The following is a 1,153,433-nucleotide window of genomic DNA, read 5'->3' as shown; positions in this document are numbered from 1 at the left end:
ACGTGTTTGTTCCCTATACCAGGGAATTGGCTTTGCCGTTTGTAGATCAGCTTTAAAGGTTCAAATATCTCGTCGGAGCTGGTAGTACATACATGCTATTTGATATGTAGAGATAACTAAATCTACAAAAAAAAAACAATTAAAAATAGATGTGCAAAGAATTCGCAATGGTTTTTTATTTCGACTAATAGAGAATACTTGCGACTATAACATATGTAAAATTAAGCCCGGACGTCCGCGGATGTATGTAACTTTTTTATCCCTAAATTTAAAAATATAGGGAAAAAATACCTTTTCTTCTTAATAACGGAATGTTAAATATATTGAAAATACTCTAATGTGAAAGAATTACTACTAAAAAATTTTACTTACCTTCGAGCTTAGAATCCATCAAAAAAATTATGTAAAAGTGTTCACTTAAAAGAAATATGAATCTTAATATTCAACAAGAATTTTGAAAATGAATCAATGCATTTTACGGCCACTCCTGCCTTCTTACTTCAACTACTCAATATATATGAGCAAAAATATCAAAAAAAAGCAAAAGTCCCATTGTTTTGTTTGTTTTCTTTCATTTCTCATTACACTTTTCTTGGAATAAGAACTTTGTTTTTGTCCAGCTAGCTTGTTCTACACGAAACACTGTACGTCGGTGTAACTCAGGAACACAACATCTAAACCCAGAAGAATTAAATTTAAACCCATTTAATTTATTGCGAATAAAGCTCATGTTGCTTTGTTTAACCCTTTCGAACCGGCATTCAGCCTGTTAAGTATGTAAATATAATTTAATTAGTGTCAAGTAATTAAGATACATATAATTAGATTATTTGCATTCAAAAATTTCAAATTTTTATGTAAGGGGGGGGGGGGGGGGGGCGCTGGGGGGTCAGGTACAACATTTGTACCAGCAGTTCTCAACGTACAATAATAATAAAAAAAAATTTCATATTGATGGATAATCATTTATTGGAAAAAATAAAATTTTTACAAAAAAGTATATTCCTTCCAAGAAAAATTCTTAAATTTCGAAAATTATGTATGAATACAATCTATTTTTAACTCAGATGAGCAGAGCTCACAGAGTATATTAACTTTTTTCGCATAACGGTAATCCGTAAAGGCATAAACAAATCGAGATAGGTATAGACTTCTATATATCAAAATGATCTGGGCGAAAAAAAAATTCATTTAGCCATGTCCGTCCGTCCGTCCGTTCGTCCGTCCGTAAACACGATACCTTGAGTAAATTTTGAGGTATCTTTATGAAATTTGGTATGTGGGTTCCTAGGTGCTCATCTCAGATCGCTATTAAAAATGAACGAAATCGGACCACAACCACGCCCACTTTTTCGATATCGAAAATTTCGAAAAACCGAAAAAGTGTGATAATTCATTACCAAAGACGGATAAAGCGATGAAACTTGGTAGGTGCGTTGAACTTATGACGCAAAATAGAAAATTAGTGAAACCTTTGACAATGGGCGTGGCACCGCTCACTTTTAAAAGAAGATAATTTAAAAGATTTGCAAGCTGTAATTTGGCAGCCGTTGAAGATATCATGATGAAATTTTCCAGGAACGTTACTACTATTACTGTATATGCGCTAAATAAAACTTAGCTAAATCGGATAAAGAACACGCCCACTTTTAAAACAAAAAATGTAAAAGTCAAATTTTAACAAAAAATTTATTATCTTTAGAGTATATAAATAAATTATGTCAGCATTCAACTCCAGTAATGATATGGTGCAACAAAATACAAAAATAAAAAAAGTTGCAAAATGGGCGTGGCTCCTCGCTTTTTCATTCAATTCGTCTAGAATACTTTTAAGGCCATAAGTTGAAAAAAAATTTACCAATCCTTGTGAAATTTTGTACAGGCATATACTCTATTCTGGCGGCCACCGTGGTGTGATGGTAGCGTGCTCCGCCCATCACGCCGTATGCCCTGGGTTCAACTCCCGGGCAAAGCAACATCAAAATTTTAGAAATAAGATTTTTCAATTAGAAGAAAAATTTTTCTAAGCGGGGTCGCCCCTCGGCAGTGTCTGGCAAGCGCTCCGATTGTATTTCTGCCATGAAAAGCTCTCAGTGAAAACTCATCTGCCTTGCAGATGCCGTTCGGAGTCGGCATAAAACATGTAGGTCCCGTCCGGCCAATTTGTAGGGAAAAATCAAGAGGAGCACGACGCAAATTGGAAGAGAAGCTCGGCCTTAGATCTCTTCGGAGGTTATCGCGCCTTACATTTTTTTTTTTTTTTTTTTTATATATTCTATGACGATAACTATTTTCTGTGAAAATAGGCGAAATCGGTTGAAGCCACGCCCTGTTTTTTTACACAGTCGACCGTCTGTCCTTCCGCTCGGCCGTTAACACGATAACTTGAACAAAAATCGATATATCTTTACTAAACTCAGTTCACGTACTTATCTGAACTCACTTTATCTTGGTGTAAAAATGACCACGCCCACTTTTTCGATATCGAAAATTACGAAAAATGAAAAAAATGCCATAATTTTGTAAAATGGGTGTGACACCTACCATATTAAGTAGAAGAAAATGAAAAGGTACTGCAGGGCGAAATCAAAAGCTCTTGGAATCTTGGCAGGAATACTGTTCGTGGTATGACATATATAAATAAATTAGCGGTACCTGACAGATGATGTTCTAGGTCACCCTGGTCCACATTTTGGTCGATATCTCGAAAAGGCCTTCACATATACAACTAAGGGTCACTCCCTTTAAAACCCTCATTAATACCTTTAATTTGATACCCATATCGTACAAACACATTCTAGATTCACCCCTGGTCCACCCTTATTGCGATATCTCGACAAGGCGTCCACCTATAGATCTAAGGCCCACTACGTTTTAAATAATCATTAACACCTTTCATTTGGTACCCATATCGTACAACACACATTCTAGAGTCACCCCTGGTCCACCTTTATGGCGATATCCTGAAATTGCGTCCACCAGTAGAACTATGGCGCACTCGCTTTTAAAATACTTTTAGTACCTTCCGTTACTTAGCCTTCATTACTTGTTGAGTATGATATTTTGCGAAGCACATCTTGCAAAATGATATATCACATTGCTGTGAAATTTGTTTTGTTCTGGTTTGTGTTTTGCCCTGCGCACACTTTGCGCAACGTCTTCGAGTCTCAATATGAATTGGTAAATGCAAGGATATGTTGCCCAACTCCCTTTTTTCGTTGAGATAAACGACTTGGTGATTGGTATTCGCATACGGCTGCAATTTTAATACCTTTAATACCTGATATTAATGACCAGATGTGCTGACCCTGAACGAGGACTCCTTTCTTTCCCATTTTTCGTTTGTTGATAGTAAACTTATTCTATTTTTCTTTAGTTGTACTAACTAAAGCTTTAACCACAAGTTCGCCTAAAGTTCCATCGTATTGATTTTGTCCTCTTCCGTTGCATATATTGAAATCATATATGTATCCCGTCTCAGAGTTACATCGGAGCCACATTTTTATTCCACGTTTTACCGATTTCAGTGGCGTATATTGTTTTAAGGATGATTAAAGGAAGTTTAAACTTTGCCATTGACTCATCTTTTCTCTGCCTAACCTTATCCTGCCGGTATTTTTGAAATGTACTTTTCAAATACTCCACAAGATCGTCGATGTAATAAGTTTTACTGCAATCAGTTGGTTTCTGAGAAAATGCAAAATATAATTTTGATGCCAAAAATGTATAGCGGTCACGAGATATTGCAGTCTTGATAATAGCATTACTTATTGAAGGATGTTTTGACCAATAATGTTTTAAAGTGGGATGCTTGTTATAAGACGTAACAAATATAGAGCCCAGCATAATTTGTATCAGTCTTTACTATATTTGAACTTTTTTAGCAGTTTGAAACTCAGAAATGCGGTCATTTGTACATTGTGCGATATACATGCACAGGCTTAGAGGAAACACCTTTTGAAAAATTTTGAAAGGGCAAAGAATTGAGAGGAATTTCCGGCCTTATATTACGTCCACGGTAATCACTTATAATATTTAATAACATGTCTCAAAGAGAAGACCATAACTTAAAGTTTGTTGAGATGTAATTCTCATTATCGTCTTGTGCTAAATTGGATCCCACAAATTCGTACGGTGCTATAATACTTTCAAAATCTGATAGCTCACTATTGGACGATGAAGGGGAACCAGATTCTTCACCGTGCGAACCAATTTTTGCAAATAATTATCATCATTTCCGTTTAAAAAATCAGTGCCTGTATCATCGTCATCAGAATCAAGTATTTAATCAATCAGCAGCTCGGTAATTTTGCTTTTGAAGAGAGGCACTGTTGGTACGTATATGTACCAGTATAAAATACTACTGGTACATATAAGTACCATCTCACTGAAACTCCACAAACTCAAGCAAATCCATATAAATGTTTCACTAAATATGCTAAAGCTTGTAAATAAAATAAATATATTGCATAAAAATAATTCGTTTGGCAGTTACAACTTTTTTTTTAAGATTATTATTCAAAAACCAAACACGTGTCCAAATCTTTCACTATTTAACTCAAAACTGAGCGTACTGCACAGGAGAAAATGATTTCGTTTTTATACTCAGTTGAGCAGAGCTCACAGAGTATATTAACTTTGATTGGATAACGGTTGGTTGTACAGGTATAAAGGAATCGAGATAGATATAGACTTCAATATATCAAAATCATCAGTATCGAAAAAAAATTTGATTGAGCCATGTCCGTCCGTCCGTCCGTATGCCCGTTAACACGATAACTTGAGTAAATTTTGAGGTATCTTGATGAAATTTGGTACGTAGATTCCTGGGCACTCATCTCATTTCGCTATTTAAAATGAACGATATCGGACAATAACCACGCACATTTTTTCGATATCGAAAATTTCGAAAAACCGAAAAAATGCGATAGTTCATTGCCAAAGGCGGATAAAGCGATGAAGCTTGGTAGATGAATTGACGTTATGACGCAGAATAGAAAATTAGTAAGATTTTGGACAACGGGCGTGGCACCGCCCACTTTTACAAGAAGGTAATTTAAAAGTTTTGCAAGCTGTAATTTGGCAGTCGTTGAAGGTGTCATGATGAAATTTGGCAGGAACGTTACTACTATTACTCTATATGTGCTAAACAAAAATTAGCAAAATTAGATGAAGAACACGCCCACTTTTTAAAAAAAAAATTTTTTCATTCAAATTTTAACAAAATTTTTAATATCTTTACTGTATATAAGTAAATTAAGTCAAAATTTAACTCCAGTAATGATATGATGCAACTAAATACAAAAATAAAAGAAAATTTCAAAATGGGCGTGGCTCCGCCCATTTTCATTTAGTTTGTCTAGAATACTTTTAATGCCATAAGTCGAACAAAAATTTACCAATCCTTCTTAAATTTGGTAGGGGCATAGATTCTATGACGGTAACTGTTTTCTGTGAAAATGGGCGAAATCGGTGGAAGCCACGCCCAGTTTTTATACACAGTCCACCGTCTGGCCTTCTGCTCGGCCGTTAACATAATAACTTGAGCAAAAACCGATATATCTTTACTAAATTTAGTCCACGTACTTATCTGAACTCACTTTATCTTGGTAAAAAAATGGCCGAAATCCGACCATAACCACGCCCACTTTATCGATATCGAAAATTACGAAAAATGAAAAAAATGCCATAATTCTATACCAAATACGCAAAAAGGGATGAAACATGGTAATTGGATTGGTTTATTGACGCAAAATATAACTTTGGAAAAAACTTTGTAAAATGGGTTGACACCTACCATATTAAGTAGAAGAAAATGAAAAAGTTCTACAAGGCGAAATCAACAGCGCTTGGAATCTTGGCGGGAATACTGTTAGTGGTATTGCAATATAAATAAATTAGCAGTACCCGACAGATGATTTTCTGGATCACCTGGTCCACATTTTGGTCGATATCGCGAAAACGCCTTCACATATACATCTAAGGGCCACTCGCTTTTAAAACCCTCATTAATGCCTTTAATTTGATATCCATATCGTACAAACACATTCTAGAGTCACTCCTGGGCCACCCTAATGGCCATATCTCGAAAAGGCGTCCACCTATAGACCTAATGCCCACTCCCTCTTAAAATTCTCAGTAACACCTTTCGTTATTTACCCATATCGTACAAACATTCTAGAGTCACACCTGGCCCACCCTAATGGCGATATCTCAAAAAGGCGTCCACCTATGGACCTAATGCCCACTCCCTCTTAAAATGCTCAGTAACACCTTTCGTTTGATACCCATATCGTACAAACATTCTAGAGTCACCCCTGGCCCACCCTAATGGCGATATCTCGAAAAGGCGTCCACCTATAGACCTAATGCCCACTCCCTCCTAAAATGCTCAGTAACACCTTTCGTTTGATACCCATATCGTACAAACATTCTAGAGTCACCCCTGGCCCACCCTAATGGCGATATCTCGAAAAGGTGTCCACCTATAGACCTAATGCCCACTCCCTCTTAAAATGCTCAGTAACACCTTTCGTTTGATACCCATATCGTACAAACATTCTAGAGTCACCCTTGGTCCACCTTTATGGCGATATCTCGAAAAGGCGTCCACCTATAGAACTAAGGATTACTCCCTTTTAAAATACTCATTACCACCTTTCATTTGATACCCATATCGTACAAACACATTCTAGAGTCACCCTGGCCCACCCTAATGGCGATATCTCGAAAAGGCGTCCACCTATAGGCCTAATGCCCACTCCCTCTTAAAATGCTCAGTAACACCTTTCGTTTGATACCCATATCGTACAAATATTCCAGAGTCACCCCTTGCCCACCCTAATGGCGACATCTCGAAAAGGCGTCCACCTATAGACCTAATGCCCACTCCCTCTTAAAATGCTCAGTAACACCTTTCATTTGATACCCATATCGTACAAACACATTCTAGAGTCACCCCTGGTCCACCTTTATGGCGATATCTCGAAACGGCGTCCACCTATGGAACTAAGGATCACTCCCTTTGAAAATACTCATTAACACCTTTCATTTGATACCCATATCGTACAAACATATTCTAGAGTCACCACTGGTCCACCTTTATGGCGATTTCTCGAAAAGGCGTTCACCTATAGAACTAAAGCCCATTCCCTTTTAAAACACTCATTACCACCTTTGATTTGATACCCATATCGTACAAACACATTCTAGAGTCAGCCCTGGTCCACCTTTATGGCGATATCCCTAAATGGCGTCCATTCATAGAACTATGGCCTACTCTCTCTTAAAATACTCTTTAATACCTTCCATTTGATACACATGTCATACAACCACATTCCAGGGTTACCCTAGGTTCATTTTCCTACATGGTGATTTTCCTTATTTTGTCTCCATAGCTCTCAACTGAGTATGTAATGTTCGTTACACCCGAACTTAGCCTTCCTTACTTGTTATATGTACCTTTAGACAAACCAAAAAGCCTGCCTTGGTACATTTTTTATCCAGTTTGAGTGTGATTTTGAGGATTTAGTCCAATATACACATTTAGTGGTACATACGGTGTACCAACAGGTTCGAAAGAGTTAAGCATCATTGAATATCTTCACTAGTATGTTTATATGTAGGTTACTCGTATATTAAAAATAATAATGTTACGTATACGCACCGGTATCCGTATTTTCAAGTGGTACGGATATGTTTGCGTGTAATTTGTTTTTTTTTTTTTAATAAAACAATCACGTCTATATAATTATGCAAAGTGAAGTGCATCGCCTTCAAAAGCTGATTAGTAAATTTAACAAAGGAGGGACCTCTGCCTGCATTTATTCCCTTTTACATAACCCTTAATTGATTTAATTACCGATTGTGGTGTCAAAAAATAAGCGCTAAAAACCACAATCAGCAGGAAGTATAAACAACAAAACTTATAAATTCCGTTTTGTTATCTAAAACAAAAGAGAAACTAACGCCCCGATTCTAGTGTGGTAATAACATTCTTCACCACGGTAACGAAATCATGCGGCAAATTTTATACTCTTTTGATATTCTACCCGCGAAAATAGCCAGATAATTTTTTACCCACAAAAGTAGGTGGTTACATCGAAATAACCACACAACAGATGTTGTTTAGAAAAAGGCAAAACTGAAAAATAAAGAATTGTAAGCTCAAATAAGTAAAGATAATAGAAAAAAGTGTTGCCTCTTGCTATACATATGTATTTGTTTACATTATGTACTTTCACGGAATAAATTACAATATACCTTTGTAGAAACTTATCATGCATAATATGCATATACACATCGTCGCGTTTATTCGTTAACCTCGTATCTGCAATGAGACATTTTCGGTTAGGCGAACACGGTTGCCACACCATGTTTTCATTTGGGACCAAAATTCATCGAAAAAAGGACGAAATATTTTATTTTTATTTTAGTAGTATAAAATACAAAATTTTAGGATGTTTCCATATAAAATTTTACTAAACATGGTGAAGACTTTCCTTTAATTCAAGCTGAACAAACAAATATATGTACATGTAACCAAAAATTGTACTATATTTTGTCATAGGATAAGTATATGTCTTCCACCAACCAAACGTTGTGAACCTAGTTTTGGTCACAAAGCTCTTGGTTCTAGCATTATGTTGTTGGTTGCAATGAAATACAATATATTGTGCAGTTAGGTTTTAGTAAGAAACGGTTCAAAATTTGCATTCTGGTGTTGCCGAACTACATATGTATGTGGAAAACTCAGTAAATCAGAAATGAAACTAGGCAATTTTGTTAGTGCTATTTTTATAGATGCTTACTTTTTCTCTTAACGTTTACACTTCATATCACAGCCTAGATTCAATAAGTGAGAGTTTTTATCCCAGGCCTCAGGGGTTCTTCTAGCAGCTACGGGAATAATTTTATACAAAACATTTCTTCCGAAATCAAATCTCTTTAGCATTTGCTTCCTTCTGTCTTCGAGTTAAAATATTTCTTGTGCTACTTCTTTAAGATACTAAGTTTTCAATTACCTTGCGTGGCTTAACACCACAATAGTCCTGGAATTCCTTGAACTCATTGAGCTGGGTGAGAAAGATTTAAATATCAACGTGCCAAATTTCTTTGTATAAGTTTTGAAAGTGTTGGGCTCACGGCAGACTGCTCGCTATAAGCTATGCTAGGCGATAAGCAATTTTTATTTTCATATATTTTACATAGTGTTGTATAATTTATCTTAGGTGAAGTATTATTTTTCTGGTACATATTATTGATTGAGCAATTTTTTATGGTGAGAGTTGAAGTAAACTCAAAATTATATGGGGACTAACTAAAGTGAGTCGAATTTTTGTGCAATATGGACCAAAGTGGCAACCGTGAAAGCGAAGAAAACTACCCATCAAATTTCTCCAAAGACACTGGTGAGTTTTTCGGTGATGACAGCGTTACCACTTGGGCCAGAATCGCGGATAAAAGAACTGGTAACGATATTCGGTTACATAATGTTCTGGGTACTATTTTACCGGTAACGCTCAGAATCGGGGCGTTAAACATCATTTTCATAAGAATATGCTAAGTGACAAAAAGTGAAGTGCATCACCAATACAAATTGAGATAAGTAAGTAATCACCATAAAGCTTGTAACACAAACAAAACAAGTAAGGACGGGACTGTCTTCGGCTGTTCCGAAGACTTCATACCTTTCATGAATGAGGCTGACCAATAATCTTATCCCATTCGTAATCTTCAAATAACGCGCTGTATAAGATAAGAAATATATAGTGAACAGATGTACATACCTAAACGATGTTAAGATAAATATAAAAAAATGGCAACAAACCCCCTTATCTGAACGATCGGTTGTATGGTATATATATTATATATAGCTCCGATCGAAATGATTTTTTCATGAAATCTTCTATGATATATTAGAATAAATATCACCAAGTTCAACGTTTTTATATTGGAAATTAAGGGAGAAATTGCGAAAAAACATTTCTATCTGAACGATCGGTTGTATGGGATATATACTATATATAGCTCCAATCAAAGTGATTTTTTCAGAAAATCTTCTATGATATATTAAAATATATATCACTGAGTTTCACGTTTATACTTTCTAAATTGCGGCAGGAATGACCAAAATCGTCTTATCTGAACGATCGGTTGTATGGTAGATATATGTTATAGTGGTCCGATCCTACCGGATGCGACAAATGTCTAATATAATACAAAAATACATCCTTGTGCCAAATTTCATTGAGATATCTTAAAATTTGAGGGACTAGTTTGCGTTCAAACAGACAGACGGACGGACCGACGAGCATCGCTATATCAACTCAGTTCGTCGCCCTGATCAATTCGGTATACTTAATGGCGAGTCTATCTTCTATATTTCTCAACGTTACGAACATCGTACCAAAGTTAATATACCATTTCATGTTCATGAAAGGTATAAAAAGAAACAAATTAGCATGAAAATAGCAACATCGCATGCGCCTATTATTTCGCCACCTTTTATTAACACTTAAACAGTTATAACTTTAATAAGCAAGTTGGGATTATGCATATAATGCAGTAATTATATTATTTTAATTGAGTATTCGTAAAACATAAAAGTTATGTACACATGCAATTTTTATTTCTTACTTAAAATTTTATTGCCTATTTTTGCTTGTTCTTATTAGCTGCATATCCAATATACAACTTGTATAATAGCATTTTGCATGTATAAAGTTTTTTTTTTTTTTTGTTGCATTTGCTTAGAATAATTGAAGAAAAACATAATGCTTAGTGCAAATATCAAAGCAAAAAGTCAACCTAACAAAGCAAAAAATATAATGAATAAATTTTCAAGGTCATAGTAGTTACAAAATCAATAGCCGTGGCGACGATATGACTGTAACGATATTCTTGGCTACTGCTATTGCGTACTACCGTACTTTGGGGTACTTGCATGTGTATACTTAATGTGTACCCTGCAAACAAACATATTTAAAAATAAAAATAAATAAATGTAAGGCGCGATAACCTCCGAAGAGATTTTAGGCCGAGCTTCTCTTTCAATTTGCGTCGTGCTCCTTTCAATTTTTCCTACAAATTGGCGTGACAAGACCTACTTGTTTTATGCCGACTCTGAACGGCATCTGCAAGGCAGATGAGTTTTCTCTGAGAGCTTTTCATGGCAGAAATACACTCGGAGTGCTTGCCAAACAATGCCGAAGGGCGGCTCCGCTTACAAAAATTTTCTTCTAATTGAAAAAACTTGTTTCTAAAATTTTGATGTTGCTTTTCCAGGGGCTTGAACCCAGGATCTTCGGTGTGGATGGTGGAGCATGCTACCATCATACCACGGCGGCCACATATATAAACATATTTAGCTGCATTAATAATCATATATCTATCTATGCATATAACACTTTTCTAAGGTTCAATTAAATAACGGTAGCCTGTCAGCCATACGCCGGCAAAATGTCTTTTAACTTCACCTGCTCGTATACTCAGTTAGGGTACTAGGTTAGGTTAGGTTAGGTAATAGCTGCTCTGATAAGGATAGCTCAATTGAACAACACGAAGGTTCGTTGTGATTCCACATACGCCAACAATAACGGTGACTTAGATCTAGCTACTTAGAGAATCGTTGGGTAGCAACGAGTACACAACGGTGACGAACTGTATTGTTAGGGATTTTTATTTTGACTCTGTTTTGGACCTAATGACTTTGTGCTGGTAGGTACGGTATTCTGCCACCTTAGTAGGTCGGGGATAAACCTTACCGAAATGGCTGGTAGGCTAATGCTGCACCTGCCCACGTCCCGTTAAAATCGTGGCGGGCCTTAAGGTACGTTCCAGTTACGTCGCCGTTAAGTTGGTGGTGTAGGTGCGGGTGAAAATTTTACCGCTTTGCGTCCGGTCTGGCTCTGAGCGTATTACCTCCGTGCGTAGCATAGATAACCACGAGACCGTTGAAGGGCGACTACACAAGCGGCTCCGGATGGCGGCCTTGAGGGAAGACTTTTTAGAATGGACAAGACTAACACGAATCCGCCAAGTGTGGGGTGCGGAAGAAGAGCGGTTTTGATGGAAATGCGTCAAATCAATCTTCAGCACTCTAAGGCGGCTTCCGCAAATTTGTTGCTCTGCCTTGAAAAAGGCGGAGTGGATATAGTCGGCAGAAATATTTCTGGATTAAGGACTGGAAAATGCAACACCTTGGTGCATGGGGAGACAGGTAGGCCTAGATCCTTTGGGCTTGTTAAAAAGGGATTAAAGCTTTTATTTTCTCTAATTTCAGCAATGCTGACGAAACCACGGTGTGCCTCGAGCGAGGCAGTAATGAAATGTGGGTGGTCTCAGCGTACACGCCCCATGGGGACGTAGCGGGACCACCACCTGCGATACTGGGCGAAACATCGCTGAAGCAAGGTGGAGCGGTGCCATGATAGCATCTGGGGAAGCTCGGATACCAACACTAGAGGTGAGTCTTCATTTACTTTTATTTTAGATGAGGTAATAGGGGGAATGACCCGAATTTTGTTCCTGCGGTAAGGGAGGAGGTCCTGGATATAACCCTGGTTAGTAGTGAACCGGAAGGTCGGATATCTAGCTGGAGGGTTCTCAACGAGCACTCCTTCTCTGATCACCGATATATTCAGTTCTCGGTGAACGAAAACGCCCCGGTTAAATATCTTTTAGGAAGCCTAAAAGTACTAACTGGGACTTGTATTGTAGGAAGCTGTGAGAGTTGTTGCCTGCGGCGCCTACCGTTGGCTCGGACCTGTCCGAATCTGAGATAGACGCTCTGGTGGAAAACTTCACCTCGGCGAGCAAAAGCGCCTTTCAACTGTCCTGTCCATTGAAAACTAACAGAGGGAAGGGCATCCACCCTGACGGTCCGATTCTCTTGACGACCTAAGAGCATCCAGTCGGCGGCTCCTCAACAGAGCCAGGAGGAGTAAATTACCCTCGGACTGGGAGCTCTATAGGGTGAGTCTGGGGATTTATAAATATGAAATAAGGATAGCCAAGCGAGATTCATGGCGAAGCTTCTGCGAAAACGTAGAAGGCTGCAATGAATCCGCGAGATTAGAAAAATACTCTCTAGGAATCCCGCTCCTCTGGGGTATCTGAGAGAAGATGATGGGGACTGGTCCGTGAGTAGCGAGGAGTCCCTAAAGCTTTTACTGGACAATCATTTTCCCGATGTCCCAATTGCGCAGGGATCTTCGCCTGCATGGCCGGCGGTCGTTTTTTCAAGAACTAAATGTAAGCCGCAAGTTTAGGTTGGCTGATCACTGCAGTGTATTCCAAGCGGAAGTTGCTGCGATTAAGGATGCGGTGGATGGAATGCTATCCGGTGGTCTTGAGCTCAACTACAGTACGATAGAGGGTGGTCTGGAAATGCTTGACCTCGCTTGCGATTGCATCGAATTATTTTACAATTAAGATTATCTGGGTCCCGGGCCATAGTGATATCCCGGGTAACCGCCAAGCGGATATCTTAGCCCGCATCGGTGCAACTGAACCGGATAGATATGGCTGTAGAGATTTCGGGATTCCGCTGGCCACCTGTGGATTGCTCCTCCATAGCTGGCTCTCGAGTCAACTCAGGAAACGTTGGGCGGACACCACGTCTTGCAGTGTAGCAAGATCTTTCTGGTCGAAGGTGGATGACAGGAGGTCTGCTGAAATAATTGGGATCACTAAGGCTCACCTATAAATGGTCATTGGGGTTTTGACAGGGCACTGTCCCATGGGTATCCATGCGGTACGTCTCATAATGGAAACCCCATCCTGCTGCAGCTGTATGGAGGATGATGAGGTGGAATCACCAAATCGCTTTATGCTTGATTGTCCAGCTTTTGTCAGAACTAGGCGACTAGCTTTTGTCGGTCGCGACTCACACTATTTTATTTATGCAAAGTTGAGATCGATATCATTCGGAGCTTTATCGTTGCTAAACAACGATTCTCTAAGTAGCTAGATCTAAGTCACAGTTATTTTTGGTGTATATGGTATCACAACGGCCCTTCGTGTTGTCCAAGTGAGCTATCCTTCTCAGGGCAGCTACCACCTAACATAACCTAACCTAACCTACTTGTTTCGCCTAATTCTAAGGAAATTTGATTCTGTGGTTGTCTAAAGCATTTATGAAGTTAAGTGTTCATCTTATCACTCTTGGTCGGACCCAGCCTAAGAAAAACAAAACTGTACTTATATAAACAACTCTAGCTGGGACCATCCTTAAAACGCATTAACACACTGTTAATGGCCTTGTTATGCTTTTCTAGGTAGGGTTATAGCGTCAAAAGCTAAAGGCTAGTCAGAAACTTAACAAAACAGAGTCAAATTTTCTTTCCGTGGATTTATTTTCAAGACTGCGTAAAAGGGTTATATATTTCTTAACTTAGTTTTTAAAAAAATGATCCCCATATAGTGTGTAAACATTTTTATTGACGGCTTGGGGGAAATAAGAATGGAAGCGTAAGGTAAGTGTAAGCGTAATCGTAGGGTTTGCAAGTGGTAGGCTATTTGGGGGAGCAAATGATGTAAGCGTAAAGGTAGTCACTGCACTTTAGCGTAATGTGGGCACAATGTACATACGCGACTGAGTTCATATGAGCCAAATTAGACACCAAATTAAGGCAAGGCAAGGCAAAGAGACAACTAAAGTAAAGCAAAGGAAAGGAAACACAAAAAAGCAAGGGAGAGGAGAGTTTAGATTACAAGTCACCACCGAAAATATACCGCTTGTAATCAAAGTTGTTTTTGAGGTGGTAAGGTTTCTTATCGATGAGTTATAGGTTTGTTATGGACGGGATGTGAGCGTTTTATCCATTTCTTATCGACGAGTTATCGGTATGTTATAAGCGTGTTAAGTATAAAGTAGATACGATCTATCGATAAGGCATCAGTATATTATCGAAAACTTATGGATTTACTATCCAAAATTGATCGATTATTTTTCGAAAATGTATAGATATTTGTCGGAGTGTTAACAATTTATTATATTAATCGATTTGCTGCCCGAAAGTTATAGAACTCTTATAAGAAGTTTAGCAATTTTTTATCGGCGTATTATGGACGACTCACCGGTTTGTTATGAAACAGATACAGACAGACAAGACTAAGCAGCCAATAAGAAGCCTATAATAAACAGATACCTCCGATAATAGATAGCTATATATCGATAATAAGCCGATAATAAAACAATAACTTACCGGTACCGGTTATTACAGATAAGAAGCCGTTTAAGCTCTTCTAAAAAAGCGCGTAATTTTTATTTTTATTCAGAAAAGTTACCTCTGTTGTGTTTTAACTTTAAAAACTGGCGCAGCTCTAGTTAATTTAAAAATATTTTGAGTACTTCCAGCGCAAGCCTTTTTTCTTTAGGGATGACCACGGTAAGTAACCTATAGAGATTTTTATTTACGTTTGCCGAAAAGACTTTACCTCACGCTTGCCTACTCAATTCAAGGAAAAATTATTTCTGTAGTTATAATATGTAGAATTGAATTGTTTGATGTAATGCACTGCGATCTCTAGGTTTATTGTACCCTCCCTCAAGCACCCCTTGAAAATCAAGAGTGGCACTGTTTTTAGCTGTTTGAGCCGATTGTTTTTATACTTTTCATGAAAATGAAATGGTATATTAATTTCGTCACGAAACCGAAAATTGTAAGTCCTTAAAGAAAAATAGATAGACCCACCATTAAATATACCGAAATAATCAGGTTGAAGAGCTGAGTTGATTTAGCCATGTCCGTCTGTCCGTCTGTCTGTTGCTATGCAAACTAGTCCCTCAATTTTTGAGATATCTTGATAAAATTTGGTGAGCGGATGTATTTGGGTGTCCGATTAGACATTTGTCGGAACCGACCGGATCGGACTACTATAGCATATATCCTCCATACAACCGATTTTTCAGAGAAGATTTTTGTAATATCTTACCCAATTTAACAGATTGAAGCTTCAAACTTCACCATGTACTTTCGTATATTGCACATATTGCTGCCTGAAAAAATTGATGAGATCGGTCGTATATATAGTATATATCCCCCACAACCGATTTTTCAGATAAGGAACTTTTCGTAATTACTGCCCTATTTTAAGAGCTAGAGGCTTCAAATTTCAACGAATGCTTACGTATATAGCATATATTGTTGTCTGAAAAAATCATAAATATTGGTGGTATATATAGTATATCTATGGTGGTATATATAGTATATATATATAGTATATATATATATTTTTTCGCAAATTTTAGCCCAATTTTAACAGCTTGAAGCTTCAAATTTCACCGAATACTTACGTATATAGCATATATTGTTGTCTGAAAAAATCATAGAGATCGGTTGTATATACAGTATATATCTCATACAACCGATTGTTCAGATAAGAAACTTTTCGCAATTTCTACCCCATTTTAACAGCTATAAGCTTCAAATTTCACCGATTGCTTACGTATATAGCATATATTGTTGTCTGAAAAAATCATAGAGATCGGTTGTATATATAGTATATATCTCATACAACCAATTGTTCAGATAAGAAACTTTTCGCAATTTCTACCCCATTTTAACAGCTATAAGCTTCAAATTTCACCGATTGCTTACGTATATAGCATATATTGTTGTCTGAAAAAATCATAGAGATCGGTTGTATATATAGTATATATCTCATACAACCGATTGTTCAGGTAAGAAACTTTTCGCAATTTCTACCCCATTTTAACAGCTATAAGCTTCAAATTTCACCGATTGCTTACGTATATAGCATATATTGTTGTCTGAAAAAATCATAGAGATCGGTTGTATATATAGTATATATCTCATACAACCGATTGTTCAGATAAGAAACTTTGCGCAATTTCTTCCCCATTTTAACAGCTAGAAGCTTCAAATTTCACCAAATGCTTACGTGTATAGTACATATTGTTGTCTGAAAAAATCATTGAGATCGGTGGTACATATATTATATATATAGTATATAGTAGTATAGTATATATATAGTATATAAATAGTTACGTTTACGTCATATAGTGTTGATATACGTGATCCGTAGTCATAGTTTTTACACGCAGACCACAAAAAACCTGAAACTTTGCATCCGCACACAAAGTACCTACCTATTTTTTATTTTATATTTATCTTAAAAATCGTTTAGGTATGTAGATCTGTTCACTAGATATTTCATATCTTATACATCCGATTATTCGGAGCTTACGAACGGGATAAGTTTATTGTTCAGCCCCATTCCTGAAAGGTATGAAGTCTTCGTTTTTTTTTTTTTTTTATAGTACTACGTTTTCGTTTATAGTACTACTATAATAGTAGCTATGTGACGCTTGCTTTTGTATCCCCCTTGAAATATCTTTTCTATCGCATTCCTATAGTTTGGTTTCACTGTTGCCTCCTCAGGAATGCCTTTTTCTTCCCGAGCTCGTTGTTTATTATATTAGTTCCTATTGCTATAAAGGGTTTAAGTCCTATGGGCCTTGCAGTACTTGCTACAAATGTATATTTCCAGTGGAGACCCTTAGCTTTACAGTTATCCCATGTAACCCTATCCTCAAAGTTTATTTTAAAGTACATTTTAATATCTGAATATTCGATGAGTGTGAATTTCTCCGTCAGTCTATCCATGTTGCAAGATTAAGATTAAAAATCCCTTCGTGTAATATTTGTCTGTTCAGTGAGCATATAATTTGCGAGCATCTGTGAGCAACTTCAGCATACACATTCTCGTAGTCGAAAGAAACTTTATGATTTTCTAACTGATTTAGGCTTAAAAGTGGTGCTATGTAGAGAATAGGGCACGATAGACCTTATGGGAAGTCCCCAAATCTAACTCTGCTCTTACACGAGTATATTGGTATGGTATCGTATTCCATTCACTTTCGCATTCTTAATTATATTCAAACTGTACACATAAAAGGTGCGCTTAATTTTCGCGAACCGATTGCAAAAGATTGCAACTTATGTTCTAAGTGGTTCTCGGTGTGAATTGTAATTTATTTCAAAATGTTTGTTACAACTATGTAAGTATAATGACCATCGATTGTGACTAACATCGCCCCCTTTCCAACTCCTATCTCAATTTTATAAAATTTTCTGACACGTAACCATTAATTGTAGTTGTTGATGTAGAACCGCAAACCAACAGACTTTCATGCCCTTGCTCTTGAACTTTATGGACGCTTGATTGAATTACCTTATACTCGTAAAGTGCGAAATAATTGTAAATTTATTGGCAAAAAATAGAAAAGAAAATAACACAAGAAAAAGAATATCATGAAAAAAGAGACGCTTTGTTTTATTGCATACAATGTTTTATTTGGTTTGCAAACTTCCTTAAGCGCATGCGCAGAGGTTTGTTATATGTTAAAAAAAAACATAAAAAAGAACAGAAATTCTTTATTAATCCACAATTTTTCACTACAGATCATACAGAATGAAATTTATGGCATATGATATATGTAAATTTTTTCTTAGTGATTATTCGCTAATTATACTTATAATTTCGAAAGTCTTTTGCGCTTCCGCTACATCCGCGCTTTTGCAAATTTTTAATGTTCTTACATCAGATAATTCGACAATTGTCTATCTATGTTGCTATTTTTATACTCAGCGTGCTTTGCACACAGAGTATATTAACTCTGATTGGATAACGGTTGGTTGTACAGGTATAAAGGATTAGAGATAGCTATAGACTTCCATATATCAAAATCATCAGTATCGAAAAAAAATTCGATTGAGCCATGTCCGTCCGTCCGTCCGTTAGCACAATAACTTGAGTAAATATTGAGATATTTTCGCCAAATTTGGTACACTAGCTTATCTGGACCCAGAGTACATTGGTGTTGAAAATGAGTGAAATCGGATGATAACCACACCCACTTTTTATATATATAAAATTTTGGAAAACACAAAAAACCTGATAATTTAGTAAATAATACACCTAGAATGTTGAAATTTGACATGTAGACTGATATTGAGACTCTTGATAAAATTTGGAAAATTTTTTCAAAATGGGAGTGGGACCGCCCACTTATGATAAAATCAATTTTACAAATATTATTAATCATAACTCAAAAATCGTTAAACCTATCGTAACAAAATTCGGCAGAGAGGTTTCCCTTACCATAAGGAATGATCTGAAGAAAAATTTACGAAATCGGTTAAGGACCACGCCCAATTTTATATAAAAGATTTTAAAAAGGGTGGTGGACGAATAAAATAAGCTATATCTTTGCAAAAAAGAGCTTTATATCAATGGTATTTCTTTTCCCAAGTGGTTTTATAACAGTAAATAGGAAAAACTTAAAATTTTAAAAAATGGGCGTGGTACCGCCCCTTTTATGACTAAGAAATTTTCTATGTTTCGGGAACCATAACTCGAAGAAAAACTAACGGATCGTAATAAAATTAGGTACACAAATTTTCCCTATAGCAGGACATCTTTCGAGGGAAAATGTACGAGATCGGTTAAAGACCACGCCCACTTTTATATAAAAGATTTTTGACAGGGTCGTAGACGAAAATAATAAGCTATATCTTAGCGAAAAAGAGCTTTGTGTCAATAGGATTTTACTTTCTAAATTGAATTATAACATTAAATTGGAAAAACTAAAATTTTTGAAAATGTGGCACCGCCCCTTTTATGACTAAGAAATTTTCTAAGTTTCGGGAGCCACAACTCGAAGAAAATTTAATGGATCGTAATGCAATTGTGTACACATATTTTCCTTATAGCAGAAAATATTTCTAGTAAAAATGGATGGGATCGGTTAAAGACCACGGCAACTTAAATATAAAACAAGTTAAAAGGTCGTAGACTAGAATAAAAAGCTATAACTTAGCAAAAAATAGTTTTTAATTAATGATATTTCACTTACCAAGTTTTATTGTAAGAGGAAATGGGGAGACATATTTGTTATGTAGAAAAGTAATATATCTGAAATGCAATGTACAATTGAAGATCACGCTGAGTATATAATGTTCGGTTACACCCGAACTTAGATACCTTTACTTTTTAGTTTTTGTTTGGGATTGTTTCTGCAATTAGATCCATGCGATTAATCATCGATAAACTACGTCAAGTGTGAGTTCAATTTGTATGCCTTTCGAAAAGGTCTCTTGTACAATTCGTTCCATATTAAATTTTACGAATTAGAACATTTTCTATTCAACATACATATTTACATACATACATATGTACATATGCACTTGTGTATATATGAAACTTGACCAAAGCGTGGTTTTGGCCAATTAGTTCTTTCCAATTGGATAACTAAAGTTATATTCTACGCATTGTCTATATGAAAAAAGTAATAATAATTTGTAGAATAATATGTAATGCTTTTTTAAATGATTGTTATGAATTAGTACAATTTTAATGAGCAAATAAACGAGATTAGTTCCCTAAACTGGATAGCTTTTAGAACAAAGAATAAATAATAGAAATCATATAATATTATGGCTTACAACAGTCACTACCAAATTTTCATGATTTCGTTAAGGACCCTGACGTAATAACGTGTGGTTTAAGGGGTTGATAAGCGCGATTTATAAATCAATTTTCAACCTACCTACGCGAGCGGAATTCTGTTACAAATATGCATGTATCATACCCGTATTTAGCAGGCGATCCCAAGTTCCTCCTGAGGGATGTCCTGGAGGGTTCAATGTGGTCATATTAATCGTCCTCGAGTTAGTCGGGCTAGTACTTTAATGGTGATTGTTGCCAGAACGTACCGGCTCTATATCCGGCAAAGGACCATCAACATCGATAACACTCCCCAAAACCTTTTGGGAGTGTGCTTATCGCTAAACAATAACAACGTAATAACGACAAGGTTGTCTATGTATTTGTCATTTTGACAACTCTCTAGCAAAAGGAAACCGAGAGAAAGGCGAAGAATAAAATATACCGTTTTTAAAAATATCTTTAAATATAATACTATTTTGTATCAGTATACTAAATCCAAAATGGTGACAAACTTGAGTTTTTTTTTAATTTTTTAAAATAAAATATTTCTTAAAAAAATATGTATACGCTAGTCAAGAAGGAGCAAACAAGATGCTCTATATAGAGATATCGTGTTGGTTTTTCTTATTAACAGTGCATAATTCAAAACCTGGGAATCCTATCATCGCAATAGTTTTGAAAAAGTTCAAAAAGTATTTTTTTTCAACAAAGTTGCTTCTCGAAAATAGTTCTAACAATCCCTTCGAGTATATTTCTGTCATGAAATAGTTCTCAGAAAAGTCCATCATTCTAAGCATATACTCGTATATATATAGCGGGGTAGTAAGTAATAGGCTTGATAGCTTGAAGGGTAGCCGACGCTTATGGGAATATGGCAGTGAGACCATCGAATAGTGTGACTACTACATGGCTAAAATTACTGCGTGGCTAAAATTACAGGAGGTTCAAGCTCTTTCTACGGGTAGACATGTAGTGATATGCGTAAGACGAAAACTAGGCAAAGTCACTTCGTCCTGAAATATTTGAAGGTTTTCTGATGGACAACCGCTTAACAATGTGTAATCTAACACTATCTATTCCTCGCAAACCGCTATGAGAGCTGGGATTGACTCCTGCCACGTAAAACAACATCCAATAAAAACAATATAACAACCAAAACATACGATGTTAATATGGTCAAATATAGAAAATAGTAGATTTAGTTTCGGATTTATGGTATCTTATTCTTTGACATATGAAACTTGTTTCTGCACATCACCGACGAAGAATATTGCACTGGTGCTTGACGACTTTAACGCCAGGATAAAATTAGTATAACTGACCTCAGTGAAGATATTGCTTCTGGATGACCCTATATATTGGGCTAATCGACTTTTTTAACACCCGATCCAACCACATTGACTATGTTCCGAGACGTAGAGGAAGACGTCTCGGAATGACAAAATCAAGAAAGAAATGCACTTTAAAAATGAAAGGAAATGACCGAAATCAGGAAAACCATTTAAATATGTATTATAATTATTATTTTAAACATATTACCTTCTTTTTATGTCGAAAACATTAGAATTTCTATAATTTTATTAAATAAACCAAATAATTTTATCAAATTTGTTACAAATTTTAGTTCTCAATTTAGTTTTGGTTGTTGTTTCAAAATTTTTTGGAACATTTACGAATTTCAAACTTTTATACTTTCCAATGTGTAAACATCTATGCTCACGATATGGGGATTAAGTTCGGTTGAAGTGTTACCAGATTTTTTTCAAAGACCAAACGAAAGAACCCCAATAACGTGCTCGGACTTATGTTATAGAATAACTCCGTACTCTTGCCAAATAATATAAATTTTTAGGACCTAGCTTAACTGTTGCCTCAAAATCTGGCAACTCTGTCGCCCTTAATAGCTGGAGCCTTGACCTGGTGAGTGCAGGACATAAACACTGAGCTTGCTCACCCGTTCCTTTATGCAGCTCGCACTTCCTACATCTGCTCTTACTGACGATGCCTTACTTATTAGCTTGTGGCGCCAGAAGGCAGTCTCTATTTAGTATGCCTTATGTCTTCTCTCTTCAGAGATATGAGCCACTTTGTGAGTTTTATATCGTAGGATTTGCACATGATCATAGAAATTCCGAGCTGTGGTCGCTGCACGCTTTCTCCGGAATTTCTGCTGCTTTCTTAGTGTTTGTTTAGTAGAAAGAACAAACTGTCTGCCAAATGTCAACATGGTATCTTTAATGGTTTTAATTTACGACTTGTAAAACTTTTTCTGAATTTTCATCTTTCAAAATTTTCAAACTTTTTCAAAATGTATATTATGCATCAAAACACACTATTATATAAATTAGGCGTGGTTATCTCTTGATTTTGACGGTTTTCAATACAGATCTATTCTGATTCCATATAAGAGAGTATACTAAATTTAGTAATGAAACCTTCATTTTTGTTTAAGTTATTAAGTTTACGGACATGGCTCAATCAAAATTTTGTTCGATGCTGATAATTTTGAGATATATATCTATCTCGATTCCTCTATGACATTACAAGCAGCCGTCATCCCACCAAAGTTTTATTGGTAAACCAAATCTCATTAGAAACAGTTTAGAGGAAATACCTTTCCACTACCATTGCCCGCGTTGTTTCCAAAACAGAATGTGTTTTTATAATTTTGTCTAAAATTTTCTTTGATGACAGCAAATCTGTCGTCAGGTTCTTGTCTACTGTCGATTTATGCTGGAGTAGACAAAACTGTTGGAGGTATGCAATTCCTTAAGTCTTCAAAGCCAACCTTAAAAAGCTGGGCGGATAATTCATCATTCACAGCGCTTATCCTTGAGGAAGAGTATTGTCATTCCTTGTAAATTCTTGGCTTCCTATCAGCCAGCACCACAAAGTAAGCGGGGGTTTCGTTCGCATGGTTTAGATATTTTGCATCAGTGCTTTATAGCGTTGAAAAGGCATAAAAGTAAGCTAGCTTATCCTCCGTTGGAAAGACGAGGTGTAAAATTATTTAAGTTTCCTTGGTGCTTCCGATATCCCCAGATAGCTCATCAAAGAAAGGCCTGGCTCACTCTGTTGGACGGCAAAAACCAGCTTAAGCGGTTAAAAGTAAATTATGTAAGTAATGATTCATAGCTTTTCCAATGTGATTGCTCTATTTGGGATTTTAATGAATTCTAAAGTTCAGTTTATATATGCATGTAGAGTATTTGCATATAAACATAATATTTTGTTGAAAATAAAAACAAAACCCAAAAATGTGTCATCAACCTACATCATATTTCAACGTAACGGTTTAGCGTGTGATTTAAACTTAAAACCCTCAACCAGCCACAATATAACAAAATCGCGGACATTTATATGCATACTATTAACATACATATTAATACAGAAGTAAGCACGTGATGCTGAAAGTCACTGGGCAGATATATATTTTGACATTCAAATTACCTGATTCACAGATAATTTATTAAAAATTCAGATTTTATAGCAAATTGTGTATATGTATATTGTATATTCGTTCTTCGTATTTCATTCAAGCACCTTGCTGTTAGGAGTCGATATAAAACTGTGTAGAATTGATGAGAAAAAGTTAGAAGCAGCGCGCTACAAATTGGTGGGGAAAAGTATTTGAACAAGTCCCCTCTTTTAATGCGATTTTTTTGCCCTGATTCGGAACTAGTGCGATTTGCTGCATGGTATATTTGCACTTATACCGTTTACCGCCTAGACGATTTGGCCGGCCTCTTAGAAAAATACGCCAGAAATCCGGACATATTTCGGGATTATTGTCGGAACAATTTAGGATTGTGCTTGGAATCACTTCAGGAATATAAAGGGACTACCTTCTAACCCGTTTGGGAATATTGCGAAACAATTTCGGGGGACTACCACATTACGACATTGTGTTCGAGGTCATATCTGGATTCAATGAGTGTAAGAGAAAGGAAGGAGATGAAAACACTAGGGGAGGCTGTGTATAGAAAGTGGTAATATAGGAGAAAAAATGAAGAAAGTGAAAAAGAAAAAAATGCGAAGGAAAGACGGGGATCAAACAAGCAGAGGCGAAGGTAGATGAAAGGAGATACAAACTTTACTTTTTTGCAACGGCATCAATGTGATAAATGGCCCTGTTTACTAGCAGATTAGATACCTAGCAGTTAGGAATATTATCATGAGAACGTCTTAATTATCTGTCTATCTCTTATATACAAAAATGATTGCGATTTTAACAGTTTTACCTGCCTCAGTTGTTTCGCATTGTTTCGTAGTGGTTTATAAAAACAAATTGAAATCGGTTAGACAGCTGAAGTCAGTATTAAATATTTTGTATAGAGATTTCATATATGAGGAGACTGCAGTGAGAGAGTGAGTTGCTTGGGACCACAGAATTCAACTTTTAATTACTCCTTACACGTTTTGTTAATTTGTCATACTTAAGGTATTATCTCATACGTTCATATAGAAATGCTTTTTAGAAATGATCTAGGTAATATCACTAAAAATATGTATTAATAATAAATAATAATTTGTAGGAATTTTGAAACTAATAAGGTAAGTGTAGAAAGATTTCATTCATTAGCATCATTCTAATTACAACTCAATTAATAAAATATTTGCTTGCAATTTTATTTTATAATGGAAATTTTTTTACTTATCTATTCACCTAGTACAATAGAAAACACTTTCATTAAAAATATTATTGTTATACTTTTGTACTTGCAAAATAATTCAATTTCAATGTAAAAATAATTATTTTCCATTATTTCAAACTTTTTATTCCAAACTCACGTGTTAAATGGCAAAACATGGGAATTTATTGATTCTGATGAATTGTACAGGTGCACGTTGTTATATGGATGGGTACATACATATCAGAGATCTGCTTTCAGTACTAGTAAAATTAGTGCACTTAGTAATGAGCCAAAAAATTGTGTCTAAATGTGTACTTAGTCAAGTATGAGTGGTTAGCACATAAAATAGAAAATACATACGAGTGCCCCGTAACACATATGTCTCATACATATATGACATTGCTGAGTATAAACTGATGTCATAGTCGCTTTAACTCAGTAGCACTTTGATTTCGTGTGTAATACACTGTATACTTCGTTTATAATCGGTTTTACTTTGGCACTAGTTTCGTGTACATCGTTGTGTCGCCAGCGTCAGAAGACTGATATGACTTTATTCATTTTACTGCACTATTAGTCTTACTTATTCCAATTAGTGTTTTCGTATAACACAGTTGACTTTCTTGCTCAATAAGTCAATTGAGTACTGAACTGCTTCGTGGCTTATGAGCGGTTATTCATTTTACGAAGCATGACTATGTAAATGTGTGTTAGTGGATATAAGTGCTTGATATTCTTAGTTTGCATACGTACTAATACTCATTTTTTGGCTAGTCCACTAATAACCTTAAAAGGTGAATAATTGCAACTCACTGATACATATATACGCTAACTGAAGTGATTAATATATACATTTACTAGAAGATCCGGCAGACGTTGTCCTGCCCTAAATTTGGCCTATCTGCATACATTTTAATAAGCTTTTTCCGTCTTGCTCTGCTCTCCCCGCCTCATCACTTTTTCCTAATCCTTTAATTCACTCGTCCTTCCGTCTTTTTCATTCTATCTCTTTCTCAATCTCCTTCTCTCTTTTCTCTTCTCTCAATTCCTTCCCATTCTTCTGCATCCCTTGTTGCCTATCCCAGAGGGTGGTATGTATTTTATTCCAGTCCCAGTCCCACTCCGAGTCTCAGTCCCAGTCCTAGTCCTAATCCGAGTCCCAGTCCGTCTCTGTATAATATATAACTCTGTTCTAAAGCACTCATCAACAGCTTTCATTTGATATCCATATTCTATAAACACATTCTAGCGGTACTCGGGTCCACTTTTCGGCCTATATCTCGAGACCCTGTACGTCGATCGCAACCAAACCTATGTAGTAACCACCGCGTGAGGTTTGCGGAACTTGTGTGAAAGTTTGAACAAAATCGACCAACGCATCTCTTCAAACACCGGCGACCAACTAACACACATTTTAGCCTCTCTTTTTATATATGTATATAGATTTTTATTTTTCACACTTCACTATAATATTAAAACGAAATGCAGATTTTCGCTGCTTTTAAAATTCGGCTTAAAAATTGCACATGGAACAACTAAAGAGTCTCTTGAATTATAAATAAAATGTCATAGTACCTCTAAATCGCGGGCCCCCTCAGAAACCCCCACCCTCTCGGCGGGCCTGGTAATGTGCTATACTTGATATCATACGCTATAATATTTTTTATTGATAAGCACGTTGTTTAATTAAACACCAACCAATTACACGGAAGTATATCCACCTGAAATGTGAGTGACGTTGCGTATACATAACATTTTATTATTACATCTAAACAAATAAAAAAAATTGCAATAAAATAATATTGCGACTATAAACTGAGATATAACCTATCCTATATTTCAAGATATATCAAACTACATACAGTGTGCAAAACAAATTCAAAATCGGTTCAGTAGTTTAGGAGTCCATTGGCCTCAAACATAGTTACACGTGGTTTTTATATATTAAGATTTATATGCATTCCCTGCAGCGAATATAGGAGACAGTCACGCAAATGAACAGTTTCGATCTATAGGATTAATTACTGCCTCCGAAGTGGTGCTAATTGGATACAGCATGCGGTACAGTTTGTAGCCACACTTGTACCATCAGCGCTAAGTCTGGGCTATATATTTATGTATTTCAGTTAATCAGTCAAAGGCATCGACTATCACAGAACCACGTACAATTAAATCAGTAGGACATCACAATTTTAAAAGTGTGGGTGCCCAAATGGCGGACGAGGCGATAAATGTGTACACAGATGGTTCCAAAGTAGTGGAAAGAATAGGGTCTGCGGTATACTGTGCTGATCCGGAAATAAACAAATCCTTTAAGCTGCCAGATCACTGTAGCGTTTCTCAGGCGATAGTATTAGCCGTAACCAAAGCAGTAGGAACACTGGCAGAAAATAGCTTAAACTGCAGCTTCAAGTCTACTTCTATATTGATAGTTAAGCAGCAATTAGGGCAATAATCTCGCATAGCGCTGTATCCAAAAGTGTGTTAGAGTGTAAGCAATGTCTGAAAAGAATTGGGACAGGGAGACGTCCCAATAAGATTGGGCGAGATTTGAAGAAGGTGAGAGGTGCATATGATCGACCAAGCGGGAAGGGCGTGGGATCAAGCGCGGGGCTGTAAAATGTCGAAGACGAACAAAATTGCTCCTATCATTAAAAAGCGAGGACTTTAGACTAATGACGGTTATTCTGACTATACACTGCTTTCTGGCGTCACATGCCTTTAAATTGGGCTTGGTCAGTGCCTTGCGCTTTTAAGCTGTCAAGTTGCATAGGTCCTAGAAATCTTATTGTATTTGCCAAGAGGACGGAGTTATTTTGTAGCATAGGTTCTGGTTTTTGATAGGGGTTTTCAGTTTGGTCATTACACAAACTTCTGGTAACACTAAGGACTCATTGAGTCTATGTGAGGTCCTAAAAGGACCGGCTAGTTCAACATAACCTAACCTAAGTGGGCTATGCCCAATCCACAAAATAATCCCACAAACTGTTTAAGCTATCGCCGTATGAGCCTATTTATTATCGCATATAAAGTTTTATCTAGCAATACCACCAACGTAGTAGGAATGGTGCGCCTTCCTCATCCTAATGCTGGAGCAGATAATCCTTATAGCAGATCTAAGTCGTCAATCTTTTATAAGACCGTAGAATAGCTGATATATACTGATGATATTGATTTCATATGCCTTAACAAACACACCTTAAATTCTGCGTTTTCTGGGTTGGTTATATAGTGAAAAAAAATTGGGTATTGTGGTCAATGAGGACATTATTGTCAAAATTTACTTGTTGGCATCTAAGAAAGAGTCGGCAATTCGCGCCTTGGCAGAAAGGTCATTGTTAGTGGATATAAATTTGGTACTACGAAGGTCTTCTTTTATCTGGGCACCAGCATCAAGCGCGACAACATTGTCAGCTAAAAAACCAAACAAACAATAACTTTTAAAAACAAGTGCCATTTCAGTGGGGAATTGAATATGAAAGTCCTCTTTCGACAAACAAACATTATTATCCACAAGTCCCTCATGAAACCCGTCCTGATTTATGGCTCGTGGCTAAACCATGGACTGTGTCGAGAGAAGATACGATTACTCTGTATATTCGCGAGTAAAGTTCTCCGGCGGATTTATGGTCATTTTATGTAAATGGACGAGTACAATCCGACCAAGAAAATATTTATATCGACACCCATATTTAAAAGCAGAAGAAGGATGAGACATCCATTGCGTTAGAAGGGACAGGTTAGAAAGACTTCATCTCCCTTGGTATACCGATTGGCATTGGTTGGCGAAATAGGGCTGGCTAGCGTGACTTTTTATGGAAAAAGGTGGCGGTACACCAATTAATGACGATGATAATTGTTATTAAAGAAAATATACCGCTGGGTAAAAAAGGTTATGGACGCCAATTGTGGTAATATTCACGAATAGAGTCAAGTCATCATCAGGACAGCCGAAATACTTATTACTTACTTACTTAATTGACGCTTAACCGTTTAAATGGTTATGGCCATCCAACAAGGCGCGCCAGTCGCCTAATCTCTCTACCAACTGGCGCCAATTGGTCACACCGAAGGAGTTTAAATCGTTTTCCACCTGATCCTTCCGGCGGAGTGGGGGCCGCCTTCTTCCTCTGCTTCCATAGGCGGGTTCCGATATAAACACTTTCTTAGCCGGAGCGTCATCTTTCATTCGCATAACATGGCTTAACCAGTACAGCCGCTGCATTTTAATTCGCTGAACTATGTTGATGTCTGAGTAAAGCTCGTACAGCTCATCGTGCGTAGAGGTCCATACATTTTTCCAAGAACTTTTCTCTCGAATACTCCCAGACGAAGTATTTGTTGCTTGAAGTATTTTAATAATTTCACCTTTTTACTCCTTTTATCGACCGTTAAGTTTTCTTAGTAAATTATAAATATATTTTTTTTTTTTTTTTTTTTTGACCACATAAGTACATATGTGTGTGTAACAAAAGGGAGTCAATAGTTTATATTATTAATTTAATTATCTTTGTGCATGAAATACATAAATATCTGATATTTTCATTTTATAAACACATTCACACATTCTGTAAAGAGTTTTGCCAGTGTTTGTGGCAGTTTAAATTGGCACCTGCTTAAGTGTCGCCCATTGCCTTCATACAAATGTTCCTCTCTCCTTCACAAGCATACTTGACCCAGACTCAATGACAATCTTGTTGTTGTTACTGATTTTTTCAACAACCAATATGTTGGTTGTATTTAGGTACTTAGCTGTATGTTCTCTGAAATGTGCCCAAATTTAAATTTCTCCAACACCCAAAGTGCTTAAAACACACATATAAATACAAAATTGAATCTGCAGACGACAAGGCTTTCATTGTCTCGCATTTTAATGCTCAACTCGATAGACATCCGAGCAGTGCCTATGTTTGTTCATGGATATGTATATGAAAACACATGTGTATAGGTATAAGCCTTTATATTTCACATATCCCTTTATTAACAGACGCTTCTTTGCATATCTATTCAAACAGTACTCCTTTCCAGTTAGAGACTACTCCTTTTCGATATTTTGCGAGACAGGCTTTACACAATTTTTTGTCTTGTTATTAATATAAGAGAAAAATTAGAAAATTTGCACACGGCTATCGTTACTATGACATGTTTCCGAATTTCAATTCTTAATCAGGTAGCTTTTCGGGTGCTGAACTTTGAATTCGAATACACTTGCCTTTATATTGGTCATTTGAATGCCACCCAATTTTGTAATTTTTCTCTAAAGTAAATAGAAACTAGTAAGGGCGTCTAAGTTCGAGTGTAACCGAACATTGTATAGTCAGCGTGAGTACAGTTCATTTCAGATAAATTACTTTTCTACATAACACGTTCACCGTCCATTTAAAAAAAAAGTCTCCCAATTTCCTCTTACAATAAAACTTGGTAAGTGAAATATTATTGATACAAAATTATTTTTCGCTACGATATAGCTTATTATTCTAGTCTACGATCCTTTTAAACAACTTTTATATATAAAAGTGAACGTGGTAGGTCACTAGGGTCTAGACCCCAAAATATGTACCAGGGTACCCTAAAATGTATTTGCACAATATGGATATCAAATAAAAGCTCCTGACGGAGACTTAAAAACAGTGTATATCTGATTTCTATATATCAATCCCTTTCTGAGATATAGACGAAAAAGTGGATCAGGGGTACCCCCGGATGTATTTTCACCAAATAGGTATCAAAAAAGGTATTGAAGGTTGTATTAACTTATGCTATATTATATATCAATATCTAAATTTCTTCAAAAAATATGCATCTAAATGTGGGCCAGAGGTAACCCAGAAAGTGTTTTCACAATTTGGGCATCAGACAAAAGGCATGAAGAAGTACAAATAAATAAAAGCGATGGAAGCGTGAAATTTCTAAAAATGTGAGGCATTGCATAACCTGGTTAAGGTTCAGTTGGTCTTAGTTATGACTATCAATAAAAATTTGACGCGTCCAACGCTTTTATTTATTTGTCTGATCAACGCCCTAGATTGATGTGGAGTGTGATGACCAGTACCTAGGGCCCACCTAATTATTTTCTGGCTTTTAGTATTATTATTACTTAATGTAAGTATTGTTTTCAATAAAACCGTTTCACTTAAACATTTTCTTAAAATTTTTTTTTTTTCAAGTTTTTAGTCTTTATTTAATTGCCTATTATTTCTCATTATATTTAGTTGATTTAGTGACTCATTATTACAAGGACTCTTTCCTGACAATTTGTTACAATCTGAGTCCTCAATACATAATCCTTCCAAAGACTTACTCGACCCGGCGCCACGTATGCTTGTCCCTCCTCGAACTCCAAAGTATTTTGATGCCACTTCTACCGGACTGTATGTAATATGTGTTCCAAAAAAACCCTAATCGGAGCACAAATACGATTTTTTAAATATGTAATGTACTTGATACCACTGTAGTCACGTTAGATTATACGTTTATTGATCCAACGTAAATTTATTACATAAATAATACTCTTACAACTAATGAATGAAATTTAGTTAAAAATTTAGATGTTCTTTCTGAAACGTGTTGCGCGTCATTCGTTGCGTTTAAGAATCTTTCATTAGCCCAAAACAGGTTGCCGTCATGCTGAAAAGTGAGCATGTTGCCACAGTATCCCCCAGGAGTGACTTCGATGCACCTGAGAAGTCACGGATTGTTGCACTGCCGACTTCTGGAGTATGTTCGAGGTATATTTGGACTCCTGGAGTTGCCCGTTGATGGCACTACGGTTGGGTTACTTTTGCGTTTCTGATTTTCTGCTTCAATAAATGCAGGCTTAAGCCTTTCTGTTGATACTGTGGTTGCCTTACCCTCAACGTCAATCTTGAATACATAATCCGATATGCGCTCGAGCACTTCATATGGACCTCGATACGGTTGTTCAAGTGGTTTTTTTACTTCGTCTACTCGTACGAACACATGAGTACAACTATGAAGACTAGAATGTTTGAATGCTCGAGATCTATTGTGATGCGGTCACGGTAGGTGACGAGCGGACTATACGTATGAAGTTTCAACAAAATATTGTGGCTCAGGCCCCATTTCAACGTCGCACAGTGTTTCGTGTAGAACAAGCTAGCTGGACAAAAACAAAGTTCTTATTCCAAGAAAAGTGTAATGAAAAATGAAAGAAAACAAACAAAATACCGGGATTTTTGCTTTTTTTTGATATTTTTGCTCATATATATTGAGTAATTGAAGTAAGAAGGCAGGAGTGGCCGTAAAATGCATTGATTAATTTGCAAAATTCTTGTTGAATATTAAGCTTCATATTTCTTTTAAGTGAACACTTTTATATAATTTTTTGATGGATTCTAAGCTCGAAGGTAAGTAAAATTTTTTAATAGTAATTCTTTCGCAATTGGAGTATTTTCAATACATTTAACATTCCGTTATTAAGAAGAAAAGATATTTTTTCTCTATATTTTTAATTTTGGGGACAAAAAAGTTACATACATCCGGTAACATCCGGGCTAAATTTTACATATGTTATAGTCGCAAGTATTCTCTAATAGTCGAAAAACCATTGCGAATTCTTTGCACATCTATTTTTTTATTTTTTTTTTTTTTTTTTGTAGATTTAGTTATCTCTACATATAAAATAGGATGTATGTACGTACCAGCACCGACGAGATATTTGGGCCTTTAAGGCTGATCTACAAACGGCAAAACCAATTCCCAGGTACAGGGAACAAACACGTAGCCATAAAACACACAAAAATAAACGCGCAAGGTCAACAAGAGCACACCAAAAGCAAAAAGGCGAAGATTACTGAATTCAACCTGCCACAACCTACCACACCAGTCACCAAGGAAACCAGGTACATACAAAGCAATCCTAATGCAGGTATAACCACACAGGAACGCTACACAAAACAACCCCGTTTGGTAGCATCTACGCCAATACCTGAATGTAATATAAATACTGCACAACTGATAACATATCAGAACGATCAACGACACTTAAGATGGCAGCACAACAATCATCAACTATTCACCCTGTCGGAAAACCAACAACACAAAGCAGTTTAGTTATAACCGTACCAAGAACGGAGTTTTTTGACATTTGGTTTCAACATTCGAAGAAAACCAGATATAAAGAATTATTGAGTTTTGTTGTACTTAAGTACGATTTAAGCGAAGCAGACGAGTCTTCGATAAAAAGTTTAAGCTTACAAATATCGGCATATTCGTCTAAGCTGGATCAAAAGTGGAACTCTTCTGGAAGACATAAGGAGCGATTTTTGAATAAAAACTCAAAGTGGCTTTCGGGTCCACACTTCACATTTACAATACCGGTGGATTCAAAGTTGCCATCAGACCAACCAACCACTTCTTCAGGTAACCCCGGCCCCGGAAGACGAAAGAAAGACTTTGTTAGCTGCAGTGAAAAAATCAAACGGCGTCGAGTGGATGACCTCTTGCAATCTAGAAGTCCTGGTGAGTTACTTTATGCGGCAGAAGTATCAGCGCGTATGTCCGGCAACAAAAATATTGCTAACATTATAAAAAAATCACAGGAAACCACTCAAATATCCGGCAAAAAGATGACATGTGAGCCATATGCAAGATGCTTGAGCAATGTAGAAGCTTTAGCATACTACGTAGATAGCAAGTCGACGACTCATGGGTACAAAACGACTCGGAAGTGTAGCATCAAGGCAGGTCATAAGGTTTGTCCATCATTTTATAGTCTAAGAAAAGCTAAGGCAGAATGCTATCCTAATGAAATTGATGTGGGTGAAACACGTGCGGAAATTAAAGTCCAGTCCGTATTAGATAAAACTGTTGAGCGTTTAGTTTTAGCAAATCAAGAAGTTTTTGTTAGTTTATTACCTACAAACTTGACGTATACTTTAATCAGCAAGTGGGGTTGCGATGGAAGCTCTGGCCATAGCACATATAAGCAAAAGTTTACATACAGTTCTGACACTGATGAGTTTTTGTTTATATTTTCTTTCGTTCCTCTTCAATTACAAGATGAAAAAGGTAACATTGTTTGGCAGAATCCTCGACCTTCTTCTACCATGTATTGTCGTCCAATTAAATTTATTTTTTCTAAAGAAACAAAAGATTTTGTTGTTTTTGAAACGAACAAAATTTTAGAGGAGATAAATGCGTTGTTGCCAACAAAGTACATGCTCGAAAAATACGAAGTTTCCGTAAATCACAATATGCTTCTAACAATGATTGACGGAAAAGTTTGCAATGATTTGAATGAAACTTCTTCCGCACAAAAGTGTTATATTTGTGGTGCCACTCCAAGAGATATGAATAATGAGTTACGGGACTTTACACCTAACCGAGATAATCTTGGTTTTGGATTGTCTACTCTCCATGCATGGATAAGATGTTTTGAATGCTTGCTTCACATAAGTTATCGCCTCGAAGTAAAAAAATGGCAGCTTAGGAATGAGGCAGATAAAGAGGGTATAAAGCTACGTTGCAACGAAATCCAGAATAAATTTAAAAGTGTACTTGGATAGATAGTAGATTAACCAAAACCAGATTTCGCCAATACCAATGACGGCAACACTGCTCGTAGGTTTTTCGAAAATTCTGAGACTAATGCTGAGATTACGGCATTGGATGTAACGCTCATCAAAAGATTCGACACTCTCCTTCGCGCATTAGCATCTGGGTACAATATAAATATCCAAATATTTAAAAAAATTGCTGTCGAGATTAAAAAACTATACATAGATCTATATCCATGGTTTAATATGCCTGTTACAGTTCATAAAATCTTAGTGCATAGTACTGGTATTATAAAATCAGCAATTTTACCTATTGATCAACTTTCTGTGGAAGCACAGGAAGCCCTTAACAAATATTTGAGACGATTCAGGGATGATAACACACAAAAGCAGTCGCGTGAAGCCACGAATAGAGATCTTATGAATATGTTGCTTATAACATCGGATCCTTTAGTTAACAGTTTTAGGGAGATACCTAAGAAAAAATTTAAAAGTCTGACTTCAGAAGTCTTAAATTTACTGTCCCCCGTTAATGTTGAGGAGTCAATAAATACCCCAGTTGTTTTAGGCTTTCACAATAGTGTTGCTGATGCTCATGACTATTCCACAAGTGACTCATCGAATGGAAGTGGTGATAGCGAATAATAACATAATTATAAAAGATAACCTACCCTATAACTTTTTTTTGGAGCAGATTTTATGTAATTTAAATTTATTGTCTTTTCTACTTTGTATGATACTTTACTTTTAAATTTTTGTATTACTTAATTTTCACATAATTAATTTAATTATTTACATTGTTATTATTATTATTGTAATTCACTTTTACATTCCTGACTGGTCCTATAAAATAATTTTGTAAAAATTGTAGTGCCAGGATAAATACTCAAATAAATTCAAAATATGTATGTACATATGTACAGTCACTCACGTAAATAAGTGGACATCCCTTTTTGGACAATTCTTACAATTTTCGCTTTCGCAAATTTATTTTAACTAATTTCCCATAAGAAAATTTGTCACGATCTATAACAAAAACAAAATTATATTTAAAAAATATTTGAAAAATTCGACGAATTTTCATAAGAAATTTTAATTTTTTTTTTCCGAATTTTTTAGAGTATTGAGTTTTGTAGTCCCTTCAATTTAAGTACAATAAAGTAATATTCTTAAATCCTTTAAATTTTTTTTTGATCTATGTCACTTATTCACATGAGTTACTGTATATGAAATAAGCAAATGTATGCATATGAAGTAAAATTTTGGGAAAAAATAAAAAAAAGAACATATGGCTGAAAAAAATGACGTAGTTGTAATAACTGACTGCATATGAAACGGAAAATCTCATAAAATAATTTTGTCCAGCTAGCTTGTTCTACACGAAATACTGTGCGTCGATGAAGAATACCCCTGGTAATCGGAGTGTTGTTCCGTAAAGCATTTCTGCTGTGCTGGCTTTAGTGTCGTCTTTGAAACTTGTGCGAAGACTGAGTAACACCACTGGCAGTATATTTACCCAGTTTGATCAGGCGTGGCACCGTATTGCCGCTTTGAGGGACCTATGCCAATTCTCGACCATACCATTCGATGCTGGGTGAAAAGCAGTCGTTCGAGTTCGGTTGCATCCTATGAGTTGCGTGAATGCGTTGAAGAATTTTGACTCGAATTGAGATCCTCGATCACTGGTAACAGTAGCTGGTGCTCCGAAGCGGCTTTCCCGCCCGTCAAAACATGCTTTTGCTACTGTATCGGTATAGATATTAGCGGTATTGCTTCGGGACAACGTGTGAAGAGATCGATTATCGTCAGGCAGTATCTGTATCCGTCGCAAAACGGCATGATTATGATGTCGACATGAACGTGTTTGAAACGCTCACTCGGTACCTCGATGTGTTGCGAAATGTTTCTTTCATGACGGTGTACCTTGCTACGTTGGCATGACAAATATGTACGGACCCACCGGAGCCTGTCACGATTCATATGTGGCTACGCGTATCATTGACATACAAGATTTTTCGTCCATAGGGGTGCGAGAAGTTGTGAATTAGGTCGTCGTAGTGGCGAGGGTATGTATGTCCTTACCTTGCCCGTAGATACGTCACACTACAGCTCGGCATATGAATCATCAATTTTGAGTTTGCGTAGTTTCAGAGATGTTGAACTTGAACGTAGCAGATGATGTAGTTCCTGACCGTTATGTTGTTCGTCTTCAATCTCTCTAGCTGATATGCTCACAGGGAGGTTTATGGTATTAATCCGCGACAGCGTATCGACTAACGTATTTTTATGTCCCGGTGTATGTACTATCGTGCTGGTAAACTGACTGATATACTGAAGTTGATGTTGTTGGGGCAAAGCCTTATCAGAGTTTTGATCTAACGCAAATGAGAGTGGGCGATGGTCGGTAATAACTGTGACGTTTCGGCCCTCCAACAGATGTTTAAAGAATCGTACGTCTTTGAAGACAGCTAATAGTTCACGGTCGTAGGCGTTATAGTTTCGTTCGGTCTTACTGAGTTTAGCCGTATAGAACCCTAAAGGTTGTATCTTACCGTTGATAGATTGGTCCAGTGCCGCCCCTATTGCCTCGTCAGATACATCGCAGCGAAGAATTAAAGCAGCCTCCATTGCTGGGTATGCCAGCTGAACGGCATCTATCAATGCCATTTTGCAGTCATCAAAGCCTTTTGATGTTGTTTCATTCCATCCCACCGGACGTTTGTCATTCTTTTTCGCTCGCGCGGTGCGGGCGATTAGTGGAGCCTAAATTTCCGAAGCTCGAGGAATGTTTAGTCTATAAAAGTTCCATGAGCCTAAAAAAACTTTGAAGCTCAGCAATTGTTTGTGGTTTCGGATAGTTTCGCATTGCTTCTATGCGCTGAGTGGTTAGCTCAAGTCCTGCTTTTTCGATTGTATGTCCGAGGTAGACAGCCTCTTGTTGTGCGAACGAACATTTGTTGACATTAATTGAAAGGCCATGCTGTCTGAGGCGGTCGAACACCATTCTTAGATGTTTTTTGTGTTCCTCCATGGACTTAGATGATATCAATATATCGTCGATGTAAATATGATGAAACTGCAAGTCTCGAAATATGGAATCCATTAATCTTTCAACTGACTGTGCAGCGTTATATAAGCCGAATGTCATTACGTTAAATTCGAAGAGGCCGAAGGGTGTTAGTACCGCTGTTTTCGGTCGGTCTTCAGGTGCTACTGGAATCTGGTAGTATGCTCGCATCAGATCCAGTATTGTGAACACACTGCAGCCATGCATTAAGTATGTGATTTCTCGGAGATGCGGAATAGGTTACCTGTTGGGTACTGTGACTCTGTTTAGTCGTCGGTAGTCACGACAAGCGCGCCAATTTCCATCTTTTTTTCGCACGAGATGTAGTAGGCTGGGCCATTCGCTCTTGGCGGAACGCAAATACCTTGTTTTAATATACTGTCGAGTTCTTTTTTTGCTGCTGCTAATTTTTCTCCAGCGAGCCGACGCGCTCTCTCTGCGACGGGTGTACCCTGCGTAGTTATGTGGTGCTTTATGCTATGCTTAGGAGTGAGGGGATCCTTGAGGAGGCGTTCCACATAACTGTTATAAGTGGCGGATGTAACATGTGCGGTCGTCATTTCTTGCATTGATGCTTGAGGGCGTGGAGAATGTGTCCTAGTAACGTTTGAGTTAGAGTGCACCAGCCTCCGATTGCGTAGATTGACGAGCAGGTTGTTATTTTTGATGAAGTCAGCACCTAATATGGGATGCGCAACATCTGCGACTGTGAATTTCCACTTGAAAGTTTGGCCCATACCAATGTCGAGCGTTAGTTGATATAAGCCGTAAGTTCTTATTATAGAGCCATTTGCTGCAAAGAGAGTGAAATCAGTTTTCTTTAAATTCGTTGGAATATTATTGAGAACTTCTCTGTGTAGTACCGAAATGTTGGCTCCGTTGTCGATCAAGAATTTGAGACGATCTTTTAAATCGGTTATTTCTAGACGCGAATTGAACGGGCCGTCAGCTGTGCGGTCGTCAGCTGTGCCTGCGAGGATGACCGACGGTCTTGTTAGTTTAAATTGCTTTTGCGGAAATTACAGGATTGTCGGCACTTCTTTGCTTGAGCACCGAATCCTGTGTGCTAATAGCACATATTCTTTCCCATCTCTCTCGCTTTTTCATCTTTTGTTGTTTTTACCGCCGTCATGAGCTCCTGTACCTGGGCAGTTAATTTTTCGATTTTATGTGCAAACAATTTTTGTGGTTCGTTGTATGCTACTGCCCCGTCAGCTGTTGGTGCCCCACTTTGGTAGTCACTGACATAATGCTATTTTCCACCTCATAAATTTTGTATGCTTGTAAGGTGAGGCTGCCGATATCGTTAGTGGCGCTGACGGCCAAAATCCGACGGACGTTCTGTGGCATTTGTTCGAGAAAAATTGTACGTAGAATGTTCTCGGTCACTGTTATGTTCGAGTAGAACTCGTGCACTCAAACTATAAATTTGACTCATTCTCTCACTGCTTACATTATTTAGGTATTGCTATTGAACTGTTTAGTATGTAAAACATATGTATGCATAAGTATGTATTGCATTTAACCGAAGGTAGAATTGAGCTGTACAAGAAATAATCAGTCGCGCAGTGAGCAGCAAAGAATAACATTGTAAGCATAGATTTAATAATTAATATTGAATAAAGTTGTTGTTGTATACTAAACTGGCGCAGTCGGTAGGATACCGAAAATCATTAGTATACACACAACGTTGCTTAACATTTTTTGTTGCTCACTGTTTCGTTCGCGCTATGTAAGACTTGTAAAAGCCCATGCAAAAGGGCAAATAAAAGTCACATTGCAAAAAATCATACCATTTCATCAACGCATGTCGCCAAAGGGAGATAAAACAAGGGAATCTAAGGAATCACCAGAAGCAACGGCGCAATTAACGCAGCAGAACGCACAAAATATTCAGGGGATAAATTGCGGTAGAATATCGACCCTTGGGAATTTGGAACCGTTCACTCTGGAACATCCAGAAAACTGGACTTCATACATCGCTAGGTTCGATCTATATTTATTATTCCACATATTTCAAATTCCACAAACGCGACCAACACACAAATGAGAAATTTTCCGAATACGTTGCGGCGTTGCGCAAATTGGCTGTTGATTGCAACTTCGGAGTGTGCTTAGACCGCATGCTTCGTGATCGCTTAGTATGTGGACTACGTAATGAGGTATTACAACGCAGCCTTTTAGCGGAAACTGACCTAAAACTACAAAAAGTTATTGATCGAGCTACTGTAGCAGAATCCGCATTTAAACATGCATCTGAGATGCGCAATCTTGAACCAGTTCACCAAGTAGGGGTTAGCAACAATACTCGCCAAGATCGTATGAAATTCCGTAACAAACCTTATTTGAAAACGAAACCATGCAATGGATGTGGTGGCTCCCATTCCCGCTGCCAATGTCCACATCGAGAAACAATCTGCTCATTTTGTGGCACTAAAGGTCACCTTCAACGCGTATGTCGCTCATCGGTATCTAATTCTGGCCATCAGCAAAAACCAACGCGTTCATCAGGTCGCTCGAAGAAGCAAAAGCCACCACAATCCATTAATCAAATTTTACCGCTGACCGATTTAAAGAAATCAACTACTGTCAGTATCAATAAACATAATTGCACATTCGAAATCGATTCGGGTTCAAACTGCACCATAATGTCGTCAAATACATTTGAGCGTGTGTGGCCAGTAAGCAAGCCAATCGTGCATGCCTGTGTTATTCGACTTGTTGATTTTCAACGGAACGAAATTCCTATATTAGGAGTGTTTGATACGGACGTCAAGTCAACTGTTTACCCATCGTTGTTGTAGAGCGCAACCGTTCCAACGTACTAGGGTGTAATTGGTTCGCGCCTTTAGGCATCAGCATTCATGGCGTCAATGCTATTCAGGAATCCGCATCGTCGGTTAAAGGTATCTTAAACCAATTTGATCACCTCTTTACAGAGGAGCTTGGCTGTTTCAAAGGGAGCCCAGTTTCTCTTCACATCGATGCAGCTGTTCAACCTATACGATATCCACCTCGTCACATTCCATTATCCACCAAGAGTCATGTCGAAGCTGAAATAGACCGCCTGTGTGCGCAAGGGATATTGATGCCAGTTGAGTACTCGGACTGGGCTACACCTATTGTGCCGGTTCCTAAAAGTGATGGAACTATTCGCATTGCAAGAGGTTTTCAACCGGTTGGACAAAGCAGGCCTTAGATTACGAAAAGACAAGTGTTCTTTTGGGGTTTCAACAATCGAATTTCTGGGATTCAGGCTGGATTCATTGGGAATTAGGCCATCACAGAACAAAGTCAAAGCTATTCAAAACGCTCCTTCTACCAAGGACAAAGAACAGCTGCAGGCGTTCTTAGGCCTCCTAAATTTTTATCATTCATTCTTGCTAAACAAAGCAACAATCGCCGAGCCATTGCATCGACTGCTTGATAAAAATTGCCATTGGAGTTGGAAAACAGAGCATCAACGAGCGTTCGAAAACCTGAAACAGCTCCTAGTATCTGAACGTTGTTTAGTGCACTACAACCCGAAATTGCCTCTTATAGTAGTGTGTGATGCATCGCCATACGGGATTGGCGCTGTTCTAAGCCACCGCATGGATGACCGCTCGGAGAAGCCAATTGCATTTTACTCAAGGACTTTAACGAAAGAAGAACGAAATTACGCCCAAATCGATTGGGAAGCTGTGGCTTTGATAGCAGGGGTAAAAAAATTTCACGATTACTTATATGGTCGTAAGTTTATCTTGGTCACCGATCATCGGCACCTTTTGGGTATTTTCAATACAACCAAACCCGTACCTAACGTAATATTAGTGCAAATGCTCCGCTGGCGTATTTTTCTAAATGCATACGATTTTGAAATTGTACACCGTTCCGGTAGTAAGTTGGCAAATGCTGATTTTTTGAGTCGGTTACCACTAGCCGAAGAAAACCAAAAAACTAAAGAGGATGTACTGATGATAGAAAAGCTCAACGAACCTATAATAGACGCAAAGCAAATTGCTGCACAAACTGCTAAAAACTCGGATTTGGCGAGGGTTCTCAGCTGGGCGTTAAGGGGGTGGCCGCCAAGTATGAGGCGATCAGACAAGCTTTAGGCGTATTATGTTCGGCGCCAAGAAATATCATCTTTGAAAGGGTGCCTACTATGGGGAAATAGAACCATCATACCTCCGGAAAGCAGACAGGTTGTCCTCAGCGCATTGCATACTGGTCATTCAGGCATTGTACGTATGAAAGCTTTAGCAAGGAGCTATGTTTGGTGGCCCAATATGGAAAAGGAAATCGAAAATATTGTAAAGTCGTGTGCACCATGTCAAGTGAATCGAAACGAGACTGCACACGCTCCCATTCATTGGTGGGAAACAATGAAAAATCCGTGGTCACGGATTCACATCGATTTTGCTGGAGTTTTCCATGGCAAGTTGTTCCTCATAGTTGTGGATTCGTTCTCCAAGTGGCTTGAAGTTTTCCTGGTCAAGTCAACCTCATCGCAATCGGCTATCAAACCACTCAGATCACTATTCACAGCTTTCACATCTGAAGAATTTAAAAAATTCATGCAAGACAATTTAATACGGCACATTCGTTGTGCTCCGTTCCACCCATCTTCAAATGGACAAGCGGAAAGAATGGTTCAGACAACTAAAGACTTTCTGAAGAAAACACCAGAATGGCAGGACATCGATTTAAAACTGGCAAGATTTTTGTTCAACCAACATATTACACCACATACGTCTACTGGTCATTCACCTGCCGAGCTTATGTTCAAAAGACAACTCAAAACATATTTCGATAAAATACATCCGCATGAGCTGTCAAATAATGCAAACCAAAAACCAGTAAGCGAGAAGTCTTTCGAGGATGGAGACCTAGTTTGGGTGCGGAACTATTCGTCAGGTCCTAAGTGGAGTCCAGCGAAAATAACTGCCAGAAATGGACCCATATCGTATAATGTGATGCTCAACGACTCGCGTATCATAAAACGGCACATTGATCAAATACGGTCCCGACAGATTGCCGAAGCATCGGAAGATTTAGGTTTGCCTAACAAAGACCTAGAAGCTGACACTTCATCAGAGTCTATTACGTCAGAGGCAAACAATCCGTCTGTCACACCACCATCGCCATTCCTTTCGGAGAGTTTCCCGCAACAAAGTTCCTCTCCCTCTACCTTAGCACATCAAGCGGACCATCGGGATGCAGATGACACATCTGATGTTTCTACTCCACGACGATCCAAAAGAGCTCGAAGACCGCCGGAGTATTATACTGTTCCTGGGCGTTAAGGGGTGTTATGTTCGAGTAGAACTCATGCACTCAAACTATAAATTTGACTCATTCTCTCACTGCTTACATTATTAAGCTATTGCTGTTGAACTGTTTAGTATGTAAAACATATGTATGCATAAGTATGTATTGCATTTAACCGAAGGTAGAATTGAGCTGTACAAGAAATAGTCAGTCGCGCAGTGAGCAGCAAATAATAACGTTGTAAGCATAGATTTAATAATTAATATTGAATAAAGTTGTTGTTGTATACTAAAGTCACCATACCAGCTGCTAAACTTTTTAAACACAGTAAATAGTGTGATGTTTTCCATCATTGAACTCAGTGTTATGAAGCAGACGTCGTAATTTGCTTTCCCTGTTTTCTTCGAATATGTCAAGCAGTCGTGCCTTCAAAGCCTGGAATTTACCATCAGCTGGTGGATCCTTAATAATGTCGGCCACAAATGGTAGGGTAGTATTGTCCAAGTGCACCAAAATATACCAGTACTGTGATATGTCGCTGCGAATTTGTGCTATTTCGAGTGCGACCTCGACTTGTATAAACCATATTACACAATTGTCTTTCGAATGGTCTTAACTGCACGAGTGGCTGAGATATTACCACCGGGGCTTTCGCTGAATGCTGAACCAAATTCTGAAACACTTGAAGGTGTGGTTGCCGTCTTTTCGGTGCTCGAGTTTTGCATTTGCGTGCTCATTTTGAGTTTGGGGTCACCAATGTAGTGTACTTGATTATATTGATACCACTGTAGTCACGTTAGATTATACGTTTATTGATCCAACGTAAATTTATTACATAAATAATATTCTTACAATTAATAAATGAAATTTAGTTAAAAATTTAGATGTTCTTGCTGAAACTTGTTTCGCGTCGTTCGTTGCGTTTAAGGATCTGTCATTAGCCCAAAACGAGTTGCCGTCATGCAGAAAAGTAAGCATGTTGCCACAAATAATTTGATCCTTACGCCATCTAGCGGAGATTTTTTTTATAGGTCGCTTCCTATTCATATATGTATTATGTGTTCCAAATATGGGCCCAATCGGACGACAAATACTATTTTTTTGAATATCTCGATCCATGAGCCACCTATCGGCGATTTTTTCTTATTATTGCATTGTCATTGTGTTCTGAACTATATTCCAAGTTTCAAGCTTGTAGCTTATCTGGAAGTTACTTAAATTTCAATGAGAAAATTCTTTTCGCCCTGTCAACTCAGGCTAAATAAAACCATTAAAAACGGCCTTAATAAGAAAATTATTTGTTTAAAAAAATTGTTAAAAATAAGTAGTTGACTGGGAAGTGCTGAGTATAGGAGGAAAGGATTAGGGCTGCAGCTGTTAGGAAAGGCACACATTTCTGATGTCGAAGAAGGAAGTGGGGTAGGAGTTAAACAATCCTTGATTTCCTGATAACGCTATGGCCGTAAACTAGGGCTGTGAACTGCATCCAGATTTTTCAACTATCAGGGTAAACCGAAAATTCTAATAACCGGATAGCTAAGCAAAAAATCCGGCTATCCGAATATCCGGATACGTAAACGGAAAATCCCGACATCCGTATGTCCGGATACTGGAATATAAAAGTTGAATATCTGCATATCAGAATTGAACGGAGCAAACATCGAAAAATTATTCACAAAATATGTTTGTAGATTATTATATTAACGTCAAAAATTAAAAGGCTACAATTTTAGAAACATCAACAATTTTTCTTTTTTTTTTTTTTGTTATTAATAATACATAAACATATGTATGTATATGGTACATCAATTTATCAAAAATACCGGATCTTCATAAATCCGGATATCCGGATAGTTTCACAAACGAATATTAACCGGATATCCATGCCGTCCGGATTTTATCCGTGTCAACGGATATCCGTACTGACATCCGGATATTCGAATATGCGGATAGTCCCAGCCCTACCGTAAACAGTCTACGAATGGTCTTAATCAGAGTACCGGACAACCTATCATGAGTCCTTTTTTTGTTCATACTGGTACCATAACGGAAAAAGTCTCGAATACTCTGAAGATCATCCTATCTCTGGCGTCTATGTCCACCAAAGTGATCTTTATTAATCATATCCCCTTCTTTTCTCCTATTTCACAACCTCTCCCTTTACCTTTCCTTTTTCGTTACGACTCCCCACCCACTTATTGCCTTCTCATTTCATTCCTCTTTCCTGTATTTTTGGCGTCCGATTTACCTCTATTTCTTCCATTCTCCTTTTTTTCTTGTAGCGATAAAACGCTACCCGAAGGTTTTAGGTAGGTTTAAGGTATGTTTTAGATATCGATACTAATGGTCATTTACCGCATATTTATCCTGCACATTGTGGAAACTAGCACCAGTAATGAGCTAGCCTGACGATCTTGGGAACAACGTAAAATGACCATGACGAGACTCTTTACTCTGCGAATTTATGTTGCTTCTTACGACAAGCATGCCTACCGCAGTATTCTACGTCCCTTAACCGCCTTGGAGGTTTTCACCCTTCCTCTCCCTTTCCACAACTTCTCAATTTCCTTTTTCACTTTTTTTCACTCCTCCATATTTTTTCCCTTCACCTCCCTTTTTCTGTCTTCCCGCTTTCTTTTTGTTATTCTTATAGCAATAAGGGGACCCTCCGAAGGTTTTGGAAGTTGTATCGGTGTTGATAGCTCTTTACGGGATATTTACCCGGTAAGTTTGGCAAAGCAGCACCATAAAAGTACTAGCCCGATTATCTGGGTAACTATTTGATAGGATTACATAGAACTTTCTTGGTCATCTAACCTACGTCCTAGCGCTCCTTCTGCCTTTCTTTGCTTCCAACCATCCCGGTATCTATCTCTCTTTTTTCCTATGCAGCTTCCTTCCTTCCTTTTCGTTTTCAATTTTTTCAACCACCCCCCCCCCCCTTCTTCCCCCTCCTTCACCATTGTTCTATCTTCCTTTGTTGCTATCTCTTTCACCTACTCTCTTCCAATCCTTTCATCCTTTGATTTCCTCTCCATCCGTCAAATTAGTTGCAGTAATATATGTATTTCGAATTCGGGTTTTCGCTAGAAAGGGTGTGGCATTGCCCATTTTTCCAAAGCGGAAAATATTTTATTTATAAGACACCTATGCCTAATCCTGTCCAGATTTCGCTCATGTTCTATTTTAAAACGTTTTCTCTCTCCTTACGGTATTTTTTCTCAACCTCGCCTCATCATTCTTTTCATATTTGTTTACCTCTCCCTCCCCCTTCCCATTCATATCACTCTTATAAGGGGTCGCTATACGAATTTTTTTTTTTTCAGAAGGGGCGCATCACTGCCCCATTTTTCAAATAGTATACAACTTTATCTTTATCAGTAGAAAAGGAATAAGAATTTCCATAGAAAAGAGTTTTTTTCATCAAAAGATTGCGAATAACAATCGATTCTAGTTGAACGGTGTTGTTTTCATTTACAATGCAAACATCAAATATTTTCGGAAAAAATTAAGGTGCTATATTTATATCTGCGCGTGTAATTAGCATACAAAATCGATTTAAAAAATCCCTCGAAATCGAATCAGCAACTGGTTCTTCCCATAAACTGCCAAAGCTAAAAAAAAGCCAAGCCCACTTATTTGGTTAGCACACCTTAAGACAATAAGAATGCAGTTGAACAATAAGGCAACTGTTCAGAAACAAAAAAAGCAGTATGTTAAATTAAATATTTGTGGAATAAGAACTTTTATTGATGCAAATTAGAGGCAGATCTTTATGCATATAACATACGCCGGAAGTATGCGCTTTGACACAATTAGTACGTGGATTTGCTATATATATGAATCTAGACCAATTTTTAGGGTTAGTAGGGTCTACGATTTTCTTCAAAATCTCTAGCTAACTAGAACACATGATTTTTCAGCTTAACGCTTTTAGACAGACACATCGTTTGGGACATCTGATTTCATAACATGTGTAGTTTCTTCAGTTACAAAATAAAAAGAAATTTTGTTACATAGTGTAATGGGTTTATTATAATTCCAAACACTTAAATCTTAAGTGAAAACAAATAAGAACTGCATTTTGTTACATACTTACGTAAATACATACTAATTAGCATATAAAATCGATTTAAAAAATCCCCTCAAATCGAGTCAGCAGAGGGCTCGTACGATAAACTACAGAATCCAGTGTTTCAAAGGCCAAGCCTACTAAATCTGCCTGCAGACTTTTAAGACAATGCTGATGCACTCAAATAAAAAATTAAATGATTAAGACAACAATAAGCGAATGAGTATAACAAAAACAAAACAAGAAAATCAAAGAAAGCAACTACAGGAAGCAGAGCATATTAAAGTTTTAACAAATGTAATTGGCTCAAATTGGAGGTAAGTCCCCTACCAAAAAGCATGCGACGAATGCATGCAACGCCTTCTTACCTAACGCGTGGAGCTGCTAATATGCAGATAACAAACGATGAACCCGTTGCTTCCACAAATATGGTGGAAAAGATATTAAAAATAATGAACTAATACGCAGAAATGGCATAAACTGGAAATCCGGGGATTTCCAATACTTTGCGGTTTGTCGGTTGATATCGAACATTATATTAAGTGTGCTAAGGGTATGTTCACACGAAAACATAAACAGTAGCATATTGAGTTTCACTTTGATACATTTATATTAAGCTGCTTGAATATTTAGTTTCGCAATAAGCTTGAGACTTGAAATTTCGAAAAAAGTTTGTGTCCTGAGAGTATTTTCATTGGCTGTGCATGGATAAAATTAAAGGAATATTATTTCTGTGAAATTACAGATGTATTGGCATATTTCCTTTTGCCAACTGCCTTCATTCTAAACAAACAATTTTAAGCTGGGCTAAGTTCACAAGTCTTAAAATATTTTTAGGCTTAGACAAATTCATTCTTAGATAGCAACAGTGATTTATTGGTTAGTTGGCTGTCACACTGTTAAAGCGGGCACTCAGGCGTAGGGAAGGAGTGTTTAACGATGTATTGATAGTGGGTGTGAAACTCTACAGTCGTCCCTCGCTAGCCGTATATGTAAAGACTGTTTGCACCAAAGTACATGGCTGCACTTGGCTCCCCAGTTGAAAAAACCATAATTTGACAGTCACTCAATGAAGTGCCGGTAAAGCACTTCAGCGATGTTTAATTTGCTGTGAGTGCTTACTTAAAAGCTAATTAAAAAACTTACAATTTATTTTTTTTCTGACTTTAAAAAGTATCCTCCCTGGCTACGTGATCGTGTGGCTTGCTGATGTTAATCAAACTTCTTAGTAATTAAATAAAATATTAGGCTTATGCCCGGTTTTTCAGTGCGAGTTTAAACTACAGCTTAAGTTGATAATCGTACAATATACAAGCAAATCACATATTTTAACACTTAAAGCAGTACACATTTAATTGTCAAAACTATACTTCAAGTTTTGTTCAAAAGAAGTTTCTGTCTTATCCATATTGTGACGAATATTAGCAACACTAAGGGATACTATCATCTCTAAGCCGATAATGAGCAGTGACTTTTATGCACATAAATAAATCAATCATTATTTCCATACAAGCAGCGGAGAGAAACGCACAAACACATGCATATATCTGAGATACTCCCAAAAGTAGGCAATCATCGATGGAGGTATCACTCAAATATACACGCGCATATGGCTATGCGAGAAGCTATAAGAGTGCATCTGTAGTTATAGCTGGTGAGTTTACAGCTGGTAAGCAAATAGTAAATTCTCGAAATGCCTATAAATATGCAAACGAGTAAACCGAAGAGTATAAAAGCAGCGCCAGCTGAGGCATGGCAATCAGTTTGATTTAAGCACGCTATCTGTTGAGAAGTAGAAGTGTTATTGTGAACGTAGTCTAATAAAGACCATTTTGCATTATTGAATATTGGAGTTATTTATTCAACAGTTTAGTGATTCGAACGTTAGCAGAAGGTTGCAAATAAGCGGAAGTGCACTAAATTCGTTACAATTGGTGTCAGAAGAGGTATTGTTGAATAAATTCCGAAGATTTTGAAAACAACTTGGGCATGGCAAATTTGAGTGAATTAAAGATCCAGCAACTGAAAAAGGAGTTGGAGAACCGTGGTTTGAATACAACCGGCAATAAGATCGAACTTCAGGCACGGCTACGAGAGGTAATGGAGTCGCAAGGAATTGATGTGGACGAGTATGTCTTTTATCCTTATGTGGAAGAATCAACAACAAAAATTGAAGAGAAAAACGAAACATCACAGACAGTTACGAGCGCAGACTTGAACACGATTTTGGCTGCAATATCTGCTCAAACATCGACAGTGTCATCTCAACTGGCAGAACAGAAGACGTATATGGTATCCCATCTGGAATCCCAGGAGACATGTATAACATCCAAGATTGAAGCACAAGATACGCGTATTTCAGAAATTTCGTCGCAAATAGCATCCCAACTCGAATCACAGGAGACACGTATCTCAGAGATGTCGTCAGAAATAACATCTAAAATTGCAGCACAAGAGGCACGCATATCAGAAATGTCGGCACAAATTTCAGCACTGGTATCATCGCAGATCTCTGTACAACTGGAAGCCCATATGGATGAAAAAATAATGCAGTTTGAGAACAAAATCGAGGCTGAGGTAGATGCTTTAAAAGGTCGTATACAGGAGCTGCAACTAAATCGCTCAGTTGTTTCAGCAAGCAATGCGAAGGTAAAAACTCCATCTTTTGACGAATCTGTTCCTTTCCAGGTGTTTAAGATTCAATTTGAGAAGATCGCAGCAGTGAACAACTGGAGTGCTGAGGATAAAGTTGCTGCACTATTCGTGGCATTGAAAGGATCTGTTGCTGAAATACTACAGACTATTCCCAAGGGAGAGCGGAACAACTACGAAACATTGATGAGCGCTCTAGAGAGGCGATACGGAAGCGAACACAGGAAGCATATACCAAATAGAGTTGCAAAACCGCTACCAAAGAGCTAATGAGACTTTGCAAGAGTTTGCGTCAGATGTCGAAATGCTTGCACATTTGACGAATGCCGACGCACCCGTGGAATACACCGAAAGGGTAAAAATTCAAAGCTTTATAAATGACATAAGGGACGTCGAAACAAAGAGAGCCACATACGCAAACCCAAAGCCAACATTTGCAAAAACTGTATCACATGCATTGACTCAGGAAACTTCCTCACTATTGAGTAAACCAGCATACAAAACTCATCGTGTGTAAGTGGAAAGACCAGATTGGGCAGACACAATTTTGGAAGCACTGAAGGGATCACATCAGAAAAATGCCGGAGTTATGAAATATTTCGACTTCGGCAACCCAGGTCACATTGCACGACATTGCAGCACCGGTCCTAATAGTTCCAACAATGTGGGTGGCCGTAAACGCAGAGCTGAAGGAGATGAGCAAATCTCCAAGTCCACTCAATCGTTAAACTAAAGCGAGTCAGCTGCGCGACAGCTGGCTCCCTCAATTGAATGCCCCATAATCGCTATCTCGAAAATTTCATATTTCATATTGAAGTAATTTATTAACTGTGAACAGCTCCAGGAACACGTTTCAACTAGCAAGACTGATCTTTCAAATGACATCACGGCATGGACGGAGGGGCTAGATCAAGATTATCAGAGTAAGGCAAAGCAACTGCTCCTAAAATACACAAACATATTTGAACAGGATGGTTCCAAACCAGGCCACACCAATGTTGTGTAAATTGACACTGGAGACGCGGGGCCGATACGTCAAGCTCTTCGTAGTATTCCATGGGCGAAGCGCGAAGTTGTGACTAAAATCGTACAAGAAATAAGCGACAGCGGCATCATCGAACCATCAGCTAGTCCATGGAGCTCACCGGTGGTACTTTTGAAGAAGAAGGATGGCAAAATGAGGTTTTGCGTGGACTACGGCAAGTTGAACGACGTCACGAAAAAGGATAGCTACCCATTGCCAAGAATTGAATGTTTTTCCACACTGGACTTGAAAAGCGGCTACTGGCAAGTTGAGGTGAAGGAAGAAGATAAAGAGAAAACAGCCTTCAGTGTTTGTAATGCACCAGCTACTTTTGAGAGGCTCATGGACGAGATACTGAAAGGACTACATTGGAAAACATGCTTGGTGTACCTGGCCGACATCATCGTATTAGGCAAAAACTTTGATGAACATCTTAAAAACTTAGAGGTAGTTTTCCAGAGAGTAGCTGGCTCTGGTCTAAAACTAAGTCCAAAAAAGTGTTGGCTGTGTAAAAAGGAAGTCAATTATTTGGGTAACAAGGTAACGACAGAAGACATCTGTACAGCGAATGAAAAGATAGAGGCAGTAAAGGATTGGCCAAGACCACAAAACTTGCATGAATTAAGAAGTTTCCTTGGGCTGTGTACATATTACCGCCGATTTGTACCAAACTTTTCCAGCGTAGCCCATAGCCGCCATGAGCTTACAAGGAAAAATAAAGCCTTTGAATGGAAGAAGGAGCAAGAAGTGGCTTTCCAAACATTGAAGGAGCGTTTGTGCACTACCCCAATGTTGGCATATCCGATTCCAGGAGCAACATTTATTCTAGATATAGATGCGAGGAGGCGTTTCATCACAACTGGTCGATGGACAGGAGAAGGTAGTTGCATATTACAGCCGTTCGATTGGAAAACCAGAGAGGAACTATTGCGTTACACGGAGAGAGCTGTTAGCATTGTTAGAGTGCATTAAACATTTTCACAAATACCTCTACGGCCGCGTCAGAACAGATCACGCAGCGTTGAAATGGCTTCTGCAGTTCCGTAATTCGGAAGGACAATTGGCACGGTGGATCGAGCGACTACAAAGCTATGACTTTTCCATTGAGCATGGAAAAGGTAGTACCCATGGAAATGCTGATGCAATGTCACGAAGACCATGTAGTTTGGAGTGCAAGCACTGTTCAAAGGTCGAGGCTAACGAAGACATTATAGATGTCCGGCTAATGACTATAACGTGTATGGATGAATGGGACAAGGAACAACTAAGGAAGTGTCAGCTAGAAGATACAGATCTGTCACATGTTATTCAAAGGCTCGAACGAAACGAAAGACCAAACAGAGAGGAGATGTCAGCAGAGAGTCCCATTGTGAAGCCATATTGGGCACAGTGGAACAGCTTAGAATTGATATCAGGTTGCTTGCATCGAGTATGGGAGAGTGAGGATGGTCGATGCAAGAAGAAGCTGATAGTTGTTCCCAGAAAGAAGATTCCTGACGTGCTTAGCGAGCTGCATAATGGTTCAAGTGGAGGTCATCTGGGAATCACAAAGACGCTCGAGAAGATTAAACAGAGATTCTATTGGGTTGGTTGCCGTCAGTCGGTCACTGAGTGGATTGCGAACTGCGAGGTTTGCAGCAGAGCGAAAGGGCCCAAAACCCGAAGTCATGGCCAGATGAAGCAATATAACTCAGGTGCGCCATTTGAAAGGATCGCTATGGATGTCGCAAGTCCATTTCCTACTAGCAACTGCGGAAACAAACATGTACTGGTGGTTATGGATTATTTCAGCAATTGGACAGAGGTATACCCAATCCCAAATCAAGAAGCGGAAACAGTAGCAGAAGTGTTTATAAACAATTGGGTTGCAAGGTATCGTGTACCAATAGAGTTACATTCTGACCAAGGCAGGAATTTAGAATCAGCTGTGTTCCAGGAAATGTTTAAATCATTGGGCATTCGAAAAACACGGACAACTGCATTGCATCCTCAGTCTGATGGTATGGTGGAACGATTCGATAGAACATTGGAGGAGCACTTAAGGAAAGTAGTGGACAAGTTCCATAAAGAGTGGGATACCCGCATACCATTATTCTTGTTGTCTTACCGATCAGCAGTGCATGAGACAACGGACCAAACCCCTGCAAAAGTAATTTTTGGCAATGAACTTCGACTGCCAGCTGATTTGAAGTTTGGGATAGATGCCGATGCGGAGAGGAGTGGCAAAAAATCCAATGGTGTTTTAGAAGAAGAGCTGAGAGAAATACACGATCTGATAAGGCAACGAACAAAGGTTATGATTGACAATATGAAAGCCAGATACGATAAAGCAATTCATTCGGAAGGTTTTCAGGAAGGAGATTTGGTGCTGTTATACAACCCACAACGAAAAAAAGGTTTGTCCCCGAAATTGCAGTGTAACTGGGAAGGCCCATACAAAGTTGTAAAACGGATCATCGATGTAGTTTACCGCATACAAACCATTGGTAAACCACGAACCAAAATGAAAGTGGTTCATCTGAAAACGCTGGCGGCGTTTAGGTCGGGAAATTTGTGTGATCGGGACGATCGGTCTTAGGTGGAGGGAAGTGTGACGAATATTAGCAACACTAAGGAATACTATCATCTTTAAGCCGATACTGAGCAGTGACTTGTATGCACATAAACAAATCAATAATTATGTCCATACAAGCAGCGGAGAGAAACGCACAAACACATGCATATATCTGATATATTCCCAAAAGTAGGCAATCATCGGTGGAAGTATCACTCACATATACACTCGCACATGGCTATTCGAGAAGCTATAATAGTGCATCTGTAGTTATAACTGATAAACAAATAGTAAATTATAGAAACGCCTAGAAATGTGCAAACGAGGAAACCGAAGAGCATAAAAGCAGCGCCATCTAAGGCATGGCAATCAGTTTGATTCAGGCACGCTATCTGTTGAGAAATAGAAGTGTTATTGTGAAAGTAGTCTAATAAAGACCATTTTGCATTATTGAATATTGGAGTTATTTATTCAACAGTTTAATGATTGGAACCTTAGCAGAAGGTTGCAAATAAGCGGAATTGCACTAAATTCGTTACAATATAATAGGTCAATAACAAGGTTCATTTTATGATATTAAAGAAATTTGCCAAATAAGGTGTTGTTATTTTTAGAAAAAGGCAATTGTCACGATTTTAAGTAAGATAGCTTTTCATATGGATTCATATTTGATAAATGTATTTTATAAGTATTTCATCACGTCCCTTTTACACATCTATCTCTAATTAAAGATCTCATTGAATACTCGTAAGCAAATATATTTTGTTAACCACAAAGGAATATTTCCATTGGAATTTTCCACTGAGTTTGAGCAGGCTAATTTATTGAAGGTTAAGGTGCAGTAAACAACTTCACCGTTTAGAAAGTGATTCATAAAATTTGTATCACTAAGCAATTAAAAAGTCGACCGCAAATGTATTGTTATAATATTAAGTAATATAAAAAAAAACAGTAAATAAATATAAGGCGCGATAACCTCCGAAAGGTTTAAGGCCGAACTTTTCTTCCAATTTGCGTCGTGCTCCTTTTTTAATTTTTCATACTTGTTGGCGGGACGGGACCCACTTGTTTTATTCCGACTCCTAAAATGTTGATGTTGCTTTGCCCGGGGCGTGAGCCCAGGATCTTCGGTGTGGTATGCAGAGCACGCTACCATCACACCACGGTGGCCGCCAATTTAGTAATATACTTACTTACATACACATTTTTAGTATAAGTCTCATCATATTTCATTTCGTTAAGACGAAATACCAAAATAGCTCTGGGATCCCCCTGGAATGTATGTAAGTTAGTCTGGTATCAGATACGACTGTTGAGTGAAATATTATTTGCGCAGAAGTGTCCTCATCCATTCTTTTAACAAGCACTAACCAGCGAAGCCTTTGGGCTTTTTTCACTGTCTTCATATCTACGGGAAACCCATACTTACTTACTTAATTGGCGCTTAACCGTCTAAACGGTTATGGCCGTCCAACAAGGCGCGCCAGTCGCTCCTTCGCTTCCACAGGTGGGTTCCGATAGAAACACTTTCTTGGCCGGAGCACCATCTTTCATTCGCATAACATGGCCTAGCCAGCGCAGCCGCTGCGTTTTAATTCGCTGGACTATGTTGATGTCTGCGTATAGCTCGTACAGCTCATCATTAAATCTTCTTCGGTACTCGCCATCGCCAACGCGTAGAGGTCCATAAATCTTTCGAAGAACTTTTCTCTCGAACACTCCCAAAGCCACTTCATCTGCTGTTGTCATGGTCCATGCTTCTGCCCCATATAGCAGGACGGGTACGATAAGTGACTTGTAGAGTATGATTTTCGTTCGCCGAGAGACGACTTTACTTTTCAATTGCCTACCTAGTCCAAAGTAGCATTTATTAGCAAGATTGATTCTTCGCTGGATTTCGGTGCTGATGTTGTTGCTAGTGTTGATGCTGGTTCCCAAATAAACGAAGTCTTTTACTGTTTCAAAATTATGGCTGCCAACAGTAGCGTGGTTGCCAAGGCGCATATGCGCTGACTGTTTGCTGGATGACAGCAGGTACTTCGTTTTGTCCTCATTCACCATCAAACCCATCTTTACCGCTTCTTTTTCCAGCTTGGAGTAAGCAGAACTAACAGCGCGGGTGTTTAGGCCGATGATGTCAATGTCATCAGCATATGCCAGTAATTGCACGCTTTTATAGTATATTGTTCCAGTGCGGTTAAGTTCTGCAGCTAGTATAATTTTCTCCAGCATCAAATTAAAGAAATCGCACGATAGGGGGTCACCCTGTCTGAAACGTTGTTTAGTTTCGAACGGCTCGGAGAGGTCCTTCCCAATTCTGACTGAGCTGATAGTGTTGCTCAACGTCATTTTGCACAGCCGTATAAGTTTTGCGGGGAAACCAAATTCAGACATAGCGGCATATAGGCAGCTCCTTTTCGTGCTATCGAAGGCGGCTTTAAAGTCGACGAAGAGGTAATGTGTGTCGATTCTCTTTTCACGGTTTTTTTTCCAAGATTTGGCGCATTGTGAAAATCTGGTCGATGGTAGATTTACCAGGTCTGAAGCCGCACTGATAAGGTCCAATCATCCGGTTCACGATGGGCTTCAATCTTTCGCACAATACACTTGAAAGGACCTTATATGCGATACTAAGAAGGCTGATTCCACGATAGTTGGTGCATTTTGTATCCCCCTTCTTGTGGACTGGGCAAATAACACTTAGATTCCAACCGTCGGGCATGCACTCGTCCGCCCATATTTTGCTAAGAAGCTGCTGCATGCGCCTTACCAACTCCTCGCCGCCGTACTTGAATAGCTCCGCAGGCAATCCATCAGCGCCCACGGCCTTGTTGTTTTTCAATCTGGTTATTGTTATTCTAACTTCGTCATAATCGGGCGGGGGGACATATATTCCATCATCATCGATTGCGGGATCGGGTTCTTCATCTCTGCGCGTTGAATTTCTGCCTCCATTTAGGAGAGCAGAGAAGTATTCCCTCCATAATCTAAGCACTCTCTGGACATCAGTTACAAGGTCGCCGTTTTCATTCCTACAGGAGTTTGCCCCGGTCTTAAAACATTCCGTCTGTCGCCGTATTTTTTGGTAGAATTTTCGGGCGTTATTCCTGGTGGCTAGCATCTCAAGCTCCTCGCACTCACGCCTTTCTGCTTCTGCTTTTTTCTTCCTGAAAAGGCGTCTCCCTTCCCTTTTCAACTCACGATAGCGTTCACACACTCCTCTTGTCGCGCTCGCTTTTAACGTAGTCCTGTAGGCAGCGTCTTTTCTTTCGGTTGCAACGCGGCATCTTCATGGGAAACCCATACAATCTATCATTAAACCGGCTTCGATTTATGCCGTTGAATTCAAGTGAAGGAGCCAAAATCTTTTGTAGACCATTTCTCTCGAATACTTCACGTGCACTATTGGTACCGTGGATGATTCTAAGCTATTTACCAGGACAGGTGTATTAAAAAACTTATAGAGCGTGAACTTAATCTGTCGAGAGATAAGATCACGGTAGCTCGCAAGCTTTGGGCACGTACCAGTTTTTAGAACTACATGCTAATACAACTTTATGTACTATATTAAGGGGGCTGATCGCCTGGCAGTTAGCGCGGTTTGTAGGATAGGCTTTCTTGTGAATTGGGCAGAGCATACTTACATTCCAGTTTAAGGGCATGTGCTCGTCCGTCCATATTTCGCATATGAGTTGACGCATGCATGCCTGGCACGTTTTTGATCTTTAACCGGAATATTGTAATACTCACTTTGTCGGGTGACGGTGCGTATATACTGTAATCATGAATGGAAAAATCAGTTTATTCACCGCTATCTGGCAATGAAGAGAAGGGCTCCCATCGCAACTTAAGCTCACGATGTAAAAATATTTGTTGCTAGGTAGCCATTATCATTCCTGAAAAAAATCTGTCCCAGTATTGAAAATTTCCGTCATCCGCCGGACATACTGGTAGGATTTTTGGACATTATTCTATCAACCAACATCTAAAGCTCCTCGCACCCAAGCCGTATCTCTCTTACCGCTTTGCTTCACAATAACTCCCCCATACACCGTGCGCTGGGACAACTTGGTGTCCGCAATGCTTAGATAGTGAGAAATGTCTTCTCACTTATAGTTACATGGTCAAAACTAAGATTGCTCTCAGCGAGAGCCGAGTGGAATACCATCAAGTGTTTGTTTCATGAGCAGCCTCTCAAAGGCAAACTTTCGTTTTGTCACTGCTTGCAGTTTTGCTTTGTAGAGAACTTCATATATACAGTGCAGATCTCCCAGACCATGTCACAATATCGGAAAAAGGTCAACAAGAGGCTGCAGGGGTCAAAATAACTAGAGAATTCAGACCTGAAACAAAACTATTAAGGTAGATCACAATTTAAAGATGTTCAATATCTTCTTTACTTCGAACTTTACAATCTAGATGGACTTTAAGCAACCTTAAAGAAATATATATCTGGAGTTGATATCCCACATCTTTCTCTAATAATTCTTAAACCTGATGGTTCTCAAGTTCACATCCAATATCATTCTCCAATCACTATTCAACTGTTGATAAAGTCGATTTAGTCGCCACTACTTCGAGTGCGCTTTTCTCTGCGCTCCTTTTCAATATTCATTAATTGCGTCATAACTATAAAGGCCATCTTGCTCACAGCAGTCCAACAATCTATTTGTCTGCACTCCAGAAACTCTGCGTAGAGTCTTTCGCCGTGAAAACGAGGGCAGTGAAACGTTACGTGTTCTGTGCTTTCCAATTCGGACGGACAGTATGGGCAGAAAAAATCATCCTCTATCCCACGCTAATATATATATTCCCTGAACCCGCTCAATACCAATGTGAGGTGGTAATTTAGTTCGCCGTGTTTTCGCTCGTACTATTCCGCTGTATTACAAACTTGCATGAAGGTCAATCTCCTTTTTCTCGATTCTTCCCACCGTTCTTGCCACCTAACTACTGTCCATGACCTTGCGCTTTTCTTAGCATCTTCAGATGGTCGGCTGATTCCAATGTCATACAGATCAGTAATTTTAACTGGGAGTAGATATACTGGTATTTTTCTGGCTAAAACATAGATAGCGTCGTCGGAGAACGTCCGATAAGCACATGCTATTCGTATAGCAGTAATACGGTAGGCTGATAGTATATCTTTTTGATGGACCATTTTAGATCCGTGCCTTACCGGTGCTGCATATAATATTATCGAGCTGGTTTCGTTGGATAATGGCTGACGGATAGCTTCGCCTGGGTCGCCGATGTTTGGCTCCACTAACTCAAGAAACTTTCTACCCCACTGCCCTGGAGTGATCCTTAAAAGTTAGTTTTGAGTCAATGTTTACTCCTAGATATTTCAAGAAAGGCTATGAATTTATTTGATAATCTCCTATTGTTAGGACTAGCTCATCCACTGTCCGATTTGAATGCACCAAAACGACTTCTGCCTTATTTTTAGCCATCTCCAGCCCCATGTTCGTCAGCCAGTTCTTTATTCTTCCAACGGCGTCATTGCATAATGCCTGAAGCGGATCAAGTTCTTGGCCACTCCTACTACGACAATATCATCTGCATAGCCGACAATTTTAGTGCCTTCGGAACGGTCGATTTGTAGCACACCTTCATGCATCGCATTCCATAGCGTTGGTCCTAGAACAGATCCTGAGAGACACCGCCCGTGATGTTGAGCTTTCTTGGACCCTCATCTGTACCAATTATTCAGATCAGGTAAGCAGATGTGTTCAACGCATAAAATGAACGCAGCTAACTTTTAAGTTAGCTAGAGTTCAAGCCTGCCAGATCGGCCGATTAAGCTCAGCTTAAACTTCAGTTAAGGAAGACTGAAAAGCTGCAGAATAAATTTAAGCATAGTTTAACTGACAAACTGAGTTGAACTTGTACTGAAAATCTGGGTCTTAGCTACTTTGATAAAAAGATAAAGCATTTACTGTCACTGCATGGGACATGGAATGCATTATACTCTTCCGCTTGCCAATACCTTCTAAAAGACAATATAGATTTATATTCATTTACATCTTTATATATAAAAATCACGTGTCACTATGTTTGTCCGCGATGGACTCGTAAACTACTGAACCGATTTTGAATTTGTTTTGCACCCCGTGTGTAGTTTGGGCTAACTTGAAATATACGAAAGGTTATATCTCAGTTTATATTCGCAATATTATTTTATTGCAATTTTTTTAAAGTACCACCGGACCCGGGGTTTCTGAGGGCGCCCGCGATTTAGAAGTACTAAGACATTTTTTTTATAATTCAGGAGAGTCTTTAATTGTTCCATGTGCAATTTTTAAGCCGAATTTCAAAATCAATGTATATCTGCATTTCGTTTTAATATTATAGTGAAATGTGAAAAATAAAAATCTATATATATAAAAGGAAAGGCTAAAATGTGTGTTAGTTGGTCGCGTGTGTTTGAAGAGATGCGTCAGTCGATTTTGTTCAAACGTGGACGAGGGTACCCCTAGAATGTGTTTATAGAATATGGATAATAAATGAAATATGTTGATGAGTGCTTTAGTAGGGGTAATTTGTATACCCCTGGGTGACTAGGGTCTCGAGATATAGGCCAAAACGTGGGCCCGTGAATGCCTAGACAGTGTTTATACAATATGGATATCAAATGAAAGCTGTTGATGAGTGCTTTAGTACAGATATAATATATTACATATGTATAATATATTACACCGCTGGGTGACTAGGGTCTCGAGATATAGGCCAAAACGTGGGCCCGTGAATGCCTAGACAGTGTATATACAATATGGATATCAAATGAAAGCTGTTGATGAGTGCTTTAGTACAGATATAATATATTACATATGTATAATATATTACACCGCTGGGTGACTAGGGTCTCGAGATATAGGCCAAAACGTGGGCCCGTGAATGCCTAGACAGTGTTTATACAATATGGATATCAAATGAAAGCTGTTGATGAGTGCTTTAGTACAGATATAATATATTACATATGTATAATATATTACACCGCTGGGTGACTAGCGTCTCGAGATATAGGCCAAAACGTGGGCCCGTGAATGCCTAGACAGTGTTTATACAATATGGATATCAAATGAAAGCTGTTGATGAGTGCTTTAGAACAGATATAATATATTACATATGTATAATATATTACACCGCTGGGTGACTAGGGTCTCGAAATATAGGCCAAAACGTGGGCCCGTGAATGCCTAGACAGTGTTTATACAATATGGATATCAAATGAAAGCTGTTGATGAGTGCTTTAGTACAGATATAATATATTACATATGTATAATATATTACACCGCTGGGTGACTAGGGTCTCGAGATATAGGCCAAAACGTGGACCCCGATACCACTAGAATGTGAGAGTAATATAAATATCAAATGAAAGCTGTTGCTGAGAGCTCTAAAGTAATTTTCATTGCGATATTCGATTTAGTCGCACCAACCTGGCAATAATGATAAATATGCATGCGAAGCCGAAATAGAGACATGAATTAATAGTACCCACATACCTATTTACATACGTCCTATTCCGTTTGCCAGAAATTTGTTATATAAATTTGCCTATATTAGTGTTTACGATCCTTTTTTCCGACCAGAGACGTGCTGGGACTGGGATTAGGACTAGGACTGGGACTGAGACTCGGAGTGGGACTGGGACTGGGACTGGAGCAAAAGAGACAGACTGAGAGAGAGAGATAGAATTCGACGAAGATGGAGATAGATGAATCGAAAAAGACGGAGTGAGGAGTGAATAAAAGAATTAGAAAAAGTGAAGAAGGGAGGGCAGAGTTAAACGAAAAAGCTTTTTAAAATGTACGCAGGTAGGCCAAATTTAGGACAAAACAACGTCTGCGGGTCTGCTAGTATATAATAATAGTAATCTAAGTCACGGTAATGACCTAACTAATATTCACACTTTGCACATGAGTCATATGGCTTAGGTAGTACAGACATAACTATGAGTGTATAAAATGTATTGCATTTAAATAATTGCAAACAATAATACGCTACTTGTTGGTTATTTAATATTAATTAATTTCTTGAAAAGGGAATGTTTACGCAATTAATTTCAGAACAAAATTTCTAACTACATACATATAAGTATTTATTTCATATATACCTGTTAATTGCATCTAGATACATGCAATACATACATACATATAGCTCGTAGGCTTTAGAAAAGTAGTAGGAATTATATATTTAAAAACGGATTACAATATAAAAATTCAGAACTTTCGAATTGTATGTTAAGCGCAATAATTAGCTAAGAACACAAGCATGGGTATACATGCAATCTCAAAGTTAGAATCAACTGCACAATTAAACTAAGCCGGTATTAGAATCCGCCACAAAGTATTAAGCTCCGAAAAATACTAATATCCACATAATTACGCGATTTTATCGTTGTCAACTGAAGGTCAACTTATTTTAAATTTCATTCATTTTTCCATTGCAGTATTAAAAGTATTTGTAGAACTTTGAATTGAGCTCTACAGCCACCTCCATCAAAAATTCATATAGTTTCACAATAGTTCCTTCTCAAAGTAACATGACTTCATTCTTAAACTTGATGCAATATAATATGAGATATGTCCCCTCGAACATCATATGACTCATATTTCCACTCATTTGATGTATGCAACTAGACTCACATGGGACAACCATCACATTTCGGACCCCTAAAATATCACATCGACGGCCGCTGTGGTGTGATGGCAGCGTGCTCTGCCTACCACATCCAAGGGCAAAGCAACATCAAAATTTTAGAAACTAGTTTTTTTCAATTAGATGAAAATTTGTTTAAGCGGAGTCGCCCCTCGCCATTGTTTGGCAAGCAATTCTAGTGTATTTCTGCCATGGAAAGCTTCTCAGTGAAAACTCATATGCCTTACAGATACCGTTCGAAGTCGGCATAAAACAAGTAGGTCCCGTCCCGCCAATTTGAAGGAAAAATTAATGGGAGCACGACACAAATTGGAAGAGAAGCTCGGCCTAAAATATCTGCGGAAGTTATCGCGCTTTACATTTTTTTAAATATCACAAAATGTGCATGTATGCTCCGAATATATGTGGCTTTATGTAAGACTGTAATTAGAAGTCACCATCTATGGTAAGTACATACTTATATTTGGAAACAATATTTTTTTTTTTTCTTTTTTCTTCCAAACAGGCGCAATATTTTGGCATGGAATGAAAAATGAAGTACTTGACTTTCGTCTTTTTCGAGTTTTCCTTAGAACGGTATAAGAAAAATAACTTCATCTTTACAAGAAATACTTTCAATAAAAACCAAAGCCCGGATGCCTTGGATGAGACTACTTTTTCTACATGACAGCTACTGCAAACTCTTTAAGGACTATGGTTTAAGTGCGTATATTTTCAATGTACGAATCCTTTAGGGGGAATAATCGATGTCCAGCTGGTTGATGTCGGTGCGATTGGAAAGGCTGACATCTCGCGCTGTGCCTACAACTTGTAGGCTACAAGTATTGATATTCCAGCATTCGCAGCGATTCACATCAAATCGTGATAAACTGAGCCTGAGCATCGAATGAAAGGAAGAGCGTCGCCGATAAGTGCTCGGGCTTGATAAACTAGCTTGGCCTTAATTATGCTTGGGTGGGTTTGATCCTTGACCGAAATTGTTGACTCCACAACATAATATCATAATAATAGGTTAGGCTGAACTGGTCGGTCAATAAAGACCTCAAATACCCTGAATGTGTCCATGGTGTTACCAGAATTTGTTTTGCGGACCCAATCTGGTACCAGGACTTATGTTATATAAAAATTCCGTCTTCTTGGAAAATAATAAAAGTTTTCTGAGGCCTATCTTAATTGCTGCATCGATACCTGGCAACTCTACCGCCCTTAATAGCTGGAGCCTTGACCTAATGAGCGCAGGACACGAACAGAACGTGCTCAACCATTCTTCCTGCAGCTCTCACTTAAACCATTTGCTGTTACTGACGAGGCTTAGCTTATAAGCATGTGACACCAGAAAATATTTAGTATGCCCATTCTTCCTTAAGTCTTCTGTCTTTCGAGATATTAGCCCCTTAGTGAGTCTAATAGCATTTGGTTTGCACATGATATTAGAAAATTTGAAGCGCTGCGCTTCTCTCCACGCCTTTCCCGCTTGATGGATCACATACAACTCCTGTCTCCTTTTGAATCTTCTAAACGCATTGGGACGTTTACCGCCGATGAAGCGAGTGCTGCAACGTTCTTTGCCAACTCATCGGTACTTTTGGTACTTTCTATCCCTTTATGTCGAGGAACCCAGTATAGATGTATGATCCGGCCTGAGCGATATTTGTCAATGCTTATTTGCATTTCAGGACCCTTCTTAGTGAAGTATTATGTGAGATTATTGCATCAATCGTTGTCTGAATACCAATATACACATTGACCCAACTGCAGCTTAATCACGCTGCAGTAATCTGGCGGCCTGTAGAATCTACTTATTTCAGGATCGACACAGTAACCCGACCACTTCCACAAATTTGTAACCATCGGTATACAAGTGCAGAGTATGTTCTGCCATTTCTGCACCCTTACGCCAGCCCTCCGGCTCAATTGTGACTCCCAGATCTCTTTCGAAGCACATGGACATACGGCCTGCACTCAAGCTGACACGATAATTTTGACTATTAGGTCTGCAGCCGGGATGTGTATAATGACATACAAGGCAGCTGCCGGGATAGTATTTAGGGCTCCCATTATGCTTATCATTGATAACCTGCATACCCCCTATAGTTTTCTGGTATACGTAATTTTTTGTGTAGCTGTCAACCAAAGAAGGACCCCATAGTAAAGTATAAAATAAACAAGTAAGGAAGGTTAAGTTCGGGTGTAACCGAACATTACATACTCAGTTGAGAGCTATGGTGACAACATAAGGGAAAATAACCATGTAGGAAAATGAACCGAAGGAAACCCTGGAATGTGTTTGTATGACATGTGTATCAAATGAAAGGCATTAAAGAGTATTTTATGAGGGAGTGGGCCATAGTTCTATAGGTGGTCGCCATTTAGCGATATAGCCATAAAGGTGGATCAGGGTTGACTCTAGAATGCGTTTGTACGATATGGGTATCAAATGAAAGGTATTAATGAGCATTTTAAAAGGGAGTAATCCTTAGTTCCATAGGTGGACGCCGTTTCGAGATATCGCCATAAAGGTGGACCAGGGGTGACCTAGAATTTGTTTGCACAATATGGGCATCAAACGAAAGGTGTTAATGAGTATTTTAAAAGGGAGTGGGCCTTAGTTCTATAGGTGGACGCCGTTTCGAGATATCGCCATAAAGGTGGGCCAGGGGTGACTCTAGAATTCGTTTGTGCAATATGGGTATCAAACGAAAGGAGCTAATGAGTATTTTAAGAGGGAGTGGGCCTTAGTTCTATAGGTGGACGCCGTTTCGAGATATCGCCATAAAGGTGGACCAGGGGTGACCCTAGAATTTGTTTGCACAATATGGGCATCAAACGAAAGGTGTTAATGAGTATTTTAAAAGGGAGTGGGCCTTAGTTCTATAGGTGGACGCCGTTTCGAGATATCGCCATAAAGGTGGGCCAGGGGTGACTCTAGAATTCGTTTGTGCAATATGGGTATCAAACGAAAGGAGCTAATGAGTATTTTAAGAGGGAGTGGGCCTTAGTTCTATAGGTGGACGCATTGTCGAGGTATCGCAATAAAGGTGGACCAGGGGTGACTCTAGACTTTGTTTGTACGATATGGGTATCAAATGAAAGGTGTTAATGATTATTTTAAAAGGGCGTGGGGCTTAGTTCTATAGGTGGACCCCTTTTCGAGATATCGCCATAAAGGTGGACCAGGGGTGACTCTAGAATTCGTTTGTGCAATATGGGTATCAAACGAAAGGAGTTAATGAGTATTTTAAGAGGGAGTGGGCCTTAGTTCTATAGGTGGACGCCTTTTCGAGATATCGCCATAAAGATGGACCAGGTGTGACTCTAGAATGCGTTTGTACGATATGGGTATCAAATGAAAGGTGTTAATGAGTATTTTAAAAGGGAGTAATCCTTAGTTCCATAGGTGGACGCCGTTTCGAGATATCGCCATAAGGGTGGACCAGGGGTGACCCTAGAATTCGTTTGTGCAATATGGGTATCAAACGAAAGGAGTTAATGAGTATTTTAAGAGGGAGTGGGCCTTTCTGGACCAGGGGTGACTCTAGACTTTGTTTGTACGATATGGGTATCAAATGAAAGGTGATAATGAGTATTTTTAAAAGGGAGTGGGCCTTCGTTCTATAGGTGTTCGCCTTTTCGAAACATCGCCATAAAGGTGGACCAGGGGTGACTCTAGAATTAGTTTGTACGATATGGGTATCAAATTAAAGGTATTAATGAGAGTTTTAAAAGGGAGTGGTGGTAGTTGTATATGTGAAGGCGTTTTCCAGATATCGACCAAAATGTGGAACAGGGTGACCCAGAACATCATCTGTTGGATACCGCTAATTTATTTATATATGTAATACCTGCCAAGATTTTAAGGGTTTTTTATTTCGCCCTGCAGAACTTTTTCATTTTCTTCTACTTATGGTAGGTGTCACAATTATTTTATAAAGTTTTTTCTAAAGTTACATTTCGCGTCAATAAAACAATCCAATTACCTTACCATATTTCATCCCTTTTTTCGTATTTGGTATAGAATTATGGCATTTTTTTCATTTTTCGTAATTTTCGATATGGAAAAAGTGGGCGTGGTCCTAGTTGGATTTCGTTCATTTTACATACCAAGATAAAGTGAGTTCAGATAACTACGTGAACTGAGTTTAGTAAAGATATATCGATTTTTGCTCAAGTTATCATGTTAACGGCCATGCGGAAGGACAGACGGACGACTGTGTATAAAAACTGGGCGTGGCATCAACCGATTTCGCCCATTTTCACAGAAAACAGTTAACGCCATAAAATCTATGCCCCTACCAAATTTCAAAAGGATTGGTTAATTTTTGTTCGACTTATGGCGTTAAAAGTATCCTAGACAAATTAAATGAAAAAGGGCGGAGCCACGCCCATTTTTAAATTTTCTTTTATTTTTGTATTTTGTTGCACCATATCATTACTGGAGTTGAATCTTGACATAATTTACTTATATACTGTAAAGATATTAAATTTTTTGTTAAAATTTTACTTTTAAAAAAATTTTTTTTTAAAAGTGGGCGTGGTCCTTCTCCGATTTTGCTAATTTTTATTAAGCGTACATATAGTAATAAGGGTAACGTTCCTGCCAAATTTCATCATCATATCTTCAACGACTGCCAAATTACAGCTTGCAAAATTTTAAATTACCTTCTTTTAAAAGTGGGCGGTGTCACGCCCATTGTCCAAAATTTTACTAATTTTCTATTTTGCGTCATAAGTCCAACTCATCTACCAAGTTTCGTCGCTTTACCGGTCTTTTGTAATGAATTATCGCACTTTTTCGGTTTTTCGAAATTTTCGATATCGAAAAAGTGGGCGTGGTTATAGTCCGATATCGTTCATTTTAAATAGCGATCTGAGATGAGTGCTCAGGAACCTACATACCAAATTTCATCAAGATACCTCAAAATTTACTCAAGTTATCGTGTTAACGGAAGGACGGACGGACGGACGGACGGACATGGCTCAATCAAATTTTTTTTCGATCCTGATTATTTTGATATATGGAAGTCTATATCTATCTCGATTCCTTTATATATGTACAACCAACCGTTATCCAATCAAACTTAATATACTCTGTGAGCTCTGCTCAACTGAGTATAAAAATTAAATGCGCCATAACCTCCGAAGGGATTTAAGGCGGAGCTTCTCTTCCAATTTGCGTCGTGCTCCTTTTTCCTACTTCTTTTATGCCGACTCTGAACGGAATCTACAAGGCAGATGAATTTTCACTAAGAGCTTTCCATGGCAGAAATACACTCGGAGCGCTTGCCAAACACTGCCATAGTAAAGAATGGGTTTGACAATTGCCCCAAATACCCAATGAAAGAGTTTGGGTAATAAACCCCAATGCCAAGGAGGCTTTCATCGCTCCCTCCTAGATGTTTGGTACTACATTTTTATTGTCGAGCTACCCCTACAAGCTTAAGCTTTATCCAAATAGGGACCTAGTAAATAATACTAAATTGGTTAACACGATAACAAACAACGAGGGAAGTCTCCTTGACTTTGCCGTTAGTAATCTATAGTAACACCTTCCACCAAGCTACCTGTACGTCATTCAAAACTAAGCGACAGCTAATCGATCAAATCGTGAGAGTCGCAAATAGAGGCTCTCTATGAGGACCCAATGTCAACTTGGATCATCATTTTATAGGCGTCGTATTCACATGTCTCGGTGTAGCGAGAGTGAATGCCTTCACTCGGTATCCGCACCTGTTCGCTGGAAAAAATTTTGCCCCTAAGGAAAACTTCTAGTTCAACGAATGGTGAAATTTGATAAAAAGCACAACTGGGTATAAACATTCCATTTCACTACTATTTACAAATTTTTTTTTACCTGCTATAAGGAGTAAAAGACATTGCCAATGAGACATTGCAAATGAGTTGGTATTAGGTTGAAATCTATGTATCCCATTTTACTTACTTACTTAATTGGCGCTTAACCGTCTAAACGGTTATGGCCGTCCAGCAAGGTGCGCCAGTCGCTCATTCGCTCCGCTAACCGGTGCCAATTGGTCACACCAAGGGAGTTTAAATCGTTTTCCACCTGGTCCATCCAACGAAGTGGGGGCCGCCCACTACCTCTGCTTCCATAGGCGGGTTCCGATAGAAACACTTTCTTGGCCGGAGAATAATCTTTCATTCGCATAACATGGCCTAGCCAGCGCATCCGCTGCGTTTTAATTCGCTGGACTATGTTGATGTCTGCGTATAGCTCGTACAGCTCATCATTAAATCTTCTTCGGTACTCGCCAACGCGTAGAGGTCCATAAATCTTTCGAAGAATTTTTCTCTCGAACACTCTCAAATCCGCCTCATCTGCTGTTGTCATGGTCCATGCTTCTGCCCCATATAGCAGGACGGGTACAATAAATGACTTATAGAGTACGATTTTCCGAGAGAGGACTTTGCTTTTAAATTGCCTACCTAGTCCAAAGTAGCATTTATTGGCAAGATTAATTCTTCGCTGGATTTCAGTGCTGACGTTGTTGCTAGTGTTGATGCTGGTTCCCAAATAAACGAAGTCTTTTACTATTTCGAAATTATGGCTGCCAACAGTAGCGTGGTTGCCAAGGCGGCTATGCGCTGACTCTTTGCTCGATGACAGCAGGTACTTCGTTTTGTCCTAATTCACCATCAAACCCATCTTTACCGCTTCTTTTTCCAGTTTGAAGTAAGCAGAACTAACGATGATATCAATGTCATCAGCATATGCCAGTAATTGCACGCTTTGCGGTTAAGTTCTGCAGCAAGTATAATTTTCTCCAGCAAGCCCATTTTGGGAAACATAAAAAAGTGGCAACGAAGTGAGTTAAATAAAAAAGATGAAGGGTGATTGATTCGAATTATTTAAGAAAAATGCGCAGCCCGAACCTAAATGACTTGGACCATATGTTCCATTATCGTCGGACCATACCTCTTGGAAAGAGTTGGCGACTTAATAAGTTTTTTACATAGATGTATCTAACAAATTTTTGCAAGTACAACACGAAAACTAACACTTTTTGATGAGAAAATATATTAGCCTTCTTCGCCCTAGATATTTGTCCCATATGGGTACAAAGGGGATTGGTCCTATCGTTCCCGTTCGGGTATAAATGGGTACAATTTGTTTCTTCATAGGACATGCTCAAACAAAAGGGGCCAGTTCAACGCATACAAAGAAATCAAAACTACCATTAGTCGCATACTCCTTTGCAACTCATTCTGGACTGACCCTAGACTAATCGCATTTTTCAGGGAAGTCATAGCATTCACCAGCATTGAAATTACACACCTATTCACTATATTGCCTGCTAACGACATGTGCCGCCAGTCCGTCTTGCTGTCCATAACTACTACTCACTCGGTGTAATTGGTTTGCAGTACATACGCTAAGACACCTGTCTACGTCAATCCCCTTTGTGAATAATATTGTAATTATGTAGATAAAAAAGTATTTATAACTAAAACCTGGTCGAGGAAACACACAAAGGAAGGTATAGTTCTAAATTCCATTACAAGTGTAGAACGCAGTGATTGCCATAAATAAGAATAATTTAAAAGAGTTTTACACCTTAATCACAATTGCGTTGTTAAGGCTGCAATCTAAATTAAATTAGAAACTAAATATATATTATTTAGGAATGCAAAATTCAGCTTTCAATCAAGCAAAAATTATTTATGTATAGTCTGCAATACACATACCTATGGCTGTTTACACTAACCTTAGTTAAGTTAGAACTTAACTTAAAAGCAACTAGAAGAAGGAACACACATAATGTAAAGTAAAGCAAAAATGAATTGAAAAGCACAGTAAGCTGGTGAACCGAGACAATCATTTGTTTTTTTTTTTTTTCCTTTACGTCACTGTCATCATTTTCACTGGTTGTCATCCCAAAACATGATTCAATTACTAGAGGTTTGTTCTCCAATGATGGCAGAGCTTTGACACTCCCAAATAAGGAAAACGCTAGAATTTTATTCAGAAATACACTATCTCAAAATTTGTTTCAAAAACTCCCTATCTGAGCATAAGCTCAATGCATTTTGACATAAGAGGGAGTTAAAGAAAAGCATTCTAAAATAAAATGTTCTTCAATCTACTTCTAATATAGGGAGTTTTTGAGCGGTCCTGCTACACAGGGAGTATTTACCTTTTTGTTGTGAAATTTCGAAAAGCTCTTTTCCATCAAGTAAAGATGGCAGTGTTTTGGATAAACTATTAATTTAGAATATTCGGAACACGTTCGTTTGATACTACCTCGCGAGGTCCGAATATATTGTGACGAATATTACCATCTCTAAGCTGTTACTAAGTAAATGCACAACAACAGGAACATTAAAGCAAGCTACATAAACACATTAATCATCATTTACCTACATACAATGAAGAGATAACTCACATACAGATGTAGTCATCAGCCGAAGTAGTACTCACATATACACATGCATATGCCTATGCGAGAGGCTATAAACTACAAATACACACGCTTATAGCTGGTAACCAAGTAGAAAATTCTAGAAGAAGAAACGCCTAGACATTTGGGGCAGAGAGTATAAAAGCAGCACAAGCTGAGTAGTCAATAATCAGTTTGATTTAAGCACGCTATTGGTTGTAAAGTTAAGTGTTATTGTGAAGTACTTTCAAAGTAGTCTAATAAAGACCATTTTGCATTATTAAATATTGGAGTTATTTTTTCAACAGTTTAGCGATTCGAACGTTAACAGAAGATTTGTAATAAGCGGATTTTCACTAAAATCGTTACAGTATCAAATAAGTATATACATAATATTCCAAATATAAACCGATTCCCCAAATTCTTAAATGGAGACGAATGTTCCGAACATACGGAATGAATATGTTAACATGCTCAATGAGTACATTTCGTTATGGCGACCCCAATATTTACTAATGACATTTTTACGTGAATTTTCAATTGGTTTAAGTTTCGAATGTTCATAGCTTTAAGTGCGCGATTCCTTGGTGTCCGTACTTTTCATGAAATTTATGTTCAGCCACCCTAATAGATCATGGCATAGTTAATAAATTCATCATAAAATTAAAAAAAATTGTTCTAAGGAATTATGAAGTTCAGTAAGTATCAGGTATTTGTAAACTGATTGCTTCCTATTTCTACTACTAATATTTTTCGAAAAATCGCAAAGAAACAACACAGTTCACGGATGCCAATGCGACTTGGGAACAAAATGGCTGAAATTGTCAAAAAAATTGTCAGCCGGGCAAACCTCGTGTGATTGAATCATTTTTTACTAATTTACTGTATTACTTAATGAAATAATTACAGCAGTTTAAGCTTTTTACTTCCCCTTTTATAAGTCGCTTTCAAGATTTTAATGATTTTAAATCAACTAGAGCTCGCTCAGAAGTTGAAGTTGAACCACAACCGAGGTAACTATACGATATGCCAATAATTTCGGCATATTTGAGAAGACTTTCGTTTAACTAGTTTTATTATCGGGTTATTGTACACATCTGGCATATGCTGATGACATTGATATCATCGGCCTAAACAACCGCGCTGTTAGCTCTGCTTACTCCAAACGGAAAAAGAAGCGGTAAAGATGGGTTTGATGGTGAATGAGGACAAAACGAAGTATCTGCTGTCATCGAGCAAATAGTCAGCTCATATGCGCCTTGGCAACCACGCTACTGTTGGCAGCCATAATTTCGAAATAGTAAAAGACTTCGTTTATTTGGGAACCAACATCAACACTAGCAACAACATCAGCACTAAAATCCAGCGAAGAATCAATCTTGCCAATAAATGCTACTTTGGACTAGGTAGGCAATTGAAAAGTAAAGTCCTCTCTCGGCGAACGAAAATCATACTCTACAAGTCACTTATCGTACCCGTCCTGCTATATGGGGCAGAAGCATGGACCATGACAACAGCAGATGAAGCGGCTTTGGGAGTGTTCGAGAGAAAAGTTCTTCGAAAGATTTATGGACCTCTACGCGTCGGCGATGACGAGTACCGAAGAAGATTTAATGATAAGCTGTACGAGCTATACGCAGACATCAACATAGTCCAGCGAATTAAAACGCAGCGGCTGCGCTGGCTAGGCCATGTTATGCGAATGAAAGATGATGCTCCGGCCAAGAAAGTCTTTCTATCGGAACACGCCTATGGAAGCAGAGGTAGAGGGCGGCCCCCACTCCGTTGGAAGGACCAGGTGGAAAACGATTTAAACTCCTTTGGTGTGACCAATTGACGCCGGTTGGCGGAGCGAAGGAGCGACTGGCGCGCCTTGTTGGACGGCCATAACGGTTTAGACGGTTAAGCGCCAATTAAGTAAGTAAGTAGGTATTGTTCACAACGAAATTATCATTGAGTCATCGGCTTCTTTTCTTATCGGCTTGTTGTCAACGTGCTACAGATGTGACATCAATTATATTCGTTTTTTCGGTCGCAAATTTATATCTTTAGGCTATCAAATCGATGTCTTTTTGATATAAAATCTTTAACTTTTCTATAATATACCTACAGAACTACTGATTACTTTCGGCAACAAATCGATTCATTTCCGTTAAAAAATTGATAACCCTTCAATAACAAATCAATAACTTTGTGATAGTAAATCAATAACTAACGATCGATATATCGATATATAATGATCATCGATATATTGATAACACTTTAATAGTAAAACGATAACAACTGGACTGTTTTTCTATAACAAATCGATACATTTCTGATAACAAATCGATAAATCACCGATTAAAATCCAATAGCGCACCGATAACCTTTGCTAACGAAATCTTTCCCTTACTTTCCTTTCTTTTTATACCCACCGTAGTTGTACACAAGGTATTATAACTTTGATTGGATAACGGTTAGTTGTACAGGTATAAAGAAATCGAGATAGATATAGAATTCCATATATCGAAATAATCAGTATCGAAAAAAACTTTGATTAAGCCATGTCCGTCCGTCTGTCCGTTCGTTAACACGATAGCTTGAGCAAATATTGAGATATCTTCACCAAATTTGGTACACGAGCTTATCTGGACCCAAAATAGGTTGGTATTGAAATTGATGATAACCATGCCCACTTTTTATATATATAACATTGAAAATACAAAAAACCTGATTACTTAGTAAATAATACACCTAGAGTATTGAAATTTGACGTGTGGACTGATATTGAGACTCTTGATAAAAATTTGAAAAAAAAATTTTAAAACTGGCGTGGCACAGCCCGCTTGTGATAAAATCAATTTTACAAATATTATTAATCATAAATCAAAAATCGTTAAACTTTTCGTAACAAAATTAGGCTGAGAGGTTGCCTTTACTTTAAGGAATGCTTTGAAGAAAAATTAACGAAATCGGTTAAGGACCACGCCCATAAAATATTTTTAAAAGGGTCGTGGACGAATAAAATAAGCTATATCTTTGCAAAAAAGAGCTTTATATCAATGGCATTTCATTTCCCAAGTGGGTTTATAACAATAAATAGGAAAAACTTCAAATTTAAAAAAATTACTAAGCAATTTTCTATGTTTCCGGAGCCATAACTCGAAGAAAAATTAACGGATCGTAATAAAATTGGGTACAAAAATTTTTCCTATAGCACGAAATATTTCTAGAAAAAATGGATGAGAGCGGTTAAGGACCACGCCCACTTTTATATATAAGATTTTTTAAAGTATCGTAGACGGAAATAATAAGCTATATCTTAGCGAAAAAGAGCTTTGTATCTATAAAATTTTAATTTCTAAATTGAATTATAACATTAAATTTGAAAACTCTAAGATTTTTGAAAATAGGTGTGGCACCGCCCCTTTTTTGTCTAAGCAATGTTCTATGTTTTAGTAGCCATAACTCGACGAAAAATTTGGTGTTTAACAGGAAATATTTTCAGTAAAAATGGACTAAATCGGTTAAATCGCCTTCTTTTATATAAAAGAGTTTGTAAAAGTGTGCAGATGCAGGTAATAATTTTTTTTTTTTTTTTTGTAATAACGCTTTTTAGTACAATGGCACATGTGTGTTTATGCTTATTGTTCTGTTATATCTTTATTTTAAGATATTTAGTAGGGAAATCTGCATTCGTGTTAGCCTCTGTAGCCTTTTTGCTTCCTTTAAAAGAAAAGTAGTTCAGAATATAACCATATGTAAAAATATATACAGCCTTGTAACACTATTAAGCACACAAAACAAACAACAACAGCATTTCAAGTGTACAGATGGGTATGTAATGTTCGGTTTCACCCTTAGAATTCCTTACTTGTTTTCCTTAATTCCCTTTCCTTTTCCTTCCCTTTTCCTCTCCTTGGCTTCCGCAACCGTTACGATAACTATAAGCATCGTTATTATCATACACCTTTTTATATGTGCTAATTTTCCGTTTATATAAACGATTTATTTTTCTGTCTTAGCTAATTTCCCCTAACTGTGTTCGTTCCTATCAACTGTCCCACGGACATGGTTCTAACGATGCTGGGCACAAATTAGTATAGAGACATAATATCTTACATTTGTGTTGCGAAATGGCAAATACAAGTGGCCTCACTTAGGGGTTAAGTGGTACAGATTTCGCTGAGCTTTCCTTGGTTCTCATCTCGACGACTTGTACTCTCAAGGATCATATATATCTACTATTTAAAGAAATATAAAAGTATGTTCATAAATACTCTTAATTAATAAGCAAAATTACTGCTTAACAACAAAGCCGTATATTAAAATTAATTAAAATTATAATAAATTTGCAAGCATTTGAATATTTCTTAATTTTCAAACATGCGTATACACCTGTCGGTTTTTTGAAGGTAATATAAGTTCCCATTTAGGCATTTGTTTTCTTATTGTGAATTTGCCTTTATAGCTACTCTACTTGACAAATTTAGAACAAGTATGGATGGAACTGCCTTCGGCTACGAAACAATTAGACGTATGGGATATAACTTAAATATAGGAGCAATTTTGACGACTTTTTCAGACAACAATGTATGTATATAAGCATCAAGCTATTAGCTATAAGAATGAGAAACAAATGACGTAAAACTTCTTATCTGAATAATCAGTTGTGTGGGATATATAATAGATATATGAGCGATCTTGAAAAATTTTTCAGACAAATATGTATGCCATGTATGTAATCATCTTTTGAAATTTCAAGCTTCTAGCTGTTAAAATGAGAAAGAAAGTACGTACAACGTCTTTCTTATCTGGACTATCGGTTGTATGGAATATATATTATATAACTGACCGATCTTAACAAAATCCTTTTAAGTTTCAAGGAAGAAATGACGAAAATGCTCTTGTACGAAAAATCGGTTATATGGGCGATATATGCTATATTGGTGCCGACAAATGATCAATGGAACACCCAAAGAAAACTGCTCACCGAATTTCATCCAGATATCTCAAAAATTGCGGGACTACTTTGCATTCAAACAGACAGATGGACAGACGTTATTCTGATAATTTCAGTATACTTCTTGGTAGGTCTATCTGTACCCTTAACATAACTTTTCCCTTTTCATAAAAGGTATAAAAAGTAAATTTTTATAAAAAATAGACTTACGCTACTTTCAAACTTTACCCACTCATTTGTTAACAACCTTATTAGCAGGCAGCAATTAACTTCATTAAATCATACACATTAAGCTAATGCTCATTGTGTATTTTTATACTCAGCTGAGCAGAGCTCACAGAGTATAGTTATTAACTTTGTTCGCATAACGGCAATCCGTAACGGCATAAACTAATCGAGATAAATATAGACTTCTATATAACAAAATGATCTGGGCGAAAAAAGAAATTCATTTAGCCATGTCCGTCCGTCCGTTCGTCCGTAAACACGATAACTTGAGTAAATTTTGAGGTATCTTGATGAAATTTGGTATGTGGGTTTCTGGGCGCTCATTTCAGATCGCTATTTAAAATGAACGAAATCGGACTGCAACCACGCCCACTTTTTCGATATCGAAAATTTCGAAAAACAGAAAAAGTGCAATAATTCATTACCAAAGACGGATAAAGCGATGAAACTTGGTAGGTAGGTTGATCTTATGACGCAGAATAGAAAGTAAGTAAAATTTCGGGCGTGGCACCCCCACTTTTAAAATAAGGAAATTTAAAGGTTTTGCAAACTGTAATTTGGCAGTCGTTGAAGATATCATGATGAAATTAGGCAGGAACGTTACTCATATTACTATATGTCTGCTTAATAAAAATTAGCAAAATCGGAGAACGACCACGCCCACTTTTTAAAAATTTTTTTTTTAAATTCAAATTTAAAAAAAAAGTTAATATCTTTACAGTATATAAGTAAATTATGTCAACATTCAACTCCAGTAATGATATGTTGCAACAAAATACAAAAATAAAAGAAAATTTCAAAATGCTCGTGGCTCCGCCCTTTTTCATTTAATTCGCCTAGAATACTTTTAATGCCATAAGTCGAACACAAATTTTCCAATCTTTGTGAAATTTGGTAGGGGCATAGATTCTATGACGGTAATTGTTTTACGTGAAAATGGGCGAAATCGGTTGAAGCCACGCCTAGTTTTTATACACAGTCGACCGCCTGTCTTTCCGCTTGGCCGTTAACACGATAACTAGAGCAAAAATCGATATATCTTTACTAAACTTAGTTCACTTACTTATCTGAACTCACTTTATCTTGGTATTAAAAATGGGCGAAATCCGACTATGACCACGCCCACTTTTTCGATATCGAAAAATTCGAAAAATGAAAAAAAATGCCATAATTCTATACCAAATACGAAAAAAAAGACGAAACATGATGACTGGATTGGTTCATTGAAAAAACTTTGTAAAATGGGTGGCACACATACCCTATTAAGTAGAAGAAAATGAAAAAGTTCTGCAGGGCGAAATCAAAAGCCCTTGGCGACATGGCAGGAATAGTGTTGGTGTACATATATAATGAAATTAGCGGTACCCGACAGATGATGTTTTGGGTCACCCTGGTCCACATTTTGGTTGATATCTCAAAAGCGCCTTCACATATCCAAATAAGGGTCACTCCCTTTTACAACCCTCATTAACACTTTTAATTTGATAACCAAATCGTACAAGCACATTATAGAGTCACCCCTGGTCCACCTTTGTGGCGATATCTCGAAAAGGCGTCCACCTATAGAACTCTGGGCCACTCCCTTTTAAAATACACTTTAATACCTTCGATTTGATACCCATATCATACAAACACATTCCAGGGTTACCCTAGGTTCATTTTCCTACATGGTGATTTTCCCATATTTTGTCTCCAAAGCTGAGTATATAATGTTCGGTTACACCCGAACTTAGCCTTCCTTACTTGTTGTTATTGAAAACTTCTAAAATGGTATGTCAGCTAATATTTGTTATTAAACGCATACGCTTTTCAACTTTCAAATTTACAGCATTATTTTTTTCGCAATGCATCTGATTAATTTAAACGTTAGCTGGAATATAATGAGATTTGATTATACTAACTTAGTATATATATATACTTACGTATATATCATTTGAATGTCAATTTAAACATCATTTAAGCAATAATTGATAGGCTAACTAACTTTTCTATTTTACTTGCATGATATAGTTCTGAATAAATTTTTATCGTAATAGCAAGTTTGCATTAGTTCACGTTTTTAATATAAACACCTTTCCAACTGCCAGATGTGCCGTCAACTAAGTAGTCGGTCTGCCTCCACCCCATTCTCACCTTAGTTGTAAGCTGACAAAGCAGCTAGTAAGACAGCTAAGGAAGTGGCTAGTTGAGATTTGCTTGTTATGGAACAGCGTTCTGTGCAAACAACTGAATGTTGTTACAAATATTAGAACAATCCTCAACGTTCACATTTGCATAGAAATAAGGCCGATATCGTTAAAAGTTGCTTGGATGTGAAGAAAGAGATGGAGATGTTGCGTTCATATTTTCTTCGTATTGGTAATATTCAAGATTAAGCGCATAGTTAAAATATAGTCGATAGTAGATTTACACCAGACATTCGCACCGTCAAGATCCAAACAGTTCTTTGTCTCTGACTTTCAGTCTTTTCAGTCACAATAGGCCGATTTCATGAGAGAGGGTATTTTGTACAATATGTCAATTCTTCGTTGAGCTATAGCTCCTGAAACTATGGACAATACTTAGTAAAAATGGGCTTTGCCACGATTAATTGATCGGTATACAATTTTCTTTCGTATAGATCTAAGATTTTTTATTCATTTGCAATCATTTTAAAAATCTTTTATATGAAAAAGGCGTTGCCCTCAACCGATTTCCTCGGTTTTTATTTATGACCAATACAATTTGTAAAATTAATTTCCTTTTCAGTCGAATATGCATACACAACCCCAAAACAATCCCAAGATTGCACTGAAATGCTTTCGATATGATAGAAATCATACTGAAAATTCATACCCAAAATTGACCCAAAAATAATTTTGAAACTCCTTAGACTTCAATGACACACATTTTCTTACCCATATGCCTAACTTGAAAGATCTATGTAGATCTATATATCTAGACTCGTCTTTACCATTATCAAACAATTTCTGTCAAATACTTAAATTGACAGTAAGCGTTAACTGAGGATGGTGAAAACGACCCTTAGATTTGTAATGCATACAAATACCCAATAGACCCTTGTTGTTGTGTTTTAATCCCACAAAAATAGCTCCCTAAAGTTACGTGAGTGTTAGGGGATTTCTCTTTTTCAGAGAAGAAAACAGCGAAACACTCAAAGTCAGTGCAGGACCTTAACCTAGATTTTCTCCCGCTACTATCGTCAAATAGGCTGAGCTATCTACGTTGCAAGCATTCGGCTTGTTTTGTGACAGATTTTGTTTCATAAAGGGAATTCGAGTTGTCAACTTATCCCGTCTCAGCTACTGGTTCTCCTACTGCTAGCTCATGCATCGGGGCGTGTAGTTTTGTTCTTAGAAATCTTTGAATGTTGCGGGTGTTGCCAGCCCTTTGCCGGATATGATCCCGTTACTAACACCTTCTGGCAACAGCCCGACTATCTTAGGTTTGTAGATGTAAGTTATCTCTTTCGACAGGCATGCCTACCGCTGAAAATTTCGAATCCCTTTAACCCTCTGGGGATCGCAATATACAGTGTGATATTAAACTGGAGCGTTAATTTGAAAAAATTAGTACACTTAACTTGTTTTGCGAAGCGCAAATTTGTGCAAACATATGAGTATGCCGTGGATAAGCTTACATAGGTCAGTTTCGTGTTAATTATTGGTAAATTTTCTAATTTGCAGAAGTCATCACATTTTTCGGTATTATGCAGAAATTGTATAATATCTTTAGCGCAAGCCCTCAGAGATGGGAAATTCTCAAGGAAAAAACTAATTGCTCCTTGCAGAGCATGTCACAAACACGATGGTCTGCTGGTGTGGATAGTGTGAACCTTTCGCAACTCACATTCCCCAAATATTGAAAGCTTTTGATGAAGTCAAGCTTTTGAATCTGAGTTCAGAAACAGTAACGGATTTTAAATGTATTGAAGCATATATGGGGAAATTTGAGTGTATCATCTTAGCCTCCACACTCAGAGAAAAACGCTATTCTAAAATCCAGCACCACCGGAATCAATTCAAGCTTTTCATGTTCTTACTTTTTTGTTCTTGAAAAACGAACGACCTGTTTTCAAAACAATAACCTTGTTCTTGAACTGACAACCATTTTCTTGAAAAGAGAACGGCTGGTCTTAAAATATGAACAACTTTTCTATTAATAAGAACAATGTTCTTAAATTAAGTTAAAGAAAAAAGAAACGGTATAATGCGTGTGCACTAAAATGTTAAATACAACATTTGACACAAGTTATTAAGCAGTTGTTGTGGCCCAGCGGCTACGATGTTGCGGTTGCGATCGTGTGGCGCGAGTTCGATCACCGTCAAACTCTAAGGTTTTTTTATTCTATTTTTTTAACTCTTATTTTTCGTTCAGTTCCACTCATATATGCACAGCTAATTCTCAAACTTGTTATGAAATGTTTTAAGTATATATTCAGATTGCATCAATAAAAACAAAAATTTCTCAATAAGAGAAAGACATAAAAAAATGCATGTTAAGTGTTTTTTTCATCTTTTGGTCTTTAATAATAACTTTTTTGTTATTAATATTTTTTATTAATACAAAAAAATTATTATTAATAAAAATAAATAAATAAATGGGTACTAATTAGAAAAATCACCTTCCCAAACAACATCCGCTCCCGGCCACCAAAGATTAAGAACAAACCGTTCTTGAATTGAGACCGAAAATGTTAAATCGACCACAAATCGTTCTCGAAGCGTGAGAACGAAAATTCTTAAATCAAGCCCAAGTAGTGCTTGAAATGAGCACTGAAAGTTCACACATCAATACCAAAGTGGTCATAAAATACGAACGCTCTGCTTGGAATTAATCGTTCCCGATATGGTCGCGGTAATACCTAATGGTGCTTGTTACCGGAACGTACCGGATCTATATCCGTCAAAGTACCATGAACATCGATAACACCCCCCAAAACCTTATTGCATGGCATTTTATACATGATTGTTAAAGTACTTTTCATCCTAATTTCAAATGCAATACCTAATAAAGTTTCTAGTTAAAATATTTTTTTTTTATTTACTTTATTATTATCAATTACAGTGAGCTTGATTCATGAGCACTACTCTGATTGCTTAAGCAGCAATCAGCTAACATATGCGCGATCCAGCTTCCTTCATATCGCTCTTCCATAGTTCGAAAGTCCTTTGGAAACGCTCGCCCTGATCTTCACTGAGATCGCCTAAATTTCCAGGAATACGGTACAGATGGCTTTGAAAGTGCATCTTGATACTCATGTTTACAGCCAGATGTTGAAAGTGTAGCATCAGTTGCTTCTGTTTCCTCATAACTTTTTTACAACCCAAACGTACTCGTCCCATGCAGATTATTCAGGTGCTTTCATGCGACTAATGTACTCTGAATAACAGACTACTTTTGAAATCTGTGAGCCATCGAAAACCCCAGCTTTCACCTTTTCAGAACTCAGTTTCGGAAATGATTTAAAAATGTATTTGAAATCTTATGTATGATGCCGGGATGTACTAAGTTCAGGTTCTGATGAATGTCTAGCACTAAGGACTGGTCGAACAGCAGTAAATGGGTTGGGATAAATCCATTTAGAGTGATTTCTGAGGTTTATTCCTGATATGTTTACCATACAGAAATAACAGTCACTGTGATGGTCCGACGGTTCACGCCATATTACAGGAGTTTGGTACTTGAAATTAAGACTTTTTTTACTTGTCCATAAGCGTAATGACTCAACACAACTTTTACATACAAAATTCTGAACAAACTAAATCAGTCTTATAAAAGATGAATTTTTTTGTGGGAATTATATATGTATGTACATTTATATATGAATATCTTTATGATATAACACGGGTTTTCCACGAGCTTACATATTTAAATACTATTTATATTTTTTTTTTTGTACATTGGTAATGGCATTAAGAGTTGTTGTAAATATTTATATACACAAATAACTAAGTATAGTAATTAGAACAAAAGTATGAGTAATCGACTGCAGGTATTAATTTTCTTGATTTATTTTTTCTATGCTCTTGTTGTGAGTTCCGTTTCTAATTCTTGCATATAACTTATCTACGTTTGGCCGTTTGATACCAATTTGTTCGGAACTTGGAATTGGATTACCGTGATCAAGCTTTGTATCAAGTTGGCATACTATGTGCATTAAGGTGGTCCTTATACGGGAGCAAAATTTTTTTTTTTTTGGCAGAGCACCATCTCAATTCGTCTCTATTCTATTTTTAAAGAATATTTAGAGGTCGCTACCAAGGATTGAATTTTGTATGGTGTATGGTCCTTTTACGATACTATTTTACCTTTGTATATTTGTAAATATAAACGTTGATTTTGTACCAAATAACTAAGATCATCTTTAAGGTTAGAAGAAGGCTTTTTCGGGAAACCTACATTTAAATTTAGTTTCCGTTTTTTTTCCTATTTTATCATTATTTCATTACAATTATTTTTCTAAAAACTTGACCTTCGTAAGCGACCTCTAAAAATCTAACAAACAGTATTTTTGAGTAAATAATGATTTTACGGGGTGCCCCGTAATTTTTTTTAAAAGTCGAAAAATAAGCACCACCCCAATGTATATTTATTATAGTGCATTACCAAACTCCTTGCAGCAAATTACACCTGGATTCGTTAAAAATGTCTCAAGGAAATTTATTTTCATAAAAAACAATAACAAAAACGCCACTAATGTATATCCAGACGAACCTATTCGACTTAAGATTTGTTGAAATTTGTGAAAAAAAAACAACTTTGATACAGTATAAATAAAACAAGTTAAGGTGCCTAAGTTCGCGTGTTATACTCAGAGTGAACTTTAATTGTACATTTCACACGTGGCACTGTCCGTTTAAAAAAAAAAGTCTCCCCATTTCCTCTTACAATAAAACTTCATAAGTGAAATATTATTGATTCAAAACTATTTTTTGCTTAGTTATAGCTTATTATTCTAATCTACGACCCTTTTAAACTTGTTTTATATTTAAGTTGCCTCATCTTTAATCGATCCCATTTTTTCTAGAAATATTTCCTGCTATAGGGAAAATTTGTGTACCCAATTTTATTACGATCCGTTAATTTTTCTTCGAGTTATGGCTCCCGAAACATCGAAAATTGCTTAGTCAAAAAAGGGGCGGTGCCACACCCATTTTCAAAAATTTTAGAAAGTAAAATTCTATTGATACAAAGCTCCTTTTCGCTAAGATATAGCTAATTATTTTTTCTACGACCCTTTTACATATTTTTTATATAAAAGTGGGCGTGGTCTTTAACCGATCTCATCGATTTTTTTCTAGAAATATTTCCTGCTATAGAGAAAATTTGTGTACCCAATTTTATTACGATCCGTTAATTTTTGTTCGAGTTATGGCTCCCGAAACATAGAAAATAGCTTAGTCATAAAAGGGGCGGTGCCACTCCCATTTTTTATAATTTGAATGTTTTCCTATTTATTGTTATAAATCAACTTGGGAAATGAAATACCATTGATATAAAGCTCCTTTTTGCAAAGATATAGCTCATGTTATTCGTCCACGACTCTTTTAAAAATCTTTTGTGTAAAAGTGGGCGTGGTCGTTAATCGATTTCGTTAATTTTTCTTCAAAGCATTCCTTATAGTAAAGGCAACCTCACTGCCGAATTTTGTTACGATAGGTTTAACGATTTTTCATTTATGATTAATAATATTTGTAAAATTGATTTTATCACAAGTGGGCGGTGCCACGCCCATTTTAAAATTTCTTTTTCAAATTTTTATCAAGAGTCTCAATATCAGTCCACACGTCAAACTTCAACATTCTAGGTGTATTATTTAATAAATAATCAGTTTTTTTGTGTTTTCCAAAATGTTTTATATATATAAAGTGGCCGTGGTTATCATCCGACTTCGCTCATTTTCCATACCAATGTATTATGTGTCCAGATAAGCTCGTGTACCAAATTTGGTGAAGATATATCAATATTTACTCAAGTTATCGTGTTAACGGACAGACGGACGGATGACTTTGATATATGGAATTCTATATCTAACTCGATTACTTTACACATTTACAACCAACCGTTATCCAATCAAGGGTAATATACTCTGTGTGCAAAGCACGCTGATTATAAAAAGAGGAAATGTATGCTACCTCTCCAAATATGAAGTTCTTGTAATTCACCATAACGCGAAATCAAAACATTTCATAAAGCAACAGAACAAGATTACGGTATTTTAGTTATGTATATTGGAACGATTTTCCGTCATCCCTTGTCAAATTTGGTTTTGAACAAACCGGTTTCGGCGTTGTGCCATCATCAGTGTCGATTTACGTTTTGCCCCTTGTTGTCGTTTGTCCTGTATTTATAGTTCGTAGGTACATGAGCAGGTATTGTCAGAATTGATGCTTGTGTATATTTAGTTATGCGTATGTGCTGTGTGTTCATTCAGAACTGAGGGTGGTTTCTACTGATCGATTTGTGTGGCTGACTGAGGCAGGTAAAAATCCGTAATTTTAGTCGTTTGACCTTCTTAGTGAGTTTGTTGTTTTGGGGCGTTAATTGTTTTGGTTTTATTTGTTGTTGTGTGTTTGTCTGTTGTACCTATGTGATTGCTTTGTTTCTTGTAATTAAAGGCTCGAATATTATGCCAGAAATTGTGTTTATCTGTTCGTTTATTATTCTACCGTCGAATGTTTTCTGTTTTCGAGTACCTTTTGCTTGTATGTGAAGAACCCTAACTGTTTTATTGATGTTTGCTTGGGAACATTCATTCTCGACCATGTGATTCGCGAAGTTAGACTCTGGTATAATGTTTGGATTCCGTATTTTTTTGTTGTAATCTGTTATATGTTCTCTGAACCTCGTTCTTATTTGTCGTCCTGTTTGTCCTATGTAAATATGTTGGCATCCGCAGGTAAGCTTGTATATGCCGTGGCTGCTAAACGGATCCTCTGAGTCAGTTCTTGATTTTCGCCCTAGATTGTTCGATATTTTGAGTGCTGTGTTAATGTTGTATTTTTCAAAGAAGTTTGCCAATTTATATGTTGCTTTTCCAGTATATGTCATAATCGTCCAGCTATTATTTTCCTATTCATTATTTCTTTTTGGTTCTCCATTTGTCCTTCTGAGCCTATCTACTATGTTCTCTCTTATATTCCACTTCTGTAAGAGGTGTTCTTTCAAGTCTATGTACTAAATGCCTTAATGCTGCATTTTTATGCTGTTGGGGGTGATTTGAGGTATTATGTGTTATTGTGTCGGTGACCGCTGGCTTTCTATATATGTCATAGTTAAATCTTTTGGAAAATCGTTCCAATATACATCTTTTGTCCACCCTGTCGGAATATCAACAAAACAAAATAAGTATTTAAGTTAGTTCACAACACAAATTTAGAACCACATAATCAACGCATAGTAGGGCTTATGCGTTGAACACTAATCCGGAACTAACTGTTTAGTTTGGAAACAACATGAGGCAGTTTTCACTTATTTACCAGGCTTTAAAGTGAAAAATTAAAGTAAAAATGTCGATGGCAACACTGATAAAAATATTGATTTTTAGTTATGTGTATTGGAAAAGGAGAGCAAATAAAGAGGTGGTCTGCAAATTTTCTGAATGGTGTCTGTGGGGTTTATATAATAAAAATTTGAATTTAGATGTAAATATGAGGTGCGGCGGTTTGCTCTCGAGTAATTTGATAATCATCGACCAAATTGACGGCCGCCCTGTAAGCAGATGACACAGCAATTGAATATTCTCTTCCATGATATTTCCCTAACTTGTCAGCTACCAAAAAATCCTTGGGCAATGGTGTTTCAAATATGCTTCTTTGGTATCCACAATTGCTTTCGAGCTACAGGTTAAATTTGACTGGTTGAAGATATCATTTGGACAGAGTTTAAAAAGTAAGTAATCAAGCCTCAAACTAATTCAACTTCATCCTGGAAATTGTAACAGTTTCAAGTCCTACTTATAGAAACTTATCCCATATTATGCGAACCATCTTTACATTTGTACTAGCCCGAACATCTTGGGAATGATTAATATAAACACATTAAACCTTCTAGGCCATCTGGCCCTCCCCACCCCCTAATTCCATGAAGAACTTGGGGTCGCCAGAGTCTCGCGTGCTAAATATGTGTATGATACATTCATATCTGTATCAGGATTCCCTTTGCGTCTTTGGCAAATGTGGACTATATAATCGTCTTGCTATTTGGACCACCAAGGTAAAGGACTTACACGGCGAAAAGTTCGAGATAAACACGACCAGCGGCCGCCGTGCAGTGGTTGTAGCGCGCTCCGCTTACGACTCCGAAGCTGCTCCTGAGTCCACGTGTAGTCCGAGTATGTTGCTGTCATGAAAAGCTCATAGGAAAAATGCACGGCCTGAAGGTTTAACGTGGCCATATAAATCGTTCCGGAGATGGTCGGGCTAGCACCTTAATGGTGCTGTGTTATCGGAGCGTACCGGATCTGTATCTGGCAAAGGACCATCACATCGATAACACTCCACAAAGCCTTCGGGGAGCAATCTTATCGCTACAACAACAACAACAACAACAACAGTAGAAATGCAGCTGCTGAGTGGGCTTAAAACCTGAAGGTCCCATCCCCCTAATTATTAGGGAAAACTGAAAGGAGCATCACGCAAATTAGAAGAGAAGCTCCGCCCAAATCTCCTCAGAAATAAATCGCACCAAGTGTTTGTTTTATTTTTTCATTATTTTCTATGCTAGATTTCTTTTCATTTAAATCCAAGATTTCAGTATAGTGAGTCAGCACACCAAAGCCCGCCTCTTCCCTTAATAGTACTAATAAATATTAATGTCTTCTCAAGTTAAATCTTTTCGAAATCGACATCCAAATATTAAGCTACAATTCAATTTGTTCTGACTAAAAGTTCAATATATGTATATGTACTAGATATGTTTCGGAACTGTAATCGAAGCTCCGTAACATACCTAATATGGACAAATATAAGGTAATACTTAAATTGTTGGCCCATAGCGATCAAACTATTTAGCGTAATTCGCATGCTTCCAAGCTCTTGAGTATCATATCCCAAGTGCCCACACTTAAAGCTTGAAAGCTAAAAAAAAGTTAAAGAAACAACAAAAGAACGAACAAACAGGTTAAGTGCTAATATAAGAATCAATGCAAATATCAAAACACAATTGCTTTTGACCCTGTTCGTTGCTTAAGTCTTTTGTTTCGTGGGGCGGGAATTAATTGTAACAATAATACGTAAGTATGAATATATATATGAAATTAATAACAATTTAAATAGTTTGCGCATAATTGACTTTTTAGCACATGCATAAACATTAACTGATATACCTACATACATCACTACTATTTACGTATTGCAGCTGGATTTAAGTATACAAATAAAATAAAAAAATGTTAAGCACATCCTTTATATAACTGGTCAAAAATTAGCGAAAAAGGTCTCCTTATATAAAGACATATTCTTACTAAACTTTGATTTTTAAATTTTGACATAGAAATTGCAAAAATATTTATGAGAAGTAAAAATATAAAAGTGGAGCGCACATTACTTGGATTGGAAAGTTGGTAATAAAGGAGATATTATTAGTCAATCAATTGCGCTCCACCTTTGTATTTTTACTTCTCATAAATATTTTTGCAATTACTATGTCAAAATTTAAAAATCAAAGTTAAGCAAGAATACGTGTTCATATAAGGAGACATTTTTTGCTGATTTTTGTCCATTTATATAAAGGAAGTGGTTAAAATTTTTTTATTTTATTTTTATTTTCACCTTTTCTTACATTTTCTCGTTGTCTTAAGCTATCTGTTAAGTTTTACGCTTGTAGCTCAATGAGAACTTACATGAAAAGCAATCCCAAAATTCCCTCCGTTCCGTTTGATTTTTCTAAATATCTCATCCCGCGCGCCCCCTATTGAAACTTTTTGTATTATGTCATCGACCTCTGAATTAAGTTTGAAATTTCAAGTATCTAGCTCATCGAGAAGTTACTTAAAAGCTGGTTTGAAAATTTTCAAATTCTTATCCAATTACTTCGATCCGTGCGCCCCCTAACGGATGTTTTTCCTTTTCTTGCATTGTCACGGTATTCTAGCCTATGTGTAAAGTTTCATGTTTGTAGCTAAATAAGAAGTTACTTAAAAATCGATTGCAAGATTTGTATGACAAACGGACAAACATTCAACCGACCTAATATAAAGGAAGTAAAAAAAAACTGGTGTGTCATATATGTAGTAATCAAAATGAAACAAAACAATTTTTTATTGATTTCTTGTACAGGTTCACATTTCAATTTAGAACTTCCGTTTCGGCTGACAATCACTTAACTTTTTTAAATTCAAAATCACTGCCCGCTCCGCCTTCCCTAGCCACTCAGTGATTTCGTTGCGTACTTACATATATACTTATATGCGTTAACTTTATTTAGTTATTTACAAAAACAAAATAGAAGTTGAACGAACTCGAATAATTGGTATTGTAACGATATTTCAAACAAGAGCGAGTTAATATAAACATATATACAAACATACATAAGTGTATATTTAAATAACGTTAATATTATACAATATCGCACACGCATGTCACACTGATAGCAAACTCATCTCATCTCATTCATGGCATTTATCAACTGAACAGTAAAACAAATGTCGTGTGTTTCAAAAATGAAATATTGTCGATTATTAATCTTTCTTAAATTAAACATAACGGATATAGCCCAAAGTCATTTTACGTATGCGTAAGTACATTGAACTTTTATTATTGTTGGCAACATTACACGTTTTATTAAAATAGCTTTTTCGGAACAATCAAACGCTTGACGCTCAATTAAATTACAAAAGTTTTAAATCCGCAAAAGGACAGCTCGTCAAAGTGTGTAAATACGTATAACTGTTTTTTGAAACTATAACCAACTTTTCACATAACAAAACAAATGTTTACGAAGAGAACGGCTACAAAGATAATAAATATAACGAGGATTTCATATTTTTCGGTGCTATGCCTCGAAAAATTATCAATTTACTATCGAAAAATTATCGATGTGTTATCAGAAAATAATCGATTTGTCATCGTGTTATAAATTTGTTACAAATAACATAAGGTTGTCGCTTCGTTATCGATAAGTTATCGATTTATTCTCTAAAATTATTGGTATGTTATCGACAAATTATCGATTTTGAGCAAATTTATAACACAAAGACATTTGTCGATTTGTTATCGATAAATTATTGGTTTATGCTCAAAAGGTTATCGATATGTTATCAAAAAGTTATCGTCTTATAAATTTTTAAAAAATAAGTTATGGCTTTTTCATAGAAAAGTCAACGTGTTATCAAACAGTTTTTTTTATGTTATCGAAAGGTTATTGATTTCTTTTTGGAGTGCTACCAAATGTATCGAAGTGTTATCGGATATAAAATAAATAAGTAAATTCAAGGCGCCTTCAAAGAGATTTCAAGCCGAGCTACTCTTCCACTTTTCGTCGTGCTTCTTTTTAATTTTTCCTACAAATTGGCGGGATAGGACCAACATGTTTTACGCTGACTTCGAACGGTATCTACAAGGCAGGTGAGTTTTCACTGAGAAACTTTTCATGGCAGAAATTCACTCGGGGACGACGCCGCTTGGCAAAATTAGTTTCGCCTTTTGGAAAAATGTGAATTGGGGGCGTAAATTTGTTTTCTCCTTTTCAGGAACTCCAGAACTTTTTAAAAGTTACTCAGAACACCAGAACTTTTCAAAAGCCACTCAGAACACTAATTTCTTTTTTATTTTAAATTTTTTTGATTCAAAGTTCGATTCGAGCTCAAGGCCAGAACAATAATTTTTTTCTAATGATAATTATTGTTATTTTTTAATTTTTCTAAATTTGAAAAATTGTATTTTGTTTTTGGAACAGTAAGTAGAAAATTTTTCAGACAACATGCCATAGCTGCGCATGTGGTTCTGAAATAGTCGCTGCCTTTGATTAATTCATTTAAATTCATATAGCACAAACTTAAGCGCTACATCTAATTAGTACCAGTTTGGAGATAGTCATTAAACATGTAGTGCGAAACTGGTGCTTTGCGTGGCTATCTCCACATTCGCTGCAGGGCACTGTGATATAAAAAGTCATACGAGCAATTATATTAAGTTTAATTGTTTTATGATATATTTGTTAATTTTTCGTCATGTCTTGATAGATGACTGTGATAGGTTAACCTTGATGCTACCGGCACTTGAACTCTTTCAAACAATTATATGTACAGCTTCCAGCGCGGATAAAGGAAATAATAAAAATAGCTAAGCATGCGCTCATGTGCATGATTTAATTTTTATGTCGCACTATTTATATAATCCAGTTTTTTTTTGCTTATTTGCTAACCTTGAACTTGGCCCTTCTAGAGCTGGAGTAGTTGAAAGATATTGTAAAATTAAGAGAACGTATTTAGTTTCTAATTTATATTAAATTCAAATTGCAAAAACTAAGTGCAACAATTGCAATGGCGTACAGCTCAATTACTTAATATAAATTTTACGATGCTAATTATTTTTCTCACACTTCCTGTCAATTTTAAAATGTATATCCAGTTGCTGTATGTTACTTGGTTTAATTGATAAATTATGTCTTTTTTTGTATTTAGTAATAAACTAGTTTGAGTATTTTAACTACCCAATAAGTCGAATGCGGTTCGAGAATGAAAGGGGTATTTTAATCAAGTGCGCTGCTCATGAAGGAGTATCTACGCTTTGTCTCACTTAATTGTCACTTAACCGAAAAAAGGAGTTTACCCAGTTCTGCATAGTTCGCCAGTTAAGGATATAAAATAAATCTAAGAGCTTTCCCCTTCAGTCTGACGCACAACATGGTGAATAGAACGACTTGCCCTCAGCTGGTTAGGGGCTAAGAATATACCCGCGGTAGGTATGTCTGTCGTAAGAGGCGAACAAAATACCAAATTGATTCAAGGGGTTGTGTAGAGCAACCCTTTCAAGGGATTGCCAGCGCATTACATAGCTTCTCCAACCCAATTGTCACATCATATACCCGTGGCCAATCCTGTTTCTTTAATAGCCGAGGCTCTGGCGACAACAAGTTCCTTATGGATCTAAGGCGTGGGAGGGCAGTATGGCGTAGAAAGTTTCATGTGGTCATACCAAATCATTTCGAGATGATCGCGCTAGTACTTTAGTGGTGCTTGTTACCGGAACGCACCGGACCTACATTCGGCAAAGGACCATCAATATCGATAACACTCCTCAAGGCTTTCGGGAGTGTCCTTATCGATACAACAACAACAACAACAACAATATAACTACTTATCTGAATTATATGACTCCCAATCCGCTGTAAACTGCAAGGAGATCTCTTGTGGAACAGCCTGCATCTAGAGCTTTTTGCACTTAGGCATCTTCTTAGAAGGCATCTCTTATACCTATCTACAGCCAACGCAATTTTTCTCATTTTTAAAGTGGTTTTTCGGGCCTGGTAGATTACGATAGTATCGCATAGACTGACTGAGGAATATGTTCCCAATCCTCAGTTGCATCAATTACTCTAAGAAAGCAAATATCAGCACTGCGTGACAAATCTGTCAGCTTTGTATTATGCGAGTAGATTATAGGCGGTAAACTTCCGATGTGATCGTTATAAAAAATTACAATCGTTTTGCTACTAATTTGATTGCAATCAAATTTTATTAAACAGACTGTAATTATTTTATATCTAAAAATGTTTATGTAATATTTGTAATATTCTATTGAAATCAAACTTGACTGGATTTTCGTAATTGTAAAAAGTGCAATCCACAATTAATTAGCAGCTATTGTTTGTAATTATGATTGAATCACAAAAGATGCAATCACTTCCTCCGACCTTTCAGACCTACGTCTGTACTGTACGCTATTCTTGTACTTTACATAATGAAAAAAGTTTCACAAAATCTAAATCATCATCTTGGTAACTTGATTGCAATCAAATTTTTTTTTTACAATCAACGATTGCAACCGCAACGCTCTTGCAATCACTTACTTATAAATGATAGTGTATTCTAATTTGTATACAATCAGTGATTAAATAATTAAAAATTAAAAATTAAAAATTAATTTAAAATTAATGATTATAATCAGTGCATCCAAGCAAAACCTTGATTGTTATCATTTCCGCTGAAATGAATGCAGATTGCACTTACGGCTGATTGCAATCTGTAACAGCTCTGTCGCGTGCGCACACTCTTCGCTGCACAATTGCAAGTTTGCCCCTTAGCTGCTACGAATTGGTGCGCGAATCGATGTTGGTTGTTCGTATAGTATACAGATTCAGTACTTTGAATCTCTGGGTACCGTCAGCCAATGTATATGACATCGATTTGATTTCGCAAGTGTGGTGTCTACCTTTCCGTACACGTAGACTTGAAGCATACGGTCAGCGATAACTACCCCATACAGGAATCATACCCCTACAGCGAAGCGCACTAGAGTCAAGGTAGCGCAGAACCATATCGCGTTAAGAGACGATACTAGCTCTAATTCTGTTCATTCGCAGTGCTTTCATCTGACACCTTTAACAATGTGATGTCCTATGAAAGGGCAATTGCCCGCCTTTGCAGATCTTTTGAAAGCTTTTTCAGCTGGTTCAGTTGTATATGGTTCTGAAATACTGGCCTCCTATTTCTTTATACATATAGTCTACGTAGTACTTTTGCCACCATTTTTTTTTATGCTCAGCGTGCTTTGCACACAGAGTATATTTACTGCGATTGGATAACGGTTGGTTGTACAGGTATAAAGGAATCGAGATAGATATAGACTTCCATATATCAAAATCATCAGTATTGAAAAAAAATTTAATTGAGCCATGTCCGTCCGTCTGTCCGTTAACACGATAACTTGAGTAAATATTGAGATATCTTCACCAAATTTGGTACACGAGCTTATCTGGACCCAGAACAGATTGGTATTGAAAAGGAGAGAAATCGGATGATAACCACGCCCACTTTTTATATATATAACATTTTGGAAAACACAAAAGACCTGATTATTTAGTAAATAATACACCTAGAATGCTTAAATTTGACATGCGGACTGATATTGAGACTCTTGATAAAAATTTGAAAAAGAAATTTTAAAATGGGCGTGGCACCGCTCACTTGTGATAAAATCAATTTTACAAATATTATTAATCATAAATCAAAAATCGTTAAACCTATCGTAACAAATTTCGGCAGAGAAGTTGCCTTTACTATAAGGAATGCTTTGGAGAAAAATTAACGAAATCGGTTAAGGACCACGCCCACTTTTATATAAAAGATTTTCAAAAGGGTCGTGGACGAATAAAATAAGCTATATCTTTGCAAAAAAGATCTTTATAACAATGGTATTTCATTTTCCAAGTGGATTTATAACAATAAATAGGAATAACTTGAAATTTTAAAAAATGGGCGTGGCACCGCCTCTTTTATGACTAAGCAATTATCTATGTTTCGGGAGCCATAACTCGAAGAAAAATTAACGGATCTTAATAAAATTGGGTTCACATATTTTCCTTATAGCAGAAAATATTTGTAGTAAAAGACCACGGCAACTTAGATATAAAATAAGTTTAAAGGTCTAAAAGGTTCGTAGACTAGAATAATAAGCTATAAGTTAGCAAAAAATAGTTTTGAATTAATGATATTTCACTTATCAAGTTTTATTGTAAGAGGAAATGGGGAGACATTTTTTTTAAACGGGTGGTGCCACGTGTTATGTAGAAAAGTAAATTATTTGAAATGAAATGTGCAATTGAAGCTCACGTTGAGTATATAATGTTCGGTTACACCCGAACTTAGACACCTTTACTTGTTTTTTTTTTTTTTTGAAACTGTGTTTTGGTTCATTTTTAGGTTATCAAGAGTACACGAAGCATTCAATGACAGTTCCGCAGTTCTGGCTATCACTGATTTGATCACGTTCCTAGGTATGTATATAACAAAATCATATTTAGTTGTCACACCAAAATACAAACGAACGAAACTTTTATGGTCTACTTAACGTGAGTTGTTGTTTTACTTTATTCGTAACGATGGCACATTGATTTAGTTTTAGCTAAATAGAAAACTTTTAAAATTCTGCAGTTAAAAAATTTACCGCCTCTATTCATCCGGAAATTTTGACTGTGGCAGAGTTTTTTGTGACTACTCTGCAGCTAGTCGCCCTAATTCCGAACTAGCGAGCTATCGCATTAAAGAGGCAGTACTACTTCTAACTCTGCCTACTAGTAGTGCTTTTAACTGAAACGTTTGTGATGCTTTACGAAATGGTAATTGGCCGCCTTTGCAGATCTTTTGAACGGGCTGTTAACTGGTTTAGCAATAGGTGGTTCTGAAATGGGTGTAGTCTTTGAGTAATTAATTCAAAAACATATTGCTCAGACCTCAGTGCTGTTGATACAATTGTGGCTACCAAATGTCCTGCTCTGCATCCGATTAGCACCAGTCCGTAGGAAGTTATTAATACTGTGGTGCGAAATTGTCGCCTTGCCTTACTTTCCCATTTTTCTGCCAGGGTAGTGACAAACTGCTATACCCTAATGTTGCTCCTAATATTATATTTTATAGATTTTGTTGCTTCATAAACGGATTGCGGTACATATAGACATTCATATATAGAAATTTACTGCTTCGGCTGCCCATCTTGTTCCATTTCCGATTGCATTCCAAAGTCGATATCGGCTCCGCTCTCGGATTCGATTGCGGCTTCGGTCCGGTCCCGGTCTCAGTTCGCTTTTCCATTCCACTTTCGGACCAGTTTGGAGCCGAATTCGATTCCGTACGAGTCTCGATCAGGTTTCGATTTCGGTTTCGGCCCTGTTTCGCTTCCGTTTTCTGGTTCGGTTCCTATTTCGGGTTCATTTCAGGTTTCAGTCCAGTTTTGGTCAGGTTCCGGTGCCGGTTCGGTTTTTGCCTTCGGCTACGTGTCGGGCTGGGTTCCGTCTTTGGATTCGGTTCCGGTTATGGTCCTGTTCTGGTATCGGTCCGATTTTCCATACTCATATAAAATAATTGATTGACCTCTTATTATTCAAAATTTGTATGGAAATATCATTTTAAAATGCTTTTTAAACCTCTAATTGTTTTCACAATAACTAAAGGTCCTGATCTAGTGAAGCTGCCCCATACAATCGCATGGTTATTCTGGAGTTTTCGCATACATATGGACGGCTGAGTAGAATATCACACCATCTTGGATTCTAGCTCAAAACGCCCTACATATGATTATCTTGAAACAACTGCTGAGGTAAACGTTCGTCAACCGATTTATGAGATAGATTTTTTATAGATTTACAGATAGATTGAAAGAAATGCAGAAATATTGAGTTTTTGAAACGGCAACCGGAATGGCATTCCACACAGGAAGTGATATACGAAGATTCGTAAGATTTGTCCAGTGCCAACTGTGGATTGCACCATTTCATATGTATGTTGGTGTTGTAGCGATAATGAGACGTCCCGAAAGTTTTGGGCAGTGTTATTGATGTTGATGGTCCTTTGCCGCATATATATCCGATATGTTCCGGTAACAAGCAGTATTAAGGTACTAGCCCGACCATCTCGGGAACGATTTAGTATGACCACATGGGACCTTTTAAGCCATACCGACCCACACCCCCTAGGTGCATGAAGAACTTGAAGACACCAGATTCTGGGCTGCTAAAGAAACAGGATTCGCCACGGCTAGCTGAAGTTGACAATTGTGTTGGAGAAGTTACACAACCCCTTGAATCAATTCGGTATTTTAGCCGCAAGCATACCTGCCGCGGGTATATTCCAAGCCACCTAAACCGTTGATTGGTATGTATGTATGTATATATGTATGTATGTATATTTCTAGTAGCGAGTTGCCATATCTATAACTATTTTCATCCATTAAAATGATTAATTTAATGCTAACTCAAAGCTGCCAAATTATTTGGCAGCTTTGACAGTTCGAGCTAATCGCTTATATCATAATTAAGTTATCTTAATAGCTTCTTAACCTCTTTCACGTGTCATTACTTATTTCTTATTTTAGCAAGTTTCTCATAACGGATAAATTTTTCAGGAATTTTGAATAGTATATGTCTATAAGACACAAGATAAATTGGCTATAAAAACGGAAAATCAAAACAAAACAAAAAACAAAATAAATCTAATCTTTTAAAAAATATTTTTTATGGGGATATAAAGTCACGTATGACAATGCTCACCTGTGGGATGTATGATGTGTGCTAATTTTAGAAATCTTAGCTACTGTTTTTTTTTTCAAGCGGTAGAGTTTAAAGATGTAAGTAGTTTGTGTTATTGTTTACCTAAGTAATTGTGATCTCCGGTTGAAACACATTCCAAGCTAGGCCACGCAGAACAATAAATAGTAGCGTACTTACACGCTATTTAAAAGTAAGTGGGCTGTATGGTGGTAGAATATCTGACACTAGTCAATATACTTTCCCAAGTAATTGTACAGGGAATTCGAAATTCTTGGTTAAGTCCTCTAATTGGCTATTAGCTGGTGCAAAGTGGCACTTGAATGCACTGCGAGGGGACAGACTTAGGATTAGTATCTGTTCATGTGCCAGTTCTTGGTTAAGTCCTCTAACTGGCCATTACCTGGTGCAAAGTGGCAATTGAATGCACTGCGGGGAGACAGAATTAGGATTATTATCTCTTCATGCGGCAGTTCTGCGCTAGTTCGGAGCTAGTGCGGTTCGTTACACGGTATACACTATGTGATCTCTGTGAAGTCCCGCTCACCAGCATCACTAAGAAACGGGGTCGAAATACTTCTCACTGTGTATTTGTTGTTGTTGTATTAGCGATAACAACACTCCCCGGTACGTTACGGTAACAAAACACCATTAAGGTACTAGCCCGACCTTTTCGGTATCGAAGTATGACCACATTAAATCTTCTAGGCCATCCCGCCCCTACCCCATAGTTCCATGAGGAACTTATGGTCGCCAGAGCCACGCCTGCTAAATATGTGTATGATACATTCATACTTGTAACAGAATTCCCCTCGCGTAGGTGAGGTTGACACTCGGGTTGCGGAAGCTTTGAAGCTATAAAGCTTTGTATTGCGCTTATTGTTATTGTAAAAGCAATACTTGTCAAATTTTAATGAGCTCTAACAGAATTGTCGTTAAATTGGTCCACCGAAAGTTTTAAGAGTTTCAACAACATGGAATCATAGAGAGCTTGCTATGCATGGTGTTAGGTTAGGTTGAATAAAGACTTTACATAGCCGGACACAGCGGGACTAATGTTATAAAATAACTCGGTCCTCTTGGCAAATGCTAGAAATTTTCTAGAACTTAACTTAATTGCTGCCTTGAGATCTGACAACTCTGCCACCCCTAGTTGCTGGAGCCTTGACTTCGAGAGCTCAGGAAACGAACACAAAAACTACCCAGACTTATCCTTTTGCAGCACACACCTCCTACATCTGCTGCTACTGACGATGCCCAATTTATAAAGCTATGACGCCAGAACGCAGTGTCCTTTCAAGATCGTTAAGTTTCTTCCCTTTCCATAAATTAGTGCATATAATATAGTCAAATTTGCACATGATCTTAGAAATTTTGCAGCCCCTCGTATCGCTTACGCCTTTCCTGCTTGATTGATCATATACAGATCCTGTCTCTTTCAATTCCTCTTTAGCATAAAGGGACATACACCGTATATTCATCAAATGTCAAACACTCCTTTGCCTTTTCAAACTCTCTTCGAGCTGTTGATATCACGTTTATAGATCCTCAACAGATCTCTATACTTTTTCATCACTACTCGCTTCCCGCAACATTTACTACCTTAAAAATATACATATTAGTAGACTTGGCTCCTTAATCTACCTTGAATTTTCTTAGGGTACAAGCTCTGTTATGTGCAGTTGTAAGCGTGTTTGGTAAAAGCTTGTTGGATTCCTCCAGATCTGCTGACTTTCCACTTATGACAATTGCAACGTCATCTGCGTAAGCCGTAACTTTTACGGGTCCCTCATCGAATCGCCTGAGCAGTTGGTTGATGACCAGCGTCCACAGCAGAAGTGATAACACCCCTCCCTGCGGCGTGCCCCTGTCCACTGATTTCGTGGCCTCGTACAATCCACATTGTGATGTAATCTTCCTGCAATTTAACATGCAGCCGATCCATCTGATTAAGGCGGGATGTTCTTTAATGTAATTAAGACCATACATAATCGCCCATTTAGAAACATTATTGAAAGCACCGGCAATGTCCAAGAAGACTCTTAGAGCATACTCCTTATGTTCCAGGGATTTCTCTATGTTAATTACCACCCTATGCAATGCGGTGTCTACCGACTTGCTTTGGTGTACGCATACTGTGTTGTGGAGAGCAACCTTTCATACACGTTGGACTTGATGTACACATCTATCAGCCTCTCAAAGGTTTTGAGCAGAAATGTTGTTAAGCTAATGAGTCTATAGTCTTTGGGATACATGTGACCGATCTTCCCGCCTTTGGTATGAAAGCTACACGAGCAGTTATCCAAGAGTGCGGTTCATGATTCAGCCTTATGCACCCATCGAATATTATTTTAAGCCATTCCACGACTTGAAATTTGTAGCATGGCCGGGGATATACCGTCTGGGCCCGGCAATTTAAACTTAGAAAACGTTTTCACTGCCAATTCTTTGGGTTGCTCAAGCTTTCTTTCTAAATATTTCTGGAGTTTTTTCTGGTCCGCTGTCCTGGGATTTCTAAAGGCTTACCTCTTTCCGATCCTCTTTAGGGCGAGGGTGAAGCTAATATATGCTTACACGTTATATACCATGCCGTAGGATACCAATATAAGGGACAGTTCTTTATTCCGCTCCTCTATCATCGCTGGGTCTTCAGTGCTGCAGTTATATAATATACACCAGTATATTTGTTTACCATGGCTGTAGCTCTAGCCCTGCTTTCTGTCTTTGCGTAGTAAATAAATCTACACGCACTGAGTCCACAAAACGTTCCTCCAAATAAGAGCCATAGCTCCCCCACATCAAACGAACTCTTCTCTAAAGTCTTGACACTACTTTACTATGTTGGAGGTTAACGTGGCAGACTCTCGACGCCATTGAGCTTTTTGTCTTTCTCCAACTTCTCCGCCACTGCGCCCACACTGATAAGCTGGTTTCCGGCACTGCGCCTACTTTATCCTTTTTTCCTACTAGTTCCGGGTTCTGGATGTCCTTTTCTACCACCCCTGCTTTAATCGTACGGTGTTTATTTCTAAAAATGTTTTTGCACTGCAAACACCTCCACCACTGCGTTTACGCAGGAGTTGGTTTGACAGAAAAACTAAAAGAAAATTGTGGGTCATGTGGGGACACTAGCTCTATCAGGTTTTACACCTAGGAGTTTGTTCAGCTACCGTAACCAGATCGAATTTGAGCCAGAGTTGTAGGTGCTTTCCATGGCAATGTGTACATACGTCCTTTTACCCCTATACGCCTCACTTATTACTTGTTACCGATCCTATCATCAGTACTAACTGATATATTTTCAATGATATCCGGGGTTTTTTTTTGCATCTCCCCATCTCTTATCAAACATCGGACCCCACTAATGCAATTGAATGTAATTTATTAATTGAATAATGGAAATAGAGCCAAGTTCAACATCTGTTGCACGCCATGGTTACCGTTGTACATTTTACATGTTTTTTTTTTTACTTGCTGACGTAGTGCAACCCAGACCTACAATAACCAGACGTTCGAATAAAAAATTGATATTTACATATAGATATACACATATACACATATATTAAAACATATGTACATGAGAGAAAACTAATACTAAATTGTCTGCTAATTTTTTTTTCCATACAAGTATTTATCGAGATTACACAATAGTCGCACGAGATTTTGCCAACGTGCGCTAATATATGCAACGCGTGATTTTGATAAGTTTCAGAACGGCACGATCCAACAACTAGCTGAATGTAATTACTACAATATATAATAAATAAATTGCATTGTAATAAATAAATATTATTAGAAATTAGTTGGTTGCCTAATGTCAATGAAATAAAATCAAATAATATAGATGAGATCGCAAAGTTGTTTGCTATATCGAAAGACTTAAGCAACGAACTTGATGTAATACATTTTGTACTAAGTAGTGTTGGGAACTATCAAATGAAAACTATCGAGTTATTCGATAGTTCACTCATTTTCATTCATTCGATAGTCATTTGAAATTCGTTCATTAGATACTAGTTTTTGGAATTACTAGTTTTTGGTCCGAATGATTCGTTCATTACTATTTTTTCGAATCGTTCGTTCTATTTAAATTTTTACTGTGCATATATCAGTGATCCCAATTAAAAAAGTATTAAAATAAATTTCAAAGCTTAGGATACTGCAACGTAATCCACAAACGTGTTAAGCGTGGTAATTATTTCAAATTTTTATCTGCGGAGTGCTTTTAACTATTTAAATTGTGTAGAGATATTTATAATGCGGCTTGGATTGAAGATATCTTCCGTTTGGGAGTTTTTCGCCAAAAATGGCAATGAAAAATTTTCTGTAAACACATCAAATTTAAATGACCATCCACACCGTAAGCATCTGTCTTCCTCAGAACAAGTGAATGTAACTTCAGGAGAAATAGCTAATGTAATTTCTGAAGAGGCACGTAGTTCGACTTCTCTTTCGTCAACTACTGCAGTAAGTACAGCGAGCAGTTCCTTAACAGTACCTTTCGAAGACATTTCCAATAGTGAACGTTTGAGAAGGACTGTTCAAACCAAATTATGTTGTTGAACAATACAGATACAAATTCATTTTCTCTAATCTTCTGGCTGTTGTTATTGTTGTTGTTGTAGCGGCATAAAATCTCACCAAAGCTTTCGGGGAGTACTGACATATTGACCAAATGAATCGGTAAGACCAAAAAACTCAGTGGGTTGCGAACCAAAACCTTTTGCATATCATGCATGCGCTTTGCATAATATGTAACAAAGGCGTTTGAATTGAATATTTGCATTATTTACCTTTATTTATTTTATTTGTTTATTTATTTATTAGTCTACAAATTTAACAATTAATCAGACTAAATAAAGTATAGTATAAAAAACAAACACAAAGACTTGGCAACTTAAATATATAATAATTTCAGAAATATACTGTATACTTATGTGTTAAATCATTCAAATGCAAAGACACACAGAGGTATAGGAGTTACACCTTACATATTTAAGGTAGTAAGTGGTAGTACTTTTTAATTCTGAAAATCGGATCAGATGTATCTAAATTTTTGCAGTGATTATTGAAATCATGACAAATCCCACGAAATGGGTCATACATTTCAAAGTTCGATCTGCATGTAATTATATGCAGTTGTTGAAAATATCTAGACGGTCTGACTGGCACATTGCACTTAATTTCGCCAAGCAGAAATGGGCTAGCTATCATCCCTCTTAAGAGTTTTACTCTAACGGCCCGATTCTTAGCGTTACCGGTAAAATAGTACCCAGAACATTATGTAACCGAAAATCGTTACCAGTTCTTTTATTCGCGATTCTGGCCAAAGTGGTAACGCTGTCATCACCCAAAAACTCACCAGTGTCTGTGGTTAAATTTAAAAGTTAGTTTTCTTCGCTTTACCCATGGCGGAACGATACAAGGTGGCAGCATGGGACAGCTGAATATAAACTTTTTTATTTAATTTGATACATCAACTTCCGGCGCAGTACGATTTTGACATTTGTCCATCGAATTTACAAAAACAAAGTACATGGAATTTTTATTTATGTTAGTAGGTATGTCACCATGCTGCCACCGTGTATGGTTCCGCCATGGCTTTACCGAAAATGTGTCACTCGTAGATACGATGTTAACGAATAAACGGGACGATGTGTATATACATATGTGCATACATGCATACGTTTTTACATAGCTATATTGTAATATATACTGTGAAAGTAAATGGAAACAAATATGTATAGGAAGAGGCAACACTTTTTTACTATTATATTTACTTATTTGCGCTCACAATTCTTTATTTTTCAGTATTGCCTTTTTCCAAACAACAGCTTTTGTGTGGTTACATCGATGTTACCACCTATTTTAGTGGGTAAACAATTATCCGGCTACTTTCGTGGGCAGAATACCAAAAGGGTACAAAAGTTACCACATGAAGAAAGTTGCCGTGGTGAAGAAAGTTGTTACCACATTAGAATCAGGCTGTAAATAAGACATTAAGCATCTCCCTGCGGCTCTGTAATGTAGGCAACTGTAATAGTTTTAACCGGCTGCAGTACGGTGGAAGATTCCTTGACGTGTCCCAAGTCAAGTGTTTCAAAGCAAAATGCAAAAACTGTTTTTGGACCTATTCCAATGTATCGCAGTGAATTTGATAACGTGGGCTCCTGATTATCGAAGCATATTCCAATATTGGCCTCACCAATGATGTAAACAGAGTTTTAGTAACGTACGGATCATTAAATTCCTTAGACCACCTTTTCACGAACGCCAAAGTACATTTAGCTCTATTAGCGCAAGTTTCTATATGTAACCTAAAGTCAAGCTTAGGGTCCATTGTAACACCTAGGTCAGTGAAGTTGGTGACTTGCTGAATAACATAATATCCAATCACATACTCATGGGAATTAAAGGTTTTCCGTGTAAAACACATCAACTTACACTTCGGAAGGTTTAGTGACATGAGCTTAGCATTACACCATACAATTAGGCTGTTTAGATCCAACTGTAGAAGTACTCTATCCTCTGGTGAGCGGATAGGCATAATAAGTTTCACGTCATCCGCATACATCAACGGCTTACAGAGCTTCAAAACACTTGGTAGGTCGTTAATGAATAGTAGGAATAACACTGGCACAAGATGGCTACCTTGTGGAACATCAGCAGTTACATTGATGAATTTGGACCAACAGTTGTTAAAAATAACTGTTTGTTTACGTTTATTCAAATAAGAAGAAACCCAAGAGAGAAGTAAAGGAGGAAAGCCTAACAGGTCGAGTTTGTGTAAGAGCAGAGAATGGGATACTTTCATCAGACGCCTTACTAAAATCTGTGTAAATAACAGTTAGATTTAAAGCTATTGTATACAAGGGTCGTGAACACTAGAAGGTTAGACACTGTTGACTTTGCCTTATAAAATCCGTGCTGAGATAAGTCAATAACCGAAGATAGACTGAACGCCAGTTGCTTTGTGACAATGGCTTCGAACAGCTTGAGAATGGCATTGAGTGTAGCTATTCCTCTGTAATTTGTGACACAAGATCTGCTGCCACTCTTACTTGAAGCAAAATTTACCCCATTTTAGTCACATTCACATTTTGTCTTATAGAGGTTTGTTCCTTATCTACCCCGTGAGGTAACCAAAACAATCCAGAAATTGTTATTTTACATAGTAAATGTACTACAAAAAATATCGGTACTGGCCTCGGGCTAGCTGAAGAACAGATCAAATGAATGAATGAAAAAATGCATTCGATAGGTAAAATCATACAGTAACTAACTATCGATAGTTTAATTCATTCGATAGTTCCCAACAATATCTGTTTATATCATAAATTGCAGTTATAAACAACATGGTTGTATTCAAATTTGAATTTCGACTTTGCAACAGAAGGTGGCTAATTGTCAAACATTGCAACTGTACTTATGACATACTAATCGTGTATTATTAAGTGATATTATTTATATTGTAAATGAAGGAATTACATATAAACAATTCAGCAATAAAAACCAGGAAGGTACTAAAACGCGAATGCTTTGTTTAATAAAAGTGGTTGGGCAAAGATGAATTCATACGTAGGGTCGGAAGCTAGTAAATATCTGAAACTACACCTTTTGCAGTCGTAAATGAGAAAGCGTATATGAAAATGAAAGTAATTTTTTGTTAATGAGAAATTTGGAATACTTGGACTCAATATTTGTCAGTTGTAAATAAGATTAATCAACTGTACTCGACTACTCTCAAATTGAAGTGATGTTTTCGCATTTACAAGTGACTATTCTCATTTACAACTGACTTTTATCAATTACATTTTTCTAATATGAAATTGATGTGACGCTTTCCCATTTATGTATAATTGACTATTCGCCTTTACATTTGACTATTGTCATTTAAAACTGACTATTCTCAATGACAATTGACGATTTCGAATTTTCATTTGATGGTTTCTCATTAACAATTGACTCTTCTGACATTGAAATGACGCTTTCTCGTTTAAAATTACTGTTCTTATATCGAAGTGACACTTTCCCATTTATGTATACTTGACTATTCGCCTTTACATTTGACTATTCCCATATAAAACTAACTACTCAATTACAAATAACGCTTTCTAATTTTCATTTGATGGTTTCTCATTTACCATTGACTGTCACATTAAAGTGACGCATTCTCATATAGCATTTACATCTCACGCTTTCTCATTTACAGCTGGAAATGGTGCAGGAAAAATAACAATAAATGTTAATAGGTACATATAGTGCCCGCAAAAGTTGCTAAAACTGACTTAAGGCCCACCTATGCAGGGTTAGACCACAAGTGAGCTCTCTGTCCTAGGCACTAGATTCGGCAAGTGTAAGTTTTGGAATTTATACTTTTCTTTCTTACAAGAATTTAATTATGGCCAAACTTCCACATAGGAGATTTTTTCAGTTTTGGGACTTTGACCGTACTAAACCTCCTACCATCTAAGTGCAGGTATCAGTTGTGGGCTTAGAATAGTATGTACTGTTTGGAGTAAAGTTGACGTTGGTCACAATGCTGTAAAGCTCAAAGTCCGAAATACAGAGCTGATATCACGAAACAGCATCAACCACCCAGCCGCAGTTGCCTTGCCTGCAATATACACCAAATGTATATTCCACATAACATGCAGTGGCAAGGTCTCTGTTGTTCAAGAAGAGAGACCCTCTTCTTTGCCTCTTTATCCAGTCAAAACTTATAGTGCGCGTTTGTTAAGGCAAAAGAAATCAATACCAGAATTGCCAGTAGTTGTACGCTCTTATAAAAGATTGTAGATCTGCTGCTAGAATTATCTTCTTCAGCATTAGGTTGAAGAAGTTACACGTTATGGACTGGACTTGTCATCTCAGATCATATAAAATGTCTTTGATGGAAAAATTCAAATTTGGAGACTTTACAAAACGCAGAAATTTGGAATTTAACAGCTTGCTTGTTTTGCTAAGTGCTATTTGCCTCTTGCATCGGAGTTCTTCACACTTGGTTTGCTGGGTGATATAGCTTTGCACAAATTATGACAAAATAAAGCATACTTTTAGACGCTCATCGCACTTTGTCAATGTGGCGGTATGCCAAAGAGGATTGATATAATAACAGACGTCAGTTCAATTTTCATTTGTAATGTACCTAATTGGCGGGTATTAGAAAACTACCTTCTATACATTTTTAAGAAGTTTATATTCAGCCCAATCACGCAATCCATCGTAGACTGTTTTGTCGGGAAAGTGGCTAATTGTCAAACATTGCAACTGTAATTATGACATACTAATCGTGTATTATTAAATGATATTATTTATATTGTAAATGAAGGAATTACATCTACACAATTCAGCAATAAAAACCAGGAAGGTACTAACACGCGAATGCTTTGTTTAAAAAAAGTGGTTGGGACAAAGATGAATTCATACGTGGGGTCGGAAGCTAGTAAAGTTGTAAAAATACACCATTTCCAGTTGTAAATGAGAAAGCGTATATGAAAATGAAAATAATTTTTTGTTAATGAGAAATTTGGAATACTTGGACTCAATATTTGTCAGTTGTAAATAAGATTAATCAACTGTAGTCGACTACTCTCAAATTGAAGTGATGTTTTCGCATTTACAAGTGGCTGTTCTCATTTACAACTGACTTTTATCAATTATATTTTTCTAATCTGAAATTGATGTGACACTTTCCCATTTATGTATACTTGACTATTCGCCTTTACATTTGACTATTCCCATATAAAACTGACTACTCAATTACAAATAACGCTTTCTAATTTTCATTTGATGGTTTCTCATTTACCTTTGGATCTCCCATTAAAGTGACGCTTTCTCTTTTAAAATGACTGTTCTCATATAGCATTTAGATCTCACGCTTTCTCATTTACAGCTGGAAATGGCGCAGGAAAAATAACAATAAATGTTAATAAGTACATATAGTGCCCGCAAGAGTTGGTAAAACTGACTTAAGGCCCACCTATACAGGGTTAGACCACAAGTGAGCTCTCTCCTAGGCACTAGATTCGGCAAGTGTAAGTTTTGGAATTTATACTTTTCTTTCTTACAAGAGTTTAATTATGGTCAAACTTCCACATAGGAGATTTTTTCAGTTTGGGACTTTGACCGTACTAAACCTCCTACCATCTAAGTGCAGGTATCAGTTGTGGGCTTAGAATAGTATGTACTGTTTGGAGTAAAGTTGACGTTGGTCACAATGCTGTAACATCATCAACCACCCAGCCGCAGTTGCCTTGCCTGCAATATACACCAAATGTATATTCCACATAACATGCAGTGGCAAGGTCTCTGTTATTCAAGAAGAGAGACCCACTTTTTTGCATATTTATCCAGTCAAAACTTATAGTGCGCGTTTGTTAAGGCCAAAGAAATCAATACCAGAATTCGCCAGCAGTTGTACGCTCTTATAAAAGATTGTAGATCTGCTGCTAGAATTATCTTCTCCAGCATTAGGTTGAAGAAGTTACACGTTATGGACTGGACTTGTTATCTCAGATCATATAAACTGTCTTTAATGGAAAAATTCAAATTTGGAGACTTTACAAAACGCAGAAATTTGGAATTTAACAGCTTGCTTATTTTGTTAAGTGCTATTTGCCTCTTACATCGGAGTTCTTCACATTTGGTTTGCTGGGTGATATAGCTTTGCACAAATTATGACAAAATAAAGCATACTTTTAGACGCTCATCGCACTTTGTCAATGTGGCGGTATGCCAAAGAGGATTGATATAATAAGAGACGTCAGTTCAATTTTCATTTGTAATGTACCTAATTGGCGGGTATTAGAAAATTACTTTCTACACATTTTTAAGAAGTTTATATTAATATATATTGTGATTGTTGGAAAGAGGATGAATTACTTAATTAATACGATCCCTTAAAATAATCAAAAATACCTCAGGAAAATGTGTAGAAGAATTTAAAATTAACCCTCAAATGAGACATTACAAATAAATTTGACAAAAAGTATGAACTGACGTCTCTTATTATATCAATCCTCTTTGGTTATGCGTTATCATGATTCATTTACTAGAGGTTTGTTCTCCAATGATAACAGATCTTTGACACTCCCAAAGTGAAAAATCTGGACGGGTTACTTTTACGAAGTAAGGAAAACGGGGAATAATTCAATCCCCTTCAGCGAAAATTGTAGTAGAAAGGTATCTTTGGTAGTATATTAGTAAAAAAAAAAGAAATAAATGTAAGGCGCGATAACCTCCAAAGAGATCTAAGGCCGAGCTTCTCTTCCAATTTGCGTCGTGCTCCTCTTTGATTTTCCCTACAAATTGGCCGGACGGGACCTATGTTTTATGCCGACTCCGAACGGCATCTGCAAGGCAGATGAGTTTTCACTGAGAGCTTTTCGTGGCAGAAATACACTCGAAGTGCTTGCCAAACACTGCCGAGGGCGACCCCGCTTAGAAAAATTTTCTTCTAATTGAAAAACCTTATTTCTAAAATTTTGATGTTGCTTTGCCCGGGGTGCGAACCCAGGGCATACGGTGTGGTAGGCGGAGCACGCTACCATCACACCACGGTGGCCGCCAGTAGTATATTAGTAGTGATAGTAAATTTGTAAACGCCAAAAGTTTTTAGGGAAATAATTCATTTTCTACTAAATATTTCGTGAACTGATAAAGTTATGTTGGTTTTGTCATTCTTTCAGAATTTGTTTGAAGAATGCTTTGCGTTAGAATTTTATTCAAAAATGCACTATCTCAAAATTTGTTTCAAAACTGCCTATATAAGCATAGGTTCAATGCATTTTGACATAAAAGGGAGTTAATGAAAAGCATTGTGAGGAAAAGCGTTCTTCGATCTAGCTCTAATATATGGCGGTTTTGTGACAAATCCTGAAATGGGAAATTTTTGAAAAATATTTTTAGATAGCACGATTTTGAACAGGCAGCCGACATGGGATGATACTTTACTCAGCAGCCGTAATGAACTGACAAAAACAAAAATAAAATAAAATGGCTTAATGTCTTAAAACTTTATACTTCGACCTTGACTTTGAAAGAAGAGTTAAGCTTGTGTGCGGTCCTGTTACACAGGGAGTATTCGCCTTTTTATTCTGAAATTTCGGAAAGCTCTTTGCCGTTAACTATCCATGAAAGTGTTCCGGATGAACCGAAGGTCGACTTCAAATACGCGCGCAAAAATATCGACAGAGGCGTATTGACCTCGATAACAATAATTCGAAGGCTGAAATAAAAATTGTATTTCGTTCAAAGGATATTAACGAAAAACCGAAAAGTTAGACCGGGTTTCGTTGGCGGCCTTCAGTCGAGCTTATAAAAAATTACCCTGGCCGGTGGGATCAATGAGGTGGAAAGGATGACGAAGGGTAAGTGAAAAGGAGTCAGACGGAGCATAAAGAAAAGGGGACCGCTGATAGCCGAAATAATCGAGCGGTCCAAGGTAGGGTGGGCTTCCTACGAGGTGTGTGCATCTCTACAGGAAGAGGAGATGGTTGTAACATCCGCCCCGCATCATGGTGGACAAGGGTTGAGGACCCCGGCCCTTCACACTGAGCTAGCTGGGGGAAATCCACCTTGATTGCGCAAAGAGGCGGATTCATACTAGGTGTACGTTACAATAATTAATAATAACATATTAATTAATAATTGTCACGTACACCTGTTAGAGGTGAATCCGCCCCTTTGCGCAGTCAAGGTGGAATGTCCCCCAGCTAGCTCAGGACGAGAGGCCGGGGCCCTTAACCCTTGTCCACCTTGATGCGGAGCGGATGTGACAATCGTCATTATATTACCTTCAATACACACCCCTCGCAAGAAGCCCACCCTACCTTGGACCGCTCGAGTAATTCGGTTTCAGCAGGTCCCCTTTTCCTCTGCTCCAAATGACTCCTCCTACCTACGCTAATGTCATCTTTCCCCTCCCCAACCGGTTAAATTTAGCAAAGCATTTTAAAATCTTCTTTCAGTTCAATTTACTTCTAACATATTTATTTAAATTTCTTAAAACTATCCAAGGCTGTAAAAAGGACTTTGGTTCCTAACTAACCACGTATCTTAAATGTACATTGAGTTATTTAAAATGGAATATGTATACCGAGATTTTTACATTACTTACACTATTTATGAGGTGGGATCAAAATTAAAAGCGTGCAAAATGCCTTTGTACACAAAATCCTTTTCAGTGCACAACAACATTACTACAACCACACGAAAATTGTCAACTTCATCTGCAAATATCTCCGGACAGAGATACAATTTTTCTTTTCCGCCTTCGGATTATAATTGTCCACCTCTCTCGATATTTTTGGACGCGTATTAACAGTCGACTTCTGTTCTAGAGTACATTTCGTTATGGCATCTCCATTATTTACTAATGACATTTTCACGTGAATCGTGACTAGTCCGGTTTTTGACGTTGAACGATGGATTTTGAATTGGTTCAGGTTTCGTATGTTCATAGGTTTACGAAAGTGAACAATTTCTTGGTGTCCGTACTTTTCATAAAACCTATGTTCGGCCACACTAATAGATCGTGGTATAGTTAATAAATTCACAATAAAATTTAAAAAAATGTTCTAAGGAATTATGCAGTTTGGTATTTATCGGGTATTTGTAAACTGATTGCTTCCTATTTCTACTACTAATATTTTTCGAAAAATCGCAAAGAAACAACACAGTTAACGGATGTCAATTCGATTTGGGAGCAAAATGGCTGCAATTGTCAAAAAATGTATCAGTCGAGCAAACCTTTTGTGATTGAATCAAGATGCGTTATCAAACAACCCCGCGTCCCAATGGAATGTGATCCAGATCTCGATAGAAATTTAACATGCAAAGGCGACAGCAATAGCTATCATCCGGTGACAAAATCCTGAGCCAGATAAATAATTTTGCATGTAAATACAACAACGATTTGAGCCAGATAAATCCAGATAGAAGTCTGGTACAATTTGTGAGCCAGATAATTTGTTAATTACTTCTTTTTAGGTTGGCAACGCGGCCTTTAATATACCTCCTTTTTCAACGGTTTTTTTTTGAGTTATGCCTTTAGCTTTCACAAAAAATTATTAATTGCAGAAATTCATCATACCATCAATAGCAGAGCTGTAAAATAGTACATATAAATTTGATTGCAATCATAAAGTACACCAATAGATTTTAATCATTTCTCTCCGCAATCATTGAATGCACAAAAATTATTATTGAAATCAATCTCAAATAACTCTTCTCTTTTTTTTATACTCAGTTGAGCAGAGCTCACAGAGTATATTAACTTTGATTGGATAACGGTTGGTTGTACAGGTATAAAGGAATCGAGATAGATATAGACTTCCATATATCAAAATAATCAGTATCGAAAAAAAATTCGATTGAGCCATGTCCGTCCGTCCGTCCGTCTGTCCGTTAACACGATAACTTGAGTAAATTTTGAGTCATCTTGATGAAATTTGGTATGTAGGTTCCTGGGCACTCATCTCAGATCGCTATTTAAAATGAACGATATCGGACAATAACCACGCCCACTTTTTCGATATCGAAAATTTCGAAAAATCGAAAAAGTGCGATAATTCATTACCAAATACGGATTAAGCGATGAAACTTGGTAGGTGAGTTGAACTTATGACGCAGAATAGAAAACTAGTAAAATTTTGGACAATGGGCGTGGCACCGCCCACTTTTAAAAGAAGGTAATTTAGAAGTTTTGCAAGCTGTAATTTGGCAGTCGTTGAAGATATCATGATGAAATTTGGCAGGAACGTTACTCTTATTACTATATGTCTGCTTAATAAAAATTTGCAAAATCGGAGAACGACCACGCCCACTTTTTAAAAAAAAATTTTTTTAATTCAAATTTAAAAAAAGTTAATATCTTTACAGTATATAAGTAAATTATGTCAACATTCAACTCCAGTAATTATATGTTGCAACAAAATACAAAAATAAAAGAAAATTTCAAAATGGGCGTGGGTCCGCCCTTTTTCATTTAATTTATCTAGGATACTTTTAATGCCATAAGTCGAACAAAAATTTACCAATCCTTGTGAAATTTGGTAGAGGCTTAGATTCTAGGACGATAACTGTTTTCTGTGAAAAAGGGCGAAATCGGTTCAAGCCACGCCCAGTTTTTATACACAGTCCACCGTCTGTCCTTCCGCTCGGCCGTTAACACGATAACTTGAGCAAAAATCGATATATCTTTACTAAACTCAGTTCACGTACTTCTCTGAACTCACTTTGTATTGGTGTAAAAAATGGTCGAAATCCGACTATGACCACGCCCACTTTTTCGATATCGAAAATTACGAAAAATTAAAAAAATGCCATAATTATATACCAAATGCGAAAAAAGGGATGAAACATGGTAATTGTACTGGTCTATTGACGCAAAATATAACTTTAGAAAAAAACTTGGTAAAATGGGTGTGACACCTACCATATTAAGTAGAAGAAAATGAAAAAGTTTTGCAGGGCGAAATCAAAAGCCCTTGGAATCTTGGAAGGAATACTGTTCGTGGTGCTACATATATAATTAAATTACCGGTACCCGACAGATGATGTTCTGGATCACCCTGTTCCACATTTTGGTCGATATCTCGAAAACGCCTTCACATATACAACTAAGGGCCACTCCCTTTTAAAACCCTCCTTAATACCTTTAATTTGATACCAATATCGTACAAGCACATTCTAGAGTCACCCCTGGTCCACGTTTATTGCGATATCTCGAAAAGGCGTCCACATATAGAACTAAGGCCCGCTCCTTTTTAAAATACTCATTAACACTTTTCATTTGATACCCATATCGTACAAACAAATTCTAGAGTCACCCCTGGCCCACCTTTATGGCGATAACTCGAAAAGGCATCCACCTATAGAACTAAGGCCCACCCCCTTTTAAAATACTCATTAACACCTTTCATTTGATACTCATATCGTACAAACAAATTCTAGAGTCACCCCTGGTCCATCCTTAACGCGATATCTCGAAAAGGCGTCCATCTATAGAACTTAGGCCCACGCCCTTTTAAAATACTCATTAATACCTTTCATTTGATACCCATATCGTACAAAATAAATTCTAGAGTCACCCCTGGTCCACCTTTATGGCGATATCTCGAAAAGGCGTCCACCTATAGAACTTAGGCCCACTCCATTTAAAATTATCATTAGCACATTTCATTTGATACCCATATCGTACAAACGCATTCTAGAGTCACCCCTGGTCCACGTTTATGGCGATATCCCGAAAAGGCGTCCACCCATAGAACTAAGCCCCACTTCCTTTTAAAACACTTATTAACACCTTTCGTTTGATACCCATATTGTACAAACGCATTCTAGAGTCAACCCTGGTCCACTTTTATAACGATATTCCGAAAAGGCGTCCACCTATAGAACTAAGGCCCACTCCCTTTTAAAATACTCATTAACACCTTTCATTTGATACCCATATCGTACAAACAAATTCTAGAGTCAGGCCTGGTCCACCTTTATGGCGATATCCCTAAATGGCGTCCAACTATAGAACTATGGCCCACTTCCTCTTAAAATACTCTTTAATACCTTCCTTTTGATACACATGTCATACAAACATATTCTAGAGTCACCCCTGTTCCACCTTTATGGCGATATCTCGAAAAGGCGTCCACCTATAGAACTAAGGTCCACGCCCTTTTAAAATACTCATTAACACCTTTCATTTGATACCCATATTGTACAAACGCATTCTAGAGTCACCCCTGGTCCACGTTTATGGCGATATCCCGAAAAGGCGTCCACCCATAGAACTAAGGCCCACTCCCTTTTAAAATTATCATTGACACATTTCATTTGATACCCATATCGTACAAACAAATTCTAGAGTCAGGTCTGGTCCACATTTATTGCTATATCCCTAAATGGCGTCCAACTATAGAACTATGGCCCACTTCCTCTTAAAATACTCTTTAATACCTTCCATTTGATACACATGTCATACAAACACATTCCAGGGTTACCCTAAGTTATTTTTACAACATGGTGATGTTCCCTTACTTTGTCTCCACAGCTCTCAACTGAGTATGTAATGTTCGGTTACACCCGAACTTAGCCTTCCTTACTTGTTTGTAATTTTTTTTAAGCTTCAGTTAAAGGATGAAAAACTACAGAATAAGTTTTAGCGTTAGTTGACTGACAGAGTGAGTTGAATTTGTAGTGAAAAACCGGGCCTAACTAATAAAGTATTGACTATTGCATAAAACATTAATTACTACATTTTTGCAAGATTCCAGAAATATTTTTTTGCAAATATCGTCGATTAGAAAGTTGAAAAGCATAAAATTATATACAAGTCTTATCTGACATATTGAGGTTTATTTTTTTATAGATTTAATCATGGTTCAACTATATGGTTGGCTCATCTGTACAGTAACAAATTATGTCTGTTCAAATTGTCAAAATCTGTGTATTGGTATTAGGCGAATGGAATGAAATGAAAACATAAAACATGGCAGTTTTTGTGTGTGATAAGAAAATGTTGTTAATGTGTTGGTTTCATTTTGAGTTTGCCATCTTCTTTTGACAATCCCATCGACCATGCAATGATAAAAATAAAATCAGCTGATGAGATGAGCCAACCATATAATTGAGCCATGGATTTCATATATAAAAATGAGATTCAGAGGCATCTATAATCTTTTTGAGTATTTTATGAATCTCAGTGTCAAAAAATCTAAAAAAATCAAAATTTTGAGTTGAATCAGCTACAATTCAACGTACGATATAAGCGTTACATTGAGTGACTTTTCTTCTAATGAATATTACAGAGACTAAAATATGTGATTCGTTAGCACCACGGAACGACCAGTACCGGGTTCATTAAGCGGTCATTCGCAATGGCGTTGAATATACCCAACAAACATATGGGCTTGAGTACCATTAGTGCTCATATTGATACCAAGGCATACTTCTAAAGAGTGGTTTCGAAACAATGGCTCAACTTGAGAATCATAGCGTTACCAGCAAAAAAGGACTTTTTTTATGGAACAAGAAATTATGTTGCTTGAGATGAAACAAATATAGTTCTCAAGTTGTATTCAAGTATAGTTCTCTAATTGGACTCAAACATATGAGTTCCAAAACTACAGTATTTTCACGAAAATAAAATAAAACATGTATAATTTATTTTTAATTTATAACTCTTCATTACTGCTACCAACCAGGTGTTTATTTCTCACAGCTGTTGGCTTTTGTGGTACCACCTTGGAAAAGATTTCGTTTCTACTCCGCGTCAATTCGATATCCAATTTAGAATATCAACTGGAGAAATGTACTCAAAATTTCTCAAAATAATAATTATAATTTGAGAATGACGTCGAGAGCTATACATTTTACAAAATTTCTCAAAGTTTGGATAGTGATTAAAGAATGTTTGATATCAACTAGTTGTCAGGTTTAAGAATAATTAGAGAATGATGTTGGATATCCAGAACTAGATATCAATTTCCCTAAAGCTGGAGAAATATTTGTTCCATATTTGTTGGGAAACAAAATCCAGGGGTTACCGTATGTACACCTTATCTAGATCATAAAAAAACAATGTTGCCCTACACAAAGGCCTACCGGAAAGGCGGTCTTAAACTGTGAATGAAAAACTGTTCTGGAGTTTAAATTTCACTAGAGTTTAAGCAAACTTAATTTAAATATAGCCTAACCAACTACTGAAAAATCGGGCCTTATTATTAATATCAATATTCTTCATATCAGAGACATATTTTAAAGTGCAGAAAAACTACACCCATTTTATGTAAATGTTATCTCTACATTATATTATGCTTTTACAGTTTGTTATATTTATTCCCAACTGTACTTGTATACAGGGTATTATAACTTTGATTGGTTAGAGGTTGGTTGTACAGGTATAAAGGAATCGAAATAGATATAGACTTTCATATATCGAAAGCATCAGTATGGAAAAAAATTTGATTAAGCCATGTCCGTCCGTACGTCCGTTAACACGATAACTTGAGCAAATATTGAGATATATTCATCAAGTTCGTTATATGGACTTATCTGGATCCAGAAAAGATTGGTATTGAAAATGAGCGCAATCAGACGATAACCACGCATACATAAAATTTAGAAAAATGGAAAAAATAAGATAATTCAAAAAAGAACACCGCTAAGCTAATGAAATTTGGTATGTGGATTGGTTTTATGACGCAGTACATAAATTCCAAAAAAAATGTGGAATATGGGAATATCACCCACATTTACAAGAATAACAAGCCGTAAATCAAAAGCGGTTGAAGATATTACATTGAAATTTGGCAGAGACACTATCCTTGCCAAATTATATATACTGAGTGAAGATAATCAATATCGGGTAAAGACCACGCCCACTTTTCCTAAAGGCCGAACCTTAAAAAGGTTGCAATAACTCTATGGTATTTATGGTATGGTTGAGCTAAGAACAAATCTTAAACAAATTTTGAAAATGGGCGTGACCCGTTCCTTTTTTTGTTACTCTTTCCAAAATACTTTTAATGCCAGAATAGAACCATATGTGTATTATTGTGCAGCCTTATAACACTATTAACCACACAAAGCAAACAACAACAGCGTTTCAAGTGCACAGCTGGGTATATAATGTTCGGTTTCACCTGAACTTAGACTTTCTTAGTTGTTTTAAGATGTGGACTTTGTGATTCTTTTGCTCTCGATATGATCTTGATGATGTATATTGGAACGATTTTCCGTCATCCCTTGTCAAATTTGGTTTTGAGACTAACCAAATTTGACAAGGGATGACGGAAAATCGTTCCAGTATACATCAACAAAACATGATAAATCTTGATGAAGGTAAGAGGGGAAACATTTTTTCCGAAAATTGCTTAAAACGCATTTAAATATATATTTATTTTGGTAGAAAATAATTCGAAAACCAAAAACGCAGTTTTCGAAAACGAAGACCCCCACTGCGTTGGAAGAACCAAGTATAAAAAGCACAGCTACAACAACATCAACTACAACCAAATAGAAAACTATTCTAGTATCACCAATTAGGGCTAGATAGCGCAACGAAAACGAGACTGATGAGATCTGTTGGACGGCCAAAACAGTTTAAAGGTGAGCCTTCAGTTAAGTAAACATTTTTGATAATTCAATTATAAAAATAAATATATAACATATATCATACCCAGATCGGAAAAGAGATTAACTCAAAAAAACAATTATTAATTCCATCAATGCCAAATGTTCTATATAGCACGGCGCACTTAATACCCGCCGTTTCGTATATTTTCAAGAATTACGACTTTTAAGTTAGCTCATTTTAGATCTAGGTATGCGAAATGTTCGTAGTATATTGTTTTGTTTAAACTAATACATTAATTTATTTCAAAGCTTTTGACTACTAAAAGCTTAACAAACTAACTTTCATGGGAAAGAAATTAATATTAGCGTTTAGTATTACATAATGAAGGAATCATAAATTGTAGTGAGTTATTGTGTTTATTTTTAATCCTTAATCTCCTGATAGTTGCATATACATAAATATGTATATATATGCGTTTGGATATTATTAAATAACTTAAAGTTAATAAATTATATTTATACATTATAATATATGTATGTATATACAAACAATAAGCTTAAAATTAGGTTACGAGTTAAGTGGAGTTGCTATAAAAACCCATTGATATTGGACACGAAATTGAAAATAAAAAAATTTTTGAAATGAGTTGGAGAATTCCTGATTGGATGTTCTAATCAGATTTTTGAACATAGAATACGCGTCTGCTTTAGTTGCCTGCTATTTGAAGTTACTACTCTTGGCCCAATCCAGCGTCTTCTCTATCACACGGAAATTCAAACGCCATCTTGAACACGCTAAGTGAGGACTGAATTGAACATATCAATTATAAGTGTATTCCTAACGGCCGATTTCGAAGTTGTTGTGTTCGACTAGTTACCTTTTTTCGAAATCGGTTTGTGAGTTATTCTACGAATTATAAATCTCTCAAAATGTGAATTGAGTTTTATCAATTTTTTTCCGAATAACGAATATCGTGTTATTCTTCTACATGTAGAGTGAAACGTGAAAGTCTTCCACGGGACTGACGATACAAAGGCTGTTAAGATTTTCCTGCTCACCTTTGCCTCTCCCAAATATGAAAACAGACAAGAGTAGACTCCTAAAAAAGCCGGGGAAGCTAAACCAAGAGAGTAATATCGAAGCCGAAACGTGTTATGACGTGCAGCTTGATGGCTGGTCTACGGATATGGCACATTTCTTTTCTCACTAACAGTTTCTTGCTTTCCTTCGCGTAAAGTCGAAAATAGATAAACAACGTGAGACGAACGCAAAGATGAAACAAAATGCTCCGCCGAAAATCAAAAAGATCCGATAAAACAATCTACAAACCATACCTTGACATCCCGTTTAGCACGTCCACATACGTACCACCTGAAAAGATTATGTGAAAATATTAATTCGACATAGGACTTTGCCGCCTCTTTGGGGATAACTCTGAGGGCCTTTTCACGCTGTTTTGTTTCAAAGGCTGAGTTCTTGCGTGCCAAATTTCTTCATAGAGCTTGCAATGTGGAACCAATTCCCCTAATACCCATGTCTCTTTGGTCAAACCCTGTTGAAACTGCCAGTTTAGAGGATATCGATGACAATTTTTGAGTGATCACACCTATAGGACTGGGTGAAGTACTGCTACAAGAAGTAGTGTACTGCTTACACGCGAAACTGGCTTAACTCGTAAACTTAGGGAGATACAACGAAAGGTAATACAACGAAAATAGTAATCAAGGTATTTTGCTACACTCGCCAGTGTTGCAGACACCTAGGCGAAGTACATACTGTCATGCACGAAGGAATCGGCGCATTTGCCCTTTGACAGCAAAGTTACTGTTGCCCGCTACTTGGACTGACTAGGCAATTGAAAAACGTCCTCTCTCGATGAAAAAAATCACGTTCAGAGCGTTTTAGCCGCTCATCATACATGTCTTGATGTAAGGCTCGGAGTCATGTAACGGTGTGTGGAGAGAAGATAGGATGGCCTTTGGAGTGTTCGAGAGAAAAATCTTGAAACAGGGACAAGCCGCTTAGGTGGTCAAGTACCAATTAATGATGATAAGGGGCTTGGAGTATAACCGCGGTTAGGCAAGCCTTTTGGAAGATCGTAAGAGGCGCCTAAAATCCATACATTCGAGGGTTGTTAGTGGCTGATTTGTATACAGTAAAGGACTGCCCATATCAGTCAAAATCCCATGAAACTTAGGGAGTAATTTTGTGTCTAGTAAAGTTATGAGGAACCAAGTGAAAGATGGTAACTAAATACAATCTGTGAGCAAACATGGACAATAAATAGTTCAATAATGCAAATAAATAGACTCATGTTACGTATTCTAGATTCAATCATAATAATTACTGCGTCTATTACACAGCCAAGAAGTTAAGAGCCAAAAGCGCTGAGCTTTTAGTTTTTACATAGTGCTGATTTGAACATCGAATTAGAAATTTTATAATTCATTAAAAACATTTTTTTTTTTTTTTCATTTTCCTCAACGATATGGAAAGGATTCTGCTAGCAACCCTATAAAATTTTTATTATGTAGATTACTGTGTTTGTATGATGTCTTGTATATCAATTATTATAAATGTATTTATGTATTTGTATATATATTTTATATCTAGGTATGTATGTATCTGTAATGCTTAAGTGCTAAATGTTTTCTAATGCACATTCATGTCTACTATGTATTTAATTTCAACCTTGAATACATACAATAAAAAAAAAACGAATTTCTATTTAATTTTGAATTTAAGCAACATTTTACATAATAATTAATAAACTTAACTACGTTTATATATTTCATCAACTCATTTTAGATCGCAAATGGAACTTAGTAGTTTTAACAATTTATTGTTTAAATTTTTTTTTGTTTTGCTGTTGAATAATTAACAACATTTTTAATAGCTAAAACATAAATACAAATTGTGCTTAATTACAAAAATTTAGGTATGTAATTATGAACTTATGAAATAGACATTTGTTTTTTGCTTTTCAGTGTAAAACGCCACTTCACTTTTTGAAATGTATTTTTTTATGAAATATATTTGAAATATGTTAGACATAAAATAATAATTTTATATAATTTTTTTTTTTTTATATTTTAACAATTTTTTGTTTTATTCTTCATTTTTGTCATGTTTTTTTTTTTTCACTTATGTTAGTTTTATGTATAATATTCTGTATTTTAGTAAAATTGTATTTATTTTGTTTCTACTTTTTTTTTTTTTTTTTTTTTGTTTTTTTTTTTTTTTTTGTATAACTTATTTCTACTTAAATTTTACACTCTTTGCACTTAAATTCTTAATTTTTCTTAGCATGTATTTATGTATGTTTATAGATCTACTAAAGCTGAACATAAGTAAATGATAGTTGTCATTGTTTGCAAAGCATTTCCGGTGTGCATATGCATACATACATACATATACTGTACAGCGTTGTGCATGAAAATAGCAACCAGAAATATTATTGAGTCTTGCTTACTTATTTTCGTAAATTAAATTCAATTCTTTTCAATAAGACCAAATTTTCGTAATGTTTTATAGATAAAAATTAATAAAAAAGGCTTCGAAAAATATTTGAAAGCTTAAAAATCGGAAATTTTAAAATCTTCGATTGGAGTTTTTTTTGTCTGGCCTTTTTGATATTCTTGAAATATTGTTCAAAAGCTTTATTATGAGGGAAATATTTTCCTAAAAAATGTTAAGGTAAGAAAAAATAATAGATATTGAAAAAAAAAAATGTATGAAAAAAAAACATTTATGTACATATATACATATGTTCAATTTTTCTTACAAGTTAGTATACCAACAACAACGTTAGCACCAGAAAAAAAATTTTATAAAAAGAAAAAAAAACTATATCAAAAGTCAAAGAAAATTTTTGGCATGCTAGGAAATGCTAATAATTAAAAAAAATTAATTACACTTCAAAAATTAATAGTTCAACTTAAAATAAGGAAATTTAGTACAACTTGATTTTAAGAAACTTAATTTCGAAATACTAAATGATAAAATTTTTAAAGAAAACATATTTTGAAATAAAAGAAAACGGCTTTGGAAAAAAAATATTATGAAAAAAATTTATTTTCGAAAAAATGGGCAAGCAAAAGAAGTTTACTCATTTATACATTTTGGAAAAAATCAATTTTGAGAAAGAATCATTTTGAATAAAAAAACTATATTGAAAGTATTAAATATGCGAACCAAATCTAACAACTGAAAGAAATAAAAAAAACTCAATTTTGAAAAAAAATTATTGCGGAAAAAATTTATTAAAAAAAAAAAAAAATTTGGAAAAGATTCATTATCCAACGGTTCCATTTCAAAAAATCAATTTTGGAAAAGTTATAATTTCCGACCAAAACTGAAAAAAATTATATTTTGAAAAAACAATCTATTTTAAGAATCAATTTACTTTGTAAAACAACTTATTTAAAAAAAAGATTATCCAAAAAAAAATTAAATTCCATTTTGGAAAAAATTTGTTATATGAAACATTTGATTCCAAAAAAAACATATTATACGTTTTAAAAATAAGCTTATACAAATAATTTTTTTCAATTGAGAAAAAAATGGTATCAAAATATCAGCGACAAGGGCTAATTGCTCAACATATGCCAATTAATATATCACAACTTACTTCCTTCTTAATATAAAATATGCAACAAAAACTTGACTTTCAACAAACAAAAATGTTTGCTATTTAAAAGAAATACGTGTTCGGACAATAAAAAATAAAAATGAAAATGTATAACAAAAATTTATAAAAAATTTGTATAAAAAAAAAAAATAATAATACTTAAGTTGAAACATTTTCAAAATTTTCCAAGTTTTTTAAAAGCTTGCCCAATTATACGATTATGTATTCAAAACATGTACACATTTGAAAAAAAAATCATTTTAATAAAGAAAATAGTTATGATAAGAAAATTCAAATAATTTAAATCTTATCAAAGTATGCGCTTTGAAAAAAAAAAATTATAATTTTGTATAACTTAAAAAGTTATCGTGAAAATAAATTCTTATTCAAAACACACATGTGCATCTTCAGAAATTTGTTTAAAATTTTTCAAAATCATATCAGCGAGCTCTTGTTTATAGACTTTTCTTCATAGCATACGATATTAAGTTAAATTTAACTTCAAAAACTAAAATATTTTAAACTCTGTAATATTTAAGGTTGCTATTGTCTTATGCAACACTATAGGTACATATTTATGTGTTTGTAGTTTAGAGACTTCGTGCAGTATTCTCATTGCGTAATGCATTTGTGAGGCGGAATGCAGCAATAAACCCAAAAGCAATAAAATTATTCACAGCTGATGCTGATGCAACTGCTGATGTGGTTGTTGTTGATGCTGTTGTTGATGGTGTTGTTGCTGTTGTTGGTGGACATGTTGTTGCAACTGCTGTTGACCACATAGCAAGCTATTATCGGCCTCAACACCTGTGCCCGCTACTGAACCCGTCGCAACCGACTGTTGAACGCCTCCTATTTCATCATTGGTGGCGCTGTTGGCGCACTGCTAAAACCATGAACGATTTATATCATAAGGCTTCGGTATTCCCAGAGATGATGGCCGATAAGCTGTGGGTGGCGGTGGTTGCCCATAACCAGCTGCTCCAGCACCGCGCCCCAAAAGTCCTTGATTGAACATAAGGAAATCCTCACGTCGCAAGTAGGATGAATATAATTGTGAATTGGGATCGGTTAACTGAGCAGCTCCAGTATTATGCATAAATGAATATGGTGTACCATGCGCCGCTGTGTGCGAAGCCAAAAATGGATATGCGCTAGCTGCGGAGGCGCCTGCCGTATTTAAAGCCGCTTGAGCTTTCTCTGCGGCGCTTGTATCACTCGCCGAATTACGATGAGCGGGGGCTGGAGTGGGTGCTGGCATATAATATGGATTTGATGCATCTCTAAACTGATCTAAATAGCTGCTGGCTGCAGCAGCTGCTTGATCGCCATATAAACCAAGACCACCTGGGGTAGGGCCGAAATTGAAAGCGCTACCCGCTACCATACCCGCTGCTTCAGCAGCAGCAGCAGATGTCTTAAGGGAAATTGCTGTAGCTACATCAACGCCACTGGCTGCACTCGCTGCACTTGTTGCTGCTGCTGAGTTATTTCCGTGTGCTGTAACATTGCTGGCAGCCGCCGCCGCTGCAGCTACAACTGCTGCAGAGCTAGAATTGGAAGCTCCCGCTAGTGAGGAACCAACTCCACCAGTTTTGAGCCCAGCATAGAGCTGAAAACCTTGTTGTAACGCTTGCGCATGCGCTTGTAGATGGGCAGGCACGCCACTGGAGCTTTGATGCGCGGGTTGAGCGGTTGCCCCGGAGGCGGCAGCATTTGTTAGCTGTGCAATATGCGCGGCCGCTGTATTATATTGTGAGGTATGGAGATGATTTTGACTCAACTGCTGCTGTTGCTGCTGCTGCTGCTGCTGCTGTTGCTGTTGTTGTTGCTGTTGCATCTGCTGCTGTTGTTGCTGGCGTTGTTGTAGGTGCTGCTGCTGTTGTTGTTGTTGTTGCTGATGTTGTTGTTGTTGCTGATGTTGTTGCTGTTGCTGTTGTTGTAATTTAGCTGCCGCTGCTGCCGCTTCCGCCGCAATCGTTGATGCTTTCTTTTTGCGCCCACGTTTTGCAGGCACATGCACAGCCGGCTTTGCAACTTCCGTAACCACACCCACTCCAGTGGCATTTTGCTGTTGCTGATTAGCCCCATTATTACTATCGCAATTTCCGGCACTGGAATTCGTGACGCCGAATGCATTGCTTGCCGCCGCTGATGAAACAAGCTGCTGAGTATTGCCATACATTCCAGAGCCAGCGCTCATTGCGGCGATTGATGCTGCGGGATTCGAGTACAGCTGAGATGTGCTGAGGTTCTTCGCTGCTCCCATTGCATTATACATATGCGCTGCAGGCGGCATGTTCTTGTCATAGAAATTTGCAGCACTAGCCGCCGAGGACAATCCAAACAGACTCTCAGCCAAGGGATGTAAAAGGGACGCAGCTGGATTGTTGTAGGTCTGCGCTGGCGGCGGCGGTGGTGTCGGCTTGTTGTAAGCGGAGAGATGGTGCGTCAAATGATGAGCAGTGGACATGTTGAGCATATTGCTAGCCTCTAGTGCTGATACAGAAGAGGCTGCTATTGAGGCTGTAGCTGATTTTGAGGTTAATTGCTGTTGTTGCTGCTGCTGAGCATTTTGTTGTTGTTCCTGCGCTTGTGATTGTTGCTGTTGTTGCTGCTGCGGTTGTGACTGAGCAGTATAATTCTGACTCATCTGCTGTGAATGGGGTAGTTGCTGCTGCTGTTGTTGCTGCTGCTGTTGTTGCTGCTGCTGTTGTTGCTGCTGCTGCAAGCTATTAGCACCATAATTCAACGGCTTATTCAGCAAGCTGGCGGTTATGCTCTCCATGTTGGAATTTGATAAATGTTGCGAAGCTTGCTGCTGCTGCTTATGTTGGCCCTGCTGCAATTGTTGAAGAAGCTGACTGTGTTGTTGTTGTCGTTGTTGTACATGCTGCGTAGACGCCTGTTGTTGATTATGTGGTTGCTGATGTTGTTGTTGTTGGTGTTGTTGTTGCAATTGCTGTGCCTGTTTTTGCAGCTGTTGCTGTTGTTGTTGACTTGCAACATTAGCTTGCTGTTGTTGTTGCGGTGACTGCTGTTGCTGGCAGCTCCCATCCTTTGCATAATCTTTTGGGAAGCCCATCGCCGCTGCGCGATTGTACATTTCAAATGCCTTATCTGGTGTTATGCCGCCGCCCAAATGCTTACCGAAAGGCATCGCACCCAAAAAGCTATCAAACATTTGTTGTTGTTTACTGCTTTGTGCCGACAACTGCTGTGACGTTTGCTGGTGATGCTGCTGCGAGCCGCTATTGCTTTCGCACTTTTGGAGTTTGCTAGCTGTGCTATCAGTGTCCCTTTCGCTTGTTGCTTCTGCACCTCCACTACTATAATCCATGCCCAACATGTCTTCGGATGTACGCTTGGGCGCGTTCGCCGTAGTATTTGCAGCCGATGTGTTGGATGCGCTTGAGGCTGCCACATTCGGCGACACCGCAGTTGAAATTGCTGCAGCCATAGAATTTTTATGCGCCTGCGCCTGTTGATGCATGTGCTGCATAAATGCCACCATATCATTTCCAGAATTGTCTGTGTAATTAGCTGCGACACTGTCTGTTTTATCAGTGCCGGCCATTTCAGTGGTAGCGGAGGAGATAGACGCGGTGGCAACTGCGGCTGCCTTCGACTGGTATTGAGCGTAAGTTGGATATTGTGATTTCTGCTGTTGTAGCTGACTTTGTTGTTGTTGTAGTTGATGATTTTGTTGTTGACTCTGCTGTTGTTGATTTTGTTGTTGTTGTTGATTTTGTTGTTGTTGTTGATTTTTTTGTTGCTGTTGCTGCTGTTTCGTTTGTTGATGCTGCAGCTGCTGTTGTTGAACATTTTGTTGATTTTGCTGCTGTTGAAGCATAAGCTGCTGTTGGTTGCTTGATTGCTGTGCCGGCGTATGCAATTGTTGTTGTTGTTGCTGAATGGAGTTCTGCATCTGCTGAATGCCCGCTGCATTCCAATCAGTATTTTTCATACCCTCTAGAATAGATGCAGCCGCAGAGCTGAGAGCTGAACCATAAAGAGCTCGTAAGTTATCTGTTTGCTGTTGTTGCTGTAGTTGTGCTTGTTGCTGCTGTTGTTGTTGCTGTTGTTGTGTTTGACTTTGATGTTGCTCCTGCTGTTGTTGTGTTTGTTGTTTTTGCTGTATTAGCGCCTGCGTCTGAGCCTGGGATGTTGAAATCGCTGCTGCATTGAAAAGGTCCTGAGGAGAGGGCGCGTAGTTCGAATCCGCAGTTAATCTAGTGTTGATTTTGCTAGAACTAGTATTTGTAACGTTTTGTCCACCAAATACTTGATCCGCCTGTTTAGTTGCAGCTACATGTGCCAACTTACCCGTCTCGGCATTCTGTGTCAGCTGATTGAGGCTCACAGTGTCAGGGGTTCTTACTGGGGGCTGATATGGGGAAGGACTCATGCTACTTTGACTGTAAGGCGAAAGAGCATTTAAATTGAGGTGTTGTTGCTGCTGTTGCTGTCCCTGCGTCTGCTGCACTTGCGCCGATTGCCCTTGCGCCTGCGCCTGATGCGGTTGTGAATTATAAGGCGAACTCATGGGCTGTTGATGAGGCGAACTTATAGGCTGTTGATGAGGTGAATTCGCAGACTGTGGAAGCGGCGAATGCAGGGACTGTTGATGAGGCGAATGCACGGACTGTTGATGAGGCGAATTCATGGACTGTTGGTGAGGAGAATTCACGGACTGTTGATGAGGCGAATTCACGGGTTGCTGATACGGCGAATTTTCAGGTTGCTGATACGGCGAATGTGCTTGATCGGTTAGTGGTGAATGTGCCAACGGCGTTGGCGGTTGCGTTGCAGCGGATGATGCTGGCGAATCTACACTACTAGGCATTGGACTATGTTGTTGCTGATGCAAAGGGGAATGGACTGAGATAGCGCCTGCGGGTAGAGCTGCTGCAGCTGCGGCCAACGTATGAGCCGGACTGGTGTGTGATGCTGCCGCCGTTGCAGCCTGTTGATGGTACGGTGAATGCTGTTGCTGATGATATGGGGAATTGGGATGATGGTACGGTGATTGATGTGATTGTGCGGTGTAGGGCGAACTCTGAGGTTGCTGATATGGTGAGTTCGGATTTGGTGTGCTTGGACTCATCGATGAATTATAATCAGACTCCTGTGAATGTGGTTGCTTATATTGATCATAGACATTCGGCAGTGGTGATGTTGATGAGTAAACGGGAGTTTTTGAAGCTTCTGAACCAGAAGGATTATAGCTATTAGCACCACCATAGGGTGAAGTGCCACTCAACTCTGGAGTTGAAACATTTGGAGATGAAGCGGAGGAGTAAATATGTTGTGAGTATTGTGGATATGGTGAAGGCATTTCGCGTGGACTACAACTTTTGTCGGGACTGCTTTTGGTGGTGGTATCTTGATAGAAACCCACTTTTATGGCGCCATTCAGCGGATAAGGTGAGGTAGGTTTGCTAATTTCATCTGGTTTTGGTGATACCATTATTGGTGATGCGCCTATGGGCGATGCACCAATGGGTGAAGTGTAATTTGCACCCGCATACGAACCATAACGTTCATCGATGGCTATACGTGGCGAATCAGGATCTTGACTAAATGAAGAGCGTTCTGAAATAGTGCTGCCAGTGCTGGCTTTACGTTGGCGCGGCGCTGAAGGTAGCGAAAAGTCCGCACCTCCCGTCATTGATGCAGAAGTTGGTGACCGACTGGCAACTGTAGCGCCAGTGGATGAAATGGATGTCGACGTCGTCCCCAACCCATCATTTGATTTTGTCGAGCTACTTGAAACAATACCTGCGATTGATGCTGACTCATTTGCATCTGCTTGCTGCTGTTGTTGTTGCTGCTGCTTTTCTTCTTCTTCGGACTTTTTGGCTTTCTTTGGCGCACCAAATGCCTTAAACCATGCGCTCAAGTTTGGTTTTTCTTTGGCTGCAGCACCGCTGCTACTTTCCACATTACCGCCAGACTTCTTTTCAAATAATTTTTCAAACGGTTTGGCATAATCAACAATTGGCACTTTAGCAGCAGCAGTTTTCTTATCACTTTCTATACATGTTGCAGCCGCCAATGTGCTAGTTGTTAGGGACGTAACTTTTGTCGAGAAAGGCGAAATTATTTCAAGCGAAGTAGGCTTTTCGTCACCTTCCTTTTCACTGCCGGTACCACTGCCACTTCCTGACTTCGGCCCTTCAGTTTTACTGGCCAACTCATCAATAAAATTATGTGATTGCCCCATTCCAAAATCATCCGTTTTAATAACTGTACCCAAACTTAGTTTGGGTGCATTTTCGCCGGTCTCTACAATCAATGCATTCTTCACTTCTTTCGTTTTAGCCGCAACAGGGCCGAGGGGGAAGAGTTCATCTGGCTTATTTATATTTTGTATCAGATTACCCTTCGCTTTACCTGGTTGCAAACGTTCAATAGTGCGTAGTAAGTCTTTGCGTCGTGGATTTGCCCCTGCTTGCAATTTCTCTTTCAGCGTTTTGCGCTTAGCTTCCTTGGCAAGTTGATTTTTAATATGAGGTGGTGGTGGTGGATGCAATAACAACTGCGTAGTGCTCGGCTCTTTCGGTTTCGGTGGTGGCGCTATTGTACTCATAGATGGTGCCACTGTGGCCGGTGGCGGAGGTATGAGTAGCGTTGGTTGATTAGCCGCCGAAGCTGAGGCAATCGATGAGATCGATGGTGCATTAACAACTGAATTGTTAGATGAAGCATTCGCTGAGGTGCTGCCAACAGATGCGGCAGATGTTACCGAATGTGGTGGTGTACCACAACTCGAGCTAACGCTGCTCGCTGTACCGCCGCCACTGATGCTAGTGCTAATCAAAGCACCGCCTACACTGTCAGTTATTAGCTCTGAGATCACTTCTTTTTTAAGGCTACTAGCGGCAACCACTACCGGATCTGGCACATCACTGACCAAATCTACCAAAACTTCAGCAAGTTTTGTGGGTACTAAATCGATTTTTGGCGGCGCTATTGGCACTGGACGCCTAAAATCAGACGGCTCCAATTTTGCTGGTATTGCCGCATCGAACTCATCAAGATTGTAGCGTGAGGGAGAATTACTGGCTGAGCTGAATTCTGAGAAGCGTGGTGTATGCTCTAACCAACGATTTATATCTTTTAACGTTTGCTCAGTCTCTACATCAAGCGCTTCAATGTTTGTGGTTGAAGTTCTTGCTGGTGCGATGCTAACGCTAATGGCATTGGATTTATTGTTTGCCTTTTTATTCGCAGCAGCGCTTGCAGCTGCCTTCTTTTGTAATGCCTTTTTTGGTGGTACCGGTGCTGCAGCTTTCTCTGTTACTTTCTTTGGAATATCTGCGTCCACCAATGCAGCTGGTGGTGTCGATTCTTGTTTTTGTTTTTCTTTCCTCTTTGTTGTCTGCTTATCTGGGGATGAAGAGCCAGTCTTCTTTTCAACATTTTTGCCGCTTTTGGTCGTGCTTATGTTGGATATTGTTGTGGCGGCTGTAGTTGCTGTTGGTGGCTTGCTATCAACCATTCCATTATCAACCTCCTCCACCTTCGTAGGCGTCGTACCGCCTTTAGCTGTTATTTTCTCTTCCACGTTTACCGGTTTTACGGAAACCTCCTCAGTTGGCGGCGATTTAGCTAATATCTCCTTATCCTCAATTACAATAGCTTCTTTGGCGCGTGCCTCTTTCTTTCCCCTTTTACTCGTCTTACGCGCCTTTGTGCCAATTTCACCATTTGACTTATCTCCCACTTTTACCTTTTCAACAACTTTCGTTGTATCTTTTTTCTTGCTCCCAGTTTCCTTCGAACGACTTCTGCTACCCTTCTGTGTTTCTTCATTTGAAGAGCGCGCTGTTTGTGGTGTTTGAGTTTGCTGCAAAGCGCGACTACGCCGATATTTTATTAACTCATATTTATCGAGAAAAGGGAGCAGCATTTCTAGCTCGGCTTGTTTGGCTGCCTCTTCTGCCGCAGCAGCATCCAGTTCGGGTTTCTTTTTATTACTTGTTGTAGCTAAAGTTGAGCTGGATTTTTTAGTGCTAGTCGACGCATCATCCTTTTTTGTATTGCGCGAATTTTTCGTAGGTGTGCGCTTCGATTTACCACGCTCCTCACTGGATGCACGCGCTGGGCTTGAGTTACGACTGGATAGAGATTTAAAATCATCTTCATCAGCATCATCATCTCCGTCATCACTCGATGCGGCACGTTTTTGATTAGCGCTTGGTGTTTTAATAGTTGTTGCGATTACTGAAGTTGTGCTGATGGGTGCTTTTTTCACTGTCGTCAACAATTCACAGAGATCATCGTTAAGTGCACTTTTGGAATATTTTTTATGTAGATCTACTTTGAAGGGTGACATGCTGCGCGATCTTGAATCATCATCGTCATCGATTATTTCCTCCTCTAACTCGGATGCGTTAGCAGCAAGCGCGTCCACGGCGGGTGGTGGCATATCTTTATTTAAATTCGGTTTATTTTTTACTGCTAACTTTTCCTCTTCACTATTGTCGCTGTCCTGCTCACTTTCGTCTGGCGCGGTTTTAGACCTTTGTTTTGTCTTAGCCGATCTGCCTTTACGCTTTTGCTGTTTGGCAGGTGGAGTCTGTTTGCTTGTGGATTTTGTAGACGAATTTTTCTTCTTTTCACCAGCACTTGATTTGGTTTGTATTTTGCTATCTTTATTAGCTTTAAGTCGCCTTTTTTTGGCAGCTGGTTTTTCGAAATTCTCATCTTCCTCATCATCGCTACCCACATCCATTTCGCTTTCCGGTTCGATGTCCATATCCGATTGCCTCCGCTCGGCCTCCGGCTCGGGAGCCAGTTCTGGTTGCAGTTCCAATTTCACATTAGCTTCCTCATCCTCGGACAATGTAGACTCATCGGTATTTTCATTCTTCGACTTTTTGTTTTTCTTGCTCTGTTTTTTCCCTTTGCTACTCTCACCTTTACTTTTCGTTAATTTGCTTGATGATTTTGTAGATTTTTCACCTTTACTTTTCTTACTCTTCTTCGTGGAGTTATCTTTACTTCCTTTACTCTTACCCTTTTTCGTACTTTGCTCTTGTTCCACTTCATGTTCTTCAGTTATATCTTGGTCGTTTTCTTGATTTTCATTAGTCCCTTCCATTACTTCATCTTCATCATCTGTGTGCTTCTCTATCGCTACAGCTTTACTTTTCGATTTCTTTTTACGCCGTTTGTCCTTCTCCTTGCGTTTACGCTTTATACCACGCTGCTCACCGGCATCATCAGCGCCAGTTACATCTTCCATATCTTCATCTGCACTATCGGCGTGCTTTCCCTTACTCAGCGTTTTAACTGCTTCATGTGTATGCTTTTTACCACTTTTCTTTTTCTCGGTTTTGTTTACGACGACATTCTTTTCCACTTCCGCAGCGACACTTTGACTATCGCTACTAGCATCCTTTGAACTTGATTTCTTATTGAAATATTTTTCACGGAAGACGTTCATTTTTGAATCTGCTGCAGGATAGCCCAAACATGGATCGTCATCATCATCGTCCGACAAATTATCAAAATATTTTTTGGTTGCCTTATAGAAGGCTTCTTGTAAATTATTGACCATTTCGGTGTATTCTGAAAGTAGTAGATTTTTGGATGTTTTATTAGTAAAGGAAGGTTCTTCGAAACTCAAGAAATAAAAACTTACCATTGTTGTGTCCGTTATAAAGGCGACAATTGTTCACAATTAATTTGAAATCATTGCGAAAGTCACTAAATTTATTGTATTCACCATTATCCAGTTTGTCTTCCATCTTTAAGAGATCCATTGGTCTGTAAAAAAAAATTAATTCACAGTTCATGGGTCAAAACGAGCTCTAATTGGTTGGCATTCGCTATGCATGTCTAGGTCGGGCTGTACATGGTGGTATGTCGGTTATTTTATTTCTAATGCATTGGGTATGTAAGGTCTGGAGTGTCAGTAGGACAAATGTCTCCAAAATATATCCTCTATTTAAATTTCAATAAAGCTTGACCTCCGACACCGAAGCTTTGCTTAAGCCAATGAGGTAGCCAACGACATTGAGAAAGCGGAAGATATTTATGACAGATCACAGCTATTTTTTGTTGTTGTTGCAGCGATAAGGATACTCTCTCAAGATTTTAGAAGTGTTATCGATGTTGATGGTCATTTGCCGGATATACTAGAGCCGGTACTTTCCGGTAACAAGTACCATTACGTTACGAGCCCGGTAATCTCGATAACGATTTAATATGGCAGCATTCAACCCTCTAGGCAATATCGCCCACCCACCCCTTGTTGCATTAGGAACTTAGGGTTGCCAGAGCCGCCTCGCCTGCTAAATTTGTATATGGTACATGCATATATGTAGCATAGGTGAGGTTGACAGTTGGGTTGCGGAACCTATGAATGGCGCTTATCAACCTGTTGAGTTCCCTGTTTTCCTGGGCATTCTAAACGTTAGGTTCTATAAGTTTCCAATCAAAATAAGCAGAATGGTGAGATCTGAGAATACATAAAACAGCCGTGGGTACCGTACCGAGAGGTCATCAATGATGTGCACAAAGTGGGAACTCGGGCTGCTTTCACTCAACTTCAATCTGGATACTGTAATACTCTTAAATACACTCTTACTTATTAGGAATGCATTCTGAAAGGCCCACATGTGCACAATGTAGTCCACGTTTTCAAATGCTCCGCCACGAATCCCGTTTAACTGCAATTACACTGTGGTACGACATAATTAAAATTAAATCGTGACGTTGACGACTCTTTATTAGAGGATCTTGTGGAAAAACTGAAAATCATTCGGTCACTATTAACAACGCAATGGGCACATTTTCTTGGAACTGGAAAGCACTTCGGAGCCTGCACAATCGGCGGTCTCTTCCCGGGAAGTGGAAGCCCATACCGTTTCAATGCACAATACAGCACCTTTCTACGATGAAAACTACGCTTGCAATTATTCTAGATGAGTGACAATCGGCTGATTTGGGAGCTTTGGGCGAAAAGTTGTATGAAACACCAAAAAGATGATCTAATATTTCCTTTTCGTCTTGGTTCCATGAACACGTGGCGAAGTATTTAAACGCTAATTGGGATCAAACTGGCAGTTGGGGAATTCACCGACCCCTGGCCGTACGTACAGTGGTTAAAAGAGTAATAACGAGACACTGAAACTCTGAGTCGAAGTGTCTTTATCGATTCGCATAACATAGTTAGCTAAGTCGTTAAACTGAACTATTTTCATATATGCGTAAAGCTCTTTCAGTTCATCAATAAATTTTCTTCGGTTCAAGGCGTTGGTAGCATATAAAGGCCAATAACAAATAAACTTCTTTCGATACCGTTTATGACCCCTACCCATGTGACTGGTCTGCATGGGAAGGGATAGGAAGAAAATTCTTCTTGTGCTCGTACACCTAAAGAGGTCATAGTTGCATAAGTTTTCCAAGGAACTAAAGTTCAGGCTAAGTAGCTTCTTTTTCCGCTGTCAAAAGCTGCGAGGTCGAGCGTGTTGGCAGTCGGGAAATCGGGAAATCGGGAAAATTTTGGAATTAAACGTTTCATTGATTTTACTTTTACTCAGGAATTATCAGCGGGTTAGAGGGCTTATAATATACTCGCGGCAGGTATGCCTGTCGTAAGAACCGACTAAAATACCAAATTGATTCAAGGGTTGTGTAATGCAACCCTTTCAAGGGATTGCCAGCGAATATATAGCTTCTCCAACCCAATTGTCAACCTCAACTACCAGTGGCGAATCCTTTCTTTAGCAGCCGAGGCTCTTGCAAAGGACCTTCAACATTGATAACACTTCCCAGGGCCTTCGGGGAGTGTCCCTATCGCTACAACAACAATAACATAGGAAACTTAGGCTGCAGTAAAAGCAACCGAACGACTCTTTTTTGTGCTCTTGTCAGGCGCTCGTCAAGCTAAAACTCCAGTCATTAGGAGTGACACAGAAATTACATCTAGGAGCAGAAACTAAGATAGGTCCTAGAAAGCTTCTAGTGTTTGCCAAAAGGACGAAGCTATTTTATAACATAGATGTTGATTTTTGATAGGGATTTTCAGTTTGGTCGTTCAAAAAGCTTATAGTAACACTATGGAAAATTTAGTTTAGATGAGGTCCTCATGCAGCAGCTACGCTGGCTAGGCCATGTCATGCGATTGAAAGATGACGATTCGGCTAAGAAAATATTTTTATCGGAATCCGCCTATGGAAGCAGAGAAAGAGGGCGGCTCCCACACCGCTGGAAGAAACAGGTGGATGCCATTTAAACTCCCTTTGTGTACCACTTGGCGCCAGTTGGTAGAGCGAAAAAGCAACTGGCGTGCTTTGTTGGACGGCCATAACCGTTTAAACGGTTAAACGACAATTAAGTAAGTAAGTAAAAGGTCCTCACGGATCGGCCAGAACAACCTAACCTAGCATTGCATCGACTATTTCTATAACCTTAATTAATCAAACTTTAATAACACAAATAATAAATATATATACTCACCTCCGTATAATGGAATAATAACGTGGTGCTATATCCTCCTCAACGGGATCCATAAACGGCCAGGCATCACGGTGGTTCTTTACATAGACGAGCACTTTGTGCATACCAATTTGTAGAACTTCTTCCGTTTCCGTAAAACTGAGAAAATTCATATTCGTGGAATTTTTGGAAGCATAATTAAAGGCGTTCAACGATTTTGATGTTAATTGATGATGATTGGGGGTCATGGCGGCGGAGGAATATATGGAATATGGGGAATTGTGCGTTTGGTGCATATTTTGGTTATGATTATGATTATTATGATAGTTGACAGATGCATTAGTGGAAGAATTTGTGGAGTAGGTTGAGAAGGAGGTAGAGGAGGTTTGAGTATGATGTTGTTGGTTAGTTGATTTATGAGAATTTTGATTTTGATTGTTAGCATGTTTTAAATAGCATTTAGTAACTGCTCTCGCCGCTGATAAATACGTTTTTGCTGCTGTTGCTGTTGTAGTCGTTGTCGTTGCGGATGATGATTCTGCACCATGCGACACATTTCTAAATACAGTCGAGGCGGTATGATTTGAACAAGTGATTTTGGTTGTTGTGGTGGTGGTGGTATTGGTATTGGTGGTGTTGGTGCAGGTGGTGGTGATGATTGTTGAGGTGTTATTATTTTTGGTATTTGAGGTGATGGTACGATTTTTACTAAATACATTTCTACAATTTACATTTTATTAAAATTTTTTTATTTACAAAAACCCAAATTTTTGATATTTAATAATTATAGTAATGCGATAATGAAAAACCAATAGAGATGATAATCAAGTTGTTTTGTCAATATTTACAAGTCACGCAATGGGAGTAGAGTTGCATGTGTGTGTTTGTGTGTGTGAAAGGATAATGATATGAAAGATCACAAATGATATGAAATTTAAGCAAAAGAAGAAGGGAAATGAATTGTTTTATATTTACAATATTTACAGACATTTATGTATATGGGTTTATTTTTCTTTAGAAAACTATCAAGTAAATACGAAACTATGTATCTAACAAACTACACAAACAATAGTAGCGGGCGAAAAATAGATTTATACAAGGCGTAATCAGTACAAGATGATGGCATAACTCCAGTTGATTGCGAATTGCATTTTTTGGCTTCACCTTGCATAGATTCGCCTTGGGTTCATAACCAGTCTAAATGGATCAGGGCATTTACAGCAGCGAACACGAAAATAGCAGTGACTACGTTTACTAAATTTCGTCAATAAAAAGTTATGATGTTCGATAATTTAAGAAAGAGCGAATTGAAATGAATTTTGTTACTGAAACTATGATATGATACAAATATAGAGAGGTTACACTTCCTCTTCTTGTCAGCCCCTCTTTTGACATAAATTGTGTTTTGGCATTCCCTTTTGAAACAGCGCAACCATAAAAGTTCCAAAGCTATATTTTTAATGCAATTCCTCTTGCTGTTTTTTATTTGCCACGAAGCGGAGAATATCTGAAAAATTTGTTTCTTGTGTGAAGCACAGGAAAAGTTACTAGGTAAGACCTAAGGTCTCTCTACACGAGTCGTTTTTTTTTTGTTGGTACTCTTTTTTTGACGTTTATTACTGTTCCGGGCAGGTATTGAACTCAACCGGTATTCCAAGAACATAAATCTACTGCATCCCAGACTGGATACCATCATAGACAGCATAGTTTCTTTTCCACTATTGGGTCTAAAAGCCTTCCGCGATTTACAACCAGATTGACTGAATTTTTGTATGTGTGCGTGTCGGATATTTGACGCTTGCTCCGCGACTATCAAATAAAAAGCCATCAATCAACATTTGCATTGAGAAACCGTAGCGTTCGGACGTGAATATGCCGTCATCGGATGATGATTTTTCTTACTTGCAACTACAGCAGTTTTATTAAATAATAAAAAAATTAATAAAAATTTTATTAAGTAATAATAAAAGCTTTACATTCCATAAAGCTGCTAAACATTGATAATTTTCAATAAATTTTAATATGAATTGCTGTTCTTCCGCGCACTTGTTCATTTTGAATGTCGACACAAACTAAATACAACACTGCGTTTTGTCAATTACACCCCGCGACTATCAAATAAGCTAGCGTCAAATGAAAAAATCAAAAATTTTTGATTTTCATCAACGTGTAGCCGACAAAAAATACGTGTGTCACGAAGCCACCCGACTGCACGAACACATACAAAATTCAGTCAATCTGGTTGTAAATCGCGGAAGGCTCTAAAGCCTTTGCTAGGACAGGCAACTTGTCACTGGTGAGCGGTCCTAACGCTACTACGTAGCTGAGTGACTTAGACGATTGTTCGCCTAAATCGCGTTTGAACAGATCCTTCCCTTAATTGGGCCGCCTTGTGAAATACCGGTGCCGCTTTCACTGCTAAGGGCGCTGCTGCCACGATTGATAAGCTAATGTGAGGTAACACAGACACTTTGGTTTTGCTCTGCGATTCTGAAAGACGCAAAACGTTGCGGTTTCAGTTATCTATAAGATTAACAGGTCGACGAAGTAGTTCCTGATTGGGACGCTAATAGATCGCAGAAATTCCTATGGGATGGTGTCTATCGAAAATGGGAGATCTGAAGAAGAGAGGACGCTCAATGTCATGATCAGAATAATAATAATATTTTGAAGTAGTTAAGGGGAGTTTTTCAAAACTTCCAAAGGCAGGGCATGAATCCCATGTGTGGTGGGAGTCTAAGGACATGCCAAAGCTGGTAGAAAACCTTTATACACCGACAGGGTGGTTTTGCCAAGCAAGTGGTCAGCGTTTAACAAGAAGTACTCTCCTGAAAGGAGTATACTGATTTTGGTTAACTTTTTGGATGCGGCATTTTAGTTGTATTTTAATCAATTCACACTTTTGAACAGCTATCCTTCAAATGTTGATAGCTGAATGCAAATAGCTAATAAAAAATTAAAAATTACCAAAACATTGTTTTGTTGAGACGGCAGTTACCTTTCAGTATTTTGACAACTTACAAAGTTTATGTCAAATACCTCAAACTGGAATTCCTTTGTTTTCTTGTATCATGACTGAAACTATGCAAACCAATTTAAAAAACGTTTTCGAAAATTCGAAAACTTTTACGACAGCTTCGACCATTTGATTTAGTTTTCTGATCCTTTTTTTTTTTTTTTTTTTTGTTGGAATAAGCAATCCCTTTTAGTTCATAAAGTTATAGGTTTCTCACAAAATTCGAGTTGTTTTCTAACAATTTTTTTACGTATTATGTTTCAAATTTTCTTCTGTTTAAAAAATTAAGTTACGCGAATTTTGCATGGAAGAAAATCTGCAACACCCCCACCCCATAAACGAAAATTATCTAAGGACTAAAATTGTTTAAGCTACAAAATTGCATGCTCAAAAGAGTTCCGAAAACACTGAATAATACGTTCGAAAATTTCCAAAAATTTTCTCGAATTTTCGAATATTTTCGAAAACGTTTTTGGAATTGGTTGATACAGTTCCAGTAACAAAATTCATAGCAGTTTTTTCTAACATTATCGAAAATAAAAAAATAAAATCTGATGAAAATTTCCACTGCTATTTTATTATTTGCTGCTGTATGTAATACTTCTACTCAACTTCGATAAAATGTTAATGGAGAGGGGAAAAGTGAAGAAAACCAAACCCTTCAATACTGAAAAGGATTCGATATTCAAAAACTACTAATGCGAGTGAACAGTTTTTGTTGTGTTTATATCCTTGATAGTCCTATTGTCGTAGCCGCGACCAAACTCCTTGAGAACGATTTAACAATAGATCGAAAAATCGCAGTCTAATGTAAGATTGTCCCTATTTGAACAAATATTTCCGTTCGCAAATTTGGACATTTTTTTTTCTCATTTCGTTGTTGATATAAGAGAGAAAACTACAAACTGCGATGACATTGATGAATGGATTTGCGACTCTTTGTTTCGAGAGAGCGCTGTCAAAATGCACATTTTTATAACATTTGCCAAAGATGCCACTCCAAACAAAAATTAATATATCTGAATATTGGGATTTTTGACATACATGATAAAATGATAGTCGAAAATATTTATTTCTTTAAACTTATTTTACAATAATACGACTAGGTAGAGTTAAATATAAATAAATCTAAGTAAAATTTACATTTTGATTAAATTAATTAGTCAAATATTGTAACGCATTTAACTCACAGTGAAAACCAAATATTCTTTTCAAATTTGAGTAAATCGGACCTAGGATGTAATAGTTAACATCATTAGTGGATAGGGCTTACCCTACATGTCTGACGTTCCAGGTTCTGTGATCAAAATGGACTGCTTGCATCAGGACTTCATATTTACAAAACCTGTTTTTAGTGATAACTTTGAATGGGAAATAACATTTACCCTCCGCCTTCGAACTAACAATATTTACACTAAAACAAGTATTTTTATCTTTTTCCCCATAATTTTAGACCGCATTTCTACAGTTGTAGGTCAAACTAAAGTTTACCGAAATGTTTGGCCCGTTTTTCGTTTTAGCTGGCACATTTTTGTTCTGGCACCCGCTTCAACTGGCGCGAGGGATTTATCTGTAATTGTTGTCAGCACAAATTTGAGATAAATCCCTCGTGAGAGTGAAAAAAATGAGAGCGTAAACAAATGTTTCGTATCAAGTCATCTTTGGCGATGGTTTCTAGAATGTATTTCTAAATCACGAATTCTTTATTAGCTAACTTTTCGAGTACTGGGATGCGAACCTCAGTACCTATATTCATACTAGTTTGACTATTCACTCAGCCATATGACTGTCCCGTTGCTCGTTAAAGCCCCGTCACATTAGCAGTTTTTCATTTAGATGCGTTTAACACAATCTTATGCATGATGAGTAGATTGCACGTATTTTTATGGAGAACGGCAAATCGAGCGACACTGGCACCATCTAGCATGAAGTTCTTTAATATTTACAAACCCAACATCTTGCGTTATTGTGGCGATGTTACTGGAATGGAAAAACTTCATTGTGTCATGGCCGAGATTGCTTTTCCCTTTGAACACACCATTTATACTTTGTGTGAATAACTTTGTTTAAGACTTTCCAATAAATACATATATTTTATATGCGAAACACCTTTTACAGAACTGTTTTGGTGACACTGTTATTATCCCAACCTGGTTTTGAGACTTCGCAAAAACATTTTCTTCAGCTGTGCCGCAATAGGCCTGATTACATTCACGACGGCGGCTACGAGCGACATCTGTCAAATTATTTTTATACTCGCATAACGGTAATCCGTAACGGCATAAACTAATCGAGATAGATATTACTTACTAACTAAATTGGCGCTTAACCGTCTAAACGGTTATGGCCGTCCAACAAGGCGCACCAGTCGCTCCTTCGCTCCGCCAACCGGCGCCAATTGGTCACACCAAGGGAGTTTAAATCGTTTTCCACCTGGTCCTTCCAACGGAGTGGGGGCCGCCCTCTACCTCTGCTTCCATAGGCGGGTTCCGATAGAAACACTTTCTTGGCAGGAGCATCATCTTTCATTCGCATAACATGGCCTAGCCAGCGCAGCCGCTGCGTTTTAATTCGCTGAACTATGTTGATGTCTGCGTATAGCTCGCACAGCTCATCATTAAATCTTCTTCGGTACTCGCCAACGCGTAGGGGTCCATAAATCTTTCGAAGAACTTTTCTCTCGAACACTTCCAAAGCCGCTTCATCTGCTGTTGTCATGGTCCATGCTTCTGCCCAATATAGCAGGGCGGGTACGATAAGTGACTTGTAGAGTATGATTTTCGTTCGCCGAGATAGGACTTTACTTTTCAATTGCCTACCTAGTCCAAAGTAGCATTTATTGTCAAGATTAATTCTTCGCTGGATCTCAGTGCTGACGTTGTTGCTAGTGTTGATGATGTTCCCAAATAAACGAAGTCTTTTACTATTTCGAAATTATGGCTGCCAACAGTAGCGTGGTTGCCAAGGCGCATATGCGCTGGCTCTTTGCTCGATGACAGCAGGTACTTCGTTTTGTCCTCATTCACCATCAAACCCATCTTTACCGCTTCTTTTTCCAGTTTGGAGTAAGCAGAACTAACAGCGCGGGTGTTTAGGCCGATGATGTCAATGTTATCAGCATATGCCAGTAATTGCACGATTTTATAGTATATTGTTCCAGTGCGGTTAAGTTCTGCAGCTAGTATAATTTTCTCCAGCATCAAATTAAAGAAATCGCACGATAGGGGGTCACCCTGTCTGAAACCTCGTTTAGTTTCAAACGGCTCGGAAAGGTCCTTCCCAATTCTGACTGAACTGATGGTGTTGCTCACCGTCATTTTGCACAGCCGTATAAGTTTTGCGGGGAAACTAAATTCAGACATAGCGGCATACAGGCAGCTCCTTTTCGTGCTGTCGAAGGCGGCTTTAAAGTCGACGAAGAGGTGATGTGTGTCGATTCTTTTTTCTCGGTTTTTTTTCCAAGATTTGGCGCATTGTGAAAATCTGGGCGATGGTAGATTTACCAGGTCTGAAGCCGCACTGATAAGGTCCAATCAGCCGGTTCACGGTGGGCTTCAATCTTTCGCACAATACACTTGAAGGACTTTATATATATATAAGTTGGTGCATTTTGCAGTATCCCCCTTCTTGTGGACTGGGCAAAGAACACTTAGATTCCAACCGTCGGGCATGCACTCTTCCTTCCGGCAATCCATCAGCGCCCACGGTCTTGTTGTTTTTCAATCTGGTTATTGCTATTCTAACTTCGTCATAATCGGGCGGGGGGATATATATTTCATCATCATCGATTACGGGATCGGGTTCTTCTCTGCGCGGTGAACTGCTGCCTCCATTTAGGATAACAGAGAAGTTTCCCCTCCATAATCTAAGCACTCTCTGGACATCAGTTACAAGGTCGCCGTTTTCGTTCCTACAGGAGTTGGCCCCGGTCTTAAAACCTTCCGTCTGTCGCCGTATTTTTTGGTAAAATTTTCGGGCGTTATTCCTGGTGGCTAGCAGCTCAAGCTCCTCGCACCCATGCCTTTCTGCTTCTGCTTTTTTCTTCCTGAAAAGGAAGTAGAGGTTTCGCTTCCTTTTTCAACTCACGATAGCGTTCACACACTCCTCTGGTCGCGCTCGCTTTTAACGTAGCCCTGTAGGCAGCGTCTTTTCTTTCAGTTGCAACGCGGCATTCTTCATCGTACCAGTTGTTTTTTCGTGGTCGCCGGTAACCAATTTTTTCCTCGGCGGCAGTACGAAGTGCTTTGGAAATATGCTCACACTGCTCCTGTATTCCTTCAGGATGAGTTGTGCTCTCAGGTGTGAGAGTCGAGTTGCGAAAACATTGGCAGTCTGTTGTGATTGTTCCCTGGTTTTAGCTGCGTTAGGGCGGGTGCGTATTTTGGCTGCAACGAGATAATGGTCCGAGTCGATGTTAGGTCCTCGGATCGTGCGCACATCTAAAACACTGGAGACATGCCGTCCGCCTATCACAACGTGATCGATCTGATTGCGAGTATTTCGATCAGGAAACAGCCATATAGCTTGATGTATCTTTCTTTGCATGAACCTCGTGCTGGATATGACCATGTTTCGAGCACCGGCAAAGTCAATCAGCCTCAGTCCGTTAGGGGAAGTTTCAGTGTGTAAGCTGAACCTTCCGACTGTAGGGCCAAAAGCACCTTCTTTCCCCACCCTGGCGTTAAAGTCACTAAGCACGACTTTTATATCGTGACGGGGGCAGCGCTCGTATGTGCGTTCTAATTGTTCATAAAAAGTTTCTTTCACCTCATCGTCTTTCTCCTCTGTCGGCGCATGGGAGCAGATGAATGATATATTAAAAAATTTTGCTTTTATTCGGATAGCCGCGAGACGTTCGTCCACAGGTGTGAACGCCAGAACTTGGCGACAAAGTCTCTCTACCACCACGAGTCCGACGCCGAAACTGCGCTAGATGTCACAATTTGCGATCTTCTTCCTTGCTTCGTCCAACGCATTTCTTGGATGGCGGTGATGTCAGATTTTGCTCTGACGAGGACATCAACCAGCCGGGCATATGCACCAATCCCATTCAGGGAGCGGACGTTCCAGATGCATGCCCTCAATTCAAACGTTTGCCATGATCGTCATCAATAGAGTGTATTCATCCGAGGCATGTTGTTATATTTCATTGGAGTATGGTTTTACGTGGCGGGTCCCAAGCCCAGCGCACAACCCGCTCAGCGGGGGTGAAAATATTACTTGGCACGTTTATATAGCGAGCCGCTTGCTTCAAGACAGACGCCCGCTTGCAGCCGCACCTAGAGGTGTACAAACACTGCCGATGAGATCCCCCCGGCTAGCCCTTAAACCGATTTTGCCAGAGTGGCCTAGCCAGGTTGTCGCCTTCTCACATTAGCTCACCCAGAGGATACTTGGCCGCAAGCGACCTGCAGTAGTGAGCTGCTTGAACCGCATGCAAAAGAATCGCTCTGGCCATTCCCAGGTGAATGGCGGTCAGAAGCTTTCCCCACTTTCGTGGACTTCTACACACGGCTCCACCCTCTCTCGAGATAGATATAGACTTCTATATATCAAAATTATCTGGGCGAAAAAAGAAATTCATTTAGCCATGTCCGTCCTTCTGTCCGTTAACACGATAACTTGAGTAAATTTTGAGGTATCTTAATGAAATTTGGTATGTAAGTTCCTGGGCACTCATCTCAGATCGCTAAATGAACGAAATCGGACTATAACCACGACCACTTTTTCGATATCGAAAATTTCGAATCCCCGAAAAAGTGCGATAATTCATTACCAAAGACGGATAAAGTGATGAAACTTGGTAGGTAGGTTGACCTTATGATGCAGAATAGACAATTTTTTAAATTTTGGACAATGGGCGTGACACCGCCCACTTTTAAAAGAAGGTAATTCAAAAGTTTTGCAAGGCGTAATTTGGCAGTCGTTGAAGATATCATGATGAAATTTGGCAGGAATGTTACTCCTATTACTATATGTGTGCTAAATAAAAATTAGCAAAATCGGATGATAAACACGCCCACTTAAAAAGAAAAATTTTTAAGTCAAATTTTAACAAAAAATTTAATATCTTGCAACTCCAGTAATGATATGGTGCAACAAAATAAAAAAAATAAAAGAAAATTTCAAAATAGGCGTGGTCCGCCCTTTTTCATTTAATTTAATGCCATAAGTCGAACAAAATATTACCAATCCTTGTGAAATTGGGTAAGGGCATAGCTTCTAAGCCGATAACTGTTTTCTGTGAAAATGGGCAAAATCGGTTGAAGCCATGCCTACTTTTTAAACACAGTCGACCGTTAACACGATACCTTGAGCAAAAATCGATATATCTTTACTAAACTTAGTTCGGGTACTTATCTGGACTCACTTTATCTTGGTATTAAAAATGGGCGAAATCCGACTATCGAAAATTTCGAAAAATGAAAAAATGCCATAATTCTATACCAAATATGAAAAAAGGGATGAAATATGGTGATTCTGGGTCACCCTTGTCCACGTTTTGGTCTATATCTCGAAAACGCCTTCACATATACTACTAAGGGCCACTCCATTTAAAAGCCCTCATTAATACCTTTAATTTGATACCCATATCGTACAAACACATTATAGTCACCCTGGTCCACCTTTATGGCGATATCTCGAAAAGGTGTCCACCTACAGAACTAAGGTCCACTCCCGTTTAAAATGCTCCTTACCACCTTTCATTTGATACCCATATCGTACAAACAAATTCTAGAGGCAACCCTGGTCCACCTTTATCGGAATATCTCGAAAAGCCGTCCACCTATAGAACTAAGGCCCACTCCCTTTTAAAATACTCAATAACACCTTTCATTTGATACCCATATCGTACAAACACATTCTATAGTCATCCCTAGTCCACCCTTTCGGGGATATCTCGAAAAGGCTTCCACCTATAGAACTAAGGATCACTCCCTTTTAAAATACTCATTACCACCTTTGATTTGATATCCATATCGTACAAAGTCATTCTAAAGTCACCCCTGGTCCACCTTTATGGCGATATCTCGAAAAGGCATCCACCTATAGAACTACGGCCCACCCCCTTCTAAAATACTTTTTAATACCTTCCATTTGATACCCATGTCATACAAACACATTCCAGGGTTTCCCTCGGTTCATTTTCCTACATGGTTATTTTCCCTTATGTTGTCACCATAGCTTTCAACTGAGTATGCAATGCTCGGTTACACCCTAACTTAGCCTTCCTTACTTGTTACATACATATGTTCTTATGGGGAGTCGTTATTTTCGGTGCGACAGAGCAGCACGACAATCAATCACGAGTGCCGTTGTCGCCAGATTAAACCTAAGTCTATTTTTGGCAAACAACAGAAAGTGACGTCCTTTTTCTCTCGCCAATTAAAACTAAAATTGAAGTAAATAACAAATAATATACATAAGTTAAAATCATTAACTTAAGGTATTTTTTAGCATAATTAATATTTTTTTCTAAATTTAAGCCACTGTTTGATTTAATTTATATTTATGGCTGCCACATTTAAAGAAATCACGTAGCCAATTCTTTGCTACGGTTATCGTCAATCCTTGCTTTACTGTGGCTGTGGTCCGTAGCTGCCTTGTTCAATGTAATCAGGCCTACTCAGTTGAAAACAACAGGTGGATAAAGACTTGCCACTCTCACGAAGTTTCCAATTGACATCAGTTTTTTTTTTTCTTAAGTTTTAACACAACAAAAATTCTCACTTGCGTTTAAGATATATAAAATAAAGCAAAATTAAAGAAAACATATGGAATCACACAAACAAGCAACAGCAAGAAAACGCGTAAAGAATTTTGTTAATTAACAAAAACAAAATTCTATTTAGCTATATATGAATAAAACTAGAATGAGAAGCAGATTAGAAAATTTTTGCTCATAAAAAACACAAAGATACATACTCTTCTGCGCTTTTATCTGACGGTAACGACGCTGACTTCGAATTACTAACAGCAGCTGTGACTAGCACTGCAGGTTTGGTTTCTGAAGGTGCTGACGCTGCCGCCACCGCCGCTGCTGCTGCGGCTACTGCTGCCATTTTCTTTTTATGCCCACCACCATGACTCTTTTCCGTAGCAGTAGCACTTACTTCTGTGGAGGTAGTAGAGGTAGTTGCCGCTGTTGTGCTATGCTTCGAATGCTTTTTGTGACCAGCGCTACCACCTGTTGATGTTAATGACTTTGTTTTACCCTCAGCAGCACGTTCAGGCAGTGTAGTCGTCGTTGTTGACGTAGTCGTCGTAACAGCAGAAGCATCCTCACGCAATAATGGTGGTATAAAAATATTTCCAGTGAGTGAAGAGAGCGAATTGTTGGTTTGTCTACCGGGCAACTTCATATTGCTAGTTGGTGCCATATCATGCGTTGATATACCCACAACCACTTCCTTTTTAATAGCAGCACTACTGATAACGTACTGCGAAGCGGTGCCAACCGCTGTACTTGTGGTATCGGTTAAGGCTTCGACAACACCTACAGCAGCAGTTAATTCATGCAAATCTGTGGTTGTCACAGCATCAACGCCACCACTAACTTGGCGACAGAAATTTTCTTTGTCCTCGGGACTCAGTGAAGGTGTATGCGTCGTCAGCACCACGTGATGACTTCCATGTGAGTTATTCTGGCCGTGGCTAATGGTGTGACTGTGCACATGCGCTCGTGATTGATGGCCTTTATTGCTGCTGCTGTTAGTGCTACTTTTTTTAACTTTGCTGTTGCTGCTTTTGCTGCTGCTGCGCGTTTTGTTTGCTTTGGTAGTTTTGCTTTTTTGGCTATTCGTGTTACTGTTGCTATTGCTGCGGCTGTTGCTGCTGCTGGTGCTGGCACTCGAATTTTGTGTTTTAATTAAGGTGTCCTCCTCTTTCACCGCGATCGGTAGTATTGCTGCTAATTGAACGATGTTCGTCGAAGCCGGTATCCTGTTGCTGTCGTTACCGCTAGCAACGCCTACACCACCAACAGTCGTATGCCGATGACGTCGCCTATGTTCGCGTGATTTTTTCTTTTGCTTCTTTTGTGATTTCTTCTTTTTATGTGATTTTTTTGATTTCACTGGTCTTGCTTTTATTGCTACAGCCTCCTGCGCAGTTTCCTCTAACTCTTCTAGCTTTGTTGGTTCAAAACATAACGGAAAGTAGAGTTCTGTTGCCGCGCCTGTTTGGGCATATGCTGATGAAGCGATCTTATAAGCTGACTCACTATTTTGATTCAAAACTGCATATGATTCTTCTTCACCGAACTCATCTCGCGGTTCCGCTTTGATATTTTGCAAGAGTATATGCTGTTGTATTGGCAAAAAATCTCTGGTATTAGAGTCTGGTTCAGTGGCAAGTAGCTGTGTGTCTAAACCCGTTGATATGCAATCAATTGGTGTGGTGCAAGGGGACTGTGCAAGTTGTTGAGCTCTATAGTAATACTCCACTTGTTGCTCCGCAGTTTTGTGCCCGTTATGCTCACTGTTTACGTTATCCTCGTTTTCTTCGCCCTCCTCTTCGTCTTCGCCTTCGGGTGTCAAACAAAATGTTTCACGATGACAAAGAAATTCACTGGAATTGGTAGTTGCTGTGCGCCGCAAAGAGCTAGCATAAGTAGAGATGCCGCTTGCAGTGGAAGTGGATTGAGAACTGCAAATATAAAAAGGAATCTTTTAGTCTCTTGCTTACTTACAAAGAAATTACTTTGAAAACTAGAAGTAAATACTTTATAAACACACAATATTAATGCGCGTGACGACGATGAGATTTTGTGATTTTTGCGAATTTTCGAGTGTTAGAGATGTGAATGAGTTTCCTTGATTTGCAAACAATCAAATCAAAGTAAGAAGATTAAAACATAAGAAAAAAAGCAAATTTAAGAAGCAACTGTTAATGATATCACATTAAAGACAAAATGAAACCCTGTAAACTAGGGGCTTTAAAGCACATTTTCTTAAGCTTTGGACGCGTTGCCGCTTTCTTCGTTTTGAAATGAGCAAAGCGGGGGTGTACGTAAATTTAATTGTGGAAAACGCATGGCTGACCGAACTTTGCCTCATAAATTCAATACAACTTGGCAACTCTAACCAAACAAATATTGGAAAATAACAACATAAACTCGTTTGATATCCGTAACCTGAAATAATAACGAAAACAAAGTCGAAACTATAACCAAATTAAATAAAATTATTCCTGGACACAACCCTCCCCCCCCCCCCCCCCCCCCCCCCCATAACCCAGCAATGATCCCAAACAGTACAATAATCGGTAAAAAAATTTCGGGATTGTCCCGAACTGATTCCGAGCACAATCGCTAAATAATCTGGAAAACAATATTTTTATGATCAAAAGTCGCGCCCAAATAGTACAGAAATGAACAATTCCTAATTAATTTCGCAATCATCTCCGAAACGAGTCCCGAAGAAAATCACGAAGTAGTCTCAAAATTATTCTAAAATGGTTCGAAAATATACCTAAAATGATACCGAAAACGATAGATTATTTTTAAAAAAATACGGAAGTAGTTCCGAATTGATCCTGCAACGCCGGATATGATCCCAAACACAACCTCGAACTGCTCCCAAAATAGTCTGAAATTGACCCTGAAAACAATCCCGATTTCCAATTAGTTCGGAAATTATTATGAAAACAATCAAGAAATTATTCTGAAAGCTCTTCGGTAACTGCCTCGTTTTTAAGTTTAGGTGGCAATTCTGTATAGTAACCCCAATTGAATTCTTTATATTGAGATACTATATAAAATACCTTTCGTTTGATACACGTATCGGCACATCATACAATTCTTGTATTTAAAATTTCGTGTACGATCTACGCATCGAATCTTATCCAAATCGGTTAAACCGTTTCCGACATTATAGTGGATATACAAACACACAATAATAGCTCATCATAAAACAGTCAATCGCTTCTAATTTGAAAGCTCTGCTTTTTTTGGTATAATCTATTATCCAGCGACTCAAAGCCTGTTTCGAGTGTGGATCAATGGATTTAAGTGTACCTAAGTGGGGAGCGGTTAGAATGCTAAATGGCGGAATTCTTTGGCAGGATCTGATGGCCTCTAGTTGCGGCAGCAAGTATATCAAGCGACTCGGTATGTAAACGCATTTTCGTGTTTTAATTGAAAACGGCGATTGTGAGAGCTGTCCCCCAGCGGGATAAGGGGTCATAATATACCCGCGGTAGGTATGCCTGTCGTAAGAGGCGACTAAAATACCAGATTCAAGGGGCTGTGTAGCGCAACCCTTCAGGTTGCCAGCGCAATATACAGCTTCTCCAAACCCAATTGTCAACCTCACCTATCCACGGCGAATCCTGTTTCACTAACAGACGAGGCTCTGGCGACCCTAAGCTCCTAATGTAACTTGGGGGTGGGGAGGGAGGGATGGCCTGAAGGTTTAATGTAGCCATATAAATCGTTCCCGAGATGGTCGGGCTACCACCTTAATGGTGCTGTATTACCGGAGCGTACCGGATATGTATCCGGCAAAGGACCATCACATCGATAACACTCCCCAAATCTTTCGGGGAGAAACCTTATCGCTACAACAACAACAACATTGTGAGAGCTGTTATTTGCGATATCTGTTTTTTATTTGAAAGGAGCCCTCCAATCTTTCGCCTTTCCTTCTTAAAAAATTGGTACGATACGATGTCAGGACTTGGATAACAAAAACTTCGATAACACTCCCCAAAGCCTTCGGGGAGCAACCTTATCGCTACAACAACAACAACATTGTGAGAGCTGTTATTTGCGATATCTGTTTTTTATTTGAAAGGAGCCCTCCAATCTTTGGCCTTTCCTTTTTAAAAAATTGGTACGATACGATAGGGTCACATGCTAATAACTTAGGACTCGTCAGTAACAGCAGATATATGAAGTACGAGCTGCAAGAGAAAAAAGTTGAATACCTTCTGTGTTCGTGCCCTGCGCTCGCGAGACCGAGCCTCCAGCTACTACAGGCGGCAGTTTCCAGATCTCAAGGCAGCTATTAAGCTAGGTGCTAGAAAACTGATTGTATTTGCCAAGAGGACGGAGTTATTCTATAAGATAAGTCCTAGTGCCTATCTTGGGGCTTTTGTGTTTGGTCGTCAAACAAATTCTGGTATCACTATCAACACATTCAGTCTATAAATAAATAAATGTAAGGCGCGATAACCTACGAAGAGATTTTAGCCCGAGCTGCTCTTCCAATTTGCGTCGTGCTCCTTTTTTAATTTTTCGTACAAATTGACCTACTTGTTTTATGCCGACTCCGAACGGCATCTGCGAGCCAGATGAGTTTTCACTGAGAGCTTTTCATGGCATAAAAACACTCGGAGTGCTTGCCAAACACTGCCGAGGGTCGACCCCGCTTAGGAAAAATGTCTTCTTATTCACATTCAGTCTATGTGAGGTCTTTATTGCTCGGCCAGTCCAACCTAACCTGAGATATAAACTGAAACGTTCAAAGTTCCATGTTGTGTTTTTCGAATCCAGAATTATTGATAGCTCAGGAACAAGCATGACAAAGAGTTGTATAATAAAATAAATGGAAACACATTTTAGCGAAAAATCGTATAACTAGTTCAATTTAACCTCAAAAACTTATACGAGCTTAACTAAAATATGAAATGAACGACTTCAAATTAATTTAGAACTAAGTATAAAAATATATGAAATTAAATGCAATAAATTTATAAGTAAAAAAGCATGCTTACATAGTTTATTTTTATTATTTTTATTTAACAATTTTTGAGTTGAGTAACGGAACCAAACATGTGATATAACCACAATATAACGGAAATAAACGTAAATTAATGGCTGTCGCTGTAGAGTCGTTACAATTTTGGACTGCAGAAATTGTTTTTAATAGTTGATTTTTTTCGACCAAATTCTCAACGCTGTTCGTTTTGTTTTTTCTCTCACAGCACGGTATTACTTTTCAGAGTTTTAAGAAAACTTGCGTTTTTGTATGATTATTTTTGTAATGCTTAAGTCAGTTGCTGTCTTATGAAGTGCTGAAGTTAGTTTAACTGAGTTAGATTTCTATTCTCATTATTTGAATTGAGACTATTATGAGTATTTGTTCTTTTTTTTATTGCCTACATAATGACTTATTGTAATTATGAATCAAATTGTCTTATATTTCATAATTAAAATTAAAACAGTAAAAAAGGGTGTATATGATCAAGTTCGAAACACAAGAATCAAGGGCGAATTTCAAATGAGCGAGAGCAATTGAGTATGTAGAGATTTTCTTTTTTTTTTTTGTTAATTTTGTGAGTCTGATTTGGTATATCTTTTAAAAATTATTATGATCTTGAGGTAGATGGACTAAGTTCTTCATGAACAAAAACCGATTTCCAGTTTTTATGTTTATATAATGTGTTTTTGAATTATGTGTGTGTGCTATTTTGAAAATTATGTTTTATAAAGTATGCGCATGCGTAAAAGTTCATTTACTATACTGCGTTTGTCTTCTCGTTTTTTGTGTTCTTCTCTTGTTTTTTTTTTTATTCTTTGTACTGTGATGCTGTTCTGTGTGTCGTAATTATTTGTATGATTTATGTTGATGAATGAGAATGAGAGCAACTGATATGCATTTATGCATTCATTATCATTTTATGATTACAATTTTTCTCAAAGTGTTATGGTGTTTTCTTTGATAATTTTTTGTTTTGTAATTCTGTTAGATTTTTGGTATTTCTGGAAGGTTTTTTGTCGTCGTTTTCGTTTTTTTTTTCTTTCAGTTATTAAGTAGTATTTGCAGGTTCTCTTGCTAACCGTCTACTTGCTCTGGCCTGTACGGAGGACAACTGCTGATGTTTCAAATTTGGTGGCGGCTCAAACTGATAGCGTTGACGTTCGCGCAGCAAACGTTCCTGTTCTTGACGCGCTTTTAGCTCGACAATATTACGTATGCGTGACGAATTGCGCACTTGAAGTAGTCTGAAATGAAAAAGAATGGAAAAGTGTTGCGAAATGAAACAAGTAGTGGTTTATTAGTTAATAGCATAAGGTAAATATACTGCTGACTAAGACTATCAGTAACATCCCCCCAGTGGGTTAGGGGGTCAGAATATACCCGCGGTAGGTATGCCTGTCGTAAGAGGCGACTAAAATACCAGATTCAAGGGGCTGTGTAGCGCAACCCTTCAGGTTGCCCTATCCACGGCGAATCCTGTTTCACTAACAGACGTGCCTCTGGCGACCTCAAGCTCCTCATGGAACTTGGGGGTGGGGAGGGAGGGAAGGCCTGAAGGTTTAATGTGGGCACATAAATCGGTCCCGAGATTGTCGGGCTAGCACCTTAATGGTGCTGTGTTACCGGAGCGTACCGGATCTGTATCCGGCAAAGAACCATCACATCGATAACACTCCCCAAAGCCTTCGGGGAGCAACCTTATCGCTACAACAACAACAACAACTATCAGTAACATAGGACAACTCCTTGGATGCTATTAGATGCTATGTACGTAGAAGCTGTAAACAAAAACTCCTGGAACCATTTCATTGTACGAGACCAAATTTGAACAAAGATACTCAACGGAGGAGTCCTTAAACACCTATTTCCTTGTTTCCTCCGTGTACTATAAAGTCGAGCTCTTTAGAGGTAAGCACGGCTCTCAGAGGGGTTATTTTTTGTCGTAATTAAACAACAACAAATAACAATTGGCGTTTTATTGTTTTTGTTGTTGTATTAACGATAAAGACACTCCCAAAAGTTTTGGGGAGTAGTATCGATGTTAATGGGCCTTTGCCGGCTACAGATCCGGTACGTTACGGTAACAAGCACCATTAAGGTATTAGTTCGTCAATCTCGGGAATAATTAATATGATTACATTAGACCTTCTAGGCTGCCCCCCTCCCCAGAGCCTCGCCTGCTAAATATATGTATGATACATTAATATTTGTAACAGGACTGCCCTCGCGTAGGTGAGGTTGACAATTGGGTTGCGGAAGCTCTGAAGCTATAAAGCTTTGTATTACGGTTATCAACCACTTGAATCCCGGTATACTGGTTTGCTCTGCCGCATAATTTATTTCGATTCGATTAACTAATAAATTAAAACAGATATTCTACTGAAGCAAACTGACACGTTTGACACACTCATCTTGATGTTGCAGATAAGTAGTAGATACGACCACGTCGTACCCTTCCTTTCAGCTCAGGATTCACCACTCGTTGATGAAGTTAATAAAAAGCTTTGACCTTAAATAACTCAAATGCCTCATAACTGATTGAAGCGAAAGCGGATCGCGCACCTAGATCAATAGCCAGCTAGCTCAAAAATCTGAATGAAAGGTGAGAGATAGTTTTGCTCGTTTTCTGGGCATTGCTATTTATTGAGTTTTGATTAAATCAAGAGGATATCAACAAATATGAGACATAGAGGAATGAGCGAAACCTAGAAGACCGAAGATTCGAGAATTAATGATCCAGAACACTGTAGAGACGTTCAAGTGTGGCAATGTAAGACTGCGTTCCGCAACACATGTGATCAGTTTAATTTTAATACGCTGTAAGTGAACTACTTGAAGAGCACTCAAGTTTGAAATTTTACTGTTTTTGCTACGCCACCCTGCGTGTAGTTAAAATATGCTCGCGATAGGTATAGCGATCGTAAAAGGCGAGTAAAATACCAAGGCTATCTAATCCTGAGTGATGACAACTCGAAAGGGAGCAATGCGGGCAGGTGTATCGATTGCACGATCGCATCATGGTTGATAAAAGCTACCTGATATGATGTATCGCTTGATACTTGTATACAGGTCTCATCTCCTGTCCTTGGAATCGGTCCCCTCGTGTTAGATTCGCGGTGCGCTGTGCTTTCATCTCGCATGTATGGTTTTTTTTTTCTTAAAAAGTAAAGAAACAGGATTCGCCGCGGTTGGGAGGGGTTAACAATTGGGTTTCAGAAACTATAAATTGCGCTTGCAACTCCTTGAAAGGGTTGCGCTACACAGCCTCTTTAATTATTTGGGTATTTTAGTCGTCCCTTGCGAGAGGCATAGCTGCCGAGGGTATATTCTAAGCCTCCTAACCCGCTGCGGGTTTCACAATATTGTATGTTGCCCTAGTACACATTTTGGTTAACATCTTTAGAGCCTTTGTTTTAACCAGACACACAAGACTTCAAATATATCGAGTTTTATGTGCTAGAAAAATCAGTTTCAATATGCAATATTGTTTACATCAGTTAAACAAGCACATTTTTACTATAAAACTTATCTCTTAGTAGATATGTATGTATCAAGTCTAACCAATAAATATTAAATTAAAATAAAAACAAATAAAAAATAATTGATTATACTCACTTTCTTCGACGCAAACGTTCACGTTCACGAAATAGTTGCGGTAATTTGGGTAAAAAATTCTCATCCAATATTTGATATAATTCACGTTCTTTAGCATTCGTTGATGATTTAAATTTACTAGCCAAATTTTGCCAATCCTCTTCGGTAAAACAAATTACTTGCCATACAGTTTTATCGCCAGAGTTACCATTTACTAATGAATTTGCGGATTTACTACCGGCACCACCTCCAACACCACCACCGCTACCATTCAATGATGTTGATTTTGGTTTGTCTTCACGATATAATCGCGTGCCATAGAAATACCAATAGCTAGAATTTTTTGAATCGTAACCGAGCGGTTCAACACGCAAGCTATCCGCTTCCAAATTGCTCAATATAACTTGTACATCGCATGAATCAAGACGAAAATGGCATAAATCATGAAGAATTTGTAAACGTTTGCGCACTGGCAACGATTGAAAGTCAATGTCCGTATCAAAATGATTTTCGGTATTGTGTATGCGACACTGTTGGCGTAGAAAACGCCTCAAGAACATTTGATAATTGCTATGGGTTATTTCTTTAGCTACCGATTTGAGTGCATCGCAACCCTTGAGTAAGCGTACAATTAACTCTGGTACAAGAGCGATTTGATCTTCATCAGTGCCATCCGATAGAAGCGCCGACTCAAGATCCTGTAAGATAAAATAGATAATGAAACGAGATTTAAGTATCTTGGTACAAATATACAATTTTCACAAGATATGCAATTTTAGTTGGTATTAACAAATATTTCTAGTTATACTTAGTGACCGTCCTGTGAATTCCTTGGGTTGTTGAGAGCTTGAGGAGCACGATCGGTGAATTTATTGCAAGGTTTTTCATATTTTCTAGCAGAAACGTCTTTAGGCTTTTTTGTTTATGAAATGAGATTTGCAAACAGGCAAATTAGGAAATCTCGGCTTAATTATGTAAAGAATCGAGAAAATTTCGACCTATGATCTCGAACAAGATTGCTGATGACAAGATTGCCTTGGCTTGGATTAAACGATTGCAATGTTCACGTCAGTATGATTATCGCACTCTCGACACCTTTTACGACTTTCACGAAATATATAGAAGCTATGTCCTTCAGGAAAAGTGTAAATCCTAGGTCACCAACAAAAATGTTAGTGGGATAAAAAAGAAAGCACAATTAAAAAAATCCCACAACGAGATTACTCTATGTCCGAAATCCGGTAACATTTACAAAAAGCTAATTCTTATGTGTATTTCTATGGGTATCAGCTTCCAAATCCCATGACACTCCAAGCAAGCTAATATTACTCTCCAAAGAGATGGTGGAATTCCTTACGGTAAATATTTCTTTGTGCCTCACGAATATTATATAAACCTGTTTACTCTCCCAAAAGCCTAGGTTAGGTTATGTTAGGTAGAAGAGACTGGCCCAAAAAATTATATCTCGCATTACTTCGTGGAGTCAATAAAGATAGTTATCGCTCTTAATTCGAATTTGGATACTTCCATATCATTGAACACGGTTGACCGAGAATAGCAAACTGCTTTCTACCTAGTACTGACTAATGACGTAGCAGAAGCTGCAAGTTTTCCTCCTTCTCAATGCATCTTTATCTGCGACAGCAATCGTAGGAGCAAAAAAATCTAACTCAACTAAATTCCCCGGTTGATCCATCCACGGGGGTTTAAATGTCAATGAAAAAGCAGTTCCTGAGTTGCAATAAGTTCTTGGTAGTTTGCCGTATTTAATGTAGGATATTCAAAGAATGTCTCTGCATTCTAATATCGAAAGAATTCCAATCGAAGAATAATGCAGGATATCGTAAATCGGTTCCATGTTCAAAACTCATCAGAAACGTCTGTACAAGGGAGCCATATTTGACAAACAATGTGATTTGCGGCTGTGAATTCTCATTCGAAGTGACTTTTATTCGTGACGGAAGGATGATAGAAGAGAAATATGATCTAAGGGACAGATTTTGTATACCGCGGTGACACTTTATAGCGCAGTCACTCACATTTGAAATTTCGCGAAGGCAATGAAGTTTGTTGTCAACCACTGAAGTGGGTGAACGCTCTCATATCTACGAATTTTGGTACACACGAGAAAAATTACTCGTTGCCTTATACATAACTTGCCCTGAAATCTTAGTTTACAATCACATCCATGAATATTTTTGAAACCATTGCAGCTTGTGGACAAATGCAAACTTGTTTATGCCTCCTGGAAGCGAAACTTAGTGCAGCTTCCTGAAACTCGGGATTGGTTCAGAATCTCAAGTTGAAAAGACAAACTAAATTATTCCGTAATCCATGTTGTGCATATGGAGAGTCCATTACATGACAGCAGCCGCATATTTGCATGCCCACTTCAGTAAACTAATCTAACATCACTGGCGGTTCAAAAGCTTTCACTATTGACGAGGTACGTCATGTTAGATTGTACTGGCCGGTCTGTGAGAACCTCATATAAACTGAATGAGTCTTTAGTATAATCAGATATTTGCTTACCGACCAAACAAAAAAACGCCTTCCTATAAACAGGTCCTACGTTATAAAATAACTCTGTCGTCTTGACAAATACAAGAAGCTTTTTATAATCTATCCTGCTTTCTGTCATTAGCTGATTACTCCAAATAGCTGGATAATTCTTACAACCTGAACTTCCACCATCTACTATCACTGACGAGTCCTAATTGAAAAGCATACGACTCCAGAAAGCAGTTCATCGTGAACCTACAGTCACCCTTTTTAGTGATGAGACCCCTTTTTGGTATAACTTTGTTACGACACTTTGCAGACTCGCGGTTGGTCAACGCTTTTCCTGCTTGGTTGATCATGTCCAAATCATGCATTCATTTTCCTGATTGGAGCGTCTACGGTGCAAGCTGCGAGGGTACTTTGGTTTAAGGTTAAACAACTTCAAAAAAATACTAACAACATTTTACTATAGAGCAGGGGTCGTCATTTCGTTCATTGACTGTGTTAGTCGTGGACAAACAATCGGAGTAGAAACCACGGAGAAAACTACTATTGTTGTTGTAGCGTTAAAGACACACCCCGAAGAGACAAGCACTGTTAACTAAGGTACGAGTATTTGAAAATAACTTATTTGACAAACAAAAGCTAAAGCGCGTAATTTTGAGCTTTTAAATATTAGCATTATATGTTATTGAAGTTCTTGGAATTCATATTTAAAAGAAAAATACAAGGCGCGATAACCTCCGAAGAGATTTTAGGCCGAGCTTCTGTTCCAATTCGCGTCGTGCTCCTTTTTAATTGGTGGAACATATAGGTTCCATGTTTAAAGCCGACTCCGAACTGCATCTGCAAGACATATGAGTTTTCACTGAGAAGCTTTTTATAACAGAGATACACTCGGATGTGTTTGCGAAATTAATAGAAGGTTCAATGTGGTCATATTAAATCGTTACCGATATGGTCGGGCTAGTACCTTAATGATGCTTCTTACCGGAACGTACCGGATCTACATCCGGCAAAGGACCATCAACATCGGTAACACCATCCAAAACCTTCGGGGAGTGTCTTCATCGTTTATAGAACAACAACAACATCAACGACTGAATATACATAATACATCTTACTATGTGTTAGTTTCAATTTAGAAGAGCCCTGCTATAGAGACAACGAAGTACTTCAACCTAACCTAACACGCTTACTTACCTCAATATCAATATCGGGCAAATCAAACGCTGAACTAAACAATGAACAAAAATGAGATATACACGGTATCTCCCACCATGATTGAATGTCTACAAAATATAAATAAGATTTATAATTGATTTTGTTTTGTCTCTAAAAACAGCTACAAGAAATAAACTCACCCAATAGCCCGATAAAAGTAGAAACCATTTATAAATGTACTTGCACGCTTTTTATTTAACACCAAATTAATTTGCTTTAATAACAAATCCTCGAGAGTTTTGTTCCGTTGTTGCTACGAATTTTGTTTTGCTTATTTGTTTGTTTATTTGTTTACATATTCTTGGGTTCTTTGCTTGCTTGCTTTATTCATTTATCAAACTGTTGTAACAATAACAGCGCTTACAGCTTACTTATGTATGTATGTGTATACGTATGTTAACTGCATTCGTATGTTAATTTAATAATTTATCCGTAAATCAAAATAGTCAAAGGCATTTTGTTTGATCACCAGAAAAACGTTTGGCAAACAAACTCTGAAACACCTGCAAGTAATAAATGGGTAATCACTTCCAAAATTCAGTTTTCTTTTAAATCCAGAAAATAACGTAAAAAAGTATGGTGCTATATAAGAATGTACATACAGCAGTGAACAAGAAAATAGCAGTGGCCATTTTTATGCAATTACGGCAATTAAATTTTTGAATTTTTTTGGGTTTTCGATAATTTCAGAAAAAAAAACCTATATAAATTTTTAACTGAGCAAACCAATTACAAAATCGTTTTCGAAAAAACTCGAAAAATCGATCAAATTTATAAAAAACAGGTAAAGGTGTCTAAGTTCGGATGTAACCGAAAATTATATACTTAGCGTGAGCCTCAATTGTACATTTCATTTCATATAAATTACTTCTCTACATAACACGTGGAACCGACCGTTTAAAAAAAATGTCTCCCCATTTCCTCTTACAATAAAACTTGATAAGTTATAGTTTTTTGCTAAGTTATAGTTTAAACTTGTTTTATATCTAAGTTGCCATGGCCTTTAACCGATCCCGTCCATTTTTACTAGAAATATTTTCTGCTATAAGGAAAATATGTGTATACAATTTCATTACGATATGTTAATTTTTCTTCGAGCTATGGCTCCCGAAACATAGAAAATTGCTTAGTCATAAAAAGAGCGGTGCCACACCCATTTTCAAAAATTTTAGTGTTTTCCATTTTAGTGTTATAATTCAATTTAAAAAGTAAAATTCTATTCATACAAAGCTCTTTTTCGCTAAGATATAGCTTATTATTTTCGTCTACCACCCTTTTAAAAATCTTTTATATAAAAGTGGGCGTGGTCTTCAACCGATCTCGTAAATTTTTTATAGAAATATTCCTGCTATAGGGAAAAGCTGTGTACCCAATTTTATTACGATCCGTTAATTTTTCTTCGAGTTGTGGCTCCCGAAGTCAAAAAAGGGGCGCTGCCACGCCCATTTTTGAAAATTTGAAGTTTTTCCTATTTATTGTTATACATCCACTTGGGAAATGAAATACCATTGATATAAAGCTCTTTTTGCAAAGATATAGCTTATTTTATTCGTCCACGGCCATTTTAAAAATCTTTTATACAAAAGTGGGCGTGGTCCTTAACCGATTTCGTTACTTTTTCTTCAAAGCATTCCTTATAGTAAAGGTAACCTCTCTGCCTAATTTTGTTACGATAGATTTAACGATTTTTGATTTATGATTAATAATATTTGTAAAATTGATTTTATCACAAGTGAGCGGCGCCACGCCCATTTTAAAAAAAATTTTCATGTTTTTATCAAGAGTCTCAATACCCCGCAAAATCGTTGGATCATGTGGTCCACTGGAGTACATACCATTATACTCCACTGTAATGCAGCAATGCACCAACTCATGTTTCTACACGAACATATTGTAAGCCGATCATAGCTCCTTTTTAAAGATTGTAATCACTACACGATGTTTATTGGACTGTGGGTACACCAGGGATTACTCTGATGTAATGCTGAACTGGAGTATATGATCCAGTCCTAGGACATCGCAATGTTAATTGGACCATATTTTTTGTATGAATTGTGGTTAATTTTGGAGCACTAGCTTGGTCCATAGCGAGTACTCCATACATGCATACTCGCGATTTTTGCAGGGTCTCAGTCCACACGTCAAATTTCAACATTCTAGGTGTATTATTTACTAAATAATCAGTTTTTTTTGTGTTTTCTAAAATGTTATATATATAAAAAGTGGGCGTGGTTATGATCCGATTTCGCTACCGATTTCAATACCAATCTATTCTGGGTCCAGATAAGCTCGTGTACAAAATTTGGTGAAGATATCTCAATATTTACTCAAGTTATCGTTTTAAAGGACAGACGGACGGACATGGCTCAATCAAATTTTTTTTCGACACTGATGATTTTGATATATGGAAGTCTATATCTATCTCGATTCCTTCATACCTGTACAACCAACCGTTATCCAATCAAAGTTAATATACTCTGTGTGCAAAGCACGCTGAGTATAAAAAATCGAAACTTTTACTTATGAGTTTTCTCAATTTTTGAGTATGTAGCCTAGCGAAGTACAAGTAACAGGTCACTCAAAATTTGAATCGATTTTTGACAATTTTTTTTTTTTTGAATGATGCTTTAAATTTGTTTCCATATAAAAAATAAAGCTATGCTATGAATAAAATATGAAACAATCTTCGGAGGAGAAATTTTCAAAAATCAATACGAATTCTGAGACCTACTTAAACTTTTATAGACTAAAACTGATTGGGCTAAAAAAGTGCGTGCTCAAGAACATTCAGCAAACTTTAAATAAAAATTTCGAAATTTTCGTAAATTTTTCTCAAATTTTTTTCGAAAACGTTTTTTGAGATTTCTGTGCATAGCTTCGGTTACAAAATTTATTGAAATTCTTTTCATATTTTATGGAAAATAAGAATTTGATTACCGAAATTTGATAAAAAATTGCCACTGCTATTTTCGTGATCGCTGCTGTAAGTACTATACGAAGAGATAAAACTTAAATATAATAGCATGCAAAAACTTTAAAGCTTTGAAGAAAGCAAAAATGCATATATCAACTAAATGGCATAAAGTGTAGGGCAAAACCAAGCTGTAACAACATCGCATTTCTAGTTTTCTCAAATCATTCGCTAATCGAGTTCTAAACTAGTTCTCCATCTCAGTTTGCGATTAAATATACATTAGACAACTACATTAGAATTGTTTTTTAAATCACCATAATTATCTAAGGTTAGAAACTGTATTTGCCGGGCAGTACACTTGTGAACAAAAAAATAGCAGCAAGAACTATTAAAACTTTTTATCAGTTAATGTCAGTGGATTATTTTAGCTTAAGTATTTAAAAATAATGTATATTGGAACGATTTTCCGTCATCCCTTGTCAAATTTGGTTTCGAGACAAACCGGTTTCGGCGTTGTGCCATCATCAGTGTCGATTTTCGTTCTGATCTGCTGTTGTCGTTTGTCCTGTATTTATAGTTCGTAGGTACATAAGAAATGTCAAAATTGATGCTTGTGTATATATAGTTATGTGTATGTGCTGTGTGCTCATTCAGAACCGAGGGTGGTTTTTACTGATCGATTTGTGTGGCTGACTGAGGCAGGTAAAAGTTCGTAATTTTATTCGTTTGACCTTACTTGTGGGTTTGTTGTTTTGGTGCGTTAATTGTTTTGTGTTTATTTGTTGTTGTGTGTTTGGCTGTTGTACCTATGTGATTACTTTGTTTCTTGTAAAAAATTTTTAAAGACTCGAATATTGTGTCAGAAATTGTGTTTAAATGTTCGTTTATTATTATTATTATTTTTTTTGCGAGAAACAGCTGTTTTTTTTAGTCATAAGCCACCTTTTCATAGGCCGGGTCAAATATGTCATATTTAAAAATTTTGGCAACTTTATCTATATTTATCGTGAGGTCTAGATAGTTGATTCCTCCGTCTTTGAAAATTTTATATTTCCGTGCTGCTTGTTGAGGTACTCCAGTACAAGCTCTTCGTTATTAGTAGTTAAAACGCATATTATGTCATCCACGTATCTAGCATAAAATGACACGCCTAATTTGGACTTCAGCTCTTGTATGTACTTTTCTTCCAGATTTTGCATGAACATTTCCATAAGAACTGCTGATGTGGGGCTTCCCATTCCAAAACCGTTTGTCTATATATTTTATTGTTGAATTGAAAATAGTTTTGACGTAAAGCGGTTCTTAGCGTACTTGTGATATGCATACTTTTCACTTTGTTTTTTGTATTATGAACTATTGTTGAGCTAACTATGTCCAAAGTCTCTGATAGCGGTATCGTTGGGTATAAATCTTTTATGTCAAAAGATACCAATTTGCTGTTCTTTGATAGTTCAGTTTCTCTATTAGTTCTGTTGTATTAGATATTGCATATACGTTCCTTAGCTCCAGAGTATCTTTCAATATCGTTTTTAAATATCTGGATAGTTTGTAGCAGCCGATTTAAAATTAATGATGGCCCTCATTGACGTGTCCGGCTTGTGGATTTTTGGTAGCGCAATCAGTGGAGGAGCCGAAGGGTTCATTTGGACCAATATATGTGCCATGTTAGAATCTACTATATTTGACTATATTTGTTGCATTTTTTATGCCAACTTTGATTTCTTTTTGGTATTCCTCCGTGGGATCATCTGTTATTCTACGACATTTCATTTCCTCTATGAGTTCTTCAGTTTTGGCTATATATTCCTCTTTTCCGATTAGCACAGTGGTGTTTCCTTTGTCCGCTTTCGTTGTGACAATATTGTTTTTCCTTAGTTTATGCCGTATGGAAATCGACACCGATGATGGCACAACGCCGAAACCGGTTTGTTTCAAAACCACATTTGACAAGGGATGGCGGAAAATCGTTCCAATATATGTACATCGTTTCCATATGTCTTTCTCTATGTCTGCTAGATTCCATACCGCATGCCACGGTATCGCAGGTAGTCCATTGGCCTCGGTCAGCGATTTTGTTGATTTCGGAGTTGTATTTGATATACTTTTTGATTTGTTAATCACATCTGTTACGTACTTCCGAAAGTATACAGCACCCTTGCATTCCTTTTAAAGATGCATTCAAGTCCAGACTTGAACTATATTTTTAATAAAATTATTCTACTCCTAATAAAATGTCTACCTTGTTAAATGTATATAACTTAACTGTAGTCTGATTTTACGTCGTTAGTTTTAATATCGTTGTATCTAGTCTGTAAAATGTTTTGATCATAGACGGAATAAACAAATAAAAAAATTTACATATTATGCATTGACATCTAGTTTTTCCCGAAACCCTCTCACAAAATATTTTTGTATGAGGACCGACCCGGGCTAGTGTATATGAAACGATAAATGAAATTATCCCTAAGTAAATAACCCCAAAATCGTCCTCTAACTACACCGAAAGCTATATCACACTTATACTGAAATGTTCCCTCTACAATAATCCATAAATAGAATCGAAACAGTACCTTAAAAACCATTCCGTAACTTTACCGAAATAGCACAGCTGAGTATATCATATACGAGGTCGCCCAAACACTGGGCCGGTATGTGTCATGCGATCCGTGATCGAAATCAATATTTTAAAACCCAGTAGCTCTGAGACAGTGGATCGGATAACAAAATGTGTGATATGGTAGCTAGGAGTACTCATTAGATACATAATTTATTATTATTTTCTGAATGGCTTGTCAGATTCATACCTATCGTTGTGAAATTCCAATACGTGATCATATATGACGATACCGGCCCTGATTTCTTTACTTTTTTTAGTTTTTCATATTTGCCGATTATTTTATAAATGTTGACTCGGCCTAGTGCATATAAAAAATAAAAGTTAATGGCAAAAGCATTAATAAAGCATAGAAAACAATTCAAAATTTTACACATTTAATACATAATGGATAGAAGCTTTTAGAAGCATTTGCTAAGCATATTTTACTAAATCAATTAAAAAATTCGTTACTTAAGCTCTCTAGGTAGATAGTAATAGTAATGCGTAACAAGAGTACCCTACATACATCAATACCACCTATATTAATTGAACGCATACTTTTGACGCAATCAAATTTTAATTTGTCAACTATTAACACGAGGTTATTGGCCCTATAAAAAAAATACCCACAGCCAATTGAACAGATACAGTGTGAGGAATGAAGTGGAATGAGTGGGGTAAAAATTGCGCCAAAATTAGGCATGAAGCTCCACAACTGACAATCAAGCACATGCGGGCATAATTTGATTGTATGTGTGCGTGCGCGTATTCACACATGTTTGTGTGTGTGTGGTGTGTGTATAGAAGGACGAAAGAAATTAGCATCAAATTACCAAGATGGTAGAGGGTTTGATGCTAGCTGGTGACTCTAGCTTTTTGTTTGAAAAAACGATATATCTACACTTCTGTTCACAAACATAGCACCACCTTCTTTAAAGAGTAATTAAATGGCTGCGCCTGAAATTCATAAAAATTGCGAAATTTCTGTTAAATAAAATAGCAATAATAGTGAAATTTGCAAACACTGATTTTAAACAATAATTTCGTTTATATTTTTTGGTAAGTCCATTATTTCCATCAAAGGTGGTACAATGGCGCAGCACGGAGTCCAGTAATCGTATGCGTTGTAGCAATGCTACATGTTTACATGCCAATCACCCTATTTTAGCTTACAACATTTCCATTGATTGAGTTTTCCTTTTACCAAAACAATGAACTAGTTTGGCCAAAAACCGCTGAGAGTACCTTTGATTTGCTTCTTTGAAATGGTTGCATGGATGTTGAGAAGCAGCGACCGTTTCTTTCAAAACCGGATGCATAAATGCATCGACATCCCCTAGCAAAGCGTGAACCAATACTACGTTTTCACCAAGCCGAAGCTCCGTGTTTGCAAGTTTCAACCGGTTGCTAAAACTCGTCTAAAAATATTGAGAGAGTTATAGTTTTAACCAATAATCAATAATCCGAAAGCGAATATCATAAATTTACAAAAAACCGTTGGCAAACCCGGAATTTGGGGTTGGTACCACTTCGTTTCGTTTTGACACGTAACGGCACCATAAAACAAAAACGGCCTGATGAAATTCTTCGCTTTGACGCGACCAAAGCCTTAAGTTTATCAGTCTTAACCGTTTTTCGCGGTTTGAAGCAAAAAAATGTTCAATTCTTATAAATAGGAATTTTTGTTCATTTGTAAATTATTTTTCAATTTGGGGTAAGACATCGATGCATCCTGGCAAATTATCATCCTCTAACGTAGGATTGCAGTTTCAATAGGGTTGGACCAAAGAGGCATGGGTAGTAGAGGCGTCTGTTCCACATTTCATTTGAAATGAAGATCGTTGGTGTCACGCGGGGTTCATTCTCGATAAGCGTTTAACTTATTGCAGGTCCAGATCAAAGTTGTGCCAAAGTGTGACGCGTCCCCCTGGGAAATATCCTTTTCTCAACTGTGCGATTCGAGGAGGCCATAAATTCGCCGGCCAGTTATCGGCATAAGACTTTATCGACTTATCGTGAATGAGCCTGAAGGCCTGTTCATGCTCATCAGGTACCAACGGCTGAGTTCGGCAACTTAGGATTTCTTATTCCTCTTATGCATTGGGAGGCGGGTCCTCTTCAATCAGATGTCTGTTGGGATGCCCACGTTTTCGAGTATTAGGCAGAAACCTTTTGTTTAGCATATTATTTCTTTTTTGGGGAGAATCCCCTTGGCAGTTCTGAGCGCGATGTAAAAATTAAGGAAAAGTCGAGATATGAAACAACACTGGGACATCTCTTCTTCACCTTCTGAGACTAGGTGGGAGGGTACAGCTTTTTTCTTACGGTAACGCGCTGTGATTGACTGTGCCAAAAGCATTCGATAAGTCTAGCGCTTTTCTTGTGTGGGGTTTGGTTCAATCCGCATTTTATCTATGCGTTGATGGCCCTCCACGCGGTGCGAGTTCTGGGTGATTTTCGGAAGCCATGTTGGTGATAGGCAAATGTCGGTGCTCTTCTTACTGGTAAAACCGCACCATTTTAGGCAATTTGCATTCCAACCTGCAAGCTGACAGGAAAGGTGAGATGTTCGCGTGTCAAATAGACGAAGCGACGTTCTACACGGTAAACTGCGTTCACTGACAGCCGATGCTAACTTTAGTGTCCGACGGTTTACCGATACTCCTCTCGCTGGGGCAATCAGCCGATTTCATCACATCAGAGCGCCGCACTTTCATCAACTTGAAAAAATCAAGTGGGCTGGCTATCAAGTATATACAGATAATCTTGATGCTGCCCTCCCAATCCCAACTAATAACCATCAAGGGAAAATGCAGACAGCTTTAGGATAAACACAAGCGGGCGCAATAGAACGAACATCTAAAATACTGTAACCGCTGTTCCGGTGTTTGTAAGTGATGCACAGCCGTAAAGTCAGTCTCAAATCCTCCAAAGCACAATGACCAAATATCCATCGCCAATGAGCAACCACTTTCTACAGGCAATAAGTAATGCATTGCTCGATTGACAAACCTAGCAGTGCATCTCCCATCACCATCATCAGATGGTACCATCTAAAGCAGTAGATGCGGAAGGGATTGCCATGCTGTTGCGTAAAAGCATTGGTTTCTTCACGGCAATAATGGGCCTGTTGCATAAAAAGCGAGTATTTCCGCCTACTCGAGTTTCTGAGTAAATGCTGGATATATTGTAGAAATAAAAACCGGCTATATTGTTACGAATATTAGCAAAACTAAGGGGTGCTGCCATCTCTGAGCCGATGCTAAGCAGCGCCTTGCATGCACATCCATAAATCAACCATTATGTATCTACATAAACGAATCAATCATTATGTCTACACATATGTAGGTACACGCAGCTGAGAGCAACGCACAAGCACATGCAGATATCTTATCTCAAATGCTCCTAAAGGTATGCAATTGTGATTGTGGAAGTGCCGCTCACACATACAAGCGCATGAGGTATGAGAGAAGCTATAAAAATTATACATCTGTAGTTGTAGGTGAGAAATTTATAACTAACTAGTAAGTTCTGGAATTAGAAAAGCCTAGGAATATGCAACGAGGAGGTCGGACAGGATTAAAGGGTGACAACAGTGGAGGCGAGAGATTAGTTTCATTTGAGCTATCAATCAGCTTGGTTATTAAGCAAGCTAGTTACAAAGTATAAGTGTAATTGTGAAGTACTTTAATAAAGGCCATTTTTCCATTATTCAATATTGGAGTTATTTATTCAACAGTTAGCGATACGAACGTTAGCAGAAGATTGCAAATAAGGGCAATTACAGTAAATTCGTTACAATATGATTACTTACAAGTACTTGTCTTAAATGCAGAATATAATTGCACAATAGTTCTAAAAACTGTTTCGATCACTTCAAGGCTGGTGCTGCTATTTTTGTGAGCATAACTGTATAGTTATGTGTAGTAAAATACGAAGATCAGAATATATGTATAAAATAAAGTTATGTGTTAACAAATAAACAAACAAAACTATAAAGACAAAAAAACGTTTTTGTTTCAATTTCACTGCACAATAAAAAGACAAATAATGAATGTTTGTAGCAAAATGTTCGCTCAGAGTTTTGCATACAAAAAATACTTAATTTTTAATACTATTAACTTGGTTTAGATATTCCCGAAAAGGTCATCTTCTCAAAGTTCTTCAAAAGTAGACCTTAAACACTTTAAGTGAGTAAACAATCGTTGAAAAACAAAGCAAAGATTATCGCGCAGGTACGTATTTGCCTACCAACACTAAAGACAATAAAACAATAAACAAAGGATAAGAGGCAGCGATTGGATTAGGCGAGTTGATTTTGTAAGCAATTGCATAAGGGATCGGTACAGTTTTACGAGTCATCTACGTCAAAGTGTCAAATTTTACTTTATGGTCGTAGGGCTGTTAGCAAAAATTTGCAAAAATTTTGTAGTTAAGTATCTATAATTTATGATATTATTAGTCATGGTTTTAAGTGTATATAGACTAAAATATTAGGCCATTTGACTTTATGTATATGAGCATCAACTTCAATAATATAGAAAAATTACTAATCGGTCAACATGTGTTCCTTGATTAGCTGGATTATCAGATACGAGAAGCACTTCTTTAGATACATGTTTCTGATGACCACTTTCTTTGTTTTGCTTACGGTCTATACCTAAGATCCTCACGGAATAAGAGGGCGGAATGGCCTAGACAATTCAACGTGGTCATATCAAAACACAGCCAATGCTTTAGAGCCGAAGTGCTCGCCCCGAATAAATACATAAACGGTAAAGCAGCGGGGTTTTCCACGCCAAATGATGTGGCTCAACACGCAGTTAATACCTCAGAGCCCAAGTGCTCGCTCCAATAAGTACATAGAAAGATGTGACATGTGCTTAGCAACTTCTGTTCTTTTACGAGAACAAACATATAAAACAAACATATGACAGTCCACCAATAACAAATAATAAAACTATAAGTAAACTAATCGTCCACCGAATCACCAAAAATTAGATAGTCGCGGTAGTACCATTAAAGGCTAGCTTCCGGAGCCTGCCGTATCAATTTCCGGCAAGGGACAACGACAATAAAACTCTTTATCACTACAAGGTGGAGATGCAGGTATTATTATTTAAATTTCACCAGTTTGTGCTGTGCTACCTGTCGATGATTTTGCGAAACCCTCGTTCCTCGTGTCGGCCATAAGTGGATTAGGGAAGGTAACGACGTTAAGTTAATAAAACCGTTGTAGTTAACCTTGCTGCAGCTGGCAAACATTCGGCATTCTATGATAATTCTCAGTTGGGATGAAGAGATTATTCGTTGATAGAGTTAGTTCTCACTAAGGATGATTCTATGTTCTGGAATGGATTGGATTGACGCCTTGCTATAGAGATGGTGTGTTGGTCTACCATATGAAAGGTTCCATATTCAAGTTATGGGACAATGAAAATCATGAAATCAATGTGAACTGCTTCTTGGTTCCAAAGTAATGGAAGAATAGAGTCTGCGACGCTTCCCAAGGCAGTCGGTTCTATGTGCCGGAGCGACTCGGGATTTTTCCCGACCAAGGACTGTCATTTCAGTGTAACCCCATTTAATTTGTTTCGTCCCTCCCACAAATTGTCATCCTCCCAGCAGCTCCTTGCAGCAGGACTGCTCCATATTCTCTTGCTCCGGGAAGGTATCGAATCCAATCCGGGTCCGTCTCCTGACCCCGGTCCTGAGAAATGGTTTTGCTGCATCTGCCGGAAAAGAATATTTTTAGGACGGTCATACTCTGTTCAGTGTGTCTCGTGTAAGGGATGGTCGCATCGGACAGGTTGTTCTGGGCTTGATCCCAAAACCCGACGTCCACGTAACTTTTATAAATCTTTTGTGGCTCCTTGCTGTTCACGCCTAAGGGCGCCCGTAGTCTACGTCTAAGCGCCACCCCCCCCCCCCCCCCCCCCCCCCCCCATTACCTTCCAGCAGCCCTGCTGCTCAGCAAGCCACAACAAGTACCCGCTGCTGCTCGCGCCTTACGGCGCCAACAACTCAAACAGCTGCCACCACTCATAACTACAATCTTCGTAGTAGTCGGAAGCAATGCTGAGCAACAGCCCCTGCCCCCGTCTTCTCCCCCCTCTTTTCCGGCAGCAATCGTGTAGGTCAGGGAACCAGACTCTTAGTCCCTACCTCCGTTTGCACCGTTTGCCAGCACAGAATATATATGTTTGCGACATCCGCCCAATGCAGCTCCTGCCTTGGGTGGTGCCACTATCCTAGATGTTCTGGTCTCCGCGACGGCAACCCCTCGACGGGTTTCATCGCGCCATGTTGCCAGGTCGTAAACCCAAATCATCCGGGTACCCCAATGCTTGCCAAAGGACGCCCAGTCCCAGGGCCACAACAGCAATTGCGTCCTGGCCTTCCTCAACCCAGGCGTAGTCACCCGTCACTTACCCCCAGAGTGGCGACGTCTCCCCTCATGCACTTCAGAATTCTGCAGTTAAACTGTAATGGACTAACTGGGAAGATTACGGAGATAGTCAATTTCATGAAGCAGCACAACATCCGCATTGCTGCGATTCAAGAGACTAAACTCACAGCACGATCTGCATTGCAGATCTGCTCTGGGTATAATGTCCACAGAAAAGATCGCGAGAGCGGAAATGGAGGCGGCCTCGCGTTTATAATACACAACTCTGTGCAATATCACATATTTGATCCTGGCATCGACCGCAGGGACAACGTCTTAGAACGTCAAGGCCTATCTGTCCGGTCAGGCGATGCAAACCTAGAAATCATCAACATCTACATCCCCCCTGCCACCTGTTGCCCCGGTGGATACCGCCCTAATATCAGAGCCTTACTCACTGGAAACAATCGCATTATTTTAGGCGACTTCAATGCCCATCATGATCTATGGCATTCAAATTTGCGGGCGGACAGTAGGGGCGAGATGTTGGCGGATCAAATAGAAGAAACGACGTTCTGCACAATAAACGGAGACGCCCCCACACGTATGGTAGGAAGCTGTCACAGTTCGCCAGATATCTCAATCGTGAGCGCAGAACTCGTAAACTGCGTCAACTGGCAGCCGATGGTATCATTAGCATCCGACCACCTGCCTATACTTGTTTCGCTCGAGTGTACCGCCGACTTCATCGTCACCGAAAAACGCACTTTCATAAACTTTAAAAAAGGAAAGTGGGAAGAATATAAATCCTTTACAGACAACCTCTTTGCTGCCCTCCCTATCCCGACTGATGCCCGCCAAGGGGAGCGTGCCTTCCGCAAGGTCATTGAATCCGCCTCGGCACGTTTCATTCCCGCCGGGAGAATTCCCGAAATCCGCCCCCACTTCCCGGCGGAGGCCGCAAACTTAGCGAGAGAACGTGACCTTATAAGGCAGCTTGATCCAGGCGACCCCCAAATAAGGGATATAAACCAACGCATCAGATTGCTTGTGGATGAATACAAGCGGGCGAAATGGGAGGAGCACCTAAGAGGTTGTAACCTCTCTACCGGTGTGGGTAAACTTTGGTCCACCGTAAAGTCCCTATCGAATCCGACTAAGCACAAAGACAAAGTTTCCATCGCCTTTGGCGACAAAGTGCTGTCGGATGCGAAAAAATGCGCGAGCGCTTTCTGCCGACAATATATAATGCATTCTACGGTCGATGAAGTTAGACGGAGGGCCAACAGACACACACATAAACACAAATTCAGCGCGTCACCAATCACCATCACCGCTAAAGAGGTTGAGGACGCCATTGGTCGCGCTAAACCATCCAAAGCAGTGGGCCCAGACGGCATAGCCATGCCGATGCTTAAAAGCCTAGGGAAAGAGGGTTTCAAATATTTAGCGCAGGTCTTCAACCTGTCTCTTTCCACCTTTGTCATACCCGAGAAATGGAGAATGGCCAAGGTGGTCCCGCTACTAAAGCCTGGTAAACCAGCTAACATAGGAGAGTCGTATCGTCCGATATCTCTCCTATCGCCAGTAGCAAAGACGCTCGAAGCCATTTTGTTCCCTTATTTCCAAGCAAATTTGCAACTAGCCTCCCATCAGCATGGCTTCAGAAAACTCCATAGCACTACCTCCGCGCTAAATGCCATTAGCACCCAGATAAATTGCGGTTTAAATCAAAACCCCCACCATAGAACAGTACTCGTAGCGCTAGATCTATCAAAAGCTTTTGATACGGTCAACCATGGCTCGTTACTGCAAGACCTGGAAGGGTCTACCCTTCCCCCATGTCTTAAAAGGTGGACCGCAAATTATCTGGGTGGTCGGCAGGCATCGGTGCTATTTAGAAACGAAACATCAAAGCCAAGGAGAATTAAACAAGGGGTGCCACAGGGTGGTGTCCTATCCCCACTTTTGTTTAATTTCTACATATCTAAGCTACCTTCACCACCGGAAGGAGTCACAATCGTTTCCTACGCCGATGACTGCACAGTAATGGCCACAGGCCCAGGCCCACAGATCGATGAGCTATGCAATAAAATAAACGGCTACCTCCCTGATCTCTCCAGTTTTTTCGCCTCGCGAAACCTGGCATTATCACCGACTAAATCTTCCGCGACCTTATTTACAACATGGACGTCCCCAAATGTCGACCATTTTGAACATCCACGTCGATGGCTCTACGCTACCGACTGTCCTACACCCCAAAATCTTGGGTGTGACGTTTGATCAGGATCTACATTTTGGTGAGCACGCAGCCGCAATTGTTCCGAGAATTGAGATCCGTAACAAAATCCTCAAATCCCTTGCTGGCGTACCTGGGGAAAAGATAAAGAAACGCTCATGACTACATACAAAGCAATTAGCCAGCCGATTACGTGCTACGCGTCACCCATATGGTCGCCAAGCCTAAAAATCACCCACTGGAAGAAGCTACAGGCCTGCCAAAATACTGCTCTCAGAATTGCCACGGGCTGTCTTCTTATGTCCCCACAACACCATCTACATAATGAGGCGAGAATACTCCCCATCAGGGAAAGAAACGAGATGCTGACCAAACAGTTCCTGTTGAATACCCAGAAACCTGGGCATCCCAACAGACATCTGATTGACGAGCCAGCACCGCCTAGGGGCTTAAGGAGTCATCTCCGTAAGCATTTTGAGGAAATACGGCATCTGAGAACACAGCCGTATGAAGCGAAAAAACACAAGCAGGTCCTTGGTGAACTCCACAAACAGGCGTCGGACCTTTATGCCGGGAATTGCCCGGTGAACCCAGTACTCAAAGTAAAGTATCCAAAACTTGCGGAAGAGGAACGCATACTCCCAGGGAAACGCGTGTCACTCTGGCTCAACTTCGTTCTGGATACTGTAACAGGTTAAACTCTTACCTATCCAGAATCAACCCCGACATACAAAATGTATGCCCCGCTTGCAATGTGTCCCCACATGACACCAACCATCTCTTTAATTGTAATGTGGAACCAACGCCTCTAACACGCCTTTCCCTATGGTCCACCCCTGTTGAAACAGCAAGTTTCCTTGGACTCCCGTTAGAGGATATTGATGACAGTTTGTGATCGGTCGCGTCTGTTAGGTGGGGCGAAGCACTGCTACAACAACAACAACAACAACAATAGAGTCTGCGATTACTGTGCAATTCCGGAAATAAACAGATATTTCAAGCTGACAGATTACTTGAGTGTTTCTCAGGCGGCAGTTGTAGCCGCGACAATGTTTACATTGACAGCCTAGCAGCAATTAAGGCTTTGTGAGGTCCTCACGGGCCCGCCAGTTCCACTTAACCTCAATTTTTTAGGTTTAACGTGTCTATATCCTACAAAGGCCCATCAACATGATTAATACTCTCCAATACCTTCCGGGAGTGTCTTTATCGCTACAGGAAGATGTTGACAAGGTCGAGGAAGTCTTGATACATATTTTGTGATCATCTAAGCTTAAAAAATTTATCAAAATGATATTAAAAGCAATTTCTTTTTCTTTTTTTTCATTGTACATATCTGCAATTTTTTTTTATAAAGCGGGTGCACCAAATATTCCCGAGTGTTTTAGTGTATCAAATTAATTCCATGCCTCTATAAAAAATCTGCATAATGCTGAAACGAATTTGACGGAATTGGGACGCTTCCAATCAAGCGTGCATTTTATAAATTAGTTTTGATATGTTTTAACAAAAACTTATGCATGCTCTTTGTTTATATGCAAACACGTCGGTCGGTGGTGGTAAACAAATAAGTGCCAAGGTGCGTCGGTTTGTTTTTATATTAGCCACTTTCTCCTCATAATTAGCATGCAAACATACAAACACACATTTATATATAGCAAGTATGCACGCTACTTGCATTTCGCACGTAAATAAGGGCGGACAAAATGCAGAATGAAGAAAAACACAACAATACGAAAACAAAACAAAATACGATTAGTAAAAGAAAAACCTCCATTTAATCTTCTTTCCTTCACTAGCGCCATTCCTTCCGCTCTTTCATTATTTTACGCAACCAAATCTCTGCTGCTGTTGACGTTGACCGCGCAATAAAGTTTCAAAAAGTTTTGGATTGTTTTGATTTTGAAAACCCACATGCAAGAACAAAATAAAACAGAAAATTTTGTTATTGTTATTTTTTAAGCAGCCGTTAAACAGAGTACACTAATGGCAGAGCAATAACAAAACCAGGGCGAGCGCAGCATCAGCTGTTCTCTTCTTACATAAGAGAAATGCGTAACAAAATAACAAAAACCTGTCAGTATGTATGTGTTGTATTTTGTGAGACAAACCGCTATGAAAGTAGCCTGTATGCAGCATTCTGCTCGCTCTAGCAAAGCGAAATGTGGTGTGAAGAAAATGAACAGCTCTTTTTGCGTCAATTCGATTCTTCCGTTTCTCCAGTTGACAGTTGCATTGAGATTAGGGATATCGATTTGAAAGTATCGATTCGATACTAGTTTCGCAAATGTCTTTAGTCGATTATTAGAATAAATATGCTTGATTAAATTATCGATATATGTATCACAAGTTTGATTGTAATGTGAAGACACGCGTTAATTGCTGAAATCAGAAAATCCAAGCCATTCATACATAAATAAATAAATATAAGGCACCGTGCTCCTCTTGATTTTCCCTACAAATTGGCCGGACGGGACCTTGTTTTATGACGACTCCGAACGGCATCTGCAAGGCAGATGAGTTTTCACTGAGAGCTTTTCATGGCAGAAATACACCCGGAGCGCTTGCCAAACACTGCCGAGGGGCGACCCCGCTTGGAAAATTTTCTTCTAATTGAAAAACCTGATTTCTAAAATTTTGATGTTGCTTTGCCCGGGTGTGAACCCAGGGCATACGGTGTGGTAGGCGGAGCACGCTACCATCACACCACGGAGCCAAGGAGCACGACGCAAATTGGAAGAGAAGTTCGGCCTTAGATCTCTTCGGAGATTATCGCGCCTTACATTTATTTATTTTTTTTATGTATGAAGTGTCTACGGAGATGTTACTATCTTGCCCCGGGATTTGATTTTGGTATTTTTTTTACAAACTTGTTCTTTACCTGATTATACTTTTCAAGATACTGAAATGGAATATAAAATTATCATATAAATCTCAAATTTTTAAGCCCTTGAAGGAGACGATAAAGACCAACTATTAAACATACCGAAACAATAAGGATGACGATCTGAGTTGATTTAGCCATGCCCGTCTCTATGTTTGCACGAAAATTATACCCTCAATTTTCCAGAAATCTTGTTGGAATTTGGAGAAAGATTATTTTGGTGTCGGGTATATTTGAATCTTATATCCTCCATGTCACCAATTTTTTTTTCAGTTTTTTTTCATATCTTCCTCAGCTTATCAAATAAAAGCTTATGTACATGACATGGATTTTTGTATAAAATAATTATACAGATCGGTCTTACATACAAATCCCATAAAACCAATTGCTGCCATAAGACGGGTTTCGTCATTTGAGCATCGTTTTTAGAACTAGAAATTTTAGCTTTCAACAGAAGCTCACGAAAGCTAACGATGTTTTTCTGAAAAAAAAATTTTTCAAAATCCATTATATTTATATGTATGTATCTCATACAAAACTTCTATTGTCATTGCAAAGCAAATATAAAATGTTGAAAATGGGCGTGGCGCTGCATTTTACGACCAAGCTTGTTGCGAGGGATGTTGGGAACCACAAATGAAAGTGGTAAAAATATATGTCTGAAAAAAAATTATTGGCACTATTGGAACGGACAGGCAAGTAAATAAAATAACAGTTTGAATCTATCTTATTCAAAGTATCGATATCGATTGGCAAAGTATAAATATGATAACGATAGGAGGTCATATCTCTATATAACTTGTCAAACTTTTTCATTTCTAAAGGGTCTATTCCCATTATAAACGCACTGCTAGTGCCATTATAAAAGCACAACTACTGCTGATATTCCCGATTATATAGGGGAAATACACGCAGGAAAAAAATCAGTTTGAAAGCAGTTATCCGCATGGATCTGCCAAGGCGCGTTATCAGAATTTATTCGTCCAAAACACGCATATCTACATTGTTCATAAGTAAATAGACATTCATAAATGTATTTAGGTAAATACATCCCCATGCGAACATACATTACATGGATAAGTAACCAACAAAAAATGTTGTAAGATATTATAGGCGCTGCTTATCGCATTAACCGATAAACCCAGCTTTACTTTAGTTAGCAATGAAGTAAAGAATGGTAATTCTATATGACAGCATGACACTCTTAATACATGCCCAAATATATCAAGAGGGGTATCAAAAGACGCGTTTTGGATACATGATCGCGAATCCGAAAGCGGAGGTTAAATATTTTGGGTCTGTTAAGAGATATGTATTTTGAAAAGAAATTGAAAATCTTCATGTGGTTTTTGTTATATTGATAAATTTGTTGTACCCAAAAAAAAAAAAATTGTGTACGTAAGTGTTTTTTGCAGATATAGTTTTGGTCTCCAAACCGGTGTTGGACCCACCACGAATAATTTTTTTCTAAGCGGAAAGGTGTTCTGCGCAAAAATACTATGGATCCCACATCCGGTTTCCGGTTTTTCTTTTGAACGAGCTATAACTCCCCCCCCCCCCCTCTCTCGGTTTACTGTTGTCTAGGTCAATAAGAGTCTTTTTACACCTGTCTTGATATTTTTGGACGCGTATTAGCATTGTCACGCTGTCGTATAAATAACCAAAAGGATGCTAGTATGTACTCGAAAAAAATGTAAACACAACAATTGATCGCAGACTGTACAGTGGTGAATACGAAGCAGCAAAATTCTGCCATATTTTATCAGTGATTTTCTTCGTTTTTATAATTAAAATTGAAAACCATTAGAATATGGAAAGGTTGTTTAGTGCCTTTAAGAGGCAACTTTTTGGTGGGTATTTTAACGAAGTCCATATGCATAAAAAACTTATACCAACGTACAGCGGAGTGCATATAATTGGCTACACTTAAAAATAGATAAATGAGACGCGGTTTTTTTTTTCATTTCAAATGTTACCTTACATGCACATGGAGACATGATTCCAACTGGCATTCAGCTTGTAGATACATCGGCAAATATGGGGTAAACGCCCATCTCACCAAACTATTAAGGAACGCTCACACTTACTGAATCTAGCCGTAGGTTAATTTAGGAATGTGGGTACAGAGCGTCCTTTAACCGAGTTTCGAAATTTTTTTTTTTTTTTTTTTTTTGAAAAAGATTCTGCGATAGTTTTCTCAAACATTTTTATAGATGGACGTCTTCAAACTGACAGCCGAGACATGGTGATATTGCGACTCAGGGGGTTAGTAAGGGCAATACAAATATTTATAGCTTCAAAGGTACTGCACCTCATTAGAAGGTTTAATGTGGTTATGCTGAATTCCCGAGATGGTCGTGGTAGTACCTTAAGGTTACTTGTTACCGAAAATTACTGAATCTATATTCGGCAAAGGATCATCAACATCGACCAAAAACATCGGGGAGTGTCTTCATAGCTAAAACAACAACAGGGCGTTTTTCCACACAGGCTTAGCTATGCAGTCCACAAAATAAATAAACCAAATGTAGATACAAAGCAGTTATTCTAACTATTCAACCGCAAGGACACTAATTTTTGAGATTGAAATACCGACCCTTAAAAGTACTTGTTATCAATAAACAAAATAAAAATAAAATAAACAAATTTAAAGCACTTCCTTTATATAAATGCACAAAAATTAGCGAAAAAGTCTCCTTATATAAAGACATATTCTTGCTAAACTTTGATTTTTAAATTTTGACATAGAAATTGCAAAAATATTTATGAGAAGTAAAAATATATGTTTGTAGCTCAATGAGAGGTTACTTTAAAATCGATCTCAAAAAAACCAATTTCCAAATTCTTATCTAAATATTTCGATCCGTGCGCCACCTAATGGAATTTTGTTCTCCTTTTCTTAAATTTTCTCGGCGTCTTATCCTATCTGTGAAGTTTAACAGTTGTAGCTCAATGAGAGCTTACATAAAAATCAATCCTAAAATTTCCTCCGTTTCGTACGATTTTTCTAAATCTCATCCCGCGCGCCCCCTAGCCAATCTTTTGGTATCGTGTTATCGGCTGTCGTCGACCTCTGAGTTAAGTTTGAAATTTCAAGTCTCTAGCTCATCGAGAAGTTACCTAAAAGCTGGTTTGAAAAATTTTAAATTCTTATCTAAGTATTTCGATCCGTGCGCCACCTATCGGATTTTTTTCCTTTTGTTGCATTGTCACGGTGTTCTAATCTATGTGTAAAGTTTCACGGTTGTAGCTCAATCAGAAGTTACTTAAAAATCGATTGCAAGATTTGTATGAAAAGCGGACAAACATTCAACCGACCTAATATAAAGGAAGTCAAAATCTCATTTTTGTTTCGTTTTTCAATAAAATTAACGTTAAATGGCAAAGGAGAAAATAAAATAGCGAAATACGAAACTACGAAAATAAATTTCATTTGGTTACTTCCAACACAGCATTTAGATGATAAATTTTTGAACTTTCCTTCATATCAATACAATTTGACTACTCCTTGCGAATAAATACTGAGTTTTCATACAGTTGAACAAAATAAATAATAAAATAAGCATACTTTTAATGATCAAAAACTGAAAATCATTTTTCGATCACTTTTTGAAATAATTTTTTAATAACTTTGATGAATAAATTTTAAGATTTTATAAAAATGAACATAGAGAATAATAAAACTGGTTTGCTTTTGATGATCAATAACTGAGAACAATTTTTCAATCACAATTTGGAATCATTTTTGAATTTAATTTCTTTAACTTCGGTGATCAAAATTCTAAATCATTTTTCAATCAACTCTCTTAATATTTGCAGACTACTTTTCTTGAATAAATGATGAATTTTTTACTTGTTAAAACAATACTTCTCATTGAAAATTTGATTTTTCTTCATTAGCTCACAATTTTTCAATCATAAAATCCAAAAAAATTACAAATATACAACACATATTCAAGACTAAAAGTAATATCAGTGCTGCTGCTAACCTAAGATGTCTTCTAGGATTTCTCTAGATGCGGCTTCCCAGAAAAGACATACTAGATGGAACCGATGTACGGAAGTTGTAAGCTGTTTAACCGCTGGTAAGTTAAGCTTGATCGACACGCCTGGACCCGGCTTCAACATCCTCCATGAGCTATGATTGTCGAAAACATCTTGTTATATTTAAAGAATGATATGAGACAAAGTAAAATCGTGACTTTTAACCCTTAAATGCATAGCGTACCATATAAGGTACGCCCTTTTACTTCATCATATCTCCTTCAAATTAATATGTACTACATTTTTATTTAGCCTTGATTGGAACTAAAAAATCTAACTTTTTTGTAAATATTATCACAGCCTTCAGAAATTTATAATTAGTTGTCGGGGAGCAGAGGTGCAAAGGGACGTGAATTTTGCAACAAAATCAAAGTGGGAATTTTATACCTCAATAAAATATATTTTGTGTTATTTTGTGTTAAATAAATATACCAGGTTAGAACATTAGTGTCTATTTTAGCGAATTAAAATGAAATGTAATCAAATTTAACGGTATTTATAGTTTATTGGCTTATTTGCATATGTACCATATATGGTACTTCATGCATATAAGCCAAATAAAAAATTACACTTTGTAAGTACTTTTATTTCAGTCAAGAATGAACATATAATTGGAGGAAAGAGGTATAATGCCGATGAAGTGGCAAATATGCTATGTGATGATTTCGAAGATCAGGTAGGATCAGATATACCCAAAAACGGAAACGTGTCTTTTGATGAAGATGAGCCCGAAGATGCATTCGATGATCTAATGGATGAAACACCAGGACCAAAGCGAATTAGAAAACAAGCGGAAACCGACTATGAATTGTTGGATGAAGATTCGATTAGTGATTCATTAAAAAAAATGAACGATGACGATGTCAACGTCATTTTATGAAGCAATATCTCCACAACAAACCCAAGAAATGGGGGTTCAAGCTCCTTGCCCTTTGTGACGTATCTGGTTTTATATACAAATTTGAAATTTATACTGGCGAAACTCATTGTTTACTATCTGGAGAACCAGATTTGAAGGGCTCGGCTAATATTGTTGTACGCATGACTTGTGGGGTTCCCCGTTTCCAAAATTATATCGTTTACTAGGTAATTATTATACCTCAATACCGTTATTGATTTATTTACCAACCCAAGGTATACACAGTATTGGGACCATCAACCGAAATAGGATCAAAAATTGCAAATTTTCAGAGACAAAGAATATGATGAAAATGAATCGAGGAGTATCAGCAGAGTTCTTAAACACAATACATGGTATACCAATAATATATATATCAGGGAAGGATAATCGGGTAGTTAACCTTGTTTCCATTTTCGTTGGGATGAAACCGGTGTTAAATCCACATACTGTTAATGTTCTAGGTCAGAATATATAGTGGTGGGATAAGAAAGAGAAGAAAGTGATTAATATCTCTTGCCCCCAAATAATTAAAGAGTACGATATGCATATGGGAGGTGTGAGTCTTATGGATTCCCACCTTGGTCGCTTAAAAATTGTGTTGAAAGCCGAAAAGGGTATCTTAGAATATTTTATCACCTATTGGATATATGCATGGCAAATGCTTGCCTAATTTTTAAAAGACCAAATCCTAGTACTCCAATGACTCAAAAGGCGTTCCGTCTGGAAATATCTTACATGCTGACGAATATGGGAACAAACCAAAGCCTCTCGTGCGCAAGATGAACGGAGACCCCCAAAAAATTTACGTTTCGACGGCATCCATCATTATCCCGTAGTTGAAGATGCACAAACGAGACGTGTAATATTGGTGATAAGAACGTGAATAATAGATCAATATTCAAATGTGAAAAGTGTAACGTACATCTCTGACTGAATGATAAACGTAAATGTTTTGTTGCTTATCATAAAAAATAAAAATAATAATAATTATACGAATCATATATTTAAAAGTAGTTTCAATAATTGACTTTATTTATGTAAATATGTACACGTATTTCCTTTGATTTGAATACACTGAAATATAATTTGCCTATAAAAAGTATTCACCATTTTTCACTCACAATGCATAGCGTACCATATAAGGTACAAATAAAAAAAGCACATATTCCACTTTTTTCGGAAAACGGCTCTTTTTTTTTTTAATGGTGATCCATTTCGTGTTCAGCGGGTTGTTTTACATGGGTGAAACTGGGTCTCCATATTTGGGGATGACCTCATGCATTTAAGGGTTAAAGTGACATCGGTACCATGATCTAAGATGATCATAGATGATGTTGGATGTTGTAGTCGTGTGTGTGTACAACGGTCAAGTTAATTACTACCTGTGGTTCAAAAAGCTTACTTCCGAGCTTCCAGATGCTTTCACCCCCTGATGAAATATGATCTTTATATAGTATTTAGTTGTGTATTAAATATGATGCTAAAATGAATCACAATCTTATTCACAAATGATTCCAAGCCATCATATAATATGATTGAAAATTGTTCTTAAATGTGATCAAAAAATGACTGTGAAAAGTAATCAAATGTTATTCCAAAAGAAGTAAAGTACAATACCGCTGATGTACGCTGACGATGTCAAAGTGTTATGCCCATTCGCTCACCTGAAGATAGGGCACTTCTTCAATTGGATCTGAATAATCTGGTTGAGTGGTGTGACGTGAACGTCATGTCACTAAATTTACCGAAGTGCAAGTTTATCAGCCCAATTCTAAACGAAAATTCCGTGCGAGTTTTCTCCCTTCTCCCATTCCTCGTATTCTAAATAAAAATTCCTTGTGAGTTTTTTCACTTCTCCCTTTCCTCCTATTCTGAACAATGTTCGAAAAAGCGGAAACCGGTTATGGGAGAAAAGTAGGTATTATGAATGTGAGGGAGAGGGAGATTTCTCTGCCATTTCATAGGAGTTTTTTCACTTGTTAAATTAAAGGGAATGAATCAAAATAGTTAAAGGAAATTGGTTATTTTAAGAAAGAACACTTATTTGTACAAATTTGTGCTAAAAGATGTATTTATATTCTACCACAATATTCTCACTGTTAATACAACAACAACTACAACCACAATATTCTTTATTTTAAGCCGAAAAATATATCATCAGCAACGGAAGAGCTCTTTATATATTTGATGCAGCCATCCAGAAATTGCGCAAGGACTTTTTAAGAAGGCTTAAATAGATTTTGGCATATGGCGAAAGGCGAACTCAACTCGACTTGGCCGCCAGAAAATTGCTTTGCAGAATGAATGCAGGCAACTCCGGCGGATTTGTGTTATCCCGCCGGTCTTCTTATGTTCCGCTGTTGATGTTGCTGTGGCACCAATTCATTACTCATTTCAGTGAATACCACATGAAATGCAATAAATACTGTGCATTGTTTATATTTTATTTCTTAATTTCCAACAAATTTGCAACAATAATTAAACTTTTCAATTTTGTAAACAAAATAAGAAATGTGCAACGAAATTTCAATTGACAAAACAGCTGACTTCGAAAATTCGAAATTCCTATTCCCCAATTATTGTTCTCCCTAGAACAGAATTGGAGGAATTTTTCCGCGGGAATAAAAAAATCCGCGAGAACAAAATTCCGCGAGAATATTTAGAATTGGTCTGTATGTGTTTTACGAGGAAATCTTTTGTTGTTGTTGTTGTTGTAGCAATGCTCGCCCCACCTAATAGCCGCGACCGATCACAAATTGTCATCAATATCCTCTAACGGGAGTCCAAGGAAACTTGCTGTTTCAACAGGGGTGGACCATAAGGAAAGGGGTGTTAGAGGCGTTGGTTCCACATTACAATTAAAGAGATGGTTGGTGTCATGTGGGGACACATTGCAAGCAGGGCATACATTTTGTATGTCGGGGTTGATTCTGGATAGGTAAGAGTTTAACCTGTTACAGTATCCAGAACGAAGTTGAGCAAGAGTGACACGCGTTTCCCTGGGGAGTATGCGTTCCTCTTCTGCGAGTTCTGGATATTTTTCTTCAAGTACTGGATTCACCGGGCAATTCCCGACATAAAGGTCCGACGCCTGTCTATGGAGTTCACCAAGGACCTGCTTGTGTTTTTCCGCTTCATACGGCTGGGTTCTCAGGTGCCGTATTTCCTCAAAATGCTTACGGAGATGACTCCTTAGGCCCCTAGGCGGTGCTGGTTCGTCAATCAGATGTCTGTTGGGATGCCCAGGTTTCTGGGTATTCAACAGAAACTGTTTGGTCAGCATCTCATTTCTCTCCCTGATGGGGAGTATTTTCGCCTCATTATGCAGATGGTGTTCTGGGGACATAAGAAGACAGCCCGTGGCGATTCTGAGAGCAGTATTTTGGCAGGCCTGTAGTTTCTTCCAGTGGGTGGTTTTTAGGCTTGGCGACCATATGGGTGACGCGTAGCACGTAATCGGCTGGCTGATTGCTTTGTATGTGGTCAAGAGCGTTTCTTTATCTTTTCCCCAGGTACTGCCAACAAGGGATTTGAGGATTTTATTACGGCTCTGAATTCTTGGAACAATTGCAGTTGCGTGCGCACCAAAATGTAGATCCTGATCAAACGTCACACCCAAGATTTTGGGGCGTAGGACAGTCGGTAGCGTAGTGCCATCGACGTGGATGTTCAATATGGTCGACATTTGGGGCGTCCATGTTGTAAACAAGGTCGCGGAAGATTTAGTCGGTGACAATGCCAGGTTTCGCGAGGCGAAAAAACTGGAGAGATCAGGGAGATAGCCGTTTATTTTATTGCATAGCTCATCGATCTTTGGGCCTGGGCCTGTGGCCATTATTGTGCAGTCATCGGCGTAGGAAACGATTGTGACTCCTTCCGGTGGTGAAGGTAGCTTAGATATGTAGAAATTAAACAAAAGCGGGGATAGGACACCACCCTGTGGCACCCCTTGTTTAATTCTCCTTTGTTTTGATGTTTCGTTTCTGAATTGCACCGATGCCTGCCGACCACCCAGATAATTTGCGGTCCACCTTTTAAGACATGGGGGAAGGGTGGACCCTTCCAGGTCTTGCAGTAACGAGCCATGGTTGACCGTATCAAAAGCTTTTCATAGGTCTAACGCTACGAGTACTGTTCTATGGTGGGGATATTGATTCAAATCGCAATTTATCTGGGTGCTAATGACATTTAGCGCGGAGGTAGTGCTATGGAGTTTTCTGAAGCCATGCTGATGAAGGGCTAGCTGCAAATGTGCTTGGAAATAAGGGAGCAAAATGGCTTCAAGCGTCTTTGCCACTGGCGATAGGAGAGATATCGGACGATATGACTCACCTACGTTAGCTGGTTTCCCAGGCTTTAGTAGCGGGACCACCTTGGCCATTTTCCATTTCTCGGGTATGACAAAGGTGGAAAGAGACAGGTTGAAGACATGCGCTAAATATTTGAAACCCTCTTTCCCTAGGTTTTTAAGCATCGGCGTGGCTATGCCGTCTGGGCCCACTGCTTTGGATGGTTTAGCGCGACCAGTGGCGTCCTCAACCTCTCTAGCGGTGATGGTAATTGGTGACGCGCTGAGTTTGTGTTTATGTGCGTGTCTATTGGCTCTCCGTCTATCTTTGTCGACCGTAGGATGCATTATATATTGTCGGCAGAAAGCGCTCGCGCATTTTTTCGCATCCGACAGCACCTTATCGCCAAAGGCGATGGAAACTTTGTCTTTGTGCTTAGTCGGATTCGATAGGGACTTTACGGTGGACCAAAGTTTACCTACACCGGTAGAGAGGTTACAACCTCTTAGGTGCTCTTCCCATTTCGCCCGCTTGTGTTCGTCCACAAGCAATCTGATGCGTTGGTTTATATCCCTTATTTGGGGGTCGCCTGGATCAAGCTGTCTTATAAGGTCGCGTTCCCTCGCTAAGCTCGCGGCCTCCGCCGGGAAGTGGGGCCGGATTTCGGGAATTCTCCCGGCGGGAATGAAATGTGCCGAGGCGGATTCAATGACCTTACGGAAGGCACGCTCCCCTTGGCGGGCATCAGTCGGGATAGGGAGGACAGCAAAGCTGCTGTCTGTTGCAGATTTACATTCTTCCCACTTTCCTTTTTTGAAGTTTATGAAAGTGCGTTTTTCGGTGACGATGAAGTCGACGGTACGCTCGAACGAAATAAGTATGGGCAGGTGGTCGGATGCCAATGTTACCATCGGCTGCCAGTTGACGCAGTTTACGAGTTCTGCGCTTACGATTGAGATATCTGGCGAGCTATGACAGCTTACTACCATACGTGTGGGGGCGTCTCCGTTTATTGTGCAGAACGTCGTTTCGTCTATTTGATCCGCCAACAGCTCACCCCTACTGTCCGCCCGCAAGTTTGAATGCCATAGGTCGTGATGAGCATTGAAATCGCCTAAGATAATGCGATTGTTGCCAGTGAGTAAGGCCTCGATATTAGGGCGGTATCCACTGGGGCAACAGGTGACAGGAGGGATGTAGATGTTGATGATTTCTAGATTTGCATCGCCTGACCGGACAGATAGGCCTTGACGTTCTAAGACATTGTCACTGCGGTCGATGCCAGGATCAAATATATGATATTGCACAGAGTGGTGTATGATAAACGCGAGGCCGCCTCCATTTCCGCTCTCGCGGTCTTTCCTGTGGACATTATAACCAGAGCAGGTCTGCAATGCAGATCTTGCTGTGAGTTTAGTCTCTTGAATCGCAGCAATGCGGATGTTGTGCCGCTTCATGAAATCGACTATCTCCGTAATCTTCCCAGTTAGTCCATTACAGTTGAACTGCAGAATTCTGAAGTGCATGAGGGGTGACGCCGCCACTCTAGGGGTATGTGAGGGGTGACTACGCCTAGGTTGTGGAAGGCCAGGACGCAATTGCTGTTGTGGCCTTGGGACTGGGCGCCCTTGGGCAAGCATTGGGGTACCCGGATGATTTGGGTTTGCGACCTGGCAACATGGCGCGATGAAACCCGTCGAGGGGTTGCCGTCGCGGAGACCAGAACATCTAGGAAAGTGGCACCACCCAAAGCAGGAGCTGCATTGAGCGGATGTCGCAAACCTATATATTCTGTGCTGGCAGACGGTGCAAACGGAGGCAGGGACTAAGAGTCTGTTTCCCTGACCTGCACGATTGCTGCCAGAAAAGAGGGGGGGAGAAGAAGACGGGGGCAGGGGCTGATGCTCAGCATTGCTACCAGCTCTACTACGAAGGTAGTAGTTATGAGTGGTATCAGCTGTTTGAGTTGTTGGCGCCGTGGGGCGCGAGCAGCAGCGGGTACTAGTTGTGGCTTGCTGAGCAGCGAAGCTGCTGGAAGGTAGTGGGGATACGCTTAGGCGTAGACTACGGGACGCCCTTGGGCGTGAGCAGCAAGGAGCCACAAAAGATTTATAAAAGTTACGTGGACGTCGGGTTTTGGGATCAAGCCCAGAACAACCTATCCGATGCAACCATCCCTTGCACGAGACACACTGAACAGAGTATGACCGTCCTGAAAAGATTCTTTTCTGGCAGATGCAGCAAAACCATTTCTCATGACCGGGGTCAGGAGACGGACCCGGATTGGGTTCGATACCTTCCCGGAGTAAGAGAATATGTAGCAGTCCTGCTGCAAGGAGCTGCTGGGAGGATGACAATTTGTGGGAGGGACGAAACAAATTAAATGGGGTCACACTGAAATGACAGTCCTTGGTCGGGAAAAATCCCGAGTCGCTCCGGTACATAGAACCGACTGCCTTGGGAAGCGAAGGAAATCTTTTAAAACCTATCGGTACATGATAGGCGATTATATCATTAAGCAAGTCACAAACTTTACTGATCTTGGCGTTATAATGGACCCTAAACTGGACTTCAAATTACATATCGAATCGTGTGTGAATAGGGCTAGAGGCACTTTGGCTTTCGTAAAAAGGTGGTCAAAGGAATTCAATGACCCCTATGTCACTAAAACTCTTTTTTTATCGTGAGTAAGACCTATATTGGAATATGCTTCCATTATCTGGAACCCGCGTTATCAGGTTCATAGCGACAAATTGGAATCGGTCCAGAAGCAATTTTTGCTCTTTGCTTTAAATCATTTGCCCTGGGATCCATCAAGGAACCTACCGCCCTATTGCAGCCGGTTAAAACTTTTACAGCTGCCTTCACTACAGAGCCGTAGGGAGATGCTTGGCGTTTTATTTATGGTAAAACTATTAAGTAAAACTATACAGTCCATCCCGACAACTGATTCAATAATATATGTATATACATATTTTATAATATAATTTTGCTCACTATGTATGCTTGTTAATTTTACACTGTAATCCGCATTTATGTTCATTCATTAATTCATATTTAGTCTGATTGATTGTAAAATTTGTAGACTAACAAATAAATAAATAAATAAATAAATAAATATTCCAGTAATATCAAGTATGATAAAAAGATGAATAAAAAGTGTTTCGAAATATGAATCATAAATGATTATTCAAGAATAATCACATTTATGGTACATTTTTCTCCCGACGATACGTTAATTTTCGAACAGAAAATGCTTTTAAATTTGAACGTTTTTAATCATCTTGGGTTATGATATTTGAATAGTTTTTATCAAAATTTTCAAAAAATGCTGGCTGGGTTATAAAAAAAATTATCAATACATTTTCGAAATAGAATATTGTGTAAAGTGGGTAGAAAAAAATGACCGTTACCGAAATTAAACTTTTCTTGTATCATTATACAACACCCTGTATATGATTCGATAAATGCGAGTTTTAAAATGTACACTTTTGCTTCATATAATTTGTATGAAAGAAAAATGTACACTTTAAAACTTATACTTACTAAATACAACCCCGGGTAAAATCGTGAAAATACAAAAATAAAAGATCTTGGACTTTTGTTTTATTTATTATTGTTGTGAGGTTCATGTCGTTTGACACTTCCCCAGACGTTTTTGACTCCTGTTGTAAATTATTACATCTGATACGATTTAACGTCATATATTACAAGTTATATAATACAAAATTTAATTTTAAAAAACGCAGAAGATATCATTAAAATGGTATTCTTTATTTTAGCTAACAGCTGCTTATTAAGCAAAAGAAATTTAAAACTTTCATTTGGTTGTTATTTTGATGATTTTGGTGCACCCAAAAAAAAGAGTTTGGAAGAAAATTGGGTAGACCCTACATTAAGGGTCCAGGCGATCCGTTTTCATTCATTGGTACTATTTAAAACATCTGGTAGTACCAAGCAAGCTGCGAATTAGATAGAATTGCGGAATGTAAATAAATTATTAAATTGTTATTACGTAAATTTAAGCAAAAGAAAACAGTGGCTTGTGGTTTTATAAACATTAAAGAGTGTAGTAATGTACAAAATTCTTGTGAAAGTGCTCGTGTGTAGATAAAAAATGATAGTTATACCTTAGTACTTTAACAACAAATTACTAATAAACTGTTAATAACAATTGAAAATTACTGATTAATCCTCACCGGGAAACTCCCTGAGAACATAAATACACTCATGGACAAAATAATAGGTGTACACAGCTTTGGTTCTCTATCATTCTAAGATTTATAAATGAAAACAAATTTTGTGTGGTAGTTTTTATAACTTTAGTTACTTATACTAAATATATGAAAATGATTACAATTCATCCATTTACAAGACAATTGTATCATAATAAAATATTGGTTGGTCAAAATAATAGGTGTATGAAACTTTTCTTAGAAATCAAAGAACACCATTGAATTATAAATCCTTACTCCACAGTTTTCTTAATCGCCAGTATCTCCTTCATGTTTAATATAACTATGCCTATTCTATTGGACATGGTTTAAAATAATTTTTGGCATGCTTCCAATGGAGTGCTATCCCATCCCAATCCCTTGTCTTCTGCCAAATAAACTCGCTTGTTATGAGATGAAAAGGACGCCAATCTTCTCTTAAGGTCACTCCACAAGTTCTCAATCGCGTTGAGGTCAGACTATTAACCTGGCCATTGCATACATGGGTCAATTCCATTTCTGAACCACTCAGATACCAACCGAAAAGTATGTTTTATATCGTTATATTGGTAATAACTTAACCTGAGTGCGGTGGTTTCCTCCGCATAAGGCAGCTTAACATTTCGCAAAATATCCCTGTATTAGGTATGCCTAAAATCGGAGACACAAACCTCTGGTGGCCAAAATGTATAACATATAGCTGAATCGGTTGCGCTGAATAGTGGATACACACAATTTTTAGAGGTGAAACATAGAAGGTAATTTTCTAGTTGAGGGGTCGACTGCTAATAAGCTTCCAAAAATATCGAGTGAGGTGTCAAAAGACGCGTATTAATCTCGAGAACAATAATCCGAATGCGGAAAAGAAAGATTTTATCTCTGTCCGGAGATATTTGCAGTTGAAGTTGGCGATTTCCATCTGGTTGTTGTTGTGTTGGTACAAAAAAAAATTGTGCATCACCGTGGCGGTTGCGTATTAGCAGTCGACCCCTTAACTAGACTATTACCACATAGAATTAGTGTTGAGGTGAAACATACACATATTTCAGTTGCATCTGAGTATAATGCGTATTGAAATTTAGCATGACAAATTTTATGCACAGCAATTTCAGAAGTGTATTTAAAGTTTGACGCTTAGCAGTCCATATAAAGTTTAAGCGTAAACGTCTATAAATGTAAAAAAAAAAAAAACACAGCTAATGTGTGGACGTGTCTAATAAGTTGCACTCAGTTGTACGTACATACATCCATTCTCAAAGTAAAACGAATTATGTAGCTAACGCACGATGGGGGTCGACAAACAAATGGAGGAGCAGAGCAAAGAGCAAAATGTACAATTACTTGATGGCGCGCATCTACAACCATACATAAAAAGTTTCTTGTGCCGCGAACTCTCAAAAAATCAAAACGAAAAAAATCGACGAACAAGCATACGTACGTACATACGCACACCTCCCGCCCATTTTCTTTGACATTTCGTATTTATATTTTTTTCCTCTTATTTATATAGATATGTAAATATGTAACTCAAAGCATAATTTCAAAAACATGCAATTAGAACTACAAAATACTTGACAAAACACCAATAACAAAGAGAGGAAGAAAACTTATTTATAATAGAATTTCGGTGCATACCTTCAGCGCCACTTGAAGCAAATGTTTCTTTGCTTAAGCGGTTACTTCAATTTATTTTTTATTCTGTATTTTTTTATTTAATTATATTTTTTATATTCACATTTAAAAAACACATTTATTTATTTTTTGCCTTCTCTCTTTCTTCCTACATTCACTTTACATCAATTTGTCGCGCATCTTTTCCGCTTCAACATTTTAGTTCGCTATTATTTTATTTTCTATTTCTTTTCTTTTGCTCTTCAATAGATCAAGTAGAAAAGATTGTGAAAATTTTTTAGTTCCATCTTCACATAAGTTCGTGCGTATATGGTGCCGTCGGTAGATACGTGTTCGTTTGTATGTTGGCGTGCGCTATACACTCCTTCGTTCCCGATTTAATTTTTTCTGCTTTAACTTTCATATAAAATTTTCTATGCACATAAGAATGACTTTTGTTCTAATTTAGCGCTATTTCTACGTAAATCAACGCTATAATTAAGCGTATTTCAAAGCATTAGCTTGTTTTATATTTTCACTTAATACCTTTTTCTAAATTTTCAATCGACAAAATTTTCTATTTTTTCACAAAACACATACACACGGCAAAGCACTTTTTCATATTTTTTTATCTTTTTCACTAACTAGCACTACCGAATCCGTTAAGCGCACGAAATTAACTGAACAAAATTTTATTCAACATTTCTTTACGAATTGTCAATCAGCGAGAACGGCCCAGCCAGTTCTCTGCGTACAATAGCTGTCACCGTCGACAATGCGCGAGAGAGATGGTGTTATGGCACATCCGCTGTAATGTTTAGTGCGGAAGTGGGCTAGTATGTTTATACTGACAGGAAATGAAAAGTTCAGTATTGGGTAACGTCATAAATATATTTGGAAGAAAATTCGGACATTTTATTACTACACCATCTCGATTATGTCGAACTATATTAAAATGAAGACAATCTGCAAATGAACTGGATGTAGGTGATGGCTATGTAGATGCAATAGCCGCACGAGATCCTTCTGTCTGGAATCGCAACGCAGGCGCTCCGCCGGAATTATTGGGCTCACCAAGACTCTATCAATAGCTGTTTTTTAACATCTATATACATATACGCTTAAACTTTATATGGACTGCTAAGCGTTAAACTTTATCTAAACTTCTGAAATTGCTGCGCAGAAAATTAGGTCTCCTAAATTTCAATACGATTTAAACTCGCATGGTGTGAAATTGGCGTCGGTTGGCAGAGAGAGAGCATATATGACACTACTTTATTTATGCTTGGATTCCAAGCTAAAAAAACTGACGAAACTTTATCGGAACTTCAAAACACAAAAACAATTTCTATCATGAAAAAGCGAGACACTTTTCCCCCTAATGGTTCACTTTTTTCACAAGAAAGTTGATTTTAATTGTGTTTTTATGCACCAAATTTTCAAACTAAAAACAAAATTTGCATGTGTCAGAAAAAAATAAAGAAAAAACTGCCGAATGTCAAAAAACTATCGAAATACAAACTGGCTGGTTTGTTTTTAATGAACTAGATTGTATTTTCCTTGCATTTCGTTAGTTTTTTGAAATATAGTTTACACACTTACACCGGTACCGAAGCCGTACTATGAGGAGTGCGACAAAAATTGACGATAAAATACAAGAAAAAATACACAAAAATAAAGTAGTGGCATATAGTTAGAAGTAGCGACTGGTGCGCCTTGTTGGACAGCCATAACCGTTTAAACGTTTAAGTGCAATTGAAGTAAGTAAGTAAATTTCAATACGCATTATACTCAGATGCAACTGAAATGTGTGTCTATGTTTTACCTCTACATTATCTCTATGTATTACTTCTACAAATAGTGTGTGTCCACCGCAACCGATTCAGATATAGGTTATACACTAGTAGCTAGTTATTTAACCACTGCTGCTAGATGGGTCTCCCAAACATTATCTAAGTGAGGATAAGCATTTTTCTTTTACCCGCAAACGTAGACGTATATACGTGTAAAAAAAACACGTCTGATCATAATTTAGTTTCGACGCGTCACTTCCCAACTTCAGTACGTTTGGTATGCTTTAGAATACTGTAAACCTCTCCCTATTGTAGCTTCATGCAAAATAATGCGATTGAATCTTCGGGTCACTTCGAAATTATATTATTGCTACGCAACGATTTTCTAAGTATATTAGGTACAACGAACCTTCATGCAGCTATTACTACTGGTATGACTATCACTAAACCTTACAAAAGTTCACACAGTTCGTCCCGTATCGCTCAAAAATCGTCATGTTAGCAGCAGAACTGCACATTAATTTCTTACTCGGGGAATGTGTTGAACCCAAATCCCTGACTGGTTGGTTGGTTGCCGTGCTTTGCTGCTCACGAGACCGGGCCCAGGTAGCGCTCTAGGCGCCATTTTGATACACGTTCTCCTGGAACCAATCAATTATGTATATTAACCATCTGTACCAATGTTTTTTTACTCTAGCCATTTTGTTAGCTCAATAAACATGTTCCTGTTATTTATGGAGCATTTCGATATCTCTCTTATATAGGACAGCACGATACCACCCAGATTTCCGTACCTGCCATTTGCCAGGGCTGGATGTTCGTAGATGCATCTATTTCACCGTTTCCTTACAACCTTCTTGGTTGCACCTCCTGCAAATGTCGTTGAAGGGGATTTACATTGATTCTACGGACGAGCCAAATGGCCAGTGTCCTGTAATTGTGGCTGTCAGCGTAAACATTTCTTTCCAAGAAAATGTTAGTAAATCCTGTTTTGTTTGAGTCTGTAGATCACCAAAAGTGAACTGGGGTTTTCTTGGTACGAATGTTTCTTTTTATTGACATGAGCGGTCGATGTACCGTGACTGCCTCAGTGATGTCTAACAATGCCCCAGCCTTCTTCAGTCCATCCACTGTTTCATTGCAGTCTATATTCCTGTGACCTTATACCCATGCGAAAGTAGTGGTCGCTGAGTTTGCTGCCTTGCGCACCAACTTCTTACAGTTATATACTGCCTCGGAGGACATATGCTAGTGATAAATCCAACGCCATTATCGCTGTTTGGCTGTCTTGGAATATACCTAGCTCTCAACCGTTTACATAGTACTGCATCATGAATCAAGAGACCATCTCAATTCCTAGTAGCTCTGCTTGAATGATACTAGCTAAGTTTGGAAGACAGATTGAGAGTAAAACTTCTAGCTGTTCGTAAATACGGCACTTTTGTGATCTGCCCAAATATTTTTAAATTAACTAGAGCTCACCCAGGGGTTGAAGTAAAAGCACAACGGATGTTTCTTTACCAGAAACACATAGTTTCAGGCTTTTTGATAAGAATTTCGTCGGCTTCTTATCGTGAATAACCGATACCGACAAGCTATTGATAGCGAAATATTTGCCGTCTTTCAGTGAATTTTACAGCTCCGGCTCACGCTCAATTCTCACGGGAATGCTCTGGATCATTTAGAGACTTGAGAAGCAGATGTCGTGAAATTTTCGCACACGTGAAATGTGATAGGCAGATGTCGCTGCTGTTTTTCATTTAACTCATACGGCGAAAGGCTAAGCAGCGACATCTATTTTTGAAAAGTAGGTATATTAAAGGCCGCATTGCCAACCTAAAAAGAAGCAATTAACAAATTATCTGGATCACAAATTGAACCAGACTTCTGTCTGGATTTAACTGGCTCAAATCGTTGTTGTTGCATTTACATGCAAAATTATTTATCTGGCTCAGGATTTTGCCACCGGATAATAGGTATTGTCTCCGAGATTTCGATTTGCTATAGATTTGTTATTCGCAGACAATGGGGATCTTCTTACTAGTTATCTAAAGGTTTGCTATCGAAGGGTTATATGTGTGTCATCGATTTTATATTGAAGTATATCAGGCATGCTTAACGAACGAAACGATATCATTTCGTTACGATAATCAACGCTAATAAACGAAACGAAGTCACTTCACTTCGTTTCGTTTATTAACGTTAAGAACGTCAAATTAACGTTAATTTTACGATCTTAACGTTAATAAACGAAACGAAGTGACTTCGTTTCGTTTATTAGCGTTGATTATCGTAACGAAATGATATCGTTTCGTTCGTTAAGCATGCCTGAAGTATATTTTCATAACAAACCGATTAATCGACGTTACCAAATCGATAACATACCTATAACAAATTTTTAACACTCCCATAGGAAATCGATAACTTTTTGATAACAAATCGATATATTTTTGATAACAAAATCTTGAACTTTTCGATAACTTATACCGTAAGATGTTTATACATCTATAACCACAAATCATCTACCCTGATTGCGCATTCACGAGTTCAAAATTGCTTCGTTCTGCGAAACTACGCCATAGTTGACTCTTGAGCGAATAAAAAATGAGCGAGAAAAAAAAGAGCTAAAGGAAAAAAGTCAACTCATACGACATAAAAAACAGCTGATCTAATGTTTACATGCGCAATGCGCAATCTTCTTGTGTGATTTGTGATCTATAACCACCTCTGACTAGTTTGGGCCAGTCTTACAGATTTTTCAAATAAAATAAAGAGATAATAGTGGTCTTTTGGTTTATTGGGAACTTTCTTAAAATTAACTCGAGTTAGCTTCTTTGAGATACGGAAATATATCTATTTATTTGCAGTTCGCTAAAAAGTTTATTATCAAATCGCATTGCAACCCTAAATTCATATCTGCCAGCTACACATTTGTACTTCATTGTTGACATTTGTGAACGCATTCAGCGTACTGTCAGATAAGTTTCAATACACAATCATTCCAAACAAAACAAGTGCGAATGTCAAATACATAAAACGGGGAATGATACGGAAAAACATCGGCGATTTTCGTAAAATATTCCACTGTCGGCCGATGACCAATGTTTCATATATCAATTCATTCGCAACTGTCGCGGCGTACGGACGTTTGTAAACATAAGGACACGGAAACGGATACGCGGACGAATACATACACAAATTTTTTCTTTCTCATTGGATTAAAGAAAATATTTTAGATACAATTTTTAGATTGAGTGATTTTTTCATTTCATTTTTGTGTAATAAAGACGGACGTTAAGTGAAAATTTCAATTTGAAAAACCATTGAATTTTTCATATAAGAAAAGTGAATTTTTTCGTTTGCAAATATACCTGTTAGGTATGTGTTTGTGGGTGTGTATGTATGGGAATAAAAATAATGTATTGTGATTCACAGAAATAGCAGACTTTGCAAGTGCAAATTGGGAGCAATACAACAACAACAAATAAATAAGTCGGTAGAAGTCGCGCTGCATTGGTAGAAGAAGTTTGCAGAAAAAGTTAAGCAAAAAAAAAAAAACAATTAATAATCGAATTTTGGCGAAACGAAACGAACGCAGTAGTGTTTAAAAGAAAAGTAAAAAGCACATACAAATTTGCTTGGAAGTGTTTGTTGTGTGTTGCAAAAAAAAAACTTAAAAGGCAAACGAGCAAACTTGTTTTATAAATATGGACTTATTACCAAGTTTAGCTTGAATTAAAAAAAAATAATTATACAAAAACAAAATCAAGCCAACTAGCAACCTGCCGACCAACCAACTCTACCTGATCGGTGCTCTGCTGCAGTTTATTCAATTTTAAAAGGTAAATGAAAGTGTAATTCTAGCGAAGTGAAATTCGTGTAACTGAAAACGAAAGAAGTTAATTGGAACTGAAAAATCATTTTATTAGTAATTATAGTATTTTATTATAACATGTTTTTTTCTTTCAATTAATACATGTTTATTTTAATTACTTACCTTGAAAATACGATTTCGGGATGCAAGCAAATTTCTCATAATCATTTGTGTAATTTTAATACGGTACCTGCTATAGTATACATATGTAAGTAGGTATATGTATGTACATATGCATGTAGGCAGGAGTCTCCTCATTGTGTTTATGGAGCAAATGTTAATATTTTATGTAAATGTTAAAACAACAACTCTTCTTAGCAAAAAAAACCGTTCACAAAGTATTTTGCATAATTCTCAAGCTTAATATTTTGTTGCTGCTGCGGCGAATGAGAGTATACACAAATTCGACTTTGCTATCAAAATGGGGGGATGTTCTGAGAGGGTGGTGCTTGTGGAGTTGATTGTTGCTGATGTAATTGGGGTGAATTGTTTGTTTCATTTTGATTAACATGGTGGAGGTAGAATTATAAGTTTTATTTTTAAACTCCATTTTGCTCATGATAGTGTATGGTATTAGTATGGGTACGTAGTAATAGAGAATGTGTAAGCGTAGGCGTAGTATGTGGTATTGGTAGTAGAGCCCGGAAGCGTAAGTGTATTCACTAGCGTAATTTGTGAACAATGATATGAGCGAAATCAAACTACAAATCAAGGCAAAAATACGCTACCTACATATGCATTAGAGATATACGCCGCCGATAAACGCCACCACCGCCAATTTTAGTCGTTTTTCGCACGCCGCCACCGAATGTCGAAAATATCGGCGCGGCGGCGTCCGGCGCGTTACTATATATTCTACTGTTGTTCTTGTTGTTGTAGCAGTGCTTCGCCCCACCTAATAGTTGCGACCGATCACAAATTCATCAATATCCTCTGCCGGGATTCCAAGGAAACTTGCTGTTTCAACAGGGGTGGACCATAATGAAAGGGGTGTTAGAGGCGTTGGTTCTACATTACAATTAAAGAGATGGTTAGTGTCATGTGGGGACACATTGCAAGCGGGCATATATTTTTTATGTCGGGGTTGATTCTGGATAGGTAAGAGTTTACACTGTTACAGTATCCAGAACGAAGTTGAGCTAGAGTGACTCGCGTTTCCCTGGGGAATTCCTGGCATAATGGTCCGACGCCTGTTTGTGGAGTTCACCAAGGACCTGCTTGTGTTTTTTTGCTTCTTACGGCTGAGTTCTCCTTAAGTCCCTAGGCGGTGTTGGCTCATCAATCAGATCTCTGTTGGGATGCCCAGGTTTCTGGGTATTTAACAGGAACAGTCGTTTAAGACTGTTTAAGCCATTTATTGTTCATGTCGAAAATTGGTCGGATATGGTCAAAAGGGGTATCAACGGATGCGCATCACTGCCAGTTATAAGAAACTAATTGCGAAATTTAACTCTTTCTAACTGTTCATAAGTTATTAAAAAAAGAGGCGCTTTCGATGTCAGCTTACCAGGGACTTTGCATCACACAATTCACCAAGTTATTAAAACAAATAACTAAAAGAAAAGTTTTATAATAAAGTTGTTAAAAAAGCAAATTATCCAAAAAAGGTACCGATTTAAAAAAAAAATTACATTGCGATTGGCTGAAGGAATAAGCGAAATTAGTGATGCAAAGTCCTTTAGTAGGTTCTATAGGCATAAACACTCCTTTGAAATGATTCTTACCTCATACTTAAGTTGAGGATATATGTACGTATGAGAAGGGTTTGAAAAATCACTTGGGCTTACATTTAAACACCTGTCGTTTATTTGCGAAACTATACAATAGCGTCTGAAATGTTAATTTTGAATTTCACACTTCATCCTTCAACACCCAAGTATCCCGGTTTGACATTTTCTAAAGTTGGCGACCCTATCCAAAACTAGTCCCTTGGAGTGAATCACATTGTTTATAGCCTACCAACTAAGTTTAAATATAACCTACGCGTCACGGCTCCTTTTACAAATGTGAATACGTAGGCACATACATATATTGACCAGCTGAGGCTTTGTCCTTCGCAAGAACGCTCAAAGTGGTGAAGCAAAAGCTTTCCCAAGACAGTCGGAACTAATGACCGTGTGTGCTACTACCCCAATGTAGTGGACAGTTGAACTAGTCTGAAAACTGAAGCTACGCGGTCATGCATTCTAAAATATCGTTTTGATTTAACGAAGACTATTGAAATCAATGTTGTGAAAACAAACGTCTGAAAACTTTGGTCTACATTTTAAAAAATGTAGATGCGCCGAGGATTATACGAATTTCACCCATGAGTTACGCAATGATATCCTCTTAGACTGCTTATGATTTCGAGGGCGGCATCCTTGGCCGAATAGTCACTCCCTAACGTTTCAAGGTGTTTCTCTGGGGTAGCTCGGCAGCATAGCGCAACAAAAACATCTACTAGAAAGTGTTCGGAACTACACCTAGAGCTTCTAGGAAAGTGACGTCGACGAAGGTACATATGATTTCGAAGTTGCAGTCCTATAGCTTCTGTGCTGACATAAGGTGTGAGGGGCAGGAGGCGTTGTAGCGACTGGTGGTCGGGATTGCTACTGTTCGCACATCGGGAATTGTAGCACTTAATCATCGGAAATTGTTGCCCGAAAAAACTGGATGCGCCCTGTGCCAAGAGAGTCATGAGTATTAATAGACCATTAATAGCAACCGTAAGTTGCCTTGTGCGTGACCGCCAAGGAGTCACAAATGATTTAAAGAAATTGTGTTCGCGACGATTATTAGGAGTTAACCCCAGGTGAAACTACGCTTTGCACGAGATATACAGACAAAAGTGTGACCATTTTATGTATCTCTATTTCTTTTCAGCAGACGCATCAGTACCAATTCCAAAGATGGGGGTTAGGCCAGAAGGTACCCCAGCGGGTTAGGGGGTTAGAATATACCCGCGGTAGGTATGCCTGTCGTAAGAGGCGACTAAAATTCCAGATTCAAGGGGTTGTGTAGTGCAACCTATTCAGGTTGCAAGCGCAATATGTAGCTTCTCCAAACCCATTTGTCAACCTCACCCTCGAGCGGCGAATCCCGTTTCACTAACAGACGAGGCTCTGGCGACCCCAAGCTTCTAATGGAACTTTAGGTGGGGAGGGAGGGATGGCCTGAACGTTTAATGTGGCCATATAAATCGTTCCCGGGATGGTCGGGCTAGCACCTTAATGGAGCTGTGTTACTGGAGTGTACCGGATCGGTATCCGGCAAAGGACCATCACATCGATAACACTCCCCAAAGCTTTCGGGGAGCAACCTTATCGCTACAACAACAACAACAACAACCGGGGTTAGGTTCAAAGCCTCCCTGGAGTAAGTGAACGAGGGACAATCCCTCCGCAAAGAGCTACTCCTGAAAATTTTTGAACGATCTTCGAGTTTTTGAGGCACGCCGCCGCCGCCGGTGTTCTTACTTTAAAAAGCTTGATTTTTCTATTTAAAAAACTAATATTTAGGAATGGTTTTATTTGTATGTATTTAAGGAAATCGACGTTTTGGCCATTTCGGAAAGATCCGCTGTTTGATAAAGTGATCGGCGTAAACCTCTAATATGCATTCAATTATCTCATCAATACGCAATTTTTATGCATGCAAGGGCATGAAGAGATGAACATATACACTGCTGTTTTGTTGGAAACTAACAGCCAGAGTCTAATGGCAACCATAAGCAAATGCGTTATTTTTATGACTGATGCACAAAGTGTTTACAAAAATAAGGCAATGGTAAGGTATTCAGGTTTCAGTTAAAACTTCTTTCTCTTTAAGGTTTTGCTGGTAGTGACATCTTTATGCAATGTATAAAAATAAAAGATCATACATAATCTTATTGTGCTAATATATATTTCTTTTAATAAATGAAATGAAAGGAAATTTGGTTAGATTTATATGTAATAATAAAATGCTTCGAGCCAGCTAAAGTTCAACATATTTACATATAAAAAGGTCGCTAAAAACATTCAGTTTACAAAGACGGAAGGCACGCCGTAAGCATAGACACAGCAAAAATGGGTTATGCAGATATAAAGAACAACAACAACAACTCCAAATGGATAATAAACAAGTTTCAAGTTACATCGAAGAAAGTGGTAAAGCTTAAGTCTAGTATAAAATTTTTGTTAAAATGCAGAAAATCTAAACTTATACCTAATTTTATTAAAAATTGTACAAAATCTTATAAACTATTTGTATATGAACGAGACATGCATCAAAACATAGACAGAACGTTAGACAAATATACACACCATTATCATACAAAAGTATTAAACCTACTTCTTAAACACAAACACAACATACTAAAGAGACAAAATAAGCGATTGGATGACATAACAAAAAAACTAAAGAAAGCTTTGAGTGCAGATGATCTACGAGAATTTATGGAAAATGAAGAAAACGTCACAAATAAACTAACAACATTGGTAAAAAAAAGGCAAGTGGCAAAACATGAGAAATTAAGAAACAAACAAAATAGCATACTTACTAACAACAACCACGAAGATTGGTTTGTAAACAAAACGACAATCGACTTCCCACAAGATATCAAAGCGCTTCTCGCAAAGGGACCGAATTTCGCGTTACCGGTAAAAAATTAACGTTTCCCACTCTTCCAGTATATTGCTGACGGAGAGGAACTTATACAGAGCAATAAAGAAAAAGAGACACAAGAAGAAGCCCGCACTAAGCTCACGCTTTTAATAAAAAATCATACAACAACTAATAAGGAAAGTGCAATAGACCGTGCAATATTAGACACAGTGGAACAGACGCAGAAATTTCTAAGCAAAAATGACAATATTAGAATTTTAACATCGGACAAGGGAAACAAAACCGTAGCTATGGACATAAATGACTATAACAGCAAAATGGGTGATATTTTAAATGACTTGACTACTTATCGTATTCAAAGACAGGATCCTACATCAAGGTTGCAAAATAAAAATAACAGTCTCGTAGAGAAACTTTTCAAAATCGGGTGTATCTCAAAAGCTGAAAAATACAAATTAACTACGACCACCGCGCTAGCACCCAGGATTTATGGACTTCCCAAGATACAAAAAGAAGGAACGCCACTTCGACCTATTTGTTCTGCCACTGGTTCACCATCATACGGTTTGTGCAAATATATCGTGAATATTTTAAAAAATGTAACGGCGAACTCCACTTACAACATAAAGAACACATACGAATTTAAAGAAAGAATTAATAACACATTTATTTATGATGATGAAAAACTCATCTCATTTGACGTGGTGTCATTGTTCCCCAGCATACCAACAAATTTAGCATTAGACATAATTCGAGAAAAATGGGCGGTTATAAAAGAACACACTAATATACCCAAACAAATTTTCATGGAAATACTTAAATTTTGCATTGAAGAAACTAGATACTTCAAATTTAATGACACGGTATATACACAATTGAAAGGAATGCCAATGGGATCCCCGGCATCCCCAGTCATAGCGGATATCATAATGGAAGAATTGCTCAACAAAACGATGGAAAAGCTAAGCCGTAAACCAAGAATATTAACCAAATATGTCGATGATTTATTTGCGATCATACGGGAGGATGAAGTACAAAATACGCTAAACATATTAAATTCGTTTGACAGAAATATTAAATTCACGATAGAACTTGAAGAAGAAAACTCACTGCCGTACCTTGACTCTATTATAATCCGCAGAGGAAATCAGCTAAAACTAAAGTGGTATAGAAAAGCAACAGCATCCAGACGAATCATCAACTTTCATTCGAAACATCCCAAAACGATGATAATAAATACAGCAATGGGCTGTATACGACGTATGTTGCAGATAACAGACGAAGTTTACCACAATGAGATTAAAAAAGAAGCAAAATTACTGTTAAAAGACAACGAATTTCCGGAAAACATGATAAAAACACTATTAAAAAGAGCCAAATTTACAAAAAATCAACAAGACCGTGAAACCCCTAAAAAAATTTTCAAATTCGTCACTTATGTACCTCATTTATCAGAACGACTAGCGAAGTCAGATTGTTATGATAAAGAAAAAGTAAGAATAGCCCATAAGCCAACCAACACTCTGAAAACCATGTTCAACAAAACTAAGTCAAAAATACCTCAATTAGAAAAAAGTAATGTAATTTATAAAATTCCATGTAACGGCAATAACCAAGAACCTTGCAAAAGTATGTATATTGGCACAACGAAATCAAAGTTAAAAACCAGACTAGCACAACACAAATGCGACGTTAAACAGTGCCATCATTCAAATACACAAAAAACTGCACTTATGGCACACTGTGCAAGTAGCGGCCACTCCCCCAACTTCGAAAAAGTAACAATATTACAACAAGAACAACACTACAACAAACGATTTACACTAGAAATGTTACATATAATTAACACTCCACCAGACATTCGGCTAAACTACAAAACGGATACCGATGGCGTTGCTCACTTGTTTCGTCATTTACTAACGATCAAATAGACAGTGTTAAGCTCCGCGTCAAGTTATAAAGACGTGAAAAGAAATGTATGTACATATATACAAATATTGTTTATGTTTTGACTGTTTTTGGTAATAAGAAAATTGTTTATATCACATTTATACACAGATCCTTGAGAACGGTTATCGCGGAATAACCGAAATATATTGGAATAAATTAGTTAAAAAACCTGTGGTTTTATTCAACGTATTTTTATTGACCTCGAGCCAGCTAAAGTTCAACATATTTACATATAAAAAGGTCGCTAAAAACATTCAGTTTAAAATATAATAAATTAAAATAAAATAAAATAAGATAAATAATAAAATAATATTAAATAAAATAAAAAACAAAATGAAATTAGATAAAATAAAATTAAATTGAATTATATGAAAGAAATAAAATTCAATATAATAAAATGAAAGAAAAAAGAATCGATTTTTAATCTATGAGTTACGTGTTTTTTTTTTGGAAAATTTTTCGACTTATCATCACAATATTATCAATATGTTATCGGATTGTTAAAAATTTACCATCGGAGTGGTATCCATTTACTATCAAAAAGTTATCGATATGTTATCAAAAGGATATCAATTTAGTTTATGAAACTTATAGATTTGTTACTGGAAAGTTACCAATTAGTTAACGGCATGTTATAAAAAATATCGATTTTGTTATAAAATATATATCGATTTGCTATCCAAACTCTTCTCAAATAGCCTGAAACTATTTGTTTCTGGAAAATTTTACATGATTACGACACTCTTGTGGATTGCCCGAGTGCTCCAAAGTAATATAAAATATTAAGAAAAAAGTTTTTTCAATTAGAAACAAATTTTTCAAGTCAAGGGCGCCCCACGGAAGTGATTTGGTAAACACTCGGAGTGTGAAAAGCTTCTCAGTGAAAACTCATCTGCCTTGCAGATGACTTTCGAAGTCAGCATAATACAGCAACATGTACATGTAGCACGTCACAAATCGGAAGTGAAGCTTGGCCTAAAATCTCCCTTGAATATCCTAAAAATGAAAGAAATTGATCATTAGAGCCCAGTCTTCATCCCGAAAAATTTTTGAAATCAACATCCGAAACCATTAAGCTTAAAACGTTGAGCATAGAGACATCTTTTGGCTGTATGGCTGTATGTGAGTTGAGGCTGCTGTTCACTGTTGTTTGGCAATATGTGTATCAAATGAAAGGTGTTGATAAGGCCTTCCATACAGGGTGGATTATTAACTCTTTATTCAAACCTCTGCTCTTTCTCTTTACTAAGTTTATGTTTGATGTTAAAGAAGTACTGGTATAGTGGCAGAGACAGAGAAATGAGGAAAAAGAGAAAAGTATGTGAACATAATTTATATGTAGATATGTTTAACTTTCTCATACTCCACTTGGAACCGCGCTTAAAAACATAGCATATGCTAAGCACCTGCTCTGTCATGATGTGTACTTGAACTTTTATCACAATTTCTGAATATTGTAATTTGTTTTTGCTACAGTCCGCCTAAGGCAATTAAGGTATATCTAATTAACCACAAAAGTGTTTATTATATATTGAAATTATCAAATGTATTTCACGTTAACTGAGACTTCATCTACTATATACAATACCTTTCTTACTTACTTTTTCCCTAAGCAAATGCAATCGCGTAATAACGCCAAAACTACAAATGACATAACCGGCAAAAGTGGGCGAAAAGAAAAATGAAAATCGTGCCCACAAAACTAACATCAATAGCAAGATTTAGCTGTCACTTGTTTTTGTAATAAAAATGAAAAAATCACGACTTATTGCACATACAAAATACAATTAATGTGTATGTGCGTTGTAAGTATGTATGAGGTTGCTTTTGTGGTCTGGGTCATGGAGGCCACTCCTCAATTTTCAGTGTAAATTTTTTTTACTGCTTTGCCGTGAAAAGCTAAACTTATTCAACCGCCTGTTTTTTGGAATTTGCTTCCGCTATCCGTTCTTTACTACCTTTATATTAAGTCCCTTTCATGTTTGTCCCCTCATTTCCATACGAATTTTTGACCCACGGAAAAGTCTTTTCGGTAACTTCCCGTTGAGCTAGACACTTGATACTTAGAACATAGTTCAGATCTGGGGAACATTACAAAGCAAGTGAAAAAAAAATCCGCTATGTGGCGCTAGGATCGAGATATACAGAAAATAAATTTTAAAATGGAAATTTTGCGATCGACATTTAACTAACTTCTCGGTAATCCAGAGACTTGGAACTTAGTTTGCGAAAGACCCCAGGGAATCTTGGGATCGATTTTAAAGTAACTTCTCGGTGAGCTAGAGACTTGAAACTTGGGCCGTGAGTCAGAACCCGGTGACAATGCAACATTTGATCAAAAAAATTTCGCTAGGTGGCGCATGGATCGAGATATTAAGAAAATTAATTTTGATTTGGGAATCTTTCAATCCATTTTTAACTAACTTCCCGGTTACCTAGTGCAAGACCCGGTGACAATACAATTTACAGAAAACAAAATTCCGCTAGATGGCGTACTAATTGAGATAACTATAAATCCCTGAAAAACGAGGGGAATCTTGCAGTCGATATTTGAGTAACTTCGCGGTGAGCTGGAGGTATGAAACTTCAGCCGTAAGACAGTACCCGGTGACAATGCAATATTTTATCAAAAAAATTCCGCTAGGTGGTGCATGGATCGAGATATTAGGAAAATTAATTTTAATTTGGGAATCTTTCAATCCATTTTTAAATAACTTCCCGGTTATCTAGAGACTTGTAACTTAGCACATAGTTCGAGACCCGGTGACAATACAATTTATAGAAAACAAAGTTCCGCTAGATGGCGTACTAATTGAGATAACTACAAATCCCTGAAAAACGAATGGAATCTTGCGATCGATTTTTGAGTAACTTGCCGGTGAGCTAGAGACTTGAAACTTGGGCCGTGGGTCAGAACCCGGTGACAATGCAGCATTTGATTTAAAAAAATTCGCTAGGTGTAATGCGGATCGAGATAGTAAGAAAACAAATTTTAATTTGGAAATCTTTCAATCCATTTTTAACTAACGTCCCGGTGACCTAGAGACTTGAAACTTGGCACTTAGTTAGAGGCCTGGTGACAATACAACTTATAGAAAACAAACTTCCGCTAGGTGGCGCGCTAAGCGAGATAACTATAAATCCTTGAAAAACGGGGGGAATCTTTCGATCGATTTTCGAGTAATCTTGCAATCGATTTTTAACTAACTTCCTGGATATCTAGAGACTTGAAAATTTAAATATAGTTTAAAACTCGGTGACAGTGCAATGTTTGATCAAAAAATTTGAGCCACGTAACGCACAAGTCGAACTATTTAGAAGATTAGGCCATACCTTCTTGGCTAGCCTCCTGAGTGTTGCAGGCGTTGTAGAATTCCACGTCGTTGAAGGCCCAACTCAATGCACGTCCTTGCATACTTTTAGGCGTACGCGACTTTCACCACGATTCTTTTAGACTTTCAGGCGTATGCGAATTTCACCACGATTTTCAGCTGTGCAAATTAAGTAGCTGACAAACGTGTTGGAATTCTCTTGTTATGATGCGAGGTGGAATTCTCTTAAATCTTGGGAATTAACTAGGAGGATATCTTCAAGTTAATTCCGATCAAGGCAGTTAATTTCGGACTTTTGTTCGTCTATCAGCCGCTTAACCCACTATTCTTTATCATGAAGCTTCTTATACTTTGATTTTTTTTGGTGAATTTTTGGGAGTAATGACCTAACAAGTGGTGAATTACGGGTTCTGGTAAATGAACTGTTAGTGGTGGTGATGCACCACAGGTAAGAGGTAATTCTCTAAACAAATTATGGTGTTACTAGACTTTAAAATTTTCTAAAATCTGCGGCACAAAATTGTTATGCTTATTGAGTTAAGCCAGTACTCCATGGATAGCCTCGTGGGCGTTACAGGCGTTCTAGAATTCCAACTCGTTTGTTAGCTATTCAATGTACACAGCTAAAAATCGTGGTGAAAGTCGCATACGCCTGAAAGTTTGAAAGGACGCGCATGGAGTTGGGCCTTAAAAGTTTTTACGACACAAGTCCTTTCAGGCGTTCGCAACTTTCACCCCACGGAGGGAAATCTATGGCTCGATCACCCATAACTATTGATACTACATTAAATAAAAATTGCTAATCCTGTCCCATCAATAAATATGGATATGTTATCACTGTACGATGATGAATCAGTATTGAACTGGTATCCAAACAAAGTATGCGTAAGAAATCAATTAACTATTGATAAATTCGGTATTTAAAAAAAAATTTGATATTTGGCTTCAGCATGATTCGAACCCTTTTCGTCCGGGCTTCGTCCATAAATATTTTTCTTATATGTGCAAATACAAAAAGTAAAGTCCCATCAAAAAAAAATTTTAAATTACGATATGACTTTGCATGATGATGAGATGCAAGATCCACTCCAAACAGATATCGCACGAAATACGTCGCTATCAATAGCAAAAATGATATAGCAGCCCAAGCATTTCCCTCAGTGCACAATTTTTAGATGTGTAAATTGCTGCAAGCTGTGAAACTAACCATAGCAATACACCATGCAAACACGAGACATAAACCCTTCTGGTTAAATGCCATTATATCCAACAGATGGCGCTGGGTGATGCACAACAGCCGAGAGAATTACGGCGACATCTGCTGGATATAATGTCATACACATATAACCAGAAGGGTTTGTGTCTTGTATTTGCAGATTTAGCTATTTTGAACATATAAATAAAGATAAGAATTTTCACTTAGGAATTACTTAAATTACTAATCAAAGTTGCAATTGCCTTTTTGAAGGCAGTACTAAAAAATTGAAAATAAAAAGATGAATAAAAAATTTTAAGGACTACCTTTATATAAATGTACCAAAAAATAGAAGGCAATTTTTCCTTTAATACAGACATAGTCTTATTGAATTTTGACTAAAAAACTCTAACAATAGCTCTTGTAAGAATTTTAGGATTTAAAATTTTAAAGGTGGAGCGCAATCTTTCAATTTAAGGCAAACCATGTACTTGGAATTAATTAATTGATTATTAAAAATTTAAACACACGCTCTACCTTTATAATTTTAAATCCCAAAATTCTTTTACAACCGCTATTAATAAAGGAAAAATTTTCTTCTATTTTTTGGTCCATTTATATAAAGGAAGTCCTTACAATTTTTTTATCATCTTTTTATTTGTTTATTTTATTTTCGAATATCTCTTGAAACTTAAATATTTGTTTTTTCTTTGCGTAATCACACTCTGTCCTTAAAATTACGTAAATGAAGGTAGAACAGGTACTATCTGCATACGCCGCTGAACCCGTTGTGCAAAATTTAATTTACTTATTCTCAAATTTCATCTAGTTAGACTTTCAATTCTTTTATTATTTCCCCCTTTTTTGGCTTTTTTAGATACGTACCTGCGCTTGTGGTTATTGTTGCCGTCTGCTTTTGAAACAAATTTTGCCATTTTTTTTGAACCACTAACCTGGTTTAGGTATAAGAAAAATTGTACATCTCTTATTTCATTTGTTGGCAGGCGTAGGATAAATATGCCAATGACTGGTTCTTTAACATTTCAACTTCAAACTCGTTGGCATTGTAATATGTATGTAAATACATATAAAGAACAAGTAAAGGTGTTCAAGTTCGGGCGTAACCGAACATTATATACTCAGCGTGAGCTTCAATTGCACATTTCATATCAGATAAATTACTTTCCTACATAGCACGTCGCACAGCCCGTTTAAAAAACATATCTCCCCATTTCCTTTTACAATAAAACTTGATAAGTGAAATATCATTGTTTCAAAACAATTTTTTGCTACATTATAGCTTATTATTTTCGTCTACGACCCTTAAAATACATTTATAAAAAAGTGGGCGTGGTCTTTAACCGATCTCGTCCATTCTCTCTAGAAATATTTCCTGCCATAGGGAAAATCTGCGTACCCAATTTTATTACGATCCGTTAATTTTTCTTCGAGTTATGGCTCCCGAAACATAGAAAATTGCCTAGTCATAAAAGAGGCGGTGCCGCGCCCATTTTTTTAAATTTGAAGTTTTTCCTATTTATTGTTATAAATCCACTTCGGAAATAAAATACCATTGATATAAATCGCCTTTTTGCAAAGATGTAGCTTATTTTATTCGTCGACGACCCTTTTTTTAAACATCTTTTATATAAAAGTGGGCGTGGTTCTTAACCGAATTCGTTAATTTTTCTTCAAAACATTCCTTATAGTAAAGGCAATCTCTCTGCCGAATTTTGTTACGATAGGTTTAACGATTTTTCATTTATGATTAATAATATTTGTAAAATTGATTTTATCATAAGTGGGCGGTGCAACGCTCATTTTAAACAAGTTTTTTAAATTTTTATCAAGAGTCTCAATATCAGTCCACGCGTCAAATTTCAACATTCTAGGTGTATTATTCACTAAATAATCAGGTTTTTTGTGTTTTCCAAAATGTTATATATGTAAAAAGTGGGCGTGGTTATCATCCGATTTCGCCCATTTTCAATACCAATCTATTCTGATAAGCTAGTGTACCAAAGTTGGTGAAGATATCTCAATATTTACTCAAGTTATCGTGTTAACGGACAGACGGATGGACGGACGGACGTGGCTCAATTAAATTTTTTTTCGACACTGATGATTTTGATATACGGAAATCTATATCTATCTCGATTCCTTCATACCTGTACAACCAACCGTTATCCAACCAAAGTTAATATACTCTGTGCGCAAAGCACGCTGGGTATAAAAATTGAAAGAATGGGAAGAAGGGATATACTCTCAATAAGAGCACCGAATTGATCAGGATCATGTTATGTGAGGGTATTTTCATGTTCCACTACTTGTTAGTATGAACGAATAGGCTGTTTTAGTATGAATGTGCTAGCGAGTTCGAAATAGCAAAAGACTTTGTTTATTTGATAACCATCATTAACACAAAACACAACGCCAAATCTAGCGAAGAACAGATAGGAAATTAACAACCAAAGTCCTCTCTCGGCAAACTAATCGTCCCGTCCTGCTATATGGTGCAGAAACATTGACAGTGTCAACATCAGGTGAGGCGATTGTGGGATTTTTCCAGCGTTGGCGAATACCAAAGGAAAATACTTAACGAAGGAACTTTATGCTGACATAAACATAGTCCAGCGAACTTTAACACAGCGGCTACCCTTGCTAGGCAATATTATACGAATGAAAGATAATGCTCCGGCCAAGAAAGTTTTCTTATCGGAGCCCGCCTACGAAAGCAGAGTAAGAGGAAGCACCAGGTGGAAAACGATTTAAACTGCCCTGGTTTTACCAATTAGCGCCAGTTAGCCCAACGAGGCGAGACTGGGGCAACCTTTTGGACATCCAACGCCGTTTAAACGGTTAAGCGTCAATTAAGTTAGTAAGCAAGCGAGCCCAGTAGGCGTTATTTTGCCCAAAAATGTGGCTTTCATATATTTCCTATTTTACCTTCACTCGCCGTCGCCTTCTTTGCGTCCCTCTACCTGATCATTTTCCCTCATCTTTCTCTCGCTATCCTCTTCCTCTCGCTATCAGTTTTGGTTATTTTTACTTTAAAAGTATCCTCTCTTGGTCTCTCTCTCGTTTTCACTCTTTCTAAGCCTTTTATCCCTCTCACTCTCGTCCCCCCTTCCCAAATTCTTTTCTCCTTCTTTGTATTTCGATTCGTCAGCCTCTTTTTTACCCTCTACCGCTCAAACTTCTACTCAATCATATTTATTCAGAGGATTACTATACAAAATATAAAACATCTACATGGGGCATCTCAACACAAAATAGTAATATCTGCCTCGGGGGTGAGAAAATGCAGAAATGTTCAATTTTTTCTATGAGAAGGCGTGGTAGGCCCGTTTCACATCAATAGCGATATCATGTCATATAATTGTTGGTGCCGGCAATTTCGACAAAATCGAGAAACTGGGTGTATTATATGCATGTTATTACAATAGGTCTTCTTATTTTTCTTGTAGCAGCGAAGGATTTGTGGAGTTTTTTCAATGTTTATGGTCCTTCGTCGCATATTGATCCGGTAGGATACGGAAACAGCAGGGTACTATTCCGACCATCTCGTAATCGATTTGATGTGACCACGTTGAACCTCCTTGCTCACCCAACCCTCTCCTTCCGTGAAGAACATGCGGTCGCTTAATAATAGGTGAGATTGATATTTGGTTTGGAGAAGGTAAAAATTGCGCTGCAAATCCCTTCAAAGGGTTGCGATACACAACTCTTGAATAGCATCGCGATTGGCGGAGTCGATGCGCTCACATCTTTCAGCTATGGTGAGAAGAGCACAACCGTTGATTGCTATGAATTAGTTATGACGGCGAATGTGCTCATACAGTGTGAAGGCGGTAGGTAAAACGCAATCAATGAATCATAGTTATTGGTGAGAACGTAAAAATCTATGAAATAGTGTCGCTGACTAATTTGTTAGTGATTGCGAGTACGATACAAAAGATGAATGAGGTGAATTAGGGGCGGTGGTAGAAGTGTCTGGTGAGCCTACACGAAGAATATTTAGCTCTTTTCGATTACCGAAGCTATATGATGAACTGGTGAGGGCCATCTGTCTGATTTCATGTGTTTTACTTATGGTACCGTTTCAGATTAATACATCCAATTAGTACCAAACTTGTGTTAACAATCTCTTGAAGCGATTTACCTACGGGGAGATTTAGGTCGAGTTTCTCTTCTAATTTGCGTTGTTTTCCTACAAGATGGCAAGACGGCCCCTACATGCTTTATATCGACTGCGAACGGCAGCTGTGAGACAGATATATTTTCACTGAGAAGCTTTACATGGCAGAAATACAGTCGAAGTATTTGTTGAACCACTGCCAAAGGGGACCCCGCTTAGAAAAAACTTGTTGCTTATTGACACTGAACTAAACGAACGGAACTTGAACCCAGGAACTTCGGTATGATTGGCTCGACCTGTTTGAGTTTCAACCACAAACCACGCTTATAAACCAAAAATACCCAACATAGCCTTCTGGTTTCATTACTTGAGAGTTACTTGAGTTCCCTAGCTTCCGAAATGAGGTTTCTTATATTATTATTGCGAACTTTAGCAGTTCGATACATCACTATGCTGCCAGTAAATAAATGCACAACAACAGCAAAGTAAGCAATCTCACATGTGTCATGTAAACAACAAAGCAAACCGCCACACATACATAAAACACGTAGTCAACAGCTAAGAGCGGAAGTTATTGCTTACACATATACACGCATACAGGTAGAAGAAAACCGTGAATATCAGATGCAGAACGAGAAATAAATAAGCAGCTGTTGTTGTTATTAGTTACCGCGGGTATATTTTGACCCCCTAACCCGCTGGGGCAGGCATGCTTAACCAACGAACCGATATCATTTCGTTACGATAATCAACGCTAAGAACGTCAAATTAACGTTTCGTTTATTAACGTTAATTATCCTAACGAAATGATATCGGTTCGTTGGTTAAGCATGCCTGCGCTGGGGGATAAGCAGTTGTTCGAGAAGGCTGTTCGTAAAAAGTCTAGATCCTTGGAAAAATATTCGAACTAGGCAACAGAGAGTATAAAAACATCACAAGCTGAGGAATAATGAATCAGTTTAATTTTAGCACGCATTAAGTGAAATACGCGAGTTGTGTTGTAAATAAAGAACATTGCGATTCGAACTTTAACAGAAGGTGCAGAATAACCAAGGATTCCCAAAACTCGTTACACTATGATCATTCTCTTATTATGCTTCTTTATCGTATTTTACAAGTTAATGGGGACATGTCAGTGACAATTTCGGTATTGGTTGCTGCAAATGAAATTGAAAGCAAATCTACATAAACTTCCTATATAAACACATGCTGATATTTTTGTGGCCTTCAAAAGTTTGAGCTCTGGCAGCTCCTAAATCACACTTGAATTGCCAAGCAAACTTCAGAAGTTTATTTCAATATCTTTAAGTATTATTACCTCTACTCGTTTTACGTTTTTCCCCCAATCGCACACTTTACTTTCCTCTAGTAATTTTCCATCACTGCCGAAGCCCTTAAAAAAGCTGTAGGTTAGCGCTATTTAATTGGCCACTTACTGATTTCGCTTAGCATCAATATTTCAATGTTTGGCCAAATGCCAAATAAGCGTTAGTAAATAAGTTGACCTCTTTAAATTGTTACACAAATTTCAAGCTACTGCAATTTGACGAAAATTGAAAGTTTACTTAGTAAATGTGGAAATTTTATGTTATGTTGTATATGATTATGATTTTATAGGGAAAAAGGTCACTGAAAGCATAAACACTTTTATTGGATTCGGCGTAATTGCTTAGTTTTGCTTAATGCGGTCTTTTGTTAAATCATAAATGAAAGCGAAATGCTAAATTTTCAATTTTCACATCAGTTAAGCGAAGCTTTTCAGTTTTCCAACTATTTTCGCTCCAGTAAGTCTAAGGTCTATTGTAAGGTATTTCAATTAAAAAACAAACTGGCAAAAACATACACTAAACTCTGCTATGTAAGTCGGAGCTCTCTTCCGTCTATTCAAGCCGATAATGTTGCCGTGAAGTTACTCCGGCTACCCGAAGTATTTTAGAATACCAGTAACTATTTCAACAACGTAACTATTTCAGTAACTATTTCTAACATCAATTGATCTCGCCACCCGAGCTTGAAAAAGCTTAAAAGCAGTTAACACAAATTCAGAATATACTTTGTTCCTGATATTATTACTAGCGGGTCGGGCAGGCGTTGTACTACCCTTAAATTTGGTCTATCTGCAAATCTTTTAAGAAATGTTTACCTCTTACCCTATCTTCCCCTCTCACCACCTTTCGGTATCCTTTTATTCACTCCTCACTCTGACTTTCTCTTTCTCTGCGTCTCTTTCTCCCTCTCTTATCTTCCGCTCCATCTATCCCTATCTCTCATCTTCACCTAACTCTATCTCTTTCTCAGTATCTTTTTCCTTTCCTCTTTTCTCTTCTCTCTAGTTCTCCCTATTCTTCTCTGTCCTTTATTCCCAGTCCCAATTCGCCTAACTCTATCTCTTTCTCCTTCCCTTTTTGTCTTCTCTCTATTTCTTATTATTCGTCGCCATCCCTTATTTCCCCTAAAATAATCCCGAAGTAATCTTGAAATTGTTCCAATTGAAATAATTTCGAAAATGATCTAAATTTCGAAATAATCCTTAATAAAATCCTGAAGTGTTCCTGAAATCATCCCAAAATGTTCCAAAAAATATGCGATACAATTCCATCCCTTTAAAAATTTAATCGAAGTCCGTCAGTTCGTTTCGACTACGGGATTCTTCTCCTACTCGACCCTGCGTTAAGTCAGAGTCCTCCCGGGATGATTTGAGGGCCATTTGGAAATCACTTCGGGTACATTTGGGGGTAATTTCGGGATGATTTTGGGGACCCCTCAGCGTGTGAGTTTTGAAATGTACATTTTTCTTTCGTACAAATTATATGAAGAAAATATGTACATTTTAAAACTCACACTTTCTACCCCTAGGGGTCCTCCCAGGGTAGTTTGGTGGTCATTTCGGAATGATTTTGATGACTTCCTCAGGGTCCTCCTGGCGTAAACTTCGGAATGATTTTGGAAAGTCCTTCGAAATCTTCGCGAGATCATTTCGGAATGATTTTGGTACTCCCTTGAGATTCTTCTGGGGTCATTAAGGCGTACTTTCGGTATGATTTTTGGGACTCTCTCGCGGTCCTCCCCTGGCCATTTTGGGAAATCACTCGGAGCCCTCCTGGGGCCCATTTGGGGATCACTTCTGGGTCGTTTGAAGGTTATTTCGGGGGTGGGGGGGTTTCTAGGGGTCCTCCCGCGTACCTTTGGGGCCATTTCGGAATGATTTTGGGGACTCTCCAGATCCTCCCGGGGTCATTTGGGATCACTTCGTCATATTTTATTTTATCATTATGCCATATTTAGTTCCTATCGCAATCTGTTCTTTTCTGCGTCCCGTGACGGCTTACATATTTTTTTCTTAACCGCACTTTTACCGATAAGTTATAGGTTTTGCTTCTATTCACTCTTAATATACATCTCCCCTTTACCCGCGACCGTTCAATACTTAAGTTGTTAAATGTACATATGCTTACCTATTAAATATTAATTAATTTAAATATACATATGTACATAAATGTGTATGTATGGACATAAGCAACAATATCAATGGTGATTAAAAAATCTAATATAAGAAACTGAAAGCAGATGTTTAGAATAACACAACAGAGAAAATAATAAACAAAAGTAAGAGAAAACAGAAAAGAAAAGAGAGGGCATTAAAGGGGGAAGACATTTCACTAGCTTATGCATATGGATTCTAAAAGCATAGATATTTACATTCATATGTGTATTAGACCGGCCTATTTCAAAATGACTTTTTCTTTGCACTCTGGTTAGAAGCGTTTATTAGCTTACCGTTTTTATTAACCCAACGCAACTTTCCAACCAATTCGGAAGAAACAAATATAAATTATTTACCGGTCTAATATGCAAGCATACTATATATAGATGTGACGACTGCAAGGTGAAATGAAAATATAATCATGCGGATTTGTAGAGATTTTCTTGCGTGCAAATAAAAAAATGCCTAATAAGTAAATATAAAAAAAAAAGAAAAAGTAAGCAAAAACAACAACAAATTAAAATATAACGTAAAAAGAAAAACAATTTAGTTGGGTGGTGGTGCGACCTGGAAAAAGTGTAATAAAACAAGCAAATGTTGTGTGTGGTAACTTCCTTACAAAACTTTTGGAAAAATCGATATCAGCTGTCACTTTTGCGTTGTTACTGATTTTTGCGTTACAATTACTACAAAAAAAAAAAAAAAATATATATATATATGTATGCGCATATAAATTAAATATGTATTCGTGTTACGTGCGTGGTATGCCAAAATGTAATGCAGAGCAATCATAAAATCAGTTATATATAAGACTTGCAAGCACAGTGTTACTAGATACCCATATTGTTCCTATTTAGATAAAACAAAAGTGAATAAATTTGTATTGTTGGCTAACAATAAAGCTGTGTAAATGTCTGTTAAACTGAAATTATTGATGGGAGCTGATGCTAGCAGCAGCTAACGGAAAATAGTACACGAACTTAGTAAATATTGCACACCAAAACGAATATAAGCTTACTTACATAGGTACACATATAACTAATTACCAGAAAGCCTATATATGGCCAGATCCAGCGTCACCTACGTTTCACTGATCGCCACAAAATTGTAAATTTTTCTGCTAATTTTCAACAACTTCCAAAATCCTGTGTTAGGTTATAAAATTTATCGAAGTGCGTAAATCCGTTTCAACTGTGCGATTCTCTTCCCACTCGATCGTGCGTTGAGTCAGGTCCTCCCGGATTTTTTGAGGGCCTGTTACGTGGCTGACTGTTTGGGGTGGTGAGGAGCGGCGGCAAGCAAGTATGCTTGCATCCCAGGCTAGCTCGTCGTCTTGGGCGGGGTATTACACCACCGTTCTTACCCGCAGCCACATGAACAAAAAACGGTTCATATCTGCATATGTGTCGGAAAGAAAGAAGCTGAAAAAGATGTAAACATACGTGGGTGGCAAAGTTAGAAAGAAGGAGAAAAACGTGAAGACCTTTCCTTTCAGGTGGAGTCTTCCCACCCTCTGCAGCGCAACTTGCGCTGAACCGTGGGCGCTGTGCTGACTCCCATTTCCTATTTGGGGATCATTTCGGCTTCATTTGGGGGTCATTTCGGGCTGAATTTGGGGACTCCTCAGCGGCTGTATTCAGTACGTGTGAGTTTTGAAGTGTTCATTTTTCTTTCATACAAATTAGAATTATGCATCTACCTCCGGGGGTTCTCCCAGCATCGTTTGGAGGTCATTTCAGAATGATTTTGATGACTTTCTCAGGGTTCTTCCGCGTTAATTTGGGGCTAACTTCGGAATTATTTTGGGAACTCTCTCGGAATCATTTCGGGAATCTCTAGGAATCCTCCCGGGGTTAATTGGGGGGACACTCTTAGGGTCCTCCCGGGATCATTTGGGCGTAATTTCGGAATGATTTTGGGGATTCTCCCGAGCCGTTTCGGTATAATTTTGGGGAGTTATTCGGAGTCCTTAGTAGACTGGTTAGTAGAGTCTTATGTTGGAATTTTTTAATTAAGTTAAACATATTTGCAAAGAATTATAAAACACTTGGCGTTGGCTAGGCAATAGTGTTTGGTGGTTTAGTTGATATCAAAGAGATATCCTTGGCTGAATCTTTACACACTATTTGTTGCTTAGGTAGATTAAGTTCTTTAAGTATTAAACTAAAACTGTAAAAATACTCGAACAAAGTCTGCTTGTTGCCTGGAACTTGTTTCTGAGTTTTATCTAATTAATTCTCCTTGCCAGATTTTTGCAATCGCATTCTATGCTACTATTTCTTTCGGACAGTTTCTTAAATGTGGAGCTTTTTACTCATAATTTATTGCCTTCTGGTATAGAGAACAGATTCTTTGAATTAATATATTTTCTAATTCTTCTATAGATGGCACTGTATGCTAGTCTTTTGGAGCTTTCAAAGATTTTCCTATTTTCATTTTTAAATACATAAGCTAGTGAGGGGTTTTCATAATCATTTAAGCCTTCAATTTCAAATTTTAAGAGTTTTTAGTTACTTAAAATTGGTTTCTGATAGTTTTTTTTTCATAATATATACCATGAATGATACTGTTATCCATTGGCGGAGAGAGAGGTTCCATGAGAAAGTGAACCTTGGTGCGCGGATAATTCTTCCTACATAACTGTAGACTGTGTGGAAAATATGTTGTAAAAACCTTCCATCAACCGAAAAATGTTGAATATATTCTTTAAGAGCATTTTAAACACCTTTTTTTCCTCTTAAAGTAAAGCGCTGTTTGAACCATTCCAATTAGGTACAAAAAGCTTGTTTTGAAAAAGCTGTCAAAAAATTAGTGATTTAACGCCCGAGTGATTAATAAGAAAAATAACTGCATTACCTCATTACTGTTTAATGGAGCTGATTGAAAAAACCAATTTTATAAGCGCTATATTCTTATTATAGCATCTATCGAATAGTGTTAGCTTTGTTCCACTCGTGACAAAAAGTCAAAAGTTGTTATTCCAAATTTTGCAAGTCGTTCTGTTTTTTTTAGAGATTTGTTATACAATGTTAGCAACTCGTTTTAAATATATCCAATAGTTCAGCTTTGATTACTTTATAGTTGTTAAGGAATTATTCAACAATAAAGTTTGTTCCAGCCGTGGCAAGTATGAAGAAACTGTTGTTAGAAATAAGTGGGCATTGCTAATGTGTCTTATTATCCCAAAATAGATATCAACTGATTACGCTCAATAGAAATTTTAATCAAATTACGACAACTATTAAAGAGGTTTTTTCATGGTCTTTGAGTCTTTGAGTCTTAGTCAAAACTTTATTATTCTTAAAATTTTCCGTAACTCAAATTTGTTTAGCCCATGAAATGATTCCATGACGTGAACGATGTTTTGAACCTTTGGAATACTTAAAAAAACAAAAAAAAAAAATGTAAGGCGCGATAAACTCCGAAGAGATCTAAGGCCGAGCTTCTCTTCCAATTTGCGTCGTGCTCCTCTTGGTTTTCCCTACAAATTGGCCGGACGGGACCTACATGTTTTATGCCGACTCCGAACGGCATCTGCAAGGCAGACGAGTTTTCACTGAGCTTTTCATGGCAGAAATACACTCGGAGCGCTTGCCAAACACTGCCGAGGGGCGACCCCGCTTAAAAAAATTTTCTTCTAATTGAAAAACCTTATTTCTAAAATTTTGATGTTGCTTCGCCCGGGGTGCGAACCCAGGGCATACGGTGTGGTAGGTGGAGCACGCTACCATCACACCACGGTGGCCGCCACTTTATACTTTATTTACTATTACTATTTAACGTTTTTCATTCGAACATGTCCCACCCGTCACAAATGCTGTACCATCCGTGACACTTATAGTTCACTAAAAGTACTGAAACATAACAAGCTGCTTCCATATATTTGTGGCGTTTTTATAATTTATAAATTCACTAATATGTAGCGTTTTTTTTTTTTGTCCCACACGTGAAAATTACAGTACTTATAATAATTTGCATATATACTAAGATATGGTGAAATTTTTTTACATAACAGTACTCATTAAGTTTTAAGTGTCCCAACCTATATATTAGAACCTGAAATCTTCAACTGTATTTATGAAAATGCATCAACAAAAATGAAATATTGCGAACAAATGTCCCCCACGAGACGATGGAACATCCCTAGACTTGTTTAAGAAAGTAATAGGCAAGTTTTTTATTTGCGTCACTTACGTTTTTTCCAATCTCAAAATCCTAGTTGATTTGCCTTTATTTATCATCATTTTTCCGGGACTTGCCCATAAGTAATCGAATAAATAGTATAGCAAATGAACCATATTAGGGTGCGTCAAATTATTACTTTGTTTTTAACTCATGGTCTTCTAAAACCCATAAACTTGTTTATTTGTCCTCTTCGCGATAGAATCTTTTCAGAATGTTGTCTGGACCCTGAAGTAATAAATACAGTAAGTAATAAATAATCTTTACTTAAGTGTCGATAGTGTTGTTATCGAAAAAAAGATAACACATCGATTATAAATCGATAATATGTCGATAGCTCTTTCGTATATTGTTCCTTTGATTATATAACTTTTTGATATAGTTTAAATAAAAAATCGATAGATTTTCGATAAAAAACCGATAATCCGTCTACAAAATCTGTAACAAATTCATCACACTTCGAGAACAAATCGATAACTAATCTATTACTTTTCAATAAATGTCGGTAGCAGATAACTCGTCGAAAAGAAATATACATATATACCACCATCACGCGTCGATAACTCGCCGATAGTTAGCATTTCGATAGCTTTCCATGCGGTTTCGGTTTTAGTTTCACATCTTTCTGCACTTATGCCACACTGCACAGCATACCACTTTCAAACATTACACTTACACTTATACGTATCCTAAAAATAGTATATGTGCAAACATCTTTCTTCTTGGTATATGGGATCCACTGTAAGTGTAGGTGTAAGCGCCACACTTGGAATAGGTATGCTATATAGGGGAATACAGAATGTATGTATGTGTAGGAGTTATGTATGGGAGCGCTGTGTTGTATGGAAGAATACAGAATCTAGGTTAAGCGCAGACATAATATTTAGAGGCAGTGGGAGGGAAGGACGGTAAAGGAAAAAAGAAAAAGATGGGAGAGAAAATGAAAGTTGGGAAACCAGAGCTGAAATCGGGACGTCGTGTTATCGAATCTTATCGATAACAAGCGTTCGCCGTGTCGGTTTTTTGGTGTTGTTCGGTAGTTTTTTTGTTTTTTTTTTTTTTGTGAGACTTTCACTTTGTGAACACTTCAGTCGTCCTTTCACTTCTTCTTGTATTTCGCAATTTAAGTGTTAAGACCATTTGATGTGTATGAAATTTAAAAATTTAATTGGCACACCCTAATAATTGTATGTTATATGAAATCACATTTATTGCATATAGGCAGATGTGTTTCTTTTATACAAATGCCTCTTAAAGAAACACAAATTTGATGCATTCGCGCAGAATGCCGAAAAAGCAAAAACAATCAAACTGTGCAAAAATTAAATAAACTGCATTTGTTTTATTTATTTCACATATTATTTGCACATTGTGCTAAAATTTTTTACTTACGTACATACATACATACATATATACATAGTTATATACATGTGTACGTGTATATAGTAAATATGTACATTTAAAAATAAATAAAATTAGCTTAAACAAACAAAATATACTTAGCATTGTCTGGTTTTAGTCGCAATAACACAAAAAATTTGTGCCATTAAAAATAACAATAAAAATGTTTAAAGCGTACATACATACATAAATATACTGCTGTTTGACTGTCAGCGAAAGAGATAGGTAATTACAGATGGAGTGATAATCGAGCATAGTTTTAGTAGAGAATACCGTAAAATGATACTCGCAAAAGTGAATTTTATATTAATAATAGAAATAATAGAATAAGTCTCCGAAGCGATTTTAGGCCAAGCTTCACTTCCAATTTTCGTCGAACTTCTTTACACTTTTCCTACGAATTGGCGGAACGGGATCTACGTGTTTTACGCCGACACAGAAGAGCATCTGCAAGGAAGCTGAGTTTTCACTGAGAAGCTTTTCATGGCAGAAATACACTCGGAGTGTATGCCAAATCACTGCCGATTGGCGACACCGCTTATAAAAACTTTTTATAATTGGAAAAAAATTGTTTCTAAATTTTTGATGTTGCTTTCCCCGTATCTAGAACCCAGGATGTTCGGTGTGGTTAACGGAGCACGCTACCACGGCACATTACGGCGGCTGCCAACAATAAAACAGTTACACGTTTTTATATTGCACTAACAGGTACAATAAAACGAGAACATCACAATAGCAACACCACAAAACCGTTTACTTAAATACATCTAAAACAAGTAAGGAAGGCTAAGTTCGGTTGTAACCGAACATTATATACTCAGCTGCCAAATTCCAGCTTGCAAAACTTTTAAATTACCTTCTCTTAAAAGTGGGCGGTGCCACGGTCATTGTCCAAAATTTTACTTATTTTCTATTCTGCGTCATAAGGTCAACCCACCTACCAAGTTTCATCGCTTTATCCGTCTTTGGTAATGAATTAGCGCACTTTTGCGGTTTTTCGAAACTTTCGATATCGAAAAAGGTTATAGTCCGATTTCGTTCATTTTAAACAGCGATCTGAGATGAGTGCCCAGGAACTTCATATCAAATTTCATTAAAATACCTCAAAATTTACTCAAGTTATCGTGTTTACGGACGGACGGACGGACATGGCTAAATGAATTTCTTTTTTCGCCCAGATCATTTTGATATATGGAAGTCTATATCAATCTCGATTAAGCTGCAGACATTGGTGCTTTATCGGTTACCGTATCGGTAACCTTATAACAGCTGATTCGACCAACCTTATGGGAATCAATACAATCTATTATTGGTGCCGCTAAGGTCGTAACCGTATCGTAGCCAACCAATTAGTTTTTGGTTTACCGTCGTAACGATAAACAGCTGATTACGTTAGGGATACGACTACAGCGATACGACAAACGGCACCAATGACTGCAGCTTTAGTTTATGCCGTTACGGGGTACCGTTATGCGAACAAAATTAATATACTTTGCGAGCTCTGCTCAGCTGATTATAATGAAACTTAGGCAGAAGTAAAAGTGATGTTTACTTAATTTGTTGAATAAATGAAATACATATATATATGTATGTATGTACGCGTTGTTATATTCTTACCCTGCAAAAAATGCGATTAGGCTAGAATGAGTCCGGAATGAGCAGCAAAGCAGTATGCGACTAATGCAAGTTTTGATATCTTTGTATGCGTTGAACTGTATGCCCTATGAAGAGACTAATTGTAGCCATTTATACCCGAATGGGAACGATATGACCAATCCCCTTTGTACCCATATAGCACAAATGAAGACTAATCTCTTTTCTCATCAAAAAGTATTAGTTTTCGTATGGTACGAGGCTATGTACATTTTAAATGCAATATAAAAACTTGCAAAAAATTGTTAGATACATTTAAGTAAAAAAATTATTAAGTCGCCAACTCATTCCAAGGCATATGGGTCGACGATAATGGAACATATGGTCCAAGTCATTTAGGTTCAGCATAGGTCTCCGCATTTAAATTCTTCTAATCAATTACCTATACTCTTTTTTATTCAACTCACTTTGTTGCCGTTTTTTTATGTTTTCTAAAATGGGCTACATAGATTCAACGTGACTAATCCCAAATGTACCCAAAAGCGACTAGAGGGGATAAATTATGCCCGAATGTAGGCAAAAGAGATCAATCGGAGACCGCTCTCTTTAGGTATTAGCCGCTCTATTTTGTGCAGGGTACATTCTCTCTCAATTCCGACGATAATCAAGTCTTTCAGTTCCGGTAATTCTTTCTATTTCTTCTATAAATTTCTTCTCCAAAATGCTTGAAGCCATTAACAAACATCAATTGAATTCAGTGCTTCGTCTTCCTGAAGCGATAAAGACATTTCCCGATTTCTTTGGCGAGAGCATTATCGATGTTGATGGTCCATTATCCAGATCCAGATATTTATCCTATTCGGTCACAAAACTAGTACCTATCGAGACCATTTCTGTTCTAGGTTACATCGCGGAAACTGCGAAGGAGATAAAGTAAAAAGAGTAAAAACGAAAATCGAGAAACAAATAGAAGACCTGTAGGTAGGTAGGTTGAACTGGCCTGTCCTTGAGGACCTCACATAGACTGATTGAGTCCGTAGTGTTACCAGAAGTTTGTTTTAACTACCAAACTGAAAAACCCTATCAAAAACCAGGACCTATTTTATAAAATAACTCCGTCCTCTTGGCAAATACTAGAAGCTTCCTAGGACTTAAGCCACTTGCTGCTTCTAGATCTGACAGCTGTATCACTCCTAATAACTGGAGTCTTAGCCTGGCAAGTGCAGGGCACGAGCACAGAACGTGCTCGATCGTTTCCTCCTCCAACCCGCACTTCCTACATCTGCTATCACTGACCAAGCCTAGTTTAAAGGCATGTGACGCCAGAAGGCAGTGTCCAGTCAGAATACCTGTCATGAGTCTACAGTCCTCTCTTTTTAATGATAGGAGCAACTGTGTTAGTCTAAGGTTGTAAGACCTACACATAATCTTCGACACTTTACAGCCCCGCGCTTGAACCCACGCCTTTCCCGCTTGGTCGATCATGTGCATCTCTCGCCTTCGCTTAATCTCGCCCAATCTAATTGGGACATCTACGGAGAAAGCTTCAACGGATGCGCCCTTTTTAGCTAGTTCGTCCGCTTTTTCATTCCCATCTATTCCCATATGCCCTGGGACCCAATATAGATGTATGCTTCTCCCTGTCCCGATTCTCTCCAGAGACTGCTTACACTCTAACACGCATTTAGATGCTGTGCTATGCGAGATTATTGCCTTAATTGCTGCTTGACTGTCAATATAAAAGTTAACACGGTTGCAGCTTAAGCTATTCTCTTCCAGGGTTCTAGAAGACCTGTACTTAGACAAAATTCGGTATATGTTCCACAAAGATAAAGTAGTAGTATGCAATTTTGCCAAAATGAGTGATGTTGCTGTTGTTGTTGTAGCGATAACAGGATTCGCCGCGGATAGGTGAGGTTGACAATTCGGTTTGGAGAAGCTATATATTGCGCTGGCAACCTGAAGGGTTGCGCTACACAGCCCCTTGAATCTGGTACTTTAGTTGCCTCTTACGACAGGCATACCTACCGCGGGTATATTCTGATCCCCTGACCCGCTGGGGGGCAAAATGTGTGATACCAAAATGAGTGATAACATGCCCGTTTTAAAACAAGGGCCATTCTCTATATATGTGAAAATATTGATGATGAGTCGAAGAAAACAAAGGGGAAAAGTATAGGAAAAGGACAGAGATGAAGTAGGGGAGAAAGCCGGACACCGAGAGAAAGAGGGAGGAGAAGCACAAAAAAGTCGAAAACACATAGGTGAAGAAAGAAAAGGGTGAAAGAGACGAACCAAAAAAGATCGAAGCAGGTGGCTAGAGAAAGATGGAGAATAAACAATTAAGGAAGTTCAAGTTTGGGCGAAATCGAATATAATATACCCAGCTGTGTTCGCTCACGTATATATGAGAAATAAATTTAAAGGGAAATGTCAAATACTAGTAAAAACTAAGTCGAAAAGAAAGTAGCTTCTTATAGCCTGTTTTTCAGTGCGAGTTAAACTTCAGTTAAAATTCAGCCACTTTGTTCGATAACATAACATTTTGTTGCTCATCTCAGCTCAAGCGGCCAAAGTGCCAGGGTTAAACTCTAGTTGTTGTTGTAGCGATAAAGACACTCCCCGAGGGTTTAGGGGAATGTTATCGATGTTGATGGGCCTTTTCCGGATATAGATCCGGTGCGTTCCGGTAACAAGCACCTTAAGGTACAAACCCGACCATTTCGGGAACGATTTAATACGACAACATTGTACCTTTTAGGCCACCCCCACCCCCTAGTTCCATGGAACTTCGAGGCGTCAGAGTATCGGCTGCCAAAGAAACAGGATTCGCAAATCAGGTTGGAGAACCTATAAATTGCGTTGGCCTCTTACGACAGTCATACCTGCCGCCAGTATATTCTAAGCCCCTAACCCGTTGGGGTTTAAGCTCGCACTGAAAAACCGAGCGTTAAACAGATGACGGATTGATTATTATATTAAACAGCCGCAAATACCATTTGCGAAAACATATGTTTGGCTTCCAATACCAACATTTAAGAGAGAAATAAAAACACTTTTCCGTAAAATTTGCCTTTTTGTGTTCACGATAAAATCGAAAAGCTGGCTCGATATATTCATGTTAAAAATATATTTTTCTTCATTCCCCACATGTATGTTCATATATTGAATGTTTACCAGCAAGCACCTGTGTACTCGTGTGATATATAATATACATACACATAAAGGCGTATTAGTGGCTAAAATTCTGAATAACAAAGATAGATGATCGAGTATATACCCGTTAAAACATATGTACGTTTCTATATGCATTCGTAAAAACCCCTAAACCAAGGGCACTGAAAAAACTCTAGCTCCAAATGGAATAGATATCCAGCTCAACCTGGTAGAGAACAGCGGATGTACTGCTTATAAAAACAATGTAAAACCAATGTTACTGAGCTCTTAGGGCGCGCCTATAATTATTCCACACAATTAGGATTAAAAGCGTATAGAATTTGTATGTACCTAAATGGTGACTAAAGGATAGCAACAAAAAGGCAACACTTCGTGACCAATTGCAAAGCGAGCAGCGGGGCATTCATATGGCTGAGTGTCAGCTGACACGACCTATCTTATGAGTGTGCAATGTAAACGAAAACTCACCGACGTGCAACGCCCGTACGTACGTAGCCCGGAACGTAGAAATCAAAACAATTTTGATTTTTTCCGTATGAACGTGTCAGCTGATCGCTCTCTCACTAGACAGAGTTGCCTAGTAATCTTTTGTGCGCTAATTTTTGACCGTTTGCAGTTTTATGCAAAAACACCTATTTAAAGTTTGAAAAATTGTGAAAATAATTCGAAATAATTATGTAAAAGTGCAGATTATATATATGTAATCTATTTATTTTTATTTAATATTAATTCCAGCCTTTTGCACCATCAAAAATTAAATTGGAAAAAGTTGATGTTTCCATAAGCATGCATGCAAAATGGTCAATGGCAACAGTGCTAATCTGTAAACAATACACACACAAATATCTTGTGTACATGTACATAGACGCACACATTGATTCCTACGGGCTTGAGGGTTCGGTCAAACGTGTTTCGTACGACCAACGTCCGTACGTACGGCACACGTCGGTGGGTAATTGCCGCATGAGTGAACATACAGTAGTGTAAAGTATGAATATTGGGGATTTCGTGTGCAATATTCAGCTCGCGAGAAGCCAGCTGATGAAAAAGTGAAATTGAGAAACATGTCCTAGTAACCATCGCTGTTTGTAAACTTTGTAATCTTGCTCTAATATCAATGATAAAGACTTAATTTAAAGAAAGTAAAAACCTCAAATGAAAATAGTGATTTTTTCCGGCTCAAGGTCCAATGTAATAAAACACTTTTTTAAATATCTCCCAATATATTTCAATCTCCTTCGGAGATCGTCTTCAGGGGATACATTAATTATCTTGTCCGATACACGACACTTGTTAGTTCGATAATTAATGTAACCCCTGAAGACGATCTCCGAAGGAGATTGAAATATATTGGGAAATATTTAAAAAAGTGTTTTATTACATTGGACCTTGAGCCGGCAAAAATCACACTTTGATAAAGTCAAAGTAAAAAGGTCGCTACAATCATATTTTAGTCAAATGAAAATACATATACAAAAATCACACTTTACTGCTTCGTTGCACTCCTGGGCTAACCAACCAATTTTGCAATGTGTGTGTAAGGCGCGATAACCTCCGAAGAGATCTAAGGCCGAGCTTCTCTTCCAATTTGCGTCGTGCTCCTCTTGATTTTCCCTACAAATTGGCAGGACGGGACCTACATGTTTTTATGCCGACTCCGAACGGCATCTGCAAGGCATATGAGTTTTCACTGAGAGCTTTTCATGGCAGAAATACACCCGGAGCGCTTGCCAAACACTGCCGAGGGGCGACCCCGCTTAGAAAAATTGTCTTCTAATTTAAAAACCTTATTTCTAAAATTTTGATGTTGCTTTGCCCGGGGTGCGAACCCAGGCCTTACGGTGTGGTAGGCGGAGCACGCTGCCATCACACCACGGTGGCCGCCACCAATTTTGCAATGCCGGTAAAAAATTGATGTGTAAATACTTTTTTTATGTTCAAATGTTTGTAATACAAATTTTGTGTAAAAGTATTACATACACAAAAATAAGCAAATGCATATACATATATGTACATACATACATAAATATATTGGCAACTAAGCAGGTAGATATACTTGCACTTTGTATTTTACCAGAAACGATGGCGTGATCACTTCAAAATTTCGCAAATAATTTTGCAAGAATATTTCAATTTTCCAAAGAAATAGTATGTACCCTGTAGGGAGAAGTTGTTGTTAAAAACTTTGTTGAATCTACGACGAAAAAATTTCCTTGGTGGAACCCTTTTTCTGCCCATTTGCTTACCTTCATACAGATATGCAGAGTTTACGTAAGGACAAGGCCTGAAAGTGTAGAGACAGAAGACATACTCATAGCCGAAGCTCCCTAAAACTAACAGCAGTTTTGTTTTGTAAATAGCATAGTACCTGGGCGACCGAGCTTTGCTTGGCAATTTTCGAGTATGCCGCATAACTTACTTTGTTCTACATGTCATCATTAATCAAACTCTACTTTTTTTATATGCACATATATTATATATTTTTACTTACCAATATTTGATTTCCTTAAAAATAGATTTCAAAAACATATCCAACACTAACCGCAAAATGAACTGGAATGAAAAACTTTGAAATGGGTAATTCCAGCCTATAGTATAAGGGATTCTTATGACAATTAGTGAAATCGATAACCAAGTTATTTAGGTAGAGTCTCTTCATGCGAATTATTAATGTCAAACATTTTTTAGTTATCCACTATGAAAGTTTCACAATTTTAATACATTCCAAAAACTTGTAAATTTCACGAATGACAACTATCAGTTAGTTTAATTAAATGTCTACTAATTTCCGTAAGCGCCATCTGTTGGTAAGTAGTTAAATGGTTAGATGTCGTTTTCAAATTGAACATATGCCTCTAGTATTCACCGGTAGAAAATTACCTTGGTGAGATATTTTTTTCCTACGGTGAGAAATCTTTCTAATAGTAATCTGTGAGAAATTACAATTATTCATTTCATATTTGCCAAAAATATGCATTTAAATATATTTGACTACAATTTGCCACGTTGCCTTGATATTGCATTTCAATTTTATTACGTGTATCAAATTTAGAAAATTAAGTCGAATCATGTGTAAGATTTTTTTACGAAGATTTTTAACTTTAATGTTCTCCTTTAAAGCTTTAATAGAATATGAGTATGTAGAGTACTATTTCGTCTAACTACCCTAACCCTAAATGGCAACCCTACTCAAACATTTCCCTATTGTAATGCGGAGGTCAAATACCTTTCGTTTGATACCCATATCGGCATATCTCATGCAATTTTTTTTAATTTCGAATAGGTGGCAACCCGAATTGTTTAACCAATTCAAAAATTTCCCTATTGTAATGCGGAGTGAAATACCTTTCGTTTGATACCCATATCGGCATATCTCATGCAATTGTTTTTTAATTTCGAATAGGTGGCAACCCTAATTGGTAACCCTACTCAAAAATGTCCCTATTGTAATGCGGAGTGAAATACCTTTCGTTTGATACCCCTATCGGCATATCTCATGAAATTTTTTTTTAATTTCGAATAGTGGCAACCCTAAATGGCAACCCTACTCAAAAATGACCCTATTGTAATGCGGACTGAAGTATCTTTCGTTTGATACCCATATCGGCATATCTCATGCAATTTTTTTTAATTTCGAATAGGTGGCAACCCTAAAAGGTAACCCTACTCAAAAATTTCCCTATTGTAATGCGGAGTGAAATTCCTTTCGTTTGATACCCATATCGGCATATCTCATGCAATTTTTTTTTAATTTCGAATAGGTGGCAACCTTCTGAAACATTCTGAGTCTTAGAAGGTGATACATTATCTCTGTGCCAAATTTCATTTAAATCGGTTGAGCCGTTCCCGAGATCGTTCGGCTATACAAACAAACAAGAATTGCTCGTTTAAAGTTATAAGATATGTCGGATATGTATAAGGTAAATAAGATTTCTGAACTAGAGAAAATCTAGTTACTATCGAACTGCATCAGAAGTATGTAACACTAGTTACTGACTTCCCTTCGGGGTATGTACAATAAAAGGTACAAAAAAATAAATAAAAGCGAAAAACATTAGTTGAAACCTAGCAAAAATTGCCAAAATTTCACATAATTTATTAACCCCTTTTAACCGCTAATTTATTACTAACGTCAATATCAATTAATATTTTTATTATTCACAACTCCAACAGAATTTAAGCCAAACGAATCATCTGCAGGTATTTGAAATTAGCACGAATGACTTTGCAATCAACAATTATGATGAGTCGAATTGCTAAATATTTGGCAATGAAAAAAAGCAAAATAGTACGCACATGATTTGGAAAGCCAAGAGGCAAAATATATCAAAGCAAATTTACCAGAAAAAAACTAAAAGAAATAAAACAAATAAAATCAAGTCATAAATATGTGCAGAAGTATAAAATTTGCATGTTAACACTCAAAAATCTTGTTTTAATTAATAATCATTTAACTAAGAAAACGCCACTTGATATGGCATATTAGCCCAGCTAGAATAACTTTGCGAAAAGTAACAGTGAGAGTAGATATGTTAGTTTTGTGCCCAGTATAAAGCAGTGGCGTAACAAGAGGGTGACAGGACTGGCAAAATGCCACGGGCCCCCGAACCAAGAGGGCCGCGAGCTCAAAAATATTTTTTTATATTGTACCTGAGTATTTTATTTTATTTGAAAAGTATATTTTTATAAGTTCTGATTAAAATCCAAAGTGATACAACTAAAGACCGTAATACAATTTCAAGTTAATCAAATGCCTTGAAACGTTTGAAAATTTGTCTAGAAGAATTGGAAAGGTATCGACATTTGAAAATTAAAAAATGGAAGAAAAAAAAAATGGTCCACCACCCCTGAATTTTCTAAAACTCGTAAGAGGAAGTTGAAACGCCATTTTAATGAACTTTGCGAAGATGAGCGCCTCAGAGATCTTTAAAGTTTGTTCAAAGTTAACATATTTTATCGATTATTGGACATCATCAACTGAGATCGCGTTTCATTTCAATGAATGAAATTGTTTAAAATTTTAGTGTTTTGCAGCCTTACACTTTAAATGTTTTAAATGACACTGATCTATTAAAAATTTAGTTTTGCGTCCACTTGCAGAGACGAAATAGAAAAATCGTCGTGTTTTAGAGAAAATCTCTATTTATTAATAATAAAAAAATCATTTTATGTCGTGCAGCTTTTCTGAAGTATACACTGCATTAATGCTATTTCTTACAATTGCTGTGACTACAGCCAGTGCTGGACGATCATTTTCAATACTAAAATTGATAAAAAAAACCTATTTAAGAAACCTTATGCGACTTATTTAACTTCGCTATTCTGTCTATTGAAAATTCTACGGCCCAATCTTCAATGAAACAATCACTATACTCAGTGATAGTCAGGCCGCACTCAAGGCAATGCTGGCGTTTAAAATAAAGTCAACACTGGTCATTGAGTGCGGAGAAAAGCTGAACAAACTAGGAGCACACAATGTAGTACTGTTGGCCTGGTTCCCAGGCCACAGGGCAGTCGAGGGTAATGAGCAGGCGGACAGCCTGGCTAGGGAGGCAGCACCGGCGCGACCCATCGGTCCCGTGCCGTTCCTGACAGTTGGCCCACAGGGAATTAGGGGGCATTTATTAGTAGAAGAGAGAGAAAAGAGAGAAGAATACTGGCGCAATATGTTCGAGATAATCTAAGTTACCGTTCAGAATTATAGCATAACTTGTTAAACGGAAATAATAGGCCTCCCGAAAGGTAACCTAAGAATCCTAACAGCTATTCTTACAGAACATTGTAGACTGAACAGCTGCATGCAGAAACTGGGCATACTACCGAATAACACATGCCGATTTTGTGATCGATCAGAGAAGACGGCGGACCACATCCTCCTGGAACGACACGCAATCTCAAGAAGCAGATCTAGGTTTATGGGCTCACCATGGCCAGAGCAATGCCACATTAAATCCCTCAAGTCAAGAGAACTGCGAGGGTTCATCAAGGAAGTCGGCATGAATGAGGTACTGTGAAGAAGGTGGGGGCACAATAGGCCAATGACCGCAGTGCAATCCTCAATTAATTATCTATCTATCTATCTATGGCCCGACCTTTAAACATTGATGATGTTATAGGCACTTTTGCGGAACAGAAATCTCGTAAAAAGACTTTTTAATAATAATCTTATTTAATAATCTTATTGAAGTTAAATTGTTATTTTTATGTCATTGTTAATGTGTGCAGGTTTCTTCACGATGTTGTTCCTTCAACGAAAAGATAGCGAATAGATGATTAATGCATTGAGATATTATGTTCTATGGATGAATGTGCAGTATTCAATACACTTGCCTAAGAGAGGAGGCCTATGATCCAGGGTTGAGTCATTTTGAAATGAAACAAATAAAAATAAAAAATAATTCATCATTTTAAATTTTCTTATTGATGAATAAAAAGTTATTTTTTATTAAAGCATTTCTTGAATAATGAATAACATTTTCTCGTTATTCAAAATATTCTAATTGATGATAACTGCCCATTCTTATTTTTGCAAATTTTTAATAAAGAGTTGAGTTATTATTCATTATTTACAAAATATGGAATAACAATAAAATTTTAGTTTTTATTCAGTTATTCAAAAATAAAAAATAAACCATCGAGATGCCCTGAAAATATACCCATATGCGTAACCAGTTCGCATGTAGTTCTGAAGCGCCTTAGGGTAATATTGAGATGATTTTGGGGAGTATTCGCGGGGTTTTTGGGGGCCGTTTGGGGGTAATTTCTGGGAAACCCTGAGGATCCTCCTGGGGTCTATTGGGGTCCATTCCAGGGGCTCCCACGCGATCCTCCTAGGGTTTTGGGTCATTTCGTGATGGCTTTTGCGACTCCCTCGGGGTCTTTCGGGAGGTCATTTTGACATGGTTTAGGGGAGTACCTCGGGGTTTTCCCGGGGTCATTCCGTGACCCTTTTGGGACTCCCTCGGCGTCATTCCGGGATCTTTTTGGGGACTCCCTCGGGGTCATTTCGGGGTTATTTCGGGATTGTTTTGGGGACTCTCTCGGGGTCCTCCCAGGTCATCCCGGATTGACCCCCAAATGACCCCGATGGAGTCCCCAAAACCATCCCGAAATGACCCCGAGGGAGTCCCCAAAAATATCCCGGAATGACCCTGAAATGACCCCGAGGGAGTCCCCAAAATGATCCCGGGATGACCTACGAATGCCCCCGGGAGGACCCCGAGGGAGTCCCCAAAACCATCCCGAAATGACCCCCAAATGACCCCGATGGAGTCCCCAAAACCATCCCGAAATGACCCCCAATGACCCCGATGGTATCCACAAAACCATCCCGAAATGACTCCGATGGAGTCCCCAAAACCATCCCGAAATGACCCCCAAATGACCCCGATTGAGTCCCCAAAACCATCCCGAAATGACTCCCAAATGAACCCGATGGAGTCCCCAAAACCATCCCGAAATGGCCCCCAAATGACCCCGAGAGAGTCCTCAAAATCATCCCGGAATGACCCCGAAATGACCCCGAGGGAGTCCCCAAAATCATCCCGAAATGACCCCCAAATTACCCCGAGGGAGTCCCAAAAAGGTCACGGAATGACCCGGGAGGACCCCTAGGTACTCCCCTAAACCATGCTAAAATAACCTCCAAAAGACCCCGAGGGAGTCGCAAAAGCCATCCCGAAATGACCCCAAAACCCTAGGAGGATCGCGAGGAGGATAGACCCCGGGAGGATCCTCAGGATGGCCCAGAAATTACCCCCAAACGGCCCCCAAAAAACCCCGCTAATACTCCCAAAATCATCTCAATATTACCCTAAGAAGCTTCAGAAATACACGCGAACTGGTTACGCTTATGGGTATATTTTCAGAGCATCTCGATGGTTTATTTTTTTATTTTTGAATAACTGAATAAAAACTAAAATTTTATTGTTATTCCATATTTTGTAAATAATGAATAATAACTCAACTCTTTATAGGGCCCCAGATGGGTTACGCTACTGGTATAAAGGTCAGTACAATGGCGAGCTAGTTAATGATGAGCTGTACGAGCTTTATGCAGACAGCGAATTGAAAAGGCGGCTACGCTGGCTAGGCCATGCTATGCGAATATAAGATGATGCTCCGGCTAAGAAAGTATTTTTATCGGAACCCGCCCTTGGTAGCAGAGGATATGGACAGCCCCTACTCCGCTGGAAGGACCAGGTGGAAAACGATTTGAATTCCCTTAGTGTGGCCAATTAGCGCCAGTTAACCCAGAAAAGAAACAACTGGTGCGCCTTGTTGGACGAGCACAACCGTTTAAACGTCAAAGTAAGTAAATAAAGGTTAGTTTAGGTTGAAGTGGTTGCTCGAGGGGATAGGTCAGTGGCGATTAGATCCGTTGTGATACCACGAAGACACTATTACTTTATTTTACCCTCTTCGATGTCCTTGATATCCTTCACAACTTGGCGCAAATTATCTTAAAAGGGAGCTTTCAGCAATCGCTGTCTTGCGCCACTAAGCGCCGGGCAGTTGCAGATGAGGTAAACCACGGGTTTCTCCTCTTCATCCTCCTTACAACTCCTGCAGCAACGACGAGAAGGTGCTCGTAATCATTATACATACCTACCTATAAGGCAGTGCCCGTTTAATACTCGTACAAGTGTAGAGATTGCAACTCTACTTGGGGTGTAAATGCAACGGTATCTTTTAACATTTCATTTTGGCCTAGATTTTACCTAGATTCCCGACACCACGGTGCTAGTAGCCATCTTTTAAATGTAGATGTGTTCATGATGAGAGCAAGTACTTCGCCTTGTCCTCATCTCCCATCTACATGTATGTATGTATTTCTACATACAAACGTATTACCCATAGTGCAAAGTTTGCTACCAACAACAAATATTCCCACTAGCAATCGACAAACGCTAAATCAAATGTCTAAATCAAGTGGGCAATTTGTAGCTAGCCATGATTGACAGAACTTACTAATGTTCCAATCTATGTATACCTACTCGTATTGCTATCGATTGATGACGATTCAGCTTAAATGCGATATTCATCTACAAAAACGTCCATAGCCACTTCACAACTTGTCTTTGATTGCAGTTGTGTGCAAAACATTATACATTACCTATTTATACTAGCAACAACTGGACAGGTACAAGGTGGAAGACGGCTTATGCTTTCGGTTGTTCGGTTCGAACCTCTTCTTAAGCACCTGTCTGCTCTAGCTATTCTCCAAAACGTTTCCTATGATCGTGAATAACTTTGCTAGAAAAACGAGGCCCAATTCCTCAAGATAATAGTTGAATCAAAAAAGAGAAAAAGTTGTTAACGAGTGCTTGGCTTAGTCAATTTTCTGAACTTAACACTGGAAAAAACCGTTAGTATTAATTGCGAATAAGTATGTAGTGATGTTGGAACATTTAGAACATATCTTCTACTAACTGTTCCCTCCAACTGCAGTTAATACTCGGGTTGATAAACGTGATCCCTTATATTACGGTTATAAACCTATCCACTCGAAAATAACGGTATCTGGTGGTAACTGTATCATACTAATCATAACATAGGAACATACATAAACTCGCATACAAGATACTGGCTTTGTAAGTTTCGGAAATTGTTGCAACTTGTGTTTTTTGCGTTAGTGTTGATTTAATATCTTTTTGTTATAGACTACTAGTTTTGTTGTTTTTGTTTTGTAAGCACTTGTATTTAAATTGTTTATTACTTTATTGCCACTGTTGTGGATGTTTCAAGTGTGCTTGCTCTGCGTGCTTCTTGGTCTTGGATCATTTGATTCATTTATGTCTGCGCAATTTATCGACGTTGATGTGTGGAAGTGAGACCGTCAATGAGTACTAGAAAATCCTTACATAAATTTATTGATTGTAATTTTTGAATGACTTTAAAAAACTAGTGAAGCAACCAAATAAAGTTAAATTTGTGTTAGGCTTTTTAACCAATGACAATGATACCATAAAAGAATGGTACTAACAATATTTTTTAGAATAATTTAGTATTTTAAAGCAATATAAATATATGTCCCCTGAAGAAGCTGGAGAGACTAGCCAAACGTCGGGCTGAAAAATGAAATAAAGTTTTTATTTTTGCATCTAATATACATTGGTCAAAAAGCCTAACCAAAATTTAATTATATAAATAAATTGACCGGAAAAATGCATTATCAAATAAAATTTAAATTGACTGAGAATACTTAATAGTTTACTTGTTTCGGGCCTAAGACTAATATCCGCTATGTAATCTTCAAATTAGTAAAATTAAGTTTTAGCTCTTATAAATTTTATAAGTAATAATTTCTTCTCTCTTTATGCCTGCATAAAGTCGGTATAATTGAAATAATACAAACTTGATTTAAGCGAAAAAACTGCAGAGTCATTCAACAGACGAGAACTTGGTTGTAGAGGCGGCTTCTTTGAAAATTAAGTAGTTTGTATGTAACTTGATAAAACCATGATTCAATTTCTTCGTATATTGCTATATGCAATTTTGAATATATTTTCTTGTCAGCAAACAGCTATTAATTGATTGGCATTTAAAACGATCGAGGGCACTACATACCAGACTTCCGGAACTCAGATAAGGCATAATCCAAAAAATTTACAAAAATCTTCAAAAGACACAATCAAGAAAGGCCAAAAACAGTGCAGGCTTACGAAATCCCGACAATACAAAAATATTGAACAGCCGGCTTTAAAAATGGGGTTTAAATTAATAGTGCATAAAAATAAATATAATACAATAAACAATATAATTATAACCGTAAAAAAACGATCAAAGAAAAAAGGCAGTACAAAAAATGGCAGGTACATTAATACATACCAGGGGGATGCACTAGCATATCTTTTAACAGTAGATGTTTTTATATGTTCAAGGCCCGGGTTTTCAGTAGTTGGTTAAGCTAAGCTTAAGCTAAGTTTGCTTAAACTCCAGTTAAACCACTCAGCATTTTTTCGGTCACAGTTTAAGGCCGCCTTTGAGGTTGGCTTTTTGTGCGGCAACATTGGTTCTTTTATTATCTAGATAATTTGTAGCTACGGCAACAGCTGGATTTTGACATGGAAAAAAATGTCTCCAGCAAAATATATATCTAGTTCCGGAGGTGATATCCAACATCATTATTTAATTATTTCTAAGCCAGATAGTTTTCGAGTTGATATCCAACGCCAACTTTCGAGAGATTTTGGAAAAAAAAAGATTTTCAGTTAGAAAAAATTTTTCTCAACGGGGTCGCCCCTCGGCAGTGGTTTCGTAGCACTCCGAGTGTATTTCTCCCATGATAAACTACGCAGTGAAAATTCATCTGCCTTACAGATGCCGTAGATTTAGTAGTACTAATTTTATGCGCAGCAATTTCAGAAAAGTAGATAAAGTTTGACGCTTAGCAGTCCATATAAAGTTTAAGCGTAAACGTAGATAGATGTAAAAAAAAACACACAGCTATTGTTGACCTTAAACATGTAGAAAATTGCCACTTGGTAAAGCATTGGAGAAAAGTATCGAGGTAAAGTATCGATACTTTACACAGTACTTCGAAAAAAGCATCGAGTACGAAATACTCGAGTATTTTTTGGAAAAGTGTCGATACTACCCACTCAGTACTCGTATCGTTCTATGACTAGGTACGATATATTTTCTCTCAATTAAAAAAACAAATTTAATAAGAACAGAAGAAAGAAAACTGCCATAGCTGGTTGCATAGATCCTTTTCGAGGCCTGCGAAAGCCAAGAGCTTATCAGCCCCACTGTTCAATCAATCGGTTATCACAGCATGATTTCTTGTCTTCTTAGGCAAAAAAAAAAAAAATTGATAAGGTCAGCTAGAAAATCTTTTTAAATCATGTATTGCTGTTGCAACCTTTGACCGATATAATAACAATTTTCTATTTTTCATTATAGGTAAGAATACTACTCGAACGACCAGACAGTGTTGTCTCAGAAAATCAATATTTCCTATGAATGTGACGTATGTAAGTATGTTTTCAGTCCTAAAGCTCAACCTTGTTTTACTTCCTTTATATTAGTTTCGCCAATTTCCAAAGAAAATTGAATTGAAATTTCCATAGAGATAGAGTCTTGAAACTTAGAACACACATCGGAACACGATGACAATTTAGCGTGAGAGCAAAAAAACTTTGGTGAGTTCTAAAAAACATCCAAACTTGGAAATTTTGCTTTCAAGTTTTAAGTATAGCTTCGGGCTTTATTACGTTGTAATAATTAGTATAAAAAAGCTGTCTCTATAGGATACGGATCGAGATATTTAGAAGGTCCGTTTACAACATATGGAGTCTTGCGACCGCTAGGAAAACTAGGAGATTACTTCAGAACCCTACAACAATGTTTTAGATCTGCCTAAAACCAATAGTTACCAAAAAAATGTTACCCTCATAAAGCAACCAGCCGAAAAATAAATTAATTAAATCATTTGAATTCAAAGCGTAAATAAAAATATATCAAAATATGCATAAATTAAGAGGTGCTGTTTATGTACTTTTTTTATTGTACTTGTATATTTTATACATACTTTAACACAAGCATGTGTTTAAAAGGCAAATAAACAAATTTTATTAGTTGAACTATTTATTCTTCAACACATAAATTTTTATTGTTTATGTATTAAAACAAGTACCCCAGAAAAAAGAAATATGTGCAGGGTGGGGCAATAACAACTCAACCAATTTTTTTTTTGCTGTATTATTATTTTTTTAAACGGTTTTATTTAGCTTGACTTGACAGGCAGGCCGCATGCACGGCCGTTGTGAACGAATTTTGCAATTGAAATTTAAGTAACTTCCCGATAAGCTACAAGCTTGAAACTTGGAATATAGTTCAGAACCCGATGACAATGCAATAATAGGAAAAAAATCATCGCTAGGTGGCGCAAGGATCGAGATATTCACAAAAATCGTATTTGTGGTCCGATTTGGCTCATATTTGGAAGACATAATAGATACAAGAATAGAAAGCGACCTATGAATAAAATCTCCGCTAGGTGGCGCAAGGATCGAGATATTCACAAAAATCGTATTTGTGGTCCGATTTGGCTCATATTTGGAAAACATAATAGGTACAAGAATAGAAAGCGACCTATGAAAAAAGTCGCCGCTAGGTGGCACAAAGATCGAGATATTCACAAAAATCGTATTTGTGGTCCGATTTGGCTCATATTTGGAACACATAATACATACAAGAATAGAAAGCGACCTATGATAAAAAATCGCCGCTAGGTGGCACAAAGATCGAGATATTCAAAAAAATCGTATTTGTGGTCCGATTTGGCCCATATTTAGAACACATAATAATACATGAATAGAAAGCGACCTATGATGTTTTGTTTCATATTTCGAACAAATATTACATACAGTCCGGTAGAAGTGACATCAAAATATTTTGGAGTTGGAGGGGGGACAAGCATAAGTGGCTCAGAGTCGATTAAAATCTTTGGAAGGATTATGTATTGAGGACTTAGATTGTAACAAATTATCAGAAAAGAGTCCTTGTAATAACGAGTCACTAAATGAACTAAATAGAATGAGAAGTAATAGGCAATTAAATAAAGACTAAAAACTTATAATAAAATATTAAGAAAAAAAAAATTTTAAATTAAACGATTTTATTGAAAACAATACTTATATGAAGTAATAATAATAGTAAAAGCTAGCAAATAATTAGGTAGTTCCTAGGTACTAGTCATCACACTCCTCATCAATCTAGGACGTTGATCAAACAATTAAATAAAAGCGTTGGACGCGTCAAATTTCTATTTATAGTCATATATAAGACCAACTGAAACTTAATAAGGTTATGATACGCCTCACATTTTTAGAAATTTTACGCGCCCAACGCTTTTATTTAATTGTCTGCTCAACGCCCTAGAGTGATGAGGAGTGTGATGACTAGTACCTAGGACCTACCTAATTATTTTACTGCTTTTAGTATTATTATTACTTCATGTAAATATTGTTTTCAATAAAACCGTTTAACTTAAAAATTTTTTTTAAATTATTTTTTTAAATTCAGATTGTGAAATCTACTTATGTATTTCATCCATTAGAATTTATGCCACCATGTCGGAATAATCAAATCCCTCAAGTGGCCGTTGCCAGAATTGATGACACATTTAATGACATAAATGGAAGTCTGGATCGATTGAATCGAGTGACTTGGCTGGTCAGTGGAAATCACCAAAATGAAAGATTAGATAAGTGAGAATGCTTCCTTTGGAATATTCAACGTTCTCTAGGAATAAACCGATTCATGGATGCAAACTCTAACTCCTCTTAAATGATTCTGAGTTACAATAAGAATATCTACTGAACCAAAGTGTCTTCATCTATTTATTTATTTATTTTGCAAAACATAGGAATATTCCAAGAGCAGTTTCAGTAGATGTTGTACGACAAGCGACGAAACAGACATATGCGTACATGGCCTAGCGATAAACCTGTGATATTAAGTATTTTATTTTTTATACAACTAAAAATAAAATTCTACAAACAAAAATTGGCTTTTATTAACACGCCTATATATGTATATAAGTTTCACTTGTAATTGTGTATATATGTAACTAATGTACTCTAATTTGAACTAAGAGCTAGTGGCTTATTACTCATAGTATATCTCCCCACTTTAAAGTCCCCCGGTTTAAAAAGTACACGGTTTTTAAAGAGTACCTGGATCTGAAAAAAACCTGGCACTGAAAAAGTAGGTGCTTTTAAAAAAGTACTGAGGTTCGCAAAATGAACCTGTTTTGTTAAAGTATCCGGATCAGGAAAAGTACCCAGTTCTAAAATATTAGCCGGATCTGAAAAAAGCCCGTACTTAAACAGTAATACAAAAACACGATTTTTGAGCGAATAAAAAATAAACTGAACTTGTGGACATTGTGAATTTAAGTAGGTAAAGATTATATCGAAAGTTTATTTATATTTTGGTTCCTCATACAAAATTTTACATTCATTTAATATAAAGGAAGTTATTAAAAATGTATAATCTTTTTATTTCCTCTTTTTGTTGCACTGGTAAAATGACCTCAACTATGTGTAAGGTTTCACATTTCTAGCTTAATGATTAGCTACTTAAAAATCGATCGCAGGATTTCACAGTCACATCGAGAAAAAATTTTTTTCTTAAATATTACAACGTAATTAGGACCGAAGCTATGTTCAAACTTGCAGGTCACTGGGTTGTAGAAAAGTTCCTTAAAACTTGAGGGCAAAATTTCGAAGCTCGGAAGATTTTTTGAATTTTCATGATCCTTGGACCAACTAGCGACAACTTTTTTCCCTCATGTTGCATTGTCAAGGGATTCTGAAGTATGTTCTTAGTTTCACTAATCTAGCTCTACGGCAAATAACCCAAGCACCGGTCGCAAAATTCCACATCTTGTAAATGGACTTTCTGAATATCTCTAAATATTTCGATCCCTGTCTCATCTAGAAAACTCGTTTATCCTAAATATTACAATAGAGTCCAAATCTTCGTTCAAAGTTTCAGATCTCTGAGTTATTGGGAAGCTCCAAGTTCGAACCACTTAGCAGTTTTTTCCCTAATTTTAAATTGTTATCGGGTTCTGATATGTGTTCCAAGTTTCAAGACACTAGCTTTCCGGGAAGTTACTCAAAAATGGATTGCAAGATTCTTCAATTTTGTTGGGGAATTGCCGGAAAAACATCAAACGAAACTAGTACATATAAAGGAAATAATTAAAATTTTTCCTTCATTATTGTTTAAAGTTTATTTTAAAAAATATTTAAAATCTTTACGTAGATGTACTTTAAAAGTTTTTTTAACAAAAATTTATTTTTAAAGTAAAGTTTAAAAGTTCACGGCGTTCGCCTACCACATGGAAGACCCTGAGTATAAGTCCTGAGCAAAACCACGTCAAAAACTTAGAAACAAGTTTTTTCAATTCCACCTTCGGGAGTAATGTGGTAAACACTGCGATTGTATTCCAGACATGATAAGCTTTCGGTGAAAACTCATCTGCCTTGCAGATGGTTGAGGGTCGGCGTTAAACATGTAGATTCCGTATTTTAAAAGTTTGAATCTGAATATTGTTATTACAGTCGGCTTTAAAATAATTTTCATTCAATCATCTTTTACACATAGGTGAAATTGAATAAACGAACTCTGCATTTTTGAATTGAAACTAAGAAAATGACAATCGTATTCAGTCCTTTATCAGATCATTACGGCCGACTTGATATGGATACAGTGCGCTGGCCAAATTCTAGGTACAAGTCCCAGAAAAAGTAAAAACAAAATAATATTGCATAAAGATGGTTTTCTCAACGGGCTCATCTCTTGGCTGCATAAAACACCCTAAGCCCCGTCAATTTGTATGTAAAAATTAAAAATTTTATCATTCTAAAAACTTTAAGCCCAAATCTTCTCGTAAGTATTTCGGCCAAGTTATTATTTTTATTACTTTTGTTTGCGTTAGAAATTGAAAGAAATCTTTTTAAATGCATTTTTATTTATATGTTTTTTTTAAGCAACAAAATAAATGGATTTGAATTAAAATATCTATTAAAAACTTAGGAGCGGTGAATAAATTAAATTTACTTATGCAATGTACAGAGCCCACGCATTTTTCGCTGGCTTACACTTAAGACAATAATATTTTACATATAAATTTTGATTTAATACATTTATGTAAATATACTATCTACATTTATGTCTAATTAACTTACATCTCATTTACATTGATATTTGATTTGTTTATTTATTAAAATTTCCATATTTCGAATCGTACCGATGCTCATGACTAATTCTGTAAAGACCTTCGCCCAACATTAAATCAGTATGTAAGTAGATGTTGTTTTTGTTTATTATTAAAATATACACTTTTATTGCTTTATATTTGGAATCACCATTCACGCATAGACATTGTAATTTAAAATTGGAAAAACATTGACCATTCACAGTTTACGATACGAGCTATATTTTGTTTTGACATCTATTAAAGGTGATTATTGATGAGGTGCTGAAGTGTTGGGGAGACAAAAGTTGCTTTGGATTTGGAAAATGATATTCAGTTCAGGTAGTAATCAAAATAATCAAAAGCAGATATAGAAAGGCTCTCTCTGCCTGTAAAGCAGCCCTTAATAAAAGGTGAGACCCAAAGACGCGCACAAAACACTGGTGTACATCAGACGAAAGATAACTTCTGAAAGTTATGCTTAAACTGTTTCAAGTATGAAATGTATGTTACAAACGGACATATTGTAACGAATTTGCTTGCAAATCCTTTTATTTGCAATCCTCTGCTAAGTTCGAATCACTAAACTGTTGAATAAATAACTCCAATTTGTAATAATGCAAAATGGCCTTTATTAAAGTACTTCACAATAACAAACTGTGCAACGAATAGCTTGCTTAATAACCACACTGATTGATAGCTCAATGAAACTCTACTATTCAAAATAACACTGCTATTGCTCGCTAGATATCGTCTTAATCAAACTGCTTGACAACTCAAATCAAACTGAATTACTTCTTACTCGCCTGCCCCGCTTTTATAGTTTACGCTGCATACTTCTAGGCTCTTCCATTTCCAGAACTTACCAACTATATTCGTGTGTGTATAGTTCTCATATAGTTCCTACTTGTTTACAATTGTCTACTTTTTAGCGCTTCTCAGATGTACATATGTGAGTTTGTAGTTTACAGTCTCCCGCACACACATAAGCGTATAAGTAAATTCATCTGTGTGTGACATCCCATCTCTCGCTGCCTTGTATGTAAATGTTGCTCGTCGGAATGTGTACATATGTGTAGACGCAATTATTAATTCGTTTATGTAGATACATACTGATTGAATTATTGATGTGAATTCACGTCACTGCTTAGCATCGGCCTGGAGATGGCAGCACTCCTTAGTTTTGCTAATATTCGTAACACTGCCCTCCACTTAAGTCTGATCGTCCCGATCAGACAAATCTTCCAATCTAAACGCCGCTAGCATCTCCAAATGTACCACCCTTCTAATCCGTGGTTTCCCAGTGGTTTGTATGCGGTAGATGGTATCACTGATCTTCTTCACAACTTTGTACGGGCCTTCCCAACTGCACCGAAATTGGGCTGGAACACCTTTCCGCCGGTGAGCGTTGTTTAACAGTACCAAATCTCCATTCCGGAAACCTTCCGAATTATTTTCCCTGTCGTACCTGTGTTCCATCTTACTACTCATTATTCTGGATCGTTCTCTCGCACTCTGTTGCTTGGTCAATGAAGAACTACTTTGTAGAGATTGTTCTTGACGGATTGGCTTCACATACTCAGTATCGTTCCGACGTTTCCCAACAAAAGTGCGCGCTGGCTTGAAACCATCCTTGCATTCTTTCTGAAAAATTCTTTCAGTCATTTTAGTGCGTCCATTATGGTTTGTTGATGCCGGTCTTTTCCTCGCAGGTACTTTTAATTTCGCTTTATTTGGCACATTCGATCCATCAAACTTTGCTCGATATACTTTCCTTGACTTTCGTGGTCTCTGTCGAATCTCCTCCACCAGCACTCGCTTACTGATGAACCCTTTTTCCAAACTGAAGTTAAGTGGCACATCTTGGTTCTCATAATGTATCACCCTTCTCTGCATATCGATCTTGATGTCATGGTCAACCAAGAAATCCACTCCCAATATAACTTCATCAACGATCTCCGCCACAACGAATTTGTGTAGAACCATGACCTTCCCAATTAGGACTTCACATATTACTTCTCCCTGGACTTGGTTATATTCGCCTGTGACCGTACGCAACCTCGCTCCAGGTAATGACTTTACTCTCTTGTAGACCAAATCAGATCGAATCAAGGAATGAGATGCGCCCGTATCTACAGTCAGTACACGCTCCTTGCCATCCACATTCCCTCTGACGGTAAGACTGCTTGATTTCCTTCCAATTTGCGACACAGATATCACAGGACATTCAATAGCCGCGGCAAGTTTTCGTTCTTTATCTCTTACTCGCTCTTGCTCATCTCCTCCAGCTTTGCCTTTACGGCCACCCACATTGTTGGAACTATTAGGACCAAGATCGCAATGACGTGCAATGTGACCGGACTCCCGCATTTGAAGCATTTGATAACTTTTTCACTCCGCTTTGCGACCCTTTCAGCACCTCCAATATTGCGTCTACCCACTCTGGCCTTTCTACTTCCACACGGCGTGCTTTGAAAACTGGCTTACACAGAAGCGACGCTGTTTCCTGAATCAGAGCTTGTGACACCGTTTCTGCGAATGTTGGCTTTGGGTTTGCGTATGTAGCTCGCTTCGTTTCGACGTCCCGTATGCCATTTATAAAGCTCTGAATCTTCACTCTTTCCGTGTATTCCAAGGGTGCATCCGCATTTGCAAGATGAGCCAATCTTTCAATGTCCGAAGCAAACTCCTGCAAAGTCTCGTTAGCTTTTTGGTAGCGGTTTTGCAATTCTATTTGAAATATCTGTTTCCTGTGTTCGCATCCGTATCGCCGTTCTACAGCAGCCATCAATGCGTCATAACTGTTCCGTTCGTACTCTGGAATAGTCTGTAAGATTTCCGCGGCAGGCCCTTTCAGTGCCACGAACAGAGCTGCAACTTTATCTTCAGCATTCCATTGGTTCACTGCTGCGGTCTTCTCAAACTGTAGCTTAAAGACCTGAAAAGGAACAGAACCGTCAAAGGATGGTGTCTTTACCTTTGGATTACTAGTGGAAACTGCTGGGCGATTTAGTTGCAACTGCTCGATACGTCCTCTCAAAGCATCCACCTCGGCCTCGATTTTTTCTTTAAACTGTAAAATTTTTGTATCTTGCGCCTCCAACTTCGAGGAAATACGTCCTTCTTGCTCTTCCAGTTGAGCAGAGATCTGCGATGATATCTGTGCTGAAATTTGAGCCGACATTTCGGATATCCGTGCCTCTTGTGCTTCCATCTTCGATGTAATCTGTGTCGACATTTCTGACATACGCGTTTCTTGTGCTTCAATCTTCGATGTTATTCGTGTCTCTTGGGATTCCATCTGTGATGACATATAAGTTTTCTGTTCTTCTAGTTGAGATGACATATACGTTTTCTGTTCTTCTAGTTGTGATAACATGTTGGTGGATATTTGTGATGACATTTCTGTTATACGTGCCTCTTGCGCTTCCATCTTGGATGTTACTGTCGATGTTTGAGCAGTTATTGCAGCCAATATCATGTTCAAGTCTGTGCTGGTAATTGTCTGCGATGTTTCGTTTTTCTCTTCAATTTTTGTTGTTGTCTCGTCCCCATCAGGATAAAAGACATACTCGTCCACATCAATTCCTTCTGCTTCCATTGCCTCTCGTAGCCGTGCCTGAAGTTCAAGTTTAACGCCGCTTGTATTCAATCCACGGCACTCCAACTCCTTCTTTAGTTGCTGGATCTTCAATTCACTGAACTTTGCCATGTCCTTGTTTTCCTCTGGAATTTATTCAACAATTCCTCTTCTGACACCAATTGTAACGAACTTGCTTGCAAATCCTCTTATTTGCAATCCTCTGCTAAGTTCGAATCACTAAACTGTTGAATAAATAACTCCAATATTTAATAATGCAAAATGGCCTTTATTAAAGTACTTCACAATAACACTCAAACTTTGCAACGAATAGCTTGCTTAATAACCAAACTGATTGATAGCTCAATGAAACTCTACTATTCAAAATAACACTGCTATTGCTCGCTAGATATCGTCTTAATCAAACTGCTTGACAACTCAAATCAAACTGAATTACTTCTTACTCGCCTGCCCCGCTTTTATAGTTTACGCTGCATACTTCTGGGCTCTTCCATTTCCAGAACTTACGAACTATATTCGTGTGTGTATAGTTCTCATATAGTTCCTACTTGTTTACAATTGTCTACTTTTTAGCGCTTCTCAGATGTACATATGTGAGTTTGTAGCATAGCGGAATGATACAAGGTGGCAGCATGGTGACATACCTACAAACATAAATACAAATTCCATGTACTTTGTTTTTGTAAATTCGATGGACAATTGTCAAAATCGTACGGCACCGGAAGTTGATGTATCAAATCAAATAAAAAAAGGGTATAATCAGCTGTTCCATGCTGCCACCTCGTATCGTTGCGCCATGGTTTGTAGTTTACAGTCTCCCGCACACACATAAGCGTATAAGTAAATTCATCTGTGTGTGACATCCCATCTCTCGCTGCCTTGTATGTAAATGTTGCTCGTCGGAATGTGTACATATGTGTAGACGCAATTATTAATTCGTTTATGTAGATACATAATGATTGAATTATTGATGTAAATTCACGTCACTGCTTAGCATCGGCCTGGAGATGGCAGCACTCCTTAGTTTTGCTAATATTCGTAACAATATACTTGAGTTATGAAGAAATTCCGAGAATTTGACTTCACTATCCAGAACGTCTGCCTAAAAATTAAATTTCAATAAGAAGCCCGCATTCCACAGTCGTCTTCATGAGTGGCTTCAGCCTGATGGTCAGGTTGGGAGACGGTATCTACTTTAAGTAAAATCATACCAAGAATTTAGAAAATTAGTCAATTAGCTAAATATTTTGAAAAAAAGAAACAACGCGATATCAGGACGGACAAGCCGAGAGCTGTTTCATTATACCTTGTTAAGCTCTTCAAAACCTTTTCTCCCGCTGGTAGGATTCAAATCCGCAATTCAGCCAAAAAAAAGTCATATGTGGCCAGTTTAATGAGAAAATGGAATGCCCTTTTTCTCTTGCCACACTTTTACGGGTACGTTTATAAGTTTCGCTTTTATTTACACCTTATACAATAAATATCGTTTTTACCGTCGACCGTTCAAATGATACAATCTTTTTTGTCGCGGAATTTGACCTCAGAATAAAAGTCCAATTTAAAGTATGCTTAGGCTATGTGAAGTCCAGCAATCAGCGCGTGAGGTTCCTCAAATTGTATGGCTGCAAATATCAGCAAGCTGAACAAAGGCTGCCCACCATTCATTGACTTCATCATTTATTGGCGCATAGCTGACCAAGCGATTATGACCGTTGTGTAACAAGTTGCTTCAGCTATTTCTTTTCAACGAAAATTGACGCCAATTGGGAGCACCAAGATATCTCAAGTCTTCCTACACATGCCTCCACCAACTCAGCAGAGGTCTTTCCCTTCCCCTGCTACTAAACTGCGTTGTCGATTGCAACATTTCTTGGGTAAATCGTCTTCGTCCATTCGTATAACATTACCGAGCAAGGGAAGCCTTTGGGCTTTTATTCATTGCACTATCTTCATAGCCGCGTAAAGCTCATACAGCTCATCATTATAACTCCTTCGATAGTTGCCATCGGCATCACGGAAAGCTTCATAAATCTTCTTGAGAACTTTTCACTCGAACTCTCCAAGAGCCATATCATCTTCACTCGATACTGTCCATGATTCCGAGCCACACCAGGAAAAATATGATGAGCCACTTGTAGAGAGTGTTTTTATACGTCGAGAGAGGACTTTAATTTTTAATTACCTAATAGGGCTGATCACATTCAACACGGCATCTACAGACCACAACCACAATAAAGCAAGCACTGGCTTATTGATTACTTTGAAAGCGGTAGCCCCCAATATAAATTACAGCAAACAGTAGCGGAAAATTTAGAAACAAATATTAATTTGTTTTAAAAACGCCCAAAAGAATGATTTTAGCTTTTATTATCTGCTATTTGCTTTTATTTTAGTTTTTATTGACAAAATAAAAAGGACGCCACTAACTGTCGCTTCCCAAAAATAGAATTAGGTTTAATCTGGCTACAACAGCTGTCGTGATTGATTGTCGTGCTGCTCTGTTGCGCCGAAAATATCGATGCTCATAAGAACATGTGTAAAAATAATATCACAGATGTGGCGGCTACACCGCCGTCGTGAATGTAGTCAGCCCTAATCTGTCCAAAGTAGCACTTGCTGGCAAGAGTTATTTGATTTCTAAGCTGACATTGTTTTAGCTCTTAATTTTGGTCCTCAGATAGACGAAGTCCTTCACAGTCTCAAGTTTATACCCCTCAACAGTGACGTGGCTTCCAAGGCGCGAATATCATTGACTACAAAGAAATCTGAAAGGAGATTAGGCGTGGAAAAATTTGTTTTTCAATAAGTAGATATCTTAAAGCTCCAAACTATGATATAGTTACATATAACATAGTTTACCGGTTTGGGCCCATAACGAACTGAGGAAAGGAATTAGAGGTTCATATCTGATTGGTAAAAATTTCAGTTATAAGCTTTTAAAGTGGATTTCTTATACGACAGATTGTTGAAGTTTATTTTATTTGGAAAGGTCGATTGAGTAGGTATTTCGTTGATGATCGTTAGCAAACATGTGCATATGGGTGTTTTGAGACAACTTTTCATAGCGGAACCGTAGAACGATTTTGAATTTTTTTTTTTTTTTTTGATAGGGGGTTTCAGTTTGTCCGTTAAAAGAAATTTCTGGTAACACTACGCACTCATTCAGTCTATGTGAGGTCCTCATGGACGGCCAGTTTAACCTTAACCTAACCTTGACATTAGTCAAGCGAATTACAAAAACAAAGTACTTAGAATTTTCAAGGGGTTGATAAGCGCAATTCAGAGCTTCCGCAACACAATTGTCAGCCCCATCTAAGCGAGACGAGTCCGGTTACAAATATGCATCTATCATACGCAAATTAACAAGCGAGGCTCTGGCGACCCCAAGTTCCTCATGGAACTAGTGGGAGTGGGGCGGGATGGCCTAAAGGGTTCAATGGGATCATATTAAATCGTTTCCGCGATGATTGGGCTAGTACATTAATGGTGCTTGTTACCGGAACGTACCGGATCTATGTATATTCGGCAAAGGACCGCTAACATCGATAACACTACTCAAAACCTTCAGAGAGTGTCCGTATCACTACAACAGCAACAACAACATGGAATTATTATTTATGTTTGTATGTACATATGTATGCCGACCATATATGTAATACTTCTATATCATAACTACTGAATTGTGCAGCCTGTAAAACATTACAGTACAGATATACAACGATAGAAGGAGACAAAACCTCAAGGCTGTCGTTAAATTTTTGTAAAAAAGGCGTTTAAATATATGTATATTTCAACAAGCCGTCTTGCTTCTATAAATATTGTACATTAGGCTATTTCGTTCAAAAAAGGAAAATGAAGGCACAAAAGAAAATAAAATGTTCCATACATCAAAGGCAATTGATGTGGTGAGGTGAGGTGAAGAAATGCCTTTACTTTCAGCGCACAAAAATAAAGGTCTGTTTGTCGCACCATCCGTGGGCGTATGTAATATTTGTATAGTGTCAGAGAAAGCTTTAAGACAAGTTCTCAAGGCATGCCCAATTGGAAATGCAAAATTAAGTTTAATAAATAAAATTTTTCAAAATGCAAGTGATGCATTCTCCAATAGCCACCGAAAGTTTATTGAGCAATGACATCTTTAATAATCACCGGACACAGCTGTGTAAGGAAGTAATAAGTTTTTATTTGGATATTCGTTTGTTTTTTGAAACGAAAAAAGCACGAACGAAAAAGAGTATGTTAGAAAAAAATTTACAAAATTGATATTATTTCAACACCAATAGCAGTCAGTGAGTACTGGACTCATATTTTGTTTACTTAAATAAAAATTTACATCATTAAAAAACTCAAAACGTTTAAAGAAATGCTTTTTGGGATGTATGTATAAGTATATTTTTATACATGTATATTTAAATTTTTTCATTTTAAAAATATGAATTCCTCGCCTTGTTTTTTTTTACTATTTATGTAAATAATGTACTTTGTATGGCTGCAGTCCATGTTTAAATAATAAATACATCAAGCCTTGTATTGTATTTGTTGGCCTTTTCATTGTTTAATCGACTAAACTGAGATTTTATAACAATTAGTATGCAGAAGTTGAGTAAAGGGGATAGTGACCCGTTGGTACCCCTTTAATAGTTTTTTTACACACGCTACTACAATTCACTAACACTAACAAAGCCCGCGCATGCGCAGAACATACATTTGCACAGTTTCAGCAAATAATGATTGACAGAAAATTTGCACATTAGGAAGATAGGAAGGTATAGATATAGAAGTATTATATATATTGTAACGAATTTACTGCAAATCCTCTTATTTGCAACCTTCTGCTAAGTTCGAATCACTAAACTGTTGAATAAATAACTCCAATATTTAATAATGCAAAATGGTCTTTATTAGACTACTTTCAATAACTCTGCTATTGCTCGACGGATAGCGTGCTTAATCAAAACTGATTCTCGCGCCTCTACTGGTGTCGCCTTTTATACTATTTGGTTTACTCGTTGGCATTTCTAGGCGGTTCTGTTCTAAAATCTACTAGTTGGTTATCTGCTATAAGTTTCTCAGCTATAACTACAGATGCACAATTTTTATAGCTTCTCTCACAGCTCATGCGCGTGTGTTTGTGAGCGACACTTCCACAATTATATACCTCAGATAAGATATCTGCATGTGTTTGTGCGTTGCTTCTCTCTGCGTGTACGTACATATGTATAGACATAATGATTGAATTATTAATGTGCATCAAGTCACTGCTTAGCATCGGCTTAGAGATGGCAGTACCCCTTAGTGTTGCTAATATTCGTAACAATATGATGCCGACTTGCTGCCACTTTTTATGGTTCCGTAATGCAATTTTTTAGCTGCGCACAGTTTCCCAGACTCAGTAAATAACCCTTATATGTTCCACCCGCGCTTTTCTAAGTTCTTCTGATTTAATCACCATAACTTCTCTGCTGTGTCAAAATTTAATTGATTCTTATACTCCGCACAAGTATTTATTTATTTCAAATTTACGCACCAAAAGCGCTTTGAATTTTAAAAGTGGCTCCACATATATAAATATATACCCACACATTTATAATTAGGTGTATTTACTTATGTACATTTGTAAACAAGGCATTCCTTAATTTTTATTTATTTGCCTTTGCCTGACGAGCAGTCATGCTCCAGAAGCTAAGCCCCTCTAACAATACTAAACATACATATGTACACATAACATAAAAGCTATGGAATTACAACAATTAGAAAAACAAATATTAGCACCGAACAATAAAAGCAATTGACTGCTGTGGGCATTCATTACATTCGGCTGACAAATGGGCCACACACAGTTCCAAGATTAGGTAAAGAAAACACATTTTTCAATTTGTTGAACAAATTAACATGAATAAAATTTAAATTTTATTTATGTTTTTCACTGGAATAGAAAATTTCAATTTCATTGACGAGGCTATAAAAAAAATTAAAAATAGTACGTTGATATCGGGGTGATGTCGTTTTGTTATCACCCCTCCCATTATCGCTGACTATGAATCTTTTTTCTTTGCTACCGCTCATGTTTTTGTTGTCATAACGAGAAAATGATGATTATTGTATTGGCATGCACTTAAGTAAATGTATATATACAGAGAAACCTCTCCTAACGGATACCGCTATTGGGTGTACACTTTCTTTGACCGGACAGTTTTTCATGCACCAAGTTTTAGGTACAATTTTTAGCACAAATTACCCTCCGTCAGGCACACACTCTCTTGGTGGGGATCGAACAGTTATATCCTAGAAAATGAGATAAAAATCCTCTACTGAGCGGACACGGTGGATACTCAAATTTATTTTCATAGCAAACCAATCGAAAAATACTCCTCTTGAACGGACGCAAACTCCTCGTAAGCGGGCAAAGTGTGAGAATGACGCATCCAAAGCTCTTATTTAATTGTCTGATCAACGCCCTAGATTTATGAGTAGTGTGATGACTAGTACCTAGGACCTACCTAATTATTTTCTAGCTTTTAGTATTATTATTATTTCATGTAAGTATTGTTTTCAATAAAACCGTTTAACTTAAACTTTTTTTAAATTATTTAATTAATTGCCTTTATTTAATTGCCTATTATTTCTCATTCTATTTAGTTCATAGTGACTCATTATTACAAGGACTCTTTCCTGACAATTTGTTACAATCCTCCTCCAACTCCAAAATATTTGTATGTCACTTCTACCGGACTTTATGTAATATTTGTTTCAAACATGAGCCAAATCGGTCATCATAGTTCGCTTTCAATCCTTGTATGTATTATGTGTTCCAGATATGAGCCAAATCGGACCACAAATACGATTTTTGTGAATATCTCGATCCTTGCGCCACCTAGCGGCGATTTTTTCTTATTATTGCATTGTCATCGGATTCTGAACTATATTCCAAGTTTGAAGCTTGTAGCTTATCGGGAAGTTACTTAAATTTCAATTACAAAATTCGTTCACAACGGCCGTGTAGCCTGTCAAGTCAACCTAAATAAAACCGTTTAAAAAACATGGTATTGGTTGCCAAATGAAAAAGAGGGGGCCCGAATAATACCAGTTTTGCTTAAGTATGTACTCAAGTTTAAGAAGTGTCATAGTTATGTAGTATTACTTTTATGTAAAAAAGTAAGGCTTCCAGTTTGCTTGAAGTTAGGTCAGGCGAAACTGCTCGGTCTTTAAGGACTTCACATAAACCGAATGTGTCAAAAATAGTTTTCCAGAAGCTTATTCGACGTCCCAACTGAAAAACCTTCTCAAGAGTCATGACCTGTGTTACGAAATAACTACGGCTCACCACACTAGCGGCCCACCACACTACGCTTGGTCTCACAACTTTCTTAGTTGGTTGGTCAAGTGCAGCTATTGTCTCATTTCCACCTTCACATGACCGGCCCATATAATGATTGTAAGTATCTCCCTGTTCCAATTCTTCAAAGTGCTTATTTGTATCCTACCACTACTATTTCTAGTTGTTGTGCTGTTGCTGTTGTAGGGATAAAAACACTCCCCGAAGCTTTTGGTGGGTAAGCACTACGTTCTAGTAACAAGCACCATTAAGCTATATCCCCGAAAATCTCGAGCACGATTTAATACGATCACATTGAGCCTTCTAAGCCATCCCGCCCCACCCTCTACTTCCATGAGGAACTTGAGTCGGCTAGATCCTCGGCTGCTAAAGAAACAGAATTCGCCAACAAGACGCATACCTGCCACGGATATATTCTAAGCCCCCTAGCTCGTTGTTGTGCTATACGAGACTATAGCCCCAATGACCGCCTGGTTGTCAGAAGTTACCGCTACTGTAGTTTTTTCAGTATCTCAGCCAGCTTGTACGGACCGATTCCATTTTCGTATCGTATCAATATCTTGCCCCAACCTTCCGCCTCTGTTGAGGCTCTAATATCTCAACCGGAGCACGGGCTTACATGATCTTTAGAAAAGAATCATAAAATACAAGGTGCGATAGCCTTCTATGAGATTTTAGGCCGAGCTTCTCTTCCAATTTGCGTCGTGTTCCTTTCAATTTTTCCAACAAATTGGCCGACTCTGAACGGCATCTGCATGGCCGAAATACACGGAGTGTTTGACAAATCACTACCGAGGGGCGCTCCCGCTTAGGAAAACTTTTTTTCAATTAAAAAAAGCTTTTTTCAAAGTTTTCGATGTTGCTTTTCCTGGCGCTGGAGACCAGGATCTTTCATGTGGCAAGCAGAGCATCACCAAACCACGGCGGCCGTGGAACGAAATAATATTTGGCTTTAAAATAGAAGGTTATGAGTATTAAATCTATTAGCTCTGTTCAGCAAACATCTCTCTTGGGCGGACAAGAGTTGGCTGAGGGTGAGTGTCCACCTGAGGGAGGTTTTACTGTATATATGTACGTAAAAATTAATATTTATTTCTAAATTAAAAAACTACAGACTGATAGTGAACTAATTGAAAGCTTTAGAGCTCTGGACAATTTCTTTTAAATAAAAAAAAATATAGAGGTTTGTAAAAAACCATAAAAATGAAAACAAAGCTGATAGGGATATGCAGGGTGTGTCTGTCTGTCATACAAAGTCGTAAATCCGTCTGACTTACATTACATTTTATATCAACTTCGACTCAGATTAGGAATTACAAAAGAACAGAAAAGGAAAAGTCTGCTGATAAAAACTTCGAAGCAATTAAATTTATTAAATATACGCACTTCTGGGTCTAGAGGTCTTTCTAATCTGGTATTTAATGCTACATTCGGTAAAAGGGTAGAAAAACGAAAAAAGCGAATTCCGATCGACGATGCACTCAATTTGATCCTAATTCGACACTGCTGTGCCCAGCTTAACCAAACTGGAGTCAAAATGCGAATTTTTAAAATATTTCAATGTTGGTTAAAACTGGCTCCAACGTTGCCAACTCGCTTGCCTGTTTGACTTGATTCGCTCACCTCAGCTTAAAACTCATTCCGTCCCAGTGTCTGTTTCATGTTCTCTATAGTTTTCGTGGCATAAGATGACTTCTAATTGGACCATTATTCTAAATTGAGACCTAAGTACCTCGCACTCTCACTCTCTCAATATTTCATGCAAACAATTAGAAATTAATTATTTTTGATTCTCTTAAGACATGTCCCCTTAATATCCCGATCAATGGGATTGAGAGAGGCACGGCTCCTCGTTCGGCTCTCATTATGTGAGGCCATTTTTATGGGGACACTCATGCAGACATACGAAATTGGCTGCACGTTGCAAGAGAAGGAGCGGTGTATCTTAAATAGATTACCTCAGTCTGGATGGTGGCCTTCTCCCCTAGCTCATCAGCAACAAAGTCCCAAGAAACACCACTTGCGGTGCACACAGAGGCTAGTGCCTTTAGTGATTGCCTGCAATCCATTTACATTTTTGATGAAGGGATCTTACATTGAAGAGCTTTGATGGCTGTTTGAACTCCGGAGTGGATTGCAATGGACATGAGATTCCTTACTAGGAGCCATCAGGCAGCCTCCTTTATGACTGTTGTTTATGCCTGAAAGATGCTGCAATATCCCGGTAGCTTAATACCTAAGGAGAGCAAAAGGTATTTTGAGTAGTTACCACTGCCCACACTGTTATTAAGTACAGAGCCATCCGTGAAGACTTCTGTAGATTCTGGGTATAGATCGAAGATATCATCTCATTCTCGTCGCTCCGGAATTCTGATATTTTGAGTAGTTACCACTGCACACTCTGTTATTAAGTACAGAGCCATCCGTGAAGACTTCTGTAGATTGTGGATATAGATCGAAGATATCATCTCATTCTTGTCGCTCTGGAATTCTGATAGAGGGTTTGTTGTCTAGTTGACGAGAGTTTTCCGGTAAGGTTCCCACAATAGTGGTATTTCCAAATCTGATGCCTGTTTTCAGTCTAACCGCATGACGACTCACCTGGGGCTTACCATGTAGGTCTATTGGAAGCAGGTTGGGCATAACTTTTAGAGCCCTTGTGGATGTGGAGGGCAGTGTCTCTGATATAAGCATTGCGGATGACCGCTGTACTCTAATCAACCTGCAGACTGTGTGTGGATATATTTCCTTCGAGTGCTGGCTACCAAACTGTAATGGCATATAATGAGATGGCGGAGAGAGAGTAGTTATGGCCTTTCTGGATCTGTCCTCGACACGCCTTTTACAGTTCAATTTACCATCTAAAATAAATCCGAGGTATTTAACCTCTTGTGAGAGTTCAAGCCTTACCCCGTTTAGTTTCAGTGGTTTGAAAAGTGGCGTCTAGTGACTATAACCATTTCAGTCTTCGCAGGATTCACTTTGAGGCCGCTTGCACGGGACCAGTTCTCTAGGAGGATTAATGCTGTCTGCAGTAGCTCGTCTAGAGTCTAAAGATGTTTCCTGATTGCTGTTGTTGTGGTATATAAAGACACTCCCCGAAGGTTTGAGGGAGTGTTATTGTTATTGATCTTCCGTATATAGATCCGGTACGTTCCGGAAACAAGCATCATTGAGGTTCAAGCCCTATCTGTCACCTAGGCAACGATTCAATGTGACCACATTGAACCTTAAGCCTGCTAAAGAAATATGATTCGTCTCAGAGAGGCGAGGTTGACAATTGTATTGAAGAAGCAACAAATTGCGCTGGCAACCCCTTGAAAAGGTTGCGCTACACAGTGCTTTGATTCATGGGGTATTTTAGTCGCCTCTTATGGCCGGAATATTTGCCGCGGGTATATTCTAAGCCCCCGAAGCGGTAACTTGGTAACCGATTCTTTCTACCTTCAATAATAAGGTGTTCAGCGTTAGGTTACACAGTAGAGGGGATAATAAATACAACTCCTTGGGGAGTAACCTGAACACCTCCCTTATGGAGGATTGTCCCAGATATGATAGCATTTTTCTACTCGTTGCTCGACGATTTTCACGGTCCATTGTCCAACCCCGTGTGACATAAGAAATCGACTACGGCTTGCGGATAGACTTTGGTAAACGCTCCCTCTTGTTGTTGTTGTAGCAGTGCTTCGCCCCATCCATTTTCAGTCATATGTCTGTGGGAATACACAGGTTTATGTGTATTCAAGAGTAACATTTAACTTGTTGAGATACTGTTCTCTTTCTTGATAGTTATAGCGTGGCAAGCTGTCTCGACGGATTTGCTTCTGGAGAACGCGTGTTGAGAAGGGGACAGTTTTTTTATGTATATGTTATTCGTAATATTTGTGAAGCCCGCTATCCTTTGGGTATGAATACTATCCTTGCTTCGGTTCATCTTATTGAAATATGACAGGGCCTTAGACAGACATTACAGATTTTCGAGGGATCGAGGGGGGGTTAAGTGCCCAATGTATTGCTAGCTGACCCTTTTTAAAAAAAAATTTTAAGAAACGATATCTTATCTTGCTTTAACCAAACCATGAAGACGATTTAGAATTCATTTGCGATTTATAATTTATTTTAGTCAAATATTGGAAGACCTTCAATTTGAACCACACTTGCCGAAGAGCTTATCTTGCAAATTGAAGTAACCGCAGGTGGCAGGAGGTGCCACTGATTATTTTCTTAACTATGATAACACAAAGTCGTTATGTACATTTGTATGTACGTTTGTATAAAGATACTGAACACTCCAGGGTGTGGTTGTACAGCTTACCGCGCAGGTTTTAAGGTCGATGATATGAATGTCGTCAACATATGACAATTATTACACGCTATAAATTAGTTATACCCGCGATGATGGGAGCAGCCATTAAATAAAGTCGAGGACACTCTATGCTCGTTCTCTATGTTCTATATCAGAAAAGGTATCCATTCCTATATAAACACAGTTAATAAACGTTTTAAAATACTGTCAAATTTTGAAAATTTTATCTTTATTTACGTTACCAATATTTATAGGCGCATGTCATATAATTTAGTAAAAAGTATTTAAATCTTGAAGGTGTGCCCACTTTATGAATTAATAAAAATGAAGATCAGCTGCAAAAGGCAGCTCCTTAAAAAATAGGAGACATGAGCCAACACGAATTGTCTTTTTGCGTTATCGTCTTGAAATGAAGTCTTGAGATCCCTTTTAGTCAACACACAACAGAATATTAACGAAAACTTTGGAGACTTATGAAACCAAAAGCAATGACATCCAAACGAATTGAGTTAAATTATAAATAAAATATATGAATATAAAGTGATGTGTTGAAAATGTTAAACCTAAACATTACATCTTTCTTTTTATTTATATAGTAAATTTTTTATTTCGTTTATTTCACCACATATGGCGTAAACGTGCTGTGCAAGCATTTCGCATGCGCGCCACACCCAAAACGCGCTTAAGTTGTGACTTTTAAAGCGCAATTGTGACAAATAGAAAAATTATATTTGCACACAGGCGAAGTATGTGTGTTGTAAAGTAAAAAAATAATAATCGTTGTGAAAAATTATGCATAAAAAATAATATGAGTAGGTAACTACCATAAACTGGGCACACAAGTCATAGACGCCGCACAGTGGGTAATTTTGAATAATTAAATATAAACAAATATAGCGTCAAGGAATAAGGCTTGAGTAGTGTTTAAAGTAAGCGGTATGTTTTTTTTTTTTAAATCAGCCAATTACTCGCAAACAAATCAGTACAATTTACCGATAAAGTTACCGATGCGTAAGCGTAACATTTTTTTAATATTCGTTATAAAAGAGTAACACATATACAAATATAAATAGGGTTACACCGAAGAAGAAGAAAAGCGCAAAGGGGTCTTCAGTGATATCCACAATAAGGCGTCGTAACTCTATGCCATGAATTGCCCTGCGAACGACGTTCTTAAGGTCAAATTCCCGGAACTCGCAGTAGAGGAAAATAACCTGTTAAATGAGACGCGCGTCACTCTAGCTCAACTTCGATCTGGATTCTGTAATAGGTTTAAACTCTTACCTATCTAGAATCAACCCCGACATTCAAAATGTATTCATGCCCTTCTTGTAACGTGCCCCCACATGATACCAACAATCTTTTCAATTACAGTGTGGAACCAACATCTCTAACACCCCTTTCACTCTGGTTGACACCTGTTGAAGCTTTGAGTTTCTTCGGACTTCCGTTAGAGGATATTTATAACGATTTGGTAGTGGTCACACCTTTTGGATGAGGCAAAGCACTGGTACAACAACCACAACAACATACAAATTTACAGGTTAGGCTTATATGAGCGTGTTATTTGCGCTTATATTGGAAAACCCGTCAAACATTTGAACTAAACAATGTTTCTGATATTTGCTATTTATCGTGTTTTATTTAAAAAAGTACACCAAACAATTTTACTTCAAAATTTACCATTGTTGTTGAATGTGTGTACTTTCAAAATAAATTAAAATCTTGACTTCCGAGTCGAATATGTCAGAAAGCTTTCAAAACCGCCATTTTTCAGAATTTTATTCAAAAACGCCCTATCTGAGTATAAATTGAATACATTTCGATGTTAGATATGGCATAATTCAAATGAATGTGATATAGAGATTTTTTGAAACATGTCCCTAAAAAAAGGCAAAAACATTTTTTTTCGAACAGAGATGAGATAGGGTGCTATTCCACTCAGCCGTTGATATAAAAATATTTCCAAAAATATATAGGAAAAGTTAAAAGGTTTTCAAATATGCAATATTAAAAAAAAATGGATTTCAAAAAAGGTTTCCTAATGAAACAGCTTATTAGGTTATAAGCGGTGTAAACGAAACATTTCAAATCTCGTATGACCTACCAGTATTATTTTCGTCTAACGCTGCATTGTCTCAACCTTCTGATTTATTTGTCGGGTTTCAAGTTTGTAGCTCAATGAGAAGTATTTTGAAACTTCATCGGAAGGTTCCCCAGTTTTTAAATGTGCTCGACCCAGGAGCCATTTATTTAACACATTGTTATCGGGTTACCAATTACGTATGAAGTATGAAGTTTGAAGCTCAATGGAAATCTCTCTGACGATACTTAGCAATACTTTATGTAATATGTGAGAAACTGTCATTGAGCTTGGAAACATATTTTAAATTTTAGGTCTCTAGCTCACCGAGAAGTTAGTTAAAAACCGAAATTCCAAATCTCATATGAATTTTCCAAATATTTCGATTCGTGCGCTACCTAGCGGCATTTTTACTTCTTTTGATAAAGTGTTTTGGTGCCCTGAACCATGTAAAAGGTTTCAATTTTCTAGCTTAATAAGAATTTACATAATACAAAATTTCCAAATCGGGAAGATTTTTTTTTAATTTTGCGAAAAAATTTCCCTCACGTGTATTTCAATTAGTTCTGAAGTATGCTCCATGCTTCAATACTCTATTTATACGGAGAGTTACTCATAAATCGATTATAGGATTTCCCAACTTCGTATCGAAATTTCGCGAATCTACAAGAAACCCACCTTTCATAAAGGGAGTAATGCTCGAATCACTGAACTGTCGAATAAAATGCTCTTTATTAATGGCAGTATTTTACAAATGAAATTATTCACGCTCTTCACTTATAATGTTTCAAAAAAAAAAACAGTTAGGGTCCTTCACATACAAGCAAAAGGCCGACGTCTCAACGTACTCGAAAACGTTGAAATCTACAAACAGAAAACATTCGACGGTAGAATAATAAACGAACAGATAAACATAATTTCTGACCCAATATTCGAGCCTTTAAAACTTGTTTACAAGAAACAAAGTAATCACACAGGTACAACAGACAAACACACAACAACAAATAAACACAAACGATTAACGCACCAAAACAACAAACCCACAAATAAGGTCAAACGACTAAAATTACGGACCTTTACCTGCCTCAGTCAGCCACACAAATCGATCAGTAAAAAACACGCTCGGTTCTGAATGAACACACAGCACATACACATATCTAAATATACACAAGCATCAATACCTGCTCATGTACCTACGAACTATAAATACAGGACAAACGACAACAACAGATCAGAACGAAAATCGACACTGATGATGGCACAACGCCGAAACTGATTTGTCTCGAAACCAAACTTGACAAGGGATGACGGAAAATCGTTCCAATATAAATCGTTTTAAAATAACACAGAGTGAATATTCTTTTGATTATGTTGCTTTTATACTCTATTATTTTCTCCCAGGGTATGAACTTTTCACGAACAACCTTCTGGAATAGTTTCTTATTCATTTCTCTTTTTGGTATCGCAAATTGTCTATATATACATAAATATGTGTAGTTTATGTAATGTGATATGCATTGTTTGGCAGCTTTGATTCAGGTTATGTAGCGAATTGAGTGGAAGGCAGACGAATGGAGTGGACTGAAGAACAACAGGAAGAGCACAGTTGCATTGCAGGGATATGCCTTCAAACATTGTAACAATATTACATATAAATGTAGAAAAAATTATTTATTACTTGAATATAAGCAAACACGTTCTCTTAATTACTGCAAATAAGGTGTCCTAAATGCTACATATTCTAAAATTATCAGAGTTTATATCTCTTAAAAATTCATATTCAATTTCTCTAAACATTTTTGTAATATGGATGTTAATAATATTTGGGTGTGTGTGCTAATTTGTGATCAGCTGTGAGTTGCGCTACTTGTTAAGATTCACAATCAGGGTTGCCGCTAATTTAAATTTTTAGTAACCAGAATTTTCCCAAAAAGTAACGAAAAGTGGAAAATGGTAGCCAACCCGAAAAAGCTTGCGTTTTTGCTGGCAGCATTGATATTTATTTTACTTTAGCGTACATATAACGTAAACACTAGGCCGGGTCGATTTGTGGGGAGGCAAAAAAATCGCCCATTGCTCTGCGAAAATCATATTTTAGGCATCAAAATAAGAAACCTTGCCGAAGGAACCATACCTCTAAAACGAATTCTGATGTCCCCCAATTTGGGTCGAACTTTTCGGTAGGGGCAAATTTTGAAAAATCCCACTTTGACCCATTTAGAGTGCTCCAATTGAGTCCAAATGTATGACCGACCCCCACTAACTTTGGAGGCCCGACCCACCGATACCAGTGGCACATCCCCTGGAACCCCCCTGGGGGTTCACCATACAAACATTTCAAAAAATCGCCGGTTTTGCACTTTACATGAAAAAATCAGCTAAATGGCTATGTTTTTTCTTTATTTATTTATAATAATATTTATTATTTATTTATAATAATATCTATTTTTTCTCTTAAGAAATTTATTTAGTCAGAACATATGTAAATGAAAAAATTAATTTAAGTGGGTTATAGAAAAGAAACTAAAAAAAATTATTGTTTGAAATCTTTTTTACTTTCAAGTCTGGGCAATTTCGCACGGCTCTCTAATATCTTCGCCATAACAGCCTCTACATTTTCCGGTATGGCCCGTTTGGAAACGCTAGCTAGCAATTGAACATGTCGTTCCATTCCTTGTATGTGTGATGGAATTTTTGGATCATTAAACGGTGGATCATCTTGACTTAAATATTCTTTCAATGTATCGTACGGAATGCTTCGCGTGAATGGTGGTTCAAATACGATATTTATATCATTCAAATTGATCATTTCCGTATAACTTGTGCAATTAAAGTTTATATCTGGTTTTTTATAAACTCTTTGGCTCGTCAACATCGGTTCGATAGCGTAGAATTTTCTTGATGACACAGTCGCGCTTTTCTTTGCTATCATCAAACAACATTGATAACAAGATATTTTCCGAATGCGCATAATATGAATTATCTTTAATTACTTGATTGACAATTTTGCCTAAACGAGGTTCTAGAAATCGTAACCAACCAATGAACTTGAAAAATAATGCACTGCCGTACACGACAGAGCTGTAATACTTGATATTGAAGTACATTGGCACATAACATTTAATTATAAATTCAACCAGAATTCTTAAATTTGCATCTGGATTTTCCGTTGTCACATATAATCGCAATAATCTAGCGGCCTTGGTGAGCCACCGAGAATGTACAATTTTCCCTGGTTTGATGTTAGCCAGATCCACCGGAACCACGCCGCTAGAAATTGCATGGGCCATGTCGTATAAGTACTTCAAATCGGTGGAAAATTCAATTTTTTCTGGAGCATATTTTGCAACTCAATTTTCTGGAAGCCGTCCACCACCTGAAAATATATAATAATAAAATAATTAAAAATGGTTGACAATTATAATAAATGAGTGATATCAATATCATACCGGAAGAGTTTCACAAGTTTCGATTTGACGGCTCAGTTTTCCGGTTGCCGATCTTGGTCCAGTGCTGGTTGATTTATCCAAAGCTTCAAACAAAGCCGAAACGGAAGTTCGTTGAAGTGTAGAAGGCAAACGAACCAACGAAATGGTCTTTTTAACAGCAATTCGAATCGTCGTATAATTCCAGTGTTTGTTGGCTCACCGTCAGTGCATATTCCAATTAATGCAACCAGTGATATATTTTTATCGTTGAAAAAACCATTTAATTTGGTTGTTTTGTATTCAGCGGTTTCATGTTCCAGTCTTACGTAACCAATCAATTCAGAATTGGGTTCTCTCAAAATAACAAGGTGAGGTTCTTTTACCATCCTAGTATGATACTTCTCATCAATTTTATCTATCGTTAAAGTATCATCTTTCCTGCCATCGAATGAAAACGCTAACAAATTGGTATCATCTAAGCGTTTGCGAAGCACTTCTTGTCTGCATTTCTCTTTTTCTCTGCGAACTTTCGATTTATCCATGATGAGAGGTTTCCCATGCTTATCTTTAATTTTAAAATCTTGCAAAAGAGCGGTTCCCAATGCTGATGCTACTCTGTCAGGCACACCAAATCTGTCACATACCAAGGCAAAGTTAAAACAATCGTATCTCTCTGTGTATTGTGAACTATCTATCCATATCTTCTTGAACCGGTGGAGGTGCGTATGTTGAATCATCGGGATGTATGGTATGTTGGCATTGATGACATAGACGTTGCTCCTTGCCCTTTAGTTTCCATCATAAATGCATCCATTGTTAGTCTTCTCTGAATATGTTGATCGTGCATGAACTCTTTGAGGGGTTCGGGAACCCAGCCGCACGCACATGGATCTGCCTTCAAATTGCATTTACATGTTCCAATGTAAAAAATTGTTTCAAGAGATTTTACATACTCTGTAAATTGTTGGGTGTTGTTTCTTCTCTTGATTTGCTCTTGATACTTGTTAAGCAATTTATTCAATTTATTAAACACACTTTTTTTAGCATTATTTCCATACCAAGTTTTTCCCAAATTCCAATCAACTTGTCTTGTACTTGAATAGTGAATGATTTATGGGAAAATTTTTTTTGTTCTATTTTAGCACGTTCGCTTAAGTAAAAATAATATCTCAAGATATCCAGATGGGTTGGTAAATTAAGATCAGTTAAATCAGTAGACACACCAAAAACAGTAACATCATGCTTGGGTATATGACTCATTGGGTTATCGATAGTTGTTGATGTAGTTGCTTCATCTTGCGGTGTAGAGGATGGTGGGTTCATTGTAAACTTTTTGATTTGGAATGGTCACTTCACTTATTATTTTTTTTGAAATATTTTTTTATCTGAAATTAGCTCTTCACACTTTGAGTTCTTCACAACGACTTAATGCATTCACAAAAACTGTTGCGTTATATATGGTCTACGAGACGAGGTAATAAGAATGAAATGGTAATTTCAATTCTACCTGCTGTGTCTTGTGCTGGCTTAAAAAAAACAACACAAGCAATTTTACGATCTGCAATTGTCACAGTGATACCTCCATTTTTTAAAACGGTTGAATAAAAAACCCACACAACTATGTTTACGACATGCAAATGCATCACAGTGATGCCTTGGTTTTAAAAGAGGGTTGTAAAAACGCTAATTTCTAATAATTTTTTTTTAATTTCTTTTCTATTACTAAGTTAAATTCATTTTTTCCGGCGATTTTTTGAAATGTTTGTATGGTGAGCCCCCATGTTGGGTTCCAGGGGTGTGCCACTGGCATCGGTGGGTCGGGCCTCCAAAGTTAGTGGGGGTCGGCCATATATTTGGACTCGATTGGAGCACTCTAAATGGGTCAAAGTGGGATTTTTCAAAATTTGCCCCTACCCAAAAGTTCGACCCAAATTGGGGGACATCAGAATTCGTTTTAGAGGTATGGTTCCTTCGCAAAGTTTCTTATTTTGATCCCTAGAATACGATTTTCACAGAGCAATGAGCGATTTTTAAATCGACCCGCCCTAGTAAACACAGTTAGAAAAAAATTAAGAATTCATTTTTTTTACATAAAATTTGATAAAACAAAAACATAAAATCAAGTTATTGCACATGCTGTGTGTATGAGTTTAAAAAATTATTTTTTTAACATTTGAAGTAATTACATACATACCTAAATGTGTAATGAGATCAAAAGTTAATGCAATTACAAATAATAATAAATACATTCGATTAAAAATAATTTTTAGCCGACCATACGTAATTCTTTTCATTTCCTTTTGGAAACAGCTTTATTGATGGCATTATGCTGTTTATAGTTTTAAAATATAGATTGTTTCTTAGCTTCGTTTTAATTAAGGCCAGCGATGACAAGAAGCCAGCGATGACAAGAACTTGGCAAAGATCGATACTTAGATTTGCGATAACGAATATCTATAGATGGCAGTGTCGCCGCTTTACATAGAGGCTACACCATCGAATTTTATATCAAATTTCCTTTAATATATCATAATCACTCTAGGTACATGTTACTTGTTGCAAAATAAAGCTCGCAAATATAATTTATAGGTATCAAAGTGGACAGTTTAAACGGTAACCAAAATAGACAACCAAACGAAATTTCGGTAATTTGGTTACAAGTAACCAAAAACGGCAACACTGTTCACAATGGTGATATGCGCTCTTTATTGCTGTGTGCATGTGTGTGAAATGTTGTCTGCGCTCTTTGTTACTGTGAAGATGTGTTCGGAGCAGGGTTGGGAAATGACATTTCATGAATTGTACTAAATCCACTCAAAAATCGTACTTTTTTCGTTCAAATTGTATTGAATTTTTTTGCGTATGGATTTACATATATTGCACTATTACTTATTCACTTTTTTTTACTTTTTAGTACCAAAATAAAAATACGTGCTTAACCGTCCTGTTCATGAAAAATTTTTCTTCTTAGTTCGTATGGCTGGGTACACGGGTACCACAACGTGAGAACTACTAGTGGTACGTGGGTATCCCAGCCATGACAACTAGTAATAAAAAACTAATTTTAGTAATAAAAAACTAATTTATTAAAAAACCATCTTTATGGAAGTATATTTGAAAAAAGTGTCTCTCCTTTTTGTAGACAACTTATTCCTATAGGTTGCCACAAAATTTTGACTCGTTTCTATATGTAGATTATGTAAAAATGGTTTTTGAATATGCAAAAGGTACCCGCGTAGCCATCTATGAACAGGACGGTTAATGTATGTATTCATTTGAAATAAATTTTTCTTTTTATTTAGAAGGAAACATATTTTTTAGTTCAATAAGAGTTTTTGAAAAACATAAATATTCTTTTCTCATACATAAAACATACTGTTACGAATATTAGCAAAACTAAGGGGTGCTGCTATCTCTAAGCCGATGCTAAACAATGATATCATGCACATCCATAGATCAATCATTATGTATCTACATAAACGAAACAATAATTGCGTCTACACATATGTACCATGTACGTATACGAGCAGCGGAGAATCAATGCACAAACACATGCATATATCTGAGATACTCCTGAAAGTATGCAATGACAGAAGCTATAAAATCGTGCAATTGTAATTACAGCTGAGAAATTTGAGAGCTGATGGCAACTAGTACATTCTGGAAATGGAAACGCCTAGAAGATGCGAACGTTGAAATCAGAGAGTATAAAAGGCAGCAAATGTAGAGACGCTGGGATTCAGTTTAATTTGAGCTATCAAGCAGTTATTGATTAAGCACGCAATCTGTCGGGCAATAGTAGAGTTTTATTTGAGCTATCAATCAGCTTGGTTGTTATTGTGAAGTACTTTAATAAAGGCCATTTTTCCATTATTCAATAGTGGAGTTATTTATTCAACAGTTTAGTGATTTGAACTTAGCAGAAGGGCAAATAAGAGGATTTGCAAGTAAAATCGTTACAATACTATTATTACATAGGTATATTTTAAATATTTGCATATATGTATGTATGTTTGTTAATCCAAAAACTTTTCAGCCTCGTCAACGATTAAACTTTGTTCACAACTAACTCTCTTATCAATTTGAATATTATAACAACATTGCCCCATGGTCTTAATAAAATCCTTTGTTTTTATCAAAGAAGAAACTCATTCAACAAGTAAACGATTTCTACACTTGGTTTTAATTATATTCTGTATCGAAAATATTCTTTAAACATTCGCTTAAGAATGTGAAATTGATAAAACCCCCTGTGCAATTCTGTATATATTTGCAAAAACGGCTAGTTCAGTTCATTTTTCAATAATCGCACCTTTGCCCAAAACTCAGAAATGGAATGATTTTTAAGAACACGCAATTCTTCGTGATCTGACAGGGCTCGATATTCCGAATTAATTTCCTCGATTTTATCAATTTAACATGTAGGAAATAATTTAGCAACCAGTGGAACAATGCTAGTTACTTTTTCTGATAAAACAGTTTCAGGAGCAAGCTTTGTGACCCAATTCAAAATTTCATTAACAAAGTCAATTTTCGTCTGTAGGTTTTACAAAACTCCATGTAAAATAGTTTGACGTTTAGTTTAAAATTTTGAATATCTTGTTTTTCCAATAAATTTTTACAAATGAATAGATCTACTTCAGCGCCGTAATATATACTATCACTAGCAGACCCGGCAGACGTTATTCTGCCCTAAATTTGGCTTATCTGCATACATTTTAATAAGCTTTTTCCATCTAACTCTGCCCTACCCCTCTACACTTTTTCCTAATCTCTTTATTCACTCCTACCTCCGTCTTTTTCGCTTCATCTCCATCTTCGTCTAATTCTATCTCTTTCTCAGTCTCCTTCTCTCTTTTCTCTTCTCTCAAGTTTTTCTCCTTCTTCTTCATCTCTTATTGCCAGTCCCAGTGGGTGGTATGTATTTTATTCCAGTCCCATTCCGAGTCTCAGTCCCAGTCCCACTCCGAGTCCCAGTCTCAGTCCCAGTCCTAGTCCTAATCCCAGTCCCAGTCCGTCTCTGGTATACTTCCCGGAAAACAGCATCGTAAATATTAATATATGCAAATTTATATACGAAATTTCAGGCAAATCGAATAGGACGTATGCAAATAAGTATGTGGGTATTATTAATTCTTGTCTTTATTTCGGCTTCGCATGCATATTTATCAGTTTTGCCAGGTTGATGCGACTAAATCGAATATCACAATGAACTTCAGAGCTCTCAGCAACAGCTTTCATTTGATATCCATAATACACACACATTCTAGCGGTATCCGGTCCATGTTTTGGCCTATATTTCGAGACCCTAGTCACTCAGCGGTGTAAAACTTACTACTTACTCTGTATTATAGCACACATCAATAGCATCAATTTGATACCCATAATATAAAAACACATTCTAGGCGTATCCGGGTCCATGTGTTGGCATATATCTCGAGACCGTAGTCACCCAGCGGTGTAAAGCTTACTCTGTTCTAAAGCACACATCAACAGCATCAATTTGATACCCATAATGTAAAAACACGTTCTAGGTGTATCCGGGTCCACGTTTTGGGCTATATCTCGAGACCCTATCCTGCCAGTTGTATGAAAATTATCCTGTACTATAGCACTCATCAACAGCTTTCATTTGATATCCATATTGTATAAACACATTCTAGGGGTACCCGGGTCCATGTTTTGGGCTATATCTCGAGACCCTAGCCTCCCAGTTGTATGAAAATTTTCCTGTACTATAGCACTCATCAACAGCTTTCACTTGATATCCATATTGTATAAGCACATTCTAGGGGTACCCGGGACCACGTTTTGGGCTATATCTCGAGACCCTGGCCTCCCAGTTGTATGAAAATTATCCTGTACTATAGCACTCATCAACAGCTTTCATTTGACATCCATATTGTATAAACACATTCTAGGGGTATCCGGGTCCACGTTTTGGCCTATATCTCGAGACCCTAGTCACCCAGGGGTATGAAAATTATCCTGTACTATAGCACTCATCCACAGCTTTCATTTGATATCCATATTGTATAAACACATTCTAGGGGTACCCGGGTCCACGTTTTGATCTCAAGACCCTAGACACGTAGCGAAAAAAAGGTAGACGTTGGCCGATTCTCAGACCTACGCAATATGCTCACAAAATTTCATGAGAATCGGTTCAGCCGTTTCGGAGGAGTTCAGCCTCTAAAACCGTGACAGAAGAATTTTATATATTACATTATCCATATGATTTTTGTTTACATGTATTTTAGAAATAGAAATATTCTTTTTGATCTCAGTGAAAACAGGTGGGTTTCATACATATGTATGTAGGTACATATATTTCAAACTTAATTATGGCTTGAAAAATCGTATGTGATAAAGACAGTGCTAATCGAACTACTAGTGCAAGTACACAGATGAAAGGAACGTTGTCGTTTGTTTCAAAGACGGTTGCCATAGCGTCAAAATACATTACTTAAATTAGAATCTTACTTGTAGGCAAAATTGTACCAAAAATGGCAGCGTAGTACTTCAGTACTTTCTTGAGTGAAATTGTATCAAAAAAGTACAATTGTATCGAAAAACCCAACCCTGGTTCGTAGCTATTTGTTTGCTGTTTCATCTGCCTTCATTGCTGTTTTCCACTTATTTACAAGCGGCGTAGTGAAGAATTAGAATCTGAATATTAGATGAAACTGCTATATTCTGTGCAAATGGAATTTTTGCTGGAAAAGTCAATTGTTGAATAGTTTTGAACTCTTTGTTTTTGCGGCAAATTCATATAAAATATCCCATTGTGCGGCGCTAAAAACTCAACACTGCGAATGCTACTTAATAATTATTGTGCGCCTGAAATTTGTTCTCGTCTCTAATTAGTAATTTTCAGCCACGCTAGAAACATGTAAGAATGCAGCTGGAATAGAAATTTAATAATCGTTGATTTAATATATGCACAAGAGTACAAATGTGCATATATATTGACAAGTTATATTTATGGCTGATTCTGACAACAGCTCTAACAGTAATTGCTGAAACGTTGATAAAGCGAGGAAAGTTCAAATCGTGTCTATGACTTATCAATTATTGGAAAATACATGGAAAAAAATATAAATAAATAACAAATAAATGGTAATTGATTGAAACACAAGTACAAACCTACATTAATATTAGGTATGCATGCAGAAATTAGGGTGCTGTTCTCTTTAAGCAATACAAATTAAAAGCAGGGATTGGAAATCAAAGTTGTTTTAGAAAATTTTGAGTCTTAAAATCGGGTAGAAGGAATCTGAGTATTTAAATATAAAAGAAAGAATTTTCGCTCTCGCAGCAATTTCACTGTTAACAGCTAAAAGTTTGGAATTTTGACGGGCTTCTTCTATCTAAAAATCAGTCTAGTGCTCTTTCGAAGTGAGTAGGCAAGATAAACTTTAAGTTCTCCTCACGAACAAATAATGTGTTACGTAAATCCCTCGTCGTTTTGACCTTACGTATAGCTCGGAATCATGGACGGTATCGAATGATAGTATGACCCTTGGTGAGAAAAGTTCCCTGGAAGACACACAGAAACCAACTACAGAAACTAATTACATTTTTGAAACTGTTTTATCCGCTACGATCCCTGCTTAAAAGTAATTCTATACTCGTCCTATTGATACCATTTATTGGCTTCATTTTGAGTAATCGAATGGAATCAAAAATGGGGTGGTAGAGCAAAGGACAAACAAATTCTCAAGTAGGACTCTTAATTGAAGAAAGCCATACAAATAGCGCGAATTTTCTTGCCCATGCGGCTCAATTCTTCTGGCTTGCTCATCAAATACCAATATGAGACAGTGCTGGGTAAATTTATAAACTGTAATTCGTTTTTTTCTTCTGATTCTTTGTTGTTTGGCAAGCACTCCGAGTGTACTTTTGCTATGAAAAGCTCTCAGTAAAAATTCATCTGCCTTGCAGATGCCCTTCTTAGTGGGGCATAAAACAAGTAGGTCCCGTCCCGCCAATTTGTAGGAAAAATTATAAAAGACGCAAATTGGAAGAGAAGCTCGTCCTAAAATCTCTTGGGATGATATCGCGCCTTACAGTTTTTTTTTTTTTTTTGTTAAATCAAATTTTGACTAAATTATTTTATGGTCTTTGTCACTTAATTGTGTCAGAACGTGTTGGGCCTCATGAGAACAGTTAGTAAATAGTAAATAGATATAGTGAGCATTGGCGTGCTTAGTTCTCTGTTACTTAGGATAATTTAGGGACTATTCCAGGTCCATTTTCAGACTATTTTGAGGCTATTTGTGGATCGTTTTTACGGCATTCTCGGAGGTTTTTCGGGGTCGTTTTGAAGATATTTCTGGATCACTACGAAATCGTGTGGGATTATTTCGGAATAATTTTAGGATTGTTTTTGGTATCATACGGGGCCATTTAGCGATCATTTCGGGAAAAATTCGAGACTATTTGTGCCAGTTTGGGACTGTGTTCGAAAGCCTTTGCGGACTATTTCTAGATTATTTCGGAATTCTGTTCGGAACGTATTCCTTTCTTCAAGTATTTGCAAGTTTACTTAGCGACCATCTCGGGATTATTTTAGGAACCCTTTCGTCGCTATATCGAGGTTTCTTAGGACTATTTAGGGATTGTGAATGAGATCTTCTCGCCATTGTTTCTGATCCGTCTCTTCTCTGTCTTCGCCGGAACGATTTCGTGACTATTTCGGCATTGCTCCATAAAGTTTCGTGATGGTTTTCGAAAGTATGAAAGAAGTAAGAAAGAATTTTTCAGAACTACTTCGAGGCTGCTCGAGAATCATATCGGAGTGATTGCTATGGAGTATTTTTCAACACCATTTAGGGATCATTTTATAAAGCGTATTTCAGGAAGTGTTGGGCCCCACCTATTTGAAAAATCCGGGTTATTTCCCTAATTGTGCGCTATAATGCTGAAATCTTTTGAGTTTTTGCACCAAACTGTTTTCGAGCTATAATTATACCTTTCTTCAAAATGAAATGGTATATTAAGTTTGGTCGGAATATAGAAAATTGGAGAAGTGATAGACCCACAAATAAGTATACCGAAATGATCATGATCTGTCTGTCCGTTTCTCGGTTTGAACGCAAACTGGTCCCTCAATTTACAAAATTCAGTGAGCGAGTTTATTAGGGTGTCCGAATAATTATTTGTCGGAACTGACCGAACTGGACCCCTATAACATATATCTCCCATACAACTAATTTTGATAATAGTGTTTTGTCTCATTGTTGTTTTGTTCTCATTTTAGCATTTTTAAAATTCACCACACGCTTTTATATCCAGCTGATATTATCGCCTAAAGAAATCGTCAATATCGGAAATATATATAATATACATCGCATACAACCGATTGTTCCGGAAAGAGAGTTTTCGTAGTTTTTGACTCAAATTTCACCAAATGCTTACGTAAATAGTTTATGTTGTTGTCTACAGAACTGTCAAAATAGGTAGTATATATAATTTGTGTCCCATACAACCAATTGTTCAGATGAGAGGGTTTTCATCACCTCCACCTCGTGTTAATACCCATAAGCTTCAAATTTGACCTGATGGCATACCCAGGAACATACATAATATATTCAACCGATTGTTCAGTTAAGTTTATCGTCATAGTTATCTCATGTAGCCAGCGAGAACTGTAATACTTTGTGTAAGGATCAGCAGTAAGCAATTTGTTTGGGACTTATAAACAATAAATCATTTCAATATTGAAATTTTTCAAAATTCCAAAGTTGTCCAAAGAGTTTAAGAAGTGATGAATGTGTGCAATTGGCTACTTGTAACATTTAAATATTTGTCTCTTTCATTATTTTCAAAATCATTAAAATAGAAATATGTAAAGAAAAACACAATTCCCACAACACTTCGCTTTCTTTGTTTTTGCTACAAAGCCTTGCCTCAATTACTTTGGTTCCTTATGAAGCAACACATAAAGTCATTATTCAACTTGAACTAAGTAAACCGCTAAATCTTTCTACGACCACCATCTACAACATTAACAACATCTTTGGTCTGCCCACATTTGTTGTGCACGATCATTTGTCATATTTCAAATTATAATAGCGACTACTTGTGAGCTTTTGTGACGATGTTTGGCCACTTGTTGAAGTGATTGATCTGACATTTAATATTTCTCACCCTAGCAGCTGATTTTTTAGATTTTTTTTTCCAAATATTTTATGTTAATTTATATTCGAGGTCAATGTGTAAGTACTCTGCTTAATAAATTGACTTCATGTATGTATGTAAGCTACGACTAATTGCCCCCTTTGAGGCATGAAATTTGCAATGCGCGCCTGACAGTAAAACAAAAAATGCATTACAAAAGGGCGGCAAAATGTGGAATTCACACTTGACAAGCACTAATTGACATTTATGGTTTACTTTTATAAAAGTCAATTGTAAAAGTATCAATTAACACTTTTAATATACATAATGTCAAAGGCAAAAGTAAATACTCGCAATGACGTTCAATGAACATTGGATTGCAATATGAGATAATAAATATTTGGTAATAGTAAATATTATTTTGGGAACCAGCATCAACACTAGCAACAACATCAGCACTGAAATCCAGCGAAGAATCAATCTTGCCAATAACTGCTACTTTGGAATAGGTAGGCAATTGAAAAGTAAATTCCTCTCTCGGCGAACGAAAATCATACTCTACAAGTCACTTATCGTACCCGTACTGCTATATGGGGCAGAAGCATGGACCATGACAACAGCAGATGGAGCGGCTTTGGGAGTGTTCGAGAGAAAAGTTCTTCGAAAGATTTATGGACCTCTACGCGTTGGCGATGGCGAGTACCGAAGAAGATTTAATGATGAGCTGTACGAGCTATACGCAGACATCAACATAGTCCAGCGAATTAAAACGCAGCGGCTGCGCTGGCTAGGCCATGTTATGCGAATGAAAGATGATGATCCGGCCAAGAAAGTGTTTCTATCGGAACACGCCTATGGAAGCAGAGGTAGACGGCGGCCCCCACTCCGTTGGAAGGACCAGGTGGAAAACGATTTAAACTCCCTTGGTGTGACCAATTGGCGCCGGTTGGCGGAGCGAAGGAGCGACTGGCGCGCCTTGTTGGACGGCCATAACCGTTTAGACGGTTAAGCGCCAATTAAGTAAGTAAGTAAATATGATTTTCTTTAAAGCAAGCGCCGTATATTTTTAAATTTTGTGTGATTTTTCTCACTTCGATTATATCTACGCGCAACAACAAAATAAACGCAAAAAATTATATGCAATCCGTGAAATTTATGGTATGCTCAAACCAGTGTATATTTTCGTGCAATAAATAGTAGGAAATAAAAATCAACCCTGCTTCAACGGTACTTCTCTCCAACCTCTACTTTCGCTCACAAAAAATTGAGGATCTTCTTAATTTTGCACTGACTCATACTATAACTTCGCATAGCGATGCCCCTCGTAGTCTTGCACATTTCGTCGTAGGTTATAAACAATACATGCAAATCGTGCACCTTGCAAGCCAAAGCGAGTCGCCCTAATATGTTATGGCAAATAATTTTCGACGGTTTAAGAAGATAGAGCGACCCGAGTCGGTAAATATTCATTTATCTGCGATTTTGTCATTGTAAATCGCTTTGACTGCTTCGGAAAATTGCCATGACGGGCCTATTGTGACGTTTGCGTATCGTTCGCAATCATGGCTTACAAAAAATGGCAACCACAGACACAATCACATCAAAACAAATAACTACGATAACATGAAATAACGTATGGGGTATTCCATCCCATTTCGACCAATTTTGAACCCGACCCCTTTAGAATTGGCTGCAAGTTTTTCTTCTTTTTCTAGCTTACGAAAGACGTTTTTCAGAAGTTTTTCAAATTTTTTCATCTAACTCAAAAAAAGTTATGAATTTTTAAAAAAACACCGTTTTTGTTTTCAAAATGCTATAACTTTTTCAAAATTGACCGTTTGGGATCATTTATTTTTTTTTAAATATGTTTTTAAATGTACTTTTCGGAAAAAAAAACAAAAAAAATGTTAAAGTTTTTTTTCAATTAAATAAAAAAAAAAAATTCTCAGCCCACTCCGGGATTAGTGGGGATGTCTGCAGAATTGATTGAAGTTTTTTATGAGAAAAAAAAAGAACGAAATTCGAAAAATCTCGAAAAACTGAAAAATTACAAAAAAAAAACTTTAAATATTTTTTTGAACTTTTTCCGAAAAGTACATTTAAAAACAAATTTAAAAAAAAAAAGATCCCAAACGGTAAATTTTTGAAAAATTATAGCATTTTGAAAACAAAAACGGTGTTTTTTTTTTTAAATTCATAACTTTTTTTGAGTTGGATGAAAAAATTTGAAAAACTTCTTAAAAACGTCTTTCGTAAGCTAGAAAAAGGAGAAAAACTTTCAGCCAATTCTAAAGGGGTCGGGTTCAAAATTGGTCGAAATGGGATGGAATACCCCGTATGCATCAACTCTTTTTAAGCTCAAGAAGTGACAAAAATCAGTCACGACAAGTGTTTAATAACCCATCGAAATATCTAGCCACCAAAACAAGATTTTCTGATTGGCCGCTTGTTTCATCAACTTTCATCAACAATTAACGAAAATTGGTTTTCTTCAAGATCCAACACTTATCTAAACTATCTGGTATGTGAATTACCATTGTTCTACTCCATTTTAATGACAGCATTTTTTTCGTAAAAAAACCATTGAGGTAAATTGAAAATTATATGATGGTTAATGAAGGTGTGGAAAATTTTGTGGCAGTGTTGAACATTTTTACTTCAGTGAAAAAAAAAAACAAAAGTACCAAAATCTTGACTAAACCCTAAAAAGGACCAAAATTGAAAAGAATGGACCAGCGGGGTTGGACAGGGCCATTTTTGGTCCAAACGGACGAAAGTAGCAACCGTGGTTATAACTACTTACATACATTGTTGTTCTCTTTCTTCTAAAAAAATCACAAATATTAAAGTAAAATGTCAAAGCATATAGTATTGATGCATTTAAAAAAAAAAAAGAATGTGTATGGGAAATAAGTTGATTTATTTGAACTAAAGAATGGACAACATAGTTAAATACCTAATATATTTTCTAAATTTATTTAATGCACGTGAATGTAAAAAAATTGGGGGTTGCGAAATTAATTGCCTAAAAAACTAGTAACCATGGCGGAACCAGCATCAGGTGATAGCCGGAAATCAGCTGATTGGTTCTGTTTATAATATGATTTGACACTTCAACTTCCGGCGCAGTGCAATTTTGACATTAGTCCTTCGATTTACAAAAACAAAGTACATGCGATTTTTTTTGTGCTTGTATCTATGTCACCGGGCTGCCATTTTGTACACTTAAAGAAAAAGACTGGTAAAATCAACCGAAATACGGGTCAATTCAACCGAAATTTCTGTCAATTTTTATCCATCGCAACAAGATGTTGAATCAACTGCGCACAAATCGTTGATTCGTAATTGACCTTTTTAGTAGTCAAATGAACAAAAAAAGTTGTTGCGACAGCTTTGTACGAAAGTACCTATGTTGCGGCATTTGCAAGGCAGATGAGTTTTCACTGATATCTTTTCATGGCAGAAATACACTCGGAGTGCTTGCCGAACAGTGCCGAGGGGCGACCCCGCTTAGAGAAATGTTCTTCTAAGTGAAAAACCTTATTTCTAAAATTTTTATGTTGCTTTGCCCAGGGTCTTCGGTGTGGTAGGCGGAGCACGCTACCATCACACCACGGCGGCCGCCATATAAAAATATACATATGTACATATGTAAATATATGCATACATATAGTACACAGCATACATAAGTACAAAGTAGAGAGCGCAGTGAGCGTAAAATTCTCTTTGAAATTTGCTCATGTATTGACTGTTGATCGCTGTTGAAATGACCAGTGAGATAAGTTGTGTTAACAAAAAAATCAGATTGATTAGGAATCTGTCAATTTTACAGAATTTTGTTAACTTAAGAGCGACAATTTCTCTTCTGTTGAAATTACTAAACTTATTTGTTCGCTTGACAAAGAACTTGGTCGAATTAACCATAATTCGATCAATTTCACCGAATCTCCGTTAAGTCAAGAACAATAGAACCGATTTGTTGATTTTACTAGCACCATTTATTATCGTTCCGGCATGCTAATAACTTAACATTTTTCGACATATGAAAATGATTGAATAATTAGATATAGAATAATTGATTACTTAAAAAAATTAATATAATCTGAGTAACTTTTTCTCAAAATTGCTGAAATATTTAAAGATCCTCGTTCTAAGTGACATATTTATTTTGCTTAACTTTAATTGATAGATTCCAGTAATACACGTTATATATATAAGGAGTAACCATTAAGTTTATTCATTAATTAGATTATGATTACTCGGTTCTGTGTACAATCAAATTATTTCGAATCTGATTAATCGAAATATGAGTAAACGCATAATAAATCCTTTTCATTAATTGAAAATAAATATTCTCTTATTCATTAGCTAATCAAGTCTTAATAATTGATTAATCGTACATTCCTAGTGAAATTCGTTACCATATAAGAACATCAAAGCGTGACTTTATGGATACATCTTAATAAATTCCTACATACATTGATCACCTACGCGCAAACACAAGGGGCGCGCATATTTAATCAGTAAGTAACAATATGACAAAATGTTAATATACAAAACAACAAAATGTAAACAATAAACAATAACAAGGAAAAAGGCGGAAAACTACTCGCAGCCGTATTTACGTGCAAAACTATTTTAATAGAGACGTACAGTTGCGGTCAAAATCTTAGTAGTGCTTATGGCTCACTTCATTTCAGTGGTCCAGTTTTTCTATTAAAACCATTAAATGTTTTTGAGTATGTCCACTACTAAGTAATGTAAGTACCTACAGTGGCTCACATAGACGCCGTACAACATTTTCCAGCAACAAGCAAAATATTTCTGTATCTCCGTTTTGTAGAACACCCTGTTCATAATAGACACCTCGAAATTCCGTAGGATTATAACCATAGACGCTTTTCCATCACGTTGTTGCAATAAAGGATAGTATGGGAGATTATTTACATTTTTCGGCGTGAAGTGGTGCTAGGAATAGCGACTTTACAGCAAGATGAGATGCGGAGGCTACTCCGTAAGTAACTTGGAGAAGGCGGTAGTGCAATATAGGCGATGTTGATTGTTCGCGCAAAAATATACGTTGGTAATCGGCGTCCTGTGGTGAAACGTACGTTTTCGCGATATCAGCAATGATACCGTAGTGATGCGCTGAGAAATGCACTAACATCGAAAAAAGGTCATGTTGTAGCTGTGAACCGACTATAATTACGTCGTTTAGAGATTTTCCAGAAGATGTTTTCATGTATGCGTTGAACACCGCCCTAAGTTTGGTTGTGGAACTCGTATCTCTTATCACTGCTTAGTGGGGCATATAAAAAGTGTATATTGCAGCTGAACCAATCAGTTACTTATGACCCAAATCGATGAGTTCTTGCATGAAATTGCTCATGTGGTTAACCTCGTGGCTCGTTTAACCTATAACCGTTTCTCCATGCGTAGTATTGCGCACACTGTGGTATCACTGGACTCTCCAATGGAAACCTCATTCTTTATAGCCAATGAGGCCTTGGGTAGGAGAGCACACTGTTCCCACGAGGGCACTAAGTGCACCAGCACCTACTATGCTGACACAAAGCAGTAATGTTATTATTGAAGTTATTTGCGTGCTCCACGGGTATAAGGCCAAGGAAAGCAATATAGGCTTATCTGATTGTATTTACAACTACTTAAGAAGTATTCCATGAAAATATTATTTCCAGAGTAACTAAAAGGAGACCTGGTAGCAAAGAACAAAGCGTTAACGACCGCAACCAGGTTCGGTGCTTCCGGGCAGCTTGAGCGCCGACCATATGGCCATAGTAGTATAGCGTCATCAATCACAAGACGAACAGACTACACGATTCCCTATTTGCGCTTCGAGGGAAATCTTAAGGCCACAATAGAGGTGGACGGTTGGCGCAAGGGTGCGCAAATGGCGGACGAGGCGATACATGTGTACACCGATGGTTCCAAAGTAGTGAAAGGAGTAGGGTCTGCGGTATACTGCGCTGACCCGGAAATAAGCAGATCCTACAGGCTGCCGGATTACTGTAGCGTTTTCCAAGCGGAAATATTAACCGTAACCAAAGAAGTAGAAACCCTGGAAGAGAACAGCTTAAGCTGCAACCGTGTTAACTTTTATATTGACAGTCAAACAGCAATTAAGGCAATAATCTCGCAAAGCACAGCATCTAAATTCGTGTTAGAGTGTAAGCAGTCTCTGAAGAGAATCGGGACAGGGAGAAGCATACATTTATATTGGGTCCCAGGGCATATGGGAATAGATGGCAATGAAAAGCGGACGAACTAGCTAAAAAGGGCGCATCCCTTGAAGCTTGCTCCGTAGACGTCCCAATTAGATTGGGCGAAATTAAGCGAAGGCGAGAGAGCGGGGCTGTAAAGTGTCGAAGATTATGTGTAGGTCTTACAACCTTAGACTAATACAGTTGCTTCTATCATTAAAAAAGAGAGGACTGTAGACTCATGACGGGTATTCTGACTGGACACTGCCTTCTGGCGTCACATGCCTTTAAATTAGGCTTGGTCAGTGATATCAGATGTAGGAAGTGTGGGTTGGAAGAGGAAACGATCGAGCACGTTCTGTGCTCGTGCCCTGCACTTGTCAGGCTAAGACTCCAGCTATTAGGAGTGATACAGCTGTCAGATCTAGAAGCAGCAAGTGGCTTAAGTCCTAGGACGCTTCTAGTATTTGCCAAGACGACGGAGTTGTTTTATAACATAGGTCCTGGTTTTTGATAGGGTTTTTAAGTTTGGTCGTTAACACAAACTTCTGGTAACACTACGGACTCAACCAGTCTATGTGAGGTCCTCATGGACCAGCCAGTTCAACCTAACCTAACTAAAAGGCACTTGGGTTCGTTTGAACATCTGATTAGGACTCTGCCCAAATATGATTCATCTCTTTCCAAAAATCAGACAAAAGTTTCATTAGGGCCGATGGATGATACCTTGGTATCACACCATCTTTCTTTGAAGCGTGAGGCATGCAGCAGGCAATTGCATATTTCATCACAGTCATCCTTATGATGCATATTACTAAGTCATCTGTATATCCAGGCGCATCATAGGTTTTTAGTAGGCGAAGTAGGTTATCTATGGCTAAAGAACACAATAGAGGTGAGAGTACACCTACATTAGGGTATTCGCTACTTATAGAATGTTTTTTTCCTCTAAGCAAGGGTGCTCACGCAATGGCTTTTTTGGTTCCGTATGGCTCCCAACAAGAACGAAACCGATTTCGTTAGAGTAACTCAGAAAATCACAGCGTGTTTTAAAATAAAAATGAAATTAAAATTCTGAATTGCGTTGGTTCCGGCATGCCACACAATAAAACGAACGAAAAGGCAATCGATCGACATGCATTCACTTTGGCTCCGGCTGGCTCCCAACAACAAACAAAAATAATAGAATAACAAGCAAAATGATAAAAGAAATTTGTTGTGTCTTAGTTCAGTATGGACCAATTTTGTTCGAATTCCTTGTTGTCATAACAAAAAGGAAGTTGTTGTAATTTTTATTAATATTGGTGTCGTTTTTCTCCGTAAGTAAAATGGCACCACTCAGCGAAAGCTTAGCGGTGGTGATGCTAGGATGCTGCTTTAGAGAACTCGGGTTATATAGTTTATTCCATCTAAAATTTATTTTAACTGTCGTAAAGTACATAACATTATTTGCGGGGAAATGCGTTATTCATTAATAACACCGCCCACTGTACAAAGTGGTTAGACACATTTGAAAATGCGCTTGCGTTTATCTTTGATGAGTCAATAAGATTGAAATCCTCTACTTATGTACCCCCGTACGTATCAAAGTATGCATACATATGTATATAACCCAATAAACTGCATGAATAAAATTTTCAGATGTTTAGAAAATGCTTCTAAGTATTTATATATAACTTGAGTACAAGTTTAGGACCATTTAAAAAGGGCTTTTTGATTAAATTACATTTCATTCTGTTATGTTTTCGAGGGGTTCGAGAATAGAAAATTTTTCAGTTTTAGAACTAACGAGTATTCCTCATTGAAACAGGTATATGCACCTTTTGTATTGAGAGCGTTATCATCCATTCGGTGAGATACCTTTGAGTGTTAAATATCGTTTAAAATTAAATATTAAATAAAGTTTTAAAATGCTTCTTTAATCGAGATTGAACAAAAATGTTTATTGGGAAGTACAATATTCTTAATTTGAATATTTGTAAGTAATTTTTATACACAGCACAAATTTATCGTAAAATCCGTTCGAATCTCTTCACTGTCGAATAAATAACTCAAAAATTCAGTATAACAGAACGCTCTTTATTTAGACTACTTTGGGAGTAGTACTCCACAATACTCGCGTGCTTCACTAAAGCGTGTTAAAATCAAACTGATTGATTCTCGCTTGTACCGCGCTTTTATACTATTTATCCTAAGGTCCAGACTTTTCACGAACATGCCTTCTGGAAACAGTTGTATCTCATACTTGGTTATTTAGCTATATTCATGTATATATTTAGTTTATATTTTTCTTCTAGCTATATGCATGTGTATGTCTGAGTAACAATTTCTGCTCTTAGCTGATTATAACGTGATGTGTGATTGTTTCTCTTTCTTTTCGCTCTTATATGCTGACTACATACTCGTATGTGTATGTGAAATAATCTCTTTGCTTCAAGCTGCTGGTTATGTGTGTGAAATATTTTTCGTTGCCTTCTATGTATGTTTGTAAATGGTTTACTGTCGTTGTGTTTATTTACTAACAGCACAGTGATGTTAGAAATGCTAATATTCTATATTAATTTGAAGCTACCCTGCTGTGTAACACTAAACAAGTCAAGGAAATTACGAATTTGCTACTAACACTTTTTTACTGAAACCGAGCTAGTTGAAAAACATAGAACATACACAAAAAATTTGCAGAGCGCCGAAGGGCTCTAACTATCTCTTTTATAACTATCTCTGATAACAAATTGATATCTTTTTGGCAAAAAGCCAATAACTTTTCAATAATAAATCACCAACTGTTCCATAAAAACCATCTAATACGCCGATAAATCGGTAACTCTTTAATAACATATCGATAATTTTTTAAAAATAACAACTCTTCGATAATAAATAGATTACAAACCGATACCAAACCTATAACTCGTTAAAAAAAAATCGATAAATCATCTTTAATCCTTGCTATTCATAGGCAGTTTATAGCACAACAAATCAATAACTCGTCAAAAAATTACTGATAGCTCGACAATAAATCAAACGCCGCTATCCCGTCGGTAACAAACCGAGAACGTATCGATAGCAAATCGGTAATTTTTCAATAGCAAATTTATAATACGACGTCCTGTTTCGGTTCCTGCTTGGATTCTAATCTTTTCTTTCCTCTCGCTAACTTTTAAATTTCCCGTTCCTTTTCCTTCTGCTCCTTTCCTTGCCTGTTTTGCCTTGCCTTATCTTTGAAATCGTGACGATAATCGTAGTTATCATCCCCATTATTATAGATATATTTTTATACTGCTCTTTTCCACTCCCTCTTCTTCTGTTTCATCCTCTTTATATTTGCTCCTTTTTCTTTGTTGTTAGGCTTTTTGTTTAATATATCATCGATTTGTTTTTCTTCCTTAGTTGATTTCGGTGATTCCCATTTCCTGTCTAATGTCGCTCATATAAATTCTACTACGTACATACATTGTTCCTACTTTACATTTTGTATTCCCTCATATAGCAAATTCCAAACACTTTGTTTATGCTTATACTTACCCGCTGATTTCCACCATGCCGTGAGCGAAGTTTTCTGGTAGGAGGAGAGCTACCCGAACACTGCAGTGTCTTCCAGGTGCGGTAAGGATGCAGTGGATGGGATGCTATCTACACCTTTAATTGTTAAGGGATCAAAGTACTGACCTCTGCCATTGTGAGGTCGAGGCCTGTCAATTAAGCACGCAAAAGGTCATTCTGACCCCTTATTGAATCCATGCGCTCGACGGAACTTAAAGGGACATTGCAGTGTAAACATGGCACTGACCAATGGAAATACATGGGGTAAGCTTCAATATTCTGAACAGCGGATCACCATACACCATTCAGTCACTTCATACTCAGCTGGTTAGCTTTTTCTAGTGCGTGGCGCAAATATCTCGGACCGGACATTTTAGACTCTATGGAGGAAGTATTCAAGATTTGTGTCTGCCTTATCATAAACTTTTTTCCAGCGATTCTCTAAATAATTGGAAGCCAGAATGACTGTTAGTTTTCACAATGAACCAATAAATTCTCCAAGTAAGCTTTAAACTTTTTCAGATGTCGTTTCTATTACTTTGTTTGGCTATAAGGTGTTTGTAAAATGATGTGTATGTGGGTGTGTTCTGATTTTGCTAATATAAAAAATCAAGTACAAGTACTTGTCAGATAACACACATTGCCATTAGCGAAATGACGACATTCTATATTGAGGCAGATGACATAAGAAAGCCAAGAGAAAATTCCAAACAAAACAATAATGGAAATGCTTGAGGTTTATTTGGTCACATACCCCTTAAAAGTTAGTACATGTAGGTAGGTATGTACATATGTATGTAGATAAGCAGCAAACATCATAGAACCCAGTAGCAAATATCAACCAAGCTTCATTATTTAGCTCTTCAGCAAAAAACGTGAGCTTACTTAAATTAATACAAGAAAGTAGCGGTTTTCCAGTTGAGCCTTACCTATGTTATATCTACATATCTGAGTCTAAAGCTTGGGCTTCTGCAATTCTATGCGTCATCATGTCTCCCACAGCTCAGCAGCCACTTCAATCACCTCATGCAATGAAGTAGCTGCCGTTGATTCTTTTAATTTACGCTTTTACGAAAAAAATATAGATATAATATGTATGTGTATATACATATATTCATAATTACAAACAATAAGCCTCCGTTTTTATTCACATTTTGGTTATTTTAAAATTTTTACATCCAGCAACAACTTTGCAAAAAAAAAGTCCGAAATTTGGAGCAGCGAAGTTGTGAGGTGAAGTGCTCATGCATAGTTATCTAAATAATTGCACCAAAAAAAACTATCTGCATACATACATACCTGCATAAGCTCAATGAGCTAGCGGGCATATTATTAGATAGTTGGAGATATTAAACTAAAATTTTGTTGTGATATACTTTATTATGCATGGGAAAGTATTTAATACCGGAAGTAGTTTTTCCCATTCAAATTTAACGAGATTTGTTTTACTACTATTAGTGTTCTTCTCCTTCAATTTTGGTCGTCTTGTCGTGGAGAAGGAGCTTAAGTATCATGTTGGAATCTGCTCTGCGGAGGGGTCCCAACACGAGATGAACTAAGAGGAATGCCTCATATGTGCTACAGCGTCAACGGCGTGTTAAGAAGAACGCATCACTTTTCGCTGCAGGAGATGTGAGGATTGCCGCACCAACAACACTCAAGCCAAGGTGTTGAGGTACCCGTGCCGATGGCTGTGTGGTCAGCGGGTGTATATTGAAAGGCTGATCGCGAACGGTCCCCTCTGATGCCCGGGCAAGGTCGGTTGTATAAGTGCCTTACCCCCGGTATGCTGGCTCTGCTGGGGGTTGACTAACCATTCCATGCACACTCGTGGGTACTTTATGTCAAATATTAACAAAAACAATAGAAAGGAGGGGGAGAAAGGTAGCGTTCTGGGAACGCTCTCTAAAGATGATCTTCTGGATAGTAGCCAGGAGAGCGTCAAAGAGGTCGGCCAGGGTACCAGCCATAGTACCGCTGTCGCTCCCAGCCAAATCAATAACCAAATACAAAATAAAAAGGGGAGCATACCAGCCAAAGTGGCTCCCAAAAGGTCGAAGAAGTCCTCAGGCACTCTGCTGAAAGCTAGGTATATGAGGACTCTCTTCATCCTCAAGAAGATAGACAAGAATGAGGAAAAAGGTGAGGCTCACGAGCGGGACGCCGAAGATAAGGTGTGGTGCGAGGCAGTGGTCAAGGAGTATGAGACCGCCCTCGCGCACAAGCCAGCAGTGAAGCCCCAAACAAGCAAACAACAACCAGCTCAAAAACAGTCGGCGAAGCGCAACCGGTCACAAGAGGTGAACGAGCGCGACGTCAAGAAATGGAAGTACTCCAGGCAGACTGACGGCGCTTCTACCAGTGCTGCGGCATCGGACAGACCCACCTACAGAGAGGTGGTCAGGGACCACCTCCAAGTGGCTTTGGTCGATGCTGAGAGCAATGGCGGGAGGGAAGTTCTGGCGGTTTGGAGCTCCATCGAGGGACGGCTGTCGGAGATGGTCGTCGAGCACCTGATGGAGGTACAAACCACAATTCCCGCCTTCAACTGCGAGGAGGTATGCCGCGGCTGCAGGGTAATCAAATACGCGAATGGGTACTCAAGGGAGTTTCTAGAGAGATGCGTTGCTAAGATTAGCAATGCATTTGATGGCCTTACGTTAAAGGTCATCCCAGCTTCGGAGATTCCCAGGAGGCTCCGGGCGCGCATTTGGCTACCCAAAATGCCAAACCTGGAACTGGATGCACAGAAGCTAATACACTGCCTAAAGCTCCAGAACTCGGACGTCCCGATGGACGACTGGGCTCTGATCAAGGTAGAGCAACAACAGAAAAGTAGCCAGCCCGTGATGCTGCTGATCAGCAGCCAGTCCCTGGGGCACTCGAGCGAAGGGGGAACCGCCTGAAGTTTGGCCTGAGGGAGGCCAAAGTGAAGGTTTTCCCGGCAGCAGTGGCACCAGACAATAATCTGGAGGAGATTGACGATACCAACAAAATCCTGGGGGAGCTCAACCTGGCGGATGGGTCGTCAATCCTCGGAAGTGCAGGCGAGTCTCAACCCAATGAATAGGGTGGCTCAAGTTAACCTGCAGCACTCAAAAGTCGCCTCGGATAACCTGCTGGTCCTCCTTAAGGAGGAGGACATTGATGTCTGCCTAGTGCAGGAACCATGGGTCTGGCGGTCACAGGTTATGGGCCTAAATACCCGAAACTATAACCTCTTTTACACACATGCAGAAGGTAAACCGAGGGCTTGTATCCTCGTTAGGAATGCTATTAATGCTTTCTTTTTACCTAATTTCAGTAGTTACGACGTTGCTGTGGTCAAGGTCGATTGAAGAAGCGGCCGAAGCATGACGGTCGCCTCAGATTATATGGCCCACGATCGGCCCGCTCCTCCAGAGGAGGTCGCGCAAATGATAGCACAAACAACCAAGAAGGAGACGGTCATGATGGATTGTGACGCCAACGCAAGGCACACGGTATGGGGGAGCAGCGAGATAAACGAACGGGGTGAGTCTCCTTTTAAATTTATATTAGCTAACAACCTTTACTTATGTAACAAGGGCAGCTCTCCCACCTTTAGTTTTCAGAGTAGTCCTTGATATAACACTAATATCTGACCGTAAGGGTAAGAAACTGGGAGGTGTCGAAAAAACTTCGCCTGTCGGATCGCCGGTTAATCCTTTTCAACATAGACTGGGAAGAAGAAATAAGTCAGTCGTACCGAAACCCTAAACGGATCTCCTGGAGCCTATTTGACAAGATAGTCAGTGATAGGCTCCATAGAAGTAGGACGCCTATTCAATCAACAGGCAGTCTTGACGACCGAGTTCGGTCTCTGGAGAAAAGTTTTCAGGTGGCCTTTAAAGTCGCCTGTTCAATTTCGAGGAGCAAAAAGACCTTCCCACCGTGGTGGGACTAAAATCTCAGCGACCTGAGGTCAAAGCTGAGGAGGGTCTTTAACGACTGTCACTTCAGGAACGATTTCCAGGAGTACAGGACCCCTCTGAGGGAGTATAAGAAAGCCATATGGACAGCAAAAGCAAGCTTCTGGTGAGAACACTGCGAGCCGATTGAGTCCACGAAGGACTCAGCCATGCTGGGAAAGATTCTTGCCAAGAGTCATTCATACAAGACATTTGTCAAGCGCGCCGATGGAACATGGGCAGGATCGGCGGCTGAGACTTTAAACATGCTTATAGATGCTCACTTCCCGGATGGATCGGTGGAGGGAGCACGCGATACAGAGACGGCACATCAGGAAGTACCTGCTGGCCTCATATACAACCTTTTAGCGGAGAAGAAAATTGCCTGGGCAATAGCTACTTTAGACCCCATTTTGCACCTGCTTCCGATCGACTTGCATATACTTTGTACATCGTCATAAACCGCACCGAGACTCAGTGAGTCTGGGTGTTGGAAGGATACTCAGCAAGGGCTTAGTAGTATCCTAAAGAAACTTCCGGATGATACATGTAGTACCGAGACATATTACTACCCTCGCAAACTGAAGTTTGAATACGGTTGTAATACCGAGGAACGAGTGGAGGAGAAACCCGGGCATAAGGGTCGACGACATCCAAATCTACACTGATGGCTCCAAGATGGAATCGGAAGTGGGGGCCGGAGTCCCATCGCACTGCAGCGTGTTTCAAGCAGAAATTCCCTCGATTTGGCAAGCCTGCAAATCCCTGGAGCGCTTGAACGTAACTGGAAAAGTTTGCATTCTGTCGGATAGCCAAGGAGCGATAAAAGCGCTTTCCTCGCCACACATTAACTCAAAATTAGTGTGGGCCTGTAAGCGACTCATATCCCAGTTAACCAGCAATCTAGACCTATGCGTTATCTGGGTCTCGGGTCATAGGGGGATAGAGGGTAACGAGAAGGCCGACGAGCTGGCACGCAGGGGCTCATCGGAGATGAGCGAGGAAATAATCAGTGTCGAAGTAGGCATACCCTTAGCAGTAGCCAAAGGGAATATCCAGAGCTCCTACTTGACGAAAGCACAAACAAAGTGGAATAACATCACCACCTGTGTAATATCAAAATCGATTTGGCCAAACTATGATGGAAAGAGGACGAGAAGTCTTCTGAACAAATCCAGGGCCAACACACGCAAACTGATAGCAGTCTGTACCGGTCATTGGGCGGTAGGTACGCATGCGGAAAAGATGGGCATTCCGTATAACGACTACTGCAGAAGCTGCAAAGATGCAAATGCCAGGGAGACAGTAGACCACTTTATGTGTAAATGCCCGGCTATAGCTAGAGCCCGACTAAGGTTCCTTGGAACCCCGTTTCTAGAAGACCTCAGAGGTTTATCTGTGATAGCAATCCCGAATATCCTTAATTTTATCAACAACTGTGGCTGGTTGTAGTACATTGACCGTAACATTGCGTAGGTTTTAGACGAGTTACATGGCACCAAAACGGCTTTATATATGTAGCTACTACAGGGTCGCAGCCATTTCACCTACCTACCTATTAGTATTCTTGCCAGCTCGGCTTGCCTATTTTTGAAAAATGGTACTCGCTGCCTTTACTTGTACCCATCTTCCTCTTCCTTATTCTATTCCTTTCCATCTCCAACTTATTATCTCTCTCCTTCTCTTTCTCCTTTTTTTATACTCAGCTGAGTAGAGCTCACAGAGTATATTAATTTGGTTCGCATAACGGTACCCCCTAACGGCATGAACTAATCGAGATAGATATAGACTTCTATATATCAAAATGATCTGGGCGAAAAAGGAAAGGCATTTAGTCCGTCTGTCCGTAAGCGCGATAACTTGAGTAAATTTTGAGGTATCTTAATGAAATTTAAATTTAAAATGAACGAAATCGGACTGTAACCACGCCCACTTTTTCGATATCGAAAATTTCGAAAAACCGAAAAAGTGCGATAATTCATTACCAAAGATGGATAAAGCGATGAAACTGGGTAGGTGGGTTGACCTTATGACGCAGAATAGAAATTTAGTACAATTTTGGACAGTGGGCGTGGGACCAGCCACTTTTTAAAGTTATGCAAGCTGTAATTTGGCAGCTGAGTATGTAATGTTCTGCTTATTCTTATTCTTATCTTAATCTTCTCCTCCTCCTCCTCCTTCACCGTCACCTTCTTCCCATTCTCATCACCCTTCTCATTTGCTCTCTCCCTCTCCTTCTCTTTGACTTTCACCTCACATTCTCCTTCCCCTCACTCTCTTTCTCCTATTTATACGTATTATCCTTCTGTTTCCTTTCTCCTTCTTCTCCCTCGTTTTCTCTCTTCCCTTATCCGCCTTCTCCTCCTTCTTCCCCTTACCCGTCTTCCTTTCACATTCCTACATACTCTACCTTCTCACGCAATGTCCTTGTCCTTCTCGCTGGTTCTTTCCCTCTGCCTCATACCTTTCCTCTCCTTGTCCCTGTCTCTCTCAATCCTCCCCTACTCTCTCCATCCTCCTACACCTTTCCCATTTCCTCCTTATCTCGCACGAGTTTCTATACCAGAAGGTGGACCAAGAGGAATTGGCTCATTCGTGCTTTGGCAGAACCAGCATTAACAACAAAATCAATGGCAGCTTAGAAGTCAAGCGGAGAATAACTCTTGAAAACAAGTGCTACTATGGACTAAGCAGGCAATTCAAAAGTAAAATCATCTCTCGACGAACAAAAACCACGCTATATAAGTCGCTCATCATAAGTGCAACGAATTAAAGCTCAAAGGCTTTCCTGGCTAGGTTATGTTATGCGAATATGCGAAGACGCTCCTGCCAAGAAAGTACTTCAATCGAAGCCGCCGTTTAGAAGCAGCGGAAGGGGAAGACCTCCACTAAGTTGCGGTAGGCAGATGAAGGAAAAAATAACCTCCCTTGGTGATCCCAATTGGAGTCAGCTATCGAGAAATAGTGATAGTTAGCGTGACTTATTGTGAAACGGCCTAATTCGCTTACGCAGTAGGTTGCTTGCATAGTGCTGTGCTGGCCGAACGGCGCCAATTAATAATGATAACGATGGGCGCCAAATCTTATGGATGCTATATTATTCAATAATTGGAGATGAGTACGAAGCGCATCTTAAGAAGGTGTTTAAATTATCATAAAATTTGTTCCGCCTACCCCTAGTTTTTTTTATATGTTTCAGGGTCCCGTGGCAACGCCTTTTCTCTAAAGAGACATACCAGGGTGAAAAACCAACGAATTCTTAGTTATGACTAGAACTATTGAGGAACGAGTTTCCGTCGTCCCTTGGCATTTTTGGTACTTTTTCAGTATTAGAACATTGAAGAACAACGCTTCAAAAAGAAAATATTAAAATTTGTTGCCCGGTACTAGCTTCATACTAACTACTGGAAATCGTAATCTTATGTTTCAATGTTTTTAAAATCAACAAGTAAGGAAGGCTAAGTTAGGGCGTAACCGAACATTATATACTCAGTTGGGAGCTATGGAGACAAAATAAGGGGAAATCACCAATAAGAAAAATGAACCTTGGGTAACCCTGGAATGTGTTTGTATGACATGTGTATCAAATGGAAGGTGTTAAAGAGTATTTTAAGAGGGAGTGGGCCATAGTTCTATAGGTGCACGCCATTTAGGGATATCGCCATAAAGGTGGACCAGGGCTGAGTCTAGAATTTGTTTGTACAATATGGGTATCAAATTAAAGGTATTACTGAGGGTTTTAAAAGGGAGTGGTTGTAGTTGTATATGTGAAGGCGTTTTCGAGATATCGACCAAAATGTGGACCAGGGTGACCCACACCATCATCTGCCGGGTACCGCTAATTTATTTATATATGTAATACCACGAACAGTTTTCCTGCTAAGATTCCAAGGGCTTTTGATTTCGCCCTGCAGAACTTTTTCATTTTCTTCTACTTAATATGGTAGGTGTCACACCCATTTTACATAGTTTTTTTCTAAGGTTATATTTTGCGTCAATAAACCAATCCAATTACCATGTTTCATCTCTTTTTTCATATTTGGTACAGAATTATGGCATTTTTTTTTATTTCTCGTAATTTTCGATATCGAAAAAGTGGGCGTGGTCATAGTCGGATTCCGGCCATTTTTTATACCAATACAAATTGAGTTCCGATAATTACGTGAACTGAGTTTAGTAAGTATGTATTTAATTAGCGAGCTTTGCTCATATTGCTTTATACAATGGTTTTTGATCAAAAGGAATATAAACAAAAAGGCAACTCTTAGAGATCAATTGTACAGCGAACAACGGGACATTCATATGGCTAAGCAGCTAAAGGCTTGCACTGATATGAATGTTGGAGATTCGAGTTCAACGCTCAGCTCCCGAAAAGCTAGCTGATGAAGAAGTGAAATTCAGAAACATGTCCTAGTAACCATCGCCGTTTGTAAACTTAAAATTTTTCTCTAATATCAATTACAAAAAGTTTAGTAAGGATATATCGATTTTTGCTCAAGTTATCGTGTTAACGGCCGAGCGGAAGGCCAGACGGTCGACTGTGTATAAAAACTGGGCGTGGCTTCAACCGATTTCGCTCTTTTTCACAGGAAACAATTATCGTCATACAGTCTGTGTCCCTACCAAATTTCACAAGGATTGGTAAATTTTTGTTCGACTTATGGCATTAAAAGTATCCTACACAAATTAAATGAAAAAGGGCGGAGCCACACCCATTTTGAAATTTTTTTATAGTTTTGTATTTTGTTGCACCATATCATTACTGGAGTTGAATGTTGACATAATTTTCTTATATACTGTAAATATATAAACTTTTTTTTTTAAATTTGACTTTAAAAAAAATTTTTTTTAAAAGTGAGCGTGGTCGTTCTCCGATTTTGCTAATTTTTATGAGGCATACATATAGTAATAGAAGCAACGTTCCTGCCAAATTTCATCATGATATCTTCAACGACTCCCAAATTACAGCTTGCAAAACTTCTAAATTACCTTCTTTTAAAAGTGGGCGGTGCCACTAATTTTCTATTCTGCGTTATAAGTTCAACTCACATGCCAAGTTTCATCGCTTTATCAGTCTTTGGTTATGAATAATCACACTTTTTCGATTTTTCGAAATTTTCGATATCGAAAAAGCGGGAGTGGTTATAGTCCGATATCGTTCATTTTAAATACCGATCTGAGATGAGTGCCCAGGAACCTACATACCAAATTTCATCAAGATACCTCAAAATTTGCTCAAGTTATCGTGTTAACGGACGGACGGACATGGCTCAATCAATTTTTTTTTCGATACTGATGATTTTGATATATGGAAGTCTATATCTATCTCGATCCCTTTGTACCTGTACAACCAACCGTTATCCAATCAAAGTTAATATACTCTGTGAGCTCTGCTCAACTGAGTATAAAAAGAGGTCTAGAAAGTTACTAATAGATAACAATGTGAAAGGTACTACATCAAGTGCTTTGAAAAGTATAAGGTATAAGTTGACGCATCAAAATTCAAAAATTTATGATTGACAAGCTTCGCTGAAATCAGTCAATCAGTCAAAATTGCCCCGCTGTCAATTGATTACAAAGTATTAAATAGCAACAGTAAACTGCTGAGAGTTGGCACGTAATATTATAATACTCAGATTATTAACACAATCTCTTTAGCGTGACAGATGGGACATACTTCATGCATTTTTTTATTTATGGTTTCATTAAACAAATTTAATTAATTGACTCTTAACAAGTAATAGTGTAAAATTACAGAAACACAGAAAAGAGATAAATGAAGCAAATATTGAAAGATTAGTAAGAGGAAGAGAAAGGTGGTAGATTGTGCAATTTTTTATACTCAGCTGAGCAGAGCTCACAGAGTATATTAACTTTGTTCGCATAACGGTAATCCGTAACGGCACAAACTAATCGAGATAGATATAGACTTCTATATATCAAAATGATCTGGGCGAAAAAAGAAATTCATTTAGCCATGTCCGTCCGTTCGTAAACACGATAACTTGAGTAAATTTGGAGGTATCTTGATGAAATTTGGTATGTAGGTTCCTGGGCATTCATCTCAGATCGCTATTCAAAATGAACGAAATCGGTCTACAACCACGCCCACTTTTTCGATATCGAATATTTCGAAAAACCGAAAAAGTGCGATAATTCATTACCAAAGATGGATAAAGCAATGAAACTTGGTAGGTGCGTTGACCTTATGACGCAAAATAGAAAATTAGTAAAATTTTGGACAAGGGGCGAGGCACCGCCCACTTTCAAAAGAAAGTAGTTTCAAAGTTTTGCAAGCTGTAACTTCGCAGTCGTTGAAGATATCATGATGAAATTTGGCAGGCACGTTACTCCTATTACTGTACGTGTGATAAATAAAAATTAGTAAAATCGGAGGACGAACGTCCATTGCGTCCACTTAAAAAAAAAAAATTTAAAGTAAATTTTAACAAAAAATTTAATATCTTTACAGTATATAAGTAAATTATGTCAACATTCAACTCCAGTAATGATATGGTGCAACAAAGTACAAGTGGCTCCGCCCTTTTTCATTTTATTCGTTTAGAATACTTTTAAGGCCATAAGTCGGGTAGGAGCATAGATTATAGGACAATAACTGTTTTCTGTGAAAATAGGCGAAATCGGTTGAAGCCACGCCCAGTTTTTATACATAGTCGACCGTCTGTCCTTCCGCTCGGCCGTTAACACGATAACTTGAGCAAAAATCGATATATCTTTACTAAACTTGGTTCACGTACTTATCTGAACTCACTTTATCTTGGTATAAAAAATGGCCGAAATCCGACTATGACCACGCCCACTTTTTCGATATCGAAAATTACGAGAAATAAAAAAAAATGCCATAATTCTGTACCAAATATGAAAAAAGAGATGAAACATGGTAATTGGATTGGTTTATTGACGCAAAATATAACTTTAGAAAAAACTTTGTTAAATGGGTGTGACACCTACCATATTAAGTAGAAGAAAATGAAAAAGTTCTGCAGGGCGAAATCAAAAGCCCTTGGAATCTTAGCAGGAAAACTGCTCGTGGTATGACATATATAAATAAATTAGCGGTACCCGACAGATGATGTTCTGGGTCAACCTGGTCCACATTTTGGTTGATATCTCGAAAACTCTTTCACATATACAACTAAGGGCCACTCTCTTTTAAAACCCTCATTAGTACCTTTCATTTGATACCTATATCGTACAACACACATTCCAGAGTCACCCCTGGTTAACCTTTATATCGATATCCTGAAATTGCGTCCACCTATAGAACTATGGCGCACTCCCTTTTAAAATACTCTTTAATACCTTCCATTTGAAACCCATGTCATACAAACACATTCCAGGGTTACCCTAGGTTCATTTTGCTAAATGGTGATTTTCCCTTATTTTGTCTCCAAAGCTTTCAGCTGAGTATGTAATGTTCGGTTACACCCGAACTTAACCTTCCTTACTTGTTTAAATTTGTTTTGTTGGTTTATGATGATGAGGGTCCATTGTTTGTTCATAGAAGAGAAATTCTCAATTTAACCGTTTGTTCAAAAAATATTTCTAAAGACCAATCCGGTAACCTAAAAATATTTGATCTGAAAGACTTTTATCATTTAACAACCCCTAAAATGTGATCAAATTACCAATGGATGTGTCCCCCCATACCTCTTTGCAAAAAATGCGATTAGTCTAGCATGAGTCCGAGATTAGTCGCAAATAATTATGAGACTAGAGCCAGCTTTGATCTCTATATATAGGTTGGAGTGATCTCTTTTTGTTTGAGCATATCCTATTGTGACGAATATTATCAACACTAAGGCATACTATCATCTCTAAGCCGATACTAAAAAGTCACTTTTATTTACATAAACAAATCAATCATTATGTTTACACATATCTACATACAAGAAGCGGAGAGATATGCACAAACACATGCATATATCTGATATACTCACAAAAGTATGCAATCATCGGTGGAAGTATTACTCACATATACATGCGCATATTGCTATGCGAGAGGCTATAAACATGCATCTGTAGTTTATAGCTAGTAAGTATATAGCTGGTAACTAAGTAGTAAATTCTAGAAGAAGAAACGCCTAGAAGTATGCGAACCAGACAGCAGAGAGTATAAGAGGAGCGAAAGCTGAGTAAGCAGGAATCAGTTTGTTTTGAACACGCTATCAGTTGCGAAGTGAAGTTTAATTGTAAAGTACTTTCAAAGCAGTCTAATAAAGACCATTTTGTCATACAGAATATTGGAGTGTTTTATTCAACAGTTTAGCGATACGAGCGTTAGTAGAAGGTGTAAAATAAGCGGAGTTCCCTAAATTCGTTACACTATGAAGAGACCAATTGTATCTGTTTATGCATGGAGGGGTAGTGTCGGACTAGCCCTCTTTAACTTCCAAAACGGGTACTGTAGAGCAGATTTTCTACTCACCTTTGTAGTCTTACAATTACCGTCTGACAGGTCCTATTTGTACCCCTATGGCAAGTGTCAGGCGGGTCCTCTTTCTCCCCTAACGGAAACTCTTACCGATTTAAACAGTTTTTTTACTTAATTTTTTGTTTTCGTATTGATGTTTGTTTTTCTAAGAAGATTATACATATATTTTATATCAATTCTCCATTAAAATTTTCAGAGAAGCTTTCAGCTTACTTCATATTACTTACCGAGAGTGTTACTGTAGGCCAGAGTTTAGTTTTTGAAGGATTCAAAACTCGAAGCTTGTTAATATCACACCTATATAGTAAATTTTTGTTAGGTTAGATTGGCTGGCCACTGCCGAGTTAAGGAACAGCCTTCTGACAAACTTTAATGGTCCATTGTATTACCATTGTATTACCATTGTATTACCATATTATTCGGTAGTGTCATAACTCAAAAAACAAGCCTTTTGAGTTAATAACATATAAACGTACCCAATATCATGATCCATGTCGTATAAAAAAATCTTTGTGATCAGTTAAAAATTTACTACGTGCTATAAAAATGAAAATATGCCTTTATATGCGCAACATAATATGGCAGTTAAAATCTTGGAATGGCTCTCCTGGAAAATTGTGCGATACGAGCGATGTGAATCTTTTAAAAAAGAGTGTTTTGCGAATTGCTGGTACCATGAACACTTTTAATCAAGCTATAATACTATTTAGCGGTGATACTCGTTTAATTCGCCAAGCGCTGCGTGGCAACGATGAAGTTATGGATAAGGTACTAAATTGTGTCGAGTAGCTCCCGGTGGAGATATTTCTAATCGTTTTCATACCAGCTGAGCATCAAGTGAGTGGATGATTCTTGTATGATGATTCTTCATATGGAATCGTTCCAAAATTAAGACGCATCGATGGTACTCCAGGGTAAGCACACCAACTCTTATGGATAGATGAAATAGTATAGTAAACCCCAAAAATACTTGGAAACAACAAATGACCAGACATACCTCGACAACTGGCATGATGTGATGTCAGCCCAGCACCTTTTTCCAAAAGGTGACAGAAAAAGGCTAATGACTTCAAGCCTCTCGGTGAACAACATGACAGTTTTTTTTTTATAAAAATGTAGTTCCATGCCACTGCGTGTAATGTTCGTAATAACCGTTTGACTCACCGAGTAAATATTGAATTCCCTAACAGTTAAAGCCGCAGTTGGTACCCCATCCACCACATCCTGACAAGCAACAGTCTCAGCCTGTAAGGCGTTGCAGCTCACGCGGAGCTGCTGGTATAATAAAACAATACAAGTTGAAAACCCCATTATATAAATTGCGCATCTTTAGTGGCTGCAAAGAAAGCATGAGTATGCGTCTACAGAAGAGATTATGAAGAAACTTTCAACCTCACTCAGTTTTTTACTACTTTCGCTTGAAATTATTTAAATGTTAATGACTTTGTTGTTGCTTTTACATATTAAGTTTTTGGAAGCTTTCATTTTGAGGTAAGCAACGCATTTGCGAAATTGTCGGCGGTTCAGTTTTACCCAAAATAAATCAATCACATTCACTCAACATTGATTGATTGCAATTACATCTTTATTGTGAATTATGCAGCTCATTTTCAGTTGCGTAAACTTTTGAATATTTTAAAAGCCTATGCATGGTGTGTAGTTTTGTGGAGATTCAGATAGAACAATTGGTTAATACTTAAATTAATACAAGTACATAAAGCTTACTCTCGAACTAATCAAAACAGAAAACAATGTAGAATGCGCAAAGGCAGGGTCAATGTTTACAGGTAAAATGATGGGCTTTGCTTGGAATTAATAAATTATAAACCAAAAAACCGATTTCTAAAGATTTCCTCTCAAAATGTTGACACTGGCTTTGCGTTCGACATAGGACCGAATGAGTATATTACTCTAAACAACAAAACAAATACATTAATTACTTCTTGCTTGATTGGCGCTTAACCGTTTAAACGGCTATGGCCATTCAAAACGACGTTCCAGTCGCTTCTCCGCTGTGCTAACTGGCTCCAATTAGTAACACCAAGGGAACTTAAATCGTTTTACACCTGTTCCTTCCAGCGAAGTGGAAGCTGCCCTCTTCCTCTGCTTTCGTAGGCGGGTTCTGATAGAAACCCTTTCTTAGCCGGAGTATCATCTCTCATTCTCACAACATGGATTAGCCCAAGTAGCCGTTGTGCTTTAATTCGCTGGATTATGTAGATGTCTGCGTAAATCTCATACTGCTCAATATTAAATCTTCCTCGGTACTCGCTGTCACCAACGCATAGAAGTCCGTAAATATTTCAAAGAACTTTTCTCTCGAACACTCCCAGAGCCGCTTCATCTGATGTTGTCATGGTCCATGCTTCTGCACCATATACCAGGACGGCTCCGTTAAGTGACTTGTAGAGCATCATTTTCTTTTGCCGAGCAAAGGCTTTGCTTTTCAATTGCCTATTTAGTACAAAGTAGCATTTGTGGGCCAGAGTGATGCCTTACTGGATTTCAATGCTGATGTTGTTGTTTGTGTTAATGCTGATTCCCAAATAAACAAAGTCGTTTACTATTTCGAAACTATAGCTGCCAACAGTGGCATAGTTGCCAAGGCGCACATGCGCTGACTCTTTACTTGATGACAGCAGGTACTTCGTTTTGTCCTCATCCATCATCTTTTCAGCTTTTTATTCCAGTTCGGAGTAAAGAGAAACTTACGGCATGGGTATTTAGGCTGATGACGTCAAAGTCGTCAGCATACGGTGGACAACGTGGACAGAAAGGATCCTCCACTATTCTATGACTATGTAATTTCTTCCTAAAACCGCCGTGACTACTCTATCTGTGTAAGGTACCATTCCGATATATTTCGAACTAATGTGAAGATCCAGCGCTCTGTCCTCTATTCTTTCCTATCGTTCTTGTCACCTAACTATTGTTCACGAGCTTGCGTTTTTCTTGGCATCTTTAGATGGTTGCTCGTTTCCAATGTCATTCTAATCGGCCATTTCACTTTACATCAGGTCTACTAGGATATTCCGAGATAAAGAAAAGTTCGTGTCGTCGAACACCATCTGATAAACACTTGCAGTTTGCAGTAATTCGGTAAGCTGCTAGTATATCTGTTTTGGTGGGTCGTTTTAGATCCGCACCACACTGATGAATCGTATAATATTATTGAGCTGGTCACGTTAGACAATAGCTGACGGCAAGCTTCGCCAGAGCCGTCAATGTTTGGCATTATTTGTATCTAGAAACTTTCTCTCCCACCGCCCTGAAAATGTCCTTGAAATTTTTTTGTAACGGTTTCAGCTAAGTTTCGGTTTCGATTCCATACCTTGATAAAAGCCAAAAAATAGTCAACCACAAAAGGGCAAAGTTAGCATATAAACAAAGTCAAGGTAAATGAAATCGAAACTAAATAGTGGTAAACTTAAAATTAAAGAGTCTATTTCACCAAAAAAATACCTTAAGCGAATACATAGATGGTGTCGAAGGCCGCTTACCAGAATGGTCAGCGTGGTATTGTGATCAATTACCTGAGCTTCTTAGTTCGTGTGTTCTGCCATGAGACAGCTTCTCGTTCAATATCATCTATGTCGCCGTATTGTAGTTTAAATAATTTATGCTTATGAATGATACAACTTTTATTTACCAATTTTTTTTTCTTTCTAGTTGCATGACTCACGATTCAAATAATTACAACGTAATAAAACAGGTCCAGTGAGGGTGTTCCACACGCATCATTTCGATTATTGTTCTAATAACATTGTCAGAAGGTATGTGTTTTGTTATATTTGTGACGTATGCAATAAATTATTATTATATAAGGAGAAATGTTCTTATTGTAGTACTTAAAATATTTACATCCTAAAAAGGTTCGCAGCTAACAGATGTTTTACCGGATAGCCGGAATATGCAAAATGCAGATTCCCTTTGAGGGTGTAGTTGTCGTACAAAATAATGTGTGCGGCTTCAAATTTTCTCCGGATTTCCGATATTCGACCACCGGGTATATAGCGAGAAAAACAATTTTTGTACTCAGCGTGATTTGCACACAGAGTATATTACTTTGGCAACATAACGGGTGATCGTAATGGCATAAACGGATCGATATAAGTATAGATTTCCATATATCAAAATGCTCAGGATGAAAAAAGCAGTTGATTTAACCATGTCCGATCGTCAGTCTGTTCATCCGTCTGTCTGCGGCCACGATAAAAAATATGCAAGGCGCGATAACCTGTGTTCCTTTTAAATTTTTCCTACAAATTGGCGGGTGAGACCTACTTGCTTTATGTCGATTCCGAACGGCATCTGTAAGGCAGATGATTTTTCACTGAGAAGCTTTTCATGGCAGAAATACACTCGGAGTGCTTGCCAAACACTGCCGAGAGGCGACCCGCTTAGAAAAATTGTCTTCTAATTGAAAGAATTATTTCTAAAATTTTTGATGGTGCTTTGACCGGGGCGTGAACACAGGATCTTCGGTGTGGTAGGCGGAGCACACCAGAAGGCAACGATAACTTGAGTAAATGCTGAGATATCTAATTGAAATTTGGTATATGGGTTCTCGGCACTCATCTCCCATAGCTATTTAAAATGAGCGAAATCGGATGATAACCATGCCTACATTTTAATACGTATATAACATTTTGGAAACCACAAAAAATCTGATTATTTAGTAAAAACTACCCCTAGAATGTTGGACTTTGATTTGTGGACTGATATTAAGACTTGATAGAAATTTGAAAAAAATTTTGAAATTTTTTAAGTTGATCTGCAAAATTTCATTCCCTTTCATCATGTGAAGGACAGATTCGCCAGCTTTCCGTATTGAGAGTGTTAGGAGCAATACTGCAGGAGCTGCGCCAAGGACGATCGATTTCGAGCTACACCCTACAAATTAAGCCGGCTTTAATTGAAATGATATCCCTTGTTTGACTAAAAAACCCCAGTCACTCCGGTAAAGAGAACCGGCTGCATTTGAGGCGGAATCTGCTTAAAACATACTTCAGTTATCGGTCAACTTAAATTTTCCGCCGCTGAGTTGTCTCCTAGGGAGAATCAACGATTATGAGAACAGGGCAACGGACTTGCTATGGACCAATAGGGTTGACTGCGAAGCCTCAAGGTCCTTATGGCCATGCTTGGATAGGAGGGGCACCAGCTTCTTTCTCAAACTGAACAAATCTGCGGTGAGGGTAGTTACGGGTGTCATGACAGGTCATTGTGCTATCGCACCAATGCTCCGACGCGACGGTGGCGAATACCAACAAGCTGCCTCTACAGAAGCTGTCAGGATGAGGAAGAAGAGGAGTCGATCTACCACTTTCTCTGCTGATGCCCGGCGCTTCAAAGAAGTAGGCTCATATTTCTGGTCTCACGCTTCTTCGACAGCCTGGCAGAGGTTGGGAAGGTGGACGTCTCGCTTCTTCTTTGGTTCATCAGGGAAAGCAAGTGGTTCGTTGAGGACCGCTAGGAAGTAATGGGGCTAAACGAATTTGCCGCCACCCTGTACTTACTTAGGGCACTCACAATGGGCAAAAATGTCTCCAAGTGGAAGTGTGGGTCTCACGCGCGCACGCGCTCTTAACCTAACCTAACCTCTAAAATTTCCGTACTGCTGAGATCAACTAGTAAACAAGTTCAACAATACAATGGGCCACAGAAGTTACTCGCCTCATCCTCTTTCGAGAGCATAAAATATCAAATAGCTGTGGTCTCACATAATTCTGTCTTGCCCGGAATATAGCTTGATTTAAGAGAGAAAAGATAAAAATATAGGGATATTAGGTATACGAACAAGTTTCACCGAACATATTGCCTTTATCGCTCAACGCAAATATTGTTGTAATTTTTTTAAGTACAAAGATCATTCTTAAAATACTAAATATCATTTCTGTTATATAGTTAACACTTCTCAATAGCGACAACAATTTAAACGCATATAATGTCACACTCTACAATTTGCCTATGTATTTGTCATCAATGTAAAAATAGAAAGTTCACAGTTTGTAAGAATTTCGCCAAGTGACTATAAATGTTCAATTTAAGTTTTTTTGTATTATTTACAGTTATACATTTTCCTAATTTTGTATAGCATTGAATTTCATACGCTTTCCAGTTGGCATTCATGCATACATTGTAAAGGCAAATGTTAATTGCAGCAACAAAGGGGGGGAAAAGCTCACACTAATATTTTACGCCACAAGAAGATCATAAACTGTGAGTGTGGCTGGGTGATTGTGGGATCTTTGAGGCCTCTGAATTTGTAACTTTTTCGCAATAGCGCTATATCAAAACTGTTATAAACATAGCTAATATACTACATACAGGTTTAAGAGGTGCGGTAGTGCCTATTTGAAAATTTAAGCTCCATTGCGTAGTAAGAAATGTGCCTGCATTATAACAAAGATCTAGGGACATTTTTTTTTTTTTTTTCATTTTGAATTAGACGGCAGCTGACAGCCTTAAAAAGCTTCCCAGCAAAAATTAATGATGTAATTAGGAGGCTGCAAACAAACTGGAAGTTTCTAAATTTTTTAAAAGAAATGGGGCCCGTGCACATCAAATAATATAGAGCTAAATGCCACCATGCAAGTATAGGGAATTTAGGGACTATATCGTATATTCTTTGACAATTTTGGGACTTCTTCGGCACCGTTTTGAGAACATTTCGAGACTCCAGAATCTTTTCGAGACTAGTTCTGAACCAATTCGGTACAATCTCCGCATCAATTTGGGACTATTTTAGGTATCTTTTCGGGAAAGCTTCAGAATCATTTCGAGACTGCTCCGGGAGAACTTTGGGATAATTAAAGCATTTCTTCGGTACTGTTACTCTTTCAAAACCAATTTGGAACAGTGTCAGGTCTATTTTGGGATTGTTCTTGGAATAATTTCGACATAGTTCATGAATTGTTTTTGGATACATCCTTTTGGTGACAACATTAGGGAAAATAACCATGTAGGGAAATGAACCGAGGGAAACCCTGGAATGTGTTTGTATGACATGTGTATCAAATGAAAGGCATTAAAGAGTATTTTATGAGGGAGTGGGACATAGTTCTATAGGTGGACGCCATTTAGGGATATCGCCATAAAGGTGGATCAGGGTTGACTCTAGAATTTGTTTGTACGATATGGGTATCAAATGAAAGGTGTTAATGAGTATTTTAAAAGGGCGTGGGCCTTAGTTCTATAGGTGGACGCCTTTTCGAGATATCGCCATAAAGGTGGACCAAGGGTGACTCTAGAATGCGTTTGTACGATATGGGTATCAAATGAAAGGTGTTAATGAGTATTTTAAAAGGGAGTAATCCTTAGTTCCGTAGGTGGACGCCGTTTCGAGATATCGCCATAAAGGTGGGCCAGGGGTGATTCTAGAATTCGTTTGTGCAATATGGGTATCAAAAGAAAGGTGTTAATGAGTATTTTAAAAGGGAGTAATCCTTAGTTCCATAGATGGACGCCGTTTCGAGATATCGCCATAAAGGTGGAGTAGGGGTGACCTTAGATTTTGTTGGTACAATATGGGTATCAAAAGAAAGGTGTTAATGAGTATTTTAAAAGGGAGTAATCCTTAGTTTCATAGGTGGACGCCGTTTCGAGATATCGCCACAAAGGTGGGCCAGGGGTGATTCTAGAATTCGTTATGGGTATCAAACAAAAGGAGTTAATGAGTATTTTAAAAGGGAGTGGGCCTTAGTTCTATAGGTGGACGCCTTTTCAAGGTATCGCAATAAAGGTGGACCAGGGGTGACTCTAGACTTTGCTTGTACGATATGGGTATCAAATGAAAGGTGTTAATGAGTATTTTAAAAGGGCGTGGGTTTAGTTCTATAGGTGGACGCCTTTTCAAGATATCGCCATAAAGGTGGACCAGGGGTGACTCTAGAATGAGTTTGTACGATATGGGTATCAAATTTAAGGTATTAATGAGAGTTTTAAAAAGGAGTGGTGGTAGTTGTATATGTGAAGGTGTTTTCCAGATATCGACCAAAATGTGGACCAGGGAGACCCAGAACATCATCTGTTGGATACCGCTAATTTATTTATATATGTAATACCTGCCAAGATTTTAAGGGTTTTTTATTTCGCCCTGCAGAACTTTTTCATTTTCTTCTACTTAATATGGTAGGTGTCACAACCATTTTATAAAATTTTTTCTAAAGTTATATTTCGCGTCAATAAAAAAATCCAATTACCTTACCATGTTTCATCCCTTTTTTCGTATTTGGTATAGAATTATGGCATTTTTTTTCATTTTTCGTAATTATCGATATCGAAAAAGTGGGCGTGGTCATAGTCGGTTTTCGTTCATTTTTCATACCAAGATAAAGTGAGTTCAAGTAAGCACGTGAACTAAGTTCATTAAAGATATGTCGATTTTTGCTCAAGTTATCGTTTTAACGGCCATGCGGAAGGACAGACGGACGACTTTGTATAAAAACTGGGCGTGGCATCAACCGATTCCATTTTCACAGAAAACAGTTAACGTCATAAAATCTATGCCCCTACCAAATTTCAAAAGGATTGGTTAATTTTTGTTCGACTTAAGGCGTTAAAAGTATCCTAAACAAATTAAATGAAAAAGGGCGGAGCCACGCCCATTTTGAAATTTTCTTTTATTTTTGTATTTTGTTGCACCATATCATTACTGGAGTTGAATGTTGACATAATTTACTTACATACTGTAAAGATATTAAATTTTTTGTTAAAATTTTACTTCAAAAAGTTTTTTTTTTTAAAGTGGGCGTGGTCCTTCTCCGATTTTGCCAATTTTTATTAAACTTACATATAGTAATAGGAGTAACGTTCCTGCCAAATTTCATCATGATATCTTCAACGACTGCCAAATTACAGCTTGCAAAATTTTAAATTACCTTCTTTTAAAAGTAGGCGGTGCCACGCCCATTGTCCAAAATTTTACCAATTTTTTATTCTGCGTCATAAGTTCAACTCATCTACCAAGTTTCGTCGCTTTATCTGTCTTTTGTAAAGAATTATCGCACTTTTACGGATTTTCGAAATTTTCGATATCGAAAAAGTGGGCGGGGTTATAGTCCGATAACGTTCATTTTAAATAGCGATCTGAGATGAGTGCTCAGCAACCTACATACCAAATTTCATCAAGATACCTCAAAATTTACTCAAGTTATCGTGTTAACGGACGGACGGGCGGACGGACGGACGTGGCTCAATCAAATTTTTTTTTCGATCCTGATTATTTTGATATATGGAAGTCTATATCTATCTCGATTCCTTTATATATGTACAACCAACCGTTATCCAATCAAACTTAATATACTCTGTGAGCTCTGCTCAACTGAGTATAAAAATATAAGTTTGCGCCTCTGGTGTAAAAAACTGATTTTCCCCTTTGTCTGTGCAGTTTGGAATATAATAAAATGCTGTGTCTATCAGCACATTTGGGTATAAAAAATTGTACTGTAGCACGTTTTTTTCTTTATATCTCAAATACATTGTTTAGATGCTAAGACAATATGCAAAAAAAACCGTTTAAAAACGATTAAAAAACTAAAAAATTTTACAGGCTTTTATTCTTTTAATTGCAGAAAATAGGCACATGCTACCAATACAAAAATTGGGCAATTGCTTTTATGCACATTTTCTTTTTTTTACATTTTTATTTGTTTTTGCTGCTTTGTTTTGATCCATCGCCAGTTCGCTTGTCTAATGGCAATGGCAATTTGTGTGTTAATGGCCATTAAATCTACCAACTTGGGGGCAACTGATGACATTATTGCCACTACTAAACGACAATAAAAACGACAGTTAAGTACGTGAAATACAAAAAAAAAAAAACAAAATATGGTGACAGCATTAATTTATGTCACACACGCCCGTTATATGAAAGCATTCATGTGATATTTAGATTTTTCTAATGGAGAGATTTTGTAGCACCTAATTATGTCATTGCAGTTTAAATCCGAAGGTTGGATATCTGATGTCTACTTATGGAAAATGTTATATAAACCATGAGAAGAAATGTGCTGTCTAGTTTTTCCCCCCGTTGTTTTATTGAAAACCAACCATTTACACCCAAACTTATATGCACCCGTGAAAGGATGGGTACCACTGCGTATACGTAATATTATTTTTTATCTAATATATAAAATTCTTCTGTCACGGTTTTAGAGGCTGAACTCCTCCGAAACGCCTGACCCGATTCTCATGACATTTTGTGAGCATATTGGGTAGGTCTGAGAATCGGCCAACGTCTACCTTTTTTGCTACGTACCTAGGGTCTTGAGATCAAAACGTGGACCCGGGTACCCCTAGAATGTGTTTATACAATATGGATATCAAATGAAAGCTGTTGATGAGTGCTATAGTACAGGATAATTTTCATACAACTGGTAGGCTAGCGTCTCGAGATATAGCCCAAAACGTGGACCCGGGTACCCCTAGAATGTGCTTATACAATATGGATATCAAATGAAAGCTGTTGATGAGTGCTATAGTACAGGATAATTTTCATACAACTGGGAGGCTAGGGTCTCGAGATATAGCCCAAAACGTGGACCGGGTACACCTAGAATGTGTTTATACAATATGGATATCAAATGAAAGCTGTTGATGAGTGCTATAGTACAGGATAATTTTCATACAACTGGTAGGCTAGCGTCTCGAGATATAGCCCAAAACGTGGACCCGGGTACCCCTAGAATGTGCTTATACAATATGGATATCAAATGAAAGCTGTTGATGAGTGCTATAGTACAGGATAATTTTCATACAACTGGGAGACTAGGGTCTCGAGATATAGCCCAAAACGTGGACCCGAGTACCCCTAGAATGTGTTTATACAATATGGATATCAAATTAAAAGTGTCGAGTGCTATAGTACAGGATAATTTTCATACAACTGGGAGGCTAGGGTCTCGAGATATAGCCCAAAACATGGACCCGGGTACCCCTAGAATGTGTTTATACAATATGGGTGTCAAATTGAAGCTGTTGATGTATGCTTTAGTACAGAGTAAGTTTTACACCGCTGGGTGACTACGGTTTCGAGATATAGGCCATAACATGGACCCGGATACACCTAGAATGTGTTTTTATATTATGGGTATCAAATTGATGCTGTTGATGTGTGCTATAATACAGAGTAAGTTTTACACCGCTGAGTGACTAGGGTCTCGAAATATAGGCCAAAACATGGACCCGGATACCGCTAGAATGTGTGTGTATAATGGATATCAAATGAGAGCTCTTGCTGAGAGCTCTGAAGTTCATTGTGATATTCGATTTAGTCGCATCAACCTGGCAAAACTTATAAGCATGGGAAGCCGATAGAAAGACATGAATTAATAATACCCACATATTTATTTGCATACGTCCTATTCGATTTGCCTGACATTTCATATATAAATTTGCCTATATTAGTATTTACGATGCTTTTTTCCGGGAAGTATAATAGAGACGGACTGGGATTAGGACTAGGACTGGGACTGAGACTGAGACTCGGAATGGGACTGTAACAAAACACATACCACCCTCTGGGACTGGCAATGAGAGATGAAGAAGAAGGAGAAAAACTTGAGAGAAGAGAAAAGAGAGAAGGAGACTGAGAAAGAGATAGAATGTGATGAAGATTGAGATGAAGCGAAAAAGACGGAGGGAGGAGTGAAGAAAGAGATTAGGAAAAAGTGTAGGGGGGTAGGGCAGAGTTAGACGGAAAAAGCTTATTAAAATGTAAACAGATAGGCCAAATTTAGGGCAGAACAACGTCTGCCGGGTCTGCTAGTTTAATATAAAAGAACCTAACCATTTGGTTTCATATACAATATATGTACATCAAAAAGGAGCTTCACACATGCAAACATAAAAGTGAGGCTAATATGAGCGTGTTGGGAAAAAATTATTCCATGAATTTCGTAACAGAAACTATGCGAACCAAAAAAAAAAAGAAAATTCAGCAAAACTTTACCAAAATTTTAACTTCATTCCGCATTACAATAGGAACATTTTTGGGTAGGGTTGTAATTTGGGGTTGCCACCTATTCGAAATTTAAAAAAAATTGCATGAGATATACCGATATGGGTATCAAACGAAAGGTATTTCACTCCGCATTACAATAGGGACATTTTTGAGTAGGGCTCCATTTAGGGTTGGGGTAGTTAGACGAAATGGTACTCTACTTACTTACTTCTGTTAAAGCTTTAAACGAGAACATTAAAGTTAAAAAATTTCGTAAAAAAATCTTACACATGATTCGACTTAATAAAATTGAAATGAAATATCAAGGCACCGTGACAAATTCTAACAAAATATATTTAAATGCGTATTTTTGGCAAATATGAAATGAATAATTTCAATTTCTCACAGATTACTATTAGAAAGATTTCACACCATAGCAAAAATATATCTCACCATGGTAATTTGCTACCGTTGAACACTACAGGCATATGTTCAATTTGAAAACGACATCTAACTATTTAACTACTTACCAACAGATGGTACTTAGGGAAGTAAGTTGACATTTAATTAAACTAACTGATAGTTGTCATTCGTGAAATTTACAAGTTTTTATAATGTGAGACTTTCATAGTGTATAACTAAAAAAATGTTTGAAACTAATAATTCAGCGCATGAAGATACTCGACCTAAATAGCTTAGTTGTCGATTTCACTAATTGTCATAGCAATCCCCTATACTATAGGCTAGAATTACCCCTTTAAAATTTTTCATTCCAGTTCATTTTGTGGTTAATGTGTGTTTGATATGTTTTTGAAATCTATTTTTAAGGAAATCAAATTTTCGTAAGTAAAAATATATAATACTAGCTTATGCCCGTGGGTTTTACCCCACGTTTCTATAAAAATATGCAAGCTACGCGTAACTGGCCATGGGTAAAACATGAGTTGGTAAGATTGACTTCTGCTGCAGCTAATGACTGTTGTTGTATGATATAATCATATTAGTAACAGGATTCTCCTCGCGTAGGTGAGCTTGACAATTGAGTTGCAGACGCTCCGAAGCTATAAAGGTTTGTATGGCGCTCATCAATCCCTTGTTTCGCATCTAATGATTGCACGTGAGCTTCATTGATACGGATAGGAAATTTGAGGCATTTAAAGTTGAACAGACAAATCTATCGGTGTCAATGGAATCCTTGGTTTTAAACTTTTTGTTTTCGAAATTTTCCGATAAAATGAATTGCTTCAATGGCATCCGTAAACGTTTTGTGATGAAAAGCCTTGTCCCACCACATAAGCGTGGAGAATCAAAATAACGAAGCATAAATATTATGATATTATGGGCCCTTTTTTAAGGATCAATCGATGAGGAGACATTTCTGATGGCTCAAAAGAGCTAATAAACTCGAACGGATATGCACAGCTTAGGACTCTTACACGACTGTGTTAATAGAGTGATAAGTTGTACCCCAGCGGGTTAGGGGATCAGAATATACCCACGGTAGGTATGCTTGTCGTAAGAGGCGACTAAAATACCAGATTCAAGGGGCTGTGTAGCGCAACCTTTCAGGTTTCCAGCGCAATATACAGCTTCTCCAAACCCAATTGTCAACCTCACCTATCCGCGGTGAATCCTGTTTCACTAACAGACGAGGCTCTGGCGACCCCAAGCTCCTCATGGAACTTAGGGGTAGGGAGGGAGGGAATGGCCTGAAGGTTTAATGTGGCCACATAAATCGTTCCCGAGATGGTCGGGCTAGCACCTTAATGGTGCTATGGTACCGGAGCGTACCGGATTTGTATCCGGCAAAGGACCATCACATCGATAACACTCCCCAAAGCCTTCGGGGAGCAACCTTATCGCTACAACAACAAAAACAACAAGTGATAAGTTGTCTTGGTTCTAGTGATGTTAACATCCTCATTTTAAGGTGCCTAAAATGCCTTTTCTCAATGCAATTTATAGTTTGTAAAGATAGATTCAATATTTGGAAGAAACATTAGATATTAAAGCTTCAGATGATGTCATAATTTCTCATAAATTTGCAGGAAAAGAAATCAAATCTGTTAGTAAAGAAATGGGAATTTTGCCATAATTAATTTCAAGAAGTTGTTTAGCCAAAGCTGCTGCTGAAGTGTTTCCGCCAAAATACTCTCTCATATTTCTAAAGAGAGTAAATTTTTGTACATAAAGCCGTCTATAGACGAAAAAGCATGCATTTACTTCAACTGCGGCTGTTCCAGCAAGCAATAGGAAAGCACCACATTTGGGATGATCATTACACCTTAAAATTACATCAATTAATACAAATTAAACATAAATGTTTTTGCGGTTCCTCCATGTGTGTCGTAAAATATCAACCCTGCAGATTACATAAAAGAATACTAACCCTTATTTTCTTAGTGGTGTTAGGGATTGAATCAATTTAACTCTTTACTGGATTTCAATAATCTTACATGAATACTTCCATAGTTTTGCTGTATCAAACATTCCGTTTGTATGGTAGGTGCCACCATCTTTTAATACCTTTCAAGAACATGAAATGGTATATTAACTTTGGTCCGATGTTTGTAACGTTGAGAAATATCGAAGATAGACTCACCATTAAGTATACCGAATTGATCAGGGCGACGAACTGAGTTGATATTGCCATGTCCGTCTGTCTGTTTGAACGCAAACTTGTCCTTCAAATTTTGAGATATCTCAATGAAATTTGGCACAAGGATGTATTTTTGTATTATATTAGATATTTGTCGGATCCGGTAGGATCGGACCACTATAACATATATCTCCCATACAACACATCGTTCAGATAAGATGATTTTGGTCATTCCTGCTGCAATTTAGAAAGTATAAACGTGAAACTCGGTGATATATATTCTAATATATCTTAGAAGATATCCTGCAAAAACCACTTTGATCTGAGCTATATATAGTATATATCCCATACAACTGATGGTTCAGATAGAGAGATTTTTGGCAATTTCTCCCTTAGTTTCGAATATAAAAACGTGAAACTTGGTGATATTTATTCTAATATATCTTAGAAAATTTCCTGAAAAAATCACTTTGATCGGAGCTATATGTATATAGTATATACCTATCCCATACAACCGATCGTTCAGATAGAAAGATTTTTGGCCATTTCTCCCTTAGTTTCGAATATAAAAACGTGAAACTTGGTGACATATTCTAATATATCATAGAAGATTTCCTGTAAAAATCATTTCGATCGGAACTATATATAATATATATCCCATAGCGATCGTTCAGATAAGGGGTTTTTTGCCATTTTTTATTTTATATTTATCTTAAAAATCGTTTAGGTATGTAGATCTTTTCACTATATATTTCTTATCTTATACATCCGATTATTAGGAGATTACGGACGGGATAAGATTATTGCTCAGCCCCATTCATGAAAGGTATGAAGTCTTCGGCACACCCGAAGACAGTCCCGTCCTTACTTGTATATTGAAGTTATGTCTAGCCTATGACCATCTTTGGAAGGTTTCTAGTGGGTGATTCAAAATAATTGTAATCCGCCGATCCGTTTAGGACGCAACCCGAAACAATCATAATTTTTACTTTATATATATATAGATAGAAGATGCGGATAGACTGAAGTTAACAAAAAATTTTAACGGCGGAAGATTACTAAACATCCAAAAGGAATAACAGCCAAACAACTCTATAGTCAAACTTTACCTGTTATAATAACCTATGTTTGTACGGTAGCCATAGTTCTGAAAAATCCCATTTGTAGGGAAGGTGCCACCCCACTTTTCCCCAATTCCTCATTTTACTGGGGGTGTTAGGACTTCACCTCATATAGCTCCTTACCAATTTTCATTATCCTTTCATTACTACATCCAGAGATATGCAGAATGAAAAATTTCATTTATATGGGAGGTGCCACGCCCCCTTCTCCCCCACCCCACATTTTCTTGGGGGTGTTAGGGATTGACCTCATATAACTCCTGGCTAAATTTCAATGTGCTAGCATGAATACCTTCAGAGTTATGTAGTACCAAATATTAATTTTGCTTGGGAGGGGCCACGCCCCTTTTATATATCAGATATTATTTTTAGCGTATGACCATCCTTGGAATGTTTCTAGTGGGTTGTGCAAATTTGGATGTGATCGGTCGATCCGTTTAGGACGCAACTCGATCTATACATATATACTAGGGCGGGTCGATTTGTGGGGAGGCAAAAAAATCGCCCATTGCTCTGTGAAAATCATATTCTAGGGATCAAAATAAGAAACTTTGCCGAAGTAAACATACCTCTAAAACGAATTCTGATGTAACCCCCCCCCCCAGGTAGGGGTAAATTTTGAAAAATCCCACTTTGACCCATTTAGAGTGCTCCAATCGAGTCCAAATATGTATGACCGACCCCCACTAACATTGGAGGCCTCACCCACCGATGCCAGTGGCACACCCCCTGGAACCCCCTGGGGGTTCACCATACAAACATTTCAAAAAATCGCCGGTTTTGCACTTTACATGCAAACATCAGAATTCGTTTTAGAGGTATGGTTCCTTCGGCAAAGTTTCTTATTTTGATCCCTAGAATATGATTCTCACAGAGCAATGAGCGATTTTTAAATCGGGCCGCCCTAATATATACATACATACATAATTTGAATTTTATATACATATATAGATATGTACATATAAAAAAGTAGAGTTTGATTAATGATGACATATACAACACAGTATTTTATGCGGCATACTCGAAGATTGCCGAGCAAAGCTCAGTCGCCCAGGTATTATTTTATATGAAAGAAAATCTGAAACATCCTTCGAAAAAAAATTGCAAAAAGTCAATGCGAAACTCTAAATAAAAATTCGAAGTTTTCGAATGATTTCCGAAACGTTTTTGAGATCGGTTGTTAGTAGCTTAATATAATTACAAATTGTCATCAAAATCCTCTTACGGGAGTCCAAGGAAACTGGAAGTTTCAACAGGGGCGGACCATAGGGAGATTGGTGTCAGAGGCGTAGGTTCCACATTACAATTGAAAAGATGGATGTCGCATACAGAACATACATTACTGAGCAAGTTTAACTTGTTACATTATCTAGAACGAAGTTGAGTCAGGGTGACGAGTGTGCTTTCTTCTTCTGCAAGGGTAGGATAGGGTGCGTCCTGGCAAAACCGCGTACCGATTTTGTGTGGATTTGGATTAAGGCCTGCTTATGCTCCTCTGATCAAACGTCTTTGGGTGAACGTCCAATATTTGCGTCATCTGTTTCTTCCACTTCGTCAAAAGAGTGGCCGTGGATTTTGTTGGTGATAATGCCAGGTTGCGCAAGTTGAAGAAACTAGAAAGATAGTGGCGATAGCTGTTTATTTTAGAAACTAATTCATCTATTTAAGGGTCAGGTCCCGTTTCCATAATCGTAAATTCCTCGGCATAAGATTCTAACTCCTTCTGGTAGGGAAGTGAGTTTTGATATGTAGATAATTAACAGATTAAACAGCGGGGATAAGACACCACCCTGTGGTACCCAAGTTAAATTTTCCTTGGCTTTGACATTTTGTTCCTAAATTGAACCCACGCCTGCCGACCATTCAGATAATTTGCGGTCCATCTTTTTAGACAAGGGGGAAGGTGTGAACTTTCTATATCTTGGAGTAGCGTGCCGTTATTGACAGTGTGAAAAGCTTTGGACAGGTCAAGTGCACGAGCACCGTTGATGGTCCTTTGACGGATATAGATCCCTTTTTTGCTAAATAATTACTAATTTTAAAAATCGTTGTTTGTAAATTGCTTCGATTTGGGCATCAACGGGTTAAGAAAAACATTCCTAAAACCTGCTGTTCAAAAATTCACTTAAATGAGTTACTCACCGAGTAAAATTTTATGATCCATTATGTAAACTCGAGGTTAATTAACCAATGCGTTGCTGGAAAATTCAAATTTCATGCGAAAAAGTCATGAAAATTTCTTGCATATTTAAAAAAAAAACAAATGTAAACATGTATGTCGTATATTTATATATTTACATATGTAGTTCGGTGATTCATATATGAGCGCACTCTGTTTTTAGTTCATTTGTGGTATAAATTATGAGGCATGACGCAAAGCGCCAAAAGCCACAACAAAGCCGCAGGGAGCAGTGCAAATATCATCAATCATACACTAGAACAAACGTTTATCTATGCAAAACAGTTAACAGCAAACATTGTCTTATTACATATCTATCAGACATGATTTATTTTGTTGGAAACCAATTAAAATTTTACGTTGACTCAATTGGTAATGAATAAAATTTTGAAAGTATTTGAACCAAAAATCGTCCACTATAGAGGTTAGGTTGAATTGGCCGGTCCGTGAGGACCTCACATTTATTTATTTAGACTACAGACTCATTTAGTTTGTGTCCACTATATATAGTGTGATGCAAAAGTGCATTTCAGGATAAAATTTTTTGAGTTTCAATCAACTGTTGTGCTCTAGGCTCTCATATCAGCCGTTTGTCAATCATCACGATTGTGAGCATATTTTTCACCATGAAAGGATCAGAATATTAAAACTGTGTGACGTAATGTCCCCAAGCTCAGCATCTCACGGAACTTTGAAGCGTCCATTGTGGACAGAACCCACTGGGAAACAGCGAGTCCTTACAATGATCCTGACTCAGAGGTCTGGTTCACGGATGGATCGAATTCGATGACGGAACTTCAATAAATCGATACCAATGGGATGCTACACCACCATATTTCAGACAGAAATCCATGCAATTGAAGTTTGCGGTAGAGAATGTCTACGGAGAGGCTCATCCTCGAAGAGCATCTTCATTATGTGGGACAGCCAAGCGGCCCTGCGTGCTTTGCAATCCTACACAGTTACATCTAAGCTATTGGATAACTGCATAGAAATTCTTATTGACCTGGGAGCCAAAAACAAGGTTTTATTAGGATGGGTTCCCAGACATCAGGGACATGAAGGTAATGAAAATGCAGATTACCTAGGAAAGCAGGTTGCTAGTGTAGCATTTTATGATCCAGAGCCCTTTTGTGGACTCACAAAAGCCCACACCAGGGAAACCATAAGTAAGTGGGAAACAAACCAATTTTGACATCACTAGATTGACTGCCCAGGGCAAAGACAGGCCAAATTGTTTTTACTTGCGGCAACAAAATTATCAGCCAAACTCATTAATCTAAGCAGGGAACTCTCACTGGGTACTATACGGGAAACTGTGGTCTACGATATCACCTAAGTAAGTTAAATATATCCCATACTCAAATTTGTCGTTTCTGTAAGCTGGAGGATGAAAGGCCGGTTCACATTCTCTGCGAATGCGTCGTTCTGGCAAGGCAGAGACTCTCCCATCTAGGTGGTGTGACGTGACTCTTAATCCCTTTGTGATATGAAGTAAAAAGCCCGAAGAGGTACTTAGATACATTAAAAACCTCCATATAAAAATTAGCTGAAAGGTCATGCACAACAGATCTACATAAAGGTCGCAGTGCTTCCAGGTCTGATAATAATAATCAGATAAGGCACTTTAGAAAGGTTTGAACCTCCCCGTGATTTTTGTAGCGGAAGGGTACGGAAATGCAAACCATATGTTACATATGTATACCGGCGGTTCTAAACTAAACCGATGGAGACGGATCCGCTGCTCCCTGTTTGGATACAGGAAATAAGTAGATGCTTTGGGCTGCCAGATCACTGCAGTGTCTTTCAGGCGGGTATTGTAGCCTTGAAGAAGCATTAACTCTGGAGACAGCTTGCGTAAGTTGTAGTCACCTCAATATATACATATATTCATAGTCACGCGGTGACTAAGAAAATAATCTCACACATTACTTCATGAAGAAGTGTCCTGTAATGCAGACAGGTATTAAGAAGCTTCATGCAGGCCTGACCATACAGAAGGTAACGAAAAGGCCAGTAGGTTCGCAAAGGAGGATGCAGCACATCAAGAAGCAACGGTAAACATCCAAACCCACCTTCGAGACCCAAATAAAGGTAGGAGTTACATATGATCTATCAAGGAGAGGCGTGGACAAAAGAGCGGGATTGCAAAAATTTCTAAAATCATGTGCAAATTCATGGGACTGAAAAAGTTGCTCTTATCCCTAAAGATAGCATAGTTAAGGTTCATGATGGGCATACTAACTGGACACTTCCTTCTACCATCACATGCTTAGATGTTAGGTCTCGTCAGAAACGGTTGAACACGTTCTGTGTTCGTAGTCTGCGTTTGCGAGCTCAAGGCTCCAGCTACTTGGGGCGGCAGTGTTGCCAGGCAAATTTCAAGAGAGGTCTTAGAAAATTTCTAGTATTTGCTAAGAGCACGGAGTTATTTTATAACATAACTCCTGGTTCCTAAATGCGAGTTTTCCGTTTGATCGTCAAATAAACTCTGGTAACACTATGGACTCATTCAGTCTATGTGAGATCTTTATTAACAGGTCAGTTCACTTAGCCGTTTATTCCATTTTATTATTTCTTACTCTATTTTGATTGATTTTATTAATTTTATTCCTCTGTTCTCTAATCTATTATCTGCCAATGGGTGTAATTTCCTTTTCACTTGGTTTTTGATGCAGCCGCACAGTCGTCTATCACAATTCAATTATTGTTTTTTTTTTTTCTTATTTTCTTTCAACTCAAAGTCTATGAAATTGTTTATTTCTCCTTGACTTTGCTCTCGCACAAGTACCCTGACATTGTACCTTCCTCAATTGAAATATAATACAGAAATAGATTTATGTATGCATTTGACAAAATTGAATTTTCCTTTTTACAATTTTATTGCAATTTGCGCGACATTTGCCTCGCGTTGGCCGTACTTTGAGAAGAATTTCATGTTCCGATCAAATGGAAATGTCGCGATGCCTACGCTCTAAGTGCGTATTTATGTTTTGCACAGGCATATGCACCTCATGCAGTCTGATATGCAATGCTTTCAAACTTGGGGAAATATACGGAAAACAAATTTGCATACTTGAGTCTTATGGTTGCCATAATTTTTTGTTTTTTGTTGCCAAATTGGTGCATACAGCCAAATAAATGTTTCTTCTATTATTTTCAAAATTTTTAGAAAAAAAAAACTTGCATGAATTTTGTATCTCAAACAACCAAAACAAACTCAACGTTTTCGAACGCACTTTCCACTTATGCCGTAAGTTTGAAGGATCCTACATCGAACTCTCTGAACAGTTGGTTGATGACCACCTTCAACAGCAGATGTGATAATTCCACGCCCTGTGGTGTTCCCTTGTCTACCGATGTTGTGACCTCATATAGACACCACTGAGAAGAAATCTGCCTGCTATTAAGCATGCAACCGATCTATCTGGTTAGGGCTGGATGTACTTCAATGTACTATCCATGATCTCTTGTTAAGATACATTGTTGAAAGCCCTGGAAATGTCTCAGAAGAATCCTAAGGCGTACTCCTCATGTTCCTTATGTCCCATGTCTATCGCCTTGCCTTTGGTGTACATATGTTGTGTTGTGGAGAACAGCCTTTCATCCATGTTGTACTTTATATACAGAGCAGAAAAGATGTTGAGCTAATGGCGTTTAGATTTTTGGGATACATATGACCGATCTTCCACACAAGTCTTCTCGGCGCATTCAATCTTTATCGGTTACCAGGCCCAGCATTACCCGCTCCGTGATTGAAGTGCAAGTGCTGTCTGCAGGCTTTTTTCAATCATCGCCCGATGGTCTGTCGAATAGCGCCTCAAGGGACTGCTTACTATCATGTGACCATTCCCAGTTATCTTTCTCTATAATTCCCTGGACTTGGTTCCCCCGGCTTTCCTTAAGCGCGCTGTTTCGGTATACACGTGCCTCGTTTGTCATTTGCGCGCCCCCTGCGACAACCTTCAACCTCTATCGTGGCTCTAAGAGTGCACAAAAACGCCCAGGTGGTCTGTCCTTCCGAAATTGGATAACGCTTTATTACTATGGCGTCTGATGTTTTAAGAAAAATTCCAATACACTTTGTGACTTAAACAATAAAAGCCTTTCTCAAACACGTTGTGGCGAAAATTTGAAAATTTGAGAAAATTGTAATAGACTAGAGAAAATTTACGAAAGTTTCGAGTTTTTTTTTTGGAAATATGTCTTTGCGGACATTGAGTGCTCCAGCGAAACAGCGCGCTTAAGGAAAGCCGGGGGAACCAAGTCCAGGGAATTATAGAGAAAGATAACTGGGAATGGTCACATGATAGTAAGCAGTCCCTTGAGGCGCTTTTCGACACACCATCGGGCGATGATTGAAAAAAGCCAGCAGACAGCACTTGCACTTCAATCACGGAGCGGGTAATTCTGGGCCTGGTGACCGATAAAGATTGAATGCGCCGAGAAGACTTGTGTGGAAGATCGGTCATATGTATCCCAAAATCTAAACGCCATTAGCTCAACATCTTTTCTGCTCTGTATATAAAGTACAACATGGATGAAAGGCTGTTCTACACAACCAACATGTGTACAACAAAGGCAAGGCGATAGGCATGGGACATAAGGAACATAAGGAGTACGCCTTAGGAGTCTTCTGAGACATCAATTAACTATAACCTTATTATCCGCTGGGTTTGATGATGAATGAGGACAAAACGAAGTACCTGCTGTCAGCGAGCAAAGAAAAGTAAAGTCCTTTCTCAGCAAACGAAAATCGTGCTCTACAAGTCACTTATCGTACCCCTCCTGCTATATGGTGCAGAAGCATGGACCATGACAACATCAGATGTAGCGGCTTTGGAAGTGTTCGAGAGAAAAGTTCAACGGAAGATTTTTGGACCTCTACGCGTTGTCGATGGTGAGTACCGAAGAAGATTTAATGATGAGTTGTACGAGCTTTACCCAAACATCAACATAGTCCAGCGAATTAAAGTGCAGCGAGTACGCTGTCTAGGCCATGTTATGCGAATGAAAGATGACACTCCGGCTAAGAAAGTGTTTCTATCGGAACCCGCCTTTGGAAGCAGAGGAAGGGGGCGGCCCTCATTCGACTGAATGGACCAGGTGGACAACTACTGGTGACATTCGGACCAATCAGCATTTATTCATTTCATTAACTACCCACCAGTCAACGGTTCACTCTTAATCGATCGTTCGGCACAGCAGCCATCCGATTCATCTTTTATCTATTACGACGGGGCATCAGTCACCTGTTTACTGGTTTCACTGGTAGTGTTGGCACAATTCAACCACTTCTATTCTTATCTTGAACTAGCAAGTTAGTGGTCTACCGCTCATCTCCCTAATATCGCGACTTGTTATATATGACTTGTTGATATGGTTAAGATGTGTGTATACGACTTAAAATAACCTATAATCAAAACGCTTTCATTAGTGAAGGCAGTATCTACGTCACCCAGAATTTGCCTCCCAGAGTTTGACGAAACCCATCTTACAACTAAGGTATTCACAGATGCATATCTGAAAATTGCTCTACTCATAGAGGCGTTAGGTTAGGTGAGGTTGAACTGGCCGGTCAATAAAGACCACACATAGGCTGAAAGTGTCCATAGGAAAATAGAAAAAACTGCAGCCGCCGCAATTTTTACATTGACATCCAAGCAGCAATTAAGGCAATGATCTCGCATAGCACAACATCTAAAATTGTGTTAGAGTGTAAGGAATCCCTAGAAGAATCGGCATAGGAGATATACATCTATATTGGGTAACTGGCCCGCTAAACAGGGCGCATCACTCGAAGCTTGTAACAAGACTTTCCAAAGGTAAGAGCTGCAAATGTTCAACCAAGTAGAAAGGCATGAAACCCAGCGCTAGGCTGCAAAGTGTCGAAGATTATGAGCAGGTCCTACAACCTTAAATTAAGGAAATTACTCCTATCATTGCAAAGATGGGACTGTAAGCTCATGATGGGTATTCTGAAATGACACTGCCTTCTGGCATCAAATGCTCTTAAATTAGGCCTTTTCAGTGATAGCAGATGTAGGAGTGGCATAGCTATCAGATATAGAAGCAGCAAGTAACATAGGTACCAAAAATCTTCTAGTATTTGCCAAGATAACGAAGATATTTTATAGCATCGTTCTGATGTCTGAAAGGGGTTTTCATCTTGTTAACTGAGCAAACTTCTGTTAGCACTAACACTGGACTAATTCAGTCTATGTCAGGTCCTCACGCACCAGCCAGTTCAACCTTACTCAACAGACAATGTAGAAGTTGCAAGGAGCCCCTGAGAAGGAAGTTTCTGTTATTTTTTGTTATCCACGTAATAAGCCGAAACGTGTCGGTCTTCCACGAGAAAAGCTGAAACGTGTTAGTCTTCCATGAGGCCGACGATATGCTTCCGTTGGTCAAATTTCTTGAGCGCCCTTTCCGTAAAGCATTGATAATGTCAGTTACTTTCCGCAGTACGTTTCACATATTTTTAGTTCATTCAACTAACCTAAAAAGTGCTTTAGAGATAGAAATCTCCTGTTTCGCAATTGCTTTCCGTATCGCAAAATTGGCAAAAAATCGCTAAACAAATACTAAACTGAGCGTAAATTTGCACAGTTAAATAAATTATCGACACAACAGTTTTACGTTAAGATAACTTATTCTTATCAATTTGTTGTTGCCGTAGACAAGGTGTGAGTGTGAGTTCTGTAAATAAAAGTCGTATACAAGGTTTCATATCCCCTGCTTGTGGTATCAAAGCAAAACATGTGGTATTGTCAATTGTCTAAAATTTAAATTAAAAAAATTGTACGTGCTCTGATTGTAATTATATTTACATATGTAAATGAGTATACGAAAGCTTTAATGAGTCCGATTATACTCGTACAAGTGCAAGTAGTTTTAATGATTTAGATATTCATTCATTGTGTAATAGTGCAAAATTAAAAACGATAAAAACAAATATGCATAGTTACACATGTCCATCACGCAGCTCAGTTTAACTGTCTGGCCTGTCCGTCTATCCATCCATCCAAACATCGAGGGTTAGTGATTATAATTATAATGATGTACGTACGGACTTTTGGATTATGGCGATGATGTCATGCGTGCAAAACGTAAACTTATATATTAAGAGTTGCACATTACATTCATACTTAGGACGTTGTTATACAAACAGTCTCCATGCACTGTGGATGGCCATGCAGCCATCGTTAAGAATCTGAATTCGCATTCGTTGGACTATTGCGCTCCGACTCTCTTTTTCGATACGAAGTACGAGGTTGTTATCCCGGACAGGAATTATTGGTTGAAGGAACCGCTGGACCTGAGCGATAGGCTGCAGATATATACTGACGGCTCCAAACCGGATAATAAGGTGGGTAGCGGTGTCTTTGCACCGCAACAAGGGTGGCATCTATCCTTTAGCCTACCCAATCATTGCAGCGTCTTTCAGGCGGAGGTGGCTGTTATTAACGAGGCCGTTGAGCACCTGAGAAAGGCTCTTCACGTCTATAACAAAATTTGTATTTACTCTGACAGCCAGGCTGCACTAAAAGCGCTTGGATCGGTCTCATGTAAGTCCGGGACAGTAGAGAAGTGCCGCAAATCTCTCAACGAGATCGCTGAGCAAACTTCCCTTAGTCTGGTATGGGTGCCTGGACACTCGGATATACCGGGCAATGAGATAGCTTATGAACTTCTACTTTCGTCGTCCTGGAAGGGATTAAGTATGCCGGTCGCTTCCTGTAATCTTACTTTGAAAGGGATTTCCCTTAGGGAAGCGGGTGGGAGATGGAGCAATCTTGATACCTACTACCACACTAAGCTCGTGTGGCCTGAATGGGACGCGAGTCCCACGAGAAGTCTCTTTCTTCTTTGATGAGGGGGGACATATCTCTGGTGGTTGGACTTATAACCGGCCACATATGTAGCGTGCACAAGGTTGCTTACTATAATCATTACTGAAAGAGCTGCAAAGACAAAGAGGAGATAGAAACAGTCAAACATTTTCTGTGCGATTATCCTGCGCTTTGTCATAAGAGGAAGAAATCTCTGGGATCCCCTTCTTTGACGATCTTTATGATCTGGTTAAGTTGGAACCTAATAAATGCCTGACGTTTGCTAAATCGACCTCTTGGTTTGAGTAGGGGAGAGGTCCTCGTGGTATCACAGCAGGGCCTTTATGGGCCTAAGTGCACTGGTGCTCGCACCGTTGGCCACTCTAACCTAACCACCTAACCTAAGCCAGAAAACTTAATAGCACAAATATATCCTCACGAAAAATGAAGTACGCCTAACAAAACAGAAAATGACCACCGCATCGAGCAAATATGGTGAAGTTCCCAGATTCATCTCTCAATCCAGAGAATAGAAAGGGTGAGCCCGTAAAATATTTTTGAAAACTAACTTTGCAGTATATAGTTCTCTGTGGTCCAAAGGAAAGATAAGATGACATCTACGCCCAATGCGCTCAAGCATATGCAGATGTGCTGGCTAGTTTACTTACAGCAGTCGCGACTGCGTTTTAGTATTGCCACGACACGATCTTATCGATCTACGTCTTTACGTCTTCGTTCGTGTCTTGCGCTCGCCAGGTCAAGGTTCCAGTTATCAGGGGCGGCAGAGTTGCCGAACCTCGAGGCAGCACTTAAGCTAGGTCCTAGAAAACTTCTATTATTTGCCAAGGGGACGAAGTTATTCTGTTACATAAGTCCTGGTATCTGATTAAGGTTATTCCCTTTAGTCGTCAAACAAATTCTGGTAACACTATGAACTCTTACAGCCTATGTGAAGTCTTTATTGACCGACCAGTTCAACCTCACCTAACCTAACGCCTCTATGAGCAGACCAATTTTCAGATATGCATCTGTGATATAATTTTAAGATGGGTTTCGTCGAACTCTAGAAGGCAAATCCTGAGTGATGTAGATACCCCACTGCCTTCACTAATGAAAACGTATCAAATATAGATTATATGTAAGTCGTACACACACACATGGTGTCGAAGAGTTATATATGTATAACAAGTCGTGATATTAGGGAGATGAGTGGTAGACGACTAACTTGCCAGTTCAAGTTAAGAGTAGAATTGGTTTGACTGTACCAACACTACCAGTGAAACTGATAAACGGGTGACTGATGCCAAAACCAACCGGTAAAATAGATAAAAGTTGAATCGGATGGCTGCTGTCCCGAACGATCGATTAAGAGGGAACCGTTGTCTGGTGGGAAGTTAATGAAATGAATAAATGCTGATTGGTCCGAATGTTACCAGTGGATGTATAGCGGCGGAACTGGTGAACGATAAATCGGGTGACGGCGGGTATTTGATAACTAACTGTGGGTAGTTTACGGTCAGCCGATGAATGGGGAATCTTACATACTTACTTAATTGGCGCTTAACCGTTTAAATGGTTATGGCTGTCCAACAAAGCGCGCCAGTCGCTTCTTCGCTCTGGTCACACCAAGGTAGTTTAAATCATTTTCCACCTGATCCTTCCAGCGGAATGGAGCCCGCCCTCTTCCTCTGCTTCCATAGGCGGGTTCCGATAGAAACATTTTCTTAGCCGTGGCGAATCCGGTTTCTTAAGCAGCCGAGGCTCTGGCGACCACAAGTTGCCCATGGAAATGAGGTCATATTAAATCGTTCCGAAGATGGTGGGGCTTATACCTTAATAATGGTGCTTGTTACCGGGACGTACCGTATCTATATCCGGCAAAGGACATCGATAACCCTCCCCAAAATCCCCGGAGAATTTTCTATGCAGCTGGTTCGCTTTAGCTAGAATGAGATATGAAGCTTTTAGGATAGATGTAAGAGCTCCCATTGAATGTCAGAAATCTTCTTTTATTTATTTTAATTTTGGTATATTGAAATAATAAATTAGAACATGACAATAGTACAATGCATGAGGCGTAGTTTCACTGTTATTTTTACACCCTGCTGTACTTGTAAAGAGCTGGGTATATAATTTTCGGTTTCACTGGAACCTAGAATCTAGAGTTTCGTACTTGTTTTTTAATATTCTTCACTGGAAACTAAACCTTCTTACTTGTTTTTTAATATTCTTCTGTATTTTCGACAATAAAATAAACCATGCCGACTGCTGACCAACGGTACTAAAACCCAAAAAGGTGGTATTACTTAGGATGTTATTTCCAGGGAGTTACAAAGCTTCAGTTCCGATTCCGATACGTCGATACTTCCGAATAAAGTAAGCGATTTTGACAGCGACTGTTTGAACTCGAAGTTTTAACTGAAGTCGATCAGTTGAAAGCGCCTTCCTCAAACTGATCCAAGTACTTTGAATTAGGAATGGGCAGTTATGAGGTGAATATAATTAGATGCCCTTGCAAATTAGTTTTACTTCTCTCTCATTACCTTCTGCGTAATTGTTTTTTTCCAAATTGGAATGATTTGTTTATGAAATTTCCAAATACCAAAATCGGTATCTAAAATTTGATTTAATACGGTTCAGCAATATTTGTACTCAGATTACGCTAGGTGACGTCAATGACTTTATGCCCAACGTCAAGTGTGTAGGTATAAAAATGAAAAACTGAACACAAAGCTAAGATAAATAAATAAATTTATGAATAAAACAAAAAGTCACATTACTAAGCTATATTTTATATATATTTGGCTTTTGTGATGATTCACGTTACGCTTCGTTTCCAAATCGTCCGAGCGTATATTTAAAATAACGTTCTTTTTCAATTTCTTTCAGTATTTTATGGATTTTAGTAAAGTTTCATTATTCTGTTATTGTTTTCTATAAACTATTAAGGATGCTTCTATACATATGTATTTACTATTATAAACAATTGTCTTTTGTGATAGCCGTTTTAAGTCAACGTCCAGTAAATTTAGATACTTTATTGGTAAAACTTAAGAAAATAGGGAAAGATTTATAAGCTTGAAAATGGCTTTTAAACTTGTCCTGCCCATATCCCCGATACACAATCATTTCAACAAACGACATAAATATCTGAACCCCTCAGTAACTAACTTTATTAGCGCTTAATCGTTTAAACGGGTTTTGTGGTCCAAGCTAGCGCCATTCACTACTTCGCTGAGCGCCAATTGGTAAAGTTCTTGGAAAGTGGCGAAGTGGGGCTGCCCTCTTTCACTGCTTCTGTAAGCGGTTTCGGATAAGAATACCTTCTCGGTTGAAGCATCATATTTCATTTGCATAAAATAGCCTAGCCACCGCTGCGGCTGTGTTTTTATATGCTATGTTGATGTCTACATAAAGCTCGTACAGACACCCAAAAAAACTTCTTCGATACTCGCAATCGTCTAGGTGTAGAGGTCCATAAATCCTTCGAAGAAATTTGTCTCGAATACTTCACGAGCCGCCTCATCTGATATGGTCGGCATCCACGCTTCTCATTAGATCTGCTTAATTTCTCAGAACGGCTGATTAAGAATGTTGATTCTATGCTACCTTTATGAATAAGCTAAAACATTAACAATAGGGACAAATTCCAGCTAAGTCAACGCATCATTTCGTTCGAGATATTGAGCTCTGAAAAGGAAGTTACAAGACGACAAAGCCACTAAATGGTTGTAGTTCGAGAAAAAAAACTCGATACCATCTTGGCTAGTAAAGCTCCATATAATTGCAACGAGAGGATGTCGACTTTGAACTTATGAATGTGTAACTATCTTTGTTGTTGTAGTAACGGCAAAAATATTCCCCAAGGGTAGGGGAGAGCCAATGATGTGGACGTCTTTCTTGGAGTTAACAGTATACTATAGTTAGTGAAAGGCGTCAGGAAATAGCACCTCAATACTTAATGGTAATGAGAGAGCATGATCATACCCCCCTAGGTTTGTGGGAAAACCGCACAAATTCGTCGAACAATGGCATGAGTTTATTAAATATGTAACAGGCTAAGTGAAAAGGCTTTTTGGAGTTTATAAGAAGCCATTTTGCCACTTTTCAGCACTTAACAAACTTTCTTGGTGCTGGAAATTGGTAATAAACCTCACATGTAAAGCAAAATAGTTTCGCAAAGAATATATGATAGCCTGATGCTCCCTTCATTCTGCCAGGGAGTTTATGAAAAATTGGAGACGTGAACATGAAAATTCTTTTAATGTAGATCTACATAAGTCAGCTATGTCTGCCTAATAGCCTTAAACATCTCAATATAGAATGGACCACTCTAAGAACTTTGCCAAATCTAGTGAAGCGCTCTTAAATGGTAATCAGCGCATTTGTAGACTTTGTTCGGTTAGATACAAAGAAATATTCGAGCTTATTCCGCCTGAAACTGGTTTTGCAACTCATGGCAGGCAGAGTCAAATGGCGGATGTTTAAATGGCAAAACAATTTTCACAAGAGTTCACGACACATTGAAGTTTGAGTACGGTTGTAATACCGTCCTTCCAAGCAGGAACGAGTGGAAGAGAAACCCGGGCATAAGGGTCGACGACATCCAAATCTACACTGACGGCTTCAAGATGGAATCGGGAGTGGGGGCCGGAGTCAACTCTGAGTCCCTAAATTTGTCTGCATCATTCAGACTCCCATCGCACTGCAGCGTGTTTCAAGCAGAAATCCTCGCGATTTGGCAAGCCTGCAAATCATTGGAGGGCTTGAATGTAGCTGGTAAAGTTTGCATCCTGTCGGATAGCCAAGCATTAACTCAAAATTGGTGTGGGCTTGTAAGCGACTCATATCCCAGTTATCCACCAATCTAGAACTATGCGTTATCTGGGTCCCGGGTCGTAGGGGGATAGATGGTAACGAGAAGGCCGGCGAGCTGGCACGCAGGGGCTCATCGGAGATGAACGAGGAAATAACCAGTGTCGAAGTAGGCATACCCTTAGCAGTAGCCAAGGGGAATATCCAAAGCTTCTACTTAAAGAAAGCACAAACAAAGTAGAATAACATCACCACCTGTGCAATATCAAAATCTATTTGGCCAAAATATGATGGAAAGAGAACGAGAAGTCTTCTGAACAAATCCAGGGCCAACACACGCAAACTGATAGCAGTCTGCACCGGTCATTGGGCAGTAGGTATGCATGCGGAAAAAGATGGGCATTCCGTATAACGACTACTGCAGAAGCTGCAAAGATGCAAATGCCAGTGAGACAGTAGAACACTTTATGTGTAAATGCCCGGCTCTAGCTAGAGCCCGACTAAGGTTCCTTGGAACCCCGTTTCTAGAAGACCTCAGAGGTTTATCTGCGATAGCAATCCCGAATATTCTTAATTTTATCAACAACTATGGCTGGTTGTAATACATTGACCGTAACATTCCGTAGGTTTTTAGACGAGTTACATGGCATCAAAACAGCTTTAAATAGCTACTAGCTAGGGCAACCAGGGTCGCAACCATTTCACCTACCTACCTACACTGAAGATGGCACACCGACAGAACTGTTTAATCCGGGAAGCGAACTACTGAAATGATTTCCTCGTGCCCCTTTCGAAACAAACAAGATAATTGTATCTGAGTAAAATACTTTTTGAAGCATTCCGTAGTGACGTGAGGAGCATTTTGACTCGACTTTGACTGAAATCTTAAGTAATTCCTCTTTTGGAAGTAACTATAGAAATTTTTAAATTTTATCACTCAAAGGCGAATACTCGATTGATACGAAGCTAATGAAATATGTAACTTAGGTGTGTAATTTAAACGAAAAATTATTATTTTCTAAGAGTGGCCGGTGGGACTATCTTCTATTATCATACAAACTATGAAAATCTATACGAATTTGGTTGTGCCATACGTCTATATGAGAAACTTATATCCAATTTGTACCTAAATGGAGCTTGTTTATTTAACAAAGAAAAAATGGTAGCTCATTTTACCTTGCGATGTGTGGGACAGGTGGCATTGGAATAAATTTCAACAGACTGCATCATTGTAAATATATTTTTTTTTTAAATTCGATTCCTTGACGATGTTGCTTTACTTTTTTCATACTATAAGAGGTAATTAGTGAATCTGGTCTTTTATCCATTGTGCCATTTTTGGCCAATTGACTTTCGTTCTATCTCTATGGTTTTACAAGGTCGGAATTGAATTTAGTTGATTTTATTTTTTTTAATTTTGCAAGAATCCTTAAACAACCTTAGCCATATCAGGGAAGACAAAATGGCAATTGTTTACATTTTACACACCCCTCCGAGGATTTTCCTGCCGTGCTACCGGGATATGATCCGAACTTGCACTCCTACAAGGGTTTTCCTGTTGACGTGGTCTTCAATAAATTCAACAATCAGAGCTCTACAGATTTTATAACCCACTCAGACGGCGAAATGATCTGTAGAAAGTCTTCTTTTTTTTTGAAAAATACCATGGTTACCTACTATGTTGTAAAATTGCTGTTATACAGTGCTATTAGTTAATTCGAGGAGTGAAATTTGTACAGAATATGTACACGAAAATTTAATTAACCTTGGTTTGTACGATCATAATATTGGAAATTCTTCAAAATCATTTGCAATATAAATTGAAAATAAAAATAAATAAATTAATTTAATAGTTGATAACAAACAAAGTACAGCAAATAATATAAATAAATATACACCTGTCAGTGTTCAGACTTAATATTTTCCATTACGCATTGATCCATAAAAAAATTGCAGTAACTACATTCAACTGATTTGCAGCTGATCTAACAAAACCCTATCTAGCTAAATGGAAAATATACCTAAACAACACCTATTTTCAGATTGTTTTAACGGACGTTTAGGGAAATGCATATATGAGGAAATTTATGTATTATAAGCTTAACGTGAGTACCTGCCCTCGTATGGCTCAACCCCACGTTGCCAAACACACAACGGATCTAATTGCGTGATCAGCGGCTCAACGAAACATGTCCATGTTCCCTGCCAAACACTTCAGTACCGATCATTGGAACCATATTAGCTTGTAATCAGGTGTACAATCACAAGGTATTACCTTAATAAGATGCAACCTTTGCCATTTTATGAATAATGGCTTCCGGTTGCAATTTTGACAACCTTTTCTGAGCACCAGGACATCCGGTATCACATTTAAGGCATGTGGGTATAACCTCCGTGGCTATAAAGGCCGTTCAGACCTTGGCGACAGAGTCGTTACTTTACTGCTAACTTTCCAGCGAAGAGACAGCATTCTCCGAAGAGAATGCTTAATAGTCAACTTTCCAACAAAGAGACCTCATTACTCTGAAGAGAATGTTTTATTACCAACTTTCCAGCAAAGAGACCGCATTACTCTGAGGAGAATGCTTTATAGTCAACTTTCTAAGAAAGAGACCGTATTGCTCCGAAGATGATGCTTTATAATCCACTTCGAAAGCTGAAGAGACAACATTATTCAGAAGAGAACGCTTTATAGTAAACTTCAGCGGAGAAGAGACTGCATGGCTCCATTGAGTATGCTTTATTCTCAACTTCCCCAAAAGTGGACTCCCCTCGTATTTGAGGTGAAACCACAGCCCCGCGAATATCCCACTAGGAGATCAATCCCAAGGACGTGAGCTAAGACCTATGTTCAAGTATCTATGATACAGTATATACAGATCACAATGCTCTTTTCCTACTCCCCGCGGTACAGTTTTTGATAACCCCCTGATAGGGTCGCGCACGTGATACACAGCCTCCAAAATGCTCCCTTGCGAGTCATACACCACTCTGGGTTTCTTAAAAAATTAAATAAGAATATAAGTTGGGCAGTCGTCTACGAAACATTGTAGAAGATTGAAATCACAGCGTATTTTTTTTCTAGTTTCTATAGCGCAGTAAATCTACTTCAATTTCAATTAAGTCTGAACCCAGACACATGCCACTAAACAAAAACAAGTAAGGAAGGCTAAGTTCGGGTGTAACCGAACATTACATACTCAGCTGAGAGCTTTGGAGACAAAATAAGGGAAAATCAAATGAAAGGTATTAAAGAGTATTTTATGAGGGAGTGGGCCATAGTTCTATAGGTGGACACCATTTAGGGATATCGCCATAAAGATGGATCAGGGGTGACTCTAGAATGTGTTTGTACGATATGGGTATCAAATAAAAGTATTAATGAAGGGAGTAGCCCTTAGTTGTATATGTGAAGGCACTTTCGAGATATCGACCAAAATGTGGACCAGGGTAACCCAGAACATCTTCTGTCGGGTACCGCTAATTTATTTATATATGTCATACCACGAACAGTATTCCTGCCAAGATTCCAAGGGCTTTTGATTTCGCCCTGCAGAAGTTTTTCATTTTCTTCTACTTAATATGGTAGGTGTCACACCCATTTTTCAAAGTTTTTTCTAAAGTTATATTTTGCGTCAATAAAACAATCCAATATCATGTTTCATCTCTTTTTTCGTATTTGGTACAGAATTATGGCATTTTTTCATTTCCTCGTAATTTGGCATAGTCGGATTTCAGCAATTTCTTATACCAAGATAAAGTGATTTCAGATAAGTACGTGGACTAAGTTTAGTAAAGATATATCGATTTTTGCTCAAGTTATCGTGTTAACGGCCGAGCGGAAGGACGAACGGTCGACTGTGTATAAAAACTGGACATGGCTTCAACCGATTTCGCCCGTTTTCACAGAAAACAGTTATCGTCCTAGAATCTAAGCCTCTGCCAAATTTCACAAGGATTGGTAAATTTTTGTTCGACTTATGGCATTAAAAGTATTCTAGACGAATTAAATGAAAAAGGGCGGAGTTACGCCCATTTTGAAATTTTCTTTTATCTTTGTATTTTTTGCACCATATCATGACGGGAGTCGAATGTTGACATAATTTACTTTTATACTGTAAAGATATAAAATTTTTTGTTAAAATTTGACTTAAAAAAATTTTTTTTAAAGTGGGCGTGTTCGTCATCCTATTTCGCTAATTTTTATTTAGCATACATATAGTAATAGGAGTAACGTGCCTACCAAATTTCATCATGATATCTTCAACGACTGCCAAATTACAGCTTGCAAAACTTTTAAATTGCCTTATTTTAAAAGTGGGCCCATTGCCCTAAATTTTTCTAATTTTCTATTTTGCGTCATAAGGTCAACGCACCTACCAAGTTTCATCGCTTTATCCGTCTTTGGCAATGAATTATCGCACTTTTTCGGTTTTTCGAAATTTTCGATATCGAAAAAGTGGGCGTGGTTGTAGTCCGATTTCGTTCACGGACGGACGTACGGAGGTGGCTAAATGAATTTCTTTTTTCACCCAGATCATTTTGATATATAGAAGTCTATATCTATCTCGATTAGTTTATGCCGTTACGGATTACCGTTATGCGAACAAAGTTAATATACTCTGTGAGCTCTGCTCAGCTGAGTATAATAAATAAGTAAAGTATGTATGCTTGTTATCAGATGATTTTGGATTTATTATTGTCTTCAGACACAGAAGTCTTTATGTCAACACTCTCTTTTCAAGGTTGATCGCTCGGCGACAAGCTTGATATAATGAAGCTGATGCGCTTCATTATCAAATCGTACAAAAAAGCTTGTGTCTAAACTTGTCATTCAAAACTAAAAAATGGAATGAGCTTGAAAAGTGAATATACGCGCTCCTCTAAAAATTGATATCTATCAATTTTGTGTTTGCTTTCAAGCAGACGAATTTATGGGTGGAGCAGTACCTCTATGAAAATCTCAAAAACCAACTTATTACTCTTAGCCAGAGCTCACAAATTCTCTTCGAACACAAACGAGAGTTTCGAGACTCGAGAGCTTGACTTTATGCGGGCCTTTCGAAGCTCGAAATACTCGTAAAGCTCGGGAGCTTGTCGTCATTCAATTTAGTCGCTGCATTGGCAGTATTGCAGTACAGAAATGAAACTGAGTTTCGAGATGCTCGCGAGGTCGCGAAAAATTTCTATGAAAAGTCGTTAGCTCTTTAAGCTGCTAATAAATAATCACCGAATCTGACTAGGACTGAAGAACTTTCAAGGCAATTTACGACCACACAGGTTCCGTCCAATACAAGTTTCTATATTGTTGATATATTCAAAAGATGCTCTCAGAAACATTACCTAATATGAGGAACTATTTCTAAAAAGAGTTTCTTTCAATTGAGAAAAATTTCGATGAAGTGAAAATATTGAATTTAAAACTTTTATTTAATTCAGTAGATATTGGGAGTATTTTCTGAGTAGTTCTAAAGTACTTATTTTTCGACCCTGCTCACTTCAACCTTTTCTGGTTACAGGCATTCTTTTTTGTGCCAGTCAATAAATATTTCCATCTGTGTGTTCTTTTTTTGTAGCTTTATCTTGGCTCTTCCTCTCTTGTTGCTTTTCTTCCCCCCTCTCCTGCTGTTGGTTTTATTCCCCTAACCCTCTGTTTCATTCTCTTTCGTTATTTTCCGTCTGGTTTTTCCCTTCCCGGTTTTTCTTTTTTGTCATTTCCATATCTTTGTCCATTTCTCTATCTCTCAAACTGTCCCTTAACTTCTCAATTCCCTTCTTCCCCTTTTATATGACGTTTTTCTCTCCTATTGCCGGCTTCTTCCTTGATTCCTCATCTCTCATCTGTCTCTTCCTCTTTCCTTCCGCTTCCCCTTATATTTTTCTCACCCCATTCTCTCACCCATCCGAATGATATATATGTGACAAAAGTGTTGGATAACTGTTAGCCTTTACCCAAAAAAAATTAGATGAAAACTGTGCAGAAGACTGAGTAAGTACCGTTTATATGCGCTTATCAAAGTAAATGAAATTTGTAAGTGCTTACTTTTAAAATTAACTGTTACAAAAGATACAATTTTGTATTTAACTAATTGACTTAGTTTAACAGTTTCTAAATTTTGTTGGTTTTATTTTTGCACAGTAATTATTGTAGTTATCAGAGCGTTTTAGAAATTACGTTGATTGAAATTGTTTTAATAAATTTTTTTGGATATTTTATTCGTTTCTCATGTTCATAGTTTTTGTTTTAGGCTAACAAATAGAAAAGAAAGAAAACAAGTAAGGAAGGCTAAGTTCGGGTGTAACCGAACATTACATACTCAGTTGAGAGCTGTGGAGACAAAGTAAGGGAAAATCACCATGTTGTAAAAAGTCCTAGGGTAACCCTGGAATGTGTTTGTATGACATGTGTATCAAATGAAAGGTATTAAAGAGTATTTTAAGAGGAAGTGGGCCATAGTTCTATAGATGGACGCCATTTAGGGATATCGCCATAAAGGTGGACCAGGCCTGAATCTAGAATTTGTTTGTACGATATAGGTATCAAATGAAAGGTATTAATGAGTATTTTAAAAGGGCGTGGGCCTAAGTTCTATAGATGGACGCCTTTTCGAGATATCGCCATAAAGATGGACCAGGAGTGACTCTAGAATTTGTTTGTACGATATGGGTATCAAATTAAAGGTATTAATGAGAATTTTAAAAGGGAGTGGCCCTTAATTGTATACGTGAAGGCGTTTTCGAGATATCGACCAAAATGTGGACCAGGGTGCTCCAGAACATCATTTGTCGGATACCGCTAATATATTTATATATGTAATATCACGAACAGTATTCCTTCCAAGATTCCAAGGACTTTTGATTTCGCCCTGCAAAACTTTTTCATTTTTTTCTACTTAATATGGTAGGTGTCACACCCATTTTACAAAGTTTTTTTCTAAAGTTATATTTTGCGTCAATAGACCAATACAATTACCGTGTTTCATTCCTTTTTTCGTATTTGGTATATAATTATGGCATTTTTTCATTTTTCGTAATTTTCGATATCGAAAAAGTGGGCGTGGTCATGGTCGAATTTCGGCCATTTTTTACACCAATACAAAGTGAGTTCAGGTAAGTACGTGAACTGAGTTTAGTAAAGATATATTGATTTTTGCTCAAGTTATAGTGTTAACGGCCGAGCGGAAGGTCAGACGGTCGACTGTGTATAAAAACTGGGTGTGGCTTCAACCGATTTCACCCTTTTCCACAGAAAACAGTTATCGTCCTAGAATCTAAGCCTCTACCAAATTTCACAAGGATTGGTAAATTTTTGTTCGACTTATGGCATTAAAAGTATCCTAGAAAAATTAAATGAAAAAGGGCGGAGCCACGCCCATTTTGAAATTTTCTTTTATTTTTGTATTTTGTTGCAACATATCATTACTGGAGTTGAATGTTGACATAATTTACTTATATACTGTAAAGATATTAACTTTTCTTTTAAAATTTGATTTAAAAAAAAAAATTTTTTAAAAGTGGGTGTGGTCGTTCTCCGATTTTGCTAATTTTTATTAAGCAGACATATAGTAATAAGAGTAACGTTCCTGCCAAATTTCATCATGATATCTTCAACGACTGCCAAATTACAGCTTGCAAAACTTCTAAATTACCTTCTTTTAAAAGTGGGCGGTGCCACGCCCATTGTCCATAATTTTACTAGTTTTCAATTCTGCGTCATAAGTTTAACTCACCTACCAAGTTTAATCGCTTAATCCGTATTTTGTAATGAATTATCGCACTTTTTCGATTTTTCGAAATTTTCGATATCGAAAAAGTGGGCGTGGTTATTGTCCGATATCGTTCATTTTAAATAGCGATCTGAGATGAGTGCCCAGAAACCTACATACCAAATTTCATCAAGATACCTCAAAATGCACTCAAGTTATCGTGTTAACGGGCAGACGGACGGACGGACGGACGACGGACATGGCTCAATCGAATTTGTTTTCGATACTGATGATTTTGATATATGGAAGTCTATATCTATCTCGATTCCTTTATACCTGTACAACCAACCGTTATCCAATCAAAGTTAATATACTCTGTGAGCTCTGCTCAACTGAGTATAAAAAACGGAATGAGACAAACGAACAACAATTTTAGACAACTGTACACATACCGCGCTTATACATATATGCCTTGTAGGAAAAATCTAGAGTTTCAACAACAAATCATTTAAATTAAATATTTTCTATAAATAAATACGACATAGCAAACCAGTTCTTACAATGAACCGTCAACAACAAAGCGTAGCTTTGATAGAAGCTAAGATACAAAGTACAAAGAGCAAATCTATGCAAAGAAGGCAATTATCAACAGTTCAATTATTGCAGGTTTCGAAACAGGTGTCGTTTTGTCCCCCCTGATGTGGAATTGTTTAAATTTTTCCCAAATTAAAAAATAAATAAAAAAATCTTTAAAAAAAAAACGTTTTCAAACATTACAGAAAGTATTTTATGTTGAACTAGCCGGTGAGTGAGGACATCACATGGACTGAATATATCCATAGTGTTACCAAAAATATACTCGACGAACAAACTGAAAAATCCTTACAGAAACCAGAACCTCTTTTATAAAATAACTCCGTCCTCTTGGCAGGTAATAAAAGCTTTCTAGGACATATCACTAAAGAGACCTAATTTTAAAGCATGTGCCTCCAGAATGCCGGTTATCGCCAGAATACCCATGGTCATCCTTCTCATCTTTTTTTAGTGATGCGAGTAATTGTTGGCAATTATCGCCAATCTTTATCTCATCCCAATACATGCGTATATATCTCCCTATCGCAGGAGTGGGGTAAATAGTTCAGTCTCATTCGCCCGTCAAATATTATCTGAAGCCGTTCCGCGCTCGCTCTGCCAGATATAGCAGCACCATATACCATCTGTGCCTAGCGATTTAAACATAGAGAAAGTCTTCATTGCTCATTCGACGACTCTCAATACAGTTTGATTTTTTTCAGGCTTTATTGCTCATACTTTTCCGACAGGGTACTTCTTACCAGGTGTACATTAACAAACTTATACTATATTTTTATATATCGCTAGACAATTCGCAAAATCATTCTAATTGTTGGTGAAAATTATTTTTAATGAGAATGCCAAATGTTGTAGTTGATCGATACTTTGATGATTTTTTTTATTTTTATTTTATTTAAATGTAGGATTTGAATAGTATTGTTAAATAGTAATTTACTTGCTAATTAAAACGAATTAGATGTTTGATTTTGCGCAAAATACAAAAAACGTACAAAAAGCCGGAAATTGAAAATTCACTAAAAATAAAATTAGTTTTGTTCCGAAATAGAAAATTGCAGTCATTGGTAATTGAGTTACTACAAATTTTTATTTTGATGGCAGTTGGTCACTACTTTCAAAATTGGCAAAAATAATAATTTCCAACTATTTAGTGGGAATGCAGTTGAGTGAAACTGGGCGTGGTTGTCATATTCGTCCCTATTAGTCAGGCATTTGATTTAACTAGCTTCATTTCTTTCGGTATACCACTGCTATTTTTTTGTTCGCTGCTGTATGTATGAATGTGGGTATCAAAAATGCTGGTTTGTGGGAATGAAACCCATTTCATACAATCATTTAATCTTAAATCTAACATTGTAAATTATTTTCATTCAAAAGTTTTTTAATTTATTTCTTTTGTTATATCAAACGAGGCAGTCATATTCCGCCTATTATTTATTATTTGCACGATATTTATTACATTTTTTTTTGTATCAAACAATGCCCTCGTTGTTATTAGCGATGATTCTAATCGCCTATGAAATCTAAGTATCGCAACAATGCTTCAAGTCATTAGCCAATAGTGTTGGATTGAAGATATGAATTTGCTATTGGCATTTTTGATGAATTATGTGACGTTTGGCTTTGTTTGTGCGATAACTTTTCTATCATATGGTTAATTTGATTTTTGTTGTATTTTTAACGCAGCATTTGCGGCCACACATAATAGGGGGGTGCAAAAAAAGGTTCGAAAAGAAAAAGTGCAATTGAAAAACAATTCAATTCAATCGCAGGTTAAACAATGCCTTGTTTGAGTCCAGGCTTATTTGATAGCATCATTTCAAGAGCATCATGGATTATGATGTTAAACCATATATTCCTAGACTACCCTGTGTACTGAGTACTAATTCTATTGTGGTCACCCTATGTAAGGTCAGGTAATATTATGCCGCTCAGTTGGCCGTCGTTACTTAACCGGACTGATTAAAGCATTCTTTACGTTGTTCCAGTTTTTTTTAAGATATCGATACCAAGGGCTACCACATCATTTTTCAGCCAAAATTCATGCAATAGAAGTTCGTGGTAGAGAATGTCTACGAAGAGGTTTATCCTCGAGAGGTATTCCAATTATGTCAGATAGGCAGTCAGTCTTGAGTCCCTTGAAACTTTATACAATTACTTCTAAGCTAGTGGATGAATGCATTAGAGCCCTGAATGATTTCGGAGCCAAAAACAAGGTTTTATTTGTCAAAAACAAGGTTTTGTTAGGATGGTTAAGTTCCAGACCATCAGCGATATGAAGGTTATTAGCAGGCTGACTACCTAGCCACGTAGCGTGCTATAGCAGCATTGTATAGTCAGAGCCCTGTTGTGGACTCACACAGGCACACACTAGGGAAACCATAAGTTACTGGAAAGCAAAGTAGTCCAGACAGCACTGTATTAAATGCTCAGGTCAAAGACAAACCAAATTTTTGTACTCTCAGCAACGAGAGCATCAGCCTAACTCATTAATATAAGCAGAGAGGACCTACGCACTCTCACTAGGTACTTAACGGGACACTGTAGTCTACGATATCACTTACGTTAGTTAAATCTATCAGATACGCAAGTCTGTCGCTTTTATGAGCTGGAAGATGAAACGCCGGTTCATATTCTCTGCGAATGATTTGCTCTGGCAAGTCAGAGATACTTTCATATTGGTGGTGTGACTCTTAATCCCTTTGTGATATGGAGTAAAAATCCTGCAGAGGTGCTTAAATACATAAAAAATTCATACCGCAATTGGGTAAAGATCATGCACAATAGATCTGAAAAAAGGCCTCATAATAACAATAGTAATAGGACACATTATCCGCAGCTTTTTGAATCATTTAGACTATATACGAAGTGCTTAAAATTGTTCAATCTTCTTCTTATAAAAAATTGTTGGGCCGAAAGGCATCAGTGGGAAAACCTTGAATACTGGTTGATATGAATAGTGGGCGGAAGTTATGCCAAGGCTTTGTCGGGTTACAGAAAATCCAAGAAATATATGAACTTGAGTTTAAGAGGGAATATCCAGAATCCCACTGCGGATTGATACGTACACGTGAACAGTGCACGGACTTTACCACTTTATTGATAGATCTACCAACTTTTTAGCCCATTTTCATTTTCTACCACTTCTACCACCAAAGCCCAAAAATCTATCAACATTTGCCTTTGTAAGGAAGTTAAGAATCGATTCAATTTCGAAGACGAAAAGTTACACCTTTTGAAAAATGTTGATAAAAAAAATATTAATTGTAGTCAAATGACAATGATTGTTCCCTTACTTAAAGCTTTTCCATTTCACACGACTTCCATGGAAATTCTTAACAACGAATGGCGATCATTAATGTTATATGATAAGGAAATAATAGAAAAGATATTTTCCAACGATATTCTTAAAGGATGGATAAAATGGGGTACTGAAAAGAGTCTTCTAAAAGAAAATTTGAGTGAATAAATTTGCTCTTTAGCAATATTACCTCACAGTACTGCAGCCGCAGAAAGGTAGTTCTCTATAATGAACGACTTAAAAACCGCCAAGCGTAATGGATTAAAAATTCAAAGCATTTCCAATCAAATATTAATAAAAGAGTATTGTATCGGACGGACTTTATTTCAGCCTCCAATTAAATTAATAAGATTGTATAAAAAATTTTACTTTGTAGAAGGTGATTTCCTTCCTTGTATTTAATAACACCCATATGGAACTAGATTTCTCTTTTTTTTCTGACAATTTTTTTTGTTGAAATTCTGTTTTTATTTTGAAAAAATTTGTGCACAAATTCAAACAAGATATTAGTTTGTTTATGAAAGAAATGTAGTAGATGAGCTCGCAAATATTTTCCTGCGATATTTTCATCAGTTTTTTATGAATAACTAGAAGACCCGGCAGACGTTGTCCTGCCCTAAATTTGGCCTATCTGCATACATTTTAATAAGCCTTTTCCGTCTGACTCTGCCCTCCTTCGTCTTCACTTTTTCCTAATCCTTTTATTCACTCCTCCCTCCGTCTTTTTCGCTTCATCTATCTCCATCTTCGTCTCGTATCTCTTTCTCAATCTTCTTCTCTCTTTTCTCTTCTCCCAATTCTTTCTCATTCTTCTGCATCCCTTATTGCCTGTCCCAGAGGGTGGTATGTATTTTATTCCAGTCCCAGTCCCACTCAGAGTCTCAGTCCCAGTCCTAGTCCCAATCCCAGTTCCAGTCCGTCTCTGGATAATATATTACTCTGTACTAAAGCACTCATCAACAGATTTCATTTGATATCCATATTGTATAAACACTGTCTAGGCATTCACTGGCCCACGTTTTTGCCTATATCTCGAGACCCTAGTCACTAGGCCGGGTCGATTTGTGGGGAGGCAAAAAAATCGCCCATTGCTCTGTGAAAATCATATTCTATGGATCAAAATAAGAAACTTTGCCGAAGGAACCATACCTTCAAAACGAATTCTGATGTCCCCCCTTTCGGTCGTAGGGGCAAATTTTGGTAAATCCCACTTTGAAATGCCTATGTTTTTTCTTTTTGGAGTTTATTTTTCTCTTTAGAAATTTATTTATTCAGAACATATGTAAATGAAAAAATGAATTTAACTTAGTAATAGAAAAGAAATTAAAAAAAATGATTAGAAATTAGCGTTTTTACAACCCCCGTTTAAAACCAAGGCATCACTGTGATGCATTTGCATGTCGTAAACATAGTTGTGTGGGGTTTTTATTCAACCGTTTTAAAAAATGAAGGTATCACTGTGACACAATTGCAGATCGTAAAATTGCTTGTGTTGTTTTTTTTAAGCCGCCACAAGACACAGCAGGTAGAATTGAAATTGCCCCTACCCAAAAGTTCGACCCAAAGGGGGGGACATCAGAATTCGTTTTAGAGGTATGATTCCTTCGGCAAAGTTTCTTATTTTGATCCCTAGAATACGATTTTCACAGAGCAATGAGCGATTTTTAAATCGACCCGCCCTACTAGTCACCCAGGGGTATGAAAATTACACTCTACTAAAGCATTCATCAACAGCTTTCATTTGTTATCCATATTCTATAAACACATTCTAATGGTACTCGGGTCCACGTTTCGGCCTATATCTCGAAACCCTGTACCGCGTGAGGTTTACGCAACTTGTGTGAAAGCTTGAACAAAATCGACCGACCCATCTCTTCAAACAGCGGCGACCAACTAACACACATTTTAGCCTTTCTTTTTATATATATAGATTTTTATTTTTCACACTTCACTATAATGTTAAAACGAAATGCAGATTTTCGTTGCTTTTGAAATTCGGCTTAAAAATTGCACATGGAACAACTAAAGACTCTCCTGAATTAAAAAAAATGTCATAGTACCTCTAAATCACGTACCCCCTCAGAACGCCCCCACCCTCTCGGCGGGCCTGGTGATGTGCTATACTTAATATCATTCGCTATAATATTTTTTATTGATAAGCACGTTGTTTAATTAAACACCAACCAATTACACGGAAGTATATCCGCACCCCTGAAAATGTGTGTGCCGGTGCGTATACGTAACATTTTATTATTACGTATAAACAAATAAAAAAATTTGCAATAAAATAATATTGCTACTATAAACTGAGATATAACCTATCCTATCTCTCAAGTTAGATCAAACTACACACGGGGTGCAAAACAAATTCATAACCGGTTCAGTAGTTTAGGAGTCCATTTGCGCCAAACATAGTGACACGTGATTTTTATATATTGAGATTTGAACGAAAATAAAAAAATTTTTAAGTAAACGATAACATGCCAAAGTCGGTTATTTCAAGCTCAAAATACAGGAAAAAACAAGTATGATATAGGCATAAGCTATGTATATACAAATTTACATGCATTTTTTTGTTTTTTTTACTTTTTTTTTTAAGTGTTATTTCCGTAAAATGTGCTTTATTTGTTTTACAATAAAATATGCATTGTTTTGTACAAATATAAAATGTAGCTATTGTTTTCTTGAAAGGAAAAATCTACCAACTTCTACCACTATTTTAACTATTTTAATTTTTCGTCTACCAACATTCTCTTTTTAAAGGTCCGTGCACTGCACAAGAATAATTTTTCTAAGTTTGCTTGGTAGAATCTTTGCTTTGAATAAATAAATAAATTGGGTAGCCAAAGCAATATCTTTTCAAGACAACTCACCATCAACAGTGACTTATTGACATATCAGATGAGTACGTAAGTATGTACGTAACCACGTTTGTATTTGCATATCGCGTTCATTCCAATGTCAAGCTAGATTCATGAATAAGTTTTTGTTTTATATGTATGCTTGTAATCTTTTGCAATCGTGCTGCCAAAGAACAATGAGACTCATACTAAACTTCTTTACGATATCTTCTCTATTTACCAACAGTCCATAATTGCGTACACACCCTGAACCTGTCATTCATTTTTCTGATGAATGTTTTTGCAGCTCATAGGCAAAAGAATTGTTTATTGTACGTTTCATATTCATATGTACATATGTATATGTTACATATGTGCTCAAGTGGAAGTGCTGAGTTTCTATTTTCAAATTTATAATTCTTCTGCATCACTGCGTGTCAGCGTGTCAGTCAGTCACTCAAACGTGATTTCAAAGAAAGTTAACATTAAACAACTTAACCGACATATATACGTGCATATCTTGAAGTATATTTTTACTATGGAGGCCACCGTGGTGTGATGGTAGCGTGCTCCGCCTATCACACCGTATGCCCTGGGTTCAACTCCCGGGCAAAGCAACATCAAAATTTTAGAAATAAGATTTTTCAATTAGAAGAAAATTTTTCTAAGCGGGGTCGCCCCTCGGCAGTGTCTGGCAAGCGCTCCGATTGTATTTCTGCCATGAAAAGCTCTCAGTGAAAACTCATCTGCCTTGCAGATGCCGTTCGGAGTCGGCATAAAACATGTAGGTCCCGTCCGGCCAATTTGTAGGGAAAAATCAAGAGGAGCACGACGCAAATTGGAAGAGAAGCTCGGCCTTAGATCTCTTCGGAGGTTATCGCGCCTTACATTTATTTTTTTTTAACATAAATATTGCAAGCGTCAAAGTTCATGGCGACGTTGGATAATTTTCAAACGCTTTCGTTATTGAAAACATTGTTAGAGCTGATATGAGCTAAAAAAACCATTTAAAAACAGAAAATATGTGCAAGGAAAATAAAGAAGTCATCGGTTTGTTATCGAAAAGTTAAAGATTTATCATTGAAAAGTTATATATTATTTATCGAAAAGCTATCGATTTGTTGTTGGAGGGTTATTTAGTTGTTATCGGTGTGCTATCAATTTGTTACTAAAAATTTATAGATTTGTTATCGATATGTCATCGATTTACTATGAAAAGATATTGATTATTGGAAAGTTATCGATATCTTATTAAAAAGAAATTGATTAATTACCAAAAAATAATTTGATTTGTTATCGGAGTGCCACCAATCTGTAATTTGCGTATTATCAACTGGTTTTCGATTCATTATCAAAGAGTTATCAGTTTGTTATTGAATATTAATAATTTTTTAATCAAAATGTAATCGATTTACTCTCGAAAAGTTACGATGGCTATAAAAATGCTATCGAATCTTATCACAGTATTACCAATTTGTTATCGACGCTGTTGTAGCAGTGCTCCGCCCCATTGAAAATGTGCGATCACTTACAAATTGTTGTTGTTATTGTATCGATAGTAACACTCCCCGAAGTTTTTGGGAAGTGTTGTAGATGTTGCTGGTCCTTTGCCGGAAATAGATCCGGTACGTTCCGGTAACAAGCACCATTAAGGTTGTAAGGTTAGTATGACCAGATGATAACTTCTAGGCCGTCCCTTCCTCTCAACCACTAGATAAATGATAAGCTTAGGGTCGCCAGAGCCTCGGCTACTAAAGAAACAGGACTCGCTAGGGGTAGGTGAGGTTGAAAATTGGGTTGAAGAAGATATAAATTGCGCTGGCAACCCCTTGAAAGGGTTGCGCTACACAACCCCATGAATCAATTTGTTGTTTTAGTCGCCTCTTACGACAGGCATACTTGCTGCGGGTATATTCTAAGCCTCCTAAACAATACAAGTCTAAAATTATAGAATTTTAAAATGAAACTGATTGAAACTTGAGCGATTATACTTATAAATTGTCATCGATATCCACTAACGAAAGTCCAAGAAAACTTGCAGTCTCAAGAGGGTTTGGGCAAAGACTCATGGGCGTTTGTTCCATAGATATTACACATTGCATATATCGGGGTTAATTTCGGATAAGTAGAAGTTGAACCCATTATAATATCCTTGAAAAGTCGGCTTCACTCAACTGCTAGCTCCGGATATTTGACATTGCCAATTATCATCATAGGACTTTGCCGACTCTTTGTGGATGACTCTGAGGGCCTGAAAAGAGACTAATTTCAACTTAAACCTGAAAACCAAACCCCGTACTTTGATTTTGTAAACACTTTATGTATCAGTACAAAAATTACGCATTTGTTCGCTCTGGCTCTTTATTTTCAACAAAACAGCAGTGTACACATCTGGTCGAGCACTTGCATGTACAAAAACTGTATATATGATCAGAAACTTTTCTTGCTTTGAGTTGCTGTGTGACTTCGCTCATATCACCCTACAGTATAATGTAGTGACTATTATTACGATATCATTCTTTATTACTCTATACAGCATACATACCAATTTTAGAAACAAGGTTTTTCAATTCGAAAACATTTTTCTAAGCGGGGTCGCCCCCCGGCAGTGTTTGGCAAGCACTCCGAGTGTATTTCTGCCATGAAAAGCTCTCAGTGAAAACTCATCTGTCTTGCATATGCCTCGGAGTCGGCATAAAACAAGTAAGTCCCGTCCCACCAATTTGTAAGAAAAATTTAAAGGATCACGACGTAAATTGGTAGAGAAGCTCGGCCTGAAATCTCTTTGGAGGTTATCGCGCCTTACATTTATTTGCTTATAGTACTCCATACAGTACATATGAATATCAATATTACATACTATGCCTGCATTTGCATTCTACATGTATCCCCCATGTAGCATACCTCTTACAAAGACTACGCTTAACCTTACGCTTACACATATGTACATCTTACAGTTACATTCAGGACTCCCCTATGCGACGAGCAAAGATGTCTACACATCAGAACAATAAATTTTCGGTATCGGGTGTTACCGGTAAGAAGCCGACGAAGCTCTTTTCAAAAAGCCCGTAATTATTTGACTCTGGTAAAGTTACATCTGTACTATGTTTTATGATATCCTCCACAATTATGCTTTGCTACAAAATATATACATAAATTATTTATGTTTGTATCAGTGCTTGTGGTTGTCGTGATTTCGCAACATTAATCGTTCGTATTTGAAAGCAATAAAAATGCAGCACCATCTTGCACTCAACACCTTTGCTCTTCGCGTTTGTTGTTTTTGTTTTTTGTGGAATAAACGTTGTGTAGCAGCAACATTTTTCCGACATAGCGAATTATTTTTATTTATTGCTATTTTGTTTTTATTTACATATTTCCTTAATTTTGTTGCCATTGGTTTGCAGTTTAACTTTTAGCATAATAAGCGTTAAATACGAGTCGCATTTGTGGCTTACGTACTTCTACCTGCTGCATGGCTTGCAAGCGCACACACACATACTCACATATTTACAACATTTGTAACAACATCGATTTATTTATGCACCATTAATTCGCACAACATATTTAGTACCACCAAGTCCTTGATTTTTGATTACATTGTATTGGTTTGGTTGCAATTGGAGGTAACAAAATTTTTTGCAGTGAAGCTATCTACCTACCTAATACATATACAAGTATGTATGTTAAGCTGGGTCGATTTATTAACCTATATCGCGGCATGGATTTTTCGATAGATTTTGTGCTCAGGAAAAAAAGTTCCACTAAGCATACTCAAAAAAATAATTTTCGAGCCTGCAAAATTTGAGTTTTTTGACTTTTTTGACTTTTTTCCTTTGATTTTTAAGGTTTTTTCATGACCTACTTAAAAAAATTTCGTTTGATTTTAAAATTTTCATTTATACAGCGTCCGACTCAAAATTGTCCGCTAAAAACTTTAGCGATACCAGTTTTTGAAAAAAAGAAAATATTTTTTGGGTTTTGAGTAGTGTTTTGGTGAAAAAATTTATTTTTTCGCCTTTTTTTTTTAATGGTTTCTTCAGAAACGTGCAAAAGTGTTGCCGATGAAAACGAATTTGTCTCATAGTTCCTATCCCACTTAAGATTATGCGATAAAAAAGTTGACATTAACAGTTTAAAAAAAAAATTTTTTTTTTGTTTTTGGGACTTGTTTTTGTCGAAATCGATTTTTAGTCCCAAGTGAATTCATGTGCTAAACACGGTGGTAAGTGCAGTTTTTTTTTGTTTAATTTTTTGTCCGATCTTCACGATTTTTTTAGACAACCATCTATGCCCAATACGTAAGCTTGTGGTAAAATTTGATGTTGCTAGCTGTTAAAATGAGGCAGAAATGGGGCAGAAATGGCAAAAACCCTATTATTGAACAATCGATTGTATGGGAGGTATATGCTATAGTGGTCCGATCCGGTCGATTCCAACAAATGTCAAATCCTCCATCAAAATATGCCTGCTTACCAAATTTCATCAATATATCTCAAAAATTGAGGGACTAGTTTGCGTTCAAACAAACGGACAGACGGACATGTCTAAATCAACTTAGCTCGTCCCCTGATTATTTTCGTATACTTATTGGTGGGTCTAACGGAAACATATACATAAAAAATGATTTGGAGCCTTGAAATGAAAAAATCGATTTCGACCAAAACAAGTCCCAAAAACCAAAATAAATTGTTTTTTTTAAACTGTTAATGCCAACGTTTTTATCGCATAATTCTAAGTGGGATAGGAACTATGAGACAAATTCGTTTTCATCAGCAACACATTTTTTCACCAACACACTCCTCAAAACCCAAAAAATATTTTTTTTTTTTTTCAATAAACTGTTATCGCCAAAGTTTTTAGCGGACAATTTTGAGTCGGACAGGGTATACATGAAAATTTAAAAATCAAATGAAAATTTTTTAAGTAGGTCATGAAAAAAACCTTAAAAATCAAAGAAAAAAAAGTCAAAAAACTCAAATTTTGCAGGCTCGAAAATTATATTTTTGAGTATGTGTAGCAGAACTTTTTTTTCCTGAGCACAAAACCTATCGAAAAATCGATGGCGCGATATGGGTTAACTTTCGTCCATGCAAATCAACCCAGCTTAATGTATGTTTGGATACTACATTCCATATTTACTTGGCAGCGCGCGGCGGTTACCCATCGCCGATTGTCATTATGTTTGAGTATATGTTTGCATTTTGTTTAAATGCGTTGGTTTTAGCCGGTCTTTATGTGCAACTGCTTCTGCCTTTTTGCTGATCGCCTATCTTTTAGCCGGTTTCACTCGTTACTCATTTGGCCTTTCCAAGCTATTTTTGTGCCGATTGCCTGGTTGTCTGTCCATATTTTTGAATGTCTGTGCTGTTCTTCTTCTTAACATGTGCAACATTGCTATTAACAACAGTCGACAACATTTTTGTTGCAACACGCATTGTGCATTGCTACTTTTCACCTGAAATATGTTAAAATGTCTCAAAACAATCAATTTTTGTTGTATGAATATCTCCACTTACTTGTTGGTCAATATCAATCCTCTCTGTTCTGAAATTTATCTCACCGCTTGGATTTTGTCTGAACTATGGGTCAGACTAACGCAGAAGGCTAAAGAATTCAGTTTACAAAGGGGAAGTACCACGCCCTTTATTGTTGTTTTTGTAGCAGTGCTTCGCACCGTTCAATATGCGCGTTCACTCACAAATTAAATCACTATCCTCTAACGCGAGTCCGAGGAAACTAGCTGTTTCAACAGTGTTTGACCAGAGAGATGTTACAAGCAAGACAAACACTATGTGTGTCGGGGTTGATTCTGGATAGGTAAGAGTTTAACCTGTTAGAATATCCAGATCGAAGTTGAGGTACAGTGACGGGCGTCTCACTGAAGACTTTGCTTTCCACAACTGCCAGTCTAGGATATTTGTCTTTGCGAACGGGGTTCACGGGAAGTGATTATGAGTTGTTGTAGTTTTATCCGGGGGTCTTTTAGTGTTTTTTTCTACATACAGCTGAATTGTTGAGTGCCAAATTTCGTACTAGTGCTTAAAAATAAAATGTAAGGCGCGATAACCTCCCAAGAGGTCTAAGGCCGAGCTTCTCTTCCAATTTGCGTCGTGCTCCTCTTGATTTTCCCTACAAATTGGCCGGACGGGACCTACATGTTTTATGCCGACTCCGAACGGCATCTGCAAGGCAGATGAGTTTTCACTGAGAGCTTTTCATGGCAGAAGTACACCCGGAGCGCTTGCCAAACACTGCCGAGGGGCGACCCCGCTTAGAAAATTTTCTTCTAATTGAAAAACCTTACTTCTAAAATTTTGATGTTGCTTTGCACGTAGTGCTTACGCAGATTATTCCTTTAGTTCTTCGGAGGCGGGGCCTCCTCAATCGGATGTGTGTTGAGATGCCCAGGTTTCTGTGTATTCAACTCTTTGTTCGGAATTTAATTTTTCTCCTTTATAGGGTGTAATCTGGCCTCACTGTGAAGATGATGTTCCGGAGACATAAGAAGATATCCCTTCGCGCGATGCTCTTATAGGCCTGCGGTTTCCTCCAGTGTCTTTCTTTTATGTTTGGTAATCATATTGGAGAGGCGTAACATACAAACACTGCTACAATAACATCAACCACGCCCTTTTAAATAGTTCCGATATAAGTTCAAAAGGAAAAAGACAAACACCCGAAAATTCCATAAATTCTGAAGTTGTGTATCTATAATGACGTCACAATATCATACATTCACCGATGGTAATGAGTGTATGACATTGTCACACCATGACGTGTTATTACACTTCGTGAATCCCCTGAATGTGAAGCCTAATTAGAACATTTTAAGCCAAAGATGCAGACAAACTTTCCAGAACCGGTCCCGAAAGACATGTGAGGTTTTATTTATTCATTGATATGTTGGTTGAGAAATCGCTTCACAGCTATGCAAAACCAATAATCTGTTATTCATTTTTTACAACTGGGCTGTCAATAAGTGTGCAAGACCTTTGATTGATTTGGAATAATCTTTAACGTCTTTGGGGTATCTAAGTTAGGCTATGTTGAATGGGATTGCCCTCTCTTCCACTTGGAGACATTTATGTCTGTCGTTGTTGTTGTAACGATAAAGACACTCGCCAAAGGTTTTGGAGAGTGCCATCGGTGTTGATGGTGCTTTACCAAATATGGGTCCGGGAATTTGGGGTAATGAGCATCATTAAAGTACAAGCGCGGCCATATCCGAAATGATTTAATATAACCACATGAAACCTTCTAGGCCATCTCTCTATCAACTTTTTAGAAAATCTAATATATTTTTGGAAACATATATAAGTCCAACCTTATAGATCGACCATTTCAGATTTTAATATTTAACATTCATATATTCCTAATATAAAATTGCAAAACACTTTGATTATTTTGCCACAAAATTCGGTTTGTTGGTCCATAGTGCACTGTATTGCTCTGTTTTTCGTAAGTTTTACATTTCGTTGTTTGTAAGTACATATGTACATACATAAGTCTATGCATATCTAAGTACGCCCTACTGAAGGCTAACACGCTTCATTTAAAGTTTTATTGGTTTTTTGTTTCGCTTTTCATTTTCGTTGGGTTTCAGTTGCTGCTTCTGTGTATTCGAAAGTAGAGCAACGAAGCAACGCCTTATGTACTTATTAGGGCTGGGACTATCCGCACATTCGAATATCCAGATATCCATACGGATATCCGTTGGCACGGATAAAATCCGGACGACATGGATATCCGGTTAATATTCGTTTGTGAAACTATCCGGATATCCGGATTTATGAAGATCCGGTTAATAACGTATTTTTGTATAATTGATGTACTATTTATGTTTATTTAACATTAATAACAATAAATTCGTCGGGCATTTAAATCAATTAACAGCGTTTTTTCACAAAATAAAAAAATTGGCACTGTTCTTATTTTCACTTGTTTGCAAAATTGTAGCTTTTTAATTTTTGACTTTAATTTAATAATCTACAAACATATTTTGTGAATAATTTTTCGATGTTTGCTTCGTTCAATTCTGATATGCAGATATTCAACTTTCATATTCCAGTATCCGGACATACGGATCCGTTTACGTATCCGGATAGCCGAAGAGCGGATATTCAGATTTCCCATTTGCGAATCCGGATATCCGGATAGCCGGATTTTTTCCTTAGCTATCCGGTTATTCGAATATCCGGTTTATCCGGTTAGTTGAAAAATCCAGATGCAGTTCACAGCCATAGTATTTATGAAAGGTTTAGTAGCTACAATGCTATTGCAATCAAATAAAAGTGCTATCAAGAAAATTTTAACTTTAAACATCTCCCTTAAGTGGGAATTCGAGGCTAAATTGGGTAAAGAACGAAATTTGAGCAAAAGTTTAAGTAGAATATGCAAAAAATCATACGACTACCCTCTAACGATAGTGTGGCGCGATTGATGGCTTCCCTCTACAATGGACTATAATTTATTCCCACAAGTCCCTCATCTGTGTAGTTCTGTATTCCTGTAGGGGTAGTAAGATACCGTCTAGTGTTCGTAAAATAAAAAAAAAAAATGTAAGGCGCGATAACCTCCGAAGAGATCTAAGGCCGAGCTCTCTCCCAATTTGCGTCGTGCTCCTCTTGATTTTCCCTACAAATTGGCTGGACGGGACATACATGTTTTATGCCGACTCCGAACGGCATCTGCAAGGCAGATGAGTTTTCACTGAGAGATTTTCATGGCAGAAATACACTCGGGGCGCTTGCCAAACACTGCCGAGGGGCGACCCCGCTTAAAAAATTTGCTTCTAATTGAAAAACCTTATTTCTAAAATTTTGATGTTGCGAACCCAGGGCATACGCTGTGTTAGGCGGAGCACGCTACCATCACACCACGGTGGCCGTCTAGTGTTCGTAGGGGTACCAAAATAGTTTATTCGACAGGACCCATTAAAGTTCAAATAAGCCTAGAAAGAAGACCTTCTTAACTGACTTGTTTTGTTTAATTGATATTCCGACAGGGTGGATAAATGATGTATATTGGAACGATTTTCCGTCATCCCTTGTCAATTTGGTTTCGAGACAAACCGGTTTCGGCATTGTGCCATAATCAGTGTCGATTTTCGTTCTGATCTGTTGTTGTCGTTTGTCCTATATTTATAGTTCGAAGGTACATGAGCACGTATTGTTAAAATTGATGCTTGTGTATATTTAGTTATGTGTATGTGCTGTGTGTTCATTCTGAACCGAGGATGGTATTTACTGATCGATTTGGGTAGCTGACTGAGGCAGTCCGTAATTTTAGTCGTTTGACCTTCTTTGTGGGTTGTACCTGGTGATTATTTGTTTCTTGTAAACAAGTTTTAAAGGCTCGAATATTGGGTCAGAAATTGTGTTTATCTGTTCGTTTATTATTCTACCGTCGAATGTTTTCTGTTTTCGAGTACCTTTTGCTTGTATGTGAAGGACCCTAACTGTTTTATTGATGTTTGCTGGGAAACATTCATGTGATTCGCGAAGTTAGACTCTGGTATAATGTTTGGACTCCGTGTTCTTTTCTTGTAATCTCTAATGTGTTCTCTGAACCTCGTTCTTATTTTCCGTCCTGTTTGTCCTATGTAACTACATATGTTGGCATCCGCAGGTAATTTTGTATACGCCGTGGCTGCTAAACGGATCTTCTGAGTTAGTGTTAGTTCTTAGTTTTCACCCTAGATTGTTCAATGTTTTGAACGCTGTGTTAATGTTGTATTTTTAAAGAAGTTTGCCAATTTATATGTTGCTTTTCCAGTATATGTCTTAGTCGCCCAGTCGTTATTATTTTCCGCTTCATTATTTCTTTTTGGTTCTCCATGCGTCCTTCTGGGCTTATCTACTAGTGCTTTTTTGTATCCGTTGTTTGCAGCAATGTTATATATAACTTCAAGCTCTCTCTTATATGCCTCTTGTGTAAGAGGTGTTCTTTCAAGTCTATGTACCAAATGCCAATGACCTTCTTAACAGTACTCATATGTGTATGCAAAGAGAATCTATCAGGCTGTGGCAGTTCTGGCATAAAATTGTATATTTAATTTTTCAATCGGACATGCTCAAACAAAAGGGATCACTTCAAGCCATATAAAGAGATCTAAACTAGCTATAGTCACATGCTCCTCTCTGACTCTTCCGGCTTAGTCCTGTCCTAATCGAATTTTGCTGAGAAGAGAACTATTTACCAGAAGGAGAACTAGTATTTAATACTTATAAATTTGAAGCCAGTTTTGTAAAGTCAGAACTGGTTCGCAAAATAGCAAAGATATTGCTCTACAGCGGCTTATGGAGCTTAGAATATTCCCACAGTAGGCATGACTGTCCTAAGAGGCGGCTGAAATCCACAGACCCAGGAAGTTGGACGAGATTATATCAAATCATTTCCGAGATAGTCGTGCTAATAATACCTTACAGGTGCTCATTTCAGGAACATATTGGATCAATATACAGCTAGGCCCCATTATTATCGACAATACTCCCAAAAACTTTCCGGGAGTGTCTGAACCGCTATAAGAAGAAGAAGAAGTGGGGCTGCATAGAGTATTAAGTGCTAAGCGCTTTTTGACAAGTAGTTTCGAAGTATATAAGTTCAATTACTTAACCTCTCTATAACTCAAAGTAGAGGTCATTGCAGCTCTTTTTGGGAGTCACACTTGGTTGGGAGTAGAAATGCACGTACAACCTGAAGAACGTTAATTGGACAAGTCGATTTTCTTCTACATTTTTTCTAGTCTGACCAAGTAAGATCAAATGGCTACTAAACGTACGCTCAAGCGTTAGCAAAGCTAAAGCTTTTCGATTTATACAGACGGACAAATTTCATTTTTTGAATCTGGGGTTTTACTAACAGATAATTGCGAAGGAAATTAAAAGATATTATTTCCTTCAACCAAATTATAAAATAGTTTGTTCTTTAGAAAAATTTCGGAATAGGACCTTTTCTAAATTCATTAGTGAGATAATGAGCAGCTTTAGAACCGATGGACGAAAAATAGTGGTTTGAAAACAAATTCTCAAACGTTATTCAACCGAATTCTTAGATTGGCCATTCTCGAATAAGCAGCCGATATCGGTAGAACTTCCAATCAGCGCGCAAAGCACAACCTAGGTAAGATGGAAGGCTTTAATATTCTGAGTTATCTTGGCTTAGCTATGTTATTGTGGGATCTTTATGGTTTTCTTAATTCTCACAACAATTTTACTTATGTATGTTATTCTCACCAGTTTTCTACTTTGTTTAGCTTTCGTTGAATTCCATTTCATCAGATCTTTCAACTGGGCTCATTGACGATGGTCTACTTTAAAAGAATATTCATATATAAATAGTTTCCGAAATTGATAGCATTATTAAAATATGTACATACTTTTACCTCTTGATAGACATGTACATATGTATTAGAATGTAGCTACATGTGTCAATGCGATTTAATTTGTACATTTTAAGTGTCACATGTGCACCACTCAATTGCTACTTTTGATTATAATTTCAATTGCCGAATGTTCAACAAAATAATTTAACTTCCAAAGAACCAGGGACGGCAAATAATATTTTTTTTTTTTCGGAGACGAAAAAGTCCTAGTCAAAAAATTGTCGTAGGTGAAAATGTTTGAGTTCCCCGGTATCCCTATAGCAATATCATGTCGAATCACGCATCCTTTTTATTTTTCGAACTTTTTCCATAAAAGTCCTCATATAAAAGTAAAATCTGTATTTTTATTTTTTGAATCCGATAGAACTAGTTAAACTCAGACTTTAAAAAATGAAAGTCCGGAAATAAAAGTTAAATCCGGACTTTTATTTTTTGAGGCCAAAATAAAAGTCCCGCTTGATAACAAAGAAACGGCTTATCCGAAAACAAAATGTTTTTTATTTCGGATAAGCCGTTTCTTAGTTATCAAGCCGGACTTTTATTTTGGCCTTAAAAAATAAAGGCCGGGTTTAACTTTTATTTCCGGACTTTTATTTTTTAAAAGTCCGAGTCTAACTAGTTCTATCGGACTCAAGAAATAAAAATCCGAAAATAATTTTTATCTTGATCCAAATATATTTAAAATGCAAAATTAATAGTTTCGCAAGGAATTATATTATAAAAGGAATAACAGTTTCAGCCCCTGCAAAAAACTGTAAAAACATAGTAATTCAAGCTCTCACCGATTTTGAGCGACGTATGCATGTATATACAGCACAGCAGAGTTGGGCAAGCCCTACATTCACCTAAAAATGCACATAAATACTATGAATGCTATATGTTAGGCTTCTATGCTAAAGAAAGAGCATTTCAAGTATTTCTATCCTGGAGTTAATAAATCAGAGTAGAATATTCCATGCTCTTAATTTTATAAGGAAACTTATACTTGTAAACTTTGTTTCTGACTCTAAACATTTTCGTGACGATAACTGTATCCTTGCACTCTCGAATATTTTGTCACTCTTCTAAATGGAAAAAGCAGTCTGCTTCAGGTATAGAAAAATATTTACTGAGACTTGTATTAAGGCTCCAACTACAAGGGGCGGCAGAGTTGCCAGATCTCGAAGAAGCAGTTAAGCTTGGTCCTGGAAAACTTCAAATATTTGCCAAGGGGACGAAACTATTCTAAAGCATAAGTCCTGATGCCTAAGTTTTTGAATTCTCCCAATTAAAAATTTGCATATCGCAGATCGCGGAAATTGTATAAAAGTAATTAAAATTCATATTAAGACTTGTTATTGCTCGAACATTATATTGTAGCTTATTTTGGGGAGTTCCTGACTATTTTGCAGCTTCTGTTAACGTTTAAATCTCTGAATTGTCGAATAAATAACTTAAATGTTCATTATTTAGACTACTTTGGGAGTAGTACTTCACAATTACAATTATTATAGCTTGACTAAACCATGTTAAAATCAAACTGATTCATTCTCGCTTGCACCGCGCTCAACAATTTCTCCTAAGGTCTAGACTTTTCACGAACATGTCTCCGAACGGCATCTGCTAGGCAGATGAGTTTTCACTGACAGTTTTTCATTGCAGAAATACACTCGGAGTGCTTACCAAACACCGGCGAGGGACGACCCCGTTTAGGAAAATTTTCTTCTAATTGAAAAAACTTGTTTTTAAAATTTTGATGTTGCTTTGCCCGGGGCGAGAACCTAGGATCTTCGGTGTGGTAGGCGGAGCACGCTACCATCACACCACCGCGGCCGCTCCTTCTAAACGAATCTTCCGATTTCGACGAAATTTTATGTGTATCTTAAAGGGGATTCAAGGATGCTTTAGCCTCACAATTTAGTTTGTTTCTGGGAAGGGCCGACCTATTCTAAAAATTCGAATTTATGGTGCGATTTGCATGATATAGGGGCACGTTTTTGACCAAGTTAATATACAAACAACTTTTTAATCCGCGAAGTGGACCACGGCCCGATATATTCTAAAAAAAATTATTGATGCGATTTCCTTGAAACTTGGAGCCTTGGTTCTTCTTTGGTTAGCATATTCACGAGAAACTTTTCTCTCAGTAGTGCAGTTTGCTTAAAATTCGGTACAGGGGTACCTCTTTGACCAACTTAATATTTGAGAAAGTTCTTTCCAGAAAGGGGACCAGGACCCGACCTATTGTACTAACTTGACTTGACTTGATTGTAAAATATTAATAAAATAGGGCCACCATTTTGACGCCAAGTGTACATACATACACACACACATACAAAAACTGTATGAATACCATGAAAGAAATGCACAATAAATTAGAACTAAAGAGATGTTTACAATTTTTGTTAATTCATTTTAAATTTTGTATACGCTTTTTAAAAAAATTTCTTGCTTCTGCTATATCATGCTAATTCTATTCAATTGCTACATACTGACAGCTAACGACTTGTATTGCTTTTGTTTCAACATCTAATTGATTTTGAATAAATCTCATTGTAATTTTTTTTAAACTTTAATTAATTTCAATTTGAGCTCACTAAAATTTTTGTCGAAAGAAAAATGATTAATTTGGGTAATATAAAGTATTCGTGAATCAATAATGATGGCTGTACTTTTAATGAGCAGTACTTGGATGTTTCGAAAACATGAAATCATCTACAAACACAACTTGACTTTGGTGTCGTAAAGATATATAAATTAAGTACACACATACATATAGTTTAAAAAAAAAAACATTGAAAACAAGTGAAGGTGCCTAAGTTCGGGTGTAACTGAATAATATTTACTCAGCGTGAACTTCAATTGTAACTTTCTTTTCTGATAAATTACTTTTCTACATAACACGTGGCACCGCCCGTTTAAAAAAAAAATGTATCCCCATTTCTTCTTACAATAAAACTTGATAAGTGAAATATCATTGATTCAAAACACTATTTTGCTAAGTTATAGCTAATTATTCTAGTCTACGACTCTTTTAAACTTATTTTATATCTAAGTTGCCGTGGTCTTTAACCGATCCCCGTCCACTTTTACTATAAATATTTTCTGCTATAAGGAAAATATGTGTGCACAATTTCATTACGATATGCTAATTTTTCTTCGGGTTATGGCTCCCGAAACATAGAAAATTGCTTAGTCATAAAAGGGGCGGTGCCACACCCATTTTCAAAAATTTTAGTGTTTTCCAATTTAGTGTTACAATTCAATTTAGAAAGTAAAATTCTATTGATACAAAGCTCCTTTTCGCTAAGATATAGCTTATTATTTTCGTCTACGACCCTTTTAAAAAACTTGTATATACAAGTGGGCGTGGTCTTTAACCGATCTCGTCCATTTTTTCCAGAAATATTTCCTGCTATAGGGAAAATTTGTGTACCCAATTTTGTTACGATCCGTTAATTTTTCTTCGAGTTATGGCTCCCGAAACATAGAAAAATGCTTAGTCACCACTTTTTTAAATTAATGTTTTCCTATTTACTGTTATAAATTCACTTGGGAAATGAAATACCATTGATATAAAGCTATTTTTTGCAAAGATATAGCTTATTTTATTCTTCCACGACCCTTTTTAAAATCTTTTATATAAAAGTGGGCATGGTCCTTAACCGATTTCGTTAATTTTTCTTCAAATCACTCGTTATAGTAAGGGCAACCTCTCTGCCGAATTTTGTTACGATAGGTTTAACGATTTTTGATTTATGTTACTAATATTTGTAAAATTGATTTTATCACAAGTGGGCGGTGCCACGTTCATTCTCAAAAATTTTTCCAAATTTTTATCAAGAGTCTTAATATCAGTCCACATGTCAAATTTCAACATTCTAGGTGTATTATTTACTAAATTATCAGGTTTTTTGTGTTTTCCAAAATTTTATATATATAAAAAGTGGGCGTGGTTAAAAATCCGATTTCGCTCATTTTCAATACCAATCTATTCTGAGTCCAGATAAGCTAGTGTACCAAATTTGGTGAAGATATCTCAATATTTACTCAAGTTAACGTGATAATGTACAGACGGACGGACGGACGGACATGGCTCAATCAAATTTTTTTTCGATACTGATGATTTTGATATATGGAAGTCTATATCTAACTCGATTCCTTTATACCTGTACAACCAACCGTTATCCAATCAAAGTTAATATACTCTGTGTGCAAAGCACGCTGAGAATAAAAATGGCGCATGACAGAACAAATATCTATTGTGTTTCCACCCTAATGCGAATGTCCATAATAAGACAATCAAGATGCGCATGCCCAATGAATGTTAAGTACTTAACGAATGCCTCAAAAGGTAGATAATAAAGCGTAGATATTGCTAGATTGTATGAAAAGATGAAATATTCAAGATTAAACGCACGTTTCTGGTGTTTTTAGTTATGGCAAATTCGAATGAAAGCTTGGTATAATAATAGTTAAAATTCATAAAAAAAGTGAAATACATATCTGCAAACACAATATAAGTATGTATAAATGGATATCTAGGTATAAATTTAAAAAAAGCAACTAAAGTTGATTTCAAAGAGCAATTTGCGGAATAAAGAAAGATTGCGGAAAATGTTTTATTATTATAAAAATGAAAAGCAATAAATAATTATATGTTTTTTAAAGTTCTTTGTTTACTCCGAAACAATTGCAAATGCTTTATCATTGCGTTTTTATTAAACTGCAAATTATTGTTTCATAGATTATGGTAGTACGTTATATTTGTTTTTTTTTTTTTCTTTTTTTTTTAATTTAATTTTCTATGGGTAATCAAGATCGTGACAAATACCTTCGCAAATTGATTTGAAGTTTAAAGAGCTTAATATCACAGCAGTGAGAAAAATATAAAAAATATAACTAAAAAGCCATTTAAATTGACCGATTTTTCAAACTAATTCTGAGAATTGAACGGTGTAAATCGGTATGCGATAATTGCATGCAATAAAGTTGGTAGTCAGAGAACTTTTGAATCAACTAAATTTTTGAATTTTTTCAACGCTGCGTTTGTTTACGTTTTTTTTCTTTCATTAAAACAGTTTATGCAGTTCCGACGACTTTTGCGAAAAATTTTAATTTGTCGCATTTCTAATTGACATAATGCAAATCTTTATATATAAAAATCACGTGTCACTATGTTTGTCCGCGATGGATTGGCACCCCGTGTGTAGTACATAATAATAAAATGTTACGATACGCAGCGGCACTCATATTTTCAGGTGGTGCGGATATACTTCCGTGTAATTGCTTGGTGTTTAATTAAACAACCTGCTTATCAATACAAAATATTATAGCGAATGATATCAAGTATAGCACATCACCAGACCGGTCGAGAGAGAGGGAGGGGATTACCCCCGGACCCGGGGTTTCTAAGGGGGCCCGCGATTTAGAAGTACTAATACTAGGTTCAAACACACACCAAATTGGCAATTTATACTATTTGGGCAATTTATTACGCAATTTGTCATATAATAAATTGTAATAATAAATTGCCAATTTAAAAAAAATTGCGTAATAAATTGTTTCAAACTGCAAATGCAACATTTTAAAGTGTGTTTATTGAGTATATTTAAACGTCAGCTACGCACGGCTGAACTATATGGTTGGTTCATCTCATCAGCTGATTTTATGTCTTTCATTTCACTGGAGTAGAGATTGTCAAAAGAAGATGGCAAACTCAAAATGAAACCAAAACATTGAACACATTTTCGTACAACACACAAAAATTTCAAAGTTTTATGTTTTCATTCCATTTCATTCGCCTAATACCAACACGCACATTTTGACAGTCTGAACAAAGGTATGTGTTCTTGCTGTAGAGATGAGCCAACCAGCTATCAAATTACTATTGTGTAAGCTAAATCGAGTTGTATGAACAGCACTCAATTCAAATCGAAATTTCCTCAATTTATTTTTCTGTTTGAACATAGTATAAGACATTTTTTTTAGTTGTTCCATGTGAAATTTTTAAGCCGAATTTCAAAAGCAATGAATATCTGCATTTCGTTTTAATATCATAGAGAAATGTGAAATATAAAAATCTATGTATATAAAAGGAAAGGCTAAAGTGTGTGTTAGTTGGTCGCCGGTGTTTGAAGAGATGCGTCAGTCGATTTTGTTCAAACGTGGACCAGGGTACCCCTAGAATGTGTTTATTGAATATGGATAACAAATGAAAGCTGTTGATGAGTGCTTTAGTAGAGGGTAATTTTCATACCCCTGGGTGACTAGGGTCTCCAGATATAGGCCAAAACGTGGGTCCGTGAATACCTAAACAGTGTTTATACAAATGGATATCAAATGAAAGCTGTTGCTGAGAGCTCTAAAGTAATTTTCATTGTGATATTCGATTTAGTCGCATCAACCTTTCCAAATATATGCAGATAGGCCAAATTTAGGGCAGAACAACGTCTGGCGGGTCTGCTAGTATTTTCATAAATTGTTGTGGACTAATTTTCTTTAATTTTTGAATTGAGTTTAGCCAATTTTTTGCTTTCCTTTAAAAAACACATGTCATTCTCTCTAATAACAATATAAACAATAACAATATAACAGGAGAATACATTTTTTGAAATCAACTTTTGTCGTTTAGCTGAAATTCATTATAAAATTTTACAATGTCAACACTTCTTTAGCATGCAAAACTTTGGGAAAAAATATTTTGGTAAGAATGTAAAGAAATGGTAAAAAATCGAATATTCTTTCCAACTTTTGAGAACTATTTTTAGGTCATCACGAATGGTGGGGCCGGGTCAGTTGACGTTATCACCACGCAAAATAGCTATAAGATCAATTAACCTTTCGAAAACTTCAAATGGTGAAAATGTCAGTTGACTTTATGAGCTTTCTTAGTTTGAAATTTTCGTTTGAACTTAAGGCCATTTCTGGAAAAAGGCCACAGCCATATACCCAAATTCAAGATCAGCACAAGAGCGAAACACCTTCCGCATGATTATTAAAAAGTTTAATTGAATATCGCACACCTAAATCAATGCCCCATAGTTTAAAAACATGAAATTTCGAAGCTATATGTATCTCCGGACTTGCCAGTTCAATACCAACTGTGTACTCGGTTTTTTAATACCTCCACTAATCATTGAGAAAAGCCTTTGTAAAGATGTTAAATTGCTTGGCGTATATGGGAGAGGCAGTTAGTTTTTCGCTTTTTCTGAACATTGCGATTTTTTGAGTTTATCGCTGTTTTAATTTAGGTGTGTGATATGTTCTTCTTATTTCTTACGAATTCTCACCGAACCATCTTTTAATCCGATTTTGAAGTGTGATGAAACTGATTTGTATTCTATACTAGCAGGGTACCCGGCGTTGCTCGGTTTGGGCAGATACTAATCTAAATAAGAAGGTGTATTTTAACGCATTCCTTCCCTTACTCAAAGTCAAGCAATCAGTATATAAGATTTTATTGATCTTCAAAATGTATCTCCCAATTTTTAATTTTTTTAAATTTTTTACTTTTTGTGAATTCAATGCTATGACCAAATAAAAGTTCTGAACATGGCATATGAGTAACTATTGCTGACATACAAAATTTGTCGCACCACCCAGTGGCGCACGTGAAATTGAAAAAAAAAATTTATTTAAAATTCTTAGTTCTGAAATATGAAAAAACGTTCGTCTTGATCGAAGGAACTTATAGCCAAAATTTGGCGATGATTGAGGTGTGGGAAATACGTTTTCATAGGGAACACCCACACACACACAGAATTTGATTTTTATATATATAGATTATCTCTAACCTTAAGTTGAATAAGTACTTCTTATTTTGGACAGGACCTCATTGGGTCAATTTTTGATCCGGTTTTTCACTAGAATGGGACCAAAATATAGCAGTAGTGTATATTGCATACTTCCCAAAAGAGACATATCTGCTCTTTCTGCGATGAAAAATAGCTCGCAATCAACCCAGATGTGATAAGTGACAATCGGCTGACTTGAGAACTTTTAAGAACTGATTTCTTTAAAAATTTGTATGAAACTTCACAAAGTTCTCTGATCTTTTTTGTTTGCCTAGGTATTATTAATATGTGAGCAAGGTATTAAACGAAATTTCAGAACAAGCTGTATACAAAAATTTATTCAAATATTTCAAGTGGTTTTCGAGATAGAAGATATCCGGAGGAATAAATGTAATAAAGTTGATAGCAAATCTACTTTAAATTGAAATACGGCATAAAAAATGTGTATTTTGTTGATACACCAGTTTAGCAATCAAATGTATCTTTAAAAATTCAAATAGGTGGCAACCTCTTAAAAACATCCTATGTAGCAATACATATGTAAGTAACATGCTAAGAAAGTAGCGTATTACGTGTGTACAAAATTTCATCGAAATAGGTGTTGTCGTTTCCGAGATAGTAGCTGGTATACAAAGGCAGAATAGAAATAAGCTTAGATTTCAACACTTGATACCAACCCCACATACAAAAATTTCGCTTGATGTCCATGTCGTCATATCTAAAGAAATATTTCTGTTGTTCATAATACATAGATGTCAAAATTTTGAAAGCATTGGTGGCGCTTGAAACAGCACACCATCAATGTATATGTATATTAAATTTTATCCAGATAGGTTGAGCAATTTTCGAATTATTGCGGATATCATAACTAGACATTGTACATCGACTGCTGAGTGGAATATCACCCTATCTCGTTGGCTGTTTAAAAAACACTCTACCTTCGCAAATTTTTGAAGAACTTTCTATATAAGAATTTGTTTGAAGAACGCCCTAACGCCCTATATCAGAGTATTTTTCTTCAAAACGGCCATATCTCAATTCAATACATTTCGAGCTGAAGTTGAAACAAAGAAAATCCTAACGTAGTGCATTTTTTAAAAAAGGGGGGATAGCTCGTTTTTTAAACTAGGTCTCAGATAGGTTGATATTCCCTCAGGTGCCGATGAAATTGAAACAAAATAGGTGGATATTCCAGTCAGAGCCGATTACTGATACATGTAACATAATAAGAGATCACCTCAGTTTCGATTTCTGTCTCTGCTCAAGTACTATGTTGACCGTTTCTCACTCGGCTTTGATTTGGGTTGCGGATTTAATTATTGTTCCGCATTTGATTAAGTTATGGTTGTGGTTCTTGTTCCGATTTTGCTTTCCTAATCTGCCTTAGGTACCTTTCGTTTTACTTTTTTTCCTTCCCATTTCTTGTTTTTCTCTCCTTTCCTATCTTGTTCCACTTGAAAAGTTGTAATTTAATGCGATCCACCTCAATTCACATTTGATTTTTTTATTAATTTGTATTCTAATCATAACTTGCTTGTTGTGAATTGCTGCCTTTAGGTACAATTGTCGATTTGTAAAGTTCTGTTAAACAATTAACATTTTTTGTTTAATATTGCTTAAACACAGCTTCAAAACATTCTTTAACATAGCTCATTTTCATGTCATAAATATTAAATTTTGTTTTTGAAATTATTTCTACAAAATATATACCTACATTCTGAAATACTTGAGAACAATTTAACTGACTTAAAATATTGTTTCACCTGTCGTGTTCAACATTTCGTACAAGTACATCAGGACCGCATCAACGGCATAGGCGACAACAACACTCAAAGTATCTTACAGTCATAACCGTACGTTCGAACTGTAGAAACTTAGAGATCAAGCACAGGGACTGGTAAAAGAATGTACTTTATATCTCCTGGCATGACATTTTTCCAAAATATGATTCAACCATTAAATGTGTTCAAAGTGAATATACAAATATGAATACCTTAATGATTCTTGTTACCGGAACGTACCTACATCCGGCAAAGAACCATCAACATCGATATTAATCCACGAAACCTTTGAGGAGTATATTCTCGCTACAAGAACAACAACAAAAGTCTGTAAGAGTTCGATCAGAAAGTGCCACTCCTTGGCTCCCGAGCTTTGGCAGTACAAATTTAAACATTCAATTTTGTTGTTGCATTAAATGGTACACTTGGAGACAAAATTGCCTCTTACAAGCAAGTTTTTGGGAGATTATTGGTGAAATCATGCTCATGGAATCAGAGGAAATCGAATTGAAGACTAAATAGCGTTTGAAAACATATTCGAGAGATTTGGAAGACACTTTGGGAACCGGGTTGATATAACTAAAACATTTTCCAAATCTCCACAGAAAAGGGGAAAAGGACTTAACTGATTTATGAAAATTTTTGAGTGGTCGCACCTATTGGATGGGGCGAAGCTATGCTACAACAATAATAACAGGAATCAACTGAGTTCTTCTTGTACCGTATCAAAAAATAAAACAATCTACAGTCTACATTTATCAACTCAGAGATTTTTTTATGTTTATACCTGCCAATGATGCCAACAAATTGTACAAGTGAAATATCGTTCTCCAAAATGAAGTTCATTAAAAATCGACTTCGTAAATGTTATGGGGGAAAAAGGCACCTTATTTCAGGCGCTCTGAGCTCAGATAGAGCTGGATTTTAAAAATATTGTAGCGAGTTTTAGAAAATTATCTATAACTCTGCGACTTCTCTAATCGTTCGAATCACTGAACTATCGAATAAATAAAATAAATAAACTCAAATGTTCTGTATATAAAATGATCTTTATTTAAAATCACTACTATGGTAGTAAATCCTCACAACTTAATGTATCCGCATACTTCATTTATAGCGGTAAGAATCAAACTGATTGGCCATTTTATACTCTCAGTTCCTTCGTTCGCCTATTTTTCACAAGGTCTAGACTTTTCGCGAACAGCTTCCTCGAATAGTTGTTTATTTGTGACTCGTTTCTGTGTCTTATATTGGCTTGTGCCATATTCATGTAGATCTGTTTATGTGAGGTCATATAGGCTCTCTATTGCTGTGAAATGTCATCTGTGCTCGTTGTTACTGTATTTATGTGTGAGTAATATCTGCGCTCTTTGCTGTTCTGCACATGTGTGCGTAATTATTTGTTATCTCATCAGTTGTTGTGCAGCAATATTATTAAAAGACTTGCAGCCAAAAAATCATGAGAAAAATTTTAATTTTCATGATCACATCCTCAAAAAAGGGCACCCACAAGTAACTCGGCCCCGGGCCTCCACATTCTTAATACGGCCATGAAGTACCTATATACGTATTAAATGCATGTAATCACATTCATATTTATAAACCACGTTTTCAGCTCAATCTTAACTTTTACAACTTTGTGACGACAAACGATGGGGCTTCATTTTTTGTTTTATTTCTTGGCCACTTCCTACGCTTGCAGAGTCATTCTGTTTTTCAGTCTTGGCACGAAGCCTAAGGCTATGTAATTTTCACCCTTTTATGATATGTATCCAAGTACTTGTAAACATTTTATATTTTATGATATGCTGGAATATTTTTTTAATTATTGTGATTTTTTTACTAACTCATACATATGTGAACTCGTCATTGTTCAAGTCTTTTATTGTACTATGATGGATTTAAAATACATAAATACATACACACATACGTATGTATTCTGTGAATATTTACCCCAGGCTTTTAATGACAGCCCATGCTGCCACGCCACACTGGTGCTGAACTTCAAAAGAAATGGCAAACAAGTATTGTTTCTTCCCAAAATATCCCAAGTATATAAATATGAGGTTTATTAGAACAGCGTCGAAGTTATTAATGTCATCATGGGTTCTAACCTAAATCAGGTTTCGACTTATTAATGAAGTTGAGAAACGCCACCAAATCATCAAAAAAATTAAAATATTTAGCGACCTTTGTAAAAAAACATCCAACGAGGGTCGGTCATTTAGCTGCTTTTCGACCCCCTCCCCCCTGCGTGACAAATATTGACGCTTACTTGGATGTGTCCGTGGTAGAGCGTGACGCTGACCCCGCTAAAGTGCAAAGATTAGTTGGAAAACCTATGTTATAACAGGCAAATTTTTCGACTTAAAAAGTTTTCGATTTGTACTCGTAAAGACATAACTCATTTCATTATACTCAGTTGAGCAGAGCTCACAGAGTATATTAACTTTGATTGGATAACGGTTGGTTGTACAGGTATAAAGGAATCGAGATAGATATCTTGATTGAGGTATCTTGATGAAATTTGGTATGTAGGTTCTGGGCACTCATCTCAGATCGCTATTTAAAATGAACGATATCGGACAATAACCACGCCCACTTTTTCGATATCGAACATTTCGAAAAATCGAAAAAGTGCGATAATTCATTACCAAATACGGATTAAGCGATGAAACTTGGTACCTGAGTTGAAGTTGTGACGCAGAATAGAAAACTAGTAAAATTTTGGACAATGGGCGTGGCACCGCCCACTTTTAAAAGAAGGTAATTTAGAAGTTTTGCAAGCTGTAATTTGGCAGTCGTTGAAGATATCATGATTAAATTTGGAGGGAACGTTACTCTTATTACTATATATCTGCTTAATAAAAATTAGCAAAACCGGAGAACGACCACGCCCACTTTTAAAAAAAAATTTTTTTATATTCAAATTTTAAAAGAAAAGTTAATATCTTTACAGTATATAAGTAAATTATGTCAACATTCAACTCCAGTAATGATATGTTGCAACAAAATACAAAAATAAAAGAAAATTTCAAAATGGGCGTGGCTCCGCCCTTTTCCATTTAATTTGTCTAGGATACTTTTAATGCCATAAGTCGAACAAAAATTTACCAATCCTTGCGAAATTTGGTAGAGGCTTAGATTATAGGACGATAACTGTTTTCTGTGAAAAAGGGCGAAATCGGTTGAAGCCACGCCCAGTTTTTATACACAGTCGACCGTCTGTCCTTCCGCTCGGCCGTTAACACTATAACTTGAGCAAAAATCGATATATCTTTACTAAACTCAGTTCACGTACTTATCTGAACTCACTTTGTATTGGCGTAAAAAATGGCCGAAATCCGACTATGACCACGCCCACTTTTTCGATATCTAAAATTACGAAAAATGAAAAAAATGCCATAATTATATACCAAATACGAAAAAAGGGATGAAACATGGTAATTGTATTGGTCTATTGACGCAAAATATAACTTTAGAAAAAAACTTGGTAAAATGGGTGTGACACCTACCATATTAAGTAGAAGAAAATTAAAAAATTTTGCAGGGCGAAATCAAAAGCCCTTGGAATCTTGGAAGGAATACTGTTCGTGGTATTACATATATAAATAAATTAGCGGTACCCGACAGATGATGTTCTGGATCACCCTGTTCCACATTTTGGTCGATATTTCGAAAACGCCTTCACATATACAACTAAGATTCACTCCATTTTAAAACCCTCATTAATACCTTTAATTTGATACCCATATCGTACAAACACATTCTAGAGTCACCCCTGGTCCACGTTTATGGCGATATCTAGAAAAGGCGTCCACATATAGAACTAAGGCCCACTCCCTTTAAAAATACTCATTAACACCTTTCATTTGATACCCATATTGTACAAACAAATTCTAGAGTCACCCCTGGTCCACCTTACGGCGATATCTCTAAAAGGCGTCCACATATAGAACTAAGGCCTACGCCCTCTTAAAATACTCATTAACACCTTTCATTTGATACTCATATCGTACAAACAAATTGATTTTTCCTTACTTTGTCTCCACAGCTCTCAACTGAGTATGTAATGTTCGGTTACACCCGAACTTAGCCTTCCTTACTTGTTTTTTAAAAACTTTAACATAGATGGCAACCTTTTCAAAGTGACATTTGTGGGAAGACTTAATCAAAGCCGCTTTGAATGGAGGACAATATCCATGTTTTTATACCAATTCTTCCTACCAATGGATTTTATATCAACGATTTCGCATAAATTGCAATTTTTTGTACCGTTGGAAAAGTTTTCTCTGACTATGTAGGTAGGCAGGTATAATGACTACGACCCAAGCCGCCCAAGTAGCTAATGAAAAGCCGTTTTGATGTCATACAACTCGTCAGAACCCACTGAAAGCTCTATCGGATACCTTCTTGTTTTCGATAATCTTCACGGGTTTCCCAAAAACTGGCTTCCGAAGGATGTTAGACGTGTTCTGCTACAACCTGGCTATGCACAGAATGTGTTCAACAGTTTCCTTGTGAGTTACGTCTTTACAAATTATGCAGTCGCTACTGTGCGGAATACCCGTCTTTCGGAAGCGTGCCTAAAGAGCAATGACCGATGCAGACCGCTATAAGTTTATGGGTGTCAGCCCTAGATCTACTCAGTAGACTCTTTGTTGTTCTTTCATTGCATTTTGGTCATTGTATTAAAAATAAAAAATAAATGTAATGCGCAATAACCTCCGAAGAAACCTAAGGCCGACCTTCTCTTCCAATTTGCGTTGCGCTCCTCTTCATTTTTCCCTACAAATTGGCCGGACGGGACCTACATGCTTTATGCCGACTCCAAGCGGCATCTGCAAGGCATATGAGTTTTCACTGAGAGCTTTTCATGGCAGAAATACATTCCGAGCGCTTGCCAAATACTGCCGATGGGCGACCCCGCTTAGAAGATTCTCTTCTAATTGAAAAACCTTATTTCTAAAATTTTTGATGTTGCTTTGCCCTGGGCATACGGTGTGGTAGGCGGAGCACGCTACCATTACGCCACTGTAGCCGCCGTCATTGTATTATGGCCATGTAATTTCGAATGAAATGAATTCGACGCTAGTTATTCCATCATTTCCATCAGCTGAGCCTCTATGTGCCAGCATATCAGCCATCTCATTTCCTTCGATTCCCCTGTGACCCTGAACCAAGTCAATGGGTATTGTCAGAAAAGTTATGTGACCGACCTCGTAGAGCATCATAAATTACGGTAGTTTAAACGATGTAGAAATTTTAAGAGAATGCGAAGATTCCAGCTCCCAAATTGAGGAGCCGTCGGTCAAGATGTGTTTGACGCTACTAGCTGAAACATCATCCCTTCTTCATCGTGACGAAGACGTAGTCTTAGCGGTTCAACGCACCTAAATATTTATTTTCATAATGTTTCTGGCCTAAGAACAAAATCTAGCATGCTTTTTAACATGAGCTCACACTCTGATTACGATGTTTTCGTTATCGTCGAAACTTGGCTCAAGTCTGATTTTTATGATGGTATTTTTCGACTGCAACCTATACAATGTGTATCGCAAAGACCGGGACTACTCTAAAACTGGTCTCTCACGTGGTGGTGGTGTTCTGATCGCTGTGCGCCGTCATCTCCGGTCATCGTTAGTGGATTTCAGTGATAAGAATTCACTACTTGATCAGCTCTGTGTCTCTGTTCAGGGCACCTCTAAAATCTTTATCTGCGCATCCTACATCCCTCCTGCAAGTCCGGATCATCTCTATATATTACATGTTGATAACATTATTGACATAGTTTGCAACCATGTTGATGATCACTTCTGTATTTTAGGCGACATTAATTTGCCTACAGTAGTTCAAATCTAATTCCTACGAATGTTTCCAGTACCTCTGAGGTGTATCTTATTGATAATTTCCTAAATTTCAATCTATCCCAGATAAATAGCTTCTCCAATCTGTTATCTAGAATGTTAGATCTTGTCTTCATTAGTGATAATATTAACTGCATGGTGGCTGAATATCTGGATCCACTATCTGTCTCTGGTATTCACCACATACCGCTTACTCTTGCCATAGAATTTTACATTTTCGACAGCATCACTCCTTGATTGATTGGGAAGCTCTTTTTCTGGGTTATGATCTTTCTGAGAGTTTTAATGTTTTTAAAAATACCGTGAATCAAATCTGTATTAATAATATTCCGCGGAAGAAAAAGAGTTGTTATAAAATTCCATGGCATACTAAGAAACTGAAGCGACTAAAAAATCTGAGGAATAAGTATTTTAAAAAGTTCAAATCTACCAAATTGTTGGCTCATAAACGTAAATACCTTTTTTACTCCAATAAATTCAAAGCGTTAGGCAAGATGCTTCACAGGTCTTTTGTTAGCAACTATGAATCTGAAATCAAAGTAAACCCCAAGGCTTTCTGGAACTATGTTAAGGCTAAAAAACTTTGCTCGTCTATTCCTTCATCAGTCTTTTACAATACGGAGCAAGCATCTGAACCTTTTGCGGCGGCTAATTTATTCGCAGACTTCTTTCGCGCCAACTTTGTGGCAGAGCCTGATCTCCCAAAGGTTTTCCCCTCATTAGTAGCTAATTCTATTAGCTTCGGCGCCCTGACTCTGTCGCTAGACGATATTGTTAATGGGATTCAAAATATAAAATTGTCTACCCAGACAGATATTGACGGCTTATCGTCTTATCTTTTTAAAAACTGTTTGGCTTTGGCCACCCCACTCCTGCTAATTTTGAACAAATCTCTCGAGTGCGGCGAGTTTTTGGACGCATGGAAGATGACCCTCATCACCCCTGTTTTCAAAAACGGTAACAAAAACAATGTTGCTAACTATAGGTCCATTGCCATATTGTCTACCATTTCTAAACTCTTTGAGTATATTGTCAAACAGAAAATGTGTTTTGCCGTTAGGCATCTAATCATAGAGAATCAGCACGGTTTTGTGTCTGGCAGATCTACTGTGACGAACCTGTCGATTTTCTCTGAATTCTGCCTATCAGCCTTTAACAATCGCCTTCAAGTCGATGCAGTATATACTGATTTTTCTAAAGCGTTTGATAATATCAGCCATTCAATATTGATCTCGAAACTGGCCGGTGTAGGCTTCCACTCAATTTTTCTTTCTTGGCTAAAATCGTATCTTGTCCAGCGGAACTGTGTCGTTGTGTTAGAAAATGTGCGTTCGAACTCTTTTGTTGCCACCTCAGGCGTACCTCAAGGTAGCATTCTTGGACCATTACTATTTATAATTTTTATAAATGACATTTCGGTCTGTTTTAAAGAATCAAACTTTCTGCTATATGCTGATGATTTAAAGGTTTTCTCTACCATTTCAAACTTGTCAGATTCAGATAAGTTACAATCCGATTTGGATAATGTCGCTGCCTGGTGTAATTCAAACAATCTACCGCTAAACGTAAGTAAATGTTTTCACGTAACATTTTCTAAATCTCGTTATCCCATATTCACATCTTATACCATTTGCGGTTCCCGCCTCTCAACTCTTACAGAACTGAAAGATCTTGGGGTAGTTTTCGACTCTAAGTTTTCATTCTCGATAGATTTAAATTCTACAATTGCTAAGGCCTATTCTCTTCTTGCTTTTATCCGGCGTTTTAGCTCAAATTTTACGGATCCTTATACCCTTAAGATACTGTTCACCTCACTTGTTCGATCCAAGTTGGAATATGCCTGTTTCATTTGGCGACCCTATCATGAGTGTCATATCAAGAGGCTCGAAAGTGTACAAAAAAGCTTTGTTCGTTTTGCACTGCGTTCTTTGAATTTTTCCGACCCGATTCCTTCCTACGAAGCCAGATGTGCACTCATCAACCTTCAGTCTCTAGAATCTAGAAGAACCTTGCTGTCGATGACTTTTGTTTTCGACATTATCAATGATCAATCGATGCGCCAGCTCTCCTTGAGGGTATTCGATTCCATGTACCAAACAGGCCGCTTAGAAATAGCAACATGTTTTTTACGGGGTTTCTTCGGACCCTCTATGCTTCTAATGCTCCCATTTCTCGGATATTAACAGAATTTAATCTTCGCTCAAATTCTTTAGAAATCGACTTTTCATTATCTAAACCTATTTTTAAAGCTGTAAGTGCTCATACATAATTATATTATATTTTATTATTTTGTATTTTGTATTACATTTGTTTATCTCTACGTAGTCTGTAAGTATATTTTTGTACTAGACTACTTTTGTAATTTGTAACTGATCAAATTACTATTTAAATAAATAAATAAATAAATAATCCCTGCATGGAATGATAGTGGTGACGCTGCTCTCATCCTGCGGTTTGCGGATATAGGAATCTATTTTGAAATTAAAATAGAATAAGAATACTGCTATACCCTTGTTGAGTATACTTCCAGCACTCAGATTGTAGTAGGTCACCTTAAAAATCAAAATCGAAAAAAAGTAAAAAAAATTAAATTTCGCAAGCTCGAAAGTTATTTTTTTGGGTATGCGTAGTGGAAATTTTTTTCCTGAGCCCAAATCCTATCGAAAAATCGATGGCGCGATATCGGTTAATAAATCGACCCAGTCCAATGTGCATGCCCATCACCAACGCACGAATTGCGCTGAACTTTCTGCAGATTGGTGAGATTGTAGGTCTTACTAAAAGCAGTTCAGAACACTATAGCCAACGCCGTGCACCATTGCCTCATACAGCCATGGCACCATATTTGTCCTGAGACCCTTTTTTTATCGAACATCGCCTAATAGGAGTAGAAACCAATACAGTCTTTCCGTACCCGCTCTTCGATGCGGCTTTTTCAGTTTAGTTTACAATCGATTGTTAGCATCAGATACTTGATAGGTCGATATTTTTATCGTAATGATTTCGCTCATCACAGAGAGAATGACACTACCCCCAGTGGGTTAGGAGGCTTAGAATACACCCGCGGCAGGTATGCCTGTGGTAAGAGGCGACTAAAATACCAAATTGATTCAAGGGGTTTCTGTGTGAAATTGGTATTATATAACTTTACTTTTCATCACAATGCAAAATAATTGTTACGTCCGTCCCTACATTCATAGCCGCTACTGTTCTTGTTTTTAGAAGGCACCAATTTAGCCAAATTTCTTTGCGGTTTTATAACATTTCGAACCTTGGCACATTGAAGCGCAGCTTTGTTGTCTTCAAGCTATGATGCATATTGTTGAAAAGGTAATACCAACTGTTTGACCAGCTGTCAGTTTTATGATTACTCACCTTCGTCATAATTCTTAGAAAAAATACACAAACTACTTTGCCAAATCGTGCTCATTTCACGCTCACTCTGGCATTTTTGGCTTTAATCAGCCCGTGAAGTGGCTAAAGCGATTGCTGATTTATTGTATTGCTATATTGGCCAATACTAGGAAGTGTTGTTTTCATACACGATTTTATTGTTTTTTCTTACATATATGTATATCAGCTTATATCTATGCATGTGCTTAACAGCCTTAGTGTTAACATATTTATTTAAAATTTATAGTTTTTTTGCAAAAAAAAAAAAAATATTCCTATTAAATATGTTATTAAACAATGAATATTCCAAATTAATCAATAGCGAAACTTTTCGACCATTCAGAATCAATAAGTTCTCTCATTTTATATATCTATATAAATACCCAACAGAAAATTGTGTAGGCAATTGTAATAAATAAGGAACGTGGTGGCAGAGCTTTTGGTTCGATCATATTTGAACCTGAGTCTTAACAGTTTAAGCTGTTTTGATCATCAAACAAAGTACGCCAGTATTTACATCATTTCACTAACTGATATAATTAGAAGCTGGTCGATTTGGTAAAATGGCTTCCACGCATCTATCACATGCTCTTTGAGTACTGATAGCTGGTGAAACTCTAAAAATCTTTAGGGTAGAAGAACCTTAAGATGAGATCAAAGAAAGCTCTGGCAGCATACTACAGCTGCGAACGGGATTTCGGCAGGAACGAAAGGAGTTCTACGACTAAGAGAATCCAACATTTGGATATCAACGAAATACGGAAACGCGACGATCTTGGATGACATAACAAGGGGACGATTGAACGGGATCTCATTTGAACGTGCGTCGTACACTGGCCATATCACAGCGATTTTTGACTTCCAGGTGTATAAGATATTCTTCAGGAAGGAATGGGAGGAAGGCCTTTGCAACAATCTAAAGGCATTAAAATCGAACATGATAAAGTCGTATATCGTGCAGAGGTGTCGATCCTCGCCTGCGTCCATAAGGCACCAGAATGTCTCCTTATGCCGGGTACCGGGGCACAGCGATATTGAAGGGAAGGAATATGCAAATGAGATGGCTAGGAAAGGTTCCGAAATGGACAAAGGAGCGCCGGACAGCTCCGTGTGTCCACCGCTGGGTTATCTAGGAAATTAGGGCAACGGACTTTCAGTGGACCAACTGGGATGATTGCGTGGTCCCAAGGTTGTTGTTGTTGTTGTTGTAGCAATGCTCGCCCCACCTAATAGCCGCGACCGATCACAAATTGTCATCAATATCCTCTAACGGGAGTCCAAGGAAACTTGCCGTTTCAACAGGGGTGGACCATAAGGAAAGGGGTGTTAGAGGCGTTGGTTCCACATTACAATTGAAGAGATGGTTGGTGTCATGTGGGGACACATTGCAAGCGGGGCATACATTTTGACATTGGGTTGATTCTGGATAGGTAAGAGTTTAACCTGTTACAGTATCCAGAAGTTGAGCAAGAGTGACACGCGTTTCCCTGGGGAGTATGCGTTCCTCTTCCGCAAGTTTTGGATAATTTTCGTTAAGCACTGGATTCACCGAGCGATTCCCGGCATAAAGGTCGGACGCCTGTTTATGGAGTTCACCAAGGACCTGCTTGTGTTTTTTCACTTCATACGGCTGGGTTCTCAGGTGCCGTATTTCCTCAAAATGCTTACGGAGATGACTCCTTAAGCCCCTAGGCGGTGCTGCTTCATCAATCAGATGTCTGTTGGGATGCCCAGGTTTCTGGGTATTCAACAGGAACTGTTTGGTCAGCATCTCATTTCTCTCCCTGATGGGGAGTATTCTCGCCTCATTATGCAGATGGTGTTCTGGGGACATAAGAGGACAGCCCGTGGCGATTCTGAGAGCAGTATTTTGGCAGGCCTGTAGTTTCTTCCAGTGGGTGATTTTTAGGCTTGGCGACCATATGGGTGACGCGTAGCACGTAATCGGCTGGCTAATTGCTTTGTATGTAGTCATGAGCGTTTCTTTATCTTTTCCCCAAGTACTGCCAGCGAGGGATTTGAGGATTTTGTTACGGCTCTGAATTCTCGGAACAATTGCGGCTGCGTGCTCATCAAAATGTAGATCCTGATCAAACGTCACACCCAAGATTTTGGTGTGTCGGACAGTCGGTAGCGTAGTGCCATCGACGTGGATGTTCAAAATGGTCGACATTTGGGGCGTCCATGTTGTAAATAAGGTCGCGGAAGATTTAGTCGGTGATAATGCCGGGTTTCGCGAGGCGAAAAAACTGGAGAGATCAGTGAGGTAGCCGTTTATTTTATTGCATAGCGCATCGATCTTTGGGCCTGGGCCTGTGGCCATTATTGTGCAGTCATCGGCGTAGGAAACGATTGTGACTCCTTCCGGTGGTGAAGGTAGCTTAGATATGTAGAAATTAAACAAAAGTGGGGTAGTAGCGGGACCACCTTGGCCATAGACCTTGGCCGTCTATCTTTGTCGACCGTAGGATGCATTATATATTGTCGGCAGAAAGCGCTCGCGCATTTTTTCGCGTCCGACAGCACTTTGTCGCCAAAGACGATGGAAACTTTGTCTTTGTGCTTAGTCGGATTCGAGAGGGACTTTACGGTGGACCAAAGTTTACCCACACCGGTAGAGAGGTTACAACCTCTTAGGTGCTCCTCCCATTTCGCCCGCTTGTGTTCATCTACAAGCAATCTGATGCGTTGGTTTATATCCCTTATTTGGGGGTCGCCTGGGTCAAGCTGTCTTATGAGGTCACGTTCTCTCGCTAAATTTAAGGCCTCCGCCGGTAAGTGGGGCCGGATTTCGGGAATTCTCCCGGCGGGAATGAAATGTGCCGAGGCGGATTTAATGACCTTACGGAAGGCACGCTCCCCTTGGCGGGCATCAGTCGGGATAGGGAGGGCAGCTAGGCGGCTGTCTGTAAAGGATTTATATTCTTCCCACTTTCCTTTTTTGAAGTTTATGAAAGTGCGTTTTTCAGTGACGATGAAGTCGGCGTTACGCTCAAGCGAAATAAGTATGGGCAGGTGGTCGGATGACAGTGTTACCATCGGCTGCCAGTTGACGCAGTTTACGAGTTCTGCGCTCACGATTGAGATATCTGGTGAGCTGTGACAGCTTCCTACCATACGTGTGGGGGCGTCTCCGTTTATTGTGCAGAACGTCGTTTCTTCTATTTGATCCGCCAACATCTCACCCCTACTGTCCGCCCGCAAGTTTGAATGCCATAGATCATGATGGGCATTGAAATCGCTAAGATAATGCGATTGTTGCCAGTGAGTAAGGCCCTGATATTAGGGCGGTATCCACTGGGGCAACAGGTGGCAGGAGGGATGTAGATGTTGATGATTTCTAGGTTTGCATCGCCTGACCGGACAGATAGGCCTTGACGTTCTAAGACATTGTCCCTGCGGTCGATGCCAGGATCAAATATACAATATTGCACAGAGTGGTGTATGATAAACGCGAGACCGCCTCCATTTCCGCTCTCGCGGTCTTTCCTGTGGACGTTATACCCAGAGCAGGTCTACAATGCAGATCTTGCTGTGAGTTTAGTCTCTTGAATCGCAGCAATGCGGATGTTGTGCCGCTTCATGAAATCGACTATCTCCGTAATCTTCCCAGTTAGTCCATTACAGTTTAACTGCAGAATTCTGAAGCGCATAAGGGGAGACGTCGCCACTCTGGGGGTAAGTGACGGGTGACTAAGCCTGGGTTGGGGAAGGCCAGGACGCAATTGCTGTTGTGGCCCTAGGACTGGGCGTCCTTGGGCAAGCATTGGGGTACCCGGATGATTTGGGTTTGCGACCTGGCAACATGGCGCGATGAAACCCGTCGGGGGGTTGCCGTCGCGGAGACCAGAACATCTAGGGAAGTGGCACCACCCAAGGCAGGAGCTGCATTGGGCGAATGTCGCAAACATATATATTCTGTGCTGGCAAACGGTGCAAACGGAGGTAGGGACTAAGAGTCGGTTTCCCTGACCTACACGATTGCTGCCGGAAAAGAGAGGGGAGAAGACGGGGGCAGGGGCTGTTGCTCAGCATTGCTTCCGACTCTACAACGAAGATTGTAGTTATGAGTGGTAGCAGCTGTTTGAGTTGTTGGCGCCGTGGGGCGCGAGCAGCAGCGGGTACTTGTTGTGGCTTGCAGAGCAGCGGGGCTGCTGGAAGGTAGTGGGAGCGCTTAGACGTAGACTACGGGACGCCGTTGGGCGTGAACAGCAAGGAGCCACAAAAGATTTATAAAAGTTACGTGGACGTCGGGTTTTGGGATCAAGCCCAGAACAACCTGTCCGATGCAACCATCCCTTGCACGAGACAAACTGAACACAGTATGACCGTCCTAAAAAGATTATTTTCCGGCAGATGCAGCAAAACCATTTCTCAGGACCGGGGTCAGGAGACGGACCCGGATTGGATTCGATGCCTTCCCGGAGTAAGAGAATATGGAGCAGTCCTGCTGCAAGGAGCTGCTGGGAGGATGACAATTTGTAGGAGGGACGAAACAAATTAGATGGGGTCACACTGAAATGACAGTCCTTGGTCGGGAAAAATCCCGAGTCGCTCCGGTACATAGAACCGAGCGCCTTGGTCCCAAGGTCTTTATGGTCAAGTTTAGATAGGAAAAAAACTAGCTTCCTTCTCAAGCAAAGCAAATCTACAGTGAGAGCACTTACGGTATTATCACAGGTAATTGCGTTATTTCTCCAATCTCCGCCGGTAGCGCATAGAGGCGACCACTCATCACTTTTTTTTTTTTGCCAATGCTCTTACAATGGACAAAAATGTCTACGAGTGGAAGTTTGGAAAATTCCCACGCACGCCCTTTTAACCTAACCTAGCCCAACCTTGCTCTTATAATATATGGTGCCTGTGCGGTTTAGTCCCGCTGCTCGAGTTATTTTCTCCAGCATCGAACATACGATATTGCTAAACGAAAATGCATAGTATATCTTTATTTAACTCCTTACCTCCATTTGCGAACAGCTCGGTAGATAATATTTTTTAGTATACAGTTATGTAATCTTGTAATTTTAGTCTAACAAGACACAAGTTATGGGTCTATCAAAATTTGTATTGATTTTTGACAGTTTTTTCCGAAGGTCGCATATTTTTATTATTTATATCGAACAAAAATTTAAACAGCCTTCGGAATTGTCAATAATCAATGCAAATTTTGAGAGAACTATAACATGTTGTTGTTTTTGTTGTTGTTGTAGCGATAATGATACTTAGGAAGGTTTTTGGTAGCGTTATCGATGTTTTTGGTTAGGTTAGGTTAGGTTAGGTACGTTCCGATAATAAGCACATACAACCTTTTAGGCCATACCGCGCCCCATCCCATAATTCCATGAAGAACTTGAGGTCGCCATCTAAATATATGTATGATGATATGGACCATCGGGTTGCGGAAGCTCTGAACCGTGCTTATAAGCCACTTTAATCTCACCTATAACATGTACTGTGTTAGGCCTAAAAAAATTCAAAAACTCTAAGTAAAAAGTTCGAAATTTTCGCAAGTTTCGAACTTTTTCGAAAATGTTTTTGAGGTTGGTTTGCAAAGTTTCAGTTACAAAATTCATCAAATATTTTTCTTAACATTTTGAAAATAAAAAAATTTAATTGATGGAATTTAATAAACATTGCCACTACTATTTTGGTATTCGCACCTGTACTACCGATACAAATTAAGAAATTCAATGGGTCATTACAGTATGCATATCATAGGAAATCATTTTATATAAGATGCATATTTTTTGGTGGTTACGGTTATACATACGTACATACTTATGTATGAATTTATTGTTATTTGGCTATTTGCGAGACTTAATGTCTAGCCATATTTGGAAATTGACCTTTGACTAGGAATTTTTACTGTCGCACGCAATTTTTATAATTCATTGCTGATTTGTTAGAGTCCGAAACAGGCAACTGATTCCCAGTCCATTAAAGATACATGTATTTGTATGTATATACAGGGCACTCGCGATAATATGAACTAATTAAAACCAGGCCTGTTCAGTTTTACGAAATTGTGCATATTTACGAAAGGTAACTAAATTGCCACCGTGGTGTGATGGTAGCGTGCTCTGCCTATCTGACCGAAGATGCTGGGTTCACAAGTTTTTTCAATTAGAAGACAATTTTTCTAAGCGGGGTCGTTCCTCGGCAGTGTTTGGCGAGCACTCCGAGTGTATTTCTGCCATGAAAAGCTCTCAGTAAAAAGTCATCCGCCTTGCAGATGCCGTTCGGAGTCGGCAATAAACAAGTAGGTCCCATCCCGGCCTTATATCTCTTCGGAGGTTATCGCGCCTTACATTTATTTTGTTATTAACTAAATTGAAACATATTGCCCCGTAATCATGGTCGAAATAAAATAGAGTTTTATTGGTTTAAACATGGTTCTAAATTAAATATCATTTTAAGTCTGTTATAGTCCACTTAAACACTATTTTATCTTTAAAAAAGTATTTTAAATTTAAAATGACATGATCCCGATTTTAGTTTTTTAAAATAGGTTTTAAGTTGGTGGACTGCTGTCAAAAGTTGCGAGAAATTAAACAATTCTCTATTTAAATGCGATGAACTTAAATGGAAGTGAAAAAAGGCTTCCCCGACAAGGAAATATACGTCAGGAACTAATTTATTATACCTAGAATGCGTATTAATATGTTTGTGATGAAAATTACACAATCTTAAAATGTGCGATGGTTACTTGGGTCCACATATGCGAAATCTTTAATTAAGACTATTCCGCATTCAAAGATATTTGTGAGTTTTGATATTTTAGTATCTTTTGAGGAAAAAGTAGCATCCTATATTGATTTTAGCATTAAATTTAGAAATAAATATTCAATGGAAGGAATTATTTACTACAGGCATACATGTCAAAAAATTTCGGGAGAAGTGTCAAATGACGCGTTTTAATTTCGGAAGCAATAATCCGAAGGCGGCAAAGTAATAATTTTACTCTTTCAAGATATTTTTACAAAAAAAAGTTTAAGACTTTCATGTGGTTGATGTAATTTTGGTGATATTGTTGTACACAAAAAAGAATTTACTAAAATGGCGTTTTGCGCTGATACAATTTTCACCAGTTTCGCAGCCGTTTGAGGGAATTATTCGGTTTTTTGTGAATATCTATTAATAAAAGAACAATTTTTTATTTCCGACTTCTAATTATGGAATTGCATTACAGAATTGTTGAATTCAATTATGCTGGCATTTCCTTTTGTGTCTTCTATTCCCCTTTACATTTGCCAATTCCTCTTAAAAGAAAGCGTGAAATGAAACACGGAATACAACAAGAATTAGCAACAATAATTTTAAGAACTGCTTGGTACGGGCGCTGCCGAACTTCTTCCCCCCTTTATCACCCTCTTAGTCTATGTCATGATCGACTTGAGTTCAATGATTTTCTAATGTAAAAGCGACTTACACTTTGCAGGTCCATGTACAATGGCTCAACATTCTAGATTACTTCTTTCCTATGGAAAACTATACTAAACTCCCTTTATTTATGCTGACTTTGCGAAGACAAACCTATATTTGATATAACCTGATTATCATTGAATGTCCTGCATGCTTATTAGTATTGAGGTTAGAGATTAGGGATATATCGGTAGAGATATATCCCTATTCGGTTTAGGGTCTATTAAATTAAAGGGCTTTAACGGTTAGGGCCACCTAACATTTAAGCTTTGCATCATTTTGGCCGTCACATCTGTCTTAATGCAAACAACTTTTCTTTACAACATTCTTACAAACTATATAAACTATTCAACATGAGTATGAGTTTATGAGTGGATAGCCTTGTTGCTTCCTTTGCTTTAAGCAGCCCAAATCCGCTTTAACTACTTATTCGTTTATGTTGCGAGATTTAAATATTTTTTTAAGAACGAAATTATGTAAATTTTCTTTAAATAAATATTGTTACGAATATTAGCAAAACTAAGGAGTGCTGCCAGCTCTAAGCCGATCTAAGCAGTGACGTGAATGCACATCAATAATTCAATCATTATGTATCTACTTAAACGAATAAATAATTGCGTCTACACATATGTACACATTCCAATGAGCAACATTTACATACAAGGCAGCAAGAGATGAGATGTCACACACCGATGAATTTACTTATACGCTTATGTGTGTGCGGGAGACTGTAAACTACAAACACATGCATATACCTTATCTGAGTTGTCACAAGAGTGAGCAATAATTTATGCACGTAGTTGTGGCTGGCGATTTTGTAGCCGAAACAACTAGTAACTTCTGGAAATCGAAGAGCCTAGAAGTATGCAGCGTAAACTATAAAAGCAGTGCAGGCGAGTAAGAAGAATTCAGTTTGATTTGAATTGTCAAGCAGTTACGAGTAAGACGATATCTAGCGAGCAATAGCACTATTATTTTGAAAGTCAGTTTCCTTTAAGATATCAGTTTGGTTATTAAGCTATTCGTTGCACAGTTTGAGTGTTATTGTGAAGTACTTAATAAAGGCCATTTTTCCATCATTCAATATTGGAGTTATTTATTCAACAGTTTAGTGATTCGAACTTAGCAGAGGATTGCAAATAAGAGGATTTGCAGAAAATTCGTTACAATTGGTGTCAGAAGTGGGATTGTTGAATAAATTCTAGAGGACAACAAGGACATGGCAAAGTTAAGTGAATTGAAGATCCCGCAACTGAAGAAGGAGTTGGAGAGCCGTGGATTGAATACAAGCGGCGTTAAACTCGAACTTCAGGCACGGCTACGAGAAGCAATGGAAGCAGAAGGAATTGATGTGGAAGAGCATGTCTTTCATCTTGATGGCGAGGAGACAACAAAAATTGAAGAGAAGAACGAAACATCGCAGACGGTTACCAGTACAGACTTGAACATGATTTTAGCTGCAATATCTGCTCAAACATCGACAGTGTCATCTCAACTGGCAGAACAGCAGACATATATGGAATCGCAGGAGAACCGTATAACATCCAAGATGGAAGAACAGAAGACATATATGGCATCACAACTGGAATCCCAAGAGACACGAATAACATCGAAGATTGAAGCACAAGAAACGCGAATGTCAGAAATGTCGACACAGATTACATCCAAGATGGAAATGCAATTGGAAGAACAGAAGACATATATGGCATCCCAACTGGAATCGCAGGAGACACGCATAACATCAAAGATGGAAGAACAAGAGGAGCGCTTATCATTGCAGGTGGCACAAATGTCTTCACAGTTAGAAGCACAGGAAGCAAGGGTAACATCAAAGCTGGAAGCGCAGGATGCAAAAATCGCTCAATTTCAGGCAGAAGTCGATGATTTGAAGGGTCGTATGGAGCAGTTACAATTAAATCGTCCTGCAGTTTCAGCGAGTAATTCAAAGGTAAAAACACCATCCTTTGACGGTTCTGTTCCTTTCCAGGTCTTTAAGCTACAGTTTGAGAAGACCGCAGCAGTGAACAACTGGAATGTGGAAGATAAAGTTGCCGCACTCTTCGTAGCATTGAAAGGACCAGCTGCCGAAATCTTACAGACTATTCCAGAATACGAACGGAACAGTTATGACGCATTGATGGCTGCTGTAGAACGGCGATACGGAAGCGAACACAGGAAACAGATATTTCAAATAGAATTGCAAAACCGCTACCAAAAAGCTAACGAGACCTTGCAGGAGTTTGCTTCTGACATTGAAAGATTGGCTCATCTTGCAAATGCGGATGCACCCGTGGAATACACGGAAAGAGTGAAGATTCAGAGCTTTGTAAATGGCATACGAGACGTCGAAACAAAGCGAGCTACATACGCAAACCCAAAGCCAACATTCGCAGAAACGGTGTCACAAGCTCTGATTCAAGAAACAGCGTCGCTTCTGTGTAAGCCAGTTTTCAAAGCACGCCGTGTGGAAGTAGAAAGGCCAGAGTGGGTAGACGCAATATTGGAGGCGCTGAAAGGATCGCAAAAGCGGAGTGAAAAAGTTATTAAATGCTTCAAATGCGGGAAGTCCGGTCACATTGCACGTCATTGCGATCTTGGCCTTAATAGTTCCAACAATTTGGGTGGGCGTAAACGCAAAGCTGGAGGAGATGAGCAAGAGCGAGTAAGAGGTAGAGAGTTAGATCCAGCTATTGAATGCCCTGTGATATCTGTGTCGCAAATTGGTAGAAAATCGAGCAGTCTTACCGTCAGAGGGAATGTGGATGGCAACGAACGAATACTGACTGTAGATACGGGCGCATCTCATTCCTTGATCCGATCTGACTTGGTCAACAGGAGAGTAAAACCGTTACCTGGAGCAAAGTTGCGTACGGTCACTGGCGAGTATAACCAAGTTCAGGGAGAAGTGATATGTGAAGTATTGATTGGGAAGGTCATGGTCCTACACAAATTTGTTGTGGCGGAGATTGTTGATGAAGTTATATTGGGAGTAGATTTCTTGGTTGACCATGACATCAAGATCGATATGCAGAGAAGGGTGATGCGTTATGAGAACCAAGATGTGCCACTTAACTTTAGTTTGGAAAAAGGGTTCAGCAGTAATTGGGTACTGGTGGAGAAGACTCGACAAAGGCCACGGAAGTCGAAGGCAAAGGTTGATAGATCGAATGGGCCAAATAAATCAAAATCAAAAGTACCTGCGAGAGAAACACTGGCATTGACAAAACCTAAAAGACGCAGGAAAATGAAGCAACGAATTTTCGAGAAGGAATGCGAGGGTAGTTTCAATCCAGAACGCACTACTGTGGGGAAACGTGGGAACGATACTGATTATGCAAAGCAAATCCGTCCAGCGCAAGCTCTACGAAGTAGTTCATCGGCCAAACAACAGAGTGTAAAGGAACGAACCAGGGTATTGAGTGGTACGATGAAACGCAGGTACCATGAGAACAATAATTCGAAAAGTTTCTTGGCGGGAGATTTGGTACTGTTATACAACCCTCACCGGCGGAAAGTTGTTCCATCCAAATTTCGGTGCAGTTGGGAAGGCCCGTACAAGATTGTGAAGAAGTTCAGTGATACCATCTACCGCATACAAAGCATTGAGATACCACGGAGTAGAAGAGTGGTACATTTGGCGATGCTAGCAGCGTTTAGATCGAGAGATTTGTCTGATCGGGACGATCAGACTTAGGTGGAGGGCAGTGTTACGAATATTAGCAAAACTAAGGAGTGCTGCCAGCTCTAAGCCGATCTAAGCAGTGACGTGAATGCACATCAATAATTCAATCATTATGTATCTACTTAAACGAATAAATAATTGCGTCTACACATATGTACACATTCCAATGAGCAACATTTACATACAAGGCAGCAAGAGATGAGATGTCACACACCGATGAATTTACTTATACGCTTATGTGTGTGCGGGAGACTGTAAACTACAAACACATGCATATACCTTATCTGAGTTGTCACAAGAGTGAGCAATAATTTATGCACGTAGTTGTGGCTGGCGATTTTGTAGCCGAAACAACTAGTAACTTCTGGAAATCGAAGAGCCTAGAAGTATGCAGCGTAAACTATAAAAGCAGTGCAGGCGAGTAAGAAGAATTCAGTTTGATTTGAATTGTCAAGCAGTTACGAGTAAGACGATATCTAGCGAGCAATAGCACTATTATTTTGAAAGTCAGTTTCCTTTAAGATATCAGTTTGGTTATTAAGCTATTCGTTGCACAGTTTGAGTGTTATTGTGAAGTACTTAATAAAGGCCATTTTTCCATCATTCAATATTGGAGTTATTTATTCAACAGTTTAGTGATTCGAACTTAGCAGAGGATTGCAAATAAGAGGATTTGCAGAAAATTCGTTACAATATGTTCAATTAAAAGATTGTGCACTCAATTTTAAATTGACGGCTGATAAAAAAGAGCGATTTTTTTCAAAACGTTTTCAAATAACTTCTAAATTGAATTGAATGATAATTATCCGCCACCGGATTATGATCAAAACGCGTTTTCAGGTACTCCTTTGGCAATTTTTGTGCTATTGTAAGAATTTTTGTCAAGTAAAAAATTACCATTTTTTATACGTGGAGTCAAGTAACCACGGTTGTAAGGAACAGGGTGAACTTTTAAAATTTCTAAAAAATGTCTTCATAGTGCCAATCAATACCTTTTTTTCATGCGGATGCACTGTCCATGCTTATTTTACTGAAAAAAGCGCCAAATACACCACACGAACATTTCCGCGAACATTCCCGTTATGTCATGTTTCTGCGACCTTTTCTGTCGTGTATAGTGGTGTTTGCCAGTTCGCACAAATGTTCGCCAAAATTAAAATATTTTGTGCGTGTATGGCGAAATAGCTCATAATCGTAGTAATTTCTGAACGGAACAGACGTGCGCGGAAAAGTAAAATGGTCAATAAAAAATTTCTGAGTGAATTTATTGAAATGTATAAATCTTTTCCATCATTGTGGGAAGTAAAAAGCAAAGATTATTGTAATAGAATTAAAAAGAATAATGATTATGCGACTTTAATCGAAAAATTAAAAGAAGTAGATCCTGATGCCACAAAGGATACAGTTATACAAAAAATAAGTAGTTTGCGGGCGCAATACCGGCGTGAATCAAAAAAAAAAGCGAGCAATATTGCTGCAGCACAATTGTTGTCCGTATTCATCGCTGTCTGAAAGAGAACTAATGTTCGGCCAAAAGTTCGTATGGTGTATGGCCAAAGATGCGAACAAGATTGCGAAATGTTCGCGGAAATGTTCGTGTCGTGTATTTGCGCTTTAGGCAAGATTTTAACTAAAGAGTATTTTAGTCAACGACTATGATTACGGGCCATTGTATTTAATTTAAAATTTAAGATTTTACAATGGATTCCACACATTTGTGAATTTGTAAACCAATTAAAGAATACAAAAATTTGGACAATTTTTTTGAGATTTGATCATCTTTTTCGATTTTGGTCCCAAATGTCAAAATGATGTGACAACCGTGTATACGAGTGAATGCAAGCATTTCTCAGCGACGGTTATGTACATTTTAAATTTCAATAACTAGGGGCATCCCCAATTTATTAGGCTCTTGAAATTCGATAGAAATTTAAAAATCAATAATCTTCATATTTTAGAGCTTTTGCCAAAAGTTCATATTTTAGAGTACTTAATGGAAGCGAAAAAGTGGTCATTTTGTGGTGTTCATATATTAGGGTGTCAGTATTATCGCGTGTGCACTGTATGTATCGCAAAACATACACATATAAGTACGTTAATATTTTTAATCGAAATTGACGTTTTCAGCATATAAATGGTTTACGTTTCTAAAATAAAATACACGATTTTTGCATTGATTGAAAAGGTTGGTAGTAAATTGGTTCTGATAGATTATTATTGATTGTTTAGTTTTATAGGCTTAAGTTATGTATATTTGTTTAAATCGATTGTTGACTTTGTTTTATAATTAATTGTGATTTTTTTATAATTTTGCAGATTCGAACGATTACCAAGGTATGTACTTCTGACTGAAAAATTTTTAAGATAACATATAAAAAATAATCATTATTTATGATATTTTTTATGTTCATTATTTGCGATATTTTTTATATTCCTAAGAAGACGATTAAATTAAAACTAACACTAGAAGTCTTTTCCGATTAGTAACAAGGGAGCTAATACACTTATAAGTGCCAATGTGATGATACCGCACTTTCCCAAATTTTTAATCAAATTAAATGTTTCCTCCCTAACAAATAAAAAAAATACTTGGAGCGAGTTAATTCGGGTAACTGCGTTAACCTGTTATTTATCGCAAAGTTATCGAATATTATAAAAAAAAGTTATCGATTTGCTATCGGAGTGGTACCAGTTTTGTTTTCAGCGTGTTATCGAATTTTTATAGAAAAGTTAACGATTTATTATCGATAAGCTATTGATTTTTATGTGTGTAATTGGGTCAATTTGTAATTGTATGGTTTGCTGGGTTGCGCATTCGTGGCATAGATTTGTTATAAAAAAGTTATCGATTTACTATCGAAAATTATCGATTTGTTATAGGCATGCTGTCGAATATTATCGAAAAGTTATCCATTTATTGTGGGAGTGTAACTAATTTGTATCGGCATGTTATGGATTTATTATCCGCTTGTTTTGAAACAGATAGAGATAAATCTTCACTATAAAATCACCATCACATCTGTTACTCGTCGATAAGAAGCCAACAACTCGGCGGTAACGAACCGATAATGCGGCGATAATTTCGCTTTCGATAATGAACCGGTGCTAAAGTAATAACTTCTCGGTAAAGATTGTTACCGGTAAGTAACCGGTGAGGTTCTTCTCAAATATTTAGCCCCAAATTATTTGTTTCTAGTGAAATTAATGCGCTTACGTTGGCTTCGACCCCCTGGGTAAGCTATAGTTAAAAACATTAGTTTTCTAGACGTCCACCTGTATGTTTACACATGGAACTTCATACCACGGCGTTCGCCAAGATACAGTGACGTAAGTTTTAAACTACCGGAATGTTTGCTGAATACTCCTACACCGAAATACCAATAGATCCAAAGAGTTGTCTTTATGCGCATGATGCAAAATTTATAGAAAATATCTGCATTTTGGCAGCGCTCTCTCGAAAAAAGAGCCGCAAATCCATTAATCTACGATACGCGTGTCTGAAAAAGTGCGGTGTCAGAAAATTTGCACTAAGCCCCGGTTTTCCAATACAAGTTCAACTCAGTTTGTCAGTTAAACTACGCTTAAACTTATTTTGCAGTTTTACTTTAACTGAAGTTTAAGCTGAGACTAAGCGGCCAATCTGGCAGGGTTAAACTCTAGTTAACCTAACGGTTATTTGCGTTCGATCGTAATGGCGTCGAATATACCCAATAACCATTTGAGCTTGAGTACCATAAGAGCTCATGTTGATAACTAGGCATACTTCTAAAATCTCAAGACTTGTTTCGAAACAGTGGCTCCGATCGAGAATCATAGCGTACTCAGCAAAAGCGGGAACTTTTTATAAATCAAAAAATGCTATTACTTAAGTTGAAAAACTTAATTCCCAATTTGTGGTTCTCTAACTGGACTCAAATATAATATTCCATACTACAGTATTTTCACGAAAATAAAATAAAAATAATTTATATCTTATATATAAATAGACAAGATGAAAAAATGTGGAACCGTTTTCTGCTAAACTATAATTCTAAGGTATCCAAATTATATATGTATTGATAGGACATTTTGAGCTGCACTGTTATCCATAAATAAAAAAAATTGAAAAATCATTTTAATATAAAAAACTTATTCATACTATAGACACGTTGTGTGTGTGTACTTGCTTTTTGTGTACTATGCTGAATCGTGAGCATGGCCGAGGGAGGAGTTGCTTTGTACACAATAAAAATTAAACAAAAATACATAGCTGATCATGTATCAAGTCTATTTATTTTCTTTCCTTTACTTTCCTTTCTTTTACATTCTATTCTTTTATTTTCCTTTCCTTTGTTTTCTTTTCTTTGCTTTCCTTTTCTTTCATTTCCTTTCCTTTTCTTTCGTTTCGTTTCGTTTCCTTTCCTTTAATTTTCTTTCCTTTCCTTACCTTTCTTTATTTTCCTTTCCTTTCTTTTAATTTTCTTTTTATTTCCTTTCTTTTACTTTCATTTCTCTTCCATTCATATTCCGTCCTTTCCTTTCCTTCCTTTCTTTTCCTTTCCCTTCTTTTCCTTTCCATTTCTTTCCTTTCCATTCCTCTACTTTTCTTTTCTTTCATTTCTTTTATTTTCATTTCCCTTCCATTAGGGCTACCAGGTGCCCATGGGACAAAACCGGACACTTTGAAAATTCAAGAAATATACATTAAAATGTTTTTTTATTTACGCACATAAGTATTATTTTTTATTTACACAGCACAAAAATAAAACCATAAACAAATTATATACTTTCCTGGTACTCTAAAACAGCTAATCACAACTACTATTCAAAATAAATGTTAGGTGCGATAACCTCCGAAGAGATTTTAGGCCGAGCTTCTCACCCAATTTGCGTCGTACTCCTTTTAATTTATCCTACAAATTGGCAGGACGGGACCTACTTGTTTTATGCCGACTCCGAACGGCATCTGCAAGGCAGATGAGTTTTCACTTAGAGCTTGTCATGGCAGAAATACACTCGGGTTCACACCCCGAGCAAAGCAACATCAAAATTTTAGAAATAAGGTTTTTCAATTAGAAGAAAATTTTTCTAAGCGGGGTCGCCGGTCGGCAGTGTTTGGCAAGCGCTCCGAGTGTATTTCTGCCATGACAAGCTCTAAGTGAAAACTCATCTGCCTTGCAGATGTCGTTCGGAATCGGCATAAAACATGTAGATCCCATCCGGCCAATTTGTAGGGAAAATCAAGAGGAGCACGACGCAAATTGGAAGAGAAGCTCGGCCTAAAATCTCTTCGGAGGTTATCGCGCCTTACATTTATTTATTTTTTTTTTTATAAAAGGATAAAATTAAACAGTCATATATTTTTCGTTGCACAGAACTTGTTCCAAAACATCTGGATTATTTTTAATATAATTGTAATGTCCTGTACAAGTCAGTCTTAAGTTGAATTTACATTGAATAATACGGTCTAATGTGCTGATATTCAACGAATTTCTTTCCTTTGTCCATTGAGATGAAACAAGAGAAAAAAATCGATCCGCATTAGCATTATAACCAGGTATGTTGTTGTTGTTGTAGCGATTAGGTTACTCCCCGAAGGCTTTGGAGAGTGTTATCGATGTGATGGTCCTTTCTCGGATACAGATCCGATATGCTCCGGTAACACAGCACCATTAAGGTGCTGGCCCGACCATCTCGGGAACGATTAAACCTTCAGGCCATCCCTCCCTCCCCACCCCCAAGTTCCGTGAGGAGCTTGGGGCCGCCTGAGCCTCGTCTGTTAGTGAAACGGGATTCGCCGCTCAAAGGTGAGGTTGACAATTGGGTTGGAGAAGCTATATATTGCGCTACACAACCCCTTGAATCCCATAACCAGGTATCGCATATAGATATTGAACTATTTTAAGTAAATTGTTTTTCTCTCCTTTTCTTTAGTTATGTTAGCTAATTAGGAAGAATACTTTACATCTATATATGTGTACTACGCAATGTGCAACTATCTAGCGACGCTAGAATTTTACAATTAAAGTCGGTCGTTGGTACTTTTATTCAGACTAGTTGGAGCGCACATTATAAGCAAACCGAATAGTTGGTAGATTTTATGACTCTTTATTTAGATTTAAAACCCGGGACACCTAAACGAAAACCGGGACATTTTAGGGTTGGACCGGGACATCGGGACAAATGGCCTAAAACCGGGACATGTCCCGGAAAACCGGGACGTCTGGCAGCCCTACCTTTCATTGATTTTCCTTCCTTTCCTTTCTTTTCCTTTCCTTACCTTTCCTGCCAGAGCAATATAAAATTTCCCTATTTTGAGCTTACTTATTCATTATATTACGCATCGGATGTTCCTATTATTATATTAAAATGACAAATTATATTTCTTTTATTTTCATTTCCCTTCCTGTCCTTTGCTATCCTGTGGTTGAATTTCAACCACTGGGCGAACTCTAATTTGATTAATTACGCTTCATTACTGCTATCAACCAGGTGTTTATTTCTCACAATAAATAGCTGTTGGTTTTGGCTGTACCACCTTGGAGATCTTTTTTCAACTCCAACTCAACTCGATATCCAATGTACGATATCAACTGGAGAAATGTGTTAAATATTCATTTGAGACCTGTTCATTTCTCAAAATCTCTCAACGTTTGGATGATAGTTTGAAAAGATAATAACGCTGGAAATCAACTAGAGAACTCAAAGTTTTACAAAATTTCTCAAAGGTAGGTAGTGATTGGAGCATGAAGTTCGATATCAACTCGAAAACTATCTGGTTTAAGAATAATTAAATAATGATGGATAAGACTTCTGGAATTAGATATATATTTCGCTGGAAAACATTTTTTTGTTGTGTAAACAAAATCCAGCTGTTGCCGTATCTACAATTTATCTAGATAATAAAAAACCAATGTTGCCGTACAAAAAAGGCGCCTATAAACTGTGATTGAATAACTGCTCTGTAGTAGTGGAGTTTAAATTTGACTAGATTTTAAACAAACTTAGTTTAAGCTTAGCTTAAACATCTACTGAAAAACCGGGCCTAAGAGGAGTGTTAGCCGTCTGTGAAACTTTAATTTCTTTTAAAAATTTGTGTGTGTTTCATTGTGTATGAAAAAAATTTGCCTACTAGTAAAAAGGGATAAGCATTACTGGACCCCGTTTGCTTGAGACTCACCGCACCATTAAGTAGCCAATAAAGGACAAACTGTTTTTTACCCATTTTTCCTTTTATTGAATCCAAATGTTAAGTGTCTCGAACTGAACTCTGCGACCTATTTTTTCGATGTCTATTTATTTTATTTTGTCCAGTAATTTTTTTTATATTATCTATGCTTTCACATTTGTATATATCTGTACGTTTTTGTTTGCATTTCGTATAACACATATTTACTCGTTTGTTGACCCGTCTGCTGAACTTGAGCCATAGGAATGACGATAAGAACAAAAGCTGAATTTAAATGTAATTGACCGTATTTATCAGAAAAGCGCACGAAGCTGCAGATCTAAAAAGCGCTCTCCATAGGCAATGGGGTGACCAGATAAAAACGAAAAAAAGGAAATGTGTAATATACAATCGGACTCGGCGAACTTTGTCCAGCTAAAAATTGATTATGAAAATTTAAATTTTGATCTAGGGCAGCTTCATATAAGTCGCTATTCACTGGAAGCAAAGAAGCCATAGCGCTAAGAAATTTTAAACTCGATACTAAAACTAACAAAGAAACCATGTTTGGAGAACAGTTTGGGAATTGGGTTTAAAACTTGTCATCTCAGTTAAAAAAAATTGGAGCGCCTGTTCGATTTATACATATGGAGCTCACTGCCAGCATGATTATTGAAATGCTTTCCGTGTCGCTAGATCACAAAGTATCCTGTCTGGGTACATCTACAAGACCCTGGCTGGTTTCGAAGTCGAGGGTTCTGGTTGAAATCATTACCTAACGGTTGTGCAGTAGAACTGTTTCTGGCCAAGCTGACTGCTTTGTGGGGTGTTGGAATGGTGAAACGCATTTGAGTGAATTGGTCGGTTAATCAAAACGCACATGTTGTGGTTACTGTAGCGATAAAAACATTCCCCGAAGGATTTGGACAGTGCTATCGATTTGGATTATCCTTTGTCTTATAGATCCGGTACCGTCCGGATCATTAAGGTACAAGCCTCCCTCTCAGGAAGGATGTAATATGAAATCATTGGACTTCCTAGGTCATCCCGCTCCCCAACTCCCTAGTTCCAGGAAAAACTTGGGATCGCCAGAACCTGGATTCACCACGGGTAGGTGAGGTTGCTAGTTGAGCTGGAGACTCTGTAAATTACATTGGCAACCGCTTGGAAAGGTTGCCCTAACAATCCCTTGAATATCAAAAATACCACTCATAGACTAAATGTGTTGATAATGCTTGAGGCATTAGGCCCGGCAATGCCCCCTTCACGCTTCAACACAGTTACTCTTTCGAAAGAAGATTGAGGAGTGGTACCGACCTGGGTCAGATGACTTATTAGCTAGTGCAAAGTTGGTTCGATGTTGAAGAGAAGGTTGATTTGGATTTTTTACCAGGAGTTCGATGCAATTACCAATTTTAGTTGCGGCGATTATGTATAGGAAGGAAAGAAATCCACAGCTACTCAAATTACCCAACGTATATTAAAGCGCTGAACTCATCTGTGATACGATCAATAGTCGTCTAGAAGTGCTTCGCAAACACTAGATAACCACTACGCTGAATAGGACACTTCCTCTTTGAGGGTAGCGAGAACCATCTGGATGTGGATGGCCAGCGGTTTGCTCACATTTTTGGCTTCACCAAGGTTTCTATATCAATGGTGATTAAAGTTCCGACGGGTCACTATTGAAGGTACGTCCATGATGTTCTTCTTAATACACCGGTAAAACCTCAGTGCTGCAACTTCATGTAGCATGATCGAGGTAGGGCTTATTCGAAACTATCATAACTAAGTAGCTTAAGCTACTCTGAGTATATTTCTGTTATGAAAAGCTTTTCTGTTAAAATTCATCTGCTGCAACCGTTCGGAGTCGACATAAAACATGTTGGTCCCGGCCCACCAATATGTAGTCTGATAAGCAGCAATATCTCCCAAATTTGGCATAAGTGTTTTTCCTTTGTTCACCGATCCCCAACATTAAAGTAATGACAGATGTGAACAGCAAGCCGTGGTGGTGTGGTAGAAGCGTGATCCGCCTTTCAAATCGAACGCCCTGGGTGCAAGTCCCGGTCGAAGCAACATTCAAATTTATTTCTATTCTGTTTTTAGAAAATTTATTTTTTTCAGCACAAAGTGCGGTTTTAACATCAAAAATTTTTTGTGTGTATATAGCAATAACAAATGAAAAAAATATATGCTGAACAATTAACTGATAATAGTCGACACCCACAATTAAATAGCTCTAGCGTATGTATTTATGTATATTGGATGTTTATTACAGCGTCAACACCCACTTGAGGAATGTGTGCATTTAAAATTCCAATGAAGATATTAATATATACAGGCAAGCATATTTGCGTTAATGTTTTCATGTGTTTGTATATTTGTAACAAGTCAATTAAAAATCTCTCCATGTCATTTTGCAGCACATTTAAAGAGATATTTATGAATAAAGTGCCTAACATTCCTTTGACTTGGCCACTTCTATCTATAGTCACTCGCATTCAAAGGGACATGCGGTTTCTGAGACACAATATTCAGACAAATGTGGCAATGGAAGCAAGTATTTCAATCACTCTAACCGCTTCTGCTTATAATATAGAGCTCCAGATAGCTTAGAAGAACAGCAGATACGATGGGAATTGTATCGTCGCCTTAGAAAAAAATAATGTTGCCCAAAGAATCAATTTCTGTGCGGGCACAATGGGTGGTAAATGCAAGCGTCATCGGGACACGAAATAGTAAAAGCAACCTCTATTTAGAGAAGAAAAACGTGAGGCCCAAAGACTTACTGCGCCTTTGGAGAGCACGAAAACAGCACCTAGTTAACCTCACGACACTGCATCTCGAAGTACACTAAAAGAAGTGGTGCTAGTAAAATCAAAAAAACGGTTCTGTTGTTCTTGACTTAAGGGAGATTCGGTGAAATTGATCGAATTATGGTTAATTCGACCGAGTTTTTTATCAAGCGATCAAATTAGTTTAGTCATTTCAACAGAAGAGAAATTGTCGCTCTTCACAAAATTCTGTACAATTGACAGATTCCTAATCAATCTAACTGATTTTTCTGTTAACACAACTGATCTCACTGGTCATTTCAACAGCGAACAACAGTCAATGCATGAGCAAATTCAAAGAGAATTTTACGCTCACTGCGCTCTCTACTTTGTACTTATGACGATGGTGGCAATTGTTAAAAAAACACCAAAATAAGAAAACCACCAAATCGAAAAAACACACAAATTGGGAAAGCAACAAAAAACTAGTTTTTCAGTTATCAATACATGAAAAAACCCTTTTTTTGAATTTACTGTGCACAACACTGCAAAAAATTATGCGATACCGGGACACCTATTTATCGGGTACAATTTTGCAACTTCTCCTCCAAGCGAAATGCAAAATTGCGGCCTCTTGTTCCAAAAGTTTTGTTTGAACGAACAGGATTTTTCCAAAGTTAGTAACATTTTGTTCAAGTTTTTATGAATTTTCACTCACGCGAACGAATCTAATAAAATGATAAAAACAGCAACATTAAACGTTTCCGACAGCATAAAAGTTTGAGTTGTTTTGGAATCGTTTCAAAATAAGGTGTTACGAGATGTAAACTTGCCGAATTACATGTAAAGTTACTCCAGTGGGGAATTACCTTCCCGCGATTTTATTCTTTACTTTTCTATAACTTACAAGTTCTCTATTTAAAATGTTATGTCAAACATTTATACTACAAGTTTTGTTCGAAACAATCAAGTGTAACAACTCTACATGCGAGAGAAGAAATTGAGAATGAGCTGCAACTGAAAGAATTGAGAATCAGTTTCGTGACTACTACGAAGTTCAAAACTATATATTAAATAAATTAAAAAAATAAAATTTGGTGAAAGTGCGTTTAATAAAACAAAGTAATAAAGTGTATATTGTTAAATGTGTGCCAGCAAATTTGATGTACGCCAAATTGAAGTTCGGTTAGTAAGTACATCCATATGTATGTACATATGTACTTATTTGTCCGATTTTTGTTTTAAATTCAAATAAAATGGAAACATTGTATGTCAAATGTGCATACACAAATATATATATAATTATAATATAACAATATGGTGAAAATTTTTGAAGCAAAAGTTTAAGTAAAGTTCTTGAAACCGACGCCAATGTGGTTTAACAAACGGTGTAGTGCCGTTATTTTCGCTAGAGCATGTACTGACGCGTGTGTGAATATGTGCGTAACAAATATATATATAGCAAGCATGCGTATTTATGTATTCACATATTCGTACAAAGCTGTCGACATTCGGAACAAATTTTTGTTTATTTGAATTCAGATTTAAGTTATTATTATTTTAATTAATATTACAAAATATAGCAATAAAATCAATAGAAACAAAACGTAGTTATGTGTAATTTATACAAATAAAAAAAACTACATAAGTTTAAATACATATATATTTATCCCGGCTTTTATTTTTTCCACAGGTATTAATGTCGTATGAACAGAACACTCTGTTGATGTAAAAGTTTACGATATTAATCTAGAAAAAACAGATATATGTTGTTTCAATAGATTTCACTGGTAGTGTCATTTCGACAATAAACTCTGTTAATTTAACAGTTTAAATTGGTCATTTCGAATGAACGAAAATCTCTCTCTACGGCCTTCGCTGTTAGTCTCATCTTAACATTAAATCTGTTAATTTAACAGATTTCACTGGCAATTTCAAAAGAACAGAAATCCCTTTCATATTAACAGCTATGATTGGTATTCTTAGAGCGACAGTAATAATTGTTAATTTAGCAAAACTATGGGTTTTAATGTTTAATGTGCCTAGCAGATGCCTTCGCTCCTTTTTGTTTGGGTGCTGGTAGAGCAAGGTTAGGTTAGGTTGAACTGGCCGGTCAATAAAGACGTCACATAGACTGAATGTATCCATGGTGTTACCAGGATTTGTTTGACCACCAAACGTTATAACCCCAATAAGGTGATGGGACTTTTTTTTATAGAATTACTCCCTCCTCTTAGTAAATACTAAACGTTTTCTAGGACCTAGCTTAATTGCTGCCTCGAGATCTGGCAACTGTGCCACCCCTAATAGCTGGAGCCTTGACCTGGCGAGCGCAGGACACGAAGACAGAATGTGCTCAACCGCGTCTTACTGCAGCTCGCACTTCCCACAGCTGCTTTTACTGATGAGGCCTAACTTATAAGCATGTGACGTCAGAGGGCAGTGTCCAGTTAGTGTGCCCATCGTAAGCTTTAAGTCTTCTCACTTCAGAGATATGAGTCGTCTGTCGTCAACTCAGCCAGTGTTGCACCCTTATTTGCTAACTCATGGGTCTTTTCATTACCTTGTATCCCTTTATGGCCGGAAACCCAGTGTAGATGTATGCTCCGGCCCGAGCAAAGTTTTTCCAATGCTTCTTTGCATTCCAGAACACTTCTTGATGAAGTACTGTGTGATATTATTGTCTTAATCGCCGTCTGACTATCAATATATACATATATTGACGCGACTGCAGCTTTCTGCAACTTTCTTCACGGCTATAATTTTCGCCTGAGGCGCTGCAGTAATCTGGCAGCCTGTTGGACCAACTTATTTCTGGATCGACACAGTAAACAGCAGACGCGACCTCTTCCGTTATCTGGGAGCCATCGGTATACACGTGAATATTATGTTTTGTCATTTCAAAGCTTAGGTACGGTACAATATTTTGCGCTTGCCCGATATACTGGTGCGGCCTATGCTTTCTTCACTCTCTCTTCCACATGGAGTTTCCACGACAACTTACTATCTAGGATAACACCGAGATAGGTTTTTATACTATGTACTTAGTTTTATTATGTATATTTATACTTAGTCTGAAAGATCATTGATGATAGACTCAATGAACTAAACTAATTCATCAGAGGTTCAGAGATTCGACAGAAAAAAAGGGTTGGGTTTTTGTGTTTCTTTTTTAATTTTAAGAAAATCTTATATAATTTAAAAAAATTAAAAACAAATTAAATGTAATATTACAAACAGGGCTGCTTAATCCCTATACACTTATAGTACTTTTTTTGTTTTGCTCTAAAGAATAGGCTGAGATACAAATTCACACTTTGAATATAAAAAAAAATTCATAGCATTCCCATATGCCCTCTCATATAAATTCGATTAATATGAAAGTACTTGAATTTCATATAAGAGTGCAAAGAAAAAGCACTTCCATATGAAGCCCAGGCACTTCGGTATGATATTGAAATTTACACTAACAAATTGACAACAAACATTTTGCAAAAATATCAAAGCACTGAGAAAAATTGTAATTTAAATGCATTCATTAAGGAGCCATAAAAATTCTTTAAACATTTAAAATAATTTTATTGTTTTTTTCTTTTTTTTCAATTTAAAAAAGTTTCAGTATACATATAATTTTCTATATGTATTGTGATTTGCACTTCAATATAAAAAAATTTGAACAGCCCTGATTAGAAAGCTTAATAAATTTCAGGCAGAGTTTATGCAACCCTAGCCGAAGCCTTTTAGTCCAAAAATTGTGTTTCATGGATTCGTCTAATGTATCTATGAGTGCACATATGTACATATGTATGTTTATTATAGAATCGTTTGACTATTAAAGTTAATTGGTTACATTTAATGCTGCATGTATATAGATATGCGTATGGAAATAAATGCTATATCGTTGTTGTTCTATGTTCAGATCGGCACGCGCACGGCCTTTTACACGCCCGCAACAATTTTAGATACAATTGGCAACGTATCTTTAAGTTACCCGAATGTCTGTACATATCTAAATGAAGTGAAGTGAATGACTGCTTAATGTGGCAAAGCTATGTAAATTGTTGTTTTTTGGGAATAGGAAATTTTTCAGTTGTTCGCTGCTTATTTAAGATTTCTTTATTAACAAGCTGCATTTATTTACAAATGTTTGAGTTCCGTAGCATTTACAAATATTTTGCTTATAAATAGTTTGTCTAGCTTGCATTACACATTTTACCACATTACAAATTGTTCACATAGTTTTTCGAAGTATCGAGCGTGTGAGCTTTTGTAAATCTCATATTGTGTATGTTCGCTCCTTAAAAACACAAATTTACATTTCCTTGCAATTAAAGTTTTTCCCCGTTGCCATCTAATGCAAGCAGTATTTATGTAGTATGTTATTTATTTTACTGCCAATTGTTTGTTTTACTCGAAATGTAAATTATTCAAAGAAAATACATAAATTGTAATACAAAGAAAAACTTCGTTAACGCAAAAACAAAAATTACCCTGATCACTCGAAACTAATAATGCTTAAGTCACCTGTCACACTGCCACTTCACCAGCTTATCTTAAATATACTACATATGTTTGTAGGCACATTCGACCGTATCAAAATAAAAAAATCTTCCAGACAGGCTCAAAAATTGTATGTGTGTATAAAATGGACTGTTACAAAATGAAACCTGAATATTTGTGTTAAATATGTTGCATTGCTTTTCTTGATTTTACTTAAACCGTGCTTAAAAATTTAATTTTTTTACTGGTATAGACTAAATTTGTACATAGTGTTACTAGAATTTGTTTCACCACCAAACGTAAGAACCCAAATCAGTTGCGAGGACTTATAGAATAAAGGCCAAATTAAACTTCCTTAACTCTAACGCCATAGTCGTAACCATATCCATATCCATCCCCAATGTGATCGATTAATGGTGCCTTAACCTAAAAATCGTGAAAATTTCATAAAAATGAAGAAAACGCAAAAAATTACAAACATATTCCACAAAAAATAAGTCTCTTAGTCATAATGTATCCAAAACAATGAAGAAAATCTACAAAAAGTTATTAAATTCACCAACTCAAATATTTTTAGGTTATGGATATGGCGAGAAACCAAAAACCAAGTGGTTGGCTATGGTATGGTTATGGCGTTAGCGTTAAGGTATGGCACCATTAATCGATTACATTGATTTCCATAAGGTAGGTTCGATCAGCTGTTTTATCTGATTATGGCTTTATGGTTATAAGTCACCATTAATTGGCCTTTAACTCCGTCCTCTTGGCAAATACTAGACGTTTTCTAGGTCCTACTTTAATTGTTGTCTCGATATCTGGCAGCTCTGCCGCCCCTACTAGCCTAATTAGGGATAGATTATTATTCCACCAACTTTACGTCTTCTGATCCCCCTGGGCGTCCACTTCTTGGCTTGTCCTTCACTTAGCTACTTTCCTTGAAGCGCAAACCATTTTTCGGGCAGTGCCATACGGTGATTCTGTGAGTTTCGCTAACTCTTTTAACTAACATTGGGGGTTTACAAAGTGCCCAAAACTAATATAAGCGTGCTAAAAAGATGATTTCCCTTAACTTGAATTTAGTTGTGTTGTTGTGTTTTTTGAAACGGTCTAATGTACATACAGCTTAATTGATTTAGCTTGAAACGTGCGAGTTCCTGCAACAAAACTTTACGGAAATTCATGGTTAATTTTGTTTGTTTGTTTTCAATTCGGTTAACAAATATACTTATTTGTATTGTACTGAAAGAAAGAGTATTGTAAGGAGTTCAAAGGTACTGATACAGTAGTGGGCATAGTAGTTTGACAATATTAAGTGCACTACTCCATGCTATTGCCTCAGTGGTTACAAAGCTGTTGTTGGGGGCTATAAATAAACGCCAATAAAAGAACTTTTGCATAAACATGTTGGTTGTTCCAGCTGCCCAGTTCAATGTGACCTGTGACAGCCCATGAGGAGTGGGATCTGTCATCTGAGTCTAAGGAGAAAATTGAGTGTCTCCAGAGGAAACTCAAACTCTTTCTTTCTATTCAAATTGAGCTAGTTGCCAGTTTATAAGCTCACACACAAATGCCGTTTCTTTTCTGGAAAAAAGTTATCTTCATGTTGCACTCTTAAATTCTAACTTTTGAAATAGGTCACTTATGGACCGCTTTGCAGAATGGCTCTTTTTGTAGGTAATGAAACCTCTTTGTCAGAGAAAAATATTTTGTGAAATAAACACACAAACTCACGAAAGAGCTGAGAAGAACCAACTGGGCGATACTATTTTCAGAAAAGAAAACGACAATACAGTTGCCATATTGAATTGCCATATTTGTACGATCCACGATAAGGCAACATAGCCTAAGTGATACTTTTTAGTATATTCAAGATTTGGGTGAGACTTTAAAAATTTCAACTGTTAGTGATTTCTCTGTCCACCACTGTATATGCATAATTTAAGTGATATTATTTGCTTTTAACTTTACGCTTCTGAAATCGAAATGGAAAGGTCGGCGACACAACTTGTAATCAATACTTAAGTTCGCATCGGTTCATGACTCGCACAATTGACAACAGGTACATACACTTAAAATTGTGCAAATATTCATTTAAAAAAAGCATAAATAACAACTTTTTATTTACGTACTACTTAAAAACTTATAAAAAGTAATATTGCTTTATTAATACTCTTTTTTCCAGGAATAGTCTAAAACCTATAAGCTGAACTCATATTTAGTAACGCCCCCGTTAATAACGTTAAGTACGCACTTCGAAGGTGTTTCGATCGTTTCTTCTTCCTCTAACGGACGTCGTTTGATGGCACTGATGACCTGATATGAAACTTCTCGCTCTCTGAGAGCGCGTGAAAATGTGAATTTTTTATAATATTGGCCATAGATGCCATCATACTCAAAATCAAATGTGGGCATTTCAGAATAACTGTGGGGTATTTTACATGGTAAAGGGTTAATTTCTGATTTTCACCGAAAACTTGAATTGATGTCAGGATTACAAACCCGAAGAAAAAATAACTCTTTTTCACCCGTGGAAAATTTATCTGTGACAACACCTTTCATCGAAAGGCTGCTCACGAAACGGGTTTTGGTAGCGACTTTCGATTGGTGAAAAAGTGGGCTTCTTAGCCTTCGCATTGATGTAAGTGGATGGATAAAGGTCATGTTTTTGTGGCGCGTTGCGATATTTAATTTTTGACAGCTGAGATAAATTGTAGGTATACGTATAAGTTAACGCAACATGTTTAATTAACAGTCTTTTGCGGACGATAACGCAGATACTTCATCAAGTGATCTAATTTCGTAATTTCTTATAAATTTTTTGCGTTTTTTATTGTATGTGGATATGTGTACATAAACGTTTTGGTCGCATCAAAGTGATAAAAGAGGCTAGCCGTTCATTGTTATCTTATGGCAGTGCTTGAGCAACAAAGCAAAACTTTGCCTTTCTTACAAATTTTAATAAGTTTTTATCAGCTTACTTGCTGATTTATTTGAAAATAATGAAACCGAACGGATTTCTTAGAGTTTTTTTGACGCATTTTAGGCAACTCTATAGCCATCTGATGTTCAAGACCCATTCCTGGAAACGAATTGAGAGAGAATGAATTTTTCGTATCAGGTCATTAATGTTTCATGGCGACTAAAGGGCCCTTTACTGATACTTAGCATAGACTTCACTTCTTCTTTCTTTCTTTCTTTAATTGGCGCTTAACCGTCTAAACGGTTATGGCCGTCCAACAAGGCGCGCCAGTCGCTCCTTCGCTCCACCAACCGGCGCCAATTGGTCACACCAAGGGAGTTTAAATCGTTTTCCACCTGGTCCTTCCAACGGAGTGGGGGCCGCCCTCTACCTCTGCTTCCATAGGCGGGTTCCGATAGAAACACTTTCTTGGCCGGAGCATCATCTTTCATTCGCATAACATGGCCTAGCCAGCGCAGCCGCTGCGTTTTAATTCGCTGGACTATGTTGATGTCTGCGTATAGCTCGTACAGTTCATCATTAAATCTTCTTCGGTACTCGCCATCGCCAACGCGTAGAGGTCCATAAATCTTTCGAAGAACTTTTCTCTCGAACACTCCCAAAGCCGCTTCATCTGCTGTTGTCATGGTCCATGCTTCTGCCCCATATAGCAGGACGGGTACGATAAGTGACTTGTAGAGTATGATTTTCGTTCGCCGAGAGAGGACTTTACTTTTCAATTGCCTACCTAGTCCAAAGTAGCATTTATTGGCAAGATTGATTCTTCGCTGGATTTCAGTGCTGATGTTGTTGCTAATGTTGATGCTGGTTCCCAAATAAACGAAGTCTTTTACTATTTCGAAATTATGGCTGCCAACAGTAGCGTGGTTGCCAAGGCGCATATGCGCTGACTCTTTGCTCGTTGACAGCAGGTACTTCGTTTTGTCCTCATTCACCATCAAACCCATCTTTACCGCTTCTTTTTCCAGCTTGGAGTAAGCAGAACTAACAGCGCGGGTGTTTATGCCGATGATATCAATGTCATCAGCATATGCCAGTAATTGCACGCTTTTATAGTATATTGTTCCAGTGCGGTTAAGTTCTGCAGCTAGTATAATTTTCTCCAGCATCAAATTAAAGAAATCGCACGATAGGGGGTCACCCTTCTGAAACCTCGTTTAGATTCGAACGGCTCGGAGAGGTCCTTCCCAATTCTGACTGAGCTGATGGTGTTGCTCAACGTCATTTTGCACAGCCGTATAAGTTTTGCGGGGAAACCAAATTCAGACATAGCGGCATATAGGCAGCTCCTTTTCGTGCTGTCGAAGGCGGCTTTAAAGTCGACGAAGAGGTGATGTGTGTCGATTCTCTTTTCACGGGTTTTTTCCAAGATTTGGCGCATTGTGAAAATCTGGTCGATGGTAGATTTACCAGGTCTGAAGCCGCACTGATAAGGTCCAATCAGCCGGTTCACGGTGGGCTTCAATCTTTCGCACAATACACTTGAAATGACCTTATATGCGATATTAAGAAGGCTGATTCCACGATAGTTGGTGCATTTTGCAGTATCCCCCTTCTTGTGGACTGGACAAAGAACACTTAGATTCCAGCCGTCGGGCATGCTTTCGTCTGCCCATATTTTGCTAAGAAGCTGCTGCATGCGCCTTACCAACTCCTCGCCGCCGAACTTGAATAGCTCCGCAGGCAATCCATCAGCGCCCACGGCCTTGTTGTTTTTCAATCTGGTTATTGCTATTCTAACTTCGTCATAATCGGGCGGGGGGACATATATTCCATCATCATCGATTGCGGGATCGGGTTCTTCATCTCTGCGCGGTGAATTGCTGCCTCCATTTAGGAGAGCAGAGAAGTGTTCCCTCCATAATCTAAGCACTCTCTGGACATCAGTTACAAGGTCGCCGTTTTCATTCCTACAGGAGTTTGCCCCGATCTTAAAACCTTCCGTCTGTCGCCGTATTTTTTGGTAGAATTTTCGGGCGTTATTCCTGGTGGCTAGCAGCTCAAGCTCCTCGCACTCACGCCTTTCTGCTTCTGCTTTTTTCTTCCTGAAAAGGCGTCTCGCTTCCCTTTTCAACTCACGATAGCGTTCATACACTCCTCTTGTCGCGCTCGCTTTTAACGTAGCCCTGTAGGCAGCGTCTTTTCTTTCGGTTGCAACGCGGCATTCTTCATCATACCAGTTGTTTTTTCGTGGCCGCCGGTAACCAATTTTTTCCTCGGTGGCAGTATGAAGTGCTTTGGAGATATGCTCCCACTGATCCTGTATTCCTTCAGGATAAGTTGTGCCCTCAGAGAGCAGGTGTGAGAGTCGAGTTGCGAAATCATTGGCAGTCTGTTGTGATTGAAGCTTTTCGATGTCTAGCTTTCCTTGTGTTTTTTGTTCCTTGTTTTTAGCCGCGTTGAGGCGGGTGCGTATTTTGGCTGCAACGAGATAATGGTCCGAATCGATGTTAGGTCCTCGGATCGTTCGCACATCTAAAACACTCGAGGCATGCCGTCCGTCTATCACAACGTGATCGATCTGATTGCGAGTATTTCGATCAGGAGACAGCCATGTAGCTTGATGTATCTTTTTATGCATGAACCTCGTGCTTGATATGACCATGTTTCGAGCACCGGCAAAGTCAATCAGCCTCAGTCCGTTAGGAGAAGTTTCATTGTGTAGGCTGAACTTTCCGACTGTAGGGCCAAAAACACCTTTGCCCACCCTGGCGTTAAAGTCGCCAAGCACGACTTTTATATCATGACGGGGGCAGCGCTCGTATGTGCGTTCTAATTGTTCATAAAAAGTGTCTTTCACCTCATCGTCTTTCTCCTCTGTCGGCGCATGGGCGCAGATGAATGACATATTAAAAAATTTTGCTTTTATTCGAATAGCGGCGAGGCGCTCGTCCACAGGCGTGAACGCCAGCACTTGGCGACAAAGTCTCTCTCCCACCACGAATCCGACGCCGAAACTGCGCTTATTCGCATGGCCACTCCAATATATGTCACAATTTTTGATCTTCTTTCTTCCTTGCTTCGTCCAACGCATTTCTTGGATGGCGGTGATGTCAGATTTTGCTTTGACGAGGACATCAACCAGCCGGGCATCTGCACCAATCCCATTCAGGGAGCGGACGTTCCAGGTGCATGCCCTCAATTCATTGTCCTTCAAACGTTTGCCATGGTCGTCATCAATAGAGAGTGTATTTATCCGAGGCTTGTTGTTATATTTCATTGGAGTATGGTTTTACGTGGCGGGTTCCAAGCCCAGCGCTCAACCCGCTCAGCGGGGGTGAAAATATTACTTGGCACGTTTATATAGCGAGCCGCTTGCTCCAAGACAGACGCCCGCTTGCAGCCGCACCTAGAGGTGTACAGACGCTGCCGACTTCACTTGACTTGGCGTAAACTTGGCAACTTATCCACGATTATACTCCATTTAGCGCATACAATCTGGCATCATAATCAATAAATGTCAATTTGTATGACAAAATGTCAAAGTGAAATGGAAACAAACAAATGGCATCTCAAAATGTAAACGTCACTTAGAACTTACATAGAAAATCAAAATTCAACAGACTTCTAAGTCAAGTTAAGTGTTGCTAAGTTTTGAGTAATCAGTAACATACAATGTTCATTTAACAGAACTGTAAGTGACAGTTCTCAAGTCAAGTCAAGTCTATGCTAAGTATCAGTAATGGGCCCTTAAAGCTCATCGCGGATAAGTCAAATGGCGCAACGCTCTCCCAGTTTCACCGCTCTTCGGCACGAGCCACGTGCTATGTTTATATACGGAAGTAATTATTCTTGTCATCATCTTGTACTGATTTATGTTGAAAGAAAATTTACAAGAAATATGTGTAGGCGTTAACTTAAAGAATGATTAAGCAAGAAACTGAGAGTTATATAATTTATTATCAGGAATTGAGTAACAAAAATATATGTATATATATGTATGTATAAAACGATGAACTTCCGTTTTAAAGAAAATGCGTATTTTATTAAATATTTACAATAAGTATAAACGTAGTTAAATGCCTGGAGAATGAGATAAATTTTTTAGTAAAAACAAGTATGTAGGGACTATTTTCTGCTGTACCGAACAATAACCTCATATAATTTGAAAAATTCACAAAATCTGAAAAATCCGTTGTATGCGAAATATATTATATGAACGACCGATCTTGGCGATTATTTCAGAGGTTAACTTATGCCACATGTAAGAACTTGGAAGCTTCTAGCTGTTGAAATGAGGAGTAATTGACAAAAAACTCTTATATGTCTGTATGGGATATACATATATGTATTACATATAAGCCCGATCTTGACGACTTTTTCATACAACAGAGAAACGAGTAAGAGATATCGAAAACCCTCATATCCTTTGACATCATCAAACTATCTTAAAAATTGAGGACATGTTTGTGCTCAAAATGACAGACGAAGATGGCTAAATCAACTCAGCTCGTCATCCTGACCATTACTGAATGGTGGGTCTATCTCATCTACTTTAAGGAAATGTTATATATTTCATTTTCATGAAAGTTATAAAAAGACAAGTTCGAAGAGTTTGTTTAACATAATTTGATATGCATGCCATTCCTTTCTTCCTTGTACAAACGATTTAGAACCCGAAACATATATGATGTACTTTGAAGTGACGGATATATGTATGTACTAAGCCAACATGTCTCGCGTTTTGGCATACCAGTGATGTATGGGTAATGCTGTCTAACGTAATTATAATAACAAGTAAGGAAAGCTAAGTTCGGGTGTAACCGAACATTACATACTCAGCTGAGATCTTTTGAGACAAAATAAGGGAAAACACCATGTAGGAAAATGAACCTAGGGTAACCCTGCAATGTGTTTGTATGACATGGGTATCAAATGGAAGGTATTAAAGGGTATTTCAGAAGGGAAAGGGCCATAGTTCTATAGGCCGACGCCTTTTCGAGATATCGCCATAAGGGTGGACCAGGGCTGACTCTAGAATGTGTTTGTACGATATGGGTGTCAAATGAAAGGTGGTAATTATTATTTTAAAAGGGATTGATTCTTAGTTCTATAGGTGGACGCCTTTTCGATATATCGATATAAAGGTGGACCAGGGGTGACTCTATAATGTGTTTGTACGATATGGGTACCAAACTAAAGGCATTAATGAGGGTTTTAAAAGGGAGTGGCCCTTAGTTGTATATTTGAAGACGTTTTCGAGCTATCGACCAAAATGTGGACCAGGGTGACCCAGAACATCATCTGTGGGGTACCGCTAATTTATTTATATATGTAATACCACAAGCAGTATTCCTGCCATGATTCTAAGGGCTTTTGATTTCGCCCTGCAGAACTTTTTCATTTTCTTCTACTTAATATGGTAGGTGTCACACCCATTTTACAGAAGTTTTTTCCAAATTTATATTTTGCGTCAAAAAACCAATCCACTTACCATGTTTCATCTCGTTTTTCGTATTTGGTATAGACTTATGGATTTTTCATTTTTCGAAATTTTTGATATCGAAAAAGTGGGCGCAGTCATAGTCGGATGTCGCCCATTTTTAATACCAAGATAAAGTGAGTTCAGATAAGTACGTGAACTAAGTTTAGTAACAAATTTGATTGAGCCATGTCCGTCTGTCCGTCTGTCCGTTAGCACGTTAACTTGAGTAAATGTTGAAATATATTCACCAAATTTGGTGCACTAGCTTATCTGGAACCAGAATAGATTGGTATTGAAAATGAGCGAAATCGGATGATATCCACGCCCACTTTATATATATTAAAATATTAGAAAACACCAAAACTTGATAATTTAGTAAATAATACACCTAGAATGTAAACATTTGACATGTGGACTGATATTGAGACTCTTGGTAAAAATTTTGAAAAATTTTTGAAAATGGGCGTGGGACCGCCCACTTGTGATAAAATCAATTTTACAAATATTATTAATCATAAATTAACAAAATTAATATACTCTGTGAGCTCTGCTCAGCTGAGTATAAAAATAATTTAAAAATTTAAATTTCTTCATGCTTTTTCTAAAAGCACTAAAATGGAAATTTCTTAATCAATTCTGCTACAAATTTGTATATTACATTTAAAAAAAATATATTTCATGCTTTTAACCAAGCATGTAAAATTTATATTTATTTCTTTTTTTTTTTCATTATATAACAAACTAACGCTTGAGTAGCTCTTAATGCATATTGATTTGTCATGGTTTATTGGACGGTTTTATGTTATTTACACGGCTAGTTTGTGAAATCAAATTTCAAATTTCATAAATAAGTAATAAACAGCAGGGCTTCTCCTTCACTCACAATTTTCCGCTTTGATGATTATGTAAAGTGAAATTTTTTGAAAATTAGCTTCTTAAATGCAAGCAAGATAGCCATTTATTTGTAACATTTGTGTCATTCGACCAAATAATTTTCTCAGAAAAAGTCATGGTTTTACGGAATAAACGAAATGCTTTTTTTATGAGGAAAGTCTCAAGCAGAACTCGTTTTCGAATCAAAAATCGAATTGATACCTGTTTTATGTATTAATCTTTAAAAAATATGGTTTTGGTAATGCCGGTGCCTAAATAAGAACTGAAATACTTTCAATAGCGAATTACTTTTAATAGCGATATGATAACGTATCGTTTACCCTGAAAGAAAAAAGCTGGTAAAATCAACCGAGTTACGGGGCAATTTTCTCAAATTCCTATAAATTCACCAATCGCAAATTGTTCTTCAATTCACTTCGCACATATTGTTGATTCTGAATTGACTTCTTCAACGGTCAAATCAACAACAATATGTTCATCATACGTAAGCCATACCTTTGACTTTCACTCTCAAATACCAATGGAAAATGTTAAAATAAATTTCCGTCAACATTATAACAGTTGTGATATGACAGTGATTTCTGTGGCACCATGGTCATGAAAACAAAGAAGTGAAGCGCATTGAGTGCAAGTTTCTCTTTGACAGTCGACGCTGTTGAAATGACATTTTAACAGAAAAATAACTTTGATTGATTGAGAATCTGTAACTTTTACACAATATTTTTAACCGTTTATTTTCTGTTGAAATAAATTAACCAATTTTTTCTGTTGAAATAAAGGTCGATTGAGTTCACTATAATGTGATAAATTTTTCCGAATGTCTGTTAACTCAAGAACAACAATCCAAATTTGTTGATTATACGTGCGTTATTTCTTCCAGGATAACAAAGGTACTATGTAGTCAACACTAATGACTTAAGTACTGTAGCCCGCACGTCAAACTCGGCTGGGACGGATGAGGTGATGCCGTCCCTGTTACAAGCCGGTGATGAGAATTTGATACACCAACTCGAAGATGTCTACGAGATGATTATTTGCCAGTGCTTAATATAGCAAAGCCGCTGTTCTTTATCCTGGAAACACTGCAGATAATTGTGGACCTGCATATAAGAGGCTGTACTAACTTCCGGTAAATGGACGTAGCTTAACACGCAAAGCGCTTCTAGGCGCCTTTCACGTGGTGGTTAGAGCTATCAAGATAATTCTAAGCTGCAAGAAGTACACCATGGCAGGCTGCCTTGATATTGAAAAGGCTTGCACGGCACTTGCACGAGGCGTTACAGTTGCATGAATTTACTCTACACTATGAGCGCTGTCTCCGTATGTACATAAAGTGTCCACCAAGGTCACACTTCACGGAGGCGCTTCTCTTCTGGACTGATAAATTAATTTAAACGATTACTAAGCTCATGAAACAAGACCCTCATACTAACGCGAGGCGTTTTAGTCTTGTGGAAGGTATCAGACTATGAGGGTACAACATATTGAAATCGGCCTATTTCGGACGATTAGATGACGTAAGAACTTATTTAACGTCTGAAACTTCGGTTGTTGAATTTTAGGTATAGAACTTGAGATGTACTGAGAGAGAGGAGTGGAATTAGGGCTTACACATTATTATGCACATTTTCGTTTACAGTTATATCTCAAAGTAAAAAGGCACTTGGGATCGGCTGTACACGAAACATCTGCGGCTTCCGCACGTTTGCATTTTTTTCAGGCCGAGGTCCGTGCCATAAACAGAACAAGCAGGTTGCTTCGGACTAGTACAGTCCCAGAGGACGACTTTTCTTGACAGTCCCTTCAAGTCATTAGAATCCAACCGCAATATTGAAAGAAATTAATTTGCTCGCGATATGACAACGAAAAATTGCTACATGAATATGAACGCGTCAAACAATATTGTACGATCCTGGGGAATATACTATTGCTGTGGTCCAACCTAGATCATTGCTAGGCCTGAAGGCTCACTGCAGCGCATCGCTCCACTTCTAAAATAGCGCATTTATAGACGATACTAGTTCTACTTCTGTCCCCTCGATGTGCCTTCAACTGACACTTTTAACATTGCCGTGTGCGAGGAAATGGAAATTACCACCGTTTGCAGATCTTTTGAACGCGTTCTAAATTGCTTTATTTGTGGGTGGTTCTGAAAAGGTCGCAGCCCTTGATTAATTACAAATACCTTAGAGCTATTGGTATAAGTGTGGCTACCAACTGTTCCGCTCTGCATCCGATAAGCAACAGTTCAAAGGTGTCTGCCACTTTCTCTGCATGGCTCCTATGACCATGGTGGGAATGAACTCTAACTAATCAAATGTGCAATGAGAATAGGTATTAGCGGGCGTTAGAGGTCACATTGCTATATAGCAGATGCTCCGAAAATGACATATACCATCAAGCTCCCTCTGCAAAAGCTGTAAGAATGAAGAGGACTCATAATATTACCTGCCGATGTCCATGACTGCAATTAGGACGACTCAGATTTCTGTACACACCGGTTTTGAAAGTCTGGTGAAGGGGTGGAGATAAGGAAGGTGGATCAGGCGATCGTAGTCAATTTCATAAGGGCAAGCAAGTTGTTTTATGAAGACTAATTACGAAGTATGTATAAAAGCTTCAGAACTGGCTGTTTAAAATAAAAAATCTTAAAATGGTTTTCGATCCACCTTAAAGTGCATATATCCAGCTTTTCAAAACTCCACTGCACTGTTTTTTGTTTATTTTATACAAATTGTTATTAAGTTAAATATTTGTTTATTTCTTCTCATTGCAGGTTAATTATACACTTATAACGGACTGCGGCACGGAATTTACAAAACAACAACAAATAAACAATTGCACCGAAAATAGCATTAAGAGCACGAACAGCATTCGATGTACACATTAAAAGAGTAATAAGAGGTAGTATAACAAATAAATATTTGAAGTAGTAGCAATAGAAAAGAAAACAAACAACAATTAGCGAAAGCAAAAACAACAACAATAACATTTGTGCTTAAATACATAAACAACAGCAGCGCCTGTAGCGCCTAAAAAATTGCGGCAGATGCAATAAATCAACGGCAATAGAAACAAGTTTACAAAATGTTGACTGTAGTTTATCAACAAATACAACAACAACAAAAGCTGAATATAACGCGACACGGCGAACATTTACTTGCTAAGCTGCCACAACAACGCTAAGCACCGACAGCGCCAACAGTAACTAAATACAAAAAAAAAAGAGGAAATATCGTGTTATAATAACAACAACAAAACTAGGCGTATTTTTACAGAAGCGTTGGCAGCAACAACAACAAAAAGAATACAAAGCTTGAAGTGCAGCTGCCGGTAGACAAAAAATGAGGTGTTAATAACAACAACTGTGTATAACAATAGCCGCAAGCATCAGAAGCTATTGCAACAACAATAACAACAACAACTGTCATAGTAATCTACAAGACAAAAAACGTGCAATCTATTGGCAAGACAGTCGTGTTGGCAACTTTTTTGCACTTTTTCTTGTTCTTGTTGCATTATTAGCGCATAATCAGTAGCGACACTATGTTGAAGTGAGAGTAGTAGCGGAAAGCAACAACAAAAACAACTACGTGGTATGGTTCTGTGAACACTACTGGACCATATTTAAAAGTTGGGTAGAAACTTTAACCAGTAAACAAGAAACTCAACGAGGAACAGTATGAGAAAAAAGTAAACGTACAGCTGTTAGAAGTGGTAAAAAACATCGCATAGAATGTAAAAAAAGTGCATTCAAGACAATTTAATTGTGCTGCAAGTTAACGGAAAAAATTAACGATCGATTACTGCAAAAACAAAAACAACAACAACAACAAAAGCAAACAACTAGCTACTCTGAAAGGCATTGTAATCTAAGAAGAATTATAAGAACTCGTTCGTTGTCCGTAGACCGATTTGGTTGAGTGCCAGCGCTGATTGTTGCAGTTCACTTTTGTAGCATAGGCGACAGCAGAGAAAGAGTTTATGAGAAAAAAAACTTACAGATATAAATATAAAAATTATTTCGTATAGCAAAAGGACAAAAATGCATATGTTGTTGTCAACCATAGTTACTTACAATAAAGTTAGAAACTCTTGGTGATTGTAGAAGAAGCATAAGAAAGAAGACAAGCAAATAATTCTTTAAGTTGCTGCACACAAAAAAATATATCTAGCTCAGACCTAAGAAAGTATAGCCAAGTGTTTTAAGTATCTGTGTGTGGCGAAGCACGCAAAGAGAAATAGAATAATATTAATAACAAATATAGCAACAAGAACAACACAAACCACCCCGCATTAGAGTAACTCCATTGAAACGAAAAACGAACAAAAAAAAAACCGAGAATATAAAAATAAAAAGCTAAAAATATAGTTAAACAGCAAAAAGCAACACAAATTACAACAGCAGCTTAAAAGTTGAAAAAATTACAACAGACATAAAAATTAACAACAGCAAAAGTTGTATAAAAGGCAATAGCAACAATAGTAGCTAGAGCAAGAAACTGCAAGAAAAGTAAAACAAGAATAAAAGTGAAGCGCAGCAACAAGAGGAATTATGTAAGAAAGAACAACATAATAACAAAAAATTTACAAAAAAAATAAAATAAAAAGAAATGCAAACGTGATTAAAGTGAAAACAATATACACAAAAAAAAAAAAAAACAACAATAAATAAATTAAAAAAAACAACAGACATTAAATAAGACCACGAAAAAAAGCTATAAGACAGGAAATTTCAGAAATGAAATCAACAACAAAAATTAAATAATAACAGCAACAAAATTAAAAAAAAAGAAATTTAAAACAATTAGAAATGAAATTTGATAATTATAACTAAGGTGAAATTTAATACTAAAAGAGTGAAAAAAATGCAAATAAAACAACAGTAAGAAATTGAAAATAAAAAAAGTGAAAACAGTAGCAAGAGTTACCACCACAAACAAAAATTTAAAAATAACAACAAATAAATTACAACAACAGCGAAAGCAAACGAAAGCATCAAAAGTGAAAACAAAAATAACAAGAAAAAAAGAACACAGGTAAAAACAAAAACAATAAAATTTAAAAAAGATTAGAACAACAAAATTTAAACCAACCACATAAAGAAAAATAGAGCAGCAAAAGTAAACAACAATAAAACAGCAACAGTTAAAGTAGAAAGCAGCAACAATAATAGCTAAACAACTCTAAAAACAATAAAATTTTAGATAGAAAGCTGCAAAAAGAAAAGTAAAACAACAACAAGGAACTAAAAAACAACTAGCAAAGTAAAACAGCAACAAGAAGAACAAGAAATAACAAGAAAAATTTAAACAACAGCAAAAGATTTAAGCGACAACAAACACAAAAGTCGAAAACTACAACTGTTGAAAGGTAAGCAAAAAACAAAACATTAAAATAACAAATAACAACAGGAAGGCCAACCAGAAAAATAACAACTACATTAAAGGCAAAAAGTCAGAAAATAGCAACCACAAGTGCAACGTTGTCAACTCTTTAAACGAAAAATATATAAAACGCTAAAATAACAACAGTGACTACAACAAACAACACAACCAAAGATACGCTAGAGAAAACAACAACATAAGCGATTAACTACAGGAACAGTAACATTAGCGTATTGAGAGCTAAAACATTGCTTAAAAGCAGCTAATGTTTAATTCGAGTAAAAGTTTTAACAAAGAACAACAACAATAATAGCAATTTTAACAACTAAAAAAATAAAAAACACAAAAAAATACAAAATAACAAGAATTGGAGAAGAAAATATTATAAAAAAAACTTGTTAAAATAACAGAATAAAAAATTGTAATTTATTTAAAACAAAATAGCACAAAAGTTGCAGCAAAATAAAACAACAGTAATACAACAAAAAAATTACAAAAAAAAAAAAAGCAAATAGAAAAACAAGCATAATAAAGCTCAAGGAAAGTAAAAAAATAGGTACAAGCAAAACAACAAGAGCAAAAAAAAAATAAACAAAAATAAAAACAATATTATTGTGAAACTACAAACAAAAACAACGTTTAGTAGAAACTTAAAGGCGAACAAAAAGCTAAATATTTTGTTGTTGTTGTATATATGCACGATCTCTTTACTACATCTAAGCTGCCTGCAATTCGAACCAATATTAAAGAAAAAGTAGTTTTTTAAATATATGCCTCGTAAAAACGTACAAACGGAGCGGCATTTGTCCGCAATTAATACCAGAAAATTATGAAATAAAGGCGACAAATAAAATACATACTTCGCAGCAGCAAAAACGCTACGGCATTCACAGATCAACAGCGGAAAGCAACAACAACAAAACAAAAAAAAGAAAACAAGTCAGAACAAAAATTACAATTTAAACGCTACGCAACATTCAACATTTTTCAGCTATTAGAGAGCGACGGAGCCTGATAATAACAAAAATTACTTAATTTAGAATTTGCAGTGCAGTTTTTCTATACAAAAAATAGAAAAAAAGACCTAAACACATTTACGACTTTTTAGAACATTTTCTGCAATATTTTTACTGCCGCTAAATTACGAGCCACAATAAAAAGCAACGGCGGGCGGCATAAAGCCAAAAGAATTCGTTGAGCGTGACTGTAAAGTGTGGAAGCATTAAAGAAAAACGACAGATCACTTTTGGTAAAGTGCAAAACACCAACAACAACAAAAAAGGCACCGGTGACAATAGCATGCATCTAAGCGGCGGCCGCATAACAATTTGCCTAATGAAGCATTATAAATGGTAATTAACCCGTCGTGAAATAGCATAGCAACATAGAATAGAACAACGAAAACAACAAATCCCAAAGATATACTCTCAGCATTTTTTACTTACATACATAGCATTAGAAAGTCAACTAAACAAGAATGGATATAAACGCAGCAACAGCACATTCACCCACCACAGCAGCTGCACTAATGGCGGCGACACAATGTCCCAACGTGACTGCCAATGGCCTTGCTGAGAGCGCATTGCCGCCAGTAGCCTCCGCACGACATGCGCGCCCACAACCTCCACAACGCGGCGGCGGTGGTGGAGGTGTCGTCAGTGATGGAAATGGTAGCAGTAATTCATCTACAACCACTTCATCGCCACCACAATATAGCGAGGATATTAGATGCGCCGGCACAAATATACCCACTACGTTGGATTTACTAACACGTCAAAGCAGCATATCGTCGACCAAAACGTGCGAGGTAGATTTGGGTGATGAGGAGCGTGATACATTTTCACCCGTAAGCACTGGCACGAGCAGTAGCAGCAGTGGTGTGAATAATGGCTGCAGCAATCAAAGTAGTCCTAGCGATGCTGCACACGTGGCCAACGCGGAAGTAGCAGCAACCTCAGCCGCAACAGCATACGATAACAAAGTATACGATGGTGCGCATTTACCTGCAGCAGCACCAAAACCAGCTGCGCGTCAAAAGCGTAGCAATGGTGCTGGCAGCACTGGTGTAGGCAGTGGTGGAGTGAGCGCTAGTGCCAGCGCTGGCCTACTACATTCCACATCGAAGGAGGAAAAACAACGTCAAAATGAGGAAATTGTTATTATGGAAACATCTTCAATTTCTTCAGAGACTGGCTCCTGGGAATCTGTGTTTCCGCATGGGAGTGGTATGGCAAGCGGTAGCGTACTTAATACAACGGCTCTCATAAGAACTACAACGAGTAACCCAAGCGAGATGCATTTTAACGTTGATTATGTGCAAACTGAAGGCAAGCTGCCACAAACTCCGTTTGAGCAACCAAAAGAGCGCGATAAAAATGGTGCAGCTGAGTTGCAAATGCACCTACTTAAAGAGCCCGATATTGCGCCTTATCTACGTGAACGCACCTACTCGACAGGCGCAACTGCTACGGCGGATACAAGTTCACTATTTACCGGCATAAGCACACATTCATTGTTGCGTGATCTTGAGCGTCGTGAGAACGCAATGAACTCATCAGGTCACAGCGCTTGCTTTATTGATGCCTCATCGTTGCGTGACGAAGATGAAGTACTCTCCTATCCCAGTTTAGATGGACAGCAATCGAATGAGGATGTCGGTAAAGATGAGGAAGAGCAACCCGAAGATTGCACAGAAGATCGTGTGCATGGTGCAAGTGAAGCGGATGAAGAGTCACCTACAAAAAAACTTGAAGCATTCCATAAAGCATTTGCTAAATGCAAAGTGAAATCTAAAGATATGCCTGAAACGGTTGAAATGTTTAATCTCTCAAAATCAAGTTCAAGCTCAAATTCTGAAGCGGCATCGGCAACTTCAACAAATAATCTCTCCGATGAGGAGAAGTTATGGAAGCGTGAGCATGAAAATCAAAAAGCGCCATTAAATAATACAACCAAAGAACCTGTAGGTAAGTCGTCACCGCAACTTGTACCACAACAACAACAGCCATCTACCAACACACATGAGAATGTCAATGAAGCTTCTTCAGTTTCTTTAGCCACTGCAGATGCGGATTCCTCCGATTCTTCTGAAATTGTTAAATTACGGCGCGAACAGGAACATAAACCACGTGCACCGTATATTTTTCAGCATAATATGCAACAATTTAGTATACATCCCTTAGCGGTAAGCCCGAAATTCCCCATGCACAACTCTGCCGGCGCTAGTGTTACACATCCGACTGCAGTGCATGCTGCACATAGTGATCTCAGCTATACAACAGATTACTCATCGTCTAGTCCAGCGCCGAGTTTAGTTTGGTCCGAACATGAGCATCGCCCTTGTCTGAACGCCGGAAACCGTGCCCATACAGCCGATGATTATGATAGTCACCTGCATACAACTTTTGTGCAACCAGATACACCACATAACTCTATTGTGCACATTGAAAATGCCTCCAGCAATAATTCTTCCATACATCGTGATTACACAATGTCATCGTCGCTATCACATCAACGTGATTCTGGCGCTTACTGCAGCGATGCCACAGACTCCCCAATACCAATGCCACGCACACCAAAACGCTCAAAATTCGACGAAGCAAATCCCATCATTTCTGGTGGTGCCTCAATCAAAGATTTTGCGCCCAAGCAATGTGAAAGTCCTCCAGTGCAACGTCGACTCGAGTCATGTCCCATTGTGTCGGGCGGTTTTGCATCCTTAGACTTTGAGCCCACACGTCCATTGGCCGACGATGACGAGGATGAGCAAGTGGAAATGCGTTCAAGATCTAAAACGCGCAAACCCATACCCGGTATAGCATCGTGGGTGGTGGATATGAGCGACTGCCGGCTGGAGCGACGCAAAAGTACTAGCTCAACTTCAAGTATGGAAACGTCGGCTGGTAAATTTCGTGAACGCTCCGATTCGACGAGTTCGCACAAGAGCGGTTGTGGTTTTTATGTGTCATTAAATGACATGGACAAAAATCCCAGCACGGATGATCTCACAAAAAAACCAATTAAACCACAAATGAGCAAATCGTATACAGCGCCAAAGCCCACAGGATTTTTTATAAATCTCTCAAAGAGTGAATATGCAGACGGTGATGCCGAGAAGGCCGCAGAAGTGAAAAAGGAGGACGCTACAGCAGATAAGAAGAATATATTTAGTATGTTTATAGATATTGGCGGAGAAAGTAAGAAACCGGGTGGTCTGCAAAGAAAAGAGCCATTTAGCTTAGCACAACGACTTTCAAGTTCATACGGCACGCAAGCAGCTCAACGTCGCGCTGACGATGTGATGCGCTCAAGCGCAAGCTCTACGGAGACTCTTATGGCAAAGAGCAGCAATTTAAAAATAAGTACAGAGAATGACACATATAGTGGTGAGAGCAAATCGCTTGACTACAGATGTAATTTGGAGCCACCATATACAGTGGCGGCAATAAGACGCATTTCACAGCAACAGCGCACACAAAACGAAGCAAGCAAGCGTCATTCGTGGGGTAATAACCCAGCAGCCAAGGAATGTGTGACAGGCGACTACAAGCGCTCGATCAGTTTAACCGCAAACGGTGATTGCAAGGAGAATGGTGGCAATGGTTTGATGAGTATCATAGATAAAATACCAATAATTTCAAAGGCATCCTCTCTTTCGGTGGATAGTTCTTTCTCACCTTTTGACGAGCTCACCGGTTCGAAGTCAGAGTTGAGCACTTGTTCGAATAATTCCGCAAGAAATTCTGTATCGGGTGGAGAACGCAATGAGGAGGTTTTACATGCTGGCAGCGGTGGTGGAGCAAATACAAATAGTGGCCGAGTGAAAAGACGCCGCCGAGATGTGCAGATCAATGAAACTTTCGATAAAAGTAGTTTAGCTTCAATAACGGATGGCATGCTTTCCAAAGACATCTCACCCGTATCCACCAACACTGATACGGAGGACTTAACCTTTCAGCAAGACGAAGAGTTGGCTATGCGCGAAGCCGCACTACAGCAAGAACAGCAGCAACAGCAACAATTACAACAAATACCTTCGAATCGGTCATCAGCTATTATTATGGAAACTATAATCGAGACAAAGGAGACTTCATCTCCCAAGAAGAGCGCTTCAAGTCATACAATGGAAAGTTTGCATGCGACGATAGAAAAGCAAAAAATGTTGCTTGAAACGGTCAATGAGCACGGTGAGGTAGAGAAGGCGCCTTATGTTAAGCTCTCCGATATGGATAAGCCCACTAAATTCGAATTGCACTCACCCGAATCGATGAGCAAAAGTGTTGGCAATAATCATCGTCAAATTAATCGTCTTTTCCGTGACGATTCGAAAGCGCGCCCACACTCGTGGACAATGTCACGCTCACAAGGCAACAGTTTTCTCAGTATTACCAATTCTGTTGAGAGCTTACGCAGCCTATCACGCCTATTTCCCAATTTCTCGAAAGAGTTCTCCAATTCGCTACCAAACAATATAATTTGCGATCAAATGGATTATATACAAACCGATATTAGTGGCGATTCTAGTCTCGCTTCGAGTATCAGTCGTTCTGGCATGGATGAGTCTTCCATATCGTGTCGTCAACCGCGTCGACTGGGCGAGGATTTGTTAAAAATGTTCCTACAAGAGATTGCTACCGATATGATTGTTGAAGTACATGGACGGCGCATTAAGGCGCATAAATGTATTTTGCGTTCGCGTTGTCAGTACTTTGCGGCTATGTTGGCTGGCAGCGGTGCAACGAGCGTGGTATCACTGCAAGGTTATTCCTATTCGGCTGTGCATTTTGCTTTGTGTCATATATATTCGGGTGCCTCACATCCACCAGATGGCATAAGTTTAATGGAATTGGCAGCATTGGCTGATCTGCTCGGTTTAGAGGGTTTGAAGGAGGTGACAGCGCATGCGCTAAAGACAAATTATTGCCACAATTTCCATAAGCCGTGCTCGGGTTGCATTGATGGTATATTACAGGTGTTACCTGTAGCTTTGACCCATTCTTTGGATGATTTGTATCGTAAATGTTTGCGTTGGACATGTCGTCATTACATGAAGGTTTGGCCAACACGTCAGTTTGCTCAATTACCATCGGATATACTGGGAAGATGTCGTCAGCAAATAGTCGCTTATATGGTAAGTGCTTTGTTTAGATTTTTTTTTTTTAGTGTATTACAATACCTACACGTTCCAATCCAATATTTCTTGCAAATATGAACTTTCTGCCGATTCGGTATGAAGTTAGCATACTCCCCTACCACACCGAAGGTCCTAAGCGAGCTCATCCCTAGCCAGTTATTTGAAAAACACATCTGGCGTTTTTTGTACCACGAAAAGCTTTTCAACAAATTCACCTGGCTTACAGATGACTTTCGGTGTCAGCATAAAATATGTAGGTCCTCAAGTGTAGATTTATCCGAAACACTCCATACTTTCTTCGGGTCGTTCACCTAGCACCTTATTTGGATTAAATTTTGCTGCTCCGCCAATTTTTAAGTATTTGCTTAGAGGGTTGAAGCAACTTTGGCCAAAATAGTAAAGTATCATAATTTTCTCCATTCCCTCCTACGCGTTTTAATGCTTTTGAGGCATCATCAGTGAGTCTATGTTTTATTTGAAATCTGTATAACTTCTCTGAGAACGGCGCCAAAGCCTTGAAAAGCAGAGGAGGTACAGATAAAAATTCGATGACGTTTTGGTCCTCATAGGTGACGAATTTTTGATTTGCCAAGAATAGGCCAATCCAAGTAGCTTCGAGATAAGCATGCCTGAGTTCCGACCATGTGGTCGGATGTTTAACATCTTCATAGAAGATACTATCACAGAAGCGTTTGGCAATAGTGAGCTGCTTGAATTGAGTCTCCATTTTAACCGTTTTTATTAGGAAATATAAGAATGGGCCAAAATCTGATATAGGTGGGGTGACCTTACAAGAAAACACAAAGCGCAAAACATCTAGGATTATTATTACGTAGAAAACTCCATGTGGAAAAGAGGGCGAAGAAGACTTCGAGACACTGTATGCATTCAAAAAAATGCTGAGATTCACGACCTATCGACGTTACACTTCCACTAGGGCGATTATAAAGCCCATCCGGCAATAAGTGTAAAGGAATTTAAGAAAACGCCGTTTAGTTGGAAAAGGGGAGCGTAGCAATCAATGCATATACGGTAGACGTCCGCATCCGTTTGGGAGAATTTAAATGGAGAACAGAGTCGGATGTTATCAATGAAGCACGAAAGGCGTAGATTCAATTTCTAGACTGCAAAATCTCTAAGATCACTTGAAAGAAAGAGAGACTTGATGATCATTGCGGACTACTAACATTGCACTTCTGACGTCACATGCTTAAAATTAGATCTCGTAAGATACTTCAGTTGTAGGAAATGCAGACCGCAAGAAGAAACGGTGGATGAGGTTTTATATTTGTATCTTGCGGTTGCAAACACAATGCTCCGCCTACCAGGGATAGCACTTTAGGTACTCTCAGTCTAAGCGAGGTTTTTATAGAAGTAACGGTTCAACTTAACCTAACTAGCAAACAAATTATTTGGTTTTGTTACCAGTACAGACTCAGTTAAAAGGAAAAAATAAGTTTAAAGTCTAAAGATTAACAAAACCTCGTTTAGTTGTGCGTTCAGAGCGGTCATAGACGCCTTCTTTTCCAGTATGGCCATGAATAGGTGGAGATGGACGAAATATAGTATAAGGTTGTTTTCATGTGAATCGTAGCAAGACGCTAGCCTCACCTTCTCCCCCCACTTCAAATTTCTTTTTATACGAATCTTAGCCAACCGCGTAGAGGTATAGAGATTTCAGGTTTTTGCAAACAAATAGAAAGTCCTAAAGCGTTCTACATGGTCGTCATCAATAAAAGATGGATAAAGGGGCTCTCGTTCATTGATTTTTGGCTCCCGGTACCTTCGCGGCTCTGGACTTTATACGCTTCCTTCGACAGGTATGCTTTGCTTTCGACCGGTAAGCTTCTTCACCTTGTTGGTTGGCAGACGTCAATCTCAATCCGGTGATACACGACAATCCGCAGATACACCTCAACTTATGAGGATATCAACCGGCAAGGCTTTAAGTCGTCAGTTTTGGTATGACCTTGCCAGATTGTCAACGTTTCACTTTAATTCAGCACCAATTAGATGTTTAACATCTTCCTTGAGGAAACTATCACGGAAGTGTTTGGCAGTAGTGAGCTGCTTGAATTCAGTCTCCATTTTAACTAATCCTTAAAAATTTAATTGAATGAAGTCCCATAAAACAGGAGATGGTATATTCCCGGCCATACTACAAGTCTCAAGTAGGGCGGTCGTGGAATGGCTTAAAATAATATTCTAAGGGTGCATAAGACTGAATCATGTACCGCACTCTTGGAGAACTGCTCGTTTATCTTTCCTACCAAAGGCGGGAAAGATCGGTAACGTGTATGCCAAAGATTATAGACCCATTAGCTTAACATCATTTCTGCTCAAAACCTTTGAGAGGCTGATAGATGTGTACATAAAGTCCAACGTGAATGAAAAGCTGCTCTCCACATCACAACATGCGTACACCAAAGCAAGTCGGTAGACACCGCATTACATAGGGTGGTAATAAGCGTAGAGAAAGCCCTGGAATATAAGGAATATGCTCTAGGAGTCTTCTTAGACATTGCTGGGGCTTTCAATACTGTCTCTAAATGGGCGATAATGGATGGTCTTAATTACTTTAAAGTACATGCAGCCTTAACCAGATGGATCGGCTGCATGTTAAATTGCAGGAAGATTACATCACAATGGGGATTGTACGAGGCCACGAAATCAGTGGACAGGGGAACGCCGCAGGGAGGGGTGCTATCACCTCTGCTGTGGACGCTGGTCATCAACCAACTGCTCAGGCGATTTGATGAGGGACCCGTAAAATTTTAGGCTTACGCAGAATTGTCATAAGTGGAAAGTGCCTTCCAACGATTAGCTCTTTGATGGATCGGGCGCTTCGGGATATTCATACCTGGGCATCAAATGTCGAGTTGAAAGTCAACGCGGATAAGACGGATATGGTCTTGTTTACAAAGAGGTACAAGGTCCCAAATTGGATCAGGCCTAAGTTAGGAGGGGTGCTCCTACAAGATAAGCCTTGCACAAAATATCTAGGAATCATCCTAGACAGTAAGCTGTCATGGAAGCTCAACGTGGAGGAGAGGGTGAAAAGGGCTTCAACGGCACTTTATGCATGTAAACGAATGCTGGGATGTACGTGGGCCTTATCGCCCTCTCTTCCTCATTGGGTTTTTACAGCGATTGTAAGCCCTATTCTATACTATGGAGTTCTTTTTTTGTGGAAAGCCACACAAAAAGCAACCTACCTCAAAAAACTAGAGGGGTATGCAGACTATCTTTGCTACCAGGTCTACAGGTGGAATGTGCAGAATGGCATACAGTGCAGCTGTCGGGGTTGTTTTCAGGGAGCCCTGCACTGTATGCCATTCTGCACATTCCACCTGTAGACCTGGTAGCAAAGAGCACAGCGTTAATAGCTGCAACCAGGCTCGGTGCCTCGGGGCAGCTTGAGCGCCGACCATACGGCCATAGTAGTATAGCGTCATCAATCACAAGACGAACAGACTACCTGATTCTCTATCTGCGCTTCGAGGGCAATTTTAACGCCACAATAGAGGTGGACGGTTGGCGCAAGGGTGCTCAAATTGCTGACGAGGCGATACATGTATACACAGATGGTTCCAAAGTAGTTGGAGGAGTAGGGTCTGCGGTATACTGTGCTGATCCGGAAATAAATCCTAGGAAGCTTCTAGTATTTGCCAAGAGAACGGAGTTATTTTATAACATAGGTTTTATAACATAGGGTTTTTTAGTTTGGTCATTAAAACAAACTTCTGGTAACACTACGGACTTATTCAGTCTTTGTGAGGTCCTCATGGACCGGCCAGTTCAACCTAACCTAACCCATAAAACAGTTGTAAAAAGGTTTTTGATTTTAAGAATGATGCCGGTCACCAGCATACAGAATTCTTGTTGGTACGCCGTTAAGCTCGTTTTTATATATTTAATTTCAAGGCAATAAATAGTAAACACAAATTCCATCTATAACCTACATAGTTACTTGTGATAAGATAATAATCGATGCGAAATCAAATACCGTTGTTCTAAGTGGTAAACAAATACACTTTATTAAAACAATCAAACGAGCTCAAAGCTTTACATCTTCAAGTTCAATTTTGATTTATTTAGCCCCTTAAACGGCAAGAATTAAAATGATAAAAAAGCGGGCCAAGTCGTTAATGGGTTAGGATTTCCGGTAGGCATGCCTGTGGTAAGAGACGACTGAAATCCACTGAGCCGAACGTTCCAGAGCAAAAAACAACGTTTCCGAGGCAGTATCAGCTTGTGCTAGGACCGGAACGGTAAAGAAAGGCTCAAATTCGCGAAACTGCCTTAAACATTCAGGGGTTTTTTCACGGTTAGAACAATAACAACACTAGTATTCGTCCTGATTAGTACTGCGGTCTGCCCAAACCAGGAGATAAGCAAAGAAATGATAACAGTAACTTGGCGCGATATACTTCCGAGGGTTTTAGAAGTGTCTGTTCAATTATTCCATACGTATCCTGAACAGAGCGGGATATCTGCAAAGAAAGTGCTCAGAACTTCCATATCTCCTTCATCTCTACATCTCATATAGAAATCAGATTGAGACTCTCATGCGTTCGCTCGTTCGGTTCTCATTATAGTGGGATAAAAGTAAAGAGTTGGTAACAAACATACACGTATTCCACCCCTTTGGTACTGTGCTCTGTTCAAACCGGGATTTAGACGTAGTAATGATAATAATACTATGGCGCAATATACTTCCGAAGAGTTCGAGATCGGACTTCTCTTCGATATAAATGACTGTTCAAACAGTCCACATACATATAACCTGGACAGAGCGCGCATCTGCAAAGGCAGTGCTCAACACTTCTATATCCCCTCCAGCACTATATCTCCTACAGTATTCTGATTGAGATTCCGATTCGCTCGCTGTGTACGCCATTAATATTGCAATCAATGGTCCTAAGGTAAATATTAATCAAGATCGTAGTTTGATTCTCATTAATGCGGGGTAAATTTTGTCTGGACAAGTCAACTGGATCGTTGTGACCAGTGATCACCGTTGTAATACGTTTAGGTGCGAGTCTGTTTAGCGACCGTCTACTGCCTTTTGCTACTTTCGATAAAAGATGCTACGATGGCTCGGTACCTCTCTTATAAGGAGTGAAACCTTCTTTTCGTAAATAAAATTCTCACATTGCCATTAAGTTTTGAGCCGTTCGTGAAGGCGATTGTGGATTCAGGGTGTGAAATAGAGATATCTTCCCATTTGTGCTTCTCTGGGACTCTAATGGAGAACTTGTTGTATAAAGAAGGTTCGCTTGGCAGACTCTCGTTGTACAGCCAGCGCGTTATACATATTTAGGTTAAGCCCGCACATTTTGCGTCCCACTCCTTTCAAAAGGTGTTAAAGAAAGGATTTTGAAGCTGTCAACATATTTTCTATTGCGAATAATCACAAAAGCATAATAACTTTCATCTTGCGAAAAGGCAATTCGAGAGCAAAAATTTCTTCCTCTTTTATCGATAAAAACTCTCCCCTAAAATGTTTCGGAAGTGTTATCGATGTCGCCCGATATATATGAATTCAGACTAAAATCTCTTTTTAGTAATAACTCTCTTTCTCACTCTTCTCACTTTTCGCACAGACATCAGAAAGCGTTTTGGACACGGTGCTCGATTGTGATAATTTGCTCATACAGTTGGCTACCTACCGCTGGGGCGGTATTTGTGAGAGTCTCGTACGTGGCATCTTAGACGCCGCCTATACATACATTGCCGATCATTTTGCCAGCCTAATAGCAAGTGATTCTTTCCTCTCACTCGGGCATGATCGCAGCTGTCACATACCGCGTTTGGAAAGTGTGCTTTTGCGCACAGCTTCGTCGCTCACACCAGATCAGGCATGTCGCAGCTATCAGCGTGTAACACGCCTCAACGCTGTTTTGCAGGCGAAAGTCATACAAATGCCAGCTAATTTGGGTGAATTAGCCAAAGAGTTGCAGGGTTTGCAAGAGGAGGATTTGGAGTGGGATACAGAATATATACGTTTGGTGAGCGCCATACTTTCTGCCGTCGAACAATGCCTCATACGACAGTGTTCGCGGGCAATGCGCATTACAGCGTGGCAGCGTATGGATCTCGATTTGCGTAAAAAGATACAGACATTGGCGCGTCTAACCGAACCAATGGATCTGAAACGTAGTAGTAAACCCGTTTCGAAGGCGTTCACGTTTAGCGGTAGTACACGAAATCAGGATCTCTATCAGGTGAAGTTGGCAATACAGGCGCATTCGAAGCGCGCCATGGCACAAGATACACAATTGTACAAGGCTACACAGACGCAAGAGGCAGGAGATGTGCAAACTACCGAACGCGGGGTGCAGGCCAATAATGATTTGCGCGAGGGCACAAGTACGTAGAAATGTTAAAGCTCTTTTCACAGCTGTATTCTAATCTTTTGTATTTCTCCACACAGGTAAAATCCTCAAGTCGAATACGCGCGTTCACGTGCCAAACACGGTACGCGCCAGTTCACAAAGCGCTACAACTTCGGAGCGTAATAGCTCGAATACGCATCGTCGCACTCAATCTGAAGCACCAATGCACACTACAAAAGCTCCTACTATTTCAGCTTCTGTACCGCTACCTACGGTGCAATCTGTAAGCGTCGAGCCAAAGTCTGATGCAACTAAGAAGCCAGCAGTGATACGACTGTCCGAGGTACGGCCGCGCTATTTGGAGCCACGCAAAGTACATACACCAGCTGTTTTTGGCAATGGACCTGTTCGTAGCGCCACAAGTTCTAGCATACCGACCACCAGCAAAGCTAAAGGTCGCCAGATCTCATCCAGTGATAGTTCACGCACTTCCAGCCCGGCTACGCGTCGAAACGCCAATCAAATAGGGCACAAATCTATTAATATGTCGCTCGACAGTTTGGCATCACCATCGCGCCGTGGTCGCACGAGTACACGCCTTAAAACCAACACCGACAGTGCTGACCGTTTTACGGATCGTGGCGGCAATGATTCGCTTGCAGAAAGCATGAAAAATTCAGTGATTACGAATAAGGCAATCTCACAGGAGTCACTCTCCAATGGCGCGCAAAAGCTGTCACGTTCGAATCCTCTTATTGCTGCGAAAAGCGGCAAACAGTTGACGACTGTCAGTGGTAGTAGTGGTAGTAAGTTGCAAGTGGGCAAAACTGCGAATGGCGTCACAAAGACGCATCGTGGTACTAGCATTGGCACGAAACCACCTAAGCATTTGCAACAACAAAACATAAAATCTACTGGCTCAAGTCCTTCGTCTGTGACCACAACCAAATCGGCGACTAGTCGTCTCTCATCTGTCTCATCTACGCACTCATCACGTAATATGTTTAAAAATCGTTCGATTTCGATGCCAGGTCAACCGTCGTCAGCCACTGCAGAGAACAATACAGGTGGTGGTCAGCGTCATAGCTTTCTGTCGGCAAAATCGCGTGAGATTCTTGCGCGACGTGCTGAAAAAAATAAACTACAACAGGAACAGCAACAACAGATACAACAACAACAAACCACCAACAGCTCCGGTGATGAAAGGAGCAGCAAAACAAACTCCGTCCCCGCACCCACCAATAAACAACATCAAAAAAATCAACTTCATCACTCTGGTCCCATCCGTTCTGCCTCACACACAGCTGTCACAGCGACATCAACAACAAATGCCAATTATATGCGCAATTCCCTGCCATCCAATATACCAACACGTCGTCCCAACTCATTGCAACTTAGAAAATCCACACAACAGCTTAACAACAAAAACAATAACCAAATGACAAATTTGAATAATAAGAATAAAATTATTAATGCTACCAACGGTGTACTAAAAGCAGCGCATGCGGTCAAGCAGAAAATTGAATTGTTTATTGATACGTCCACATCAGCGACTGTAAAACAACAACAAGATATTGGGCAAGAGCCACGTGTCGAAACGAAATTGGAGCGTTCGAGTACGTTTTGTAAAGAGAGATCTGATATGGACCTTAATGAGTTGCAGATTATTGAGTGAAGAGAAGTGGAGAGCAATGGGATCGGGACTCAACTATGTATGAGGTGAGTATTAGTACTTAGTAACAAATGTTGTCATTGACAACAGCTTGTAAAGTGTGAGCTGCAGGAAGAAACTGTTGGGTATATACTGCGTTTGTGTCCTGCGTTCTGTGGGTTACAATTCCTGCTACTATGAGCTGATTTGCAAAATTATTTCAGTTTAGCCGCAAAGCAAATTTTCTGATAACGCCATTAACACATTCAGTCTATATGTGGTTTTACGGATTAGCCAGTTTAACCTAAGAAAGTGAAAATATCCGTTTAGCTAGCTGATAGCTGCGGCTGGTACTGGATAGAGACGTTGGATATGCCTGCCTCCGTTGTATCTTGCTCAGCCTTTTGACATTTTATAACTTATATATGGCAGTCCACCTTTCTACCACGCCGCGTGTTAGTTTGGGTCCAACAGCTGTCATTATTAGTCTTCAGTTATCCTTTTTCAATATTGAGTTTTCAGTTATGCTTGATATATACATATTTCAACGCCGATTACTTTACCCGTAGGAAAGTGATGGATTTTGGTTTTGTTACTGAAAAACATCACTAAATTTAATCCCGGGCTAACATTGAGCCCATTTTTTTAGCGGTCCAGGCCTCAATGATGGAAGACGATGAAGAATATTATTCGGTTGTTGAAAACCCTGCAAACTCAATTCTTGCGTTAATTTGACGATATAGTTCTGCAATAGAAAACAAATTTAAGCCTTTTATGGTACTTATCGTGTGTGCTATACTTTTTGATGGCATTGAAATCCGATAGTTCGGTTCGCACAACTTCCACCTTGTGAAATTTGTAACAATATTTTGAGCATCGAATATTTTTGCTTTAATCTTAGTGGGCTCATTAGAATCGAGAACTAGATCGAGACTTTGACCGGTGTTTCAATATTCTTCATCCGAATTCAACACTTAGGAGTAGATTTAAAGTTTTTTTATTGGAGATATTTTTGTTTTCCTTTAATTTAAACGAGGACCTGCAGTCTTTGGCTTTAGTCGCTCTTGAAATCAGTTGTTCTATAGAATGAAAGCATGATTTCATCGATAAGTAAATGCCGCCGGAGAAACCCAAGTAGACAATAATTCGTTTTTGCTGGAAGTTTCTACTTCTCCTACTGTCGTTGTTGTGGCAGTGCTTAGGTGCGACCACTCACAAATTGTCATAAATACCCTCTAAAAGGAGTCCAAGGAAACCAGCAGCTTCAACGGGGGTGGCCCACAAAGAGAGAGGGGTGTTAAAGGCGTTGGTTGCACATTGCAATGAAAAATGTTTGGTGGCATGTGGGGACACATTGCAAGCAGAATATACAGGATAGGTAAGAGTATAAACATTTACAGTATCCAGATCGAAGTTAAGCTGGAGTGACGCGCGTCTTTCTTTTTGTGGATATCACTGAGGACCTCTTTGTACTTTTTTATACTTAGCTGAGCAGAGCTCACATAGTATATTAATTTTGTTCGCGTAACGGTACCCCGTAACGGCATAAACTAATCGAGGTAGATATAGACTTCTATATATCAAAATGATCTGGGCGAAAAAATAAATTCATTTAGTCATGTCCGTCCGTCCGTCCGTCTGTCCGTGAACACGATAACTTGAGTAAATTTTGAGGAATCTTAATGAAATTTGGTATGTAAATTCCTAAGCTCTCATCTCAGATCGCTATTTAAAATGAATGAAATCGGATTATAACCACGCCCACTTTTCCGATATCGAAAATTGCGAAAAACCAAAGCGATGAAACTTGGTAGATGGGTTGACCTTATGACGTAGAAGAGAAAATTTGTAAAATTTTGGACAATGGGCGTGGCACCGCCTACTTTTAAAAGAAGGTAATTTAAAAGTTTTGCAAGCTGTAATTTGGCAGTCGTTGAAGATATCATAATGAAATTTGGCAGGAATCTTACTCCTATTAATATACATATTTGTTCTAAATAAAAATTAGCAAAATGAGAATGACGAACACGCCCACTTTAAAAAAATAAAATGTAAGTCAAATTTAACAAAAACTTGAATATCTTTACAGTATATTAGTAAATTATGACCACATTCAACTCCAACAAAGCTCTCAGCTGAGTATGTAATGTTCGGTTACACCCGAACTTAGCCTTCCTTACTTGTTTCTACATACTGAGTTCTCAGATTGCTTATTTCCTCATAATGCTAGCGGAGATGACTTCTTATGGCCCTGTGAGGCAAGGCTTCCTCAATCAGATGTCTATTGCGATGCAAAGGTTTCTGGGTATTCAACAAAAACTGTTTGTTCAGCGTTTCATTTCTCTCCCTTATGGGGGAGTACTCTCGCCTCACTGTGTAGATGGTGTCCTGGGGACATAAGAAGACAGCCCGTAGCGGTTCTGGGATGGTGTTTTGGCATGCTTGTATTTTCTTCCAGTGAGTAACCTTTAGGCTTGGCGACCATATCGTGGACGCGAAGCATGCAATTCGTCGACCAATTGCTTTGTAAGTTTCTTTGTTCTTGCCCCAAGTGCTGCCGGCAAGAGATTTGAAGATTTTCTTACGGCTCTGGGTTGTAGGTGCAATTGCGGTTGCATGCCCGCCAAAATGTAGATCCTGGTCGAACGTCACACCCAGTAATTTTGGGTGTATGACAGTCGGTAGCGTAATGTCATCAACGTGAATGTAATATGGTCAACGTTTGCCGTGTCCATGTTGTCAATAAGGTCGCCGATGATTTGGTCGGTAACAATTTCAGGTTTCGTGAGGCGGAAAAGCTAGAAAGATCAGGGAGGCAGCTGTTTATTCTATTACATAGCTCATCGATGTGTGGGTCGGGACCTGTAACCATTATTGTGCAGTCATCGTCATAGGATATAATTGTCGCGCTTTCTGGTCGCGGAGGTATCTTTGATGTGTAGAAGTTAAAGAAAAGCGGCCTATCCCCCTGTCGTATCCCACCACCTATGATATCCCTTGTTTAATTCTTCTGGGATTAGATGTTACGTTCCTGAGTTGCACCGATGCTTGCTGACCAGACAGAGTTTGCGGTTCACATTTGCAGACTTGGAGGAAGGGACTTCCAAGTATTGCAGTAACGTGTCCTGGTTGACTGAATCAAAAGCTCTTGTTAGGTCTAGCGCTACGCGTATTGTTCTGTGGTGTAGTTTCTGATTCAATGCGCAATTTATCCGCGTGTTGATGGCGTTTAGCGCGGTGGTAGTGCCAGTTTTTGAAAGACATGCTGATAATTGGCAAGACGCATGTTTGCAGTGAAGTAGGGAAGCTGAATGGCTTCAAGTGTCTTGGAAAATGCTTATAGGAGAGATGTCGTACGAGAGGTTACAGTTCTTTAAGTGCTCCTCCCATTTCGCCCGCTTGTGTTCATCCACAAACAGTCTGATGCGTTGTTTTATGTTCCTTTATTTTGGGCCAGGGTCGGGCTGTTTTATAAGGTCACTTCAGAATCCTTCCCAATCCTGTGTAAAGGTGATCCCATCTAGCGTACCGCGCGAAACACTGAAGCCTACAAAAACAGCGGATTGTAATTTTAACTTGAATTTGTAATTGAACCTTCTCACAATTACACTTAATCAATTGTTAGGTACTCTTGTAATCCAACAAATCTTTCTAATCAGTTATATAATCACTTATTTTTATTTTCAGCTCTTTGTGTAGGTTTGAATAGGTCTGTAATAAAACTTCTATGGAGAGGAATGCAATCGGCTAGAGCTGCAATGAATGCTTTGAGCAAAACAATTATCTACAATTATCTACTGTAACAAAAGCAAAAACATTCATAAATTTAAAGAATCCTGGAAATTTTAGAAGAAAAAATAACAGTAATTCAAAAGCGTATTAACCTCATAAAGGCAACAATAATCAAAAACAAAAAACAATGCCCGTAGCATAGCACAGATCCTGATTAAGCTGTAGCTAAGAAGAAAAATTAGACCCACACATAATTTAATTATGCAAGAAGAAATACATATGTATGTATTAGGGCGGGTCAAATTGTATGGGGAAAAATGGCGAAAACAAAACTTCAGGTGCGCATCCAGTTTCTGAATCTATGGGTCATACTGAGTAATATTGTCCATGGGACCATAGGTCTGAAATGAATTTCGAGCCACCCTAATTTTGTTAGAAAATTTTATATCGCAATCCGAATCCGAATTTGACATTTATTTTCATGTATTTTACTTGTGAGAGCCGCTATTCTTCGGATTGGGATATAAAATTTTCTAACAAAATTAGGGAGGCTCGAAATTCATTTCAGACCTATGGTCCCATGGACAATATTACTCAGTATGACCCATAGATTCAGAAACTGGATGTGCTTTTTCAACAATAAATTTGTCTTACCCTAGTATGTATATATGTAATTTGTTGCAAGCAAAAAAAATTTGTTAAAATAAAATAAAGAATGCTAATTATGTAAGTTAATACAAAATTTTAGTAGAGTTTCTGCAGCCAAACAAGCATGAGTACTATAAGAAATAAGTTAAAAGCATACAAAGCGAAGGAAGTGCAAGGATATGATAATTCATGATAAGAATATGTATTAATATATATTTGAGAAATTTATACCAATATACATAGATGCATACATAAATATATGTACACACATATGTATATGGATAACGTACAGTCAGTGACAAAAGAAAGTGCACACATGTCTAATATAACAATATTCGCTCGACTTAAGAATTTAAAATAAATAAAAGATAAATAAATGTAAGGCGCGAAAACCTCCGAAGAGATTTTAGGCCGAGCTTCTCTCCAATTTGAGTCATGCTTCTTTTAATTTTTTCTACAAATTGGCGAGAGGGGACCTACTTGTTTTATTCCGACTCCGAACGGCATCTGCAAGACAGATGAGTTTTCACTGAGAGCTTTTCATGGCATAAATACTCTCGGAGTGCTTGCCAAACACTGCCGATGGGCGACCCTGCTTAGAACAATTTTCTTCCAATTGAAAAACTTGTTTCTAAAGTTTTGATGTTGCTTTGCCCGGGCCGTGCCCAAGATCTTCATATGTTAGCTGCTTAGACACGTCTAAATGTTGCAAGTAATTACCCTTATACATACGTTTGTTAATCTGGCGCTTTAACTAGAGGCAACTAAGTTCTCTTGCCACCAATTGGAATTGGAAGATTTGATTTCAAAAACCAAAAAAAAGGATGGCTACTTTTTAGCGTTTTTACAGCATTTTGACAGGATGTTCAATATGGGGACGCACACGGTCGGCTATCTTCATCGGGTGATAGAAAGAGATGCAGGATGATATCGCGATAGTAACTTTAAAAATCAAGTGATCCACACTTGTCTTATCCACAATGGCGGTAATGGAAAGACAATGCGTTGGGTATTATATGCAAATGGTTTACATGGGCAAGTTTCACTGTAAAAACTTCTTATATCCAAACCCAACCAAATAAAACGCTTAAACTTTCCTAAAGAAATAGTATGTATAAGCACATCCTATTTTGGAATGTACTTTTAGCAGCAACGAAAGCAAATTTGAGCTGTTAGGGAAGAAAAAAGCAAGAAAAATATGGAGAATACAATACGGTGGTGATGTGGATTTGATTTTTATAGAAATCCATGAATAAATTAGAACATCCGGGTGGCAATTCGCGTTCTGCGCAGATAAGATAAAATGAAAATGAGTTTTCATACATTTAAACAAATTTTTATGAAATTACGCCTATATCGGCCGAACATTGTCACAGCAGAAATTCGTTCATTTCGGACTCCTAAATGAGCTCATAAATAGTGTAAACGCTTCAATTTAGACTCATTTCTGACTCTTTTATGACACCTAATGTTTGCTGGGATGTATATTTTCAAAAAAAAATAAAAATTTGCTTCCATTGGGTCACCCCTAAAACCCTTAAGTAGAAGGTAATATTGTTAATTTGCACGTGTGTAAACTTTCTTTTAACACTCACTGTATATGAGTGTCGAATATTCGAAATTAATTATTTTGAATATACAAGTTTAGAATGGAAGCATAATTGCGTGATATTATTTACAATGCTTCGTTTGTTTATTTCGTAGAAAGAGCAGAGGCAAAAACAATATAATACAATAGATATATATGACCTGGAGTCATGAAAGGGACCTATTGTGCGAAAATACCGTTGTTTACTTTTTGAGTGATTCCTATAAGAAATTTAACGCTCTTTCCAATGGAACAAACCGCAGTTTTCTATTTTACTTAGTTTTTTCACAAATCGCATTTAAAACCAAATCGGACCACAAATGCGATTTTTTGAAAATTTCGATCCATGCGCCACCTATTGGAGTTTTTTTTTCTTATTATTGCACTGTCATTTGGTTCTGAATATATTCGAAGTTTCAAGCTTGTAGCTTATCGGCAAGTTACTTAAATTTTAATTACAAAATTCGTTCACATCGGCCGGCCGCTTCACAAAGTCAAGCCAAACAAAAATTTTAAACGCGTTTTTCTCGAAAACTTGTTTTCGCACAATAGGTCCCTTTCATGATTCCAGGTCACATATATGAATATGCATACAAATAATAATATTAATTATTATTATTTTACTTAAATTTGTAAGATTTTGGATTTTATTTTTTTTTATTTTTTTCTTTTTGTTTCAAATCTTTATTTATTTTACATACTTATATATATAAAGTCTTTATGATACCAAAAATAAATATTTAATTATTGCTGGAATTAATTTTGCTGTGCCACTATAAGGTCAGAAATGCTAAAAGCATTTTAAATTATTTAAACGATTTTTAATAAAAATATGAAATAAAAATGTATGGTTAATGCATGTTTGCATTTGTTTAGGAGGAGGAAGTAATTTGATTTATTTGTTTTTTTAGTTATAATTAAAAATTTGCTTACTTCACAAGCTCTACCGCCTAAAATGTAATTTCGGTAACTCTTATAAAATTATTTTAATGCATTTACAAATTTTTTTTTTCAAACGCACTTAAATATCCATAGGCACATATGTACGTGTAAATAATAAGCAGATTTGAAGCATTCATTTTAATAAGCTCGATAATTATATTTTTAGACGTATATACATTAGACTGGGTCGATTTATTAACCTATATCGCGCCATCGATTTTTCGATAGGATTTGGGCTCAGAAAAAAAAAGTTCCACTACGCATACCCAAAAAAATAATTTTCGAGCCTGCAAAAAAACTGGCGAAAGGGTAAATTTGTTTACCAAAACACACCACAAAACCCAAAAACTAATTTTTTGTCTCCAAAAAGCTGTTATCGCCAACGTTTTTACAACAGTTTTTTGAAAAAAAAAATATATTTTTTGGTGTTTTGGTCGTAAAATTTACCCCTTCGCCATTTTTTTTTGCAGGCTCGAAAATTATTTTTTTGGGTATGCCTAGTGGAACTTTTTTTCCTCAGCCCAAATCCTATCGAAAAATCGATGGCGCGATATAGGTTAACTTTCGTCCATACAAATCGACCCAGGTTAATATACATACATACTTGATATTGCAATGCAACAATGTAAAATTTACGATATTTTTATTTTAGGCAATATTACATATACATATGTGTATATTAAAATAATTTAAATTTATAATATTTTCTTTTAGTTTTAAGTGCATACTGAATTTGTGTTGAATATGAAATGCCAGTTGAAATAATAATTATACAAAAATTCTATATAAAGAAACAAAATATAATATGTCTGTATTTATATTGGCTAGCGACAGCGTGTTTAAAATTAAAAAAATCACAAATTTTTATGAATGTACGTTACTTACATTATGCTATGAAATACAATATACATATATACAGTAATTAAATAATATAAACAATAAATAAAAATAATGTTTTGCTTTTTTCAAAGAAATACAAATATTGTGCAAATAAACTAAAATTAAATACAAAAATTTTATTAATAAATATAACAAAATTCATTCTTAAAAAGCAAGAGATTTGAGATTATTTATTCACATAATATTCTTATGGTATTTTATTTATGTATAAATAGTTTGCTTCTTGCAAATAAGAACGGTTAAGGCGCTATATGGGTTAAGCGGCTTATCGATAACTGCTATCGATTTGTGCATATCTCTTGAACCAAGCCAAATAGCAAAGTTTTCGTTTTTAATGTATATTGGAACGATTTTCCGTTATCCCTTGTCCTCGGGAGATCCAAGTGATTCGCGACCGAAGTACTTTCACCTAGTTCTGGCAAAAGCTGGGCAATCAAGCATCTGTTGTTGTGATTCCACCTCATCATCCTCCATACAGCTGCAGCAGGATGGAATTTTCAGTATATTGACACGTACCGCATGGATACCCATGGGACAGTGCCCTGTCAAAACCCCAATGATCATTGATAGGTGAGCCTTAGTGAACCCAATTATTTCAGCAGACCTCCTGCCATCCACTTTCTTCTTGCTACCCTGCAAGACTCGGTGTCCACCCAACGTTTGCTGAGCTGACTCGAGGCCCAGCTATGGAGGAGCAATCCACAGGTGGCCAGCGGAATCCGGAAATCCCTCCAGCCATCTTCATTCGGTTCAGTTGTACCGATGCGTGCTAAGAGATCCGGGATATAACTATGGCGCTAGTTGAGCTCAAGGCCTTCATAGCCGCTTGGCTACCAGAGTAGATGTTAAATTCTCTAACCGTATTAGCGCTGGATAGCATTTCATCCACCGCATCCGGGAAAATTTTAGAATAGCACCCCCCGAGTTCGGGGTTAAACTTGGTATCAAATGAAAGAGGGAGTTCTCCCGATCACAAATATATATAACTTAAAGTGCGCAGACTTATAGTTTACGAGTTATTTGATATTAAAGTTTGCAAATTTAGCAAATTTCTATAGCACTTTCACTTACAATTTACACATCTTTCAAAACCTTTATGCACATAAATATCTATATAAATTGGCAACGATACACTTAAATTTCATTTTAATATATTTCACATATAATTCTTGCATTGTTTTTACTTAATATACAAGTTTTTATTAAATCAATTGCGCTTTTGTAGCAACATTCACATTTATGTATATATATATTTTATTGATGACATTACAAAGCTGTGCTGCCACATCTAAAAAACGGAAACGGTGCAGAATCGAAAAATAACTTATAAAAATATCTTTCATCTGATGTATATATATCTTTAACTTTTCTAGTCTTTATTTACGAATAATTTGAAAAAGCTCTTTTTTGCATTCGTGAACGAGCTGATATTACCTTATAACTCTTATGTTTATTGTTATGTTAGCCGATCCAACACCGGCTGCGCCATGCACAGTAATTCTGCGTAGAACACCTTTCCGCGTAGGCGGCCTTCGGCCGCGCTTATTTAAAATAACCCTGGGCTACGCCATGCCAAGTTCGGGTGTGTGGTATAACCGTGGCTACCGCCACGGTGATATTCTTCCGCATATTACCTTATAACTCTTATGTTTATTGTTATGTTAGCCGATCCAACACCGGCTGCGCCATGCACAGTAATTCTGCGTAGAACACCTTTCCGCGTAGGCGGCCTTCGGCCGCGCTTATTTACAATAACCCTGGGCTACGCCATGCCAAGTCCGGGTGTGTGGTATAACCGTGGCTACCGCCACGGTGATGTCCTTCCGCATATTACCTTATAACTCTTATGTTTATTGTTATGTTAGCCGATCCAACACCGGCTGCGCCATGCACAGTAATTCTGCGTAGAACACCTTTCCGCGTAGGCGGCCTTCGGCCGCGCTTATTTAAAATAACCCTGGGCTACGCCATGCCAAGTCCGGGTGTGTGGTATAACCGTGGCTACCGCCACGGTGATGTCCTTCCGCATAGTAGTAAAAATATATATTTTCCTTTTTCTTTATTAACTGAAAGGTGGCACGTTAATATTTATATTTGTTTTTTCTTTGTTGATGTGGCAGCACAGCTTTGTAATGTCATCGATAAAATATATACATACATAAATGTGAATGTTGCTACAAAAGCGCGATTTATTTAATAAAAACATTTAAATTAAGTAAAAACAATGCAAGAATTATATGTGAAATATACTAAAATGAAATTTAAGTGTATCGTTGCCAATTTATATAGATATTTATGAGCATAAAGGTTTTGAAAGATGTGTAAATTGTGAGAGTGCTATAGAAATTTGCTAAATTTGCAAACTTTAACATCAAATAACTCGTAAACTATAAGTCCGCGCACTTTAAGTTATATATATTTGTGATCGGGAGAACTCCCTCTTTCATTTGATACCAAGTTTAACCCCGAACTCGGGGGGCGCTAAACTACATAAATCGCTGCCGTTGTGTTTATCTGTTCGTTTATTATTCTACCGTCGAATGTGTGTGGATTTCCATGTTTTCGAGTACGTTCAGACGTCGGCCTTTTCCTTGTATGTGGAGGACCCTGACTGTTGTATTGATGTTTGCTGGGGAACATTCATATTCGACCATTTGATTCGCGAAGTTAGACTCTAGTATAATGTTTGGATTCAGTGTTTTTTTTGTTGTAATCTCTAACGTGTTCTCTGAACCTCGTTCTTATTTGCCGTCCGGTTTGTCCTATGTAACTGTGTTGGCATCCGCAGGTAAGCTTTTATATGCCGTGGCTGGTAAACGGATCATCTGAGAACTAATACTTCTTAGTTTTCGCCATTGATTGTTCGATGTTTTGAACGCTGTGTTAATGTTGTATTTTTTAAAGAAATTTTCCAAATTATATGTTGCTTTTCCAGTATATGTCATAGTCGTTCAGGTGTTATATGCAATATGTAGGTAACCACTTGTAGATTAATCCACAATTATAAATAAAGTTCCAGCAGTAACCCTTCAAGGTAAAAATAGGAAGTTATCAGTACACAAATAACCCAGCATCCATATATGTATATCCATATATATCCATATACATATGTATATATAGAGAACCACAATTAGGCATACAATTCTATCATTAAACCTTCAGGGCAAAATGACAACATTTTTTGAATGATATACCTACCTACCTGTAGAGTAATCCACAATTTGATTTAAAGTTCCATAATTAACGCTTCAAAGTTAAACTGGAATTTATCGGTACACATATGACCCAGAACCTAAATTGCTTTTCGCAATTTTTGTTTTGCATTCATATAGCTACCTACGTGAAGATTGGTCCATAATTAGTTTCAAGATTCTATCATTAACAGTTCAGGCGCTACGTGAGAAATCCGGTTTATAGACAACTGCTGACGACTGAACCGATTAATGTGTATATCTCTTAAACCAAGCAAAATTTCAAAACTTTTTTTATTGCATTATATAACTACGCACTTGTACATTGAGGCACGATTTAACTCGGAATGTTCAGTCATTAACGGTTAAGCAGCTACGTGGTTTAACCGGTTTTTCGATAACTACTGTTGGCTTAAGTATATCTTCTGAACCAAAGCAAATTCAACCCTGAATCAAATTGCGACTTGATCTACAAATTGGTACCCACAAAAAAATTTTAAAATCTTTTTTGGTTCAAGAGATATAGAGCAATTAAGTACGGGGTCATTTGTGTATCGATAAATTCCTATTTTGCCCTGAAGGGTTAATAATAGAAGTTTATGTCAAATTGTGAATTAATCTACAAGTGTGTACTTATATATTGCAAAAACAAAAACTGTGCATTTTGCTTTGGTTCAGGCGATATACACTAGTTATCGAAAAACCGATAACCGCCCAGAGCCTTTACTGTTAATGACAGAATATTGGGTTGTATCGTGCCTCAATATACAAAAAGGTAGCTACATAATGCGACAAAAAAAGTTTTGAAATTTTGCTTGGTTCAAGAGATATAGACACTAATCGGTTCAGTCGTCAGTACTTTTCGATAAACCGGATATCTCACGTAGCGCATGAACCGTTAATGATAGATCCTTGAAACAAATTGTGGATCAATCTACACCTTGGTAGCTATATGAAAGCGAAACAAAAGTTGATAGTTGGTTCAAAAGATATAGGGTAATTTAGGTGCTGGGTGATTTGTGTACTGATGGATTCCATTTTTACCTTGAAGGGTTAATGATGGAACTTTATATCAAATTGTGGGTTTATCTACAAGTAAGTACGCTGGTGTTCTTACTTTAAAAAGCATGATTTTTCTATTTAAAAAAATAATATTTTGGAAAGGTTTTGTTTGTATGTATTTAAGGAAATCAACGTGTTGGCCATTTCGAAAGATCAGTGGTTTTTGCCTCAAGATCTCGCAGACCGTTCAAAAACGTTCAGGAGTAGCTCCTTGCGGAGGGATTGTCCCTCGTTCAATTACTCCAAAGAGGCCTCGAACCTCTAACCCCGGTCTTTGGAATTGGTACTGCTGCGTCTGCAGAAAAGAAATAGATATAGATAAAATAGTCACACTTTTGTCTGCATATCTCGTGCAAAGCCTAGTGTTAACTCCTAATAATCGTCGCGAACACAATTTCTCTAAATAATTTGTGGCTCCTTGGCGGTCACGCACAAAGGCGACTTACGGTTGCTATTAATGGTCTATTAATACTCATGACTCTCGTGGCACAGGGCGCCTCCAGTTCGGCTGTTTTTAAGAGCTACAATTCCCGATGTGCGAACAGTAGCAATTCCGACCACCAGTCCCTACCACGCCTCCTGACCCTCACATCACACCATATGCCAGCACAGAAGCTATAGGACTGCGACTTCGAACTCATACCTTCGTAAACGTCACTTTCCTAGAAGCTCTAGGTGTAGCTCCGAAGACTTTCCAACGGATGCTTTTGTCGCGCTATGCTGTCGATCTACACCAGAGAAACACCTTGAAACGTTAGGGAGTGACAATTCGGTCAAGGATGCCGCCCTCGAAATCATAAGCAGTCTAAGTGAATGGGTGAAAATCATATAATCCTCGGCGCATCTACATAATTAAAATTTTACAAGGACCCTGGATAAAATTTTTAAAATTTAGACCAATGTTTGCAGACGTTTGTGTTCACAACATTGATTTCAATAGTCTTCGTTAAATCAAAACGATATTTTTTTTGAAAGTCGGCCGATTTTAAGTTGAAAGATGTTAACTGCTGTTTTCCGGCCTTATGATATAAGAGCTCATTATGGATGACCACTACGTTAGGGTAGTAGCACACACGGTCATTAGTTCGACTGTCTTGGGGAAGCTTTTGCTTCACCACATTGAATGTTCTTGCAAAGGACAAAACCTCGCCTGGTAAATATATGTGCCTACGCATTCACATTTGAAAAAGGAGCCGTAACGTGTAGGTGATATTTAAACTTGGTTTATAAGCTATAATCAATGTGATTCACTCCAATGAACTAGTTTTGGATAGGGCCGCCAACTTTAGGAAATGTCAAACCGGGAGACTTGGGCGTTGAAGGATGAAGTGTGAAAATCAAAATTAACATTTCAGACGCTATTGTATAGTTTCGCAAATGAACAACAGATGTTTAAATGTAAACCCAAGTGATTTTTCAAACCCTTCTCATACGTACATAAATCCTCAACTAAGTATGAGGTAAGAATCATTTCAAAGGAGTGTTTATGCCCCCAGAACCTAGTAAATTAAAAAAAAAATCTACACCTTTTTTGGATAATTTGTTTTTAACAACTTGAGGACAATTTGGAAACATCTTCTCCTTGGGTAATTTTATTTGAATTGATTGTTCATTATTAATTTTTTGAAAAAAATATCCAAAGTGAACATATAAATTTATAATATAACTCTTCTTTTAGTGTTTTGTTTTAATAAGTCCGTGTTAAGCTAGCATTGAAAGTGCCTGTTTTTTTAAACCACTTTTGAAAAGTTGGAAAGAGTTGAATTTCGCAATTAGTTTCTTATAACTGGCAGTGATGCGCATCCGTTGATACCACTTTCGACCATATCCGACCAATTTTCGACATGAACAATAAATGGACTGAACAGTCTTAAACTAGTAGAAAATATAGTACCGCACCCACCGGACGCCGGCGCGCCGATATTTTTGACATTCGGCGGCGGCGTGCGAAAAAGGACCTAAATCGGCGGCGTATATCTCTACTATATACTGCAAAAACAAAAACTTTGTTGTTGTTGTTGTTGTTGTTGTTGTAGCAGTGGTTACACTGAAATGACAGTCATTGGTCGGGAAAAATCCCGAGTCTCTCCGGTACATAGAACCGAATGCCTTCGTCATTCGGCTTGTTTTAAGTGATATACACAAATTGACAGTAGTTATCCATAAACCGATTGGCACACTGTGCGCTTTAAATGTTAAGGCTTTTAAATTGCGAACCTCAACAACTGTGATCCAGAATGCTGGCAGCATTAGAGACTTAAGGCCGTTTTCACCAACTTCGGTTAGGCTGACTTTATTTCGACATAAAAAATCGTCCGATGATCTGTCAGGTAGAGTGTGAGGTAGTTTTCAGATTTTTTCTTTAATTAAATATTGTCTGCCTTTAGACAAATCAGAGTTCCCGCTCTGGGTACAAAATAAGTATACTTCGCCGCTTTGCTTATTAGGAGGACGGATATATGCGGAGTACGAACCAGCACGATACATATGTTTCCCGGCAGATGCAGGTATTGAATGTTGTTAGACGTGTGATGCAAAAAATCTGTGGATGTGCAGTATATAAGTATAAAACTAGTCCCATTGTGAATTGGGAACTGAACAGAACTTGACAAATTTCCACTAGACTTCAATTGACTTGAAACTTCAAGCAAACAGAAAGTAAACAAGAACGGGACTGTCTTCGGCTGTGCCGAAGACTTCATACCTTTCATGAATGGGGCTGAACAATAATCTTATCCCGTTCGTAACCTCCGAATAATCGGATGTATAAGATAAGAAATATATAGTGAACAGATCTGCATACCTTAACGATTTTTAAGATAAATATAAAATTAAAAACAGGTAGGTACTTTGTGTGAGGATGCAAAGTTTCTGGTTTTTTGTGGTCTGCGTGTAAAAACTATGACTGCGAATCACGTATTTCAACAATATATTGCGTAAACGTAACTATTTGATGAAATTTGATGAATTTTGAAGCTTCTAGCCGTAAAAAGGGGGCAAAAATTGAGTTTATATGGGGTATATAATATATGTATATACCACCGATCTCTATGATTTTTTCAGACAACAATATATGCTATACACGTAAGCATTTGGTGAAATTTGAAGCTTCTAGCTGTTAAAATGGGGAAGAAATTGCGCAAAGTTTCTTATCTGGACAATCGGTTGTATGGGATATATACTATATATACCACCGGTATCTATGATTTTTTAGACAACAATATATGCTATATACTTAAGCATTTGGTGAAATTTGAAGCTTCTAGCGGTTAAAATGGGGAAGAAATTGCGCAAAGTTTCTTATCTGAACAATCGGTTGTATGGGATATATACTGTATATACCACCGGTATCTATGATTTTCTCAGACAACAATATATGCTATACACGTAAGCATTTAGTGAAATTTGAACATATCTAAACAATTTTTAAGATAAATATAAAATAAAAAATAGGTAGGTAATCTGTGTGAGGATGCAAAGCTTCACGTTTTTTGTGGTCTGCATGTAAAAACTATGACTACGAATCACGTATTTCAAAAATATATGACGTAAACGTAACTATTTGATGAAATTTGATGAATTTTGAAGCTTCTAGCCGTAAAAAAGGGGCAAAAATGACAGTTTATATGAAGTATATAATATATATACCACCGATCTCTATGATTTTTTCAGACAACAATATATGCTATATACGTAAGCATTTTGTGAAATTTGAAGCTTCTAGCTGTTAAAACGGGGCAGAAATTGCGCAAAGTTTCTTATCTGAACAATCGGTTGTATGAGATATATACTATATATACAACCGATCTCTATGATTTTTTAGACAACAATATATGCTATATACTTAAGCATTTGCTGAAATTTGAAGCTTCTAGCTGTTAAAATGGGGTAGAAATTGCGAAAAGTTTCTTATCTGAACAATCGGTTGTGTGAGATATATACAACCGATCTCTATGATTTTTTCAGACAACATAATATGCTATATACGTAGGCAATCGGTGAAATTTTAAGCTTATAGCTGTTAAAATGGGGTAGAAATTGCGAAAAGTTTCTTATCTGAACAATCGGTTGTATGAGATATATACTATATATACAACCGATCTCTATGATTTTTTCAGACAACAATATATGCTATATACGTAAGCATATGGTGAAATTTGAAGCGTCTAGCTGTTAAAAAGGGGCAGAAATTGCGCAAAGTTTCTTAACTGAACAATCGGTTGTATGAGATATATACTATATATACCATCGATCTCAATTATTTTTTTGAGACAACAATATATGCTATACACGTAAGCATTTGGTGAAAGTTGAAGCTTCTAGCTGTTAAAATGGGGAAGAAATTGCGCAAAGTTTCTTATCTGAACAATCGGTTGTATGGGATATATACTATATATACCACCGGTATCTATGATTTTCTCAGACAACAATATATGCTATACACGTAAGTATTTAGTGAAATTTGAACATATCTAAACGATTTTTAAGATAAATATAAAATAAAAAATAGGTAGGTAATCTGTGTGAGGATGCAAAGCTTCACGTTTTTTGTGGTCTGCATGTAAAAAGTATGACTACGAATCACGTATTTCAAAAATATATGACGTAAACGTAACTATTTGATGAAATTTGATGAATTTTGAAGCTTCTAGCCGTAAAAAAGGGGCAAAAATGAGAGTTTATATGAAGTATATAATATATATACCACCGATCTCTATGATTTTTTCAGACAACAATATATGCTATATACGTAAGCATTTTGTGAAATTTGAAGCTTCTAGCTGTTAAAACGGGGCAGAAATTGCGCAAAGTTTCTTATCTGAACAATCGGTTGTATGAGATATATACTATATATACAACCGATCTCTATGATTTTTTAGACAACAATATATGCTATATACTTAAGCATTTGCTGAAATTTGAAGCTTCTAGCTGTTAAAATGGGGTAGAAATTGCGAAAAGTTTCTTATCTGAACAATCGGTTGTGTGAGATATATACTATATATACAACCGATCTCTATGATTTTTTCAGACAACATAATATGCTATATACGTAGGCAATCGGTGAAATTTTAAGCTTATAGCTGTTAAAATGGGGTAGAAATTGCGAAAAGTTTCTTATCTGAACAATCGGTTGTATGAGATATATACTATATATACAACCGATCTCTATGATTTTTTCAGACAACAATATATGCTATATACGTAAGCAATCGGTGAAATTTGAAGCTTATAGCTGTTAAAATAGGGTAGAAATTACGAAAAGTTCCTTATCTTAACAATCGGTTGTGGGGGATATATACTATATATACGACCGATCTCATCAATTTTTTCAGGCAACAATATGTGCAATATACGAAAGTATATGGTGAAGTTTGAAGCTTCAATCTGTTAAATTGGGTAAGATATTACAAAAAACCCCTTTTTCTGAAAAATCGGTTGTATGGAGGATATATGCTATAGTGGTCCGATCCGGTCGGTTCCGACAAATGTCTAATCGGACACCCAAATACACCCGCTCACCAAATTTTATCAAGATATCTCAAAAATTGAGGGACTAGTTTGCATACAAACAGACAGACGGACAGACGGACATGGCTAAATCAACTCAGCTCTTCAACCTGATTATTTCGGTATACTTAATGGTGGGTCTATCTATTTTCCTTTAAGGACTTACAATTTTCGGTTTCGTGACGAAATTAATATACCATTTCATTTTCATGAAAGGTATAAAAACCACAAAATGACACAAAACAGAACCTAAAATCGAAAATATTTACTTTTCCGTTGTTTGGAAAAAGAAACAGATGTGTTGGTAATAATTAGGCTGCTTTTAATTATATTTGCGCTAGTCATACATATTTTTTTTTTTTAATTTGATAAATAATACCAGTATTGTGATGTTAATAAGAATTATAAGACATTTCATTATAAGCGACTTAATCGTTCAATCTGAGCCACAAACTGACATCAAAACACAAACCTCTATTGCACAATGGTTGCTTACTCCTGAATGAAAAGAATTTTTACTTGTAGCAATTTACAATCTTATGCCACTAGTCACGGAGTCTTCTATTAAAACAATGCGTACTACATAACCCATAAAATCAGAAAAAACCGAGTCATTTTTTTTTTTTTTTTCAAAATACATATGTATATTTATTATAATTTATATGCTATCGTATGTTATTTCTTATATGCTATTTTCAAAATATGTAAAATATGTAATACATAGAATAAATTTACCGTTTACAATTTGTTTGTCGTGTTGCTGCTGTAAAAACATCTTAAACTCTTTAATAAATTTGCGTAGTGTTGATGTCATAGGCATTTTGTACCTGTACCGCATTGCAAACTTTTGTAAACATCACCCAATCTGCAAGTGACTTGTAAGATTTTGTTTTTAAACGCTCGTATCCCAGAATTTGAATGAAGAATTTCAGATTTTTTTTTTACAAACGCTCTTTTTCTGAATTCGGTTGAAGAACGTCCGAGCTGTTTATAAACGATGAGAAAAGATATATCAAATAGGCCGTTACCCCTTATAATTCTGATAGAACGTTTTTGAAAAAAATTCTGAGGCGGGTTCTTCAAACAAAATTTATTCACGGCATTTTTCAAAAGTTAATAATCTCTCTACCAGGAGAACTTAACTAAGATTACGATAAAGGTATGGTTATAAATGTACAAATTATATTAATGTATATTAATGACTAATGAATAATAAATTGGTTTCACAGCGCTATTGTATTAATAGCGTAATCTGTTAATATGCTTCTAAAGTCTTATACACGTCTTATCAGCTCCATTTTTCCATATGCATAGGGTGCACTGCGTTTTTTTCCTTTCCTCTTTTTTCCATGATTGAAAATTCACTTAGTTCATCAAATGAAGTAGCCCTCGCCTCGCAGCTTTATTACTTTTTCGCAGCACCACCCCAATAAGCCTGATGTTATTGTTTTCGCGCATCAAGATTAGTTTGCACCCAGGCATTAAAAACATTACGACAATGTATAACAACACACTCATTACTACAATATTCATCTTCCCAATCAGGATTTATAATAGCGCGTTTATTACAATTTTCACGTGTGCATTTTTGTACAGCGCCTGCATCGCCTGGTTGCAATTGTTGTGATGGGTCATTCGATGTAGGCGTGGTGCTTTGTGTATTTACGGTTGCCGTAGTTTGATTGTTTTGGGTTTTTGTTGTATTAACGACTACTTCATTGCTGTTGTTGATTATATTCTGATTTGTGTTACCATCTGCATTGAAACGTGAAATTGTAAATACAGCTGGTCTGGTTTGTAATGCGACTGAAGCTGCTGATGATGCATTTAGGTTTGAATCATTAGCATTTGTTATCAGTACTTGTTGTTGCTGTTGTTGATGCTGCTGCTCTTCCTGTTGTTGCTTATAGATACGCAATTGTTTCATATACTCAGTTAAGGCTGTCTCATGTTTCTTGCTATAGACATTCTTATGACTAGCATCCAATGCCTCCCACATCGATGAAACAATACGTGACAGCTCTTGGAAAGTACAATTGGGATTTTGTTGCTTTATGGCGCTTACTGTATCACGAAAGAATAGTCCATAGGCTGATAAAGGTTTTGCAGGCTCATTGCCATCGGTAGCGGTTGGCGTTAATTGTTTGCGCGCTGCTAGGGTTGTAGTTTGTACATTTTTAATTGGTGTAACAGTATAGCCGGTATTAACAAATGAATCATCATTGGCGGTATGATATTCATCTGTGGATACGTCCATATTGCGTATTCTCTTTACCTGGAAGAGATACAAATTATTACTTCATATATGTTTACATGTAGTTATTAAAACTATTCAAATATGTACATATAAGTTATGATAAATATAAATAAATTTTCCCCGGCCGGTACACTCACTATGAGCTTCTTCATCTGCTATCTGCTATTAGTCAAATATATATTAAGGCAAATAGCTTATAGGCTAATCTAAATTTAATCAAAATAGAATGTGGTGTCTGCTTAGCGTCACTCAACGAAAGTGCCACTCTAACTACTAGCTAAAATGTTGGGCGATAACAGACGTTCTCGGTAAATATAAATTAACTCAACAAATGCGTGTACTATATACATATGTTTGTAGTATATGTATATTTACAGGCAAATATGCATGTATGACAATCGGCATATATTTAAAACGCAACACAATATCATACACTTATACGGAGGAACTAGATAGTTGGTATCGAATATACATAAATTAAATTAAACCACGTCAACGTTTACATATGAATGTATGCATAAACATACATATATCATTTATCTAAATGCCACCCTTTAATAATAGTTACCCTAATAATAAAGGTTTGTCATCAAAATATAGTTTTCGAACCCGCGTATGTGGTGCAATTTTCGCCTAATTGATTTTTTCTGGCCGCTAGAAGAAAGTTCCTGTAACCAGTCAGCATAAGTAAAGGCAAGTAAAACGGTTTGCTCTCTGTTCACGTTAATCTGTGAAGCTTGCCTGAGCTTAAAAGAAGGTAGTATTAATGGTATTTATCCCTAAGGGAAGCAAAGATTATCACATAACTTAAAGCCCAAAAATGGCACCATCACTGGTGGTAGGTATATTAGCAGTTTACCCGTATTGTAAAATATTACCATATTTCTATAGCTTTCCATTCATGCCGAAGTACTGATACCCCAACAGTATTACAAAGCTGATAATAAGAAAGGTCCCTAAGGTAATTTTGTCCATAAAATACGCATGTAGGCCGTCACATTAACAGAAATATACGATTCGGTATTCCTTGCAAAATGTGGTGGGACGAGTGCATTCCTGACGTTTGAAATCTAAGTGTTCTCTGCTTAGTCCTCAAGGAGGAACCTACTATAGTGGAATCAGCCTTCTTAATGTCGTTTATAAGGTCCGGTCAATCGTATTTTGCGAAGGATTGATCCCTCTGTAAATCGGCTGATATATAAATATACCATCGACCAGATTTGCGCTTTGATTCTAATCTTGAAAAAAACGCGAAAAAAGAATTGACACACATAACCTGTTCGTCGATTTTAAAGTCGCCTTCAACACAACGAAGATGAGCTGCCTATATGCCGCATGTATGAGTTTGGCTTCCCCGCAAAACTTATACGACTGTGCAAAATGACAGAAAAAAAATCTACTTTGGTCTTCGTTCGGTTATCGTACCCGTTGTTGTTGTTGTACCCGTCGTGCTATATTGTGCAGAAGCGTGAACCATGACAACATAAGTTGAGGCGGCTTTGGGAGTGATCAAGAAAAAAAATCTTAGAAAGATACGTGATACATTACGCGTTGGTGGCGGGTGGTACCGAAGAGGATTTAATGATAAGCTTTACGAACTTTACGCAAACATGAACATTGTCCAGGAATAAAACCCAGCCGCTAACCATAGACCATGTTATGCGAAAGATGTTGCTCCCACTCCGTTGAAAGGACTAGATGGAAAACGATTTAAATTCTCTTGGTGAAACCAATTGACACTAGTTAACCCAACAAAGCAGCGACTGGTGGGCCTTTATATAGCTACAGAATGTTTTATAGATTTATCCATAGCGAGCAACACCAAATATATCGGAAAAGGTGTCAAAACACACATCAAAACCCCTTCTGTAAAGAGATATTCGCAACAAAAAGTTGCAAATGTTCAGATAGTTCTGATTTGTCGCTTGTTGTACGATTATTCAGAAAGATTTCGTGCGCAAAATTTAATTATATCGATTACCTTGAAAACGACAATGCTTGTTGGCTTGCAGTTTATGGTGATTAAAGTGATACTTTCTTTAACTTGAACAAAACTTCGTTTTATGTTTTATTGCAAATTTATTTCATGCACTTTGCACCTTAACACGTCCCCGGTCGCTTTAGCCGTCGAGTTGTTAATTGCATATAAAAAAGTATTTATTTATTTAGCAATCAAATACTTTCCCAAAAGAAACCCAGAACAAGCCGAATAAGGAAAAAGATGTCAAGTTGACTAAAAAATTTGACAGCACAGGGTGACAACATGCGTATGACCTCAAATAGTGATGCCAAACAAACAAAGCAAAATGTGTGATAGCTGCCATCTTTCAGTGAGTTTTACAGCTCCGGCTCACGCTCAATTCTCACGGGAATGCTCTCGATCATTGAGAGACTTGAGAAGCAGATGTCGTCAAATTTTCGCACACGTGAAATATGATAGGCAGATGTCGCCGCTGTCTTTCATTTAACTCATACGGCGAGAGGATAAGCAGCGACATCTATTTTTGAAAAAGTAGGTATATTAAAGGCCGCGTTGCCAACCTAAAAAGAAGTAATTAACAAATTATCTGGCTCACTAATGAACCACTGAACCAGACTTCTATCTGGATTTATCTGGCTCAAATCGTTGTTGTTGCATTTACATGCAAAATTATTTATCTGGCTCAGGATTTCGCCACCGGATGATAGCTAGCAGCGTATCAAGCGGCAGTTATAGGCCAATTAATGGTGACTTATAACCATAAAGCCATAACCAGATAAAACAGCTGATCGAACCTACCTTATGGAAATCAATGTAATCGATTAATGGTGCCATACCTTAACGCTAAAGCCATAACCATACCATAGCCAACCACTTGGTTTTTGGTTTCTCGCCATATCCATAACCTAAAAATATTTGAGTTGGTGAATTTAATAACTTTTTGTAGATTTTGTTCATTGTTTTGGATACGTATTAGTCATAACGTATCGTCGTTTGATATCTCTCTCGATACTGCGTATTAGCAGTCGACCCCTCAACTAGACTATTACCGAAAGCGGTAATTATTTCTTATATTTATTTCTGTCAAAAGATATTCTCAAAAAATTAAAAAATTTCGCCAGGCCAAATATCCTGGCTGGTCCATCAATGGTTGGGGTCAAAATTAAATACATGCAAAATTTTATTGTACATAGTTTATTTCCTGAAAATACAACAACCCCATGCAATTTTTAATTTCTTTTGTAAATATCTTTTTAGAGAAATAAATATTTCAATTTACGCTTTCGGGTTCGTAATTTTAGCAGTCGTAATCTAAAGTAATGAATTACCAAAGCAATGAGCAACCATAGCCAATCACAGAAGAAAGATAACGTGTACACTCTTAAGGGTAGGATTGTCAGCGACTGGGAGTGTTGCAGATATGGTTGTTCGTTGGAAATAACTTCTATTTGTTATGGCTTTAGTACCTTCTGGTACTTGCACGATTGCTGGGGAACGACTTGGTTATCTGTTCTCCGAAAGATGTTTGGAATTAAGGACAATAACGAACCTGAACGATATTGAGAGATAGAAAGGTATTTGGAAGTCGAAGCGTCATATCCAAAGACCGGTCATCGACATGCTTACCCAATGCGTAGTGTGGTTCCTATAAAAATAAAAGTTGGTTATTTCCTCACCTTACGTATAAGTACTTTAAATAGTATTGAATACGTGCTTACAGGAATTGAAGCATGCCAGCGCTGAAAAAGATGCATGCACACTAGGCGCGACGTGTAACGGCAGCGGCTCATGGTTGCGTCGCGTCGTGCTGCTGCCGCCACATATGAATTGTTCCGTAAGAATGCATGCAAAAAACAATTTGCCGTGTAGTGGAATGCAGCTAACTAGGGCCCTAGCTTTACATTATACAGCGTGCAAAATATCCGGCGCAGTTTTGGATTAAAGCGCCAAATACACGACACGAACATTTCCGCGAACATTCCGCAATCTTGTTCGCAGCTTTGGCCATACACCATACGAACTTTTGGCCGAACATTAGTTCTCCTTCAGACAGCGATGAATACGGGCAACAATTGTGCTGCAGCAATATTGCTCGCTGTGGCAATTAACGTAAAAAAAAGAGAGAAGATCGCAAAAAAAGAATTTGGTGCAAAGAATGGTTTAAAAAACGAGCAGTTCTTGGACTAAGTGAGCTTAGGTTATGGATATGGCGAGAAACCAAAAACCAAAAACTGTCCATAAAAGCGTATGGAGGATTTTAAAACGAAAATTGTAACGAGTCAATCGGTCAATCAAATAACCTTATTGTTTTATGTTATAAAAACACAACACTGTTTACATGCAACTCTGTGCGAATACCATTGTAATACTACTCTGTACATATCGTATGTTTTTATGTATATCCCAACCCTGACAATCACTTGTCATCGCTTCGCAAATATTTTCAGTTGTTCATTTTATTCATTCAGCCACTGGCTTCTGACGAGCATTGTAAACTTTACCAAGTAGCGCAACTAACAGCTGATCGCACAAAATTTGCACACACACACAAACATCACTAATGGCCATATTACGGAAATCTTAGGGAAATTGAAGTTACATTATTAAATAAACATAAAATGTTATAATTTTGGAATAAATAGCATCTAGGACACCTTAATTGCAGTAATTGAAAGAAAATGTTTGCTTATACTCAAGTATTTAATTATTTTTTCTAAATTTATCTTTAATATTGATGCAATGATTGATCCAATGCAACTCTGGTCTTCCTAATGTTCTTCATTCCACTCCATTGGAGTGCCTATTTTCACGGCCTGCGAGTGCCTTCCACTCTATTCGCAACATAACTTCGAATTAAGCTGCCAAACTATATAGTAAACAATGCTGACGAGTGCGGTTCTCGTCCGATATTGATTCGGACAGTCCAAACTAATACATTTAAAGCTAAGCTGAAAGTATTTGCATACATATTTTCTATATATGTTGTAATTTGACTTTGTGTTCAATAAAGTGTCAGTGGACACATGTACAATCTGAGAAGCAAGAATAATTTAGATTCTTCATTTGCGCCCAACTTAGTGGCTACGAACCACTCCAATTGTAACTCACCGCAAAAAGCAAGCATGACTACGTTTTCACCAGAACAGTTTACACAAATTTTAGCTGCAATATCAAACGGTAAAAGTAGCGGATCTTTTACGCAATGCACTTCACGTTTTCGCGGACAACGGGACCCTGCAGCGGTTGAAGAATTTATAACCGCTATAACGGTGTATAAAGACATCGAAAAAATTTCCGACAACGATGCTTTGCGCGGTATGCCACTACTACTCGAGGACTACGCTGCAACGTGGTGGATTGGCGTGAAAGAGTCCGTGCCTACGTTTGATGCTGCGATAGAATTAATTCGCTCAACATTTTCGCCACCAACTCCTGATTGGAAAATATTTTTAAACTTCTTCGAACAAAGACAACAAGTGCGTGAACCTAGTGACAGCTTTATTTGCAAAAAGCGACTGCTATTCTCTCAGTTGACTAACTCCGTAAGTGAAATTGTACAACTGAACATGGTTTACGGCATCTTATCAGTCAAGATTAGAGAGCGCGTTCATCGTGAAGCGCTTACAACATTCGACGAGTTGATAGCACGTTGCCGGGATGCAGAAATATTTTTAGCTGAAGTAAAGCAGCTCATGCCAGCTGTGAAGGAAAAGTCTGAACATGCGGAAGTACCGAAAAGGTGTTCATTTTGTAGACTACGAGGCCACAACCCAGATGTTTGCTTCAAGAAAAAGAAGGAGCAACAGTCGCAACAGGCACAGCAGTCACAACAATAAACTAACGCAGCAAGTACAAGCACAGGTGTGCCGCAAATCAAGCGTGGCGCCTCGTTCTCATGTTACGGCTGTGGTGCACCAGGCGTTTACCGTGAAAACTGTCCAAAATGTAGTGGACACAACAAGGAGAGCCCACAGTATCTACCTATAAACAGCGTATCCACTACCATTGTTGGAAGAGCAATTCCATCCGTCCAATTTGAGATGTTCGGAATGCAAGGTGAAGCATTATTTGATACTGGAGCGAAAACCAGTGTAGCTAGCGCTCACCTAAAGAAAAAAATGACTAGCAAAGGGTGTGTGTTTCAGGATGTGTTGGCAGATATCACGTCGGCAGATGGAACAACTACTTCGCAAAAGGTATTGTCCACCATATGTGACATAACTATCGGTAACCGGCAACGAAAGATACGAATCATATCACTTCCTAACGCTAAGAAAAATCATACTCTCATAGGGGCAGACTTTTTGGAACAAGCTGGTATAGTGTTGAATTTGGCACAGCGCTTTTGGTATTTTGAGGGTGAACCTAAGATAAAGTACGACTTTGTGAAACCTAAACCAGGTAAACTACCGTATGATATGGACATAGCCGGGGCACATGTGGTAACAAACTATTTACAGACCCCTTGCGCTAAAACCACAAACGAACTTTCGAACTTCATATGCTACGTCGAAAAGTATGCCGCAAAGCCAGACTACTCCTGACTCACCAGAGATTTGTAGAGAGAGTAACTCCGGTCCAGCAGTAAAGAATACACGAGCGCGCTCAAACGACTATTCACCAACCGTCGTTCAAAACATCTTTAGAAACTCAATACCTGTCGGCGAAACCACGCCTGAGAGCTCTTCTCGTTTGTTCGCACCTACAATTAAAGCAAGAGCCACGAGTGATGAGTTCATCAAATTTTGTGATGACCACTTTTTTCCAATAAATTCTTTGGATGTAAATTTTCCAGACGGCCTAGAGCTGACTGTGGCAGAAAAAACGAAGTTGGATGCATTGCTATCCGAACACGCCGATATTTTTAAGGAACCGACTTCTGCAACATTTGCAATACACAGAATCGACACAGGCGAACACCCTCCAATCGCTTTGCCACCGTATCGCTTATCACCTCAACGTAAAGAGTTACTAAAAATTGAACTCGACAAAATGCTGAATGCTGGCATAATAGTACACTGTGAATCACCTTGGGCGTCCCCAGTGGTCCTTATACCCAAGAAATCAGGTGGTATACGAGTGTGCATCGATTATAGAGAGTTGAATGCTATCACCAAACCAGATAGGTATCCGTTACCCCGAATTGATGATTTATTGCATGAAGCGAAATTCACGAAATACATGTCAACGGTAGATTTACAAGCGGGATACTGGCAAGTTGGTATGAGAAACGAGGACCAAGATAAAACTGCTTTCGTTACGCCGTTCGGGATGTACAAATTTACGCGAATGCCTTTTGGCCTGCGCAATGCACCAGCGACCTTTCAGCGATTGATAGATCGCCTTAAGATCGCGTTATGTGACATAACGTTAGTTGCATATTTGGACGACATTATTTTATGTTCCAAGGGTTTTGCGGAGCACTTAGATGATCTTAGAAAGCTTTTTGATCGTCTGAGGCAATTTGGTCTTAAGGTGAATCGAGAGAAATTTCGTTTTTCCTGTCAAGCTGTGAAGTATTTGGGTCACATATTCACACCTGATGGTATCAAAGTTGATCCAGACAAAGTTTCAGCCATATCACTCCGCAAGCCTCCGAGAAACGTTAAGGAGTTATTATCGTTTCTACAAGTGTGCTCGTGGTACAGACGTGTTGTACCCGCCTTCGCAAATGTTGCAAAGCCGCTTTCACAACTGACGAAGAAAAATGTTAAATGGGAATGGTCGGATCAACAGCAGGAAGCGTTTGATGAACTGAAGCAGCTATTGACGACGACACCAATTTTAAAACAAGCAGATGAAAACTTGCCGTTCATCCTCAAAACCGATGCTAGTGGATATGCACTAGGAGCAGTCCTGATCCAGGGGGAGGGGCCAGATGAGCATCCCATAGAGTATGTAAGTAGATTGCTAACAAAAGCCGAGCAAAACTATTCCACAATTGAACGGGAAGCCTTGGCTATCGTGTGGGCTGTGCAGAAATTCCGAGGACCACCGGCCATTGAAGTGGCTGATGAAATTAAAATCTCCTACAGGAAGGCTTTCACGTTGGGCATTATTGATACAGTCTTATAATATACAAATTGATTAAAAGCCTGCAAGAACTAATATATGTTATCGCGGCCGCCATGTGAGGCCGAACACGTTGCTGAAGAACTCTGCGACATATGCTCATTTGAAATTGATCTCCCACGGTTAGGAGCAAAGCAGATAAGAGAAGGGCAGATAAGTGACCCAGATCTGAAGGCAATTATTGACTGCTTCGAAAATAAAACAGACGATGCGGTGCATTGGTCCAAAAGAGGTTACACCATGAACGATGGTATATTGTATTGTTACAATGACGAAAATAGCGAGGACGCACAATTAGTCATCCCTACATCTGAGCGTTCGGCGATATTGGACCACTACCATAATAAAGATATAGCAGGTCACTATGGGATTGATAGAACGGCGAATAAGATAATGTCCCGCTATTACTGGCCTGGAATTCGTAAAGATATTGAAAGCCACGTGAAAAGTTGTATCGATTGTATCAAACTACGTCCAGTAAACAACGCTTTGAAACCATAGCTATCGATTTATTTGGGCCGTTGCCAGCAGATACCAATGGTATGCAGTGGATATATATAGTGGAGGATGTAGCGAGTCGTTGGGTGGAACTATTTGCGCTAAAAGAAGCCTCTGCTGAAATCTCTGCGAGAACGTTGATAGACGAAGTGTTCCTACGGTATGGCGTTCCAAGACGAATCATCAGCGACAATGGGGTACAATTTTTATCGGCAGTTATGCAGAAGCTAACGTTCTGTCTCGAAATAAGCCAAGTGTTTACTCCCTTGTACCATCCCCAAGCCAACCCCGTAGAGCGAAAGAATCGGGACCTGAAGACGCAGTTAGAAATTTTGGTAGGTAACCAACATCGCACTTGGGCAGAAAGATTACCTGCCATTCGCTTTGCTATGAATACAACTCGATGTCAAAGTACTGGTTATACTTCGGCCTATCTTACATTCGGGCGTGAACTGAGGACGATTGACGATGTCCAGCATGATATACGAGCCATCATACACTCTGAAAACTTTATCGCTGAGATTACTCCATATCTCGATACTCTGACTAAGGCATTTCAAAACGCTCGTGAATGCGAACAGAAACAACAAGATCACAATAAACATTTAACCAATCCTCAAAGGCGTGAACAAGAAGGATTAGGAATTGGATCCAAGGTTCTAGTGACCACGCAAGTGTTAAGCAATGCCGCTAAGGGCGTAACTTCAAAATTCGTACCACGACGAGATGGTCCTTATACCGTCATTGGCAAACAGGGTTCCTCCGCATATGTTGTAGCTCATGAGGATAATCCACAATATCCTTTAGGCACTTATCATGCGTCATCATTGACACCGTTCCAAAGTTCCAGCACTATTCCTGAGAATCCAGTGAACATGATACGTCGTCGAGGACGTCCACGAAAGGCTACCAAGTAGGATATCTCATCGGGTCGATATCAGTATCCTAGTGGGAGACTGTAACGAGTCAATCGGTCAATCAAACAACCTTATTGTTTTATGTTATAAAAATACAACACTGTTTACATGCAACTCTGTGCGAATACCATTGTAATACTACTCTGTACATATCGTATGTTTTTATGTATATCGCAACCCTGACAATCACTTGTCATCGATTCGCAAATATTTTCAGTTGTTCATTTTATTCATTCAGCCATAGTGTGCCTAGACAAGTGTGCCAACTAAGCGATAAACGTCAAAACTACAAACAGCCTCGCTCACCTGATGCAAATCTTAGGTCTAGAGTTGCATTTTTGGTACGTAAGAGTACTTCAAGCTGAGTTGCATTTGATAGTTTAATAAAACTTTGTAGTATTTACAGATAAAATAGTTGCATATATTTCCGGGGAAATAAGAATACTAGAAGATTTCTAGCCTGCAACAATGCGGAAACATACGGAAAGCAAAATTTATTTAAATTAGATTAAAATATAAAGCGCCACACGTGTAACATGGAAAATTTTTACTTCTAAGGCTGTTTACACAAATGCATAAGGTCAAAATTATCAGACCAATTCTAAATATTCTCGCGGAATTTTGTTCTCGCGGATTTTTTTATTCCCGCGGAAAAATTCCTCCAATTCTGTTCTCCTAGGGAGAACAATAATTGGGGAATAGGAATTTCGAATTTTCGAAGTCAGCTGTTTTGTCAATTGAAATTTCGTTGCACATTTCTTATTTTGTTTAAAAAATTGAAAAGTTTAATTATTGTTGCAAATTTGTTGGAAATTAAGAAATAAAATATAAACATTGCACAGTATTTATTGCATTTCATGTGGTATTCACTGAAATGAGTAATGAATTGGTGCCACAGCAACATCAACAGCGGAACATAAGAAGAAGACGGCCGCACACAAATCTGCCGGAGTTGCCTGCTTTCATTCAGCAAAGCAATTTTCTGGCGGCCAAGTTGAGTTGAATTCGTCCTTCATCATATGCCAAAATCTATTTAAGTCTTATTAAAAAATCCTTGCGCAATTTCTGGATGGCTGCATCAAACTTGTATACCAAGAGCTCTACCGTTGCTTATGATATACTTTTCGACTTAAAATAAAGAATATTGTGGTTGTAGTTGTTGTTGTATAAGAACTTTAGTTGCATCACCGGCATTTTGGATTTGGCCGGGCGAACTCACCCTCACGCTGGGGCGATACCACACTCCGACTCACACTAGTTACCTTTTTGTTTCCTTTTTATTTAATTAAAATGTACAGACACCTTTTCTTTTAGTTTTGGTCATAGAATAATTTTATTTGGTATTCGTCTAAAAAAAATCTTTTCTTTTTTGGTTTCGCACAACCTTTCTTTTAGTTCTCACTATTTTAGGTTACACACGCACAACTTTTCTTTTATTACTTTTTAGTTCGCGCACTTGCGTCTGTATCCCCGGCTCAATTCAAACTGAAAACTGTAGAAAAAATACTGACGCTTCAAAGCAACTTTGCCGGTATGCAAAAACGCATAACGGGAAAATCTTATGATGCGATGGCGTGATAGAGTCGACTAACGGAGGATTCAGCCAATCAGAATTCTCCGTCATTCGACTCTCTCACCCAGTAATGCCAAGTGCATACATGCATGGCTGCATCTTTTTTTTATTAGAGGGGGAGTTGCCAGATTTAAATGCAGTAACCCAATTTGACACTACAGTTGTATTAACAGTGACAATATTGTGGTAGAATATAAATACATCTTTTAGCACAAATTTGTACAAATAAGTGTTCTTTCTTAAAATAACCTTTAACTAATTTGATGCATTCCCTTTAATTTAACAAGTGAAAAAACTCCTATGAAATGGCAGAGAAATCTCCCTCTCCCTCACATTCATAATACCTACTTTTCTCCCATAACCGGTTTCCGCTTTTTCGAACATTGTTCAGAATAGGAGGAAAGGGAGAAGTGAAAAAACTCACAAGGAATTTTTATTTAGAATACGAGGAATGGGAGAAGGGAGAAAACTCGCACGGAATTTTCGTTTAGAATTGGGCTGTATATAAACGCTTTGGTCGCTTCAAAGCAAAGATAACGTACGGCGTTTCATTGTTTTTCGTATGGCGTTGTCAAAGCGTAGGCACGCAACCAAAACATTTTGTAAATTTTTCGATACTTCGCCCGACAGATGAATTAATGAATGCAACACAACCAAAGCGTTTGTGTAAATCCGCCTTAATTTTTGTAGCTGTGAAAGTCTCCTGCAAATAAAATGGTGATGTAAGTGCAAACAAATCAAACTCCTATAAGACACTACTTTATCTTAATATATAAAAAACACGTGTCACAACATTTTTGGCCGCGATGGACTCCTAAACTACTGAACCGATTTTGAATTTGTTTTGCACCTCGTGTGTAGTTTGATCTAACTTGAGAGATAGGATAGGTTATATCTCAGTTTATAGTCGTAATATTATTTTATTGCAAATTTTTGATTTGTTTATACGTAATAATAAAATGTTACGTTTACGCAGCGGTACTCATATTTTCAGGTGGTGCGGATATACTTCCGTGTAATTGCTTGGTGTTTAATTAAACAACCTGCTTATCAATAAAAAAATATTATAGCGAATGATATCAAGTATAGCACATCACCAGGCCCGCCGAGAGGGTGGGGGTTTCTGAGGGGGACCGCGATTTAGAGGTAGTACGATAATTTTTTTAATTCAGGAGAGTCTTTAGTTGTGTAGAGAGGGTAATTTTCATACCCCTGGGTTACTAGGGTCTCGAGATATAGACCAAAATGTGGGCCAGTGAATGCCTAGACAGTGTTTATACAATATGGATATCAAATGAAAGCTGTTGATGAGTGCTTTAGTACAGAGTAATATATTATCCAGAGACGGACTGGGGTTGGGATTAGGACTATGACTGGGGCTGAGAATCGGAGTGGAACTGAGACTGGGACTGGAATAAAATAATACCACCCTGTGGGACAGGCAATAAGGGATGCAGAAGAATGAGAAGAAGGTGAGAGAAGAGAAAAGAGAGAGGGAGATTGAGAAAGAGATAGAATGAGACGAAGATGGAGATAGATGAAGCGAAAAAGATGGAGGGAGGAGTGAATAAAAGGATTAGGAAAAAGTGAAGAGGGGGAGAGGGCAGAGTCAGACGGAAAAAGCTTATTAAAATGTATACAGATAGACCAAATTTAGGGCAGGACAACGTCTGCCGGGTCTTCTAGTTTTCTATATATTTTTTTTTTTTTGTATTTTCTCTTATATTTTTTGTCGATGGAGCCAATAAGGTCTCAGTACTGGTGTGTGTGAACTATATTTAAAAAAAAACTAACGAAATACAAGAAAAATACAACGTAGTTCATTAAAAACAAACAAGACAATTTGTATTTCGATAGGGTTTTTGGATATTAGGCCGTTTTTTCTTAATTTTTTCTGACAAATGAAAATTTTGTTTTTAGTTTCAAAATTTTGTGCATAAAAACACAACTAAATTCAAAGTTTAAATTGTGTGTGCAAATGAGTTTTCAATAAGTGTACATTTTTCAGTTTTTCATAGTTAAGGAATTGACCTTAAGATTCTTGTGTTACACAAATATAGTGAACTTGGGTACAGAAATTCAAATTAAAAAGTTTTTCACAATAATTTGAAAAACTCTACGTTTTCTCTGCTTTTTACACTTAAAGAGTAACTCTCCGTAATAAATTAAACTTTTAATGAAAATCAATAAATCTGAACTGAACACTTTTCGCCAAAATATAAAATTAAAATGCTGTGGAACAGGAGCAACACTTTTGTGACTACATAAATCCTGTTTCAATCTTTTACGTCTCTTCACAGAACCCTAATTGACCGTTTTCAACCGAAACAACAATGGTAACCCAGATTTTCCCGTTATGCTCACTTAAGCGAGTGCCTGTCAGAAAGAAGTCAACACACTTGTACTTGTACACTATGCATTCAGCCACTGGCTTCTGACGAGTGCGGTTCTCGTCGGATATTGCTTCGGACAGTCCAAACTAATACATTTAAAGCTAAGTTGAAAGTATTTGCATACATATTTTCTGTATATGTTGTAATTTGACTTTGTGTTCAATAAAGTGTCAGTGGACACATGTACAATCTGAGAAGCAAGAATAATTTAGATTCTTCAAAATGTTATTTAACAAATTTAGCTTTTTGAATTTTTTTAATAGGGGTCTCCTTCAGATTTGGACTGAAAAAAATATAGAAATTACAACCTCAAAAAATATATTTTTTTTAGAACATGCCATAGGTATATTATATTCCATATAAGTGAGCCACACAATTTTGTAAGATACATTTAGGGGCAATAAAGAAATCACTTACTTCCGTGGTCGTCGGTCTTTATATTCTAAGCACCTATTAAAATGCGCAGTATTTAGTTTTATTCAGTCGGTGGTTTTTGGATGCAACATTTGTTTAATGGCAGTTTGTGCCTTTCGAAAGGGTTTCTTTTTTTTTTAATTTTAAACTCCTGTTAAAATAAAAAAACCTCAGTCTCAGTCTCTGAATCGATACCAAAAACTCCGTGTGCTTATATAGGAACCCACTTCTAGATGAATCCACAATTTGATATAAAGTTCCATCATTAACCCTTCAAGGCAAAAATTTGAATTTATCGGTACACAAATGACCCAGCACTTAAATTGCTCTATATCTCTGAACGAAGCAAGCTTCTCTTAACTTTTGTTTTGTATTATAAAGGGATTTATTTGTAGATCAATCCACAATTTGATCCGAATTCCTATATTTAACGGTTCGAACGCTACGTGAGATATCCCGTTTATCGACAACTACTGACGACTAAATCGATTATTGTGTTTATCTCTTGTACTAAGTAAAATTCCGATTTTTTTGTTGCATTGTGTAGCTATTTACTTGTGGATTGAGGCACAACTTCGTTTAATGTTCTACCGTTAACTGTTAAGGTGCTAAGTGGGTTAATCGGTTTATCGATAACTACTGTCGCTTTGTGTATATTTTTTGAGCCAAGCCAAATGGAACCCTGAGTCAAATTGTGGATAAATCTGCAAGTACATACGCAAAACAAGAATTTAGAAAATCTTGCTTGATTCAAGAGATATAGGGCAATTTGGGTGCTGGGTTATTTGTGTACTGATAAATTCCCATTTTGCCCTGAAGGGTTATATATTTGGAAAACAAAAACTTTGCCATTTCTTTTAGTTCAAGCGATATACACAAATCGACAATAGCTATCGTTAAACCCACGTAATTTGAAATTTTGCTTGGCTCAATACACAATAATCGGTTTGGTCTTATACAATTTTGTATTATCTTCCCGTCCTATGCGAATTCAGCACCAGGTGATGTTAACACGTTAGCTGGTTGATTCTTCTTGAAAATTTACGAACAACGCCTTGGTGCAGAAATATGCCAGTTAGTCGAAATGAATGCAACTTTTCGCTTTGCCATCACCTTGCATGGATTCGCACTGAACAATTTTCGTTGATTTCGATTAACTGACATATTGGTGTGCAAGGCGTTGTATGGAAAATATTCAAGAAGAAGCAATAGCTGGGGATAACAACAGCTGGTAATGAATTCGCCTTGATTTCGTCTTGTTCACGTCAAGGCGAATTCAGTACCAGGTGTTGTTATCCCATCAGCTGATTGCTTCTTCTTGATAATTTTCTATACAAAGCCTTGTACAACAAAATGTCAGTTAATCGAATTCTATGAAAATTTTCTTTTGACTTGACATTCACCTGCACGGCGAATTGATTGAATTCGCTTTGCCACCACTTGGTATAGATTTGGCTTGTAATTTAATATGTCAGCTAATCGAAATCAATTAAAATTTTCTTTTGATTTTACATTCTTCTGCACGGCGAATTGATTGAATTTGCTTTGCCACCACTTGGCATGGATTCGCTTTGGTCTTTATATTAAGAATGATGAACGCTAGAGAGACACATTTTCATTGCCCAAGGTTCAACCTCTAATTTAAGAACATGAGCTATCGATACTTTAAAGAATCTACAGAACTTGAAGATTAACCGGTGTATACATTTGAATTTTCTATATATTTATTTCAGTTTTGAGTTACATATATATAAGATATTTATTGTTTTTAGATCTAGTCAATTTTTATTGATAAAGCTTATTATATATCGACGTCTTTATACATAAATAGTTTACACTTAACAAGACATTTTAGAGTAATATTACAAAAAGAAATTTAGATTAAAAGTAAAAGTCAATAACACTTTTTATAATATTATGCGATTGTTATATAAAGGAAAATAGATGTTAATTTTTCAATGACAAATAATTTTTCCCATACGCATACTTTTATTACTCCTATAATCCCCCTCAGCATTTAGATGATTAAATTTTGATTTTCCCTACATATAAATACAATTTGATTACTCTTTCTAACTAAATAATGAGTTATCATACAAATGAACAAAAGAAATAATCAAATGTGAATACTTTTGATGATCAAAATCTGAAAAGCATTTTTCGATCACTTTTTGGAATCATTTTTGAAGTGATTTGATGATTAAATTTTAATATTTCATAAAAACCAACAAAAAGAATAATCAAATACGCTTACCTTTGATGATCAAAAACTGAATATATGTAGTTTTTCAATCACATTTTGGAATCATATTTGAATCAAATGTGTTTATTTTAGGTGATCAAAAATTTATAATCATTTTTAATTCGGCCTTCTGAATCTTTTCCGACTATCTTTGTTGACTGAATAAAAAAAAAAAAAATAACAATAATTAACATTAGAAAAAAATTATTGTTCTGGCTTTGAGCTCGAATCGAACCTTGAATCATTTATCAATAGGCCAATAAAAAAAACAAAAACAATTGTTAATAAACCATGAGCACTTGGGAATGTCAAAATAAAGTAATTAACAATAAACAAATCCAGCATTATCAGTGATTTGCAACAAATGGCGCAACACTGAATAAATATAGCTGGTAAGAAGGAATATAAGTAGCAATTTTTCAGTCAAACAAACCACCGCTGTATAGCTAAAAATAGCGCAGCGTGCCTAAAGCGTACTGATGATGAAGGCTTAGCACCCTTCGAAATGGATCTATCTGCGCAGCTATGGCAGGTTGTCTGAAAAATTTTCTACTTACTATTCCAAAAACAAAATACAATTTTTCAAATTTAGAAAAATAAAAAAAAAAAAAACAATAATTATCATTAGAAAAAAATTATTGTTCTGGCCTTGAGCTCGAATCGAACCTTGAATAAATTTTATACTTGTTAAAATTTTACTTTTCATTGGAAATCTTATTTTTTTCACATACACACATTTTTTCAATCATGAAGTTCAGAAAAAATATGTACATATATAATCATCTTATTAGTAACATATTCTTCAAGCCAATATAATGCCAATGCTGCTCGACCGAAGATTTCCCCAACCATTTTCCACCTTCGGCTTCCCGGAAAGGTTGTGAGCTATTTGAACCCCAGGTAAGTGAAACTCTTTTGACATATGTTGGATATGTCTTCAACATCCCGTACCGTATCGTTTTTTAAGATACTGACGATCATAACTGATGTTGGATGTTGTAGTCGCAGGTGTATATCGATCAAGTTTGTTTTTGAGTGACCTGTGGTTCAAATAGCTCACTTCCGCATGCTTTCTTCCCCTGAGGAAATAAGATTACTATGTAGTATCTTATTTTGAATGAGATATGAAGAATAAATGCATCATAATCGCATTCAAAAATGATTCAAAAATCTTAACCAAAACGATTGAAATATGGTCACGAATATGATCAGAAAATGACTGTGAAAAGCAGTTAAATATTGCTCTAAAACAATTAAAGCTCAAGTTTACAATGATATCAAATATGAATAAAAAGCTTTTCGAAATACGAATCATAAATGGTTATTCAAGAATAATCACATTTAAGGTACATTTTTCTCCGGACGATACATCAATTTTCGAACAGAAAATCCTTTTAAATTTGAACGTTTTTAATCATCTTGGCGTATGATATTTAAATATTTTTTGATCAAAATTTTCAAATAAAGCTGGCTGGGTTGCGAGCATTTTCTATTATCAATATAGGAGTACTACAAATGTACATATATGACTTTATCACATTTTAAATAAATACGACTTTTAAAAATTTATTATAATACGAGAAACTTTGTTAATTGGAATTTGTTTTCTTATTATTTACTAAATTTTTATTATTACTACTGCTACTAACTAGAAGGCACAAACACATGTATGGTATATATTTAAATTTAATCTAAATAGCTTATGTTTAATTTATGACGCCTTGTCATCTATTTACTTATACAAATATCTACAGAACGACTGGAAATCGAATTCATTGTATTTTTCCAAGGCTAAATCGGCAGCTTAAGCTTCATTCTATTCCAGAAAAAATTTAACTTTAACGGTGCAATCCCCATAAACCACTTGGGGCGTTTTCTTATATAAGTTTGAATTTTTCAAAACAGCATTGTTTACTTTGACCTCGGGAAAATGCTCGGTGCGCTTTCTCGGTCTTCCTATAAAAACCTCCGTTATTTTCGTTTCTGTGACTCTAGATACGATGCAGTAAACGTTAATAAACGCTGACGCTGTTTTAGATTCCGAGCACGCACATGCGCTGAATTAACTTCTTCGGTGTAACTTCCAGGGAACCAACCGACAACTCCGTCACGTAAGCGCTCACCTTGATACCAGCCTAGAAAAATGAAAAGTATTTGAAAACTTAAACTGAGATAAGCTACAAGGAAGGCATGCAATTAGGGAAGTGAGTTGTTAAAATACAACGCGTCGCTTGGGGATACAATTTAAAAAATTTCAACAAATTCCATTTAAAACCTTTTTGTAATTTCAGACTTGATCACCTGGTCTGAAAAACACATACCGGAAAAGGCTACAGGGCTGTCAAAATGCTGCAATCAGAATTCCCACGGGATGTCTCCTCCCGAAGACCACCTACATAGTGAAGCCAAAGAGCTCAACATTAAAGAGCACAACAAAATGCTGAACATACAGTTTTTGTTAAACTGTCATCAGGACATCCTAGCAAACAACTGCTTGGTCTAGCCCCGCCTCCACGAGGATTCAAGGAACATCTTCAGAAGCACTATGACGAGATCCGGCACCTGCCAACACAGCCGTTTGATCAAGACAAGCATAAAGAGGCCCTAAGCGAAATTCACACAGAATCGGTAAATGCCTTTGCCAGGACGCGCCCGGTGAACCCTGTTATTATTATACAATATTCTACTTTTGCAGAAGAAGAAAGCACACTACCAAGGGAGACACGAGTCACCCTGGCCCATCATCGTTCGTACTGTAAGAGGTTAAACTCTTACTTGACCAGAATCAACCCGACATACGTAATATATGTATGTGATGTGCCCCATATGTCACCAACCATCTATTCAATAGCAATGTGGAAACTACGCCTCTAGCACCAATCTCCATACGGTCCGCCCTGTTAAAACTGCCAGTTTCCTTGGAATCCCATAAGAGGACTTTGATGACAATTTGTGGTCGTGCCCATTGAATGGAGCGAAGCAATGTTAACACAACAACAAAATATTTCATAGAACTTTCCCTCCAACACTCTAAGAGTCCTCTCATTTGACGTTGCCAATGTCCATGCTTCTACGCGATATAGCAGGATAGGTACAATAAGTAACTGACAGAGAAACACCGCAACCTAGTCAATTCTCATCGTATAAAAATTCATTATCAACTTACCGTCCGGCAATTTACGCGTCACATTTATCACATCGCCAACCTCCAGGCTAAGCGCATCCGGTTCTCTCGTTTCATACACGTGCTTTGCTATCACTTGTGGACAATCCCACGGCGCATACAATTTCTCACCCGGCGTTTCGGGCTCGGGCGGTCGAACTGCTTGCAACCAACGTTCCTGTTCTGATACAGATGGACAAGAGAGAAGCTGCAAAGAAAAAGGATTAAAATAGAAAGAATTCGATTTAGCTCCAATAATCGAATCATTAACTCACTAGTTCCACAGTCTTGCGCTCGTGATTCTCCAGCAAAGTCATAAGTATCAAATTTTTGTGCGTCTGACTTATGTCACGCAAATCACCAGATGAAATAGTCAACATACTACGAGGACAGTAATCAAACACGGTGAATTGTTCCTCTCCTTTGCGTTTCGTTAACACGAGCAGATCGGAAAAGAGAAACGCGTATATAGATACTTTGGAGAATTTCTTACCAAATGTAAGCTTTACATCGTCACCACGCCATACAAAATGTGTCAATTCACCTCGCTTCACCAGGAAACGTGGCTTTGAGCCGGGTGCCGACACACCCACTGGTGCTATGGCAAGAGCGCGTATCGTTGAGGGAAACTCCAATTGACGGGCTATACGTTCGATTTCGTATGCTTGTTCACAACGATTTGCAGCTTCATTGCACTGTGTAACAATCTTATTCATAATGGCCAACGTCATCTTCCAGTTTTCATATTCATCATCATTGGGACTAACTTTACTGAAGACGGCATCGATTAGCAGCGGAAGGCGAGTAATGCGTTGCATAGGTAACATAAGAAAGGAATGCAAATTTAGGCCACAACAAGTGGGGCTCGTCTCAAGTAGATGTAGATTTTGCGCAAAAATCCCACCACTCTCCTTCAACCGACGTAAAGTACGATCCATACGCCCTTGATGCTCACAAAACGCAATGTAGACATGAAAGTATTTTTCAGCAACATTATAAATACGCTTACTCAAACCGATCAACATGATGTTATCTTGCCAACAGGATTCCATTTCCGTAAGTAGTCTTTCGGAGCATTCATGCACTGGCACAATATAGGCGAAAAGAGCTTTACGATCACGTGCGCCAACCACATTCGTATCTCGAAATATGGGATGATTCATAAAGTGACTGCGCAGTAGATTGAGCGACTTGAGATAACTCGCCTCAGAGGTGATAATCTCAAATTTCGCTTCTTGCAAACTACGTTCACGTGGCGTGAGAGTGGCTGCAAGTGGGGGGAGAGAGAGAAAATATTAGCAAGTTCTACCCTAACTTAGTTAGCAGTGAAAGTTTACGCACCAAGTACACACGAATTGATAACCTCAGGGATTTCACTCCACAATGTGCGCGATGGTCCATTCTTTGGTTCAATTAGCTGAAAAGCGCTTGGTCTTTTATGCTTCTGGCTGCTAATGCGCGCTTCCTCTGACGTGCCGTTTTGCCCAATCTCTTCATAGCCGTCTGTAGAGCTATCATTGCCTTCCATATCTCGTGTGATGGACTGTAAATAACAGTTAACAATTCGTATGTAGTTATGATTTTTAATTTTTCTTTCCTGCTTCAAACTTACCTCCAACTTTGCAGCGCTATAAATTTGATAAAGCGGCTCATTCTGGAACATACTGTGCGGCAGTTCATCACCAAGCGCGCCTTCATTTCCAGTCGATACACCTGAACTGCCACTCGAACCACTGGCCACTGATACACCACTAGTCTGATATAGGCCTGCTTCGGTGTACCACGAACTGCCATTGTGGCCCGAAGAGCCGCTCTGACTTGCTTTGCTATCATTTAGTGATAGCTCCGATTCTTCTTGCACACCATTTGTACCATTTTTGAATACACCACATTCTGCATACCAGGAGGTCGTTGATGAAACCACCGGTGGAGGTGGTGGTGGATCCTGTGGCCGTATACCAATGGTAGTTCTCCGTCGCTGCGAATTTGATGTTTTTGCTTCCTTTTTCGCTTTACGCGTTACAGTTGAGAATTTTTGTGTTTCCGGCGTGGGTATTGTTGGTGCTGTAGGCAGATCACCGGAGGATGCTTTCTCTGAAAATCCTGAATCTAATTCACCCGAACCACCATACGTTGGATCTTCAATGTAGAAAGTACTACGTGCAGGCGTTAGCGGAGATAACTGCTTCATGTCAAAGGTGGAACCGACTAAACTTTTTCGCAGACGTGACTTGAAACTTTTACTTGATTTAGATTTGCTACGTAGTGTGGTGTTAGTGTCATTAGTTGTATCGGCAAGCTTCACTTCTGTTGGACTAGTCGAAATCTTGTCTGACTTGTTAAGCGTTTTATCATCTCCACCGAGAGCGAGCGGACTATGAAATTCGGTGTTCTCATAAACATCTTGATCTTGCGGAGTAGCAGGTGCCTTTTTCAAGTTTTTCGGCGTCTTAGATTTAGTCTTTGGTGTATTCTCGTAAATATTACTCGTGCCGCTTACATAGAATTGCGTAGAGTTTTCATAAAGTTTTTGTTGACTACCGCCATATTTTGATTGCGAGCCCGGAGATTTCTTACTAGAGATAAAATTTTTGAGCTTTCGTACAATGGCATAAACTTGATTAGTGGCAGGTGGTGGATCGGGTAATTTTACATTGCGTATATCCACACCGCTGTCAGTCTGGAAAGGTAATTTAAAGAAAGAACATAAGATATAGTCGGATGGATAATAACGGAAATATGTTTGTGAATTACTATATAAATGTTAAGGACTTTTTATAGCAGTAGCAGGGGCATAGCCTCGTCAATATTGTGACAAATATTAGCATCACTAAGCTGATACTAAATAAATAAAGGCACAGCAATTATAAAGCAAGCTGTCACTCTTGTGTACGTAAACAAATCAATCATCATTTACACACATACATACAAGGCAACGAAGAGATACTAACAAACACAAGTAATCATCGGCCGAAGTAGTACTCACGCATACACCTGCATATAGCTATAAGATAAACATAAACTACAAATATACATGTATATAGAAATTACGAAGTAGGAGATACAACTATTCTAGAAGGCGAAACGTCTAGACCGTTGCAGAAATATGCAGACGAGGCAACAGAGAGTATAAAAGCAGCGCAAGCTGAGGGATGACTAATCAGTTTGATTTCAACACGCACTTAGTTGTGAAGTATAAGTGTTATTGTGAAGTACTCTTAAAGTAGTCTAATAAAGACCATTTATTCAACAATTTAGCGATTTGAACGTTAGCAGAAGGTTGCAAATAAGCGGAATTCCTCTAAAATTCGTTACAATATTAACATGTACAAAATCGACATTGTTTAGAATCATAAAGTATTCTGTGCTAGCCCCCAATCCCCATCAGGCTCACAATTTCTTCGAATCCTTTGTAGATCCTAGCTGTTTTCACGCAAAGACGTCCACTTCTTGCTTGCCCTCAGCGTGGACAGCAAGCATCAACAGGGAAAAAATGGAGGCCGCCTCTCATTCATACCTCATAATACCGTGCAGTATAATCTATCTGACATCGGCCGGAGTGACAATAACTTAGAATGTGAAGGTATATCTACTCGGTGAGTCGGTGTTAATGTTGAAATCATAAATTTATATATTCCTCCCATAACTTTCTGTTGTTGTTGTTGTTGTTGTTGTAGCAATGCTCGCCCCACCTAATAGCCGCGACCCATCACAAATTGTCATCAATATCCTCTAACGGGAGTCCAAGGAAACTTGCCGTTTCAACAGGGGTGGACCATAAGGAAAGGGGTGTTAGAGGCGTTGGTTCCACATTACAATTAAAGAGATGGTTGGTGTCATGTGGGGACACATTGCAAGCAGGGCATACATTTTGTATGTCGGGGTTGATTCTGGATAGGTAAGAGTTTAACCTGTTACAGTATCCAGAACGAAGTTGAGCAAGAGTGACACGCGTTTCCCTGGGGAGTATGCGTTCCTCTTCTGCGAGTTCTGGATATTTTTCTTCAAGTACTGGATTCACCGGGCAATTCCCGACATAAAGGTCCGACGCCTGTCTATGGAGTTCACCAAGGACCTGCTTGTGTTTTTCCGCTTCATACGGCTGGGTTCTCAGGTGCCGTATTTCCTCAAAATGCTTACGGAGATGACTCCTTAGGCCCCTAGGCGGTGCTGGTTCGTCAATCAGATGTCTGTTGGGATGCCCAGGTTTCTGGGTATTCAACAGAAACTGTTTGGTCAGCATCTCATTTCTCTCCCTGATGGAGTATTCTCGCCTCATTATGCAGATGGTGTTCTGGGGACATAAGAAGACAGCCCGTGGCGATTCTGAGAGCAGTATTTTGGCAGGCCTGTAGTTTCTTCCAGTGGGTGGTTTTTAGGCTTGGCGACCATATGGGTGACGCGTAGCACGTAATCGGCTGGCTAATTGCTTTGTATGTGGTCAAGAGCGTTTCTTTATCTTTTCCCCAGGTACTGCCAGCAAGGGATTTGAGGATTTTATTACGGCTCTGAATTCTTGGAACAATTGCGGTTGCGTGCGCACCAAAATGTAGATCCTGATCAAACGTCACACCCAAGATTTTGGGGTGTAGGACAGTCGGTAGCGTAGTGCCATCGACGTGGATGTTCAATATGGTCGACATTTGGGGCGTCCATGTTGTAAATAAAGTCGCGGAAGATTTAGTCGGTGACAATGCCAGGTTTCGCGAGGCGAAAAAACTGGAGAGATCAGGGAGATAGCCGTTTATTTTATTGCATAGATCATCGATCTTTGGGCCTGGGCCTGTGGCCATTATTGTGCAGTCATCGGCGTAGGAAACGATTGTGACTCCTTCCGGTGGTGAAGGTAGCTTAGATATGTAGAAATTAAACAAAAGCGGGGATAGGACACCACCCTGTGGCACCCCTTGTTTAATTCTCCTTTGTTTTGATGTTTCGTTTCTGAATTGCACCGATGCCTGCCGACCACCCAGATAATTTGCGGTCCACCTTTTAAGACATGGGGGAAGGGTAGACCCTTCCAGGTCTTGCAGTAACAAGCCATGGTTGACCGTATCAAAAGCTTTTGATAGGTCTAACGCTACGAGTACTGTTCTATGGTGGGATATTGATTCAAACCGCAATTTATCTGGGTGCTAATGACATTTAGCGCGGAGGTAGTGCTATGAAGTTTTTTGAAGCCATGCTGATGAGGGGCTAGCTGCAAATGTGCTTGGAAATAAGGGAGCAAAATGGCTTCAAGCGTCTTTGCCACTGGCGATAGGAGAGATATCGGACGATATGACTCACCTACGTTAGCTGGTTTCCCAGGCTTTAGTAGCGGGACCACCTTGGCCATTTTCCATTTCTCGGGTATAACAAAGGTGGAAAGAGACAGGTTGAAGACATGCGCTAAATATTTGAAACCCTCTTTCCCTAGGTTTTTAAGCATCGGCATGGCTATGCCGTCTGGGCCCACTGCTTTGGATGGTTTAGCGCGACCAATGGCGTCCTCAACCTCTCTAGCGGTGATGGTAATTGGTGACGCGCTGAGTTTGTGTTTATGTGCGTGTCTATTGGCTCTCCGTCTATCTTTGTCGACCGTAGGATGCATTATATATTGTCGGCAGAAAGCGCTCGCGCATTTTTTCGCATCCGACAGCACCTTATCGCCAAAGGCGATGGAAACTTTGTCTTTGTGCTTAGTCGGATTCGATAGGGACTTTACGGTGGACCAAAGTTTACCTACACCGGTAGAGAGGTTACAACCTCTTAGGTGCTCTTCCCATTTCGCCCGCTTGTGTTCATCCACAAGGAATCTGATGCGTTGGTTTATATCCCTTATTTGGGGGTCGCCTGGATCAAGCTGTCTTAGGGTGGTAAGCTGTCTTAACTTTCTGTCATAGGGGCCATTACCCAGACATCAGTGGGACAAAAGTGTTGAAATTCTTGGCGAATTGAACGTAGAATATAACCTCTGTAGGAGCAACCATGTAGCTTACCAGATATTTTCAATTCCAGCAAAGCACCATTAAACTATGTTGACTGGAACTCTAGCATTTGACCTACTTATACTCCTTTCAAGGTTCAGCCGATTTCATTACATCTGAACAAAGAACTTTGATTAACTTTTAAAAAGGCATATGGTATGCCTGATTGACGTCCACCAAGTGGAAAGCGCTTTGCCCAAATACATCGAATTGGCTTGATTTGTTAGTTTTGGTAGAGTACTGGATATCCAACCTCATTACCAGGCCGAAGATGCAGTCTTAGCAAGAAAATGTGATCTTGTGAGATAACTAGGGTTAAAAGGCTCAAAGGGAAAAACTTAGCGCTGACCAGTCAAAAGAAATAAGCCGAATAGGAGAAGCGTCTGAGGAACTGAAATCTCCATGCAAGTGTTCCATTGTTGTATCAACGTTAAAGCTCCTTTAAAATCCGACGAACCTTAAAGACAAAACATACATCGCTTTCGGCGGTTTCTGCTTGTAATATGTAATGCATTCTTTAGTACACATCGCCAGACACCGAGTTTACAAAGACGCACATAAACACAAACGTGACGTGTTGCCCATCACCACCACGGAGATTAAAGAAGCCATCGAAAAGGGCTAACCATCAAAAGAAGTAGGCTCTGAAAAATGGTTTCCGAGAAATGCATAGCACTGCCACTGCGTTTAACCTGTCAAACGCTTTTGTCGGTCATCCATGGGACGTTACTCCAATACAGATATGGATCATCTCTTCACCCAAACAGAGAGTGGGTACCACAAGGTGTTGTCCTTCCCTCCCTTTTGTTTAATGTCTATAATGGCACCGAGGCCAGGCAGCCCATTCATGAGCAATGTTTCGAAATAAACAGTTATATTCGTAGCCTTTTTAGTTTTTATGACTCGAGTTCTAGGCCATCCTATTCACATCGGGAAAGGAGCAGATGACACAACTATTGCACATCCACGTCGATGGCATTACGCTATCGACTGTGAGCTCACCATCATTATTAATTGGCGCATAACCGTCTAGGCGATTTTGCTGGTTGTGTAAGAAGTCACGACAGCTATCGCTGTTTCGCGGTGCTCAACTTAAAGGAGCGTAATGAAATCATAAACAGGAAGATTTTGCTGAACTGCCATAAATCTGGAGATTCAAACAAACAGCATGAGTGGCCCTCAGCCTCCTAAGCTTAATTACGCCAGGTGAACGCTATAAAATGAAATAAATATAAGCCTCGATAACCTCCGAAGAGATTTTACGCCGAGATTCTATTTCAATTTGCGTGTTCCTTTTTAATTTTTCCTACAAATTGGCGGGAAGGGACTTACTTGTTTTATGCCGACTCCGAACAGCATCTGCAAGGCAGATGAGTTTTCACTGAGAGCTTTTCATGGCAGAAATACACTCGGAGTGCTTGCCAAACACTGCCGAGGGGCGACACTCTTAGAAAAAATGTCTTCTAATTGAAAAACCTTATTTCTAAAATTTTGATGTTGCTTTGCCCAGGGCGTGAACCCAGGACATTCGGCGTGGTAGGCGGAAAACGTACCATCACAACACAGTGCCCGCTATTATCAGGGTCAAATACCCAATTCTCGCAGGAAAGCAGGCCGGTAGCAGTACCATCCCTGTCTTACAGACTTGTTGAAATGCCATTCTCCTTGGACTCCTCTTAGAGGAGTGGCCACGCCCACTGGATGAGGAAAGGCTCTGTTAATACAAAAACAACATTCCCACCCTTCATCCTGGTCTTCGTCAAAAATTATAGAACAAAATATTGAAAATCACCGAACACACGAGTTATTACGATCATTGAATGCACCCACCCATCAGTCAAGTTTAAGTACAGAAACAACAAAATTTTATTCTACCAAATTCACTGATGCTAATGATAAATATTTACTTATACATATATGTATTTATGGTATTTTTACTCACATTCTTGATATTCTCCTCCACTTCGTAAATATCATCTGTGTCTGTATCGAAGGAATCATAATCATCTGATGTTATCAACGTTCCAAGACCATGCATCGAGGCTGAGTATTGTTTGCTGCGCGGTGAGCCATTCTTGGCAAAATGCGGCAAATCCTGATTGTGTTTGTGATTACTATTTGTACGTTGAACCGGTAGTGTGGAATGGCGTTTATTTCCCAAAGGCGATAATGTTTCATAATAGTGATCGGAGTCATCTAATAAATGAGGAGAAAATATTGCTTTTTAAAAATATGGCACAAAAAAAAAAACTATTCTATTGTACAATTAAACATTAAGGCCGGGTTTTTCAGTGCGAATTTAAACTCCAGTTAAAGTTGACTACAGTTTAACCCTGTCACTTCGGCCGCTTAAGCTGAGATCAAAAGCAGCAAAATTGTATGTTATCGTACAAAGTGGCAAGGTTAAACTCTAGTCAAGTTTAACTAGAGTTTAAATTTGCACTGAAAAACCAGGCATAAGAGTGATTTTTATTCTGCTTATGGAACCAACCTAGAAAGGTGCTAACAGTCGACGATTGACGTGCGCCTTCTACATTCCCCGCATCAGCTACCGTGGCGCGCACAAAGGATAAACGGCTACAACGATTTCTACGTAGGATCGCTTCCTCATCGCCATGCCTTGTTGTGGTCGTATTTTCATAAATCGGTTCACTAATATCATTGTTTTCATTGTGTGCACTATTTAAATAAATCTGACTAGCCGGACAGGTAATAAAAACCTCACCGACTGCGCGTTGTCGACGTTTGCGCGGCAGTGTACGTAACGTATTGCAATTGCTATCACTGTGATTGACACTTGGTGGCGGCGGCAATGGTGCATTCATTTTATTACAGAGTTCATTTCTATGCAATTTTTTATTAGAACAGTTTTTTTTTCTTCTTTTTTTATAGAAAATGTATTTTTAGCTGTCGAATGTTATTTTTTGAATAAATATTTAATTCTTCTGTCTACAATTTGAGCAAATAAGTATGTAGGTCAATCCAGTTTAATTTGAGGGACTTTTACAAGACCTCTCAATGTTCAAGCTCAATAATTCTTACGACAAGTATGCATTCCTACTTGCATTTATTTTTCCTATGTTTGTAGTTTCGAATGAAAGTTTTCGATCACGTCTTAGTTCAGTTCAATTGATTAAACCGACAATATTTCTCAATTAAAATCAATTACTAGCTGAATGTGTAACACTTTTTACTTATGCTACTTTTTTATGCCCCTTACACATATGTGACTATGTCCATACTTTTACTGGAGACATCTGTGTTTATACTCAGTTGAGCAGAGCTCACAGAGTATATTAAGTTTGATTGGATAACGGTTGGTTGTACAGGTATAAAGGAATCGAGATAGATATAGACTTCCATATATCAAAATCATCAGGATCGAAAAAAAATTTGATTGAGCCATGTCCGTCCGTCCGTCCGTCCGTCCTTCCGTTAACACGATAACTTGAGTAAATTTTGAGGTAAATTGATGAGATCGCTATTTAAAATGAACGAAATCGGACCATAACCACGCCAACTTTTTCGATATCGAAAATTTCGAAAAACCGAAAAAGTGCGATACTTCATTACCAAAAAAAGCTAAAACGATGAAACTTGGTAGATGAGTTGACCTTATGACACAGAATAGAAAACTAGTAAAATTTTGGACAATGGGCGTGGCACCGCCCACTTTTAAAAGAAGGTAATTTAAAATTTTTGCAAGCTGTAATTTGGCAGTCGTTGAAGATATCATGATGAAATTTGGCAGGAACGTTACTCCTATTACTATATGTACGCTTAATAAAAATTAGCAAAATCGGAGAAGGATCACGCCCACTTTTAAAAAAGAAATTTTTTTAAAGTAAAATTTTAACAAAAAATTTAATATCTTTACAGTATATAAGTAAATTATGTCAACATTCAACTCCAGTAATGATATGGTGCAACAAAATACAAAAATAAAAGAAAATTTCAAAATGGGCGTGGCTCCGCCCTTTTTCATTTAATTTGTCTAGATACTTTTAATGCCATAAGTCGAACAAAAATTTACCAATCCTTTTGAAATTTGGTAGGGGCATAGATATTATGACGCTAACTGTTTTCGATGAAAATGGGCGAAATCGGTTGAAGCCACGCCCAGTTTTTATACACAGTCGTCCGTCTGTCCTTCCGCATGGCCGTTAACACGATAACTTGAGTAAATTTTGAGGTATCTTGATGAACTTTGGTACGTAGGTTCCTGGGCACTCATCTCAGATCGCTATTTAAAATTAATGAAATCGGACCGTAACCACGCCCACTTTTTCGATATCGAAAATTACGAAAAATGAAAAAAATGCCATAATTCTATACCAAATAAGAAAAGAGGGATGAAACATGGTAATTGGATTGGTTTATTGACGCGAAATATAACTTTAGAAAAAACTTTGTAAAATGGTTGTAACACCTACCATATTAAGTAGAAGAAAATGAAAAAGTTCTGCAGGGCGAAATAAAGAACCCTTGAAATCTTGGCAGGTATTACATATATAAATAAATTAGCGGTATCCAACAGATGATGTTCTGGGTCACCCTGGTCCACATTTTGGTCGATATCTGGAAAACGCCTTCACATATACAACTACCACCACTCCCTTTTAAAGCTACCATTAATACCTTTAATTTGATACCAATATCGTACAAACACATTCTAGAGTCACCCCTGGTCCACCTTTATGGCGATATCTCGAAAAGGCGTCCACCTATAGAACTAAGCCCCACGCCCTATTAAAATACTCATTAACAACTTTCATTTGATACCCATATCGTACAAGCACATTCTAGAGTCACCCCTGGTCCACCTTTATGGCGATATTTCGAGACGGCGTCCACTTATAGAACTAAGGCCCACTTCCTTTTAAAATACTCATTAACACCTTTCGTTTGATACCCATATTGTACAACAAATTCTAGGGTCACCCCTGGTCCACCTTCAAGGAGATATCTCGAAACGGCGTCCACCTATGGAACTAAGGATTACTCCCTTTTAAAATACTCATTAACACCTTTCATTTGATACGCATATCGTACAAACAAATTCTAGAGTCAACCCTGATCCACCTTTATGGCGATATCCCTAAATGGCGTCCACCTATAGAACTATGGTCCACTCCCTCATAAAATACTCCTTAATGCCTTTCATTTGATACGCATATCGTACAAACAAATTCTAGAGTCAACCCTGATCCACCTTTATGGCGATATCCCTAAATGGCGTCCACCTATAGAACTATGGCCCACTCCCTCATAAAGGCATTAAACCTTTCATTTGATACACATGTCATACAAACACATTCCAGGGTTTCCCTCGTTTCATTTTCCTACATGGTTATTTTCCCTTATGTTGTCACCATAGCTCTCAACTGAGTATGTAATGTTCGGTTACTCTCGAACTTAACCTTCCTTACTTGTTTTACAACAGATTTGTTTTTTTTTTTTTCAATTAAACAAATTTTTGTGTACATTTTTTCTCACAAGGCAAGAACAGATTGGCAGTTGTAGAAATTGCTTACATTGCGCTCCACAATGGTAGCCCCTTAAAATAAAAATTTACCAAATCCATATCTCAGCTAAAGCTACGAACGAACGCATTTTCAGTGCCATAGCGATAAAAAGTGTGATTGTGTGAGCCGTAAATCATCTGCTCTTCGTTTATACGGCTAACGAATTGGTTTTATGTATATGTGTGTTGTTGATTTAACCATACATAGAGCGCCTTACTCCTATTAAAGTAGGTTCAAGTTAAATAACAAACTGAAAAAGAAAGGATGAATCGGGCTAATCACATGCACTCACTTGATGAAATCTTAGCAACGTAAACCACGGCGAAAGCAATGAAGTGAACTCAGTGTTAAGTTTAAATGATTTAACTTTTGTACTATGTAAATGCATGTGACAAAATATCACATTGACAAGCATAAAAAAATGCTGCAAGATATTCAAAGCTTCCGCAACCCAATTGTCAACCTCACCTATGCGAGGGGAATACTGTTACAAATATGTGTGTATCATACACATATTTAGCAGGCGAGGCTCTGGCGACCCCAAGTTCCTCAAGAAACTAGGGGGTGGGGCGGGATGGCATAGAAGGTTTAATGCGGTCATATAAATCGTTCCCGAGATGGTCGGGCTAATACATTAATGGTGCTTTGTTACCGGAACGTACCTGATCTATATTCGGCAAAGGATCATCAACATCGATAACACTCCCCAAAACTTTCGGGGAGTATCGCTGTCGTTAATACAACAACATTGCTGGTAACACATACATATGAATATGCGTCGTTGTGTGCATGCACCGAGGATTATACGATTTTCACCGATGAGTTACGCAATGACATCCACTTAGACTGCTTATGATTTCGAGGGCGGCATCCATGGCCGAATAGTCACTCCCTAACGTTTCAAGGTGTTTCTCTGTTGTAGCATAGCGGGACAAAAACATCCGTTATAAAGTCTTCGGAGCTACACCTAGAGCTTCTAGGAAAGTGACGTCGACGAAGGTATGAGTTCGAAGTCGCAGTCCTATACCTTCTGTGCTGGCATATGGTGTGAGGGCAGGAGGCGTGGTAGCGACTGGTGATCGGGATTGCTACTGTTCGCACATGGGGAATTGTAGCTCTTAAACACAGCCGAAAAAACTGGAGGCGCCACGAGAGTCCTGAGTATTAGGCCATTAATAGCAACCGTAAGTCGCCTTTGTGCGTGTCCGCCAAGGAGCCACAAACGATTTAAAGAAATTTTGTTTGCGACGATTAGTAGGAGTTAACCACAGGTGAAACTACGCTTTGCACAAGATATACAGACAAAAGTGTGACCATATTATGTATCTCCATTTCTCTTCAGCAGACGCAGCAGTACCAGTTCCAAAGACCGGAGTTAGGTTCGAAGCCTCTCTTGAGTAAGTCAACGAGGGACAATCCCTCCCCAAAGAGCTACTCCAGAAAATTTTTGAGCGATCTGCGAGATTTTGGGGCAAAAACCTAGGATCTTTCCGAAATGGCCAAAACGTTAATTTCCTTAAATACATACAAACAAAACCTTTCCTAAGTATTTTTTTTAAACAGAAAAATCGAGAAAAGTAAGAACACCGGCGTACGTCGGCGCGCCGCTCACGCCGCCGCCGCCGATAAAATGATCGGCGTACACCTCTAACTTGTACACAGGGTATTATAACTTTGATTGGATAACGGTTGGTTGTACAGGTATATATGAATCGAGATAGATATAGACTTCCATATATCAAAATCATCAGTACCGAAAAAAAATTAGATTGAGCCAAGTCCGTCCGTCCGTCTGTCTGTCCGTTAACACGATAACTTGAGTAAATATTGAGATATCTTCACCAAATTTGGTACACGAGGTTATCTGGACCCAGAATCGATTGGTATTGAAAATAAGCGAAATCGGATGATAACCACGCCCACTTTTTATATATATATAACATTTTTGAAAACACAAAAAACCAGATTATTTAGTAAATAATACACCTAGAATGTTGAAATTTGACGTGTGGACTGATATTGACTCTTGATAAAAATTTGTAAGAAATTTTTTTTAAAATGGGCGTGGCACCGCCCACTTGTGATAAAATCAATTTTACAAATATTATAAATCATAAATCAAAAATCGTTAAACCTATCGTAACAAAATAAGGCAGAGAGGTTGCCTTTACTATAAGGAATGCTTTGAAGAAAAATTAACGAAATGGGTTAAGGACCACGCCCACTTTTATATAAAAGATTTTTAAAAGGGTCGTGGACGAATATAATAAGCTATATCTTTGCAAAAAAGAGCTTTATATCAATGGTATTTCATTTCCCGAGTGGATTTATAACAATAAATAGGAAAAACTTCAAATATAAAAAATGGGCGCGGCAACGCCCCTTTTATGACTAAGCAATTTTCTATGTTTCGGCAGCCATAACTCGAAGAAAAATTAGTTCAGAATAGAACCATATGTATATGTATTATTGCGCAGCCTTTTAACACTATTAAGCATACAAAACAAACAACAACAGCATCTCAAGTGTACAGCTGGGTATTTAATGTTCGGTTTCACCCGAACTTATACTTCCTTACTTGTTTTAACTTTTTTTTCACTCAAATTAGGCATTACAAACCATTATAGTATGAGTAAACAACGTAGGTCAAACATTTCTTATAGAATTAGGTAAAAGGGTTTTTGTGTCGTGGATACGGTAGCCAAATGTAGACGCACATAACTAATTGGCACTGTACATGTGAAACTACTCGTGAATAGTCAATTACATACGTAGTATTGTATGAAATATACATACATATATATATATATATATACGAAAAAGCGTATCAAACCAGAGTTGAGTACTTTTCTCAAAAGCCTAATGGGCAAGTAATGTATTGACCTTATAAATATGGTTATTAAATTTACGTACAGTGACGGATAAAAATATAGCACGAAACTTCGAAATGGATTTATTTGTAAATAATGTCTACTTATCTATTTAAATTCATAGAACAATTTAATGGATAATTATATTGAGGAATTCTGTGATATCTAGAATGAGCACACAGGCAGCAGCACATGATGGACCAAGCAGGAAAGGGATGGGTTCAAGCGCGGGGCTGTAGTGTCGAAGATTATGTGTACGTCTTACAACCTTAGACTAAAAAAGTTGCTTCTATCATTAAAAACAGAGGACTGTAGACTCATGACGGGTATTCTGACTAGACACTGCCTTTTGGCGTCACATGCTTTTAAATTAGGCTTGGCCAGTGATAGAAGATGTAGGAAGTGTGGGCTGGATCGAGCACGATCGAGCACGTTCTGTGCTCGTGCCCTGCGCTTGCCAGGCTAAGACTCCAGCTATTAGGAGTGATACAGCTGTCAGATCTAGAAGCAGAAAGTGGCTTAAGTCCTAGAACGCTTCTAGTATTTGCCAAGAGGAAGGTGCAATAATCAGCGAATAACAAAAATGAGTTCAAGCTCCAGGCAAAGCAGCATCTAAAATTTAGAAACAAGTTTTGTCAATTAGAAAAAATAAAGTTTTCCTAAGCGTGGTCGCCACTCGGTAATTATTTGGCAGCACTCCGAGTATATTTCTGCCATGAAAAGTTTCTTAGTGAAAGCTCATCTGCCTTGCAGATGCCGTTCGCAGTCGACGTAAAACATGTTGGTCCCGTCCCACCAATTTATCGGAAAAATTAAAAGTAGCGCGACGCAAGATGGAAGAGAAGCTCGGACTAAAATCTCTTCGGAGGTTATCACGCCTTGTATTCATTTATTTTTAACATAAACGAAAGGACACCGGCTTCTATCTGGAAAACTCAATCGTGGCCGCAGCAACGGAAGGAAACGGGACATAGCACGCCAGGCGATTTTAACTCAAGGGCCATCGAATTGGGAATGAAAACAACGATCCCAAGAGGAAGACGGGTTCTGAGGCTAGGACCAAAAGTCATAAACAGCGTCTCATCGATCACCTTCAGAACACTAGAATGCAAAGAAACAATATCAGACATCACAATCGCATCTCCGAAGCCATCCAGAAGTTGAAAGTGTTAGAAGACTCCAACTGGCAGTGACCATAATTTCCATAGGAGGATGAACACAAGCATCTGCAAATAAAAAGTGGCGATAGTAGACCGTGAAGCGCTAATTGATGTTGTCGCCATATACTCGTCCCGTGATCACGCTATCGCGAGTACAACACAACTTGTTACACCTATTAAGTTTGGTTACACACACACCTTTAATACATAAATGCCAATCCTACAAAATAAACGAGGTAAATGTTCGTCGAAACTCTTTTTCATGAACAACAAAAAAATTTAATAGGCTTCTCGAAGTTGGCCACAGGGACCCATGGGGTTTGAGCAACAGCGATAATCGATACCATAGTAAACGCTCTCACTCATCAGGGAAGGCAGAGAAGCCTAGATCAGTACACCTTAGGTCCTCCCCCATTTACCACAGAGTTCGTCTCTCAGCCTTGATTCCATTAGGTCCACTTGCAGAAAGGCAAATTATCTTTTTAATTTACAGTTAGCTTCTTATGAGGGGTTAAGCTCATTCAAATTTGATAAATTTTAAAATCAAATCTGGGTTGACAGGTTCTGAAGTAAGCGTCGGGAAAAAAATTTACTCATTGATCCTGCTTAATATTTATAACACATTCCTACGAAACGAATTTTTTCCTGACATTTATATGGAAAATGCAACGGCTTGTGTGAGTCTAGTCCTATGCCCGCGGCCCTGAAATATGTAATCATGAAATGCCTGATGATACATTATTTTCTTTGTCGGCTACGCAGTTATAACAGATTCCCAGACTCAAAATTTAGCATGCGACAGGGAAGATATTTATTAAATTAGCGTTGCTAACCAGCACCCACCCTAGTGTACGGCTCTCAACTCTCCGCAATCACACTTCAGATAGATTCCGGTTATTGCACTGTACCAGGAGGAACAGTAAAAAAGACCACCGAAACAATGCTCGTCGACTTATTACCGCTTAAAAGAAGAAGACCATGGGAAACAGAAAAGCAGACCGACCAACCACTGGAAAAACAGAAGAAGAAAACAACGAGGCAGATAGACGGCAATTACTTACTTAATTGGCGCTTAACCGTTTAAGCGGTTATGGCCGTCAACAAGGCGCGGTCCTTCTCTCACCTAGACGGCAATACTAATCAAATATGATAGAGCATGGAGCACCAGAAGCTTTGACGAAATAACCAAATAATATTAAAAAAAAACAAGTAAGGAAGGTTAAGTTCCGAACATTACATACTCAGTTGAGAGCTATGGTGACAACATAAGGGAAAATAACCATGTAGGAAAATGAACCGAGGGAAACCCTGGAATGTGTTTGTATGACATGTGTATCAAATGAAAGGTATTAATGAGTATTTTGAAAGGGAGTAATCCTTAGTTCCATAGGTGGACGCCGTTCCGAGATATCTCCATAAAGGTGGACCAGGGGTGACCCTAGAATTTGTTTGTACAATATGGGTATCAAATGAAAGGTGTTAATGAGTATTTTTAAAAGGGACTGGGCCTTCGTTCTATAGGTGGTCGCCTTTTCGAGATATCGCCATAAAGGTGGAACAGGGGTGACTCTAGAATATGTTTGTACGATATGGGTATCAAATTAAAGGTATTAATGAGGGGTTTAAAAGGGAGTGGTGGTAGTTGTATAGGTGGTCGCCTTTTCGAGATATCGCCATAAAGGTGGACCAGGGGTGACTCTAGACTTTGTTTGTACGATATGGGTATCAAATGAAAGGTGTTAATGAGTATTTTAAAAGGGCGTGGGGCTTATTTCTATAGGTGGACGCCTTTTCGAGATATCGCCATAAAGGTGGACCAGGGGTGACTCTAGGATATGTTTGTACGATATGGGTATCAAATTAAAGGTATTAATGAGGGGTTTGAAAGGGAGTGGTGGTAGTTGTATAGGTGGTCGCCTTTTCGAGATATCGCCATAAAGGTGGACCAGGGGTGACTCTAGACTTTGTTTGTACGATATGGGTATCAAATGAAAGGTGTTAATGAGTATTTTAAAAGGGCGTGCGGCTTATTTATATAGGTGGACGCCTTTTCGAGATATCGCCATAAAGGTGGACCAGGGGTGACTCTAGAATACGTTTGTACAATATGGGTATCAAATGAAAGGTGTTAATGAGTATTTTTAAAAGGGACTGGGCCTTCGTTCTATAGGTGGTCGCCTTTTCGAGATATCGCCATAAAGGTGGAACAGGGGTGACTCTAGAATATGTTTGTACGATATGGGTATCAAATGAAAGGTGTTAATGAGTATTTTAAAAGGGCGTGCGGCTTATTTATATAGGTGGACGCCTTTTCGAGATATCGCCATAAAGGTGGACCAGGGGTGACTCTAGAATACGTTTGTACAATATGGGTATCAAATGAAAGGTGTTAATGAGTATTTTAAAAGGGAGTGGGCCTTAGTTCTATAGGTGGACGCCGTTTCGAAATATCGCCACAAAGGTGGACCAGGGGTGACTCTAGAATGTGTTTGTACGATATGGGTATCAAATTAAAGGTATTAATGAAGGTTTTAAAAGGGAGTGGTGGTAGTTGTATAGGTGGTCGCCTTTTCGAGATATCGCCATAAAGGCGGACTAGGGGTGACTCTAGAATACGTTTGTACAATATGGGTATCAAATGAAAGGTGTTAATGAGTATTTTTAAAAGGGACTGGGCCTTCGTTCTATAGGTGGTCGCCTTTTCGAGATATCGCCATAAAGGTGGAACAGGGGTGACTCTAGACTTTGTTTCTACGATATGGGTATCAAATGAAAGGTGTTAATGAGTATTTTTAAAAGGGACTGGGCCTTCGTTCTATAGGTGGTCGCCTTTTCGAGATATCGCCATAAAGGTGGAACAGGGGTGACTCTAGAATATGTTTGTACGATATGGGTATCAAATGAAAGGTGTTAATGAGTATTTTAAAAGGGCGTGCGGCTTATTTATATAGGTGGACGCCTTTTCGAGATATCGCCATAAAGGTGGACCAGGGGTGACTCTAGACTTTGTTTGTACGATATGGGTATCAAACGAAAGGTGTTAATGAGTATTTTAAAAGGGAGTGGGCCTTAGTTCTATAGGTGGACGCCGTTTCGAAATATCGCCATAAAGGTGGACCAGGGGTGACTCTAGAATGTGTTTGTACGATATTTGTATCAAATTAAAGGTATTAATGAAGGTTTTAAAATGGAGTGGTGGTAGTTGTATAGGTGGTCGCCTTTTCGAGATATCGCCATAAAGGTGGACCAGGGGTGACTCTAGGATGTGTTTGTACGATATTTGTATCAAATTAAAGGTATTAATGAAGGTTTTAAAAGGGAGTGGTGGTAGTTGTATAGGTGGTCGCCTTTTCGAGATATCGCCATAAAGGCGGACCAGGGGTGACTCTAGACTTTGTTTGTACCATATGGGTATCAAACGAAAGGTGTTAATGAGTATTTTAAATGGAGTGGGCCTTAGTTCTATAGGTGGACGCCGTTTCGAAATATCGCCATAAAGGTGGACCAGGGTGACTCTAGAATGTGTTTGTACGATATGGGTATCAAATTAAAGGTATTAATGAAGATTTTAAAAGGGAGTGGTGGTAGTTGTATAGGTGGTCGCCTTTTCGAGATATCGCCATAAAGGTGGACCAGGGGTGACTCTAGGATGTGTTTGTACGATATTTGTATCAAATTAAAGGTATTAATGAGGGGTTTAAAAGGGAGTGGTGGTAGTTGTATAGGTGGTCGCCTTTTCGAGATATCGCCATAAAGGTGGAACAGGGGTGACTCTAGACTTTGTTTGTACGATATGGGTATCAAATGAAAGGTGTTAATGAGTATTTTAAAAGGGCGTGCGGCTTATTTATATAGGTGGACGCCTTTTCGAGATATCGCCATAAAGGTGGACCAGGGGTGACTCTAGACTTTGTTTGTACGATATGGGTATCAAACGAAAGGTGTTAATGAGTATTTTAAAAGGGAGTGGGCCTTAGTTCTATAGGTGGACGCCGTTTCGAAATATCGCCATAAAGGTGGACCAGGGGTGACTCTAGAATGTGTTTGTACGATATTTGTATCAAATTAAAGGTATTAATGAAGGTTTTAAAATGGAGTGGTGGTAGTTGTATAGGTGGTCGCCTTTTCGAGATATCGCCATAAAGGTGGACCAGGGGTGACTCTAGGATGTGTTTGTACGATATTTGTATCAAATTAAAGGTATTAATGAAGGTTTTAAAAGGGAGTGGTGGTAGTTGTATAGGTGGTCGCCTTTTCGAGATATCGCCATAAAGGCGGACCAGGGGTGACTCTAGGATGTGTTTGTACGATACTTGTATCAAATTAAAGGTATTAATGAGACTTTTAAAAGGGAGTGGTGGTAGTTGTATAGGTGGTCGCCTTTTCGAGATATCGCCATAAAGGTGGACCAGGGGTGACTCTAGACTTTGTTTCTACGATATGGGTATCAAACGAAAGGTGTTAATGAGTATTTTAAATGGAGTGGGCCTTAGTTCTATAGGTGGACGCCGTTTCGAAATATCGCCATAAAGGTGGACCAGGGGTGACTCTAGAATGTGTTTGTACGATATGGGTATCAAATTAAAGGTATTAATGAAGATTTTAAAAGGGAGTGGTGGTAGTTGTATAGGTGGTCGCCTTTTCGAGATATCGCCATAAAGGTGGACCAGGGGTGACTCTAGACTTTGTTTGTACGATATGGGTATCAAACGAAAGGTGTTAATGAGTATTTTAAATGGAGTGGGCCTTAGTTCTATAGGTGGACGCCGTTTCGAAATATCGCCATAAAGGTAGACCAGGGGTGACTCTAGAATGTGTTTGTACGATATGGGTATCAAACGAAAGGTGTTAATGAGTATTTTAAATGGAGTGGGCCTTAGTTCTATAGGTGGACGCCGTTTCGAAATATCGCCATAAAGGTGGACCAGGGGTGACTCTAGAATGTGTTTGTACGATATGGGTATCAAATTAAAGGTATTAATGAAGATTTTAAAAGGGAGTGGTGGTAGTTGTATAGGTGGTCGCCTTTTCGAAATATCGCCATAAAGGTGGACCAGGGGTGACTCTAGACTTTGTTTGTACGATATGGGTATCAAACGAAAGGTGTTAATGAGTATTTTAAATGGAGTGGGCCTTAGTTCTATAGGTGGACGCCGTTTCGAAATATCGCCATAAAGGTGGACCAGGGGTGACTCTAGAATGTGTTTGTACGATATGGGTATCAAATTAAAGGTATTAATGAAGATTTTAAAAGGGAGTGGTGGTAGTTGTATAAGTGGTCGCCTTTTCGAGATATCGCCATAAAGGTGGACCAGGGGTGACTCTAGACTTTGTTTGTACGATATGGGTATCAAACGAAAGGTGTTAATGAGTATTTTAAATGGAGTGGGCCTTAGTTCTATAGGTGGACGCCGTTTCGAAATATCGCCATAAAGGTGGACCAGGGGTGACTCTAGAATGTGTTTGTACGATATGGGTATCAAACGAAAGGTGTTAATGAGTATTTTAAATGGAGTGGGCCTTAGTTCTATAGGTGGACGCCGTTTCGAAATATCGCCATAAAGGTGGACCAGGGGTGACTCTAGAATGTGTTTGTACGATATGGGTATCAAATTAAAGGTATTAATGAAGATTTTAAAAGGGAGTGGTGGTAGTTGTATAGGTGGTCGCCTTTTCGAAACATCGCCATAAAGGTGGACCAGGGGTGACTCTAGACTTTGTTTGTACGATATGGGTATCAAACGAAAGGTGTTAATGAGTATTTTAAATGGAGTGGGCCTTAGTTCTATAGGTGGACGCCGTTTCGAAATATCGCCATAAAGGTGGACCAGGGGTGACTCTAGACTTTGTTTGTACGATATGGGTATCAAATGAAAGGTGTTAATGAGTATTTTTAAAAGGGACTGTGCCTTCGTTCTATAGGTGGTCGCCTTTTCGAGATATCGCCATAAAGGTGGAACAGGGGTGACTCTAGAATATGTTTGTACGATATGGGTATCAAATGAAAGGTGTTAATGAGTATTTTAAAAGGGCGTGCGGCTTATTTATATAGGTGGACGCCTTTTCGAGATATCGCCATAAAGGTGGACCAGGGGTGACTCTAGACTTTGTTTGTACGATATGGGTATCAAACGAAAGGTGTTAATGAGGATTTTAAAAGGGAGTGGGCCTTAGTTCTATAGGTGGACGCCGTTTCGAAATATCGCCATAAAGGTGGACCAGGGGTGACTCTAGAATGTGTTTGTACGATATGGGTATCAAATTAAAGGTATTAATGAAGGTTTTAAAAGGGAGTGGTGGTAGTTGTATAGGTGGTCGCCTTTTCGAGATATCGCCATAAAGGTGGACCAGGGGTGACTCTAGACTTTGTTTGTACGATATGGGTATCAAATGAAAGGTGTTAATGAGTATTTTAAAAGGGAGTGGGCCTTAGTTCTATAGGTGGACGCCGTTTTGAAATATCGCCATAAAGGTGGACCAGGGGTGACTCTAGACTTTGTTTGTACGATATGGGTATCAAATGAAAGGTGTTAATGAGTATTTTAAAAGGGAGTGGGCCTTAGTTCTATAGGTGGACGCCGTTTCGAAATATCGCCATAAAGGTGGACCAGGGGTGACTCTAGAATGTGTTTGTACGATATGGGTATCAAATTAAAGGTATTAATGAAGGTTTTAAAAGGGAGTGGTGGTAGTTGTATAGGTGGTCGCCTTTTCGAGATATCGCCATAAAGGTGGACCAGGGGTCACTCTAGATTTTGTTTGTACGATATGGATATCAATTGAAAGGTGTTATTGAGTATTTTTAAAAGGGACAGGCCTTCATTCTATATGTGGTCGCCTTTTCGAGATATCGCCATAAAGGTGGAACAGGGGTGACTCTAGAATATGTTTGTACGATATGGGTATCAAATGAAAGGTGTTAATGAGTATTTTAAAAGGGGGTGGGCCTTAGTTCTATAGGTGGACGCCGTTTCGAAATATCGCCATAAAGGTGGACCAGGGGTGACTCTAGAATGTGTTTGTACGATATGGGTATCAAATTAAAGGTATTAATGAGAGTTTTAAAAGGGAGTGGTGGTAGTTGTATATGTGAAGTCGTTTTCCAGATATCGACCAAAATGTGGACCAGGGTAACCCAGAACATCATCTGTTGGATACCGCTAATTTATTTATATATGTAATACCTGAAAAGATTTCAAGGGTGTTTTATTTCGCCCTGCAGAACTTTTTCATTTTCTTCTACTTAATATGGTAGGTGTCACAACCATTTTACAAAGTTTTTTCTAAAGTTATATTTCGCGTCAATAAACCAATCCATTTACCATGTTTGATCCATTTTTTCGTATTTGGTATAGAATTATGGCATTTTTTTAATTTTTCGTAATTTTCGATATCGAAAAAGTGAGCGTCGTCATAGTCGGATTTCGTTCATTTTTTGTACCAAGATAAAGTGAGTTCAGATAAGTACGTGAACTAAGTTCAGTAAAGATATATCGATGTTTGCTCAAGTTATCGTGTTAACGGCCATGCCGAAGGACAGACGGAAGACTGTGTATAAAAACTGGGCGTGGTTTCAACCGATTTCGCCCATTTTCACAGAAAACAGTTAGCGTCAAAAAATCTATGCCCCTACCAGATTTCAAAAGGATTGGGAAATTTTTGTTCGATTTATGGCATTAAAAGTATTCTAGACAAACTAAATGAAAAAGGGCGGAGCCACGCCCATTTTGAAATTTTCTTTATTTTTTGTATTTTGTTGCACCATATCATTACTAGAGTTGAATGTTGACATAATTTACTTATATACTGTAAAGATATTAAATTTTTTGTTAAAATTTTACTTTAAAACATTTTTTTTTTAAAGTGGGCGTGGTCCTTCTCCGATTTTGCTAATTTTTATTAAGCGTACATATAATAATAGGAGTAACGTTGCTGCCAAATTTCATCATGATATCTTCAACGACTGCCAAATTACAGCTTGCAAAAATTTTAAATTACCTTCTTTTAAAAGTGGGCGGTGCCACGCCCATTGTCAAACATTTTACTAATTTTCTATTCTGCGTTATAAGGTAAATCCACGTACCAAGTTTCATCGCTTTATCTGTCTTTGGTAATGAATTATTGCACTTTTTCGGTTTTTCGAATTTTTCGATATCGAAAAAGTGGGCGTGGTTATAGTCCGATATCGTTCATTTTAAATTGCGATCTGAGATGAGTGCTCAGGAACCTACATACCAAATTTCATCAAGATACCTCAAAATTTACTCAAGTTATCGTGTTAACGGACGGACGGACGGACGGACGGACATGGCTCCATCAAATTTTTTTTCGATCCTGATGATTTTGATATATGGAAGTCTATATCTATCTCGATTCCTTTATACCTGTACAACCAACCGTTATCCAATCAGACTTAATATACTCTGTGAGCTCTGCTCAACTGAGTATAAAAAGTATAGAATGATCGTCAATCAAAAGTGCGTACACGGCGAAGCAGAAGATGCTGAGCACACCTTCTTGAAGTGCTAGCGATGGAGCCAGAACCGACATATGCTCTAGCAAGGTTTGGTTAAGTTGAACTGATCGGTCCGTGTGGATCTCACGTTGAGTGAATGAGTCCATAGTGTAACCAGAAGTTTGCTCAACGATCAAACTGAAAAACACTATGAGTCCATGGTGTTACCGGAAGTTTGCTCAACGATCAAACTGAAAAGCCCTATCAGAATCGAGACCTACGTATGTATAAAGAGGTAATGCCGACACAGAATAAAAAACATGAGCCTACAATCCCCTCTTTTCAATGATAAGAGTAACTTTATTAGTCTAAGCTTGTAAGACATGATCTTGGCGCTTTGTAGCCACTCGCATGTTCCACGCCTTTCCGGCTTGGTCTATCATGTGCAACTCTCGCCTTTATTTTATCTCACCCAATCTGATTGGGATGTCCACTGTACAAGCTTCGACGGATGCGCACTTTTTTGATAGCTCATCCGCTTTTTCATTTCCATAGTTTTCCACATGTCCAGCGACCGAATATAGATGTATATTTTTCCTATTCCGACTCTTTCCAGGGATTTCTTACGGTTTTGCTATGAGATTTTTATTGCCATAATTGCCCTTTGGCTGTCGATATAAAAATTGACGCGTCTGCAGTTTAAGCTAAGACACTGCCAAAATCACTTTTATAACAAAAATTCTGAGCTGCCCAGAAGAGTAACAACAATTCAGCAGACACACAACAGATGGCTCTTAAAAAATGAAACACAAATAATGTCATCCTGACCTCATAATACTGAGACCAGTTTTGAGCTCTTAAGAGACAAACGATTGCTACGACGATAGCAAATATGAGGTCTCTTAAGCTAGCCCAACCTTTTCAGCCCAATCAAAAAACGAGACCGTACTAAATTGCACAACATTTATTACTAATTTAGTACCGATTAATTAAATTTATTACCCTTGTATTTTAAAAATATCGAGGGTTGGGCTAGCTTAAGTTTAAGCCAACCCAACCCATATGCACAATCAAAAAACGAGACCGTACTAAACTGCAAAACATTTATTACTAATTTAGTACCGGTTAATTAAATTTATTACCCTTGTATTTTAAAAAATATCGAGGGTTGGGCTAGCTTAAGTTTAAGCCAACCCAACCCATATGCACAATCAAAAACGAGACCGTACTAAACTGCAAAACATTTATTACTAATTTAGTACCGGTTAACTAAATTTATTACCCTTGTATTTTAAAAAATATCGAGGGTTGGGCTAGCTTAAACTTAAGCTTAAACTTAAGCTAGCCCAACCCTCGATATTTTTTAAAATACAAGGGTAATACATTTAATTAACCGGTACTAAATTAGTAATAAATGTTTTGCAGTTTAGTACGGTCTCGTTTTTTGATTGTGCATATGGGTTGGGTTGGCTTAAACTTAAGCTAGTCCAACCCTCGATATTTTTTAAAATACAAGGGTAATAAATTTAATTAATCGGTACTAAATTAGTAATAAATGTTGTGCAGTGTAGTACGGTCTCGTTTTTTGATTGTGCATATGGGTTGGGTTGGCTTAAACTTAAGCTAGCCCAACCCTCAATATTTTTTAAAATACAAGGGTAATAAATTTAATTAATCGGTACTAAATTAGTAATAAATGTTGTGCAGTGTAGTACGGTCTCGTTTTTTGATTGTGCATATGGGTTGGGTTGGCTTAAACTTAAGCTAGCCCAACCCTCGATATTTTTTAAAATACAAGGGTAATAAATTTAATTAACCGGTACTAAATTAGTAATAAATGTTTTGCAGTTTAGTACGGTCTCGTTTTTTGATTGTGCATATGGGTTGGGTTGGCTTAAACTTAAGCTAGCCCAACCCTCGATATTTTTTAAAATACAAGGGTAATAAATTTAATTAACCGGTACTAAATTAGTAATAAATGTTTTGCAGTTTAGTACGGTCTCGTTTTTTGATTGTGCATATGGGTTGGGTTGGCTTAAACTTAAGCTAGCCCAACCCTCGATATTTTTTAAAATACAAGGGTAATAAATTTAATTAACCGGTACTAAATTAGTAATAAATGTTTTGCAGTTTAGTACGGTCTCGTTTTTTGATTGTGCATATGGGTTGGGTTGGCTTAAACTTAAGCTAGCCCAACCCTCGATATTTTTTAAAATACAAGGGTAATAAATTTAATTAACCGGTACTAAATTAGTAATAAATGTTTTGCAGTTTAGTACGGTCTCGTTTTTTGATTGTGCATATGGGTTGGGTTGGCTTAAACTTAAGCTAGTCCAACCCTCGATATTTTTTAAAATACAAGGGTAATAAATTTAATTAATCGGTACTAAATTAGTAATAAATGTTGTGCAGTGTAGTACGGTCTCGTTTTTTGATTGTGCATATGGGTTGGGTTGGCTTAAACTTAAGCTAGCCCAACCCTCAATATTTTTTAAAATACAAGGGTAATAAATTTAATTAATCGGTACTAAATTAGTAATAAATGTTGTGCAGTGTAGTACGGTCTCGTTTTTTGATTGTGCATATGGGTTGGGTTGGCTTAAACTTAAGCTAGCCCAACCCTCGATATTTTTTAAAATACAAGGGTAATAAATTTAATTAACCGGTACTAAATTAGTAATAAATGTTTTGCAGTTTAGTACGGTCTCGTTTTTTGATTGTGCATATGGGTTGGGTTGGCTTAAACTTAAGCTAGCCCAACCCTCGATATTTTTTAAAATACAAGGGTAATAAATTTAATTAACCGGTACTAAATTAGTAATAAATGTTTTGCAGTTTAGTACGGTCTCGTTTTTTGATTGTGCATATGGGTTGGGTTGGCTTAAACTTAAGCTAGCCCAACCCTCGATATTTTTTAAAATACAAGGGTAATAAATTTAATTAACCGGTACTAAATTAGTAATAAATGTTTTGCAGTTTAGTACGGTCTCGTTTTTTGATTGTGCATATGGGTTGGGTTGGCTTAAACTTAAGCTAGCCCAACCCTCGATATTTTTTAAAATACAAGGGTAATAAATTTAATTAACCGGTACTAAATTAGTAATAAATGTTTTGCAGTTTAGTACGGTCTCGTTTTTTGATTGTGCATATGGGTTGGGTTGGCTTAAACTTAAGCTAGCCCAACCCTCGATATTTTTTAAAATACAAGGGTAATAAATTTAATTAATCGGTACTAAATTAGTAATAAATGTTGTGCAATTTAGTACGGTCTCGTTTTTTGATTGTGCATATGGGTTGGGTTGGCTTAAACTTAGCTAGCCCAACCCTCGATATTTTTTAAAATAAAAGGGTAATAAATTTAATTAACCGGTACTAAATTAGTAATAAATGTTTTGCAGTTTAGTACGGTCTCGTTTTTTGATTGTGCATATGGGTTGGGTTGGCTTAAACTTAAGCTAGCCCAACCCTCGATATTTTTTTAAAATACAAGGGTAATAAATTTAATTAATCGGTACTAAATTAGTAATAAATGTTGTGCAATTTAGTACGGTCTCGTTTTTTGATTGGGCTGAAAAGGTTGGGCTAGCTTAAGAGACCTGCAAATATGATATGATTTATGAAGCCATTTTTCATCCCACTCGACAAAGAGAGAAAAGCCTCAAGTGTTTATCGCATGGAATTCTTTTTTAAAGAGAGTAAAGTATATCCTCCTGGTATTAAATTCTTGAAGTTCGGCCCGATCACACCAGCTCAAGCATAGATTTCTATAAAAGCAACAATATATGAGTACTGAACTCTACGAGAAAAGAGAGATAAGTCACACATGGCTCACTGCTAACTGAAGTGAATAAATTGGTCTAAATAAATTCATCAAGGTCATATATGTACATATGTATAATAATAAAAATATTATAACGAGTCTTATAACATACTACTTAGTAATTAACAGAATCATTTAAATTATGCGCTTGTGTTAGTATATGTGCTCATTAGACTGGTTAAAAAAAACTTGCAAAAAAAGGCCTCAAAACTTTGAAGCCCTTTTATTTTTTATCCTTTACTAGAAGACCCGGCAGACGTTGTCCTGCCCTAAATTTGGCCTATCTGAATACATTTTAATAAGCTTTTTCCGTCTGACTCTGCCCTCCCCCCCTCTTCACTTTTTCCTAATCCTTTTATTCATTCCTCCCTCCGTCTTTTTCGCTTCATTTATCTCCATCTTCGTCTCATTCCATTTCTTTCTCAATCTCCTTCTCTCTTTTCTCTTCTCTCAATTCCTTCTCATTCTTCTGCATCCCTTATTGCCGGGTGGTATGTATTTTATTCCAGTCCCAGTCCCAGTCCCACTCCGAGTCTCATTACCAGTCCGTCTCTGGATAATATATTACTCTGTACCAAAGCACTCATCAACAGCTTTCATTTGATATCCATATTGTATAAACACTGCCTAGGCATTCACTGGCCCACGTTTTGGCCTATGTATCGAGACCCTGTACCTGTAGTAACCACCGCGTGAGGTTTATGCAACTTGTGTGAAAGTTTGAACAACATCGACCGACGCATCTCTGGAAACACCGGCGACCAACTAACACACATTTTAGCCTTTCTTTTTAAATATAGATTTTTATTTTTCGCACTTCACTATAATATTAAAACGAAAAGCAGATTTTCATTGCTTTTGAAAATCGGCTTAAAAATTGCATATGGAACAACTAAGACTCTACTGTATTAAAGAAAATGTCATAGTACCTCTAAATCGTGGGCCACTCAGAAAATTGCAATAAAATAATATTGCGACTATAAACTGAGATATAACCTATCCTATATTTCAAGTTAGATCAAACTACACACGTGGTGCAAAACAAATTCAAAATCGGTTTAGTAGTTTAGGAGTCCATTGGCCTCAAACCTGTGACACGTGTTTTTTATATATTAAGATTATTTCATAAGTGGATTTTAAATTGAAGCGCGTTTTTACGAGGTGTGGCAATTAAGTTCCGGGAGTTTGTCAATAAAAGACTAGAAAATGAAGTTTAAGGAAAAATTTTAATATCACAATAGTCTCCCTCTACCTCTACACAATGATTTCAACGTTTATCACATGATTGGAAGCAACCTTTATAGTTCTCCGAAGCTGGCCCGTTTAGTTCGTCGGTTACAACTTCTTGGACCTCCTGTACGCCACCATGATGAGCTACCTTCAGGTGCGACTTCATCTTGGGGTATAGAAAAGAGTCGCAGGGAGAAATAGCGGTGTTATAGAAAGGGGCAGATAACGTTGGGATGCCTTTTTTCAAAAACTCTTGCACAAAGAACGAGGAATGGGGCGGTGCATTGTAGAGATGTAAGATCCAGTCATACTTGGCGAGTTCGGTCATCGTACTAGGTCCCGATCCCTGGAATATTAGTTACGACAGTCATCTTTGATTGGACATGCCAGAAAGGACCTTCCTCGTTGCGTTTGCAGACGACATCATATATAATGTAAATAGGTGGATTGCTGATCACGGTCTCTAGCTAGCAACAGCAAAAACGGAGATCGTCATCCTCATAAAGAGGTGGATTTCCACTACCAGGAATATGACGGTTGCGGACCAGTCAATAGAAACACTCACTTCAACAAAATATCTGGGTGTGAGGTTAGACAGTAAGCTCACTTTCTCGGATCACATACGAGGAGCCTGCGTAAGAGGTGCGCCCACAATAGCGAAATTGAATAGGTAAATTGCAAACAAAGGCGGTCCAAAGCCATGTACAAGGAAGCTGCTTGCATCAGGTGCGGATTCTATACTCTTACACGGTGCAGAAATTTAAGCGAACGCAATGAAATACTGGAAGAACCGAATCGACCTCACCTCAGTCCAACGCAGAGGGGCGCTGCGAATAGCTTCGGCTTACCGCATGGCTATCTTGGTCGTTGCGGGAACCATACCGATATATCTTTTCGTTGAAGTAAGAAAAGCAATATACGACAGCAAATCGGAAGCGAGTAGAGCTGCCGTTGCCATGCAGGCGCGAGAATAATCTATTCGACGCTGGCAAGAACAGCGGAGCAACAGCACCGTAGGAAAGTAGACTAGGGGACTAATCCCTGAACTGAACCCATGGTTGAAGCGACCACACGTTGAGGTAGACTTTTACCTGACTCAGTTTCTAACCGGAAACGGTTACTTTCGCAAATATATGCACAGAATAGGCAAGGTTGATAACCCGAGCTGCCCGTAATGTGGGTAAATAGACGATGTACGCCACACCTTCCTCGAATGCGGGCACTTCTCCGATCGGCGAAGGAGGGTAGAAAAGATACTTGGCGACCTACCCCCGGGAAGTACCGTCAATAACATGACCTGCCGAAGCCACATATGGGATACGGTCAGCACATATGTGAGGCACATACTTATCACTAAACGAGAAGACGGATGTCCAGCCCATTAGCGTGAGAGTATCCATGGAGCTCACGTAGCGGGCACCCGTACCAGAAGTAATGCTACACATGGTCCCAAGTACGGGGATTTGCGCGAGCTATGGGAGGTTAGGTTTTAGTGGGTAGCCCTTCATGGAAGAAGGGAGTTCTACACTAGGAGGGGAGTCTCGCAGTGAGGCTTAAATATCCCGCTCAGTGCATAAAGCATCTCCTCCTTCCACAAAGCTGAAAAAACCGGTGCGTATACGTCAAATTTTTTTATTATTTGGTATAATAGAGTTACTACAAGTTAACAGTCCTTTCAACATTACCCTCAAATTAAAATGACTTAGTCTAATATACATACATACATACATTAGCTCATGTCAGCAGGTGTAATTTTCTGACAGTTACCTAGTAATGTTGCTACATACTCGTAATGTCCATAAAAGCAATTGCTTCAATTAAAACTATTGCCAAGTTTGCATGCGTTTATGACTCGCGAATGCCTCATTAAAATGAGTACAAAATACGTACGTTGGTACATATAAAGCTAACTGTTGTACATAAGAACTTTTAAGTTGAAAAAATATGCGAGTATGTATACAAAAATATATTTGCAGAAACAAAATGTTTCATATACACAAATAGTTCTAAATAAAAAAGGTTAAAGCTGCTCACGAAAAACGAGAACATAATAAAAACAGAATGCTCATTTCAATTATTTCAGTGGTGCACAACGCCGGTAGAGCTTCGAAATGCAACTTTTTTTTACTACAATGTGTTTACGTAGAGAATGCTTGAGCAAAGAATTCACGCTGAGATGTTGACTGCTGGAATTACTAGCTCAATCTGATTGATTGCTTACTTTAGCGAGTCTCTGTCGGTGGGCTCACATGACATGTAGGTGAACACCGAATAGTATTCCGCAGCTCTACGAAGCTCTCCAGTGCACCACGGAATTATTTTATCGAGTTGCCTCAAAGCTCGAAATGGCGCTTTAAACACAAAAAGGTGTGTAGGTAGAGGAACTCGATCGGTCACTGCCATACAGGTGAGCAACATACATTTGTATATATGTATGTATGTATTTAGGTACCGGTTCAGAATATGACAACAAGTTGACAATACAATTTGGACTTAATTTCATTTACTTCTTAACATCAATGCGTTTGCGAAATAAGTACTTGCATTTAGTATATTGTAACGTATTTTAGGAATGCTTGTTTATTCTGCAGCTTCTGTTATAGTGCGAATCTCTCAATTGTCGAATAAATTACTCAAATATTCAGTATAACAAAATGTTCTTTATTTACGACTCTACTGTAGTAGTAGTACTTAACAATAACAATATCCGCGTACGTCACTTATAAGTGTTAAAATCAAACTGATTCTTTCTCAGCTTGCGCTGCTTTTATACCCCCAGTTGCCTCGTTCGCATATTTCTCCAAGGGTCTAGACTATTCACGAACAATCTTTTCGCACAGCTGCTTATTTATTTCTCCTTTATGTATCTGATATTCACGTTTGTCTTTTAGTTATATGCGTGTGTATGTGTGAGTGAAAACTTTTGCTGCTGCCTACATATATGTATGTGAAATAATCTCTTCGCATATTAGCTTCCCTGTTTGCATGTATGTGTGGCTGCTTAGTTTGCTTTTGTTGTGCATTTGTTTACTAGAAACACAGTGGCACATCAAAATTGTTAGCATTTGCCACAATATTATCATAAATTTTTTTGTAAATTAAAAAAGAAAAAAAAACTTCTCAATGAAAATTCATCTGCTTGCAGATGCCGTTCGAAGATGGCATGGAACATGTAAGGTCCGTCCCGCCCAGTTGTAGGAAAAATTAAAATAAGTAGCATGACGAAAGTTAAATCTCCTCTGAAGGCGATCCCGCAAATCGTGCCAATTACCGAATTAGCCTGCCTGTTATCACGTAAAAGGTTCTTCTGGCGTACTGTTCGAAAGACTGAAGCCCATAGTGAACAAACTGATTGTACCTTATCAGTGCGGCCTCAGACCTGGTCAGTTTACTATCGACTAGACCTTCACGAAGTGCTAGATCATAGAGAAGACTCACGATAAGAGAATCGACACTCACCATCTTTTTGTCGACTTCGAAGCAGCCTTTGACAGCACGAAAAGAAGTTGCTTGCATACTGCTATGTCTGAATTAAAAATTCCTGCAAAGTTTATAGGGTTCTGCCAAATGACCAGCTCCGTAGGTATTGGGAAGGACCTCTCCGAGTAATTCGAAAGAAAACGAGACTTAAGACAAGACGGCTGGTTCCCTTTCGTGAAATTTTTTAACATAATGCTGGAAAAAGAGTTCTAGCAACAAAACTTAACCGCGATTGTATAGTCTATTATAGGAGTGTTGAATTAGCAAAAACAATGCCAGCTTATAAATCAAATGGAAAGTAACTCTTCCCGACAAGTGCTACTTTGAACTGAGTAGGCAATTGGAAAGTAAACTCCTCTCGACGAACAAAAATCACGTTCTACAAGTCGCTCATCATACCTGTCCTGATGTATGGCTCGGAACCATAGACGGTGTCGAGAGAAGATTATGGCTCTTGGAGTGTTCGAGAGAAAAGTTCTTCGTAAGATTTATGGTCCTGTCAGTGATATCAACGGCGAGTTACGAAGAGGTATAATGATGAGCTGTATGAGATTCACGTAGATATGAGGATAGTGCAGCGAATGTTATGCGAATGGACGAAGACGCTCCGTCTAAAAAAGTATTTCAGTCGATACCACAGTTTAGAAGCAGAGGAAATTGGGGTCCTCAACTAGTTGGGAGAGGCAGGTGGATGAAGACTTGACCTTGCTTGTTTCTCCCAATTGACGTCAGTTATTGCGAAGTAGGAATAGCTGGCGTGACTTGTTAATAAACGGCCTAAATGTAGATTAGGCAGATCACACTTAAATTATAATCTAAAGGCATTGCACTCATTCCATCATATTTTACATACTAATGTTATTTAACAACTTGTCCTCTAAGTCTTTATAATATTTGGCAGGACCTAATCCACCTTACTTCGTCATAATCGGCTGGACTATTCCACTTAGTCAGAGATTTGGATAATTCGCATCTCCCACGTTATCTAGTAATGAGTAGAAATGTTATCTGCATAACATATCGTTCCTGCAGCAAACTACCTGTCTTGAAACCTATCGTCGTCTACCTCATTTTTTGGTACAGTTTCGGAGCTCCTCGTACTCACGCCGTTCCCATTCCTTACTAGCGTTCTGTAACGGTCACATTGTTGAAACCACACGTTGCGTGGTCCTATAGACTGTGAGAACGCGTGACCACCTTATCGTTGCAGCTATTTCCGAGCTCGCTGCAAAATGGTTGTTGGGCGTGCGTATATGTACGCCTTAATAGTTGAAAACAAAGAAAAAAATATTAAAATTATAATATTCTTACTTTTTGTTGACTAAGCCTGGCTTTGCTCCAAAAGTGCGTGCGCTACAAAATAGACGTGGGCTGTAAGTTCAACCGTAAATCTATATACAGGTATTTGTACATATGTATATGTACTTAAATGGTATTATTGTTTACTATTTCTTGGTTTCTTGCCGGCAACCGTGGCCTCTTGCTGGCCTTGTACACATATATGTTGTTGTTGTTGTGGTATAATCACTTCGATTTTACAAGGTTAAATAAGATCATGAACTGAGACGTTTCTGTCATTTCCTAGGCATGTAAAATGAACGAGATCTTCGTTACGTGTAATTTATTGTACAATGATTTAATTTTCCAATTTAAACTCATAGGTTATCTGTCATTCACGTAATTTATTATAAATATGGTTGTCTATAGCGTATACAAAGGTCTGCATATTTTCGCACTTTTCTTATATAACCAATGCAAGTCATGCGATGAATTGCTGGTGAATCCATTGGCTTGACTTGTCAGTCAAGGCAGTATTTCCAATTTTCAGTTTTTTTCCATTTTCGTTTACGTTAATATTATTACATGCTATTTTTATAAACAGTTTCGCCTTTGTTTACTGGTCGTCTACGACGTGTGCACACATAAGAATCACATACATACACATGTACATATGTATGTGTGGATGTTGCAAATGCAATTAATTTGGAATTCGTCATTGCAGTGGCGTTGCATTTATGAATTTGTTGCTCATACGACAGGGGTATCAATTTTGTAAGAAAGATGTCAAAAATGTGCATTCGCTTATGAATGTATGTGTGTGTGTGGTGTAATAAACTTGTACTTTTCCTTTCACTTATTGGGAAGCATTTGCAATGCATATTACCGGTAGAAAATTGATAATTTCGGTATTACGATTTCTTTTGAGATGTGAACACATTGGATGTTCGAGGTGAAATAAGCTCAGTTTTATACCCACTTCAACATAGATATATGTATGTATGGCGCTTAATAGTTTCAAGGGCTATGGCTGTTCAACAAGGCGCGCCAGTCGTTTTTTCGTTGGGTTAACCGGCACCAATTAGTCTCACCAAGTGTATTAAGAGCGTTTTTCACATAATAATTCCAGCAGAGGCTGCCCTCTTTCTCTGCTTCCGTAGGCGGGTTCCCATAGGAACACCTTCTTGACCGGAACAACATCTTTCATTCGTATGCCCTAGCCAGCGTAGCCATTGTGTTTTAGTTCGCTGTACAATGCTCATGTAGGCGTAAAGCTCGTATAGGTCATGATTAAATCTGCTTCTGTACTCACCGTCGCTAACGCGTAGAGGTGCATAAATTTTTCGAACAAATTTTCTCTCGAACACTCCCAGAGCTACCTCATTGTGTGATTTTGCGCGACATATTGGGACGGCTACAATAAGTGACTTGTAGAGCATGATTTTTGTTTGCCGAGAGAGGACTTTACTTTGTAATTGCGCACCTAGTCCAAAGTAGCATTTATTGGCAAGAGTGATTTTTCGCTGGATTTCAAAGCTGGTGTTGTTTTTCGTGTTAATGTTGGTTCCAAAATAAACGAATTCTTTAAAATAAATGTAAGGCGAGATAACCTCCGAAGCGATTTTAGGCCGGGCTTCTCTTCCAATTTTCATCGTACTCGTCGTCGTGGTAGACAGAGCACGCTACCATCACACCACCGCGGACGTCCGAGTCGGTTGGGGGAATATTAATTCCATTATCATTACATCGCAATCTCCATTTAAAATGAAATATAAAGGTTGCCTCCATAATCTAAGTACTCTCTTACGTCGGTTACTAGGTTGCCGTTTTCGTTCTTACAAGAGTTTGCCGGGCTTAAAACCTCCCGCATGTCGCCTAAGTTGTTGATAAAATTTGTGAGCGTTATTTCAGCTGGCATTTACGCCTTTCTCTTTTGAGTTTTTTTCTCTTGAATAGATGTATAGCCATTTTTTTCAACTCGCGGTAGCGTTCACGCACTTTTCTATTTGCTTTCGTTCTTAACGTGTGCCTGTAGGCACTGTTCTGCATATCGTCAGGCTGATGTGTGCTCTCAGATCAAGGGCGAAAAACACCACCCTGGTCAAGCACGACTTCGGACGATTGTTGGATATTGCGACAAAAAAGCGCCTTTTCATGCCCTTATTTGTGTAAGTATGGTCTATTTATTTATATAGTCTAGGTAAAACGATCACAAATCAACTTTCAAGTTAAGTAAATATTATTGCCATGAAACATGGAATGTTCTGAGTTTGTTACATTGCAGTCATGTAAAATATAAATGTTATTGCATTTCTTATATTGAGCAATTCACTGCTCAGTGCATTCGCGCTACCCCTACCGAAAACTTTTAAGTGCTGACAAGGAGACTTTTTCAAATTGTAAAAAATATAAAAGACTTTGGTGCCAGAGATAACACAGTCCTACAAAAAAGACAAAAGATAAAATACCTGGGAAGTGATACCATTTTTCTAGTAGATCTTGAAGGTCTAAGGTCGCATTTTCTCCTTATAAGATCCGGAAATAAATTGAGAATCGGTTTATCACCAACAAAGTTATAGGCTCGGAAGGATACAAAGGTACGAAAAGCTGGGTTTTACCCGTAACTCACGATTTTGGGGAAAATCTTATATGCAGTCATTCTTAGATCTTCAGGATCTACTTGAAAAATGGTATCACTTCCTTGCTATTTTTAGATGTCACACAGTGTAATATATTGGTTTGTGGCTCGTTATGACCTGGCAGCTGCTTTATACATCAGCAGAAGCCTTACTATGATGGTACAAACATACTTTAGCATCTGACGACTGCAATGTCACAACTTCCTTTCCGTGGTTTTTCACATTAAGGTCATTTTGGCTCTATCCATGACGCTGTCGACATGTTTCTTCCATAATAGAAATAACTCCGAGGTTCTTGACCCCGGTTGCCGTGTTTAACAGCAAGAGCTATCGGTCGCATGCCTATAAGGTTCTTCATTTTAGTAAAGTTAATTATAGTAACCTTCTGTGAAATTTTTCTTAAGCGCAAATTTACACACCACCCCAGATCTCTTAAGCTAGCCCAACCTTTCAAGTGTAATAAATTTAACTAGCCAGTATTAAATTAGAGTTACATATTGTGCAATTTAGTATGGTCTCACTTTCCGATGGGGCTGGAAAGGTTGGGCTAGCTTAAGAGACTTCAACACCCCTTCGTTAGACGTGGTTTTATTAGTACTAATTTGCTTCTACTATGTTTACTGTACCGTCCTACAATGTTGGAGTAGATACAAGAGATCATGCTCCACAAGAATGATCCTTTCGGGATTTCCTTTGCAGTTGTCAGCTGCAATTCTTGTTCCAGGCAGAGCTTATAGTCTCACTTTCGGAAAGGTTCTTGAAGCCTCTTTTCTAGTGCACGAAATTCACGTACGCCACTTGTGTTGTCGGAGGCGGTGAGCGGGTATATTAGGGTGCCCGATTAATCATTTGTCTGACCGGACCGGTACTCGCTCGATAGCATATATCTCCCATACAACCGATACAAGAAGGTTTTCGTCATTAATTCCCCATCTATACAAAGTTGATCAATTTATACTAACACTTCAACTTTCTAAGACTAGTTCTGCCCAGTTTTTCTAATTTCAGAATTGAAAAAGCCGAGTAAATCTTTAGCAACATGTCGGACCAACTTGTAGAAACTTTCTGATACCTGCGGGGTAAATGTAAAAAAGTGGTGGAAGGAGAAATGGTTGAATTTCCAAATGTTGGTATGTTAGTATGAAGCTTAAACTTGTGACCAGTTTGACCTCTAAATGAAAATTTAAAGTAAATTTAACTAGCTGGACTATATGTTTGTTTAGAAAAATGTATCTGTGCGACTTTCAGAAAAATACCATGGTTATTTTCTAACAAAATTGCTGTTGCACAGTGTAATCACAGCAAACAAACAAATTATAAGCCGAAATATTTTCGTTTCACAGCTGTTCAATTCGGTTCCTCTTTTAAGGCAATTTTTATCACTTTAGCTACTTTTATAATTTTTCGCTAATAACTCACGCCTTACAATTACGTAGTGAATGTAAGCTATTAATTATTAAAATGTTTGCACAATCTTTGGAGGCTCATGCGAGTGCACTTCATGTGTTGTTTATTGCTGCTTCCGATTTCATAATGGCGTTTTCTATTTCACTATTACTTACAATTATTTACCGTTAACTAATAAAACTACATGAACCGAAGAACTCGTTCGACTTTACATATTTTCGTATTAAAAATGCGAGTTTCTTTGTTTTGTTAACATTTTTTTTTATTTCCAGTTTTTTTCGTTTCCTTCTTTAATGCCCTTTGGCTTGTTGTTCTTGTTTGCAACTTTTAAAACGATTTTAGAGGGCGTTGTTGAGCGGATAGTTAATTGTAACGCCTTTTGATTTAACCCTTTCACCCCTGAGTTTTTTTTCGAAATCAGGCGGTGGTTTCATCATTACGACAGCTAATCCTGTAATATGACTAAAATATAAGATGTTTGGCATACCTGAATCCTTACCGTTATCCTGGGATATATAATCACAATAACATTTATTTACATTTATAGGTGGGACGAATAAGTCCCAATAATACCAAAAGGGCCAAAAATTTGTACACATCTAAAGGTATAAACAAATATTGGGATATTATTATCCCATACAAATGCATTATAAATGCAGTTATAAATATAAAAAACTTACTTTTTTCGTTATAATTTCTTTCCAATTTTGAAGGAATAATATTTATTCACACATAAACTTTACAGCAAACGGTATATTATGAATAAAAACGGTACCAGATAGACGTTTCACACTGAAATACAACGCGACATGTCAGTGCAAAATATTGCGTAACGGGAAATTTGATGTCAATAATGACGGAATGCGGTTACTGATCATCAAGGAAGGCTTCAAGGTTTTATTGGGCACATTTCAATGCGTAATTGGATAAAAATTAAAAGTTATACACATATTTGAAGTTTGCTGGGACGTATTGTCCCAGTAGGGGCGAAAGGGTTAAATAAAAAAAAAAATAAAAAAAATAAACAACACTAGGCGCGATTTACCTAGAAGGAGACTTAGGCCGAGCTTCTCTTTCAACTTGCGTCGTGCTATTTTTTAATTTTTCCTACGATTTGGTGCGACGAGACCTGCATGTTTTATGTCGACTCCGAACGGCAGCTGCAAGGCAAATGAGTTTACACTGAGAAGATTTTTATGGCAGAAATATGCTCGGAGTGTTTGCCAAACCACCGCCGAGGGGCGTCCTGGTTTGTAAAGACTGTTTTCGAATTGAAAAATCTTTTTAGTGATGCTTTGCCCGGGACTTGAACCCGGACCTTCACGGAAAAGAAATAACTAGATTTATTTGATTTGAAGAGCCATCTTCCCAACATATTCATACCACAGCAGGCTGGGTTCTGAACAAAGTCTTCAATACCTCAGAATTAGATTAAAAAACGTCCTATTTCTTAATTTCTTTGGAAAACTCCTTATTGAATTGTTTTTATAGCGCACTATTTCGGCTCAAAATTATGTTGGGATATGCTATTTCTTACAACAAATTATAAGGCGTTTATTAACCGTGTCCGTGGAAAGAGCTTATTCAATAAAATTCCAGAATATTGCGTTTTTGAAATATATTCTGAAGTAGAATGCTGCTGCATGCTCCATAAAAGATATCAAGATATCACCATGATCATTGACCGAACCAATTGAATTGATTGGAGTACCAACAAGCCCTACTAACAACAACAGCAATTGGTTCCAGAAGAAAGTATAATATAATGGCACCCTGTGCGCTACTTGGGCTCGGTTGTTTAGTTTGCGGGCAGGTCAGCAAACAGACAACCAATCAGGCCGTTCTTAAAGTTGAAAAATTGGCCGGTTTTCACAAATATGCTGAAATAGGACGTTTTCGCAATCGCAGGGTGATATTTCATTCAGCAACCTATAAGTATTCTTATTTAATGAATATATGTTTTTTAACCTTTAGGAATTAATCAGCCCAATTCTAAACAAAAATTCCTTGCGAGTTTTTTCCCTTCTCCCTTTCCTCTTATTTTGTACAATGTTCGAAAAAGGGGAAACCGGTTATGGAAGAAAAGTAGGTATTATGAATGTGAATGAGAGGGAGATTTCTCTGCCATTTCTTAGGAGTGTTTTCACTTGTTAAATTAAGCCGATGCATATATGTAGTTAAAGTAAATTGGTTCTTTTAAGAAGGAACACTTATTTGTACAAATTTGTGCTAAAATATGTACATTCTACCACAAAAGCAACGGAAGAGCTTTTGGTATATTTGATGCAACCATTCAGAATTTGCCCAACGATTTTTTAAGAAGGCTTAAATAGATTTTGGCATATTATGAAAGACGAATTCAACTCGACTTGGCCGTCAGAAAATTGCTTTGCTGAATGGAAGCAGGTAACTCCAGCAGATTTGTGTTATCCAGCCGTCTTCTTCTTATGGTCCTCTGTTTATATTGCTGTGGCACCAATTCATTACTCATTTCAGTGAATACAATATGAAATGCAATACTGTGCATTGTTTATACTTTATTTTTTTAATTTCAAAGAAATACCCAACAATAATTACGCTTAATTTTTTTAAACAAAATAAAAATGCGCAACAAAATTTCAATTGACAAAACAGCAACAAAAAAATCAGCGAGAACAAAATTCCGAGGGAATATTTAGAATTGGGCTGAATAACTCTAAAACAAGAACCAGTACAGAAAACTTCACTCCTCCCCAACGGGTCAGGGGGCTTAGAATATACTCGTGGCAGGTATGCCTGTCGTAAGAGGCGACTAAAGTACCGAAATGATTGAAGGGGTTGTGCAGCGCAACTTATAGCTTCCCCAACCCAATATCACCCACCCGTGGCCAATACTGTTTCTTTAGCAGCCGAATCACTGGCGACCTCAAGTTCCATGGAACTAGGGGGTGGGGGAAGGGATGGCTTCTACCTCAATGTGCTTGCTACCGGAACATACCGGATCTTTATCCGGCAAAGGCCCATCAACATTGATAACACTCCCCAAAACCTTCGGGGAGTGTAGTTATCGCTACATCAGCGCCGGAAATCTTTTATGAAAATAAATGTTTATATCTGAGTTTGCACTTGTCTCAAATATTTTCGGCCTGTTTTGTTTTATTGTTAATACCTATATAGTAAAATTTTTTCAAATCAACATTATTCATGCACTTTCCTACGTAGAAGTGGCAATCCTAATACTTACTTACGTACAAGTTAGATAAGATTGGGCGTTAACTAAAATATTCCAATTTAAGTGAGATAAGAATGCCCCCATCTAAATACTTTTATTTTTGCATGTAATATATATAATCCAACATTAGTTAAGTGCTAATTAATGATGACAGTACAAATGAGCTGAACCCGGAGAAACAGATACTTGCAGGAACCGACTGTTTTGTGTCTTACAACGGTGTTAAAGTAACTAACATTTTTCAAATCGACGCGTTTTACAGATGTTTTTCGTAAGTTTTTGAAAACAATAAATCAAAAATATCCAGTACATACACAAAGTGGACCGTACAAAATTTAAGGCTCTATATGTGTTTATGAAGCCTGATGGAATCTGTATTTGTTTTGCTCTAGCTTTTACTGCTGGACCTTAACATCGAACAAATATGTTTACAGCATAGAAACATTTCCAGAAAAGTCGTTAAAGTATCCCCCAAAATGCCCTGCAACAGATCACAAACTGGAAATGTAGAAGGCGTTAGTATTTATTAATCGAATAGAAGAGCCGATATAGCCACTTTTACACCGGAACCGGTTCTGGCTAAGGTTTTTGAAAAGGGAAAGGAGCCCCATGCTCTTGAGAACAGTAGCGTTTGAACTATTCTTTAATCGTTATAGCTCTATTCCTTGGTTTTTCAGTGCGAGTTTAAACTCTAGTAAAAGTTGACTAGAGTTTAACCCTGCCACTTCGGCCGCTTGAGCTGAGGCGAGCTGCAACATTTTATGTTATCGAACAAAGTGGCAAGGTTAAAGCCGGGCATAAGTATATTGTTCAAGATGAATTATAATATGGAGGCATATAATGGACAATTCCACGTCCTGCCTCAAGACAATTTTTTTTAGATTGTTATCACTGTAAGACTATTTGACTTATAAAAGTGTGATAGTGTCTCTCGCGGGACTGTTTCGGGATCATACTGAAAACACTTCGGTATTTATATCGAAATCAAATCGGGCTATTTCGAGACTAATTTTGGGACCATTTTGGCAATCATCCCCCTATCTCTAATAGTTTGAGCATCGTTTCGTAGCGATTTCTTTATAATTTCGGGATCATTTTGCGATAATTTGGGAATCATTTTAGCACCATTTATTGAGACTAATTCGGTGATACAAACGAATCATTTCGGAATTGTTTCTGAGATAATTTCAGTATCAAAAGCGCTATATTTGGATAATTTCATAACGATTTGCGGACTGTTTTCAGGGTTATTTGGGGACCATTACGGTATAATTTTCCCTTCAAATCGAGATAATCACTGGATCATATCGATACTGTTTTCGGGAGCATTTTGATATTATTTTCGTTTAATTTTGGGCTTACTTTCAGACATATCGGAACTATCTCCTGAACATTTCGGCGCTCTTTTTAAATAGTTTCGAGACTATTTTCGGCTCATTTCGAGATCATTTTGGGATCATTTGGAGAGTATTTTTGGATCGATTTTAGATTATTAAGCAAACATTGCGAGAATATTTCGTTTACATTTCGAATCATTTCACAAACATTTAAATTGACCAATTAGTTACTATTGCGGTACTATCACGAAATAGTATCGAGACTATTTTCGGCAGCATTTGACTTAAATAATTCAACACGAATTTGGGTACTTATTTTTGGTTGTTTTCTGAATCATTATCATCAATAGTTAACCGCTTTATCGGCGTACCAAAGTATGTCAAGTTTTTCTCCACCTGCCTCTCCCAATTTAGTGCAGAACTTCCTCTTCCAAACTGCGTTATCGATTGAACAATTTTCCCCTCGAGCACTCTAAGAGCCATCTCATCTTCTCTCGACGCTGTCCATTATTCCGAGCCATATATTAAAACAGATATGATAAACAATTTGTAGAGCGTAATTTGTATTCATCAAGAGAGGACTTTGCTCTTCAATTGGCTTTACTTTTCAAATGTCTATTGAGTTCAGGTTCTCGTCTTAATTATTCTTGGCATCAACATGGAAAAATTTCGAACCATTTCGAGTCCATATCGGAACTATCTTCAGAACTATTTCCGGATCATATCGGACTTCCTTAGGAACAACTTGAGATTGTTTCTGAAGATAATTTCGAAATTTTACTTGAATCATTTCGGGATAATATTGGTAGTACTTCGGGATCATTTTAAGGCTGTTTTCCGGATTTTTTAAGGCATATATCGGGAATATTATGAAACGATATCGGGATTGTTTTAAAGATAGTTTCTACACTAGTTTAGGGCTAGTTTTATCCCATTCCTAAAATATTGCGGGACTATCTCCGGAACGTTTACGGATTGTTCGGTATGGTTTTCGCTTATGATTTTTGGCTAATTTATGGATTGTTTTGGGATGGCTTACCCTCACCGACTCCTCTCCCTTCCCACCAACGGGCTTAGTTTTTTCTTTAAATTGTTAAAAACCTGAATTGACCTTGAGCTGGTAGTGTATTTGTGTGCTATGTATACAGCATATAGAGAAAATTCCCAGCAATTTAGGAAAAGGTGGCAATGCACAACTTTTTAATAAAATATAACTTTTTAGTTTACCGAAGCCGCGGGTCTAGGCTTTACCATACCAGTTTACATATACATCTCATTCATCAGTCCTGCATGAAATGCACCCTAAATTATTTACTTTGCTTAAAAACTATTGTCGAAAAGTTAAAAAAAGTCGTATAAAAAACACAAAAAAAGGTATTAACCCACAATGTTTTCAATTATAATAATTAAGTTTTTGCCTTTTGTTGGTGTCGAATGCGGAAGCCGGCTATGCCGTCATAGACACGATCACTGAACTTAATGCTCATTATTTTTTTTTGTTTTAAGTATTTTCAATAGTCAATGTTGATTTTTTCCCCATTTTTTTGTTTGTTTGCAAATTACCTATCCACCTTTTATGTACTGCTTTTGTGTGTTAATTTTTCACATATTTTAAAACAAAGTAAAAAATGTAAAAACGAGCTTACAATATAACTTTTCCGCTGCGAAGCGATTGTGGCGCTATTGCGGTAAAATATGCAGTTTTTCCTGCTTACGCATTAACAACGGTAATTTGTAAGCTTTTCCATTATGACAATTAAGATATAAGAAACTGCAGCATCTTGAAGTGATACCGTTGTGCTTAAACAAAAAATATTATAAAAAGTAAAGTATTTATTTAGGCACAATGAACAAAAGAAACATAATAATTGCGAGCAAAAATGTCAGTTGTTGTTGTTGCGCGTTGTTAAATGTTTTTTTCTCACTACAATGCGAACTTATATTATTTTTCAAGGTTCTTTAAGATTTTTATTTTTCATTTTATAAAATTTTTTTTCATTGTTTAAATTGTTGATGGTTTACCTCTCGATCGGTTGTAGCATAACTGGTTTTTTTCTTCTAGCAGAAAGGCTATTTTTATACTCATCCATATTTTTTTGTTGTACCACGTTTTTTTTTAATAATAGCCTTTTCATAAAAATTTGTTATACTCAGCGTGCTTTGGACATAGAGTAACTTTAATTTAATAACGGTTGATTGTGCAGGTGTAAAGGAATCGAGATAGATATAGACTTCCGTATATCAAAATAATAAGTATCGAAAAAAAAATTGATTAGCCATGCCCGTCCGTCCGTCTATCCGTCTGTGCACCCATTAACACGATAACTTGAGCAAATATTGAGATATCTTCGCCAAATTCGATATACGGGCTTATCTGAACCCACAATAGATTGCTATTGAAAATGAACGAAATCGGATGACAACCACGCCCATTTTTTCAATATCGAAAACTTAGAAAAATTGAAAAATGAGATACCTAATTCAAAAACGAATACCGCTAAGCTAATGAAATTTTGTAGGTGGATTGGTTTTATGACGCAAAACATAAATTCCAAAAAATTTTGGAAAATTGGCGTAGCACCACCAACATTTAGAAGAAGAAAATTTGGAAGTTTAACAAGCCGTTAAAGATTTTAAATTGAAATTTAACAGAGACACTATTCTTGCCAAATTATATGGACTGAGTGAAGATAATCAAAATCGGTTAAGAAGCACGCCCACTTTCATATATCAGGTGTATGCATATGAAACCGGTATTGGCATCTAGCGGTCAGTAGGCACAATTGTAGGAACAGTCAAAACTTACCATTGGCGCTAGTTGGCGTCTTATGATCTGTCAACAATATCCAATACCAAACATTTCAAGTTTCATACAACATTGTGCTTTTTTTTCGATTTTGAAAATGTCGAAATAGGTGCATTCAAACAACGATTTGCGGGGAGCATTAATTTTCTGCTTCCATTTGGGTAAATCGGCGATAGAATTTCATCGAATGCTTGTCGAAGCTTACGGAGAGCACGCTCTTGGTCGTACGCAGTATAATGAGTGGTTCAACAAGTTTAAAAGTGATAATTTTCATGTGAGAAACGCTGACCGCGACAAACCACCGAAATTGTTCGAGGACGTCGAATTACAGGCTTTGCTGGATGAAGACGATAGTTAGACGCAAAAACAACTCGCAGAACAACTAAATGTGTCCCAGACAACCATTTCCAGACGTTTGAAATCCATGGAAAAGATCATGAAAATCGGAAGATGGGTGCCACATGAGCTGACCGACAGACAGCAGGAAAACCGGAAAACAACATGTGAAATGCTGTTCGCCAGACAAAAAACAAAGTCGTTTATGCATCGGATCGTTACTGGTGATGAAAAGTGGATTTATTTCGTGAATCCCAAACGCAAGATATCGTATGTGGACCCTGACCAACCAGCACAATCGACCCGAAGACCAAATCGCGTCGGAAAAAAGACAATGCTCTGTGATTTCTGGGATCAGCGTGGTGTAATCTGGTATGAGCTTCTAAAACCAGGCGAAACTGTTAATGGTCAACGCTACCAACAACAATTGGCCAATTTGAATCGTGCTCTGCGCCAAAAACAGCAAGAATATGAAATTAGGCATGACAAAGTGATTTTTCTCGATGACAATGCACCATCACATCGAACAAAACAGACTCAGGAATTGGATGAGTCGTACAGCTGGCAACCGTTACCCCACCCGCTTACTCACCAGGCTTGGCTCCATCCGACTTGCGCTTATTTGCATCGATGGGGTACGCACTTAGCGCACAGCGCTTTACTTCTTACGAAAATATTGGAAAATGGCTCGATGACTGGTTTGTTTCAAAAAGCGAAGACTTTTTTCGGCGAGGTATCCATAAATTGCTTGAGAGGTGGTCAAAATGTGTAGCTAGCGAGGGCGCTTACTTTGAATAAAATATTCGTTACCATTCTCTTGAAATAAATTTCTTTTTTTTTTTAAATAAAAAATACCGGTTTCATATGCATACACCTGATAAAAGTTTTATAAAAGAGTCGAGGATGAATAAAATAAGTTATATCTTTGAAAACAAGAGCTTTATATTATTTGCCAAGTGAAATTATAAAAAGAAGCAAAAATTCTAATTTTTTAAAATGGGCGTGGCACCGCCTCTTTTTTGACCAAGCAATTTTCTATGTGTCGGGAGCCATAACTTGAAGAAAAATTTACGGATCGTAATAAGATTGGGTGCACATATTTTCCTTATAGCAGGAAATATTTCTAGCTGAAATGGACGGGATCGGTTAAAGACCACGCCTACTTTTATATATAAAGGTAATTTAAAAGGGACGTAGAGTAGAATACTAAACTATATGTAGCTTATCTTAGCGAAAAATAATATGGTATCAATGATATTTCTCTTACCAAGTTTTACTGTAAGAGGAAATTGGGAGACATTTTGTTTTTATAGGCGGTGCCACGCTCCTATTCCAATCAAGCTTTACACACCATTTCTAGAGCCTCAAAAAAAAAATAAAAATTAGTTGTAACAAAATTCGAAAAAGTAATTTATCTGAAATGAACTGTGCAATTGAAGGTAACGCTGAGTATATAATGTTAGGTTACACCCGAACTTAGACACCCTTACTTGTTTTTTTTTATAGTCAACTGAGCAGAGCTCACAGAGTATATTAACTTTGTTCGCATAACGGTAATCCGTAACGGCATACACTAATCGAGATAGATATAGACTTCTATATATCAAAATTATCTGGGCGAAAAAAGAAATTCATTTAGCCATGTCCGTCCGTCCGTCCGTCCGTCTGTAAACACGATAACTTGAGTAAATTTTGAGGTATCTTGATGAAATTTGGTATGTAGGTTCCTGGGCGCTCATCTCAGATCGCTATTTAAATGAACGAAATCGGACTACAACCACGCCCACTTTTTCGATATCGAAAATATCGAAAAACCGAAAAAGTGCGATAATTCATTACCAAAGACGGATAAAGCGATGAAATTTGGTAGGTGCGTTGACTTTATGACGCAAAATAGAAAATTAGAAAAATTTTGGACAATGGGCGTGGCGCCGCCCATTTTTAAAAGAAGGTAATTTAAAAGTTTTTCAAGCTGTAATTTGGCAGTCGTTGAAGATATCATGATGAAATTTGGTAAGCAAGTTACTCCTATTACTATATATGTGCTAAATAAAAATTAGCGAAATCAGATGACGAACACGCCCACTTTTAAAAAAAAAATTGTTTATTGAAGTCAAATTTTAACAAAAAATTTAATATCTTTACAGTATAAAAGTAAAAGTAAATTATGTCATTCGACTCCAGTAATGCAGGCATGCTTAACCAACGAAACGATATCATTTCGTTACGATAATCAACGTTAATAAACGAAACGAAGTCATTTCGTTTCGTTTATTAACGTTAAGATCGTCAAATTAACGAAATGATTTCGTTTCGTTTTCTGCCATATCAAAACGAAATCAAATCGTTTATGTTGATTATTAATTTCAAACTATGCTGGCAAAGCTGATTGATTGCGGAGTCATTAAAGGTGAAAGCATTATCCAAGCTGATTGCAACTTTTCTCATGAATTTAGACAGTACGAACATTTCTCAGAGTATTTTTGACATTACCACCAACGAATTACACAAACAAATTACATAGAGTTTGTGTGTGTATGTGCGCTCGTTGTTGCCACCTTACGGCTTCACCATGGCTATAGCATTGCCAGCACAATTCAAACATAAAGTATCACGTTTTCGTTAACGTTTTTAACGTTAACGAAAGCTTTTCGTTTCGGTTAAAAACGAGATACAATTTATCTTGATAATTTCTTTATCGATAATATTTCGAAGTGTTTCAACGGAAACGGTGGAAATTTTTTGATAAACGATTAGCTTAACGTTAAGGTGCATCCCTGCAGTAATGATATGGTGCAACAAAATACAAAGATAAAAGAAAATTTCAAAATGGGAGTAACTCCGCCTTTTATCATTTAATTCGTCTAGAATACATTTAATGCCATAAGTCGAACAAAAATTTACCAATGCTTGTGAAATTTGGTAGTGCATAGATTCTATGACGATAACTGTTTACTGTGAAAACGGACGAAATCGGTTGAAGCCACGCCCAGTTTTTATACACAGTCGACCATCTGTCCTTCCGCTCGGCCGTTAACATGATAACTTGCGCAAAAAACCATATATCTTAACTAAACTTAGTTCACGTACTTATCTGAAGTCACTTTATCTTGGTATAAATATGGCCGAAATCCGACTATGACCACGCCCACTTTTCCGATATCGAAAATTATGAAAAATGAAAAAAATGCCATAATTCTGTACCAAATATGAAAAAAGAGATGAAACATGGTAATTGGATTGGTTTATTGACGCAAAATATAAATTTAGAAAAAACTTTGCAAAATGGTTGTGACACCTACCATATTAAGTAGAAGAAAATGAAAAAGTTCTGCAGGGCGAAATAAAAAGCCCTTGGAATCTTGGCAAAGCTCTCAGCTGAGTATGTAATGTTCGGTTTCACCCGAACTTAGCCTTCCTTACTTGTTTTGTTTTGTTTTTATATTTTAGCTCACTTTGTATCGTTTCACATTTCGTCATCGCAACATCGTGCGCAAACTGAGTTTGCTAAATGACCAACAAGATGAGGTGCCATAGTTAACTCTTGGCCGAGCGCGCGGTCGCGTTCGTTGTTTCGATGCCAAAAGGTAATAAATTTACCTACATATGAACGTGAGCTTCTTTGTTGCTATGTATTATTGTAGGTGTATAAAGTTAACAATGCCCAACAAAACAAGCAACAAGCAATGGTCATAATTATACATATATTGCAACAATAACAACATCATTGACTAAATAATTCATGTTCCATTTGGATGAGGCTTTTTGTTAAATGGGACAATACGAACTGTACAAAAAATATACAATTTGTACAAACTAGAATTGGATTTGACTATAGGTACATTGATAATAGGGTCAGCAAAATTATTCGACCAATCTCTAACCGATTACTTTCTATACTTAGTGATTAGCCTCCCAGAGGGCTAAGATACTTGGCTTGGATATCACACGTGGTTCCAGGCTCTGGATCAAGGACGGTTATCTGTCTTAGACCGGCCATAGTGACGAACTGTCACGCGTGCTTAGTTATCACGTCCTGCACGAAGTGCCCCGCTTCTACTGATAATGGCGGATTTAGAGAGGACAACTCAATAAAACCCGTACCCCTGAGTCATTATGCTGAGCTCAGGGGAGAGGACTCTGTTAATGACTTTGGTTTTTGACTTGATGACTTTGGGCTGGTAGGTGCGGTAGTTTGCCACCTTAGTAGGTCGGGATGAAACCCTACCGAAATGGCTGGCAGGCTAATGCTGCACCTGCCCACGTCCCATTAAAACCGTGGCGGGCCTCAAGGTACGTTCCGGATCCGTCGCCGTTAAGTTGGTGGTGTAGGTTACAATAAGGTAATGCGTTAACCCTCGCGTGGCCTCCCTGCATAGCATAGATAACCACAGGGCGACTACACAATCGGCTCCGGATAGCGGTTTTGAGAAATCCGTCAAATCAATCTTCAGCACTCTAAGGTGGCTTCCGCAAATTTGTTGCCCTGCTTTGAAAAAAGGCGGAGTGGATATAGTCCTTGTCCAGGAGCCGTGGCTGAGTAGCAACGGCAGAAAGATTTCTGGATTAAGGACTGAAAAATTCAACACCTTGGTACATGGGGTGGCAGGTAGTCCTAGATCCTGTGTACTTGTTAAAAAAGAGATTAAAGCTTTTATTCTCTCTAATTTCAGCAATGCTGACGTAACCACGGTCTGCCTCGAGCGAGGCAGTAATGAAATGTGGGTGATCTCAGCGTAAATGCCCCATGGGGACGGTAAGGGTGGAGGTCCTGGACCTCACCCTGGTTAGAACAGAACTGGAAGGTCGGATATCTGGCTGGAGGGTTCTCAACGAGCACTCCTTCTCTGATCACAGCTATATTCAGTTCTCGGTGAACGAAGAACGTCCCGGTAAAATATCTTTTAGGAACCCTAAAAGTACTAACTGGGACTTGTATTGTAGGAAGCTGGGAGAGCTGTTGCCGGCGGCGCCTACCGTTAGTTCGGACCTGTCCGAATCTGAGATAGACGTTCTGGTGGAAAACTTCACCTCAGCAAGCAATAGCGCCTTTCAACTGTTCTGTCCATTGAAAACTTACAGGGGGAAGGGCAAGCCGCCCTGGGGGTCATTCTCTTGGCGACCTAAGAGCGTCCAGTCGGCGGCTCTTCAACAGAGCCAGGAGGAGTAAATTACCCTCGGACTGGGAGATCTATAAGGTGAATCTGGGGATTTATAAATACGAAATAAGGATAGCCAAGCGAGATTTATGGCGAAGCTGCTGCGAAAACGTAGAAGGCTGCAATGAATCTGCGAGGCTTAGAAAAATTCTCTCTAGGAATCCCGCTCCTCTGGGGTATCTGAGAGATTATGGAGGGGACTAGTCGATGAGTAGCGAGGAGTCCCTAAAGCTTTTACTGGAAAATCATTTTCCCGATGTCCCAGTTGCGCAGGGATCTTCGCCAACAACCGCCGACCATGCAGAAGTGCCTGCCATTCCAATACGGGAAAGTCAAATAACCTGGGCTATAGGGTCGCTCAAGCCCTATAAGTATCCGGACCCGGATGAATAATTCACGCGCAACTTCAAAAGTCTTTAGGGATTTCCTGCTGTTGGTTGGCCATCATTTACACTAACTGCCTCAGGCTTAACTATATCCCGAAGTCTTGGCACACGGTTAGGGTTATCTTCATTCCGAAGGCCGGCAGAAGGTCTCATGTATAACCTAAGGATTTCAGGCCAATAAGTCTCTCGTCGATTTTTCTTAAAACATTCGAGCGGTTGATTGACCTGTACCTACGGGAAAGGATACCTCGGGGGTACTCTCGGCTTCACAGCATGTGTACTGCAAGGGCAGATCGACGGAAACGGCTCTCCATTCGATTGTAAAACAAATAGAGGGGTTCCTAGAACACAAAGAGTTTGCTCTGGGTGCCTTTCTAGACATCGAGAGGGCTTTTAACAATGTCTTACCAGGGGCAATCGAAAGAGCTCTGGTGGGTTTAGGAGTAGAGGCAGCTCTGGTTGAATTTATTAGCAAACTTCTATGCGGCAGAATTGTCGGCAGGTGTGCAGGGGCACGCCGCAAGGGGTGTCCTATCTCCTCTGCTCTGGGTTGTGGTAGTCGACGAGCTTCTTGTGTAGCTGGAAACCAATGGTTGTCAGGTGGTTGCCTATGCAGATGACCTCGCTGTCCTAGTCAGAGGCAAATTTCTGGGCACCCTGCGCGATGTTCTGCAGGGCTACCTGGATACTGCGGCCAGGTGGGCTGAATCGTGTGGATTGGCTGTCAACCCGGGAAAAACGTAATTGGTTCTTTTTACAAGGAGATATAAGATGCCCGATTTCAGAACTCCCTCGATTGGAGGGGTACCGTTGGTACTTTCTGATAGGGTTAAATATTTGGGGATTGTTTTGGATAAGAAACTGTCCTGGGGACCCAATGTGGTAGATACGGCCAGGAAGGCCGCGGTTGCCTTGTATTGCTGCAGAGGGGCTATCGAAAAGAGATGGGAGTAGTACACTAGCTTTATGAGATGGTGGTCAAACCGATTCTGCTATATGGGGTGCTGGTCAGGTGGAAAGCACTGGACACGGCGAGCACCTCCAAAATGTTAATGTCAGTGCAACGGACGGCGCTGATCGGTATCAGTGGCGCTCTCAGAACAACACCTACCTTGGCACTGAACGTCATGCTGAACATACATCCAGTAGATATTGCGGGAAAGGCGGCCGCGGCAAGGTCGTTGGCCGGGCTTCGTGATATGGGCTAAGTACTTTCTGAATTTGGACACTCTAACCTTCTTACCAGTTTCGACTTTATCCCGGACAGAACGGAGTATTGTATGCCGATAACTGCTCCCTATACAATCTTCACCCCAGTCATTCCACCGAGAGAGGAGTGGGGAAGAGGAATTATCTGGGGCATGGGACCGATTAACTTGTTCACGGATGGGCCGAAGTTGGACGGAGAGGTTGGTAAGAGGGGGATATTTTGTCAAGAGTTAAATGTAAGCCGCAAGTTTAAGTTGGCCGCGATTAAGGATGCGGTGGGTGAAATTCTATCCAGTGCTACCACGGTTAGGGAATTTAACATCTACTCTGATAGCCAAACGGTTATCAAGGCCTTGAGTTCAACAACAGTGTGATCGAAGGTGGTCTGGCAGTGCCTAACCTCGCTTGCGATTGCATCGAATTATTTTACAATTAAGATTATCTGGGTCCCGGGCCATAGTGATATCCCGGGTAACTGTCAAGCGGATCTCTTAGCCCAACTGATCTCTTAGGTACAACTGAACCGGATGAAGATGGCTGTAGGGATTTCGGGATTCCGCTGGCCACCTGTGGATTGTTCCTCCATAGCTGGGCCTCGAGTCAGCTCAGCAAACGTTGGGCGTACACCACGTCTTTCTGGCCGAAAGTGGATGACAGGAGGTCTGCTGAAATAATTGGTTTCACTGAGGCTCACCTATCAATGGTCATTGGGGTTTTGACAGGGCACCTTCCCATGGGTATATATGCGGTACGTCTCAATATACTGGAAACTCCATCCTGCTGCAGCTATATGGAGGATGATGAGGTGGAATCACCAAATCACTTTATGCTTGATTGCACAGCTTTTGCCAGAACTAGGCGAAAGTGCTTCGATCGCGACTCGCTTGGATCTCCCGAGGATTTATCCAAAGTTCAGGTCGGTATCATTCGGAGCTTTATCGTTGCTACCCAACGATTCTCTAAGTAGCTAGATCTAAGTCACCGTTATTTTTGGTGTATGTGGTATCACAACGGACCTTCGTGTTGTCCAAGTGAGCTATCCTTGTCAGGGCTGCTACCACCTAACGTAACCTAACCTATTAGCCTCCCAATTGGCCTATTCCCCATACAAATGATTGCTGGTACGGTCATACATGAGCAGGGCGCATGCACCCATCAAGAATTATCTTGAGCTATTATTATTTTTAGAAGTAAACTTTTACAATTTCCAAATTTTCAAGGACGAAAATGAAGTGCCGTTAAATTAAAGAAAACTAATAAATGCACTCCCCTCATATCAAAAGTTTAAATCACCGGCAATGTAGCATGTTTTTTTAAATTTGTTGTTGCTCCTTCAAAATGGTTTGGCAAGCCTTTCGATTTTAGGTATATTATCTCAGCCAAAACTCATCAGCCCGTTAGGAGTCGTTGAAAACACGTAGAACACAAATTGGAAGAGAAGGTCCACTTTAATATCCACAACATTATATCGCTAAAAGTTAGTAAGGCTGAGTCAAAGGACGCTGTGTCACTACCAATGCCATAAGGGTTACTTTAGAGTAGTAAGTAGCTTTATAGCTTCTATAACCGAACTGTAAAAATTACTTTGTTTATTTACTGAATTGGCAATTAACCGTTTAAACAAGGCTTGCCATCCATCAATCGATCCAGTCGCTTCGTCAATGGCCTGTGTGGGCCAGTTGTTAACACCAAGCGAACTTAAATCGTTTTCCACCTAATCCATACACATACATACCATATATATCTACATAATTTCTTGACCAAAAGGTTTGACGTGATCATATAAAATCGGTGCTGATATAGTGGGGCTAGTACTTTAAGATGCTACTTCTGGAGATGAGGGGATCTATATCCGGCAAAAAAGAACAAACATCGACAATACTCTTTAAATCTTCCGGGGAGTGTCTATATATAACTACTTCTAGCAAGAACCATTAAAGACGAGATGCTTTAGAAGATAGTTATAGCAAGAAAACTAGTTCGTATGAATACCCCCTGAAGAGGACAAATTATCGTTTCAAAACGCGTTGGTATAAGAAAATGAAAAAAGCCATAGTTAGTATAGAAAAGCAATCATGCTCGCAATTCAGTGCTATACTGGACACTATCTTTGCGGATTGGAAACTATACTACGATATAACCGTTTTGAAGTATTTTCTTTTTCCTTTTATATGGGATGGAATTAAAACCCGTCTTTTTTGGTATGTTGAACTTTCAAGGATTTAAGTAAATAAAATATACAACGCGAAGACACGTGACAGTGTTGCTGCTGTTGTTATAGAACAACAAATGTCACTTGACTGTGGGTGTACCGATGATGGTGGTCCTTTTAGACAGATGTGCAACCGGTAATCAACAGTGGTTGCACTCTCAGGCACTAGCCCAACTGTCGAGGGAAAGATTTGTTTGGCCTATCGTATCTTTGGGGCACAACCAAGAAATTGATATGTACTGAAAAGTATCAAACAGAAGATCAGCCATTGAGTTGCATGCTATAAGCCTTTGAGTCGCGTCAGACAGTCTAGGCTCCTTGCGATAAATTTCTTACGCCTTATAGCCTTATGGAGGTCCTGTTTAATCCTGCCTCTAAGTTTTGGCGACCTACAGTTGGGTGGTGGCTCAGAAGTCTCTGACGATAGATAAATCCAGATGGTTATGCTGCTCGACGGCTCTTGCCTTCTGAGAAACAAATTGATCATTTGTTCCCAACACGTTAGCCAGACAGTTTTTTGGGGAACGCCTCTGGAATTTGACAAATGTACGCTTGTATAAGTTTGTAATATTTACTTGTAATCACGCTTAGTGACGATTTATTGTGGTTGCATCGTATCACAACAACAATAGATAATTGTATGTATGTAAATGTAACACAAACCGAATTTTTATACCCAGCTGTACTTGTATTATAACTTTGATTGGATAACGGTTGGTTGTACAGGTATAAAGGAATCGAGATAGATAGAGACTTCGATAAATCAAAATCAACAGTATCGAAAAAAATTTGATTAAGCCATGTCCGTCCGTCCGTTAACACGATAACTTGAGCAAATATTGAGAAATCTTCTTCAAATACGGTATACGGGGTCATCTGGACCCAGAATAGATTGGTATTGAAAATGAACGAAATAGAACGATAGCCACGCCCACTTTTTCGATATCGAAAATTTAGAAAAATGGAAAAAATAAGATAATTCAATAGCGAATACCGCTAAGCTAATGAAATTTGGTAGGAGGATTGGTTTTATGACGCAAAACATACATAGATTCCAAAAAATTTTGGAATATGGACGTGGTACCAACATTTAGAAGAAGAAAATTTGAAATTTTAACAAGCCGTTACTCAAAAGCCGTTAATATTACATTGAAATTTGGCAGAGACAATATCCTTGCCAAATTATATAGGCTGAGTGAGGAAAATCAAAATCGGTTAAAGACCACACCCACTTTTCCTAAATGTCTTATAACGCAGCCTTATAAGACTATTAACACACCAAACAAACAACAGCATTTCTAGTGCACAGCTGGGTATGTAATGTTCGGTTTCACCCGAACTTAGACTTTCTTACTTGTTTTTTTTTTTTTTTTTTGTTATTACGCTTACTGATGCTAAGTGCATATAAACTGTTATTTCAAAATTTAACAGCTATATTCAGTTAAGTTGACACCTTTTCTTTGCACAGATTTTTTTACACCTTGCTTGATTAGTTTTAGTTTTTTTTGTTGATGCTTTTGAGATTAACACACTTTATCTAACTTTTTTTTATTTTTGTAGTTTCTTAGTAAATTTTTAATGGATCTTTTGTTTTGCCGAGCGTGAGCAGCACTGAAACAATAAAGAAGTACCCAATTCATTAACCCAGCTTGAAAACATATTTCAATTTTTTAAATAGAGATTTTTATTTTTAAATAATTTCACTAAAATCCACATCAAGTGGAATGCAATCAATTCATTGGAAAAATTTCCAAAAATATAAGTGGACACATGGAGGAGGGGCTCAATGCACTTGGCGCTGTAAATTGCATGTAAAACCTGATCACTATTGATCCGGTAACTTTTTTCTTTTCACTTTTTCTGCACACACTGACTCACTTCACTGGAGGGAAAAGGGGAATTTTTCGATCACAAATGTAACGTTGCACACGCGTTAATGTGGATTCCTACGTCCTAACAATCGAACTGGGCCCGTATGACTGACGACTGGTTGTGAGACGATAGGTTGAGCGCGCGAATCATGACAAACTTACACATAGTATTTGCAGTACACAAAGAGTTTGGATGGGGTGGGGTGTGTTGTGTATTAATGGGTCTGTACAGCCGTTCATGGTCTTTTGCCAGCTAAAAAATGCTGAGGGTATGGCTGGTGCAATGCTTTTGTGGATCGCTCAGTTTGTCTGTTGATCGTTAACAAGCAATTATATGAACTCTTTGTCTCTTACTCATTGACTCTCCATCTGGGTGAGATTGGATGAGCGCACAGTCCATAGCGGAATGATACAAGGTGGCAGCATGGTGACATACCTACAAACATAAATAAAAATTCCATGTAGGTACTTTGTTTTTGTAAATTCGATGGACAAATGTCAAAATCATACTGCACCAGAAATTGATGTATCAAATCAAATAAAAAAAGTATATAATCAGCTGTTCCATGCTGCCACCTTGTATCGTTGCGCCATGGCACAGACAAGCTTTTGTGAGGTGATATATAAAAACAGTTTTTACATATTTGAAATCATTTATTGGCGGTATATATGTACGTAGGAATACCTATCTACCTGTATATATTTAAAAAAATCTGTTCTGTCGTTCTCATAATTTGAATGAGATAAACATTAAGACACATCTAGCGAATAACAATGATTCTTAGCCATAGTCAAGCGAAAATACAGGTATATCGCGTCATCCATTCAAATACAAAGTGACGCAAAAGTCCTAGGCTTGTCGGAAGACATCAGTCTGTTGAATTACTGCTACATGTAAAGCACCCTGCATGGTATAAATCATGCCTGCAAACCACTCAAAAATTTAAACGCTTTGGTTCAGTGGTACGAACCAGATGGATCGGCTAGATGTTAAATTGGAGGAAGTTTTCTTCACACAGGCTGCTATATGAGGCCACGAACAGGGGCAACAAGTCGCGGTATTATCACCACTGCTGCGGACGCTGGTTATCAAACAACTTCTAAGGCTGTTCAACAAGGGACCTGTGAAACTTACGGAATACGCAAATGACGTTGTAGTTAATCTCTAATGGGGCGGGCGCTTCGATATAAACATACGCGGGCATCCAATGTCGGGTCGACCGCCAACGCGAAGAACACGGATTTGATATTGTTTGCTAAAAGGTAAAAGGTCCCAAATTGGGCCTGACCTAGCTAGAACGGATGACCCTGGAGTATAAATCTCCTGACAGTAAATTGTCGTGGAAGCACAACGTAAGAGAGAGAGGGAAGAAGACCTCCACGGCACGTAATGGATGTAGAAGAGTGACAAGGCGTACGTGAAGCATATAGCGCTCTCTCTCTCTTTTCAGCCATTTACAGCGATTATGAAACCTGTGCTATACAATGGCGTCCTTGTTTGGTGAACGGCTTTACAAGCAAGGACGTACCTCAAGTAATAAGAGGGAGTTTTCAGGCTATCAATGTTTAGCATAATGAGATCCCTGAAAACAACGCAATTTTTTTGTGTGCTGTTTGGTTTGGTTTGTGGTTTGGTTCAAAGCCCCAAAGCAGCTGGTGGTTCGGTTTAGGAAGCGGTGCGGTTCAAACCTGTTTGCAGCCCTAGCTTTCTCAAACGCCCCCGTGTATTTTTTGCCACTGCAAATTTCTCAGCGCAAAGTCATCTTCTTTGCAGATGGCGTTAGGAGTCGGTTGAAACATGCAGGCCACGCACTACCAATTTGTAGCAAAATTTAAAAACGAGCACCCTGCAAATTGCAGCCAAGCGCAGCCTTAGGCTCCTTGGAGGTATGTGCAATCAAGATCCGAAATACGGAATCGTATCGTAATTAATCCACTTCTAACGGACATCAACATAGTCCAGCAAATTAAAACGAAGCGGCTACGCTGGCTAGGCCATGTTATGCGAATTAAAGTTGACGCTCCAGCTAAGAATGTATTTTTTTATAGGAACCCGCTTATGGAAGCAGAGGAAGAGGACGACCCCTACACCGATGGTGTGACCAATTGTCGTAAGTTGGCAGAGCGAAGAAGCGACTGGCGCGTCTAGTTGGACGGCCATAATCATTTAAACGGTTAAGCGACAATTAGGGAAGTAAGGAAACCGCCTCTTTGGGCCGTTTTCTACCTAGGCTTCAATTCAGCTTAGCTATCAGAAGTACTTCTAGATATTCAGCACTAGCAAAAACCTAAGCCTTTACTAATAAGGAGAAACTCACAATGTATGATATACGATCGATTATTGCAGATCATTAGTTTTACCTTTGGGGATTCACGTTAAGTTCAGCGGTCTCCTCTTCCCCAAGCTTTCAGTTCCCTCAGCGATCACAGCAATATTCGGCTGATCAAGTCCGTGGCGGCCGCAGTGGTATAGTGGTAGCGTGTTCCGCTTACCACACCGAAGATTCTGTGGTGGTAGTGTGCTTCGTCTACCACACTGAAGGTCATGGGTTCAACTCGCGGGCAAGGTAACATCAAAAAATTAGAAACAATTTTTGTCAATTAGAAAAAAGTTTTACTAAACTGGGTCGCCCCTCGGCTGTGATTTGGCAAGCACTCCGAGTGTATTTCTGCCATTAAAAGCTTCTCAGTGAAAACGTATCTGTCTTGCAGATGCCGTCCGGAGTTCGGAAAATCCCGTCGGTAGTTCCCGTCCCACCGATTCGTAGGAAAAATTAAAAGAAGGAGCACGACGCAATTTGGAAGAGAAGCTCGTGGAAGACAATCTCTTCGGAGGTTGCAGCGTCTTACATTTATTTATTTTTTTTAAGTCCGTGTCGTATATTTGAATGCATCGATACTTTTCATTGGATATTCTGTCTCTACTTTTGTGTACTTATAACTTTTAAGCTTTTATTCATTAAATGTAAGGAAATTTCTGAAAAACTGTAGAAAAAAGGGTAGGAGAATAGTAAATTTATAAAAAAAAAAGTTAAATAAAATCGAATCTCAACTTTTGAAGCACCTTGTACACCCAAGTTCATGCATACATATGGGGTATTCCATCCCATTTCGACCAATTTTGAACCCGACCCCTTTAGAATTGGCTGAAAGTTGTTCTTCTTTTTCTAGCTTACGAAAGACGTTTTTCAGAATTTTTTCAAATTTTTTCATCCAACTCAAAAAAAGTTGTGAATTTTTAATTTTTTTTTTTTAAATTTGTTTTTAAATGTACTTTTCGGAAAAAATACAAAAAAATTTTTAAAGCTTTTTTTTTAATTTTTCAGTTTTTCGAAATTTTTCATAAAAAACTTCAATCAATTCTGCAATCATCCCCACTAATCCCGGAGTGGGCCGATTTTTTTTATATTTTTTTTTTATTTAATTGAAAAAAAAAAATTTCAAAAATAAAAATTTTTTTTTTATCAATTTTATTTATATAACAAAAAAATGTAAAAAAATGATTTTTAAGTATTCTTTTCTTTATATATTATGGTAATCTACCATTGAAATAACCAGGATTAATGACTGACAGTTGCTGGACAGCGAAAGCGAGTCATTTTAATCATAGATTATCATAATATACATATAAAGAAAAGAATACTTAAAAATCATTTTCTTACATTTTTTTGTTATCTAAATAAATAAAATTAAAAAAAAAATTTTATTTTTGAAAATTTTTTTTTCAATTAAATAAAAGAAAAAATCGGCCCACTCCGGGATTAGTGGGGATGATTGCAGAATTGATTGAAGTTGTTTATGAGAACAAAAAAATGGCGAAATTCGAAAAATCTCGAAAAACTGAAAAATTAAAAAAAAACTTTAAAAATTTGTTTGTATTTTTTCCGAAAAGTAAATTTAAAAACAAATTTAAAAAAAAAAAAGATCCCAAACGGTCAATTTTTGAAAACAAAAACGGTGTCTTTTTAAAAATTCATAACTTTTTTTGAGTTGGATGAAAAAATTTGAAAAAAGTCTGAAAAGCGTCTTTCGTAAGCTAGAAAAAGGAGAAAAACTTTCAGCCAATTCTAAAGGGTTCGGGTTCAAAATTGGTCGAAATGGGATGGAATACCCCATATATACAACACATATGTATGTATGTCTTATCTGATCGGTCCCGTATTCGGTTCAGATGTTGATCTTTACGCTCTCACTCTCATTTACCGTTTCTTGACGGTTTGCTAATCTCCGGCTTGCATCGATGCCAAAGCATGACTAACATGCACATGTAGATCCAGCACTCGAGCATGACGCTCGAAGATTTAGACATGCCTTTTTACTACACAAACAAGTTTTAAAAAGCTTAACAACTTTTTTCTTCCGCTTTAAATTTCAACTTGCATGCAAAAGGTCACTTTACACGTCTTTTTAATTTTCCTCTCATTAATTTCACAACCTTTCCCTTTTCACTTTCATTGCTCACGTGCGTTGCTGTGATTAAAGTTGACGAATAAAACATTTTAAACAAATATGTAAAATAAAAAAAATGTTTAAGCATTCATGTCTGTTTAGTATGTATGTATTTATGAGTTTGTTTGCTTTTCGTTTTTTTGTTTTATTCAGTTAGCGGGTTTTTTTCATTATTTTGTAATCGCTATGACCTGAATGTCCAAAAATCGTTGTTACCATTTACGTTCTGTGTGTCTTATATATTGTCAATTAAATAACGGAATATAAATTCGTGCTTAGAAAATTAAACGAGAGACTATATTAAGAGAGCCATCCACACTGTTATTCAAAAGAGCTTTAAGTCATTGATCATATAAATTACTGTTAAAAAGCTCAACAGTGAGCTTTCGACTTGTGGAATGTATGCTGTAGACTGTAGCTTTTTGTAAAACAATGAACATTTTTTAACAGCGGCTTAGCTGCTCAAAGCTTTGTTTGATAGCGCTAATATCCAGTTCAAATACTTGAATATAGCAAAGCGTTTGGGAAAAGTAGCTGTCAAACCCTTCCTTTTCAAATGCTCCATTTTTACTGGGTCAAATTTGAACGAAAAAAAACCTGACATATCAATGAAAACGGGCTTGTCATTGGAAATGATAAATCAGGTTGTCAAATAAATGAACAGAAAATTTGAGGTAAAGTTTTGACCATGGCTCAACTATATCGTTGTATCATCGCCACAAAAACAACATACCTTTGTTCAGATTATCAAAATCTGCGTGTTGGTGTTTGGCGAATGGAATGGAATGAAAACATAAAACTTAGCAGTTTTTGTGTGTTGTAAGAAAATGTTGTCAATGTGTTAGTTTTATTTTGAGTTTGCCATCTCCATTTTACAATCCCTACTCCAGTGAAATAAAAAAAATAAAATCAGCTGATGAGATGAGCCAACCATATAGTTGAGCCAGGGTTTTGACCAGGGCCGCCGAGAGAAAATCCGGGCCCCCATACTAAAATGAACGAATTCTCAAAATCAAAATTACCATCTTTTACATATTTATATGCATTTGTATATTTAAGCGTATACATGCATATGTATTAGGCTGGGTCGATTTATTAACCGATATCGCGCCATCGATTTTTCGATAGGATTTGGGCTCAGGAAGAAAAAGTTCCACTACGCATACCCAAAAAATAATTTTCTAGCCTTCGGAAAAAATAGCGAAAGGGTAATTTTTTCGACCAAAATACTCCCCAAAACCCAAAAGATATGTTTTTTTTTCTTTTCAAAAAACTGTTATCGCCAACGTTATTACATACATACATACATGTATATCGCTGTAAAAGAATTTGCATCATACCGAATGTTTCTGCTGCAACAGAAAACGAATTCAACTTTATACTACAAAGCCGTCGCTTGTGCGGGGTGCAGACACGTGAAGAGATTTTTAAAATTTGTTGAAATTTAAAATGATTGCTATCTACGAAAGGTGATTAAAGGTGTGGTTTGTTTATTTTCTGTAAGAAAAAAGCTTGGATAGTCTTTTGAGATTCCCGGGCCCACCAAAGCCCGGGCCCAGGGTAAATAACCCCCTTAGGCCCCCCTCTCGACGGGCCTGGTTTTGACTACACACTACTTTATCGACTTTTAGTAATCTATGTGACATAATGGCAACGTATTTGGCACCAAATAACCAGCGGGTCAATTTGAGGCAGTTTTTGATGTCAATCAATATGATCTAACGATAACCAAGCTTAAAAAAATTAATACTTGCCGCGATTTACCTCCGAGGAGTTTTGGACTGAGCTTCTCATCCAATTTGCGTCGTGATTCTTTTAACTTTCACTATAAATTTGCGGAAAGGCCCCTACATCTTTTATGCCGACTCCGAACGGCATCTGCAAGGCAAATTATTTTCCACGGAGAATTTTTCATGGCCCAAATACACTCGGAGTGTTTGCCAAATCACTGCCGAGGGACGACCCCGCTTAGAAAAACTTTGATTGGATAACGGTTGGTTGTACAGGTATAAAGGAATCGAGATAGATATAGACTTCCATATGTCAAAATCATCAGTATCGAAAAAAAATTTGGTTGAGCCATGTCCGTCCGTCTGTCCGTTAACACGATAACTTGAGTAAATATTGAGATATTTTCATCAAATTTGCTACACGAGCTTATTTGGAACCAGAATAGATTGGTATTGAAAATGAGCGAAATCGGGTGATAACCACGCCCACTTTTTATATACATATATAACATTTTGGAAAACAGAAAAAACCTGATTATTTAGTAAATAATACACCTAGAATGTTGACATTTGACGCGTGGACTTATTTTGAGACTCTTGATAAAAATTTGAAAAACTTGTTTAAAATGGGCGTGACACCGCTCACTTGTGATATTTTCAATTTTACAAATATTATTACTCATAAATCAAAAATCGTTAAACCTATCGTAAAAAAATTCGGCAGAAAGGTTGCCTTTACTATATGGAATGCTTTGAAGAAAAATTAACGAAATCGGTTAAGAAGATGCCCACTTTTATATAAAAGATATCTTTGCAAAAAAGAGCTTTATATCAATGGTATTTCATTTCCCAAGTGGATTTATAACAATAAATAGGAAAAGCTTCAAATTGAAAAAATGGGCGTGGCACCGCCCTTTTTATGACTAAGCAATTTTCTCTGTTTCGGGAGCCATAACTCGAAGAAAAATTAACGGATCGTAATAAAATTGGGTACACAAATTTTCGCTATAGCAGGAAATATTTCTAGTAAAAATGGACGAGATCAGTTAAACACCACGGCAACTTAGATATAAATCATGTTTAAAAGGGTCGTAGACTAGAATAATAAGCTATAACTTAGCAAAAAATAGTTTTGAATCAATGATATTTCACTTATCAAGTTTTATTGTAAGAGGAAATGGGGAGACATTTTTTTTTTAAACGGGCGGTGCCACGTGTTATGTATAAAAGTAATTTATCTGAAATGAAATGTACAATTGAAGCTCACGCTGAGTATATAATGTTCGGTTACGCCCGAACTTAGACACCATTACTTGTTTGATGTTACCTTTCCCGCGAGTTGAACCCAGGACCTTCAGTGTGGTAGGCGAAGCCAACCAAGCTTATAGCAATAAAAAAAATAGCTTTTAAGTAGGAAGAATGCATATCTGAACAGCTTCCGATTAGGGTTGTCTCTTCTGCTACTTCTTGAGAAGCGAATTAGCATGCTGTTAGGTACATATATAAGTAGTTTCTTCTGTAGCGAAAGGGCAATGACGCAGTCATAGTCCAAATAATATGTGTTTAAAAATTAAGATGCAGGGAAATGGCAAGGATTTGCAGTTTGAAACGTTTCATATAAAAATACATTGACGAAATCATCTCCTTCCCATGAAACTCCCAATAATGCCAACTGTTATTCCCAAGATAGCTGGTACATATAGCTATCAGGTTTAAACGAAGCAAGGGCTTTAGTGTTAGCCGACTGCGTTATTTTCGATATATTCTAGTTAAAACAGCATATTCATCAGGAAATCCAGAAATTATAGTTGCTTGTCAATTTACTAGTCAAGGAGGGTATTTAACCTAATCTCGCTCTGAAATAGTACGCCCGCTGTCATCATAAAACATAAGCTGGGCTAAGGACTGCTGGTGTGAAATCTGTGGCGGAGTGATGTTCGCGATTACCGGTACCTTCATTATACGCGGCAGCTTTTCACACCAGCATCCTACATAGCAAAAAGACAAGAGCACCGATAGCCAGAAGACCTTTACACATTCACTAAAAAACAAAGGTTAGGACAATTCCCCAGATCCTGGTTTGCGATAGGGTGGAAGTCTATGTTACACACGGTTCTGATGTTGGCTCAGTGCAATTTTGGTATGAGACCGTCAACGCCTGCAAACCCGTCGTTACTCCCGCAGACAAGATAATCTTCTAGGCTGCATAATAAAAACAACATTACCTTTGGGCTTACGCTGTAGTCACTGCTTACCAAATTAACGTCCAGTCACTCGCGGTATGTCAAACTATTGCACCTAAGAACTGAATGATACGGTGGCTTCGCGATCTATGAACTTGAACGATATCTAATAATAATCGTACGGAACATAAACTGCTTGGCCATTAATTATTCTGCAGGGTAGACGACATGGAAAAGTCAGTCCATGCAGCCGATTCCAAGTAATTGTCTCAACCGAAGGATCTGCTGACTTTAAAATCGTACATCGTAGCACCTGACTTGGGTGCAAGCAAATGTTCTACACGAGGAATGGAAGTTCCACAACGTGTGAATTTGGTAGAATACCGGGAATTATATATATATATTTTTTTTTCCTACCGACTTTTCACATAATCAGAAACCGTGATCTAATATGCCAGCACTACCTTGGAGTACTCAAAAAAATTTAGAAATTATATTTGAACTTTTCTAAAACCCAAAATGTCAACCTGGCGAGACACAAGTCCAGACCCGTTGGGAAAAGGTGAGAGGTAACAGGTAAACATGATATTTTTGAACATCACGACAACGCGACGAGCACCAGGTTGGTTCCATTTTTATAAATATTATATAATTCAGAGCATATCGATAATGCTGGCCTTATAACAATGGAAATCGACTTACCTTCAATACAACTAATCGCTTTCTTTTGATGCAATCTTTTATCTCTGACACGTTTCGACCAATCAGGACTGCGGTGTACTTTGGAACGTTCACGTACGCTGGAAAAAAAGCAAAAGTTAATTAACTGTAAAATCTAAGATATATTCTCGCAAGCTTATTAGTAAAACCGAATGTGAGCCAACAGACTTCATATATGCGGTCTCAGGCAATAATAGCCTAAGTCCTATCCTTTTACATGGGACCACGGCGATTACAAATACGATACGATACGACTACAAATATAAAGAGACGATAAATAGCTTCGGCCGATAAAACAATTATCAGAAGGGTCCAGTCAATTAAAAGTTATACTTTTTCTCGCAATGTCTGAGATCTTATTAGAGACGGTGCCCTTTCCTGGTTGATTGATACCATCGCTAGAGCAAGCAATTAAAGGGGCTAGTCCTGAGAGATAGATGTTGACACTTATACAGGTGTGGATATGAAATTTTGATGTTGTTGTGTTACCAGTGCTTCGCCCCATTCAATGCATGCGACCAATCACAAATTGTCATCAAAGTCCTTTAACAGAAGTCCAAGGGAATTGGCGGTTTCAACAGGGGCGAACCATAAGGAGATAGGTGTTAGAGGCGTAGGTTCCACATTACAATTGAGAAGATGACTGGGGCCATGTGGGGCATACAATAATAGTAAGAGTTTAACTAGTTAAAGTATCGAGAACGAAGTTCGGACAGGGTGACTCGTGCCTCCCTTGGTAGTGTGCTTCCTTCTTCTGCAAGAGTAAGATATTGTATATGGATAACAGGGTTCACGGGGCGCTTCCTGGAAAGGCGTTTACCGATTCTGTGTGGATTTTGCTTTGGGCCGCCTCCTGGATTAAAAGACTGTGTTGGCAGGTACCGTAGGCGATCAAGCAGTTGCTTGCTAGGGGGTTCCCGGTTTTTTAGTATTTCGTGATGCTCTGTAATGTTGAGCACTTTGGCTTCACTATATAATGTTCAGGGGTCATAAAGAAACATCCCCTTGCAGTTCTGATTGCACCATTTTGAAAAACCTGCAACCTTTTGTGTTTTTAAGACCAGGCAGCTAAACTGGTGAGCGGTCGGCCAATTACTTTGTACATGATTAGCGTTTCTTTGTATTTTCCCCAAGTGCTGTCGGCTGCTGGAGAACCTGGTGTCGATGGTTTGGTGTTTGTATTTCTGCAGTACGGTGCAATGAATTCGTCGGTTGGACGGTTGCCATTTCTAAGCCCGGAGCATCTATGAAGGTGGCATCGGCCAAGGCATGAACTGCATTCCGATGCCGCGATCAGAAATATTATTAGGTGGCATACGGAGCACATGGTGTGGGGGACTAGAAGTTGATGACTCCTTCTTACGCGAGTTCGTGTATCGGATAATAAGGAGTGCGACGGGGGTGAAGCTAGTGCCCGGCATTGCTATGTAGATTGTAGTGATGAGTTAGAGTGACCGCGTTAGCTGGAGTGACCGTTTGAGCGTGAACCGCGGGACGTCCTTGAACGCGAACAGCAGGGAGGGAGAAATTTCGGTGACGGCGAAGATTGAATTCAAACTCAGAACAACCTAAACGGTGGCAAGAGTAAGACAGTCTGAACTAGATCCTTTTCCGGCATATACAGCAGAACCATAGGGACCGGAATTAGTTGCATCAACGCCAGGGTTAGCAAGAAGAAGCATACGCTCCTGTCTCAGTGCTTCATATAATGAACACGCAGAGGACACCAATAGTGGACTATGGAATCTACGTTGTATCACAAATGATGTTAAGGAAAATATAACATCGAGGCCTATTCTGATGTAAAAGACGTGTCGAGTGAGAATGTGATATCCTTTTGGAATATTCGAGAGAACAGTTCTTGGGAAGATGTATGGTCTTGTCAGTGATTAATGAGATGAGGACTTGCGTACGAATTTACTAGGCATTAACCTGGGCCGATTTGTATGGACGAAAGTTAACCGATATCGCGCCATCGATTTTTCGATAGGATATGGGCTCAGGAAAAAAAGTTCCAGTACTCATACCCAAAAAAATAATTTTGGAGCCTGCGCAAAAAATGCCGAAAGGGTAAATTTTTCGACCAAAACACTCCAAAAATATTTTTTTTTTTTTTTTTCAAAAAACTGTTGTAAAAACGTCGGCGATAACTATTATCTTTTATTATTTTTTGGGTTTTTGGGAGTGTTTTGGTCGAAAAATAGACCCTTTCTCCATTTTTTTTTTCGCAGGCTCGAACATTATTTTTTTGGGTATGCGTAGTGGAACTTTTTCCCCTGAGCCCTAATCCTATCGAAAAATCGATGGCGCGATATCGGTTAATAAACCGACCCAGTATACTAGGTGTATTAAAAATGCATAAATCTTTCTTCCAAAGTAGACAGCATCGTGCGTTGAAAGGTGAGTACTACGGGGAGCGACAAGCATATGCAATCAACTCATATGTCAGCGCACGATGCTGCATCGAAAATCATATTTGCTCTTTACTAATCTTTTTTTTTTTACTAATCTATATATATAAAATGGGATGTATGTATGTATGTTTGTATGTTTGTATGAGGCTTATGGACTCCGAAACTACCACGCCGATTTTATTAAAACTTTCAGGATAACTTAGTAGGAACCCGGAGAGTGTTTGTGACCGATTTATTCTAAACTATCGTATATATGGCTCGATTTGCCTGAAATTTGGTATGTAGGTAGCGTTATATCTAGAATAAAATGTCGGATAATTTTTCTTCCGGGAAGTGGACCAGGATCTCGAGATATAGGACGAAAAGTGGACCGGGCACCCCTAGAATGTGTTTATACAATATGGATATCAAATGAAAGCTGTTGATGAGTGCTTTAGTACTGGGTAGTTTTCATACCTATTGGTGACTAGGGTCTCGATATATAGGCCAAAACGTGGACCCGGGTACCCCTGGAATGTGTTTATTCAGTATGGATATCAGATGAAAGCTGTTGATGAGTCCTTTAGTACTGGGTAGTTTTCATACCTATTGGTGACTAGGGTCTCGATATATAGGCCAAAACGTGGACCCGGGTACCCCTGGAATGTGTTTATTCAGTATGGATATCAGATGAAAGCTGTTGATGAGTCCTTTAGTACAGGGTAGTTTTCATACCTATTGGTGACTAGGGTCTCGATATATAGGCCAAAACGTGGACCCGGGCACCCCTAGAATGTGTTTATACAATATGAATACCAAATGAAAGCTGTTGATGAGTGATTTAGTACAGGGTAGTTTTCATACCTATTGGTGACTAGGGTCTCAATATATAGGCCAAAACGTGGACCCGGGCACCCCTAGAATGTGTTTATACAATATGAATATCAAATGAAAGCTGCTGATGAGTGCTTTAATAAAGGGTAGTTTTCATACCTAGTCATACCCTAGTCACCAATGGTCTCGAGCTATAGGCCAAAACGTCGATCAGGGTAACAATAGGATGCGTTCTTACATTATGGATACCAAATTGAAGCTGTTGATGTGTGCCTTACTACAGATAATTTTTTATACCGGTGGGTGTCTTGGGTCTCGAGATATAGGCCAAAACATGGACCCGGATATCCCTAGAATGTGTGTATTTTGGATATCAAATGAAAGCTGTTGCTGAGAGCTTTTAAGTAATTTTCATTGTGATATTCGTTTTAGTCGCATCAACCTGGCAAAAGTGATAAATATGCATGCGAAGCCAAAATAAAGACATGAATTAATAATACCCACATACTTGATTACATACGTCCTATTCGATTTTCCTGAAATTTGGTATATAAATTTGCCTATATTAGTATTTACGATGTTTTTTTCCGGGAAGTACACCAGAGACGGACTGGGACCGGGATTAGGACTGGGACTGAGACTGAGACTCGGAGTGGGACTGGGACTGAGACTCGGAAAGGGACTGGAACAAAATACATACCACCCTATGGTAGAGATATACGCCGCCGATAAACGCCACCGCCGCCGCCGATTAGGGTCGTTTAAGACTGTTTAGGCCATTTATTGTTCATGTCGAAAATTGGTCGGATATGATCGAAAGTGGTATCAACGGATGCGCATCACTGCCAGTTATAAGAAACTAATTGCGAAATTTAATTCTTTCTAACTGTTCAAAAGTTATTTAAAAAAAACAGACGTTTTCGATGTCACGGACTTTGCATCACCCAATTCACCAATTTATTAAAACAAAACACTAAAAGAAAAGTTATATAATAAATTTATATGCTCACTTTGCATATTTTTTCCAAAAAATAATGAACAATGAATTCAAATAAAATTACCCAAGGCGTTTCAAATTGTTTTCAAATTGTCCTCAAGTTGTTAAAAAGCAAAAAAGGAGCCGATTTTTTTTTTTTTATTTTTTATTGCGATTGGCTGAAAGAATAAGCCAAATCAGTGATGCGAAATCTTTTAGTAGGTTCTAGGGGCATAAACACTCCTTTGAAATGATTCTCAAAAGCTTTCCCAAGACAGTCGAAATAATAACCGTGTGTGCTACTACCCTAACGTAGTGGACAGTCGAACCAGTCTGAAAACTGAAGCTACGCGGTCATCCATAATGGTCACTCTCTAACGTTTCAAGGTGTTTCTCTGGTGCAGCTCGGCAGCATAGCGTGACAAAGGCATCCGTTGGAAAGTCTGCGGAGCTACACCTAGAGCTTCTAGGAAAATGACGTCGACGAAGGTATGAGTTCGAAGTCGCAGTCCTATAGATTCTGTGCTGGCATATCGTGTGAGGGTCAGCAGGCGTGGTAGCGACTGGTGATCGGGATTGCTACTGTTCGCACATCGGGAATTGTAGCTCTTAAAAACAGCCGAAAAAACTGGAGGCGCCCTGTGCCACGAGAGTCATGATAGACCATTAATAGCAACCGTAAGTCGCCGAAGCCTCTCTGGAGTAAGTGAACGAGGGACAATCCCTTCGCAAGGAGCAACTCCTGAAAATATTTGAACGGTCTGCGAGATCTTGAGGCAAAAACCCCGGATCCTTCCGAAATGGCCAACACGTTGATTTCTTTAAATACATACAAACAAAACCTTTCCTAAATACATTTTTTTTTTTAAATAGAAAAATCAAGCTTTTTAAAGTAAGAAAACCGGCGTAAGCCGGCGCGCTGCCCACGCAGCCGCCGATAAAGTGATCGGCGTAAACCTCTACCCTTTGGGACTGGCAATAAGATATGAAGAAGAATGAGAAAAACTTGAGAGAAAGGAAAAGAGAGAAGGAGACTGAGAAAGAGATAGAATGAGACGAAGATGGAGACAGATGAAGCGAAAAATACGGAGGGAGGAGTGAATACAAAGATTAGGAAAAGTGTAGAGGGGCGAGGTCAGAGTTAGACGGAAAAAGCTTATTAAAATGTATGCAGTTATACCAAATTTAGGGCAGAACAACGTCTGCCGGTTCTGCCAGTTGGTTTGTATGTATATTAAGTACATACTTTCAAGTTTGAAAAAAAATTCAAAGTTTTCTTATCTTAAAACCAAAGTATGTATGCATTTATAATGAAATTTCATTTGGGTGCCACCAATAAATTTTTCGGGCTTAGTGTCAACTCCACTCCCTCAGCACATCATTGGCGTGAAAGCACAAATTGAAAGAATATCATAACGATAACTGTATGGTATTTTACAATAATTATGCTCACTCACTACATTTTTACATATCTATACGTACATTGTATGCGAATGTACATTAGCGTGTGCCATATTATCGAAGAACCCTAGAGATGTTGACAAAAAATCCCACTGCTGTCAACGTTTGAGATGACATTAGGGTGCATTTGGTTGGGGATTATTAACAGCAACTTTGATACCAATATTTTGCAGATCAATATATATGCATGCACATATATATGTATTTAGCACAAGTTAGCTATTATTCTAGGAGTGCTACGGAAGTGGGGAAATACCCTTTTATTATAATGTTAAAAAATTCCATTTCAGCACATTCAACGCTTAGTAAATATTTGCTTTCACAGCAAATTACTACAACGCTAGTAAATTATTTGGTATCTCTTAATTTGTCTCTTCTGCGTCAATATTTACTGCTTAACCTTAATAGTATGTACAGTGTATAGCAAAAGAGGTGCGACAATTTTTAAAAGCAATTTAAACCTATAAACAATGCCTGAGATTGCCAAGGAATTTGAACAAATATTGATGACGTACTTTTTCAGCTCTACGAGGTCCAAATTTCGACTAGTTTACTTTCGAGGAGATGATAACGCAACCGATCTCTTAAATCTTATGATATAACCGAGCAATGAGGGCATATCTCTCACTCGAACTCGAAGAAATAACTGAAATAATAAGGAATGTCGAGCTAACTCTAAATAGTATAATGCTATCTCCAGGGCATGGCGGCTACCGTGGTGTGATGGTAGTATGCTCCGCCTACCACACCGAATGCCCTGGGTTCACACCCCGGGCAAAGCAATATCAAAATTTTAGAAATAAGGTTTTTCAATTAGAAGAAAATTTTTCTAAGCGAGGCCGCCCCTCGGCAGTGTTTGGCAAGCACTCCGAGTGTACTTCTGCCAAGAAAAGCTATCAGTGAAAACTCATCTGCCTCGCATAAAACAAGTAGGTCCCGTCCCGCCAATTTGTAGGAAAAATTAAAAAGGAGCACGATGCAAATTGAAAGAGAAGCTCGGCCTAAATACTCTTCGGAGGTTATCGCGCCTTACATTTATTTATTTTTTTATCTCCAGGGCATGCCACGTACTGACGCAACAACGCTCAGTGTGCAATTTGCGAAGGAAGAAAAAAATTGTCTGAGTAGAAGGAAAATACGTGAGACCGAAATATGTAAGTGTAAAAAACTTCAGAAGCTCTCTAATAGTAATAAATTCCGAAGTTTTACCAGAACATCCGACGGGAGCGAAAAGGGCATATCTTTTGCTAAATAGTGATGTGGGCCGGATGCCCTAAGACATGACTATGGAAAATGTTTCAATGCCTCAGTATGACGAAGTGACAAAGGCGGAATTTCATCTTAAAAGCAATAAAGCGGGTAGAAAAGGAAAAGCTCTGCTGGCTGGGCTGTTAAAAAACGGGATAAAGGGTTGGAAAAAAGTTAAGGTGTATTCGCATGTTATCCGGCAATCATATTGTGAAAGACTAAAACCCAAGGTCAACAAAGTTATTGCACTTTATCAGTGCGGCTCAGGCCTTGGAAATCTATCACCAACCACATTTTCGCGACACAACAAAACCTCTACAAGATAAAAGGATAGACATGCCTCATCTCTTTGCGAGTGCAAAGCAACTTTTGACTGCACCAAAAGGAATTGCTTGTATCCTAATATGCATGAATTTGTGTTCCCCTGAAAACTCATAAGGCTTGGTAAAATTTCGTTGAGCAATACCATAAGCTCCATAAGAATTGGAACGGTCCGCTTCCAAGCAATTGGAACCACACAATGTTTTCAGGCAATGAGAGCACCTGTTGTGCGATTTCTTTAGCCAGATGCTTAATATGATAATTTTATCTGCAGACCTAAACAACGCGGGTACAGGCTGTTATATTAGTAAGTCTTGCTTGAAGATAATAATCGATTTTGTTAACAAGATGGGATGACCATAGGAGTGCTCGAAAGAAAAGAAAATGAATGAAGATGCTTGGGACCAGCAAGTATTTTTCTCGACATCCGTATTTGGTGGCAGCGAAGGTTAAAGGGTTGGGCGAAAAAAATATATGAAGACTTAATTTGTCTTGTGCTCCCAATTCGGGTCTGTAATTGTGAGTGGTTGATAAGCGCAATTAAAAGTTTTAAGGCTTCACAGCTTCTGCAACTCGTTTGTGAACACTTCCTACGCCATTGGAATCCTGTTACAAATATGAATGTATCATACACATATTTAGCAGGCTAGGCTCTAGCGACCCCAAGTTCCTCATGGAACTAGGGGGTGGGGCTGGATGGGGCGGAGTGGCCTAGAAGGTTAAATGTAGTCATATTAAATCGTTTCCGAAATGGTGGGGCTAGTACTTTAATGGTGCTTGTTACCGGAACGCATCAGATTTATATCCAGCAAAGGACGATCAGCATCGTTAACACTCCCCAAAACCTTCGTAAAGTATTTTTATCGCTTCAATAAGAACAGGGATAACTGACGTGATTTGTTATACAACGGTAAAAATCGCCTAGGCCATTAAGCGTCAAAACCCGGTGATAGAGATTTCGTGATTTGATAGCTTCGTTGCAATACGAAGTCAAAGGCCTAGCAGTTTTTCAACTGCTCATCTTTGAGCTCTCTGTTGGAAATTCTAAGGTATGGCATCATAAATGCGTGCTTTCATTAATTCTAGAGATTGCGAAGTGTACGGCTGGGTTAGGTTATGGTAACTGGCCCCAGCAAAGCCGTGGGGTACACTTAGGCCAGTTGATCGATTGGAATACAACTGAATGCCCTTCCTGTTGTTGATGTAGCGATAAGGATACTCCACCAAGGTTTCGCTACACAACCCCTTGAATCAATTTGGTATTTTTGTCCGTTTTACGACAGGCATACCTGTCGCGGGTATATTCTAAGCCCCCTAGCCCGATGGAGTGGAATGCCCTTGCTCCTTTATATATGTAAGAAGTTGAACCAATTTGTACAGCGCAGGATGCCCTCTAGTCACAGGAAAACAGTTAATTATATAAGCTCGAATTAAGAGCGCAAGCGTGACCAAAGGGAGAGAATATTACCGTAAAATGAGTTTGAAAATGATTTATGCTCACTGAAGAGTTTCCCTTTGCATTACTCTGCAAAATGTTTAAATATTCTTATGTGAAGAAAAAAGGCTTTCTACAATGCATGAAACCTAAGGCAGATACTCTCATGAGGACAAGCATAACCCGTGTTCGTTTTATGTTGTTATAAAAAGTCCTTGTTCACGTTAAGATCCGCCAGATACTCGCTGCTTGTAGGTTAAACACAGTACGTAATGGCGAGGTCCTTTTCTAACCACGAGGCCAACACCATAACAACGTCTTTGGCCTTTCTTTTCTTGCAAAGCCAGAATATCAACAAACCGAGTTGCGACACATTCCCATAAAATAGTCTAGGAGCGTAATACATGCCCTATTCAATAGCAGACTAGGCCATGGCTCGAGGTCCTGCCAAAAATTTTCTTGTTTTGAAAGAAATATTGATTCTTTACTTTTGACCCAGACTATAAACTTATCTTCACACCCATACACACACGCGTCTGTGCCTGCATATTTGTGTACGAGTATGTGTTTTTAAAAAAGAACAAAGGGCATTGTTTTTCCGTATATCGTGTCGAGTCTTATGAGAGTTAGTGCAAAGAAATGAAACCTCTCAACTGTTCCCAATGACTTACTTTTTCTCATTGCAATTGTTTATTATTATTTTTTCTTATTCTTCTTCAAGTTATTTAATGGGATGTATCAGTATAATAATTGTTTGCTTGGCTAATTGAGTATTCTGCTTCGTTAATAATTACAAAAGTGTTGAATGTTATATGTCAGAGAGGGGTATTTTTACAAAAGAAAATAGTTCACAACATTTAATTGAATTGCAGTTCATGCTTCGCTATCGAAGTCAAAGAACTTCTTATGTATGGATTTTAAAATGCAATGTTGTTTGACATTGCGTAGCTTCACACTACAGAGGCAGCACCAAATAATAGAACGCTCCAATCCAATCCACATAAAAATTCTTGGCAATTTTTCAATTTCAATAGCAGCAAGATAGCAAGGGGGATAAGAGGACCATATTTTCTTATGGCCGGAGTATAAAAGCCCCTAATCGTTTCGAACAGGTTGATGCCCTACCTTTTGCCTACCTACGATTTCGCCGAGATCTTATAAATTTTATAGTATACCCGTTAGACGTTGCCCTGCCCCAAAGTTGTTTTTTCTAAACGTTTAAAAAGTGGTGCTCCCCTCCCGCTATCACTCTCTATCCCATACTTTATCTTGTATTTCTCCTTCTTATTCCTGTCCTTTCGTTATTCCTTTTATCTCCATAAACCTCCCATTCTTCTTCACCAACTCTTACTTACACTCCAACTTCCAGTCGCATTTCCACTCCCACTCCGACGCCTAGAGTACCCAGTAGACGTTGTCCTATCGGCAAATTGGTATGCTTACGTTTAAAATGTGGTGCTCGTTTTGCTCTATCACTATCTAACCTATCCTCGTATTCTCTATCTTGATTTTCTCTTTCTTATTCCTGTCGTTTCCCTGTTCCCTTCATCTCTATAAACCTCTAATTCTTCTTTACGCACTTCCCACTCGCACCCCTACTTCAACTTCAACTCCAACTCCAATTTCCACTACCAACACGACCACTGTTATCTACTTGCAGACTACTTTGGTATACTCAACCCTATCGTTTGTATCTCCACTTACCCGAAATTTGTGGTGCACACTCGCATCTCCGCCTATGACGACCTACGTTTTGTCACCAGCGGGTTAGGGGGCTTAGAATATACCCGCGGCAATTATGCCTGTCGTAAGAGGCGACTAAAATACCAATTAAGGGGTTGTGTAGCGCAACCCCCTCAAGGTGTTGCCAGCGCAAAATAAAGCTTCTCCAACCCAAATGTCAAACTCCCCTACTCGTGGCGAATCCTGGTACTTTAACAGCCGAGGCTCTGGCGACCCTAAGCTCCTCATGGATCTAGGGGGTGGGATGGCGTTGTGACCTTGAAGGTTTCATGTGGTCATACTAAATCGTTCCCGAGGTGGTCGGGCTGGTGATTGTTATGGGAACGTACCGGATTTGTACCCAGCAAATGTCCATCAATATTGATAACACTCCGCAAGGCCTGGGAGTATCCTCATCGCTACAACAACAACAACTACCTGCGTTTTCCGCTCTCTTCATCCTCTTGAATTGTTCTGGTGGGTCCTTCACGCTATAAACCGAAAAACAGAATTTCGGGAGAAGTGCCATCTCTATCTCGCGCACGATGGTTACAGCCGATTGAATCTCTTAACCTGCCTTCCAACTTTATCTGCCTTTATTCAAAATTTTGATGCTTCTTTGTCCGGGAGTTGAACTCAGGACCCGGGTGTGGTAAGTGGAGAACACATCCACCACACCACCGCAGCCGCTATGTCGCGGAAAATTCGATGTGCAAACAGCTAAGCATCTCAGAAACAGCTAAGCCCTGATGTTGTTGTTCTTGTAATTGTTGTAACAGCTATGCCCTCGCACCTAGAACTAGTATGTCTTAACGAGAGGGATTCATGGGTAAATATGATACATTTTGGAACTCTTAAATAGACCCGTTTTGGTGCCTCATAGAGCGATGTTTGGATGGGCGAATTTAGTATTTTGTACTATGTGAACATATCAATATCGATTGGAATGCACTCCAATATTTAAGTGAACTTTTGATAACTTGTAATCTAAATATAACCTTGTACTACATATTTATTTTTTGACGCATTTATGTGTTGGGTAAATATATACGTCGTGCGATTGTAAGTGCAGATTGGAAGCATAAGGGCGAGACCAGAATTTGTTCGCGTTTACTACGTTTTATGGAATACAGAACTACTTTATTTACAGAGCAAGGCTATCAAATTCAAGAATATATTTCTATCGAAATCGTATTTGGAGGTAGAAGGCGGGAAGACCTCCATTGAGCTTGGAAAGCCACTTGGACGTTACGGCCTTGGCGGTTAAGCGCCAATTAATTGTCATGAAGATGTTACCAAGGCAAATTATACCAAAATTCTAAGCACTTGCTATCAATTGTCAACGATGGTTCCTCAGCGCAGTAATTATTTTAGCTTGGATTTAGATTGGAGAAGATTTAACGTATGTAAAGTGAAGAGCTGATTGAGTAAGGTGCAATTGGCACAGTTTACGGGATAGAACATCCTGTTCTCCTTGTTTTAACACTCCTCGAAGGTTGCCGATGTTGAAAGGCCATTGCCGTATATAAACCGGTACGCTCAGGACTAGTACTCTTATATATCTGCGACTTCTTAAAATGATCACGTCTATGGTTCTGTCATGCCTAATTTCGTAATAAAGTTGGAATCACTAACGCCTGCCTTCCTAAGTACACTGAAAGAAAAAGACTGGTAAAATCAACCGAAATACGGATCAATTCAACCGAAATTTCTGTCAAATTTTATCCATCGCAACAAGATGTTGAATCAACTGCGCACAAATCGTTTATTCGTAATTGACCGTTTTAGTAGTCAAATAAACAAAAAAAGTTGTTGCGACAGCTTTGTATGAAAGTACCTATTTTGCCATATAAATAAATAAATGTAGGCGCGATAACCTCCGAAGAGATTTTAGGCCGAACTTCTCTTCCAATTTGCGTCATGCTCCTTTTTAATTTTTCTTAAAAATTCAAATTGGCGGGACGAGACCTACTTTTTTTATGCCGATTCCGAACGGCATCTGCAAGGCATATGAGTTTTCACTTAGAGCATTTCATGGCAGAAATACAGTCGGAGTGCTTGCCGAACACTGCCGAGGGGCAGCCCGCCTAGAAAATTTTTCTTCTGAAAGCTTGTTTCTAAAATTTTGATGTTGCTTTGGCCGGGGTGTGACCCCAGGGTCTTCGGTGTGGCAGGCGGAGCACGCTACCATCACACCACGGCGGCCGCCATATAAATACGTAAATATATGAATACATAAATACGCATGCTTGCTACATATACATACATATGAATATAGAAATGAAAATAGTAGCTATCATCCGGTGGCAAAATCCTGAGCCAGATAAATAATTTTGCATGTAAATGCAACAACAACGATTTGAGCCAGATAAATCCAGATAGAAGTCTGGTTCAATTTGTGAGCCAGAAAATTTTTTAATTACTTCTTTTTTAGTTGGTAACGCGGCCTTTAATATACCTACTATTTCAAAAATAGATGTCGCTGCTTAGCCTTTCGCCATATGAGTTAAATGAAAAACAGCGGCAACATCTGCCTATCACATTTCACGTGTGCGAAAATTTCACGACATCTGCTTCTCAAGTCTCTCAATGATCCAGAGCATTCCCGTGAGAAGTAGTAGGATAGTAGTCACAAAACTGATTCTCAATTCTTTCAGTTGCAGCTCAGCTCATTCTCAATTTCTTCTCTCGCATGTAGTTGCCACACTTGATTGTTTCGAACAAAACTTGTAGTATAAATGTTTGACATAACATTTTAAAAAGAGAACTTGTAAGTTCTAGGAGCTTCTTTATAATGGCCATTTCCATGTTATCAATGTTTTGTTCTGCCTCATTTCTTGAAGGTTTGTACTGTCACGCTGAAATCACCTAGTGGAATCAGATATTCCAGGCTTATTTCCTTAAAATAGTCTTTAGGGCATTTGCATGGGTCCACTAGCAAACGTCCGCTAATAGCCCCATCTTAGGGTGGACAGGTACCCTGAGTTTCATTCAGATTTGTCATGACTTCATTCAAACTGCTTGCTCATGTTCTCAGAGTGCATGGAAGCGAACTCGGAAGTCAGAATAAATCCACAACAATAATAAAGCAAGCCGCCAGACTTATGTACATGAAAACATCAAAGTAAGCAGCCACACATATACATAACCACCAGCTTGAAGCAGAGAGATTACTTCACATACACATATGTAGTCAGCAGAGAAGAGCGAATAAGAAAGAGAAATAATCACAGATCACGTTATCATCAGCTAAGAGCAGAAGTTGTTACTCACACATACAAACGCATATAGCAAAATAACCAAGTATGAGACACAACTGTTCCAGAAGGCATGTTCCTGAAAAGTCTGGACCTCAGGAGAAATATGCGAACGAGTCCACAGAGAGTAAAAAAGCAGCGCAAGCTGAGATATATTCAGTCAGTTTGATGTTAGCACGCTTCAGTGAAGTACGCGATAATTGTACTACTCCCAAAGTAGTCTAAATAAGTTATACTGAATATCTGAGTTATTTATTTGACAGCTCAGCGATTCGAACTATAACGGAAACTGGATAATAATCAGGAATTTCCCAAAATTCGTTACAATATCATAGGCTATGAAATATCTCTGGCATTCAAAATCGGCGAAATCGGCAAGGATGATTGCGGCCTTCAAGCAAGACGCTGGCGGAAGTTTCATGCCTTCATACAACATTCACTTTTCAAGATGCCTACAAGTTGGTTATGCATCAAAAGTCAGTAAAAGCTTACGCGTGCGCATTCCTTATGCAGGAAAACAAAACCACGCAAAAGCCAAAGACTACACGACAATAAGCCATTCTTTCTTTATTCTAAAAGCGGTGGAGTGTTTTTTTGGCCTGCCCGAGTATACGCGGTTGTTGCTGCTGTTTTTGTGACATAACATTCTCTCCGAAGCCTTGGAGAATGTTTAGGATTTCGGTAATCCCTAGATGGATATTAAAACATCAGCCTCCGGTACTGACACGTTTTGGTACTAGTGGTAACATATGCTGCCGGGTTAATGATACTTTTAACTATTCAGTTCATTCCAAGGACTCTTGAGCTTAAGGAAATGGCACTTTGAACGTTTACAGAAGGACAGCATAAAAACCTGTACGGAGTTAGTCCCAATGGGGGCATCATATTATACCTGAAAAAAAGCCTTCAGATAGAGCTGGTGTGTACAGCGCAACAATTCTAACTTGTTCCGGTGAAAAGAGATATTGTAGTCTTTGCGGTAGGGTCAAACATACTCCAAAAACTACATGTGAGTCAAACCTATCGGCTTTATGACTATGGCATTTTCTTCCAACGGGTAATTGCACTATTGCAATGTCTACTTCGACGGTGGCGTTTACCAACAGTTTCCAATAAAAAATAAGTCGAAACAGCTTTTTCTCTACCGATGTACAGGACTACAGACAAAATTAGTCAAATGAATGGATATATATACGATTTTCGATAGTATTGCTTCTATTTAGGTTGATACGAGAAAGAAAGTGGATTGAAGAGGATTAAACAGGAAAAATCTGGTTAAACCAAACTCAGGATATATTTGAATCTAGAATGTAAGCTAAGTGTATTCACTAAACCATATCATAAAGTGCGTGGTAGGTAGGAGGAAAGAAAAAAAAAGGAAAGCAAAAGGAAGGAAAGATTAGAAGTCAAAACCAAAGCAAAAGCAGAGATCGGATTGAGTGTTTCCACTTTATTATCGAAGTGTTAACGATGAGATATGTCATCGATGAGTTATCGGTTTATTATTGACGGAAAGTAAGCGTGTTATTCTTTTCGACGAGTCATCACTTTGGTATCGGTGTGCTATCGACGATGCAAAGACGAGTTATTGATTGTGTTATTAACTTGGTATTGATAAAAAAAGTTTTCGATGAGTTATTGATTATTTAAAAACGAAATACCGGTTTGTTATCGAATAGTTATCGATTTGCGGCCGCCGTCATGTGGCGATAGCGTGCTCCGCCTACCACACCGAAGATCATGGACTCAACAAAGTAACATCAAAAATTTAGAAACAAGACTGTGGCACAAAAAACGTTTGAATTGCATAATTTCACAATACGAGTACAATTGCAATTGGCCAATTCAAAGAAAACTCATTACATTTGTTTGCCTGCTGCCCCGCTTCAACGCACCGCACTTGCACCTTTTTATGTTAAACAAGTAAGGAAGGCTAAGTTCGGGTGTAACCGAACATTACATACTCAGTTGAGAGCTATGGAGGCAAAATAAGGAAAATCACCATGTAGGAAAATGAACCTAGGGTAACCCTGGAATGTGGTTGTATGACATGTGTATCAAATGGAAGGTATTAAAGAGTATCTTAAGAGAGAGTAGGCCATAGTTCTATGGATGGACGCCATTTAGGGATATCGCCAAAAAGGTGGACCAGGGCTGACTCTAGAATGTGTTTGTACGATATGGGTATCAAATGAAAGGTGTTACTGAGCATTTTAAGAGGGAGTGGGCCTTAGATCTATCGGTGGACGCCTTTTCGAGATATCGCCATTAAGGTGGACCAGGGGTGACTCTAGAATGTGTTTGTACGATATGGGTATCAAATGAAAGGTGATAATGAGTATTTTAAAATGGAATGGGCTTTAGTTCTATAGGTGAACGCCTTTCCGAGAAATCGCCATAAAGGTGGACCAGGGGTGACTCTAGAATATGTTTGTACGATATGGATATCAAATGAAAGCTGTTAATGAGTATTTTGAAAAGGAGTGATCCTTAGTTCCATAGGTGGACGCCGTTTCGAGATATCGCCATAATGGTGGACCAGGGGTGTCTCTAGAATGTGTTTGTACGATATGGGAATCAAATGAAAGGTGTTACTGAGCATTTTAAGAGAGAGTGGGTATTAGGTCTATAGGTGGACGCCTTTTCGAAATATCGCCATTAGGGTGGGCCAGAGGTGACTCTAGAATGTTTGTACGATATGGGTATCAAACGAAAAGTGTTACTGAGCATTTTAAGAGGGAGTGGGCATTGGGTCTATAGGTGGACGCCTTTTCGAAATGTTGCCATTAGGGTGGGCCAGGGATGACTCTAGAATGTGTTTGTATGATATGGGTATCAAATGAAAGATGGTAATGAGTATTTTAAAAGGGAGTAATCCTTAGTTCTATAGGTGGACGCCTTTTCGAGATATCGCCATAAAGGTGGACCAAGGGCGACTCTAGAATGTTTGCACGATATGGGTATCAAACGAAAGGTGTTACTGAGCATTTTAAGAGGGAGTGGGCATGAGGTCTATAGGTGGACGCCTTTTCGAGATATCGTCATTAGGGTGGGCCAGGGGTGACTCTAGAATGTGTTTGTACGATATGGGTATCAAACGAAAGGTGTTACTGAGCATTTTAAGAGGGAGTGGGCATTAGGTCTATAGGTGGACGCCTTTTCGAGATATCGCCATTAGGGTGGGCCAGGGGTGACTCTAGAATGTTTGTACGATATGGGTATCAAACGAAAGGTGTTACTGAGCATTTTAAGAGGGAGTGGGCATTAGGTCTATAGGTGGACGCCTTTTCGAGATATCGCCATCAGGGTGGGCCAGGGGTGACTCTAGAATGTGTTTGTACGATATGGGTATCAAATGAAAGGTGGTAATGAGTATTTTAAAAGGGAGTAATCCTTAGTTCTATAGGTGGACGCCTTTTCGAGATATCGCCATAAAGGTGGACCAAGGGTGACTCTAGAATGTTTGTACGATATGGGTATCAAACGAAAGGTGTTACTGAGCATTTTAAGAGGGAGTGGGCATTAGGTCTATAGGTGGACGCCTTTTCGAGATATCGCCATTAGGGTGGGCCAGGGTGACTCTAGAATATGTTTGTACGATATGGGTATCAAATGAAAGGTGGTAATGAGTATTTTAAAAGGGAGTAATCCTTAGTTCTATAGGTGGACGCCTTTTCGAGATATCGCCATAAAGGTGGACCAAGGGTGACTCTAGAATGTTTGTACGATATGGGTATCAAACGAAAGGTGTTACTGAGCATTTTAAGAGGGAGTGGGCATTAGGTCTATAGGTGGACGCCTTTTCGAGATATCGCCATTAGGGTGGGCCAGGGGTGACTCTAGAATGTTTGTACGATATGGGTATCAAACGAAAGGTGTTACTGAGCATTTTAAGAGGGAGTGGGCATTAGGTCTATAGGTGGACGCCTTTTCGAGATATCGCCATTAGGGTGGGCCAGGGGTGACTCTAGAATGTTTGTACGATATGGGTATCAAACGAAAGGTGTTACTGAGCATTTTAAGAGGGAGTGGACATTAGGTCTATAAGTGGATGCCTTTTCGAGATGTCGCCATTAGGGTGGGCCAGGGGTGACTCTAGAATGTTTGTACGATATGGGTATCAAACGAAAGGTGTTACTGAGCATTTTAAGAGGGAGTGGGCATTAGGTCTATAGGTGGACGCCTTTTCGAGATATCGTCATTAGGGTGGGCCAGGGGTGACTCTAGAATGTGTTTGTACGATATGGGTATCAAACGAAAGGTGTTACTGAGCATTTTAAGAGGGAGTGGGCATTAGGTCTATAGGTGGACGCCTTTTCCAGATATCGCCATTAGGGTGGGCCAGGGGTGACTCTTGAATGTGTTTGTACGATATGGATATCAAATTAAAGGTATTAATGAGGGTTTTAAAAGCGAGTGGCCCTTAGATGTATATGTGAAGGCGTTCTCGCGATATCGACCAAAATGTGGACCAGGTGATCCAGAAAATCATCTGTCGGGTACTGCTAATTTATTTATATATGCAATACCACGTACAGTATTCCTGCCAAGATTCCAAGGGCTGTTGATTTCGCCTTGCAGAACTTTTTCATTTTCTTCTACTTAGTATGGTAGGTGTCACACCCATTTTACAAAGTTTTTTCCAAAGTTATATTTTGCGTCAATAAACCAATCCAGTTACCATGTTTCATCCCTTTTTTCGTATTTGGTATAGAATTATGGCATTTTTTTCATTTTTCGTAATTTTCGATATCGATAAAGTGGGCGTAGTTATGGTCGGATTTCCGCCATTTTTTATACCAAGATAAAGTGAGTTCAGATAAGTACGTGGGCTAAGCTTAGTAAAGGTATATCGGTTTTTGCTCAAGTTATTGTGTTAACGGCCGAGCGGAAGGAACAGACAGTGGACTGTGTATAAAAACTGGGCGTGGCTTTCACGGATTTCGCCCATTTTCACAGAGAACAGTTACCGTCATAGAATCTATGCCCCTACCAAATTTGAGAAGGATTGGTAAATTTTTGTTCGACTTATGGCATTAAAAGTATCCTAGACAAATTAAATGAAAAAGGGCGGAGCCACGCCCATTTTGAAATTTTCTTTTATTTTTGTATTTTGTTGCATCATATCATTACTGGAGTTGAATTTTGACTTAATTTACTTATATACAGTAAAGATATTACATTTTTTGTTAAAATTTGAATTAAAAAAAATTTTTTTTAAAAAGTGGGCGTGTTCTTCATCCAATTTTGCTAATTTTTATTTAGCACATATATAGTAATAGTAGTAACGTTCCTGCCAAATTTTATCATGATATCTTCAACGACTGCCAAATTACAGCTTGCAAAACTTTTAAATTACCTTCTTGTAAAAGTGGGCGGTGCCACGCCCATTGTCCAAAATCTTACTAATTTTCTATTCTGCGTCAAAAGCTGCTCAGTGAAAACTCAGTTCGGAGTAGGCATGAAACATGTAAGTTCCACCCCACCAATTTGCAGGGAAAATTAAAAAGGAGCACAACGCAAATTGGAAGAGAAACTTTGCTGAAAATATCATCGGAGCTTATCGCACCTTGTTTTCTTTATTTACTTTATCGGTTTACTATCGGAGTGTAACCAAATTTGTTATAGGTTTTTTTTATCAATTTGTTATCAAAAATTAACCGATTTTTTATTGAAAATTTATCGATCTGTTAACGAAGTGTTCAGCGCCAAATACACGACACGAACATTTCCGCGAATATTCCGCAATCTTGTTCGCAGCTTTGGCCATACACCATACGAACTTTTGGCCGAACATTAGTTCTCTTTCAGACAGCGATGAATACGGACAACAATTGTGCTGCAGCAATATTGCTCGCTGTGGCCATTAAGCGTAAAAAAAAATTTATACATTTCAATAAATTCACTCAGAAATTTTTTATTGTCCATTTTACTTTTCCGCGCACGTCTGTTCCGTTCAGAAATTACTACGATTGTGAGCTATTTCGCCATACACGCACGAACAGTTCGCGCAAATGTTCGCCAAAAATTAAAATATTTTGATATTTGGCGAACATTTGCGCGAACTGGCAAACACCACCATACACGACAGAAAAGGTCGCAGAAACATGACATAACGGGAATGTTCGCGGAAATGTTCGTGCCGTGTATTTGGCGCTTTACCAATTTGTTAAAGGCGTCTTATCGATTTGTTATCAAACATGTATCGACTTAGTTATTGAAAAGTTATCGATTTGTTATGGGTTTGTTATCGACGACTCATTGGTTTGACATGTAACAGATACCGATGAAACTTTCACATCGTAAAATTTTAATGAATTTTAGACGTCGTTCACAATATTTTTTTAATTATCAAATTATTATTATAATTTACTATAAGAAGCCGATAACAAACAGATAATTCGACGTTAAATTGGCTTTCGATAATAATATAATAATCAATAACTTGTCTGTAGCGATTATTACCTATAACTTATTGACGAAGCTCTTATCCCATAGCCCGAAATTCTTTGTTACTAGTAAAATTACCCCTGTTATTGTTTAACTTCAACTTCTGGGCGACCTCTAGTCAATTAATTAGTTAGTTTAACAACATTAGTTTTCTAGACGTAAACCTGTACGTTTACAAATCGAACATCACGAGTACTTGGTACTCACCGCTTTTTTTTTTCAAATACACAAGTGCTATATCGATGCCCATATTTCAGGCACACCTTAATCTATCTGAATCAAAAATATGTTTTCACAGTATGCGTTAATGCACCCGCTGATAAAAAATTTTGAGATACTAAAATATAGGCGCACATACACACATTACATAATTAGTTAGGTTATGAAGAACAATTATCATGTGCAAACATAAACAAAAAAACTGATTAGATAAGACAAAACGTTGAACGTTCAGCTGCGTGGTTTTCACAATAATAAAATAATTTGCCTGAAATTTACATTACTTTCAAGCATTTGTGCTGAATTATCACATGTTAAAAATAGATCGAAAGTAAAACTAAAAATGAAACAAAAAATTTCAAAAAAGCACTTACACAATAAATTGTGGCTTCACATCTTGCGCAGCGCCCTCAACCTCCGGATCTGATATATCAACCCATTCATCGCTATTATCACTCACAGCACCAGCGTGCGTCGCATAATAGTGCTTAGCACCTGTTGAACCTTCACTATTTACATCACTATTAGCACAATCATCAACGCCGCGTATGCGTCCCGCAATACTCGCACCGCTCGACTTTTCTACAATCAATTGACGCGAACCCATGCTACCCGTACCATAAATCAAACTCGCCGCTACTGACATTTCGTACAAGCTATTTGTTTTGTGATCTGATGATATCGTGAGTGTGGAACCGTTACTACTACCTAAATGGCCACCACCACTGCTGGCGCTATTACTATGACTCGTGAGCCGATAATGTGATATGCTCTCATAGCAATTAGAGGTGACCGAAATGCTGTCGCTACCACTTTTGGTAACAGTGCTTGAGGACTTTTGCAATGCTCTGTTCGCTGCATGCACTGATTCGTAGCAGTGATTCGAGCTTTTAATGGTATCATAGATATTTTCATCATCGGCATAATAATGATGATCATCATCATGATCATCCAAAGCAGTTAAGGTGCTATTACTGCTACTCTTACTACAAACACCCGCGGTTGTATTTTTCAAATCGTTCCGTGAATTTGACGCATTGCGTGCGGCAATTGTTATGGGTGAACGTTTTCCAGGCATAGGCGATTTAGGTGAACGTCGTTTGGGTTTCGGTAACTCTGGTAGTTCATCATTGGTATTGCGTACATTAGCACTTCCTGTATATGTTTGTTGTAAAAACTTAGGGATGATACTATGTGGCTTGTGATCTGGTAGCGCAATAGCTTTTGGCAGTGCTTGCGACGCGTCTGCTGGTGGCTCACAAATCTCATAGCCATCGTATAAGGGTTTGACTGTTTGATTGCAGGTGCCAGCATTGCCTGCAGGTGTCGCATGCTCGCACGACCCTGCTATCGACTCATAATCTGCCAAGAGTGTAGTGTTTGTGGCTTCTGCGATTGCGTGCGCTGCCTCGTTCGCTTTTGCTTCATCCACTGTTTGGTAGATATCATCAATTAATTCACTTCTTTCAGACCGCGCATTTTCCACTTCACTGGTTTCACCAAATTGCTCTGCATTTAACGCATTACTCTTGGAGAGCAACGTTATTGCTATTGCCTGTTCCGTTATAGCCTCGTCCGTTTCAGTCTTTATTTCGCCCGTTTGTGTGTCAATTGGTTCGTACATTGGCTCGTTGACTGTCGTAGATTGTTCTCTCTCGCGCTCGTCCTTCTCAAGTTCAGCTAGCACTGGTTGCACAATGTTTACACTAAGCGGGCGCACCATCTCACTATAGTCGCATTGTTGACGCTGTAGCTCTTTTTGCTCCAATTCCAATTGCTCGCCTTCAATGCTATTCACTAAAGTTATATTTACTGCTTGCGCGACTATTAATTTGTTGTTAGCAACCTGCTTAGTGCTCGCTTGAAATACGAAAGAGTTATTCGGCAATATTCGTTGCTCAAAGTCGTCTTCGGGCGATAGTAATAGCGCGACCGTATTTTCCTCATCTTCGTTGACAGCGAGATCTTTAAGTTTGTGATCGATAAGCTCAAGCGCGGCAAGTAGCCTCGATTCAGGTTCGGTCCTTGATGATGGGATAGCGTTAATTGCGTCAGTGTCCTCTTCAATTTTGAAACTAGTCTTCGTTGCTGTTAAAGTCTCTATAGACGTGGATGACTCTGCGGCTGAGAATGATGGTGTCGAGTTTAATGTCACAGCGTGCGTTGATGTCACTGTTTTAGTCATTATCGCATCTGCCATTGTTGCTTCCAGCATTTTTGGTGCATCTTCCACTAATACTATCGCTGACTCCTCTTTTGTGTCATTCACTAACACCTTCTGCTTTTTATTGCTGTTTTGACCTCCACCAACAAATGGTGACCTAAAACGGAACTTTTCATAAATTTTCGCATATTTGTGTTTGCGCTGCTTCGTCTTCTCATCGTTACTTGTATCATTGGCAGCGGCATTATTGGCCGCATCGCATTTATCGTCGTCATTGTTATTGACGACAGCTTCGGCTGGCATTGTCGACATTGTTGACAGCGGCACATTTGTTGCTATTGTAAGAGCGTCACTCGTTTTTGTTCTTGCAACATCGCCTGAGCTCGTGGGAAATCCAAGCTGCGCTATTCCATTTACTTCTGCTTTGTTTATTGCTACTTCAGTTTTTATTGCAGATATGCAAATCGTGTGACTTTTCGCATCATTAGTTTCTTCATTCACAACAGTTATTTGCCCTACAGCGGTTTTTGTATCGATTTCCACAGCTCTGACATTAGGCAAACTCAGCATTTGCGTTTCATTGCAATTGTGCCCTTCATTAATTTGTTCCTCATTTGTTTTTAAGTCGCGTTCATCTTTGAGCTCGACTTCATTAAACGTTTTTGTGACACTTTCGTTCTCCTTTCCGTTATCCCTTGTTTCGCATGCGTTTTCTGCAATATTTGTTTCCAGCACGTTCGCCACAGGTTGCGGGCTTACAGCGCCATCCCCTATTTGACTGGGCGCCAACGATTTTTCGTATGCTTCCAGCGGTGTTTTTGACTCCTCTTTTACTACCTCGAGCGGTGGCGAAAGCGGCAACGCTAATTGCGCTTTTTTCAACTCAAGTTTTAACTGCAGCTCATTTGGCATTGAGGGCGTTGGAATTTTGGGTTGCAAACGTATGATTCCAGCTATGCCCACTTCATTATTTAGACTAGTTTGTTGTTGCTTGTTCAGCTCGCGCAGTTTTTGTAAAACCTGCGCGCTCTTCGCTGGCACCACAGGCTTTTCATTCGATACACCACGACCACTCTCGAATTTCTTAATATTCCGTTGCACAGTTGAAGTGCGCGCCACAGTTGTTACGACATCACAGCCTCGCGAACTATTCCTACTCACGCTTGGTGATGCATGCTTGTGGCTGCTGTCCGTCGCAAGCGGATTTTCTACTACTTTGTAAACGTGTCCACCGCGCGACATCAACACACCGTTCTTGCGTTTCACTTCTTCCAATAGCTTCTTATCTTTTTGTATCATTTCGTTGAATTGTTGTGTTAACTTGGCTACAATACTACCACCTGCTGGAACAAAGTTAGACGCGCTGCCACCAACACCTCCTGCACCGGTGCCGCCGCTATCACGTTGACTCATTTTGCGCGGCGTGTGATATGTGCGCGTATGTGTTTTAAAGCTATACTTGCGCGCCGTGCCCGATGATGTTGACAAGGAGGAAGCGGTACGGCGCGCGCTACGTCCTCCTGTATTTGTACCATTCGTTGGAGATGCCGCTGCTGATGACGAATTTGATTTGTTCGTATCACTACTACTGCGTTTCGCGACCGTTGTATGGCTTGTTTCACGTTGCGCGCTTCGCTTACGACTGACTGTATGCCGTGGCGAATTATTAGTTGTTTGCGTTTCGTTATCTGAAGAATCAGCGGGGAAGCGGTGCTCTTGGCCAACACTTGCTGGCGTTATTGCCAACAATTCTGTTGTTTTTGGTATTGCATTATTCGCACCCGCTTCATTGATAACCACCGTGTCAGCTGATAATGCGGCCATTGACGTGGTTATTGTTTCATGGCCAAATGGCACTTCACTACCCTCAGCGTGCCTGGCCGTCATATCCTCTCTACGTAACCAATGTATACGTTCGCCGCGTTCACTTGCCCTCACTGCTGGAAAATGTGCCGAATCATCGCGCGTCTCACTGCTTACTATGCCTGCGGTGACGCGCCGCGTCGTTTTGATACGCACGCGCGCTTCACGCGCTATATGTTTTGCCGCTTGCTCCGCCGTTTTGTATTTATAAAAATTATCTTTTTCACGGTGTAAATAATCAATCTCCGGCTCACACTCTTTTGTAGTTGCAATCGCTTCGCTACCTACACCCACTTGCGTGCAATCGTGTAAACTATGCGCCCGTTTTTGTCGCAAAGCAAATCCGTTCACGCTAGCTAACGAATTTGTAGCCTCCGTGGGCGCATGCGTTGCATGTACTAAACAACCTATTGATTTTGTTAATTTGTTTTTGTTACTTTCGCTGAAGGAAGTTTGGCGTCGCGTTGTATCCTCACTGGCGCTAATGCGTTTATTCCACAGGTGTCGTAAACTTTGTACACCAGGAAAATCGCGCAACGTTACATCGCGTTCCACCGCGCTTGCTGGTGTTGTTGTAGGAGTATGCGTTTTTATTGGGGATAAAGATTTGGCTCGGCAGTCTTTCGTTTTTGTTGTTGGGTTGACGTCGTCGGTTTTGTTTGTTTGTTTTCGAAACCAATTGAAAAGTATTTTGGATTTTAATGGCGATGAATTTGTTGTTATATTAGCAGTTGTTGTAATAAATGCAGTATTATTTGCATCCTCTTCATCGTCGTGCTTGGCAACAGGCGTTGCCATATTCAATGTATCTAACATTTTTGTTTTTGTTATTGCACACAAATTGGTTGAGATTTTTGTTATTTGTTTTCAGCTCACGTTCTTTGGCATTGCTTGTTTCTTGTTGGCAGCATTTACGTCGGTTGCATTTGTTGGCAAGCGCTACCCAAGTCGTAGTCAATCCACCCGGTACTTGGCAGTGTAGGTGAGACCTGAAAAGAAAGTGAAGCGAAAAGATGAAGTCAGTAACATAAAAATAATACGGTCGAAGTGTAAACAGTCATACATTTTTAATGAAAGGATAGGGCGGCGGTGTTTGCGGAGCTTGAGGGCCGTCACGTAAAAATCACTACAGATGATGAAAAACCATAACGATTTGAGAGACATTAGCCTAATATATTCAGACTCCAAATGGGGAACATGCTCCTGCACGTCTGGTCTTTGTATTCCCGAAGACTGGCAAATTCGACATACAAAAGATACGCTACAAAAGATATGTCTACTACAGCAAAGACAAGTAGGGGTGTAAAATGGGAAAGAAACTTCGGGGCGAAGTAGTGGCGATGATGCTTATGGACGAGAATCTTGTCTTGCAATAAAGCGCGGATCATTAATATATCATTTGTCGTCACCTGCTCGTGGGCATAGGAAACAAGGGCGCGCAAAGGGGCGTCTTCCAAGATAAAACAGAGAAGAAATATTACCCTCTCTAGCTTCCTCTAGAAGCTTCCGAGGAAAAAGAGAAAACTGGTCAATTGGAAATTTAGCCTTAAAAAAGCTTTTGTGTATCAAACAAAGGGGCGTCTTCCAAGATAAAACAGAGAAGAAATATTACCCTCTCTAGCTTCCTCTAGAAGCTTCCGAGGAAAAAGAGAAAACTGTTGGAAATTTAGCCTTAAAAAAGCTTTTGTGTATCAAACAATCCTCACTCATTGATTTCTACGGGATATCTTACGTTATTTATCTACTTTGACAAAGGTATTCAAAAAAGACAACGAAGAATTTTTTTCTAAATGCTCCACTTCGAAAAATTCCCTACAAAGAAAAAATGCGCCCAACGTTGAGCTCATTAATGTGGCTTTGATAACAGATCGCGGCTTTTAGCTGATAATTTAAATCCTAGGTTAGAATAGCTTCAGAAAACAAAAGGAGACACAAAAGGTGTTTCGAATAGAAGGGAAAGTGGTGAGCACAAAGAAGATCATCTCAGAGTTTACCAGTCAAATTAAAAGGAGTGTGCAAATACAGAATTTTAGGAATGTTACTGATATTGGGAAGGCATGCACGAAGGGGGGAATGTGGTAGGTTAGATTGGTTTAGCTTAGTGGGCGTGCTTGGGAGTTTCCCACACTTTCACTCATATACATTTTTGTCCATTGTGAGTGCCCTCGGTGAATGCCGGGTGTTGGCACATTCGTCCAAACAGATCACTTCCTAGTGGTCTTCAACATACCACTTGCATTCACTGATGTAAGATCACTTTCCCAGCCACTGCCTGACTGTGGAAAAACTGTGAAAACTGAATCGTCTTGTTTGAAGTCCAAGACGTCGGTGGAGAAACTGACGAATTGACTCCTTTTCAGCTTCTGCGGAGGGAGCATTGGTGCAATAGCGTTAGATTGATTTAGCTTAGAGAGCGTGATTGGAAGTTTCCCACTTTTTCCTCGGAGACATTTTTGTCCATTGTGAGTGCACTGAGTAAATTTCGGGTAGTGGCACATTCGTCCAACCAGATCACTTCCAAGTGGTCCTCAATGTAACACTTGCATTCACTGATGAACTTAAGTAGGAGTGAAAGATTCACTTTATCAGCCACTGCCAGACTGTCGAAAAACTGTGGAAACTGAATCGTCTTGATGGAAGTCCAAGACAACGGCGGAGAAAGTGATGAATTGGCTTCTTTTCCTTCTCATCTTGACAGCTTCCGCGGAGGGAGTTTGTTGGTAAGCACCTCCGTTTGAGCGAGTATTGGTGCAATAGCGCAATGATCCGTCCGTTGCCCTAATCTCATATTCATCGATACTTCTCAGGAGAAGACCCAGCGGTGGTCGTTCCCTTCAATATCGCTGTGCTCCAGGTTCCTTTTGAACGACAGCGAGGCTCGATACTTCCGATTCATATTCGACTTTATCACGTTGGATTCTAATGCCTTTAAGGATATTACTAGGATGTCATATACAAAGAGAAAATTTCAATCAGCGCACTCAAAATAAAAACTTTAAACAAATAAAGCCAAACAATTTATAAAAATTATCTATATCCGAGTCTAGTCGTCGGAATAGCTGGCACCCTATTGATACGCCAATGAAAGAAAATAAAAAGTACGTTTCACAATCCGACTAATATTAAGCTGTTCAAATATAGCGAGTTCTTTAACCAAATATGGCTAAATGTCTAGCCCGTTTTGTTGAACCAGGCTAGTTAAAGAGGGAAGAAAGGTGCTAAGTAAATGCCCTCTGGCGTTACCTATTTGTGTTTTAAAACTATTCGCTCCTTCTCACTGTATATAGCGCTTATATGTATAATCGTCTAATTACAATATTGTTACTATAAATTACTTATTTGCACGAAAGTTAAATCAAAGTGAGCCTACACAATAAAATCAATGATCCCTTGAAGTATGGATAATGAAAAATTGTACGTTGCATACCAAACAGTTTAACAGCATTGTGCATTTACGGTCCAAACACATTGCCAAGACATATGATTAACCAATGCCTATAATCAATAACAACAAGTAAGGAAGGCTAAGTTCGGGTGTAACCGAACATTACATACTCAGTTGAGAGCTATGGAGACAAAATAAGGGAAAATCACCATGTAGGAAAATGAACCTAGGGTAACCCTGGAATGTGTTTGTATGGCTTGTGTATCAAATGGAAGGTATTAAAGAGTATTTAAAGGGGGAGTGGGACATAGTTCTATAGGTGGACGCCATTTAGGGATATCGCCATAAAAGTGGGCCAGGGCTGACTCTAGAATTTTTTTGTACGATATGAGTATCAAGTGAAAGGTGTTAATGAGTATTTTAAGAGGTAGTGGGCCTTAGTTCTATAGATGGACGCCTTTCAAGATATCGCCATAAAGGTGGACTAGGGGTGACTCTAGAATTAGTTTGTACGATATGGGTTTCAAATGAAAGGTGTTAATAAGTATTTTAAAAGGGCGTGGGCCTTAGTTCTGTAGGTGGATTTCGACTTCCGAGATATCTCCATAAAGGTGGACCAGGGGTGACTCTAGTATGTGTTTTTACGATATGGGTATCAAATTAAAGGAATAAAGGGTTTTAAAAAGGAGTGGTGATAGTTGTATATGTGAAGGCGTTTTCCAGATATCGCCCAAAATGTGGACCAGGGTGACCCAGAACATCATCTATGGGGTACAGCTAATTTATTTATATATGTAATACCACGAATAGTATTCCTGCCAAGATTCCAAGGGCTTTTGATTTCGCCCTGCAAAAATTTTTCATTTTCTTCTACTTAATATTTTAGGTGTCACACCCATTTTACAAAGTTTTTTTCTAAAGTTATATTTTAGGTCAATAAACCAATCCAATTACCATGTTTCATCCCTTTTTTCGTATTTGGTATAGAATTATGGAATTTTTTTAATTTTTCGTAATTTTCGATATCGAAAAAGTGGGCGTGGTCATAGTCGGATTTCGGCCATTTTTTATACCAATACAAAGTGAGTTCAGATAATTTTCTTTTATTTTTGTATTTTGTTGCACCATATCATTACTAGAGTTGAATGTTAACATAATTTACTTATATGCTGTAAAGATATTACATTTTTTGTTAAAATTTGATTAAAAAAAAAAAATTATTAAAAGTGGGCGTGGTCGCTCTCCGATTTTGCTAACTTTTATTACGCATACATATAGTGATAGGAGTAACGTTCCTGCCAAATTTCATCATGATATCTTCAACGACTGACAAATTGCAGCTTGCAAAACTTTTAAATTACCTTCTTTTAAAAGTGGGCGGTGCCACGCCCATTGTCCAAAATTTTACTAATTTTTATTCTGCGTCATAAGTTCAACTCACCTACCAAGTTTCATAGCTTTATCCCTCTTTGGTAATGAATTATCGCACTTTTTCGGTTTTTCGAAATTTTCGATATCGAAAAAGTGGGCGTGGTTATAGTCCGATATTGTTCATTTTAAATAGCGATCTGAGATAAGTGCCCAGGAACCTGCGTACCAAATTTCATCAAGATACCTCAAAATTTACTCAAGTTATCGTGTTAACGGACGGACGGACGGACACGGCTTAATCAAATACTGATGATTTTGATATATGGAAATCTATATTTATCTCGATTCCTTTATACCTGTACAACCAACCATTATCCAATCAAAGTTAATATACTCTGAGAACTCTGCTCAACTAAGTATAAAAACAATAATAACAATGAAAACGACAAAAGTAGCAAAAATACGATAGTTAAATCGTCAATTGCACCAGCTAAAATCCGTGAAATATTTGTTTTTTGAATACTAATTAACCCATCAATAATATAAAAAAATGTACTGAATTTGTTTTGATAATGAATCTAGGTAAAGACTAATGTCATTTAGCAAAACTTTTTAACAATAATTGGAATAACTGATGACAAACACTTAACAGCTTGTATTACCAACTGATTTTTCATTGCCGAATTCGATCTGAGCTTTGGACAAATTTTTGTATTGTTGGAACATGTTCTGTATGAATTTTTTCAATTTGTTCTTTCAACTAACCTGAAGACATGTTTTTTTTTATACTTCGGAGTTAGAAACTCGTAGCTGTCAGAACTTGCAAAATTTACAGCCGAGGCAAAAACTGGGCCCAACTTAGGGCTCATTAGGGCGCTAATCACGAAGTGAGGCTTCTGGAAAATAGTTTCGTATAGAAAAATAGCGGAGTAACAAAACAGTATAGGTCCCCATAGATGCTTAGAAAAGGATTACAGCAGTTAACTGTTGTAGGTGAAAGATCAAAGTGATAATTTTAACAAAAAGGGGTAAGTTTTAAAGAATTCCAGGAACAACCACTAATATTCGAGAGGTATGTAGGAAGTTTATTACACTGAGTTGGCTCATGGGGAACGGCAGCTCATTTTGCAATATGTCGAAGATAATGTGTATGACTTACAACTTTAGACTTACAAAGCTACTCATTAAAAAGAGACGACTGTACACTCATGATGGGTATTCTGATAGGGGGCTGCCTTCTGGCGTCAAATGCCTTTAGATTTGGCTTGGTCAGTGATAGCAGATGTAGGAAGTGCGGGTTGGAGGAGGAAACGATCGAGCACGTTTTGTGCTAGTGCCCTGTGCTTGCCACGCTAAGACTCCAGCTGTCAGATCTAGAAACAGTAAGTGGCATAGGCCTTTGAAAACTTCTAGTATTTGCAAGAGAACGGAGTTATATATAACATCGGTCCTGGTTTCTGGTAACACTACAATCTCATTCAGTCTATGTGAGGTCCTCATAGACCGCTCAGTGCAATCAGCCTAACCATACACAAAGCTTCCCGGCTTTAGCTATCTCCATAATGAACTTATGACGATCTACCACCCGTCTGATAAATTGGTTATATATTATAAATGCCACCGATCTTTACGCGTTTTTCAGACAATACGTCAATACCTGTAGAAATTAAAAACCTTTGCATGGTAAAATGAGGAAGAAATGCCGAAAACTCTTTGATTCAAACAATCGTTCGCAATTGGGAGATATATGTTACAGTCGTCCAACGTCAAAATAAATTCACTCACCAAATTTCATTTAAAACAAGTAATGGTGTCTAGTTCGGTTTAATCAAGCATTATATACCCAGGTGTGCACTTAAGTATGTTAGAACTAACTTATTAAGGTAGGTCCCTTAGGAAAAGTGGGCGTAGTCTTTAACCGATTTTGATTATCTGCACTCAGTCTATATAATTTGGCAAGGATAGTCTCTGCCAAATTTCAATGTAATAATTTTAACGGCTTTTGATTTACGGCTTGTTAAACTTCCAAATTTTCTTCTACTAAATGTGGATGGTGCCACGCCCATACTCACAAAATTATTTGGAATCTATGTTTTGCGCCATAAAACCAAATCCACCTATCAAATTTCATTAGCTTAGCGGTATTCGTTTTTGAATTATCTCATTTTTTCCATTTTTCTAAATTCTCGATATCGAAAAAGTGGGCGTGGTTTCGTCCGATTTCGCTCAATACAATCTATTCTGGGTCCAGATAATCCCGCATACCCAATTAGGTGAAGATATCTCAATATTTGCTCAAGTTACCATGTTAACGGACAGACCGACGAACGGACATGGCATAATCAATTTTTTTTCGACTTTGATGATTTGATATATGCAACTCTATATCTATCTCGGTTATTTTATACCTGTACAATCAACCGTTATCCAATCAAAGTTATAATACCTTGTGTACAAGTACAGCTCGATATAAAAATATAGTACATGGCGAGATTTACCTCTGAGGAGATTTTCCCGAGCTTCCTTCTAATTTGCGTCGTGCTCCTTTTTAATTTTCCCTACAAACTGTAGGATAGGGATCTACAACCTTATGCCCGCTCCAAACGACAGCTGTAAGGCAGATGAATTTTCATGACGGAAATACACTTGCGAAACTACTGCCCAGGTGCGAACTCGCTTAGAAAAACTTATATCTAATGGAAAATACTTTTTTCTAAATATTTAATATTCCTTTGCTCGGGACCTGAATCGACGATCTTTCATGTGGTAGGCCAAGCACACTACCACTTCAATACGGCGGCTGCATCGAGATTCCATATATGAGGGAATTAATCTGAGTAAGGGTGAAAGAGTTGTAGTCGGAGTGGGACTAGCAGTGGAAGTGGAAACGGGAATGGCAGAAAAATTGGGAGTAGGAGTAGGAGTGAGAGTTGGAGAAAGATTGGGAGTAGGAGTCCAAGTGGGTATGGGAATGGCAGTAGGTGTGGGTTTGGAGTAAGAGGGAGATACATGTAATAAGGGATGGATAAGAATGATAAGAAAAATTTAAGATAAAGTAGTGGAGAATCGAAGAGATAGTGATGAGGGGAAGCGAAGCTGAATTTTTAAAGGTAGACATACCATTTTCGGACAGAACGAGGTCTGTCTGCTACTCTAGTATGTAAATAAATTTTAAATACTTTATTTATTTTAATGATTAACCGAATAACTAAAGAACAGTTCATGTAATTAAAAAAAAATGTATTATTATCTAAGTTTTTGTTTTATATGATTAAGTATCTAATACTATTCAGTTTTGTAATGACATTTCAAAGCCATACAGCAAATTGCAAATTCACACGACTCTTCTCGCCAAAGCTCAGCCAACTACCATAAAAAATGTCATCAAAAAATTAATGACTTTAAAGGGAAATTTAAATTACACAAAGTAATAATTTAACTTCAAGTTGTGGGGTTTTGTGAGCCAAGAATCAAAGAGAGAAAAATTACAAAAATGCTGACAATGCAAAATATTTGTTTGGATATCGTACTGCCTTAAAAGCTTTTAAGACGTTTTTATTTACCTGAAAAGATACTTGCACATATTTACATACAAGTCCGTATATGGATGACCACGTGAGCGAGGAATGCTTTGTCTGTGAAAGGCAGCGAATTTGTTGCTGGTTTTTTAACTTTTTTCTTACATAACTAAATGTATGTTGCGTTTGTTGGGCAATGAACTCATAAAGAATATAAAGGGCTATTGTAGGGAACAACTTTACTCTTTTCAATAACATTCTACTTTTTAACTTTAAATTAATTGAATCAAATCTCTTTTCGAGGCCAACTGATTGGACTAAGGCAAATGACAGCGGGCTCAGGGTTCACCATAAATCCCTCAAAAGGAGATGCTAAGTTTTAACTTCCCTATTCTAGCTGGTTGGTTGCTGTGCGACTCGGACCCGTAAGAAGGGTAGAAACCCAAGTAGCGCACGGGCGCCATTTTGATACACATTTCTCCTGGAACCAATTGCTGCTGTTTTAGAACCTATGGCTAGTCGGTACCCAGTTCGAAAAATTTTTGGCGAACAATGAATCTGCAAATATTTTGTATAGAACCTTCAGCTACTTCCTTAAGTTTCGCATTCACGCAGGTAGAGTGGGAATGTTTCTTTACTGCCCTCTTCGCAAATGCTGTTAAAAGGGATCCTCATTCTCTCGGCATGCGGGCCAAGCGGTCAGTGATTGTAGTAGTGATGCTAAAAGATTTCTTTCCTTGACCTATTTAAGAGGTTCACTGTTCTCCTATTGTCGTCCTAGGGGTCGAATCGTGTGATACGATACGTGATCGAATTAAATTTTTTCAATCGCAATATCACTGAAATATCGATTGAGATCGAGGTTATACGTGAAATAGTGCTTATAACTATCTATGTATAAGTTTCATAATCTATTATCACTTTTACGAATAGCTTGACAGATTCATATTTATCGATACGTGATGGTATAATATGATACAGGCCCAGGTTTACTTGGTTATTTTGCAGGTGTCCGAGGAATACCAGCTGAAGACTGCTAATTTCTTGAATCTGCTATGTATGTTTCTTCTGATTTATGTAAGTGTATACAAATCTCGATAGCATCCGCTGCCTCTAGCAGTGCTCTGCCCGAGCATGTTCAACTGCCTTCTCGTTGGCCTCCTTGGTCCTGCGACCAGGTATCCATATCCGAGTTATGTTTGCGAAGTTAGCTACTGCTTTGAGCGACCTCTTGAACTGCTGACGGCCTTAGTTAAAGGGTCTTAAAGATGAAATCTTTAAGTTGAAATGCATTTCCAGGTGGCGGGTCAGTGGCCCAAAATTTACGGCATCGATGTACAAATAAGTGACTTAGCCTCTATTAATCTTTGTATCTCTTTCGCTTTGGAAAGCAGACTACGTGAGCTACACGGATAATATGCTAAGTAAAGTTCGCCCATCTTCCTTTCTTGCGATCACAGAGCCGCTTAGAGGGTCAAAGTGATGTGTTACATACCATGTCTGCAACATACCAAACTTCATTGCAGGATGTCCTTTTATCCTGAGGAAGCTGAGAATTAGGATATAAGTGTACATATGGATATAGTCGTTTTGCAGATTTTTATATGAAAACAAAACTTGAGTACATTTGTCTGTTTACGGTATTTGATACAAATTAGCAATTTTTTGCAGCTGGATAAGATTGGGAAAGTTGTAAACTGGCTTTGAGTTTTTCGGACACCCTGGATCATTTTTATATCTATGAGGCTTCCGTAGTCCAGGAGCATATTTCAAATTTAATTCCTTGTTTATAAGAAATGTTTTAGGCATCTATGAAATAGTAGTAGACTGAAGGCGGTCTGTCTTGATATTTGTTATGACCCGGAGATTATTTAGATCTTAATAAATGAACTAGTTCAAAAAGATAGCTTTGAATGATCCAGAAGACTTTAAGGCGAATCCGAAGGTTTTGAATTTTTTCTGAATCCATCTTTATTTATTCGTTTATTGCTAGCTTAAGGAAAGTAAGTTATGACAGCTGTGTAAATAGAATAATTGCAGCTAAAGGTATATATTTGAGACATGTACTATTTATATCTACATCCATACATATTCATCCACAAATGGCGTAATGGGATATTAAAATTTACCTGAACAAGACTTCATGACAATTGAGCTAAACGCGACGTCAATAAAATTAAGAAACAGCACATACATATAGACATACAGTTGCGAATATGAAAATAGCAGTGACAATTCTTATCATATTCCGTCAATTAAACTCTTAATTTTGTAACCTCGAGGGAGATAAATGTAATAAAGTGTGTTGTGGAGAAAAATAAGAAGAAATAAAAATAAAATAAAAACATTTTAAGCACTTCCTTTATATAAATGGACAAAAATCAGCGAAAAATGTCTCCTTATATAAAGACATATTCTTGCTAAACTTTGGTTTTTAAATTTTGACATAGAAATTGCAAAATTATTTATGAGAAGTAAAAATATAAAAGTGGAGCGCACATTACTTGAATTGGAAAGTTGGTAGGAAAGGAGATATTATTAGTCAATGAATTGCGCTCCACCTTTATATTTTTACTTCTCATAAATTTTTTTGCAATTTCTATGCCAAAATTTAAAAATCAAAGTTTAGCAAGGATATGTCTTTATATAGCAAGAATATGTCTTTATATAAGGAGACATTTTTCGCTGATTTTTGTCCATTTATATAAAGGAAGTGCTTAAAATTTTTTTATTTTATTTTTAGTTTCTCCTTTTCTTACATTTTCTCGGTGTCTTAACCTATATGTTAAGTTTTACGCTTGTAGCTCAATGAGAACTGACATAAAAATCAATCAAATAATTCCCTCCGTTTTGTACGATTTTTCTAAATATCTCATCCCGTGCGCCCCCTAGCGAATCTTTTTGTACCGTGCCCATCGGCTGTCATCGACCACTGAATTAAGTTTGAAATTTCAAGTCTCTAGCTCATCGAGTAGTTACATAAAAGCTGGTTTGAAAATTTTCAAATTCTTATTTAATTATTTCGATCCGGGCGCCGCCTAACGGATTTTTTCCTTTTGTTGCATTGTCACGGTGTCTTAACCTATCTGTGAAGTTTCATGTTTGTAGCTCAATGAGAAGTAAATATAAAGGAAGTAAAATGGAAGATAAAGTAGAAGGGAATGGGATAGGGAGTGAAGATTGGAAATGGAGTGGAATTGGGAGTGCGAGTTGGGGTGAGAATGTAATTGGTAGTGGGACTAGAATTTGGAGTGCAGTTCAGAGTGGGAGTGTGAGAGGAAGTGTGAGTGGAAATGAGAGACGGAGTGGGAGTGAAATTGGTAGTGCGAGCGAATTTATGAGTCGGAGTGCGAGTAAAATTGTGAGTGGGAGAGGGAATGAGTGTGGGGTGGGATTGGGAGTTGGAGTGGAATTGGGAGTGGGAGTGCTAGTGGGTTGGGAGTGCGAGTGGTAGTGGTTGTGGAAGTGGAAAGGGAAAGTGGTTTAGGAGTGGGAGGAAAATAAAAAGAATAAGGCATGGAGAATAAAATGAAAAATTTAAGATAACATAGAAGAGAATTGGATAGAGAGTGAAGACTGGGGGGGAGTCTTTTTTTTTAAATATAGGTAAAGCAGTTTATAAATAATTAATTGTCGGAATTTCAAAAAATTTCGACTGCTTTTTTCTGTTTGCTGTAGGAAGATGATTGAATTATATATGTAGTCATATATCCATAAAAATGAGAGTTACGAACCTAAATGTGCAGAAGCTTATATCTAAATATACATAAATACAAACAAGCTTATATGTTCATAAAGCAGATAAAAAAAAACTGCTTCGTTGCGGACCTTTTGTGCGTAAGAAATAAAAATAAAAGGAACGTTTATGCATAATCAAATGAAAAAGTTCCTTTTTCAAATTTACACTGGTCTGCAGGGTATTTGAAATTTTAGTAAATATAAAATCGAGTTCCTGGGCCCGTATTACGTGTTACGATCAGTGACTGAAAACCATTTTCACTCAAGCGATAACTATGCCACTGTCAAGCCTTTTCTAAAAATTATAATACGTAATGGATCTAACGAGTACTATTTGTCGCTAGTTCAAATATGCCACTAATCCGATCCCCCATTTCGGAGCTATTGTGATTTAAAAAATGAGTTTCGATCACGGATCGTAACACGTAATACGGGCCCTGATTTACTATTATTCATTCAAACGTATAAATAATACATATATATTGAAATAAATATTTTCTGGACCAGCGTGTTGGCATCGCAGTAAGGTCTATAGATCCTCCGGGAAATAAATCTCCCGAATCCACGAATTTTTTTATCACATATTGTGTTGTGATGAAAAATTCGTAGAGCTTGATTTTTTCTCAACGTGAGTGAACTTTAGGACAACACTCTGTATTGCGAATATAAACTCAGATGAACGAATCGACCCTTAGCGCTTTCGTCTAGCAATGGTATTCTCATCTTAGAGAGGAAGACGAAAGCTACTGTCAAATGATATACCGCTATCGTTAAACATAATACAAAGACATGAGAATGAGGTTCTTAGTTCCCAGTTCCATGTGTATGTATGTAGCCAGTAGTATTGGAAAACTATCGATAGTCAATTCTGTTAATACTTTGTGAGAGTTTTGAATTGATATTTTTCGAAAGTGCTTATATACAGTTAAATGGGCTTTGTCACTGGGCTGCAGTGCCTAAGGAAAAAGAAACTTGGTAAGGAACAAAGACATGCGGTAGGCTGATGGTATACTGTAAGCGTTGTCCTTAGGGTTCACGAAGGTAAGTAGAAACAAACGGACGAAGTACAAAACCAATCAGAACAGAATTCGCAGAAAAACAAAGCATGCTTTTTCGAGCCAGAGAGGCTGCGTACGCAGACTTGAAGACTTAAATACCCTTTTTTTAACATAGCGGTTCACAGTAGTAACATTCCCAGGCAGACCGATGAAATTGGACAATACATATAAAAACCGGTATAATTAAAGCACGTATCTTCTATAGGAGGAACGGAGCATGCTCCAAGATACAGACCTCATATCTATGACGTCAGTGGCAATAGTTGCTAGGTAAAGATACTCTTACTTTTTTTCACAAACACAAACCAATATGTCTGGCAGCCAATCAGAAATATCTTGGGAGTTTATTAGATCATGTCCCGCTCTGGATGCGAGGTACAAAACGAAATAAAGCATCAAAGCACAATAACAGAAAACGGAAAAAATCAACAGCAAAATTAAATCTAGCCAAAAATGTTCTTTTTCCTAGATAAATGAAAAAAAACTATCGATAGTACACAAAACTATAGATAACGGCGCTAGTTCCGGACTATCGATAGTGCTCTGAATAGTTTGCTAATACTAGTAGGCAGACTAAATTAGCATGATACCTAAACCAATTTTCCGTTGTATTTCTTCGCTGTCGCCATTTTCATTACTTTTTCCATTAAGGATTGGATACCGTAATTTTTACCTAACTTACTGACGCGGTGTATGGTGTTCAAACGGGGTGTTCAAACGTACACAATAGGCGTCTTCAGTAAACACAACGTTGATCAACGATTGAAATACCAATTTCTGAACGCACCGTTAAGTATTTTTAATACACTCAACGTTTTGGACTGTACGCCAAATAACTAGGCCCGTATTACGTATTACGATCAGTGACTAAAAACCATTTTAAATTAAGCGATAACTATGCAACTGTCAAACTATTTCTAAAATTTATAATATGTCATGGATCTAACGAGTACTATTTGTCGCTTATTCTCATATTCTATTAATCCGATCGACCATTTCAAAGTTATTGTTATTTAACAACTAAGGAAGGCTAAGTTCGGGTTTAACAGAACATTACATACTAAGCTGCCAAATTACAGCTTGCAAAACTTTTAAATTACCATTGTCGAAAATTTTACTAATTTTCTATTCTGCGTCATAAGGTCAACCCACCTACCAAGTTTCATCACGTTATCCGTCTTTGGTAAGGAATTATCGCACTTTTTCGGTTTTTCGAAATTTTCGATATTGGAGTGGTTATAGTCGGATTTCGTTTATGTTAAATAGCGATCTGAGATGAGTGCCCAGAAACTTGCACACCAAATTTCATTAAGATACCTGCAACTTTACTCAAGTTGCCATGTTTATGGACGGATGGACGGACATGGCTAAATGAATTTCTTTTTTCGCCCAGATCATTTTGATATATAGAAGTCTATATCTATCTCGATTAGTATATGCCATTACGGGGTACCGTTATGCGAACAAAATTAATATACTCTGTGAGCTCTGCTCAGCTGAGTATAAAAAAGTTTCGATCACGGATCGTAAAACGTAATACGGGCCCTGATCATAAATTTGTTTGCTACATTGACTGAACGGGGTTTGTACGGTGGCAATTAGTTTATATTGAATAAGTGATGTTTGTAATTCACATTTTTCTTTCAATTTAATAGTGAAAACAGTAATAACTTAAGAAAAATAACGCAAGTCGGCAATCGGCCTTAAAACACAATGTTTGCACTGATTGATATTCTTATAAATATTACAGCATAAAAAATTAAAAATTATATTCAAATTATTTGTTGTACAGTGAATTTGAAGAATTCCCAATATCACGTAAAGTACCAATTGTTTTTATTTGTATGCATCACGTACGAAATAGCTAACAATTAAATTTCTGATACATATTCAGATTTTATACCTTCACATTTACACATTTGTATACAATACCTACGAAATCGGCTATACAACAACAAAATGCATATTGATACAGGTATGTGATATAAATAAACCAAATAAACTGGCAAACTTTTGTCTCCACATTCCAAATTGTTCATATATACGACGAACTTACTGACGGGGGTTTCTCTTTATAACACATTTACCTACTTTACTTTTCCCTCAGAAATTATTTTAATATTTTCTGGTTATCTCTTTGATAAAAGCGAAAATTGGAAAGTGGGTTTATATTTTTCGTTTTTTGGATCAATAATTACTTTTTTTGTTTTTGTGCAATTTGTTTGAATTAACCTGGAAACTTAGTTCTGGCTTCAAAAAAAAAAAAGAAAATAATAAATATTAACAAGGCATATGTATACGTCACATCTAAATCCTGAAGAATTAAACAAACTCAGAATGGAGTCCTATCCTATCTCTTTAACTCCTATATATCGAAGCTGCCTTCGCCACAGAAGGATTCGCCATTGTATACCACGCCGATGACTGCACGATAATGGCTACAGGTCACGGCCCACCCATCGATGAGCTATGTAATAAGTTTTTCGCCTCGCGATACCAAGTCATCGGCAACCTTATTTACAAATGTCGACCATATTGGACATACACGTCGATGGCATCAGGCTACCGACTGTCTTACACCAAAAAAATATTGGGTGTGACAATCGATCAGGATCTACATTTCGGTGAGCATTCACCCGCAATTGTACCTAAAATCTAGAGCCGTAATAAAGACCTAAAACTTCTTGTCGGCAGCACTTGCGGTAAAGGCAAAGATATGCTCATTACCACTTACAAAGCAATTGGCCGGCCACTTGCATTCCATGCGTCCCCGATATGGATGCCAAGCCTAAAGGTTACTCACTGGAAATACTGGCCTGTCAAAAAACTGCTTTCAGAATCGCTACAATCTATCTTTTTATGTCCCCAAAACACCACCTACACAGTGAGGCGAGAGTACTCCCCATTGGGGAGAGAAATGTATTGGTGAACCAACAGTTTCTGTTGAATATCCAGAAACCTGGGCGTCCCAACAGACATCTGATTGAAGAGGCCTCACCTCGCAGGGGATCAAGAAGTCATCTTCATAAGCATTATGAGAAAATACGGCAAAAACGCAAACAGGTCCTCAGTGATATCCACAAAAAAGCGTGGGTCCACTATGCCAGGAATTGCCCGGCGAAACCCGTTCTTAATGATAAATACCTTTTGACTTTCTCTATCTATCCACCTGCCCCCAATCTGTCTCGTTATCTTCCGTTCTTAAAGATAAATACCTTCTGACTTTGATGTATATTGGAACGATTTTCCGTCATCCCTTTTCAAATTTAGTTTTGAGACAAACCTTCTGACTTTCTCTATCTATCCACCTGCACCTGCTCTGTCTCGTCATCTGTTTCCTCTTCTCTCAGCATTTTCCAGTATACCTCCATCGGATCATTCAACTTTCCTATTCCTTTCAATCTTCAGTAAATCTTCTCCCGTTTCCCCTTTCTCTTCTTTGTCTTTCTCTTATTTAAGCCTAACTCTTAATATACCTTTTAATATTCTTCTTGTGTTGTTCTTAGTCTTCCCTTTAACCTCTTATTCCGACTCATTCTCAAACCATTACCCTTATTCTTATTTGTGCTCTCATTCTCCATCTTTATCTTGTTCTTCTTACTTGTCTAACTTCTCTGCACCTTCCTCTACTTTCCCATCACCATTTCTTATATTTCTTTTCCCTTTTCTTTTGGTTTCCTTTTTCCTTTGTGAAGATTTATCAATCTTGGCATTTTCACGCACATTGCACTACTAAAAAGTGAAAAAGTAGCAAAATAGTATCAAAAAATTGTCCCTTCCCTACTACTTTAAAATACATGAGAGGATTTTGTTGTATTATTGACTTCACCTGTCTTGTTTAATTTCGGAATGATGTGGGTTGTGAGTATGCGTCAATACTTTCAGTTCAAATAATGACGTTAGTGACATTAATAATAATAATTATGTGCTTGGATAAAAATGCGATAGGCAGACATTAGAATCAATTGGTTATTAATATTGCTTTAAGTACCTATGATAACTAATACATATGGGGCTAAGGTACGCAAAAATAAGTAAGGGTGTCCAAGTTCGGATGTAACCGAACATTATATACTCAGCGTGAGCTTCAATTGTGCAGTTCATAAAAAGCTTCTAGTATTTGCCAAGAGGACGGAGTTATTTTATAACATAGAACATGATATCTAAAAGGAGTTTTTTAGTTTGGTCGCTAAGCAAACTTCTGATAGCACTATGGACACATTTTGTCGATGTAAGGTCCACACGGACGGGCCAATTCAACTTAGCATAACATTGGTACTTTAAAATCTAAATTTATTATCTTTTCTTAACATTTTGTTTTATTTTATTTTATCGTATTTTATTTTATTTTATTTTATTTTACTTTATGTTATTTTATTTTATTTTATTTGATTTGATTTTATTTTATTTTACTTTATTTTATTTTATTTTCATTACGGTTTGTTTTATTTTATATTATTATATTTTGTTTTATTAACTTTCTGTTTTATTTTATTTTCTTTTACTTTATTTAATTTAATTTTATTTTATTTTATTTTATTCTATTTTATCGTATTTTATTTTATTTTGTTTTATTTTATTTTATTTTATTTTATTATATTTTACTTTATGTTATTTTATTTTATTTTATTTCATTTTATTTTACTTTATTTTATTTTCTTTACGTTTTGTTTTATTTTATTTTATATTATTATATTTTGTTTTATTAACTTTCTGTTTTATTTTATTTTCTTTTACTTTTTAGTTAATTTAATTTAATTTTATTTTATCGTATTTTATTTAATTTTATTTTATTTTACTTTATGTTATTTTATTTTATTTTATTTAATTTCATTTCATTTTACTTTATTTTATTTTCTTTACGTTTTGTTTTATGTTATTTTATATTATTATATTTTGTTTTATTAACTTTCTGTTTTATTTTTTTTCTTTTACTTTATTTAATTTAATTTAATTTTATTTTATTTTACTTTATTTTATCTTATTTTATTTTATTTTATTTACATTTTGTTTTATGTTATTTTATTTTATTATGTTTTCTTAACATTTTGTTTTATTTTATTTTACTTTATTTTATTTTATTTTACTTTATTTTATTTTATTTTCTTTACGTTTTGTTTTATTTTATTTTATATTATTATATTTTGCTTTATTAACGTTCTGTTTTATTTTATTTTCTTTTACTTTATTTTATTTTGTTTTATTTTATTTTATATACGTTTATCTTATTTTTTAATTTTACTTTATTTTATTTTAATTTGCTTTATTAACTATAACTTTTTCTACAAATTGACATGACGGGACCTACACGTTTTACGCCGACTCAGAGCAGCAGAGTTTTCACTAAGCAGCTTTTTCATGGAAAAAATACACTCGGAGTGTTTGCCAAATCACTGCCGAGGAGCGACCCTGCTAAGACAAATTTCTTTCTAATTGAAAAAAACTTCTTTCTATATTTTGGATGTTACTTTGATCGGGGCGTGAACCCAGGATATTGGGTGTGGTAGACGGAGCACGCTAGCACCACACCAGGGAGGCCTTAGAATTATAGTTTGGACGGAAGGGCGAGCGAAATTTTCAACTTGCCTTATTTTATGTACATAGATATGAGGTTTTCATTGTGTAGGCTGAACTTTCCGACTGTACCGAAGTACTTGCTGTCATCGAGCAAAGAGTCAGCGCATATGCGCCTTGGCAACCACGCTACTGTTGGCAGCCATAATTTCGAAGTAGTAAAGGACTTCGTTTATTGGGGAACCAGCATCAACACTAACAATAACATCAGCACTGAAATGCAGCGAAGAATCACTCTTGCCAATAAATGCTACTTTGAACTAGGTAGGCAATTGAAAAGTAAAGTCCTCCCTCGACAAACGAAAATCATACTCTACAAGTCACTTATCGTACCCGTCCCGCTATATGGTGCAGACGCATGGACCATGAAACATTACGACTCTGGGAGTGTACGAGAGAAAAGTTCTTCGAAAGATTTATGGACCTCTACGCATTGGCGATAACGAGTACCGAGGAAGATTTAACGCTGAGCTATACGAGCTCTACGCAGACATCAACATAGTCCAGCGAATTAAAACGCAGCGGCTGCGGCCAAGAAAGTATTTCTATCGGAACCCGCCTATGGCAGCACAGGTAGAGGGCGGCCCCACTCCGCTGGAAGGACCAGATGGAAAACGGTTTAAATTGCCTTGGTGTGACCAGGTAGCACCGGTTGGTAGAGAGAAGAAGCGATTGGAGCGCCTTGTTGGACGGCCATAACCATTTAAACGTTTAAACGGCAATTAAGTAAGTAAGATATGAGGTTTTATTTGGAGTTATCATATACATATATTGGATACATATGTATATGATATCTCAAAAGCAGTCAATCCATTTAAGTACTATTACTATCGGAATGTTTATGGAATATTTATTCATCTTCGGCACAACTTTTATGGCTAACATTTTTGTTATGCTTGGCAGATCTATTCATTGAAATTAGCATATGAATGAGACTTGACTTGAAAGCAAAGCAGAAAGAGTAGTTGACCAAAAAAGAACAATGCTTGAGAATTTAAAACATTTATTTTTATTTATTTACTTATAAAACAATCAAACTTTTAGAAACAGGTCACTTTCGCATCAACTTCGTTTTGAGGGAAAGCTTTAATATGCATACGTAACAGTATGTATACTAGATCGTACGGAAAAAGTATTTCGGTTTGCCATAAATCCTGATATTTTTATATTTTTGGATAATTTGTACCTGCATAAGTACAACGAATAACAGTAAAAATTTTCTTTTCGAGACACAAGTGCTGCTTTTATGGTCAGAGCACATAATTTTTTCGAGACTATCCTTCCATTTTATTGGACGAGTTATTTGGGTTTTTTTTTGTGCTGCCGTCTAATGTACATGCTATACATACTTACACATATTTACATAAATATTTGTTGTATGGGCACAAGCCAAATCATTGGAACATTGTCTTTGTTTTTTTTTTTTTTTGGGAGATTGTACTTGTTGTAGCTACAAACTTTTGAACCAGGGATGCACCATAACGTTAAGCTAATCGTTTATCAAAAAATTTCCACCGTTTCCGCTGAAACACTTCGAAATATTATCGATAAAGAAATTATCAAGATAAATTGTATCTCGTTTTTAACCGAAACGAAAAGCTGCCGTTAACGTTAAAAACGTTAGCAAAAACGTGATACTTTATGTTTGAATTGTGCTGGCAATGCTGTATCCATGGTGAAGCGGTAAGATGGTAACAGCGAGCGGACATACACACAAACTCCATGTAATTTGTTTGTGTAATTCGTTGGTGGTAATGTCAAAAATACTCTGAGAAATGTTCGTACTGTCAAAATTCATGAGAAAGGTTGCAATCAGCTTGGCTAATTCTTTCACCTTTAATGGCTCCGCCATCAATCAGCTTTGCCAGCATAGTTTGAAATTAATAATCAACATAAACGATTTGATTTCGTTTTGATATGGCAGAAACAAAATCATTTCGTTAATTTGACGTTCTTAACGAAACGAAATGACTTTGTTTCGTTTACTAACGTTAATTATCGTAACGAAATGATATCGGTTCGTTGGTTAAGCATGCCTGTTTTGAACTATGTTTACGCTTTGCATTCCTAACAATTTTTTTGCCACAGTCAGAGGTTTATTATTTTAAACCTACAAATGCTAATATATTTACTTAACACTGTTATGGTTTCAGCACAACAAGGAAAGGGATGAAAAAAAGAATTTACGCAAATATATACAAGAAAGTGAAAGCGAATCGCACTAGTTCTCAGCTCGCGCAGAACTATCGCTTTAAAGGACGGTACTAGTTCTAATTTCACCCCCACCTGTTCTGCAAATTAGATCTGTAGTGCAAAGCTGTCGCTCATTGTATACCCCAACCTTCATGGAGATTAGGTTGGATTGAACTGGCCAGTCCATGAGGACCTCACATAGACTGAATGAGTCCGTAGTGTCACCAGAAGTTTGTTTAACGACCAATCTGAAAAACCCTATCAAAAACCAGGACCTATGTTATAAAATAACTCCGTCCTCTTGTCAAATACTAGAAGCTTTCTAGAACCTATGCCACTTGCTGCTTTTAGATCGGACAGCTGTATCACTCCTAATAGCTGAAGCCTTGACTGGCAAGCGCAGGGCACGAGCACAAAACTTGCTCCATCGTCCCGTACTTCCTATATGCGCTATAATTTAAAGGCATGCGACGCCAGCCAGAAGGCATCGCGAGTCTACAGTCCTCTCTTTTAAATGATAGGAGCAACTTTAGTTTGTCTAAGGTTGTTAGACCTACACATAATTTTCGACAATTTACAGCCCCGTGCTTGGGTCCACGCCTTTCCCGCTAGGTCGATCATGTCCACCTCTTGCCTTCTTTTATCTCGCCCAATCTAATTGGAACGTTTAAGGAGCAAGAATCAAGGGATGCGCTCTTTTTAGATAGTTCATCCGCTTTTTTATTCCCATATGCACTGGGACCCAATATAGATGTATAATTCTCCCTGTCCTGACTGTTTTACACCAAAAATAAAAGGAGTGGCGATCGATCAGGATCTACATTTTGACGAGCATGCAACCGCAACTATACCTTAAATCCAGAGCCGTAATAAAGTTCTCAAATCTCTTGCCAGCAGCATTTGGGGTAAAGATAAAGAGACGCTCATTACCACTTACAAAGAAATTGACCAGCCGCTTGCATGCTACACTGAAAGAAAAAGACTGGTAAAATCAACCGAAACACGGGTCAATTCAACCGAAATTTCTGTTAATTTTTATCCATCGCAACAAGATGTTGAATCAACTGGGCACAAATCGTTTATTCGTAATTGACCGTTTTAGTAGTCAAATGAACAAAAAAAGTTGTTGCGACAGCTTTGTATGAAAGTACCTATTTTGCCATATAAATAAATAAATGTAAGGCGCGATAACCTCCGAGCTTCTCTTCCAATTTGCGTCGTGCTCCTACATGTTTTATACCGACTCCGATCGGTATCTGCGTGGCAGATGAGTTCTCACTGAGAGCTTTTCATGGCAGAAATACACTCGGAGCGCTTGCCAAACACTGCCGAGGGGCGACCCCGCTTAGAAAAATGTTCTTCTAACCTTATTTTATTATATTATTATAACATCATACACTTTATTATTTGGTTTTATTAAACGCACTTTCACCAAATTTTATATTTTATAATTTATTTAATTTATAGTTTTGAACTTCGCTTTGTAAATAGAAATGAAAATAGTAGTCACAAAACTGATTCTCAATTCTTTCGGTTGCAGCTCAGCTCATTCTCAATTTCTTCTCTCGCATGTAGTTGCCACACTTGATTGTTTCGAACAAAACTTGTATAAATGTTTGACATAACATTTTAAATAGAGAACTTGTAAGTTATAGAAAAGTAAAGAATCAAATCACTAGAAGGTAATTCACCACTGGAGTAACTTTACATGTAATTCGGCAAGTTTAATTTTCGCTACACTTTAAATTGAAACGATTCCAAAACAACTCAAACTTTTATGTTGTCGGAAACATCAACATTAAAAAAGGATGTTTTTTATTATCTTATTAAATTCGTTCGCGTGAGCGAAAATTCGTAAAAACTTGAACAAAATGTTACTAACTTTGGAAAAATCCTGTTCGTTCAAACAAAACTTTTGCAACAAGAGGGCGCAATTTTGCATTTCGCCTGGAGGAGAAGGTGCAAAATTGTACCCGATAAATAGGTGTCCCGGTATCTCATAATTTTTTGCACATTAAATTCAAAAAGAAGGGTTTTTCGTTTTGTATTGATAACTGAAAAACTAGTTTTTTGTTGTTTTCCATTTTGTGTTTTTTCGATTTGATGGTTTTCTTATTTTGGTATTTTTTTTAAACAAGTGGCACCATCGTCATAGGTACAAATTATAGAGCGCAGTGAGCGTAAAATTCTCTTTGAAATTTGCTCATGTATTTACTGTTGATCGCTGTTCAAATGACCAGTGAGGTCAGTTGTGTTAACAGAAAAATCAATTAGATTGATTAGGAATCTGTCAATTTTACAAAATTTTGTTAACTTAAGAGCGACAATTTCTCTTCTGTTGAAATGACTAAACTAATTTGTTCGTTTGACAAAAAATTCGGTCGAATTAACCGTAATTCGATCAATTTCACGAATATCCGTTAAGTCAAGAACAACAGAACCGATTTGTTGATTTCACTAGCACCATTTCTTTCAGTGTACGCGTCCCCGGTATGGTCGCCAAGCCTAAAGGTTACTCACTGGAAGAAATTAGAGACCTACCAAAACACTGCTCTCTGAATCGCTACGGGCTTATGCATGTCCCCAGAACACCACAAACGCATTGAGCGGGAGTAGTCCCTATTAGGAAGAGAAATGAAATGCTGAACAAACAGTTTCTGTTGAATATTCCGCTTCTATTGAGTTTTCAAACAATACGATCCACATTAATACATACATACATACATCGTTTCATTGTAAAACGTATAGCCTGTCAAACTAATTTTCGTTTCGTTTGCCAAATACGTTCACCGCTAAATGCACTACCTAGCAAATAATAATTTAATTAAATAAGTCCACAACGGGTTACGAGGTGAGGTGCTTCTATTCTATTCTCGACAAGCCACTTTGTAATCTTCATACCACATACGGAATGAGGCAGTTCAACCAACATAAAGGCAAACGATTTAATGCCAGTTTTTAAGCTTGTTGACAATGATATGTTGACGGAGCATTTTCACTTTGTTTGTACTCTACGCTAAGACTCTTATGTAGTGATATTCATAAGTAGAACTTCTTTCTAACAAATATTGACGGGTATTTTAACTTATTCTTCTGCGGTCTTTTTCAATTTCCGTGCCGCTAAATACGCACAAAGCTCATATACAATATATGAGAAAGTGGACAAAATAAAAATCCGAACAAAAGTTGTTTAGAAGAAAAGTCCGCCTGATTCCGGTTTGCACAAGGCTTAGTTAGCAAATTGTTAGATATTTGTTGGTGAAAGTTATCGATCACTAGTCAATTTTCGTTTCGAATAATCAAGCCAATAACTGCGTGGACCTGTTTGTGTATTTTTGGATTGTTCACTTACACTGATGGTTTGTGGACGGATATGCAAGTACGAGTTAGTATGACTGATTGGAACATGTTATTTGCTTGTGATTATAGCGCATGTATAAATATATATGTATGTATGATGAGGAAATGTAATTTCGCGAATAAATTTGGCGATGGGTTTGGCGTAGATGGCGGCGTTTTAGACTGTCATTTGACACAACAAAAAGGAAACGGCGAACTCGCGCCACTGTTTACGAATGTAAATTTGAGACTGCAATACATCTATTTGGGCACCAGCATAAACAGTGAAGACAAAGTCAGCTTAGAAATCAAAAAGAGAATAACTCTTGGCAACAAGTGCTACTTTGTACTAAGCAGGCAATGGAAAAGTCAAGTTCTCTCGCGAATCTACAAGAATTTCATCATACCTCTCCTAATGTATAGCTCGCAATCATGGATAGTGTCCAGAAAAGATGGGTGGCGATTGGAGTATTCGCGAGAAAATTTATCCGGTAGATCTATGAGTTGTAATGACGACCTGTATAAGCTTTATGCATATATAAGCATAGTGCAGCCAAACAAAGCCCAAAAGCTGCGCTGGCTACATATGTCATGTTAGGCGAACTGGTGGAAACGATCTGCCCAAGAAAGTAATCTTATCGGCGTTCTTAATTGGAATCGGAAGAAATTTGAGACTTCCACTGATTTTTGGATGATGGCATCTCCTTTGGAGCCCAAAATTGCATTCAATTATGAAGAAACAGTGGAAGCTGATGTGACCTGTTACACACAGCTAAAATCTCCTATACGATTTAAAGTCAATTAATGATGATGAAACTCATGACAAAAATCGTCCTTTATGAGAACCCGATGCGCCCTTACTACCTCAAAACAGATAAATAGACTTTTGGGCAAAGATTGTTCATCATTTTGACTTACTATACCATCTGACGTTTTGCTCACTAAAAGTGGTTTGTCCTCTATCCCTCCCTTCCCCTTCCACTGACCGTCTACCTTTGTTTCCTTTTTCTCCTCCACTTTTTAGTCCACTTTCTCTTTCCACTTTCTCTTCCGCTACTTATCTATCTTCATCTCCATCTCCCTATCCTATTTCTTCTACCTCTTCTGCCTCTGACTCTTTGTCGTCTCCATCTCTTAATATCACTCCCTCTCCCTTATATGTAGAATGTTTTAACTAGACATTAGAAACATGCTTCAGATATTTTCCCAGATATCGTACATTTATCTTTTTACTCATTATAGTGCTTGGCACTTCCCACTTTTCTACAATTTTTAACAAATTGTTATATTGGACTCCTTAGTTTTAAATCATTTTTTCGGCCTATTATTTTAAGTAAAACAAGTATTTTTCTTTTATTGCTTCCACGCGTTTCATTATATTTTGCACCTTCCTCAGGGAGTCTTCTATACTTAACAAAACATGAAGCCTTCTACTTATATTGGGAGCTACGACAAAGAAACTTTTTTTTTAATGAATGGTTCATAACCTAAGTTGAACGGTTGAGGCCTTTGGACGCCTCTAAAAGGCACACACCAACACATTCATTGAAATAATCAAATTTTATTGCTCTCAATCTGAATTAAGAATGCTGCGAAAGTACTCAGTGCTACCTTGAATATGGCCATGCTTATTTTGAAAGGCGGCACGACATTCCTCATACCTCTGCTCGGTTTCACCAGGTGTCGAAAATTGCTCGTGAAGAGTGGATAAGAGATCTTGTAAGGAGAGTGTCACCTCACTATACACTGACGGGTCCAAAATGGACTGCGTTGTTGGTGCCAGGGTATTCTCGGAACACCTTGAAGTCGCACTCTCAATTCTTATTCCAAACTCAGCTAGTATCTTTCCAGCAGAGCTACTAGGAATAAAGAAGGCCTTTTTCTACCTGTTGGAGAATCCTGTAAATGGTCGAGAGGTATGGAAATTCTCAGGCAGCCAAGCAGCAATCTTGGCTCGGGACTTCTGCCTTACGTCCCCTAAGGCCGGTCGATTATTGTAAGAAGGCGCTGCGCAATGCAGCAAACTAAGCGACCATTACTCTCCCATGGGCACCGTGTCACAGGAATATGGACGGCAATGAAAAAGCTGATGAAATGGCAAAGACCGACGCTTCGTTAAATATCACTGAGGCAGTCGCGGTACATCGGCCGCTTACATCTATAAAAAGAGAAATTCTTAGCCATTTCAGGAAAACCGCTATTCAAAATTAGTATTTTAAGAACTCATCTAGGATCACCAAAAGAATTTGGATAATGATTTCCTAAAATTTTCTACGAAGAATATATTTAGGATGATAGCCACAATCACAGGGTATAGACTATTTGGCCCACATACAGGAAAAATAGGATTAACCTTCAACGAAGTGTGCAGAAGGTGCAGCCAAGAATATTGTAAGGAAACAGGCACCAATTTCCTTTGCGAGTGTCCAGCTCTGACTAATATCAGGTATAGGCAGTTCTTATGCCAGATAGTTTGTATCTCTTGAACGAAGGTGTATTTTGGTTTTTTAGACGTTTTAGTTCTTTAGTGCGCCAAGCAGTTGATGTAGCTGTTGACGTGTCCGATAAAGGTATGCTTTTGTGAAAAATAACGTGAAGCACATTGTTAATGTGAGATACAGTGACTTCAATATCCCCATTGTACGCAGGCCAGGCAATTTTTGAAATCTCGCTGACTAGCTCGGACCAATTGGCTTTCCTGAATAGAAATCGGCGAGGAGTCTCACACGCAGCTTTGGACCTATGCTCAGGAAGATTGTGAGATTCGAAATACAAAATAAGAGCAGAACGATATACATCTTCAGGCAAAGTAAACGGATCACATCTATTTACAGAACACCTCGACGTGTCATCTACAAATGTCAAGTTCAAATTATTAAGAATTCATGTGCTTAACACCGGCTTATAATAACTGAATATTCAATTATTATGTTTTTGTAAGAGAAACTGAAACGAAAGAAAGAAACAATTACTGGCATATTGCGACGGTACCATTTCGAAAACCGCCACGAATTCATAGTCAGGCAATTTCGTAACATTATCTCAAAGGTTTCACCGAGATTCGAACCGCGAATCACACGGTGAAACTGCAGTTGCCTTAACCACTAGGCTATCCTGCTTGTATTTGTCTCCTTGCTTAATTTAGTTTATCTTATTTCTACACTAGCAACACAACTGAGACATTCTGCCTCTATTAAACTTTACAAAAACAAATCTACATACACACAAATTAATAGAGGCAGAGTGTCTCAGTTGTGTTGTTAGTGTAGAAATAAGATAAACTGAATTAAGCAAGGAGACAAATACAAGCAGGATAGCCTAGTGGTTAAGGCAACTGCAGTTTCACCGTGTGATTCGCGGTTCGAATCTCGGTGAAACCTTTGGAATAACATTACGAAATTGCCTGACGAAGAATTCGTGGCGGTTCTCGAAATGGTACCATTGCAATATGCTAGTAAATGTTTTTTCTTTCTTTTCAGTTTCTCTTAGAAAAACATAATAATTGAATATTCAGTTATTATAAGCCGGTGTTAAGCTCATGAATTCTTAATAATAAGTATAAATTGAACACACCATTAAAACCAACAAACAAGTCCAAACATTTACCAAATATGTTGTGAACATTGTTCGATTGATAAAGTCCGGCATCAACTGGGTCATTTAAGAGCTCGGACAAAAACTATTCGCAACATTGGTTTATAACAGTGATATTTTATTTTCAAAGTGTCATTATAACAAAAAAAGGAAAATTGAAAAAAAAAATAATAATGGGCGTGACACCGCCCGCTTTTTTCGTACAAGCAATATCTCACGTTTTTGGAGATGTAACTCGAAGAAGAGGTGAAGTATACATAGGTTAGGTTGAACTGGCCGGTCCATGAGGACCTCACATAGACTGATTGAGTCCGTAGTGTTACCAGAAGTTTGTTTTAACGACCAAACTGAAAAACCTTATCAGAAACCAGGACCTATGTTATAAAATAACTCCGTCCTCTTGGCAGTCCTCTCTTTTTAATGATAGAAGCAACTGTGTTAGTCTAAGGTTGTAAGACCCACACATAATCTTCGACACTTCGCGCTTGAACCCACGCCTTTCCCGCTTGGTCGATCATGTGCATATGTGACGTATACATAAGTTGGTACACATATTTCTCTGATAATCAAAAATATTGGGAAATATGTGGAAAAGTTATATGTATATCTCAAATTAACTATACAATTGAAACTCACGCTGAGTATATAATGTTTGGTTACACCTGCATTAAGGCACCCTTACTTGTTAAACATATTTATTTACATATACTAAGCAACAATTTGTTTGTATGCTCTTTTACTTCCATTTGATGGATTAAGTGATCAAGCTTTACTATTATTTACATTTATGAGTTTTTAATTAAAAAGTGAAAATAAATTGCACAATGTTATGATAATGATGATGATACTGTTACTAATATGCTGAGGCGTAAAACTACAACAAAAAGTCAATAACTAATATGCAATAGCTGCTATTTGATGAACAACAAATATTACAACTTTCTCCGAACACGAGTTCTAAAGTGAGTCTGCATAAATAAATATGCAAATATGGCGATATACCGACAAAATATCTTACTAATAACTTTGTAAACAAACGCAAATTTGTGTTAACTCCGCTCTGTACCATTTCTTTACATTTTTTGTCAGTTTTGTTCGTTTACAATCAAACACACATGCGCAAAGCGAGCTGAGACTGTTGAACTCATAAAGAAAATATGTCGAGTGAAAAATTCAAATACCTACTATGTCATATTTGAATGCTGAAATGCTGAATTGAGCAAAACCACACCTTATACAAGTTGGGCCAGAAACTCTCATTTGGATTTAAAAAAAATTTACTATCCACCATTTTGGCGTATATGGAAATAAAGGGCGTTCCAATATTATAATTTAATAAAAACAAGTAAGGAAGGTTAAGTTCGGGTGTAACCGAACATTACATACTCAGTTGAGAGCTATGGTGACAACATAAGGAAAAATAACCATGTAGGAAAATGAACCGAGGGAAACCGTGGAATGTGTTTGTATGACATGTGTATCAAATGAAAGACATTAAAGAGTATTTTATGAGGGATTGGGCCATAGTTCTATAGGTGGACGCCATTTAGGGATATCGCCATAAAGGTGGATCAGGGTTGACTCTAGAATTTGTTTGTACAATATGGGTATCAAAAGAAAGGTGTTAATGAGTATTTTAAAAGGGATTAATCCTTAGTTCCATAGGTGGACGCCGTTTCGAGATACCGCCATAAAGGTGGACCAGGGGTGACTCTAGAATTCGTTTGTGCAATATGGGTATCAAACGAAAGGTGTTAATGAGTATTTTAAAAGGGAGGGGGCCTTAGTTCTATAGGTGTTCGCATTTTCGAGATAAAGGTGGACCAGGGGTGACTCTAGACTTTGTTTGTACGATATGGGTATCAAATGAAAGGTGTTAATGAGTATTTTTTAAAAGGGAGTGGGCCTTCGTTCTGTAGGTGTTCGCCTTTTCGAGATATCGCCATAAATGTGGACCAGGGGTGACTCTAGACTTTGTTTGTACGATATGGGTATCAAATGAAAGGTGTTAATGAGAATTTTTAAAAGGGAGTGGGCCTTCGTTCTATAGGTGCTCGCCTTTTCGAGATATCGCCATAAAGGTGGACCAGGGGTGACTCTAGAATGTGTTTGTACGATATGGGTATCAAATTAAAGGTATTAATGAGAGTTTTAAAGGGAATGGTGGTAGTTGTATATGTGAAGGCGTTTTCCAGATATCGACCAAAATGTGGACCAGGGTGACCCAGAATATTATCTGTTGGATACCGCTAATTTATTTATATATGTAATACCTGCCACGATTTTAAGGGTTTTTTATTTCGCCCTGCAGAACTTTTTCATTTTCTTCTACTTAATATGGTAGGTGTCACAACCATTTTATAAAGTTTTTTCTAAAGTAATATTTCGCGTCAATAAACCAATCCAATTACCTCACCATGTTTCATCCCTTTTTTCGTATTTGGTATAGAATTATGGCATTTTTTTAATTTTTCGTAATTTTCGATATCGAAAAAGTGGGCGTGGTCATTGTCGGATTTCGTTCATTTTTCATACCAAGATAAAGTGAGTTCAAGTAAGTACGTGAACTAAGTTCATTAAAGATATGTCGATTTTTGCTCAAGTTATCGTGTTAACGGTCATGCGGAAGGACAGACGAACGACTGTGTATAAAATCTGGGCGTGGCATCAACCGATTTCGCCCGTTTTCACAGAAAACAGTTAGCATCATAAAATCTATGCCCCTACCAAATTTCAAAAGGATTGGTTAATTTTTGTTCGACTTATGGCGTTAAAAGTATCCTAGAAAAATTAAATGAAAAAGGGCGGAGCCACGCCCATTTTTAAATTTTCTTTTATTTTTGTATTTTGTTGCACCATATCATTACTGGAGTTGAATGTTGACATAATTTACTTATATACTGTGAAGATATTAAATTTTTTGTTAAAATTTTACTTAAAAAAAATTTTTTTTTAAAAGTGAGCGTGGTCCTTCTCCGATTTTGCTAATTTTTTTATTAGGCGTACATATAGTAATAGGAGTAACGTCCCTGCCAAATTTCATCATGATATCTTCAACGACTGACAAATTACAGCTTGCAAAACTTCTAAATTACCTTCTTTTAAAAGTGGGCGGTGCCACGCCCATTGTCCAAAATTTTACTAGTTTTCTATTCTGCGTCATAAATTCAACTCATCTACCAAGTTTCGTCGCTTTATCTGCCTTTGGTAATGAATTATCGCACTTTTTCGGTTTTTCGAAATTTTCGATATCGAAAAAGTGGGCGTGGTTATAGTCCGATATCGTTCATTTTAAATAGCGATCTGAGATGAGTGCTCAGGAACCTACATACCAAATTTCATCAAGATACCTCAAAATTTTTCTCAAGTTATCGTGTTAACGGACGGACGGACGGACATGGCTCAATCAAATTTTTTTTCGATCCTGATTATTTTGATATATGGAAGTCTATATCTATCTCGATTCCTTTATATATGTACAACCAACCGTTATCCAATCAAACTTAATATACTCTGTGAGCTCTGCTCAACTGAGTATAAAAAATATATGTCGAAGGCAATACTGCTGAAATTTTAATTACATACTTGATTGGCGCTTAACCGTTTAACCGGTTATGGCCGTCTAATAAGGAGCGTTAGTCGTTTCTTTGTTTTCCACCTGGTCCCTCCAGCGGAGTGCGGCCGCCCTCTACCTGTGGCGGGTTCCGATAGAAACACTTTCTTCCGGTAGAAACACTTTCTTTCTTTCATTTGCATAACATGGCCTAGCCATCGCAGCCGCTGCGTTTTAATTCGCTAGACTATGTTGATGTCTGTGTAAAGCTCGCACAGCATCAATCTTCTTCGGTACTCGCCTTCGCCAAAGTGTAGAGGTTCGTAAATCTTTCGAACACTCCCAGAGCCGTTTCATCTCATGTTGTTATGGTCCATGCTTCTGCGTCATATATTATGACGATAAGAGGCTTGTAAAGCATGATTTTCGTTTGCCGAGAGAGGACTTTACTTATCAACTGCCTATCATATCCAAAGTAGCATTTACTGGTAAAAGTGATTCTTCGCTAAATTTCAGAGCTGATGTTGTTGTTTGTGTTAATGCTGATTCCCAAATAAACAAAGTCTTTTTTATTATTTCAAATTTATGGCTGCCAACAGTGGCGTGGTTGCCAAGGCGTAAATGCGCTGCCCTTTGCTCGTTTTGTCCTCATTCACTATCAAACCCAATTTCCCGCTTCTTCTTCCAGTTTGGAGTAAACAGAACTTACGGCGCGTGTGTTCAGGCCGATGATATCAATGTCATCGGCATACGCCAGTATAATTTTCTCCACCATCAAATTAAAGAAATACGGTTACAGCGCGGCATTTTTCATTCTTCCAGTTGTTTTTCCGAGGTCGCCCGTAAACAGTTTTTCCTTGGCGGCGGTACGAAGTGCTTTAGAGGTATGCAGGTGTGGGAGTCAGGTTGCGAAATCATTCGCAGTCTGTTGCTATTGCAGCCTTTCTACATCTAGCTTTCCTTGTGTTTTTTGTTCTTTGGTTATAGCCGTACATATACGGGCGCACACCTACATAGGCGGGCGCACACCTAAAGATCTGGTAGCAAGTCGTCCGTTTATCACAACGTGTTCGATCTGATTGCGTGTATTTCGACCGGGGAACAGCCATGTAGCTTGATAGATATTTTAATTCATTTACCTCGTGCTGGGTCCGACCATGATTCGGGCAACGGCAAAGTCGATCAGCCCCAGTCTATTAGAAAAGATTTCATTGTGGAGACTGAACTCTACGACCGTGTGGTCAAAACCACAAATTTGCCCACTCTGGCATGTAAGTTGCCAAGCAGGACTTTAATATCGTGGTGGGTGCAGCCTTCAAATTTGCGTTCTAAGCATTCATAGAATCAGTCTTTCACTTGAGTGATACATTAAAAAAAATGTCGCTTTTATTCGGATAGCGGCAAGCGGTTCATACACAGGCGTGAACGTCATTACTAGTCGACGAAGTCAACAAAAAATTATACTGATGATGGCGCAATGCCGTAACCGGTTTGTCTCCAAACCAGACGTCAGCAAAACGAAAATGCAGTTGTATTAGTGAGAGTGCAGTAGTCGCGTTTTAACTCGCTGTTGCGTTGTTCATTCGCTTGTTAGCCAGCAACAAGCGAAGATCGTTTGTGATCAATGGTCGATAAATAGTGAAACAGAATAAGAATACGTATGAATTGAACGCGTATAGTTGTATCACTGTTTGCCGACCATGGGGTCAATTCACGTTCTATGAAGAGGTGAAGTGAAAACATTTTTCACCACTTCACCTGATATACGATTCAGTTTGAAAAAAAATAGTGATATTTACCGTCAAATTTTTTTCATTTAAGGAATATTTTTTCACTGTTGAATTTGTCCGTGAAAAAACCGATTTGGCTGAAAGTTGGTGCGAGAGGTAGCTTAGAACCAGGAGACGGGCACAGTATACTTTTTATCCCGTCTGGATGGTTTTCCGGATCCATCCGGGATGCCGTCGGTGTTATTTTGGGACTTTTTCGGGACTATGTCAGGGTTATTTGGGGATTCCTCCGGGATCATTTTTGGATAGTTTTCGGGATCCATCTGGGATACCGTCGTGGTTATTTCGTGACATTCTCGGTATCCTTCAAGCATCATTTCTGGATAGTTTTCGGGATCCATCTGGGATGACGTCGGGGTTATTTCCGGACATTCTCGGTATCCTTCAGGCATCATTTCTGGATAGTTTTCAGGATCCGTCCGGGATCCAGGGTCATTTCTGAATATTTTTGGGCTAATTCGTGATCATTTGGGAACCCTTCTGGCATCATTTCTGGATGGTTTTCGAGATCCGTTCAGGGTCATTTCGGGACTATTTCGGGATCATTTTGGGACTCTTCTGGCATAATTTTTTGATGATTTTCGGGATCCGGTCAGGGTCATTTCGGAACCTTTTCGGGACTATTTCGGGATCATTTTGGGGCCCTTCTGGGATCCCGTCGGGGTCATTTCGGCATCAGTTTGGGACCCTTCCGGGATCATTTCTGTATGGTTTTCGGGATCCGTCCGGGATCACGTCGGTGTAATTTCGGGATAATTTAGGGACCTTTCTCGGATGGTGCTTGGGGTCCATCCGGGAGCCCGTCAGGGTCATTTCGGAACTTTCTCGAGACTATTTCGGGATCATTTGGGTACCCTTCAGGGTTCAGTTCTGTGTGGTTCTGTGGATCAGTCTAGAATCGCGTCGTTGTCATTTCGGGACTTTTTTTGGGACTAGTTATTTTTTTTACTCTATCACAAAAATGAGATATATTAGACAGACAATTTTTTTAAAATAAATAACTTGATTAGCAGATTAACGTGAATAGTCCATATATTTTACTTTCTCCTTGCGGACGAGGCTACGGGTAAAGGCTAGTATAATATATATATATAGCAGTGATGCATACCACTTGAGGTAAACCCACTTCTTGGGAATGGTCCTATCCGATGAATAAGAATAGATACAAGAATACAGATAAGGGAAGAAAAAGCATAAGAATAGGTAGAGAAAGAGGGGAAGACCGAGGGTAAGGAGAGTGAGAGGGAGGGACATAAAAAGACGGAGAAGAGGAAGAGCCATAAGAATGAGGCTAAAGAGGTGATCAATGCTCAAAAAGAAACAAATAATAAATTAGACGCACTAATTGGTAAAAATCTTTAAAAAGTTGTTTACTATTTACTAGGGGATCCACTCGTATGGGCTATGGGCTATGGGCTTTCTGTCTTTGAACACTCTAGCCTTCGACTTTCTTTATCCCTGACAGGACGGACTATTGTATGCCGATAACTGCTCCCTGTGCAACCTTCACCCCAGTCATTCCCCGGGAGAGGACTGGGGAAGAGGACTTATCCGGGGAAGGGGACCGGTTTACTTGTTCACGGATGGGTCGAATATGGACAAAAGGTTGGTGGGGGGCCTTTTGTCAAGAGCTAAATGTAAGCCGCAAATTTAAGTTGCCTGGTCACTACAGCATCTGACATCCTTTGCTCGGAAAGGAATGGAGAAAATTGTACACCACGAGATTAGATCAAAGGCTCTCGATAGGATACCACTACATCGAGATCAGCATGTTATAAGACAGACAGGTCGACAGAAACTGTATTGTATCAGCTGTCAGAAATGCAAAGTGAGTTCGAATGCGGAGAGGTTACGCTATGCGCATTTTTGGACATAGAGGGTTCTCAGAGAAGAGAACCCAATGTCAGGGTTACGCGGATGATATTGTTATAATTGTAAGAGACAAATTTGAAAGCACCCTTTGCAACATAATTGAAAGGAAATTGAGGGTAACGAAAGAATGGTGTACTGAGGTGGAGCTAAGTATCAATCCTAATAAGATAGCCATTGGTGTGCAGACGTATTGCAGGAAGATCCTGGGGATGCAGCCCAAAGATCCTTAGATGGATGTACACTACTATAGTGAGACTTATCATAGTGTATGAAGCAGTTGCGTGGGCATAAAGGACAACCATGGTGACCGTACAAAAGTCACTCACGAAGCTTCAACGCTTGGCCTTGTGTCTGCATTACGGGAGCTATGCGAACATGGCCATAGCGGCAATAGAGGTGCTGCTTAAGTTAACGCCTCTACACATAATACTTGAGCAGTCAGCCAGGAGCACTTTAGTAAACATAGCTAGAGAGGGATGCGGAAGAGGCAAAGTGATACAGTCACGGAACATGGAGAAGCAGAAGGAAGCTGAAGGAGCAGATTCCACTCATCCAACTTCCCAGTGATGAGACGATCAAGCTAATTAAGTTTGAGAAGCGCTTCAAAATAGATCTGGGGAACAAGTGTACATAGGACACCTCCAGAATTGAAGCGCTTCACCAGAAATACACTATAATATGGTACACCGATGGCTCGAAGACATCGGAGAGCATAGGAGCGGAGCATCTTCCAAGCCGAAGTTTTCGCCATGAGCCGGTGTGCAGAGATAAATTTACAGCGGGGATATACAAACGAGGGAATCGCTATACTCAGCGACAGTCAGGTTGCGCTCAAGGCACTATCTTCAGTTGAGTTAATCTCAACATCAACAGTCCTTGGGTGCGTAGAGAGGTTAAGTACTCTAGGGGCCAATAACACCATCCGCTTAGCCTGGGTAACTGGATACAGATGAGTGGATTGTAACGAGCTTGCCAGGTTGGCGGCGGCGGAAAAGCCAATAGGACTCGAGCCCATCATACCGATAGTGTCACACACAATAAGGGAAGAGTTCAGGCAATAAGAAGCGTGCCTCAGAGAACAACACTGGCGCGAAAGTCCAGGATAGGAGGAGAAGTGATATAAAGCCACTATAGAGCTCCGAAAAAGCAGCCTTAGAATTTTAACAGGCATACTCACAGGTCATTGCAGGCTAAAGAGCCACATGGATAAATTAGGTATATCGTCTAGTAGCCTCCGTCGATTCTGTGATAGCAAAGATGAGACTGAAGAACATATCCTGATGGAATGCAATGCAGTCGCGAGAGGGAGATGTGAATTCAAAGAAATCAAAAGGCAAATATTGGGCATTTTCTTCTTTTCTTATTGAAAAGTTGAAAATATTTACTACTTTCATTAATAAATTTGTTTTTTGACAGAAATCATAATTTTTTTTACTCACCACAGTGCTCGTTATTAGATTTTCACAACGAGTATTGCGATTTTCACAACGAGAACACGAATCGCCTAATATGAAAAAGTGATGTGATAAAATGAAAAAATTTATTTCTCAGTGAGCATGAATTTTTTTTCACTTCATCACTTCATAGAATGTGAATTGACCCCCATATCTCTAAACCAAAGACAAGCGATGACGGAAAATTATTTCAATATAGATCACCCAAAGGATACTTGGCCGCAAGCTACCGATTCTGCTTGAACTGCATAGAAAGGAATCTTTCTGGACGTTCGCTGGTTAATGGCAGTCAGAAGCTTTCCCCATTTGTGTGGACTTCTACTACACACGGCTACACCCGTCTAGATGAGATAAGTATCTAAGTTAATTTTTCTGCAGTACATACACTTGTTTAAAAATATAACAAAAGGCACTGCTTATGAAATCTAGCTTCCGGCACTTATCTCACGCTCTTTAGGTACATAACTCAACTTAAATCACGTACTAAATTTGATTGTATGCGAATAAGAAGAGGTTCCCACCGCCATGTTTAGAGAAAGATAAAAAGCATATAATATTAGTTTAAAACACTTGGTGACACTTTCAATAATGAGTTGACCTAGAAAATTGAGATATAAAAATATTTTTTGCATAACCCTAAAAATAAAAATAGGAGCAAAATTTTACTAAGAAATATTTTTTGTTTTTTTTTTTATGTTTTATTTCTTCACTTTTGTACTGCCTGCGGTTTCATTTGTTAAATTGAAATTTTAGCTAATTAACAAAATCGAAATTTTTTCACACGCGTTTTTGTTTTTAGTTTAGTTAACCACTTAAATACGTTAAAATGTGAAAGTTAAAGCAGTTTGCAACTCTATTTAGATTCATACATAAGCATACTTGAGTAAATGAATAGGTGCTTAAAAATCTGTACTAAACCAAAGATGTCTAGCGGTGTCTTAAGTTGCCTCATGCTATTCGTAAATCTAATCCCCTTTAAAGTCATGCCATGGTATGGTTTTCGGCGCAGAGTTTGCTGTTTTAGCTGTTGATAGCAATCAAAAGATTTTAAATTATTCAGTCCAATTCAAAAAAACATTTAAAGTAATTTATTATCGCAACCGTAGTGTCTGGGTCGCGGGTTAATTATTAGAAGTGTCGCTTCACCTCGTATGCTTTATTGCCTTTGTGAGTAAATAAAAAAGACAATTAAGGAAGTCTAAGATCGGATGGAACAGAACATTATATACTCAGCTGTGTGTTATCAAAATGAAGCATGTTTAATAACTAATTTTTCTCACATTTAATAGAAATACCTCTCGTTACAAAGCAAATAATTTGACCGAATTTTTTCACATGATATCAATTCTTGTTTTTGTTTTTGTTGTATTAACGACAAAGACACCCCCGAAGGTTTTGGGGAGTGCTTTCGATGTTGGCGGTCCTTTGCCGTATATATATCCGGTACATTCCAGTAACAAGTACCAAACGACCAACCCGGGAACGATTAAGATGTCCACAGTAAACGTTCCTAAGTCATCGCGCCCCCATGAGGAACAAGTTCCGCCATAGCCTCGTCTACAAAATATGTGTAGGATACATTCATATTGTAGCGTTTTCTTTTCTGGCTAAAGTGTTACGCTTTTTGTACGCCGCGCAAGGGTTGTTGTTCTATTCTAAAAAACAGACAACGCCTTTACGGGGTATTTCGTTTTTTTGTGAAAATTGTTGCCTGCTCGCAACGCAAAAATGTTACACTTTTAGCCTGTATAAAATGGCGGTTTGGCAGTGCCATTCTGTGAAACTCTCAATTGGCTCTTAAGTTCCAGATATGACTCTGTTAATATGAGTGAATATGGTGAGTTGAAATGTTCTTTGTATGCACTATAAATTTTGAAAATTATCTGGGATAGGAGTAACAATATTAAGGTTTTACCATTTACTTAGGCAACAATTTATTTCAGAAAAGAAGACGCTATTAGTAACAGGATTCCCTTCGCGTATAAAGTAACACTTTACATAGGCATTGTCTGTAATGACCTTTTACGATTGCTTTCAAGCAGAGACCCATTTTAATAAATACCTTTTTTTGAGACGAAAAAGTCCTGGTCAAAAAATTGTCCTGAGTGAAAGTTTATGGGATCACTGAAATACCCAAAGTATTTTCAGGACGAATAATGCTTTTTTTATTTTTCAAAAAAAAAAATCCATAAATAAAATTAAAATCCAGATTTTTATTTCTAAGTCCGAAAATAAAAGTTTTCTAAGGAAACATAAAAAACCGGTGTCATAACTAAGGAAAAGCTCATCCAAATGAATCGAATTTTTTACCAATCGGTTTCCCTAAATAAACTGTAAACTGTAGAGACACTTAAAATTTTTGTTACTATTACAAGAAATTCGTCATCGAAAATTCATAAACAACTCTCATGGAATTATACTTAAATTTTTCCATGGTAAACCTGCGCATGTTTTTTCCCCATAAAGTTTGATCTATTGAGATATTGCCTTGAAATTTGGTACACCGCTTTCTGTTGAAATAAAAAGGTTTCTGTATGCCACAAAAATCGTTTCATTTGGATGAGCCGTTCCATAACTATAGGACCGAACTTTTATTCAGTCCTTAAAAAATAAAAATCCGGAAATCACTTTTTCTGAAGGACTTTTACTATAAAAGGAATAACAGTTTGGTGTCTTGTTTTCAAGATCTTTTATATAAAAGTGGACTACATATACCGAATTTTCACGGCAGAAATGCAGTTTGCCAAATCACTTCCAAAATTTCGACGTTGTTTTGCCCGCAGCTTGTACTCAGGACATTCGGTGTGGTATGCGGAGTACGCTACCACCACACTACGGTGGCCGAATTAAGTCTTAAAGGCTTCGCTGCCTAGGTCATAATACTCGAATAGATGAAGACCTTTCGGCTAAGAAAGTATTTCAATCTACAACAGCATTTTGAAGCAGAGGACGGGGGCGTTATCTCCTGCAAGAGGCAAGTGGAAAAAGACTTTTCCTCCCTTGGTGTTTTCAATTGGCGTCAGTTATGGTGGAAATGGGATAGAATATCATTGATATTAGAGTGGAGATAAGATGAGAAGGCATTTGGAGTATTTTAGGCACTTTCTTAAACGAAATTCTTGGGTACATTCTCAGTGTCACCCATCCTCACACCGGCTCCAAATTCCTCTGGTTTCCATGTACCACAAGAGTAAGCGTAGTCAGTACCTTCTTTCTTGCACTTTCGAAGTAATGATGCTGAGGCCCACACCAGCATTTTTTTAGGTTTGGTTTTCGCTGTATGATGTGACAGAGTGTGCGTATTCTAGAATTTACAACATTAATAATATTAGCAATGTCATTGCTGTAAACTTAGCATCGTCAAAATTTGCACAGCTCATTTGCTTCACAAAAGGAGTGAAGACCGCCATCTTGTTGTTCTTTTTTTTTTTTTGTACAGACCGGAAATGTGGTGCTCTCTATACGGTTTCAGCGATTTCGTGCGTAAAGTTAGTCTATCCATCTTTGGAGAGGTATATATGTATGTTATTCTGAAGGAATCCCATTTGAGTTCTTTCCCCGAAAAAGATTTCTGTACAGAGGCCAGTCTAATACAAAAAAGGTTACCGCACTAACTTGGATGCATCAGGAAGAAACCTGGCTATCAGGGTCAACGATTTCTAACAATTACTGTTATTTCAACGCATTAAAGGTTTGTATCAAAATTGCATTTGTTCACTTTTCAAAATCATAATTCACGAAGATTAACATTATGGAGGCATTTAGCCTATGTGAGATCCTAATGGAGCATCCAGTTTAGGCTATGACCCCTATTTTCACTTTTCTTTAAGAATGTGCTTATCTTCATTTGATAATTGTTTTTTTTTTTTTGTTTTAATTACTCACTCTTTATGGTATAACTGGGTTTTTAAACAAATTACTTAGTCAATGTACATTCATTAAACTCATGCATTTTGAATATTCACGGAAAAATTTGCATGTATGTATGTATGTACATATATAACACCCAACACTCACGAATTCTTTGTTTTGGTCAAAAAACCATGGTATTATTTGCTGTTGTCAAAGCAACCACAATTTAATGAAAAACAAAACACCAATTCAAACGCTCGCAACTTTTCCGCCAAATACCAACAACAGTAATTAACCAATGCAACCAACAGACTGACTAACTAAATTCGATTTACAAAAGTCAAAACACCCTCAAGTGCCATAAAAACATGCGTCTATACAAAACACCCACATACACATACATTCGCTGAGTTACACAAGAACGCGACCGCGACAAGCGATTATTATAATAGCAAATTTACTTATTTACTACCGCGGGTGGTTGTGTTACACGTATGTATATACATACAAGAGGATGATAGCACACTCGGGCGTATGTGTAACATTTGTTTGTTTGTCAATAAAGCTCAAATAGCATTTGCTGCAACTGCAATCGCCTTGCTGAATGTTAATGGCCGAACACCACAAATACCAATTACACATGCATACATACTTATATAGTAAATGGCCCGAGCTAGTGCTTGAATGTTTTACATTTTGTAGTCAGTTAACAGTTAGCAGATGCTCTCACCCACTGGCTTCTTGATTCAGGGTTGGTTGTTTGTATGCAGCACAAGTAGTGGCAAGTTGAGCGCGTCTGCAATATTGTTTGTTATTATGGATTGTTGTGTTTTTTGTTGTTGATATTTTTATTGTGGTGTTTATCGTACGCTAAGATAATTTTTATGCAAGCACTTATCAAGTCTCTTTATGGGCATTTTTACTCAATTTATTGACATTTATGGTGCGTAACAGTTTGATTGACAATCTGTTGCCATTTTGTGCGTCTGCTTATCTGGAGAAAATTTACATACATATATTTATGGGTCGCATGGTAGAGTTGATAAGAGCGAAATCGCCAAGCACATCAAGGCAAGGAAAGGTAAGTATAATAATGTAACGGAAAGAAAAGTGAAGGAAAGAAAAAGAAGAGAAAGGAAATAAAAAGAAAGCAAGGAAACGAAAGAGAAAGAAAAGGAAAGGAGAGGAAAAGTAAAGGAAAGGAAAAGAAAGGAAAGGGATTAAAAGGAGGGGAAAGGAAAGTAGAGGAAAGAAAGAAAAGAAAGGAAACGAAACGAAAAGAGAGCGGGGAAAGCAAAAAAAGGAAATGAAAGAAAAGGGAGCCGAATACGGCATACAGAATTCTGAGCAAACCGGAACCGAGCCTGAAACTGAAACCGGAACCATGAATCAAAACCGAATCCGGCACCGAAACCGGGACCAAATCCGAAGTCGAAACCAGGGCTCGTATTACGTTGTACGATCCGTGATCGAAACTCATTTTTTAAAATCACAACAGCTCTGAAGTAGTGGATTGGAATAATTCCAAATATGAACTAGCAACAAACAGTACTTGTTAGATCTATGACTTATTATAAAATATAATAATATTGCATAATTTTCGTTTAAGTGAATGAATGGTTAACAGTCACTGATCGTCAAACATAGTACGTGCTCTGACACGAATCCAGTACTAAAACGGACAACGAGTCTAAACCGGAACAGAAACCAAAACCCGAATTGGATTCGAAACCAAAACTGCGAAACCTAAACGGAAATTAGGGGCGGATCCTAAACTGAAAGGGAGCTCCAACCGAATGTGAAGGTTTTAAGTAAAGCAGAGGAGGAGCTTCTTATATGTAGGTGTGTTATCCGAGGGATAAAGAGGAGTTATCAAATTGAAGTAAATTTTCTATCGATAATAAAGGTTGTCGATAAGTAATCGAGTTTTAATCGACGACACATCGGCTTTTGATCGAAAAGCTATCGATTTTTTATCAAAACATTATGGGTTATTTATCAAAAAGTTATCAGTATGTTATCACAAATAAATCGGCTTTTAATGAAATTTTATCGCTTTTTCATCGGAATGTTACAATTTTGTTACCGGCGTGTGGTTAATTTGTTATTGAAAATTAATTGAATTATTGCTGAAAATTACCGAAAAATTATCGATTTCTTTAAAGATTATTATCAATTTGCTATCGGCGTTTTATCAATTTTCCACATTGGCAACAACGACTCATCGTTTTATTATGTAACCATATAACTTTAATAAATAATCGATATCATATATGTACCTTGTTGATAACAAACCGATATCTCGACGATAATAGTTGACTATCGTTAATAAGCCGGTAGTAGACTAAGTTAGGTTAAGAGGCCGTGTATGGGAAGTTTCCACACCTCCTACCGGATACATTTTTGTCCATTGCGAGTGCCCTCAGTGAATACCGGTTGGCGGCACAATTGCGCAACCAGATTATTTCCTAGTTGTCTTCAATGTACCACTCACTTTTTCTGATGAACTTAACGCTTTCTGAGCTGACTCGAGGCCCATCTATGCAGGAGCATAGCACAGGTGGCCAGCGGAATCTCGAAATCCTTACAACCATTTTCCTTGCTAACTCATCTGCATTTTCATTGCTTTTATCGTTTTGCCCCCGGACCCACCAAAGGGAAACATTTAGGTGCTTATGGACGCCAACAAGGCTAGACACCGATATCCGAATTTATCACGTCAGATTCAAATGCCTGGCACCGTACTCTCGCTTATAAGCCTGGTCGCTCTGAACCATAAGTTTTCGGTATCAGTTGTTAGTTAGTGTAGTAGGATAATTTGTGTTGTGCTGATTTTTCATTTTGCCTGCGAACTGGCGGACTCACTTGGTTTATGCCGATTCAGACGCATACCTGCCAAAGCAGATTGTCATGTTAAAAATACACTTGGAGGGCTTGTCAAAATTCGTTTTAAGCAAATTATCTAAAGCAAACAAGTATTGGACACTTGAGGCTATGTGTTGAATTTTATGGCCAACTAGTTCGATCTAGCTGATACTTTATATTATAGACCGATTCAATTTAACCTAAACTTAAGATAGAACTCCATAACTTTCCATGTTGGCGTCGAGGCGTTACATAATTACACCTTGACTGCTAGCCCTTTTTGTTTTCTATCTTTATAAAGCCAAAAAACGGGGTTAAATTCCGTAACAAATACAATGCTCCAGAAATTTATTATAGTGTTCTGGTTTTAGACTTCGTTACTTGATCTAATTCATTCTATGCTTAGCTTGATTGAACTTCTCATGCTACATTTTACAGTTTAACTAAAATTTTGCACAAGTATGTTCGAACGTAACTATTTTCATTACGTAACAGAAGCAAACATTAAATTTATAGTCTAGTCTAGTTATCCATAATGGTAACACCCTGGTTGCGCGCTTTAATTTAGCCAACCAAGCGACTAACATAGCCGGCCAGCAAAGATAACATGCAAAGAAAGCCAAAAAAATTAAAACTGACTACTAACGGTTAACTGTAAGTGTAATAAAACGTGTGTTGTAAACAAATTAATTTTCAAGATTTAATAAAACCACCAACTAAAAGTAACTGTTAAAATCTATGTGCAAATAAGTTCATAGTAAAATGAATTCAACTTGTCATGCAACAAATGAGGGTCAGCGAATGTTACATCATTCATTGTTTTCCTGCTGTGTAAACATCTTTGCTCACGGTATGGGCGAACCCTAAATGTGAGCATAGGATGTAATTGTAAGCGTAAGCGTAGTCTTTGGAAGAGATATACTAAACGTAATGTGTTATATGGTATGTGTACTGTATGGAGCACTTAAGAGTGTATGAGCGTAGGAGTAGCGTGTGGTATTGGTATGCTGTATCCATGGCGCAACGATACAAGGTGGCAGCATGGGACAGCTGATTTTGAGCTTTTTTTATTTGATTTGATACATCAAAATACGGCGCAGTACGATTTTGACATTTGTCCATCGAATTTACAAAAACAAAGTACATGAAATTTTTATTTATGTTTGTAGGTATGTCACCATGCTGCCACCTTGTATCGTTCCGCTATGGCTGTATTGCAGCGGCCACCATTTAGTGGAATAAAGCGGCAATTACCCACCGACGTGTGCCGTACGTATGGACGTTTGTCGTACGAAACACGTTTGACCGAACCCACAAGCCCGTAGGAATCAATGTGTGCGTCTGTGTACATGTATATAACATATTTGTGTTTGTATTGTTTACAGATAAGCGCTGTTGCCATTGGCCATTTTACATTCATGCTTATGGAAACATCAACTTTTTCCCATTTAATTATTGATGTTGTAAAAGGCTGGAATTAATATTAAATAAATATAAATAGATTACAAATTTATAATCTACACATTTACATAATTATTTCGGATTATTTTCACAATTTTTCAAACTTTAATTAGGTGTTTTTGCATGAAACTGCAAACGGTCAAAAATAAGCGCACAAAAGTTTACTAGGCAACTATGTCTAGTGAGAGAGCGATCAGCTGACACGTTCTTACGGAAAAAATCAAAATTGTTTTGATTTCTACGTTCCGGGCTACGTACGTACGGGCGTTGCACGACGGTGAGTTTTCGTTTACATTGCACACTCATAAGATAGGTCGTGTCAGCTGACACGTTTTTGGTACGTACGTTCGTGAGTAACTGCCACATAAGTATTGGTGCCACTTCACACGTATTATTATTTTCTTTCGTTTTATTCGTATTTAGTTCTCGCTGAAGAAGCAGAGAAGCAACATCGGGGAGGCTACTGTTTATTTGCGCATTTGCGAAAAGATATTTTGCAAACAAACGCTCATGCGCAGAATGCTTTAATGGTTTCATGTTAACAATTTATTTTGTTTAAATTTTTCCTTAGACTCAAGCAATAAAGTAGTATTAATATGGCATATTTACGAATTACTTTTTGTGTGTTAACAAACATGCGTGCATACGTCCTACCTCATTGAATTTTCATCAACAACTAAACCAATACCAATAAGTTGATTTTAGTTTTACTCACACAGCCACAGTTTGAATTTTGGCGACCCCTGCTGTATGGAGTAGTAAAGATGAGAGTGTAAGTGCAGTCACTACACTGAAGCGTAATGTTGGAACATGGTACATGGTAGAGTTTTCAATGAGCGAAAACATAAAGCAACTCAAAGCAAACACATCACTTATGTACATCAAAGTCTTTGAGTATATGTGACCTGTGGCCTATGAAAAGGAAGATGGTTACCGTGGAGTAACCGAAATATATTGGTATAAAAAACAATTGCGTTTTATTAAGACCTCGAGCCAGCAGAACAATAGCAAATTATATATAACAAAGGTCGTCAAAAGCTTTCAAATAAGATAAATAAAATAAAATAAAATGAAATTAAATTAAACAAAATGAAATAAAACAAAATAACATAAAATAAAATGGAAGAAAATGAAATAAAATAAAAAATAATAAAATAAAGTAAAATAAAATTTTGTAAAAGTTAATTAAATTAAATTAAATAATATAAAATACAATCAAATAAGATAAAATAGGATAAAAATTAACAAAAGACAAAAAACAAATTTAAATATAAAATATTTAAAATCAAATAAAATATTAGCTGTATTTAATAAGCGAGACATGCTCATATTTCTTTATAATTTTTTTTTTTTTTATTGATATTAGAAATAATAGTGAACCTCTACATTGCTTATAAATCTCTACTAAAAATCTAATGCTACCAAGCTCTTGAAAGCGCGCCTATAAGTATTCCACACAATTAGGATTAAAAATATATAGAATTAGTATGTACCTAATGGTGTATAAAGGAACAGCAACAAAAAGGCAACACTTAGAGACCGATTGCAAAACAAGCAGCGGGGCATTCATATGGCTGAGTGGATAAAGGCACACAAGTATGAAGTATGAATGTTGAAGATTTCAAGTTTAATACTCAGCTCCCGAGAAGATAGCTAATGAAGAAGTGAAATTCAGAAATATGTTCTAGTAACCATCGGCATTTGTAAACTTTGTACTTTTGTCTAATATCAATAACTAAAAAATAAAATAAAATAAAATAAAAATAAAAAAATAACATAAAACAAAATAAAATACAATCAAATAAAATAAAATAAAATAAGATAAAATGAATTAAAATAAAATAAAATGTAATTGAATAAAATAAAATTAAGTAAAATTAAATTAAATAAAATTAAATTAAATAAAACTAAATATAATAAAATTAAATAAAACAAATTAAAATAAAGTAAAAAAATAAGATAAAATTAAATTAAACTTAATCGGTATTTAAACGATGAGTTATCCATTTTGACGTTTTGGATTTGTTATCGAAAAACTATCGATATGTTATCAATATATTATTGGTCTGTCGGATTTTTACCAACTTCTAATCGGAGTGTTATCGACTTCTTATAAAAAATTATAGATTACTTACCGTTTGTTTTAGGAAACCTATAGATTTTTCGTCAGATATTTATCGTTTTCGTTACAAAAAAAATTACCAATTTGCTATCGAAAAGCTATCGATTTCCTATCGGAATGTTACCAGTTCGTTATTGGCATGTCATCGATTTGTTAACGACTCATCCTTTGTTATGATACAGATACCCATAAAACTTTAATATAAAATCGATCACAAATGTGTAACCGTTCTATGACATGGCCGATATGAAACCAATAAGAAGTTGATGACTCGGGAATAACTAGGCGATTACAATCCGATGAGTCGATGGTGATTATTCGCTTTCGATATTAAGTCGTTTATGAAACTACATGGGTTATCACCGGTTAGAAGCTGTCGAAGCTCTTCTCACAAAGCCCGGAACTATTTGTTTTTGGTAAAGCTACTTTGGTTATGGTTCAACTGCAACCCCTAGACGAGCTCTAGACCAGACGTAGACCGTATGTTTACAAATCGAACTTCACAAGAACATGGTGATCACACTTTTTTTTAAATTTTTATCTATTTCTAAAGCTTTTTTTTTGCATTTTTCGAAACATGGAGAGTATTTAGTAAGTAAATTATCACATAAATATTTTGAAAAATCAGATTTGGTATTTATTTGTTTAAATAAGAAGCTCGTTAAAACAAAATTTTGTAAACATTATTAAAGAATGAGAAAATCTAACTGTCTGTGAATGTCAATTATGTATGCGCGACGACGGTGACCATCAAAATATTTAAAGTATGCATGGTAATGCTTTAAGGTCAACACACATGTAGCACACAAACCGACAAACATAAAGATACAATATAGAAAAAAAAAAACATGCACCGTAAATATTGTTTAATAAAAATGCAAGAAAAAAGAACATACCAAGCATAAAAATATGACACAAAATATTCACACACCCAGATTGCTTGACTCTTTGCCCTAAAACCAAGACTTCCCCTCCTGTTCAAGATTATGATTGCTAAGAGTATAAAAAGCTGGATGTAGTTCACATCTGGTTGTACTAAAGACTTGTCTTCGCTTTACGCAAAGGGCATATAAATTTGTATACTCAGCTGAGCAGAGCACACAGAGTATATTAACTTTGTTCGCATAACGGTAATCCGTAACGGCATAAACTAATCGAGATAGATATAGACTTCTATATATCAAAATGATCTGGGCGAAAAAAGAAATTCATTTAGCCATGTCCGTCCGTCCGTCCGTAAACACGATAACTTGAGAAAATGTTGAGGTATCCTGATGAAATTTGGTATGTAGGTTCCTGGGCACTCATCTCAGATCGCTATGTAAAATGAACGAAATAGGACACAACCACGCCCACTTTTTCGATATCGAAAATTTCGAAAAACCGAAGAAGTGCGATAATTCATTACCAAAGACGGATAAAGCGATGAAACTTCGTAGGTGAGTTGACCTTGTGACGCAGAATAAAAAATTAGTAAAATTTTGGACAATAGGCGTGGCACTTTTAAAGGAAGGTAATTTAAAAGTTTTGCAAGCTGTAATTTGGTAGACGTTGAAGATATCATGATGAAATTTGGCAGGAACGTTACTCCTATCACTATATGTATGCGTAATAAAAATTAGCAAAATCGGATGATGAACACGCCCACTTTTAAAAACAAAATTTTTTTAAAGTCAAATTTTAACAAAAAATTGAATATCTTTACAGTATATAAGTAAATTATGCCAACATTCAACTCCAGTAATGATATGGTGCAACAAAATAAAAAAATAAAAGAAAATTTCAAAATGGGTGTGGCTCCGCCCTTTTTCATTTCATTCGTCTAGAATACTTTTTATGCCATAAGTCGAACAAAAATTCACCAATCCTTGTGAAATTTGGTAGGGGCATAGATCCTATGACGATAACTGTTTTCTGTGAAAATAGGCGAAATCGGTTGAAGCCACGCTCAGTTTTTATACACAGTGGACCGTCTGTCGTTCAGCTCGGTCGTTAACACGATAACTTGAGCAAAAATCGATATATCCTTACTATACTTAGTTTACGTACTTATCTGAACTCACTTTATCTTGGTATAAAAAATGGCCGAAATCGGACTATGTCCTCTTTATCGATATCGAAAATTACGAAAATTTAAAAAAATTCCATAATTCTATATCAAATATGAAAAAAAGGATGAAACATGGTAATTGGATTGGCTTATTGACCCAAAATATAACTTTAGAAAAAACTTTGTAAGTAGAAGAAAATGAAAAAGTTCTGCAGAGCGAAATCAAAAGCCCTTGGAATCTTGGCAGGAATACTGTTCGTGGTATTACATATATTAACAAATTAGCGGTACCCGACAGATGATGTTCTGGGTAACCTGGTCCACATTTTAGTCGATATCTCGAAAACGCATTCACATATAAAACTAAGGGCCACTCCCTTTTAAAACCCTCATTAACACCGTTAATTTGATACCCATGTCGTACAAACACATTCTAGAGTCACCCCTGGCCCACCTTTATGGCGATATCTCGAAAAGGCGTCTACCTATAGAACTATGGGCCACTCCATTTTAAAATACTCTTTAATACCTTCCATTTGATACCCATGTTATAAAAACACATTCCAGGGTTACCCTAGGTTCATTTTCCTAAATGGTGATTTTCCCTTATTTTGCCTCCAAAGATCTCAGCTGAGTATGCAATGTTCGTATATTACAAGCCAGGCTACAAATATAAGGTAGAGCGCTCGTGGAATGGCCCAAGATAATATTTTGTGCATACGATTCATGTACCCTACTCTTTGAAGAGCTGCTCGTGTTTTTTCCTACCGAAAGATGAACCTTTAATATTTTAGGTTTTAGCCTAACATCATTTCGGCTCAAAACCTTTGGGAGATTAATAGACGTCGAGTTCAACATTCGGTAAGTCAGTGGGTCTCCAAAGATTGAAAGTGCATTGCTCTTTTGCATACGCGATGAGAGCAAAATTGTGCTATGGAATGCAGGCCCCTGTTATAACCAGAGAAAACGCGTTGAAATCAAAGAACTACGCTTCAGGAGTATTAAAAGATGTTGTCGTGGCTGGATGGTCTTAATTACAACTAAATCCAGCATAAACATAGATGGCTCGGCTGCATGATAGATTGCAGGAAGATAACTTAACAATGGAGGCTGTATGAGGGCACGAAATTAGTGGACAGGGGCACGCCGCATGGTAGTGTATTATCACCTCTGATGTGAACGCCGACTACTCAGTGGGTTCAACAAGAAATCCATCAAACTATACGGCATATACAGATGACGTTGCAGTTGTCATAAGTGGAAACAGCCTTCCAACAATTAGCACTTTGATGGACCTGCGGATCTAATGTCGGGCTGACCACCAACGCAGATAATACAGATATGCTCTTAGTTGCTGAGAGCAATAAGGGCCCGAATTGGCCAAAGTTAGGAGGGATGGCCCTGCATCGGAACCCGTGTGCAATATATCTAGGAATCACACCGACGACCGCCGTGGTGTGGTGGTAGCGTACTCCGCCTACCGCACCATAATTCGTGGTTTCAACTACCGGGGAAAGTGACATCAAAAATTCAGAAACAAGGCTTTTCAATTAGGAAGAAGAATTTTCAAGCAGTCTTTCTAAACGGGCTCGCTCTTTCGAAATGATTTGGCAAACGCTTCGAGTGTATTTCTGCCATGAAAATGTTCTCAGTGAAAACTCATCTGCCTTGCAGATGCTCCGAACGTAGTAGGTCCCGTCTACCAATTTGTAGGAAAACAATTTAAAAGGACCACGACGCAAATCGGAAGAGAAGCTCGGCCTAAAATCTCTTCGGCCGTTATCTCTTCTTGTATTTATTTATTTTTCATTCTGGACAAGAAAATGTCGTGAAAACTCCACGTGGAGGAGCGAGTGAAGAAGACCTTCACCTGCGGTGCTTTTGAAATAATATTAGCTTCTTTCTCCAACTTCCTCAATTACAGAATCTCTATGCCAAATATTGGATAGCTGTTTCAAATCGTTGCGGTTTAATTATTTTATTAGGATAAGATGATGGTTGACTGTAAGAAGATAAAAAAATATGAACAGCGTCTTAAAAATGTTGTTGTAAAAAAGTTTAGTTTGGGAGCGGAAACCACACCCTCTTTTCCAATAAACCTATTTTTCCTCTTTCATTTACTCATTAATAAACAAAAGAATTTTGGACGAAATATGAAAACATCACATAAGCAATATAAGATCACTGCACTGAATCACTTGACTTTAAAATCACATCAAAAGTTGACGCATTACTACAAATATACGGTTTGATTTGAAGTTTATTAAAATCAAAACATCATAACCTGAAAACTAAATATAATTGGGTCACACTAAATCGAAATCATAATCAAGTCTGTAAAGATATGATCGATATCTCACGATATCATACCAGATAAACTTAATATGATATCACATCATATCGTGGCAATTTGAAATGAGTTTCGAGCTACATGCGTTCCATTGTGCTTTATATCAAAAAATTTCCAACTCAAGAAAAATTTGATCACTAAATAAAACAGCACAAAATCTCAGTTACTGCACAAGTACAATATCCAATAGGACACCAAATTGGGAAAATATACCAAATACAAAAAATATGATGTAGGTACTAGAGGTTTACGCCGATCATTTTATCGGGGCCGGCGGGGCACGATCTATTATATACCGGCGGCGGCGGCGGGACCGGCGCGCCGACAAATAGATCGGCGTAAACCTCTAAGCTGAATGGCTGGATGTCAGAGAATCACCTTGTCCACAACTAATGAATATGGAAACATATTGCTGACTTCAATGGTATGTTTGACGATCTGAAACAATATCATAAAGTTGCGAATGAGTATCAGGGAGGCTTGCATTACGAAAATTTAAAAAAATAATATTTGGAAAGGTTTTGTTTATATGTATTTAAGGAAATCTACGTCCATTTCGGAAAGATCCGGGGTTTTTGCCTCAAAATCTCGCGGATCGTTCAAAAAATTTCACGAGTATCTCCTTCCGGAGGGAGGGAGAAATACTTAAAAAGGTCACACTTTTGTAGCGTAGTTTCACCGAAGAAGATGTTCTGGGCCAGCTCTAATACTCGTCGTCGGCACGATTTCTTTAAATAATATGTGGCTCCATGCTGGTCACGCAGAAAGGCGACTTACGGTTGCTATCAATTATCTAATAGTCATGACTCTCGTGGCACAGTTTTAATGATTAGCATTAACGCTTGCTTATTGTTGATCGCGCCAAAGGGCGCCTATTTCCAGCAGCTGCAATTCCCTACGTGCGAACAGTAGCAATCCTGACCACTCGTCGCTACCACGCCTCCTAGCCCTCATACCATATGCCAGCACAGAAGCTATAGGACTGCGACTTCGAACTCATACCTTCGTCGACGTCACTTTCGTAGAAGCTCTAGGTGTAGCTCCGAAGACTTTCTGACGGATGTTTTTGTCGCGCTATGCTTCCGAGCTACACCAAAAAAACACCTTTAAATATTAGGAAGTAACTATTCTGCCAAGAATGCCGTCCTCGACATCAAAAGCAGTCTAAGTGGATATCATTGCGTAACTCATGGGTGCAAATCGAATAATCCTTGGCTCATCTATATAATTTAAACTTACAGGGACCGTGGATAAAAGTTTTAAAATGTAGACCAACATTTGCGGACGTTTGTGTTCGATAAATTTATTTCAATAGTCTTCGTTTCTGTAAGAGCCTAGTTCGACTATCCCCTACCTTAGGGTAATAGAACACCCGGTCATTTGTGCGACTGTCTTATGAAAGCTTTTGCTTCACCACTTGGTAGTGTTCTCGCGATAGACAAAGTCTCACCTGGTAAATATGTATATGTGCCTACGTATTCACATTTGTAACAGGAGCCGTATCGTGTAGGTGATATTTAAACACGGTTGATAGGCTATGTCCAATGTAATTCACTCCAAAGGACTAGTATGGGATAGGACCGAAGTCGCCCCTCGTGTCCTAGACAGTCTTAAAACAGTAGAAAATATACTAACGCGCCGAACGCCGCCACCGCCGCGCCGATATCTTTGAGATTCGGCGGCGGCGTTAATCGGCGGCGTATATCTCTAGTAGGTACATTGGATAAATTCACGCCAATCACATAGGGTGTGATGTTGGGTTCATCGTCAGGTAAACGACTCAAATTTGGTAAAATCATATCACGCAATATGATATTAGATCAACATCATGTCAAGTCAATCTTAAATGATTTTCCTTTGTTAGTCAGATGTTGTTGTGGTTGTTGTAGCGATAAGCACACTCCCCGAAGGCCTTGGGGAGTGTTATCGATGTTGATGGTCCTTTGCCAGATGCAGATCCGGTACTTTCCGGTACCAAGCCCGACCATCTCGGGAACGATTTGGTATGACCGCATACGACATTCTAGGCCATTCCGCCCTCCCATCCCATAGATCCATGAGGAGTTCGGGTTGGCACGAGCCTCGGCTGTTAATGAAACAGGATTCGCCACGGATAGGTGAGGTTGACAATTGGGTTTGGAGAAGCTATATATTGCGCTGGCAACCTGAAAGGATTGCGCTACACAACCCCTTGAATCTGGTATTTTAGTCGCCTCTTATGACAAGCATACCTACTGCGGGTATATTCTAACCCCCTAACCCGCTGGGGTGTGTTCAGATGCATATTGGGTATTACGATAAATATTAAAGTCAACGTAAGCGCCTAAAAATTATACATTTCGTTTGTATTTGGTACATGTTTTGTTAATCTCATATCAATAATCATGTGAGAATTTCTAGTGATAGGTTGAAAACTTTGGATATCCACAAAACACACACACATACGTATATTTACTTTTATTTGGAAATCTAGACCTGTGTTTGATTTCAACCAAAACTATACTTCCTTGTAAATAATTTTTTGATTTAAAAGAAAGAATAATTAAATCTTAAATTACCATCAAAAAACGTTTTAAAGTAAAAAACGTGAATCTTCAATGAAATGCGTGAATGCCTCCTGCGACGCAACTGCATGAAGTATCCAATCGCATATTTGAAATTCCAACGCTGCCAATGCCAACAACAAAAAGTTCACAGATGTGAACCAGTTGGCGGCTGTTAAATATCGTATGATTGTCGTTTAAATTGCTTTCGAAGTCAAGTTCGAGTTCAACAAACAAAGAATATTTTCACTGTAGTTAAAATAGAAAACGTAAAACTTTAAAACTGAAGCAAACTTTTTACATGGTTGTGGTAGATATTTGTAAATTTCTATTATATTTTACACTTTTGTCTGCACATTTGTATTTGTTAGCGCGAATTCTTTAGTTACAAAATATTTCTTTCATTTACTGAGTAAGTCTGCACTAAATGACTTATGTCGCCAAATTAGAGGCCCGCCCAGGCAGATGTCTGCGCATGCATAGTCATATGAACCTGTTTGTGGCAATACGGATAGAAAAATCGAAGACTACAAACCAATGAATAGCAATAAATGCAAAAAGGTTGCTCAATTTTCACTTTGTATATGTACGTGGCGGCCACCGTGGTGTGATGGCACGCTACCGCCTATCACACCGAAGATCCTGGGTTCACGCCCTGGGCAAAGCAACATCAAAATTTTAGAAATAAGGTTTTTCAATTAGAAGAAAATTTTTCTAAGCGGGGTCGCCCCCGGCAGTGCTTGGCAAGCACTCCGAGTGTATTTCTGCCATGAGAAGCTCTCAGTGAAAACTCACCTGCCTTGCAGATGCCGTTCGGAGTCGGCATAAACCAAGTAGGTCCCGCCCCGCCAATTTGTAGGAAAAATTAAAAGGAGCACGATGCAAATTGGAAGAGAAGCTCGGTCTTAAATCTCTTCGGAAGTTATAGCGCCTTACATTTACATATGTACGTGCAAACATAAATAAATAAAAAAATAAATATAAGGCGCGATAACCTCCGAAGAGATCTAAGGCCGAGCTTCTCTTCCAATTTGCATCGTGCTCCTCTTGATTTTCCCTACAAATTGGCCGGGCGGGACCTACATGTTTTATGCCGACTCCGAACGGCATCTGCAAGGCAGATGAGTTTTCACTGAGAGCTTTTCATGGCAGAAATACACCCGGAGCGCTTACCAAACACTGCCGAGGGGCGACCCCGCTTAGAAAAATTGTCTTCTAATTGAAAAACCTTATTTCTAAAATTTTGATGTTGCTTTGCCCGGGGTGCGAACCCACGGCATACGTTGTGGTAGGCGGAGCACGCTACCACCACACCACGGTGGCCGCAAACATAGGTAGATATACTATGTTAATATTACATGCATATGCATTAAAGCATAGCTATTTATTGATTTTTTTGTTGAAGCACTTTCGCTTGATTACCACTTTTCACACGCACCAACTTTTAACCAGAAATTGTGTTCTTCGTTTTGCTTACGTTTCTTTAGATATTTTTCTATTAGAAATTTGTAAGATTCTATTGACTACATAGGTATATTATTTCTAATATGCATAAACACACTTTGTTTTAATCAGTAATCAAATAACCTTTATTCACTCACAATAAAAAAACACAATGCTTGAATTCTCACAAGAATTCAATTTTGTTTTTATCGTACTCCAAAAAGCAATGAAAGTAGTGAAAACATATAAGCGCGACTTATACGTTGCGCGACTACGAGAAAACTAAAAAAATTCCAAACTGTTAAACAGTCAAGCAGTCAAGCTAGTGAATAGCACGGCCAATACAAACAGTGGCAACCAATGCCAGTCACAATAAGGCAGAGTCAAGAGTATGAGAGCTCACATACAAGCAATGTGTATGAATGAGGACTTACGATAACAACAAGTGAACTAAACATTAGCGACGTCTTTGGCAGTGTTAACACAGAAACAAGCGAAGAGCGCAGTGAGAAGATAAGAGAGGAGCGCGCATTTCGAAGATAGGTTTCAAGCAGCCCCATGCGTTGTGTTGCGAAGACGTGCTTTCGATAAAAAGTAACATAACAAATAAAACACAAGAAATATGTACGAGGAATGAGTCAAACCTACGGTGATATAATTTTTGTAACAATAAGTTTGAAAGGTTGAACTTAGAGAAAGTCCTCGAACACCAGCAGTATGCTCTAGTTTATATCCTAGACATTGGCGGGGCTTTCAAGAATGTCTCGTGAAACCATGGACAGTCTGAACACGATTGAAGTACATATGGCCTTAACAAATTGAATGGCTCCATAATAAGCTGCAGAAATAGAGAAACGCCGCAAGACGGAGTATTATCACGAATGTTGTGAATTCTGGTCATCAACCAAGTGCTCATGTTCTTCGACAGATGTCTGCCAGTAATCAGCTCTCTGATGGTTCTCGGTAAATACATGCCTTATCATATGGAGACGCGATAACCACCATGGCGAAAAAAACCAATATAGAAATTTTTCTAGGAAATATTTAATAGCCCAGTTGAATTAAGCTTGGGGTGGGTAACCCTACAAAAACATACACCACAAAATATCTAGACATTAATTTAGATAGTAAATTATCGTGGTAACTCCATGTAGAAGAGAAAGCGAAGAAACCCTCTGTCGCACTGTATGCATGCATGACGATGCCAGGATACACGTCGGGTCTATTGCCCACACTATCTCATTGGGTATTTATGGCGATTGTAAAGACCATATTCTGCAATGGGGTCCTTGTTTGGTAGACAGCCACATTAAAAACCACGTATACTAAAACACTAACGGGGGTATGCGGATTAAGAATGATTAGTCTAACGGCAGTCCTAAAAACTGTCCCTACGGCAGTCTAGCATGCCAAGCTGCACATCCCTCCTGCAGATCTTAAGAGCCAAGTATATAGCTTTATCAACTTTAACAAAGCTTAAGGTCTTGGGCAGTTTGAGTGCGGGCCAAATTGCCAAAGCATAATCTAATATAGAGCGTACAGACTCCATGATGCAGTGCCTGAGCATCGAAAAAGATCCTGGAGGGTTTCCGTAAGGATGCGGAAATTGCAAACGTACCATAAACATATGTACCAATGGTTCTGCTGTTTACTGTATCTATACAGAAATAAGTAGTGAAAAAGCCTAAATGTGGCAAGTCTATGAATCGACGTTATACGTCAAAATCCGCTGGGAAGAAATGAAAACGTTAGACTAACAAAGTTACCCAAATCGCTAAAAAGAGAGAAATGTAAGCTCATGATGTGTATTCCGACTTAGCACTGCCTTCTGGAATTACATGATCTTAAATTAGGTCTCGTTAGTGATATCTTATGCAGGAAGTGCGAGTTGCAGGAAGAAACGATCGAGCATAGTACAGGTTTACAAGTATGATATGTTTGAGAAGGAAACAATTCCTTTCTCTTTCTAACACATTGCCGTTTGACACTTCGGTCAGTGTCACACTATTGTCGAACTCAGTGGAACCTGCGTGGGACATGCGTTTGACACTGAACGAAGTGTCAAACTACCGGGGTAAACGACGCAGGGAAACAAAAAAAAGAAGCGGAATATCAGATATGGGTTGCTGTGATGGAAAATTTTTTTGAACGAATTTAGTAGGAAAGTGAGGTGCACCTATATGGGTCCTACAGAAAATTATACAAAAAAAGTCTTGAATTGGGGTATCTGAGGACGCGTAGTTATTCCAGTATTAAGAATACAAACACGGGTGCTAAGTTGTTCTACCCGTTCAAAAGTTTTCCGCGAAAAACAGTTTGAAACCGAGGTCGACTGCAACAACCCGTCCAAAAATGTGGAAAGAGAATTGAAAATACGTGTTTTGTCCTGTTATCAATAGTCCAAAGGCGAAAAAGTATTCGAATTATTGGAAGCGAGGCAAAAACGCGTCTATTAATAATTCCCGCCACGGGTTTGGTCATGTTTTAGCAATCGTCCCCGGTAATAAATTATCACAATTTGTTAATTAAAATTGTCCAAAACATATGGATTTTAAAGAGAGATGTAATTAAGTGCTCGTTTGAAAGTAAATAAGAATATTTCTTTGTAATTTTACAATAAAAATTTTACCCAGTTTTCGTTAGCAGCTACTAAACTTTTCTTGGACCTAAAAAGTACAACAGTGCCAAATAGCATCCACAAAAAAAAAACGAACAAGAACAAGCATTTTATCAGGTGGCGTGTAGACCTGTACTATGCGATCGAGCACGTACCACGATCATGTTCTGCACTATCCAGGCTCTTTGTGGATAAGTGCAAGTGTGTTAACTTCTCGACACTCGCTTAAGTTAGCATAACGGAAAATCTGGGTTGCCATTGTTATTTTGGTTGAAAACGGTCAATTAGGGTTTTGTGCAGGGACATAAAAGATTTAAACAGGGTTTACGTAGTTACAAAAGTGTTGCTCCTGTTCCACAGCATTTTTATTTTATATCATGGTGAAAATTGTTCAGTTCAGAGTTATTGATTTTCATTAAAAAAATTTTCAAATTATTGTAAAAAAACTTTTTAAATTCAATAAAAAAGAATATTTTGGTAAACTATTTTCTAGGATTTCTGAATCTCTGTACCCAAGTTCATTATATTTTTGCAATACAAGAATCTGTTAACAGCATTTTTAAATGAAAACCCCACAATGTTAATGCAAAAAATGTATCTAATGATAGTCAAACTATCATTCATTCATATTTTTGCCTGCTTCTTTGGTTGGATTCCACTCGCAGCACCGTTTTATAATAAATTTAACTCATCTGTCGGGCCAAGCATCGAAAGATTTACATAAACGCTTTGGTTGCGTGCCTACGCTTTGACAACGCCTTATGAAAAACAATGAAACGCCTTGCGTTAGCTTTGCTTTGACGCGACCAAAGCGTTTATATAATTTTGCCCATTTGCATTTGTGTAAACAGCCATAGAAATGAAATTTGTCCTGAGGGAAACATGTTACACGTTTGTCGCTTTATATTTTGTTAAGTTTCTCTGGACTTGTTTGACTCTAATTTTAATAAATTTTGCTTTCCGTATGTTTCCGCATTTTTGGAGGCTACAAATCTTCTATTATTTATATGTCCGCGGAAATATATGCAACTATATTATCTGTAAATACTACACAGTTTTATTAAACTATCAAATGAAACTCACCTTAAAGTAGTCTTACGTACCAAAAATGCAACTCTAGACCTGAGGTTTGCATCAGGTGAGCGAGGCTGTTTGTAGTTTTGACGTTTATCGCTTAGTTGACACACTTGGTATTGTACACAATGTCCAGGCTAAGACTTCAGTTATTAGGAGCGGCATGAATGTCAGATCAAGAAGCAGCTACAGGAATGTTATTAATATTTGCCAAGAGGGCGGAGTTATAGTATAATATATGTACTGGTTTCTGTCTTTCAGTTTGATCGTTGAGTAAACTTTCGGTAACACGATGGACTAATTTAGTCTATGTAAGGTTCCCACGGAACGGCCAGTTACACCTTACCTAACCTGAAGACTACAATAAGAAGAAAATTAAGAGTCTGCTTAGTAGATCTATAAACGGAATCCTCAGAATCCTGTACAATAGGCCAACACGCGGAAGGAATTGGTGGTAAGCTTTGTGGTGCCTATGCTGACGGAGATGCTCCATAAATAATATAAGTCGGTATGTAGTCAGTGAAGACTAAAGCTAGCAGAGCTTCGAATACGCAGCATTTTTTTTAGGTGTATCTATGTACAAGGAGAATTGTGAAACAAATTTTAGCATAGAATTAAAGTAGGAGACGTTTACTACTTTAAGTACAAAGCACAACTGATTCACTGAGCTCAGTCGCAAGACATGTAAGTGAACGACGGCTGAACTTTCTACCCTGCACGATGCTCTTGAGGGCATTTCTGGTATACAAATTATTGAGCTACAATAGATAAATTTCAGGGTAAGCGCATCAAAGTTTACCTAAAATTAACCTTCCACCCTGATTAGTCTAAGCACCTGAGATGCTTTACGGGCTTGTTATAGGTTCTGAAACGATCTCGAAAAATGTTTATTAAGCATTATAACCGACTACGGCAAAGCGCTGGACACTTTGGAGTAGGTGCCCTGGAAGATTTCAGCTTCGACATTATCTTACCAGTGGCTTTAGTACCAATAAAACTAAAGTTGCGAGAGAACCGCAACAAAATACTCTGAATATGTTATCTTTGTTCACCTTAAAATCGTATTTCTTAATATAAAGCCCACCGACTCCTAGATACTCTGGAGGAATGCTATCGCGCTAACCTACTTTCAGCCTCGCTACACCCATACTGCGATACAGAAATCTTTATAAATCTCAGAGGCTACTCTGACGAAGCCGACCCATTCCGAAATATGCATTGCCTACTATGTTATGCATGAAAAGCTTTTTCAACCTTTCAGATGTAAGCCAGGCTTCCCTAAATGCTCGAAGGCACTGTTTCTAACACCGAAGATCTGCTTGGCTATTAAAAAATATAATTTCCTATTTTACCGGAACTATCCGTTATTGTTGTTAATGTAGACAAAAAAGCACTCCGAAAAGGTCTTAGGGGAGTTGAGCGAAAGTGGGCAGCTGTTTGCCGGATATGAAACCGCTTCACTCAGTCACTTGTATCATGTGGTACCAGCCCAACTATCATAGACACGATATGTTTGACCCCTCGCCCTTTTTGGTCTGTGTTACTACCTTTTGAGAATAATGCCTTGAATCCCACTGCCCTCATTTTAGTATTTGCTTCTTGTTTAGCCTACAGTACAACTTAACGTAAGATAAAGCTTGGAAATTTCCTCATCGCGGCTCTCTGCCTTTCAGGAACATACGCTGCGCTATCAGCTATGTGACATATCTTTAGACAGTTTTATAAATTCAGCTAGGGAGCATTTTATCAAGGAGCTCAAACGGGAAAAAGGCCCCCCTGTCCTTTTTAATTTCAGCGCACGATCTGTTGGTTCAAAACAATCACGCCCGCTATAATCCTCTAAAGGAACTTATATCTTTGACTATGCCACTTTCTTCTATGCGCCCAGCTCTGCAACGGAATCCTCTGGAGTCCCTTGTATTATGATACTGTGGATCAAAGGTTATACATAAGTAGCCTGGCTGTATAGGCAGGCACAGATGGTTAAGTTTAAGAAAAAATAAGCCTTTTTCAAGGAGTTCGCTAACACGAAAGAGCACTGTCAAGCAAAGAACTTTAGACCACATTCGCGAAAACAAATTCCTATTCGTATTTTTTTAGCACACCCCGTGTACTCGAATGCAATCAAAGTCACTGCCAACCGCAGCGATAACTGAGAGTCGGTGCAGAAAGCAGAGAAAACAATGAAGTTAAAGTGAGCACAAAACTATCGCTTAGGCAATATAATTGTTCTCCAATGCAGTGAGACGTTAGCGCGGTTACGGAAGATACGCCAACAACACGTTCGAACAACCATCAAAAGCGTGCTCACACATCTACTGATATACGTATTATATATACATACATATAATCAACATTCCATTCCAACTTTATGGAGCATCAGCATTTATTTGTTCATTGTTGGATTGATTGGCAAAATGCATTCCGACCGCAGCAACCATCAACCATCAAACACTCGAAGATGCACATCAGCGCAGTGAACTCGAAAGCCAGAAAAGCATGTTGCAGACGGCAGCTCAACGGGGGCAAGTAAATATGTGAGTAAGTAACAGTTCGAGATAACAATGTTTTTGTTGTGGCAACTAATTTGTGTACCACTTGGCACCCACTTTCATACATACTTACGTTATTATATACATATGGATGTGATATATTTTGTAGTTTAAGATACGAATGTTCATATACATAAATGTAGGAAGTTTGTGTAAGAATGCATCTTTCTGATTCCTCTTGCATTTGCGTGCATATCAGCAATAATGTTATTCTGGTCCAATTGCGTACTCTGCTGCTCATGTTTTTGTTTTTTGTTTTTTATAACCAGCTGTACTTGTACACAGGGTATTATAACTTTGAGTGGATAACGGTTGTTTGTACAAGTATAAAGGAATCGAGACAGATATAGACTTCCATATATGAAAATCATCAGTATTGAAAAAAATTTGATTAAGCTATATCCGCCCGTCCGTCCGTCTGTCTGTCCGTTAACACGATAACTTTAGCAAATATTGAGATATTTTCACCAAATTCTGTATATCTGGACCCAGAATAGATTGGTATTGAATATGAGCGAAATCGGACGATAACCACGCCCACATTTTCGATATCGAAAATTTTGAAAAATAGAAAAAATGAAATAATTAAAAAACGAATACCGCTGAGCTAATGAAATTTGGTAGGTGTGTTGGTTTTATGACGCGAAACATAAATTCCAAATAATTTTGGAATATGGGCGTGGCACCACCCACATTTAGAATAAGAAAATTTGGAAGTTTAACAAAGCTTTTCAAGATATTACATTGAAATTTGGCAGAGACACTATCCTTGTCAAACTATATAGACTCAAAGATAATAAAAATCCGTTTAAGATCACGCCCACTTTTCCTAAAGGTCTAACTTTAACAAAGTGTGTAATAACTCTATGGTATTTAACTACATTTGACTGATATTTTACCTCGGTAGTGGTATAGTTGACCTAAGAATGAAGCTTAAACAAATTTTGAAAATTGGCGTGGCCCGCCTATTTTTGTGTTATTCTTTCCAAAATACTTTTAATGCCATAAGTCGTACAAAAATCTCCCAATCCGAACGAAATTTGGCATTAACACTTTTTTCATAGCTTCAACTGTTTGCTCTGAAAATAAGCGAAATCGCATGACAGCCACTCCTACTTCAGCGTTTCAAGTGCGCAGCTGGGTATATAATGTTCGGTTGCATCCTAACTTAGACTTTCTTACTTGTTTTTTTTTTTAATCTTCATGTGAGTAGTGCAATATATGATTTTTCTGTAGGCATTTCCCAGTAAACAATAAAAAAACGGCCAATACAACACGAACAACATTTTGCCAGATAAAGAAATTAAAAATTTTCAAGTATTTAATCAAAGTCATTGTGTGGGGTGTGAAATAAAAAAAAACTTTGCTGTCAGTAAAAAATAAGCGTAAGTACCAATTACTCGTGCAGTTCGATGTGGAGCATACAGATGTGGGTCTATAAAACTTATGTTTCCTAGTAAAATAGGGCTCGCCCAGAGGTTGAAGTTAATCCATAACAGATTTAACAGAAAAATATAATTTCGGGCTTTTTGAGAAGAACTTCGTTCGCTTCTTATTAGTAGCTATCGACCCCGACAAGTTATTATTATAATATCGACTTATTATCGATAGCGAATTATTATCGTCGTTCTATCGGTTTGTTATCGTCAAGAAATCAATGACTCTTATCGGCTTGTTATATACAGATTGCAGAGGTGTTATTGATTTTACGTTGGAGTTTTATCTGTATCGGTTTCCTAACAAATTGGTGAGTACTCGATAACAAATTGATAACACGCCGATAACATATTGCATATTGGTAACATTCCGATAGCAAATCGATTGTTTTTTGTTATATAATCGATAAGTTTTGGATGATTTTTATTTAACCGATAACATTTCGACAACAAATTAATAGCACGCCAATGAAGAACTAATAACCCGTCGATGGAAAATCTATAATTTTTTGAATAAATATCAAAAAATAATTGATTACATATCAAAAATATTTTGATAGCTAATCGAAAACTTTTAGGTAACAAATCGGTATATTATTGATAAAGTTTTCATGGCCTATCGACAAATAACTTTTCGATAGTAAATCTATAAGTTTTTGATAACAAACCAGTATTTCTTAGATAAGAAATCGGCAGTTCATTGATAAACTATGGACCCAAACAGCAAATTTATGAAACTTCAATAACTAATCGATAACTCTTTTTTACATTGTCATTAACACACCTTCAAATATACAAAAAAGAAAAAACTACAGCTCGTCGATAAAGTATGAATAACGCGCTCATAATCCGTCGATAGCAAAAACGATAACTCATAGACAAAAATCGTTAGCGCTTTGATAACAAATTGATAACACGCTGCCCGGATTCGGCTTTGACGTCTGATCTTTCCTCCCTTCCTTTTATTTTTCCTTGCCTTTTTTCTTTTATTTTCTTCTCTTTTATTGTATGCAAATATTTCTCCTTATAGCGTACTACTTCCAAAATATTTCGTTCTGCACTACCCCCATACCGCGAGCAATAATGTCAATAGGGGGACTAAGGCTGCTCATAAGAGGCGCTTCGTCTGTCCATCGCAATATCGTCGATCTAAAAAAAAAATAAATGTAAGGCGCGATAACCTCCGAAGAGATCTAAGGCCGAGCTTCTCTTCCAATTTGCGTCGTGCTCCTCTTGATTTTCCCTACAAATTGGCCGGACGAGACCTACATGTTTTATGCCGACTCCGAACGGCATCTGCAAAGCAGATGAGTTTTCACTGAGAGCTTTTCATGGCAGAAATACACCCGGAGTGCTTGCCAAACACTGCCGAGGGGCGACCCCGCTTAGAAAAATTTTCTTCTAATTGAAAAATTTTATTTCTAAAATTTTGATGTTGCTTTGCCCGGGAGTTGAACCCAGGGCATACGGTGTGATAGGCGGAGCACGCTACCATCACACCACGGTGGCCGTCGATCTGAATGAATGTTTTTAGGTCGGGGAAACACCCATGTAACTTAATTTATATGTTTATGTTCAAACTTGGTGCTGGATAGTTAGGGAAAGCTATTGAGTCCCCTTAAAGTCACCATGCACGTCTGTGATCTAGAGTTGACAAATATTCTTTTTCCTGTGATTGTGTCACAGCGAGTGAAAAATCATTGCAAGCCGCAGAAATATCTTCAAATAAATCACCGTGACAGATCGACTGTCACAACGTTCGCAAAAAGGTTTATCATACATAGTGTAACGAATGTTAGCAGCACTGAGCGATGCTATCGTCTCTAAGCCGATGCTAACCAGTGACGTGAATGCACATCAATAATTCATCATTATGTATCTACATAAACGAATAAATAATTGCGTCTACACATATGTACGTATACGAACATCTGAGCGGCAATGCACAAATACATGCATATATCTTATCTGAGTTGTCACAAGAGAGAGCAATAATTTGTGCACGTAGTTGTGGCTGGCGATTTTGTAGCCGAAACAACTAGTAACTTCTGGAAATCGAAGAGCCTAGAAGTATGCAGCGTAAACTATAAAAGCAGTGCAGGCGAGTAAGAAGTAATTCAGTTTGATTTGAGTTGATCAGCAGTTACGACTAAGAAGATATCTAGCGAGCAATACCAGTATTATTTTGATTAGTGGAGTTTCATTTGAGCTATCAGTTTGGTTATTAAGCTATTCGTTGCACAGTTTGAGTGTTATTGTGAAGCATTTTAATAAAGGCCATTTTTCCATTATTCAATATTGGAGTTATTTATTCAACAGTTTAGCGATACGAACCTAGCAAAAGGGGCAAATAAGAGGATTTGCAGAAAATTCGTTACAATTGGTGTCAGAAGAGGAATTGTTGAATAAATTCCAAAGGACAACAAGGACATGGCAAAGTTCGGTGAATTGAAGATCCAGCACCTAAAGAAGGAGTTGGAGACCCGTGGATTGAATACAAGCGGCGTTAAACTTGAACTTCAGGCACGGCTACGAGAGGCAATGGAAGCAGAAGGAATTGATGTGGAAGAGTATGTCTTTCACCTTGATGGGGAGGAGACAACAAAAATTGAAGAGAAAAACGAAACATCGCAGACGGTTACCAGCACAGATTTGAACATGATTTTGGCTGCAATATCTGCTCAAACATCGACAGTGGCTTCTCAACTGGAATCGCAAAAGACAGATATAACATCTCAACTGGCATCTCAACTAGAAGAACAGAAGACATATATGGCATCCCAACTGGAATCGCAGGAGACACGCATAACATCAAAAATGGAAGAACAAGAGGAGCGCTTATCATTACAGGTGGCACAAATGTCTTCACAGTTAGAAGCACAAGAAGCAAGGGTAACATCAAAGCTGGAAGCGCAGGATGCAAAAATCGCTCAATTTCAGGCAGAAGTCGATGATTTGAAGGGTCGTATGGAGCAGTTACAATTAAATCGTCCAGCAGTTTCAGCGAGTAATCCGAAGGTAAAATCCCCATCGTTTGATGGTTCTGTTCCATTCCAGGTATTTAAGCTCCAATTTGAGAAGACGTCGACAGCGAACAACTGGAATGATGAAGATAAAGTTGCTGCACTGTTCGTGGCATTGAAAGGGCCTGCAGCGGAAATCTTACAGACGATTCCAGAGTACGAACGGAACAGTTATGAAACATTGATGGCTGCTGTAGAACGACGTTATGGAAGCGAGCATAGGAAACAGATATTCCAAATTGAGTTGCAAAACCGTCACCAAAGAGCGGATGAGACTTTGCAGGAGTTTGCCTCGGATGTTGAAAGGTTGGCTCATCTCGCAAATGCGGACGCACCTGTGGAATACACCGAGAGGGTAAAAATCCAGAGTTTTATAAACGGCATACGGGACGTAGAAACGAAACGAGCGACATATGCAAACCCAAAACCCACATTCGCAGAAACGGTATCGCATGCTCTGATTCAGGAAACAGCGTCGCTTTTGTGTAAGCCAGTCTTCAAAGCACGCCGTGTGGAAGTAGAAAGGCCAGAGTGGGTAGGCACAATTTTGAAAGCACTAAAGGGATCTCAACAGAAGAATGCCGCAGTTATTAAATGTGTCAAGTGCGGCAACCCAGGTCACATTGCACGTCATTGCGATCTTGGTCCTAATAGTTCCAACAATGTGGGTGGGCGTAAACGCAAAGCTGGAGGAGATGAGCAAGAGCGTGTCGAATGTAAAGAACGAAAACTTGCCCCGGCTATTGAATGCCCTGTGATATCTGTGTTGCAAATTGGTAGAAAATCGAGCAGTCTTACCGTCAGAGGCAATGTCGATGGCAAGGAGCGTGTACTGACTGTAGATACGGGCGCATCTCATTCCTTGATTCGATCTGAATTAGTCAACAGGAGAGTTAAACCGTTACCTGGAGCAAGGTTGCGTACGGTCACAGGCGAGTATAACCAAGTCCAGGGAGAAGTGATATGTGAAGTACTGATTGGGAAGGTCATGGTTTTACACAAATTCGTTGTGGCGGAGATCGTTGATGAAGTCATATTGGGAGTGGACTTCTTGGTTGACCATGACATCAAGATCGATATGCGGAGAAAAATTATGCGCTATAAGAACCAGGACATACCACTTAACTGTAGTTTGAAAAAAGGGTTCAGCAGTAATCGGGTACTGGTGGAAAAGACTCGACAAAGACCACGAAAGTCGAAGGCAAAGGTTGATAGATCGAATGGGCCAAATAAATCAAAATCAAAAGTACCTGCGAGAGAAACACTGGCATTGACAAAACCTAAAAGACGCAGGAAAATGAAGCGACGAATTTTCGAGAAGGAATGCGAGGGTAGTTTCAATCCAGAGCGCACTACTGTGGGGAAACGTGGGAACGATACTGATTATGCAAAGCAAATCCGTCCAGCGCAAGCTCTACGAAGTAGTTCATCGGCCAAACAACAGAGTGTAAAGGAACGAACCAGGGTATTGAGTGGTACGATGAAACACAGGTACCATGAGAACAATAATTCGAAAAGTTTCTTGGCGGGAGATTTGGTACTGTTATACAACCCTCACCGGCGGAAAGTTGTTCCATCCAAATTTCGGTGCAGTTGGGAAGGCCCGTACAAGATTGTGAAGAAGCTCAGTGATACCATCTACCGCATACAAAGCATTGAGAAACCACGGAATAGAAAGGTGGCTCATTTGGAGATGCTAGCGGCGTTTAGATCGAGAGATTTGTCTGATCGGGACGATCAGACTTAGGTGGAGGGCAGTGTAACGAATGTTAGCAGCACTGAGCGATGCTATCGTCTCTAAGCCGATGCTAACCAGTGACGTGAATGCACATCAATAATTCATCATTATGTATCTACATAAACGAATAAATAATTGCGTCTACACATATGTACGTATACGAACATCTGAGCGGCAATGCACAAATACATGCATATATCTTATCTGAGTTGTCACAAGAGAGAGCAATAATTTGTGCACGTAGTTGTGGCTGGCGATTTTGTAGCCGAAACAACTAGTAACTTCTGGAAATCGAAGAGCCTAGAAGTATGCAGCGTAAACTATAAAAGCAGTGCAGGCGAGTAAGAAGTAATTCAGTTTGATTTGAGTTGATCAGCAGTTACGACTAAGAAGATATCTAGCGAGCAATACCAGTATTATTTTGATTAGTGGAGTTTCATTTGAGCTATCAGTTTGGTTATTAAGCTATTCGTTGCACAGTTTGAGTGTTATTGTGAAGCATTTTAATAAAGGCCATTTTTCCATTATTCAATATTGGAGTTATTTATTCAACAGTTTAGCGATACGAACCTAGCAAAAGGGGCAAATAAGAGGATTTGCAGAAAATTCGTTACAATAGATTCAATAACACAATCACAATGACAATGCTGTGAAAAGATAAAACAAATGGACTGTGCTTTGTGGTGTTATTAACTTAGAACTAAATGTTGCTCTATGCTGTAATTTACTAACCCAGCTATGCGTATTCCCTTGTAGGTAGGCAGCGATGAAATTTTGAATGACGTTTCTGGTACCTATAGCCTAAGCTCCTAAAGCTTATCGCGACATTTAGTGCTACAACTGTAACTGTTGTTTATTCATCACTGTTGAATAACGGTGACGGGCAAAAATCGCGACGTCTTAGAAGAAGTATTATAGCCCGAACACATTCGACTTTTGCGTCGATCTGCCGCTTATGTTACTTTGAAATAACGCGCGATTGAAGTTTGCCTGCCACAATGAACACAAGAAAACTAAAATTTTTACTCGTTTTCTTTGAATGCATTTTTAAAATAACAAATTTTTTAACATGAATATGTAAACATTTTTCAAAATAAACAAAATAAAAATAATAACCAATGGATTTCGTATAAAATTTAGGAGATTGGAATGAGGGATTGACAGCGAATGGGAAAACGTAAGTTTTTGAACTCATTTGCTGTTGCTTTGGTGTTCCCTGAGGATTGGGAACGTAGCAATAAAAAACGCGTGTGTTTAAATTCAGCTGCGACGCAACGTAAATGACAAAACGAAGCAAAAGTCGAATGTCTTTATGCCTTTACAGATGACGTTGTCCCTCAAAAATCGCGTGAAGGTCCAACATGACTTTGATCTCATGCTAGGAACAGCGCTCTTATATGCGTTACAAGCGTTAATAGAATGTATCATTTTCTATATTTTCCTTCCGACTCGCCAGTAAATGGCCACAAAAAGCTTTCCCAATTGCATCACCTTCCAAACACGATCCCAACAACGAAATGCGATAAATTTATGCAATTCAAAAGTTTATTACATCCATGAGGACCTAATTTCTTTGGCCGTTTTCTATGAATTGTGCTTCATTTGAAGTTATATACTTTCATATTGGTGCTTATACATACATACATATGTATGTATACATATAGATATGTATTGATATTTGTATTTGTTGATGCAGCCGCTGTTGCTGTTTGTGCATCTTCAATTAAAAGCATCATCACCAGATTATAAACATAATAATAATTGAAATATGTATCTGTGTATTTTGTTAGCACTCAAATGATACACTGTCGGAGATGTTGCATGCTGATGACCTGAGAAGAGTACTCTATATATACATACAGATAACGTTCATATTGTATGGAAATCTCTATATGTATTTTAGGTGTAGGTCATGGTGCGACTCTACTGTAGAGAACTTTTTCGCAAACTTTGGGTTACGAGTCTTTGGCTGCAAGATACTTTTTAGAACTGGCTACTACTTCAGAGATACAGACTTCCATATATCAAAATCATCAGTATAGAAAAAAAATTTGATTGAGCCATGTCCGTCCCTCCGTCTGCCCGTCCATCCGTTAACAAGATAACTTGAGTAAATACTTAGGTATCTTCATCAAATTTGGTACATGCGCTTATCTGGACCCAGACTAGATTGGTATTGAAAATTAGCCAAATCGGATGATAGCCACGCCCACTTTTTATATATATATCGGTACATTCAACTACTGTGTTATAATCTACTTTGCATATTTGGTATTGCGTCATTGAATTAAATTTGTAACATAGAATGCGGTGAAAGGCACATGTGATCAGTCCTTTTTTTACTGAGATATTATTTTGCTAGAAGCAAGGTAGATCAATATTGCTCTATCGAATGTGGCCCTGAGTGATGTGTCAAAGAGAGTTTTATGATGAAAAGCACTTGTTGAAATTGCAAAGAGTATATGATGAAAATATATGATTCAGATATGTGGAGTTAGTTGAAATACATGATTGAGATTTTTGAAGAGTTAGTTTTTATATTGGCAGCAATATTGACACATCGTTCGGGGACTCATTACGCTTCATAAAACAAATATTAATCATGATGCCTTCAGAACATAATCGTGTTAGCGAAACGAAATCAAATGAAAACGTCGAGGTAACTCCGACATATGTATATAACATTTTGGAAACACACAAAAACCTGATTATTTAATAAATAATACACCTAGAATGTTGAAATTTGACGTGTGGATTGATATTGAGACCCTTGATAAAAAATTGTATCATTGTATTATTAATCATAAATCAAAAATCGTTAAACCTATCGTAAAAAAATTCGACAGAGAGGTTGCCTTTACTATAAGAAATGCTTTGAAGAAAAATTATCGAAATCGGTTAAGGACCACGCCCACTTTTATATAAAAGATTTTTAAAAGGGTCGTGGACGAATAAAATGAGACATATCTTTGCAAAAAAGAGCTTTATATCAATGATGTTTCATTTCCCAAGTGGATTTATAACAATAAATAGAAAAAACTTAAAATTTAAAAAATGGGCGTGGCACTGCCCCTTTTATGACTAAGCAATTTTCTATGTGTCGGGAGCCATAACTCGAAGAAAAATTAGTTCAGAATAGAACCATATGCATATGTATTATTGCGCAGCCTTGTAACACTATTATGCACACAAAACAAACAACAACAGCATTTCAAGTGCACAGCTGGGTATGTAATGTTCGGTTTCACCCGAACTTAGACTTCCTTACTTTTTATTTTTAAATTACGTCCACTACCACAGCATTTTCCGTTAATGACTGAATCGGAGCTTCAGATATCAGTGGCTTATATACCTAATTTCAGACAAGTCGAATAATGAATAGATTTTGATCGAATAGATCGTTCCTTGGTCCACCTCCCGGAAAGAAACTTTACAGGAACACTCTTAAACCCTGGTACCATTTCCCAAAAAAAAAGAAGTACCCCTTAACCAAATTTCAAGCAATTCGCAGTTTAACTGTTTTATCTAGAATAGGTCGGCCCCTGGTCCAATATATATATTGAATTATTAGGATGACGAGCTGAGTTGATTTAGCTATGTCCGTCTGTCTGGCCGTCTGTCTGTTTGAACGCAAACTGCTCCCTCAATTGGTGATATATCTAGATAGAATTTCGTGATCGTGTATATTTAAGTGTCCGATTAGGCATCTGTTGGAACCGGCCGGATCGGACCACAATGGCAAATATCCCGCATACAACCGACTTTTCAGATAGGAGGATTTTTGTCATATTATCCTGAATTTTAGATTGAAGCTTCAAATTTCACCATATGCTAAGAGATCGGCCATTTATATGGCATATGCCCCCTACAACCGATTGTTCGGATAAGAAACTTTTCGCAATTTCTACACCATTTTAAGCTTCAAATTTCACCAAATTCTTACTTATAAAGCATATATTGTTGTGGGCAAAAATCATGGAGATCGATTGTATATATAGCATGTACCTCATATAAATCAACATTTCTGCATCATTTTCACGGCTAGAAGCTTCAAATTTGATCAAATACTTACATTTACCTTAATGGAAGGGGTTGGATCTACTGTTTACTCTACATAGGAAGGTGCAAAACTCTCTGAATCGACGATAATAATAACAAGGAAGGCTAATTTCGGGTGTAACCGAACATTACATACTGAGCTGCCAAATTACCGCTTGCAAAACTTTTAAATTACTTTCTTTTAAAAGTGGACGGTGCCACGCCCATTGTCCAAAATTTTACTAATATTCGATTCTGCGTCATAAGTTCAACCCACCTACAAAGTTTCATCGCTTTATCTGTCTTTGGTAATGAATTATTGCACTTTTTCGGTTTTTCGAAATTTTCGATATCGAAAAAGTGGGCGTGGTTATATTCCGATAGCGTTCATTTTAAATAGCGATCTGAGATGAGTGATCAGGAACTTACATACCAAATTTCATTAAGATACGTCAAAATTTACTCAAGTTATCGTGTTTACGGGCAAACGGCCGGAGGGACAATGATCATTTTGATATATAGAAGTCTATATCTATCTCGATTGGTTTATGTCGTTACGGGGTACCGCTATGCGAACAAAATTAATATATTATGTGAGCTCTGCTCAGCTGAGTATAAAAAAGAGAACAGGAGTTGCATATGATCCATCAAGCCAGAAAGACGTAGACAAAAGAGCGGAGCTGCAAGATATCTAAGAGCATGTGCAAAGCCTACGATATTTGACTCATAAAGTGGCTTATATCTCTGAAGGGAGAGGACTTAAGACTTACGATGGGCATACTAACTGGACATTGCCTTTAGGCGTCACATGCTTATAACTTAGGCCTCGTAAGTAACAGCAAGTGTAGGAAGACCGAACTGCATGAAGAAACGGTTACAGATATTACACATCTTATACAGCCGATTATTCGGATATTAGAAATGGGATAAAATTATTGCGTAGTCCCTTCCTTAATTTCTTTCTTTTTTCATTAGTAATATTAAGATAAGAAATATTTGAAATCAAACCAAGTACAAGTAAATACGATGTTACCTTAACCTTACAAGCAGACAAAATCCAAAGAATTTTAAAAATGTTTAACTTTATGAATATTGACAAGACATATCCAGAATGATTGATTTGTTATTAATTTAAAAGAACAACAAATTTATAATGAGATAACCCTTCCTTGCATCCGCCATTGTAACACCGAATACTCAAATGAATGCCAATGTAATAAACTCAAGCATTTAAGGTCTTGAAAATATACATACATAAATTGGATATTTACCTTATTTTTGTGAATTTTATGTGATACTTAACACCACATTTAAGTATTTGCATACGTATTACAAACTAAGCGTAATGAATATTTACTGCAAACTTGAATGCCATACAAATGAATGAATGCATTAGCGAACTGTATGGCAAAATAAAATCCGCGATATAAAGAAGGGTATTGTTTCTTAAAGTGTAGTGTGGTACTGTTTAACAAAGACGGACGATTTCGACCTGCATAGAAGCACTGTCCTTACATAACGTAAAAGCCGCGATTGATTCAACGATAGCGTGGACAAAGACAGCGAAACCTTACCTAATGAAACGAGCTTAATCGAGCTTGCCGGTGTTCAAAACATGATTATATCCGGGACTGGGCTTAATTATAAAAAATCAATCAAGCTTACAAGTTCGAAATATATGCAACTATTTTGCGATAGATCTCGGACATGCCTCCAGTTTTTGATGGGCGCACGATTCGTGATACCAACAGTAATCCGGACGCTAACGCGTTGCAATAAATATTAGTGACCACCTTTGCGTGGCTAAATGCGTGCAACATACTGTTACGAATATTAGCAACACTAAGGGGTACTATCATCTCTAAGCCGATGCTAAGCAGTGACTTGATGCACATCAATAATTCAATCATTATGTCTACACATATGTACGTACACGCAGCGGAGAAGTAACACACAAACACATGCATATATCTTATCTGAGGTGCTCACAAGAGAGCGCAATAATTTGTGCAAGTATTACTCATGCGCATATGAGAAGCTATAAACGTAGTTGTGGCTGGTGATTTTGTATCTGATAACTAACTAGTGGAATAGAAAAGCCTAGAAGTATGCAACGAGGAAACCAGAGAGTATAAAAGGCGACAACAGTAGAGGCGCGAGAATTAGTTTGGTTTAAGCAAGCTATTGGTTGCAAAGTATAAGTGTTACAGTTGGTGTCAGAAGAGGAATTGTTGAATAAATTCTGAAGACTTCGAATACAACTTGGACATGGCAAAGTTGAGTGAATTGACGATCCAGCAACTGAAGAAGGAGTTGGAAGTCCGTGGATTGGCTACTTTTGGCGATAAACCCCAGCTACAAAGACGACTAAGTGTAGCTATGGTATTTGAAGGAAACAATGCTGAGGAGTATGTCTTTCCTTATGATAGCGACAAAACAACAACAAAAATGGAAGAAAAAAACGAAACACCGCAGACAGTGACGAGCACAATATCTGCGCAATCATCGACAATGGCTTCTCAGCTGAAGTCTCAGGAGGCACGCATCTCAGAAATGGCGTCGCAAATGTCATCTCAATTGGAAGAACAGAAGACATATATACATCTCAACTGGAAGCGCAAGAGGCACGTATATCTGGAATGTCGACAAAAATTTCGGAACAGGTATCATACCAGCTCTTTCCGAAACTGGAAGAGCAGGATGCAAAGATTTTACAACTCGATGACAAAATTGATGCCGAGATAGAAGCGTTGAAAGGTCTTATGCAACAGTTACAACTAAATCGCCCAGCTGTTCCAGCGAGCAATCCGAAGGTAAACACTCCATCTTTTGACGGCTCTGCCCTTTCGAGGTATTCAAGCTTCAATTTGAGAAGACGTCAGCAGTGAACAACTGGAATGCTGAAGATAAAGTTTCTGGACTGTTCGTGGCATTGAAAGGGCCTGCAGCTGAAATCTTACAGACAATTCCAGAGTACGAACGGAACAACTATGGAACATTGATGAGCGCTCTAGAGAGACGATACGGAACTGAGCATAGGAGACAGATATACCAAATGGAGTTACTGAACCGCTTCCAGAGGCCTGGTGGAACATTGCAAGAGTTTGCGTCGGATGTTGAAAGGCTGACACATCTTGCAAATGCGGACGCACCTGTGGAATACACTGAAAGGGTAAAGATTCAGAATTTTATAAATGGCATACGGGACGTCGAAACAAAGCGAGCTACATACGCAAGCCCAAAGCAAACATTTGCTGAAACGGTTTCACAAGCTTTGATTCAGCGAACAGCGTCGCTTCTGTGTAAGACAGTTTTCAAACCACGCCGTGTGGAAGCAGAAAGGCCAGAGTGGGTAGACGAAATATTGGAGGCGCTGACAGGATCGGAAAAGTGGAATGAAAAAGTTATCAAATGCTTCAAATGCGGGAAGCCCGGTCAAATTGCACGTCATTGCGATCGTGATCCTAGTGGTTTCAACAGCATGGGTGGTCTTAAACGCAAAGCTGGAGGAGATAAGCAAGAGCGAGTCAAATGTAAAGATCGAGAACTTGCCCCAGCTATTGAATGTCGTGTGATACCTATCTCGCAAACTGGAAGGAAATCGAGCAGTCTTACCGTCAAAGGAAATGTGGATGGCAAGGAGCGTGTACTGACTGCAGATACGGGCACATCTAATTCTTTAATCCGATCTGGCTTGGCCAACAGGGGAGTAAAACCATTACCTGGAGCAAGGTTGCGTACGGTCACTGGCGATTATAACCAAGTCCAAGGAGAAGTGATCTGTGAAGTCTTAATTGGGACTGTCATGGTTCTACACAAATTCGTTGTAGCGGAGATCGTTGATGAAGTCATATTGGACTTCTTAGTTGACCAAGACATCAGGATGGATATGCCGAGAAAGATTATGCGCTATGAGAACCAGGATGTGCCACTTAACTTCAGTTTGGAAGAAGGGTTCAGCAGTAATCGAGTGCTGGTGAAAGAGATTCGACAAAAACCACAAAAGTCAAAGGCAGCAGATAGGACAAGGGTTGATGGAACGAATGGGCCAAACAAACTAAAACGACTGAAGGAATTTCCCAGAAAGAATGCAAGGATGGTTTCAAGCCAGCGCGCAGTTCTGTTGTGAAACGTCAAAACGATACTGATTATGCAAAGCAAATCCGTCAAGCGCAAGCTCTACGAAGTAGTTCATTGGCCAAACAACAGAGTGTGAGGGAACGAACCAGGGTAATGAGTAAGTAGTACGATGAAACACAGGTACGAAAAGAACAATAATTTGGAACGTTTCTTGAAGGGAGATTTGGTACTGCTATACAATCCTCACCGCCGGAAAGGTGTTCCATCCGCATTTTGGTGCAGTTGGGAAGGCCCGTACATAGTTGTAAAGAGGATCAGTGATGTCATCTACCGCATACAAACAATTGGGAAAACACGAAATAGAAGGATGGTTCAATTGGAGAGGCTAGCAGCGTTTAGATCGAGAGATTTGTCTGATCGGGATGGTCAGACTTCGGCGGAGAGCAGTGTTACGAATATTAGCAACACTAAGGGGTACTATCATCTCTAAGCCGATGCTAAGCAGTGACTTGATGCACATCAATAATTCAATCATTATGTCTACACATATGTATGTACACGCAGCGGAGAAGCAACGCACAAACACATGCATATATCTTATATGAGGTGCTCACAAGAGAGGGCAATAATTTGTGCAAGTATTACTCACGCGCATATGAGAAGCTATAAACGTAGTTGTGGCTGGTGATTTTGTAGCTGATAACTAACTAGTAAGTTCTGGAATGGAAAAGCCTAGAAGTATGCAATGAGGAAACCAGACAGTATAAAAGGCGACAACAGTAGAGGCGCGAGAATCAGTTTGGTTTAAGCAAGCTATTGGTTGCAAAGTATAAGTGTTATTGTGAAGTACTTTAATAAAGGCCATTTTTGCATTATTAAATATTTATTTATTTATTTAACAGTTTAGTGATTCGAACTTAGCAGAAGGTTGCAAATAAAAGGATTTGCAGTAAATTCGTTACAATATGGAAAGCACGACGTTGCAACACAGCTCTTACAACTGTTCCCCAAGAGCTCAAATTAACCTGTTGAAATGCATGAGCATTGGAAGCATAGCTCTCGTTCATCGCAGAGGAAGAACGCTGCCGACAGATCCACTTTAAGATCAACAAGAAGCATGCGCAAGAAACATGAGAAGCGAGACAAGTGGTCTTTTCAGGAAGAAAAAATAAAGGCAGCGCTCAAGTCAACGCCAACAGACATAGCGCCCGAACATTAAAAAAAAGACGTCAATATATTGAAAGTTTAGAACACAGTGCGAAAATCTAGAAGAATGGGAACGAAATGGGGTTACACTGAAATGACAACTCGTGGTCGGATAAAACCCTGAGTCGTTTCGGTATATCAAATGGGACATACCTCCAAACAGATGCTTGATCTATCCTCACTTGCCAGCAGAATGAGATATCTTCGTAAGCACCTACCATTTCAGTTTGATATAGATAAGCGCAAGAAGCTCCTAAGCCCAATCCACATTGAGCTTATTAGCGATGAGCCAGATACTGAAACAGCTTAAACTCTTACTTATGCAGAATTAACCCAGAAATACGTAATGTATGAACTTCATGCGATATCTGATCCAACGTCCCAACCGCAGCTTCCATATGGTCCAACCCTGTTACAACTTCAATTTTCCTTGAACTTCCGTTAAAGTGTTTTGATGACAATTTGTGAGTGGTTGCGCCTATAAAATGGGATAAGCACTGCCAACAATAATAACAACAAGTAAGGAAGTATTTTAAGAGGGAGTAGGCCATAGTTCTATGGGTGGACGCCATTTAGGGATATCACCATAAAGGTGGACCAGGGCCGACTCTAGAGTTTGTTTGTACGATATGGGTATCAAATGAAAAGTGTTAATGAGTATTTTAAAAGGGAGTGGACCTTAGTTCTATAGGTGGACGCCGTATCAAATGAAAGATGTTAATGAGTATTTTAAAAAGGCATGGCCTTGGTTCTATAGGTGGACGCCTATTCGAGATATCGCCATAAAGGTGGGCCAGGGGAGACTCTAGAATTTCTTTGTACGACATGGGTATCAAATGAAAGATGTTAATGAGTATTTTAAAAGGGCGTGGCCTTAGTTCGATAGGTGGACGCCTTTTCGAGAAATCGCCATAAAGGTGGACCAGGGGCGACTCTAGAATTTGTTTGTACGATATGGGTATCAAATGAAAGATGTTAATCAGTATTTTTAAAGGTCGTAGGCCTTAGTTCTATAGGTGGACGCCTTTTCGAGATATCGCCATAAAGGTGGACCAGGGGTGACTCTAGAATTTGTTTGTGCGATATGGGTATCAAATGAAAGGTACTAATGAGTCATATTTCGGCCATTTTTTCTACCAAGATAAAGTGACTTCAGATAAGTACGTGAACTAAGTTTAGTAAAGATATATCGATATTTGCTCAAGTTATCGTGTTAGGGGCCGAGCGGAAGGACAGACGGTCGACTGTGTATAAAAACTGGGCGTGGCTTCATCTTTTTCACAGAAAACAGTTATCGTCCTAAAATCTGCCCCTACCAAATTTCACAAGGATTGGTAAATTTTTGTTCGGCTTATGGCATTAAAAGTTTCCTAGACAAATTAAATGAAAAAGGGCGGAGCCACGCCCGTTTTGAAATTTTCTTTTATTTTTGTATTTTTTTTGCACCATATCATTACTGGAGTTGAACGTTGACATAATTTACTTATATGCTGTAAAGATATTAAATTTTTTGTTAAAAATTGACTTAAAAAAATTTTTTTTTAAGTGCGCGTGGTCGTTCTCCGATTTTGTTAATTTTTATTAAGCATACATATAGTAATAGGAGTATCGTTCCTGCCAAATTTCATCATGATATCTTCAACGACTGCCAAATTACAGCTTACAAAACTTTTAAATTACCTTCTTCTAAAAGTGGCGGTGCCACGCCTATTGTCCAAAATTTTACTAATTTTCTATTCTGCGTTATAAGTTCAACTCACCTACCAAGTTTCATCACTTTATCCATCTTTGGTAATGAATTATCACACTTTTTCGGTTTTGCGAAATTTTTGATATCGAAAAAGTGGGCGTGGTTATAGTCCGATATCGTTCATTTTATATAGCGATCTGAGACGAGTACCCAGGAACCTACATACAAAATTTCATCAAGATACCTCAAAATTTACTCAAGTTATCGTATTAACGGACAGACGGACGGACGGACGGACATGGCTCAATCAAATTTTTTTTCGATACTGATGATTTTGATATATGGAAGTCTATATCTATCTCGATTCCTTTATACCTGTACCTCTGTGAGCTCTGCTCAACTGAGTATAAAAACAGCGACATGGTAATTGATATCCAAAAAGAGCTGAGCTTATAAAGAAACGCTTCTTTGCCCTCTTAATCAGATTTAGTGTAGAATCGCGCAGGTAATCTGCTGAGCCCGAGATCACAATCGAAGGCATATCGTAATTAATGTTACGCCACTCGCCAATTATGGGGTATGAATTACAATATCACTATTAGAACTCAACAATGCAAAGGATGCTGGTGTATTTCCTACGGAGCTACTCAAATATGGCGGCAAAGAGTTAGTAAAGTACGTCAGAGTTAGTAAAGTAGGTCAGTCCAGTGTTCTGTACTGTTCTTTATTCAGTCCACAAGAGGGGATGTACGCATACTTGCAATGTTTTGTCAAGCATATTTTATCAATCTTATCAGTTCGGCTTGAGATTTTCACAAATCGATAAATCTTGGAAAAAACCACAGAAGGCCACATACATATATGTAAGCCTCTAAATCTGAATTTGGTTTCCCAGCAAAACTTATGCGGCTGTGTAAAATGGCATTAGGCAACACCATTGCCTCAGTCAATAGTGGGAAGGTCTTCTGCGAACAGTTCGAAACTGAAAGAGGTTTCAGACTGCGTGACTCTTATCCTCTGGCCATTCGATTTCTTTTATTAAATGAGTTTTCGAGAGTCTTATCGACGCGGCTACCAAAGATTTTACTATGCAGACATTACTATAGTTCAGCGAATAAAAACCCAGAATAGCCGGGTAGGTCAAGTTAAGCACATCAAAGAAGAAGCAACAGCCTGAAGCTATTTTTATCAGTCCCGCCTATGGAAGCATAGGAACAGAGGAGGAGGAAGGTCGTAGGACAATGATTTGCATTTTCTTGGTGTGTCTAATTTTCGCCAGTTTGCGCCGCCAACATGCGACTGGCACGATTTGTTGGACGGTCTCTACTGTTGCTTAATTAAAGCCCCCATTACTGATACTTAGCATAGACTTGACTTGACTTGGCGTAAACTTGGCAACTTAGCCACGATTATACTTCACTTGGCGCATACAACCTGGCATCATAATCAGCGTTGAAATTTATTTTTAAATAAATGTCAATTTGCATGACAAAATGTCAAAATGAAATGGAAACAAACAAATGGCATTTCGAAATGTAAAAGTCACTTAGAACTTACATAGAAAATTAAAATTCAACAGACTTCTAAGTCAAGTTAAGTGGAGCCTTAAGGGCCCATTACCGATACTTAGCATAGACTTGACTTGGCTTGAGAACTGACACTTACAGTTCTGTTAAATGAAAATTGCATGTTACTGATTACTCAAAACTTAGCAACACTTAACTTGACTTAGAAGTCTGTTGATTTTTGATTTTCTATGTAAGTTCTAAGTGACGTTTACATTTTGAGATGCCATTTGTTTGTTTCCATTTGATTTTGACATTTTGTCATACAAATTGACATTTATTTATAAATAAATGTATAATCGTGGCTAAGTTGCCAAGTTTACGCCAAGTCAAGTCAAGTCTATGCTAAGTATCAGTAATGGGGGCTTTAATGAATGAGAAAAATACAAACCCTTACCTATTCAACATGCTACTAAGACCTAAATGTTGTCATACAAGTTTTATCGAACCAAAATAGGTTCACATTGAACCAGTACGAATGAGGAATGAAAACAAACAAAATGCTAAAAACTATAAAACAATAAAATAAAAGTAAACATAAACACATACATCTACAAAAAAAATTTTTTATTTTATTACGAGCATGGCGCAACGATACAAGGTGGCAGCATGGAACAGCTGATTATAACCTTTTTATACCTTTCATGAAAATGAAATGGTATATTAATTTCGTCACGAAATCGAAAATTGTAAGTCCTTAAAGGAAAATAGATAGACCCACCATTAAGTATACCGAAATAATCAGGTTGAAGAGCTGAGTTGATTTAGCCATGTCCGTCTGTCCGTCTGTCTGTTTGTATGCAAACTAGTCCCTCAATTTTTGAGATATCTTGATAAAATTTGGTGAGCGGGTGTATTTGGGTGTCCGATTAGACATTAGCCGGAACCGACCGGATCGGACCACTATAGCATATATCCTCCATACAACCGATTTTTCAGAAATAGAGGATTTTTGTAATATCTTACCCAATTTAACAGATTGAAGCTTCAAACTTCACCATATACTTTCGTATATTGCACGTATTGTTGCCTGAAAAAATTGATGAGATCGGTCGTATATATAGTATATATCCCATACAACCGATTGTTCAGATAAGGAACTTTTCGTAATTACTGCCCTATTTTAAGAGCTAGAGGCTTCAAATTTCAACGAATGCTTACGTATATAGCATATATTGTTGTCTGAAAAAATCATAAAGATCGGTGGTATATATAGTTTATATATGGTGGTATATATAGTATATATATATAGTATATATATATATATATATATTTTTGCAAATTTTAGCCCCATTTTAACAGCTAGAAGCTTCAAATTTCACAGAATACTTACGTATATAGCATATATTGTTGTCTGAAAAAATCATAGAGATCGGTTGTATATATAGTATATATCTCATACAACCGATTGTTCAGATAAGAAACTTTTCGCAATTTCTACCCCATTTTAACAGCTATAAGCCTCAAATTTCACCGATTGCTTACGTATATAGCATATATTGTTGTCTAAAAAAATCATAGAGATCGGTTGTATATGTAGTATATATCTCATACAACCGATTGTTCAGATAAGAAACTTTTCGCAATTTCTACCCCATTTTAACAGCTATAAGCTTCAAATTTCACCGATTGCTTACGTATATAGCATACATTGTTGCCTGAAAAAATCATAGAGATCGGTTGTATATATAGTATATATCTCATACAACCGATTGTTCAGATAAGAAACTTTTCGCAATTTCTACCCCATTTTAACAGCTATAAGCTTCAAATTTCACCGATTGCTTACGTATATAGCATACATTGTTGCCTGAGAAAATCATAGAGATCGGTTGTATATATAGTATATATCTCATACAACCGATTGTTCAGATAAGAAACTTTTCGCAATTTCTACCCCATTTTAACAGCTATAAGCTTCAAATTTCACCGATTGCTTACGTATATAGTATGTATTGTTGTGTCAAAAAATCATAGAGATCGGTGATATATATAATATATATATGATGGTATATGTATATAGTATATATATAGTATATATATATATTTTTTGCGATTTCGGCCCCATTTTAACAGCTAGAAGCTTCAAATTTCACCAAATGCTTACATATATAGCGTATATTGCTGTCTTAAAAAATCATAGCGATCAGTTGTATATATAGTATATATCTCATACAACCGATTGTTCAGTTAAGAAACTTTTCGCAATTTCTACCCCGTTTTAACAGCTAGATGCTTCAAATTTCACCAATTGCTTACGTATATAGTATATATTGTTGTGTCAAAAAATCATAGAGATCGGTTATATATATAATATATACATGATGGTATATATAGTATATATATATAGTATATATATATTTTTTTGCGATTTCGGCCCCATTTTAACAGCTAGAAGCTTCAAATTTCACCAAATGCTTACGTGTATAGCATATATTGATGTCTGAAAAAGTCATTGATATTGGTGGTATACATAGTATACATCTCATACAACCGATTGTTCAGATAAGAAACTTTGCGCAATTTCTGCCCCATTTTAACAGCTAGAAGCTTCAAATTTCACCAAATGCTTACGCGTATAGCATATATTGTTGTCTGAAAAAATCATAGAGGTCGGTGGTGTATATATTATATAAACTGTAATTTTTGCCCCTTTTTTGCGGTTAGAAGCTTCAAAATTCATCAAATTTCATCAAATAGTTACGTTTACGTCATATATTGTTGAAATACGTGATTCGTAGTCATAGTTTTTACACGCAGACCACAAAAAGCCTGAAACTTTGCATCCTCACACAAAGTACCTACCTGTTTTTTATTTTATATTTATCTTAAAAATCATTTAGGTATGTAGATCTGTTCACTAGATATTTCTTATCTTATACATCCGATTATTCGGAGATTACGAACGGGATAAGATTATTGTTCAGCCCCGTTCATGAAAGGTATGAAGTCTTCGGCACAGCCGAAGACAGTCCCGTTCTTACTTGTTCTATTTGATTTGATACATCAACTTCCGGCACAGTACGATTTTCACATTTGTCCATCGAATTTACAAAAACAAAGTAAATGGAATTTTTATTTATGTTTGTAGAATATGTCACCATGCTGCCACCTGTATCATTCCGCTATGATTACGAGTATGAGTAAAAATTTTGGAATAAAAACCAGCTAACATAAGTAGACGACGATAATGAACTGTTTGTTTGCTTCATTTGGAATGCCAAGAGAGCAAAGGCCAAGCAATTCCGTACTGTGGCAAACTATAGCACTTACGTTGTTCGAGCTTTTGTTGTGCTTTAAGCTGGAAAGCTTTTTTTTTTTTGATGTTACCATATTAAATTGAATTAAATTTGTTAAGAAAATGGAAAATGGCTAGGGTGGTTCCGCTGTTAAGGCCTAGAAAACCAGCTAATATAGGACAATGCTACACTGAAAGAAAAAGACTGGTAAAATCAACCGAAATACGGGTCAATTCAACCGAAATTTCTGTCAATTTTTATCCATCGCAACAAGATGTTGAATCAACTGCGCACACATCATTGATTCGTAATTGACCGTTTTAGTAGTAAAATGAACAATAAAAGTTGTTGCGACAGCTTTGTATGAAAGTACCTATGTTGCCATATAAATAAATAAATCTAAGGCGCGATAACCTCCGAAGAGATTTTAGGCCGAACTTCTCTTCCAATTTGCGTCGTGCTCCTTTTTAATTTTTCTTACAAATTGGCGGGACGAGTGGGTCCCGTTTTTTATGTCGATTCCAAACGGCATCTGCAAGGCATATGAGTTTTCACTGAGAGCATTTCATGGCATAAATACACTCGGAGTGTTTACCGAACACTGCCGAGGGGTCACCCCGCTTAGACAATTTTTCTTCTAATTGAAAAAGCTTGTTTCTAAAATTTTGATGTTCCTTTGCCCGGGGTGTGAACCCAGGGTCTTCGGTGTGGTGGACGGAGCACGCTACCATCACATCACGGCGGCCGCCATATAAATACGTAAATATGTGAATACATATACATACATATGAATATAGAAATGAAAATAGTAGTCACAAAACTGATTCTCAATTCTTTCAGTTGCAACTCAGCTCATTCTCAATTTCTTCTCTCGTAGGTAGTTGCCATACTTGATTGTTTCGAACAAAGCTTGTAGTATAAATGTTTGACGTAACATTTTAAAAAGAGAACTTGTAAGTTATAGAAAAGTAAAGAATTAAATCGCAGGAAGGTAACTCACCACTGTAGTAACTTTACATGTAATTCGGCAAGTTTAATTTTCGTAACAATTTAAGTTGAAACGATTCCAAAATAACTCACTTTTAATTTGTCGGAAACATCAACATTAAAAAAGGATGTTTTTTTTATTATCTTATTAGATTCGTTCGCTTGAGTGAAAATTCATAGACTTGAACAAAGTGTTACTAACTTTGGAAAATTCCTGTTCGTTCAAGCAAAACTTTTGCAACAAGAGGGCGCAATTTTGCATTTCACTTGGGCGAGAAATTGCAAAATTGCACCGATAAATAGGTGTCCCGGTATCTCATAATTTTTTGCACAGTAAATTCAAAAAAGGGTTTTTTCGTTTTGTATTGATAACTGAAAAACTAGTTTTTTGTTGTTTTCCCATTTTGTGTGTTTTTCGATTTGATGGTTTTCTTATTTTGGTGTTTTTTTTAACAAGTGGCACCATCGTCATAAGTACAAAGTAGAGAGCGCAGCGAACGTAAAATTCTCTTTGAAATTTGCTCATGTATTGACAGTTGATCGCCGTTGAAATGACATGTAAGATCAGTTTTGTTAACAGAAAAATCAGTTAGATTGATTAGGAATCTACAAAATTTTTACAAAATTTTACAAAATTTTGTTAACTTAAGAGCTAAAATTTCTCTTCTGTTGAAATAACTAAACTAATTTGTTCGCTTGACAAAGAAATCGGTCGAATTAATCATAATTCGATCAATTTCACCGAAACTCCGTTAAGTCAAGAACAACAGAACCGATTTGTTGATTTTACTAGCACCATTTCTTTCAGTGTATCGTCCGATATCCTTCCTATCGCCAGTAGCCAAGACAATTGAATCCATTCTGCTTCCCTATTTTACTGCAAACTTGCGTCTTGGCAATCATTAGCATGGCTTTCGAAAACTACATAGCACTACCACCGTGCTAAACATCATCAACACGCAGATAAATTGCAAATTGAATCAAAATCTTCACCACAGAACCGTACTCGTAGCGCTAGACTTATCAAAATCTTTTGATACAGTCACCCACGGCACGTTACTGCAAGACTTGGAACGATCCTCCCTGCCTACAAGTCTCAAAGGGTGGACCGTAAATTATCCATCTGGTCGGCAGGCATCGGTGTAACTCAGGAGCGTAATATCTAAACCCAGAAGAAACAAACAAGGGGTACCACAGGGTGGGGTCCTATCCCCGCTTTTATTTAACTTCTACATATCGAAGCTCCCTTCACCAACAGAAGGAGTCACCATTGTATCCTACGTCGATGTCTGTACGATAATGGCTACAGATCCCGGTCCACCCATTGATGAGTTATGTAATAAAATAAACACCTGTCTCCCCGATCTCCCCAGTTTTTCGCCTCGCGCAAACTGACATTGTCACCGACCATATAATCGGCGGCCTTATTTAACATGGACATGGCAAATGTCGACGATATTAGACATGCACGTCGATGGCATTACGCTACCTTACTTACACTCGCCGCCGCAGGATCCTAAGCCGCCGCAGCCGATAAAGTGATCGGCGTAAACCTCCAATCCGTATCAACTAAAAGGGTGGATACCGCGGTGTATGCGTAAAATTTTTTAATTATTGATTCCAACACCAAGATAAATCCAGGTTGGAACACCAGTCTCGGAAATAATATTATTACTTCTTTTAGATCCATATCTTTCTCGTTACCAAACATTTCTTTAGCACAGCCGATATCGATTTCGTAAGTAATCTTTAATTGAGTCATCGAAACCAGTTCAAAAGCAGAACATCACATAAATTCATGAATTTCGTATATAATTTGAAGATGGAAATTGCTTATTCTGTAGATGCATAATTACGCATGATAATAAGAAAACAAATTTTATAGTGTTATTAGATACTTAAGTTATGTACTTGTCCATTTTGATGTTTGTGACTAATGTGATACCCAGTACAAAAAATTTGGAGTTGGAAACAACATAAAAGGAGTGAGTACAAAGTACTCGTGAAGTTCAATGTGTAAACATACAAAAGTACGTCTGGAAAACTAATGTTTTTAAATTAACAAGAGCTCGCCCAGGGGTTGAACTTAATCCGCAGTTTATGCAACTTAACCAGAACTAAATAATTTTGAGCGTTTTGGGGAGAGATCGTCGGCTTCTTATCCGTATCAACCGATACCGACAAATTATTGTTTTATTATCGCCACATTATCAATAGCACATACATATCTTTGGAAGTTATTGTGCCTTGCTTTTGTTTTATTTATGCATTATCGACAGCAAATTACTATCATCGAGTTAGTGATTTGTTACCTGCTGGTTATCGCCCAGTCATCGGCATTTTATTGGTTTAATGACGGCATGTTATCGTTGATCTACAGATTTTTGACCGATTTTTTATTGAATCTTTATCAGTATTTATTTTATAACAAACCGATAAGTCCTCGATAACAAATAGATAACACGCCGATAACAATTTGGAAACACTTCGACAAGAAATCGATAGCTTTTTAATATCAAATCGATAACTTTATGATAAAAACTTTACACATCTTCTTCAATAAATCGATAACGTTTCGATAACAATTTGATATATTTTGTAACAAATCAATTATTTTTCGGCAACACGCCGATTAATAACAAAACGATAACTTGTCGATAACGTGTTGAAAACTTTTCGATACATAATCGACAATCTTTACGATAATTAATAGATACCTTTTCAAAAACTTGCCGATATTTAAATGATAACTCTTTAAAAAACGATAAACTCATCCATTACCCTCTTAATCGACATAAAAGCTAAACACACCCACGATAAAAATCGATAACTAGTCGATAATGCACCGATAACACCATATCCTGTCGATAACAAACCGATAACTCATAGATAACACAAAAATGTACACCTCTTTAAAAAATTTATAACACCTCTTTCGGTTTCGCACCCGGTTTTGCCTTCTCAACCCCCTCCCTCCCCTCTTTTTCTTTTTTCTTCCTTTTCCCTTTTCTGTCCTTTCCTTCGCTTCAATACTGGCTAAGGACAAAATGCAATGAAAGTGAAATCCATTTTCCTTCAATTGAGAATGCTGCGGTATTCACACCTTTAAAGACTTAGAATATATTGTTGAGAATACATAGAGAGGAGGCACTGAGCGAGCAGGAATGTACTATTTTTGACTTTAGACTCCCTGAAGAAGGAAGGAATAGTACCGAAATGCATATTGTTAAATTTTTTGGGCCAATATTTGATAAATGCCAAAAAATAATATAACTTAGGTTATATTCGCTACAGTGTTGCAAACTCCCTGCATATAATTTTAGTACTTGAATACATCAATGGGCGCATTCAGCGAACAGAAGTGTTGAACAATCGTTGAGGGATAGTTTTTTGAACTATGAAAAATTATTTAGAAGTTCCTTTTCCCTAAAATTTAAATATAGTTATGTATATCATTTGGCATTCAGCTCAACTCTCTGCGCAGATAACAAATTTTCTATCACTCAACTAACGGAAACATGTTTGCAACGTATCAACAAATAAATTGTGCGCTGAAAGCGACCAACGTCATTGATGGTGGCGATTGTAACCAGAGCAATATTTTGTAACACTTTCTCTATCGGTTATAGGGCAGACAGTTCTAGTAGGGCTTTGGCTAGTCATCAACCGGTGCCAATCGGTTCTCATTATTGATAAGCTATTGTCGTTTACCAATTATTCTAAAATACTTTGAACTAATACTTTTTTAACCCGTATAGGACGATATACAAAATGTCTAGCAGCAGGTCTGTAATTTTTTTCTAGCTGGCTTTTAAATTTACTATAGGGTTTAGTCAACTTCTTCAATTGTAACCAAATACTTCTTGAGTCATCCGAACGATAAATTTCATCAACTAATTACTTTTGATTGGCGATGGCTAATTCTCATACCACAATTTGCAATCAACAATTTATGAACAGATACCATTTAAAAAAGATTTATTTCCATCTGTACTTCTGCAAGCAAATTGACATAGCAGTAATATAAATGCCTACTTAACTGAATTATCACCGGTTTTTCAGTAGTTGGTTAGGCTAAGCTTAAACTAAGTTTGCTTAAACTCTAGTCAAATTTAAACTACAGTTAAACTACAAAGCATTTCATAGTTTAAGACCGCCTTTGGGCGTGAGGTTTTTTTGTACGGCAACATTGGTTTTTTATTAACTAGATAATTTGTAGGTAGGCAACAGCTAAATTTTGTTTACCCAACAAACATATACAAAAAATTTATCCGCCTTTATAATATAATATATCTTATTCTGGAGTTGATATCCAACATCATTCTCCAATCACTATCCAGCCTTTGAGAAATTTTGTAAAATTTATAGTTCTCGTGGCCACTCTCAAATTGTTCTCCAACTTTTGAGAGATTTTGAGAAATGTATAGTTTTTAAATGAATATCCAGCACGTTTCTTTAGTTGATACCCTACATTGTGTTTCAAGTTGGTTGGCAGCAGAAATGAAGCCTTACAAATTAGCAATAAATTATATATGCCTTATTTTATTTTCGTATAAATACTGCAGTATTGGAAACTTACATTTGAGTCCAATCAGAGAACCGCGCTAGAGTACAAGTTAGGAACTATATTTTTTTCAACTTAAGTAACAGCAGTTTTTGCTTTATAAAATATTCCGTCTTTTGCTGAGTACGCTATGATTCCCAAGTTGAGCCGTTGTTTCGAAACAGCTCTTGAGATTTTAGAAGTATACTTGTTATCAACATGAGCTCTAATATACTCAAGCCCAAATGCGTACTGAGTATATGCAACGCCATTGCGAACGAACGGAAATAACTGATACTGAACTTAAGTTCAGTTTAAACTTAAGTTAAAGTAGATTGAAAAGCTGCAGAATAAGTTTAAACGTAGTTTAACTGACAAACTGAGTTGAACTTGTACTGAAAAACCGATGCATGGCAAAAAAAAAACAAAAACACAAAATGAAAAGCATTGGGTAGTAAAATTTGGTATATATGACGAGAAGCACAATCGCTAAGGTGCTAGTGTGGCAATCTCACCATAGCAATGAAATATGAAATATGAATGGACTTCGAAATGTATGGGAAATACTTACATATTATATGGAAGATCTAAGCAATGCATATGCATGTATATATATGTAAATACTTATTTCGTTTCAAATACAAATCTACATATATATATATATATATATATTAGGCCGGGTCGATTTGTGGGGAGGCAAAAAAATCGCCCATTGCTCTATGAAAATCATGTTCTAGGGATCAAAATAAGAAACTTTGCCGAAGGAACCATACCTCTAAAACGAATTCTGATGTCCCCCCCTTTGGGTCGTAGGGGCAAATTTTGAAAAATCCCACTTTGAAATGCCTTTGTTTCTTCTTTTTGGAGTTTATTTTTCTCTTTAGAAATTTATTTAGTCAGAACATATGTAAATGAAAAAATGAATTTAACTTAGTAATAGAAAAGAAATTTAAAAAAAATATTAGAAATTAGCGTTTTTACAACCCCCTTTTAAAACCAAGGCATCACTGTGATGCATTTGCATGTCGTAAACATAGTTGTGTGGGTATCACTGTGACACAATTGCAGATCGTAAAAGTGCTTGTGTTGTTTTTTTTAAGCCACCACAAGACACAGCAAAGGGGGGGGGGGGGGGGGGCATCAGAATTCATTTTAGAGGTATGGTTCCTTCGGCAAAGTTTCTTATTTTGATCCCTAGAATACGATTTTCACAGGGCAATGAGCGATTTTTAAATCGACCCGCCCTAATATATACATATATGATGAATTTCATATCAAAGGCTGAAAAAAACGTACATTTTGAACCCGACACCCTCAGAATTTGATGAAATTTTGCATGGGGTTACATCTTACCCACCCAAACACAACCTCATTTTTAGAAATTGCATTTTCGAAAAATTGTGGGCGTGGCAAGGTATCGAAATATCCGAAAATATTAGAAAAATGACGATAATAGGTACTTTTAAAGTGTGATTACTACGGAATGGCTTTACCGATTTCAAAGATCTTCATACCATTAGAAAGGTATTGAAATATTTTTTAAATAAAATTTAAAACTGAAAAAACACTTCAAAGATCAAGCGATTTTGAAAAATAAAATTTTATTTTAGAAAGGTCTATTTAATATATATAACATATCTGAAAAAATAGTTTTTTTTTTTAAATTTATTTAAGTAAATGCATCTCTTGGTTACTTTCTGATATTTTGATATCACGCGTAAACTAATCAACCGATTTCAAAAATTTTTATACCGTTAGAAAGGTATTAAAATCACCTTTTGAAAAAATACACTGTAAAAAATTTTTATTCCAGTGGGGTGCACCCCAGCTAACATCAAAACAACGGCTCGAATACTTCACGTACAAGGAAAAGGTCGGCGGCTCAATGTACTTGAGAACATGGAGATATACAAGTTAAAAACATTTGACGGCAGGATAATAAACGAACAAACCAACACTATCTCTGACGAAATATTTGAACCCTTAAAACTAGTTACAAAAAACAGCACAAGCCAGAAGGTACAGCAACCAAACACGTAACAATGAACAAGCAAAAACGAAAAATTTACCAAACGGCAAAAATCACCGATTTCAACCTACCGCTTAGCTAACAAGCGGTATGTCTAGATACCTACAAAAACAACCCTTAGAAAAGGTAACAATTCGGACGTATCAATACCGCGCACACATACACGCATATTAACGTTACCTACCACGGACACATAGATTGACATTACCTGCCACAGCACCCATGGACTATAAAAAACAACACAACGGATAGACACAGACCAGAACGAAACTAGGCATTGATATGGAAGCAACTAATAAATACAGATGTGTGCAGCTATCAAGAAAATGTTCCTCTCAACTTCGAAACATTAGCTTAAACGAAGCAGCGCTGATATCTGAGCATTTTCCAGCAGTCTCCGACATTCATCGTTGCCGTATTTGCGAAAGTTGTCGCTTTAAACTTAATGATGCTATCAAGATTGCTGATAATCAGCGTTCTACTGAAACGGAAAGTGAAGAGGCACAAGAAATCTTGACTAGCGGTGAATTGTATCAAGAATATAAGGAAGTTCCAACATGCAGCAGCTATACTAAATCACTCGAACGCAACGAACTCGTCGACAATATAAATAAGCATGTTATTCCTCATCTTGGTAGCCATCCATCGCCAATGAAGCGAAAATATTTAGAAAGGGATTCATACTGTAAAAAAAAACACAGCAAATTGCGCAAAGTATTTCGGATTCACTTGGAGGTGGTTCACTGTCAACTTTATCAGAAGACCTAAAGAAGATCAAAGCTTACTAAGAACAAATTTTGGAGAACATGAAATATCAAATCGAAAACTGCTCAAATAATTTGGATAAGCAAAAAATATTATCTCTATTACCAAACACCATGACATCTAAGGAAATTAAAGACATTTTTGGGCATGATTTATCTTACGAATTGATAAAAATTAGGAAAGATATACAAAAAAATAAAACAAAGTTTTCGGACGTCAAACGCTCTAGCATGGACAGGCGTAGTTTACCTGAACAAACTTTAAACACAGTAAAATTGTTTTATGAAGATGATGAAATCAGCCGAATCATGCCTGGGTCACAGGACTCAATTGTAGTAAGACAAGGAAACATACGCGAGAAAGTTCAAAAAAGACTAATGCTGTCATCGCTTCGTGAAACTTGCTATGAATTTAGAAAAATACATTCTTCACTTCAATTAGGATTTACAAAATTTACCATGTTGCGACCAGAGAATTGTATCAAACTTGGGGTTGGAAACCAGCAAAATGTTTGTGTGTGCACATTGCATCAGAATGTAAAACTGATGTTCGAAAAATCCGGTTTGAAATCGATGGAAGGTCAACATAATTTCAGAAGCTATAAAGATGTTATTAAATTCGTTGTCTGTAATGGTAATATAGAAAACAGCGAGTTTTGCGTATCAATGTGTGGTGCTACGATAATTTAACGAACCTTAGAACGATGCTGTTGGAATATTACGAAAAAAATTCGATTCAAGAAGTCATTTACAAAAAAATGGAACATAACACTCAGATGTAATCTCGAAACCATTTCCTCTACTACAAACACATTTGTTGACGATTTTGTACAACACATTAAGCCGGTGTCACATCATTTCACAGCTAAGCGCTAAGCGTAAGTGAACGAAAAATGACACTGCTGCCAGGAGAACTGCTAATTCAAATGGATTTCGCTGAAAACTATGCGTTTGTTATACAAGATGCCATTCAAGGATATCATTGGAATAATAATCAAGCCACCATACATCCGTTCGTTATTTATTACAAAGATAACGATAACTTAATTCATAGAACCTTTGCCATAATATCCGATTGTAATATCCATGATAGCATAGCAGTTCATCTATATATTTCAAAAATGATTAATTTTGTTAAGACTAATATAAGCAATTCAATTACGAAAATTATCTACGTGTCAGATGGTGCAGGAGCACAGTACAAAAACAAATACAACTTAATTCAGTTATGTTATCATAAAATTGATTTCGAAATATTCGCTGAGTGGCACTTTTACGCAACTAGCCATGGAAAATCTGCATGTGATGGTATAGGTGGGACATTAAAAAGAGGCGCTCGGAATTATAGCATGGCAAATAAAAATCAAATTCAAACGGCGAAGGACCTTTATCATTGGGCTTCACAAACGTATAACACCTCCATAGAAGTTGCTTACACAGACGCTGATGAATACAACAAAACAAAAGAAGAGCTACTTTCAAGATACAAAAATGCCAAAACTATTACGGGAACTCAAAGCTTCCATTCTTTTGTACCTTTAGATGAAACATCACTAAAAGTAAGCAAATATTCCGAAAGTCAGCAGTATGAGCTGCGCAAAGTTGTATATTAAATCTAAATAAAAAATAAATAAAAAATTTACTTTATTAAGTGTATGTCTATTTATTGTGCGTGTCTGAAAAATTTGATAATACGATTCTTGTTCGAATCTATTAGAATACTTAGTCATAGTATCTGTATCTGTATAACTTCCAAAGTATAGCTAGGTACGTTTTTTGTCACACAATAATAGCAAAATAAAAAAAAAGTTTACAAGAGATGGTTTTACTTATAATTTTTTTTAAAAGAAAAAAAACACCATTCTAGCTTTTATATTAAATCGACCTTTCTAAAATTTTTTTTTTTAATCGTTTGGTCTTTGAAGTGTTTTCCCAGTTTGAAAAAAAAAAAATGTAGAAAAAAATTAAAATTTTTTTTTCTTTCAGTGTAATATAGAATCTTTACAGTATATGTTTTCAAAGGCGATTTTAATACCTTTCTAACGGTATAAAAATTTTTCAAATTGGTTGATTAATTTACGCGTGATATCCAAATATGAGAAAGTAACCAAGAGATGAATTTACTTAAATAAATTAAAAAAAAAAAACCCCATTTTAGTTTTCAGGTATGTTATATATATTAAATAGACCTTTCTAAAATAAAATTTTATTTTTCAAAATCGCTTGATCTTTGAAGTGTTTTTTCAGTTTTAAATTTTATTTAAAAAAAATTTTTTTTTTAGTTTACTAAAAAATTTGTACAGCGTACTTTTTTGAAAGATTATTTCAATACCTTTCTAATGATATGAAATCTTTGAAATCGGTAAAGCCATTCCGTAGTAATCACACTTTAAAAGTACCTATTATCGTAATTTTTCTAATATTTTCGGATATTTCGATACCTTGCCACGCCCACAATTTTTCGAAAATGCAATTTCTAAAAATGAGGTTGTGTTTGGGTGGGTAAGATGTAACCCCATGCAAAATTTCATCAAATTCTGAGGGGGTCGGGTTCAACGCATATTGGATTTGATATGAAATTCATCATATATATATATCACGTATCTGCATGTTCACATTACAAGCCAACCAAATAAAGACATTACAGCTTTGCGCATGTGTAAAGATTGTGATCGTTCGACCTGTAAACCTGCTTTCGATTTCATTCAAATGTGGAAATTTTGCCAAATGCCGCAATTCATCAATTAAGTAACTGCACATGCATATATGTACATATGTAAGTAAGCATGTTTCCATAATGAATTTATAATACATACAAACTATTTTACGAGTATGTTGCAGAGGCAGCTACAAAACGCAGGTAGTCGATAATAGACAAGTTGCACTTCTCCACTCACTACTAATTCATTAATTCACACAAGAGGATATTACACGCCACTCAAAATGTTGCAAGTTATTGAATAACGTGTAATGGATGCTGATACTAGTAATAATAATGGTAATCTAGCGGCAACAACATAACAATGCAATAGATGAATGCAAGGCGCGATATATCTACGAAGCAAATTTAGGCCGAGCTTTTATTCCGATTTGCGACGCGCTCCTTTTTAACTTTTCTTACAAATTGGCGGTACGGGACATACATGTTTTTGAAGCCGAGTCCGAACGGTAACTGCAAGGCAAATGCGTTTTCACTTAGAAGGTTTTCATGGGCGAAATACACTGGAAGCGTTTGCCGAATCACTCATTAAAAAAAACTTGTTTCTAAATTAAAAATTTTTTATTTGCTCCGAACTTGAACCCAGGATCTTCGGTGTGGTAGTGGAGCAAACTACTACCATATCACAGCGCCCGCCGCAACATAACAATTGAACCGTTGTTTGCTGTTGTTGCAAGTAAATAGCATTACTATTTGATGTGGGTGTCTGCTGTTGCAACAACGTAAACAATAACAATAAAATACTCATAGTCATAGTCAGTTGTGTATGCTGAATGGCCGCAATAATTTGTTTACGTTTTTCGCTTGCCCAACTTCTGATGTTAACGTTTTCAGAATCAAAGTATACGAGCCGGACCCGTGCGCATCTTGCGCAACCAATATAGAAGTATCTTATCAAATATCAACAGAAATCAGCTGTTCTATCAATCAATTAAAACTTTCAGCTTGCGCTGCCATCTGGCGTATGGTAGAACTGCCGCTAATGCAGTGCAAATATTCACAATAGTGCCATAGTACAAATAGATTTATTTGTGTGCGCATAATCGTTTATTTTTAACAAATTATTTGAATAAAATATAGCTAAACAAAAGCACTATGACCAAAATTGCCCAAAGCTCGCTAATAGCCCGAATCTCCATCCTTACAACCAAAATTTTTTTTATAGATTTGGATTCCAAATAAGAGCGAAAAAGGGACCCGTATATAAAAACAGCAATTAGAAATAATATATATGAGTTTATCCCTACTAGATGATCCACACTGTTTGTACGTACTCTGAATTGTGAAGTAGTTCCAAAAAATTACGGCCCTTGAGCTGGCTACACCGAATCTAATTCTGAACCGGTTACAAAGCGTTAGTTAAAAGCCTATACAAAGATCAGTCAGTAATCGATAATTGCTAACCAACAATCGGAGCTGGACCAATTAGCATCGATTGAAAACTAGTGAAAGTCTTAGATTTGGTTGACAACGAGTTGTGAAGTGATGCACTCGTGACAATTGCTACCTTCGATGTCATCGCCCTTTATACGTTCACTGTTAAGCGCATTGGTTGGGTAATGAATGCAAACTAGATCTGTCGCCAAATGGTTTAGCTCAACTAGTTGTGAAATAGTGAAATTCTATGCAGGTTAGTGCTTTAAAGTTCCATGGAGATTTTCTTTCAACTGTGCTATACTAAAGATTTGTAGCATAAATCTTGGTATGACTTTCAGTTTTACTACACCTCTGAACACTAGGAGTCGCTTCGATTCCGGTGAAATTCATCAGCATAGTGTTTAGTGACAGGACTATAGCGATGGAGTGAGGTGAGCGACGGCTTCGATAAAATGTGAGAAGGGCTGGTGTTCTTTCCTTTCTGTCCTTTGTGGTATTAATCGACCTGCTTCAGGACCTTGAGGGGAGAGGCTGCCAAATGGTGGCGTATGCCGATGATCTGGCAATTTTTGTCAAGGGAAAATTACTAATAAATTGAGAGACGTTTTACAGGGTTACCTAAGTGTCGTGACCAAGTGGCTCGTATCATTCGGGTTAGCTGTCAACCTTAGCAAAACTGAGCTCGGTTTGTTTACGGGGACGTAGTGGATTCTTGAATTGAATGGGAGTATCGCCGGTGCTGTCTGACAGAATTAGTTTAGGTTAGGTTAAACTGGGCGGTGCATGAGGACGACAAATAGACAGAATTAGTCATTATTGTTATCAAAATTTTTTTAACGATCAAACTGACAAATCCTATCAAAAACCAAGACCTATGTTATAAAATAACTCCGTCCTCTTGACAAATACTAGAATTTTTCTAGGATCTATGCCACTTGCTGCTTCTATGTAGATCTGACAGCCCCATCACTCCAAATAGTTGGTTTTATCCTTAGGGTACGAGCACAAAACGTGCTCGATCATTTCCTAGTCCAACCCGTAACAACTACATCTGCTATCACTAAACAAGCCTAATTTAAAAGCATGTGACGCCGTAAGGCAGTGTGAGGGCAGGGCTGGGAAGGCTTCGGTTGCCATGGATGGAAGTCGAAATGAGATCGGCAAACACTGCGGGCTCTTCCCAAGGGAGGGAGTATATTGGCTGTAGGAAGTGGTGGTCAAGCCACTATGGCGGTTTAGTCTGGTAGGCAGCACTAGACACATCTTCCACGGTCAAAAAATTTTCGGCAGTGCAGTGCTTGTCGATGGTTTGAATAAGGAGATCCCTTCGTACAACACCAACCATGACACTAAACACGATGCTGAATCTCTACCTAGTTGATATGGTAAAACGACTGCAGCCCGTGAGGCAACGCGGCTTCGTGAAGCGGTTGCGTTTTACCCAAATACACTTGTTGTTTGGGACAAATACAAATATTACACTGTACAGCTATGTGGTGGATTGTGAAACGATTCCTGTTACCAATCTGCAGGATACCCTGCCTCAGTACCTCAATATTTGCAAATGTTCTTTCGCCAATGCGCGGCTCTTTGAACTCTACAAACAAGCACACTAGTAGCGATATTTCGTTGAACTTTCATGTAGTTTTACACGTAGTTAGCGTTTTTGGCCGAATTTTTTTTCTTTATTCATGCAAAAGGTGAAATTTTGTTTAAAAATGTTTTTTGACGTCTAAGAGCAAATTCGCAAATGATTGTACTACGGCCACGCGCCGTAGTAAAAAGAATGAAACAACGGAAAAAATCTTTCGATTAGTCCCGTTTGTTTCAATTCTGAGAAATTTGCATTCTATACACGGGCGTGTATGAATGTTCGCAATTTTTTTGTCTTTGCTGCCGGTAAATATCTACCAGTACGCGGACTTTTTAAGAGGAAAATGTTGGTAGACACAAAAAAGATTAAAATAGTAGTAGTTGGTAGATTTTTTACCAAGAAAACAACAGCTATAGTTCTTATTTGTCCCAAACACTTAATAATTTATTGTAAAACAAATAACGCGAATTTCAGAAAATGACACTTTAAAAGTCGTAAACAAGACAAAATTACATGTACATTTGTCTATACCTATGTACATAGCTTATGCCTATACGATACTCACTTTTTTCCTGTATCGTGAGTGAGAAATACCGACAAACATGCACCAAAACGTCTAATCACAACAACAATATTCCAAAGTACCAAAGGTACCGCCACAAAATAACCGATCTCGGCAGGTAATCGTTTCCGTAAACCTTTTAGTTTCGTTCAAATCATTCAAAAATTTCTCTACTCAAAAATTTATTTCCTGTTTAAGTTCTTCAGAAATTTTTCAACATTGACTGAGTTGGTCAGTATCGTCTCCTAATGTTAGTTGGGTGGGCTCTGCAATTCAATACTTTAAAATTATCGCAGTATACGTTTTCAGTGCGAAAATACTGAAATATTGGTAGAATCTAAGTTTTGGTAGCAGAAGTAGTAGAAAATGAAAAATGGGTCAAAAAGGTCGGTCAAACTACCAATGCGGTAAAGTCCGTGCACTGACTGCCGATATACTTATACCAACGTATGTACATATATATGCCGAGTGTAAATGTACATTATGTTAGGGATGCATAAAATGATGCAAACGGGTACCCAAAAACCCGTTTCCGGAAAAATCGGTACCGGAGCCAAATACCCTTCGGGAACCGTGTCGTTTGCTAAACGCCATCAATGAAACGGGACTACAAGCGTACTTGGGAAAGATTGAATAAATAACCGAAAGGTAATACAAAAAGAGAAAAATGATACATTCTACAAATGATTCTCCTCATCCAAATAAACATTTTTTTTTATTTTTTCTTTACATCGCATACAATTTTGCTGTCTAAACATTTTTTTGTGGTGGGCAGGGAAGTTGTTGGGTTTTAGCACCAACAACACAAATAACAGCGAATCAAAAGAACCCACGCTATACACTTTCTACCCGGTCCGGCACCAGAATGTGCGAACCGAAAAATCGTAAATGCTCTTTTTCTGCAGCACTAGTGTGCCCGTGGCCAACTAAAACGCTACCGGGTGACACAAAATAAACAAAATAAGGCACTAAAGACCCAGGCACATAACGTGCGGGGAAAGAGGCCATGCATAATGCACGCCACATATGAATATTTTTTTTTATGCAGCGACAGATGTTTCCCCTTATGCGCACGCTAATAAAATTTCCCAAATCCCCAATAATACAACTAGGGACCACTCGCCCCCGCATTTTCGAGAATGACTCGACTCAGTCAAACATATTGCATTTCTTTCAGAAAAATGGGTCGCTTTGCCGCTATGCAACGAAGCGCTGCCAAGAACGTCATGCGTTATACGTCGGAATGCCGCGCTTGTTTTAAGCAACATCCCATACGCCTGTGCCCCATCTTTCGGGCCAAAAAACCCGAGGAGCGTCTTTACTTAGCGATCCGCGGGAGCTGCTGTGGAAATTGCTTGGCTCTAGACCACCGCTCTAACGCATGCCCAAGCCAAGGCCGATGTAAAAAATGCGGCGAAAAACATCACACGATGCTTCACATCTCCTCGATTGATGAAGAGGAACAGCTACTCCACGAAGCCCGCTCCAAGCCATGGAGTGTACAAGTTGAGGAGGAGCTGGAATCACCCCGTGAGCGGATTGACGACTCCATATCGTTATATGCGTCAGATGCTGGAACGGAGACTGGGCCTCTTCGTCCAGCTCGAATCCACCGAACCGGAGCGGAGACTCGGTCTCTCCGCCCGAACACAACACCAGCAGCCAAATCGTTTAGACCGCTTTTGCAGCATGAAAGGAAGCGGCTCCAGTACAACACATCTACATCCCAGCGCCATGTTCGTGACGGCCGAGCGGAGACTCGGTCTCTTCGCCGGCAAACTAAGGACCCTCAACGAAGACAACCACCGCGCGATCGCAGAGCGGAGACAAGGCCTCTTCGCCTGCAACAAAGATATCACACCCATCATCAACCACGAGATCGCAGTCATGGATCCAACTCGCTGCAGCTCACTACCATGTCCGCCTTCCGGGCAGGGCTCCTAGCCCCGCATTCAGCTGCCACCGCCACCATGATACCGATGGTAGCGATCACCCCCACCGCGGTCGTGAAAATAGAAGCAGGGGGGCGGCTACACCTCGTTCGCGCCTTAATCGACGGATGCTCCCCCACCACAGTGATTGCGGATGAGCTCGCCCAGGAGCTCCAACTTCCTACCAGCAACATTGGCGGGCAAGCAAGATTTCTGCTGCGTATCCGAGGAAGACACGGACAGAACAGAAGGATTGCGACCCATGCTGCGGTCGTAGCCAATTTTCGGCGCACGACACCCACAACCAGCATCGACAGTGCCATCGCAGCCCCGTACGCACATCTTCGTCTGGCGGATCCGCAGTTCTACTCATCCGCCCCGATCCGCCTCGTCCTAGGCACAGATGTATATGCCGAGATAATACTCCCAGGGATTCTGCCCACCACGTTTGGCCCTTTGTTAGCTCAGAGTACCATCTTCGGTTGGGTACTCTCGGGTACAGCGAAGGCCTAACAGAAAAATGTTCGGTAACGACCGAAATACATGAATTTTACACTTTTTATCCTTTTTATTTTATTGAATTTCTGTTGTACACAGTCGCAAGAGGTGTGCATTGTGAGTTCGTACAAGTGAAAAATCTTTCTATCCCTCCATTGCCATGCCTACGTGTCAAGTCATAGCTGACAGGGAGAACGGCTGTCGCGAAGGGCCAGAGAATGGAAGAAAGGTTTCTTTTTCTTGTGCTCGCCGTTACTAAATTGAAGTGCCATGAATTGCACATTTGCTTCAAATCAGCTTTTCTTTTAAATTTGTATACAGAAAATCAGACTACATATTAATATTCACTCGCTGTTCACTATTGTGAACGTTTTATCGAAAATTCGCCACTTGTATGAATTCACAATGGAGATGTGCGTTTTAAAAGCTTGTATCATTACATTAAGTTATTTTTTATTGAATTTTCTTCATACAAAATTCACAAGCATAGAATTTCCAATGAATTTGTAATAAACGGCAAGAAATATGAACACGTATATCTTCTTACTTCTTTTCGCAATCCCTAGCTCTAGGCAAACCTGGCTCACGCCTTACACCATAACGGGAAAATTGGTGAATGACCGAGGCAGCAGCAACCAAGCTCCCACACTGCGCAAACCATTTTGCGTGCCGCCAAGCCGGCGGACTGGCCGGCATTATGTTAAGTTAGATATAATTAATTATAAGTTTTTTCTTTTTTTCTCTTCTTCACGGTCGGTGATCCTTGGCGGACTGTGATGTTGCGTACCGCAAGGGGGGCGGCATGTTTAGGCCCAATGCCTAACTTTTATCTGATTGACGGCGCCCCTCCCTAACGTTTTAATAATATTTCCAGCCACCCACACTCACGCCGCATTTGTGTGCGTTTCATACGCATGCACGTGTGTGTGCGGGTTGTCAGCACCCATGCACGTATATGTGGGGGTTGTTGTGTGTGTGGCTTTTTTTCCCCTCCTTAATACCAGAGGACTTTTTCGCTGCTTAGCGGTTGTCCTCAACGGGATAACCGGCCTCTTTCTCGATTAACCGCCAAGCAGTTCACATCGCCCAGGATCATCACCGCCAGCATTTTGTACGTTAAGGTAACATTATACCTATTGTATATTTTTCTTTTCACTTTGGAATTAAACATTATTTTATAACGAGGGAATCCTCTTTGTGTTCTTATTTATTTCTTTGAGTGACCCATCCATTCCGAGATCGACCCGTGTGCGCCGGTTTCAGACGCACCCAGGCCGAACTTCGACTTCAAGTTCATCCCTGTCAGGACAGACTATTGTACACTAGCTTCAGCTCCTATTGCTACATTCACCACTAATATTCTCTCAAAGGAAGAATTAATATGGCACGGGAGTCTGGTGAACCTCTACGCGTTGGCGATGGCGAGTACCGAAGAAGATTTAATGATTAGCTGTACGAGCTATACGCAGACATCAACATAGTCCAGCGAATTAAAACGCAGCGGCTGCGCTGGCTAGGCCATGTTATGCGAATGAAAGATGATGCTCCGGCCAAGAAAGTGTTTCTATCGGAACCCGCCTATGGAAGCAGAGGTAGAGGGCGGCCCCCACTCCGTTGGAAGGACCAGGTGGAAAACGATTTAAACTCCCTTGGTGTGACCAATTGGCGCCGGTTGGCGGAGCGAAGGAGCGACTGGCGCGCCTTGTTGGACAGCCATAACCGTTTAGACGGTTAAGCGCCAATTAAGTAAGTAAGTAAGTCCGGTGAACCTGGCTGGGCGGGAGTATTGAAGTGGAGTATCATGCTATTAGCTCGGTATTAGCCTTAACTCTAAGCTGCTAAATCACTGCAGCACCTTTCAGGTGGAGGTCGCCGAAATAAAGAATGCAGTAGATGGGATGAAATCCGCCGCTGTAAATTTTAGGGAATTCAACATTTTTTTTTCAGATGTCAAAGCGTAGAGTTGTGCTTTTTCGTTCATTTCAGAGATTCGATTCTTTAGTTCTTTTTCTGATGAACGAACAAGTTGTTCTTTTTGTTCATCTGTTCTTTTTTGTTTTCAAGCAAATTTGTTCACTGCTGCTTGCACCCGCGAAAAAAAGCCAACAAGTATAGATGATGGTGTGTATGCAGCAATGCTTTGTGTAGGTATATTTAAATGTGTTATGAATAAATAAGTTAATATATACATATATGTTTAATTAACTTTAAAAAAAGTTACGAATTTCGGAAGATCCAGGAAATTGAAAGAGTACAGACACAAATTGTAAATATGATCTTTTCAAGTTTAATAAATGTAATTAGTTTCTTACAAAAGATGTTTTTCATAATTAGTCCATACATATATTGTTGTAGCAGTGCCACACACAAAGCTGACCACACATATCTTTAGTGTAAGTGGCATCATCGACATTCGTGCTCAGAATTTCTGCGTATGTATGTATGAATTTACAATGTTCACGAACGAGAAGTGAGAAAGAATAACATAAGATAAAACGAATTAAAGGAACAAATTAACTAAAAGAACAAATAGAACCGAAATCGAAGATCTAGTTCACTTGTTCAGTTGAGAGACCCGGTCAATTGAACAAGTTCAGAACGAAACGACCCAACTCTATCAAAGCGCCAAGCTCCGCCACCGTGAGGTCAAGGGGGCTGTGATAGATTGCACCACATCACTTGCGGTGGCATCTAAATACTTTTTAACAAAAATTATATGTATGCCAGAGCATAAGGATGTCCCTGGAAACTGTTATGGCTGCTCTTTTGAACAGGCCAGGCACATGCGAATTCGTCGTGTTTGTCAGTGGAGATTTTGCGATTACACTGCCTACTTGCTGTCTGCTTCTGGAGAAGCAGGTCTTGATTAAGCTTAGCAAATGCTGGGCTGACACCACCACTTATCGTGTGTCGTGGTTGACTTCAAGCGCTCGGACCTATTAGGGTTCCCAAAAGCTCATCTATCCATGGTTATTAGAGTGTAAACACGAAACTGCCCAATGGGAGTCCATGGGCTCGCCTGGACAACTCCAGCTGTGTTTGCTATATGGAGAACGAAGAGGTACAATCAAATTTTTATACTCAGCTGTCCAGCCTATGTGAGGACGAGGCGTAAACATCTCGGCCGTGACGTATTCGACTCTCCGGAGGAAGTTTTCATGATGTACCTATTCATGTGTACCTTGTTCGTGGCTTATCGTTGCCACAGTAAGTTTCGCCATTAGCATATTTGATAGCACAAAGGGCCAACATTAAAGTACTGGACAGCTCCCTAACCTAGCTATGCTCAAGAATCGTATTATAGAGCAAGTAAGTTGCGGGAGTATCAATAGTTCCAATAGTATTATTTCAATCACTACTTGGCCAGCAAACGGTTATTATGATGACCGCAAAACGACAAGTAACTCCAGAGCTATATACATACATATATCTGTGTCAATGCGTTTTTAATGTACTTGAAATTTTCAAAGTCATAAACTCCGAAATGTGAACAAACTTTTCAATTTGAAGCTTTACCAGTATTAGGTAACCTGATTATGACGAATGAGCACAAAATTTGACAAAAAAGGTAATGATTTAGAAACAACATACTTAAGAAGTGTTAGAAACTACAACAACACAATAGAAAAGCAATAAAAAGAATAATACAAAAAAAGCTCTGCTTTCAAAATTGTTAGAACAAAATAGTTTAAGCATTTTTGGGCGTGGTCTAAATATGGCTAAACATTTTCCATTTTTGTATACTAATTAGAACAGCAACAAGTATGAACTGGTTTCAATCAAATATTACGAGCCGGACCTGTGCGCATCTTGCGCAACCATTACAAAAGTCCCTTATCAAATATCAACAGAAATCAGCTGTTCTATCAATCAATTAAAACTTACAGCTTGCGCTGCCATCTGGCGCATGGTAGCAACTGCCGGTAATGCAGTGCAAATATTCACAATAGTGCCATAGTACAAATAGATTTCTTTGTGTGCTCATAATCGTTTATTTTTAACAAATTATTTTAGTAAAATATAGCTAAACAAAAGCACTACGACCCAAATTGCCCAAAGCTCGCTAATAGCCCCAATATCCATCTTTATAACCAAAATTTTATTTACAGATTTGGATTCCAAATAAGAGCGAAAAAGAGACCCGTATATAAAAACAGCAATTAGAAATAATATATAAGATGATGATGATTCAATTTCAAATATAAACAAACTGCTCCACTATGGACTCGCGTGCCACAAGGTTTGGTATGGTTCCTGATAAGGCAACTATCTTCTCTGACAGTCAGGCAGCAATAAATGCGTTAGCTACGGCACTATTAGCTCAGGAGCACATTTAGGTGTGGGTTCCGAGTTATAGAAGAATCAAAGGAAAGTGAGATGGCTGATGTGATGACATGTGAAAGACCAGTGTCGAAGGAGGCATACCCTTAGGTGCAACAAAATGGAGAAAAGCTGTTTTACTTTGTTTAAGCAGGGTCATCTGAGTAGATACAAATCTAGCACCTATATTTTAAAGCGGTCTGCACATGTCATTAAGCAAAAGGCACGCTTGCGGAAAAGATTAGTGTTTTGCATAGTGACCACTGTTGAAGCTCTGAAGCCATATATAGCAGAGAGACGTTTGAGCATCTTCTATACAAATAATCCACTTCATCTAGAACGTGTCCAAAATCCCTAGGAATAAGCACATATTCTTGTTCTCATCAAAATAATCGATATGCTAAAAGTGTCAAGGAACCAATTTGTCAAATTATCATGCTAACCAAAGGAGGGACGGACACTGCCGTGTTAAAGAACAACGTGATCTGTTATTGAGCAGTGCTCGAAGAGTAATAAGGCCTAATTGAAGTTCAAGTTTACCAATAACTGCAATCATAGCTTTCCTCAAAGCAGGACAATTAGCAGTATATAGTAGCGCAAATCACAGATTCAACGTTTATTTCGTTCCCATGTACCGTTAAGCGAAAAAATAATAAAATTTTGAACTTTTTACAGCTAAATGCATAAGGTCGAATCATGTACCGTACTCTTGGGGAACGGCTCGTGTAGCATCCCAAAAACTACAAAGGCAAGTCGGTATACACGGCACTGCAAAGGGCAGTTATAAACATAGAGAAAGCCTTTGAATATAAGGAGTATGCCTTAGGAGTCTTCTTAGACATTGCCGGGACTTTCAACATTGTCTCTAAACGTTCGACCATGGATGGTCTCAACTTCGTTGGACAGGGGTACGAAGCGGGGCGACGCAGGACGGGGTATTACCACGTCCGCTGTTAACGCTGGTAATCAACCAACTGCTTCAACAACGCTTCGGTGGTACATATCTGGGCATCTAAAATCGGGTTGACCGCAATCGCGGAAAAGACAGAAATAGTCTTGTTTACTAGGGGTGACACTGCAGGAGAAACCTTTCACAAGATATCTAGGAATCATTCTAGACAGTAAGTTTTTATTGAAGCTCAACGTGGAAGAGAGAATGAAGAAGGCCTCGACGGCACTGTATGCATGTAAAAGAAAGCTGGGGTGTGCGTGAGGTCCACCGCCCTTTCTCATTTATTGGGAACCTGCAGCGATTCTAAAGCCTATCCTATACTATGGAGTCCTTGTTTGGTGGACAGCCATACACAAAAAAACCTACCTCAAAAAATAAGAGAAAATATGCAGGCCATCAATGCTTAGCTTCACGTGAGTCCTTAAAACAGTCACGACGGGTGCACTGTACACCATTATGCATTTTCCACCTGTAATCCTGATGGCAAGGAGCATTGCGTTAACGACTGCAAGGAGGCTCAGTGCCTCGGGCAGCTTGAGTGCGGACCATATGGCCATAGTATATATACGAACATACTACCTGATTCCGAATCTGCGCGCCTAAGAAGCTCTTACAGCCACAATAGGGGTTTATGGGAGGCGCAAGTATGCCCAAATGGCTCAGCTTATCCGGAAATAAACAGATCCTATAAGCTGCATGATCATTTTAGTGTTTTTCAGGCGGAATTAGTAGCTTTCACCAAAGCAGTAGAAGCACTGGAAGAAAATAGCTTAAACTGTAGCCGGGTCATCTTTAATATTGATAGCCAACCAGTAATTAAGGCAACAATTTCGCATAGCATAACATCTTAAAGTGTGTTGGAGTGTAAGCAATGCCTGGAAAGAATCGGGACAGGGAGGAATATGCATCTATATTGGGTCCCTGGACATATGGGTATAGATGGAAATGAAAAAGCTGACTAAACAAGGCGGCGCGAGAATGAGCGAGATTAAAATAAGGCGAGAGCTTCACATGATTGACCGAGCAGGAAAGGCGTGGAAACAAACGCGGAGCTGCAAAGTTTCGAAGATCGTGTGCAGCTCTTTCAACCTTAGAGTAACAAATTTACTCTTATCATTGAAAATAGGGGACAATACGTTCATGATGGGGACTGTACGCCTTCTTGTGTCACATGCCTTTAAATAAGGCTTAGTCAGTGATAGCAGATGTAGGAAGTGCGAGTTTAGGGAGGAAACGATCGAACACGTTTTATGATCGTGTCCTGTGCTTGCCAGGCTACGACTCCAGCTATTGGGAGTGGGACAGCTATCAGATCTAGAAACAGTTAGTGGCATATATCCTAGAAAACTTGTAGTATTTGCCAAGAGGACGGAGTTATTTTATAACATAGGCGCTGATATCTAATATGGTTTATCAGTTTGGCCTTTAGGCAAACTACTGGTAACACAGTGTACTCATTCAGTCTTTGTGAGGTCCTCAGTTCAACCTAACCAAACCTGGGCGAGAGCGCGCGACGGCTGCCGGCAACCCCATAACTTATCTCGTCCACCTGTTTCCATGCAATCGGCAAAAAGTTAATTTCTTGCCGAGATCGAGTTTCTGTATTTAAACAGCTTAAACAACCGCTACAACAACAGTAACAACAACACCAACGCCAAAAGAAAAAATCCTTTCAAATTTATTAATTACTTAACCGAATTTCGGATTCCAAAAGCTTAAAAGCCCGTTAAACCACTTAAATGACGCATACAACTAATTAACATATCTACATAAAAACGTAAATCACATGAATAGTGTCCAAGATCATAAAATAGAGTGCCGGCGGGATGACTTAATTCGTTCGCCACAATGCATTTATTATAATATCGGTGTTCTTACATAATGAACAAATTTCTACATTTTTACTTTCTTGCTTTGTGTTAATTATTCTATGTCTTACAAATATGAGGTAGAGGAGCTTGTTTATTGTCTTAACCAGTTTGTTTAAAGTTCAACTCACTCTTGAACGACACTTGATTATGGACTTGCAAGATAGAACGATGTTTACTCACATAGTTCAGCGACATAACCAATATATGTGTATGTAAGTACGTTTGTACATATGCATGTGTGTACTTTGGAAACTTTGATATCAAAATGATTCATAATTGAGGAATTTATTAAACTGCAACGCGTCAATTTTAAAACGATGGATTCTAATCTTTATTATTGTAATTATTCTTATCTTGTATACATATTTAATTGTTAATATATTGGTTAAGTATTTTTAAACTAATTAGCACATGCTTGCAGTAAACCTTGTAAATATTGAATACAGCAGCGAACACAAAAATAGCAGAGAACAATTTTTATCCAATTTCTTCAAATTAATTCCACTTTCTTTTTTTCTTTCTATAATATAAGAAAAAATTCTAGGGATTTTCTAGCTGTAACTATGCAAATCAGTCTCAAAACCGTTTTCGGAAAAGTTCGAAAGTTCGAGAAAATTGTACGAAGATTTAAGATTTTAAGATTTAATTGGAAAATTTAAGCTAAATGTCTCTCAAAATTTGTGTTGATTTTTGACAATATTTCAGATCAGATTCTTCGTATGGAAAAAAAATAAAATAAAATGGAAAAGTGAACCAAGGGCCGATCTTTCTAAAAAAACAAGTAAAAACGGGACTGTCTTCGGCTGTGCCGAAGACTTCATACCTTTCATGAATGGGGCTGAACAATAATCTTATCTTATCTTATAATCTTATCTTATAAGATAAGAAATATATAGTGAACAGATCTACACACCTTAACGATTTTTAAGATAAATATAAAATAAACAAGTAAAAACGGGACTGTCTTCGGCTGTGCCGAAGACTTCATACCTTTCATGAATGGGGCTGAACAATAATCTTATCCGCTCGTAATCTCCGAATAATCGGATGTATAAGATAAGAAATATATAGTGAACAGATCTACATACCTTAACGATTTTTAAGATAAATATAAAATAAAAAACAGGTAGGTACTTTGTGTGAGGATGCAAAGTTTCAGGTTTTTTGTGGTCTGCGTGTAAAAACTATGACTACGAATCACGTATTTCAACAATATATGACGTAAACGTAACTATTTGATGAAATTTGATGAATTTTGAAGCTTCTAGCCGTAAAAAAGGGGCAAAATGACAGTTTATATGAAGTATATAATATATATACCACCGATCTCTATGATTTTTTCAGACAACAATATATGCTATATACGTAAGCATTTTGTGAAATTTGAAGCTTCTAGCTGTCAAAACGGGGCAGAAATTGCGCTAAGTTTCTTATCTGAACAATCGGTTGTATGAGATATATACTATGTATACCACAGATCTCAATGATTTTTTCAGACATCAATATATGCTATACACGTAAGCATTTGGTGAAATTTGAAGCTTATAGCTGTTAAAATGGGGTAGAAATTGCGAAAAGTTTCTTATCTGAACAATCGGTTGTATGAGATATATACTATATATACAACCGATCTCTATGATTTTTTCAGACAACAATATATGCTATATACGTAAGTATTTTGTGAAATTTGAAGCTTATAGCTGTTAAAATGGGGCTAAAATTTGCGAAAATATATATATATATATATACTATATATACCACCATATATATACTATATATACCACCGATCTTTATGATTTTTTCAGACAACAATATATGCTATATACGTAAGCATTGGTTGAAATTTGAAGCCTCTAGCTCTTAAAATAGGGCAGTAATTACGAAAAGTTCCTTATCTGAACAATCGGTTGTGGGGGATATATACTATATATACGACCGATCTCATCAATTTTTTCAGGCAACAATACGTGCAATATACGAAAGTATATGGTGAAGTTTGAAGCTTCAATCTGTTAAATTGGATAAGATATTACAAAAATCCTCTTTTTCTGAAAAATCGGTTGTATGGATATATGCTATAGTTGTCCGATCCGGTCGGTTCCGACAAATGTTTAATCGGACACCCAAATACATCCGCTCACCAAATTTTATCAAGATATCTCAAAAATTGCGGGACTAGTTTGCATACAAACCGACAGACGGACAGTCGGACAGACGGACAGACGGACATGGCTTAATCAACTCAGCTCTTCAACCTGATTATTTCGGTATACTTAATGGTGGGTCTATCTATTTTCCTTTAAGGACTTACAATTTTCGGTTTCGTGACGAAATTAATATACCATTTCATTTTCATGAAAGGTATAATAATAATTTATAGTGCGATTTACTTGAAATTCGATTCAGCCGTACCTCTTTGGTTAAGTCATTATTTTTCATTCCGGGAAGTGGAACAGGAGCCGACCTATCGCGAAAAATCATATTTACGGTGCGATTTGCTTGAAAATTGGCACAATGGTATCTGCAAAGGACCGAGCTATTGCAAAGAATATAGTTTGTGGTGCGACTTTCTTGATATTCTGTACAGGGGTACCTCTTTTACCAAATAAATATTTGAAACATTTTTTTTTTCGGGAAGTGAACCAGTGGCCTACCTATTCGACAAAATCCTATTTATGGTGCGATTTGCTTGAAATTTAATACAGGGGTTCTCTTCGACAAACTTAATTTTTAGTACCCTTTCATTCCCGAAAGTGGACCGGAATGTAGCGATCTGTTGAAATTTATTGTTTAGGCAGCCTACCGAATAGGTTCATCTTACATATATAAGCGAATACAAAATCTGTTCGTTACTTAATAACTCAAGAACAGAAGAACACATTTTTTTTTAGTTCCAGATCTGGACTAAAATGTGGACCAGGGTCATCCGAGAGTTTTTTTTTTAACATTATAGGTAATAAATAGGATATGTTAATGAGGGTTTTAGCAAAGGGGTAGGGTAAAGAAAAAGAGCGAGGGGGAAGCCATAAGCTGAACAGGAGAAACAGGAAAACAAGAGATAGCGTGTAGTGTGAGAATAGGAGACAGTGAGAAAAATAATGGTGAGAGAAACCTGGAGAAGTGAAGGAGATGAAGAAAAATAGAGGGAGGTTGAAGGAGAGAAGTTAAGTGGCAGTAGAAAAGAGAAATATCGAGGAAGTGAAAGGGGTTAGATATGGTGGGTAGACAGGGATCAAACATGAAGGGGAGGAGGGACAGACAAGAAGATAATTTTTTTTTTTTTTGCAGGAGCTATAATATGACAAATCGCTCTGTTTACTGAGAAAGTACATACATCGCAAAGAAGTATATTATCGCGCAGAATAACATCCCTGCAAAAATCGCGAGTACTCCATGCATGCATGTATGGAGTACTCGCTATGGATCAACCGAGTGCTCCAAAATTAACCACAATTCATACAAAAAATATGGTCCAATTAACATTGCGATGTCCTAGGACTGGACCATATACTCCAGCTCCGCATTACATCAGAGCACTCAATGGAGTACCCACAGTCCAATAAACATCGTGTAGTGATTGCAATCGTTAAAAACGAGCAATGATCGGCTTACAATATGTTCATGTAGAAACATGAGATGGTCCATTGCTGCATTACAGTGGAGTATAATGGTAAGTACTCCAGTGGACCACATGATCCAACGATTTTTGCAGGGATCTGACTTACATATCTATCTTATATGTAAAGATGAATGTCATTTTAAAAAATGTACCTTCGTTAGTTTCATATAAACTCGTAGTGGTTTATAACAACAAAGATATTGAAATCGGCCGCATGTCGAAGCAAGTTTACCATATTTAGTATAGAGATTATGAGGAAGTTGAGGAAAGTGTTCGTGCGATTGTGAGCGGTAGTTGAAGTAGGAATGAGAGTGGAAGCGGGAGAAAGATAAATGGTTTTAGGGATGAACAATAATAAGAGGACAATTAAAGATAAATTATAAGAGGATGGGATATATAGTGCAGATGGAAAGCGAGGTTCACTTTTGAAGTGTTCGGGCAGAAAAAAGTATACAGCTGTGGGTAGGTAGCGGACGTACTTAGTAAAGAATGGATTAAAAATGTACTTGTAATCGCTTCTATAAAAAAAATGTGTTGTTTCCTCTCATAGCTCAAATATCTAGCAAATCAAATCGTAAAACAATTTCAACTTTTATCTTATTATAATAAGATAAATATTGAGAAAAATGAAATTTGTTACAAATTTCTGCTCCTATTTTCGTGCTCGCTGCTGTACTTCTTTTATAACAATGACCAAACATATCTCACATTTCATTAATTTGGAGAGCAGAAAATGTGTCATGAAAACTAATTTTGTTGGATTTGTTAACTAGCGTTTGTATGTACATATCAGGGATGCACCTTAACGTTAAGCTAATCGTTTATCAAAAAATTTCCACCGTTTCCGTTGAAACACTTCGAAATATTATCGATAAAGAAATTATCAAGATAAATTGTATCTCGTTTTTAACCGAACGAAAAGCTTTCGTTAACGTTAAAAACGTTAACGAAAACGTGATACTTTATGTTTGAATTGTGCTGGCAATGCTATAGCCATGGTGAAGCCGTAAGGTGGCAACAACGAGCGCACATATACACACAAACTCTATGTAATTTGTTTGTGTAATTCGTTGGTGGTAATGTCAAAAATACTCTGAGAAATGTTCGTACTGTCAAAATTCATGAGAAAAGTTGCAATCAGCTTGGATAATGCTTTCACCTTTAATGACTCCGCCATCAATCAGCTTTGCCAGCATAGTTTGAAATTAATAATCAACATAAACGATTTGATTTCGTTTTGATATGGCAGAAAACGAAACGAAATCATTTCGTTAAATTGACGATCTTAACGTTAATAAACGAAACGAAATGACTTCGTTTCGTTTATTAACGTTGATTATCGTAACGAAATGATATCGTTTCGTTGGTTAAGCATGCCTGGTCTAAAATTAAAAAAAAAATATTACATGTTATTTCATTGCGCCAATCTCTATTCATACTCTTCTTTCCTTTCTTTGCAGTAAAACTCTTTCTCTTATCTTAACTACTCCCTTTCCTTTTCTTTGCCATCTTCTGCTTCTTGTAACGATAACGATAAGGAAAATCTCCATTGGTTTTGTGGAGTTTTATCGATTTAAATGCTGCTTTAACCCATATTTATCTGGTACTTTTCAGAAAATAGCATCATTAAGGTGCTAGCCCGCCCATATGGGGGAAGGATTTGGTGTGACCAGCTTAAACCTTTTAGGTCATCGACCCCTCTACTTCCGTGAGGAGCTTGTGGTCGCCAGAGCCTCGCCTAATTAATAAACAGTATTATCCACGGGTAAGTGAGGTTGACTCTTTTGTTGGAGAGGCTATGAATTGCGCAAACTACACAACCACTTGAATCCCCTTATTCTTCATCTTATCCTTTTTCTCACCCTCAACTTTATTTCCTTCTGCTCTTCCTTTACCCGTATTTTTCCTCTTCCACTCCCTCTAATTCTTTTTTTATCTGCTTACATTCCTTTTATATACATCCTTTGATTCCTCTTCTACTTCGTTTGCGATTTTCGTCCTCTTTCTCAGCGTCTTGCTTTCAGCCTTCCCCCTCTCACTCACTTTCCGAGCTTTTGTCCCTATACCGCTTTTGTCCTTATCCCGTTACGCTTGCTTTTGTCTTCGACTTCTCTGCCACTCCTTTATCCTGTTCACTCACCTCCCACTTCCTCTTCTACTTGCTCTCCGTCCCCCACGACCTCTCTTTCGTTTTCTACGCTTATGTCTCTTTCTGTACCTCCCCTCCCTTCCTCCCCACCTTTTCGCCTTCTCACATTACTCGCAACCGATCCTTCTTTTTCATTCCTGTCCACCCTGATACTTCTTATTTATCTTACTCTTATTCTTCATATTACTGCTCTCTGCCTTTTCCCTTTTCACCCATCTTCTATTTCTCTCCCTTTACTCTTCTCCTCTCTTTTTGTTTACATGTACCAAAAATTGGCGGAAGAGCTCGACGTCATTTTTATTTTACTCCAAATTGTTTGTTTTTACGCATTTAACTTTAAGCATTTTAAGGATTTTTTGTTTTTTTTTTTTTTTCTTTTAAAAATTTATTTGCCATTTTCGCTTTTTTTCCTTATTTACATACTTACATACTAAGAATAAGCCAAACTACGCAAAAGGAAAGTTTAAAAGCATTTGGTTCGCAGTTTCATGTTCATGGCAAAAGCAAATATTTTTTGATTACACACCGGATTTTTTTCAAAAAGTGCTCACATTTCAGGTGAGCACAAAATTATATTTTTTTTAGCGGAAGTATAAACATAAGGGTGGTCCTTATAAATCGAATATGTAATTGTTTATACCAAGGTCAAAAATATCACATACAAATTATGGTCCCGATTTGAGAGAAATTCCTCCACAGAAACTCATACATATAAAATATATTTTTTGTTTGTTTTTTATTACCCAAAATCGATAATATTAAAGTTGGCGATATCAAATATAAATTTTGCCCCCTCTTGCAATCGGCTCAGACGTGTTTTCTAGGGATCTATGAAAACTCAGTACATTGAAAATGAACTTAAACCATTGTGCGACCCCTTTAACCGGTTCCGATCAGGACCAAAATATAGAGCGTTTTCTTTTCTGAAAATAATGTCGCCCAGTTGGTTCGTCTTAGCTCTTCCGTGTGATTGTGTGTTCCTTTCACAAAATATTTTTAACTGAATACCAAAAGGGCTCCCATTAAATACAAAAAGAGCCATTTTGCATAGATTTTAAGAGCGCAGCATAAGGGTAATATTTTTTCCATAAAAAAGAACGCCATTACATTTAAAATTATCATGGCACAGTGTTTGTGTTTGAGCGCCTTCGAAACGGCTGACCGATTCTCTTGAAACCTTGCGAGCGTGTTGAGTAGGTTTTGAGAATCGGATCTTATTTATTTTTCATACCCCAAAATAGTAAGTCTGCTCCATTTCTTCAATGTTTTCTTAAACAAAATTTTTTGTTTTTATTTTTTTATGAAACATCATTTAAAAATACATCCAACCCTCTAAGACTGGGATTGGTACTGGGAATAAGAAATAGAGAAGAGTAAAAAGAACTAAAGAGACGAAAAACGAGGAAAGAAGAAAGAGACTGAGAAAGAGTTAGAGTTAGACGATGAAAGAGAGATAGGGATAGATGGCCTCTGCCCAGAGAGCTGGAGAGAAAAGAAGAGATGGAAAAGACGAAGAGGGAGAAAGAGACGCAGAGAGAGTAGTGTAAAAGGATAAAGAAAAGGGACGGAGACGGGAAAGGAGATTCAGAGATAAAGACTTATTCAAAGCTGGGCAGCTGGACAAAACCAAGGGAAGAACAACGTCTGCCGGATCTGCTAGTATTAAAATATAATTTTGTTGTTTTCTAATACACAAAATCTTCACGTCTATACAGATGGCTCCAAGGAAGGGGTCGGGTCTGCTGTTTACTGTGTCGATCCAGAAATAAGTAGATCTTACAGGCTGCCAGATTACTGCAGCATCTTTCAGGCGGAAATTATAGTCGTAAAAAGAAAGCAGCCGACATTCTGGAGGAAGCTGCAGTCGCGTCAATATATATATATTGATGGTCAGGCGGCGATTAAGGCAATAATCTCATACAGTACCTTATCAAGAAATGTTCTGGAATGCAAAAAAGGTGTAGGAAAAACTTAGCTCGGGCCGAACCCTTCATCTATTCTGGGTTCCCGGTCATAAAGGGATAGAAGGTAACGAAAAGGCCGATAAGTTATCAAAGGAGGGTCCAACACTCGCTGAAACAACAATAGATGTCCCAATCCGTTTTGAAAAATCAAAAACAAACAGGAGTTGCGTATGATCTAGCAAGCAGGAAAGGCGTAGACAAAAGCGCGGGCTGCAAAATGTTTAATATTATGTGCAAATCTTACGATATTATACTCATAAACTGGCTCATAAGGCTCACGATGGGCATACTAACTGGAAACTGCCTCCTGGCGTCACATGCTTTTAAGTAAAGCCTCGTCAGTAACAGCAGGTGTAGGAAGTGCGATCACGTTCTGTGTTCGTATCTTGTGCTCATCAGGTCAAGGCTCCAGCTATTAGAGGCGGCAGAGTTGCCAAATCTTGGGGCAGCAATTATGCTAGGTCCAGAAAACGTCTAGTATTTGCCAAGAGGACGGAGTTATTCTATAACATAAGTCCTGGCACATAATTGGCGATACATTCAGTCTAAGTGAAGTCTGTATTGACCGGCAAGTTCGCGCTAACCTAACCTACCGAAAATATTATAGTTCACGACGTCACGTATACATTTTGCTGCCGATAGAAAATGGTTAAGGCGTGCTGTACAGGGATTTAAGCTCAGATTATCCTATAAAGGCTCAATATATTCAAATCTGAACTTTACCCACTGTGTGACACCCTTTAACCGTTTCTTATCGGCGCCAACCTTATATACGATATCACCAGCTATATAATTATAAATTTAGGGTATTAGCGGAATTGTAACTTTGACCCTTTTTGACATCACTTAATCGTCTCCAACCGGGAGTATAATTTGTCTCTGACATTTTTGGCTTTGGTATTTACCATTTGAATGGCTGTGAATGGAAAAAAATTGGTCGTTTGATTTATAAGGACCACCCGAATAAACATAATTCAGTAAACATTAAAATAAAGAGCGTATGATAAAAAGCAAAGTATTTTTTTATCTACTACTGTAAATATAAATAAAGCATAATTAGTGCGCGTGTAATTATTTTTATGGGAAGCAGATGACTCACGGTTGCATTATCAATTTAAGTAAAAATCCATGTTATAAATAATATTTTTAAGCACATAAGCATGTACAAATGTATGATCTTTTGAATTGTAGAGTTTTACACATTTTGGGTTCGTCTTTGCGATGTTTGTTATATTTTTTGTGAAACTGTCAACAAAATAAATTAAAATCAATCAAAGAAAGACCATTATCACTTGCATACATAAGAACAAGTAAAGACGGGCTGTCTTCGGCTGTACCGAAGACTTCATACCTTTCATGAATAGGGCTGAACAATAATCTTATCCCATTCGTAATATACAAATAATCGGCTGTATAAGATATGAAACATATAGTAAACAGATTTATATACCTGAGCGACTTTTAAGATATATATAAAATAATAAATAATAAAATAATAATAATAATACAAACAGACAGATGGACATGGTTAAATCAGCTCAGCTCTTCATCCTGATCATTTCGGTATACTTATTGGTGAGTCTACCTCTTCTCTTATAAGGACTTACAATTTTGAGATTCGTGACAAACTTAATATACTGTGGCGAATATTAGCATCACTATGCTGTTAGTAAATAATCACAACAACAAAAACAGCACGCAGCCACTCCTACATACATGTACACATCAATCATCATTTAAACACATACATAGAAGGCGACGAAGAATATTACACACACATAACCAGCAGCTTAAAGGAAAGATATTATCTCACATATATATATGCAGTCGTCAGCTAAGTGTTGTTACTCACACATACACACGTATATAACTAAATAACCAAGTATGCGATGCAACTCTTTCAGGTTCGTGAAAAGTCTAGTAATGACGTATTTTCGTCGTATCATAACGGACCTAATATCACTGGCTTAGGTGTGCCCTGAGGCAGCCACTTCAACCTGATCTAGCCTACTTAACAAGACGCTTAAGTGTGTAAATCTGTTCACTATATATTACAAATCGTATGTGACCGATTATTTGGATATTACGAATGGGATAAGATTTTTGTTCAGCTCCATTCATAAAAGTTATGAAGTCTTCGGCACAGCCGAAGACAATCCCGTCCTTACTTGTTTTTTTATTTTTTGGAAAATCATCGATATTTTTCTGCCCGATAGTTTCGATATTCAGGTTTTTATAAAAAAGTGTTCATATTTGTACATGTTGAAGTAGATTTTTGCTCGTAACTATTGATTGGATTACCCGATCCATAAAAAATTTTGACAGCAACGTTACTTATGCACTAATGGTCATTCAAAAATTTATTGGAAGTTGTAGCTAGCCAGCCTTTGAAAAACGAAACAGTCCGATAGTATTTTTCGGGCTATCGAAAATATCGAACGGCACCGAAATCGATAGTTTTGCAGCTCTATTTCATTGTCATAGCGCAGTATTTCGAAATAGTAAAAGACTTCGTTTATTTGGGAACCAGCATTTTGGAATCCAGCGAAGAATCACTCTTGCCAATGAATGCTACTTTAGACTAGGTAGGCAATTGAAAAGTAATGTCCTCTCTGGGCAAACGAAAATCATACTCTACAAGTCACCTATCGTACCTGTCCTACTATATGGTGCATATGCATGGACCATAACAACATCAGATGAAGCGGCTCTGGGAGTGTTCGAGAGAAAAGTTCTTCGAAAGATTTATGGAAGAAGATTTAACGATGAGCTGTACGAGCTCTACGCAGACATCAACATAGTCCAGCTGGGGCTGCGCTGGCTAGCTCATGTTATGCGAATGAAAGATGACGCTCCGGCCAAGAAAGTGTTTCTATCGGAACCCGCTTATTGAAGCATAGGTAGAGGGCGGCGCCTACTTCGCTGGCAGGATCAGGTGGAAAACGATTTAAACTTCCTTGGTGTGACCAATTGGCGCCGGTTTGCAGAGAGAAGAAGCGACTGGCGCGCCTTAAGTAAGTAAGTAAGCGCAGTATTGCTCTGGATCATTCTGTGTGGACAGCCTTCTTTGAAATCATATATACTATTATGTACCTAAATATACTGATACTCACATTGTGACTAATAATTTCCTGTTTATGGCCAGCAACCAATAAATCTGAACGATAAACACGAGGATTCAGTTGCATTCACTGCGTCATTTAATAACGAATTCGTATAAACGCACTTGCAAATCAACAATTTTGCATTTAATACTTTTCTACAATAGTGGATTAAAACGTTGTTTCGAATTGACCAACATGAACTAAATTACACTACATTATGATTACAAATGATATTTTTTTTAATAACAGGTGTGAAAGCATTTGCACTGTTCAATTGTGATGGTATATATTTTTTATTTATGTCGATATTTATGTAAGCCATTGATCACTAAATTTGTCACATATTCATTGGCTTCCTGCCTGCATTTGTAATCAGAAACGGGTTGTTGTTTGATTATTTTAGATACAGGAAAATAATTCAATCTGCAAATTCGATTAACTTTGTAAGCAAACACAGCAATCCAATTGTTATTACATATGCATTCTCACGGGTCATTCCATCTCAAATCAATCAATAACAATTACCAGATAATTTCAACTTGACTGGATTGGTCAACAATTTTTCATTTATTTGGCGATATGAACAATAAAACATGCTTGCCATGTAGAAGCATTTAGCTTCTCACACTACCAGTGAGTGGACTTGGTAGCAAGCTTACATTCTTAAATCACTTTTTAAGGGCTTATCGCACGGTCGTTGCGGGTACCATACTGATACATCTTCTCGCTGATGAAAGGAGGCTGAGGCTGTCATTCTAATACTATGTTCAAACAGAAAAATAAATTGAGGCAATTTCGATTTATATTGAGTGGTGTTCATACAACTCAATTTAGCTTACACAATAGTATTTTGATAGCTGGTTGGCTCATCTCTACGCCAACAACATTTGTTCAAACTGTCAAAATATGCGTGTTGGTATTAGGCGAATGGAATGGAATGAAAACATAAAACTTTGAAATTTTTGTGTGTTGTAAGAAAATGTGTTTAATGTTTTGGTTTCATTTTGAGTTTGCCATCTTCTTTTGACAATTCCTACTCCAGTGAAATGAAAAAAAATAAAATCAGCTGATGAGATGAGCCAACCATATAGTTGAGCCATGCGTAAAACTGACGTGTAAATCTACTCAAAAACACACTTTACAAGGTTGCATTTTGAGTTTGAAACAATTTATTACGCAATTTTATTTAAATTGGAAATTTAGTATTACAATTTATTATATGATGAATTGCGTAAATACGATCACCTATATTGTGGGCCACAGATTCCACAAAAACGAACAAGGCTGGAAGGCACACTAGATGACCCAGACATTGACATTCATAAGGGATATGATCAAAAGACACGTGAGAAATGTTCTTTTAGCGAGCAGAGAGACGATTGCCAGTAACGTGAGAGTAACCAAGGAGGTTAAAAGCTCTTATTCGAACCTAAGTAATGCTTACGCGGCTCCGAACAAAGGGGTACAAAAACAAATGGGTACAAAAACAAAGGGGACAAGTGAACAAGCGAGATATTTGGTCACAGAGACCTCGTTTTCTTTGCAGGAAGTTGAGGCAGCCCCACTCTTACTATAGTAAGCTGACTCGCTCCTGCCCAACAGGCGCTTGCAACGATTTATCAAATGTTCAAACTCACTGGCGTCTGGAAACTCTTATTGTGTAAGTTATTGGGTGCTATATGATATCTTTCAAACTATTTTTATCTTTTAATTCGAGACTTAGACTACCACTTGGCTATTCAAAAAAAAAACATATTCTCAACTGAAGATCTAATGTGATTTTATCTACAGAAATTTCGACTTCACACTCACTAAAAGGACAGAACTATGGGAATGAATTAATCTCACTTCATGGCGGCGGTGCCAGTGCAATCAATACTTAAGGTCAAGATATGCGCATAACGGGAGTGCCACGAAATCCCAAAAAAAAAAAATACCCAAACACAAAATCCCCAAAGAAAAAAAAAATACCCAAACACATAATCCCCAAATTCAAAATCCACAAAATCGAAATCCCCCAAAATCAAGATCCCCAAAAGCAAAATCCCCAAACACAAAATCCCAGTGCTATGATAAACATCATGACCGTGTAAAAAATAGCAATATCTCTTTCCTCTTTCATTCATATTTATGTATGCATAACTATATATTCACGTTTTGGCAATACATAATTTTACTTATACATATATAGAACTGCTAGTCGCTCTAATTCGAACAAGCTAACAGAAGCGTGTACTACGCAGAAGGACATCACCGTGGCGGTAGCCACGGTTATACCATACACCCGGACTTGGCATGGCGTAGCCCATGTTGGTATGGATTATTAGCCTTTTTTGGTTGCGGCGATTTTAAACCTAATTTGAATTTATTTCACACATAAAATGGGGATTTTGTGTTGGGGATTATGAGTTTGGGGATTTTGGGTTTGGGGATTTTGATTTTGGGGATTTTGATTTGGGGATTTTGTTTTGGGGATTTCGATTTTGGGGATAGCGTGGTAGACCCGCGCATAACAACCTTTACTGTTAAAGCCGAAGCTATTGAGAAAGCTAGAGTGCCTTTAGTGCACAACAAGTTGAAGGGCATGTGTCCCTGAACATAATTCTGCCCCGTACTTGAGAATTTTTTCTAATGTGCGAGTTGCTTTCAAATGCGGTTTAAGTGTGATTCCTAGAATCTGCTAACTGCTATATAGATCATCTTTTGTACCCATTTCAGCACTTTAGAAACGCGCGTCTCATCTCCGAAATTCGTTAGACAACGGTCCTATAAACGGGTTGGACAATCCACTACTAAACACAGGACAACACAAGGTTAGAGGCTCTAGTGTTTACCAGTGGGTCCACGATTAGATTTGTCTACTTTCGTTGTATATTGGAACGATTTTCCACCATACCTTATAATATTTTTTTTTTTTTTTAAGCAAACCAGTTTCGACATTGTGTCATCTTCAGTGACAACAAAATTATTATAAATTTTCAAACCTATCTGAAACATATAACGGAGCAGTACGAAGTCTAAAATTAAATATGTTGAACATCTTCAGTCGAACTTGACTTACTTGGAGTAACATCCAGAGTGCTTGCCTTAGACAGGCCCCAAATAGGGTCGAAAAAACATTCCTTGCAAGTACTGCAGAGATTGTAGCGTCAATTCTGTTAAAATGGAGCTTGTCTTCGCTTAGTGTATAATGGTACAAAATACTACCACTAAGCCTAGCGTCCATTGCGATAAAGTAAAGATTGTCTCATACACTAACCCCACAAAATACCACCGTTATGGCTACCGGCACCAAATGGTGTACGCCTGAATCTGGCGTAGGTTTAGTTTTGTAAAAAAAAGCTGAATTTTGGAGGATAGCGTCATTCAGTTTCTAGGAAGATATAGTAGATTGCATTACACACGTGTAAAAGAGCCATTGGCAAAATATGGAGACGAACTTCCAGACGGATTTATATAGCGATTATTTGGCCTTATTGCTGTAAGCGGTAGTCGCATTGTGTCCAGGGCTGAGCAAGGCGTCAAACATAAACTTGCTAGAAAAACTGCATAGATCAAGTATGAACAGCATAACTGGTGCTCTAAAGACAACGTCAAGCAAAGCTCTGCTGCAACATCAGGCCTGCGTTTAAGAGAGGTCGTCCATAGGACACACTAGCGTGCTAACAGTTCTGCTACTTTTCCTTGAAGCACAGACCACTGTGCGAACACATCAGTTAGGACTTTATAGTAAACAATCCAAGCAGGGATGATTAAGTGGAGTCAGATCGATACTTTGCTGCTGACGGCAGCATCCAGGGTTCTACGTTAAACGGTAGGGTTGGATGAGGGGTATATTCAAAGGACCAAGAGCTCCCACGCTCTTTCAGACTACCATATCATTGTAGTGTAATCCGGTCAGAAGTATTAGCTTTAATGGAAGCCCCGGCTTGGATAGGAAAATGCACTATCGGCAAGGAAATCTTTATTTTAAGCGATAGCCAAGCGGCTATCAAATCCTTTGGTTCTCTCTCATTAAATTCAGAACTAATATTAAAGTGTCACCGATCGCTTCAGGAGATGGCCCAATAGAACCGTATACACCTCACATGAGTTCCGTGAGACAGGGACATTGAGGGAACTGCTGTATTGCAGACGAACTTGTTAGGCAAGGCACGAAAAAGCAGATTCTTCCTGACAAAGAACGCTTAGGTATACTCTTTGCCAAGCGAAAGCTAAAAGAGTACATCTGCCGTCAAGCAAATGAAAGATGGCTACAAACCTTTAGGGTATTTTAGCAAATAAAAAAATTTTAATAAATACGTGGCGCTATTTACCTTCGAGGAGACTTAGGGCGAGCTTCTCTTCCAATTTGCGTCGTGCTCCCTATTAATTTTACTTAAAAGTTGAATGGAAGGGACCTATTCCGAATGACAGCTGGAAGTCAGATGCACTTTCACTGAGAAGCTCTTCACGGCAGAATTACAGTCGACTCTTTGCCAAACCACTGCCGAGGGGCGACCACGCTTAGGAAAACTTTTCTAACTGAAAAAAACATTTCCTAAATTTTTTGATGTTGCTTTGACAGGAACTTAAACCCAGGACCTTCGGTGTGCTAGGCGAGGCACGCTACCTCCACGCCACGGTGACCGCACGGCCAAAATTACATATTGAGAGGTTCCGTCACTTTAACACTCTAAGTAAGTGATAGGCATGCAGAAAGGCTAGTGGTGCCCTACTGTCGATGATGTAGGAGTTGTAAAGATAACAAACAGGAAGAAACGGCGGATCATTTTATGTGCAACTGCCCGGCGTTAAGTGGTGCAAGATAATCTACGCCAGTCCAAAGAAAAGTCTTGAGCGGAGTTAATTAAAATAGAAACTTGTTGACTCCAACCGTTGATGAGTTTGAGATGGATTAGCCCACTTGTTTGTTTGTAATTAAATGCATCGTACATATAACTACTGGCATTACACATTCAACTTGTTTATTACACTGGACATTAGCATTACTACGAAGTTATTGAAAGTGACGGTTTCTGTCACCGGTTTTTTGATAGATGTGCATACGTATCTGGGTAGGTACATCAATGTTTGTATTTTTCGAAATAGTAGGCAAATTGTCGCTGAGCTGATGGATCTCTGTGATAGTGATTTCTATGTGTATTTTTCCAACACATGAATATTCAAAAAATTTCTCTCTTTTTCTTTAATACATATTTGCCTTGTTTGCACATTTATTCAGCTGGAATGCCAACAACATGTTTGCAAACATAAAAAATGAAAGTAAAGATCACACGCGCTGACACGGTGATTTCGTTCACTGCTGCTGATGCGGTAGATGTGCTGCTGCAGATTGAGTGCGCGCGCGCATGACAACTTTGTGACGCGTAAGCGCGCGCAGATCGCTTATTCCAATCAACGAGTTTGTTGTTCGTCACCAGCTCATATATGCGCGCGCATTGAACTCGCCGCGCTCACTTAACGCACAACTTGCATACATCATTTATTGATATTTCTTACATTCACTTCACAATTAACACTCATCAATAATGTAATAAGATTAATTATGTTAATTATAGTTTTTAAAATACACTCCTTTATTTATTTATTTTTTTAAATTAACAGACACAAATTTATATTTTCTTTTAAATCGATAAATATTTTATTCCATTTTTGCTTAAAAACTCAACAACACTGACGCGCGCTCGCTCTTGAAGTAGCGCTCTATTCGCGCACCGTTCGCCGTCCGTTGCAAGACTAAAGTAAGATCCGCAATAAAATTGTATCTGAAAGTACAACCAATAACGCAATCGCCATCAATTCTCCGTTGCGCTGTTTATCGTTCACCAAACATCGCGCCCCACACGCCGCTTGCCAATCGCCATTCAACACCACTCTGTGCCTTTTGCCTACGCTCCATATCAATTGTTCGTACTGAAATCCGTTCAGCTGCGAAGGTAACAACGAAGTCAACAGCTGTATTTCCAATAAAACGCCAACATTCAACCGCTAAGTTGATGACGATTGCAAACAACAATACCTACTTACGATACATACAAAAACAATTGCTTGAGAAGCTTTTTTGTTTTCGTTTAATGCTGGAAATTTTATTATTAGTATTTTGGAAAAATTGTTGTTGCAATCTTGACTCCTATCGCCTGCAGTTGTGAGTAGTGAACAATCGGTCATATTCGGTCACAATCACTCATTGCCCTATTAATTATTGTTGTTTGTGTTTTAGGCTGTGTTGTGGGTTCTTCAGCGATATTAACCCTATGATAGATTAACCGCATCGAGATATTAATGCCTTTGCATCTAAATTTGAGTTTATCGGCAATGCGGAGAAGGCGGATCTTGTACTTTCACTATGAGCTATAAGGTCGCGAATTTGATGAGGGCTGTGTGAGAAGGGCGGCTGCCATGCTGTGGTGGTAACGTGCCTGCCACACCGAAGGTGCTGGGTTCAAGTGCCGAGCAAACCAACATCGAAAATTTAGGAAGAAGTTTCTATAATAAGAAAGAAGTTTTTCTGAGCGGTGTCGCCGCTCATCACTCTTTTGTCATTTATTGCTTCTCCAATTCAGTTTCTTTAGCAGCCGAGGCTCTTGTGGACCCAAGCTTTTCATTGAACTAGGAGGTGGTTAGCGGAATGGACTAGAAGGTTAAATAGGGTCATTTAAAATTGTTTCCGAGATGTGCGAGCTCATACATCAACATCGACCAAATTCTCCAAAAGTCTCGAGGAGTATCTTTATGGCTACATCAGCAACAACAACAACACCTTTCGGTTGGCATGTGAATATGAGCGCCCTAATTTTTTTTTTTTTTTTTTTTTTTTTTTTGAAAATTAAAAAAGAGTGATCTTTCCATCCTTCAAACTGAACTCAATGATTTTAATGCTTGGTGCTGTAGAAATAAGCTCGCGCTCAATGTCAATAAATGTTACAGTGTTACGTATTCTAAATTAAGAAATACAGTGACTTCGACTTATCTTGTTTATGATACAGCTCTAGTTGGGGTAAGTAAAATAAGGGATTTAGGTGTTCATCATTCACATTTACTGAACATCTAAATTTCATAATTCCCAAAGCTTACGCCTTATTGGCATTTATTAAAAGAAATGGCTCCGAATTTAAGGACCCATATAATAAGAAGCTGTTGTATAATGCGTTCGTTAGATCTAGGCTTGAATATGCTTCCATCATATGGAGTCCTCACTATGAGGTTCATAATATGAGGATTGAACGTGTTCAGAAAACTTTTATGAGGTACTGTTTATCTGATTTAAAATTCGACCAGCCCCTTCCTCCTTATTCTTCAAGGTGTAAGTTAATTAACCTTCATTCCCTGGAAAGTAGAAGGGTAATATCCACAATTATGTTCCTTTATGATATTGTTAATGGCGTAATCGATTGTCCAATAATTCTTGAATCTTTGAACTTCCATGTTCCACAGCGTAATTTGCGTCAACATTATATGTTTGCTCTTGAGAATTTTAAGTCTAATTATGAGCTGAATGGACCAATCACACGCGCTCTAATTGTAATCAACTCAATTAATCATAAACATTGTATTGATTTTTCTTTATCGCGGCAATGCTTTAAAAATATGCTCTTTTCTGCCTTAAGTTAAGTGGTTCTTTATTATATATAAGTATGTGAATTCTTATGTAATCTAGTCTGCAGGATTCTCTGTATATCATAGACTAAATAAATAAATACATAAATACATAAATTAAAGGATACTAGCGACAGAAGACAGTCTCGACCGAACTTTGATTTACATCCATAATTTTAATATAAATACTACTTCATAGCTCACTTTTCTCCTTCTTTCTCCATTTCCTGTTCCTGTTTCAATTACATCATCTCTTTTCTCCTTTCCCTCACTCTCTTCTTGTATGCTCTCTTATTCTCTCACTCTTTCTTTTACTTTCCTCTCATTCACAATCTCTGCACTGCTTTCCACTGCACCTTTTTCCCTTCAAACTCACTCTCACCCTCACCCACCTGCTCTATCTCCGTTTTAAATCTTGAACATCGTTTTTCGCACAAGTCGGTATCTGGTCCCCTTTTCGGTGAAAAGTCACTCTCATTCACCTGCTCTCTCTACATTTCAAATCAAAAATATCATATTTGGAATATGCCAGTCTCTAGTTCGATTTCCAGTTAAAAAGTACCCTTAATATTACCTATGCAGGGAAAGCTACTTGGACAAAATATTAAGCAATTCACGCCGTATCTAAGAATTCGTCGAATAGATCGGCAAGTACGCAATTTAGAAACGCTTTATAATTAAAGTCTTTTGGAATAGACCGATCCCTGCTCTATTACCTGGAAAGAAAGCGTCATAATGTTAACCTATATAGGTAAAGAAGGAACCTACTATGTACCAAATTACAAATCGGCCGCACTATAAATATGATTATTTTCAATAGGTCAGTTCCCATGGCTTCTGACAGGTTCCTTCGATATATGAGAAAACTAAAGTCTCTCAAATCTTTTTATTAAAGTGTGGCAACCAATTTAATAGTAAAAAAGGAAAATAACAATAAACATGAAATACAAGCAGTAAATCGCAATGGTCCCCAAAGAGCCCAGTCTCGCAGCAGAAGGTTAACAATGTTTTTAGCTTTATTGGGGCACTCAAGTGATTGACGAAAGAATAAGAGTTAGAATCAACGGGAAATAATTAAATAAATATAACGAAACACATACAAAAACAAACACACTTGAAGTATTCATATCTCAGTACTTATAACATGAGGCCGAATCTCCGTAAGTCATGAAAATAAGAGTACTTCATTAACGTGATTATGTAAAAGCGGCAAGCACGGCTCCATTTTCTACTCTTATATCAGCCAAATTTTAAATAGTTCAGTGCCTCAGTTTCATATCATCCTTTTACAACTACTTATTCGAAAACGGCTTGCAAGAACACCCAATCTCGATATTTATCTCAGAATTCGGTTAAAGATTGTCCTATCTCAAATTTGTATCATAAACTCCCTATCTTGCCTCAAAAAGAGTTGCATTTATGCTTTAATAGGGCCTTTTTGAAGAAAACTTTGAGATGACGTCTTCTTCAAAGAAATTTTGATATCGAAGTCTTCTATTTCTAGTTTCCATTGGACGATATTTAAAGTTCTAGTAAAGGCTTTGTTTCCTCGAAAGCAGTGCCACTACATAGCGGATAACTGGATTGTAAACAATGCTGAAATGCTAATAGCCTTATCTGACATCTTAAAAACGGTGAAGTTGCCCGTAACGTAATAGAGGGGTAAGCCTGTTTGTTATCTAGCAGGTGTCCGAGGAGTTCCATCTGGTATGGCTAATTCTTTGAACCTGTTATGTAAGTATCTTTCTTTTGATTGGTGTAAGTGGATGATGCATATCGACCGCCTGCGCTGCCTCTCGCAGTGCCCCTGCCGCTTAACTTCGCCTGCCTTCTCGCTTCCATATACGAGTTATGTTTGCAAAGTTAGCTTCGTCTTGGAGCGACCTTTCGCAACTGCTGACGGCTTTAGACGAAGTAATGGGGGAGTTAACTGCCATGAGCGCAGCTTGGCTAACTACATAATTGCACGTCTCGAAAGGGACGTACACGTCCACAAAATTTGGTAAACGAACTGACAGCGACACCTAAATATGTTCACAGAAGCCAACAGCACCCACATCGCAGTCCTTTCTGGAATCTTCGGTGTATAGTGAAATTTCGTCCTTCCTTTGCACGCCGTCGCCCCTTCAGACCCCTTTCGAGGGGGACTTAACCTTATGACACCTGTCAAAACTAAGTAAGGGCGCGTGATAATCTGATGACGAAGCCAAACTGGGAAGTCTTCTGAAGATACCACTGTAGTCATACCGCCCAGAGTTCCGCCTCGAGTTCTTAATGCCGCACAAGTTAAAGTTTCCCGAGTGATGGTCCAGAGGTAGCTGGTTTAGGAGTACATTTAGTACGTCAGTTTATCACGACCTTGCATTCCTCCGAGGGCTGCTCGCTGAACTCTATTGATATTTATATTGTTGTACTAATTGTCCATGGCTGGCCACTATGTTTTTTTTTATACTCAGTTGAGCAGAGGTCACTGAGTGTATTAACTTTGATTGCATAACGGTTGGTTGTACAGGTATAAAGGAATCGAGATAGATATAGACTTCCATATATCAAAATCATCAGTATCGAAAAAAAATTCGATTGAGCCATGTCCGTCCGTCCGTCTGCCGTTAACACGATAACGTGAGTAAATTTTGAGGTATCTTGATGAAATTTGGTATGTAGGTTCCTGGGCACTCATCTCAGATCGCTATTTAAAATGAACGATAGCGGACAATAACCACGCCCACTTTTTCGATATCGAAAATTTCGAAAAATCGAAAAAGTGCGATAATTCATTACCAAATACGCATTAAGCGATGAAACTTGGTAGGTGAGTTGAGCTTATGACGCAGAATAGAAAAATAGTAAAATTTTGAACAATGGGCGTGGCACGGCCCACTTTTAAATGAAGGTAATTTAGAAGTTTTGCAAGCTGTAATTTGGCAGTCGTTGAAGATATCATGATGAAATTTGGCAGGAACGTTACTCTATTACTTTATGTCTGCTTAATAAAAATTAGCAAAATCGGAGAACGACCACGCCCACTTTTTAAAAAAATTTTTTTTTAAATTCAAATTTTAAAAGAAAAGTTAATATCTTTACAGCATATAAGTAAATTATGCCAACATTCAACTCCAGTAATGATATGGTGCAACAAAATACACAAATAAAAGAAAATTTCAAAATGGGCGTGGCTCCGCCCTTTTTCATTTAATTTGTCTAGGATGCTTTTAATGCCATAAGTCGAACAAAAATTAACCAATCCTTGTGAAATTTGGTAGAGGCTTAGCTCCTAGGACGATAACTGTTTTCTGTGAAAAAGGGCGAAATCGGTTGAAGCCACGCCCAGTTTTTATACACAGCCCAGCGCTCGGCCGTTAACACGATAACTTGAGCAAAAATCGATATATCTTTACTAAGCTCAGTTCACGTACTTATCTGAACTCACTTTGTATTGGTGTAAAAAATGGCCGAAATCCGACTATGACCACGCCCTCTTTTTCGATATCGAAAATTACGAAAAATGAAAAAAATGCCATAATTATATACCAAAATGACGCAAAATATAACTTTAGAAAAAAACTTGGTAAAATGGGTGTGACACCTACCATATTAAGTAGAAGAAAATGAAAAAGTTTTGCAGGCCGAAATCAAAAGCCCTTGGAATCTTGGAAGGAATACTGTACGTGGTATTACATATATAAATAAATTAGCGGTACCCGACAGATGATGTTCTGGATCACCCTGGTCCACATTTTGGTAGATATCTCGAAAACGCCTTCACATATACAACTAAAGGCCACTCCCTTTTAAAACCCTCATTAATACCTTTAATTTGATACCCATATCGTACAAACACATTCTAGAGTCACCCCTGGTCCACGTTTATGGCGATATCTCGAAAAGGCGTCCACATATAGAACTAAGGCCCACTCCTTTTTAAAATACTCATTAACACCTTTCATTTGATACCCGTATCGTACAAACAAATTCTAGAGTCACCCCTGGTCCACCTTCATGTCGATATCTCGAAAAGGCGTCCACCTATAGAACCCACTCGTAACCATATCGTACAAACAAATTCTAGTGTCACCCCTGGTCCACCTTTATGGCGATATCTCGAAAAGGCGTCCACCCATAGAACAAAGGCCCACTCCCTTTTAAAACACTTATTAAGACCTTTCATTTGATACCCATATAGTACAAACAAATTCTAGAGTCACCCCTGGTCCACGTTTATGGCGATATCTCGAAAAGGCGTCCACATATAGAACCAAGGCCCACGCCCTCTTAAAATACTCATTAACATCTTTCATTTGATACTCATATCGTACAAACAAATTCTCGAGTCAGGCCTGGTCCACCTTTATGGCGATATCCCTAAATGGCGTACATCTATAGATCTATGGCCCACTTCCTCTTAAAATACTCTTTAATACCTTCCATTTGATACACATGTCATACAAACACATTCCAGGGTTACCCTAGGTTCCTTTTACAACATGGTGATTTCCCTTACTTTGTCTCCACAGCTCTCAACTGAGTATGTAATGTTCGGTTACCCCAGTTAGCCTTCCTTACTTGTTTTATACTCAGTTGAGCACAGCTCACAGAGTATATTAACTTTGATTGGATAACGGCTGGTTGTACAGGTATAAAGGAGTCGAGACAGATATAGACTTCCATATATCAAAATCATCAGTATCGAAAAAAAATTTGATTGAGCCATGGCCGTCCGTCCGTCTGCCCGTTAACACGATAACTTGAGTAAGTTTTCAGGTATCTTGATGAAATTTGGTATGTAGGTTCCTGGGCACATATCTCAGACCGCTATTAAAAATGAACGAAATCGGACTGCAACCACGCCCACTTTTCGATATCGAAAATTTCGAAAAATCGAAAAAGTGTGATAATTCATTACCAAAGACGGATAAAATGATGAGACTTGGTAGATGGATTCACCTTATGACGCAAAATAGAAAATTAGTAAAATTTTGGACAATGGGCGTGGCACCGCCCACTTTTAAAACAAGGTAATTTAAAAGTTTTGCAAGCTGTAATTTGGCAGTCGTTGAAGATATCACGATAAAATTTAGCAGGAACGTTACTCCTATTACTATATGTGAGCTAAATAAAAATTAGCAAAATCGGATGACGAACACGCCGATTTTTAAAAAAAAGTTTTTAAAAGTCAAATTTTAACAACAAATTTAATTTTACAGTATATAAGTAAATTATGTCAACATTCAACTCCAATAATGATATGGTGCAACAAAATACAAAAATAAAAGGTTTTTCAAAATGGGCGTGGCTCCGCCCTTTTTCATTTAATTTGTCTAGAATACTTTTAATGCCATAAGTCGAACAAAAATTTACCAATCCGCGTGAAATTTGATAGGGGCATAGATTCTATGAGGGTAACGGTTTTCTGTGAAAATGGGCGAATTCGGTTGAAGCCACGCCCAGTTTTTATACACAGTCGACCGTCTGTCCTTCCGTTCGGCCGTTAGCACGATAACCTTATTCCAGAGTCACCCTGGTTCACCTTTATGGCGATATCTCGAAAATGCGCCCACCTATAGAACTCTGGCCCACTCCCTTTTAAAATACTCTTTAATACCTTCCATTTGATACCCATGTCATACAAACACATTCGAGGGTTACCCTAGGTTAATTTTCCTACATGGTGATTTTCCCTTATTTTGTCTCCAAAGCTCTCAGCTGAGTATGTAATGTTCGGTTATACCCGAACTTAGCCTTCCTTACTTGTTCATTTTTATTTTATTTTTTTTTTATGTGTGGCTCTGACGACGGGCGCGTGTAGCTACATCACAAGATTTTTTTACTCGAGTTTCTGCTGACGATTCGTTTACACGAATATAAGCTATGAAAGCTTTTTTGACTCAGGTATTCTCAAATCTGGTTAGCGTTATCTCTTTTGATTTCTAATTATGTACCTTCTGGAAGCTATTTAAGGGGACTTATAAAGACAAATTATTTTTAACAATAAAGTTGCCAAACTTGTATAATCTTTCAGAGCAGGCTTGGAAGGAGAATTTGATTTTGCAAGGTTTTCGGTGGACTTATTCTTCTTTTTCATGTAGGGTTAAGGACATATCCGCTGGTTTTATGGAGTTTTATCGATGTTGGTGGTCCTTTACAGGATATTGATCCGGTATGCCACGAAAAAAGCACCATTAAGGGACTACGCCGACCATCGCGAGAACCCAACCCTGCCTTGTGGTAGTCAGAGTATTGTCTGTTAAATTAACAGGATTCGCTAAGTAGCTTAACGATTGGGTTGTCCTTTGAAATGGTTGCACTACATACCCCTTGAGCCTCGTTTTCAGTAGACTCTTAATAGGTTTTTATTTCTTATTTGCTAGATACATATGAAAGCAGATAAGATTATAAACATAAATGTTAAGACTAATACCGTGATCACAAGGAAAAGCAGGGTGTCTTACTAGAACGGTGATCACTAGTTACACTGGGTTACATTCACTACCTAAATCATATTTATTGACTCAAACAATAAGTTATTTTGAAAAGAACTCAAACTGTGTAAAGTCAAAGTAAGTTTCGATAAAAAAAACTTATCAAAAAATTTTTAAATAGGTTGAGCAAACACAACAAAACAACATACATGCATGTTCCATACATTACCATGTCAAGTGCATTTAGAGAAAATATAAATTGCTATAGTTCCAAACTAGTTTAAATTTCAGGGTAGGTTTCGGTCTTAATTTTTGATAGCGATTTCAGCCTTTAAGTTCAGCATGTAATTCCTAATTCGCGTTAACAGACGACAATTGCGAGCAACAAAGAGATAGCGTTTTCTTTTCAAAAAAAAATTGTTGCCTAAGTAAATGGTAAAGCCTTAATATAGTTACTCCTACCCCAGAAAATATTCAACATTTATAGTGCATACAAAGAACATTTCAACTCACCATATTCACTCATATTAACAGAGTATATGTGGAACTTAAGAGCGAATTGAGAATTTCACAGAGTTGCGCTGCCTCACCGCCATTTTATACAGGGTAAAAGTGTAACGCTTTTGCGTTGCGAGCAGGCAACAATTTTCAAAAAAGAACGAAATACACCGTAAATGCGTTGCCTGTATTTTAGAATAGAACAACAACCCTTGCTCGGCGTACAAAAAGCGTAACACTATAGCCAGAAAAGAAAACGCTGTAAGTCTTCCTCCACCAGTGTCTCCCAACTCAGTGAAGGCCTCGGATATCGCTCTGCTGCAAAATTAGTATATCGTTATGAATAATTCGTGTATTCGTAACTATGTAAGACTTATACAGCTTATCAATGAACTTCTTTCAGAACACGTCGTTGCAATCAAAGGAAGAACCAAACATTTTCCAGAGAACTTTATTCCCTATAATTCCAAGGACCATCTCAACTTCTTTTGACGTTATCCATAATTCCGAACCATTCAGTTGAGTGATTATCCATGGGGTTTGTAGATTGACGCTGTTTTCACTGGAAACCAAATCCAGATAGGCGGATTCCTTTTCAGTAAGAATTTTCCACTTCAGCTTTAGATTAAATAAATCGCATGACAGGAAGTCGCTTTGCCTGAAGTCTCGTTTGATTTCGAATGGCCCTGAGAGCTCCATCGCAACTGATGTATACGAGACGGACCCGTGCGTATCTTGAGCAACCAATATAAAAGTCTCTTATCAAATATCAACAGAAGTCAGCTGTTCTGTCAATCAATTAAAACTTACTTGCGCTGCCATCTGGCGTATGATAGCAGATGCCGCTAATGCAGTACAAATATTCACAATAGTGCCACAGTACAAATAGATTTCTTTGTTGGCTCACAATCGTTTATTTTTAACAAATTATTTTAATAAAATATAGCTAAACAAAAGAACTATGACCAAAATTGCCCAAAGCTCGCTAATAGCCCGAAACTCCATCTTTACAACCTAAACTTTATTTATCGATTTGGATTCCAAATAAGAGCGAAAAAGGGACCCGTACATAAAAACAGCAATTAGAAATAACATATATGATTGGACCATTTTCCATTATCTCTATTCAAATTTAGTTTAAAGACAAACCCGTTTCAACGTTAACACTGAAGATGACACAAGTCGGTTTTTCTCACAAAATTCGACAGGCATGACAGAAAACAGTTCTAGTACATCAATTATCCACCCTGTCGAAAAATCAACAAAACAAAATGAATCAGTCCTCCCAAATCCTTACAGTAGTTGAACGTTGTATCATTTAGCAAAGCGGTGACGGCATACAGAGAGCTCCATTTCAAATCGTCCAAAGCCTCGAATTCAACAAAGTGGTGGTATTAGTCGATGCTCTGCTCTATTCAATGTACATACATAGCAGATTTGCCATTCCGCTTTGATGAGTTCCGATAATTTCTATGACTTTGGTCTTTAGACCTTACCTTCGTGCAATACGCTGAATAGAAATTTGTATGACATATTAAGTAGTCTGGCTTTAATTGGGGCGGTTTGCGGAAACACCATTTTCGCGGATGGGGCAGAGTACTCTTCAGTTCCAATTTGCAGGTATGCACTCGTGTAACTAATTGAACAATACGGTTGGTAGCCCAACGAATCCGTTCGCTTTATTGATTTTTTAACAGAGATATTGCGTTTCTCGTTTTGACATAGTCGGATGGCGCAACCTGTGCTCTGGGTATAAGGTTCAGCGTCTCCCTTATTTTTAGCAATGCGCTCTACGTTGATTACCAGGTCAACATTCTGCCGGTATTTACTGCGATCTCCTCCCATAATCCTCAGGATTTTTTGGTACAATTTTTAAGCGCTAATCTACCAGCGGGTAGCTGAATCCTTTCGCAGTCGTGTTGTTTCTTATAACTGACGTCTTTATGCCCTCTTTGCGTCACGCTAACGCCCTGATATACCACGTACTGCTGTGTTCGTATGAAGCGCGGTGCTGCAGCATCCTTCTTTTTCGAGGCGGCGCGATAGCTCCCATCATACGAGTTGGTTTTCTTTCCTCACTGCATAGTGGCAACACGTTCTGAGTGTAAAATTTTCCCCTACATCGCTAGGTCACAAACTGCTCTTAGTGAGCAAATGTAAGAGCCAATCTGAGAAATCATCAGCTACATATTCAACAGCAAACTTTCTTTATATCAAAGAGCGCGAGGCTGCCACGAGTCAACATTTGAAAGTCGTAGCGTCCGCGCATGCAGAACACTAAAACTATGTTGAAACTTTGTACATAAGACCGCCACATTTCGAGCAGTCACAAAGTAAAAAGCGTCAAATTCGCTCGAGTTTTGTCATACTATCGTTTAATAATATTGGGGCATCAATCAATCATAACGGATATCTCAGGTGTAAAGCACCAAATGAGTTACGGAGAGCTGCTCCATATCAGTCTAATTTCTAGCGTTCAGTACAGCACATCAGTACCTCGGTAAATACTTTGGAAGTAAAATGTTCCACCGTGCGCAGAAAAGCGGTTTGTCTTTTGTGCCTGAAACTCCCTATGCGGTTTTTAGGTTTTATATTTATCTGCACATAATTGAAGTAGCCAAAAGCGGTCGTTGTGATTAACACTGGTTTTCAAAAATATTTTGGTTAAGTATCAGAGGTGTTAATGAAGATTCATATGTGTAGATAAGTACATATATCGACCTACTTAAGTATTGTAATACCCATCAAACCAACCAACCATTAAAATTCAACCAACATTTTAAAATTCAGTGGCTGAAGTCTTGTTCAATATTTCGAAATAAGTAAGACCATTTGAACAAGAGAGGCCCGTCAAATCTCAGCTCTCAAAAACAAGCCATAATGCTGGCTTAGAAGTCATACTATCAAGTAAGAAAGGCTAAGTTCGGGTGAAATCGAACATTACATACCCAGCTGTGCTCTTGAAACGTTGTTGTTGTTTGCTTTGTATGGTTAATAATTGGTGACAGAATGGGTATCAATCAAAAGCTATTGATCTAATAGCCATGGCGCTCCTAATAGCTGAAGTCTTAGCCTGAAAAGCGCAGGGCACGAACACAAAACATGCTCGATCGTTTCCTCCTCCTATCCGCACTTCCTACATATGTATGTTATCACTGACCAAGCCTAATTTGAAGTAATGTGATGTCAGAAGGCAGTGTCCAGTCAGAGTACCTGTCATGAGTCTACAGACCTTTTTTTTAATGATAGGAGTAACTTTGTTAGCTTAAGGTTGTAAGACCTACGCATGATCTTCGACACTATGCAGCCGCGCGCCTGGGTCCACGCCTTTCCCGCCGTTCGTCCTGTAATTAATGACGCTATACTACTATAGCCGTATGGTATGCGCTCAAGCTGCCCCGAGGCACTGAGTCTCGTTGCAGTTGCTAACGCTTTGTTTTTTGCCACCAATTATACCACTTTGCCAAATTACGCAAAATAAGACCAACATCTCCATACGGATGCGAAAGGGTCTCTTAGATACATTCTAAATCAAAGGAAGCTCCAGACAAAGCGACTCCCTATCATAAGTTTTCTTCCTTTAAGCTGCTGCTCGAGGATATGACGCTAGCAGCAGATCTAAACCGCGATGATACATTCTATCATAAGAGCGTAAAACTGCTGTCGTATCCTAATGACAATGATATCAGTGGCCTTAAGAAACGCGCCGGAAGTTTTGCCCTTTCTGAATTTGATAATAAGGAAAGCTAAAATGGCCGAGGTTTTTTTCCAGGTCGCGTAGTGCTAGTTTTTTTTAATTTTTTTCTACAAATTGGATAGACGGAGCCTACACGAGTTATACCAACTTCGAAAGGCATCATGGTAGAAATACATACATTCGTTTTTCAAACCACAGTCGAGGGGCGGCGGCCGCCGTGGTTTAGTGGTAACGAAAAAAGTGGCTCCTGTGGTAAATGAGGGCCAGGCAAAGTACTTTCTGTACTTTCAAGAAAGAATGGGCGCATCCGCAGCTTGGTAGCCTTATCACTGTAAGCAGATATAAATTGGAGACTGTGAAGCATTTCGTCTATTTAGGAACCATCAAAACACCAGCAATGTCAGGCTTCATAACACCTTAAATGTCAAACTGAGAAACACTCTAACCAAAAAACGCTACTTGAGACAGAGTAAAGTCCTCCCACGACGAACAAAAAGCATACTTTATTTTGCTCGCATCATACCTGTCCTGATATAAGACTCGGAGTCATAGACAGTGTCGAGAGAAGATGAGATGACCTATAGAGTATTCGATTGAAAGTTTTTTCGGAAGATTCGCTTGCTGGGACATGTCATGCGAATGAAAGAAGAAGCTTTGGCTCAGAAAGTGATCTTATCTGCACTCCTATTTGGAAGCAGAAAAGGGGAGTTGAGTTGAGATGGGCAGGTGGTGGAAAGGCTTGAGTTCTTCAGCTCCTACTCTTTGAATAACAACGAAATCCGTTGCAACACTTTATTTTCTAAATATATATTTTTATCTTTCTTCTGTCATTAACAGCTTCACAAATAAAGTGTCGGTTATATCTCGCGCGCAGCCGCCCCCATTACCGGTCATCCGAGCTGTTGGAGTCAAGTTAATATTAACCACAAGAATGTAATATAATGAATATAAATATGTGTGATTATGTATGCAGTTTGTAATTCAGACACATGACTCATCACCAATCAAGGTAGTGCCATTGAGATTCGCTTAAAAAATTTGAAATTGCACATGCGTAGACTTGGACTGCTTTCTTTGAACTTTTAAATGTCTACATGTGTATGTACCTATATATGTTATTTTCATTTGAAGTCGTTTGAGAATTTATTGGCTTGGGACGTCTTCACTGTCTTAAACAAAACTCCCCAAACTTGTTTTCACGTTCACTGAAGTGTAAATATGTATGACACAGAAAATCGTTCAAATTTTACTATTCATTCATAAAAATCTCCGTACAAACTTCATCGACGTTCATAAGCATCACAATCAGTTTTCATTTTCATCTCTGATATGTTGGGTTTTCCCGTTTTCGGTTCTGCAGCTTCCTGTACATTTGTTGCTATTGGCACTTTCTTGCTTTTCTTCCGATTTCCTCTTAGTCATTTCAAGTTTTTTTAATTTTGGTTTATTTTATTTATTGGCTGATTTCAATAGTCCGTCTGAACTGAAGACCTGTTTGGGTTAAACACTTTTTAGGTTTTTTTTTGTTTTCTTGCTGTTAAATGGTCTTCGAAATCTTCATTAAAGCCAAATTGGCTTACATTGAAATTGGACAGCGCTTGTGAGTACCTTAGTTAGTTGTATGTAGCTGGTGTTTCAAATTGAGCATATCACGCTCTGCTCTGTAGGCTCAGGCAGACAATTTGCATACCTGAACGTGCAAAATTTCATTTCTTTCTTCTTATATGTAGGATAGATTTCTTAGCCAGTTTTGACAAATGACGATGAGCAGCATCATCAGCTCCGAAAGTTTCCTGCGGATTATGGGGCTTACAATGTTCCAGCGTTAGTCATGCGTGTGATAAGCGTCTTCTAAAGTCCACAGGCTGGATTCCCTAGGGAAGATTTTCGAGCGTATAATTAGTGAGCGCCTACAGCTGACTCTAGAAAGACCAGGTGGCTTATCGAATAGTCAATATGGATTTCGCAAATCAAGATCCACCGTAGATGCAATACAAACAGTCGTCAATATAGCTAGAGAAGCTATCTCTGGAGGCCAAAATAAAAGGAAGTTCTGTGCACTGATTATGTTGGACATCAAGAATGCTTTTAACACTGCGAACTGGATGCAGATAATGGCAGCGCTGCAAAGCTTCGGCACTCCAGCTTACTTACGCAGAATTATAGGTAGCTATCTTAAAGACAGAGTACTTCTTTTTGACACGGATCAAGGAGCTAAAGAGTACAAAATCACAGGAGGCGTCCCACAGGGATCTGTTCTCGGTCCAACGCTTTGGAATGTAATGTATGACGGGGTGCTAAAGATTGATCTACCAGAAAACACGCAAATTGTGGGATATGCTGATGATATTGCAGTGGTAGTAGTGGCCAAGAAACTGGACCTGCTTCAAGCATTATGTAATGACGCCGTAGCAAGAATAAAGGAATGGCTGACCAATACAGGACTGGAGTTGGCTAGCCAAAAGACGGAAGTGGTATTAGTAAGCTCCAAACGGTCGGCGAACGAGTTAGTCTTAACTGTCGGGGATCATCAAATCACCTCAAAGGATTCCTTAAAATACTTAGGAGTGCACATTGACTCTAAGTTAACTTTCAAAGAGCACTTCAGAGCGGTGGGGGAGAAAATTACCAAAGTTAATGGATCACTTATGCGAATAATGCCTAACATTGGTGGTCCGCGCGAAGCTATACGTCAGCTATTGTCCACAGTAACCAGCTCAATAATACTATACGCAGCACCAGTGTGGTATGGATCTAAACAGACCCATCAAAAATATATATTAGCAGCGTACCGACTTGCTTCTTTAAGAATAGCAAGTGCTTATCGGACGGTGTCCGACGACGCGATCCTGGTTCTAACCCGGAAAATCCCAGTGGACTTACTGGCAAGCGAAATGGCCGATCTGTATAACACTAATATCGAGCGACCATCTGAAGAAGACAAGAAGAGAGCAAGGACACAAACAATAGCTAAGTGGCAAGAACGGTGGGAGGCCTCGAGTAAAGGGCGTTGGACTTTCACACTAGTTTGGAACGTAGCTCAATGGAATGAGCGGAAGCACGGCGAACTGAACTACCATCTCACGCAAATAATGAGTGGACATGGCGGTTTCAAAGAGTATTTATGGAAGCGTAGGATAGAGGAAGATCCTCATTGCCCAATGTGTACCACAGAGTTAGAAAACGCAGAACACGTCATGTTCTACTGCCCCCGTTTCCACGAAGAAAGACTCACCTTGCATGGAGTCTTTGGGGAGGAACCTACCACGAGAAATTTAGTTTCACATATGTGCAGCAGGAAAGAATGCTGGACTGCAGTGAGCAAAATGGCATTTATAGTAATGACACGCCTGATGGATGCTGAGAGGGAGCGCAGAGAAATGCGCATGCGAAGCAGTGGTGATTAAATGGACACTCAGAGCAAATAGCGGGAACCTGGACGCAGGGACAACAGTAGGCTCTTAAAAAATGAGAAATATGGAACGCCACCCTGAAGTAATGCGAAAGTGGTGCCGGGGTGGGCGACGGTTCCAGAACGGGGCTGTTTTTTAGTCTACGGACACACGGTTGCTGCGACGGCAGCAATTATGGTGCATTAGGCATTTTTCAGCCTCCCCGCAAAAAAAAAAAAAAAAAAAAAAAAAAAAAAAAAAAAAAAAAAAAAAAAAAGTCCACAGGCTTAGAAGGTTTGACGTAGCCACGCTAGATATCCCTGTTTCGCGATAACTGACGCCAATTGTGATCATCAAGGTCGTTCAATTACGCATCCACCTACATACCTCTGCTAACACAGTGGAGGTCTCCCCTTTCAAAATGCGTATGCCAATTTAAATACTATCTTCGCAAGCGCATCTTTCTTCAATTGCATAACATGAAATAGCCAGCGAAGCTTTTAAGCTTTTATTCGTTTGCACTGTCTCCAAATCTGCGTAAAGCTCACACAACTCATCATTATACTTTCTTCGATACTCACCGTCGACCACAGGGGCATAAGCAGAAATCTTCCAGAGAACTTTTAAAATTGCTATGTCACTTAAACTCGACACCCCAAATGCCTACTTAGTCCTAAGTAGCACTTTTTGGCGAGAACTGCAAGGCAGATGAGTTTTCAGTGACAGCTTTTCATGGCAGAAATACACTCGGAGTGGATGCCACACACTGCTTGGGGTCGACATCGCTTAGAAAATGTTTCTTCTAATTGAAAAAACTTGTTTCTAAAATGTTGATGTTGCTCTGGTCGGGGCATGAACCCGTGATCTTCGGTGTGGTAGGTAGGGCACGCTACCATCACACCACGGCGCCCGCCGTGTGTTGGACACAACCCACAATAATAATGCTAGATTTTCAAGGAACTGTGAAACGGTAAAAGAAGAAACGCATGGCGTTGGACTTTGATGCGAACAATGCCTGACGCCGAAACCGGAATGGGGAGGAAGAGACCTCGAGCGGAAAGGAGAAGTACCAATCGTAATCGAGCGAGAAGATAACGTTAAAAGTAGGGAAAGAGAAAATTACCCAACCCACTCACCGTGAGGCTGGTTAGCCCTGCAAAGACAATAGTGGTAGTATGCCAATGGAGATAGGAGGGGGGATGGTTGAAGTTGTTTATAAGCCAAAGGAAATCAATGTTACAAATACGGCCGACTCGCAGAATCCAAAAGCATACAGTGCTGAAACTCCAGTCTTTCCCTAAAAATGAGCGCAAAACAGACCCAGACTGTGGCGCAAATTGTTCGCAAATATCCTTACATATGTATACCTTGTGTTGATATAGGAGGCCTTCAGCCTAACAAGCCACGTCAGCTAGCCCTGTTTTACGATTACTGATCCCAATTGGGAGCACCAAGAGACGTCAATTCATCCTTTATCTGCCCGTCCAACGGTCTTTTATGGGTCAAGCCCTACAAATAGGTCCACTGAGGGAGTTTGTCTTGCTTTAGGCTATGGTTACGGTAAACTGAACCACCATAAGGACCTTAAATAGACTGAATGAGTCAGTATTTTATTGAGGCTATACTAAGTACTTTCTAATATCCAAATCGATGCAAAAGTGGCCTATGATTGGAATATACAATGGGAGAAGCAAGGCCTATGCTACAAGAGAAAAAAAGTACGGGTGATATGACCATTATTGTTGTAATTTTACAGCAAACACACATTCGGAAGGCTTAAAGTATTGTCTCTGAAGTGACAATATGTCACCAGATATCAATCTCGCACTTTCGGGTACTAGCACATTCATCCATGACCACGTCGATCCTTCAAAGTTTTCGCGCCCCTCCATCCACAGCGAGCTTGTATCGCCAAAGCTTAGTATGTGTTCGAAAGCTTTGTAAAGGGATGCGTCTCAAGTATGTCAAGATCTTACTTGAAGCAGGTAAAATGTTCACAGCACCCTGAATACCGGCGAAAAGATTGGCCAGAGGATAGCCAACTCCGGCCGGTCGCAAATGGTATGAAATAATAGTGTGTATTCCGTTGTACATGCTAAATTGACTATGATTGTGCAACCTTCTGAATATTCTGGTCTTGTCTACCTTGGATACGTGATGAAGCGCTTGGAGTGTGATGAACTGCAGCATAACAAGTGTTCATATCTCTTTGCGACAGCTCAATCATGCTTTCTAAGGTTTTGAGAACAAATAAGGACCCTAAAGGACCATGGAGCCAAACTTATAAAGCAGCTCGCCACCCGCTTGTATGCAACGCATCTTCGATATGCTGTTGTTGTTGTTGTTGTAGCGATAAGGAAACTCTCCGAAGGTCTCGGGGAGTGTTATCGATGTTGATGGTTCTTTGCCGGATACAGATGCGGTACGTTCCGATACCAAGCCCGACCATCTCGGGAACGATTTGTTATGACCACATGCGACCTTCTTGGACATCGCCCCCTCCCACCCCCTAGATCCATTAGGAGTTCAGGGTCACCAGAGTCTTGGCTGTTAATTAAACAGGATTCGCCACGGATAGGTGAGGTTGACAATTGGGTTTGGAGAGGCTATATATTGCGCTGGCAACCTGAAAGGGTTGCACTACACAACCCCTTGAATCTGGTATTTTAGTCGCCTCTTACGACAGGCATACTTACCGCGGGTATATTCTGACCCCGTAACCCGCTGGGGGAGCTTCGATATGCTCGCAAAACCCAAAAGAAACAAAGGAGAAAGCAGCTGACATGTCAAAATACCGCGCTCAGAACTACCACGGGATGTCTACTTCTGATTCCGGAATTTCATGAGGACAGTGGTGCTGGAATACTCCCCATAAAGCAGTTAAACGAAACGCTGACATTTTCTGTTCCTTAAATTTCCAGAAAGCTGAGCATCCTACCAGAAAACTGATCTATGCGGTTCCACCTACCAGGGACATAGGGGAGCATTTCTGCAAGCACTGCACAGAGATTTGGTACACAAGAATAAGGACGTTTGATCAAGAATAAGCTAGCAAACGAAATAGTTGAACAAAAATCCAATAAAACATCTAATTACAGTTTTCACCCCAAAAAATAAACAAATATGGCCATTCTCCACGTTACCAATTACGTTGCTAGGGTAAACAGAAGGAATGTCCAAAACAAACTCGAAACAAAAGTAGAAAATTGTGACAAATACTTTCAACAGTTGTGCATTAGTACAAGTAAGAAGAATTCAGAAATTTAGAATAAAAAAAATATAATATCAAATAAAAAAAGTAATGGCTGTGAGCTCCAAATGGCTGCAGGTCATCGTGGATGAAGACGAACCACGACCACGTCTAAATACCGTCAACAGTTGCATGACTTTGTGTGACATTAAATGCGACAATTATGTGCGACTTATTGCAGCCGATATAGCGCTGGAGGATGAACCGACGGCAACCTTGAAAATATTTCGTGGCACTGCTCTACATACAGAATTGAAGCTTAACGGCATACCGGCTGCTATACAAAGTCTTTACAGTGATGAGTCGGAACCAAAGACACCAAGTAGGTTTTCTAATTTTCGGTTGTGAAAGTTTTTGTTTAAGCAGAAAGTATTTCAATGGTTGGACTGCTGTCTAGTGCTGTTAATACCGAAAATTTCGGGATACATTGCTAACATTCATATTCAAATATTAAATTAAAAGTGACAACAAAATGCTGGCGATCACACGCAGCTGTTGTGGCACCTCTCTGCAACTCATGAAATCGGTCTGAATATGTTTCTTGTTTCTTCGGAGCTTTAAGTATTCGCCGTCATGATGTTAGGTAATTATGATAAAGCGAAACGCAACGTGGAAGATAAAATTCGCCTTTATTCGCATGATTAACCCTCATCTTACCAATAAAGTTCCATGAGCTGAGAGCATTCCTCATGAGAATTTCAATACTACCTGTGGAATCGATCATATCGAAAGACATGGAAGACGACCTAACCATTACATTTTTGAGGTTAAAATACTTTACACTGACTTGAAAGTAACGCCCTCCAGCGGGTTAGGGGGCTTAGAATATACCCGCGGCAGGTATTTCTGTCGCAATAGGCGACTAAAATACCAAATTCATTGAAGGGGTTGTAAGCGCAATATATTGATTCTCTGCAATATCGTTCCCGAGATGGCCGGGCTAGTACCTTCATGGTACTTGTTACCGGAACGTACCGGATTTGCATCCGGCAAAGGACCATCAACATCGATAAAACTCCCCAAGGCCTTCAGGGAGTGTCCTAATCGCTACAACAACAACAACTTGAAAGCAAGGCTGGTGATCAGACCACATATTTTTCCTTCAAACTTTATTTTTATGCCATCAAAAAGCTATTTTTGGCCGAAAGATGGACGGATACCTTAATAGCTACGCAACTTCTACAATCCTAGTTACATATGGAGTGAAGGGGAGAAATATTCGTCCTGTTTATATCAAATAGTGACCGAGAGAGTCGATCAACTAACACAAAGTGCGAGTTCCGCAGGAGATCTAAATACCGCAAAGGACTATCACCATGATAACACCTCCCAAAACAGAACAAGAGCGGTCGACGAACTTCATAGAGAAGAGACCAGTAACAGAACAGCAACAACAGCGGCTGTATGGTGCGCAAGATATAAGAGAACTGATGATCAGCAACTAGACCGCAAATATATATATATATAAGAGAAGAGTAGTCAAAAGAATGAAAATAATAGTTAAGAGAATGTGCAAACATCAACAATGGAAAGCATCGAAGGGCGGAAAAATACCGCGTAATTCTACGCTCGATATATAACTGGATGGTCGTCTCTATTTTTAACGATAAGGAGCGCGTGTGAATACGGGACACGAAACTCACTGAAAATGTGAAAGTGTTCCTAAAACCTGTCACGCTCATTTCGACTATGTACTATAATCCATTGGCCGCCGTGGTGTGGCGTACTACCTACAACACCAAAGGTCCTGAGTTCAAGCACCGGGAAAAGCAATACCTGATGTAGTGTGGCAAACTCGCTTGTGTATTTCCGCCGTGAAGGCTTCTCATCGAAAATGCATATGGCTTGGCGTTCGTAGTAGACATAAAACACGTGGATTCTGTCCGGCCAATATGCAGGGCAAATTAAAAAGTAGCCCGACGTAAATTGATACAAAGTTCAGCCTTAATCCCGTCTGAGGTATGCAGCGCCAATAATTGTTTTTTTATCTTACGATATAATCTACAGGGCACTAAGATGAACGAAGGAGTGGTGTGTCAGGGTAGAACTGAAAATACAAGTTATGGTTCGTTCCTCCATAAGAGGATCCCTCAGAGGATTGTGAGTAATTACATTGAAATGAGTACTGTTGGAGCATGAACCAATAAACAGATCTCGTATTAAAAAATGAGAGAGAAAAAAATTATAGTTAGCTCTGAAATAAATTTTCTCGGCGTGACATCACGCTTTTGACAACATGTTTCATTACTGCCGCAGTGTTCAGACTTTATTCCAATCGGAGTTTTTTACTCCACTCTTACCTCCTATAACATTTTTTATCTCTAAGGTTTATTTGGGTTGAGTTTAAAACTTAATAGTATTACTACCTAATATCTTTTGGTTGAAGTTTTCATTGTATATGTATGAAAAGTGAGGATTGGATGAAATGACGTGGTTTAATTGTTCGTATCTTCAGACATGTTTGTTCACATTTTACTCACAGTTTTTGTACTTTTTTCGTACGGAATGAGAATAGAAGGAGTAAAATGTAAAATGTAAAAAATTTGTCCGGGCGCGATCTGTAAATCCTGCCAAAATTCAACATACAGCACTTCTTGAAGTTTTATATAAAAATGAAGTACATTGAGTCAGTGAGGTCAGCTGACCTTATTTTGCAATAACAGTCGCCAATTGGGAGCACCAAGCGAGGTCAAGTCTTTCTCCAACTGTCTCTCCCAACTCAGTTAAGTTCTTCCCTTTCCTCTGTTTACAAACTGCGGGAGCGTATTAGTTCATCCGCATAACATGATCTAGCTAGCGAAGCTTTCTGTTTTTTGTCGCTGCACTATCGTAATATCTGCGAAAAGCTCATCATTATACCTCCTTCGATACCCGCCGTCGACATCACGGATAGGGCTATAAATCTTCCGGAGAACTTTTCTTTCGATTACTCCAAGAGCCAGCTCATCTACTCTCGGTACCTTCCCTGATTCCGAGCCATACATCAGGACAGGTATGATGAGTGACTTCTAAAGCGAGAATTTTGTTCGTCGAGAGAGGATTTTACTTTTCAATTGCCTAAAGAAACACTTGTCGGCAAGAGTTATTCTCCGTTTGATTTCTAGGCCGACATTGTTTTTGCTTTTAATGCTGCTTCCCAAACAGACGAAATCCTTCACAATCTCCAGTTTATATCCGTCAACAGTGATGTGGCTACAAAGGCCACGATGGCAGCTAATACCTCGTATTGTCCACATTTACCGCAAGTCCCATTTTTTTTTTTGCTTCTTTATCTTATACCAACTCTTCGCGTCCATGTTTGAACAGTCCGGCGGGTATTCCGTCATTACTTGGCACCTTGTGATTTTTTAGCCGTGATAGTGTCATTCTCACTTCGCCATAGTTGGATGCCGGAGCATATTTTTCATCATCGGCGATCGGGATATCGGGTTCGTCTTCTCCCACACTCTGTACGTCAGTTATCCAGTATTTAAACCTTTTGTAATTAAAGGAGCATGAAATATGTATGGTAAACTGAAAATAAAAATAATAATATTTTTTCGCGATAAACATCCGAGGAGATAGAGCCCAGCTTTCTTCAGAATGTGGTGTGCTAATGGGAGCATTAATTGGTCATCCTACACGTTTTAGGCCGACTCCATGAGCATCTGATAAGGCAGATAATTTTTTTGCTGAGAAACATTTCATGGCAAAAACACAATTGAAGGGTTTGCCCAGCCACCAAATCAATTAAATTACAAATACAACAATTACGGAATGCGGGATCTTGGCTCATTTGTTTATGCTGTTGGAGGGTGTGCAATATTTAGAAATGTAGTAAACAGATTCTAAAATGAATGGTTACCATTGTAGTTAGACACCACATAGCACATGGAGTGGTTGCCTTAATATATTCTAGTAAGTCTTTCACCGAACTCCCACTCTTAGCATGTACCCAACGGTGACGCTGCAGATGCTGCTCGTAATTCTGTTCCGCAACATGAAGAAACTAAGACAGCAACACCCGCTGATTCAGTCTCCCAAGTGTACAACATTAACGAGATCTTAAGATATTAAAAGAGTTTTATTCATTTGCAATGCAGCGCTACATGGGATGTTTCTAGAGCTGAGGGTTCTCACAGGGACCATTCACTGGTTTGGTTTGGAGATTCAAGGGTTTGCCAACGCAATTTATAGCTTCTCTAATACAATTGTCATCTACCAGTGGAGAAATCTCTTTATCTAGCAGGAGAGGGCTTGGTTACCCGAAGGAAAGAGTAGGTTAGATTTCGTAGAAGGTTCAACGTGGTCAAAACATTTCGTTCCCTAGATGGTAGGGCTAGTAGCCCAGCGTACCGGATCAATATTCGGCAAAGGACCATCGACATCGATAAAACTCACCACAACCTTCGGGTAGTCTTCATATCGCCACAGGATGAAGAAAAAGACTTGTTTGGTACATTGAATTAAACACACCCGAAGGCAACGAAACTGTGATATTCGGCCGTTAAACATCACGCTAGTACGGTTCCTTTCAGGCATATCGCTTGATACCTAGCAATAATCAGAATATCCTCACTGGTTCTCGACTAAGTGGAGAAAGTGAGTCTCGTAGCAGCTAACAATTTCGTTTGGCCGCCTGCCTTTCTTTTTGTAAAAACATGAAGAGGCTTACCTGAAAACCCAAATACAACACAAAGCAGCATAAAGCGGTGATAAATCTCTTTAAAGGCAACTTGAGAATGTTAATAGGGTAACTTACAGGTCACAGCAGACTTAAAGGCATAATGAGCATCTGTTACAGTAATATATGTCCCTTTTGCGATAATGCGGCTGAAACTACAGAGCACATTCTCCACGTATGCCATGTCATAGTGAAAAGGAGATTACAAATTTTCGGCTGATCGAAGCTAATACCGCACCGTAGACGAGGTATTGTGAAGTGAAGAGGGCATAATATATTATATTATATGTTCGAACAAGAGGGGTGTTTCTAACATTTTTAGACTAAATGCGATATTCAAAAACAGTAACTTTTCAACCCCGAAATTTCGGTATCAACTAATATCGTACATCCCTACTAACATACATACATACATACATACATATCCGAGGTTTATGTCAATGTATTTTTCAGTCATTGCAGTGGCCATATCCGAGTCGGTGTTATTCTATCGAAATTTGAAACCATATTACAAATACACAGTGCCTGGCCTGGAGGCTGAAGAGTTAGAAGGCGATCTTTGGCGTAAATTAGCTACAGTGCGCGTGGAGCAACAGCCAGCATTAGTCGAAGAGCTAAAGACCATTGCACGTCCCAAGTTGTCGAGAAAATCGCAAAAACTTATACAACTGCCGCAAGAAGAACAAAACGTAAGTGGTAACTTGAAAAAGGAGGAGAGCTTAAGGTAAAAAGCTCGTGAAGTTCGATGAACAAAGATAGATAAAAGCGAGTTATCGGTTTGTTATCAGCTTATTACAGATTTAACCAATGATTAGTCGATAACAAATTGATAACAAGCCTAGAATAAATTGGTAACACTCCGTTAAGAAATCGATAACTTTCCGATATTAAATCGATAGCTTTAAGATAATAAATCTGAATAGAATGGTTTAATTTTCCATAAAAAAATCGATAACAGGCCGATAACAAATTGGTAACACTCCTATAACAAACCGATAACTTTTCGATAGCAAATCGAAAACTTTTGAATAATATATCGAAAAGTTTTCGATAAAATATCGATCAAATATATAACTTCTCGATCGGTTTGTTATCGTTGGATACTCGGCTTCTAATTGGTTTCTTATCAGCATACTACAGATGTTGCATCAATTTTTTATAGCCGATGAGTTGTCGCTAAGAAACCGATAACACGCCTAGAAAAAATTGGTAACACTCGTTTAAGAAATCGATAACTTACCGACATTAAATCGATAACTTTTAGATAACAAATTTGAAACAAATGGATTACTTTTCGATTAAAAATCGATAGTACGCCTATAGAAAATTGGTAACACTCCGATAACAAATCGGTAACTTTTTGAAAACGATAGCTTTTTGATAATACACCGATAACTTTCCAATAAAAAGTAAACTAGCTTTAATAATAAATCGATAACTTTTCGATAACTTTGGTAACAAATTCATAAATTCTTAATAATAAATTGATAACTTTTCGATAACTTTGGTAACAAATTCATAAATTTTTAATAATAAATCGATAAATTCTCGATATCACATCGATCGCTTTTTGACTTCTTTTTGATTTTTAGATAAATAATCAATAACTTCTCTATAAATCTTCGATAACTTTTCGATAAGAAATCGATATTTTCTCAATAATAATTTGATACATTTTTATAACATATCAGCACATAAACTGCATAATTTTAGGACTTCATCATCAAATATACCGATGCAACGGTAATGCATCATGCAAATATTGTTGCTCTCAGTTGCCTGCAGCGTATCTCCAGCGATGCTAATCCACCGTCACATCTTGTTGTCGCCACCGATAACGGTGATATATACGTCTTAGAACCACAAAGTTTTGGTTTAATTTATCAAGCAAAGACCTGTGCCTACGAAACTGTACCCTCAATGATGGCAGTACATGGCACATTTGAAACTGATTTTTGTATTGTAATAGCTACGCGTTATGGCGGCGTTTACTTGTTACGCAAATCGATTAAGGAGGGGCAAGAAATATTTAAAATTTCACATCCATTTACTGGATTAATGCTACTGCCGGTGGATCAAACGATAACGGTATGCGCTATGGATTGTCGTCTTGTTTGCTATTCAAAAAAGGGCAAACAATTATATGTGAATAAACTCGCATCACTTCCTGTTTGTATGATACCCATTTCACTACCACATTTGGGATTGACACTCTGTTGTGTAGCCCTAGAAGGTGGTTTGGTCCAACTCTATTTGCAACGCTTTTTAGTCAATGAGTTTCACATGGTATCCACAATCGGAGCTATGTGCTTTGGACATACCGGACATGAAGATTATGTTTTGAATATGGTTAGTGTTGATGGTGAAATTTTTGTGAAGATATTAAGAAGGACTGCAGGCTTTGATCCGAATGAATTGATGGCGCTTAAGGAAAACCTCGATAAGAAAATCAAGGTTGAAAGTATTTTGGAAAAGTCAAAGAAAAGCTCAATATTTGTCGAGCAGGCGGCCAGGGAAAAACAAAATGCGAAAGGTAAGTAAGGTGGAAATGTACCTTATCGATGTGGAAGGACTCATTGCATTCAATACATCTCGCACTAAGCAAATTTCTTGACAGGTGTTGGATTTTTAATAAACTAGAAAAGGACGGTGCTGCCGTCGAAGTTATGAGGCATCTTAAAAGCCTACATAAACAGCAACTAGAAACGTAGACGAGGATGATTTTTTCCGACAATGTTGAAATATTTGGCAGTAGACGCTCGGGCGGTTCCGTGTTCATTATGAAATAAGGCTAGAGTGTTTATCATGGTCATATTTATCGTTTTTGAGACAGTCGCATCTTACCTTAATATGGTAGTACAGGGTCCACACGCCGGATAGGACTATAAAAAATGATTCATCATCGATAACACTCCCCAAAACCGTCGGAGAATGTCATTGTCCTTACTAAAACAAAAAATCATAATAGCTTCTCCCGACGCCCTGTGATCTAAGGACAACCAAACTCTTTTTTATAACCGTACGCCAGTGCTAAGTGAGCAAACAAAGTTTCTTTCTCCAGCAACAGCAAGAAATAAGCCCAAGTTATAGGGACCCATAGCTTTGGGAATCACATAAACGGGAGAAACAATAATTTATGGGAAAGAAATTAAGCTTCATATTTAATTCTTCGAACGAACAGTAAAGAATCTAGGCAGCCTCTTTCCTTGCATATATGTATGACAGAACGTTTGCCTTTCAGGCTTCCTTGTTAAGGTGAGATTGGGGAGGGAGTTAGGCCTGGGAGCACCGCTTCCACGGGCACCTTCAACTTACTTACTTAATTGGCGCTTAACCGTTTAAACGTCAACCGTTAAGGGGAGCTGAAATCGTTTTCCACGTGGTCCTTCCAGCGCAGTGGGGGCCGCCCTCTTCCTCTGCTTCCATATGCGGGTTCCGATAGAAACACTTTCTTAGCCGTAGCGACATCTTTGAGTCGCACAACACGCAGCCGCTGCGTTTTGATTCGCTGAACTTCGGTACTCGCCATCGCCAACGCGTAGAGGTCCATATCTTTCGAAGAACTTTTCTATCGAACAGTCCCAGAGCCGCTTCATCTGATGGCACCTTCAACATAACGAGTAAATATGGAGGTGCGAGTATTAAGTGAGTGGACTAGTACATCTCGAGTACTTGCAGTTCTCTTTTCAGGAGACCATCTTGCCAGACAAAGCATTTACTGTTGGCTACCCCTGGAAGATCAGACATTACCCGAAAATATACACCAATGTCCTTATCCTTTCGTTATAATCGACGCTCGCATCTTCTATTGTTAGGTCCCAATCCGCTGCACAGCCCGCCCTTAACTTGTCGTGCTGATAACCCAGTCCGCCCCGCTCTCTCACTCCTCAATATCTTCTTATGGACAGTTCGCGAACTCGTAACACCTCTTTATTCAGTAGACGTTCTGGGTCTTATACTATAACCTGGATTGACTGAGTGCCACCTCAGCCTTCGACGAAACATACCTCGTAACTGGTGACCAGTCTAGTCCACGCGTAAATAACCTTTGGAACCCCAAAAGGTTATTTACGCTCACCCTGATGAATGATGACTCACCGAAGGTTTTGGGGAGTCTTGTCAAAGTTCCATAAAAGAAGAATGACTTACAGGAAATAGCGGATATGTGATATGGCAGTCAAAGCTTCAGCACTATACGACAGCGCCAGTTTCTCTTTGTGACTGGGAGCCGATAGAATGTTTTGGGAAGTTTTATCTATGTTCATAGTCCTTTACCGAATATTGATCCAGTAGCAAAACATCTACTAGCTCGACTTTCTCGGTGAACCATCTAGGTCATCCAACCCCCTCTCCCTCTTTCGAGCTTGGTCTGCTCGATAAACAGGATTCGCCACGCGTAGATGAGGTTGGCAATTGGGTTGGATAAGCTATTATTTTTCAATCCCGTAATTCGGGTTTGGACACATCTGTCTATGTGAAATGCGATAATCGAGCAAGGCATGAAATCGGCTAGGTGCACCGACAGCTGATGAATTATCCACTCGCCTTGAGTGGAAGCTTATTCTATAACATCGATGATGTAGCCGCAAGCATTCACCAAGCTCAAAAGAACAAATAGTAATGTCTTCGAAGAGAAGGACTGCTGGGAAAGGGTGCGTCGAAGTGTGATTCGCGGAAATAGTCACTCAAAAGGAGAAGAGAGGCTCTCTTTAGAAACAAGAAAAAATGAAACTGACATGGAGGAGTGTGGAAAGCTTGCGATGAAATTTTGTTGGGAAGATAGAACAAGTTCGTGTAATAGCGACTTAGTATCTTACAATCAGAAGATAACAGCATCTAATTTAGGCTTGATATGAGAGGCTTCATAAACAAAAAAAATCATACAGAACTCCCACAGGGGCTTCCCTATCCCGAACTTGCAACTGTTATTTCATTTTCGAACTAATTTTTAAGTCATAATTAATACAACATTATGTTTATTTTTTGTCAACAAACAGCAACCTACGGCGCATTTCAAGCTGAGCTCTGGCGTTTACGTTATGTGGCAGCACGTGCCACTGTCGATGCCATCAACTCATCGGAAAGCACTATATCTGGTGATATTACACACGCGCCTGTAAAATTATCGGCAGAAGTGTGCGGCGTTGGCCCAGAGTTTCGACTCTACTTAACTATACAGAACATGTCGAGCTACAAAATGGCTTCGAATTTAACGGTTCTCTTGCATGCTGATCGTCGTCACTACACTATAGCCAAATCATTGGCCAAGGTAAATGTTACCGACATTTTGTAAATTTTTGTTGTTGCTAATTTATTACTCTTACAGCTACCCAGCATATTGCCGGGTGTTCCATTAAAAATCGATTTCGAGGTTATTGCAGTATTGGATCCAATCGATAAACTACCACCACACACACTAACACCTGACAATTCACAAATACGTGTTATGTTGCTAAAAGCACGCCAAGCAAAGCCATTGATCGCCGCTGTGATCGCCATGCCACAATCGGAAGCAAATTTTTAAATGAGATCCACATACTCCACGGATATGAGTGTGCTTTGATCGTCATGCAATTAAAGTGCCTAAATGTATGCTATATTATTTTAATAAATTGCAGTAACAGTAAACTTTTATAAGATCTGTTATAGATACACATTCATGCATACACACATGCAATCAATGCAGTTCATGTGCTTACTTTGCATATACCCTGCAAAAATCGTACGATTAGTCCCTTTTGGTCCCGATTAGTCAGTTTGAAATGTATGTGCCCGTAGGGGTACGCAGAGGATCTGTCCGACAGCACCCGTAGGAGTACCAACAGGACGTGTCGTATAGTACTCGTAAGATGATAAAGTATAGTCGACAAAGGATCTGTCCGACAGTACCAGTAGGGGTATAATAAGGACCCGTGTGACACTACCCGTTCAGGTATAAACAGATACAATTGGTCTCTCCGTACGACATGCTCAAACAAAAGGGATCAATCCATGGCATATAAGGAGATCAACACTGGCTATAGTCGCATATTCCATTGCGACTCACCACGGATTCATCTCACACTAATCGCACTTTTTCAATTCATTAAGTTAGGAATGATACATATCAGGGTGAAGAAAGAGTTTGATGAAAAGTCTTATCCCAAGCCAAACCAATCACAGGGCTTTGTCTTCACCATTGTACTGACTGGTGCTTCAGGTAGTACCATTCGTCTATTGAACAAGAACGGAGTTAAAAGGGTGACCTTTCAGTAAGCACCGAAGTTGAATACATGGGTGGATATCTTATTGTTAAGCCTAATTTTCTTAGGTTAAGTTAGTTTGAACTTTCCGTTCTATTGACAAAAACTAGAAGCTTTTTGGATCTATAAGACTTGCTTGCTGCTTCTGGGCCTGACAGCTGTATTTCTCCTAATGTATGGAGTCTTAGTCTGACATGCAAGGGACACGAGTACAAAACGTGCTCGTTCGTTTCCTCCACCAACCAACTAAATTTTAGACCTTTTCATATTCACTGACAATAGATTGTCGTATTGGCTGAAGCTTTGTTTGGTTTCAAGTGACTCGTCGAAGTCCTTTCCAATTCTATGGTTTGCCAAATAAGTTTTGCCAGGTACTTAAATTAAAAATAAAAAAAAAAATGCTTGTAGCAAACCTTTCATTTCGTTCGTCCAAAACTGCTTTGAAGTCGACAATGAGGTGCTGTTATCATGGATCTTTCCAATTTTTTGGAGTTTCATGAACATCATCAATGGAGTAGGAGAAAGGTGGTTCCGAACTCCGCAGATATTAGCGTGCTTGCCCTTTTTTCATCCTCGCCCGTAAAGACCAGAGTATACATACATATGCCTAAAAGAAATACTTTATTAATAGTTGCATTTCTGTATTCAGTTTTTTACTGCGAGGCTCAAAGGTCGAATTTTGCATAGTAGAAACCTAATCGAATTTTTTGGCCAAACTGATTGCTAAAATTATAAGCAAAAATATGTAGATAAGAATAGAACAAAAATTAATCAGGGACCGTAGATAGATAGTTGTTGAGGATTGCATTGCAACTGTTGGTCTATTCTGCCCTCATCTCCCTCACATCACCTCATCGAAGCCGACTTCCCTCATGAAGCCTAGTAGTTCCCATGGCTTGTGGCAGTGCCCTAGCCATGGCGAGCCCAAAAACTTAGCCCTAGGTATTGAGATTGCATCGGATTCTAAGAGGATATATTCCGCCGTCTCCGACGAACGATCACAGAACCGTCAGGTGCCACTCGATTGCAAGCCGAACTTACTCATGTGTTTGGTGAGTTTCTTTCCAATGTCCTATGATTGCCCTATAGCGATTCGTACTATATCCTCCAAACCAGGGACCAACCTATTCCAATAAATCTTATTTATAGTGGGATTTGCTTGGAATTTGGTACAGGAGTACGTCTTTTATTGGGGTAATATTTGAGAAACTTTTCTTTGGGGAAAGCGCACCAAAGTAGTCGAAAGGCTGCAATCCCAACAGACTGTCAATAATTTCGAAACTCGACTCTCACACCTTTTCTCTGATAGTACAAGTCATCACGATGGAATGCAGGAGCAGTGGGAGCATGTCGCTTAAGCACTGTGTATCGCTGCCGAGGAAAAAATTGGTTACCGGTGACCACTGAAAAACAAATGGTAGAAATAACGCCCGCATATAAGGTCCTGTTGAGTATATTGTCCGAAGGATTTAAGCCCACCGTGAATCGGTTGATTTGACCTTCTCAGTACGGCTGCATCCATCGAACAGACTTTCACAATAAGCCATATACATTACATACATCACCTCTTCGTCGATTTTAAAGCCGCCTTCGACAGCACGAAAAGGAGCTGCCCATTTGCCGCTATGTCTGAATTTGGTTTCCAAGCGAAACTTATGCGACTGTGCAAAATGACGTTGAGCAACACCATCAGCACCATCAGTATTGGGAAGGACCTCTCCGAGCTGTTCGAAACTAAATGAAGTTGCAGACAGGGTTGACCCCCTATCGAGTGATTTCTTTAATTTGATGCTGGAGAGGATAATACAAGCTGCAGAGCTTAACCGTTCTGGAACTAAATATAAAGGCGTGCAACTACTTGCGAATGCTAATATTGATATCATCGGCCTGAGCACCCGCGCCGTAAGTTCGTCTTACTCCAAACTGGAAAAAGTAGCTGTAAAGATGGGTTTGATGGTGAATGAGGACAAAACGAAGTACCTGCTGTCATGGAGCAAAGAGTCAACGCATATGCGCCTTGGAAACCACGCTACTGTTGGCAGCCATAATTTCGAAATCGTAAAAAACTTCGTTTATTTGGGAACTAGCATTAATACTAACAACAACATCAGCTCTGAAATCCAGGGAAGAATCACTCTTGCCAATAAATGCTACTTTGGACTAGGTAGGCAATTGAAAAGTAAAGACCTCTCTCGGCAAAAGAAAATCATGCTCTACTAGTCCCTTATCGTAGCCGTCCTGCTATATGGTGCAGAAGCATGGATCATGACATCAGATGAAGCGGCTCTGTGAGTGTTCATCAGAAAAGTTCTTCGAAAGATTTACGGATATCTACGCGCTGGCGACGGCGAGTACCGAAGAAGATTTAATGATGAGCTGTACAAGCTTTACGCAGACATGAATATAGTCCACCGAATTAAAACACAGCGTCTACGCTGACTAGTGCATGTTATGCGAAAAGATGACGTGCCGGCTAAGAAAGTTTTTTTTTATCGGAACCAGCCTATGGAAGCAGTGAAAGAGGGTGGCCCCACTCCGCTGCAAAGACCAGGTGCCAAACGATTTAAATTCTCTTGGCGTGACCAATTGGTGCCGGATAACCCAGCGAAGAAGAGACTGGCGCGCCTTGTTGGACGGTCATAACCGCTTAACTCTTATTTACGGTACCTGATTTGTCACATATGTATTCTATTAGATAAGATTTTACCACAATAAAAGCATTGCATTGTTAACATGGGCAAAAATGGATTACAAAAGTGAATTTCACTTTTTATTTTTCAAATATCATTTTTCTATAAAAGTGCTGGCAACAAACATTTAGCAAGCAGTGCCAATGTCATTACAGCTTTCGTTGCACCTAACAAATAATTGCTAGCCAATATGGTCACAGTAAGTCCCAAATGAAAACACGAAGCCAAGCTTGCGCTGTTAAGAACCAAGGGTGTACTTTCACTTTCATTTCAGTTCGAAGAAATCGTTGAGAAAGCTCGCAGCTTCGCCAAGAAACCCACCCAAGAGGAGTTCTTGGAATTCTATGGTTACTACAAGCAAGCAACTGTCGGTGATTGTAATACGGACGAACCAGAGGATCCGATTAGGAAATCGCTGTGGAACTCATGGAAGGAAAAGACTGGCATGTCCAGCGAGGATGCCAAGGCGCACTACATCCAAGTGTACGAAAAATATGCACCAAAATATCAATAAATAAAACAGTTCAACTCTTAATTTAAAGTATGCTTTTTATATAAACGAGCCGGACCCATGCGCATCTTGCGCAAACCAATATAAAAGTCTCTTATCAAATATCAACAGAAGTCAGCTGTTCTATCAATCAATTAAACTTGCGCTGCCCTCTAGCGTATGATAGCAACTACCAGTAATGCAGTGAAAATATTCACAATAGTGCTATAGTACAAATAGATTTCTTTGTGTGATCACAATCGTTTATTTCTAACAAATTATTTTAATAAAATATAGCTAAATAAAAACTCTACGCACAAAATTGCCCAAAGCTCGCTAATAGCCCGAATCTCCATCTTTACAGCCAAAACTTTATTCATAGATTTCGATTCCAAATAGGAGCGAAAAAGGAACCCGTACATAAAAACAGCAATTAGAAATAATATATATGATTATCTTTAGTTAGTTTATAAACTAGTCTTTTGTATTCGAGTAACAGCGATAATTTACGTTCAACATCTTCATCTCTCGCTCAGATCGTGCCTGTGTGAAAACTTAAAGTCTTAACCAGAATGTTTCTTGTTGGAGTTAAGATAAAGTTAAGATAAATAAAAGATTAATTTATCTGTTTCGAAGTTTTGTAGTATGCCCTGTGCTAGATAGACTCTGATACGGAAGATATGCGAAATTTGGCAGAGTTGGGTTTTTTCTTGTATCTGTATATAATGAATTCGTTTTCTTAGCGAAGGCGACAGTGTCTGACCTGTGATAATCACCGCAAGGGACAGATGGCGCAATCAATAATATCCAGGACTGAAAGACGAATCAGCTCGAGTGAGTATCCTTACTTACTAAATTCGCGCTTAACCGTTTAAATGGTAATGGTCGTCCAACAAAGCGGGACAGTCGCGACAGTCGCTTTTTTGCTCTGCCAACTGGCGCCAATTGGTCACACGCTTTCTCAGCCGGAGTGTCATCTTTCATTCGCTTAACATAGCGTAGCCGCTGTGTTTTAATGCGCTGGACCATGCTGATGTCTGCGTAAAATTCGTACATCTCATTATTAAATTTTCTTCGGTTTTCGCCATCAAACCCATCTTTACCGCTTCTTTTTCCAATTTGGAGTAAGCAGAACTTACGGGCGGGTGTTCAGGCCGATGATAGCAATGTCATCAGCATAACACAGCAATTGCAGCGAAGGAGAAGCATTTAAGGGGTTGTGTAGCGCAACCCTCCCAAAGGGGTTGCCAGCACAATATATAGCTTCTCCAACACAATTGTCAACCCCACCTACCCGCGGCGAATCCTGTTTCATCAACAGACGAGGCTCTGGCGACCCCAAGCTCCTCATGGAACTAGGGGGTGGGGAGGGAGGGATGGCCTTGAAGGTTTAATGTGGTCATATAAATCGTTCCGGAAAGGGTCGGGCTAGTACCTTAATGGTGCTTTGTTACCGGAACGTACCGGATCTATATCCAGCAAAGGACCATCAACATCGATAACACTCCTCAAAGCCTTCGGGGAGTGCCTTTATCGTTAATACAACAACAACACCAACAACAACAAGGAGAAGAAAATATTGTCCTTTAATTAAAATAAAGCAAGTAAAATAGGATCAGAAGTCTGCAGAGTTTCAGCGCTGCTGCACTCTAACGGCGATCAAAAGACTTAGCCAAACAGTTGGTGCATACCGTTACTACAAAAAATACCGAGACGCCTAAGAAAAACATCCTGCATATTGGACCACGTAATGTTAAAGCCATAGGGCGTACTTTCTAGTAGACTAGTACTTTCAAACCATTTGGTTACTCATGAACTTTACGAAGCATTTTTCTTCCCTGGGCCTATTTAGACCGCCACCTGGTGTACTTTGCATTAACCCTCTGTAACATACTGTAGACCACAGGCAACCTTCGTAAATTCACGCAGCAACTATTTTTTCGTTTTGCTAAGCATTGTAGACTGTAGTCTACGTTTCATTCTTTCTACGAAACATGTGCTTGCTCATAAAGTACCGTTAGCCTTTTCAGAGTAAGTGATATTAGGGGGACTCATGTAACCGTATAAATGCCTTATAAAGTGTGTAAACGTATAAATTTATCTAGTGCGTAAACGAGCTGTCAAATTTTGTATGAAAAATCATTTACACAATTTGTATAAATTTACTAGCATATTCATTTTGTTCGGCAATAATACAGCTGATAAACATTCAAGTTTATCAATAGTATTACTAGGTGCGTTCATATAACAGCGTGTGTAAATGGATATAATTTTACACCTTATAAGTTTATATGCTTTCATGAGTCCCCCTATTGTCAGTGAAGTGGAAAATTTCGTATCCTGTGGAAGTGCTAAATATAAATAATATCAAAAAAAAAAAATAGTTGTTGAGGATATTGTGGATAATTTTTGTAAAAATATATAAGGTAAGAGTTCAGAGCTTATTGTGACACCATTTGTTTTAGATATATCCTCAGTATTTTGTCAGTGGTTGGTGTTTAGTGTTTGTGTCTTGTAGGCTACATTAATAATAATAATAATAATAATAATAATAATAATAATAATACCCAACGGATTAAACCATCCAAAGCCCGCCCGACCGGCGCGAGGGGCGCATCCGCATGACGCACGGATTTGTTATTGCCGAGTTGTTGATAGGCGGAGGTTTGTTAAGCGTCGAGATCTAAAACTGCTCAGCTACAGAATAAAAATCATCAGCTGAGTACTATACATAACAGTTAGAAATTACATAGAAATTATACATATATATACTACATTGTTAAATAAGTGAACATTTTTAATTTATTTGATTTTTTTTTTTTTTTTGTTAAGAGTTAAGATAGGATAAGACAGTTTTCTTTATGGTAAAAAGTGAATTCGTTATATCGAATGAATTAGAATGAGTGTTAAAATCATGACACAAACACCGAAAAGATTCATTTAATTCGAAATTAGTTCTACACTGCCTCAAAAGAAGAGGTTTGTAATGTCTTGACACCCGTGATGGGACGTTGAAATTTACTTCGTTCAAAAGAATTGGACTAGAAATCAGTCCATTCAGGAGTTTAGCCATAAATATAACGCCTGGCATTTCTCTACGACTTGCAAGAGTTGGAAGATTGATAAGCTTTAACCGACTAGTATAAGGTGGAAGATTATACGCAGAGTCCCACTGAAAATTCCTTAAAGAGAAAAGTAGAAATTGCTTTTGTATTGATTCAAGTCTATCTGCATGAACTCGATATTGTGGATTCCAGACTATTGATCCGTATTCTAGTATCGGTCTAACTAAGGTGATGAAAAGGGCTTTAGTTACATAAGGGTCACTAAATTCTTTGGACCACCGTTTCACGTATGAAAGAAGACCTCTAGCCTTATTGACAGTAGCATTAATATGAAGGTTGAAACTAAGTTTAGCATCTATCGTGACTCCCAAGTCCTCAAAATAGTTTACTGATAGAAGACGAAAATTATTAATTACGTAAGAGGCTGCTGGCAAAGATCTTCGAGATAGGCACATGAATTTGCATTTATTGAGGTTCAGCGGCATTGAATTTACGTTGCACCAAGTAACTAGGTAGTTTAAATCCGCTTGAAGTAAGGGACGTTCTTCGATAGACGCATAAGACCTAAAAAGTTTTACATCATCAGCATACATTAAGATTTTGGAATATTTTATAGTGGTACAGATATCATTAATAAATAGCAAGAACAGAATTGGACCAAGGTGGCTGCCTTGTGGGACGCCAGAGGGAACATCGATGACATTTGAAAAAGTATTTTTAAAAATAACTTTTTGCGTTCGACCGCAGAGATACGACGAGATCCACTGGGTGAGACCAGGTTGGAAGCCAATGTGAAAAGAGGAAATATCTTGCATGAAAACCGTGACTGCGTTACTTATTATTTTTTTTAGGATGTCTCGTCGACTACGATCTCTCACTGACAGCGAGATCGCCTGCGCCCTCCATGACAATTAAGCAAGTGAAGATGGGCTCGACTTTGATGATGATAGTTTGGCCGACCCTGATTTCGACCCAGATTTGATCTCGGATTTCGGAGAGCTGAATGAAGACTCTTTTTAAGGCGAATTTGATGTGGATGAATTAGTAGAGTACGTGAACGATGACGGCCGTAACTTCATTCATGAAGAAGCGGTAGAGATTGGCCCATTTCCTTCAGAGATCACAAGTACTTCAGCTCCTCCATCAAAGCGATAAGAAACTGAAAAGCTACCGTTACTTTGGAAGAAAATGAGTTTAGAGCTGAGCTCAGAGCAGCTGTCGTTTACGGGAAACGATTCATTGATATCTGATATCTTGGAGCATGAAACTCCCATTCAGTTCTTTCTTTACTTATTTCGACCAGAACTTATAAAAAAAAATGTTGGATGAGACAACCCTCTATTTTGCACAGAAAGATCTAAACAATAATTTTAGAGTATCTGAGATAGAAATCCGACAGTTTATTGGTATCGTATATCGTATGTCACTTGTCCAGCTACCCAGGGTAACCAACCATTGGAGTTCCATCCTAGGCACAACTATAATGCCACAGATTATGTCTTGTAACAAATTTGAAAAGATACGGCAAAATCTTCATTTCAATGACAAAAGCAAATGGCTTCCAAGGAGCCACCCTGACGTTGATGGAATCTTTAAAATACGTCCCGTTGTGGACTCCTTGAACGAAGCATACGCAAACGTTCCAATAGAAAGAAATTTCCACCTTCCCTAATCGCTAGTAACTTTTCTGATAATTTTCTTTCCACTGTTGCTCATTGTTGCCTCTCGGCTACACTCCCCTTTTTATAATAGTATCCATACAAAATAAATAATTTAGAAATAAAAAAACCGACTTTTTATTCACGAATCTATCCGATTTAATTGAAATAAAAGTATTTCAAGGTGATGAGTTATAGAGGGTTAAAGGAGTGAAGATTAGCAGCCGCTGACTTCTTCTTGCTCTCCTTGCCTCTAATAAAGTTCCTTCTTTTGGAGAACCTCTTGTGAAAACTCAGAAAAGGCTAGTTATAATCTGACATCGAAATCACAACGGGATCCTTACTCAAGTTATCATTGTGAAGTGAACTTACTGACACGAGTGCCACGGCCAGACCAAAGTTGCTCACCATACCACCGTAGCACACGTTAGTGTGGGTCGAATAACTTCCGAATATAGCCATATCATAAGCTTGGGTTTTACACCTAAGTTTCTGCCACCTGTGTATGACTTTTCAACCCGCATTACATAATGATTTTTCACCTAAACATATACTGTCCATCTCTACGTGAAGAAGGAGAGGGACCTGATATAGCGATAAAATTGCTATCGAGCTCTAGTAGTATCTCGCCAGGTCTAAAAAAAACCGGTAGAAGGAGAGAAAAAACTTCCCCTCGAGAGCACTTCCGGTCACGTTCCGAGTTGTTGTTTCCGAACTCAAGTTCGCTTAAGTTCTCCGCAAGACGTCCAGCTGCAGATATGTGTGCATATTCCAGTTCTGAGAAAGGCATTGGTCATCGCATGACTACTACTTCTAGGTATAGAAAGTCTAGTCAGGGTAGCTTATGATGTGTGAATTCTCCTTAATTTGCTGGGAAATGCACACAGTTCTAGTATGATCAGCAGAAGTGGCGAACTAAGGACAACGGTAAACAAATCACTTCATATCGTTCTTTACATTCTACCATTGAATCAACGGGATAACGAGCAGCGGCAACGTCAGAACTGCATTAAGACAGTCGTCCCACTGAAGTACTAAAATCATAAGATACTCCAGCATACTAAACAATTATAGTTTTTTCCCCAAATCACAGGCCGCGGTGCGATCACAACAGTTGCGGACAGCAACTTTGTGGTAAACATCCCCAGCAGAGAAGTTTGGGTTAAGTCGGATTGGTGCTTCGCTGCTGGCGGCACCGTTTCCATATACACCGACAGTTTGAGACTAAACAGTAGAGTTGGAGGAGGAGTCTATACAAACGACCGAGACCTCAACTCTTTTTCAGACTAACTGATTGGCTTACAGACAAAAGTATCGGCTATCATGGAAGCAACGCTATGGGTAGGGAAACACACTATCGTCAAGGAAATCTTTATCGACACACAAACGGCTTTCAAATCCTTTGTCTCTTACCCATTCAATTTCGAACTAACACAAAACTGTCGCCCATATCTTCAAATTCTTTCCAACAAAGAACGCTCAGATAAATCCTTTACCTCATGCCAGCTAATGATAAAAGACTACATCTACCGTCAAGCCAACGATACATGGCTGCAACCCCCAGGGCGTCGGACATTAAGCAAATCTGACCAAAATAGGATCTTAAGAGATCCCGTCACAACCTAAGTAGGGATAAAATTTCTACAAGTCGCTGAGCATATCTGACCTGTTGTATGGCTCGGAATCATGGACGGTGTCGGGAGATGATGAGATGGCTCTTGGAGTATACGAGAGAAAAGTCCTCCGTGAGATTCATGGTCCTGTCCGTGATGCTGACGGTGACTATCGATGGAAGTAGAATGGTAAGCTGTATAAGCTTTATGCATATATGACTATAGTGCAACGAATAAAAACCCAAAGGCTTTGCTGGCTAGGGCATGTTATGCGAATGGACGAAGATGCTCGGGCCAAGAAAGTATTTCAGTCGACACCGCACTTTGGAAGCAGAGGATAGGGCAGACCTTCACTGTGTTGGAAGAGGCAGGTGGAGGTTAGGTTAGGTTAGCTGGCGTGACTTGTTAAATAAATAACAGAGATTTTAGGCCGAGTTTCTCTTCCAATTTGCCTCGTGGTCCTTTGTTTTTAATTTTTTCTACAAATTGGCGGGACGGGACCTACTTGTTTTTGTGCCGACTCCGACCGGCAGCAAGATGAGTTTTCACTGGGAGCTTGTCATGGCAGAAATACACTCGGAGTGATTGTCAAACACCGCCGAGGAGCGACTCCGCTTAGAAAAATGTTCTTCTAATTGAAAAAACTTGTTTCTAAAATTTTTATGTTACTTTATGTTCATGCCCCGGGATCTTCGTTGTGGTAGACGGAGCGCGCTACCATTACACCATGACGGCCGCCAAACTTTTTACCGAACGGCTAAAATCGCTTAGGCAGTTAAGCGCCAATTAATGATGATTATGAGGAGTACTTACTGAGCATTATCTTATTGGTAAGCATGTAGGAAGGCTAGAAGTGTCCTATCGTCGTTTTTTTTTTAAGTTGTAAAAATTTCGTAGAGCAGGAAACGGTGAATCACCTCATCGGCAACTCCCCGACGTTAAGTGGTGACAGCTTATCTACGCCAGGTAGTGGAGTATGGCGTTGAGGACTGTGTAGCTTTTATTAGGCCCTAGAAATGGTTCAAAGAGGAGTGGTTATTATGTTTTTATGGTATCACACGCAGCCACTTCAACCTAACCTAACCAAGTCTGCAACAGACTCTGTCTAAATTTCGTCCGCTCCTCATGCGAAGTGGTCGCTATGTTGGAGATCGTTTCGCGTTTCCCTTGTATTTAACGATATTTTTGATTCGATATGGTAGGCCTTCTTGTTCAAGTCGCTCGAACCATAGTACAGGTCTACAAGTAGGATATGTAGCAGCACGCACATACACAGCTACGCTCACCTGATAAAATGCTTGTTCTTGTTCGTTTTTTTTGCGGATGCTATTTGGCACTGTTGTACTTCTTAGGTCCAAGAAAAGTGTAGTAGCTGCTAACGTATACTGCGTAAAATGTTTATTGTAAAATTTCAAAGAAATATCCTTATTTACTTTCAAACGAGCACTTAATTAAATCTCTCTTTAAAATCCATATGTTTTGGACAATTTTAATTAAAAAGTTGTGATACTTTATTACCGGGGACAATTGCTAAAACACGACCAAAACCGTTGGGGGAGGTATTAATAGGCGCGTTTTTGCCTCGCTTCCAATAATTCGAATACTTTTTCGCCTTTGGACTATTGATAACAGGACAAAACGCGTCTTTTCATTTCTCTTTCCACATTTTTCGACGGGTTATTGGAGCCGACCACGGTTTCAAACTGTTTTTCGCGGAGAACTTTTGAACAGGTAGAAAAACTTAGCACCCGTGTTTGTATCCTTAATACTGGAATTACTACGCGTCCTCAGATACCCCAATTCAAGACTTTTGTATAATTTTCTGTAGGACCCATAAAAGCCGTGTTTTTTTTACACGCGTATACGTTTCGTTTGCGCGTGAAAAAAAACGCTTATCCTCGCTTAGATAATGCTTAGGAGACCCATCTAGCGGATGTGGTTAAACAACTAGCTACAGCAACAGTGTGTACCGAAAAGCGGAGACAACGCTCTGATGGCCATGGGGTATAAAATATAGCTGAATCAGTTGCGATGAATTGTGGACACACATAGAATACATATAATTAGTGTAGAGGGTGAAACAAAGACACATATTTCAGTTACATCTGAGTATAATGCGTATTGAAATTTAGTAGGACACAATTTATACGCAGCAATTTCAGAGGTGTATTTAAAGTTTGTCGCTTAGCAGTCCATATAAAGTTTAAGCGTAAACGGATATACGCGTGTTAAAAAACACGGCTATAGGTGCACTACATTTTCATACCAAATTCGTTCCAAAAAATTTACCATCACAGCAACCCATATCTGATATTCCGCTCCTTTTTTGTTTCCCTGTGTCGCTTTCACGACAGTAACCCTGGTAATTTTGACACTTCGTTCAGTGTCAAACGCATGTTCCACGCAGGTTCCACTGAGTTCCACAATAGTTTGACACTGACCGAAGTGTCAAACGACAGTGTGTTAGAAAGAGAAAGAAATTGTTTCCTTCTCATACATATCATACTTGTAAACCTGTACTATGGCTCGAACTACGCGCTCATTTCCCGCTTGCGCTTACAAAACATTTTACAACATAATGAAGATTTGCTACACCCTTTTCACAATACACATAATTGTGTAGCATAGGATATTTACAATTTCATGTTCTACGTGCCGCCAACAAAATTTACGCAACGATCAACCAGTTTTTTGCATGCAATACAAGTCTAACCAAAACAAGCCACAGATAGGAAATTTACAAAAGCTATTACAAACCAGCAATGAGCTTTTAATTGCAACAATATTAAAGCTTTCTTCAAAGCGACTGATCAACACAATGATTTTGTTAAATTCGCGGATCGTTTGTGATTTCAATTCAGACTACAATAAGCTATTACGGTGAAACGTTGATTCGTGTAAGTTGGCGTCTTAATCAATTTTATATTAAAAGTAACGATACGAGGCAAATGCAGACATGCTGCAGCTCATAAAGACGTGAGAAAGATCGCAATACGTTGATGATCGCGCACAATTGCCGCGACTTATTTAATTTAATTGAGTTCGCTCGAAATGATTTTGAATTTTATTATTTCTGTGTTGCGTGTTTATAAAGCAAGTCATTTATTTTTAGCAGGAAATTAAATTTGAAAAAAAAAAATTGGATCGAAATGTGAAAGATAATATCAAATTATATCTACCTTTTAAAGATAATAATAGCGCATAATAAATAAATTTACGGTTCAACAGTTCTATGTATGTACATAAATATGAAATACATGTACATACATATGTATGTACTTACTTAATTTGAGGAAGTGCTTAAAAATTGTGACTATAAAACTGTGCCTTTTCTGACTTCTAAATAATTATCGGTAAAACATATTCAATTGTTTCCTGAAGATGATCTCAGAATGAGATCGAAATATCGACCAAATAAAATTAGAAATACAAACATTTAAATTGTGTTTAAATTTTTTAAACTGCCTCGAGCTCATCAAAATTTAATAAATTATAATATTTGAAGGCAAATAAAAATATTTTTAAATAATTATCTTCTTTTGATAATTAGCATGTATTTAAAAGTATTTAAAAATATCGCCTGCTGAGCCGCTAACGCACTCAGTTTACGTGTACTTTGTTCTGGAGAACCTTTGTCCATTAAGTGTAAATACAGTGAAACACAGATAAAATGAATTTCATCACATAGCGCCTATCAAGAGTCTAACACGTTATCCACAAAATAAAATCCCCAAATCAAAATCCCCAAAATCAAAATCCCCAACACAAAATCCCCATTTCATGTGTGAAATAAATTCAAATTAGGTTTAAAATCGCCGCGACCAAAAAAGGCTAATAATCCATACCAACTTTCTGCATAGGCGGCCTACCTCAAGCTACCACAAAATTACTCATTTTGTATTTTGTATCTGTTTTTAACAAAACAATTCAAATTAGGTTGAAAAGTATTCTCAAAAAAATTCTAAATTGCTATCTAAATACACAAAAACCCTAAATCGCTGGAAACTGTCGGCAAGGCAGTGCAAAAGAAACAGTTTTTACCTAAATTATTGCAGTGCTGGGTTACCCTGGGTGCGAGTTTGCCTAAATTTTAGGTACCTAAACTAATATTCCACTGGAATTTTCCAGCACTGCAATAATTTAGGTAAAAGGCTTTCAGAATTGTGCGAGTTGTTTTGACATTTTTTAATAAATTCGTATCTCAGAAGGCCGGTTAAAAAAGTTGTAATTGAAATAAAAAATTGTTGACAGAGGAGATATAAACTAAATTTAGTTTGATTTCTTTTCACAATTCGTTAACGACTTAAAATGCTAAACTGCACTATAGAAGACACAGGAATCTTTATTCTGGTTTACAAATTTATTTATTTTGCAAATTGTGAATAGGAAAAAATTTAAGTTAAATTCGTAGCTTTTTTGACAAGGAAATATTTTTTTTTTACTTACAACCTTTTTAACCGGCTTCCTTAGATACGACTTTATTAACGACAGCATTTCTGAGTTACGTTCTTTTCAAGTTACGACCTTTCTACTAGCCGTTATGAGTTACCACCTTTCTACTACGATCCTCCTAAGTCCTCCTAAACGACTGGAGCAATTTCGATAAAATTTTGTGGGACTTTAGTATGCTTTAGGTCAGGGATCTGCATTTTATAGCACAATTGCCCCCATATTCTATATGCGAGAGGGCAATCACTTTCAAATTTTGGAGATCCACACTTTGGTTCGTTTTCTTTCTTATATTTTGGGGAAATGAACCAGGGGCTTACCTATTCTAAAAAAAAAATTGTGTATGGTGTGATTTCCTTGAAATTTAGTGCATGAGTACCAGTTTAACAAGCTTTGTATGTATAGCAAACCTAAGCAAAAACTTTTTCTTCAAGATTTAAAAAAATTTATATAAATTTGTATGAACGAAACTTCAAATCGTGTCTCTAAACAGAAGATTGCAAATTTATATGGGGCATTTTTCAAGCACATATTTCTATTTCAGTTTTTATTGAAAAAAAAAAAAATGCAAAACAAAGATGATGGAAAATATCTATATTTAAGTTGACTCCTTGAGCAGTTATTCGAGGTAGAAGTTTAACCTCAAATTGATTTAATTGAGATATCCTATATGATTTGTTGGAAAAATTAAAATCACCTTGAGGCACCTCTTGACTTAAAAAAAAAGCTTACATTTTTACAGACTAGCAACACTTTATTTTTTTGGGCCCACCCTATTATACATATATACTTAATCAACAATTTAAAAAAAATATTCATTATTCTTTTACCTTTCTATGAGCAATGTGCAAATTTTAAATGCATATATGTACATAAGTGATATTTTTCTCTAATGGGATTTACACTCAATCAATGCACAAAAGCAATTATATCATTATTTGTAGTGTACTTAGCATGAAGTCGTACCCATAAAATATGTTTGCTCTTCATATATTAAGGGTCGTTTTCACCATCTTCACTTATTCACATATGGATTAGGTATCGCAATTCTTGTTTTCTTCATCCTAACTGAAGCATCGACTGTCAGTTAAGTGCAAAAAAAAAAGTCATCAAAAGTCAGTTGGTTTTCGTGTATTCACAATGGATTTTTGCAATTTATTTGTAGAATATTCACGATTAGGTATTTAACTGAGAGTTGGTTACCCTGTGTTGGTGAAAGGGAAAATCTCAAATGAAGCTATCTGAAGAATGGCAATGCTCCTGATAAATTCTTACTTGTTATTGTTGTAGCGATAAGGACACTCTCCGAAGGCCTTGGGGAGTGTTACCGATGTTGATGGTCCTTTGCCGGATGCAGATCCGGTACGTAACAAGCACCATTAAGGTAATAGCCCGACCATCTCGGGTACGATTTGGTATGACCACATGATACCTTTTAGGTCATACCGCCCTCCCACCCCCTAGATGCATAAGGAACTTCCGTCGCCAGAGCCTCGGCTGTCACATACACATGATTCGCCACGGATAGGTGTGGTTGACAATTGGGTTGGAGAAGCTGTATATTGCGCTACACAATCCCTTAAATCAATTTGGTATTTTAGTTGCCTCTTACGAAAGGTATACCTGCCGCGGGTATATTCTAAGCTGACAAATTCTTACTTAACTAGAGATGGTGAGAACGGTGCTAAAACAATATAAGCTGTAACATTCGTCTACGATCTTTTTAAACCAAATTTTTCATAAAAGTGGCCGTGGTCGCTAACCGATTTCGCCTATTGTTCTCAGTCGTTTTGCTGGAAATTTGTTGTATGTTAAAGAAAATTTGAGAATGATGGACCAGACTTATTTATTCCAGATTCGTTGTGTTTTGCTGATTTTCCAGTGTTTACTTGATGTGTATTGCAACGCTTTTCCGTCATCCCTTAACAAATTTGAAATGACACTGATGATGGCGCGACGCCGAACCCGGTTTGTCTCTAAACTAAATTTTGACAAGGGATGACGGAAAATAGTTCCAAATAAATTCGACTGGCTTAGTACGTGGGACCCTTTCTTTGCGCCAAGTGGGCCAGGACCGACCTTGCCTTGAATTCTGTATAGGAGCTCCTCCTTTACTAGCTAGTTCTTAGAGCTCAATATCTAAGAAACTTTTTTTCCAGGAAGTAGAAAATTTAGTACAGTAAAAGGCTTCCTCTGTGACTATTTTTATCTTTGTTTGAAATTTAGTACAGGGGTTCCTCTTTGACTATCTTAATATCTGGGACCCTTTCTTTCCGGCACAGGGCCGCCCTATTCTCATTTATGGTGCGGTTTGCTTGATATTTGGTACAGATTTTCCTTTTTAACCATCTTGATACCTGAGTTTGTTTCTTTCGGACAAGTGGGTCAGGGCCGACTTATTATAAAAAATCGTATCCATGATGTCTTTTGCTTAGAATTTGGTTAACAATTAGCTTTTGGCTAGATTGATATTTGGGATACATTTTTTCGGAAGGTGCATGAAGCTGGGCCTTTTCGAAAAATACGTTCGTAGTTTGATAGAGAGGAAAAAAGGAAGATATAGATATACAGAAGAGGCCCGGTGGCAGAGAGAAAGAGAGGTAAAGGGAAAAGCCATCTACATGGATGGGAGAAGCACATGGTCAGGGACGAAGAGAAGTACAAGCGCAGGTAAAGACAATGGCAGAAGGAGAGGGAAAGACGGGGGAGGGATGGAGATGGGAATAGGGAAAGAGAAAGATAAGCTCAGAGACAGAATACGAGAGGATGGAGAGATGCAGAGAAAAGTTGGGGGACAATTAAGAGGTTTAAGAATAAAGTAAGGCAAAGAAAAAAGGAAGAGAGGCAGAAGAAAGACGTTAGAGAGTGCACGGATTTTACCACTTTAATGGTAGATATACCAACTTTTTAGCTCATTTTCATTTTCTACCACTTCTACCACCAAAGCCCAAAAATCTACCAATATTTGCCTTTGTAAGGAAGTGAAGAAACGATTCAATTTCGAAGACGGAAAATTACACCTTTTGGAATATTTTGATGCAAAAAATATTCAATCCAGTCCCTTTACTGTTCCCTTACTTAAAGCTTTTCCATTTCACAAGACTTCCATGGAAATTCTTAACAACGAATGGCGATCATTAATGTTATATGATAAGGAAAAAATAGAAAAGATATTTTCCGACAATATGCTTAAAGGATGGATAAAATTGGGAACTGAAAAGAGTCTTCTAGAATAAAATTTGAGTGAATAAATATGCTCTTTAGCAATATTACAGTAGTGCAGCCGCAGAAAGGTCGTTCTCTATAATGAACGACATAAAAACCGCCAAGTGTAATGGAATAAACATTTCAAGCATTTCCAATCAAATAATTAACAAGAGTATTGTATCGAACGGACTTTATTTCAGCCACCAATTGAATTAATAAGATTTTATAAAAAATTTTGATTTGTAGAAGGAGATTTTGTTCCTTGTATTTAGTAACACCCATATGGCACTAGATTTTTCTTTTGTTTTTTCCAGGGACGGAAAATAATAATCTTTTTTTTCGGAGTCGAAAAAGTCCTGGTCAAAAAAAAATTGTCCTAGGTGAAAATGTTTGAGTTCACAGGTATCCCTATAGCAATATCATGTCGAATCATGCATCCTTTTTATTTTTCGAACTTTTACCATAAAAGTCCACATATAAGAGTAAAATCTGTATTTTTATTTTTTGAGTCCGATAGAACTAGTTACACTCGGACTTTTAAAAATAAAAGTCCGGAAATAAAAGTTAAATTAAGACTTTTATTTTTAAGGCCTTTTTTTAATTCGGATAAGCCGTTTCTTTGTTATCAAGCGGGACTTTTATTGCGGCCTTAAAAAATAAAAGTCTTGATTTAACTTTTATTTCCGGACTTTTATTTTTAAAAGTCCGAGTTTAACTAGTTCTATCGGACTCAAAAAATAAAAATCCGAAAATAATTTTTATCTTGATCCAAATATATTTAAAGTCCAAAATTAATAGTTTTGAAAGGACTTATATTATAAAAGGAATAACAGTTTCAACCCCTGGTTTTTTCTGACAACTTTTTTTTTTGTTGAGAATTCTTTTTTTATTTTGAAATATTGGTGCACAAATTGAAACAAGAAAAATAAATTTGTTTATGAAGGAAATGTAGTAGTCATCTACTCGCAAATATTTTTCTGCGCTATTTTCATCAGTTTTTTATGAATAATTTTGAACGAAAGTAAAAAAAAGTTTTAAGTAAACGATAATATGCCAAAGTCGGTTATTTTGTGGCAGAAAAATACTGATACATTGGAAAATTGTTGTTGTAATTAGACGTATCCGTAAAGTTTCCTCAGTATTTCAAGCTCAAAATACAGGAAAAAAGCAAGTATCATATAGGCATAAGCTATGTACATATATACAAATTTAGATGAATTTTTATATAATGTTTACATGTTTTTTTAAAGTGTTATTTCCGTGAAATGTTCTTTATTTGCTTTACAATAAAATATGAAGTGTTTTGTACAAATATAAAGTGTAGCTATTGTTTTCTTGGAAAAAAAACTACCAACTTCTACTACTATTTTAATTTTTCGTCTACCAACATTATCTATTAAAAGGTCCGTGCACTGACGTTTGAGATAAGATAGTGAAGAGTAAGTGGGATAAGGAGCAATATAAGGGTTATAGCTAAGTAAAGTGGTTTTGGTTTCTAATATAGACTGATTTATGAAACTTATTTATTTGCGGCAGCAAGGCGCCGGGTCAAAAAGCTAGTATGTACATAAGTAAAATAGATACCAGAAGAGGGCGTGTCACGTCGCTTTTACAAATTTCCAAAAATCGCATTACTTAGGGAATAATCAACCTTTTCGTGTTTTCAAAAATATTGCTCATTTTAAATATTCATTAGAGATGGGTGGTGCAAAATAACTCTGAGCTGTTTATATACTTTTTATACATTTTAGTATTTATTTGTGAAAATCGTCCACTGCAGGTTTTTATACTTAGCGTGCTTTGCACAAAATTTGATTAAGCCATGTCCGTCCGTGCCTCCGATTGTCCGTCCGTTAACACGATAACTTGAGCAAATATTGAGATATCTTTACCAAATTTGATATACAGGCCTTTCTGGACCCAGAATAAATTGGTTTTGCAAATGAGTGAACTCGGATCATAACCACGCGCACTAGACTGGCCGTAAATTTTTTTTTTTGGAAAACCTTTAATTTTTTCATCTTAAAATATGAGGTTATGCGTAAAAAGAAACAGTATAATTTTTCAGCTCGATCCGATCATCCCTTAACGTGCCTTGTGAAAGCCAAATTACGTAGAACTTCAAGAAAATTACCATTTTTACGATTCTTAGTGTCATTTTTAACTTTTTTGAAGTTTGTTCAAATTGTTTTTAAAACGACGAAAGAACAAGTTAAAGGAGTGTAACAAAACATTTGTTTTAATTCACTGTTTTTTTTTTTTATTAGTATATAGTACTATTTCCAAAAGAAATAAAAGTTGATTACTTATTTAATGAGAGACGATTTGGTGCAAGCTCGATAACTTTGCCTGTAGTGCTGAACAACTTGCAATAAGTACTGTTTATCTTCTTCATTATAAGTCAGTGATCGATTGAAGTCGGTGATCAATTTCAATGCTCTCTCAGCAGCGTCATTGACTACAGTTAAATGTTGACAAATTCCTTTTCCTGCCTTATAATCTTCTCTCTCTTGACATGTGGAAAGATCCGATTGCAAAAAACTTGTTTCTATTACTAAACGTGTGAAGAATGCTCTAGTTCTTGGTGAAACAAAATTACTTATATCCTTGCTGCCATAGAGAAGTATATCGGGCATTGTTGCGGTAATTCGTTTTGGAAAAGCAGTGTAATCTAGGTTTTCCTTATTAATTGCTTTTACCATTTTTTGCTGAATATGCAAGGGAATTTTTTCATCAAAAAATGAAAGGACAACAGCTTCTTCCGACAAGTACCATAAATGATTTTTTATTTTTTGTAATAAAGCATTGGAAACTTTTTTTATCAAAATAGGCAATCGAATCTTGAATCAGCCTTAGGTCATTATGTGGAGCAGCTATATTGGATCTACACAACGAAACCAATTCGGAACGTAGATGCAGACCAGAAAAATACAAATGCTTCGTAGACTCTTTTTCTCTGAAGTTGTTAATTTGAATTGGTTGCGAAACAGAAAAATTTTGTAACAATACAGACACTTCAACATAAACCTTCCGTGCGATGTTGCCAGGTGACCGAACTTGTGAACAACTTGGTACGTCTTCCCCATTAAAGAGTAGAGATAGTTGTAACAGCTCCTTATAATCAGCACGAATGTGGTGTTTATTTAACGTAGTTAAGCAGAAATTCTTAAAATTATCTATTTCTGCTATTGTTAAGACTAGCCGAACTTCTACGTCCGATATTCCACTTTTAAAGGATTTAGGGTTAATATTTTTCCAGTAGCTAGATAATCCATTGAAAAGTGGAACATCCGGGGCTGATGATTTACCAAAATTCAATTGAAACACTGCTTTTACTAACAGCTCGCTGATATGATGACGACATGGAAAGAAAAGTAGAGTGCGGCCTATTCTTTTTTCAAGCAGGAAAGCAGCTCCATTATTAAGTCAGTATTAGCAGCCGTTGTATCAAATGGTACAATTTCCACTAATTCTTCGAGTTTCCATGCGCACAAAAAATTATAAATTTCTGCAGATATAGTATCTCCCTTTGAATTTTCCATTTTATATATACCTAGCAGTTTCTCCATGTTTTGCCCGTTGCAACGAGAGACAATCGATCTTTTTTCCGGTGCCACTGATTTCTGGAAGAAGCTTACCATCCCAGTAAAGGACAAAAATTTCAGGAATCTAAAGCAGGATAAAAAATCAAACATACTTATAAACGTATTCAGAAATACAAATTTATTACATGGAATCCATCAATAATCTGTTCTGCTTGTCTGCGACGAAAATTCTTTCTCATCGAATGTATTGTGGTTCGATTGAGGACTAAATCTTCCATTTTTATCGGCAATTTTCCACCATTAACTTCTTGCAGTTTTTTTACGAAGGCAGAAACCATTGCATTCACCAAATGTATGGCATCTCTTGTAGAGAGCCTACATTTGTCCATACTCGCAAGCATTCTATCATCAATGAAATTAATTTTTCCGCGATTTGGTTTTGTTAGTTCTAACCTAATGTCAGTATTTTCACTATCAATTATATCAGTAGGCACATTTTCTTCACCAGGTACACAGTCCATATCACTGTCTTCGGGGAAAGTGCTTCCAAAAGCGTTAGTATTTTCAGCAGCTAGATATATGAAAGTGACTTAAAATTAAAAAAAAAACTGTAAACCTAAACTAAAATGTACTTTCCTTGGATTTGATGCTTTTCAACACGCTTTCTTTCTTCTTCCATTCGTTGTTCTTTGCGTTTTTGTTTTCTAGCCAATACAGTATCAGCACCACACATACTACCTGGACGACCTTTATTCCTTTGAAGCAAAAGAAAATTTTTATCTTCCTGTATTTTTATTATATCCAGGGCATTCGGGGCTGCTAAGTCGAATATGTGGTTCTCAATTTTATCTAAAAAGTCTGCTTCATTTTTGCGATACTTTGTATATGGAAATTTGCAATTTTTTTGTAAATTTCTCCATTTCTGATAAATTATTTTTAATTTTTTAATACAATTGCCTTCTTTCATTGTAGGAATGTTTGCTTTTTTCCAAAATTCAATTGTGGCACCAATCGTGAATTTCATACTGAATTGCAAACTCATATTTTCCTTGCGCATTTTGTAAAATAATAATTGGAGCACCTGTTTACCTGATGGCAACTTGGCCCCAGAAATAACACTCTCACATTTACCCACTAAAAATATATCTTGCTCTGAACGTAGTCTTTTCTTTGAAATGCCCGCTGATGATTTATAACTCATTTTTTTACCGATTAGTTAATTTTTAGCTTCAAAACAATGCAATGCCACCGACTATATTGCAAATATGGACAAGAAGAACAAGACTTTGTCAGCTGTTTTCCTAATTGCGATGTGTAATTGTCTTAAAGCGCAATAAAGTAAACACGATTATCTATATATTATACCTACTTTGAGCTCCACAAGGCATGTTTTAGCATCATCGCATCGGGCTGAAAAATTACACTATTTCTTTTTACTTCTAACCTCATGTTTTAAGAAGCAAACATTTCAGGATTTTCAATATATATTTTTCTCCATGCGAGTTGCCGCCAGTCTAACGCGCACTTTATATATATATAACATTTTGGAAAACTCAAAAAGCCTAATTATTTAGTAAAAAATACACCTAGCTTGTTGAAATTTTATGTGTGGGCTGATATTGAGACTCTTGATACAAATTTGAAAGCATTTTTGAAATGCCACCGCAAAGACTTTTGAAAGGGTCGTAGACGAATATAATGAGCTATACTTTTGCGAAAAGAGCTTAAAATCAATGATATTTTACTTTCTAAATAGAATTATAACAACAAGTTACAAAATATAAAAATTTTTGAAAATCGGCCGGCACTGCCCTTTATTACTAAGAAATTTTCTATGTCTCGGGGGCCATAACTCGAAGAAAAATTAACATATGGGTATAAAATTAGGAATACGCTCTTTGTTTATAGCAGGACATATTTCTAGTAAAAATGGACGGGATCGGTTAAAGACCACGCCCACTTTTATATATAAAGGATGTTTAAAAGGGTCGTAGTCTAGAATAATACTTACTTACTTGGAACTGTGGAACGTGTTACGTAGAAAAAGTAATTTATCTGAAATGAACTGTACAATTTAAGCTCACGCTGAGTATATAATGTTCGGTTACACCCGAACTTAGACACCCTTACTTGTTTTCTATTGTAAACGGCGTTTAACTATTTAAACTTGGAAACACTATGGGAACTTTAATCTTTTTGCATCCACTCTTCTTAGCGGAATGGGGGAAATATTTCCGAAATAGTTCTGAAACTTTCCTGAAGTATAACGAAAAAATGTTGCCAAATTAGTCCATAAATGATAAAAAAAACAATCCGGATTTTATCTGGAGATAGTCCCCAGATAAATCCAATGACCATCACATAATAATCCTGAACTGGTTCGAAAAAAATAGAAAATTTGTCGGATATAAGCCCAAATTTATCACAAAATAGACCTAATATGATTTTTAATCAATACCGTTGTGGTCTTGAAATGATTTCGAAAACATTCCTGAAATACTATCAAAATGAATTAATCTCAAAATTTTCACAAAAGCAGTCCCAAAATTATCCGCAGTTCTAGTCCCAATGAACCTAAATAGTTCGAACCAGTTCTCGAAACAGCGCCGAATGCTCTTTCTATTTTTCTAAAAAGTTTATGACTTCAATTCATATGGCCCATGGTATCAAATATCTTTGATCTAAGTCAAATCGACTCAGGGACGTTTTCACTATTTTAAGGTACGCTTTTAACTCTAAGTTAACGAAATTCTCGTTTTCTACATTCTAACTGAAGCATCGACTGTCAGGTAAGTGCAAGGAAGGAATGGCAGCTACTTTGGGCTAAGCTAGTTGTTTTGCTGGTTTTCGTGTATTCAGAATATTTTGTTCCGTATTTTTCTTTAAAACATTCACAATTGTCGATTTAGCTGGTGGCTAGTCAGCCTGTGCTGGTGAAAAGGAAAACGGCCCTTAGATTCATAACAATTAAGGAAGTGTGGGGAGTAGACTGGTCCCATGCTAAGCATGATGACACTGGTAATTTTTCAAAAAACCTCGATTTATATGAGCCAAATATTTAATTAGTAAGGGTAATAAACAGTAGCTCTTCCTAAAAGGGTAGCCCCTATCTCTTAAAAAAAAAATTAATATGGAGTAGATCATTGCATACTATTGTCTGTCTGTGTTCCGAATTTCATTGAAATCCGTCCAACCGCTCTGGCGTGATTGAGTTACATAGACAAACATATTTATTGACGTTTTCTTACACTCTCATCCCACTGTGCATAAAAATTATTTACATTTTTTTATGGCCTCGCTCCAACATTAGACGTATAAGTAACGCATACAAGTAATCAAATTAAAATCGCGCGAGTATTACAATTTGGAGAAAGTTTCATAGAGTATGATGTACTTACATAGATTTATTCATTGCATGGGTTTTCTTCAGTTGCTGAAGCGCAAAATATTGGTATAAAACATGTTATGAGTTTTTTTTTTTATTGGTTTGAGGTAGCAAAACAATGCAATGAAATTTTAAAACTGATGCGAAAAAAACAAGTAAGGAAGTCTAAGTTCGGGTGAAACCGAACACTACATACCCAGCTGTACCCTCGTAATGCTGTTGTTGTTTGTTTTGTGTGCATAATAGTGTTACAAGGCTGCGCAATAATACATATATATATGGTTCTATTCTGAACTAATTTTTCTTCGAGTTATGGCTCCCGAAACATAGAAAATTGCTTAGTCATAAAAGGGTGGTGCTACGCCCATTTTTTAAATTTGAAGTTTTTCCTATTTATTGTTATAAATCCACTTGGGAAATGAAAGACCATTGATATAAAGCTCTTTCTTGCAAAGATATAGCTTATCTTATTCGCCCACGACCCTTTTAAATATCTTTTATATAAAAGTGGGCGTGGTCCTTAACCGATTTCGTTAATTTTTCTTCAAAGCATTCCTTATAGTAAGGGCAAACTCTCTGCCGAATTTTGTTAGGATAGGTTTAACGATTTTTGATTTATGTTTAATAATATTTGTAAAATTGATTTTATCACAAGTGGGCGGTGCCACGCCCATTTAAATTTTATTTTTTTTTTTCAAATTTTTATCAAGAGTCTCAATATCAGTCCACACGTCAAATTTCAACATTCTAGGTGTATTATTTACTAAATAATCAGGTTTTTTATGTTTTCCAAAATGTTATATATATAAAAAAGTGGGCGTGGTTATCATTCGATCGCTCATTTTCATTACCAATCTATTCTGGGTCCAGATAAGATCGTCTACCAAATTTGGTGAAGATATCTCAATATTTACTCAAGTTATCGTGTTAACGGACAGACAGACGGACGGATATGGCTCAATCAAATTTTTTTTCGATACTGATGATTTTGATATATGGAAGTCTATATCTATCTCGATTCCTTTATACCTGTACAGCCAACCCTTATCCAATCAAAGTTATAATACCCTGTGTAAAAGTACAGCTTACTTACTTAATTAGCGCTTAACCGTCTAAACGGTTATGGCCGAAAAATAAATGTAAGGCGCGATAACCTCCGAAGAGATTTTAGGCCGAGCTTCTCTTCCAATTTGCATCGCGCACCTTTTTAATTTTTCCTACAAATTGGCGGGACGGGACCTACTTGTTTTATGCCGACTTCGAACGGCATCTGTAAGGCAGATGAGTTTTCACTGAGAGCTTTTCATGGCAGAAATACACTCGGAGTGCTTGCCAAACACTGCCGAGGGGCGACCCCACTTAGACAAATTTTCTTCTAATTGAAAAACCTTATTTCTAAAATTTTGATGTTGCTTTGCCCGGGGTGTGCACCCAGGGCATACGGTGTGGTAGGCGGAGCACGCTACCATCACACCACGGTACAACACAACTAAAAGTACAGCTGGGTATAATAAAATAAAAAAACATGCACGAGATATGTAAGATTAATACTGATATGTGTATAAGTACGTATTGTATAAAGTAATGGCTTTAGTATTTTTATACTCAGCGTACTTTGCACACAGAGTATATTAACTTTGGTAACATAACCGTTGGTTGTACAAGTATAAAGGAATCGAGATAGATATAGACTTCCATATAGCTAAATCATCAGAACCGAAAAAAAATTTGATTAACCCATGTGCGTCCGTCCGTCCGTTTGTCCGATAACACGATAACTTGAGCAAATATGGAGATATCTTCACCAAATTTGGTAGACGAGCTTATCTGGACGCAGAATAGATTGGTATTGAAAATAAGCGAAAACGGAAGATAACCACGCCCACTTTTTCGATATCGAAAATTTAGAAAAATGGAAAAAATAAGATAATTCAAAAACGAATACTGCTAAGCTAATGAAATTTGATGGGTGGATTGATTTTATGACACAAAACATAAATTCCAAAAAAAGTTTGAAATATGGAAGAAGAAATTTAGAAGAATAAAATTTGGTAGTTTAACAAGCCGTAAAAATATTACATTGAAATTTGACAGAGACACTATCCTTACAAAATTATATAAACTAAGTGAAAATAATCAAAATCGGTTAAAGACTACGCCCACTTTTATATAAAAGAGTTTGAAATGGGTCGTGGACGAATAAAATAAGCTATATCTTTCCAAAAAATAGTTTAGTATCAATCATATTCCACTTACCAAGTTGTAAGAGGAAATCGGGAGAAATTTTTTTTTTAAATTGGCCGTGCCACGTGTTATGTAGAGAAGTAATTTATGTGAAATGAACTGTTCAATTGAAGCTCACGCTTAGTATATAATATTTGGCTACACACGAACTTAGACACCCTTACTTGTCTATATTAGCTCTGAAAATGTCTCTGTAAAATTCGAAAAGCTATATTTCGCTAATGGAATAAGATATATTAATAAGAATATTTTTTACAAATATTAAGCCTTCAAAACAAAGTCACATAAATAAATTAAATTTTTGTTGGCGATTTTTGTTGTCTATTTGGGAATGGTGAGCGTACTATTGTGACATGTCACGCAGACCTCTCAGCGCATCAATACAACGGCGCCTGTGAAGAATACCCGTAGTTGGCTTTCTCTTGCAGAGTACGGAGACTCTTTTGGTCTGAAGAGAATAGAAGACGTTCTGCTGGAATAATTGGCTTCGCATCTATCAATAGTGATTAGGAATTTGACAGGTCACTGGCCAATGAGAAAACAAGCATTTTATCCTTGACTGTTCAGCTTTTGCTAGAATTAGGCGAAAGTATTTTGCTCTGCGCTAGCTAAGATCTCCGAAGGACTTATTCAGGGTCGAGATCGGTGCTAATCGAAACTGCATCTTTGCAACCCAACGCTCCGCTCAATAGCCATAGCTTACGTCACTCTTTTCTCGTGGTCCACGTAAGCTATCCCTGCCGGTGTGACTACCAATCAACTTAACATAACCTAAGCTATACGAGGTCGCCCCTCGGCAGTAGTTAGGCAAACACTACGAAAGTATTTGTGGCATGAATCTCAGTCAAAATCTCCATAAAAAGCGTGTAAGTCCCCTCTTGCTAATTTGTAGCGATAAATAAAAAGTAGCACGAAGAAGCTAAATCTCCACGGACACATCAGCAACAGTATTATGCATTATAAGTAGATTGTACGTATTTGTATGCGGAACGGTAGATTGAGCGACACTGGCGCCATCTGACATGAAAAAGTAGCCAACTTGCAAACTTTTGTTACAAGCAAAGCATAAGAAGAACATTTGACATTTGCTTTGGCTAAGGGTGCTGGCACACTTTGCAAGTGAAATTATTTTTCCCACTCGTTGGTAACTTTTCTAACATTTTTCACAATTAATAACTGCAATTTAACAGATGAATAGGATACAAAATATGTTAGAAAGCATATTTCTTGTATAGTCGCAAAATTTTGTATGTGGAATGCATAAGCTGTGTTAAACGCATCTATAAGAAAAACTTCAGTGTGCCGCGGCCTCACACTCACTCGGAACTTCTCGGAACTGGATGCAGCTATACATTTTTTTTTTGCGGTAGTAAATTGCCAATGAGTTATAAATTATTGAAAATATAATTTTGCTGCTTGCTATAGTGTGTCTGCCGTTTTAATACGACCAGCATAAAACCCACATGAGCGTTCGTATGAAATTTGTATTGAAACAAGTAAGGAAGGCTAAGTTCGGGTGTAACCGAAAATTACATACTCAGCTGAGAGCTATGGAGACAAAATAAGGGAAAATCACCATGTAGGAAAATGAACCTAGGGTAACCCTGGAATGTGTTTGTATGACATGCGTATCAAATGGAAGGTACTAAAGAGTATTTTAAGAGGGAGTCAGCCATAGTTCTGTGGGTGGACACCATTTAGGGATATCGCCATAAAGGTGGGAGAATTTGTTTGTACGATATTGGTATGAAATGAAGGGTGTTAATGAGTATTTTAAAATGGCGTGGGCTTAGTTCTATAGGTGGACGCCTATACGACCAGCATAAAACCCACATGAGCGTTCGTATGAAATTTGTATTGAAACAAGTAAGGAAGGCTAATTTCGGGTGTAACCGAACATTACATACTCAGCTGAGAGCTATGGAGATAAAATAAGGGAAAATCAGCATGTAGGAAAATGAACCGAGGGAAACCCTGGAATGTGTTAGTATGACATGTGTATCAAATGAAAGGCATTAAAGAGTATTTTATGAGGGAGTGGGCCATAGTTCTATAGGTGGACGCCATTTAGGGATATAGCCATAAAGGTGGATCAGGGTTGACTCTAGAATGCGTTTGTACGATATGGGTATCAAATGAAAGGTATTAATGAGTTTTTTAAAAGGGCGTGGACCTAAGTTCTATAGATGGACGCCTTTTCGAGATATCGCCATGTTGGGAATCCCTGCACATACTAAGGTTGTTGTTTTCATGTTTCTAGTGTTTCATATTCTTGCTATATTAAAACTGTTTACGCCAACTAAAATTCTGTAACATACATATGTACAACATTCATACATAAATTTCAACTGTTCATTGTTTTTAACACGCTTTTATTAGCTTGGCCTGTATGTAATGGTGGTTTGATGGTGAATGAGGACAAAACGAAGTACCTGCTGTCATCGAGCAAAGAGTCAGCCCATATGCGCCTTGGCAACCACGCTACTGTTGGCAGCCATAATTTCGAAATAGTAAGACTTCGTTTATTTGGGAACCAGCATCAACACTAGCAACAACATCAGCACTGAAATCCAGCGAAGAATCAATCTTGCCAATAAATGCTACTTTGGACTAGGTAGGCAATTGAAAAGTAAAGACCTCTCTCGGCAAAAGAAAATCATGCTCTACTAGTCCCTTATCGTAGCCGTCCTGCTATATGGTGCAGAAGCATGGATCATGACAACATCAGATGAAGCGGCTTTGGGAGTGTTCGAGAGAAAAGTTCTTCAAAAGATTTATGGACCTCTACGCGTTGGCGATGGCGAGTACCGAAGAAGATTTAATGATGAGCTGTACGAGCTATACGCAGTCATCAACATAGTCCAGCGAATTAAAACGCAGCGGCTGCGCTGGCTAGGCCATGTTATGCGAATGAAAGATGATGCTCCGGCCAAGAAAGTGTTTCTATCGGAACCCGCCAATAGAAGCAGAGGTAGAGGGCGGCCCCACTCCGTTGGAAGGACCAGGTGGAAAACGATTTAAACTCCCTTGGTGTGACCAATTTGCGCCGGTTGGCGGAGCGAAGGAGCGACTGGCGCGCCTTGTTGGACGGCCATAACCGTTTAGACGGTTAAGCGCCAATTAAGTAAGTAAGTAAGTATGTAATGGAATCTTTGAGCTTAGTTTTCACCGGTTTCTAGAAGTATGATTAATTTGAAACTTTGCATACGTATCAAGGACCAATGACAATGCATTAATGTGATGGTGTGGTGACATAAGGTCAACGGCCATAAGGTAAATTGGCCTTATTACCACTTTGAATGGTATAATGTGATGGTGGGGTTACATAAGGTTAACGGACATAAAGTCAATTGAACCCCAAATGGCCATAGATTTCAAACCTTGCACATACTGCGAAAAACGCATTCCTTTATTAATGAAAGAAGTGGATGCATGACACATCTACGAAAGAGCATACTGGAGCCCTTTTCAACACGCTTTTATTAGCGTGGCCTGTATCTATCTATGTATCCATGTATGTATGTAACGGAATCTGGAGTGAAGCCGAGCCCCGGTAATGCAGAGCTCCGAACTCCGTTGCACCTTTTGAAGCATTTTAAGATATGTCCTTTTAGCTAGTGCAGGCCACCAGACCAAGGCACCATAAAGAAGAATCGGGCGCACAATGGCTGTGTAAATCTAGTAGGTCACCTTAGGGGAGAATCCCCAGGAGGTGCCAATTTCCCTCATGCAGGTGAACAGCTCTGCTGCTGCCTTCTTGGATCGGTCCACTATATGGTCACTCCATAATAGCTGCCTATCCAGAATGACTCCCAAATACTTGACTTGATCGCCAAACGCTAAGAACGTACCCCCAATTCTTGGCGGTGTAAGATTTGGTACTTCGTGAAGAGAACAAGCTCGCTTTTATCCGGCTTGACTTCCAAACCTGTGGCGGGTTGTACTCCTGGACCAGCTCCAGGATGTTAGCTGGGTCCGTTGGCGTCACTGGAACCCAGGCTCTAGCCCTTGGTCGTGAGGGGATATCATGCGCCTTGAGGCGCGCGCCCGGATATACCACCCCTATCAGCGTGACGGCGGCCGTATAGAGGTTGTCCGACCTGGCGTCGTCACAGGCAATTGGCTTGACATTGCCCAGGAACCACCCTGCATCGGTGCAAGATGGCGGTGGACCAGGGTTGTCTTTTTAACCTTGACGGCCACCGTAGCGTGTGCGGCCTCGATCCACTTCCACTGTTGTTTCGGTATCCTGCCATCTTCGCTGCTCTCGTCTATAATGCCAATGATCTGCCGACCCTTGGCAATTTCGGCGAAAGACCGCGTCCAGCCTCCCTGCGTCTTGGCCCTTATCGGTATCATTGGGGTTGGATTCATCCATGGACCGCTGGCGTTTCGAGGTTTCATCACTCTCGACTAAAACTTTCAATAAAATTACTTGAACTATAAAATTAAAAATAAATAATAGTTTAAAAAAACTAAAAAAACACGCTTTTATAGCAAACTGAACTAAAAAATAGAAAATAATTTTCAATTAAAAAGAGTTTATATAACAGTAGTAGAAGGTCAAACAATCGTTCATAGTTAAACACCTCAAAATTAAATTATAATAAAATTTAAGTTATTAACAGAATAATTTAATTCACAGTAAAAAGCGTGGGGTGCCTGATATTGAATGTTACAATCATTCTATTGGCAACTATCTGAGAGGAAAGATATAAAATGTAGTCAAATACACCCCACGCTTTTTAATCTGAATTAAATTACTCTGTTATTAACTTAAATTTTATTATAATTTTATTTTGAGGTGATTAATTATAAACGATTGTTTGACCTTCTACTACTGTTATATAAACTATTTTTAATTGAAAATTATTTTCTATTTTTTAGTTCGGTTTGCTATCAAAGCGTGTTCTTCTTAGTTTTTTTAAACTATTATTTATTTCACCTCTTTATTTAAATTAAAATGGCTTGCATATATTCGAACTGTTTGATAAAAAGTGAATGTCATCCCTTCGTGGCATGCTGGCTTTGCGATGGGCTCGCCCATATGAAGTGTGCCGGTTTTTCAGCAAGAGTGGTTGACGCACTCAACGATAATGAGTTTGAAATGTAGACCAACTGAGATTGATCTTTTCAAAGTTTTCAAACAGGCTCGCGATGGTTTCTCTGAAATAGGTAGAGAGTTAGCTGTACTGTCCAAGAAAATCACACATTACAAAAACTTGTTTAAGTCTTTCAAATACCCGATTGACATAACAAACACAAAAATTCCACATGGAAACCGTCATCCTAACAGTGCTTCCTCTGGTGCCCCGACACTTGATGCCGTTGCAGAAGTTCCTGCACCCGTAGTTAGTTCACCGCCAACTATCGAATTAATAAATCTGGCATCCACAAGTCCCTTAACGGCTCAGCCATCTTCATCAAAGGTTTCTTTAACAAAACCTAAAAAATTCTATGAAAAGTAATCAGGATCCCAAAAAACCTCCTACGCAATCCGAACCGCCGACTAGTAATCATATTGTTGTCCCTATTATAAAATCTATTTTTGTGTCAAGATTTGATAAAGACACTACAGAAGAGGACCTAAAGTCGTACATCATCGCTAAACTTAAATTTTATATCGTGAAAGTTCGAAAATTCAATTATAACTATCCTAGAGATATTTCGTCTTTTAGGATTGATGTATCCGCACAACATTTTGAAATTATATTAAGTAATTCTTTTTGGCCGCCTGGTGCTTTTGTGAGGGAATTCTATCGTAGGCGTAACAATAATACGCTAAATATCGCTACGCTTCCTCATAACAATATTGCATCAAAAAACTGAATGCTAAATCTGCCCTTAATTTGTTTTATCAAAATGTTAGAGGCTTAAACACTAAACTAACAGAATTGTATTTGAAATCGTTTAACTGCAATTACAACATTATAGCTTTAACTGAAACTTGGCTAAAATCTCATGTATTTAACTCAGAGATTCTTTGCAATGATTACCAAATATATAGAAATGATCGCTTAAACAGAGTTGGAGTTTTGCTTGCGGTACATTCCTCTGTACCTTCAGCTGAGCTTGATTTACCCGTTACCGATTCTACGGAATTCAAATTCATTAGAATCAAGCTCGCAAATGGGTTGTGTCTATATTGCAATCTGCTATATCCCACCTTCTTCTGATCCTTCGGTGTATATGGATCATATCTCCCTGCTGAAAATTGTTAATTCAATGTTGAAGCCCATTGATTCGATGATAGTCCTGGGAGACTTTAATCTCCGGCATATATTATGGACCATATCTGACGATGATATTGTACCTATTTCTTCAAAGCTGTCCAACAACGAATTTTTATCCGAAATGACTCATCTTTGCCTTAAACAGATAAATATAATTCCTAATATGTGAATATTACCCTTGATTTGGTATTTGTTGACGATACATCAAAATGTACTCTTACCCGAGGTGAACCTCTAACTGTACCTGAAGACCCTTACCATCCTTCCCTGGAAGGGGTATTAATTGCTGTAAGGCGTCCCCTTCTCCCTTCCCTTGTTCCGCTCTCTAATAGTGACTCTCTTTTGGATCAGCTCTGTGTTTGTATTACGGGGTCGTCTGGCAAGTTATTTATTTGTGTCTCATACATTCCGCCTTGCAGCGAAGATTCGCTGTACTGTGCTCATGTCAATAACATATTTGACCTTTACGAAAACAAAGTTGGTAGTCATTTCTGCGTTTTGGGTGATTTCAATCTAAGTAAGGTTGTATGGTCCAAAATTATTAATGATAACGTCCAAACGCCTACTAATATTAATCATCCTCATGAGATCAATTTCTTGGACACCCTTTTTGGGCTAACTTAATTCAGATTAACCACTTCGTTAACCAGTTAAATAATATCCTGGACCTTATTTTTGTAGATGAGAATCTAATTACTCACTTGACCGAATGTACATTTCCTATTTATAAGTCTGATATGCATCATGTACCCTTATCGTTATCTATAGAATTCTTCGACCTGGTGCCGAATAACAACATTAATAATACTGTCCGCTCCTATAATTTCAAGGATGCAAATTATGATACTCTTAACTCACTCATATCTGAAACTGATTGGAACTCTATTTTCTTTGCTAAAAACCCTGCTGAATGCTTCGATGCCTTCTTGCTTGTGTTGTCAGACATCTTCAGTACGAATCTCGCTTTACTTCCGGTTAAAGTTCACAAGCTACCCTGGTACACTACTAGGTTAAAAAAACTGAAAAATCAAAGAAATAAGTACCATAAATTATATAAAGCGACTCTCGACTATTTATGACTCAGTTCAATGTTCTGGATAAGTTCTTATACCGTAAATACATTTCCCGATTTGAGGATGAGTTAAAAGCAAATCCTAAATCTTTCTGGAACTATGTTCGGTCTAAGAAAGGTTGTACCAATATCCCAACCTGTGTGAAATTTAACGATACCAGTTCAGAGAGCCTGGCTGTTACAGTAAACCTTTTTGCTGATTTTTTCAAATCTACATTTGTTGTTGATGCGGATGATACTAACAACAGGTATTCCTTTGATACACCAAAGCCTTTAAACTTTGGGTCCCTGTCTGTATCTGAAATGGACATTATTAAGGGTATCTCCTCCTTACAGTCCTCACTGAAAACTGATATAGATGGTTTGTCCTGTTCTTTATTTAAAAAGTGTAGTAGTTCCCTTTGTGTTCCATTGCGCCATATTTTCAATACCTCTCTTTCGACCGGAGTTTTTATTGATCGCTGGAAGCTGGCGTCCATCACCCGGATATAGAAGTCAGGCAATAAAAATGATGTAAAGAATTATAGGCCAATATCTAAATTGTCGACCTGTTCCAAACTTTTTGAAAAGGTAGTTATGGACAAGGTATCATTCGCTATCAATAAAATAATCGATCCATGTCAGCATGGTTTTATTGCAGGGCGTTCGACTGTCACAAATCTAGCGGTTTTTCCCAGTTTTGTGTCTCAGCGTTCAAGGATGGATGTCAAGTTGACACCATTTATACAGATTTTTCCAAGGCCTTTGACACAGTTTCGCATAAACTACTTTTGTGGAAACTTGAAAACATGGGCTTTCATTCAAGTTTTCTGTTGTGGCTGAAGTCTTACCTAGAAAATAGGATATATTTTGTTGAAATCGAGAAAACTAAGTCCTACAAATTCTTAGCAACTTCCGGTGTACCACAAAGTAGCATCCTTGGTCCTATTTTATTCATAATTTTTATTAATGATGTTTGCTCTTGCCTAAAATATTCTAATTATTTACTTTATGCAGACGATTTAAAACTCTTCTGTAAGATCACCAGTATTTCTGATGCTTTGCGTCTGCAGGAAGATCTGAATGCTATCAATGATTGGGCTTCACAAAATAACCTGCGACTCAACATTAGTAAATGCTGTCACATAACGTTTACTAAGTCAATGAATATCCTTTCATCAGTGTATTCGATCTCAAACGTAACGCTTGCCTCAGTTGATGAGTTTCGTGATCTTGGCGTAATTTTTGATTCGTCTTTTACCTTTGCTAATCATGTTAACTTTCTTATACCAAAAGCTTATGCCAACTTAGCTTTCTTACGACGATATGCGAAGGATTTCAAAGACCCGTATACCAGAAAGATTTTGTATAATTCCTTAGTACGTTCAAAGTTAGAATATGCCTCAGTCATTTGGAATCCGATATACCCTTCACACTCTTTAAGAATTGAACGAGTTCAGCGGAAATTCATGCGGTTTGCTCTTCAACCTCTACACTTTGATAATCCCATGCCACCCTACAATGCGAGATGCATGCTTATAAATGTCTTGCCCATTGAAGTCAGGCGTTCTGTTCAAGGCTTAATGTTTATTATACTCAGTTGAGCAGAGCTCACAGAGTATATTAACTTTGATTGGATAACGGTTGGTTGTACAGGTACAGATAGATATAGACCTCCATATATCAAAATCATCAGTATCGAAAAAAAATTCGATTGAGCCATGTCCGTCCGTCTGTCCGTTAACACGATAACTTGAGTAAATTTCGAGGTATCTTGATGAAATTTGGTATGTAGGTTCCTGGGCACTCATCTCAGATCGCTATTTAAAATGAACGATATCGGACAATAACCACGCCCACTTTTTCAAGTGGGAATTAAATCAGGACCGTACTTTTAAGATTCCTTCAAAGACGTTAAATATGAAAAAATTCCATGAGGAGATATTGCTGGAATATTAACTGTGTTAAGTGAGTTAAGTTGAAATGGATATTCATTTGAAAAAGAGTTAAGTTCAGCGGAATATTTGGACTTGAAAAATTGTGCAAAGAAATTAGCAATATCTTGGTCGTCGCTAGACAAATCTTCCTGGTATTTTCAAGCAGACGGAAACCCTTTTTTCGTTTAGAGTTCACGAAACCATAAAAGGCTTTCGGATTGTAAGTTATTTTCCTTTTCATCTTGCAGATGTATGTATTATAGCACTTTTTGTTTAATTCAAAATATTTATGACGCAAAATAGAGTACTGGAAGTAGTCGGAGTGAGAGCCCGACCTTTTGAATAATTTGAAGAAGCGCGATTTACTGTTTTTCAAGGACCTCAGATCTTTAGTGAACCATATATGGACTGGTTCGGTGGACACACGTTTTCGCTTAGGTACGTGTTTTTCCAAAATACCGTAAATGATGGTATAAAAGCCAGAAAAATTTTGGTCAATATCTCCACCGTATTTGGGGCAAGCCACTGTAGATAAGGTTTGATTAAGTTTTCTAAAATTAGCCTTCGCAAAGTCAAATCTGAAACTAGAGTCGAATTTAAATGCAGCGCTACTCAGAGAATTTGTTTCGAATTCGTATGCTATTTCATTTCATTTCATTTCATTTCTTTATTGAGTCAATGGTAACATACCTTACTGACTAGATTACAGTGTACTTAGAACTAAATTATTAATTTAAGTATGACTTAATGTGATAGATAGTAAGACTCAATGCATGCCTTGAAGAGAGACCTAGACATGGCAAAGTCAAGATCTAGACTCCTAGATAAGTGATTGAATTCTACAAGTCCTCTTAGAAGAGGAGCAAAGCTGAAGTAATTAGAACGCAACACTTCAATACGGAATGTATTGTGAAAGCGGAGGGCTCTGTTAGGGATATTGAAAGTTACCTGACCCAGAAGTTCGGAACAATCAATAGCACCAGATATTATATCAAACACAAGTAAGAAAGGCTAAGTTCGGGTGTAACCGAACATTACATACTCAGTTGAGAGCTGTGGAGACAAAGTAAGGGAAAATCACCATGTTGTAAAAAGAACCTAGGGTAATCCTGGCATGTGTTTGTATGACATGTGTATCAAATGGAAGGTATTAAAGAGTATTTTAAAGGAAGTGGGCCATAGTTCTATAGATGGACGCCATTTAGGGATATCGCCATAAAGGTGGACCAGGCCTGACTCTAGAATTTGTTTGTACAATATGGGTATCAAATGAAATGTGTTAATGATAATTTTAAAAGGGAGTGGGCCTAAGTTCTATAGGTGAACGCCTTTTCGAGATATCGCCATAAAGGTGGACCAGGGGTGACTCTAGAATTTATTTTGTACGATATGGGTATCAAATGAAAGGTATTAATGAGTATTTTAAAAGGGTGTGGGCCTAAGTTCTATAGATGGACGCCTTTTCGAGGTATCGCCATAAAGATGAAGCAGGGGTGACTCTAGAATTTGTTTGTACGATATGGGTATCAAATGAAAGGTGTTAATGAGTATTTTAAAAGGGCGTGGGCCTTAGTTCTATAGGTGGACGCCTTTTCAAAAAAACTGGGCGTGGCTTCAACCGATTTCGCCCTTTTTCACAGAAAACAGTTATCGTCCTAGAATCTAAGCCCCTACCAAATTTCACAAGGATTGGTAAATTTTTGTTCGACTTATGGCATTAAAATTATCCTAGAAAAATTAAATGAAAAAGGGCGGAGCCACGCCCATTTTGAAATTTTCTTTTATTTTTGTATTTTGTTGCAACATATCATTACCGGAGTCGAATGTTGACATACTTTACTTATATTGTAAAGATATTAACTTTTCTTTTAAAATTTGAATTTAAAAAAAAAATTTTTTAAAAAGTGGGCGTAGTCGTTCTCCGATTATGCTAATTTTTATTAAGCAGACATATAGTAATAAGAGTAACGTTCCTGCCAAATTTCATTACGATATCTTCAACGACTGCCAAATTACAGCTTGCAAAACTTCTAAATTACCTTCTTTTAAAAGTGGGCGGTGCCACGCCCATTGTCCAAAATTTTACTAGTTTTCTATTCTGCGTCACAAGTTCAACTCACCTACCAAGTTTCATCGCTTAATCCGTATTTGGTAATGAATTATCGCACTTTTTCGATTTTTCGAAATTTTCGATATCGAAAAAGTGGGCGTGGTTATTTTCCGATATCGTTCATTTTAATAGCGATCTGAGATGAGTGCCCAGGAACCCACATACCAAATTTCATCAAGATACCTCAAAATTTACTCAAGTTATCGTGTTAACGGACAGACAGACGGACGGACGGACATGGGTCAATCGAATTTTTTTTCGATACTGATGATTTTGATATATGGAAGTCTATATCTATCTCGATTCTTTTATACCTGTACAACCAACCGTTGTCCAATCAAAGTTAATATACTCTGTGAGCTCTGCTCAACTGAGTATAAAAATTAACCTACCAAAAAGTTCACTTACTTAACAATGTAGTATATGCATAATTTCTAGCTGTTATTTATAATACTCAGCTGATGATTATTATTCTGTAGCTGAGCAGTTTTAGATCACAACGCTTAACAAGCCTCCGCCTATCAACAACTCGGCAAAAGCAAAAAACAAATCCGCGCGTCATGCGGATGCGCCCCTCCCGTCGGTTGGGCGGGCTTTGGAGGGTATTAATCCGTTGGGTATTATTATTATTATTATTATTATTATTATTATTATTATTATTATTATATTAAGTAGAAGTAAGAAAAGTTATGCAGGGCGAAATCAAAAGCCCCTGGAATCTTGGCAGGAATACTGTTCGTGGTATTACATATATAAATAAATTAGCGGTACCCGACAGATGATGTTCTGGGTCACCCTGGTCCACATTTTGGTCGATATCTCGAAAACTCCTTCACATATACAAATAAGAGCCACTCCCTTTTAAAACCTCCATTAATATACCTTTAATTTGATACCCATTTCATACAAACACATTTCAGGGTTCCCCTTGGTTCATTTACCTACATGGTGGTTTTCCCTTATACTGTCTCCAAAGCTCTCAGCTGAGTATGTAATGTTCGGTTACACCCCGCCTTAGCCTTCCTTACTTGTTTTTATTATTTTTTTGTTTCTGGTTTTTTATTCCTGCAAATTTGATTTCATTTGCTATGTGGCCGACCTTGAAGGATCACTTAAAAGCTTCCTATACCAATACATATACAACTAATAGTATCATCAAAAGCAAAACATAAAATGTGATCAGAAGTAGGTCAAGTGCAGTCACGGGTAAGGTTATAAGCAGGCATGAACGTTTATAAATACAACAAAAAAATCAGTGTGCTTGCGTGTAATTGTAATTCACGCAGCTTTATTACAACAAAAAACATAAAATAATACTAAAGAATTGCTAAAAATGGCGGCCACCGTGGTGTGATGGTAGCGTGCTCCGCCTATCACACAGTATGCCCTGGGTTCAACTCCCGGGCAAAGCAACATCAAAATTTTAGAAATAAGGTTTTTCAATTAGAAGAAAATTTTTCTAAGCGGGGTCGCCCCTCGGCAGTGTTTGGCAAGCGCTCCGGGTGTATTTCTGCCATGAAAAGCTCTCAGTGAAAACTCGTCTGCCTTGCAGATGCCGTTCGGAGTCGGCATAAAACATGTAGGTCCCATCCGGTCAATTTGTAGGGAAAATCAAGAGGAGCACGACGCAAATTGGAAGAGAAGCTCGGCCTTAGATCTCTTCGGAGGTTATCGCGCCTTACATTTATTTATTTATTTTAATTGCTAAAAATGAAATTAATTCTTTAATTTATTTCTTCTCTCTATTTACAGTGAAGTATAATCCGATAATCAACACAAGATGTCCCTCGTTGAGGTACATATAAATTCGGCCCAAAAAACAGTTTGCAACAATCAATTAACTACTTTTAATGATCTTTTATTTGTAATTTTACTCCTTTGCAGAAATTCAATGCTGCTGCCGAAAAGGCAAGAACCTTTACAAAGCGTCCCACAGATGAAGAGCTTCTGCAGTTGTATGCGCTTTATAAACAAGCCACTGTCGGTGATAATAATACACCAAAGCCAGGTATGCTGGACTTGAAGGCTAAAGCCAAATGGGAGTTCTGGAATAAACAGAAGGGCAAATCACAAGATGACGCAAGAAAGGAGTATATTGAGTTCGTTGAGAAATTGTCTGCATCTTATCTGTGATTTTATACGCATTTGATTAAGAACATTTTAACATTTAATTGTATTATTGGATAAACTACCTTCCTTTTGATCTTGATTTTATATATGTAAGTGCACAATATATAGATTTTTTTTTGTAGTTTTTAAAAACCAATTAAATTTTGACCAAAAATTAAACAAATTTTTCATACTCCTTCCTTTTCTACTTCGGAACTTCAAATCGAACGTAGAATAACTGTTTCCCACAAGTGCTACCTTGGATTGAGTAGGAAATTGAAGAGAAAAGTCTCTCTCTTGACGAGAGAGTCAGTGGCGTAGTGAGATTTTCTTACGCCCGGGCTAAATTTATTTTTAACACGCTTTTATTAGCTTGGCCTGTATGTAATGGAATCGTTGAGCTTAATTTTCTCCGGTTTCTAGAAGTCTGATTAATTTGAAACTTTGCATACATATCAAGGACCGATGACAATGCATTAGTGTGATGGTGTGGTGACATAAGGTAACGGCCATAAGGTCAATTGGCCTTATTACCACTTTGAATGGCCATAAGTTTGGTTGAATCTTTGCACACGTATCACGGCTCGATGAAAATGCATTATTGTGATGGTATGGTGACACAAGGTCAACGGCCATAAGGTCAACTGGCCTTATTACCACTTTGAATGGCCATAAGTTTGATTGAAACTTTGCACACGTATCAAGGCTCGATGACAATGCAATAATGTGATGGTGGGGTCACATAAGGTTAACGGACATAAGGTCAATTGAACTTGTGACCACCCCAAATGGCCATAGATTTGAAACCTTGCACATAATGCGAAAAACACATTCCTTTATTAATGATAGAAGTGGATGCATGACATCTACGAAAGAGCATACTGGAGCCCTTTTTAACACGCTTTAATTAGCGTGGCCTGTATCTATCTATGTATCTATGTATCCATGTATGTATGTAACGGAATCTGGAGTGAAGCCGAGCCCCGGTAATGCAGAGCTCCGAACTCCGTTGCACCTTTTGAAGCATTTTAAGATAGGTACTTTTATCTAGTACTGGCCACCAGACCAAGGCACCATAAAGAAAAATCGGGCGCACAATGGCTGTGTAAATACAGTAGGTCACCTTAGAGGAGAACCCCAGGAGGTGCCAATTGCCCTCTTGCAGGTGTACAGCTCTGCTGCTGCCTTCTTGGATCGCTCCACTATATGGTCACTCCATAATAGCTTCATATCCAGAATGACTCCCAAATACTTGACTTGATCGCTAAACGCTAAGAACGTACCCCCAATTCTTGGCGGTGTAAGATTTGGTACTTTGTATCTCCTCGTGAAGAGCTCGGTTTTTTATCCGGGTTGACTTCCAAACCTGTAGCGGGTTGTACTCCTGGAGCAGCTCCAGGATGTCAGCTGGGTCCGTTGGCGTCACTGGAACCCAGGCTCTAGCCCTTGGTCCTGAGGAGATATCACGCGCCTCCACTACCTTGAGGCGCGCGCCTGGATATACCACCCCTATCAGCGTGACGGCGGCCCTATAGAGGTTTACCGATCTGGCGTCGTCACAGGCAATTAGCTTGACATTGCCTTAGGACCACCCTGCATCGGTGTAAGATGGCGGTGGACTAGGGTTGTCTTTCTTAACCTTAACCGCCACCGTAGCGAGAGCGGCCTCGATCCACTTCCACTGCTGCCATCTTCGCTGCTCTCGTCTATAATGCCAATGATCTGCCGACCCTTGGCAATTTCGGCGAAAGACCGCGTCCAGCCTCCCTGCGTGTTGGCCCTTTTCGGTGCCGTGGGGTTGAATTCATCTATGGACCGCTGGCGTTTCGAGGTTTCATCACTCTCCACTAAAAATTTTAATAAAATTACTTGAACTAAAAAATTTACAATAAATAATGGTTTAAAAAAACTGAAAAAACACGCTTTTATAGCAAACCGAACTAAAAAATAGAAAATAATTTTCAATTAAAGAGTTTATATAACAGTAGTAGAAGGTCAAACAATCATTTATAGTTAATAACCTCAACATAAAACAAGTAAGGAAGGTTAAGTTCGGGTGTAACCGAACATTACATACTCAGTTGAGAGCTATGGAGACAAAATAAGGAAAATCACCATGTAGGAAAATGAACCTAGGGTAACCCTGGAATGTGGTTGTATGACATGTGTATCAAATGGAAGGTATTAAAGAGTATTTTAAGAGAGAGTAGGCCATAGTTCTATGGATGGACGCCATTTAGGGATATCGCCATAAAGGTGGACCAGGGCTGACTCTAGAATGTGTTTGTACGATATGGGTATCAAATGAAAGGTGGTAAGGAGTATTTTAAAAGGGAGTAATCCTTAGTTCCCTAGGTGGACGCCATTTCGAGATATCGCCATAAAGGTGCACCAGGGGTGTCTCTAGTTGTACGATATGGGAATCAAATGAAAGGTGTTACTGAGCGTTTTAAGAGGGAGTGGGCATTAGGTCTATAGGTGGACGCCTTTTCGAAATGTCGCCATTAGGGTGGGCCAGGGGTGACTCTAGAATGTGTTTGTACGATATGGGTATCAAACGAAAGGTGTTACTGAGCATTTTAAGAGGGAGTGGGCATTAGGTCCATAGGTGGACGCCTTTTCGAGATATCGCCATTAGGGTGGGCCAGGGGTGACTCTGGAATGTGTTTGTACGATATGGGTATCAAATGAAAGGTGGTAATGAGTATTTTAAAAGGGAGTAATCCTTAGTTCTATAGGTGGACGCCTTTTCGAGATATCGCCATAAAGGTGGGCCAAGGGTGACTCTAGAATGTTTGTACGATATGGGTATCAAACGAAAGGTGTTACTGAGCATTTTAAGAGGGAGTGGGCACTAGGTCTATAGGTGGGCGCCTTTTCGAGATTCGCCATTAGGGTGGGCCAGGGGTGACTCTAGAATGTTTTTACGATATGGGTATCAAACGAAAGGTGTTACTGAGCATTTTAAGAGGGAGTGGGAATTAGGTCTATAGGTGCACGCCTTTTCGAGATATCGCCATTAGGGTGGGCCAGGGTTGACTCTAGAATGTGTTTGTACGATATGGATATCAAATTAAAGGTATTAATGAGGGTTTTAAAAGCGGGTGGCCCTTAGATGTATATGTGAAGGCGTTCTCGCGATATCGACCAAATGTGGATCAGGTGATCCAGAAAATCATCTGTCGGGTACTGCTAATTTATTTATATATTCAATAACACTAACAGTATTCCTGCCAAGATTCCAAGGCCTGTTGATTTCGCCTTGTAGAACTTTTTCATTTTCTTCTACTTAATATGGTAGGTGTCACACCCATTTTACAAAGTTTTTTCCAAAGTTATATTTTGCGTCAATAAACCAATCCAGTTACCATGTTTCATCCCTTTTTTCGTATTTGGTATAGAATTATGGCATTTTTTTAATTTTTCGTAATTTTCGATATCGATAAAGTGGGCGTGGTTATGGTCGGATTTCGGCCATTTTTTATACCAAGATAAAGTGAGTTCAGATAAGTACGTGGGCTAAGTTTAGTAAAGATATATCGGTTTTTGCTCAAGTTATTGTGTTAACGGCCGAGCGGAAGGACAGACGGTGGACTGTGTATAAAAACTGTGCGTGGCTGCCACCGATTTCGACCATTTTCACAGAGAACAGTTAACGTCATAGAATCTATGCTTCTACCAAATTTCAAAAGGATTGGTAAATTTTTGTTCGACTTATGGCATTAAAAAAATTCTAGACACACTAAATGAAAATGGGCGGAGCCACGCCCATTTTGAAATTTTCTTTTATTTTTGTATTTTGTTGCATCATATCATTACTGGAGTTGAATTTTGACTTAATTTACTTATATACAGTAAAGATATTAAATTTTTTGTTAAAATTTGAATTAAAAAAAAAATTTTTTTAAAAAGTGGGCGTGTTCTTCATCCAATTTTGCTAATTTTTATTTAGCACATATATAGTAATAGTAGTAACGTTCCTGCCAAATTTCATCATGATATCTTCAACGACTGCCAAATTACAGCTTGCAAAACTTTTAAATTACCTTCTTGTAAAAGTAGCGTGCTCCGCCTATCACACCGTATGCCCTGGGTTCAACTCCCGGGCAAAGCAACATCAAAATTTTAGAAATAAGATTTTTCAATTAGAAGAAAATTTTTCTAAGCGGGGTCGCCCCTCGGCAGTGTCTGGCAAGCGCTCCGATTGTATTTCTGCCATGAAAAGCTCTCAGTGAAAACTCATCTGCTTTGCAGATGCCGTTCGGAGTCGGCATAAAACATGTAGGTCCCGTCCAACCAATTTGTAGGGAAAAATCAAGAGGAGCACGACGCAAATTGGAAGAGAAGCTCGGCCTTAGATCTCTTCGGAGGTTATCGCGCCTTACATTTATTTATTTATATTCTTGTAAAAGTGGGCGGTGCCACGCCCATTGTTTAAAATCTTACTAATTTTCTATTTTGCGTCATAACGTCAACCCATCTACCAAGTTTCATCGCTTTAACCGCATTTGGCAATGAATTATCGCATTTTTTCGGTTTTTCGAAATTTTCGATATCGAAAAAGTGGGCGTGGTTATAGTCCGATATCGTTCATTTTAAATAGCGATCTGAGATGAGTGCTCAGGAACCTACATACCAAATTTCATCAAGATACCTCAAAATTTACTCAAGTTATCGTGTTAACGGACGGACGGACGGACGGACGGACGGACGGACGGACATGGCTCAATAAAATTTTTTTTGGATCCTGATTATTTTGATATATGGAAGTCTATATCTATCTCGATTCCTTTATATATGTACAACCAACCGTTATCCAATCAAACTTAATATACTCTGTGAGCTCTGCTCAACTGAGTATAATTATATTAAATTGAAGTTATTAACAGAATAATTTAATTCACAGTAAAAAGCGTGGGGTGCTTGATATTGAATGTTACAATTATTCTATTGGCAACTATCTGAGAGAAAAGATGAAACGTAGTCAAATTCACCCCACGCTTTTTGCTCTGAATTAAATTATTCTGTTAATAACTTAAATTTTATTATAATTTTATTTTGAGGTGATTAACTATAAACGATTGTTTGACCTTCTACTACTGTTATATAAACTCTTTTTAATTGAAAATTATTTTCTATTTTGTAGTTCGGTTTGCTATAAAAGCGTGTTTTTTTAGTTTTTTTAAACTATTATTTATTGAGTTCTGTTCTAATTACGGCCGTCGATGGAAATACTTACTTGGACGGAGCATCTTCGTCCATTCGCATGACCTTGCTTAACCAGCGAAATCTTTGAGCTTTTATTCGCTGCACTATCTTCATATCTGCGTAAAGCTCATGCATGGCGGCATCACGGACAGGCCAAAAAATCCTCTAGAAAACTTTTCATTCGAACGCTACAAAATGCATGTCATCTTCTCTCGATGCCATCCATAACTCCGACTCGGAGGCGTAGTGAAGGGGGGCATCTTGCACCGGGCGCTACTCACAGTGGGGCGCCAAATGGTCCGCAAAGCAGAACTTTCTGGATAATTTGTATTTTTATTATAACTGATTTCTAGCAAATATTGATTTCTGGAAAAAATGTTCTATACTAAAAAATGCACGCATATATCCGGGACATTTGCGACAGGTTGTGCAATAATTAAAAGTATATATCACTGTCAAACGTGAATCTGAAACACGATGGAGCACCAGAATACAAGCGGTTAGCGTTATCATCGATGGGCTATGTAACAGAACACTTAGAACAATTAGCAGAGAACACTAACACCACAAGTAACACCAGAAGCCAAGCTACAATTCTGTTGCAAAATATACTGAATTTTATTGGGTTTTTTGCGATCAGTTCAATAATTTTAATTTTTTATGATTTGTTGGCTAGTCTGATCTAATTTATGCTTCGCGTAAGGTGAATTAATCGTTTTATTTGCACCAGCATAAATTAGGTCAGACTAGCCAACAAATCATAAAAAATAAAAAATACTAAATTTTAGTTTCATAACATTAGTTCATTTCTGGTATGAAATCTTAAGGAGGATTGATCGTGTGCAGCTCAGATTAGAAAATCCGGGGTTGAATTTTAGAGAAGCGTATCATGATCTTAAATCATTAGCGACTGAGCTGGCCGAAATTCGAGAAACTCTCTGTGAAGAAGCAATAGAAAAGGCGAAGTCTCTTTGTGAAAAATTTGATATTGATATAGTAAAACGTGTAAGAAGGCGACGCAAAATGCAAGGAGAATCGGCTAGAGATGTTAGTCTTTCCGCAGAATGTGAATTTTCTCGCGTTATGAAAAGTGTTCTCGATCGTCTCCAACAAGAAATACGTACAAGATTTACACGACTAAATGACGTTAGTTTTAAATTTGAATCTCTCTTAGACGTTGGAAATTTGTTAAACAAGAATAATAACAACTTTGAAAGAAGTTGTAAGAACTTGGGTGAATTTTATAATACAGATTTCGATGGAACAGAACTTTTTATCGAAATATGTGACTGCAAAATATTACTTCGTAGTAGAAAAGAAATTGAACCGAAAACTCCGTTAGAATTACTTAGTTTTATAAGTAATTCCCGTTTTGAGAAGATGTTTTTCCAAACTTGAGAGTGGCACTTCAAATACTCTTCATTGTCTCAGTATGCTAGCTGCGAACGTTCATTCAGCAAATTAAATCTAATATTGATATAAATGGTCGTGGATTGGTCACACTCTCAGAAGACCTCCAGTAAATATAGCCAGACAAGCATTGCGATGGAATCCACAAGGAAGCCGACGACCTGGTGCACCTGCGAAAACTTGGCGCAGAACTGTGGATAAAGAACTCGAAGACGCAGGATATACGTGGAATGACATCACAAGAACTGCACCTAACAGAATAAGATTTAAGTCGGTGGTCGAGGCCCTATGCTCCAATAGGAGTTGAGGAGGATGATGATGATGATGATTGATATATTTACGATCGACGATGGAGCAAGGTCGCCTAAGTGACCTAACATCATTAAGTGTGGAAAAACAAAATTCTGAAATGATAAATTTTGATGATATTATTGATATTGAAACGAATTTACTGAAATTCTCTTATTTGCAACATTCTGCTAACGTTCGAATCACTAAACTGTTGAATAAATAACTCCAATATTGAATAATGCAAAATGGCCTTTATACTATATTTTATATTTAGTACTTCACAATAACACTTCTATTGCTCGCCAGATAGCGTCTTAAATCAAATTGATTGTCGTGCCTCTACTGTTGCTGCCTTTTATACTCTGTGATTTCCCGTGCGCATACTTCTAGGCGCTTCCATTTCTAGAATTTACTAGTTAGTTAGCAGCTATAAAATTACTACGTTTATAGCTTATCATATGCGCGTGTAGATGTGATTGATACTTGCACAATTACAATTTCCTACTTTTGGGAGCATCTTAGATAAGATATATGCATGTGTTTGTGCGTCTTTTCTCCGCTGCGTGTACGTACATATATGTAGACATAATGATGGATTTATTGATGTGCATACAAGTCACTGATTAGCATCGGCTTAGAGATGATAGTATCACTTAGTGTTCCTAAGATTCATCACACTGCTCTCCACCTAAGTCTGATCGTCCCGATCAGACAAATCTCCCGATCTAAACGCTGCTAGCATCTCCAAATGAACCACCCTAGATTGTATCACTGATCTTCTTCACAACTTTGTACGGGCCTTCCCAACTGCACCGAAATTTGGATGGAACACCTTTCCGCCGGTGAAGGTTGTATAACAGTACCAAACCTTCCGAATATTGTTCTCATCGTACCTGCGTTTCATCTTACTACTCATTATCCTAGATCGTTCCCTCGCACTCTGTTGTTTGGCCAATGAAGAACTACTTCGCAGAGATTGATCTTGACGGATTGACTTTTGCATCATCAGTATCGTTCCCACGTTTCACAACAGTTGTGCGCGCTGGCTTGAAACCACCCTTGCATTCTTTCTGGAAAATCCTTTCCTTCGTTTTAGTGCGTCCGTTTGGGTTTGTCAATGCCAGTGTTTCTCTCGCAGGTATCTTTGATTTTGCTTTGTTTGGCGCATTCGTTCCATCAACCTTTACCTTTGCCTTTCGTGGTCTTTGCCGAATCTTCTCTACCAGTACTCGATTACTACTGAACCCTTTTTCCAAACTGAAGCTAAGTGGCACATCCTGGTTCTTATAGCGCATAACCGTTCTCTGCATATCGATCTTGATGTCATGGTCAACTAAGAAGTCCACTCCCAACATGACTTCATCAACGATCTCCGCCACAACGAATTTGTGTAGAATCGTAACCTTTCCAATTAAGACCTCACATACCACTTCTCCTTGGACTTGGTTGTATTCGCCAGTAACCGTACGCAACCTTGCTCCATGTAATGGCTTTACTCACCTGTTGGCCAAATCAGATCGGATTAAGGAATGAGATGCCCCCGTATCTACAGTCAGTACACGTTCTTTGACATCCACATTCCCTCTGACGGTAAGACTGCTTGATTTCCTTCCAATTTGCGACACAGATATCACAGGACATTCAATAGCTGGAACTAGCTCTCGGTCTCTATATCTGACTTGCTCTTGCTTATCTCCTTCAGTTTTCCGTTTGCGACCAACCAAGTTGGAACTACCAGGACCGGTGCTGCAATGACGAGCAATGTGACCCGAGCCACCGCACTCGAAACATTTCACAACTCTGTCATTTTTCTGTTGTGATTCCTTCAGCGCCTCCAATATTGCGTTGACCCAGTCTGGCCTTTCCACTTCCACACGGCGTGCTTTGAAAACTGGCTTACACAGAAGCGAAGCCGTTTCCTGAATTAGAGCATGTGATACCGTTTCTGCGAATGTTGGCTTTGGGTTTGCGTATGTAGCTCGCTTTGTTTCGATATCCCGCATGCCATTTATAAAGCTCTGAATCTTTACCCTTTCAGTGTATTCCACGGGTGCGTCCGCATTCGCTAAATATGCCAGCCTTTCAACATCCGACGCAAACTTTTGCAATGTTTCACCAGACCTTTGAAAGCGGTTCAGTAACTCCGTTTAGTATATCTGTCTCCTATGCTCAGTTCCGTACCGTCTCTCTAGAGCGCCCATCAATGCTTCATAACAGTTCCGTTCGCCTTCTGGAATGGTTTGTAAAATCTCAGCTGCAGGCCCTTTCAATGCCATGAACAGTGCAGCAACTTTATCTTCAGCATTCCAGTTGTTCACTGCTGCGGTCTTCTCGAACTGTAGCTTAAAGACCTGGAAAGGAACAGAACCGTCAACCGATGGAGTTTTTACCTTCGTATTACTCGCCGAAACTTCTGGGAGATTCATTTGCAACTCCTGTATACGACCTCTCAAAGCTTCTATCTCGGCATCAATTTTGTCCTCGAGCTGCACAATTTTTGTATCCTGTGCTTCCAGCTTTGATGTTACCCCTGCTTCCTGTGCTTCCTGCGAAGACATTTGCACCACCTGCAATGATAAGCGTTCCTCTTGTGCTTCCATCTTAGATGAAATCTGTGTCGACTGTGATTCCAGTTGCGATGACATGTTGGTGGATATTTGTGATGACATTTCCGACAATCGTGCCGATATTGCAGCTAATATCATGCTCAGGTCTGTGTTCGCCATTGTCTGCGGTGTTTCATTTTTCTCCTCCAATTTTGTTGTCTTATCGCCATCAAGATGAAAGACATACTCTTCCACGTCAATTCCTTCTAATTCCTTTGCCTCTCGTAGTCGTGTTGTCGGTTGTATTCAATCCACGACTTTCCAACTCTTTCTTCAGTTGCTGGATCTTCAATTCACTTAACTTTGCCATGTCCTTGTTGTCCTCTGGAATTTATTCAACAATTCCTCTTCTGACACCAATTGTAACGAATTTACTGAAATTCCTCTTATTTGCAACCTTCTGCTAACGTGCGGATCACTAAACTGTTGAGTAAATAACTCCAATATTGAATAATGCAAAATGGCCTTTATTAAAGTACTTCACAATAACACTTCTATTGCTCGCCAGATAGCGTCTTAAATAAAACTGATTGTCGTGCCTCTACTGTTGCCGCCTTTTATACTCTGTGATTTCTCGTTCGCATACTTCTAGGCGCTTCCATGTCTAGAATTTACTAGCTAGTTATCGGCTATAAAATTACAACGTTTATTGCTCCTCATATGCGCGTGCAGATGTGACTGATACTTGCACAATTACAATTTCCTACTTTTGGGAGCATCTCAGATAAAATATATGCATGTGATTGTGCATCTCTTCTCCGCTGCGTGTACTTACATATATGTAGACATAATGATTGATTTATTGATGTGCATACAAGTCACTGCTTAGCATCGGCTTAGAGATGATAGTATCCCTTATTGTTGTTAATATTCGTCACAATATATTTGGTTCCTCAAAGGCAAGCAAAATCTGCACATAGATATTAGTTTTACCAATGCATTATAATCATATTATATTAAATATGTATTGGAGTCTACTTATAGATGATATCTTTAGCCCATGATAAAAATATAGGAAGGTAAACAAATTTTAAAATCCCTCAAAAACTTAGTGGAAATGCCAAACCAAGGGATACAAACAAAAATTTTGGCATATTTGACTTTTACAAATACCCGATAAAAAATAAAAATTTAATTTGGTATGAATTTTTTTTAGTTCGGTTTTATAGTTTGGTTTATTTTTTTAAATTTGTACGATTTACCATTCAAGGTCATAATTTTCTCATACCAGTATTAAGCTTGCTTCCATCATTAGAGATGTTGCAGGTCTTCGCAGCTGGACGACTCACCTAGTCCAACTAGGGGATACTAATATGTGTAGGTTGAATTTTTCAGACACCCTTTTCCCCACTTTGGCGTTAAGGAGGACATCCCAGTTTTGTTTTGATGACATGCAGAGAGCAGCGCACATATAAATTTACCAGTTTATCAGCGACAGAACTAAGCGGCATAGTCTTTTTCCCGTCCGTCCATGTATGGTTCTTACTTTTGTTGTACAAATCCCTCGCCTGGGTTAATAGGTTACAACACCCAAGAAACTTTAAATTAAATCCTCTAACCGAGGTCCAAGGAATCGAGCAGTTTCTATATGGTTTTACCAAAAATAAGTTGCTATTACAGATTTTTGTTCCACATTACAGACGAATAGATGATTTTTGCTATACACCAGGCTGTGGCCATACATAGAAATCGAAGTTCGGGCAGAGTAACGCGCATATCCTTCGGAAGTGTGCATTCTTCCTCAGCGCTGTCTGCAAAGGCGGGAGCCTGACTTTGAAGGAAATCACATACTCTGCGTTCGTGTTGCTCTGGATCATACTACACCAGATCTCGTCATAGGGCTTATGCAGATGTTTTCTTATCTGCCTTGGAGGCGCAACTACATAAATCAATTGTCTTTTGGGATGCCTCGGTGCTCAGACGTCTTAAGAAGATATTCCGTGGCAGTTCTAAGTGGAAAATCTGGGAGCCCTTCAACTTTCTCCGTTGCAGCGATTTGATGATTTTGATGCATCTTTGTGCATTGTAGGCAATTTCGGATACATTTGTATTGAAGCAGAGACTGTGTTCGAACGTCACAACCAAAAGTTGTTGGGGTTATTGGGTTATGCCATTGAAGTGGCTGTCCAGTTGTTGTGTTATGTGCAAGGTTCACGTCGTGGACAATATGGCCGTATGTACATTAAATCAGTGCCAAGTCCTGTGATGTGAAAAATTTGAAGAGACAAGTGATATAAATTTTTATTTTGCAGCATAGTTTTCTGTTGATTCCAGTCTGCATTCGCAGAGCCATGAAGCTACCGGACAAAACTAACTTCCTCCTCTAATCCAAAAAATATTTTCCCCTGGCGCAAGAAAGCCTCAATACGCCACTGGATCACTGAGAGCGATTTTCGACCTAACGATGTGGGTGAGCAGTGTAGGCGCATTTCTCTCTCCACTCCGAACACTATAGGTTTCCAGCGATTCCACCAAGACAAATGGTATGGTAAGTTATAATGGGCGTCGCTGCGTACGGGTGCAGCAACTTGCAGTTAATTGAAGCACTATCATGACTCGTTGAAGGAAATGTGACTCCTAAGTGGAAGAAAACCATGTGAGGCGTGTGTGCGAGGAGCTTCAGATTCGACTAACAATTCTGGAGATGATGAAAGATTTCAAGACTCTTGCAGGTATGATAGTGACAACCTGTCTTCTGACGTACAGAGTCTGCCTAAACTGTGGAGAGAGCATTTCTCCCCATTGCAAGAAAGCGAGAGAGAGTACAAAACTGATACCCCAATCTCTGATTACGGAATATATGCTCCCCCCCAACTATAACGAAGTGATAATGGCAATATCTCGCTAACAAAAGCCGGGCAACAACGGACTACCAGGTGAGCTGTTGAAACCCGGAGGTGAGGAGCTGGTAAACACCAATACCTTTGTAAAATATATTCTGACGTGTGTGTGTGCCTGCAAATGGGCATTAAATTTTGCTGTCCAGCCTATAAGAAGAGAGATAGCGCAGACCGCGCTAACTATCACGCAATCAGCCTGCTTAGTATCACTTCGATTGTTATATCTATTGTGCGAAAGATCAAAGCTCAAAGTCACTGAGCTGATTGCGCCTTTTCAGTGCAGCTTTACTGCATGCAAAATCCTAGGCAAGACTCATCATAAGAGAATCGATTCTCAACATATTTTCGTCGATTTCAAAGCAGATTTTGACAGGGCGAAAAAAGTACCTGAATAGTGCTCGGTCTGAGCATAAGGCTTTGCCAATTAACGTAGGGTAACACCACCACATCTGTGAAGACTCGGATGTACCACTGCGATCCAAAAAGTGGGACTTACGGTAAACAAGGGCAGAACGAAGTATTTACTGTCATTAAGGGAGGATTTGGCTCATTCGCGACTTAGCAGCATTTCGTTGTTGTTGTTGTAGCGATAAGGGTCTCTCCAAACTCTTGGGCAGTGATATCGATGTTGATGGTCCTTTGCCGGATGCAGATCCGGTACGTTCCGGTAACAAGCACCATAAAGGTACTCACCCGACCAACTCAGAAACGATTTGGTATGACCACATGAAACCTTCTAGGCCATAACGGCCTCCAAACCGCTAGATCCATCAGGAGTTTGGGATCGCCAGAGCTTCGACTGTTAATCAAACAGGATTCGCTACGGGTAGGCGAGGTTGACAATTGGGTTGGAGAAGCTATATATTGCGCTGGCAACCTCTTGAAAGGGTTTCGCTACACAACCCCTTGAATCAGTTTGGTATTTTAGTCGCCTCTTACGACAGGCATACCTACCGCGGGTATATTGTAAGCCCCCCAATCCGCTGGGGCAACTTAGCAGCCTCGTCACGGTTGATGGTTATAACCTCGAAACTGTAAAGAACTTCCTCAATGAAAAAGTCTCAAATGAAAACTACGCTCTATAAGTCTCTTATCATATACATATATCCTGATTTCGAATCTTGGCCAGTGTCGAGAAAAGATGAGATGTCTTCGAAAGATTTATTGTCCCATGCGTTTTCACAATGGTGCGCTTCAAAGTGGGGTTAAAGGTGAGATATACGAATTTTATGCTGATAGAGCCCAAAGGCTGGTCATATTATTAGAATAAGGGAAAACGACCTTAGACGATTTTGGCAGCAGTGTAAAAATTAAGATAAATTATAAAACTACAAAAGTTCATAATGAGGATTCCTTTTCGATCCAGTAGCCTTGGCATGGCTACTGAGCCCTCTCCTTTGAAGTGCTCCTGCTGCGTCTGCGGTTTTTTGTGTTTGTGCGCTCGCCTTATTGCTCGCTTTGGCATTGCCAACCGCGAAGGCAAAATTATGAATTGTCGACACAATGCGTTCGGTTCCGACAGAAGTTTATCGCTAAAAGCGATTGATATTTTTTCGATGTCGTTTTGTCGGGTTTAACAAGACCTTTACCAGACCACAGTTTACCATAGTTCCCCAGCGCCGCTAAAGAAGTTTTAACACTAAATTGGCGCGGAAAACCTGAGCGGGTACTGGCGGACAGATCCTTTTGCTACTCCGATTTATACCCTTAAGGAGTACTGCTCCAAGATCCCCTTTGAACCACAACGGGTGATATCGGACAGGTCCTCTTTGTACCTGTTTGATTACTGTCGGGCAGATACTCTTCGTACCTCTACGGGTGCTATCGTACAGATACTCTTTTTTCGCCAACGAGTACTGTCGGATAAGTCCTCTTTCTACCCAAAAAGGAATTCTTACCGATTTCATAATTTTGTTTAACTTTAATACAATATTTTTATTTTCTTTTTCTTATTTGTATTGTAGAAAAATATAACAAAAAGAAATCATGCGATATTGAAAATTAGGATACTGGTATATTAGGTTCGGTGTGGGGCTCCGGATATTTATAAACTAATTCGTTTCATATCCATTAATTTTTTTTTACCCATTTCGTTTCATTTTTTTTCGATTGTTTCTTTAAATTTGTTTCATAAGTTTCTAATATTTAATATATAATAGAGGGGATAAATTATACCCTATTAAAGAAAAATTAGATCAATCGCAGACCACTCTCTTTAGGGATTAATCGCATGATTTTTGCAGGGTAAATCCCCGCCTACGTATCATCCACAAACGCACAAACATAAGGAAAAGAACAAAAAAATCGAAGTCAGAGAAAATTTAAAATTTGATTTTGTGCCGGTTCTTCTTACGAACACATGCAAACTTCTCGTCTGGCCTCGTACATATAGGCCAAAACTAATACAAACTTACATTTCGGCGAGGAAATCTTACATTCCCACTTACGTCGTACCCACAACCGCACAAACAGGGGGATGAACAAAAAATCCAAGTCAGACAAAATCTTAGATTTGTATGTCTTAGTAACACATTCAAACTTTTTGAAATCATAATGGTTCCCGCCTTCACCTGACCAACAATCAAAGTAAGAAGAACACCAGTGTTGCCAGTTCTGTAGGTTAGGTTAGGTTAGGTTAGAAGGTAGCTGCCCTAATAAGGGGAGCTCACTTGGACAACACGAAGGTCCGCTGTGATACCACATGCAATAAAATAACGGTAACGTAGATATAGCTACTTAGACAATCGTTGGGTAGCAACGATAAAGCTCCGAATGATACCGATCTTGATTTTGGATAAATCCTCGGAAGATCCAATTGAGTCGCGACCGAAGTACTTTCGCCTAGTTCTGGCAAAAGCTGGGCAATCAAGCATAAAGTGATTTGGTAATTCCACCTCACCATCCTCCATTCAGCTGCAGCAGGATGGGGTTTCCAGTATATTGAAACGTACCGCATGGATACACATGGGACAGTGCCCTGTCAGAACCCCAATGACCATTGATAGGTGAGCCTTAGTGAACCCAATACCCACAGTCATCTTCATCCGGTTCAGTTGTACCGATGAGGGCTAAGAGATCCGCTTGACAGTTACTCGGGATATCACTATGGACCGGGACCCAGATAATCTTAATTTTAAAATAATTCGATGCAATCGCAAGCGAGGTCAGGCAGTCCCAAACCACCCTCGATCGCACTGTAGTTGAGCTCAAGGCCTTAATAGCCGCTTGGCTATCAGAGTCGATGTTAAATTCCCTAACCTTAGTAGCAGTGGATAGCATTTCATCCACCGCATCCTTAATCGCAGCAACTTCCGCTTGGAATACACTGCAGTGATCAGCCAACTTAAACATCCGTCTTACATTTAGCTCTTGACACATTTAGCTCGATTATCACGCCGACACCTCTCCGCCTTGAGGCCCGCCACGGTTTTAACGGGACGTGGGTAGGTGCAGCATTAGCCTACCAGCCATTTCGATCGGGTTTCATCCCGACCAACTAAGGTGGTAGAATACTGCAGTTACCAGCCCAAAGTAATCAAATCCAAAATCAAAGTCAAAATCAAAAGCCCTAACAATCCAGTTCATCACCGTTGTGTACCGATCTTGACACTAAACAGAGGCCTCCCTCCCCTGAGCTCGGCACAATGACTCGGGGGTGCGGGTTTTATCGATTTGTCCTCTCTAGATCCGCCATTATCAGTAGAAGCAGGGGCACCTCGTGCAGGACGTGATAACTAATCACGCGTGACAGTTCGTCACTATGGCCGGTCTAAGACTGATAACAATCCCTGATCCAAAGCCTGGAACCATGTGTGATATCCAAGCCAAGTATCTTAGCCCCCAAACATAAAAAATTGCTAAACGATTTTTTTCAAATACAAAAATGTTTTTCTTTTAAAATAACCAAATAAACGTTTATTTAAAAAAAAGGTTACATAAAATAATGTACATTTTGTATGTTTATAATATACATATATATAAATAGGTCGTTCAGCGGAGTTAGGGTGATTTTCCACTCAGTAGTCGATTGATAACAACACCCTGCAATTAAGGGCATATCTTTTCCTTTAAAAAGGTTTGAACTTCTTCATTAGTAACATCTGTAAAAACAATCGCATCATTTGAGTTCCCACAACCCAAATTATATGATGCCACCGCGCACAGTTTATTACTTATAACACCCGGTGTCCCAAAATCTTTATAGGACAAGTCATCTGTACCAGCACAAATCATTGATGAGGTCAAAGTTCCTCTATAACGTTTCGCACAATCTCTTGAATAACTCACGAGAGTTGATTTGAGTGCATTTGTCCCATCCCATCCACTAACTCGCATTTTTTTGCTCTCTTTAAATGAACAACCGAAAGGGTCTATTAGGTGTACTCCCAAACTCTGCTTAAACGACTTAACCAATGTCATCACAGCAATATCCATGTTCTTTGTTTTGGGATCATATTTAGGTGGACGCTCTACACCCTCCACTTTGCTAGATTCTGCAAGGTGTATATTATTTAAATTCGCTACGCCAACTACAACATTGAACTTCGTCTTATCTAAATCTACCACGCAATTTGCAGCCGTAACCACCTGCTTCTCTCTAACCAATGAACCAACACAATGATTTCTATTGTTATGTTGTATTAATACCAGATAAGGACTCTTTATTATAAGCCACTCTTCCCAATTTAGTATGCGATATTCCGAATTCGTGCAAGTCAAAATGCTGGTAAGCATTACAAACAACAGAGCGACAAAATTGCGTACATTCATTTTCAATTAATACTATTCTAATCGCTTTTTAAGTACGAACTACAGCAAGATCAATTTTGTGAACGCTATTTATACATAATCGGGTCGTCTGAATGATAGATAAGCAACAACGTGTACTTCTAGATTCCAGGAATTTGAACAATAAAAACACTTCTACATTTGAATTAAAGCTATTCACAGAACGGCAAATATTTTTGTTTTTCACACAACCCATTTAACCTTGAGTAAATGTTTGCTTAGAAGTGCGTACTAAAAATTTCAATGCCCGTAATGATGAAAAATGCAAAATATTTATACAGCTTTTTAAAATGACATTTCTATAGAAATTTCTTATTATACTAGCTTTATATTTTTTATGAAAAGAACAAAGCAGACACCTAATTAGCTTCATCTGTTTAAAAACAGCTAATATTTTCTATCGTATACTGCCACATAACCAGGGTTGGAAGCATAAATGTTGAGTAAAAACACTGCTCGAACTTAAGTAGGATGACATAATCAAGATCTTGTTTAAAGTGTCAATGGGACCTCTATTTGTAATGGATTAAAGCATTCCAACTTTCTTATGTTTGTAAAATTAATGTGTTCTAGACGGCTTCCATAGGAATTTGGAAAATGAGTTTACGTCGCCTCAAATAAAACAACTTTTGCTATTGTGAACTTTTTAATGTTTTTGCAAGGGAATGTGGGGTCCCAACCACGATAAAAGTAACTTTTTAACTATGTATAAATCAAACCTTAATACAAGTATATTAGCCTAGATTAGTTATATTTGGGCCGGGGTCTAGACAACTTTTATACGCACAGGTGTATAGTAACTTTGATTGAATAACGGTTGTAGATAATGACATGAAGGAATCGAGAAAGATATAGACTTCCTTATATCAAGATTTTTGAAATTCGATACGCTAATTTGAGCCCGGAATGGATTGGTATCCAAATTGGGCGAAATCGAGCGATAACAGAGCTTCCATATTCGATATCGAAAGGTTAGAGACTTGAAATTTCAAACTTAATTCAGAGGTCGATGACAGACGATGACACAATACAAAAAGTTTCGCTAGGGGGCGAAGAGTTATTTAGAAAGATCGTACGAAACGGAGGGAATTTTGGGATTGATTTTTATGTAAGTTCACATTGAGCTACAACTGTAACACTTCACAGATAGGATAAGACGTCGAGAAAATTTAAGAAAATAAGAAAAAAATTCCGTTAGGAGGGGCACGGATCGAAATATTTAGATAAGAATTTGGAAATTTGGTGTTTTGATATCGATTTTAAAGTAACTTCTCATTGAGCACCAAACATGAAAGCTCAGAGACAGGTTAAGACACCGTGACAAAGGAACAAGAGGAGAAAAAATTCCTTTTATATTTTTACTTCTCATAAATATTTTTGCAATTTCTATGTCAAAATTTAAAAATCAAAGTTTGGCAAGAATATGTCTTTATATAAGCAGAAATTTTTCGCTGATTTTTGTCAATTTATGTAAAGGAAGTGCTTAAAATTGTTTATCTTATTTTCATTGAATTCATCTTGATCGCACGACGGGCTCAGTGGTCTAATTTTAAAAATGGGGATAAAAACCGTCCACCACAACAGTGTCCCTTGCTGTGGTGAAGCTGTCATTACATCCCGAGGCGGCCTATTATTGAGAAGGCTCCGTTCAAATACAGCCGAAAATATCCCCCGGCTGCAAATCATCCAATAGGCACGCTCCGCATAACACCCTGAATGGTTGGCAGTTCTTCGTCACCGACATCCCGCGGACTCCTATGCCGCGAAACGGCGTAGGTGTAGGCCCTTAACCGCTCAGCCCCAAAGTCGGGCACTGTAGAATTCGGCTAAGCACTCACATCAACGACAAGGTGCCTGCTATAGTGAAGGCTAAGGTAGGAAAATAAATACATATGTAACTGTGTATGTATGTACATATCAGTGCCGGATTTAACGGGCGGAAAATGGGGCATTGCCGACTGGGTCCTCCTCAGAAATAGGCCGAAAGACCCCTCAACCCTTCCACCCCATGTAATGAAGTTAATCTCCATGGATAATTTGTATATGATTAGCCTTATAATTATTAATTTCACCGTCTTTCCAGAATTTTGCTATAGAGCTAGAATTATTTTTCTTGTTTTGCCTATATAAAAATTTCATAGTAAATTTACTTTTCTCAACCTCCCGTTGAGGGCCTTTAGGCTTACTTAGTAATTTTACTATGAAATTTTTATGTAGGCGTTACACATAATTCGGCCCTAAATAACAATTTGATTATCATGCGAAGTAGCGACATCTATTTTTGAAAAAGTCGGTTTATCACAAGGTACTGCTGTAGCATTATACGTCATGCCCACCTATGCAATATATTTGCGGCATTATGCATCATGAACTTCTATGGCAATGCATTTTTTATTAACCGTCAACACGCAGTCATAGCGCAATCATATTACAATATTATGCGACATAAATTACATTGACCCGACACAGCGGGAAGCCAATATCAATTGAATGCCGAATACGAAACCCTTGTCATTTCACACCCTCACATTTTTGCTCAGTTACTCACCCCGGTCAATACACGTGCCGATCGTAATGTCTAATTCTCAGTGTTAGTATGTTAATGTGTATCACCAAAATATTCACACACAAACATTTTACATGGTTAACATTAATAGCAACCAACTGACTTTGCATGCGATTATTACAAATGTATATATATTTAGTTTGTTAGTGTTAGAATAATTATGAATGTGTAGGTTAAGAAATTATGTATAAAAGGGAAAGAATTTCTTTAATAAAATCAATCATGATCTGACTCCCAAAGTCATAAGTTCTTTTTATTTAAATTTAATATTTCACTGCGTCTAAACTAAAGATGATAAATGAAACAAAGTATCTGGCTCACAAAATGAACGACATCTATATGGATATATCTGGCTCAAATCGTTGTTGTTGCGTTTACATGCAAAATTGTTTATCTGGCTCGGGATCTTTACCACCAGAAGATGCCTAATTCTTTTGGTTCTAAAAAGTTCCAGATTCGCTGATAACGTTGTTGTATTTTCTGTGTGCATAATATTTGTGAATAATAGTATTTAGGTATTGCTTATACTCTTCTTTCTCATGTTATTTATGTATATGCGTGCGTGTGTTTTGTCATTATAGTGATTGTTTCTAGGTACGTGTAGAAACACAATGGAACGGCATTATACAAATTGAGAGATCTGAAAGACGACGTATGAAAATTTCGTGCTAAAAACTAGGCACAAATGGCTAGAAATGGGCTGGGAAAATGCTGATTTTCCCATTATCAGAAAACGTAAAGTCAAGAAAATGTTCGATGAGAAGACTGCCGATTCAGCATTAGAATCTCATGGAAAACATCGAATTGACTACTATGAAGTTTTGGACACAATGACTACAGAGCTACAAGAAAGAGCTGAAGGATTCAAAGAAATAAATGACGTTTTCGGTTTTTTGATGCTTGAAACTATCAAAATCTCGATCAGGTTGATTTGAAAAACTGTGTTATTACTTTATCAGAGATGTACTCAGAGTTTTTCGCTCCTGACTTCAAAAATGACCTGGTCGCTTTTACTGACATGTATTTTACAGAAAATCGGGATTTTACTATCGACAGTCCATTACAGTATTTGGAGTTTGTAGTTGCAAATAATATGATGAATAGTTTTCCTGAATGCTGCAGTTTATTTCGACTGTTCTTAACTTTTGCTATCGGTTCAGCTAGTGCGCAACGAGTCATAAGTTCATTGAAAATTGTTAAAAAATATCGCCGAGCTTCTTTAGCTGAGAATACACTGAACAATTTTTGTATTCTGTACATCGAAATATCAGTAGCGACGCTGATCAATTTGGACTCTGCAATGGAATTATTTGCTGAACGTAAAGCTAGGCATGTAGTCAAAGTGAAATAATTCAATGTGTACCATTATATTAATATTAATTATCTGGGAAACCTAAAAAATTTAAGTCATACGAATTATGATTGTTTATGTTTGTATCTATGATTAAAATTACTTTTGATTACTACAGCAAATTGTTTTCATTACGAAAGTGGGCCCCCTAAATACCATGCCGACCGGGCCTTTTTCCCTAAATCCTCCACTGGTACATATGTATATAAAATATTTAAAGATAAAAATATATATATATACATATACACTTGGTCTTATTTCAAACATCTATTGTTTATTTGCCAAACTCTAGAATAGCGTCTGAAATGTTAATATTGATTTTCACACTTCATAATTTAACACCCAAGTCTCCCGGTTTGAATTTCCTAAAGTTGGCGGCCCTATCCCAACTAGTCCCTTCGGAGTGAATCACATTGATTTTAGCCTATCAAATTTAATATCACCTACACGTTACGGTTCCTGTTACCTCCCTTCGCAAAAACACTCAAAGTGGTTGAAGCAAAAGCTTTCCCAAGTCAATCGAACAAATGACGGGGTGTGCCACAACCCTAACGTAGTGGACAGTCGAACTAGTCTGAAACCGAAGCTACGCGGTTATTCATAATGAATTCTTGTATCAAAAGGCAGGAAAACAACAGTTTGAACTGAAAATCGGTCGACTTTCATTCTAAAATATCGTTTTGGGTTACAAACACTGTTGAAATCAATGTCTCGAACACAAATGTCTAGGCTTAAAAAAAATTTAACCAGGGTCCTAGTATTTTAAATTATGTAGGATTATACTACTTTCACCCATTACTTACGCAATAATATCCACTTGGACTGCTTATGATTTCGAGGGCGGCATCTTTGGCCGAATAGTAACTCCCTAACGTTTCAAGGTGTTTCCCTGATAGTGCTCGGCAGCTTAGCGCGACAAAAAATATCTGCCAGAAAGTCTTCGGAGCTACACCTAGAGCTTCTAGGGAAGTGACGTCGACGAAGATATCGCCTTCGGTGAAACTACGCTTTGTACGAAAAATACTGACAAAAGTGTGACCATTTTAAGTACTTAAAATTTTTTCGGCAGACGCAGCAGTACCAATCCCTTAGACCAGGGTTAGGTTCCAAGCCTCCGTGGAGTTAGTGAACAAAGGACTGTCCCTCCGCAAGGATCTTTCCGAAATGACCAAAATGTTGATTTCCTTAAATACATACAAACAAAACCTTTCCTAAATCATATGTATTATTTCTAATTGCTGTTTTTATGTACGGGTCCCTTTTTCGCTCATACTTGGAATCCAAATCTATAACTAAAGTTTTGGTTGTAGAAATGGAGATTCGGGCTATTAGCGAGCTTTGGGCAATTTTGGTTGTAGTGCTTTTGTTTAGCTATATTTCATTAAACTAATTTGTTAGAAAGAAACGATTGTGTTTTTAAAAGTAAGAACACAGCGCGATGCCACGCCGCCGCCGATAAAGTGATCGGCGTAAACCTCTAAACCAGTTCGCTTATTTGGTGCAAGGTTCCAGGAATTTTAACAAAAAAAAAAAAAACACTTCTACATTTGAATTAAAGCTATTCACAGAACGGAAAATATTTTTGTTTATCACTCAACCCATTTAACCTTGAGTAAATTTTTGGTTAGAAGTGCGTAGTTAAAATGTCAATGCCCTTAATAATGAAAAATACAAAATATTTATACAGCTTATTAAAATGACAAACAATGCATACACTTAATTAATTACCTTCATCTGTTTAAAAACTGCTAATATTTTCTATGGTATACTGCCACATAACCAGAGTTGGAAGCAGTGCTATAAATGTTGAGTAACATCACTGCTCGAACTTATGTGGGAACCCCCAGCAGGTTAGGGGGTCAGAATATACCCGCGGTAGGTATGCCTGCCGTAAGAGGCGACTAAAATACCAGATTCAAGGCGCTGTGTATCGCAACCCTTCAGGTTACCAGCGCAATATATAGCTTCTCCAAACCCAATTGTCAACCTCACCTATCCGCGGCGAATCCTGTTTCACTAACAGACGAAGCTCTGGCGACCCCAAGCTCCTCATGGAACTTGGGGGTGGAGAGGAAGGGATGGCATGAAGGTTTAATGTGGCCATATAAATCGTTCCCGAGATGGTGGGGCTAGCACCTTAATGGTGCTGTGTTACCGGAGCGTACCGGATCTGTATCCGGCAAAGGACCATCACATCGATAACACTCCCCAAAGCCTTCGGGAGCAACCTTATCGCTACAACAACAACAACAACGACGTAAGAGGGATGACATAATCAAGATCTTGTTCAAAGTGTTACTGAGACCTTAATTTGTAATGGATTAAAGCATTCCATTTTTCTTATGTTTATAAAAGTAATGTGTTCTAGACGGCTTCCATAGGAATTTGGAAGATGAGCTTACTTCGCCTCAAATAAAACAACCTTGCTATTGTGAACTTCTTAATGTTTTTGCAAGAGAATGTGGGGTACCAACCACGATAACAGTAAGTTTTTAACTATGTATAAATCGAACCTTAATACTCTAAGTATATTAGCCTAAATTAGTTATAATGATTGTTTGGCGACCTTTTTAATGTTACATTTTTATTTGCTGGCTCGAGGTCATATAAATAAAACACGGTGTTTATATTTTATGTTAATATATTTCGATTACACATCGGTAATCGTCTTCAGGGCACAATGAGATTAAATAAGAAATAACAGTATTATTAAAAGACAACGATTTTCCCGATAATATTATAAAAACTTTAATAATCTGAAAATGTGGAAACTGGACCAGAAAAAGCGAAAATATTTAAATCTGTAGCTTATGTACCTAATGGGGCCAGAACCTAGAAAAAAACGGGCTAGAAAGAGCTAAATTTTCAAGAAAATCCAAAAACCGTTGCAAGAGCTAAAAGTATATGTATATTTTTCAATGTAAGTTTTCACATTTATTTCAAATTAAACTTAAACAAGTAAGGAAGGTTAAGTTCGGGTGTAACCGAACATTACATACTCAGTTGAGAGCTATGGTGACAACATAAGGGAAAATAACCATGTAGGAAAATGAACCGAGGGAAACCCTGGAATGTGTTTGTATGACATGTGTATCAAATGAAAGGCATTAAAGAGTATTTTATGAAGGAGTGGGCCATAGTTCTATAGGTGGACGCCATTTAGGGATATCGCCATAAAGGTGGATCAGGGTTGACTCTAGTACAATATGGGTATCAAATGAAAGGTGTTAAAGAGTATTTTATGAGGGAGTGGGCCTTAGTTCTATAGGTGGATGCCTTTTCGAGATATCGCCATAAAGGTGAGCCAGGGGTGACTCTAGAATTTTTTTTGTACGATATGGGTATCAAATGAAAGGTGTTAATGGATATTTTAAAAGGGTGTGGGCCTTAGTTCTATAGGTGGACGCCTTTTCGAGATATCGCCATAAAGGTTGACCAGGGATGACTCTAGAATTTGTTTGTACGATATGGGTATCAAATGAAAGGTGTTAATGAGTATTTTAAAAGGGAGTGGGCCTTAGTTCCATAAGTGCACGCCGTTTCGAGATATCGCCATAAAGGTGGACCAGGGGTGACCCTAGAATTTGTTTGTACAATATGGGTATTAAACGAAAGGTGTTAATGAGTATTTCAAAACGGCGTGGGGTTTAGTTCTACAGGTGGACGCCTTTTCGAGATAGCGCCATAAAGGTGGACCAGGGGTGACTCTATAATTTGTTTGTACGATATGGGTATCAAATTAAAGGTATTAATGAGTCTTTGTGGTGGTAGTTGTATATGTGAAGGCGTTTTCCAGATATCGACCAAAATGTGGACCAGGGTGACCCAGAACATCATCTGTTGGATACCGCTAATTTATTTATATATATAATACTACGAACAGTATTCCTACCAAGATTTCAAGGGTTTTTTATTTCGCCCTGCAGGACTTTTTCATTTCATTCTACTTAATATGGTAGGTGTCACGCCCATTTTACAAATTTTTTTTCTAAAGTTATATTTTGTGTCAATAAACTAATCCAAATACCATGTTTCATCCCTTTTTTCGTATTTGGTATAGAATTATGGCATTTTTTCGTTTTTCGTAATTTTCGATATCGAAAAAGTGGGCGTGGTCATAGTACGATTTGGCCGTTTTTTATACCAATACAAAGTGAGTTCAGATAAGTACGTGAACTGAGTTTAGTAAAGATATATCGATTTTTGCTCAAGTTTTCGTGTTAACGGCCGAGCAGAAGGACAGACGGCCGACTGTGTATAAAAACTGGGCGTGGCTTCAACCGGTTTCGCCCTTTTTCACAGAAATAAGTTACCGTCCCAGAATCTAAGACCCTATCAATTTTCACAAGGATTGGTAAATTTTTGTTCGACTTATGGCATTAAAAGTATCCTATACAAATTAAATGAAAAAGGGCGGAGCCACGCTCATTTTGAAATTTTCTTTTATTTTTGCATTTTGTTTCACCATATCATTACTGGAGCTGAATGTTGATATAATTTACTTATATACTGTAAAGATATTAAATTTTTTGTTAAAATTTGACTTAAAAAAAATTTTTTTTTAAAGTGGGCGTGGTCGTTCTCCGATTTTGCTAATTTTTATTAAGCATACATATAGTAATAGGAGTAACGTTCCTGCCAAATTTCATCATGATATCTTCAACGACTGCCAAATTACAGCTTGTAAAACTTTTAAATTACCTTCTTTTAAAAGTGGGCGGTGCCACGCCCATTGTCCAAAATTTTACTAATTTTCTTTTCTGCGTCATAAGTTCAACTCACCTACCAAGTTTCATCGCTTTATTCGTCTTTGGTAATGAATTATGGCACTCTTTTGGTTTTTCGAAATTTTCGATATCGAAAAAGTGGGCGTGGTTATAGTCCGATATTGTTCATTTTAAATAGCGATCTGAGATGAGTGCTCACGAACCCACATACCAAATTTCATCAAGATACCTCTAAATTTACTCAAGTTATCGTGTTAACGGACGGACGGACGGACGGACGGACATGGCTCAATCAAATTTTTTTTCGATCCTGATGATTTTGATATATGGAAGTCTATATCTATCTCGATTCCTTTATACCTGTACAACCAACCGTTAGCCAATCAAAGTTAATATACTCTGTGAGCTCTGCTCAACTGAGTATAAAAATGGCAAAAAACCCCCTTATCTGAACGATCGGTTGTGTGGGATATATATTATATATAGCTCCGATCGAAATGATTTTTACAGAAAATCTTCTATGATATATTAGAACATATATCTCCAAGTTTCACGTTTTTATATTGGAAACTAAGGGAGAAATGGCCAAAAATCTTTCTATATGAACGATTGGTTGTATGGGATGGGTATATACTATATACATATAGCTCCGATCAAAGTGATTTTTTCAGGAAATCTTCTATGATACATTAGAATAAATATCACCAAATTTAACGTTTTTATATTGGAAATTAAGCGGGAAATGGCTAAAAATCTTTCTGTCTGAACGATCGGTTGTATGGGATATATATTATATATAGCTCCGATCGAAATGATTTTTTCATGAAATCTTCTATGATATATTAGAATAAATATCACCAAGTTTAACGTGTGTATATTGGAAATTAAGGGAGAAATTGCTAAAAATCATTCTATCTGAACGATCGGTTGTATGGGATATATACTATATATAGCTCCAATCAAAGTGATTTTTTCAGAAAATCTTCTATGATATATTAAAATATATATCACCGAGTTTCACGTTTATACTTTCTAAATTAAGGGAGAAATGGCCAATCTGAACGATCGGTTGTATGGATATATACTATATATAGCTCCGATCAAAGTGATTTTTTCAGGATATCTTCTATGATATATTAAAATATATATCACCAAATTTCACGTTTATACTTTCTAAATTTCGGCAGGAATGACCAAAATCGTCTTATCTGAACGATCGGTTGTATGGGAGATATATGTTATAGTGGGCCGATCCTACCGGATCCGACAAATGACTAATATAATACAAAAATACATCCTTGTTCCAAATTTCATTGAGATATCTCAAAATTTGAGGGACTAGTTTGCGTTCAAACAAACAGACGGACGGACAGACGGACATGGCTATATCAACTCAGTTCGTCGCCCTGATCAATTCGGTATACTTAATTGTGAGTCTATCTTCTATATTTCTCAACGTTACAAACATCGGACCAAAGTTAATATACCATTTCATGTTCATGAAAGGTATAAAAAAGGAGCTCGATCTAATTAAGGCGCAGCAGTTCATGGCAACGGCCTTAAAAAAATTTAGAGATCTGAGAGTTGAATGGACGTATGAAAATTTCGTGCTGAAAGCTAGGCAGAAATGGGCTGGGAAAATGCTGATTTTCCCATTATCAGAAAACGTAAAGCCAAGAAAATGTTCGATGAGAAGACTGCTTATTCAGCATTAGAATTTCATGAAAAACATCGAATGGACTACTAGAAGTTTTGGACACAATGACTACCGAACTACAAGAAAGAGAGGAACTTTCAAAGAAATAAATGACGTTTTCGGTTTTTTGATGCCTGAAACTTTCAAAAATCTCGATCGGGATGATTTGAAAAACTGTGTTATTACTTTATCAAAGATATACTCAGAGGTTTTGGCTACTGATTTCAAAAATGAGCTGGTCGCTTTTACTGACATGTATTTTACAGAAAATCGGGATTTTACTATCGACAGTCCATTACAGTATTTGGAGTTTGTAGTTGCAAATAATATGATGGATAGTTTTCCTGAATGCTGCAGTTTATTTCGACTGTTCTTAACTTTTCCTATCGATTCAGCTAGTGCGGAACGAGTCATGAGTTCGTTGAAAATTGTTAAAAAATATCGCCGAGCTTCTTTAGCTGAGGATACACTGAACATATTTTGTATTCTGTACATCGAAAGATCAGTAGCGACGTTGATCAATTTGGACCCTGCAATGGAATTATTTGCTGAACGTAAAGATAGGCGTGTAGTCAAAGTGAAGTAATTCAATGTTTACCATTCTATTAATATTAATTATCTGGGAAACCTAAAAAATTGAAATCATACAAATTAAGATTGTTTATGTTTGTATTTATAATTAAAATTACTTTTGATTACTACAGCAAATTGTTTTCATTATGAACGTGGGCCCCCTAGATACCACGCCGACCGGACTTTTTTCCTTAAATCCGCCACTGGTACATATGTATATAAAATAAAATATTTAAAGATAAAAATATATATGTACATATACACTTGGTCTTATTTCAAACATCTGTTGTTTATTTGCGAAACTTTAGAATAGCGTCTGAAATGTTAATATTGATTTTCCCACTTCATAATTTAACACCCAAGTCTCCCGGTTTGAATTTCCTAAAGTTGGCGGCCCTATCCCAACTAGTCCCTTCGGAGTGAATCACATTTAATATAGCATGTCAACCAAGTTTAAATATCACCTACACGTTTCGGCTCCTGTTACATATGTGAATACGAAGGCACATATATTTACAAGGTGAGGCTTTGTCCTTCGCAAAAACACTCGAAGTGGTGAAGCAAAAGTTTTCCCCATACAGTCGAACAAATGACCGCATGTGCTACTACTTTAACATAGTGGACAGTCGAACTAGTTTGAAAACTGAAGCTACGCGGTTATTCATAATGAATTCTTGTATCAAAAGTCCGGAAAACAACAGTTCGAACTGAGCGTATAACCTTAACATCTTTCAACTTAAAATCGGTTGACTTTCATTCTTAAATATCGTTTTGGTTTAGCGAAGACTATTGAAATCAATGTTTCGAACACAAACATCTGCAAAATTTGGTCTACATTTAAAAAAAAAAAAGGTATCCAGGGCCCTTGTAAAATATAAATTATGTAGGATTATACTATTTTCACCCATGAGTTATGCAATAATATCCACTTGGACTGTTTATGACTTCTGAGGTGGCATCCTTGGCCGAAAAGTCACTCCCCAACGTTTCAAGGTGTTTCTCTGGTAGTGCTCGGCAGTATAGCGCGACAAAAAAAACATCCGTTAGAAAGTCTTCGGAGCTATACATAGAGCGGCGGCATCTTTGGCCGAATAGTTACTACCTAACGTTTCAAGGTATTTCTCTGATAGTTCTCGGCAGCATAGCGTGGCAAAAAATATCTGCTAGAAAGTCGTCGGAGCTACACCTAATGCTTCTAGGAAAGTGACGTCGACCAAGATATCGCCTTCGGTGAAACTACGCTTTGTACGAAAAATACTGACAAAAGTGTGACCATTTTAAGTACTTAAATTTTTTTCGACAGAAGTAGCAGTACCATTTCCTTAGACCGGGGTTAGGTTCGAAGCCTCCGTGGAGTAAGTGAACGAAGGACTGTCCCTCCGCAAGGAGCTTTCCGAAATGGCCAAAATGTTGATTTCCTTAAATACATGCAAACAAAACCTTTGATAAATATTATTTTTGTACTCAGCTGAGCAAAGCTCACCGTAAGTCGAACAAAAATTTACCAATCCTTGTGAAATTTGGTAGGGGCATAGATTCTATGACGATAACTGTGTTCGGGCGAAAATCGGTTGAAGCCACGCCCAGTTTTTATACACAGTCGGCCGCCTGTCCTTCCGCTTGGCCGAAACACGATAACTTGAGCAAAAATCGATATATCTTTACTAAACTTAGTTCACGTATTTATCTGCACTCACTTTATCTTGGTAATAAAAATAGCCGAACTCCGACTATGACCACGCCCACTTTTTCGATATCGAAAATTTCGAAACATGAAAAAAATGTCATAATTCTATACCAAATATGAAAAAAGGGATGAAACATTGCGATTGGATTGGTTTTTTGACGCAAAATATAACTTTAGAAAAAACTTTGTAAAAAGGTACCATATTAAGTAGAAGAAAATGAAAAAGTTCTGCAGGGCGAAATCAGAAGCCCTTATAATCATGGCAGGAATACTGTTCGTGGTATTACATATATAAATAAATTGGCGGTACCCGACAGATAATTTTCTGGGTCACCCTGGTCCACATTGTGGTCGATATCTCGAAAACGCCTTCACATATAAAACTAAGGATCACTCCCTTTTAAAATACTCATTACCACCTTTCATTTGATACCCATATCGTACAAACACATTCTATAGTCACCCTTGTTCCACCTTTATGGCGATATCTCAAAAAGGCATACACCTATAGAACTAAGGCCCACTTCCTTTTAAAATACTCATTAACACCTTTCATTTGATACACATGTCATACAAAACCATTCCAGGGTTACCCTAGGTTCATTTTCCTACATGGTGATTTTCCCTTATTTCACAAAAAATGAAGGAATAAAGTTCCAAAAAACGTCACCCTTGGTCTACAATTTAGTCGATATTTCCCAACCGTAGGTGATATGGAATTAAAAACCACTTATAAACCATCTACGAAAACCTACGAAACCAACGCATCTAAGCTCTCAGCTGAGTATGTAATGTTCGGTTACACCCGAACTTAGCCTTCCTTACTTGTTTTACTTATTATTTAAGAATTCATTCGAACCGCGAATCACATGATGAAACTGTAGTTGCCTTAACCACTAGGCTATCATGCTTATATTTGTTTCCTTGCCTAATTCAGTTTATCCCGTTCCTACACTAGCAGCACAATTGAGACATTCCGTCTCTATATTAATTTGCATGTTATGTAGGTTCGAATCTCGGTTAAACCTTTGATAACATTACGAAATTGCCTGATGATGATTACGTGGTCATTTTCGAAATGGTACCATCGTAATATGCTATTTATTAAATGTTTATTTCTTTCTTTTCAGTTTCTATCAGACGGTGTTAAGCTCATGAATTCTTAAATAATAAGTATAAATTGAATGCACCATTAAAAGAAACAAATATAAATATTATTTTTTTTTAAACAAAAAAATCAAGGGTTTTATAGAAACATAGATGCGCGCCGCCACGCCGCCGCCGCCGCCGATGAAGTGATCGGCGTAAACCACTAAACCATATCGCTAATTTGGCGCAAGATTCCAGGAATTGGAAGAATAAAAACACTTCTACATTTGAATTAAAGCTATTTATAGAACGGAAAATATTTTTGTTTATCACTGAACCCATTTAACCTTGAGTAAATTTTTGGTTAGAAGTGCGTAATTAAAATGTCAATGCCCTTAATAATGAAAAATACAAAATATTTATACAGCTTTTTAAAATGACAAACAATGCATACACTTAATTAGCTTCATCTGTTTAAAAACAGCTAATATTTTCTATCGTATACTGCCACATAACCAGAGTTGGAAGCAGTGCAATAAATGTTGAGTAACAACACTGCTCGAACTTAAGTGGGATGACATAATCAAGATCTTGTTCAAAGTGTTAATGAGACCTTAATTTGCAATGGATTAAAGCATTCCATCTTTCTTATGTTTGTAAAGTTAATGTGTTCTAGACGGCTTCCATAGGAATTTTGAAGATGAGCTTACTTCGCCTCAAATAAAACAACCTTGCTATTGTGAACTTTTTAATGTTTTTGCAAGAGAATGTGGGGTACCAACCACGATAAAAGTAACTCTTTAACTCAAACCTTAATACTCTAAGTATATTAGCCTAGATTAGTTATATTTGGGTCGGGGTCTAGACAACATTTATATGCACAGGTGTACAGAAACTTTGATTGAATAACGGTTGTTGATAATGACATGAAGGAATCGAGAAAGATATAGACTTCCTTATATCAAAATTTTTGAAATTCGATACGCTAATTTGAGCCCGGAATGGATTGGTATCCAAATTGGGCGAAATCGAGCGATAACAGAGCTTCCATATTCGATATCGAAAGTTTCCAAAAATTTAAAATCTGACACATTGCATTTAAAAATACTGTTAAAGTGGTAAAACTTGGCGAGTAGATTAACTTTATGACTAAATCGTGAAAATTTAGTAAAAGGTAAAAGGAACATGGGCGGAGTACCCCAGACATGTAGTAGCGATTTCCTCCGCCCAACTTGCGACGCCATCACCCTTTCCTTTTCATACGTTAGGTTAGGTGGAACTGGCCGGTCTATGCGGACCTCACATAGACTGAATGGGCGCGTATTGTTACCAGAAGTTTGTTTTAACGACCAAACTGAAAACCCCTATCAAAACCCAGGACCTATGTTATAAAATAACTCCGTCCTCTTGCAAATACTAGAAGCTTCCAAGGACTTAAGCCACTTGCTGCTTCTAGATCTGACATTTGTTAACAAGCCGGACTTTTATTTTGGCCTTAAAAAAATTAAAGTTCGGATTTAACTTTTATTTCCGGACTTTTATTTTTAAAAGTCCGAGTTTAACTAGTTCCATCGGACTCAAAAAATAAAAATATAGATTTTACTTTTATATGTGGACTTTTATGGCAAAAGTTCGAAAAATAAAAAGGATGCATGATTCGACATGATATTGCTATAGGGATACCAGGAAACTCAAACATTTTCACCTAGGACAATTTTTTGACCAGGACTTTTTCCCATATCTTCCCATATGCCCTAGGACCCAATATAAATGTATGCTTCCCCCTGTCCCGATTCTCTCCAAAGACTGCTTACACTCTAACACGCATTTAGTTGCTGTGCTATGCGAGATTATTGCCTTACTTGCTGCTTGACTGTCAATAAAAAAGTTAACAAGGTTTTAGCTTAAGCTATTCTCTTCCGGGGTTTCTATTGCTTTGGTTGCGGCTAATATTTCCGCTTGCAAAACGCTACAGTAATCCGGCAGCCTGTAGGATCTGTGTATTTCCGGATCAGCACAGTATACCGCAGAACCTACTCTTTCCACTACTTTGGAACCATCTGTGTACCCATGTATCGCCTGGTCCGCCATTTGGGCACCCTTGCGCCAACCGTCCACCTCTATTGTGGCCTTAAGATCTACCTCGAAGCGCAGATAGGGAATCAGGTAGTATGTTCGTCTTGTGATTGATGACGCTATACTAGTGTGGCCGTATAGTCGGTGCTCAAGATGCCCCGAGGCACCTAGCCTGATTGCAGTTGTTAACGCTATGTTCTTTTCTACCAGGTCTACAGGTGGAATGTGCAGAGTGGCATACAGTGCAGCCGTCGGGGTTGTTTTCAGCGCTCCCGTAATGCTAAGCATTGATAATCTTCATACCCCCTCTAATTTTTTGAGGTGGGTTGTTTTTTGTGTGGCTTTCCACCAAACAAGAACTCCATAGTATAGAATAGGGCTTACAATCGCTGTAACCCCCAATGAGAAAGAGAGGGCGGTAAGCCCCACGTACACGCCAACATTCTTTTACATGCATGAAGTGCCGTTGAGGCCTTTTTCGCCATCTCCTCCACGTTGAGCTTCCATCACAGCTTACTGTCTAGGATGATTCCTAGATATTTTGTACACGGTTTCCCTGTAGGGTCACCCCTCCTAACTTAGGCCTGTTAGATGCCCAGGTATGAATATCCCGGAGCGCCTTATCCATCTGGTCAAGGCTGGATGTACTTTAATGTAATTAAGACCTTCCATAATCGCCCATTTGGAACCATTATTGAAAACCCGCAATGTCTAAGAAATCTCCTAGAGCATATTCCTTATATTCCAGGGCTTTCTCTATGCTTACTACCACCATATGCAATGCGGCGTCTACCGACTTGCCTTTGGTATACCCATGCTGTGTTGTGGAGAGCAGCTTCTCCACGTTCACGTTGGACTTTATGTACACATCTATCAGCCTCTTAAAGGTTTTGAGCAGAAATGATGTTAAGCTAATAGGTCTATAGTCCTTGGGATACACGTGACCGATCTTCCCATCCTTTGCTAGGAAAGCTACACGAGCAGTTCTCCAAGAGTGGGGTACATGATTCAGTCTTATGCACCCATCGAATATTACTATAAGCCATTCCACGACCGCTCTACTTTCATCCGTACTTTGTTTAAAAGTTTTTGAATTACTATTGGCCGTACGACCACCATCCCGGCAAGGTGGGTTCAGTGGTATAATTTAAAAAGTGGGGATAAAAACCATCCGCCACAGCAGTGCCCCTTGCTGTGGTGAGGCTGTCATTAATTCCCGAGGCGGCCTATTATCGGGAAAGCTCCGTTCAAATACTGCCGAAAATACCCCCTGGCTGCAAATCATCCAATAGGCACGGTCCGCATAACACCCTGGATTAGGAGGTTGGCAGTTTTTCGTCACCGATATCCCGCGGCCTCGTATAAAGCGAACCGGCGTAGGTGCAGGGCCTTAACCGCTCAGCCCCAAAGTAGGACGCTATGGAGTTCGACTGAGCCCTCGCACCAACGACAAGGTGCCTGCTATAATGAAGGCTAAGATAGGATCGCTCCAAGAATGTTTGTGGGGCTATTAAAATAAATATATAAATATGTATGTATGTTAATTTTCATTTCCACACTTTATATAATTTAACACCCAAGTCTCCCGGTTTGATATTTCCTAAAGTTGGTGGCCCTATCCCAACAAGTTATTGGGAGTGAATCATATGTTAATACGTAGGCACATATATTTACCAGGTGAGGCTTTGTCCTTCGCAAGAACACTGAAAGTGGTGAAGCAAAAGCTTTCCCAAGACAATCCAACAAATGACCGGGTGTGGCACAACCCTGACAGTAGAACTAGTCTGAAACCGAAGCTACGCGGTTATTCATAACACTGGGTTACAAACACGAGCTTTAGTTCTGTCCTATGAACCAGATATACTTCTCGGAAATGGGAGAAAAAATAAAAATACACGTGTATCGGCGATTTTCATGTACACGTAGGAATTTTTTTTTTTATGTATCTATACATATTATAAAAATTAAACACTTATTTTCCTGTCGCCGCTTGAAGGTCAAAAGCGTGGACGGATTTTAACCAAACTTACACACAGGTCAGGTACATGGCCCCGCATGGTTCTTACGTGGTGAGGGCCAGGAGGCGTGGTAGCGACTGGTGGTGCACAGGATTACCACTGTTCTAGAGGCGCCCTTTGGTGCGATCAAACATAGGCCAGTATTTATGCGAATCGTTAAAACTGTGCCACGAGAGTCATGAGTATTAAAAGAGTGTGACTAGCAAAGAGCCACAAATGATTTAAAGAAATCGTATCGACAAGGAGTATTAAGAGTTAGCCTAGAACATCTCCTTCGGTGAAACTACGCTTTATACGAAAAATACTGACAAAAGTGTGACCATTTTAAGTACTTAAATTTTTTCGGCAGACACAGCAGTACCAATCCTTTAGACCGGGGTTAGGTTCGAAGCCTCCTTGGAGTAAGTGAACGAAATGGCCAAAATGTTGATTTCGTTAAATACATGCAAACAAAACCTTTCCTAAATATTATTTTTTTACTTATTATTTAAGAATTCATTCGAACCGCGAATCACATGGTGAAACTGCAGTTGCCTTAACCACTAGGCTATCATGCTTGTATTTGTTTCCTAGCTTAATTCAGTTTATCTCGTTTCTACACTAACAGCACAATTGAGACATTCTGTCTCTATATTAATTTGCATGTTATGTAGGTTCGAATCTCGGTGAAACCTTTGATAACATTACGAAATTGCTGATGATGATTACGTGGCGGTTTTCGAAATGGTACCATCGTAATATGCCAGTAAATGTTTCTTTCTTTCTTTTCAGTTTCTCTCAGACGGTGTTAAGCTCATGAATTCTTAAATAATAAGTATAAATTGAACACACCATTAAAAGAAACAAACATAAATATTTTTTTTTTTTTAAATAGAAAAATCAAGGTTTTTAAAGTAAGAACGCGGCGCTCCGCCGCGCCGCCGATAAAGTGATCGGCGTAAACCTCAAAACCATACCGCTAATTTGGCGCAAGATTCCAGGAACTGGAACAATAAAAACACTTCTACATTTCAATTAAAGCTATTTATAGAACGGAAAATATTTTTGTTTATCACTGAACCCATTTAACCTTTAGTAAATTTTTGGTTAGAAGTGCGTAATTAAAATGTCAATGCCCTTAATAATGAAATATACAAAATATTTATACAGCTTTTTAAAATGACAAATAAAGCATACACTTAGTTAGTTTCATCTGTTTAAAAACAGCTAATATTTTCTATCGTATACTGCCACATAACCAGAGTTCGAAGAAGTGCAATAAATGTTGAGTAACAACACTGCTCGAACTTAAGTTGGATGACATAATCAAGATCTTGTTCAAAGTGTTAATGAGACCATAATTTGTAATGGATTAAAGCATCCCATCTTTCTTATGTTTGTAAAATTAATGTGTTATAGACGGCTTCCATAGGAATTTGGAAAATGAGCTTACGTCGCCTCAAATAAAACAACCTTGCTATTGTGAACTTTTTAATGTTTTTGCAAGAGAATGTGGGGTCCCAACCACAATAAAAGTAACTTTTTAACTATGTATTTATCAAACGTTAATACTCTAAGCATATTATTCTAGATTAGTTATATTTGGGTCGGGGTCTAGACAACTTTTATACGCACAGGTGTATAGTAACATTGATTAAATAACGGTTGTAGATAATAACATGAAGGAATCGAGAAAGATATAGACTTCATTATATCAAAATTTTTAAATTCGATACGCTAATTTGAGCCCGGAGTGGATTGGTATTCAAATTGGGCCAAATCGAGCGATAACAGAGCTTCCATATTCGATATCGAAAGTTTCCAAAAAATGTAAAAACTGACACATTGCATTTAAAAATACTGTTAAAGTGGTAAAACTTGGCGAGTAGATTAACTTTATGACTAGTTCGTGAAAATTTAGTAAAAGGTAAAAAGAACATGGGCGGACTACCACAGACATTTAGTAGCGATTTCCCCCGCCCAGCTTGCGACGCCATCGCCCTTTCCTTTTTTCCGTGTTTTCTTAACTCGTGACCGATGGGCTTGTTTTAATGAAAGTTTTTCCAAGCACGGCGTTCGTATTTTATGACCACTTTGGTATTGATGTGTGAACCTTTTGTGCTCATTTCAAGCACTACTTGGGCTTGATTATTTCTCTTATCGAGAAATGTTTCTTAATTGATGATGCAATCTGAATATATATTGTAACAAATTTCGTGCAATTCCTCTTATTTGCAACCTTCTACTAACGTTCGTATCGCTAAACTGTTGAATAAATAACTCCAATATTTAATAATGCTAAATGGCCTATATTCAAGTACTTTCAATAAATAACTCTACTATTGCTCGACAGATAGCGTGCTTAATCGAAACTGATTGTCGCGCCTCTACTGTTGTCGCCGTTTATACTGTCTGATTTGCTCGTTGCATACTTCTAGGCTTTTCCATTTCAGAACTTACTAGTTAGTTATAGCCACAACTACATTTATAGCTTCTCATATGCGCGTGAGTAATACTTGCACAAATTATTGCCCTCTCTTGTGAGCACCTCAGCTAAGATATATGCATGTGTTTCTGCGTTGCTTCTCCGCTGCGTGTACGTACATATGTGTAAACATAATGATTGAATTATTGATGTGCATCAAGTCACTGCTTAGCATCGGCTTAGAGATGATATTATCCCTTAGTGCTGCTAATATTCGTTACAATATTTAAAACATTTCATAACAAGTTTGAGAATTACCTGAATGGAGCTGAACAAAACATAAGAGTTAAAAAAATAGAATATAAAAAATTGTTTTAAAAAACTTCAGAGTATGACGGTGATCGAACTCGGGCCACACGATCTCAACCGCAACATCATAGCCGCTAGGCCACTACAACTGCTTCACAGCTTGTGCCAAGTGTTGTATTTAACATTGTATTACACCCGAATTATACCGTTTCTTTTTTCTTGAACTTAATTCAAGAACATTGTTCTTAATTTAAGAAAATCGTTCTCATTAATAGAACATTTGTTCATATTTTAAGACCAACTGTTCTCTTTTCAGGAACATGGTTGTCAGTTCAAGAACAAGGTTATTGTTTTGAGAACAGGTCGTTGGTTTTTCAAGAACAAAAAAGTAAGAACATGAAAAGCTTGAATTGAGTCCGGTGTTGCTGCATTTTAGAACGGCGTTTTTCTCTGAGTGCAGAAGTTTGTTTTAACGACCAAACTGAAAAGCCCTATCAAAAACCAGGACCTATGTTGTAAAATAACTCCATCCTCTTGGCAAATACTAGAAGCTTCCAAGGACTTAAGCCACTTGCTGCTTCTAGATCTGACAGCTGTATCACTCTTAATAGCTGGAGTCTTAGCCTGGCAAGCGCAGGGCACGAGCACAGACCGTAGGTATGCCTGTCGTAAGAGGCGTCTAAAATACCAGATTCAAGGGGCTGTGTAGCGCAACCTTTCAGGTTGCCAGCGCAATATATAGCTTCTCCAAACCCAATTGTCAACCTCACCTATCCGCGGCGAATCCTGTTTCACTAACAGACGAAGCTCTGGCGACCCCAAGCTCCTCATGGAACTTGGGGATAGAGAGGGAGGGAATGGCCTGAAGGTTTAATGTGGCCACATAAATCGTTCCCGAGATGGTCGGGCTAGCACCTTAATGGTGCTATGGTACTGGAGCGTACTGGATTTGTATCCGGCAAAGGACCATCACATCGATAACACTCCCCAAAGCCTTCGGGGAGCAACCTTATCGCTACAACAACAACAACATCACAGACCGTCAGACATCTGCTATCACTGACCAAGCTTAATTTAAAGGGATGTGACGCCCTTTTTAGCTAGTTCATATGCTTTTTCATTCCCATCTATTGCCATATGCTCTGGGACCCAATATAGATGTATGATTCTCCCTGTCCCGATGCTCTCCAGTGACTGCTTACATCCTAACACGCATTTAGATGCTGTGCTATGCGAAATTATTGACTATTGATCGCCCCCACCCCCGCTCTGATCTGGAAGTTGTGAAAATTATATAAGTTTGTTTTAATTACATATAAAGTTTTTAAATTTTTAGCTTTTATGTATGTATAATCTAGAAGATCGTCCTAATCGCCTCCCTCCCAAGATCTACAATTTATAATACTTCGGTTGGAATATTTTATGAAATTAATAGTTTAGCTATATATTCATTTCCAATTTGCATTTATTTCGTTATGGTAAAATCAGCAGAAAAAATGTACCATTCTGGTATTTGAAGAAAGAATTGTGTACTTTTCGCTGAAATTTGGCACCCTTGGTCACTATTTCATGATTACGGTTGCCACACCACATCTTTTCTCTGGACGAAAACTCCTTTTGAAAAACCAAAAGAAGGACCTATATTTTTAAAATGTCACAAAAAAAATATTTATATAGGCATTCGCGAATTTCAGTCCCTACATCGCATTAATGTGTTACTATTTGACAGCAGTAATACATTCACGCCAGGAAATCTCCATTATGAATTGTGGCACGCTCTGACTTATACTATACATAATTCTACATAAAGATAAAAAAAAATAAGTGTAAAATTAAGTCAACCTCTCTTCCTCCGATCGGTTAATGCAGCAGAAATTCCTTGAAAGTCGAGGGCTCGTACTTTATGAACAATGTGGAGAGTTGCTTAAATGTGGATAAACTTTTAGTATTTTTTAGCTAAAATAACTAATAAAAATAGTTGTGTATTAGCCTAATTGACACATTTATAATTTTTCAAAACCTGTATAAGAGCTTTCAATACATGATCCGAAAAAACGGAATAATAAGATATCTTTTCCAACCGGTTGCTTAGGGTTCACAATAGGCGTAAATTTTTAATGAAACATAAACTCTCTCATCAAAAACAAGTAACACTTGTTATTTTCATCTTATAATTATTTAAGCTTAACTTATTGCTTTTGCTGGTTCAAGACCCTGGCGGCGCCGTGGTGTAGTGGTAGCGTACTCCGCCTACCACACCGAGGGTGCAGGGTTCAGGACCCGCGCAAAAGCAACATCAAAATTTAAGAAAAAAGTTCATTCAATTACAAAAAAGCATTTCTAAGTGGGGTCGCCCTCGACAGTGGTTTGGCAAACACACCGAAAAGTTTCTGCCATTAAAAACCTTCTCAGTGAAAATCCATCTGCCTTCCAGGTGCCGTTCGAAGTCGGCATAAAAAATTAAAGCCCCGTCCCGTATATTTGTAGGAAAAACTAAAAAGGGACAAGATGCAAACTTGAGGAGAAGCTCAGCCTAAATATTTTCTGAGATAAATCGCGCCAAGTATATATTTGTTTTTATTAATTTTGGTCACGGTTCAGGCCTGCCTATTCAAACGTTTATTTGTCAATTTAGCAATGTCTGGCTCCGTCTTAAAATGCTGTGATAATTATTCTTTGTGCTAAAAAATCTGAGAACCTGTGTTAAGTGATCCTGTTGCAATACTATGAAAAAAGATATACACACATAAAAATAAATCTTTTATTCCATAGTTTTGATATCGGCTGACACTTCGGCCAAAAAGCCGCCTGAATGTACTTTGCAATGTGATATCTTGGAGAAAAATCTATAATTTTGTTAATCCGTCTTGGTTTAAGTATATATTTTAGTGGCGCAAACAAATCTATTTTTTATCCCTTTTGCTCTCGCTTCCGTACAAAGAACCAGACTGGAGGAAAAGTGGCCATCAGACCAAACCTAAACAAAAAGCACCAGTTTTGTATAAATGGATCGAAGTGGTAACCGTAGCCGCTATGTCAAAAGTACCGTTCTTCGAATTTGCTGTGAACAGTGTTGTCGTTGAGAATTTTCAAAAAGCAGTCAATAGCGATTTTACTTTTATGCTATACTTTCACACAGAAGCGTGCCACAAACTTTGTGTAGCAAGACCGCACCAAAATTATACATTGAACTGATCCGTAAAAGTCAAACTCTTAACAATGCACCTTTTAATTGAAATTTTTAACAGCTATAAGCTGTAAATCAATTTAGAATAACTAATAAATCCTTCTGTAAATTAAAATACCCAAAAAACTATAGTCATATTCACAATCAATGTTATGTAGGTAGGCTTTTTAAAATAATTTGCTATGGACAATATGTCAATATTTCGACTTTGAATACGCACCTTTATTTTTAAGTTATGGATTTTTATAAATTCGAAAGAATATAATTTCTGAATCATATTTCTATAGATACTTCTTAAAATAATCAAGTGCATTTTTAATTTTGGTGTTTATGGCAGGGTAAAATATTGAGCCCCAAAATAGTTCTAAATATATTTGAAATAGTTTTCAAAGGAGCAAAATGTTCTGAAAAGGATGAAATCTCCGCAAAGCGACACAAGGGCAAAACTGTATGTATGTACGTATGTATTTCAAAAAATCTCTCTTTGATTGCCCGCAAACGTTCATGCAAAACCCCATCTGAGAGATAAATTCTAAAAATTCGTACCGAAAGCTAAAAATTTGCATGAAAATTCGCGGAATTGTCCCGAATTTTCTAAAAGGTCTTATGTGTATATTTGGATTGCTGGTGTTATATAATAATACATCTTAATATATAAAAAACACGTGTCACAACATTTTCGGCCGCGATGGACTCCTAAACTACTGAACCGATTTTGAATTTGTTTTGCACCCCGTGTGTAGTTTGATCTAACTTGAGACATAGGATAGGTTATATCTCAGTTTATAGTCGCAGTATTATTTTATTGCAAATTTTTTTATTTGTTTATACGAAATAATAAAATGTTACGTATACGCAGTGGTGCACCTCTTTTCAGTTGGTATGGATATGTTTGTGCACGTGCTTATTTAACTTTACATACATATAATATATATATATATAGCACATCACCAGGGCCGGTGAGAGGGGGCCGCGATTTGAGGTACTAAGAAAATTTTTTTTTTAATTCAGGAGAGTCTTTAGTTGTTCTATGTGCAATTTCGTTTTAATATTATAGTGAAGTGTGAAAAATAAAAGCTATATATATCAAACTGACTCGGAGTGGGACTGGGACTGTAATAAAATACATACCTCCCTCTGGGACAGGCAATAAGGGATGCAGAAGAATGAGAAGAAATTGAGAGAAGCGAAAAGAGAGAAGGAGATTGAGAAAGAGATAGAATGAGATGAAGATTGAGATAGATGAAGCGAAAAAGGCGGAGGGAGGAGTAAATAAAAGGAATAGGAAAAAGTGAAGAGGGGGGAGGGCAGTGTCAGACAGAAAAAGCTTATTAAAAGGTATGCAGATAGGCCAAATTTAGGGCAGGACAACGTCTGTCGGGTCTTCTAGTATTTTTATAAAAATATCGAAAATAATGAAGGTCGAAGCAAAACTTAGTAAAAACTGAAAAAATCTGAGTGATGATGACTTTTGTAGATGAGTGTAGATATGTATGTGTTTTTGTATGAAAAATTTTAAGGTCAATTTATCCTACTTCAAAAGTTGACTTAAATGGCCTCCCCCCTTCCAAATCGTGCTGGACCCGCCCCTGGTGTGAATATTTTCTCTAAATCCATTAGAAACATGAGTTATGAATTCAAGTAGGTTGGTAATAATTTGTCTCGTTATTGGCCGTTAGTGTTTAGAAAAACTGAAATTTTTGGTTGAGCTCAAGGCCGGGTTTTGTTAAATAAAACACTTGTGTATTTTATTTTGTTTTTATTTTTCAATATTTCGACTTGAGTCTGAAGTCATCCTCAGGAATCCTAAGCTACGCTTTGAGTCTTCAATCTATTTATGACGCAGTAAAGCTTGAAGGAACGAGATTTTTTGTTTTTTAAAGATTTCAGTTCTTTGGTGTGCCATATTTGGCCTAGTTCAGTGGAAACACGTTTAGGCTTAGGTACATGCCTTTTCAGAATAGAGTGAATGATGTCATTGAAGTCAGAAACGTTTTTGTCAGTATCTGTACCGCATTTGAGCCATACTACTGTAGATAAATTTTAGTTGATTTTATTAAAATTAGCTTTCGCGAATTCGAATCTAAAACTAGAGTCGTTTTCTGCGGTAGTGCAACTCCGGGAACTTTCTTCCAATTCGTAAACTATTTCCAGCGAAGGATGGTAAGGGTCCTCAGGTACAGTAAGACTCACCCCTTCGAAGAATGGATTTTGATGTATCATCAACAAATACCAAATCAAGTACCCTCCCGAACATGTTTGCACCTATATTTATCTGTCTAAAGCAAAGTTCGGTTATTTCGGCTAAAAAGTCGTTGCTGGACAATTTGGAGGAAACGGGTACAATATCATGGTCAGATTTGGTCCATGAAACATGCGGAAGATTAAAGTCACCCAAGACAATTATAAAATCAATGGGCTTCAACATTGAATTGATAGCTTTCAGCAACGTAATATGATTCATATACACCGAGGGCTCTGAAGATGGTGGGATATAGCAAATGGCAATATAGGTAAACCTATTCCCAGCTGGATTCTAATGCACTTAAATTCCGTAGCTTCTATAACAGATAAATTAACCTCAGCGGAAGGTATAGAAGAATGTACCGCGAGCAAAACTCCACCTTCAACTCTGTTCAAGCGGTCATTTCTATATATTTGGTAATCATTCAAAGAATCTGCGAATTTAAAATATGAGGTTTTAACCAAGCTTCCGTTAAAGCGATGATATTGTAATTACAGTTAAATGATTTCAAGTACAGTTCAGTTAGTTTCGTTTTTAGGCCTCTTACATTTTGATAAAATATATTAAGAACAGATTTAATATTTAGTTTTTTGCAGCATTATTGCTATGAAGAACGGTAGCAAGATTAACCTTGCGTTTATGCTTGAATCACGCACAAATGCTCCGGGTGGTCAAAATGAATTATTCAAAATTGTTTCAAAATGTTGCGCGAATACGTCAATCCTAAATCACAAAATGTCTCTAGGATAACTAAATTTAATTTACGAAAGTCACATTATCACATTTAAGTTTACTTATGGTGTACGACTTCAGGTCCTCTTCTGTAGTCTCTCTCTCGAATTTGGACACGAAAATCGACTTTTAATTCGGGACAGTAATCAATCTACTAGCCGGCGGTTCAGATTCCGCATAGGGGTTTTGGGGAATCTGGTTCCTTTTAGTGGAGGGTACGGTAGATACAGCTGAATACGCCTTCGATGTCGATGGTTGAACTGCTAAGGGACTCGGTGAGGACAGATTTATCAATTCAATAGCTGGGGTTGGAAGAACTGGAGGTGGAGGAACTTTGGGATCAGCATCCATAGTCGGAGCTGGAAGGGAAATATCGATAGGCATACGATTATTATCCGAAATGTTTACATTTGATTGTTTGAAAGACTTAAATTAGCTCTCATAATGCTTAATCTTTTCTGATAAAGCGGAAATCTCTTTGCGTATTTCAGAAAACCCATCTCTGGCCTGTTTGAAAAACTTGAAAAGACCAATTTCGGTAGGCCTACATTTCAAACAAGCCCAACGTACTCCCTTATCGTTATCGTTAAATGCGTCAACCACTCGTGCTGACAAACCGGCGCACTTCATATGGGCAAGCCCATATGGGAGTGAATCATATGTGAATACGTAGGCACATACATATATTTACCAGGTGAGACTTTGTCCTTCGCAAGAACACTGAAAGTGGTGAAGCAAAAGCTTTCTCAAGACAATCGAACAAATGACCGGGTGTGCCACAGCTCTGACGTAGTGGACAGTCGACCTAGTCTGAAACCGAAGCTACGCGGTTATTCAAAATGATTTCTTGTATCAAAAGGCGGAAAAACAACAATTTGGGCTGAAAATCGGTCGACTTTCGTTCTAAAATATCGTTTTGGTTTAACGAAGACTGTTGACATCCATGTTTCGAACAAATTTTGGTCTACGCTTAAAAAAATTTAACCAGGGTCCTTGTAAAATTTTAATTATGTAGGATTATACTATTTTCACCCATTACTTACGCAATAATATCCACTTGGAGTGCTTATGATTTCGAGGGCGGCATCTTTGGCCGAATAGTTACTACCTAACGTTTCAAGGTGTTTCTCTGACAGTGCTCGGCAGCATAGTGCGACAAAAGATATATACTATAAAGTCTTCGGAGGTACACCTAGAGCTTCTAGGAAAGCAACGTCGACGAAGATATGACTTCGAAATCGCAGTCCTATAGCTTCTGGGTTGACATGTAGTGTACGGGCCAGGAGGCGTGGTAGCGACTGGTGGTGCACAGGATTACTACTGTTCTAGATGCGCCTTTGGCGCGATCAACAATAGGCCAGTATTTATGTTAATCGGTAAAATTGTGCCACGAGAGTCATGAGTATTAAAAGACAATTAATAGCAACCGTAAGCCGCCTTTGTGTGTGACCAGCAAGGAGCCACAAATGATTTAAAAAAATCGTGTCGACAAGGAGTATTAGGAGTTAGCCCAGAACATCTCCTTCGGTGAACGAAGGACTGTCCCTCCGCAAGGAGCTTTCCGAAATGGCCAAAGTGTTGATTTCCTTAAAAACATGCAAACAAAACCTTTCCTAAATATAATTTTTTTTTTTTTAAATAGAAAAATCAAGGTTTTTAAAGAACGCCGCGCGCCGCCACCGCGCTGACGCTCCCGATAAAGTAATCGACGTAAACATCTAAACCAGTTCGCTAATTTGGCGCAAGATTCCAGGAATTTGAACAATAAAAACACTTCTACATTTGAATTAAAGCTATTTATAGAACGGAAAATATTTTTGTTTATCACTGAACCCATTTAACCTTGAGTAAATTTTTGGTTAGAAGTGCGTAATTAAAATTTCAATGCCCTTAATAATGAAAAATACAAAATATTTATACAGCTTATTAAAATGACAAACAATGCATACACTTAATTAATTACCTTCATCTGTTTAAAAACTGCTAATATTTTCTATGGTATACTGCCACATAACCAGAGTTGGAAGCAGTGCTATAAATGTTGAGTAACATCACTGCTCGAACTTATGTGGGAACCCCCAGCAGGTTAGGGGGTCAGAATATACCCGCGGTAGGTATGCCTGCCGTAAGAGGCGACTAAAATACCAGATTCAAGGCGCTGTGTATCGCAACCCTTCAGGTTACCAGCGCAATATATAGCTTCTCCAAACCCAATTGTCAACCTCACCTATCCGCGGCGAATCCTGTTTCACTAACAGACGAAGCTCTGGCGACCCCAAGCTCCTCATGGAACTTGGGGGTGGAGAGGAAGGGATGGCATGAAGGTTTAATGTGGCCATATAAATCGTTCCCGAGATGGTCGGGCTAGCACCTTAATGGTGCTGTGTTACCGGAGCGTATCGGATCTGTATCCGGCAAAGGACCATCACACCGATAACACTCCCCAAAGCCTTCGGGGAGCCACCTTATCGCTACAACAACAACAACAACGACTTAAGTGGGATGACATAATCAAGATCTTATTCAAAGTGTTACTGAGACCTTAATTTGTAATGGATTAAAGCATTCCATCTTTCTTATGTTTGTAAAGTTAATGTGTTCTAGACGGCTTCCATAGGAATTTGGAAGATGAGCTTACTTCGCCTCAAATAAAACAACCTTGCTATTGTGAACTTATTAATGTTTTTGCAAGAGAATGTGGGGTACCAACCACGATAACAGTAAGTTTTTAACTATGTATAAATCGAACCTTAATACTCTAAGTATATTAGCCTAAATTAGTTATAATGATTGTTTGGCGACCTTTTTAATGTTACCTTTTTATTTGCTGGCTCGAGGTCATATAAATAAAACACGGTGTTTATATTTTATGTTAATATATTTCGATTACACATCGGTAATCGTGTTCAGGGTACAATGAGATTAAATAAGATATAACAGTATTATTAAAAGACAACGATTTTCCCGATAATATTATAAAAACTTTAATAACCTGAAAATGTGGAAACTAGACCAGAAAAAGTGAAAATATTTAAATATGTAGCTTATGTACCTAATGGGGCCAGAACCTAGAAAAAAACGGGCTAGAAAGAGCTAAATTTTCAAGAAAATCCAAAAACCGTTGCAAGAGCTAAAAGTATATGTATATTTTTTAATGTAAGTTTTCACATTTATTTCAAATCAAACTTAAAAAATGTTATAAAAAAGGTACAGTAAACTAACAAAAAACAAGTAAGGACGGGGCTGTCTTCGGCTGTGCCGAAGGCTTCATACCTCTTATCCCGTTCGTAATCTCCAAATAATCGGATGTATAAGATAAGAAATATATAGTGAACAGATGTACATACCTAAACGATTTTTAAGATAAATATAAAATAAAAAATGGCAAAAAACCCCCTTATCTGAACGATCGGTTGTATGGGATATATACTATATATAGCTCCGATCGAAATGATTTTTTCATGAAATCTTCTATGATATATTAGAATAAATATCACCAAGTTTATCGTTTTTGTATTGGAAATTAAGGGAGAAATTGCTAAAAATCATTCTATCTGAACGATCGGTTGTATGGGATATATACTATATATAGCTCCAATCAAAGTGATTTTTTCAGGATATCTTCTATGATATATTAAAATATATATCACCAAGGTTCACGTTTATACTTTCGAAATTGCGGCAGGAATGGCCAAAATCGTCTTATCTGAACGATAGGTTGTATGGGAGATATATATTATAGTGGTCCGATCCTATCGGATCTTCTATATTTCTCAACGTTACAAACATCGGACCAAAGTTAATATACCATTTCATGTTCATGAAAGGTATAAAAAAGGAGCTCGATCTAATTAAGGCAACGGCCTTAAAAAAATTGAGAAATCTGAGAGATGAACGAACGTACGAAAATTTCGTGCTGAAAGCTACGCAGAAATGTGCTGGGAAAATGCTGATTTTCCCATTATGAGAAAACGTAAAGTCAAGAAAATGTTCGATAAGAACACTGCCGGATTCAGCATTAGAATCTCATGGAAAACATCGAATGGACTACTAAAAATTTTGGACACAATGACTACCGAACTACAAGAAAGAGCAGAATTTTCAAAAAATAAATGACGTTTTCGGTTTTTTGACGCCTGAAACTTTGAAAAATCTCGATCAGGATGATTTGAAAAACTGTGTTATTACTTTATCAAAGATATACTCAGAGGTTTTGGCTACTGATTTCAAAAATGAGCTGGTCGCTTTTACTGACATGTATTTTACAGAAAATCGGGATTTTACTATCGACAGTCCATTACAGTATTTGGAGTTTGTAGTTGCAAATAATATGATGGATAGTTTTCCTGAATGCTGCAGTTTATTTCGACTGTTCTTAACTTTTCCTATCGATTCAGCTAGTGCGGAACGAGTCATGAGTTCGTTGAAAATTGTTAAAAAATATCGCCGAGCTTCTTTAGCTGAGGATACACTGAACATATTTTGTATTCTGTACATCGAAAGATCAGTAGCGACGTTGATCAATTTGGACCCTGCAATGGAATTATTTGCTGAACGTAAAGATAGGCGTGTAGTCAAAGTGAAGTAATTCAATGTTTACCATTCTATTAATATTAATTATCTGGGAAACCTAAAAAATTGAAATCATACAAATTAAGATTGTTTATGTTTGTATTTATAATTAAAATTACTTTTGATTACTACAGCAAATTGTTTTCACTACGAATGTGGGCCCCCCTAGATACCATGCCGACCGGGCCTTTTTCCTTAAATCCGCCACTGGTACATATGTATATAAAATATTTAAAGATAAAAATATATATGTACATATACACTTGGTCTTATTTCAAACATCTGTTGTTTATTTGCGAAACTTTAAAATAGCGTCTGAAATGTTAATATTGATTTTCACACTTCATAATTTAACACCCAAGTCCCCCGGTTTGAATTTCCTTAAGTTGGCGGCCCTATCCCAACTAGTCCCTTCGGAGTGAATCACATTAATTCTAGCCTATCAAATTTAATATCGCCTACACGTTACGGTTCCTGTTACATATGTGAATACGTAGGCACATATATTTACCAGGTGAGGCTTTGTCCTTCGCAAGAACAATCAAAGTGGTGAAGCAAAAGCTTTCCCAAGACAGTCGAATTAATGACCGTGTGTGCTACAACCCTAACGTAGTGGACAGTCGACCTAGTCTGAAACCGAAGCTACGCGGTTATTCATAATGAATTCTTGTATCAAAAGCCAGGAAAACAACAGTTTGGACTGAAAATCGGTCGACTTTCACTCTAAAATATCGTTTTGGTTTAACGAAGACTTTTGAAATCAATGTTTCGAACACAAACGTCTGCAAATTTTGGTCGACGCTTTAAATTTAAAATTAACCAGGGTCCTTGTAAAATTTAAATTATGTAGGATTATACTACTTTCATCCATTACTTACGCAATAATATCCACTTGGACTGCGTATGATTTCGAGGACGGCAGCTTTGGCCGAATAGTTACTCCCTAACGTTTCAAGGTGTTTTTCTGATAGTTATCGGCAGCACTGCGTGGCAAAAAATAACTGCTAGAAAGTCGTCGGAGCTACACCTAATGCTTCTAGGAAAGTGACGTCGACGAAGATATCGCCTTCGGTGAAACTACGCTTTGTACGAAAAATACTGACAAAAGTGTAACCATTTTAAGTACTTACATTTTTTCGGCAGAAGCAGCAGTACCATTCTCTTAGACCGGGGTTAGGTTCGAAGCCTCCGTGGAGTAAGTGAACGAAGGACTGTCCCTCCGCAAGAAGCTTTCCGTAATTGCCAAAATGTTGATTTCCTTAAATACATACAAACAAAACCTTTCCTAAATATTATTTTTATACTCAGCTGGCAGGGCTCACAGAGTATATTAATTTTGTTCGCATAACGGTACCCTGTAATGGCATAAACTAATCGAGATAGATACAGACTTCTTTCTATATATCAAAATAATCTGGTCGAAAATAGAAATTCATTTAGCCATGTCCGTCCGTCCGTCTGTCTATCCGTGAACACGATAACTTGAGTAAATTAATGAAATTTGGTGTGTAAGTTCCTGGGCACTCATCACAGATCGCTTTTTAAAATGAACGAAATAACCACGCCCACTTTTTCGATATCGAAAATTTCGAAAAACCGAAAAAGTGCGATAATTCATTACCAAAGACGGATAAAGCGATGAAGCTTGGCAGGTGGGTTGACCTTATGACGCAGAATACAAAATTAGTAAAATTTTGGACAACGGGCGTGGCACCGCCCACTTTTAATAGGAGGTAATTTACAAGTTTTACAAGCTGTAATTTGGCAGTCGTTGAAGATATCATGATGAAATTTGGCAGTATCGTTACTCCTATCACTATATGTGTTCTAAATAAAAATTAGCAAAATCGGAAGACGAACACGCCACATTTAAAAAAAAAATTTTAGTAAAATTTTAATAAAAAATTTAATATCTTTTAAGTATATCAGTACAGTATGTAAGTAGAACATTCAACTCCAGTATTGATATGGTGCAACAAAATACAAAAATAAAATAAAATTTCAAAATGGGCGTGGCTCCGCCCTTTTTCATTTAACTTGTCTAGAATACTTTTAATGCCATAAGTCGAACAAAAATTTACCAATCCCTGTCAAATTTGGTAGGGGCATAGATTCCATGACGATAACTGTTTTCTGTGAAAATGGGCGAAATCGGTTGAAGCCACGCCCAGTTTTCATACACAGTCGGCCGCCTGTCCCTCCGGTTGGCCGTAACACGATAACTTGAGCAAAAATCGATATATCTTTACTAAACTTAGTTCACGTATTTATCTGCACTCACTTTATCTTGGTTTTAAAAATGGGCGAACTCCGAATATGACCACGCCCACTTTTTCGATATCGAAAATTTCAAAACATGAAAAAAATGTCATAATTCTATACCAAATATGAAAAAAGGGATGAAACATTGCGATGGGATTGGTTTTTTGGCGCAAAATATAACTTAAAAAAAGTTTGTAAAGCGAGTGTGACACCTACCATATTAAGCAGAAGAAAATAAAAAAGTTCTGCAGGACGAAATAAAAAGCCCTTGGAATTTGACAGGAATACTGTTCGTGGTATGACATATATAAATAAATTGGCGGTACCCGACAGATGATTTTCTGGGTCACCCTGGTCCACATTTTGGTCGACATCTCGAAAACGCCTTCACATATACAACTAAGGATCACTCCCTTTTGAAATACTCATTACGACCTTTCATTTGATACCCATGTCATACACATTCCAGGGTTACCCTAGGTTCATTTTCCTACATGGTGATTTTCCCTTATTTCACAAAGAATGAAGGAATGGCGTTCCAAAAAACGTCACCCTTGGTCTACAATTTGGTCGATATTTCCCAAACGTAGGTGATATGGAATTAAAAAGCACTTATAAACCATCTACGAAACCCTACGAAACCAACGCAGATAAGCTCTCAGCTGAGTATGTAATGTTCGGTTACACCCGAACTTAGCCTTCCTTACTTGTTTTACTTATTATTTAAGAATTCATTCGAACCGCGAATCACGTGATGAAACTTTAGTTGCCTTAACCACTAGGCTATCATGTTTGTATTTGTTTCCTTGCCTAATTCAGTTTATCCCGTTCCTACACTAGCAGCACAATTGAGACATTCCGTCTCTATATTAATTTGCATGTTATGTAGGTTCGAATCTCGGTTAAACCTTTGATAACATTACGAAATTGCCTGATGATGATTACGTGGTCATTTTCGAAATGGTACCATCGTAATATGCTATTTATTAAATGTTTATTTCTTTCTTTTCAGTTTCTATCAGACGGTGTTAAGCTCATGAATTCTTAAATAATAAGTATAAATTGAATGCACCATTAAAAGAAACAAATATAAATATTATTTTTTTTTTAAACAAAAAAATCAAGGGTTTTATAGTAACATAGATGCGCGCCGCCACGCCGCCGCCGCCGCCGATGAAGTGATCGGCGTAAACCACTAAACCATATCGCTAATTTGGCGCAAGATTCCAGGAATTGGAAGAATAAAAACACTTCTACATTTGAATTAAAGCTATTTATAGAACGGAAAATATTTTTGTTTATCACTGAACCCATTTAACCTTGAGTAAATTTTTGGTTAGAAGTGCGTAATTAAAATGTCAATGCCCTTAATAATGAAAAATACAAAATATTTATACAGCTTTTTAAAATGACAAACAATGCATACACTTAATTAGCTTCATCTGTTTAAAAACAGCTAATATTTTCTATCGTATACTGCCACATAACCAGAGTTGGAAGCAGTGCAATAAATGTTGAGTAACAACACTGCTCGAACTTAAGTGGGATGACATAATCAAGATCTTGTTCAAAGTGTTAATGAGACCTTAATTTGTAATGGATTAAAGCATTCCATCTTTCTTATGTTTGTAAAGTTAATGTGTTCTAGACGGCTTCCATAGGAATTTTGAAGATGAGCTTACTTCGCCTCAAATAAAACAACCTTGCTATTGTGAACTTTTTAATGTTTTTGCAAGAGAATGTGGGGTACCAACCACGATAAAAGTAACTCTTTAACTCAAACCTTAATACTCTAAGTATATTAGCCTAGATTAGTTATATTTGGGTCGGGGTCTAGACAACATTTATATGCACAGGTGTACAGAAACTTTGATTGAATAACGGTTGTTGATAATGACATGAAGGAATCGAGAAAGATATAGACTTCCTTATATCAAAATTTTTGAAATTCGATACGCTAATTTGAGCCCGGAATGGATTGGTATCCAAATTGGGCGAAATCGAGCGATAACAGAGCTTCCATATTCGATATCGAAAGTTTCCAAAAATTTAAAATCTGACACATTGCATTTAAAAATACTGTTAAAGTGGTAAAACTTGGCGAGTAGATTAACTTTATGACTAAATCGTGAAAATTTAGTAAAAGGTAAAAGGAACATGGGCGGAGTACCCCAGACATGTAGTAGCGATTTCCTCCGCCCAACTTGCGACGCCATCACCCTTTCCTTTTCATACGTTAGGTTAGGTGGAACTGGCCGGTCTATGCGGACCTCACATAGACTGAATGGGCGCGTATTGTTACCAGAAGTTTGTTTTAACGACCAAACTGAAAACCCCTATCAAAACCCAGGACCTATGTTATAAAATAACTCCGTCCTCTTGCAAATACTAGAAGCTTCCAAGGACTTAAGCCACTTGCTGCTTCTAGATCTGACATTTGTTAACAAGCCGGACTTTTATTTTGGCCTTAAAAAAATTAAAGTTCGGATTTAACTTTTATTTCCGGACTTTTATTTTTAAAAGTCCGAGTTTAACTAGTTCCATCGGACTCAAAAAATAAAAATATAGATTTTACTTTTATATGTGGACTTTTATGGCAAAAGTTCGAAAAATAAAAAGGATGCATGATTCGACATGATATTGCTATAGGGATACCAGGAAACTCAAACATTTTCACCTAGGACAATTTTTTGACCAGGACTTTTTCCCATATCTTCCCATATGCCCTAGGACCCAATATAAATGTATGCTCCCCCCTGTCCCGATTCTCTCCAAAGACGCATTTAGTTGCTGTGCTATGCGAGATTATTGCCTTACTTGCTGCTTGACTGTCAATAAAAAAGTTAACAAGGTTTTAGCTTAAGCTATTCTCTTCCGGGGTTTCTATTGCTTTGGTTGCGGCTAATATTTCCGCTTGCAAAACGCTACAGTAATCCGGCAGCCTGTAGGATCTGTGTATTTCCGGATCAGCACAGTATACCGCAGAACCTACTCCTTCCACTACTTTGGAACCATCTGTGTACCCATGTATCGCCTGGTCCGCCATTTGGGCACCCTTGCGCCAACCGTCCACCTCTATTGTGGCCTTAAGATCTACCTCGAAGCGCAGATAGGGAATCAGGTAGTATGTTCGTCTTGTGATTGATGACGCTATACTAGTGTGGCCGTATAGTCGGTGCTCAAGCTGCCCCGAGGCACCGAGCCTGATTGCAGTTGTTAACGCTATGTTCTTTTCTACCAGGTCTACAGGTGGAATGTGCAGAGTGGCATACAGTGCAGTCGTCGGGGTTGTTTTCAGCGCTCCCGTAATGCTAAGCATTGATAATCTTCATACCCCCTCTAATTTTTTGAGGTGGGTTGTTTTTTGTGTGGCTTTCCACCAAACAAGAACTCTATAGTATAGAATAGGGCTTACAATCGCTGTAACCCCCAATGAGAAAGAGAGGGCGGTAAGCCCCACGTACACGCCAACATTCTTTTACATGCATGAAGTGCCGTTGAGGCCTTTTTCGTCATCTCCTCCACGTTGAGCTTCCATCACAGCTTACTGTCTAGGATGATTCCTAGATATTTTGTACACGGTTTCTCCTGTAGGGTCACCCCTCCTAACTTAGGCCTGTTAGATGCCCAGGTATGAATATCCCGGAGCGCCCGATCCATCTGGTCAAGGCTGGATGTACTTTAATGTAATTAAGACCTTCCATAATCGCCCATTTGGAACCATTATTGAAAACCCGCAATGTCTAAGAAATCTCCTAGAGCATATTCCTTATATTCCAGGGCTTTCTCTATGCTTACTACCACCATATGCAATGCGGCGTCTACCGACTTGCCTTTGGTATACCCATGCTGTGTTGTGGAGAGCAGCTTCTCCACGTTCACGTTGGACTTTATGTACACATCTATCAGCCTCTTAAAGGTTTTGAGCAGAAATGATGTTAAGCTAATAGGTCTATAGTCCTTGGGATACACGTGACCGATCTTCCCATCCTTTGCTAGGAAAGCTACACGAGCAGTTCTCCAAGAGTGGGGTACATGATTCAGTCTTATGCACCCATCGAATATTACTATAAGCCATTCCACGACCGCTCTACTTTCATCCGTACTTTGTTTAAAAGTTTTTGAATTACTATTGGCCGTACGACCACCATCCCGGCAAGGTGGGTTCAGTGGTATAATTTAAAAAGTGGGGATAAAAACCATCCGCCACAGCAGTGCCCCTTGCTGTGGTGAGGCTGTCATTAATTCCCGAGGCGGCCTATTATCGGGAAAGCTCCGTTCAAATACTGCCGAAAATACCCCCTGGCTGCAAATCATCCAATAGGCACGGTCCGCATAACACCCTGGATTAGGAGGTTGGCAGTTTTTCGTCACCGATATCCCGCGGCCTCGTATAAAGCGAACCGACGTAGGTGCAGGGCCTTAACCGCTCAGCCCCAAAGTAGGACGCTATGGAGTTCGACTGAGCCCTCGCACCAACGACAAGGTGCCTGCTATAATGAAGGCTAAGATAGGATCGCTCCAAGAATGTTTGTGGGGCTATTAAAATAAATATATAAATATGTACATATGTATGTTAATTTTCATTTCCACACTTTATATAATTTAACACCCAAGTCTCCCGGTTTGATATTTCCTAAAGTTGGTGGCCCTATCCCAACCAGTTATTGGGAGTGAATCATATGTTAATACGTAGGCACATATATTTACCAGGTGAGGCTTTGTCCTTCGCAAGAACACTGAAAGTGGTGAAGCAAAAGCTTTCCCAAGACAATCCAACAAATGACCGGGTGTGGCACAACCCTGACAGTAGAACTAGTCTGAAACCGAAGCTACGCGGTTATTCATAACACTGGGTTACAAACACGAGCTTTAGTTCTGTCCTATGAACCAGATATACTTTTCGGAAATGGGAGAAAAAATAAAAATACACGTGTATCGGCGATTTTCATGTACACGTAGGAATTTTTTTTTTTTATGTATCTATACATATTATAAAAATTAAACACTTATTTTCCTGTCGCCGCTTGAAGGTCAAAAGCGTGGACGGATTTTAACCAAACTTACACACAGGTCAGGTACATGGCCCCGCATGGTTCTTACGTATTGTTTTTTTTTTTTTTGAAATCGGAAAAGGGGTTGTGGCACCTCCCATACAAATGGGATCTTTCATACTCAATATCATTGGAAGTATTAATGCTAAACTACTGATATTTGGTAAGGCGTTATGTAAGGTAAGTCCCTATGGCTATACCTATCCCTTTTTGGTCTCGGAAAAGGGGGCGTGGCACCTCCCATACAAATGTGATCTTTCATACTCAATATCTATGGAAGTATTAATGTTAGACTACTGAAAATTGGTAAGGCATTAATAAGGTAAGGCCCTATCCCTATCCATTTCCCTATTGAACAAACATATTTTTTGACTTTTCCGCACTTTTTTTTCCCGTATACTTAATTTACAATAAGAAATTTCCTACAAATCACTTATGTATATGTACATACAATATTTCAAATTTCAAAATTGTTTCCAAACAAATTTGTTGTATGAATATTTTCGGTTCTATCTGTTCCGCAGGTAGCCACCTGCGATTTCAAATTAAGAAAACTCATTCAAAGACATACACACATATGTACATAGAAATGTTTAAAATTACAAATTTTTAATTGCGCTTTACTTTTTGCAATAGTAAATAAAATTTATTTCACGAAGTCACTCTTAAAGTTTTTGTGCTGCTACAAAAGAGTTTCTTTTAGTGAAAAAAGGTGTGATAACAAAGAGCATTTATTCGACCAATCTTTTTTTAAAGTTTTGGGCTGTTAGTTTTCGTGAAAAATGGAGTCAGTTACAAAATGCCTTCCAGGGTAAGTAGCACTATTGGAGGTCGGTCGCGGAGAACACAAAATAGGTCCAACAAAAGAGAACGCCGATCAGACGAACAACGGGTACATCACAATGCCATTGACAGGGAACGATATGCCAGGTCACGTCCAGGTCGACGCAACATTAATATTCCTTTGAGTGGTGCCGTATTTCAATATAACAACGATATCGATTATAGTTTGCATAAATTTGTGGTAATTGGCTTTATGAACAATGTATGTCCATTTTGCTGTGCACTAAAATTTAAAAGCGAAACGCCTGGAATGTGTTGCGCCTCAGGAAAAGTTCGGCTAGAGGAATTGCAATGCCCACCAGAACCATTAGCAACAATAATTTCTGGTTCAACAGTGGAATCAAGACATTTTGTAGCCAATATACAAATGTACAATTCAAGTTTCCGAATGACTTCGTTTGAAGCTACCAATATAATAACAGACAACTATATGCCAACGTTCAAGGTAATTTCAGTGTAGGGTTGCGGCCGTGTCGATTTTGTAATTTTTTTCATAATGATAAACGATATTTTTCACTCTTTTATTAGTTCTTAAAACTATCAAAGTAAATTTTTTTCCGACATAAGAACATGAGAAATATAGTTGACCGTGTGAAAAACATTAATTTCCCATATTCAGACTACACTCAACGATTGGTTCTATGATTTATTGATTGTCATGATGAAAGCTAGGTGAATTTAAACTTGGATTCGCTGAACTCTAATGTCGTACCGCAAGAATTGTATACTATTTGCACACTTGCCATTCATTGTCAACAGAAATTGAAATCATTTCTTTGAAATTCTTGGAATGAGAACTTCCACAACTTTTAAGTTTCCTTTTAATATGTTCGCTAATTTATGATATTTTTTTTTTCTGATTCATTCTTTTGGTCATAATCATTAACAACTGCCTTGAATTATCGACATCAGTCTAGGCGCTCTTCGGTTATAAGCATAGTAGCTAACGTCACTTTGTTCGTTCCATACAAAATACCTACGAAAATTGTTTGCTTTATATTTCTTTTTTTGGAAATTTTCTTAGATATTTTCCATTTCTGTTCGGATACCAGTCCAGAATTTGGTTTCATTAAATTAAAAAAAAATCATATAATTACATTATTTAATTTTTTAGCTAAGTGCAGTATTTAACTTTTCATCAGAAAATGTTAACACAAATAAGAAATATATATACATTTATCGCTTATAAATATGAAACAAGAAGTGTTTTAAAGGTGCTTTATTTATTTTCCATTTTTTATATTTTTTATAGCAACGTGGAGTGAAACCCACGGGTATAAGCTAGTAAAGTATAAAGCTCGTATTATCCGTCTGTAAGCCTGTGTGAATTTTTGCAGGCATTCCACGAGTCTGTATCACGTCAAATTAAAAAAACGATTTTTTTAAATGGTTATCGGTTTTTTTTTTGTAAAGGTTTCAGCTCCCTAAAAAACCGAATTTTTTTATTAATTTTCTTATATTAAAATTAAAAATTGTTACATTAAAAATAAAAAAAAAAAAAAATAAAAGTAAGGCGCGATAACCTCCGAAGAGATCTAAGGCCGAGCTTCTCTTCCAATTTGCGTCGTGCTCCTCTTGATTTTTCCCTACAAATTGGCCGGACGGGACCTACATGTTTTATGCCGACTCCGAACGGCATCTGCAAGGCAGATGAGTTTTCACTGAGAGCTTTTCATGGCAGAAATACAATCGGAGCGCTTGCCAGACACTGCCATGGGGCGACCCCGCTTAGAAAAATTTTCTTCTAATTGAAAAATCTTATTTCTAAAATTTTGATGTTGCTTTGCCCGGGAGTTGAACCCAGGGAATACGGTGTGATAGGCGGAGCACGCTACCATCACACCACGGTGGCCGCCAAAAAATGTCAATGCTTTTAAAGAAACTTAGGCCTTTAAAGTGCTTTTCAATAGCCGCAATGTCCTGATGGAACCTTTCGCCATGCCCATCGCTACAAGCTCGTAAATCATCAGGGAAAAAATCTAAATGATTGTGAAGGAAATGGATCTTTAGCGACATTAATATGTCCATTTCGCCATCTGCCGAAATCTATTCTGCAACAATATTTTTATAATTGGCAGCTCGTGTGTTGCCAAGAAACTACTCAGTAACGGGCACTGCATTTTTTCTCAGATGAAATATATAGAAATATATAACTTAAAACAATTGTCAAAGTATACGTCTCCTAGTAGCGCAACTGCCAGTTGATCGGAACAAACACACAAACGGCACAGAGTGTGTTGTATCAAACAATAAATTAAACGAATTTAAATGATGCAATATTGATTGTGCAATTCAATGTTTCATCTGTCATACCAGTTGTAAGTGTTGTAAAAGTCATAAACAGTTTAGTGTTAGAAACTACTAATATATGGAGTAGGATGGGTCGAAAAACAATTTTTTTTTCGGAACGCTTTAGTAGTTTAAAAATTTGGAGTCCCTTCAAATTATGCCGAAAAAAGTGTAAACAAAATTTTTTGTTTTAACTCAGGAAAATCTGAGAATTGATAAAAATATATTTTTATACTCAGTTGAGCAGAGCTCACAGAGTATATTAACTTTGATTGGATAACGGTTGTTTATACAGGTATAAAGGAATCGAGATAGATAAAGACTTCCATATATCAAAATCATCAGTATCGAAAAAAAATTCGATTGAGACATGTCCGTCCTTCCGTCTGTCCGTTAACACGATAACTTGAGTAAATTTTGAGGCATCTTGATGAAATTTAGTATGTAGGTTCCTGGGCACTCATCTCAGATCGCTATTTAAAATGAACAATATCGGACAATAACCACGCCCACTTTTTCGATATCGAAAATTTCGAAAAATCGAAAAAGTGCGATAATTCATTATCAAATACGGATTAAGCGATGAAACTTGGTAGGTGAGTTCAACTTATGACGCAGAATAGAAAACTGGTAAAATTTTGGACAATGGGCGTGGCACGGCCCACTTTTAAAAGAAGGCAATTTAGAAGTTTTGCAAGCTGTAATTTGGCAGTCGTTGAAGATATCATGATGAAATTTGACAGGAACGTTACTCTTATTACTATATGTCTGCTTAATAAAAATTAGCAAAATCGGAGAACGACCACGCCCACTTTTTAAAAAAATTTTTTTTTAAATTCAAATTTTAAAAGAAAAGTTAATATCTTTACAGTATATAAGTAAATTATGTCAACATTCAACTCCAGTAATGATATGGTGCAACAAAATACAAAAATAAAAGAAAATTTCAAAATGGGCGTGGCTCCGCCCTTTTTAATTTAATTTGTCTAGGATACTTTCAATGCCATAAGTCGAACAAAAATTTACCAATCCTTGTGAAATTTGGTAGAGGCTTAGATTCTAGGACGATAACTGTTTTCTGTGAAAACGGGCGAAATCGGTTGAAGCCACGCCCAGTTTTTATACACAGTCGACCGTATGTCCTTCCGCTCGACCGTTAACACGATAACTTGAGCAAAAATCGATATATCTTTACTAAACTCAGTTCACGTACTTATCTGAACTCACTTTGTATTGGTGTAAAAAATGGCCGAAATCCGACTATGACCACGCCCACTTTTGCGATATCGAAAATTACGAAAAATGAAAAAAATGCCATAATTATATACCAACTACGAAAAAAGGGATGAACATGGTAATTGTATTGGTCTATTGACGCAAAATATAACTTTAGAAAAAAACTTGGTAAAATGGGTGTGACACCTACCATATTAAGTAGAAGAAAATGAAAAAGTTTTGCAGGGCGAAATCAAAAGCCCTTGGAATCTTGGAAGGAATACTGTTCGTGGTATTACATATATAAATAAATTAGCGGTACCCGACCGATGACGGTCTGGATCACCATGGTCCACATTTTGGTCGATATTTCGAAAACGCCTTCACATATACAACTAAGGGCCACTCCCTTTTAAAACCCTCATTAATACCTTTAATTTGATACCCATATCGTACAAAAAAATTATAGAGTCACCCCTGGCCCACCTCTATGGCGATATCTCGAAAAGGCATCCACCTATAGAACTAAGGCCCACTCCCTTTTAAAATACTCATTAACACCTTTCATTTGATACCCATATCGTACCAACAAATTCTAGAGTCACCCCTGGTCCACCTTTATGGCGATATCTCGAAAAGGCGTCCACCTATAAAACTAAGGCCCACGCCCTTTTAAAATACTCATTAACGCCTTTCATTTGATACCCATATCGTACAAACAAATTCTAGAGTCACCCCTGGTCCACCTTTTTGGCGATATCTCGAAAAGGCGTCCACCTATAGAACTAAGGCCCACGCCCTTTTAAAATACTCATTAACACCTTTCATTTGATACCCATATTGTACAAACGCATTCTAGAGTCACCCCTGGTCCACGTTTATGGCGATATCCCGAAAAGGCGTCCACCTATAGAACTAAGGCCCACGCCCTTTTAAAATACTCATTAACGCCTTTCATTTGATACCCATATCGTACAAACAAATTCTAGAGTCATCCCTGGTCCACTTTTATAACGATATTCCGAAAAGGATTCCACCTATAGAACTAAGGCCCACGCCCTTTTAAAATACTCATTAACGCCTTTCATTTGATACCCATATTGTACAAGCGCATTCTAGAGTCAACCCTGGTCCACTTTTATAACGATATTCCGAAAAGGCGTCCACCTATAGAACTAAGGCCCACGCCCTTTTAAAATACTCATTGACGCCTTTCATTTGATACCCATATTGTACAAGCGCATTCTAGAGTCAACCCTGGTCCACTTTTATAACGATATTCCGAAAAGGCGTCCACCTATAGAACTAAGGCCCACGCCCTTTTAAAATACTCATTAACGCCTTTCATTTGATACCCATATTGTACAAGCGCATTCTGGAGTCAACCCTGGTCCACTTTTATAACGATATTCCGAAAAGGCGTCCACCTATAGAACTAAGGCCCACGCCCTTTTAAAATACTCATTAACGCCTTTCATTTGATACCCATATCGTACAAAATAAATTCTAGAGTCACCCCTGGTCCTCCTTTATGGCGATATCTCGAAAAGGCGTCCACCTATAGAACTTAGGCCCACTCCCTTTTAAAATTATCATTAACACATTTCATTTGATACCCATATCGTACAAACAAATTCTAGAGTCAGGCCTGGTCCACCTTTATGGCGATATCCCTAAATGGCGTCCACCTATAGAACTATGGCCCACTTCCTCTTAAAATACTGTTTAATACCTTCCATTTGATAAACATGTCATACAAACACATTCCAGGTTTACCCTAGGTTCTTTTTACAACATGGTCATTTTCCCTTACTTTGTCTCCACAGCACCATAGCTCTCAACTGAGTATGTAATGTTCGGTTACACCCGAACTTAGCCTTCCTTACTTGTTTTTTTTTTTTTAATTTGACGTGATACAGACATCTCCACGAGTCTGCCTGCAAAAATTCAGCTCGATTGGATCACGGGAAAAGGGTTAACAATCGACGGACGGACGGACACTACGAGCTTTATACTTTAGACATAAAAACAATTCTGACGTGTACATGAAAATCGCCGATACACGTGTATTTTTATTTTGTCTCACCTTTCCGAAAAAGTATATTTGGTTCATAGGACAGAATGTGTGTAAAGCGGTGTAATGAATTCTTGTATCAAAAGGCAGGAAAACAACAATTTGGACTGAAAAACGGTCGATTTTCATTCTGCAATATCGTTTTGGTTTAACGAAATCAATGTTTCGAAGACAAATGTCTGAAAAATTTGGTCTACGTAAAATTTAAATTATGTTGGACTATTCCTATTACTTACGCAATAATATCCACTTGTACTGCTTATGATTTCGATAGCGGCATCTTTGGCCGAATAGTTACTCTCTAACGTTTCAAGGTGTTTATCTGATAGTCCTCGGCAGCATAACGCGACAAAAATAACTGGTAGAAAGTTCTCGGAGCTACACCTAAATCTTCTAGGAAAGTGACGTCGACGAAGATATGAGTTCGAAGTCGCAGTCCTATAGCTTCTGGGTTGGCATGTGGTGGTGAGGGCCAGGAGGCGTGGTAGCGACTGGTGGTGCACAGGATTACCACTGTTCTAGAGGCGCCCTTTGGTGCGATCAAACATAGGCCAGTATTTATGCGAATCGTTAAAACTGTGCCACGAGAGTCATGAGTATTAAAAGAGTGTGACTAGCAAAGAGCCACAAATGATTTAAAGAAATCGTATCGACAAGGAGTATTAAGAGTTAGCCTAGAACATCTCCTTCGGTGAAACTACGCTTTATACGAAAAATACTGACAAAAGTGTGACCATTTTAAGTACTTAAATTTTTTCGGCAGACACAGCAGTACCAATCCTTTAGACCGGGGTTAGGTTCGAAGCCTCCCTGGAGTAAGTGAACGAAATGGCCAAAATGTTGATTTCGTTAAATACATGCAAACAAAACCTTTCCTAAATATTATTTTTTTACTTATTATTTAAGAATTCATTCGAACCGCGAATCACATGGTGAAACTGCAGTTGCCTTAACCACTAGGCTATCATGCTTGTATTTGTTTCCTAGCTTAATTCAGTTTATCTCGTTTCTACACTAACAGCACAATTGAGACATTCTGTCTCTATATTAATTTGCATGTTATGTAGGTTCGAATCTCGGTGAAACCTTTGATAACATTACGAAATTGCTGATGATGATTACGTGGCGGTTTTCGAAATGGTACCATCGTAATATGCCAGTAAATGTTTCTTTCTTTCTTTTCAGTTTCTCTCAGACGGTGTTAAGCTCATGAATTCTTAAATAATAAGTATAAATTGAACACACCATTAAAAGAAACAAACATAAATATTTTTTTTTTTTTAAATAGAAAAATCAAGGTTTTTAAAGTAAGAACGCGGCGCTCCGCCGCGCCGCCGATAAAGTGATCGGCGTAAACCTCAAAACCATACCGCTAATTTGGCGCAAGATTCCAGGAACTGGAACAATAAAAACACTTCTACATTTCAATTAAAGCTATTTATAGAACGGAAAATATTTTTGTTTATCACTGAACCCATTTAACCTTTAGTAAATTTTTGGTTAGAAGTGCGTAATTAAAATGTCAATGCCCTTAATAATGAAATATACAAAATATTTATACAGCTTTTTAAAATGACAAATAAAGCATACACTTAGTTAGTTTCATCTGTTTAAAAACAGCTAATATTTTCTATCGTATACTGCCACATAACCAGAGTTCGAAGAAGTGCAATAAATGTTGAGTAACAACACTGCTCGAACTTAAGTTGGATGACATAATCAAGATCTTGTTCAAAGTGTTAATGAGACCATAATTTGTAATGGATTAAAGCATCCCATCTTTCTTATGTTTGTAAAATTAATGTGTTATAGACGGCTTCCATAGGAATTTGGAAAATGAGCTTACGTCGCCTCAAATAAAACAACCTTGCTATTGTGAACTTTTTAATGTTTTTGCAAGAGAATGTGGGGTCCCAACCACGATAAAAGTAACTTTTTAACTATGTATTTATCAAACGTTAATACTCTAAGCATATTATTCTAGATTAGTTATATTTGGGTCGGGGTCTAGACAACTTTTATACGCACAGGTGTATAGTAACATTGATTAAATAACGGTTGTAGATAATAACATGAAGGAATCGAGAAAGATATAGACTTCATTATATCAAAATTTTTAAATTCGATACGCTAATTTGAGCCCGGAGTGGATTGGTATTCAAATTGGGCCAAATCGAGCGATAACAGAGCTTCCATATTCGATATCGAAAGTTTCCAAAAAATGTAAAAACTGACACATTGCATTTAAAAATACTGTTAAAGTGGTAAAACTTGGCGAGTAGATTAACTTTATGACTAGTTCGTGAAAATTTAGTAAAAGGTAAAAGGAACATGGGCGGACTACCACAGACATTTAGTAGCGATTTCCCCCGCCCAGCTTGCGACGCCATCGCCCTTTCCTTTTTTCCGTTTTTTCTTAACTCGTGACCGATGGGCTTGTTTTAATGAAAGTTTTTCCAAGCACGGCGTTCGTATTTTATGACCACTTTGGTATTGATGTGTGAACCTTTTGTGCTCATTTCAAGCACTACTTGGGCTTGATTATTTCTCTTATCGAGAAATGTTTCTTAATTGATGATGCAATCTGAATATATATTGTAACAAATTTCGTGCAATTCCTCTTATTTGCAACCTTCTACTAACGTTCGTATCGCTAAACTGTTGAATAAATAACTCCAATATTTAATAATGCTAAATGGCCTATATTCAAGTACTTTCAATAAATAACTCTACTATTGCTCGACAGATAGCGTGCTTAATCGAAACTGATTGTCGCGCCTCTACTGTTGTCGCCGTTTATACTGTCTGATTTGCTCGTTGCATACTTCTAGGCTTTTCCATTTCAGAACTTACTAGTTAGTTATAGCTACAAAATCACCAGCCACAACTACGTTTATAGCTTCTCATATGCGCGTGAGTAATACTTGCACAAATTATTGCCCTCTCTTGTGAGCACCTCAGCTAAGATATATGCATGTGTTTCTGCGTTGCTTCTCCGCTGCGTGTACGTACATATGTGTAAACATAATGATTGAATTATTGATGTGCATCAAGTCACTGCTTAGCATCGCCTTAGAGATGATATTATCCCTTAGTGCTGCTAATATTCGTTACAATATTTAAAACATTTCATAACAAGTTTGAGAATTACCTGAATGGAGCTGAACAAAACATAAGAGTTAAAAAAATAGAATATAAAAAATTGTTTTAAAAAACTTCAGAGTATGACGGTGATCGAACTCGGGCCACACGATCTCAACCGCAACATCATAGCCGCTAGGCCACTACAACTGCTTCACAGCTTGTGCCAAGTGTTGTATTTAACATTGTATTACACCCAAATTATACCGTTTCTTTTTTCTTGAACTTAATTCAAGAACACTGTTCTTAATTTAAGAAAATCGTTCTCATTAATAGAACATTTGTTCATATTTTAAGACCAACTGTTCTCTTTTCAGGAACATGGTTGTAAATTCAAGAACAAGGTTATTGTTTTGAGAACAGGTCGTTGGTTTTTCAAGAACAAAAAAGTAAGAACATGAAAAGCTTGAATTGAGTCCGGTGTTGCTGCATTTTAGAACGGCGTTTTTCTCTGAGTGCAGAAGTTTGTTTTAACGACCAAACTGAAAAGCCCTATCAAAAACCAGGACCTATGTTGTAAAATAACTCCATCCTCTTGGCAAATACTAGAAGCTTCCAAGGACTTAAGCCACTTGCTGCTTCTAGATCTGACAGCTGTATCACTCTTAATAGCTGGAGTCTTAGCCTGGCAAGCCTGTGCACGAGCACAGACCGTAGGTATGCCTGTCGTAAGAGGCGTCTAAAATACCAGATTCAAGGGGCTGTGTAGCGCAACCTTTCAGGTTGCCAGCGCAATATATAGCTTCTCCAAACCCAATTGTCAACCTCACCTATCCGCGGCGAATCCTGTTTCACTAACAGACGAGGCTCTGGCGACCCCAAGCTCCTCATGGAACTTGGGGATAGAGAGGGAGGGAATGGCCTGAAGGTTTAATGTGGCCACATAAATCGTTCCCGAGATGGTCGGGCTAGCACCTTAATGGTGCTATGGTACCGGAGCGTACTGGATTTGTATCCGGCAAAGGACCATCACATCGATAACACTCCCCAAAGCCTTCGGGGAGCAACCTTATCGCTACAACAACAACAACATCACAGACCGTCAGACATCTGCTATCACTGACCAAGCTTAATTTAAAGGGATGTGACGCCCTTTTTAGCTAGTTCATATGCTTTTTCATTCCCATCTATTGCCATATGCTCTGGGACCCAATATAGATGTATGATTCTCCCTGTCCCGATGCTCTCCAGTGACTGCTTACATCCTAACACGCATTTAGATGCTGTGCTATGCGAAATTATTGACTATTGATCGCCCCCACCCCCGCTCTGATCTGGAAGTTGTGAAAATTATATAAGTTTGTTTTAATTACATATAAAGTTTTTAAATTTTTAGCTTTTATGTATGTATAATCTATAAGATCGTCCTAATCGCCTCCCTCCCAAGATCTACAATTTATAATACTTCGGTTGGAATATTTTATGAAATTAATAGTTTAGCTATATATTCATTTCCAATTTGCATTTATTTCGTTATGGTAAAATCAGCAGAAAAAATGTACCATTCTGGTATTTGAAGAAAGAATTGTGTACTTTTCGCTGAAATTTGGCACCCTTGGTCACTATTTCATGATTACGGTTGCCACACCACATCTTTTCTCTGGACGAAAACTCCTTTTGAAAAACCAAAAGAAGGACCTATATTTTTAAAATGTCACAAAAAAAATATTTATATAGGCATTCGCGAATTTCAGTCCCTACATCGCATTAATGTGTTACTATTTGACAGCAGTAATACATTCACGCCAGGAAATCTCCATTATGAATTGTGGCACGCTCTGACTTATACTATACATAATTCTACATAAAGATAAAAAAAAATATGTATAAAATTAAGTCAACCTCTCTTCCTCCGATCGGTTAATGCAGCAGAAATTCCTTGAAAGTCGAGGGCTCGTACTTTATGAACAATGTGGAGAGTTGCTTAAATGTGGATAAACTTTTAGTATTTTTTAGCTAAAATAACTAATAAAAATAGTTGTGTATTAGCCTAATTGACACATTTATAATGTTTCAAAACCTGTATAAGAGCTTTCAATACATGATCCGAAAAAACGGAATAATAAGATATCTTTTCCAACCGGTTGCTTAGGGTTCACAATAGGCGTAAATTTTTAATGAAACATAAACTCTCTCATCAAAAACAAGTAACACTTGTTATTTTCATCTTATAATTATTTAAGCTTAACTTATTGCTTTTGCTGGTTCAAGACCCTGGCGGCGCCGTGGTGTAGTGGTAGCGTACTCCGCCTACCACACCGAGGGTGCAGGGTTCAGGACCCGCGCAAAAGCAACATCAAAATTTAAGAAAAAAGTTCATTCAATTACAAAAAAGCATTTCTAAGTGGGGTCGCCCTCGACAGTGGTTTGGCAAACACACCGAAAAGTTTCTGCCATTAAAAACCTTCTCAGTGAAAATCCATCTGCCTTCCAGGTGCCGTTCGAAGTCGGCATAAAAAATTAAAGCCCCGTCCCGTATATTTGTAGGAAAAACTAAAAAGGGACAAGATGCAAACTTGAGGAGAAGCTCAGCCTAAATATTTTCTGAGATAAATCGCGCCAAGTATATATTTGTTTTTATTAATTTTGGTCACGGTTCAGGCCTGCCTATTCAAACGTTTATTTGTCAATTTAGCAATGTCTGGCTCCGTCTTAAAATGCTGTGATAATTATTCTTTGTGCTAAAAAATCTGAGAACCTGTGTTAAGTGATCCTGTTGCAATACTATGAAAAAAGATATACACACATAAAAATAAATCTTTTATTCCATAGTTTTGATATCGGCTGACACTTCGGCCAAAAAGCCGCCTGAATGTACTTTGCAATGTGATATCTTGGAGAAAAATCTATAATTTTGTTAATCCGTCTTGGTTTAAGTATATATTTTAGTGGCGCAAACAAATCTATTTTTTATCCCTTTTGCTCTCGCTTCCGTACAAAGAACCAGACTGGAGGAAAAGTGGCCATCAGACCAAACCTAAACAAAAAGCACCAGTTTTGTATAAATGGATCGAAGTGGTAACCGTAGCCGCTATGTCAAAAGTACCGTTCTTCGAATTTGCTGTGAACAGTGTTGTCGTTGAGAATTTTCAAAAAGCAGTCAATAGCGATTTTACTTTTATGCTATACTTTCACACAGAAGCGTGCCACAAACTTTGTGTAGCAAGACCGCACCAAAATTATACATTGAACTGATCCGTAAAAGTCAAACTCTTAACAATGCACCTTTTAATTGAAATTTTTAACAGCTATAAGCTGTAAATCAATTTAGAATAACTAATAAATCCTTCTGTAAATTAAAATACCCAAAAAACTATAGTCATATTCACAATCAATGTTATGTAGGTAGGCTTTTTAAAATAATTTGCTATGGACAATATGTCAATATTTCGACTTTGAATACGCACCTTTATTTTTAAGTTATGGATTTTTATAAATTCGAAAGAATATAATTTCTGAATCATATTTCTATAGATACTTCTTAAAATAATCAAGTGCATTTTTAATTTTGATGTTTATGGCAGGGTAAAATATTGAGCCCCAAAATAGTTCTAAATATATTTGAAATAGTTTTCAAAGGAGCAAAATGTTCTGAAAAGGATGAAATCTCCGCAAAGCGACACAAGGGCAAAACTGTATGTATGTACATATGTATTTCAAAAAGTCTCTCTTTGATTGCCCGCAAACGTTCATGCAAAACCCCATCTGAGAGATAAATTCTAAAAATTCGTACCGAAAGCTAAAAATTTGCATGAAAATTCGCGGAATTGTCCCGAATTTTCTAAAAGGTCTTATGTGTATATTTGGATTGCTGGTGTTATATAATAATACATCTTAATATATAAAAAACACGTGTCACAACATTTTCGGCCGCGATGGACTCCTAAACTACTGAACCGATTTTGAATTTGTTTTGCACCCCGTGTGTAGTTTGATCTAACTTGAGACATAGGATAGGTTATATCTCAGTTTATAGTCGCAGTATTATTTTATTGCAAATTTTTTTATTTGTTTATACGAAATAATAAAATGTTACGTATACGCAGTGGTGCACCTCTTTTCAGTTGGTATGGATATGTTTGTGCACGTGCTTATTTAACTTTACATACATATAATATATATATATATAGCACATCACCAGGGCCGGTGAGAGGGGGCCGCGATTTGAGGTACTAAGAAATTTTTTTTTTAATTCAGGAGAGTCTTTAGTTGTTCTATGTGCAATTTCGTTTTAATATTATAGTGAAGTGTGAAAAAACAAAAGCTATATATATCAAACTGACTCGGAGTGGGACTGGGACTGTAATAAAATACATACCTCCCTCTGGGACAGGCAATAAGGGATGCAGAAGAATGAGAAGAAATTGAGAGAAGCGAAAAGAGAGAAGGAGATTGAGAAAGAGATAGAATGAGATGAAGATGGAGATAGATGAAGCGAAAAAGGCGGAGGGAGGAGTAAATAAAAGGAATAGGAAAAAGTGAAGAGGGGGAGGGCAGTGTCAGACAGAAAAAGCTTATTAAAAGGTATGCAGATAGGCCAAATTTAGGGCAGGACAACGTCTGTCGGGTCTAGTATTTTTATAAAAATATCGAAAATAATGAAGGTCGAAGCAAAACTTAGTAAAAACTGAAAAAATCTGAGTGATGATGACTTTTGTAGATGAGTGTAGATATGTATGTGTTTTTGTATGAAAAATTTTAAGGTCAATTTATCCTACTTCAAAAGTTGACTTAAATGGCCTCCCCCCTTCCAAATCGTGCTGGACCCGCCCCTGGTGTGAATATTTTCTCTAAATCCATTAGAAACATGAGTTATGAATTCAAGTAGGTTGGTAATAATTTGTCTCGTTATTGGCCGTTAGTGTTTAGAAAAACTGAAATTTTTGGTTGAGCTCAAGGCCGGGTTTTGTTAAATAAAACACTTGTGTATTTTATTTTGTTTTTATTTTTCAATATTTCGACTTGAGTCTGAAGTCATCCTCAGGAATCCTAAGCTACGCTTTGAGTCTTCAATCTATTTATGACGCAGTAAAGCTTGAAGGAACGAGATTTTTTGTTTTTTAAAGATTTCAGTTCTTTGGTGTGCCATATTTGGCCTAGTTCAGTGGAAACACGTTTAGGCTTAGGTACATGCCTTTTCAGAATAGAGTGAATGATGTCATTGAAGTCAGAAACGTTTTTGTCAGTATCTGTACCGCATTTGAGCCAAACTACTGTAGATAAATTTTAGTTGATTTTATTAAAATTAGCTTTCGCGAATTCGAATCTAAAACTAGAGTCGTTTTCTGCGGTAGTGCAACTCCGGGAACTTTCTTCCAATTCGTAAACTATTTCCAGCGAAGGATGGTAAGGGTCCTCAGGTACAGTAAGACTCACCCCTTCGAAGAATGGATTTTGATGTATCATCAACAAATACCAAATCAAGTACCCTCCCGAACATGTTTGCAACTATATTTATCTGTCTAAAGCAAAGTTCGGTTATTTCGGCTAAAAAGTCGTTGCTGGACAATTTGGAGGAAACGGGTACAATATCATGGTCAGATTTGGTCCATGAAACATGCGGAAGATTAAAGTCACCCAAGACAATTATAAAATCAATGGGCTTCAACATTGAATTGATAGCTTTCAGCAACGTAATATGATTCATATACACCGAGGGCTCTGAAGATGGTGGGATATAGCAAATGGCAATATAGGTAAACCTACTCCCAGCTGGATTCCAATGCATTTAAATTCCGTAGCTTCTATAACAAGTAAATTAACCTCAGCGGAAGGTATAGAAGAATGTACCGCGAGCAAAACTCCACCTCCAACTCTGTTCAAGCGGTCATTTCCATATATTTGGTAATCATTCAAAGAATCTCCGAATTTAAAATATGAGGTTTTAACCAAGCTTCAGTTAAAGCGATTATATTGTAATTACAGTTAAATGATTTCAAGTACAGTTCAGTTAGTTTCGTGTTTAGGCCTCTTACATTTTGATAAAATATATTAAGAACAGATTTAATATTTAGTTTTTTGCAGCATTATTGCTATGAAGAACGGTAGCAAGATTAACCTTGCGTTTATGCTTGAATCACGCACAAATGCTCCGGGTGGTCAAAATGAATTATTCAAAATTGTTTCAAAATGTTGCGCGAATACGTCAATCCTAAATCACAAAATGTCTCTAGGATAACTAAATTTAATTTACGAAAGTCACATTATCACATTTAAGTTTACTTATGGTGTACGACTTCAGGTCCTCTTCTGTAGTCTCTCTCTCGAATTTGGACACGAAAATCGACTTTTAATTCGGGACAGTAATCAATCTACTAGCCGGCGGTTCAGATTCCGCATAGGGGTTTTGGGGAATCTGGTTCCTTTTAGTGGAGGGTACGGTAGATACAGCTGAATACGCCTTCGATGTCGATGGTTGAACTGCTAAGGGACTCGGTGAGGACAGATTTATCAATTCAATAGCTGGGGTTGGAAGAACTGGAGGTGGAGGAACTTTGGGATCAGCATCCATAGTCGGAGCTGGAAGGGAAATATCGATAGGCATACGATTATTATCCGAAATGTTTACATTTGATTGTTTGAAAGACTTAAATTAGCTCTCATAATGCTTAATCTTTTCTGATAAAGCGGAAATCTCTTTGCGTATTTCAGAAAACCCATCTCTGGCCTGTTTGAAAAACTTGAAAAGACCAATTTCGGTAGGCCTACATTTCAAACAAGCCCAACGTACTCCCTTATCGTTATCGTTAAATGCGTCAACCACTCGTGCTGACAAACCGGCGCACTTCATATGGGCAAGCCCATATGGGAGTGAATCATATGTGAATACGTAGGCACATACATATATTTACCAGGTGAGACTTTGTCCTTCGCAAGAACACTGAAAGTGGTGAAGCAAAAGCTTTCTCAAGACAATCGAACAAATGACCGGGTGTGCCACAGCTCTGACGTAGTGGACAGTCGACCTAGTCTGAAACAGAAGCTACGCGGTTATTCAAAATGATTTCTTGTATCAAAAGGCAGAAAAACAACAATTTGGGCTGAAAATCGGTCGACTTTCGTTCTAAAATATCGTTTTGGTTTAACGAAGACTGTTGACATCCATGTTTCGAACAAATTTTGGTCTACGCTTAAAAAAATTTAACCAGGGTCCTTGTAAAATTTTAATTATGTAGGATTATACTATTTTCACCCATTACTTACGCAATAATATCCACTTGGAGTGCTTATGATTTCGAGGGCGGCATCTTTGGCCGAATAGTTACTACCTAACGTTTCAAGGTGTTTCTCTGACAGTGCTCGGCAGCATAGTGCGACAAAAGATATATACTATAAAGTCTTCGGAGGTACACCTAGAGCTTCTAGGAAAGCAACGTCGACGAAGATATGACTTCGAAATCGCAGTCCTATAGCTTCTGGGTTGACATGTAGTGTACGGGCCAGGAGGCGTGGTAGCGACTGGTGGTGCACAGGATTACTACTGTTCTAGATGCGCCTTTGGCGCGATCAACAATAGGCCAGTATTTATGTTAATCGGTAAAATTGTGCCACGAGAGTCATGAGTATTAAAAGACAATTAATAGCAACCGTAAGCCGCCTTTGTGTGTGACCAGCAAGGAGCCACAAATGATTTAAAAAAATCGTGTCGACAAGGAGTATTAGGAGTTAGCCCAGAACATCTCCTTCGGTGAACGAAGGACTGTCCCTCCGCAAGGAGCTTTCCGAAATGGCCAAAGTGTTGATTTCCTTAAAAACATGCAAACAAAACCTTTCCTAAATATAATTTTTTTTTTTTTAAATAGAAAAATCAAGGTTTTTAAAGAACGCCGCGCGCCGCCACCGTGCTGACGCTCCCGATAAAGTAATCGACGTAAACATCTAAACCAGTTCGCTAATTTGGCGCAAGATTCCAGGAATTTGAACAATAAAAACACTTCTACATTTGAATTAAAGCTATTTATAGAACGGAAAATATTTTTGTTTATCACTGAACCCATTTAACCTTGAGTAAATTTTTGGTTAGAAGTGCGTAATTAAAATTTCAATGCCCTTAATAATGAAAAATACAAAATATTTATACAGCTTATTAAAATGCTGACAATGCATACACTTAATTAATTACCTTCATCTGTTTAAAAACTGCTAATATTTTCTATCGTATACTGCCACATAACCAGAGTTGGAATGTTGAGGAACAACACTGCTCGAACTTAAGGTGGAACCCCCAGCGGGTTATGTGGTCAGAATATACCCGCGGTAGGTATGCCTGCCGTAAGAGGCGACTAAAATACCAGATTCAAGGCGCTGTGTATCGCAACCCTTCAGGTTACCAGCGCAATATATAGCTTCTCCAAACCCAATTGTCAACCTCACCTATCCGCGGCGAATCCTGTTTCACTAACAGACGAAGCTCTGGCGACCCCAAGCTCCTCATGGAACTTGGGGGTGGGGAGGGATGGCCTCAAGGTTTAATGTGGCCATATAAATCGTTCCCGAGATGGTCGGGCTAGCACCTTAATGGTGCTGTGTTACCGGAGCGTATCGGATCTGTATCCGGCAAAGGACCATCACACCGATAACACTCCCCAAAGCCTTCGGGGAGCCACCTTATCGCTACAACAACAACAACAACGACTTAAGTGGGATGACATAATCAAGATCTTATTCAAAGTGTTACTGAGATCTTAATTTGTAATGGATTAAAGCATTCCATCTTTCTTATGTTTGTAAAGTTAATGTGTTCTAGACGGCTTCCATAGGAATTTGGAAGATGAGCTTACTTCGCCTCAAATAAAACAACCTTGCTATTGTGAACTTATTAATGTTTTTGCAAGAGAATGTGGGGTACCAACCACGATAACAGTAAGTTTTTAACTATGTATAAATCGAACCTTAATACTCTAAGTATATTAGCCTAAATTAGTTATAATGATTGTTTGGCGACCTTTTTAATGTTACCTTTTTATTTGCTGGCTCGAGGTCATATAAATAAAACACGGTGTTTATATTTTATGTTAATATATTTCGATTACACATCGGTAATCGTGTTCAGGGTACAATGAGATTAAATAAGATATAACAGTATTATTAAAAGACAACGATTTTCCCGATAATATTATAAAAACTTTAATAACCTGAAAATGTGGAAACTAGACCAGAAAAAGTGAAAATATTTAAATATGTAGCTTATGTACCTAATGGGGCCAGAACCTAGAAAAAAACGGGCTAGAAAGAGCTAAATTTTCAAGAAAATCCAAAAACCGTTGCAAGAGCTAAAAGTATATGTATATTTTTCAATGTAAGTTTTCACATTTATTTCAAATCAAACTTAAAAAATGTTATAAAAAAGGTACAGTAAACTAACAAAAAACAAGTAAGGACGGGGCTGTCTTCGGCTGTGCCGAAGGCTTCATACCTCTTATCCCGTTCGTAATCTCCAAATAATCGGATGTATAAGATAAGAAATATATAGTGAACAGATGTACATACCTAAACGATTTTTAAGATAAATATAAAATAAAAAATGGCAAAAAACCCCCTTATCTGAACGATCGGTTGTATGGGATATATACTATATATAGCTCCGATCGAAATGATTTTTGCAAGAAATCTTCTATGATATATTAGAATATATATCACCAAGTTTAACGTTTTTGTATTGGAAATTAAGGGAGAAATGGCCAAAAATCTTTCTATCTGAACGATCGGTTGTATGGGATATATATTTTATATAGCTCCGATCGAAATGATTTTTTCATGAAATCTTCTATGATATATTAGAATAAATATCACCAAGTTTATCGTTTTTGTATTGGAAATTAAGGGAGAAATTGCTAAAAATCATTCTATCTGAACGATCGGTTGTATGGGATATATACTATATATAGCTCCGATCAAAGTGATTTTTTCAGGATATCTTCTATGATATATTAAAATATATATCACCAAGTTTCACGTTTATACTTTCGAAATTGCGGCAGGAATGGCCAAAATCGTCTTATCTGAACGATAGGTTGTATGGGAGATATATATTATAGTGGTCCGATCCTATCGGATCTTCTATATTTCTCAACGTTACAAACATCGGACCAAAGTTAATATACCATTTCATGTTCATGAAAGGTATAAAAAAGGAGCTCGATCTAATTAAGGCAACGGCCTTAAAAAAATTGAGAAATCTGAGAGATGAACCAACGTACGAAAATTTCGTGCTGAAAGCTACGCAGAAATGTGCTGGGAAAATGCTGATTTTCCCATTATGAGAAAACGTAAAGTCAAGAAAATGTTCGATAAGAACACTGCCGGATTCAGCATTAGAATCTCATGGAAAACATCGAATGGACTACTAGAAATTTTGGACACAATGACTACCGAACTACAAGAAAGAGCAGAACTTTCAAAAAATAAATGACGTTTTCGGTTTTTTGACGCCTGAAACTTTGAAAAATCTCGATCAGGATGATTTGAAAAACTGTGTTATTACTTTATCAAAGATATACTCAGAGGTTTTGGCTACTGATTTCAAAAATGAGCTGGTCGCTTTTACTGACATGTATTTTACAGAAAATCGGGATTTTACTATCGACAGTCCATTACAGTATTTGGAGTTTGTAGTTGCAAATAATATGATGGATAGTTTTCCTGAATGCTGCAGTTTATTTCGACTGTTCTTAACTTTTCCTATCGATTCAGCTAGTGCGGAACGAGCCATGAGTTCGTTGAAAATTGTTAAAAAATATCGCCGAGCTTCTTTAGCTGAGGATACACTGAACATATTTTGTATTCTGTACATCGAAAGATCAGTAGCGACGTTGATCAATTTGGACCCTGCAATGGAATTATTTGCTGAACGTAAAGATAGGCGTGTAGTCAAAGTGAAGTAATTCAATGTTTACCATTCTATTAATATTAATTATCTGGGAAACCTAAAAAATTGAAATCATACAAATTAAGATTGTTTATGTTTGTATTTATAATTAAAATTACTTTTGATTACTACAGCAAATTGTTTTCACTACGAATGTGGGCCCCCCTAGATACCATGCCGACCGGGCCTTTTTCCTTAAATCCGCCACTGGTACATATGTATATAAAATATTTAAAGATAAAAATATATATGTACATATACACTTGGTCTTATTTCAAGCATCTGTTGTTTATTTGCGAAACTTTAAAATAGCGTCTGAAATGTTAATATTGATTTTCACACTTCATAATTTAACACCCAAGTCCCCCGGTTTGAATTTCCTTAAGTTGGCGGCCCTATCCCAACTAGTCCCTTCGGAGTGAATCACATTAATTCTAGCCTATCAAATTTAATATCGCCTACACGTTACGGTTCCTGTTACATATGTGAATACGTAGGCACATATATTTACCAGGTGAGGCTTTGTCCTTCGCAAGAACAATCAAAGTGGTGAAGCAAAAGCTTTCCCAAGACAGTCGAATTAATGACCGTGTGTGCTACAACCCTAACGTAGTGGACAGTCGACCTAGTCTGAAACCGAAGCTACGCGGTTATTCATAATGAATTCTTGTATCAAAAGCCAGGAAAACAACAGTTTGGACTGAAAATCGGTCGACTTTCACTCTAAAATATCGTTTTGGTTTAACGAAGACTTTTGAAATCAATGTTTCGAACACAAACGTCTGCAAATTTTGGTCGACGCTTTAAATTTAAAATTAACCAGGGTCCTTGTAAAATTTAAATTATGTAGGATTATACTACTTTCATCCATTACTTACGCAATAATATCCACTTGGACTGCGTATGATTTCGAGGACGGCAGCTTTGGCCGAATAGTTACTCCCTAACGTTTCAAGGTGTTTTTCTGATAGTTATCGGCAGCACTGCGTGGCAAAAAATAACTGCTAGAAAGTCGTCGGAGCTACACCTAATGCTTCTAGGAAAGTGACGTCGACGAAGATATCGCCTTCGGTGAAACTACGCTTTGTACGAAAAATACTGACAAAAGTGTAACCATTTTAAGTACTTACATTTTTTCGGCAGAAGCAGCAGTACCATTCTCTTAGACCGGGGTTAGGTTCGAAGCCTCCGTGGAGTAAGTGAACGAAGGACTGTCCCTCCGCAAGAAGCTTTCCGTAATTGCCAAAATGTTGATTTCCTTAAATACATACAAACAAAACCTTTCCTAAATATTATTTTTATACTCAGCTGGCAGGGCTCACAGAGTATATTAATTTTGTTCGCATAACGGTACCCTGTAATGGCATAAACTAATCGAGATAGATACAGACTTCTTTCTATATATCAAAATAATCTGGTCGAAAATAGAAATTCATTTAGCCATGTCCGTCCGTCCGTCTGTCTATCCGTGAACACGATAACTTGAGTAAATTAATGAAATTTGGTGTGTAAGTTCCTGGGCACTCATCACAGATCGCTTTTTAAAATGAACGAAATAACCACGCCCACTTTTTCGATATCGAAAATTTCGAAAAACCGAAAAAGTGCGATAATTCATTACCAAAGACGGATAAAGCGATGAAGCTTGGCAGGTGGGTTGACCTTATGACGCAGAATACAAAATTAGTAAAATTTTGGACAACGGGCGTGGCACCGCCCACTTTTAATAGGAGGTAATTTACAAGTTTTACAAGCTGTAATTTGGCAGTCGTTGAAGATATCATGATGAAATTTGGCAGTATCGTTACTCCTATCACTATATGTGTTCTAAATAAAAATTAGCAAAATCGGAACACGAACACGCCACATTTAAAAAAAAAAATTTTAGTAAAATTTTAATAAAAAATTTAATATCTTTTAAGTATATCAGTACAGTATGTAAGTAGAACATTCAACTCCAGTATTGATATGGTGCAACAAAATACAAAAATAAAATAAAATTTCAAAATGGGCGTGGCTCCGCCCTTTTTCATTTAACTTGTCTAGAATACTTTTAATGCCATAAGTCGAACAAAAATTTACCAATCCCTGTCAAATTTGGTAGGGGCATAGATTCCATGACGATAACTGTTTTCTGTGAAAATGGGCGAAATCGGTTGAAGCCACGCCCAGTTTTCATACACAGTCGGCCGCCTGTCCCTCCGGTTGGCCGTAACACGATAACTTGAGCAAAAATCGATATATCTTTACTAAACTTAGTTCACGTATTTATCTGCACTCACTTTATCTTGGTTTTAAAAATGGGCGAACTCCGAATATGACCACGCCCACTTTTTCGATATCGAAAATTTCAAAACATGAAAAAAATGTCATAATTCTATACCAAATATGAAAAAAGGGATGAAACATTGCGATGGGATTGGTTTTTTGGCGCAAAATATAACTTAAAAAAAGTTTGTAAAGCGAGTGTGACACCTACCATATTAAGCAGAAGAAAATGAAAAAGTTCTGCAGGACGAAATAAAAAGCCCTTGGAATTTGACAGGAATACTGTTGACATATATAAATAAATTGGCGGTACCCGACAGATGATTTTCTGGGTCACCCTGGTCCACATTTTGGTCGACATCTCGAAAACGCCTTCACATATACAACTAAGGATCACTCCCTTTTGAAATACTCATTACGACCTTTCATTTGATACCCATGTCATACACATTCCAGGGTTACCCTAGGTTCATTTTCCTACATGGTGATTTTCCCTTATTTCACAAAGAATGAAGGAATGGCGTTCCAAAAAACGTCACCCTTGGTCTACAATTTGGTCGATATTTCCCAAACGTAGGTGATATGGAATTAAAAAGCACTTATAAACCATCTACGAAACCCTACGAAACCAACGCAGATAAGCTCTCAGCTGAGTATGTAATGTTCGGTTACACCCGAACTTAGCCTTCCTTACTTGTTTTACTTATTATTTAAGAATTCATTCGAACCGCGAATCACGTGATGAAACTTTAGTTGCCTTAACCACTAGGCTATCATGTTTGTATTTGTTTCCTTGCCTAATTCAGTTTATCCCGTTCCTACACTAGCAGCACAATTGAGACATTCCGTCTCTATATTAATTTGCATGTTATGTAGGTTCGAATCTCGGTTAAACCTTTGATAACATTACGAAATTGCCTGATGATGATTACGTGGTCATTTTCGAAATGGTACCATCGTAATATGCTATTTATTAAATGTTTATTTCTTTCTTTTCAGTTTCTATCAGACGGTGTTAAGCTCATGAATTCTTAAATAATAAGTATAAATTGAATGCACCATTAAAAGAAACAAATATAAATATTATTTTTTTTTTAAACAAAAAAATCAAGGGTTTTATAGTAACATAGATGCGCGCCGCCACGCCGCCGCCGCCGCCGATGAAGTGATCGGCGTAAACCACTAAACCATATCGCTAATTTGGCGCAAGATTCCAGGAATTGGAAGAATAAAAACACTTCTACATTTGAATTAAAGCTATTTATAGAACGGAAAATATTTTTGTTTATCACTGAACCCATTTAACCTTGAGTAAATTTTTGGTTAGAAGTTCGTAATTAAAATTTCAATGCCTTTAATAATGAAAAATACAAAATATTTATACAGCTTTTTAAAATGACAAACAATGCATACACTTAATTAGCTTCATCTGTTTAAAAACAGCTAATATTTTCTATCGTATACTGCCACATAACCAGAGTTGGAAGCAGTGCAATAAATGTTGAGTAACAACACTGCTCGAACTTAAGTGGGATGACATAATCAAGATCTTGTTCAAAGTGTTAATGAGACCTTAATTTGTAATGGATTAAAGCATTCCATCTTTCTTATGTTTGTAAAGTTAATGTGTTCTAGACGGCTTCCATAGGAATTTTGAAGATGAGCTTACTTCGCCTCAAATAAAACAACCTTGCTATTGTGAACTTTTTAATGTTTTTGCAAGAGAATGTGGGGTACCAACCACGATAAAAGTAACTCTTTAACTCAAACCTTAATACTCTAAGTATATTAGCCTAGATTAGTTATATTTGGGTCGGGGTCTAGACAACATTTATATGCACAGGTGTACAGAAACTTTGATTGAATAACGGTTGTTGATAATGACATGAAGGAATCGAGAAAGATATAGACTTCCTTATATCAAAATTTTTGAAATTCGATACGCTAATTTGAGCCCGGAATGGATTGGTATCCAAATTGGGCGAAATCGAGCGATAACAGAGCTTCCATATTCGATATCGAAAGTTTCCAAAAATTTAAAATCTGACACATTGCATTTAAAAATACTGTTAAAGTGGTAAAACTTGGCGAGTAGATTAACTTTATGACTAAATCGTGAAAATTTAGTAAAAGGTAAAAGGAACATGGGCGGAGTACCCCAGACATGTAGTAGCGATTTCCTCCGCCCAACTTGCGACGCCATCACCCTTTCCTTTTCATACGTTAGGTTAGGTGGAACTGGCCGGTCTATGCGGACCTCACATAGACTGAATGGGCGCGTATTGTTACCAGAAGTTTGTTTTAACGACCAAACTGAAAACCCCTATCAAAACCCAGGACCTATGTTATAAAATAACTCCGTCCTCTTGCAAATACTAGAAGCTTCCAAGGACTTAAGCCACTTGCTGCTTCTAGATCTGACATTTGTTAACAAGCCGGACTTTTATTTTGGCCTTAAAAAAATTAAAGTTCGGATTTAACTTTTATTTCCGGACTTTTATTTTTAAAAGTCCGAGTTTAACTAGTTCCATCGGACTCAAAAAATAAAAATATAGATTTTACTTTTATATGTGGACTTTTATGGCAAAAGTTCGAAAAATAAAAAGGATGCATGATTCGACATGATATTGCTATAGGGATACCAGGAAACTCAAACATTTTCACCTAGGACAATTTTTTGACCAGGACTTTTTCCCATATCTTCCCATATGCCCTAGGACCCAATATAAATGTATGCTCCCCCCTGTCCCGATTCTCTCCAAAGACGCATTTAGTTGCTGTGCTATGCGAGATTATTGCCTTACTTGCTGCTTGACTGTCAATAAAAAAGTTAACAAGGTTTTAGCTTAAGCTATTCTCTTCCGGGGTTTCTATTGCTTTGGTTGCGGCTAATATTTCCGCTTGCAAAACGCTACAGTAATCCGGCAGCCTGTAGGATCTGTGTATTTCCGGATCAGCACAGTATACCGCAGAACCTACTCCTTCCACTACTTTGGAACCATCTGTGTACCCATGTATCGCCTGGTCCGCCATTTGGGCACCCTTGCGCCAACCGTCCACCTCTATTGTGGCCTTAAGATCTACCTCGAAGCGCAGATAGGGAATCAGGTAGTCTGTTCGTCTTGTGATTGATGACGCTATACTAGTGTGGCCGTATAGTCGGTGCTCAAGCTGCCCCGAGGCACCGAGCCTGATTGCAGTTGTTAACGCTATGTTCTTTTCTACCAGGTCTACAGGTGGAATGTGCAGAGTGGCATACAGTGCAGTCGTCGGGGTTGTTTTCAGCGCTCCCGTAATGCTAAGCATTGATAATCTTCATACCCCCTCTAATTTTTTGAGGTGGGTTGTTTTTTGTGTGGCTTTCCACCAAACAAGAACTCCATAGTATAGAATAGGGCTTACAATCCCTGTAACCCCCAATGAGAAAGAGAGGGCGGTAAGCCCCACGTACACGCCAACATTCTTTTACATGCATGAAGTGCCGTTGAGGCCTTTTTCGCCATCTCCTCCACGTTGAGCTTCCATCACAGCTTACTGTCTAGGATGATTCCTAGATATTTTGTACACGGTTTCTCCTGTAGGGTCACCCCTCCTAACTTAGGCCTGTTAGATGCCCAGGTATGAATATCCCGGAGCGCCCGATCCATCTGGTCAAGGCTGGATGTACTTTAATGTAATTAAGACCTTCCATAATCGCCCATTTGGAACCATTATTGAAAACCCGCAATGTCTAAGAAATCTCCTAGAGCATATTCCTTATATTCCAGGGCTTTCTCTATGCTTACTACCACCATATGCAATGCGGCGTCTACCGACTTGCCTTTGGTATACCCATGCTGTGTTGTGGAGAGCAGCTTCTCCACGTTCACGTTGGACTTTATGTACACATCTATCAGCCTCTTAAAGGTTTTGAGCAGAAATGATGTTAAGCTAATAGGTCTATAGTCCTTGGGATACACGTGACCGATCTTCCCATCCTTTGCTAGGAAAGCTACACGAGCAGTTCTCCAAGAGTGGGGTACATGATTCAGTCTTATGCACCCATCGAATATTACTATAAGCCATTCCACGACCGCTCTACTTTCATCCGTACTTTGTTTAAAAGTTTTTGAATTACTATTGGCCGTACGACCACCATCCCGGCAAGGTGGGTTCAGTGGTATAATTTAAAAAGTGGGGATAAAAACCATCCGCCACAGCAGTGCCCCTTGCTGTGGTGAGGCTGTCATTAATTCCCGAGGCGGCCTATTATCGGGAAAGCTCCGTTCAAATACTGCCGAAAATACCCCCTGGCTGCAAATCATCCAATAGGCACGGTCCGCATAACACCCTGGATTAGGAGGTTGGCAGTTTTTCGTCACCGATATCCCGCGGCCTCGTATAAAGCGAACCGGCGTAGGTGCAGGGCCTTAACCGCTCAGCCCCAAAGTAGGACGCTATGGAGTTCGACTGAGCCCTCGCACCAACGACAAGGTGCCTGCTATAATGAAGGCTAAGATAGGATCGCTCCAAGAATGTTTGTGGGGCTATTAAAATAAATATATAAATATGTATGTATGTTAATTTTCATTTCCACACTTTATATAATTTAACACCCAAGTCTCCCGGTTTGATATTTCCTAAAGTTGGTGGCCCTATCCCAACAAGTTATTGGGAGTGAATCATATGTTAATACGTAGGCACATATATTTACCAGGTGAGGCTTTGTCCTTCGCAAGAACACTGAAAGTGGTGAAGCAAAAGCTTTCCCAAGACAATCCAACAAATGACCGGGTGTGGCACAACCCTGACAGTAGAACTAGTCTGAAACCGAAGCTACGCGGTTATTCATAACACTGGGTTACAAACACGAGCTTTAGTTCTGTCCTATGAACCAGATATACTTTTCGGAAATGGGAGAAAAAATAAAAATACACGTGTATCGGCGATTTTCATGTACACGTAGGAATTTTTTTTTTATGTATCTATACATATTATAAAAATTAAACACTTATTTTCCTGTCGCCGCTTGAAGGTCAAAAGCGTGGACGGATTTTAACCAAACTTACACACAGGTCAGGTACATGGCCCCGCATGGTTCTTACGTATTGTTTTTTTTTTTTTTTGAAATCGGAAAAGGGGTTGTGACACCTCCCATACAAATGGGATCTTTCATACTCAATATCATTGGAAGTATTAATGCTAAACTACTGATATTTGGTAAGGCGTTATGTAAGGTAAGTCCCTATGGCTATACCTATCCCTTTTTGGTCTCGGAAAAGGGGGCGTGGCACCTCCCATACAAATGTGATCTTTCATACTCAATATCTATGGAAGTATTAATGTTAGACTACTGAAAATTGGTAAGGCATTAATAAGGTAAGGCCCTATCCCTATCCATTTCCCTATTGAACAAACATATTTTTTGACTTTTCCGCACTTTTTTTTCCCGTATACTTAATTTACAATAAGAAATTTCCTACAAATCACTTATGTATATGTACATACAATATTTCAAATTTCAAAATTGTTTCCAAACAAATTTGTTGTATGAATATTTTCGGTTCTATCTGTTCCGCAGGTAGCCACCTGCGATTTCAAATTAAGAAAACTCATTCAAAGACATACACACATATGTACATAGAAATGTTTAAAATTACAAATTTTTAATTGCGCTTTACTTTTTGCAATAGTAAATAAAATTTATTTCACGAAGTCACTCTTAAAGTTTTTGTGCTGCTACAAAAGAGTTTCTTTTAGTGAAAAAAGGTGTGATAACAAAGAGCATTTATTCGACCAATCTTTTTTTAAAGTTTTGGGCTGTTAGTTTTCGTGAAAAATGGAGTCAGTTACAAAATGCCTTCCAGGGTAAGTAGCACTATTGGAGGTCGGTCGCGGAGAACACAAAATAGGTCCAACAAAAGAGAACGCCGATCAGACGAACAACGGGTACATCACAATGCCATTGACAGGGAACGATATGCCAGGTCACGTCCAGGTCGACGCAACATTAATATTCCTTTGAGTGGTGCCGTATTTCAATATAACAACGATATCGATTATAGTTTGCATACATTTCTGGTAATTGGCTTTATGAACAATGTATGTCCATTTTGCTGTGCACTTAAATTTAAAAGCGAAACGCCTGGAATGTGTTGTGACTCAGGAAAAGTTCGGCTAGAGGAATTGCAATGCCCACCAGAACCATTAGCAACAATAATTTCTGGTTCAACAGCGGAATCAAGACATTTTGTAGCCAATATACAAATGTACAATTCAAGTTTCCGAATGACTTCGTTTGAAGCTACCAATATAATAACAGACAACTATATGCCAACGTTCAAGGTAATTTCAGTGTAGGGTTGCGGCCGTGTCGATTTTGTAATTTTTTTCATAATGATAAACGATATTTTTCACTCTTTTATTAGTTCTTAAAACTATCAAAGTAAATTTTTTTCCGACATAAGAACATGAGAAATATAGTTGACCGTGTGAAAAACATTAATTTCCCATATTCAGACTACACTCAACGATTGGTTCTATGATTTATTGATTGTCATGATGAAAGCTAGGTGAATTTAAACTTGGATTCGCTGAACTCTAATGTCGTACCGCAAGAATTGTATACTATTTGCACACTTGCCATTCATTGTCAACAGAAATTGAAATCATTTCTTTGAAATTCTTGGAATGAGAACTTCCACAACTTTTAAGTTTCCTTTTAATATGTTCGCTAATTTATGATATTTTTTTTTTTCTGATTCATTCTTTTGGTCATAATCATTAACAACTGCCTTGAATTATCGACATCAGTCTAGGCGCTCTTCGGTTATAAGCATAGTAGCTAACGTCACTTTGTTCGTTCCATACAAAATACCTACGAAAATTGTTTGCTTTATATTTCTTTTTTTGGAAATTTTCTTAGATATTTTCCATTTCTGTTCGGATACCAGTCCAGAATTTGGTTTCATTAAATTAAAAAAAAATCATATAATTACATTATTTAATTTTTTAGCTAAGTGCAGTATTTAACTTTTCATCAGAAAATGTTAACACAAATAAGAAATATATATACATTTATCGCTTATAAATATGAAACAAGAAGTGTTTTAAAGGTGCTTTATTTATTTTCCATTTTTTATATTTTTTATAGCAACGTGGAGTGAAACCCACGGGTATAAGCTAGTAAAGTATAAAGCTCGTATTATCCGTCTGTAAGCCTGTGTGAATTTTTGCAGGCATTCCACGAGTCTGTATCACGTCAAATTAAAAAAACGATTTTTTTAAATGGTTATCGGTTTTTTTTTTGTAAAGGTTTCAGCTCCCTAAAAAACCGAATTTTTTTATTAATTTTCTTATATTAAAATTAAAAATTGTTACATTAAAAATGTCAATGCTTTTAAAGAAACTTAGGCCTTTAAAGTGCTTTTCAATAGCCGCAATGTCCTGATGGAACCTTTCGCCATGCCCATCGCTACAAGCTCGTAAATCATCAGGGAAAAAATCTAAATGATTGTGAAGGAAATGGATCTTTAGCGACATTAATATGTCCATTTCGCCATCTGCCGAAATCTATTCTGCAACAATATTTTTATAATTGGCAGCTCGTGTGTTGCCAAGAAACTACTCAGTAACGGGCACTGCATTTTTTCTCAGATGAAATATATAGAAATATATAACTTAAAACAATTGTCAAAGTATACGTCTCCTAGTAGCGCAACTGCCAGTTGATCGGAACAAACACACAAACGGCACAGAGTGTGTTGTATCAAACAATAAATTAAACGAATTTAAATGATGCAATATTGATTGTGCAATTCAATGTTTCATCTGTCATACCAGTTGTAAGTGTTGTAAAAGTCATAAACAGTTTAGTGTTAGAAACTACTAATATATGGAGTAGGATGGGTCGAAAAACAATTTTTTTTCGGAACGCTTTAGTAGTTTAAAAATTTGGAGTCCCTTCAAATTATGCCGAAAAAAGTGTAAACAAATTTTTTTTTTTAATTCAGGAAAATCTGAGAATTGATAAAAATATATTTTTATACTCAGTTGAGCAGAGCTCACAGAGTATATTAACTTTGATTGGATAACGGTTGGTTATACAGGAATAAAGGAATCGAGATAGATAAAGACTTCCATATATCAAAATCATCAGTATCGAAAAAAAATTCGATTGAGCCATGTCCGTCCTTCCGTCTGTCCGTTAACACGATAACTTGAGTAAATTTTGAGGCATCTTGATGAAATTTAGTATGTAGGTTCCTGGGCACTCATCTCAGATCGCTATTTAAAATGAACAATATCGGACAATAACCACGCCCACTTTTTCGATATCGAAAATTTCGAAAAATCGAAAAAGTGCGATAATTCATTACCAAATATGGATTAAGCGATGAAACTTGGTAGGTGAGTTCAACTTATGACGCAGAATAGAAAATTGGTAAAATTTTGGACAATGGGCGTGGCACGGCCCACTTTTAAAAGAAGGTAATTTAGAAGTTTTGCAAGCTGTAATTTGGCAGTCGTTGAAGATATCATGATGAAATTTGGCAGGAACGTTACTCTTATTACTATATGTCTGCTTAATAAAAATTAGCAAAATCGGAGAACGACCACGCCCACTTTTTAAAAAAAATTTTTTTTTAATTCAAATTTTAAAAGAAAAGTTAATATCTTTACAGTATATAAGTAAATTTTGTCAACATTCAACTCCAGTAATAATATGGTGCAACAAAATACAAAAATAAAAGAAAATTTCAAAATGGGCGTGGCTCCGCCCTTTTTAATTTAATTTGTCTAGGATACTTTTAATGACATAAGTCGAACAAAAATTTACCAATCCTTGTGAAATTTGGTAGAGGCTTAGATTCTAGGACGATAACTGTTTTCTGTGAAAACGGGCGAAATCGGTTGAAGCCACGCCCAGTTTTTATACACAGTCGACCGTATGTCCTTCCGCTCGGCCGTTAACACGATAACTTGAGCAAAAATCGATATATCTTTACTAAACTCAGTTCACGTACTTATCTGAACTCACTTTGTATTGGTGTAAAAAATGGCCGAAATCCGACTATGACCACGCCCACTTTTGCGATATCGAAAATTACGAAAAATGAAAAAAATGCCATAATTATATACCAACTACGAAAAAAGGGATGAACATGGTAATTGTATTGGTCTATTGACGCAAAATATAACTTTAGAAAAAAACTTGGTAAAATGGGTGTGACACCTACCATATTAAGTAGAAGAAAATGAAAAAGTTTTGCAGGGCGAAATCAAAAGCCCTTGGAATCTTGGAAGGAATACTGTTCGTGGTATTACATATATAAATAAATTAGCGGTACCCGACCGATGACGGTCTGGATCACCATGGTCCACATTTTGGTCGATATCTCGAAAACGCCTTCACATATACAACTAAGGGCCACTCCCTTTTAAAACCCTCATTAATACCTTTAATTTGATACCCATATCGTACAAAAAAATTATAGAGTCACCCCTGGCCCACCTCTATGGCGATATCTCGAAAAGGCATCCACCTATAGAACTAAGGCCCACTCCCTTTTAAAATACTCATTAACACCTTTCATTGGATACCATATCGTACCAACAAATTCTAGAGTCACCCCTGGTCCACCTTTATGGCGATATCTCGAAAAGGCGTCCACCTATAAAACTAAGGCCCACGCCCTTTTAAAATACTCATTAACGCCTTTCATTTGATACCCATATTGTACAAGCGCATTCTAGAGTCAACCCTGGTCCACTTTTATAACGATATTCCGAAAAGGCGTCCACCTATAGAACTAAGGCCCACGCCCTTTTAAATACTCATTAACGCCTTTCATTTGATACCCATATTGTACAAGCGCATTCTAGATTCAACCCTGGTCCACTTTTATAACGATATTCCGAAAAGGCGTCCACCTATAGAACTAAGGCCCACGCCCTTTTAAAATACTCATTAACGCCTTTCATTTGATACCCATATCGTACAAAATAAATTCTAGAGTCACCCCTGGTCCTCCTTTATGGCGATATCTCGAAAAGGCGTCCACCTATAGAACTTAGGCCCACTCCCTTTTAAAATTATCATTAACACATTTCATTTGATACCCATATCGTACAAACAAATTCTAGAGTCAGGCCTGGTCCACCTTTATGGCGATATCCCTAAATGGCGTCCACCTATAGAACTATGGCCCACTTCCTCTTAAAATACTGTTTAATACCTTCCATTTGATAAACATGTCATACAAGCACATTCCAGGTTTACCCTAGGTTCTTTTTACAACATGGTCATTTTCCCTTACTTTGTCTCCACAGCACCATAGCTCTCAACTGAGTATGTAATGTTCGGTTACACCCGAACTTAGCCTTCCTTACTTGTTTTTTTTTTAATTTGACGTGATACAGACATCTCCACGAGTCTGCCTGCAAAAATTCAGCTCGATTGGATCACGGGAAAAGGGTTAACAATCGACGGACGGACGGACACTACGAGCTTTATACTTTAGACATAAAAAAAATTCTGACGTGTACATGAAAATCGCCGATACACGTGTATTTTTATTTTGTCTCACCTTTCCGAAAAAGTATATTTGGTTCATAGGACAGAATGTGTGTAAAGCGGTGTAATGAATTCTTGTATCAAAAGGCAGGAAAACAACAATTTGGACTGAAAAACGGTCGATTTTCATTCTACAATATCGTTTTGGTTTAACGAAATCAATGTTTCGAAGACAAATGTCTGAAAAATTTGGTCTACGTAAAATTTAAATTATGTTGGACTATTCCTATTACTTACGCAATAATATCCACTTGTACTGCTTATGATTTCGATAGCGGCATCTTTGGCCGAATAGTTACTCTCTAACGTTTCAAGGTGTTTATCTGATAGTCCTCGGCTGCATAACGCGACAAAAATAACTGGTAGAAAGTTCTCGGAGCTACACCTAAATCTTCTAGGAAAGTGACGTCGACGAAGATATGAGTTCGAAGTCGCAGTCCTATAGCTTCTGGGTTGGCATGTGGTGGTGAGGGCCAGGAGGCGTGGTAGCGACTGGTGGTGCACAGGATTACCACTGTTCTAGAGGCGCCCTTTGGTGCGATCAAACATAGGCCAGTATTTATGCGAATCGTTAAAACTGTGCCACGAGAGTTATGAGTATTAAAAGAGTGTGACTAGCAAAGAGCCACAAATGATTTAAAGAAATCGTATCGACAAGGAGTATTAAGAGTTAGCCTAGAACATCTCCTTCGGTGAAACTACGTTTATACGAAAAATACTGACAAAAGTGTGACCATTTTAAGTACTTAAATTTTTTCGGCAGACACAGCAGTACCAATCCTTTAGACCGGGGTTAGGTTCGAAGCCTCCCTGGAGTAAGTGAACGAAGGACTGTCCCTCCGAAAGGAGCTTTCCGAAATGGCCAAAATGTTGATTTCCTTAAATACATGCAAACAAAACCTTTCCTAAATATTATTTTTTTACTTATTATTTAAGAATTCATTCGAACCGCGAATCACATGGTGAAACTGCAGTTGCCTTAACCACTAGGCTATCATGCTTGTATTTGTTTCCTAGCTTAATTCAGTTTATCTCGTTTCTACACTAACAGCACAATTGAGACATTCTGTCTCTATATTAATTTGCATGTTATGTAGGTTCGAATCTCGGTGAAACCTTTGATAACATTACGAAATTGCTGATGATGATTACGTGGCGGTTTTCGAAATGGTACCATCGTAATATGCCAGTAAATGTTTCTTTCTTTCTTTTCAGTTTCTCTCAGACGGTGTTAAGCTCATGAATTCTTAAATAATAAGTATAAATTGAACACACCATTAAAAGAAACAAACATAAATATTTTTTTTTTTAAATAGAAAAATCAAGGTTTTTAAAGTAAGAACGCGGCGCTCCGCCGCGCCACCGATAAAGTGATCGGCGTAAACCTCAAAACCATACCGCCAATTTGGCGCAAGATTCCAGGAACTGGAACAATAAAAAAACTTCTACATTTCAATTAAAGCTATTTATAGAACGGAAAATATTTTTGTTTATCACTGAACCCATTTAACCTTTTGTAAATTTTTGGTTAGAAGTGCGTAATTAAAATGTCAATGCCCTTAATAATGAAATATACAAAATATTTATACAGCTTTTTAAAATGACAAATAAAGCATACACTTAGTTAGTTTCATCTGTTTAAAAACAGCTAATATTTTCTATCGTATACTGCCACATAACCAGAGTTCGAAGAAGTGCAATAAATGTTGAGTAACAACACTGCTCGAACTTAAGTTGGATGACATAATCAAGATCTTGTTCAAAGTGTTAATGAGACCATAATTTGTAATGGATTAAAGCATCCCATCTTTCTTATGTTTGTAAAATTAATGTGTTATAGACGGCTTCCATAGGAATTTGGAAAATGACCTTACGTCGCCTCAAATAAAACAACCTTGCTATTGTGAACTTTTTAATGTTTTTGCAAGAGAATGTGGGGTCCCAACCACGATAAAAGTAACTTTTTAACTATGTATTTATCAAACGTTAATACTCTAAGTATATTATTCTAGATTAGTTATATTTGGGTCGGGGTCTATACAACTTTTATACAACATTGTAACAACAAGTAACATTGATTAAATAACGGTTGTAGATAATAACATGAAGGAATCGAGAAAGATATAGACTTCATTATATCAAAATTTTTACATTCGATACGCTAATTTGAGCCCGGAGTGGATTGGTATTCAAATTGGGCCAAATCGAGCGATAACAGAGCTTCCATATTCGATATCGAAAGTTTCCAAAAAATGTAAAAACTGACACATTGCATTTAAAAATACTGTTAAAGTGGTAAAACTTGGCGAGTAGATTAACTTTATGACTAGTTCGTGAAAATTTAGTAAAAGGTAAAAGGAACATGGGCGGACTACCACAGACATTTAGTAGCGATTTCCCCCGCCCAGCTTGCGACGCCATCGCCCTTTCCTTTTCATCCGTTAGGTTAGGTTGAACTGGCCGGTCCATGCGGACCTTACATAGACTGAATGACTGCGTATTGTTACCACACTCAGAAAAAAAAAATCGTTCTAAAACGAACGAAACAATCTCAAAATTAAGAACATTCGTTGACAAAAGTCTGTTAAGTACGTTGTTTCTTAACTCGTGACCGATGGGCTTGTTTTAAGGAAAGTTTTTCCAAGCACGGCGTTCGTATTTTATGACCACTTTGGTATTGATGTGTGAACCTTTTGTGCTCATTTCAAGCACTACTTGGGCTTGATTATTTCTCTTATCGAGAAATGTTTCTTAATTGATGATGCAATCTGAATATATATTGTAACAAATTTCGTGCAATTCCTCTTATTTGCAACCTTCTACTAACGTTCGCATCGCTAAACTGTTGAATAAATAACTCCAATATTTAATAATGCTAAATGGCCTATATTCAAGTACTTTCAATAAATAACTCTACTATTGCTCGACAGATAGCGTGCTTAATCGAAACTGATTCTCGCGCCTCTACTGTTGTCGCCTTTTATACTGTCTAATTTGCTCGTTGTATACTTCAAGGTTTTTCCATTCCAGAACTTACTAGTTAGTTATAGCTACAAAATCACCAGCCACAACTACGTTTATAGCTTCTCATATGCGCGTGAGTAATACTTGCACAAATTATTGCCCTCTCTTGTGAGCACCTCAGCTAAGATATATGCATGTGTTTCTGCGTTGCTTCTCCGCTGCGTGTACGTACATATGTGTAAACATAATGATTGAATTATTGATGTGCATCAAGTCACTGCTTAGCATCGGCTTAGAGATGATATTATCCCTTAGTGCTGCTAATATTCGTTACAATATTTAAAACATTTCATAACAAGTTTGAGAATTACCTGAATGGAGCTGAACAAAACATAAGAGTTAAAAAAATAGAATATAAAAAATTGTTTTAAAAAACTTCAGAGTATGACGGTGATCGAACTCGGGCCACACGATCTCAACCGCAACATCATAGCCGCTAGGCCACTACAACTGCTTCACAGCTTGTGCCAAGTGTTGTATTTAACATTGTATTACACCCAAATTATACCGTTTCTTTTTTCTTGAACTTAATTCAAGAACACTGTTCTTAATTTAAGAAAATCGTTCTCATTAATAGAACATTTGTTCATATTTTAAGACCAACTGTTCTCTTTTCAGGAACATGGTTGTAAATTCAAGAACAAGGTTATTGTTTTGAGAACAGGTCGTTGGTTTTTCAAGAACAAAAAAGTCAGAACATGAAAAGTTTGAATTGAGTCCGGTGTTGCTGCATTTTAGAACGGCGTTTTTCTCTGAGTGCAGAAGTTTGTTTTAACGACCAAACTAAAAAGCCCTATCAAAAACCAGGACCTATGTTGTAAAATAACTCCATCCTCTTGGCAATTACTAGAAGCTTCCAAGGACTTAAGCCACTTGCTGCTTCTAGATCTGACAGCTGTATCACTCTTAATAGCTGGAGTCTTAGCCTGCCAAGCGCAGGGCATGAGCACAGACGGTGTTCGATCATTTCCTCCTCCAACCGGCACTTCCTACATCTGCTATCACTGACCAAGCCTAATTTAAAGGGATGTGACGCCCTTTTTAGATAGTTCATATGCTTTTCATTCCCATCTATTGACATATGCTCTGGGACCCAATATAGATGTATGCTTCTCCCTGTCCCTATGCTCTCCAGTGACTGCTTTCATCCTAACACGAATTTAGATGCTGTGCTATGCGAAATTATTGATTATTGATCGCCCCCATCCCCGCTCTGATCTGGAACTTGTGAAAATTATATAAGTTTGTTTAATTACATATACAATTTTTAAATTTTTAGCTTTTATGTATGTATAATCTATACTAATCGCCCCCCTCCCAAGATCTGCAATTTATAATACTTCGGTTGAAATATTTTATGAAATTAATAGTTTAGCTATATATTCATTTCCAATTTCCATTTATTTCGCTGTGGTAAAATCAGCAGAAAAAATGTACCATTCTGGTATTTGAAGAAAGAATTGCGTACTTTTCGCTGATATTTGGCAGCCTTGGTCACTATTTCATGATTACGGTTGCCACACCACATTTTTTTTCTGGACGAAAATTCCTTTTGAGAAACCAAAAGAAGGACCAATATTTTTAAAATGTCACAAAAAAAAATTATTTATACAGGCATTCGCGAATTTCAGTCCCTACATCGCATTAATGTGTTACTATTTGGCAGCAGTAATACATTCACGCCAGGAAATCTCCATTATGAATTGTGGCACGCTCTGACTTATACTATACATAATTCTACATAAAGATAAAAAAAATATGTAAAATTAAGTCAACCTATAGTTCTTTGGGCAGCTCTTAGTAGTTGATGGAACCTATCTTCCTCCGGTCGGTTAATGCAGCAGAAATTCCTTGAAAGTCGAGGGCTCGTACTTTATGAACAATGTGGAGAGTTGCTTAAATGTGGATAAACTTTTAGTATTTTTTAGCTAAAATAACTAATAAAAATAGTTGTGTATTAGCCTAATTGACACATTTATAATGTTTCAAAACCTGTATAAGAGCTTTCAATACATGATCCGAAAAAACGGAATAATAAGATATCTTTTCCAACCGGTTGCTTAGGGTTCACAATAGGCGTAAATTTTTAATGAAACATAAACTCTCTCATCAAAAACAAGTAACACTTGTTATTTTCATCTTATAATTATTTAAGCTTAACTTATTGCTTTTGCTGGTTCAAGACCCTGGCGGCGCCGTGGTGTAGTGGTAGCGTACTCCGCCTACCACACCGAGGGTGCAGGGTTCAGGACCCGCGCAAAAGCAACATTAAAATTTAAGAAAAAAGTTCATTCAATTACAAAAAAGCATTTCTAAGTGGGGTCGCCCTCGACAGTGGTTTGGCAAACACACCGAAAAGTTTCTGCCATTAAAAACCTTCTCAGTGAAAATCCATCTGCCTCCGAGGTGCCGTTCGAAGTCGGCATAAAAAATTAAAGCCCCGTCCCGTATATTTGTAGGAAAAACTAAAAAGGGACAAGATGCAAACTTGAGGAGAAGCTCAGCCTAAATATTTTCTGAGATAAATCGCGCCAAGTATATATTTAAATAATTATTATATTTAAATAAAATAAAATTATATTTAAATATTAATATTTATTATTTATTATTTATTATTATTAAAGTATATATTTGTTTTTATTAATTTTGGTCACGGTTCAGGCCTGCCTATTCAAACGTTTATTTGTCAATTTAGCAATGTCTGGCTCCGTCTTAAAATGCTGTGATAATTATTCTTTGTGCTAAAAAATCTGAGAACCTGTGTTAAGTGATCCTGTTGCAATACTATGAAAAAAGATATACACACATAAAAATAAATCTTTTATTCCATAGTTTTGATATCGGCTGACACTTCGGCCAAAAAGCCGCCTGAATGTACTTTGCAATGTGATATCTTGGAGAAAAATCTATAATTTTGTTAATCCGTCTTGGTTTAAGTATATATTTTAGTGGCGCAAACAAATCTATTTTTTATCCCTTTTGCTCTCGCTTCCGTACAAAGAACCAGACTGGAGGAAAAGTGGCCATCAGACCAAACCTAAACAAAAAGCACCAGTTTTGTATAAATAGATCGAAGTGGAAACCTAGCCGCTATGTCAAAAGTACCGTTCTTCGAATTTGCTGTGAACAGTGTTGTCGTTGCCGTAGCCGCTATGTCAAAAGTACCGTTCTTCGAATTTGCTGTGAACAGTGTTGTCGTTGAGAATTTTCAAAAAGCGGTCAATAGCGATTTTACTTTTATGCTATACTTTCACACAGAAGCGTGCCACAAACTTTGTGTAGCAAGACCGCACCAAAATTATACATTGAACTGATCCGTAAAAGTCAAACTCTTAACAATTCACCTTTTAATTGAAATTTTTAACAGCTATAAGCTGTAAATCAATTTAGAATAACTAATAAATCCTTCTGTAAATTAAAATACCCAAAAAACTATAGTCATATTCACAATCAATGTTATGTAGGTAGGCTTTTTAAAATAATTTGCTATGGACAATATGTCAATATTTCGACTTTGAATACGCACCTTTATTTTTAAGTTATGGATTTTTATAAATTCGAAAGAATATAATTTCTGAATCATATTTCTATAGATACTTCTTAAAATAATCAAGTGCATTTTTAATTTTGATGTTTATGGCAGGGTAAAATATTGAGCCCCAAAATAGTTCTAAATATATTTGAAATAGTTTTCAAAGGAGCAAAATGTTCTGAAAAGGATGAAATCTCCGCAAAGCGACACAAGGGCAAAACTGTATGTATGTACATATGTATTTCAAAAAATCTCTCTTTGATTGCCCGCAAACGTTCATGCAAAACCCCATCTGAGACATAAATTCTAAAAATTCTTACTGAAAGCTAAAAATTTGCATGAAAATTCGCGGAATTTTTCCGAATTTTCTAAAAAGTCTTAAGTGTATATTTGGATTGTTGGTGTTATATAATAATACATATTTTTATAAAAATATCGAAAATAATGAAGGTCGAAGCAAAACTTAGTAAAAACTGAAAAAATCTGAGTGATGATGACTTTTGTAGATGAGTGTAGATATGTATGTGTTTTTGTATAAAAATTTTAAGGTCACTTTATCCTACTTCAAAAGTTTACTTAAATCGCCCCCCCCCCCCTCCCCTCCCAAATCGTGCTGGACCCCTGGTGTGAAGATTTTCTCTAAATCCATTAGAAACATGAGTTGTGAATTCAAGTAGGTTGGTAATGGTATATTTGCCTTTACAGAATCCATATTAAGAGTCTGCAATCAATGTAGAAATGGAAAATGTTAGCTGATTGGTAACAATGGCTTCAAATAAATACCTTTGGGATGGCAGACAATTTTGCAATTCCTCGATAATTTTCTACACATTACCTACTGGCGTTTTTGTGGAGTGGTATTAGACAAGATTCCTTCCAAGCAGCAGGAAAAACATCATGTTTTAGGGACATATTGAATAAGTCAGTTAGGGGCTGATGAATGTGTTCAGCGCATTTTTTGAAAAAACATGTGGGAATTAGGTCAGGACCGGATTTATAAGATTCCTTCAAAGACGTTAAATATGTAAAAACCGCTTCTGAAGATATTGCTGGAATATTATTAATTGCTTTAAGTGAGTTAAGTTGATACTGGTATTCACTAAACAAACAAATTAATTCAGCGGAATAGTTAGATTTGAAAAATTGTGCAAAGAGATTAGCAATATCTTGATCGTCGCTGGAGAAATCATCACGGTATTTCATACCAGAAGGAAACCCTTTAACCCTGCATTTAGTGTTCACGAAATCATAGAAAGCTTTCGGATTGCAAGTTATTTTCTTTTTCATCGCACAGAAATAGGTATTGTAACACTTTTTATTTAATTCCAACTATTTATGACGCAGTGAAGCTTGAAGGAACGCGATTTTTTGTTTTTTAAAGATTTCAGTTCTTTGGTGTGCCATATTTGGCCTAGTTAAGTGGAAACACGTTTACGGTTAGGTACATGCTTTTTCAGAATAGCGTGAATGATGGCATTGAAGTCAGAAACGTTTTTGTCAATATCTGCACCGTATTTGAGCCAAACTACTGTAGATAAATTTTAGTTGAGTTTATTAAAATTAGCCTTCGCGAATTCGAATCTAAAACTAGAGTAGTTTTCTGCGGTAGTGCAACTACGGGAACTTTCTTCCAATTCGTAAACTATTTCCAGCGAAGGATGGTAAGGGTCCTCAGGTACAGTAAGACGTTCACCCCTTCGAAGAATGGATTTTGATGTATCATCAACAAATTCCAAATCAAGTACCCTCCCGAACATGTTTGCAAATATATTTATCTGTCTAAGGCAAAGTTCAGTTATTTCGCCTAAAAAGTCGTTGCTGGACAATTTGGAGGAAACGGGTACAATATCATGGTCAGATGTGGTCCATGAAACATGCGGAAGATTAAAGTCACCCAAGACAATTATAGAATCAATGCGCTTCAACATTGAATTGATAGCTTTCAGCAACGTAATATGATTCATATACACCGAGGGCTCTGAAGATGGTGGGATATAGCAAATGGCAATATAGGTAAACCTACTCCCAGCTGGATTCCAATGCATTTAAATTCCGTAGCTTCTATAACAAGTAAATTAACCTCAGCGGAAGGTATAGAAGAATGTACCGCGAGCAAAACTCCACCTCCAACTCTGTTCAAGCGGTCATTTCCATATATTTGGTAATCATTCAAAGAATCTCCGAATTTAAAATATGAGGTTTTAACCAAGCTTCAGTTAAAGCGATTATATTGTAATTACAGTTAAATGATTTCAAGTACAGTTCAGTTAGTTTCGTGTTTAGGCCTCTTACATTTTGATAAAATATATTAAGAACAGATTTAATATTTAGTTTTTTGCAGCATTATTGCTATGAGGAACGGTAGCAAAATTAACGTTGCGTTTATGCTTGAATCACGCACAAATGCTCCGGGTGGTCAAAATGAATTATTCAAAATTGTTTCAAAATGTTGCGCGAATACGTCAATCCTAAATCACAAAATGTCTCTAGGATAATTAAAATTAAATTTACGAAAGTCACATTATCACATTTAAGTTTACTTATGGTGTACGACTTCAGGACCTCTTCTGTAGTCTCTCTCTCGAGTCTGGACACGAAAATCGACTTTTTAATCGGGACAGTAATCAATCTACTAGCCGGCTGTTCAGATTCCGCAGAGGGATTTTGGAGAACCTGGTACCTTTTAGTGGAGGCTACGGTAGATACAGCTGAATGAGCCTTCGATGTCGATGGTTGAACTCCGAAGGGACTCGGTGAGGACAGATTTATCAATTCAATAGTTAGGGTTGGGAGAACTGGAGGTGGAGGAACTTTATGATCAGCATCCATAGTCGGAGCTGGAAGGGAAACATCGATAGGCCTACGATTATTATCCGGAATGTTTACACTTGAGTGTTTGAAAGACTTAAATAAGCTCTCATAATGCTTAAAATCCTCGGATAAAGCGGAAATCTCCCTGCCTATTTCAGAAAATCCATTTCGGGCCTGTTTGAAAACCTTGATGAGATCAATTTCGGTAGGCCTACATTTCAAACAAGCCCAACATACTCCCTTATCTTTATCGTCAAGTGGGTCAACCACTCGTGCTGACAAACCGGGCACTTCATATGGTCAAACCCATACGCAATGCGATATCTACTTGCCTTTGGTACGCATGTTGTGTTGTTGAGAGCAGCTTTTCATCCACGTTGGACTTAATGTACACATCTATCAGCCTCTCAAAGGTTTTGAGCAGAAATGATGTTAAGCTAATGGGTCTATAGTCTTTAGGATACACGTGACCGATCTTCCCCGCCTTTGATAGGAAAGCTACACGAGCAGTTCTCCAAGAGTGCGGTACATGATTCAGTCTTATGCACACATCGAATATAATTTTAAGCCATTCCACGACCGCTCTACTTTCATCCGTACTTTGTTTAACAGTTTTTGAATTCATATTGGCCGTACGACCACCATCCAGACAAGGCGGGTTCAGCGGTCTAATTTAAAAAATGGGGATAAAAACCATCCGTCACAGCAGTGCCCCTTGCTGTAGTGAGGCTGTCATTACTTCCCGAGGCGGCCAATTATCGGAAAAGCTCCGTTCAAATAAAGCCGAAAATGCCGCCTGGCTGCAAATAATCCAATAGGCACGGTCCGCATAACACCCTGCATTAGGAGGTTGGCAGTTCTTCGTCACCGACATCCCGAACCGAAACGGCGTAGGTGCAGGCCCTTAACCGCTCAGCCCCAAAGTCGGGCACTATGGGGTTCAGCTAAGCCCTCACACCAACGACAAGGTGCCTGCTATACTGAAGGCTAAGGTAGGATCGCTGCAAGAATCTTTGTGGAGCTATTAAAATAAATATATTAATATGTATGTATGTTAATTTTCATTTTCACACTTCGTAATTTAACACCCAAGTCTCCCGGTTTCACATTTCCTAAAGTTGGTGGCCCTATCCCAACAAGTTCCTTGGGAGTGAATCATATGTGAATACGTAGGCACATACAAATATTTACCAGGTGAGGCTTTGTCCTTCGCAAGAACACTGAAAGTGGTGAAGCAAAATCTTTCCCAAGACAATCCAACAAATGACCGGGTGTGGCACAACCCTGACAGTAGAACTAGTCTGAAACCGAAGCTACGCGGTTATTCAAAATGATTTCTTGTATCAAAAGGCTGAAAAACAACAGTTTGGACTGAAAATCGGTCGACTTTCGTTCTAAAATATCGTTTTGGTTTAACGAAGACTGTTGACATCCATGTTTCGAACAAATTTTGGTCTACGCTTAAAAAAATTTAACCAGGGTCCTTGTAAAATTTTAATTATGTAGGATTATACTATTTTAACCCATTACTTACGCAATAATATCCACTTGGAGTGCTTAATATTTCGAGGGCGTCAGCTTTGGCCAAATAGTTACTACCTAACGTTTCAAGGTGTTTCTCTGATAGTCCTCGGCAGCATAGCGCGACAAAAGATATCTGCTATAAAGTCTTCGGAGCTACACCTAGAGCTTCTAGGAAACTGACGTCCATGAAGATATGACTTCGAAATCGCAGTCCTACAGCTTCTGGGTTGGCATGTAGTGTACGGGCCAGGAGGCGTGGTAGCGAATGGTGGTGCACAGGATTACTACTGTTCTAGATGCGCCCTTTGGCGCGATCAAAAATAGGCCAATATTTATGCTAATCGTTAAAATTGTGCCACGAGAGTCATGAGTATTAAAAGACAATTAATAGCAACCGTAGGCCGCCTTTGTGTTTGACCAGCAAGTAGCCACAATTGATTTAAAGAAATCGTGTCGACAAGGAGTATTAGGAGTTAGCCCAGAACATCTCCTTCGGTGAACGAAGGACTGTCCCTCCGCAAGGAGCTTTCCGAAATGCCCAAAATGTTGATTTCCTCAAATACATGCAAACAAAACCTTTCCTAAATATTATTTTTTTTTTTAAATAGAAAAATCAAGCTTTTTAAAGTAAGAACGCCGCGCGCCGCCACCCCGCTGCCGCTGCCGATAAAGTAATCGACGTAAACCTCTAAGCCAGTTCGCTAATTTGGCGCAGGATTCCAGGAATTTGAACAATAAAAACACTTCTACATTTGAATTAAAGCTATTCACAGAACAATAAATATTTTTGTTTTTCACTCAAACTATTTAACCTTGAGTAAATTTTTGGTTAGAAGTGCGTTATTAAAATTTCAATGCCCTTAATGATGAAAAATATACAAAATATTTATACAGCTTTTTAAAATGACAAACAAAGCATACACTTAATTAGTTTCATCTAATATTTTCTATCGTATACTGCCACATAACCAGGGTTGGAACAAGTAAGGAAGGCTAAGTTCGGGTGTAACCGAACATTACATACTCAGCTGAGAGCTTTGGAAACAAAATAAGGGAAAATCACCATGTAGGAAATTAAACCTAGGGTAACCCTGGAATGTATTTGTATGACATGGGTATCAAATGGAAGGTATTAAAGAGTATTTTCTTTTATTAAAAAATAATTGTATGGGCTCATTATAAAAGTGTAAAATAGTTAACAATGTTAATATAAATTAAAAATAAAAATAAATGTAAGGCACGATAACCTCCGAAGAGATCTAAGGCCGAGCTTCTCTTCCAATTTGCGTCGTGCTCCTCTTTATTTTCCCTACAAATTGGCCGGACGGGACCTACATGTTTTATGCCGACTCCGAACGGCATCTGCAAGGCAGATGAGTTTTCACTGAGAGCTTTTCATGGCAGAAATACACTCGGAGCGCTTGCCAGACACTGCCGAGGGGTGACCCCGCTTAGAAAAATTTTCTTCTAATTGGAAAACATTATTTCTAATATTTTGATGTTGCTTTGCCCGGGGGTTGAACCCGGGGTATACGGTGTGGTTGGCGGAGCACGCTACCATTACACCACGGTAGCCGCCAAGCTAAGCTAATATAAATTAGCTTACTTTTAAAAAGTATTTAAAATACTCAGAAAGCAATCTTTCCAACAAGAAAAATCTATCTCACAAAATTTTGAAATTCTATTGAACTCAATTGTCCTCCTATCCTGCAATGATTTCAAGTTAATCAATAAGCAACGAGCTTTATAAGTCGGGATAGGATCCGAGAAGCGCAGATTGCGTAATGCAAAGTGTACAAATACTTTTTGGATTCGTTCAATTCTCGCAACATGGCAGGAATAATACGGAGACCAGATGAAACAAGCCTACTCAAGTTTGGATCGCACAAACGCGGAATATAAAAGCTTTAGCGTATACGGGTCACTGTAATCCGAGCTATGATGCCTAACAAAAGCTAGCATGGCATACGACTTAGAAATGCACACATTAATATGACTTGAAAACGAAAACTTCGAGTCAAATATTACTCCCAACTCCTCAATTTCACTAACCCGCAACAGGGGCGAGTTTGATATTTGATACACGGTATCAATCAAGTTGACACGCTTCGAAAAAGTTATTTGAAAGCACTTTTTTAGGTTAAGTGATAACCGATTATTATTACACCAGTTACTAAGTTTACCCAAAGCTTCTTGCAACAATACCGCATCATGAAGGCTATGAATAGGCAAGTATATCTTAAGGTCATCTGCATACAGCAAGAATCTTACTTTAGAGAAGCAAGAGCGAATATCATTAATAAACAAGACAAAAAAACAGTGGACACAGGATACTACCTTGTGGAACACCGGAGCAAGCAACGAATGGATGAGACCTTACACCATCGACTACAACCATGCAACGACGATTAAATAAGTGGGATTCAATCCAACTCAAAAATACTGTGTTAAAGCCCAAACAGGTTAACTTTTTAATCAGAATAACATGGGAGACCCGATCGAATGCCTTGGAAAAGTCAGTATACACAGCGTCAACCTGATATCCTGCCTGAAAAGATGCGAGGCAGTCATCAGAAAAAATAGTCAAATTAGACACAGTTGACCATCCTGGAAAAAATCCATGCTGCTCTGGACACACGAAATTCTTAACACAGAAACGCAATTTATCTTGGATGATACATTCACATCTTCCTTAGACAGTACTAGATTACCGAAGTCAATAGAAGCCTGAATATTAAAGGTAATATTAACATGATTGTCAGAATCAGAAGTGAAATTGTTCATAAAGTATTCAGCAAAAAGATTTGCAGCGTCCTCCGGAGTATCGATAGCTTTTTCCGCAAGAAAAAGAGAGGACGGAATATTCGAAACTGATTTCTTCGATATTATGTTGGTTCTATATTATGTTGGTTGGGCCAATTTATAAATGTTTGGTTTGCTAAAATGAGCATTTGTGGCCGTGAATTAAAACAGGGTATATTTGTTATTCCTGACGCGTTTCGACGTTTGCCTTACGTCTTCTTCTTTGGGGATCTGTTTAATGTTAAGTATATAAAATTAAATACATTAAACGTTATTTTAGGATATCTAACAATCGAGTTGACAAAGTTCGAAAATGATAAACCCAAAATCATTTAAGGTTTTCTTCAAAATTTAAAATATAATTTCTGTGTAAAAATTTATCCAGACACGCGAATTTCTTATCATACTCTTTATACAATTCGAAAAAAGGTGGATTTTGAGTTCTTTTAAATTTACGGAAAAATTTATTTTTCAAATTCCGAAGTTTCAACAAGGCTCTATTATGCCGGGGCACCTGATATTTCTTTTTGGAAGCCAAGGGTATAACACTTCTACAAATTTGCAGAACAGTAGACTTAAATATCTCAAGCCTTTTAGTGGTATGAAAATTGCAAAACAAATTATGCCAATTTATTTCCAGCAACAGATTGTTCAAATTCGAAAAATCGCGTCTCTTTTAGAAGGGAGTGGGTCATAGTTCTATAGGTGGACGGCTTTTCGAGATATCGCCCTAAAGGTGGACCAGGGGTGACTCTAGAATGTATTTGTACGATATGGGTATCAAATTAAAGGTATTAATGAGGGTTCCAAAATGGAGTGGCCGTTAGTTTTATATGTGAAGGCGGTTTCGAGATATCGACCAAAATGTGGACCAGGGTGACCCAGAACATAATCTGTCGGGTACCGCTAATTTATTTATACACGTAATACCACGAACAGTACTCCTGAATGATTCCAAGGGCTTTTGAAATTTTTCATTTTCAATCACCATGTTTCATCCCTTTTTTCGTATTTGGTATAGAATTATGGCATTTTTTTTTTTTTTCATATTTCGAAATTTTCGATATTCAAAAATGTGGGCGTGTTCATAGTCGGGCTTCGCCAATTTTTAATGCCAAGATAAAGTGAGTTCAGATAAGTACGTGCACTAAGATTAGTAAAGATATATCGATTTTTGTTCAAGTTATCGTGTTAACGGCCGAGCGGAAGGGCAGACGGTCGACACAGAAAACAGTTATCGTCATAGAAGCTATGCCCCTACCAAATTTCACAAGGATTGCTCAATTTTGTTCGACTTATGGCATTAAAAGTATTCTAGACAAATTAAATGAAAAAGGGCGGAGCCACGACCATTTTGAAACTTTCTTTTATTTTTGTATTTTGGTGCTTGTTGTTGTTGTTATCATTACTGGAGTTGAATGTTGACATAATTTACTTATATACTGTAAAGATATTAAATTTTTGGTTAAAATTTGACTTAAAAAAAAATTTTTTTTAAGTGGGCGTGGTCTTCATCCGATTTTGCTAATTTTTATTTTGCACACATATAGTAATAGGAGTAACGTTTCTGCCAAATTTCATTATGATATCTTCAGCGACTGCCAAATTACAGCTTGCAAAACTTTTAAATTACCTTCTTTTAAAAGTAGGTGGAACCACGCCCATTGTCCAAAATTTTACTAATTTTCTATTCTGCGTCATAACGTCAACCCATCTACCAAGTTTCGTCGCTTTATCCGTCTTTGGTAAAGAATTATCGCAATTTTTCGGTTTTTCGAAATTTTCGATATCGAAAAAGTGGGCGTGATTATCGTCCGATTTCGTTCATTTTAAATAGTGATCTGAGATTAGTGTCTAGGAACTTACATACCAAATTTCATTAAGATACCTCAAAATTTACTTAAGTTATCGTGTTTACGGACAGACGGACGGACGGACGGACATGGCTAAATTAATTTCTTTTTTCGCCCAGATCATTTTTATATATAGAAGTCTATATCTATCTCGATTAGTTTATGCCGTTACGGATTATCGTTATGCGAACAAAATTAATATGTGAGCTCTGCTCAGCTGAGTATAAAAAGTGCAATAAATGTTGAGTAACAACACTGCTCGAACTTAAGTGGGATGACATAATCAAGATCTTGTTCAAAGTGTTAATGAGACCTTAATTTGTAATCGATAAGGCATTCCATCTTTCTTATGTTTGTAAAGTTAATGTGTTCTAGACGGCTTCCATAGGAATTTGGAAGATGAGCTTACTTCGCCTCAAATAAAACCACCTTGCTATTGTGAACTTTATAATATTTTTGCAAGGGAATATGGGGTCTCAACCACGATAAAAGTAACTTTTTAACTATATATAAATCAAACCTTAATAATCTAAGTATATTAGCCTAGAATAGTTATATTTGGGTCGGGGTCTAGACAATTTTTATACGCACAGGTGTATAGTAACTTTGATTGAATAACGGTCGGAGATAATGACATGAAGGAATCGAGAAAAATATAGACTAAACAGTTTTTTATATGGCGTTGCCGTTGCGCTTTCTGTTGATTGAGAACATTCCCAACAGGCATTTCTGTAAATGCTTTTAAAAGTAACTTAAGGTAAACTTGCTGTATTACACAACATATAAGCGTTTTCAATATTAAATATATTTTAATGTTTTTCAGAAAACATTTTGTAAGCGTTGAGGATAAGTGTTTATAAATATTTTAACTGTGAAAGTAAATTGTAAATATTTAGAAAGAAAAACACGAAAAATTTATTTGTCAACTTTTTCCAACATGCAAAATTTTTTAATTATTTACATACATAAACGTTTGTATATGAAAGAGAATGGCTGCTTCTAAACCGCTTTTTGTATTCTGCAAGAATGGGTTAGAATTGCAGCTAAACTTGATGTAATGTATGTATGAAACTAGGAAATTATATATGTGTGCACATGTATTATACTGTAACGAATTTACTTGCAATTCCGCTTATTTCAAATCTTCTACTAAGGTTCGAATCACTAAACTGTTGAATAAATAACTCCAATATTGAATAATGGAAAAATGGTCTTTATTAAAGTACTTCACAATAAATAATACTGCTATTGCTCGCCAGATAGCGTCTTAATCGAAGCTGCTTCTAGCGCCTCTATCTGTCGCTGCCTTTTATACTCTTTGATTTCCTCGTTCGCATCTTCTAGGCGCTTCCATTTCCAGAATCTACTAGTTGGCCATCAGCTATCAAATTTCTCAGCTGTAACTACAATTGCACGATTTTATAGCTTCTCTCATTGCATACTTTCGGGAGTATCTCAGATATATGCATGTGGTTGTGCGTTGCTTCTCAGCTGCGTATACGTACATATGTGTAGATATAATGATTGATTCGTTTATGTAGATACAAGTGACTGTCTGCTTTATTGTTGTTGTGACTTTATTTACTTAGCATCAGACTAGGGATGTGAGTATCACTTAGTGTCATTCATATTCGTCACACTGCCTTATACCTAAGTCTGATCGTCCCGATCAGACAAATCTCTCGATCTAAATGCTGCTAGCATCTCCAAGTGTACCACTCTTCTACTCCGTGGTTTCCCAATGGTTTGTATGCGGTAGATGGTGTCACTGATCGTCTTCACAACTTTGTACGGGCCTTCCCAACTGCGCCGAAATTTGGATGGAACACCTTTCCGCCGGTGAGGGTTGTATAACAGTACCAAATCTCCCGCCAAGAAACCTTCCGAATTATTGTTCCCATCGTACGTGTGTTTCATCATACTACTCATTACCCTGGTTCGTTCCTTCACACTCTGTTGTTTGGCCAATGAACTACTTCGCAGAGCTTGCGCTTGACGGATTGGCTTCGCATAATCAGTATCGTTCCCACGTTTCACAACAGTGATGAGCTCTGGCTTGAAACCACCCTTGCATTCTTTCTGGAAGATTCCTTCAGGCATTTTCGTGCGTCCCTTTGGTTCTGTCAATGCCAGTGGTTCTCTCGCAGGTATTTTTTATTTCGCTTTATTGGGCCCATTCGTTCCATCAAGTTTTACCTTTGACTTTCGTGGTCTTCTTTGTCGACTCTTCTCCACTAGTACTCGATTACTGCTGAACCCCTTTTCCAAACTGAAGCTAAGTGGCACATCCTGGTTCTTATATCGCATAATCTTTCTCCGCATATCGATCCTGATGTCATGGTCAACTAAGTCAACCACTCCCAATATATCTTCATCAACAATCTCGGCCACAATGAATTTGTGTAGAACCATGACCCTTCCAATTAATACTTCACATACCACTTCTCCTTGGACTTGATTATACTCGCCAGTGACCGTACGCAACCTTGCTCCAGGTAACGGTTTTACTCTCCTGTTGACCAAGTCAGATCGGATTAAGGAATGAGATGCGCCCGTATCTACAGTCAGTACACGCTCCTTGCCATCCAGCTTTCCTTCGACGGCAAGACTGCTCAATTTTCTTCCAATTTGCGACACAGATATCACAGGACATTCAATAGCTGGGGCAAGTTTTCGTTCTTTACATCTGACACGCTCTTGCTCATCTCTTCCAGTTTTGCGTTTACGGCCACCCACATTGTTGGAACTATTAGGACCAAGATCGCAAGGACGTGCAATGTGACCGGGCTTCCCGCATTTGAAGCATTTGATAACTCTTTCACTCTGCTTTTGCGACCCTTTCAGCACCTCCAATATAGCGTCTATCCACTCTGGCCTTTCTACTTCCACACGGCGTGCTTTGAAAACTGGCTTGCCCAGAAGCGACGCTGTTTCCTGAATCAAAGCTTGTGACACCGTTTCTGCGAATGTTGGCTTTGGGTTTGCGTATGTAGCTCGCTTTCTTTCGACGTCCCGTATGCCATTTATAAAGCTCTGAATCTTTACCCTTTCAGTGTATTCCACGAGTGCGTCAGCATTCGCTAAATGTGCCAGCCTTTCAACATCCTACGCAAACTCTTGCAATGTTTCACCAGGCCTCTGGAAGCGGTTCGTATCGCCTCTCTAGAGTGCTCATCAATGATTCGTAGTTGTTCCGCTCTCCCTCGGGAATAGCTGTAGGATTTCAGCAGCAGATCCTTTCAATGCCACAAATAGAGTTGCAACTTTATCTTCAGCATTCCAGTCGTTCACTGCTGCGGTCTTCTCAAACTATAGCTTAAAGACCTGGAAAGGAACAGAACCGTCAAAGGATGGTGTCTTTACCTTTGGATTACTTGCTGAAACTGTTGGGCGATTTATTTGCAACTCCTGTATACGACCTCTCAAAACATCTATCTCGGCATCCATTTTGTCCCCGAGCTGTACAATTTCTGTGCTTCTAACTGCGAAGACATTTGTGCCACCTGCAATGATAAGCGCTTCTCTTGTGCTTCAATCTTGGATGTAATCTGTGTCGACATTTCTGGAATAAGTGTGTTCTGTTCTTCTATCTTGGATTCTAATTGAGATGCCATATATGTCTTCCGTGCTGCCAGTTGGGATGACACTGTCGATGTTTGAGCAGATATTGCAGCTAAAATCATGTTCGAGTCTGTGCTCGTAACTGTCTGCGATGTTTCATTTTTCTCTTCAATTTTTGTTGTCTCGTCGACATCAAGATGAAAGGCATACTCTTCCACGTTAATTCCTTCTGCTTCCATTGCCTCTCGTAGTCGTGCCTGAAGTTCGAGTTTAATGCCGGTTGTATTCAATCCACGGCTCTCCAACTCCTTCTTCAGTTGCTGGATCTTCAATTCACTTAACTTTGCCATGTCCTTGTTATCCTCTGGAATTTATTCAACAATTCCTCTTCTGACACCAATTGTAACGAATTTACTTGCAATTCCGCTTATTTCAAATCATCTACTAAGGTTCGAATCACTAAACTGTTGAATAAATAACTCCCATATTGAATAATGGAAAAATGACCTTTATTAAAGTACTTCACAATAAATAATACTCCTATTGATCGCCAGATAGCGTCTTAATCAAAACTGACTCTAGCGCCTCTATCTGTCGCTGCCTTTTATACTCTTTGATTTCCTCGTTCGCATCTTCTAGGCGCTTCCATTTCCAGAATCTACTAGTTGGTCATCAGCTATCAAATTTCTCAGCTGTAACTACAATTGCACGATTTTATAGCTTATCTAATTGCCCGGGGTGGGCGGGAGCTTAGTACCTGCTAAGCGACCATATATGTATACGATAAGCGAGAGCACAATGGCTACTTCGTTAAAATCAACGGCAGCTCTTTTAGTTTGATTTCAATGGTCGTACAGTGAGGAAGTGTTGCACGCGCGCTTAAAACAGAGTACCAAAGAGTGCGTGGGGCACGTGTTCACCTTTCAAGCATTGAAATCAAACTAAATAAATAATTGATTTTGCTTTCGTGCTCGCTACGCGTTCGTGTTTACTAACACATTCGCAATTTGGTAACCGTGTAAATGTAGTGGTGCCCACCGCTGCTCATTGCATACTTTCGGGAGTATCTCAGATATATGCATGTGGTTATGCGTTACTTCTCAGCTGCGTATACGTACATATGTGTAGACATAATGATTGATTCGTTTATGTAGATATAAGTGACTGTCTGCTTTATTGTTGTTGTGACTTTATTTACTTAGCATCAGACTAGGGATGTGAGTATCACTTAGTGTCACTCATATTCGTCACAATACGTATAAATTATTGAAATAATTGATTTTTTAACACTTTTTACTTATGCATAAGAAACTTTCGTTAATTGTCTATAAGATTATTGTAAATCATAGACTGATTAAAAACAAAAGAAAGAAATAAAAAATATCGTTTAAAAAACCAGTAGAAAAATATTTATAACAAGTAAGGAAGGTTAAGTTCGGGTGTAACCGAACATTACATACTCAGTTGAGAGCTATGGTGACAACATAAGGGAAAATAACCATGTAGAAAAATGAACCGAGGGAAACCCTGGAATTGTTTGTATGACATGCGTATCAAATGAAAGGCATTAAAGAGTATTTTATGAGGGAGTGGGCCATAGTTCTATAGGTGGACGCCATTTAGGGATATAGCCATAAAGGTGGATCAGGGTTGACTCTAGAATGCGTTTGTACGATATGGGTATCAAATGAAAGGTATTAATGAGTATTTTAAAAGGGCGTGGACCTAAGTTCTATAGATGGACTCCTTTTCCAGATATCGCCGTAAAGATGGACCAGGGGTGACTCTAGAATGCGTTTGTACGATATGGGTATCAAATGAAAGGTGTTAATGAGCATTTTAAAAGGGAGTAATCCTTAGTTCCATAGGTGGACGCCGTTTCGAGATATCGCCATAAAAGTGGACCAGGGGTGACCCTAGAATTTGTTTGCACAATATGGGCATCAAACGAAAGGTGTTAATGAGTATTTTAAAAGGGAGTGGGCCTTAGTTCTATAGGTGGACGCCGTTTCGAGATATCGCCATAAAGGTGGGCCAGGGGTGACTCTAGAATTCGTTTGTGCAATATGGGTATCAAACGAAAGGAGTTAATGAGTATTATAAGAGAGAGTGGGCCTTAGTTCTATAGGTGGACGCATTTTCGAGGTATCGCAATAAAGCTGGACCAGGGGTGACTTTAGACTTTGTTTGTACGATATGGGTATCAAATGAAAGGTGTTAATGAGTATTTTTAAAAGGGAGTGGGCCTTCGTTTTATAGGTGTTCGCCTTTTCGAGATATCGCCATAAAGGTGGACCAGGGGTGACTTTAGAATTTGTTTGTATGATATAGGTGTCAAATGAAAGGTGTTAATGATTATTTTAAAAGGGCGTGGGGCTTAGTTCTATAGGTGGACCCCTTTTCGGGATATCGCCATAAAGGTGGACCAGGGGTGACTCTAGAATTCGTTTGTGCAATATGGGTATCAAACGAAAGGAGTTAATGAGTATTTTAAGAGGGAGTGGGCCTTAGTTCTATAGGTGGACGCCTTTTCGAGATATCGCCATAAAGATGGACCAGGTGTGACTCTGAAAGGTGTTAATGAGTATTTTAAGAGGGAGTGGGCCTTTCTGGACCAGGGGTGAATCTAGACTTTGTTTGTACGATATGGGTATCAAATGAAAGGTGTTAATGAGTATTTTAAAAGGGAGTGGGCCTTCGTTCTATAGGTGTTCGTCTTTTCGAAATATCGCCATAAAGGTGGACCAAGGGTGACTCTAGAATGAGTTTTTACGATATGGGTATCAAATTAAAGGTATTAATGAGAGTTTTAAAAGGGAGTGGTGGTAGTTGTATATGTGAAGGCGTTTTCCAGATATCGCCCAAAATGTGGACCAGGGTGACCCAGAACATCATCTGTTGGTTACCGCTAATTTATTTATATATGTAATACCTGCCAAGATTTTAAGGGTTTTTTATTTCGCCCTGCAGAACTTTTTCATTTTCTTCTACTTAATATGGTAGGTGTCACAACCATTTTATACAGTTTTTTCTAAAGTTATATTTCGCGTCAATAAAACAATCCAATTACCTTGCCATGTTTCATCCCTTTTTTCGTATTTGGTATAGAATTATGGCATTTTTTCATTTTTCGTAATTTTCGATATCGAAAAAGTGGGCGTGGTCATAGTCGGATTTCGTTCATTTTTCATACCAAGATAAAGTGAGTTCAGATAAGTACGTGAACTGAGTTTAGTAAAGATATATCGATTTTTGCTCAAGTTATCGTGTTAAAGGCCATGCGGAAGGACAGACGGACGACTGTGTATAAAAACTGGGCGTGGCATCAACCGATTTCGCCCATTTTCACAGAAAACAGTTAACGCCATAAAGTCTATGCCCCTACCTATCAAAAGGATTGGTTAATTTTTGTTAGACTTATGGCGTTAAAAGTATCCTAGACAAATTGAATGAAAAAGGGCGGAGCCACGCCCATTTTTAAATTTTCTTTTATTTTTGTATTTTGTTGCACCATATCATTACTGGAGTTGAATCTTGACATAATTTACTTATATACTGTAAAGATATTAAATTTTTTGTTAAAATTTTACTTTAAAAAAAAAATTTTTTAAAAGTGGGCGTGCTCCTTCTCCGATTTTGCTAATTTTTATTAAGCGTACATATAGTAATAAGAGTAACGTTCCTGCCAAATTTCATCATGATATCTTCAACGACTGCCAAATTACAGCTTGCAAAAATTTTAAATTACCTTCTTTTAAAAGTGGGCGGTGCCACGCCCATTGTCCAAAATTTTACTAATTTTCTATTTTGAGTCATAAGTTCAACTCATATACCAAGTTTCGTCGCTTTATCGGCCTTTTGTAATGAATTACCGCACTTTTTCGGTTTTTCGAAATTTTCGATATCGAAAAAGTGGGCGTGGTTATAGTCGGATATCGTTCATTTTAAATAGCGATCTGAGGTGAGTGCTCAGGAACCTACATACCAAATTTCATCAAGATACCTCAAAATTTACTCAAGTTATCGTGTTAACGGATGGACGGACGGACGGACGGACGGACATGGCTCAATCAAATTTTTTTTCGATCCTGATTATTTTGATATATGGAAGTCTATATCTATCTCGATTCCTTTATATATGTACAACCAACCGTTATCCAATCAAACTTAATATACTCTGTGAGCTCTGCTCAACTGAGTATAAAAAGCCTTATTTCAGCAATTTTTTATAAGGTTAAAGGCAAGGAACAGTTTCGATTATTTGACGCTTATTTCTAAACGATTTTTAAACAAATAAAAATGTTTTTTTGAGAAAACTTGTTAAAAACTTACATTACGTTCACATTGCTTGTTGGGTTGTAATCCATACGAGTGTGTTCAAAGTTAGCTGTTTGCGCAACGCAAACGCTAAAACGACGCATAAGCCGAATGTGTACCGTCTTTAAGAAGAACTACCAAATTTATGTGTTATGTACAAACATATGTGTTATTATATATACATACATTAGACTGAGTCCATTTATTAACCGATATCGATCCATCGATTTTTCGATAGGATTTGGCTCAGCAAAAAAAAGTTCCACTACGCATAACCAAAAAATAATTTTTGAGCCTGCGAAATTTCATTTTTTTTACTTTTTTCGACTTTGATTTTTAAGGTTTTTCATGACCTACTAAAATATTTTTCATTTGATTGTAAAATTTTCATGCATACCCTGTCCGACCCAAAAATGTTCGCTAAAAGCGTTGGCGACAACAGTTTTTTGCAAAAAAAAATTTTTTTTTGAGTTTTGGGACTTATTTTGGTCGAAAAATCCATTTTTTCGATGAAATTGTACAGGCTCGAAAATTATTTTTTTGGGTATGTGTAGTGGAACTTTTTTTCCTGAGCCAAATCGTACCGAAAAATCGATGGCGCGATATCGGTTAACTCTCGTCCATACAAATCGACCCACCCCAACATACATACTTTTTTTAATGTCATTATCGCTGTTTTTTTTGCCTGGCAACTGACAATTAGAAAACACGATATAACAAAATATATATGTACGTATTATTTAAATTGCTTTTACTCAAATAATGATAACGAGTTTTGCGCATCTGGCCAGCATTTAAGTACTTAAATTTTTTTCGGCAGACGCAGCAGTACCAATCCCTTAGACCGGGGTTAGGTTCGTAGCCTCCATGAAGTAAGTGAACGAAGGACTGACTGTCCGTTTATCTCCAATATATTTCGGCTACACACCGGTAACCGTCTTCAGGGCAGACTGTTGACAAACATAAAACATTGAAATTATAATTAAAATCACATTTTTAACAAATAATATATTTAAATTTTAACAAATAATAAAAATCAACATTAAAACAAAAATAATGTTTACATACATTTTATTTACACACCTGCACTGCGTGACGTGGAGTTGTGTACTGTCTGTTTGTCAGTAAATGTTTGTATAAGTGAGCGGAATGATGATCGGAGTCCGTTTTATAGTTTAATCGTCTATTAGTTGGAGTATTTATAATATGCAACATCTCGAGAGTGAAGCGCTTGCTGTATCGTTGCTCTTGTTGTAAGATCTTTGTGTTGTTAAAATCTGGCTCGCGTCGGCTATTTGCACAGTGGGCCATAAGTGCTGTTTTGTGGTTGTTAGTTTGGTGACAATATTTATAATCGCATTTATGTTGTGATATCCTAGTTTTTAGTTTGGACTTTGTTGTTCCTACGTATATACTTTGACAAGATTCGTCGTTATTACCGTTGCATGGAATTTCATACACCACATTGCATTTTTCTATTAACGGTACCGCTGATTTTGTTTGATTGAAAAAATTTTTTGGAAAAAAATTTACAACAAAAATAAAGAAGCGCCAAGAAACAAAATTCGAAAAATTGCGAGCCAACCGCAACAACCTCTTTACCTACAACACCAATCATGAAGATTGGTTTATAAATAAAACAAATGTAGATATACCACAAGAAGTAAAAGCTTTGTTAGCGAAGGGACCAAAATTCGCCCTACCTACCAATAATAAGAATTTTCCTCTTTTTAAATACATAGCGGACGGAGAAGATTTAATACAAACTATACAAAACAAAGAGCAACAAGAAGAAGCGCGTATGAAATTCTCTTTGTTAGTGAAGAACCACACAACAACAGATAAACCCAGTGCAATAGATAATACAATCACAGATACAGTGGTACAGACGCGGAATTTCCTGAGCAAAAATAAAATCATTAGAATACTTACATCTGACAAAGGAAATAAAACGGTTGCTATGGAGATTGACGAATATAATAATAAAATAACGGAGATTTTATCTGACTTGACTACATATAGAATACAACGGCAAGATCCTACATCACGTTTACAAATTAAGAATAATAACCTAGTAGATAATTTATTTAAAATGGACCTTATTTCCAAGGCGGAAAGAAATAAGCTTACCACAACAACGGCACTACCCCCAAGAATATATGGTCTACCAAAAACACACAAAGAGGGAACGCCACTTAGACCAATATGTTCAGTAATTGGATCACCATCGTACGGGCTGTGTAAATATATTTTACATATACTGAAAAATATAACGGCGGAGTCCACATATAACATCAAAAACACATTAAATTTAAAAGAAAGAATAAATAACACTTATATTAATGATGAGGAGAAACTTATATCTTTTGACGTGGTTTCACTCTTTCCAAGCATACCGGTATAGTTATCACTAGATGTTATATCAGAAAAATGGCCAATTATACAACAATATACGAAGATACCGAAGAAATTATTTATGGAAATAGTTACTTTTTGCATTAAGGATAATCGATATTTTAAATATAAGGATACAATTTATACACAATTAAAAGGGTTACCAATGGGGCCACCCTCTTCCCCAGTGATAGCCGGCATAATAATAGAAAAATTTTAGAAACTACATTAAGAAAACTAGGCGAGAAACCACGACTAGTCACAAAGTATGTCGATGACTTATTCGCAATAGTGAACGTAAATAATATTCAAAACACGCTCGAAGCGCTTAACTCCTTTAATAGACATATTAAATTAAAAATCGAAGAAGAACAGGATGGACAATTGGTATATTTGGACTCTGTAATAAATAGATATCGAAATCAACTAAAATTAAAATGGTATAAGAAGCCGACGTCATCAGGACGAATCATCAACTTCAATTCCAAGCACCCGAAGTCGATGATAATGAATACGGCAACGGGCTGTATACGAAGGATGATGCAGACTTCAGATGAAATTTACCATAACGAAATAGAGAAATAATGGATTTATTAAGGAACAACGACTTTCCAGTTAAAATAATCAAAACATTGTTAAGGAAATATAAAAATAATAACAGTCAAAATGTACCAAGAAACCCCATGATCTATAAGTCGGTATCATATATACCCAAATTATCAGAGCGGCTAACTGCATCGGAATGTTATGACAAAGAAAAAATAAAAATAGCACACAAACCAACGAATACTTTAAACAATTTTTTCAATCAAACAAAATCAGCGATACCGTTAATAGAAAAATGCAATGTGGTGTATGAAATTCCATGCAACGGTAATAACGACGAATCTTGTCAAAGTATATACGTAGGAACAACAAAGTCCAAACTAAAAACTAGGATATCACAACATAAATCCGATTATAAATATTGTCACCAAACTAACAACCACAAAACAGCACTTATGGCCCACTGTGCAAATAGCCGGCACGAGCCAGATTTCAACAACACAAATATCTTACAACAAGAGCAACAATACAGCAAGCGCTTCTCTCTCGAGATGTTGCATATTATAAATACTCCAACTAATAGACGATTAAACTATAAAACGGACTCCGATCATCATTCCGCTCACTTATACAAACATTTACTGACAAACAGACAGTACACAACTCCACGTCACGCAGTGCAGACGTGTAAATAAAATGTATGTAAACATTATTATACTCAGTTAAGCAGAGCTCACAAGAGTATATTAACTTTGATTGGATAACGGTTGGTTGTACAGGTATAAAGGAATCGAGATAGATATAGACTTCCATATATCAAAATCATCAGTATCGAAAAAAAATTTGATTAAGCCATGTCCGTCCGTCCGTCCGTTGACACGATAACTTGAGTAAATTTTGAGATATCTTGACGAAATTTGGTATGTAAGTTCCTGAGTGCTCATCTCAGATCGCTATTTAAAATGAACGATATCGGACTATAACCACGCCCACTTTTTCGATATCGAAAATTTCGAAAAATCGAAAAATTGCGATAATTCATTACCAAAGAGGGATAAAGCGATGGAAGTTGGTAGGTTGGTTCAGCTTATGACGCAGAATAGAAAATAACTAAAATTTTGGACAATGGGCGTGGCACCGCCCACTTTTAAAAGAAGGTAATTTAGAAGTTTTCCAAGCTGTAATTTGGCAGTCGTTGAAGATATCATTATGAAATTTGGCAGGAACGTTACTCCTATTACTATATGTATGCTTAATAAAAATTAGCAAAATCGGAGAACGACCACACCCACTTTTAACAAAAATTTTTTTTAAAGTGTAATTTTTACAAAAAATTTAATATCTTTACAGTATGTAAGTAAATTATGTCAACATTCAACACCAGTAATGCTATGGTGCAACAAAATACAAAAATAAAAGAAAATTTCAAAATGGGCGTGGCTCCGCCCTTTTTCATTTGATTTGTCTAGGATACATTTAATGCCATAAGTCGAACAAAAATTTACCAATCCTTATGAAATTTGGTAGCGGCTTAGATTCTAGGACGATAACTGTTTTCTGTGAAAAAGGGCGAAATCGGTTGAAGCCACGCCCAGTTTTTATACACAGTCGACCGTCTGTCCTTCCGCTCGGCCATTAACACGATAACTTGAACAAAAATCGATATATCTTTACTAAACTCAGTTCACATAATTAGCTGAACTCACTTTCTATTGGTCTAAAAAATGGCCGAAATCGGACTATGACCACGCCCACTTTTTCGATATCGAAAATTACGAAAAATGAAAAAAGTGCCATAATTCTATACCAAATACGAAAAAAGGGTTGAAACATGGTAATTGGATTGGTTTATTGACGCAAAATATAACTTTAGAAAAAAACTTTGTAAAATAGGTGTGACACCTGCCATATTAAGTAGAAGAAAATGAAAAAGTTCTGCAGGGCGAAATCAAAAGCCCTTGGAATCATGGCAGGATTACTGTTCGTGGTATTACATATATAAATAAATTAGCGGTACCCGACAGATGATGTTCTGGGTCACCCTGGTCCACATTTTTGTCGATTTCTCGAAAACGCCTTCACATATACAACTACCACCACTCCCTTTTAAAATTCTTATTAATACATTTAATTTGATACCCATATCGTACAAACACATACTAGAGTCACCCCTGGTCCACCCTTGTTGCGATATCTCGAAAAGGCGTCCACCTGTAGAACTAAGGCCCACTACGTTTTAAAATACTCATTAATACCTTTCATTTGATACCCATATCGTACAAACACATTATAGAGTCACCCCTGGTCCACCTTTATGGCGATATATCGAAAAGGCGTCCACCTATAGAACTAAGGCCCTCTCCCTTTTAAAATATTCATTATCACCTTTCGTTTGATACCCATAATGTACAAACGCATTCTAGAGTCAACCCTGGTCCACCTTTATAACGATATCCCGAAAAGGCGTCCACCTATAGAATTAAGGCCCACTCCCTTTTAAAACACTCGTTAACACCTTTCATTTGATACCCATATCGTAAAAAAATTCTAAAGGCACCCCTGGTCCACCTTTATGGCGATATCTCGAAAAGGCGTCCACCTATAGAACTAAGGCCCCCTCCCTTTTAAAATACTCATTAATACCTTTCATTTGATACCCATATCGTACAAACAAATTCTAGAGTCACCCCTGGTCCACCTTTATATCGATATCTCGAAAAGGCGTCCACCCATAGAACTAAGGCCTACTCCCTTTTAAAATACTCATTAACACCTTTCGTTTGATACACATATCGTACAAATGCATTCTAGAGTCATCCCTGGTCCACCTTTATGGCGATATCTCGAAAAGGCGTACACCCATAGAACTAAGGCCCACCCACTTTTAAAATACTCATTAACACCTTTTATTTGATACCCATATCGTACAAATTAATTCTAGAGTCACCCCTGGTCCACCTTTATGGCAATATCTCGAAAAGGCGTCCACCCATAGAACTAAGGCCCACTCCCTTTTAAAATACCCATTAACACCTTTTATTTGGTACCCATATAGTACAAACTAATTCTGGAGTCACCCCTGGTCCACCTTTATAACGATATCCCGAAAAGGCGTCCACTTATAGAACTAACGCACACTCCCTTTTAAAATACTCATTAATACCTTTCATTTGATACCCATATCGTACAAACAAATTCTAGAGTCACCCCTGGTCCACCTTTATGGCGATATCTCGAAAAGGCGTCAACCCATAGAACTAAGGCCCAATCCCTTTTAAAACACTCATTATCACCTTTCGTTTGATACCCTTATTGTACAAACGCATTCTAGGGTCACCCCGGTCCACCTTTATAACGATATCCCGAAAAGGCGTCCACCTATAGAACTATGGCCCTTGCCCTCTTAAAATACTCTTTAATACCTGCCATTTGATACGCATGTCATACAAACACATTCCAGGGTTACCCTAGGTTCATTTTCCTACATGGTGATTTTCCCTTATTTTGTCTCCATAGCTCTCAACTGAGTATGTAATGTTCGGTTACACCCGAACTTAGCCTTCCTTACTTGTTTTTGTTTTAGTGTTGATTTTTATTATTTGTTAAAATTTAAATATATTATTTGTTAAAAATGTGATTTTAATTATAATTTAAATGTTTTATGTTTGTCAACAGTCTGCCCTGAAGACGGTTACCGGTGTGTAGCCGAAATATATTGGAGATAAACAAAGCCATATGTGTTTTATTTAACATTGACCTAAAGCCGGCAAAATAAATAATTGTTTGAATCAAAAGGTCGCTAAATACACTAATTTATTATTATTTTTTAAATAGAAAAATCAAGCTTTTTAAAGTAAAAACGCCGCGCGCCGCCACGCCGCCGCTGCCGATAAAATGATCGGCGTAAACCTCTAAACCAGTTCTATAATATGGTGCAATTTTCCATTCCGTCTTGGATAAAAAAAAACAGACGAGCTGAGCGGTATTTGAACATGCAACACTTGCGCTTCGATACATACAATAACAGGCGCAGCATACCAATTACTTTGTACCAAAAACTTTATTTGGCACTTAATGTGTATTCGTGTTCGCAGCGAAGTAAGCACATTTTCAACCCTCAATTTACCAATTAAGATAGGCATTTTCTAACTGTTTAAAATTTTTTAATTATTTAAATTAAATTCAAATTCATAACAAAACATAAGACATGCAAACATTTTGCTACAAATAATAAAAATCAAATATAACTAATCCTACTAAATACCCAGGGCCAGATTAACAAGTAGGCAGAATAGGCAGTTGCCTGGGGCCCCCGACTTTAGGAGGCCCCCGAAAAATGAAAAAAGACTTCTAAAATTTTCTTACAAACATAAAATTCTAGAGAGTGAAAGAAAAATATAATCAGAACTGAAAATAATTTTTACTCAAATAAATAAAATGGAATTGACCGCATTCAAAAGGCGACGACCGACGAACTAGACAAGGTTGCTAAAAAGTACATTTGACAAATTGTATTAGCATGCAAAGAAGTGTATCGAAGTAAAAGGAGGGTATATATACAAAAAAGAATTATCTCAAAATGTACACTGGTTGTTTTTATTTTGAAAAATTTATTTATTATTATTTTATTTTTGGAACAGAGGGTGTAAAAGCCTTCAACTCTATTTTGACTGCTATGCGTTCAGTGAGTAAGTCATTGCAAAGTGAAAAAGCAGATTTGCAAACGTGTGCTTTTTTGTACGGATCGTTAGAAGAGAGTTTAGTCTCATTCGTGAAAAGTTCAATGATTTCAAGGAAAAAAACAAAACCATTATTACCTGGTTAAACAGAAATCGTAAAACGTACTCGTCGTAGAAAAAAACAACAAAATGACGGAAATGCTCCAGAAGTAGGATTTTCACCTCGCGATGATTTTAAGACAAAAGGTTTCCTCGAAATCATCGACAATCTTCACAGTGAAAGTATATGGAAGTTTCAGAGAGATTTGCATTTCTCATCAACTTTTCTCTAAGTGATGGAGACCACGAAACTATAAATAACTTAGTTATTTTTTATTCTAGAGATTTGGAAAAATCTCTCTTTGCTTGAACTCCAAATACACTGATGGACAAAGAACTCACAGTCATTTGTATAAGATTCTAATGGAAGATAAATTAGCCTATGTATTTCCTAACACAGAAATAGCTCTTCTTTCTTCTTTTTTTTAACATTAATGATCACAAATTGTTCTGCCGATCCTTGATGATCCTTCTCGCAATTAAAAAGAATCAAAGCAGCTGAAAGAGCTACAACGCGACAACAGCGACTCGAGATGTTAGGTATACTTTGCATTGAGTCAGATTTATTGAACAAAATGGATATTGATGATATAATTGACCGATGTTGATGTAGAAAACGACATGGGTAATATGTAGATATTAATTTTATTGATATTATTACATTGTAACAATAAAATTTTTATGAAAGATATAAGTTTGTATGTTTTAATCGAAACAAGAAGGGAACGGACGTGGAAAAGGGCCCCAAATTGATAGTTGCCTAGGGCCCCGTTGAGGGTTAATGCGGCCCTGTAAATACCTATTTTCTATCAAACAACATATTAATGAAAATCAGAAAAATGTTATAAATGTTAACACCAGTTGAAACTGTTAACAGTTAACATTGAAATTGGTAGGAAAGTGGTGAATAGCAAGACGTGTGTGTGCACACGAAAAAATTTGGAATCTAACAAAAACGCCTCCTCATTGAGTATATGTTTTCTGGTTATTGTACCAACACAGTCGTCCACTTGAATAGAGTATCTAGTAACTCATATTAACGACTGCATTAAAATTAACGTTTGAAAATTTGTAAATTCAGCTTGCGGTATCAATATTTTACAGCTCTACAACACTGCATGAGTATTTATGAGTGGGAAAGCCATCATATAAAAGCTTTAGCTCATACAGTGCTTTCTAAACCTTTATTTTAGTTTGAAACAATGCTATGCGCTAGTGATGTACTGTACCGTAACTTTCATGAACCAGTTCTGTTAAGTACAGTTACCATCCGGTCCACGTTTGGGAATCGGTACCAGTTCTCATTTGAGGGTCATTTGGAAATCACTTCAGGGTCAATTCGGGATGATTTTGGAGACTCTGAGACAAGTGCTGATTTGAGTAGGTTTGTATTTTGAAATGTGCATTTTTTCGGGGACTCTATTGGCGTCCTCCTAAAGTAAATTCGGAATCATTTAGGTGACTATTTCGGGATTCTAGCAGGCTTATTTGGGTGTCATTCCGGGATGATTTAGGGGATTTTTCGGGGTCCTCCCAGAGTCTTTTGCGGTACACATCGGGGTTATTTAAGGGTCATTCCAGGCTAGCTTTGGGGACTCTGGCGGAATCCCCCCGCGGTCATTTGGGCATCACTACGGGGTCGTTAAGAGGTCATTTCAGGGGCTCATTTAAGGGGTCATTTCGGGGGCTCTGGGTTTATTTAATCTAAATGTTTGATTTCATCTGTTCTTTTCTGCATATTAGTTTTAGAAAATAACATCGATGTTTCACATCTGCCAGGCGTCCCGTGGCGGCTCCCATTTTTTTTTAATCGCCCTACAGGTTTCACTTTTCATCCCATTTGAATTTTTGTCTTTAAATTAAAACAGTTAAGCTTTAAACAAGCAAATTTGTCGTGTTTTACAAGACCTTTACCAGACCACAGTTTACCATAGTTCACCAGCACCGCTAAAGAAGTTTTAACATTAAATTGGCGCAAAAAATCTGAGCGGTCACTGTCGGGCAGGGCCCCTTTGTACCCCTACAAGTACTTGCGGACAGATCCTTTTTCTACACTGATTTATACCTTTAAGGGGTACTGTTGCAAACCCCCTTTGTACCACAACGGGTAATGTCGGAGATGTCCTCTTAGTATCTGTACGAACTCTTTCTTCACCAATGAGTACTGTCGGATAAGTCCTCTTTTTACCCATAAAGGAACTCTTACCGATTTTATAATTTTGTTTTACTATAATACAATTTTTTTATTTTCTTTTTCGTATTTGTATTGTAGAAAAATATAATAAAAAGAAATCCTGCGATAATGAAACTTAGGATACTGGTATATTAGGCTCGGTATGCGGCTCCGGATATTTATAAAATAATTTGTTTCATATCCATTAATTTTTTTCCCATTTCGTTCCGTTTCATAAGTTTCAAGCTGACTTATTCCAACTGTACCCAAAAGGAAATAGAGGGGATCAATTATACACCATTAAAGAAAAATTAAATCAATCGCAGATCACTTTCTTTATGGATTAATCCCATGATTTTTTGCAGTGTACATTCCCACTTACGTCTTATCCACGAACGCACAAACAGGGGGAAGAACAAAAAATCGAAGTCAGACAGTATCTTACCTGTGTGTTAGTAACACATTCAAAATTTTTGAAATCATAATGGTTCCCGCCTTCACCTGACCAACAATCAAAGTAAGAAGAACACCAGTGTTGCCAGTTCTGTAACTTATACCTAAATTAAACATAACAAATTTCTAAACGATTTTTTTTCAAATATAAAAATGTTTTTCTTTTAAAATAACCAAATAAACGTTTATTTAAAAAAGAGCTACATATAATAATGTAAATTTTGTATGTTTATAATATACATATATGTATATAAATGGGGCGTTCAGCCGAGGTAGGGTGACTTTCCACTCAGTAGTCGATTGATAACAACACCCTGCAATTAAGATCCTATGAATTCAATTAAAAAGGCTGTAACAGCTATATTATTCACATCTGTAAAAACAGACGCATGAGTTCGCACAACCCATATTATATGATGCCACCGCACAAAGTTTTCCATTCACAACGCCCGGTGTGCCAAAATCTTGAACGCACACATCAGATATACTATCAGCAGCACAAATCATTGATGGGGTAAAAATTCTTCCAGTCCTCCCATAAATTTCCGCACAATCACTATATTTTAACGAACACGATACAGTCGATTGGAGTGTAGCCGCAGCCTTCCTTTTTTTGCAGTTTTCCAACCCCATCCACTAACTCGCATTTGTGTGGGCGTTTCAAATGAACAACCGGAAGGTTCTATTGTGTCTACTGCCTAGATTGAGCTTAAACGTCTTAAGCAATGTCATCACAGCAATATCCATATTCTTTGTTTTGGAATCATATTCACATGGATAATCTGCATCCTTCACACCGCTAAATTGTCCAAGGTTTTTTATATTATTTAAACTCTTTACACCAGCTGCATCAATGAACAAGGTCTTATCAAAATCTTTCACGCAATTTGCAGCTGTAATGACCTTGTGCTCTTTGACTAATGAACACACACAATGATTTCTCTTGTTATATTGTATTTATACTAAATATGGCCTACTCAATATATCCCAATGATAGCCTTTCACTATGCTATATTCTGAATTCAAAATGCTGGTAAGCATTACAAACAACAGCGCGACAAAATTGCGTACATTCATTTTAAATTAATACTATCCTAATCGCTTTTTAAGTACGAACTACACCAAGATCAATTTTCTGAAAGCTATTTATACATAATTGGGTCGTCTGAATGAAAAATAAGCAATAACGTGTACTTCTAGATTCCAGGAATTTGAACAATAAATATTTTTGTTTTTCACACAACCCATTTAACTTTGAGTAAATTTTTGCTTAGAAGTGCGTAATTAAAATTTCAATGCGTTAATGATGATAAATACAAAATATTTATACAGCTTTTTAAAATGACAAACAAAGCATACACTTAATTAGTTTCATCTGTTTAAAAACAGCTAATATTTTCTATCGTTAACTGCCACATAACGAGAGTTGGAAGCAGTGCAATAAATGTTGAGTAACAACACTGCTCGAACTAAAGTGGGATGGCATAATCAAGATCTTATTGAAAGTGTTAATGAGACCTTAATTTGTAATCGATAAAGCATTCCATCTTTCTTATGTTTGTAAAATTAATGTGTTCTAGACGGCTTCCATAGGAATTTGGAAAATGAGTTTACGTCGCCTCAAATAAAACAACTTTTGCTATTGTGAACTTTTTAATGTTTTTGCAAGAGAATGTGGGGTCCCAACCACGATAAAAGTACCTTTTTAACTATGTATAAATCAAACCTTAATACTCTAAGTATATTAGCCTAGATTAGTTATATTTGGTCCGGGGTCTAGACAATTTTTATACGCACAGGTGTATAATAACTTTGATTGAATAATGGTTGTAGATAATGGCATGAAGGAATCGAGAAAGATATAGACTTCCTAATATCAAAATTCTTGAAATTCGATACGCTAATTTGAGCCCGGAATGGATTGGTATCTAAATTGGGCGAAATCGAGCAATAACAGAGCTTCCTTATTCGATAACGAAAGTTTCCAAAAAAATTTAAAAATACTGTTTAAGTGGTAAAACTTGGGGAGTAGCTTAACTTTATGACTAAATCGTGAAAATTTAGTCAAAGGTAAAAGGAACATGGGTACCGCAGACATTAGTAGCGATTTCCTACGCCCCAGCATGCGACGCCATCGCCCTTTCCTTTTCATCCGTACTTTGTTTAAAATTTTTTGAATTCATCTTGATCGTACTCCAGCCCGGCAAGGCGGGCTCAGTGGTCTAATTTTAAAAATGGGGATAAAAACCATCCGCCACAGCAGTGCCCCTTGCTGTGGTGAGGCTGTCATTAATTCCCGAGGCAGCCTATTATCGGGAAAGCTCCGTTCAAATACTGCCGAAAATACGCCCTGGCTGCAAATCATCCAATAGGCACTGTCCGCATAACGCCCTGGATTACGAGGTTGGCAGTTCTGCGTCACCGACATTCCGCGGCCTCCTATGAAGCGAAACGGCGTAGGTGGAGGCCCTTAACCGCTCAGCCCCAAAGTGGGGCGCTATGGAGTTCGACTAAGCCCTCACACTAACGACAAGGTGCCTGCTATAGTGAAGGCTAAGATAGGATCGCTCCGAGAATGTTTGTGGAGCTATTAAAATAAATATTTAAATATGTATATATGTACATAATATGTAGGTATATAAAATATTTAAAGATAAAAAAATACATACATGGGTAAATCCCAAAAACTTTTACTTTTTTGGATACTCGGGTTTTACACACGGGCAAAAAACTTAAGGCCAGAAAAAAGTACAAGGACATTAAGTTTGACCTTTTGACTATCCGATCTGATAATTTTAAAAATCAAGAAAGTTGACAGTAAGTTTGCAGAAGTTCGAAACATAAAAAACGTCGATTTTTACACCTTTTCAAGCGATACCCTTGACTTTTTTTTAAATTTTTTCGATAAAATCTTGAGGCATCGCTTAAACACTATGGAATTTATACTGAATGTTGTTTTTGAGACGGAGATTCTAAAAGTATGAGCAAAATTAAAGTGCCCCTCCAATACTAAAAACTATCATCAATCAAAGTAGCGATACTTTTTTGTTTCTCATTTTCAATATTGACATTTTTTGCTTATAGCTTTTTGAGGCAACTGAGTATTGAAATTTGGGTTATGCACGATCATAACCTATCAGGGACTAAAAATACCTGGTGCTTCAAATTTGAGGTGCCCCTTTCAGTTTTGAAAGTAGAGGCAGAAAAGTGGAAGGGCTTGGTTGCGTAAATTTTTTTCAGGAGCATGTTTTTTGTGGGCACAGCTACAATTTTACTTTTATTACTTCATACCCGTTTGTTAATTTTTTCTCTACACCACAATGGTATACCATCAATTCCCTAATCTTGGAATATTCACGCAAGGAAAGTTATTGATGTTTGTACATGGGGCAGATATACGAAATTTCCGACAAAAATTGGCAACCGTCAAAAAGTGTAGAAAAAAAATTTTTTTAAACCAGGTTTTATTTTAAAGTAAATGAAAAGAAACACAAATTTGGTACAAAAATTAAAAAAAAAAATAAAATTTTTTTCTACACTTCTTGACGATTGCCAATTTTTGTCGGAAATTTCGTATATTTGCCCCATGTACAAAGATCAATAACTTTCCTTGCGTGAATATTCCAAGATTAGGCAATTGATGGTATACTACTGTGGTGTAGAGAAAAAATTAACAAACGGGTATGAAATATTTAACGGTTACCCGGTTTCATATTTTTGCCGATATCTCTAAAACCGGGTTTCGGGTATCAACAAAATTTTACCTAAATATACCCCACATAGATATGTACATCCTGATAAAATTTCAACACAATCGGTTAAGAAGTGTTTAAATAAGTAAAAAAAAATAAGGTTTTCCGGGTTTATATTTTTATCAATATCTCCAAAACGAGATCTCCGGCATTAAAACTTTTTTTCCTAAACATACTTCGTTCGCATATCTATATGTTTTTAAAGTTTCAAAAGAATCGGTAGAAAGGTGGTAAAATAAATGTGTTGCAAACTTTGCAATAAAAAATATTTGGCGGTTATTCGGTTTTATATTTTTACCGATATCTACAAAACCGGGTTTCGTGTATAATTTTACACAGCTGACAGCTGCATATATCTCCATATTTTGTTAAAATTTCGATATAATCGGTACAGAAGTTTGGAATAAATGTATATTTAACATTGCGACCTCAATTTATATATATTTTGCTCGATCTTTTGACTATATCTTTTTGAGGCATTATGTAAGACGAGTAACGGCGATGCATTATAGCTCCAATTTACCCCTCAATGTTCCTAACAAAAAGATATTTGCGTGATACCAAGTTTCAAAAAAAAATTTTTCTCCAAAAAAACCAAAGTTTGGCGGATTTTCTTATATACACTTGGCCTTATATTCAAACATCTGTGGTTTATTTGCGAAACTTTAAAATAGCGTCTGAAATGTTAATTTTGATTTTCACACTTCATAATTTAACACCCAAGTCTCCCGGTTTGACATTTCCTAAAGTTGGCGGCCCTATCCCAATTAGTCCCTTGGAGTGAATCACATTGATTATAGCCTATCAAATTTAATATCACCTACACGTTACGGCTCCTGTTAGATATGTAAATACGTAGGCACATATATTTACAGAGTATCTGGTAAATTTTTTCTTTATAATGTTTTTGGAACTACTCATATTAGCGACCGCATTAAAATTAACCTTTAAAAACTTGTAAATTCAGCTTGCGGTATCAATATTTTCCAACCGCACAACACTGCATGAGTATTTATGAGTGGGAAAGCCATCATCTAAAACAGAGCCGGCCACACAAATTCTAAAACAACTGCATGAGTATGTGTAAAAATTGAGTAACAACTCCCCACAGTGTGCTAAAAGAAAATGTGGACTGTGAAGTTCGAAATTAAAAAGGACTCTGGTTATTTGATTTCAAGCTAATCCTAACAATATTTACTTATATTCATATAACTAAGAACGTGGAGGTCGAGCTAGCCAGATAAAACTTTTTTATAAAAGAAGGTATGGTGTTTCTTCAATGCAAAATTTACTTAAAAAATCACCTTTTCATTAAGAAAGAACTATAAAACAAAGTAAATGTAAAGATAGAAATTTATATTTTCAAAACATAAAGTTATTCAATAAAAACAAGTAAGGAAGGTTAAGTTCGGGTGTAACCGAACATTACATACTCAGTTGAGAGCTATGGTGACAACATAAGGGAAAATAACCATGTAGAAAAATGAACCGAGGGAAACCCTGGAATGTGTTTGTATGACATGCGTATCAAATGAAAGGCATTAAAGAGTATTTTATGAGGGAGTGGGCCATAGTTCTATAGGTGGACGCCATTTAGGGATATAGCCATAAAGGTGGATCAGGGTTGACTCTAGAATGCGTTTGTACGATATGGGTATCAAATGAAAGGTATTAATGAGTATTTTAAAAGGGCGTGGACCTAAGTTCTATAGATGGACGCCTTTTCGAGATATCGCCGTAAAGATGGACCAGGGGTGACTCTAGAAAGCGTTTGTACGATATGGGTATCAAATGAAAGGTGTTAATGAGCATTTTAAAAGAGAGTAATCCTTTGTTCCATAGGTGGACGCCGTTTCGAGATATCGCCATAATGGTGGACCAGGGGTGACCCTAGAATTTGTTTGCACAATACGGGCATCAAACGAAAGGTGTTAATGAGTATTTTAAAAGGGAGTGGGCCTTAGTTCTATAGGTGGACGCCGTTTCGAGATATCGCCATAAAGGTGGGCCAGGGGTGACTCTAGAATTCGTTTGTGCAATATGGGTATCAAACGAAAGGAGTTAATGAGTATTTTAAGAGGGAGTGGGCCTTAGTTCTATAGGTGGACGCCTTTTCGAGATATCGCCATAAAGATGGGCCAGGTGTGACTCTAGAATGCGTTTGTACGATATGGGTATCAAATGAAAGGTGTTAATGAGTATTTTAAGAGGGAGCGGGCCTTTCTGGACCAAGGGTGACTCTAGACTTTGTTTGTACGATATGGGTATCAAATGAAAGGTGTTAATGAGTATTTTTAAAAGGGAGTGGGCCTTCGTTCTATAGGTGTTCGCCTTTTCGAAATATCGCCATAAAGGTGGACCAGGGGTGACTCTAGAATGAGTTTGTACGATATGGGTATCAAATTAAAGGTATTAATGAGAGTTTTAAAAGGGAGTGGTGGTAGTTGTATATGTGAAGGCGTTTTCCAGATATCGCCCAAAATGTGGACCAGGGTGACCCAGAACATCATCTGTTGGATACCGCTAATTTATTTATATATGTAATACCTGCCAATATTTTAAGGGTTTTTTATTTCGCCCTGCAGAACTTTTTCATTTTCTTCTACTTAATATGGTAGGTGTCACAACCATTTTATAAAGTTTTTTCTAAAGTTATATTTCGCGTCAATAAAACAATCCAATTACCTTACCATGTTTCATCCCTTTTTTCGTATTTGGTATAGAATTATGTAATTTTTTCATTTTTCGTAATTTTCGATATCGAAAAAGTGGGCGTGGTCATAGTCGGATTTCGTTCATTTTTCATACCAAGATAAAGTGAGTTCAGATAAGTACGTGAACTGAGTTTAGTAAAGATATATCGATTTTTGCTCAAGTTATCGTGTTAACGGCCATGCGGAAGGACAGACGGACGACTGTGTATAAAAACTGGGCGTGGCATCAACCGATTTCGCCCATTTTCACAGAAAACAGTTAACGCCATAAAATCTATGCCCCTACCAAATTTCAAAAGGATTGGTTAATTTTTGTTCAATTTATGGCGTTAAAAGTATCCTAGACAAATTAAATGAAAAAGGGCGGAGCCACGCCTATTTTGAAATTTTCTTTTATTTTTGTATTTTGTTGCACCATATCATTACTGGAGTTGAATCTTGACATAATTTACTTATATACTGTGAAGATATTAAATTTTTTGTTAAAAGTGGGCGTGGTCCTTCTCCGATTTTGCTAATTTTTATTAAGCGTACATATAGTAATAAGAGTAACGTTCCTGCCAAATTTCATCATGATATCTTCAACGACTGCCAAATTACAGCTTGCAAAACTTTTAAATTACCTTCTTTTAAAAGTGGGCGGTGCCACGCCCATTGTCCAAAATTTTACTAATTTTCTATTTGGCGTCATAAGTTCAACTCATGTACCAAGTTTCGTCGCTTTATCGGTCTTTTGTAATGAATTATCGCACTTTTTCGGTTTTCTAAATTTTCGATATCGAAAAAGTGGGCGTGGTTATAGTCCGATATCGTTCATTTTAAATAGCGATCTGAGATGACTGCTCAGGAACCTACATACCAAATTTCATCAAGATACCTCAAAATGTACGCAAGTTATCGTGTTAACGGACGGACGGACGGACGGACGGACGGACATGGCTCAATAAAATTTTTTTTCGATCCTGATTATTTTGATATATGGAAGTCTATATCTATCTCGATTCCTTTATATATGTACAACCAACCGTTATCCAATCAAACTTAATATACTCTGTGAGCTCTGCTCAACTGAGTATAAAAATGTATAAAAATTAATAAAACTAAGTAGAACGTATAAAAAGTTACATATATTAAATTGTCAATATTTATTAATAATTAATTAATTATTATTAATTATTAATATTTAAATTGTCAATATTAATATGTATGTTCAAAGGAACTTAATAATACTAACTAAAACGTATTAAAAGTCACTTTAACATTGCAGCATATTGTTTTTATTATGTGCCCAAAAAGTAGCATGGACTTTTCCTTTTGCATTCACTGTTGATTTCAGTGAGTGCCAAGCGAAAGCAAACGATCGTGATCGCACATCGTTAGTGCCTGTGTGAAAATACGAACTCAAATTGCACAATGTGCAACTTTTGGCCGGCTCTGATCTAAAAGCTTTAGCTCATACAGTGCTTTCTAAACCTTTATTTTAGTTTGAAACAATGCTATGTGCTAGTGATGTACGGTACCATAACTTTCATGAACCGGTTCTGTTAAGTCCAGTTACCATCCGGTCCACGTTTGGGAATCGGTACCAGTTCTCATTTGAGGGTCATTTGGAAATCACTTCAGGGTCATTCCGGGATGATTTTGGGTACTCTCCAAGTGCTGATTTGAGTAAGTGTGAGTATTGAAATGTGCATTTTTCATGATTTCGGGGACTCCATTGTGGTCCTCCTAAAGTAAATTCGGAATCGTTTAGGTGACTCTCTCGGGATTCTACCACGTTATTTGGGTGTCATTTCGGGATGGTTTTGGTGGTTCTCTCGGGGAACTTCTAGGGTCATTTGGAGGTTATTTCGGAATGACTTAGGGAACTTTGAACGGCTCCACCTGGATTAATTTGTTTTTGGGGACCTTCTCGGTATCCTTTCGGGGTAATTTGGGAATTACTTTGGAGTCGTTTGAGGATTTTTGGGGGATGATTTCGGGGACTTTTTCGGGGTCCTTACAGAGCCATTTGCGGTACACTTCGAAGTTATTTAAGGGTCATTCCAGGGTAGCTTTGGGGATTTTGACGGGATCCTCCCGGGGTCGTTTGGGCATCACTACGGGGTCGTTAGGTAGTCATTTAAGGGGCTCTGGGTTCATTTGGGGGGTCATTTCAGAAAGATTTTGGGGACTCCTTCGTGATCCTGCCGGGTTGTTTGGCCGCCAATTCGGGAAAAAATGTAAATGTTTTATTTCATCTGTTTTTTCTGCATGTTACTTTTAGAAGATAATATCGATGTTTCACATCTGCTAGGTGTCCCGTGACGGCTTCCATTTTTTTTTTTTTAAATCGCGCTACAATCTTCACTTTGCATCCCAATTCAAAATTTTTCTTCAAATTAAAACAGTTAAGCTTTAAACAAATTTGAGATTAATTTCTGAATACGCAAAACATATTTTTTCTAGCGCAAAGTGCACGAAACTGGCGAATTTTGCAAAAAAAATTCATTCTACTGCTCTTTTTAATAAGTTTCAGTAAACAAAAACTAGTTGAAAATAATTATAGAGCCAACAAAAAGCATTACAAAGAATGTTTAGAATTTAAACTGCATTCTTTAAATTCATCAATACGTAGCAAATTACATGATGGCTTCGAAAAAATGTGAAAAGCTTGTTGACGGAGAAACTGTGGAATTTCCAAGTGTTAGTACGCAAATTTACCTACATATTAATTAAGAACCGACATTTCCCAAGGCTCCAAAACACAAACTCTTCAGGATTCTTTTTGAAACACCCTGTGATCCGTTTAAAATTTAAATACAAATTAAAAATAATCTAGGACGTTAAGATACAAGTTTGATCTTTATCCATGCGATGCTACCTTTGGGAAAAATACCATTGACACTTTGTTGAAAAATTGCTGTTTAACAGCCTGATTCTAATGTGGTAACAACTTTCTTCACCACGGCAACTTTCTTCATGTGGTAACTTTTGTGCCCTTTTGGTATTCTGCTCACGAAAGTAGCCGGATAATTGTTTACCCACAAAAGTAGGTGGTTACATCGAAATAACCACACAACAGCTGTTGTCTAGAAAAAGGCTAAACTGAAAAATAAAGAATTGTGAGCGCAAATAAGTAAACATAATAGTAAAAAAGTGTTGCCTCTTGCTATACATATTTGTTTCCATGTACTTTCACAGTATATATTACAATATAGCTATGTAAAAACGTATGCATGTATGCACATATGTATATACACATCGCCCCGTTTATTCGTTAACATCGTATCTACGAGTGACACATTTTCGGTAAAGCCATGGCTGAACCATACACGGTGGCAGCATGGTGACATACCTACAAACATAAATAAAAATTCCATGTACTTCGTTTTTGTAAATTCGATGGACAAATGTCAAAATCGTACTGCGCCGGAAGTTGATGTATCAAATTAAATAAAAAAAGTTTATATTCAGCTGTCCCATGCTGCCACCTTGTATCGTTCCGCCATGGGTAAAGCGAAGAAAACCAACTTTTAAATTTCACCACCGACACTGGTGAGTTTTTCGGTGATGACAGCGTTTGCACTTTGGACAGAATCGCGAATAAAACAACTGGTAACGATTTTCGATTACAAAATGTTCTGGGTACTATTTTACCGGTAACGCTAAGAATCGGGCCGTTAAAGTCATATTAGTTATACAGCCATGCTCCCGATTTCCCGAATTGGTACGAAATCGTGAAAAATTTGGATAACAATTCGGCCAACCTTGAACAATTGAAAAACAAGAAAGAACAAATCTTCTGGAAATCTTATCAGGCCTGAAAATTTGTGTAACTTTAACTTGTTTTTTTTTTTCAGACCAAAGTTGAGCAAAACTTTTTCGAATAACTAATAAAAGTCAAAACGATTTTTTGTCGGCTATTAACGAATACAGAAAACGTTTTTTAACAACTGTTTTTGTTACCTTGAAAACGTTTTTTTTTTTTATTTAAGGAACTTTTATTTCAGTGACCAAAGAATTATGTTCTTTGAATAATAAATAAAAACTAAAAAAAATCGCTTATTCTTTACAGTTAGCATACTAACAGCCTGATTCTAATGTGTTAACAACTTTCTTCACCACGGCAACTTTCTTCATGTGGTAACTTTTGTACCCTTTTGTTATTCTGTCCACGAAAGTAGCCGGATAATTGTTTACCCACTAAAATAGGTGGTAACATCTATGTAACCACACAAAAGCTGTTGTTTAGAAAAAGGCAATACTGAAAAATAAAGAATTTTGAGCGCAAATAAGTAAACATAATAGTAACAAGAAGGAAGGTTAAGTTCGGGTGTAACCGAACATTACATACTCAGTTGAGAGCTATGGTGACAACATAAGGGAAAATAACCATGTAGAAAAATGAACCGAGGGAAACCCTGGAATGTGTTTGTATGACATGCGTATCAAATGAAAGGCATTAAAGAGTATTTTATGAGGGAGTGGGCCATAGTTCTATAGGTGGACGCCATTTAGGGATATAGCCATAAAGGTGGATCAGGGTTGACTCTAGAATGCGTTTGTACGATATGGGTATCAAATGAAAGGTATTAATGAGTATTTTAAAAGGGCGTGGACCTAAGTTCTATAGATGGAGGCCTTTTCGAGATATCGCCGTAAAGATGGACCAGGGGTGACTCTAGAATGCGTTTGTACGATATGGGTATCAAATGAAAGGTGTTAATGAGCATTTTAAAAGGGAGTAATCCTTAGTTCCATAGGTGGACGCCGTTTCGAGATATCGCCATAAAGGTGGACCAGGGGTGACCCTAGAATTTGTTTGCACAATACGGGCATCAAACGAAAGGTGTTAATGAGTATTTTAAAAGGGAGTGGGCCTTAGTTCTATAGGTGGACGCCGTTTCGAGATATCGCCATAAAGGTGGGCCAGGGGTGACTCTAGAATTCGTTTGTGCAATATGGGTATCAAACGAAAGGAGTTAATGAGTATTTTAAGAGGGAGTGGGCCTTAGTTCTATAGGTGGACGCCGTTTCGAGATATCGCCATAAAGGTGGGCCAGGGGTGACTCTAGAATTCGTTTGTGCAATATGGGTATCAAACGAAAGGAGTAAATGAGTATTTTAAGAGGGAGTGGGCCTTAGTTCTATAGGTGTTCGCCTTTTCGAGATATCGCCATAAAGGTGGACCAGGGGTGACTTTAGAATGTGTTTGTATGATATGGGTATCAAATGAAATGTGTTAATGATTATTTTAAAAGGGCGTGGGGCTTAGTTCTATAGGTGGACCCCTTTTCGAGATATCGCCATAAAGGTGGACCAGGGGTGACTCTAGAATTCGTTTGTGCAATATGGGTATCAAACGAAAGGAGTTAATGAGTATTTTAAGAGGGAGTGGGCCTGAGTTCTGTAGGTGGACGCGTTTTCGAGATATCGCCATAAAGATGGGCCAGGTGTGACTCTAGAATGCGTTTGTACGATATGGGTATCAAATGAAAGGTGTTAATGAGTATTTTAAGAGGGAGCGGGCCTTTCTGGACCAGGGGTGACTCTAGACTTTGTTTGTACGATATGGGTATCAAATGAAAGGTGTTAATGAGTATTTTTAAAAGGGAGTGAGCCTTCGTTCTATAGGTGTTCGCCTTTTTGAAATATCGCTATAAAGGTGGACCAGGGGTGACTCTAGAATGAGGTTGTACGATATGGGTATCAAATTAAAGGTATTAATGAGAGTTTTAAAAGGGAGTGGTGGTAGTTGTATATGTGAAGACGTTTTCCAGATATCGCCCAAAATGTGGACCAGGTTGACCCAGAACATCATCTGTTGGATACCGCTAATTTATTTATATATGTAATACCTGCCAAGATTTTAAGGGTTTTTTATTTCGCCCTGCAGAACTATTTCATTTTCTTCTACTTAATATCGTAGGTGTCACAAACATTTTATAAAGTTTTTTCTAAAGTTATATTTCGCGTCAATAAAACAATCCAATTACCTTACCATGTTTCATCCCTTTTTTCGTATTTGGTATAGAATTATGTCATTTTTTCATTTTTCGTAATTTTCGATATCGAAAAAGTGGGCGTGGTCATAGTCGGATTTCGTTCATTTTTCATACCAAGATAAAGTGAGTTCAGATAAGTACGTGAACTGAGTTTAGTAAAGATATATCGATTTTTGCTCAAGTTATCGTGTTAACGGCCATGCGGAAGGACAGACGGACGACTGTGTATAAAAACTGGGCGTGGCATCAACCGATTTCGCCCATTTTCACAGAAAACAGTTAACGCCATAAAATCTATGCCCCTACCAAATTTCAAAAGGATTGGTTAATTTTTATTCAATTTATGGCGTTAAAAGTATCCTAGACAAATTAAATGAAAAAGGGTGGAGCCACGCCTATTTTGAAATTTTCTTTTATTTTTGTATTTTGTTGCACCATATCATTACTGGAGTTGAATCTTGACATAATTTACTTATATACTGAAAAGATATTAAATTTTTTGTTAAAATTTTACTTTAAAAAAATTTTTTTTTAAAAGTGGGCGTGGTCCTTCTCCGATTTTGCTAATTTTTATTAAGCGTACATATAGTAATAAGAGTAACGTTCCTGCCAAATTTCATCATGATATCTTCAACGACTGCCAAATTACAGCTTGCAAAACTTTTAAATTACCTTCTTTTAAAAGTGGGCGTTGCCACGCCCATTGTCCAAAATTTTACTAATTTTCTATTTGGCGTCATAAGTTCAACTCATGTACCAAGTTTCGTCGCTTTATCGGTCTTTTGTAATGAATTATCGCACTTTTTCGGTTTTTCTAAATTTTCGATATCGAAAAAGTGGGCGTGGTTATATCCGATATCGTTCATTTTAAATAGCGATCTGAGATGAGTGCTCAGGAACCTACATACCAAATTTCATCAAGATACCTCAAAATTTACGCAAGTTATCGTGTTAACGGACGGACGGACGGACGGACATGGCTCAATCAAATTTTTTTTCGATCCTGATTATCTCGATTCCTTTATATATGTACAACCAACCGTTATCCAATCAAACTTAATATACTCTGTGAGCTCTGCTCAACTGAGTATAAAAAAGTGTGCCTCTTGCTATACATATTTGTTTCCATGTACTTTCACAGTATATATTACAATATAGCTATGTAAAAACGTATGCATGTATGCACATATGTATATACACATCGTCCCGTTTATTTGTTAACATCGTATCTACGAGTGACACATGTTCGGTAAAGCCATGGCGGAACAATACAAGGTGGCAGCATGGTGACATACCTACAAACATAAATAAAAATTCCATGTACTTTGTTTTTGTAAACTCGATGGACAAATGTCAAAATCGTACTGCGCCGGAAGTTGATGTATCAAATCAAATAAAAAAGTTTATATTCAGCTGTCGCATGCTGCCACTTTGTATCGTTCCGCCATGGGTAAAGCGAAGAAAACTACCTTTCAAATTTCTCCACAGACATTGGTGAGTTTTTCGGTGATGACAGCGTTACCACTTGGGCCAGATAAAAGAACTGGTAACGATATTCGGTTACATAATGTTCTGGGTACTATTTTACCGGTAACGCTAAGAATCGGGCCGTAAATAACTGAGTAAACTATGAGTTGTAGAAATAATTACAATAGGAAAATTAATTAAGAAATAAATTATCCATTAAAAGTTTATTCAGAGATATTTTATCCATGAATACATAAGTTTTGCGGCGGCCGCCATAGTGTGATGGTAGCGTGTTCCGCCTATAACACCGAAGATCCTGGGTTCACTCCCCGGTCAAAGCAACATCAAAATTTTAGAAACAAGTTTTTTTTTCAATTAGAAGAAAATATTTCTGATATGAAAAGCTTCTCAGTGAAAACTTATCTGACTTACAGATGCCGCTCGGAGTCGGAATGAAACAAGTAGGTCCTATCCCGCCAATTTGTAAGAAAAATTAAAGGAGCACGACGCAAAATGTTAGATAAGCTCGGCCTAAAATCTCTTCGGAAGTTATAACGCCTTACATTTATTTATTTTTATACTCAGCTGAGCAGAGCTCACAGAGTATATAATTTTGTTCGCATAACGGTAATCCGTAACGGCATAAACTAATCGAGATAGATATAGACTTCTATATATCAAAATGATCTGGGCGAAAAAAGAAATTAATTTAGCTATGTCCGTCCGTCAGTCCGTAAAAACGATAACGTGAGTAAATTTTGAGGTATCTTAATGAAATTTGGTATGTAAGTTCCTGGACACTCATCTGAGATCGCTATTTAAAATTAACCAAATCGGACTATAATCACGCCACTTTTTTCGAAAATTTCGAAAAACACATAAAGTGCGCTAATTCATTACCAAAGACGGATAAAGCGATGAAACTTGGTAGGTGGGTTGTCCTTATGACGCAGAATAGAAAATTTGTAAAATTTTAGACATTGGGCGTGGCACCGCCCAATTTTAAAAGAAGGAAATTTAAAAGTTTTGCAAGCTGTCATTTGGCAGTCGTTGAAGATATCATGATGAAATTTAGCAGGATCGGATAACGAACACACCCAATTTTTAAAAAAAATTAGAAGTCAAATTTTAACAAAAAATTGAATATCTTTACAGCATATAAGTAAATTATGTCAACATTCAACTCCAGTAATGATGTGGTACAACAAAAAACAAAAATAAAAGAAAATTTCAAAATGGGCGTGGTTCCGCCCTTTTTCATTTAATTTGTATAGAATACTTTTAATGCCATAAGTCGAACAAAACTTTACCAATCCTTTTGAAATTTGGTAGGGCATAGCTTCCATGACGATAATTGTTTTCTGTGAAAATATGCGAAATCGGTTGAAGCCATGCCCAGTTTTTATACACAATCGACTGTATGTCCTTCCTCTTGGCCGTTAGCACTATAACTTGAGCAAAAATCGATATATGTATATCTAATAAACATAGTTCACGTACTTACCTGAACTCACTTTATCTTGGTATTAAAAATGGGCGAAATCCTACTATGACCACGCCCACTTTTTCTATATCGAAAATTTCGAAAAATTAAAAAAAATTCCATAATTCTATACCAAATACGAAAAAAGGATGAAACATTGTGATTGGATTTGTTTTTTGACGCAAAATATAACTTTGGAAAAAACTTTGTAAAATGGGTGTGACACCTACCATATTAAGTAGAAGATAATGAAAAAGTTCTGCAGGGCGAAATAAAAAGCCCTTGGAATCATGGCAGGAATACTGTTAGTGATAATACATACTATATAAATAAATTAGAGATGATGTTCTGGGTCACCCTGGTCCACATTTTGGTCGATATCTCGAAAACGCCTTCACATATACAACTAAGGGCCACTCCCTTTTAAAACCCTCATTAATACCTTTCATTTGATAGTCATATCGTACAAATACATTCTAGAGTCACCCCTGGTCCACCTTTATGGCGATATCTCGAAAAGGGGTCCACCCACAGAGCTAAGGCCTTCCCCTTTTAAAATACTCATTAACACCTTTTATTTGATACCCATATCGTACAAACACATTCTAGAGTCACCCTGGGTCCACCTTTATGGTGACATCTCGAAAAGGCGTCCATATAGAGAACTATGGCATACTCCCTTCTAAAATACTCTTTAATACCTTCCATTTGATACCCACGTCATACAAACACATTCCATGGTTACCCTAGGTTCATTTTCCTAGATGGTGATTTTCCCTTATTTTTTCTCCAAAGCTCTCAGCTGAGTATGCAATGTTCGGTTACACCCGAAATTAGCCTTCCTTACTTGTTTAAATAAGTTTTGCATAAATTTACATTCAAATATTTAGCTTAATAAAAATGTATTCGAACAATGCCCAAAATAGCCTGTATCCGGTTTGCCCGCTTCGGTTCAAAAATTTGATGCAACACAACCAGAAAAATTATCAACATGCTGCTTAAGAAAATGTTGCTAAACAGAATCAACAGGTGGGCGAACTATAAAATACTGATTCTCTTTTCGCTCAATATATTATCTGATATTATTTAAAATGCCGGTGAAAGGTGAACTAACAAAAACTGTTTTCTCTTCGCTTCACATGTAAAGATGTAAATTCTTTAGTTTTTATGAATGAACATTCACGATATAACACATTTTAGGTGCAATGTTATAAACACTTGTAACTGCATTTGTATGGCAGGTATCGGTATGTGTGTGTGTGAATCTAAATGTGTGTGTAAGAATTTATGTATATTTGAGTGTACTATAAGATTACAGGTACTAGATAAAGATGAGTATGGAGATATGCATGTAATTCATGCTGGCGCTTACTGTATAGGTAGTTGTAACCCCTACAAAGACATTCGGTACTTTTAAATGCTACCCCGTAGGAAAATCCAACAGGGAAACGGTAATATTCACTGTTATAAAAGTTTTCTTTGTAGGAAAGAGACTGTTTAGAGTCTTGTGAAGACGGGATTTTAAATGAAATAAAACAAGTAAGGAAGTCTAAGTTCGGGCGAAACCGAACATTACATACTCAGCTGAGAGCTTAGCTGCGTTGGTTTAGTAGGGTTTACTAGACGGTTTAAAGTGGTTTTTAATTCCATATCACATACTTTTGGGAAATATCGACCAAATTGTAGACCAAGGGTGACGTTTTTTGGAACGATTTTCCTTCATCCTTTGTCAAATAAGTGAAAATCACCATGTAGGAAAATGAACCTAGCATAACCCAAGAATGTGTTTGTATGACATGGGTATCAAATGGAAGGTATTAAAGAGTATTTTAAATGGGAGTGTACCTTACTTCTATAGGTGGACGCCTTTTGGAGATATCGCGATAAAAGTGGACCAGGGGTGACTGTAGAATGTGTTTGTGCGATATGGGTATCAAATTAAAAGTATTAATGAGGGTTCTAAAAGGGAGTAGCCCTTAGTTGTATATGTGAAGGCGTTTTCCAGATATCGACCAAAATGTGGACCAGGGTGACCCAGAACATCATCTGTCGGATACCGGATACGTAATACCACGAACAGTATTCCTGCTATGATTCCAATGGCTTTTTATTTCGCCCTGCAGAACTTTTTCATTTTCTTCTACTTAATATGGTAGGTGTCACACCCGTTTTACAAAGTTTTTTTTAAGTTATATTTTGCGTCGAAAAACCAATCCAATCACCATGTTTCATCTCTTTTTCGTATTTGGTATAGAATTATGGCATTTTTTTCATTTTTCGAAATTTTGGATATCGAAAAAGTGGGCGTGGTCATAGTCGGAGTTCGCCCATTTTTAATACCAAGATAAAGTGAGTTCAGCTAAGTACGTGAACTAAGTTTAGTAAAGATATATCGTTATTGCTCAAGTTATCGTGTTAACGGCCGAGCGGAAGGACAGACGGTCGACTGTGTATAAAAACTGGGCGTGGCTTCAACCGATTTCGCCCATTTTAACAGAAAACAGTTATCGTCATAGAAGCGACACCCTTACCAAATTTCACAAGGATTGGTAAATTTTTGTTCGACTTATGGCATTAAAAGTATTCTATACAAATTAAATGAAAAAGGGCAGAGCCACACCCATTTTGCAATTTTCTTTTATTTTTGTATTTTGTTGCACCATATCATTACTGAAGTTGAATGTTGACATAATTTACTTAAATACTGTAAAGATATTAATTTTTTTGTTAAAATTTGACTTTAAAATGTTTTTTTTTTTTTAAGTGGGCGTGTTCGTCAGCCGACTTTGCTAATTTTTATTTATCATACATATAGTAATAGGAGTAAGATCCTGCCAAATTTCATCATGATATTTTCAACGATTGCCAAATTACAGCTCGCAAAACTTTTAAATTACCTTCTTTTAAAAGTGGGCGGTGCCAGGCTTATTGTCCAAAATTTTACTGATTTTCTATTCTGCGTCATAAGGTCAACTCACCTACCAAGTTTCATCGCTTTATCCGTCTTTGGTAATTATCGCACTTTTTCTGTTTTTCGAAATTTTCGATATCGAAAAAGCAGGCGTGGTTATAGTGCGATTTCGTTCATTTTAAACAGCGATCTAAGGTGAGTGCCCAGGAACTTACATACCAAATTTTATTAAGATATCTCAAAATATACTCAAGTTATCGTGTTTATGGACGGACGAAGTTTCATCACTTTATCCGTCTTTGGTAATGAATTATGGCACTTTTTCGGTTTTTCGAAATTTTCGATATCGAAAAAGTGGGCGTGGTTATAGTGCGATTTCGTTCATTTTAGATAGTGATCTAAGATGAGTGCCCAGGAACTTACATACCAAATTTCATTTAGATACCTCAAAATTTACTCAAGTTATCGTGTTTATGGACGGACGGATGGACAGACGGACGGACGAACATGTTCATTCAACAAAATCGATGGACTAATACAAAAGTTATAAGCATTCTAGTAAATATATCCATTTAATACTTAAGCACCGTACTGGTACATATGTGTTAGTAGTCGTATATAAGTTAGTTAGCGAATATTAACACAATGTACCAGTAGGGTACTTAAGTATTAAATGGATATATTTACTTGAATGCTTATAACTTTTGTATTAGTCCATCGATTTTGTTGAATTAAATCTTATTTTTTTGTGATAAAACAGACCTTAGAGAGAAAAAAACAAATCTGCAAAAAAATAAAAAATTTTCGAGATCGTTCCTCGCAAAGTACAATTTTTTTTATATTTTTACAAAAAGAAAAGGAAAAAATCCGTAATGATTTTTTTTTTTTTCAAACAAAGCTTGACACGAATTTACCAACCAAGAACTTGTGGAAAAATCTCAAATCAGTAGGGATTGCATGTAAAAATGATTCGAAATACGATTTGGACCCTGACTCCATCAATGACTTCATTTTACAGTCGAGTAGTTATATAAATAATAAAAATTTCAAACTTAGTGAAAATGTGATGTACACACCAGATAATAACAAATTTCAATTTTTCGGAATTACAGAGGATAATGTAATAGACTTCTGTCTATTCTCAATAAAGTCCAATGCCGTTGGTGACGACGGTATAAGCCTTAGGTTTGTAACACTTATTGGAATCAACATTGTTTCAACGTTAACACATATTATTAACTTTTCGATAACGACTTCAACTTTTCCCGATGCTTGGAAGATAGCAAAAGTTATTCCTATTGCTAAAAAGCCATCGGCTGTTTTGCCAATGGATTTTCGGCCGATAAGCATATTATCCGCTCTTTCTAAAATCTGGGAAAATTTAGTGGTGACCCAAATCACCGAACACCTCAATAAGAACAACCTTCTCTCAGAATGCCAGTCTGGTTATAGAGCGAGCCATAGTTGTGCGACGGCTTTACTCAAGGTAACTGAAGACATCCGCCCTGCCTACGATAGGGGTGATTTGACTGTGATGGCACTTTTCGATTTTTGGAAAGCCTTTGACACAGTAGATCATTCCATTCTCTTAATGAAATTACGACACTACTTTGGATTCTCTTCTAGTACTTTAAGATTGCTCAAAAACTATCTTACAAATCGTTGGCAGAAGGTAGTAATTAAAAGTGGTTGCTCTGAGACGAAGTGCCTGCACTTGGGCGTGCCTCAGGGATCTATACTTGGACCAATTTTGTTCAGTATGTTCATTAACGATATTACTCATTGCTGTAAAAGTGTTTCAATACATCTTTATGCTGATGATGCACAAATATATTTATCTCGCCCTATTGGCTTATCTGAAGATTTGGTTTGTAGGATGAACGAGGATCTCTTCGTGGTCGAGTGATAATAATTTAAATCTAAATGCGTCTAAAACAAAAGCTTTTTGCATTTCGCACTCTCCGCAACTAGTAGAGAATTTGCCATCGGTTATACAACAGGATATTACCATTTAACTACGTTTTATCAAAAATTTATTTTGTGTTAAGGAAATTGTGGTACACAGCTGCTTTCATTCCTCCAAATGTCAAATTAATGTTAGTCAGATCACTAATAGTTCCTTTCATTTCGTTTGGAGGGTTAGTGTTTGGTGATATAGACTGCAAGTCTAGAAATAAGCTACAACTTGCATTGAACAATTATGCAAGATATATCTACTTGAAGCGCAAATTTGACCACATATCAGAGTTTTCGTTTAAAATACTCGATTGCAGTCTTACTACCTTCATAAACTATCGCAATCTAATTTTCCTGAATAAATTAGTTTATAAAAAACAACCAGAATACCTATTCCGAAATTTATGTTTTGCTAGATCTGACAGAACCTGTAACCTCATAGTTCCACGCCATAAATATCTCTCATCATAAAGGACGATTTTTGTCAGTACTATCAAAGTATGGAACTCATTACCTAATTTTATAAAAAATGAGCCTAATGCATCGCGCTTTAAATTGGCTTTGTCTGATTTTTTGATATACGAAAAACATTATTCTAGCTATTTTCTCGAATCTACATTGTCTATTTCTGTTATTTCTTTTATATTAATATAAATATTGTTATACTCACATTATTATATTGTACACATATCCAAATATCGAGTACTTTAAGAGACAATAGTCTCACTTGTACATATGTGTTAAATAAATTGAATTGAATTGAATTGAATTGTTCGTTATCTGTGAATCTGCAGGGCCTAGCAAAAAGTGTTGTGTGGACAGTTTATAGCAAATTTTATTACCTTTTAAATGCTTCAACCCGTTTTGGAATTGCTCAATTCGTTCTTGAGATATATGTGATTAGGTGGACCCATTTTTTTTTTTTTTTTTTTTTGAAAAACCCGTTATTTGTAAATATCTCAAAAACGTTACCATAGAATTAAAAATAACCTTGATTTTCGAAATCAGGGGGTGATTTTACATAGGAATTTCATAATTTCGTATCTGGTGCAGAAAAAAAATTGGAATTTGTGATCCAGTGTACTTAAAATCGCCAAACGGCAGTGCTTCATTTAGCACTGTGCTCGCTAAAGCTGATCCCCATCGAGACTCTCTAGGGAAAAGTCAAAAAACACAGGTGCACGGACACATTACAATACCACTGACAAACGTATGCTGTATGTGAGGCAACAGCTGCAATATTTATGTAGATCAATCGGTGGATGGAGCGAAGATATCAGCAACTCAAGGAGACTGTACGAGAGCGCTGAAATGCTTCAACGTCGCTTCATGGAACTACTCTCTCACTCCTAAACATTTCAGTCGGAGCATAAGCAATTTCCCATCAAGTGTTGTTATACTTAGAAGATATGCCCGTTGCCACATACATAGCTTATTTTTATTACCATTTTTATATTATCAATTACAAATTACGTTTTCGCATTTTCATTTCACGCTTTCTCATTTACAGTTGACTTTTCTCATTTCCATACGACGCTTTCGCATTTACAAGTGACTAATCTCATTTCCATATGACGTTTTCTCATCTACAACTGGAAATGGTGTAGTTCAACGACGATAAGTGTTTATAGAATTTCTCACTGGGTATGTACTTTTTTACAGGTATGCGTAAATCAGCAGAAGCGATATGTATATGCACGTGTATGTGAGTTATATACATTAGGGTGGGTCGATTTATTAACCGATATCGCGCCACCGATTTTTCGATAGGATTTGGGCTCAGGAAGAAAGTTCCACTATGCATACCCACTAAAACTATTTTCAAACCTGCGAAATTAAATTTTTTTTTTACTTTTCTCGACTTTGATTTTTAAGATTTTTTTCATGACCTACAAAAAAATTTTTCATTTCATTGTAAAATTTTCATGCATACTCTGTCCGACCCAAAAATGTCCGATAATAACGTTGGCGATAACAGTTTTTTGAATAAAAAATATTTTTTGGGTTTTGGGGAGTGCTTTGGTCGAAAAATTGCCCCTTTCGCCATTTTTTTAAGGGTTTTTTCAAAAAACTGTTATCGCCAACGTTTCTAGCGGACATTTTTGGGTCGGACAGGGTATACATGAAAATTTTACAATCAAATGAAAATTTTTTAGGTCAGAAAAAAAACCTTAAAAATCAGAATCGAAAAAAAGTCAAAAAAATGAAATTTCGCAGGCTCGAAAATTATTTTTTTTGGGTAGGTATGCGTAGTGGAACTTTTTTTCCTGAGCCCAAATCCTATCGAAAAATCGATGGCGCGATATCGGTTAATTTTCGCCCATACAAATCGACCCACCCTAATCTACATACTTATATACCAATTGGCAAACGTTTATACCTGATCATAACTTGTGGTGCTCCCACTTGTTGTTGGCCACTAACACTAACCAGATAAATAACTGGTTACTCACAACTGGTGAGCACAGGAAACTAAACCAAAACAGAAATTGGTGAGTAAATGTGGTGACGACTACGAGATACCAAATGAGTTGGCGTGCGAAGCGAAGCATTTTTCGATCTACAAGTATCTAGATAGTACTCACCAAGTGTTTATGCCATTTAGGTTGCGGAGCTACAAATCAGTCTACAATTTGGCTTATTCGCGTTTTGTTCGATCGTCGGGCGATAAGCGGATGTTTTTCTAGCAAATACAATACTGAAAGGCAATTTAAAATACAAGTAAGTTGTTATGAGTGAATGAGCAAAATAAATAAAAATGAGTAGAAAAAAAATTTTAAAAAGTTGTCGCAGCGGTCCATAAAAGTTGAATACAACAAAACGAGTGAGTGAAAAAAAAGTTAAAACAAAAGTCAAAAAGACGAGTATTGAAGAAAAGAATAAATGAATTGGTTGTTGCTTTAAGAGATGCGTTTGACATTGTTGGTTGTTGATTTGTTCTTGTTCTTGCGTTTAAGTGTACATACACAAGTATTTTGGCCAACATTTACGTGTAGATACGTACCCATATGCATACGTATGTGTTAAGCGACGATGACGGCAATAAAAGCAACAACAATCACATACTTAAAAGTTGCAAAAATCTTCAAGGAATATAATGCTGAAAATTAAAAAAAAATCTGTTGTGGCACAAAAAAATTTATAATAAAAGAAGTGAGTGAAGGCATTGAATTGTACACCTCATTGTAAATGCAAAAAAAATTGGAGAAAAAAACAAACACTACACGAAAAGCAAGTAAGGCAAGTAAAAACTGGTACAACAGTGCGAACCGGAATGGGTGGTGGTAAGAAAAAAAATTTTGCAAGCGAAGTTATGAAAACACTTTTGCGACTTGTTTGCTATATCTTTTGGCATTTTTAAGTAATTTTATTTTAAATTTTGGTGTTTGAATAAACAGTGCCTGGGTAATAAACATAGCTTAGAGTTACTTAACTTTGGCTGAGAAAATCTGCAGCTGAACCATATATGATTCGAAAAAACATTTATTACGAAGTCTAGGTGGCAACCCTACTCAAACAAATTGTTGTGTTAAAACAGACGATGTGCATATTTCGTAAGCTTTTTTTTAATATAAAAGCGATGGCAACCTTAAAAAAATATTCTAATTAGCAGCTTATGGTGTAGAGCATTTTGTTTGCTGTTTACGAGATTGTAACCGTTATACAAAGTAAAAAAAAAAATGGAATGGAACCTTACTTGCATACATATTTCTCTAGAACACGGTGTTAAAACCTTTCGTTTGAAACCCATATTGGCACATATATTTTAATTTCTCAAAACACTTAAATTGGTGGCATCCTTGTTAAGAAATCTCTAGTGACAACACCACGGCAAAAAGTCTTACAATGTGATATACGAACCCTGAACCGAATTTTAATCAAACCAGATTTTATTCATTTCGTAGATAGTAATTCAGGGAGATAAATATAATGTGGTTAAGTGGCAACCCTGCGTGGCAGCTCTACCTAAAATTTTGTTTGTTGAAATACGGCATAAAATACCTTTCGCTCGATGCTCACTTTGGCATATCTCACTAACTTTGTTTTAAACAAGTAAGGAAGGCTAAGTTCGTGTGTAACAGAATATTACATATTCAGCTGCCAAATTACCTTCTTTTAAAAGTGGGCGGTGCAACGCCCACTGTCCAAACTTTTACTAATTTTCTATTCTGCGTCATAAGGCCAACCCACCTAAAAAGTTTAATCGCTAAAGACGGATATTAGTAATGAATTATCGTACTTTTTCGGTTTTTCGAAATTTTCGATTTCGAAAAAGTGGGCGTGGTTATAGTCAGATTTCGTTCATTTTAAATAGCGATCTGAGATGGGTGCTCAGGAACTTACATACCAAATTTCACTAAGATACCTCAAAACTTACTCAAGTTATCGCCTTCATGGACAGACGGACGGACGGACATGGCTAAATAAATTTCTTTTTTCGCCCAGATCATTTTGATATATAGAAAGAAGTCTATATCTATCTGCATTAGTTTATGCCGTTACGGGGTACCGTTGTGCCAACAAAACTAATATACCCTGTGAGCTCTGCTCAGCTGAGTATAAAAATTAAAGAGGTGGCAACCTTGTAAAAACTTCCGAAGCAGTACACCCAAAAGAAAAATTTTAGGCGTAGCGCATTGTACAGAATTGAGTAACTTAGGGTAGCGAGAACGGCCCTTAGCAACTTTTCTATTAATTCCTAACAAAGTTCAAATAAGTGGCATCCTTTCAAATAAATCCCAAATGACAACACCTATAGGATCCGTGTACCCAATTAAAATCAAATCGGATTTTAGCCCTTTCTTAGGTAGTAGTTGAAAGTGGTAAGTATAATATGTTTAGTTGGCAACCCTACATGGCAACCACACCTAAAGAGTTTTTGTTGGAATACGATGCAAAATACCTTTCGTTTGATACTCACTTTGGCATATCTCACTAACTTTGTTTAAAAAATTAAATAGGTGGCAACCTTGTAAAAACTTCCGAAGCAGTACATCCAAAAAGTTTGAATGCAGCGTGTTGCAAATGGGTAAACCTGTTTTCGAGACAGTGGAGGTTATACAAAAGGAATATACAAATATAATACGGTTAGGTGGCAACCCTACTTAGGACCGTTCTCACTAGATCTAATTAGATTTAAACTTAACTGCACGATATCAATCCTTCACATAATAGCTTCATTTGAAGCTTTCGTCACCAGTTAAATCGTTAATTGTGAATATTTTTAGTTTAAATCGCAAAATTCCCTTTTAAATACATGAATAGCAAGAAAACAGCTGACTTATTTACATTTTTGCTTTGCACTTAACTGACAGTTGATGCCTCAATAAGTATAGGGGAAATGAGGATTTTGATAACTTGTACATAATTGACTAACTAAAGATTGAGAAAACGGTCTCAGGAATGTTTCTATTTTATTGGCATAACTATTTTGATTCCTAAAAGAGTTCAAGCAGGTGGCATCCTAGAAAACGAAATCTCAGTGACAACACCTCAACAAGAAGTTTTGCAATATGATATAGGATCAGTGTACCATTTTCTATAAAAAGGTGTTTAACCCTTTTTCAAATATGAGTACAGGGAGATAAATATAATAAGGTAAGGTGGCAGCCCTGCTTGGTAAAAGGGTAAATATTTTTGTTGAAATACGACGTGAAGTACTTTTCTATAGATACCGTTTAAAGACATAGCTTGTTTAAATAAATAAATGTAAGGCGCGTTAACCTCCGAAGAGATCTAAGGCCGAGCTTCTCTTCCAATTTGCGTCGTGCTCCTCTTGATTCTCCCTAGAAATTGGCCGGACGGGACCTACATGTTTTATGCCGACTCCGAACGGCATCTGCAAGGCAGATGAGTTTTCACTGAGAGCTTTTGATGGCAGAAATACACTCGGAGCGCTTGCCAAACACTGCTGAGGGACGACCCCGCTTAGAAAAATTTTCTTCTAATTGAAAAACCGTATTTCTAAAATTTTGATGTTGCTTTGCCCGGGGTGTCACCCATGGCATACGGTGTGGTAGGCGGAGCACGCTACCATCACACCACGGATGGCAACCTTATAACCTAAACTTAGTGACTATATATCCTTTCCAGTAGGCGGAGTAGGATTTCGTCGAGGTTTGCAGCAACCATTAACCATTTTGTGCAGATGTAAGCAAGCATCTATGATTAGGTCAAGCGGCTCGATGTAAACATATTGTAACGAATTTACTGCAAATCCTCTTATTTGCAACCTTTTTCTAAGTTCGAATCGCTAAACTGGAATAAATAACTCCAATATTGAATAATGGAAAAATGGCCTTTATTCAAGTACTTCACAATAAATAATACTGCTATTGCTCGCCAGATAGCGTCTTAATCAAAACTGACTCTAGCGGCTCTATCTGTCGCTGCCTTTTATACTCTTTGATTTCCTGCTTCGCATCTTCTAGGCGCTTCGATTTCTAGAATTTACTAGTTGGCCACCAGTTATCAAATTTCTCAGCTGTAACTACAATTGCACGATTTTATAGCTTCTATATATATATAGCGTTGCTTCTCAGCTGCGTATATGTACATATGTGTAGATATAATGATTGATTCGTTTATGTAGATACATAATGATTGATTTATGGATGTGCATACAAGGCGCTGCTTAGCATCGGCCTAGAGATGGCAGTACCCCTTAGTGTTGCTAATATTCGTAAAAATATTGTAACGAATTTTGAAAAAATTCCGCTTATTCCGCAATTTTCTGCTAACGTTCGAATCGCTAAATTGTCGAATAAATAACTCCAATATTCAGTAATGCAAAATGGTCTTTATTAGACAACTTTGGGAGTAGTACAATTATACTTCGCAACTAAAAGCGTGTTTAAATCAAATTGATTACTGATTACTCAGCTTGCGCTGTTTTTATACTCTCCTTCGCTAATGTCATTATTAAATCTTTGAAAGACCATTCATTACCACTTGAAAAAGTGATGGGTTTCACTGCCGACAATTGCTCGGTTATGATGGGAGCAAAAATCGGAGTGCAAGCAAGGCTGAAGCAACTTGTTCCAATTCTGCGTGTTAATGGATGTGTTTGTCAAATCTTAAATTTAGCTTAAATGGCCGCTTGTGATGTATTTCCCAACAAAATTGCTACATTTTTAAAGGACGTAAACTATAATTTTTGTAACAGCCCCTTAGGAGGGCAGACTTTCAGAGTTTTGAAGAACATTTCGGTACAGAAATGCATGTTAAACTAAAGTACGCCCCCACAAGGTGGCTTTCTAGACAAGCAGTCATAGATAGAATTCCTGAGGAATGGGATGCCCTCAAGTATTATTTAAATCTTTACGTATTTGAAAATAAAAGCAGTAATCAAAATATTAATCTTATATCTGAAATGTTTCCAAGTCCTATTTATAAAGTATATTTTACATTTCTTTCTTATACTTTAAATGAAATAAATAATGTGAATATAGAAATGCAGTCTCAAGATATTCGGATACATTTACTTATTACCAAATTAAAAATTTTATAAAAAAATCTTATTTAGATTCCAGTCCTATTTGAATGTTAAATATTGATTCAGACGAAAATCACTTAACCCCAGGTGGTTTACTGCGGTGTTAATGTGGATATTATTCTATCAAACAACTTATTCGAAAAAGATGACCTATACATATTTAACAGCTGTGCTAAACAATTTTATATACAATTTTGTAGTACTTTATTAAAGAAAGTATATTTGAATGATAGAACTTTGTTGCGGACTGCAAAGCTTTCACCAGAAAGTATTTTAAGCGGTGAAACAAATAGTATTGTGCCTTTAGTTATGGACTTGTTTCCGAAATCTGCATTTGATAAAATAGGGAAAATTAGTTCTGAATTGAGAGCGTTAGCAGAGCATGAGAGGCTTAAGAATTTCAAGAATTTAAATATATGCAGCTTTTGGGAAGAATTAAGATCAGTTAAAAATATATTAAATGCACCAATATTAACACGGTTTTATTAGCTTGGCCTGTATGTAACGGAATCCTTGAGCTTAATTTTCACCGGTTTCTAGAAGTCTGATTAATTTGAAACTTTGCATACGTATCAAGGACCGATGACAATGAATTAATGTGATGGTGTGGTGACATAAGGTCAACGGTCATAAGGTCAATTGGCGTTATTACCACTTCGAATGGCCATAAGTTTGATTGAAACTTTGCACACGTATCAAGGCTCGATGATAATGAATTAATGTGATGGTGTGGTGACATAAGGTCATTTGGCGTTATTACCACTTTGAATGGCCATAAGTTTGATTGAAACTTTGCACACGTGTCAAGGCTCGATGACAATGCATTAATGTGATGGTGTGGTGACATAAGGTCAACGGTAATAAGGTCAATTGGCGTTATTACCACTTTGAATGGCCATAAGTTTGATTGAAAGTTTGCACACGTATCAAGGCTCGATGACAATGAATTAATGTGATGGTGTGGTGACATAAGGTCAACGGTCATAAGGTCAATTGGCGTTAATACCACTTTGAACGGCCATAAGTTTGATTGAAAGTTTACACACGTATCAAGGCTCGATGACAATACATTAGTGTGATGGTGTGGTGACATAAAGTCAACGGCCATAAGGTCAATTGGCGTTATTACCACTTTGTATGGCCATAAGTTTGATTGAAAGTTTGCACACGTATCAAGGCTCGATGACAATGCAATAATGTGATGGTGGGGTGACATAAGGTTAACGGATATAAGGTCAATTGAACTTGTGACCACCCAAATAACCATAGATTTGAAACCTTGCACATAATGCGAAAAACGCATTCCTTTATTAATGATAGAAGTGGATGCATGGCACATCTAAGAAAGAGCATACTGGAGCCCTTTTTAATACGCTTTTATTAGCTTGGACTGTATCTATCTATGTATCCATGTATGTATGTAACGGAATCTGGATTGGAGCCGAGAGCCCCGGTAATGCAGAGCTCCGAACTCCGTTGCACCCTTTGAAGCATCTTAAGATAGGTACTTTTAGCTAGTGCAGGCCACCAGACCAAGGCATCATAAAGAAGAATCGAACGCACAATGGCTGTGTAAATCCAGTAGGTCACCTTAGGGGAGAATCCCCAGGAGGTGCCAGTTGCCCTCTTGCAGGTGAACAGCTCTGCTGCTGCCTTCTTGGATTGCTCCACTATATGGTCACTCCATACTAGATTCCACTACCTTGGGGCGCGCGCCCGGATATACCACTCCTATCAGCGTGACGGCGGCCCTATAGAGGTTTACCGACCTGGCGTCGTCACAGGCAATTAGCTTGACATTGCCCTGGAACCACCCTGCATCAGTGTAAGATGGCGGTGGACCAGGGTTGTCTTTCTTAACCTTAACGGTCACGGTAGCGAGCGCGGCCTCGATCCACTTCCACTGTTCTTTCGAGATCCTGCCATCTTCGCTGCTCTCGTCTATAATGCCAATGATCTGCCGACCCTTGGCAATTTCGGCGAAAGACCGCGTCCAGCCTCCCTGCGTCTTGGCCCTTTTCGGTACCGTGGGGTTGGATTCATCCATGTACCGCTGGCGTTTCGAGGTTTCATCACTCTCGACTAAAACTTTTAAAATTACTTGAACTAAAAAATTAAAAATAAATAATAGTTTAAAAAAACTAAAAAAAACACGCTTTTATAGCTCACCAAACTAAAAAATAGAAAATAATTTTCAATCAAAAAGAGTTTATATAACAGTAGTAGAAGGTCAAACAATCATTTATAGTTAATCGCCTCAAAATAAAATTATAATAAAATTTAAGTTATTAACAGAATAATTTAATTCACAGTAAAAAGCGTGGGGTGCTTGATATTGAATGTTACAATCATTCTATTGGCAACTATCTGAGAGGAAAGATATGAAATGTAATCAAATGCACCCCACGCTTTTTAATCAGAATTAAATTATTCTGTTAATAACTTAAATTTTATTATAATTTTATTTTGAGGCGATTAACTATAAATGATTGTTTGACCTTCTACTACTGTTATATAAACTCTTTTTGATTGAAAATTATTTTCTATTTTTTAGTTCGGTGAGCTATAAAAGCGTGTTTTTTTTAGTTTTTTTAAACTATTATTTATTTATAGAATAGTTTAAGGCATATTGTCGATTCCACATTCATCCACAAACGTAGAAAGAATATTTTCTATACAAAATTTAATTAAAATTAAGTGTAGAAATAGAATTCAAAAAAACACAGTTTTGAATTTAATAAAAACTAAAGACTTGATGAAATCAACTAACAATAGTTGTCATAATATAGATACGAAAAAAAGCTTTTTGTCAACTGAGGTATTTAAAGAAAACAAAGAAGAAGAACTGCCAATGTAGTTATTGAAACATGAGTTATTAGTATAGATGTATGTGACAATTTGTCAACTTTTATACCTGAATCTAAATCTTTTGTACCTAAAGTGTTTTTATGAAATATTTTTGCATTGAATACAGCTGTTACTTTTTTTTTTTTTTAATATTAATTTTACTCAATAAAGAAATGTTTTTATATATGTAAATAATTGTACGATTCAATCGATAAACCTCTTTTATTATTTTTACTGGAAAAGTAGTTCTTCATAAATCATATTTCCCTGTCATACTGCCTTCAATTTGTGTTAGAAAGTTTCCTGACTAAAAACAGTTTTTGGATAAAGAAGCAGAATATAGCTCTAGTTTGGTGCAAATTCACATCCGAAGACTTTTGGTACATTTTTGGATAATTTGGTACCTTTTTTTTCCTCGTTTGGTACAAAATGAAAAAATCCATTTATCATCCCTGGGCAGGAAGACAAGGTGGTATGCACAAAAAATACTTACGGTGGTGTTTTTTTGAAGGGAAACATACTTTCCCAGTATGTAATATCGTAGTTCCCGGCTGCAAAGAAGCATCTCGACGTGATCGGCATAAAGGCGAGCTGATTCAATAATCTTAGCCACACATACTCGCCAACATAACATGTAACCAACGTGGATTGCTCACACTGTCAGGCTCAAATACCGGCTCGGTAAACTACTTTTTGGCAGCCAAAATACGCACACTCTGTGCACCGAAATGTGCGCGCAGTGAGCCAAAGAAATTTTGCTGTGCAGAAACTGCTCAAGAAACGGACAACTGATAATTACTCCTCCCGGCTCTCATATCAACTCACTGAGAGAAATCTTCGACTTAACGATGGAATAGAGCAGTAGAAACATATTGCACACTAACAACGTATAGCCTCTAAACACGTCATAGACGTTTAGCACCAGCACCGAAAACTAACCAGCACGATGGGAAACGTCGCCTGCCTCGGAAAAAGATGCTGCCTATAAAGCAACGCTGCGTACGAATTAGTTATCTCTACCAGAAAATCAAGCGAATGAGGGAAGGTTTCAAGACCAGGCGAATTTCTGCATAAATGAATAAAGCGACCTGGTAACTGACGTACAGAGCGTGCTTAGATATGGAGGGAACACTTCTCCTCACTCACTAGATAGCGATGGAGGTTACAACTCCGAAACCGCAATAACTGCCGACGAAATGTACGGTCCGCTTGCATCAACTCTTATGCAAAATATGGTCGGACCAGTCCATGACTGAAATTTAGTTTGATCTGCATAATCCAACTACTGAGGAATCAGGTTACTCAATACCGCGTCTTAGGTTTTATCTAGCGAACTTTGGAAAAGATTGAAGCATAAAGTGGACAAAGTGGTTGAGCGGCTGCTTCGGTCTTAGTAAGTTTGATTCACAATACGCCAAATCCTGGAGAAGACTCAACATAAAAGAATCGGATTTGCCAGACGACGTTGAGCGCAACACCGTCAGGTCCTTAAGGTTTGGAAAGAACCTCGTTGAGCCCTACAAAACCAAACGATGTTACATACTAGTATAACAACAAACAAATGAAACAAAATATGGGTATCGCGTTAGACGAAAACCAGAGTTGTAAGTCTAGAAATTTAAGAGTTAAGTCTGCTAGACTTCCTATGAATTGGAGGTATGGGACCTACATGTTGCATGCCGACTACAAACGGCATCAGCAAGACAGATGAATTTTCGCAGCGACGCATGCGAGCACGCTACTGTTACATCATGACGGCCACCGACGATCCAAATGCGTGTCTATAAGCCTTTCATCATACATGTTCTGGTGTATAACTCGAATTCATAGCTACTGTCGGTGCACCCCAGCGGGTTAAGAGGATTAGAATAAGCCCGCTTTGAGGCATGCGTGGGGACTAAAATCGTTCTCCCACATGTTGAAATAGTATCAGAAAGTTGTATTATTGGATTCATATTCGGAAGCACCCTCCTTCTCCTAAATCTTACGGGAGTGTTTTTGCGTTTACAAAAACAGCAACATTGACTATGTGTAAATAAGGTTAGATCAGATTATGTGAGCGACGTATATTTGGCAAGCATAGGAACCGGGAGACTTTTGCTGAGTTGAGAAAGATTGCTGATGGAAGACTTGATCCCTCTTGTTGCTCCCGATTGGCGTCAGTTATCGCCGACGGCCAACAAATACTTCATTGTGGATTTCCAAGTTTTCTGAATTTTTCTAGGTTTTTTTGATGCCTGATTTTGCTTCGAATCGGCATTTTTTTGCTCGATATTAATTTCTGTTTTTGCATTATTCTGTAACTCTATTAATTACCGTCTAGCTGGTAGATTGTGTTGTTAAAAACAAAAACAAAAAAACAACAAAAATCGACTGCATCAGCGCAAAAGTAGTTATAAAAAGTTGCTGTCGTTGCAGTTATGCATAATATTTGTCACATTTCAGTTATTTTTGTTTTTGCTTGCTGCACTGAGCTTTTTTAGATTTTTTTTAAGAGAAAACTTTTTTTGTATTTTGGCTTATTTTGTACTGTTGAGTCTACTTGAGACTAAACAACTAAACTATACCCACATGGTATTATAACTTTGGTAACATAACGGTTGATTGTACAGGTATAAAGGAATGGAGATAGATATAAACTTCCATATATCGAAATCATCAGTATCGATAAAAATGTTATTAAGCCATATCCGTCCGTCCGTTTGTCCGTTCTTTAACCCGATAACTTGAGCAAATGTTGAGATATCTTCACCAAATTCGGTAAGCGGCCTTATCTGGACCCAGAATATATTGATATTGAAAATGAGCTAAATCCGACGATAACCATGCCCACTTTTTCGATATCGAAAATTGAGAAAAATGGAAAAATTGAGATAATTTAAAAACGAATACCGCTAAGCTTTTGGAATTTGGTAGGTGGATTGGTTTTCTTCCAAAAAATTTTGGAATATGGGCGTGGCACCACCCACGTTTAGAAAAATAAAATTTGGAAGTTAAACCAGCCGTAAATCGAAAGCCGTTAAAGATATTACTTTGAAATTTTGACAAAGACACTATCCTTGCCAAATTACATATATAGACTGAGTGAAGATAATCAAAATGGGTTAAAGACCACGCCCACTTTTCCTAAAGGTTTAACCTTAACCAAGTTTGCAATAACTCTATGGTATTTAACTACATTTGACTGTTATTTTACCTCAGTATTGTCATGGTTGAACTAAGAACAAAACTTAAAAAAATTTTGAAAATGGGCGTGACACGCCCCGTTTTGTTACTCTTCCCAAAATACTTTTAATGCCATACGTCGAACAAAAATCTCCTAATCCGAACGAAATTTGACATAAACATTTCTTTCATAGCTACAACTTTTAACAACAAAAGAGTTTCCAGTACACAGCTGGTTATATAATGTACGGTTTCACCCGAACTTAGACTTTCTTACTTGTTTTTACCTGTTTTTTTTTTTTTTTTTGGAAAAGTGAAATTTTTGCACAAAAAAGTAGAAAAAGTACTGAATGTTTAAACTTTTTGAAATACATACATTTGTATGCACATTAGGTTGATCGTTATAAAAATAAACGAATTTTTCTAGTCTGAGCGCTTCAAACCTTAAAATCTGGGCCAGAATTATCACATATTAAGTTTGGTTTGTAGACAGTTTTTTAATAGGAATCAAAATTGATATATGATATCTCCTGCTGGTCGATTTTGGATATTAGAAGACACAAAAAAAATAATTATCTGAGTCTCCATAGAGACATTTTTACTTTGACCCCTATTCGACACGCCTTAACCGTGTCCAATCAGGACTAAAATTAGTATGTGATATATATGACACAGATATTATTCGTAAAGCTTAGTACTCACATCAAAAGAAAAGTTAAAGCTTTAAAAGAAATATTTCTTGATCGTTAGTATTCTGTTCAATATAACGGTTGCCCCGTACATCACTATTGGATCTTAAGCCGTTGATAGTGCAGCCAGCTTGTCACTGCTATAACAGCTTGGCCGAACTCCAAATCGCCCTACTATGTAACTGGACGGCTTGCACGCGTGCGTTGCGCGCCATTTGAACGGAGCTTCCCACACTGGAGCACCATGCGAAGCAAGATCGCTACTTGCCAAGAACTGATTGATAAATTAAAAGGAAGTAACAAAGATACTCTGGTTTACTCATAGCAGACGCTGCAAAGTTGCGTTGAATCTGGCAGATTAATCTCCAGTATCACTCCTAATAGCTGGAGTCTTAGCCTGGCAAGCGTAGGGCACGAGCACATTTATTTATAAGGACCACCCTAAGCCACAAGCAGTAAAAACAATTAGCTAAACATATGCTTTATCAAAAAAATTGATTTTTTATATACTATAAATAGTATATTATAATAAACAAGTAAGGAAGGCTAAGTTCGGGTGTAACCGAACATTACATACTCAGCTGAGAGCTATGGAGACAAAATAAGGGAAAATCACCATGTAGGAAAATGAACCGAGGGTAAGCCTGGAATGTATTTGTAGACATGTGTATCAAATCGAAAGTATTAAAAAGTATTTTAAAAGGGAGTGGGCCATAGTTCTATAGGTGGACGCCTTTTCGAGATATCGCCATAAAGGTGGACCAGGGATGACTCTATAATGTGTTTGTACGATATGGGTATCAAATTAAAAGTATTAATGAAGGTTTTAAAAGGGAGTAGCCCTTAGTTGTATATCTGGAGGCGTTTTCGAAATATCGACCAAAATGTGGACCAGGGTGACCCAGAACATCTTCTGTCGGGTACCGCTAATTTATTTATATATGTCATACCACGAACAGTATTCCTGCCAAGATTCCAAGGGCTTTTGATTTCGCCCTGCAGAACTTTTTCATTTTCTTCTACTTAATATGGTAGGTGTCACACCCATTTTACAAAGTTTTTTCTAAAGTTATATTTTGCGTCAATAAACCAATCCAATTACCATGTTTCATCCCTTTTTTCGTATTTAGTATATAATTATGGCATTTTTTAATTTTTCGTAATTTTCGAAATCGAAAAAGTAGGCGTGGTCACGGTCGGATTTCGGCCATTTTTATACCAAGATAAAGTGACTTCAGATAAGTACGTGAACTAAGATATATCGCGGAAGGACAGACGGTCGACTGTGTATGAAAACTGGGTGTGGCTTCAACCGATTTCGCCCATTTTCACAGAAAACAGTTATCGTCATAGAGTGTATGCCCCTACCAAATTTCACAAGGATTGGTAAATTTTTGTTCGACTTATGGCATTAAAAGTATTCTAGACAAATTAAATGAAAAAGGGCGGAGCCACGCCCATTTTGAAATTTTCTTTCATTTTTGTATTTTGTTGCACCATATCACTGCTGGAGTTGAATGTTGACATAATTTACTTATATACTGTAAAGATATTAAATTTTTTGTTAAAATTTGACTTTTAAAAATTTTTTTTTTTTTTAATTGGGCGTGTTCGTAATCCGATTTTGCACATTTTTATTTAGCACATATATAGTAATAGGAGTAACGATTGATATCTTCAACGACTGCCAAATTACAGCTTGCAAAACTTTTAAATTACCTTCCTTTAAAAGTGGGCGGTGCCGCGCCCATTGTCCAAAATTTTACTAATTTTCTATTCTTCGTCATAAGGTCAACCCACCTACCAAGTTTCATCGCTCTATCCGTCTTTGGTAATGAATTATCGCACTTTTTCGGTTTTTCGAAATTTTCGATATCGAAAAAGTGGACATGGTTATAGTCCGGTTTCGTTAATTTTAAATAGCGATCTGAGATGAGTGCCCAGGAACTTACATACCAAATTTCATTAAGATAACTAAAAATTTACTCAAGTTGTCGTGTTTACGGACGGACGGACCGACGGACGGACGGACATGGCTAAATGAATTTCTTTTTTCGCCCAGATCATTTTGATATATAGAAGTCTATATCTATCTCGATTAGTTTATGCCGTTACGAGGTACCATTATGCGAACAAAATTAATAAACTCTGTGAGCTCTGCTCAGCTGAGTATAAAAATAACAAACGTTAGTAAATAAAACTAAAATTTATCATAGTCATCAACAGTGTGCAACAATAGCAGCGACAACAACAAACATAATGAAAAGAAAATATCATGCTAATGCTATAAAACGCTGCCGCTTCCTGGTTTGTATGTATTTGTGCATTTGAGCATTGCATTTGTATACCAAACACATTAGGGTGGGTCCATCTTCGTTCATACGTAAACATTTCAGCTCAAGGTTTGGTGGAACTCAGACAAATCAGTATGTATTATAGATGACTTATCGGCTCGCTATGCTTTTTTTATCGATTGTGTTTTCGTTATCGAATTGCTGTAAATTTGCTGTCGATGACAAAGGCTATCGATGAGATATCGACCTTTCATCTATTGATGTATTATCGACGAGCTTTCAATTATTCACCGCAAAATTATTGCTATATCATTAAAATGTTATGGATTTGTTATCGAAAAGTTATCGATTTGTTATCGGTGTGCTCTGAATTTTTTATTGGGTTGTTATGAAAAATTATCGCTTTGCTATCGAAAAGTTATCGACTTATTATTGAAAAGTTTTGCGTATGTTGTCGAAAATGTATCAATTTGCCATCAAGAAAACATTGATTAGTTTCTGGAACGTTATCGATTTGTTATAGAACATTTGTCGATTTTCTATTGAAAAATTACCGATTTAATATGGTAGTTTTACGAATTTGTTGTCGACGTGTTACATACGACTCATCGGTTTCTTATGAAACAGATGTTGATAAAATTTCAATACAAAATCGATGACACATCTGTAACCCGTCGATAATAACCGATAAGAAACCAATAAGAAGCCGATGACAAGCGATAATAACTCGAATCTAATTCCGCTTGCGATAATAAAACATGGACTTGTCGGTTCACGTTGTTTCTTCTCAAATAGCTCAAAATAATTTGTTTCTTGTAAAGTTACAGCTATTGTGGTTTAAATTCAACCTGTGGAGAAGCTCTACTATTATCGTTTTGCCTATCGTATTGCTAATCGTGCTACAAACCGTCGGGTTGTTTCTGAGGTTAGTTTCTAGACGTACATCTGTATGGAATAGCTCAGAAATTTCAATGTGGTCATAAGATATGACGTTCCCGAGTTTGTCGGGCTTGTACCTTAACGACCGTAATGTACCAAACCTATCTCCGGCAAAGGGCCATCAACTTCGATAACACTCTCCAAAACCTTCAGAAGAAAATGCAGATGGTGAGCACTAATAAATTGTCAAGAACCCTCCTAGATATTTCTGATCGGGGTCAGCTCTTGGAAATGTAAGCAGTTTCTATATAAACAATACTACCGCTTTCCCTAGAATGCACCAGTAAACTATCAAGGTCTCAACCAAGCTTTTCTTGCCGGGCCAAGGTTTGACAGACTTAACAGTACATCTAATATATATTATAAATGGGAAAGTTTGGATGTTAAGATGTTTGGATGTTTGGATGTTTGGATGTTTAGATGTTTGGATGTTTGGATGTTTGGATGTTTGGATGTTTGGATGTTTGGATGTTTGGATGTTTGTCCAGACGTTTGTCTTTGTGACTCAATAACGCAAGAACGGCTGGACCGATTTGGATGAAATTTTGCACACATATAGCCAATAGTCTAGAAGGATCTACTAGCTATATATTTTTCAAAAGGGGCGTGGTCCCCGCCCCCTAGGGTCAGTTATAATTTAATTATTATATTTTTTCGTTTTTGCGACTGAATCACGCCAAAATGGCTACACGGATTTTGATGAAATTTGGGACACAGACAGTAGTCTACTAGCGAAATTTTTTTCGAACATGGAAAGAGGGGTGGGGGTCCCACGACCCTTCGAGAAATTAGTTTTCATAATTTTTACACATTATAACTTTACGTATACTGGCCTTCACCAATATCACAGACTCAAGGGGTCAAATAAGTCGAGGGCTTACAAAGTAAGCAGTGACACCCTCCGCCCGCCCCCCTTTATATCCCCCTCTGGTGTAAAATCCATAAATTGTTATAACTCAATCTAAATTTTCTCCTAAATCAATAGTTTTTGGTATCTGGTACATACAGAACGAGATCTAGACAATTTTGGAGGAACGATCAGTGGTCCTCTCCTCTACTCCCGCCATCCGCCCTCCATCAATTGTTTTTATTAGCACGCTTTTATTAGCTTTACCTGTATGTTTCTATCTAACTTTTTATTCGCTCCAATGCGCCTGCTGCCTTATTAACATGGTTTTATAATTAGCTTCACCTTATTTGTAATCCCGTAAGGGTCATATCGAGACCCTTCCGGGATCATTTCTGGATGGTTTTCGGGATCGGTCCGGGATTACGCCGGGGTAATTTCGGGACTTTTTCGGGACTATTTCGGGATCATTTTGGGACCCTTCCGGGATCATTTCTGTATAGTTTACGGGATCCGTTCGGGATCACGTCGGGGTTATTTTGGAACATTTTCGGGACTATTCCGGAATCATTTCGGAACTATTTCGCGATCATTTGGGGACCCTTCCGGCATCATTTCTGGATGGTTTTCGGGATCCGTGCGGGATCTCGTCGGGGTCATATGGGGACTTTTTCGGGATCATTTGGGGGCTCTTCCGACATCATTTCTGGATGGTTTTCGGGATCCGTCCGGGACCTCGTCGGGGTCATTTGGGGACTTTTTCGGGATCATTTTGGGGCTCATCCGGCATCATTTATGGATGGTTTTCGGGATCCGTCCGGGATCCCGTCGGGGTCATTTCGGGACTTTTTCGCGACTAATACGGGATCATTTGGGAACCCTTTCGGCATCATTTCTGGATGGTTTTCGGGATCCGTCCGGGATCCCGTCGGGGTCATTTCGGGACTTTTTCGCGACTAATACGGGATCATTTGGGAACCCTTTCGGCATCATTTCTGGATGGTTTTCGGGATCCGTCCGGGATCCCATTAGGGTAATTTCGGGACTATTAGGGGATCATTTGGGAACCTTTCCGGCATCATTTCTGGATAATTTTCGGGATCCGTCCGGGATGCCGACGAGGTCATTTCGGGACTATTTCGGGATCATTTGGGGTACCTACCGGCATCATTTCTGGATGGTTTTTGGGATTCGTCCGGGATCCCGTCGTGGTCCTTTCGGGACTTTTTTCGACTAATACGGGATCATTTGCGGACCCTTTCGGCATCATTTCTGGATAGTTGTCGGGATCCCGTCACGGTCATTTCGGGACTATTAGGGGATCATTTGAGGACCTTTCCGGCATCATTTCTGTATTGTTTCGGAATCCTTTCGGGATCCCGTCAGGGCCATTTTGGAACTTTTTTGGGGCTAATACGGGATCATTTGGGGATCCTCTAGGGGTCGTTTCGTGACTTTTTCTGTTTTATTTCGGGATCATTTGGGGACCCTTCCGGCATAATTTCTTGATGGTTTGCCGGATCCATCAGGGTCATTTCGGGACCATTTTGGGATCATTTGGGGACCCTTCCGAGATCATTTCTGGATCCGTCCGGGATGCCGTAGGAGCCATTTCGGGATTTTTTGTTACTTTTCCGGGATAGTTATCGGACCCTTCCGGGATCATTTCTGGATCTGTGCGGGATTCCATCTGGGTCATTTCCGGACTATTTCGGGATCATTTTGGGATCCTTCCGGAATCATTTCTGTATGGTTTTCGCGATCCGTCGTTGATTCCCTCGGAGCCATTTCGGAACCTTTTCTGGAGTATGTCGGGGTCATTTGGGGACTTTTTCGGGATCATTTGGGGCTCTTCCGGCATCATTTCTGGATGGTTTTCGGGATCCGTGCGAGATCTCGTCGGGGTCATTTGGGGACTTTTTTGGGATCATTTGGGGGCTCTTCCGGCATCATTTCTGGATGGTTTCCGGGATCCGTCCGGGATATCGTCGGGGTCATTTAGGGACTTTTTCGGGATCATTTGGGGGCTCTTCCGGCATTATTTCTGGATGGTTTTCGGGATCCGTCCGGGATCCCATCAGGGTAATTTCGGGACTATTAGGGGATCATTTGTGGACCTTTCCGGCATCATTTCTGGATAAGTTTCGGTATCCGTCCGGGATGCCGACGAGGTCATTTCGGGATTATTTCGGGATCATTTGGGATACCTACCGGCATCATTTCTGGATGGTTTTTGGGGTTCGTCCGGGATCCCGTCGGGGTCATTTCGGGACTTTTTCTCGACTAATACGGGATCATTTGCGGACCCTTTCGGTATCATTTCTGGATAGTTGTCGGGATCCGTTCGGGATCCCGTCAGGGTCATTTCGGGACTTTTTCGGGATCATTTGAGGACCTTTCCGGCATCATTTCTGGATAGTTTTTGGAATCCTTTCGGGATCCCGTCAGGGTCATTTCGGGGCTTTTTCGGGATCATTTAAGGATGGCTTTCAGGATTCGTCCGGGAACCCGTCAGGGTAATTTCTGAACTTTTCCGAGACTATTTCGGGATCATTTTGGGACCTTCACAAGATCATTTATGGATGGATTTCGGGATTTGTCCGGGATGCCCTCAGGGTCATTTTGGGACTATTAGGTGAGCATTTGAGGACCGTTCCGGCATCACTTCTGGATGGTTTTCGGTATCCGTTCAGATTCCCGTCGGAATAATTGCGGGACTTTTTCGGGATCATTGGGGTCCCTTCCAAAATCATTTCTGGATGGTTTTTGGGATTCGTCCGGCATCCCGTCGGGGTCATTTCGGGACTTTTTCTCGACTAATACGGGATCATTTGCGGACCCTTTCGGTATCATTTCTGGATAGTTGTCGGGATCCGTTCGGGATCCCGTCAGGGTCTTTTCGGAACTATTGGGAGATCATTTGAGGACCTTTCCGGCATCATTTCTGGTTAGTTTTCGGGATCCTTTCCGGGTCCCATCAGGGTCATTTCGGGACTTTTTCGGCATCATTTAAGATTGGTTTTCAGGATTCGTCCGGTATCCGTCAGGGTAATTTCTGGACTTTTCCCAGACTATTTCGGGATAATTTTGGGACCCTCCCAAGATCATTTCTGGATGGATTTCGGGATCTGTCCGGGATGCCGTCAGGGTCATTTTGGGACTATTAGGTGATCATTTGAGGACATTTTCGGCACCACTTCTGGATGGTTTTCGGTATCCGCTCAGGATCCCGTCGGAATTATTGCGGGACTTTTTCGGGATCATTTGGTGTCCCTTCCGGCATCATTTCTGGCTGGTTTTTGGGATTCGTCCGGCATCCCGTCGGGTTCATTTCGGGACTTTTTCTCGACTAATACGGGATCATTTGCGGCCCTTTCGGCATCATTTCTAGATAGTTGTTGGGATCCGTTCGGGATCCCGTCAGGGTCTTTTCGGAACTATTAGGTGATCATTTGAGGACATTTCCGGCATCATTTCTGGATAGTTTTCGGGATCCTTTCGGGGTCCAGTCAGGGTCATTTCGGGACTTTTTCGGGATCATTTAGAGATGGCTTTCAGGATTCGTCCGGGAACCCGTCAGGGTATTTTCTGAACTTTTCCGAGACTATTTCGGGATAATTTTGGGACCTTCCCAAGATCATTTCTGGATGGATTTTGGGATCAGTCCGGGATGCCGTCAGGGTCATTTTGGTATTAGGTGATCATTTGAGGACCTTTCCGGCATCACTTCTGGATGGTTATCGGTATCCGATCAGGATCCCCTCGGAATCATTGCGGGACTTTTTCGGGATCATTTGGGGTCCCTCCCAAGATCATTTCTGGATGGATTTCGGGATCTGTCCGGGATCCCGTCAGGGTCATTTAGGGGTGCGTTCGAGATCCCGTCAGGGTCATTTCGGGAATATATCGGGATCATTTCTGGATGGTTTATGGGATCCGTCCATGACCCATTAAGGGTCATTTCGGGACTATTAGGTGATCATTTGAGGACCTTTCCGGCATCACTTCTGGATGATTTTCGGTATCCGTTCGGGATCCCGTCGGAATCAATGCGGGACTTTTACGGAATCATTTGGGATTCCTTCCGGCATCATTTCTGGATGGTTTTCGGGATTTGTCCGGGATCCCGTCGGGGTTATTTCGGGACCTTTTCGGGGATAATACGCGATCATTTGGGGATCCTCTAGGGGTCGTTTCGTGACTTTTTCTGTATTATTTCGGGATCATTTTTGGACCCTTTCGGCATAATTTCTTGATGGTTTGCCGGATCCATCAGGGTCATTTCGGGACCATTTTGGGATCATTTGTGGACCCTTCCGAGATCATTTCTGGATCCGTCCGGGATGCCGTAGGAGCCATTTCTGGATTTTTTGTTACTTTTCCGGGATAGTTTTGCACCCTTCCGGGATCATTTCTGGATCTGTGCGGGATCCCATCTGGGTCAATTCCGGACTATTTCGGGATCATTTTGGAATCCTTCCGGAATCATTTCTGTATGGTTTTCGCGATCCATCGTGGATCCCCTCGGAGCCATTTCGGAACTTTTTCTGGAGTTAGTCGGGATAATTTAGGGACCCTTCCTGGATATTTTCTGGATGGTTTCTGAGATCCGTCCGGGAGCCCGTCAGGGTAATTTCGGAACTTTTTCGGGACTATTTCGGGATCAATTTGGTACCCTTCAGACATCATTTCTGTGTGGTTATCTGGATAAGTCTAGAATCGTGTCGTTGTCATTTCGGGTTTTTTTGGGACTACTTCGGGAACTTTTGGAAACACTTCCGGGGCGTTTCCGGGTGGTTTTCGGGATCCGTCCGCGATAGCGTCGGGGTCATTTCGCGGCTTTTTCTGGATAATTTCGTTATGATTTTGGGATCCTATCAGATTATCAGCTCATAAAGTTCTTTTTTTTACTCAATTACAAAAATAAAATGCATTAGACAGAAAAAAAATTTTAAACAGATAACTTTATAAGCAGGCTAACGTGAATAGCCCACATATTTCATTTTCTCCTTGCGGACGGGGCCGCGGGTAAAGGCTAGTATATATTATAAATGGGAAAGTTTGGATGTTAAGATGTTTGGATGTTTGGATGTTTGGATGTTTAGATGTTTGGATGTTTGGATGTTTGGATGTTTGGATGTTTGGATGTTTGGATGTTTGGATGTTTGTCCAGACGTTTGTCTTTGTGACTCAATAACGCAAGAACGGCTGGACCGATTTGGATGAAATTTTGCACACATATAGCCAATAGTCTAGAAGGATCTACTAGCTATATATTTTTCAAAAGGGGCGTGGTCCCCGCCCCCTAGGGTCAGTTATAATTTAATTATTATATTTTTTCGTTTTTGCGACTGAATCACGCCAAAATGGCTACACGGATTTTGATGAAATTTGGGACACAGACAGTAGTCTACTAGCGAAATTTTTTTCGAACATGGAAAGAGGGGTGGGGGTCCCACGACCCTTCGAGAAATTAGTTTTCATAATTTTTACACATTATAACTTTACGTATACTGGCCTTCACCAATATCACAGACTCAAGGGGTCAAATAAGTCGAGGGCTTACAAAGTAAGCAGTGACACCCTCCGCCCGCCCCCCTTTATATCCCCCTCTGGTGTAAAATCCATAAATTGTTATAACTCAATCTAAATTTTCTCCTAAATCAATAGTTTTTGGTATCTGGTACATACAGAACGAGATCTAGACAATTTTGGAGGAACGATCAGTGGTCCTCTCCTCTACTCCCGCCATCCGCCCTCCATCAATTGTTTTTATTAGCACGCTTTTATTAGCTTTACCTGTATGTTTCTATCTAACTTTTTATTCGCTCCAATGCGCCTGCTGCCTTATTAACATGGTTTTATAATTAGCTTCACCTTATTTGTAATCCCGTAAGGGTCATATCGAGACCCTTCCGGGATCATTTCTGGATGGTTTTCGGGATCGGTCCGGGATTACGCCGGGGTAATTTCGGGACTTTTTCGGGACTATTTCGGGATCATTTTGGGACCCTTCCGGGATCATTTCTGTATAGTTTACGGGATCCGTTCGGGATCACGTCGGGGTTATTTTGGAACATTTTCGGGACTATTCCGGAATCATTTCGGAACTATTTCGCGATCATTTGGGGACCCTTCCGGCATCATTTCTGGATGGTTTTCGGGATCCGTGCGGGATCTCGTCGGGGTCATATGGGGACTTTTTCGGGATCATTTGGGGGCTCTTCCGACATCATTTCTGGATGGTTTTCGGGATCCGTCCGGGACCTCGTCGGGGTCATTTGGGGACTTTTTCGGGATCATTTTGGGGCTCATCCGGCATCATTTATGGATGGTTTTCGGGATCCGTCCGGGATCCCGTCGGGGTCATTTCGGGACTTTTTCGCGACTAATACGGGATCATTTGGGAACCCTTTCGGCATCATTTCTGGATGGTTTTCGGGATCCGTCCGGGATCCCGTCGGGGTCATTTCGGGACTTTTTCGCGACTAATACGGGATCATTTGGGAACCCTTTCGGCATCATTTCTGGATGGTTTTCGGGATCCGTCCGGGATCCCATTAGGGTAATTTCGGGACTATTAGGGGATCATTTGGGAACCTTTCCGGCATCATTTCTGGATAATTTTCGGGATCCGTCCGGGATGCCGACGAGGTCATTTCGGGACTATTTCGGGATCATTTGGGGTACCTACCGGCATCATTTCTGGATGGTTTTTGGGATTCGTCCGGGATCCCGTCGTGGTCCTTTCGGGACTTTTTTCGACTAATACGGGATCATTTGCGGACCCTTTCGGCATCATTTCTGGATAGTTGTCGGGATCCCGTCACGGTCATTTCGGGACTATTAGGGGATCATTTGAGGACCTTTCCGGCATCATTTCTGTATTGTTTCGGAATCCTTTCGGGATCCCGTCAGGGCCATTTTGGAACTTTTTTGGGGCTAATACGGGATCATTTGGGGATCCTCTAGGGGTCGTTTCGTGACTTTTTCTGTTTTATTTCGGGATCATTTGGGGACCCTTCCGGCATAATTTCTTGATGGTTTGCCGGATCCATCAGGGTCATTTCGGGACCATTTTGGGATCATTTGGGGACCCTTCCGAGATCATTTCTGGATCCGTCCGGGATGCCGTAGGAGCCATTTCGGGATTTTTTGTTACTTTTCCGGGATAGTTATCGGACCCTTCCGGGATCATTTCTGGATCTGTGCGGGATCCCATCTGGGTCATTTCCGGACTATTTCGGGATCATTTTGGGATCCTTCCGGAATCATTTCTGTATGGTTTTCGCGATCCGTCGTTGATTCCCTCGGAGCCATTTCGGAACCTTTTCTGGAGTATGTCGGGGTCATTTGGGGACTTTTTCGGGATCATTTGGGGCTCTTCCGGCATCATTTCTGGATGGTTTTCGGGATCCGTGCGAGATCTCGTCGGGGTCATTTGGGGACTTTTTTGGGATCATTTGGGGGCTCTTCCGGCATCATTTCTGGATGGTTTCCGGGATCCGTCCGGGATATCGTCGGGGTCATTTAGGGACTTTTTCGGGATCATTTGGGGGCTCTTCCGGCATTATTTCTGGATGGTTTTCGGGATCCGTCCGGGATCCCATCAGGGTAATTTCGGGACTATTAGGGGATCATTTGTGGACCTTTCCGGCATCATTTCTGGATAAGTTTCGGTATCCGTCCGGGATGCCGACGAGGTCATTTCGGGATTATTTCGGGATCATTTGGGATACCTACCGGCATCATTTCTGGATGGTTTTTGGGGTTCGTCCGGGATCCCGTCGGGGTCATTTCGGGACTTTTTCTCGACTAATACGGGATCATTTGCGGACCCTTTCGGTATCATTTCTGGATAGTTGTCGGGATCCGTTCGGGATCCCGTCAGGGTCATTTCGGGACTTTTTCGGGATCATTTGAGGACCTTTCCGGCATCATTTCTGGATAGTTTTTGGAATCCTTTCGGGATCCCGTCAGGGTCATTTCGGGGCTTTTTCGGGATCATTTAAGGATGGCTTTCAGGATTCGTCCGGGAACCCGTCAGGGTAATTTCTGAACTTTTCCGAGACTATTTCGGGATCATTTTGGGACCTTCACAAGATCATTTATGGATGGATTTCGGGATTTGTCCGGGATGCCCTCAGGGTCATTTTGGGACTATTAGGTGAGCATTTGAGGACCGTTCCGGCATCACTTCTGGATGGTTTTCGGTATCCGTTCAGATTCCCGTCGGAATAATTGCGGGACTTTTTCGGGATCATTGGGGTCCCTTCCAAAATCATTTCTGGATGGTTTTTGGGATTCGTCCGGCATCCCGTCGGGGTCATTTCGGGACTTTTTCTCGACTAATACGGGATCATTTGCGGACCCTTTCGGTATCATTTCTGGATAGTTGTCGGGATCCGTTCGGGATCCCGTCAGGGTCTTTTCGGAACTATTGGGAGATCATTTGAGGACCTTTCCGGCATCATTTCTGGTTAGTTTTCGGGATCCTTTCCGGGTCCCATCAGGGTCATTTCGGGACTTTTTCGGCATCATTTAAGATTGGTTTTCAGGATTCGTCCGGTATCCGTCAGGGTAATTTCTGGACTTTTCCCAGACTATTTCGGGATAATTTTGGGACCCTCCCAAGATCATTTCTGGATGGATTTCGGGATCTGTCCGGGATGCCGTCAGGGTCATTTTGGGACTATTAGGTGATCATTTGAGGACATTTTCGGCACCACTTCTGGATGGTTTTCGGTATCCGCTCAGGATCCCGTCGGAATTATTGCGGGACTTTTTCGGGATCATTTGGTGTCCCTTCCGGCATCATTTCTGGCTGGTTTTTGGGATTCGTCCGGCATCCCGTCGGGTTCATTTCGGGACTTTTTCTCGACTAATACGGGATCATTTGCGGCCCTTTCGGCATCATTTCTAGATAGTTGTTGGGATCCGTTCGGGATCCCGTCAGGGTCTTTTCGGAACTATTAGGTGATCATTTGAGGACATTTCCGGCATCATTTCTGGATAGTTTTCGGGATCCTTTCGGGGTCCAGTCAGGGTCATTTCGGGACTTTTTCGGGATCATTTAGAGATGGCTTTCAGGATTCGTCCGGGAACCCGTCAGGGTATTTTCTGAACTTTTCCGAGACTATTTCGGGATAATTTTGGGACCTTCCCAAGATCATTTCTGGATGGATTTTGGGATCAGTCCGGGATGCCGTCAGGGTCATTTTGGTATTAGGTGATCATTTGAGGACCTTTCCGGCATCACTTCTGGATGGTTATCGGTATCCGATCAGGATCCCCTCGGAATCATTGCGGGACTTTTTCGGGATCATTTGGGGTCCCTCCCAAGATCATTTCTGGATGGATTTCGGGATCTGTCCGGGATCCCGTCAGGGTCATTTAGGGGTGCGTTCGAGATCCCGTCAGGGTCATTTCGGGAATATATCGGGATCATTTCTGGATGGTTTATGGGATCCGTCCATGACCCATTAAGGGTCATTTCGGGACTATTAGGTGATCATTTGAGGACCTTTCCGGCATCACTTCTGGATGATTTTCGGTATCCGTTCGGGATCCCGTCGGAATCAATGCGGGACTTTTACGGAATCATTTGGGATTCCTTCCGGCATCATTTCTGGATGGTTTTCGGGATTTGTCCGGGATCCCGTCGGGGTTATTTCGGGACCTTTTCGGGGATAATACGCGATCATTTGGGGATCCTCTAGGGGTCGTTTCGTGACTTTTTCTGTATTATTTCGGGATCATTTTTGGACCCTTTCGGCATAATTTCTTGATGGTTTGCCGGATCCATCAGGGTCATTTCGGGACCATTTTGGGATCATTTGTGGACCCTTCCGAGATCATTTCTGGATCCGTCCGGGATGCCGTAGGAGCCATTTCTGGATTTTTTGTTACTTTTCCGGGATAGTTTTGCACCCTTCCGGGATCATTTCTGGATCTGTGCGGGATCCCATCTGGGTCAATTCCGGACTATTTCGGGATCATTTTGGAATCCTTCCGGAATCATTTCTGTATGGTTTTCGCGATCCATCGTGGATCCCCTCGGAGCCATTTCGGAACTTTTTCTGGAGTTAGTCGGGATAATTTAGGGACCCTTCCTGGATATTTTCTGGATGGTTTCTGAGATCCGTCCGGGAGCCCGTCAGGGTAATTTCGGAACTTTTTCGGGACTATTTCGGGATCAATTTGGTACCCTTCAGACATCATTTCTGTGTGGTTATCTGGATAAGTCTAGAATCGTGTCGTTGTCATTTCGGGTTTTTTTGGGACTACTTCGGGAACTTTTGGAAACACTTCCGGGGCGTTTCCGGGTGGTTTTCGGGATCCGTCCGCGATAGCGTCGGGGTCATTTCGCGGCTTTTTCTGGATAATTTCGTTATGATTTTGGGATCCTATCAGATTATCAGCTCATAAAGTTCTTTTTTTTACTCAATTACAAAAATAAAATGCATTAGACAGAAAAAAAATTTTAAACAGATAACTTTATAAGCAGGCTAACGTGAATAGCCCACATATTTCATTTTCTCCTTGCGGACGGGGCCGCGGGTAAAGGCTAGTATATTATAAATGGCAAAGTTTGGATGTGAAGATGTTTGTCCAGACGTTTGTTTTTGTGACTCAATCACGCAAGAACGGCTGGACCGATTTGGATGAAATTTTGCACACATATAGCCAATAGTCTAGAAGGATCTACTATCTATATATTTTTCAAAAGGGGGGAGGTCCCCGCCCCCTAGGAACAGTTATAATTTAATTATTATATTTTTTAGTCTTTGCGACTGAATCACGCCAGAACGGCTGCACGGATTTTGATGAAATTTGGGATACAGACAGTAGTCTACTAGCGAAATTTTTTTCGAACATGGAAAGAGGGGTCGGGGTCCCACGACCCCTTCGAGCAATTACTTTTTAATAATTTTTACACATTATAACTTTACGTATACTGGCCTTCACCAATATCACAGACTCAAGGGGTCAAATAAGTCGAGGGCTTACAAAGTGAGCAGTGACACCCTCCGTCTCCCTCCCCCCTTCTCTCCACCTCTGGTGTAAAATCTATAAATTGTTATAACTCAAAATAAATTTTCTCCAAAATCAAGAGTTTTTGGTATCTGGCACATACAGATCGAGATCTAAACAATTTTGGAAAAACGATCAGTGGTCCTCTCCTTCTCCTCTCGCCATCCGCCCTCCTTCAGTTGTTTTTATTAGCACGCTTTTATTAGCTTTACCTGTATGTTTCAATGTAACTCTTCATTCGCTCCAACGCGCCTGCTGCCTTATTAACATGGTTAGGGTCGTATCGAAACCCTTCCGGGATCATTTCTGGATGGTTTTCGGGATCCGTCCAGGATCCCGCCGGGGTCATTTCGGGACTTTTTCGGGACTATTTCGAGACTTTTTCGGGATCGTTTTGGGACCCTTCCGGGATCATTTCTGTATAGTTTTCGGGATCCGTCCGGGGTTCCGTCGGGGTATTTTCGGGATCATTTGCGTACCTTTGAGAGATAAATTCCTGATGGTTTCCGGGATAACTACGGGACCTTTCGGGGTTATTTTAGGTCCCCTCCGTAATCATTTCTGGATGGTTTTCGGTATCCGTCCGGGATCCCGTCGGGGTCATTTCGGGACTTTTTCGGGATAATTTGGGGTCCCTTCCGCCATCATTTGTGCATGGTTTTCGTGATCCGTCCGGGATCCCGTCGGGGTCATTTCGGGATCATATGGGGTCACTTTTGGCATCATTTCTGGATGGTTTTCGGGATCCTTCCGGGATCCCGTCGGGGTCATTTCGGAACTAATTCGGCATCATTTGGGGTACCTTCTGGCATCATTTCTAGATGGTTTTCGGGATCTGTGAGGAATCCCGTCGGGGCCATTTTAGGACTTTTTCGGGATCATTTGGGGTACCTTCCGGCATCATTTCTAGATGGTTTTCGGTATCCGTCCGGGATCCCGTCGGGATCATTTCGGGACTTTTTCGGGATCATTTGAGGTCCCTTCCGGCATCATTTCTGGATGGTTTTCGGGATTCGTCCGGGACCCGTCGGGGTCATTTTAGGACTTTTTCGGGATCTTTTCTGGATGGTTTACGGGATCCGTCCAGGATCCCTTAAGGGTCATTTTGGGACTATTAGGTGATCATTTGAGGACCTTTCCGGCATCACTTCTGCATGATTTTCGGTATCCGTTAGGGATCCCGTCGAATCATTGCGGGACTTTTTCGGAATCATTTGGGGTCCCTTCCGGCATCATTTCTGGATGGTTTTCGGGATTTGTCGGGGTTATTTCGGGACCTTTTCGGGGCTAATACGGGATCACTTGGGGATTCTCTAGGGGTCGTTTCGTGACTTTTTCTGTAATATTTCGGGATCGTTTGGGGACCCTTCTGGCATAATTTCTTGATGGTTTGCCGGATCTATCAGGGTCATTTCGGGCCATTTTGGGATCATTTGGGGACCCTTCCGAGATCATTTCTGAATCCGTCCGGGATGCCGTATTAGCCATTTCGGGATTTTTTGTTACTTTTCCGGGATAGTTTTTGGACCCTTCCGGGATAATTTCTGGATCTGTGCGGGATCCCATCTGGGTCATTTCCGGACTATTTCGGGATCATTTTGGGATCCTTCCGGAATCATTTATGTATGGTTTTCGCGATCTGTCGTGGATTCCGTCCGGGATCCCGTCGGGGTCATTTCGGGACTTTTTCTCGACTCATACGGGATTATTTGGGGACCCTTTCGACATCATCTCTAGATAGTTTACGGGGTCCCTCCGGGATCCGGACGGGGTCATTTCGGGACTATTTCGGGATCATTTGGGGTACCTACGGGCATCATTTCTGAATGGTTTTCGGTATCCGTCCGGGATCTCGGCGGGGTCATTTGGGGACTATTTGGGGATCATTTGGGGTACCTACCGGCATCATTTCTGGATGATTTCCCGTATCATTTCAGAATCCCGTCGGAACCAATGCGGGACTTTTTCGGAATCATTTGGGATCCCATCCGGCATCATTTCTGGATGGTTTTCGGGATTTGTCCGGGATCCCGTCGGGGTTATTTCGGGATCATTTGGTGATCCTCTAGGGGTCGTTTCGTGACTTTTTCTGTATTATTTCGGGATCATTTGGGGACCCTTCCGGCATAATTTCTTGATGGTTTGCCGGATCCATCAGGGTCATTTCGGGACCATTCTGGGATCATTTGGGGACCCTTCCGAGATCATTTCTGGATCCGTCCGGGATGCCGTAGGAGCCATTTCGGGATTTTTTGTCACTTTTCCGGGATAGTTTTTGGACCCTTCCGGGATAATATCTGGATCTGTGCGGGATCCCATCTGGGTCATTTCCGGTCTATTTCGGGATCATTTTGGGATCCTTTCGGAATCATTTCTGTATGGTTTTCGTGATCCGTCATGGATTCCCTCGGAGCCATTTCTGAACTTTTTCTGGAGTATGTCGGGATAATTTAGGGACTCTTCCTGGATATTTTCTGGATGGTTTTTCAGATCTGCCCGGGAGCCCGTCAGGGTCATTTTGGAACCTTTTCGGGATCATTTTGGAACACCTTCAGGGATCATTTCTGTGTGGTTCCCTGGATACGTCTAGAATCGTGTCGTTGTCATTTCGCGTTTTTTTAGACTATTCCGGGAACTTTTGGGGACCCTTTCGGGGCATTTCTGGATGGTTTTCGGGATCCGTCCGCGATAGCGTGGGGGTCATTTCGTAACTTTTTCTGGATAATTTCGGGATCATTTGGGATCCTATTAGGTTATCAGCTCATTTAGTTCTTTTTTTTTTGCTCAATTACAAAAATAAAATGCATTAGACAGAAAACTAAATTTTAAACAGATAACTTGATAAGCAGGCTAACGCGAATAGCCCATATATTTAAATTTCTCCTTGCGGACGGGGCCGCGGGTAAAGGCTAGTATATAGATAAAACAAGCTGGGGTCATTCCCAAACTGTATTGTTATGATTTCCATGAAAGCCGCATTGCTTTAAAGGGAAAAATATAGTCAAGCTGATGGCCAAAATCTTGTCGCATTTTCTGGTCGGGATATTCACTGCTGTAATTTTATAGCTAGCCTGTGGTTACAATGCAACAACAAAATCCAACGAAGCAGAAACCAACTGGACATGAACTAAACATGTAATATATAACTTTTTTCATGTACATTATGGTGTATGCATAAATTTTCATGAAAGCGTTTCACTCCAGTTAAGCTTTAAAAGCTTTTTTTCGGATCATTTCGCAAACACTCAGTTATTTAATCGCTACGGTGAATTCGTATCTTTTAGCAAAGCACGACAATCGTCATCAGCACCCAAGAAGATCTAGTATTCCTCTATCGGCTTCTCCTACGTCAGAGGTGGTGTTCCACTTTCTGTGCTGCTAGGTTTGGGTGGCTATAAAAATACTTCGTCTTCTTTCTCTGTTCTTTTTTTGTTGGTCTAATCAGTACGATGTCTCTACCGCAGTTTTTTATACAATCAGCAGATAGAACTTCATTTGCGATACCAAGCGAGCTACTGTAGCGGACTGTGGGATCATCTAACTTGTCAATTGGGCAGAGACAACGGATTTTAGAATAGTTCTCGTCTATCTAGAGTTAGTGCAAAATGCACCATTGTACCAGTTGTGTTGTCGGGATCGCTGGAACCGCATGAGTGAGAAAAAGGCTGTTGTTGTAACCCCAAAAATATTCCCCGAAGAATTGTTCTAGCCCTTGAATTCTCGAATCAGTGGAATTCTGTCGTGACAGGTCTACCTCGAGAATATCCTTTTGTGCTCTCACTGCTCATTTCCATCGTTAAGTCGAAAATTTCTCTTAGTTAGCAGGTGTGAGAAGTGAGTGAAGTAGGCATTGGATGTATGTTTGGTGAGCTTCTCGGTGGCGAGCCGATGTTTGGAACTTTTAGAGTGCTTACATTCAAATCGCTTAAGCTATTGGTGTATCTTTTGTATGCTGAAACCTCGTACTACAAATGACATATTTTGAAGACAGGGAGAAGTTGATAAACCTTAATCCGTAGGGAGATGTTACGTAGCGGGGGAAGAACTTTACGACCGACCGATTTTTTGTCCCTCTGTAATCTAGCCTTGAAGCGGATCGCGGCTAGACGCCTCTAACGACTTTACTTGGCGGCGAAATCTTTTCAGACTACAAAATCAATATAACGGCTACGTTTGGCACTAACCTTTCCCTTGCCAATTCGATAGTTGCCGCTAGTCCACTATCTTACCCCGGCTGTATGTTTTGGACGTATAGTTCTATAGCACCAAATGTCCGGGGCTCGTTTTCCAGAAAAATACTAAAAAGGCTTAAGAAAATGTTTTCCTAAGTTGAATCGCCCCTCGAGAGTAGGTTGGCCATGACTCCGATTGCATTTCTCTGATGAAAAACTTCTCAACAAAAATAAGTCAAATCATAATCTTTAAAGTGCTTGCCGTAGGATAGTTCGAGCTAATGAGCGCATAAAATACTTGTATAATTGATCCCTTCTCTTCTGATATTAGACTTCCTTACTGTATTTTATCAACTCAATTCTGAACGAAAACTCCTTTGGAGTTTTTTTCCTTCTTTTATTTCTCGATTTCTAAATAAGCAATCCTTTGCTTTTAACTTCTCCTCTCATTTTGAACAATGCTCAAAAAAGGGAAAACCGGAAAAGGGAGAAAAGTAGATCATATAAATGTGATTGAAATAGAGATTACGCTGCCGTTTTTAACGATTTTTTCTGTTCACTTGTTAAATTAAAGAGAATTCAGCAACCCAACCTCTTCCAGACTGACAAAAAATCGTGCGCTCAGAGATCTGAGTCGCCTTGGTTACAGTCCTGGACATTGGCAGAGAAAGTGATGAATGGACTCCTCCTCCTCCTCATCCTGACAGCTAAAGAGGGAGCCTGTTGGTATGCCCCACCATCGTAGCATAAGTGCAACAGCGCAATGACCTGTGATGACACCCGCACTCTCACTGCGGATTTGTTTAGGCTGAGAAGGAAGCTAGTTCCGTTCCTATCTAAACATGACCATAAGGACCTTGATACCTCGCCATTGTCCCGATAAGTCCACAGCGAGTCCGTTGCTCTTATTCCTTAATTTTCCAGCCTCGTTTTTATCTATTTCGGAAACCTTCCTGGCCATCTCATCTACAAATGGAAGAAGCCTAATCCAGCGGATTCATACTATCGCACAGCTTCCTTTTATGCTCCCCTATTGATGGGTTGAGCGCCAAAGCAGAGAAGATGGTTCTGCTCTTGTTTACTAGGAAGTATAAGATCCCAAATCTGTTCGGGCCTCAGCTAGGAGTTGTGACCCTGCAGGAGAAAACGTGTACAAAATGTTTAGGAATCGTTCTAGGCAGTAAGTTGTCATGGAAGCTTACGTAGAAGAGGAGAGAGTGAAGAAGGACTCCACTGGGGTGTACGTGGGGTCCATCGCCCTCTTTCTCTCATTAGATATTTACAGCGATTGTAAAGCCCATTCTATACTATCTATGGAGTCCTTGTGTGGACGGCCGCTCAAAACATACCAAAAAAGTAGCTCAAAAATTAAAATGGTTTGTAGCTTTTCAATGGTTATCATAACGGGAGCCCTGAAAACAACCCCGAAGGCTGCACTGTATGCCATTCTGCACATTCCACCTGTAGCCCTGGTGGTGAACAACATAGCTTTAACAACTGCAATGTATTCAGATATTCGAAAGACTATAAGTTCCCTACTTGCGCTTCCATGGGTCTCTTAGTGTCACAATTGAGGTGGAAGATTGGCGTAAGAACGCTCAAATGGAAGACGAGGCGATACACGTGTATAGCGATGGTTCCAAAGTACTGGAAGGAGTAGGGTCTGCGGTATACTGCCGGAAATAAACAGATCTTACAAGCTGCCAGATCACTGAAGCGTTTTTTAGGCGAATGTAGTAGCCGTAACCAAAACAGTAAAACCACTGGAAGAAAATAGCTTAAACTGCAGCTGCTTCAAACTTTACATTGTCATAGAAAAAATATCTTAAAGTGTGTCGGAGTGTAAGCAATCCCTGGAAAGGATCGATATAGACTCTATATTATAGAGAGAAATATATATCCATATTGGATCTCTAGGCATATAGGAATAGATGCAAATGAAAAAGCGGATGAGCTAGCTAAACAGGGCACATACGCCCAAACTTGTACCGAAGGCGTTCTAAGCAGATTGGGCGAGGTTAAAAGAAGGCAAGAGCTGCACATGATCGACCAAACAGGAAAGGCGTGGAACCAAGCGCAATGTTGAAAAGTATCAAAGATCCTGTACAGGTCTTACAACCTTAGAACAACTTATACATATTGCGATGGTGCCCTGCGCTCGCTATTAGGAGTTGTACAGCTATCAGATCTAGAGAGGCAGCAAGTAGCATAGGTCTAAGAAAGCTTTTAGTATTTGCGAAGAGCACGGAGTTGTTTTATAACATAGGTTCAGATTTCTGATAGGGGTTTTCAGTTTGGAAGTTGAGCAATCTTTTGGCTAAAATATGGACTCATTATGTCTATGTGAGATCCTTACAGACTAGCCAATTCAACTTAAAAAAACGTGTGTATTTTGTTGATCTACCCTAATGTACATGTACAGTATGCTCTTGTAGATATACATACATATACATATGTGCCTTAAAAAGCTAGGCTTTTGTTAAAGTAAACATACAAATAATGGACTATTTCATCTACCAAAAACCAGCCAACCAGTTCAAGCAACTTAGTCCAACGCATCGTTTCATCCAATTACCATTTACATTGTCCATCTAACCAAGCCAGCTTTTACTAAACTATACCAAGGCATTTACTTTTGTACATAAAATAAATACATACATATGTTTTAAAACGTAACTATGTAGTGCCAACTATTGACGTCCATAAGCTGACCGATCGCATAAATCTCTTACAAAATTCAGCATCTAAACACCTGAACAGCTGTTGTTGGCAATATGATAACACTACAACCATTCCCCGTGTTCCAATGACACATGAACCAGATCCATGTGGTTCACATTGTTGTTGCATTTGGATGTTAAATCTCTATCCGTATCTGGTTCATGTGTCATTGGAGTACGAGGATTACACAGGCCGACAGCATCTCAGACCCAGAAACCGGACTATATATTTTCGAAGGATTTTGATACTATGAACGAAATCTGGCCTCAAAATTGCTCCATCAGATCTGGTTTTCGAGATATCCTAACTTATAAGTGCAAAAAACACCGTTTTTGCCCATATTTGAGGTTATGCAGATTTGCAGATGTTTTCTTTCACCAAAATTAAAGGATGGCATCTTTAAATACAAGTCTTCTTCTTTCAAATGGCGTTGAGTTTGCTCAAATATCGTTTTTTTCGCTGAGATATTACATTTTAAAATTTTCATGTTTCTAAATGGCGGTTGCTAAGTGTTAGGGGGTTCATGTGGGCTGGTGGGTTAGAAGTTAAGTAAATTAGCCCACTTGTAGTACTAAATATCAAGAAAAATAAGACTTATTTCAAGAAAACTTTGCGACTAAACTCGCTGTTCCCAAGGTTAGGTGGGTTTGCCTGTTTGTGGTGTGGTAGAGGTGGTTTCTAGGGGCTATGGCTGTGTGTAACTCGGTACCCGAGGGTTAGATAGTGTAGGGATATGGTTAGTTAGCACACTTATAGTGTGAGACAAAATTTTAAGAAAAATAATACTCATTTCAAGAAAATTAGTAATCGACTATATCATGTCTATGTTATATCTCAATCGATTTTCAGGTGTAGGAAAATTTAGAACCATGAAAATTTCAAAATGCGATATCTCAACAAAAAAAATTATATTTGAGTAAGCTCAACGCCATTTGAAAGAAGACTTGTATTTAAAGATGTCATCCTTTACTTCAGGTGAAAGAAAACATCTGCAAGGCTACATAACCTCAAATATGGGCAAAAGCGGTGTTTTTTGCACTTTTAGGTTAGGATATCTCAAAAACCAGATGTGGTAGAGCAATTCCGAGGCCAGATTTGGATTTAGCGCATCATAAACCTTCGGAAATATATAGTCCGGTTTCTGGGTCTGAATGTTGGTTAAATTTTGTCGGCCTGTGTTGTCATGAGTTTGAAAGCAAAATTCACTTGCATGTTTGGTATAAGAAAGTTAACATTGTGTGAAGTGGCATTATGGGGCATATTTCGTTTTAACTATTATGTAAATTAAGGTAAAGGGTTTGAAGCTAACAAGTTTTTTTTTTTTTATTTCGAAATGCAGTTTTCCTGTACAGTCTCTTAGTCAATTTTTGCCAATAACATTCTAGTTATTCCAGGCTGTGTATAAAGTCCCTTGTTTTACGTTCAATCTATATCTATCAGCAGCACCACTTGTGTTTTTATTTTTTTAAGTGCATGCAACTGTCATTTTGCACACACGTACACATCAATTTTTTTACTACATCAACAACTATGTGTACATGTAGGGTATACACAAGCAAATAAATAAATACATACACAACAGCGTGCTTCTCACTAACAAATAATTAAGTTGACAGGTAAGCGAATTCGCTCAGGTGCCTGCATTGCCTTTGATTATCAGTAACGGTCGTACTGTGTCTTAGTATTAGTTGCGCACGTTTATGTGCTTTGAATATATACCCTGGCGGAAACATCTTTCCTATTGTATTAGGTCCAAGAAAGCTTACAGTAGTTAGAGTTTACCACGTTTGGTTTAAAGTACGTTAGCTGCTATGATCAAAGAGTTTAGCACATAGCACCACCACCGCGCTAATGCCATAAGCACCCAGATAAAATGCGGTTTAAATCAAAAGCCCCACCATAGAACAGTACTCGTTGCGATAGACCTGTCAAAAGCTTTTGACACGGTCAACCATGGCACGTTACTGCAAGACCTGGAAGGGTCTACCCTTCTCCCATGTCTTAAAAGGTGGACCGCGAATTATCTGGGTGGTCGGCAGGCATCGTGCAATTTAGAAACGAAACATCCAAACCAAGAAGAATTAAACAAGTGGTGCCACAGGATGCTGTCTTATTCCCACTTTTGTTTAACTTCTACATATCAAAGCTACCTTCGCCACCAGAACGAGTTACTATCGTTTCCTACGCCGATGACTGCACAACAATGGCCACAGGCCCAGGCCCAGTCCTACAGATCCATGAGCTTTGCAACAAAATAAACGGCTACCTCCCTGATCTCTCAAGTTTTTTCGCCTCGCGAAACCTGACATCACCGACTAAATCATCGGCGACCTTATTTACAATATGGACGTCCCAAATGTCGACCATTTTGAACATCTACGTCAATGACACTACGCTACCGACTGTCTTACACCCCAAAATCTTGGGTGTGACGTTTGATCAGGATCTACATTTTGGTGTGCATGTAGCCGCAATTGTACCGAAAATCCAGAGCAGCAATAAAATCCTCAAATCTCTTGCTGGCAGTACTTGGGGTAAATATAAAGAAATGCTCATTACCACTTACAAAGCATTTGGACGCCGATTGCATGTTACTCGTCCCCGATATGGTCGCCAAGCCTAAAGGTTACTCACTGGAGGAAAATACAGGCCTGCCAAAATACTGCCCTCAGGAGCGCCACGAGTTTTCTTCTTATGTCCCCAGAAAACCATCTACATAATGAGGCGAGAATACTCCCCATTTGGGAGAGAAATGAAATGCTAACCAAACAGTTCCTGTTGAATACCCAGAAACCTGGGCAACCCAACAGGCATCTGATTGATGAGCCAACACCGCCAAGGGGCTTAAGGATTCATCTCCGTAAGCATTATGGGGAAATACGGAACCTGATAACACAGCCGTATTGAGCTAAAAAACACAAGCAGGTCCTCAGTGAACTCCACAAACAGGCGTCGGACCTCTTTGCCAGGAATGGCCCGGTGAATCGTGTACTGAAAGAACAATACCCAAAACTAGCAGAAGAGGAACGCACTCTCCCTAGTGAAACGCGCGTCACTCTGGCTCAACTTCAATATGGATACTGTAACAAGTTAAACTCGTACCTATCCTAAATCAACCCCGACATACAAAACATATGTTCTGCTTGTAACGTGTCCCAACATGACACCAACCATCTCTTTAACTGTATTGTAGAACCAACGCCTGTAACACCCTTCTCATTATGGTCCACCCCTGTTGAAACAGCAAGTTTCCTTGGAGTCCCGTTAGAGGAAGCACTGCTACAACAACAACAACAACATCAAAGAGTTTAGTATTTCGGGTCCTTAGTTACGTACGTCGTCTTCTTGGTGCGAATAGCGGTTAGGCACTCGTTGAAAGCTAAAAATAATTTAATATTCCTTGGTGTTTCCAATTGTTTTCAGTTGTCACAAACAAGACTTGTTTGACGAAATAATGAAAAGCGCGGCTGGAAACCTCACCCACATCTATCGCGGAAAGTTTTTATTTTATTAATTTTTAAATTACTTCGACAATTCCTTTGTTGAAGGGAATGGGAAATTCGAAGGAACTTCCTTCATTCAATTACATTTAAACTCCTTTCGAAAGTTTCCACTTTAGAACTAGTTAGCGAATTGGTACGTTTTCGATATTTACAGTTGAGATCTATTTCTCTCGTTGCTACTATTTTGTTGGTCCCAAACCATACCGAACTTTTTCATTCTGCTTCTAATACGATCTTATCTCTTTTTTCGATAGTTCCAAATCACTCAATAAATATTTTCATTGGAAATATCAACAGCCTTTTTAAGAGAAATTTGATCCATGCGAAAATTCGACATATTTTATTTTGTACCTTTCCCTTGAGCGGTCTTACACCGGCTATGAGATGCAAAGTATTTCCTGGTAGAAGCCCTTTTATAAGTGTGTGCATGCAATAAGCATTTCGGATTCCCTAAAATTACCCTCTAAAGCATGTTTAACACCAATTGACAATTCTTATCGGTTTATAGAACCCAAAATCCTTTAAATTACCTTCACAACAGTTCTATACTACAGGGTAGTTAAAAATCTAGATCGTTTATTGGCACTATTTCGATAGTTCCAGTCTAGTGATCAAATACAGTTGATTCTTGTGCGATTTTGTTTCGTTTTGGTTTATTACAATTTTATCAAATTATTGGAAAACATCATATATATTACTTCTAATTGCTAATTGCTATTTTTATGTACGGGTCTCTTTTTCGCTCTTATTTAGAATCCAAATCTATAAATAAAGTTTTGGTTGTAAAGATGGAGATTCGGGCTATTTGCTAGCTTTGGGCATTTTTTTGGTAGTGCTTTTGCTTAGCTATATTTTATTGAAATAATTTGTTAGTAAAATAATTTAAAAAAAATTTTTAAGTTAAACGGTTTTATTGAAAACAATACTTACATGAAATAATAATAATACGAAAAGCTAGAAAATAATTAGGTAGGTCCTAGGTACTAGTCATCACACTCCTTATCAATCTAGGGCGTTGATCAGACAATTAAATAAAAGCGTTGGAGGTCGCTTTCTATTCTTGTATGTATTATGTGTTCCAGGCATGAGCCAAGTCGGACCACAAATACGATTTTTGCGAATATCTCGATCCTTGCGCCACCTAGCGGCGATTTTTTTTCATAAGTCGCTTTTTATTCTTGCATGTATTATGTGTTCCAAATATGAGCCAAATCGGACCACAAATGCGAATTTTGCGAATATATCGATCCTTGCGCCACCTAGCGGTGATTTTTTTCTTATTATTGCATTGTCATCGGGTTCTGAACTATATTGCAAGTTTCAAGCTTGTAGCTTATCGGGAAGTTACTTAAATTTCAATTACAAGATTCGTTCACAACGGCCGTGCATGCGGCCGTGCAGCCTGTCAACTCAAGCTAAATAAAACCGTTTAAAAATAAACGATTGTGAGCACAAAAAGAAATCTATTTGCAATATGGCACTATTGTGAATATTTGCACTGCATTACCGGCAGTTGCTATTGTACGCTGGATAACAGCGCAAGCTGTATTGTACGCTAGATGACAGTGCAATCTGATTGATTGACGGCCATTGCTATTATACGCTAGATGGCAGCGCAAGCTGTAAGATAATATAACAGCTGATTTCTGTTGATATTAGATAGGAGACTTTTATATTGGTTGCGCACGATGCGCATGGGTCCGGCTCGTAAAGTATAAACACTCAAACGAGTTTTGAACTAGAGAAATCTAGCTACTGTCGAACTCGTTCTTATTAGGTGATTTAGATCTAGTTTTGAACCAAACATGTTTATCTCTAGTTCTCGACTTCCCTACAGGGTAATTACAGTCATGAAATGTATAAGAGCCATCATACAGTGAGTTTTCTAGCTCCGTTTTTATTAAAGGCAGTGTTGCCAAACTAAATATAAGAAACTAACAAATTATCTGGCTCACAAATTGAACCAGACTTCTATCTTGATTTATCTGGCTCAAATCATTGTTGTTGCATTTACATGCAAAATTATTTATCTGGCTCAGGATCTTTGCGACGGGATGATAGCTAAGGTCTTCGATTTTGCGTCTCTAACTCCAAATAAAGTTAAAACGGCCTAATATGCGAATATAAGAACACTCATCTTCAGCCATAAGCGTTAAAACATGTCACATTTGGTTCGTTTAATCTTTCTCAATTGCGGCGCTCAGCTATAACTTTTTAAATGAGATATTTTTTGCCAGTAGAATTTGTTGCTCTTTCTCTTGATAGTCATACTTATTGGTATTGTTTGTACATACTTATGCATATTTTTTCTTGTTTTGGCTAAAAGTTTTGTTTTGTTTTTAGTTGTCCAAACGCTGTTTCGTATAAACTATTTACCTGCCGTCTTGTCTGCTATAGGTATGTATTTTTAAGATGCGTATGTATTAGGATATACATACGTATGTACATATATATAATTTTGTATTTGTGGCTGATTTTATTTTATGACCATATCGTTTCATTGTTGTTTGTGCCTTATGTGCCCATTATTATAAACATATATATTTCCATATTGCATTCGTTTTAATTGTTTTTTTTTTTTCTTCTTTTTTTAGTTTTGTTTTTTTTAGCTGTCACTAGTGCTCTATATACATATTTCTGTCACTTTATGGTTTTAATTACACCATATTTTGTTATTGATATTAGGGAAAAATTACAAAGTTTACAAACTGCAATGGTTACTAGGACTTGTTTCTGAATTTCACTTCTTCATCAGCTAGCTTCTCGGAATCTGGGTATTGAACTCGAAATCTCAAACATTCATACTTCACACTAGTGCGCTCAGCTGAATGAATGCCCTACTGCTCGCTTTGCAACTGGTCTCTGTATTGCCTTTTTGTTGTTATTCCTTTATACGCTATTAGGTACATACTAAGTCTATATGTTTTTAATCCAAATTGTGTGGAATAGTTATAGGCGCGCTTTTAAGAGCTTAGTAACATTGGATTTTTAGTAGTGCTTTAATAGTAATCTAGGTGATGAAGAAAAAAAATTCAGAAACATGTCCTAGAAACCATTGCAGTTTGTAAACTTTGTAATTTTTCTCTTATATTAATATAAAAAACAATTGAATAAAGCAATATGAGCATATCTCGCTAATTAAATACAGATAATAAACCATATTTTCTTTCCCTTCCATACCCTACATGAAGAATGGTATACCACGTTTGGTGCACTAATGAAGAGTTCAATCAATAACTATATGAAAATGAGCAGACGGAAGAGCTGAACTAAATTCACCAACATCTTCTACAGTTAATTTTTGGCCACCCTTTTTCAAAAATTGTATAAAGATTGTGGCGTACGCTGTTGATGTGGCGATCCTGATTTCGCACCAATTCCCTACAGCGATGATTGAAATCACATAAAGAGGCAAAATAAACTATTCACGAGAAACGTGACCTCGATATAAAGAGGATGTAGAGGAAAACGTTTTACATTTTAATAAAACCATTTATACTTTATTTCAGGCATGCTTAACGAACGAAATGATATCGTTTCGTTCGTTAAGCATGCCTGCTTTATTTGAAAAACATGTGGCCAAACGCACATGCTCGTACATTGAACCAGTGCAAGCTTGGTTTACTAAAGATTTAAAAGCTTTAAAAAATAAGAAATCACGTTTATTCAAATTATATAAGAGAACCGGTTTACATTCTCATTATGCACAGTACGCTATTTTCCGTCATAAGTATTTTGAACTTAATAAAAAGTGTTATAAAGCTTACATATGTAAAATAAAAAGAAACATTATTTGCCACCCGAAGTCTTTTTATGATTTCGTAAATTCTAAACGCAGAACTAACGGGTTTCCTTCTGCCATGAAGTTTAGAAATAGCATTTCCAGCGACGATCAAGAGATTGCAAACTTCTTCGCTCAATTTTTTCACTCTAATTACTCTGCTGTGGTTGATTCATCACCTACAAATTATCCGTATGAGCTCCATTCTAGTAACTCAATATATGCCCCACATTTGTTGCCTGAAGATGTTCTACTACATCTAAAGACCCTAAAAGAATCCTTCAAATACGGTCCCGATTTGATCCCAACATGTTTTCTTAAAAAATGTGCGGAATACATTTACCAACCCCTTACTGATCTGTTTAACCTCTCTTTAAAAAATGGCATTTTCCCGACAGCTTGGAAGGAATCTTTTCTTATCCCACTCCATAAAAAAGGAAGCAAGTCGTCTATTGAAAACTATCGTGGAATAGCAAAGCTCTCCGCTATCCCTAAGCTTTTCGAAGCAATCGTTACTAATCACCTTACATTTTCGATTTCTACATTGATAGATAGTTCTCAGCATGGCTTTTGTAGAGCCAAATCAACCACAACCAATTTGCTTGAATTTACAACTCACGTCTTTAATGGGTTTAGAAACAATCATCATACCGACGTTATATACACTGATTTCAGCAAAGCATTCGACAAAGTACGCCACTCATTACTTTTTTATAAACTCGAATTGCTTGGTTTTCAACCTGGCCTAACTCGCTGGATCTCCCTCTATCTTTGCGGTAGAACTCAAATAGTCATTTTTAAAAACCTTTGTTCGAATGTCATCGATGTTCCCTCCGGTGTACCTCAGGGCAGCCATCTCGGTCCTATTTTGTTTTTGATCTTTATAAACGATGTTTCCACAACTATAAAATCTTCTAAAATTTTAATGTATGCCGACGACGTAAAGCTTTTTAAGTCATACGCGTCGGTTGAAGAACGTTCTGTACTCCAGGCGGATTTAAATCATTTAGTTACTTGGTGTAATGCGAATTTTGTGCCTCTCAACATAGAAAAATGTAAATCCATGTGTTTTTCACGTGGGAACATACAGCCAGCTTCCTACACAATTAATGGCCAAACTCTGGAAAGCGTTGATGTTTTCGTCGATTTGGGAGTTACAATGAATTGCAAACTTAGTTTCAACCCTCATATAAATGCCACAGTCAATAAAGCGAGAGGGGTTTTAGCATTTGTGAAAAGATGGGCAAAAGAGTTTGGTGATCCTTTCGTTACAAAAACCCTTTTTACATCATTGGTGAGGCCGATATTAGAATATGGATCGATAATTTGGAATCCGCGTTATCAAGTTCATGTGGATAGACTAGAATCAATTCAAAAACAGTTTTTACTTTTCGCCTTGAGAAATCTTCAATGGGACTCTCCGTATAATCTTCCTCCTTACACTAATCGATTAAAACTAATAAATCTTCCTACACTTGCAAGTCGTAGAGAAATGCTAGGTGTACTATTTATGGCTAGACTTTTAAATGGATCGATTTCAAGCCCACTTCTTTTGAACGAAGTAAACTTGAATGTTCCATGCCGAGTTTCAAGGCATTATAAACCTATAATTCTTAAACAATGCAGAAGCAATTTCCAACTACACGAACCTTTTCTATGTTTGTGTGAAGATTATAACTCTCACTCGGGAATAATTGATGTTTCGGACTCGCTCTTTGCCATAAAAAAGACGGCTCTATCTTCTCTTAATAATTAAAAAATTATATTTATTATTTACTACTTTTAGTCTATTGTATTTTGTGACCCTATATTTCTCAGCTGATGAGTTTCTCTGTAGCTGAGCGGTTTTAGATCTCGGCGCTTAAGAAGCCACTGCCTCTCAAAGACTCGGTAACAAAAAAATTATAAATAACACATAAATAAGAATTAGGATACATAAAAAAAAAAAAACAAAAAAAAAAACAGTATGTATGAATTAAAAAAAAACCAAAAACAGGATTAGCCTGGTTTCATCGGGCCACTTGAGGGCAGTGCGCTGCCACAACGTCCGAGAAAAAAAAAACAAAAAAGTACAAACGACTACCTTTAAATTGCTAAGGCTAAACGGCCAACAATTAACCCTATCAAGTAGTACCAAATATCAGACTAACAATCGATGTTAAACTCTACTGGAAAACGTGCATCGAGGAACGGGCACGAAAGGCCTACATCTCTATCTACGCCTGGAAGGCGATTCGTTAAGCAACGGGGTACTAAGACTATACAAACCCCCAGTGGGTTAGGGGCTTAGAATATACCTGTCGTACGAGGTGACTAAAATACCAAATTGATTCAAGGGGTTATGTAGCGCAACCCTTTCAAGGGGTTTCCAGCGCAATATATATTGTTACGAATATTAGCAAAACTAAGGGGTGCTGCTATCTCTAAGCCGATGCTAAGCAGTGACGTGAATTCACATCAATAATTCAATCATTATGTATCTACATAAACGAAACAATAATTGCGTCTACACATATGTACCATGTACGTATACGAGCAGCGGAGAGTCAATGCACAAACACATGCATATATCTGAGATACTCCTGAAAGTATGCAATGAGAGAAGCTATAAAATCGTGCAATTGTAGTTACAGCTGAGAAGTTTGAGAGCTGATGGACTAGAAGATTCTGGAAATGGAAGCGCCTAGAAGATGCAACGTTGAAATCAGAGAGTATAAAAGGCAGCAAATGTAGAGGCGCTGGAATTCAGTTTGAGTTGAGCTATCAAGCAGTTATTGATTAAGCACGCAATCTGGCGGGCAATAGTAGAGCTTCATTTGAACTATCAATCAGTTTGGTTGTTAAGCAAGCTAGTTGCAAAGTATAAGTGTTATTGTGAAGTACTTTAATAAAGGCCATTTTTCCATTATTCAACATTGGAGTTATTTATCCAACAGTTTAGTGATTCGAACTTAGCAGAAGGGCAAATAAGAGGATTTGCAAGTAAATTCGTTACAATTGGTGTCAGAAGAGGAATTGTTGAATAAATTCCAGAGTTACAGAGCACAACAAGGACATGGCGAAGTTAAGTGAATTAAGGATCCAGCAACTGAAAAAGGAGTTGGAAGCCCGTGGATTGAATACAACCGGCAATAAACTCGAACTTCAGGCAAGACTACGACAGGCTATGGAATTAGAAGGAATTGACGTGGAAGAGTATGTCTTTCATCTTGATGGCGAGGAAACAACAAAAATAGAAGAGACAGTTACGCAGACAGTTACGAGCACAGACTTGAACATGATTTTGGCTGCAATATCTGCTCAAACATCGACAGTAGCTTCTCAACTGGAATCGCAAGAGACACGTTTAACATCCAAGATGAAAGCACAGGAGGCACGTATGTCATCGCAAATGTCATCTCAACTGGAATCGCAGGAGACACGTATAACATCCAAGATGGAAGAACAGAAGACACGTATTGCAGAAATGTCGTCAAAAATAACATCGAAGGTTGAAGCACAAGAAACTCGTATTTCAGAAATGTCGACACAGATTACATCTAAGATGGAAGCACAAGAGGAGCGCTTATCATTGCAGTTGGCACAAATGTCTTCGCAGTTAGAAGCACAGAATAAAAAAAATTGTACAGCTCGAGGACAAAATGGATGCCGAGATAGAAGCTTTGAGAGGTCGTATACAGGAGTTGCAAATAAATCGCCCAACTGTTTCAGCAAGTAATCCGAAGGTAAAGGCACCATCCTTTGACGGTTCTGTTCCTTTCCAGGTCTTTAAGCTACAGTTTCAGAAGATCGCAGCACTGAACAACTGGAATGTGGAAGATAAAGTTGCCGCACGCTTCGTAGCATTGAAAGGACCAGCTGCCGGAATCTTACAGACTATTCCAGAGTACGAACGGAACAGTTATGACGCATTGAAGAACGGCGATACGGAAGCGAACACAGGAAACAGATATTTCAAACAGAATTGCAAAACCGTTACCAAAAAGCTAATGAGACTTTGCAAGAGTTTGCTTCGGATGTTGAAAGGTTGGCTCATTTCGCAAATGCGGACGCACTCGTGGAATACACTGAAAGGGTTAAAATCCAGAGCTTCATAAATGGCATACGAGATGAGGAAACGAAGCGGGCTACATATGCGAATCCAAAACTAACATTTGCTGAAACGGTATCCCACGCACTGACTCAGGAAACAGCGTCACTTTTGAGTAAGCCCGCACACAAAGCTCATCGCGTGGAAGTGGAAAGGCCAGACTGGGTAGACACAATTTTGGAAGCATTAAAAGGAACGCAGCAGAAAAACGATGGTGCCGTCAAATGCCTGAAGTGTGGGAAGCCAGGGCACATTGCACGTTATTGCAGTACCAATCCTAACAATTCCAGCAATGTGGGTGGCCGTAAACGCAGAGCTGAAGGAGGCGAGCAAATCTCCAAATCCACTCAATCGTTAAACTAAAGCGAGTCAGCCGCAAGGGGCTACAGCTGGCTCCCTCAATTGAATGTCCCATAATCTCTATCTAGCAAATTGGAAGAAGGTCAAGCAATCTTACTGTCGGAGGACATGTGGATGGAAAGGAGCGTTTACTGACTGTAGATACGAGTGCATCCCATTCCATTCGATCAGATTTAGTCAACAAGAAGATAAGGCCATTGCTTGGAGCAAGATTACGTACAGCCACGGGAGAGGACACCCAGGTAATTGGAGAAATAGAATGTGAAGTAGCAATTGGGAACGCCACGGTACTACACAATTTTATAGTGGCAGGTATTGTTGATGAAATCATAATTGGAGTGGACTTCTTAATCAACCAAGGCATGAAGATCGATATCCAAAGCAAGACGATGCGATATAGGAACATGGATGTGCCACTTAATTTCGGCTACGAGAGAGCCTACAGCAGTAAACGAGTGCTGGTGGAAGAGAGTCAGCAAATACCACCAAAATCAGAAGCAGTCTAGGCAAAGGTTGATGGAGATTGTGGGACAAACAAATTGTGGGTTGTCGAAGCAGCAAATAAATCAGCACTGAACATACTTGTAGGAAAACCCCTGGCTATGAACAAACAAGATGGACGTATTCCGGTAAGAGTACTCAATAAGTTCAAGTCACCATTCAATTTGACCAAAGGAGCTATTTTGGGAAGATGCCAAGAGGCCGAAGCAGTTATTAACTGTGAACAGCTCCAGGAACACGTTTCATCTAGTAATACTGATCTTTCAAATGACATCACGGCATGGACGCAGGGGCTAGAGGAAGCCTATCAGAGTAAGGCAAAACAACTGCTCCTAAAGTACGCGAACATATTTGACCAGGATGGTTCCAAACCAGGCCGCACCAATGTTGTGAAACATCAAATTGACACGGGAGATGTGAGGCCGATTCGTCAAGCTCCACGTAGTGTTCCTCTGGCGAAGCGGGAAGTTGTGAGTCAAATCATACAAGAAATGAGCGACAGCGCCGTCATCGAACCATCAGCTAGTCCATGGAGCTCACCGGTAGTACTTGTAAAGAAGAAGGATGGAAACATGAGGTTTTGCGTGGACTACCGGAAGTTGAATGACGTTACGAAAAAGGATAGCTACCCATTGCCAAGAATTGACGACACTCTGGACTCGCTATCTGGTGCGAAATGGTTTTCCACACTGGACTTGAAAAGCGGCTATTGGCAAGTTGTGGTGAAGGAGGAAGATAAAGAGAAAACAGCCTTCAGTGTCGGTGATGGTCTGTGGCAATTTACAGTGATGCCTTTTGAACTTTGTAATGCACCAGCTACTTTTGAGAGACTCATGGACCAGGTACTGAAAGGACTACATTGGAAAACATGCTTTGTGTACCTGGACGACATCATCGCATTGGGCAAGAACTTTGATGAACATCTTAAGAACTTGGAGGAAGTTTTCCAGAGAATAGCTGGCGCTGGTCTGAAGTTAAGTCCCAAAAAGTGTGCGCTGTTTAAAAAGGAAGTAAATTATTTGGGTCACAAGGTAACGACAGAGGGCATCTGCACTGCGAACGAAAAAATAGAGGCTGTAAAGGATTGGCCAAGACCACAGAACCTACATGAATTGAGAAGTTTCCTTGGGCTGTGCACATATTACCGGCGATTTGTACCAAATTTTTCCAGCGTAGCCCATAGCCTCCATGAGCTTACAAGAAAAAACAAAGCTTTTGAATGGAAGAAGGAGCAAGAAGTGGCTTTCCAAACATTGAAGGAGCGTTTGTGCACTGCCCCAATGTAGCATATCCGATTCCAGGAGCAACATTTATTCTAGATACAGATGCGAGTGGATATGCTATAGGAGGCGTTTTATCACAACTGGTCGATGGACAGGAGAAGGTAGTTGCATATTACAGCCGTTCGATTGGAAAACCAGAGAGGAACTACTGTGTTACGCGGAGAGAGCTGCTGGCATTGGTAGAGTGCATTAAACATTTACACAAATACCTCTACGGCCAGAGATTCCGTGTCAGGACAGATCACGCAGCGTTGAAATGGCTTCTGCAGTTCCGTAATCCGGAAGGACAATTGGCACGGTGGATCGAGCGACTACAAAGCTATGACTTTTGCATTGAGCATCGAAAAGGTAGTACCCATGGAAATGCCGTTGCAATGTCACGAAGACCAAGTAGTTTGGAATGCATACGCTGTTCAAAGGCCGAGGCTAAAGAAGACATTATAGATGTCCGGCTAATGCCTATAACGTGTACGGATGAATGGGACAAGGAACAACTAAGAAAGTGTCAGCTAGGAGATACAGATCTGTCACATGCTATGCAAGGGCTCGAACGAAAGGAAAGACCAAGCAGAGAGGAGATGTCAGCAAAGAGTCCCATTGCGAAGTCATATTGGGCACAGTGGAACAGTTTAGAATTGATATCCGGTTGCTTGCATCGAGTATGGGAGAGTGAGGATGGTCAATGCAAGAAGAAACTGATAGTTGTTCCCAGAAAGAGGATTCCTGACGTGCTCAGCGAGTTGCACAATGGTCCAAGTGGAGGTCATCTTGGAATCACGAAGACACTCGAGAAAATTAAGCAGAGATTCTATTGGGTTGGTTGCCATCAGTCAATCACCGAGTGAATTGCCAACTGCGAGGTAGGCAACAGAGCGAAAGGGGCCAAAACCCGAAGTCATGGACAGATGAAGCAGTATATTTCAGGTGCACCATTTGAAAGGATCGCCATGGATGTCGCAGGTCCATTTCCTACTAGCAACCGCGGAAACAAATACGTACTGGTGGTTATGGATTATTTCAGTAAATGGCCAGAAGTATACCCAATCCCAAACCAAGAAGCAGAAACAGTAGCAGAAGTGGTTAAAAACGAATGGGTTGCAAGGTATGGTGTACCAATGGAGTTACATTCTGACCAAGGCAGGAATTTTGAATCAGCTGTGTTCCAAGGAATGTGCAAGAAGTTGGGCATTCGAAAAACACGGACAACTGCATTGCATCCTCAGTCCGATGGTATGGTGGAACGTTTCAATAGAACATTGGAGGAGCATTTAAGGAAAGTAGTAGACAAGTACCATAAGGACTGGGATACACACATATCATTATTCTTGATGGCCTACCGATCGGCAGTACATGACACAACGGACCAAACTCCCGCAAAGGTAATTTTTGGCAATGACCTTCGACTGCCAGCTGATTTGAAGTATGGGATAGATGCCGATGCGGAGAGGAATGTCAAGAAATCCACTGGTGTCTTGGAAGAAGAGCTGAGAGAGATACACGATCTGGTAAGGCAACGAGCAAAGATTATGAGTGACAAGATGAAAGCGAGGTACGATAAAGCAATTAATTCGGAAGGGTTTCAGGAAGGAGATTTGGTGCTGCTATACAACCCACAACGAAAAAAAGGTTTGTCCCCAAAATTGCAGTGTAACTGGGAAGGCCCATACAAAGTTGTAAAACGGATCAACGATGTAGTGTACCGCATACAAACCATTACCAAACCACGAACGAAAATGAAAGTGGTTCATTTGGAGAGGCTAGCGGCGTTTAGATCGAGAGATTTGTCTGATCGGGACGATCAGACTTAGGTGGAGGGCAGTGTTACGAATATTAGCAAAACTAAGGGGTGCTGCTATCTGTAAGCCGATGCTAAGCAGTGACGTGAATTCACATCAATAATTCAATCATTATATATCTACATAAACGAAACAATAATTGCGTCTACACATATGTACCATGTACGTATACGAGCAGCGGAGAGTCAATGCACAAACACATGCATATATCTGAGATACTCCTGAAAGTATGCAATGAGAGAAGCTATAAAATCGTGCAATTGTAGTTACAGCTGAGAAGTATGAGAGCTGATGGACTAGAACATTCTGGAAATGGAAGCGCCTAGAAGATGCAACGTTGAAATCAGAGAGTATAAAAGGCAGCAAATGTAGAGGCGCTGGAATTCAGTTTGAGTTAAGCTATCAATCAGTTATTGATTAAGCACGCGATCTGGCGGTTCAATTTGAGTTATCAATCAGTTTGGTGATTAAGCCAGCGAGTAACAAAGTATAAGTGTTATTGTGAAGTACTTTAATAAAGGCCATTTTTCCATTATTCAATATTGGAGTTATTTATTCAACAGTTTAGTGATTCGAACTTAGCAGAAGGGCAAATAAGAGGATTTGCAAGTAAATTCGTTACAATATGTAGCCTATCCTACGCAATTGTCAACCTCACATATCCGTGGCAAATCCTGTTTCTTTAACAGCCGAGACTCTGGCGACTCCAAGTTCCTTCTGGATGTAGGGGCTCGGAGGGCGTTATGGCCTAGAAGGTTTCATGTTGTCATACCAAATCGTTCCCGAGATGGTCAGGCTAGTACCTTAATGGTGTTTGTTACAGGAACGTAGGGGATTTGCATCCGGCAAAGGACCATCAACATCGATAACACTCCCCATGGCCTTCGGGGAGTGTCCTTATCGCTACAACAACAACACCAATATGGCTGTACAAGCAGTGGGGCGACCAATGCTGACATATGGCTCAATAATGTGATGGGAAGCTCTTAGTATGAACTAAAAGCTCATCAGCCTACAGAAAGTTTAGCGCAGTTTGTTGGTGCCACCGAAGTCTACCGTACCTACCCCACGGCGGCTTTAGACCTCTTCTTAAACCTGCTTCCGATAGACATTCCCATATTATGTACATCGGCACAAACGACATTTAGACTCGGAGAATTTAGGTCCGGGAAAAATACTCAGAAGGGGTATAGCAGTATCCTAACTTTACTTCCGGCGGGAACTTTAAATTCCACAAACTGCAGTTTGAGGACGTTGTTAACGCTAACATTCCAAGTAGGAATGACTGGAAGATGGGCACGGTCCAACTAACAACGACATACTAATTTACACCGATGGCTCCAAAATGGACTCAGGTGAGAACGCTGGAATCTATACGCATTCTCTAGAGATTTTTATGTCATTCAAACTGTCGTCATACTGTAGTGTATTTCAAGCAGAAATCCTCGAAATTTAGCAGGCCTGCAAATCAGTCGAGGTCCGGAACACAACTTGCAAAGTATATATTTTTTCTGACAGCCAATCAACAATAAAGGCGCTAGCTGCACCATACACTAGCTCAAAGCAAATATGGGCATGCAAACAATGTAGAGCTGCGTTAACCGGCACTCTGAATTAGTGGGACATAGGGGAATCGAAGGAAATGAGATGGCTGATGAGCGTGAACGTAGGGACTTAGAGGAAAGAGGCAGAGAAGGAAATGAGATGGCTAATGAGCTGGCACGTAGGGGCTCAGCAGAAGGAGGTAAGGAAGTAACCAGCTTCGAAGTAGGCATACCCCTGCGGGTAGCCAAGTTGGATATTCGGAATTTTTACGTGAACAGAGCTCAGCAAAAGTCTAAGTGCGCCACAGGCTGTGCAATTTCAAGAGTTGCACGGCTACAGTACAATGAAAGGAAAGTAGATCTAGGACTGACATCCATAAACGTATAGCGGCCTGCTCCAGTCATTAGGCTTGAGGCACGCAAGCGGAAAGATGGATATTCTACACAATGACCACGGCAGAAGTTGTAAAGACGGTACTGCAAAAGCGCTACTAGGACACATTTAAGATCCTCTTGGAAAATCTGAAAATATCTGAAATGGGGGTCCTAAATAGTCTTGATTTTATAAACAACTGGTTGTAGTACATATCTTATATAGAAATCAGTAGTTTCAAACGACCTGGGTCGCAGCTTTTCAGCAGCTATAAATTTTGGTGACTCGAAATTGCCTGATGATGATTACGTGGCGGTATTCGAAATGGTACCATCGCAATATGCCAGTAAATGTTTCTTTCTTTCTTTTTCAGTTTCTCTTAGAAAAACATAATAATTGAATATTCAATTATTATAAGCCGGTGTTAAGCTCATGAGTTCTTTATATTAAGAATCGACTTCTAACTGACTGCTAGGTTGAAAACGCCCAAACTCAAAGCCAGTTTGAAGAAAACCATATCCCAGATTTTGTATCAAGAACGTCCTATATTAGTATTATATTGCGGAACGCCCTATATCTAAATTTTCTTTTAGGCTGGGTTTCGATCTATCTAAGCTAAGTGTGAGCTTTCGTTTGTTAAAGTCTATAGCTGGCAATATTATTTTTCAGTTTCACCCTATGTTAGGAGCGTTCTCACTTCAATCAACTGTTAGTCGTTGTTAATTAACAGTGATTTATTGAACAGTGTAGGCTTTCCGAATTATGCATAGCTGTGCCTTCATTTTTATTTTTAAAGCAGACTTTCCTGTTATAAAAACCATTCAATCTATTGTTCAATTCAATAATTAATAATTAATTCAAATTTGTTCGATTAACAATAGACGACGATTAATATATGAAAGTGATTATTTCGCTTTTGGGTATGGCATGGGAAATCCATTTCGGCTGAATGAAAGACATTACGATAAACAAAGAAATTCGAAGTCAAGCTTTCTTTAAGAAATACTAAAATACACGCAAATCGATTGCCAAAAGATCTTAGGTCGATGCTCGATTTTCACTCGATCGCTATCAGAACAAACATTGTTGTTGGTGTTCTTGTTGTAGCCATAAGGACACTCCTCGAAGGCCTTGGGGAGTGTTACCGATATTGATGGTCCTTTTCCGGATGCAGTTCCGGTAACAATCACCATTAAGGTACTAGCCCGACCATCTCGGGAACGATTTAGTATGACCACATGACACCTTCAAGGCCACTTCACCCTCCCACTTCCTAGATCTATGAGGAACTTGGGGCCGCCAGAACCTCCGCTGTTAAAGAAACATGATTCGCCACGGATAGGTGAGGTTGACAATTGTTGGAGAGTTGGAGAAGCTATATATTGCGCTGGCAAGGGTTGCGCTAGGAAATCCAGCGGGATCACTGTGCCGACTGTGGATAGTTAAAATCAGAAGCTTTTTCTATGAACAAAGGACACGTGACAAACGATCACTGCGTGAGGCTTAATTTGATCAGAGAAATCATGCCGAAACCTGTTCCTATTCAAAACCATGACATAAAAACCAGAAAGGTGATCTCAGTGGTACAACAACAAAAATTTGACGGCCCTCATAATCCGGCCATGAATTTTAAATTGGTAGGAAGAAAAACATTGTTGGTACTCTTTTGCTACAAGAAAATGTAGAGTGGAGAGGAAATTAGAGAAGATGAAAACAGTTAGAACGGTTGAAAGAAAATGAATTGAGGACATGCACCTGGAACGTCCGCTCCCTGAATGAGATTGGTGCAGATGCCCGGCTGGTTGATGTCCTCGTCAAAGCAAAATCTGACATCACCGCCATCCAAGAAATGCGTTGGATGAAGCTAGGAAGAAAGAAGATCAAAAAATGTGACATATATTGGAGTGGCCATACGAATAAGCGCAGTTTCGGCGTCGGAACGTCTCGCCGCTATCCGAATAAAAGCAAAAAATTTTAATATATCATTCATCTGCGCCCATGCGCCGACAGAGGAGAAAGACGATGAGGTGAAAGACACTTTTTATGAACAATTAGAACGCACATACGAGCGCTGCCCCCGTCACGATATAAAAATCATGATTGGTGACTTTAACGCCAGGGTGGGCAAAGAAGGTGTTTTTGGCCCTACAGTCGGAAAGTTCAGCCTACACAATGAAACTTCTCCTAACGGACTGAGGCTGATTGACTTTGCCGGTGCTCGAAACATGGTCATATCCAGCACGAGGTTCATGCATAAAAAGAGACGTCAAGCTACATGGCTGTCTCCTGATCGAAATACTCGCAATCAGATCGATCACGTTGTGATAGACGAACGGCTTGCCTCCAGTGTTTTAGATGTGCGCACGATCCGAGGGCCTAACATCGACTCGGACCATTATCTCGTTGCAGCCAAAATACGCACCCGCCTCAATGCGGCTAAAACCAAGGAACAAAAAACACAAGGGAAGCTAGACGTCGAAAAGCTTCAATCACAACAGACTGCCAATGATTTCGCAACTCGACTCTCACACCTGCTCTCTGAGAGCACAACTCATCCTGAAGGAATACAGGAGTAGTGGGAGCATATTTCCAAAGCACTTCGTAATGCCGCCAACTGGTACAATGAAGAATGCCGCGTTGCAACTGAAAGAAAAGACGCTGCCTACAGGGCTACGTTAAAAGCGAGCGCGACAAGAGGAGGTTTGAACGCTATCGTGAGTTGAAAAAGGAAGCGAGACGTTTTTTCAAGAAGAAAAAAGCAGAAGCAGAAAGCCGTGAGTGCGAGGAGCTTGAGCTGCTAGCCACCAGGAATAACGCCCGAAAATTTTACCAAAAAATATGGCGACAGACGGAAGGTTTTAAGACCGGGGCAAGCTCCTGTAGGAACGTAAACGGCGCCCTTGTAACTGATGTCCAGAGAGTGCTTAGATTATGGAGGGAACACTTCTCTGTTCTCCTAAATGAAGGCAGCAATTCACCGCGCAGAGATGAAGAACCCGATCCCGCAATCGATGATGATGGAATATATGTCCCCCCGCCCGATTATGACAAAGTTAGAATAGCAATAACCAGATTGAAAAACAACAAGGTTGTGGGCGCTGATGGATTGCCTGCGGAGCTATTCAAGTACGGCGGCGAGGAGTTGGTAAGGCGTATGCAGCAGCTTTTTAGCGAAATATGGGCGGAAGAGTGCATGCCCGACGGTTGGAATCTAAGTGTTCTTTGCCCAGTCCACAAGAAGGGGGATACTGCAAAATGCACCAACTATCGCGGAATTAGCCTTCTCAATATCGCATATAAGGTCCTTTCAAGTGTATTGTGCGAAAGATTGAAGCCCACCGTGAACCGGCCCATTGGACCTTATCAGTGCGGCTTCAGACCTGGTAAATCTACCATCGACCAGATTTTCACAATGCGCCAAATCTTGGAAAAAACCCGTGAAAAAAGAATCGACACACATCACCTCTTCGTCGACTTTAAAACCGCCTTCGACAGCACGAAAAGGAACTGCCTATATGCCGCTATGTCTGTTTCCCCGCAAAACTTATACGGCTGTGCAAAATGACGTTGAGCAACACCATCAGCTCAGTCAGAATTGGGAAGGACCTCTCCGAGCCGTTCGAAACTAAACGAGGTTTCAGACAGGGTGACCCCTTATCGTGCGATTTATTTAATTTGATGCTGGAGAAAATTATACTAGCTGCAGAACTTAACCGCACTGGAACAATCTAATCTAATATATATTATAAATGGGAAAGTTTGGATGTTAAGATGTTTGGATGTTTGGATGTTTGGATGTTTGGATGTTTGTCCAGACGTTTGTCTTTGTGACTCAATAACGCAAGAACGGCTGGACCGATTTGGATGAAATTTTGCACACATATAGCCAATAGTCTAGAAGGATCTACTAGCTATATATTTTTCAAAAGGGGCGTGGTCCCAGCCCCCTAGGAACAGTTATAATTTAATTATTATATTTTTTCGTCTTTGCGACTGAATCACGCCAGAATGGCTACACGGATTTTGATGAAATTTGGGACACAGACAGTAGTCTACTAGCGAAATTTTTTTCGAACATGGAAAGAGGGGTGGGGGTCCCACGACCCTTCGAGAAATTATTTTTCATAATTTTTACACATTATAACTTTACGTATACTGGCCTTCACCAATATCACAGACTCAAGGGGTCAAATAAGTCGAGGGCTTACAAAGTAAGCAGTGACACCCTCTGCCCGCCCCCCTTTATCTCCCCCTCTGGTGTAAAATCCACAAATTGTTATAACTCAATCTAAATTTTCTCCTAAATCAATAGTTTTTGGTATCTGGTACATACAGAACGAGATCTAGACAATTTTGGAGGAACGATCAGTGGTCCTCTCCTCTACTCCCGCCATCCGCCATCCATCAATTGTTTTTATTAGCACGCTTTTATTAGCTTTACCTGTATGTTTCTATCTAACTTTTTATTCGCTCCAATGCGCCTGCTGCCTTATTAACATGGTTTTATAATTAGCTTCACCTTATTTGTAATCCCGTAAGAGTCATATCGAGACCCTTCCGGGATCATTTCTGGATGGTTTTCGGGATCGGTCCGGGATTACGCCGGGGTAATTTCGGGACATTTTCGGGACTATTTCGGGATCATTTTGGGACCCTTCCGGGATCATTACTGTATAGTTTACGGGATCCGTCCGGGATCCCGTCGGGGTTATTTTGGAATATTTTCGGGACTATTCCGGAATCATTTCGGGACTATTTCGCGATCATTTGGGGACCCTTCCGGCATCATTTCTGGATGGTTTTCGGGATCCGTGCGGGATCTAGTCGGGGTCATATGGGGACTTTTTCGGGATCATTTGAGGGCTCTTCCGGCATCATTTCTGGATGGTTTTCGGGATCCGTCCAGGATATCGTCGGGGTCATTTGGGGACTTTTTCGGGATCATTTGGGGGCTCTTCCGGCATCATTTCTGGATGGTTTTCGGGATCCGTCCGGGATCTCGTCGGGGTCATTTGGGGACTTTTTCGGGATCATTTTGGGGCTCATCCGGCATCATTTCTGGATGGTTTTCGGGATCCGTCCGGGATCCCGTCGGGGTCATTTCGGGACTTTTTCGCGACTAATACGGGATCATTTGGGAACCCTTTCGGCATCATTTCTGGATGGTTTTCGGGATCCGTCCGGGATCCCGTCGGGGTCATTTCGGGACTTTTTCGCGACTAATACGGGATCATTTGGGAACCCTTTCGGCATCATTTCTGGATGGTTTTCGGGATCCGTCCGGGATCCCATTAGGGTAATTTCGGGACTATTAGGGGAGCATTTGGGAACCTTTCCGGCATCATTTCTGGATAATTTTCGGGATCCGTCCGGGATGCCGACGAGGTCATTTCGGGAGGGGCTCTTCCGGCATCATTTCTGGATGGTTTTCGGGATCCGTCCGGGATCCCATCAGGGTAATTTCGGGACTATTAGGGGATCATTTGTGGACCTTTCCGGCATCATTTCTGGATAATTTTCGGTATCCGTCCGGGGGGGGGAGGGGTTTGGGGATTATTTCGGGATCATTTGGGATACCTACCGGCATCATTTCTGGATGGTTTTTGGGATTCGTCCGGGATCCCGTCGGGGTCATTTCGGGACTTTTTCTCGACTAATACGGGATTATTTGCGGACCCTTTCGGGATAATTTCTGGATAGTTGTCGGGATCCGTTCGGGATCCCGTCACGGTCATTTCGGAACTATTAGGGGATCATTTGAGGACCTTTCCGGCATCATTTCTGGATAGTTTTTGGAATCCTTTCGGGATCCCGTCAGGGTCATTTCGGGGCTTTTTCGGGATCATTTAAGGATGGCTTTCAGGATTCGTCCGGGAACCCGTCAGGGTAATTTCTGGACTTTTCCGAGACTATTTCGGGATCATTTTGGGACCTTCCCAAGATCATTTCTGGATGGATTTCGGGATTTGTCCGGGATGCCCTCAGGGTCATTTTGGGACTATTAGGTGAGCATTTGAGGACCGTTCCGGCATCACTTCTGGATGGTTTTCGGTATCCGTTCAGATTCCCGTCGGAATAATTGCGGGACTTTTTCGGGATCATTGGGGTCCCTTCCAAAATCATTTCTGGATGGTTTTTGGGATTCGTCCGGCATCCCGTCGGGGTCATTTCGGGACTTTTTCTCGACTAATACGGGATCATTTGCGGGCCCTTTCGGTATCATTTCTGGATAGTTGTCGAGATCCGTTCGGGATACCGTCAGAGTCTTTTCGGAAATATTGGGAGATCATTTGAGGACCTTTCCGGCATCATTTCTGGTTAGTTTTCGGGATCCTTTCCGGGTCCCATCAGGGTAATTTCGGGACTTTTTCGGCATCATTTAAGATTGGTTTTCAGGATTCGTCCGGTATCCGTCAGGGTAATTTCTGGACTTTTCCCAGACTATTTCGGGATAATTTTGGGACCCTCCCAAGATCATTTCTGGATGGATTTCGGGATCTGTCCGGGATGCCGTCAGGGTCATTTTGGGACTATTAGGTGATCATTTGAGGACCTTTTCGGCATCACTTCCGGATGGTTTTCGGTATCCGCTCAGGATCCCGTCGGAATTATTGCGGGAATTTTTCGGGATCATTTGGTGTCAGTTCCGGCATCATTTCTGGCTGGTTTTTGGGATTCGTCCGGCATCCCGTCGGGTTCATTTCGGGACTTTTTCTCGACTAATACGGGATCATTTGCGGGCCCTTTTGGCATCATTTCTAGATAGTTGTCGGGATCCGTTCGGGATCCCGTCAGGGTCTTTTCGGAACTATTAGGTGATCATTTGAGGACATTTCCGGCATCATTTCTAGATAGTTTTCGGGATCCTTTCGGGGTCCAGTCAGGGTCATTTCGGGACTTTTTCGGGATCATTTAGAGATGGCTTTCAGGATTCGTCCGGGAACCCGTCAGGGTAATTTCTGAACTTTTCCGAGACTATTTCGGGATAATTTTGGGACCTTCCCAAGATCATTTCTGGATGGATTTTGGGATCAGTCCGGGATGCCGTCAGGGTCATTTTGGTATTACGTGATCATTTGAGACCTTTCCGGCATCACTTCTGGATGGTTATCGGTATCCGATCAGGATCCCCTCGGAATCATTGCGGGACTTTTTCGGGATCATTTGGGGTCCCTCCCAAGATCATTTCTGGATGGATTTCGGGATCTGTCCGGGATCCCGTCAGGGTCATTTAGGGGTGCGTTCGAGATCCCGTCAGGGTCATTTCGGGACTTCTTCGGGAATATATCGGGATCATTTCTGGATGGTTTATGGGATCCATCCATGACCCCTTAAGGGTCATTTCGGGACTATTAGGTGATCATTTGAGGACCTTTCCGGCATCACTTCTGGATGATTTTCGGTATCCGTTCGGGATCCCGTCGGAATCAATGCGGGACTTTTACGGAATCATTTGGGATTCCTTCCGGCATCATTTCTGGATGGTTTTCGGGATTTGTCCGGGATCCCGTCGGGGTTATTTCGGGACCTTTTCGGGGCTAATACGGGATTTTTCTGTATTATTTCGGGATCATTTTGGGACCCTTTCGGCATAATTTCTTGATGGTTTGCCGGATCCATCAGGGTCATTTCGGGACCATTTTGGGATCATTTGGGGACCCTTCCGAGATCATTTCTGGATCCGTCCGGGATGCCGTAGGAGCCATTTCGGGATTTTTTGTTACTTTTCCGGGATATTTTTTGCACCCTTCCGGGATCATTTCTGGATCTGTGCGGGATCCCATCTGGGTCAATTCCGGACTATTTCGGGATCATTTTGGAATCCTTCCGGAATCATTTCTGTATGGTTTTCGCGATCCATCTTGGATCCCCTCGGAGCCATTTCGGAACTTTTTCTGGAGTTAGTCGGGATAATTTAGGGACCATTCCTGGATATTTTCTGGATGGTTTCTGAGATCCGTCCGGGAGCCCGTAAGGGTAATTTCGGAACTTTTTCGGGATCAATTTGGTACCCTTCAGGCATCATTTCTGTGTGGTTATCTGGATAAGTCTAGAATCGTGTCGTTGTCATTTCGGGTTTTTTTGGGACTACTTCGGGAACTTTTGGAAACACTTCCGGGGCGTTTCTGGATGGTTTTCGGGATCCGTCCGCGATAGCGTCGGGGTCATTTCGTGGCTTTTTCTGGATAATTTCGTTATCATTTTGGGATCCTATCAGGTTATCAGCTCATAAAGTTCTTTTTTTTACTCAATTACAAAAATAAAATGCATTAGACAGAAAAAAAATTTTAAACAGATAACTTTATAAGCAGGCTAACGTGAATAGCCCACATATTTCATTTTCTCCTTGCGGACGGGGCCGCGGGTAAAGGCTAGTATACTATAAAAGCGTGCAATTACTGGCATATGATGATGACATTGATATCATCGGCCTAAACACCTGCGCTGTTAGCTCTGCTTACTTCAAGCTGGAAAACGAGGCGGTAAAGATGGGTTTGATGGCGAATGAGGACAAAACGAAGTACCTTCTGTCATCGAGCAAAGAGTCAGCGCATATGCGCCTTGGCAACCACGCTACTGTCGGCAGCCATAATTTCGAAATAGTAAAAGACTTCGTTTATTTGGGAACCAGCATCAACACTACCAACAACATCAGCACTGAAGTCCAGCGAAGAATCAATCTTGCCAATAAATGCTACTTTGGACTAGGTAGGCAGTTGAAAAGTAAAGTCCTCTCTCGGCGAACGAAAATCATACTCTACAAGTCACTTATCGTACCCGTCCTTCTATATGGGGCAGAAGCATGGACCATAACAACAGCAGACGAAGCGGCTTTGGGAGTGTTCGAGAGAAAAGTTCTTCGAAAGATTTATGGACCTCTACGCGTTGGCGATGGCGAGTACCGAAGAAGATTTAATAATGAGCTGTGCGAGCTATACGCAGACATCAACATAATGCAGCGAATTAAAACGCAGCGGTTGCGCTGGCTAGGCCATGTTATGCAACCGGCCAAGAAAGTGTTTCTATCGGAACCCGCCTATGGAAGCAGAGGTAGAGGGCGGCCCCCACTCCGTTGGAAGGACCAGGTGGAACATGATTTAAACTCCCTTGGTGTGACCAATTGACGCCGGTTGGCAGAGCGAAGGAGCGACTGGCGCGCCTTGTTGGACGGCCATAACCGTTTAGACGGTTAAGCGCCAATTAAGTAAGTAAGTAAGAAAACGGTTAGCCAAAAGAGGGGCAGGTGGATAGATATAGAAAGTAGGCACCATGTCTGTCGGGTTTGACATTAGCGCTATTTCGTGTTTGTCTAAGCATTTCCAGGGCCAGCCAGAGCTGTTTAAAATAAAGTTTTGATATGCCACATATTTCTTTTTTGCCATTATTAAATTCCTATAAGCTCTGATTTTTTGAAGCATCGTTGTTGTTTTCTGCTCAATAAACCCACCTCGGGGTGTCGGGACCGTGTACCGTCGATCCCTATCTTTCACAATACAAGCCTCCCAAACGCTCTTCCGCGATTTCATGACATTGTTCCAGGTCGTCAATCATCTCATCTCTGTTTCCATATTCTCCATTTTGTAATAATGACTTCACCTGTCTGGTTTTATTGCGTCATGATTCAATTTATTTATGTGATGTTTCTCAGTTGTTGTTTTTGGTTAAGCGTCAGCAAGATCTCTAATACCTTTGCAGATTTTGATGGCCTACAGATGTGGTGAATGTGATATTCCACATGCCCTGGGAATCGCAACGGCGCACATTCAAACCAAACGGTAATATAATCGATCGACATTAATTGACTAGTACCAAAACTTAACTCAAAAATAGTGAGTTGGAGGAGTTCCTTGTGAGTCGAATCATCAATGATCGTGTCTCTGAAACAATTAGGAGTATTTACACAACCAACACCACCACAAAGGGTAGGGACGACGTCCAAATTTAGTAGCAACGTGAGAATCGATGAACGATCTACGGACATGACGCCTTCACCTTTGAACTATGAATATGCAAACATATCAGCAAGATTTGACAGCGCGAGTGCTCGTGGCATCAATATATCGTTCCCGCAACTGTTGGGCTAGTAACAGAAACTGCACTAGAGCCCACTGGATTCATATCGTTTTTATTTTTATTTATTTCAGTCATCGAAACAAAATTTCTTACAGACTATGATCATGTTTACATATTTAATTAAACAGTGCAAATAGGCTTAACTTAAAACAATAAAGGCTGTCGTCAAAATTTATTTGCGAAGCCAATGTGTTACAAAGGCGAATGATTCTGGCTATCGGCTCATTATAAGAATACAGCGACTTGTGTGAACCCTCAGTAAACTTTCTGGTATTTCTGAGATTAATATTAGATTCCAGTGCTCGAAAAAGAATAAATATATCTGGGCAGTCAATATTGCCAGATAAAATATTGTAGGCAAATAACAGCGACAGATATGACCTTCTGTCCGCAAGAGATGATTGCCCCATATTCTAAAATACTCCGTACCAAAGCAATATAGAGTGTTTTCAGAGTCATAGGATCTTTAAAATCTTTTGTGTTCCGATTATGAAACCCACCATCGAGTACGCTTTAGATGAGACTAGATCAATATGTTTAGAAAAAGTTAATTTCGTGTCAAAGATAATTCCTAAATCCTTAATTTCGGATTTATGCAACAAATCAACGCCATCCAGAGAATATTTGAAAGTATAGACATATGCGCGGCGGCAATAAGAGACAACGCAACACTTGCTAATGTTTAGGCTTAGGTTATTGATGGTACACCAATTTAAGGAAATGTTTAAGTCTTGCTGAAGTTTTTGGCAATCGAGAAGACTGTTAATATTGAGGAATATTTTGGCATCATCTGCGAACATTAAGCACTTTGACGATATGATATGCGACGGTAAGTCGTTTATGAAGAGTAAGAATAACAGAGGGCCAATGTGAGTTCCTTGAGGAATATCCGATGTGGCATAGACTTCAATATTCGAGCTTATTGAGTTTATTATCACCGATAATTTCTTGCCAAAAAGAAAACTTCTGAAAAAGTTCAATTAAGTGCCGGAAACACCAAATTTATTGAGCTTTAGTAAAAGAATGTTATGGTCTACTTTATCAAAAGCTTTTGAGAAGTCGGTGTATATGACATCGAGTTGCGAATGTTGTTCCATTGCAGTGATAATGTTGTTTGAAATAAGAGATAGATTAGTTACTGTTGATTTACCTGGCAAAAACCCATGTTCGCAGCTAGTAATGGCATGCTGAACATGTTCGAGTAGTTTTTTGTTAAGTATGTGATCGAAAATTTTTGGAAAGACCGCTGGCTTTACTATAGCTCGATAGTTGGAGATGAGGCTTTTGTCTCCAGATTTGAAGATGGGTTCAATTGAACATGACTTCCAACAATCTAAGAATCTTCCTTGGCGTAAACAAGTCTTAAAGAGTATGGTGATTAGTTTTACAAGAGAATCCACGCACCGAATGAAAAATATTTTTTCGTTTTAGATAGCATTTACCTTATTCTTCGTGAAGTATCTTCAACAACAACAACAATACTTTATACCTCACTATATAAGCCATTTAGAGCAGCGACGTAAAGTCTCGTAGAAATTCGTACCCGGTGAGCATAACTACCCTGCAGTGAATATGGCAGTCACGCAAAGAAACAGTTTTGCACTAGAGGTCTAATTACTACCTCTGAACAGGTGCTAATCTGATGCAGAGCGACGTCATCACTTGTATCAACATTGCTGATGTCTCAAGTCTATGTGTATTTAAATTAATAAGTCGAAGGCTGTTCGTTCGAAAGGCAAAGGCGGTTAATTGTCATTTCGTAGAACATGTCTGTTGAGAGCGCTGCTAAAGGTCAGAACTAGAACTGGATAAAGACACTCCCCGAAGATTTTGGGGAGTGTTATGGATGTTGATTTTCCTTTGCCGGATATAGATCCGGTACGTTCCGGTAACAAAGCATCATTAAGGTACTAGCTCGACCATCTCGGGAACGATTAATATGATCGCATTGAACTTTCTAGCTGTGACATAGAGACTACTAAGACCAATAAGATCTGGAAGTAAGGCAACTTGAGCCAACTGCCAAATGAAATAGTTACTCATAAATTTAAAGGAAAATGTCTTCTTAAACTATTTATTACACTTCATTACACTATTAAGGGGCGAATCATGTATAACGCAACGAGTCATTTTTTTTCATGTGAACCGAAATTGCTATCATGTAAGATCAAATACTAAATTTTAACATATCTAATTTTCAAAGTGCCTCAAAAATGTTTTCAATTAAAAAAAAATATTTTGCAATGACCTGGCAAAGTTTTAGACCCGACCTAATAATCTGGCTTATTTCTTTTCACATTTTTCAAATATTAAATTTTAACATATTTAATTTTCAAAGTGCCTCAAAAACATTTTTAGCATACAAAAATAAATTTTTTGTTAAATTCAAGGGCAGTCTCAGCCCCGCCACCCCTTAGCAAGTTCTGCATTTCTATACTTAGATACAATTAAAAAAGCGTTGTACATAATTTTCATCGTGCCTCAAATACCTGCTGAAAATTGCTTACCAGCTCTCCTACTATGAATGGCTTTATGAAATGTTTGGTATTATATAGTGGTGACTGTGAATGTGAGTGACTGCGACAAGAAGTATCACAGCGTCGTACGTAATCTGGCCCTAAAAGAGAAAATTGTACCCATAAACTCCACTTTAAAATGTCAAATAACTGACACAATGCTGATCAAAAGACATTGAGTGAAAGTAGTGTCAAAAGTTTCAGCTCAGTAATTGACAGATAATGCAAACCGTTGAGTGGATTGAAATTACACAACAGTGCGTTCAGACAATGATCAGTCAATGGTTGATCATCGGTTGTGTTTGCTAAACGGCAATGTATGAAAATATACGTGACTTACAAAATGTAACCCGTCTCAAGATATGAGATTGCAGTTTTCAAACAAAAATGTCCACGAGGTTTATACTTCCTATGATTTTATTCAGCTGAGTCCTACAGAAGGTATTCGCATACTTGACGTCTGCAGGAAGATCTGGGATGGCACAAGTACCGAATTAACCATCTCCCCCTTGCCCATTTCATTTTTGTTCACGAATAAAAATGGAATAAAAATATTAACGTAGCAAATGTGCTGCCACAATATCTAACTGCCATTCCGCAAAAAGCAGGAAGCATTTGTTGTTGCTCTATCTCTGGTTTCAAAGCTGGTTTACTAGCTTTTCCGTTTATGTACGAACTCAAATAACTAACCCTCTGTATATGTGGTCTGCAGAACAAGTTATGATCGTTCAGTGTTTGTTGTATGCTTTCATTTAACGTGCAAAATAATTAAATGTGCCGTATACGAGAGACGATCGGTAAGTGCGTGACCGATATTGCATTAGATGCAACTCAGATGGTAAGATATTAGACACCAATTCAAGCTGTTTGGTTGTCTTTTTTATCGCCTTCTATTAAAATGAAAGTTTTACTTAACGCAATATTCCGGAACCCAGAGCACCATATTCAATAAATAGTCGGTTTTGGGGATCTCTTAACAAAACACGTCAGCGCTTTTTTCTTTGCGTTCACTAGCCATCGAAGGCGTTGAGCTTACATTCGGTGGACTCAAATAAATTTAAATTCATCACTAAATTTCTTCAGTACCAGCCGTTGGATATAACTAAAACGCCTATATAGACAAACTGTCGTTTGGAGGTTTTGAAATGATCATATCAAAGCTCCTATATCATTTGGTCTTGCTTATTTGTGCCAACCAACCTGAAGAAACAGCAGAACATTAATAATGAGAGATGTCAGATACTCTATCCGTGGAGAGGCCATCAAGTTCTTAACGTAAGTTGTGGAGTGAAACAAAGAGTAGTCGTGGCTTCAGATCAGCGGCCTCGCAACTTTTAACATGATTTCAGGGATTCTGCGGGAACCGGATTTAGAGGATTGCATAGGAAAAAAATCTCTTTTCACCCATTATTTTTGAAACACTTTTACGGCATAAAGAAACAGAACGAGAAATTGCTTGGAGTTTTAAATCGAAACAATGTGTAAACGAAATTAATAAGTACGAAATCAGTTCGATTCTCGGTATGAAAACTCATTATTGTTGTTATTACTTTTTATTGATATTAGAGAAAAATTACAAAGTTTACAAACGGCGATAGTTACTAGGACATGTTTCTGAATGTCACTTCTTCATTGGCTAGCTTCTCGAGAGCTAAGTATTGAACTCTAAATCTCAAACATTCATACTTTATACTAGTGTAAAGGCAGATGCATGCCCCACTGCTCGCTTTGCAATTGGTCTCTAAGGGTTGCCTTGTTGTTATTATTGTTATTTTAGCGCTAAAGACACTCAACAATGGTTTTGGGGAGTGTGATCGATATTAATGGTCCTTTGCCGAATACAGATCCGGTACGTTCCAGTAACAAGCACCATCATCTTGGGACCGATTTAACATTACCACATTGAACCTTCTAGACAAACCGGCTTTTCTCACGCTTTAGTTCCATAAGAATCTTGGGATCGCCAGAGCCTCGTTTTCCAAATATGCATGTGTATGATACATTCATATTTGTGAGAGGTTTTCTCTCGGGTAGGTGACAGTTGGGTTAAGGAAGTTGTGAAGCTATAAACCTTAAAAGTACGCTGTATATTGGAACAATTTTCCGTTATCCCTTGTGAAATTTTGTTTGAAGACAAGCGGATTTCGGCATTGCGCCATCTTTAGTGTTATTTTCGTTCTAATCTTTTGTTGGCGTTTGTCTTATATTTATAGTTCGTATCATTATGTGACGGCCGCCGTGGTGTGCTGGTAGCGTGCTCCGCCTATCACACCGAAGATCCTGGGTAAAGCAACATCGCAACAAGCAACATGTCGGCCTTTTTGTAAAGAACTTAGACGGGATGTTATCGGTAACAAATTGTCATCGACTTTAGATCCAATAACCAATGAGTCGTAGTTACAAATCAGTAACACGCCTGCAACAAATTGATAACACTTCGACAGGGAATCGATAACTTTTTGATAACATGCCACTGACGTTTCGATAAACAATCGAAACCTTTTTGATAAAAAGCGATAACTCTTCGATAACAAACCAATAATTTTATAGCAACAAATCAATAACTTTTCAACAAAACATCGACTAATTTTCGATGATAACTTTACAACTGTTCGATAAAATATCCATTTAGATAACAAATCAATAAGTTTTTGGTAAAATATTGATAACTGTTCGATAATAAATTGATAACTTTTGGATTATAAACCGATAATTTTTCGATAACAAACACTCCGAAAGTCAAGCGATAACTTTTCGATATCACTTCGATAACAAAACGATAACTCGTCTATACCTTCTCGGAAATTGCTAGAGCACACAGATAACTCGTCAATAAGAAATTGATAGCACGCCTTCCTTTATCGTTCCGTTTCTATTTCTCCTTTTTGCTTTCTTTCATTTCCTTGCCTTTCTTTCGTTTCTTTCTTTTCTTTTCTCTCCCCTCCTCTCCTCTCCTCTCCCTCCTCTCCTCTCCTCTCCTCTCCTCTCCTCTCCTCTCCTCTCCTCTCCTCTCCTCTCCTCTCCTCTCCTCTCCTCTCCTCTCCTCTCCTCTCCTCTCCTCTCCTCTCCTCTCCTCTCCTCTCCTCTCCTCTCCTCTCCTCTCCTCTCCTCTCCTCTCCTCTCCTCTCCTCTCCTCTCCTCTCCTCTCGTCTCCTCTCCTCTCCTCTCCTCTCCTCTCCTCTCCTCTCCTCTCCTCTCCTCTCCTCTCCTCACCTCTCCGCTCCACTCCACTCCACTCCTCTCCTCCCCTCCCCTTTCCTCTCCAATCCTCTCTTCACCCCTCCCCTACCCTCCTCTCCTCTCCTCTTCTCTCCTCTTTACTCCAATCCGAAACAGCAGCAGCAAAACTTGTAGCACTGCATGTAAATCTACTGCAAATCGCTTTTTAAGGTCCTGAATTTTTCATACGTCCCTCGTATATACAAACGTGTTAAATTTTTCTTACCGGTAGTTTTACTTCACAAATGCCTTTAGTTGGCATTAATAAATTGAAATGCATTTTGTTGATGTATATGAACTCGAAAACGCGTTGCATTACTGGTTTACACCGATTAGGCGGATGTTATACAATTTTATATGCAATAAAACACCACATATATACACACATATGTTTGTATATCATGTCAAACTTGCTTAGCTTAAAGAAATATTCAACATGTGTGGTGGATATTGTCAAAACAACTTTCCATGCCACTTATTCATATTGCGATGTATGACTTTGTATATCCTCAAAAGAAACTTTGACCGGTAAATATTCCATAACACACCATCTGCCATTCAAATACAAAATGTAAAGTTCCACCTGTTAGAGTGTGTATGGTAAACAAATTAAGAGTTGGCCTCAAATTACCATTTGCTGACCTAAACCCATGTAACTTTTATTTTGCACCGCCCTTTGCATACCAACAAATTTAAAAATTTTCTGCACTTGCAAAATTCTTTGATTTTTTTCATTTAGTACATCCACTTACCAACGTCAAGCATTTTAATCCACGACTATGTGTATTGTGTGCTAATCTCGCAAAGTATTTCGTAAATCTAAGGCAAGTTTTTGTACACTGAAAAAAAAAAAAGAAAGTTGACTTGGTTAAATAAAGTTATACTGGCGCATTTTAAGTATGAAAAGCTGTAGGAGTGTTTTATTATAGGCTATTAATTCTACTTTTCTTTAAAGCGATATCAAAGGTGATCAGAAAGTGTTCGCAAATGCTATTACTACGCAGTAAGAAAGGAAAGTTTGGTTAGGTTCAACTGGTCGCTCCGTAAGGGCCTCACATGGACTGAAACATACCCTGCAAAAATCGTTGGATCGTGTGGTCCACTGGAGTACTTACCATTATACTCCTCTGTAATGCAGCAATGGACCAACTCTTGTTTCTACACGAACACGTTGTAAGCCGATCATTGCTCGTTTTTAACGATTGTAATCACTACACGATGTTTATTGGACTGTGGGTACTCCATGGATTACCCTGATGTAATGCGGAGATGGAGTATATGGTCCAGTCCTAGGACATCGCAATGTTAATTGGACCATATTTTTTGTATGAATTGTGGTTAATTTTGGAGTACTCAGTTGGTCCATAGCGAGTACTCCATACATGCATGCATGGAGTACTCGCGATTTTTGCAGGGTAGTGTTAGCAGAATTCTGTTTACCAACCAAACTGCAAAAACCTCATCCAAAACCAGGACTTCTGTAATAAAATAACTTCTCTTACCAAATACTCGAAGCTTTCTATGACCGATGCGAGTTCATTTTTCTAGATCTGATATTTGTGTCACTGCTAACAGCTTTAGCCTGGCGAGCATAGCGAACGAGCACAAAATGTTCTCGATCGTTTCTTCCTCCATCTGCTATTACTAACTAGGCCCATTTTAAAAGCATGTGATGCCAGAAGTCCAGTCATGGTACCCGCCATGGGCCTTCAGTCCTCTCTTTTTAAAGATAAGAGTAAGCTAGTTAGCTTAAGGCTAGTCTGCAGGTCTTAGCACATAATTATCGACACTTAACAGACCCACGCTTAGATGTATGTTTTTTCCTATCCCGATTCTTACTTGCTTAAACTCTAACACATTGTAAAATGATGTGCTATGCGCGATTATTGTTTTAATTGCTGCTTGGCTATCAATATAAAATTTGACGCGGCTGCGGTTTAATCTTTTTTCTTCTAGTTGTTGTATTAACAGTGCTTCGCCCCATTCAATGGGCACGACCGCTCATAAATTGTTATCAAAGTCTTCTAAAGGGAGTCCAAGGAAGCTGGCTGTTTCAACAGTGGCGGATCATAGGAAGATAGGTATTTTTACGTTATGGGTACTACTTCCGCCTGAAATACAGTACAGTTCTCTGGCAGTTTGAGTGATCTGTTTATAGACCCTACTTCTTCACATACTTTGGAGCCATCGGTGTATACGTGTTTCGCCTCGGCTTGCATACCCCTTCTAATTTTTTAGGGTAGGTGAGAGCGAAAATTAATAAATATGCTCGATGGCTCCACCTTACGGTGTCAAACACACGGAGCTAATTTCATGATCAGTGTATCAACTATATGTTCCATGTTCCCTGCTCAAACACTTCATAGCCGATTCATTGGTACCAAATCAGCTTATAATCTAGTGTACAATAAAAAGGCCTTATCTTGGTATCGTAAAAGAAATTGATAAAGCCATATCCACCCGTTCGTCTGTACTTCTGCCCGTGTGTCCGTCCATTAAAACGATAACTTGAGATATTTTCACCGAATACCGGCTTATCTGGACCCAGAAAAGAATAAAGATTGGTATTGAAATTAAGCGATATGGGACGATAGCCACGTCCAATTTTTCGATATCGAAAATTTTGAAAAATGAGAAATGATGAATTTGTAAAACCAATGCACAAAAAACCACGCAAAATATAAATTTCAAAAAATTATGAAATATGGGCGTGGCACCACCCACATTTAGAAGAAGAAAACTTGGAAGTTTGATAAGCCGTAAATCAAAAGGCGTAAATATATTACATTAAATTTTGGTAGACACACAATCCTGGTACAGTCTTTCAAACCTATCGTTTTATGGATAATGGCATGCGGTTGAAAGACAACTCCACCTTGCGTTCCATTACCATTCTATTCTAATAAGCATATTAAATCGCTGCATCAGTTCCTACGCTTGGGGCAGCCGACACAGATAAATGATACAGTTAAACAATTTTAATGCACCAGGATAACCTGCATCACAATTAAGGACTTTGATTACAAGCTTTCGGTCACAGCGAATTGAAATATTTATTCCCTGCAGTATTAGCCCCAATCAAACCAATCCCATTTTTTCCGACCATTATAGGGTTGGGCAAGCGCCGTACGTGCATGCATTGCTCGCTTTCGAGTTATGACCACTCAACGAACGGTATACCTAGCGTGGGCATATTCTAACTCCTTACACGCAGGGGGTTGAGAAAGGAAACTAAGAAAACTTGTTTTTTTTTTTTATCCAATTAAAGAAAAAATAGCGATGTAGCAAATATTTCTTATGATAGATCATTATTCGCCGCGCGGCTACCATGATATAGAGCTGGCATATAATACCGAAGCTTACAAGTTGAAGTGACGGGACAGCTAACATCAAAAATGCTTTAGAAAATGTTTGCTCCCTCAGCATGGGCAATACCAACGATTGTATTTCTACTTTGAAAAACTTCTCAGAAAACCCATTCGGTGTTAGTAGATGCCGTTTGGTTGTGCCAATTTCTGTGCAAACTTTAGGAGCAGCATACCGCAAATTCGAAAGAGATATTGGGGCCACAATTGAGCCGGATGGTTGGTGCCGGGGTGCAGAAATGGCAGAACATACTATACACGTGTATACGGATGGGTTCCAAATGAATGGAAGGGGTTGGGTCTGCTGTTTACTGTTTCGACCCAGAAATAACTAGATCCCACAGGCTGCCAGATTACTGCAGCGTTTTTCAGGCAGAAATTATAACAGTGAAGAAAAAAGCAGCAGAAATTCTGGAGGAAGCGTGCCTAAGCTGCAGTCCAAGTCAATATATACATTGATAGTCTGGCTGCGATTAAGGCAATATTCTCACACTGTATTTCATCAAGAAGTGTTCTGGAATGCAAATAGGCATTGGAGAAACTTCGCTTAGGCCGGACTATACATCTTTACTGGGTTCCCGGTCATAAAATAATAGAAGGTAACGAAAAGACCCCCAGCGTTTTAGGGGGTTAGAATATACCCACGGTAGGTATACCTGTCGTAAGAGGCGACTAAAATACAAAATAGATTCAAGGGGTTGTATAGCGCAACCCTTTCAGGTTGCCAGCGCAATATATAGCTTCTCCAAACCCAATTGTCAACCTCACCTATCCGTGGCGAATCCAGTTACATTAACAACCGAGGCTCTGGCGACCCCGAACTCCTCATGTATCTAGGCAGTGGGAGGGCGGTATGGCCTAGAAGGTCGCATGTGGTCATAACAAATCGTTCGCGAGATGGTCGGGCTTGGTACCGGAACGTACCGGATCTGCATCCGGCGAAGGACCATCAACATCGATAACACTCCCCAAGACCTTCGGCCAGTGTCCTTATCGCTACAACAACAACAACAAAATGCCGATGAGTTGGCAAAGGAGGGTGCAACACTCGCTGTACCGACGATAGACGTCGGATTGGGATAAATCGAAAGGAGACAGGAGTTGCATATGATCCATCAAGCAGGAAATGCGTGGAAAAAAGCGCGGGGCTGCATAATTTCTAAGATCATGTGCTCAAAGCCGCTCATATCTCTGAAGAAAGAAGAATTAACGCTCAAAATGGGCATACTGACTGGACACTGCCTCCTGGCGTCACATGCTTATAAGTTAGGTCTCGTCAGTAACAGCAAGTGCAGGAAGTGTAAGCTGCAGGAAGAAACTGTTGAGCACGTTCTGTGTTCGTGTCCTGCGCGCGCCATGTCAAGGCTCCAGCTATCATATATATTATTTCTAATTGCTGTTTTTATGTCCGTAGGTTTTTGGACGAGCTACATGGCATCAAAACGGCTTTAAATAGCTACTTGGGCGACCAGGGTTGCAGCCATTTCACCTACCTACCTACCTGTTTCTATGTAAGGGTCGCTTTTTCACTCTTATTTGGAATCTAAATCAATAAATAAAGTTTTGTTTTAAAGATGGATATTCGGGCTATTAGCGAGCTTTGGGCAATTTTGGTCGTAGTGCTTTTGTTTAGCTATATTTTATTAAAATAATTTGTTAAAAATAAACGATTGTGAGCACACAAAGAAATGTATTTTTACTATGGCACTATTGTGAATATTTGCACTGCAATGCCAGCAGTTCCTACCATACGCTAGATGGCAGTGCAAGCTTTTAATTGATTGATAGAACAGCTGGTTTCTGTTGATATTTGATAAGGGACTTTTATAATGGTTGCGCAAGATGCGCACGGGTCCGTCTCGTTTAATTTAATTTATGTAATTAATTAATTTACATGCCAACCTAATATAAAAGCACGCAAGTCATTTTCTGTCAAAAATGTCTCATGCACATATAACTTGTATGAGAGCAAGCCAAATTGAATTTGCTGCGTGAAAACCTAACTCGATTTCCAATTTTTGTTCTGCGTGGCATTTAGATTTGACGTTTGCACACAAGCTTCACATTGTCGCAACGTATGCTTTTTTGGGTTAGGGCAAAAAACGCCGGTTGTTTGCGTGCGCTAAAAAAACTCAGTGCGGTTTTATTAGGTTGGCATGTTAATACATATGTCCTGGCACCTAATTGGGGTTCTTCCGTTTGGTAACACTATGGACACATTCATTCTATATGAGGTCTTTATTAACCAGTCAATTCAACCTAACCTAACACCACACATTGAAGAAAAGACTGATAAAATATTTAAATTGTTTCAACTGCTGGTGCTACATCACATACCTTTCACAATTACAACAGCAGTCATGAATTGGAAACAATCAGTGCAGTGCCATATCAATTAAGTATAGAAATTCAATCTCATAACAAAAACACACTTTTTATTAACTTCAAAAAAAAAATACTAATGAATTAACTTTTCAGCATGTATCAGCTGTAGGGAATCCCCATTTCTATTTGCACAAGAATTTCATTGCCCATGCGAAAAATGTGCAAACGTTGAAGTAAAAAGAAACAAAAACCATTTACTGCGCCTACAATAAAAAAAACGAAATAAATTAGAAATAGATGAAACTGAAATGCATACGATCAGGGACATAGACAAAATTCGACGTAGGAAGGAGCAGGGTTATAAAACGGAAAGAAAAGACATGGCAACCTTACAATAAACAGCCTTAGTCTAGCATTTGCTAGATTAGATGTACTCTATGCGGATAGATGTGGGTTACTTTCTACTAGCTACGATAGCGTCTTCATGTATGGGTCATACATATATGGTAAACCCTGGCACGATCAAACTACGGACTGGTAGTTGTTATGTTTATAGAACCGTGTCCCACATCAACTCCATTTAAACGGAGCATATAACGTCTCATTTAGCACAGCGACCCAGTGTTCTCGAGCGCGCATATTTAACGCCCTTAAAAAATGTCATACAAAAGCATTTCCTTAAGATCAAAAAATTGATGCTGCACATAAGTTGTACAGAGGTTTTATTGTAGGAGTCTTATTAGAGATACTATTGAATTCCTCTATTGATGTGATACCGTCCAACCACTCTTTTTCTCTTTTCAGCGATTCCTTACGTGATGACACTGAAATGAGCAGGTTTTCATCACCATTGCCATAGCTTTCATAAGAATGTCCTAACAATAGACCCAGGAAGGAACCCAACTTTAACTAAGTTTGTGCAGAGCCAGGTCGGTGCACCAACTTACCGAACACTTAAGAAGTACCTGTAAGTCATTCTCGCAAGATTCCATTGGTATGTTGAGTCGGTTTAAGCTAATATTTGAGCCGCTTCCTGGTGTAAGCTCAATTTTAATATTAGGGATAAAAAAATAAAAATAAAAATGTGCCATTTTTTCGGGTACGAACCGCGAACAACTTCCGAAACTTTTAGAGTTAAGTAGACTCGTTTTACGTTCTTTTGAAAATGTGCGCATCGGCTTTTAACCCAGTTAAATTTTTCGTTTTCAATTAATCAACTGGTAAGCAAATTCACCAATACAGAGTTGTTCTGCCAGGAGCTTGATGGAAGCCTCAACTTACGATTACTTAAGTGTCTTCCAACTAAGGTCGTAGCATTTAATTATGTGATAAATGAGATACGATGCAGTGATAATGTGGCTGGAGAATTGAACATTCTTTCGGACCGGTAATCTGTAATTAAGGCCCTTACCACTACGGTGTTGTGATCAAGATCAGTCTGGGTATGTCTGACCTCTGTCTCGATAGCCTCGATTAGTTTGGGATTATAGTGATCTTGATGATTATAATGATCTCGAACATGGGTCATATCTATATACAAGAAACCTTCTCGGATGGGTACTTGTCAAGTGGACTTAGCAGAAGTTAGGGAATTTGCCAACAACAATGCATAGTTTATATATATACAGCATAAAGTAATTGGGAAAAATTTGTACAACAACAAGATGTTACTTTGGTCGAGTCTGTTTGTTAACCGATCATTCATCGCACATGTGCGAGTTCGAGTCCCACTCTCGGAAGAAACGCTTTGGATGAGGTTTACAAGGTCTAATCAAAACAGGTGTCGCTTTGTGCGTCCAGGCGCTCCTTTCACAAACCATACAAGTCTTATAATACAAGTAAATTTCTTCTGAATAGAAAGAATTGTCAGATTAAACTCACTTGTATAACAAGAATTTTTGTTGCTGCTGTTTTTGTATTAACGATAAAGGCACTCCCCGAAGGTTTTGGGGAGTGTTATCGATGTTGATGGTCCTTTTCCAGATACAGATCCGGTACGTTCCGGTAACAAAGCACCATAAAGGTACTAGCCCGACCATTTCGGGAACGATTATTATGACCAAATTAAACATTCTAGACCATCCCGCCCCCACCACCGAGTGCCATGAGGAACTGCGGGTCGCCAGAGCCTCGCCTGCTGAACATATGTATGATACATTCATATTTGTAACAGGATTCCCCTTGCGTAGGTGAGGTTGACAATTGGGTTGAGGAAGCTGTGCAGTTACAAAGCTTTGTATTGCACTTATGAACCCGTTGAACCCCAACAGAACTGTATTTCTCTGAAACGGGCACCAAATGTCGTGTTATTTCTATTTTCACCCAAATATTTAAACAATTTGGAGGTGAAACCTTTGACAACATTACAAAATTGCCTATGATGATTACGTTGGCGGTTTTCGAAATGGTTCCATAGCAATATGCCAGTAAATGTTTCATTCTTTTCAGTTTCTCTTAGAAAACATAATAATTGAAATTCAATTATTATAAGCCGGTGTTAAGCTCATGAATTCTTAAATATAAGTATAGACTGAACACACCATTAAACAAACATACATAAAAATTTGGAGTTTTATTGGCCATCTGTAAACTTTCCTTGCATAAATGGCCCTCAAGCCAGCAGGGTAGGCAAGTTCCTTTCAGGGAAGCAAGCCTTCAGCCGAACTCATTCGGTTCACCAAGGCTAATATACTGAACTGAAAAGGCAATAAAATAGTAAAGTTTTGTATCAAAGAACAAAAATCACGCTAAGTCGAGAGAAGATGATATAGCTCTTGGAGTGTTCGAGAGAAAAGTCCTCTGGAAAATGTATGGTGCTGGCAGTGATGCTGACAGCGAGTATCGAAGGGCTTTACCAAGATATGAGAATAGTAAAGTGAATAAAATCCCAAAGGCTTCGCAGGCTAGGACATGTTATGCAAATGGACGAGGACGCCCGTGAAAGTATTTCAATCGAAACCGCAGTTTGGAAGCGGGGAGTTGGGAGAGGCAGGCACTGACTTGAAGAAAGACTTGAAGCCCATTGCTGCTCCTAATTGGCGTCAGTGATCGCGAAACAGGAATATCAAAGAAGAAGTGGAACACTCTTTATACGTCAGCCACGTCACTCTTGAGAGATAAAAATTTGAAGCCGTGAAGGAGTTTATTTATTTGGAAACCCGCATTAACAGCGCAAACCGCAGCCTAACAACAAATGGAGAATCACACTTGGCAACGAATGCTACTTTGGGCTGAGTAGAAAATTAACAAAAAAAAACCCAAAGTATGATATCTACATAGGTCATGTGATACAAATGGATGAAGACTTTTCGGCTCAATAAGTATTTCTAGAGGCTTTTCTACCCGAATTCGGCAGCAGAGAAAGGGATTAGGTTAGGTTAGGTTGAACTAGCCGGTTGACTGAATGAGTCCGTAGTGTTACCAGAAGTTTGTTTTAACGACCAAACTGACAAACCCTATCAAAAACCAGGACCTATGTTATAAAATAACTCCGTCCTCTTGGCAAATTCTAGCAGCTTCCTTGGACTTGAGCGACTTGTTGCTTCTAGATCTGACATCTGTATCACTCCTAATAGCTGGAGTCTTAGCCTGGCAAGCGCAGGGCACCAGTACAGAACGTGCTCGATCGTTTCCTCCTCCAGCCCGCACTTCCTACATCTATAACTGACAAGGCCTAATTTAAAGGCATGGGACGCCAGAAGGCAGTGTCCAGTCAGAATACCCGTCATAAGTCTACAGTCCTCTCTTTGTAATGATAGAAGCAACTTTGTTAGTCTAAGGTTGTAAGACCTACACATAATCTTCGACACTTTACAGCCCCGCGCTTGAAACCATGCCTTTCCTACTTGGTCGATCATGTGCACCTCTCGCCTTCGCTTAATCTCGCCCAGTCTATTTGGGACGTCTACGGAGCAAGCTTCAAGGGATTCACCCTTTTTAGCTAGTTCATCCGCTTTTTCATTCCCATCTATTCCCATATGCCCTGGCACCCAATATAGATGTATGCTTCTCCCTGTCCCGATTCTCTCCAGGGACTGCTTACCCTCTAACACGCATTTAGATGCTGTGCTATGCGAGATTATTGCCCTAATTGCTGCTTCACTGTCAATATAAAAGTTAAAACGGTTGCAGCTTAAGCTATTCTCTTCCAGGGTTTCTACTGCTTTGGTTACGGCTGCTATTTCCGCTTGGAAAACGCTACAGTAATCCGGCAGCCTGTAGGATCTGTTTATTTCCGGATCAGCACAGATACCGCAGACCCTACTCCTTTCACTACTTTGGAACCATCTGTGTATACATGTATCGCCTCGTCCGCCATGGCTTAAGATCGCCCTTGAAGCGCAGATAGGGAATCAGGTAGTCTCTTCTTCTTGTGATTGATGACGCTATACTACACCGAGCCTGGTTGCAGTTGTTAACGCTATGTTCCTTGCTACCAGGTCTACGGGTGGAATGTGCCGTATGGCATACAGTGCAGCCTTTGGGGTTGTTTTCAGAGCTCCCGTAATGCTAAGCATTGATAATCTGGATACCCCCTCTAATTTTTTGTTGGGTTGTTTTGTGTGTGGCTTTCCACCAAACAAGAACTCCATAGTATAGAATAGGGCTTACAATCGCTGTAAAAACCCAATGAGGAAGAGAGAGCGACAAGCCTCACGTACACCCCAACATTCTTTTACATGCATAAAGTGCCGTTGAAGCCTTCTTCACCCTCTCTTCCACGTTGAGCTTCCATGACAGCTTACTGTCTAGGATGATTCCTAGATATTTTGTATAAGGTTTCTCCTATAGGGTCACCCCTCCTAACTTAGGCCTGATCCAATTTGGGACCTTGTAAACAAGACCATATCCGTCTTCTCCGCGTTGACTTTCAACCCGACATTTAATGCCCAGAGAAAGGGGTGAACTATACTGTATTCGGACAAACATATGAAGGGAGACCTGATCTGTCCTGATGCTCCCAATTATAAGTTATCACGAAGAAGTGACTAGCGTACTTTACTGCTAGACAGTCAAAGCGTCAATTAGTTATGACAACGATGACAATGCGGTACATCTCAACAAGGCCCTCATCCTGCAGCAGCATAGCGATGTGGAGCCTTCCAATAAAGGTCCATCTTAGGCTAGATCAAGGTAAAAGTACTTCGCTCCGGCTTGCTTGTATCTTCTATGTTTTTTATTCAAGGTCGGTGTCAGTTAGGAGCCCTAACGTTGCAATGTAGCAATTCTCTAGGTAAGTAGAACCGATGGCAGCGTAACTTGATGGGGAAACACATCGGACTCGGGGTAGTTGCTACTCAACCAATTTTTTTGCTATAGTGGGGCAATGTCGTGTACTTAACCCCCTGGCCAGTACACGACCCTGTTGATAAACAAACAATTATGCAGTTAAAATAATATAAACAACAACAACAATGACAACAACAAGCACTCATTCATTAGTGACTACTTGGTACTTAATTAAGCAAAGTATGTGCGAATCAAAGTGTGCTAAGAGCAGGGCCGGATTAACAAGTAGGCAGAATAGGCAGGCGCCTGGGGCCCCCGATTTTATGGGGCCCCAAAAAGACTTCTAAAATTTTCTTACAAACATAAAGAAGAAAAATATAATCAAATTTTACTCAAATAAATAATACTCAATTTACCGCATTCAAAAGGCGGCGACCGACGAACTAGACAAGGTTCCTAAAAAGTACATTTCCGACTCATTTGACAAATTGTACGACCGTGCAAAGAAGTGTATCGAAGTGAAAGGAGAGTATATTGAATAATAAAAAAGAATTGTCTCAAAATGTACACTGGTCGTTTTTATTTTGAAAAATTTCGGTTATTTTTTGAACAGAGGGCGTAGAAGCCGTCAAGCGGAAATTTCAACTAAAATGATGAATGAGTGAATGATTAATGATGGATGAAAAATAAATGAACAACGAATTTGGGGATTTCCTGATATTTTGCACATCTGCTAACGTTGGTATCGGTGAACTGTCGAATAATTAACTTATTTAGTCTACTTTGGGACTAGTACAATTATACTTCAATATCGCATACTTCACAAAAGCGTGGTTAAATCAAACTGATTACTGATTCCTCAGCTTGCGCTGCTTTTATACTCTCGGTTTTCTCGATCACCCATTTCTCCTAAGGTCTAGTAATTTCGCGAACAGTTGTAAGTAATGCTTGGTTACCAGCTATATACATGTATATTTGCAGTTTATGCGTGTGTATGTGTGAGTAACTACATGTGCATTTGTAGTTTATGCGTGTGTATGTGTGAGTAACTATTTGGCTGATGACTACATGTATGTGCGTGAGATATTTGTGGAATGTTCTTCGTTGACTTGTACATAAGTGTCGCTGCTGGCTGCGTTTTGTTGTTGCGATTATTAATAACAGCTTATCCATTTAAAAAGAATCAAAGCTGCTGAAATAGCTACAACGCGACAAGAGCGACTCGAGATGTTAGGTATACTTTGCATTGAGCCAGATTTATTGAACAAAATGGATGTTGATGATATAATTGATCGATATTGATATTGATTAGAAAACGACATGGTTAAATTGAAGATAGTAATTTTATTGAGATTATTACATTGTAACAATAAAATTTTTATGAAAGATATAAGTTTGTATGTTTTAATCGAAACAAGAAGGGAACGGACGTGAAAAAAGGGCCCCCAATTTGATGGTTGCGTAGGGCTCCGTTGAGGATTAATCCGACCCTGGATAAGAGACATGGGGTGGGTGTTGTGCTAACGGCAGCACCGCATTCACCTGAAAAGGGAAGAAGTTATATGAGTTTCTTACAATTTTAATGCAAACATTTCAACAATTGCAAGTGGCTGCTGAAGAACCGTGAAATTGCAAAGCGCAATTGAAGAAAGAACAAATAAAAGTAATGACACAAAACTTTAATTGGCTTTGAACTGTGTGAAAGTCATTGGAAGTTTGGAGAGATCGTGAAAGAAGTACAAAGCAGTGTATTCGCATAAAATAAATCACTACAGAGCATTGAAATGTAATATCAGTCTGTGAAGCATTAAAAATAAAACAAATAAAATTTCTTCTAAATATAATCATACAATACTTTTTCTTTTTACTTTTTTTCATTGTAGAAACAGCGCGCGCAGAGGCGTTTAAAGAGTGCTAAATGTGTGCATCGTCGCAGTTTCGGTGATCGCTGCCTAACAATGTTCCATAGATTGATATAACAAAGTGGATATGTGTGTGTGTTTGTTTGTTGGTAGTGAAATTCGGAAGCAGACTTTACATACAGATATAAATACTTAAAAGACCAGACATTCTACGAAAAGCAATGTGATCACTTTTACTTAATAAAACACACAAATTTCTGCAAAGAAACAACCACAACAACACCAAAAGGAATTAAGAAAAAACACATACAATAAAGCAAAAAAATGCACGAACTCTTTACAAAAGTTCTATCCAAACGTGATCTATCTCGTGCTGGTGATTTATTTTCGGTGCCAGATTCTGAAATTGTTAATGATATTAGCGAAGTGGTAAGTAAATATTAGAATATACCAGCCAAATTATATATTTTCTTCTTCTATATATATTATAACGATTTTAGGAAAATTCCGCTTATTTGAAACTTTCTTCTAACGTTCGAATCGCTAAACTGTTGAATAAATCACTTCAATATTATGTATTGCAACATGGTCTTTCTTAGACTACTTTGGGAGTAGTACAACTATACTTACAATTATACTTCACTTCGCAACTGATAGCGTGTTTAAATCAAACTGATTACTGATTGTTCAGCTTGCGCTGCTTCTATACTCTCGGTTGCTTCGTCCGTATATTTCTCCAAAGGTCTAGACGTTTCACCTTCTGGAACTCTTGTATCTGCTGCTTGGTAATTAGTTATATAAGTACATGCATATTTGTAGTTTATAGACATATGCGTGTGTACGTATGAGTAACTACTTCGGCTGATGACCACATCTGTGTGTGTGAGATAGCTCTTCGTCGCCTTCTACATAAGTGCTGCTAGCCTATTATTCATATTCATATTCATAACTTAATTAAGTCAATGGCAAAAGACCTTACTGACTAGATTTACAATACTACCATAAATTAACTTAAAACTAATTAACAATGAGTTAAGGAATAGCTGGATTTGCTCAGTAGTATGACTCAATCAGTAACTTAAACAAAGGTTTTGACATCGCAAAGTCCAGATCCAGACTTCTAGATATCCAATTAAACTCTTCAAGTCCTCTAACGAGAGGTGCAAAATTAAGACAATTAGATCTCCGAACTTCCATGTAAAATATATTATAAGATATTTAATGTCTACATGTACATAAGAGTGATTATTTACTAACAGATTAGTGATGCTAATATTCGTCACAATATCAAATTTCAATTATGTATGTGTGTAGGCATAGATCGAGTTGCGTCCTAACCGGATCGACCGATCACAATCAAATTTACACCACCCACTATAAACCCTCCAAGGATGGTTGTAGGCTAGAAATAATTTCGATATATAAAAGGGGTGTGGCACCTCCCATACAAATGGAATCTTTGGTACTGCATAACTCTGAAGGTATTCATGCTAGAAAATTGAAATTCAGTAAGGAGTTATATGAGATCCATCCCTAACACCAGCAAGAAAATTTGGGGTGAGGGAGAAGGGGGTGTGGCACCTCCCATACAAATGGATTATATCATACTGTATATCTCTGGATGAAGTAATGGTAGGATAATGAAAATTTTTTAGAAGCTACATGTCGTTAAGTCCTAAAACCTCCTGTAAAATGTGGAATTGGGTACAAGACGGCGTAGCACCTTCCCTACAAATGGGATTTTTCAGCACTATGGCTGCCGTACAAACTTAGGTTATTTTAACAGCTAAAGTTTGACTACAGATTTCAGTTGGACTGTTATTCCCTTTGGACGTTTAGTAATCTGCCGCCGTTAAAAATTTTTTATACTCAGCTGAGCAGAGCTCACAAAGTATATTAACTTTGTTCGCATAACGGTGATCCGTAACGGCATAAACTAATCGAGATAAATATAGACTTCTATATATCAAAATGATCTGGGTGAAAAAAGAAATTCATTTAGCCATGTCCGTCCGTCCGTCTGTCCGTCCGTCTGTAAACACGATAACTTGAGTACATTTTGAGGTATCATGATGATTGAATTTTGTATGTAGGTTCCTGGGTGCTCATATCAGATCGCTATTTAAAATGAACGAAATCGGACTATAACCACGCCCACCCCGAAAAAGTGCGATAATTCTTTAGCAAAGAAGGCTAAAGCGATGAAACTTGGTAGGTGCGTTGACCTTATGACGCAAAAAAGAAAATTAGAAAAATTTTGGACAATGGGCGTGGCACCGCCCACTTTTAAAAGAAGGTAATTTAAAAGTTTTGCAAGCTGTAATTTGGCAGTCGTTGAAGATATCATGATGAAATTTGGTAGGCACGTTACTCCTATTACTATATGTGTGCTAAATAAAAATTAGCGAAATCGGATGACGAACACGCCCATATTTAAAAAAAAAAATTTTTTTAATCAAATTTTAACAAAAAATTTAATATCTTTACAGTATAAAAGTAAATTATGTCAACATCCGACTCCAGTAATGATATGGTACAACAAAATACAAAGATAAAGGAAAATTTCAAAATGGGCGTAACTCCGCCCTTTTTCATTTAATTCGTCTGGAATACTTTTAATGCCATAAGTCGAACAAAAACTTACGAATCCTTGTGAAATTTGGTACGGACATAGATTCTATGACGGTAACTGTTTTCTGTGAAAATGGGGGAAATCGGTTGAAGCCACGCCAAGTTTTTATACACAGTCGGCCGTCTGTCCTTCCGCTCGGCCGTTAACACGATAACTTGCGCAAAAAACGATATATCTTAACTAAACTTAGTTCACGTACTTACCTGAAGTCACTTTATCTTGGTATAAAATATGGCCGAAATCCGACCATGATCACGCCCACTTTTCCGATATCGAAAATTACGAAAAATTTAAAAAAAACCATAATTCTGTACCAAATATGAAAAAGAGATGAAACATGGTAATTGGATTGGTTTATTGACGCAAAATATTACTTTAGAAAAAACTTTGTAAAATGGGTGTGTGTGGATTCGTTTATTGGCGCAAAATATAACTTTAGAAAAAACTTTGTAAAATGGGTGTGACACCTACCATATTAAGCAGAAGAAAATGAAAAAGTTCTGCAGGGCAAAATCAAAATCCCTTGGAATCTTGGCAGGAATACTGTTCGTGGTATGACATATATAAATAAATTAGCGGTACCCGACAGAAGATGTTCTGGGTCACCCTGGTCCACATTTTGGTCGATATCTCGAAAACGCCTTCACATATACAAGTAAGGGCTACTCCCTTTTAAAACCCTCATTAATACTTTTAATTTGATACCCATAACGAACAAACACATTCTAGAGTCACCCCTGGTCCACCCTTATTGCGATATCTCGAAAAGGCGTCCACCTATAGAACTAAGGCCCACTACGTTTTAAATACTCATTAACACCTTTCATTTGATACACATGTCATACAAACACATTCCAGGGTTACCCTAGGTGTATTTTGCTAAATGGTGATTTTCCCTTGTTTTGTGTCCAAAGCTCTCAGCTGAGTATGTAATGTTCGGTTACACCCGAACTTAGCCTTCCTTACTTGTTTTAACTTCAGTCTATCTACATCTATATAAAATAAAACAAACGAACAACTTTTCAATCTATTGACACAGTCGTGGAAAAATTGAAAGCTGTGCATTATCCGGTCGAGTTTCTTAACTCCTTGGAGCCACCAGGTCCATACTAAGTATGCTTCATAATTTGGATCCTACGCGCTTATGTAATGGGACAAGGCATATATCACAAAACTTTTGCCGAATGTCATTGAAGCAATGATTTTATCGGGAAATTTTGAAAACAACAAAGTTTTCATACCAAGGATTCCATTAATACCGACAGATATGCCTTCCAATTTTAAACGCCTCCAATTTCCTATTAGGTTGGCTTTCGCAATGTCTATCAACAAAGCTCCAGGACAGTCATTAGCTGTTGTAGGAGGCAATCTTACCAACTCAAGTTTCACCCATGTCCAATTATACTGATCCGTGATGACGTGAAATGGATTGAATGAGTTCATAGTATTACCAGAAGCTTGCTCAACGACCAAACTGAAAAACGCTATGCTACTTGATGCTTCTAGATCTAGTATTTGCGCCACTCCTAATAGCTGAGACATAGAGGAGCGAACACACTACACGAACACAATTCGAATGCGAACGTTCCTTCTAGAGTCATAAATTCCTGCATCTGCTTTTACTAGCCTTATTTAAAAGTATGTAACGCCAGAAGGCAGTATCCAGAGCACCCATCATGAGCCTACAGTCCCCTCTTTTCAATGAAAGGAGAAACTTTGTGTATCTAAGTCCACATACACCCAGCACTATTTTACACGCATAAAGCGCCATTGAGGACTTCTTCACTCTCTCTTCCACGATAAGCTTCCATGACAATTCACTAGAATGATTGCTAGATATATTGTTTAAGGTTTCTCCCCTCTTAGCTTAGTCCTAGCCTAATTCGGGATCTTATACCTGTTAGTAAACAAGAGGTTCATACAACTTTTTTGTCAAGAAAAAACCAAATCCGTGTTCTCCTCGTCGGCGGTAGTTGCCCAGGTATGTTTATATTGTAACGAATTTACTTGCAATTCCCCTTATTTGCAATTTTCTACTAAGTTCGAATCACTAAACAGTTGAATAAATAACTCCAATATTGAATAATGAAAAATGGCCTTTATTAAAGTACTTCACAATAAATAATACTGCTATTGCTCGCCAGATAGTGTTTTAATCAAAGCTGAATTATTGCGCGTTGACTGTTGTTGCTTTTTATACTCTCTGATTTCCTCGTTCGCATCTTCTAGGCGCTTCCATTTCCAGAATCTAATAGTTGGCCATCAGCTAACAAATTTCTCAGCTGTAACTACAATTGCACGATTTTATAGCTTCTCTCATTGCATACTTTCAGGAGTATCTCAGATATATGCATGTGGTTGTGCGTTGCTTCTCCGCTGCGTGTACGTACATATGTGTAGACATAATGATTGAATTATTGATGTGCATTCACGTCACTGCTTAGCATCGGCTTAGAGATGACAGCACCCTTAGTGTTGCTAATATTCGTTACACTGCCCTCCACCTAAGTCTGATCGTCCCGATCAGACAAATCTCCCGATCTAAACGCTGCTAGCATCTCCAAATGTACCACTCTTGTACTCCGTGGTTTCCCAATGGTTTGTATGCGGTATCACTGATCTTCTTCACAACCTTGTACGGGCCTTCCCAACTGCACCGAATCTTGGATGGAACACCTTTCCGCCGGTGAGGGTTGTATAGCAGTACCAAATCTCCCTCCAAGAAACCTTCCGAATTAAAGTTCTTATCATTCCAGTGTTTGATCTTACTACTCATAACCCTGGGCCGTTCCCTCACACTCTGTTGTTTGGCCAATGAACTACTTCGTAGAGCTTGCGCTTGACGGATTGGCTTCGCATAATCAGTATCGTTCCCACTTTTCACAACAGTAGTGCGCTCCGGCCTGAAACTACCCTCGCATTTTTTCTGGGAAATTCGTTGCTTCGTTTTTGTGCGTCCATTAGGTTTTGTTAATGCCAGTGTTTCTCTCACAGGTACTTTTGATTTTGCTTTATTTGGCCCATTCGATCTACCAACCTTTGCCTTTTACTTTCGTGGTCTTTGCCGAGTCTTCTCCACCAGTACTCGATTACTGCTGAACCCTTTCTGCAAACTGAAGTTAAGTGGTATATCCTGGTTCTTATAATGCATCACCCTTCTCTGCATATCGATCTTGATATCATGGTCAACCAAGAAGTCCACTCCCAATCTACCTTCATCAACGATCTCCACCACAACGAATTTGTGTAGAACTGTGACCTTTCCAATCAAGACTTCACATACCACTTCTCCCTGGACTTGGTTATACTCGCCAGTGACCGTACGCAACCTTGCTCCAGGTAACGTTTTTACTCTCCTGTTGACCAAGTCAGATCGAATTAAAGAATGAGATGCGCCCGTATCTACAGTCAGTACACGTTCTTTGCCATCCACATTCCCTCTGACGGTAAGACTGCTCGATTTTCTACCAATTTGCGACACAGATATCACAGGACATTCAATAGCTGGAGCTACCTCTCGATCTCTACATCTTACTCGCTCTTGCTCATCCCCTCCAGCTTTGTTATTAAGACCACCCATGCTGTTGAAACCACTAGGATCAAGATCGCAATGACGTGCAATGTGACCGGGCTTCCCGCATTTGAAGCATTTGATAACTCTCTCACTCCGCTTTTGCGATCCTTTCAGCGCCTCCAATATTGCGTCTACCCACTCTGGCCTTTCTACTTCCACACGGCGTGCTTTGAAAACTGGCGTACACAGAAGCGACGCTGTTTCCTGAATCAGAGCATGAGATACCGTTTCTGTGAATGTAGGTTTTGGGTTTGCATGTGTAGCTCGCTTTGTTTCGACGTCCCGTATGCCATTTATAAAGCTCTGAATCTTTACCCTTTCAGTGTATTCCACGGGTGCGTCCGCATTCGCTAAATGTGCCAGCCTTTCAACATCCGACGCAAACTCTTGCAATGTCTCACCAGGCTTCTGGAAGCGGTTCAGTAACTCCATTTGGTATATCTATCTCCTATGCTCAGTTCCGTATCGTCTCTCTAGAGCACGTATCAATGCTTCATAACAGTTCCGTTCGCCCGCTGGAATGGTTTGTAAAATATCAGCTGCAGGCCCTTTCAATGCCATGAACAGTGCAGCAACTTTATCTTCAGCATTCCAGTTGTTCACTGCTGCGGTCTTCTCAAACTGAATCTTAACCACCTGGAAAGGAACAGAGCCGTCAAAAGATGGAGTTTTTACCTTCATATTGCTTGCTAAAATTGCAGGGCGATTTAGTTGTAGCTGCTCCATACGACCCTTCAAATCATTGACTTCTGCCTGAAATTGAGCGATTTTTTCATCTTGCGCTTCCAGCTTTGATGTTACCCTTGCTTCCTGTGCTTCTAACTGCGAAGATATGCGATTTTCTTGTGCTTTCAACTGCTCAACCATATATGTCTTCTGTTCTTCTAACTGTGTTTCCATCTTGGTTGTTATCTGTGTCGACATTTCTGAAATACGCGTTTCTTGGCTTCGATCTTTGATGTTATTCGTGTCTCTTGGTATTCCATCTTGGATGTTATACGGTTCTCCTGCGATTCCATATATGTCTTCTGTTCTGCCAGTTGAGATGACACTGTCGATGTTTGAGCAGATCTTGCAGCTAAAATCATGTTCAAGTCTGTGCTCGTAACTGTCTGCGATGTTTCATTTTTCTCTTCAATTTTTGTTGTCTCCTCGCCATCAAGAGGAAAGTCACGTTAATTCCTTCTGATTCCATTGCCTCTCGTAATCGTGCCTGAAGTTCGAGTTTAATGCCGGTTGTATTCAATCCACGGCTCTCCAACTCATTCTTCAGTTGCTGGATCTTCAATTCACTGAACTTTGCCATGTCAAAGTTATATTCCCAATCTTCGGAATTTATTCAACAATTCCTCTTCTGACACCAATTGTAACGAATTTACTTGCGATTCCCCTTATTTGCAATTTTTTACTAAGTTCGAATCAACAAACCGTTGAATAAATAACTCCAATATTGAATAATGGAAAAATGGCCTTTATTAAAGTACTTCACAATAAATAATACTGCTATTGCTCGCCAGATAGTGTCTTAATCAAAACTGAATTATTGCGCCTCGACTGTTGTTGCCTTTTATACTCTCTGATTTCCTCGTTCGCATCTTCTAGGCGCTTCCATTTCCAGAATGGCCATCAGCAATCAAATTTCTCAGCTGTAACTACAATTGCACGATTTTATAGCTTCTCTCATTGCATACTTTCGGGAGTATCTCAGATATATGCATGTGGTTGTGCGTTGCTTCTCAGCTGCGTATACGTACATATGTATGTCTAAACATAATGATTGAATTATTGATGTGCATTCATGTCACTGCTTAGCATCGGCTTAGAGATGACAGTACCCTTACTGTTGCTAATATTCGTTACAATATTTATATTCCTAAGCACCAGATCCACTAAAAAGCGAATTACTAGAAGATACTTTTCACTTATAAAAATTTTAACGTTATCTGCGTGGCGTACGTAAGTTTGACGGGTACCTCGTTAAGCAGCATCTATTTGTGTCTCCCTCTCTCTCCCTCTCTCTCTCTCCCTCTCTCTTCACAATACAGACGGTCTATAAAAACGAAAGAAAAATTTTCATAGCTAAAGTCTTTGAAACGAAAACATATGTATGGAAACAAAATAACTACTTTTCTTTCTCTTTTACGTAACAGCTCTCTGATATTAGTCCGATCATCTCACATCCGGATTACCTCAAAAATAATAATGATCAATCGGTTGTGGAGATTTGTGTTACACGCGTTCTCTCTTGTATACGTGAGACGAAAACTGCAGAACGATATTGTGCTGCTTTAGTAGATTTATTGAAGACATGTTTATTATGGAATCTCCAGCCGGCTGGATCGGCCAAAGAAGATCCACCGCATGCGAAAATTGCTGCTGATATTATGTCTAGTATATTTCTGGTGAGTACTAGTTTTAAGTCGTTACTTTTTAATTCGAGCATTTTTAATATAATCGGAGCCACAGTTTAAAGGTTCTAAGTTTTAAATATTTAGTCTTCTTCTACTTACAGAATTATGATAAAAGGGAGGTTATGAAAATCTCATTACCCGTAGCAGTTCAATTCCTGCCGAAGGGTAATCGTGAACTGTCCAGAAATCTAGCAAGTTACCTTTCTTTAGCGGCTATAGATTATGCGTACTTGCTTAGTCCACACGTTTCATCGATAATGGATTCGATTATGGCTGGTATGAAGACAATTCTATTAACCTATATTATAGAATTAGATTTACTTATGCGCACTCTTTTTTCAGGAAACTTTGGCTTGCTGCGTGTCCTTTCACAAATTTATGAAGTTTCGCCTGAAGAAGTTTCTCCACATGCTCCGTTACTGGTAACACTCCTGCCGCAATGTGATTCTCAAGAGAAACTCGCTGTACTGCAACTTTATTTGCTAATAGCACAAAAGACTCCTTCAGTAAGACTTGATTATACAACAAAAGAGAGGAAGAAAGGATTTTAATGGATTGAATTTAATCTTTTATTTTTCTAAGGTTTTGGAGAGCAGCGTACCACGTCTGTGCGAATTATTGTTCGACAATGAAACTTGCACAATAACAATGCAAATATTACTTAAAATCTCAGAGCAACATCCGCTATTGATTGTGGAACATTGCGACAAAGTTAAAGCAGCCAGCAAAGCTAATCCGAATAATATTTCGTTGACAGCACAAATACTTGCCTCCGCAGGACGTACAAACAAGGTGAGTTTGGGAAGTTGGGAGCAAAAGGTATTGAGATAGCGAGTGTATAAAAGACGAAATTTTATGGTCAGATCAATAGAAAGGAAAGGGAAAAGATAGAATAAATAATAGAGTAGAGCACAATCTTGAGAACAGAAAGGGTGTGCAGTAGACAGCAGCCCTTATGAGACACAGAATAGAGTAGGGAGCAGAGAGAAAGTAAAGGAAAACATGGTAAGATGAAAAAAACCAAGTATCTTGCCCCATTTCACAGCGAATTAAAAGGCTAAGAAAATTAAAGCGGCAAGTCATGTCTGTCGCAAGAGGCGGCTAAACTTCACATACCCGAAAACTCGAGGGAGGAGATTCCATACCAGAGCATTCGGGCTAGTAAGAGATGATTTTAGTACCGGAGCGTGCCGGACTCATATTCGATGTACTAAACCTTAAAGGAATTTTTTCGTTTACAATCACAGCATCATGATCCACTGAGGTACCACATTATCTAACGGTCACTCCAGGCATAATTCTGTGATATAGTTCCGTATGAGACAGCGCTTGATGATATCCAGTGCGAAGTATTTTCGCCTTAACCTTGCAAATGCTGGATAGATGAGCGCGAAATGAGTATGTGATTCCACTTTCCTATCCTCCATACAGCTACCTTCGAAAGGAATTCGCATTGACAGTTTCCAGTCCACATACCAATTATCAAGAAAAGAGGGGCATTAGTGTACCGAGTATGACAAAGCGCTTGGAGCTATTCGGTTTGCATGTGGTCATTCGAGGCAAGAAATTGGCCTTACACCTGCAGGGAACGTTACTAGAGAAGAGCTGATTTTAATAAGGAAGTGGTAGTGACAATTAGCCAACCTGTGCCTCCCGCATCGCCCAAGTATTTCACAAACATCAAGCTGTCTCGGTTCTTACTAAAATAGATTCCTATGGTGCTATGCTCAGGCATGCCTATTGTAAGGGTATGTCAACATGAACGGTTCTTCATTCGATTGTAAATAACCTGGAGCGTCCCTGGAGCTTTGAGCCAGTAGCTTCCTACAGTGGTCGCCCACAAATATGACTTGGCAAACCTGTTAAGTGGTACATTTCCTGACCTCCTGCGCCACCTGGATATGGTGACAAGCTGGATTTAGTTGTGTGGACTGGTTGTCAAAAATGAAAAAACTTAACGGTTTTTATGACGAGATATGGGATTTACGATTTCAGTACTATTTTTATAAATATCTAGAAATTTTTTCGAGCAGGTAACTACTTTTGAGACCCAATGCGAATGTTTGGGCAAGGAAGGGCTCGGTTAGCTTGTTGCTTTACGAGATGGTAGCTAAGCCGATTCCGCTCTATGCAGTACTAGTCTTATAGAACGCATTGGAGACGTCGAGCATTACATGTTAGTGTCTATACAAGTCATTCCCTTGAGAGAGGACTGGGAGGAAGAAGTGGATTAGTTATTTGATTGGTAGTATTTTTTTGGGGTTTTCTGTGAGCTACAATTTCGAGCTGCGCGATCAATGTTGCGTCCTCCAAGCGGAAAACGCCGCAATCGAGGTTGCTGATGATAACAAGCTATGCGTTGATTTTGCGGTAAGAAAATATTTCATCTACTTGCATAGCCAAGTGGCTATTGCAGACGTGAGCTCAATTGCATTGCGGTCGAAAATGTTGTGCGAGGAGCTGAGGATTGATGGAACTATTTTAAGGTTGCGATAATTAGAGTCCTGAAGCAATACTTCGGTCAACTTTCTCCCGGATCTATTTTGACTCGCTTGGCTACAACTGACCTTACGTAGAGGGCTGTAGGAACGGTTGTAGCGAAAGTTCGATGATCTGCTGCTCGGCCAGCTAAGCAAACGTTGGGAAGAAACTAACTCTTGCATGGTTGCCAGATACATCAGGCTGAAAGTGGACAGCAGAAGGTCCGTCGAAACTATTAGGTTCACCAAAGTTCATCTACCAATGATTACAATGAGTTTATTTTTTTCCAAAAAGCGTCCATGCGTTACGTCTTAATATACTGAAAACCCCGTAAGGCTGCATTTGCAGGTAGAATTATCGAGCCACTTCTTGTTTATTTAGTTTCACTCCGAACACGGTAAAAGTATTTCCGTCGTATCTCACTTCAATGCCAGCAGGATAAATATCGATTTTGTTCGGAACTATATCTTATAACTTTAGATTATGACACCGTCATGTTAACTGATTTCATAATGGACCTAGGCGTAGCAAACACGCGTACTAGCCTAGCCTAGTTCGATCTGAGGTCGTGATCGACCAACATAATACCCTCTTGTTTTATAACGTGATAGAGTAGTACCTCCCGAACTTATAAGCTCATCCACACCAACCATCTACTCCCTCCTCGGTGATATTTACATATGTGATACAATGGCGCCGTTTCTGCCAAATATCAGTTTGCTAGGAATGCATCTGAAGCTGTTTCGATTATGTTGTGCCCTTAGTTCGTAAGTTTTGTCGGCAGCTTCCTAGATTAGGTTAGGTTAGGTGGTAGCTGTCCTAATAAGGGGGGCTCACTTTCACAACATGAAGGACAGTTGTAATACCACATGCTATAAAACAACGGTAACGTAGATATAACCACTTAGAGAATTGTTGTGTAGCAACGATAAAGCTCCGAATGATATCGATCGCAACTTTGGATAAATCCTCGGGAGATCCAAGTGAGTCGCGACCGAAGTACTTTCGCCTAGTTCTGGCAAAAGCTGGGCAATCAAGCATAAAATGATTTGGTGATTCCACCTCATCATCCTCCATACAGCTGCAGCATGATGGAGTTTCCAGTATATTTAGACGTACCGCATGGATACCCATGGTGCAGTGCCCTGTCAGAACCCCAATAACCATTGATAGGTGAGCCTTAGTGAACCCAACTATTTCAGCAGACCTCCTGCCATCCACTTTCGGCCAGAAAGATCTTGCTACCCTGCAGCCATGGCGGAGCAATCCACAGGTGGCTAGCGGAATCCCGAAATCCCTACAGCCATCTTCATTCAGTTCAGTTGTACCGATGCGGGCTAAGAGATCCGCTTGGCAGTTACCCGGGATATCACTATGGCCCGGGACCCAGATAATCTTAATTGTAAAATAATTCGATGCAATCGCAAGCTAGGTCAGGCACTCCCAGACCACCCTCGATCGCACTGTAGTTGAGCTCAAAGCCTTGATAGCTGCTTGGCTATCAGAGTAGATGTTAAATTCCCTAACCGTAGTAGCACTGGATAGCATTTCATCCACCGTATTCTTAATCGCGGCAACTTCCGCTGCTTAAACTTGTGGCTTACATTTAGCTCTTGACAAAGGCCCCCCACCAACCTTTCCGTCCAACTTCGACCCATCCGTAAACAAGTTAACCGGTCCCATGCCCCCGGCAGCTTCCTATAATGTATAGATATTGACAGAAGGCTAGATTAAACGATGAAAACGAAAGAAGAATGAGGAAGGGATCGAGTTTAAGGCAAACGGGTACACAGTTAGAGAAGGAGCGCGAACATGATGGAGGAGAAAGACAAGAAATAGAACCTAATAGCATTTCCTTATTCTTTACAAAGGCACACGCGCAATACGCACTTGATTTTGTACTGGAACACTTGCCACATGCAGATCGCACATCACAAACGAACTTACTGCAAGAAGCCACAAAATTATGCTCATCATTTCCTGTACTCTTCACCGATAAGGTACTCGCTTGTGTACGACAAAAGAACGCACTTAGGTGAGTAGGAAAAATTAAAATTAAAAATATTAATATCCGATTCCGCTTAATCTACAGTCAGCAGAAACTCTCCACATCCGACATCAACATGGATATGAGCAATAAGATATCCGGTGGTGTAACAATTGTAAGCCTAAACAGTCCAACTGATCCACCACCGCCAACACCTATAGCTGCTGCCGCCGTTGTTGCCACCGTACTCAATAACGTTGTGCCGAACACGACTTTGCCCCACACTTCAGCTACATCGATACCTATCACTGCCGAACCAGCTGCCACCACGACAACGGTTTCAGTTGCGTCGACAATTGCCACCACGGGGCGTATGCATAAGAGCAAAAATAAAAGTCGCAGCAGTCCGAGCAGTCCAAAGGATGGTAGCCGTAAAGCATTGCTTAGCGGCAATTTAAAAATTTGTAAGACTAGTAGAGATGTAGAGAGCTAACTGCATGTGCGTAATACAATATTTTAACATTTCAGCCACAACACAACCAGCGCCTAGTAATACAACTGTCATACAGCAGAGCAATGCACCACAAATGCCCAGTATGCCCATTACAGCGCCTGTACCACCTACGCCTCCGCATGCTGGCTACACACGTCGTGTCAAACTTGGCGATTCACGCAGCACTGGACGTTTACATCCGACCGGTAATACGCATCGTAGTATGACACGTCTAAATGTAGCAGGCGGCTCAGTAGGTGGTCTACACAAAAGTATGACGCGTCTCAGCTCATCACAACATATCAATCAAAATGGTGGTGGTATTGGTTCCAATTCGAACAATGCAAACAATTCGCAATCAAGCACGAATGTAGTGATTCCAGGTGGCGCTGGTGCAGGTGCTAGCACAGCAATGGTGGCTGCCTTAACGACACCCAAATCACCAACAAGCCCCAGCTGTCCAGGCTATGTAACACCTGTGCCACCACTGAGCAATAATGTTATTATAACGGGACACAACAAATGGGGTATACCATCGACGCAGGTGACATCGGGTGGGGTTACAGTTACCACATCCCCCACTAAAGTAAGACCGCACTCTCAAGGACCTACTACACTGTTGAACTCAAGTACTGCTTTGCTAAAATATAGTACTGATGCACTGAATCAATCTATAGGTATGTAGGAAAGTGTCTTTTAGAACATTTGATTAGATAATGAAAGTGAGTCTTGGGAAAGAATAAGAGAAGAAGACTTTTTAACGTAGACAAGTCCGTTATTGCTCTAGAAAGCCAATTTTGCATAATGGTTAGCAACTAGACTCTCAAGACGCGCATGATGGTGTTGATCCCCAAGGGAGTAGAACACCTTCCACCTTTAAGTCTATCTTGACCTTAGCGAAATCGGTTTAATGTCATCGGTTCAATGTCCCTATGTCATATAGAAATCCGTTATTCTCCGAAACTAGCACTTCAAGCACTACCCCGGCTAGTTGGGAACGATTATTATATCGAAAACGGTTTAGCATTACCATACTGAACTTCCTAGGTCATTCCGCCCCCCTCCCATAGATCCATGAACAGTCTATTTTCCAAACCAGTCGACTGTTTACTCTGATCTCCATTCGCTTGATCTATGTACTCGCTGGGAGAGTGGGGTACCGTTTCGCTCCAACCTTTTCGGCTACAACTCTTTTAGCCATCATATAAGGGAATTATCATTCTCCACGTGCCCGGCAGTACACCTTTATTGTGACTGGGATTTAAAAAAATTCTATACTTGCATAGTTGGAAGATTCCACAGAAGAAGTCACAACAGAAAAATTACCTGCGACATACTGAAGGAGCGAATCAATGAATCCGTGATTTGTGCTCACATCTACTACTATGGAGGTGCTGCAGTAAACTACGTACAATGGCATTGCTTTGTCCAGTTAAAACTAACTACGACTATTGTTGGTAAGAGTGATTGCGAAACCGAAGCAGACTGCGCAACACTTAGTCAATCACGATGTGTCCTGCTAAAATATCGCTGCTAGAACCATATATTACATAACATAAATTCTCTAAGTTTTATTGATTAACCTATTTTTGTTGCACTTCTATGAAGCTCCGATGGCCATAGCTATACTGTGGCCAACGTTCTCGCGGATCTCCTAGCGCGCTTGCCTACAACTGACTTTACGTAGATGGCTGTAGGGAGTTCGGAGTTCCGTGATCTACTCTTGTACCGAAGACTCTCGGTCAGCTCAGCAAACGCTGGGTAGAGACTAACTCTTACATGATAGCCAGGTCCTTATGAAAGAAAGTGGACAGCAGGCGGCCAATCGAAATTATTAGTTTCACAATGGTTCATCTTCCAATAATTATTATGGTTTTGACGGGTCATTATCCAATACGCGTACATTCGTCCCCCTAATGCTGCATCTGCATGGAGGATTATGAGGTGGAACCATAGAGTAACTTCATACTTGACTGTTCAGTTCCACCCAGATTTAGATTATTTCGCCGTTAACTAAATTGATTTCATAACGGACCTAGAGGTAGCAATCACGTGCTCTAACCTAACCTGGTTCAACCAGAGATTGTGATCGGCCAGCATAATATTCTTGATTATTTAAAGTTCGTGATAGAATACCTGCCGTGATAGAGTAAGCTTTCCTCTACTTCCCACCCTCGTGGGTATGTACATCTGTGAAGAAGCTAGAACAGTATTCTATTTCGTTTACACTTATGTGAAGGTCCATTAGGCAAGGCTGGCCACTATAACCTAGTATTCTAATATGGGTCTTATGACAGCTGTAGGTAGCTATATCAAAAAGTTTGGCTGCAAGCCGCAGTTTCTTCAGGTGGAAGTAATAGCCGTAACCAAAGCAGTAGAAAAACTGGAAGAAAAATACTTAAACTGCAGCCGCGTCAACTTTTATATTGACAGCGAAGTAGCAATTAGGGTAATAATCTCGCATAGGCAGCATCTAGAAGTGTGTTAGGGTGTAGTAAACAATTCCTGGAAAGATCCGGCATATGGAGAACCATACATCCACATTAGGTCCCAGGGCATATGGGAATGAAAAAGCACTAGCTAAAAAGGGTCCATCCCTCGAATATTGCTCTGCATACATCCCAATTAGATTGAACGAGATTAAGAGAAGGCGAGAGTTGCACATAATCGAACAAACGAGAAAGGCGTAAACCCAAGCGCCGAGCTGTAAAGTGTCGAAGATCGTGTTTAGGTATTACAACCTCATTTAAAAGAGTGGACTGTAGACTCATGACGGGTGTTCTGACTGGACACTGTCACATGGCCTTAAATGAGGCTTGGTCAGTGATAGCAGATGCAGTTAGTCCGCGTCGGAGAGGGAAACGATAGAGCACGTTTTGGGCTCGTGCCCTGAGATTTACAGGCTAAGACATAGTTCCTTGTTTTTGATAGGGTATATCAATTTGGCTGTTTAACAAACTTCTGGTAACACAATGAACTCATTCAGTCTATGTGAGTTCTACACGGACCGACTAGTTTAAGCTAGCCTAAGCCCAATTCTGTTAAGCATTCTCCTGCATGTACACTGGAACGATTTTCCGTCATCCCTTGTCAAATTTGGTTTCGAGACAATCCGGTTTCGGCGTTGTGCCATCATCAGTGTCGATTTTCGTTCTGATCTGTTGTCGTTTGTGGCTTGTATTTATAGTTCGTAGGTACATGTGCACTGCACTTTAAGTATGCAATGTAGACCTTAATACATACATTGTCATAGAGCAGCGCTCGGGAGCATCTGCAGAGAATTTTCATGGTGTGCGTGGAATTGTGAAGCACAACGAGAGTGCGAACTAGTCGCGCGTATAGAGACGAAATTGCCGCTATTTGCTTATGGCTTTTGTATATGTATAAACGAAAGCGCCCAGCCTATATTATAGATGTTAAGGCCCATTCCCGCAAATTCCAAAAATTACAAAATAAAATACTCTAAAATTATGTATTTCAGGCTCAATTACCATTCCACAAAATCCGGTTTCGGTGCATCATGCGTCACCAGCGTTGCCACAACAAAATAGCGGTAATCAAAAGTCTGTTATGAAACTGCCTGTAAATGGAAATGTAAGTCATATGCATATATGTACGTATATTAATAAATGTCAACAAAACTTTCACATTGTGCAACATGGCGTATGAGTAATATTCAAATGGGTTCATTCATATTTGTATTAAAAGTTACTCATACGCCACCGGTTTGTTTCTAAAATATTTTGTTTTTAATACTACTTCTAACAGAGTACACATGAAGTGATCGTTTCCGGTCCAACAACAAATATGACACCACGTCGTAACAACAACAATACCAGTCGTACACTTCTCAATGCAAATAATAGTTGTATTTTAGATCAACGTATGAGCACTTTCGAACCTTATCAAATAATGCGTGATCCGGTACAACAATTTTGCGAAAAACATTTTGGTTCAATTAAAACGTATATGGATGAAGTTTCACAATCATTACCGCCACCAACGCGTTGCAGCATTGAAGGTGAGTACCAATAATTATAGTGTAATGAATTCTGGGAAATTCCTGATAATCATACACCTTCTGCTAATGTTCGAATATCTGAGTTGTCGAATAAATAACTCCAATACTCAGTATTGCAAAATCGTCTTTATTAGACTACTTTGGGAGTAGTACGTCACAATTACAAGTATGCTTCACTTATAGCGTGTTTAAATCAAACTGATTACTGATTCCTCAGCTTGCGCTGCTTTTATACTCTCGGTTACCTCGTTCGCCCATTACTCTTTAGGTTTAGACGTTTCAACAACATGCTTTCTAGAACAGTTGTATCTCATGCTTGGTTATTTAGGTATATACATGTATATCTGTAGTTTGTGTTTTTCTTCTAGCCTTATGCGTGTGTATGTGTGAGTAACAACTTCTGCTTTTAGCTGCCGGCTACATACATATATGTATGTGAAATAATCTCTCTGCTTCAAACTGCTGGTTATGTGTATGGAATATTCTTTGTTGACTTGTACATAAGTGTGGCTGCTTGCTGCTTTTGTTGTTGTGATTATTTACTAACAGCATAGTGATGCAAATTTTCGCCACAATGGGATATAGCGAAGGCGGAGTGGAGCTATGTCCTTAACTCAGAATTAATATATTGAGGGAAAAACTATCGATCTTAACATTTAGACGTCTTATACGACAAGTGAGCGCCAGTCACCTCTTCGCAGTGCTAATTGGCACCAATTGGTAATGCTAGTTTGGTCGTCTGGTTTTAAAAAACACATATTGGAAAAGGTTGCAGGCATGTCAAAATGCTGCAATCAGAACTGACATGGGACGTCTTCGTATGACCCCTGTACATCACCTGCGCAGCGAGGCCAAGGAGCTTAATATTAAAAAGCACAAAGAAATGCTTGAACAGGCAGTCTTTGCTAAATTGTCACAAACCGGGATACCCTAGCAAAAACCCTCTTGATCTAGCCCCGCCTCCACGGGGGTGTTAAGGGAACATCTCCACAAGCACTATGATGAGATGCGGCACCTGCCAACACAGCCGTTTGATCCAGACGAGCATAAGGAGACTCTCGGCAAAATCCACACAGAATCGGTAAACGCCGTTGCCAGCAGGACGCGCCCGGTGAACCTCGTTATCAATATACACTATTCAACTCTTGCAAACGAAGAAAGCACACTACCAAGAGAGACACGAGTGACCCGGGCCCAACTTCTTTCTAGATACTCTAACAGGTTAAACTCTTACTTGTCCAGAATCAACCCCGACATATGTAACGTATGTCCTGCATGCGTTGTGTAATGTGAGAACTACGCCTCTAGCACCAATCTTCCTATGGTCCTCCCCTGTTGAAATTGCCACTTTCCTTGCACTTGCGTTATAGGGGTGTGATGACAATTTGTGAGAGTGGTAGCACTCATTGAATGGCGCGAAGCACTGTTACAGCAACAACATAGAAATTTAAATCGTTTTCCACATTTCAGCGTAGTGTGGGCCGCCCTCTTCTCTCTGCTTCCATAGACGAGTTCACTGCTAAGAATACCTTTTTGACCCGAGCATCATCTTTCATTCGCATAACACCTCAAGCGCATAATATGGCCTAACCAGCGTAGCCGCTGCGTTTTAATTCCCTGGACTATCTTCATGTATGCAAAAGCTAGTACAGCTCATCATTAAATCTTCTTCGGTACACGCCATCGCTAACGCGTAGTAGTCTGTAAATTTTTTCGAAGAACATTTCTTTCGAACTATGCCAGAGCTGCCTCGACCGATGTTGTCATGGTCCATGCTTCTGCACCATATATGTATGTAGCAGGACGGGTGCGTTAAGTGACTTCGTTTGCCAAAGTAGCTTTCAGTGATTCTTCGTGCTGGGTTTCAAGGCTGGTGTTGTTGTGGGACAGGGAGTATTTCCACAGTCGCATATATTTTTATTTTCATTAAACAACTTAGAAGCTTCAACAAAAAATTTTGTATTATTAAACTTCGACGCTTTTTTCATCTTCCTGTCCTATACTGATTTGTATTTCCTACTTTTCTATTATTTGTAAATTAATATCTCATATACGAACTGCATTTCTTGCACTTGTCTCTAACAAATATATTGTATCGAATTTTGGGGAATTCCGCTTATTCCAAACCTTCTGCTAACGTTCGAATCGCTAAACTGTTGAATAAATAACTCCAATATTCAATAATGCAAAAAGGTATTTAGTAGACTACTTTGAGAGTACTTCACAATAACACTTAAATCAAAACTGATTAGTCATGCCTCAGCTTGTGCTGCTTTTATGCTCTCGGTTTCCTCGTTCACTAATTTCTCTAAGGTCTAGTAATTTCGAGAACTTTATGCTTGGTTACCAGCCATATACATGTATATTTGTAGATTGTAGCCATATGCGTGTGTATGCGTGAGTACTACTTCGGCTGATGATGACATGTGTTTGTGAGTATCTCTCCGTTGCCTTGTAGGTATGTGTGTAAATGATGATTGATTTGTTTACGTACATACGAGTGGCTGCTTAGTATCGGCTTACTGATGCTAGTATCAGCTTAGTGATGCTAATATTCGTCACAATATATTTCTCTTAGTCTCTTTTCATCTCATGTTTCGTTTTTGGTCTAACGTATTCTGTCTTATTTTTCCTCTTCGTCTGGTACTTACGTCAAAAAGTTTCAAACGAATTTGCAGAACGTCGCACAAAAAAAGTAGCCAAGCTACATTTTGCCTGCCAAATACGTGGACCTCATTGTATGTACTCGAAAACCTGCTTTACGATGCGCACGCGTAACCCTAAAACTTGGATACATTTGATGTTTCTAGATTTTCAAGTACGACATTATGTAAGTAGCAAAATATTTATAGAAAGGAGCTAGTAAAAATGAACAAAACTTATTCACAACCCTCATTTACTATGTACATATATTTTAATAATTCTACTTAGGTGAAGGAGAAGTCCGTCTTAAGTACACGTGAACCTGGCATTAGTAATTTAAAAAATATTTGGCAAATACTCAAATGCGAAAATCGCAGTTTTACTGAATTGGTTACAAGTCAATTCCCTAATTCGAAGGTTTGTAAAGAAAATTACTGTGGCGAATATCTTTACAACTCGGATGTCGGTTCCAAAACGTCTACGTTTTTGAAACCAGTTTTAGAGTATTTTTTGAAGTATGTCGTTTTGTAGCCAGTAACCGATAGATATAGATCGCCCTCTTATACATACATATTAAGCTTGACAAATATTATAAATGACTTTTTATATTTCATCTTCTTTCAAAGGATCGCGAAATACTCGTCAACGAATTACGACATTCTGGCTTTCTTGATGTTTTTGAGGTGTCCAAAACAGATATGAACAATCCAAATTGCAATGAATTGGAATATCAATGGGGATGCCTGTTATGCAATCATCCAGATAAAGCGGTCGGTTTTCTCAATGGCAGCAATCAGCCAATGATTGAGGGGCAACTTAAAGAGAAGAAAGGCAAATGGCGTTTGTTTCGACGCTGGCGCACACGGTATTTCACTTTGTCCGGTGCGCATTTATCTTGCAAAGGATCGGTGAGTTAAGGTTTAGAAAAATAATACAGTGAAGAGAGAGGGAGAATGAGAGGGGAGTGGGAAGGAAAAGCAAGAGGGGAGAGAGCGAGAAGCGGAAGCAGAATTAGAAGTCAAGCAGGAGAAACAAAGAGAGAGAGAAGGATAGAGAGAGGGGAAGAGGAGAAAAATTGTTGTTTGTGCTGTGTATACATATTAGGGTGGGTCGATTTATTAACCGATATCGCGCCATCGATTTTTCGATAGGATTTGGGGTCAGGAAAAAAAGTTCCACTAAGCATAGCCAAAAAAATAATTTTCGAGCCTGCGAAATTTCATTTTTTGGCTTTTTTTCGACTTAGATTTTTCTTCTTCTTCTTCGTCTTCTTATGTCCCCAGAACACCATCTACATAATGAGGCGAGAATACTCCCCATCAGGGAGAGAAATGAGATGCTAACCAAACAGTTCCTGTTGAATACCCAGAAACCTGGGCATCCCAACAGACATCTGATTGATGAGCCAGCTCCGCCTAGGGACTTAAGGAGTCATCTCCGTAAGCATTATGAGGAAATACGGCACCTGAGAACTCAGCCGTATGAAGCAAAACAACACAAGCAGATCCTTGGTGAACTCCACAAACAGGCGTCGGACCTTTATGCCGGGAATTGCCCGGTGAATCCAGTACTCGGGGAACAGTACCCAAAACTTGCGGAAGAGGAACGCATACTCCCCAGGGAAACGCGAGTCACTCTGGCTCAACTTCGTCCTGGATAATGTAACAAGTTAAACTCTTACATATCCAGAATCAACCCCGACATACAAAATGTATGACCCTCTTGCAATGTGTACCCACATGACACCAACCATCTCTTTAATTGTAATGTGGAACCAACGCTTCTAACACCCCTTTCATTATGGTCCACCCCTGTGGAAACAGCAAGTTTCCTTGGACTCCCGTTAGAGGATATTGATGACAATTTGTGATCGGTCGCAGCTATTAGGTGGGGCGAAACATTGCTACAACAACAACAACAACTTTGATTTTTAAGGGTTTTTCATGACCTACTAAATAAATTGTTATCTGTTAATTTTTCCAAAAAAACTGTTATCGACAACGTTTTTAGCGGACATTTTTGGGTCGGACAGGGTATACATGAAAATTTTACAATCAAATGAAAATTTTTTTAGTAGATCATGAAAAAAACCTTAAAAATCAAAGTCGAAAAAAGTCAAAAAACATAAATTTCGCAGGCTCGAAAATTAGTTTTTTGGGTATGCGTAGGTGAACTTTTTTTCCTCAGCCCAAATCCTATCGAAAAATTGATGGCGCGATATCGGTTAACCTTCGTCCATACAAATCGACCCACCCTAATACAAATTTTCTAAGTGTGTATGTAATTGTAAAGAATGAAGTTTTGTCTTTCCAAAACTGGTAAAAAGCTTGAAATCGGTTGAGAAAAAAACATAGGTTAGGTTAGATCGTGCGTGGGTATTACCCACACTTCCACTCTGATACATTTGTGTCCATTGTGAGTGCCCTCAGTAAGTGCAGGGTGGCGGCACATTCTTTTAGCCCCATTACCTCCTAGTGGTCATCAACGAACCACTTGCATTCCCTAATGAACCCAAGAAGAACCGAGACATCCGCCTTCCCAATCTCTGGCAGTCTGTCGAAGAACTGTGAGCACAGAAATCTGAGCCTTCTTCTTTGCCTCCTTCGATGTCCGGGGCTTACATCGGCAGAGAAAGTGGTAGATCGACTTCTCTTCCTCCTCATCCTGACAACTTCTTCAGAGGGAGCTTGTTGGTATTCGCCACCGTCGGAGCATTGGTGCGATAGCACAATGACCTGTGTGGACACCCGTAAGTACCCTCACAGCGGATTTGTTCAGTTTGAGAAAAAGCTGGTGCCTTTCCTATCCAAGCATGACCATATGGACCTTGAGACTTCGCAGTCAACCCTGTTGGTCCATAGCAAGTCCGTTGCCCTGTTCTCATATTCCTTGATTCTCCCCAGGAGATAACTCAGCGGTGGTTGGACGGAGTTGTCCACTTCACTTTTGCCCAAAGCGGAACCTTTCCTAGCCATCTCATCTGCGAGTTCATTCCCTTCAATACCGCTGTGTCCAGGGACCCAGCAAAGGGAGACATTGAGATGACTTAGCCAGCGAGGCTCCAAACCTCCGCACGATATGCGATATTATCATGTTGGACTCCAATGTCCTTAAGGCGGCTTGGCTGTCAACAAAGATTGTTACGTCAGTGTTAGAGACCATACTATCTTGAAGCAGCTCTATGGCATAGACCTCGGCCTGGAATACACTGCATGCGTCAGGAAGTCGAAATGATTGGCTTAACTTTAGATGTGTTAAGTACACCCAGCTCCAGTTCCCTTTTCCATTTTCGAGCCGTCGGTGTAGATTGTAAAGCCCCTGCCATTGTCTAGGCCTTCTAGAACTACATAAGTTACAGCCATATTAGACCACAATTGCCAAGTAGACATTTCTGAGTCGTTTTGATACAATTTTATATGTTTTTCAAATTTTTCATGAATAACTCAGTCCGTTTTGAATATATTTAAGAAAATGACTCAATGAACGCGTAATCAATTCTCAATTCTGATGCAAGTCAGTGTTGATGCAGTCTGCATATAAATTAGTGCTTGCAGATAGCACCAAAGTTGACAAAACCCGTAAAAAGGTGAAAAAATTGGTTCATTGGGAAAATTTTCACAGTAGTGTTAAGTTTTCCTATTGACAATGTAACGAATTTTGGGAATTCTGGATAATTTTGCAGTTTCTGTTAACGTTCGAATCTATGAACAGTCGAATAAATAACTCAAATATTCAGTATAGCAAAACGTTCTTTATTTAGACTACTTTTTTTTTTTTTTTAATGGACGTTGTGGCAGCGCGCTGCCCTCAAGTGGCCCAATGAAACCAGGCTAATCCTGTTCACGCGATCGATTTATATATATATATAATAACTTTTTTTTTTTTTTTGCCGAGTATTTGATGGGCAGCGGTTTGTCAAGCGTCACGATCTGAGACTGCTCAGCTACAGAAGAAATTTCATCAGCCAAGCGTAATACTTAAAGAGAACAGAAGCAAACGTATTATACATTAATTTAGAGAGGTGAGAACAATCTTTTTTATAGAAAAAAGGGAGTCCGAGCTATCAAATGTGTTTGAGTGAGAGTTATAATCTTGGCATAAACGCCGAAAAGGTTCATTTTGTTCGAAATTCGTTCTACATTGTTTCAGCAGAAGAGGTTTGAAGTGTCTCGATGTCCGAGAGGGAACGCAAAAGTTCACTTCATTCAGAAGGAATGGGCTCGAAATTGATCCATTTAAAAGTTTTGTCATAAATATCACACCAAGCATTTCCCTTCGACTAGCAAGAGTTGAAAGATTGATAAGCTTTAATCGATTAGTATAAGGTGGAAGATTAGTTAAAGAGTCCCATTGGAAATTTCTTAAGGCAAATAGTAAAAATTGTTTTTGTATTGATTCGAGACTGTCTGCATGGACTTGATAACGCGGATTCCAAATTATCGAGCCGTATTCTAATATTGGCCTAACTAATGTTGTAAAAAGTGCTTTAGTTATGTAAGGGTCGTTAAATTCTTTTGACCACCGTTTAACAAATGCAAAAACACCTTTGCCTTTATTCACTGTAGCATTAATATGAAGATTGAAACTAAGTTTGGAATCCATCATGACTCCCAAGTCAATAAAATTATTTACAGTTTCTAGACTATAGTTGTTAATTGTATATGAAGCTGGTGGCGAAGCTCTCCGAGAAAAACACATGAATTTACATTTTTTGAGATTGAGCGGCATATAATTTACATTGCACCAGGTAACCAAGTGATTTAAATCCATTTGAAGCAAGGAATGTTCCTCAACCGAGGCACATGATTTGAAAAGTTTTACATCGTCTGCGTACATCAAGATTTTTGAGTATTTAATTGTACCAGATATATCGTTTATGAACAACAAGAACAGAATCGGACCAAGATGGCTGCCCTGAGGAACACCAGAAGAAACATTGATGACCCCAGAAAGTGTATTTTTAAAGATTACTTTTTGCGTACGATAACCAAGATACGAAGAAATCCAACATATAAGACGGGGTTGAAAACCGAGTTGACTGAGCTTATGAATAAGTAATGGGTGTGATACTTTGTCGAAAGCTTTACTGAAATCGGTGTAAATTACATCAGTGTGAAGGCCTTTTCTAAATCCATTAGAAACGTGGGTGGTAAATTCTAGTAAATTGGTGATAGGTGATTTGCCCTTACAGAACCCATGCTGCGAGCTTGCAATTATGGGGGAAATAGAGAATGTTAGGTGGTGGGTAACAATAGCCTCAAATAACTTTGGGATAGCGGATAACTTTGCTATGCCCCGGTAGTTTTCTATTGAAGACCTGCTTCCATTTTTATGAAGCGGAATAAGAAAAGATTCCTTCCATATTGTTGGGAAAACGCCATAAATTAAAGATAAATTAAATAAATCTGTTAGCGGCTGATAGATGTTTACGGCACATTTTTTAAGAAAGTGTGTCGGGATCCTGTCGGGGCCGTATGAATATGATACTTTTAAAGTTTTTAAATAAGATAATACATCTTCTGAAGATATAAATGGAGCTCTGATTGAATAACATGAATCAATATGGTATGGGTATTCATTAGGTGAAACGTTGGTATCAATAGAGTAATTTGATTTGAAAAATTCCGCAAAGAAGTCGGCGATCTCTTGATCATCGCTGGAAATATTATCTTGGAATTTCATGGATGATGGAAACCCTTTCACCCTGCGTTTAGAGTTTACGAATCCGTAAAATGCCTTCGGGTTGCAAGTTATATTTCTTTTCATTTTACAAAGATAAGCTTTGTAACACTTTTTGTTCAATTGAAAATACTTGCAGCGTAGAATCGAGTACTGTAAGTAATGGTTATGTAAACCCGTCTTTTTGAACAACTTGAAAGATCGAGACTTTTTATTCTTTAAAATTTTCAGCTCTTTAGTGAACCATACTTGGCTTGTATCGGAATGTACACAAATCCGCTTAGGTACGTATTTTTCAAAAAGACAGTAAATGGTATTGTAAAAGTGAGAAACGCTTTGCTCCACATCAGCATTAAATATTGACCATACTATTCGAGATAGATCACGATTTAGTTTTTTAAAATTGGCCTTCGCAAAGTCGAAGCGATAACTGGAGTCGTATCGTTTATTTCCGCTGTTACAAGCATAATTTACAACTTCGTAAACTATTTTGAGGGAAGGGTGGTAAGCATCTTCAGGTTCAATAATGGGTTCGCATCGACTAATGGAATATTTAGATTCATCATCCACAAAGGCTAAATCTAACACTCTTCCGAATTTATTCGATTGGATGTTGATTTGTTGAAGGCACAGCTCAGACATTCCGTCTAGAAATTCATTGATGGAAGACTTTGACGAAACTGGTACGATATTAAAGTCAGAGATGCACCATGATATGTGTGGCATATTGAAGTCACCCAAGACAATAATGGAATCGGAAGGCTTTAGCATCGAATTAACAGTTCCTAGCAAAGAAATGTGATTCATATAAACGGACAGTTCAGAAGATGGCGGGATATAACAGATGGCCAAATAAATGTGAATATTTGCTAGTTGTGTGCGTATGCACAAGAACTCAGTTGTATCGGTGGCGGTTACGCAAATCTCTTCAGATGGTACTGAAGAGTGTACAGCAAGCAGAACCCCACCTCCAACCCTGTTCAGGCGGTCATTTCGATATATCTGGTAGTCATTACAGAGGATCTCTGAGTTAAAAACATGAGGTTTCAGCCAGGTTTCGGTTAAAGCAATTATATCGTGGCTTGAGTTAAATGATTTTAAAAACAGTTCTGTTAACTTGGTGTTTAAGCCTCTAACATTTTGGTAAAGTATATCTAAAGCAGATTTTTCGTTCAGTTTTTTGACTCAGTGTTATTAACAGGGATCTTTGCCAAGTTTGGAACACTCTTATTCCGCCTATATTCAAATTCCCGCACAAGTGCCCCAGAGGGCCAAAAATCGTTACTCAAGATAGTGTCAAAATGGTCAATAGGTACATCTAATCTAAAGGAAGATACGTTTCTTTCATAACTAAAATTAAATTTCCGAATTGTTACGTCATGGGTTTTCCTTTTTGAGAAGATATACGATTTCAGATCCTCCTCAGTAGTATCCCTCTCGAATCTTGACACGAATATCGATTTTTTAGGAGGGACTACAACCAACTTCCTAGTTCCAGGCTCAGTCGCCTGAGAACGGTTTGCAGGTTCAATATTTTTTCTAGCTGCTAGTTTTGTTGGAGGTGCCTTTGATGTTGAAGGCTCTACTGTAAGAGGACTTGGAGATGCTAAGTTTATTAATTCTATCGTGCTAGGTGTAGGAACGATTGGGTTCTGGATGTTTTGAACGGGGTCTAGGGTCAATACGCCAGCCGAGACATCAGTTCGTTTTCGTTTGCTGTCACGACTGTCGCTGTTAGCATTAGCATTGGGAGTAGTACTTCACTAAAGCGTGTTAAAATAACACTGATTCACTATTCCTCAGCTTGCGCTACTTTTATACTCGCTGTTGCCCCGTTCGCATATTTCTCCTAAGGTCTAGACATTGCACGAACATGCTTTCTGGAACATTTGTATCCCATACTTGGTTATTTAGCTATATGCGTGTGTATGTGTGAGTACCAACTTCTGCTCTTAGCTGATAAGAACATGACGTGTGATTGTTTCTCTTTCTTCAAGCTGCTGATTATGTTTACATATGTGTGGCTGCTTGCTGTGATGTGTTCATGTACATAAGTGAGGCTGCTTGCGTTATTATTGTTGTGCATTTATTTATTAGCAGCATAGTGATGTATAGAACTGCTAATATTCGCCACAATATATGTATACATACATATATCGTTGAAAAGGTCGTAATCGCTTCTTAGAAGATCCGGTAATAAACTGTGAATCGGTTTATAACCGACAAAGTTATAGGCTTGTAAGTGTCCAAAGGTATGAAAACTCGGTTTTTACCAGTAACTCACGATTTTGGAGGTGTCCGTGGAAAATCATGTTGCTCATGTTCTTTCGAATACAAAATTATGTAAAGGGAGTTCAGAATTATGTGCATTTGATGTTGGAAACTTTTCTATATTAAATGAAAGCTACGTATCGTGAACAACTTTTGATCTCAATTTTTTGTTTGGTTTTGTTTTGACCGTTGTTGATTTGCTATTCAAAATTGAAAAAATAAACTACAGGTTTTGATGTTGCATGTTGACCATGACGTAGCAAATTGTTAGTGTATTGTAAAAAATATACCATATAGTATAAATGCAGACTTTCTTTCTTGTTTGATGTCAAAAACAACTATTTTCTTTATTAGCGAAGTTACATTAGTATCTAGTAAATTATTCTAGTTAATTCTTATGAGTTACCTACATTACATATTGACATTAATACATACTTACATACTAAGTGTACAAAATATAATTAGGCGCTTTGCCAGCCAACTGCGTAGATACATATATTCAGTTCAGTGGGAAGCGCAAGCCCAGCTTAAATAAAATTAGTTGTGGGAAATGCATATTAAGCAAAAACGGAATAGGGTACGGAAAATGCAGTTTTACGTGTAAACAAGTCGTGGGAATAAATTGTGTGCAGGCATGGTTTTCGGTGAGCAATTAGTCAGCTTTAAATTGAAATAGAAGATGCCTCAAGTTACGAGACGTAGACCGTTGTAGCTGGTGTCGGAATATGTATGTACAAATGAATGAATATGTATGTAAGAGTCAACGCATCTCAAGACATACCAAAACGAGTCAAAATATATGTTTGTACAAATGAATGAATGACTGAGTGAATGAATGAATGCTACAACCATACAAATTTGCAATGCAATGATGCTAGACCATTTGCACAAAACCCTGAACTTCCTTATAAATTGTATTTGATTTAAATATTTACACATATATATTTTCCTTTTTTATTTTCATTTTATATACGAACTCAACTTGACGCACACATACAGAGTGGTGGCGAAAGCATTGACGTAAATCAGATACGTTCCGTTAAGGTATCACGCGGCGCACGCAACATACCAAAAGCATTCGAAATATTTACAGCCGATCAGACGTTAATACTCAAACCGAAGGATGGCAAAAACGCCGAAGAGTGGGTGCAATGCCTTAGCATTGTTGTAGCGCATTCGCAGGCACGCGATAATCCCACGGTTAAAACAAACAGTTTGCCCGCACGTGGCATGGGTAGCAGCAAGCCATCATTTTAGTATAAATATTAAAGTACTAAGAAAAAAAAAACAAAAATTAAGCAAAAAAACAAAATTAAATGGAGATTTTGTATTTGCATAAATACATACATACATATCAAATAAGCTTAAAAAGACATCATAAACAAAAAACATCTGCATTCATACATACATATTTTCATATATACATACGATTACATCTAAAAAAAAAACAATCAAGGAATTCAATAACAAAGATGTTTTTAAAATGAATTCTAAATAAATAAAAGTTAATTTAAGAAACTTCTAAAGTTACACACACGCATCTATACATATTATGTACTTAAGTTTTAAATAATTGTAATTCATCTAAGACTTCCTTTCCAAGTACTTAATTTTCGTTTTTAGTTTACACGTTTAATTGCTTAAGTAATGGAAATATTTTTTTAGAATTAATCGAATAAATTCGTAGTATATAAAATATTTTTTATACAACTTAATTTTATACTCGTAGAAATTGTGTTTATCTTTCGCAACTAGGACCGGTGTACATATGTAAAAATTTTACAGAGATTGCAAATAACTGTCATTGATTTAAAGGAGTGGTTACCAAATTTTAAACTGTCGCTGTATTAATAAAAGCCCGAACACATTAGATTTTTGATGCATCATCGTGCGCTAACAGAAAAGTAGATTGTATGGGGAGCGACAAATAACCTATGCAATCTACTCATCTGTCAACACACAAGAGTAAAATTATCGTAGTGTTTTAGCTGTTGACTAACGAGCAACGAGGCAAGATGTATGCACGCATGTTTGTTAACACTCAATGTATAATTCGTCACCGAAAGAAATTAAGCTAGTAAAATCAACAAGGTTTGTTGTTCTTGAATAAAGCCCGGTTTTTCAGTGCGAGTTTAAACTACGATTAAAGTTGACTAGAGTTTAACCTTGCCACTTTGTTCAATAACATTAAATTTTGATGAGTTTTTAAGCGGGGTTTGCCCTTATTGCTTTAAATGTATGAAAACATTTATTTGAAGCAATTTTTAATTTATAATTTATTTAATAATTTGGAAAAAATTTAAACAACGTGACATCAGGACAGACAAGGTAACAGCTGTTTGGATTATACCTTTTAAATATCTTCAAAGCCTTTTCCCCCGGGAGTGGGATTGGAACCCGTACTCCTACGATGGTTACAAACGAATTCAGCCAGGTCATGTCTTAGTTGTTTGTAAACCTTATCCCAATTGCCTTCTTTGCATATTTCTTGTACATACTTCGTATGTGATCATGTGGTAAAGTTATGCGTTGGTAAGGCAGTTTCAAAGAAACTTGGTGTTGTTGCTTTTGTCCTATTTATAGAACTCCAATGTGTCACATAATTTTATTAAGGTGGCAATGCCGTAATGCCCACCATGTTGACACGTACTTCTTCATTTTGGACAGTCATAAAAGAGAGTGAGAAACGAGCAGTCGCAGAGTAACAACGTTGTCTTTTTGTAATGTTCTTAGTAATCTAAACTGTAATTGAAATCCTGACTGAATAAAATATTATATTATTAACTTTGAATTAAAATAATTTCTGACAATTTTCATAAGTGAGATGTGCTTGCGCCTGCGCGAAAATAAAAAAAGAAAAGTTCTTGTTAATACGTGCGCATGAACGACAATAGGTCGAGCGGTAGATTGTGCATACACTCGTGCATACAAAAATACATTTGTAACGTCGTGAAAAAATTATTTTAATACATACATACAATATGCCGAAATTCAGCGAATTAAAAGTGGAGCAATTGCGTCAGAAATTGCGAGAATTATGTTTATCTGCCGCCGGTAATAAAGCGCAATTGGTAGAAAAGCTGTGTGAACATTTTAATGAAGAGCGTTTTACAAGTGCTATGAATAATAGTGCGGTATTTAATGAAAGTAAGGAGTTAGAAAATTCCTTTCAGCAGACGCATGATGAAGGTAGGCCACTGAGTAGCTCGTCTCCAGTTCCAGTGACGTTGCCTTCAAGTTCGAATAGGTGTGTTACCACAACGGCAAATGGTGCAACGTTTATGGCGCCTTTGCAAACGCATATATATAAAAGTAGTTGGGGAACCAACGATGGCATCTCGCTGCCGACGTATTATGGCGGCGCGGCGCCGGTTTGCCCAGTCACTTTGCCCAACGTTCACGGGCAAGCGAAAATATATATGTCATCGGCCGACGCTAATGGTCGAGTAAATGTAAGTGCAAACGTATATAATGTACCAACCGTGGCACATACATACACAAACAACGCTATGGCTGGTGTTCAAAGCCAGCCTACGATTCAATTTTCAGCTGCTAGCGAAAATCACAGGCATGTTCATTGGGGTACGCAAACGATAATGTCGCAGCCGACGTTCTCTGCTGACAGCGCAGTCATCGCGGATCGAAAGCGAAACGACGTGGTAAGAAACGAGCTTCAGTATAGCTACAACGCGAACAGGCAGCAACATGTTGGAATGCCTAACATATTCGGTCGAAACGAAATTTTAAATGACAACGGTCAACATTTTTGTTGGGGAAATCAAGCACCGAGTGATTATCCAATACAACAAACGAATGCGAGAAGCAACGAAATAAGAAATAATGGAATGACAACATTAGAAGAACGAATGTTGCCACACGAAGTGTATAGAAATGTAAACAATGAAACGAATACAAATAAATCAGTGATTTTTGGTGATGTTCGCGATATTATTGCAATTTTGCCTAAATACGACCCAAGTAAAAATAATTTAACTTCTGAACAATTTGTAAAGCGTGTCGAACAACTACGAAATGTGTATAATTGGAACGATAAAATATTGTTGTATGCAGTGCAAACAAAACTTGAGGGTGTAGCAAAAATGTGGATAGATGCCAGGGCAGAAATATTTCTAAATTGGTCACATTTTGCTAATGAATTTTTGAATGAATTTCCATGTTTTGTAAATGCTGCTGATGTTCATATGGAACTAATAAATATGAAGCGAAATTATAGTGAAAGTGCCGAATCTTTTTACTATAGAGTTTTAGCGACGGGTCGACGCGGTAATATTGACGATGCATCTATAATAAGATACATTTTAAACGGAATGAATGACGTTGATTTAAAGAGAAGTGTATCAGTTAATAACTACAATACGTGTAATGAACTTTTACGGGCGATAATTAATTATTGCAAATATAATACGGTGAAAACATCAAATGCGGTAAAGCGCGTTGAAGAATCAACTCAGGCCAGTGCAAAGAAAGATAATCAAACGAAGAAAATTATTTGTTATAATTGTAATAAGCCCGGACATCTTTCGCGAGATTGTTCAGAGCCGCAAAAAACGTGAACGATGACAAAATGTTTGAAGGTGGGTCATTCCACGAATAATTGCAAGACGACGGTAGCAAAAACAAATTGTAATTATGTGAATAAAATTGAGAATGATTTTACTATTAAAGAAATCGAAGTAAATGGTTTGAAAACTAATGCATTCGTAGATACTGGTAGTTGTCGTACGCTGATTAGAAAATCTTTGGCGTGTAAATTTGGATAATTGTTGTATAACATTGAAGGGTTTCGGAGGAGCATCATATGAGTGTACTTCGAAACTTAATGTTGCGTTGAATATAGACGGTAATATGTGTAACACGGAAATGTTAGTGGTAGACGATAATATGATTGATTATCCGGTGCTACTGGGTAGCAACGTAATACATGGTAACGATAAACATTTCGTGTTCAAAAGCAATCAAATGTGGGTTATTGAAAAACCGAATAACGAAATATTGAAACTTAAAGATGGTGAATTTGGTAACTTGAGCAAGATGTTGCAAAAATATAAACAGTGTTTTAGCAATGAAATGGGTACAGTAGGTAAAACAAATATAGTAAAAATGAATATATTATTAACGTCAGATATACCTGTTAATGTGAAACCCTATCGACTTCCGTTCGCGCGCCGGTCTATTGTAAAGAACATTATCGAAGACTTATTGAAATGCGAAATAATCCGTCCATCGAGTTCTCCGTACGCGTCTCCAATCGTGCTCGTGGAAAAAAAGGATAACAACTTCCGAATGTGTGTTGATTATCGCCAATTGAATAAGATTACTGTAAAACAGCCGTATCCGATGCCGATTATTGATGAGCTTTTTGCACAGTTGTCGGGTAATAACTTCTTTACTACATTAGATTTTAAAATGGGTTATCACCAAATTGAAGTAAGTGAGTGTTCGAAGAAATACACTGCATTTGTGACCACCGAAGGTCACTACGAATACAATCGCATGTTTGGGTTAGTGAATGCCCCTGCCGTGTTTCAAGAAACTATGAACAAACTTATTAAATCGTGTGAATCGAAGAACATTATTGCGTATTTGGATGATGTAATTATTCCAAGTCAATCGGTAGAAGAGGGTATACGAAACCTAGACAATTTTTTGTGTGTTGTTAAAGAAAACGGTCTAACTTTATGTTTAGACAAATGCGAATTTTTGAAAGATGAAATTGATTTTCTTGGACATAAGATATCACGTGACGGTATAAAACCGGGTGAAATAAAAGTGCAAGCGATAAAGAATTTTAAGGTACCCACGACACAAACTGAAATTAGAAGATTCCTCGGGTTAACCGGTTTTTTTAGAAAATTCGTGGAAAACTATTCTTTAATTGCACGACCGTTAACGAAATTAACAACGAAAGCTTGTAGTGAAAAATTTGAATGGGGCGAGTGTCAACAGAAAGCATTTGCCACTTTAATTGACAGACTCTGTAACTCACCAGTGCTAGTTTTGTACGATTTTAATGCGCAACATCAAGTACACACTGATGCAAGCAGTGTAGGTATCGCAGCAGTTTTGTTGCAAGCGAAAGGTGAAGGTGACAAGTGGCAAGCGGTTATGTATTTTAGTCGTCACTGTACACCTGCAGAATCGAGTTATCATAGCTATGAACTCGAAGTATTGGCAGTTGTTGAAGCATTACAGCGATTCCGTATATACTTACTAGGTAAGTCGTTTAAAATTTTCACTGATTGTTCTGCGATTTCGTCTCTAAAAGCTAAAACTCCACCCATACCACGTATTTCGAGATGGTTAGTCCGTCTAATGGAATACGACGCTGAAATAATTCATAGATCTGGGACTAGAATGGCTCACGTCGACGCAATGAGTCATGCTCCTGCACCTTCGAACAAAATTCTTCGTATTGATGATGCTGATGATGATTGGTTGTTGGCAATGCAACTAAAAGACCAATCCATACGAGATGTAATAGCAGTGTTGAAAGGCGAGAACGAATCACCTCAATCAAAACAGATTCGAAAGGATTACTGTCTTCAGCGAAATCGCCTATATCGGCGCATAGATGGTAATTTATTGTTTGTTGTTCCTAAGGCAGTACGATGGCGTGTAGCTCGTTATTGTCACGACGATTTTGGTCATTTTGGTATCGAGAAAACCATAAGACGAATTCTTCAACATTTTTGGTTTCCAAAAATGAGAAAGTATGTAAAAGACTACATGGCATCTTGTGTGGAATGCTGCTACTCCAAATCGAAAGGTGGAAAACCAGAAGGTGTGTTATACACCGAACCCATGGAGCCAATTCCATTTCGACTTTTACATATTGATCATTTAGGGCCATTTGTTAAAAGTAAACGAGGCAATACACATATTATTGCAATTAGTGACGCTTTTACAAAATACATAGTGGTGAAACCGGTACGTAGTACTAAAACTTTACCGGTTATACAAGCGTTGAACGAGGTATCTAGCTATTTTGGGTTACCTGTTCGCATAGTCACCGACCGTGGCTCAGCATTTACTTCAAAACAGTTCGTGAAGTATTGCACTGACAACAACTTAGTACATATTAAAACTGCTGTCCGAACTCCACGCGCTAATGGACAGGTTGAACGTGCCAACCAGCTAATTTTAACATATCTCCGTACTACGTCTTCAAATCCAAAAGAATGGGACGACCATTTGCGTAAATTACAATGGTCAGTAAATTCCCAAACAAATTCTACAACTGGGTATACTCCCAATAAACTTATATTCGATTTTAAATTAAACGATATCATACGAAATCAACTACTTGCTGCAGTTGTCAACGAAGAGAATGAACAAACAACTATACAAGATAAACGTAACATCGCCTGGTCTTCAATTCAAGAACAACGTAATTTGTGGAAAGAGCGTTTTGATAAAAAACATAAAACGCCCACTGGTTATAAGGAACATGATTTAGTTGTAATTCAAAATGAACCTTCCGCAACAGGTGAATCCCGTAAATTAGAACCAAAGTATCGTGGTCCATTTGTGGTGGCTAAAATACTTGGTAAAGATCGTTACCTACTTACCGATATCGACGGTATGCAAATCAGTCAGAAAAAGTTTGCATCCGTTTATTCGGCAGACAAAATGAAATTGTGGTGTTCTATGCCACCCGAACTTGATACATCTATCGACGATAATTCATCCGACGAAGAAGATAGCGAAGTTGCTGACATCGGGGCGATGCCATTATCAGGAGAAGCCGAGCTGTCACATAATTTTATTAAGGTGGCAATGCCGTAATGCCCACCATGTTGACATGTACTTCTTCATTTTGGACAGTTATAAAAGAGAGTGAGAAACGAGCAGTCGCAGAGTAACAACGTTGTCTTTTTGTAATGTTCCTAGTAATCTAAACTGTAATTGAAATCCTGACTGAATAAAATATTATATTATTAACTTTGAATTAAAATAATTTCTGACAAATGAATAAACGAATGCTGTCTATTTGTATGAGTTTTTAAGCTGGGATTACCTTATTGTTTTAAATGTATGAAAACATTTATTTGAAGCAATTTTTAATTTATTTAATAATTTGGGGAAATTTTAAACAACGTGACATAAGGACGGACAAGGCGACAGCTGTTTCGATTATACCTTGTAAATCTCTTGAAAGCCTTTTCTCCCGGGAGTGGGATTTGAACCCGCACTTAAATTTTGCTGCTCATATCAGCTTAAGCGGTTGAAGTGTCAGGGATAAACCCTAGTCAACTTTAACTGGAGTTTAAACTCACACTGAAACACAGGGCCTAAAGCTGCAGACATTGGTACTTTATCGGTAACCGTATCGGTAATCTTATAACAGCTGATTCGACCAACCTTATGGGAATCAGTGCAACCGATTATTGGTGCCGCTAAGGTCGTAACCGTATCGTAGCCAACCAATTGGTTTTTGGTTTACCGTCGTAACGATAAACAGCTGATTACGTTAGGGATACGACTACAGCGATATGACAAATGGTGCCAATGACTGCAGCTTAAAAGTTATTCAGTCAACTGTTTGCATTCAAATTCCGGCTCATCGTAGTGTTTAGTGGTTTAGTCAATGATTAAGAAGCAACAGGGCAAGACGTATGCACGTGTGTTTGTTAACACTCAAGCATAATTCGTACACCGAAAGAAATGAAGTTAGTAAAATCAACAAGTAAGTGCCCGTATTACGTGTTACGATCCGTGATCGAAATTCATTTTTTAAATCACAATAGCTCTTAAAAGGTGCATCGGATTAATGATATCCATTCTTTATTATAATTTAAAAAAAAGTTTTTCAGTTGCATAGTTATTGCTTGAGTGAAAATTATGGTAACACGTAATGCGGGACAAGATTTGTTTTTTATACTCAGCTGAGCAGAGCTCACAGAGTATATTAATTTTGTTCGCATAACGGTAATCCGTAACGGCATAAACTAGTCGAGATAGATATAGACTTCTATATATCAAAATGATCTGGGTGACAAAAGAAATTCATTTAGCCATGTCCGTCCGTCCGTCCGTAAACACGATAACTTGAGTAAATTTTGAGGTATCTTGATAAAATTTGGTATGTAGGTTCCTGGGCACTCATCTCAGATCGCTATTTAAAATGAACGAAACTTTTTCGATATCGAAAATTCCGAAAAACCGAAAAAGTGCGATAATTCATTACCAAAGACGGCTAAAGCGATGAAACTTGGTAGGTGGGTTGACCTTATGACGCAGAATAGAAAATTAGTACAATTTTGGACAATGGGCGTGGCACCGCCCACTTTTAACAGAAGGTAATTTCAAAGTTTTGCAAGCTGTAATTTTGCAGGAACGTTACTCCTATTACTATATGTGTGGTAAATAAAAATTAGCAAAATCGGGTGAACACGCCCACTTAAAAAAAAATTTTAAGTCAAATTTTAACAAAAAATTTAATATCTTTACAGTATATAAGCAAATTATGTCAATATTCATCTCCAGTAATGATATGGTGCAACAAAATACAAAAATAAAAGAAAACTTCAAAATGGACGTGGCTCCGCCCTTTTTCATTTAATTTGTCTTGAATACTTTTAATGCCATAAGTCGAACAAAAATTTACCAATCCTTGTGATATTTGGTAGGGGCATAGATTCTATGACGATAACTTTTTCTATGAAAATGGGCGAAATCGGTTGAAGCCACGCCCAGTTTTTATACACATTCGACCGCCTGTCCTTCCGCTCGGCCGTTAACACGATAACTTGACCAAAAATCTATATATATTTACTAAAATTAGTTCACGTACTCACTTTATCTTGGTATAAAAAATGACCGAAATCCAACTATGACCACGCCCACTTTTTCGATATCGAAAATGAAGAAAAATGAAAAAATCCCATAATTCTATACCAAATACGAAAAAAGGGATGAAACATGGTAATTGTATTGGTCTATTGCCGCAAAATATAACTTTAGAAAAAAACTTGGTAAAATGGGTGTGACAACTACCATATTAAGTAGAAGAAAATGAAAAAGTTTTGCAGGGCGAAATCAAAAGGCCTTGGAATCTTGGTAGGAATACTGTTCGTGGTATTACATACATATATAAATAAATTAGCGGTAGCCGACAGATGGTGTTCTGGGTCACCCTGGTCCACATTTTGGTCAATATCTGGAAAACGCCTTCACATATACAACTCCATTTTAAAACCCTCATTATTACCTTTAATTTGATACCCATATCGTACAAACACATTCTAGAGTCACCCCTGGTCCACCTTTATGGCGATATCTCGAAAAGGCATCCGCCTATAGAACTAAGGCCCACTCCCTCTTAAAATACTCATTAATGTAGGGTTTGTTTATAATTTTAACTTTACAATATTTTACTTTATAATTTTGTTATTATTTTTTAAATGTATTCATGTACTTTTGGTTTTCAATTTTGAATTGACTTACTTCAAAAATTGTCATTCTTGTAAAAATTCAATTTTTGTACTAACGATTCAATTAAAAATATATTAATTATTACATAAAAAATTAAAGAAAAAAACTTTTTTAAAAATAAGCTTTTATTATTGGTTAATAAAATTAACTAAAAAGTAAACAATAAATTGACTCTAAAGAAATATAACACTTTATAAGTTCATTGTAAGCTTTAACGATAATTAGGCTTTTTCGTCTGCAACAAAAGAATTCTACATTGTACATAATTATATATTTTTAACATTAAAACTTTACACCTAAATTATTAAACCTTACAGTTTATATCACAGTTCTAATTGTTCTAATAAAAAACGTGTTGAATTTTGATGGTATAATTAAGAACATTTAGGATCTCCTTTTCTTGCTATCGCAATGTAACACGCTTTAATTAGAACAATTAGGACTGTGATATAAACTGTAAGGTTTAATAATTTAGGTGTAAAGTTTTAATGTTAAAAATATATAATTATGTACAATATAGAATTCTTTTGTCGCAGACGAAAAAGCCTAATTATCGTTAAAGCTTACAATGAACTTATAAAGTGTTATATTTCTTTAGAGTAAATTTATTTTTTACTTTTTAGTTAATTTTATTAACCAATAATAAAAGCGTATTTTTAAAAAAGTTTTTTTCTTTAATTTTATTTTTTACTTTTTAGTTCGTTTTATTAAGAAGTAATAGAAGCATATTCTTAGAAAAGCCTTTTTCTTAAATTTAATTTAAATAGGAATTTTTTTAAATTTTTAGTAGGGTAAAATATTGTTTAAATTAGTTACGTAATCTTTACTTAGTTATTTGTAACGTTTCTCATTCTATCCATTTCTTTTAATGCATCAACTTACTTTTTAGTTAATTTTATTAACCAATAATAAAAGCTTATTTTTAAAAAAGTTTTTTTTCTTTAATTTTATTTTTTTCTTTAATTTTATTATATCATAATCCGAATATATTGGGGCATATTCATAATCGAAATAAAATGTGACTAAGTTAGTTGAAGCATTTTTGACAGAGAGCGCATATAAAATTGTGTCAAACAGTGTTAAATAACTTAACTTTGCCTATGCCGCGTTCAGTTTACAACTACTTATTGCAGATCTCTTATCTGTGGGTTAAATCTGTTTTAAAATAAAATTCCTACTTTCGCTTAGCTAAAATTCCATCGCCAAAAATCTGTAAAACAAAATCAAGTGCGCAGAAAAGTATGCAACACTTACCGATAACAGCCTAACGGCGATATACTATTTTCACACAGACGGCTTATTGAATAATAAAGGCAGTTTTCTACATTAAGACGCTTATTGAGCTTAATCTTCCCTACAAAATTCAAATCTATAATTATTTCATTAGTAGCTAATCGAATGCCTAATGAAGTCAAAAGCACAATGCAACTCTGTTGGCCGCGTTCCGCTTCTTAGTTTTTGGTGTGTTCAGTGCTTAAAAATGCCATTTGTCAAAGCAAATGTCATTGTCTGCATGGCGGAACGATACAAGGTGGCCGCATCGAACAGCTGATTATAACCTTTTTTATTTGATTTGATACATCAACTACCGGCGCAGTACGATTTTGACATTTGTCCATCGAATTTACAAGTACATGGAATTTTTTTTGTTGTAGGTATGTCACCATGCTCCCACCTTGTATCGTTCCGCCATGATTGTCTGTCTCATCCTTCATACTAATCGAGCAGTTACTTCTGTGTGAAAGCAAAAAATTTACGATTTCATTAGTAGGTGAAATGAGATCATTAAGTTTCTGTGTGAAAACAGTATTAGCGTTCGTTGTATCACAGAATTTTTACACTTTGAAAATGACGGCTGTTGTTTGCAAGGTTGCATTCCTTTGAGTCTTCGTTTTCACCATCTGGATTAACAAAATCATGAGCCTGGACATTCGTGCAATTTTAGTGATGTAATTTGCATGGCGCCAGCGCCAATGCGGTGCCAGCTCAATGGTAGCTCATTGACGAAATGACTCCAATCGAATTTTTGACGCTACTTAGTAGTGAGTGCGTAGTACATTTCACTTGCGCTATTGAGTGAAACGACTTTTGTGTGTCAGGCACGAGTTTGGTGTTATTGGCGCTACTGGCAATGATGACACTGAGCTGATGGCGGTAGCGCTGGTAGTTCAGCTTTTGAATCAGAGAAAGAATTGATGATCCGTGCAAATTATTATGGCTTTGGCCGTGTAAATTATTTTGTTGTATTTGCACCAAATAAATGCTGCGGACATAACAACCGGAGTCATTTTTGAGTTGTATATTTTAAATTTAATGCACAATTAATATGGGTGTGTTTGAGCGGCCAAATAATAACAGTAGTATTGCTAAAGTGCTGCTAAGTTGATGGAATGTCGCTAATTTCCTAGCGGTGATCAATAGATTGTCAATATTTCGTTCAACGGACACGCGAAATTGCCACATCTGCTCAAAGTTTTTCCATTCTTGATTTAACTTAAGCTGTTATGCCAATATTTTTCAGCCAGCTTTTTTCAAATAGGTAATTTTTCCAAAAGCAAAATAAATTACGGAAAAGATTACAGAGTTAAACAACCTTAAAACTATGTTGGTTATACACAGAAATACAACAGGAGGTTGTGTCTCCGCTTTTCGCAAGCGTTGAGATTCACCACGAGTGACACGCGTGATTCACCACGTCCAAATATCACAATCCACGGATAGGTACCGCCGGGTTTGTATGGGACTTAGGCTGTTATGCCAAAGTAAATACAAATCTTTACCGATAACTGTGTTATCGATTAATTTATCGAATTCTAACAAAGTAATATTGCATTGTCATCGGAGTTATACATGTGTGCAAAATTTCAGCTCAATCGGACACCGGGAAGTGTATCAAATTTAACTTGCAAGATTCCATTACAGACAACAAAAGTGAAACTAAATAAAAGCTTATAATAAAAATGAAGTATATTCGGTTAACGCGGTTTCGAATTTAGTAGCGCAAAATTCTGTTGTTGAAAATTTGGTTAAAACTACTTCTTTGATGTTTGAAAATTTTCAAAAACTTTTTTAGAATTATCTGAAATAAAAACTCAAGTTTATCAAAATCAATCTAGATCACGGTCGAATTCCAGAAATTATATTAGAAATTCATTTAGACGTCGTTCCAATTCGCGTAATAATCCAAATTGGCTGTGTAGATTTCACTACAATTTTGGAAGTAATGCCCGAAATTGTGAACAACCGTGTTCTTATAATAAAAATAAAGATTCAACAAACTAAATTCAACCGTTGTTGCAGCGACGAACAACGGTAATTTGGAACTTTCAACTCGTCGCTTGTTCATTTTTGATAAAGATAATAAACTACATTTTTTGATCGATAGTGGAGCAGAAATTTCAGTGTTACCATTGTGTAAATTTCCACATACGAAACGTACAGATATAATTACAGCAGCTAATGGTTCAACAATTTCCACATATGGGAAAAGGCTTTTAAATGTAAATTTAGGTTTAAGACGTGAATTTCCCTTTACATTTTTGATAGCGGATATAGCTAAGCCAATAATTGGAGCAGACTTTCTTTGTAAATATGGTCTCCTTATTGATATGAAACATAAGCGATTAGTGGATCCCTTAACAAATCTTTCGGTCAATACCATTTCTTCTTTTTGTGACATTCCTTTACCAAAGTTATTTACGGTTGATAATAAATTTACGAAATTATTAAGAGAGTTTCCGTCACTTTTTGCAGAACCAGATTATACGAAACCTGTTAAACATACAACGGTACATCGACTTGTAACGGAAGGTAGTCTTCCATTTTCTAGACCCAGGCGCTTAGATCCGATAAAATACAAAGTCGCTAAAACGGAATTTGATTTTTTAGTTAAAACAGGCATTTGTCGGCCTTCAAATTTTTCAGTAGCATCTCCACTTCACTTAGTACCTAAAAAAAGAGTTGAATGACTGGCGTCCTTGCGGTGATTTTAGGAGATTAAATATTGTAACTGTGCCGGATCGTTATCCTTTACCACACATTCAGGATTTTAATATGAATCTTCGTAATAAAAATATATTTTCGAAATTAGATTTAGTTAGAGCATATCACCAAATTCCTATGGCTGAGGAAGACATTTATAAAACTGCGATTACAACTCCTTTCGGTATGTTTGAATTCATGCGAATGCCCTTCGGACTTAGAAATTCTGCACAAACTTTCCAAAGATTCATTAACGAAATAGTCAGTGACTTAGATTTTGTATATTCTTATATTACTTATTGCAAGTAAAGACGAAGAACAACATTTAAAACATTTGCGTATACTTTTTCAACGCCTTTCAGAGTACGGTTTAAACATTAAACCAAGTAAATGTACTTTTGGCGTATCAAATATAGACTTTTTAGGACATAATATTTCTGGTACAGGTATTCGACCTTCTTACGAAAAGGTAGCAGCTATTCGCAATTTCGAACGTCCGAAATCAGTTAAGCAAGCCCAAAAATTTATAGGCATGGTAAACTATTACCATAGATACATATATTCCAAAATTAGCAGAATTTACGAACAAAATTTATGATCTAATTAACAGAACAAGTAAGAAACGTGACAAAACTTTAATATGGGACGATATATCGAGTGAAGCTTTTGAATGCATTAAGGATAAATTTGCATCTACGATATTGTTAAATCATTTTAACAAAGATGCCAAATTATCTTTAACAGTAGATGCATCTAATACGGCTATTGGTGGTGTTATACAAAAAACATATAATAACAAAATTGAACCTCTTGCATTTTTTTCTAAAAAACTTTCTCCAACCGAAATTAAGTACAGCGCATTTGATAGGGAATTATTGGCAATTTATTTAAATATAAAACATTTTCGATATCTTTTGGAAGGACGACAATTTACAGTTTTTACGGACCACAAACCTTTAACTACAGCTATAAATTCAAAAACAGAACGGAGTCCCAGACAAACGAAACATTTGGAGTTTATAGCACAATTTACTGATGACATACAATACATTAAAGGAGAATCCAATGTTGTAGCAGATACGCTATCTAGAGCTTTCGAGGTTAATGCAATACACAATACAGAGCTGAATTTCAAAATTTTACAAAGCGAACAACAAAATGACAGAGATTTAAACGAACTAATATCTAAAATACAATTTTTAAATTTGAAGTTAATTAATATACCTATATTAAATTTCAATATTTGGTGTGAAGTTTCTGGAGATATACCTAGACCATTTGTACCGAGTAAATTACGGAAGACGGTATTTGACATGCTGCATGGAATTGCACATCCTGGTACAAGGGCTACACGGCGACTCATAATTAAAAAATATGTTTGGCCTAACATGACTAAAGATATTAATAGTTGGTCAAAAGAGTGTATTAACTGTCAAAAATCCAAAGTTTATCGTCACACAAAGTCTCCTGTTGTCAAAATTCCCATTCCTAAGAATATATTTGAGCATATACATCTAGATATAGTTGGACCGTTACCTATTTCGAAAGGACATCGTTTTATTTTAACAATAATTGATAGATTTACTCGTTGGCCAGAGGCAATGCTCTAAAAGATATTTCAGCGTCAACAATTGCGAACAAATTTTTCAAAGAATATATATCTCGTTTTGGAGTTCCATTGAAAATAACCAACGACCAAGGTAGCCAATTCACATCAAAATTGTTTTTAGAGTTAACCAAATTACTCGGTAGTCATCATATTACTACTTCGGCTTATCACCCTCAAGGAAATGGTATGGTTGAAAGGTTTCATAGGCAGCTAAAAGTTACTATAATGGCTAGAGATGGATCAAACAATTGGTATGACGAGTTACCTGTCATACTACTTGGGTTGCGATCTATTTACAAAGAGGATATTTCAGCTACACCAGCGGAAATGGTTTTTGGTCAAAATGTACGTTTACCGGGGGAACTTGTTGTTCCATCAGCTGAGAATAATTCATCAACTAAAATTTTAAGTAGTTTACGTGAACATTTTCGGAATATTAAATCAAATTTAAGTCATCATAGAAATTGTGATACAGGAATTTATGTTCCAAAAGATCTTCAAACATGTAAATTTGCATTTGTTCGAGTTATAGATAAACGCTCATTACAGCAACCATATGAGGGACCTTACAAAATTGTGGAAAAACAACGAAAATATTTTAAATTGGAAATCAATGATACTATTAAAGCTATTCCAATTGACAGATTAAAACCAGCAATAATTGAAACAACAGATACAAACAACACTAATAATACACTTAATAAAATTAAAGAAAACTTTTTTAAAAATAAGCTTTTATTATTGGTTCATAAAATTAACTAAAAAGTAAACAATAAATTGACTCTAAAGAAATATAACACTTTATAAGTTCATTGTAAGCTTTAACGATAATTAGGCTTTTTCGTCTGTGACAAAAGAATTCTATATTGTACATAATTATATATTTTTAACATTAAAACTTTACACCTAAATTATTAAACCTTACAGTTTATATCACAGTTCTAATTGTTCTAATAAAAAACGTGTTGAATTTTGATGGTATAATTAAGAACATTTAGGATCTCCTTTTCTTGCTATCGCAATGTAACACGCTTTTATTAGAACAATTAGGACTGTGATATAAACTGTAAGGTTTAATAATTTAGGTGTAAAGTTTTAATGTTAAAAATATATAATTATGTACAATATAGAATTCTTTTGTCACAGACGAAAAAGCCTAATTATCGTTAAAGCTTACAATGAACTTATAAAGTGTAATATTTCTTTAGAGTCAATTTATTGTTTACTTTTTAGTTAATTTTATGAACCAATAATAAAAGCTTATTTTTAAAAAAGTTTTTTTCTTTAATTTTATTTTTTACTTTTTAGTTCGTTTTATTAACAAGTAATTCTTAGAAAAGCCTTTTTCTTAAATTTAATTTAAATAGCAAATTTTTTTAATTTTTAGTAGGGTAAAATATTGTTTAAATTAGTTACGTAATCTTTACTTAGTTATTTGTAACGTTTCTCATTCTATCCATTTCTTTTAATGCATCAACTTACTTTTTAGTTAATTTTATTAACCAATAATAAAAGCTTATTTTTAAAAAAGTTTTTTTCTTTAATTTTATTTTTTTCTTTAATTTTATTATATCATAATCCGAATATATTGGGGCATATTCATAATCGAAATAAAATGTGACTAAGTTAGTTGAAGCATTTTTGACAGAGAGCGCATATAAAATTGTGTCAAACAGTGTTAAATAACTTAACTTTGCCTATGCCGCGTTCAGTTTACAACTACTTATTGCAGATCTCTCATCTGTGGGTTAAATCTGTTTTAAAATAAAATTCCTACTTTCGCTTAGCTAAAATTCCATCGCCAAAAATCTGTAAAACAAAATCAAGTGCGCAGAAAAGTATGCAACACTTACCGATAACAGCCTAACGGCGATATACTATTTTCACACAGACGGCTTATTGAATAATAAAGGCAGTTTTCTACATTAAGACGCTTATTGAGCTCAATCTTCCCTACAAAATTCAAATCTATAATTATTTCATTAGTAGCTAATCGAATGCCTAATGAAGTCAAAAGCACAATGCAACTCTGTTGGCCGCGTTCCGCTTCTTAGTTTTTGATGTGTTCAGTGCTTAAAAATGCCATTTGTCAAAGCAAATGTCATTGTCTGCACGGCGGAAGGATACAAGGTGGCCGCATCGAACAGCTGATTATAACCTTTTTTATTTGATTTGATACATCAACTACCGGCGCAGTACGATTTTGACATTTGTCCATCGAATTTACAAGTACATGGAATTTTTTTTGTTGTAGGTATGTCACCATGCTCCCACCTTGTATCGTTCCGCCATGATTGTCTGTTTCATCTTTCATACTAATCGAGCAGTTACTTCTGTGTGAAAGCAAAAAATTTACGATTTCATTAGCAGGTGAAATGAGATCATTAAGTTTCTGTGTGTAAACAGTATTAGCGTTCGTTGTATCACAGAATTTTTACACTTTGAAAATGACGGCTGTTGTTTGCAAGGTTGCATTCCTTTGAGTCTTCGTTTTCACCATCTGGATTAACAAAGTCATGAGCCTGGACATTCGTGCGGTGCCAATGCGGTGCCAGCTCAATGGTAGCTCATTGACGAAATGACTCCAATCGAATTTTTAAAGCTACTTAGTAGTGAGTGCGTAGTACATTTCACTTGCGCTATTGAGTGAAACGACTTTTGTGTGTCAGGCACGAGTTTGGTGTTATTGGCGCTACTGGCAATGATGACACTGAGCTGATGGCGGTAGCGCTGGTAGTTCAGCTTTTGAATCAGAGAAAGAATTGATGACCCGTGCAAATTATTATGGCTTTGGCCGTGTAAATTATTTTGTTGTATTTGCATCAAATAAATGCTGCGGACATAACAACCGGAGTCATTTTTGAGTTGTATATTTTAAATTTAATGCACAATTAATATGGGTGTGTTTGAGCGGCCAAATAATAACAGTAGTATTGCTAAAGTGCTGCTAAGTTGATGGAATGTCGCTAATTTCCTAGCGATGATCAATAGATTGTCAATATTTCGTTCAAGGGACACGCGAAATTGCCACATCTGCTCAAATTTTCAAAGTTTTTCCATTCTTGATTAACTTAAGCTGTTATGCCAATATTTTTCAGCCAGCTTTTTTCAAATAGGTAATTTTTCCAAAAGCAAAATAAATTACAGAAAAGATTACAGAGTTAAACAGCCTTAAAACTATGTTAGTTATACACAGAAATACAACAGAGGGTTGTGTCTCCGCTTTTCGCAAGCGTTGAGAATCACCACGAGTGACACGCGTGATTCAACACGTCCAAATATCACAATCCACGGATAGGTACCGCCGGGTTTGTATGGAACTTAGGCTGTTATGCCAAAGTAAATACAAATCTTTACCGATAACTGTGTTATCGATTAATTTATCGAATTCTAACAAAGTAATATTGCATTGTCATCGGAGTTATACATGTGTGCAAAATTTCAGCTCAATCGGACACCGGGAAGTGTATCAAATTTAACTTGCAATATTCCATTACAGACAACAAAAGTGAAACTAAATAAAAGCTTATAATTATAATATAAATAAAAAAAGAGAGTTACTTTTAATTTGTTTGATGTTGATTTTTCTTGAAGGGGGAGTATTGTAGGGTTTGTTTATAATTTTAACTTTACAATATTTTACTTTGTAATTTTGTTATTATTTTTTAAATGTATTCATGTATTTTTTGTTTTCAATTTTGAATTGACTTACTTCAAAAATTTTCATTCTTGTAAAAATTCAATTTTTGTACTAACGATTCAATTAAAAATATATTAATTATTACATAAAAATAGTTCCTTTTATATTTCAATATTGGAACTACAATTAACACCTTTCATTTGATACCAATATCGTACGAACACATTCTAGAGTCACCCCTGGTCCACCTTAATGGCGACATCCCAAAATGACGTCCACCTATAGAACTATGGCCCACTCCATTTTAATATACTCTTTAATACCTTCCATTTGATACCCATGTCATACAAACACCTTCCAGGGTTACCCTAGGTTCATTTTCCTACATGGTGATTTTCCCTTATTTTGTCTCCAAAGCTCTCAGCTGAGTATGTAATGTTCGGTTGCACCCGAACTTAGCCTTCCTTACTTGTTCTGCTTAAAGAACTGATTTCATTAGTCATTTCAACGGCCCATAATGCATATGTATCAGCTAATTTTAAAGAAAAACTTACGCTAACTTTATTTTTATGACTATTGTGCCACAGAAATCTCTGTAATAGCAACAGCCACTATTATTATAATGTTGACGGAAATATACTATTTTAACAGTTTTCATTGGCATTTTTAAGGTGGCATTAATCATTTTTAGTTAACAGAGCAAGGCTAGGCGTCCACCGTGGTACGGTGGTAGCGAGCTTAGCACACTGAAAATCCTGGATTCAAGACCTGGAAAAAGGTACAAACTCGTTCAGCAACGTGTTTTCCCACCGCTTTACTCAAACCATAGTTAAACGATATGGTTGGCTCATCTCTACATCAACAATATACCTTTGCTCAGATTGTCAAAATCTGCGTGTTGGTGTTAGGCTAATGGAATGGCAAGAAAGCATAAAACTTTGCAATTTGTATGTGTTGTGGGGAAATAATGCGCTAAATTAGATGCATTCTCTAAAAACAATAACTTAAAGTGATGTGAAACTTTTTTTTTTAAATAATTTACCATCGCGTAAGTAAATAATTGTCAATGTGTTGGTTACATTTTGCGTCTTCCATCTCTATTTGACAATCCCTATATCAGTGATGTGAAAAAAATTAAATCAGCTGATGACTTGAGAAAACCATATAATTGAGCCATGAGAGAAAATCCGGGCCCGGGACTAAACAACTTACGGGCCCCCTATAAAAAATGCACTGATACATTTGATTAATTTGAATTAATGACGTCTCATTCATGAATCATTATTGATCGATTACATAAAAAACAAGTAAGGAAGGTTAAGTTCGGGTGTAACCGGACATTACATACTCAGTTGAGAGCTATGGTGACAACATAAGGGAAAATAACCATGTAGGAAAATTAACCGTGGGAAACCCTGGAATGTGTTTGTATGACATGTGTATCAAATGGATGGTATTAAAGAGTTTTTTAAGAGGGCCATGGTTCTATAGGTGGACGCCATTTAGGGATATCGCCATAAATGTGGATCAGGGTTGACTCTAGAATGCGTTTGTACGATATGGGTATCAAAAGAAAGGTGTTAATGAGTATTTTAAAAGGGAGTGGGCCTTAGTTCCATAGGTGGACGCCGTTTCGAGATATCGCCACAAAGGTTGACCAGGGTGACCCTAGAATTTGTTTGTACAATATGGGCATCAAACGAATGGTGTTAATGAGTATTTTAAAAGTGAGTGGGCCTTAGTTTTATAGGTGGATGCCGTTTCGAAATATCGCCATAAAGGTGGACCAGGGGTGACTCTAGAATGTGTTTGTACGATATGGGTATCAAATTAAAGGTATTAATGAGGGTTTTAAAAGGGAGTGGTGGTTGTTGTATAGGTGGTCGCCTTTTCGAGATATCGCCATAAAGGTGGACCAGGGGTGACCCTAGAATTTGTTTGTACAATATGGGTATCAAAAGAAAGGTGTTAATGAATATTTTAAAAGGGAATAATCCTTACTTCCATAGGTGGACGCCGTTTCGAGATATCGCCATAAAGGTGGACCAGGGGTGACCCTAGAATTTGTTTGTACAATATGGGTATCAAAAGAAAGGTTTTAATGAGTATTTTAAAAGGGAGTAATCCTTAGTTCCATAGGTGGACGCCGTTTCGAGATTTCGTCATAAAGGTGGACCAGGGGTGACCCTAGAATTTGTTTGTACAATATGGCCATCAAACGAAAGGTGTTAATGAGTATTTTAAAAAGGAGTGGGCCTTAGTTCTATAGATGGACGCCGTTTCGAAATACCGCCATAAAGGTGGACCAGGGGTGACTCTAGAATGTGTTTGTAAGATATGGGTATCAAATTAAAGGTACTAATGAAGGTTTTAAAAGGGAGTGGTGGTTGTTGTATAGGTGGTCGCATTTTCAAGATATCGCCATAAAGGTGGAGGGGTGACCCTAGAATTTGTTTGTACAATATGGGCATCAAACGAATGGTGTTAATGAGTATTTTAAAAGGGAGTGGGCCTTAGTTCCATAGGTGGACGCCGTTTCGGGATATCGCCACAAAGGTGGACCAGGGTGACCCTAGAATTTGTTTGTACAATATGGGTATCAAAAGAAAGGTTTTAATTAGTATTTTAAAAGGGAGTAATCCTTAGTTGGTGGACGCCGTTTCGAGATTTCGTCATAAAGGTGGACCAGGGGTGACCCTAGAATTTGTTTGTACAATATGGGCATCAAACGAAAGGTGTTAATGAGTATTTTAAAAAGGAGTGGGCCTTAGTTCTATAGATGGACGCCGTTTCGAAATATCGCCATAAAGGTGGACCAGGGGTGACTCTAGAATGTGTTTGTAAGATATGGGTATCAAATTAAAGGTACTAATGAGGGTTTTAAAAGGGAGTGGTGGTTGTTGTATAGGTGGTCGCATTTTCGAGATATCGCCACAAAGGTGGACCAGGGTGACCCTAGAATTTGTTTGTACAATATGGGCATCAAACGAATGGTGTTAATGAGTATTTTAAAAGGGAGTGGGCCTTAGTTCCATAGGTGGACGCCGTTTCGAGATATCGCCATAAAGGTGGACCAGGGGTAACCCTAGAATTTGTTTGTACAATATGGGTATCAAAAGAAAGGTGTTAATGAGTATTTTAAAAGGGAATAATCCTTAGTTCCATAGGTGGACGCCGTTTCGAGATATCGTCATAAAGGTGGACCAGGGGTGACCCTAGAATTTGTTTGTACAATATGGGCATCAAACGAAAGGTGTTAATGAGTATTTTAAAAAGGAGTGGGCCTTAGTTCTATAGATGGACGCCGTTTCGAAATATCGCCTAAAGGTGGACCAGGGGTGACTCTAGAATGTGTTTGTAAGATATGGGTATCAAATTAAAGGTACTAATGAGGGTTTTAAAAGGGGGTGGTGGTTGTTGTATAGGTGGTCGCATTTTCAAGATATCGCCATAAAGGTGGAGGGGTGACCCTAGAATTTGTTTGTACAATATTAGTATCAAAAGAAAGGTGTTAATGAGTATTTTAAAAGGGAGTAATCCTTAGTTCCATAGGTGGACGCCGTTTCGAGATATCGCCATAAAGGTGGAGCAGGGGCGACCCTAGAATTTGTTTGTACAATATGGGTATCAAAAGAAAGGTGTTAATGAGTATGTTAAAAGGGAGTAATCCTTAGTTCCATAGGTGGACGCCGTTTCGAGATATCGCCATAAAGGTTGACCAGGGGTGACTCTAGAATTCGTTTGTGCAATATGGGTATCAAAGGAAAGGAGTTAATGAGTATTTTAAAACGGAGTGGGCCTTCGTTCTATAGGTGTTCGCCTTTTCGAGATATTGCCATAAAGGTGGACCAGGGGTGACTTTAGAATATGTTTGTACGATATGGGTATCAAATGAAAGGTGTTAATGAGTATTTTAAAAGGGCGTGGGGCTTAGTTTTATAGGTGGACGCCTTTTCGAGATATCGCCATAAAGGTGGACCAGGGGTGACTCTAGAATGAGTTTGTACGATATGGGTATCAAATTAAAGGTATTAATGAGAGTTTTAAAAGGGAGTGGTGTGAAGGCGTTTTCCAGATATCGACCAAAATATGGACCAGCGTGACCCAGAACATCATCTGTTGGATACCGCTAATTTATTTATATATGTAATACCTGCCAAGATTTTAAGGGTTTTTTATTTCGCCCTGCAGAACCTTTTCATTTTCTTCTACTTAATATGGTAGGTGTCACAATCATTTTATGAAGTTTTTTCTAAAGTTATATTTCGCGTCAATAAAACAATCCAATTACCACGTTTCATCCCTTTTTTCGTATTTGGTATAGAATTATGGCATTTTTTTCATTTTTCGTAATTTTCGATATCGAAAAAGTGGGCGTGGTCATAGTCGGATTTCGTTCATTTTTCATACCAAGATAAAGAGAGTTCAAGTAAGCACGTGAACTAAGTTCATTAAAGATATGTCGATTTTTGCTCAAGTTATCGTGTTAACGGCCATGCGGAAGGACAGACGGAAGACTGTGTATAAAAACTGGGCATGGCATCAACCGATTTCGCCCATTTTCACAGAAAACAGTTAACGTCATAAAATCTATGCCCCTACCAAATTTCAAAAGGATTGGTTAATTTTTGTTCGACTTATGGCGTTAAAAGTATCCTAGACAAATTAAATGAAAAAGGGCGGAGCCACGCCCATTTTGAAATTTTCTTTTATTTTTGTATTTTGTTGCACCATATCATTACTGGAGTTGAATGTTGACATAATTTACTTATATACTGTAAAGATATTAAATTTTTTGTTAAAATTTTACTTAAAAAAAAATTTTTTTTTAAAAGTGGGCGTGGTCCTTCTCCGATTTTGCAAATTTTTATTAAGCGTACATATAGTAATAGGAGTAACGTTCCTGCCAAATTTCATCATGATATCTTCAACGACTGCCAAATTACAGCTTCCAAAAGTTTTAAATTACCTTCTTTTAAAAGTGGGCGGTGCCACGCCCATTGTCCAAAATTTTACTAATTTTCTATTCTGCGTCATAAGTTCAACTCATCTACCAAGTTTCGTCGCTTTAGCTGTCTTTTGTAATGAATTATCGCACTTTTTCGGTTTTTCGAAATTTTCGATATCGAAAAAGTGAGCGTGGTTATAGTCCGATATCGTTCATTTTAAATAGCGATCTGAGATGAGTGCTCAGGAACCTACATACCAAATTTCATCAAGATACCTCAAAATTTACTCAAGTTATCGTGTTAACGGACGGACGGACGGACGGACGGACATGGCTCAATCAAATTTTTTTTCGATCCTGATTATTTTGGTATATGGAAGTCTATATCTATCATGATTCCTTTATATATGTACAACCAACCGTTATCCAATCAAACTTAATATACTCTGTGAGCTCTGCTCAACTGAGTATAAAAATTTTTGCCACATCAACTAAATGTTTTTTGGACTAAGAGCTGAAAATAAAATTAACACAGAATATTTACGTTATGTTAATAATAATGAGCTTAAAGGCCGTGGTTAAATAAAACACAATGTTTAAAATTTCATTGGTTTTTTTAATTTGTCAATATTTCGGCTTCAGTCTGACGCCATCTTCAGGAACTTGTGGTTATTCTTGATTCTTTAATCTTGAGTCGATCAAGAATAACCACAAGTTCCTGAAGATGGCTTCAGACTGAAGCCGAAATATTTTTTGTGTTTTATTTAACCACGGCCTTTAAGCTCATTATTATTAACATGACATAAACGCACAAGGCTATAAAGATTACCAAAAACAGAATATTTACTATTTATAGCATGATACAAAAAATGGAGGTAGTTCCATTTACGCCCCGATTCTGAGCGTTACCGGTAAAATAGTACCCAGAACATTATGTAACCGAATATCGATACCAGTTCTTTTATCCGCGATTCTGGCCCAAGTGGTAACGCTGTCATCACCGAAAAACTCACCAGTTTCTGTGGAGAAATTTGATGGGTATTGTAACGAATTTGCTGCAAATCCTCTTATTTGCCCTTTTGCTAGGTTCGTATCGCTAAACTGTTGAATAAATAACTCCAATATTGAATAATGGAAAAATGGCCTTTATTAAAATACTTCACAATAACACTCAAACTGTGCAACGAATAGCTTAATAACCAAACTGATAGCTTAAATGAAACTGACTTTCAAAATAATGCTGCTATTGCTCGCTAGATATCGTCTTAGTCGCAACTGCTTGACAACTCAAATCAAACTGAATTCCAGCGCCTCTAAAATTGTCGCCTTTTATACTCTTTGATTTCAACCTTCGCATCTTCTAGGCGCTTCCAGAATCTACTAGTCTAGCAGCTCTCAAACTTCTCAGCTGTAACTACAATTGCACAATTTTATACATCTTCTAGGCGCTTCCAGAATCTACTAGTCCAGCAGCTCTCAAACCTCTCAGCTGTAACTACAATTGCACAATTTTATACATTTTCTAGGCGCTTCCAGAATCTACTAGTCCAGCAGCTTTCAAACTTCTCAGCTGTAACTACAATTGCAGAATTTTATAGTTTTTCTCATTGCATACTTATATGAGTATCTCAGATATATGCATGAGTTTGTGCATTGACTCTCCGCTGCTCGTATACGTACATGGTACAATGGTGTAGACACAATTATTGTTTCGTTTATGTAAGTTAAGGCTATCCGCACAAATTCGCCAAATTCGTACACTTAGCTGATGCTACATTTTTGTTTAAGCTAGGCTTACGCTACACAACACTACTTTTGCCTACGTGACCAAGATAGAGCGACTTTATGATGGGACATCGCTCTCACACTTAACTTAAAACCTGTTTTGGAAGAGAACTAATGAATTATGAGTTGCATGGCCTAGCGGTAAAAGTTGGTGAAATTGGATCGAGCTTGGGTTTGATTGAGCGAAGCACTTTTCTTATAAGGCAGAATAAAGATTGACATTGAAACCGAAGGTCTAGCTCGAGTTTTTCTAAAAATATTAAGTGGCGCCCAAGTGTGGGGCCTGTCCAATAAATATTTCTCAACTTGTTTCAAATGGTCAACCGCACTGACCAATTCTACAAGAATAATTCCTATAAGGAAGGACGAACAAAGCGACAGGTCACAAAAGAACCAGGATCACAATTCAACCGCATGAGATATTTGGAGCAGTGAATCAGCAATTTTTCGCCTACACTTACTTGGACAATTGTGGATATTGTGGAATTCCATATAAGAAGCATTTATATTAACTTTAAATTTTTTGAACCAGTTTTTGTAATGACATATGTAAGTAATAATTAAAACTGATAATCATTTCATGTGAGAAATAGAATATAAATTTTTATTTAAAAAATTGGGAGACTTAAGTGTTAATAGTCCCTTTTCGTGTCGTATTGAGACGAAATTTCTTCCCAATTACGTAACATAAACGTGTTCAAAATTGAAAAAGGTTCAATATATTTGCGTAAAAAAAAAAACAACAAAAATTTATTTTTTTCATCAATTTGTATTTCCATCTTTAAAAACCACAAATTTAGAAAATTAAAAATCGCTATATCAGGCGATAAAAAGATTTCACTGCATTTGTGAAAAATTATAGAAACTTAGTTGCCAAATAACGAAAAATACACGTGTTAAAAACTGAAAAAGTTCAACATACTTGCGTAAAAAAAACAACAAAAATTTATTTTTTTCATCAATTTGTATTTCCATCTTTAAAAACCACAAATTTAGAAAATTAAAAATCGCTATATCAGGCGATAAAAAGATTTCACTGCATTTGTGCAAAATTATTGAAACTTAGTTCTCAACTTACGTAACATACACGTGTTCTAAAGCAATATTTGCTAAATATTTTCTTGTTGGAAATGTTCGCATAGAATTTTTCATTCCAATTAAAAAAAAAAAAACTGCTTTTTCAAACCAAATAATTGCTGTATCAGGCGAAAAGAAACATAGATTTCCGTGAATTATTTTTAAACGTAGGAACATAATTTTTCAGATTACGTAACATACCCTCGTTTAAAACAGGGTATACGAATTTTGGATAACGAAATAGTACCCCCAGTCTTTTAACTTTTACGGCTGTAAAAATACACATTTTAAATAGTGCGAAAAACGAACCTTAGATTGTTCAGTTTACATGTAGTTGTTAAAGTGCTTACAGACATCAGGAAATCGTCGTATAGTGCTTTCTTTAGTTTCTGCAGAATGGAAATCACAAGAGAGCAAGTTTTAGAAATTGTAAGAACCTCAACCGAGCGTGCTAGGGCAGAATTCAAGGCCCAAGTTGACGAACTTACTCTAGCCTTAAATCGCCTTAAACCACCATGTGTTGAACCCTACCAACCCGTCGCAATTAACCCTTTAATAGAGTCAGGAAATGCTAGTTTAGACTTAGTCAAGTCTCTACCCGAATTTAGTGGCGATGCCTCGTGTTACCCAGCTTGGCGCTCCGCTGCCTCCTTTGCCATTAATTACTACCCTGAAAGTTCCGAAAAATATTATGTGGCAATGGGTATTTTCCGAAATAAAATTACGGGTGCAGCGAATTCAACACTGTCGTCTTTCAATACTGTGCTCAATTTTAAGGCAATAATCGCTAGGTTAGGCCAAACCTATGCAGATAAAAGACCAGTTCATGTTCTGGAAACTGAACTAAGTATTCTAAGGCAAGGCCATTTGTCAATTGCAGACTACTATGAGTCGGTGGGCAAACATCTGAGCTTATCATAAATAAGCAAATAATGACGAATAGTGGCAACGACGAAGTTATAAAGGCTCTAAATGATCGTGCAAGAGCAAACGCTCTACGAGTATTCATTTCAGGTCTTCGCCGTCCGCTATGTGACATCTTATTTTCCTCGTCACCAAAGGATCTGCCCACTGCCTTGGCCGTAGCACAGGAGCTTGAGATGAGTCACAAGCGCTATGATTTCGCCCAAACCTTTGCAATGGGTAGTTCAGTCAAACCAAACAAAGTAAGAGCAACAATGCCCCAATATAATTTTTATCCACAAAATGAACCAAAGCGTTTATCAAATCATAACAATAAACCGAGTCCAATGGATGTTGACCATGTCACATCCATCTATCGAAAACACAATGCCAGTCCAAATAGTGCAACCATTTCTAAAAACCCCAATCAAGCAGTCGTATTCAAACGTCCTCGTGAGCCATCCGGTTCTTTCCAGAGACCCGGTGGAAAGACACAGCGAGTTAATTATATGCCAGACAATATTGGCATAGTTTCTGATGAATCTGAAAACGAAGAACACTACGACGACTATGATAGCTCCAATTTTAAAAGTTACTTGGAAGAGCCTAATCATACATGCGATTCTAAAAATAATTCTGAAATAATTTTTTTAAACTGAAGTCGCTCCTACCTTTCATCACCAAAACTACTGCGAATGGTCAGGAGCTCAAAATATTAATAGAAACAGGTACTTCCAAAAATTTTATTAAGAATTTTCAATTTCTCGACGGTGTTAAGGAAATGAAAACTCCATTTACGCTAAAATTAATAAATGGAAAAAATTTGTAGACAAAAAATGTTTGGTTAATGTTCTCAACCACACCTCGACTTTTTATTTACTTGATAATCTAAAAACGTTCAACGGCATAATTGGTTATGACTTCCTAAGGGAAATTTGCTCAAAAATTGATATTAATGCAGGGTATTTATATTATCGGGATGGTAAGGTAAAACTTCAGCATCTTTGTTGCAATCAAGTCAACTTGATCACAATTAACGATGATTCCGTGCCTGCCAATGTTCAAAATGACTTTCGTCAATTAATTAATAAAAACACTAATGCGTTTGCTCACCCAAATCGTGCCCTACCCTACAATACCAATGTCGAGGCTACAATTCGTACCACTACAGACAACCCAATTTTTAGCAAAAGTTACCCATACCCAATTTCAGCAGCAGAGTTCATAAATTCAGAAATAAAATCACTCCTAGGAGACGGCATAATTCACAAATCGTGTTCACCCTATAATTCGCCCGTCCACGTAGTATCAAAAAAAGAGTCTTGACGGAAATGGCAAACATAAACTACGTATGGTGATAGACTTTCGGAAAATTAACGAAAACACCATCTCTGATCGATATCCCATACCGGACACTTCTGTCACCCTGTCCAATTTAGGAAAATCAAAGTTCTTCTCCACTCTAGATTTGAAGTCAGGATTTCACCAAATTAATTTGCGCGAGAAAGATAGACCAAAAACAGCATTCAGTGTAAATAATGGCAAGTACGAATTTTGCCGCTTGCCATTTGGTTTGAAAAATGCCCCAAGCATTTTTCAGCGAGCCATAGATGATATTCTGCGCGATGAAATCGGTAAGGCCTGCATAAACATCTATGATATTATTATCTTTTCACCTAACGAGCATTTACATCTAAATCACATTAATAGAATTTTAAACAAATTGGAAACTGCCGTTATGAGAGTTTCGCCCGAAAAGTCCAAATTTTTCCAAAAAGAAGTGGAGTTTTTAGGATTTGTAGTGTCGCAGAATGGATTAAGAACTTGTCCAAACAAAATCAACGATATTTTAAATTATAAAGTTCCAGAAACTTTACGCTCTCTGCGATCCTTTCTTGGTCTTGCGGGATATTACCGCAGATTCGTTAAAGATTATGCAGCTATCGTCAAACCGCTGACGAAATATTTGCGAGGAGAGAATGGGCACGTAGAAGCTAACAAATCAAAAAAAAGTCCAAATAAAATTGGACTCCGAAGCCATGTCCCCCTTCAATAGAGTTAAGAAAATTCTTGCTTCTGAAGATGTTTTGCTCCAATACCCGGATTTTAGCTGCCCTTTCGATCTCACCACAGATGCGTCTTCAAATGCTTTAGGCGCCGTGTTGTCCCAGAAAAATAGGACTATAACCATGATTTCCCGAACGCTTTCTCGAACAGAACAAAATTATGCCACCAATCAGCGTGAGCTACTAGCTATAGTTTGGGCATTGAAGACCCTTCGGCACTATCTATATGGCGTCAAAAACATCCATACTTTTACAGACCACCAGCCGCTTATCTTTTCAATTTCGGATAAAAATCCTAACACTAAAATGAAAAGGTGGCGTGCTTTCGTCGAAGAGTTTGCTCCAACGGTTCATTATAAGCCAGGAAGTGAAAACAAGGTGGCAGATGCGCTCTCCAGACAATTCATCAATAATATGAGTGAGTCAATGGATACGGCTCATAGTGAGGAATCATTGAGTAATGTTGTAAAAACGGTGAAATGCCCTATAAATCAATTTAAAAACCAACTAATACTCACAAAAGCGTCATACCTAAATAAAGTAACAAAAATTATTTTTCAAAAACATGTCCGGCATACAATTTCCTTCGATTCGCTCGAAAACTTGTTTGAATGTCTTAAAACCGTAATAAATCCAAATAATTTGAATGCGATTCATTGTGATCTTCCAACACTTTCCGAAATACAAAATGATTTAGTTTCTCTTTTCCCGGGAGTGAAATTTCTCCACACAGAAATTTTTGTGATAGATTTGACAAATAAAACGGATCAATTAGAAACAGTCGTTGCGGAGCATAACCGCGCACACCGGTGTCTGCAAGAGAATTTTAAACAAATTTCTCGAGAATATTATTTCCCAAATATCAAAAAATGTTAAAGACTATCATTACGAACTGTAAGATATGTCTAGAAAATAAATATCAGCGTAAACCGGTAAATCTCGAAATAGGCAAAACACCTATTCCAAAGATGCCTGGCGAGATCTTACACATGGATATATTTTTTACAGACAAACAACATTTCCTAACCTGTATGGATAAGTTTTCGAAATACGCTGTAGTCAAACCCATTCAATCGCGCTCTACATTAGATATTAAGGAAGCCTTGCTAGAAACACTTCTAATATTTAAAAACACCAAAACTATTGTTTCAGACAATGAGAAAGCCTTTCATTCGATGACAATTAAAACTCTTCTTAGAGATAACTTTTCGATCGAACAATTTTTTATTCCGACGTTACATAGCCAAAGTAATGGGCAGGTTGAAAGATTCCATTCAACCTTGATGGAAATAGCCCGTTGCATAAGAGAACAACAACAGCTGAGCGAGACTATTGATCTGGTGCTGTTGGCTACTCATAAGTACAACAACACCATTCATTCTATAACAAACGCTAAACCTATCGAGATTATTCATAATTGTTCAAATGAAGATTTGGAAATGATACGCGAAAGATTGTGTCAAGAGCAGGAGAAAGGTTTAGGTAGACAGAATAAAAATAATAAAATGAAAACCTATGAGCCTGGCGAGAAAGTATTTTTGAGGAGAAATAGACGTCTAGGAAATAAATTTAACAAGATATTTGTTGAAAAAGTTGTGGAAAAGGATCTAGGCTGTACGGTCTTGATCGATGGAAAAATCATTCATAAAAGCAACTTGCGATAAGTGTTGTTGAGCCTTTTTGTTTCTTATGAGAGTTTAATTCGTGGAAATATATTATCAGTTTTGATTATTTACAACTTCCTGATAAAATAAGAATTGTAAATAGACTCTTTAAACTAAGTTTAATTTTCACCATTCATTGAATAGTTACATTTATTTTTTTAATTTTAAGAAATGGTTACTTGTAATAATAGTATAAGGATCGAAGATATTTATTGTTAAAAAATATGGAATTCACGCTCAATCAAGCTTATCACGTTCAACATTAATAACGCCTTTAACCACCCATTTACTATCTTAACGTGCTGTGAATAACGATCCGGTCTACATAGGCCAACAAGTCATATTTTGAACCTAACTATTCGGACCTCTGAGCCACAGCTTTTTAGTAGCTGAAACGGGGACGTTTCGAACTCGACAAGGAGAGTACTTAAGGCTATCCGCACAAATTCGCCAAATTCGTACACTTAGCTGATGCTACATTTTTGTTTAAGCTAAGCTTACGCTACACAACACTACTTTTGCCTACGTGACCAAAGAGGATAAATATTGTTACGAATATTAGCAAAACTAAGGAGTGCTGCCAGCTCTAAGCCGATCTAAGCAGTGACGTGAATGCACATCAATAATTCAATCATTATGTATCTACATAAACGAATAAATAATTGCGTCTACACATATGTACACATTCCGACGAGCAACATTTACATACAAGGCAGCAAGAGATGAGATGTCACACACCGATGAATTTACTTATACGCTTATGTGTGTGCGGGAGACTGTAAACTACAAACACATGCATATACCTTATCTGAGTTGTCACAAGAGAGAGCAATAATTTGTGCACGTAGTTGTGGCTGGCGATTTTGTAGCCGAAACAACTAGTAACTTCTGGAAATCGAAGAGCCTAGAAGTATGCAGCGTAAACTATAAAAGCGGTGCAGGCGAGTAAGAAGCAATTCAGTTTGATTTGAGTTGTCATGCAGTTGCGATTAAGACGATATCTAGCGAGCAATAGCAGTATTATTTTGAATAGTAGAGTTTCATTGAGCTATCAATCAGTGTGGTTATTAAGCAAGCTATTCGTTGCACAGTTGAGTGTATTGTGAAGTACTTTAATAAAGGCCATTTTTCCATTATTCAATATTGGAGTTATTTATTCAACAGTTTAGTGATTCGAACTTAGCAGAGGATTGCAAATAAGAGGATTTGCAAGTAAATTCGTTACAATATAATAAGAGCCGTCTCTCGTTATTTTTTAGGCATTTACTCGATGTAAACTATGAGGTAGTCGCTACTTTTGTTTTATGAAGGACATTTTTGAATTGCCTTCCATTTATCCATGCGGTGTTCTCACTTTATGCAAACGTGTTTTTTTGGAAAGAGAATTAAATAATTAATTAAATACAGTCGGAAAAATAAACAAAAATACCCCATGAAAATGTATAGAAGACATTTATAAACATCTCGCCCAAAAAAAAAGTAGCGACTACCTCATAGTTTACATCGAGTAAATGCCTAAAAAATAACGAGTGACGGCTCTTATTATATTTATCCTCTTTGACGTGACCAAGATAGAGCGACTTTATGATGGGACATGCGCAGTAACATCATCGCTCTCACACTTAACTTAAAACCTGTTTTGGAAGAGAACTACTGAATTATGAGTTGCATGGCCTAGCGGTAAAAGTTGGTGAAATTGGATCGAGCTTGGGTTTGATTGAGCGAAGCACTTTTGTTAAAAGGCAGAATAAAGATTGACATTGAAACCGAAGGTCTAGCTCGAGTTTTTCTAAAAATATTAAATTGTAGATACATAATGATTGATCTATGGATGTGAATTCACGTCACTGCTTAGCATCGGCTTAGAGATGGCATCACTCCTTAAGCTGGAGACATTGGTGCTTTATCGGTAACCGTATCGGTAACCTTTTAACAGCTGATTCGACCAACCTTATGAGAATCAATGCAATCGATTATTGGTGCCGCTAAGGTCGTAACCGTATCGTAGCCAACCAATTGGGTTTTGGTTTACCGTCGTAACGATAAACAGCTGATTACGTTAGGGATACGGATACAGCGATACAACATACGGCACCAATGACTCCAGCTTTAGTTTTGCTAATATTCGTAACAGTATTTTCCTTCGCTTTCACGGTTGCCACGTTGGTCCATTTGGACCAAAAATGGTCTTGGTCCTTTTTAGGCAGTAGCGACGATTGGTACTTTTCTTTCTTTTTCACTCAGGTAAAAATTCACAATATTGCCCAAATTCGCCACACTTTCGTTAGCCCCCATAAAATTTTGAATTTATTTCAATGGAACTCTCACCGTAAAAAATTGCTCAATCAATAAAATGTACCAGAACAATAACATTTCACCTAGGATATAATTTATGCCAGGCATTAAAAAGAAAAGTGTTGGCAAACACATTGTCGTTAATTGTTGATGAAATAACCGACTAATCAAAAAAACTCTTGTTTTATAATAATATTAATAACGGCTAGATATTTCGATCGGTTATACAACACTATGTAAAATATATGAAAATAAAAATTGCTTCTCGCCTAGCATAGCTTATAGCGAGCACTCTGCCGTAAGCCTAACACTTTCAAAACTTATACAATGAAATTTGGCACGTTGATATTTAAATCTTTCTCACCCAGATCAATGAGTTCAAGGAATTCCAGGACTATTGTGGTGTTAAGCCACGCAAGGTAATTTAAAACTAAGTATCTTGGCACAAGAAATATTTTAACTCGAAGACAGAAGGAAGCAAATGCTAAAGAGATTTGATTTCGGAAGAAATGTTTTGTATAAAATCATTCCCGTAGGTGCTAGCAGAACCCCTGAGGCCTGGTATCCAAACTCACACTTACTGAATCTAGGCTCTGATATGAAGTTTAAACGCTAAGGGAAAAAGTAAGCATCTATAAAAATAGCACTAAGAAAATTGCCTAGTTTCATTTATGATTTACATAGTTCGGCAGCAACCCCAGAACGCAAACTTTGAACCGTTTCTTACTAAAACCTAACTGCACTATACATTTTATTTCATTTCAATCAACAACATAATGCTAGAACCAAGAACTTTGTGACCAAAACGAGGTTCACAACATTTGGTTGGTGAAAGACAAAGACTTATCCTATGTCAAAATATAGTACCATTTTTGGTTGCATACACATATATTTGTTTGTTCAGCTTGAATTAAAAGGAAGTCTTCACTATGTTTAGTAAAATTTTATATGGACACATCCTAAAATTTTTATTTTATACGAATAAGCTAAAATAAAAATTTGGTCCTTTTTTCGATGAATTTTGATTCCAAATGAAAACATGGTGTGGCAACCGTGTTCGCTTTACCGATAATGTCCCACTTGTAGATACGTGGATAACGAATAAACGGGACGATGTATATGCATATTATGCATGAAAAGTTTCTACATAGGTATATTGTAATTTATTCTGTGAAAGTACATAATGTAAACAAATATGTATAGCAATATGCAACACTTTTTTACTATTATCTTTACTTATTTGCGCTTACAATTCTTTATTTTTCAGTTTTGTCTTTTTCTAAACAACAGCTGTTGTGTGGTTATTTCGATGTAACCACCTACTTTTGTGGGTAAAAAATTATCCGGCTACTTTCGCGGGTAGAATACCAAAAGGGTGTAAAAGTTGCCAAATGATTTCATTACCGTGGTGATGAATGTTGTTACCACACTAGAATCGGGGCGTTAGTGTGACGTTAGCCACTTGACCTTCGCGGGGACAATAACAATTTCACCAAAAACAAGCTACCAAATTGAAAAATTCTACGAATTTTTCTAATTTTGCAGGATTTCATATTACGAATACGACGAAACTACTTTCATAGTTATTTTAAATAAAAAAAGAAAAAAAAAATGAGCCCAATGACTTGGAAATATTTTAATACGAAATATCAGCCTAGAAAAGAAGGTTTTTAGTAAGTTTTTCGAGCTCCCGAGAATTGTTTTTGTGGAAGAAACATGGATCGAAGTATGCAAAGCAATGGAATATAGCCTTTTTAAGTGTCCGTACGTTTGCTCAGAACAATTTGGAAAAACATACACGTTTGTGTTTTTTTCCGTTGTACCAGGGGTCTCAATGTAAATATTTCAGTGTTACATAAGTGAATGTCAAGTATGCGTAAGATAATTGGTTGGTAGGGAAATATAAGCAGTTTAAATTCAACGAGGTTGATGATAAAACCGATATGCCAATCCAGTGCTCACTCTCTCTCAATAACTGACGCCAATTGAGTGCACCTTGTGGAATCAAATCTTCGTCCAAATGTATCATCATCTACCCCAGAATCAGAATAACGAAATCGCACCCAGTCGCGTTTTCTGAACACTCATTAGAGAGATACTTAGGTTAGGTTGAACTGGCCGGTGCATGAGGACCTCACATCGACTGAATGAGTCCGTAGTGTTACCAGAAGTTTGTTTTAACGACCAAACTGACAAACCCTCTCAAAAACCAGGACCTATGTTATATAATAACTCCGTCCTCTTGGCAAATACCAGAAGCTTCCTAGGGCTTAAGCCACTTGCTGCTTCTAGATCGGACAGGTGTATCACTCCTAATAGCTGGAGTCTTAGCCTGGCAAGCGCAGGGCACGCGCACAGAACATGCTCGATCGTTTCCTCCTCCAGCCCGCACTTCCTACATCTGCTATCACTGACCAAGCCTAATTTAAAGGCATGTGACGCCAGAAGACAGTGTTCAGTCAGAATACCCGTCATGAGTCTACAGTCCTCTCTTTTTAATGACAAAAGGAAATTTGTTAGTCTAAGGTTGTAGGACTTACACATAATCTTCGACACTTTACAGCCCCGCGCTTTTCTCGCTTGGCCGATCATGTGCCCCTCTCGCCTTCGCTTAATCACGCCCAGTCTAATTGGGACGTCTACGGAGCAAGCTTCAAAGGATGAGCCCTTTTTAGCTAGTTCATCCGCTTTTTCATCCCCATCTATTCCCATATGCCCTGGGACCCAATATAGATGTATGCTTCTCCCTGTCCCGATTCTCTCCAGAGACTGCTTACACTGTACCACGCAGTTAGATTCTGTGCTAAGTGAGATTATTGCCTTAATTGCTGCTTGACTGTCAATATAAAAGTTACCACGGTTGCAGCTTAAGCTATTCTCTTCCTGGGATTCTACTGCTTTGGTTACGGCTAATATTTCCGCTTGGAAAATGGTACATTAATCCAGCAGCCTGTAGGATCTGTTTATTTCCGCATCAGCCCAGTATACCGCAGACCCTGCTCCTTCCACTACTTTGGAACCATCTGTGCACACATGTATTGCATCGTCCGCCATTTGAGCACCTTTGCGCCAACCGTCCACCTCTATTGTGGCCTTAAGATCACCCTCAAAGCGCAGATTAGGAATCAGGTGGTCTGTTCGTCTTGTGATTGCTGTCGCTATACTACTATGGCCGGCGCTCAATCTGCCCCGAGGCACCGAGCCTGGATTACAGTTGTTAACGCTATGTTCTTTGCTACCAGTATACAGGTGGAATGTGCAGAATGGCATACAGTGCAACCGTCGGGGTTGTTTTCAGGACGCCAGTAATGCTAAGCATTGATAGTCAGCATACCCCCTCTAATTTTTTGAGGTAGGTTGTTTTTTGTGTGGCTTTCTACCAAACAAGAACTCCATAGTATAGAATAGGGCTTACAATCGCTGTAAAAACCCAATGAGAAATAGAGGGCGATAAGCCCCACGTACACCCCAACATTCTTTTACATACATAAAGTGCCGTTGAGGCCTTTTTCACCCTCTCCTCCACGTTGAGCTTCTCTAGGATGATCCCTAGATATTTTGTGCAAGGTTTCTCCTGTAGGGTCACCCCTCATAACTTAGGCCAGGTCCAATTTGGGACCTTGTACCTTTTTGTAAACAAGGCCATATCCGTCTTCTCCGCGTTAACTTTCAATCCGACATTAGATGCCCAGGTATGAATATCCCGAAGCGCCCGATCGATCAAAGAGCTAATCGTTGGAAGGCACTTTCCACTTATGACAATTGCAACGTCGTTTTGTTTGCTTTCAAATTTAGACATAACAGCATACAGCTAACTCCTTACGCTTTAACACAACCTTGTACAAAGTCGCCATAAGAGCACCATCGCCAATCGTGGATTTGACATATCGTCGAGATCTGGTCGATAGTAGGAATATTACGCAGTGATAACGTCCAATTAGATCATCAACCTTTGGCAAAACACTCTAGACAGATTTCGTGGTAATAAGCGCTGTCATCTTTCTTCTAGATTGCCGATGCGGACTATATTTAAACTTCAGCAAGAGTTGCTTCCTATTTACCGACTCTTTCATCTTCTCAGCAAGTAATAAGTTTTTCTCGGCGCTTTGTTATTTTTTAGCTGGGATGTTGCTATTATTTACCATTCAGCACGTGCAGTGCTGTGTCCTTTATTTTTTGAAGACAACGCGTCTTGAAACCATCCGTTAGAATTTTAAGTGCATTTATCATTTCTATCAGCGTCACTCGAACTCACATTTCTTGCTTCCGACAAAAAGTCACACTTTTCGCAATGGTAACAGCCTTTTCCACAGAGCCCAAACGATATATAGCTCCGAAGGCAGCATCCTTCTTTGGCAGAGCATCGCGACTTTCATCATAGTTTCAGTTGGTTTTCTCATCTCGCTGGAAGGCTAAAGTACCCGCAGCGTACGTCAAGTCGAAAATTGCTCGCAAAGACTAGGTGCGTGTGCGTTTTCATCACCTGCGAGCTTCGAGTGCAGCTTATCCGACTGTATGAACAAAACGTCATTTCTGCCGCAATCCCCCTAACCCCTTAAAGCCACCAAGCACGTCTTGAATATCAGAGGAACGTTATATTGAACCGCCTCGCTTTTATGAGCATTTCGACGTGACGGCAGTTTTTCACTTTGCTTACATTTACAATGGGTTTTTTTTTGCCTTTTCTGCGCGCAGGCCAAATATTGCGCAGCGCCCGTTTGTCTTTAGCCATCACAACGATAAATCCAGATAGAAGTCTGGTGCAATTTGCTAGCCAGATAATTTATTAATTACTTGTCTTTAGTTTGGCAACGCTGCCTTTAAAAAACCTACTTTTTCAAAAATAGATGTCGCTGCTTAGCCTTTCTCCGTATGAGTTAAATGAAAAACAGCGGCGACATATGCCTATCACATTTCACGTGTACGAAAATATCACGACATCTGCTTCTCAAATCTCTCAATGATCCAGAGCATTCCCGTGAGAATTGAGCGTGAGCCGGAGCTGTAAAACTCACTGGATGACGGCATTTATGATTTTTCCCGTCCATCTTGTTTCCAGATAGGCGGTGATGCCAGCCTTTGCATTCATGATGCCATCACCCAAGCGGATAACGGCACCTTTCTTTAAAAAGGTGTGGACATTGCGATACATTTCCTCAAATCATAGTCCTAAAACTTTTGCCACAGAAGCTACCATAGGCAACACACAAATTGGTTACCCCATATCCCGATTGCTGACGTTGCTCAGCGTGCACGAGATAGGAGTTAGAGTCAGAACTGAGCATGGTCGAGCCACTGGCACTGCTTGAATTGAACACAGTGCAGTGAATAAAATTCCAATCGAGTGAAGGAATGCGCTCCATTTCCCGAAAGTATTCTTATCCCTTCACGCTTCACGTAAACCTGATTATAAAGGTTCTTGCTCAAGCATTATTTTCTTCAAGTGTATTTTGTTTTGTAAACATATATGTAAACATAACATATCAACACATTAGCAGATAACCTGACCACTAGGCCCCAACTATAAAATCTAGTAAAACTAAATCAAAGCATTAAATAATATCACATCACAAAATCAAAACCAAAAAAATCATATCACCTTATAAGATCACATTTAAATCATGCCATCATTCCAAATTATTTACATCAATTTTGATCTAATTATATCACATAAAATTTTGTGTTTCGAATTATTTTAAACTTCGTGTTGTCCTTGCAAGTGTTATCATATGATACGATATTAAATCAAAGGATATGATAGTCACATAAGTTTCGTGATCAGATGACATCGCATGAAATACCTAAATACGTAAAACTAAGAGTGACCATTGATACTGTGGCGAATATTAGCAGTTTCGACACGTCACTAAGCCACTTGTAAAATAAAATGTTGAACAACAACAACAGCAATGTAAGCAAAAGAGACATCAAATAGGCTACGCAACCCATACGTGCTCGGTCCCCCGCTATGAAACATTTTGTATGGTGGAGTATTGCATCTCAAAGAGCCCAATGGAGTTAAAATTATTGTTACTGCAAAGCACTTAAGCGAAGTATGCAAAAAAATCCAACACAAGTACAGGCAGCGTCCAATAGTGATGGCACGGGCAACACGGATTACACTCTCGGAATAAAAAAAACGGAGGCAGTGCTCATATCAAATAGAAAGGGAGTAGAGCAAGTCGTCATAAAAATCAGCACGCGACCAGCAGTAAAGTTTCTGGGGATGTTTTATGATAGATACATAGGAAGCTATCATTCAAAATCCACCTAGAGTACGCAAATGCAAATGGTAACGTCATTATCAAGAATAATGTTAAATACGCGAAAATCAAAGCACCAGGCCACAGAGTATTCGCCGTACTTCCGCGCAGCAAAGTCAGCGTACCGCCTATACTCTCTCCAAGTTTGCAGTGCGATTAAAACGGTCTCGGATGAGGCAGCGCTAATAATAGCAGGAATGTCTCCAATCGACATATTGGCAAATGAAGCAGCAATGTTTTCTAAACAGGAAAATACATAGTTCGGAGCACGAGAAATCAGCACACAATACTATCAGCTGAGATGGAACAACTAGACAAAAGGGCGCCGCTGGACACATCGGTGCATCCCCGTCCTAAAACGCTGGCTGACACGAACGCACGGGGAAGTAGATTTCTTCCTAACTCAGTTCTAATCCAGGCGCGGATGTTTTAAGGAATACCTTTCTTGGATGAAGCACGAAGAAAATAACATATGCGACCACTGCGGAGGTGTAACAATAGAGGGTGTATACCACTTCTTTTTTGGATGTCCATGGTCTCGTAGCTTAAGAAGTGCACTACGCAACATCTTTGGAGCAGATTACTCTCGCGACACAATATTGGGTCATGTGCTCCGAAGTATCAAAAATTGATGGAAGCAGACACAATGAGATGGTTAAGAAGTCTGGAAAGGCTGCGCCGCAGAAGTAGCGACTAGGCAACAACAAGAACCAAAAAAACAACAAAGGAAAAGCTCGCATAGGAAGCCAGGTGTAAATAAATAAATACATAAGTTATCAAAACCTCAAATCATAGGCACGCATTGGAGACAAGATCTCTAAATTTAAAAAAATATAAAATATAAAAAAATATAAAAATATACAAATATACAAAATTTTAAAAAAAATTATAAAAAAATACATAATTAAAAAATGCTTACAAATAATAGAAAAAAAGTATAATGCCCCTATTACCTTTTACAACTCAACTCTGGTTGAGTTAAAATTCGCAATTACAGATTACAACTCAACCTGTCAAAAAAAATTTTGGTTGAGTTGTCTAGTCTAACAACTTTTTGTGGCATTACCGTTTACAACGTTGTGTTAGTGTAGTTGTCAAAAACGTCAAAATCTTACAACTGATTACTAGCAGTTGTTTCATACAATTTTGCAGTTGTTTTAAAAAATGTAACGTTTTAAAAGACGGTTCACCACCTAATTTTTAACAAAAATTCTCAATTTATTTAATAATTTGAGAAAAATTTAAACAACGTGACATCAGGACGGACAAGGCGACAGCTGTTTCGATTATACCTTGTATATCTCTTCAAAGCCTTTTCTCCCGGGAGTGGGAGTCGAACCCGCACTCCTACGATAGTTGAAATGGTTACAAACGCATTCAGCTACGTCATGCCTTAGTTGTTGTAAAGCTTTTCCCAATTGCCTTCCTTCGCATATATTATCTTCCACACATCACATAATTCGTATGTAGTTATGTGTTGAAGTTATGCATGTTTGTAAGGCGGTTTCATAGAAACTTGGTATTTTGCTGTTTTTGTTCTATTTATAGAACTACAACGAATTAACCAAATGTTGTCTCTTTATATGAATTAATCGAGGATTGTCCGTATTGCTTTTAAATGTATGAACATTTATTTCAAGCAATTTTTAATTTTGTAATTTATTTAATAATATATCCTAGGAGTGCGGGTTCGACTCCCACTCCCGGGAGAAAAAGCTTTGAAGAGATTTACAAGGTATAATCGAAACAGCTGTCGCCTTGTCCGTCCTGATGTCACGTTGTTTAAATTTTTCCCAAATTATTAAATAAATTATAAAATTAAAAATTGCTTGAAATAAATGTTCATACATTTAAAAGCAATACGGGCAACCCCCATTAATTCATATACAAATTCTCAAAGTTGGTATCAAAAGACGCGTTTCGACCTCCGATTTAAGAATTCGAAAACCAAAATTAAAAATTTTATTTCTATCATATCATTTGGGTTGAAATTTTCATGTGGTTGTATTTTGCCAGATTTTGTGTACACACTAATGCAGAAAGGCATTGGACCTACCCAGGGTTGTTTTTAAAAATCTTCTGTGCAAAAAAACCGTGGACCGGGCCTCATTTTTCGGACCCTCTCGAGCCATTTTGTGGTTTTTGTAAATATTTTGCGACAGAAATAAACTTTTTAATTTCCCCTTTCGAATCCTAAAAACGGAGATGTTGTTGTTGTTGTAGCGATAAGGTTGCTCCCCGATGGCTTTGGGGAGTGTTATTGATGTGATGGTCCTTTGCCGCATACAGATCCGGTACGCTCCGGTAAGACAGCACCATTAAGGTGCTAGCCCGACCATCTCGGGAACGATTTATATGGCCACATTAAACCTGCAGGCCATCGCTCCCTCCCCACCCACAAGTTCTATGAAGAGTTTGGGGTCGCCAGAGCCTCGTCTGTTAGTGAAACAGGATTCGCTGCGGATAGGTGAGGTTGACAATTGGGTTTGGAGAAGCTGTATATTGCGCTGGCAACCGGAAAGGGTTGCGCTACACAGGCCCTTGAATCTGGTATTTTAGTCGCCTCTTACGACAGGCATGCCTACCGCGGGTGTATTCTGACCCCCTAACCTGCTTGGGGAAACGGAGATCGAAACGCGTCTTTTGGTTGGGCATCCTGCTTTAGACTAAAATACAATTTTTTCTGTTTGGGTTTTAATCCACTTCGCACAAATATGCTTCTCAATAATATCTAAAACCAGTCCAACACCAAAATCATTTCCACACCATTTTTGATAGCTGCCATCAGCAAGGAATCTGAATGTGGCGCATAATTTTAAAATAGGGGTACAGCCTTCCCTCGAAAGCGTTTGCGGAAATGGTCCTTAATTTTGTTTAGTAATGAGTAAAATGCTTCCCTTCAAATCTGCAAAATAACTTCATTTGTAGCTCATCATTTGTCACTTAAACATTTTCTTACTTGGTGCTTGGTAGTTCCAAGTGATTGGAATGATCACGCGAATGTTTTCCGTATTCGCGACATGTTAATCACCAACATTTTCGCCATTATAAAATAGATTTCATATCATATAATATATTGTAATAACAAAATCACTTTTGAAAATGTTTAAATTTTCGCCACAAATTGATCAGCTGTTCATTTATCTGTCAAGTCATCACTTTCTTAGGTTGGCAGCACCAATTCAACTTCAACTGAAATAAGTTGTAATTCGTAATACCAAAGAGGAGTTGAGTTGTCTGAAAGTTGAGTTGTTTTAATTACAACCCAACTAAGTTGAGTTTTATACCGCAATAGGGACATAAGATATGTTTAAAAAAATAAAAATATAAATAAAAAATAAAAAAACCGTACTTTGATTAGATAAGTGTTACCAGCAGGAGCTAAACCATAGACTGGAGACATGTTTTCTCCGAACGTGCAAAACGAGAACGGAGCGATTCACATTTGGTCTAACTGCAAATACCGTAAGTAAATAGGTATAAATACTAATATTTTGCTTATTTTAACATATTGTGACGAATATTCACATCACTAAGTGATACTAGCATCCCTAAGCCGATACTAAGCAGCTACTTGTATGTACGTAAACAAATCAATCATTTACACATGTACATACAAGGCAACAGAGATACTTACCATCAGCCGAATATATACACGCATATGGCTATGCGAGAGACTATAAACTACAAATATACATGTACATATATGGCTGGTAACCAAGCATGAAGTTCGCTAAGTTACTAGACCTTAGGAGAAATGGGTGAACGAGGCAACAGAGAATATAAAAGTAGCGAAAGCTGTGTAGTCAGGAATCGCGCTATTGGTTGTGAAGTATAAATTTTATTGTGAAGTACTTTCAAAGTAGTCTAATAAAGACCATTTGTAAACCTAGCTAAGAATTAGTCAATCAGTTTTTTAACACGCTGTACGGAAAGTACGCGAATACATTTAATTGTAGTGCTGTTAACAAAGCACATATACATATATCCAGAACATTTGAGTGTATTTATTCGAGTAACTTAATAAATTTTAGAATTCTAATATATTTTTCAATAATGTAATCTCTTTATTAATTCAAATTTGTGTAAGCTTCCAAATAAGATATTAAACAATTAACAAAAACTCTATAATTAACTTCAATTTAAGTATATATTTATAATAATAATAAAATTGAACATCTAAGAGGATGTGTAGGCTTAAATTAAGTCACATTGTTGAACTTTATTCATAAAAAGCGAAAAACATAATTCACAGGATATTTTGTCATTTAAGCATTTCATCACAACCAAAAACTTAATAAGTACGTAAGTTACTTAAAAATAAATAATAATCTATACACAAGTTAATGGTAGGTTGATGCCATCGTTGATCAAAAAATGAGCAAGAAAAAATATGTATGTATGTATTTACAAAAATTTATAAACAATTTACAATTTGCTATTTTTTTTAATTTTTTTCCTAATAAAAATACAGTTAGTTTAGGTATTATGTACTGCGACCTTTATTTAGATCTATTGTACTTGACATTTCAGCCTATAAGTGTATGTGGATGCTCTTAATGTATTCAAGTACATCTTCAGGCTTTTTACTCCATATCACACAGGGACAAAGAGTCAAGCCACCCAAATTGAAAAGTCTCAGCCTTGCCAGTGTCTGATTTATTTTCCAGTTACTTATGATTTTCTTACTATTTGCCCTTGTTAGTCCACAGAAGGGCTCTGGGCTATAAAATGCTATAATAGAACCCTGCTTGGCTATGTAGTCTGCTGTTCATTACCTTCATGTTCCTGATGTCCGGGAACCCACCTTAAGAAAACCTTGTTTTTGGGTTCCGGACCATTAGGGCCTCCAGTGTATTCAACCGCTATCTTGGAAGGACGTCTGTACTGTAGGACTGCAAGCCACGCAAGGCTGCCGGGATGTCTGATATAATGACGATACTACTCGAGTATAAGCCTCTTCGTAGACATTCTCTACCACAAACTTCAATTGCATGGAGTTTTGCCTGAAAAATTGTGGGGTATCATGGATTACTTGAAGTTCGGTCCATAGATATTAGCTCCCGTTTTTCCGTCGTCAAACTTCGCTATCCTATACTACCTCACCCTTAAATGCAGAAAAATCTTTATTTATATATAACCACCCTGCGCTACCTAATGTGTCCGAGGTGGTATCGATTTCCTATCGGGTGCGTGCTCAGGTAGTGGATGGAGGAATTGTAGACGACGGGTACTGAGGAAGTTAAATCCTTACTGCGAACCAAATGAAGCATATCCAGTAGACAAATGAAGCTGGATGGCTCAAAAACCAACACATTCAGCACTAAATTGAAGACTATGCTATGAGCTCGTGGTGACAGTAGTCTTTCACTTTTTTAGACAAGGGGTCACCTTGTGGAAATGACGGGGAGGTTAATAACATTACCGTCATATTAAAACCTTGTCAGTTCGAAGCATGTCGCCATTAAGCACAGCATACCCGCGTATATATTGAAAACCACCATCTCAAAGAGAAAAATCAAGGACAGTTGCTGGAATATGTCGTATCAGTGCGAAGCAAGGTGCAGGAAACTTCTCTAAAACAGAAACGATTGCCAAGGTCATAAGGAATGGCATGCCTCTTCTGGAAGTAGCTTTAAGCTGCGTAGGCTCTTTAAGGGCTCAACATAAAGGGGACGGTCAGACGGTCTTCAGAGAGCAGTAGGAGAAGTTGGTGAGATACAGCACCAACAACAGCACAACATTTGGATCAACTTGAAATTAACTGTCTCGCAACCAAGGCAGCAATGCAAGACGCTATATGAAAAGGGTTTGGAAAAAAAAAAGTAACCAGGAAGCGCCGTGACTCTTTGGGCTCCCCAAACCAGAGATGAGTCTCGAGTTCAAGTGCAACGCTGTTTGTTGTGCTAACAATATTTTCTGTGTCTGTTGTTGTTGTGTTAACAGTGTTTTCTGTGTCTCTGCTATAAAATAAAATAAATGTAAGGCGCGATAACCTCCGAAGAGATCTTAGGCCGAGTTTCTCTTCCAATTTGCGTCGTGCTCCTTTTTAATTTTTCCTACAAATTGGCGGGACGGGACCTACTCGTTTTATGCCGACTCCGAACGGCATCTGCAAGGCAGATGAGTTTTTACTGAGAGCTTTTCATGGCAGAAATACACTTGGAGTGCTTGCCAAACACTGCCGAAGGGCGACCCCGCTTAGAAAGATTATCTTCTAATTGAAAAACCTTGTTTCTAAAATTTTAATGTTTGCTTTGCCCGGGGCGGGAACCCAGGATCTTCGGTGTGGAAGGCGGAGCACGCTACCATCACACCACGGCGGCCGCCGCTTCTGCTATAGATGTGCGAAAACAAATTTCAAGGGTCCTCACAGCGGTGGCCCCTAAATAAGGTATGGATAAAACGACCATAAGAACTGAATTGAAAGCTCAAAAAGCAACCTGTATAACTCACAAGTCTTGACTATATTCCCGAGTCGGGAGCATACAGGGCATTCAGAGCGATACTAGCTGTTGCCAAGCTCGAGCTGTGATGCCAGGAGGATTGCTGGCATACACATTTCAAGATTGTTTGCTCGTTCTGTACTTTGTTCTTTCAATAAAGTTGAATCCCCCTCTTTCTCCGCTGCCATAGGCGGGATCTGATAATATCTTCACCCGTTCGCACAACATGGCTTAGTCTACGCAGCCGGTGGGTCTTAAATCTTTAAACTATGTCATTGTCTACGTAAATTTTATACATTGTTAAATCTTTCCGGTAATCGCCGTCGCCAGCCAGTAGGGTTCTATAAATCTTTCTTTCGAACACACCCCGAACCGTCTAATTTGAAGTTGTCAGTGTTTATGCTTCTGCGCCATTTGGCAGGACGTGTACGATGGATGGGTTATAGTGGTGGCTTGGTTTTCGATCGCCGAGAGAGGTCTTTACTTCTGAATTGCCTGCTTTGTTCAAACCAGCATTTCTTGACGTACATGATTATTTGTTCGGTTTCTGAGCTGGTGTTCTTCTTTTTGTTTATGCTTGTTTCCAGATAAACGATGTCTTTTACTATTTCGAAATTTTGGCATGCCATCAGGTACTTCGTGTTGTCCTTGTTTATCATCAAAACCATATTTTCTATTTATTTTTCCACTTCAGTCTTCGTTTGAACATATGTATACGCTTCGCGGGGAAATTGATTGCAGGCATAACGGCATCTCCTTTTCGTACTATCGACTTCATTCTTGAAGCGGTGATGAGAGTGAATTTTTTCTGGGGGTTTTCCAAGATTTGGCGCATAATGAAAAACTGGTAAATGTGTGAGCCTCTGCTTTAACCAATTATTTTCCCCCCGCTGCATGTATAAACATAGCAAAGGTACTCATAATGAACACAGCGGCCGGTATAGAGGACAACAGCTTATATGACTCATCAGTCATTTGACGTACGGATTTCTTGATCGCCCAACCCATACTACGTTCTACAGCACGCTTCCATTTGCCATAGCGCAAATGACGTTCTTCAGCGGTATTTGTTGGCAAAAATATATCATAATCCACAATTTCATATGACAATTCATCGGGATGAAACTCGAATAAATCAATGCCCTCCGCTTGTGCAGCACACAATGCCGCACCAAAAGTTGTGGTATCTGTCAATTGTGAACGGAAGACAGTCAAACCAGCCGTATCGGCTTGTAGTTGCATTAGTAAATTATTCAAACTAAGCGAACCGTCTGCATGTAATTTGTTCAAATGAAATCCACTCTCCTGATGCATACATTCGAGGATGTCGCACGTCTGGAAACAGATTGCCTCTAATGCTGCTCTTACTATATGTTGTTTGGTGGAAAATTGTGTCAAACCAATAATTAAGCCACGCGCATCCTTGCGCCAATAGGGCGCATACAGGCCAGTGAAAGCAGGCACAAAATAAACATCACCCGTTGTTGCTACCTCTTCGGCACACTTCTCCGCATTTTTAATATCTTTAAGTATGCGCACACGATTTTCTAACCAACGTAGAGCGTGACCACCAACCGCCACTGAACCCTCCAAGGCATATGTGGCTGCTTTGTTCGGCCCCAATTTATAGGCGACTGTTGTGATGAGTCCGTGTGCTGAAATGATAGGGCGTTCGCCAACATTACAGAGCAGAAAACAACCAGACCGATAGGTATTCTTTGCTTGTCCAGGTTTGATGCACATCTGTCCGAGTAGCGAAGCATGTTGATTGCCAATTATGCCACTTATTGGTATGCCCGTTAGTACACATCGCTTGGAAGTAATAGTGCCGTAGATTTCCGAGCTACTACGTATTTCTGGTAGAATTCTTTTATCTATTTTAAAAGTTCGCAATAATTGTGGATGCCAATGAAAGGTTTCTATATCCATGAGTAGCGTGCGTGAGGCATTAGTGACATCGGTTATATGCAGTGCACCTAAAAAGGAGAAAGGATGGAAAAGAAGGTATATGTGAAAATATATAGGTACTCCTTTGGCTTAAATTAGTTAGTATGAATCATTTAAATAAGCTGGATTTGGTATTAGAGAGACGAAGTCCATTTCAGAGCAGCTACGATAAGCCCGACTTCGATGTTTTTGTTGTAGCAGTGCTTCGACATATCCTATGAGTGCGATCACTCACAAATTGTCATCGATATCCTCTAACGGGAGTCCGAAGAAACTAGCTGTTTCAATAGGGTTGGACCCAACAGATAAGGGTGTTAGAGGTTTTCGTTCCACATTACAATTGAAAAAATGATTGGTGTCGTATGGGGACACGTTACAAGCAGGACATACATTGGGTATGTCGGGTTGATTCTGGATACGTAAGAGTTTAACCTATTACAGTATCCAGCTCGAAGTTGAGCTACAGTGAGGCGCTTTTCCGTGGGGAGGTTGGTTTCCTCAGCTGCAAGTTCAGTGTATTTGTCTTTGAGAAAGGAGTACACCGTCTCATACTACTTTTCTTCATACAGCATGTTTCCTGCTTAATAACCCTAAAAAGAACAGGCAGAACTATGGCGGTAATTATTAAAAGCACCCGCGGGCGGAATTTTAACACTGAAGCTCTAATTGCTGCCGTCTACACACCCGCTCCTCGATCTCGCCTTATCCTCAAGTCGCTTGCCGGCAGCACATGGGGCAAAGATAAAGAAACGTTGCTAACCACGTACAAAGCAATTGGCCGGCGCCTCATGAGCTACGCGTTACCAGTCTGGTCGCCTGGTCTTAAAAATACACACTGGAAAAGGCTACAGACCTGTCAAAATGCTGCAATCAGAACTGCCACCGGATGTCTCTTTATGGCCCCCGAACACCATCTACATAGTGAGGCCAAAGAGCTCAATATTAAAGAGCACAACGAAATGCTGAACAAGCAGTTCTTGCTTAATTGTCGTAAACCAGGACATCCTTGCAAAAAACTGCTTCATTTGGCACCGCCTCCACGGGGATTAAGGGAACATCTCCTAAAGCACTATGACGAGGTCCGGCACCTGCCAAACACAGCCATTTGATCCAGGCAAGCATAAGCAGGCCCTTAGCCAAATCCATCGGTAAACGCCTTTGTTAGGACGCGCCCGGTGAACCCCGTTATTAACATACAATATCCCACCCTTGTAAAAGAAGAAAGCACACTACCAAGCGAGACACGAGTCACCCTTGCCCAACTTCGTCCTGGATACTGTAACAGGTTAAACTCCTGCCTGTCCATAATCAACCCCGACATACGTAATGTATGTCCTGCTGTAATGTGGAACCTAGGCCTCTAACACCTATCTCCCTATGGTCCGCCCCTGTTGAAACAGCCAGTTGCCTTGGACTCCCGTTACAGGACTTTGATGACAATTTGTGAGTGGTCGTGCCGATTGAATGGTGCGAAGCACTGTGAATACAACAACAACATCTCGCCTTATCCATACTGCACGTAAACAGCGCATAAATACCGTTCACTAGTTAGCAGAATAGAGCAGAGTTAAGGCAAAACTGACTTCCCTTATGGGGAGTATAAACAACGTGTCAAAGCAGTCATGCAAAAAAGAGATAAATCAGTTGAAGGTCTATATTATGAACATGAAGTGACCCATAGAGCCTGGCTACAAAATAGTACTGAAAACGATAAGGCCCAAGATACTGACATCAGAGTTTGTACGGTTAACATAACAAACGCATTATTCCCTGCTAGCGAAATAAGGTTGCGACCAACAAACTTGAAGAACCCCCGCTTTTACCACAGCAGAACTACAACTAGCAGCAAGAAAGTTGAAAAACACTAAAACCCTAAGCTAGACGGAATCCAAGCAGAGGAAATTGAAAAAATGTACAAAACTTGGACAGAGGTCGAACTGGGTATGTTTAACTCATGTTTAACGCACGGATTGTTTCGTCAGAAACATATAAAAGGCAGCAGCTGTTGTTCATGCTAATGGGAAGTTCCCCATACCGGTCATAACGCATGAGCAGGGGGCTTGAGACCTGTAAAATGCTCTTTGGGTGCAATCAAAGCTGTCCTTGCTAGCATATACCTAACACCAAATCCAAGTGAGTTGTGCTCATTGAACCCCTAAACGTAACAACAGTGCGAGGTAGGCAGACTTACCGGCCGCCTTAGAGCAGTGATTCCGAATTCTATGCTAGCTTTAACGCGCCATTGAAAGCTATCTTACAGATCGCATACTTATAAAAACAAACCTCAATGGGCTCGCGGACCATATATGTCACTTGCACTGATCTAGGAAACGTCCGCACCTAAGCCACAACAAATACCCGCTATTGCTCGCCTCAAACTCACACCGCTGCTTCCCACAAGATAGGAGCAGTTTTCTTTTTCTTGTAGCGATAAGGAGACTCCACGAAGGTTTATGGGAGTTTTAATGATGTTAATGGTCCTTATATGAAAACGTTCACGTTCCGTGAGGAACTTGGAATCGCCAGAGCCTGGCCTGCTAAATAAACAGGATTTGTCACGGGTATGTGAGGTTGACAATTAATTTGGAGAAGTTATAAATTGCATTGTCAACCTTTGAAAACTTTGCGCTAAACAACCTTGCCGAGCAGCAGCTCCTTCCCAGCCTCTCCTTCTCTTTCTGGCATCACGACACGTATAGGACAGCACAACCAACACCTCACACCATATGCCCTGTATACCACCACAATATATGTTCGACTGCGACATCGGTTCAACGTCGGGTACACCAGCCCAACTGTTAGGTGAACTAGTACCTCAAATCCCATGGCCGTGACAACACACATACCATCAAATAACACTCACCCGACCCGACCCCGGGAATGACGGCCTCTTCCACGTCGCACCTCAAAATACTGCAATAAAATTGCAAAGGCTTAACTGGAAAGAAAACGGGTATAACCGACCTTACGAATTATTTCATCTTTAAACTTTGCATGGCTACAATATCCAAGGACATCACAAACATCGTGTGTGAGATAAAGGAAGCGGTCTCATGTTAATTACAGAAGTTTAATGGGGACCACGGAAAAACAAATGATACGACGAAGAATCCGCACTGAAGCCACCGCGAGTTGAAAGGAGTATTTTACCGAAAGAAAAAAGCAGAGACAGAGAGATGTAGGTATAAGGAGCTTGAGGTCTGGCCACCAGGAATAGCGCGCGTAAATTTTACCAAAAAATTCGGCAACAGACGGAAGGTTTTAAGTCCGGGGCGAATTCCTGTAAGAAAGAAAACGGCGACCTTGTAACCGATGTCAAGAGAGTACTTAGATTACGGGGGGAACACTTCTCTGCTCTCCTAAATGGAAACAGCAATGTACCGCCAAGGGATGATGAGAAATGATTATCCGGCTAAAAAAGTATTTTTATAGGAACCCGCATATGGAATCACAATAATATACTCATATAATATAATAGTACCTGGACGACCGAGCTTTGTTCGGCAATCTTCGAGTATGCCGCATAACATACTTTGTTCTACATGTCATCATTAATCAAACTCTACTTTTTATATATGTAAAAATAGATTTCCAAAACATATCAAACACTAACCGCCAAATAAACTGGAATGAAAAATTTAAAATGGGTAATTCCAGCCTATAGTATAAGGGATTGTTACGACAATTAGTGATTTCGAGAACTAAGTTATTTAGGTCAAGTATCCTCATGCACCCAATTATTAATTTCAAACATTTTTTTAGTTATACACTATGAAAGTCTCACAATATTATTACATTCCAAAAACTTGCTAGAATTTACACGGTGCCTTGGTATTGCAATTTTATTAGCGCGTGTGAAATTAAGTCGAATCATGTGTAAGATTTTTTTACGTAGATTTTTAACTTTAATGTTCTTCTTTAAAGCTTTAATAGAATATGAGTAAGTAGAGTACTATTTCGTCTAGCCACCCCAACCCTAAATGGCAACCCTACTCAAAAATTTCCCTATTCTAATGCGTAGTGAAATACCTTTCGTTTGATAACCATATCGTCTGCAATTTTTTTTTATTTCGAGCAGGAGGCAACCCTAAATGACAACCCTACTCAAAAATGTCCCTATTGTTATGCGGAGTGAAGTACCTTTCGTTTGATACCCATATCGGCATATCTTATGCAATTTTTTTATTTTATTTCGATAGGTGGCAACCCTAAATGGCAACCCTACTCAAAAATTTCCCTATTGTAATGCGGAGTGAAATACCTTTCGTTTGATACTCATATCGGCATATCTCATGAAATTTTTTTTTATTTCGAATAGGTGGCAACCCTACACAAAAATGTCCCTATTATAATCCGGAGTGAAATACCTTTCGTTTGATACCCATATCGCCATATCTCATGCAATTTTTTGTAAATTTAGAATAGGTGGCAACCCTACAGGGCAACCCTACTCAAAATTGTCCCTATTGTAATGCGGAGGAGGAAGAAGCGTCGAATGGCAGAATGAAGAGGCAATGTTCGGCGGAAGGCGACAAGCCTGCTTTCAAGAGGCAGAATGTACCCAGTCCTAAAGCCGCGAGGGAGGGCAGTCGCATAGACAAGACAAGTAGGCCCAAAGCTGTAAGACAGATGGGCCCCAATAGCGAGGTAGCAACTACCCCGAAATCTGCGAGTCAGAGATAAGTCAAAGGGAGATAACGCTAAGACTTCGGCTTTCTCGGAGGTGCCAAAGTGAGATAACACTAAGACTCCGGCTTTTCCCAAGAAGATGAGTGATGTGGCAAAGCAGTCACTGACTATGGCGCTGGTTGATCGTAGCAGTCCTTTCGGACAAATGAGTACTGAAAGGTGGAGATCTGTGGAAAGGGAGCTTATTAGCTTAATGCTTAAGATGATGCGGGAACAACCAACTAAGCCCCTTCCAACCTTTGATTCGGGGGATGGTATAATAGTGTGAAGATGATAGCGTGCGACAACATCGCGAGCTTGCGGTGGCTGGAGGAAGTGGTTTCAAACCTCCAAGGCGGTATATTCCATGCCATGCTACAAGTTTCAAGTATGGCGGTCGTGGAATGGCTTGGGTGCATAAGGCTGAATCATGTACCGCACTCTTGGAGAACTGCTCTTGTAGCTTTCCTACCAAAGGCGGGAAAGATCGGTCACGTGTATCCCAAGGACTATAGACCCATTAGCTTAATATCATTTCTGCTCAAAACCTTTGAGAGGCTGATAGATGTGTACATAAAGTCCAATGTGGATGAAAAGCTGCTCTCCACAACACAGCATGCGTATACCAAAGGCAAGTCGGTAGACACCGCATTGCATAGGGTGGTAATTAGCATAGAGAAATCCCTGTAATATAAGGAGTATGCTCTAGGAGTCTTCTTGAACATTGCCGGAGCTTTCAATAATGTTTCTAAATGGGCGATTATGGATACTCTTAATTACATTAAAGTACATCCCGCCTTAATCAGATGGATCGGCTGCATGTTAAATTGCAGGAAGATTACATCACAATGGGGATTGTACGAGGCCACGAAATCAGTGGACAGGGGCATGCCGCAGGGAGGGATGCTATCACGTCTGCTGTGGACGCTGGTCATCAACCAACTGCTCAGGCGATTTGATGAGGGACCCGTAAAACTTACGGCTTACGCAGATGACGTTGCAATTGTCATAAGTGGAAAGTGCCTTCCAACGATTGGTTCTTTGATGGATCGGGCGCTTCGGGATATTCATACCTGGACATCTAATGTCAGGTTGAAAGTCAATGCGGGAATACGGATATGGTCTTGTTTACAAAGAGGTACAAGGTCCCAATTTGGACCAGGACTAAGTTAGGAGGGGTGACCGTACAGGAGAAACCTCGTACAAAATATCTAGGAATCATCCTAGACAGTAAGCTGTCATGAAAGCTCAATGTGGAGGAGAGGGTGAAGAAGGCCTCAACGGCACTCTATGCATGTAAAAGAATGCTGGGGTGTACGTAGGGGCTTATCGCCCTCTCTTTCTCATTGGATTTTTACAGCGATTGTAAGCCCTATTCTATACTATGGAGTTCTTATTTGGTGGAAAGCCACACAAAAAACAACATACCTCAAAAAATTAGAGGGGGTATGCAGACTATCGATTCTTAGCATTACGGGAGCCCTGAAAACAACCCCGACAGCTGCACTGTATGCCATTCTGCACATTCCACCTGTAGACCTGGTAGCAAAGAACATAGCATTAACAACTGCAACCAGGCTCGGTGCCTCGGGGCAGCTTGAGCGCCGACCATATGACCATAGTAGTATAGCGTCATCAATCACAAGACGAACAGACTACCTGATTCCCTATCTGCGCTTCGGGGGAGATCTTAAGGCCACAATAGAGGTGGGCGGTGGGCGCAAGGGTGCGCAAATGGCGGACGAGGCGATACATGTGTACACAGATGGTTCCAAGGTAGTGGAAGGATTAGGGTCTGCGGTATACTGTGCTGATCCGGAATTAAGCAGATCCTACAGGCTGCCGGATTACTGTGGTGTTTCCCAAGCGGAAATATTACCAAAGCAGTAGAAACCCTGGAAGAGAATAGCTTAAGCTGCAACCGTGTTAACTTTTATATTGACAGTCAAGCAGCAATTAAAGCAATAATCTCGCATAGCACAGCATCTAAATGCGTGTTAGAGTGTAAGCAGTCTCTGGGGAGAATCGAGACAGGGAGAAGCATACATCTATATTGGGTCCCAGGGCATATGGGAATAGATGGAACGAACTAGCTAACAGGGGCGCATCCCTTGAAGCTTGCTCAGTAGACGTCCCAATTAGACTGGGCGATATTAAGCGAAGGCGAGAGGTGCACAAGATGGGCCAAGCGGGAAAGGCGTGGGTTCAAGCGCGGGGCTGTAAAGTGTCGAAGATTATATGTAGGTCTTACAACCTTAGACTAACAAAGTTGCTTCTATCATTAAAAAGAGAGGACTGTATACTCATGACGGGTATTCTGACTGGACACTGCCTTCTGGCGTCACATGCCTTTAAATTAGGCTTGGTCAGTGATAGCAGATATAGGAAGTGCGGATTGGAGGAGGAAACGATCGAGCACGTTCTGTGCTCGTGCCCTGCACTTGCCAGGCTAAGACTCCAGCTATTAGGAGTCATACAGCTGTCAGATCTAGAAGCAGCAAGTGGCTTAAGTCCTAGGAAGCTTCTAGTATTTGCCAAGAGGACGGAGTTATTTTATAACATAGGTGTTGGTTTTTGATAGGGTTTTTCAGTTTGGTCGTTAAAACAAGCTTCTGGTAACAGTACGGACTCAATCAGTCTATGTGAGGTCCTCATGGACCGGCCAGTTCAACCTAACCTAATGCGGAGTGAAATACCTTTCGTTTCATACCCATATCGGCATATATCATGCAATTTTTTTTTTAATTTCGAATAGGTGGCAACCTTGTGAAACATTCTGAGTGGCAACACCTAGGTACAAAAGTCTTAGAAGGTGATACATTATCTCTGTGCCAAATTTCATTTAAATCGGTTGAGCCGCTCCCGAGATCGTTCGGCTATACAAACATACAAATATACAAGAATTGCTCGTTTAAAGTTATAAGATAAGTGTTACCTTTAGTTAAATTCCACACGATCCACGAATCAATTGTACCAGCTTTACAATAACCCTCACGATGTACCTTCCGCACCTCAGCCACATTTTCAAAAAGCCAACATAATTTTAATGCCGAAAAATATGGTGAAACGGGTAAACCGGAAATATGTTTAAAATGATTCTTATTTTGATCATCCAATTTAGAGAGTACACGATCAACACATTGTTCACTTCGGATATCCTTCCAAACGAGCGCATTATATAACGGTAGGCCGGTGCGTGAGTCCCAAACAACAGTCGTTTCACGTTGATTCGTTACACCAATACAACTGATATTAGCTACGCTATAACCAAATTCCGTTAGCTGAGCGCAGGCTTTTTCACAGCATTCATATATCGCATCCATTAGTTCCAATGGATTTTGTTCATACCAACCATCTTGCGGCGAAATTAATTTCAATTCAATTTTATAATTCGTCACTTCTTTGAAATATGGAACTGAGTATAATGAGAACTGTACACTGCTAGTACCCTCATCGATTACACCAACAAGGCTTCGGTTTGTAGTCGACGGTATATGATTGGATGTTACGCTCCGCATGGATGCAATGGAAAAACGTTTACCCAGCTTCATGTTAAAGGGTTGATGTTGTCACTGATCTATCTGAGCTAGAATGTTAGTGTAGTAGTGTACGTAGTGTACAGGTGACGTCAATGCAGATGCACGAGCTGAATAAAGACCATATACCATAAAGTAAGTGTTTTATCGATTTAATATATAAATTAGTATTGCACAGTGGTCGATTTGCCCTCGCTAGGAGCAAAAAAAAATATATATATACATACATATCTCCCAAAGTAAATTAGATATATTTAATCGAATATTAGAGCTAATGAAATAGTTCTAAAAAAATAGTTTTTAGTTCTAAACATGTAGCTTTTTTCCCAAAAAAAAATAGATTTTTTTAGTTTTAGGACAAGTTTACATGAATCCAATAAAAACAAGTAAGTTTGGGACTGGGCACAGCCGAAGACTTCATACTGTAACGAATATTGTGATCACTAAGCGATACTAAGCGGCCATTCGAATGTACGTATACAAATCAATCATCATGTACACACATACATACAAGGCAGCAGAGAGATACTCACAAACGCATGTCATCATGAGCCGAAGTAGTACTCACATATACACACGCATATGGACACAAACTACAAATATACATGTATATAGCTGGTAAACAAGCATGAAGTTCACGAAATTACTAGACCTTAGGAGAAATGGGTGAACGAGGAAACCGAGAGTATAAAAGCAACACAAGCTGAGGCATGACAAAGCAGTTTGATTTAAACACGCAATTAGTTGTGAAGTAAGAGTTATTGTGAAGTACTGTCAAAGTAGTCTAATAAAGACTATTTTGCATTATTGAATATTAGAGTTATTTATTCAACAGTTTAGCGATTCGAACGTTGGCAGAAGGTTTAGAATAAGCGGAATTTCACTAAATACGTTACAATACCTTTCAAGAATAGGGCTGAAAATAATCTTATCCCATTCGTAATATCCAAATAATCGGCTGTATAAGATATGAAATATGTAGTGAACATATGAACATACCTAAGCGATTTTTAAGATAAATAGAAAATAAACAAGTAAGGAAGTCTAAGTTCGGGTCAAACCTAATATTACATACCCACCTGTACACTTGAAATGCTATTTTTGTTTGTTTTGTGTGCTTAATAGCGTTATAAGGCTGTCCAATAATACATATATATAGGGTTCTATTCTGAAATAATTTTTCTTCGAGTTATGGCTCCCGAAACATAGAAAATTGCTTAGTCATAAAAGGGGCGGTGCCACGCCCATTTTTTAAAATTTGAAGTTTTTCCTATTTATTGTTATAAATCCACTTGGGAAATGAAATACCATTGACATAAAGCTTTTTTTTTGCAAAGATATAGCTTATATTATTGGTGCACGACCCTTTTAAAAATCTTTTATATAAAAGTGGGCGTGGTCCTTAACCGATTTCGTTAATTTTTCTTCAAAGCATTCCTTATAGTAAAGGCAACCTCTCTGCTGAATTTTGTTATGATAGGTTTAACGATTTTTGATTTATGATTAATAATATTTGTAAAATTGATTTTATCACAAGTGGGCGGTACCACGCCCAAGGCAGTCGGTTCTATGTACCGGAGCGACTCGGGATTTTTCCCGACCAAGGACTGTCATTTCAGTGTGACCCCATTTAATTTGTTTCGTCCCTCCCACAAATTGTCATCCTCCCAGCAGCTCCTTGCAGCAGGACTGCTACATATTCTCTTGCTCCGGGAAGGTATCGAACCCAATCCGGGTCCGTCTCCTGACCCCGGTCCTGAGAAATGGTTTTGCTGCATTTGCCAGAAAAGAATCTTTTTAGGACGGTCATACTCTGTTCAGTGTGTCTCGTGCAAGGGATGGTTGTATCGGACAGGTTGTTCTGGGCTTGATCCCAAAACCCGACGTCCACGTAACTTTTATAAATCTTTTGTGGCTCCTTGCTGCTCACGCCCAAGGGCGTCCCGTAGTCTACGCCTAAGCGTATCCCCACTACCTTCCAGCAGCTTCGCTGCTCAGCAAGCCACAACAAGTACCCGCTGCTGCTCGCGCCCCACGGCGCCAACAACTCAAACAGCTGATACCACTCATAACTACTACCTTCGTAGTAGAGCTGGTAGCAATGCTGAGCATCAGCCCCTGCCCCCGTCTTCTTCTCCCCCCCCCCCCCCCCTCTTTTCTGGCAGCAATCGTGCAGGTCAGGGAAACAGACTCTTAGTCCCTGCCTCCGTTTGCACCGTCTGCCAGCACAGAATATATAGGTTTGCGACATCCGCTCAATGCAGCTCCTGCCTTGGGTGGTGCCACTTTCCTAGATGTTCTGGTCTCCGCGACGGCAACCCCTCGACGGGTTTCATCGCGCCATGTTGCCAGGTCGCAAACCCAAATCATCCGGGTACCCCAATGCTTGCCCAAGGGCGCCCAGTCCCAAGGCCACAACAGCAATTGCGTCCTGGCCTTCCACAACCTAGGCGTAGTCACCCCTCACTTACCCCTAGAGTGGCGGCGTCACCCCTCATGCACTTCAGAATTCTGCAGTTCAACTGTAATGGACTAACTGGGAAGATTACGGAGATAGTCGATTTCATGAAGCGGCACAACATCCGCATTGCTGCGATTCAAGAGACTAAACTCACAGCAAGATCTGCATTGCAGACCTGCTCTGGTTATAATGTCCACAGGAAAGACCGCGAGAGCGGAAATGGAGGCGGCCTCGCGTTTATTATACACCACTCTGTGCAATATCATATATTTGATCCTGGCATCGACCGCAGTGACAATGTCTTAGAACGTCAAGGCCTATCTGTCCGGTCAGGCGATGCAAATCTAGAAATCATCAACATCTACATCCCTCCTGTCACCTCCTGCCCCAGTGGATACCGCCCTAATATCGAGGCCTTACTCACTGGCAACAATCGCATAATCTTAGGCGATTTCAATGCCCATCACGACCTATGGCATTCAAACTTGCGGGCGGACAGTAGGGGTGAGATGTTGGCGGATCAAATAGACGAAACGACGTTCTGCACAATAAACGGAGACGCCCCCACACGTATGGTAGGAAGCTGTCATAGCTCGCCAGATATCTCAATCGTGAGCGCAGAACTGGTAAACTGCGTCAACTGGCAGCCGATGGTAACATTGGCATCCGACCACCTGCCCATACTTATTTCGTTCGAGCGTACCGCCGACTTCATCGTCACCGAAAAACGCACTTTCATAAACTTCAAAAAAGGAAAGTGGGAAGAATATAAATCTGCAACAGACAGCAGCTTTGCTGCCCTCCCTATCCCGACTGATGCCCGCCAAGGGGAGCGTGCCTTCCGTAAGGTCATTGAATCCGCCTCGGCACATTTCATTCCCGCCGGGAGAATTCCCGAAATCCGGCCCCACTTCCCGGCGGAGGCCGCGGGCTTAGCGAGGGAACGCGACCTTATAAGACAGCTTGATCCAGGCGACCCCCAAATAAGGGATATAAACCAACGCATCAGATTGCTTGTGGACGAACACAAGCGGGCGAAATGGGAAGAGCACCTAAGAGGTTGTAACCTCTCTACCGGTGTAGGTAAACTTTGGTCCACCGTAAAGTCCCTATCGAATCCGACTAAGCACAAAGACAAAGTTTCCATCGCCTTTGGCGATAAGGTGCTGTCGGATGCGAAAAAATGCGCGAGCGCTTTCTGCCGACAATATATAATGCATCCTACGGTCGACAAAGATAGACGGAGAGCCAATAGACACGCACATAAACACAAAATCAGCGCATCACGAATTTCCATCACCGCTAGAGAGGTTGAGGACGCCATTGGTCGCGCTAAACCATCCAAAGCAGTGGGCCCAGACGGCATAGCCATGCCGATGCTTAAAAACCTAGGGAAAGAGGGTTTCAAATATTTAGCGCATGTCTTCAACCTGTCTCTTTCCACCTTTGTCATACCCGAGAAATGGAAAATGGCCAAGGTGGTCCCGCTACTAAAGCCTGGGAAACCAGCTAACTTAGGTGAGTCATATCGTCCGATATCTCTCCTATCGCCAGTGGCAAAGACGCTTGAAGCCATTTTGCTCCCTTATTTCCAAGCACATTTGCAGCTAGCCCCTCATCAGCATGGCTTCAGAAAACTCCATAGCACTACCTCCGCGCTAAATGTCATTAGCACCCAGATAAATTGCGGTTTGAATCAATATCCCCACCATAGAACAGTACTCGTAGCGTTAGACCTATCAAAAGCTTTTGATACGGTCAACCATGGCTCGTTACTGCAAGACCTGGAAGGGTCTACCCTTCCCCCATGTCTTAAAAGGTGGACCGCAAATTATCTGGGTGGTCGGCAGGCATCGGTGCAATTCAGAAACGAAACATCAAAACAAAGGAGAATTAAACAAGGGGTGCCACAGGGTGGTGTCCTATCCCCGCTTTTGTTTAATTTCTACATATCTAAGCTACCTTCACCACCGGAAGGAGTCACAATCGTTTCCTACGCCGATGACTGCACAATAATGGCCACAGGCCCAGGCCCAAAGATCGATGAGCTATGCAATAAAATAAACGGCTATCTCCCTGATCTCTCCAGTTTTTTCGCCTCGCGAAACCTGGCATTGTCACCGACTAAATCTTCCGCGACCTTATTTACAACATGGAAGCCCCAAATGTCGACCATATTGAACATCCACGTCGATGGCACTACGCTACCGACTGTCCTACACCCCAAAATCTTGGGTGTGACGTTTGATCAGGATCTACATTTTGGTGCGCACGCAACCGCAATTGTTCCAAGAATTCAGAGCCGTAATAAAATCCTCAAATCCCTTGCTGGCAGTACCTGGGGAAAAGATAAAGAAACGCTCTTGACCACATACAAAGCAATTAGCCAGCCGATTACGTGCTACGCGTCACCCATATGGTCGCCAAGCCTAAAAACCACACACTGGAAGAAACTACAGGCCTGCCAAAATACTGCTCTCAGAATCGCCACGGGCTGTCTTCCTATGTCCCCAGAACACCATCTGCATAATGAGGCGAGAATACTCCCCATCAGGGAGAGAAATGAGATGCTGACCAAACAGTTTCTGTTGAATACCCAGAAACCTGGGCATCCCAACAGACATCTGATTGACGAACCAGCACCGCCTAGGGGCCTAAGGAGTCATCTCCGTAAGCATTTTGAGGAAATACGGCACCTGAGAACCCAGCCGTATGAAGCGGAAAAACACAAGCAGGTCCTTGGTGAACTCCATAGACAGGCGTCGGACCTTTATGTCGGGAATTGCCCGGTGAATCCAGTACTTGAAGAAAAATATCCAGAACTCGCAGAAGAGGAACGCATACTCCCCAGGGAAACGCGTGTCACTCTTGCTCAACTTCGTTCTGGATACTGTAACAGGTTAAACTCTTACCTATCCAGAATCAACCCCGACATACAAAATGTATGCCCTGCTTGCAATGTGTCCCCACATGACACCAACCATCTCTTTAATTGTAATGTGGAACCAACGCCTCTAACACCCCTTTCCTTATGGTCCACCCCTGTTGAAACGGCAAGTTTCCTTGGACTCCCGTTAGAGGATATTGATGACAATTTGTGATCGGTCGCGGCTATTAGGTGGGGCGAGCATTGCTACAACAACAACAACAACAACGCCCAATTTAAACATTTTTTTCTTTAATTTTTAACAAGAGTCTCGATATCAGTACACACGTCAAATTTCAACATTATAGGTGTATTATTTAAGAAATTATCAGGTTTTTTGTGTTTTCCAAAATTTTATATATATAAAAAGTGGGCGTGGTTACCATCCGATTTCGCTCATTTTCAATACCAATCTATTCTGGGTCCAGATAAGCTCGTGTACCAAATGTGGTGAAGATATCTCAATATTTACTCAAGTTATCGTGTTAACGGACAGACAGACGGGCGGACGGACGGACGGACATGGCTCAATCAATTTTTTTTTAGATACTGATGGTTTTGATATATGGAATTCTATATCTATCTCGATTCCTTTACACCTGCACAACCAACCGTTATCCAATCAAAGCTATAATACCCTGTGTACAAGTACAGCTGGGTATAAGAATAGGTAGGTAGTTTGTGTGAGGATGCAAAGTTTCACGTTTTTTGTGGTCTGCATGAAATAGATATGACAATGAATCACTTACCTTAACAATATATAACGTAAACGTAAGTATTTGATGAAATTTTAAGCTTCTATCTTAACGGCTAAAGGGGAAAAAATTAGGTATATAATTTATATACCACCGATCTCTATGATTATTTCAGACAACAATATATGCTATATACGAAAGCAAATGGTGAAATTTGCAGCTTCTAGCTGTTATAATGGTGTAGGAATTGCGAAAAGCTTCTTATCTGAACAATCGGTTGTAGGGGATATATGCTATATGTACTACCGATCTCATCCATTTTTTCAGACAACAATATGTGCAATATAAGAGAGCATATGGTGAAGAGTGAAGCTTCAATCTTATAAGTTGAGGAAGGTATGACAAAAATCCTATTTTCTGAAAAATCGATTGTATGGGAGATATATGCTATAGTGATCCGATCCGGCCGGTACCGACAAATTTCTGACCGGAGACCTAATACACCCTCTCACCAAATTTTATCAAGATATCTCAAAAATTGAGGGACTAGTTTGCATACAAATAGACAGACTGTCATTGCTAAATCACTCAGCTCTTCAACCTGACCATTTGGATATACTTATTGGTGGGTCTATCTATTTTCCCTTAAGGACTTACAAATTTTGAGATTCGGGACGAAGTTAATATACCATTTCATTTTCATGAAAGGCATAAAAATGGGTGCGTGTACTAATATATATCTTTGTAAACATTCAAAAAAATGTTTAAATCGCATGCAAATAATTAGTTACAATAAAATAATTAAATTATTAGTAGAAAAAGGTAGTCAACAAAGTTCAGTTAAAATTTGGAAAATTAAATAAAGAAATATTTTTTTATATATATTGTTACGAATATTAGCAAAACTAAGGAGTGCTGCCATCTCTAAGCCGATTCTAAGCAGTGACGTGAATTCACATCCATAGATCAATCATTATGTATCTACATAAACGAAACAATAATTGCGTCTACACATATGTACCATGTACGTATACGAGCAGCGGAGAGTCAATGCACAAATACATGCATATATCTGAGATACTCCTATAAGTATGCAATGAGAAAAACTATAAAATTGTGCAATTGTAGTTACAGCTGAGAAGTTTGAGAGCTACTGGACTAGGAGATTCTGGAAGCGCCTAGAAGTTGTATAAAATTGTGAAATTGTAGTTACAGCTGAGAAGTTTGAGAGCTGCTGGACTAGTAGATTCTGGAAGCACCTAGAAGATGCGAAGGTTGAAATCAAAGAGTATAAAAAGCGACAAAAAGCGACTCTAGCGAGCAAGAGCAGTATTATTTTGAATAGTAGAGTTTCATTTGAGCTATCAATTGGTTATTAAGCAAGCTATTCGTTGCACAGTTTGAGTGTTATTGTGAAGTACTTTAATAAAGGCAATTTTGCATTATTACAAATTGGAGTTATTTATTCAACAGTTTAGTGATTCGAACTTAGCAGAGGATTGCAAATAAGAGGATTTGCAAGTAAATTCGTTACAATATGTATGCGTTTAACCCCTCATGTCAAGTTAACTCTGAATTAAAAAGATAAATTAACGTTCTGCAAGTGGGCCTAAGTTTAATATAAATTCGCGAATTATTCGAATATTATTATTCTTAAATCTTCCGGGTGTGCTGCAGCTGCCGGTGCTAGCAGGTACGACCCTGACGCTGATGGACTCTGCCAAATACCTAGGAGTAATTTTGGATAGGAAACTATCTTGGAGAGAAAACGCTCAGGAGCATGCGAGAAAAGCAACGGAGGCACTGTACAACTGGAGGGCAGCTGTAGCGCAAAGATGGAGACTATCGCCGGATATTACCCTGTGGCTCTAGACTGCAGTGGTTAGACCAATCCTTTTATGCGGGGCATTGGTCTGGTTGACGAGCTTAGATACTAAATCAAACCTACGGAGTGTTCCAGAAGGTGCAAAGAAGTGCACCACCCCTGTGAAGCCGCTGGGTACTCTTTTTAATGTGTTGCCAATAGATTTAATGGCCAAATAGGTGCTGCCTTTTCTGCTCTACGGATGCGAGAGTTATCCGGCTGGAGAGACAATGTGGATGGCCATTCAGCCATCCTTAAGAATCTGGATTCGACTATTGCGCTCCTGCTATATTTTTTGATATGAAGTACGAAGTTGTTATCCTGGATAGGAATTATTGGTTGAAGAAGCCGCCGGACCTGAGCGATAGGCTGCAGATATATACTAAGGTCTCCAAACTGGATAAAAAGATGGCCAGCGGGGTCTTTGCGCCTCAACTAGGGTGGAATCTGACCTTTAGCCTACCCGATCATTGCAGCGTCTTTCAGGCGGAGGCGGCTGCTATAAATGAGGCCGTTGATCACCTGAGAAATGCTGTTCTCGGCTGTAATCAAATTCGTATTTACGCTGACAGGCAGGCTGCCCTAAAAGCGTTTGGATCGGTCACATGTAAGTCTAGGTCAGTAGAGAAGTGCCGCAAATCCCTTAACGAGATCGCTGAGCAAACTTCCCTTAGCCTGGTATGGGTGCCTCCGATATATCGGGCAAACAGGTGGCTGACGAACTTGCAAGATGGGGCACATCCGTTCCGCTTTCGTCGTCCTGGAAGGGATTGAGCATGCCGCTCGCTACCTGTAAGCTCACTTTGGAAAGGATTTTCCTTAGGGAAGCGGGTGTGAGGTGGAGCAATCTCGAAATCTGCTACCACACTGTCAGTTTGAGTAGGGGAGAGATCCACGTGGAATCACAATGGGACCTTTTTGGGCCTAAATGCACTGGTGCTCGCACCGGTGGCCACTCTAACCTAACCTACTTAATCGAAACATCAGTTATCAGTGGATTATAATTAAAAAGAGCTACATATATACCCTATATACTAAATTGTAAGCAAATCGAGCCGTGAATAGAATTTGTTCGAATATATCGCACCCTTGTCCACTCCCCGGAAAGAAACTTCACAAGAACACTTGGGGTTTATGTGAAGCTATCTTTCAAATTTGAATACAACCGGCTCAGGGATTTCGGAGTACATAAGCTGCATACAAACACATGTACATACATCCTTCTTTATATATATATATATATATATAGATAGATTAAATATCCGTAGTGCACAAACATTAGCATACATAGCATGTACATACATACAACAAACAAACCAAAAAAAAGAGAAATTTTATTTAAGAATTTTACCGAAACGTTTAAAATTTTGAACTAAAGAGTATTTTTCAAGAGATGTATGCATTCTTACCCATTAACAACATTAATACGCATAAATATGTATGTACATATGTATGTCAAGTTGATATGAAATAAAAATACATACATACATACATCCATACTTACCTATAAATGCACTTCAGAAGTTAAATAACGCTAACGAATGCTGGCTTTTTTTTCGAGTGTTTACATACATCCATATACATACATCCCATTCAAAGCAAGTTTGTTCGAACAATTCACAGCGAACATACACACGAACTGCATTTTCAACCTGTTAATTTTGTCTGACATTTTTTTTACTTTTCTGCAGGTCCCGCTTGAAGTACTTTTTCGTGGTCTCAACCATTTTTGAGTTAAGGCTCGAGCAGTTGTTGAAACGTTTTTTGCAACGACTTAGACTAGATATTAATGACACGAACTCGTTCAAATATTGTATTTAAAACAAACATTTGGGTCCCAGTAACATTGATTCAAAATTAAAAAAATGGACTCCGCCCTATTAACTCAGTTTTTCACCACAATTCCGAAGTTGTAACTCCGGTAATAATCAACGTTTTGTTTGCTAAGGTGGTGGAGAGGATCTGAATGCACTTCTTTGACTTTTAAGGCTCAAGTCTTTGGAAAATCGCAGATGTATACTGTGCTTGTAATTCACATATAACATTATTAAAGGCTACATTGATTGCTCATATTTGCTGGAAGGGATTCGATTTAATGTTCCCCAGAGATCTCTCAAAATCAAATTCTTTCCATTTTATTGTGATTATTTTAGAACAAATTACGCAATTAATGCTCCCATTGCATGTCCTGTTCGGGAAAATTGAAATCTAAGCTGAAACTGGTCGGCATGTTTGCATGAAGTAAGCCACTTTTATAGCCTGTCAGTGTCATAGCGTCCCCACCTGTTTGCCTTTTCACGCCTCTGGATCATTCCCACATCACACTCCAGATTCTATCACATTTTTTATTGACATTCACACTTTTTTTACAGTTCCATCACTTATCAAAACTATTAGAAAGAACAAGTAAGGAAGGCTAAGTTCGGGTGTAGCCGAACATTACATACTCAGCTGAGAGCTTTGGAGACAAAATAAGAGAAAATCACCATGTAGGAAAATGAACCTAGGGTAACCCTGGAATGTGTTTGTATGACATTGGTATCAAATTGAAGGTAATAAAGAGTATTTTAAAAGGGAGTGGGCCATAGTTCTACAGGTGGATTTTCGAGAAATCGCCATAAAGGTGGACCAGGGGTGACTCTATAATGTGTTTGTACGATATGGGTATCAAATGAAAGGTGCTAATGAGTATTTTAAAAGGGAGTGGGCCTTATTTCTATAGGTGGACGCATTTTCGAGATATCGCCATAAAGGTGGACCAGGGGTGACTCCATAATGTGTTTGTACGATATGGGTATCAAATTAAAAGTATTAATGAGGATTTTAAAGGCAGTGAACCTTTGTTGTATATGTGAAGGCGTTTTTGAGATATCGGACCAGGGTGACCCAGAACATCATCTGTCGGGTACCGCTAATTTATTTATATATGTAATACCACGAACAGTATTCCTGTCATGATTCCAAGGGCTTTGGATTTCGCCCTGCAGAACTTTTCATTTTCTTCTACTTAATATGGTAGATGTCACACCCATTTTACAAAGTTTTTTCTAAAGTTATATTTTGCGTCAAAAAAACAATCCAATCACCATGTTTCATCCCTTTTTTCGTATTTGTTATGTAATTATGGCATTTTTCGAAATTTTCGATATCGAAAAAGTGGGCGTGGTCATAGTCGGATTTCGCCCATTTTTAATACCAAGATAAAGTGAGTTCAGAGAAGTACGTGAACTAAGTTTAGTAAATATATATAGATTTTTGGTCAAGTTATCGTGTTAACGGCCGAGCGGAAGGACAGGCGGTCGACAGTGTATAAAAACTGGGCGTGGCTTCTACCGATTTCACTCATTTTCACAGAAAACAGTTATCGTCATAGAAGCTATGCCCTTACCACAATGATTGGTAAATTTTTGTTCGACTTATGGCATTCAAAGTATTCTAGACAAATTAAATGAAAAAGGTCGGAGCCACGCCCATTTTGAAATTTTCTTTTATTTTTGTATTTTGTTGCACCATATCATTACTGGAGTTGAATGTTGACATAATTTACTTATATACTGTAAAGATATTCAATTTTTTGTTAAAATTTTACTTTTAAAATTTTTATTTAGCACATATATAGTAATAGGAGTAACGTTCCTGCCAAATTTCATCATGACATCTTCAACGACTGCCAAATTACAGCTTGCAAAACTTTTAAATAACCTTCTTTTAAAAGTGGGCGGTGCCACGCCCATTGTCCAAGATTTTACTAATTTTCTATTTTTTGTCATAAAGTCAACCCACCTACCAAGTAGTTTCATCGTTATCCGTCCTTGGTAATGAATTATCGCAGTTTTTCGGTTTTTCGAAATTTTCGATATCGAAAAAGTGGGCGTGGTATAGTCCGATTTCGTTTCTTTTTAAATAGCGATCTGAAATGAGTGCCCAGGAACGTACATACCAAATTTCATCAAGATACCTCAAAATTTACTCAAGTTATCGTGTTTACGGACGGACGGACGGACACAGCTAAATGAATTTCTTTTTTCGCCCAGATAATTTTGATATATAGAAGTCTATATCTATCTCGATTAGTTTATGCCGTTACAGGGTACCGTTATGCGAACAAAATTAATATACTCTGTGAGCTCTGCTCAGCTGAGTATAAAAATGTGGGCACTAAGTAAATCAGCAACGCCAAGTTAATTAAAAACTGTCACTGACTAAGAAAGAGCATTAATTTTCAATTTTAACTACTGCTCGTCTAACAACTGTTTTCTTTTGAATATACATAACACAGATGGTTTATGCAGATTATTTTTGAAACACAATAGAAAAGAACACAATACTAGATGCACATCATGTGTGCACTAGACTGGTTATAAACAACAACTAATCATATTTCTTGAAAGCAATCACGTGACCAATTCGATCTAAAAAGACAGATCTTGTTTACTCATGAATATAAAGCAGCAAAAAAACCCAAAGTCCTCGCTGGCTAGGTCATGATACGCGAATGGATAAAAAAAGCTCCGGCGCAGCGACCCGACTTTGCCAGCAGAGGGTGGTCTTCACTTGAAAACTTTACCTCCGTTGGAGTTCCCAATCAGGATCTGTTATCGCGTATGAGGGAATGACTGACGTACTTTACCGATAAATTATTGCATATATACAGAGTCCCAACACAAAAAGTAACACCGTTTGATATGATCCCACATATCCTATCTTCATCCGCTACCTTGTTTAGTGTTGATCAGCGGGTGCTAAGGTCATCGTATCAGGCCTTAAGAGTTTCGTCTCTAAATATTTTGGGTTATTTTGAACTTTATTTCTTACTTCTTTCATATTTTACGAAATTTTCAAAGTTACCATCTGCAATGCAAATACTTTTGCATAAAATAGAATTTCATTAAAACGAAAGCAGATAAATGTTCAAGAATAGCAACATTAAAACCCCTAAGATATTTGCAAACTTGTTCATACTTCGGCTTCAAATAGAGCTCAGCTGTTGAGGGGGTAAAGTACAAGCTCTATTCATTAATAATCCCTACCATTACATACGAAGTATGTTCATTAGGGTTGTTACAAGAAATCAGATTAAAATTTTCAACAGACACACCACCTTAACTTAGCCAAGAGATTAGAAAATATATATTGGGACAAGTTTCCGTAATCGCTTGTCAAATTTGGCTTGCTGTTTTCGGAAATTTACTTCATTAAGGTTTAGGCATGAAAATCTGTAATGATACGTATGTGCAATGTGCATGTGCCTAGGTTAGGTTGAACTGACCAGTGAATAAAGACGGCACTAAAGTCTAGTTGTGACCAAACGGAAAAACATCAATTTAGTACCAGGATTTATGTTATAAATTACCTCCGTCCTCTTGGCAAATACTTTCTAGGGCGAAACTTAATAGGTGCCTCGAGATCTGGCAACTATGTCGACCCAATGTACGAACAGAAACCAATCTCAAAAGTTTCTTCCTACTGCCCGCACTTCCTACATCTCCTTCCTATGTCTCCAACTTATCAGCCTTTTCGTTACCTTATCTTCCTTTAATATCGCCCTAAGCGAAGCACAGCGTGAGCGAAGTTTCCTCAAAGCTTGTTTACATTCAAAGACACTTCTCTTTGATGTACTGTGTGAGATGATTGCCTTAATGGCTGCCTGATTATTTCTGTGGTATGTAGAAAGTGATTTAAAAAAGACAAAGTTGCACGAATTCCTCTTGATCACCCCTTAGCTGCCTAATTTGTAATGACCAAAAGAAAAAAATTTAATTTTCAAAAATAATTGAACTGAGCTGTAGTAGATGTATCTATTTTGAAATTAAAAACTTTTAAAAGTATTTCCAAACTATGGTTAGCCCATTAGTACCGTAGATCTATTCCTAGTACACCGGGAGTTCAGCTTCGAAGATGATAAAGTACAAACCCCTTTTTATGTTCACGTGTATGTATGGTGGCTTTGATTGTGCATACGTCTTGCCGCGTTGCTCATTGATCAACGACTAAAGGGCCAACTAGTGGTGACTTATGCATAGCCAGATAAAACAGCTGATCGAACCAACCTTATGAAAATCAATGTAATGGATTAATGGTGCCATACCATAACGCTAAAGCCATAACTATACCATAGCCAACCAACTGGTTTTTGCTTTTTCGCCATATCCATAACCTAAAAATATTTGAGTTGGTGAATTTATTAACTTTCTGTATATTTTACATATATGTGATACTCCTATATTGCTACAAAAGGCTAGGTACATTCCCCAACATCAGAGTGCCGATATATTGCTGTTTAAATGTTTTTGTTTTTGTATTCAATAATCGAATGTACCAAAATTTAAGTTTTTCCTTGTCACACTTATGCTGCTACAATCACAAAAATTTTATAGGCTGTCTTGTTTTGATTTCGAATTCAAAACACATTGCGAACATTTTTATTAGCAATACAGGAGTATTACATATATGATATTTTATTTATTGTTTTGGATAAGTTTTGACTAACAGACTTATTTTTTGTGGAATATGTTTGTAATGCGTTGTAATTGTTTTGCGTTTTCCTCATTTTTATGAAAATGTCAGATGTTTAAGGTTATGGCACCATTACTCGATCACAATGGCGATGGTTGTGGATATGGGTATGGTTACGACTATGGCGTTAGGGTTAAGGAAGTTTAATTGGCCCTTAAGCTACTACCACTACGAAGATTATACTCTTACACACAGCGACAGTTTAAATTTTGGTTACCACTGCTCTAGCGGAACATCTACAATGTTAAATTTTATCTGGAGCAAAGCAATCTACCAGATAACTTCATTTATAATTTTCGTTTTCACCAACACAGGGTGACTAAAACCCGGTTAAATCGATAACTGTGAATATTTTTTTGAACACATCACAAAAATTTATTGTGAATACACGAAAACTAGCCTAACAGCTGACTTTTGTTTACACTTTCACCGTACACCTAACTGAGGCTTCAGTTAGTATGGGGAAAAAGAAAAAGCGGCTACTGAAGCTTATGAAAACGGCCCTAAATCTCACGTACAGATATTTGTAACTCAGAAGAGCTAACATTAGTACATTGTAACCACATTATCATCATGCAGTACACAAATACATATATATGTGCGAATAGTATATAATTCGGCAGCTCTGAAACACGGTTGCCGCTTTAGTCCATTTAGACCAAAAATGGTCTTTTCCAACCCCATTTGGTCCGCTGGTCCCTTTTTTCCATTTTGGTCCTTTTTAGGCTGTAGCCAAGATTTTGGTAATTTTTTTTTAATTTCGCACTGAGGAAAATATGTACAACACTGCCCACAAAATTTTCCACACTTTCATTAACCCTTATATAATTTTCAATTTACCTCAATGGATTTCTTACGAAAAAAATTGCTGTTATTAAAATGAAGACGAACAATAGCAAACTCAGCAGCAGATAGTTTAAACAAGTGTTGGATCTTGAAGCAAGCCAATTTTCGTTAATCATTGATGATACAAGCGGCCAATCAGAAAATCTTGTTATGGTGGCTAGATATTTCGATCGGTTATCAAACACTTTTCGTGATAGTTCTTTGTCACTGTTTGAACTTAAGAAAAAGTTGTTGCAAATGCACGTGCACCTCAAAGAAATTAGACGGGGTCTGCCACTGATGAAGCCATTCTTGAATTGCAAACTAAATCAAAGCATGAGACTAATTTGTTTTATATTAAGTGCACTTGCCACTCCCTTAAGTTATGTTCAAGTTATGCGTGCAAGCACAGCGATAGGTATTTAGAGTTTGTGAAACAATAGGGGAGTTCAGGATTTTGTGCAAATGGTCTAGCATCATTGCATCATTTTAGCACATATATATAAAAGGCAACGAAGAGATAACTCACTCACACATGTACTCAGCGGACGAAGTTGTTACTCTTACATACACACGCATATATGTATGTATCTCAATTACCAAGCAGGAGATATAGCAGTTCTAGAAGGCGAAACGTTTAGACTTTAGTAGAAATATGCGAATGAGGCAAAAGCAGCGCAAGCTGAGTAGTCAGGATTCAGTTTGATTAAGCACTCTATTGGTTGTGAAGTATAAGTGTTATTGTGAAGTACTCTCAAAGTAGTATAATAAAGACCATTTTGCATTATTGAATATTGGAGGTATGTATTCAACAGTTTAGGGATTCGAACGTTAGCAGAAGGTTTGGAATAAGCGGAATTTCCCTAAATTCGTTACAATATATTTGAAAAATTTCAGTGTATATAATTTAAAATACTAATTACCTTAACCCAAGAAATATTTTTATTGGCAGTAAGGCAGAAATATTTTTTGAAAGCGATAACTTTACAAATGTTTTATAAAGGCTTTGTGCCAAATTATTTCCGTTGGAGAGCAGAACCCCAGAAACTTTAATATTAACATTGTTGACTAATTTCTCTTACCTAGTTAAATGTGATCAAAATTACATTACTACACAGTCAAAACTTTGAAGACATTTCAATGGTCAATCTGAAGAATGTGGCTGGATTCAATAAATGTTAGTTTTGAAATGTAAATTTTTCTCGAAAACAAATTGTATGGAAAACAAGTAAGAACGGGACTGTCTTCGGCTGTACCGAAGACTTCATACCTTTCATGAATGGGGCTGAACAATAATCTTATCCCGTTCGTAATCTCCGAATAATCGGATGTATAAGATAAGAAATATATAGTGAACAGATCTACATACCTAAACGATTTTTAAGATAAATATAAAATAAATAAATAATAGTTTAAAAAAACTAAAAAAATTGGCTTTTATAGCTAACCAAACTAAAAAATAGAAAATAATTTTCAATTAATAAGAGTTTATATAACAGTAGTAGAAGGTCAAACAATCATTTATAGTTAATCACCTCAAAATAAAATTATAATAAAATTTAAGTTATTAAAAGAATAATTTAATTCACAGTAAAAAGCGTGGGTGCATTTGACTACATTTCATATCTTTCCTCTCAGATAGTTGCCAATAGAATTATTGTAACATTCAATATCAAGCACCCCACGCTTTTTACTGTGAATTAAATTATTCTGTTAATGACTTAAATTTTATTATAATTTTATTTTGAGGTTATTAACTATAAATGATTGTTTGACCTTCTACCACTTTTTAATTGAAAATTATTTTCTATTTTTTAGTTCGGTTAGCTATAAAAGCGTGTTTTTTTAGTTTTTTTAAACTATTATTTATTTTTAATTTTTTATTTCAAGTAATTTTAAAAGTTTTAGTCGAGAGTGATGAAACCTCGAAACGCCAGCGGTCCATGGATGAATCCAACCCCACGGCACCGAAGAGGGCCAAGACGTAGGGGGGCTGGACGCGGTCTTTCGCCGAAATTGAAAAGGGTCGGGAGATCATTAGCATTATAGACGAGAGCAGCGAAGATGGCAGGATCCCGAAACAACAGTGGAAGTGGATCGAGGCCGCGCTCGCTACGGTGGCCGTTAAGATTAAGAAAGACAACCCTGGTCCACCGCCATCTTACACCGATGCAGGGTGGTTCCAGGGCAATGTCAAGCTAATTGCCTGTGACGACGCCAGGTCGGTAAACCTCTATAGGGCCGCCGTCACGCTGATAGGGGTGGTATATCCGGGCGCGCGCCTCAAGGTAGTGGAGGCGCGTGATATCCCCTCACGACCAAGGGCTAGAGCCTGGGTTCCAGCTGACATCCTGGAGCTGCTCCAGGAGTACAACCCGCCACAGGTTTGGAAGTTAACCCGGATAAAACCGAGCTTGTCCTCTTCACGAGGAGGTACAAAGTACCAAATCTTTCACCGCCAAGAATTGGGGGTATGTTCTTAGCGTTTAGCGATCAAGTCAAGTATTTGGGAGTCATTCTGGATAGGAAGCTATTATGGAGTGACCATATAGTGGAGCGATCCAAGAAGGCAGCAGCAGAGCTGTTCACCTGCAAGAGGGCAATTGGCACCTCCTGGGGATTCTCCCCTAAGATGACCTACTGGATTTACACAGCCATTGTGCGCCCGATTCTTCTTTATGGTGCATTGGTCTGGTGGCCTGCACTAGCTAAAAGTACCTATCTTAAAATGCTTCAAAAGGTGCAACGGAATTCGGAGATCTGCATTACCGGGGCTCTCGGCTCCACTCCAGATTCCGTTACATACATACATGGATACATAGATACATAGATAGATACAGGCCAAGCTAATAAAAGCGTGTTAAAAAGGGCTCCAGTATGCTCTTTCGTAGATGTGCCATGCATCCCCTTCTATCATTAATAAAGGAATGCGTTCTTCGCATTATGTGCAAGGTTTCAAATCTATGGCCATTTGGGGTGGTCATAAATTCAATTGACCTTATGTCCGTTAACTTTATGTCACCCCACCATCACATTATTGCATTGTCATTGAGCCTTGATACGTGTGCAAAGTTTCAATCAAACTTATGGCCATTCAAAGTGGCAATAAGGCCAACTGACCTTATGCCCGTTGACCTTATGTCACCACACCATCACATTAATGCATTGCCATCGAGCCTTGATACGTGTGCAAAGTTTCAATCAAACTTATGGCCATTCAAAGTGGTAATAAGGCAAATTGACCTTATGTCACCGCACCATCACATTAATGCATTGTCATCGAGCCTTGATACGTGTGCAAAGTTTCAATCAAACTTATGGCCAATCAAAGTGGTAATAAAGCCAATTGACCTTATGGCCGTTGACCTTATGTCACCCCACCATCACATTAATGCATTGGCATCGAGCCTTGATACGTGTGCAAAGTTTCAATCAAACTCATGGCCATTCAGAGTGATAATAAGGCCAATTGACCTTATGGCCGTTGACCTTATGTCACCACACCATCACTTTAATGCATTGTTATCGAGCCTTGATACTAGTGCAAAGTTTCAATCAAACCTATGGCCAATCAAAGTGGTAATAAGGCCAATTGACCTTATGGCCGTTGACCTTATGTCACCACACCATCACATTAATGCATTGGCATCGAGCCTTGATACGTGTGCAAAGTTTCAATCAAACTTATGGCCATTCAGAGTGATAATAAGGCCAATTGACCTTATGGCCGTTGACCATATGTCACCACACCATCACTTTAATGCATTGTCATCGAGCCTTGATACGTGTGCAAAGTTTCAATCAAACTTATGGCCAATCAAAGTGGCAATAAGGCCAATTGACCTTATTTCCGTTGACCTTATGTCACCGCACCATCACATTAATGCATTGTCATCGAGCCTTGATACGTGTGCAAAGTTGCAATCAAGCTTATGGCCATTCAAAGTGATAATAAGGCCCATTGACTTTATGGCCGTTGACCTTATGTCACCACACCACCACATCAATGCATTGTCATCGGCCCTTGATACGTATGCAAAGTTTCAAATTAATCAGACTTCTAGAAACTGGTGAAAATTAAGCTCAAAGATTCCGTTACATACAGGCCAAGCTAATAAAAGAGTGTTAAAAACAGGTAGGTACTTTGTGTGAGGATGCAAAGTTTCAGGTTTTTTTGTGGTCTGCGTGTAAAAACTATGACTACGAATCACGTATTTTAACAATATATGACGTAAACGTAACTATTTGATGAAATTTGATGAATTTTGAAGCTTCTAGCCGTAAAAAGGGGCAAAAATTACAGTTTATATGGGGTATATGATATATATACCCCCGATCTCTATGATTTTTTCAGACAACAATATATGCTATATACGTAAGCATTTGGTGAAATTTTAAGCTTCTAGCTGTTAAAATGGAGCAGAAATTGCGCAAAGTTTCTTATCTGAACAATCGGTTGTATGAGATATATACTATATATACCACCGATCTCTACGATTTCTTCAGACAACAATATATGCTATATACGTAAGCATTTGGTGATATTTGAAGCTTCTAGCTGTTAAAACGGGGCAGAAATTGCGCAAAGTTTCTTATCTGAACAATCGGTTGTATGAGATATATACTATGTATACCACCGACGCGTAGCATTTGGTGAAATTTGAAGCTTCTAGCTGTTAAAATGGGGCCGAAAGCGCAAAAAAATATATATATATACTATATATATGTATATACTATATATACCATCATATATATGTATATTATATGTATCACCGATCTCTATGATTTTTTGACACAACAATATATGCTATATACGTAAGCATTTGGTGAAATTTTAAGCTTCTAGCTGTTAAAATGGAGCAGAAATTGCGCAAAGTTTCTTATCTGAACAATCGGTTGTATGAGATATATACTATATATACCACCGATCTCTACGATTTCTTCAGACAACAATATATGCTATATACGTAAGCATTTGGTGATATTTGAAGCTTCTAGCTGTTAAAATGGAGCAGAAATTGCGCAAAGTTTCTTATCTGAACAATCGGTTGTATGAGATATATACTATATATACCACCGATCTCTACGATTTCTTCAGACAACAATATATGCTATATACGTAAGCATTTGGTGATATTTGAAGCTTATATCTGTTAAAATGGGGTAGAAATTGCGAAAAGTTTCTTATCTGAACAATCGGTTGTATGATGCTATATATGTTGTATATACTATATATTCATTCATTCATTCATTCATTCATTTTTATTCATTATTATCTTGTGCAATCTTAAATTTATACAATTCATAAAACAGAAGTATACTTATGTATATAAAATTTGCAAAGATAACAGTTAATGGTGTTTAGTGTCCAAATAACAGGACAGAGGTAACACCATTTCCTTAAATAACTATAAATCTATGTCGAACATTGTAGGGTACAATACAAAATCTAAAGTTAAGCTTGTCACACGGGCTTTCCCATAAGGTTTTTCATTAAAACATATATTTATATAAGGCTTTTTGTTAATATGAAAGTGTGTGATATTGAACTTTACCACAAGCTGAAATTAAAGGTTTTACAAGGAATTCGACACATTTGTGAATTGCCAAATTGTTTGTAAACGAATTAAAGAATAAAAAAATTTTGTCCATTTCTTTGAGATTTGGTATTTTCTTTTTTTTTTCGATGAATTTTGGCCCAAAGGAAAACATGGTGTGGCAACCGTGCTCTGGAAGTCAATAACAGCAACAATAATCACGTTTATGAAGTTAACACATTTATAATCGTTGACGAAGTAAATTTTCCAAATTACTTAAAATATCTCTTTATACAGAACATACTTGTTAACTAAAAGATTTATTTCAAATATACATATGTAAAAATAAAAATTAGAAATGTATATGAATTTTCTGTACATACATCTGTTTATATTTGTGGAACTTAATCTTTGTACTTCAAAGCTGCACGTCCGTTAATCCATCAGCTACAAACGACACAAATTGACTGTCGCATTTTAGCGCCATGCACCGAACAAGAGCCCAAAAAGCCCTTAACTTTTTACAAAATGATCGGAAAACGAACTTTAAACGCTGCTATGATAACAACAAGCCGAGTTTGCATTGTTTACATTTGTAATAAGCTTTATTATATAGCTTTTATTTATAACTCAGATAAGCAAAGGAATCGATGATCATTACGAATTGTTATAGCTGGGTCAATGGCGAGCAACTAATGAAGCTTATCGATTCAACTATTTAGTGCAGCAACCCATCCAAGCGATCGTGTAAATCACACAGTTGCTAATCAAGGAATTGGGAAAGTTTTCGACTTCCTTAAGGGCGAATTATTGGTGACTTATAACCATAAAGCCATAACCAGATAAAACAACTGATCGAACCTACCTTATGGAAATCAATGTAATCAATGTAATCGATTAATGTTGCCTTACCATAACGCTAACTCGATTACATTGATTTCTATAAGGTAGGTGTGATCAGCTGTTTTATCTGGTTATGCCTTTATGGATATAAGTCATCATTAATTCGCCCTTTATATGTGCATTACCGGCAGTAGCTACCACATGCCAGATGGCAGCGTAAGCTATAAGTTTTAATTCATTGATAGAACAGCCGATTTCTGTTGATATTTGATAAGAGGCTTTTATATTGGTTGCGCAGGATGCGCACGGGTCCAGCTCGTAAACATAAATACCTAATCAAGTGCTTTGTTTTTGTAAACACTTTGTGCTCATCATTTCAAACAAAACAGCAGGGTTTACATCTGTTGGAGCGATTGCATGCAATAATATGGTGTATACTCGTATGACCAGAAATTTTAATTTATATTTAGGTGCCTTCAAATTGCTGTGTGAATTCGTTCATATGAACTCTACCACGTAACTTGCTCCCACATTGCGCTACAGTGTAGTGAGTAGACTTACGCTCTCATTCTTCTTTATTGCTCCATACATCATACCATACCACACACTACGCTTACGCTTATACATTCTCTAATACTCCATACAGTACATACAAATATCGACATTACATTACGCATATTCTATTCTCTAGTACTCCACATATGCCAATATTACATGTATCCTCTATTAAGCTACCTCTTACAAACACCACGCTTACGCTTACACTTACATCCTATGCTTACATTCAGGGTTCCCCCATACAGTGAGAAAAGATGTATAAATTATTTGAAATCGGTGGTAGCTAATTTACCGCAATAGAAGGCTAAATTTTTTCGATGGTGAATTAATTCGATTTGATGGTTTACTCTTTCCCCCTATTAGTTCCGCTGCTTTTCGGGAGGTGAGTATTGAACAGCGGAAGTACTGCTTATAAAAGGACTGCTATAAACACAATATAACTAAGCTCTTGGAGCGCGCCTATAGTTATTCTACACAATTAGGATTAAAAAACATATAGAATTGGAATGTACGAAATGGTATATAAATTCTTAAAGATCATTCTTCCCATAATCCTTCCCCATTTAAGTTATTTGGTCAACTCTATCCTGGCCACTGGTATTTTTCCTAAATACTGGAAAGCTGCTAAGGTTATCCCAATTCGTAAGCAAAATAACGAGTATCGGCCTATAGGTAGGTAGGAGGTATGTTCACGACAATAAGCTCATTACTGACAGTTAGGCTGGCTTCCGGTGAAAGAGAAGCTGTACAACGGCACTGCTATCTGTAATAGAAGACATTTGAGAGCGAGTTGATGATAATCATATTATTTTTCTGACCCTTCTTAACCACTCTAAAGCCTTTGACTCTGTCGACAACACCCTACTCTGTAAGAATCTGAAAAGTTTATTTAATTTCTCGAGTCATGCAACTTCACTTATTAGATGGTATCTTGGCGACAGGACTCAGGCGATTTCTTTAGACAGTTGAAAGTCTGACTTCCTATATGTTTTCAGAGGCGTCCCACAAGGCTCTATTCTCGGCTCTCTTCTATTTGTTCTGTACGTCAATGACTTGCCAAATGTGCTTAAGTTTTGTAACGTCCATATTTATGCTGATGATGTGCAATTGTACACATGTTGTCCCCGTGATGGTACCGTTTTGTGTGTAAATAATTTGAATTATGATTTGAATCAAAATGAGGTAACCACTTTTTACAATGATTTGTAAGCCGAAACTATTTTTGTATTCTTGCTAATGAAATTGTATTATCTCGTCATCTTGTTTCCTTATTTCCTTTTTTCTTTTCCCCCTATTGTCTTAATGCTGATTTCTACTTGCTTAATCTAATAATCATATTTGTATAAGTATTATTTTTATTTTCACTAATATTATTGTTGTATTGTTTATTTACTTGTTGTTAATTCTATTGTCATATCAATTCATTTTAAATTTAACTATTTACAATTCCTGACTAGCGCTGTAAAATAATTTACTTAATTGTTGTGCTAGGAAAATATTTAAATAAATAAATCTTAAATCTTAAAGGAATAGCAACAACTTTGTAATTATACTCAGCGTGCTTTGCACACAGAGTACATTAACTTTGATTGGATAACGGTTCGTTGTACAGGTATAAAGGAATCGAGATAGATATAGACTTCCATATATCAAAATCATCAATATCGAAAAAAAATTTGATTGAGCCCGTCTGCCGTTAACATGATAACTTGAGTAAATTTTTAGCTATCTTGATGAAATTTGGTAAGTAGGTTCCTGGCCACTCATCTCAGATCGCTATTGAAAATGAACGAAATCGGACTATAGCCACGCCCACTTTTTCGATATCCGAAAACCGAAAAGTGCGATAATTCATTACCAAAGACGGATAAAGCGATGAAACTTGGTAGGTCGGTTGACCTTATGACGCAGAATAGAAAATTCGTAAAATTTTGGACAATGGGCGTCGCACCGCCCACTTTTAAAAGAAGGTAATTTAAAAGTTTTCCAAGCTGCAATTTGGCAGTTGTTGAAGATATCATGATGAAATTTGGCAGGAACGTTACTCCTATTACTATATGTGTGCCCAATAAAAATTAGCAAAATCGGATGACGAACACGCCCACTTTAAAAAAAAAATTTTTTTTAAGTCAAATTTTAACAAAAAATGTAAAGTATATAAGTAAATTATGTCAACATTCAACTCCAGTAATGATATGGTGCAATAAAATACAAAAATAAAAGAAAATTTCACAATGGGCGTGGCTCCGCCCTTTTTCATTTAATCTGTCTAGAATACTTTTAATGCCATAAGTCGAACAAAATTGTACCAATCCTTGTGAAATTTGGTAGGGGCACGGATTCTATGACAATAACTGGTTTCTGTAAAAATGGCCGAAATCTGACTATGACCACGCCCACTTTTTCGATATCGAAAATTACGAAAAATAAAAAAAATGCCATAATTCTATACCAAATATGAAAAAAGGGATGAAACATGGTAATTGGGTTGGTTTATTGACGCAAAATATAACTTTAGAAAAAAACTTTGTAAAATGGGTGTGACACCTACCATATTAAGTAGAAGAAAATGAAAAAGTTCTGCAGAGCGAAATCAAAAGCCCTTGGAATCATGGGAGGTATTGCATATATAAATAAATTAGCGGTACCCGACAGATGATGTTCTGGGTCAGCCTGGTGCACATTTTGGTCGACATCTCAAAAACGCCTTCACATATAAACCTAAGGGTCACTCCCTTTTAAAATACTCATTACCACCTTTCATTTGATACCCATATCGTACAAACAAATTCTAGAGTCACCCCTGGTGCACCTTTATGGCGATATCCCGAAATGGCGTCCACCTATAGAACTATGGCCCACTCCCTTTTAAAATACTCTTTAATACCATCCATTTGATACCCATGTAATACAAACACATTCCAGGGTTACCCTAGGTTCATTTTCCTACATGGTGATTTTCCATTATTTTGTCTCCAAAGCTCTCAGCTGAGTATGTAATGTTCGATTACACCCGAACTTAGCCTTCCTTACTTGTTTTTCTCTAAAATCAATAAAAAACAATTGTATAAACAAATATACACATAATCAAATTGTTCAAAGAAAAAATTTTTAATTAAAAGTTGTTCACGATCCGTAGCTTTTATTTGCTATTGTAACGTTTCCAATACCAAATACACAAAACTCTGAATTGACTTATTATGTTTTTGATGAAATGCCACTCGATTCTACCCAGCAAACATTTTGGAGTCAGAAAGGAGTTCTAATTCGGATCATTTACGCTCATTATGAGTCCGAAATGTGTGAATTTCCCTTCTTACAAAGGCCGTCCGATATCAGCCTCTTTTCATACATGTGAGCCTAAATAGAACAGCTCATAATATGCTTCTTATATGAAACTTTTCGGAGTCATTTATGTGCTTTATATTAAGGACTAGGACTGGCAAGATCAGGCCGGATTTTGGACGCATGACATTAAAAACTAGGAAGCATATCTCCAATATTAGTTGGAAAACAGAATTTTCGAAGGAAACCCATAAAAGTAGAGCATACCGACGCCAGCTCTAACAAAATACATAGAAGACTCGATAGACCCACCAGGTATACCGCGGAGGCAGTTTTGTGGTTACAATGAAAAAGCACGAAATACTTACTGTTAAAATGCTGATCATTACGCAGATAATCAGAGAGAAGCGTTAATGCTAATTTGATTCGGGAACAGCGAAACACGTTATAAACTATGATTTTTTTCAAATGGAATATGAAAGTAAATTTTTTCAAAATAAACTATGGATATTTTTTCCGAATTTGCTTTGTTAAAAGAAAACTTTTTGGATATGGCTCATAATTTGCATCATATCGGAGTCATAAAGGAATGCTAAACGATCATATTTCTGAGACTCAAATTTTTCACATATTTTGGATTCATTTTTGATTCTTAAATTATGAGGGCTCCAAAAATGTTTGAGGGGATGGCATCTTGTATAAGCTACAAAATTGTCATTTGAAATGCAAAAATTGGAAGAAAAGATATGAAATTTGGCTCCGGAGCTTCTTTTTTAATTTTACAATCTTGGCAAACAGCTCCTAATGTTCATCATATAGGAGTGATATATATGTGCCATTTGTAATTGAACTTTTTTAATATTTCTGAAACCCACATTTTCTCTAATCTATTGGACTCCTATCGACTCATATATGTATATGAGTGCTCCGAATATGTTTGAGGGATGTGAAGCAGTTGAGCCTGCAAGTTAGGACATATCTATGTACTTTCTCAAATATATAGTAGACGTGCGTATGTTTATTAGGCTGGTCCTTATAAATCAAACTACCGATTATTTCCAGTCTAACCCATTCAAACGGTAATACCAAGGACAAAAATATTTTTTAGTTATGAATACACACAAGCATTAATATTATTCTACGCCATATCAAATATATATTTTTGTCGCGATCGGAACCGATGAAGGGTTGCCGCACAATGGTTAGTGTTCATATTTGAATATATTGAGTTTTCTTCGCATAATCTGAACTTGAACCCCTATACAACACGCCTTAACCGTTTCCAATGCGGCCCAGAATTTCATGTGATATCGCCAACTATAGTGTTATAGATTTTGGGTATTATGAAACAAAAAATTTTATTACAATTGTTTGAGTTCCTATACAGATACATATCTTAACTTTGGCTCATTTTCGATACCTCTCAACCTTGATACAAAATTTTCGATTAGAAAGTATCACCCTAATGAATATATGTATTTATATAAAATTATCTTTCATTTTGCTGTCATTGAACTTCTCTAGCTGTGTCATTCACATCTGTTTGCATACAAATTTAATATTTGTGTTAGGAATATGCGTCATGGTGTGGAGATAGCGTGCTCGCCTACACCGAAAGGAATGAAGTTAATTAAATCAACTAATCAAGTTTGTTGTTAACAGTTTTCAGTAAAATTGATCGCATTATGGTTAATTCAACGAAGTTTTTTGTCAAGAGGACAAACTTGTATGGTCATTTGAATAGAAGAGAAACTGTTGCTCTCAAGTTAACAATGTTCTGTAAAAATGACAAGTTCTCAATTAATGTAACTGATTTGTTTAAAGAGAAATATCTGTAATATAAACAGTTACTGGGTACCGTTTTCATTGTGGATGACATTAATTGTTAGTTAACACACCAGAGCTAGGCGGCCACCGTGGTTTCATGGTAGCGTGCTACAACTACCACACTGAAAATCCTGAGATCAAAATCTTTAGAAACAAGTTTTTTTAAGGATTGTGGCTTACATTTGATGAACTTTTTGTTGATTCGACTGTTAAAACGGTTAATTCAGAAACAACAATGTGTGCTAAGTTGATTCAGCAGCTATTTGCGATGGATACAAATTTACAGAGAAAACGGTTGAATTTATCCGTAATTCGCTTGATTTTACCAGTTTTTTTCTTTCAGTTTACCACACCGAAGGTTCTGGCTTCAAATCCCGAGAAAAGCAACATCAAAATACTTTAGAAAACCTCTTTCTAAGCGTGGTCGCCCCTCGGCAGTATGCATAGGTCCTGTACAGCTGGTTTTTAGGAAAAAATTAAATGGTTGAGCAAGGCAAGTTGAAAGAAAAGCTCAACCTAAATGTCATCCGAGGTATACCACTCGAGGCATTTATTACTTACTAGCTATTACGCGATGTCGCGTTATTTCAATATATTTTACCATCGAGTTTTTGTTTTGCTGTTTGTAGTATTTCTCCAGCATAAGTTTAAATAAACCGCACCCGGTAGCCCGCTTTTGTTTTCAAATGGCTTGGAGAGGTCCTTACCAATTCTTATCATCAGTTCTCAAAACCTTAAAGCCTTTGCAGGCAACTCAAATTGAGACAAGAAGTGTACATTTTACTTGTTGTTGTTGTTGTTGCTGTTGTTGTTGTTGTTGTTGTTGTTGCTGTTGTAGCGATAAGGTTGCTCCCCGAAGGCTTTGGGGAGTGTTATCGATGTGATGGTCCTTTGCCGGATACAGATCCGGTACGCTCCGGAAACACAGCACCATTAAGGTGCTAGCCCGCCCATCTCGGGAACGATTTATGTGACCACGTTAAACCTTCAGGCTATCCTTCCCTCCACACCCCCAACTTCCATGAGGAGCTTGGGGTCGCCAGAGCCTCGTCTGTTAATGAAACAGGATTCGCCTCGAATAGGTGAGGTTGACAATGGGGTTTGGAGAAGCTTTATTTTGCGCTGGCAACCTGAAGGGTTGCGCTACACAACCCCTTGAATCTGGTATTTTAGTCGCCTCTTACGACAGGCATACCTACCGCGGGTATATTCTGACCCCCTAACCCGCTGGGGAGTACATTTTACTTGTTCTTGTTGTTGTTGTTGTAGCGATTAGTTACTCCCCGAAGGCTTTGGGGAGTGTTATCGATGTGATGGTCCTTTGTCGGATACAGATCCGATACGCTCCGGTAATACAGCACCATTAAGGTGCTGGCCCGACCATCTCGGGGACGATTTATATGGACACATTAAACCTTCAGGCCATCCCTCCCTCCCCACCCCCAAGTTCCATGAGGAGCTTGGGGTCGCCAGAGCCTCGTCTGTTAGTGAAACGGGATTCGCCGCTCGAAGGTGAGGTTGACAATTGGGTTGGAGAAGCTATATATTGCGCTACACAACCCCTTGAATCCCAGTACATTTTACTTCTTTCCGTCCTGTTCAAAGCCGCCCTGAAGTTGACAAACATATGGTGAGTCCATTCAGTTATGAAGGTCTTAAAAATTTAGTCGTTTGTAGATTTACTAGGAAGCACATAATTTATCAAATAAAGCTCTAAAAAAGTTTTCTGTTCCTCAAAGAAAAAAAATCTCACATTGTTTTACAACTAAATAGATTTTTTTTTTTGCACAACCTTAATGAATGTGTTGGCAGTCTGACAAAGCTTCCATAAAAAAACTGCGTTGACGTAGATCGTTCGTCATTTGAAATCAACTTAAGCTTTGGAATTTCTCATTTTCACATGCAAATAATGTTAATAAATAAGATTTTTTGCGTAAGTAAGCAATTAGCAACAGTGGGGTTTCACACAGAGTATGGTGAATGGAGATGCCCAATGGACTTTCTATTATTAAACTGTCAGGTACATAACGTGTACTGTCCAAGTTTTTTATAATTTGCATAGCGTTTCCCCTGGAAAAGATTGCCTTTCATTAAGTCATATTAAAGAAGCCAATTGCAATTCGGCTATGAAAATCGTTTTAAAAAATGTGTCTACTTTAGCAGTCAGGCCCTTTAACTCCTGGCGCATATCAGAGGTTGTTGTTGTAGCGATAAGACCACTCCCCGAAGACCTTGGGAGTGTTATCGATGTGAAATGAAATGAAATGAAAATGTTGATGGCCCTTTTCCGAATGTAGATCCGGTACGTTCCGGCAACACGCACCATAAAGGTACTAACTAGCCCGACCAATATCGGGGACGCTTTGGTATGACCACATGCGACCTTCTAGGACATCCCGTCCTTCCACCCCCTAGATCCACGAGGAGTTCGGGGTCGCCAGAGCCTCGGTTGCTTATGAAACCTTTATGGTGCTGTTACCGGGACGTTACGGATCTACATCCTGCAAAGGACCACCAACATCGAGAACACTCCCCAAGGACACCAAAGTTGGTGTTTCTCGTACACCTGCAGCTAAATAGTAGAATTCCTAAAATAATCTTTTCTTCGATTTTCAACATTTACCAAAATATTATTTATGTTGGATTTGAATATGTATTCATTTCACAACTTGATGGGCCATAAATATCTACTTTTAATGACAGCAGTCAAACTAAAAAAAAATGTTATCGGTAAATCACTTGAAGATTGGTAAGCTTTAGCTTTATAATATGTAAAGCCTCAGTTATGAATACTTAACATAAAATAGCATACCAATAAGAAGTAAGTGGTTAGCTAAGTATAAAATCTGGAATAACCCAGTGTATGAAATTTATCGACAAACTATCAAGTATATGGCGCACCAAAGATGTTTGTGTGAATTACATTGCGTACTTTGAATTATCTATTACTCGATATGTTGGAAGGAGCACTCGCAAAATTACTGGACACCTATTTGTGGTTATCGTTGTAAATGCAAAACGCTTTTCGAAGGTTTGGGTAAATCTCGAGGATATGGACTAACACGGGACTTACAACCTTGTCCCGGTGTCGGATTCAAAATCGATTGGAATATTTTTTGGGATGGCCTAGAAGGTTCAATGTGGACATATTAATCGTTCCCGAAATGGTCGGGCTTGTACCTTAATTATATTTGTTACCGAATCGTATCGAATCTATATTCAGCAAAGGATCGTCAACATTGAGCTTTATGCTGAAAAGAGAATATTTTTCGGGTAAACTCCGAGTCCTTTCATAAAATAAGACCGACAAAACGATCTTTAATATCTTGTTGTATTAACAGTGAGGTGGCACGGGGTGCAACATTTGACAATATCCAGATAAAATTTAAGCTATAGTGACGCGCAACTCCCTGGGATGTCTCTTCCATTTGTAAAAAATTGGGTATTTGATTTTGATAACAAAGTTCACCAGGCGCGATGCAACAAAAAATTTTACGACTCTATGTGGATTAGGCTTAGGGCGTTCTCGTCGTGATTAAAAAAAAAAATGTAAGGCGCGATCACCTCCGAAGAGATCTAAGGCCGAGCTTCTCTTCCAATTTGCGTCGTGATTGATTTTCCCTACAAATTGGCCGGACGGGACCTACATGTTTTATGCCGACTCCGAACGGCAACTGCAAGGCAGATATGTTTTCACTGAGAGCTTTTCATGGCAGAAATACACTCGGAGCGCTTGCCAAACGCTGCCGAGGGGCGACCCCGCTTTGAAAAATTGTCTTCTAATTGAAAAACCTTATTTCTAAAATTTTGGTGTTGCTTTGCCCGGGGTGTGAACTCAGGGCATACGGTGTGGTAGGCGGAGCACGCTACCACCACACCACGGCGGCCGTCGTCGTGACTAGCCAAATTTATTAACTGAATCACATAGTAGTGAAAGGGCGATGTGCCCTTATTTGGCATACATATGGGCACACTACATCAAGCAGTTGTCTGTTGAAACTGCATGTACAGTAGTTAATGCAAAAGAAGCTAAAGTCTCAAAAGGAGATTACAACCTCGAGAACAGTAGAGATAGTATCAGAAGATGCTAGTAAAAGAGCCACAGAACTGCCCACTACCGTAGTACTTCCATAAACCTTATGGAGGTATTTTGTGGTTAGAACAATAACTATGTACATGCTGGCGTAGCTTTGTCAGCCTGCCGCCTGAAGAAGGCAATCAAATATGTATTTTACATTAGCTGTCGGAAATATTTAATTTAAATTTTAGGCGATTATATTTGTTGGTAACGTTTTACAAGACCACCACCTAATTTTTATCGAATATTATCAATGGTGGTATCAAAAGAATACATTTCTGCGTTGGCGGCCTTCGGCCGCGCTTATAAAAAATTACCCTGGGTGGGTCCGTCACCGGTTTGGGGATCAAAACTAAAAGCGCGCAGAACACCTTTCTGCATTAGTACGTGTGTGTGTACAACAAATCTGCCAAAAACCAACAACCCCATGAAAATTTCAACCGATTTTTTGCTTATATCTTTTGACAGAAATAAAAATTTAAATTTGATACCACCTTTGATAATTTTCGATAAAAATTAGGTGGTGCACCGTCTTGTAAAACGTTACCTATTTGTTTATACCTTTGTAAATACATATGTACTTATACATATATACATATGTACAAATACATATGTACAAGCTGTTTTTGCTCGTGTCGTCATTAGAAGACCATTGACAAGCCCTCAAAGCGCCATAATACAAAGGCGAAGGTCAATGGACACTTACTATACAATATACATACAGTTATACAATGTAGAGTTCAGTCTGTTAAAAATATTTAACCAATTTATGCAACTAATGCGGTGAAAATTACCTGACAAATGTCACAGCGCTGATTTTTCCGTATTCATTACTTTGGTGTTTTGGTGGGAGGTTTACTTAATCACCATAAACTTTTATAACCACAGCACTTGCTTGCTTTATTTCTGTCAAGATCGCTAAACACTGCACTTCGATTTAATTTATTTCATAATTTACAGTTAATTATATCATAACGTATATGTAGAAATATGTTTATTTACATATATACATATATGAAAGACGGGCCCACTTTTTGATATTTGGTGAAAAGTTGTGCATCTCTGTTGTTGGGTTGCTGTGTTAGCCAAATCACATACACAGATTGCGCATTCACGAGTTCAAAATTGCTTCGTTCTGCGCAAATACGTCACAGTAGACCACTGAGCGAACAGCTGATATGCTGTTCTATAGTTTTTCATACAAAATACAAGATGTTTTTGTGTAAATTTCTTTTTATTTTAATGAATAATTGTTTAATTAAAATGTCTTCAACCGTATCGGTCAACTCTAATTTTAACATATGTAAACACTATTTGCCAAACGTTTTGTGTATTTTTGGGAACACAAAATGCAGCCGCTACAAATTGCGAAAAACATTAAAAAGGCCGTCAATTGGTAAGGATAACGCGCTATTACATGCCGTAGGAATTTAAAGAAGGGTAGGTAGTTTTCTCAAATTTAAATTTTTCAAACATTTAATGGGTTTCTTATGTCCAAAGTTATAGCACGCTTACGACCAGAATTAAAGCTCTTAATTTTCAGAGCAACTTTGGATGCTGATAAATTTTCAAAATTCTTTGATGATGTGCTTATATTTCGTATACAGCATGACATTGAAACATGCCAAGAAGTTTTAAAAGATCGTGTTAAGCGTTTGGGCTCCAAAGATACGTGAACTTATCATCATACCAGTGTATGCAAATCAACCAAGTGATATGCAAGCAAAAATTTTCGAACCTACACCACCCAATGCTAAAAGGTGCGCTGGCTACAAATATCGCCGAAACTTAGCTCTAGAACAATTATAGACTTTGGGTGCTCTCAATCATCATGGTGAATTAACAAAATTGGGTAGACGTATGGCCGAATTTCCAGTTGATTCAATGATGGGTAAAATGCTGTTTGCTAGTGAGAAGTTTGGAAAAATTGCATTCCGAGGTTGAAATGTAACTAACCAATGCGTATAATTTAGTTTGATTTCATACTCGGAATTCCATACTTTGTAACAGGATTTTTAAATTTGAATTCCGTAATTTTAGGTACAAATGTTCCGAAGAATTGGTATCAATTGCTGCATGCCTTCTGTGAATAGCGCAATATTCTATCGTCCAAAAGATAAAATCATACATGCCGATACAGCTCGTAAGAACTTCAATCATATGCATAGTGATCATTTGAGTTAGTTGCAAGTCTATAATCAATGGCTTGATACAGATTATAGCATGCAATGGTGCTAAATTATATTCAATATCGTTTATCAATTTAAAGGGTATCTAATAGCTGCAGTAAAGGAGCATCAGGTAAATACAGCACAATTTGAAATATTTAAAACTTAATATCTCATCTTTTCAGATTTTAATAGTTGTTACAAATCTGGTTTACAAACCCTAGACGTGTAGCTGCCATGTGGGTTGCAGCGCCTATAGCTCAGAATGGGCGAGGAATTGGGAAATGAAGTTGGCTACAGTACGATGACAAAATCGGTATGTGTTGCTCGATATTATACCCAGCATTTGCATGTGACTGTTCAGTCTACAGTGTCCTATAAGAATAGCTGTTAGGATTTCGAGAGGCCTATTAATACCCTATACACTTTTAATAATCACTTTAATTTTTACAGAACACAGAATTGGAGGACACCATCCGAATAGCACCGGATCAATTTCATTTGGAATTGGTGGAGGCAATAAGGGACGAGATCAAGCGAAAATTATCCAATAAAGTAAGTTCAATCTATGTATGGGAATGTCCACTAGAAGATGGTGCTAAGCATGATTTATTCGTGTATATAGGAGAAGCAATCAAATTTCGTGTTTTACGTGAAATTTTCGAAGAAAATTTACCAATTGGACAGACACACGACAATCAGGTTCAGCAGCGGGTGCATCCACCGGACAACCAGCATCTACACAACAAACAGAAATAAAGACTCCATACCGGATAGTGGTGTTTATAAAAAGATGTGGATATATTAATAACCATATCATGTTTCAAATTTATTTTAGGCTGCTATTAATAATTATATTATATAATTATAAAATATTAATTCATATTGCATATTTCTTTCGAAACCTTCGGGAGTGAAGTGCACTCCACATATGCATGCTGTTTTGAGATTCACTACGTCCTTTCGGCGGAAAAAATGAAGCCATTTCTTAGCCACTACTGCATCCTTTGGAAAATGTAAAAATATCCATTTGTTTTCACTGGTTTTTTTTGTTGTTACACCCAAACACAGCACAACGCATTACTAATATAATTATTTAATTAGAATTCTCACAAATAACACCAAATATGTGTATATAAAGGCGCGGGTAAATGAAAAGGGTCAACCCAAACGTCATGAAAAACAGCTGATCTAATGTTTACATGCGCACTGCGTAATCTTCTTGTCTTATTTGTGATGGATAAGTCACCATTAATTGACCCTTCACGCAAATAAGTATATCATGGTTCAACTATATACAGGTTGGCTCATCTGTAAAGCAACGAAATATGTCTGTTCAAATTGTCAAAATCTGTGAATTGGTGTTGGTGCGAATTGTATGGAATGGAAACATAAAACTTAGCAGTTTTTGTATGTGTAAGTAAAATGTTGCCAATGTGTTGGTTTCATTTTGAGTTTGCCATATCCTTTTGACAATCCCTTCGACCATGCAATGACATAAATAAAATCAGCTGATGAGATGAGCCAACCTGTACATAATTGAACCATGAAGTATACGTTGCGACCACAAATCACACTCACAAGATTGCGCATTGCGCATGTAAACAAAAGATCAGCTGTTTTTTGTGGGCAATTTTTACGTCATTTTCCTTTAGCTCTTGTTTTTTCTCTTTCTTTCATTCGCTCAAGCAGTTAAGTGTGACATAGATGAACGCGAATCTTCTGTGTGTGATTTGTGCGTCGCGACTATGGCAAGGTGCACACGAGGCTACGCGTATTAGACGATGCAGGCCAAATCTGTACGCCTTCATGTCGAACACATGTACTTGAATCGACAGCTGCACAAGAGGCGTAAGCTGCATGAAAGCTTCATGTAGCTAAGCGTATAGCAATGTGGATCCCTGAGCGTACGAACGCTTGAAAAAAAGGAAAAACAAAATGTTTGTTTACATTTTTTTGTATGCAAATTTGTATAGTTGGAAAATCTTATTTTAGTTAATAAAAGTGCGTGAAAGGTATATTACCAAAGCTGAAAATAGTATTCAACACCACAAAAGCTTGGTTAGACATTGTTGAAGCTATTAAAAGGGTAAAAAGTGTTGGAAACTAGAAATAACTTTTTTCTCTAGTCCGAGGTGGTGTAAAGTTGCCTTTCATAATTTACAAAGGCACGGGGATGCAAACAAATTTTAATGCCAATTTTCCTTTGGATTCGGGGACAGATATACCTGAAGAAATTTAATTTCTTATTTTTTTCAGTAATTGTTTGCTTTTTGTAGCGACGCTCGAAAGTAGCTTCGTGTGCAGATCTTAAGGCGTAGAGAAATTGTAGCTAAATGTCATATCTTGTACGCGTTTATGAAGCTACGCCTCGTGTGCATCTTGTAAAACATGTATGCAAACGTCAAACCAAAATAGCTGTGTTTTTTTCATCTATAGACGTTTACGCTTAAACTTTATATGGACTGCTAAGCGTCAAACTTTATCTACTCTTCTCAAGTTGCCGCGCATAAAATTAGTACTACTAAATTTCAATATTCATTATACTCAGATTCAACTGAAATAAGCTGTATTTCATTGCTAACTATTACAATTAAATCACTAGCTAGCTTACCGAATTGCATGGAAAGCAACAATAAAAAGTAATCGAGTTGAGTTGGCTAAGCGGTTTCAGTTGAAACCGCTTGGGTAATTGTCGAGCTGACTGATAGTGTTGTATAGTGTTGTATATTCAAAAATAGGGCAATATTGTGAACGAGCGAATGAAATGAACATACGAATGTGCAGATAAACAAAAATAACAAAATAACAGCGTGGAGGCAGGGTGACATACATACAAACAAACACACGCATTTCATGTATCTTGTTTTTGTAATTCTCTGGTTGAGTGTCAAAAACATACTGCACTAGAAGTAGAAATGTCATAGCAGCTAAAAAAAGTAACAATTAGCTGATAAGCTTCCACCGTCTGTATGCTTTTCCCATAATGAAACTGTTTAGCTAGTTGAGGCGTTTTTTTCAAGCTCGCTTGCAAAAAAAAACCACTATATATGTCTATCTTTCACCTCTACACTAACTCTATGTATCACCTCTTAAATTGGTACGTGTCCACAATTCATCGCAACTGATTCAGCTATATGTTATACACTATGGCCACCAGAGGTTTGTGTCTGCGCTTTTCGGTACAACATGTTCGGTAGCTAGTTACCGCTAGATGGGTCTCCTAAGCATTCCGATAAGCGTTTTTTTTACGCGTAAACGTAGACGTATATACGTGTAAAAAAAATACGGCTATTGGTATGCATAACAAAAACTGGAAAGCGCGTTAGCTTTTTGCGAAGTTAATTTAATTTCGCGGTATTTCTTTACTTTAGCTCACAATTCCTAAAACTCGTCCAAAAATATTGTCACGGATATTAGCATCACTAAGCTATACCATCACTAAGGCGATACTAAGGCCATGCCAAGCAGTATTTACGTCAATAATCAAATCATGTATACACATATATAAGGCAGCCGAAAGAGATGTCACACACAGATGCATTTACTTATACGCCTATGTGTACTCGAGAGACTGTAAACTACAAACATTCACATCAATAATTCAATCATTATGTATCTATATAAACGAATAAATAATTGCGTCTACACATATGTACGTATACGAGCATCGGAGCGGCAATGCACAAACACATGCATATATCTTATCTAAGTCGTCACAAGAGAGGGCAATAATTTGTGCACGTAGTTGTGGCTGGCGATTTTGTAGCCGAAATTAACTAGTACGTTCTGGAAATCGAAGAGCCTTGAAGTATGCAGCGTAAACTATAAAAGCGGGGCAGGCGAGTAAGAAGTAATTCAGTTTGAGTTGAGCAATCAATCAGTTATTGATTAAGCACGCGACCTGGCGGCCAATAGTAGAGTTTCATTTGAGTTATCAATCAGTTTGGTTATTAAGTCAGCGAGTAGCAAAGTATAAGTGTTATTGTGAAGTATTTTAATAAAGGCCACTTTTCCATTGTTCAATATTGGAAATATTTATTCAACATTTTAGCGATACGAACCTAGCAAAAGGGCAAATAAGAGGATTTGCAAGTAAATTCGTTAGAATATAAAGAGAGGTGTCTAAAGAATTGCTTTCGACCCAGGACCACGAAAAGGTCTTGTCGCTGTAGCTACATGTCGCGCTGCTCAATGTGTACGCGCCTTAGGTCAGAAGAATTACGAGATATTTTCTGCTGGAGCGCCCTGTACTTGTGCCATTTTCGTTTTGTTCCAAGTAGCTGTCACTGGACTAATTGAACATGGCGTCAAGAGAAAAATTATAGTGCACACAACTCTTGTGAAAATTATATATAAAAGTTAAATATAATATCAATAGTGATAAAATTTTCATTAAATACAAAATGATGGATACTCCTCCTCCTCCGCGTGGTAAGAAAATGATGCAAATGAAAAAAAATTGTTTGTAATTTGCATTTCGAGTTCGTGGCCAAATCATAACCCTTCACGACTAATTTTTCCGGCACCGCAAGAAAAAAAATTTTAATTTTCCAAAGTATATATAAATTTACAATCGAAATGGTTTTTAATTTAGATTCCAGTCTACGGAACATTATCGACAAATTGGCTGAATTTGTAGCACGAAATGGGCCTGAATTCGAAATGATCACCAAACAAAAGCAACACGGTAATCCAAAGTTTGATTTCCTCTATGGAGGTGAATTTGCGAGCTATTATCAATATCGAGTGGCCGCTGAGCAAGCATGTAAGAAATTTAATTCTTTTTTCCAAATACATAGTCATATTAGATGTGTTCACTAAAACTTCTATTATCTTGAGCCTGCTTTCAATGAACTGCACAAATTTTATAGATATTCCGTTTGATTTTGCGCGAAAAAGGTTATACACACGTTTACACCCACTAGATATAAGTATGAATATGCAAATCAAAGTTTTCGAATTATCTGGGATAATTGGACTTGGTAATTCTTTACTTTAGCTCACACCTGCTAAACCACGTGCAGGGGAGGTGTCAAAATACGCGACCATGAATCCAAAAGAGGAAACTAAAAATTATATTCAGTAAAAGTCTAGTTGAGGGGTCGACTGCTAATACGTTACCAAAAATATCGGGAGAGGTGTCAAACGACGCGTCTTGACATCACTATTAATAATCCGAAGGCTGAAAATAAAAATTTTAACTCGGTCAAAAGATATTAGGGAAAACCCGAAAAAAGACCAGCGGGTCCCTCACAAAACCGGGGGTGGTATCTATAGTATTTTTACGCAGAACACCTTTCTGCGTTGGCGGCCTTTGGCCGCGCTTATAAAAAATTACCCTAGGTGGGTCCAACACCTGTTTGGAGGCCAAAACTGGAGCGCAAAACACGGTCAAAATTATATTCATGTCAAAAGATATTTCTGGAAAACGACCTCTGACTGCTCTGAAACGGGTGGTGCGATCCATAATATTTTTACGATGATAAAAAATTACATTGCCTCGATGATAAAAAATTACCTTAAGTCAGGGTTACTGTTACTTTTTATTTTTTATTTGCTTCTTCAGCCAAATCAAAGATGCTCTTTTTTGTAATTTGCTTCTTCAACCAAATCAAAAGATGCTTTTTACACCTTTCACGCAATGGAGTGGTACATTGAGTTTGGTCTGAATCTCAAAATTGTAAGTTCTTAAAGGATAAAAATATGGAAATGATCAGGATAATAATCTGAATTGATTTAACCGTATCCATCTGTATGTTCGAACGCAAACTTGTTGCTTAATTTTGAGATATCTTGCTGAAATTCGGTGAGGTATATGTATATTATTTTTTGAAGAACTGTATTGGAACTGACCGGATAGGACCACTATAGCATATGTTCTTTGACGAGGACTGGACCCTGTTTTTATATGGAACAGCGAAAACGGGTATCACCCCATTTTTCAATCAGACGAATATCTTAGGAGAATTTGTACAATTATTCGAGAAATAGAGGTAGGTAATTAGTACGTTGCAAAATTCATCAATAAGGATCAAGGATTTTGCAACATTTTCCTGTTATATTAAAGCTTAATCAATGCCAGATCATATTTCTTCAAACAATAAAAAACAATTGGTGAAAAAAATACAGTTATAGCAAATTTGGTAAAAATGATATAGCTACATTAAGCACAAATATCGATCCAAAACTTGATACATAAAAACCCTCGAGCATTCGTATGAAATTTGCGTCGAAAAAAGGTTGATGTTTTTGATGTAAATTTTCCGATTGCGTGTGCTGTACAGTTTGGATATGCCAAATGAAGCTATTTAACTAAACATTACTATAACTATGCGATTTCTCTCCCGATTTGAAACTGGTTCACATCAATTTGATGTGAAAATGATTGAGCTTTGCTATTCCGCCAAAAAAAACCAGGTAATGTTTTTTTATTGTATTTTGCAACATATCAAAATGCGATTCTGAATTGTCGTCTACTTCTCGCATACGTCTCATAAACTGATGGTCTGATTGAAAGAAAGATAGATTGGCAGGATGCTAAGGCGAAATAACGTGTTTAATGGGGTGAGAATCGTTTTCGATATAAAAAAATTGGAGATTGTACAAAAATTACTTTTTTCGCTCTTTAAGGTCGATAACTTCGCGAAATATCAAACCGTTCTTATTTTAACCTTTATAATCTAATTCTCTGAGTTTTTTAACGTAATATGTGATTGAAAAACTAACGTTTGTCATATTTTTATATGAACTGTTGTATCCTTATATTTGGTTTTAAAAATTTTCAAATGCTATGCGACAGTTCTAAGCGTGTTCCAGTTCCACTGAAATTTAGCACGGCCCATTTTTAAACTATGGTTTTTTTATATTCCGCCAGGCAAACTTGATATTGGCAAACGGCTTAATGAGCACGGTTCGGATATTCGGGGATGGCGAAGGTGGACAATGTCAGATTGAAGATATGCGCTAGATATTTCAATCCCTCTTTGCCAAGTTTTTTAAGCATAGCATGGCTATGCCGCCTGGGCCTACTATCTTAGATTGTTTAGCATGAACGATGGCATGTTCAACCTCTTTTGCGGTGATAGCAATAGGAACGCGCTGTGTTTGTGACTGTTTGCGCGATTGTTGGCCCGCCGTCTATCTTTGTTAACCGTAGAATGCATTACATACCGTAGAATGCAATTAAATAAATAAAAAAATAAAATACTGTCGGCGGAAAGCGTTCGCGCATTTTTTTGCATCCGACAGCACTTTATAGCCAAATGCGATGGATATTTTGTCGTTGTCCTTAGTCAGGTTCGATAGGGACTTTACTTTAGGCCATAGCTTACCCATACCAGTAGAGAAGTTATAATTCTGGTTCATGTCCCTTATTTGGGGGTTGCCAGGGTCGTGCTGTCTTATTATTTCCGCTGGAATGCGGACGGATTTCCGTTCTTCCGACGGGAATAAAATGATGACCCTTTGCCGAATATAGATCCGGTACGTTCCGGTAACAAACACCTTTAACGTACTATGTAGACCGACCACGCTAGAAGGATAAGCTATAAATTGCGCTGCCAATCCTTGAAAGGGTTGCGCTACACAGTTCCTGAATCCCCATAGATACATAGTATACTATACTTTTATCGAAAACTTCCTTATGAGATGGGTAGCTCAAAAAGAGCTAACGCAAAAAAGTTCGAAAAATGTGGGAAACAGTTCACTAGGTTACTTGCCACAAAAAGGGCACTTCTAATTGTATAAATGGTATAGGGGCATATGCGAAATTAATAAGACATATCTATTTTTATTACTATTATGTTACAGTTCTGAAACAGCAAAGCATGCATCAACAAAATCAGGCGATCCATCAACCGCCTCCACATCATATGACGCAGCATCATCAAACACAGCCTGCGTCATCGCCCGCAGTGCCTCATCATTATGCGCAAGCACCACCAAACCAGTTACATGTGCCACAAGCACAAGGCTTGACTCAAAACACTCATGATGCAAATAGTTTCAATATGAACTTGCAGCAGCCACCACCATCGACTGCTAATAATAGTACAAATGTTGCTATAAATTTTACTGGACAAATAGAAGCGATTAATATACAACAAAATACTTTACGTGAACAAATACATCAGTCGGAATCAAATCTTTCCGCGCAACATTCGGTAATTTATTTAATATTTTCTTTTAACTTTAATAAGGATAAGCATTTTATTTTGACCCCATTGTTGATTCTTAATTAATGACGAAGTTGCAGGTCATAGTAACAACCGTATGATTACTTAGGCCTTTACACTAATAGTACATACTTACATTAGATTATTTACTGATTTTCATGTACTATGGTTGATTTGAAATTAAATTTTAAAAAGAAAGAATTTAACATACCTTTAAGTGAAAATTTAAACTGCAGTATGCTGCTTAAAAGTGAGTACATGCATTAGTAAAATTTTAAATATTCCATTAAAAATATATTGCTTCTTATTGACAATTTCAGCTAGCTTGTTGAGCGCTGCTACTCCACAAACTCGCAAGTTCATTTGGAACTTATACTGAAACACTGTTCACACTCTTTTCACGGCTACTTATTTGAATTGATTTCAGATCAATAAGTTCGCGCAGAAACGAGTCTCCTTATGTGAATAGCGGGTAATAGATTGAAATTTGACATTTCTTGTTTGGCTACGACTGGAAAGGCGCTACATGAATAAAGAATGATGGTGACTGTAATGCAACTAAATAACTAACTTAAAACAAAAATAAAATAATATATCGTTGGCTCCTTCAACAAACATGTTAAGTCCACTTTTATAAATGTATTATTTCATTAAGATAGCACAACTCAAAACACATATTTTGAACAACCAGAATTAACCGCGTTGCCGTTTCTACAACCAGAATTCGAATTTTACTATATCTCTATTAGTAATTTTCTTTTGTCCACAAGTTTGAAAAAATAACTAGTTTAATTGAAGGTATACACATGTAGTGACTACCCAAATCGACCCTGCAGCAATATGTGGCAAAATCATAGAACAGCTGAGTTTTAGCAACTACAGCCAACGTTTAGTTATACTTTGAATTTCAACGCATCATAATTCTGGCCGGCCACCATGCCCTTTCACACCAAAGCTTTCGGAAAACTAGTCAGCCCTTCGTACAAAGCGTCTATGTCGGAGGAGGATATGAACTTTAGCCGCCTTTACATTTGAACCAGAACGTCTTCAACGAAATTCCTCATCGACACGGGCGCCGAAGTTTCGGTGGTACCCAAACGTCACGATGAGAGTACGCAACCAAACGCAATGAAACTGGTTGCTGCAAACAATACTGCATTTAATACATTCGGCAAACGACAGATAACATTAGCTCGGCCTACGAGGGCCATTTAAGTGATGTTTCTTAATCGCCGATGTTGCGCATTCTATAATAGGTGCGGATTTCCTAAGACACTACGACGTGTTGGTGGATTTTCAAAAACAAAGCAAAGAATCGACAACGCAATTGCAAACAAAAACCAAGGAATTATTTTCAAACGACCAACATAATTTTTTACGAGAACTACGACGGCATTTCGAGACCGTTCCACAAATACAATACGAACATCACAGCATAGTTAATCTGCGGAATTTGTTCCCAAGGATCGGCGAATTTTCTGGAAAGGGGTGGTGTAGTGACTACCCAAATCGACGCTGCAGCAATATGTGCCAACATCATAGAACAGCTGAGTTTTAGCAACTACAGCCAACGTTTAGTTATACTTTGAATTTCAACGCATCATTATAATTCTGGATTTTTCCTCTCATGACACAACTTTGTTCTTCTTAGTTTAAGTTTTATTTGAATTGAATTGATGAATATAGAATAATAAGCATCAACATTCTATACACATAAGCCAACAACAAATCTTGTTTTTGAGAACAACAATCAAAATGAAGTTAACACATTTGCACATGAAACCAACGATTTACATACATACTAAATATCAGGGATTGCAAATAACTTATTAATAAAAATTTAAACTAAAAAATCATATTGGAGAGATATTGCCACTGCAAATAAGGACTGTTACAGAAAGTTCTCTAAATTTAGAGCTCCCTATAAATTCTTATACTCAGCTGAGCAGAGCTCACAGAGTATATTAATTTTGTTCGCATAAAGATACCCCGTAACGGCAACAAACTAATCTAGATATATACTTCTATATATCAAAATGATCTGGGGGAAAAAAGAATTTCATTTAGCCATGTCCGTCCGTCCTTCTGTCCGCGAACACGATAACTTGAGTAAATTTTGAGGTATCTTAATAAAATTTGGTATGTAAGTTCCTGCGCACTCATCTCAGATCCCTATTTAAAATGAACGAAATCGGACTATAACCACGTCAACTTTTTCGATATCGAAAATTTCGAAAAACCGAAAAAGTGCGATAATTCATTACAACAGACGAATAAAGCGGTCAAAGTTAGTAGGTGTGTTAACCTTATGACGCAGAAGAGAAAATTGGTCAAATTTTGGACAATGGCAAAAATAAGCAAAATCGGATGACGAAAAAAAATTTTAGAAGTCAAATTTTAACAAAAAATTGAATGTCTTCACAGTTATACATAAGTAAATTATGTCAACATTCAACTCCAGTAATGATAAGGTGCAACAAAATACAAAAATAGAAGAAAATTTCAAAATGGGCTTGGCTCCGTCCTTTTTCAGTTAATTTGTCTAGAATATTTTTAATGCCATAATTCGAACAAAAATTTACCAATCATTGTGACATTTGGTAAGGATATAGCTTCTAGGACTATGACTGTTTTCTGTGGAATTGGGCGAAATCGGTTTGAAGCCACGCCCAGTTTTTATACACAATCGTGTCCTTCCGCTCAGCCGTTAACACGATAATTTGAGCAAAAATCCATATATCTTTACTAAACTTAGTTCACTTACTTATCTGAACTCGCTTAATCTTGGTATTAAAAATGGGCGAAATCCGACTATGACCACGCCCACTTTTTCGATATCGAAAATTTCGAAATGCATGTGGCTTATAATAATTGAATATTCAATTATTATGTTTTTCTAAGAGAAACTGAAAAGAAAGAAGGAAACATTTACTGGCATTTTGCGATGGTACCATTTTCAAAACCGCCACGTAATCATCATCAGGCAATTTCGTAATATTATCAAAGGTTTCACCGAGATTCGAAACGCGAATCACACGGTAAAACTTCAGTTGCCTTAGCCACTACGCTATGTGATTATGGACAACGAAACATATGTGAAAATGAATCTGGCAAGGTTGCCAGGTATCCAGTTCTACTGCTTACAGTCTAGAGATGACATTCATAATTGAGAAAAAGCCAGCCAGTTAGAAAGGTTCTGATTTGGCAAGCTTTTTGTGGGCATAAATCCAGGCCGTTCTTTGTGACTTTTAGGGACCTTAAACGCAGAAGTTTACATGAAAACGTCTGACTTCGTACGTCGTCATAATGGCCAGACTTGGCTCCAGCAGATTACGTTCGTTTTTGGTTCGAAGATGACAAAATGTACATTATGTTAGGAAAAACTTTAATCCAACCAACGTGCCTGAGTTGCGGCATACTGAGCGATATTGGGGTGTGGTGAAAATAAAACTTTTGAAAATAGGTAAACCAACAAAAAGAATGTGGCGGAAAGTATCGCTAAAAATGGACATAACCATTGTACAAAATTTGATGACCGGTCTCTCCAGAAACGTTCGGTCATATGGACAGCAACGATTAAATTTCTTTAACTTGCATTGATATAAATATGTATTTTCATGATAATAAAGCAGAAGTACAAACAACCACTGGCACTATATGAGCATTTTTTAATTTGCAGAACTTTTTGTAGCAGTCCTTAAATACAACAATTTTGTTTATTTGCTCAGATAATAAAAGCTATTTATACAACAAAGATATTTGTGTGTATTAGGGTGGGTAAAATTTATTGTTGAAAAGGCACATCCAGTTTCTAAATCTGTGGGTCATACTGGATAATACTGTCCATGGGACCATAGGGCTGAAATGAATTTCAAGCCTCCCTAATTTTGTTAGAAAATTTTATATCCCAATCCGAATAGCGGCTCTCAGAAATAAAATACATGAAAATAAATGCCAAATTCGGATTCGGATTGGGATATAAAATTTACTAACAAAATTAGGGAGGTTCGAAATTCATTTCAGACTTATGGTCACATGGACAATATTACTCAGTATGACTCATAGATTCAGAAACTTGCTGTACACCTGAATTTTTTTCCACCATTTTCCCCATACAATTTGACCCGCCCTTGTGTGAATACAATTTTTGTTATGTGAGCAAAAAATAATACTCATTTAGTGAGAATAAAAAAATAAAAATTTTATTTTCCAAGCTAATAAAAACTCCAAATTTTTTTTGGAGAAAAGAAAAACTCGAAATAAATCATTAAAAAGCAACGTTTATAATCAAAATTATAACTTGTTTGATTTTCACTACGTCAAAATTGACCACATACATAGCAATATTATACACATCGAATGCGTTTGCCGTCCATTTTGACTACAAAGTGACAGTTAAACTACAAAGAGCTGTTGCCCAAAGGATATGGCATATTTGAAATTTATATTGCATTTGCTAACAATGGTGGCAGTTTATTTTCGTTTGCCAACAGTCGGATGTTCCATCATTAAATAACGCGTGAAACAACGGAAAATAATGAAATGGGTAGTAAAATAAAGAACACAAAATTTTAGCGTGGGTTTTGGTCACAAACTGCTTTATCGACTTCGAGTCAGCAATGTGACATAATGGAAATGCTTTTGAGTCAGTTTTTTATGTCTATCATTTTGACCCAATGAAAGCCAAGCATTACGACTTCCATCAACTTTTACTCCACTGCATATCCAATTTCCACTCCAAAATTTTATTAAACTGCTTTATTCATTGCATACGCATTTGAATATAAATATATGTTCAAAAAATCAAAAATATATGTGACCCGGCCTATGAAAAGGTGGATTATGACTCAAAAAAAATGTTTCCATTTTTTTTTCTGGTTTCGATAGTTTTTGAGACGCTCTTTCACGTGGTGAAAACTAGAAAGTCCTAACTTGCTTAGAAGTGTTCTGGGGATGATATTTTCATCCACTTCCATTTGACTTTCAGCTTGAAACAATGCTTGTAGTTCGTCCTCGTAATTGATACCAACATCATCGAAAGAATCATCACCATTCTCTTCGTTTTCACAGAATTATGTTTGAAAAACCACGCAAAATTCTTCTTCGACAGACATTATTCACAAGCGACACACGTCCTACTCGTTCAGCATTGCTTTTAAATCTGAGCGCTCACACGATTTTTTTCGGTCAGAAACTGGTTTATATACACACACGAACTTATCTCATTTATGCTCTTTTGCCTTTTTTGGTTGCCTTTTGTGCATGACTGTTCATAATGCAAAAGAAAAACTACTAAGAAACTGAAGAAATGCATTGTTTATCTTTAACATCTGTTTCTCGCAATTTCTTTTTTGAGTCATAAGCCACCTTTTCATAGGTCGGGTCACATATATAAGCCATAAAATAAACGATTAACAAGGCGGATCTATACAAGGTGATGGCAAAAGTGAATTCCTACTCATTTCGCAAACTATAATATGAAATCATGGAAAAAAGAACAAAAAGCGACAGCATGTGCTTACGCATTCACCTTCTATTCAATTCGCTTTGAGAAAAACATTTAAGAATTGTTTCTGTTAGCCGTCTACTGGTAAAAGTTCAACAAACGATTGCTTGATTCAGTCGATTTTTGTCGCCTGCTCCTGATGGATTCGCTTAATTTCATAAGTCGATTTTAATTATATATTGGTAATCGCAAATAACGTTTCAAGCACCAATTTCAACACATACATACTCCAAATCCAAACTTGCCAAATGATGCACTCTATGCTCAAAAAATACAACCAGACATATCAGTAATACATTCAGAAATTTCGAAAGTAATTGCTAAGTGCAAAATAGCATAAAATAATAGTGATGATTAAGAGACTCGTCCCCTAGTGTATATGAAGAAAAACCAAATCATACCCCCAAAAATCGCTCCAGAACAGGTAACATGGAAAAACGTTTTAAAACCCAACTTGAATGATGCTTTGGACAGCAGAAAAATTACAACAAAGCATTGAATATAACGTTTTTTTACTGAAACAGTAAATTGAGATGTTATTCAAATTGAAGCTTAAAAATTGTTTGTATGCAACTTTTTATAATTTATATTTTTTTTTTGTTCTTCTGAAAAGGTCTGATTTTGCCGCTTAAAACGTTATTCGCGCTTACTCTTCACATATCCAAAAAATATAAAGAAACCCGAACGTGTTTGTTGCATATTATTAATGCTCGTAGGATTTTGTTCCTACGTAAAATATTCTTCAAAAATTTTGAAAACTGTTTTGTACCTTTGCTCACTTTTAATTGCTCCGATTTGTAGATTTTTCTATTTGGCGCTGTCGCTTTTGTTTTTCCTTTTTGTCTAATTTTTCTTACCCTCAGAAACATATTGTAACGAATTTAGTGAAATTCCGCTTATTCCAAACCTTCTGCTAACGTTCGAATCGCTAAACTGTTGAATAAATAACTCCAATATTCAATAATGCAAAATGGTCTTTATTAGACTACTTTGAGAGTACTTCACAATAACTCTTACTTCACAACTAATTGCGTGTTTAAATCAAACTGCTCAGTCATGCCTCAGCTTGCGCTGTTTTTATACTTTCGCTTTCCTCGTTCACCCATTTCTCCCAAGGTCTAGTAATTTCGTAAACTTCATGCTTGGTTACCAGCCATATATGTACATGTATATTTGTAGTTTGTAGCCATATGCGTGTGTATATGTGAGTACTACTTCGGCCGATGATGACATGCGTTTGTGAGTATCTCTCTGCTGCCTTGTATATATTTGTGTACATGATGATTGATTGTTTACGTACATACGAATGGCTGCTTAATATCGGCTTAGTGATGCTGTTATCGCTTAGTGATGCTAATATTCGTCACAATATGAACGGACATTTCGGTTTTGTTGGCTCAGCTATAGTGAGAAGGTTTTCCCCCACTTTAGTACTTGCCAACTTTTAAGGCGCTATTATTGAGTAATGTTATTTCGTATGTACTACGCTTGAGCGCTCAACCAACTTTGTTTTTTCATTTTATTTATTTTTATATGCTAATATAATGCCCATGTAGTGCTGGAAAGTTCTAACGGAATATTAGTTAAGGTACTTAAAAGTTAAGCGAACTTCCACAAAAGTTAAGCGAACTTCCACCCAGCGTTAATACTAAAAACGCCTTTTGTACCTTTTAACAGTGAAGTGAAACATTTTTATGCGAAATTTTCAATGAACTTTTACGTCGCGTTCTTACTATAACGATTAAATCATTTGTGTATGTAAAGTGAGCATAATCTTTTGCGTCCTTCTTGTAACAGCAAAAAAATCCTCCGCATATTTAAAGGAGTATTGCGGATATGGAAAGTCTTTTGGTGAATGTGAACAAAAGAAAGGATTACAAATTCGAAAAAAAACCTAGGCGGGTGTGTGATTACGTCACATGAATTCCCATGCATTTAGAAGTGGTGAATCCCGTGTAAAACGATAACTGTGAAGGAGTGCTACTTTTACAGCCAAGTGTAGGCAAGTCTGTCTAGGCTTGACTTACGAATGACTTCAACTGAATCAAACCGAACCTTTCCTAACCTTACTTAACCCTATTTAATTTTAAACGATTCACAAAACCTAGATGGATTAATCAGTGCACCTACATATGATTTCAGCTTACTCAAACAAATTGAAATCTTACCTAACCTAAATGAATCCGACCGAACGGAACCCAATCTAAACATTGTGTGCCGTGGTGTGGTGGTAGCGTGCTCTGCCTATCACACCGAAAGTCCTGTGCTCAAATCTCGGGCAAAGCAACATTAAAAATTTGGAAACAAGTTTTTTTAATTCGAAAAAAGTTTCTCGAGATGGCGTTAGCCATGCCCCGCCAATTTGTAGGACAAATTAAAAGGAGCACGACGCTATTTGGAAGAAAAGCTCGGCCTAAAATATCTTCAGAGGTTATCGCACATAGCATTTTTTTGTGTGCTTAGTTACTGTCGATGAGACTGCAGAGGCTGAACCAACAAACGTCATCAATCTATTTATATCTATTTTGACCTAATCTTATCTCACTTTTCATATACTCTACATCAATATACCAGTTTTCTGCAGTCTATTTTCGCGCCTTATCTAATTGGTTCTTTAGACAGCATATATTATATAGGGGTTGTGGAATTATGATGACGTTGTTAGAACCGAAATTGAGAAATTTTAAGTCAGGAAATTTTTTATGTTCCCCAAATGTAACAAACAATGCTCTCTTGTAAAACACGATCTTTTACTGCATTTCGTTAATCAATTCTTCATATTTAAAGTCGAGACAGTGTTTGTCAATGTCTCTTCGAACTCGATAAAAAACTCATTGAACTCTTTATCTCGGTGCATCTTGAGTTTAACTGAGATCTTGAATGAAATCCTTGGATTCCAGCTGCATCACTAATAGTGGAAAGTTAGACTTGCAGTTGTTGGCAGGATATTAATATTTGTATCTGACCGCAAACCTTTACATATTAATGAAAACAGCTTGGCTTTGGACATCAATTGCGTTTACCGACCGTTTTGACAACGAAGAGACAGTTAAAATGACAAATATATTGTAACGATTTTTGGGAAATTCCGCTTATTCCAAACCTTCTGCTGACGTTCGAATTTCTAAACTGTTGAATAAATAACTCCAAAATTCAATAATGCAAAATTCTCTTGATTAGACTATTTTGAGAGTACTTCACAATAACACTTATACTTCACAACCAATAGCGTGCTTAAATGAAAACTGATTACTGACTACTCAGCTTGCACTTTTATACTCTCCGTCGCTTCATTCGCATATTTCTACTAAAGTCTAGACGTTTCGTTTCTAGAACTGCTGTATCTCCTGCTTGGTAATTTAGCTACATATACGCATGTGCATGTGTGAGAACCAACTTCGGCTGATGATTACATGTGTTTGTGAGTATCTCTTCGTTGCTTTGTATATATGTGCGTAAATGATGTTTGATTTGTTTACGTACATACGAGTGCCTGCTTAGTATCAGCTTAGTGATGCTAGTATCAGCTGAGTGATGCTAATATTCGTCACAATATGAAAACGGCAATTGCCCATCGGCATGGCAAATTTGGCATTAAAACTTCATTTGCCAACTGGCGTCCCAACAATCAATGCTGCCATAGCTGGTGAAACAACGGAAAATTATAAAACGAGTTGTGAAATAAATGAACACAAAATTTGAGGTAAGGTTTTGATCAACTACTGCTTAATCGGCTTCGAGTCAGTTGTGCGACATAATGGATCAATTGAGGAAGCTTTTACTGTGAGTTATGCTTCGCTTTCACTTGGTCAAATTTGAACGAAAACTTTATTTTGACTGCAAAGCGACATATAAAATGAAAGATATGTAAGTGTAAATGACAACCCTTCAAAAAACGCGAGTACTCCATAAATAGTGTAAGGAATACTCCTTTAGCAGTATAGGAGTGCTCCAAAACTAATCTATATTCATACAAAAAATGTGCTACAATTAACATTGCGATGTCCTAGGAGAGGAGTACGTGATCCCACTCTCGCTTTGTTTGTGAGTATTCCATAGAGTACATACGTGAGAGTACTTTCACTTTAGTACTCCATGGAGCACCCACAGAGGATCATATGCCAAATTACTCCAGAAAAACTACTATATGGATCTCTAAACTGCTCCTGAAATATTACTCCATGGAGTACCGACAAGATATTACTTGCGAAACTGCTCTCAATACATTACTCTTTGGAATACTAGCAAACGAGTACTCGTTAAACCACCCTCGATGGATTACCTAATGGAGTATACACAGGAGATTACTTAAGAAAGTACTCTCAAAGCATTACTCCTTGGAGTAGCTATGGAAGAGTACTTTTAAACCCATCGCTAGAGAAGAAACCACCCAAAACAAAACATAAAATTTATAAAAAAAATCATATTAGTTTCTTTATTCACGCAAATGCTAAATAACATAAGAATATTCGTAGTATAAAATGTAAAAATATAAAAAGTTTGCCTTCTGGTACTATGCTAGGAGAGCTGACCAATTCCATAACCTCTGATCCTGCGGCATAATTTGGAGTTTCAATTTGAAGCGTCGCATTTTCTCCATTTTTCAATCTACGCGCAAACTTTTCCCTCTCTGTTTTCTGAATACGTCTTTTGTGACGCGCGCTGTATTCCATATTTTACCCTTATATATTTGGTTATAATTATTTTATTTATTTTATTTTTTACCAATAAAATTGTTTGTCTTTTAAATTAAATTCACTCCGATAATTCTTTCCGACACAATTCCTCTTTGAATATTTCTCTATACTATAGTATGTATACATAAAACCAGTTGCGCGGATCAGTTATTTGTATGCAATATTTTACTTTTGGCAACCCTGTTCGATCGTCATCTTGTCGGTCGTTAAAACACGAGCAATGATCGGCTGATGGTGGTCCGCAAACGCATTGCAAAGGAGTATTGTTAGAGTACTCCAACATGAAAAAAATGGAATAGGTAATCCAACAATTTTTGCTGGGAATTGCCAACCGGTAGGGCAAACTTCACATGAAAACTTCATTGCCAGCTGGCATTTTATAAATTTATGACGTCCCACCATGTAAAATAAGGGGAAATAATAAAATGGGTGGAGAAATAAATGAACACAAAATTTGAGGTTAGGTTTTGACCAAACACTGCTTTATCGACATCGAGTCAGTTAACTTAATGAAACCACCTTTGGCACCAAACGGCCATCGAAATAGTATGAGGCAGTTTTTGATGTCACTCATTTTGAGGCACTGAAAACCAGATATAATTCTTGGCTTTCACTTGGTTTATGCCCTCATTAATATCTAAAATAGCTCATTATTTCTGTTACGTCAATCACTGATGTGTTTCTTCCATATTGGTGTCGAGATTTACGATATTTTTCGTTTTAAAATTTTGCAAATCTGCGTTAGTTGTTAATGAAATGCGGAACCCAAAACGTCGCGTATAAGAGTACTTTGCGATGGAAAGAATTTGCTTTGAGTTAAACTTGGTAAAACTTGACATAGTTTAAAAAACTCATATGTATATAAATTAAAACCTGCAAATGTAATGTTTTTCTTGTATACGTTTGCGAGGTTTCCTCGGCTTAACCAGCTTTTCGAGGGCTTTGCAAGCTTTCGAGAATTGCTTTATTTTTTTCAAACCATTTGTTGAGTGTACGTGCAGTCTTTAAGTTCATCCAATAAATACATAACCAAGTTCAAGTTCCAAGTCATTTAAATTACCTTTATTTCTGACAAATTTAAAATTAAAATTTTTTATGCTTAAGCATTTATTCTTATCTTGACCGCTACTGCTTAAAAATGCAATTTCCTTATTTATTCAAAACATCTAAAAGTGCAATTTAATGAAATATTTTGAAAAAAATTCTATTTAAATCCTAAATATATATTGATTTTGCAGTGTGCCAAATATTCTAATTTTCTCTGAAAATATCGTTACACCTGTTTTCCACTTAAGAAATTTCATGTCCAATGTTGTTTCTCTTGGTTTTCGGTGAGAGTTGTCGGAATGATTGTCCTTGGCTAAGTATGAATACGCCTCACTGCCGTGGTCGGACCCAACTGTCTTAAGAATCTTGGAAACGAATATATTTATCTCTGCTGCTGGATTGGTGATGTTTTCTGTGATCACCGTGTGTCACTCAGTTTCTCACTTGAATGGCTAGAAATGATTCTACAAATTCGCAACATTTTTATAAACCTATATTTAAATCAAACATATCAAAGATTTTTTTTACCCTATACATATCTTATGTACTATATTTAAATATTTGCTTTACTTATATATTTTTAAAACTTCATGATACAAACTCAAACCTCAATATCGAAAAAAACCTATTTTACGTTGAAATTGTTGTGGTTCGCATTCGCTCGCTCGTCTTTGTACTACGTCGAAAAAAACTCTTAAAAACTTGAATACCCACAAAAACTTTAGGCTATGATGGCACAACAAGCAAAACAAATTGAAGAGGCAATTGAAGCAGCACAAAATGCACAATTGGAAAAGCAAGCCGAAGAAAATAACATAGTGTTGCGTGATTTTGATGCCGTATTGCAGCCAATAATTGAGTCTTGTACTAAGGATAGCATTTCTGGAGGTAAATATGAATGCATTATTTCTTTTAAATTCTATATTCCACATCGAATGTTGTCAGAGTTGGGCACACTTTGTATATTAGATAATCAAAAGATAAAATTATTTAACTCAATTGCGTATCATGGCCCTGTTGCAAGAAAAATTTAGGTGTAAAATTTAAAATGTGAAATCAGCTTAAAATTTTTGCTTATAGCATATCTCCACTTAGAGCTTCATACGAGATTTAGGCATCTGAAAGGATTTAACGTTAAATCTTTCAAGTTTTATCATAAAAAATTAAATCTCGAAACGCAGAAGATTTAAGTTAAATCTTCAATCACTACAATATTTCAAGTATGGAACCTACAGTTCATATGTCTGTATGGTAATTTTTTGATATGAATATATTTTAAGTTAGGAGCAATTTTTAAATTTACGAATGACGGATGTTGTTTTGAAGATTTTCAAGTTTAGATTTTTGTTTTCAAATATTAGTAAAACTATAAATTTATGTTTTTGCTTTGAAGAAAATTATAATTTTTTTGGGACTGACAAACTTCACAAAAATTTAAACTGTGCATGTGTTCCCACCTAATAGTTTTTTTCAATTTGAAAAATTAAAACGTCAAATAAAACTACGGTGCAATGTGGATAACTTCTGCATAAATGTCAAAATTACAAATAGAATGGATCACCTGATTTTTTATTGACTATCGATGTCTCATTCTGTATCTTTTTTTCACCCGCTGAAGATAGCCGGCCCTATGCGCCGTCATATTGAGCACCTTGTCAAAACGCTTAAAAGCAGCCATATTGAACATCATGTCAGGCATTTGACGGATAAGATATCACACTTGTTTTATCCACAATGCTACAGTGGAGACAGTGCAGGTTAAAATATGTATGAGATTTAATAAATCTTTGTAGTTAAAGCTCTAGATGGAGATATGCTATTAAATAGTGAACTGAGCGGGTTCCGAACTTTGTTAATCTGTAATGTTGGCTCTTCCGTACTGTGCTAGTACATGAAATATGATCGTTTTTAAATTTACAATCATATGAAATTATTAATACAGCAGCAAAAGGATTTCCGTCCTTGTGTGGGTTCGTAAAACAGGAACATTCTGTTCATGGCAACAGGGCTACGATATACGAATTAAATGTCTTAAGTTGGTACTGCTCCAAATCATATAATTATTTCTAATTGCTGTTTTTATGTACGGGTCCCTTTTTCGCTCTTATTTAGAATTCAAATCTATAAATAAAGTTTTGGTTGTAAAGATGGAGATTCGGGCTATTAGCGAGCTTTGGGCAATTTTGGTCGTAGTGCTTTTGTTTAGCTATATTTTATTAAAATAATTTGCTAAAAATAAACGATTGTGAGTACACAAACAATCTATTTGTACTATGACACTATTGTGAATATTTGCACTGCATTACCGGTAGTTGCTACTATACGTATAGCAGCGCAAGCTGTAAGTCATTGTGAATAAAACTAAGTGTGATATCTTATCTTTCAACTGCCTGACAGGATGTCAATATGACTACTTTTTACCGTTTTGACAGGGTGTTCAATATGGCGGCGCATAGGGCGGCTATCTTCAACGGGTGATAGAAAGAGATACAGAATGAGACAGCGATAGTCAATTACAAATCAGGTGATCCAATCACTTTGGAATTTTGACGTCTATGCAGAAGATATCACACTTAGTTTGATTCATAATGCTGTAAGTTTTAATTGATTGATAGAACAGCTGATTTCTGTTGATATCTAATAAGAGACTTTTGTATTGGTTGCGCAAGATGCGCACGGGTCCGGCTCGTATTGTTTAATGTCTAAACAAAAACAGTATTGACTAATCTTAATTTTAAATTTAATTTTATTTATGTTATTTCAATTCGAAGTACACGCTTTTTAGACACTAATTAAATAAAGCAAATAGTTCAAGTTTAGGGTTATATGAGGTTAGGTTAGGTTGAACTGGCCAGTCCGTTAAAACCTCACATAGACTAAACGAGTCCGTAGTTTGTTTAACGACCATAAACCCTATCAAAAACCTACATATGTTACAAAATAACTCCGTCCTCTTGGCAAATACTAGAAACTTTCTAGGACCTATGCCACTTGCTTTTTCTAGATCTGACAGCTGTATCACTGCTGATAGGTTGAGTCTTAGCCTGGCAAGCATAGGGAACGAGCACAAAACATGCTCGATCGTTTCGTCCTCCAACCCGCACTTCATACATCTGCTATTACATATCTAGTCTAATTTAAAAGCATGTGACGCCAAAAGGCGTGTCCAGTCAGAATACCCGTAATGAGTCTACAGTCCTCTCTTTTTATGATGGTAGGAACTTTTTTAGTCCAAGGTTGTAAGACCTACACATAAACTGCGACACCTTGCAGCCCCGCGCATGGGTCCATATAAGGTTATATGAACTAACGAACTGGATCCGTGCGCATCTTGCGCAAGCAATATAAAAGTTATCAAATATCAACAGAAATCAGCTGCTATATCAATCAATTAAAACTGCTGGTAATACAGTGCAAATATTCACAATAGTGCCATAGTACAAATACAGTTCTTTGTGTACTCACAATCGTATATTTTTAACAAATTATTTTAATAAAATATAGCTAAACAAAAGCACTACGACCAAAATTGTCCAAAGCTCGCTAATAGCCCGAATCTCCATCTTTACAACCAAAACTTTATTTATAGATTTGGATTCCAAATAAGAGCGAAAAAGGGACCCGTACATAAAAACAGCAATTAGAAATAATATATAAGATGTTAAAAATTATATGAACTATTAATTTAGTTAGAGAGAACACGCTGGGTATATGTACATACAATGTTCGATTTCGCCCGAACATAAACTTTCTTACTTGTTTTATTAAAGACTAGCTATACTTTTATTTTTGTACATATTGGATTCAATTTTTTGGCTAAAACCATTTATGTATACATAAAATACTGTAAATTACTAAAAAAAATGTAGAAGTTAGTTACCGGTGGGAAAGTAACATACAGTTGTCCGTTCATACAGGATCATTGCTTGGTCATATGGTTATGCCTGGTATAAAACACCACGATTTATAAAAACGTTTGCTTCTATAATAATATTTCGAAGCAATGCCAATTTAAGTAGTGCTCAATTACGTAAACTATCTACTCTCTATCATGTTATGCTTACTTTAAAAGGAAGAAATAAATTTCTGTACTGAAGGAATAATCTTACTTTGATTACCTGGTGGAGCAACTAACCAATGCTATTTGAGATCTTCACCCTGGCGGATTTTAAGCAGAATTTCCTAAATTCTCACGCACAATACCCTGCTTATATTTTGTATATGACGGGACTTAATTGTATAGAAAAGTTCAAGTTATTTTCTTGACCTAGATTTTAATAATCCAAAAATGTCGCACGCCTAGGATTCACTCCTCGTTTTTCAAAAGTACCCCCTAAGAATTTTTTATAACAAAACAAAACCCCTAATCAATATTTTGGCATATATCTCGGACTCGGATTGCGATATCTTAAAAATTTAACATTTTTGTTAAAGCCGAAAACCTCCGAAGAGATTTTAGGCCGAGCTTCTCTTCCAATTTGCGTCGTGCTCCTTTTAATTTTTCCTACAAATTAGCGGGACGGAACCTACATGTTTTATGCCAACTCCGAACGTTATCTGCAAGGCAGATGAGTTTTCCCTTAGAAGCTTTCATGGCAGAAGTACACTCGCAGTGCTTGCAAAATCACTGCCGAGGGGCGACCCCCCTTAGAAAAACTTTCTTCTGATTGAAAAAACTTGTTTCAAAAATTTTGATGTTGATTTGCCCTGGGTGTGAACCCAGGATTACGTAATCCCAACATTTTCAGAAATTCCGACAAAACACCACCTTGACTAGGCAAAATCCCGACAATTCCAAATCCCGAAAACACACAATCCAGATAATATTACTTTACTTTCCTTATTACACATTACGGCTATGTAGAAAATTTTTCTGCGCGGAAATACTGTGAATAGCATAGCCGGTGTTGTATCGGCTAAGGGTTATTTTATTGAAGAGTGGCCGAAGGCCGCCTACACCGAAAGATGTTCTGCTCAAAAATACTTTGGATCACGTAGCCGGTGTTGGATTGGACAGATATGTATTTTTTATGACATGTGTGATTTCCCAATTTACACGCTGTCGGGATTTGGTCGTGCCAGGATTATGAATTGTCGGGATTTTGTAAGCTGAAATTATGTTATGCACCCCATATTATTAGTAATTTACAATATCGCTCTCCTGGAAAAGCGAGTATTTGTTGATAAAGGGTATTGAATATAAACCGGCGATATGCATATTTCGGTTTTTAGACACAATCGAAACCTAAAATTTTTACTTAAAAAAATTTAAAGAAACAGTTTTCATAGTCTTTCTTCTTGAGCTTATATAATTCTGTTTTAGATAAATTGGTACAACACATATCGCTCCAAGTTATTATTTTATTATCATCACGGTTGCCACTTTTGGTCCATTTGGATCAAAAATGGTCCCTTCCAACCCCACTTGGTCCGCTGGACCCTTTTTTCAATTTTGGTCCTTTTTAGGAAGTTCTACGATTTTCGTACTTTTCTTCCTTCGGCGGCCTCCGTGGTGTGATGGTAGCGTGCTCCGCCTATCACACCGTATGCCCTGGGTTCAACTCCCAGGCAAAGCAACATCAAAATTTTATAAATAAGAGTAAATTGTTTGGCGACCTTTCATATTTAATATATATTTTTGCCGGCTCGAGGTCAATTAAAAAATAAACACAAGTTTTCTTTAAAAATCCGATATATTTCGGTTACTCCGCGGTAACCGTCCTCAGGGATATAAACTGCAAAATCTATACAAACAAATAACATTATATAAACAAAATATTGATGAAACAGTAACAACAAATGACATACATTAATTTACACGTCCTCTTGCTTAGGCGTAGAGTTTGTTACTACTTTATTTGTAATTAAATGTCTGTAAATATGCGCGACGTTGTCCGTGTCGGTCTTGTAGTTCAGTCGTATATTTGGCGGAGTGTTTATAATGTGTAACATTTCAAGTGAGAAACGCTTGGAATAATTTGCTTCTTGCTGTAAGATGGATGCTTTAGCGAAATTGGGAGAGGGTCCGCTCGATGCACAGTGTGCCATTAGCGCAGTTTTATGTGTAAAAGAATTTTGGCATTGTTTGGTGTCTGATTTGTGCTGTGCCAATCGCGTTTTTAATTTTGATTTGGTTGTACCAACGTATACCTTGTTGCGCAGCTCTTTCTGGTTTCCATTACATGGGATTTTATAAATGACATTACTTTTGTCCATTTCCGGTATTTTTGACTTAGTTCTGTTAAATATGTTTTTAAGGGTACTTGTAGGCTTGTGAGATATTTTTATTTTCTCTTTGTCGTAGCAATCTGACATCATTAAGCGTTCAGATAAATGGGGTACGTAAGTTACCGATTTGAATAGTTTGGGTTTGTCTTGAATTTGATGCTGAATATTGTATTTTGATCTTTTTATTATGGAGTTTATAATGTTGTCTGGGAAGTCATTTTGTTTTAATAAATATTTTATTTCGTCCGTAATCTCCTTGTGGTAAGTTTTGTCAGATATATTTAACATGCGTCGTATACAGCCCATTGCTGTATTCATAATCATCGTTTTAGGATGTTTAGAGTTAAAATTGATGATTCGTCCAGACGCTGTTTGTTTCTCATACCACCGTAATTTTAGCTGGTTACCTTCTTTTATTATAATGGAGTCCAGATAAGGTAATTTGCCCCCGTCTTCTAAATCTACAGTAAACTTGATATTCTTGTGAAAGGAATTAAGCGTATTCAGCGTATTTTGAATCTCGTTTTCTTGTATGATTGCAAAAAGGTCATCAACATATTTTGTAAGTACTCTCGGTTTCTGTTTTAATTTTGTCATTGTTTTTTCCAAAAGTTCTTCCATAATTATGTCAGCAATGACTGGCGATGCAGGTGATCCCATGGGCATTCCTTTTAATTGTGTGTAGATTGTATCGTTAAATTTGAAGTACCTATTTTCTTCGATGCAAAATTTAAGTATATCCATAAACGTTTTCTTTGGTATCCTGGTGTGTTCTTTTATAATCGTCCATTTATCTTGTATAATGTCAAGTGCTAATTGTGTAGGTATGCTAGGAAACAAAGAAACCACGTCGAAGGAGATAAGTTTTTCATCATCACAATCAAGGTATTATTAATCCTCTCTTTAAATTCAAGTGTGTTCTTTATGTTATATGGAGAGTTGGCTGTTATGTTCCTTAAAATATTAATTATGAACTTACACAGACCGTAAGATGGGGAATTAATCGCTGAGCAAATTGGTCTGAGTGGTACTCCTTCTTTGTGTATTTTTGGAAGTCCATATAGTCTAGGGGGAAGGGCGGTGGTTGTGGTGAGTTTATGTTTTTCAGACTTCGAAATATATCCCATTTTAAATAGTTTATCGACTATAGTATTATTTTTGTTTTGTAATTTGGAGGTTGGGTCAAGTCTCAAAATTCTATATGTAGTCAAGTCATTTAAAATATCACTCATTCTGTTATTATAGTCATCTATCTCCATTGCGACGGTTTTGTTTCCCTTGTCCGAAGTTAAAATTCTAATATTTTCATTTTTTCTTAGAAAATCCCGCGTCCGAAATAATGTGTCTAATATTGCACGGTCTATTGCACTTTCTTTATTAGTTGTCGTGTGATGTTTCACAAGTAATGAGAACTTTGTGCGCGCTTGCTCTTGTTCCTCTTTCACGCTGAGAGTTTGTATGAGATCCTCTCCGTCGGCGATGTATTGGAAGAGGGGGAATCGTTGTTTTTCTATGGGTAACGCGAACTTCGGCCCTTTAGCTAACAATGCTTTTATATCTTGTGGAAACTTAGTTTTCGTAATATTAACAAACCAGTCGTTGTTGTTATTCGTGGTTAATGCACTGTTGCGTTGGCATCGCAGTTTCTCATGTTTCATTTCTTGTCGTTTCTTCAGTGTCACTCTTAACTTATTGGTAATATTCTTCTCACTTTCCATGAAAACTTCGAATTCTTTCGCGTCCAGCTGTTTCCTTAATTTCCATGTTTTGTATCTTCAATTTGTTGTGCTTATGTTTAATTAGTAAATTTAAAGAAAACTTGTGTTTATTTTTTAATTGACCTCGAGCCGGCAAAAATATATATTTTATAAATAAGGTTTTTCAATTAGAATACAATTTTTCTAAGCGGGGTCGCCCCTCGGCAGTGACTGGCAAGCGCTCCGAGTGTATTTCTGCCATGAAAAGCTCCCAGTGAAAACTCATCTGCCTTGCAGATGCCGTTCGGAGTCGACATAAAACATGTAGGTCCCGTCCGGCCAATTTGTGGGGAAAATCAAGAGGGCCACGACGCAAATTGGAAGAGAAGCTCGGCCTTAGATCTCTTCGGAGGTTATCGCGCCTTACATTTTATATTTAAAATTCACAACTTTGCCCACAACATTTGGCACACTTTCATTAACCCACATATAATTTTCAATTTACTTATGTATGTGGAAATCTTACCACAAAAATTGCTCAGTCAATAAAATGGAGCAGACCAATGACATTTCATAGGAGATATTTTAGGCGAGGCATTAATAAGAAAAGTGATGAATCTAAGGGAAACACATTACACGGCCCTATCAGAAAAATTCTTATTTTAGTATCCAGATATTTCGATCGGTTATCAAACACATTTCGTGATAGATTTTTTCACTAGTTGAGCTAAGAAAATTTTTCTCAAATGCACGTGTGCCTCTAAGAAATTTGTCAGGGCTTTCCACTGATGGAGCTATTACGATGGCCGTCGAGTTAAAATTTGAATTGAAAACTTTTTTACAAAGAAATCCTATGTAAAAATTGCAGGAGTATTGTGGTGTTCCAGGAGTATTGTGGTGTTAAGGCACGCCGAATACTTGAAAACTAAGTAGCTTAGCATAAGAAATATTTTAACTGTAAGTAAGACAGGAATACTTCTTGGAAGCGGTAATTTTATAAATTAATAACGAATCGCGATTGAACAAATTTACTTTTATATTCAGATTTTGAAGCAAATGTACACAAGATTTGATTTCGAAAGAAGTGTTTTGTGTTTTATTCTCGTAGGTACAGAACCCCATAAACTTCAATAACAACGCTGTTAACTAATTTCTAGTACCTACTTAAATGTAATCAGGTTCCGTTATTGCACAGTTGAAACTTTTAAGACGTTTGATTTTTAATCTGAAGCCTGGGACTAGATTCAGTAAATGTGAGTTTTTCAAAAATCGCACTTACTAAATCTTGGGTATGAAATTTCAACGTTCAGGGATAAACGTAAGCATGATTTACTGATTTTGCTCATAATTCGACTACACCAAAACGCAAATTTGTGAGCCTTTTCTTACTAAAACCTAACTGCGCTATACATTTTATTTCGTTCCAATTAGCAACATAATGCTAGAACTAAGAGCTTTGTCAGCAAAACTACGTTCAAAACCTATAGTTAGTGAAGGCATAGACTTATCCTAGAAATTTGAAAATATAATACCTAAAAGTAGTGTTTTTGTTTGTGCAGTTTGAATTAAGTCTCCTATTCGCTAAGTTTATTAAAATTTTGTATAGGAAACCATGGAAACATCCTGAAATTTTATATTTAACAACGACTACGACACTTTTGTGAATTGCTTGTATCACAATCAAATAAAACAAAGTTTTTTTCGATGAATTTTGGTCCCAAATGAAAAAATGGTGTGGCAACCGTGATTATCATACTTAGTTAGTATAAGATGTCCGCCCAACTCTGAACTTAACATGAATATATAAAAAGTATAGCTATTTGCATACAAACTTATAAACTTTTTATTTTCTACCACTAAGTATAAGTTATACATATAAATAATATAATTATTAAAATTACATTTTGTAAAAATGTTAACAATATTAAGTAACACTTTTGGTATTGCAATTTTAGGCAAAAACTGGATATTACAGCATTCATCCGACAGCGCAAAAAGCAATGTTGTTTTACAATATCTTTTAAAAAAGTATGCGTCAGTTAATCAATTATTTAATTTAATTAATTTATTAACTCATAAACAAATTTCTCTTCCACTCGTGGTGACCAAGATGTACATACAAACAATAGGAGAGCATTTGCCTGACCCTTTTTAACATTCAAAAATATTATATATCAATATGTTTATTTAATTTCTTGCTCCCTAAAACGTGACTCATTTAACTATATATATTGATACGGGAAAAAGAAAACATCTTTAAAAATAAACTTGACATTAATGGCCATATTATTGACATGTGTGTAGTCATACCTTATGGAAGGACTTTTGAAACCGCCGTTTACAGTTGAAAATCTATATTCGCTATCGTTGACCCAATTTTGAATTACGTTGACTAATATATCCTAAACATTTCCATTCATCGGGAAGTTCAAGTTAAAGGCCCAACACCAGTAATTTTTTATTTCTCCTGTAAGCGCGATCATAGTACAGGTTTACAAGTATGATATGTATGAGAAGGAAACAATTCATTTCTCTTTCTAACACACTGCCGTTTGACATTTCGGTCAGTGTCAAACTGTTGTGGAACTCAGTGGAACCTGCGTGGAACTTGCGTTTAAACTGAACGAAGTGTGAAAATTACCGGGGTTACTGTCGTAAAAAACGACGCAGGGAAACAGAAAAAGGAGCGGAATATCAGATATGAATTGCGATGGTAAATTTTTTTGAACGAATTTAGTATGAAAATGTAGTGCACCTATATGGGTCCTACAAAAAATTATACAAAAGCCTTGAATTGGGGTATCTGAGTACGCGTAGTTATTCCAGTATTAAGAATACTAACACGGGTGCTAAATTTTTCTACCCGTTCAAAAGTTCTCCGCGAAAAACAGTTTGAAACCGCGGTCGACTGCAATAACCCGTCCAGAAATGTGGTAAGAGAAATGAAAAGACGCGTTTTGTCCTGTTGTCAATAGTCCAAAGGCGAATTATTGGAAGCGAAGCAAAAACGCGTCTACTAATACCTCCTCGACGGTTTTGGTCGTGTTTCAGCAATCGTCCCCGGTAATAAAGTATCACAATTTGTTAATTAAAATTGTCCAAAACAAATGGATTTTAAAGAGAGATGTAATTGAGTGCTCGTTTGAAAGTAAATAAGGATATTTCTTTGTAATAAACAATAAAAATTTTACGCAGTTTTCGTTAGCAGCTACTACACTTTTCTTGGACCTAAGAAGTACAACAGTGCCAAATAGCATCAACAAAAAAAAAACGAACATGAACAAGCATTTTATCAGGTGAGCGCGGCTGTGTATGTGCGTGCTGCTCCATATCCTACTTGTAGACCTTTACAATGAGCGCGATATCCACATCATAAGAAAACGCTCAAGAAAAATTTAGTTTGTATTTCTTGTGTGAAAAATAGTGGCAGCCAAGTAATTTTGAAGTTTCATTTATCTCTGTTCTCAATGAAGCGACCTCATTTCCCTACAAGCCACCAGAGTCAGATTCAGCAACGCCTTAGAAGAAATTTTTGTTAAAATTAACATATTCGAATTGAATATGCACTTTAGTTAAAGAGAATACAATAAAGAAAAGAAAATACTTTGCTGGAATAGAATTTCAAATTCTATTGCTAAAACTTAAATACAGTCACTGTTCTCTGGTATCTAACCGAATGTGTTCTTACAGGGTCGTTGCATAATGAGAAGCGCATATATTTCTTGGCAAAACTAGGGCTCCATTGCGCACGTTTGCTAAGCAATCTTTATAACAAAGGTAGAAAAAAGCGTATGAGTTTTGTTGAGAGGTGGATACTACTTGATAAACGAAATTTTTATTTTAACGTTTTTTCTATGGAATTTTTCTTTTCTTGCGATGTGGATACTGCGCTGTGGCATGAAGCAAAGACGGTAAAATGATAAACGTTTTCTGCCAGAGCTTAACTATTTTTTTCCAACGTCTTTTAATCGGACTACTGCGGCGAATCAGCACCATTTACAAGCCGAAGAGATAACTTTGCATAAGTATTGGCTGCACTAAAAATTAAAAAAAAAAAAAAACACCTAAAATGAGCCGGCCGACGTGGAAGATCATAGGTTCAACTTGCGATAACTCTGAATTCTATCTTTGGAACTTATTGCCGATTTATATACGATACGTTCTGGAATTGAAAGCTCTTTGTCCAATGTATAGATAGTTTTTGGAAATTGTCGAGAAAGCAATTTTGCATTAGTCGGGTAGACGCTTCAGCTAATAATTCGTGTTTTTATATCTCATTTCTCAATCTCATTTCCCCGATACAATTTTGAGTTAACATATGATGTAGGCGTATTCAAAGGGGCGCCGAGAGTGTTATTCTACTCAGCTGTCAATGTTCACGCCTGCGTAAATCTCATACATATCATCTTTACAGCTCCTGCGATACACGCCGTCGGGGTTCAAACCATCTTCCGAAGAACTTTCCACTCGATTACTGCGAGATCTGATACCATCATATATGTATATTATTTCTAATTGCTGTTTTTATGTACGGGTCCCTTTTTCGCTCTTATTTGGAATCCAAATTTATAAATAAAGTTTTGGTTGTAAAGATGAAGATTCCGGCTATTAGCGAGCTTTGGGAAATTTTGTTCGTAGTGCTTTTGTTTAGCTATATTTTATTAAAATAATTTGTTAAAAATAAACGATTGTGAGCACACAAAGAAATCAATTTGCAATATAGCATATTTGCACTGTATTACCGGCAGTTGCTACCACACGCCTTATGGCAGCGCAAGCTGTAAGTTTTAATTGATTGATAGAACAGCTGATTTCTGTTGATATTTGATAAAAGACTTTTATATTGGTTGCGCAAGATGCGCACGGGTCCGGCTCATATTCCAAACTTCCGTTCCAATATTAGGGCGAGTGTAATAATTGATCATATGGATTTTGCTCTCCAGGGAAGAACTCTAGTTCGCTAACCATACGGTAATTATAGGATCCTATCTGGTGAAAGACTGAAGCCCAATGTCAATAAGCTTTTTATAAACTTTATCGACTTCAGACTTGGTAATTCTTCTATTGACTAAATTGTCTTCTTCTCTAAATCCTTAAGTTATATTTTCAACTGAAACTAATTGCGCTAAGAACAGTTTGAGGCAAAGTTAACATCTGGCATGTTTGTCCACATAAAATACTCCATCTGTAAGCACTTTTTCATTAGTGAATACTTTATAAACAAACTGTTTCTGCTTTCCAGTATAAAATTATATCAGTTGGAAAGAGTCGGCAGCTTAATGCAATGAAGCGCACGGCGCTTATGGCTAGAGCAGATACAATACGTCACCTACTTGGCGGACAAGGAAGAAACTGACAGCATAGTTGGCTGTGTTTATTTTAATGGTAAACGCCATATAGCCAACGCATCAGTCGTTGCATTCTTCATACTTTGTCAATTTTCTATTGTTGACAAACGCCAGCGACGTCATATATCTTGTAATTTCTTTTTTTGCCACTTTTAGTACGCATCTGTGGAAAATTTTTGTTTAAAATTAGGCAATGCTGTTAGTTGAATGTTATTATTTTGATAGGGTATCTATAATTTTATAGCTAAATAAAAGTAATTATGTCAGTCGTTATGTGTCTCACTTTACGCCACGTGGTGGAAAACGGCGGACTTCGTAACGGTGACGGATTGTATCTGCTAAGCTCATTAGCGAGTTATGTTCGTCAACTGATAATAACATAGTCTCCCTGTGTTAAGATTATTACAGATTGCAAAGTTAACTCCCTAGATAACACGAAACTGTGAAGATGGTTAGTAGAGTTTTTGGGGAATGTTCCAGTTAAACTTTCGCACAGCTCGAACTTTTCTAAGCTCAAACCGATTTACTCTAAAAAATTTCAATTTGCTTTTTTATTAGAATATTTTATTAGATTTTCTAGATTACTTGGATCCCCTAGTTATGATATACTCGATTTTTTTTCAACTTTCTTTAATAGACTTCTCTCTTTGTGTTAAAACTTGGCGTTTGAAAACCAGTTACTCTTTATCACGTAGGTTACGAGATATTGCTGCACCGGCCTCTATGGTTTAGTGATTGGTGCAAGGTCGACAAACAAAGTTATTTTCAAAACAAAGTCGTCGCTCTACAGCTATTGTCAAATCTCGTTGCGTATTTTCGCCTTGTAAAGTTTACAGCGTCAACTTAATTGAATTAATTTATTACGAGTCACAAACATTTGTCATCCCAACTTTTCTGTACACTCGTACTGCGAACACTCAACAACGGACGTACGTAGTCAGCTGGCAGAACTATCTTATGAGAAAGCCTGCAAATGAAAACTCACCGACGTTCAACGTACGTATGAACGTGGCCCGAAACGTAGAAATCAAACAAATTTTGATTTTCCGTAACAACGTGGCAGCTGATTGCTCTCTCGCCGAACGGAGTTGAGAAACTTTATGTGTTCTAAGTTTGAACCGTTTGCAGTTAATATACAAAAATGTCTGACTAATGTTTGAAATATTCTCGAAATAAATAAAAATTATTACATAGATTGCAGATTATAAATAAGTTACCTAGTAGTACTAATTTAAACCCAGTTCCAGTCCTTTACAAGTGAAATACTATACGAGTAATTCCAAAATTTGGTTGTGCGTGAGTATGCATGCATCCAAGACACGCACACAAAGATGTCATGTACATGTACACAAACGCACTCATTATATTTTCTACCGTCTTAAAATTCGCACAAGACGATGGTGCATAAAAAATATTATGTGTCGAGCCTATTACACACGTCGGTTCGTATTCGCAGCATCAGCCCGCGTCTCAGGATGTTCGCACTCACGTTTTTCGGCCTCACTTTTCTTTTTCCTAAAATTTATTTCTTGCTCGCTCGTGTTTACTGTGCATCGCACCAACTTGGTATCCGCTAGCAGCGTCTTTCCTCTCCGTGACGGCGCGACATTCCTAATCGTACCAATTGTTCTTTCGATCTCGTTGGAATTCCATAATAATTTCCCCATTTTTCGAAGCTAACCTCCAAAACATATATATTATTGGCTTTCGAAGTTCCTTCTTATTCTTTGTGTTTAAAAAAAAATATTTTATTTTTTGTCTTTTTTCTTATTTGAATTGTACACATTTAACTAATCGATTTTAATTTTTTCGTGCATCTTCCTTTTGATGCTTTTTACTACCAGTTATATAACCATGACAAGAAAAGAATCGATACTATTCAAATAGGAAAAGTAAACAGAAGACACTTACATTTTCACTTTTTTTATTCTCGGCAAACATTAAAGAGTGAAGAAAGAGAAGAGTCCTAATTCGAATCGTTTACGCTCATTATGGGCTCATTTATGAGTCTGGAATGAGTGTATTTCCCTTCTTTCAATGGTCGTCCGGTATGAGCCTTTTTTATTACATTATGCGAGCCTAACTAGGATTTCGATCAGACTCCCATTACGCTCATTAACACCTCATTATTTGCTTATATGAGTCTTCGGAGTCATTTATGTTGTTTAAATTAGGGATTAGGATTGCTCAGATCGGGGCGTATTTTGGATGCATGGCATTAAGAATGGGGAAGCATATCTTCAATATTGGTTGGGAAACAGGAGCTCCGAAGGAAACCCATAAAAGGGTTAGGGCATACCGAAGTCAACTCTAATGAAATACATAGAGTGCTCGATAGACCAACAAGTCAAATCACGGAGGCAATTTGTGTCTAGAATGACACCGCACGAAATACCTTCATGGTTAAAATGCTGACCAGAGAGAAGCGTCCATGCTAATTTAAGGCTGGCGAGTTCGCCTAAATTTTAGGTACCTAAACTAATATTCCACTGGAACTTTCCACCACTGCAATAATTTAGGAAAAAGCTGTCAAAACTGTGCGAGTTGATTTGAAAACCTAAATTTATTTTTGCTAAGAAAATAACAATACGGGAAATTTAGTATTTTTGATTCGTTTTCACGCAATTAGGGTCCGCGGTAAGTATCTATCCCAAGATATCAGTTCAAGAGAATGAGGTGGTTCAATTTTATAAGGCTTTTTTTTCGGACATAGTGGAGCACGTGCACAATGACCTTTTCCACAATCTCGAATTCAATACTGTGATGTTGGTGGGCCTCCAATAACTTCTTTAGGCCATTTAGTGCACTTGGTTGCCAAACATGTTCAGATTGTGGTCCATATTTGAGAAGGATCCAATTCTTGTGACGTCGACATCATCTTGAATAAATTTGAGTTCACCATCACGTACAATCGATCGGACCTTAATCGCAGCAGGGTTCATCTCTCTATGATCTATGATTTACTTAAATTGAATGGACAAGAGCGATTTATTTGCTTATACAATATTGAAAACTCAGTATTTTTGTTTTTGAAATTTTACATTTGAATTTAGGTTGAAAAGTATGCTCATAAAAAGTCTAAAGTTTTATTTTGCACTGCCTTACCGACAGTTTCCAGCGATTTTGTTTTTTTTAGGCTCCATTACTGATACTTAGCATAGACTTGACTTGACTGGAGAACTGTCACTTACAGTTCTGTTAAATGAACATTGCATGTTACTGATTACTCAAAACTTAGCAACACTTAACTTGACTTAGAAGTCTGTTGAATTTTGATTTTCTATGTAAGTTCTAAGTGACGTTTATATTTTGAGATGCCATTTGTTTGTTTCCATTTCATTTTGACTTTTTGTCATACAAATTGACATTTATTGATTATGATGCCAGATTGTATGCGCTAAGTGGAGTATAATCGTGGCTAAGTTGCCAAGTTTACGCCAAGTCAAGTCAAGTCTATGCTAAGTATCAGTAATGGAGCCTTTTCTCTATTTAGGTTGAAATTTAGGTCAACTCGCACACAGCCTAAATCGTCAACAGCAAGAAACCTTACAAACTATGATTTTTTTTTTTCAAATTGAATATGAAAGAAAATTTTTCAAAATAAAATATGAGTATTTGTTCAAAGGTTGCCTTATTTGCTGAACACTCTGGGTAAAAAGCTCATAAATTTCATCATACTGGAATCACAAAAGACTCCTATATGATTTTTCTGAGGCCCATATTTTTCACATATTTCGTACTCATATCGGATTCCTAAATTATGAGCGCTCCGAGAATATTTTAGAGGTTATAATTAAATAGAAAATATTACAAAGGGCGCAATTCCGAGGTTGAAAGCCAATATCCATTTTTTAGGCTAACGGAGTGAACGGTGACTTTTGCTTATGGCGCAATCTCTTTAAATTGGTTTGGTCCAATACCCTGAAAACAAACCTTTTTTATTTTATTTCTGTTTTATTTTTTATTTTTTTGTGTGTTCGACGAATTCGTTACTAAGTCATATGCCCCTTTTCGCTTCCTTACAAATTCGAATAGATATCTGTTCCGACACAGCTAACAATGTTGGCGAAAAGTTGGACCAAATTGCTAAGTGGGTTGTTATTTCGTCTTATTTTTAAATTTTCGTACCGTCAATAATATGGCCGTAAAACTTATTTTAATTATAATTTATAAAAATACAACTGCGTGCGTTTTCCATAGAAATTATTACACGCTTCAATGTTGCAAAAACAAAAAGAGAAAAAAAGTAATTACAGCAAAAACTAATGGAATTATATATATCTAAAATTCCTTTTCGTACTACTGTAGAGAATTGGTAGGCGCAAAAAAAAAATAGTTTTTACGGAGTTCAATTAAGTTAAAGTGGGCAAGAGCACAGAAAATATCTTTGTAAATTTATTTTTAGGGCTTTGGTCAATGGTTCAACATTTCAACAAAAATTGCATCTTATATATTTAGTAAATGATATACTCCATCACTGGTAAGTTTTAATAATGATTTTTTTTTTGCTTGTTTTCTATTTATAAAACGTAGAATATTGTGTTTAAAATAAAATGTTTAAAGTTGATAGATATTTTTCTAAATGCATATGGGCAAATCCAGAAACGCTAAATTGCACAATTGGTCGATTCGTACGATACGGAAACCAACGTCTTAAGGGCCAATTAAATAAAACCATAACCAGATAGCTGATCGAACCTACCTTATGGGAATCAATGTAATCGATTAATGGGTCCATACCATAATGCTAACGCCATAACCAACCATATCATAGCCAACCAATTGGTTTTTGGTTTCTCGCCATATCCATAACCTACTTTTTGTAGATTTTATTCATTGTTTTGGATACGTTATGACTAAGAGACTTATTTTTTGTGGAATATGTTTGTAATTTTTTGCGTTTTCTTAATTTTTATGAAATTTTCACGATTTTTAGGTTAAGGCACCATTAATCGATCACATTGGAGATGGTTACGACTATGGCGTTAGGGTTAAGGAAGTTTAATTGGCGTTTTATACTTATACGTCAGTCTTATAAGTTGGAAGGGTATAAAGCATACCATAACAAAAATCATTGATATTTATTTGGTATGAGTAACTCCTTTTAGAATGAAAAGAACGGTGGACCATATTTTAAAGTCAAAATAAAACAAGGACGGCACAGTCGAAAACTTCATACCTTTCATGAATGGGGCTGAACAATAATCTTATCCCATTCGTAATATCCAAATAATCGGCTTTATAAGATATGAAATATATAGTGAACAGATGTACATACCTAAGCAATTTTTAAGATAAATATAAAATAAAAGATAGGTAGGTAGTTTGTGTGAGGATGCAGAGTTTCACGTTTGATGTGGTTTGCATGAAATAGCTATGACAAAGAACCACTTATCTTAACGATATATAACGTAAACGAAGTATTTGATGAAATTTGAAGCTTCTAGCCGTTAAAAAGGGAGCAAAAATGACAGTTTATATGGGGTATATAACATATTGTGACGAATATTAGCATCAAAAGCTGCTACTAAATAAAGGCACAACAACAATAAAGCACTCACTCTTATGTTGAAGGCGACGAAGAGATATCTCATCTCACACATACAAATATGTAATCATCAGCCAAAGTAGTTACACATACACACGCATATGGCTACAAACTACTAATACACATGTATATGGCTGGTAACCAAGCATGAAGTTCGCGAAATTACTAGACCGTAGGAGATAATGGATGAACGAGGAAACCGTAAGGAATCAGTTTTGATTTAAACACGCTATTGGTTGTGAAGTATAATTTGATGTACTACTCCCAAAGTAATCTAAATAGAGACCAGTTTGTAATACTGAATATAGGAGTGATTTATTCGACAATTTAGCGATTTGAACGTTGCAGAAGGTGTACAATAACCAGGATTTCCCTAAATTCGTTACAATATACATATGTATACAACCGATCTCTATGATTTTTTCTGACAACAATATATGCTATATACCATCGATCTTTACAATTTTTCAGACAACATTGAATACTCTATACGTATTCGGTGAAATTTGAATCTTCTAGCTGTTAAAATGGGGCAAAATTACGAAAAGTTTCTTATCTGAACAATCGGTTGAATGAGATATATACCATATGTATATACCACCGATCTATACAATTTTTTTAGACAAAAAGGAATGCTCTATACGTAAGCATTCGGTGAAACTCGAAGCCTCTAGCTTCGACGCCTGTTTGTGGAGTTCACTGAGGACCTGCTTGTGTTTTTTGGATTCATACGTCTATGTAGATGGTGTTCTGGGCACATAAGAAGACAACCCGTGTCGGTTCTGAGGGCAGTATTTTGGCAGGCCTGAAGCTTCTTCCAGTGAGTAGTCTTTAGGCTTGGCGACCATATCGGGGACGCGTAGCATGCAATCGGCTGGCTAATTGCTTTGTAAGTGGTAATGAGCGTTTCTTTATCTTTTCGCCAAGTGCTGCCAGCAAGAGATTTCAGGATTTTATTACAGCTCTGGATTTTCGGTAAAATTGCGACTGCATGCTCACCAAAATGTAAATCCTGATCGAACGTCAGTCCCAAGATTTTGGGGTGTAAGACTGTCGGTAGCGTAGTGCCATTGACGTGGATGTTCAAAATGGTCGGCATTTGGGACGTCCATGTTGTAAATAAGGTCCCCGATGATTTAGTCGGTGATGTCAGGATTCGCGAGGTGAAAAAACTGGAGAGATCGGGGAGGTAGCCGTTTATTTTGTTGCAAAGCTCATCGATCTGTGGGCCTGGGCCTGTGGCCATTATTGTGCAGTCATCGGCGTAGGAAACGATAGTAACTCCTTCTGGTGGCGAAGGTAGCTTAGATATGTAGAAATTAAACAAAAGTGGGGATAGGACACCACCCTGTGGCACCCCTTGTTTAATTCTTCTTGGTTTTGACGTTACGTTCCTAAATTGCACCGATGCCTGCCGGCCACCCAGATAATTTGCGGCCCACCTTTTAAGACTTGGGGTAAGGGTAGACCCTGCCAGGTCTTGCAGTAACGTGCCATGGTTAACCGCATCAAAAGCTTTTGATAGGTCTAGCGCAACGAGTACTGTTCTATGGTGGGGGTTTTGATTTAAACCGCAATTTATCTGGGTGCTAATGGCATTTGCCGCGGTGGTTGTGCTATGAAGTTTCCTAAAGCCATGCTGATGACGGCTAGTTGCAAATTTGCTTTGAAATAGGGGAGCAAAATGGCTACAAGCGTCTTTGCTACTGGCGATAGGAGAGATATCGGGCAATATGACTCCTATGCTAGCTGGTTTCCCAGGCTTTAGTAGCGCGACCACCGTGGCCATTTTCCATATTTCGGGGATGAAAAAGGTGGACAGAGACAGGTTGAAGACATGTGATAAATATTTGAAACCCTCTTTTTTCTAGGCTTTTAAGCATCGGCATGGCTATGCCGTCTGGGCCCGCTGCTTTAGATGGTTTAGCTTGACCGATGGCATCCTCAGAGGGTAGATAAAGCAGTTGTTTTCTAGTGTGTCCTGGTTTATCACAATTTAACTTATACTGTCTGTTCAGCGTTTCATTATGCTCTTTATTGTTGAGCTCTTTTGTCTCAATATGTATGTAAATGATGTTCAGGGGTTATAAGAAGACTTCCCGTTGCAGTTCTGAGTGCAGCACTTTGGCGGCCTTACAGTATTTTCCAGTGAGCGTTTTAAATTGTAAGTTGTTAGAAGCGTTTCTTTATATTTTCCACAACTGCTGCTGGCAAGCGACTTGAGGATTTTGTTGCAACTTTGTACGTTACATATAATTTCAAAAGCATGCGCCTCGAAGGTGAGAGCGTTATCGAACGTTACCCCTTAGATCTTTGAGTGACTGAAAGTTGGCGTAACACCATTGACGTGAACATCCAATATCGTCTGTTCCTTCAACGTCGTCAACAGAGTGGCCGTGGATATGGTCGGTGATAGTACCAAATGGCGCCAGATGAAGAAACCAGAAATACTGGGGAGATAGTTGCTTATTCTATAAACTAATTCGTCTATTAAATTGGTTAGTCGTGTTACCTTTATCGTGCAGTGGTCGGGGTGGGAAATGATAGTAACTTCTTATGGTGGGGAAGGCTACCTTTGATATATAGAAATTAAACAGAAGGAAAGGCCACTACCCCTTTGGCACCCACTTTTTAATTCTCTTAAGTTTTGACCATTCAGATAAATTGAGCTTCATCTTTTTGACAAGGGGGAAGTGGTGAACCTTTGATGTCTTATAGTAGCGTGCCGGCGTAGACTGTGAAAGGTCAAGGGCCACGAGCATCGTCTTATGATGAGGCTTTTCCTGGTTCAGTCTGCTAATTAGGGTGTCTATGGCGTCTAGCACAGTCCTATGCATTTTGCGAAAGCCATGCTGGTGGGTAGTTAAGCGAAGGTTCGCAGTGAAATGAGAGAGCAGCAAAATATTGATTTGAAAAAGCTATTTAATATTCCCATTATGAAATTTAGAAAAGTCCGCCTTTCACAGGTGATGAAATTTGCTGATCGCTGAATTGAAAGGAGTACTTCAATTTACATATTATAACGAATTTTAGGAGATTGCGATTATATTGCACCTTCTTCTGACGTTCGAATCGCTGAACTGTCGAATAAATAACTCCAATATCCAGTATTTATTTAGACTACTTTGGGGTAGTACAATTATACTTCAATATCACGTACTTCACAAAAGCGTGTTTTAATAAAACTGATTAGTTATGTATTCTTCAGCATGCGCTGCGTTATACTCTCTGTTGCCTCGTTAGCCAATTCTAGTCACTTCACGATCATGTGTTGTTGTTGTTGTTGTAGCGATACGGTTGCTCCCCGAAGGTTTAGGGAGTGATCGATGTGATGGTCCTTTGCCGTTTACAGATCCGGTACGCTCCGGTAACACAGCATCATTAAGGTGCTGGCCCGACCATCTCGGGAACGATTTATATGGCCACATTAAACCTTCAGGCCAATCCGGTATTTTAGTCGCCTCTTACGACAGGCATACCTACCGCGGGTATATTCTAACCCCCTGACCCGCTGGGTTAACGATCATGTGTTCTAGAATACCTGTACCTCATGCTTGGTTACCTAGCTATATACATGTATATTTGTAGTTTATGCTTTTCTTCTAGCCATATGCGTGTGTATTTGTGAGTAACTACTTCTCCTAACTGATGACTACATATGTGTATGTGAGATATTCTTCGTTGCCTTCTATGTACGTAAGTGTTGCTTGCCTTAATGTGTACATGTACATAAGAGTGCCGCTTGCTGTTTTTGTTGCTTTGATTATTTACTAACAGCATAGTGATGCTAATATTCGCCATAATATTTTCTTATTTGATCTCAATTTTCTGGTATTTGCCTATATTCCAAAAAGGATAAATATTAAAAATAACATTCATTAATAGAAAATAAGACACTCATCAAAAACAAAAATTATAATATTTATCACGTAAAGAAAAAAACAAAAGGTTATAGAAATTAAAAATCAGTTGATTGATAGATGCGTTGAAGCTTATTTTTCTTGTATTGAATTATTGATTATTTCGCCAAAGAATAGCATATTTCAGATTGCTTTTTAACATGCGGCCGAAGGTCCTGGGTTACAGGCTCCCCGAAAAAGGCAACATCAAAATAGGTTAGAAGCAAGCACTCCTAGTGTATATCAGGCATAAAAAGTTTCTCAGCGAAAATTCATCTGTCTTGTAGATGCCGCGAGGAGTTAGCAAAAAAACATGTAACTTCCGACCCGCTAAGTGTAGGAAAAATTAAAAAGTAGCACGACGCAAATTGGAAGAGCTGTTCGGCCGAAATCGATCAATGGGTGCGACCATTCACAACTTGGCATCAAGGCCTCTAACGGAAGTCCAAGGAAAATGGCAGTTTCAACAGAAGTGGACCATAGGGTTGTTGGTGTTAGAGGCCTAGTTTCAACATTACAATTGAAAAGATGGTTGCTGTCATATGGCGACACATTGCATGCAGGGCATACATTACGCATGTCGGGCTTATTCTGTATCCAGAACGAAGTTGTGGCAGGTTGACTCGTGTCTCCCCTGGAAGTTTGCTTTCTTCCGGGCGCGTCCTGGCAAAGGCGTTATCGATTCTGTGTGGGTTTTGCCTAGGGCCTCCTTATGTTTGTCTGGATCAAACGCCTGTGCTGGTAGGTGCCGGATCTCATCATAGAGCTGATGGAGATGTTCCCCATAATGCTCTTCGACGCAGGCCTAGATGAAGAAGTTGTTTTCTAGGGTGCCCCCGTTCGTGAAAATTTAGCAAAAACTGACTGTAAAGCATTTCGTTATGCTCTTTTATGTGGTAACACCGGATTGGGACGATTACCGTCGATTCATTTAGTGCTGCACCCTCCTTGGCCAACACGTTGACCTTTCATTGCCTTTTATTCTTAATATGTAATTACTTGGTTTTGAATGGGTGGTCGTCTCCGAACAACTTCTGCTCTAGCTTGACTGTCATACTGGATATACTCGATGGTAATTGTAGAAAAGCTGCCTAACCCCTATCTGCGATAAGACTTCGAGCTTAAGGGAACGATCATATTACCACCAGTTCATTTATCAGGTCTGTAGACAACTTACATACTTACGCTTGAGGAAGGAGTGTAAGAATAGTTTACCAACAGTTAATGCATAGTTGAGCATGGTATTTTATATGTATATAGACAGATTCTTGAAACGGCGTTTCATCCCCCAGCTCACAAAAGCGACAGATTTTTTAACTATCTTCGGTGACATCGTAAACTACAGTGGACCGTATAACACCCAGTGTGAGTTCGTAGGTGCTCTCTGCTTACATTAATGAGTTTGGCTGATACCTTCGTTGCTGGTTGTATAAACAATTTGGCCTGTCTTTGCCGTGCGCATCCAATAAGTCATCTGCATACCCTTGTGTGTCAAATTCATTGGGTTTCAGTAACTGAAGGAGGGCATATGTGATAATGTCCCACAAGAGAGGAGATAGTACACGTTGAGGGCATCCCATAGTAGCCACAATTGACTTAGTTGCCCCTTCCAGCTCTTCTTAGCATGGTTCGCACTGAGCGAATGATCATTGGGCTTATATCCTTGAAAATCATAGCTTGTTCGATAACTTTGTGTGTGGTGTTATCGATAGCCCCTGAAATGTCAATGAAAGCGCAGAGGGCTATATTTTTAGACTTCAAAGTCTTTTTAATTCTTACCGTGAAGCTATGATTAGCCGTCTGCGTGGAATTTCCTGACTGGCAGGCTAATTGATTCCTACACTAGGGAGTTTATTTAGGTTAAGCTCCCTAATGTGCAGATTCAAAATTTTCTCAATGCCCTTTAAGAGAAACGAACTAAGGCTAATAGGTCGAACCGACGAGGGCAGTTGCACTAGTTTCCCCAGCTTTGATATAAATACTACTTTAACCTCTGTCTACCTGTTTGGAGTGCAGCCGAGCAGGATAGATGCCTTATATAGGTTGGATAAGGCAGTGGCTAAATGGTGTATTCTCTGCTGTAACAGGCAAGGACAGACCCCATCCGGTCCTGATGACTTGAATGGGCTGAAAATAGACAACGCCCATTTCTAGGCTTTATTCTCTGTCACTAATGGTCAGTGTTTAGAGCCTGCTATACAGTCCGGAAAGTCAGTTGCACAGATATTATGGCTCACTGGGAACAAACATAACAATTCCCCAATCGACAGATTTTTAATCTCTTATGCCTGAACTGTGAAAGTAAAAAAATTAAACAAAATTACTAAATTTAATATTAATAAGTAAAATGAGTTTCTTTAAAAACTTCAAACTAAATGTTGACTTTCAAAAACAAGGCGTTCATGCATAAAAATTGGTGTAATACGTAACAAATTATTATAAAACTTCTTTTTCCATTTTCCAGCGTACGCAAAAACTCCCATGATTTGAAGAATAATTTGGAAAACGTGGTCATACCAATGTTTTGTAGCGCAGATTTAAGTAAGTTTCAAAATTGTATTAATATTTTTTTTTTAACTTATACATTGGGTTGGGTCGATTTGTATGGACGAAAGTTAACCGATATCGCGTAATCGGTTTTTCGATAGGATTTTGGCTCAGGAAAAAAAGTTCCACTACGCATACCCAAAAAAATAATTTTCGTGCCTGCAAAATTTCATTTTTAAACGGTTTTATTTAGCTTGACTTGACAGGCTGTCTGGCTGGCACGAATTTTGTAATTGAAATTTAAGTAACTTCACGATATCCTACAAGCTTGAAACTTGGAACCCGATGACAGTGCAATAATAAGAAAAAACTCCGATAGGTGGTACATGGATCGAGATATTTAAAAAATCGTATTTGTAGTCCAATTAAATATATAAATAAAATAATGCATACATGAATAGAAAGCGACTTATGAATTAAAATCGCCGCTAGGTGGCGCAAGGATCGAGATATTCAAAAAAATCTTATTTGTACTCTGATCTGGCAACGTCAAACTGCTTGGTTGTTTTTTGTTTTGTCTGTGATTTTTTAACTAAATAAAAATTATTAGTGGATATTTTTCGATTTTTTCCGTGATAATTTTGATTTTGAAATATCTTGTGTGCTGCAGTGCTTTGCTCAAAACAATAAATGTGTTTGAATTGTGCTAAATTTATTCAAAGCTACATGCACTAAATTCTTTGCCTTTTGCATATTTTATTTTGTTGATTTTTGGCGGTTTTTTAATATTGCAATTGTTGTTGTGTGCTTACTTGTGTTTTTCACTCTTTCACAGCTGCTTGCCCTTTTAGTGGCTGTTATATATACAGTGCCTTTAAAACTGTTTCGCTAAGTCATTTAAAAACTCATTGAAGATGTCTCTAGATGAACAGGGAACCAATAAACGGTCAATTATATTCCAGGTTACACATGACAAATTGAAATCGCCTAACACTATGACCAAGTCAGAAGCACTAATTAAAAAAGGCACTGACCTTATAGCTGATGAATGTTTGCAGTATATATGTAGATCAGATTGCGGAGGGACGTAGCTTACAGTAATATAAGTATAACAGGTTAAGTGTTTAACTCGGACACAAAGAAATTCGATTTTATCGGCTTCAGGGATCAGAATTTCTTCAGCGGAAAAGCTGGCATCAACAGCAATCAAAACTCCTCCACCAACGTTGTTCTAACGATCATTTCTAAAAATTTCGAAACTATTACTCAAGATTTCAGAGCCAAACACGTGCGGCTTAAGCCAGGTTTCAGTGAAAAACAACACCTTGTAGGTGAGGTCGTAGCTCTTAAGGAACAGGTCAGTAAGTTTTATTTTAATCCTCTTACATTTTGATAGTACAAGGTAGTGCTAAAATCACAAACTAGTTTTTTGAATCTGGAGCAGAACTTTGAGGAATTCGTACAGTTTTCCGAGGTTGTTCCCGAACGAATTCCCGAATGAGTGCGCCATCCGGCCAAAAATATTTATCTAAAATCGTTACAAAACTGTCCCAAGAGACATCAATTTTAAAAGATGATATACATCTTTCTGCTCTAAATTTGAATTTCCGACCGAGACGTTATGTAATGCTTCACGTCCTCGATTGAAGTATCGCTAGAAAAACGCGATATAAGTATCGATTTATTAGGAGGGACTACGACAAGAGCACTAGGAGCAGTTTTTTCTTGATTATTTTGCTCTAATAACTGATCAGTGAGGCGGGTTGCAGAAATTTCTTTCGAAGTAGATGCGAAATTATCATCAGAAACTGTCACTTGAATCGTGGCAGAGGTAGACGTGGACGAAGCCCAGGCGACTGGACAGGACTGGTCACACGCCTAGTGTCATTATCCAGTTCAAGGCATGGCGAATTAAGATCGAGCAAGTCATTGGAGTTACCAAGAGTCAGCGCTGTAGGTGCAGAGACGACACCGAATTAATCGTCAAGGTTTCATCCGGGACGTGCGTTTTTTAGTGGTTTTCTTGTCTGCGGTTTTCTTGTCTACGGGCTTCGGGGATGCATCAAGGCACTTAAAGGACTTAAAGGCCTCTTCATGCTTAGCAAACTTTTTATTTAAGATTCGGAGCTCTTTTCCAATCTCTCCGAATGCCTTTCGAGTGGTACTAAACAACTTGAAGATTTCCACGTCAGTCGCCCTGCGCTTAGGACGTGCCCAGCGAAGCCCTATTCCCTTGTTGATATAGTCAACCACTCTTCCGATAAATCCAGCACATTCAACATGAGTGACACTATCACATAACCAACATGCTATACGCTCAGGTTCATTTTTAACTGAGCAGTTTTCATAAACACACTCAAACGACATTATTAAAGAATAAATTAAATTAAATTATATTATTAAAATTAATTTCAATTATTGCGTGTGACTGTACAGCCCTGATTGTGTTATTAAGTTTAGAAATCACTACTTTTATCAAGTAAATAGTGTTTTAAATAAGTATGGTTAATGCTTGGATCTCGTATATGTTAGTGACGTTTCTAAACTCGCTTTGGATCGATGTGCACAATTGGTATTGCCCGAGGACGTGTATCACCCACCATTGGAGATTATTGCTGAAACATCCCGACAACTAAAACATGTTGTTTCCAACCAAAACGACTTTTTTTCTGTTCGCTTTTTATTTAGAAAAACCTACTTCGAAATGCTGAAAGACAAGGTATCCAATATAATTTGGCCCCAATATGACGGAGATGTTGAAGAAAGCGTACTGCATTTCACTAATGTGTTACACCGCATTTTTCATACTTGCGTTCCTCAAACTTCTCGCCCTAGAGCACCACTTAAAACTGCCTGGTGCACTAGAGAATTGAACTACTTAAAAAATAAAAAAAACTCGCTGGTTTAAGCGATATAAGAAATCTGGCTTGTCAAGTGACTATGGTGTTTATTCTATTTTACGTCACAAATATAATTCTCTGAGCAAGATATGCTACAAGAACTACTTAGAAAAGCTAAAGCTTCATCTTCCAACCCAAAGTCGTTCTACGGTTTTGTTAACTCCAAACGTAAGTCTACTGGTTTTCCTTCTGTCATGAAATTTGACAACATAATTTCAAGTGATGACGTCATAATTGCTGATATGTTTGCTGATTTATTTAAATCAAACTACTGTGAGTCGGCTTCACGACAACCCTCCACCTGGGTTACCAATGCTTGACGGTGTACGAGTTCCGTTAATATCTGCTACAGATGTTTTTTTAAAGCTAGAAGGCCTGAAGACTTCTTATTCTAGTGGTCCTGATAAGATTCCCACTGTTGTTCTGAAAAGTTGCGCTGAATTTCTTTATCAGCCCTTAACTAATATATTTAACGCCTCTCTAAAACAAGGAATATTTCCTATTTTGTGGAAAGAATCTTTTATAAAACCACTGTACAAAAGTGGCAGTAAATCTTGCGTAGCAAACTATAGAGGAATTGCAAAACTTAGTGACATACCGAAGCTTTCCGAGTGCATTGTTACAAAACAGTTAGCTCACTTACTATATCCAATAATCCACCCGTCTCAGCATGGGTTCTGCAGAGTTAAATCAACCGAATCAAATTTGCTTCAGTTCACAACGCAAGTCTCTAGAAACTTTAGAAATAACCTTCAAACAGATGTAATTTACACAGACTTTAGCAAGGCTTTTGATAAACTTTCTCATACAATTCTTATTAACAAACTTGACTGTATGGGGTTCTCATCGACGTTTCTAGGATGGATCTCCACTTAACAGGAAGGAAGCAAAAAGTGATCTTTAAAGACGCCTCATCGCAATTCATCAAAGTTACATCTGGCGTACCTCAAGGAAGCCATTTTGGGCCTCTATTGTTTTTATTATTTATTAATGATCTTCCAAGTATGTTAACTCGCTCCGAGATTTTAATGTACGCCGATGATGTAAAGTTCTTTAGACCCATTCAAAGCCATGGAGACAGACTACTTTTTCAGAACGATTTGGATAGCTTAGTTCAATGGTGCAAGGCCAATGAAATGACCCTCAACCTAAACAAATGCAAATTCATGAGTTTTACTAGAAAATCAAATCAGGTACATAATTATTCGATAGGTGACTACCAGCTTGAGCAAGTTACTAGCTTCATCGATCTCGGTGTGACAATGGACTCCAAACTAGACTTCAAATATCATATTGAAACTTGTGACTCGATCTAGAGGTGTGTTAGCTTTCATTAAACGATGGTCAAAAGAATTCATGGACCCTTACGTCACAAAAGCACTCTTTACTGCCTTAGTTAGACCGATACTAGAAGACACGTCAATTGTTTGGAACCCACGGTATCAGATTTATCGTGACAAGCTGGAATCGGTTCAAAAACAGTTCCTGCTTTTTGCGTTAAGTCACTTATCGTGGGATCCAACAAGGAATCTTCCATCGTATAATAGGCGGTTGAAGTTTATTTACCTTCCTTCCCTTGAGAGCCGCAGGGAAATTTTGGGTGCATTTTGATGGTGAAATTATTGGGAGGGATAGTGAATAGCCCATTTTTACTTAGTGAGATAAAGATTAATGTCCCTATGAGACCATCAAGACATTTTCAACCACTCTTCCTGAGTACATGTAGATCTAATTTTGAAATGCACGAAGCTTTTCGTTGTTTGTGTCTGGATTTCAGCAAGCACTACATCAATTTTGATATTTCAGACACGCCTTTCTTAATAAAGAAAAGTATACTATTTAACCTAAATTAGAAAATGATTATCTAATGCAAGCACAGGCAAATCAAAACACATTAAAGTGTGATAAGATCATACGCCTAATAATTACATTACAAAAACGTACTGGTCACTGCGTCATCTACAGCATACATTACATCTCACGAGAGCCCCCTACTGGACAAACAGCTCCCTCATGAACATTTCGCGTTGGCTCCTTTATGAGCGCTTCACGTCGGCTCCCTAATGGGCACACAGCTCCTTTCTGAGCAAGTCTCGTCCTTCAGAGATCCTCACGACGGCCGCCTGCTTGAGCATACGTATAAAAATCGATGCACAACAATCTATCCTTCCTATAAATTTGTATAATAAATATGTTATTTATATCGCATATACTACATGGCGGCCACCGTGGTGTGATGGTAGCGTGCTCCGCCTATCACACCGTATGCCCTGGGTTCGCAGCAACATCAAAATTTTAGAAATATAGTTTTTCAATTAGAAGAAAATTTTTCTAAGCGGGGTCGCCCCTCGGCAGTGTTTGGCAAGCGATCCGGGTGTATTTCTGCCATGAAAAGCTCAGTGAAAACTCATCTGCCTTGCAGATGCCGTTCGGAGTCGGCATACAACATGTAGGTCCCGTCCGGCCAATTTGTAGGGAAAATCAAGAGGAGCACGACGGCAAATTGGAAGAGAAGCTCGGCCTTAGATCTCTTCGGAGGTTATCACGCCTTACATTTATTTATTTTTTATACTACATATTTTATGTAAAATGAACAGTTTAGTCTGTATAAATTTTAAATTGTAGACTAATAAATAAATAAATAAATTAGGCTCATATTTGGAACACATAATACATAGATGAATAAAAAGCGACATATGAAAAAATCGCTGTCAGGTGGCTCAAGGATTCAGATATTAAAAATACTGGTATTTGTGGTCCAATTTGGCTCATATTTGGAAAAAATATTACTTACAGTCCTGTAGAAGTGGCATCAAAATACTTTGGAGTTCGAGGAGGGACAAGCATATGTGGCGCAGAGTCTAGTAAAGTCTTTGTAAGGATTATGTATTGAGGACTTAGGTTGTAACAAATTGTCAGGAGAGAGTCCGTGTAATAATGAGTCACTAACGCCCCGATTCTGAGCGTTACCGGTAAAATAGTACCCAGAACATTATGTAACCGAATATCGTTACCAGTTCTTTTATCCGCGATTCTGGCCCAAGTGGTAACGCTGTCATCACCGAAAAACTCACCAGTGTCTGTGGGGAAATTGAAAGGTAGTTTCTTTCGCTTTCACGGTTGCCACTTTGGTCCATTTGGACCAAAAATGGTCCCTTCCAACCCCATTTGGTCCGCTGGTGCTTTTCTTCCATGTTGGTCCTTTTTAGGCAGTAGCCACGATTGGTACTTTTCTTTCTTTTTCACTCAGGTAAAAATTCACAATATTGCCCGAAAATTCGCCACACTTTCGTTAGCCCCCATATAATTTTGAATTTACTTCAATGAAACTCTCACCATAAAAAATTGCTCAGTCAATAAAATGTACCAAAACAATAACATTTCACCTAGGATATAACTTATGCCAGGCATTAAAAAGAAAAGTCTTGGCAAACACATTGGCGCATGATCATAGTCAAAATTAAATAGATTTTAAATTTAGTTCCAGCTTTTTGACATAATTTTCTATGAGCTTTCTGTCAAAAAAGCTGGAACTAAATTTAAAACCTTTTTTGATTTTGACTATGATTATGCGCCATTGTATTTAGTTGTTGATGAAATAACCGACTAATCAAAAAAAAAACTATTTTTATAGTAATATTAATAACGGCTAGATATTTCGAAATATATGCAAATAAAAATTGCTTCTCGCCTTGCATAGCTTATAGCGAGCACTCTGCCGCGAGCCTAACACTTTCAAAACTTATACAAAGAAATTCTATGCATTACTTCTCTTTTGTGGCACGTTGATATTTAAATATTTCTCACCCAGCTCAATGAGTTCAAGGAATTCCAGGACTATTGTGGTGTTAAGCCACGCAAGGTAATTGAAAACTAAGTATCTTGACACAAGAAATATTTTAACTCGAAGACAGAAGGAAGCAAATGCAAAAGCGATTTGATTTCGGAAGAAATGTTTTTTATAAAATTATTCCCGTAGGTGCTAGCAGAACCCCTGAGGCCTGGAATCAAAACTCACACTTACTTAATCTAGGCTCTGATATGAAGTTTAAACGTTGAGGGAAAAAGTAAGCATCTCTAAAAATAGCACTAACAAAATTGCCTAGTTTCATTTATGATTTACTGAGTTTTCCACATACATAGTTCGGCAATAGAACGCAAATTTTGAACTAGAACCAAGAGCTTTGTGACCAAAACTAGGTTCACAACGCTTGGTTGGTGAAAGACATAGACTTATCCTATGTCAAAATATAGTACCATTTTTGGTTGCACGCACATAAATTTGTTTGATCAGCTTGAATTAAAGGAAATTCTTCACTATATTTAGTAAAATTTTATATGGGAACATCCTAAAATTTTGTATTTTATACTAATAAAATAAAACAAAATTTGGTCCTTTTTTCGATGAATTTTGGTCCCAAATGAAAACATGGTGTGGCAACCGTGTTCGTTTTACCGAAAATGTCTCACTTGTAGATATAAGGTTAACGAATAAACGGGACGATGTGTATATGCATATTATGCATGATAAGTTTCTACATAGGTATATTGTAATTTATTCTGTGAAAGTACATAATGTAAACAAATATGTATAGCAAGAGGCAACACTTTTTACTATTATCTTTACTTATTTGCGCTTAAAATTCTTTATTTTTCAGTTTTTCCTTTTTCTAAACAACAGCTGTTGTGTGGTTATTTCGATGTAACCAACTACTTTTGTGGGTAAAAAATTATGCGGCTACTTTCGCGGGTAGAATACCAAAAGGGTGTAAAAGTTGCCACATGATTTCGTTACCGTGGTGAAGAATGTTGTTACCACACTAGAATCGGGGCGTAAATGAACTAAATAAAATGAGAAATAATAGGCAATTAAATGAAGACTAAAATCTTGAAAACAAAATAATTTTAAAAAAATTTACTTTAAACGGTTTTATTGAAAACAAGTAATAATAATACTAAAAGCTAGAAAATAATTAGGTAGGTCTTAGGTACTAGTCATCACACTCCTCATCAATCTAGGGCGTTGATCAGACATGGCGGCGTTTTTTTTTTCATATGTCGCTTTCTATTCATGTATGTATTATGTGTTCCAAATATGAGCCTAATCGGAGCACAAATAGGATTTTTTTGAATATCTCGATCCTTGCGCCATCTATCGGCGATTTTTATGCATAGGTCGCCTTCTATTTATGTTTGTATTATGTGTTCCAAATATGAGTCAAATCGGACCACAAATACGATTTATTGAATATCTCGACCCTTACGCCACCTAGCGGCGATTATTTTTTCATAGGTCGCTTTCTATTCATGTATGTATTATGTGTTCCAAATATGAGCCTAATCGGAGCACAAATAGGATTTTTTTGAATATCTCGATCCATGTACCACCTATCGGAGTTTTTTTTCTTATTATTGCATTGTCATCGGGTTCCAAGTTTCAAGCTTGTAGCTTATCGGAAAGTTACTTAAATTTCAATTACAAAATTCGTGCCAGCCAGACAGCCTGTCAAGTCAAGCTAAATAAAACCGTTTAAAAATGAAATTTCGCAGGCTTGAAAATTATTTTTTTGGGTATGCGTAGTGGAACTTTTTTTCCTGAGCCCAAATCCTATCGGAAAATAGATGGCGCGATATCGGTTAATAAATCGACCCAGTCTAATATACATACGTCATATCTTTGATTTTAATCCAACTTTATTTCTCACCAGTCGCCACAGCAGAACAACGAACCAAACTTACCAAACTTTTATCACTGTGGGAATCCAAGGCTAAATTTTTCGATGCATGTGTTATATCCAAACTACAATCGCCTGATTCGTCTATGCAAGAATACAAGACGAATCTACAGAATTTACATCAAGATATTGTTACGAAATTTGCGCAAGGAACCAAGACCACTCTCGATAAGTATGAACAAAACTTAAATTTTTATGTTATGAATAATTTTTGTGAATTTATAACAGCTCTTGAAAAAAAAACAACATTTTAAATAACTTTGTAGCAAAATAATTAGTAATAACAAATTTGTCTAAGTATTGCATGGCCATAAGGTTAGATTAGGTTGAACTACCTGGTCCGTTAGGGCCTCAAATAGACTGGATGAGTCCATGCGATGCCTCTCCGATAGCCATATGCGTGTGGATGTGTGAGTAACTAGTTCGGCTGATGAGTACATATTTTTGTGCGTGAGATAGCTCTTCGTCGCCTTCTAAATAAGTGTTGCTAGCTTTGTTGTTGTAGCAGTGCTTCGCCGCACCTAACAGCCGCGACCGATCACAAATTGTCATCAATATCCTCTAACGGGAGTCCAAGGAAACTTGCTGTTTCAACAGGGGTGGACCATAATGAAAGGGGTGTTAGAGGCGTTGGTTCCACATTACAATTAAAACAGAGATGGTTGGTGTCATGTTGGGACACATTGCAAGCGGGGCATAAATTTTTTATGTCGGGGTTGATTCTGGATAGGTAAGAGTTTAACCTGTTACAGTATCCAGAACGAAGTTGAGTAAGAGTGCCACGCGTTTCCCTGGGGAGTATCCGTTCCTCTTCCGCGAGTTTTGGATACTTTTCTTTGAGTACTGGATTCACCGGGCAATTCCCGGCATAAAGGTCCGACGCCTGTTTGTGGAGTTCACCAAGGACCTGTTTGTGTTTTTTCGCTTCATACGGCTTGGTTCTAAGGTGCCGTATTTCCTCAAAATGCTTACGGAGATGACTCCTTAAGCCCATAGGCGGTGCTGGCTCATCAATCAGATGTCTGTTGGGATGCTCAGGTTTCTGGGTATTCAACAGGAACTGTTTGGTCAGCATCTCATTCCTCTCCCTGATGGGGAGTAATCTCGCCTCATTATGCAGATGGTGTTCTGGGGACATAAGAAGACATCCCGCGGCGATTCAGAGAAGCAGTATTTTGGCAGGCCTGTAGCTTCTTCCAGTGGGTAATTTTTAGGCTTGGCGACCATATGGGTGACGCGTAGCACGTAATCGGCTGGCTAATTGCTTTGTATGTAGTCATTAGCGTTTCTTTATCTTTTCCCCAAGTACTGCCAGCGAGGGATTTGAGGATTTTGTTACGGCTCTGAATTCTCGGAACAATTGCGGCTGCGTGCTCACCAAAATGTAGATCCTGATCAAACGTCACACCCAATATTTTGGGGTGTAGGACAGTTCGTAGCGTAGTGCCATCGACGTGGATGTTCAAAATGGTCGACATTTGGGAGTCCATGTTGTAAATAAGGTCGCGGAAGATTTACTCGGTGATAATGCCAGGTTTCGCGAGGCGAAAAAATTGGAGAGATCAGGGAGGTAGCCGTTTATTCTATTGCATAGCTCATCGATCTGTGGGCCTGGGCCTGTGGCCATTATTTTGCAGTCATCGGCGTAGGAAACGATTGTGACTCCTTCCGGTGGTGAAGGTAGCTTAGATATGTAGAAATTAAACAAAAGTGGGGATAGGAACCACCCTGTGGCACCCTTTGTTTAATTCTTCTTGGTTTTGGTGTTTCGTTTCTAAATTTCACCGATGCCTGCCGACCACCCAGATAATTTGCGGTCCACCTTTTAAGACATGGGGGAAGGGTAGACCCTTCCAGGTCTTGCAGTAACAAGCCATGGTTGACCGTATCAAAAGCTTTTGATAGGTCTAGCGCTACGGTACTGTTCTATGACGGGGGTTTTGATTTAAACCGCAATTTATCTGGGTGCTAATGGCATTTAGCGTGGTGGTAGTGCTATGAAGTTTTCTGAAGCCATGCTGATGACAGGCTAGCTGCAAATTTGCTTGGAAATAGGGGAGCAAAATGGCTTCAAGCGTCTTGGCTACTGGCGATAGGAGAGATATCGGACGATACGACTATCCTATGTTAGCTGGTTTCCCAGGCTTTAGTAGCGTTTCACGTCACGTTCTCTCGCTAAGTTTGCGGCCTCCGCTGGGAAGTGGGACCGAATTTCGGGAATTCTCCCGGCGGGAATGAAACGTGCCGAGGCGGATTCAATGACCTTGCGGAAGGCACGCTCCCCTTGGCGGGCATCAGTCGGGATAGGGAGGGCAGCAAAGAGGTTGTCTGTAAAAGATTTATATTCGTGCCACTTTCCTTTTTTGAAGTTTATGAAAGTGCGTTTTTCTGTGACGATGAAGTCGGCGGTACGCTCGAGCGAAATAAGTATAGGCAGGTGGTCGGATGCCAATGTTACCATCGGCTGCCAGTTGACGCAGTTTACGAGTTCTGCGCTCACGATTGAGATATCTGGCGAACTGTGACAGCTTCCTACCATACGTGTGGGGGCGTCTCCGTTTATTGTGCAGAACGTCGTTTCTTCTATTTGATCCGCCAACATCTCACCCCTACTGCCCGCCTGCAAATTTGAATGCCATAGATCGTGATGGGCATTGAAAGCGCCTAAGATAATGCGATTGTTGCCAGTGAGTAAGGCACTGATATTAGGGCGGTATCCACTGGGGCAACAGGTGGCAGGAGGGATGTAGATGGTGATGATTTCTAGGTTTGCATCGCCTGACCAGCCATGTGTTTTTACGGGATGATACCATACACCGGCATCTTAAAGCTCCATATGACGGACCCTATTTAGTGATCAACAGATTTCCAAAGACATACACCATTTTAATTGGCACCAAGCAGGTAACGGTTTCAATAGATATACTAAAACCCTTGTATTTACCAAAGGAAGATTCGATAGCAACGTATAGTAAAACACCATAGTTTCAACAATTACGGCCGCTCATTTTAGGAGGGGAGTGATGTAGGGTTAAATATCCTACTACATGGTTTGGGCGTTTGGTATGGCAACGCTGCGCAAGAAGCTTCGAGAAATAAAAAAGACAACTCTGTGTTTTTAGTATTCGCTTGGTGTTAGAACGCAATTCAATATATTATTCTAATGTACAAACATTGGCATGTAAATTTAGTTATATTTTAATAAAGTTTTGAGGAATCACAAGTAAGATTCCTAAACATGCTAATCTTCTTTTGGCGCTTGCATTCAAATAAAATTAGGTTGTACATATTTCTATACTGTTTTTATACTTAGCGTGCTTTGCACACAGAGTATATTAACTTTGATTAGATAACGATTGGTTGTACAGGTATAAAGGAATCGAGATATCGAAAAAAAAATTGATTGAGCCATGTCCGGCCGTCTGTCCGTTAACACGATAACTTGAGTAAATACTGAACTTTGGTGCACTAGCTTATCTGGACCCAGAATATATTGGTATTGAAAATGAGTGAAATCGGATAATAACCACGCCCACTTTTTATATAAATATATAAAATTTTGGAAAACACAAAAAACCTGATAATTTAGTAAATAAATGTGGACTGATATTGAGACTCTTGATAAAAATTTGGAAACATTTTTTAAAATGGGCGTGGCACCGCCCACTTGTGATAAAATCAATTTTACAAATATTAATCATAAATCAAAAATCGTTAAACCTATCGTATCAAAATTCGGCAGATAGGTTGCCTTTACTATAAGGAATGCTTTGAAGAAAAATTAACGAAATCGGTTAAGGACCACGCCCACTTTTATATAAAAGATTTTTAAAAGGGGCGTGTACGAATGAAATAAGCTATATATTTGCAAAACAGAGCTTTATATCAATGGTATTTCATTTCCCAAGTGGATTTACAACAATAAATAGGGAAAACTTCAAATTTAAAAATATGGGCGTGGCACCGCCCCTTTTATGACTAAGCAATTTTCTATGTTGCGGGAGCCATAACTCGAAGAAAAATTAACGGATCGTAATGAAATTGGGTACACAAATTTTCCCTATAGCAGGAAATATTTCTAGTAAAAATGGACGGGATCGGTTAAAGACCACGCCCACTTTTATATAAAACAAGTTTAAAAGGGTCGTAGACTAGAATAATAAGCTATAACTTAGCAAAAAATAGTTTTGAATCAATGATATTTCACTTATCAAGTTTTATTGCAAGAGGAAATGGGGAGACATTTTTTTTAAACGGTCGGTGCCACGTGTTATGTAAAAAAGTAATTTATATGTAATGAAATGTACAATTGAAGCTCACGCTGAGTATATAATGTTCGGTTACACCCGAACTTAGCCCTCCTTACCTGTTACTTTTAACTCCCTAGAGAAAACCTACTTTCATACATTTAAATTCTTTGGTTTTCATTTTTGCTATAATCTTTCTTAGCTATCAGAAACAACATCAGATTTTCATCCAGCATGCTACTCAACAAATAACACAATTGGAACAACAAAAACAACAGTTGGAACAACAGATGTTAGCAACAGTTTTGCCAAATGCAGCTGCCATCTTGCCAATTACCCCGACTAAATTACCTCCACAACCCCAACAACAGCAGCAACAGCAAACACCGAAAATTCCATCACTTATGTCACAAAAAATTTCCATGCCAGATAGCAATGATGATGACCACATAAATCCACCAGGTGTTGATGATAGTTATAATAACGCTGGTGTTAATAGTAACAGATCTCATCACTATCAGCAACAGCAACCATTTGATAACAACATGAATTTTGGACAACAAACAGCTGGTGGACAGCAAAACAACAATTTCCCTCTTGATAATATGCAGCAGCACCAACAACATGCACAGGGAGCTACAGGGAATTTTTTCATTCCCGATATGTCAAGGCCACCACCAGGCTTCGCAAGCGGCGGTGCCAATAATATTGCCAATCAAATGCCATCTGCTGGTATGTCACAACAATTCGGACCGCAATTAAATAACATTCCGCAGGCTGTCAACAATAACAGTGGCATTGGTGGGGGTGTTAGTGTAGGGATGGCAGGAGGTGTTGGTAGTAGCATTGGAGGTGGTGGAGGGGTGAGTGGTGTGATGGGTAATAGTAATGGTGGCGGCATTAGTGGCAACCTTGATACTGCAAATTCGAATGTCCCAACTGCTAATATTGATGTATTAGCTCTAAATGCAGCTATACAATTAGTGTTGAAACAAAATCAGCAACTTCAGGGTTTAGATCAAATTGGACAGCAACAACAAATGCAACTTCCAGATATGCAGGGGCAATCTCTAGCACAAACACAATTACTGCCACATCTCATGCAGGATAAAGATGATGATATGCCACCGGCACCGATAGGCTTTATGCTACCACAAATGGAAATGCAAGAACAATTGCCATCAGCGCCTTATTATGATTTACCTGCGGGCTTGATGGTGCCATTAATACGTCTGGATGATTATAGTTACAAATCACTCGATCCGGCAGATATACGTTTACCACCACCTGCGCCACAAAGTGAACGTTTGACTAATGCATTGGCGGCATTCTATGCGCCGCCAACACATGATCGACCCCGTGATACGTACGTTATTGCTGACAATAATACAGAAATTATTGAACTAATCAATTTATTTTTCTTGATTTTTTTTTTCCTCCAACAGGGAAGGCTGGGAAAAACTGGGTCTTTATGAATACTATAAGGTAAAGAATGCGGCGAAAAAGCAAAAAGAAGAGGAAATACAAAAAGGTGAACGTGAAAAAACGCGCTCACCATCCCCAATCATATTGGAGAAACCTAAAAAGATTAAATTCAATAAACGTTGCTATCGGTAAGTTTTACGATAACTGCATATAGAAAATAATGTTTTGGGCTGATACCTTCCAACGTGCAAGATTGTGAATTATTTTGGAACGATTTTCTGGAACGTATTTTACACTCACTTATTAGATTTTAAAAATATTCATTTAAAATAAAGCCCAATCTGTAACATAGACTACATAAATTACATAAATTCCAACATTGCATTAGACTTAAAACACTTAATTGAACTTTGAAAAACTGTTATGACAATTTTTAGAAAGTTTATGAATATGCAATTCGTAGCCCATTCATTTTTGGTACAATAATGTACAAATAAGTAGTAACTCAAAAATTTTCTTCATGGGCGTAGCCAGATTCCAAATTAAGCGGGGGAAAATAGCTTCGAGGTAGGGTGCCTCTCCAGACAAAGTCGTGGTTTTTCTATCCGAATTAATTATTATATTTATACTCAGCTGAGTAGAGCTCACAGAGTATATTAACTTTGTTTGCATAACGATACCCCGTAACGGCATAAACTAATCGAGATAGATATAGACTTTTATATATCAAAATGATCTGGGCGAAAAAAGAAATTCATTTAGCCATGTCAGTCCGTCCGTCTGTAAACACGATAACTTGAGTAACTTTTGAGGTATGTAGGTTCCTGGGCACTCATCTCAGTTCGCTTTTTAAAATGAACGAAATCGGACTATAACCACGCCCACTTTTTCGATATCGAAATTTTCGAAAAACCGAAAAAATGCGATAATTCATTACCAAAGACGGATAAAGCAATGAAACTTGGTAGGTGGGTTGGCCTTATGACGCAGAATAGAAAATTAGTAAAATTTTGGACAATGGGCGTCGCACCGCCCACTTTTAAAAGAAGGTAATTTAAAAGTTTTGCAAGCTGTAATTTGGCAGTCGTTAGATATCATGATAAAATTTGGCAGGAACGTTAATCCTTACTATATTTGTGCTAAATAAAAATTTGCAAAATCGGATCCGAACACGCCCACTTAAAAAAAAAAGTTTTAAGTCAAATTTTAACAAAAAATTGAATACCTTTGACATAATGTCCTATCCCCATTTTTGTTTAATTTCTACATATTTAAGCAAATTTCACCACCAGAAGGAGTCACTATCATTTCATACGCCGATGACTGCACAATAATGGCCACAGGCCCAGGCCCACAGATCGATGAGCTCTGCAACAGAATAAACGGCTACCTCCCTGATCTCCAGTTTTTTTGCCTCGAGAAACCTGGCATTATCACCGACTAAATCTTCCGCGACCTTATTTACAACGTGGACGTCCCAAATGTCGACCATTTTGAACATCTACGTCGATGGCACTACGCTACCGATTGTCCTACACCCCAAAATCTTGGGTGTGACGTTTGATCAGGTGCGCACGCAGCCGCAATTGTTCCGAAAATCCAGAGCCCTAATAAAATCTTCAAATCCCTTGCTGGCAGTACCTGGGGAAAAGATAAAGAAACGCTCATTACTACATACAAAGCAATTGGCCAGCCGTTTACGTGCTACGCGTCACCCATATGGTCGCCAAGCCTAAAAATTATCCACTGGAAGAAGCTACAGGCCTGCCAAAATACTGCTCTCATAATCGCCACGGGCTCCCTTCTTATGTCCCCAGAACACCATCTACATAATGAGGCGAGATTACTCCCCATCAGGGAGAGAAGTGAGATGCTAACCAAATAGTTCCTGTTGAATACCCAGAAACCTGGGCATGCAAACAGACATCTGATTGATGAGCCAACACCGCCTAGGGGTTTAAGGAGTCATCTCCGTAAGAATTTTGAGGAAATACGGCACCTGAGAACCCAGCCGTATGAAGCAAAAAAACACAAGCAGGTCCTTGGTGAACTCCACAAACAGGCGTCGGACCTTTATGTCAGGAATTGCCCGGTGAATCCAGTACTCAAAGAAAAGTACCAAAAACTTGTGGAAGAGGAACGCATACTCCCCAGGGAAACGCGTGTCACTCTTGCTCAACTTCGTTCTGGATACTGTAACAGGTTAAACTCTTACCTATCCAGAATCAACCCCGACATACAAAATGTATGCCCCCCTTGCAATGTGTCCCCACATGACACCAACCATTTCTTTAATTGTAATGTGGAACCAACGCCTCTTAACACCCCTTTCATTATATTAGCTTTTTTTCAATTCCGATTCTGAATTAAATTTTTTGTCGGTTTCTTAGTTCCGATTTGATCTATTTGAATTAAGTAAATTAAAAAAAAAATAAATTTTGAGTGAAATAACCGACCATTTTAAAAGATTTGCAGTTTCTTATTTCGAATAAATTTTTATTTTACATCTTACAGTTCAAAAAGTCGCAGTCGTTCCAAATCACCTCATCGATCGCCGCCTCCTCCACGTGCAAACTCCAATCGTCGCAATAATCGTCACAACAAGCAACGAAGTCGTTCACCTAAAAAATCGCCACAATTTGAACGCCTTGAACGTGAACGTCTGGAACGTGAGCGCCTTGAACGTGAGCGCATTGAGCGTGAACGCATTGAACGTGAACGCTTTGAACGTGAAAGAGAATTTTCGAACAGTAGTCGAGAAAACCGACCAGATCGCGGCAATCCTCGACGTGAACGTTCTATTACGCCACCTAGTTTTTTGTAAGCATTCGTATATTACTTTTATATATACATAAAACACTTTTCAAATATTTAAATTCCTCATATGTAGCACTGGAAGTTTACAAAAACAAAACGAGTTTATTGAAGAATCAAATAAGGGGCATCAAATGCTCAAGAAAATGGGGTGGATTGGATCAGGTGCTGGTTTGGGACCAAAGCAACAGGGCATCGATCAGCCTATCTCAGGTGGTGAAGTACGCGATCGTATAGACATGTATAAGGTAATGCAAATCTGAAGTTATTGCTGCATAGTGTATTATATATGTATGTATGATACGCTGTTAACAATTTCGAGCAAAGACTGCACTCAAAGAGCTATCGAACATACATAAAAGATACTTCATTTAGGAAAAGTGTAGTGTAGAAGTGTATTATTCGAACATTGTTAATTTCAATTATTACGTTGTAAAACTAATTTTGTTCTATTCTTTTGTATTCTTCCATAGGGTGTTGGCGTTAATATGAACGATCCGTTCGAAAACTTCCGCAAGAACAAAGGCGTAGCTTTTGTGCATAGAATGCGTTCACGGGATGAGAAGAGTTAAATGAAATTATTTTTATTTTTATTATTTTAATATTACTATTATATAAAAGGCTAAAAATATAAAATAAAGTTCTATTATAATAACAGTGATATAAAAAGACATGCATATGTACTTATTTTTCTAGTGTTTTTAATTTTTTTTTATACCGAAAACCTGCACTAATTCAGAAGGCAGGCTAAGTTAACTGAAGAAATCTGCAGAAACTACATAAAACAACCAAGAGGTGCGATCTACCGAAAGGAAATAAAAATAATGGTATGCATATTAGACTGGGTCGATTTAATAACCGATATCGCGCCATCGATTTTTCGATAGGGTTTGGGCTCAGGAAAAAAGATTCCACTACGCATACCCAAAAAAAAAATAATTTTCGGGCCTACGAAATTTCATTTTTTTGACTTTTTTCGACTTTGATTTTTAAGGTTTTTTCATGACTTACTAAAAAAATTTTTATTTGATTGTAAAATTGTCATGTATACCCTGTCCGACCCAAAAATATCCGCTAAAAACGATGTCGATAACAGTTTTTGAAAAAATAAAACAAATATTTTTAAAAAACTGTTATCGCCAACTTTTTTAGCGGACATTTTTGTGTCCGACAGGGTATACATATGAAATTTTTTTTAGTAGGTCATGAAAAAAACCTTAAAAATCAAAGTCCAGACAAGTAAAGGTGTCTAAGTTCGGGTGTAACCGAACATTATATACTCAGCGTGAGCTTCAATTGTACAATTTTAAAGTTGTTTTATATCTAAGTTGCCGTGGTCTTTAACCATTTGGTCCATTTAACCGTGGTCCATTTTTACTAGAAATATTTTCTGCTATAAGGAAAATATGTACCACCGATCTTATTACGATCCGTTAATTTTTCTTCGAGTTATGGCTCGCGAAACATAGAAAATTGCTTGGTCAAAAGAAAGGCGGTGTCACGCCCATTTTTTAAAATTTGAAGTTTTCCCTATTTATTGTTATAAATCCACTTGGGAAAGGAAATACCATTGATATAAAGCTCTTTTTTGCAAAGGTATAGCTTATTTTATTCGTCCACGACCCTTTTAAAAATCTTTTATATAAAATTGGGCGTGGTCCTTAACCGATTTCGTTAATTTTTCTTCAAAGCATTCCTTATAGTAAAGGCAACCTTTCTGCCGAATTTTGATACCATAGGTTTAACGATTTTTGATTTATGATTAATAATATTGGTAAAATTAATTTTATCACAAGTGGGCGGTGCCACGCCCATTTCAAAGTTTTATCAAGAGTCTCAATATCAGTCCACACGTAAAACTTCAACATTCTATGTGTATTATTTTCTAAATAATCAGGTTTTTTGTGTTTTCCAAAACGTTATATATATTAAAAGTGGGCGTGGTTATAATCCGATTTCGCTCATTTTCAATACCAATCTATTCTGGGTTCAGATAAACTCGTGTACCAAATTTGGTGAGATTTCAATATTTACTCAAGTTATCGTGTTAACGGACAGACGGGCGGACGGACGGACATGGCTCAATAAATTTTTTTTTTCGATACTGATGATTTTGGTATATAGAAGTCTATATCTATCTCGATTCCTTTATACATGTACATCCAACCGTTATCCAATCAAAGTTAATATACTCTGCGGGCAAAGCACGTTGAGTATAAAAATGAAATTTCGCAGGCTCGAAAATTATTTTTTTGGGTATGCGTAGTGGATCTTTTTTTCCTGAGCCGAAATCCTGTCGAAAAATCGATGGCGCGATATCGGTTAACTTTCGTCCATACAAATCGACCCACCCTAATGCATATATCTACCCTCTATATATTCGATTTAAGAAAATAGTACCTGGGCGACCGAGCTTTGCTCGGCAATCTTCGAGTATGCCGCATACTGTTCTACATGTCATCATTAATCAAACTCTAATTTTTTTCTATGTACATATGTTATATATTTTTACTTACCAATATTTGATTTCCTTAAAAATAGATTTCAAAAATATATCAAACACTAACCGCAAAATGAACTGGAATGAAAAATTTGAAATGGGTAATTCCAGCCTATAGTATAAGGGATTGTTATGACAAATTAGTGAAGTCGAGAACTTAGTTATTTAGGTCGAGTATCTTCATGCGCCGAATTATTAATTTCAAACATTTTTTAGTCATACACTATGAAAGTCTCACAATTTTATTACATTCCAAAAACTTGTAAATTTCACGAATGACATCTATCAGTTATGACAACTATCAATAATTTAATTAAATGTCAACTTACTTCCCTAAGCGCCATCTGTTGATAAGTAGTTAAATGGTTAGATGTCTTTTCAAATTGAACATATACCTCTAGTGTTCAACGGTAGCAAATTACCATGGTGAGATATCTTTTTGCTATGGTGA

General features: G+C 38.1%; 10 protein-coding genes and 1 long non-coding RNA gene across 42 annotated transcripts; 7 read left to right on the top strand and 4 right to left on the bottom strand.

Annotated features, from left to right (window-relative positions):
* Window positions 1–116,046: 116,046 nt before the first annotated feature.
* dikar lies at window positions 116,047–188,633 on the bottom strand. Its single transcript, XM_067788096.1, has 9 exons — window positions 187,995–188,633; window positions 156,031–156,393; window positions 155,870–155,958; window positions 152,186–152,862; window positions 149,650–149,814; window positions 143,793–145,514; window positions 132,872–133,570; window positions 130,050–130,174; window positions 116,047–129,976 (listed from the first exon to the last, which is right to left on the bottom strand). The coding sequence occupies exons 2-9, from the start codon at window positions 156,056–156,058 to the stop codon at window positions 121,284–121,286; spliced, it is 12,198 nt and encodes a 4,065-aa protein (XP_067644197.1). The 5' UTR covers window positions 156,059–156,393; window positions 187,995–188,633; the 3' UTR covers window positions 116,047–121,283.
* A 4,226-nt stretch (window positions 188,634–192,859) lies between these two features.
* On the top strand, window positions 192,860–429,848 carry LOC137252423 (serine-rich adhesin for platelets). Of its 11 annotated transcripts, XM_067788076.1 has the most exons (9): window positions 192,860–193,605; window positions 274,675–274,789; window positions 283,332–283,540; window positions 296,081–296,184; window positions 380,968–380,985; window positions 405,151–413,891; window positions 419,501–420,266; window positions 420,331–421,951; window positions 425,571–429,848. In XM_067788076.1, exons 6-8 carry the CDS (start codon window positions 409,239–409,241, stop codon window positions 421,905–421,907), a joined length of 6,996 nt encoding a protein of 2,331 aa, XP_067644177.1. In that variant the 5' UTR covers window positions 192,860–193,605; window positions 274,675–274,789; window positions 283,332–283,540; window positions 296,081–296,184; window positions 380,968–380,985; window positions 405,151–409,238; the 3' UTR covers window positions 421,908–421,951; window positions 425,571–429,848. The 11 variants fall into 11 exon arrangements, 10 of the variants coding, with proteins under 10 accessions (XP_067644177.1, XP_067644181.1, XP_067644178.1 ...); XR_010953554.1 differs by lacking the exons at window positions 274,675–274,789; window positions 283,332–283,540 and having other exon boundaries at window positions 425,571–425,953; window positions 426,232–429,848; XM_067788080.1 differs by lacking the exons at window positions 274,675–274,789; window positions 283,332–283,540 and having other exon boundaries at window positions 405,151–407,527; window positions 407,582–413,891.
* Window positions 429,849–431,473: 1,625 nt separating this feature from the next.
* Window positions 431,474–704,210, top strand: BBS1 (Bardet-Biedl syndrome 1). Of its 5 annotated transcripts, none has more exons than XM_067788092.1 (5): window positions 431,474–432,481; window positions 699,090–699,325; window positions 700,350–701,169; window positions 703,634–703,905; window positions 703,963–704,210. In XM_067788092.1, the coding sequence occupies exons 1-5, from the start codon at window positions 432,376–432,378 to the stop codon at window positions 704,158–704,160; spliced, it is 1,632 nt and encodes a 543-aa protein (XP_067644193.1). In that variant the 5' UTR covers window positions 431,474–432,375; the 3' UTR covers window positions 704,161–704,210. The 5 variants fall into 5 exon arrangements, with proteins under 5 accessions (XP_067644193.1, XP_067644195.1, XP_067644194.1 ...); XM_067788094.1 differs by lacking the exon at window positions 431,474–432,481 and adding an exon at window positions 606,754–606,840; XM_067788093.1 differs by lacking the exon at window positions 431,474–432,481 and adding an exon at window positions 646,615–646,807.
* Window positions 439,863–443,931, bottom strand: LOC137252416 (thymocyte selection-associated high mobility group box protein TOX). 2 transcript variants are annotated; one of them, XM_067788056.1, is made up of 2 exons: window positions 441,852–441,995; window positions 439,863–441,732 (listed from the first exon to the last, which is right to left on the bottom strand). In XM_067788056.1, the coding sequence occupies exons 1-2, from the start codon at window positions 441,864–441,866 to the stop codon at window positions 440,899–440,901; spliced, it is 849 nt and encodes a 282-aa protein (XP_067644157.1). In that variant the 5' UTR covers window positions 441,867–441,995; the 3' UTR covers window positions 439,863–440,898. The 2 variants fall into 2 exon arrangements, with proteins under 2 accessions (XP_067644157.1, XP_067644158.1); XM_067788057.1 differs by lacking the exon at window positions 441,852–441,995 and adding an exon at window positions 443,696–443,931 and having other exon boundaries at window positions 439,868–441,732.
* Exn (Ephexin) lies at window positions 457,265–669,472 on the bottom strand. 8 transcript variants are annotated; one of them, XM_067788066.1, is made up of 10 exons: window positions 606,036–606,135; window positions 604,450–604,683; window positions 547,100–551,741; window positions 526,392–526,489; window positions 468,879–469,132; window positions 462,580–463,647; window positions 462,309–462,510; window positions 461,243–462,234; window positions 460,971–461,175; window positions 457,265–459,939 (listed from the first exon to the last, which is right to left on the bottom strand). In XM_067788066.1, exons 3-10 carry the CDS (start codon window positions 551,566–551,568, stop codon window positions 459,776–459,778), a joined length of 7,452 nt encoding a protein of 2,483 aa, XP_067644167.1. In that variant the 5' UTR covers window positions 551,569–551,741; window positions 604,450–604,683; window positions 606,036–606,135; the 3' UTR covers window positions 457,265–459,775. The 8 variants fall into 8 exon arrangements, with proteins under 8 accessions (XP_067644167.1, XP_067644168.1, XP_067644171.1 ...); XM_067788067.1 differs by lacking the exons at window positions 604,450–604,683; window positions 606,036–606,135 and adding an exon at window positions 669,128–669,472; XM_067788070.1 differs by lacking the exons at window positions 526,392–526,489; window positions 547,100–551,741; window positions 604,450–604,683; window positions 606,036–606,135 and adding exons at window positions 469,428–469,885; window positions 516,846–517,067; window positions 517,335–517,444.
* Window positions 704,211–707,681: 3,471 nt separating the features above from the next.
* On the top strand, window positions 707,682–708,109 carry Acbp6 (Acyl-CoA binding protein 6). Its single transcript, XM_067756696.1, has 2 exons — window positions 707,682–707,767; window positions 707,843–708,109. The coding sequence occupies exons 1-2, from the start codon at window positions 707,759–707,761 to the stop codon at window positions 708,080–708,082; spliced, it is 249 nt and encodes an 82-aa protein (XP_067612797.1). The 5' UTR covers window positions 707,682–707,758; the 3' UTR covers window positions 708,083–708,109.
* Window positions 708,110–717,211: 9,102 nt separating this feature from the next.
* Window positions 717,212–744,848, top strand: Acbp2 (Acyl-CoA binding protein 2). 4 transcript variants are annotated; one of them, XM_067756692.1, is made up of 3 exons: window positions 717,212–717,291; window positions 744,308–744,350; window positions 744,440–744,848. In XM_067756692.1, exons 2-3 carry the CDS (start codon window positions 744,336–744,338, stop codon window positions 744,686–744,688), a joined length of 264 nt encoding a protein of 87 aa, XP_067612793.1. In that variant the 5' UTR covers window positions 717,212–717,291; window positions 744,308–744,335; the 3' UTR covers window positions 744,689–744,848. The 4 variants fall into 4 exon arrangements, with proteins under 4 accessions (XP_067612793.1, XP_067612795.1, XP_067612794.1 ...); XM_067756694.1 differs by lacking the exon at window positions 717,212–717,291 and adding an exon at window positions 717,301–717,370; XM_067756693.1 differs by lacking the exon at window positions 717,212–717,291 and adding an exon at window positions 717,388–717,628.
* A 145,396-nt stretch (window positions 744,849–890,244) lies between these two features.
* On the top strand, window positions 890,245–999,312 carry melt (melted). 5 transcript variants are annotated; one of them, XM_067788085.1, is made up of 15 exons: window positions 890,245–890,366; window positions 969,691–970,098; window positions 978,026–978,277; window positions 978,388–978,562; window positions 978,629–978,792; window positions 978,869–979,078; window positions 982,639–982,802; window positions 982,860–983,218; window positions 983,283–983,924; window positions 986,729–986,841; window positions 987,016–987,268; window positions 989,929–990,098; window positions 990,200–990,328; window positions 990,538–990,819; window positions 998,861–999,312. In XM_067788085.1, the coding sequence occupies exons 2-15, from the start codon at window positions 969,994–969,996 to the stop codon at window positions 999,116–999,118; spliced, it is 3,276 nt and encodes a 1,091-aa protein (XP_067644186.1). In that variant the 5' UTR covers window positions 890,245–890,366; window positions 969,691–969,993; the 3' UTR covers window positions 999,119–999,312. The 5 variants fall into 5 exon arrangements, with proteins under 5 accessions (XP_067644186.1, XP_067644190.1, XP_067644187.1 ...); XM_067788089.1 differs by lacking the exon at window positions 890,245–890,366 and adding an exon at window positions 890,390–890,880; XM_067788086.1 differs by lacking the exon at window positions 890,245–890,366 and adding an exon at window positions 890,390–890,885.
* Window positions 999,313–1,042,591: 43,279 nt separating this feature from the next.
* Gk2 (Glycerol kinase 2) lies at window positions 1,042,592–1,087,575 on the bottom strand. Of its 2 annotated transcripts, XM_067788052.1 has the most exons (4): window positions 1,078,188–1,078,510; window positions 1,076,352–1,078,132; window positions 1,054,544–1,055,254; window positions 1,042,592–1,046,969 (listed from the first exon to the last, which is right to left on the bottom strand). In XM_067788052.1, the coding sequence occupies exons 3-4, from the start codon at window positions 1,055,157–1,055,159 to the stop codon at window positions 1,045,870–1,045,872; spliced, it is 1,716 nt and encodes a 571-aa protein (XP_067644153.1). In that variant the 5' UTR covers window positions 1,055,160–1,055,254; window positions 1,076,352–1,078,132; window positions 1,078,188–1,078,510; the 3' UTR covers window positions 1,042,592–1,045,869. The 2 variants fall into 2 exon arrangements, with proteins under 2 accessions (XP_067644153.1, XP_067644152.1); XM_067788051.1 differs by lacking the exons at window positions 1,076,352–1,078,132; window positions 1,078,188–1,078,510 and adding an exon at window positions 1,087,354–1,087,575.
* A 1,143-nt stretch (window positions 1,087,576–1,088,718) lies between these two features.
* LOC137253947 (uncharacterized) lies at window positions 1,088,719–1,089,273 on the top strand. Its single transcript, XR_010953934.1, has 3 exons — window positions 1,088,719–1,088,860; window positions 1,088,913–1,089,043; window positions 1,089,181–1,089,273. It is a non-coding gene; the product is annotated as an uncharacterized lncRNA (long non-coding RNA).
* Window positions 1,089,274–1,093,025: 3,752 nt separating this feature from the next.
* Window positions 1,093,026–1,151,153, top strand: scaf6 (SR-related CTD associated factor 6). 2 transcript variants are annotated; one of them, XM_067788049.1, is made up of 13 exons: window positions 1,093,026–1,093,161; window positions 1,093,325–1,093,495; window positions 1,096,540–1,096,892; window positions 1,108,880–1,109,042; window positions 1,118,035–1,118,107; window positions 1,125,833–1,125,907; window positions 1,133,339–1,133,415; window positions 1,141,970–1,142,168; window positions 1,146,446–1,147,609; window positions 1,147,689–1,147,856; window positions 1,150,183–1,150,488; window positions 1,150,559–1,150,730; window positions 1,150,956–1,151,153. In XM_067788049.1, exons 1-13 carry the CDS (start codon window positions 1,093,134–1,093,136, stop codon window positions 1,151,052–1,151,054), a joined length of 3,048 nt encoding a protein of 1,015 aa, XP_067644150.1. In that variant the 5' UTR covers window positions 1,093,026–1,093,133; the 3' UTR covers window positions 1,151,055–1,151,153. The 2 variants fall into 2 exon arrangements, with proteins under 2 accessions (XP_067644150.1, XP_067644151.1); XM_067788050.1 differs by lacking the exon at window positions 1,093,325–1,093,495 and having other exon boundaries at window positions 1,093,027–1,093,161.
* The last annotated feature ends 2,280 nt before the right edge of the window (window positions 1,151,154–1,153,433 follow it).

Source organism: Eurosta solidaginis, chromosome 5 (genome assembly GCF_040869045.1).
Source record: "Eurosta solidaginis isolate ZX-2024a chromosome 5, ASM4086904v1, whole genome shotgun sequence".
Taxonomy (NCBI): Eukaryota; Metazoa; Arthropoda; class Insecta; order Diptera; family Tephritidae; genus Eurosta; species Eurosta solidaginis.
This window is presented reverse-complemented; position numbering and strand designations above follow the sequence as displayed.

What these genes read in the sequence shown, in the direction of transcription:
- LOC137252423 (XM_067788084.1), top strand. Translation starts at nt 409,239, where the DNA reads ATGGATATAAACGCAGCAACAGCACATTCACCCACCACAGCAGCTGCA. An exon ending in AGCAAATAGTCGCTTATATG is followed by an intron (nt 413,892 to 419,500) that starts GTAAGTGCTTTG and finishes CTTTTCGCACAG; the next exon opens with ACATCAGAAAGCGTTTTGGA. An exon ending in TGATTTGCGCGAGGGCACAA is followed by an intron (nt 420,267 to 420,330) that starts GTACGTAGAAAT and finishes TTCTCCACACAG; the next exon opens with GTAAAATCCTCAAGTCGAAT.
- scaf6 (XM_067788049.1), top strand. Translation starts at nt 1,093,134, where the DNA reads ATGATGGATACTCCTCCTCCTCCGCGTG. An exon ending in TACTCCTCCTCCTCCGCGTG is followed by an intron (nt 1,093,162 to 1,093,324) that starts GTAAGAAAATGA and finishes TTTTTAATTTAG; the next exon opens with ATTCCAGTCTACGGAACATT. An exon ending in TTCAATAAACGTTGCTATCG is followed by an intron (nt 1,147,857 to 1,150,182) that starts GTAAGTTTTACG and finishes TACATCTTACAG; the next exon opens with TTCAAAAAGTCGCAGTCGTT.
- melt (XM_067788085.1), top strand. Translation starts at nt 969,994, where the DNA reads ATGCACGAACTCTTTACAAAAGTTCTATCCAAACGTGATCTATCTCGT. An exon ending in AATGGATTCGATTATGGCTG is followed by an intron (nt 978,563 to 978,628) that starts GTATGAAGACAA and finishes CTCTTTTTTCAG; the next exon opens with GAAACTTTGGCTTGCTGCGT. An exon ending in CCGCAGGACGTACAAACAAG is followed by an intron (nt 979,079 to 982,638) that starts GTGAGTTTGGGA and finishes TTCTTTACAAAG; the next exon opens with GCACACGCGCAATACGCACT.
- Exn (XM_067788067.1), bottom strand. Translation starts at nt 551,568, where the DNA reads ATGTTAGATACATTGAATATGGCAACGCCTGTTGCCAAGCACGACGAT. An exon ending in TGGAGGAGAATATCAAGAAT is followed by an intron (nt 463,648 to 468,878) that starts GTGAGTAAAAAT and finishes TTACCTTTCCAG; the next exon opens with ACTGACAGCGGTGTGGATAT. An exon ending in GACGCGTAAATTGCCGGACG is followed by an intron (nt 459,940 to 460,970) that starts GTAAGTTGATAA and finishes TCATTTTTCTAG; the next exon opens with GCTGGTATCAAGGTGAGCGC.
- Gk2 (XM_067788051.1), bottom strand. Translation starts at nt 1,055,159, where the DNA reads ATGAAGCTGGGTAAACGTTTTTCCATTGCATCCATGCGGAGCGTAACA. An exon ending in CGTGTGGAATTTAACTAAAG is followed by an intron (nt 1,046,970 to 1,054,543) that starts GTAACACTTATC and finishes TCTCCTTTTTAG; the next exon opens with GTGCACTGCATATAACCGAT.
- dikar (XM_067788096.1), bottom strand. Translation starts at nt 156,058, where the DNA reads ATGGTTTCTACTTTTATCGGGCTATTGG. An exon ending in CAGGCCAGAGCAAGTAGACG is followed by an intron (nt 145,515 to 149,649) that starts GTTAGCAAGAGA and finishes TTATATTTGCAG; the next exon opens with TTCTCAATCCACTTCCACTG. An exon ending in TTATAACGGACACAACAATG is followed by an intron (nt 129,977 to 130,049) that starts GTAAGTTTTTAT and finishes TACTACTTTCAG; the next exon opens with AATACACCGAAATGGTCAAT.
- BBS1 (XM_067788091.1), top strand. Translation starts at nt 694,025, where the DNA reads ATGGCTGTGAGCTCCAAATGGCTGCAGGTCATCGTGGATGAAGACGAA. An exon ending in GGAAAAACAAAATGCGAAAG is followed by an intron (nt 701,170 to 703,633) that starts GTAAGTAAGGTG and finishes GTCAACAAACAG; the next exon opens with CAACCTACGGCGCATTTCAA. An exon ending in TAGCCAAATCATTGGCCAAG is followed by an intron (nt 703,906 to 703,962) that starts GTAAATGTTACC and finishes TTACTCTTACAG; the next exon opens with CTACCCAGCATATTGCCGGG.